At 41.4% G+C, this 1109499-nt stretch overlaps 13 protein-coding genes across 23 annotated transcripts; 4 read left to right on the forward strand and 9 right to left on the reverse strand.

The window, feature by feature from the left end:
* Positions 1 to 2836: 2836 nt before the first annotated feature.
* helt (helt bHLH transcription factor) lies at positions 2837 to 7129 on the forward strand. 2 transcript variants are annotated; one of them, XM_072591729.1, is made up of 4 exons: positions 2837 to 3099; positions 3376 to 3480; positions 3631 to 3727; positions 6202 to 7129. In XM_072591729.1, exons 1-4 carry the CDS (start codon positions 3073 to 3075, stop codon positions 6696 to 6698), a joined length of 726 nt encoding a protein of 241 aa, XP_072447830.1. In that variant the 5' UTR covers positions 2837 to 3072; the 3' UTR covers positions 6699 to 7129. The 2 variants fall into 2 exon arrangements, with proteins under 2 accessions (XP_072447830.1, XP_072447831.1); XM_072591730.1 differs by lacking the exon at positions 3376 to 3480.
* Positions 7130 to 27495: 20366 nt separating this feature from the next.
* On the reverse strand, positions 27496 to 121764 carry LOC140495933 (EF-hand calcium-binding domain-containing protein 6). The gene is made up of 18 exons (XM_072595251.1): positions 121335 to 121764; positions 114292 to 114398; positions 113820 to 113920; positions 113132 to 113209; positions 106290 to 106463; positions 104589 to 104726; positions 98527 to 98669; positions 95279 to 95421; positions 92612 to 92808; positions 85885 to 85992; positions 77203 to 77268; positions 50657 to 50767; positions 43526 to 43640; positions 42350 to 42474; positions 41897 to 42140; positions 39707 to 39879; positions 29450 to 29606; positions 27496 to 28573 (listed from the first exon to the last, which is right to left on the reverse strand). Exons 1-18 carry the CDS (start codon positions 121672 to 121674, stop codon positions 28316 to 28318), a joined length of 2778 nt encoding a protein of 925 aa, XP_072451352.1. The 5' UTR covers positions 121675 to 121764; the 3' UTR covers positions 27496 to 28315.
* A 27411-nt stretch (positions 121765 to 149175) lies between these two features.
* Positions 149176 to 161151, forward strand: slc25a4 (solute carrier family 25 member 4). Its single transcript, XM_072595388.1, has 4 exons — positions 149176 to 149393; positions 155472 to 155958; positions 157142 to 157282; positions 160517 to 161151. The coding sequence occupies exons 1-4, from the start codon at positions 149283 to 149285 to the stop codon at positions 160672 to 160674; spliced, it is 897 nt and encodes a 298-aa protein (XP_072451489.1). The 5' UTR covers positions 149176 to 149282; the 3' UTR covers positions 160675 to 161151.
* Positions 161152 to 167706: 6555 nt separating this feature from the next.
* On the reverse strand, positions 167707 to 214273 carry cfap97 (cilia and flagella associated protein 97). The gene is made up of 4 exons (XM_072595293.1): positions 213081 to 214273; positions 195928 to 196190; positions 169889 to 170018; positions 167707 to 168031 (listed from the first exon to the last, which is right to left on the reverse strand). Exons 1-4 carry the CDS (start codon positions 214114 to 214116, stop codon positions 167970 to 167972), a joined length of 1491 nt encoding a protein of 496 aa, XP_072451394.1. The 5' UTR covers positions 214117 to 214273; the 3' UTR covers positions 167707 to 167969.
* snx25 (sorting nexin 25) lies at positions 187507 to 505160 on the forward strand. Of its 3 annotated transcripts, none has more exons than XM_072595271.1 (20): positions 255518 to 255976; positions 256101 to 256478; positions 285217 to 285301; positions 339569 to 339785; positions 356487 to 356662; positions 367864 to 368050; positions 388540 to 388610; positions 421344 to 421528; positions 435831 to 435962; positions 440795 to 441070; positions 448486 to 448650; positions 451836 to 451967; positions 464299 to 464436; positions 467691 to 467804; positions 469237 to 469401; positions 472417 to 472534; positions 477049 to 477115; positions 482575 to 482756; positions 484937 to 485037; positions 505101 to 505160. In XM_072595271.1, exons 2-20 carry the CDS (start codon positions 256203 to 256205, stop codon positions 505143 to 505145), a joined length of 2832 nt encoding a protein of 943 aa, XP_072451372.1. In that variant the 5' UTR covers positions 255518 to 255976; positions 256101 to 256202; the 3' UTR covers positions 505146 to 505160. The 3 variants fall into 3 exon arrangements, with proteins under 3 accessions (XP_072451380.1, XP_072451372.1, XP_072451364.1); XM_072595263.1 differs by lacking the exon at positions 505101 to 505160 and adding an exon at positions 496504 to 497118 and having other exon boundaries at positions 255519 to 255976; XM_072595279.1 differs by lacking the exons at positions 255518 to 255976; positions 256101 to 256478; positions 505101 to 505160 and adding exons at positions 187507 to 187531; positions 496504 to 497118.
* Positions 504300 to 537375, reverse strand: lrp2bp (LRP2 binding protein). 4 transcript variants are annotated; one of them, XM_072595365.1, is made up of 11 exons: positions 537170 to 537375; positions 534731 to 534806; positions 534180 to 534282; positions 530599 to 530665; positions 528739 to 528854; positions 526091 to 526204; positions 514381 to 514523; positions 514085 to 514190; positions 511696 to 511919; positions 506703 to 506868; positions 504300 to 505207 (listed from the first exon to the last, which is right to left on the reverse strand). In XM_072595365.1, exons 6-11 carry the CDS (start codon positions 526124 to 526126, stop codon positions 505142 to 505144), a joined length of 741 nt encoding a protein of 246 aa, XP_072451466.1. In that variant the 5' UTR covers positions 526127 to 526204; positions 528739 to 528854; positions 530599 to 530665; positions 534180 to 534282; positions 534731 to 534806; positions 537170 to 537375; the 3' UTR covers positions 504300 to 505141. The 4 variants fall into 4 exon arrangements, with proteins under 4 accessions (XP_072451466.1, XP_072451448.1, XP_072451457.1 ...); XM_072595347.1 differs by having other exon boundaries at positions 530599 to 530714; positions 537170 to 537371; XM_072595356.1 differs by lacking the exon at positions 534731 to 534806 and having other exon boundaries at positions 530599 to 530714; positions 537170 to 537371.
* Positions 537376 to 539608: 2233 nt separating this feature from the next.
* On the reverse strand, positions 539609 to 589204 carry LOC140495961 (ufm1-specific protease 2-like). Of its 4 annotated transcripts, none has more exons than XM_072595315.1 (13): positions 589048 to 589171; positions 579597 to 579770; positions 576077 to 576155; positions 573077 to 573260; positions 570918 to 570981; positions 564332 to 564486; positions 556414 to 556606; positions 547993 to 548136; positions 547675 to 547839; positions 543704 to 543825; positions 542372 to 542448; positions 541922 to 542046; positions 539609 to 540417 (listed from the first exon to the last, which is right to left on the reverse strand). In XM_072595315.1, the coding sequence occupies exons 4-13, from the start codon at positions 573238 to 573240 to the stop codon at positions 540334 to 540336; spliced, it is 1293 nt and encodes a 430-aa protein (XP_072451416.1). In that variant the 5' UTR covers positions 573241 to 573260; positions 576077 to 576155; positions 579597 to 579770; positions 589048 to 589171; the 3' UTR covers positions 539609 to 540333. The 4 variants fall into 4 exon arrangements, with proteins under 4 accessions (XP_072451416.1, XP_072451433.1, XP_072451407.1 ...); XM_072595332.1 differs by having other exon boundaries at positions 576077 to 576171; XM_072595306.1 differs by lacking the exon at positions 579597 to 579770 and having other exon boundaries at positions 589048 to 589204.
* A 21236-nt stretch (positions 589205 to 610440) lies between these two features.
* On the reverse strand, positions 610441 to 676340 carry LOC140492249 (ufm1-specific protease 2-like). Its single transcript, XM_072591177.1, has 12 exons — positions 676313 to 676340; positions 675153 to 675157; positions 669669 to 669747; positions 663115 to 663120; positions 661496 to 661673; positions 658378 to 658441; positions 657452 to 657606; positions 651601 to 651793; positions 644134 to 644277; positions 638321 to 638485; positions 635832 to 635953; positions 610441 to 610615 (listed from the first exon to the last, which is right to left on the reverse strand). The coding sequence occupies exons 1-12, from the start codon at positions 676338 to 676340 to the stop codon at positions 610441 to 610443; spliced, it is 1314 nt and encodes a 437-aa protein (XP_072447278.1).
* Positions 676341 to 683230: 6890 nt separating this feature from the next.
* On the reverse strand, positions 683231 to 743873 carry LOC140492255 (ufm1-specific protease 2-like). Its single transcript, XM_072591189.1, has 12 exons — positions 743778 to 743873; positions 743172 to 743250; positions 738235 to 738418; positions 734887 to 734950; positions 731859 to 732013; positions 724338 to 724530; positions 717588 to 717731; positions 717237 to 717401; positions 710271 to 710392; positions 697717 to 697799; positions 696425 to 696549; positions 683231 to 683314 (listed from the first exon to the last, which is right to left on the reverse strand). Exons 1-12 carry the CDS (start codon positions 743871 to 743873, stop codon positions 683231 to 683233), a joined length of 1494 nt encoding a protein of 497 aa, XP_072447290.1.
* Positions 743874 to 758211: 14338 nt separating this feature from the next.
* LOC140492263 (ufm1-specific protease 2-like) lies at positions 758212 to 804497 on the reverse strand. Its single transcript, XM_072591202.1, has 13 exons — positions 804382 to 804497; positions 801661 to 801727; positions 800522 to 800600; positions 798924 to 799107; positions 792021 to 792084; positions 788606 to 788760; positions 778456 to 778648; positions 773666 to 773809; positions 773309 to 773473; positions 765828 to 765949; positions 760651 to 760727; positions 760080 to 760204; positions 758212 to 758295 (listed from the first exon to the last, which is right to left on the reverse strand). The coding sequence occupies exons 1-13, from the start codon at positions 804495 to 804497 to the stop codon at positions 758212 to 758214; spliced, it is 1575 nt and encodes a 524-aa protein (XP_072447303.1).
* Positions 804498 to 830813: 26316 nt separating this feature from the next.
* LOC140495995 (ufm1-specific protease 2-like) lies at positions 830814 to 912771 on the reverse strand. The gene is made up of 11 exons (XM_072595403.1): positions 912642 to 912771; positions 898781 to 898859; positions 888126 to 888178; positions 882840 to 882994; positions 866333 to 866525; positions 863762 to 863905; positions 863401 to 863565; positions 850641 to 850762; positions 844806 to 844873; positions 842192 to 842316; positions 830814 to 831053 (listed from the first exon to the last, which is right to left on the reverse strand). The coding sequence occupies exons 1-11, from the start codon at positions 912642 to 912644 to the stop codon at positions 830970 to 830972; spliced, it is 1191 nt and encodes a 396-aa protein (XP_072451504.1). The 5' UTR covers positions 912645 to 912771; the 3' UTR covers positions 830814 to 830969.
* A 5452-nt stretch (positions 912772 to 918223) lies between these two features.
* Positions 918224 to 952383, forward strand: cfap96 (cilia and flagella associated protein 96). Its single transcript, XM_072591731.1, has 7 exons — positions 918224 to 918605; positions 922403 to 922622; positions 925973 to 926110; positions 928094 to 928163; positions 942925 to 943086; positions 946887 to 947053; positions 951980 to 952383. Exons 1-7 carry the CDS (start codon positions 918506 to 918508, stop codon positions 952029 to 952031), a joined length of 909 nt encoding a protein of 302 aa, XP_072447832.1. The 5' UTR covers positions 918224 to 918505; the 3' UTR covers positions 952032 to 952383.
* Positions 952384 to 992668: 40285 nt separating this feature from the next.
* Positions 992669 to 1096427, reverse strand: pdlim3b (PDZ and LIM domain 3b). Of its 2 annotated transcripts, none has more exons than XM_072595425.1 (7): positions 1096108 to 1096427; positions 1059267 to 1059418; positions 1058858 to 1058942; positions 1012918 to 1012988; positions 995794 to 995927; positions 995108 to 995219; positions 992669 to 993254 (listed from the first exon to the last, which is right to left on the reverse strand). In XM_072595425.1, the coding sequence occupies exons 1-7, from the start codon at positions 1096198 to 1096200 to the stop codon at positions 993059 to 993061; spliced, it is 843 nt and encodes a 280-aa protein (XP_072451526.1). In that variant the 5' UTR covers positions 1096201 to 1096427; the 3' UTR covers positions 992669 to 993058. The 2 variants fall into 2 exon arrangements, with proteins under 2 accessions (XP_072451526.1, XP_072451518.1); XM_072595417.1 differs by lacking the exon at positions 1012918 to 1012988 and adding an exon at positions 1013491 to 1013678 and having other exon boundaries at positions 1096108 to 1096404.
* Between the last annotated feature and the right edge of the window lie 13072 nt (positions 1096428 to 1109499).

Here is a 1109499-nt window from a genome sequence, read left to right on the forward strand (position 1 = left end):
TGGGTGAATAGGGCCTGGATACTGACTGAATAGCTGTTGTGGGACTAAGTTTCTGGTCACTGTATTTGAATGATTTGTAAAGGCACTGTTAGGAATAACTCCGTTGTTTTGAGGTCCTTACTCTAGGTTGAAGCGTACGGTGAGATTGCTGTTCAGTAATACATGATCTTGTTCTCTGATTTGAGACCTTGGTCCCCATGTATGTTTTTTGTCAGGGCTGAGCTCTCACATTGATGGCAGTAAAAATGCACTCCCGTCTGCTGTCTCGAAAACAGATATGTGTGTTTCCTGCTACAGTGTCCTCCAGTCTTAACATGGAGAGAGCCACCTCCTTACACGTTTTCTTCAACGTGCGAAAGCAAAGTGCTAAATCCTAACAATAAGTGAGTGGAAGAGTTTCAGGAACACGAGAGAACGAAAACAAAATGTCAGCAGTGTTATACTTCTTGGCTTCAGAAGTAATATGTATGGAGCAGGATTTATCGCTCATCTAATTTAACACCGTCACTCGAAAATTATATCCAGCTGGACTTTGAGAAGGTCCCACTTTCATGCCGCACACTGATTACGTGAGAAAAATAAAAGAAAAATCATTGGGAACTTCACAGCAGCTTATTTATTCACAAATAATCATGGGCTCCCTTCGATACAATATAATGCAATCCAGCTAAAAGTCCTTCCTGTTAATATAGCTGCATGCGCAATGCCAACACAAAGTCGTCTCCAAATACTATCTTGTAATGTTGGCCGGAGTAACTAAAATCAAAAAGTGACTTTTTCTCTCGCAAAATAAAGAGCTATGAGTGAGGGTAAAACAAAGATTTGACTCAGAAACAAACAGATTTTGTTTTTACCAAAATGGGATAACGATTAAGGGGCCCCGCGTTTCTCTCCTGCTCGCTTCTGAGTTAGAAAACAGTATTCTTTAAAAAAAAGGGAACATATATCTTGGTAGAATTTCTGCATTAAATATGCTTTCCATATAATTGTAAAGACGGAGTTGCTTGAGTGACATTGCGTCTTTTTCACTTGAAGATTAATTCAAACAGAACAATTTCCCATTGAAAGCTCATCGCCAAGGCCACAGCGCCCAGCTAAACCGATTTGTCTGACAAACTGATGCTAGCCACATTGTGGCAAGTCAAAAGGTCGTGGGCATCACTCTCTGCAAATAACAACTTACATTGTACAGAATTTTTCCGCAGGGGTATTTTGATTTATGTGACACTACTGTAGATCTTAATTTTAAACTTTGGGAGAAGGACTCAAAAGCATTGATAAAAGGCTTTCACTATTTCAGTATCTGGTCTCTCTCTCTCTCTCTCACACACACACATTTATATAAAGTGTACAGTATTTGGAGATAATTTTTGTGTGTGTGTTTTCCTACCCGCTGCAATCTTGCACTTTTTATATTTATATTTTAATTGTTTGATGCTTGTTTTGCTAATTCTAAACTAAACGAAACCCATTGTCTATTAAATGATCTCCAAAAGTGACTTGATAAACAGAAGGCTATAACTATTCAACTCCTCTCACTTATAAAAAAGAAATCTGTCCTTAATCTGGGATGCTAGCCTGTGTTAAAAAACAATGCTCCTTTCACAGCTTAGAAAATATATGTTTACTATTGACAAAATGTGAATTCATATTTTTATTATTTAATTTTAAAATCCCCTGCGCAATGATATGCTGACGTGGGGAGGGGAATCTGTTAAACTAACGCCACCAGACTAAACAATTGCCAAGTAAACTTTGCTTAAAAAGCCGCTGTACAAAAAAAATAAAGCAGCTTTGTTCCCATTTAACGTAGTCGCATGTTAAAATATTTTTGTTATGATAATATTGCAAAAGCCGGGTGCAAAGTAACCTATCATATCAAAGCGCTGTCTTTAGAATATTAGCGCCGTCGTTCTCCACTTGGCGCATTTAAAGGGACCGTTTTAAAGGCGATTGTCTCTTTCTCTCTAATGACATTTACCGGATCAGAACATGCTGCTAATTCGATCATCAAGCTTTGCCCTCTTGAACAATGCCAGAGTAATTTTTCCCAAAGTTTGTTAAATTGATCAAAATTAGGCAAATGAATAGGGATCGCCAGCTCTCCCTCTTGCAGGTGACAGTGAATAATACACTTTTAGACCAGCTGCATTTTCCCTTTGATTTTTTTTCTTTCTTTCTCTCTCTTCCCCCCACAATGCTTAAAGATCTCCCATTATTAAAATTTAGGCCAACGAAACTATTCATTCGTTTCAATAGACATTTTCTTATAGGATAATAGGCTACAAATTGAACCCACCAAATCGAATCCAGTGGTGGGTAGTCTCGTGTGCCAAACTCTGCTGGGGCTGGTTTTGAAGCAGGCAAAGTTCGTGTGCCAGTCTCGGTCCCACACCTGCCGAGGTCTCCAATAAATAATGAGTGGAAACAAAAGCTTGCCATCTCCCATAAAATGGATGTGTCACCAAGTCGTGTGAGAACAAACGCGAGCCTTCCCTTTCCCTTGAACTCGCGGAACAGCCTATTAAAGGCTTACTTAATTACTTTAATGACTCCGGACATGCTTGAGGGCTGGGATCGCTCGCTGGAGTTTTGTAAACAGGCGAAATCGAAAGGGAGGAGGGAGGGGGTGGGACAGGGAGAAAGAGAAGGTTTTGTGTGTGTGTGCCTGTTTCCCCTTTCTTCTTTTCTTGTGCGCACTGCGTCCTGATGGATCAGGACAGACACCAGCCTTAGTTCACATTTCCCGCCGTTTTATTACTATGCAAAATTATTCGGGAAGCGATCACGTGTCTTTTGAAGAGCCACGTGGATGAACAAAGCCGGCCTGCCCCCTGCTAACCCCGGTCTATAGGACTTCACCCCAGATTCTGCCACCTCTTTAACCATCTAGTCCCCAGTGCCCCCGGCTCTCTAATCCTGGCGATGAATGCGCTGGTCCCCTTAATGATCGCTTTATAAAGAGCCACTTACAGCCTTGGGAACAGCACAGTCGCGTTTTATGTGGCTGCAGAAAGCATACCCGCGCTAAGTTTGCCTGCTAATTGCTCACTTTCCCTCTTTTGTCTGAGGATGTCATCCAAAGCGAAAGAGCGCAAGGTAAGAGAACCGTCAGCTTTTTAAGTCTGTGCACTCCACTCTCTCCTGCATTATCTGCTGATGTTGCAAATTACAATACAGCCCCGCGTTTGTCTTCTCTCCTGAAACTACTTTGCAGAATGCTTTGTTTTTAATTGCTTCCAGAAAAGTGCACTTAAATCAGTGCATCTTCCAACAGGAGTGGATCGCATCCAGGGGGTGTGCTGAATGTCCATTCCCATTTCCCCCGCCCTCTCTCCTTCTGTCTTATTTTCTGTTGTTGTTAATATTCCTCAGGCTGCTCCAGTGTCCCACAAAGTCATTGAAAAAAGACGCAGGGATCGGATCAATCGCTGTCTGAACGAACTTGGCAAAACCATTCCAATGGCGCTGGCGAAGCAGGTACTAGCTGTCACTTTCCACACGTGAGCGCTTTGTTTGAAGAATAAACTAGTGTATTATCCCAACCAGGGACATGGTCTTCCTAGCGCACTGGGACCAGCCTTTCTCTGGCTACCTGCAGCTACTGAATTGTGAATCTTCTTTTTTCAGGGCACGGGCAAACTGGAAAAGGCCGAGATTCTGGAGATGACTGTTCAGTATTTAAGGGCCCTGCACTCAGCTGACTTCGCCAGAGGGAGAGAGAAAGGTATGGACAGAAACTACAACCACCTCCTCGTTCTTAAAAAAAACATTGGGAAGTAAATTTATTTCAAAACTTGTCACACTTTAAGTTTAGGGAATATGAAAAGTGCTAGAGCGTAAACATTGGTGAAAAGCTTACAAAGCATAAAAAGTCTCACTTGCCAGCGCAGTTAGCTGTAAAAGATAAACGCTGAATTTTTCACTTCAAAATCAAACAGAAATAATGCATACCGCGCTTTACTGTTTGCCTTTTGGACAAAAGAAAGCCACATTGAAGAAATTTGAATTTTGCATTTTTATTTCTTAGTGAAGCTTCAGGACGACATTTGTTCGAAATGGCGCCCTGGGCTAGTTACGCACACATGTGCCAGAATTATTGGATTTATTAGAGGTTTTAAAATAAAACGTTTTAATGGACAGTGAACTCTCGGGTCAGTTTCATAAAGAGTTCCCATTGAAAAAGTGGAACTCGTCATCCCTGCCTTTTTGTTAATCCCCAGCTCACTCACAGTGACGACCACTGCACATCTCCAGTTTGGATAAATGTACCTGAAACTGAGCGTTCCACTTCATTCCTAGTATTTGCAAATTGTGTATAAGAAGGCGGTTTCGTCTAGCAGAAAATTCGAGTGGAAATATTAACCATAAAATGTGGCCCAGAAATGAATTGACTATATTTTTGCAACCACCCACAGGAAAATTGAGTTTCCTTTTACAAAAAAAATAGATTTTTTTAAATAGGTAAAAACAATGACTGCAGATGCTGGAAACCAGATTCTGGATTAGTGGTGCTGGAAGAGCACAGCAGTTCAGGCAGCATCCAAGGAGCTTCGAAATCGACATTTCGGGCAAAAGCCCTTCATCAGGAATAAAGGAATAAAGATTTTTTAAATAGACATACACATTCCTAAAGCCATGTCTAATAACGTCATAGAGTCATAGAGATTACAGCATGGAAATAGACCCTTCAGTCCAACCCATCCATGTCGACTAGATATCCCAGCCCAATCTAGTCCCACCTGCCAGCAACCGGCCCATATCTCTCCAAACCCTTCCTATTCATATACCCATCCAAATGCCTCTTAAATGTTGCAATTGTACCAGCCTCCACCACATCTCTGGCAGCTCATTCCATACACATACCACCCTCTGCGTGAAAAAGTTGCCCCTTAGGTCTGTTTTATATCTTTCCCCTCTCACCTTAAACCTATGCCCTCTAGTTCGGACTCCCCGACCCCAGGGAAAAGACTTTGCCTATTTATCCTATCCATGCCCCTTATAATTTTGTAAACCTCTATAAGGTTACCCCTCAGCCTCCGATGCTCCAGGGAAAACAGCCCCAGTCTGTTCAGCCTCTCCCTGTAGCTCAGATCCTCCAACCCTGGCAACATCCTTGTAAATTTTTTCTGAACCCTTTCAAGTTTCACAACATCTTTCCGATAGGAAGGAGACCAGAATTGCATGCAATATTCCAACAGTGGCCTAACCAATGTCCTGTACAGCCGCAACATGACCTCCCAACTCCTGTACTCAATACTCTGACCAATAAAGGAAAGCATATCAAACGCCTTCTTCATTATTCTATCTACCTGTGACTCCACTTTCAAGGAACTATGAACCTGCACTCCAAGGTCTCTTTGTTCAGCAACACTCCCTAGGACCTTACCATTAAGTGTATAAGTCCTGCTAAGATTTGCTTTCCCAAAATGCAGCACCTTGCATTTAGCTGAATTAAACTCCATCTGCCACTTCTCAGCCCATTGGCCCATCTGGTCCAGATCCTGTTGTAATCTGAGGTAACCCTCTTTGCTGTCCACTACACCTCCAATTTTGGTGTCATCTGCAAACTTACTAACTGTACCTCTTATGCTCACATCCAAATCATTTATGTAAATGACAAAAAGTAGAGGGCCCAGCACCGATCCTTGTGGCACTCCACTGGTCACAGACCTCCAGTCTGAAAAAACAACCCTCCACCACCACCCTCTGTCTTCTACCTTTGAGCCAGTTCTGTATCCAAATGGCTAGTTCTCCCTGTATTCCATAAGATCTAACCTTGCTAACCAGTCTCCCATGGGGAACCTTGTCGAACGCCTTACTGAAGTCCCATATAGATCACACCTACTGCTCTGCCCTCATCAATCTTCTTTGTTACTTCATCAAAAAACTCAATCAAGTTTGTGAGACATGATTTCCCACACACAAAGCCATGCTGACTATCCCTAATCAGTCCTTGCCTTTCCAAATTAATGTACATCCTGTCCCCCAGGATTCCCTCCAACAACTTGCCCAACACCTAGGTCAGGCTCACTGGTCTATAGTTCCCTGGCTTGTCCTTACCACCCTTCTTAAAGAGTGATGGTGTGTTTCTCTGACTGCACTGAGGGTGTTCAAAATTGCCTGATGTTTTCAACAAATAGTAAAGAAATTAACACGCAGCATGACCAAAAGTGTTTTTTTCTTTAATTTCTTTCTCAGGCGAGTTATTAACAGAGTTCGCGAACTATTTCCACGCTGGCTATCACGAGTGTATGAAGAACCTCGTTCACTATTTGACGACGGTGGAGCGCTTGGAGACCAAAGACACCACATACGCCCGAATCCTTGCCTTCCTACAGTCCAAGGCTCGCCAATGCGCCGACCCCATCTTCGGGCCCGTCTCCACTCACGAGCCAGAATACTCCTACCAGTTCCACCCCATCTCAGAGTTTACTAACTCGCGTTTAAACGAATCGCTATTGCAACAGGGGGCCGGGGTGGCAAGAACACAGCCATTGCACTGGCACAGCTCGGCACGGAGTCCCGGGCTCCCGTTTATCCCGAGCTCGCGGGCGGTGCCCATTGCAAACGCAACCGGGCAGCAACACAACTTCCTGCACTCTGTGCAAAGCCTTGATCGCCATTACATTAACTTGATAGGACATTCTCACACCAATACTTTCAGCTTGCACAACTCCCAGCACACAAACTTATAAAGGACTTTGGGAAGGCGCTGCGGATCCCTGTAAAGCTGTAAATCTCAGTTAGAACCCGTTAGACCTATTCCGTGGCAACCACAGAGCAATAAGCAACCGGGGCTAGCCCTTTAACTTCAGGGATTGGTTCTGTCGGCTTGTGACACGCCATTGAAGTCAATTGGGTTTAATGTGGGGTTTTGACAGCTACGCTGTCTCCAATTTCTAGTCATGTAACAATCCTATATCCATTCAGAATATACTGTATATTCGGTGTCTCTATCATTTAGAGTTTGTTGGTAAAAATGTATTTCTTGCTTCATTTGAAATTAGGATTGCGTCACCCTTTAAACGGGACCTATAACCTGAAATATATTTTTAATTCCGTTGCTTTAAATTTGAGGATGAGAAACCCTCGCCCTAAATATACACCTATATTAAAACAGGGTTCACAAAAGGCATGCCAAAACAATAACAATGTCGTTTTATTCTTCCAGTTGTCTTGTCTGATTGATTTATTTTGGCGCGGTGACCATTTTATTGTCAAAACAAGTGTCCAGAAATAACAATGATACAGCTCTGTCGCCATCTGCATGATATTTTAAGGGACTTGTTGCCAATCACCAGGTCCCTGCTCTCCTCCATCTCGTGCAGCCCTCCACATGGAAGAAGCGTTGGGCTGCTGTACCAACTGAACAGACGCTGATAATAGAGCGTTTTCCTCCAGCTTGGAAAAAAAACCCGACGATCACACCGAAAGTAATTTGCTCAGTCCTCAAGTATTCTGAATTTAAATGGTTTACACCAAAACAAACTATGCAAATAACAGCTTCTGTGCGTATGAAGAAATGGCTAAACTCCGGTGCGTATTTAATGGGGAGGGAGCTCTGTTCACATCCTTTGATGGAAAATATGAATAGAACCAACTCCATAATAAAGGACAATAACAGCATCGGCTGCGGAAAGAGTTATGACGCAGAAATAAAACATCTTCCATCACATTTGACGCACGGTGGCTCAGTGGTTAGCACTGCTGCCTCACGGTCCCAGGTTCGATTCCAGCCTCGGGAGATTGTCTGTGTGGAGCTTGCACAGTCAGTCTGTCTGCGTGGGGTTCCTCCGGGTGCTTCGGTTTCCTCCCACAGTCTAAAGATGTGCAGGTCAGGTGAAGTGGCCATGCTAAATTGCCCACAGTGTTAGGTGCATTAGTCAGAGGGGAAATGGGTTTGGGTGGGTTACTCTTCAGAGGGTCGGTGTGGACTGGTTGGGCCTAAGGGCCTGTTTCCACGCTGTAGGGAATCTAATCTAATTTAGGGCAACTAACCATTCATCAGTGGTACCCATACCCAAAACGCACTTCATAATTGAAATCAATATTGGCAGGGGAATGTCAGTACATTCATTCTGATCCTTACTTTGACTTCCCTGTAGCATTGTCTTCCTTGAAGTAACCCTAACTGATGTTCCTTCACTAACGCCTCGCCCTTTCAGTAACCAAAACAAGTGTTTCACTCTGCAGTGCCTCAAATATCTGGTTCACATCATATGGGGCGGGCGGGGGGTATCTCCTGGATATTGCACATACTAATATCTATCTTGATAACAAATAACTTAGAGTATTTAGGTGAGAATTTCAATGTCAGTTGTATCAAGGGAGGATTTCATATTCTTTGCACGTGTTCGTTGATTTTTGAGAGCTTGTTTGGACAAAGTATTGTTAAAAAAAACTTAAGCTTTCTTTGCAAATTTTGTTCAGCCACTGCGGTAAAGTTTGATTTCTTCTTGCACCATGTCCTTATTCAACATCTGAACTGCACCTTTGAGAAGTGGCCTGAAATCCGTTTATTACTGTCTGTTCCTGAAAAGTGCATCTATCCTAACGCCTAACAATGCCGGGATTTAAACAGCCTGGCGCTGCGCTCTCACGCTCACTCCACACTAGTGGACAGCATTGCACATGAACCAGTGATGGGGGATACGCCGAACCCCTAATCGTATTTACAATATCAGGCACAGCACAATTGGATCCATAATGTATACTGCAGTCTAACTTTGCGATATTAAGGTGGTGCGATGAGCGCTCTCGGCACTCATCTCCCGTTAGTGAATGATGCGAGCCCAGGATCCCGGTGCCAGTATGAGCTCTACCATTCATGAGGAAAAGTCACGCAAAAGAGATGTTTGTTCAGCACTGTACTTAGCGGTCTCGTTATCCGGTACACCACCACCTGCAATGTCCTTTCCAAGCCGCACACCATCCTGACTTGAGAGACCTGGAAGTTCCTTCCCAACAGCAGAGTGTGCCTACACCAATATAGACTGGAGCAGTTCAAAAACGCAGCTCACTGGCTTACCCACATCTGTGAAGAAATGTTTACACATCTTTAAATAGTCCCCACTAAAGATGTTTTTTTTTACGGTTTTATCTTGGCTTTATAAAGTTCTTTGCTTTGAAGGTGGGAAGCATTGAAGCCTTTATTAAATAAATTTGAATGTTGTTCAAATGGTCATGTCAGGGCACGACATTGCGAATTTCACAAGTGCGAGTGAGTCTAATACTCGATCGAAATATTACAACATTTCCATTCCAGTTTGCGGTCGTGAATTTAGTAAGACCAGCTCAATGGCTAAAGCCAGATTTATGGTTTCTCATGGCTAACTGTCATTGTTTAAGCTCTGAAATCAGTTTCATCTGCAAAGCACAAAACCTGACATTTACACTAAGTACATTAGCACGAAAGTAATTTTTCAAAAAACAAGCCCCGCTAATCCATTGTGAAATCATGATTTCATATTTAACTGGGTTTAACCATTGTTAGAATGGAGCTAGTGGTTTAGTGCAAACTAAAAAGCGAAATAGCACAACAGAAATGAATGACAACAGTTCTCTTGACAAATGTTGGAATATTTTAAAATTATATGAAAAGTCAGGCTTTTGCAACATTAATTTCTTATAGCACATCTGATAGATTAACATTTATTGAAGATAAATAATTCAGTCTTGATTCTATACAGGAACAATAAGATTAACATTTGGCCTAACACTAGAGTATATATAAAAAAGCTTGGAATAGAGAGACAAAGGCTAAAAAGAGAATAAAGTAAAGTCTCAACCAAATGTGCAAACTATATATATAAAGCAAATAGAAGCCAAGGTAGTTTTACAGCATAAGAATAAGATAATGCTCCCTTTGACCTCAGACATTCTCAAAGGACGAAACAATGCAATGCAGGCAGAAACACCGAGATTCAGTCCAATTGAGGACACCCGGTGTAATTCATATTTTATCTCCTACAAGTTGCTATGATACCATAGTCCTTCTTGAAATGAAAAATATGAGTAGCACCAATCTTCTCATTGACAAAGGTTGACAAAATCCACGAAGAAAATGTTTTGTACGCACTACCTGTCTGCGAAACAGTGGCTCTTAGTAACGCAGCTGATGGTAACATATTCTCCAACTGGACTGAATCATGGGACGTATGCTCTAAAATGAAACAATGCTGACTGCAATAAGCCGAGCAGAGTGTGATTTCACGGGAAGACAATGGACAGGGTTCAACAGAGGTGTACAGGACACGGACAATGCTCCACAAGTGGAATTGGAAGGTAAGGGATGACTGTGACTCTGACCATGAGTCTCAAACCATGGCACACAACATAGCAACCTGCCTGCTAGGATCAGTTCTGAGAGGCACTTCACTTCTCTACTTGGCATCCAATGAAACCATTGAATGGACAGTCAAACTGGCCACTAAGTAAAAGCATAGTCAGTAGCTGCATCAAGGCACTGGAGGTAGTCACTCTAGGATCTGCTTGTTCTTTGGCATCAGCGAATGTTCCCAGAGGTGATCAGAGCCTGTCAACAAGTTGCAGACCATTAATATAAATGCTTGACCAGATCAATCATTGGAATGAAGCTTGTTATTATAAAGACCAATCATGTGTGAATCATATCCAGTGTTACTCATCAGATTAATGATTCTTTTTTGAGATAGTAACTTGTTAAACATTGTTAGCAACTAATCATTCATATGACTATGACATTTCATGACTAATATAGAGGGAGGCTGTGACATAGTGGTCATCTCATTGGACAAGTATTTCAGAATTCCAGGCTATGATTCTGGGGAAATTGGTTCATAATCCCACCATGGAAGATGGCGAAGTCCAACTTCAATTATAAAAATCTGGAATTCAAAACCAGTCTAATGTGACCACTGGTGATTGTAATAAATACTCATCTGGTTTGCTAAACTCCTTTGGGGAAGGAAATCTGCCATCCTCATGTCACTCCAGACCCAATACATGGTTGATTCTTAACTACACTCTGAAAGAACCTAGCAAGCTATTCATTTCAAAGGGCAATAAATGCCTGCTCAGCCAGCAATATTCACATTCTATGAATAAATTAGAAGATGTAGAAATCAGCAGATCAAGTTTTAAACTTGTAAATTGCATTGCACAGATATTACTGGGACTCAGAAATATTTACAGTTCTAATAACTAAATGACTTAGGGTTTTGGCTTAAATATAAGCATGTATTGAGCATGGGTGTGACCTCATAAAATCTCCATTACATTTTTATTGTAATATTCATTCATAAGAAATATCAGGAAAAATAGTTTATGGATTAAATGGTCTGTTTAATAGTCTTTTCTTTCTAAGTTGAGCCCTTCCTATTCTGAAAAGATTGATTTGTAAACATTCTTTATTCTACACTATGTGTTTTACAGTCACAATCCAATAAGCCAGTTGACCCCAATATAGCCAAATCCATCAGAAATATGTGATTTACCCACACTTAAGTAAATAATGCAGAAATAAATATGTTAAGAATAAATTTAAGTATAAATTTAATTTGTAAGATAAGTAACTTATGGTTGTTTGATATACTCTTCACAGAATGCTAACAATGGGCATTACAAAAGTTCCTGTTTTCTCGTAATTTATTTCCTTTCTCCTTTTATTTCTGAAGGTGGTTTCTTGTGCTGTTTCCTTTGTTACTTACTTTCAAATACCTGTAACACAGTATTTTGTACTTCACACGTAATTGACCATTCTGAATATTTGGGTCTGAGAATTGGCAACTTCAGCACAAGAGTGGCAATGGAGAGGAGAAAGTAAGGACTGCAGATGCTGGAGATCAGAGTCGAGAGTGTGATGCTGGAAAAGCACAGCAGGTCAGTAACATCTGCAGAGCAGGAGAACCAATGTTTTGGCGTAAGTCCTTCATCAGGAATTCCTGATTGTCCTGCTCCTTGGATGCTGCCTGACCTGCTGTGCTTTTCCAGCACCACACTCTTGACTAGGGTTACTATTGATACTGACCTGACACTAGCACCATATTAAAATAATGGGTGAACATATGATTATTCAGCAGCAAACATTGTGGATATAACTGCCAGAATTCTATGTGGAAACATATGAGTAGGTGTAGGTCATTCATCCCCTCAACTCTATTCTGGCATTCTAAATCATAGTTGATCCTCCACCTCCATTCTATTTTCCTAAAAAAACTCCCACATCCCTTCATGTAATTACTGTCTAGAAATTCATCAGTCTTGAGCTTCAGTCTAGGGTGGCATGGTGACTCAGTGGTTAGCACTGCTGCTTCACAGCACCAGGGTCCCAAAGTTCAATTCCAGCCTCGGGCAACTGTCTGCGTGGGTTTCCTCAGAGTGGTCTGGTTTCCTCCCACAATCCAAAGATGTGCAGATCAGGTGAATTGGTCATGCTAAATTGCCCATAGTGTTAGGTGCATTAGTCAGAGGGAAATGGGTCTGGATGGGTTACTCCTCAGAGGGTTGGTGTGGACTTGGTGGGATGAAGGGCCTGTTTCCACCCTGTAGGGAATCTAATCTAGTCTAATCTAAATATACTCAATGACCAAGGGTCCACAATCCACTGGGGTAGAAAACTTCAAAAGGATTCACAACCATCTGAATGAATGAATTCCTCCACATTTCAATCCTAAATGGCTTTCCTCTTAATCTAAGTGTTCAGTACCTTCCTTAAAAATAATTTACTCCATTTTGGTTAGTTACAAGCTACGAAATCCAAAACATCACTGGCAATATTCAGGGATGCTTTCGAGACTATCCCTAAAGCATTTCTACCTTCCCCTTTAGACTCTTCTGTCATCACGGAATTCCAAGTAGACTGTTGCTTTGGGAGTCTGGTGGTCAAGAATCCAGGGGTTAGGGGATTGTATATCTTTACCTTTCTGTGGTACAATGTTAGGGAGAAAGGTACGTACCAAGGAAAAAGGAATCCCACAGAGCAACCATCAGAAACAAATATATACATAAACTCAGTATGTGCATAAGAGCTAATTGTTACAGTCCTCATCTACCCCCTTCCAAATAGCTTTCCTAAAATTATGAATGCAATGGGCACCAATAGCTCTGAGCTACTTTGTCCAAATTACAATTCTTATAAATGTTCTGCATAAAACTGTTAATGAAGTATTCATCATCAAAAAATGGTCAGCCAGCAAATTGTTATTGGGCAACTGGTGTCCTTTAATCCCAAAATAATCAACATGCTCATGGAAGAAAACTGAGAAGGTCTAAGCAACGATGGGCCATCATCATACATATTTGATTCAAGAGTGCCCTTATCCAACAATCTAGGTGCGTACTTCCCAGAAAAAGAATTAAAAATTAATTAAAAATGGATGCTTAGCTAAACATTTGTCTCCTTAACTTTGCTATAAACACAAATTGTTAAATTGATAAACACAGAATCCTTTTTGTCTGGTCTTTGTTCAGTCAGCTAACTCCAACCAGAAATCAAACATAAGACCCTTCCGAATAGTCTGGCTCAAGATCATACCTAGCAGTTTACTTACATATGTTATCAATGCCTTTATAAGATTTTGATGAGGTGTTTAGGGACTATTTATTTAAATTAAAGCAAAGTGAGGTCGTGAAGAGAATTACCTGGTCTGTTCTAAATTCTCTCCAACAAAATGATTACATATAAAACAAAGGCAAAAACAGCTGAGGCTGATTGTGCACTGACTTCCATCCCCACAATTTCAGACAGAGAGATTGAGGGAGAAGGAGATAGTGTCATAAAGTCATAGTGTTGTACAGCACAGAAACAGATGCTTTGGTCCAACTTGTCCATGCCGACCAGATATTCTAGTCCCATTTGCCAGCACATGACCCACATCCCTCTAAACCCTTCCTATTCATTTACCTATCTAGATGACTTTTAAATTTTGTAATTGGACCTGTGTCCACTACTTCCTCCGGCAGCTCATTCCATGCACGCACCACCCTCTGTGGAAAACATTTGTCCATTAAGTCCCTTTTAAATCTTTCCCTTCTCACCTTAAACTTATGCCCTCTAGGTCTGGACTCCCCTACACTGGGAAAATGACCTTGACTACTCACACCATCCATTCCCATCATGATTGTGTAAAACTCTATAAGGTTGAACCTCAGCATCCACCACTCCAAGGAAAATAGCTTCAATCTAATAAGCCTCTTCCTATAGGTCAAGCCCTCCAAACCTAGCAACATCCTTGTAAATCCATTCTGAAGCAATACAAGTTTCACAACATCCTTCCTAAAGCTGGGAGACCAGAATTCCAAAAGTCCTGTACAGCCGCAACTGACCTCCCAACTCCTGTACTCAATGCACTGACCAATAAAGGAAAGCAGACCAAACACCTTCTTCACTATCCTATCTACTTGCAACTCCACTTTCAAGAACTATGAACCTCCACTACAAGATCTCTTTGTTCAGCAACGCTCTCCAGGACATTACCATTGAGTGTATAAGTCCTGCCCTGATTTGCCTTTTCAAAATGCAGCACCTCACACTTATCTAAATTAAACTCCATCTGCCAATTCTCAGCACATTGGCTCATCTGATCAAAATCAAATTGCACTCTGAGGTAACTTTCTTCGCTTCAACTACACATTCAATTTTGGTGGCATCTACAAACTTACCAACCATCTCTCCTATGTTCACATCCAAATCATTTATATAAATGACGAAAAGCAGTGGGCCCAGCTCTGATCCTTGTGGCACATCCTGGTCACAGGCCTCCTGAAAAGCAACCCTCCACCACCACCGTCTGTCTTCTACCTTCAAGTCAGTTCATATCCAAACAGCTAGCTCTCCCTCTATTCCATGTGATCCAACTTTGCTAACCAGTCTATCATGGGGATCCTTGTTGAACACCTTACGGAAGTCCATATAGATCAATAATGAATTAGTTCCACAGTAAACTGGAGTATGTAGCCTAATTCCCATCAAGGGTTGACTGTGACAAACTGGGATATCACAGAAGGAAGTGACTCTATTCTCCTGTGACCTAAGGCTCTAGGTGTGTAGAGAGAAGCTAGGGAGATGGTCTGTTTTCATGACTGTGAACATGTTCCAATATGGTAAGAATTCTTTGCAGCCATTTGAAAATTACATTAAGCAACAACATAATTCTATAAGGTTCTGTAAAACTGCAATTTTACAGGATCTTATCTCAGTCCTAAGAAGGATCTTATCGGTCAATTATAACCCTGGTACTGGAATTCTCCATGATCGGGAACAGACTTGCTGCATCTAACCTGTCTAGTCTTGTTAGAATTTCATAGATTTCATTCTCCAAAACCCGATTGAATACAATCCTATCTGCCTCAATATCTCCTCATATGTTAGTCCTGCTATCCCACCAATCAATGTGGCAATCTTTCACTTGTACTTTCTATATAGCAAAAACATCTTCAACAGATAAGAAGACCAAACTGCACACAATATTCCAGTGCTCTGTATAATTGCAGCAAGACACTTTCATTTCTGTACATGAACCCTCTATATGTGAAGATGAATATACAGTTTGCCTTCTTTACTGCCTGCTGCATCTGCATGCTTCCTTTCAATGACTGGTGAATACTAAGTCTTAGCGAATACTCCCTTCTCTCAACTTACAGCTATTCAAATAATAATATGCCTTCTTCTTTTTGCAAGCAAAGTGTGTAACTGCATATTTGTCCATGTTATACTGCACCTGCCTTGCATTTGCTCACTCACTCAGCTTGTCCAAATCACAATGCAACATCTCTGCATCCTTTTCACACCTCATCCTTCCATCCAGCTTTGTGTCATTTGTAAATTTTGCAATGTTCCATTTAGTTCACTCATTAAATCATTAACAGGTATTGTGAATAGTTTTGATCCCTATGGACCCTCACTAGTCACTGCCTGCCATTCAGATAAAGACCCATTTATCTGTACTCTGTTTCCTGCCCACTAACCAGTTTTCTACCATCTCAACATACCATTCCAATTCCATGAGCTTTTATGTTAACATATTAATCTCTTATGCTGGACTTTGTCAAAAACTGCCCAAAAGTCCAATAAACCACATCTGCTGGCTCCAAACCAAAGACAAAAATTGCTGGAAAAGCTTCAGCAGGTTTTTTAAAAAAAGTTTACTCATCTGTGGGATGTGGGGGTCACAACATCTATGGCGAAGGATCACTGGACCCAAAATATTAACTCTGATTCTCTCCACAGATGCTGTCAGACCTGCTGAGTTTTTTCAGCAATTTCTGCATTTGTTTTTTTTTTCTGATTTCCAGCATCTGCAGTTCTTTCAGTTTTGTGTTTAGTGTCACATCTATTGGCTCCTCTGATCAACTCCACCAGTTACCTTCTCAAATAATTCTGGTAGATTTGTCAAGTGCAATTTCCCTTTTGTAAATCCATGCTGACTGTGTCTGATTCTATCACTGTTTTCTAAGTGCTCTTCTACTAAATCCTTGACAATGCTAGCTTCCCCACTACCGATATCAGACTCACTGATCTACAATTCCTTGTTTTCTCTCTACCTCCCTTTTTAAATAGTGGGGTTACGTTAGCTACCCTACAATCTGTAGAATAATTCCAGGTGCAAAGAATCTTATGACATTTCAAGTGTGCATCCAAGAACTTTTTAAAAGTTTCCCATCTCAACTATCCTCCCAAGCAGGGCATTCTTGATTCCTAGCAGCTTTTGGGTGCAAAACTATTTCCTCAAATTCCCACTAAACTGCCTCCCTGTCAACTTTCAATTATGTTTTAAATTACTGATTTGTTACTCTTTGTTATTGAACCTTCAACTAAGGTGATGAGCTGCTTTCTATTCATCCTGTCCATGCCCTTCACAATATTGTACACCTCAATCTGGTCCCCTCTCAGCCTTTTCTGCTCCAAAGAAAACAACACAAGCTTATTCAGTCTCCTTTCATGGCTAAACTACTCCATCTCAGGCATCATTATGAGTGAATCTCCTTTGCACCCCTTCTATTGCAATCACATTCTATAGTGTGGTGACCAGAACTGTGCACGGTACTCCAGCTGTGGGTTAAGTTACTGTAGAGCTTCATTATGACACCCTTGCTGTTACAATCTATGCTACGACTGATAAAGGTGTGTCCCACATGCCTTCTCAACTACGCTATTAATCTGTCCTGCTGCCTTTAAGGATCTGTGGACAAGATATTCTCATTTTATCCATTAGTACATTGTAGTAGTCACCATAGTCTCAGAGGACAAGAGTGTATTAAAGAGAGATAGAAATAGACATTTGGTTGTGAGTATAACCTGAGGGTCACCATACATCAGACAAAGGGTAGGGCCTTCATTGTGACCTCAGCCAGTGTAAGAAATTAACCTTAACTGATGGTGTCCCTTTGCATCGCAAACCAGAGGTCCAATCAATTGAAGTAACTGGCTCCCCCTTCCCATCAAAAAGACCACAAACACATCACTGGGCTCTGTTCTTGCACTACTTCCACCACTGCTAAAACACATAACGACAGCATCAGCTTGTTCATTTTGCATGAACAAGCCCTGACTAATCGGAGTCTGGTTTAATATTTAAACAAAGTTTGGTTGTTAACTAACAATGAGAATGAAATTGTGGATTCGTTTGCCTAGCTGGTATCCACGACTTTATCATCCACAACCCAAGCAATAAATCTTCTCAAGAACTCGATCAATGAAAATCAATGGGTGCATGCTCCATGGCAACATGCCTATCAAAGAGTCCAACCAATGTGCACAGCCCTAGTTTCAACAAAATATGTCCTTTTTCAGCAATACTCATTCTGTACTATCAAATAACTGGATCCTGATCACTTCCTGCACTGACCAAATTTACCTCCACACACCCAGAATGTCAATTTTGACTTACACCTTTTATTGCATATCATGTTAAAATCTAAACATATCCAACTTCTGTAGTTCTGTAAATCAGCTGCACCAACTACATAGAAAAATAGAAAGATAGGAAATAGGAGCAGGAGTAGGCCATTCAGCCCTTTGTTCCTGTCTGCCATTCAATATGATCACTGAACTCAGTACTCTATTCCTGCTTTCTTTCCATACCCTTGGATCCCTTTAGCCTTAAGAGCTATATCTAACTCCTCTTTGATGCTACAATTTACTATATTTTCCTTTCCCTACATTTCATCAAAACTGAAATAAGTTCTGATATTTTGTACTTGTGATGCCTGTATTATTCTCTTCCAAACCTCTTCCTTATGCAATTATCTTTTGTTCAATGTCCCCAGGATATGTCTCTTCAACACTTTCATCACTTCTTCTCACATATCTCCCAACTCCTGCCTGATGTCTATTTATCACTCTCACTTTGTGAAACCATTTCAAATATGTTGGTACAAAATAAGCATGCTATGCAGATGTGAGATGGTATGGTGTTGTGGAATTACAGAGACATATTCACAGATGGTATTTTCAAAGGATTAATGCATCATAATGTAAACGTAGAAAATGTAATTTATTTTCCAGACTATATTCTGGAAGTACTACTGTGAAATGCAATGTCATAGTTGCCCTTTTTTTTGCAAGATTCAGTCATATTAGTAATAGATGGTACCTTGGTCTGCTCAGTGCTAGATCACAGAATGCATTAACTTGTTGTATCACAGGAACAATATTTAAACAGATTGATTTCATATTTTTATATTAGACATATAGAAATGTCTTCAATGAATGGGTTAAGAAAATATCATCATTTAAGTATTGAATCATCGACTGATTCAGCACAGGTCAAACTTAGCCACCTTCTACAAGGAACAAGTCAGACATGAAATAGAATACTCCCAACTTGCCTGGATGAGTGCAGCTCCAACAACACCCAAGCTTAACACAATCCAGGATAAAGCAGTCTGCTTGATTGGCATACCATTCACAAATGTTTAGTCCCTCCTCCACCAATACTCATTAGCAGCATTGAATACCATCTACAAGATGCAAGGCAGAAATTCACCAATGCTCCTTGGACAGTATCTTCTAAGTCTATAACACTCACTATCAAGGAAACACCACTTCCTGCAAATTCTCCTCCAAGCCACTCATCATCATGACTCGGAAATATATCTCCCTTCCTTCAGTGTCATGCAGTAAATATCCTGGAACTCCCTCCTCAGCGGTATTGTTGGACTACCTCAGCCAAATGGGTGCAGTGGGCCAAGAGGCAGCTCACCATCAGCCTCTCAACAGCATCTAGAGATAGACAATAAATGCCAGCCAGAAATGTCCAAAATTCCACGAATAAAAAATGTGGGCCATTCTGCCCTTCATTGTCTGCACTAGCTTTCTGTGGATAACTGTGCAAGTAACTCAGCTAGGCACACTTGCACATGCTTCCCTGTGACTCTGCAAAATGCTTTAATTACACAATTATTCAATTCCCTTTTGAAAATCATGATTGAATCTACCTCCGCTACACCCTCAGGCAGTGCGTACAACTTCCTAACCACATGAGGATAAAAACACAATGCCATAATTATGAGGATTTTGTTAAGAGGCAAAAGGTGTTTCAATTTTAGGAGACTGCATTGAGATGACTCACATTACAATAATTGGCAAAAAGAACATTGGGATGAGAGATTAAGAGATTTGTGTTGACACAAGTAGTTCTTATGATCTGGAATGTGCTTTTTGGAAGAATAATGAAATCAAATTTTAAAAATACCTTCTAAAACTTTTTTGCTTATCATCTTCCTTCTGATGTACTACAGGATGGGAAGGTAAGTGCTATCAGTACTGTAATCACGATTGCATGCATCATAGAAGGGTTTCACTTTGCCCACCTTTCTTCTGCTAACTCTTTCAAATTGCTATTCCATTCCTTTGCATTTTCCTCAAAGCCAAATAGAATATTCCTTTCTTTTATGATATTGTGAGTGTACCCACACCACGCAAACTGCAGCAGTTCAAGATGACAGTTCACTATCACCTTCGCAATGGCAACTAGGGATGAGCAATAAATGCTGGCCCATGACTGAATCAAAAGATAATGCACTGAGGAAACAAAGAATGTAAAGATTTGCATTTATAGAATATCTCCTAAACACTGGACACATTGCAACCAATGAAGTTCTTCTGTAATATTCTTAATTGTTTATGTCCAAGTTGTAAATAAATTCAAAGGTCGCACCTTTTTCACATGTTATTTGAGCAATTTGCTTTTCGTGGAGGAGATAGTCCACTCACTGCTTTCAGATGATCTTAGTGGCAAGGAGGAGCCCAGACCTCTGGACAAATTTTCAGCCACAGTGAATTGCCATTGATGGTTGTTTCTTCTACTTTTTTTCATTTGTTACCATTCACCAAAGGTTGCTAACCATGGCTTAGGCCGTGATGTCATAATGATGCACAAGGTGAGAAAGCCAGGAGCCACCTCATTCAGTAGGAGGGGTGAACCTTAGCTCTTGGTGCTGATTCTGCTTCACATTAGATGAGGCTTCCTCCTTCGGCTCAACAAGTCCACACCGACCCTCCGAAGAGTAACCCACTCAGACCCATTTCCCTCTGACTAATGCAACTAACACTATGGGCAATTTAGCATGGCCAATTCACCGGACCTGCACATGTTTGGACTGTGGGAGGAAACTGGAGCACTCAGAGGAAACCCACACAGTCACCCGAGGCTGGAATTGAACCTGGGACCCTGGTGCTATGAGGCAGCAGTGCTAACCACTGAACCACTTTGCCACCCATGCCACATTCTTAGTCAACTGAGCTAACTGGCCCCAACCTTTGGAGTGTGATAATGTTCCTGAGAAATGTATTTAGATGGCCTCCCAGATGAGTGCTGCCCTTCCCTAATTTTCCTTGAACAGAGTTGCAGGCCAGGCCAAATTCGAATGCAGTGAGGAGTCAACCTTATTGCTGTTGAAAGTGAGGACTGCAGATGCTGGAGATTAGAGTCCAGAGTGTGATGCCTGAAAAGCACAGCAGGTCAGGCAGCATCTTGGTGTTGGTCTGGAGTCACATGCGGCCCATATCAGGCCAGGACGGCAGATTGACTTTCCTAAAGAAAAACATTGATGATAATCATTTAGTGGCCATAATTACCAAGACTAGTTTTAAATTCGAGAGTCATTAATTGAATATAAATTCTATCCGTTGTCTGAATGGAATGTGAATTTTACTCATGTCATGAACTGATAAACCTGATGTTCAAGGTAATGTTCAGGACGCGGCTCCCACTGGCAGCAGAAACCAGCTTTCAGTAAAGACTAGATTACATACAGTGTGGAAACAGGCCCTTAGGGCCAACAAGTCCACACCGACCCTCCGAAGAGCAACCCACCCAGACCCTACATTTACTCCTTCACCTAACACTACGGACAATTTAGCACGGCTAATTCACCTAACTTGCACATCTTTTGGACGGTGGGAGGAAACCGGAGCACACGGGGAGAACGGGCAAACAGTTGCCCGAGGCGGGAACTGTACGCGGGTCTCTGGCACTGTGAGGCAGCAGTGCTAAACCACTGTGCCACTGTCTGTTACCAAGAATTTTCCAAGGCTAGTCCTTTCTCTACGTGACTGTTAAACAGTAAGAAATGGATCTTTGTGGCCTTTCTGATTCCAAGTTTTTTTCTCCACGACCAGACTATACCCCATTGCAACCAAAGACCAAAAGCCCAGTCTGACGGCAATTAATAAAGGGTTATTTTCAAAGATCGCCACTATTATCACGTAGACAGGGTTATGTCACGCCATGGTTAATGTTGCTTTAATGAAAGTTGATTCCAAACTCCCCTCTTGACGGGAGGGTACCACACAGTGTCTGCTCTCCTATCAGAAGCACTGCAATTAATAAAAACACAACCAGGATTTTAAAAGAGGCTGGTTAATAGCCTGACCCAAAGCACCAATTTGCCAAAGTCGAGGTGGTGGTCAAATTTGTGCTTTGCCCAAAATAACGAGTTTGCTCTACCCAGGAGGGGACAGGCCAGATTCTGACTAAACGGGTTTCTCTCCTCTCACACAAAGTACCAATTCATTTCGGCTTCCTCTCCACACTTTCTTAAAAAAAACTAAGTTGTATAGCTCCGGTGTCCAAGAGAGCCGCACCAGAACACAGAACGTTTCTGGCTGTTTTCATTCTCTCTCTCCGATCTCTCTCTATCTCTTTTATTTTGACTGGGAGGTGCTCCATTGTGAAATCTGTGAAAAGGGACATTCCCCGCTTCCTTGCGCTTCACCCTTGAGTGGGCGAGAATAAATATAATCGTCTCCATTAAATCAAAGGCTCCCTCTGTGTCCTGGAGAAACAAAAGGAAAGAGACATTGAGCTGGGTTCGGCCGCTTCAGCCCTGCGTCCCGCATGCACGCTGGCCGGGAGGATGAGCTCTCAATCGTCGGCTCCCTTCCTTAATACAGAGCTCACTTGTGCGTCCAGGCGTACACTGAGCAAACAGGTCGGCGTGTTCCAGCCACACACACACAAATATTGTTTAAAAATAAACACCCACAGACATAAACAGGCATTCGAGCAGCTATTGTAGACGACCATGCAGGTGTCAGCTGCAAACTAATGGACGGACACGTTAATCTGCTGAGCAGCTCCAGTGCACCACATAAGGAGCAGAGTTGGTGCAGACTGCAGCTATCTCGAGGTTTACGTGTCCTGCAAACAATGCTTTCAGAAAAAGACAGTCTCCTTCTTTATTTGGCTTCTCTCTTTTTTGTGCAGCCACAAAGAGCCAGTGACCTCTTTGTCATTCAGTATATGTCGGATTTACAGACAAATGTCATTCTCCCGGATTGACTCAAGGTTCCCGTTTATTTGGCTCGGGCTTGGTTTAAGGTCCGCGTTCTCTATAGAGATGCTATCAGACCGGTTCCGCGATTGAGGTGAGTGCGCGGGGAGGGGAGGGCAGGAATCACAAGGAAACTTCCCCCTGCTTCAAAAACAGTCCAATCGGGCTTCACTCCCTTCTTGTCGTGGGCATGCAGTATGTAAGGGATGTATGATTTGCGCGCCTGTGAATTTGAGGGGATAATGCAACAACAGACCAGGCGCTCGCCCCTTTCATTTGCAATAAACACTGAACGTTCCCTCACTTGCTGCAAAGTTCATTTAACCTTCAGCCCGAATTTCAAGCCTCCTCCCCCACGACAAAAAAGAAAATCACCGGTTGGCTTTAAAAAGCAACTGAGTTGCTGCGGGAATCTAAACCCAGACACTGTGAACGTGCTTGTGAGAGGTGACGAGGCGGAAGGAGGTGACTCTGCTTATGGGTTTGGGCCTTGGGACGGTCCCATTTCCAAAGGTCGCCTCTCCCATACTCAGCTGGGTTCTCTTATGATGCGAGGAGCCAAAATCTTAATCGTGGGTTCCGCTGATCGTCTTCCTTTGAACATCACACGTCGCTGAATAAACTCTTCCAAATGATTCCACAACCACCTGATGAAGGAGCAGCGCTTCGAAAGCTAGTGCTTCCAATTAAACCTATTGGACTATAACCTGGCGTTGTGTGATTTTTAACTTTGTACACCCCAGTCCAACACCGGCATCTCCAAATCATGTCTTCCAAATGATGTATCGCTGGATATCTGTCCTATATCCTATTGCGCAGAGAGAACAGTGTCCGTCCCCATACTCTGAGGGCCACCTGCAACCAACTCTCCCTTTTTAAAAGGCGCTCCATAAATGCAAGCTATTGTTTCACTCCCTTGCTGTTTCAAGATTTCTGTTCAGCAGATTTCCCTAAAATTGGTTAAGATCGGGGATGAAACGAAGAGCAAATGTACCCTCAGAGAAGACCCAACAGCCCCTTTGTTCCCCAGGTGACAACACACGATAGCGCAAACTCATGGGAAATCCTGGGCAAGATAACTTTCTCCCATTGAGGTCAGCAGCTACAGAAGAGAAAGATTGTGCGATCAAGGCGCTCTGAACGCTGTGGCTGTCATTCTGATATTAAACAAGGTCTGACTTTCACGGGCTTACTAAACTTTGCGACAAGTCCCGTGAAATGGGGATAAAAGGCAATAGAGATGTGCAGGAGCGAGGGATATGGGACCAAACAAAACGGGCCTACACGTACCCAGAGGAAATTCAAATTTCACCCAATGAACAGATGCTCACACTTAGAATATGTAAAAGCAAAAGGAACACACTGATTTGATTACAGTTTTCAGATGCACTCCTACAGTTAACGAAAAGGAGATTGGAAACGAAATGTAGAACAGCCATCATTTGACAGTGGCATTTATCCTGGGTGGGGAAGTATTGGGTGCAGGTGTAATGAAAAGGCTGCAATATCAAGAGAATTCCTCCGGGGAAATGAGTACGTCCAAGTCATTATTCCTGCAAAGGCCACTTATACTGAAATGGAGACAAAACCAGTTTCTTTCCTTTCGGGTTTGGCAAAGGTTGAGAATGTTTTTGCTGCCACAAATTGGGAATTCTTGTTTACAGTAATCAGCAGTTTGACCAATTTCATGTAAAACTGAATATAACAGATGGAAATTAGATTTCGCATTAAAAAAACAAGTTCAATATTATCGCGCTGGATATTCAATGGTGAATGTCACAGTGTAGGGTATTGCAACGTTGGATTGTTCGATATCATTGAGCAAGGTATCAGATTGTTGAACATTCCAGTGGGGGATATCACAATACGAGACACTGCAGTATTCAATATTAACGTACTGGAGATATAATGCTGGACGCTGCAACGCGGAATATTTGTGCTAAATTTTACACTGCTGGATATTAATGTTGGATTTTTACAGCGTTTGACATCAGTGTTGATATCACAGTAGAGGGTAGTAAAGTGGTTCAAATTGTAGTGTTGGGTAATAGATTGCCCAACGTGAAAGTGTGAGATGTTACAGTGACAAAAGTTACGCTGCTGGATATCATCCGCAGATATCAACAATGCTGGAAATTGTAGTGTTGGTATGGTAATGCTGGATAGCATAATACCATATGAATTTTGGAAGTTGCAGCATTGCAGATTATTCTGTTGGATATCATGTTGTGGAATATTTGTGTTCTGGATTCCAGTTCTGGTTATTATTATGCCTCAGTCCTGGATATTACAAAGGCGGCTACAACGGTGTTACTGCGTTGGATGTCAGAATATGAGATATTACAATATTGAAAACTATAAGGTGAAATATTATGACATTGAATAAAGTGATATCGATATTACAGTGCTGGATATCAGAATATTGAATATTGCAGGATGTTGCAAAATTCGCAGTGCTGGATATTCCACTGCTGAACATTACAGCACTGCATATTACAATCTGCATCCACACTGCAGTACCTGAAGTGCAGTTTCTGGTCTCACATGACTTTCCTCAGTGAGATTAATGATTGACCCCTATAGTTTGTATCTTATGGCTTTATAATTGGTAGTTTTAGAGATAATGGATGTGTAGTTTTGATCTTTCAGAATTGCCTAGACTCTAGAACAGACCCCATGGATTACGATGTGGTGAGCAAAACTATTATATTCAAGAAAGGAGAAAGAAACAAAAACATTGAACTACAGGTCAGATCGTCTGACAGGAGTGGCAAGCAAAGTGTTAGAACCTATTATTAGGGTTATGGTAATAGGACACTTAGAAAATCATAATACGATTTGGCAAAGTCAACATGAATTTATTTTAAAGAAAAATTGTATTTGATATCCTTTTTTGACTAGCAGCGTAGAAAATAGTCAATAAGCGGATATGCGTAGTTTGTTTTTCAAGCAGCATTCAATACGGTGCAATGCAAGTGGTTGTTACACAACATTAGGGTTCCCTGGGTTATTAGGGATTTAGGATCAGTAAACAAACAGAAAACAGAGTAGGACAAATGTGGCATTTTTTGATTGTCAGGCTGTAAAGCTGGGTTATCTTAAGAATCAGTGTCTGAACTTCAGCTATTAATGCTATACATCAATTACTTCGAGAAGGGGATCAAGTGTAAGATATCTAAGTTTGTTAGCAATACAAAGTTACATAGAAAAGTAAGCAGTTTGGAGAAAATGGAGGCCACTACGGTATACAGATAGGTTAAATAAGTGAGCCAGAACATTGCTTGTTGTAGATGTAATACAATGTGGAGAAGTATGAAGTTATTATTTTGTAAGGAAAAATAGAAAGAAAGAATATTTTTTAATTGGTGAGAGCCTGGGAAGTGTTGACTTTCAAAGGGATTTGTGTGCCCTTGTACGTGATCAGCAAATGGTGTGTTAGCTTTTGTTACAAAGGGATCAGAGTATAAAAGTCAACATTTTAACTACAATTACAAAGAAACCTTGGTAAGACTACATCTGGAGAATTGTATACATTTTTAGTCTACTTACCTAAGTATGGATGTATTTGTTCTAGAGTGTTTTCTGGGATGAGAGGTTAACCCAATAATTGAGTCGAGAAGTCCCACATTTGAGAATGTAGAAGAATAAACACAATTTCATTGAAACACAAAGTTCTTATGGGTACTGATGGAATTGATATTGGATGATGTTTTATGTGGCTAGGGAATCTAAAACTAGGGGTCACATTTTCAAAACAGGGTTAGCTGTTGAGGACTGAGACAAGAAGGAATTTCTTCACTCATGGATTGAATCTTTGATTTTTTTTGATGTACAGAACTGTGTATATTCAGTACACAGAGGAGCAAGGAATATAGGCCTACTGCAGGAAGAAATCATTGAGGCAAAAGATCAACACATTGATTATTGCAGGGGAGGCACTATTGCTAGACTATTAATGATCTAGAGACCCAGCTTTGAACTCCACCATGGCAGGTGGTGGTATCTGGATTCAATTAAAAGTTTGGAATTAAGAGTCTAATGATGACCATGAAACCATTGTTAATTTTTGGAAAAACACACCTGGTTCACTAATGTCCTTCAAGAAAGGAGGTCTGCTGCCCTTACCTGGGCTGGCCGACATGTGACTCCAGAGCAATGCGGTTGACGTTTACCTGCACTCTGGACAATTAGTGAGGGGCAATAAGTACTGGTCCAGTCAGTACACCCACATCCTTTAATGAATAAGAAACCCTGAAACGATTAGATTGGCTTCTAAAGAGGAATGCCCTACTTTTATTTCCAAAATCCTTACATTTTTACTTATCTACACAACCAAAATGCTTCTCATTAAAAAAACTTAGAAAATGTGGAAGGAAGAGACAAAAGCCATCAGTGGACAAAAGGCATTGCAAAGATATTGTGTGTAATGCTCCCAGTCAGTGGCAATTTCAAACCTGTGCTTTGCCACTTGAAGAATCTATTGATAAGGAACTTCTCTTCAAACTAAAACTCCATGCCTTTTTTTGTGTGAGTGATCAAACGAATGAACAGAACCAAGGGCTGCTGCCCCTAAATATTGTGTGATGAAAATAACCTGGGATTATCATCAATGATACTTCTGTAATGAACATAACTTGCAGTTGCTGTTGCTCTGTACTGAAAATTATTTGCACCTCAAGACTGATATTATTGCTGTTACAGAAGTAAATGCAAACACTTATATAAATGCTACTTTATTTAAAATCTAAAATATTGCATATTCAATTAGCAAAGATATTGATACAGAATTCCTGTAACAGTAACATACATCAATGGATCTTCTGATCATTTTTTGTTTCCTATATATGATTTATGAACCATCACCTTGGACCTGTAGTGGATGTATCTTTGATATAGTTTGAACCCTCTGTCCTATATTAAAATGCAAAATATAAATAGTCCTAGTGATGTAAACCAATTTGCTTGTCATTAAATACTCACACTGTATTTCTAAAGAAGTATTTTATGATAATCCAGATGGGAATGTTAACTTTCTTCATTCCAGAAAAATCAAAGCAATATTTTGTAAAATTGCATTTGTGATTTGAGGAGATCACAACAAAGTTAATTTAGATTATCTGTTTGTATGCAAATTTTGGATCTTACTGTGTGCAAGTCAGATGGGTGTTCCTAGATTCCAACTGTGATTGAATTTCTAAAGTACTTCATTAGCTGTGAGACATCTTGAGGTTGCGAAAGATGCAAGTTCTTTCTTGTCTTTTATCATCTTAGTCACTGAGGTTAGTGATCTGAACATACTCTTTCCCACATCAATGTCTCACCCCAAAGCAAAATTATTACAATTGGATTACAAAAAAAAATAGGCTTAGGAAATTTCAGAAACTTTGAGCTATTTATCATTGTAAGGTTTTGAGCAATTATGAAGATGAAATCATTCGCACTTCATAGACTGATCGAACATGGAGCAAAAACAGAGGCTGCTCTATGGAGGCATTCATTCAATACAGAATGAGCCAAGACTTATTGTTCTTGTCATCTCTCAGCTAAGTCTTCACATTTACTCATTGCTGTTGGAATCTTTGTTTCCTGCACAAATTTTCTCTTTTTTGTAGGTCTCCTCCAGGAACTTTTTGTAGTTGATTTTGCCTTCCAGGTTTTCGTCAAATTTTGACATGATGTGATATACTTCATCCTCATTCAGGAGCAGGTCACAGAGTTTGAGCACAGCACGAAACTCTGGCAGAGATAAGTAACCACTGCTGGTGTTGTCCAACTTCTTAAACGCTCTGCGTAAGGATTTCCACTCTCCTTTTAACTGTGGAGTTTAGGTGAAGATAAATATTTAAATTTAATTACTCACAAAGGTGTCTATGTTGCTGTATTACAATAATAGTTTCTAACAGACCTGACCACATCCCTGGTAGAGGGGGTCCAATTCTCAAGAGTACTTAGCAATGGACAATTAATGCTGAGCAGGCCAACAGTGCTCATATCCATGAGCCATCATGCCGCCCTATGTTGAAAGCTCTTCAGTGCACTCCTGACTTGTGTTTTATAGATCATGGGATGGGCTTTGGGGAGTTACTCACAACAGAATTCCTAGCTTCTCATCTGTTCCTGTAGCCATAGTATTATATGATTGTTCCAGTTCAGTTTTTAGTCAATTATACCCCAGGCTGTTGATAGAGGGAGATTCAGCAATGGTAATGCATTGAATAACAATGGGAGATGGTTAGATTCTCTCTTGCTTTTTTATATTCATTCACAGGATGTGGGCATTGCTGACTAAGCCAGCATTTATTGCTCATCCCTTTTTGTCCTCATGAAGGTTGGAGTGAGCTGAAACCATTTATTGGAGATAATTCTTGGCTTCTGCTTGTGTGGCACAAATGTTAATGCCACTTTTCAGCTCAAGTCTGGATATTGTCCAGCTCCAGATCCATATGGACACACTACTACAGTATCTGAGGAGTCACACAGGGTGCTGAACATTGTGCAATCATCAACAAACATCCTTACTTCTGACCTTACTTTGGAATGAAGCAGCTGAAGATGTTTGAGAAACCAGAATAAGATAAATTCAAACCTCTCGAAAGGTTATCAGGCTGGAGAGGACTACAGAAGTGGTGATGACATGGAAGGATCTGAAAACAAGGATGAGACTGTAACTTTCTGTAACTTATATCATTACCTTTTTTCGGAGCCTGGTTGTGATGCTGTCCAGCCCTGTCCCTTGATGATCAGTAAAGTGAGTATTAGGATGCTGCAGGACTGCCAGCATGTTGCTTCCCTCCCGCCAATGTTGCCTGCGCATTGCAAATGGCTTCAAGAAGTCCAGGTAATAAACCCTGATGGCCAAGTTAAGAAAAGAATCAGCAGCTGAGAGACATTTTACATTTACAGCAAAGCTAATCTTACATTTTAAAATCTCAAATAAATTATTTTACTTCCTTTAGTTGATTTAAAAATGATGGAAGCAACAACCCAGCTGTGACTGGATAAAAATGCACTGAAAACCTGTACTATTCACTAATGGTACATCTGTACCTAAAGATATTTCTTTGCCTCCCATAATAGTTGTCCCTAAAGATGGGGGATTTTAGTTCAATCACTTCAGTCAGTGATTGGATTTGAAAGTACTGAAGTGAGTAAAATAGAGATTTGGAAAATTGTGTCATAATGATGCAGATACCCTGAAGTACCCTGATCTGTGTGTACCAGAAGAACATGCAACACTGTGCTGAGTTGCTCCTGTGTGCCAGTAGATTTAGGTGATCATATTTGCTATCCTGGGTTGAATGCTAATGTGCTGTGAATGTCGAGGTCGAAGAGCCACCCTCTAGTCTTCCCTGTCTTTCAGGTAAAGGACTCTCTTGCTCTGAGCATTAGAAATCAGCTAACCCCAAAAACAAACAGGTCAGAAGAAGAATACTCCTGCTGTAAGTGCTGACCGCCAACCACTGTCAAAGCGAAACAGGACAAAAGGATTTCACTGGTTGCCAAACAAGGAATCCCAAAATTGACTGTAACTACCAGCACTCCGATCTCTACTCACAAAGCACCCAGAAAGATTGATCCATATATCTTTTAACTTTTCTTTTGTGCTCACTGTTCATTTTTAATCTGTGAGTATGACAGTAATTGATTGTTTTTGCATTTAGTAACTAAAACTCACTCTGTTGTTAACTCAAGAAAGCCTGGTTAAACTGCTGCCTTTTAAAACAAAAGAATCATTTGGCCAGGGACAAAGATATCCCTGGGGAGATGATCCTTTCTCAAGCAAACTTGTTGGGACTAACTGAGTGAACTGAAAAAAAAAACCCTGAAAAACCTGTTCATTCCTCCTTGCCTGGGATCTGGTTATAATAGCAGTAAGTACATCAATGGCACTGTTAGGGAGAAAGGTCTAGGATTTTAATCCAATTATAGTGAAGGATAGTTCCAAGGACATGTAGCTTGGAGGAAAACCAGCTGGTAGTGGTGATCCTATGTCCTCTTAGGTGGCAGAGATCATGGGTTTGGAAAGTGCTGTTGAAGAAGACAAGGTGAGTTGCTGCAATGATACACACTGCTGTTCTTTTTTAATGTGATAAGTGATTTGGCGTTTCTCTACTATGGAGTTCAGTTCTGGACATATGCACTGACTACTCCTTTTCCATACTAAAGAACTAAGGACAGCCAATGGTTTAACTTGGATTTGCCTGTCTCACTGTGTATTTGTTTCAGACTGGTATTTTTACATAATAGTGCCATTAAGCCAATCAGATACAGTTCACCACTGATTCCCATTTCAACCCAACAACAATAAGACCAGAAGATATGGGAGCAGAATTAGGGCATTCAGCCCATCGAGTCTACTTCACCATGGCTAGCTTGTTTCTAAACCCCAGCTTCCTGTCTTCTCCCCATAATCCTGGATCCCCTTACTAATCAAAAAGCTATCTTCTCTGTCTTAATGACTTGGCCTCTTACTGTTGCAATTCATCACGCTCTGGCTGAAGTCCTTCTCATCTCAGTTCCAAAGGGTTGTCCCTTCACTCCGAGGCCGCGCCTCCAGATTCTAGTCTCTCCTACAAGTGAAAACACCTACTTCATGCCCATTGCCTCCAGGCCTCTCAATATTGTCAGTTTCAATGAGATCCCCCTGCATTCTTCTAAACTCCAATGTGCACAGACCCAGAGTCCTCAACCAATCCTTCATTCCCAGGATCATTCTTGTGAACCTCCTCTGGATCCCCTCCAATGCCAGCACATCCTTCCTTCCTTATACATGGACCTAAAACCGCTCAGAATATTCCAAACATGGTCTGAGCAGAGCCTTATACACCCTCAGCAGTACATCTTTGCTCTTGTACTCTAGCCCTCTTGAAATAAATGCTAACATTGCATTTGCCTTCCTAATTGCCAACCGAACCTGCATGTTAACCATAAAAAGAATCCTGAACTAAGACTCCCAAGTCCTTTTGTGCTTCACATTTCCAAAACCTTTCACATTTAGAAAATAATCTATGCCTCTGACACTGGCATTCAACATGTGTCAACCTCTAAGAATCCTCATGAGACATCTCTGATCCACGTACAGCATGATTCTGCACTTCAATACTGTGGCAGAAACTATCGTTGTAATGCCACAGCAAGCACACTTTGTGTTCAGGGCCACAGACCAGGCTGAACCTTGAGGCTGCTCACTTTGCTCTCTTGGCACTCACTCACTCGCATTGGGCTTATCTGGATGCCTACAGAACCCCTGCCTTGTTATCATCTTGCCTCTCAGCCAAGATATCAGGTGCGCAATATTGCAGCACGACTTGGCCATTTAGCTCAGTCACAAAGCCAGGAAGCTTGACATGGTTGTCAGCATTCCTCTGTCAAGTCAAAGGGGGTAGAAGAGTTTTGTTAAAGGGGGTGTCCCAGCGCAATAAGTCAAGGGCAGCCTCCAGGAGTTTGGAAATGGTTAGTAAGCCTCTCAGGGCAATTAGTGTCAGGATTCTTTTCTTATAAAGAGTGAGGAGCCAAATAACAGGCAGCTCACTATACATCCTGACTCTTGGTGCGCTATTGCAGGCTACTTTCCTCCTGAAGTGAGAGAGTGTGTGTGTGTGTGTGTGTGTGTGTGTGTGTGTGTGTGTGTGTGTGTGTGAGTGAGAGAGAGAGAAAAAGAGACATGCATTAAGGGAGATGAAAGTGGATGGCACAGCTGTATTGTGCAGTTGGGGTGATTAGCCAAGGTGGTTAGCACAGAGGGCATGTTAGTCGAGTCGAGGGTGGGCTCGGTGACAGCAAGTGAAGAAAGGCATTAGTGAGATTGGTAGAGTTTGAGCCTTGGTGAGAGGTGAGTGCAGTCGCAATAACATAGTGAGTATGAGAAGATGTATTTCTTAAACTGGCAGAGTTGAGAAGCTTATTGACCTTCTCCCTACGTTGCTGTGTGTTCCTCCAGAGACAGCTGTGACTGCATTGACCCAGGAGACAATCTTAGACTAGGACAGCATGGTCTGGTGTCATGGACTCCACTGCCGGTCCTGGTGAGAATATTTCCCACCTCTGCACCGCCCCATCCAGCAGGATCTTTGTATAAACATCTGCAAAACAGTTTATGGACCAGGCCAGACATCCTCAAAACATTTCAAGAAATTAGCCCAGACCCTAACTTTGCTAGTTATTTTAAGCAAGCGTAAAGCAGATATTCTAGGAGAGATGTCACTGTCAAACCACTTAGTTTTAAACAAAACTGAATTTATTTACAAGATTACTAAATGAAACACAAACAAAAGAGAACGGAATTCAAAATAAGTTAACCTCTCTGAAAACCCAACAGAGCAGCCTAACTTAATGATGATGTTCCAAATACTTGCAACATTCTTACAGGAGATCTTTCAGAGAGAGGTTCAGCATGGTTCTGCTTCATTCATGTAGCCGTTTCTTAGATCAGCAGCCTCAAAACACCTGACTGCTTTCAGTGAATAGCCAGACTGCTAAAACCAAACCAAACCAGAGAAAAGCTTTCCCCTTTCATTGCACAAGTTTTTTTTTAAACTTGAAAGCCTTGTGACTGAGGCAGTATCTGTTAGCTATAATCAAACTGGCCTAAAACCCTTCAAACCCAGACATCTTGGCCTCTGTGCTTTTATGACCTCTCTGAAAAATGACAAGGACAACATAACCTTGTTAAAGCATCATCATGACAGGGTGCCAATCTTTCCTTCTTTCCTATGTCATTGAGCCATTGAGTGTACTTAAGACAGAGATCATTAGGTTCTTGAATAGCAAAGTTACCAAGGGTTATGGGGAGAAGGCTGGAGAATGGGGTTGAGAAACATATAGCCAAAATCAAATGGTGGAAGAGACATGATGGGCCAAATGGCCTACGTCTGCTCCTATAGCTTATTGTCTATATCTTATATCATGTACATGTGTCAGGTAGCATGCCTAGCAGCTCTGCATTGACAGTGCTTATTTGGTGCACAGTGACCTTTCACAGGTGGCACCAGTTCTAGGAATACTGGTGAGGTATCCCAGCACTACCAAGTTGCTCTGGCTACAGCGAGAGGTAAAATAGAGCTAGAATCAGACAAGGGGGTGGCATGGGGATGGAGTAGATAGTTAATGAGTCATGTTCAGTAAGATGCATTGAAATAATTTGCTCACAGAGAGAACCACCACAAAACTCAATGAAACCAACACTTGGCCAAAAATAAAGATTCAGTCCTACGTTTCCTTTTGTCCTTTCTTTCTACACCCCAGAGCTTTCATCATGTAGACATGTATTCCTGATCATCCTGACATCTACCTCAATTAGAAGGAAGGAAGATATTAGAGGAATCAGGGATGTGGTGATTGTAACTACAGTCAAAAAAGGAAACAGTAACTACTGAGGAGTCATCCTGCTCCCTGCCATAGGGAAGCTCATTGCAAGCATTCCCCTCAACTACTTCCTCCCAGGAGGTGAGGAACTCCTTTGAGACTCAATGCAATTTCCACCCATCGAGAGGCAGACTTTCACCGCATGGCAAATTGTAGGTAATGGCATAAATTACTGCACATAGACTTTGTGACCTCTCAAAAGGCCTTGGCTCTGGTCTAAGGAGCATTCTCCTCAGATTTGGTTTGCCTCAGAAATGTGTGTGACCATCTTTACTGTGAATGGCATGGTGGTTCAGTGATTAGCAGTGCTGCCTCATAGCATCAGGGACCCAGGTTCAAGTCCAGCCTTCAGGCGACTGTCCATGTGGAGTTTGCACATTCACCCCATGCTGCATGGGTTTCCTCAGATGCTCTGGTTTCATCCCATAGTCCAAAGATGTGTAGGTTAGGTGGATTGACCATGCTAAATTGGTCCAGCTGGTGGCCAGGGATTAACAAACTAGGTGGGTTAGACATGGGAAATGCATATAAGCATAAGGTTGGGGGAGAGGTTTGAGTGGGATGCTCTTTAGAGGGCAGTGTAGACTTGATGGGCCAAATGACCTACTTCCACACTGTTGGGATTCTATGCCTCTACATACTTTACAATGGCATGCAAACTGTGATTCTCACCAAAGTAACCACCACTCAGTGAAAACTGGAATTAACCTTCATGGCGTCATTGCACTAAATCTCTTCTCCATTTCCCGTGCTGCAATCCTGGACCTCATCTCCAATTAATTATCAACAAGTATGGAAGTAATTTACAGTGCAGGCAGAACCTAGTTAACCCATGGTGCCTTTAATCCAAAACCAAACACATTCCAACTTCAGCCATTGAGTTGCAGTTGTCAGATGACATGCATGTATTCTCACTCAAAGACTGAACTCCAGGACATGATTGATGGTTTCTCTAAAGTATGTCCGAAAATGTGCCATACAGAAACATCCCAGAAAACTAAAGCCCCCTTTTGTAAGCAGTTCCAAAATCTCCCTGCTGACTAAGGTTAACAATTTTATCCTGGGAAATGTGGACCAATTACTATACCTTGGGAGTCCCTCTCAACTAAAGCATACATAGTTTACAAAATCTATCATTGCCTCAAATGTGCCAGCTCAGCCTTCAACCAACTGAGGAAAAGAATATTTGAGGACCAGCATATCAAACCTAAGACTAAGGTCATGGTTCACTAGGCAGCAGGGATCCTCGTGCTCTTCTATGCTGCAGCGACCTAAGCAATCTGCAGTAAGCACCTCAAAACAATGAAGAACCATCACCAGTTCCTTATAAGATCCTCAGAATCAACATATCCAGCATCAAGGTGCTAATTACTCAAAACCAGCTCTGCTGATTCAGACATGTTATTTGTATTCCTGACACCAGGCTCCTGTAGTAATTGCACTACTTGGAACTCAATTGTGATGGGAAATACCATGAAGACAACAAGGATGCTTTAGAAACATCCTTAAAGAATCCCTGAAGTAGTCAAATACTCTGCTGATTCATGGGAGATCCTGGCTTTTGACCAACTCAAATGCAGAAGGCTCATTCAAGATGGCAACATCAAAAGATATTGTTGAGAACATGCAGAGGCAAAGTCAAGGCAACAGAAGGAATGCACAAACCTCCAAAGAACCCATCCATCCAACCCTTCAAGCAGGGCCTGTCCCACATGTGACAGAATGTGCAGATCACAATTGGATTTTTCAACTACCTTGGAACTCAAACTCGAGAAGGAGCATGTCATGCACGATTTCAAAGGACTTCCCAAGGAAAGGGTGTTGGCTGAAACATTTGAAGAGGTGGTTTGACATAATACCATAAGACCACAAAAACAGGAACCTGAATAGGCCATTTGCCCGCTCAAGTCTGTTCTGCCATTCAACAGGATCATGGCTACTCCTCACGTCCATTTTCCAGCTTTATCCACAATCTTGGGAATCTCACAATCTTAGACATTCAATAAGGAATCCAACATATTGGAAACATACATCGAAAGTCAGCACCTTAAAGGATTTACATATAGACCTTAAGGGGCTACTTAAACTATAAACCTAATTTGTGACAGACTTTTATTGACCTCTTGTGTGCATCCATTTTGGGTTCTGAGCAGAAAGCCAATCCCAAACAAAGAGTCACAATAATGCAGAAAAGCTGCATACAATGGCTACAGCCATTTCAGGAATGCCTATTAGATTGTGAATCAATTTTCATTATTTTAAATATAGCATTTAAACATTTAATTGGTGAATTTCTTTATAAATACATAAAATAAGATAGTATGGGCCATTTGGGCTTTCAAAATTCCTTCACTGATCTTTGACCTCAGTTCCACTTTCCTATCTGGATCATATCCCTTTAAAATCCATCTTAGCCTTTAATACACTCAATGACAAAGGATCTGCGGGCCTTTGAGATAGAGAATTCCAAAAATTCAAACCTTCTCCTCATTATCTCGGTTCTAAATGATCAAGTTCTTATCCTGCCATCATGCCCCTAGTTGTAGATTCTACAGCCAGTGGGAAAAAAAAACTCTCAGCATCTACCCTGTCAATGTTTTCATGTACATTTATGTTTTCATTGTTTGTGGGGACAAAGGACTGTACAGCCCCTTTCCCAAAGTATTCTTGACGCTTAGAGCCTCCAAAGTTTCAATTCAAATATTTCAAAAACGTTAACTTTTTACTTTTTATGTCCAGTATTTATTGTTTTCTTCTGTTGTGCATTTAAAATTCCACTGGGTTTGCTCATTAAACATATCCTTTTCAAATAAGATCACAAGGTGACTTAAAATAATTTGCATTCATCAATGGTAAGATACAGACAAGGCCACAAGGATTATAAAAAATAGCAATACTGTAGATGCTGGAAATCCGAAACACAGCAGAGGATATTTGAAGCACTCAGCAAGTTAGCCAACATCTGTGGAAATAAAAGAAGTTAATATCTCAAGTGGTTCGTCCTTCAATAGTTGTTGTGTCTGTGACCTTAACTTCAGTCACTCCACAGATGTAAAGATGCAATGAATATTGCTCCGAAAACCTTAAACTGAAGCTTAAAGTGTGAATGATAATAAATGAACGTAAGTAATCAGAGATGGATTAGGGAATTCTGTTCCTCCACGCTGCACTACATTCCACACAAATAATGGCTGATCCCAACTTTCTTGTCTGCTCCCATATCCCTTGATTCCCTGAGAGATCAAAACTATTCCTTGGTCTCAGTCTTTGACATACTCAACAACGTAGCATCTACAATCATTGTGATAGACAATCCCAAAGAATTTGAATGGGATTGACAAACAATTGAAATTGACAGAAATTGCCTTGCAATCCCAGGAATATCTTAGCTTCTCGGCAACCTCTGCCTAACTAGTGGCACATCTTCACTCACAAAGACACAAGCACGGACACATGTATTATGCCCATAAATCATCAACACATTGGTAAGATCAATTAAATAAGCATTGCCCCTTAGAATATTAGCTGTGGCTCAGTTAATAGTTGGAGCATCAAGTTGAGCTCATACAGGATGATGGTGAGACCTCTTCTGCTTACTGTGTGCAGTTCAGGTCACCCTGTTACAAAAAAGATATTGATAAACTGGATAGGGTTCAGAAAATATTTACCAGGATGTTGCCGGGAATAGAGGGCTTGAATTATAAAAATAGGCTGGATAGGTTAGGACTTTTTTCACTTGAGCAGAGGAGTTTGAGGGGTGACCTTACAGAAGCTTATAAAATCATAAGGGGCATAGATAAGGTGATTGGCAACTATCTTTTCCCTAAGATGGGGTGGAAGGTGGGGTGTGGAAGTGGGTTTCAAAACTAGGGGTATATTTTTAAATTGAGAGGAGAAAGATTTAATGGCAGCAAGCTTTTTGCCCAGGGACTGGTTAATATGTGGAATGACCAGCCAGAGGAAGTGAGCGATGCAGGCACAGTTGCAACGTTTAAAGAGCATTTGGATAGGTACATGAATAGGAAATTTGGGCAAATGTAGGCAAGTGGGACTAGTTTAGTGGGAACATAGTTCACATGGACTTATTGGACTGAAGGGTCTGTTTCCATGCTGTATGACTCTATGACTCCAGTATCACACTTGCCTTTGGAATAATAAGGTTCCAGTTCCCATTCCAGGTTTTGAAAACAGAAACCAAAGCTGACACTCTATGTTGAGGAAGCATTGTGCTGTGGCTTGGGTGACATTACACTAAGGCCCATAGTCACCCTTTCTTAAGGAGAGATGTAAATGCGTTGGTGGCAGTTCAAAGGATGTTTCCTCGGTTGATACTGAGCTAAGTCGGTTGCCTTATTAGGAAAGGTTGAACCGAACAAATTTATTTTCACTAGAGTTTAGAAGATTGAGGGATGACTTGACTGAAGTGGCTAAGATGGTCTTAACAAGGTGGACATGGAAATGATGTTTCCTCTTGGGGGTGAGTCCAGAATTAAAAGGCAATGTTGAAAAATAATGAGTTGCCTTTTAAAGACAGAGATGGAAATTCTTTTTGCTCAGAGGGCTGTGCAATTTTGGAACTTGCTGTCTCAGAAGGCAGTGGAGATGAGGTCATTATATGTTTTTAACGAGAAGGTAGATGGATTTTTGTTAGGAAATGGAATCAATAGCTGTCAAGAGTAGATGAAATTATGGAATTTGGAACACAAACAGGTCAGCCATGTTCATACTGAATGATAGAGCAGAATTGAAGGATTGTACAACCTATTTATGCTCCTCACTTGTACATTTGTATGAATCTGTACAAGATCCGATTACACTAGTTCACCTAAGGATGGGGAAGTTATCCCCAGTGTTCACCAATATTTAATCCTCAACCTACATCTTAGAAGGAACAAATTATTTAGTTATTGTCACAGTGCTATTTGTGAGAGTTTAAAGTGCAAACGAGCTGCCATGTTTTCTACATTACAACATTTACTACACTTCATTGGCTGCAAAGCAGTTTAAAATACTACACAAATGCACAGATATGAATAAAATATGCACACTTCAATCTGGAAAGCATTCATGCAATTAAGTCCTGTTGTTGAATTCCCATCTACTATAGTTCAGCGGTGTGGTACTAACTGAACACTGAGTACTTGAAGTGGATATCACAGATGGACTTAAGGAAAAGCTAGATTAAGGAGAAAGGAATAGAAAATTACATCAAGAGGAACAGATAAAATAAACTGAATGGGAGGAGGTTGCTGTAGACCGTCTACACATTAGGCCAAAAGGCCTGTTTTTATGCTATTAAATTTTATGCAGCCCAATGTTATTTTGGATTTATTAATTTGTCTGGTCCTTTTTCACTCTTGGGAACTGTTCGCATCACTGCCAGTCTGCAGGGCTCTTATAAGGCCAACTTTGCTTAACCTTGTCAGCTGTTTCAATGTAATGTTTAACTTTCTGGGCAATTAACAATCCATTCTCAAACCCGGGTGTCTTAGCTCTGAAATATGTTAAAGGAGATTTTAATGTGTGCCTATGCATCCCCCTCTCTCTGAGTCTCAATTCAGAGAGTGAACATAGTTGACCTTACCGGCCATCTCCATTGATTTCGAATTTCTTTGCCAGCATCTCACACTCGTATTCATTCAAATTCATACACAATTCAGTCAAGATATCTTTAAACTCTTCTTTGCTGACAAAGCCAGTGCTGTAAGGGTCAAGCTCCTGAAATTCTTTTCTAAGATCATCCCACAAGTAGTCCACCTGCAAGTTGCAAAAGTTAAATCAACAATGTCAACTCGGCTTAGCAACATTGCATTATGTACCAGTATTTATAAATCCTTGTGCAAATTTAAACTTTGGATGTTCACACGTTAGAAACAAACTGTAAGCAGCATGCGAAAGCAAGATAAGTTTTGGTGTAATACAGACCAAATTTTAAGATTTCAGCATGGTGTCATAGAGTCATACAGCACAAAACCAGATCCTTCAGTGCAATCAGTCCATGCTGAACATAACACCAAACTAAACTAGCCCCACCTGCCTGCTCTTGGCCCATATCCCTCCAAATCTTTCCTATTCATATTCTTATCTAAGTGCCTTTTACACATTGTAATTATATCTACATCCACCACTTCCTCAGGAGGTTCATTCGACATGCAAACCACCCTCTGTGTAAAATATTTGCCCCTCATGTCTTTTTCAAATATCTCTCCTCTCACCTTAAGAATGTGCCCTCTAGTCTTGAAATACCCCATCCTGGGGAAAGGACAACTGCTATTTACTCTATCTGTACTCCTCATTATTTCATAAACTTCTGTAAGGTCACCTCTCAACCTCCTACGCTCCATTGAAAACAATCCCAGCTTATCCAGCCTTTCTTTATAAGTCAAACCTGCGACATCCTGGTAAATCTCTTCGGAATCCTCTCCATCTTAATAATATCCTTCCTATCACTGGGCAACCAGGATGGACACAGTATTTCAGAAGAGGCCTCACCAATGCCCTGTAACACCTCAACATGACTTCCACCTCATAAATTCAAAGGACTGAGCAATGAAGGCAAGCAATGAGTTCTATCTTTGGAACAGCAATTCGACCAGTTCACCTTTGCTCCCACTCTTATAATTTTCAATCAGTTAAACATCATAGCACCAACATTCAAAGTCCTTAGTGAATTATGCTGTCATATGTCATTTACAGATTAGATGTGCAGATGACAGTAAGTTAGTCATAGAGTCATAGACATAGAGATGTACAGCATGGAAACAGACCCTTCGATCCAACCTGTCCACGCCGACCAGATATCCCAACCCCATCTAGTCCAAACTGCCAGCACTCGGCCCACGTCCCTCCAAACCCTTCCTATTCATACACCCATCCAAATGCCTCTTAAATGTTGCAATTGTACCAGCCTCCACCACATCCTCTGGCAGCTCATTCCATACACTCTGCGTGAAAAAGTTGCCCCTTAGGTCTCTTTTATATCTTTCCCCTCTCACCCTAAACCTATGCCCTCTAGTTCTGGACTCCCTGATCCCAGGGAAAAGACTTTGTCTATTTATCCTATCCATGCCCCTCATAATTTTGTAAACCTCTATAAGATCACCCCTCAGCCTCCGACGCTCCAGAGAAAACAGCCCCAGCCTGTTCAGCCTCTCCCTGTAGCTCAGATCCTCTGACCCTGGCAACATCCTTGTAAATCTTTTCTGAACCCTTTCAAGTTTGACAACATCTTTCCGATAGGAAGGAGACCAGAATTGCACACAATACTACAACAGTGGCCTAACCAATGTCCTGTACAGCCGCAACATGACCTCCCAACTCCTGTACTCAATGCTCTGACCAATAAAGGAAAGCATACCAAACGCCTTCTTCACTATCGTATCTACCTGTGACTCCACTTTCAAGGAGCTATGAACCTGCACTCCAAGGTCTCTTTGTTCAGCAACACTCCCTAGGACCTTACCATTAAGTGTATAAGTCCTGCTAAGATTTGCTTTCCCAAAATGCAACATCTTGCATTTATCTGAATTAAATTCCATCTGCCACTTCTCAGTCCATTGGCCCATCTGGTCCAGATCCTGTTGTAATCTAAGGTAACCCTCTTTGCTGTCCACTACACCTCCAATCTGCAAACTTACTAACTGTACCTCTTATGCTTGCATCCAAATCATTTATGTAAATGACGAAAAGTAGAGGTTCAGGGGCTTTAAGCATCCTATTGATCTAGATTTTAAACAGGGGAAGATGCCCATCTGAATCAAAAACAGATTCTCACTTTGGCACGAACACTGTCCACCAGGATATCAGATGCACAGTTGAGGTTTTTTGAACGCATTCGAAAGTCGCAGTCTCCTTTTCTTGGAGGGCTGATTTTGGCATTGGGAAAACAAGCAGATTTAGGAGAGTGACCAAAATGCCTCACAAACTCCAGGAAGTCCAACGTCTTATCCTGGTTGGTGATCAGCGTTTGCCAAAGCTTCCGAATCTCACCACGAGTTACTTCTGGGCAAATATCAAACCTGGTAGGGAATAGGAATGAAAATAAACTGAGGCAGGTTGACACCTTTGGAAATAAAGCAGCAATGCTATTTTAAACAATGGAGATATGTGGCCAGCAAAGATCTCTAAAATGCACTGCATGCCTTTTGAATATCACCCTAATAATATTGTGAGGAGTAATATCTCCATTTCCAGTTCTAATCCCAATTCACATTGCACACCAAGTTACCGTTTCAGAAGTCGGTACATAGTTTCATGGTTCAATCGCCTTGAATTAATTTCATCCAACTCTTCAAATTCTCTCTCAACCTCTTGGTACTGATTACATAACAGCGTTTTAATAATCTGGAAGAGCTGTGGAAAGCAAAGAGAAAAATAAGAGAGCTAAGTCATCTGGTTAACAGCAAACTTGTAAAAGTTCCTGGGTAAATGTGGTCCAGTCCTGCATTTGTAAACAGGATACACAAAGTTTAGTTACTATATTTGGGGTTTTATTCTCAAATAATTCTTAAACCTGTCAATATTTAGCACTTTAATAGCTGTCAAGTAATAACCTATTAATAATTTTGAGGCCACATAATGCATTCTAGTTACCTAATTGATATTTGAACAGGGATAGTGATCGCAGTTAACTAGTTAGCACTCAAAGCATTCATATGCTATTCACTTCTAAAATCTTAATGACGATTGATTTACAAATAATAGTCCAATCTTTTGAGCAGGATCTTACCTTCTGAGGTCTGGGACCATTTTGCGATCCCAATGCCATGGTGAGGTGCCACCTGCTCTTGGAACTGGCCAATGGACAGTTGACCATCCTTAATTTGAATGGGACTGCGGGAAGCAATGGAAGCATTCAGGGGAGACTGCCTGTACAACAGGAGAGGTGGGCTTGCTGCTGTAGGTGAATGACTGCAAGAACACCTCAAGGTGTCCTCTGAACATGACTGTGGATAGCTACAAGACCATCATGAAGGAGGATTGGCATTTCCACTGGATGTCCAGCAGCCACTACTGCAGTCATCAGTGTCATGTCTCTGGTATAAAGAAATTTAAAGGTGGGGGTGGGTCTTCTAGTCCTCTGACCATCTGCCAAGGCTGCCTTCAGCCATCTACCAGGCTGTGGTCTCAATGCACAATCTGTTTGCCCCGGCAGTGTGATCAAATTGCTCTCCATACATTTCATTTCTAATATTCAACAACCTCCACTGCGAGACACATCTAGTGCCAATGCCATCCCAGTACTACTAAGGATGCCCAGAGGCAACATTGTGGTTTTGAGATGATCTAGCAGCATCTTTCCGAAACTGCTCCCCCAACCCTGCCTCTAAAGCTGCATGGATGTGGCTGCCAAGATTCCACCCTTTAAATTCATCCACCATATGAAATGATATTAAAAATATACCTGATCTGGAGTTCTACCATTTCTTCTGTCTTCATCCAGCTGGTTGGATAACTCATTCTCGTGAAACCCTTTAGGCCTTGATATCTTCTCATCAAAAATGCTAGAAACACCTTTCCTGTCCAAAGTGGATATATTAACTATTATTGACAATTGCAACAAAATACAACAGCAGAATCTTCCATCGTCTCTGGCTAGTGGTATTCAGGGACCTGGATTGGGAACTTCCCTAATCATAAATGTAACATGTATTACTTAGTATAGAACACAAGTAGTTTTCACATGATATTAGGAAAGGTTAAAAATGAGTAGACTTCATAGTGGGCGGCACGGTGGCACAGTGGTTAGCACTGCTGCCTCACAGCGCCAGAGACCCGGGTTCATTTCCCGCCTCAGGTGACTAACTGTGTGGAGTTTGCACGTCCTCCCTGTGTCTGCGTGGGGTTCCTCCGGGTGCTCCGGTTTCCTCCCACAGTCCAAAGATGTGCAGGTTAGGTGAATTAGCCATGCTAAATTGCCTGTGGTGTTAGGTAAGGGGTAAATGTAGGGGTATGGGTGGGTTGCACTTCAGCGGGGCGGTGTGGACTTGTTGGGCCGAAGGGCCTGTTTCCACACTGTAAGTAATCTAATCTAATCTAATCGAATCTAATAAAGTCAGAGAGATGAAGGGACATAATCAGCTCAGTTGGGTGTACAACTAGTTTGCAATGTAGAGTAACACAGACGCTGCAGGTTCAATTCCCATATTAGCTGAGGTTGCCATGAAGGCCTTTCCTTCTCAACGTCTTCCCTTACCTGAGGTGACCCTGTTGTTAAACCTGCCATCACCCATCTTTCTGTCTAATAACAGAGCAGCCTTACAGAGTGATAGGATCATGGTGATTTTGCCTTCAGATAGATGAGGATACTTGGACTTATGCTGAGGGTACAAGACTTACAGAGTGAAGCTAGAGTGTGCAGAGGGATGGGGCAAGGTTGAAGATAAGAAATACAGGAAGTAGGCACACTTAAAGGGGGACAGCAGAGAAAGTTTGGTGCATGGGTGCTGAAGTTAGAGCTGGATTAGAAGTTAAGGTGCAGAAGGAACGACAAAGTAGCAGTGGATGAGGGAGAGGTTCAGGAAGGTTTAAGGGAGATCACATCTTGGTAGACTGGGGTGGGATTAGCCATTGTACATGGTTAGCAGTCAGTTTTCCCATTCCTGTTCAAAGCAACTCCACTACTGCAACTAGCCAGAACCAGAAGGGAATGTCCCTCAGACCTGGGGAGAAAGAAGGGGCAGGTGAGTTGAGGCGGATGGAGCAAGCAATAAGAGGAAGCAGAGAGGTGAATAAGGGTAGATTAATGGGACGAGAAAGACGAGAGAATTGGAGGAAACTGGGAAGAAGGTAGCCAAGGAGCAGAAGTCAGTTAAGGAAAGAAAGGAATAGGAGCATGTAATCAGTACTGGGAATGGGATGCATGGGCTATGGAGAAGCAATGTGGAGAGAGGAGATGGAGCCTGGTATTGTCAATTTTGATTGTATGACATTCCATACATCTATTCATGCAGCTTGCTGTTCGACAGCACCAACTGGAAATTAGTCACTCTGTTACTCAACTAGTCAATTCTTGACTGTAAAACAAACATTGTATTTAACCATATACAAGAAGTAATTTCAACCAGCTATGATTGCCTTCTTTTTTCCTCAAGTTGCTCACAACAGTGACAAGTTCCTTGAATTTCCAAGAAAATCTAAAAGAGTTGCCAACTGTACTGAACAGAAAAGTCAAGTGGAGAGAGGGAAAACAGCAGCAAGCCCAGAAAATCATATTAAATAAAAATATGGCCTCCAAAATTAAATGGAGTGCAAACAACTATCAAGGGCTTTTTATGAGAACGTATCAGTTTGGTGAAATAGTCTATGTCCATTTTCATACTGTAATTTTGATATAGTTCTGTTTAATAGTAAAAGAACTAAGTAAGAAGAATATTCTTCTTACTAAAGAATCCCTTCAGGATTTAGAAAGAACTTAAATAGCGATGAAGCGGATGGTTAAATAACGATAGTGAACAGATTTGTTTTCTTCTTATTGGTTCATAGGAAATGAGTGTCACTCACTGGGCCGCATTCATTGCCTGTCTCTAATTACCCAGAAGGCAGTTAAGAGTTAGCCACACTGGTTACCAGGTTGCTACTGATCCAGCTTTTTAATTCCATATTTTGCTGAATTCAAATTACATCATCTGCCACTGTGGGATTATTTCAACCTATTCCCTCAAGAACATCAGCCGGGCGTTCTGGATTGGTAGCCGAGTGACACTATCACTATAGCATGGTCTCCTCTGAAATGATTGATTAGATAATGTGTCACTCACAAAAGAGGCAAATGTAATGATTGAACACCACCTCATGGACACCCACAAAAGTTCTCAAGGACTCTAAAGCAATAAATTGCCATAGAGGGAAATTACATAACTGAGATGCTGAATGAGCGAGCTGTAAGCATTTATGTTTTTAAATATAATTTGTTCACTGATCTTGGATTGAATTACAGAATCAAGCTCACATTTGCTGACTACGTCTAATTTCCTTAAAAGGTGTTGCGTCTTTCATTGAATCATTGTAGCCCCACTCTTACAGCCCTCCAATGTTGGTGATAGACTTCACCCAACAATAATAAAGGAATGGTGATACATGTGAAGTCAGAATGTACATTATTTCAAGAACAGTTATGTGTGATGAGGTTCCCTCAATAATGCTGATTTTTGCCTCCTCAAAAATCATAACCCTCCAGAAACATGTGCCCACACAAAACGCTGTTACCCTTGTCCTAACTTTTCCAAGTCCTGTTAACTCACCAACCCTGCACTTACTGACCTCCAATGCCTCAATTCTCAACTTTATTTTTGAATTCCTCCACGGCCTCACCATTTCCTAACATTGTCACCTCCTTCAGCAGTGCAACCCTCCAAGGTATCAGCAATTTATTAATTCTGGACTCTTCTTGGCCTCTGATTTCAGTTACTCCATGATCAGTAGCAGTGCATTTATCTATCGAAGTCATAAGTTCTGGAACTCCCTCCTTAAACTGCTCCCACTTCTCTACTTCTCTTTCATCTTTATGACTTCCCCTTTACTTGCTTTAATATCCCCTAGTGACTCAGTATTAATTTTTGTTCAATAACAAAAATAACAGTTTTGGGATGTTGTACTATGTTAAAGGCACTACATAAATGCAGTCGTTGCTGTCATAGGGCTACATCATGTTACCGAAGCAAGCTAATATATCTGAGCAGAACTTTGCTCTCAACCGTAATTTCTAAAAATTTGGGGAGCCATTGGAGAATTATCAGCTCTTTCAACATTAAAATACCTTGGTGTAAATTTGCAAGTATGTCAAGCGATCTTGTCCCACTGATTGGGCTTGGATTGATACTAAAATTAGCATCAAGCTAAAATGATATGAAACAATCTGCCATGAAAATTCTTGGACCATTGATGTTGGAGAGGGGTTAAAGCCTGACTCTGAATTGCGTTATCAGTTGGCAGCAACAGAACAATAGCAGGGACACCATTAATATTGTATACTTACCTATAAATAGCAAAAGCAATTGGTAACATGTCATCCTGCCACTCAGAGATACACAACTAATGGCCATTTCTTATTTGGTTTTAGTTTGATGAACTTATTTCATTTCAAAACAGATGTGAATTTACAGAGAAATTGTTGCATCTGTTATGGATGAGAAATGGTTAAAACAAAAACTAATTAACAGAAGCCCTAAACAAAAAGAACAGAGGATGGAGCAAATTAATTTGAAGTGCATTTCATCCTCCATTTTTCGACCTGAACCAAACTTTTGACCATCACTGAATTTGTACTCATCAAGTTCAGCCTTTCTTAATTAATTGTCATGTGATTTAGTAAAAGAAGCCTTTCTCAACAACAGAGCACTGTTCTGCCATCATTGTCTGCCATTGAGAACCGTCCATTTAATGGGAATGGGCAGCACCTACAATACAAACAGCCCCTGATCTGTTCATCTCTCAGGTTCAACTAAGGACAATGTTGATGCTCAGAGGAAAGTGACCTCAGTAAGCGTGTGCATTAAAAGTAGTCTGGTCCATAGTAACAGGGAATCTACTCATTAACATGGCATTGAAAGGGTCTGCACATAAAGGTTATCAGAAAGGCGAGGCATAAGGCAATGGAAGCCTGATTGCTGATAGAGTCGCCATATGATGGTGTTTGAAAAGGACTGGCAGTTCAACACATCCAACACCTGACAAACTTGACACTAGTCAACCCTACAAGTTCTTATGAATGGAAAAAACAAAAGACATCACTAAATGAGTTTTTCTTGCGCTTGGGTGAACGGTGTGGCTGCTTTTAGGAGGCTGTTAGCTGTTAACGTGGAGGCTTTTGTCCACAAGTAATGACAGACACTTTCCATCTATTTGAACAGGAGGACCACTCGGAGTCTCCACGAGAGACACGGTTACTGGGCGACCCGGGGTCAGGCGGAATTAACCAAGCGAAAACAATATGAAAATTAGCCTGACACTTAGCAAGTAACTGAAGACTTTATCGAAATAATTACCAATTGCAAAATTGCTTCAGAATACCAAATCACAATTGCAAGGGCACAGGGTGGTCACGATTAAATGATTCGTTCATTGTTAATTTATTAATATATGTTTTTTTTCCGCGAGTGGCAACTCGGTCTCCATGCAAAGATGCAGGTGTTGCGGGAGAGAAAAAGGACACATTTTCGGAGGGAAAAAACTGAACTGTGGAGTCCATTTGCTTCATGCTTTGTGAGTCAAGCTTAGATCCTGCTCGAGAGAGGACAAACCGAAGTAAAAGAAATGCATGCTTTACGATTAACCAACCACAGAAACCTGGCAAGAATATCCTGGCAAGTCGCGTTTTAGCATTCAGGGAGGACATTAAGGAGACTACTTGAGATGTGACAAGTTAGCAAATGAACGCTAATAGTAAAATGTGGTCAATCCGGAATAAATTGGAGTAAAGTTCTGTTTGGAACAGCAGCGTAGAGCGAAGAGTTGTTGCTGTAACAACAGTCCATTTTTAAGCGCTTTGCCCTTTCTTGTTTAGAGTTGCCGAAGCTAAACAAAGCTGGTGTGGACTCTATGTTTATAGAGTTTTCTGCAGGGCTTGTTTCGAGACAAAACTACGTGTTGTTTGTGAAATCAGGCAGCCTAACGATGTACATTGTTCACATAGAGCCATTAGCATTCATTTCAGACCATTTCTGTCTCCTACCGCTGTGTAAAGGGGATCATTTGACATGATTCACATGTGGTGTGCAAATGACCAGGGAGGGGGAAACCGATTAAGCCGGTCCAGAACCGGAGGACCCCGGTCGGTAGTGAAGAAATAATAAGTGGTGGAAAATCTCAGTCTATGATTCCCTCTGAAGGATTGCTGACCCGAAACTCCCAGCCACAGTGGGGACTCCGTGTAATACACGACCCTCAGGGAGTGAGGGAAACAGTAAAACATAGACCAGTGTGGCTCAGAGAGACCAGTAGCTGAAAAAAAAACAAATGTAACAGAGTTGGAGGGAGACAGAGAGATGGAAAGTGTGTGTGTGTGTGGAAAGGGTGAGATTTTAAAAATCTTTATGCAGAGATAAGCCGGCCACCGTCCGAGTAGTGATGGGGATGTTGGAGATGGGAATGAATGGAAAACATTGGCAGGGGAGGGGGAAGGGGCTGTGTGTATGGATGAATGTGGAAGTGTAGAATTTATGTTTCTTTTTACTCTGTTTGAGTTGATTGTTGTTTCTGTCTGTTTTTTTTCTTGAATCGATCTAGGGGGACAGGGAAGTCAGTGTGGGCGGCTCTGAAGAAGCCTCTCTCTACAGCTGTGGCTCAGAGGATTAAGCAGATTCATCCACAAGGCAACATCACACAAGTAGCCTTTGAACAAAAGTCATGGATACTATTAATGATATGGTAATCCTTAATCGAGCTACCTCCCAGTAGTGGTTATACTGACATGGGAAGAATATCTAAGTCTTGGAAGCAGCCCGCGACAACACTGTGCTATTGTTTACGCCCAGCCTGACCAGTACTAACTTTTTTTTTCTAGCGTTTTTAACAGTCACTTTTCCCCTCTTTTAATTAAAAAAAATGGAAAACCAGTGCACTGAATCTAAATCGGGTTGGATTTTGTGGTCGCAGTTCCCACACACGTTTAATATCTACTTAGTGTGCAGTTCACCAGCTGTTTACTGGATACTTTTACATGTTAAAAATAAGACCACACAAAGGCAACGTTTCAGACCTCTGGGAATATAACTTAACGGTAGAAGACGATTTGAGCATTTCTGTATCTCTCTTGTTTTATAGCAGTCATTGCCAATTGACTTTGAATTAAATTCTCTGCTCAATATGAATTAATAAGCAGACTATTTATAAGGAGGCTTGACATGGTGATTTTTTTTATCATGAAAGTTATTTCTGAAGGGCTGCATATATCTCACGAATAAAATAGTGCATTTTACATTTAATAGCAATTATGTAAAGTAAACTCAATTCGATTTTAATTCATTGATGGGGATGTAGATTCTAAGTATTCAGAATCCATGTGAATCACTTCCCTGAAAGGAGTGAGTCTATTTGTTTTAAAGTTCTATCAAAGGCAAGGGACGTTGACATTTTATTTGGAGGAGCTGTTCTTTAACTACTGCTATCTGGCACACTTTTTTTCTGATACACCTGTTACGTTAACAGCAGACTCGTGTGGTTACAGCAGATTTATTCAATTGGGGCCATCCACACTGAGTAAAGTGAAATAATTAGCCAAGGACTTGTGAATATAAATGTTATGCCTGAAAGAAATTTTCAAATGAATATAAACAAGCACATTCTCATTGCTTTAAAAGTCACAGTGTGGAGAAACAGAAAAGAATTTGATGCACTTTGGACAGTATTGTAACACTCAAGACAAAGATTCACTGATTCTTCACAAAAAAAGTTGAACAGATTTCAGATATGTAAAGCTGTCAAAGCAGCATTTGAGTTAAACATGTTGTGTTAATTAAAAGGCTATTTTGATGCTGACTTAGAGTTTAAAATGCTTTCAGAATCTTCCCTGAAAGAGTGAAAAATAAAGCCATACCTAGAGTCAAACATGGCCATGAATTGGGGGTACCAGACATTTCCATCTTCATCAAGAGGGATTCTATCAATGAGCAGCTCAAACTCTTCATCAGTAATCTCCACACCAAACCTGCAAAAAAAAAGAAAACAGCAGTCAAAGAGCAAGTTCACTTTCAGGTCAGCACTACCCACAAAACAGTCGGCATATGGCAGCCGTTAACTTTTTGTTACAGAATCTGTCTTCAAGATCAAGAGCACCACATGAATATCAGAGGTTAATCAGGGTTTTGATGGCTCCAGATCTCAAAAAGAAAGAAATTCTACTAGGCAATCCATCCGTAAGTATAGCACATTTGATGGCTGGAGATCCATTTTATGCAGCCGAACAAATCAGATGGGTTTGTAGCTTATGAGGTTATTCATTGCAGTTAACCACTCATACTAACTTAAACAAGTGAACTATGAAAAGGCTTCCAAAAGGATTTTGTCAGCATGTTAAAACTTAGGAAAAATAACAGAAACAGTTTGAATACATAAGACATTTACATATGGGGATAACTTCATCAGAGTTTTAACACAATAAAATATTCTTATTAAAGTAGAAAATTAGCTGCAGCCTTCCTATTCTACAATTGTTGAACAAGACAGAACATCATAATCTAGACTAACAAACCTATATTAAGACAAAGCAATACAGCCAGAATATCTTATTGTTGCATTCCATGGAAAGACCAGATACAAAAACCCAGCAAATCACATCATTTTAAAATATGTTCTCAAAATTTTCATAAAACACCAGACATTTCATTATCAGACATAAATAGCTCAAATAAGCATTGCTCCTTTAATACTGGAACAAAATTACTACATAGTGACATCACTTAAATGTATACTATGCAAACCATTAACAGCATGCTTTTACAAAAGGCCTTTTCCCTCCCAAAGTTCCAATGGAATCTTATTCCCAAAGGTACTAAGACCATTTCATTTAGTAACATAACACTGAGGAACTATAGCTCCAGCCTTGTGTGACTGCATTTTAAAAGTATCCAGCAGTACACAAAGACATCTCCTAAAAACTCAATAAGCTTGACTTTCAATTTTTCTCTAAAGTGTGTGAAAATGAATTAAACCAACTACATGGAAATTGGACAAATAGGACTGAGAGATTTGTCTTATTTTTACCCTCTTATTTAAGTATTATTCACCCTACTCATCCCAAAAGATATTAACATTTTGGAGAGAATGATAAAATAAGACAAGCTAACTGAAAATAAACTGTACATAGTATAGTCAAATGTTAAACTGTACCCAAATTACGTATATTGCTGTTAGTTCCCCAATTCAGCTATTTAGGCTAGACTATTATTCCATTCTGATATTTTTCTACTTCATATGGTTAACTGTGTCCTAACATTGTGATTGAAGCAAGTATTGTACTATTAATTTCATATTTTTCTAATATTCATCTAAATTTTCTAGGATTTCTGATGTCTGTCTGAATCATTAATGGAAATAATATTTACCCTCTCAATTCTTGCATTATCTTAAGTCAGTGCTTCTCAGTTCTTTTCCCACTATTTCACAATCCCTCAGTACCAAGATTGAGAGCTATTGCGGGGAGTGAGGCTGCGATCTGTGGGACAGAAGACCTGTGAAACCAGGAAAGGTAAGACCTGTGCCACTAAAAGGGAGGCAGATAGAGTTCCAAGACAGCACTGATTGCCATTGCTATCTTTGGGCTCACAATCCCAAAATCTTAGCCCATGTCTCTGCTGGGGTTGCAGACAGTATTTGAGAAGATCTGTCTTACATTCTTCTATTAGCTTCTTGCTTAATTTTGTCAGCTTCTCTGAAAATTAAGTTTTTCAATTTATCATCCCAACTCATATTCCTAGTGAAATAATGTCATATATTTTCTGTGATTCCAATGCTCTTTTAGAATGGTTGAGAAATAGTATTCCACATGCCTGAGTCAATGCTATCTGTAAATTCAACACCATTTCCTTACTTTTATTCAATGGTTTAATTACAAAAACAGAATCTCATTTGGCCTTTTCATAACTTGACTCACTGAACTTTACTTGAAAATCCATATATCTGCAGACCTGTATTTCTCCATTCTATTGTATTTTTTCTCCATATCGATTATAATTCTATTCTCTGGTCATTTCTTCATAAAGTAAGCCTATGCATCCTTATTAAACTGCACTTACTGCATATCTGCTTACATCTCTGGTCTCCTGTGGTCTTTGTAATAGTCCATCATGTCTATAAAACTCATAAAACCCACAAAGCAATGGTGTGCCACTGGTTACACCTTAGTAAGGAATTGATAGGAGTTGAAACTGGTGCCTGGAAGAATACATTGAACACTCGCTTTCTCTGGGAGGGAGAACTTTACTCTGCATTTAACTTTACTACAGCTGACTTGGGAATGTGTAATGGTGACATAGGATTCCTATGGTTTCAGAATTCTTTTGGCACTCATTTGAAAAGAGGCCTCCTGTAAAGTAATAGGTTAATCACTTCTGTCAAAACTTTGGCAAGGCTAATGGCAATTTCTATTATTTAAGAATACATGGTACAGCTTATGGCAGGTATGGCATTTACAGATTTCAGTTTCATTTCTCATCAAAATGGTGTTGATGATGACATTCAAAAACCTGTATAGTTGTATATATCTTCAAAAGTTGGACAAATGTGTCAGTATTTGTGGCTTAAGTGTACATAGATTAAGGAAATTAATGTGACTTTGGAACAATGTGCTATGATTGGCACACAAGAAATTCATGCTGGATCAATGTCGAAAATGGTAATGTGACAAAATATTGGCCCCTAAATCCTGCAGAAGTACAATTCTTAGCAACTGTGCAAAGATTACATGCGATGCCAGCACTAATGTAATTGGCCCCATCCACCAGTTTAAACTTTCACCCCCTCCATTGCCGGCACATACAGATAGCTGTGTGTATAATGTACAAAACACACTGCAGAATTCACCAAATGTCCTTCAACAGCAACATATGACTTCTACTACCTAGAAGGTCAGAAGCAGGAGGTGTATTGGAAAATGACCACACACAAGTTCCCCTCCAAGCCACACACCACCCTGATTTAGAACCACATCGCCCTTCTTTCCTGGCAGTTACTGGATCAATATTCTGGAACTCCTTTCCTAACAGCACTCTGGGTGTTTTTGAGACACATGAACTTCAGCAGTTCAGGCAGGGCTGGTGAAAGAGTATTAGGTGAGAAAACTGGATAAACCTTAAGGCTTGCACCACCACCCTTCCCCCACAATTAACGTTCCAAAATCAACATTGTGCATTGATATGAAGACAAATTCTACATTTGTAATCACAGATTTACGTTACATGAGAAAGGAGGTTTTTTTTATGCTGAATATACATTCCCATTGTTCTACACATTTTGCAATATATGGCGAAAAGAAATGTACACTATCATGTATAATATGACTCACATAATGTAATACCATTTGTTTCTACAAGAATTACTGAATGATTTATGCATAATTACTAATCGTTAAGATAAAGGAGATTATATTATGTTATTTGATGTTATTTACTGATTCACAGTTTTGAAATAACCATGCAAATGTGCAAACTTTTAAAACTGCTGCATAAACTAAGGAATAGAGTATGAAATTTTCAGCCAGACTTCAAAGTAAATACATGGAAATCTATATGTCTGTCAGATTATGTGCCTGCATATCAGTGGATCTGGACCACTGAAGCCTGTTTGTTTACTTATTCAGTTTCATGAATAGTTCATTTGGGTTTTTTTGCTGCCCATAAAACTGCCCAGTTTGCCTCGTGGTTATATCACGCTGACTTCAAGAAGGAAGCTCAAACACTACTACCTGTCCAAAGGAAATTAGTGATTGGCCAGTGATCCTGTCAGTTCCTGCTAGTGACATTCCCACAAAAGTATCTTAAAAATACAGAACTTAATTATAGAATCAATTGAAGAAGATTCCAGCAAGGGGACTCTGATAAGGGAATCACATATGGTGTATTCCACCCTGCTGAAGCTCTGGATATAGGAGAAGGCTTGTTGAGGGGAGTGCCAAAGTCGCCTTCTACCCCAGCAACAAGTGTTGCCCTTCATTTGTAACCTCAACCCAGAGCATATTCCTCCCCAGTCAAGGCCATTGGGAAGCTCAGCTGGAACCTGCCTTAGCTAGATGCTTGGTTTTCCACCCAGTATCCTGCACAAAATCCATCCCATTCCCCCAATTTGTCCGGCTCTGCCGTATCTCCTCGGATGGAGACATTCCATTTGCGAGCATCCCAGATGTCCACCTATTGGGAACAATGTGCTTTTCCTCTGTCATCCAGACAGCCCTCCGCTGCACCACCTCCATTCCCAGTTCCACTGCTCTACCCCCCCAACTCAATAAAGACAGAGTCCCCCTTGTCCTCACCTATCACCTCACCAGTCTCCATATCCAATGCATTATCTTTAAACACTTTCACCAACTCCAACTAGACCCACAATCAAGAACATCTTCCCCTCCCCACTCCTCTCTGCCTTCAACAAGGATCATTCCCTTCAACAGTGCTTGACTTGCATCACTCTCCCCACCGAACACCCAAACCCCCAGGTACCTTCCCCTGCAACTTGAAAAGATGCAAAACCTGCTGGTACACCACCCCCCTCACCTGCATCCAGGGCCCCAAACAGTCCTTTCAGGTGAGACAGAGATTCACCTGCCTCTCTTCCAATCCAGTTTACTGCATCAGGTGCTCCCGATGTGGTCTTCTTGACATTGAAGAGACCAAACCTAAACTTAGGGAATGGTTCACCGAGCATCACAGCTGGGCCCGCAGGGGCCAACTAGACCTCCCAGTCATTGCCTACTTCAATTCCCCTAACCATTCCCTTTCCAACATAACCACCTTTGGCCTCCTCCATTGTCACAACAAACCAAACCGCAAGTTGGAGGAACAACATCTTATCTTCCACCTGGGCAGCCTACAGCCTGGAGGACTGAACATTGAGTTCTCCCACATCAAAAACCTTACCTCCCATCCCTTAATTTCCTTTCCAGCCCCTCCCCCTCCCTTCCACTCCTACCTGCGACCAACCAGATTCATTTCTCCCATTGACCAATTAGGTTGTACCCTCTGTTTTCTTCAACTATCCCCACTTCACCACCCTGCCCCCGCCATCCCCTTTTTCTGCAGCTCCCCCTACACCCACCCCTAGTCCTGAAGAAGGGTTACACCTGAAACGTCGACTTCTCCACCTCCTGATGCTGCCTGGCTTGCTGCGTTCTTCCAGCCTCCTGCCTGTCTATTTTAGCTAGATGTTGGCAGACTTTGTGGCATTCACTACAACAAAAAAAAGATCGAATCATAGAATCCTTACAGTGCAGCAAGAGGCCACTCAGCCCATTGAGTCTGCACTGACCCTCTAAACAGCATCCCATGTAAATCCATCCCTTCACTCTGTCCCCACAATCCCACATGGGGTTTTTTTACCATAGCTATCTACCTGAGCTGCAGGACATTACTGTTTTTTTTAGTATGGCCAATCCATATAACCTGCACATCTTTGGACTTGCAATTTTGCAACACTATTTCAGAAATCAGACATTACCACATTTAAAAAACATTCTAATTAAACACAGAAGCAGAGGGACAGATATAAACATAGAAGATAGGAGCAGGAGTAGGCCTTTCGACCCCTCGAGGCTGCTCTGCCATTCAATATGGTCATGGCTGATCAGTGAGTTCAATACCTAAACCTGGCCCTCCCCCTATATTCCTTAATCCCTTTTGCCACAGGAACTGGATCTACCTCCTTGAAAACACAACATTTTGATCTCTTTCTGTGGTAGTGAATTCCTCAGGACTCAATCTTTGGGTGAAAAACCTCTCAACTCAGTCCTGAGGGTTTACCCCTTATACTTAAAATATTACCATGAGGACTCTCCTTCCTGAATCTAACCTGTCCTATCGTTTAGAATCTAAGATATCTACACTCCTCTAATTCTAGTTTCTGGTACAATTTCAATTTTAATTTCTGGTGGCCATACCTTCAGTTGCCTGGGTCACCAGATCCAAACCAAATAAAAAGTTACTCACTTATCTTTCCAGGCATTTTCTGGTTGAACTTTTGATGTGGGCTTTCACACATATCCGCAGTCCATCAAACTGCACAAGCAGCATCAGATGGATGCAAAATCCGGGTCATTGGAAAAACTATGTCCACTTCTTGTGGCTCATGCACGAGGACCCCTAAATCCCTCTGTGCTGCAGGTCAGGGGTCAATGAGCTTGATCGAGGGCAGTCCAGTGATGAAGCAGTGAATCAGTTTTATAGTTAGCCAGAATTGCACTGGGTATGATTGTAAATATTGTAATTACAATCAATATAAAATGTGAGATGACTGCAAATTGTTCTGACACGGTGGTGAACCCATCTGCTAACTAAACCAAACACCCAAACTTGCCTCATAATCTGTTAAAGTGTGAGTGACAGAGAACTACCCAAATTTCACTATTTAAATAAAAAATATCAATTTATTCTTTAAGGTGAACATTAAACAACAACTATTTACAACTCTAAGCCTCCATTCTCTCAAATGTTTGTTATCTGCCTCTAACTCTATAACAATATACTGTTCCAATAAAAACCCACATTAAAATTACATCAACTTAATTTAAAAACCACACAGCAGCTATGTCCTCCTTCTTTCAGCTGAGGATCTCCCTGGGTCGTCTTCTGTCTTTTACTGCAAAGATGTTTCATATGAAAAAGGTACCTTTGATGGAGAGTTTTTTTTTAATGGCAGTTACTCTCTGCCTAACTTTTAAACTGCTTCCCTCTTTTATCCCTCCAACATCAGATCATCTCATTGGTTCAATACTGGCAAAACAATAAATGCTAAATGGATTGGGTTTTAGTATCCTGGGGCATAATTTAAAACTGATTAGTTAAATTCAAGTTGCTGTCAAATCGCAACCAACTCAGGTATCTGCTTCACTGCCAAATGTTACATATTTTCAATTTTCCAGTACACTCTGAGACAGCCATCTAGTCATATACACAGGTGCTTGTAATCTCTCAATTCAGAACAACATTCACTCTCTCTTAAAGGCACAGTCCATGCCTTCAACTTCATAACAAAATTAATTAATTTCTCACATCCTGACATAGATTAATATTTCCACGTTAATAGTAGGCAACATTGTGGTATTTTGGTTGTCTGGGAATTGTAGTTCCAATTGAAATTGTCAGTCACAGCATTCAGCAATTAGTGACATTGTTTTCAGACACAACAACCAATGGCTCTATACAGTCTCCTATTAAAATGTCAGCCTGAAATTAGTTCTATAGCCAGACAACAATGTGTTCTCAAATCTGTTAATGTCGTTGGTTTTCAACTTCACAAAGGATTAAAAATATCTGTACAGATAAAATGGTTTAACATGCCCCTCATAGACACCACTCACTCTGAAAAAAAGATCCCAACAGACAATACAGAGTTTAGTTCCCTGCCAACATCCAGTCCCTCTGCTAGATGGATTGAAGTCCTTTTCATCCTCAAAAGTGGTCACAGGAGTAGATTTTAGATTTAGACTTTATTGTCATTTGTACTCAAGTAACAAAGTAAAGGAGTACGGTGAAAAGTTTTCAATGTCACCACACACTGTGCCACCTTAGGTACAAGTACCTAGGTACAAAACTTAAGAGCAAAGTAGAAAAAAAGGAACAAAGTTAAACTTTACAAGTCGAAAAAGTATCAAGTTGAAAAAGTAAAGAAATAGAGCTGAAAATTTCTTAAGGGCCTTAGTCATGCTGGGACCACACTTCCTAGAGTAAGTTCAGCAATCTTTTACCATGAACATAAAGCCAGCCTCCTTTTGTCAGCATTTTCTACCCTCATGTCAAGTCATCTAACATTTTTTTTTCTTCCAACTAAAATTACTTGACCCCATCTTCTCTCACATGTACTATGCTGTCTGAAACCCTGCTTCTAAACTGAGCCACATAAACTTGAAATAAATACACTGACCTGTTCTAAATAGCATGAGGTCCATGAAATGTTTCCACCCCCCTGCTGGAATAGTGTTAGGAATCCCACAGATACAGCCCATCCCCTTTCATTGCAATATTGCCCATCTCCAGATAGAGTGCCTCAGTTCGAGGACAAATTCCTTGTCGGTGGCATCTACATATTATAAAAACTTTTAAAAAAACAAGGACAGAATGTATACTCCTTTTCATGTAAATCAAAGCTTTATCTTTGCAGATTTTTCAATTGTGTTAAGTGGGTAATTTGTACATATTAGTCATCTGAAAACTGGCATGTTTATTAAGAGTTTTCAGATACCTTCTGAAGCCGTACAGGTGGATCAGAAATGGATATTTTATAGGAGATGAGGTTGCAGTGAACATAATAGGCGAGATTTCAAACTATCATCAAAGGTGGATAAGCATAGGTCCAGGTGTAGCCAAGAAAGCTGGGCAGCTTAGAGGCAGGTTCTAATCGTGAGAGAAGAATGGGTATGTGGCTATTGGTAAATGCTTGTAGAAAGTTAGTCAATAAAATTAGAGCACATGAGATTGAGTGGAATGTACTTGTATGGATTGAAAATTGGTTAATCAAAAGAAAGCTGGGAGTTGGAATAAACAGATCAACCTCAGAATCACAGAATTGTTACAGCATATAAGGAGGCTATTCAGCCCATCGTGCCTGCATTGGTTCAATTACCTAATGCTAATCTCCTGCCTCTCCCATTATCAATGCACAGTACCTCTATCCAAATAATCACCAAATACCATCTTGAATGCCTCAGTTGAACCTGCCTCTACCACATATCCAGGCAGTGCATTTCATACGCTAGCTAAAGGTAAAACTACCATCGTCCCACTCTCTCATTAGAATGATTTGTCTAATCTCAGGTAAGGAGTGAGGTTGAGAAGGCAGGTCCTTCATGATAAACTCAGCACTGAGGGAATTACACCCATACTGATGGCATCATTCTATATTACAAACCAGCCATCCAGCCAACTGAGCTAACTAACCCCCTAACTACTTGCTCATCACAAGGTTATTACTGGCGGGGTATCACAAGGTCCACGCCTGTTTGTAATCTTTGTATCAATTTTACAATGAATGATTTGGATGTGGGGACCAATTGCAATATTTCCAAATCTGCTGGTGACACCAAACTGGATGGGAATAGAAGTTATGAAGATGATGCAAGGAGGCTTCAAGACTGCATGAACAGACTAAGTGAGCAGGCTTGAACATGCCAGATGGAATACAATTTGAATAAGTGTGAAGTTTCTCACTTTGATATGGAATAAATAAAGGGGGCAGGATATTTCTTAAATGGTGAAGGATTGGGAAATATCAGTGTGCAAAGGGATCATTGTCCATGCGTAACTAGATACATGATTGCAGGGATAGCAAGCAAATAGAAAGGCAAACAGGATGCTGACATTGAATTCAAGGGAATTTGAAACAAAGGTGCAGTTGCTGCAGTTTAGAACCTTTGTGAGACCTCACCTGGAATAATGTGTATAGTTTTGGTCTCCCTACCTAAGGAAGAATATTCTTTACATTCAAAGGAATGCAATGGAGATTCACCATATTAATCCCTGGAAAGATGAGATATTGAGGAACTAGGTCTATATTCTCTTGAGTCTGAAAGGAATGAGAGATGATGTCATTGAAACTTATTAGAGCTGGCATGCTGGAAATAGATAGGATGTTCTCCCTGGATGGTAACTCCAGAACCTGGGGACATAATCTCAGCAGGTCATTTAAGGCTGGGAAGAGTAGGAATTTCTTTACTCAGGGGGTGGTGAATCTTTGGAATTCCCTGCCCCATATGGCTCAATTATTGAGCAGATTCAAGGCTGAAATTGCTAGGTTTCTGGAGCCAATCAACATTGAGGGATATGGAAACAGTGCAAAGAAAATTACACTGAGAAGTCAACCAACCATGATCTACAATAGTGAGGCTGACTCAATGGGTGGAAAAGTTTACTCTCGTTCTTAATTTCCAATTTTCCTACTCTAAGTCCAAAGAGGATAGATAGCGCATGATAGGAGCCAAGTGCAAAGGGATAAACCAGAGTATTGTATGTAGTTCAGAATTCTCATTATAGGAGGGGTGTGATAGCACTGGCAAGAATGCAGAGGAGATTTACCAGGACGTTGCTTGGGCTGAAGAGTTTTAGGTACGAAGAGAGATTGGACAGACTGGGATTGTTTTCCTGAGAGCAGAGGAAATTGAGAGGGGGCATGATTGAGGTGTATAAAATTATGTGGGGCATAGATAGGGAGACGATTTTTTTCCCCTTGATGGAGGGATCAGTGATCAGGGGGCATAGAGTAAGGGACAGAAGATTTATAGGAGATTTGAGGAAAATCATTTTCACCTGAAGTGTGGTGGGAGTCTGGAAATCACTGCCTATAAGGATGATAGAGGGAGAAACCCTCACAATATTAAGAAGTTTTCAGATGTTAACTTGCGATGCCAAGGCAGTTGAGGCTACATGTGTAGCTACAATGAGATTACAATAGTTAGGGGGTTGTTTTTGACCAGCATGGACACAATGGGTTGAAGGGCATTTTACTGTGCTGAAGATTGCTGTGACTCTATGGCAATGGGCAAGTCTCTCTATATTTCTCTCGTCAAATCCATTGTACCCATTCAGGCGTTGGTATATACAGCATGAGAAATTAAGCATCATGGATCTCAAATCTTAGCAATGGGCCTACTCTTCCATGTTACATTAATGATGTAGGTTAACTGTTCAATGTCCTGGAATACTATTTACTTTTCTTATCAAATTACAGTCTGCATCTGTTTTTACCTTCCATCATCATGTGTGACATGCTGCAACAATGCCAATCTAAAGAGACCATGTTTACTTTACCTTTCCTCCCTCCCATGTGAAATATCTGGTCATCACATAGCTGACAAGCATGGCCAAGAGAGCCTTCTTTTGGTGGGCAATTGATACTCAGAGAGTGTCATGAACTGGATGGTAAGCAGCACAGTGCACTGTAGATTGTCACTATTCACCTGTTCCCCTTATAGAGTGTCTAAAGTTAGAGGGGACACTGTTCAAAATGAAGCATTTCCCATTTAAATGAGGAAGAATTTCTTCTCCTGGTGGTCAGCATGAATAAAACATATCCGCTGAAATTTGATGATACAATAACAGGTAGAAATATTGAAAAGAGTAAGAGTAGGTCATTTGGCCCCTTGAGACTGCTCCATTATTCAATACGACCATGGTTGATATCCAAATGAGTACCCACTTCCTCCTCATACCCTTAGATCTCTCAGTCCTAAAAACAATACCAAACTCATTTTTGAAAACATTCAATGTTTTGGTCTCAACCACTTTCTGCGGCAGAGAATTCCATGGCTTGCCACACTCTGGGTGATGAAACTTCGCCTCATTTCAGTTGTAAATTGTCTACCCCCTGTATTTAAACTGTGATCCCTGGTTGTGGACTCCCTGTTCATTGGGAACATCAAGTTACAATGTAATTTGTGAAGAGGATACAAAGGCTTGTAGATTAATAAAGAGTGGACAAAACATTGGAAGATGGAATATAAAATGGGAAAAGGTGAGGCTTGTCTATTTTATCAAGAATAATAGAAAAGCAAAATAATATATAAATAGAGCAAGACTACAGATTGCTGCACTGATGAGGGCTGTGAGTGTCTGAGTGCATTAAATACAAAAACATTAGCTTCCAGGGACAGCAAGTAATTAAAAAGGCAAATGGAATATTTATTGCGACATTGGGGTGGGAGGCGTGGAGTCTAACAATAGAAAAGTCTTACCATAAATGTAAAGGACATCACTGAGGTTGCATCTGAAGTCCTATGTACAGTTTTATCTTCTTAAGGGGAAATACGCCTGTACTTCAGAGAAGGTTCACCTGGCTGATTCCTGGGAAGACAGGGCTGTCTTCTGAGCAAAGGTTAAGTATTTGGGAATACACTGTTTTGAAGTTAAAGGAATGAGAAGTGACTTTAAGAAGCTTGAAAACTGAGATGCTGAGAGGCGTTTTTCCCTTATAAAGTGTCTAGAGGTAGGGGGACACAGTTCAAAATGAATCATTTCCCATTTAAATGAGGAGGAATTTCTTCTCTCAGTGGACAGTAGTTAATAGAATTTTCTTCCACAGAGAGTTGCAGAACCTAGGTCATTGAATATATTCAAAGTTGCATTAAGTAAATTTTTGATCGAAAAGGGAGTCAAAATGTATTGGTGAGTGGAGGCAGCAAAGTTCAGTTAAAGAGGCAATCATACCAGCCATGCTCTTACTGACTGGCAGAACAGGCTTGATGGGCTGAATGGCCTATTCCTTAACCTCTCCCTGAAGATCACCTTATGAACAGTTGTAGTAATGAGAAGCTTTAACAGCAGTTGACAACAGTCTAAAAACCAAACAGGGAAAGCACATATTTAACCTGGGTACTGCAATATTTTTAGATGTCCATTGGAAATATTGAAGGCCATTGATTGTGATCTGCTGGGAGTTAATATGCAGACATTTCATTCTGATGCATATGAACTTAGTTACATGCCACAGAGAAGCTTTTCTCATTATGTGCAGACCTGTAGCAAATATAAGAATCCAGTAGAGTCAAATAATCTCCAAGCTCAAAGCTGCTTATTGTCATAGAACAGTTTCAGATTAACCTATGAAGGTGAAGGAAAAGTGATAAATCTTCTCAGTTAATAATGAAACTGGAGTTAGAATCTAATACATATGACTTTGGTGAGGTCCTTAAAGAAGTAGCAGCTTGATGCAAATATATTCAATGAAGAGCAGAGGGGTTCTGCACTGAGCCCTGGCCAACACCTACCTCTCAAACATTATCTTTCAAACAGGGGATCTGGTCACAACCTTAGTACTAAGTCTGGGACCTTGCTGTGGGCAGAAATGCTGAAACAATTCCTATATTACAATAGTTTAATTGGCTGTAATGTTTTGAATGTCTTAAGCATATGAAAGAAGCAAACTAAATTCAAATTAATTATTTATTTTTCTTATTAGTCTCTGTAGTAAGTTAGCTTAATAATATCAGGAACTTGCAGGAGCACTATGATTATAATTTTTATCTTAGCACTCCATAGTAACAGTGTTGAATTTCAACTGACCTTTTCCACTAATTAACATAGACAGGAATGGACTTGAACAAATTCAGAAATCTTTAAAAGATGGATCTGGGTCCTGTTCTATTCAGATTGATTAATTCAACTTCTTATCATTTAAAATCAACAACTGAGTGCAACAGTCCCTCAGATCAAGGATGATACTTACTCACAGCAAGTTCCTGCATATTGTTGTCTTTTAACACAGGGACACTGCTACAATTCAGCTAACACACTGTTCTGATTGACCAGGAAACTCTCCCAGTCTTACAACGTGTCATAAGGTTATCAGAAGATTGACATATCAATAGTCAACTTATCCATATTCTGACTTGCCTGCCATGGCCCTCAGATCCTAAGGTAAGGTTTGAATCCAGAGTCATAGAGTCATAGTTATGCAGCGCAGAAATAGTCTCTTCTGACCATAGTCCCAACCTAAACTAATCCCACCTGTCTGCACTTGGCCAAATCACTCCAAACATTTCTTATTCATGTACTTATCGAAATGTCTTTTAAACATTGTAATGACACCGCATCCACCACTTCCTCTGGAAGTTCATTCCACACACAAACCTCTCTGTAGAAACATTGTCCCTCATGTCCTTTTTAAAACTCTCCTCTCTTGTTAAAGATATGTCCCCTAGTTTTGAATTTTGTCACCCCAGGGAAGAGACCCTTGTCATTCATATTATCTATGGCTTCTGAATTCAAAGTAGGAATGTTACCATTGCCTTCTATCAGATAATGTGATGCATTCCTGCTTCTCCTAGTTCCACATAAGAACTGTGTGCAGCTGCCAGCAATGTCCATAACAATCAAGTTGCTTTCTGTCCTATTTTGGATTCACTGATGGCTGATTTCTATCATTCCAAGAGCTAGTACCACAGCCTGTCATTCCTGTGATTTTTCATTAAGAGCAATGAGTAAATCATGCCACTGGAAATCTGCCCAATTTTTAAAAAATTGCCCCGAAACATTTGTTACGATTAGATCTCAGGTGAGTTTCAGACAGGGTAACCTCAAATCTTCAAGCTTGGGGTGAGAAGGGATGAACTAGCTTCCCTTCTTTAGTCAACTTCTCCCTCGGTTAGTTGTGAGATGGTTAAAGACCTGAAAGAGGTGTTAGAGAGATAGTGGATGTATTGGTAGTCAAAAGTTATATATTCTGGAATGGTGCCTGCAGAATGGAAGGTTGCAAATGTAATATTTCTATTTAAGACAAGAGAGAAAGAAAATGATAAACCAGAGATCTGCTTGATGTCAGTAGTAGGGAAAATACTAGAACTGTATAAAGAATGAAATGACTGGACACTTAGAAAACAATTATTTGATTGGGTAGAGTACACATGAATTTATGAAATGGGCTTTGATAATGTCTCTCAAATTTAGTGTTTGAGGGATTGAGACAATATGCATGGATCAATATTGGTTAATAGAAAGAAACCAATAAGTAGGAATCAATAAATTCTTAGGATGGCAGGCTGTGACTAGTGGGGTACCATAAAGATCAGTGGTGGGACCCTAGCTGTTTACAATTTCTTACAACGACTGAGATGTGGGGACTAAATGCAACATTTTCAAGTTTGCAAGTGGCACAAAATCAGGCAGAAATATTAGCCAAGAGGAAGATGCAATGATGCTTCACAGGGATTTGGACAGGCTGAGTGAGTGAGCAAAAACATGGCAGATTGATCATAATGTAGGAGGAATAGAGTATTTTTTCAATGGTGAAACATCTGGAAAGTACTGGTGTCCAAACAGCAGCTCCTGGAGGCTGCTTTCACAGTTAGTGCTCAGGGAATTGAAATGTTTTTCAGTTCCCTCTGCCTTTCCTCGTGGTCAGTTTTGGAAGCTCTAAGTTGAAGCTTTCTCCTCAGCTGCACATTGACTCCCTTCACAGCACCTGAATTGTCAATCAGCGGATTGACCCTCTGACCAATTTAGGAGGTAAAAACAATGACTGCAGATGCTGGAAAGGAAAAACTGGATTAGTGGTGCTGGAAGAGCACAGCAGTTCAGGCTGCATGATGCTGCCTGAACTGCTGTGCTCTTCCAGCACCACTAATCCAGTATCCACCTCTGACCAATTTAACCTGCCCACCCTCCCTAACTGGATGGGGAAACTGGAGATGACCTGTTTATTGATCACCTTCTGGAAGTCAGCTACTGTGATGGACCAGTAAATGGTTCTAATGGTGGAAAATATTCCTTAAGGTCCTTTAATTCTTGATCCTTCAAATCCTCAGCACAGTACCAATGAAATGGTATGATTGAATAGATATATATGGTTTACTTTGAAGAAATGTCAAACCAGTCAATAGATATGCTCAAAAGATGTTGACTGAAAGGTGGTTTGAAGACGCAATTTTGGACCTGTTTGTTTACCACACTGTGGACTAGTGGCAATTCAAATGGCAATTAGATACAATATTTTTCATGCTGTGTATGTGGACTCATCACATCCACCTTCATTATAGTTGAGGGAGGTAATGGCTGATGGACCAGTTTCAGGATGGTTCAGCAAATGAGTAAGAAGACCCACAGATCCTGAAAGAGAAACCCCAGTGGAGTAGGATGTCCTTATCCTCAAGGTAAAAGGAGTCAAACTCATCCTACTGTTTCTCTCTCGTGCAGCAGCTGGTGCTGTTCTGCCTGGCCTCATCCTCTCCTTCCATTCTTTCTGAAAATCATGGGCAGGTCCTTTAGTAAAGATGGCTAATGACGTGACACTCCCTTTCTCCTGTGGTGTCCTATCAGGTTATCAGTAAGATAGAATGGCACAGCACTCACTCCTCTTTAGAGAAAATCCCAGAAAATTTCCACAATAAATGTTGCTAAGATGTTAATAATGTTTTAGGACTAAGAACATATAACCATATGACCTAGGAGGAGGAATAGTCCATTCTGTGCTTTGAACCTACTAATCCATTTGATAAGATCATGGCTGAGCTGGCTCTGGTTTTAACTCCACTATTCTGCATTCTCCCTATAGCCGTTGACTCCTTGGTCAATTACAAATATCTGTCAAACTCAGCTTTGGATCAATTTAATGGCAAGTGTCCCAGAGAGCCCTGTAATCACACAGTATGTAAGAGGGCACTTCAACTCATCAAGTCAGCACTGATAAAAAAAACTATACTCTAAATCTCATCCACTCATCCCACTTTCCAGCACTTGGCCCATAGTCTTGAATAAGGATAAAGCAAGGACTGCAGATGCTGGAGATCAGAGTTGAGAGTGTGGTGCTGGGAAAGTACAGCTTTTCCAGCACCACACACTTCATGAGTGCCTTATTCCTGACGAAGAGCTTATGCTTGCAGCGTCTCCTCAGATGCTGCCTGACCAGCTGTGATTTTCCAGCATCACACTCTTGACCCCTGAATGTTGAGGCATTTCAAGTGTTCATCCAAGTACTTTTTAAAGGTTGTGAGGTTTCCCACCCACACTACCCTCTCAGGCAGTGTATTGCAGATTCCTAGCACCCTTTGGGTGAATTTTCTTTTCCTCAAATCCCCTCCAAACCACCTGCCTTTCACCTTGAAATGTGTCCCCTGTTATTGACCCCTCTTCTAAGAGGAACAACTTGCTTCCAATCCAAGCTGTCCATGCTCCTCATACTCTTGCACACCTCCATAAGGTATGCTCTCAGCCTTCTCTGCTCCAAGGAAAACAATCCAAGCTCCATAGCTAAACTGTACCATCCCAGGCAACCTCCAGGTGAATCTACTGTGCATCCCCTTCCAGTGAAATCATATTCTTCTTATCGTGGAGTCACCAAAACTGCACAAAGCACTCCACCATAAAGTGACCTAACCAGAGTTTTGTACAGTTCCAACATAGCCTCCCCACTCTTATAATTTGTGCCATGACTGATATAGACAAGTCTCCTTCTGCTTTCTTAACCACCTCATTAACCTGATATGCCACCATCAGGGATCTGTAGACAAGCACAGGTCTCTTCCTCTGAGTTTCCTAATGTCCTGCCATTCATTGAGTACTCCTTGTCTTGTTTCTCTTCCAAAGTGCATCACCTCACTCTTTTCAGGGTTAAATGCCATCTGTGAACTTAGGAACTGGAGTAGGCCATTCAGCCCCTTGAGCCTGTTCCACCATTCAATGAAATCGTGGCTGATCTGCAGTCTAACTCCATATATTTGCTTTTGGCCCATATCCCTTAATACTTTTGTTTAACCAAAAAAATACAACCCATCTCAAATTTAAAATTAAGTACTGATCTAGCATCAACTTCCATTTGTCGAAGGGAGTGCCAAATATCTACTGTCCTTTTGTATGCAGAGACTTCTCTTTAATGGTCTGGCCCTAGTTTTTAGACTATGCCCCCTAGTTCTAGAATCCCCAACCAATGGAAATAGTTTAGCTTTATCTACCCTATCTTTTCCTGTTGTTACCTTGAAGACTTTGATCAGATCACCCTTTAACCTTCTAAATTTTTTCAAAAACAAGACTAATTTGTATAATTTCTCCTCATAACCTCTGACGTCCCAGCTTTCATCTTTGTCAAGACTATATACTTCAATCAAGTCACTTCTCACTCTTTGAAACACCAATGGAAACAAACTCACCCTGTCCATCTATGCTCATAAAACATTCACTCATTCCAGGTTTTAATGTGGTAATCCACCTCTGAGCTACCTGTGTTGCATTTTCTACCTTCCTTCAATAACCGGACCAAAATGTATACAGTATTCAAAATATGGGGGTCCCATTATTGTCCTGTGTAACTGACACCAAGTTTTCTTACTTTGATATTTCATTCTTCCCTCAGAAATAGGCAATTCAGGCCTGCTCCGCCATTCAGTACAACCATGGCTGATCATCCAACTCACTACCTTGTTTCTGCTTACTCTCCACACCCTTTGATCCCTTTAGCCCTAAGAACCTTTCTAAGTCCTCCACGAAAACACTCAATGTTTTGCCTTCAATCACTTTTTGTGGTAGAGAATTCCACAGGCTTGGTGAAGAGATTTCTCCTCATTTCACTCCTAATTGGTCTACCCCAATGCCAGGTGTCATCCTTCAGACCGTAACCTCTGGTTCTGGACTCTCCAGTCATCGGGAACACCCTTCCTGAACTTACCTCGTCTGGTCATGTTCAGACTTTTATAGCTTTCTATGAGATTCCCCCCACATTCATCTAAACTCCAGTGAATATAGTCCTAACTGATCCAGTCTCTCTTCATGTGTCAGTTCTGTCATCCCAGGAATCAGTCTGGTAGACCTTTGTTTCATTCTCCTTTTACAGCCAGAACACCCATCATCAGATAAGGACACCAGATTTTGATCTCACCAATGCCCTGTAAAAATGCAACAAGACATCCCTTCTCCTGTACTCCAATACTCTCACTATGAAAACCAAAGTACTATTTGCTTGCCTCACCTGCATGCTTATTCTCAGCGACTGGTGTAGAAGGATACCCAGGTCTTGTTATACCCCGCCACCTCTCCCCAGATTGTCACTATTCTGATAATAATCGTCTTTCCTAATTTCGCTACCAAAGTGGATAACTTTCACATTTGTCCACATTATATTTCATCTGCCATGCATCTTCCTACTCACTCAACTTGTATATATCACACTGAAGCACCTCTGCATCCTTCTCACAATTCACTCTCCCACCCAGCTTTGAGTCATCTGCAACTTGGAGATAATGCATTTGGTTTCCTGATTTAATTTACAAAATTGTGAGGGGCAAGGACAGGGCAAATAGGCAAAGTCTTTTCCTTGGGGTGGGGGAGTCCAGAATTAGAGGGCATAGGTTTAGGGTGAAAGGGGAAAGATATAAAAGAGACCTACGAGGCAACTTTTTCACACAGATGGTGGTACATGTATGGAATGAGCTGCCAGAGTAAGTGGTGGAGGCTGGTACAATTGCAACATTTAAGAGGCATTTGGATGGGTATATGAATAGGAAGGGTTTGGAGGGATATGGGCCATGTGGGAGTAGATTGGGTTGGGATATCTGGTCGGCATAGAAGATTTGAACTGAAGGGTCTGTTTCCATGCTGTACATCTCTATGACTACGACTCTATAAATCATTAACATATATTGAGAACAGTCAGGATCCAAACACAGATCCCAAAGTAGCCCACTAGCCATTGGCTGCCCTCCTTGTAAATTTCCTGACTGCCATTCTTGAAAATTTCTCATTGATTCCTCAAGCATGATTTTTGTTATGTAAATCTGTGCTGACACCGTCCAAACCTGTCACTGTCTTCTAAGTCCTCTGCCATTAAATACTTTATAATGGACTCCAGCACCTTCCCTACTACCAATGTCAGCTTAACTAGTCTAATTCCCAGTTTTCATTCTACCTGCTGTTTTAGATAGTGGGATTACGTTAGCTACTCTCTAATCCATATAAACTGTTCCAGAGATTATAGAACCTCGAAAAATAACAATCAATGCATCCATTATTTCTAGGGTCACTTCCTCAAGTACTCTGGGATGTAGATTATCAGGCCTGGAGAGTTTTCAGCTGATAATCCTATCAATTTCCCCAACACAGTCATTTTCCTAAAAATACTGATTTCCTTCACTTCTTCCTTTTCTCTAGACCCTGTGGGATTTTTGGGATGTAATGTGTTCTCCTTCATGAAGAAAGAACCAAAATATGTATTTAATTGGTCTGCCATCCCTTTGTTCGCCATTATAACTTTCGCTATTTCTTACCGTAAAGACCCTATATTTGTCTATAATTAATTTCTTCACACACATATAGAAGCTTTTTACAATCAGCTTGTATGTTCCCGTAAGCTTACTCTGGCTCTTTATTTTCCTTTTCTTAATCAATCCCTCCTTCCCGGAAATCTAAACTGCAGCCAATCCCCAGGTCTGCTGCTTTTTTATGGTCAATTTAATGCTGCTTCCTTGGAAATAACAATGCCCCCAATTTTCCTTGTTAGCCTAATTTATTTTAGTGCCAAACAGAAAGGTACAATTGCTGCAATTCCTCCATTCACTCTTTAAATGCTTACCACCATCATCGCTTTAACATTCCCCAATTTATCACAGCCAATTTGCACCCATACCATTGCAGTTTCCTTTAGTTAAATTCAGGACCCTAGCATCAGAATCAACAAGGTCTTCATGAAGAATTCTATCATGTTATGGTCACTTTTCCCCAAGGGGCCTTGCACAACTAGACTGCCAATTATCCCTTCCGTATGGCTTATCAGTTTGCTCACTGAGCTGGCAGGTTTGTTTTCAGTCGTTTTGTCGCCATGCTAGGTAACATCATCAGTGAGCCTTCAGTGAAGTGTTAGCATTCTGTCCCACTTTCTGTTTATGTGTCTTGGTCTCTTACGATGGGTGATATCATTTCTAATTCTTTTTCTCAGAGATTGGTAAATGGGTCCAAATCGATGGGTTTATTGATGGAGTTCCAGTTTGAATGTCAGGCCTCTAGGAATTCCTGTGCATGTCTCTGTTTAGCCTCTCCTAGAATGGATGTGTTGCCCCAGTCAAAGTGGTGTCTTTCTTCATCTGTATGTAAGGATACTAGTGATACTGGGTCATGTCTTTTGGTAGAAAGTGAGGACTGCAGATGCTGGAGATCAGAGCTGAAAATGTGTTGCTGGAAAAGCGCAGCAGGTCAGGCAGTATCCAAGGAGCAGGAGAATCAACGTTTCGGGCATGAGCCCTTCTTCAGGAATCCTGAAAAAGGGCTCATGCCCAAAACGTCGATTCTCCTGTTCCTTGGATGCTGCCTGACCTGCTGCGCTTTTCCAGCAACACATTTTCAGCTCATGTCTTTTGGTGACTAGTTGATGTTCGTGTATCCTGGTGGTTAGTTTTCTGCCTATCTATCCAATGTAGTGTTTGTTATGGTCCTTGCATGGTATATTGTAAATGACATTCATTTTGCTGGTTGTTGGTATAGGGTCCTTTAGGTTCATCAGGAGCTGTTTCAGTGTGTTAGTACATTTGTGAGCTACCATGATGCAAAGAGGTCGGAATAGTCTGGTAGTCATCTCCGCGATGTCTTTGATGCATAGTAGTGTGACCAGAGTCTCTCGGCGTGTTGCATCTACTTGTTTGGGTTTGTTAAGAATCAGTGGACTGTGTTTATCAGTTACCCGTTCTTCTTGAATATGTTGTATAGGTATTTTTCTTCTGCTGCTTGTAGTTCCTGGGTGCTGCAGTGTGTTGTAGTCCATTTAAACAATGTCCTAATGCAGCTCTGTTTGTGGGTGTTGGGATGATTGTTGTAGTAGTTAAGTATCTGGTCTGTGTGTGTTGCTTTCCTGTAGACTCTGGTCTGCAGTTCTCCATTAACTGTTTGTTCCACTGTGACATCATGGAAGGGAAGTCTGTTGTTGTGCTCCTCCTCTTTTGTGAAAATTATGCCAGTAAGGATGTTGTTGATGATATTGTGGGTTTCCTCTAATTTGTTCCGTTTTGTGATGACAAAGGGTAATGATAGGAATCATGAACATCAACTAGCCACCGAAAAACATGACCCTTTACCACTAGTATCCCTACATATAGATGAAGAAAGACACCACTTTACCTACCATGGTGATGAAACGTCTGAACACAAACCTGCCAGCTCAGCGAGGAAATGTACAACCTGAACCTCGACCTGATCTACAAATCTTCTCAAAATCCCTTCCTCATCACACAATATCCAATCTCAGATGGATCTCTAATTGTTTCTTACCATATTAATCCAGAAAACCATCTCGTACGCATTCTATGAATCCCTCCTCAATGACATTGTATCTCAAAAGAGAAAACCACTAGGAACTGTATTATCCAATGAGAGACAACTGCCATCGGATTGCCACTCCACCCCTACTTACTTACCTAAAGGTGGAGCTCCATCTTTCAGACCAGGACTTTAGAATCTAGCCTCTTCAGAAATGGAGAATGACCTTCTTTTGGAGTCCTTGCTCTTGCTGCAGAATCTTCAGAGGAAGACAAATCACACTCACCTTTTTTCGACACCAGCTGCCCTATTCTTTATTTACTCACACATGGAAAAGCTTTGGGTAGGGTGAGTAGGGTGGTAGAGTGGCAGGGTGCCGGAGGTGTGTAGAGTGCCAGCTGGGTAAGATGGCATGGCGGTAACGAGGCAGATTTCTGGAGTCATGAGGTTGGGTCAGCGATTCAGAAGAGTTGGAGGATGAGGGGATGATGTCAGTCAGAGGATGTCTGAGGGGAAAGGCGTCAGAAGGTCAGGGCGGTCACAGGGGTTGGAGGATCCAGGGTGGTGAAATGGTCAGGGGTGTCAGAGGGAAAGAGCTGAGGGTTGAGGAAGGGGGTGTTGCCAGAGGTTGGGGATGGGGAATCAGATGGTCAGTGAAGGTCAGGTAATTGGGGGAGATCAGACAATCTCAGATTGTGTTGAATTGTCAGTGGTGGGAAGCACAGGGTTAGCAAGGAGTGGGGAGGGTGAGTGGGTGAGGATAAAAGTTGTGGTGAGCAAAGGGTGGGGTGAAAGGTCAATTGCATAGTTACCCAGGAGTTATACATGACTTTAAATTGTCTAACATTTCCTGGGGAATGCTATCCACATTCTCACCCCGAATTGGAAATATTCAGGCAAAGTACTGGGTAGATGGGGATTTCCCATTGAAACTGAAAATTTCAGAGGCAGCCCTGCAAAGTCAGTGCTTCAGACCCTTAAGGGGATATATGCAGTCTCTGACTATCTGGGCCTCATTTTGAGAACCACCCATTCTATGAGAAAGTGCTAACCTGCCACCTAGTGGTTGCCTTGAAATAAAGAAAATCATTAGACAACTGAAAGTATCTAATGTGAATGATGTAAACAGCACAGTATAACAGAGTAGAGCACAGAATCAGAGTTTTCCAGTGCAGGAGGAGGCCACTCAGTCCATCACTGTCTTCACCAGCTCTCTGAGCATTTTAACATTGACAATCTTTCACCTCTTCCCCATACCCTCCACATAGTTTCTCCTTAAATAATCATCCAATTTTTTCTTGAATGCCCCAGTTGAACTTTCCTCCTCCACAATTTCAGGCAGACCCCTCACTGTGTGAAAAGATTCAATTATAATACTTCTTCTGCAAAGCACTTTAAAAGTGTGTCTTCTGGTTAAGACCACAACATGTGGTAGAAGAGGCAGGCCATTCAGCCCGATTGAGTCTGCTTTGCCATTCAATGAGATCATGGCTGATCTGACAATCCTCAACTCCATTTTCCTGTATAAAGGCAGGTTGATTCCACTTCATATTATGTATTTCTAAATGCTCTGCTATTATATCACTTATAATAAACTCTAACATCTTCCCAATGACAGATATTAAGCTAATTAGCATATAGCTACTTGCTTTTTATCTCCCCTTTTTAAATAAGGGTGTTACAATTGCCACTTCCAATCCTCTAGGAATTTTCTAGAATCTAAGGGTTCCTGGAAGATTACTACTGTGGCATCCATTATATCTGTAGCTGTTTTGTTTAAAATCTTAGGCTGTAATCCATCAAGGCCATAGTTTCCTTTGTATCTTTTCTCTAATGATATTTATTGTCCCTCTTTAGCTCATTCATTAATAGCATTCCAACAATATTAAATAATGTCCTCCACCACAAAGACTGATGCAATGGATTTATTCAGTTCCTCTGCCATTCTCTGGTTCCTCATTATTACTTTTCCTTCCTCATTTTCTAAGGAGCCTGTTTGAACTCTCTTTTTAAAATTATATATCAAGAAGCTCTTATGTTACTTGCTAGTTTACTCACCTCATTTATTTTGGTCATCTTTTATTAGTTTTTAAAACTTTCTCAATGCTTCATCAATGACGTTTCATCGATCATAAGGTCAAAGTGGGAATGTTTGCTGATGACTGCACCATGTTCAACACCAATTGCAACTCCTCAGATACTGAAGCAGTCCATGTTCAACTGTGACAAGATCTGGACAATATCCAGGTTTGGGCTGACTAGTGGCAAGTAACACTCACATCACACAAGTGCCAGGCTATGACCATCATCAACTAGAGACAATCTAACCAATGCCCTTTGACGTGCAATAGCATTACATCACTGAATTCCATACTATTAACATCCTGAGCTCACCACATAAACACAGTGGCTAAAGGAACAGGTCAGAATACTATGGCTCCTGACTCCCTAAAGCCTATCCATCATCCACAAGGTACAAGTCAGGAGTGGGATGGAATATTCCTAACTGCCTGGATGAGTGCAGCCTCAACAACATTCAAGAAGCATGACACCATCCAGGGCAAATTGGTACCACATCCACAGGCATCCATTCCTTCCACCACCGACACTCAGTAGCAGCAGAACTTCATCAAAGATCCTCAGACAGCACCGTGACCATGACCACTTCCATCTGGAAGGACAAGGGCAGCACATACATGGGAACACCACTACCTTCAAGTTTCCCTCCAAGTCACTCACCATTCTGACTTGGAAATATACCACCTTTCCTTCACTGTCGCTGGGTCAAAATTCTCTCTCAAAGGGTATTGTGGGTCAACTCAAAGCAGGTGGACACAGCAGTTCAAGAAAGCAGCTCACCATCACCTTCTCAAGGGCAACTAGGGATACGCAATAAATTCTGGCCAGCCAGTGATGCCCAAATCCCACAAATGAATTAAAATAAAATCTGGCTTTTTGGCAGTCTTTGCCACGATATATCTTTTTTTTCCATCCAACTGGATGTTCTCTTTAATTTACTTGGTTCTCACTTTGTTTGCAAGTGTGAATAGTTTCTGCCTATCTACTCTGTCCAAACCCCTCGTAATTTTGAAAGCTTCTATCGAATCTCTTCCTAACTTCATTCTAAGGGAAACAGTTCCAATTTCTTCAATCTTTCCTCATCATAGAAGTTCTCATCTTTGGAACCATTCTTAGAAACAGCTTCTGAATTCTCTCCAATGTGTTCATATCCATTGTATGGTGCCCAGACTGTACATAGTACTCCAGTTGAGGTCTAACCTGTGCCTTATATAGGTGGATCGTAACTTCTCTGCTCTTGCATTCTATGCCTCCATTAATGAGGCTAGGTTGCTCTGTACCTGACACCTTTTATAAGAGAATAAACCCTTTATGTTATGTCACCTCTCTATGCTCTTTGTACGTAAGTGTATCACCTCACTGCATTGAACTTCATCTGCCACTTACCTCCCCAGTCCACTCATGTGTCAATGTCCTTTTGAGGTTGAACACTGTCCTCCTCACAATATATAATTCTCCCAGTTTCATGTCATCCGCAAACTTTGAAATTGTTCACTGCACACTAAGATCTTGATCATTTATAAGTATAAGAAAAAGCAAGGGTCTCAATATCGATCCCTGGGGAACTCCACCACAAAACTTCCTTGCAGCCTGAAAATACCTACTGAACATTATTCACCGCTTCTTATTCCTTGGACAATTTTATACCCATGTTGCTCCTGTCCCTTTTAATCCTCGATCTATAGCTTTTCTCACATATCTGTTGTGCATGCTGCATTGAATTTTTTTAACGGATGCAAATATAAAATGGTAATGAATCTATTAGCTCATGGAAATTAATTCCTCAAAACCATACAATACAAAATTCTCAAAGCATTTTCTGACTCTGCTACTTACACCCCTCTAATGAATAGTATAATGTGAAATATGAAATACACACATTTAATAATATTTCGAAATGTTCCAGAGAAGTTGGAGGATTGTAACACTGCAGTTTGCATTCTGAAGGAAAGCAGATAAGGATTAGTATTAAAGATACTCATAAATGACTCCTATGACAATGAATTCATCCAGAGATTTGAACATGTAATCTAGCTGACATTCTAGTGCGGCACTGAAGGACTGCTGCACCCTTGGATGAGACACTGAAACAAGGCCTTGTCGGTTCTCTCAGGCAGATAGACAAGATCACATGGCATTCTTTGAAGCAGTGTGGTGGTCTTATCCCTGAGGTGCTGACCAGTATTTATCACTCAACAATGACATTAAAACAGATTATTTGGTCATTATCATATCGCTGTTTGTGGGTGCTTCCTGTGTGCAAATTGGATGGTATGTTTCCTAGATTGTAACAGAGGTGGCAGTTCAAATGACTTCAATGGCTGTCAGTTGCTTTGAGAGACTCAGATGTTGTAAAAGATATGGTATAAATACAAGATTTCCTCTCCTTTTTCAATTGTCACAGTTCCTTGCCTCCCCATCACTGATCATTTTCTTTACAGGTAGCTGCAGAAGACTGTAACTTTGGAGGATTATGGGCATGGTACATGAGTAGACTTCTCCCTGTTCACATTTCAGCAGATCCATGTAAGTGTCACAGTGGGAAAAATATTACTGTCACTCACTGAAGTTGTATAATTCTTTCCATCTCTTTTCAAAAATATTGAATATACTTCAATTTTTGTTAAGCATGATCATCAAAGTGTACCTGCTCTCAATGGCAGCTCGGAACTCCTGTTGACTGATGATATTTCTTCCTAGTTTGTCAATTTTGCTGTAATTTAGAAAGAGCAAATTAAGTGAGATTGCAAAGGTATATTTTTAAATTACCTTTTGAAACTGTACTATGTTACAACTCTTGAATGTATCAAAATGAAGCTGCATGATTGGTGCTGAGGAGGACGTAGGGAGAGCGTGAAGTTCCCGGGAATAACGATCAGCAACAATCTGTCCTGGTCCACCTACACCACGATCAAGAAAGCACAGCCACACCTCTACTTCCTCAGAGGGCTAAGGAGATTTGGCATGCCCATAAAGACTGACAATTTTTTATAGATGCACCATAGAAAACAGCCCATCTGGATACACCACAGTGTGGTATGGCAACTGCTGTTCCCAAGAATGATAGAAACCACAGAGATGTGAACACAGCCCAGCCCATCACACAGGCTAGTCTCCCATCCATTGACTTCATCTACATTTCCTGCTGCATCGGGAAAGCAACCAACATAATCACAGATACCTCCCACCCCAGTTATACTCTCTTCCACCCTCTTCCTTCAGGCTGAAGATATAAAAGTTTGTATACACGTACAAACAGATTCAAGAACAGCTTCTTCCCTGCTGTTATCAGACTTTTGAATGGACCTCTCTCTGCACCTTCTCGGCAGCTGTAACATTATATCCTGCACTCTGTTCTGTTACCCTGATGCGCTCGAATATTATGATCTGCCTGTAAAGCATGTAAGACAACACTTCTCACTGAACCTCCGTACACATGAAAACAATATATCAAATCAAAATAATTTTTCTAAAAAGAAACAGATTGCCCATAGTGTTAGGTGTATTAGTCAGGGGTAAGTGTAGGGGAATGGGTCTGGGTGGGTCGGTGTGGACTTGCTGGGCCGAAGGGCCTGTTTCCATGTTGTAGGTAATCTAATCTAGTCTAATCAGATGCTATATTGCACTGATTGATAGAAGATTTTCTGTTTGGCAATATGCAAATGAATTTGAACAGAAATTTGTACTATTTTACATTTTATAAAACTAGCACAATCTTAAGTTTAACTTGTATTAAGATTTCCAATTGTGCCCAGATGCCAACTTAATCCCAATGTATATTTCAAACAATGAAAAGTTACACAGCTGTGTAAAGTCTGGTTCACTGGGGCATAACATTCAAGACCTTGTTGAAATATGATTCTAATGTGACTTGTTGATGGGATGGATGCAGAAGGGATATTTCTCATTGTAGAAGAGACTAGAATGAGGGGACACAGTTTCTAAATCTAGTTTTTACCATGAGAGAAAATGAGGAGAAATTCTCTGTCTCAGAGGGCCATGAGGTTTTGGAACTTTATTCCCCAAAGAGCCACTGTGGCAGGGTTTTGAATATTTTAAAGGTACAAGTAGGTTACATCTTGAAGAAAACCAAAACAGCTGAATCTGGCCCCCTGTCTCCCATTCCAAGGGCAGAGAGAGAAATCAGTAATGCAGGTTAAAAATGAGGGATAAGGAAACAATTTCAGGTTAAAAGAAATGATGTGAAAGATTTTTGTTTCTAATCACAATTAGAAGTCAATAATAAAAATAAACAAAAAGAAAATAAAACTAAAATCCACATCAGTCTCAAATTAGCAAAGCTATTTGGATTTATTTCAGTAGAAACACATCATGAATTAGAGCTATAAATGGGTCCAAATGTCATCTGGATACACTTTACTTTGGTCTCTAGCTTGGATTTTACTTGCTACAATTTCAATGTGGCTGAGTACTCTAGTGTAAGACAAATAAGTTTCTAAAATAATTTCCAAGTTATGGTACTTTACAGATATGAATATCAGATGAAACTTTGGGAAGGCTGCAAAATAATACTCCAAATGCTGAAGTGTGAAGCTTAGACAGCATATACTATATTAGCTGTTTTGTTAAATCCTCGGACAGGAAGGGAAATAGCATACAAACATTTTTTTAAAAAACAGCAAATAGGGTCAAAGGGGAAAAGTGACAATAAATGCAAAATCAATAGTGCTTTATTTAAATGCACATATATTCAGAATAGAATGTGAATTACCAGCACAAATAAAGGTTAATGGGTATGAACTTATAGTATTATGGAAACATGATTTGAAGGAGATTAAAGCTGGGAATGAAATATTCAGGGTATGTAACTTTTCAAAAGGACAGGCAGGGAGGAAAAGGTGGTGGGGTGGCTTGTGGGTTTGAAGTGAAATAAGTAAGATAGCAAGGAATTATTTTAGATCAGAAGATGTAGAATCCGTAGGGGAACGAGATAAGAAATAATAAGGGGTGTTAATAACAAATAACAGACACTGGTGAGAGTAGTCGATAGGTCCATAACAGTAACTGTATTGTTGCACAGAGAATAAATCAGGAGATGATGAGGGCATATAAATAAGCAATATATTAATCATGGTGACTTTAATATTCATGTCAATTGAGATAACCAAATTGGCAAAGATACTACAAAGAAGAATTCATAGAGTGTATTCAGGACAGTTTCCTTGAATATGATGTTGTCCCTCCAATCAGAGATCGGGTTACTTTACATTCAATAATGTGTAATGAAGCAAGCTTAATAAATGACCTCAGAATAAAAGATCCCCCACGACACAGTGATGAAAGGGTGGTGCAATTTAGCACTCACTTTGAGAATGAGAAATTTGGGTTTTAAAAATTTGTGCTAAGTTTAAACAAAGGTGATTGCAAGGGTCTGAGGGCAGAATTAGCTGAAACAGACTAGGAAATGTGTTTGACAGAAAATACAATTAATAAACAATGGCCTACCTTTATGAAAATAGGTAATGTCTCACAACAATGACATATGCTAGGATATAGGAAGAAGGATGCTCAAAACCAACCAGGGTTAACGAAGGAAGTTAATGATAATATGAAGTTGAAACAAAAAACATACTGTGGCAAAGATTTGTGATAAGCAAGAGGATTGAGAAAGTTAAAAAAGCACCAAAAGTTGACAAAAATAACAACAAAGACGGAAAAAAGTAAACTTGATGTTAAACTAGTAAGTAATGTAAAAATAGACTCTAAGAGCTTCTTAAATATATAGAAAAGAGAGGTCTAAATGAACATAGTTCCTTTAGAGACTGAGCTGGGGAAATAATAAGTATAATTCTGCTGCTGTTGATTTCCCATAGTGTCTCATGGATGCCCAGTCTTGAGTAGCAAGATGTGTCCAATACAATGCAACACTGTGGAGGTTATTCTCAATGTGAAGGTGGGGTTTTTTCTCCTCTAGCTTATCACAAATCTTTGCCACAGTTACTGATACTATCATGGATAGATATATCTACAGCAGACAGATTGGTACGGATGAGGTCAAGTATGTTTTTCCCTCTTGCTGGTTCCCTTACCACTTGCTTCAGACCCCGTCTAGTATTATGTCCTTTGGGACCTGACCAGCTAGCCCTAACCTGGGAGAACCAGGAAATGGCAAAGAAGTTGAATAAATATTTGCATCAGTTGTTGTGATAGAAGACACTAATATCATTTCAAAAAATTTTTTAAAATGAGTTCAGGTGAGTAAGAAACAAATACAGCAAGTATCACTAGAGAAAAAGTACCAGAAAAATGAATGGGGCTAAAGGCCAATTAGCCTCTGGTCCTGATAGGCTGCATCCTAGGATATTAAAGGAAACTAGTTACAGCGATAGTGGATACACTGGTAGTAATCTTTTGAGAATTGCTAGATTTGTAAAGTCCCAGAGAATTGGAAAAGTACTAAAGTAACACTGTTGTTGAAACAGGAAGAAAGGTAAGAAACTTATAGGCCAATTAGCTTAGCATGTTATTTGGAAAATTTCTGGAGTCAATTATAAAGGATATAACAGCACAGCACTTAATAATATATTATAATCAAGTGGACTCAGAATGGCTTCATTACTGCCAAAATTGATATGCGTTTTTTGAGGTGGTAACAAGCAGGATAGAAAAATGGCAATTAGTATAAGCAATATATTTAGATTTCTAAAAGACATTCGATATGATACCATATGTAAGGCTACTTAATAAGAACAGAACCCATTGTTTTAGAGATAGTATATTAGCATGGATAGAAGATTGGCAAACTAATAACAGATAGAGAATTGGGATAGGCCACAAGTAGGAACATAAGTAGGCCATTCAACCCATCTAGTCTTCTGTGCCATTCAATGAGACCATGCTGATCTGATAATCCTCAACTCTACTTACCTGCCTTTTCCCCACTATCTTTGATTCCCTTACTGGTTAAATAATCTGTCTATCTCAGCCTTCAAATGCTAAACAACCAGCCTCAACTGTCCTTTTTGGTATAGAATTCCATAGGTTCACTATCCTCTGAAAGAAGACATTCTTGCTCACTTCTGTCATAAATATGGAACACCTTACTCAGAGATTAGTCTCTCTGGTCCTAGACTCACCCACAAGGAAAAACAACCTTCCCCTATCCACACTGTCAATCCACCCAGAGAATCTTATACTTTTCAACAAAGTAGTCTCTCAAACCTACTCAAACCCTCCCCATAAGATGGTACCACATACCTGAAATCAGCCTCGACCATAGGAAATAGGAACAGGAGTAAGCTGTTCAGTTTCTCAACCATGCTCTGCCTTTCAATAGGATCCCACATTCCTCACGTCTATTTTCCTGCATTTCACCTTTTCCTTGTAATCCTTGATTCCCTTATTGATCAAGAATCCGTCTGTCTCAACCTTAAACAGACACAAGGATTCTTCCCCCATAGCTCTCCGGGACAAGGAGTCCAAAGAGTCACAACCCTTTGAGAGAACAATTTCCTCCTGATCTCTGTCTTAAATTGGAACCCCTTTATTCTGAGACTATGCCCCCTGGTCCAGACCCTCCCATGAGGGAAACATTCTCTCAGCATTTACCCTGTCAAACATCTTAAGAATCCTATATGTTTCAATGAAATCACCTCTTAACTGTAAGTAAGTACCTGTTTAGCCTTTCCTCATAAGACAATCTCTCCATACCAGGGATCATCCTGGTGAAACTTTTCCAAACTACTTCCAATTAATAGATATCTTTCTTAAAATAAGGCTTCAGGTTAAACATGGACAAGAAAACCTCCTGCTAATGATCATATACTGTCCTCCCATGGCTGATGAATCGGTACTCCTCCAAGTTTAATAACACTTGGATGAAGCACTAAGGGTGGCAAGGGTGCAAAATACACTCTGGGTGGGGACTTTCAATGTCCAGCAAGAATATGCTCGGTGGCAGCACTACTTATTGAGCTGACCGGGTTCAAAAAGACATAACTGCTAGACTGGGTCTGTGGCAGGTGGTGAGGGAACCAATAAGAGGAAAACATATACTGCAGATGCATCTGTCCATGACAGTATCAGTAAGAATCCTTGTGGAGATGAAATCCTGCCTTCACATTGAGAATAACCTCCATGGTGTAGATTGAAGTGGGATACAGCTACCAACTCAAGACTGGGCAACCATAAGGCACTGTGGGCAATCAACAGCAGCAGAATTGCACTCCAGCACAATGTGTTGAGACAGTTATGAGATGTGTTTTATGAAGCAAGGTTGGTACAGAGGCACCAAGCAATCTACCCAAAGCCAATAAAGTAAACTTTTTAAAGATGGAACAATAGAAGCAGCCTGAATGGGTAGGGTCACGCTCACACAGAACCAGGAATTTTAGGTTTTAGCTTTCTGCAGTTGCTGGAATGTTGAAGCTGGATGTGGAAACTCTTATTCCTCTCTCTGTTACAGCTAAAAGCTGGGGTTCTCTTCCTCTAGAATTGCATGCGAGACAATCTATTTTGCTGAATTTACCTTTGCCAAGGATGTGTTTTGGGGTGTTACTATATTGGAACAGTTAATTAGTTTTAGTTAATATATTTTTATCATTTTGTTAAGCATTTTGATAGCTATAGTTAAGCCAAATTTTTTCTTTTATTTTTATTTTGTCTATATTACCAAGGTGGGCCCAGTGGTGAAGAAATAGTGCCTAAAGAGTGACACCTCCTACACTGGTGAGTCCGCTGCAGCAGTAGCAAGGTGGTGGAGGAGGGGTAAAGGCACACATGTCATTGGTGAGCTGGAATAAAGACAGAGTATGGAATAAAGACAGAGTCTCTTTCAGCTATATCTTTTTATTCTTAAACTGTTTAAAATAGTGCCAAACTGTGGCGACAGTTGAAGTTTTTCCATTGTATTTTACTGTATTATTCACTGTAAAATGCAAGTGACAATAAATCATTCAATTCAATTCACTTGCTGTTCTTGCCATTAGCCAATTCTCTACCATGCCAAGACCATGGGTTCTCATCTTATGACTTAACCATTTGTAATATAATTTCTTGAATGTCTTCTGAAAGTTTAAATACAACACAACTACTGGTTCCCCTCTAAGTACTGTGGTTGAGACTTCCTCAAAAAATTCTAATAAATTACTCAGACACAATTTCCCTCTCGTGAAGCCATGCTGACTCTGCTTGATTAGAACATTTGGAAAATCATATTCCAATCAAGTTTGCTTTCTCAATAATTGATTCCAACATTTTTCCAACAATATCAGGCTAATCCACTTAGATATGCACCTTTTGCCTCCCTCCCTTTTTGAATAGGGCTGCCACATTTGTAGTTTTCCAATCTTTGGTACTTTTCCAGAATCCACGGATTTTGGAAAATTACATCCAGTGCATGTAGCTACTTCATTGAGAACCCTAGGATGTAAGCCATCAGGGCCAGGGGAGTTATCTGCCTTTAGTCCCATTGGTTTAATACTAATTGTCTAATACAACTTCTCGAGTAATGGTGATGATACTTAATTCCTTCATCATATTCAACTGAACCTTTCCTGGATGCTACTAATGCCAGTGTATGTTTCCTTAGATAAGGGGATCCAAAACTATTTACAGCATTCCATCTGTAGTCTGATTAGTGCCCTGTACAGTTTCAGGAAAGCTTCCCTACTTTTATATTCCATTCCTTTTGAAATAAAATCCAACATTGCATTTGCTTTCCCTATTACAAATTGAACTTGGATGCTAGTTTTCTTTTTGTGATGCGTGGACATCAACTCTCAAATCCCTCTTCTGTTGCTTTCTGCCATCATTCTCAATTTAAATAATATTTAAATTAGTAGCTCCTCTACTGTTCCTGCCAAAGTGCATGACCTCATATTTTTCCATCTGCCAAGTTTTCCCTACTTGCTTACCTTGTCTATATCATTCTGCAGTCTCTGTGTCATCCTCACCATTTACCTTCCCACGTGTTTTTGTCATTTGTCAACTTCTTTACAGTACATTCACTTTCCTTGTCTGTGTTAATAATGCATTTTGTGAATACTTGTGGCCCCAGCACGATTCCTGCGGCACACCATTGGTCCCAGGTTACCATCCTGAGAATGCCCACCTCATCTTAACTCTCCATCTTCTTAACCAATTCTCTAACCATGGACAAGAGAGGCATTTTCAGGATGGCAACCTGTAACAATTGGATTGCCATTTGGGCTCAGTGCTGGGGCCACAATTATTTGCAATATTTAATGACTTAGATGATACAAGTGGTTGTACTATTGTCAAATTTGCAGATGACAAAAAATAGATAGGAAGTAATGATGGATGACACACAGTTTATAGAGAGATCCAGACAGGTTAAGTGAGTTGGCAAAACTGAAATGTGAGATATTACACTTTGGCAGGAAGAATAGAGGAGCTGAGTATTATTTAAATGGAGAAAAATTGCAAAAAGCTGCAGCACTGAGGGATTTAAGGTCCTCATGCATCAATCAAAGCCTGCAACAAGTTCAACAGGTAATAGTGGACTGTTGTCCTTAATCTCAAAGGGAATAGAGTACCAAAATAGGGAACTTGCTCAAAATCCATAGTTAGACCACACTTGGAATACTGAGAACAATTTTGGCCCCCTTACTTAAGGAAAGATATACTGCCTTTGCAGATAGTCCAGAGAAGGTTCGCTATATTGATCCTGGGATTTTGTTATGAGGAGAGGTTTGGCCTATATCCATTGGAATTTAGAAGAATGAACCTTTAGAAGAAAGGTAATCTCATTCAAATATATCAGATTCTTCAGTTTAACAGAATACATGCTGAGAGCTTGTTTTCTCTTGTGGGAGAATTTAGGACCAGAGGGCATAATCTCAAAATAAGGAGACACCCACTTAAGACAAAGATGATGAGGAGGATAAAAGCAAAATATTGGATGCTGGAAATCTGAGTCAAGAGATGAAGATGAATTTATTTTCTCAGAGGGTTGTGAATCTATGGAATTATTAACTGCAGAGGGCTGGAGAAGCTGAGATAGACAGATTTGTAATCATTATGAGAATCGATGATTATGGGGACAAGGCAGGAAAGTTGAGTAGAGAATTAACAGATCAAAACAGACTCAATGGGCCGAAGCCTTAACTCAGCTCCTATACTTTATAATGTTAAGCTAGTGCTGTGAAAATTGTGAGAATTTGTGGAATTGCTTCCTGGAAATTATAAAAAATGCATTATCTTCAGCCTCATCTTATAAAACACTTAATGCATTTACCTAATATGTGGATGCACTGAGCTACATATTCTTTAATATGTGCAGATACACTTGAACTGGCAAAAGGGTTAAATGAGTTTTCAAAGCAATGAAGAGAAATTATGCACTTACTGAAAAGTGGCTAATAGGGCCAAGAAGTCTGACTGAAAGAGCCTTGTCAGTTTTGCTTCAATTGCAGTTACTGTGGAGCATAGACTGACACTCCCTTCACAGTTGAACCTAGAAATAAAGTATAAAGTATATATTTTAAAAATCAAACAAAATCAGTAAAGTAGGAAAACTGTTCATTTATTCCATTAAAATATTGAGCAGATGTGCAGCTTCTTGAAAAGTAGAAATTCATCTTTCACCATATTCCTAGTATGGATGGAATTCCTGGATGGTATTCCTAGTATGGATTGACAACCAATCATAATTGCAATTCTGATCCACATATCCAAGTGTACAAATATTTTCACAGTTTCTAGAAATATGATTTTTTGCACAAATGTAAGAAAGACAAATGTAGGAAATGCTTCAATTTTTCACTGGGTCCACTATCCGAAAATATTCCTGCAGAATTAATGTTGGGATACTACAGTACTATTTCAGATGATGTGATGGTGTAGAGGTAATATCACTGGGCTAGTAATCCAGAACCCTGACTAATATTCTGGGGATATAGGCTTGAATTTCACATTGGCAGATGGTGAAATCTGAATTCAATAAAAACCTAAATTAAAGTGAAACAGCCTAATGGTTAATGTGCAACCACCGTCCATTGTTGTGAAAAAAAATCTGTTGACTCCAGACCCACAGCAATATGGTTGTCTCTTAACTGGGTAATTAGGGATGGATAATAAATGCTGGTCTAGTCACTGGTGCCAACATCCCATAAATGAATAAGGAAAATATTGGGAGGCATCGCTTGCTCTTAGGTTTAGAACAGTTGTTAGTCATTGATATCAATTTACTTAATGAGTGATCCACTCCATACCCATTCTGACTATTGATAATATCCTGGAGTTGTTCTGTTATTCTGATACTAAATTATGATTGAAGTAATGATTACAAGAGTCGTTAATTCAAAAAGATATGTTGAATAATTGTAAAGTGTTTTGGGATGACCTTTCTGCCTGAAGAAAAAAAGAAAATGCATTTAAACAACCTTAGGACATCTCAAAGCACTTTACAATCAATGACATGCAGTTTAAATGTAAGCACTATTGTAATGTACAAAATGGGGTAGTCAAATTAGGTACAACTGGGGCAGATAGTGCACAGTGGTAATCTCACTAGGGTAGTAGAGGCCCTTGTTAATACTCTGGATTCAAATCACACCACAAGTAAACATAGAGGCAAATTCCTGTAATAATTGTAATGAATAAATCTGAAATTAAGTGCTAGCCTCAGTAATGATGAATACAAAGCTGCCATCAATGGTCGCAAACCCAATCCCATTCAGCAAAGCCCTTTAGGGAAGGCGATCTCCGTCTTTACCACCCTGGCTGAAATATAACTCCAGACCCATTGTGGTTCACTTGTAACTAAAATGGCTGAGCAAGCCCCTCTTTCTCAAATGCAATTAACAATCCATATCCTATGAAATGTTTTCTTAAGTGAAGTTGATATGGGAACAAGTATTGACTGAACTCTGGGAAGAACTCTCTATTTTTCCTCAAATGGGTGCCATCGTATCTTTTACACGTACCTGAGGTTGAAAGCGGAACCTCAGTTTTATATCTCATTCGAAAGGTGGCATCACAGCATGTGCAGCTGCCTCAGTCCTGAAGTGTCAGCCTACAGTATGTTCTAAAGCTTAGCAAGTAATGCTAACAGCAGCAGATCCAGTTCCTGTAATGGCTGAGATCACCACAAAGGTCCTGCCTTCTCAATGTCACCCCTTGCCTGAGGATACATGACCTGCAGGTTAAACTCAGTACCAGCCATCTCTTGCTAATGACAGAGCCACCCCCTCCCCCTCACTGCGGCAATTTCACCGTTACCTGTAAGAATCAATATGAAATGCATTTGGATGCCAAACAATGCTCTGAGGATCTATATGTTGCAGTGGGAACTGAAAAGGAGGCTGTTACCTCCATTGTGAGATGGTTATTTTCATGTTGTGAGTTCAAATCCAACTTGAGTCTGAATCTAAATGGGCATTATCTAAATGGACAAGAACGTATTACTAAAAGGCATTATAATAAAAGGTGTCAGAGATACTAAACGAAAACTCAATTTAACAGCTAAACTGTCTGAACAGCTCCCGTGGCACTATTTAAGCAATCCCCCCTCTCAAGCAAAAATGCAAGCCACAAATGTACTAGACAGGGAGAGGTGTGCAAGGTTAAAGATAATGGCCTGGATTTCCATCTTCAAAGATTGCAGCAGGAGTTAGGAAATGTCCTGGTTCAGTGCAACTGCCCACAGTCCAGGAGGGTAGGTGTTAACAGGAATTAAACACATTGACCCCATAAAGAACTTGGAGAGGCTGTCACAGATGCTGCCAGCCTTGAGGGGAAGCAGCCTAATGGTCCGGCTCGGTGCTCTGAAAATTCCTCCCAGCTCTCTAGCTCTCACCCACTCCCCACCCAAACCACAAAGCCTCTCATTGTCTCTGTACCAATTTATGCTGCTCTACCCATTTCCATGGGCTCTCATGCCCTCCAAAAAAAGGTATGGCACTTCCATGCTAATTCACCCATTATACATTCTGCACATAATTAATAAAATCTATCGCGACAGTAGATTGTGTTAAAAAGTCGATCTTTCATAACTTGTAATTTTTTTGAAAAAAAATGCTACTTCCATTCAGGTCAATAATGGTGTCAATCAGACAGGTCTTTTAAAGTAAAAACAATGACTGCAGATGCTGAAAACCAAATACTGGATTAGTGGTGCTGGAAGAGCACAGAAGTTCAGGCAGCATCCAACGAGCAGCGAAATCGACGTTTCGGGCAAAAGTCCTTCATCAGAAATAAAGGCTGTGAGCCTGAAGCGTGGAGAGATAAGCTAGAGGAGGGTGGGGGTGGGGAGAGAGTAGCATAGAGTACAATGGGTGAGTGGGGGAGGAGATGAAGGTCCTAGGTCAAGGAGGAGAGGGTGGAGTGGATAGGTGGAAAAGGAGATAGGCAGGTCGGACAAGTCTGGACAAGTCAAGGAGACAGTGCTGAGCTGGAAGTTTGAAACTAGGATGAGGTGGGGGAAGGGGAAATGAGGAAGCTGTTGAAGTCCACATTGGTGCCCTGGGGTTGAAGTGTTCCGAGGCGGAAGATGAGTCGTTCTTCCTCCAGGCGTCTGGTGGTGAGGGAGCGGCGGTGAAGGAGGCCCAGGACCTCCATGTCCTCGGCAGAGTGGGAGGGGGAGTTGAAATTTTGGGCCACGGGGCGGTTTGGTTGATTGGTGTGGGTGTCTCGGAGATGTTCCCTAAAGTGCTCTGCTAGGAGGCGCCCAGTCTCCCCAATGTAGAGGAGACCACATCGGGAGCAACGGATAGAATAAATAATATTAGTGGATGTGCAGGTGAAACTTTCATGGATGTGGAAGGCTCCTTTAGGGCCTTGGATAGAGGTGAGTAAGGAGGTGTGGGCACAGGTTTTACAGTTCCTGAGGTGGCAGGGGAAAGTGCCAGAATGGGAGGGTGGGTCGTAGGGGGGTGTGGTCCTGACCAGGTAGTCACGGAGGGAACGGTCTTTGCGGAAGGCGGAAAGGGGTGGGGAGGGAAATATATCCCTGGCGGTGGGGTCTGTTTGGAGGTGGCGGAAATGTTGCTGGATGATTTGGTTTATGCGAAGGTTTGTAGGGTGGAAGGTAAGCACCAGAGGCGTTCTGTCCTTGTTACCGTTGGAGGGGTGGGGTCTGAGGGCGGAGGTGCGGGATGTGGACGAGATGCGTTGGAGGGCATCTTTAACCACGTGGGAAGGGAAATTGCGGTCTCTAAAGAAGGAGGCCATCTGGTGTGTTCTATGGTGGAACTGGTCCTCCTGGGAGCAGATACAGCGGAGGCGGAGAAATTGGGAATACGGGATGGCATTTTTGCAAGAGATAGGGTGGGAAGAGGTGTAATCCAGGTAGCTATGGGAGTCGGTGGGTTTGTAAAAAATGTCAGTGTCAAGTTGGTCGTCATTAATGGAGATGGAGAGGTCCATGAAGGGGAGGGTGGTGTCAGAGATGGTCCAGGTAAATTTAAGGTCAGGGTGGAATGTGTTGGTGAAGTTGATGAATTGCTCAACCTCCTCGCGGGAGCACGAGGTGGCGCCAATGCAGTCATCAATGTAGCGGAGGAAGAGGTGGGGAGTGGTGCCGGTGTAATTATGGAAGATCAACTGTTCTACATAGCCAACAAAGAGACAGGCATAGCTGGGGCCCATACGTGTGCCCATGGCTACGCCTTTGGTCTGGAGGAAGTGGAAGGATTCAAAGGAGAAATTGTTAAGGGTGAGGACCAGTTCGGCCAAACGAATGAGAGTGTCAGTGGAAGGGTACTGTTGGGGACGTCTGGAGAGGGAAAAACGGAGGGCTTGGAGGCCCTGGTCATGGCGGATGGAGGTGTAGAGGGATTGGATATCCATGGTGAAGATGAGGCGTTGGGGGTCGTGGAAACGGAAGTCTTGGAGGAGGTGGAGGGCGTGGGTGGTGTCTCGAACGTATGTGGGGAGTTCCTGGACTAGAGGGGATAGGACAGTGTCAAGGTAGGTAGAGATGAGTTCAGTGGGGCAGGAGCATGATGAGGCAATGGGTCGGCCAGGGTGGTCAGGCTTGTGGATCTTGGGATGGAGGTAGAATCGGGCAGTGCGGGGTTCCCGGACTATGAGTTTGGAAGCTGTGGGTGGGAGATCTCCTGAGGTGATGAGGTTCTGTATGGTCTGGGAGATGATGGTTTGGTGATGGGGGGGTGGGGTCATGGTCAAGGGGGCAGTAGGAAGAGGTGTCCTCGAGTTGGCGTTTGGCTTCAGCGGTATAGAGGTCAGTGCGCCAGACTACCACTGCGCCCCCTTTATCCGCTGGCTTAATGGTGAGGTTGGGATTAGAGCAGAGGGATTGGAGGGCTGCGTGTTGTAAGGGTGAGAGGTTGGAGCAGGGGAGGGGGGTAGACAGGTTGAGGCAGTTAATGTCCTGGCAGCAGTTAGCAATAACTGCAAGTACTTGAAATCCTATTATCATAGAATCCCTACAGTGTGGAAACAGGCCATTTGGCACAACAAGTCCACAATGACCCTCCGAACAGTATCCCACCCAGACCCATTCCCCTACCTTACTACACGACATTTCCCCTGACTAATGCACCTAACCTACACATCCCTGAACACTATAGGCAATTTAACATGGCCGATTCAAATAAGTTGCACATCTCTGGACTGTGGGAGGAACCCGGAGCACCCGGAGGAAACCCAGGCAGACACAGGGAGGGTGTGCAAACTCCAAACAGAGGCTAGAATTGAACCTGGGTCCTTGGTACCGTGAGGCAGTAGTGCTACCCACTGAGCCACTGTTCCACCCCTTAAAATCCTCCTCATCAGAGAATTGAACCCGGTCTCCCGTGGGACAGACAGGGATACTAACCACTATGTGAACGAGTAAATTGCAAATGAGGGCGCATGTGGGATCTTATGTAAATAAATATTGTACCATTGATAGATTAGAAATCCAAAGCTGTCAATCAAGAAATGTTTTCTCTGAGGCATAGCTATTTCAACACTCCAAGGGATATCTGAACTCTCAGCCAAGAATGCATCATTGTTAATGCAGAGGTGCCTCCCAGAGGTTCATTGTCGGAGATGATTTTTCTTAACTGTGACTGAGTTCTTGTCTACCTGTTTGTGCAGATATTAAAGACCCAGGTATATGTCTCAAAGAAGAATAGGGACTCCCCGCATACCCTGACCAATAACATAATTTTTAAAACGTGATTATATGGTCATTCATTTTTCTGTTTGGGACATCTTGCTTTGTTGAAAATGCTAACTGCCAGTTCCTGGACAACATCAGTGATGAATTCAAATGGAATCCATTCCTTAATACTCATTTTTAAATGTTCTGGGAAGTCTTTAGTATTTGAAAAGATGTTACATAAATACAAATGTAACTAATTGATGCTATGGTACCCATTAGTAGTCAGCAGGTTAGTATCTTTTGACAAAATTCAACACAGAACCAGGGTCCCAGGTTTGATTCCAGCCTTGGGCGACTGTGTGGAGTTTGCACATTCTCCCTGTGTCTGCGTAGGTTTCCTCTGGGTGCTCCAGTTTCCTCCCACAGTCTAAAGATGTGCAGGTCAGGTGAATTGGCCAAGCTAAATTGCCCATAGCAGTAGTTGCATTAGTCAGAGGGAAATGGGTCTGGGTGGGTTACTCTTTGGAAGGTCGGTGTGGATGGTTGGGCCGAAGGGCCTGTTTCCACACTGTAGGAAATCTAATCTACAGACTAGACCCTTCTCTCCATTTTTACTGACATGATAAAACTGCATTGCAATATAGGAGACAGAGAGGTCTGCAGATGCTGGAGATCAGAGTTGAGAGTGTGTTGCTGGAAAAGCACAGCAGGTCAGGCAGCATCCGAGGAGCAGGAAAATTGGCGTTTCGGGCTAGAGCCCTTCATCAGGATATTGCATTGCATTTCATTAATCATATATTGCATCTGTCTCTTAAAATAGGCAAAGCCATGGTTTGTACAGCCGCAGCTTACGTCTCAGGATTGTTCTCACAATTCTGTTGTCGAGTTGACAGTAATTTTGAGGATAAGTCAGCTTCTTTCAAAGTTGACTTTCTTTGGTTCTCTAGCTTTAGAAATATGGTGGTGCATCAGAATGGTAGTGCAATAGAGTAAAGCACATTGTCAGGAGAGAGGAACCACTAACTTGTGCTTTGGGTTGTTCAAGATTTTATGTGGAATTCCCTTTTCACTTCGATCTTGAAAGTTTCTGAGGAAGTCAATGTACTTGATCCCAGATTTGCTGTTTTCAAGATTGCATCTTGCCAAAAACAGGTTAAAATGTTCATCTTTCAGGTGGAGGCCAAAGATTGCCAGGACTGCCAGAAAGTCTCTGTGTAATACCTGGTATTGCAGATGGAGAAAAGCATACTGTAAATTTATATAGAAAAAAAACCTGGCTTAAAATAGATGTTAACATTTGGTACAAAGTGCTTTACGTATATAAACTGGCTGGACGGTACTTACTAGTTGGTGATAGTACACAGTTTTAATATGATGGTACCCTGCTTTTAAGAAAAGTTCTGCCTATGGATACCTATCGTTTGTAGTACTGTAATAACTGCAGTGCTGGCAGAGAGTGCATTTATAATGCAATTGCCAGCTTGAGACAAATAACTTCAGACAGACATATGCATCCCAACTGCAAGAAAATTACCCAACATGTCTGTTACATAGAAGAAATTCTGTGCAAGTTTGCTGATACAAAAACGTAACTCTTCAGCCAGCAGATATGATTTTACTGTTGGATAGCGCAAAGGACAAGATCTGCCTTGCAATTGAGTGCAACAAAATATTGGGATGATAGAAACCAATATCTTCATTCCCTTCGACAAAGTCTGTTCCCTTGCCCTTGAGTCTATCTTTCTTCCGAGCAACTGCTTAACCAGACGATTCACAACCTTCATGTAATATCTGACCCTGATTTCCATCGCATAGTCAGACAATTACTAAGACTGCATAGTTCCAGCCCAGTATCATCATTCTGCCCTTGGGCTAAATATGCCTATGTCTACAAAAACAAAGACAGAAGTGTTGGACACCCAATTTCCCGTCACCAGCCATGGATACAACATCCAAGTGAGTTTCATGGAAGAATGATCAATTCAGGTAGCTAAAAAAATCAACTGAAGAGTTTTCTGAGACCACTCTGCGCTTCTGGAATTTTCCAGGCTAGGGGGCATGGGGTGCAGGAAGGTGACAGGGGAAGATTTAGAGGTGCATGGTGAAGAAAGTGTTCTATCCCCTATCCCCACTCCCACATAGAGCCACATCTTCAGCCACTGACTGTCCATGGAAAGAGCTTCCCCTTCACATTGAGGACCTTGGCAGCCGTGGCCAATTTTGGTTTCAAAATTTTGTAGTAACTACTCACAGGTGACTTTGAGTGACTTTTTGGTGACTTTTCTTTCTCCTACCGACAATGGAAGTTCCTACCTTAGATGGTTGGTCATTGATTTCTCAGGGCTGAAGGTCTCCTCATGGACCTCTAGACCTGGCAGCCAACCCTGCATTTGTTGGACAAGGGTCCCCGAATTGGCCATTCAATCAGCAGCACCCTTAACAATCCCCTTCTGGGTTCTGGCATCAGCTTGTATGGTTCCCCAATTCATATTTCCATACCAACAATGGTATTGGGACCTACAAATACATATCCAGCTCCTTCTCTCGACATATCTGCTCCAGAAAAGCTCTTTTCAATGTCTTGACTACAACAATGCAATCTTGGCCAGCCTTTCACACCCTACCACCTGCAAACCTGAGTTCATTCAAACCACCATTCCTTCTGCCCTAACTCTACACCAAGGTCCACTTCTACATCTACTAGGAGAAAATGAGGACTGCAGATGCTGGAGATCAGAGTTGAAAAGTGTGGCGCTGAAAAAGCATAACAGGTTAGGCAGCACCCGAGAAACAGGAGAATCGATGTTTCGGGCACAAGCCCTTCCTTTTCCAGCGCCACACTTTTTGATTCCACTCATATGTTTCCACTGTGCCCGCAGCTTTTGTGGGTTAGCAATGCGCTGATTTTAAAAGTTTCATCCTTGTTTATAACTCTTTTCCTTTCTCTGCGATCACCTCCAGCCTGCAACACCACCCATCCCTGAGATCTCTGTGCTCAACAAATTCTATCCTTGTGAGAATTCCAGATTTTAACTATTCCACCATTGACAGCTGTGCTTTCAATTGTCAAAACCCTGAGCTACGCAATATCCTCCTTTTTTCGCCTCTCCTCCTCTGGGTCACCCCTTAAAACCAACTTTTGGCTTAATGTCTTCTAATGTTATTGTCAAACAAAATTTGACAGTGATATGTGTCAAGTGCTTTGGGGTGTTCCATTCCATTCAAGGTACAATGTAAACTCACAAATTGTTGCTATTGCAAGCAGATATGAAAAGTAGCCAGAAGATTCAAATGACGCAATAGTAATGTCCAAGCCTGATTTGACTCTATGCTAAATTTCGACACAATTCAATATCCAGCTCACTTTAAATTACAATTACTCTGCCCTTGCCTCCGATGCTCCTTATCCTTCTCTCCCTTTGACTCTCCACCCCAGGACTCCCCCCACTCTGAAAAGACACATATCTTATTATTGCTTCTCATCTGCAGTGTTGCTGTGTTGTGAGCAGTTTCACCATCTGGTGCGGTACTGTTGCTACTGGCTACTGTTGTAGGAGGAAACCATTTACTTGCCTGAAAGGACATGGTCTGGTGGTGTGGGTGGAGAGGTGGGGGCTGAGGGGAGATATCACACACACATTATCCTACCAGCCAGCAAATCTTGAAGAAATATCTGAAAATCCTGTCTTACCTTGCCGGTTCCCTCTGGGTCATATTTTTCAAATTCTTCTTTCATAAGGTTATAACCTTCCCTGAACTTGTCTCTTAGCCATTTTTCAATATGAAGAGAAGCGTTCCGTTCATGCTCTGCTTTAGTCAGGGTTCTGGTCAGTCCTGGAAAGAACAGTAATGTCCACTTTGGGATAGTGACATAATCTAATTGTGGCTTCTCCCCAAAAAGGCTTCATGAAGAAATTCAATTGATTTTCTGGGTTTTGTATTACTCAGACTTTATAATCACAGCTTTATTTCAGCAAAGGCCTTGAGGAATCTTTTAGAAATGTTAGCAAAAAAAAAATCAGGTTCTGGGCTTTCTGATTGTTACCATTTGAATTTTTTTTTACCATTCATGTGAATCTATCGTTGGCAAAAATAATGCCAGAAATATACATTAGACTTTTTCAACAATTGCATTGATTTATTGAAATAATTTAAGATACCTTCTTATTTCGTGATTACAGGATCTCTAACACATTATAAAAATGGATGTGTTAGATCTTGGATGGCAAACATTTATGATGACACATAACCTCATACATATCCCTTACTACCACTCCTTTGCAAACTTTACAAAAGCAGCTTATCACTTTATTTGGCTGGAGAAAATACAGGCATTAGAACAGTTCAATGGAAGACCATGCTATTCCAAACAATTCTACACAGATCATCAATTTTACCCTAGAGTCGTATGTTCAGTCTTCCACTTTGTCTCGTCAATTAGAATAAATCAATAAAATAGCATCCATCTCAAAGAATCAGTCATTGCAGTCATTGTGTGACAAAGGCATTGAAGGATATCATTTGGCCCATTAAGTCCATGCCAGCTTTTCATTGAGCATTGCAACAGCCATCCCAGGCCCTGCTGTATCCGAAGAGCCAGAAAGTTTATTTCCCACCAGTACCCATCCTATTTCCTTTTAAAAGCATTCATCATCTCTGTTTCACTATCTCAAAGACAGTGAGCTTACTGCACAATAATAATTTGTTTTCACATTCCTGCAATGACAAAAATATTAACTCTGTGTCCCCTAGTAGGTGCACCATCAATTAAGGGAGGCAGGATTTTTCTGTCTACATTATCTAATGCCATCATAACCTTGGAGACGTCAATAAAATTTTCCCTCAATCTCCTTTGTCCCATGGACAACAACTCCGGCTTCTCCAGCCCAACCTTGGTAGCTAAATTCCTTCATCCCTGGGATTATTCTGGTAAATCCCCTTTGCATTCTCCCAAGGATTCTCACAGTCTTATGAAAGTGTGGTGACCAGAAGTGGATGCAATATTCTAGTTGTAGCCTAGCGAGAGATTTATGCAGATTCAGCATTACTGAGTCACAAGTCATATCATAATCAATAATGTATTATTGCATGTTGTGGTTTTGAATTCAACATATTATGTTGATAACATGATCCTTTCAACCTGCATTATATCCATCAAATCCAAAAAAAAGGCAGAATAAAAAACTTTGTTCTTCTATATTGTGACACATTTTGGGGGTCATGTTAATAAAACTGACGGGCTCAGGTTGGACACTATTTTTAGCAGGTTTTTAATTCATTCACAGGATGTGCTGTTACTGGCTGGGCTAGCATTTATTTCCTATCCCTAGTTTCCCAAGAGAAGGTCATGGTGAACTATCTTTCTGAACCACTCTGGTCCATTTGGCATAGGTAGATACACAATGTTGTTAGGGATGGAGTTCCAGGATTTTGATCCAATTATTGAAGGAGCCACAACATACTTCTGACTCAGAATGGTGAGTGGCTTGCAGGGGAACTTACAGTAGATGCTGCTCCCAAGCATCTGCTGCCCTTGTCCTTCTAGACAGAAGTGGTGATGGGTTTGGAAGATGCTTTTTAAGGAGCCTCTGGAGTTCAGCTCATTTTTCCAAGTTGAATCAAAACTGTAATGTGGTCAGGAGCTGATTAGCCCTGCTTGAATCCAAATTGTGTATTGTCAGCAGAGTGTAACTAAGCAAATCCATTTGATCACTTTGTTGATGGTCCTCTATGCCACTTTCCTAATGATTTTATGTAGTATTTTGCATGGTTGTCTTTGTTCTCCTTTCATATGAAGAACACATCTGGGAATTTTCCACATTGCTGGGTATTTGCTGATGTTGTAGCTGTACTTGAACAGCTAGGCTGAGGAGTACAGCATGTTCTGGAGTGCAAGTCTTCAGTTCTATTGTCAGAGCCCAAAGCCTTTGCAGTATTCAGTACCTCTAACCATTTCTTGATTTGGTTGAAGACTGGCATCTGTGTTGCTGGGGATCTTTGGAGATTGTCAAGATGGATCACTTACTGGACACCTGGCTGAAGATTGTTGTAAATACTTAAACCTTATCATTTTTACCGATGTACAGGGCTCCCCTATCATTGAAAATTAGGGTGTTTGTGCAGACTCCTTCTCCAGTGGGTTGTTTAATACCACTATTCACAACTGGGTGTGGCAGGGGTGCACAGATTAGATCTGATTTTTCCATCTGTTGTAGGATTGCTCATCTCTGCTTATGCCATTTTCTAAGATGCTTGTACACCTGTGCTGTACCTTTATCAGGTTGAGATCTGATTTTTAAGGTATTCTGGGTGTTGCTCTTGGCATGCTGCCTGCAAGACAGACCCAGCAAAGTGATGGTGGCATCTTGAACATTGTAAGCTATCAGTCCATGAGTGTAATCTTGTCAGGCCTTTTTGGCACTAACAAGCAGAACTTTGTAGGGCCAACAAGGCTGTGTTTGCTTTGGTTTCAGTGCCCAGGTTAAGCCAAATGTTCCACCCAGTTCCATTCCTTTGACATTTTTGAGCTTTTTGATATGACTGAGTGGCTTGCTAGACCATCTCAGGGGGTTGTTAAGAGTCAATCATAATTACGTGGGTCTGGAGTTACATGTAGGTCAGATCAAAATAGGGCAGCAGATTTTGCTCCCTACAGGACATAGGTGAACCAGATGATTTGAAGTTGGGTGGGACTTAAACCAAGCATGCAATCCAACCCTGACAGTTCTGAAGAAGTCAACAGATTCAAAATGCTATCTCTGTTTCTCTCTCTGCAAATGCTGCCAGACCTGATGTATTTCTGTATTTACTCCAATCCAATCCTGTCAGTTTCTGAATGGGCGGATCAGATTAAAATATTTCATAACTGCCTTTGAGCTACAATGTGCTAATTACTCGACACTCTGGCCCAACCCCTCACATGGTAGATCCGGCACTTACTTGCTGAGCCTTCCAAACTCATTTGATCAGATAACTTTCCAGCAGAACCTTCATGGTTATGCGCTGTTCCATTCCTGAATTCAGCTCCAAGCTTTCTCATTAGTACATCTCCTTTAATAATACCAATACCGTCAGGATCATATCTGTTGGAATGGCAAGTGACATGGTAAAGGAATTAGAGAACAGTCTGGAATTAAATCATATACTTACTTCATAGAATTTTTAAAAATAAGTGCAACAGTAGGCCATTTGGCCCATTGTTCCTGCTCCTCCATCCAATAAAACTTTGGCTGATCTGATTGTGGCTTGAACTTCACTTTCCTGCCACTCCATCGACTTTCATATTAAATTCGGACTTGAATATATTCTCCACTGCTCTTAGTGGAAGAGAATTCCAAAGATCAATGACGCTTTGAGAGAAGAAGTTGTTCCTCATCTTCAACTCAAACATAAGACCCTGTTGTAAAAGACTGAATGGTGCAGGCCATCAGAAGCAGAGGACTTGCCAGTCTTTAGTCCCATTACCTTTGCTAGGACGTTTTCTCTAGAAATCATGATTGTTTAAATTTCCTCCCACCCTCATTCCCTCTTGATTTTCTACTAATCTTGGGATGCTTCTAGTCTACTGTGAAGTCAGATGCAATGTACTTGTTCAAAGTGTCTGGCACTTCCTCATTACTCACTATTAAATCTCTGATCTCCCCTTCCAAAGTAACTGATACTTACCTTAGCTACTCTTTTCCTTTTTATATGCTTGCAAAAGCTATGACTGTCAGATTTTATACTTCTGCTAGTTTTCTCTCTTCACTTTTTCCCTCTTTATTATCCTTTTAATCATCTTTTTTTCTGGTTAAGTGTTCTCAATCTCCAAGCTTAGGAGTCTTTACAATGTTGTACACTCCCTCTTTTAAATTGATATTGTCCTCAAAGTCCTTAGTTGGCCACAGATAGTGCGTCCTTGTAGAATGTTTAATTCTCAAAGGAATATATTTTTGTTGACAGTTATGAATAACGCCTTTACCATCAGCAATCATTCTCTACCAAACTGGTTTCTGACTGCACTTTACCCAACTCTGTCTTCATGCTCTTATTATTGTTTTTGTTTAAGACTCTAGTTTCAGATCTGCATTTCTCACAATCAGATTGAATGTGAAATTCCATCATGCTATTATCAAGAAGATCATTTACAGTGAAATCATTAAGTAACCCCTCCTGATTATACATTACTAGATCTAAAAAATCCTGCTCCCTCATTAGTTCCAGAACATATTGCTCTAAATAACTGCCCCAAACACATTTTATGAACTCATCCAGTAGACTACCTTTATCATCTTGCTTCATTCAATCAAGTTTAAGATAAAGATGTAAGGCCATAGAGGGAATACGGTGTGCAGTTCTGGTCTCCACACTATCAAAAGGACATTACACTGAAGAGGTACAGAGGAGAGTCACCAGGATGTTGCCGGGGATGAAAAATCTCAGTTATGACTGGATAGGCTGGGTTTGTTTTCTTTAGAGCAGAGGAGGCTGAGGAGGCAGATCTGAGAATGCTTAATTCTCAAAGAAACATATTTTTGTTGACAGTTATGGAAAAGCGCCTTTACCATCAGCAATCATTCTCTACCAAACTGGTTTCTGACTGCACTTTACTCAACTCTGTCTTCATGCTCATAATGTAGTTATATTTTCACCTAGACAGCGGTAGCAATATGGAACATGCTGCCTGAGAGTATGGTGGAGGCAGGTACTTTCACAATTTTTAAGAAGCATCTAATTGAGCACTTCAAATGTTCAGGGCACAGTAGGCTATGGACCAATCACAAGTAAATAGGATTAGTGTAGTTTGATGTTTGTAGGTTGGCACAAACCTGGTGGGGTAAAGGATCTATTTCTATGCTGCACGTCTCTCAACTCTAAGACTAAAATCACTCATAATTATTGCAGTCCCTTTCTTACAGAGTCCCATTACTTTATGATGTATACTTTGTCCTACACTGTAACTACTGTCCAGGGGTAGGCGCTATAAACTATTGTCACTAATGCCTTTCCTTTGCTATTTCTTAGGACCATTTAAAATGATTCAACATCTTGATCCTCCAAATTAAGATCATTTGCCCAACTGTACCAACTTCCTCCTTCTTAACATAGCTAGCCCAAACAATTGACCCCGCTCATTATAAATATTGTGCATGTTCAAATAAAGAGCTTTTAATTCTGTCTAATTACCAGCTGTGGGAACAACAGCAGGGAGAAAACTGCAATCGAAAAGTAAACCTTCATCTCAGAGCTGGTAAGAGATGCATAAAGGAACATAGGCTAGAAAGACAGTAAAGACACTGGGAATTGTCAGTGCCAATGTGACTCTGGGAGAGTAACATGTCTGAGGCAATGTTCTATCTAAGCTTCTACTGAGCAGCTATCTTCCATAATGAACATTCACCAGATTTAAGTCATCTTGATGAGATTATAGGATGACTACATGAATTAGCAGGTAAAAGGTCTTCTATAAAGGAAATCCAGGAGTTAAATGCCATTTAACATGGATAATGAATGAGCTGCCAAGTTTATCAACACTAATATTCTCCATGAAGGACATGCAAGCGATTAAAGATCCTCCAGTGGACAAATGATTACAGAAAATATTAGAATCAAATAAGCCAAAGACATATCAATCCTCCAAATTAGAAGGGACTGCATTTTGGAAGAGTTATGCAATCTTCAGATCACTCCATTTGTGAAATCAGAGTTTTAGGTGTGATGGGTAGTGGTAAATATAAATGTAGTTATATTCATTAATGCATGAATGGTAGCAATGTTATGGGAAGAAATGCCTTGGGTAGATATTCTAATCTTGTTAAAGTTGCATTGGGCTCCGTCTATTCTTCTGGCATCACACAGGCTTTTGGATTAAAATCAGGCAGACATCCTTGTAAGAGTTCCCAATGAGGTCAGAAGAGACAGTCCTGGCTCTTGATAGTCTTAAGTAATCATGTTTAACTAGTTGTATTTTTGTTATCATGCAATAAACTACTTCGCACTGTGTAAAGCAAGTGCCCTCTCTTGTTAAGACTCACCTGTGGTCTATCCTATGCCACTGATACTGAGAAAGGCCCAACTTAGAAAGAAGGATTAGTGGCAACACTATAACTCAACTACCTATAGTTCAATTTCAGAATCAGTACACTCATTTATCTTGCAGTCTGTGTACTCGTCTATACAGACTACCCCTTGCCATTCAATGGTGTTAACCATCATGGAATCCCCCACTATCAATATCCTTGGGATTACCAATGACCAGAAACGCAAATGGACTCAACAAATAAACACAATGGTTGCAATAGGAGGTCAGAGGCTACGAATATTGCAGCAATTAGGAGCGAGCAATAAATGCTGACCAGCCAGTAATGCCCACATCCCAAGAAGCAATAAATAAAAAGAAAATTGAATCTATTAGATACTTGCAACATTCAACATTTTGGATCCTCTTACCTACCCTCCTCTGCAATTAAGTTTAAATCAACCATGAATCAGATCAGAGTAATTATAGTCATGAAAGGAAAACATACAAGACAACTAGGCTAGTGCGCTGAGGAATTGTATGCTGTACTCCAAATGTGACCTTCCCAATATCTTAACAACGATAACACAATGTCCCACCTACTGTACTCAGTGCTCTGACCAATGAAGGCAAGTGTGCCAAATGCATTCTTCGCCACTGGGCCACAGATAATTGTGAGGTATTGCATAACACACACCAGGGCAGGATTTACGCAGTTAATGGTAGGGGTGGTTAAGATATTGGGAAGGCCACATTTGGAGTACAGCATCCAATTCTGGTCATCATGGTATAGGAAGGAAAGGTGCAAAAAAGGATTTACAGGGATGTTACTGAGACTGGAAGGTTTGAGTTATAAGGAAAGGCTGGATAGGCTGGGTTCTTTTTTCAATGGAGCATAAGAGGTTGAGGGATAATCTTATTGAGGTTTATAAAATCATAAGGGGCATAGGAAGGGTGAGTAGCTAAGGTCATTTTCCACGGGTAGGGAAGTGCAAATCTAGAGGGCATAGGTTTAAGGTGAGAGGGGAGAGAATTAAAACAGACCTAAGGAGCAACTTTTCACACATAGGGTGGAGCACATATAGAACAAACTGCCACAGGAAGTGGTAGAGGCAAATTCAGTTATAGCATTTAAAAGAAATTTGGACAAGTACATGGATAGGAAAGGTTTAGAGGGATACATCAAATGCAGGGAAATGGGATGAGTTTAGTTTAGGAAACCTGTTTGGCATGGATGGGTTGGGCTGAAGGGCCTGTTTCCATGCTGTTATACCTCTGATACTCTAGCTATGAACTTGTGCTTTGCCAACATTGCACACAAGGGGGGGGGAAGACCTCACTTCGGGATAACATTTTAATGTTTGCTTTTTGGATTACCACATTCCTTAAATATAGGCAAGATGCATTTGTGTTAGAAAGGATAAGGTTTCTAAGCAAAAACTACAATTTGTATTTAATGTTTACATCAATTGAATCAATTGAATTTTGTTACCTATAGTCATAGAAGCAATCAATATTTCAGAAAGAGTGCACATCTAAGCTCATTTTTGAAATATTCATTCCAAATACTGAACATTAGCTTATCTAAAGGGTTCAACTCAATCTAAGCTTTGTAAATGCAGGGTTATGGGGAAAGGGTAAGAGGCTGGGTCTGGGTTTGACGCTCTCAAGGTTGGTGCTAACTCAATAGGCTGAAAGGCATCTTTCTGCACTGTAGGGGTTGCATGATTCTAGAATATTAATGCGAGAGACAGGAGACTCAAGACTTTGAAAATCCTTTTGGTGTACTGTGTAATACAGTATTTTGGAACACAATGAGAGGACTGCAAATTTGAAAATGATCTAAATACACAGAATGTCAACATTGATTGGGATTTACAGGATGCCCAGTGGGGGTGGAGCCTCCACCCACTGCACACAAGACCCTGCACAAGAAGCAGCATTGGAAAGGTTTGGGAATCTCCCAAGGTTGGCAGCTGTTGCTTTTTAGACACTTCGGTGATATGGTATAGAGTTGATGTTAAGATTCAGAATAGCAATCCTTTCAGCAATAGAAAGGGTGCTCTCTGGGAGCCCAAGCTGACAGTGTGGATTTGGCTGATGAAGAGAGGCCAGTTTCTCACTTCAAATGGGCACCATGTGGAGCAGTTTGAGAATGTTTCCAATTGGGAGATGAAGGATCCAGCCTTCGTTCACCCCACAGCTGGGCTTCTTCTCTCCTTCAGGCATGGATTCTGCAAATGCAACTGAGATGCTGCCGGTGTTTGTCGCTACCACACAAACTAGAGCACAGCCCTGTGACCCTATGAACTCTGATAGAGTCAGTGCCAGAGGTCAAAGCATTTCTGTCAGAGTGCAACTCATCTATGGGTTTTCAGAATTAAATTCATTATTTCCAAAACTCCACTGAACTTCTCATTCATCTTGCTCACATTTTGAATGGATTCGAGTCAAACCTATGAGTGTCACTTAATGGAGCACATGTTAGAAATATTAATGCTTGCTGCACATCATTTTCTATCTATCAATGTTTGGAGACTGAAGATCTGAACGTTTGGTAGGTGATGGGGTCGGTGGGGGGGGGCAGTAATTTTGTACAATTTAACCTAGCAGCTCTTCAAAGCCTTCACTAGTCAGAAGAAAAACACAAACATCAGCATAAAGTAATTCAAAAAACCACAGAAAATTTATTTTAAAATTTTTTGTGATAGACATTTTTGGTCAAAACTATCTTCAAAATATTGATTCAATACTTGAAATTAAATATTGCAATACTGGTGAACAAATAAACACTTGATTTATGCAAAATGTCTCTGCTTATTATTTGCTCAGAATCTATAATCTGTAGTTTAATATTTTCACTGTACTAGTGGAATTCAAATTAACATAGTGCCCAATTTATTTACAAGCATGTACCTTCTATATTGAACATATATATATATATTCTACCTTCTGAATGAACATTAAATGAGGAAAAAGGATCAGATGAATGATCCACACTTACTTTCTCCACAATTTTTCAAACTCGTCATCTTCCATGTGGTACCCCAGTTGCTTCAGCATGTCCCTGAACTCAGGAACCAGGATCCGAACAGGCCCTTCAATGTTCTTCTGAGGCAGAATTTCAGTCAGGTCCAAAAGTCTAATGTTGGAGAGAGAAATACAGATAGAATCAGGAGAAAATATGCTTCTCCAACAGAACAGAACACGATTTCACATCATACCTACATCACATTTAATCAGTCTAGAAAATAAATCTCAAATTAAGGCACAATAGTGCAGATGCTGGAAACAAACTCAAAGAATGATGGAGAAACTCAAGCATCTGTGGTTCTGAAGAACAGTGGCACTGGATTCATTGCCAGACCTGCTGAGTTTCTCCAGCAATCTCTGTGTTTGTTGCAAAATAAACCTTTCTGATAACTGCTTTTTAAGTTGCAAGATTCGTGATGACAGACATTAGGTTTCCTTTATTCTTTGTTATACCATCTTAACTTTGGAGTACTCACACACGCACACATTCTCTGCATGGTTATGTTTTCTATTTTGTGTAAAGGAAGCATGGGAAAAGGTGTGAAAAACATTTACAAGGATGAAACCCAGAACTAAATGGTTATATGCATTGTGAATAACTGAATATGACTATAGATTTGTAGGTCAAACGTGTGGTGCTGGAAAAACACAGCAGGTCAGGCAGCATCTGAGGAGCAGGTAAATCGACGTTTCGGGCATAAGCCCTTCATCAGGAACCTGGAATTAGGAACATTGAAGGGCTTATGCCCGAAACGTCGATTCTCCTGCTCCTGGGATGCTGCCTGACCTGCTGTGCTTTTCCAGCGCCACATTCTCAACGCTGAACTCCAACATCTGCAGTCCTCACTTTCTCCTATAAATTTGTATGTGCAGCAAATATGGATTTGGAAATAAATGCACTTTGTAGTCAATTAAAACAAATTCTTTGTTCAAAATAGAAGCTGGACACATTATCTAGTCTTAAAAAGATATAATGAAGAATTATAAGTGACTTCATCAGAAAATGCCTTGAGTACAATCATGTTATGACAATGACTGTATATACTAAGGTAATCAATCGATTTTAATAATTATTAAGTGAGTAACACTGCAGCGTTTTTGCTTAATTTAGAAAGAATTTTTCCTAGTGTTCTGCCAATATTTAATCACTGGCCAACATTACTAAAATACATGATGTGGCCAGTATCTCACTGCTTTTTGTGCAAGTTTACTGTGGACACATTGGTTCCAGTATTTCCTGAAATAAAGCAGTGATTATATTGCAAAAGTACTTTTGGGGTGTCCCACAAAGTTTGCAAAGGGTGCTAGAGAAATATAAGTTCTTACTTTCCCTCTTTTTGATTTGTAAATAGATAAACAGATTTTCAATACTTGCTGCCTTATTTTCTGAGCACTGCTTATGAATCAGTCAAGCATATGGATAAAAATAGATTTGGAAAGTGCTGGAGAAATTCAGTAGGTCTGGCAGTATCTGTGGAGAGAGAAAGAGAGTTAACACTTTGAAACTAAAACGACTCCTTCAATTCTGCAGTTGAGATTGTATCCATTCTTGAATGCTGCCAGACTTGCTGAGTTTCTCCAGCATTTTCTGATTTTTTTATTTCATATGACAAGCATTTGCAATATTTTGCTTTCATTTAGGCAGATGAATGATCTCTGCCATGATTCCTACCTCTGCTTTACTTTATCCTTCAGCTGCGAGTGCACCTGGGAGGCAGTTGCCAGAACCTTGTCACTGTGTCGGGTCACAGGATCGAGCCAAGAGGCTGCTCTCATTGAGATAGGGTCTCTAGCAGCCGCATAAAAGTCTTCACATTTAATGACTGCCTTTTCGTTTAGTTTGAACCTGAATAGAGCGATTGTTAAAAATACATATAACATTAGTATTTATTTGCACCTCTGGTATGATGTTTCATTTCAGCTTTTTGCTACATTGCAGCTGATGCTGTTACAATATTGCTGGTTTCAGATAGAGTCATAAAATGTTTACAGCACTGGTCATCAACAATCTATCTATTCTCATCCCACTTTCCAAGCCATTGCCTTTGGATGCTATGGTGTTTCAAGAGGTCATCTAAGAAGCTCTTAAATGTCAGAGTGTTCCTGCCTATACTAACCTTTCAGGCAGTCGGTTCCAGATACCTAATCCTCAGTGTGAAAAAAATCTTTCCTTCGAAGCCTCCTACACCCTATCTTAAAACTATGCCCCCTAGTTAATAACCCTTCTACTAAGGGGAAAATATTCTCCCTATCGAGCCTGCTGATGTCCCTCAGAACTTTGTGCACCTCAATCAGATTCCCCCTCAGCTTTCTCTGTTCTAAGGAAAATAGCCCCAACCAACCTAGTGTCTCGTCATAGCTGAATGACTCCAGCCCCAGGCAATGTCCTGGTGAATCTCTTCTACACCCTCTCAAATGCAATCTCATCCTTCTTATAGTGTGATGACCAAAGCTGCAACACATGACTCCAGATGTGGCCTAACTAGCACTAGACATAGCTCCATCATAACCTCGTTGATCTTTTTCAGGGTGCATGGCCTGAGGAAATATCATTTTTACTTTTTGAATTGTGATCTGGTTAGGTGCTGCGTAAAAGAGTGGAAGAAGCAAAATCTTTCAAAGGGGAATTGGCTATAAACTTGAGGAGCAAACTTGTCTAGACTCTGGGAAAAGAGTAGGGGAGTAGGATTGATTGAAGAAATCTTTCAAAGAACTGGTCCTACCATGATGGGCATATTTTGCTGTATAGTGATACCACGAATGAGTTAAATGGGGTGAGCATCTCAGTTAAAGGATACAATAAGAATCAAGTCCCAAATGGAGAGGATATAGGCTGGTACAGAAAGTAACACATCAGATTGAACTCAGGCAGATTTTAGAAAGGTGAAGAATGAGCTAGTTGAGATGAGATACAAATTAGCAACAATGAGATGTTTAAAGATTGCTTAATTTTAACATGCCATTGATAAAAATAGACTATTTTGATTTTCAGGTGGTGATGATGGATAAATTGAGATTTAAAACAAAATCAGAATTGAAGAACAGGCCACATGAAGCCCTTACAGATCAGCACATCTATACTATATCAACACTGTACTGATATTGTCATGAATATTGCAATATATTGACTATCAATATTTAATTATATCAACTGATTCAATATTTAGGACTTTAATTTCACCTTTAAATGAGCGAGCACCTTCTGTTTTTAAGCTGCTGCAGAGACTACTTGACCTGCAGGTTGGCTAACCTCCAGAGGGAATAAAAAATGAATGCAAAAACAACATTTTTAAGCAACTGATTGGCATTAAGATAATTGAAACAACAACAAGTAAGAGACATTTAAAAAAAGGAAACTTACCGAAACCCATTAGGCAACAGGAAAAGGTGCTGAGGACCTTCCAGTCTGTTTCAATAGCAACTTGATAGTTTTGACAATGGGAGACCTAAACTCCTTCATCCCATTATGTACCATGATCAACAATTACATGATTGAAATTCCCTCTTGTGAAAAGCTTTGATTATCAGTTTGTTCGGTGGCTACAGAAGGCAGTAACATCAAGACGACCTGCAGATTTGAGTAAATCTGTAGCATCTCTCCCTCAACAATTATTTCAAAAGTGGCTCTGACTCTATTCTAGTTTGTTAAATCACAGAGATGGAAAAGTTAAAAACATGATGCACTTCAAGCTACATAACACCCATCTGAGAAAAGCATTGACTGTAATTTAACAGAGGCTGCTGGCAGAGGATAATCAGCTTACACTGGCCATAACCTCATCAGAACCTCAAGAGTTCCCAAAGAAACCACAGTATATCATTCATTTTACTAATGAACATTAACCTTTTTCAATTCCACTTCCTCCCAATGTGCAACTTTTATGGTTTAATAATGTTTATACTTTCAACTGAATGATTTTTTTTAGAAAGTGAGATCTGGTTGATTTGTTTCTTTATAGTTTTACACATAGTCAAGAACACATTGAAGTGAAAAGAAATTGTTTTTAAAATTCAAACTGTTATGATCATCCTTAGGAATGAAGAGAGAGGAATTTATTCAACTCTCCAGATTTGATTTAACAATATACAATCTCTGCACTCTACTGGTTTACTCTGCATTTGGATATTGTAAAGGTAAACCTTTAAACCAGCAGAGTTCGGACCCGAACAGGACAAACAGTACAGACTACAGATTCAAAAACACCAGCAACAGTTCTCCTTCAGGATCCTCCGCTCCACGCTTGCAGCAATGCACCGTCACCTAACCTCTCTACAGTCAGCCCTGCCTCAGCTGAGGGCCACACTCTCTCAGAATTGCAAAGGACCCACTCTGTACTACATCCTCAGGAGAATTCATACTCTCAACAAACAGTATTTCAATTCCATCTCAAACATCAAAAACTGTAAGTACAACAAACTTTTATCCACCCACCTCCATAACCAGCGCTCCTCAAACATTCCAGAAGATTCCCCTGGCCTCGGAAACGCCATTAGCCATGCGGCTGACGCAGCTACCACCCCCACGCTGAGTGATGATGTCACTTCCGCCCACATCATGGCCACTCCCACAGCCACTTCCGGCCCTCACATCATCGCTGATGCCACACGCTCAGTGACTTCCGCCACCCCTACTGCCATGATCACCACCACTTCCACCCCCACCAGCGCCACTCACCTGCATTCTGCTGACACGCCCTCCACAGACCCCACTGTCACTATCCCCACCCCCCAGAACCCTGAGGGCAACATCACCCCAGCTCATGCCTCCACCCCCAGTCCCCCCACCATCACACCCACTCCAGGTACTGGCTCCAACCCCACACCCAGCTCCACACCCACACCAGATCCCAGCTCCCAGCCCTGCCGAGTTTTCACCATCCCTCCAGACCTCCCACTCACTGAGGACGAACGATCAGTCCTCAGCAAAGGACTCACCTTCATCCCCCTCCGTCCACGCATCAATGAATTTAATACACGACGTGACATCGAACAATTCTTCCGTCGCCTCCGCCTCCGAGCTTACTTTCACAATCAGGACTCCCGCCCACCTTCCGAGGACCCCTTCACCCACCTCCAACACACTGCATCCACCTGGACACCCCACACTGGCCTATTACCTGCCCTCGACCTCTTCATATCCAACTGCCGCCGGGACATTAACCGCCTCAACCGGTCTACCCCCCTCCCCCACTCCAACCTCTCACCCTCACAACGCGCAGCCCTCCAATCCCTCTGCTCCAATCCCAACCTCACCAGCAAGCCAGCGGATAAAGGGGGCGCAGTGGTAGTCTGGCGCACTGACCTCTACACCGCTGAAGCCAAACGCCAACTTGAGGACACCTCTTCCTACTGCTCCCTCGACCATGACCCCACCCCCCATCATCAAACCATCATCTCCCAGACCATACAGAACCTCATCACCTCAGGAGATCTCCCACCCACAGCTTCCAACCTCATAGTACAGGAACCCCGCACTGCCCGGTTCTACCTCCTTCCCAAGATCCACAAGCCTGACCACCCTGGCCGACCCATTGTCTCAGCATGCTCCTGCCCCACTGAAATCATCTCTACCTACCTTGACACTGTCCTATCCCCCCTAGTCCAGGAACTCCCCACATACGTTCGAGACACCACCCACGCCCTCCACCTCCTCCAAGACTTCTGTTTCCCCGGTCCCCAACGCCTTATCTTCACCATGGATATCCAATCGCTCTACACCTCCATCCGCCATGACCAGGGCCTCCAAGCCCTCCGTTTTTTCCTCTCCAGACGTCCCCAACAGTACCCTTCCACTGACACTCTCATTCGTTTGGCCGAACTGGTCCTCACCCTTAACAATTTCTCCTTTGAATCCTTCCACTTCCTCCAGACCAAAGGCGTAGCCATGGGCACACGTATGGGCCCCAGCTATGCCTGTCTCTTTGTTGGCTACGTAGAACAGTTGATCTTCCGTAATTACACCGGCACCACTCCCCACCTCTTCCTCCGCTACATTGATGACTGCATTGGCGCCACCTCGTGCTCCCGCGAGGAGGTTGAGCAATTCATCAACTTCACCAACACATTCCACCCTGACCTTAAATTTACCTGGACCATCTCTGACACCTCGCTCCCCTTCCTGGACCTCTCCATCTCCATTAGTGACGACCGACTTGACACTGACATTTTTTACAAACCCACTGACTCCCATAGCTACCTGGATTACACCTCTTCCCACCCTATCTCTTGCAAAAATGCCATCCCGTATTCCCAATTTCTCCGCCTCTGCCGCATCTGCTCCCAGGAGGACCAGTTCCACCATAGGACACACCAGATGGCCTCCTTCTTTAGAGACCACAATTTCCCTTCCCACGTGGTTAAAGATGCCATCCAACGCATCTCGTCCACATCCCGCACCTCCGCCCTCAGACCCCACCCCTCCAACCGTAACAAGGACAGAACGTCCCTGGTGCTCACCTTCCACCCTACAAACCTTCGCATCAACCAAATCATCCACCGACATTTCCGCCACCTCCAAAAAGACCACACCACCAGGGATATATGTCCCTCCCCACCCCTCTCAGCCTTCCGCAAAGACCGTTCCCTCCGTGACTACCTGGTCAGGTCCACACCCCCCTACGACCCACCCTCCCATTCTGGCACTTTCCCCTGCCACCGCAGGAACTGTAAAACCTGTGCCCACACCTCCTCCCTCACCTCTATCCAAGGCCCTAAAAGGAGCCTTCCACATCCATCAAAGTTTCACCTGCACATCCACCAATATCATTTATTGTATCCGTTGCTCCCGATGTGGTCTCCTCTACATTGGGGAGACTGGGCACCTCCTAGCAGAGCGCTTTAGGGAACATCTCTGAGACACCCGCACCAATCAACCAAACCGCCCTGTGGCCCAACATTTCAACTCCCCCTCCCACTCTGCCGAGGACATGGAGATCCTGGGCCTCCTTCACCGCCGCTCCCTCACCACCAGACGCCTGGAGGAAGAACGCCTCATCTTCCGCCTCGGAACACTTCAACCCCAAGGCATCAATGTGGACTTCAACAGCTTCCTCATTTCCCCTTCCCCCACCTCATCCTAGTTTCAAACTTCCAGCTCAGTTACTGCCTCCTTGACTTGTCCGACCTGCCTATCTTCTTTTCCACCTATCCACTCCACCCTCTCCTCCTTGACCTATCACCTTCATCTCCTCCCCCACTCACCCATAGTACTCTATGCTACTCTCTCCCCACCCCCACCCTCCTCTAGCTTATCTCTCCATGCTTCAGGCTCACTGCCTTTATTCCTGATGAAGGGCTTTTGCCCGAAACGTTGATTTCGCTGCTCGTTGGATGCTGCCTGAACTGCTGTGCTCTTCCAGCACCACTAATCCAGTATTTGGATATTGTAGTTATGCTGTATACCTTCCACACTGTACAAAATTGAAACTTGCAAAGTACTGATATAGAATAGCTCTAAGATAAGACATCCACAATGTACCACATTAGTACTATATGTACCACTGCACATATTTACAATATGATAACTGGATCAATGAAATCCATACTGTACTGGTGTACAATATTGGTGTTTGATATCTGTAGAACACTAATGTATGATTTCTTTGACAGCTTTTGTAGTTGTGCATGCAGGGGTGGGGGGAGCAGACTGTGTTACAATAAGGCCTAGAGTAATGCTGTGGAGATGTTAATTTAAATCCTACCATAGCAGTTGGTGGAATTTGAATTCAATTATATATTATGGAATTCAAACCTAGTCTCAGAAACCTATCATGACAACTATCATCAATTACTGTGATACCCCAAATCTGTTATCCTTAACATATAACATCGGAGCCACAACATTGTGGTTGACTCTTGACTACCTCTGTTTTGGCTTGGGATGGGCAACAATTGTTGTCAAGCCCACATCACATGAATGAGTGAAAACTATGGTCCATTTCATTCTGATTTCTATTATAATAGAATATTAGCATTGTTCATGACATTAATGCCTGCCTTGATTTCATGTATATTAAGTGTCTTAACTAACAGGGAAATCTGAAATCTTTACCAAGTCTTTTATTTACAGACATCAGCAAAGTCAATGCACGGTACATTCTGTTGAGGGCTGTGAACAGCCGAGCTAAGATTATTGATCTGTGGGTTGAATTTCTGTGGGGTACTCTCGCAGAGCATCATTTACATTTTCATTTACAGTTTCTCCTGCCTCTCTAACAAAATTAGACAATTGGCTTTATTCCGAACAGTAATTCACTCCTTGGCTGGATCCAATTATAAACTTAAGTTAAACAAATGATTATGGAAAAGCACATTACACCTCTGTTTCACCCTCAAGGTGTACAAGTCTTATACTTCTTTCAAAATGAATCCTCTCCACTTGAAACCGGGCACCCCAGACACAGCCCAGCTTTGGAAAAAATTGATTGACTGAAAATATTATTTTGCTTAAAACTGATGATCAAATATCACATTGCTACTTCTGCTCTGCAATAAAACCTGCTTCAAATTACCCACCTCAAAAGAAGTTGCTGGTATTGTCTTGGTGTGATAAATCGTCCCAAGAATTTCGTCAGAACCATAAGGAGAACATCCCTAGGAGAATGAATAATTTATTAATCAATCTCTTCACATCTTCTTGTTAATGGCTTTTTACCCTTCACAGCTTGTTTTCATTGTGATCATGATAATCAATTTAGACCATAAGACAATAAGATGTTGGTTCAGAAGTGGACCATTCAGCCCATTAAGTCTGCTCTACCATTCAATAAGACTACGGCTGATCTGAAAATTCTCAACTCCACTCTCCACTTTTTCCCCATAATCCTTGATTTCTTTACTGATTAAAAATCGGTCTGTCTCGGTCTTGAATAAACTTAACAACCCAACATCTGTGGTAAAGAATTCTTCACATTGTCTACCTTCTGAGGGAAAAAATTCTTCCTCACCCCTGTCTTAAATGGATGACCACTCATTCTGAAATAATGAGCTAAACTCTCCCACAAGAGGAAGCAAGTTTCCTGTCCAGCTGCCAAAGAATCATACATGCTTCAATAGGGTCTCCACTCATTCTTCTAAACTCCAATGAGTATAGGCCCAACCTACTTATCCTCAACTTGTACAAATATCCCTCCATGACCGAAATGAACCAAGTGAGCTACCTCTGGACTGCCTCCAATGTCAGTAAATCTTTCCTTCGAATTACCTGTTAAGCTGTCCTTTTCCTTCAGGATCATTAGCTTTAAAGAGCTGTTTTACTGCAAAGTAGCCGCTGGATATTATTTTCTCACGCAGTTGATGCTCCAGCTGTAACACAGGAGAATTGAAGTAACAGCTTTGAATAGCTTCCGTAGTTGGTGAATAATACAAATGACCTTTAATTAGAAGAGGGTATTTAAATAACTGCACATAGGCCAGTATCCCATCACCAACTCACCCCTTTTCTACATGTGCACTGTACATGGGCTTTGACCAGCCAGCTCAGAGTCAGTCCCTAGACTGAGGAGACCTTCTGAATCTCCTGTTTATATCTTCCAGCCAGAGCTCAGCGATTGACCTTAGTTAACAACCCCGAGCAAGGCCCTCATAGTCGATGGTCATGGTCCCAATCACTACAAGTACGAAGGGATAGGAGGTGAAAATAACATTAGAAAAGTCTGCCGTATCCTAACAAATACCTCATCGATCTCAATCCTGAGCTGGGTCCCAGGGCGGGATCTATTGCTTATCCTGCTGCTCTGGCTCATTCTGCTGTCTGTACGATTTTCCAGATCTGCTCGCTGACCTGTAATAGTAAGATGTAAGCAAATATATAGACCCGTTTATATTATATGACATCAATCACTGAACACCATTTTTTAAAATAGAGAAAGACTCTATATGTCCTTTAGCTTTGTCTATCTCTTGATACACATGATATTGTCTAATAATCCATCAATATGTAAAAATGTTATGTTGAGTGCAAGCATACATCAGGCATCGTATTTTGTTAGATATGTTGGGAGTTCCTCAGCTGCAAACTGACAAGTACATTCCAAACTGAGTTGAACTTAGTGACTACATGTAAAAAAGGATTGATGCAAGAATAATTCAAGAAATTAAATTACATCTTGCAGCCATTAAGACATTTAGTAGGACAGTCATTCAGCTGCTCTTATAAAATATCAAAACCCCTGACTCTGGAATGAATAGTAGCATAGAGGGTTGTTCACAGCTGAAAATTAACATTTTACTGCATCTCTTATTTCATTCTTCCAATATTACACATCCATTTTCATTTCTAAGTTTCAGGAAAACTGAGTTGGACAGAGAGACAATGCTTTGATTGAACCTGAGCAAAGCATGTCCATAAACTTGCAAATGAAAATCTACTGAAGCTACAGAGAAAGCAACCTGCTGCAAACTGTCTGGCAGAACAACAACAAAGGGTGAGGCAATGAAAGTACTGAGAATGAATTTGGCTATTCTTCCAGATATTTTTTTTATAGAGGTCTACATGCAACTTGCTACACAGAAACAGGCCATTCGACCTAACTGTTCAATGGTGGGTTCCTATTCTCCATTCCATATTTCCTCAACTAAGTCTATCATAATTAGCCTCCATTGCCCTTTGCCTCAAATACGTGCCTAGTTTCCCATTTAATGCAGTTAGGCCTTTGAGTTCAGCTACTGCCCACTTGCCTGAATCGATGAAGCTTCAACAACACTCAAGAAGCTTGACACCATCCAGGACAAAGCAGCCCACTTGATTGGCACCACATCCATAAACACCCACTCCCTCCACTTCCAATGCTCAGTAACAGAAGTGTGTACTATCCAGAAGATTGTTATGAAGCTGTACACGGGCACTGTACCTTTAAAAGGGTTGAAAAGCTGGCAAACCTGTCATGTGACTGACTGCAAGCTCAGCATGTGTTTAAAAATTTAAAAATGTAACATTTGGCTGCAAAACAAATAGCTAAGCTGAGTTGCTATGCCCCACCACAATTCAAATTTAGCCAATCAATTTAAATTATACCCAAGATACAAAAACCCAATCAAATTTGAATTTTACTGTTTTGGGGTATAAAAAGAAGGCATTTTGAACAGTTAGCCAGAGAGGCAAAGAGCACCAATACAGACTGCCCATAGACTTGCTTTCTGAATGGTACCATTATCTATGAAAGACCTTTGCAGCAGAAGACCAAAGAAAAGAAGACCCAGGAAGATACAAAAGGAAGATCAGCAGCTGGCTGGTTTTGAAACATGATTTTTTTTTTGTAAATCTTAATTAGGAGTTTTATCGGGGGTCCAGAACTAGAGGGCATAGGATTAGGGTGAGAGGGGAAAGATATAAAAGAGATCTAAGGGACAACATTTGCTTGCAGAGGGTGGTGTGTGTGTGGAATGGGCTGCCAGAGGAAGTGGTGGAGGCTGGTACAATTGCTACATTTAAAATGCATTTGGATGGGTATATGAATTGGAAGGGTTTGGAGGGATATGGGCCGGGTGCTGGCAGGTGGGACTAGATTGGTCGGCATGGATGAGTTGGACTGAAGGGTCTGTTTCCATGCTGTACATCTCTATGACTCTATGAGTAGGAGGTAGATAACTCGATCAGACAAAGGAAGCTTACAGTGTAGATAGTTGTTGTGTAATGTTCTCTTTCCTTGGAGTTAAAGAATAAATTGTTAATTTTTTTCTTTAAATAGTGGGATTTGGGTAGTTCTTTGTCACTCATACTTTAATAGATTACAAGTTGAGGTGAGCTTTTCCGTGTGTCAGGTTTAAATTAGCAGAAGGGTTTACCCCGTGTCATAACAAGATGCACTGCAGAAATTCACCAAAGATCCTCAGGCAGCACCTTCCAAAGCCATGACTACTTCTATCTAGAAGGCTAAGGGTAGCAGTTACATGGGAAAACCATGTAAATTCCTGCAAATTCCACACCAAGCCATTCACCATCCTGACTTGGAAAGAGATTACCATTCCATCATTGTTGCTGGGTCAAAATCTGAAATTTTCTCCCTAAGGACATTGTGGGTCTATCTACAGCACATGGACTGCAGCAGCTCAAGAAGGTAGCTCACCAACGCCTTTTCAAAAGTAACTGGGGACAGGCAATAAATTTTGGCCTAGCCAATGATGCCCATGTTCCATAAGTGAATGAATAAAAAAAGAAAGGATTTTAAATTTTCCAATGTGGCATTCAAAACTAACTAATTAAGTATAATAATTTAGAAACATCACTACCAACGTGTCCATGTCCTCTTGGGATTCGATGGTATTCTCCTTACTGTTTACAATGCATCCAAGTTTTATATCATCAAGCAGGATTTAGAACATCAGGATAAGCAAAGATCCCAATGTCAACCCTTGGGGAATTCCACCACAAACATTCCTCCATCTGTATCCCTGTCTCACTGTGTGCAGTATCTCCCTGTCTCTGAATGTATGGTATCCTCCTGTCTCTCTGTGTGCATTATCCTTCTGTCTCTCTGTGTACAGTATCCCCCATCTTTCTGTGAGCAGTATCTCTCTGTCTCTCTGTGTGCAGTAACCCCCAGTCTCTCTGCACAGAGCCTGTTCACCAGTCTCTCTGCGTACAGTATCCCCCATGTCTACGTCATTATCCACCTCTCTCTCTGTGTACAGTATCCTCCTGTCTCTCTGTGTGCAGTCTCTCTCTGTCAGGATATCTGTCTGTGTGTGCAGTGTTCCCTCATCTTTCTATGTACAGTCTCTCTTGGTGTCTTAATTAGAATTCCTAGTGTGGAAATAGGTTCTTCGGCCCATCAGGTCCAGCCGACCCACTGAAGAGTCACCCACCCAGACCCATTCCCTTACCGTATATTTGTCCTTGACTAATGCACCTAACCTACATATCCTTGAACACTATGCGCAACTTAGCATGGCCAGTTCACCTAACCTGCACTGTGGGAGGAAACCGGAGCACACGGAGGAAACCCACGCAGACACGGGGAGAATGTGCAAAATCCACACAGACAGTCACCCAAGGCTGGATTTGAACCTGGGTCACTGGTGCTGTGAGATAGCAGTGCTAACCACTGAGCCACCATGCTGCCTTTGAGACACTGTGCCATCCATCTCTCTGTCAGTATCTCTGCCTGTGTGTGCAGTACCTCCCTGTCTCCCTGTGTGCAGTATCTCCCTGTCCATCTGTGGGTAGTATCGCCCTGTCTCTCTGTGTCACTCTAACTGCCTATGTGCAGTATCTCCCTGTCTCTCTGTGTGTAGTATCTCTCCACCTTTCTGTGTCAGTATATCACCCTCTTTGTGCAGAATCCACCATCTCTCTGCGTGCAGTATTTCTGTCTCTCTGTGTTAGGATACATGCCTGTGCGTGCAGTATCTCGCAATCTCTCTGTGTGCAGTATCTCCCTGTCTCTCAGTGTGCAGTCTCTTCTGTCTCTCAGCGTCAGTATACCTGCTTGTGTGTGCAGTATCTCCATGCCCCTGTGTGCAGTATCTCCCTGTCTCTCTGTGAATACTATTTCAGTGTGCTGTCTCTCTCTGTTTCTCTGTGCCAGTATATCTGCCTATATGTGCAATATCCCCCTGTCTCTCTGTGTGCAGTAACCCCCTGTCTTTCTGTGTGCAATATCTCCCTGTCTTTCTGTGTGCAGTATCCTACTGTCTCTCTGTGTGCACTATCCCCCTGTCTCAATGTCTGCACTATCCCCCTGTCTTTCTGTGTGCAGTACCTCACTGTCTCTTTGTGTGCAGTATCTCTCTGTGTGCAGTATCTCTCTTTCTCTCTGTGTGCAGTATCTCTGTCTCTCTGTGTACAGTATCTCTGTCTCTCTGTGTGCAGTATCCCACTGTCTCTCTGTGTGCAGTATCCCCCTGTCTCTCTGTGTGCAGTATCTCCATGTCTCTCTGTGTGCAGTGTCCCCCTGTCTTTCTGTGTGCAGTATCTCCACGTCTCTCTGTGTGCAGTATCTCCACGTCTCGCTGTGTGCAGTGACCCCCTGTCTTTCTGTGTGCAGTATCTCCACGTCTCTCTGTGTGCAGTATCTCAACTGTCTCTCTGTGTGCAGTATCTCACTGTCTCTCTGTATGCAGCATCTCCCTGTCTCTCTGTATGCAGTATCTCCCTGTCTCTCTCTGTGTGCAGTATTTCCCTGTCTCTCTGTCTGCAGTATCCCCCTGTCTCTCTGTCTGCAGTATCCCACTGTCTCTCTGTCTGCAGTATCCCACTGTCTCTCTGTCTGCAGTTTCTCACTGCCTCTCTGTCTGCAGTTTCTCACTGTCTCTCTGTGTGCAGTTTCGTCCTGTCTCTCAGTGTGTAGTATTTGTCTGCCACCCTATTGTGTGCAATATCTGCCTGTCTCTCTTTGTGTAATATGTCCCTGTCTCTCGGTGTGCAATATTTCTCTGTCTCTCTGTGCGCAGTATCTCCCTGTCTCTGTGTGCAGTATCTCTGTGTGCTGTCGCTCTCGGTCTCTCTGTCAGTATATCTGCCTGTGTGTGCAGTATCTCCCTGCCTCTCTCTGTGTACTGTTTCTCTGTCTCTCTGTGTGCAGTTTCACCCTGTCTCTCAGTGTGCATTATTTCTGTCACTCTCTATGCAACATCTGTCTGTCTCTCTCTGTCAGTATAACTGCCTGTGTGTGAAGTATCTCCCTGCTCTTCTCAGTGTGCAGTCTCTTCTGTCTGTCAGTGTCAGTATACCTGCTTGTGTGTGCAGTATCTCCGTGTCTCTGCGTGCATTATCTCCCTGTCTCTCTCTCTCTCTGTGCAGTACTTCTCTGTCTCTCTGTGTGCAATATTCCCCTGTCACTGTGTACAGCATCCCTGTCTCTCTGTGCACAGTATCTCTGTGTGCAGTATCTCCCTGTCTTTCTGTGTACAGTATCTCCTGGTCTCTCATTGTGCAGATTTCTCTGTCTCTCTATGTCAGTATATCTGCCTATGTGTGCAATATCTCCCTGTCTCTCTCTATGCAGTATCCCCCTGTCTCTCTGTGCGCAGTAACTCTGTCACACTATGTGCAGTATCCCCCTGTCTTTCTGTGTGCAGTATCCTCCTGCCTCCCTATGTGCAGTATCACTCTGTCTCTCTGTGTGCAGTAAATTTGCCTTTGTGTGCAATATCTCCCTGTCTCTCTATGGTGTAGAGAGTTTCCCTGTCCTTCTGAATGCGGGATCTCTCTGTCTCTGTGTCAGTATATCTGCCTGCATGTGCAGTATCATTCTGTTTGGAATATCCCCCTGTCTCTCCATGTGCAGAATCTGTCTTTCTGTGTGCAGTATCTCTCTGTCTGTCTAAGGACAGTATCTCTCTGTATTTCTGTGTGCAGGATCTCTGTCTCTCTATGTGCAATATCCCCCGTCACTCTGTGTGTGCAGCATCCCTCTGTCTCTCTGTGTGCATTATCTCTCTGTATTTATGTGTGCAGTATTACTGTCTCTCTGTGTGCAGTATCCCTCTGTCTCTCTGTGTGCAGCATCTCTCTGTCTTTCTGTGTGCAGTATCTCTCTGTCTCTATGTGCAAGTATTGTTCTCTCTCTGTGTGCAGTATCTCTCTGCGTTTCTGTGTTCTTTATCTGTTTCTGTGTGTGGTATCCCCTGTCTCTCTGTGTGCAGTATCTCCCAGTCTCAGTGTGCAGTATCTCACTGTCTCTCTGTGTGCAATATCCCACTGTCTCTCTGTGTCAGTATATCTGCCTGTGTGTGCAGTATCGCCAATTCTCTGTGAAATACCTCTCTATCTCTCTATGCACAGTATCTCTGTGTACAGTATCTCCCTGTCTCTCTATGCACAGTATCTCTGTTTACAGTATCTCCCTGTCTCTCTGTGCGCAGTATCTCTGTGTAGAGTATCCCCCTGTCTCTCTGCATGTAGTTTGCCCCTGTCTCTCTGTGCAGTGCTTCTATGTGCAGCATACCCCATCTCTCTGTGTGCAGTGTCTCTCTGTGTCTCTGTGTGGAGTGTACCCCTATCTTTCTGTGTGCAGGATCTCTGTCTCTCTGTGTGCAGTATCTCCCTATCTCTCTGTGTGCAGTATCTCCCTGTCTCCCTGGGTGCAGTATCTCCCGGTGTCCCAGTGTGCAGTACATCACTGTCTCGCTTTGTCGGTATATCTGGCTGTGTGTGCAGTATCTTCCTGTCTCTCTGTGCACAGTATCTCTGTGTGCAGTCTCTCTCTGTCCCTCTGTCAAAATATCTGCCTGTGTGCAGTAGTTCCCTGTCTCTCTGCATGCAATATCCCCTGTCTCTTTGTGTGCAGTATCTTCCTGTCTCTCTGTGTGCAGTATCTTCTGTCACTGTGTCAGCATATCTGCCAGTCTATGCAGTATCCCCCGTCTCTCTGTGTGCAGTTTCTCTGTCTTTCTGCACGCAGGATCTCTCTGTATCTCTGTCAGTATGTCTGCCTATGTGTGCAATATCTCCCTGTCTCGCGGTGTGCAGTATGTGCTGTTACTCTGTGTCAGTATATCTGCATCGTATACAGTATCCCCTACTCTCCTTTTGCAGTAACCTCGGTTTGTCCGGTGCAGAATCCCTCTGTATCTCTCTGCCAGTATATCAGCCAGTGAACACATTATCCCCCTGTCTTTCTATGTGCAGTATTTCTCGTCTCCCTGTGTGCAGTTTATCACTACTTCTGTGTGCTTCTCTGTCTCTCTGTGTCAGTCTCTATCTCCCTGTGATTGTTGCTGTCTCTCAACCGGTTGTGCTCCCGACTCTACATTACTGTCCCGTCAATTGACTCACCGAAGATGGGGAGCCGGGGTTTGTCAGGGTCAGTCCCGAATGTCACCTCCACTCCCTCGGGAATGCAGGCCAGCGACACCAGCGATCCTCCTCCCGGCTCCAGTTCCTTGCTGCGGCCGCAGTGAGGCAAGTCCACAGGCTCCCTGCGCCGGTTACGGTCAGTGGGTGCCGGCCTGTCCGGTCCCGGGCACGGATCGGCCGATGTCTTGTCTCCGGAGCGGGAGAAGCCCCGGACACTGATGGTCTCTGGGTCCCCGAGGCGGGACAGCGGATGCTGGACATACTGCAGCCGGGGAGTAAGGTGGCTGGGAGGCCGGGACACTCCGCCTAAAGCTGCCATCCTTAGGAAAAGGGGGGGGGAAATAAATCCAATCGAAAATATTCACTTTAAAAGACAGAGAAATGTAACCGGCGTGGAGCAACTTCTCACCAGTTGGTGACTGCGTGTCCCTGAATCAACAAGCAGACGTTGCTATAGGCAACACAGTAAGCCCCAAATCCTTTTCATTAAATTGCTTTTGCATTCACAAAGCAGAAGGAAGTAGGTTTCAGACAGTTCCACACAAACAGAATCGCTGAAAATGAACTCTCAACAACTGCACTTGAACACAGGCAGCATTGTAACTTGCAGCAGCCCTGAACAGTTTGGGCCTTTTCACTGGAGAGTTGACAGGGCTTGATATGTCAACCAAAAAAAATATCCATCTTCGGTTCAAAGTTTTGTAAACAAAATCTCTCAGCAGGTGGCTGATAGGGTAGGAGTATCTACCATAGTGTTATCGGCATATTAATAATACTGTCTCCAAAATCTGCGGATGGGAGAAACTGTTTCGCAGATAGAAACACTAGGAATTTGAAGGGAACTTGGGAGAAATTGAAGTTGTTCTTAAACACGCAAATGACAGACCACCGTCCCTAGTACTGATTAGCTGCACACACTCTGGCATTTTCAGGGGATAATGGTGGCTGGTATCTCACGACTGTTGACACTGATGCAAGAGAGGCAACACGAGCAGCCAACAGAACACATGATGCAGCCATGATCTGTGACAGCTACAGGATCTGTGAACCCCCATACAGTTGGAGGGCAGACCAGATTTTATCAGTGTGAACCTACAGGTGATATCCCCAAGCTGCATCCCACAGACCTCAGGGCCTTGAGTATAAACAAAGGATGCTGGAGAAACTCAGCAGGTCTGGCAGCATCTGTGGAGAGAGAAACAGTTTATAATTCAAACACAATATGACTTCAGAACTGAAATGGGCTGGAAAATGCTGTTTTTTTTTAATGCTGTTGACAGCAGGGAAGAAAGAGCAAATGGAACAGGCAGTGAAAGTGCCCACAGCAAAAGACATTCCCTTTCAGTTTGGAGTAAGAGTCATATTGGGCTCTAAACATCCATTCTCTTTCTCTGCAGAAGTTACCAGACCTGTTGAGCTTCTAAGCATTTCATATTTTTATTTAGATTTAAGAATTTAATGTATTTTGATTTAATGTATTTCATTTAGATTGAAGCATTTAATGTAGTTTGCTTCTATTTAAGGTGAAGACCTTTGACTGGACAGAGGGCTGTAATGAGACTGATAATTCTGTGGCATAATGTACTCAAACTAGCACAATGCTGGGAAAAGGTTCATTAGAATGGTGAATGATATGAGGAAAGAGAACTAAGAAGAATAGTGCTTATCATTGTGAACTTTGTGTTAGAGAATTGCAGGTTAGTGGTAATATAATAATTTTAGTTATGGAAGAATGGAACCATTTGGATAGAACCACGGATAAGATGGGTTGGATGGTTCCTTTCAGTGCTGTGTCATTTAAGTACCCTGTTCCTTATAATTAAGGGACCAATAAAAAAAGACTCACGGGTACAAAATCAAATGTAACTGTTTTGAAATGGAAAGCGTGAGAAACTTCCTCACACAGAGACTTTCATTGTCGGGAGACACAGGTGATACAGAATCTATATCAATATGCAAGGTTGAATTGATTAGGAAGATCAGGAAATGGAGTGGAAGGGATATTAGAACAGGTTTGATGAATGTAATGCAAGCTATTTGCTCCTGTGCAGGGTAAACACTGAGAGACTGGTTGAAGCTAATGGTCTGCTCCATGTAGTATCTCTATAGCATCTTCTCACGGATTGGCACTGCGGATGACCCATGCAATCTGTCCTAGGTTCTCTACATCAATGTGAATGTAGTGATCATCCTGTATTCATTTTAAAAGCAGGACTATGAAAATCAGTGTCCAAGAATCAGAAGGCTGACTCACAGTGTTTCTCAACAGAACATGATGTCTCAAAAAAATTAGAAGTGAAATAGATCCTTCTGACATGAGTTATTGCTCAGAATTAAGTCACTTCCAAAAGAGGAGGTGTAACTAGAATGATAAAATCTGGAAGAGACTGGATTGGGAGAAAAACAGCACAATGTTTCCTTTGGTGGAGGAGTCTGTGGTTTACAGCTCGAACTCGATTTCTCTCCACAGACGTTGCCAGACCCGCTGAGTTTCTCCTGAAATTTCTGTTTTGGTTTCAACACTTCCTTGATGATTTTTAAATTATTTAGACAGATGAAAATGAGAAAACAATTTATTGACAGTTAAGGGTCTAATACTGTCACACATTTAAAATAGCAATAAGAATCCTTTCTCTCTCAAAGAGTCATTAGTCTGCAGAATTTTTCCCCAGAAATCAGTGAAAGCTGAGGCATGGAATTTATTCAAGGTGAAGATTTTTCACAAACAAGAGAATCAAGAATTATATGGGGAGGAGAAAGTAGAATTGAGACCAGACCAGCAATGATCTTACTGAATCGCAGTTTAGACTTAAAGAGGCTAATAAGTCATATGTATATTCCTATGTCATACCAGCTCACTCTGCAAAAATTAGAAGTATAATTGTTTACTTAGCTTGCATATTCAGATATGATTGATAAAAATGCAACAGAGGTTACATGTCATTAGAACGTTCCTACATAGTTGTGTTTGTTGTTTGGATATTGATTCCATGACTCCAGATTTCCCTTGAATTCATCAGTAAACATGCTAGATACATGGGCACTTTAATCCTTGTATCACTTTACACCAAAACAATATCATTTTTCTATTCAGCAGCAGTGTTGGCAGGAACCTGTTTGATTTGATTACAACTTTAAGTCATGAAGAAAATTTTTTTTAGATTAGATTAGATTCCCTACAGTATAGAAACAGGCCCTTCGACCCAATCAGTCCACACCGACACTCCAAAGAGTAACTCACCCAGACCCATTTCCCTCTGATTAATGCATCTAACACTATGGGCAACTTAGCATGGCCAATTCACCTGACCTGTACATCTTTGGACTGTGGGAGGAAACCGGAGCACCCGGGGGAAACCCACGCAGACACAGGGAGTTTTGACAATTAAAATTGTGTACTATGAGTAGCTTCTTGCTGTATACCATTATTCTTCTTTCTCAAGCTGTTTTGTGCCTTGTTTTCTGTACAAATGGAAGTGTGAGCATAGGTGGGCAAAGCAAGGCAATTAATAAGACAAAGAAGCGCAGATGCTGTAAATCTGAAATTGCTGGAGAAGCTCCAGGGTAAACCCAACAGACCTGAGAAAGTGGGAATAAAAGCCTACAGGCTTAAGAGACTGATTCTATCTACAGTAGATGAAATACATTGACTACAGTGAAGTATAAATCCACGTCTTGGGAGTTCCCATTGGCCAAAAACTGAAGTGGACTCACCATACACAAGCACTGTGGCTGCAAGAAGGTGTCAGAGGCAAGGAATCCTACAGCAAGTAACTCACTTCTTGACTCCCTGAAGTCTATTTACCACCTTCAAGGCATAGGCTACAGGTTTGATGGACTATTTTACCTCAGAGTACAACGGGATCTTGAACAGATGGGCCAATGGACCAAGGAGTGGCAGATGGAGTTTAATTTAAATAAATGTGAGTTGCTGCATTTTGGAAACCCAAATCAGGTCAGGACTTATACATTGTAAGTACATACTTATAATTGTAAGGTCCTGGGGAGCATTGTTGAATAAAGGGACCTTGGAGTGAAGTGCCGGAAGAATGCAGTTGGTAAGCTTGCTTTTATTGGTCAGAGTTAGGAGGTCATGTTGCAGCTTTACAGGACATTGGTTAGGCCACTTTTCGAATATTGTGTTCACTTCTAGTCTCCCTGCTACAGAAAGGATGTTGTGAAACTTGAAAGGGTTCAGAAAAGATTTACAAGGATGTTGCCAGGGTTGGAGAGTTTGAGCTATAGGGAGAGACTGAACAGGATGGGACTATTTTCCCTGGAGCGTCAGAGGCTGAGAGTGACCTTATAGAGGTTTATAAAATCATGAGGGGAATGGATAGGTTGAATAGGCAAGCTCTTTTCCCTGGGGTGGGGGAATCCAAAACTATATGGCATAGATTTAAGGTGAGAGGGGAAAGATTTAAAAGGGACTTAGGGGGCAACTTTTTCACACAGAGCGTGGTGCTTGTATAGAAACAGCTGCCAGAGGAAGTGGTGCAGGCTGGTATAATTATAAAATTTAAAAGACACCTGAATGGGTATATAAATAGGAAGGGTTTAGAGGGATATAGGCTGAATGCTGCCAAATGTGACTAGATTAATTTAAGACATGTGGTCGGCACGGACAAGTTGGACCAAAGAATCTGGTTCCATGCTGTATAGCTCTATGACTCAAGGAAGGATACTATCAAGCTGGAGAGGATTCGGAAGAGATTTACCAGGATGTTGCTGGGTATGAAATGTTTGAGTAATGAAGAAAGGCTGGATAAGCTGGGACATCTTTCGCTGGAGTGCAGGAGGTTGAGAGATGCCCTTACAGAAGTTTATAAAATAATAAGGGGTATAGATAGAGTTAATGGTAGTTGTATTTTCCCTAGGATGGGGGATTTCAAGAGTAAGGAGCACATTTTCAAGGTGAGAGGAGAGAGATTTCAAAAATACATAAGAGGCAAATGTTTTACACAGAGGGTGGTTTGCTTGTGGAATGAATTTCCTGAGAAAGTGGTAGATGCAGGTACAATTACAATGTTTAAATGACATTTGAATAGATACATGAACAGGAAAGATTTGGAGGGATATGGGCCAGGAGTAGGAAGGTGGGACTAGTTAGTTTGGGATTATGGTGGGCATGGACTGGTTGGACCGAAGGGTCTGTTTCCATGCTGTATGATCCAATGACTCCATGACTTCACTCTGACTTGCCTGGTTGAGTTCAGCTCTAACAACACTCAAGAAGTTTGATACCACCCAGGACAAAGTAGGCTGTTTGACTGAGATTACATTTACAAACATGTAGTAACTTCACCACCAATACTCTGTAGCAGTGTGTAAAATCCACAAGATCCAATGCAGAAATTCACCAAAGGTCCTGAGATAGCATATTCCAAACCCATGACCAATACCACCTCGAGGACAAAAGTGGGAGATTCATGGGAACACCACAACTTGCAATTTCCCCTCCAAGCTACTCACCATCCTGACTTGGAAACATATTGTTATTCCTTCAGTGGTGCTGGGTCAAAATCCTCAAACTCCCTCCTTGAAAATATAGCACACAAGAGGCCTTTTGTTTCATCACACTGCATCGATCATCTACACTAATCCCACTTTCCAGTACTTGGCTCATTGTTTGAATGTGGAGAAAGTGAGCACTGCAGATGCTGGAGGTCAGAGTCGAAGAGTGTGGTGCTGGAAAAGCACAGCAGGTCAGGCAGCATCCAAGGAGCAGGAGAGTGGATGTTTTGTGCATAAGCTCTTCATCAGGAATGAGGGGGTAGCCCAAGGAAGCTGAGAGATAAAGGCGTGGAGGTGGGGCTGGGGGTAAGGTAGCTGAGAATGCTATAGGGAGATGAAGGTGGGGGTGAAGCTGATAGGTCAGATGGAGGGGTGGAGCGGTTGGGTGGGAAGGAAGATGGACAGCTAAGACATGTCAAGAGGGTGGTGCCAAATTGGAAGGTTGGATCTGGGATAAGGTGGGGGGAGGGGAAATGAGGAAACAGGTGAAATCCACATTGATCCCATGTGGTTTTTATCCTTCAAACAAGAGGAACAGCTGTCTTTTGTCCATCCTGTCTATGCCCCTCATAATTTTGTACACCTCAATCCAATTCCTCCCTTAGCTTTCTCTGCTCTAAAGAAAATAACCTGAACTTATCATAGCTAAAACATTCCAACCCAGGCATCATCCTGCTGAATCTCCTCTGCAACCCCTGCAGTGCAATCACATCCTTCCTATAGCATGGTGACCAGAACTGCACACAGTACTCAAGCCATGACCTAATCAAACATCAATACAGCTTCAACATAATCTCCCTGTTCTTTTATGCCACAACTAACAAAGGCAAGTATCCCATATGCTTTCGTAGCATCATATAACCTCATTGTACCACCTTCAGTAGTACCCCAAAACCCTTCTGTTCCTCTGTGCTTCCTAGTGTCCTGCCATTCACCAAGTACTCTCTTATTACTTCTTCCAAAGTGTATCAGTTCACACTTTTAAGGGTTAAATTCCATTTGCTACTGAGCTGACCATCTGACCAACTCAGTCTGAGATAAGATGTTACCTTTTTTAATAAAACTTTAAGTTATCTCGTGACTTGAAAGAAGTTCTGGGATTTACATATTAAGGAATTGAAACCTGTAGCCCATTCTAAAAGATGAAAGACTTAACAGCAATCTAAGTTTTTTTCATTATATTGTACCAGTATATGACACTATGATCTTTTGCTATAAATTCTGTGTCCTACGATCTTACTCCACTAGCTACCTGATGAAGGAGCAACACTCCAAAAGCTTGTATTTCCAAATAAACCTATTGGATATAACCTGGTGTCATGTGATTTTTAACTTTGTCAACCACAGTCCAACACTGGCACCTCCACATTATTCCTGTCACCTGACAACCCTTCCTCAGTATTAAACACATGGCCAATCTTCATATCATCTGCAAACATAGCTATTATACCTCTTACATTCTCTCTTGCATTATTTTGATATATTAGGAACAATAAAGCATCCAGCACTGATCCCTGTGGTCCGCCCCTGGATCACGACCTCCAGTCACACAAACTGCCTTCTACCACCTCCTATGTCTCCTGTCGCTAAGCCAAATTTTGAACTATCTTGCCAAGTTACCTGGATCCCATGTACTTTTGCTTTCTTTATCCGGCTCCCATGTGGGACCCAGTAAAATCCATATAAATTACATTAACTGCACTACCCTCATCTATGCAGCTGATGACATCCTTAAAAATATCAATCAAATTTGATAGGCATGATCTCCCTCTGGCAAAGCCATGTTATTACCTCCAATCAAACTTTGACTCTCTGAATCAACATTAATTCTCTCGTTCACAATTTTCTCAAATAGTTTCCCGACCATGGATGTGAAACTCACTGGTCTGTACTTCTCTAGTTTACGTCTGCCACTCTTCCTGAAACTTGAAACCAGGTTAGCTATCTCCAGTCCTCAGGCACCTCCCCTGCAGCCAGAGAGGAATAAAAAACTAAGGCCTCCCACAGCAGCCTACTATTAAACCTGCTAAATCCTCCAATATCTCTTCACTCTCCATGTCAAACTGCTTAAGCACCTCACAGTGCTCTTCAACAATATCTGTACTTACATCCTCCTTCTCAAAAGTGAAGACCAAAGTGTTTGTTTAACACCCTACCAATATCCTCCAGTTACACACACACACAGATATGGCCCACTTGTCCCTAATAGGCCTTGCTCTTTCCCTGCTTATCTTCTTCCCCATGATATATTGGGAATATCTTGGGGATTCTCCTAAATTTACCCTCCAGTGATTTTTATGTCCTCTCTTTGCTCTCCTAATTGCTTTCTATACTCTACTAGGGCTTCTGTTGTGTTGTTCCCTTTACATCTGCCAAAAGTCTTTCTTTTCCTTGTTATCCAACCCTGAATATTCATGATCATCCAGGTTTCTCTGGACTGGTTGCTTCTACATTTCATTTGAAAGGGAACATGTTGGATCTGGACAATTCCCATTTCCTTTTTGAACTGTTCTGCCATAGATCTTCCCGCAAAAAGCTGCTCCCAATCTACCTTGACCAGATCCTGCCCTATTTTAATAAAATCTGCCTTCCCCAGTCCGAAACCCTGTTCTTGCAAAGTATGTCATAAATCGTACACTGTTGTAGTTGCTGTCACTAAAATGCCCTTCCCACTGCCAACTCGACAATTTGTCCAGTTTGGTTCCCCAGAACTAGATGCAGGATTGTGCTGTCCCTTGTTGGACCTGATTTATATTTAAATACTAGTCTTAGACCCGCTCTTCCCTCCTTCAAACTAAATATAAAATGCAATCATATTATGATCTTTGATACCTAGAGTTACTTAAATTTGAGGTCATTACGTAAATAAAAACCAAAAGAACTGCAGATGCTATAAAACAGAAACAAAAGAGAAGTTGCTGGAAAAGCTCAGCAGGTGTTGCAGCATCTGTGAAAAGAAATCAGAGTTAACCATTTGGATTTGGTGACCCTTCCTCAGATCATTAATTAATTCTACCTCATTGCACAATATAGCTTGCTCCCCAGTTGCCTCTAACACATGCAGAAACTAAAAATTGCTCCAAAAATTTCTGTAAATTCATCATCAGGGTTACCTTTACCTGTCTGATGTTTCCAGTCTCTGTGTAGATGAAACCCCATGATTAACCCTGTACCTTACCGAAAAGTTCCTGTTATCTTTTCCTTTATATGCTACCCTGCCATGTGGTTCTTTTTAGAGAGTGTGCATACCACTCCCATAATAGACTTCTTGCATTTATCATTTCTCATCTATATCAAAACCACTCCTACATCGTTGTTTCTGCAACTTTGGTCACTGTATTGTACAATTACTATAAATAATATATCCAAGTTTCCTGATCTCAGGTTATCCCTCTCTATTGTGCTAATAAAATAATTAATTATAGAGCCTTTTCCTAGCTGTCTTTCCTTCATAAATGTCCTGTATCCTTCAATATAAAAAGATGTGGAAAGGTAAATTGCAAGAAGAAAACAAACAGTTTACAGAGGATGCATGACTGCATTGGTTAACAGATCATATTTATTTATTTCTATTTGCATTAACAATTCATGTGTTTGTTTTGAGTGGTACTTGTATTCAAACACAATTTTCTCTTATTATTTTTGTGTCCTCTTGCCTTTCAGAGAGGTATTAATAGGTCAAGTAAATGGGCAAAAAGTTGGTAAATGAACTCAAATGAGGAAAATGTGAAATTGCTCATTTTGGAAAAGAGAACAAAAAAACCAGAAACTGATTTAAGTGGAGAAAAATGACAGAAAACTGCAACACAAAAGGACTTGGGGGCACTTGTGCACAAAAGGCAAAAAACTAGCAGACAGGTACAGCAGGTAACCAGGAAGGCTAATGGAATGTTGGCCCTTATTTCAAGGGGGTTGGAGTATAAAAGTAGGGATGTCTTACTGAAACTGTGTAAGATGCTGATAAGACAACATCTAGAGTATTGTGGGCAGTTTTGATCCCCTTACCTAAGGAAAGGCATCGTTTCATTGGAGGCTGTTCAGAGAAGGTTCACAAGGATGACTCCTGGTATGGATGGATCGTCTTATCAGCAGAGGCTAAACACGTTAGAGTTTGGAGATTGGAAGAACGAGAGGTGATCTCATTGCAACATGTGGGTTCTTAAATGTTGAGAGGATGTTTCCCCATATGGAGAGTTTAGGACCAGAGGCCATTGTCTCAGAATAAAGGGGCACTAAGTTAAGTTTGAGATAAGAAGGAATTTCTTCTCTCAGAGCTTTGTGAATATTTGGAACTCCTTGCCCAGAGGGCTATGGGGGCAGAGTCCTTGTGTCTTTTTAAGGCTGAGAGAGATCGATTCTTGATCAGAAGAACCAAGGGTTATGTGGAAAAGACAGAAAAGTGGACATGAGGAATGTTGGATCAGGCATGATCCTGTTGAATGCTTATTTCTGTGGTCTTATATTCAGGCCCCAGTCAGTCATTCTACAGTCATGACTGCATTGGTTAATGGATCATACTTTTTTTTTCTTGCATTAGAAATTCATCTGTTTGTTTTGCAGGGTACTTGCATTCAAATACAGAATTTTCTTTTCTTTTTTAAAATATATTTTTATTGAAAAATAGATTTAAAAAATATTACAACAAATACAATGCAATTCAAAACAATACAAAAAAAGATCACAAAAAAAGAGTAAAAGAACCCAACCCAAATATATATATCACAAAAAACCCCAACTAACTATTTAACTGAATAAACTAATAAATAGTAAAACAGTCAACTCAGCCAAACAAAACATTCATACATTCACAGTTCCTCCTCCCTGGATATTGGATTCGTAAAGCACAATTGTTACAGCCCAATAAAAGCCCTTATTAGTGTGGCAGACAAATTCGTGTCCAGTAGTCCAAAAAGGGCTGCTATGTCTTCTACAAATTCTCAGTTTTGTGGTGTACCATACTTGTGAGAAAATCCCAGGCGATATGGTCCATGACAATCTTCCACCAATCTGACAGACTGGGGATTTTCAGATACCCGACCTAACAAGATATGCTTTCTTGCACAGAAAGTGAGGATGTTGAAAAGATTTTTCTTATGCACATCTACAGGGAATACAGTGGGCAGGCCAAGAAGAGAGACCAGGTCCTTGTCCAGCCTTACACCCAAACTCTCCTCCATTGCATCTGCCACAGCGCCCCAGTATGTTTGAAGCCTACCACAGGACCAGAGACAATGGGTAAGAGTGCCCATACCAACCTTGCACTTGGGACATGTTGAAGATACCCCTGGTTTAAATTTTGACAAATGTTCCAAAGCCAAGTGGACCCTGTGGAGAATCTTCAACTGTAAAGCATGGGTCCTATTGCAAATTGATATCTTTCTTGCATTTTCCCAAATATCTTCCCATGCCTCTGAGGAGACCTCAACACCTAGCTCTCTCTCCCACACCCTGCAGAGTTGATCGAACTCATCTGAGGGGCTGTCCCCCAATTGATGATATAAAGTGCTAACAGAAAGTATACTCTTAGCACTGAGCACTCTCCTCTCTGTGTCAGATTTGTCAGAGTCAGTCAAAAGTGTAATCTCTTTTTTAATAAAATCCCTAACTTGAAAAAGATGAAAGAGGTCCCTGTTAGATAGCTTGTATTTCCGTTCTAACTGATCAAAGGACATAATTGCGTCTCCCTCAAATAAATCACCCATGCAAGACACATCCTGAACGTCCCAATGTTTGAATCCTGAATCTATCATCCCCAATTGAAAATCCGGCATACCTTCTATAGGTGTAGTAGAAGATGTTTTGCCAATATTATTTTCCCTCTGCCAAATTGCCCTCCATGCTTTAACAGTATTGATAACTATTGGATTATGGCAATATTCCTGAACTGTCCTCATTTTGTCCAAAAACAGCAAACTAGTAAAGGGGCCAGAGAGGTTACAATATCCAACCATATTGTAAGAGGGTCCCCACAGGAGGTCCCCAATCACTCACTCAGGATAAAAGCGAGCTTTTTCAGATATCCACTTAGTATTTTTAACACACTCTAGTAACTTAAATGGCAGATTCCTCCTAACCACTCCCCTACTTCTGATATTAAAAGATAAAAAGTAAACCCAATCAAAGCCATTCTGCTGTAGTTTCAAATGCTCCCTATCATCCAAGTGTATCTCCTGTAACAAAGCAATATCCACCTTCTTCTTTCTAAAACTCAAAAGTACCTTCTTCCTCTTAATTGGTGAGTGACTCCCCTTGATGTTCCCGGTACACCATTTAATCAAGTCATTAGCCATAACCTTCTGCAGTAATATTTAAATTCCAGAGAGGAGGAACTCGAACCACAAATTGCAGAGCCTTAGTGTCACAAGATCCATCGAACATAAAAACTACATAAACTAAAACCACTACAGTTAACAAACCTACAAAGCTACCAAAGATTATGCACAACAGAAACCAAAAAACAAACCAACATATGAAATGCCAATGGTGCTGAACAGGGAAACTCAGCCCCTGCCCAAAGGGGGAAACTCAGGTAAAAACAATAACTGCAGATGCTGGAAACCAAATACTGGATTAGTGGTGCTGGAAGAGCACAGCTGTTCAGGCAGCATTCAAGGAGCAGCGAAATCGAAGTTTCGGGCAAAACCCCTTCATCAGGAATAAAGGCAGTGAGCCTGAAACGTGGAGAGATAAGCTAGAGGAGGGTGGGGGTGGGGAGAGAGTAGCATAGAGTACAATGGGTGAGTGGGGGAGGAGATGAAGGTGATAGGTCAAGGAGGAGAGGGTGGAGTGGATAGGTCGAAAAGGAGATAGGCAGGTTGGACAAGTCCGGACAAGTCAAGGACACAGTGCTGAGCTGGAAGTTTGAAACTAGGATGAGGTAGGGGAAGGGGAAATGAGGAAGCTGTTGAAGTCCACATTGATGCCCTGGGGTTGAAGTGTTCCGAGGTGGAAGATGAGGCGTTCTTCCTCCAGGCGTCTGGTGGTGAGGGAGCAGTGGTGAAGGAGGCCCAGGACCTCCATGTCCTCGGCAGAGTGGGAGGGGGAGTTGAAATGTTGGGCCACGGGGCGGTTAGGTTGATTGGTGCGGGTGTTTCGGAGATGTTCCCTAAAGCGCTCTGCTAGGATGCGCCCAGTCTCCCCAATGTAGAGGAGACCACATCGGGAGCAACGGATACAATAAATGATATTAGTGGATGTGCAGGTAAAACTTTGATGGATGTGGAAGGCTCCTTTAGGGCCTTGGATAGAGGTGAGGGAGGAGGTGTGGGCACAGGTTTTACAGTTCCTGCCATGGCAGGGGAAAATGCCAGAATGGGAGGGTGGGTCGTAGGGGGATGTGGACCTGACCAGGTAGTCACGGAGGGAACGGTCTTTGCGGAAGGTGGAAAAGGGTGGGGAGGGAAATATATCCCTGGTGGTGGGGTCTTTTTGGAGGTGGCGGAAATGTCGGCGGATGATTTGGTTTATGCGAAGGTTTGTAGGATGGAAGGTGAGCACCAGGGGCGTTCTGTCCTTGTTACAGTTGGAGGGGTGGGGTCTGAGGGCGGAGGTGCAGGATATGGACGAGATGCGTTGGAGGGCATCTTTAACCACATGGGAAGGGAAATAGCGGTCTTTAAAGAAGGAGGCCATTTGGTGTGTTCTGTGGTGGAACTGGTCCTCCTGGGAGCAGATACGGCGGAGGCGGAGAAATTGGGAATACGGGATGGCATTTTTGCAAGAGGTAGGGTGCGAAGAGGTGTAATCCTGTGGAAGTCGGTGGGTTTGTAAAAAATGTCAGTGTCAAGTCGGCCGTCACTAATGGAGATGGAGAGGTCCAGGAAGGGGAGCGAGGTGTCAGAGATGGCCCAGGTAAATTTAAGGTCAGGGTGGAATGTGTTGGTGAAGTTGATGAATTGCTCAACCCCCTCGCGGGAGCACGAGGTGGCACCAATGCAGACCCCACTGACTCACGCCCTCCACCTCCCCCAAGACTTCAGTTTCCCCGACCCCCAACGCCTCATCTTCACCATGGATATCCAATCCCTCTACACCTCCATCCGCCATGACCAGGGCCTCCAAGCCCTCCGTTTTTTCCTCTCCAGACATCCCCAACAGTACCCTTCCACTGACACTCTCATTCGTTTGGCCGAACTGGTCCTCACCATTAACAATTTCTCCTTTGAATCCTTCCACTTCCTCCAGACCAAAGGCGTAGCCATGGGCACACGTATGGGCCCCAGCTATGCCTGTCTCTTTGTTGGCTATGTAGAACAGTTGATCTTCCGTAATTACACCGGCACCACTCCCCACCTCTTCCTCCACTACATTGATGACTGCATTGGCGCCACCTCGTGCTCCTGCGAGGAGGTTGAGCAATTCATCAACTTCACCAACACATTCCACCCTGACCTTAAATTTACCTGGACCATCTCTGACACCTCGCTCCCCTTCCTGGACCTCTCCATCTCCATTAGTGACGACCGACTTGACACTGACATTTTTTACAAATCCACCGACTCCCACAGCTACCTGGATTACACCTCTTCCCACCCTACCTCTTGCAAAAATGCCATCCCATATTCCCAATTTCTCCGCCTCGGCTGTATCTGCTCCTAGGAGGACCAGTTCCACCACAGAACACACCAGATGGCCTCTTTCTTTAAAGACCGCAATTTCCCTTCCCATGTGGTTAAAGATGCCCTCCAACGCATCTCGTCCACATCCCACACCTCCGCCCTCAGACCCCACCCCTCCAACCATAACAAGGACAGAACGCCCCTGGTGCTCACCTTCCACCCTACAAACCTTTCCACCTATCCACTCCACCCTCTCCTCCTTGACCTAGGACCTTCATCTCCTCCCCCACTCACCCATTGTACTCTATGCTACTCTCTCCCCACCCCCACCCTCCTCTAGCTTATCTCTACACGTTTCAGGCTCACTGCCTTTATTCCTGATGAAGGGCTTTTGACCGAAACGTCGATTTTGCTGCTCCTTGGATGCTGCCTGAACTGCTGTGCTCTTCCAGCACCACTAATCCAAAGGGGGAAACTACCCATCCCAAAACCCAACTTCCCATCCCGCTGCCAATACAGCAGCCTGGGCATTTAAATGCCCGAACCGGGTATATACTGCCCATAGGAGAAAGAGTGGACTGCAGATGCTGGAGATCAGAACTGAAAATGTGTTGCTGGAAAAGCGCAGCAAGTCCGGCAGCATCCAAGGAACAGGAGAATCGACGTTTCGGGCATTAGCCCTTCTTCAGGAATGAGGAAAGTGTCTCCAGCAGGCTAAGATAAAAGGTAGGGAGGAGGGACTTGGGGGAGGGGCGTTGGGAATGCGATAGGTGGAGGGACGTCAAGGTGAGGGTGATAGGCCGGAGTGGAGTGGGGGTGGAGAGGTCAGGAAGAAGATTGCAGGTTAGGAAGGCGGTGCTGAGTTTGAGGGATTTGTCTGAGACAAGGTGGGGGGAGGGGAAATGTGAAAACTGGAGAAATCTGAGTTTATCCCTTGTGGTTGGAGGGTTCCCAAGTGGAAGATGAGGCACTCTTCCTCCAACTGTCGTGTTGCCATGGTCTGGTATGGAGGAGTCCAAGGACTTGCATGTCCTTGGTGGAGTGGGAGTGGGAGTTGAAGTGTTGAGCCACGGGGTGGTTGGGTTTGTTGGTCCAGGTGTCCCAGAGGTGTTCTCTGAAATGTTCAGTAAGTAGGCGGCCTGTCTCCCCAATATAGAGGAGGCCACATCGGGTGCAGCGGATGATGTGTGTGGAGGTGCAGGTGAATTTGTGGCGGATATGGAAGTGTCCCTTGGGGCCTTGGAGGGCGGTAAGGAGGGGAGGTGTGGGCGCAAGTTTTGCATTTCTAGCGGTTGCAGGGGAAGGTGCCGGGAGTGGAGGTTGGGTTGGTGGGGGCTGTGGACCTGACAAGGGAGTCATGGAGGGAGTGGTCTTTTTGGAACGCTGATAGGGGAGGGGGAAGGAAATATGTTCCTGGTGGTGGGGTCTGTTTGGAGGTAGTGGAAATGACGGCAGATGATATGCTGGACATGGAGGTTGATGGGGTGGTAGGTGAGGACCAGTGGGGTTCTATCCTGGTGGCGGTTGGAGGGGCGGGGCTCAAGGGCGGAGGAGCGGGAAGTGGAAGAGATGCGGTGGAGGGCATCGTCAACTACGTCTGGGGGGAAATTGTGGTCCTTGAAGAAGGAGGCCATCTGGGTGGTACGGTTTTGGAACTGGTCCTCCTGGGAGCAGATGCGGCGGAAATGAAGGAATTGGGAATATGGGATGGTGTTTTTACATGGGGCAAGGTGGGAGGAGGTGTAGTCTAGGTAGCTGTGGGAGTCGGTCGGTTTATAGTAAATGTGCGTGTCCGTAAGTTGGCATCTAGCCATCCCAACCATTTTCCCTCCTCCTAGCAAGAGCTGCACCACAAACACAAGCAGAAAAGAAAGAAAATACACCATGGAATAGCAACGTGAATAAAGAAAATTAAAAAAGGGGGTAAGTACCCCAACCATCCTTTGGTATAACAACTTAGAAATTGAAAGTACACATTCAATTGCCACCAAACATAGTTTAAACCCAATTATTACCAATAAAAAAGATAGGAGAAGAAAGTCCCAACCGGACTTCCTGTTCTTTTTAAAGGAAAAATAAAGACATTCCCAAACAACACTACTATTTGTACATACTAAATTGGTCACATTAAGTTAATTTGTTCACAAAGTCTATTGCCTTCTTTGACATGTCAAAGAGATGCATCAATCCATCTAAGGTGATCTGAAGCACTGCCGGATACCTCAGAGAGTATTGGATCCCGAGCTCCCTCAGTCTTCTCTTGACACCGTCATAGGATCACCACCGTTGAGAAGTCCTGAAAGAATGTGATCTTAGGTCTTTTAGATCCTTCCCTTGGATTCTGGAAGGATCACGGTTCTCTCCTTATCTCTATAATGATGAAACCACACCAAGAGAGGACGAGGACGTTGGTCCAGATCTGACCTCCGCACCGTGACCCGGTGAGTCCTCTCAATCTTCCAGCCTCTCATTCCAGCCTCCAGGTTAAGGAATTTCAGCAACCAATCCTCAATAAATTCCGCCGGCCACTTAGCTTCCTTACCCTCCGGCAGACCGACGATCCAAATATTTTTTCTCATGCCCCTTTTCCCGAGATCATCCACTTGGTCATGCAAATTATGGACCTGTGTCTCTGTGCTCAACCTCATCTGTCCTTTTTTCCAGCACTCCCAGCTGCTGTTCATACTTCTGCAGCATGATAGAGATCGGGGTCAGCTTCTCCTCTATCTGCTTGCCCAACATCTCGTGAGACTTTGCGAGCTCCTTCACCAGGACCTGGTAGGTAATCAGGTCCAAGGATCCGGCAGGCTCGGCAACAGGTCTGGCCTCAGATGCTCCTCCTCCCTTCTTAGGCATCCTGGATGGCAAAAACGCAGGTAAGTTAATTTTCCACAATTTCCTGGGACTCCATGACCGTTCCAGAGTCCCAGGATATTGCAATGGTTCAGTTTGGGTTCCGCTTGAGCTGCGGTGCGAAGCTCTGCAACATGATCCTCCTAGACTGCTGCCATCTTAGATTCCCTGAGTTTTCTCTTCTTAATATTTTTGTATCCTCTTGCCTGATCTGTTGATTGACATTTGTATTTTCTATTCCTTCCTTTCATGGTCTTTTTTTCATTTCCCTTATTATTGGGTGGCACAATGGTTAGCACTGCTGCCTCATAGCGCCAGAGACCCAGGTTCAATTCCCATCTCAGGCAACTGTCTGTGTGGAGTTTACACATTCTCCCCGTGTCTGGGTGGGTTTCCTCTGGGTGCTCTGGTTTCCTCCCACAGTCCAAAAACCTGCAAGTTAGGTGAATTGGCCATGCTGTATTGCACATGGCATTAGGTGAAGGGGTAAATGTAGGGGGGTGGGTTGCTCTTTGAAGGGTCGGTTATGGACTTGTATGGCTGAAGGGCCTGTTTTCACACTATAAGTAATCTAATTACCTTTCTTTCTTGTCTTGACTCTATTCGTTGATTTATCACGTCTTTCCAAATTTGATCCCAAGGCCCATTATTTAAGTTAATATTCTCAATACTTTCCTAGTTATATGATTCACTAGACTACCAGTCTCAGCATAGTTCAGGTCTAGACCAAGTCAACAATACAGAGGTTGTTTTTCCCAGCTCTGTTATTGGTATCTTATAACTGGGACCCTCTTCCCCCACACCAGCCTTTGAGGCATGCATTAATTTCTCTGATCTTACTTACCTCATGCCAACTTGCACATGCCTTTGGATCTTTGAAGTTCTGCTTTTTTATTTAGTCCCACATCAAGTTCCTTTCCTGCCTGAAGCAGATGTCTCAGTCTCTGGCATTGGGAAGGCAGCACAGCCTTCTGTACTCCTCCGCTTTCTTGTGAAAACAGCGTCAATTCTCTTCACTGTGCCGGACCCTACTTTTGTGACATTTCTTTTTGCTCTCAGCACCACTTAACTTGCTTTCCATACAACAGTACCATGGTCAGTTAGGTCATCCATCCTTCAGGCCCCGCATTCATCCAAATAAGCTTAAAGAGCCTCAAATCTGTTGGACATTTCCAATGAGTGAAGTTCTTCTACACTTGTATGCTTTGGATTTCCTTACATGCCTCACTTCCACTCTACTGTGATATCCCTGACCACAAACCAAATCAGAAGACCCTATTTTCAGTGATGTAGCCTCCTATAATAAAGTGTCTAGGTAACTTGCCCCCACCTTGATGTGCATTAATGTCTGCAGTTTGGCCTCCAGTTCATAAATTCTAAGACAAAACTCATCTATCCTCAGACACTTAATGCAGATGCATTTCCTATGGATCACACTGATATCCAGGGGCTCCCATACGCTGCAGCCATGAAACATCACTTCTTCTGCTATATTGAATTATTTAGAGTCATTGTGATATACAGCACGGAAACAGACCCTTCGGTCCAACTCGTTCATACTGACCAGGTATCCCATTTCCAGGTATCCCGTATCTAGTCCCATTTCCCAGCATTTGGCCCATATCCTTCTCAACCCTTCCTATTCATATACCCATCCAGATGCCTTTTAAATGTTGTAATTGTATCAGCCTCCACCACTTCCTCTGGCAGCTCATTCCATACACGTACCACCCTCTGCATGAAAAGGTTGCCCCTTAGATCGCTTTTAAATCTTTCCCCTTTCACCTTAAACCTACGCCATCCAGTTTTGGACACCCCCATCCCAGGGAAAAGACCTTGTCTATTTACCCTATCCATGCCCCTCATGATTTTATAAACCTCTACAAAGTCACCCCTCAACCTCGGACGTTCCGGGGAAAATAGCCCCAGTCTATTCAGCCTTTCCCTGTAGCTCAAACTTTCCAAGCCTGACAACTTCCTTGTGAGTCTTTTCTGGACCCTTCCATGTTTCACAACATCCTTCCGAAAGGAAGGAGACCAGAACTGCATGCAGAATTCCAATAGTGGGTGAACCAATGTCCTGTACAGCCATAACGTGACCTCAGAACTCCTATACTCAATGTATTGACCAATAAAGGGAAGCATACCAAACACCTTCTTCACTATCCTATCTACCTGTGATTCCACTTTTAAGGAGCAATGAACCTGCACTCCAAGATCTCTTTCTTCAGCAACAATCCCCAGGACCTTATCATTAAGTGTAGAAGTCCTGCCCTGATTTGCCTTTCCAAAATGAAGCACTCACATTTATGGTTGGCATGGCCCAGTATAGGCCTAAGGGCCTGTCTCCCTACTGTAGGACTCTATGACTGTATCTAAACTAAACTCCATTTGCCACTCCTGAGCCCATTGGCCCATCTGATCAAGTCTCCATTGTACTATGAAGTAACCGTCTTCACTGTCCAATACACTTCCAATTTTGGTGTCATCTGCAAACTGACTAACCATGTTCACATTCATATCACTTATATAAATGATGAAAAGCAGTGGACCCAGCACCAATCCTTGTGGCACACCATTGGTCACGGGCCTCCAGTCTGAAAAGCAACCCTCCACCACCACCCTCTGTCTTCTACTTTCGAGTCAATTATGTATCCAAATACCTAGTTCTCCCGCTATTCCATGTGATCTAACTTTGCTAACCAGTCTACCATGAGGAACCTTGATTTATTTTCATTTTTAAAAATATATTTTAGTAACCTTGTCACCAATTTCTAAAGTATGCTAAATCTTGGGGATAGAACAGAGCTAGATCACCAGATGTCCAGCATTCTGTTCAAAGCTGTAGTTGGTGCTAAGTTCACTGAGATGCTTGGTTTTATATGTTTTTGAAACACAAGAGCTTGCTAGCCCCACTTACAAAGAACTGGTTTCGGGTGTATTCATTAATTATCTAACTTCAACACCTTTCCAGTGGAGACCTTGAAAAGCCTGCTTCTGGCAGAAAATTTAGCAATTAGATTAGATTACTTACAGTGTGGAAACATGCCCTTCGGCCCAACAAGCCCACACCGCCCCGCCGAAGCGCAACCCACCCATACCCCTACATTTACCCCTTACCTAACACTACGGGCAATTTAGCATGGCCAATTCACCTGACCTGCACATCTTTGGACTGTGGGAGGAAACCGGAGCACCCGGAGGAAACCCACGCAGAAATGGGGAGAACGCGCAAACTCAACACAGTAAGTCACCAATTAGAAGCTATATCTGCAGGGCACTATACTCATTCAAGATATTTCCCATCTCAGAGGGCTTTGGTTTTGAGATCAATGTCAAAAATAACCAGAGCACAAGAATGACATCATATGATGCGACTTCTAAGTAAGTCTTGTCTCCTCTCCAAAACTGCCATCATTGTACTCCATTTGGCTGGAGAGCCAAAGGCTCTGTTCTCTGCTTTTTGGTGCTGTTTTCTATGTTGAAAGTTTCGAATAGTGGGAAGTAAGTGGATAAATTCAAGTCTTCTGTATGTATTTAATGCTTTTTGCTGTCAGTCTCTCCAACTTTGAATGAGCACAATTATATATTAAAAAAATTATCTTACATTTAGTATAATAGACACAAAGTTTGATGAAATAAATAATTGCTTAAAACGGAAGATAATAGATAATATTTGAGTTGTTATTGAACTGCACCTCATGCAGAGATGCCCTTTGTCAGTACTTGGTCACAGAAAATCCTGTGGTTACGTATATGTTAGTACTCAGTAACACAACTTAGAAAGGAACTTGAATACATTGTTTCTGTGACTACTCAGACTAAAACCATACCACATGCTTTCATTCGAACTGCTCACAGTGGATCTAAATTGAAATAGTGACATTGTTTTATGCAGTGATATTCTGTAGTCTCATGCTAATATTTTCTTTTGATTAATTGGGTTTATCCTAACCTTTAGTACTCTGTGTTTCTGCAGTCGCAGTTTCACCACACTTTAATGCCTCATTACATTCTCCTCTGCATGAGAGCTGAAACCATGGTTTCTACCTGCTACAAAGCAGCTTCGTAACATTGTGATTCTGTCCATAATGCAAACAAATAATATTTATTGATGTCCTCTGGAAAACCTGACTCCCATAAAATGCTTCTGTTGTTAAATTATAATACATAAAAGGTAAATTGGAATATAAAGCATCAAGAGAAAATATGGGGTGCGCAGATTAGCTTAATAGAGTACATTTCAAAAACCCTGCATCATTTCTACGATCTGTCCTTCCAGTTTCTGAAGCTTGTGTAAACTTTGGATTGGGTCAAATGATGAGTGAATGTTTCTGAACCTAGTGTACTGTAGCTAAGTAACTGCACTGAAATGCGATGCCATCAGAAAACTACAACTAGAAGTAAAACTAATTGTATTTTTGTAGAGTCATACAGCATGGAAACATACCCTTCGGTCCAACTCATCCACACTGATCAGATATCCCAATCTGATCTAGTCCCATTGGCCAGCTTTTGAACCATATCCCTCTAAACTCTTCCTATTCATATATCCATCCAGATTCCTTATAAATGTTGCAATTGTACCCACATCCACCACTTCATCTGGCAGCTCATTCCATCTACGTCCACCCTCTCTGTGAAGAAGTTGCCCCTCAGGTCCCTTTTAAATCTTTTCCCTCTCACCTTAAACATGTGCCCTCTAGTTTTGGATTCCCCTACTCTGGGAAAATGGCTATTCACCCTTTTTATGCCTTTCATGATTTTATAATCCTCTGTAAGGTCATTTGTCAGCCTCTGATGCTCCAGGGAAAAGAAATGCTCCAGCCTCTCCTCCAATCCCAGCAATATCCTTTTAAATCTTTTCTGCACCCTTTCAGGTTTAACAACATCTTTCCTTTTCTTTTAAAGACATACCTGAAACCAGGTAAAAGTTTCTGTATAAACAAGCTAGGAAATAAGTTAGAAAGCAGAACCTCAAAGTGAAGAATTCTGGATAATGACCAGAGACACGTGCAAATTAGCAAAGGGTGAATAACATTAGAAAGATTATTTTGTGGCTCAAAACTGGTTTGGGTGAAGTGTGCTTTAGTTCTTGGTCACTGGCACAAGTATTGCCACTAATGAGAGCTGTATGATTGGGGCAGACTTGACCTGACCCTGCTGGGGTCACTTTTCCCATGAGTCACACAACAAGGGAAGTAAAGAAGTCTTTAAACTAAGCAGGAAGCCAGGAATCATGGAGGGAAGATTGAGTAAATTAACAGGATTACATCTATGCAGCAACCTGCATGTCCTTGGTGGAGTGGGAGGGGGAGTTAAAGTGTTCAGCCACGGGGCAGTTGGGACAGGTGTCCCAGAGCTGTTCTCTGAAATGTTCCGCAAGTAGGCAGCCTGTCTCCCCAATGTATAGGAGGCCACATCGGGTGCAGCGGATGCAGTAAATGATGTCCCAGGAGGACCAATTCCAATACCGAACAACACAGATGGCCTCCTTCTTCAAAGACCGCAATTTCCCCTCAGACGTGGTTGACGATGCTCTCCACCGCATCTCCTCCACTTCCCGCCCCTCCAATCACCACCAGGACAGAACCCCACTGGGTCCTCACCTACCACCACACCAAACTCCAGATACATCGTATCATCCTTCATCATTTCCGCCACCTCCAAACAGACCCCACCACCAAGGATATATTTCCCTCCCCACCCCTATCAGCGTTCCGAAAGACTACTCCCTCCGTGGCTCCCTCGTCAGATCCACACCCTCCACCAACCCAACCTCCCCTCCCGGCACCTTCCCCTGCAACCGCAAGAAATGCAAAACTTGCGTCCACGCCTCCCCCCTCACTTCCCTCCAAGGCCCCAAAGGATCCTTCCATATCCATCAGAAATTCACCTGCGCCTCCACACAAATCATTCACTGCATCCGCTGCACCCGATGTGGTGTCCTATACATTGGGGAGACAGGCTGCCTACTTGCGGAACGTTTCAGAGAACACATCTGGGACACCCGTACCAACCAACCCAACCACACCGTGGATGAACACTTTAACTCCCCATCCCACTCCGCCAAAGACATGCAGGTCCTTGGCCTCCTTCATCGCCAGACCATGGCAACATGACGCCTGGAGGAAGAGCGCCTCATCTTCCGCCTAGGAACCCTCCAACCACAAGGGACGAATGCAGATTTCTCCGGTTTTCTCATTTCCCCTCACCTCACCTTTTCTCAGTCCCAACCCTCAGACTGAGCACCGCCTTCTTGACCTGCAATCTTCTTCCTGACCTCTCCGCCCCCACCCCACTCCGGCCTATCACCCTCACCTTAACCTCCTTCCACCTATCGTATTCCCAACGCCCCTCCCCCAAGTCCCTCTTCCCTACCTTTTATCTTAGCCTGCTTGGCACACCCTCCTCATTCCTGAAGAAGGGCTTATGCCCGAAACATCGATTCTCCTGTTCCTTTGATGCTGCCTGATCTGCTGTGCTTTTACATCAACACATTTTTAAGCTCTGATCTCCAGCATCTGCAGTCCTCTCTTTCTCCTAATAAATGATTTGGATGCAAGCATAAGAGGTACAGTTAGTAAATCTGCAGATGACACCAAATTTGGAGGTGTAGTGGACAGCGAAGAGGGTTACCTCAGATTACAACAGGATCTTGACCAGATGGGCCAATGGGCTGAGAAGTGGCAGATGGAATTTAATTCAGATAAATGTGAGGTGCTGCATTTTGGGAAAGCAAATCTCAGCAGGACTTATCCACTTAACGGTCAGGTCCCAGAGAGTGTTGCTCAACAACGAGACCTTGGAGTGCAAGTTCATAGCTCCTTGAAAGTGGAGTCATAGATAGATAGGATAGTGAAGAAGGCGTTTGGTATGCTCTCCTTTATTGGTCAGAATATTGAGTACAGGAGTTGGGAGGTCATGTTGCGGCTGTACAGGACATTGGCTAGGTCACTTTTAGAATATTGCGTGCAATTCTGCTCTCCTTCCTATCGGAAAGATGTTATAAAACTTGAAAGGGTTCAAAAAAGATTTACAAGGATGTTGATAGGGTTGGATAATTTGAGTTATAGGGAGAGGCTAAACAGGCTGGGTTGTTTTCCCGGGAGCGTCATAAACCTTATAGAGGTTTATAAAATCACAAGGGGTATGGATAGGGTAAATAGGCAAAGTCTTTTCTCTGGGGTGAGGGAGTCCAGAACTAGAGGGCATAGGTTTAGGGTGAGAGGGGAAAGATTTAAAAGAGACCTAAGGGGCAATTTTTTTCACACAAAGGGTGGTACGGGTATGAAATGAGCTGTCAGAGGAAGTGGTGGAGGCTGGTACAATTGCAACATTTAAGAGGCATTTGGATGGGTACATGAATAGAAAGGGTTTGGAGGGATATGGGCCAGGTGCTGGCAGGTGGGACTAGATTGGGTTGGGATACCTGGTCAGCATGGACAGGTTGGACTGAAGGTTATGTTTCCATGTTGTACATCTCTATGACTCAATGACTCTATGTCAAAGTCTTGCACCTTTTTCCCAGTAAAGGCTTCACTGTAAACATTAATAATCAAACCATTCAGCCTGTTGTCAGGCAGGTTGGTCAAATGGCACTGTTCACTGTTCCATTTTACCTTTAGAAAAGTACCACCCAAAGCATAACATATAGCACTTATAAATTTGGTGTTTGAAACATATTGGAGCTGCATTCATCCAACCAAGTGGAGGGCATTCCATTTCATTTTAAGTACATTCCTGATATGACAGTGGTAGCTATTAGGTTGGCATTTATTTCCTATGTTGTCTTGGGGGCAGTTGAGGCAGCCACATGGTTATTGCTGTAGAGTCACATGTAGGCTAGACAATGGCATATTTTCCTCTCTCCAGGATATAAATGAACTTTATTATTTACAATAGTCAACTGTGATTACATGGTCCTCATTGGGCCTTTTATTGTTCCAGCTTACTGTTGAACATTAATTTTACTGCCTGTGATGGTTAGGATTCAAAATCATGGCATCAGAGCATTAGGTAAAAACAATGACTGCAGATGCTGGAAACCAGATTCTGGATTAGTGGTGCTGGAAGAGCACAGCAATTCAGGCAGCATCTGCCTGAACTGCTGTGCTCTTCCAGCACCACTAATCCAGCATCAGAGCATTAGCCTGGAGGTGTGATTTACTCTTCCATTGATATTACCACAAAGCCACCACCTTCTCCACTCTCCTTACCTGTGCCTTATGGGAATGCACAGACTTCATGGAGTCAAGAAGTGAATAACTTACTGCACAATTCCCAGTTTCTCTCCTACCCTTCTAGCTACATATTGAGACATATAAGATTATGAAAGGATTGGACAGTCTGGCAGCAGGAAACATGTTTCCGCTGATGGGTGAGTGCCGAACCAGAGGACACAGCTTAAAAATACAGGGTAGACTATTTAGGACAGAGATGAGGAGAAACTTCTTCACCCAGAGAGTGGTGGCTGTGTGGAATGCTCTGCCCCAGAGGGCAGTGGAGGCCCAGTCTCTGGATTCATTTAAGAAAGAATTGGATAGAGCTCTCAAAGATAGTGGAATCAAAGGCTGTGGAGATAAGGCAGGAAGAGGATACTGATTAGGAATGATCAGCCATGATCATATTGAATGGTGGTGCAGGCTCGAAGGGCTGAATGGCCTACTCCTGCACCTATTGTCTATTATCTTCTATTGTCTACAGAATGGTTCTGTTTCTGTCAATGTAATTCCTCCAAGATCTTGATAGTGGGACTTCAGTGATGGTAATCAAATTGAATGTCAAGGGCCGATGTTAGATTCTAACTTGTTGGCGATGGTCTTTGCTTGACTTGTGTGATGTACATTATTGCTGATCAGCCCAAGCCAGAGTGTTGACCAGGCTTGGCTGCATATGGAAATTTGCTTCAATATTTGCCAGTGGTACTGAACATTGTGCAATTATCAGGGAACATCCCTGTTTGTGTTCTTATAGAAGGAAGGTCATTGATGAAACTGAAGATAGTTGGGTGTGTAGCGATACTCTGAAGAACTCCTGCAGAGATGTCCTGGAGCTGAGATAATTGTCCTTTAACAACCTCAGCCATTTTCCTTTGTCTTGGGTATAACACGGAGAGTTTTCTCACTGTTTCCATTAACTTATACTCACCTCGGATCCCATGACCCCACAATCGCTCTCACCTCACCTCTGGTGGGTTACCTTTTTAAGAAAGGTGACCTGAAACAGCTATTTTTGTTAGTTGGTGTTGATGACTATTGGCTGGATGGCTGGTTTGTCATCCCAGTGCGGGTTCAGTTCCTGTACTGACTGAGCTCAACGCTTTCCTTCTCAAGCCCGCCGTATGCTTGGGGCGTGGGGACCCTCAGGTTAAACTCACCGTTCATTGTTTCTGTCTCTGTTGACAGAGCGGACTGGGACAATGGAGTGAGTTATTTTACGTGCCGATGGTCTTTTTCTCTGTCTTCGCTGTTGTCTGAGTTTGCCTGTTGCACGGGCTGTCGGTCGATGTATTGCAACTTTCAATTGTCTTGTAAGCCCGGGCAAGTCAACATCAGCACCCCACTCCCAGTCAGAGGCGACACCTCACCTCCTCGGACAGAGGGGCTGAGTTAGGTCTTACATTCACCAGGGAGTCCCGCTGTGAGCTGGTGAAGTGTGGTCACCGTGTGCGGGTTTTGAGGGTATCCTTTGAATCCTCGTGTTGTTAAATTGCCCAGAGGCTGCTGGAGAATTCCCGTGCGCCCGCGACAGCTCCGGCTGCTGGGGCTGTGAAACTCAGTCCTCACCTACACCCCCACCCCCAGCCAGGACCCGTGTTTCACACATCACAGCTAGTGTAAACCTGACAGCCTCACCGTGAGCACGCTTTGGTGCCGCTAGCATTGGCTGAAAGCGGCTCCCCGCGATTCCAATCGAGTGTGGAAGGCCGTCAAATATCAAGGTTACGTCCACCCATTGCAAACAAGGTCTCCAGGGGCCATATACAGAAATGTAGCAAGCCTCTGCAGGAATGAGCTGGTTGTGCGTGTGTGTGTGGGAGGTGGGTGGGCGTAGTTTGAGCAAATACAGACGGACCATTCTCTACATTCCGCCCAAGGTCTGCGGGACAATTGCAAAGTCGAACTCACCAGCCTACAATTGTACAGTGCAGTGTAAAGTATAATGGAGCGTCAATGTTTCCAACCTGCTTCGCCCGCACAATCTGACCCAGGCAGTCCTTTGGAAACGGCGCGTTTGAGGAGACAGTGCCAGTAACCGAAGGCTCGCACTAAGGGATCACACATGGCCTGTAATTTATTAACAACACTTAGACAGAAGTGTGGTCTCAGAGAGAATCCTTTCTCCACACCCAAACCCCTTTTACACTGAAACCCAGGTACCCTGAACTGCTTTCAAAAGAAATGGAAATTAAAATCATATATTGAAGAGCCAAAACGGTGTTTCAAATATATGTGGGTGGGGGCAAGAAAACCCTCAAAAGTCACGGTAGCTGACACCACACTATCTATGAACTTAACTTTTCCGCTGTATTTCTTTGGGAATATTTGGTGAATTGTTAACTCAGCTGTTAATTAAAAACAGGGGGAAAAGCTCCTGATTGTGAAATAAAGGGTCAAAGCGGAGGTCTCTGCAGCAGCCGAAGCGACCGGGTCACGGCATTGTAACAGTTGGAAGTTGTTGCTTATCAAAGGTGTCCTTTAAATGTCCCCGGTGAACTTTGACAGCTCCCTTTCTGGATAGCCATGGCGCCTCTCCTGAACTGCGACCCCAGGAAATGTACGGAGCTGCACCAATGTGTGCAGCAGCAGCCCCTGGGCAGGCTGGCTCTCCCCCCCCCCCCCGCTTGCCCTCTCGCGATACAGACGGGGGCTTATATTAAGCTGTGACCGGCTGCGGACGTCCATTTGGTCCGCTGCTGATCCGCCGGGAGTTCCGCTGTTTGTCAGTGTCTGCACTTCTCTCCCCGCTTTGCTGAAGCCTCCTCCTCCAGGGCGGCCGGATGGGTGACTACGCGGTCAGCTTCATCAAGGACTTTCTGGCCGGAGGGGTTGCTGCTGCCATCTCCAAGACAGCGGTGGCCCCTATCGAGAGGGTGAAACTGCTGCTGCAGGTAAAAGGAGGGGGGGGGCGGGACAAATGGCTGCACCAGAACAGACCCCCTTGCCAGACCCTGAAGCCCAGAATCCCAGTTTAGAAAGCGTACACCCAGTTCGCAGCTCCCAACTCAGCCCCTAGTCCCACTCCCCAGCCCCGAGACCCAGTCCCTAGTCCCACTCCCCAGCCCCTAGTCCCAATCTCAGTCCCCAGGCCCCAATGCAGCCCCAGTCCCACTCCCCAGCCCCAGACCCTGTGCTCGCCCCTAGACCCAGCCCCTAGTCCCAGCTCCCAGCCCCTAGCCCCAGTCTCAGCCGCCAGCCCCAGTCCCCAACCCCAGCAATCGCCCAGTCTCCAGCCCCTAGACCCAGTCCTAGCCCCAGCCTTAGCCCGTCCCCCCCAGTTCCACTCGCAGCCCCGCAGCACACGGAGCTTATCAGAAACGCGACGGGACTGAGTCAGATAGCGGACTGGAAGCAATGGGCCAACTGCGAACACCAGCACCGCCTCCTATAAAAAGCAGCCTCGGGTCACATTGCCATCCCTGATTCTAAAAACAGAAGCTGGAAAAGAATCCACTGAGGCAGTCACTTAGAGAGCACTTTAGCTGGAGGGGATGCAGGGGACATTGCCCAGAGGTGCCGGCTGTCTAGTTCGGTCTCGTTGGACAGACCAAAAGTGTTGGCTGGCTTGGAAAACCAGAGGAGTTGTTGTTTATATATTTGACCGTCATTGGGATCTCAGTAACAAGGCATTGCACCCACTGTCAGTATCTTTATCATTCCTTAAGTTACGGTTGATAAAAAAAAAATCATGATTTGGAGATGCCGGTGTTGGACTGGGGTGTACAAAGTTAAAATCTGTTGTGCTGTGTGATAAAAAAAATCAGTTTGCACCAGTCGTTCAAAGAACCCTTTCCCTTGTCCTGAGAGCTGGAACCGTCGAACTGGGATATTAAGGAATCAAGATAGTCATCAAGAAACCCAAACAGGAAAGTGGCCGTTAGGAAATGAGCAACTCGCCATAGAGAGAGGTGGAGGCAACTAGCAGAGCTGCATGGAGAGGGAACTGAGGGAGAATGGACAAGGAAGGTATGGTGACATTAAAGTGAGGAGAGATGAGGAGACTCCAGTGCAGCTTAAACATAAGAGTGGACTGAACAATTTCCAAACCAGTTCAATTAATTAAAAACCAAACACAACTCCTCTGGTGGATCGGAATCTGAAATAACTGCGCAGAGGTCTGGTCTCCTTCACCAAGTCACTCTTTGTTCACATGTGCACAGTACATGGGCTCCGACCAGGCAGCTCAGAGCTAGTCCCTAGAATGATGAGGTTCTCTGAGTCACCTGTTTTTTTTTTGGTGAACATTTTAATTTGCCAGAGTTAGAAATGTCATCAGATACTTTAAAAAAGTTACCAAATGCAGGTTGAATCCCAGCCACCTAAACTGATGTTGAGTAATAAGTCATTGCCAGAAACCACTTGCACCCATCAAGGTACATTAAAATATGGATTCTACAGATTTTCAATAAAGTATCTAGCTGTAGAATTAACTTCTCCTTCATGTAATAACATGGAGAAGGCATCTATCTTATGATAATAAAGCTAACTCCAACAATTTAATATTAGGAAGGACAAGAATGTTATTTAAGCATTGCTGGCCATCTCAGTCGTAGTAAGCTGTGAGTCGCCTGTTTATTTTTTTTGGATGTCTGACACTACTGTTTATTTTTTTTACCCCACCCTACCACCTAACTGCGGTAGTGCTTATTTTTTTCCCCAGCACCCATGTTGTGTGTGTGCAGGTGTGAGACACAGTGAGAGACACAAGGTGCATGAATCTTTATTCAATTTCCACCACCAGGAAGGTAGGAAAACACCCGAGTGGCCAGTGACAAGCTGTGCCCTTCACATCAAAGGGCAATGCTGTGTGATCAAACAGTGAAGGGGAGGGCGACAGTCCTGTTCTTTTTTTTCTTTTTTTTCAGTGAGAGACACAAAGTGCACGAATCTTTATTCAATTTCCACCACCAGGAAGATATGAAAAACACCCGAGTGGCCAGTGACAAGCACTGCCCTTCTCATCAAAGGGCAATGCTGTGTGATCAAAAAGGTGAAGGGGAGGGTAGGGACTAAATCAAAATAGAGTTGGAGGGGGAAATAATGCACTCCACTCCCTGCGGTGCCACCTCTCCCTGAACAACTCCAGGGTGTTGGTGGACACCGCGGGCTCCTTCTCCAAGGACACCCGGGCTCTAACGTAACCCCAGAAGAGGGGCAGGCTCAGCCCTAACGACCCCCTCCACGGCCCGCTGCCTGGACCTGTTGATGGCCAGTTTGGCCAGGCCCAGGAGCAGACCCATGAGGAGGTCTTCAGACCTGCCCTCCCTCCTCCATACCGGGTGCCAGAAGATCAGGAGCGTGGGACTGAAGTGCAACCAAAAGCAGAGGAGGAGGTTTTTAAGAAAATCAAAAAGGGAGTGCAAATGCCCACACCCAATATACACGTGGTCCACAGACTCCACAGCGCCACAGAACAAGCAGTTGGGCTGGGAGTCCGTGAACCACCGCAATCTGCGGTTGCAGGGGACTGCTACGTGCAGCACCCTCCACCCCAGATCCCCGAGAGAAAGGGGGAGGACTCCCACGTAGAGAGCCCTCCACTGGGGATCCCCACCACCCGGAGTCACCTGTTTATTTTTTTTCCTTTTTTTATTTTATTAAACAAATTACAAAAACAGTTTACAACAAACAGTTACATTTACAGCTGCATACAAGAGACAGCAATTTTACAAGGGAGAGGAGCAGCAAAGCCAGGCCCCTAACCCTACCGTTCAAACAGTTTACAGGGACATGAGGACAAACCTCAAATCCCAGTTTCACATATTAAAATATAAAGAGACATCAACAATGACATTTGAGCCACCTGATTATATCTGTCAGCCTGGGCTCCCTGATTGGCCCAAGTTAGCAGCCCTAATGATGATCTTATACTGCATGAGATCCACCTTGTTTCAATCGCCATAGAACCAAAGCGGCTTTTCATTTTATCAATTAAAGTCAAATCTTGTGAATGGCCAAGTGTCAGCCTGGAAGTGGAAACGGTGGAGCCCCTGATCTTGCAGTGGGTAGAAATGGAGACAGAAACAGTTGTAGAAACTGAAATTGCTGGAAAAACTCAGAATGTCGGGCACATCTGTGGAGAGAAATCAGAGTTAACGTTTTGGGTCGAATGACCCTTCCTCAGAAACAGTTGTAACTGTGCAGCACTGAAGATGTGGATCCCTCTGAGCTGGGGCTGGGTATGACAACGGCGTCTTGTCACACTACAGGATAATCCTGCAGGAAAAAAGTTGCTCAGGGAGCCCAGCCTTGACCGCTACACTAGCTTTACTTCCGAAGTGAAGTCCTAAACAGTGAGGTATGTAGATATCGTAGGGTGTGGGGGGAGGGATGAAAACGCACTCTAAAATCTCTAGGCAAAAGTGGGTACTGCAGATACTGGGGATTAGAGTCAAGATTAGACTAGTGCTGGAAAAGCACAGCAGGTCAGGCAGCATCCAAGGAGCAGGGAATGATGATTCCTGATGAAGGGCTTTTGCCTATCTTTCTTTCCACGTATCCACTCCACCCTCCTCTCTGACCTATCACCTTCATCCTCACCCCCATTCACTCATTATACTCTTTGCTGCTTTCCCCCACCCTCCTCTCTGACCTATCACCTCCATCCCCACCCCCAATTCACCTATTGTACTCTATGCTACTTTCTCCCCACCCCCACCCCCTTCTCATTTATCTCTGCACTCTGCAGGCACCCTGCCTCTATTCCTGATGAAGGGCTTTTGCCTGAAACGTTGATTTTCCTGCTCCTCAGATGCTGCCGGACCTGCTGTGTTTTTCCAGCACCACTCTAATCTTGACTCTAAAATCTCTAATTAAATGTGTTCTGCTTGGACCCCGGCGGATATTAAACCGACAGCATGAAGTTGAAAAGCACACCACACCAGGTTATAGTCCAACAGGTTTAATTGGAAGCACTAGCTTTTAGAGCGCCGCTCCTCCATCAGGTGGTTGAATAACCCAGTGTTGCGTGATTTTTAACTTTGTACACCCCATTCCAACACCGGCATCCCCAAATCATAACAGCATGAAACATTTACTCGGGAAGGTTTGGTATTCGGGACTGCTTTCCCACTCCCACTCTGTGGAAACCGCCTCGGGGAGGGTGGGTGAAGTGGTTTGTCGGAGCTGGCTCAGAGAGTGCTGCTGTCCACATGATGTGGAGCTGCCGGTGTTGGACTGGGGTGGACAGCGTCAAAAATCATGCCACACCAGGTCACAGTCCAACAGGTTTATTTGAGACCACAAGCTTTCGGAGCGTGGTTTCAAATGACGTACTGATTGGAACATGGATTAATAAAGAACGGAAACAGACTCTTCAATCCAACCAGTTCATACTGACCATAATCCCAAACTAAACATGCCCCACCTGCCTCCGCTTGACCCATGTCCCTCCGAACCTTTCCTACTCATGTACTTATGTAAGTGTCTTTTAAATGTAGTAATTGTACAGGCGTCCACCACTTCCTCTGGAAGTTCATTCCAGACACACTGTGGAAAAATGTTGCCCCTCATGTCCTTTTTACATCTTTCCCCTCTCACTTCAAAAATATGCCCCCGCCACCCAGTCTTGAAACTCCCGCACCCTGGGGTCTTCTGTCCTCCAAAAGGAAGTGTTAGCAAATGCGTTTTTAAGCTTTACTGAATTCGTTTGCCTCTGGGGAACACACGTTTTCAATTCGAGATCGAATTGAAATTCCACCAGGCCCAGACCTGGATCATATCCTACATCCCCAAACATGAGCTGGGTTGCTTGGATGACTGGACCAGTGAAATTTCCATTCCATCACAATCGCCCAACATTCCCCACATAGACAGTGAATTAAGGGCAGATCAAGAACTACAACCTGTGGTGATGTCTGACTTTTTAAAAATAAAGTTAAAAATCACACAACACCAGGTTATAGTCCAACAGCTTTATTTGTAATCACTAGCTTGAAGTGCTGCACCTTCATGACGTGGCTGTGGAGTAAAAGATCATAAGACACAGAATTTGTAGCAGAAGAAATAGGTTTTGTGTAATAGCAGACCATGTGATAAGACCCAGTGTGTAAGGGTTAGGGTAAGGATGTGGGAGAAGGTGTCTTAGATCCCCAAAAATGTTATGATTTGGAGACTCCGGTGTTGGACTGGTGTGGACAAAGTTAAAAATCACACACCTGTTTTTTGTCCAACAGGTTTATTTAGATTCTGGATTAGTGGTGCTGGAAGAGGACAGCAGTTCAGGCAGCATCCAAGGAGCAGTAAAATCGACTTTTTGGGCAAAAGCCTTTCATCAGGAATAAAGGCAGTGAGCCTGAAGCGTGGAGAGATAAGCTAGAGGAGGGTGGGATGGGGAGAAAGTAGCATAGAGTACAATAGGTGAGTGAGGGAGGGGATGGAGGTGATAGGTCAGGGAGGAGGGTGGAGTGGATGGGTGGAAAAAAAGTTGGTAGGTAGGACAAGTCATGGGGACAGTGCTGAGCTGGAAGTTTGGAATTGAGGTGGGGTGGGGAAGGGGAAATGAGGAAACTGTTGAAGTCCACATTGACCCCCTGGAGTTGAAGTGTTCCGAGGCGGAAGATGAGGCGTTCTTCCTCCAGGCGTCTGGTGATGAGGGAGCGCGGTGAAGGAGGCCCAGGACCTCCATGTCCTCGACAGAGTGGGAGGGGGAGTTGAAATGTTGGGCCACGGGGTGGTGTGGTTTATTTAGAAACTGCTCCTTCATCAGGTGGTTGTGGAGAATAAAATCGTAAGACGCAGAATTTATAGCAAAAGTTTACAGTGTGATGTTACTGAAATTATACATTGGAAAAGACTTGGATTGTTTGTTAAGTCTCTCATCTTTTAGAATGGGAATGTTGGTTTCAGTTCTTTCATGTGTAAATCACAAAACATTTTTTAAAGTCACATTCTTAAGTGAACTTTAACAATTGGTGTTATGTCCGCCCAGATAATGCAATTTTTAAAATTGTTTGCTTAAACTCCTTCAGGTCCAACATGCCAGCAAACAGATTACAGCAGAAACACAGTACAAGGGAATCATAGACTGTGTGGTCCGGATCCCGAAAGAGCAGGGGTTTCTGTCATTCTGGCGCGGGAACCTGGCTAACGTGATCAGATACTTCCCAACCCAGGCTCTTAACTTCGCCTTCAAGGACAAGTACAAGCAGATCTTCCTGGGCGGCGTCGATAAGAAGACCCAGTTCTGGCGTTACTTCGCCGGGAATTTGGCGTCTGGCGGAGCAGCCGGGGCCACCTCCCTCTGTTTCGTGTATCCGCTGGACTTTGCCCGAACGCGGTTGGCAGCCGATGTGGGCAAGGCTCTGAACGAGAGGGAGTTCACTGGCTTGGCCAGCTGCATCACTAAGATCTTTAAGTCAGATGGCATCAGAGGCCTCTACCAGGGGTTCAATGTCTCTGTCCAGGGTATCATCATCTACCGAGCTGCATACTTCGGAATCTACGACACAGCTAAAGGTGAGCAGAAAGCTGCAGGGACTGTGACAGGAAATAGTTCATCTCATGCTCACTCAACGTTCATTTGCAATGATGCAGTTGAAAGATGGGCTTCACTCAAACGATTTGGCATCTTTAGGACATGTCGAAATGAAATCTCCCTTTGGATTTTTCTTTCAGGTCAAAACTCGTGGGTTATTTATCGTTTTTTTTAAAAAGTGACTCCGTCCCAAAGCAAAATCTCGTCAATCTCACCAATTACACCTCAAAGGGTTGTCTCCAGTTCCGCGAGGATATTTTAGAATATTCTACTGAATTATTAAATGTCCGAAAGGATGACTAGCATTTGAGTTAATTTTCTTTTCATTCCTTCATGTTGAATGTTGTCCATTCTTACCTGCCTTAGAACTGAGGGCCTGCCAGACCATTGCAGAGGGCAATTAAAAGTCAACCGCTTTGTTGTGGATCTGGAGTCACGTGTAGGACAGATCAGATGGACAAAAAAAAGAGGAAATTTAGTAGAACTGTAACCCTCTGAATTTGCAAAGGGAGCATGGTCTGGGTTATTTGTTTGGAAATTGAGCAATTTAATATGCTTATTCAGAATTATCTTATATGTTCATGTTTTTTGGAAGTGAGTAAAACACTTTATGGATTTTCATCACTTTCAAAGCATTTCCAGGCTCACTGGCTTCCACTAGACAAGATAATCCCCTTATTTTCGATTATAAAATTACAGTCACCAATTTAATATAACTTTATCCAAAGCCTTTCCACACTGTTAATCCTGGACATTATGACTATACCATTTTAGTTCTGCATTGTAGTAAAGCTATTCTACCTTATAAGGATTAAGGAAAGGATAGTTAAATAGTTAAATATAATGGGGTCCTGCCAACGAAGGAGCAGTGTTCGGTTCTCTCAGGGCATCAATTTCAGAGGTCAGGATCTTGCTGGTGTAGAGTTGGAAAGTATCCTCTTGATGTAAGAAGGAACAGTGGGACTGCATTCAAATTTCTTCCCCCCCCCCCCCACCTGTCTCTGCCCATCAAACACGGATGAATGATTCTGGCAAGCTGATGGTGAAAATTCACCTTTAACCGTTGTTTAAAACTATATTTGCAGAAACCAGTCTAGTGTGTCATTTATCAATGAAAATCAATCTCGTGAACTGGCTGTCAAGTCTGGGCTTATTACTTGTCAGGTATGATGCCGGATCCCAAGAACGTGCATATTCTGATTAGTTGGATGATCGCACAGACAGTGACAGCAGTGGCAGGGCTGGTATCCTATCCGTTTGATACTGTCCGTCGACGTATGATGATGCAGTCAGGTCGTAAGGGAGGTAAGTATGAATCCGAGTTTCTTCATTGTCAACTTGTTGAACAATTGTTACTGCAAATCAAGTAATGCACTTAGATCTACATTCATTCTGTGTCATTGATAACAGTAAGATCTTGTAGCAGTGGGAAATGAGTGGGTGATGCTGTTACATAACGATTCACAGATTTTTTTCTTTGAGACGGCAAAGCTTTTTCACTCCCAGAGATGCTATAAGGCAGTGTACCCAACGAACATTCTTCCTATAGTTGAGCTTTATTTCCATTCTTTTCATGGAATATGGGTATCACTGCCAAGACCAGCACTGGTTGCCCAGTATTAACTGTACAACTTAATGGTTGCCAGGCTATTCAACTACATTGCTGAAGGGTCTGGAGTCACATGTTGCCCAGAAAATGGGAGGATAACAGATTTCTTACTACTAAAGGGTAAACCAGTTGGGTTTTTATATGGCAACCAGTGATAGTTTTATTGATAGCACGGTGGCTCACAGCGCCAGGGACCTGGGTTCAATTCCAACCTGGAGTGACTGTGTGGAGTTTGCATCTTCTCCCCGCGTCTGTGTGGATTTCTGTCTAGTGCTCTGGTTTCCTCTCAGTCCAAAGATATACAGTTAGGTGGATTAGCCATGTGGATAGGGTGCCTTTTGGGGTGTCAGTGCAGACAGGATGGGCCAAATGGCCCCTTTTTGTATTGTACAGATTCAGTGGTCAATACTGAGACTAGCTTTTCGTTCCAGATTTTTTTCCATTTTAAAAGAACGAAGCTCAACCAGCTGTCTCTGTGGAACTTGAGCCAGAGTCCCTAGTGCATTACTCTGGGCTACTGGCTTGCTAGTTGAGTGCGATTACCACTACACTAGTGTCAGATACTGAGATTTATACTGCTGCCTTTAACTTGTAATTTAAGTTTAAAACCTACAGCTGTTGAGTGTTGAGGTAAATCTATTCCAGACATTTCTGACCATATTCTTATTACTGGATGAAGAAACCCTTTTACCGGAATATAAATGTGTCTTTAGTTTGTATTATTTCTTGGCATATTGCTTTATTAACAGATGACATTTCCTAATTTATTTCCTCCCATATTTTAAGATGGATTTTCCTCCTTGCTTACTGTCCCATACCGTTCATTAACTCCCCTGCACAATATTTTCCAGATTTCTTTCACCCTTCTGTAGGGATATGTTTAACTGTAGTACAATGTTTCATGAGAAATGTTTCTAAGAAAACTAACCATGCATCTTAACATGTTTCACCTTGTTTAAACTTCAAAAATTTACAGCATTAGAGTTCACAGATATAGAAAAATGGCCTTGCTAAGAAATGTGTCTCATTCCCAATACTAAACTGGCATGGACATAATGGTCTGAATGGCTGTTTGATATTGGTGCTAATAACAACCCTCACTGTGCATGTGATGTTTCCACTTCAGGCTTCAGCTGTTCTGTTGCTTCTGACAGCTGGACTGCCACTCAATGTTGTGGATCCATGTTCTCTAAACCTAAAGTAAGACTTCAGTAGCTCACTGCACACAGGGGTGCCTTATAGGCTGCAGACAAAGGAAGTTTTCATTGCATCATTTTGAGCAGGGTTTAAATCCAGAGCAAAAATGAAAATCTAAGGCACAAGGTACAATCTACTGAACCCCTAGATATCAGTCTTTAACATTCATATTTTCTAACCTACCAATGAATGTTTTTTTTGTAGCAATTATATAAATACAAGTTTGTAAAGCCAATTTGAGAAGATTGGACTGAAGCTCACATGGACTGCAGTGGGTCAAGAAGGCACTGTCTCAACAGCTGGGCCAGCCAGCCAGTGTTGACTGTATGTCAGAATGAATAAACAAAATAATAAAACAAATAATATTATTATTTTTATTTTCTCAAACTGGCTTTACAACAAGTTGCATTTGTGTAATCACTACTAGAAAAAAAACCCATTGATGGGTTAGGAAAAAGATGATAAATCACCATTATTTCATAGATTTTGTTAAATGCTTTAAAACAGCAATTAAATCTGAAATCAGTTCTGAAAAAGTCATATCAAACTCAGAATGTTAACCATTATTCTCTCCAAGATGCTACCTGACCTACTGAGTTTCTCATGCACTTTTTGTTTTCTTACAAGAACTGATGCCAATCTGAATCTTAATATAATTGAAACCTGTTGATTAATTTCTTTGATTAATGATAATTTCTTCATGAACTAGCACAAATATTAAGATCCGAAAGTTAATACATGCTCAACTGTCATCTTGCATCAAGTACTTCGAATGGTAAAATATTGGAAATTTACTCTGCTATAAACCCCTGCCTACAATCCTCCAGATGAACAGTTAATGTTATCAGTTGAGCCAAGCATGTCCCACAGAAAAGAAGGGAAACATTATCACTCTAATTGTTAAATACATCCTAATGAATGACTGTACAGACTGTTATTAGTCATCTAGGCACAGGTTACTTGCCTACCTTTTTCAATAGGATGATGCACAAGGATCAGGAAAATTAGGAACATTTGAAGTATGCAACAGGAATTATTTATTTTGAACAGTGATTTGAAATGTATCTGCAATAAACACTTTGCCTACCATAACTAAAAGTAATTGGACAACACCATCAACACTAAAACAATTGAAAAGTTATTTATTATAACATACCCATGAATCAGTGGAAGAATGAATTAACAACATGCAAGTTACACAAATAATTGTTGCTCAAGTGATAAGAAAATAATTTAAAATGTTCTCTTGTTTTTATTCTTAAATTATTAAATTGCATTAATTTCTTCATTATTTGCTTCCTTCAAGAGGAAATCTCTTTTTAACATGTCATGTGTCCTCTGCCCACTTAACAGTTCCTTCACTTATTGTTTGTTTAAACAGTATTCTGAGCTATTTTCTCACCCATTTTTGTTGGCAGTGGTTTGTCTGAGAGGCAGGACGAAGAGGCAGGTCCCAAGTCTACCTCAGCCAGAACAGGAATCAAACATAAACTATTCACATTATTCTGAACCATACATTAGCTATTTCAGCTAACCATTCCTCTATTAAGCCCATAAAGATATAAAAATCTTTAGACACCATTAATAGAGCTCTGCATGTACTAAATGGGACAGTTTATTTCATCTGAGAGGAGTTACCTAGGGATCCAATACTTATTTGCTAATGAATCAAGGATGTTTTATGGTGAGTGGATAATGCATACTGTAACATTATTGTTGTAATGTCTTAACAGCTGATATTATGTACAAGGGCACAATTGACTGCTGGAGGAAGATTTTAAAAGATGAAGGTGGTAAAGCTTTCTTCAAAGGTGCCTGGTCGAATGTATTAAGAGGAATGGGTGGTGCTTTTGTACTGGTACTGTATGATGAAATCAAGAAATTTGTCTAAGGTCCAACTTTCTCCCACCACTGAATATTATAGAGGTAGAAAACTGTAATATATTGTAGCAGGAACAATGGTTTTAACAATGGTGACTGCAGCATTGAGGAATCAAACATCTCAGCAAAAGCAGTTGCACGGTGGGGAGTCAAAACAAATGTGAAAAGCATTTATGCATAAATATAACTTAAGGTCAGTCAGCCTTTAGGTTTGTCATCCATGTATTACATTCGATAGCCATATCCCCATGCAAACTGTACATATTTTACTTATGGGTTCATCAGTTTTATTGTGGGTGGTGATGAATTTCTGTATTTAATCCATGTACTCCAGGAATGGTTATATTCTAATTATTTTAGATTTGCACATTGTTTTGAACTGATCCTAACCAAATAAATGTATTTATGGTCCTAATTAAATCAAATGTATTTATTAAGACTGCCTAATGTATACAATTTTCAATAAAACTTCCTGATTTGAATTGAACTGGCGTTTGTACTGATTCAACATTCTTGAAAATGCATAATGTGGTCATTATCTCCTCTTGGCCTTCTTCTCTTCAAGGGAAACCGTACCAACCTCTCCAACTCATCCTCATAATTTAAGTTTCTCATCCCAGGAACCATTTTTGTAACTCTCTTGTCTCCTGTCTCCAATGCATTTACATCTTTCCTACAGTGTAGTGCCCAGAACTATGCACAGTATTCTAGGTGAGGTCAAATCTATGTCTTATACAAGGTCAGCATTATTAACATCATTCAGCATTATTAGAGCGAGTGCATTTAGCACTGAAATCACTTTTTCACTCAAATCCTACTCAAAATTTGGAATTTATTTTCCAAAATGGCTGGATGGCTAGGTTGAATGAAATTGTCAAGACTGACATCAATCAATTTTATTGGGTAGAGTATTGAAGAGATAGATGTTGAAGTACAGGACAGCCCTGGCCAACATAATGATGGAATAGACCCAAAGGACTGAATAGCAGAATCAGGAGGAAAGTAAATTTTTTAAAAAAGTAATTTCTTAAACAAAACCAAAAGCACTCATGACTCAGTTACCTTTCCACACTGACAGATTGACCACATTCAGTGTTCCCTCCCTCTCTAATTGTCTGAGGCTGAATTATATTTGCCACAAGGTAAAATTCCAATAGGACCACCTCTCACGTTGCCAGAATCTACCTATTTTAACTCATTTGCTGCTGAAATCCTCAGTATATGTTTCTTAGCTCTAGACTTGATCATTTCAACATATACCTGGCCAGCTTCCCACTTCCAACTCTTTGTAAACCTTGGGTCATCTAGAACCACTGCTGCCTATATCCTCTAGTTAAAAACCAATCACATTCAATCCTGTGTACACTGACCGAGAAGAATCCTGTTTAGCTCATCACTACCTTACTCAATTTCTCTATGCCGTCGAAGTGATCTCACAGCTTGTCCAACAATTGGCGCTGGATGAGCAGGTGTTTCCTCCAATTAAACCTTGGGTACTCAAGAATTCAGGACAGGTGTAGGCAATCAGATCCTGAGTGATCGGATTGTGGCATCTAATTTCTGACCTGTCCCCCATAACTTTTGACTCTTTTGTCAAAAATCCATTTCTGCCTTGAATATATTTGATAACTCAACCTGAAGACATTGTCTTTGGTTCCTATTATATATCCTTTTCTAGCAACTAATGTTATCCTATTCCCTGGCGTTTGCCTGGGATTAAACCAGACTATTAGCAACCTTGTGTTATATGTAATGCCAAGATGAGATTTGATGTTACCACATAGTTATGCCATTACCAAGACCATGTATTTCCACTGTTACATTTCGCACCTTCATTTCGTTTTAGCTCAACTGGTGTTGAAACTTTCATTCATGCCTGTGTTAACTCAAGATTTAACTATTGTAAGCACCCCTGACTGGTCAGCCACACTATACCCTCTGCAAATTTGAGGTACTCCAAAATTCTGCAGCCTGTATCCTTCCTCACATCATGTCCTATTCACTTATCACCACATGCTCGCTATGCAACTCTTCAATTTTAAAATTCTTATCCTTGGCCAGAGGTTTGCCAGCCCTTTGAAAGAAGGAAATATGTCCTTTACTTTGTAAATGCTAGGGAATGTAACCTTGATTTGTGCAATCTTTTCTTGCAATGCAAACCTTGGGAGTTCAGGCATCATTCTGGTAAATCAGCTCTGCAATTTATCCAAGCCCAATATATCCTCCTGAAGGTTTGGTGCATACAGTAACTCCAGGTAAGGTCTTGAAAGGGAGGGAGTTACTCAAGAAAATTACAATCACCAGGGAAATGGTACTGGAATTGTGGCTGACAGGTTCCCTACCTCCCCTTCCAGGGTCTTGATGGGACTTCATCCTGGGGTCTTAAAAGAAAGAGGTAATGAGACAGACTTTGTGTTGGGTCAACTGCCCAAAATTTCCTAAATTTGGGCATAGTTCCATTTGATTTAAATGGTGAATGCAATTCCCTTTATTCAAAAAAGGGAGATAGAAATCAGGAAATAGGTTAGTTAGCTTAACATTTGCAATTGGGAAAATCTTAGAAGTTATAATTATAGATGCTAAATTAGAGCATTAAGAAAGATTCAAGGTAATCAGAGTAAACAAGATTTTGTGAAAAAAATTATGTTGAACCAATTTATTCGATTCTTTGAAAGGACATGTTGTTATAGGAGAAGCTGTAAATGTACTGTAGATAAATATTTGAAATATTTTTGATAAGATGCCACAATGGTAATATTACTACATAAGTAATCTTGAACCCCAGGCCACTATCCAGGGGTTATGGATTTGAAACTCACTATGACAGATGGTGAAATTTGAATTCAACAAAAATCTGGAATCTAAAAGCTGGCCTAATGGTGACCACTGTTGGTTGCTGGAAAGACCTATCTGCACTGTCAACATCCTATAGGAAAAGACTCCAGATTCCCAAGGATGTAATTGATTCTTAACCACCCCCTAGGCCATGAGGTATGAATAGTAAAGGCTGGCCTATCTAGTGACAGCTACATAAAACGAGCAAATATTTGTGGGCGGCACAGTGGTTAGCACTGTTGCCTCACAGCACCAGGGACCTGGGTTCAATTCCCGCCTCAGGCAACTGTCTGTGTGGAGTTTGCACATTCTCCCTGTGTCTGCGTGGGTTTCCTTCGGGTGCTCTGGTTTCTTCCCACAGTCCAAAAATGTGCAGGTCAGGTGAACTGGCCAGGCTAAATTGCCCGTAGTGTTGGGTGAAGGGGTAAATGTAGGGGAAGGGGTCTGGGTGGGTTGCTGTTCGGAGGGTCGGTGTAGACTTGTTGGGCTGAAGGGCCTGTTTCCACACTGTAAGTGATCTAATCATAAAAATAACTTAAAGATGTAATTTAAAGATTTACCGGACTATTAACTGGAATGGGCAGATTACCTTATAAGGAAAAGTCACACCCTTTTACACTGGACTTAGGAAGAGTAAGAGATGACTTGACTGAAATGCAAGATTCAGAGTTGTCTTGAAAAGGAGCACGTAAAAATGATGATTGCTTTTGTTGAAGAACCTAGAACTCGGTCACTGTTTAAAATAAGGGGTTGGCTCTTTAAGAGAGAGAGAGAGAGAGACAGAGAGAGAGAGAGGAGTTTTTTTTTATTTTCAGAGGGTTGGGAACCTTTGGAGATCTCTTTCTCAAAAAGTGGTGAATTCAGAGTCTTTGAATGTTTATGTGGCAGAGGTAGAAAGATTCTTAATAAACATGGAAGTGAAAGGTCATCAGAACTTTGAAGTTATCAAGTCAACATGATCTTATTGAAAAATAGCACATCCTCAAGCAACTAAATGTCCTACTGTTGCACCTAATTTATATTTTTGAATGTAAGTTCACATATTTAACTACAGCTATATATAGCTGAAAGTAAAGCTGAATTGCCTGCATATTCCAGTTGTCCAGATATAAAGGCCAGAATTTCATCAGCCTAGACTGTATTCTATACCTGTCTCGGACATTTTAATGACTTGCACAGCTGGATCCCAAAGACTCTTTGGACTTCCACTCCAAAGTATGGCCTTTACATTGTTATTTCCTGATTTTCTTTTTTTTAGAAATTTGCTAGAAATATTTTGTGAGCTGATGTTTGTCAGTTGGATAGTGATGCAAGTCAAGAGTGTGGTGTTGGAAAAGCACAGCAGGTCAGGCAGCATTCAAGGAGCCAGGAGAATCGATGTTTCCGGCCTAAGCCCTTATGCTCCTCGGATGCTGCCTGGCCTGCTGAGCTTTTCCAGCACCACACTCTGGACTCTGATCTCCAGCATCGGCAGTCCTCACTTTCTCCCAGAAAGTGATGCGAGTTTAGATATAATAAAGCTTTTTGATTAAATCTGGAAGGAAGGCTGTCTGATGAATCAGATTGTTGTTTTTACAGATTTCAGGAAGCGGATGATTAATTGCTTGTAGTGATATACCTTAGCCTTTGAACTTCGTCAAGCTTTCATACAATCAGTTACTTGGTGATTTCTCAATTATTGGTACCAGTATTTAAGTTAGTAATTGGGCTATAGTGTGTTATCCGGACAGGCAACTGGAGAAGATATTTCTGAAGGACTGGTACCTGTTGCTTCAAAAATGTTTCCAGGGAGAACAGCCATTCCCATCAGTCTGCATGGAACAAATGAAATATTTTGCAATAACACAAGGAATGTGTTCAATGATGACAAAATTCTGAAATGGTCCAACACTGAATACAATGGAAGGACTGAAGGCAGGCAAATTGAGGATAAAAGCACCGTTAGCATATCTATAATACAACAGAAATCAAAGTTACAACAATAATGGCAAATGAATCCCAAAGAATGTCAACAGAATAGTTTAATGTACTTAGACATGACTAAGTATCATAATGCAGTGACCTGTCCAAAGAAGCACGGTGCTCAATGGAAGTAGTATTAAGATAATAAATCCAAACTACCTTACCTTGACTGTTTCTAAATAGATCATAGACATATATAAGGCTATCAGGTCTCCCCAGAATTTCCTTTGCATTGAGAACAACCACAACTTTTCCAATTAAACTTTCCTCATGTTTAGAATCATTCTGCTAATATTCCTCAGGACTACTTGCAGATCAGTGACAGAGCTAAATGATTCCACAGATCTAACCTCTGCAGTCCCACCGCTTCCCATCATGAATGATGGTGACAATTAAATAAATCAATGGAAGAACTTTCCACATCCTTATCAAAGCTGTTCCAGTACAGCTAGAACAGTGGCATTTACCCAATGAGGTGGAAAACTGTCTAGGAATGACCTATACATAAAAAGCAGATCAATTTACTCTGCCCAACTATCATCCCATCAGTCTACTCTCAATCATCAGAAAAGTGATGGAAGATGTCATTAATGGAATTATCAAGCAGCACTTGCTCAACAATAACCTTCTTCCTGACAACCAGTTCAGCGCCTGATCTCAATACAGTCTTGGTTTAAATATGGATAAGAGAGGTGAATTCTCGAAGTAAGGCAAGACTGATTGCATTAGATATCAAGGCTGCATTTGACAGAGTGTGACATTAAGGTAGGCTAGCAAAATTGGACTCAATGGGAATCGGGGGAAATCTCTCCGCTGGTTGGAGTCACACCGACCCAGAAAATATTATGGTGTGGTTACTGGACATCTGTCATCTCAGATCCTTTACATGACTACAGGACGTCCAAGTACAGAATGACCAAGACAATTTCGCCCATTTACATTCAGTTGAATACACAACATCCTGGGGATTGTTCAGAACCAAACTGGATTAGTCAATAAATAAAGTCATAGAGTCATAGAGCATGGAAGCAGACCCTTTGGTCCAACCAGTACATGCTGACTATGATCCCAAAATAAACTAGTCCTGCCCACGTGCACTTGGCCCATATCTCACCAAATACTTCTTATTCATATACTTATCTAAATGTGTTTTAAACATTGTAACTATATGCACATTCTCCATTTTTTCTGGAAGTTCAATCCACACACAAACCACCCAGTGTAAAAGAAGTTGTATTCCCTACCATGTTTTTTTTAAATCCTTCTCCTCTGACCTTAAAAAAATGCCCCCAGTCTTGAAATTCCTCCACCCTATGGAAAAGACATTTGCCATTCACTATCTATACCCTTCATCATTTTATAAACCTTTATAATGTCATCTCTCAACCTCTCACATTTCAGTGGAAAAAACTCCAAGTGGCCACAAATGCAGGACAGAGGTTAGGAATGTACAATAAGCAACTTAGATCATGACTCCACAGAGCCTATCCATCTACAAGGCGGAAGTCAATAATGTATTGGAATAATCTGCACTTGACTGGATGCATCCAGCTCAAACATTCAAGAAACTGACACCATCCAGATCAAAATAGCTAACTTGACTGGCACCACATCCGCTCCCTCAATCACCAACATTCAGTGGAAGCAGTGTGTACGATCTACAAGATACACTGCAGAAATTCAGCAAGGCTCCTTAGTCAGCACCTTCCAAACCCGCAACTACTTCCATTTAGAAGATGGGTAGCAGATACATGGAAACACCACTGCTTGCAGGTTCCCCTCCAAGCCACTCACTATCCTGACTTGAAAATATATTGTTGTTCCTTCAGTATTGTTGGTCACAGTCTTGGAATCTCTTCCCTAATGTCATTGTGGGTATACCTACACCCCGTGGACTGCGACAATTCAAGGAGGCAACTCACCATCACCTTCTGAAGAGCATCTAGGGATGGGCTGGCCCAGTCACTGATGCTTACATCCCACGTGTGAATAAAAAACAAGGAATAGTAACCTTCATCCTTGACATTCAATGTCTTCGTCATCACTGAAATCTCCAATATCAACATCAACTGCTGACCAGAAACCGACTTAGCCAAAAGCAGTGACACAAATGCACCTCCAATTATTAATCAAGTGCAATCCATTTAAGATCAATTTGACATGTTTCAACTTTGAATAACACCATGCTCTATTGGAAACAATGTTTTAAAACTCAAATGAATTTCTATAAATTTCACACTTTATTAGAAATAATATTGTTTTAATTATTAAATGACTGTACAAAATGTATTAGCAGATATTAACTCACATTGCATACTTATAAAAACACAACTCAATTTGACAGAAATAATCAAGTTCAATTTATGTTTAAAATACAGTTTAAGAATAGTCTTAAACATACAGTATGTAGCCGCAGAATCCAAGTTACTTATCAGCAACAATAAGCTTAGATCAGTTAAGCATTTATGATTAGGCCATTCAGAGAAGTTTGAATGATTTGGGTGAATCTCAGGCATTTTTGTTAGACACTGGATGAATATTTTTGCGGCTTGAGGATCTTGAACTAAGTCCTGAAATAAAAGAGAAAAATCCATATTACAAGGTTGCATATAAATGCTAAAATTGAATACAATGACAATTACTGGATTTTAATTAGATCAATTTAAGCCTTTGTATACTTATGTAGCTTGAATTCTGATTGTAGGGATTGATAGCCACTGGATATAGATTAGATTAGATTACTTACAGTGTGGAAACAGGCCCTTCGGCCCAACAAGTCCACACCGCCCCGCCGAAGCGTAACCCACCCATACCCCTACATCTACATCTACATCTACCCCTTACCTAACACTACGGACAATTTAGCATGGCCAATTCACCTGACCTGCACATCTTTGGACTGTGGGAGGAAACCGGAGCACCTGGAGGAAACCCACACAGACACGGGGAGAACGTGCAAACTCCACACAGTCAGTCGCCTGAGGCGGGAATTGAACCCGGGTCTCCGGCGCTGCGAGGCAGCAGTGCTAACCACTGTGCCACCGTGCCGCCCACTAAATAGCTGCAATGCTGCTGCCAATATTACTCAAAAATCAACTCGATTATACATAAAGTGTAGTCTAATCTTTTATTAGCAGTTAATTTGATGATACACCATGCTTGCAATGACCTTCCCTATGGCAAACAGCAGGGATTCTACACTGTAACTACCACATCAAGTCTTGTCTCCTCTCTTTAAGATGGTCATAGTTGTCTGCATACCTCTTACTGTGCTCTCCTTCCAGAACAAGTTATGTATAAACACCAAAAGGTATTCTTCGACCTAGCTTTAGAATTTCAGTGGAGATAAATTTGACTAACTTCCCTACGATTAGTGACAAGTTGACAGATCTGTAGTTATTTGGCTTCTCCCACATCTCTTCTAAAATAATGGATATTTGTAACTTCTCAGTTTAAAAGGTACAATCCTCCGATATATAGTGAAGAAAAATTGTAACATACACCTATAGTTAATTACCTTTTGCATTTCTTTTCATTCTTCAAACAAAAAAGGTGGCGGACATTTTTATCTGAAGTCTCATTATTTTCTCTGACACAAGTTTTAAAAACCGAATTCATTAAAACTAATCTTCCTCCAAACATATTTTTCACTCTTTAACCACTTTTGCATTACATTCTTCCTCTAGCACAAAATAGACAACTAATATTAATTAAAAAGCCTATTTATTCATTGCCTATTATGTTGTAGCTTGAAAAACGTAAAATATAGGGGCAAACGTAAGCTAATAAGCCCATCAAGTTTGTTCTGCCATTCAATGAGATCTGGACTGTTCTGATAAGCCTCAACTCCTCTTTCCTGCCTTTTCCATGTAAGCCTTGCTTCCCTATTGCAATCTTGAATATACTTAACGTCCCAACCTTGACAGCCCTGTCATAAAGAATCCCACAGATTCACTACCTTTTGATGCAAGCTATTTCTCATCTTAAATATGCGACCCCTTATTCTGAGATTATACCTGCTGATGCTAGATTCTCCCAGCAAAGAGAGACAACTGCTCTGCATTAAGCCTGTAAATTATTTTTAATGGGTTCATATTTCCCACGACGTTGCAATACTACCTGCTCATATTCATGTATGCTGAAAACATGCACCTGTCCTAAGCAACATTTTGGTAAAACATAACGTTTAAATAAATAGGGATTACACCTGAATGTGCTTTAGTCTGAATAATGTGGTGCTCAAAAGATTATGTCAATTCTGTTACTGCTGTATAGTAGTATAGTAATATTAAGAATGGAGAATGGAGAATGAAAACAATTCATTCATTAACAATTAGTGAACATCAATGGAATGCACTATGATGGATTGTTCTAGTATTTTGTATATACAGTGTGAGTGTAAATATGTAAACTTGATAAGCTCCCACTTGTTGGTGGCCTGCTTTGCGAAGAATAGGAGGACTCCACAAATGACATTTGACGTTGGTAATCCATCAACTGATTAGAACGCCTCAGCTCTTTAGTTGGTTTCACTGCCTCCAATCTCTTCAGAAAAGCCTGCAGTTTTCAGAGAGGAAACTCATTTTAATACATAAACTTTATTTCAAACAACATGTACTATATTACACCATTATGATAATAATTAAAATTGTTAGAATGTTGATAGTAGTTGATAGAATGTTAATATTAACTACTTTGCTAACTGCTTTGATTTTCTACTCCATCTATATTAGTCTTTCAGAGTTGAAAGGATCATTATTTTTGATAGAACTGACATCAGTTGCACTGCATTTAAATTTTAATGAATAACAAAAAACCAAAAAGTTAACTTGTTTAATCTATCATCAAACACTGCATAATGTGCATTAGAATGAATACCAAAGGAACAAAAGGCTATTGATAGAGTATCATGTGGGGAAATGTGACAGGAGGTGAAGAAAATAAGTGCTGAGAAACTATTGAGTCATAGAAGATGTACAGCATGGAAACAGACCCTTCAGTCCAACTCATCCATGCTAACCAGATATCCTAACCTAATGCAGTCCCATTTGCCAGGACTTGGCCAACATCCCTCTAAACCCTTCCATCAAGATGCCTTTAAACATTGTAATTGCCCCAGCCTCCACAACACTTCCTCTGGCAGCTCATTCCATACACACATCACCCATTGCATGAAAATGTTGCCCCTTAGGTCCCTTTTAAAATTTTCTCCTCTCATTCTAAACCTATGCCTCCAGTTCTGGACTCCCCCACCCCAGGGAAAAGACCTTGTCTCTTTACCTTATCTATGCTCATGATTTTTTAAACAGCTACAAGATCACCCCTCAGCCTCCTACGCACCAGGGAAAACAACCCCAGCCTATTCAGCCTCTCCTTATAGCTCAAATTCTCCAAACCTGGCAACACCCCAGTAAATCTTTTCTGGATCATTTCAAGTTTCACAATGTCCTTCCGATAGGAGGGAAACCAGAACTGCACACAATATTCCAAAAGTGAACTCACCAACATCCTATACACCTGCAACATTCTCCAGGACCTTGCTATTAAGTGTATAATTATGCTTTCAGAGGGATCTGGGATCCTTTCTACAAACAAAATTAATACGCAACTACAGCAATCAGTTAGGAAGACAATGTTGTGTCAGTCTTTACTGCAAGGGATTTGGAATACGGAAGTAGAGTAGTTTTGAAATTGTACCAGTCTTCCAGAGATCACACATGCAGAGAGTGTTTTATTTGGCACTGGGTCAGATAGCTGGATTTGCAATGAGAGTGATACCAGCAGCATTGGTTTCATTCCCATGGGTGTGGTGACCAAGAAGGTCCTGTCTTCTTAACCTCATTCCTCGCCTAAGGCACAGAGACACTTGGGTTAAACTCACCACCAGTTGCCTCTCTCTTTCTCTTTGAGACAACAACGCTGTGGTCCATTGCAACAAATTTACTATACTCATTTTTGTAGAGAACTATATTTTCTGTCACTGCACTAACCCGAGGTCGATGCATGGCAACAACTGCTGCATGGGATGTTTAAGTGTGTGTGTGGAGCTCAACTATGCAGCTTAGAGAAAATATAGGCAAGGAATGCCACAAAACAAAGCAAGAGCAACATTAGCAAGATCATTATTTGAAGTAAGAGAGTCCACTTATCAGTCTAATAACGGCAGGGAAGAAGCTATTCCTGAACCCATTGGTACACACGTTGAAACTTCTGCGTCTTCTGCCTGATGGAAGAGGTTGTAGAATCGTACACTTTAGCAGTTACAAGGATGTTGTCAGGGCTGGAGGGTTTGAACTATAGGGGGAGGTTGAATAGGTTGGGGTTGTTTTCCCTAGAGTATCAGAGGCTGAGGAGTGAACTTAAGAGGTTTATAAACTCATACAATATAGAACAATACAGTGCAGCACAGGCCCTTCGGACCTCGATGTTGCGCCAACCTGTGAACTATTCTCAGCTCGTCCCCCTACACTATCCCAAAATCATCCATGTGCTTATCTAAGGATTGCTTAAATCTCCCTAATGTGGCTGAGTTAACTACATTAGCAGGTAGTGCATTCCACACCCTTACCACTCGCTGCATAAAGAACCTGCCTCTGACATCTGTCTTAAATCTATCACCCCTCAATTTGTAGTTACGCCCCCTCGTACATGCTGACGTCATCAACCTAGGAAAAAGAGTTTCACTGTCTACCCTGTCTAATCCTCTGATCATCTTGTATGTCTCTGTCAAATCCCCTCTTAGCCTTCTTCTTGACAATAAGAACAGGTTCAAGTCTCTCAGCCTTTCCTCATAAGACCTGCCATCCAGACCAGGCAACATCCTGGCAAATATCCTCTGCATATTTTCCAATGCTTCCACAGCCTTCCCGAAATATGGGGACCAGAACTGTACACAATATTCCAAGTGTGGCCGTACCAGCATTTTGTATAGATACTGCAGCTTCGGAACGCAATCCCTCTACAAATGAAACCAAACATACTATATTGCCTTCTTGACAGCACTATCCACCTGGGTGGCAACATTCAGGGATCTATGTACATGGACTCCAAGAACACTCTGCACATCCACACTACCAAGATTCTTTCCATCGACCCAGTACTCTGCCTTCCTGTTATTCTTCCCAAAGTGCATCACGTCACATTTAGCTGTATTGAACTCCATTTGTCACCTCTCAGCCTAATTCTGCAGTTTATCCAAATCCCCCTGCAACCTGTAACATTCTTCCACACTGTCCACTACTCCACCAACTTTAGTGTTGTCTGCAAATTTACTAATCCATCCACCTATGCCTGCGTTTAAGTCATTTATAAAAATGACAAACAGCAGTGGTCCCAAAACAGATCCTTGTGGCACACCACTAGTAGCTGGACTCCAGGCTGAATATTTTCCATCAACCACCACTCGCTGCCTTCTTTCAGAAAGCCAGTTTCTAATCCAAATTGCTAAATCATTCTCAATTCCATGCCTCTGCATTTTCTCCATCAGCATACCATGGGGAACCTTATCAAAGGCTTTACTCAAGTCCATGTATACTATGTCAACTGCCCTACCCTCATCTACTTGGTCGCCTTCTCAATAAACTCAATGAGGTTTGTGAGACACAACCTGCTCTTGACGAAACCATGTTGACTATCTGAAATCAAATTGTTGCTTGGTAGATGATTATAAATCTCATCTCTTATAATACTTTCCAAAACCTTTCCTATAACAGAAGAAAGACCCACTGGTCTATCATTACCTGGGTCATCTCTACTGCTCTTCTTGAACAAGGGCACATTTGCAATCCTCCAGTCCTCTGGTACCAAACCTGTAGACAATGACGACTCAAATATTAAAGCCAAAGGCTCTGCTAACTCCTCCCTAGCTTCCCAGAGAATCCTCGGATAAATCTCATCCGGCCCAGGGGGCTTGTCTACTTTCACTCCTTCGAGAATTGATAACACCTGTTTGTAACTAACCTTGATCCTTTCTAGTCTAACATCTCATACCTCATTCTTCTCCTCAACAATATTCTCATTTTTCTGAGTGAAAACCGGGGTGGCACAGTGGTTAGCACTGCTGCCTCACGGTGTCAGAGACCCGGGTTCAGTTCCCGCCTCAGGCGACTGACTGTGTAGAGTTTGCATGTTCTCCCCGTGTCTGCGTGGGTTTCCTCTGGGTGCTCCGGTTTCCTCCCACAGTCCAAAGATGTGCAGGTCAGGTGAATTGGCCATGCTAAATTGCCCGTAGTGTTAGGTAAGGGGTAAATGTAGGGGTATGGGTGGGCTGCGCTTCGGCGGGTCGGTGTGGACTTGTTGGGCCGAAGGGCCTGTTTCCACACTGAGTCGAATCTAATCTGATCTCCACAGGGTCCACACCCAACTTCCCACTTCTGTCTTTGACTGGCCCTATTCCTACCCTAATCATCCTTTTATTCCTCACATAACTATAGAAAGCTTTAGGATTCTCTTTTATTCTATTTGCTAAAGACTGCTCATGTCCTCTCTTTGCTCTTCTTAACTCTCTCTTTAAATCCCTCCTAGCTGATCTGTAACGCTCCATCGCCTCATCTGAACCATCTTGCCTCATCAACACATAAACCTCCTTCTTCTTCATAACAAGAGATGCAATTTCTGTAGTAAACCACGGTTCCCTTACCTTATCATGTCCTCCCTGCCTGACAGGGACATACCTATCAAGGACACACAATATCTGTTCCTCAAACCGCTCCACATTTCCATTGTCTGCATCCCCTGCATTTTACTACCCCATTCTATGCATCCTAATTCTTGCCTAATCGCATTATAAATGCCCTTGCCTCATCGATAACTCTTGACCTGTGGCACGCACCTATCCCTTTCCATCGCTAAGCTAAACGGAACTGAATTATGGTCACTCTCTCCAAAGTGCTCACCTACAACTAAATCAAATACGTGGCCTGGTTCATTACCAAGCACCAGATCCAGTGTGGCCTCCCCTCGTCGGCCCTTCGACATACTGTGTCAGGAAACCCTCCTGTACACATTGGACAAAAACTGATCCATCCGACGTACTAGAGTTATAGCATTTCTAGTCAATGTTGGGGAAGTTCAAGTCCCGCATAATGACCATCCTGTTCCTTTCACTCCTACCCAGAATAATTTTGCTAATCCTCTCTTCCCCCTCCCTGAAACTCTGCGGAGGCCTATAAAACACTCCAAGCAGTGAGATCTCTCCTCTCCTAACCTAAGGGGCATAGATAGGCTACATAGACAAGGTCGTTTCCCTGGGGTGGGGGAGTCCAGAACTAGAAGGCATAAGTTTAGGGTGAGAGAGCAAAGATTTAAAAGGGACCTAAGGAGCAACTTTTTCATGCAAAGGGTGGTGCATAAATGGAATGAGCTGCCAGAGGATGTGGTGGAGGCTGGTGCAATTATAACACTTAAAAGACATCTGGATGAATACACGAATAGGAGGGGTTTCGAGGAATGTGGGCCAAGTGCTGGCAGATGGAGCTAGATTAATTTAGGATATCTGGTTGGCAGGGACAAGTTGGACTAAAGGGTCTGTATCGTGCTCTACATCTCTAATGACTCTATAATTCAATAGGCTCAGATTTTAGTCATATGACAAAGACAGGCATTTCAAATGCTCAGTTTCATTACTGCTCACAATGTGGTCTCCTCTACACTGGGGTAACAAAGTGTAGACTGGTTGACCACTTCACAGAACATCTACATTCTGCTTGCACAAAAGACCAAGCTTCCAGTGCCTGCCACTTTAACACACTACCCTGTCCTCTGGCCAACATCTCAGGCTTGCTGCAGTGCTCCCATGAAGCTCAGCACAATCTGGAAGAACAACATCTCATCTTCTGCTTGGGGACCCTGCAGGCCTCAGACTCAAGATCGAGTTCAATAATTTCAGGGCCTGAATTCCATGTCTTTGCTCTCTGCCACACAAACTAGGCCTTGTTATCGCACTATCTGCCATTACACAATGCCTATTGTTAGCCACTAACAGTCTCCATTAACAGTTATTTACCCACCCAACTGATCGTTATTAACTTTTTTGTCTGCCTAACTGGTCTTCTATCTCTTTGGGCTCTATCCCTGCCTGATGTTTACTCCTTACCCCCTCCCCACCCTATCTTTTGCATATAAACCAACATTTTCCTCAATAGCATCAGTTCTGAGGAAAGGTCACTGGACTCGAAACTTTGATTTCTCTTCACAGATGCTGCTTGACCTGCTGAGCTTTTCCAGCAATTTCTGTTTCCATTTCAGATGCCCATTGTGCTAATTGGAAGGTCATTAGCCTAAGAGCTTTACTGCTTCCAAAGTGTCCATTGCAGTGAAAAGGTAACAGTAAAAACAGTAGAACCAGTTTCCCAATGTTTTCTTTTGTCCAGAGCTGCCTTGAAGTAGACAGTACAATTATACAGAATTGCTTCTGGAAATATAAATACATGATTAGCCTTTGCTACTGAATCCAGCAAAGTATTCCACTTACATAATAAAAAAAGAAATTAAACATAAAAATATAGAAGAGAACACAATTTTCTTTGAGATTTCTCTTCCTGTTCTCCGGCTATAACAATGTTGCCTGGACTCCATGGTCTCAGGAGAGGTTGGACAAGCTAGGACTTTTTTTCTTGAGCGCATAAGAGACTGAGAGGGGACCTTATAGAAGTGTATAAGATCATGAGAGGCATGGATAGGACATCAGTTTAAGGTTAGTGGGGAAAGAATAAAAAGGAACCGGAGGATGGTATGCATATGGAATGAGCTACCAGCAGAAGTCGTTGAGGAGAGTACATTAACAACATTAAAAAGGTATTTTGACAAATACAAGGATAGGAAAGGATTAGAAGGACATGGACCAAGTGCAGAGAAATGAGATTGGCGTGGATGGATATTTTGGTCAGCATGAACCATAGAATCCCTAGTGTGGAAACAGGCCCTTCGACCCCATAAGTCCATACCGACCCTCCGAAGAGTAACTCATCCAGACCCATTCTCCTACCCTATTAAACTACGTTATTCCTTATGCACCACATCAAGCACCTCCCTGAAAACTCTGGGACAATTTAGCTTGGCTAATTCACCCTAACCTGCACATCTTTGGACTGTGAGAGGAAACCGGAGCACCTGTAAGAAACCCACACAGATGTGAGGGGGGGTGGGGGGAGAAACATGCAAACTCTACCCAGTCCCCCAGGGTGTGATTGAACCTGGGTCCCTGGTGCAGTGAGGCAGCGGTGCTAATCATTGAAACACCGTACCACCCTTGAGCCACCATAGGGTTGGGAGATTGTTGTGGGGGGGGGAGCAGAGCAGCCCAGCAGAAAACACAAAAAAAGCCCACCGATTCTCCCAAAGCACCCACTGTCAGAATGGGTAGGAGGTTCAGTCCTGGGGTGACCCACAGCAGCGCCACCAGCTGAATCAGATTGTTAGGAGTGCTGGTGCTCATTCTGGTGCTTCCGCAAGTTGCAGGACAATGTGAACTTCCATCCACACTCAGGGAGGTGAATGGCTTCTCCCCCATATGGAACCACCGGTGAGTCAGCTGGTTGGAGGAATTGTCGAATCCCTTCCGGCACTCAGGGGTAGGAAAGGGCCTCTCCCTGGTGAGGGCCCACTGGTGCCTCAGTAGGGCAAAGAATTTGCTGAAGGCCTTACCACACTCGGGGCAGCTAAAGGACCTCTCCAATGTGGACCCGCTGGTGGGTCAGCAGGTGGGAGAAATTGCTGAAGGCCTTTCCACACTTGGGGCAGCTGAAAGGCCTTTCCCCTGGTGTGGACCTACTGGTGGGTCAGCAGGTGGGAGGAATTGCTGAAGGCCTTCGCGCATTCGGGGCAGCTAAAGGGCCTTTCCCCTAGTGTGGATCCACTGGCAGGTCAGCATGGCGGAGGCTTGGGTAAAGCCCTTCCCATTTCGGGGCAGCTGAAGGACCCCTCCCCCGTGTGGACCCGCTCTGTGTCAGCAGGTGGGAGGAATTGCTGAAGGCCTTCCTGCACTCATGGCAGCTGAAATGGACCTGCCGGTGGGTCAGTATTGAATGGAAGATGCTACTTGAAAAGCTATAATTGGGGGAAATTCTGCACATTCATTATTTCTACCTGAGGATGTGGCCAGTTTTTTGATGGGGCCAACTTCGAGTGAAAAGGATATTAATCTTTGAACAGCTTAAAAAGATCATAAATTTGAATTTATGCTTTGATGGAACAAATTTAAAGTCTTCAATCTTTTACGCTGCTTTGACATATTAATGACATTTTAAAATTCACTCGTGGGACTTGGATATCACAAGGTGAACCAGTATTTATTGCCAATCCCTAGTTGCAGGAATTACTGAAGGCCTTCCCACACTCGGGGCAGCTGAAAGACCTCTCGCTGGTGAGTCTCCAGGTCAGATGGGAAATGGAAGCCTTTCCTGCAGTTGCCACACTTCCACAGTTTCTCCACAGGGTGGGAGTCCTCGGGTTTCTCCATGGCCAACACTTCAGCTGCACACAAACGCATGTAGAGTCCCTCCCTGCCATGAATTCCTCTTCCCAGTTTGTATAATTGTTTCAGGCTCCACACACAGTGCTTTGCAACAGTAGGACATTTCATCCAGTCCAACCGATGCTCAAAACGAACTGAAACACGAACCAAAAAGCTTTGCTCCTTCTCACAGGTGCATAGTCAAAAATCATTGCGGACCTGATGGATTTTGGGCCAAAGGACCTGTCTCCGTTCCTACGACTCTATAGCATTATAGACAACTATCTGTGCAATGGCATAAGCACGGATTAGGGTAACCAATTCTTTGGTTTCAAAAACAACTTGGGACAGAATGAATAGCAATTAAGGGATATACTTTCTTGATGTGAACTTTGCTTTTAACAACATTTTATCTTTGAGGAAGAGGTGGGAGGAATTGCAGAAGGTCTCCCCATGCTCAGGGCAGCTAAAGGGCCCTTCACCCGTGCAAGGCTTGCAGGATATTTCAAACTTAACTCAATGATACACTGCTCTGAAAAGGAACGTTATACACATTGAAGCTGTAGCCATTACATGGCAAGGCTGTATCATTTTGAAGTACTATATTACTGTATTTGACTAAACCTGATCCAACTAAATAGTTTCTCCAAACGCATTTAAATTTTTTCTTTGCTGTAGAATCATTACTTTGGGTGCAATTAACAAACTGGCATAGTTGGGCTTGAAATTGTGCTTTATTCCAACAAAAGGTTCCAATTTCTGCTCAGATTAATTTGCACAAACATTCGTACAAATATTTCCATAAACTAACAGAATCAGTCAGTGCAACAGGATGCAATTGTTTGCTACATTTTGCATTAAAAATTTTCAAGTATTTAAGCGTAGTGACTTGGTGCAGTCTTATTTGCTAAAAATGGGTTTAAATAATTAAAAAATATATTTTTCATAAGATTGCCATGTTGTCTACTTAATTTTAAATTACTGAAAATGAAATTATATTGAACATTTAATGCTTAATGGAATTTTACTCTTCCATTGGTGTATATTAATTAGTTTCACAACATGCAAAGTTTTAAAATGCTCCAACTAATGTCTATGCTTCAACAAAAACAAACTTGATTGGAAGATGCTACTTGAAAAGTGTAATTGGGGGAAATTCCGCACATTCATTATTTCTACCTGAGGATGTGGCCAGTTTTGTGAGGGGGTTAACTTCGAGCGAAAAGGATATTAATCTATGAACAGCATTAAAAAAATCAGAAACTTGAATTTAGGCTTTGATGGAACAAATTTAAAGTCTTAATCTTTTACACTGCTTTGACAGGTTTCATGTATATTGTGTTAATGACGTTTTAAAATTCACTTGTGGGACTTGGGTATCGCTAGCTGAACCAGTATTTATTGCCAATCCCTAGGTGCTCCGGAAGTGGTGGTGGCAAGCTGCCTTCTTGAAATGCTGCAATCTTGTGCTGTTGGTAGAACCACAATACCGTTAGGGAGGAAAGTCCAGGATTTTGACCTCATGACAGTGAAGAAATGGTGATATATTTCCAAATCAGGATGATGAGTAGCTAGCAGGAGAACTTGGAGATGGTGCAGCTCCCATTTATCTGCTGTCTATGATCTTCTAGATGGCAATGGTTGTCAGTTAGAAGGTGCTCTCGGATCTGATAAATTTCTGCAGCGCACCTTGTAGATGTTACAGACAGTGCATCCTGTAGATGCTACTGAGCATCAGTGAAGGAGGAAGTAGAGACTTGTGGACATGGTGTCAATCAAGTGGGCTGCTTTATCCTAGTTGGTGTGGAGCTGCTTGAGCATTACTAGAGCTAAATTCATTGAGGTAAGTGAGGAGTCATCACATGGAATGGCAGAAACTTGTGCTTCTTTATGTGTTATTTCAGAAAATAGATTCTATAAAGTAGATTACTGACCAAAGACAGAAATCTGATTCCTGAGCAAAACAGTACAAGAATTAAATGCAAACAATTGTGACTTAGGAAAGATGGCATGTGGAGAATTAAAAACGAAAAAGCTGTAGCCTACATATCATTAAACCCTTCCTAATGCCAACATTTGCTTTTTGCACTCTTCAAATTTCCAAACCAATAACTTTTATGTGGAACCTTAAATTGCAAAAATTAAGTTTAAAACTACAACTAAATCGCATTTAAACCTAAGCATCTCTAAAGTATTACTCTTAATTCTGAAGTACACTGCATATCAAAAAGTTAAAATTGCTCTGGTCTGAAGGTACAGATCACAAGCGCTCATGTCTGCTGCCAGCTTTTTTGGCGTCAAATGGAAATAACTAGCTAAGCACAAGCCAGAGGAAGCACTGTTGCCTGAAATAGGCTCTCCAGTGAGTGCGTGCATTCCAGAATGTGAAATCTTAGAACACACTGACAATGTGACTGGAGAACAGTGAATTTTGTGTTTCAACATTGATCACTTCAAAAGTTAAAATCCTAGAAACTGTTACAGCCGTCTCCTATGCTGTGTCAAGTCAGTAATTCTGGTTATAGGACAGACTTACAGCACAACTTGCAAATCATTTTAAACTGACATGGTCAATTCCATTTCTGAAGACATGTAAGAACAGTTACTGCATACTTTGAGTGTTAGTGGTATTCATGAAACAACAAAGAGTTCTTGGACGGAACATAAGTCAAAACACCACTAAGTAGGCTGACTGGACAAAGACCACCTCTCCATTTCAGAAATCACAGATGAAGTTGGATGTCTAGACTTGACCATGTTCTTGATAAGCAAGGGGATGAAAGGTTGGTGGTAGTAGGTAAGAACATGCAGTAATCAGATCAGCCATGGTCCTATTGAACAGCGTGGGGCAGGGGCAGGGTGTGTAGTGACTGGCCTATTTATGGTCCTATTTTGTATTTTTCTATATATGAGAGTAATACTATAGATCACTCCCATAGGAAAGCATGGCATTATTCTTTCCAAATTTTGTTCTTGGAATGTGGAGGCAGTGGCAAAACCGCATGCATTGTCTACCCCTGTTGCATGATGTTGACAACAGCAATGATGGTAATTATGGATAGTCTTTGCAAGCTGCTTTGGAATGGTGCTCTCTTTATCTGAAGTGTCATTAAGAGATTAACACAGTTTGGAACCATCATTGCCAAACTAGGAAGGTTTTTATTGGTGCACGTGTGTTTTTATGATGATCAGCAGCTTTTGGTGTCATGTTTTTGGTACCTATGCACAAATTACCATCTTAGCTAAACTGAGTTTCTCAGCTTATCAAAACTGTGCCATAACCACAATACCACATCCGGTTATACCTTCACTTTAACACTCTACAGCTAACAGAAAATAGGTCCTCCATCTGAAGGACATTTTCACAGTCACATGATCTTAAATAAGGGATGTTGGCATTAGCTAACAGGTCACATTAAGCATAAAGTCACAGTAGTCCATAGAAATGTACGAGGATATAAATAATAAGGTATTTGAGTAATGTTCTAGTGGTATTTTTAGAGTCTCTTTGGAAACAACAGTAAGAAATACATGAATGCAAAATCCATTTTGTGTGTCCTTTTGAGGCTATAAAAAATAAGGAATTTTTGAGTAAATGACACAGCCAGTTAACTGCTGTCAATTGTCACAAACTCTGCATCCATTCTTGATCCTAAATTATTGGCTTGACTATTTTAATGTTTTTTGGGCTAGCCTCCAGAAAGCTTCACTCGTCCACAACTCCGGTGCAACCATTCTCTCCTTTAAATCCTGCTCATTGATCACTTATCTGACTTTGTTGAACAGGGATCAAAGTAAAACTTCTCTCTATTTCCCCATCCCTCATGGTCACTCTTTTAAATCACATTCCCTGGGTGATGTGACGACACTTGAAAGAAATTTTATCTGCTGTCCCCATGTATTGAGAGTGGTGGTGCTGAACTGGATCAGCTGTTGAGACCCCCAGTGTCTGGAATTAAATCACTCCAGGCCTTCATCCCTCTCCAGTTCTGGAGCTATAATTTCTGAAAACTCTTTCCCTATGATTTTGTCAGTACTCCATCGGACCCATGTGACAGCAGCTTCTCCAAGGGACTGCCAATGTCAACTGGCATGCTGAGCTATTCAGTTATAGTTTCTCCAGCCTGTGTCATGCACGGGTCTTAGATGCCCTGCAACAGCAGATGGAGAAATGAGGGTGAAAATAGCACCTCTTCCTTCATCTTACTCAGTCAATCTTTACCTTCAACAACCCCTTAAATCACAAACTGCTTCTGTCTCTTTCTTTGGCTCATGATCAATTGGTCCTCTAAATCTGTGAAGCACCAAGGGATGTTTAATAATATTTTGAAATGTTGGTGCTATTATGTTCCAGCATTTGTGTTTTCTCTATTTTATTCATCACTGAATTGCTATGCAGGTAGAAATGAGTCAATGACTCTACCTTAATAGCTAGGAAGAGTGCTTTATTTTGTTTTTATGTACATCCCAGTGTGATATTTTCTTTATTCTCTTTTTAATCAAAAACTATAAAGAGTGAGAAAATAAAGTAGGAGAACAAACTAACAAGGATTATAAAAACTGATAAGAGTTTCTCTAAATACATACAAAGGAAGAGAGAGGTCAAAGTGATGCTTCAAACATACCATTAATACTAAAGAATACGGGGGACGAATTAGGTGCTATCACTATAATATTCGACAAATAAACAGGGTTAAAGGCAGATAGTCCCCTAGCCATGATGGTTTGCATCCTAGGATTCTAAAAGAGACAGCTACAGAGGTTGTGGATGCATTGCTTGTAAATTTCCAAAAATTGCTGGATTCTGGTCAAGTACTAGACGATTGGAAAACTGCAATGAGATACATCTATTCGGAATGACAGGGAGGCAAAAGTGGGAAGTTATATGCCGATTAGCCTAACATCTATTGCTGGAAAATTATTAGAATTGATTATTAAGGAAGTAATTGCAGAACATTTGGAAATTCATACGCTAATGAAGCAGAGTCAGCATGGCTAGATGAAGGAAATCTTGTCTGGTTAATTTATTACAGTTTTCAAGGAAGTCTCAATCAGAATGGATAAAGGGGAACCAGTAGATTTGTTGTATTTGGACTTCCACAGGCATCCAACAAGGTATTTCACATAAGGTTAATTCAGAAGATAACAGACCATGGTGTTGGAGGTAGTATATTGGCACAGACAGAGAATTGGCTCATGGGCAGGAAACAGCGAGGGGCAATCTGTGACTAATGGGTTTCCACAGGGATCAGTGCTAGCAGAATGGAAGAAAGTGAATGCACTGTGGCTAAGTATGTAGACAGCACAAAAATTGGTGGAAAGGAAGATTGCAAGAGGGATACAAACTGTTTACAGAGACATATTGATGGCTTAAGTAGTGGGCAAAAAGTTGGCAAATGGAGTACAAGGTGGGAAACTGAAAAGTTGTTCATTTTGGAAAGGATAAAAAAACCTAAGCATTATTTAAATTGAAAGATACTGCAGCATTCTCAACACAAAAGGACTTGAGGGTACTTGTGTACGAAGCACAAAAAGCTAGCATACAGGTGCAGCAGGTAATCAAGAAGGTAAACAGAATGCTAGCGCTTATTTCAAGCGAGTTAGAGTATAAGAGTGGGGACGTCTACAAAGTACTGGTGGGACCACAGTTGGAGTACTGTGAACAGATTTTGGTCCTGTTATTTAAGGAAAAATATCATTTCATTGGAGGCAATTCAGAGAAGATTCACTCGGATGATTTTGGTATGGAGGGATTGTCTTAGGAGTAAAAGCTAAACAGTTGGGCTCCACTATTGGAGTTTAGAAGAATGAGAGGTGATCTCATTCAAACATACAGGGGCTTGACAGGGTCAATACTGAGAGGATGATTTCTCTCATGGAAGAGTCAACAATGTTCAGCTAGAACTGCTGAGTGCACAATCCTTCTCAGCCTCCTTCCGTAGTCTCAGGCATTACAGACGCCAGTCTTCAGCCAATTCGATTCACACCACATGGTATAAAGAAATGTTTGGAGACACTGGATATTCCAAAAGCTACAGACCCTGAAAACAGTCTGGCAATAGTACTGAAGACTTGTGCTCTCGAACTTGTCATTCCCCTAGCCAAGCCCTTCCAGTACAGTTACAACACTGGCATCCGCTTTACTATGTGGAATATTGTCCAAGTATGAATGTACATAAAAAGCAGGACAAATCCAAACTGGCCAATTACCACCTCATCAGTCTACTTTTGATCATCAGTAAAGTGATGGAAGGTGTCATCAACAGTGCTATCAAGCAGCACCTGCTCAGTTTAGGTTCTGCCAGGACAACTCAGCTCATGACTTCATTACTGCCTTGCTTCAAACATGGACAAAAGAGTTGAATTCCAGAGGTGAGGAGAGTGTGATAGCTTTTGATATCAAGGCTGCATTCGACTGAATGTGGCATCAAGGAGTACTAGCCAAACCAGAATCAATGAGTACTGAGGCAAACTCTCTGGTTGTTGGAGTCATACCTGTCACCAGGAAGATGGTCATGGTTGCTTGGAGGTCCAGGATATGTCTGCAGGACGTCCTCAGGGTAGATTCATAGGTCCAATATCTTCAGCTGCTTTATCAATGACCTTCCCTTCATCATATGGTCAGAAGTGGGGATATTGCTGATGATTGTACAATGTTTAGGACCATTCACAAGTCCTGAAATACTGAAGTAACGTATGTTCAAATGCAACAAGATTGGGACAATATCCAGGCTTGGGCTGACAAGTGGCAATTACAATCGTAACACACAAATGCTAGGATATGACCATCATCAATAAGAGACAATCTAACCATCACCCTCTGACATTCAAAGGTGTTACTATTACAATCTCCCACTATCAACAACAGCCTTGGGGTTACCATTGACCAGAAACTCAACTAGACTTGCCACATGAACAAAGTGGCTACAACAGCAGGTCAGAGACTAGGATTACTGTGGTGTGTACCTCACCTCCTGACTCCCAAAAGCCTGCTCAGCATCTACAAGGCACAAGTCAGGAATGCGATGGAATATTTTCAACTCACCTAAGTGGGTGATTGACACCATCCAGGATAAAGCAGCTGTCACTGATTGGCACCAAATCCATTCCCTCCATCACTAACACCTAGTAGCAGCAGTGTTTACAATCTAGAAGGTGTACTGCAGAAATTCTAAAAATCCTCAGACAGCACCTTCCAAATCCACAACTACTTCCATCTAGAAGAACAAGGGCAGCAAATACTTGGGAACACCCCTACCCACAACCTCCCACCCAAGTTACTCACCATCCTGACTTGGAAGCATATTGCTGTTACTCCACTGACGTTGGGTCAAAATTCTGGAATTCCCTTCTTGTGGTTCAACCCACAACAGCGGACTGCAGTGGTCCTAGGAAGCAGCTCACCACCAGCGTCTTGAGGGCAAGTAAGGATGGGCAATAAATGCTGGTCAGCCAGCAATGCCCACATCCCACAAATTAATTTTAAAAATCCTGGTACATTGCATTGTACTTCAAAAATAAGAATAAGGAAGAATCCCCGCCAAAATGGGCTGTGTTGCTTCATACACCATCAGGATTTCTCTTACTGAATATTATCCTCAATCTTACTTTAGGCAAAAGCCTGAGTTACATCATATGACATATAACAGTCACATGGGTCTGCATGGAACAGCTCCAGACATATACCATTTCATTGACCTTCGAACAGAGCAACAAACACAAACACAAAGAAAACTTTTCTGCAGAGTAAAGATGAAAAGTTTCAGCTTGAATAGTGACTTTACCATTGCAAATTGTAATAGCATCTTTCTTTGTACAGCACTGGAAACCAATGTTTGCTCTCCTCCGCCTCCCCTCCCCCTCTTCCCTCACCAGTTGTTCTCAATTAAAAAGACTTTTGGTAGTCTGAATTCCTCTCCCATGTAACATCTATATATATTCCCAAAAACAAGTCCATATCCTTAGATGAAATTACATGTCTCTTATGCACTGCACTTTACTAAAGTTTTCTAAACTTGATATTTTGCCAATTTTTTCCCTGTAAAATATCCAGTTGCAGAGTCAAAAATCTCACAACACCAGGTTATGAGATTTTTGACAGTGAAGGATCCTCGCTCTAAAAGCTTGTGATTTCAAATAAACCTGTTGGACTATAGCCTGATGTTGTGTGATTGGCACTTCCACGTCATATCCAGTTGTGGAGCTATAGATTTCCCTCACCCCAAGGTCTATAAGGCCTACAAACCCAGACTTCAGAGAAATGGCAAAAGAAATGGCACAGCTAGGTAGCATGTCCAGAATTCCAGGGCAAGTTTGGTATGAAAAAGATGCATCAAAATTCCAGGGATCCAAAATTTTAACTCATAAAACAAAGGTCAATGTAATTGTAACTTTCATTGTTTACATCTACACTATTCAGTTGTAGGCAACATTCCTTGGCCCTCAACACCAACACTGAGCCACGAAGAGAGAGAACATTTGCTATTACTGCCATCAAGAGTGCTGTGAGGCGCTATGCTTATGTGGGGACAAAGGAAGCTGATTCTGAACTTAATGAGGGAGCTGAGGAGCTTTCTGAGGATGAGGTTGAGCAAATTATAACTACCATGTCGAACTCACATCAGTACAAGATTCCCCAATGGACTTGAACAGGCAGAAGGATGTTAAGGATAGAAAATACAGCCAGGTCGTGGCCAATGGTTTGGACAACAAACAGAAAGGATCTGGTGCAACTGAAGAAGATCTGTGCACATGGATGTCTGCAACACTTCGGGGTCTCCATTTGAGTGGTCAGCATATAAAGACTACAGGCAGAACAGCATAGACAGTCGGTGTGTCTAAGAAGCAGCAAATATTTCACCTGCCAAATGTGTCAATAAATGTTTAGTCAAACAAGAAAAAAAAAATTCAGATTCTAATGCTACAACTCATTGTTAGCCTTCCATACTTTCAGTTTTTGATGCCTCGTCACCTAAACATGGCATTTATAGTATAACAATTGCACTGACTAATGTTGTCAGAGCCAATTTGCATCTAACTCTCTTTTCTAAAATAGATACATACCTACCTTTCTGATAGACCCATGTCTCATGCAAAATCTTTTTGCATCAGTTCATTTTCAAAATTAACATCACATCAAGCAGGCATGAATGAAAGACCACAAGAACAGACGTGAAAGGATTTATGAGTGCGCTTGGGATAAAGGATCTTGTGACCCTTCATAGCCTATGATCATAAAGGCCTAGTCTTAAAGGTCTGGAGTCACATGGTCCAATCAAAATCAATGCCCACTGTGAGGCATGTCTGTTGAAGGTCATGACAACCTTCATCCTGACAGGTGTTTATGTAATCCTCAGACGCCTAGGCACTACAGCATAAAACAGCTATTTTGTACAGGCCGAAATGCAATGCTGGCAAATGTCACTTGATTTCTTTTTACTTTTTCAGATCTCAAAATACCGTATAAACTGAAGAAATGTACAAATTTTCATATTCCCACTGCATATACCTATATGTGGCTAATGCGAACATTTATCTGAGATTGAGTTTCCCACCATTTTTAACAATCCTTCAGATCACAAGATAAACAGATGCAAGATACTGAAGTCAATCTGCGAAGGTAAGAAATTGATTTACACCAAACTCAATTTTACACTGCTCAATTGCATAACTGTATACCTATTCAGCATTCAATACAAACTTCTTTTTAGAGACAGAGAAGGATCTTACAGGATGTGGCAGCAAATCAAAAGCAACGTTTCAATGATGAGTACTGAAGTGTTTAAATTACTATTGTAAAATAGAAGAGAAGACAGCACAAAATGGTGTTTGGCTTATGTGCTTGATTTTCTAAAATCTAAATTGCTAGCGAAGGAGGATATCTCAACTTATTGCAGTAAATTTATTTTCTAAAGCATACAGTGATATTAAGCTGTCAAAAGTGATTCAATATTTTAACAATTATAGTCAGCTGATCTTCATGGACTATTGCCATGACCTGTAAAATGACACCCAACAAAAGTCCACAGCAATAACAAATGGCAATCAAAGATACAACTCTAAAACCTATTAAAAAGTAGATACTGTTTACAAGTAGTTTTAAAAGACTGACTGATTACTGGATGCTTCAAAGCATTTTTAAGTCATAGAGTCATAGAGATGTACAGCATGGAAACAGACTCATTGAAGCATGGTCACTCTTGTAATGTAATGAAGGAAGGCATGTCATATAGTACCATCCCCAGACTAGTAAGCTGGAATCCCAGGCTAAATGTTTGAGGATATGGATTCAAATCCACCATGGCTAAAACAGAGATTCAAGATAAGGAACGTATATTCAATACAGTTACCTGTAGACTGCTAGAGAGATCAGTGTTGGGCCACAATTATATACATACATATTGATGATGTGGATGAGGAAAATAAATAAACTATAACTAAGTTTGAGAAAGACACAAAAACAGGTGGAAAAGTAAATGCTTAGGAAGACTCAATTAGTCTGCACAGGAACACAGGTTAAGTGGGAGAGCAGATGGAATATAAATGTGGGTAAATATGAGGTTATGCACTCAGAAAGAATAGAGGAGTCAAATATCATTTAAATGGAGAATGTGCTGCAGAAAGCTAAAGCAGAGAGGGCTTTGGGAATTATTGTGCACAATTTACACAAATCCAGCACCAAAGTTCAGCAGGTAACAGGGAAGGCATATGAAATATTGGTCTTTATTTCAAAGGAAATGGAGAATAAAAATAGGGAGGTCTTGCTAAAACTTTAAAAAGGACTAGTCAGACCACAGCTAGAAAAATGTGAACAGTTTTGGATCCTTTATCTAAGGAAAGACATAATTACATTACAGGCAGTCCACAGAAGGTTCACCAGGCTGATCACAGCCTTTTGAAAAAGTTAGGGAAAGGCTCTTTCACTAGAACGAGAACATAATCTCAGGATAAGAGACCACCTGCTTAAGACAGAATGGAGGAAGAATTTCCTTGATACACTATATACAGATGCCCTACAGCAACTTGACAAGACTTCTTTAACGCAAATTGCAAAATGTGCAATCTCTAGCATGAAGGATAAGTAAGCAAACAAATAAAGAACACTACCTGAAAGATCTCACGTGCTCAGGAACAGGATTCCTTCAATTTACTAATTAGTAGAGAGTAGATTACCTTTTTGTTTGTCACTTCTACCATATACAACTGATACAGTAAAAATGAGACAGCGTTCCTCCAGGACCAAGGATGCTACATGGACAGTACAAACTACACAATCGTACACGGCATTAAGTGAAATTTAAAAAAATCAATAATAGACATTCTTTTTGCAGCAATTCAAAGTTGTGCAAAGAATTTCAGATGAGAAAGAGTCCGATTGTACTGTGTTAAGGCGCCTGATGGTTTGGGGGAAGAAACTGTTGCACAGTCTCACCGTGAGAGACCAAATGCTCAGGTATCTTCCGGCAGATGGCAGGAGGGAGAAGAATTTGAGTGAGGGGTGTGTGGGGTGTTCCACAAATGCTCTTAGCCTTTCGGATGCAGCGTGTGGTGTAAATGTTTGTAATGGAGAAAAGAGAGACTCCGATGATCTTCTCAACTGTCCTCACTACCTGCTGTAGGGTTTTACGATCCAAGACAGTGCAATTCCTGAATGAGACAATGACGCAACAGCTCAGGATATTCTCAATGAGCCCTCTGTATAATGTGGTGAGGATGGCGGGGTGGGAGGTTGGCTTTCCTCAGCCTGTGCAGAAAGTAGAGACACTGCTGGGCTTTCTTAGCTATGGAGCTGGTGTTGAGGGTCCAGGCGAGATTCTCTGCCAGGTGTACACTAAGAAATTTGGTGCTCTTCATGATCTCCATGGGGGAGCCATCGATGTCCAGCAGACAGCGATTGCTTTGTGCCCTCCTGAAAGTTAACAACCATCTCTTTTGCCTTTTACATGTTCAAAGATAGGTTGCTGACTCTGCACCAGCCAATTAGCCGCTGCACCTCCTCTCTGTACGCTAACTCGTCTTTCGTGCTGATTAGGCACACTACAGTCGTATCATCAACGAACTTGATGATGTGATTCGACATGTGCATCATTGCACAGTTGTGTGTCAGCAGCATGAACATCAGTGGACTGAGCACACAGCTCTGGGGGACCCCCGCACTCAGTGTGATGGTGTTGAAGATGCTGTTCCTGAACTGGACTGACTGAGGTCTCCCAGTCAGGAAGTTGAGGATCCAGATACAAAGGGAGGTATTTAGGCCCAGCAGACTCAGCTTTCCAATAAGGTGCTGAGGAAAGGTAGTGTTAAATGCAGAACTGAAATCTATGAAGAGTAGTCTGATCTAGATGTCCTTCTTCTCCAGGTGGGTGAGAGCCAGATGGAGGGTGGTAGAAATGGCATCATTAGTTGGGTTGATGATGAGAACTGAAGGGTGCCCAGTGAGGGAGGCAGCAGGGTCTTAATATGACTCATCACGAGCCTCTAGAAGCACTTCATGATGATGGATGTAAATGCACCAAGGCGGCAGCTGTTGAGACAGGACACTGGAGACTTCTTCGACATGGGGACAATGGCAGTAGCCTTGAAGCACACTGGAACGATAGTGCAGCTCAGGGCGATGTTGATGTCCATGAAAACACCCGCCAGTACGTCAGAGCATCATTTGAACACTTTGCTAGGGATGTTACCTGATCCAGAAGCCTTATGTGGGTTGACTCTACGTAGGGTTTTCCTCACATTGGCCGTGGTAAGACCAGCGCCTGGTCATTGGGAGTGGGGGGTGAACTTCCTCACTGCCATGTCATGTTGTGCCTCGAACTGTGCACAAAAGTTGGTCAACTCATCCGAGATGGAGACATCATCAGTAGAAGCAGGTGATGCTGTTCTGTGGTTGGTGATAGCCTGGATGCCCTTCCACATGCTCCGCGTATCGCCGCTGTCCTGAAAGTGGCTGCGTATTCTCTGTGCGTATGCACGCTATGCCTCACTGATGGCATAGGGTCAGGTTAGCTCTCGTCGTTGTTAGGGCCACCTTGTTATCTGCTCTGAAGGTGGAACCATGGTCCTCAGCAGCACATACACCTTTGCAGTCACTCACGGCATCTGGTTGGGGCATGAAGTGATGGTCTTGGATGCAGTGACATTGTCAATACACTTGCTAATGTAGCAAATCACCAACGCAGTGTACTTCTCTAAGTTGATGGAATCTCCATCAGTTGCAGCCTCCGTGAACACGTGCCAGTCAGTGCGTTCAAAACAGGCCTGAAAAGCAGAAACGGCTCCTGCTGGCCAGGTTTTCACCTGCTTCAGAACCAGTTTGACACATCTGATGAGCAGTCTGTATGCTGGGATTAGCGTAACAGAGATGTGGTCTGAGGAGCCAAGGTGGGGCCAGGGCTCTGCCCTGTACGTGTTGGAGATGTGCGTGTGAACCAGATCCAGCTTTAAACCCCAAGATATTTTTTTAATTTCCCTCCAATAATAGGTGGTAGCAATGAAAGTTGTTAGCTTTTTGTTGGATTGTGGCAAGGTCATTATCTGATCTATGAATGATGAAAGGAGAACACAGATAACATCAGAAATGATAGGGAACACAGGGTTTAGTGACAGGGAGAAACCAAAACAAATCTGTATAAATGGAGAATTAGTGTTAAAGAAATTAATGGGATTAAAAGTAGATAAAGTCCCAGGACCTGATAATCTTCTTAAGGAAGTTGCCCTAGAAATAGTCAATGCTTGGATGTCATCTTGCAAGATTCTTTGGACCCGGGAATAATTCCTACAGACTGGAGGGTAGCTAATATAACCACACTATTTAAAAAGGGAGGTAGAGAGAAAACAGGGAATTATAGACCAGTAAGTTGGAAGTTGGTAGTGAGGAAGATGCTTCAGTCCATATCCAGGGATATTATAACACAGCACTTAGAAAACATTGGTAGAACCAGACAGAGTTAGGATGGATTTGCAAAGGGAAATCATTTTTTGACAAAATCATAGAGTCAGAGATGTACAGCACAGAAACAGACCCTTCGGTCCAACTTGTCCATGCTGACCAGATATCTACCTAATCTAGTTCCACCTGTCAGCACCTGGCCCATATCCCTCCAAACCCTTCTTATTCATATACCCATCCAAATGCCTTTTAAATGTTGCAATTGTACCAGCCTCCACCACTTTCTCTGGCAGCTCATTCCATACGTGTACAACCCTCTGCGTGAAAAGTTGCCCCTTAGGTGTCTTTTATACCTTTACCATCTCACCCTAAACCTATGCCCTCTAATTCTGGACTCCCCCACCTCAGGGAAAAGACTTTGTCCATCTATCCTGTCTATGCCCCTCATGATTTTATAAACCTGGATAAGGTCACCCCTCATCCTCCGATGCTCCAGGGAAAACAGTCCCAGCTAATTCAGCCTCTCCCTATAGCTCAAATCCTCCAACCCTGGCAATATCCTTGTAAATCTTTTCTGAACCCTTTCAAGTTTCACAACATCTTTCTGATAGGAAGGAGAACAGAATTGCATGCAATATTCCAACAGTGGCCTAACCAATGTCCTGTACAGCTGCAACATGACCTCCCAACTCCTGTACTCACTACTCTGACCAATAAAGGAAACCATACCAAACGCCTTCTTCACTACTCTATCTACCTGCGACTTCACTTTCAAGGAACTATGAACCTGCACTCCAAGGTCTCTTTGCTCAGCAACACTCTGTAAGATCTCACCATCAAGTGTACAAGTCCTGCTCAGATTTGCTTTCCCAAAATGCAGCGCCTTGCATTTATCTAAATTAAACTCCATCTGCCACTTCTCATCCCATTGGCTTGTCTGATCAAGATCCTGTTGTAATCTGAGATAACCTTCTTTGCATCCAAATCATTTACGTAAATGACAAGTAGAGGACCCAGCACCGATCCTTGTTGCAATCCACTGGTCACAGTCCTCCAATCTGAAAAACAACCCTCCACCACCACCCTCTGTCTTCTACCTTTGAGCCAGTTCTGTATCCAAATGGCTAGTTTTTCCAGTATTCCATGAGATCTAACCTTGCTAACCAGTATCTCATGGGGAACCTTGTTGAACGCCTTACTGAAGCCCATACAGATCACATCCATTGCTCTGCCCTCATCAATCCTCTGTTATTTCTTCGTAAAATCTATCAAGTTTGTGAGATATGATTTCCCACCCAAAAAGCCATGTTGACTATCCCTAATCAGTCCTTGCCTTTCCAAATACATTGACATCTTATCCCTCAGGATTCCCTCCAACAACTTACCCTAACAGGAATATACTATAAGACCATAAGACATAGCAGTGGAAGTAAGGCCATTCGGCCCATCGAGTCCGCTCTGCCATTCAATCATGGTTGCTGGGCACTTCAACTCCACTTACCCGCATTGTCCCTGTAGCCCTTAATTCCCCGAGACAATAAGAATCTACTGTCTCTGGACTCTCGTTATCTCATTTCTGAAGTCTTCCCATTTTCCAGCTGCCCCTTGCGAACGTCTGCCCCCAATCAGCTTTTGAAAGTTCTTGCCTAATACCATCAAAATTAGTCTTCCTCCAATTTAGAATTTCAACGTTTAGATCCAGTTGATCCTTTTCCATCACTATTTTAAAACTAATAGAATTATGGTCGCTGGCCCCAAAGTGCTCCCCCACTGACACCTCAGTCACCTGCCCTGCCTTAGTTCCCAAGACTAGGTCAAGTTTTGCACCTTCTCTAGTAGTGGTACATCCACACACTGAATCAGAAACTTTTCTTGTACGCACCTAACAAATTTCTCTCCATCTCAACCCTCAACTGTGGCAGTTCCAGTCTATGTTTGGAAAGTTAAAATCCCCTACTATTACCACCTATTACTCTTGCAGATAACTGAGACCTCCTTACAAATTTGTTTCTCAATTTCCCTCTGACTATTAGGGGGTCTATAATACAATCCTAATAACGTGATCATCCCTTTCTTATTTCTCAATTCCACCCAATTAACTTCCCTGCATGTATTTCCAGGAATATCCTCCCTCAGTACAGCTGTAATCTTATCCCTGAACAATAATGCCACTTCCCCCTCCTCTCTTGTTGCCCTTTCTGTCCTTCCTGAAGCATTTTTATCCTGGAACATTAAGCTGCCAGTCCTGCCCACCCCTGAGCCATGTTTCTGTAATTTCTATGATATGCCAGTCCCATGTTCCTAACCATGCCCTGTGTTCACCTGCCTTCCCTGTTTGACCTCTTGCATTGAAATAAATGCAGTTTAATTATCAGTCTTACTTGCTCTCTGCTTTGTCCCTCCCTGCCCTGACTATTTGACTCGTTTCTTTTATCAACTGTACCACTCTTAGATTGATCTTTTTCCTCATTATATACCTGGGTCCCATCACTCCCATCACCCCCCTCACCCCAGCAACCCCTCCCCCTCCCCCACCCCCCAAACACACACACACACACACACACACACACACCGGCCCACCTCAATAGTTTAAATTCTCCCGAGCAGCTCTACCAAATTTCCCTGCCAGTATATTGGTCCCTTTCCAATTTAGGTGCAAACTGTCCTTCTTGTACAGGTCACTTCAACCCCACAAGAGATTCCAATGATCAAAAAATGTGAATCCTTTCCCATACACCAGCTCCTCAGCCACACATTCATCTGCTCTACCCTCCTATTCCTACCTTGCAGCACGGGGAGAATGTGCTGAAATTTTATTCAAATTTATGTTCTTGTTATTTTCATGGTCTCCAAAGTTGGAAGACATTCAGCATGAACGAATCAACCATAAATTAAAGACTGCACAAAGATGCTTTCACTCCTTTGGTGTAAAATTCTACCTGTTCATTTTGTGGCATAACTGTTGTACCTGGAGCACTGTCCTTTAATGAAGGCGATTACTATTAAAATGAGTAATGAGTAGATCAAATATTACAAAAGTTTTCATTTACTCTGAAATGATGTAAATTAATGAGAGGATTATATTAACAGCATTGGGGGGGGGGGGTGCTCTATGTTATAGTGGTAGTGCCCCTACCTCCAAGTCAGTTCTAATCCCATTTGCTCCATGGTTGTATAATGACATCTTTGAACAGGCTGATAACAGCACTTACTTGTCAAACGTTAGCACCCTCTGCTGCTAACCAAGAATATAACAGTGTAATATCCTAATAGCATGACTAAAAATATCTCAATGATATATGTGCCTTTGCGCTTTAAACTTTGAACATTCTTATGCAGTCAATTACCATTAAGTCAGAATACATTTTTAGATGTTGCTTTATGTGTATTATTTAATAAATTGTCAGAGAAGAATCCATAAATCAGAAGGATTAGACTGATTATTAAAACAATCAAATAGCTCAGGTTTTTAAGAATGTGATGATGTTCAACTGGGTTATCCACTACCAGTGTAATGATGCTGGTTACAGTGGTGAAGCTTTCAATGTCAAGCCTCATACCTTACCATTTACTGATTACTATTTTAATTTCTGAATTTAACAACCATCAGTGCTACTGCTGAATATAAAGGCATTCACATATGCATTTTTACAGTTAGCTCACACATCTAAATGTAAGTTATTCAAATTGTGAATCATTATACACAGAGACGGGTACATTTGATTTATAATCATGTTGAGTTCTCATTCAAGGAATATGAATTTCATGGGAAAAAAATCATAAAGTTTACACGTTAATAGGTACAAATTAAACTATTTCTGTTCTACAAATCTTATTTCAAATTTTAAAAAGAGCATTCATAGTTTGCCTCTTCCACATTTCCTCTAGTTCCATAACCAGCAGCATCACTCTATTTTACCCAAGCATTCTCTTGGGTATGAACCAGAGTAGACTGTCAAATCACTATTCAACCATGGTAGGTAGAGACTCCACAAATCCTAATCAGCTGCTGCTGACTAACTGAATCACGGCATTAATTTTTTTGAGACCAGATAACTTAGCAGAGAATTTATTGTGCCATTTTAAAATTTTGGGAACTTTTGTTTTTGGGTTGGTAGAACACTCACCAAGTTTTCTCGTTCGATTCTCTCCTGCTCCCGCTGTCTGTTTAAAGTGCTGTGATAAACTCGAATCGATGAAGGCACCATTGCTTTCGCTGCGACAGCTGTTGGTTTTGTGGCTTTTCGTGTCAATTCTTGTAACAATCTGTGATTTTCACGATCAATTTGCCTTGCTTCTTCATTACTAAATGTGTAATTTTTTTTGTACTTCTTTTTTGGAAAATCAGCCACTATCTTTCGCAGCTCGCTCCTTTCCAAGTGCATCATAGCTGAAAGAAATATAGAATGGTTACAGTATAGATGGAGACTGGTCTGTCTGTTAAGCCCACATGAGCTCCCTCCAAGAAATATCCAGCTTAACCTTGACCCCCTTACCAACCTTACTCTGTGATCATGTATTTTCTTCCCCTTCAGTGCTTGCCTGATTCCCTTCTGAAAACCATGACTGACTTTGCCCTCATCAAGTTCTCAGGTAGTGCATTCCATCTCCTAATCAGTTACCGCATAACAAAATGCTTTACACTGTCTTTTGCCGATCTTAAATTTAAGTCCTCTGATGCTTGGCCCTTCGACCAAGGTTTCTCTCTCGCTCTTGTCTCCTCTCAACCTTGTTTTCTCCATGAACAAGGACCCTAACTTTTCCAATCTAGTCATATAATTGAAATCCCTTCTCTACCCCTTGAAAAATACTCAAATTTTTACTGTACTCTGTCACGTTCTCATATTCTTCCTGTTCATATTCTGCCAAGAATTAGACATAACACCAATTGTTTTATACAGATTTACCACAATCTCCTTGTTATTGTACTTACACCACGCATTATAAATCTCAGGACCTATTTGCCTTGTCCTGTCTGATTTGCCTTTCCAAGATGCATCATCTCATATTTATCGAAATTAAACTCTATCTGCCAGTCCTTGGCCCAAAGGCCCATCTGATCCAGATGCTGTTGTACTCTTCACTGTCCACATCTCCAATTTTGGTGTCATTTGCAAACCTACTAACCATATCTCTTATGTTCACATCATTTATATAAATGATGAAAAGCAGTGGACCTGCATCAATCCTCGTGGCACACTGCTCGTCACAGGCCTCCAGTCTGAAAAGCAACCATCCATGACATTCTGTCTTCTACCTTCAAATTGCCAGTTCTGTATCCAAATGGAGAGTTGTCTCTGTATTCCAAGTGATCTAACCTGAGGAACCTTGTCGAACATCTTACTCAAGTCCATGTAGGTCACGCCCAACAATCCTCTTTGTTACTTCAAAAAAAATCTCGATCAAGTTAGTGAGACACAATTTCCCCCGCACAAGGCCATGTTGACTATCCCTAATCAGTCCTTGCTTTTCCAAATACATGTAAATCCTATCCCTCAAGATTCCCTCCATTAACTTGCCCACTAACGATTTAAGGCTCACTGGTCTACAGTTCCCTGGCTTTCTCTTACCACATTTCTTAAGTAGTGGCACCATGTTAGCCAATCTCCAGTCTTCTGACTCTCCTGTGGTTATCAATGGTACAAATCTCTCAGTAAGGGGCCCAGCCATCACTACACTGCTTCTCACAGAGTTCTAGGTTACTGCTGATCAGGTCCCAGTGACTTATCCATCTTTATGCGTTTTAAGACATTCAAAAACTCCTCTTCTATAATATGGACATTTTTCAAGATGTCGCTATTTATTTCTCCACATTCTGTATCTTCCACATTCTTCTCCACAATAAACACTGATGCAAAATAGTCATTTAGTATCTCCCCCATCTCCTGTGGTTCCACAATTCAGTGGCCTTGCTGATTTTTAAGGGGCCCTATTCTTTCCTAGTTACCAATAAGGTGATCATTGCTATCTTATTTCTCAGTTCCACCCTTATTCCCAGGAATATCCTCTCCAAGTACAACTATAACATTATCGGTAATCAAAAACGGCACTCTCCCTCCCCTCTTGCCCTCCTTTTTATCCTTCTTATAGCATCTATAACCAGAAACATGCCTGTTCATTCATGAGCCACATCTCTGCAATTGCTATGGTATCCCAGTCATATGTTCCCAACCATGACCCTTTTTAAATTCCTGCCTAACTTCCTATATTCTCTCCTCAAAATCTCATTGAAACTAACAATAGCTGAAGTAAAGCAATGTGTACAATGACTTTCTGCTGGCTCCTCTCCCCTTTGAGAGCATTCTGCACTCTCTCCGAGATATCTTTAACCCGAGCACCAAGGAGGCAACACACCATTCTGATTTCTCACTGACGACCGTAGAAATGTCTGTCTGTGCCTCTGACAAGACAGTCCCCTATCACAATCGATCGGTTGGAACCCTGCTTACCCCACATTACATTAGCCAGTCTCAGTACCAGAAATCTGGTTGTTCAAGCTACATTCCCAAGGGTCCATCATTCCCAACATTTTCCGAAACACATATTTGTTTGAGATGGGGAAAGCCATAGGAAACTCCTGCATTACCTGCCTTCCTCTCCTACCATCCCTGGAGATAACCCATCTACCTGACTATACCTGTGGTTTTTCTCCCTTCCTACAACTGCCATCCATCATACCCCTAGCTTCTGTTATTCCTCATGCCTCTAACTGCTGTTCCAACCTATGTGATCTGATAGGTTTCGCAACCAAACACTTCCTGCAGTAACATGGAAACTCTCCCTAATCTCCCACATCTGACAGGAAGAGCACATGACTCTACTAAAGGCCATCTTTGCACCTTAACAACCACAGACTCAGGAAATAGCACAACCTTATCGCTCTTAAAAAAAAAACACTGCTCCAGGCTACCGTAGTACTCATGTTTTGTATTTTTAAAGTTCAATCAAGAAACATATCTCAATAAAAACATATAATCGAACAAGAACCCGCTCTACTCACTTTTGTACCTTTACGAAATAAACAGTCGATTTAAACTTTATAAAGCAAATTAGCTGCTCCCCTGTTGTGAGCTCTCCCACACAGGGATCTCCCAAGATCCGCTGTGATTTCACTATTTGTTCATTTTTCTTAGAAGAACTCCAATGACCAGAGATACTTAAAATCAAACAGCAGAGGCAGTCACTGGGTAGATTCACTGCTGGGTCAGACAGCACTTCCCATGCGGTCAGGGAGTGGACTGAGTCATCAGTCTTTCCCCAAGTTGAAGAAGCAACTGCTTACTATTACTCTGTCTTCTACTATTCTGCCAATCTTGTATCCCTGCTGCCAGTCTCTTTATTCCATTGGCTGATGGGTTGGGCCTAAACACATTAGTGCTTAGAAGACTGAGAGGTGATTGTATTGAAACAAAATTCTGAGGGGGTTTAAAAGGGCAGATGCGGGGAGGAAACGTCTCTTTGTGGGGAAAGTTAGAACGAGGGAACACAAATGACAGCCTCCTTATTTTGAAATTGAGAGGAGAACGAATTTCTTCTCAGAGTTGTATGAGCACTTGAAATTCTCTTTCCCAGTGAGCAGTGAAGGCTCATCATTAATCATATTCAAAGCTGAACTGGACAGATTTTGATTGATGAGGGTTATTTGCGGCGGGTGGGAGGAGAGACAGACGGGGAGAGTAAGGCCATACTCAGATGACCCATGATCTTGTTAAATGGATTGGTGAACGACTTCCTCCTGGTCCTATTTATGTTGTAATGTAGCACATTATCGAGTTTCAGGAGTCAATCTACAGCTCAGTAACTGCCATTTACCTAGTAACTTTTTCTGGTCGCTCATCAAAAACTCTAATCAAGTTAGTGAAACAGTGTGCCATTAACAAATCTCTGCTGGCTTTCAGTAATCTACGCTTGACCACAGAGGTCAACCTGAGTTTTAGTTGCTGAGTTTGTCCTGGTATCACCTTTGAATAACGTTAAAATATTTTGCAATTTTCCAGTGCTCTTGCAACACCAACACTGTATCTAAGGTAAATTGAGAAACTTTGGCCAGTGTTATTGCAATTTCCATCCTTGATTCCCTCATCTCAGCATACTCAGATGCAGCCAAGCCAATAATGATAAATTATCTACTTTTAAGTACAGCCAGCTTTTCTAAAACAATCTCCTTCAGAAATTGTAAGTGCATACATTCCTTTATTGGTCAGAGTATGGAGTACAGGAGTTGGGAGGTCATGTTGTGGCTGCACAGGGCATAGGTTGGGCCACTTTAGGAATATTGTGTGCAATTCTGATCAGAAGGTTGTTGTGAAACTTGAAAGGGTTCAGAAAAGATTTGCAAGGATGTTGGAGGATTTGAGCTATAGGGAGAGGTTGACTAGGCTAGGGTTGTTTTCCCTGGAGTGTCGGAGGTTGAGGAGTGACCTTATAGAGGTTTACAAAATCATGAGAGGCATGGATAGGGTAAATACATAATGTCTTTTCCCTGGGGGAGACCAAAACAAGATGGCATAGGTTTAGGGCGAGAAGGGAAAGACATAAAATAGACCTAAAGGGCAACGTTTTCACGCAGAGGGTGATGCGTGGGTGGAATAGGCTGCCAGAGGAAGTGGTGGAGGCTTGTACATTCAAAAGGCCTCTGAGTGAGAATAGGAATAGGAAGGGTTTAGAGGGATATGGGCCAGGTGCTAGCAGGTTGGACTAGATTGAGTTGGGATATCTGGTGGGCATGAACGAGTTGGACCGAAGGGTCTGTTTCCATGCTGTACATCTCTATGACTCTATTATCTCAACTGTCCCCTCCTTCAATATGTCTTTGATTGAACTTTTGTCTTTGATGAAGATAGATGTAAAATACCTGCTTCTCATCTCAGCCAGTCATTCTGCCTACATGTCTGGATTCTATATTTGGATAATAAATCGGTCCCACCCTGCCTTATTGCCCTTTTCGGAGGTAAATGTTAATATAGCACATTTGAATTCCCCTTTATCGCAGTTTCCATCTCTTCTCATACTCTCTAGCTGCCTTTCATTTTCTTTGTTCCACTTCCACTGTGATCATTCTGCTTGATTCGCTTGTAGTATCAACTGGACATTTGTCATAGGCAACCTTTTTCTGCTTCTTTATCCTTGATTTCCTTTGTTCTCCAATGTAGTCTGGGGTAAGCTGCCCTTTGTTTCCTCCTGGAGGAAACATCAAATGCACTTGAACCATCTTCTCTTTAAAGGCAGCCCCATACTTTCATACTGCTTTGCCTGCCATATTGAAGATACAAATTTATTTGGAACAGTTTTTTTTTCTCAACTCACTGAAAACTCACTCTCAACGGTTTGCTCTAGATTGTACTGTTTTTGTCCCCCCCATAGGTAAACTTATTTTACTAGGATCAAGGTTCCTACATTTTCTAATACTGACATTGGACTCACTTAACCTACTTCATTCTCCAGATCAAGCAAGGCTTAGTTCACACGGGGTCAAAAAGAAGATTCAAGAATATTTTCCTAAACATATGTCAGAAACTCTTTCTGTTCTCAACTCTTGATACTATTATGACCCCAGTCTGTATGTGGAGTATTTAAATTCTCCATCATCACTACTCGATGATTCTTGCACTGCAAATAACCCTACCAATTTGCTCATCTTTTCTACAAATTGATATTCTACAGAACACATCCAGCAACATATGTCCATGATTCCAATGACCTCCTCTCTCTCTAGCACTAACATTCTCCTCAAATCAATACTCCCACTCCTCCACTTCTCTTTTGGGAAGCATCATACTGAATAATTAGTAGTCAGTGCTCCCTGTTTTTTTCCAGCAAGGTTAACACTACAACATTTTGTCAGGTGTCTATCTACATTTGTAGTCAAAAAGCATGGCACTGGAAAAGCTCAGAAAGTCAGGTAGCAGCCCAGGAGCAGAAAAGTCAACATTTCGGGCATAAGCCCTTCATCAGGAATGCCCAAAACGTCAACTTTCCTGCTCCTTAGATGCTGCTGACCTGCTGTGCTTTTCAGTGCCACACTGTTTAACTCTGATCGCCAACATCTACAGTCTTCACTTTCTCCCATCTACATTTATAGTTCGCCAACCCTTTTGTTAAACCTTCAGTTTGCGCATAGGCTGTGAACCTAATTTATATTTTATTGTATTTTCACTTAATTTAACCTCCACCTAAAATTCAATATCTATTTCCCTTGTGCTACTTGGCTGTCCCAATTTCTTTGCACGTTTTTACCTTGTTCCCAATGCTAAACCCTGTTTCCCATGTCCCATACCAAATTGATTTAAAGGTTCCTCACTAGCAGAAACAAATCAACCTGCAAAGACAACTTGAAGTGTATCTCCATCCAGCCAATGTACTTCTTACCATCTCAGACTCAGTCCCAAAGTTCCTAGAATCTAATGCATTCCTTCCTGCCCGATCTCACTAGCCTTCAACCTGAAGTATATGGAGCTGTAGGAATCCAAACACTTATACTGATCAGTGAAGGTACAGAGCTTTCTAGACATCTTGCCATTTTCTCAATCTGTATTAATTTGATTGTCACAATGTAACTTATTTACATTTGCTAGAAACTACATACATTCATTAATAGAGACCTATCCACTGCATGACCTATCCATTGCACCTTTTTCAAATTCAGCTAAGACATAGGATGAACAATAGTTCAATAATGCATTCTTCTTGCAATACATCGACCAATGAGAATCAAACTGCCACCAATTCTCATGCATACAAGTTATTGCTGTCTGAAATACGGCATTTTATGTCTGTCCTAGAACATGCAAATGAAACCTGTCAACAGTATGCTGTTTTATTCATCAATAAAACAAGTTCAATTGCGATACTGGTGATGAAGTTATCTTCACCAAAATTTACTGCAATGATGGACAGATAAAAATTTCAAGTGACTCATTTAAAATGTCACAAAGCTGGTCCTTTTTTGCTAAAAGCTTTTCCTTGGCTCAAGGATACTCTGTCCTTGTTTTTTTTCCAGGGGGTAATAAACCAGGTTGGGCTCCAATCAGACTGGTTTGGTACATAGATGAAAAGGATTTTGAGAGGCCTTTTGTTTATATGTAAACAAATGGGACTTCAGGCCAAAGTGGTCATATTTTAGAAGTGACCAGTAGAATGAAAGGGGAGTGGGCAGCTCTGTAGCTGAGCCGTTTAGTTCAGTCCAGAACTGGTTGGGAGTTCAACAGTGAGCTGTGTGGAAACTCATTCTCTCCCCTTATACCCCTCTAACTTCAATCTGTAAACATCTGTTCCATTTATACAGTTTTTCAAGAGGGTTTGCTTATTGGGACTGTTGTGTATATTTGGAACAGCATACTTAAGTCTAGTTTGGATAGACTGAGTTCTGTAGGGGTTCTTTATTCTGTTCTTCGTGTTTCATTGTGTAATTCTGGGAATAAACCTTTTGTCTGTTTTAAACCTGTTAGTCAACCTTGCTAACTTAATCAGGATAATTTTCACTGTACACTTACCAAGACAAGTTGCAAAGTTATGGTCTGGGCTGCCTGCTTAAGAATGCTTTGATGGTCTGGCCTAGTCCCAACACAGATTGGGGGGTCTGCGCGATTTTAAACAGCAAGTTGTAGGTTCTAGTGTCTTTATTTCGGGTGTTGGTTTGGTTAGGTAGAGGAATCTTGGGATAGTAATGGCTCTTTCAGTCACCAGAAGTTTTCTGGATGTGGATGTGGTGACTTTGGAAGTTTTGCAAAAACTGAACATGAGTAAATTGCAAGAATTAGCAGACAAGCTGGAATAGGAGCTGCCTGCTTCAGTGATGAAAGGAGAGATAATTACAGCAGTAGCTCAGCATCTAAACTTGCTGCAGAAACCATCAGAATCTATAGAGATGGCAACAATTCAATTTCAAATGAAGCAGCTTGAGTTAAAGGCGAGAGAAATGAAACAGTTTGAGTTATAATTAAAAACTGGAGAGGGAAAGAGAGAGCAGAGAAAGAAAATCAGAGTGATTTTGAACTTCAAAAACTGACACTCAAAAAGGAAAATCAGCTTATAAAGGCTGAGGGTAGGCGTAGTGAGGAAGAGAGTGAGGATGAGCAAGCCCCTAGTAGTAAGAAGCCTAGTGAGAAACTGTTTATGTTCAAACATTGCCTAAATTTGATAAGGAGGATGTGGAAGCCTTTTTCATCTCATTTGAAAAGATGGCTAAACAAATGCAGTGGCCAGTGGCAATGTGGGTTTTGTTAAACCAAAGGAAACTTGTAGATAGGGCTAGTGAGGTATTTGCATCACTATCAGAGGAGGTATCAGAGAGGAGTAGGTGGTGAAAAAAGCCATTTTAAGTACATATGAGCTTGTATCAGATGCCTACAGACAACATTTCAGGAATCTGAGGAGGGACTCCGGTCAAATCTACATTGAGTTTGAAAGGATCAGAGTAATTTTGATAGATGGATCAAAGCTTTAAAAATCAAGCAAACCTATGCTTCTCTTAGAGAGGTAATTATTTTGGAGGAATTCAAAAACTCACTACCTGAAGTAGTGCAAACTCAAGTGGAAGAGCAGACAATCAAATAGCAAGGTTAGCAGCTAAAGCGGCTGATGATAATGAACTGGTCCATAAAATTCGGTTTGACTTCCAGAATCAGTTTCAGTCCATGAGGGATAGAAAGTGAGGCAAAGAGAAATCCTCACGTGGAAAGGGAAAGGTCGATCTCACAAAGATCATAAGGAGAACTTACCACAGGGTAAAAGATAAACCCTTGAGGGGGACAAAAGTTAGAAAGCTCCGGTGTTTTCATTGTAATAAAGCGGGCCACACGAAATCCCAGTGTTGGTGGGCTAGGAGAAAGCCAGACAAGCCTGGACGTTTTGATGGACTAGTAACAAAAGGCACAAGGGAAGTTAGACAACTGCCTCAGAGTGTACAAGATGTTCAGAGGTTGATTAAGGAGGAAGTGACAGATCTGCTTAAAATATATACAAGCAAGGGGTAAGTTTATACACATAGGCCAGGAGCAGCAGGTAAAGAGGTTACAAAATTAAGGATACAGGATCCTCTCAGTTGGTAATGCTGAAGGATGAAGAGATATGTACTCCTGAGGGACTACTGGCAGAAAAGGTACTGGTAACAGGAATTCATGGTGAGATAAAATGTGCTTAATTATGTAAAGTGAGGCTAGAGAGTCCAGAGAAGAGTGGAGAGTTTGTGATAGGAGTACTGGACAAACTCTCAGATCCAGGAATACAATTTCTCCTTGCAAATGATATGGCTGCCTACTCTAGTTGTAAAGCCAGTGGGGATGCAGTCAACTGAAGACATGAAGAATGTTTTTCCAGGAAATTTCCCCGATTGTGTGATCACAAGATCACAGAGGAACAAGTTGAAGCAAGAGAGATCAAAAGGCACAGGAAAGGAAGCTGACATATCAGATCGAAGAAAGTTTCTGATAAAGGTAAGTGGAAAGAAAAGGAGCAAATAGGTAAACATGCAAAAAGATGAGAACTTAAAACAGTTAGATCAAAGGGCCTTTACAGAGGAGTGTGAATGCATTCCTGTGTGTTATTACTTAACAAATGATGTGTTAATGAGGAAATGAAGACCATCACACATTCAAGCAGATGAGAAATGGGCAGAGATTAATCGAATTGCTTCGCCAGTAGGGTAGAGAAAGGAGGTGCAGGGAGTGGCATATGAGCGACCACTCGGAGGTCATTTGGGGGGAGGAAAACACAGGCTAAAATACAACAACGTTTTTACTGGCCTGGACTATACAAACACGTAGTTAAATTTTGCCAGATGTGTCATACATGTCAGCTAAATCAGAAAACCACCAGCAGTAATAAAACCGGCACCTTTAATACCCATTCCAGCGTTTGGAGGACCTCTGAATTTAGGTTTGCTTGCTGAGCTGGAAGGTTCATTTTCAGACGTTTCGCCATCGTACTAAGTAACATCTTCAGTGAGCCTCTGAACGAAGCATTGCTGATGATTCCTGCTTTCTATTTGTGTGTTTGGGTTTCTTTGGGTTGGTGATGTCATTTCCAGTTCTTTTTCTCAGGGTGTGGTAAATCGGGTCCAAGTCAATGTGTTTGTTGATAGAGTCCCGGTTGAAATGCCATGCTTCTAGGAATTTTCATGAGTGTCTCTGTTTGGCTTGTCTTAGGATGGATGAGTTTCCCAGTTGAAGTGGTGTCCTTCCTCATCTGTATGTAAGGATATTAGTGAGAGAGTGTCACGTTATTTTGTTGTTAGTTGATGTTCATGAATCCTGGTGGCTGGTTTTCTGCGTGCTTGTCCAATGTAGTATTTGTTACAGTCCTTGCACGGTATTTTGTAAATGACATTAGTTTTGCTTGTTGTCTGTATAGAGTCTTCCAAGTTCATTAGCTGCTGTTTTAGTGTGTTGCTATGTTTGTGGGCTACCATGATGCCAATGGGTCTGAGTAGTCTGGCAGTCATTTCTGAGATGTCTTTGATGTAGGGATGAGTGGCTAGGGTTTCTGGATGCATTTTGTCTGCTTGTTTGGGTTTGTTCCTGAGAAATCTGTGGACTGTGTATATTGGGTACCTGTTCTTTTTGAATACACTGTATAGGTGATTTTCCTCTGCTCTGCATAGTTCCTCTGTGCTGCAGTGTGTGGTGGCTCATTGGTGTAATATTCTGATGCAGTTTCATTTGTGGATGTTGGGGTCATTGTTTCTGTAGTTCAATATTTGGTCCGTATGTGTTGTTTTCCTGTACACGCTGGTTTGAAGTTCCCCATTGGCTGTTCTATCTACTGTGACATCTAGGAATGGCAGTTGGTTGTTGCTTTCCTCCTCTTTAGTGAATTTTACGCCAATTAGGGTATTACTGATGGGCTTGAAGGTTTCCTCTAATTTGTTTCGTTTCATGATGACAAAGGCGTCATCCACGTAGCAGATTGGTTTGGATGGTTGGCAGAGCTGTTTGTTTGATTCTCAGCATTCCTTTCTCTGCTAAGAATGCTGATATCGGAGATCCCATGGGTTTTCCATTGGTTTGTCTGTAGGTTTTTTGTTGAAGGTGAAGTGAGTGGTAAGGCATAGGTCCACTAGCTTGGTGATACTGACCTTGCTGATGAAGTTGGTGGTTTTTGGTGTATGTGTCTTTGGGTCTTCTAATAGTGTAGTCAGTGTTTCCTTGGCCAGGGTGATGTTGATTGATGTGAACAGGGCTGTTATGTCAAAGGAGACCATTATATCATCCTCTTCTATTTTCGTGTCTTTGATGGTCTTCAGGAATTCTTGGGTGGAGTGGATGGAGTGGTGTGAGTTTTCTATGAAGTGTTTCAGTCTTTGGTGTAGCTCCTTGGTTAATCTGCAAGTTGGTGCTCCAGGTAGCGAGAATATGGGTTTGAGGGAGGCTCCTTGTCTGTGAATTTTGGGCAATCAGCAGAAGCGTGGCGTGTTTGATTCGTTTGATTTCATTTTTGGAAGTTGATCTTATTTATTTCTCCAGATTTCTCAAATTTTTTTGAGTAGGGCTGTGATTCGGTTCTCTATTGTGGAGTCGGGTCTATCGCCACTTGTTGGTAAGTATTTGTATCTGTGATTAGTGCGTTCGCTCTTTCAATGTAGTCTCTTTGGTTTAAAATGACTGTCAAAAGTCCTTTGACTGCAGGGAGGATAACAATTTTTAAAATCTTTTTTAGTCTTTCTAGTGTTTTCCTTTCTCGTGTATTGAGTGTGCTTCCTTTATTTTTTCTGCTTAATGTTGGTGCGACAATCTGTCTGATTGTTTGCTGGGTTTCTTCTGTGATTGCGTTGTCTTTCAGTGTTTTTTCTAATGCTGCAAAATCTTTCTTGTCCACAACCTGGAAGTTGTAATTTAATCCTCTTACTAAGACGGCTTTTTCAGTGTCTGTTAAAAGTCGGTTAGATAAGTTTTTTATCTATGCTTCTGTGTTGTCAGTGTTGGTACTTTGGGTAAGTTTGTTTAGTTTCTTTTTTGCAGGTCTAGGGTTTTTCATTTTGTGTGTTCCTCGCTGTCTAATATCTATGGCTTATTGTACTGTGTCTGTCCATTCATCGTCTGTTGCATGAGTGAGTAAAGATTTTTGGTGCAACACTTCTCAGCAACAAACCCAAACAAGCAGACAAAACACATCCAGAAACCCTAGCCACTCTCTGCTACATCAAAGACATCTTGAAAATGACTGCCAGAACACTGGCATCATGGTATCCCACAAACACACCAACACACTAAAACAGCAGCTAATGAACTTGGAAGACCCTATACAGGCAACAAGCAAAACTAATGTCATTTACAAAATACCGTGCAAGGACTGTAACAAACACTACATTGGACAAACAGGCAGAAAACTCAGTAAGCAAACCTACATCCAGAACCACAACCTGAGCTACAAATCTTCTCAAAAACTCGCTAATTTGAGGATCCTTTCACAAGAGTCTTGATTGATTGCATAAGACCATAAGACATAGGAGAGGAAGTAAGGCCATTCGGCCCATCAAGTCCACTCCACCATTCAATCATGGCTGATGGGCATTTCAACTCCACTTACCCGCATTCTCCCCGTAGCCCTTAATTCCTCGAGACAATAAGAATCTATCAATCTCTGCCTTGAAGACATTTAGCGTCCCGGCCTCCACTGTACTCCGCGGCAATGAATTCCACAGGCCCACCACTCTCTGGCTGAAGAAATGTCTCAGCATTTCTGTTCTGAATTGACCCCCTCTAATTTTAAGGCTGTGTCCACGGGCCCTAGTCTCCTCACCTAACGGAAACAATTTCCTAGCGTCCACCCTTTCCAAGCCATGTATTATCTTGTACTTCTCTATTAAGTCTCCCCTTAATCTTCTAAACTCCAATGAATACAATCCCAGGATCCTCAGCCGTTCCTCATATGTTAGACCAACCATTCCAGGGATCATCTGTGTGAATCTCCGCTGGACACATTCCAGTGCCATTATGTCCTTCCTGAGGTGTGGGGACCAAAACTGGACACAGTACTCCAAATGGGGCCTAACCAGAGCTTTATAAAGTCTCAGTAGCACAACGGTGCTTTTATATTCCAACCCTCTTGAGATAAGTGACAACATTGCATTCGCTTTCTTAATCACGGACTCAACCTGCATGTTGACCTTTAGAGAATCCTCGACTAGCACTCCCAGATCCCTTTGTACTTTGGCTTTACGAATTTTCTCACCGTTTAGAAAGTAGTCTGTGCTTTTATTCTTTTTGCCAAAGTGCAAGACCTCGCATTTGTTCACGTTGAATTCCATCAGCCATTTCCTGGACCACTCTCCCAAACTGTCTAGATCCTTCTGTAGCCTCCCCACTTCCTCAGTATTAGCTGCCTGTCCACCTAACTTCGTATCATCTGCAAACTTCGCTAGAATGCCCCCAGTCCCTTCATCCAGATCATTAATATATAATGCGAACAGCTGTGACCCCAACACTGAACCCTGCGGGACACCGCTCGTCACTGGCTGGCCTTCTGAAAAATAACCTTTTATCCCAACTCTCTGCCTTCTGTCAGACAGCCAATCCTCAATCCATCCCAGTAGCTCACCTCAAACACCATGGGCCCTCACCTTGCTCAGCAGCCTCCCGTGTGGCACCTTATCAAAGGCCTTTTGGAAGTCTAGATAGACCACATCCACTGGGTTTCCCTGGTCTAACCTACTTGTCACCTCTTCAAAGAATTCCAACAGGTTTGTCAGGCATGACCTCCCCTTACTAAATCCATGTTGACTTGTTCTAATCAGACTCTGTTCTTCTAAGAATTTAGAAACCTCATCCTTAACGATGGATTCTAGAATTTTACCAACAACCGAGGTTAGGCTAATTGGCCTATAGTTTTCCATCTTTTGTCTTGATCCTTTCTTGAACAAGGGGGTTACAACAGTGATCTTCCAATCATCCAGGACTTTCCCTGACTCCAGTGACTCTTGAAAGATCTCAACCAATGCCTCCGCTATTTCCTCAGCCACCTCTCTCAGAACTCTAGGATGTATCCCATCGGTGCCAGGAGATTTATCAATTTTAAGACATTTTAGCTTTTCTAGTACTACCTCTCTTGTAATGGCAACCATGCTCAACTCAGCCCCCTGAATCCCTTTAATTGTTGGGATATTACTCATGTCTTCCACTGTGAAAACTGATGCAAAGTACTTGTTAAGTTCTCTTGCTATTTCCTTATCTCCCATCACTAGGCTTCCAGCATCAGTTTGAAGTGGCCCAATGTCTACTTTTGCCTGTCGTTTGTTTCTTATGTATTGAAAGAAACTTTTACTATCATTTCTAATATTACTGGCTAGCCTACCTTCATATTTGATCCTCTCCTTTCTTATTACACTCTTTGTTATCCTCTGTTTTGAGTGGTCTGGCAGTGTCCATAACAAAAACCACCCAATCAATAAGGACAATTGTATTTTGAACCAACAATTTTACTGTATATCATTTTGACAAGGTATCACAGCTCATCTGCATTGATGATGACAATGATGGGAATAATTTAAGACAGTACATTAACATCACAAACAACATATTATCTGGCATCCTGTCCCTTATAAGGCATTGGTAGTAATAAGGGCAAAACAGCAAGTAACAGCACTCCCTCCATTTGTAACTGGGTAATTTCTTGGGAAAATTTTCTTCAAAAGGTTGGGAATCTTTGAAATCTTTTAGCCTAGGAGGTTGCAGTTGCAGCATCATTGAACACATAGATAGACTTTTTTGTCTCTCAGTGAATCAAGAAATATAAGTAGTAAGCAAAAAAAAGGATTTTAATCCCAGCATCACCATAAGCAATGACTGTTCAGGCCATTGAACTATCATTTTCTGTTTCTATTTCATGTGTTCTTAATGTTCTATCAGGCCAAATATGCACAGACAACACAGAAACATAGAAAATGGGAAAAGGTCATTTCACCTGTCGAACCTACTCCGCATTCAATATGATCTTGGCTAGTTCTCCACCACAATGCCATAAACCCCTTTCTATACTCCTCGACAGCTTTAGCTTCAAGAAATCAATTTCTTTCTTCAACACATTCAGTGACCCAGCATCTTCAACCTTATGTGGAGAGAACTCCATAAGTACATCAACCTTAGTGAAGAAATCTCTCATCTCAAACATAAATGCCCTACAGTATATCCTGTTATCCCACAGTTCTAGATGCCACCCCACCCACCCAGAAAATTAAAGCGTCATCATCACTACATCCATACCATCCAGCCCTGTCAGAAGTTCATTCTTCTAAACTCCGGTGAATAAAGGCAAAGTAGACCCAATTTGTCCTCATCTGACAATTCGGAGAACCCAGAAACCAACTTGGTGAATCTTTACTCTTTCAATGATCAAGTATAAATTTTTTCAGGTAAGGACACCAAAACTGCACACTGTACTCCAGGTGTGGTCACATCAAAGTCTTGTATAGCTGTAGTAAGATCTCCTCGCTCCTGTCCCTATATTTGCTGCATGTACATGCTTGTTTTCAGTGATCAGTGTACAAAGGACATGTACAAAAAAAAAACTCAATCTATGGTAGTTTTAGTAATACTATTTTTCTAGCAAAACGAAATCACAATTATCTATGTAGAATTGCGTCTGCCACATATCTGCTCCCTCACTCAACTTGTTTAAACTGCCTTGAAGCTCATTGCATTCTCATCACTTTCAATCCTACCTAGCTTTGCATTGACAGTTAACTTGGATATATTACACAAATTAAACAAAGAACCGCATACACTGGAGATCTGAAATAAACAAAAACAAATTACTGGAGAATCTCAGTTAGAGTTCAATTACCCTTCTTTGGAAGGTTCCGAAAGGTCACTGGACTTGAAACATTTTCTCTCCACAGACGCTGCCACATATGCTGAGTTTCTCCAGAAATTTCTGATTTATTGTGTTTTGGAAACATAACTTTGATACCCTCATCCAAACTGTGATGTCATCTGGTTTAACACCCAGTTTTATATTACAAAAATCATTACATTTTAGCAAGTGATGAAGTACAGTTGATTGGAACATTGGGTTTCTCTGCAATACAGTTTGAGGACCTGGAAAGTGTAAGGTTCTGGTCACAGGGTAATACAGCATGGAAAAAGATTCCAGTCCAACCGACCATGTTCCCAAATTAAACTCGGTCCACCTGCTTGTGTTTACCCATATCCCTCCAAACCTTTCCTAATCATTAACTTATCCAAATGTTTTTTAAACATTGTAACTGAACCTGCATCCACCACTTTCTCATTCCACAGTTTGTAAAAAGGTAGGCCCTTGTATCTTTTTTAACTCTTTCTTGTTTCATCGTTAAAAAAAAGCCCCATAGTTTTGAACTCCCTCATCCTAGGGAAAAGACCCTGGTTATTCATTTAGAACGACATTTGCAAAGTAAAACTAATTGTCCATCACTGCATAATTTCATTTGTCTAATATGGCCTTACATGGCTCAATGCCAAACTTTGCTTTGCAATATCCCTGAGAAGAATTTTAGGATGTTTGATTAAAGATGCTAAACACAACGTGTTATTGTCATAGTATCAGATTAACTGAGTGATTAATATGGTAGCATGCTATATAACATGGGGAAATGTGACATTATTCACTTTGGGTAGGAAGAACAGTAAAACAGAATATACTTTATAATAGTCATAAACTATTTAGTATTGCTGTTTGAATAAATTTGGACATATTTGCATAAGAAAGAAAAACTTGTCTTTACTGTAAAGAGTTGGGGGTATACAAGTAAGGAAGTCATGCCACAATTGTATGAGCAAGACCATACCAGCTGCACTTCGTACCCAAAGAAGTATATACTTGCTTTAACAGATAGGCCAACAAAAGTTCACTAGAATTATTCTGATACAGCAACCATCTCCTTTTCATCCTAGAAAGAGGAGTGTAGAATATGTCTATTTTGTCTGGAATTAAAGAGGCAATCTTCTTGAAGTGTAAAATGACATAACTGAGGAAATGCTGAGGTCATTTCCTTTGGTTGGCTGTCTACAATTAGTGGACAAAGTATCAGTGTAAGGTAGACAATGCAGGACTGAAATGAGAGATTTTCCTTCACTTAAAGGATGGTGAATTTTTGGAATTTTTTATCCCAAAGAACTGTTCATTGTTAGGTATAGTCAAGGCTGAGATAGATCTTTGGACTCAAGAAATACAGGGATTTGACAGGAATTGAGGTCAAATATCAGTCATGATATTATAGCCTAAACCAGGTCATTAGAGAACAGAAGCCAGCTATCTACATGAACTGAATAAGAATGAGCCTTCATCTTACAGAAAAAAAAAATTTCACCTTTCAGTAACTGGTTTAGGTCAGCAGCATCATTGAGGATCTTCTGGCCATGTCTTTGATCAAACTTCTTGAGCTCCAAAGAATCTGACTTTGAAGATAGATTGTTATTCTTGACCTCTTTCTGTTGCCTCGGTCTTCGGAACTTTTGACCCCCTTGCCCCTTGTCCCTATCAATGCTTAATGTGTCCAGACTGCTGTAGATCTCCTGGCTAATGTTTTCCTGTTTCATACTGCTCTTTTTTCTACGGGATTTTGCTTTTGAATGCTTACTTCGGCGAACAGTATGAACAGGACTGCTATCCGGGCTAGAGGGAGTAGTCACATCAGTTACCGTACCCTCGGCGTCTTCATCCTGGCTCTTGCCCTGATAGGAATCATTAAGATGCCCTTTTCTTGTTTTTGAGGAAAGTTTAGATTTACGTAGGGACGCAGAAAGACATACAGACTGTTCTTCCGACGAATACGAGGAAGAGCAAGCCGACTTGGAGTCGCCCTCATCTGGATCCGAATCGGCAGCTTCACTTGTCCTGACCTGTGAACTCTGATTCCCAGGCAGGCTCCTGTGCGAACCGGGTCGAGCTTCAGGGTCCTCTTTTCCTTCATCCCCGACTTTTCTCTCGTCCGCTGAGCTGTTGGGAGAATCCTCCGTTTTCGGTACGGTCTCGCTGGTGCCCTTCCCACTGGCCGAAGACGAGGAGAGGGGTGAAGAGGTATCTGGGGAGGAGGTGGGCGAGGGGGAGGCGGATGTGGAGGCTGGGGCGGACGAAGCGGAGCTCCCCCTCCTTTGCTCGGCGGAGACCGCCGTCGCTCCACCTCGGCCGCGCTCGCCCGACCGCCTGCGGCTCCATCCGTCTTCAGCCGCCGCCGCCGCCGCGCCGCCCGGGCAGGGCCCCTTCCCGGAGCTGGGAGGCCGTGTCGAGAGATCGAGGCGGCTGCTGCTGCTCCGCCTGCCCCCCGCCGCCTGGTGTCCCCGCTCGCCGTCACTGTCAAAGAAGGAGTGATCCACCTCCTCGTCCAGGTTCGTGTCGCTGTCCATGGGCGGCCGCTAACTCAGTGCCGCTGCTCGGGCCTCACTGCTGCAAGCCTCCCGTCAAAGGCCTCACAATCTGACGCCGTCATTTACCCTCTGACTCCGTCACTCACCCTCTGACCCCCCCGTCACTCACACTCTAACCCCGGGCCCGGCCCAGACCCGCCAGATCTTCCCCTCCCTCCCTCCCTCCCTGCCTTTTTCAGATTACTGTAATCACGGTCGCTCCATATTCGCCTCGGTTCCTTAGGAACGGCGCTAACAACGCTCACTTCCTTTCCCTCCGTGCGCCGCCCTCAGTCTTCCCCCGACATCCGTGTGCAGTGTGTGTCCCGCGCGGTACAAATCCGGACGTGGAATTACACCAGAACCAAACACTCCAAACCTCAGGTTATCTGTAAAATGACCATTTTTATTTTGGTCACATTTCTTTTCCCTTATTCCTGAAAATTCACGGCAATGCCCGGCTAATTTGCCAGCTCTCGTTCGACCCCGTCTATAAATCGTCTTGAGTTTGTTTAACCGAGGGTGTGGATGTCAGTGTCATTTGCTGACTGACTTCAGTAACTGAGATGCTCAGAGGCCTTAATGTTCAGGGAATTTTCCTACTTACGCGAGAAGTTAATTATTTTTGAACTTGTCTTCACACCTGAAGACCATTTCCTCTAACAAATGCTTAGATTAGATTCCCTACAGCGTGGAAACAGGCTCTTCAGCCCAACAAGTCCACACCCACCCTCCAAAGAGTAACCCACCCAGCCCCATTTCCCTGTGACTAATGCACCTAACACGATGGGCAATTCACCTGGCCTGCACATCTTTGTGACTGTGGGAGGAAACCGGAGCACCTGGAGGAAACCCACACAGACATGGGGAGAACTTGCAAACTCCACACAGACAGTTGCCCAAGGCTGGAATTGAACCTGGGACCATGGCACCGTGCTGCCAGTTCATGGGCATTAGTTTCTCTAGGTTAAGGCAAGTTGTTTTAGGCGTAGAGAGCCTCTTCTCTGGTCTTTCTTGTTTCATTGCCATGACTACTAAGAAAAAGTGCAAAGCCCAGTGGAGAACAATATGATGATACCAGACCGCAGCTCCAAGGAGGCAGTATACATAAAAGCAAAACTACACAATATGACCCTTCAAGGCTGCTTCCACCATTCAATAAGATTCTGGTTGACATTCTGCCTCCATTTGCCCGCTTCCTGTAATAGAGTCGTACAGCATGGAAACAGATCTTTCGGTCCAACTCATTCATGCTGACCAGATACCCTAACCTAAATCCAGAACTTCAGCCTGTTAATCTTCTATAAGTCTCAAAACTCACTAAGCTAGTCCCATTGACAGATCCATGTTCCATCTCTCTCTACCTATACAAAGATTTGCAAACGTCTGGCTTAGAGGACTCCAATGATTCACAACTCTGAGAGAAGAAACGTCTCCTCATGTCACTCCTGAATAATTGACTCCTTATCTTGAAGTTGTATTTCCACGTTCCGGGCTGCCTAGTGGTAGTGTCTGCCGTGTCAACCCCCTCAAAACCACATATGTTTCAATGAGACGATCTCTCAATTTTCTGATCTTCAGAGAGCAAACTTTACTCATTTAAAATTTGAAATATAAAATTTAACTCTCGTATCCCAAGAATTAATTCTAAGAAATATAAAGTACTGCAGATGCTTAAGATCTGGAGTAAAAATAAATATTAGAGAAACTCAGCAGGTGTGATGGCATCTATGTAGGGGAAAACAGTTAAAGTTTCAAACCTGTGGATTTCAAATAAATCATTTGAGAGTTTCTCTCCACAGATGCTGCTCGAGCTGCTGAGTTTCTCTAGACATTTGCTTTTGGTATTTTTAATTCTAGCAGCAACTCCTCCAAGGCAAGTATATATGTATTTTTCAATACTGCATAGATCTTAGTAGTTTTTTAAAAAAATCCTCTCATATGGAAGTCAGAATAGAGAACATATTAGAATTGTTTAACTTTGATATATAACTAGGGCAACATTGTGCATATTGAAGAAATATTCTCTTTGGGATGAATCACTTACACCCTAGTTTTCATCGGAGATGGACGCCAATGTGTAATATTTAAAAATTAACTTTAATACAATTAAACAAATTAAGACCATAAGACATGGAAGCAGAAGCAGGCCATTCAGCCCATTGAGTCTGCTCCACCGATAAATGAGACGATGACTGCTTTAGGAAACCTGAATTTCCCTTTCCTGCCGGTTTTCTTCATTCTTTTACAGATTAAAAAGCTGTCTATCTCAGCCTTGAATATGTTTAATGATCCATCCTCAGCAGCTCTCTGCAGTAGAGAATTCCACAGATTCACTACCCTCTAAGAAGAAATTTGTCCACATATCTGTCTTAAATGGATGACCCTGCCTCTGAAATTATGCCCTCTGGTCCTAGACACTTCTACAAGGGAAACAACCTTTTTGTATCTATTTGGTCAAGTCACCTGTATGTTTCAAAAGGTCTCCTTTCATTCTTCTAAATTCCAATGAGTGCATGCCAAATGTATTCAATCTGTCCTCATAAGAAAAATGGTATCTGGTATCAGTCTTGTGAACATTCTATGGATTGTCCAAAATGCCAGTATATCTTTCCTTAGATAAAGGGTCCTATTAGAAAATAGAATATAGGAGCACGAGTAGGCCCATTCAGTTCTTGGAGCCTGCACCACTGTTCAAGATGATCATGACTGATCACCCAACTTGATAACCTGTTTCCACTTTCCCCCTATATCCTTTCATTCCTTTAGCCCCAAGTGCTTTATCCAACTTCTTGAAATCATATAATGTTTAGCCTTGACTGCTTTCTGTGGAGCAAATACCACAATCTCAGCTGTCTCAGGGTGAAGAAATTTCTCCTCATCTCAGCCCTGAATGGTTTAGCCCATATCCTTAGACTGTGACCCCTTGTTCTGGACTTCCCTGACATCAGGAACATCCTTCATGCATCTAAATGAAAAACAAAAAAACCTGTGGATGTTGGGAATCAGAAACAAAAACAGAAGTTGTTGGAAAAGCTCAGCAGATCTGGCAGCATCTGTGGACAGAAAGCAGAATTAATGTTTCAGGTCCACTGACCCTTCTTCAGAACTTTTTACACATACCCTGTCTAGTCCTGTTAGAATATTATAAATTTCTATGCGATCTCGCCACCTCCCCTGACCCCACCCTCTCCACCGCCATATCATTCTCCAGTGAATATAATTCTAACTGACTTACCTTTCCTCATATGTCAGTCCCGCCCTCCCAGAAATCAGTCTGCACTCACTCTGTAGCAAAAACATCCCTCTCAGATAAGGAGATGAAAGCTACACACAATATTCCAAGAATACAATATTCTCACTTGTATAATTGCAACAAAACATCTTTGCTCCCGAATTTGAATCCTCTCTCTGTGAAGGCCAGCATGCCATTTGGCTTCGTTACTGCCTGCTGCATGTTTACTTGCAGCAGCTGGTGTTCAAGCACACCCAAATCTCATTAAACATTCCCCTCTCTCAATTTATAATAATTTGCCTTCCAATGTTTGCAACCAAAGTGTATGACCTCACCTTTTCTCACATTATTCGTTAAAATGGAATTGAATAAATAATCTGACCATTGTCAATAATCCTGAAAAGAAATCCGTTTGACACAGAGGACTGGCAAGGTACAAGACTAACCAGAAAATACTGTGGCTGCATGATATGTTGTGTAGCATTGTGTTTGGTTAGTCAACTTCCATCTGGTTGCATCCAGGGTGAATATTGACAGTGGCATTCATTTCTTAGATGGCTCTTCTAACCTGCATATGAAAGAGAATCTAATCATCAGGAAGGAAAGATTCCTAAAGACCACGGCACCTAAGGGCATTCAAGGACATGAGAGGAAAACATAATTTCATGAGGATTGAACCCACTGTCTGGTCAAATGAGTGTTGGTGTTTTGGGATTTCATGCCTGAGAGGATCAGGAGCACATCCCAGAGAGTTTTGCTGGCATCTGAAAGAAATGTCTTCTATTTTTACAGTTTGGTGACAAAAATGTGAGGTCATGACCACATCAATAAAGTTGCTGCAGTTTGTCTTTCAAAATTTGAACAATCATTTTGAATACAAAAAATCTTTGTCACAGGTTTCTGAATAAAAATACAAAGTATATTCATTATCATGGATGCTCATGCATCACAGAAGTAAGAAGGAATATAAATGTCTTCCTTTTCTTTAATGTTGACATTTATAGATTAAGATCTGTGACTGTAAGAAATAGACACAAAAATAAAGAGAAGGGAAGTCTCATAAGCCTTTATTTCATTATGATGATTCATTCTAACTTGAAGTTTCATATTTATCTTTAATTTTTTGCTTACAGTGAAGCTCTGACATCCACAAATGAGTGCAGTAAGAGCCAAAGCTATAGAAAAAGGCAGGAAGAAGAGTGGAAGAGTGGAACTAATATGGTTTTTTTTTTAGTTGTAGAGTACAGATAAGTATTGGTGCAAACCTGCCTTAAAGATGGTGTATTACCTCCCTGGTGCTCAGGTCATGCATATCACAGAATACTTACAGGACATTCTTCCGGGGAGGACTAGTAGCCAAATGTCTTGGTCTATATTGGTCCTAACAACATAGGTGGGAAGGGGAATAAGGTCCTGCAATCAGAATTTGGGGAGCTGCGTAGAAAATGTATAAGTAGAATCTCTTAAGTAGGAACTTGTGGATTATTCCCAGTACCACATGCAAGTGAGGACAGAAATAGGAAGATAAGACAGATGCATGCGTAGCTGGAAAGAGGGTGGAGGAAGGAAAGCTTTAGATTCCTTGGACACTAGGATTGGCTCTGACACCTGTACAAGCTGAACAGGTTGCATCTGAGCTAGACTTCCTTAGAGTGTGATTTGCAATTGCTGTTTGGAAGGGTTTAAACTAACTCAACAGGGAACCAGGAGAAATATTAGAAAGTAATAGCAGGGTGCATAAAATGCTGGGAGGGACAATTAGTACTAACTAGAGTACAATAAACTAAGAAGTTGATTTGGAGTAAGGGAGGAAGCAACAAAATCTAAATTAGGACAGCACTGAGTGTTCAATATTCCTGGTTACAAGGTGTTGTTATGAAGATGTGGATGAACTATATCTTTTAAGAGAGTTAAAAGCTAGCAGTGAGAGCACCAAGTATTCTCAATAAGACACAATGTAACATGTTCTCCAGCTACTGGAGTAGCTCATTGCCTGAAATGACAAAAAACAGATTCACATTAGGCCATTCAGTTTAAATTATTCCCTGAAAAAAATACCAATTTCCAATCAGGTTTGAATTGAGTAGAGTGACAATCTTAAAAGCCAATGACATAATCTGATGCTCTGGGGTGTAAGACCGGGGAAAAACTTGAACAGTTGGGAAGAGAACTGCCAAGGCTCAGCAGATAAAAGACTGCCTGAAAAAAGCTCTCCTAAAATTACCTTTTTCAATCAGTAACCTGTAAAGCAGAAATCCTTAAGAAGAAGGAAATAAGACACAGGAAGATACAAACAAAAGAACCAAAAGCTGCCTGGTTTTGAGAGAAGAAGTGCTGTTTTGTAAATCTTAATTGGGAGTTTTATTGGACTAGTATTATAGAGGGGAAGGCAAACGATAGGTTAGAGTAAGGACTTGTCCATAGTTGTTAGTTAATTATTCTCTGTTATACTTTAAGAAATAAAGTTGTTAATTTTTACTTTAAATAGTTCTTGGCCACTCAAATTTTTACAAATTACTGCACGGGATATGTTTTTTCTGTGTTGCTGGTTTTAAATTAAGCTGGAGAGTTTACCCTGTGTTGTAAACCGTTTAGGGGCTCGGGTCTGTGATCTGAACTGGTTTAGACAGATTTGAATAGATTTTGGGGTACGAAAAATTGCAGCAGATTTAAACACTTGCAGGTTAGTGTCCTAGATCTTTAAATAAAACGTAGGTGAGACAATTTGTTTAATTTTGGTAACTTCTGGTTGATTAAATTAAAAGTGAGAGAAATGGCTCTTAAACTTGCTAAAGAGGTTCTGAGATTTAAAGATGATTCTCAAATTTGCCAAGAAAGTTGAGAAGGAAAGAACAAGGCCATACATCTAGAATTAGCAAATAAGTTAGATTTGGGTTTAACCAAGGACAAAAGTAAAACTGAAATTGTAAAGGTGTCACTCAAATACTTAGGTGTGTCAGAGAAACAGACAATTGCAGTAGAGGTAGAAAAACTTAAAGTGCAATTGAGGAAAATGGAGTTAGAAGATAAACAAAGAGAGAGAGAGGAAGGGAAAGAGAAAGAAATAGAAGAAAATGAGAGAGAAGGTTTTTAACTGAGCAAAGAGGGAGAGAGAAGAAAGGGAGAGACAAAAAGAGAGAGAATTTGAACTTGTGAAGTTGCGACTTAGTCAGCAAAGTCAAGTTAACAGGATGGAAATTGAAAGAGAAGGTAGTGGTACATATAAATATGTCAAAACTCTGCCACATTTTGATGAGAAAGATGTTGAAGTCTTCTTTATTTCATTTGAAAAATTGGCTAGGTAGATGGAGTAGTTCGAGGATTTATGGGTAATGCTACTTCAGACTAAACTGGGAGGTAGAGCTATTGAGGTATTTGCCGCACTGTCAGATGGGGTGGGGAGGGGGGGGTCAAGAGATTTTGAAGAGGTTAAACAAACTATCTTAAGTGCTTATGATTTGGTACCAGAAGCATATAGATAGCGGTTCAGAAATACAAAGGAACCAGTCAGACTTATGCTGACTTCGAAAGAATTAAGCACAGTCATTTTGATCGATGGGTGCATGCTTTCAAAATAGATAGGACATTTGAAGCTCTATGAGAGATTGTTCTGCTGGAGGAGTTGAAAAAACTCACTTCCAGAGATGGTAAGAATTCATGTGGAGGAGCAGAAAGTTCAGGAAGTGAGAAGGGCAGCAGAGTTAGCAGATGAGTACATGTCGGTGCATAACACAAGCGTCCAGCCGGAATTTCATCCTGTGAGGGATAGACGTTGGGAGAAGGGAAGAGCCTACACCACAAATCCATGAGTAGAGAACACTGGTAATAATTTACCAGATGTTAAAGAAACCCAAGAGGCTGAAGAGGAGGTGAAAGGCCTCAGGTGTTTTCATTGTAATGGAATGGGACACAGAAAATTACAGGGCACTAGGAAAAGGTGTTTTCAGTGCCAGAAGGTGGGACATGAAAAGACACAGTGCTGGTCATTAAAGAAAGGCGCTGTGGGAAAAGATGTCATAAAAGAAGCTAAGCCATTGGCATTAGTGAAGGTAGCAAAGGAGACCCCAAGAAGAGCTGGGGATCTGCAGGAGAGTGCGCAACCTAGGTAGGGGCTGGGTATGGAGTTTGTACCTGATCTCTACAAAGAATTTGCCTCTGTGGGTAAAGTTTACTCAGAACAGGAGAGAAGGACAAGAAGTTATAATTTTGAGAGATACAGGATCTAACCAGTCACTGATAGTAAGGGATGAGCGAATATGCACTCTTTCTGATCTGTTACCCAAGAGTGTGGTAATTTGTGGGATAGATAGACAGAAATTTAGCATTCCCTATGTAAGATCAGATTGGAGTGCCAACTTAAGACTGGGGAAGTTACAGTGGGAGTGATTACAGAGTGTCAGTTCCAGGAATTCAGTTTGTTCTTGGCAATGATTTGGCAGGATCCAAGGTGGGAGTGACACCACTTGTTGTGGAGAAGCCCAAGGAAGACCAAGAAACCGAGGAGTTAAAACAGAAATATCCTGGAATTTTCTCAGACTGTGTGGTAACCAGATCCCACTATCATAAGTCACAGCACGAAGCAAAAAGTAAAGAGAAAGCCGAAGGAGTTGAGGTTCAGTTAGCAGACGCCCTGTTTGACGTAATGGTGCAGGAAAAACCTGAACAGGCAGAGGGTCAGATAGATGTGTTTAGTCCTGAAAGACTAAGAGACTTACAACAAGACAACACAATCAAAGATGTGTTGATGTGTACTCTGAAAAGGCGGCAGAAAATATTCTGGAGGGTTATTATCTGAAACATAGAATCCTCAGGTGGAACTGGAGACCACGGCAACTTAGTGCAGAGGAGAAATGGGCTGAAGTGCACCAGATTGTCTTGCTGGTAGCATACAGACAGGAGGTGTTACAGGTAGCACGTGAATGAACTGTAGGAGATCACTTAGGGATACAAAAGACTCAGGCTGAGGTACCAAAACATATTGGCCTGGAATGCACAAGGATATGGTTAACTTTTGCTGTATGTGTCATATATGCCAAATGGTAAATAAGCCAACAGCGGTAATAAAACCAGCACCTTTTTTGCCAATTCCTGCATTTAGAGTCATGGAGAGTCATGAGTTCTTCAATCTCCCTAATAGCAGTAGGGAGATCAAAGAATTCATAGGCTGGCAGAATTTGGCAAAATGCAGATGTTACAGAATTGTTGTTATGGGTGACTTCAACTTTCCTAATATTGACTGGAACCTCTTTAGTGCAAATGGTTTGGATGGAGCAGTTTTTGTCAGGTATGGTCAGGAGGATTTCCTTACTCAGTGTGTAGACAGGCCAACGAGGGGAGAGGCCATTTTGGATTTGGTGCTGAGCAATGAGCCAGGACAGATCTCACAGTGGGAGAACACTTTGGTGACAGTGACCACAACTGCCTCACATTTACCATAGTCTTAGTGAGGTAAAGGACCAGTTACCAATGGAAGATATTTAATTGGGGAAAAGGAAATTATGACGCTATCAGACAGGAGTTGGGAAGTAGAGATTGGGAGCAATTGTTCCACAGAAAGGGCATAACAAACATGTGGAGACTGTTTAAGGAGCAGTTGTTGTGAGTGATGCACAAATTTGTTCCTCTGAGACAGACAAGAAAGGGTAAGATTAAGGAGCCTTGGATGATGAGAACAGAGGAGCTTCTTGTGAAAAGGAAGAAAAGCAGCTGACATAAGGTGGAGGAAGCAAGGATCTAGCACAACTTCAGAGGATTACAGGCTTACTAGAATGGAGCTCAGAAATGAACTGAGGAGAGCCAGGAGGGAGCACGAGAATGACTTGGTGGGAAGGATTAGGGAGAACCCAAAGGCATTTTACTCATATGTGAGGAATAAGAGAATAATCAGGGAGAAGGTAGGGCGGATCAGGGATAGTGTAGGGAACTTGTGTGTGGAGTCTGAGCAGATAGGGGAAGCCCTAAATGAGTTTTTTTTTAACTTTGGTTTTTACAAAGGAAAGGGACCTTGTTGTGAACTTTGAGGAGCTGGGAAACAGGCTTGAACAGATCAAGATCGATGAATTTGATGTACTGGAAATTTTGGCAAACATTAAGATTGATAAGTCCCCAGGGCCAGATCAGATTTATCCTAGGTTGCTCCAGGAAGTGAGAAAGGAGGTTGCTAAGCCGCTGGTGAAGATCTTTGCTTCCTCACTCTCCACAGGAAACATACCGGAGGATTGGAGGGAGGTGAATGTTGTTCCGCTTTTCAAGAGGAGAATGGGGAAATCCCTGGCAATAACAGGCCAGTCAGTCTTACGTCTGTGGTCAGCAAGGTTTTGGAAAGAATTCTGAGGGATACGATTTATGACTATTTGAAAAAGCAGAGCATGATTAAAAGCAGTCATCATGAATTTGTGAGGGACAGGTCATGCCTCACAAATCTTACTGAGTTCTTTGAGGAGGTGACGAGATAGGTCGATGAAAGTCAAGCAGTGGATGTGGTTTATATAGACTTCAGCAAAGTATTTGATAAGGTTCCCCATGGTAGGCTCATTCATAAAGTCAGGAAGTATGGGATACAGGGAGATTTGGCTGTCTGGATTCAGAATTGGTTGGCTGACAGAAGGCAGAGAGTGGTTGTTGATGGAAAGTATTCTGCCTGGAGGTCAGTGGTGAGTGGTGTCCTGCAGGGCTCTGTTCTTGGACCTCTGCTCTTTGTAGCTTTTATAAATGACTTGGATAAGGAGGTTGAGGGGTGGGTTAGTAAATTTGCTGATGATGCAAAGGTTGGATGTGCTGTTGCTAGTCTTGAGGGCTGTTGCAAGCTGCAGTGCAACATAGACAGGATGCAGAGCTGGACTGAGAAATGGCAGATGGAGCTCAACCTGGATAAATGCGAAGTGATGCATTTTGAAAGGTCGGACTAGAATGCTGAATATAGGATTAAAGACAGGATTCTTTGCAGTGTGGAGGAACAGAGGGATCTTGGTGTTCATGTGCATAGATCCCTCAAAGTTACCACGGAGGTGCATAGGGTTGTTAAGAAAGCAAATGGTATTTTGACTTTCATTAACAGGGGGATCGAGTTTAAGAGCTGTAAGGTTTTGCTGCAGCTCTACAAGTCCCTGGTGAGTCCATACTTGGAATATTGTGCCCAGTTCTGGTCGCCCTATTATAGGAAAGATACGGAGGCTTTGGAGAGGGTGCAAAGAAAGTTGCCAGGATGCTGCCTGGACTGGAGGGCTTGTCCTACAAAGAGAGGTAGACCAAGTTAAGACTTTTCTCTATGGAGAGGAGGAGGAAGAGAGGTGACCTGATCAAGGTATACAAGGTAATGAGAGGCATGGATAGAATCAATAACCAGAGACTTTTCCCCAGGGCAAGATTGACTGGCACGAGGGGTCATAGTTTTAAGATATTAGGAGGAAGGTATAGAGAGGAAGTCAGAGGTAGGTTCTTTGTGCAGAGAGTCGTGAATGCATGGAATGTGTTGCCAGTGCTGGTGGTGGAAGCAGAGTCATTAGGGATATTTAAACAACTGCTGGACATGCACATGGACAGAAGTGAATTGAGGAGTACGTAGATTAAGTTATTTTATTTTGGATTAGGAATAATCTTCGGCACAACATCATGGGCTGAAGGGCCTGTTCTGTGTTGTACTTTTCTATGTTCTATGTTCTAGATGTACAGCATGGAAACAGACCCTTTGGTCCAACTTGTCTATGCTGACCAGATATCCCAACCCAATCTAGCCCCACCTGCCAGCACCTGGCCCATATCCCTCCAAACCCTTCCTATTCATATACCCATCCAGATGCCTTTTAAATGTTGCAATTGTACTTGCCTCCACCATTTCCTCTGACAGCTCATTCCATACACGTACCACCCTTTTGCGTGAAAACATTGCCCCTTAGGTCTCTTTTATATTTTTCCCCTCTCACCCTAAACCTATGCCCTCTAGTTCTGGACTCTCTCACCCCAGGGAAAAGACTTAGTTTATCCTATCCATGCCCCTCAAGATTTTATAAGACTCCATAAGGTCACCCCTCAGCCTCTGATGCTCCAGGGAAGACAGCACCAGCCTGTTCAACCTCTCCCTATAGCTCAAATCCTCCAACCCTGGCAACATCCTTGTAAATCTTTTCTGAACCCTTTCAAGTTTCACGACATCTTTCCGATAGGAAGGAGACTGGAATTGCATGCAACATTCCAAAAGTGGCCTAACCAATGTTCTGTACAACCGCAACATGACCTCCCAACTCCTGTACTCAATACTCTGACCAATAAAAGAAAGCAGACAAAACATCTTCTTCACTATCCTATCCACCTGCGACTCCACTTTCAAGGAGCTATGAACCTGCACTCCAAGTTCTCCTTGTTCAACAACACTAGGACCTTACCATTAGTGTAAGTCCTGCTGAGATTTGCTTTCCCAAAATGCAGCACCTTGCAATTACCTGAATTAAACATCATCTGCCACTTCTCAGCCCATTGGCCCAAAGGATCAAGATCCCATTGTAATCTGAGGTTGAAGAAACTTTCACGCGGCTTATAATTGATTGTGTATGTCCCCTTATGAGAATTAAAAGTGGGAACTAGCACTTGTTAATCATATTGGATGTGTCTACCAGGTTTCTAGAGGCAATTCCATTACGGAGTATCAAGGCAAAAAGATAGTAGAAGAGTTAGTAGCTTTCTTCACAAAGTATGGGCTACCCAGAGAGATTCAGTCGGACCAAGGGTCAAATCTTATTGCTAGGCTGTTTAAGGAATTTATGGATAGCTTAGGTATACAGCGCTTTAAATCCAGTGCATATCATCCTGAATCCCAGGGAGCTTTAGAAAGGAGGCATCAGACCTTGAAGACCATGTTGACAGCATACTGTCAGGATTACCTGAAATAAAGGTATCCCATTTGTATTGTTTGCCATTAGAGGAAGGCAAATGAATTTACTCAGTTTACTCACTTTGAGTTAATATTCGGGCATGAAGTGAGAGGCCCTTTGAAATTAATGAAAGAAAATTTGACAGGACCAAAGTTGGAATCTCACACTTAGATTATGTATTGGAGATGAGGGAGAGATTAAACCAAGAAAATGAGTTAGCTAAACAGAACCTAAAGAGGGCACAGTATAGAATGAAGCAGGTGGCAGATAAAAACTCTGAGACTTGGACATTTCCCACGGGGATGAAGTGTTAGTCCTGTAACCAGTGATAGGGGATCCTTTCAAGGCCAGGTTTAGTGGTCCCTGTGAAATTGAGAAAAAGTTGAGTTAGGTGAACTATTTAGTAAAGGTGCCAGATATAAAAACAATCAAGTATGTCATGTGAACATGTTGAAATCGTATTATGTTAGAGAGAAAGAACTAGAGAAACAGGTGTTAGTTACTGCCCTGCAGAGTGAAGAATCAAATCCAGATGATGTGGATTTTGATGTGCCTCAAAATTAATTTTAAAATGAAGAAGTCCTTAAGGTGTGGGATAGATTAGTAAGCTCTGTGTATCAGGAGCATAGAACACAGTTGAAAGACTTGTTACTACAGTATAAGGACACATGTAAGAATCAGATGGGGAGGACTAATGCTGTTGTACATGAAGTATACGTAGAAAATACAGCTCCAATAAAACAATACCGCTATTGGTGTAATCCTCTCAAAGTCAGAGAGGTCCAGAAGGTGGTGGAGGCCATGCTCGACAAGGACATCATCAAACAGAGCCAGAGCGAGTGTAGTTCGCTGATCGTCTTAGTTCCCAAACCAGACGGGACACAATGATTCTGCATGGATTATCGGAAGATCAACACCATTCCAAAATTGGACTCATATCCAATTCCTAGATTGGAGGAGTGTATCGAGAAAGTCAGATAAGCCAGTTACATCACTAAGGTTGACTTAATGCTTGGTTACTAGCAGGTACCTTTATCAGAGATGGCAAAAGGCATTTCTGCATTTGTAACCCCAAATGGGCTATATCCGTTTAAAGTGATGGTCTCTGGAATGAAGAATGTGCCCACACATTCCAAACACTCATGAACAAAGTTGTGGCTGGGTACAAAAGTAATCTTTAGTAAGTCCTGGACAGATCACATGGCACAGTTGGCAAAGCTCTTTGAACGACTACGAGAAGCAAAACTGGTGATACACTTAAACAAAACTGAATTCACGAAAGCAGAGGTGACATTCTTGGGACATAATATCAGTCATGGAAGGTTGACCCCATGGAATGCAACGACGAACGCCATCGAGGAATTTCCACAACTAACCTCAAAGAAAGAGGTGCTTCAGTTCTTAGAACTCCGCGAATTCTATCGGAAGTCTGTTCCACACTTCAGCAGTGTAATGACACCATTAACCGATTTGCTGAAGAAGAAGAATTTCTGTTGAAGAAGTTTCGGTGGACAGAACAATGCCAGGAGGCATTCGGCCATTTGAAATCAATATTAACCAGCAAACCAGTTTTAGTTACACCAAACTTTTCAAAACCTTTTAAAGTTGTCATCGATGCTAGTGACATTGGAGTTGGAGCTGTCCTCCTACAGGAAGATGAGGATGAGACTCAACTGCCAGTTGGTTACTTTTCGAAGAAGATCCACATCCACCAGAGGAAATACTCCACAATCGAAAAGGAACTATTGAGTTTGGTACTGGCTTTTCAACATTTTAATGTGTATGTCAAAGACAATGTGTGGGAAACCGTTGTGTACACTGACCACTGCTTACATTATCAGAACATTTTAAAGCTAGGACTTGTTGGAGTCTTATGTTACAGAGTTTTAATTTAAAAATCATACATAATGCAGGTAGGAAGAATGTCATCACAGATATGTTATCGTGGATTTAACTGATAGTGTTTAGATAAAATTTGTCATTAATGGTTTATATATGGTATATGGGAAAAAGTTAAGAACTTATCTTAAAATTATCTGTATCTTAGGGTAATGTGTTTAAAATGTAGAGAAAAAAATGAAGATGTCTTTTCATTATGATGGTTCATTTCTTTCTTAAGTGGGGATGTGCTATGAAGATGTGGGGAACTGTACTTTTTAAGAGAGTTTTCTACACCAGTTCATGTTCAGTCCAACAGAAAGGAGACACTGATTGACTTGGTTCTTGGGAATGAGATGGGCCAGATCAATCATAGAGTCATAGAGATGTACAGAAGGGAAACAGACCCTTCGGTCCAACCTGTCCATGCCAACCAGATATCCCAATGCAATCTAGTCCCACCTGCCAGCCCATATTCCTCCAAACCCTTCCTATTCATATACCCATCCAATACAGGAACTTTTGGGGGACAGTGATCAAAAGACTTAGCATGATGGTGGAAAATGGCATTGTTAAATTCAGAGGAACAAGAATCAACTGACAGAGAGTGAATTTCAAGGATGGAGTTGAGCTGCAATCAAAGATTGACAGGAAAACCAGGAGCTGAATAATAGGCAATTTTCAGAAAATATATTTAATTTGCTGATATACAGCAGTTTCGAAGTGATGCAGTATTCAATTAGACAAAGAAAGGAAACATCAGGTCCCTTTACTGATTGTAAAGGCGTTCTGTAGAATGGAAGAGCAGAGGTAGCAGTTTTGGATTGGTGTGTGTCTCTTTCTCTGTCTCTGTCTTTCTCTCCCCTCTACCCACTCTGTTGATATCCCTTCTTTCCAGGGCTGGTCGCTTATGCTCTCTTAACCATTAGTCTTAATCCTGTCGGCCAATAACAATGGGGCAGCTGCTCATAACATCAAATGACTGTTGTACCTTGCCTGCCTCCTATTGAAAGTTATTTTCATTCCTTCTAACAACAACAACTTATTGTCCTTAACACTACACTCATAATAGGGTAATGTGGCACTCATCTGATTACCTTTGTAGAAAGACAGTAATGTTTGAACTTTCAGTTTCATATATTTCTATTTTGGCTTAAAACTAAGTAGGTCTGTAATGTGTAATTTTTAACTTTATTTTATATGTTTTACACTATACTATAATTACTGTCATGCTTAACTTTTAATTTTGTTCTTTCTTTCTACCTTGTTCTTAAGACTCTGTACATAAGTATTTGTACCTAAGATGGCATCTTGTGTGGCAATATTATACACTTTTCACTGTACTCCTGTTCTTTTGGACTTGGGTACACATTGCGATGAAAATCAAATCAAATCAAATCAGGATGGTTACTACTGTAATCTGATGAGGTGTCCTCTAGCTCCCATATGCTTCATAGGATAAGTTGGATGGTAACAATAATGTAGGTACAAACTTTGCTGAGGTATAGGCAACTATATTGGTGAATGAATATTTTTATGGCTGGTAGAATGTTTGTAATAGAATATTCCCCCAGGTTGTTATTGGGACCCTTTCTTTTCATAATATATGCGGGATGGAAAAGTAGGGAAGTTTAGGTCAAACTATACAGACCACAGCTGGAATACTGTGAACAATTTTGGGTCCCTTATCTCAGAAAAGATGTACTGGCATTGTAGGTACTCCAAGGAAGGTTCACTACACTGATGCCAGGTATGAAGTGACTGTCTTATGGGGAGAGGTTGAGTAGGTTACTCATTGGAATTTCAAACAATGAGGTGTGACCTTATTCATATGTGCAAGTGTCATAGGGGATTTGACAGGGTATGTGCAGAAAGGTCGTTTTCTCTTGTGGAGAGTCTAGGACTATATGGCACAATCTCAGAATAAGGGATCGTATGTTTAAGACAATGGGGAGAAATTTCTTATCTCGGATAGTCATGAATCCATGGAATTCTTTACAAAAGAGCGCTGTTGCAGCTGGGCTGTTAAGTATATCAAGTCTGAGATAGTCATCATTTTAATCAGTAAGGGAATCAAAGAAAAAGGCGGGAAATTGGAGTTGAGGGTTGTTAGATCAGTCAAGATCCAAATCATTGACAGTATGGACTTGATGGGCTGAATGGCCCATTCTGCTGCTGTGTGTTATGGTAAATAATCTCGAACCTAGTATGCAGGATCAATTTCAAATTTTGCAAATGTTGCAGAACGTGGGAGAATTGTGAACTGTGAGCAGGACAGTGTAGAAAATCAAATGGATAGTGACGTTGTTAGAGTGGGCTGATAAGTGGAAGATAACATTCAAATTGGAGAAGTTTGAGGTGATACATTTTGGTATGAAGAAAATGGGGAAGCAGTATTAAATAAAGGGATCTATTCTGAGGGGAGTGCTGAAGTAAAGAAATGTATTTGCACATATGTCATTAAAGGTGCCAGGACAGGAGCTGTTAATAAATCTAGGTGCATAGAGTACAAGAGCAGGGAGACTATAGTGAAGTTATATCAGACATTGCTTAGACTTCAGCTGCAATATTGTGTGGAGTTTTAGGTGCCAATGGGTTCTGGATGCAAATTGGAGATGGTGCAGAAGAGCTTTATGAAAATGGTTCCAGGAATGAGAAACCTTAGTAATAAACAAAAATTGGAGAAATTTCTTGGAGAAGAAAAAGCAAAGAGGAAATTTCATCCTTGTTTACAGATTTGAGAGAAGCCTGGACAGAGCAGATAGGGAGAAGCAGTTCCCATTTATAAATGCATTGAGATCCAAGAGAGCACAGTTTTCAAGTGTTTTACAAAAGAATCAAATCTGAGGTGAGAATAAACTTTTTAACAAAATAAGTATTTAGGATGTGGTATGAACTATGTGGAGGTTTGGTGTAAGTACATTTAATTGAGGTATTCAAGAGGGCATTGGAGGATTAGTAAATAGAAACCACAAAAATATAGTTATTGGGAAAAGACAGGAGACTAACTTAAAATGCTCAATGAGCCTACGCAGCACAATGGTCTGAATGGCTTTCTTCAGCACTGTAATAATTCAGTGATTCATTGCACATGGCAATCTTTGACCTCATAAAGGCATTTTGCACTGTTAATAGTGAAGAATTATAGCGCATCTGCCTCCATTTTGGCTGTCCACAAAGGTTTATCTCCATTGATGCTCCACAACATGCCAATTGTGATCCTAAGCAATGCATTTGCCACAGAACCAATTAATGGTCAGACTGGGGTCAAACAGGGCAAAATCTTTGCATTGGAGCTCTTTGTGATTTTACTTGTTGCAATGCTCCACCTCACCCATAGCAAGCGTCCCACTGGAATGGAGATAATCGACAGAGCAAACAGGGACCCATTTGATGTCTGCCACCTGTCAGCTAGATCCAAGGCTGTGTCATTCTCTCGGCATTGAACTTAATCATAAAGACAATATGTGCATCTGCACAGACTAGGAGGCTGAGCTGCGAGCTGTTGTTCTCACTCTCACCAAGCATTAAAGAGCATGGGACTTAATCTTGCCGTAATGAAATATGAATTCAATAAAATTTGCAATAAATAGAGACCACATGACCATTGTCAATTGTTGTAAAAACCTATCTAGTTCACTGATGTCCTTTAAGGAAGGAAAATTGCTGCTATTATCTGGGCTGGCATACATGTGACTCCAAACCGACAGTAATCTGCTTACCCCTCAACGTCCCTCTGGGAAATTAATGTTATGAAGATGTGGGTGTACTGTACCTTTAAGAGATCTAAAGCTAGCAGAACTACCTGATAGCACCAAGTGTTCTGAATTCGATACAATGTAACGTGGCCCAGCAGCTAGGGTAGCTGGTTGCCTGGAAACAAAAACAAATTTGAATTAGGCCAATCAATTTAAATTATACTGCCCCAAAAATACCAAACTCCAATCAAGTTTGAATTTAGTATATTGACAATGTTAAAAGCCAATGACACAATCTGATGCTTTGGGGGTATAAGACCAGGAAAAATTGAACAGTTGGGGAGAACTACCAAAAGACCAACAGGTGAAGGCTGCTAGTCAGAACTCTTTGAGAGGTACCTGTCTAGAGAAGGAGTTTTCACAGAGAAAAACATCAACACAGACCTGAAGAGCAACTCTACAGAGGAAGATACAACGAGAAGATTTGACCGCTGGCTGGTTTTAAAATTTGAATTTTTGGTAAATCTTAATCGTGGGTTTTATTGGACGAGTATTATAGAAGGAAAAGTAAAAGATAGCTTAGAGGAAGGAGTTGTAAATAGTTGTTAATTAATTATTCTCTGTTATATTTTAAGAAATAAAGTTTTTTTTAAATTTTAAATTGCTCTTGAGTCTCGAATTTTCACAAATTACTGCACAGGATAAATCTTTTCTGTGTTGCTGATTTAAATTAAGCGGGAGGGTTTACCCTGTAACAGTTTGGGGGCTCGTCGCTGGGATTTAAATGGTTTAGGGGGGCTTTTGTCTGTGATTTGAACAATTTAGGTCTTGGATTTGTGATTTGAAGTGCTTTAGACAGATTTGAATAGATTTGTGGGTACAAAACGTCCCAGCAGATTCAAACACTTGCAGGTTAGTATCCTAGATCTTTAAATAAAATGTAGGTGCGACAATTTGTTTAATTTCAGTGACTTGTGGTTGATTAAAAATTAAAGAAATGGCTCTTAAAATTTCTAACCAGGTTCTGGGATTTGAAGATGACTCTCAAATTTGAAAAGACAGTTTAGAAGGAAAGAAAAAAAGGCCATACTTTCAGAAATAGCAAAGAAATTAGATTTGAATTTAACTAAGGGCAAAAGTAAAGCTGAATTGTAAGGGAATTACTCAACACTTAGGTGTATCAGAGAAACAGACAAGTGCAGTAGAGGTAGAAAAACTTAAATTGCAATTGAGGAAAATGGAGTTAGAAGATAAAGGCAGAGAGAAGGAGAAAGAGAGAGAGGAAAAAGAAAGAGAGAGAAGGTTCATAGCTGAACAAAGAGCGAGAGAAGAAAGGGCGAGAGAAAGAAAGAGAATTTGGACTTGAGAAGTTGCGACTTAGTCAGCAAAGTCAAGTTAACAGCATGGAGATTAGAAGAGAAGGTGGTGATATGTACAACTATGTCCAAACTCTGCCACATTTTGATAGAAAGATGTTGAAGCCTTCTTTATTTCATCTGAAAAAATTGGCTAGGCAGTTGGAGTGGTCCAAGGATTTATGGTTAATGCTAGTTCTGACTAAACTGTTAGGCAGAGCTAGTGAGGTATTTGCTGCACTGTCAGATGAGGGGTCAAGCGATTATGAAGAGGTTAAACAGGCTATTTTAAGTGCTAATGAAGTGGTACCAGAAGCACATAGACAGCGGTTCAGAAACACAAAGAAGGAACCAGGTCAGACTTACGCTGAGTTTGAAAGAATTAAGCATAGTCATTTTGATTGATGGGTGCTTGCTTTGAAAATAGATAGTACGTTCGAAACTCTACAAGAGATTTACGAGAGATTATTCTGCTGGAGAAATTGAAAACCTCACTTCCAGAGATGGTAAGAATTCATGTGGAGGAACAGAAAGTTCAGGAAGTGAGAGAAACAGCAGAATTAGCAGATGAGTACATGTTGGTGCATAAGACAAGTGTGCAGCCAGAATTTCATCCTGTGAGGGATAGAAGTTGGGAGAAGGGCAGATCCTACACTACTAAGCCACCAGTAGAGAACATTGGTAATAATTTTCTATATGTTAAAGAAACCCAAGAGGCGGAAGAGAAGGTGAAAGTCCTCAGGTGTTTTCATTGTAATGGAATGGGACACAGAAAATTACAGTGCTGGTGGTTTCACAAGGGCACTGGGAAAGGTGTTTTCACTGCCAGAAAGTGGAATATGTAAAGTCACAGTTAAAGAAAGCCACTATGGGAAATGATGTAGTAAAAGAAAATAAACCAGTGTCATTAGTGAAGATAGTAAAGGAAACCCCAAGAAGAGCTGAGAAGCTGCAGGAGAGTGCCCAATCTAGGCAGGGGCAGAGTATAGAGTTCGTACCTGATCCCTACAAAAAATTTACATCTGTGGGTAAAGTTTACTTAGAAAGAACAGGGAGAGGATGACAAGAAGTTACAACTTTGAGGGATACAGGATCTAACCAGTCGCTGATGGTAAGGGATGAGCAAATATGCACTCTTTCTGATCTATTACTCAAGAGTGTGGTAATTTGTGGGATAGATGGACAGAAATTTAGTGTCCTCCTATATAAGGTCAAGTTGGAGTGCAGTGGGAGTGATTGACAGAGTGTCAGTTCCAGGAATTCAGTTTGTTCTTGGGAATGGTTTGGCAGGATCCAAGGTAGGATTGACACCACGTTGTGGAGAAGCCCAAGGAAGACCAAGAAACTGAGGGGTTAAAACAGAAATATCCTGGTATTTTCCCAGACTGCATAATAACCAGATCCTACTATCATAAGTCACAGCACGAAGTGAAAAGTAAAGAGGAAGATAAAGGAGTTGAGGTTCAGTTAGCGGACGCCCTGTTTGACGAAATGGTGCAGGAAAAAGCTGAACAGGCAGCGGGTCAGACGGATGTGTTTAGTCCTGAAAGACTAAGAGACTTGCAACAGCAAGACAAGATAATACCAGATATACATATGAATGTGTACTCCGAAAAGGAGGCAGAGAATATTCCGGAGGGTTATTATCTGAACGATAGAATCCTAAGGCAGAAATAGAGACCATGGCAGGTTAGTGCAGAGGAGAAATGGGCTGAAGTGCACCAGATTGTTCACCAGATTGTAGCATACAGACAGGAGGTGTTTCGGGTAGTACATGAACTACCTGTAGGAGGTCACCTAGGGGTATGAAAGACACAGGCTAAGGTACAAAAACATTTTTATTGGCCTGGGAATGCACAAGGATGTGGTTAACTTTTGCTGTACATATCATACACAGGTAAGGCACAGGTGGTAATAAAGCCAGCACCTTTGTTCCCAATTCCTGCATTTGAAAAACCTTTCACACGGGTTATAATTGGTTGTGTAAGTCCCCTCTCGAGAACTAAAAGTAGGAACCAGTACTTGTTAACCAAAATGGATGTGCCTCCCAGACTTCTGGAGGCAATTCCATTACAGAGTATCAAGGCAAAAAGGATAGTAGAGGATTTAGTAGCTTTCTTCACACGGTATGGGCTACCCAGAGAGATTCAGTTGGACCAAGGGTCAAATTTTACTGCTCGGCTGTTTAAGAAAGTTAATGGTAGGTTTGGTATACAGCACTTTACATCCAGTGCATATTATCCTGAATCCCAGGGAACTTTAGAAAGGAGGCATCAGACCTTGAAGACCATGTTGAGAACATACTATCAGGATTACCTGAGAGATTGGGATAAAACTAATCCATTTGTATTGTTTGCCATTAGAGATGGCCCCAATGAATCTACTCAGTTTACTCCCTTTGAGTTAATATTTGGGCATGAGAGGCCCTTTGAAATTAATTTTAAAAAACTTGATAGGACCCAAGTCAGAGACATCACACTTAGATTAATTATTGGAGGTGAGGTAGAGACTAAATTGAGAAGGTGAGTTAGCTAAACAGAACCTAAAGATGGTACAGTGTAGAATGAAGCAGGTGGCAGACAAAAGCTCTGAGACCTGAACGATTTCCCTAGGGGATGATGTGTGAGTACTGTTACCAGTGAAAGGAGATCCCTTCAAAGCCATGTTTTGTGGTCTCTATCAAATTAAGAAAAAGTTGAGGCAGGTGAACTATCTCGTAAAGCTGCCAGATAGGAAAGAAAAAGATATTGGGTATTTTTTGTGAACATATTGAAACTGTATTATACTGGAGAAAAAGAACTGGAGAAACAGGTGTTAGCTACTGCCCTGCAGAGTGATGGATCAAATCCAGATGATGTGAATTTTGATGTGCCTCAAAATAGATTAAAACATGAAGATGTCCTTGAGGAGTAGGATAGGTTAATAAGCTATCTATTTGAGGAACATTGAATGCAGTTGAAAGATATGTTACTGCAGTATTAGGACATATGCAAGAATCAGATGGGGAGGACTAATGCTATTGTACATGAAATAGATTTAGGGAATACTGCACCAATAAAACAACACCCCTATTGGCTTAATCCTTTCAAAGCCAGAAAGATCCAGAAGGAGATGGAGGCAATGCTCGACGAGGACAAGATTGAACCAAGCCAGAGTCAGCCGATTGTCTTAGTTCCCAAACTGGATGGGACTCAATGATTCTGCATGGATTATCAGAAGATTAACGCCATTCCAAAATCGGACTCATTTCCAATTCCTAGATTGGGGGACTGTATCGAGAATGTTAGACGAGTCAGTTACATCACCAAGTTTGACTTAATGCGTGGTTACTGGCAGGTATGTAAATCAGAGACGGCAAAAGAAATTTCTGCGTTTGTAATGCCAAATGGACTATATCAGTTTGAAGTGATGGTCTTTGGAATGAAGAACGTATCTGTCACACTCTAAAGACTCATGAACAGAGTTGTGACTGGGTTAACAAACTGTGCAATCTATTTAGATGATGTAGTGATCTTTAGTAAGTCCTGGAAAGATCACATGGTACAGCTGGCAGAGCTCTTTGAATAACTACGAGAAGCAAAACTGGTGATAAACTTAAATAAACCAGAATTCGCGAAAGCAGATGTGACATTCTTGGGACATAGTATCGGTCATGGAAGGTTGACTCCATGGTATGCAAAGACGAAGGCCATTGAGAAATTTCCACGACCAACGTCGGAGAAAGAGGTGCTTCAGTTTTTAGGACTCAGTGGGTTCAATTGGAAGTTTATTCTAAACGTCTGCAGTGTTGTGACATCGTTAACTGATTTGCCGAAGAAGAACACAAAGTTTCGGTAGACAGAACAATGCCAGGAGGCATTCAACCACCAAACCAGTTTTAGATACACCAAACATTTCAAAATCTTTTAAATTTGCCATTGATGCTAGTGACATAGGAGTTGGAGCTGTACTCCCATAGGAAGATGAGGATGGGATTGAACTGCCAGTTGGTTACTTTTCAAAGAAGATCAGCATTCACCAGAGGAAATACACCACAATCGAAAAAGAACTATTGAGTTTGGTATTAGCCTTACAAGGTTTTAATGTGTATGCCACGAACAATGTGTCGGAGATGGTTGTGTACACGGTTCACAATCTACTTACATTCTTAGAATGCTATAAAGGCAAGAACATGAGACTATTTCATTGGAGTCTTATGTTACAAATTTTTAATTTAAAAATCGTACATGTTCTGTGTCGTAAGATGCATTATTGCGAATTAAACTGATAAAGTTAAGATAATATTTGTATTTATTTAAGGTGAACTTAGACTGAGGTTATCGGTATGTTAGGATAATATGTTTAAAGAATAGAAACAAAAAGCCATTTTTCATTATGATGGTTCATTTTTTCTTAATGGGGGGAGGTTTATGAAGATGTGGGTGTACTGTACCTTTAAGAGAGTTAAAAGCAAGCTTTAAAAAAAACCTATCCAGTTCACTATTGTCCTTTAAGGAAGGAAAACTGCTGCTATTATCTGGGCTGGCATACATATGACTCCAGATCGACAGTAATCTGTTTACTTCTCAACTGACCTCTGGGCAATTAGTGTTATGAAGATGTGGGTGTAGTGTACCTTTAAGAGATTTAAAACTAGCAGAAGTACCTGATAGCACCAAGTGTTCTGAATTCGATACAATGTAAGATGTGGCCCAGCAGCTAGGGTAGATGGTTGCCTGGAAACAAAAACAAATTTGAATTAGGCCAATCAATTTAAATTATACCCCCAAAAATACCAAACTCCAATCAAGTTTGAATTTAGTATATTGACAATATTAAAAGCTAATGACACAATCTGATGCTTTGGGGCTTTAAGACCAGGAAAAAATGAACAGTTGGGGGAGAACTGCCAAAAGACCAACAGATGAAGGTTGCTAGTCAGAACTCTCTGTGAGGTACCTGTCTAGAGAAGGAGTTTGCTCAGAGAAAAAACATCATCACAGACCTGAAGAGCAACTCTACAGAGGAAGATACGAGAAGATTTGACTGCTGGCTGGATTTGAAATTTGAGGTTTTAAATCTTAAACAGGGGTTTTATTGGACTAGTTTTATAGAAGGCAAAGTAAAAGGTAGGTTAAAGCAAGGAGTTGTAAATAGTTGCTGATTAATTATTATCTGTTATACTTTAAGAAATAAAGTTGTTAATCATTATTTTAAATAGCTCTTGGTCTCTCCAAATTTCACAGATTACTACATGGAATAAATGTTTTCTGTGTTGCTGGTTTAAATTAAGCAGGAAGGTTTACCCCATGTTGTAACATTAGGGATGGCTGATTGTTGGCCAAGCTCACAATAAACAAGTAAAATTAAAAAAAAAAGCTACTTCAGGCTTTGGCTGAAGTGACAAAATCGTGTCAGTTGTGTTGCATTTGTGCAAAGATAAGAAATAATCTAATCACCACACCTTAACCTTCAATGACATTACTATTGCTGACTGAGCCACTATCACTATTTGGGGTGGCACGGTTGCTCAATGGTTAGCACAGGAACCCGGGTTTAAGTCCCACCTCGGACAACTGTGTGGAATTTGTATGTTCTCCCCAAGTCTGTGTGGGTTTCCTCCGCGTGCTTCGGTTTCCTCCCACAATCCAAAAGACACGTAGGTCAGGTGAATTGGCCATGATAAATTGCTCATAGTGTTAGGTGCATTAGTCTGGGGTAAATATAAGGTAGGGGAATGGGTCTGGTTGAGTTACTCTTTGCAGGGTCAGTGTGGACTTATTGGGCTGAAGGGCCTGTTTCCATACTGTAGGGAATCTAATCTAATACCCTGGAAGTTTACCATTATCTAGAAACTGAATTAAAATAATCCTGGATCAGAAGCAAGGAATTCTGCAGCAAGTAACTCACTTCCATACACTCCAAAGCCTATACAAGATGCCAGTCAGGAGTGTGATGAAATTTTCACCATTTGTTTGAATAAACACTCAGCAAAACTCAAAAAGCTAAACAGCATCCAGGTTAAACCAGTTGGCTTAATCAGCATCTCCCTCAAACATTTCCTCCACTTTCCAGTAGCAACAATGTGTACCATCTTCTAGATGCACTGCAGAAATTCAACGATGCTCCTCAGACCCACAACAATTACCATCTAGAAGGGTTTTCGTCATTTATAGAAATGATTTGGATGTGAGCTTAAGAGGTATAGTTAGTACGTTTGCAGATGACACCAAAAGTGGAGATGTAGTGGACAGTGAAGAAGGTCACCTCGAATTACAATGGGATCTTGATCAGATGAGCCAATCGGTTGAGGAGTGGCAGATGGAGTTTTATTTAGATTATTGCTGCATTTTGGGAAAGCAAACCTTAGCAGGATTTATGCACTTAATGGTAAGGTCTTAGTTAGTGTTGCTTAACAAAGAGACTTTAGAGTGCAGGTTCATAGCTCCTTGAACATAGAGTTGCAGGTAGATAGGATATTGAAGAAGATGTTTGGTATGCTGTCCTTTATTGGTCAGAGTATTGAGTACAGGAGTTGGGACGTCATATTGTAGCTGTACAGGACATTGGTTAGGCCACTTTTGGAATATTGCGTGCAACTCTAGTCTCCTTCCTATCGGAAGGTCATTGTAAAACTTGAAAGGGTTCAGAAAAGATTTACAAGGATGTTGCCAGAGTCGGAGGATTTGAGCTATAGGGAGACGTTGAATAGGCTGGGGCTGTTTTCTCTGGAGCGTCGGAGGCTGAGGGGTGACCTTATGGAGGTTTATAAAATCATGAGGGGCATGGATACGGTAAATAGAAGAGGTATTTTCCCTGGGGTGGGGAAGTCCAGAACTAGAGGGCATAGGTTTAGGGGAAAGATATGAAAGAGACCTTAGAGGCAACTTTTTCACACAGAGGGTGGTGCGTGTGTGGAATGGGCTGCCAGAGGAGTTGGTGGAGGCGAGTAAAATTGCAACATTTGAAAGGCATCTGGATGGGTATATGAATAGGAAGGGTTTGGAGGGATATGGGGCAGATGGTGGCAGGTGAGACTAGATTGGGTTGGGATATCTGGTCGGCATGGATGAGTTTGACCGAAGGGTCTATTTCCGTGCTGTGCATCTCTATGACTGTATGGCAGCAGATTCATGAGGTCATCACCTGCAAGTTCCTGTCTAAGCCACTAACCATCTTGACTTGTAAGTATATCACTTTTCATTCAAAATGAGACTATGTCAAACTTCTGGAACACCCTCCTGAATAGCACTGCGGGTCTCCCTACACCAAATGGACTGCAGTTATTCAGCTGACAGTCGCCACATCTTCTGGAGGGCAATTCGAGATGGGCAGTACCTACTGGCCCATCCAGTGAAGTCCACACCCATGAATGAATTACAAAAGAGCATGTGGCTTCTCCTTGTTGTCCTGGCCAATACCTAACCCTCAATCAATGTCACTACAATAGACATTTACACTGCCGCTTGCGCCGCCTTGCTGTCTGTAAATTCCTTGTCACGTTTCATACATTATGTGTGACTGTGTTTCAATGGTACTTGGTTCCAAAGTGTTTTATGATTTCCTGAGTTGGTGAAAGGTGGTTTATATATGCAAGCTTTCTTCTATTATGAAAGTGACGAGTCAATGATTATTTTTGACTGTTGAATTACTGTTAGTAATAGTCCTATCTTCTAGCAGAAAATTAGAAAATAATTTTTTTACTACTTATTCAGCAAGTTAAACATTTAACATTAGGAAAACATGTAATTTTTGATTAGATTACCTACAGTGTGGAAGCAGGGCCTTGGGCCCAACAAGTCCACACCGACCCTCCGAAGAGCAACCCATGCCTACACCTAACACTCTGGGCAATTTCGCATGGCCAATTAACCTAACCTGCACATTTTTGGACTGTGGGAGGAAACTGGAGTACCCGGAGGAAAACCACGCAGACACAGGGAGAATGTGCAAACTCCACACAGACAGTTGCTTGAGGCGGGAATTGAATCCGGGTGCTAACCACTGTGCCACTCTGCCACCCATTTTAATTTGTATGGGCCAATTGGTTTATCATAACAATTTAGTGTCTTTTTTAAAAGAACTCTGCAACAGAGGAAAGTGTATGTAATCTTCATATATATTTTAAAAAAGCTTTACTTAAGTTTTTAAGCAATGCCACTAGATGGGGCTCCACGCGACACAAATCTGTTTAAAACGGGTTCGAAGCTCAGTCCTTTCCATTTACTGTCGCCGATTCTCTTTAGGTCAGTGAGTGTGTTACATAAAATTAAATAAACATTGAAAATAATTTGTACAACTTAAGAACATGCATATTCCTAAAGCAGCTCGTGGCTATTGTAGACGTCATTTAGCTCTCAATAAAATGACGAGTTGGTGATTAGTTCCAGTTACAGAATTAAGTTGGATCTCTTGGTGAACGAGTCTTTTTGCCGTCTCCTATACTGTTTATTAGTTTTGTAGCGCTGAGCATGTTTACTAAATTCAGAACAAGGTTAATTTACTTTTTACTTAAACTGGCAATTTTCCTTCTGTATCATTGTCAGTTGGCTTTTGAAATATAAATCATTTTAAGCTGTTAAAACATGACGACTGAATTTTATGCGAATGTATTGGCCAATCTTATTGTCACGAACTGATGTTCTGATAGGACTGGGCTCGTAACCCATAAACTCCAGGTCAATTGTGTAAGGAACAAACGGAGAAGAAATAAATACAATGACTCACTAGAGAAAAATGTACTCGGGAAAGTAATGAGGTTAATCACAGATTCCCTACAGCGTGGAAGCAAGCCATTCAGCCCATCAAGTCCACACTGACCCTCCAGAAGAGCAATCCACCCAAACCCATCTCTACCATATCCCTGTATTTCCCATAGCTAATCCACCTCACCTTCAAATTATGGGCAATTTAGTATGCTCAATCCACGTAATCTGCACATTTTTGAATGGTGGGAGGAAATCAGAGCACACAGAGGAAACCCATGCAGACACAGACAGGGAGAATGTGCAAACTCCACACAAACAGTCGCCTGAGGCGAGGATCCGAACACGGGTCCCTGGCACTGTGTGCCAGCAGTGCTAACCACTGAGCCACATTGCCACCCTAAAGACAGATAAATACCCTGGACCTGATGGGATGTATCAGGATGTTACAGGAGGTAGCTACAGAGACAGTGAATGCACTGGCAATAGGTCTCAGGAATCCTTAAATTCTGAAAAAATCTTAGAGGCTTGGAAAACTGCCAATATAACCCCTTTATTGAAAAAGGGATGGAGACAAAGAAAAAGGTAACTATAGATTAGTTCGCTTAATGTATGTTATTTGGAACTATATTAGAGTCGATTATAAAGGATTTAACAGCAGAATATTTATAAGGACACATATGACCGAGCAGAGTCAGCATGATTTCAGAAAGGGGAAATCATACTGAATATATTTATTAGAATTCTACAAGCAGGTAGGAAACAGGATCAATAAAGGTGAAGCAGTGTATTTGGATTTTCATAAGACATTTGATAAAGTACCATTTGTTAGTTCTTTAATAATTTAAGAGCTCATGGTGTTGGAGGTGGTATGTAACCATGGATAGAGAATTGGATTGCTAATACAAGATAGGGAGTTAGGATAGAGGGGGCTTTTTCAGGATGGCAACCTGTAACTAGTGAAGTGCCATGGAGTCCAGTGCTAGTGCCACCAGTTATTTACAATAGACATTAATACCTGAATGGGGAAAGTGAATGTATTATAGTCAATTTGCTGGATGACAGAAAAATAGATGAGAAATCAAGTGATGGAGTTAACTCAAAGAATCTGAAGTGGGAGAGATACAGGTTAAACAAGTGGTCCAAATTTGACAGCTGGAGCATGACATGGGAAAATATTAAGTTATGGACTTTGGCAGGATGAATAGAGGAGCTGAACATTACTTAAATGAAGGGAAGATGGCAGAGAGTTGCGGCAGAAACTGATTTGCGAGTCCTCGTGCATAAATTAAGAAAAGCTAGCATACAAATCGGGGAAAACAAATGGAATACTAATCTTTATTTCAAAGGGGAGGGTATAAAAATAGAAAAGTCCTGCTAAAACTATGCAAGGCACTAGTCACACCACAGAATACCATGAACAGTTTTGGACTACTTATTTGAAGAAAGTTATACTAATGTTGGAGACAGTCCAGAGAAGAGTCACCAGGCTGATCCTGAGTTTTTAGAGACTGTCCTATTAGAAAAGGTGAAGGAGGTTGGACTGTACTCATTGGAATTTAGAAAAATGAAAGGTAATCTTATTGAAATGTACAGTATTCTTAAGGGGCTTGACAGGATTCATATGGAAAGGCTGTTTGACTTGTGAGAGAATCTAGGAATGAGGGCAGAACCCCAGAATAAGAAATTGCCCATTTAAAGAATGGAAAATGAATCTGTAGAATTCTTAATTGCAGGGGCTGTTTGTGCTGGATTGTTAAGTATATTCAAGGCTGGAATGCCAGATTTTTAATCAGTAAAAGAATCAAAGGTGATGGAGAAACATCAGAAAAGTGGAGTCAAGGATTATCAGATCACGCCATGATCTAATTGAATAGTGGAACTGACTTGACAGCATGAATGGTCTACTTCTCCAATGTTTCATGGTCTTAAAATTCTGGGAAAATGTGTTCAAATTCCACCATGGCAGAATTCAATTTAAAGCTGGAATTGAAAGATAAACTAGTGGAAACCATGCAACCTAAGTTGTTTGTCATAAACACCCATCTGTTCACTCATGCCCATTGGGGAAAGAAATCTACCATCCTTTATGCCTCTCAGCAATGTGGTTTTCTCTTAACTAACTTCTGGACAACTAGAGATGAACAAAATATGCTTGCCTGGCCAGTGAACATCCCATGAATAAATAGAAACAATCATTGGCAGTACTCGTTGCCCTTAAAATGCATAATCTGTTTTCTGTGTCCGTGGTGATGTCTTCATACCCAAATACCGAGAAAGAATAGAAAATGTGTGTGGGAAAGTGGACACTGCTAGAATCAGAACCCAGCAAAACATATTTTTGAAATGCTCAGCTTCTTAATGATCAGAATCAGCTTGCATAAACTAACATATAAAGTTCAAAAGATCAATTCTCACTGTGTGCTGATGAGTTGGTTCGAACAGAATTGGTGCCTTGCAACAGCTGAAGCATTGAAAATCATCTGAGGCTAGGGAGTGGAAAAATAAACCAAGGTGCCTGTTCCTGATTGGTATCCAACGCTTCCTGTTGGGAGCCAGTATGTATTGCTGTCTGCTGACACTAAAGAAGTAACTGGACCAGCCACATTAATACTGTATCTGCAACAGCAGGTCAGAAGCAGGGAATTTGCAGTGAGTAACTCACCTCCTGACTCCCTAAAGCCTGTCCAGAATCCACATGTTACGATTTAGGAGTGTGATGGAATCCTCTCCACTTATTGGGATGAGTCAAAACAACTCAATTGATTGGTACTCCATCCAGCATCTTTCCATTCTCTCTCTAAACCCATGAGTCATACCAGCAGCAGTGAGTCCACAAGATGCAATGTAGCAATTTGCCAAGATTGTTTGACAACATATATCAAATCCACCACTGAGATAGACAACAGTAGCAGATGCATAAGAACAGTGCCAGCTGCAAGTTATGCTCAAAGTTACACACCATCCTGATCTGCTTAACTTTGCTTCATACAGAAGACAAAGTTGTGATGCTGTTTTGTGACTAAAGCCATAACAAAGCATTTTAAGCCCTTTCATGGGATGTCAGCATTGCTGGCTAGGCCATCAATTATTGCCTAACCCCAATTGCCCTTAACAAAAGTGATGCTGAGTAGCTTTTTTGAACTGCTGCAGTCTTTGGAATGTATTAGGAACACCTACAGTTTGGAAGGGAGTTTCAGAATTGTGAGCCAGCGACAACAAAAGAATGACAAGTCGTTGATGGCTCTACATTTAGCTGACAATGGCTTAGTTATGGTTCCTTAACTGAAGAAGGATGTTTTGCTGTGGATGGAATGCAAGAAAGGTTTACCAGACCGACTTCTGGGGTGGCAGAACTGGCACATGATGAGAGACTGGATTGATTAGGACTATGGTAAAAACAATGACTGCAGATGCTGAAAATCAAATACTGGATTAGTGGTGCTGGAAGAGCACAGCAGTTCAGGCAGCATCCAACGAGCAGCGAAATCAACGTTTCGGGCAAAAGCCCTTCATCAGGAATAAAGGCAGTGAGCCTGAAGCATGGAGAGATAAGCTAGAGGAGGGTGGGGGTGGGGAGAGAGTAGCATAGAGTACAATGGGTGAGTGGGGGAGGAGATGAAGGTGATAGGTCAAGGAGGAGAGGGTGGAGTGGATAGGTGGAAAAGAAGATAGGCAGGTTGGACAAGTCAAGGAGGCAGTAACTGAGCTGGAAGTTTGAAACTAGGATGAGGTGGGGGAAGGGGAAATGAGGAAGCTGTTGAAGTCCACATTGATGCCCTGGGGTTGAAGTGTTCCGAGGCGGAAGATGAGGCATTCTTCCTCCAGGCGTCTGGTGGTGAGGGAGCGGCGGTGAAGGAGGCCCAGGACCTCCATGTCCTCGGCAGAGTGGGAGGGGGAGTTGAAATGTTGGGCCACGGGGCGATTTGGTTGATTGGTACGGGTGTCTCGGAGATGTTCCCTAAAGCGCTCTGCTACGAGGCGCCCAGTCTCCCCAATGTAGAGGAGACCGCATCGGGAGCAACGGATACAATAAATGATATTGGTGGATGTGCAGGTGAAACTTTGATGGATGTGGAAGGCTCCTTTAGGGCCTTGGATAGAGGTGAGGGAGGAGGTGTGGGCACAGGTTTTACAGTTCCTGCGGTGGCAGGGGAAAGTGCCAGAATGGGAGGGTGGGTCGTAGGGGGGTGTGGACCTGACCATATAGTCACGGAGGGAACGGTCTTTGCGGAAGGCGGAAAGGGGTGGGGAGGGAAATATATCCCTGGTGGTGGGGTCTTTTTGGAGGTGGTGGAAATGTCGGTGGATGATTTGGTTGATGCGAAGGTTTGTAGGGTGGAAGGTGAGCACCAGGGGCGTTCTGTCCTTGTTACGGTTGGAGGGGTGGGGTCTGAGGGCGGAGGTGCGGGATGTGGACGAGATGCGTTGGAGGGCATCTTTAACCACGTGGGAAGGGAAATTGCGGTCTCTAAAGAAGGAGGCCATCTGGTGTGTCCTATGGTGGAACTGGTCCTCCTGGGAGCAGATACGGCGGAGGCGGAGAAATTGGGAATACGGGATGGCATTTTTGCAAGAGATAGGGTGGGAAGAGGTGTAATCCAGGTAGCTATGGGAGTCAGTGGGTTTGTAAAAAATGTCAGTGTCAAGTCGGTCGTCACTAATGGAGATGGAGCGGTCCAGGAAGGGGAGCGAGGTGTCAGAGATAGTCCAGGTAAATTTAAGGTCAGGGTGGAATGTGTTGGTGAAGTTGATGAATTGCTCAACCTCCTTGCGGGAGCACGAGGTGGCGCCAATGCAGTCATCAATGTAGCGGAGGAAGAGGTGGGGAGTGGTGCCGGTGTAATTACGGAAGATCAACTGTTCTACATAGCCAACAAAGAGACAGGCATAGCTGGGGCCCATACGTGTGCCCATGGCTATGCCTTTGGTCTGGAGGAAGTGGGAGGATTCAAAGGAGAAATTGTTAAGGGTGAGGACCAGTTCGGCCAAACGAATGAGTGTGTCAGTGGAAGGGTACTGTTGGGGACGTCTGGAGAGGAAAAAACGGAGGGCTTGGAGGCCCTGGTCATGGCGAATGGAGGTGTAGAGGGATTGGATATCCATGGTGAAGATAAGGCGTTGGGGGCCAGGGAAACGGAAGTCTTGGAGGAGGTGGAGGGCGTGGGTGGTGTCTCGAACGTATGTGGGGAGTTCCTGGACGAGGGGGGATAGGACAGTGTCAAGGTAGGTAGAGATGAGTTCAGTGGGGCAGGAGCATGCTGAGACAATGGGTCGGCCAGGGTGGTCAGGCTTGTGGATCTTGGGAAGGAGGTAGAACTGGGCAGTGCGGGATTCCCGGACTATGAGGTTGGAAGCTATGGGTGGGAGATCTCCTGAGGTGATGAGGTTCTGTATGGTCTGGGAGATGATTAGGACTATATTCATTGAAGAATGAGGGGAATCTCAAAGGGACCAATAAAGGTCTTACAGGACGAGCTAGACATAGTAAAGACAGGAAGGATGTTGTCGATACCTGAGGAGTCCAGCGTCACAGGTCACAGTTTAAGGATATGGGGTAGGCCATATGAGGAGAATTATCTCAGAGCACCACACAGCCAATCAGTACTTTTGAAGTGTAGTCACTGTTGTAACATAGGAAAACCAGTACAAGTTTGGTCACATAAAACTCACAAACAGCAATGTGGTAATCAGATAATCAGTTTTTATGATGTTGATTGAGGGGTAAAATTTGACCAGGACACTGGAGGTAATGCCTTTGTTCTTTGAAATAGTTGTTTAGGATCTTTTACATTCACCCCAACAGGCAGACTGAAAGACAGCACTTGTAATGATGCAGCACAACCTCAATGCTGTACTGGAGTGTCAGTCTTTGACTTGTGTGTTGAAGACCAGAAGTGAGATACGAACTCCAAACTCTATGCATGGAGCCATAGTTGATACGGTATATACTTCTCTTCTTTAATATTTTTCATCTAGGCATGGAAATAAAAGTTCCAAAATATATCAACATGTGCCCATTATATTTTTATTAGCTTTGTGAAACAGCTATCCAGTTTGTTTCATATATTTGCTATTTCCCCATCATTTTCTAGATTTCTCCTCTAATAAATTTATTCACTTGTTAATCACTTGATTGGTTTGGTTTTGCAAACTATGATTGACCTCTTATTTAAAAACAGCTAAAATAATATTCTTGCCCCTATATGTTGTTGGTTCGCTTAGAAGACACTGTGCTATGTAATGTGGGTTGTGATTCCCGTGAGACATGGGTTTCTCAGGGGCAGGAATGGTTGCTGGATGTTCCAGGGTTTAGAGCATTTAAAAAGAATAGGGAGGGGGGACAAAGAGGAGGGGTTGTAGCACTACTAATCAGAGAGGGTATCATAGCTACAGAACCTTCCATTGTCGAGGAAGATCTGCCTACCAAGTCAGGATGGGTGGAAATTAGGAACAGCAAGGGAGCAGTCACCTCGTTAGGGGTTTACTACAGGCCCCCCAATAGCAGCAGGGAGATGGAAGAAAGCATAGGTTGGCAGATTTTGGAAAAGTGTGGACGTAGTAGGGTTGTTGTAGTGGGTGACTTTAACTTTCCCAATATTGATTGGAACCTCCTTCGAGCAGAAGATTTGAATGGAGCTGTTTTTGTAAGGTGTGTTCAGGAGGGTTTCCTAACTCAGTACGCTGACAGGCCAACAAGGGGAGAGGCCATTCTAGACTTGGTGCTCGGAAACGAGCCCGGGCAGGTATCAGATCTTGTGGTGGGAGAGCATTTTGGTGACAGTGACCACAACTGCCTCACATTCTACATAGCTATGGAGAAGGAGAGGATTAGGCAAAATGGGAGGATATTTAATTGGGGAAGAGGAAACTATGATGCGATTAGACATGAGATAGGAAGCATGGATTGGGAGCAATTGTTTCATGGTAAAGGCACTATAGACATGTGGAGACTGTTTAAGGAACAGTTGTTGCAAGTGATGAATAAATATGTCCCTCTGAGACAGGCAAGAAGTGGTAAGATAAAGGAACCTTGGATGACGAGAGCGGTGGAGCTTCTCGTCAAAAGGAAAAAGGTAGCTTACATAAGGTGGAGGAAGCTAGGGTCAAGCTCAGCTCTAGAGGATTACAGGCAGGTGAGGAAGGAGCTCAAAAATGGTCTGAGGAGAGCCAGGAGGGGGCACGAGAAAGGCTTGGCAGAACAAATTAGGGAGAACACAAAGGCATTTTACACTTATGTGAGGAATAAGAGAATGGTCAAAGAAAGAGTAGGGTCGATCAGGGATAGCAGAGGGAATTTGTGTGTGGAGTCTGAGGAGGTAGGGGGAGCCCTAAATGAGTTTTTTGCTTCTGTCTTTAAGAAAGAAACGAACTTTGTAGTGAATGAAACCTTTGAAGAGCAGGTGTACATGCTGGAATGGATAGAGATAGAGGAAGCTGATATGCTGAAAATTTTGTCAAACATTAAGATTGACAAGTCACCAGGCCCAGACCAGATTAGTCCTTGGCTGTTTTGGGAAACGAGAAATGCAATTGCTTCTCCACTTGTGAAGATCTCTGCATCCTCACTCTCCACTGGAGTCGTACCTGAGGACTAGAGAGAGGCAAATGTAATTCCTCTCTTCAAGAAAGGAAATAGGGAAATCCCCGGCAATTACAGACCAGTAAGTCTCATGTCTGTCATCTGCAAGGTGTTAGAAAGGATTCTGAGGGATAGGATTTATGACCATCTGTAAGAGCATGGCTTGATTAAATGCAGTCAACACGGCTTTGTGAGGGGTAGGTCATGCTTCACAAACCTTATTGAGTTCTTTGAAGGTGTGACTAGAAAAGTTGATGAGGGTCGAGCTGTGGATGTGGTGTATATGGAACTTCAGCAAGGCATTTGATAAGGTTCCCCATGGTAGGCTCATTCAGAAGGTCAGGAGGAATGGGATACAGGGGAACTTAGCTGTCTGGATACAGAATTGGCTGGCCAACAGAAGACAGCGAGTGGTAGTAGAAGGAAAATATTCTACCTGGAAGTCTGTGGTGAGTGGTGTTCCACAGGGCTCTGTCCTTGGGCCTCTGCTGTTTGTAATTTTTATTAATGACTTGGATGAGGGGATTGAAGGATGGGTCAGCCAGTTTACAGACGACACAAAGGTTGAAGGTGTTGTTGACAGTATAGAGGGCTGTTATAGGCTGCAGCGGAACATTGACAGGATGCAGAGATGGGCTGAGAGGTGGCAGATGGAGCTCAACCTGGATAAATGAGAGGTGATGCATTTTGGAAGGTCGAATTTGAAAGCTGAGTACAGAATTAAGGATAGGATTATTGGCAATGTGGAGGAACAGAGGGATCTTGGTGTGCAGGTAAAATCCCTTAAAATGGGCACCCAAGTGGACAGGGTTGTTAAGAAAGCATATGGTGTTTTGGGTTTCATTAAACAGAGGGATTGAGTTTAAGAGTCGTGAGGTCTTGTTGCAGCTCTATAAAACTTTGGTTAGACCATACTTGGAATACTGCATCCAGTTCTGGTCGGAGGAGAAAGTGAGGACTGCTGAAGAGCAGAGCTGAAAATGTGTTGCTGGAAAAGCGCAGCAGGTCAGGAAGCATTCCTGAAGAAGAGCTTATGCCCGAAACGTCGATTCTCCTGAGTTTCCTGAAGAAGGGCTTATGCCCGAAATGTCGATTCTCCTGTTCCTTGGATGCTGCCTGACCTGCTGCGCTTTTCCAGCAACACATTTTCAGCTCCAGTTCTGGTCACCCTATTATAAGAAAGATGTGGATGCCTTGGAGAGGGTTCAGAGGAGGTTTACCAGCATGGTGCCTGGACTGGAGGGCTTATCTTATGAAGAGAGCTTGACTGAGCTCGGACTTTTTTCATTGGAGAAAAGGAGGAGGAAAGGGGACCTAATTGAGGTATACAAGATAATGAGAGCCATAGATAGATTCAATAGCCAGAGACTATTTCCCAGGGCAGAAATGGCTAACACGAGAGGTCATAGTTTTAAGCTGGTTGGAGGAAAGTATAGAGGGGATGTCAGAGGCGGGTTCTTTACACAGAGAGTTGTGAAAGCATGGAATGCGTTGCCAGCAGCAGTTGTGGAAGCAAGGTCATTGGGGACATTTAGGAATCTACTGGACATGCATATGGTCACAGATATTTGAGGGTGCATACATGAGGATCAGTGGTCGGCACAACATCCTGGGCTAAAGGACCTGTTCTGTTCTGTACTGTTCTATGTTCTATGTTCTAGATCTGTTGGGGTGGTGGGAGGAAGAGTGCCTCTGAGCACTCTATTAGAATGAAACACAGCTGATTTAACTTGGCCAGAGCTCTTTGGCAGCCCTTGCTCTTTGGATTTTAAGATACTAGAATTTCAGGTTGCAACTGTACTTGGATCCATTCCCATACTTTGGGAAGATCAGCTGTAGGGCTTCTGAAATGCCCAAGAAAAGATGTAGTGGCAATCAAACATAACCATCCTGTTTATTCAACACAATGTGTCCTGCCATTGCATTGGAATGGGATGCCTGTGTTACTGGTGTTTTCACTGTGTGCCTGGAACATTAAATTGGAACCAGTCTGTCTGTACATGTGGTGCAGCTGAAATCATCATTGGATGCCTGGTGTCTACTGATTGCTTGTCATCCACACTTTTGTCCTCTTTGCCTGCCCAATTAGCTGAATTGCTCCCCACTTCCTGTGTTGCTTTGCTTACTGATCTGCTCACCTCCCTTCTTATCCACTGACATGTGGCTCCCCTTGCCATATTCCTGCCTCACCACCTCACTCGCCAACCCCCTTACTGAGTCACTCAATGTCCCACTTACTGCTATAGACAAGATCTGAACACTTCAGTAAACAAAATATGAACCTGAAATATATATCTAAGTTTTAAACAGACTGTGCTTTTTGAATTACAATTAGTTCTATTCCATGTTCATGCAGATAGCCAACTGCGACATTGTTGGTAATGATGTCACATGCACTCTGACTCCAGGCACGGTGAGTCAGTTCCCTGCAGTTTCAGTGGCAGCAAATACAGACTTTTTTGAAATAACAGGGCTGTTTTCCCTAGAGTGTCGAAGATTGAGGAATGACCTCATAGAGGTTTATAAAATCATGAGGGGCATAGATAGGGTAAATAGACAAGGTGTTGTCACTGGGTTGGGGAGTCCAGAACTAGAGGACTTGGGTTTAGGGTGAGAGGGGAAAGATTTAAAAAGGACCTAAGGGGCAACTTTTTCATACAGAGGGTGGTGCCTGTGTGGTTAGAGCTGCCAGAGGAAGTGTTGGAGGCTAGTAAAAATTGAAACATTTAAAAGGCACCTGGATGGGTATATGAACAAGGATGGTTTAGAGGGATATGGGCCAAGTGCTGGCAAATGGGACTAGACTAATTTAGGGTATCTGGTTGGCCTGGATGAGTTGGACTGAAGGATCTGTTTCTATGACTGTATAACTATGAATCTCGAAACTAGAATGTTGTTGCAGCATAACTTTTTATGAAGATAGATACTGTTCACAGTTATTTCACTAAAGCAGCTTTCTAACTCTTCAGACATTTAAAGTTTACAAAAAATTGATTTTTACTTTTGGACTTTTCCAAATTAACTTCTTGTTTCAAAATGAAACATAACAAAAGGTGAAATGTTTGAAATTGTTTGACAAAATATTAAAGGAATTACGTCAATGTTTTATAATTATGCACATTTTTCTGACTTGGCTTCTATAAATATTTTAATTTGAAATCTGGGTAGCTTGTGGTAACAAACTATACTTTGAAAGTTGTAGGGGATTTTCAGATCCCCCAAATCTTAGTTAACTGATTTGAATACAATATTTCCTTCCTATCTTTCAAAATGCACAGTTATTTTCCTCTATCATGCATTATTCCCCACATAAAAATGAAAGACTTGCCACAGTTATCATGTCTACAGAAAGCAGTTTACAATCACTGGATCACTTTTGTAGTGTAGCTCCTGTTATAAAGTAGGAAAATATTGTAATGTAGCCAATTTGTACAGAGCAAGCTCGCTCAAGCAATAATATAGTAATGACCAGTTCATTTTTTTTGTGATGTTGCTTGAGCTAAATTCTTGACCAGGACACTAGTGGAGACTCCACTGATTTTCTTCAAAATGGCTTTGTAGGACCTTTTACAGTCACCTTTGACAGTAAGTGGGAACTCTGTTTAATGTTTCCCCCAACCACACAACATTCTTTCTGTACTGCACTGGAACGCCAATTTAGGTTTTTGCACACAAGTCTCTGGAGTGGGCCTCAAGGCCACAATGTGCAATTGAACTCACAGGCACGAGAGCCACAGCTGATGAATAAGGAGAAAACATAGGTCATCCAAAACTGGAATTATCTGCATGATATGAAAATAGGAATTAAGAACAGGAGTAGACAAGTCATCCCCCCGAACATGTCCCACCATTTGGTACAATTATGCTTGATCTCATCTTGGCCTCAACTCCGCTTTCCTGTTTGGTCTGCATAACTCTTAGCCCATTACTAATAAAAAAAATCTATCTATATCCTCCTTAAATTTATTCAGTGTCCTGAAGTCCACCATATTCTGCGATAATGAATTCCACAGATTCACAACCCTGCAAGAGAGGTAATTTCTCCTCATCTCCTTTTTAAATCTGCCACTCCTTTGTCTAAAACTATGATCTCCCATTCTAGATTACCCCACAGGGGAAGTATCTGCATTATGTCTACTTTTCAGTCCTCTTTAAGATCATATATACCTCAATTTGTTCTCCTCTGAATCTTCTAAACTCTAGCACGTTTAGGCTTAAACTGTTCAATCTTTCCCCATAAAACAAGTCTTTCATCTCTGGATTTAGTCTCGCGAACTTTCTCTGAACTGCCTTCAATGCAATTAAAGAAAATCTTCTTGGGAGGCAATGGGCAACTGAATGTGAACTTTGTACTTGTCTTCTCTTCATAAAATGGTTGAAATCTGACTTTTTAGGAACTTTGAAAGGCAATTTGGCATGTACTTGGAGAAAATTAATTTGAAGGGTAATGTGGAAATGTGGGATCAAATTGGACAGTTGTTTCAAACAGTCAGCACAGGTAACATTTTTCTATGCTGGATGAATTCTATGGTAATTTATGAAATATAATTTTCTACTGCACTATTTTGTAAATTAACAAAATTTAGTAAAATTCATTTACATATCCACAACATGTTAATTGTAAATAAAGTCTAGCTATGTCAAACTCTGGTGAGCTTATTAAACAAAACTTACCTCTCATAAATCTATTTGACTTTGTCTTATCTCAGTATGGCTAGAACTATTTGAGTTACATGTAGTATAATAAGCACAGATATGATAATAAGATGGTGATGCATATAATGATGCAACAGTGACGACAGCAGTAAAAGGCAAGAGACTGTGAAAGAAGGAACGTTTATTCTGTATTAGTGACAGATGCAGTTACAGGGAACAGTGTTAGCTACAAGATAAATTTGTAAATAAAGGATTTTTACAGAAATCTACCACAGTCAGACAGCAATTACTCAAGACTAAGAAGATATCATTACAGGCCACAAACCACTAGAAGAGACAAGGATGGCCATTTCTTTATTGTGGAGGATAGAACCCCAAACCACAAGCCTCGAGACAACATTCACAAACTATTATGTACCTTTTTTTAACCCTTTCCATTTCCTCACATATTTCTTTAAAACACCCATAATTAATGGGAATAAATTATTGTGAGAATATATGTTGAATTCCAAACTAAACATTACATTATGTTCAATTGAATTGTTAATGCTACCATTACATTGCTTAATTCAATATGTTAATGGACCTCAGCCAAGGCTTTTAAGTAGTTGGTCAGTCTGGCAGATTTTGTTTCCATTCAGTTACTTATCCCTGCTCTAATTCTTGAAAGAGCACTAAGGTGCGCAGAGAGATATTCAAAAGGGAAAACACAGATTATAAAAATAAGCTGAAGAGGGTGTCAAGAAAATTAATGACACCTGCAGCTCCCCTCCAACCACTAAATTTCCACCAAATTCAGGCACCACAGGACACCGGGCCTCATCAATGATCAACATTTGGCACACATTTTCAGTTTAGCTGTTTTGCACTGTACTGTTCTCACTTTGTTGGATAGCTTTGTAATTGCATTTGTCTGCTGGCAATTGATGTGTCAGCCAAAACAGAATAAAGTCTCCAAGTTTCTGAGGGTCATTGGACTGAGATGTTTCTGTCCAAGATGCAGCCAGACCTGCTGAGCTTTTCCAGCAATTTCTGCTTTTGTTTCTGGTTGACAGCATCCCCAGTTCTTTTGTTTTTTTTTAACAAATTTAGAACGCTGGTGTAACATAGGTGAAAATCTTGGATGTTGGGTGCTAATGACTGCACCGTTACAAAATTAACTGTTGCCTGGGAGTTGTGGCCTCGATCAGGCATTTCTCTTGATTTTGATCTCGAAGTTGTGGGACCCACGACCTTTGGTGCGCATCACTTCCCTGTTCCCCCACAGAATGAAAGTAAGAACAGTTGACTAACCTTAAAAATCAGGTCACTTCCCTTAAGATGTGCGGTCAGGAGGGGGCCTGGTGGGGCCCGGTGAAGTGTGGGAGCTTGCCCTTTTAAGAGGTGGTGTCCTTTCCGGATTGAGTTGAGGCTCGGGTAGGGAAGAGGCGGACTGAAAGTGACGGGCACATCATCAGCCCTGGAGGAGAGGAGGTGTGGGGGGGGAAGCAAGACCCAGAGACACACATTGTCTACCAGTTGATGAGTGCAGTGGAAAAGGCAAAAACTAACCCCTCAGCCAACTCTCTTCTCCCTTGGATGTTTTGAGAGAGAGAGAGAGGGGGGGGAAAATTCTGTAATATTTTTTGGAGGAATAACCAGCTACTCCTGGAGGTTTGAACACACACACACAAGAAGAATATTTCAAACATTTAGAGGGAGAGAGACAGAGGGGGAGAAAAAAAATACCCCCCCCCCCCCCCCCCAAGTGATTTGACAAGAAGGTAGGAGAGGTTTTCATTCACGGGAGAGGAGACATGGTAAATTTGTGATTTTGTTTTTACCCTTTGAACAACCCACATGTGAACCAGAGAGAGAGAGAGACACTCAGGAAAATGTAGGATCTGCAACAGCAAATAAGAGAGGGTTGGTTGGCCGTCTTTCTAATTTTATCTTGTTCATGTCGTTATTTTTTTTTGCTGGTTGTCGATTGTAATTTTAAAAGAAAATCGTTCTCCCCCCCCCCCCCCCCCCCCCCGCCCCGGTCCAGGCGTCGGTTCCCGAGTCTCTCTGAAAGTGCCTTCTACATGTTTGCAAGTGTTATGGACGTGAGTGTGTTCAAAAGGAGGAGAGGGTCGAGTTGGGAGATGCGATGGTCACTATGTGTCCTGATGGCAGCCGCGGTTACTACTTGCTCCTGGCCGGACTCTGCCTCTTCGCCGCCTCTTGCTTCCACTCCGAGGACGAGTTTCCCTCCCTTCTGGCCTGGCTCTTCTGCAAGCTCCTCTTCTACTCGGCCCTGAGCCTGGGCAGCCTGCTGCTGGGCACCCTCCTGGTCCTGGCCAAGCAGAGCCGCCTCAAGCCACTCCGCTTCCCCAGAGAGATGGACAGGTCGCCCGGGGCTCCCCAGCTTCTGCGCCAGCTCACGGTAAGGTGTACAACACTCGGACACTCAGGACTTGCATTTATGTAGCGCCTTTAACGCTGATGACACTTCACAGGGAGCATTCATAACTCTGAGCGAGCATAAGGATTAAAAAACATTCAAATAGTGCTAGACAATTCAGATTGTGTAAGGGCAATATTTCTTGATTTCTTGTCAGACTTAAAGCAAACCTAAAATGTCATTGGAGGTCTGTACTATTCAAGCCAACGCATTTGGAAGTTTTTGTTGTGTTTCAAATCACTTAATACCTTTTAGGACCATGTAGTCAGATTCCAATTTGGTCCAGTTTGACTAACTGGACTGAACGTGGAACTATTATGTCAGTTGACCCAAAAGTTGGGTTAAAAAGTAGGCGTTGCCTTAAAGGGGGGAAGTATGGAGAAGATGTGTTGGGGAAGTAGTTCTACAATTTGGGACTTAAAAGTAGCTGAAGGCATGACCACTGAAATTGGCAGTACATAATGCCAGAATTATAGGAGTCCATGTGGGACTTGAGAATCTGGAAGGTTTTTGTTTCTGGGGAGAGGGGTGATAGTGTGTGAAGCCTTACAGGGATAAGAGGAAAAAAATGAAAATTTAAAATTCAAGCCATGCTTGAATGGAAGCTGGGGAGATTAGAATTTTCTGTGACATTGGGTAAGGGCAGAAGAGTTTTGTCAAACTTCAAGTGGAGGGTATAATGTGGGAGATGCCAAGATTGTGTTGGTGTAAGAGGATATACATTTTTCACTGGGACATGAGCTGAGACAGGTGGTCAGGCATTGTAATGGAAGTGAAATGAGTTGGTCTGAGTGATGCATCAATATCAGATTGGAAACTCATCTTGTGATCAGATATGATATCAACACATATACATTTAAAAAAAAAGTTGGTGATTTATTTGGATTCAAAGTAAATCCTTTCCAGTCGAGGAAAGGAATGAGAAGGGAGGTGATTCTCTCTTTTTATGAATAATGGTCCGTTCCCTGAAAGGAAGCAGATCTAAGAGGGAATTTCAAAGGAGGAATTGGATGTATAGTTGAAAGGAATGTTTTTTTATAAAAGGGCTACGGGGAAAGGTTTTATTCTTGAATTAATTGGATAACTTGACCAAAGAGGCAGCAGAGGCTTCCTTCTATGTTGCAAGGTTCTATGATACATGATTATGATTCAATTGGAACCCTACTCTAACACTAAAGCAAAGTACTGTAGATGTCAAAAATCTGAAATATCAACAGAATGCTAGAAATACGCAGCAGGTCAGGCAGCGTTTGTGGAGAGAAACAAGTAACCCTTTGAGGCTAAGTTTTTTTTTGTTAGAATGAAATGTATTCTCTTGGTGACTTGGCATTTACTTCCCCTCCAAACTTTATTCCTTTCTAGCGGACATTAATGTGATTAGAACATTGTTGAGAATTCAGATAAGACTGGGTCCATGTATGCTGATATTAATATGGTATATTTCATGCTGGCCTGAAAAGATGGCTATCAATTTGATATGGAAATTAATTTCCACTTCTATGCTAGGCTCAAATGCAGGTTCTGCTTTGGTATTAAGGTACGTTTTGTTCTCGCTGTCTGCAGCTTGTTCTCTCTTCCTGACCTCTTTCTTTTATTCCTGCTATCTTTGTCTGCAGGCTCATATTTGGTCTCTCCAGTTATTGCTCCTGGTCAGCAGTTTCTCATCCATTTTTCCTCCTGTTTATGCCATATTAAGAAGTGCAGTATACTTTCCTCTTTTAAAATATAATTGCCGTGGCCTGAAAGTGGGTAGGTTGGTGAGTGTAACTTAATTGCACCTTGATTTTTGAAGCTATTCTGTAGTGAAGTTATTATTTTTTGTGAACTCGGTGATTCCTAATGTGCATTGGTGAAATGGAAAGGCTCCATATACAGGTATAAGTTGTTAACTGGTCACCCTGTGATGGAGCCACATGCAATCATATTTGTGTTTTTCTTAATATGAATTGTCTATTTCAAGGAAATAAATCATTTAAAAACCTCCATTATCATCACTGCCATGGAATTCTTTGGTATCTTTTTGTAAACATTCAATTTTGGAACTAGTGTGTCAAGTTGGAATTGTTTCATGCAGCAAGTACATGGAGTATTTGTTGTGTCTTCAAAACCAGTTCCAGAGATGCCAGTCTCCTCATGGGTTAATTCCAGAGTTCAGTTGCAAAAGCATTTTACTTTTGCAAGATGATGGATAGTGGCACCAATCATCTCTTCTACATAGTGTTTAGACAGATGATTATTGGATCAACAGCACCAAGTTCTGTTTGCTTGATATCAGATATGATATCAACACATTTACATTTTTAAAAAAAAAGTTGGTGATTTATTTGGATTGAAAGTAAATACACTCCAAAAACAGTCGCGGAAAGGAACGAGAAGGGAGGTGATTCTCTCTTTTTATGAATAATGGTCCGTTCCCTGAAAGGAAGCAGATATAAGAGGGAATTTCAAAGGAGGAATTGGATGTATAGTTGAAAGGACTTTTTTCTTTTTTTTTGAAAGGGTTATAGGGAGAGGTCTTATTCTTGAATTAATTGGATAACTTGACCAAAGAGGCAGCAGAGGCTTCCTTCTATGCTGCAAGATTCTATAAAACACGATTATGATTCAATTGGAGCCCTACTCTAACACTAAAGCAAAGTACTGTAGATTTCAAAAATCTGAAACAACAACAGAATGCCAGAAATACACAGCAGGTCAGGCAGCATTTGTGGAGAGAAACAAGTTACCCTTTGAGGCTAAGTTTTGTTAGAATGAAATGTATTCTCTTGGTGACTGGCATTTAGATGCAGTGAGAAAAACAAAGTGAGAAGTTACAGGAGGGAATTGCAGAGGAGGGAGGGCCAAGAATAATTGAAAATTGCCACAAGAGAAGAACAGTAGAAAGATTATATGTAAAGAGGTCTGAAGTGCATATAGGAATTATAGTCTGTGTAATTGACTTTGAGGACATTACAAATACTCTGTGCACTTGCAGCTTGAAACAATTCCAAACCATATTGAACACTCGTCCCAAAACTCAATGTTAAAAGTAGTGAAGAAGAATTCCAGGGCATTAATATTTTTTAGGCTGTTTGAACGATAGCATGTTACTTCATGTGAATTATCAAATGAGTCTTAGAAGGGGTTCTATCTCTTTGAAATGGACTTCTTTTTTTCTCTCTGACCACAAAGAAGGACGCAAGTATACGACTGTACTCGGGTCTGTCACAAGGTGGCCACTTAACAGCTCACATTTATATAAGGTAGAGTGAGGCAGTGGAGGGATTTAAAAATAAAATTGAGAAGTTAATGTAGAGCAATGAGGACTAGGACATTGGTGTACAGAATTTGGTGCGAGGTGTTACAAACACTTTTAAGGGTAAATAAGTAACTAGAGAGAATAGGGCTCCATAAAGATCAAAGGAGGTGGGTGAGGTACTAAATGAATATTTTGCATGAACTTGGGGAATTGATGTCTTAAAAAGAAATTCATATTGCAGAAGAGGAGGTCTTAAAATGCATGAAAGTAGAGAAATTCATAGAACATAGAACAATACAGCACAGAACAGGCCCTTCGGCCCACAATGTTGTGCCAAACATTTGTCCTAGCTTAAGCTATCCAATTGCCGCTTAAAGTTCACCAATGATTCTGACTCTGCCACTCCCACAGCAGCGCATTCCATGCCCCCACCACTCTCTGGGTAAAGAACCTACCACTGACGTCCCCCCACTATACCTTCCACCCTTCACCTTAAATTTATGTCCCCTAGTAACGCTGTTGTACCCGGGGAAAAAGTCTATGACTGTCTACTCTATCTATTCCTCTGATCATCTTATAAACCTCTATCAAGTCACCCCTCATCCTTTGCCGTTCCAATGAGAAAAGGCCTAGCACACTCAACCTATCCTCGTACGACCTATTCTCCATTCCAGGCACATCCTGGTATATCTTCTCTGCACCCTCTCCAAAGATTCCACATCTTTCCTAAAATGAGGTGACCAGAACTACACACAGTACTCCAAATGTGGCCTTACCAAGGTCCTATACAGCAGCAACATCACTTTATGACTCTTGAATTCAATCGCTCTGCTAATGAACACTAATACACCATACGGCTGCCTTACGAGCTCTATCCACCTGAGTGGTAACTTTCAAAGATCTATGAACATAGACCCCAAGATCCCTCTGTTCCTCCACCTGACCAAGAACCCTACCGTTAACCCTGTATTCCGCATTCTTATTTGTCCTTCCAAAATGGACAACCTCACACTTGACAGGGTTGAACTCCATCTGCCACTCCTCAGCCCCGCTCTGCATCATATCTAAGTCCCTTTGCAGCTGACAACAGCCCTCCTCACTATCCACAACTCCACCAATCTTCGTATCGTCTGCAAATGTACTGACCCACCCTTCGACTCCCTCTTCAAGTCATTAATAAAAATTACAAACAGCAGAGGACCCAGAACTGATCCCTGCAGAACTCCACTTGTAACTGGGCTCAAGGCTGAATATTTACCATCTACAAGCACTCTCTGACTTCGACCGGTTAGCCAGTTCTCTATCCAACTGGCCAAACTTCCCACTATCCCATGCTTCCTGACTTTCCGCATAAGCCTACCATGGGGAACCTTCTCAAATGCCTTACTAAAATCTATGTACACTACATCCACTACTCTACCCTCATCCACATGCTTGGTCACCTCCTCAAAGAATTCTATAAGACTTGTAAGGCAAGACCTACCCCTTTCAAATCCGTGCTGGCTGTCCGTAATCAAGCAGTGTCTTTCCAGATACGCATAAATCCTATCCTTCAGTACCCTTTCCATTATTTTGCCTACCACTGAAGTAAGACTAACTGGCCTGTAATTCCTGGGGTTATCCCTATTCCCTTTTTTGAACAGGGGCACAACATTCGCCACTCTCCAGTTCCCTGGCACCACACCCATTGACAGTGAAGACGAGAAGATCATTGCCAACGGTTCTGCAATTTCCTCTCTTGCTTCCCACATAATCCTAGGATATATTCCGTCAGGCCCGGGGGACTTGTCTATCCTCAAGTTTTTCAAAATGCCCAACACCTCTTCCTTCCTAACAAGTATCTCCTCTAGCTTACCAGACATTTTCACACTCTTCTCTTCAACAATACAGTCCCTCTCATTTGTAAATACTGAAGAGAAGTACTCATTCAAGACCTCTCCTATCTCTTCCGACTCAATACACAGTCTCTCACTACTGTCCTTGATCGGACCTACCCTCGTTCTCGTCATTCTCATATTTCTCACATATGCATAAAAGGCCTTGGGGTTATCCTTGATCCTACCTGCCAAAGATTTTTCATGTCCTCTCTTAGCTCTCCTAAACCCTTTCTTCAGCTCCCTCCTGGCTATCCTGTATCCCTCCAACGCTCTGTCCGAACCTTGTTTCCTCAACCTTCTGTAAGCCTCCTTTCAAGACATTCAACCTCCCTCGTCAACCAAGGTTCCCTTACACGACCATCTCTTTCCTGCCTGACAGGTACATACATATCAAGGACACGTCATATCTGTTCCTTGAAAAAGTTCCACATTTCAACAACATCCTTCCCTGACAGCCTATGGTCCCAATTTATGCTCCTCAGATCCTGTCTTGCAGCATCGTATTTACCTTTCCCCCAATTGTAAAACCTGCCCTGTTGCACGCACCTATCTCTCTCCATAACCAAGGTGAAAGTCGCAGAATTGTGGTCACCATCACCAAAATGCTCACCCACTAACAAGCCCATCACTTGTCCTGGTTCTTTACCAAGTACCAAATCCAATATGGCCTCCCCTCTGGTTGGACAATCTACATACTGAGTTAGAATAGCTTCTAATTTGGTGGGGGGGGGGGGGGGGGGGAAGAGGGGGAACGGCTATAGTAAACACCCAACAAGGTGACTGCTCCTTTTCCTATTTCTGACTTCAGCCCATACTACCTCCAAAGGCAGATCCCCCTCGAACTGCCTTTCTGCAGCCGTTGTACCATTTCTAATTAGCAACGCCACCACCCCCCCCAATCTTACTGAAACATCTGTAACCAGGAACCTCCAACAACTATTCCTGTCCCACTTCTATCCACGTTTCCATGATGGCCACAACATCATAGTCCCAAGTACCGATCCACGCCTTAAGTTCACCCACCTTATTTCTGATACTCCTTGCATTGAAGTATACACACTTGAGCCCATCTCTGTTTCTGCAAGTATTCCCTGTCAGTGCTACCTTCTCCACAGCCTCCTACATTCTTGGACATCCTGAAATACAGCTAACCTCCTTGCTGGACTACAAGTCCAGATCCCATCCCCCTGCCAAATTAATTTAAACCCTCCCGAAGAGTGCTAGCAAACCTACCTCCCAGGATATTGGTGCCCTTCTGGTTCAGGTGCAACCTGTCCTGCTTGTACAGGTCCCACCTTCCCCAGAATGCAGTCCAATTGTCCAAATACCTGAAGCCCTCCCTCCTACACCATCCTTGCAGCCACGTGTTCAATTGCACTCTCTCCCTATTCCTTGCCTCACTGTCACGTGGCACCGGCAACAACCCAGAGATGACGACTCTGTCCGTCCTAGCTTCCAGCCTAACTCCTTGAGCTCTTGAATGACCTCCCCACCCCTCTTGCTACCTATGTTGTTGGTGCCAATGTGCACCACGATTTCTGGCTGCACACCCTCCCCCTTAAGGATTCTGAAGACACGGTCCGCGACGTGTTGGACCCTGGCACCTGGGAGGCAACAAACCATCCGAGAGTCTCGCCCATGTCCACAGAACCACCTGTCTGTCCCTCTAACTATAGAGTCTCCTATAACTAGCGCTCTTCTCCTCTTTCCCCCTTTCCCTTCTGGGCCTCAGAGCCGACATCTTGCCAGAGACCCGGTCACTGCAGCTTACCCCTGCTAGGCCATGTATCCAAAGCGGTATACTTCTTGTTGAGGGGAACGACCACAGGGGATCCCTGCACTGCCTGATTCCTCCCCTTCCCACCTCTAACTGTTACCCAGCTACCTCTCTTCTCTGGCGTAACTATGTCCCTGTAGCTTCTTTCTATCTATCACCCTCTCAGCGTCTCGAATAATCCTCAGTTCATCCAACTCCAGTTCCAGCTCCAGTTCCCTAACATGGTCTGTGAGGAGCTGGAGCTGGCTGCACTTCCTGCAGGTGAAGTCGGCAGGAGCATCGGTGGTCACCCCTACCTCCAACATCCTGCAGGAGGAACATTTCACTGCCTGCGCTGCCATAACTCTACACTTAGTCTCCAAAACAAGAACACTAAGTAGCTTACCTGTTCAGCCGACTGAGTCCTTTTTTTTAGGTTAGAGGAGGAGGGAGGGTGGGAGACATTACACATGTAGTGTCATGGGTTCCTTCTCCACTCAAACTTCTTACCTTCCCAGAAGCCTCTGTTGACGACTTCTGGGTTCCCGCTCCTAGTTGAAAAAAAAAACAGACCGCGAAAAGAAAACCGTTAATTTAAACTGGTCTCCGCTTACCTTCCGGCTCCCTTCTCTGTGCGCCCGCTGTAGCACTGAGGTCGAAACCTCGGAGGTACCCGCTTTTAAATCAAACTTCTTACCTTCATGGGACCTGCTCAAGTGTAATCCAGAGCTTTGTGAGAAGCTATGGAAGGGATTGCTGGGCCCCTTGTTGAGATATTTGTACCATTGACAGCCACTGGTGAGATGCCAGAAGACTGGAGGTTGGCCAATGTAGTGCCATTATTTAAGGAATGCTGTAAGGAAACGCCAGGGAATTATAGACCGGTGATCTGATGTCAGTGGTGGGAAAGTTTTTGGAGGGGATTCTGAGAGACAGAATTTTGCATGCAATTGGAAAGGCAAGTACTGATTAGGAGTAGGCAGTAGGGGTAGGGGTAACTTTAGGCATGGGCAATCGTGGCTCACTAATTAGAATACAGACATTACAGCGCAGTACAGGCCCTTCGACTCTCAATGGTTTCACAGCTCAGCGCAACAATCTGCAGCCCGTCTAACTTACACTATTCCATACTTGTCCATATGCCTATCCAATGACCATATAAATGCCCTTAAAGTTGGCAAGTCGAGTTTGATCATTCAAAGTTAAGCTAAAGTACCAGATAGTTAAATAGATTTATAGCAATAATCGTCAGTATGTAGTGTATTTGTTATTATAGTATTAATTATGTTGAAACAGATAAAGATAATTTATTATTAAGAGGTGATTGTCAATTCTTTGCTGAATATAAGGTTCAAAACACAGAGTGGCAGGCGCAACATTGTTTTTTCAAGAGTGCTGGTTAGATTTTTAGAAGATGGGACAAACCAGAGTGAAAGCAATGTCAGATGTCATATATATGGACTTTAGCAAAGCGTTTGAAAAGTTCCATATGGTAGACAAGTTAGCAAGTTACATCACATGGGATAGAGAGAGCTAACCAATTGGATACAAAATTAGCTTGAAGATAGATGGTGATGGTAGAGGGTTTTGGACTGAATGCCTGTGTGCAGTGGTGTGCCCAAGGATTGGTGCTGCATCCACTGTTTTTTTTTGTCATTTTATATAAATGATTTTGATGTGAATATAGGAGGCATGGTTAGTAAGTTTGCGGATGATACCAAAATAGGTGGTATAGTGGACAGCGAAGAAGATTATCTTGAGTACAACAGGACCTTAATCCGATGGGCCAGTGGGCTGAGGAGTGGCATATGGAGTTTAATTTAGATGAATGTGAGGTGCTGCACTTCGGAAAAAACAAATCAAAACAGACTTATACAGTTAGTAGTAGGGCCTTGGGGAATGTGGATGAACAAGGAGACCTAGGGGTGCAGGTGCCTTGAAAATGGAGCCTGAGGCACACAGGATGGTGAAGAAGGCGTTTGACGTGCTTGCTTTCATTGGTCAGTGCATTGATTATAAGGAGTTGGGAAGTCATGTTGGGGCTGAACAGGACATTGACCACAGTATTCCAAAAGTGGCTTAACCAATCTGGTCTCTCTCTCCTACAGGAAAGATATTGTTAAACTTGAAAGGGTTCAGAAAAGATTTACAAAGATGTTGCCAGGTTTGGAGGGTTTGAGCTATAGAAAAGGCTGAGGCTGGGGCTTTTTTTTTTCCCCTGGAGCTTCAGAGGGTGGGGGCATGATATTAGAGGTTTATAAAATCGTGAGGGGCGTGGATAGGGTGAATAGCCAAGGTCGTTTCCCCAGGGTAGGGGCGTCAAAACTAGGGGTCGAAGGTTTAAGATGAAAGGGAGTTAAGTGATCTGAGGGGCAACTTTTTCATGCAAGTGAGAGTGTGGAACAAGCTGCTGGAGGAAGTGATTGAGGCTGGTACAATTACAGCATTTAAAAAAACATCTGCAAATGTTTTTTTATAGGAAAGGTTTAGAGGGAAGTGGAACTAGATCAGTTTAAGATAAGTGGTTGGAATGGCCGAGTTGGACTGAAGGGTCTGTTTACAGGTCGTTCTGCAATGATGCGCAGTTCGTCAGTGTGAAGTGGCTATAATTTGATGTTTGTATAATGTGAACTTTCTACTGAACGGGTATAGTGATTTTCTATTAGTGATCTTGTACAGTGCAATTTTAAAAAAAAAATTTAAACATGGTTTTCCATAGCGCAACCTTTGCAGAGGGACACAACTATCGTGTTATAGCAGACAAACCTGTATATGCTGTAGGACTCTAATTCTGTGTTATGTAATGGAAGAGCTTTGGACAAATCTGAGCTTGTACATGCAAGAATTTGGCAGGCAGCTGAACAGGAGATTTGTAAATTCATGGCTTGAGAGTAAACGATTTTATAGTCTCTTCAACAGAAGAAATGAGGAGATTGGTAGTTTTGCAAAAATTACAGTATGTTGTTTCAGTGAAGGGGTTTCAAAGAATTTCTAAGGGTGGAATACCAATGTTATATACATTGTCTGATTCAGTTTGAGTGAGTAGCTTGGTAGCAGATTAGAACCAAAAACAAATATGCCATTTTTCTTATGGAAGCTAAGTAAGGTGGCTTGGGTTTTCAGCGCTCAATTGATGCTAGTGTAATCCTAATCCTAATCTGAATAGATATTATTGGTAGGCTGTGTAACCACTTAGCCATGTTGATTCACTACACATTGCTAATATTTCACTCTGGAAGATGGCTTCGACATTGCTAGCAATGGCTATCTTCAAATTTTACCATTTGAGGTTTAACAGTATAAAAAGAATGCAGTGAAGGAGTATTGATATGTTTCAGCAAAATGTTTACTATAGCAAATTGAACACCATTAATTCATAACCTAGTATGAAAAATTCTGTCTTCTCTCCTTCGTTTCTCAGACACACCCATGCACATCACTGACCTCCCCCGCCAACAATTGTTTATAAACTTTCATTTCTCATCCAGCTTTAGCACTGGCACCTTGTTTTCTGAGCCTAATACTAGCATTAAGATGCCCCTGGTGAAGTATATCATGACCAGTTGTAGGGAACTTGCTTTGTCACATCTTCAAGTGTAGCTTTGTAATTTTTTCCCATTTCTATGCAGCATTCTTCTGAATGAGAATTGATCATTTGTGACAAATGGTGGTTTTGCACAGAGAACTTGTGCCAAAGAACTATATGAAACTGATTCACTATGCCTTAGGGTTTGTTGAATTTAAAACATTTGTCCATAAGTATGACCTGAATTCAAATGTATGACCCATAAGAGAAAATATTGTGGGCTGTTGAATTGGCAATATTTCAGTTTTAAAGTAATGTCACCTCCTCCCAAGTTCAGTGGTGGACTGTGACTTTAAGCTCTTTGAACAGGACGGATCATCTCTGAAATAATGCAGTGATTTGAATTTACCCTTCATGGCTAATTGTGGAAATCTGAAATTTTCCATTTTAACATCTAATCTGACATGGTCCTCACAACCTTCGTTTGAAAGTGCTAGAAAGAGTTTTTCTTTGGGGGAAAAAAAACCACCTGGTTATTATATAAGTAGATAAAACATTAGGAAAGAGGCTTGCAAAGGACTGCAAATTCTTAGGCCAGCTCACCCCCTTTCTAGGCTGGCTGTGTAAAGCTCTCTGTAGTAGGTGGTGATGGTAGTAGGAATAGGTACAAAGCCTCATATAGTGAGGGCGGTTCCTTCAGGAGGCCAACATCTTGTTCCCCATTTAGCAATTGAAGGGAACATTTCACCTTGCTTACTGGAACATGTTGCAAATCAGAGCTAATAGTTAACCACCTTCAGACATGTGTAAATAATACCTTTATACTGGACACTTGCACTATCAACCTACATGGTTTAGATAATCTTGTAACAGGTGTAATTCTGGAATAAACCTACATAATTATTATTTACAGTAAAATATTTGGGGTTTAATCCAAAGCACAAAGATCATCAGGTTCCCCCTCCCATTATACGAATGCTGGAGGGAATGTGTTCTTACAACATTAGTTCAATAATTCCTAAAATAATTGGATTTGATGTTGGAATTTGCAAAGCACAATACCGTGTAGGTAGCTTTTTAGACCCACTTTGCTATCTCCAGTGGTGTGGTGTGGTGAAATCCATTGGAGATCACTTAACATTTGCAGATAGGGGCAAGAAATCGCATCCTGTGTAAACACAGCACTTGTGAGAGCACATCATGTACAGCTCCCACCTAGAAATAGGCAACTGCTAAGAAATTTGGGCTGTTACCCTGGAGGCTTGAATAAGTTCTCTCCTAAATTGAACAGTAGATGCTGTTGAAGGAGGAATACATTTATGTCAAAGTGAACATGTAGCCATTAATTTCCAGCTTTTACGAAATCAGTGCTAATACACCAACAGCAAAACTGAGATAAATCATTTATTCCTGTGACAATCTTTGCTTCCTTGACTCTGAAGAATGTTAAACTGATGAATGATTATGTGCCAGTAATAGTCTCCATTGCAAATGAATCCAAATCATTCCCAGAAATATTGAAGCAAGTATGATTCCGCTAGTGTGTTGTCTGTATCATGTTTCAATTTTTAAAACTAATTTGTGGAAATTGATGGAGTGTGGTCTATTCTTTCACAGTAATTTGTTTAATCAGTGTTAGCAGAAGCTGCAAATAGGTTGCTGTCATAAACAATGGAATTTTATAAATTTGGAACTAAATGAAAAAACTTAAAGAAGAAAGCAGCTACTTAGGTGTTTTGGTGGAAGGAAATATTTTGGATTATTTGGTGATCTCTTGCTATTTTCTAGTGTGAGGGTGATGGCCTACTATCGCTAGGCTATTAATCCAGAGATACAAATATTGTTCTGGGTACTTGGGTTCAAATCCCACCATGGCAGGTGTTAGAACTTGAATAAAATCTGGAATTAAAAGTTTAATGTTGACCATGAAATCATTGATTGTCAGGAATAATCCATTTGGTTCACCTAATATCCTTTTAGGAAAGTAAATTGCCATCTGAGACCAGACACACCAGAATGTGGTTGAATCTGATTTGCCTTTTTGAAATAGCTGAGTAAGTTACTCAGTTGTAACAATTACTAGAATGTTTTTAAAAAAAAAAGAAACTGCATGGAGCGCTCATTGATCTAAGCCCTAAAAAGCCAAGGCAAACACCACTTTGTCAATTTAAAGTGCTCCTTACTGACACCTCTTGCACCAAAATTGCAAGAGGTATCTCCGACGAGTTAAGCGACAGCCTGATATAATCATACTCATCGTCATAGCCTACAGACCTTTCATCCAGTCACCACCATCACCAACAGGACACACCCGGCAGCAGTGCTGGCACTGTGGTATGCAGCCCTGATGCCCTGGGTGTGCTCAACATTGACTCCAGACGCCATGAATCTCATGGTACCAGGCCAAACATGGGCAAGGAAATTAGAATTAGAATCCCTATGGTGTGGAAACAGGCCTCTCGGCTCGAGTCTACACTGACCCTCCGAAGAGCAATCCATTTCCCTAACCTATATTTACTCCTGACTTAATCTACAATGTAGGCATTCAGCATGACCAATTCACCTCACCTGCACATCTTTGGATTGTAGGAGGAAGCCAGACCACATGGAGGAAACCTGTGCAGACATGGGGAGAATGTGCAGACTCCACACAGACAGAGGCTGGGATCAAACCTGGGTCCTTGGTGCTGAGAGGCATCAGTACTAACCACTGAGCCACCATGCTGCCCACAAATCTTATGATGATTATCACATGCTATCCTCCTCCAGATGTTGAATAATACTTGTAGGAAGCATTTGAGGATACTAAGGGTGCAGAAGGTACTGAGTGGGGAATTTCAGTATCCACCATAGAGTGGCTTGGCAGGATGACTCGTGATTTGAGCTAATCAAATCCTAAAGGACAGTGATGCACAATGGGGTCTGTGACAGGTAATGGTGGAAGAGTATACTTGACCTGATCCTTGTCAGCCTGCCTGTGCTGATATCAGTAAGGGAGATCACTGCACGGTTCTTGTGGAGATGAAGTCATGCCATAACATCAAAAATATCTTGCATGGTTGTTTGGTGTGGTACTATCATAGTGCTAAATGGGAAAGACATTGAACAAATAGAGCAACTCCTGTCTGGAAATCGGAGGGTCAACTGCAGCAGAATTGTACTCCAACACATTCTGCCGAGGAACATTTCAACTCCATCCTCCCACTCTGCCGAGGACATGCAGATCATGGGCCACTCCCTCACCACCCGATGCCTGGAGGAAGAACTCCTTACCTTCTGCCTCGGGACCCTTCAACCCCAGGGCATCAATGTGGACTTCACCAGTTTCCTCATTCCCCTTCCCCCACCTTACCCCAGTTCCAACCTTCTAGCTCAGCACTGCCCTCGTGACCTGTCCAACCTGTCAATCTTCCTTCCCAACTATCTGCTGAATCCTCCTCTCCCACCTATCACCTTTATCCCCATGTCCATCCACCTATTGCACTCTCAGCTACCTTCTCCCCAGCCCCACACCCCTCCCATTTATCTCTCCACTCCCCCCAGGGCTCCCAGCCTCATTCCTAATGAAGGCTTCTGGCCCAAAATGTCGATTCTCCTGCTCCTTGGGTGCTGCCTGACCTGTGCTTTTCCAGGAACACACTCTCAACTCTGATCTCCAGCATTTGCAGACCTCGCTGTTGCCTTGCAAATGTTGAGTCTCTATATGGTCTCTTCACCACTTACTTTCCTACCTATGTGTCATCAGCAAATCTAGTAACTGTACCAGCTGTGCCTTCATCAAAGTCGTTTGTATAAATTGTAAACAGTTGAGTTCTCTGAACTGATTGCTGTGAAGTGAGTCCATTTCTGCAGAGGTGGAATTGAAATCTTTTGAGTGCATTGCAAGATATGAAAGTGTTGATGGACAGGACTGAACTGAACTGAAAGTTTACTCTGTGTACTGCATTTTTGTATTCACCTCTGCAAGTATCATCTATGATACAAGCACCTTTACTCGAACATCCATGAAAATGTTGATCTGAAATGCATCTTGCCTGCTTTCTGTAAGGACTTTAGCACTTACTGAAAAAATCTTGAAAGATTTATGTGGCAGATCAACCGCTGTTGACCTTGTTGTCCTGCAAGATTGTTGTACAACAGATAAGGAGAATTATATATCATTTTATAGTGAACTTGTTCAAGTTAAATTCATGGAGCTTTGATTACTTGTGTTAGCATACTAAAGGATTTGTGTCTGTCCTGAATCTATAATTCCGCAAACAAAATTTGCTGAAAACTCAGCAGGTCTGGCAGTATCTGTGGAAAGAAATAGTTGAAGTAGAATTCAATGACACAGTTCTTAGTTTTACTAAATTTTCCAAACTTGCCATCAGCTTGATGGAACTCTGTGCTTTGTTACTGAAATGGCTTCCTAAAATGTAAACCAACTGTGACCAAATGATTGCCTTGCACAAATGTAGTATTGATTATTTTCTCGCGTTCTTTCTGCTTCCCTGTGGAAAAAAAAGTCTTTGGCCGTTCTTACTTTTTCCGCTGGCACCATTTGTATAGAGTTCTTGTCCTGTCTCGAATTCATGCAGTTTTTCTTTTTTTATTTCCTGTTTTATACTATTTATTTACTTCCATCACTGTCTTTTCCTTTATAATTTCATAAATCTATTGTCCATTGCTAATGGGAGTAGAGAGCTATCTGCTGCAGATCTGGAAGCTCATTGTGGAGTGGAAAACAAGGACCAGGAGTTACACAATGTATCGCATGTATGCCAAACATAAAAGCAAACTTTGCACTGACCCTTGGGGTCTAATACCAAAGCCTTTGTAAAGCAGGACAGTTGTGAGTATTGTTTGTTTCTATTGGTGTTAATTTGAACTAATTCCTTCTAATGCTGTTCGTATTGCCTTTGGAGTTTTTCAGTTTAAGTTAATGCCTTAACTCAAATTAATAAGTGAATTTTTTTTAAAAGAAACAAGGAATTTAGAAAAATGCTCTGGCCTAAAACCAATATATCGTTTAAAAAATTTGTTTTAAGTGTTCCAATGCAAGAGCTCATGTAAACTGAAAGATGGAAAATGTAGTAAAATCTGGAACTGAAGTATGCACTGTTAAGTCATAGTGACACCAAAGGATTTTAAATAAATAGAACAGAAATTTCTGGAGAAGCTCAGCAGGTCTGGCAGCACCTGTGCAGAGAAAACAGTATTAACATTTTGAGTCCAGTGACACTTCTTCAGAACTTTGTCAAAGGCTTTTTAACTTCTATTTGCGCACTTAAAGTTTAATTTTATAACTTAAAAAAAATGTTTGTTAGCATGTTACTTATGTTAATATAACTGGGGATACAACTAAATCAAAACAACCAAAAGGAGTTGATGGCTTTTGACAATTTAAAAAAAAATCATTGAAGGGATGTGGCCTTCTCTGGCAGAGCCAATATTTGTTGCCCATCCCAAATTACCCTTGGGAAGATGGTGGTGAGCTGACTTCTTGAACCACTGCAGTCACTTTGTAGATATATCCAGTGTTGGGGAGTCCTTCATATTTTGTGTAGGGAAAGTCCCCAGTTCATTCCAACCATGGGTTATCTGCTCTGCTCTGAAATGGCACATATTTAGCTACAGGAAATTATGAAGTCAACTTTTGTTTGATAAAGCTCTGGTGAAACATCGTGAAGATTTTCACTTTGCTTTTGTGCTTGTCAGGTCCCTCATTTTAACACAGTCAACGTAATGCTCCCTCCTCTACCATTTCCTCCTGTCAATCACCAAATCTTTTAACCTGCTGTATTCTTGTCACCACAGTTTTCCATCTGATTTTAAGTTTATTCTTTTCCTTTCCTTCCTGGCAATCCCATTTCCATCACTTGGCTCATTCCATAACAAATGGCCATAGAAATCGTTCTGTCATAATGTGCGTTTCGTCAAAGTGAATTCGTGGTAATGTGGTTGACTAATTTGGAATGCTATTTCTACAGCGTGAACTTTTAAACTCTGTGTTGGTTGTAATGCATTTACAGCTCCAACATACTTGAGCGCTGTTTCTGAAGCGTGATTTTTCTATAACACAGGATTGCACAAGCATGCAACCATTGTGTTATAAAAGAATTGACTATTTCAATTTCTTGTTAGTTACTGTAGTGGACGCTTCCACAGACTTCACTGAGCCCAAATATATTTGTTCCTGGTTTTGTCCATCCTTGTTGTTCCACATGTCCGTCTCGGCATCCACATTTTCATCGTGCTGTAGGAGCTATATAAATGTTTTTGTATTATCTGAAAAAGACTGCTGCAGATAAGTTTATTCTCTTGTCACTAGTAAACAAATTGCATTAAATGCTATAAAAGGAATTTGTTCACATTTTGAGATAGCAATTAATAAACATTTTTCTTTTATATTAAAATATGTTAAGATATTTTCCCACAAGTTCGATTAAAAAATCTGTAGTTGTGATATGCTCTTGGGTCAAGTACAAGAAAAATAAAGTGGGATGAGTTCCAAAATGTTGATTTTTTTCTTTTAAAAAAAAACTAATGTCTTAAGTGCCATGATTGTGATGATAGACAAATGATTTATTGGTTTGTATGCAAATATGTGGGTGCAAGTTTTTCCTAATCTACTCAGCGAGTCGTGAGTTCATGGGATGCCCTGCCAGTAGCAGTGGTGGACTCTCCCTCTTTGTGGTCATTTAAACGGGCATTGGATAGGCATATGGAGGATAGTGGGCTAGTGTAGGTTAGGTGGGCTTGGATTGGCGCAACATCGAGGGCCAAAGGGCCTGTACTGCGCTGATTTTTCTGTGTTCTATGTTCTACATAAGCATATGGTAGTTCTAGGTTCTGGATTAGTGGTGCTGGAAGAGCACAGCAGTTCAGGCAGCATCCAAGGAGCTTCGAAATCGACGTTTTGGGCAAAATCCCTTCATCAGGGATAGTTCTAGGCACTAGTATACTTCATTTTTTTTTCAAATTCTTGTAAATACTATACAGGTTATCCCCATCATTTTGTACGTTTGCTTAATGCCAATTTGCTTTTACAAAGAATGTACTTTAGTACCTCTCTTTGCTTGCCAAAAGAGGATTTCGCTTTTACAAATAAATGTACGCAGCGAGAATGGCACCACTAAGCACCTTCCCTGGAAACTACACTCAGTATTAAGCTGCCATAGCTTTGAACCATGTCTGTGAGCATCTATGCTTTGTCTCTATTTATTTTGTGCGTCCGTTAGCAAGGTGTGTCTGAAGATATCAGAAAAGCCCAAGGCAGCTCATAAGGCTGTTACACTTAGCGTAAAACTGGATGTAATTAAGCGTTTTGATCGAGCTTAACGAAATAAAGACGTGCGTGCATTGAACTTCCCTGCATCCACCATTTGTATTATTTACACGCAGAGAGAAAGAATCTTGAAAGCTGCCGAAGTTACTATTGGTTCTGCTTCTAGCAGAGTGGTCTCTTTTAGTCGGCATCCTGTAATGGATAAAATGGAAAGTTTATTGCTTGATTGGATTGATTGGTATACAAAACGTAGTGTTCTGTTAAGTTACCTTAAATTTAAAGAGAAATCAGTCAGTCTTTTTTATATAAGCTGAAACAGAAAGCACTGGATGATGATGAAAGTGTTGTGAAAGTGGAGTTTAAAAGTAATCGTGGGTGGTTTGATCGGTTTTTGAGGTGAGGGTGGATTCCTAGGTTAAAGGTTACTGGAGAGAGTGCTTGGGCTGATACTGAAGCTGTCAAAGTTCCTAGAAGAATTGAAGAAAATAATTACAGAGGGTGGTTATTTGTATAAGCAAGTGTTTAACTATGGCAAAACTGGAATTTATTAGAAAAGAATTGCTGAGCAAGACATTTATTTCGATAGGAGAAAAGTAGGCTAACAAGGCATCAAAAGACAGGTTTACCCTAATGCTTATTATTAACATCACTGGTGATGCTGTCTTTAGGCCTCTACTAGTGTGCCATTCAGAAACTCAGAGGGCACTTAAAGGCATTGATAAGAATGCACTTCCTGTTGTGTTTCGTTCACATCCCAGTGGTTGGAATACCCAAGTGATTTTTTTCTGACTTCCTGAGTGGATACTTGAATCCTTTCTGAAAAATACTGTAGAGAAAATAATACCAATAATAGCTGACTTGTGATTGTCGATAACTGTGCTGCTCGTCCACCTGGCATCGCAGATTATGGCGGTGACATTAGTGCTGTGTTCTTACTGCTGAATACAACGTTGTTGCTGCAGCGGGTGACCAAGGCCTAATATCCACAATTAAGGCTAACTATGTGCAAAATGTGATGCGTTTTATTGTAAGCACCATTGACATATTGGGCAACTCCGAAGCATCTTTGCGAGAGATCTGGAAACAGTACAATATAAAATTGGCAATCACCAAGCTTGGAAATGCTCTTGATAGGCTAGCAGTCTTGATGAGAAATGGCATTTGGAGAAAAACTGTCCCGAAGTAATGAACAATTTCAAAGGCTGAGAACCAGTAACAATAAATACGGCAATAGTGACTCTGGCTAATGAGGTGGAGTCTGTGAAAGTTTGTGAAGATGATGTTGGAGGTTTTGGTATCCCGTGACCGATTTAAAGAGCTGATGCAATTGAAAGAGGAAAGGATACGACTTGAAATCGCATGCAATAGCGAACTGCCCGAAAGTGTAGTCATCCAGGAACTGAACGTGAAGCCCTTGCTTGAGATTTTTGCTATGATTGACAGTGCTGCAATGATTAATGAAAAACATGACTTTAATTTTGAAAGGGCAGGTAGGTTTAGGGCAGGTTTGCAGGACATTTTGAATGCCTAAAAGGAACTGTATAATAGAAAAATGCGCGAGGCTAAGCAGTCAAGCACACTGTCGTACTTCAAGGCTTCCCTCAGTCGACGACGAACATATATTCGACATTGAAGCAGGCAGACCTAGAAGAAACTGTAAATGTTAGTGACCTGCCTGTTCTGATGAATTTAGATGATGCTGAGCTGTTAAAAGATGACCCTCTTCCTATCTCTCCTCCGCCTCAGTCTCCTGTACCTCCCAACACCCCAACTGCTGCTCTTTAGTGTTAGGTCAGGTTTTATGTGTTACTTGGTGTGATTTAGTAGATTATGTTTTACGTTTGGGAACATGCAAATTTTTCCCACAAAAACTAATGGTAATTGCTTTTTCACTTTACGCCATTTTGGCTTACAAACGGTTTCGTAGGAACGCTCTAGGTTTGGATTCAGTATGTGGATGTACCTACTAGAGAAGGTGCAAAACTTGACCTAAGGCGAGGGCAGGGCAGGTGGACCGAGGTGTCAGTGAGGGAGCACTTTGGGGCCAGCGACCATAATTCTATTTGTTTTAAAATAGTGATGGAAAAGGATAGACCAGATCTAAAAGTTGAAGTTCTAAATTGGAGAAAGGCCAATTTTGATGGTATTAGGCAAGAACTTTCGAAAGCTGATTGGAGGCAGATGTTCACAGGTAAAGGGATGGCTGGAAAATGGGAAGCCTTCAAAAATGAGATAATGATAAAGTATATTCCTGTCAGGGTGAAAGGGAAGGCTGGTAGGTATAGGGAATGCTGGATGACTAAAGAAATTGAGGGTTTGGTTAAGAAAAAGAAGGAAGCATAGACAGGATAGATCGAGTGAATCCTTAGAGAATAAAGAAAGTAGGAGTATACTTAACAGGGAAATCAGGAGGGCAAAATGGGGACAAAGCTTTGGCAAATAGAATTAAGGAGAATACAAAGGGTTTTTACAAATATATTAAGGACAAAAGGGTAACTAGGGAGAGAAAAGGGCCCCTCAAAGATCAGCAAGGCAGCCTTTGTGTGTATCCACAGAAAATGGGGGTGATACTAAATGAATATTTCACTTGATTGAGTTTTTAGAAGAAGTAACAAAGAAGATTGATGAGGGCAGAGCAGTAGATGTGATCTATATGGACTTCAGTAAGGTGTTTGACAAGGTTCCCCATGGGAGACTGATTAGCAAGGTTAGATCTCGGGGAATACAGGGTAAAGTAGCCATTTGGATACAGACTGGCTCAAAGGTAGAAGACAGAGGGTGGTGGTGGAGGGTTGTTTTTCAGACTGGAGGCCTGTGACCAGTGGAGTACCACAAGGATCGGTGCTGGGCCCTCTACCTTTTGTCATTTCCATAAATGATTTGGATGCGAGCATAAGAGGTACCGTTAGTAAGTTTGCAGATGACACCAAAATTGGAGGTGTAGTGGACAGCAAAGAGGGTTACCTCAGATTACAACAGGATCTGGGCTACATGGGCCAATGGGCTGAGAAGTGGCAGATGGAGTTTAATTCAGATAAATTTTGGGAAAGCAAATCTTAGCAGGACTTATGCACTTAATGGTAAGGTCCGAGGGAGTGTTGCTGAACAAAGAGACCTTGGAGTGCAGGTTCATAGCTCCTTGAAAGTGGAGTCACAGGTAGATAGGATAGTGAAGAAGACGTTTGGTATGCTTTCCTTTATTGGTCAGAGTATTGACTACAGGAGTTGGGAGGTCATGTTGCGGCTGTACACGACATTGGTTAGACCACTGTTGGAATATTGTGTGCAATTCTGTTCTCCTTCCTATCAGAAAGATGTTGTGAAACTTGAAAGGGTTCAGAAAAGATTTACAAGGATGTTGCCAGGGTTGGAGGATCTGAGGTGCAGGGAGAGGCTGAACAGGCTGGGGCTGTTTTCCCTGGAGCATCGGAGGCTGAGGGGTGACTTTATAGAGGTTTACAAAATCATGAGGGGCATGGATAGGGCAAAGTCTTTTCCCTGGAGTGGGGGAGCCCAGAACTAGAGGGCATAGGTTTAGGGTGAGATGGGAAAGATATAAAAGAGACCTAAGGGGCAGCTTTTTCACAGAGGGTGGTACGTCTATGGAATGAGCTGCCAGAGGATGTGGTGGAGGCTGGCACAATTGTAACATTATTTAAGAGGCATTTGGATGGGTATATGAATAGGAAGGGTTTGGAGGGATATGGGCCGAGTGCTGGTAGGTGGGACTAGATTGGATTGGGATATCTGGTTGGCATGGACGGGTTGGACCGAAGGGTCTGTTTCCATGCTGTACATCTGTATGACTCTGACTCTATATCACAATGTACGCTCACAATGGGTGACCTTCTATTTTTTTTTTTCTCCCTGTTTACTGAACTGGATAATGTTCTGATGAACTGGAGGCAGTTTATTTAGAATACTTTTGTTCTTGGCTGGTTGGGAGGTTTGGTTTGATAAATGTTTTGTTTTTCCCCTCATTGCGCCATCAGTAGCTGTATGATCTGAAGTTTCTGCCATCATTCAGTTTGTTTTGTTTTGTTGCTGATTCCTCAAATTTGGAGATCCAGTGTCATATACAACTTGGAATAGTTGCACATCAAACTTCGAAATCCACAAAAATCTTTTTTGATTGCTTTTGTGTTTTGGTGAAATCTTACCAGCAGGCTAACTATGTTTGAATTGATGGGCTGCAAGTCTAACTCTAGCTTCCAGCTATTTTAATCTTGTTGGCTGGACAACTGCTGCTTTGATTTATACTCTCACTGAATACTCTGATTTCTAGCACCAAACTGGTTATTACCAGGTGTCCTCTGGTCTTTTTTGGGTAACCCATTTGCAAAATAGCAAGACCAAACCTTTTTGATTTGCAGTCACAGCTAGTTTAGGTAATATTTATTCAGTGACTCTAATTATTGATAATTTGTGGTGACCCACCGTGAGTAGGTGTCATTGCTGTTTAGAAGAATACAAATGGAGGGATTACTCCATGATGACTAAGAAAAGCTATTTTACTGCAGCTTACATTTTCATTCTTCTTGGTTTGAGCAGTGTTGGAACACATGCTAATTTAATTTATTTCAAATCATTTGCCTGCAAGTGGATTTTTCAGCCTTGGTAACTAGTCTTGCGTGTCCCTGGAGCTGATTTGCAGCCTGTGATGTGAACAGATGGCAGCAACCTTGTCAGGGGTGATGTAATCTGTGCTATCCTCAGGGAATGCTATATTATTGAAGGCACCTGCCTTCAAGTACTTCAACTGTTTCCTGAAGACACTGTGGCACCTTTCGAAGGGTAGACAGTTCTGCTTCTAATGGTTGCATTTCTCCCTTGAGCAGTACCACCAAAACCAAATGAATTAGTGATTCGTTTATTGCTGTTTGTAGGAATCTTTTGTTTTTAAAATGGATTCCATATTTGCTTACATAACAGCAGTCACTTGAAAGGAAATAATTGTCTTTGATGTGCTGTGAGGCATTATCCTGCTGTATTGATTCAACTCTTCATCTCTTAGGCAGAGACTTAAAAGGTCTACAACTTTCTCCCTATGATAGGTGTAATGCATGGTGCTTTTTCTCAGAGGTTATTTTTGTAGTTTGAGCAGGAGCTGCCTAGTGGTGTTCATTTATGTGACTTCTGCAGTGCATAGACACAACTATCTACAACAGTCCAGGCTTGGTCATGAGAGAGGTTATTGCTGCTGAGAATTAGGTCTGTATTAATAAGATACAAAAGAAAATAAACCCATATAGCTTTCTTTATTATTGCATTTAGGAAGATTTAATTTAGTATGACCTCCACACATTCCTCCCTCCTCAGCCTTTCCTGTGCCACAAACTGTTATCTGACAAAGTGTGGGAAGCCAAGCTGTTTTCAAGCTTCTGTGACTGCAGTGCCATAATTGGATTGAGAGATGGCCTGAGTTGACTAGCTCAATTTATTTGATCATGATGCCATTTTCCCCTGCACCATCAATGCTTCTTTTCATTGTTGTGCTCACTGAAGCTGAGAGCTCAGCATGAAAATCAAAAAAAAAACAAAGCCCAGAAATGTCACCTATAAACTGAGCCACAGTATTCAAAGACTTTGCTTGGTTTGTAGCAAGTGCTGCGCAGAAGGGTGTTACATTAAGTTTTTGACAAGGTTACCATGTAGGTATTGAACCTAAAACCATGGTAACACAGTTGGGATTAGCAGTTAGCTCCTGTCTTGTGATAAATTTATTTTGACTTTATTATAAATTCGGATTCAAAGTAGATAGGCGTCCCTCCAAACTGGGATACTTGGAAGCTTTTCTGTAATTTCAAAAAGGCATGATGCAATTTGTTCATCAATCTCTGCATTTCCGTTAAAAAATAGGAAATCATATTTTATACTAAGGAACACTGTTCACAACTGATTTGGAAACGAGCAGATGCCATAGATAGTATAGTAGTATAGATAGTAAGGTGGGCACTGCCCTATAATTTTATTTAATAGACATTTTCCTGTAGTCATTGAGAAACATTAATTTTCTATCCGTTTATACATCTTAAATTTCTCTGTGATTTACCACCTCAGGTGGTAAAGAGACTTGTGCATTTTGGTTTTGTGCTCTTTGTGTTGATTTTGTTCTTAGTGTTGTCAGCAAAATTTACATGAATTTACTCATGTATATCTCTCTCTACCACCTGGCCTACCCCTCCTTGCTAAATGGTTTCAACATCCAATCTTTCAATAAATAAGAATGGATATAACTGATATCTCTTGATGGATAGTTTAGCTTTTGATTTTTAAAAAAAAGATTTTGATTGTCAAAGGTTAATCTTTGTTTTGGTTGCCTTGTGATTTTCTTTTTGTTGCCTCATCAGCGGATACTAGTTGCTCAGCTAGAAAGTTGAGAGTTCAAGTTTCACTCTTGAGATGGAGAGTAGAAGGTCCTGTCTGGAGTGCTGAGGGAAAGCTTATAGTCCCCAAATGGCCATAAGTTTCCTCACCCTTATTTTGAAGTTCCTTGGGTCCTAGCTGATGTTTACTCTTCAAATGATACCACTTCAACCTAAAAAAGGTCACATTGCTGTTTGTATGATCTTATTGTGTGTAAAATGCTGCATTTCCTACATTACAACAATGATTACATCTTAAAACTATTTCTTCAGCATTTTGGAACACTCTAAGCTTGTGAAATGTGATATAGAAATGTAAGTTGAGTCACACAGCATGGAAGCAGAACCTTCAGTCCAACCAGTCCATACCAACCTTAATCCCAAAGTAAACTAGGTCCATCTGCCTGTGCTTGGTCCACATCCCTCCAAACATTTCTTATTCATGTACTTCTCCAAATATCTTTTTAAATATTGTAACTATACCTGCATTCACCACTTCCTCTGGAAGTTCATTCCACACACAAACCACTTTATTAAAAAAACAAAAAAAAGCCCCTTATGTCTTTTGAAAATTCTTTCTCCCCTCACCTTAAAAATATGCCCCCCCCCCCCCCCCGTCTTGAAATCCCCTACCATTTGCCTTATCTATACCACTCATAATTTTATAAGGTCACCCCTGGGTATTTTGGCACATACATACAAATATTACATTATTGGATAGCAACATGAAAAGGCTAGCCTAAATTTGAAATTAAACCTGTAGGAAATTCCGTCCTCCATTCTTTTAGCCAACAACATATGTGACTTCGGAGTTTGAATTGTGACCTGTCACCAAGGTATGACATTCAAAAAATGCACTTAGCTTTACCAACTTTGTAGGTTATGCTGAATATGACATGAAAGCTATGGCCTTAATTTCATAAGTCATCAGCTGACCTTATGGGAGCTGACTTAATGCAGGTCACGCATCAAAGGAAAGAAAGAGGGGAGAAGGCACATTCTTGTGGCTGTTTTGTTGCTGTGATATTGTCACAATGTGCTGCCAATGAAAGTAGCAGGCTCCAATATCTCTGAAATAAAAAAAGAAATCTGTTCCAGCTTCAAGTATTCCTTTCCTTTACTATTAATAAATGTTTAGTGTTTGCATTGAAGTACTGATCTAAATGTGCTGAAAGTCCTTGTTAGTTTCCAGCTTTGTATTCTCTAGGTTCCTTATTTATTGGGCGAGTAATTTAAATTTATAATTTTTTGGCTGGTTACATTTGTTAAATTCTGCACATAATGTGCTGACCTTTTCAATTTGACCAATTCAAGAACCATTAGCTTTCATATTAAGAATAAAAGGACTGATGACATTCTATGTAACTCTATAATGAAAATTTTATTTCTGCAGCATGTGGCTAAAACTGATTTTTTTAACTTAATGACTCGTCTGGTTTTATCGATTCAACTTTCGTAGACTCAAGGAAAATATTTGGGTGACGGTGGATGGGGCAGGCAATCTGAGCAGGTGTCCCCTGCATCTACCTCCCTGTCAACAAGTATTCAGTTTTTGGTAGTGATTAGGGCGATGGCCCATCAGGTGACAGCAGCAGCAGCCAGAGCAGGGGAACCGTGTCTCGCACTGCTGTACAGAGGGAAGGGGATAAAGCATAGTGGAGCTATAGTCAGGGGCACAGATAGGCATTTCTGTTCGCGCAAGAGTGAATCCAGGGTGTGGTGCCAGGGTCATGCACGTCTCTGAGCAGGTACAGGGCATCCTGAAATGGGTGGGTAAACAGTATTGTCCATATTGGCACAAATGACATAGGTAGGAAGAGTGACAAGGTCCTGCACTGACAATTCAAGGAGTTTGGTAGTAAACTAAAAAGTAGGCCTCTAGGATAGTAATCTCAGAATTACTCCCTGTGCCACCTACTACTGAGGCTAGGAACAGAGCCAATACAATTGAACGCGTGGCTAAAGAGTTAGCATATAGGGGAGGCCTTCAGATATATGGATCATTGGGATGTCTTCCAGGGAAAGTGGGACCTGTATAAGAAAGTCAGGTTTGCACCTAAACTGGAGAGGCAGCAATATCCTGGCAGGGGAGTTTAATCGTGCCATTTGGGAGGGTTTAAACTAGTGTGGCAGGGGAGTGGCAGCAGCAGATCAGGAAGTGTGGAGATGGGGGAAGAGCTTGAGACTAAGGCAAATATAGCTAAGAGGAAGAGCAGTCAGGGAGAGGTTGCTGAGTTCAACAGAACTGTATTTTCTTCACTGCAGGAAGTATAACGGGTAAAACAAATGAACTCAGAGCCTGGATAAATGAATGCAATTATGATGTTGCTATCATACAGATTTGGTTGTGAGAGGAAGAGATTTAGTAGCTTGACTTTCTGGGATATCGTTATTTTAGACGAGACAGAGGAGGAAGTAAAGAGGTGGGGAGAGTTGCATTACTGGTTAGGGAGCATATCACAGCTGTGTTGAGGGAGGACACCCTCGAGGGATCTTGCAAGGCATTATGGGTAAAGCTCATGAATATGAAGAGTGCAATTGCAATGCTGAGATTGTATTACAGAGCTCTCAGCTGACAGCAGGAGATAGAGAAAGAAATGTAGCCAGATTCTGGAAGATGTGAAAATAACGGTGTTGTTGTAGTGGGTGATTTTGACTTCCCCATATTGTCTGAAACTTCATTAGTGCTGTGGGTTTGGATTGGGAACAATTTGTTAAGTGTGTCCAGGAGGATTTTTTTTGAAACAGTAAGTGGATAGTCCAATGTGGGAGGGAGTCACACTAGACCTGGCATTGGGTGTTGAGCCCAGCCAATGAGTGAAGTTTCAGTGGGGGAACATTTTGGGAATAGAGACCATAATTCCATAAGTTTTTCAGATATTTATGGATAAGGACAAGAGCGGACCTTAGATGGTTGTGTTAAATTGGGAGAAGGCCAACTACGACAGGATTAGACAAGAATTGGAGAATGTGGATTGGGATCAGCTATTTGGGGGTAAATCCACATCTGACGTGAGAATATTTTAAAAACCAGTTGATTAGGTTGCAGGGGAATGGCCGATGTTGTTTCTTTGTTTAAAAGGGAAATAGAGAGAATCCAGGTAATTATAGATTAGTGAGCTTGACATCTGATGGGGAAGCTGTGGGAGAAGAAACTGAAACAGGATTTATTCACATTTGGAAGCGAATGGACTTGTTAAGAATGGGCAGCATGGGAAAATGTAGGTGGTCTGATTAGAAAGTTTGTAGATAATACCAAAATTGGCAGAGTTGCAGGTAGTGAAGAGGATTGTCAAAAGATAGTGGGATACAGATTGTAGATCAGCAAAATGGCAGATTGAGCTTAATCCAGACAAATGCAAGGTGATGCATTTTGCAAGGTCAATTTCAGGTGTGAATTATATAATAAATGGCACAACCCTTAGGGGCATTGGCATACAGGGGGATCTGAGCATACCAAAAGTGGAACAGGGGGATATAAACAATGTAAAGCCAAAAAGTAGCAGGTCTAAATAAGGGATAGGAATCAGCATGGGCTTGTGGGTCAAAGGGTTCCTGTGCTGTACAAGTATTTTACTGTATTGTATTGTATAACTTCCTGCAGAATCTAATCTTGGATCTTTCCATCACCCTCGACATGTACAATACATTGCTTCATGGGTTTCTATTGACCAGAACTGGTGATTATTCACACAAATTACTTTTAGATTATATACAGATGTGCATTGAAACAGAAGAAATAGGAATGGGTGTAGGACCTTTGGCCTTTTGAGTCTCTCTGCCTGTGTGGAATGAATTTCCTGAGGAATTGGGTACAATTACAATGTTTAAAAGGCATTTGGATATGTCCATGAATAGGAAAGGTTTGGAGGGATATGTGACAGGAGCAGGCAGGTGGGTCTAGTTTTGTTTATGATAATGTTCAGCATAAATTGGTTGGATTGAACGGTCTGTTTCCGAGCTGTATGACTCAATAAACAAAAGAAATTCAAGAACCCTTACCAGTAAGCTGAAATGTAATAAGTCTTGTCTAAATTGTATAAAGCCATATGTCTTGGAAGTGAAATATTGCTGATAGTAGAAATCGGAAATAAAAACAAAGTGTTGGAAAATGTCAGGATGTCTGACACCATCTGTAGAGAGAGAGAGAGAGAGAGAGAGTGTTTAAAAGTTTGGAGTCCAATATGGTGCACCTTTTTGGAACGGGAAGAATCATTTGGATTCTAAATACTTTTTGTCTGTGTCTCCTGTCTCTCTCACCTTGCTCTTTTTGCCCTCTCCCTCACCACCGCCCCCACCCCCCCACCCCCGCAAGTACTCCTGCAAGTAACCCAGGAAGTCAAAACATATGAGCATTAAAGAAATATTTTTAAAAACGTTGCTTTTGTTTGAACATTTGTCTGTTACTTTAAAGCAAAATACTGGCACGGATGTGGTGGTGAAAATATTCGCAGACCATCCTATTGAGTCTTTTCAATTATTGTGAGATGATTTGTGTGTCACAAAGATGTGGGAATAATAATGGGAAGCAGGATGTCAGATAACTAACACCCAGAAATATAAACAGCCGACAGACTGCAGTGGAAAAGTTTGTAGCTTATTTTCTCTAGAAGGGAAACAACATTAAATCAAATGGCATCTATCCTGTGGACAAATTAGTTCATGACACTTTCAATATTTAATTTCAGGGTCGTCTGTCGGGCAGTTCATCTGAATCTGTGCACACGAGAAGAGTGGTCCTTTCACACAACATGGATAAAGCTTTGAAAGAAGGTATGTTTGTTTTTGATAATTGGAGGATAATATTTTTCATGCGAAAGAATAGTCAATTAATGTAACAACATTTTCCCTATTTAGATCGGAAACTGTTTTTATGAATGTAAAACATGCATGAGATGGGTCTCACTATCTTGAGGCATTGAAAATAATTGGTGCAGAAATAACATTTCCTTTGTGATGGCAAATAATGCAAACATGGTATGTGTTCAATTTGCACGTGGAGATAAAATGGCCAATATTGAGCAACTTACTTTAATTTCTTATTCTTGTGTGACCAGAGTAGCCTTTCATAATTTTTTAAAGAAAGAGCGCAATTTTTTCCAAATGTTTTCATGTAGCTAGGCAGGGATCACGGCCTATCGGTAATTGCGAGTAGTAAATGATTCATTTGGATTTCCAACTGTTCAGTAATGCTTATTGATATTTGGAATAAACAGCAAAGGAAGGACGTGTAATGAAGAAACTACTGTAATAAATGCTTTCGGGTCATTCTGAATAGATACTACATACCCTATGATTCAAGGTGGGTCAATCTGGCAACTGTTTTTAGGAGCGTGTGAGCGTAGAGACTGTATCTGATCATTGTGGAGGGAATTGCAGATCAGCACGCCTTACGTCACAACAGAGGGTTCAGATCTTTGGAGGATTTTAACCAGGAAGTGTTTGATGTTGTTTAAAAATGATGGAAACAATAGAAATACATATAACAGTAAAATCGTATCTTCTGGCATTGCGGGCAACATTCGCAGAGAAGTGTAGTTTCAAAATATTCAATGGTGGGATGGGGTCACGTGAGCCAGGAGACTGGAGGTGTGGGGACACAGGAGAGGGGGTCAAGCGACCTAAGGTGAGTCACGGGACCGTAGGGAGTGACAATAGGGTTCTGTTTCCCAATATCCCCTTCCTATCACTCTCTGGCCTTGCGATCTTAAGCATTTTGTACGTGCACTGGTGTCAGCAAACTCAGCCTAACGGTAATGAATCAAAATCAGAAATTGTTGGGCAAACTCAATAGGTCTGGCAGCATCTGTAGAAAGTAGACTTAATGTTTCGGGTCCAGTGACCCTTCTTCGGAACTTAACACTGGACCCAAAACTTTAACTCTGCTTTCTCTCTCAAGATGCTGCCAGGCCTGCTGCATTTTTCGAACGCTTTCTATTTTTCTGTCTGATTTACAACATCTGCAGTTCTTTTGTTTTACTTGTCCAATGGTAATGAACATAGGTTTTGTGCAACATAACCTGTGTGGATTTATTTTTACGAGGTAACTAAATTGGATGAAAATAAATATTTGTTTCTTTTCACCAGAGTTTTGTTTTTCCCCCATACAAAAAAAATGACAGGTGCACTGATTAAATATGGATTATGGTATTCAATCATCCAGGCCAGAGTTCCATGTCAAGTACCATTTCTATGCTGTGCTAGTATAACTGCTTTTTGTAATATATATAAATGATTTGCATGTGAACATTGGAGGTCTGGTTAATAAGTTTGCAGATGTCACCAAAATTGGTGGTATGGTGGACAATGAAGAAGGTCACCACAGACTACCATGGCACCTTGATCAGATGGGCCGATGGGCCAAGCAGTGGCAGATGGAATTTAATTTAGATAAATGTGAGGTGTCTTTTGGAAAAGCAAATCAGGGCAGGACTTATACACTTAATGGTAAGGTCCTGGGAGTTGTTGTGAATAAAGAGACCTTGGAGTGCAGATTCATAGCTCCTGGGAAGTGGAGTCGTGGATAGATAGGATGGTGAAAAAGGCATTTGGTATGCTTGCCTTTATTGGCCAGTGCATTAAATATAGGAGTAGGGAGTTGTTGTGGCTGTACAGAACATTGGTTAGGCCAATTTTGGAATCCAGTGTGCAATTCTGGTTTCTCTGTTATGGGAGCAATGTTGTGAAACATGAAAGGGTTCAGAAAAAAAAATTACAAGGATTTTGCCACAGTTGGATGGTTTGAGCTTTAGAGAAAGGCTGAATAGGCTGTGACTATTTTCCCTGGAGCATTGGAGGCTAAGGGGTGACCTTTGAGAAATTTATAAAATCATGAGGGACATGGATAGGGTGTATAGCTAAGGTCTTTGCAGGGTAGGGGAGTCTAAAACTAGAGGGCATACAATTAAGGTGAGAGGGGAAAGATTTAAAGGGACCTAAAGGACAGCTTTTCATGCAGAGTGTGGTGTGAATATGGAATGAGCTGCAGAGGAAGTGGTGGAGGCTGGTACAATTACAACATGTAAAAGGTATCTGGATGTGTACTTGAATAGGAAGGGTTTAAAGGGATATGGGCCAAATGCTGGTAATGGGACTAAATTAATTTAGGATATCTGGTTGGCATGGATGGGTTGGACTAAAGGGTTTGTATCCATGCTGTACATCTCTCTGTCTCTCTGCCTCTCTGACTCTACCTTTAGTGTGCATGAAAGGGGAGTGGTGTACACTCTACAAGTGCTAAAGTTTGTTAGAAAAAGAGCAATCCAAATTCTGATTATGTACTGTACTGCACTGAGAGAAGACTCTGCAAATAGATACACAACAGAAAACCATTATCAAACCAATTTTAGTTGCAGGTGCAGTGACGTTGTCTGGTGAAAGCTTTGAGGCTGCATGGTCTGAGGTAACAATGGGTCAGTTAGGTTCTCTTAGCTTTTCTCTGACCACAATCCCTCACTGTTACTGTCACAAATCTCTCACTTGCAACATGCTTTGACTCTCTCAGGTCCTAATTGCTACTCTTACAGGTGTGGGGAACAGCAATTTCCTATCACCAAATGGATTCACAATGGTTTATAAAGGTTTGGGGTGCTGGATGCAAGTTTGCTTGCTGAGCTAGAAGGTTTGTTTTTCAGATATTAGATTAGATTAGATTACTTACAGTGTGGAAACAGGCCCTTCGGCCCAACAAGTCCACACCGCCCCGCCGAAGCGTAACCCACCCATACCCCTACATCTACATTTACCCCTTACCTAACACTATGGGCAATTTAGCATGGCCAATTCACCTGGCCTGCACATCTTTGGACTGTGGGAGGAAACCGGAGCACCCGGAGGAAACCCACGCAGACACGGGGAGAACGTGCAAACTCCACACAGTCAGTCGCCTGAGGCGGGAATTGAACCCGGGTCTCAGGCGCTGTGAGGCAGCAGTGCTAACCACTGTGCCACCGTGCCGCCCATTCTGTCATTGTACTAGTTAACATCATCAGTGAGCCTCCGGTGAAGCACTAGCGTTATGTCCTGCTTTCTATTTATTTGTCTTGGTTTCTTAAGGTGGGTGATATCATTTCTGGTTCTTCTCTCAAGGGATGGTAGATGGGGTCCAAATCGATGGGGTTCTGGTTAGAATGCCAGTCCTCTAGGAATTCTCATGTGTCTCTCTGTTTCGCTTGTCCTAGGATGGACGTGTTGTCCCAGTCAAAGTGGTGTCCTCCTTTGTCTGTATGTAAGGATACTAGTGATAGTGGGTCATGTCTTCTACTTGCTAGTTTGTGTACATGTATCCCGGTGGCAAGTTTTCTGCCTGTTTGGCTGATGTAGTGTTTGTAACAGTCCTTGCATGATATTTTGGAAGTTACAATCATCATTTTGGGATGCATTGCATTAGCCAATAAACAATCTGTTGTAGATTGTTGTGAAGAGACATAGCCTTTGTCAAAGAGCAAAATGAAATTATTGCCTTGCTTGTCACATGGCCAATACTTCTGTAAACACTTCGCAGTCTGTACAAAATCCTGCTTCTGCAGAACAATTTGATGCTGGGTGTTATTGTAGTATTAGTGTATTTGATTTTAATCGTGCAAAGAGATATTTGGAACTCTTTAGATAACTGTGGACCGTCATCTGACACCAACACCTCTGACTCATAAAGTGCAAAACAACTTTGTAAAGCAGAGGTAGTTTTGACATTTGTGATATTGGATGTGGACTCAACGTTTGTCCACTTTCTATGGTTTTGACCAAAATGAGGTACTCTTTCCATTTCATTCCATGATTTTCTGGTGTTTGAACATGAAACAAAAGAGACTAGTTGGATCATTTCTCACTTAGTGACCAACTTCACAGCTTTTCACCTTTTTATCAAAACAAAATACTCTAGGTGCTGGAATTATAAAGTATAAAGTACAAAGTACTGAAGGTCTGCAAGCATCTTTGGAGAGAAAAACAGTTAATGCTTTGGGTCCAATTTGAATTTTGTTCATGAAGATTACTGCTTATACTGGCTCAGCGTGGTTTAACCAAATCATATTAAATCACTATCTTCCCATCAGGGAGACTTTTTGTTCCCTCCAAATACCATCAATAGCAATTCATAGGGTAGATTCTGATGATTCATCCAAACAATAACTTGACCCAAAAATGAATAAGTTTTGTAGAAGGCCATGTGATCTGGGGGCTGCTTCTACTTCTCTTCTGAGAGCATAGGCAACTGTATTACCACTGAGAGTTTTTTTTTAATGTCTGACTTGCCTTTCTACTGTGGTTTTTGGCATTGTAGCTTCAGCCTTTATTATTTCTATCTTCCATATGATGTTTTTCTTGCTGAGTATAATTTTTGATCTCTGTGCTCAAGAGCATCTTCTGTTTCCACATACACCATATGAAGGTTTGAAGGTTTTTAAGCTTCTGAACTAGATTAAGATCCACCATGATCTTAGTCTTGAGCATAACTCTTTATGCTGCTTGACTTTTGCAGAATAATTTGATTGGAAATGGGGCTGTTTTAGATGTTTGGTTTCCATAGCAAGAGTGACACACAAATTTCTGACATTGAGACTGTAAATATGGCTACTGTGGCCTTGATACCTCAGATCTGGTGGAATTTCCCTGTTGCTTTTAGAAAAGAGCATGTTGTAATCTGCAACTATCTCTTTCTGCCGTTTCCATGGCTGTGGCCTCATTGCGGGGTGCCTGTTATGTCTTCACTCAAAAGCTTTATGTGGATTTTATTTGAGTGATGGAATTTTGCAGCACAGAAAGTTGTCTCTGAAAAGGATTTTTTTTTCTTTCTATTTACCTACCCCCCCCCCCCCCCCCCCAATAAATTTTATATCTCTTGCCCATGATCACTTCAGACTTGTCTGTTCTAAGGAAAGCAACCCCTGCCTATCTAATGCCTCTGCATTGCTGAAACACTCCAGTCAAGCAACATCTTGGTGAATCTCTTCTACATCCCCTCTAGTGCAACCACATCCTTCCTGTAGTTGGTAACTAGGTTGCCTGTTGATATCTTACACAGCTACATTATAACCTCTTGATCTTGTATTCAATTCCTCAACTAAAAAGCAGGTGGATTGCTTACTTTTCATAATCCTCTTATCAACCTGTCCTATTGTGCTTCATGGAAGTGCAGACATGTATACCAAGGTCCCTCTGATTCTCTATACTTCCTAGAGATTCTACAGTTCGTCATGCACTCTCTTGCCTTGCTGTTCCTTCTACACATCACTTTACACTTTTCCAAATTAAATTATTTTTGTCATTATGCTGCCCATCCGATCAGTTCGTCTATTTTGACAGATAGTTTGAGAACTCTTTCTCTAGTGATGTTATGGATGTACCTACATCAAATACTTAGCAACGACTCAAGAAGGCAGTTTGCAATCATCATCTTAAGGGTAGCTAGAGATAGGCAATCATTGTTGACCAAGGAATGAGGCTCGTTTAGTTTGGAAAACTTAATCAACATGGACGAATTAGATCAAAGGGTCTATTTCCATGCTGTATGACAAACTCCCACATCCCATGCAGTGGAAAGTATGTGCATGACGTTTAGCTCTGCCTCTGTTGTAGTCTGCTTGTGCTCTCAAGTAAGACTTGCATATAAAGAATGACACCTAAAATGGTGTGTTGGGGGATTCCTGTTCATTCATAATGCAGTGCTCAGGGTGCCTTTTTTGTATTGTTTGGATTGCAAGTCTTTACCATGTGTTTTTCTCATTTGTTTTTTCTTTCCAAGTTTCCATTGAACTTCATTTTGTAACCTTATACGGATTGAAATTTTTCTTAACTGTATTAAGGTTTCTAATGAATTACTGAATGCATTGAAGAGAGTTGAGAGAAAAATAAAGATGGCCTCTTGGCTTCAATGAGTTTAAGTTGACTGTGAACAGAATTTTGAGAAAAGTGGTTATCCAAGACTGTGTGCAAAATTTTTGGACTCAGAATGGAAAGATGTTTTCCCTACACATTACAAAAAATTTCTGTCCATGTATAAATTAAAATATTTGGAGCACATTCCCATCAGAGAGAATCAATGTTGTGTTTCAAATGTCAGTAGCAATAAATGCACAACTACAGGGCATGCATTTTTGAGTGAGCAATAGTTTGAAAATTGAGCAGGGAGTACCTTGGTTACCTTATTAATGAGCGATATCCGCCTGAATTCTGTAGTATAAGAACGTTTGCAAGGTTTAGAATGTGGATGACATCACCACTGGTTACAAATCACCTGGTGAGGATGATTTGCCTAGCGATTTAATGGAAACAGACTTGTCTCAAGTATCTTGTCAATGTGGTAATAATTAGTGATTAAAATGCAGAAGCATTAGCTTCTTTACAAGTTGGGGCAGACTAATCATTTGAGGGAGCATCCTTATAGTAAATTTGTGAGCCCAAAATTCTGAATCACATTCACTGAGGTACATATTTGTGGTTTTCAGTTTCAAGTATGCTATTTCAAGTGTCAGATGTATCTCAATTGGAAACAACTTCACCTCCCAAGTCAGATGACTGTGGGTTCACTTTCTGCCACAGGATTTGGGATAAAATTCAGGCTGACTTGGTAATTCAGCACTGAGTTAATACTCCAGTGTTTGAGGTGTGATGTTTCAGATAAATTATTAAATGAGGCTGTACCTACCTGCTCAGTGCATCAGGTGTTTTGCATTTACTTAAACACATAAATAGAAAGTGGGTCATAACGCCAGTGCTTTTCCGGACGCTCGCTGATGATGCCTAGTATGGTGACAAAACGCCTGAAAACAAACCTTCCGGCTCAGCGAGCAAACTAACATCCAGAACCTTAACCCAAGCAACAAATCTTCTCTAAACTCGCTGGGATGATGATATTTTATTGATTATGGTGTTTAAATTTTATCCAATCATACAGCACGGAAGCAGACCATTTGGTCACTAGTCCCACCTGCCTGTTCTTGGCCCATATCCTGCCAAACATTTCTAATTCCTGTATCTATCCAAATGTCTTTTAAACATTGTAATTCCACCATTTCCTCAGGAAGTTCATTCCACACACGAACCACCCTCTGCATAAAAATAATTTGCCTCTGGTGTTTTTTTAAAATATCTCTCCTCTCACCTTAAAAATGTGCCCCCTAGTTTTAAAATCCCCCATCCTAGGTCACTGAAGAACAACAAGCAGATGAGTGTAAGGGCTGGGTTATTAATTGAAAGCTGTGATATGGGATGTCAGTTTATCTTCCATTCATATGAAAGATATGAAAATTTCTTTATTCAAGAAGTATCTGATCGCAAAAATGACGCTAAGTTTTGATTTGTGTTCCCTGTAAATATAACTGTGCAACTGTAGTCTAATTGCAGGCTAAGTGCAGGTTTTGTTTGCACAGATTCTTTAGCGTGGAGAGGAAATAAGATAGAACATACTGTGAACATTAGTTGTTCCATGAAAAATGATTTGGAGAGCTTGAACTGGTACAAGATGAGAAATGGGGTGGGGGGAGTGAGCATGCTCAGAAGTTCTGATCAGTTGTGGAGTTGCTTCTTTCTAAAATAAAGGTAATCGATCAGAAAACAGAATATGAAGAAAATGGCTGGATGCAGAAATGTTTCAGACAAGCCAAATTCGTAGAAGCGGACATTGAAAATTAAGAATTGAATGAGTTGCGAATTTCCACTGTGAATTAAATAAGAATGGATGATAGTGTGTGTGTGAGTGAAGTGTAATTATTTTGTCTTTTCCATTTTGAACGTGACCTGTGGATGCATTTGCATTTCTGCATGTTGTATGTCCTCTGTCAGATCTATTTGGGTGTTGTTTGTGTTCTTGAGCATTACATTGATGGAATGTGCCTGAATTAATCTGATAGGACTGCTGGACAGAAACAGAAGATAATAAAGGAACAATAATCACTATTTTCCTTTTAAAGTAATGATGTGAGTTGGGCAGTGTAAACAGGCTTTTATAATGTCAGTGTTGGGGAAATAACCTGGAATGATATACAAAGCATTGTATATAGCAGCATTGATCTGAAGGCCATCAGTATTGTGAGATGTTATCAGCAGGATATAAGCAATGTATGTATCTCCTAAGGCTAAATCTATTGAATTTTTTTTGAAGTAATAAGTAAGGGAGTTGATCAATTTTAAGTCTCCCTAGATTATATATTTTCTGTTTCACTGTGCATTTGATAATGATCTACTTGTGAAGTTTTTGGAAGATAATTTAAAAATGTACGATTAATGAGCTATCTATCTTGTTGGGAAATAATTTGCCTTTGATGCCTGAAGACTGGATTTCAGCAGAAGCTGTCATTCACATGGCTAATAAATGATGTTGGAGATATTTGTCTTTGACAATAGGACAGAATTTGTCAGAGACTTAAACAATGTAACCATGTAACTAGCTAACTAGATTGTCGACAATTCTCTGCTTTAGAATATGATTAAATTTTAAGTAATGTGCATAATGCCCAACATTTCATGCAGTGAAATTTGTTTACTAAGGAGGACTGAAAAAGCTGTGCTTTTGATACTGTTTCCCCCCCCAACTGACCATTCTGCCAGGAGCTGAGCAGTGCTGAACTTCCTTCCATTGATGCACTGGAACAGGTTGTTGTTTTCAATTGTCTAGACTGGCTCAGAGAATTGAGCTTGCTCCCCTTGGAGGAAGTGGGATGGTATTTAATTCTTTAAGGTGCTGAAAAGCAAGGAAAATTTAAAATTAGACAACGTCTTCAAATTTTTTTTATCACTTGTGGAATGTGAGCATCACTGGCTGGCCAGCATTTATTACCAGTCTCTAATTGTCCTTGAGAAGGTGGTGCTGAGCTACCTTTTTGAACTGCTGCCGTTCACATACTGTAGGTTGATTCTCAATGCTGCTAGGGAGGGATTTCCAGGATTTTGGCCAGTGACGGTGAAGGAATGGCAGCATATTTCCAAGTGAGGATGATGAGTGGCTTGGAGGCAAACTTGTAGGTGGTGGTGTTCCCATGTATCTGCTTCCCTTGTTCTTCTTGATCAAAGCTACTGTTTAAGGATCTTTTGGCAAGTTTTTGCAGTGCATCTTGTGGGTAATACACCCAGCCATTGCTGAGCATTGGTGGCTACAGTTACCAATGCTTTATTCTGGGTGGTGTCAAGCTTCTTGCGTATTGTTGGGGCTGCAACAATCCAGGCAAGTGGGGAGTATGCCATCACATTCCTGACTTGTGCCATATCCTGTATAGGCTTTGGGGAGACAGGAGGTGAGTTACTTGCTTTAAGTATTCCTAGTCCCTGGCCTGCTCTTGTAGCCACTGTTTGTGATGAGTCAATTGAGTTTCTAGTCAATTGTAATTCCAAGTATGTAGATAGTGGAGCATCAAGGGGTGATGATTAGATTGTTTCTTATTGGAGATGATCAGTGCCTGGCATTTGTGTGGTGTGAATGATACTTGCCACTTGTCAGCTCAAGCCTTGGATATTGTTCAGATCTTGTTGCATTTGAACATGGACTGCTTCAGTATCTCAGTTGTGAATGGTGCTGAACATTTTGCAATCATCAGCAAACATCCCCACTTCTGCTGTTACGCTGGAGAAGGCTATTGAGGAAGCAATTGAAAATGGTTGGGCCCAGGTTACTACCCTGTCTTGGAGCTGCCATGACTGACCTCCAGCAGCCACAATCATCTTTCTATGTACCAGGAAATAGAGGGTTTGGTTAAGAAAAAAAAGGAAGCATATTCCAGGTGCAGACAGGAGAGATTGAGTAAATCCTTTAGAGTATAAAGAGTATACTTAAGAGGGAAATCAGGAGGGCAGAATGGGGACTTGAGGAAGCTTTGGCAAATAGAATTAAGGAGAATCCAGAGGATTTTTACAAATACATTTTGAGGACAAAAGGGTAACTAGGGAGCAAATAGGGCCCCTCCAAGATCAACAAGGCAGCCTTTGTGTGGAGCCGTTGGAGATGGGGAAGATACGAAACAAGTATTTTGCATCAGTGTTTACTGTGGAGAAGGATATGGAAGATATGGAATGTGGGGAAATAGATGGTGACATCTTGGAAAAATGTCCATATTACAGAGGAGGAAGTGCTAGATGTCTTGAAACGCATGAGGTGGATAAATCCCCTGGACCTAATCAGGTGTACCCTAGATCTCTGTATGAGAAGCCAGGGGAGTGATTGCTGGGCCCTTTGCTGAGGTATTTGTATCATCGATAGTCATAGGTGAGGTGCCAGAAGCTTGGAGGTTGCTAACCTGGTACCATTATTTAAGGACGGTGGTAAGGACAAGCCAGGGAATATTGCTTGAGATTAAAGAGGGTCAGGCAGCATCCATGGAGAGAAAGCAAGGTAATATTTCGAGGTTTGATGACTACTTACCAACTTGGTTGAGTTTTAACAGTCATCATCAAAGCTGCTGATGGCAGTTAAGGGAGGTCAATTGTTACCTTAAGGAAACTAGGGTTATATTTTTCCAGTGACCTGAACACTAATAAGAAAAAAAGAGAATCTAACTGATTTTTAATTCTAGTCTTTTGTTTTATCTTTATCATCTTCCAAAAATAATTTTTGAGGAGTGGTTAGCACTGCTACCTCACAGCGCCAGAGACCTGGGTTCAATTCCCGCCTCAGGCGACTGTGTGGAGTTTGCACGTTCTCCCTGTGTCTACGTGGGTTTCCTCCGGGTGCTCCGGTTTCCTCCCACAGTCCAAAGATGTGCAGGTCAGGTGAATTGGCCACGCTAAATTGCCCATAGTGTTAGGTAAGGGGTGAATGTAGGGGTATTGGTGGGTTGCGCTTCGGTGGGGCGGTGTGGACTTGTTGGGCCGAAGGGCCTATTTCCACACTCTAAGTAATCTAATCTAAAAAAATATTGTTTTGAGCACTTCATTGAATGGAATGAAATTTTTTCTCTTTGCTTTATAAAGGAACATTAAATCCATTGGGTTGATCAGGCAGTGACAGTTCATCACAGTATTGAGCAATACTTTGTTCTGGAATTTCAAGATTGTGGCTATTCTTTTTCTACCGTAGTGGTCTATCCTTCTGTCATATTTTCACCAACTCGGTGTTCTAATTTAAAGCATTACTTTTGCTTTGTGTAATGTCTGCCTGTTTCAGGACAAAAAGTGAAAAGGCTGGCTTTAAAATCTGAGGTGTGCACACAGGGTTCAAAGATTTGAAAATTCTGAACTTAAAAGGTTTAAATGCTGGGAAAGTCAGTATCTGTAGGAAAAAAAAAGGTGCACAATTGTCCATGTAGGTGGAGGTAAGAAATAACAAGGCGAAGATGATACTGGTAGGAGTAGTCTGTCGCACCCCAGGACAACAGCTGGTCTATAGGATAAAAAACAGTATATCAATCATGGGTGACTTTAATCTTCTTTATAGATCAGTAAAATCAAATTGTCAGAGATAGTCATGTACATGAATTCTGTGTCTATTTTGGATGGTTTCCAAGAACAATGTGTTCTGGATCAGGAATCGGGCTATTTTGGATCTGGTGATGAGTGATGAGACAGCTTTACTGAATAATCTGAGTCAAAGATCCCATAGGGAACCGTGACCATAACAAGGTAAACTTTTAATATTTGGTTTAAGAGGGAGAGACTTCCAACTGAAACAACTGTGCTAAACTTAAGGGTATGTACATAAGGATGAGGGCAGTGTTGGCTGAAGTGAGCAAAGTTTGGCAGAAAATACAAATGGTGAGCAATGGCAGATATTGAAGGAAATAGTTCATGACTCGGAAGACACATACCAGTGAGGAGAAAAGATTATCGGAAGGAGAGAAACTGACCATAGTTAACCCAGGAATTTAAGAATAGTTATAAGTTGAAGCAAATTCATACAATGTGGCAAATATTAGTGATAAACCAAAGGATTCGGCAGGTTAAATGCTAGCAGAAATCATAAAAAAATTAACAAAAAGGGAGAAAATAAAGGGACAATCAGCAGTTAATATGAAACAGACCATAAGACTAGCTTTATATTAAATATATAAAAAGGACGAGCTAAGCCAAAGTGAACATAGATCCCTTAAAGAAAAAGGCTGGAGAAATAATGGGAAATGAGGAAATGGCAGAGGAGTTAAATAAATACTGCTGCATTCAGGTTAGGGTGAATTACTTTCTCATGGTAGAAAACACAAATGACATTCCAAAAATACTAAATAATCGAGGACTACAGAAATAATGGATGCACTGCCAGTAATCTTCCAAGAATCATTATATTTGGAAAAATTCCATAGGATTGGTAACTGCCAAAGTAACACACTTATTGATTTGACTTTATTATTATCACATGTGCCAAGATTGAATGTATTGTTTTGCATGCTAACTGGACAAATCATACATTATTATGTCAGGGTAATAGAACAGAATGCAAAGTACAGTGTTACAGGTTTGATGACATTTGGGGAAAGAAGCTATTCTTAAATATTTGTGCGTGTTTTCAAACTTCTGCATCTTCTGCTTGATGGAAGAGTGTGGAAGAAAATATAACCAGGTGAGAGGGGTCTTTGGTTATGTTGGCTGCTTTCCCGATACAGCAGGAAGTATAGACCGGGTCAGTGTAATGAAGGCTAGTTTCCGTGATGGATTGGGCTGCATTCACACCTCTCTGTGATAGTTTGTCAACTCTCTGTCCACAACTATATTCAAGACAGCCTACATAAAAAAAGTAACTACAGCCAGTTTGCTCAGCATGTGTCATTGAGTAAATTTTTCGGGTCTGTATTAAAGGATGTAACAATAGGCATTTAGAAGTATACAATGCCAAGCAGAGTCGGCATGGCTTCAAGAAGGGACAATCACGCCTGCCAAATCTGTTTGAATCCTTTTGAGGAGTTAAATGGGGTGCCACACATGTGGCTACTTGATGTAAGAGCCCATAGGGTTGAGAACGTGCATTAGCCAACTCTCTCTCCTTGCTAATAGAAGACTAAGCATTGGAATAAAGGGGCATTTTCAGGATGACAACCTGTAGCTACTAGAGCCACAGGAATCCATACAGGAGCAACAATTATATACAATTTATTAAATGACTTTGTGAATGTATCATTGCCAAGTTTGCAGATGAGACTAGCATAGATGGGAATACTGTGAACAACTTTGGTCTCTTATCTAAGGAAAGATGCATTAGCACTGTCCAGAGAAGGTTCAGGAGGTTGGTTCCAAGTTATAGTTAGATTCATAGAGATATACAGTGTGTAAACATCTATGCCAACAAGATACCCTAAACTTATCTAGTCCCATTTGTCAGCATTTGGTCATATCCCTCTGAACCCTTCCTATTTATACAGTTTGTTCTTCTATAATGGGATGGTTGCATTCTTGTGCAACCCTGTGTTATAGAAAATTCATAGACACAGTATTTGAAGTATTGATATAATCGCTTTACAGCCAACCCATGTTTTAAAAGTTCACTCTTTAGAAACAGCGTTCCCAGTTTGTCAGTTGGGTTATAGCAAATTTGTATTGACCAAACGCACGTTCCAGCATAATGACCTTTTCTACCCATCGAGATACATTTTATAAATTTTTTAATTGTACTAAGCTTCACTACCACCTTTTGGCAGCTCTTTTCATACACTCAGTACCTTCTGCAAGAAATAAGTTGCCCCTTACATCTCTTTTAAAATCTTTACCCTGTCACCTTAAACCTACGCCCTCTCGTTTTGAATTTTCCTACCCTGGGGAAATGACCTTGATTATTCACCCCCTCTATGCCCCTCATGATTTTATAAATTTGCCCTCCGTCTCCGATGCTCCAGGGAAAATAGCCACTGGGTGGGTTACTGTTCAGAGAGTCGGTGTGGACTGGTTGGGTTGAAGAGCCTGTTTCCCCACTGTAGGGAAATTAATCTAATCTATTCAGCTTCTCCCTACAGCTCAAACCCATCAACCCTGGCAACATCCTTGCAAATCTTTTTTCTGAACCCTTTCAAGTTTCGCACCTTTCCTACAGCATGAATACCAGAATCGAACACAATGTTCCAAACGTGATGTGGCTAATGTTCTGTCCAGTCTCAACTGCTGTACTCCATGCACTGACCAATAAAGGCAAGCAAACCAAATGCAGTCTCCACTACCCTGTCTATCTGCAACTCCACTCTCAAGGAACAATGCACCCAAGGTCTCTTTTTGTTCATCAACACTCCCCAGGACCTTACCATTAAGTGTGTAAATCCTGCCCTGATTTTCCCTACCAAAATGCAGCACCTCCCATTTATCTCAACTAAACTCCATCTGCCATGCCTCGGCAAATTTGTCCATCTGTTTCATGGTCCTGTTGTACTCTGAGATAACCATATTCACTCTCCGCTACACCCCTAATTCTGGCATCATTTGAAAATTATTAACCCTCACCCATATATTCACATCCAAATCATGTATATAAATGTCGAAAAGCAATGGACCCAGCACTAATCCTTGTGGCACACCGCTTGTCACAGTCCTCCAGTTCAAAAAGCAATCCTCCATCATCACCTTTTGTCCCCTAACTTCAAGCCAATTTTACATAGAACACAGAACGATACAACACAGAACAATACAGCACAGAACAGGCCCTTCGGCCCTCGATGTTGTGCCGACCTGCGAACTATTCTCAGTTCGTCCCCCTACACTATCCCAAAATCATCCATGTGCTTATCTAAGGATTGTTTAAATCTCCCTAATATGGCTGAGTTGACTACATTAGCAGATCGGGCATTCCACACCCTTACCACTCTCTGCGTAAAGAACCTGCCTCTGACATCTGTCTTAAATCTATCACCCCTCAATTTGTAATTATGCCCTCTCGTACAAGCTGAAGTCATCATCCTAGGAAAATGAGTTTCACTGTCTACCCTATCTAATCCTCTGATCATCTTGTATGTCTCTTTCAAATCTCTTTCCTCGCCCCCCCACCCAGCTACTGCTGTGAGAGCAGGTTCAAGTCTCTCAGCCTTTCCTCATAAGACCTTCCCTCCAAATCAGGCAACATCCTGATAAATCTCCTCTGCACCTTTTCCAATGCTTCCACATCCTTCCTGTAGTGGGGCGACCAGAACTGCACACAATATTCCAAGTGTGGCCGCACTAGCGTTTTTTATAGTTGCAGCATGATATTGCGGTTCCGGAACTCAATCCCTCTACCAATGAAACCTAACACACCGTATGCCTTCTTGACAGCACTATCCACCTGGATGGCAACTTTCAGGGATCTACGTACATGGTCTCCAAGATCCTTCTGCACATCCACACTACCAAGAATCTTTCCATCGACTCAGTACTCTGCCTTCCTGTTATTCTTCCTAAAGTGCATCACCTCATATTTAGCTGCATTGAACTCCATTTGCTACCTCTCAGCCCAATTCTGCAGTTTATCCAAATCCACTTGCAACCTGTAACATTCTTCCACACTCCACTACTCCACCAACTTTAGTGTCATCTGCAAGTTTACTAATCCATCCACCTGTGTCTGTGTAGTCATTTATAAAAATGACAGACAACGGTGGTCCCAAAACAGATCCTTGTGGCACATCACTAGTAACTGGACTCCAGACTGAATATTTTCCATCAACCACCACTCGCTGCCGTCTTTCAGAAAGCCAGTTTCGAATCCAAGTTGCTAAATCGCCCTCGATTCCATGCCTCTGCATTTTCACCAACAGCGTACCATGGGGAATCTTATCAAAGGCTTTACTGAAGTCCATGTATACCATGTCAACTGCCCTACCCTCATCTACATGCTTGGTCGCCTTCTCAAAAAACTCAATGAGGTTTGTGAGATGCGACTTGCCCTTGTTGAAACCATGTTGACTATCTGAAATCAAATTGTTGCTTGCTAGATGATTATAAATCTTAATCCTTTCCAAAACCTTTCCTAAAACAGAAGTAAGGTTCACTGGTCTATAATTACCTGGGTCATCTCTGCTGCCCTTCTTGAACAAAGGCACAACATTTGCAATCCTCCAGTCCTTGGGTGCTAAACCTGTAGACAATGACGACCCAAATATCAAAGCCAAAGGCTCTGCTATCTCCTCCCTCTCTTCCCAGAGAATCCTCTGATAAATCCCATCCAGCCCAGGTGACTTGTCTATTTTCACTTCTTCGAGAATTGATAACACCTGTTTGTAACTAACCCCGATCCTTTCTAGTCTAATATCTCGTAAATCATTCTTCTCCTCAACAATATTCTCCTTTTCCTGAGGGAACACCAATGAGAAATGTTCGTTTAACACCTCTCTGATCGCCACGGGGTCCACACTCCACTTCCCACTTCTATCTTTGGCCCTATTCCTACCCTAATCTTCCTTTTATTCCTCACATAACTATAGAAACTTTAGGGTTCTCTTTTATTCTATTTGCTAAAGACTGCTCGTGTCCTCTCTTTGCTCTTCTTCACTCTCTCTTTGTATCCAAATAGCTAGCTCTCAGTATTCCATGTGATCGAACATTGCTAACCAGTCTATCATGTGGAACCTTGCCAAATGCCTTGCTAAAATCCATATAGACAATGTCCACTACTCTGCCTTCATCAACCCTCTTTGCCACTTCTTTAAAAAACTCAATCAAATTAATGAGGCACATTTTTCCAGACACAAAGCCATATTCACTATCCCTAACCATGGAAATCATGTCTCTCAGAATCCCCTTTCAACAACTTGGATGGATTTTCTCTTGAGAGTTTCAATACGTTGGGCCTGTAATTGTTGGAGTTTGGAAGAATGGAAAGGGACTTTATTGAAACGTATAGATTTTAATCCACCTGATTATTTTCCCCTTCTGGGAGAGTTTTGTGGTTAATGCAACTGAGTGGCTTGTTCGGAGTTTAGAGTCAATCACGTGTGTGCCACACCAGGTAAGAATAGCAGTTTTTGATTCCCTAAAGGATATGAATAAATATGGATGGGTTTTTCTGACAATTGACGATGCTTTCATTTGACTTTCAATTTTAGATTTAGTCCAGTGAAAATGCCACTGTCATCCCCCTAACGTGTACCTAATGTGACTTTCTGCTTTTCAATCAATGCTTCCCTATTAGCCAGTTTGCCTTCACTGAAATACAAGTGTTTTATCCTTGATGAGAAGTGATAGGTTTTCTTGGTGGTGAACGTTGTCTAAAGTTGAAATCAGCCAAAGTATTGTTCTGTCTGTTGTTCGAATAGAAAAAACTCCTGAGTGAAATGTGAAAGTTAAATTCTCTGAATTTCGGACTTAACCTGTTTAGATTTGCAGCAAAACTGAAAGCATTCCCTTTGTAGAGTTCCCAGAGACCACTACAATAATGTCGTCTACTACTGTTTTAGAGGGCGTTTGAATTAGGAGCAGGATTAGGCCACTCTTGAGCCTGCTTTGCTATTCAATAAGATTATAGCTGATCTGATTATTCCACATTCCTGCTTATGCCTGATAACTTTTTATCCCCTTGCTCATCAAGAATATTTGTACTTTTGCCTTAAAAAGATTGTCTGCTTCCTTTTTCAGGAAGAGAGTTCCAAAGATGCTGTCAGCCTTTTGTGATAAAAAAATTCTTTATTCCTGTCATAAACTGGCAGCCCCTCATGTTTAAACAGTGACCTCTTGTTCTAGATTCTCACATGAGAGGAAATACTGTTTGCACAGGTATCCCCTAACCCAGGTGGTTATTCTAACCAATGTAAGGGAGTCAACAAGTGGCAGATGAGTTTAAGGTGAGCAAACCGATGTTGTTCTCTATGGTAGGAAGAACAGAAGACGACTAGACCTTTTTAATGGCAAGGATCAGGGATTTGTGTCCATGGGAATGGGCTGTCCTTTTCCAAGGAAACAGGGGTAAGGTAACCAATTATGGAGGTAAATACTATGTTGACCTTTACTGCAAATGAATCAATATAGAAAGTTTTGCTGCAATTAAACAAAATAACAATTTTTATGGTGTAAAAGGAGGTCATTAGGCCATTATGTCTCTGTGGGTTTTTGGGCATTTTAACTTTGCACCAATCTCCTGCCTTTTCCCTGTAATCCTGTACATTGTTTCTGTTTAAATAAACATCCAATGCTCTCTTGAATCTCTCAATTGAACCTGCCTTCACCACTGTAATGGAAAATTAACATTTATGCTTTTATAGATTTCACAATAATCAATTCATAGAAGTAAAGGCCTGACTTTGCAAAGCATTTGCAGACTGACAGAAAAATGTACAGACAGTAAGGAAATACAAGGATGGTAAACTATCACATTCACAGTCAAGGAATGAGAAAAACAACTCCATATGTGGAAAGGAGCTCGAATGTTTCAAGCTCCTGGCCTTGAGATGTGATCAGGCAAAGCGAAGTATAGTATAAAGAGAGTATGTGAAAATCGTTAAGCGTCCCTTATGTGAGGCATTTGCCAATGTATCGGGTCAACTCTGCAGAGTCCGAAAATAAACTTTTTCTTTGCCGTTGCTTGCACTTGAGTTGAGTTGATTTAATTTCCACGGCAACCACACCTCCAGGAATGCATCTCGGACTCGAACTACCTGTTGAGTGAAAAGATTTATTCTTCACCTCCTGTGGAATGTCTACAAGATTTTTTTTGTGTGTCTTGAAACAGCTTGTGGTAAACCCACTAGGGAACAAGCAGTTCTAGATTTCGTGATGTGTATTGAAGCCAACCTGATTAGGGAGTTTAAGGTGAAAGCAAATGCTTCCAAATAAACCTGTTGGACTATAACCTGGTGTTGTGTGATTTTTAACTTTGAACTCCTAGGGGGCAGTGACCATAATATTATAGAATCACCCTGCAGTTTGAGAGGGAGAAGCTGGAATCTGATACAACAGTATTACAATTGATTAAAGGTAACTAGTAAGACATAAGGGAGGAGCTGGCTAAAGATAATTGGAAGGGAAACTTAGCAGGGAGGATGGTGGAATAACAATGGCAGGTATTTCTGGAGGTAATTTGGGATGCACAGCAAATTAATTCCAGGGAAGAAGAAACATACTAAGGGGAGGGCAAGGCAACTGTGTCTGACAAGGGAAATCAGGGATGGCATAAAATAAAGCAAAAAAAAAGTACAATATGGTGAGGATTAGTGCGAAGGCTTTTGTTATCCTCTGGTTTTTGAAAAATTCAATAAGGAGGATGAAAATGAAATGAGTAAGCTAGCTAGGAACATTAAAAGAAGATTACAAGATTTTTTTAGATATCTAAAAGATAAGTGAGCAGCAAGAATGGATATTGGACAGTTGGAAGATAAGGTTGGAAAAGTAGTAATAGTGGAAAAAAGAAATGGCGCATGAGCTAAATAGGTACTTTGCGTCTTCCACTGTGGAAGCTGATATAAGCAGCATACCAATCAAGAAAGTCAGGGAGCAGACGTGAGTGTAATGGCCATCACTAAAGAGGAAGGTGCTGGGGAAGTTGGAAGGTCTGAAGGGGGATCAATTATCCAGACTGGATGGACTACACCCCAGAGTTCTGAAGGAGATAGCTGAGGAGATTGCAGAGGCATTAGAGGTGATCTTTCAGGAATCACTGGAATCAGGGAGGGTGACAGAAGACTAGAAGATGGCTAATGTAGCACCCCTGTTGAGAAGTTGGGTGGGGGGGGGGGGGGGGGGGGAGGGGAGAGGCAGAAGAGAGGAAACTCTCGGTCAGTTACTGGATTAGTGGTGCTGGAAGAGCACAGCAGTTCAGGCAGCATCCAAATAGCTTTGAAATCGACGTTTCGGGCAAAAGCCCTTCATCAGGAATTCCTGATGAAGGGCTTTTGCCCGAAACGTCGATTTCAAAGCTATTTGGATGCTGCCTGAACTGCTGTGCTCTTCCAGCACCACTAATCCAGAATCTGGTTTCCAGCATCTGCTGTCATTGTTTTTACCTTTATCGGTCAGTTAGCCTGACCTCTGTCTTTGGTAAGTTTTTACAGTTCACAATTGAGGAAGAGATTGCGGAGTACTTGGAAGTGTGTCGTAAAGTAGGGTTGAATCAGCATGGTTTTGCAAAGCTGAGGTCATGCCTGACAAATCTGTTAGAATTCTTTGTCTAAATTGCTGATTACCTCTTCAAAGGGGAGCCAATGGATGTGATCTATTGGATTTCCAGAAGTCTTTGACAAGGTGCGCACAGGAGGTTGCTAAATCGGATAAACACATGGTGACAGGGACAAGGTACTGACTGGCGGAAGGCAGATATTAGAATAAAGTGGTCTCTTTCAGAATGGCATCTGGTTACTAGTGGAGTTCTGCAGGGGTCAGTCTTGGGACCCCAACTATTCATGTTATACATTTTATGATCTCGATAAAGGAACTGAGGGATTTGTTGCTAAACTTGCAAATGATGTAAAGATTGCTGAAGAGACGGAGTGTTGAGGAAGCTTCTGAAGGACTTTGACAGGTAAAGAAGTGGCAGATGGAACACAATGTGCTGAAGTGTGGGATATACACTTTGGTAGGAAGTCTATTTTCTAAATGGGGAAAGGCTTTGGAAATTTGAAGCACAAAGGGACTTAAGACCCCTACTTCAGGGCTCTCTAAAGGTTAACATGCAGGTTCAGTTGGCAAATAGGAAAGCAAATGGAGTCCTGAAGAAGGGTTATACCTGAAGCATTGACTTCTCCTCCACCTGATGCTGGGAGAAAGTGAAGACTACAGATGCTGGAGATCAGAATCGAAAAGTGTGGCACTGAAAAAGCACTAGGTCAGCCAGCATCCAAGGAGCAGGAGAATCGATGTTTTGGGCATAAGCCCTTCATCAGAAATGAAGGCTTATACCTAAAACATTGATTCTCCGGTTCCTCAGATGTTGCCTGACTTGCTGTGCTTTTCCAGTGCCACAGATTTTGACTCTACCTAATACTACCTGGCTTGCTGCGTTCTTCTAGCTTCCTTGCCTAAATAGGAAAGCAAATGCAAAGTTAGCATTTATTTCAAGAGAGCTAGAATGCAAGAGCAGAGATGTACTAGGGAGATTGTATAATGCTGTGGCCAGACTGCATTTGGAATATTGTGAGCAGTTTTGCACCTCCTATTTAAGGAACAGTATGCTGGTGATGGAGAGATCCAGAGGAGGTTTACAAGAACCATCCCAGGGATAAAGAGCTTGTCATATGAGGAGTGATTAAGTACTCTAGATCTATACTCGATGGGGTTTAGAAGGACGAGGGGATATCTTGCTGAAACTGGCAGTATACTGAGAGGCCTGGACAGAGTGGATGTGGAGACGATGTTTCCATTTGAAAGGAAGACCAAGATCTGTGGGTGCAAGTTAAATGAGGAATTTCTTCAGGTTGGAGGATGGTTAATTTGTGGAATGCATTGCTGCAGCAGCTGTGGAGACTAAGTCATTGAGTGAATTTAAGACAGTAGTAAGGGGATTAAGGGTTATGGGAGAAGGCAGGAGAATGGGGTTGAGAAATAATCAGCCATGGTATAAAGGGCCAAATGGCCTAATTCTGCTCCTATATCTTATGGTCCTATGATCTCCCGATGCTGCTTTTTAAAAAAAAACTTGAAAACTGTCAAGTTGTGAGGGACAATTAGATAACTCGCTGGAAGAGGAATCGTAACAAATATCTCCATCTTCAATTATGGGGGAGCTTAGCACACCAGTGCGACTGCTAAGGCTGAAGCATTTGCAACAACCTTCTGCTAAAAGTGCCAAATAAATATTCCATCTCATTCTACTCCAGAGGTCTCCAACTTCATAGATCCAGTCATTGGCCAATTTGACTCAGTCCATGTGAGATTGACAAGTGGTTGGAGGCACTAGATACGGGAAAGGCTGTGTGCCCTGACAATATTCCAGCAGTAGTACTGAAGAAGACTTGTGCTCCAGAACTTGCTGCTCCCCTAGCCAAGCTGTTTCAGTAAGCAACAACACTGGCGTCTAACCAACCACGTGGAGACTTAGCCAGGTATGCCCTGGACACGAAAAGCAGGGCAATTCCAAACTGGCCAATTACGCAGTGTACTCTTGATCATCAATGAAATGATGGAAGGTGTCGCAAACAGTGCTATCAAGCAGCACCTGCTCACTTATGGACCATGTCACTAGATTACAAGGCCCTACCTCTGGACCAGGAGTCCCACTTGCTCCAGAAATGTATGATCACATCTCTGAACAGATTGATTAAGAAAAAAACAAACCTCACACTTGCCCAGTTTGGTTTCACTAGGGCCACTATCTGGAAGGACAAGGGTAGCACATACATGAGGATGATCTCCTGTAAGTTCCCCTCCAGGCTATATCATCCTGACTTAGAAATATATCACTGTTCTTTCACTTTTTCTGGGATTAACTCTGGGAAGAACCCCCCCCCCCATTGCACTATGGGCATGTGTACATCACATAGATTGCAGTGGTTCAAGAAGACAGCTCATCATCACCACCCACAGGGTAATTTGTAGCGGGCAATAGATAGATATTACCCGATTAGGCATGCGGGTGGATGAATAATGAAGTGCGATTACATTGCACTTCATTATCTGAAACATATTCGTCCTGTCAAGTCCCCACAGGACCTTCTACATTCAACAAGATCACCTTTAATTCTTCTCAACTCCAATAGATAACTATATTGCAAGCAAAACAAAATGTATTATCATGCCAACATGACAGTGTCTCCTTTAAGATTGTCCTAGAATGTGAGGACGTGATTTTTGACTGGCTGGACTTTGATTTGATTTTTATTATTGTCATGTTGGCATGATAATACGTTTTGTTTTGCTTGCAATGTAGTTATCCATCGGAGTTGAGAAGAATGAAAGGTGATCTTGTTGAATGGAGAAGATCCTGTGGGGACTTGACAACAGGATGGATGCTGAAAGCATGTCTTTCCTTGTGGAAGGGATTTGGGGAGACAGCTTAAAAATAGAGTCTTCCATTTAAGATGGAGCTGAGGATCATTCTTTTTTTCTTGTGGAGGCCTGAGTGTCTGTGGCATGCTCCTTGCCAAAATGCTGTAGAGCCAGGTACTTAAATATTTTTGAGGCAGCAGTAGAGTGAGTCGTGACTAACAATTAGTCAAGTATATCACAATGTGCGGCAAGAAAGTAGAATTGGGGATGCAGTCTGAAAAGCCATGTTATTAACCAATAGCTGAGCAGGTGCTAGGCGCCATGTGGCCTATTCCTCCTTCTCCATTTATGTTTGTGTGGATTGATTGACAAAGCACGCCAATTGTACCATACCTGATCGTTTCCATTCCCCTTAACACCTCCACTTATTGGTAGGTGGTTGCTGAGAGATGCTCTTCAATTAAGTCTTTAAACAGTTAATAAGAATAGTCTATGACAGTCCTCTTCCTAACTTGTACTTTTCTTATATATGGATAATCATTTGCAAAAGCATGCTTTTTCGTCTATTTCTCTAAACTCTGATTTTTGTCATGGCAAATGTCTTTAATTAACCACTCTTGCCTTCAAATGGTAATTGCTTTTTGTTTTATTTCATTTCTCCTTTTTATGGTGATTTCTAAAATGTTACACATTGCTGTCCTAATTCCCTAGAAGGCAGTGTTTGCATCAGTGACGTACAATGACATATCTGCCAGCAGTGTTCAGGGATCAGGAAAGTAGCAATCTACAGCAACATCCACAGCTTCCTCCCCCTCCCCCAGTAATAAGTCTGAATTGTGTATACCTGGGCTTGTGTGATGCAGAGATTAAATAGAGCTGCTGCCAGTGGCACATGGTGAAGTAATAATCACTGAGCTTCTAAACTGAGAAACACGTTTTAAGTAGCTTGAACCTCAAGATAAATTACTGACAGTAACCCCTTGTGTGACTGCCAATATTGTAAACATGTGAACAAATTTTTTGATGACTGTTAATGCTGTGTGTGATTGTGCAGACATTACTTTTGGAGGGACAAAGGATTTAAGGGGACAATAACTGATTTATTTTTGCATTTGAGGAGATGGTAGCAAAATGAGAAAATCATGTTATTTAATTACAAGGAACTGTGATAGTCCTTGTGTTAAATTAGGTAAGGTGCCTAGATGGAGTTATAAGACTTAATAGAAGCTCTGTTGATGACTCCTTTTAGAGGTATATTTTGTGTTGGTGCTGGTCATTAATTCTGAATTGGCATTTCAAGTGTTCATCTAAATAAATGTTTAAAGTTGTGACGTCACCTGCCTGTACCATCCTTTCAGGCATTACGTTGAAGAAACACCCCATCCTCTGGGTGAAAAATGTCTTCCTTAAATCCCCTCTAAACTCCTGCCCTTTTTATTTAAATCTGTTGCCCTTGCTATTGATCCCTCTACAAAGGGGGAAAGTTTCTTCCTGGCTGGCCTATCAGAATTCTATATACTTTTTTATCAGCCCTACTCAGCATTTTCAACATGCTCTAAGGGAAAACAGCACCAGTCTGTTTATTCTCTCTTCATTGCTGAAACACTCCAGTTCAGACAACATCCTGGAAAGTCGTCTCTGAACCCTCTCCAGTGCAGTTACATCCTTCATATAATGTGGTGACCAGATTGAGCACTGTACTCCAGCTGTGGCCCAACTAATGTCTTCCATCATAATCTTCTTGCTCTTCTGTTCAATAACTTGATTAAGAAAGGAAAGCATGCCAGGTGCCACCTTAACCTTGATATCTATCTGTCCTGTTGCTTTTAAGAATGCACACTAAGGTCCCTCTGATCCTCTGTACTTCTAAGCATTTGATCATTCATCTTGAATTCCCTTGCCACATTGGTCGTCCCAAAATACATCACATCATACTTTTCAAGAATAAGTTTCATTTGCCACGATTCAGCCCGTTTGTATTGTTTTAGACTGAGGCTTTCCACCTTGATGTTTGCCACCTCACCAATTTTCATGTCATCTTTGAAATCAAGCCTCCTATATGCATATCTAGATCCTTAATGGAAATTACAAAGAGAAAGGGACCCAGGACTGAATCTTGTGGAATGCCTCTGTAAACAGTCTTGCAGTCACAAAAACAACCCTTTGACAATCATCCTCTGTCTCCTGACCCTAACACAATTTTTGATCCAATTTGTCAAATTGCCCTTGATCTCACAGGCTTTTGCCTTCTTGACCAGCCTCCCACAAGAAACCTTCTCAAAAGCTGATATGCAACTTTAATATGCAAAGTTCCTTTTTGCTGATTGCAGGCTTGCCACCCAGTGAGAGTCACTGGATGTTTCCTGGAGATGAGGTCTGTGCCTTGAGTGCAATTCTGAAAAGTTGACAGGCACCACCCTCTGCTAGCTGCAGCCTTGCAGATTGGAGCTGGCAGGAGAGTAACAGGCCAGCATCCTTGCGATTGAGTTACTGACTTGTTATCACAAGGTCTTTGACCCTCTTTGATGTCAACTTTGTGCCACTGCTTGAGCAGCGTGGATGCAATAACACTTGTGTTTAAACAACGTTTTGATTCACAGCAACATTACATTCTAGAATCCTTCATTGCTCCTGACTTGTGTGTACTCATGTGTTCCATAGAGTCCTACAGCATGGAACAGACTCTTCGGTCCAACTTGTCCACCCACATCAGACAGCTCAATCTGACCAAGTCCCATTTGGCCCATATCCTTCAAAACCCTTACAGTTTATACAACATCCATCATCTGATCAATCCCTTGAAAGGATTAAAAAAAAATTATGGTGCTGCTTGCAAGATGAACATTTGTTACCCATCACAATTGCCCTTGAGAATTTGGTGGAGGGTTCATGAAATGGCCGAGGTTGATCACTTGATTTCCAGACGTTTCTGAATCACTTGATAGGTAACCTCATCAAAGTTGATGTAAAGAGACCGGAGACAAGTCATCCAACTCCAGCTATGTTTGGACGAAGGAAAACATCAATATCCATTGGACTGAATATTACCAGAAATTGACTACATCTAAACTTTTGAAGGAATTGTTTTCATGAGCTACAGCAAAATTTTTCATGCCATTTTCTGAAGTACACCTCTATCTATACGCCATGCCTGTACCATCTCCACTCATCTGACCTCGTTGTCATCCGAAGCAGAGGAACTGCTGGGGCCTCACCCCGCCCCCTCAGAATGTTTGTATGAATGTTTGTTTCTTGCCATTGTCAGCCCCTCCTGGTCTTGCTGCATCTGGACAAAGGGCAACCCCTAATTTTAAATTGATGCCCCCGAGTTCTGGATCTGTCTACCAGAGTGAGCATCCTCATCATGCCCACCTTGTCAACACCATATAGGATCAAATACAGTCTTTTAATCTTCAGTGGAAACAAACAGTCTATTCCACCAATCCTCATTAGACAACCTATCCATTCACGATATCAAATCTATTAACTCTCCACTAAAGTGCCTTCAACATACTTATGTCTACTCTTAAACTGCACGCAATATTTGAGATGTGGTCCCTCCAATGCCCTACATAACTGAAGTGTTACATTCTTACCTTTGTTTAGCCTTTTTGATTATTATAAAAGAATTAATGAGATGCTGCTGTTTATATGCTATACCTGCACACCAAATTTTTGTGACTCATGCATTGAGACAACTAGATACCTCTGAACCTTGGGATTTAATCTAGTCAAGCAGAGTCAGCGTATATATTGGAAGCAGTTCAGAGGAGGTTCACAAAGATGATCCCCAGTATGGAGGGATTGTCTTATGATTAAAGGCTAAACTGGTTGCCATCACTTGAGTTCAGAAAATGAGAGATGATCTCTTTGAAACATAGTAGGACTTCTTAGGGGCTTGACAGAGCAAATACTGAGAGGATGTTTTCTCTCCTGGGAGAGTCCAGGACCAGAGTCTGTAGTCTCATAGCTTTTACCGAATCCAGTGCTTTCAGCTAATTAATTTTATCGTGTGTAGTGAATCAAATTATTTGAAGACTAGCATCTGTGACGCTATGGGTCTCAGGAGGAAACCAGATTTGATCATCTGCTCTGTTCTTTGGCTGAAAAGGATGCATATGGTTCGGCCATGCATTTTACACTGTGCAGGACTTTTCCCACCATCGAGAATGGGAACATTTTTGGAGCCTCCACTTCCTGCATATTGTTGAATTATCCACTACCTCTGGATGTGGCACGACTGCAGAGCTTAGATTTGGTTCATTGGATGTGGGATTGCTTTATCCATTACAAGCTACTCAAGCTGTTTAGCATGCAGGGCGTCCTGTGCTGTAGCTTCAGTTTGACATGTAATTTTAATGTATGCTTGGGTTCTACTTGTAGCGTGCCCTCTTGAACTCTTCTTTGAATGCATGTTGACTTTCTGTTTGAGAATGGTAGAATGTGGGGTAGGTTACAGATTGTTGAATACAATTCTGCTACTGTTGATTGTCCATGGTATCATTTGGATGTCCCAGTTTTAAGATGCTGGATCTGTCCCATTCAACCATTTCTCTAGTCTAATAAAGAGGGGAAAAAATTCCTTAGCTTTAGCTTTGTGGACCTAAACGGGGATCAATGCAAGACCAAAAGATGAAATTAGTAAAGGATGATCAAGAATGAAAGTAAGAGTGTAGAAGTAAAATACTATAAAATAGCAGCTGACCCATATTGCTAATAGAAGCATTAGCATATGCACGAATAAATACACGGTAAGAAGCTGTCAAAAATAAGACTGCAAACAAAAATGGATTCCCACAAAGCGCCAAAGTATATCTGTGGGTAAAGTAGTCTTGTATTTTTAATCAGGGAGTCACTTTATTGGAAGTGTAATTTTACAGATTAATGGCCTAAAATTTTCTTTAATTCTAAAGTGCTAGTTTGTTTCTTTATCTGAAAGACAGAAGCTATTCTTGGACATCCAATCATTGTCTTTTGGCACTTTTGTTGCATTTACTGTACAGTGAAATATCTCTTTCAGCTCATGAGGCTTTGCTGCAGCAGATGAAGGGGAGAAGCGGCCATAGCCAGACCATAGGGTCTGGACTGGGGGCTGTTGGGCCTAGTCAGTTTTGCAAGTGGAGCGAGCAGAGTTTCTCAGGCAATGATGCTGTAAAGGACGGGAAGTTGAGTTGTCTGTCCTCCAGGAGGGAAGGAGGGGGTGGGTGGGTGAATGTGCATGTGCACGTACATTGAATTCAGGAATGCACGCTAGAAAGAAAATAGCATCTTTTATGCCTACATTTCCCACTGAGGTATCAGTACCTGGGCTTGGGGAGGATGCAGGAGGCAGCCTTCCTCTGAAGCATTGGTTCACTTGTCTTCGGAATTCCAGAAGGGCAGTTCTTCTGCAGCTCACCATTTTCCATGAACATCAGGAGGCTTGTGGAGTATGCAAGGCAAAAGAGAGAAGTCATTGTGGCTAACTGTTGTAATTAGTCTGCAACAACTTAGAATAACATTGTCACTAGGCAGGTAGTAGCGGCTTAAGAAGTGATATTGATTTATTTAACAGGGTATGGTTGTTTGACATCCCCACAGTGTGTTCCTGGCCTTCAATTGTAAGGGCCTGGACACACACTTCATAGTGAGTGAAGGCATGAATGTCAGGTACCCCTATTAAGGGATGCCTTTTCCAGTATGATAAAAGTGGCAGACAGAGGGAGATTGCAGAGAAGATCAAGTTTGGCACAGCTGTTAGTCCTGGTGCATATGTGGAAAAGGTATTGAGATGGTTCAAAGACTGGGGAGGCAGTGTAAAGAGCATGCAGAGCAACAGGTGTAGGAAGCTTGGCGGATTGTGTTGCAGTAAGTAAGATGGGTGTTGGGGAATGAACCTTAGTGGGAGATATGAGCAATGGCACTGAGAACTTTTTTTTTCCCCTGTATTTTTAGCTACTCTTCTCAACCTTTAGAAATGGCACTGATCCAGGTGGTGACTTCAAACCAGATATGGTGGTGCAGCCTCCTCTGCTGGTCTCCTTAGTGGCCCTTTGAGAAGAGGGTACCACTCTTTTGCACCACCCCATTGACAGGGATAACAAAGTCCAGGTTAGAGAAACATGATGCCATCTTTCCCTTCTCTGCCAAGTTCCAATTCTGTTCTCACAAGCAGCTGCAAGGTGGCATTGCTTGTTTGGGTACACTGCAACTTTTTAAAGATGGACTGGGCTCAATGATGCCAGTCTTTTGGCAGATATCAGAAAGTGACAAGTTGTTTGAGGAACTGTGTGAGATAAGGTGGGTTAGAGGTTGGATGTGAGAAGTCAGATAGACGTAGGGTTGTTAGGTACAGTTATGAGACAGATTAGTAAGATTCAATGAGCAAATTCGCTGGACTTTGTGATGAAAAGCCCTTTTAAAAAAAAATTAATACACCTCAGACTCCAGCCAAAAAAAAAAGTTGTGACAGAGGCAGTGAAACAAAGGTTTACCTGACTTGTTCCTTGGATGGCGGGACTGTCCTATGAAGAGAGAGTGAAAAAAATTTGGCCTGTATTGTCGAGAGTTTTGAAAAATGAGATTGATCTCATTGAAACCAACAAAATACTTAAATAGCTAGATGGGGATGATGTTTCTCTTGGTTGGGCATCTAGAACCAGAGGGCACAATTTTAAAAATAAAGGGAATGTCATTTAGATCCAAGGTGAGGAGAATTATTTTTTCTCTCTGAGGTTTGTGAATCTTTGGAATTTTCCACCCCAGGAACCTGTAGAAGCTCCATCTTCAAGGATGTTCAAACCTGAGATTGGTCAACCTGTGATTACAAACGGCATAAAAGATTATTGGGACAGTTAAGGTTAAAGGCATTGATGTGTTTGATCAGCCATGATCATAACAAATGTTTGCGAAGGCTTGCTCGTTGGATGCTGCCTGAACTGCTGTGCTCTTCCAGCACCACTAATCCAGTATTTGGTTTTCAGCATCTGCAGTCATTGTTTTTACCTTGATGGGTTGAATGGCCTATTCCTGTTCCAATGTTCCCAATTATGCTGCTACTAATGACCACAAGTATCTTATCAATGCCCAGCTTTGAACGGCTAAATGTTTTTGATTGTATCCCATTTAGCACCCATTTACCATTTAGTCTACTGCCACACATTACAATGGAAAATTTTCAGTGTCTTTGTATTTACTGTAAGGGTGAAATTCTATAAAAATAGGGAAGTGTTGTTGCAACTGTCCAATACATCGAAAGTACTGTGTACAGTTTTAGTCTCCTTATGTAAGGAAAGATACTTGCACTGCAAGCAGATGAGAGATTTTCAAGTCTAATTGTGATGTTGTTTTCTAAATTGCTTGCGGGATATGGAGGCTGTTGGCTGGAACAGAATTTGTTACCTGTCTGTAGTTGCCTTGAGAAGGTGCTGATGCAGTCCACGTGCTGTAGGTTGATCCCTAATGCCCTCAAGTTAAAATCCTGGAATGCTCTCCCTAACAACAGTGAAGGAATGGCGATATCTTTCCAAGTCCGGATGGTGAGTGGCTTGGAGGGGAACATGAAGGTAATGATATTTCCATATTTCTGCTGTTCTTGTCCTTCTAGACGGAGGTGATTGTGAGTTTGGAAGTTGAGGTATAAAGATCTTTGGCAAATTTGTGCAGTGTGTCTTGTAAAAAGTGCACAGCCCTGCGACAGGCCCTCAGTGGTGGAGCAAGTAAATGCTTATGAATCTGGTGCCAGTCAAGCAAGATAATTTGTTCTGGATGGTGTCAAGCTTCATGTTAGAGGGAAGTAGGAAGTATTCTGTCACACTCCTGATTTGTGTCTTTGTAGATGGACATATTTTGGGCAGTTAGGAGGTGCAGTATTCCTAACCTTGGGCTTTCTCTTGTAGCACTATTTATTTGATGAATCTAGTTGAGTTTCTGCTCCGTGGTAACCCCCCAAAATGTTGTTTGCATGGTATTCAGTTATGATAATGCCATTGAATGTCAAGGGATAGTGGTTACATGATGTCCAATTGGAAATGGTCATTGCCTGGCATTTGTGTGGTGCAGATGTTACTTGCCACTTGTCAGCCCAAGTGTGGATATTTGACCAGATTTTATTTCATTTGAATGTGGACTGTTTCAGTATCTGATAAGTTGTGAATGATACTGAACATTGTTCAATCATCAATGAATATACTCAGTTCTGACCTTCTGGAGGGAAGGTCATTGACAAAGCAACTGAAGATGCTTGGGCCTCAGGGATTTTGCTGAGAAACTCCCAGAGAGATGTCCTGGAGCTGAGATGACTGACCTCTAACAACTACGACTGTCTTCCTACATAATAGGTAATACTGCAACCTTATGAGGAAATGTTTAGCAGTTTGCGTTTGTCCATGCTTGAGTTTAGAAGAGTGTTTGGTGACCTTATTGGCATGTGTAAGATTCTGATAGGAGAGAGGCTGAAAGAATTTTCTTCTCGTAGAGGAATCTATAATGTTGGGACAGTTTGTTTTTTTTGAAAAAGCAGCCTCCCATTTAAGAAAGATGAAGAGAACTCTTTTTTTTTCTGTGAGAGTGTTCTTAGTCTTTGGAATTCTATTCTCCAGTAAGTAGTGAAGGCTGGGTCAATGAATATATTCAAAGCAGTGTTCTTCAGATGTTTGGTCGCAAAGGGAGTAGAGGATTATGGGGTCAGGCAGGAAAATGTGGTTAAGGCCTTAGTCGGATTCGTCGCTATCTTAGTCAAAGGCAAAACTAGCTTGATGAGCTGAACAGCATGTTCCTCCTATTTTGAATGATCTTATGATTCATTTAGGTTTAGGCTAGGCTTAGATCTTAGGCTTCATTTTGTCAAGGAGGCATATGGTGGTCACTGCAATGGTTTGTCTTGGACAGCTGATGTACTGATGAAGATGATGTTAGGTAGGTGTCTCTAGCCTTGATTCACTTTGCACTGGTAAAGATGCACAAATTCAAATCCTGTTCGGAAAGTTGTGTGGCATTATGTTTGTTTAGTTATTGCAGTACCATTCATGTACTGGGGAGTCTAGAACTAGGGGATAGAGTCTCAGGATATGGGTAGGACATTTAGGACTGAGATGAGGAAGCCTGTCTTCACTTGATGGTCAGTGCGGCATTCACTGCCACAGAAGGCTATGGAGCCTGGGTCACTCAAGACTCCAAGATTGATATATATATTTTAGATATTAAAAGCATCAAGGGGTCTCAAAGGAAAGCGGGAATATGGCATTGAGATAAAGAATCAGCCATGATGATATTGAATTGCTCACTGATTCAAAGGGCAGAATGGCCTATACCTGCTCTGTTTACAGTTGACAGTATCTTTAGTTGAAGAAGTACACAAAGATTAGCATTGGAGTTATTTTTTTCATTGATCTTGGACTGTTGGATTGTGAGATGTTTAGTAAATAAACGGAGTAAAATTGTATGAAGCCTGTGTTTATTTGCTCATGGTCAGTGCATGATCTGTGACCAGTGAAGTGTGTTAAGTCTTTGTGACTTGAAATGAAATGAGCATTGTCCTGCAGGCTCTGGCACAGGGCAACATGTGCCAAAAGGATGTTCAAATTTAACAATATGGAATTGCTATGGAATATGGAATTGAAGGAGGGTAACTGGACTCTAAATGTTATCTCTGTTTCTCTCCCCACAGATGCTACTAGACCTGCTGAATTTCTCCATCAATTTCCATTTTTGTTTACAGAATACATAGAATGGGATTAAATAAAGAAGTGCAGATGCTGGAGATCTGAAACAAAAATCAAAGTTCTGGAGAAATTCAGGTCGGGCAACATCTGTGGAGAGAAAAAGGGTTAACCTTTTTGAAAGTTTTAATGTTGGGTGAAATGTAGTCTCCCTACCATTTCCCAGCTGCTTTCAGTTCTGACTTGAACTGTTAACCTTATTTTGTTTTCACAGATGCTGCCAGACCTGCTGAGTTTCACCAGCACTTCATTTTGGTTGCTAGAACTGAAAGTCATTGTGTTTTCCATGCCTGCAGTTTGCAAACAAAAAACTAAAAGAGAAATTGTTTTTTTTCTCTGAAGAAGTTGTCATGCTGTTTCCATTTGTGCAGTCTTTTTCAGATAAATTATTGGAAAAAGCAATGGTACAAACTTTTTCAGTAAGGCAGACTATGCAAATTCTGCCTTAATCATACCTCATGCTAGACATTATTGCCCAACAGCCTTTTTGAACACAAAGCAACTAATTTTCAGCGTAGGAGGAACTAGTAGCATGGAGAGCTGCAGGCACAATTGAGTAGGTGTTGGCGGTAACAGCAATATACAAAGGCTTGTCTGAATTTCTTTTGCTTACAGAGAGATGATACCAGCAGAAAGAGAGGAGGGATTTCTGAGTTGCTGGCGAAGCAAAAAATAAAATTTGGTAGCACTTCAACTAATTGAGTATTCATAAAATATTGCCATATTCCAGTTTACTGCTGCAATGCATCAAGCAGCTGATTAAAACTTGGTGGACACTGAATTCTGAAGGAGTGTTGCATTAGCTGACCATTTATTGGCATCATGCTGTTTCTTTCAGTTGCTTAAAAATCTCCAAGCTTCTTTTTATTTAGAGAATTATGGAGGCAGCCTTCAAACTGAAGTTCAGTACCATGCAGTATTAATGTTTTCTTCCCTTTCCAGAATAGTTTTGCAGCCAGTAAGTTCAAGTGCATACAACAAATATTTTTTTTTTATTTCAAAAATATACTTTATTCATAAATGATTTTATGGTCTGTACATTGGATCATGCCATACATATGTCCATATTTACAAACACAGATTCGACTTTATTCTTGTCCTTTACAATCCTGTGCATTTTTTCAATCTTGTATATATACATATATTTGGCTGAGGCATCAGCAGAGCCCAAAAAAACGTCTGTATGGGCCCCCTGTTCTTCTTTCGGCAGGCCGATCTTACACGGTGGTCTTTCCCCACCGCGCCTTGGCGGCAGCTGCCCCAAGCTTCAGCGCGTCCCTCAACACGTAGTCTTGGACCTTGGAATGTGCCAGTCTGCAACACTCGGTCGGGGTCAACTCCTTCAGCTGGAAGATCAACAGGTTTCGGACCGCCCAGAGAGCGTCCTTCACCGAGTTGATGATCCTCCAGGCGCAGTTAATGTTCGTCTCGGTGTGAGTCCCGGGGAACAGGCCGTAGAGCACGGAGTCCCGCGTCACGGCGCTGCTCGGGACGAACCTCGACAAGCACCACTGCATTCCTCTCCAGACTTCCTCTGCATAGGCACATTCCAGAAGGAGGTGTGTGACAGTCTCGTCCCCCCCGCAGCCACTTCGAGGGCAGCGTGCGGTGCGGCAGAGAGTCCGGGCGTGCATAAAGGATCTCACAGGCAGAGCCCTTCTCACCACCAGCCAAGCCACGTCTTGGTGCTTGTTGGAAAGTTCTGGCGATGAGGCATTCTGCCAAATGGCTTTGACAGTCTGCTCAGGGAACCGCTCGACAGGATCCGCCCTCTCCTTTTCCCGAAGGGTCTCAAGGACGCTACGTGCTGACCACTTCCTGATGGACTTGTGGTCAAAGGTGTTTTTCCTCATAAATTTCTCCACGAAGGACAGGTGATACGGAACGGTCCAACTACTCGGAGCGTTCCGCGGCAGCGAGGCCAGGCCCATCCTTCGCAACACCGGGGACAGGTAGAACCTCAGTACGTAGTGACACTTGGTGTTTGCGTACCGGGGATCCACGCACAGCTTGATGCAGCCACACACAAAGGTGGCCATCAGGGTGAGGGTGGCATTGGGCGTGTTTTTCCCCCCATTGCACCGGTCTTTGTACATAGAGTCTCTTCGGACCCGGTCCATCTTTGATCTCCAAATGAATTGGAAGATGGCCCGGGTGACTGCGGCGGCACAGGTCCTGGGGATAGGCCAGACCTGTGCCACATATAGCAATACTGAGAGTACCTCACACCTGATGACCAGGTTTTTTCCCGCGATGGAGAGCGACCGTTGCCCCCATCTGCCTAGTTTCTGTCTCATCTTCCTGATCCGCTCCTCCCAGGTCTTGCCGCACGCCCCAGCCCCCCCGAACCAAATACCCAGCACCTTCAGGTGGTCAGTCCTGACGGTGAAGGGGATAGAGGATTGGTCGGCCCAGTTCCCGAAGAGCATGGCCTCGCTCTTGCCTCGGTTTACCTTGGCCCCCGAGGCCCGTTCGAACTGGTCGCAGATGCACACGAGTCTGTGCACGGACAGCGGATCCGAGCAGAAAACAGCGACGTCATCCATGTACAGGGAGGCCTTAACCTGCAGGCCCCCGCTGCCAGGAATAGTCACCCCTCTCAGGCTCGCATCCTTCCTGATGGATTCGGCAAATGGCTCTATGCAACACACAAACAAGGCGGGTGAGAGGGGGCATCCCTGCCTGACTCCAGATCTTACAGGGAAGCTATCTGATTCCCACCCATTGATTGAGACTGCACTGACAATGTTGGTGTAGAGCAGTCTGATCCAATTTCCGATTCCCTCCCCAAAGCCCATTTTGGAGAGGACATCCCTCATATATGTATGCGATATCCTGTCAAAGGCTTTCTCCTGGTCCAGGCTGATGAGGCAGGTGTCCACCCCCCTGTCCTGCACGTAGGCGATCGTATCCCTGAGGAGTGCGAGACTCTCGGAGATCTTCCTGCCCGGTACAGCACAGGTTTGGTCCGGGTGGATCACCGATCCCAGAGCAGACCTGACCCGGTTGGCGATGACCTTTGACAGGATTTTGTAGTCTGCATTTAACAGTGAGATCGGTCTCCAATTTCTAATTTCCTCCCTCTCCCCCTTCCGCTTGTAGACGAGGGTGATGATGCCTTTCCTCATGGATTCACTCATGGTACCTGCCCGGAGCATACTGACATACACCTCCAGCAGGTCCTGGCCGATCAAGTCCCAAAGAGCGGAATAAACCTCGACCGGTAAGCCGTCGCTTCCGGGAGTTTTATTCTTTTCGAAGGACTCGAGGGCCTTGGTCAGTTCATCCAGAGATAGCGGCTGGTCCAGCCTCTCTCGTGTTCCGTCATCTAGGACCTCCGTGATAGAGGACAGGAACGACTGGGAGGCCGCGCTGTCGGTCGGCTTCGAGTCATACAGGCTGGCGTAGAAGGATTTGCTGATCCTCATGACGTCAGCCTGAGATGACGTTACCGAGCCATCTTCTTTCTTCAGGCTGCTGAGCAAGGAGCTCTCTTTGTGCACCTTCTGGAAGAAGAAACGTGAGCACGTCTTGTCCTGCTCCACCGAGCGGACCCTGGACCGGAAGATTATCCTGGAGGCCTCTGAGGCAAAGAGCGAGGCTTGCTGGCCCTTCACCTCCTTGAGGTCCTCCGTGACATCCACCCCCATCGTCTGCAGCAGGAGCAGGTTCTGCATACTTTCCTGGAGCTGGGACAGTTTTCCCTGCCTCTCTCTCGCCTCCTGGACACCTTTGAGGATAAAGAACCTCTTGATGTTCCCTTTTACCGTTTCCCACCAGTCCGCTGGAGACTCAAAGAGGGGCTTCACGGTTCTCCAACCTGCGTAATCCCTCTTGAGCTCTTCGATGTTTCCCGGGGTCAACAGCTTAGTGTTCAGTTTCCACGTTCCCTTGCCCGCCCGCTGTTCGTCCTGTAGGTGACAGTCGGCCAGCAGGAGGCAGTGGTCAGAGAAGAACACCGGCTTGACGTCGGTGGATCTGACCGAGAGCGTTCGGGACACAAACAGGTAATCTATCCTTGAGCGGATAGACCCGTCTGCCCGTGACCAGGTGTATCTACGCTGCGCTCCGTCTGCAGGGGCGCTGAAGACGTCGTGCAGCTTGGCGTCTTTGACCGTTTCCATCAGGGCCCTGGACGTAGCGTCCGGTTTACTGTCCCCCCCGCCGGATCGTCCATCAGCATCAATGATGCAGTTGAAGTCTCCGGCCAGAATGACCGGCCTGGACGTAGCCAGCAGCAGTGGAAGCTGTTGCAGGACGGCCAACCGTTCACTCTTACCCACTGGGGCGTACACGTTGATTAGTCTCACGGGAGCGTTTCTGTATTTGACGTCCACGACGAGGAGGCGCCCGCCCACCACCTCCTTAACCTCGGAGATGGTGAAGTTGCCTCCCCGCAACAGGATACCCAGGCCGGAGGCGCGGCTATCGTTGCCCCCCGACCACACTGACGGCCCGTGGGCCCACAAGCTCGACCATCTCCTGTAACTGCTGAGGTGCGGTATCCCACACTCCTGCAGGAACAGGATATCGGCTTTGACGTTGGCCAGGAAGGCCAGCGTTGAAACACATCGCGTAGCCGCTTTAATGCTACGCACATTTATGCTGGCAATTTTAAACCCCATTTTAACAGTTTGCGGGGTTACCAGTGTCCATTTTCTTCATGTGAGTGAGGACATGCCCTTTCCTGTTTTGACCCTTCTCCTGTGTTCGATAGGCATTTGGCTTCCTTTTGTATCTTTACACTGTATTCTGTCTTCACTGTTGAGCTGCATGTTTTTTATTTGTTGTTATTTGTGCCAATTGTACTGCTGCAATGTATCTTGATAGGGGAATGAGAGACTATTATCTGGTGCTTCCCAGAACAATCCCATAATCTCTACTGGGAAATTTAAATAGTTTCAAGAGTCCACTGTAACTTTCAGGAGGGGAAATTGAGAAAGCAGAGGAGAAAGAAAGCACAGCAGAGAACTTTTACAAAAGGACCAAAATTGTTTGGGTGTAAAGATGGGCATACTTGTATCCTCAAATAAAATCATAAGGGAAAATATTTTTCTTAGTCTGCAAGCCATTAAAGTTAGGATATCATCTCAAAAACATTTTATCATTTGGCCATAATTTTGAATCTCAATGGGAATTCATACCTCAGATCAGAAAGGATTACTTATTAGAAGATGTAGGAGCAAAAGCAGGCCATTCAGCCCATCAAGATTGGTCATGAAATCATTGCTGATCTCATCATCAAGTCCACTTTGCTCCGTAATCCCATAATCCTTGAGTCCCTTACCGATTGTAAAAATGTGTATCTCAACCTTCAATGTACTTAACCACCCAACCTCAGTAGTCTTTTGTGGTGAATAATTTTCATAAATCCACTACTCTCAGAAGAAATTCCTTCACCTCTGCCTTAAGTATGTAAACACTTACTGTAAGATTAAGCCCTCTGAACCTAGACTCTCTCAAAATGGGCAGCAACCTTTCTGCATCAATGGTCAAGCCCTTAAGAATCTTGTATGTTTCAAAAGGAGTGTCTCAATTTTCTCAATTCCCATGCTTACAGGTTCTCTCATAAGACAATTGCTCAATACCTGGTATCAGTTGACAGAACCTTCTCTGGATTCTTTCCAATGCCAGTATTTCTTGACTTGGTGTGGTGCAGTTTCTATGGTGCAAGCTCCAGCTCCTTAACTGCTATGTGAAGTTCCTGGAGCTGCAAACATTTACTTCAGATGTATTTGCTCTGGATCATATTAGTGTCCAGCAGCTTCCACATGTTGCAGCAGCAACGCATTATCCATCTTGCCATCACTATCTGATTTAACTTCTAACTTCCCTGCTCTTTGTACATCACTGTACTGATGTATTGTTTTTAAAAATGTGAATCCAGTATCAATTTAATACTTAAATATTTATTTCTAAGATAAGGAAGAAAAACACTGGAAACCAAAACGCACCTGAAAAGCAGGCTTTTACTTGAAAGGCTAGAAATATTCACCAATCCTACTGTCCAACCAGCTTCTTTGCCTGCACCATGCTGCGGTTTGTGACACCACTCCACCGCTGGCCTCATTGCAGGATAACCCCTCGGGTGTGCTTTTTATCCTTTCCCACTTACCTTTTGCTCTGTGGAGTTTATTTCTTGCAGTAAACCTCAGTTAAATCACCTCTGTCCCCTTTGCACCCAATTGCCAACAATCGTCAGTAACCCGTTTGGTTTCCCTCTCTCTCTGCTGCAGTCCTACACTGACCATGTTATTTGCTGTAAAGTTGCCTAACATAGGATGATGATTAAAGCTCAGAGTCTTTACAGATTTAGTTTCAGTCATTTGCTGGTTCATCAAATTTGTTTAACACAATACATTTTCTCTGTAATGCAGTTAGCTATGCTATTTCATTACTCAGAATTAGCTGATAATTTAAACTGTGTTTTTGGTATGCAAACTTCACCAAATTATTAACAGGCGACAGTAACTGCTTCATAGGAACATTGTTTTGCACAGACTGCTCCTGTTGCTATTAGCTGCTTTAAGCTTCTTTGGAGATAAGATACTGGGACTTAGCACTTTCCTTTTGTATGGATAATGTGTGGACTATTGTCAGCAGTGGACCTTGGATCAGCATGGTAATCTCTTTGGCTATACTGTAGCTGTGTATTGTGCAATATTTGAGTTCACAATTCCATGTAATTTACATAGATTTCTGTTCCAACTGTTAACAACTAGATCCTGCAAAGCATGGTTTGAAGTCTGTACAGCTGCTGTGTTTTCCCATTTCAAAATAAAACACCTTGGCAGGGTGAAATAACTTGCTTGAAAAGTACAATTACTGTTTAAGCCCACAACAAGTACACTTGTCTTCTCCCTGCCATCCTACATTCGAGCATTCGCATAAATACTAGAGGTCCAAAATTTGGTTTGCTGGCTGACTTGTAAGCTTTTGGCTAGGTTTTGTTTTAGTTTCCTGGTTTGTTTGTTCAAGAAATATCTTAAAGGATGTAAAAGAAAAACTTTTGAAATACTGACCATTCTGTTAGTTGTCTGACAGTGGAAGGCCAGACTTATTGTTTGCAGGCTGATGTGGGATAAAACTATTTATCTAATACTTTGAAGTATTTTCACTCCTAACTTGGTAACTGCGTTGTGAGGTGGCAATGTTAGCCTTGTGGCCTGCGAACATTGGCTGAGTGTTCCTCATACAAAAAGCTAGTAAATAACTCCTGTCAGTGTTAATTAGTGTGATGATGAATAAGTGAACTACTTTTAGAAGCCAGTTTGCCACAGCTGCTCACCATCTTTACAAATGTATGGATACAGAATAAGATTTGACCTTGATTCTGGGAAGCTAAGGCTGAACTGAAAAATATACCATACATTTTAGTCTGTTCAGGAAAACATGGTTTTGAACTAAAATGCCGATGCAGGATAATATGGAGTGTGAGATTGGTTGGAGTTGGAATGATGACTGTACTTGGCAACTATAATGAAAGAACTTGCATTTATGAAGTGCCTATCACGTACGGAGGACGTAATGTGCTTTATGAACTGTAGGCACTTTTGAAAGCTCAACAGCAGCTGCTAGTGATTTGAAATATAAATAGAAAGTTCTGGAAGCAGGCAGTAGGTCAGTATCTTTGCGGAGAGAAAAAGTTGATGGTTTCAAGTCTGTGACCTTCCTACAAAAGTAGAAACTATGACAGGTGTAACAGGTTTTAAGCAGCCACAAAGGAAGGGGAAAGTGCCTCTTTAATCTCAATACCATGACACCATAACTCTTGTGTATCATAGTTGTAAAAGTTTATTTTAAGTTCAAAACCATTGATGGGATGGGATTTTTTAAAACATGACTGAGAAACTCTGAGACATGTAAAGCACAGAAGTTTCACTGTTGTGTATTTTTTTTCCAGATAAACCCATCTTTGACAACTACTAACAAATGGATGGGCCATGTAAATTCAATCCTGGCTGTCTTGAATATAAATGAGTTTGGTTCCTTTGTTAATTTGTCAGAAGATGTTAATCACAACTATGGGTCAACACTTCGCTCAAAGAAAGCCTTGTTTTTAGTTTGGCTGGTTTATTTATGCGTGTCTCAGTCAGTATAAAAATGTAAATGTAAAAACTAAATCCTCAGTAATCCAGCTGTGTGAAGAGAACAAAACTGCTACGGTTTTGACTACATGACCTGCATGTAACCATAAACTACTCTTTCTTGAATTAAGCATCATCTATGTTGGGTCTAAGGTAATCTTGTGAGGTTCCTTGTACAGGGCCAATTTGCTTGTGAGAGATAACTGAATTGGCACTGTTTGAATATCTACTCTTCTCAACTACTAATCTATCTGACGCTTGTAATTTTAATCACTTGAGGTTGAATAAAAATTCTAGTGATCTTTTCCTCAAATAAAAAACTATGGCAGAGACAAGGGTAGTTGGGACAAACAGCATTTTATGGACTATACTTATAAATTTTCTCTGTTGCTTTTGGTCCCCTGGGAAGGCCGTCAAAGACAGGCACTTGTTTTGCCTCAGATTTTCCGGTCCCTGGGCAATTCATGTTGCAGAAATGATTTTGCACTGTGGGCTTTGGAATTAAAGTTCTCATCTTTGCTCACATAGGTACTGGGAGGCCTTAGTGTTCACCACTGGAGAGAGAAAAAGGTCTCTGTTTGTATGCACAACATTTTATTTAAGTCTTTAATTATCCTGGAATCCTCATGCTGTCTAGACTGGGGTGGAGTGGTTTGTGCAGTATATTAATAATGAGGTCTCAGTCTTTGTAATGAATATTTCAAGAAAAAGATGAAAGTGTCGTCTGAGAAAATAATGTGTGGATTTTCGCTGGCATTGTGTTGCACAGACTGTAACATGAATTGTATTCCTTGTAGTTGCTGGTCATAAAATTATTTCTAAGAGATCTTGATGCTGCTACTGCGGAAAAATGAAATGTGATTTATTCCCAGTCTGACTTTTGCTCACAGACCTGAGCTGTCTTGTGAGCAGCTGGGGTGCTTGAACAAACTTTTTAATGTATTTAATGTAACCGTCCTGTCCTATGATCTGTGTTTCTTTAAAACTTGCCCTTCATAAAATGGTGTTGCATGGCATTATATTTGTCTTGATATTACAGAGGTGCACAAAAATTTTATTTGGATATAACCGAACTTGTAAAATAGTTAAGAGCCATGAAATGAATATTATCAAAAGGCAAATGTATGTTGTAGGCTGGAGTGAGAAGACACCGAAGACAACTTGGGTTGATCCTAGTTATAAATTGAATTCACCTACAAGAACAGTTATATCATGCCTTTTATTCATTGTTGTAATTTGATTGATACATTGGGAAATAATTAGATAATACTGGTTCAATAATACAATTCTGAGTTTCGTTGATCACACCAGTGGCCAGATCAAGCTCAAGTAAGTGGATATTTGAGACTAATGCAGTATTTTGGCTTGTGTTATTAACTCCAGGATCTGTAGAGTTTGCGATCCTGGAAATTCAGAATATTCATCCCCATCTTGAATATTTTTTGGCTTCATTCATAGGAAATGTGAGCTAGTGAGACCAGCATCTCTTGCCTATGGTGAAACTAGTGGGTGAGCAGCCTTGTTGGTATAGGTGTATCCATTGTGCCCTTAGGCAGGAAATTCCAGGACTCTGACCTAGCAGCAATGATGGAGAGGAGACACCGTTTCAAGTCATGATGGTGTGTGGCTTGTTGAGGAGGTATCGAAGTGATGTTTCCATTTTTCTGATGTCCATGTCTTCCAAGGTGATAGGCATTACAGGTTTGGAAGGTGCAGTAAAAGGTGAGATAAGCAGTGTTTCTTAGATGATACACATGACTGCCATGGGCATCAGTGGTGGAGGTATAGAAACCTAGAATATAGGAGCTGGATTAAGCCATTTGTACTTCACACCATCCAAATCCAAATTTGGCTGTTCATCCAAATCCGTACCTATGTTCTTTAATCCTGTGAGAGTCATACACCATGGGAGCACACTGGTTGGTCTAACTCATTCAGGGCAATCAAGCTTTCCAAACAAAACTAACCCTACTTGGCTGCATTTGGCTGTTTTCCCTCTAAATCTTTCCTATTTATTTACATGATCTTTTAAATGTTGTAACTGTACCTGCATCTTCTACTTTCTCTGTCAGTTCATGACACTTATGAACCACCCTCTGTTTGGGGGAAAAAAAAATGTCTCTCTGTCCCTTTTTAAAATCTTTCTCCTCTCACCTTAAATGTTCCCTAGTTTGAAACTCCCCACTCGAAGGTCTCCATAATCCTGACCATACTTGTTTGCTTGATTAGTTAATCTGCTTTATCGTGAATACTCCATGCATTAAGGTTCAAAGCCTTAAGTCTTGCCTTTTTTAAAATATATTTTTATTGAAAAATAGATTTTTTAATATTACAACAAGTACAATTCAAAACAATATAAAGAAAGAACGCAAAGATTAAAAAAAAACCATCCTCATGTACAAATGTGTTAATATATATAAAAGTATTTTAAAAACCCCAACTAACTACTTAATAAATAATAATGAACAACAAACTAATAACAATGCAGTTCAGCAAAGAAAAACCCACTAACACACTCTAATATCGAAGGCAATAATTTTCACTCATTGATACATTCGCAGTTCCCCCTCTCTGGATATTGGATTCGTAAAGCACAATCATTTTGGCTACATAAAAGCTCTTATCAGTGTGGCAGACAAATCTCTGTTCAGGTAGCCCAAAAAGGGACGTCATTTCTTCTAGAAATTCTGTTTTGTGGTGTACTATACTTGTAAGAAAATCCAAGGGAATATGCTCAATAACAATCTCTCACCAACCCAACAGACCTGGGGGATTTTCGGACACCCAACCTAACAAGATATTCTTTCCCGTGAAGAAAGTGAGGATGTTGAAAAGTTTTTTTTTCTTACGCACACCTGCAGGGAATACACTGGGCAGGCCAAGAAGAGGAGAGATTGGGTCCTTCTCCACCCTTACACCCAAACTCTCCTCCATTGCACCTGCCACAGCACTCCAGTATGTTTTGAAGCCTACCACAGGACCAGAGACAATGGATAAGATTGTCCATCCTAACTTTACACTTAGAACATAGAACAATACAGCACAGAACAGGCCCTTCGGCCCACGATGTTGTGCTGAACATTTGTCCTAGCAAACACTTGGGGCATGTTGAAAATACTCCCCGCTTAAGTTTTGCCAAATGATCCAGAGCCAAGTGGACCCTGTGGAAAATCTTCAACTGTAAAGCATGGGTCCTATTGCAAATTGATATCTTTCTTGTGTTTTGCCAAATATCTTCCCATGCCTCTGAGGAGACCTCAACATCTAGTGCTCTCTCCCACACTCTGCAAAGCCAATTGAACTCATCTGAGGGGTTCCCCCCAGCTGATGATACAAAGTGCTGACAGAAGTGTACTCTTAGCACTGAGCGCCCTCCTCTCTGTTGGATTGTAGGGATCAGTCAGATGTAGTCTTTTTTTTAATAAAATTCCTAACTTGATGAAAACGAAAGAGGTCCCTGTTTGCTCATATTTCCATGCTGACTGATCAGAAGACATGGTTGTGTCTCCCTCAAATAAATCACCCATGCAAGACACACCCCCTAGCTGCCCAATGTTTGAATCCTGAATCCATCGTGTCCGGTTGAAAACCTGGCATACCCACTATAGGTGTAAGGAAAGATGCTTTGCCAATATTGCCATTCCTCTGCTGAATTGCCCTCCATGCTTTAATTGTATTGATAACTATTGAGTAATGGCAATATCCCTTAACTGTCCTCATTCTGTCCAAAAACAGCAAGCTAGTAAGAGGGCACTTTGCCTGAGAGGTTTCGATATCTAACTATATTGAAAGAGGGGCTCGCAAGCCCAATCACCAATCACTCCAATCACTCACGTAAGGTAAAAGCAAGCTTTAGTTTTTAATGTCCAGGAGAATCACCCCCCCCCCCCCCCCCCCCCCCAAATCTGTGAGGTAGTTGCAGCTTAGCTAATTTATTAAGGGGCTGGTTAAGAGCTAAACCAGGCATTGTCTCCTGAATGTTTGCTTATCAAAAATCAGAGGGAGCATTCATATAGACTACAACAAACGAGGGAGGATATTCATCTTAAGAGCTATCCGACCTAATCATGAGACCAGAAGCGTCTCCCATCTTTGAAGGTCTTGTTCGATTTTGTTGAATAATTGAACAAATTAGCTTTGAACAACTGATCCAGAACTGGAGTGATGAATGTGCCCAAAAACATGCAACACCCCCTGTGACCACTTAAATGAGAATCGAGATTTTCCCTCCAGGTGTAACACCTTCATAAGACCCCCTATAGGCATAGCCTTGAATTTTGTAAAATTAATCTTGTACATTGAAAAGGTGCCAAACGTGCTGATGCATTGTATCAGGTGAGACACTGAAACTGCTGGATTTGACCAAAAAATGAGTACGTCGTCCACTTACAATGAAATCTTATGTAATTTTGACCCCACTTCTGGAGCCAATTATATTAGAATCCCTACGAATGGCCTCCGCCAACGGTTCAATCACCAAAGGGGACAACCCTGTCGGTTTTCCCTAAAAATGTTAAAGTTGCTGGATCGCACCCCATTGGTGATGACCGTAGTGAGAGGGTCACTGTAGAGAACCTTAACCATCTTATAAAGGCTTCATCCAAGCCAAACCGCACTAGAGTATAGAAAATGTACGGCCACTCAACTCTGTCGAATGCCTTCCCTGCATCTAGAAAAATCACCAATCCCTGTATTGACTGTTGTTGACACGCTTGAATTATATTAAGCAGCCTTTTAACATTATTGGAGGATCTGCAACCCTTTATGAAGCCCATCTGGTCGTTTTTAACAACAGCAGGTAACAGAGTCTCCAGCCTTAACGCAAGAGTCTTGGAGAGATTTTTAAAGTCAACATTCGAGAGTGAAATGGGCCTGTATGAAGCACAGTCCTCTGGGGCCTTCCCTTTTTTTAAAAGATTAAGCAAACATTGGCCTCTCCCAGAGATGGCAGGAGATGATCGTGACTGTATGAGTCTTTAAACATGTTGAGCATCGGGCCTGACAATATACTTAAATTCCTTTAGAGAATTTGTTGGGAAGTCTGTCAGGACCGGGTGCCTTTCCACTCTGAAGCTGCTTCACAGCCCCCTGCACCTCTTGCTCTGATAAGGGGGCATTGCGAAAAGACTCTTATTCGGGGGTCACACCCGGGAGAACCGGATCCTTGAAAAAGGACTCCATCTTGGTCCGTCCTCCTCACAACCTTCAGATTGGTATAATTCAGTTAAATCTCTGAAATGCCTCATTAATCTTTTTGAAATCACATGTTAGGTTCACAGACCCTTCCCTAATCAACGTAATGGCTTGAGGGGCACTCTTTTTTTTTCCTGGCGAGGTACACCGAGTACTTGCCTGGTTTGTTGTTGTGCTCATATATAACCTTTTTTTTTGCTTTGCAAAAGTAAGCTCCTTCTTTGCTATCTGCATGAGCATGGAATTCAATGCAGACTACAGCGCCGTAATCCTCTGTAGCTTAGCCAATGAGGCCCTGTCAAAGTAAACCTTCTTGGCTGCTTTTAACCATGCTTCGAGGAAATGTTGCTGCTCTCCCTTCTACCGCTTCCTACTGGCAGAGTAGGAGGTAACTAGCTTTGACAGTTTCCCAAAGGACAGACAGGCTACTAACTGAGCCTGAGTCTAGGAATGCCCTAAATTCCTTAGGGAAGTACTCCACAAAACTATTATCCTTAAGAATAAAGGGATCCATTCGCCAGTGTCTCGGGCCCACTATAATGTCCTTAATCTTAACCAACAGGTACACTGGAGTGTCATTGGAGGTGGTAATATTACCAATCATACAAGATGTCACCAAGTTCAGAGTTGCCACGAAGGTCAGGAAAAAACATTAGTCCTGTTGTGACATCTGTGTGGATTGGAAAATAATGTAAAATCCCTGCCTGTAGGGTGGAGATGCCTCCAGACGTCCACCAACCCTAACTCCACACACGCATCCACTAATTGTTTAGTTTATACAGAGGGTATCACGGGGGCCTTTGGGCAACCAGTCTACTGTGGGATCCATAAGACAATTAAAGTCTCCCCCGATGATGATATGTCAAGATTCAAGACGATTCAATTTAGAAAATTAATATACAGGGATTTGAGGGGATGGGCTGGAGGGCAGTAAACATTTAAAACACCATATTCTTCCTGTTTATCAGGGCTTTGAGGATTATAAACCTCCTGTGTGTGTCTTTAACTCTGGTAACTTAAATGGGAGATTCCTCCTAACCAATATAACCACTCACCTACTTCTGGTATTAAAAGATTAAAAGTAAACCCGATCAAAGCCATTCTGCTGTAGTTTCAAATGCTCCCCATCATCCAAGTGTGTCTCCTGTAATAAAGCAATATCCACCTTTTCCTTTCTAAGACTCGAGAGTACCTTTTTCCACTTAATTGGTGAGTGACTCCCCTTGATGTTCCAAGTACACCATTTACTCAAGTCATTAGCCATAACCTTCTGGAGTAACATTGAGATTCCAGAGAGGAGGAACTCGAACCACAAACTGCCGAGCCTTAGTGTTGCAAGTTCCATCGAACATAAAAACTACCTAAACTACAACCACTACATTTAACAAGCCTACAAAGCTATCAAAGATTATTTACAACAAAAACCAAAATACAAACTGACATATAAAGTGCCAATGGTGCTGTCTCAGGGAACTTGCCCAACTTCCCAAACTGCTTCCGATACAGCAGTCGGGCTTATAAGTACCTGAACCAGGCATAAACTGCCCGTAAGTAGGCATTTTCCCTCGTCCTAGCTAGAGCTGCACCACAAACACAAGCAGCAAAGAAAGAAAGACACCATGGAATAACAACGTGAAAAATATATTTTGGAAAAAAAAGTCCCCCACCCGCTCTTTGGTATAACTTAACTTAGAAATTGAAAGTAAACATCCCAGCCACCCCCGAGCGCAGTTTAGACCAGACTATCACCAATAACAGTTAGGAAAAAAAGTCTTGACAAGACTTCCTCATTTTTTTAACAAGTAGAGACATACCCAAACGACACTACTATTTGCACAAACTAAATTGTTCAGATTAAGTTAATTTGTCCACAAATTCTCTTGCCTTCTCTGACGTGTCAAACAGATGTACAGGTCCATCTAAGGTGACCCGAAGCACCGCCGGATACCTCAGAGTACTGGATCCCGAGCTCCCTCTATCTTTTCTAGAAACGTAAGATTTTCTTTTCCGGATCACCACCACTGAAGTCCAGGAAGAACATGATCTTTAGAGCCTTCCTAAACTAGGGCCTTTGAATCTTTTCCCCTGGATTCTGGAAGCTGCCACTATTCTCTCCTTATCTCAGCGGTGATGAAACCGCACCAAGATATGATGACAACGTTGGTCCAGACCTGACTTCTGTGCCGTGCTCTGGTGAGCCCCCTCAATCTTTAATCCTCCCATTCCAGCCTCCAAGTTAAGGAATTTCGGCAAGCAGTCCTCAATAAATCCCACTGGTTACTCACCTTCCTTACCCTCTCTCAGACTGAAGATTCAAATTTTTTTTTTCTCCAGCCCCTGGTCTTCAGGTCAACAACTTGGTCAGGCAAATTACGGACCTGAGTCTCCAGGACCTGGATCCTATTGTTGGATGAATTGGTATCAGCTTCCACCACTGTGACCCTGTGTTCTACCTCATCTGTCCTCTTCTCCAGGTCGTCTAGCTGCTGTTCATGCTTCTGCAGCCTGATAGAGATCGGGGCCAGCTTCTTCTCTAGCTCCTTCCCCAACATCTCGCAAGGTTCCTACTTTATGTGGAGCTGGTCGGAAATAAAGTCCAAGCATCCTGCAGGCTGGGCCCCTGGCCCGGCCTCTGATGTACTTGCTCCCTCCTTCAGCATCCTTGGACATCGAAAACCGAGGTAAGTTGTTCTCTAACGGTTTTCTGTGACTCTGACCTTTCCAGAGTCCCAGGATATCTTAGTGATCCGGGTAGGCTGGGTTAAGATTTCGTCCCACTTGCGATGTGGTATGGAGCTCTGCAACGTGATCTTTCTAGATCACCGCCATCTTGGATCCTCCCAAGTCTTGTCTTCCTAACATTACTTGTCCTGTACCCACCATTATTCACCAAAAATGGATCATAAGCCTGAAATCCCCATAACATTTCATAACTACTTAACTGATGTAAATATTTGCCGTACTGAAGCCTGTGCATTTGAAGATTGGCAACTAATTCCTTGCTGAAAATGTGTTGCTGGATAAGCGCAGCAGGTCAGGCAGCATCCAAGGAACCGGAGAATCGACGTTTCGGGCATCAGCCCTTCTTCCTTGAATAATATTACCTTCATATTTTTCAGTTACTTTGCAAAATCATAATATTTTCAGCCAATGCAAAGCATAAGATTAAATTTGAATTATTTATGTCTTTTATATTTGTTTTCATTCTGCTGTTTGACAAAAATGTAATTCTGCAGTTTTGTCTTTGTGGTGCTATGCTTATTTTCTTCAGCAATCTCGACAATTCTGAAGTATTTCTAACTTAAAAAAATGAAGAAATCAATCTGTTTGTAATGTTTATCAATCTTTTTAGACTTTGAGTTTAAATCTGGAATAACATCAGTATAGACAGCAAGAACTTTTTAAAATCTGTTTTAAAAAAAAAAAGATGTTAAGGTGAACATAGGCACTTTAGAGAATGAGGCTGGAGAAATGATAATGGGAAACCAGAAAAGAGCAGAGTGGCTGAATAAATTGCATCAGTCTTCACAGTAGAAGACAATATTAGCACTCCAGAATTAGGAAATAATCAAGGGGGAAAAAGGAGGAGTGGAAATAACTATCGTAAAAGACCAAGTGCTAAGGAAACTAATGGAGTGAAAGACCGTAAGTACACTGGACTTGATGAGATGCACCTTGGGATACTAAAGGACATGCCTAGAGAGACAGTAGATATAGTGGTAGTAAACTTCCAATAATCTGGAAATGTCCCAGAGGATTGGAAAAAACTGCCAATGTAATACCTTTATTGAAAATAGGAGACCCATAATATTAAGCCTAGTTAGCTTAATGTCTCTTATTGGGAAAATGTTACTATTAAAGAAAGATGTATACTGAGCACTTCGAAATAACTACCACGATCAGGCTGAGACATCATGGCTTCATGCTTGGCACATTTAATCTCATTCCTTGGTGAGATTAAATGCGAGATCGATAAAGGGGGAGGAGTGGATATAATATACTTGGATTTTCAGAACTTGGACACTTATCAAGTAATTGAATGTGTGGCAAAGGTGTTGGAGATCATTTATCAGCATGTATCAAAGATTGGCTAGCTAGTACAAAAGAGAGATTTGGGATAAGGGGTGAATTTTTCAGAATGGCAACCTGTACCTAACAGTGGTGTACCACAGGGATCAGTGCAGCGGCCTCAAGTATTTATAATCATATATTCATATGATTCATATGCAGACATATTCATATGTAGACAGAGTCTACAAAGGGATATAGTTAGATTAAATAATTGGGCAGAAACATGATAGATGCAATATATTGCAGGAAAATTGAGATGCACTTTGGAAGAAGTAAAAAGACAAAGGAATACTTAATGACTGGTAGGACATTGGAAGCTCAGAAGGATATTGAGGTACTTGTCCTTAGATCCCTGAAGGTGCAAAACAGGTGGACAGATTGGTTAAGGTGGCACGTGGGACACTTTATCTGCCTTTGCCTTTATCCCATTTGTGGTATGAATTATAAGAGCGGGTGGTTATGTTTGAGCTGTACGAAGCTTTGGTTTGGCCACAACTGGCGTGCTGTGTGCTGTTCTGGTCGCCATTACAGGAAGGGTGTGACTGCACTGGAGAGGGCACAGAGAAGATTCACCAGGATACTGCCTGAAATGGAAGAGTTTAACTGTGAGGAGAGACTGGATAAACTCTGGTTATTTGAGAAGTTTGAAGAATGAGGATCCTGAGCAAAGGTTTATTTGCAGATAAGAGGAGTGGGATTTAGTTTTCTACTTCTGCACATGAACCACTTCATGGTCCATAGGGAAGCAGAGGTCCAGACCTATATCTGCCTCAACCTCTTGGAGTTGCTCCTCCTCAGAATCCCTACAGTGGGAAAGCAGATTATTCAGCCCATCGAATCCACACTGACCCTCCGAAGAGCATCTCACCCCAAATTCAGCACTACCCTACCCCTGTCACCCTGCATTTCCCATGTTAATTAACCTAGTCTGCATATCCTAGACACTTTGGGGCAATTTAGTATGGCCACTCCACCTAACCTGCACACCTTTAGACCGAAAAGAAACCGGACCGTCCAGAAGAAGCCACAGAGACACACAAAATGTGCAAACTCCATACAGACAGTCACCTGAAGGTGGAATAGAACCTGGGTTCCTGGTGCTGTGAGGCAGCAGTGCTACCCATTGTACTGTCCCAGAGTGCATCTAACTGCTCTTAATTTGTAACAAGAAGCGAGAAAAGGTTATACTGATTAAGCATGCAACCCCTGCCATTCAGGGTGCACTCTTCATCTAAAGAGGGTGGAAAGCTGAGACGGTGTAATTTTAGAGGGGTGAGGGCCTTGGGAACTTGCCTTGTTACAGTATCCAACTCTTTCCATCAGAGTCTTTGCATGCATAAGATTTTTGTAAAAGGGCAATAAACCCAAAAATTGTTAAAAAATGTACTCCTGTTCAATATCTCTCCATTGGTTTAATTTAGTCAAGTTTGACTTTCATCACAGTCACTGTGGTTTGATAGCTCAGAAACTTAATTTCTTGGGCGTTAGAGCAGGATTTATATCTTGGTAAATTTCCTCATTCTCTCGTGCTTTCTCTTTCAGTAGCTTTTCAGTGCATAGTGAATCCGCGTGCTCGTGAAGTTAGCCCCAGATTCAATTTTCATTTTCCTAATTGGCATGGCCTGACAGATTGAACAGTCCTTTTATGGTAGATTGGTGATTTCTATTGTAGCGCTATCTGTGTTTTTGTGTTATCCACAGGAGCTCTGTTTCCCTGTCCCTGTGGATAATGAGAATTTGCTATACTTACTGTACTTCCCTTGCTGAAGCATTGAAATTCTTAGATAATTTGTCAAACTCCAACTCATCCAAAATGTCACTGCTCAAAATGTTACTCCTGCATTAAGCCACTGGTCATTATGAATCTGTACTGGCTTTGTGGCTTTTGATGAAATTTAAAATTCTTAGCCTGGAGTGATTTTGGTCCTCATCTTCAAATCCTTCCATCCCACAGTCTTTGCTTTTACACAGGGGACTGTGAAAGGTTGGAATTCTCTACCTTAGAGGGCTTTGGAAGCTCAGTCTTTAAATCTGTTTAAAATAGAGATTGATAGATTTCTAATTACCAATGGGCATAAAAGGCTATGGAGTTCATGCAAGTAAAATGCATTGAAGCAATTGATCAGCTATTACTATATTTAATGATGGAGCAGGCTTGTTAGGCTGAATGGCTTATTACTGCTTCTGTGTTCACTGTATTCACCTTGCTGAACTGCTCCAGATTTGCCACATCAGAAGAAACTCTGCCAGGCAATCAGAAACTTGACTGTGGAGAGAGGTTTCAAAGAACATCTCAAAGGAGGAAAATGAGGTAAAGAGGTGGACAGAGACAGGAAGAGAATTCCGCAACTTAGGACCTAGGCACCCATAGTGGGCCAAAGGAACTGGAGAGCAAACACCAAGTTTTTGGTGGGGTGACATAATCTAGGTTTTCATAGGGAGAATATATTTATGCTTGCATTTGTATAAGTTTTAAAATAAATAGCTGTCAATTTTGTTAAAGTCACTGTATGAAGCATAGAATGGACTCTATGAAAGGGTGTTAAAGATGAGGATGCATGTCCATTGTCTGTGGTAGAAATGGTTTGTTTTTCACCCTGGATATCATGTGCTGCATGACAATCCTGATGAACAGCAGTTACAGGCTAATAGCTGCAGCTTGATAAGAGCAATGACTTAAATTAGTCTCCAATGTCAGACTATTTACAGCGAATCAAGACCACAGCTTAACAGTCATTACTGATAGAACAGCCTATGTGTTCAGTACATGACCTCTAGTTTTGAGGTCGTTCTTATTACTGATTCTGAATTCCAATTTAACATTAATTGTCAGACTCTAGACCTTACCAAAATCACTCCAGTTGTGTTTAGATTAGATTCTCCAATGTATTAAGTTATCAAAACAATATGCAGAAGTGTCACTTAACAAGCAGTGTACTTGGCTGATTCATGGTGGAATACTCACTGTTAGCAGGGGTGCTGTCTTCTCCAATTTCCTACTTTTTACATGCTGTGTCCAACTGAAAAACCAACCTTACTAACTCTTTGCTAATCACAACCAATGATGTCTCTACTCTGGTCCAAGGCAGGGCATGGTTGGATTTTGTTGGCTAGTTAAGGCATACACTGTGCATGGCCAGATGCTGATGTTTAACCTTCGAGGATAGGAAGTAGATAGTAGTTAATTACCTTGGGTTTAACTTATTTAATGTGAATTCCTCGTAAATTGAATACATTCCTTACTGTGTCTGTGTGTGATGTTGATCAGATCAGATTCAATTTTGTGGGGACCTTCTGGATGATGTGCTTTATTGAGGTTGCTGTGCTTGGAATGGCTATTTTACTTTCTATAAATAGATTGCAAAGTTACTTACAGCTTTAAAAGCTACCCGAATCTTGATCAAAGAGAGATTTCAAAAAACATTGCAAAGGAGGAATACATGGGAAAGAGGCTGTTGGTTTTGTAGAAGGCTTTCAGTAGGAACCCCCACAAGAGGTTAGTAACCAAATTTAAAGGACGTGCAATAGTGGATAATATGCTGATGTGGATTGAGCATTGAATAATGAAAAGACAATAAGCACGTAGGAATAAATTCGTTCATCATTCTCAAGTTGGCAGGCTGTGATTAGTAGGGTACCAAAGGACCACTGTTTGGGCAGCGCTTCGCAAGCTGTGTCAATGACTTGGATATGATGATCAAATGTAATATTTCCAAATTTGCTGATAATATAAAACTAGGTAGGAATGTGAGTAGTCAAGAATGTGCAAAGAGGCTTCAAGGGGATTTGGACAAGCTGAGTGAGTAGGCAGATGGACTATAATCTGGAAAAGTGTGAAGTTATCCATTTTGGTAGGAGGATCGGAGTTGCAGCGTATTTCTTAAATGGTGAAAGATATTTTTATGTAAAGAATACTTAGGTCCCTTTTGACAAGACCTTGAAAGCTAACATATAGTTGTGGCAATCATTTAGGAATCCAGATGGTACGTTGACCTTTTTGTTGCAAGAGGATTTGAGTACAGGAGCAACACGCTGACCAGGTTCTCTTGGGCCATTTTCAGCTGTATATCTGAGAGAGGTTTTCAGTTTTTCCTTCCAGGCTAGACTTAAATCCCATTTTTGGATGAAAACATGCTTGTGGAGTCATTTAATCTTTTACCTGGTCACTTAATACCTTTTCCAATGAAATGTATTACTTGAGATTTTTAAGAAGCTCTGCATTGCCTGTCCAAGATTCAGGAAAATCTCACAGCTTGTATCATTTTGTCTTTCAGTTTTTGACTACAGCTACAGGGATTACATCCTTTCCTGGTATGTGAAGATCAGCAAAGATGAAGGACATCTGTACCATATGCTCTCAGAAGATTTCTGGGAAATGACAAAGCAATTGCGCATTCGACTCAGTAACATTGACACAGTTAAATTAGTTTGCAATGATGTGGTCCGGACTGTACTCACTCACTTTTGTGACCTCAAGTCAGCAAATACAAGGTAAAAGTTTGGTTTGGGATGCGCAATTTATATTTAATGACATTAGTCATTTTTTTGTTCCTTCTCAACCTGGTGCAAGTCTGTTCTTCGCAGAATTATGGTTACATGGCACATTTTGTTACTTTTGGTCATGATCCCAACTGGTTTATTTGAGCTTTCACAGTGTAAACAGTTGGACTGGATGTGATATTATAAATGATTCCAATTATGTCTTCACCCATTAGAGCAGAATTCCTGTTTAATCTCCTCTGTGGGTTAGCTACTCTACAAGTAATTCCATTGGTCATACCTTGGCTCAGGTTAACCACCTCAACGAGCTGGATATTGAATTAGGTGTGATTCATTTATTGAGCATTACTTTTGTTCACAAAAAGATGACTGTCGAATGTTTTCCATGTCAAAAAAGATTGTTCATATGCTGGTTAAGATGATGATCTAATCTAAATGATTTTAGTGGTACCCTCAAACAGAGAATTAACAAACATTTCTCTTAAAACTTGTGCACATAATACTTTAGATGTTTATTAATGTATGAAAAATATTTCTTTTTTTCATTATGATCCTTTAGAAAGTAATATCTGTCACTGCAACTCAAGGGTACCTTGCAGTATACCAGTTCATTCTTCTGTTACAATCCATCTGTTATCTTGCCTATATGTAACCTTCAATCCTCTGATAATTCTGCTGCTTTCAATTCTGGCCTTTTACAGCAGGCTCATTTGTACCTCATGTGAATGGCTTAGTGTTCAGCTATCTAGACCCTAGTCTGTCTTGCCTCTGCACATTTCTTCCTTCAATACACCCACCTATTTGTCCATGCTTTAAGTCACTTCTGGGCTGCTTTTGGCTTGGTCGAATAGTTTTTTTGATTATGCATCTTGAAAGATTTTCCCATGTTGTGACTTCTGTCACTGAGTCAATATTGAGGACTTCAAGGGCAACCCCTTGCCATTAATGTAGAATTGTGCCTCTAATTCTGCTGGAAAGGACATACTCATAAGTTGTATCTGTAAAGTGTGATTCTGAGTGTGTTGGAGTAATTTGTGAAATAGCTCTCCCAAAATTGATACAATATCCCAAAAGTTGGCAAGGATGACATTGCAGGGGCAACAGGCTGTTTACTTTTGTCTTTTCCTGTGCTGAGATGGATACCATGGTCTGTAGGGTGTCATTCCTTTTTGTTTAGAAGATTTGGTAGTGATTTATGCAATTAAGTGGCTTTCTAGATCATGGCAAAGGCATTTAAGAGGCAGCCACATGGCTGTGGTTATGGAGAGACTTGTAGGCTAGTCCAGGTAAGAGTGTTGGTAAGCCATAAAAATTTTAACGACCCTCGTAACATGCTTGGCATTAGAACATAGAACATTACAGCGCAGTACAGGCCTTTCAGCCCTCTGGTTTCACAGGGCGGTGCAACAATCTCGCGCGCATCTAATTTACACTTCCATTCTCGTCCAAATGCCTGCCCAGTGATCATTTAAATGTCCATAATATTGGTGAGTTTACCTACTGTTGTAGGTAGTGCGTTCCACGCCCCTACTACTGAGTAAAGAAATCACCTCTGAAATCTGTCCTATATCTATCACCCTTCAATTTGAAGCTATGCCCCTGCATGCGAGCCATCACCATTCAAGGAAAAAGGCTGTCACTGTCCACCTTATCTAATCCTCTGATCATCTTGTATGTCTCAATTAAGTTACCTCTTAACCTTCTTCTCTCTAATGAAAACAGCCTAAAGTCCCTCAACCTTTCCTCGTAAGACCTTCCCTCCATACCACCCAACATCTTTGTACATCTCCTTTCTACCCTTTCCAAAGCTTCCACATCCTTCCTATAATGCAATGAATGGAACGGTACGCAATACTCCAAATGCAACCGCACCAGAGTTTTGTACAGCTGCAGCATGACCTCATGGCTCTGAAACTTGATCCCTCTACTAATAAAAGCGAACACACTGTATGCTTTCTTAACAGCCCTATCAACACGGACATAGAGATCTCTCTGCTCATCTACACCACCAAGAATCTTACCATTCGCCCAGTGTTCTGTATTCATGTTACTCCTTCCAAAGTGAATCACCTCACACTTCTCTGCCTTAAACTCCATTTGCCACCTCTCGGCCCAGCTCTGCAGCTTATCTACTTTTTTTTAGATGACTTAGATTACTTGGTGTGGAAACAGGCCCTTCGGCCCAACAAGTCCATACCGACCCTCCGAAGACCAACCCACCCAGACCCATTCCCCTCCATTTACCTCTTCACTTAACACTATGGGCAATTTAGCATGGCTAATTCACCTAATCTCCACATATTTTTGGACTGTGGGAGGAAACCAGAGCACCCGGAGGAAACCCACACAGACACTGGGAGAATGTGCAAACTCCACACAGACAGTTGCCTGAGATGGGAATTGAACCTGTGCCTGGCGGTCTCGTCCGGGATTTTAACCCGGGGATCTCTCGCATGTCCCTCTGTAACCTACAACATCCTGCAGTACTATCTACGGCTGTACCGACCTTTGTGTTGTCCATAAATTTACTAATCCATCCTTCTACGCCCTCCTAAAGGTCATTTATAAAATTGACAAACAGTAATGGCCCCAAAACAGATCTTTGCGGTACACCACTAGTAACTGAACTTCAGGGTGAACATTTTCCATCGACCACCACCCTTTGTCGTCTTTTCAGCTAGCCAATTTCTGACCCAAACTGCTAAATTGCCCTCAATCTCATGCCTCTGTATTTAGTGCAGTAGCCTACTACAGGGAGCTTTATTAAATGCCTTACTGAAATCCATATACACCACATCAACGGCTCTACCCTCATCCAACTGTTTGGTCACCTTTCCAAAGAACTCAATAAGGTTTGTAAGCCATGACCAACCCTTCACAAAACAGTGTTGACTATTCCTAATCAACTTACTCCTCTCTAGATGGTTATAATTCCTATCTCTTATAACCTTTTCCAACACTTTACCCACAACTGAAGTAAGGCTCACTGCTCTATTATTACCAGAGTTATCTCTACTCCCCTTCTTGAATAAGGGACCAACATTTGCTCTCCTCCTATTCTCTGGTACTATTTCTGTGGACAATGAAGGCATAAAAATCCAAGCCAAAGGCTTGGCAATCTCCTTCCTGGCTTCCCAGAGAATCCTAGGATAAATCCCATCTGGACCAGGCTAATTATCTATTTTCACACTTTGCAGAATTTCTAACGCCACCTCCTTGTGATCCTCAATCCCATCTAGTCTAGTAGCCAGTATCTCCGTATTCTCCGCGACAATATTGCCTTCCAGTGTGAATACTAATAAAAAATATTCATTTTGCACTTCTCCTATCTCCTCTGACTCCACGCACAACTTCCCACTACTGTCCTTGATTGGCCCTAATCTTACTCTAATCCTGAAGAACGTTGATTCTCCTTCTCCTTTGATGCTGCCTGACCTGCTGCACTTTTCCAGCAACACATTTTTAAGCTCTGATCCCCAGCATCTGCAGTCCTCACTTTCTCTTACCCTAATCTGGCTAGCTTTTCATGAGGTCAAATGTTACTGATTGCCAAGGCGGGAATCTAACCTATGTCCTTAGGAAATAAATCTGGGCTTTTGGATTACTAGTCTAGAGACATTATCACTCCCTCCCTATGGCAAAGAAAATAGTATTAACATTTCCTGTCCAAGGAGAACTTCTGGACTGAAAATATTACAAAAAACATCACGTTGGACATGAAAGGTTATCTGTTTCTTTTCCCACACATGCTACCAGACCTACTGAGTTTCTCCAGCACTTTTTGTATCTATTCCAGATCTGTAGCATCCACAATATTTGGCTCTTATCACTAAATTGATGAAGTTTGTGATTTATGCCACCTTTTTTACTTCCACCTGGAAAAAGTGTATATAACTAACTAAAGAAACTGAAATAATTATCCTGACCGTCATGAACCTTAATCATACGATTCCTTGTAGTACATTCCCATAAATAGTGTTTCTTTTTAAGAGGCTGTGTACCCATGTCTTAGGACCCTGGGCTTCATTTGTTGTCATTGCTTATTCTTCATTTTTTAACCTGCACCTCTTCAGACATGTATTTCTTTTGTAGTTTTGTTCATTCACCATCCGTGGACTTGTTATTTATGTTTACAGTATCATAAACATGAATTCATTTTTATTTTGTAATTTTCTTCTCGTTCTTATCTATTTATATTCTGGTCATTGCTTTAATTGTCTTTTTACATTGGGAATACGCACAATCCACACTTGCCTCAAAAGTTTCAGAGGCTTGGAGCAGTAATGGGGGGGAATAGACAGTGGTGGCAGAACCTTTTTTGGGGCGGAGCTTTCCCACCGGCACCAATCCACCATCACCACCACAACACTGAAGTGGAAGGATTCCTAAATCTTGCTGTTTTAAAATATGTTGTGATTTACTGTCTGCATGATCACAAGGAATATAACATTTTGGTTAATTTCCCCAGTTTGCTTTTACAATATTATACTCTATTATTTTATTGAAGATTTCCTGAATCTTTTCTGAGTTCACGGTCATTGCATTGCACTGATTTTACCTAATTTGTTAGGGAGTAGTAATTCCTTCATGTTCCCCTTCTAATGGTTGCCAAAGCTTGGAGTGAAGCTGTCTTCCATTGAGCTGCTCTGTTTTAAGGTGATGTGTTCTTTTTAGGGTACGTATTGTCATATGAGGCTAATCACAGTTACTACAGGAAGTTTGTCTTTAAGTCCTTTTCGTTCATTTTGAAGGTTTCCCACTTGTAGTCATCGAATCATGCACTTGATACAGATTGTGACCTGCTTTATTTGTGCTGTTGTTTATCTCCTGGGTGTTCCCCAGTAATGCTTTGAAGAAGCCTCAAAACAGTTCAACTAAGTTAGCAAAGGTCATGAGAAATAAGTGCTGGATAAAGTACAGATCACTGCTTTTCTAATTTGGGTGGGAGTCAGGACTTTGTATAATGTGAATTGAACAATTCCCAAAGTGAGCATTTTCCTTCTTGTTACAACTCAGTTTAGAATATTTTGATTTCATGAGGTGTCTGTAAGAATTGGTGGACAGAAAAGTGGTGATAACCCATCTACAAAACATGGAGTTTTATTTTGTGCTGACTTGGCAAATAGATAAGGGGATGGGTAAAGTTGCACAGAAAATTATGGAAAAATTAAAGGGCAAAGAGAAGTCTCAGCAGAGGTTATTAAAGTTGCCAGAGCAAGTAATACAATGAAGAGTACGGAAACGTTCAGGAATCTAACTTCAGGCACAACAGGTACTATGAGAAGGGCAGCCAATTCCAGAATGGGGTTGAAACGGGGTGGTGTAAAGGAAGGGGTGCAGAAGATGAAATGAGGGTGAGCCAGCTAGTAATATAAAAGTCTCTTGTAATCTACTTTTAGATATGTGCTTTGATAAATCCCCTGGATTCAATGCAAACTTTAGTCCCTATCAGTTTCCCCAGCACTTTAATTTGAGTAAATGCGAAGTTAGCATTTATTTTGACAGGGCTACAATACAAGCATATCTACTCGAAGCATGGGTTGGCTTTGGAGGGGGTCCATATGAACTTTATGAAAATGATCCTAGAGTGAAGAGTTTGACAGGAGCTGTTGAGGACTCTGGGTCTGTACTGGCCTTCATAACAAGAGGGATTGATTGTAGAAGCAAAGAGGTTCTTCTGCAGCTGTGTAGGGCCCTGGTGAGACCACACCTGGAGTACTGTGTGCAGTTCTGGTCTCCAAATTTGAGGAAACACATTCTGACTATTGAGGGAGTGCAGCATAGGTTCACGAGGGTCAATTCCTGGTTTGGCGGGACTACCTTACGCTGAAAACTGGAGCGACTGGGCTTGTATACCCTTGAGTTTAGAAGACTGAGAGGGGATCTGATTGAGACATAGAAGATTATTAAAAGATTGGACACTCTGGAGGCAGGAGACATGTTTCCACTGATGGGTGAGTGCTGAACCAGAGGACACAGCTTAAAAATACGGGGTAGACCATTTAGGACAGAGATGAGGAGAAACTTCTTCACCCAGAGAGTGGTGGCTGTGTGGAATGCTCTTACCTGGAGGGCAGTGGAGGCCCAGTCTCTGGATTCATTTAAGAAGAGTTGGATAGAGCTCTCAAGGACAGTGGAATCCAGGATTATGGAGATAAGGCAGGAACAGGATACTGATTAAGGATGATCAGCCGTGATCATATTGAATGGTGGTGCAGGCTCGAAGGGCAGAATGACCTACTCCTGCACCTATTGTCTATTGTCTACTCGATGGAGTTTAGAAGGATGAGGAGAGATCTGTTTGTAACTTACAGAATACTGATAGGATAAAGTAGTTGTGGAGAAGATGTTTCCACTAATAGGAGAGACTAGGATCTGAGGGCACAGCCTCAGAGTGAAGGGACAGTTCTTCAGAACTGAGATGAGGAGGAATTTCCTCACCCAGGGGATAGTTATTCTGTGGAAATCATTGCTGCAACAGACTAAGTCATTGATAGACAGGTTCTTAATTAGTAAGGGGATCAAGGACTATAGGGAGAAGGCAAGTGAATGAATGGGGTTGAGAAACGTGTTAGCCATATTTGAATGGCAGAACAGACCTGATGGACCGAATGGTCTAATTCTGCTTCTGTATCTTGTGGTCTGATGCTCTCAGTCACTTTACGTGTCCTGTGGTATTAGACTAAATTATTTTGATGGAGATCTTGATAATTGATTTTAAAATCATTAAAATGCTGAACTGTTACAAGCCAAGCAGAAGCAAGAAATATAAATTAGTGTTGGCAAAACTCAGCAAGTGTAGCAGCATCTACGGAGGGAGAAAGAAACAGTCAGTTTATAATCTGATATGATGACTTTGGAACGCGAAGAAATCTAATGCGTTAATTAAGTTTGTGTGAGTGAATGAAAACAGCTGTTTTTCTGTAGTCATTTGCGCAACTGTGCTAATTGTCATTATCCCTTATTCTGTCATGTGACTAAAGTCTAGCCAGCGAATGTTTATTTAAACATTAGGAGTCAGTGGCATGAGAGAATGAAACTAGAGTTCTTGATTGACACAGATTGCTATGATTAGCAACCAGGAAATGGGAGAAGAGTTTAATAAATACTTTTGCATCAGTCTTCACAGGTGAAGATACAAATAGCATTTCAAAATTACTGAATTTTTAATATTAAAAGGAGGAGAGAAAATAAATACAATAACTGTCAGCAGAGAAAAGTGCTGGGGAAACTGATAGGGGCGAAAGTCTGATAAATCCTCTGGAGCTGATGAAATGCATCCCATAAAAGGATGTTAAAATAAATCGCTCCAGTGATAATCTTCCAAGAATCTTTAGATGTTGGAAAAGACCCAGAGAATTAGAAAGCTGCCACAGATTCAGAAAGGCAGTTTTCCCTTCTGGGGAAATCTAGGATCAGAGGCCATAATCTCAGAAAAAGGAGATTTAAGACCGAGACATTTAAGATGGAGATGAGGAGAAATTTCTTCTCTTGGATAGAAATGATTTTGTGGCATTCTTTCCTCCAGAGGGTTGTAGATGCTGAGATGTTAAGATTTTCTAATCAGTAAAAAGGCAAGGATTATGGGGAAAAGTGGAGTTGTGGATTATCAGATCAGCCATGATCTCATTGGATGGTGAATGGACACACTGTATTGAATGGCTTCCTCCTACTCCTGTGTTCTGTAGCCTTACAAATTGCAGCACTAGGAAAAGGAAGGTCGCACTGGGGTCTCTGTGGAGTTTGCACATTCTCCCAGTGTCTGCGTGGGTTTCCTCAGGGTGCTCCGGTTTCCTCCCACAGTCCAAAGATACAAATTAAATGGCCAAGCTAAATTGCCCATAGTGTTAGGTGCATTAGTCAGGGAAACGTACCTGGGTACTCTTCGGAGGGTCGGTGTGGACTTGTTGGGTCGAAGGGCCTGTTTCCACACTGTAGGGAACCTAATCTAGTCTGATGTAAACAGCTCAAAGTTCAAGATAGCTAAAGAACACTTAAAACAATAGAATTCTGTAATATATTTGATAAAATAGTAGAATATTACAGAAGCTAACTATTTAGTTCCACCCCCCATAATGACATTTTGAAGGAAATATTTAAGTATTTCCTTGTCTTTCATCTAATTTCATGTTTTTATCTTTTCAAATATTCTTACCTTTTTAAACACTTCAGAATTCTGTTTTTAACCAGACCTTTGTTTTTAACCAAACCTCATATACTTTGTTATATGAAGTAGGGTAAAAGGCTTGAAATGGAGAAGTGTGCAACACAGTAAATTTTTTTTGCTGGTTCCAGATCTCCAGCATCTGCAGTTTTTAAAAAAAAATGTTATGGCAAAATATTTTTGTATTGCTATTCTCACGAGGTTGCATTTTGGAAGAGTGACTTACTAAAGAAAAACTCGTCTAAAATCTTTGCATAAGTTGTGTGCTGTGTTTGGGGGGAATGTAATGTGTTGAACCAGAAGAGAGTTCTTCAGAGGGATGAAGATTTCTCTTCCCACTGAGAGTTGTTAGGGTCTGGAATGCCCTACCTGAAAGAAAGCTGACTCCATACGTGATTTTACAGGGGAGTTGGGTAACTACCTGAGGATGAACGTCTTGGAGGCAAAGAGCATGGATGTGAAACTAAAAGCAACTGCTTGGTGCAGGAGCACGTTGGGCTGAATTGTCTCCCTTTTGTGCTTGGAGTATAAGACAGGGTGACAAAAAAATGTGAATAAAAGAACCCCTTCAAAGAAACCGGGTCAGATAGCCATTCAAACAGACTATCTCATCCAAATGTTATGATTCCAGCTGATGGTAAGATTGGAAAAGTTAGATCCTGGAATGAAAGTTGATTTGATAACTTTAGCAGTGTAATTTTTACATTGTGTATCATGATAGTTAGTAATTGAAACACACTATTATGAGGCTACATGATTTTTTTCATAAACAGATTTATTGCACAAAAGATGAAAATAAACCATCATAGCTAAATGTATGTGTTCTAAATGACTGACCAAAATCCATATGCATCTGTTTAAAAATCCAAATTACAGACGTTTTATACTAAATACATTTATCACATAGGATAAACCTTTTTATGTACTTTGGAATTTCTAGCTGTAGGAGAGGAAACATCTGGAGGAAGCAGCAATTATTGTAACTCAAGTCAACTTATTCTTACTTTCTTCTTGCTCCTGTGAATTTAGTTTCCTTTCTTTGTTCTGTCCAGCTTGGTCTCTTTACCCACAGTCCACTTCTTAGTGCCAGCTGTGTGAGCCATCAGTTAGCAGCTGCATCCTATCCTAGTCTGTACACAGCAGAGCAAGGAATACCCATGGAAACGAGTGGAAGAGCTCTTCTGAAACAGGACCTCAATGTTAATAGAACCTCTTCCTTATACTGTGGATTTACTGTGGCTACTGTGCGCCTTTCTTATCTATTCCATGAATAGAGCTGTGCTTAACCATGTGACCAACAGCTTCAGGCTAACCTGGATATGGACTTGATGACAGGATAAGAATAATAAGACACTTGGGAATTGTTGTGTTTGAATTAAAGGAACATTCCGCATGCTTCTGCTTTATAGGTTTAGGTTTGTGATTCCATGAAGATTAGAATGCAAAGCCAAGGATGAAGCAAAATGACACATTCCACCTCTGATGTGCATTGGCAGCGGAGTGCACCACATAGAATATGCACCACAACAACTTGCCATGGTTCCTTCGACAGCATCTTCCAAAAGCACGACTACTATCCAGAAGGACAAGGAAAGCAGACACATTGGAATGTGCTGCCTCCAAGCAACTCTTGTTCGGAAATATATCACTTCATTTGTTGTCACTGAATCAAAATCCTGGAACTCTTGACCTTAAAGGAGTTTAGTTGCGATTAAGTTTGTCCTTTCTCTCCAAGTCTTATCACATCTTTTAGGTGATTGTAACTACCTGAAAATGATTGAGCTAGTAATTCTGTTGACTCCCTGCTGTTAAGTAGTTGAGTGTCCAATCTTTGTTGTAGGGTCATCAAGTCATACAGCCTATCCATGCTGTCCTCCTTGAACAAAGGAACCACATTAGCTATCTTTCAGTCTTCTGGCACTTCACCTGTGGCCGGTGAAATATTAAATAGCTCTGTTAGGGACCCAGAAATCTCCTCCCTTGTCTTCCATAGCAGCCTGGGATAGATCTCGTCAGACCCTGGGGATTTATGCGCACTAAAACATTTAATAACTCCTCCTTATTCATCTTAACATACTTTTAGAACCTCACCATTCCAGCTGAAATCCCTGGCTACAATGTCTTTCTCCTCAGTGAATATGAATGAAAAGTATTCACCTCATGCACAGGTTGCCCCTTTGGTTTCTAATGTGTCCCATTCTTTCTCTGGTCTTAGATATATTTATAAAAAGCCTGAGATTTTTCTTGATCCTATCTGCTAATGATATATTGTGGCCCCTTTTCATACAACGTCTTTTGTAGCATGGCATCTTTCCACAGCCTGGCTGAGATATTCACTGTATGGAATGGAGCCTTGAGTCAGAGCTGTACAACGTGGGACCAGACCCTTCAGCCTAACTTGTCCATGCCAGCCAGATACCCTAAATTAATCTAGTCCCATTGGACCATATCCTTCTAAATCCTTCTATTCATGTATCCATTCAGATACCTTTTTAAATGTTGTTGTAATTTGTATCAGCTTTCACCACTTCCTCTGGCAGCTCATTCCATACACACACATCCCTCTGGGTGAATAAGTTGCCCTTTAGGTCCCTTTTAAATTCTCCTCTCACCTTAAACCTATGCCCTCTAGTTTTGGACTTCCCCACCCTAGGGAAAGACTTTGTCTATTTATCCTATCCATGCTCTTCATGATTTTGTAAACCTCTAGAAGGTTACCCTTCAGCCTCTGATGCTCCAGGGTAAGTAGTCCCAGCCTGTTCAGCCTCTCCCTATAGCTGAACCCCTCCAACCCTGGCAACATGATTGTAAATAATTTCTGAACGCTTTCAGGTTTCAACACTGTCTTGCCTTGCCATTCTAGTTGGTTCTTAAATTGAAATTTCTTTGGAAGGCACTTTGTCCAAGGAGCGTGAATTAAGACTTAACTATTGATGTTTAATAATGATGGTAGTATAAAGATTATAATATATAAATATCAAGTACTACTGTATAGAAGAGACAAAGGATTGGAGTAAACTCTAACTGAGCTAAATTTCCTCTGCAATGGCTGACTTTTGTCTGCTATACATGTTGTGCTTACCACTTCAGCAACTGGATAATTTCCTTGGAAAGACTGAGCCTTAATTCCTTGAAGCTCAACATTTTACAATTTGGATCATGAATCACGGAACATTCATTTTATTCCTCACTCCACTGATGCTGGCAGATCTGCTTTGCAATTTCAGCATTTCTTTGTTCTTATTTCAGATTTCTGCACTTCGTGTTTTGTTTAGGCATTTACGAATTTTTAGTTACTCAATTATGACGGCACTTTTTTGGCCTTGAATTTTATATTGATATCTCTTCTTGGTATCTCTTTGTCACTCTGCTTCAGGATGCAGTGTGTGTATGATGGCTTATCCTGAATTGAGCTTCAGATCCATGCTCAGCTCTTACCTATTTGTACTTCTCTGCTGCTCTCTCACTTTGGTGATATTGAATTCCTGTTCAGCCACAAATCGACTTGTCTTCATGCTGGCTACGCATCAGTAATATCTGCTATGACAAAGTCCCAAGGCAGTTTACAAATAAGGCTAGACTGGAAAATCAACTAGGAGAAAGTGAGAACTGCAGATGCTGGAGATCAGAGTCGAGAGCAGGTCAGGCAGCATCCGAGAAGCAGGAGAATCGATGTTTCGGGTATAAGCCCTTCATCAGACTAGGAAATGTGGGCTAAACCGCGAACAAAGAAATCAGCAGCAGTGTCCACCAATGTTATCAAAATAAATTTGTATTGGACGAGCAATATAAATTTGTAAAACTAGATTTTACATAACAATACAAGTTTAGTGCCCCTTACACAACTCGATCCACTTTAAAAATATCTGAAGAAAGATATAAAATTTTTTTTTATCATCTTCACAAAATATCATTAGAGGGACAATACCAACCATGGAACAAGTGCAACAAATTTAATTAACAATGTGTCAAATACAAATCATCTGTCTAAGTATTTGTATGAGGTGAGATGATGTAGAGATGGGAGAGGCGGGGAGTGTGTAGATGTTACTAATTTCCATCTCCTGCATTTTCCTTCCTTCGTTGTTGTTGGGTCTACGGACAGTTGGTCACTGTTAGAGTCACTCAAGGCTCAGTTTGGCATTCACCTCCAAATCTGTTCATCACACTCTGACTTTGCAATCTTGACGTTTCTGACTTCCAATCGACCGACAAAGCATTTGAAACTAGGCTCAAGCAACCAGCATCTGCAAGATTTATTAAGTGGATCTTCCTGTACCATCAAGTTTCTGTTTCCACCCCAGAAGCTAGAGTTTGCAATCTGGGCTTGCAGAATGGAGATTTTGCAATGGGTGTTAAACTGAAATCTTACCTGCAATTTATGAATGTAAGAGATACCTTCTCATTCGGAGAAGAGTTGGGGAATTCACCTGGTGTCCTGGCCAATGTTTATCCTACAACTAATATAATTAAAACAAATTATTTGGTCATTTAATTGATGTTTGTAGGTCTTTGGGCACAAATCAACTGGCACATTTCCTGTGATTATTCTGGGTTGTAAAGCACTTTGAGAAATCTTAGGTTACCAAAACCACTACTTGATTCCTCCTTCAACTTCCTCCTTGAAGTTGCTCTGTATAGTATTTGAACGTTGAAGGTACAGTAATACAGATTTGTATTTGACATGTTGTTAATGAAATTTGTTGCATTTGTCCATGGTTGGTATCGTCCCTCTAATGATATTTTGTGAAGGTGATATATAAAAAAATTAAAATCTTTCTTCAGATATTTTTAAAGTGGATCGTGTTGTGTAAGGGGCTCTAAACTTGTATTGTTATGTAAAATCTAGCTTTGCAAATTTATATTGCTTGTCTTAAGTATTTTTATCCCAGTCCTTTTATACATATGAATTAGGAGCTGGTACAGATCATTCAGTCCCTAGAGCTCGCTCTGCCATACAGTAACATCATGGCTGATCTGATGGTGGACACGACTCCAAGTCCTAGTTACCCTGATAACTTTTGACTTAAGAATTTTTTTTTTCTTTGCCTCAAAAGTGTTCAATGATGTTGACTTATACTCTGGGAAAGAAAGTCCAAAGACTTTCAACCCTCTGAAGGCAAGAACTCATCATCTGTGCCTTTTAAAAAGAGACTCCTTGATTTTTAAATCATATACCCTTGTTCTATCTGTCCCAAAAGTGATAACACGTTTTCCAATCCCCTCAGATTTATGTATGTTTCAATTTAGAAACATAGGAGCAAGGCCATTCAGCCCTTTGAGCCTGTTACCCCATTTATTATGATCATGGTTGGTCATCCAATTCAACAGCCTTGTCTTGTTTCTCCCCCATATCTTTGATCCTCATTAGCCCCAAGTGCTACACCCAACTCCTCCTTGACATCATATGATATTTCGGTCGTAGTGTCATTCTTCTGAATTTTGCATTCGGCCCTCACTGTCTACTTTTTCCTAATAAGATAAACCTTCAATCCCAGGTATCACACTTTTTTCTGAATTGTTTTTGATACATTTACATCCTTCCTTAAAGAAAGAGATCAACATTGCACACACAGCTTCACATGTGGTCTTACTAAAGTCCTGTATTACTTTAGTAAAACATCGATTATATTCCATTCCCCCAAGTTCCATTTGACTTGTTAATCATTTGTTGCACCTCCATGCTTTTTTTTTTGTGATCAGTGTGCGAGGATACTTAGATCCCTCTGTATGTCAGAGCTCTGCATCTCTTTTTTTTTAGATTATATGCTGCACTTCTATTCCTCCTGCCAAAATGAACTGGTTTGCTTTTTTAAATATTATACTTCATCTGCTAACGTTGTCCACTTAACCTATTTTATATACCTTTGCAGACTCCTTATGTACTCTCCATCACTGAATCTTTCTACATATTTTTGTGAATGTGTAACAACCATATATTCAGTCCTGTCGCACCTTGCAAACCCATATCCACTTTGATCTAGAGGGGCAAAGACAGCAGATATTTGGGAACACGTGGACGTTTTCCTCCAAGATACGCACCACATCCTGACTTGGAAATATATTTGCGTTCCTTCATTGTTGTTGGGTCCTAGAAAGTCCTGGCAGCACGGTAGTTCGGTAGTTGGCACTGTTGCCTCATAGCGCCAGGGATCTGGGTTCGATTCCATCCTTGGGCAACTTTGTGGAGTTTGCATGTTCTCCCTGTGTTTGTGTGGTTTCCTCTCGGTGCTCCAGTTTCCTTCCAAAGTTCAAAGATGTGCAGGGAAGGTGGATTGACCATGCTAAATTGCCCAATGTGTCCAGGGATGTGCAGGCTAGGTGGGTTACCCATGGAGAGGGTAGGGGGTGAGATGCTCCTCAGTGGGTCAATATAGACTAGATGGGCCGAATGGCCTTTTCCCACACTATAGTGATTCCACGATTTTATGATTTCCCTCCCTAAAGTTATTTTGAATCTACCTAAAGCACATGGATTGCAGTGGTTCAAGAAAGCAGCTCGCCACCACCTTGACGAGAGCAAATAAGGACGAGCAATAAATGCTGGCCTGGCTAGCAACGCGCACACACGAATAAAAATGATCTAAGTCATTCTGATAAATTGTAAATAATTGAAGGTTTTGCACTGATCCAACTGGCACTCCAATTGTCATGTCTTGACAACCTGAAAATGACCTATTTATGATTAATTTTGTATCATGTTAACTAACCTATCCATCTCAACATGTTACCCCCTTTACATCATGAGCTCTTATTTTGCATCGTAATGTTTCTTAGTCCAAATTTAGATGTAGAGCACATAGTATGACATGTAAGTACTAACAAGTCATGCTGGTGTTTGTGCTACACCTTAGCCATGTCCTGTCCTTCCAGAACTCTTATCAGCAGGACCCTTAATTTTCTTCCCCGTCGGATACTTATCTAGCCCCATGCTTTAACTGCATCTGTAATATTTGTTTAATCAGCCCTCTGGGTAAAGAGGTTTTTTTTAACAGCTTTGTTGGATTTCTTGTGTAATCCTATATTGATCTTGAGGCTAGCTGCTGTGAGAAATCAGAATCTGGGAGCTGGATGTTGATTTGGCCTCTTGTTATGTCAATTGTTTATTTCGTCAAGGTCAGAAATGCTGCTCTCACATTCAGCTCAATGAAGAGTCCTGGTGGCATGATTGATTAGTTTTGATATTCAATCGCTCAGTTTCTCTGCAGATCATATTGGTTCTCTTCAGCCCATGGCTAACAGTGATAATAATGGTGAGCTGTGTGTGCGAGGGATAGTTTATGACTCCAGTGTATATTTTAATACAGAATACAAATCTCTATTCTACCAGTTTCAGGAAATGAAAAATTCAGAAGTGAGACTTTCAATGAAAATAAAGGATAGTGTGTTTCAAAGCCTTGGTCTGCAAATGCTTTTACACTGCTTCATGTTGCAGAAGAAATATTCCAAGTTTAGGACAGTATTAAAAGAGGAATTAAATAATAAATGCAAGTCAGTGCTATTTCTTGAAACTTCATATATTCAAGGTCGTCTATTATATTGAGACTCCTAACTGTAAGTGAATTGTAATGCAGACCTATCTAAAATTTGGCCCTTGAAAATGTCATGCAGAAAGCCTGCAATAATATATACTTGGCCTTAAAATAGGAAGGTTCACAGTGATGGAATAACCAATGTTCTTACTTGAGACGTGATATTTTGGGGCAGTTGACTGTATTGCTTTACAAGTCATTGGAATTGTGGTGTAGATCAGGTGTGATTTCATTAAATAATAGAACATGTTTGAGAGGCTGAATGACCACCTCCTGTTCCCACAATTTCTACATTCCTCCCCTACTTGTATATTGTACCTTCCCCTGTATTGATTTCCTTTAAAAGAACATCATTTTCTCATACACTTATTGACCCCTGGAAAAGAAAGCAAACCTGTAGAAAAGAAATATTGCCAATGGGGGTGGCATAGTGGCTCAATGGTTAGCATTGCTGCATCGGTATCAGGGACCTGGGTTTGATTCCAGTCTCTGGCGACTGTGTGGAATTTGCACATTCTCCCCATGTCTGCATGAGTTTTCTCCGTGTGCTCCAGTTTCCTCCCACAGTCCAAAGATGTGCAGATAAGGTGGATTGGCATTCCTGATGAAGGGCTTTTGCCTGAAACGTCGATTTTACTGCTCCTCAGATGCTGCCTGAACTGCTGTGCTTTTCCAGCACCACTCTAATCTAGACTCTGGTTTTCAGCATCTGCAGTCATTGTTTTTACCATGCCAAATTGCCCATAGTCTTCAGGGATGTGTAGGTTAAGTGCATTAGTCAGGGGGAAATGTAGAGTAATAAGGGAATGGGTCTGGGTGGGTTACTCTTTGGAGGGTCAATGTGGACTTGCAAGGCCAGAAGGGCCTATTTCCACAGTGTACGAATTTTTAAAATATTCATAGACAAAGAGACAGGTGTCTTGGTGCCAGGGTTGTACTGTGGAGAAAATTGAAGATGTGCTTGTTTAATTCTGTATGGCTATTTATCCCTTTCAGGCAAGAGGACCAGCAGCCGAAACCCTTTGCTCTGCATCCATGCTTGAAGAGCTGTGAGGATGAGGACCAATTCCTACGCACATGCTCAAGGGTGCTGGTGCTTTGTCTCTTAAATACAAAAGATGTCGCTTCTCATAGCCTGAGGATTGTTCTTGCAGAAATATTAGCCATGAAAGGTAGGCATGAATCCTTGGGAAGTTGGTTTGCTGTGGCAGGCTGTTGCTGAGTTGTGCCTCAATCTGTCATAAACATGAGCCATTTTATTATCACCTTCTGTACTTATAGATGTGAGTTTAAAGTCTACTAATCACTGCAATAAATTTATCCAGATTTAAAGAAATGCCTTCAACATTGAAAAAGAAACAAGTAGGGAAACCAACAAAAAGTTAATTTTAAGTTTAGTTATAGAAACACTTTTTACTGAGATGTTAAAGAAGTTCTTATATCTGTAAATCTAACAGAACTGTCTTGCTGGTAATGACTCCATTTGGAATGCTGACGGTGAGTTGCCCAATTCCATGTATGAGGAGGAAGAATTAGTTTGAGGAAGATCATGGACAGTGCTTACATCACTAGTTTGATTAGCTTTGTCACAATCTGTCATGAAAAATCAGCTAAAAGTCACAACACCAGGTTATGGTCCAACAAGTTTATTTGGAAGCACTGGCTTTTGGAACGTTGCATCAGGTAATTGTGGAGCAGGACCATAAGACACAGAATTTATAGCAAAAGATTACAGTGTCATACAACTGAAATGATATGTTGGACAAACCTAGACTGTTGTTAAGTCTTTCATCTTTTAGAATGGGTTGCAGGTATCGGTTCATTAATATGTAAACCCCAGAACTACTATTAACTTACATTCTCGAGAAAACTTAAGGTGACATCTCAGCTCAGACAATGCATGAAAGATGTTAGGTTAGAGCCTGTCTGTATTCCAGTCTTGAGTGAGACTCGTTCTACTTCCAAAGTAGGAATTTATAAAATGTTACATGGGTTGACTGCCTGTAGATTGTGCATTTTTTGGTGCAAAATATAATATATCTGCAAATACAAATTCACCCCATAGACTTGTGTGTGCTTGTGCATGAGAGAGAGTGTGCACGTGAGTGTGAGTGCATGTGTGTGTGATGGAGTATAAGCCTGTTGGAAGGTGTGGATGTGTGTGGGGGGGGTGTGGGGTATGTGTGTATGAGAGAGGGTCTGCGTAAGTATGGTGTGTATTTAAGTGTGTATGTATGTGCTTGTGTGCGTGCGTGTGAAGGTATAGTGTAGTGGGTGTCATCTGTCGTTTGACATGAACCCAAGGTCCCAGTTGAGGTCATCCTTATGGGTACTGAACTTGGCTATCCGCCTCTGCTCTGCGATTTTGTTGTTGCCTGTCCTGAAGTCCGTCTTGGAGGATGGTCACCCGAAGATCCGAGGTCAAATGTCCCTGACCCCTGGAAGGGAATACCCCTGTTTGTGATTGTTGCGTGTTGTCCATTCATCCATTGTCGTAGTGTCTGCTCGGTCTCGCCAATGTACCATGTCTCAGGGCATCCTTGCCTGCAGCGTATGAGTTGGCAGAGTCCTATGAGTGCCTGTCGCGTACACGGTGTGTGGTGTCCCCACATGTAATGGTGGTATCCATTAAGTCTTGTAGTAGTTGCCATGACAGGGTTGTACAGTGTTGTGGTTGATGTCCTGAAGGCTGGGCTTACACTCCATTGCAAACATGTGCTCTGTCCCTCACACGCTGTCCCTCTCTGTTTATGGGGTGAATTTGTATTTGCAGATGCATTCTATTTTGCTCAAAAAATGCACAATCCTACTTTGGAAATAGAACCAGTCTGACTCAAGATCGGGATACAGACAGACTCTAATCTCACACCTTTTTTGCATTGTCCGAGCTGAGATGTCACCTTTTTTATATAAAACCTTTAAGTTATCTCGAAGGTGATTTAAAAGTAGTTCTGGGATTTACATATGAATGACTTAAAGATGAAAGACTTAACAGCAATCCAGGTTTGTTCAATTTTTGGTTACAGTTGCATGACACTGTGTAATCTTTTGCTATAAATTCTCTCTGATGGTCCTGCTCCATAGCTACCAGCTGAAGGAGCAGCACTCCAGAACCAAGTGATTCCAAATAACCTGTTGGACTATAACCTGGTGACTTTTGACTTTGTCCACCCCAATCCAATACTGGCTCTTCCATATCATGAAAAATGACGGAAGTAACCACAGAAACCTACCATGTTTTATTTGTTACTGACATTATCCCTCTGGAGGTACCCTTGAGATACAGCTGAATGAATGGCTTGCTATACAGTTTCAGGTTCCAGTTAAGTGTAACATAGGATTGAGTTTCCTTAAGGAAATTATTGAATAACCACGCAAGTTATAACAAAAAAAAGTAGTTTGATTATAATTTCTGTTAAATTTTTCTCATTCCAGATTTGCTTGTTGAATTTAAATTCTTCAGCTTTGTTGCATTTTGAGCTCCTGCATCTAGTCCAATCCTCTGCATTCCTAAGCCAATAACATAATTAACTTATCATATCTCCCTAAAGTTCAGCTTTGATTGGAGCATGAAACGTAGAAATTGGAAGCAGAGGAAGGCAATTTGGCTGAGTTTGCTTTGCTATTCAGTGTGATCATGGCTGATCTTGCAACTCAGTTGCACGTTCCTACTTTCTCCCCATACCCTTTGCTCCCTTTATCCCTAAGAACTATATCTGGCTCCTTCTTGAAAACATTCAATGTTTTGACCTCAATCACTTTCTGTGCCAGAAACAATCCTTTGGTTCAGTACTGAGTGGAGACCATTCTCCTCATCTCTGGCTTACTTTGTATCCTTAAACTGTGACCTCCAGTTCTGGCGAGTAAACGGTAGTAGGGAGAAAGCAATGTAACCTACTGTCATCTCACCATAGCTGGTTTGAATGACTGTAACAGGAACGTGTCTTTTTTTTTGATTTTATATATTATGTTAGAAATGTGCTTTGGCCTTGTGTTTTTTTGGTCAAACTTGGTTGATTTTCTTAAGTTTTGATCGAAGTGGATTTATTCACTTCTCAATTTTTTTAATTCTGCAACTTGCTTCATTTTTGTGACAATTGCCAATCACTTTGGCTTCACCTTTTTGTGAGTGTCAACTCCAGTGTTATAAGACTGAAAGAAATGGTAAGAGGAGTAGGCCATTTGGCCCCTTGAGCCTGCTCTGCCATTCATTCGGATTATGGCTGATCTGACATTCCTCATATTCACTTGCTGGCCCTTTCTCTGTAACCTTAGATTCTTGATAAGTAGAGAATCTATCTATCTATCGCAACCTTAAATGTATGCAACTCTACCTCCACAGCTTTGTGTCCAAGGAGTTCCAAAGACATTTAACCCTCAGTGCGAAGAAATTTCTCCTCATCACAATCTTAAATTGGCACCCATTTATTCTGAGACTGTTCCCTCTAGTCCTAGAGTCTCCCATGAGAGGGAATGTCCTATCAGGATTTACCCTGCCAAGCCCTTTGAGAGTCCTATACGTTTCAGTGCAATCAGCGCTCATTCTTCTAAATTCAAGTGAATACAATCCCAACCTGTTTAGCCTTTGCTCATAAAACAGTTCGTCCAAACTGAGAATCATCCTACTGAACCTTCTCTGAACTGCCTCCAGCGAAATGATATCTTTCCTTAAATGGATCAAACCAACTCCCAGTATTCCAGATGTGGTCTCAGTAGCTCCTTGTACAGTTGCAATGAGTCATCCCTACCCTTATACTCCAATCACCTTGAAATAAGGGCCAACATTCTATTAGCTAACATGCTTGTTAAGTGTTGTTTCTATTTTATTCACTGCACCCTTTCAAGGGAAATAAGTGTTTGCATATGGGTGTGCATTGAAAATAGCAGCAGTTTGGCTGTCTCAAATCCACTAGAAATTGTTACTTAAATTGTTTAAACAATGAGTACTACATGAAAATCATTTTGTTTTCCCTTAGCATTTCTTATGGGAGAGTTGGTATGAATTTGTCACTCAGTCTTGTAGTAGACTGAACTATAGGCAGAATATGTGACAGCAGTATGTTTCTTATTGATGCGACAAATTTCAGAAGAAGCACTCCAGGCCCCAGATTGTTTGTGTGAGAAATGATGGGAAATTGAGTAACATCAATCAATTTGAGATTCAGTGAAATAAATTAACTTTATCATGCAAGTAACCTTGCTTTCTTGAGTCAGATGCAAGCGTCTCAATGTGGGTTTCTGCAAATGCTTCTTGCTGATTTCAGTTTTGGTGTTCTGGCACTGTGACTTACCCTGACAGAATTTCAGTCAGTGTCGCATGTAAATAATGTCAAATGAGGTTCATGGTCTCTGGGGATAAAAAAGAATCAAGTTTCCCGTTGAATTAAACAAATGTCTTTTGTTTTGTACCTCTAATCATGATTTAAGTATATAATGATTTAACTTTCCATGTAAAAGATGTTGTGACCTGAATCATGGGTGATGGGTGTAATGTAAGTCTTTTGAAATGTGCGCTGCTTTAATGGATTTTCATCTTTCATGGATTTTCACTCTTAGCTGGTTCAAGTATGAAAGTGTAGTTTAGTCATTTGATAGTCCGGAACTTGAACGTTGCTAAAATAATGGGACACTATTTCTGATTGTTAAAGGCATTGCCAGGGAGGGAGAGTACCAGTTAACTCCCAAGCTTTGTTTAAATTTTAAACAAGTTAGGTTGATTCTGATTTGTTAAGACATTTTGTTGATTTGAAGCTGATGCAGTGTGTATAAAGAACAAGACCCTGTGTATTGAGATTTTTAGTGCAGTTAGTACTGAATGTAATAGTACTGAAGACTTGTGCTGTACAGCTTGCCACATTCCTAAGTAGTTTCAATGCAGCTGCAACACTGGAATCTACCTGAAAATGTGGAAAATTGCCCAGGTATAACCTGTACTCAAAAAAAGTAAAACAAACCCAACACGGCCAATTACTGCATCATTGGTCCACTTTTGATCATCAGTGATGTGACATTAATAGTGTTATAAGGCAGGGCTTCCTTAGCAATACTCTACTCACTGGTGCAGTTTTGGTTCCCCTCTGGTCACTTGGCTTCTGATTTTGGTCCAAACATACTTAAAACAGCTGAAATCCAGAAGTGAGGGGAGAATAGTTTTCCTTGATAACGAGCACATTTCAGCAAGCTTGACATCAAGAAGCTCTGGCAAAACTGTAGTTAGTGAGAATCAATGGGGAAATCTATCAACAAGATGCACTGCAGAAATGATCCTAAGACAGGATGTTCCAAACCCATGAATCTCTTCCAGCAAGAAGGTCAAAGGCAGCGGATTCATGGGAGCACCAACAGCTGCATGTTCCCCTCCAAGCCACTCACCATTCTGAGTTGGAAGTATATCACCATTCCTTCAGTGTGGCTGGGTCAAAATTCTAGAACACTCTGTAATGGTATTGTGGGTGAATGTACACCAAATGGACTTCAGTTCAAAACTGAAGCTGACCACCACCTTCTCAAGGGCAACTTGGGATGGGCAATAAATGTTTGTCCAGCCAGTGACATCTACATGCAGTTATTGTATTTTCTTTTTTGTAAAATTCAATCAGATTGTGGGTATTTAGCTCAAAGTCCACTTGCCAACCAACCAAGACTCTCCTCTCGCACAGTAAAAACATTGTTTTCCTTTACATTGGCCTTTCTTGTGAATTGTCCCGAATAGCGTTCAACAGAATGTCTTTCTTTCAGCAATATTAAATGTATGTTGGAAACGGTTGAATAATTCACTTATTAGCTATGACACTAGTTGGGCAATTGGCCATTATTTCTCTAAAATAGCAGGACCATGATCACACTTCATTTTCAGTTGTTGCAATCATTAATAGCCGATACAAACTTTACCCAGTGTGTTCCAACACATGATATCAGCATACCTAGCCCTGATGCAGAAATGTTTCTGCTGTGCTTCCAGTTTCTACAAAATCACTGACACTCTGCTAGCCAGGCCTTTTCCTCCTTCAGTGTTAGTTGTGGCTCAGTTGGGAGTGCACACAGTCCATCTGACTTAGAAGTTCAAGTCTTACTCGAGATTTGAGCACAAAATCAAATTTTGACACTCCAGTGCAGTACTGAGGTAGTAATGCATTGTCAGAGATCTAGCCTTTTGGATAAGGTGCTAAAGAGTCCTGACTATCCCCTCTAATAGATTTAACAAAACATTCTATTGCATTGTTTTGTAGAAGAGCAGGGAATTAATCCCCATTATCCTAGTCAATATTAATCTCTCTCATTGCACCATAAAACAGATTGGTTGTGGACCTTATAGATACATGGCAGCAGCATACACCATTTACATGATGTAGCAACTCTATACACAGCAATTCCCATTGTGCAGCAGCTCATCAGTGGGTTTGTCCGGCAACTTCCAAAGGCACATAGTCTACCTCCTAGAAGGACAAGGACAGCAAATGCCTGAGAACCTCACTATTTGCAAGTTCCCCTCTAAGTCACATATCATCCTGCCTTGGAACTTTTGAGACATGAAACTTAAAATCTGGGAATTGACTTGAATTGAATTTGTCACGTGTACTGAGGCACCGTGAAAAGCTTTGTCTTGTGAGCAATACAGACAGATCACAGTTAAATAGCATAGATATGTAAATAATAGGTTAACCGGCAAAAACCAAAACACAGGTACAGGCGAATGTTAAGAGTTTGAGAGTCCATTCAATATTCTAACAACAGTAGGGTAGAAACTTTTTTGAAACCGGCTGGTGTATTCAGGCTTCTGTACCTTCTCCCTGATGGTAGAGGTTGTAGAAAAGCATTGCCAGGGTGGGATGGATCTTTGAGAATGCTGGCAGCCTTTCCTTGACAGCAGGCCTGGTAGATGGATTCTGTAGGTGGGAGGTTAGCCTTTGATTGTCTGGGCTGAGTATACCACTCTTCGTAACAGTCTCCGATCTTGAATGGTACAGTTGCCATACCAGATAATGCTCTATAAAATTTGGCAAGGGTATTCGTCATCATGCCAAATTTCCTCAGCTGCCTCTAAAACAGGTATACCATTTTGGATACTGTTGGGGGAGTTGGCTCGCCAGGGGAGGGCAGCAGTTGCCAAGATCATGGCGCCGTGGCAGGCACTGCTGTTCAGAAGGGCGGGAAAAAGACTCCTAGGGCCACAGTCATAGGGGATTCTATTGTGAGGGGAGTGGATAGGTGGTTCTGTGGCCGAAAACGGGATTCCCAGATGGTATGTTGCCTCCCAGGTGCTCGGGTCAGGGATGTCACCGATTGGCTGCAGAGCATTGTAAAACTGGTGGGTGAACAGCCAGTTGTCTTGGTGCATAGAGGTACCAACAATATAAGTAAAAAACGAGGTGAGGTCCTGAAAATAGAATTTAGGGAGCCAGGAGAGAAGTTAAAAAGGAGGACCTCTAAGGTAGTGATTACTACCAGTGCCACATGCTAGCCAGCTTAGAAATGAAAAAATAGGCAGGATGAACACATGGCTTGAGGGATGGTGAAGGAGGGAGGGGTTCAGATTTATTGGACATTGGGACCTGTTCTGGGGAAGGTGGGACTATTACAAAATGGACAGTCTACATCTGAACCAGACTGGAACCAATGTCCTTGGGGGAGTTTTTGTTACTGCTGTTGGGGAGGTTTTAAACTAATGTGGCAGGGACTGGGAACCAGAAGAGAAAACAAGTAGACAGTGAGGTGGAAACTGGAGACTAAGAGTCATGAAGACAGCATCACTAAGGGGAAGAGTAGGCAGAAAGCAGATGAAGGCAAAAGAACTACTTTAATGCAAGGAGTATAGTGTGTAAGGCAGATGAACTTAGGGCTTGGATTGGTGCCTGGGAGTATGACGTTATTGCAATCACAGAGACTTGGTTGAAGGAAGGGCATGATTGGGAACTAAATGTTCCAGGATATAGATGCTTCAGACAGGACAGGGAGGGAAGTAAAAGGGGGTGGGTGGAGTTGCATTGCCAATCACGGATGATATTACTGCTGTGCTACAGGAGGACACTATGGAGGGCTGGAGTAGTGAGGCATTATGGGTGGAACTGGGAAATAAGAAGGTGCAGTTACACTGTTGGGGTTGTATTACAGGCCTCCCAACAGTGCGCATGAGGTAGGAGAACAAATAGGTAAACAGATAATGGAGCGATGTAGAGGCAATAGGGTAGTGGTGATGGTAGATTTTAATTTTCCCAACATTGACTGGGATACACTTAGTGTCAGAGGTCTGAATGGGGTAGAATTTGTAAGAAGCGTTCAGGAGAGTTTTCTCGAGCAGTATGTCAATAGTCCGATGAGGGAAGGGGCCATATTGGACCTGGTGTTGACGAATGAGCTAGGCCAGGTGGTAGACGTTGTGGTGTGGGATTTCTTTGGGAACAGTAAGCACAATTCTATAAGCTTTACAATACTCATAGACAAAGGTGAGAATGGTCCTAAGGGAAGAGTACTAAACTGGGCCAAGGCCAATTATATCAAAATTAGGCAGGAGCTGGGAAATGTGGATTGGATACAGCTATTTGAAGGAAAATCCGCGTTTGATATGTGGGAGGCTTTCAAAGATGGTGCAGGATAGGCATGTCCCATTGAAGGCAAAGAAGAGGAACGGCAAGATTTGTGAATGGTGGATGACAGGAGAAATTGTACAACTTGCCAAGAGGAAAAGGGAAACGTACATAAGGTCCAGGCAGCTAAGAACAGAATGGGTCCTGGAGGAATATTGGAAGAGTAGGGCCAATCATAAATGAGGAACCAAGCGGCCTAAAAGGAGTCTTGAAATAGCGTTAGCAAGCAGAATAAAGGAGAATCCCAAAGCCTTTTATTCTTATATAAGAAGCAAGCGGGTAACTAGAGAAAGGATTGGTCCACGAAAGGATAATGAAGGAAGGTTGTGTGTCGAACCTGAAAGAATGGGCGAGATTCTGAATGATTACTTTGCATCAGTGTTCACTGCGGCGAGGGGTATGATGAATGTTGAGATTAGAAACAGAAGTCTGATTTAGTCGGGATCATGTTGACATAAGTAGGGAAGATGCGTTGGGTAGGCTAGAGGTTAAGGTCGTCAAATCTCCAGGACCGGATGGGATCTATCCTGGGTTGCTGAGGGAGGCGAGAGAGGAAATAGCTGGGGCCCTGACAGATATCTTTGTGGCATCCTTAAACACAGGTGAGGTGCTGGAGGACTGGAGGGTTGCTCATTTTGCCCCCCCGCATAAGAAGGGTAGTAGGGATATTCCGGGTAACTACAGACCAGTGAGCCTGATGTCAGTGGTGGGAAAGTTGCTGGAGAAGGTACTGAGAGATAGGATCTATTGATATTTAGAAAAGAATGGGCTTACCAGTGATAGGCAACATGGTTTTGTGCAGGGGAGATCATGTCTTATCAACTCAATAGAGTTCTTTGAGGAAGTGACCAAGTTGATAGATGAAGTAAGGACTGTTGATGTCATGTACATGGACTTTAGTAAGGCGTTGATTAAGGTTCCCCATGGTAAACTAATAAAGGAAAGTCGCAGGGTGTTCTAGGTAGGTGGATAAAGAACTGGTTGAGTAACAGAAGACAGTAGTAGTTGAAGGGAGTTTCTTGAAATGGAGTAAGGTGACCAGTAGTGTTCCACAGGGATCAGTGCTGGGGCTGCTGTTGTTTGTGCTATACATAAATGATCTGTCAGAGGGCACTGTTGGTCAAGTTTGCAGATGACACGAAGCTTGGAGTAACACAAAGCATAAGGGACTGTCAAAGAATACAGGAGAATATAGATAGACTGGAGAGTTGGGCGGAGAAGTGGCAGATAGAGTTCAATCCAGGAAGTGAGGTGATTCATTTTGGCAAGTCTAATTCTAGAGTGAATGATACAGTGAAAGGAAGAGCCTTGGGGAAAAGTTGATGAGCAGAGAGATCTGGGAGTGCAGATCCATTGTACCCTGAATAGAGTGGTCAAGAAGGCATATGGTATGCTTACCTACATTGGATGGGATATTGATTATAAGAACGGGCAGGTCATGTTAAAATTGTACATGACGTTGGTTTGGCTGCATTTAGAATACTGTGTATAGTTCTGGTCGTCACATTACCAAAAGGATGTGGACGCTTTAGAGAGGGTACAGAGAAGGCTTATGAGACTTATTGTAATGTAAACCTTCCCCTGTTTATTTTAAAGGATTTTATTTTAAAAATCCTTCTGCAATCCACCCCTTTGAGCTTCTCTTCCGTTGGCTGTGCGTCTACTTTCTTGATTTAAGGCTTATGGGGATGTTGCCTGGTATGGAAGATACTAACTATGAAGCGAGGTTGAGTAGGCTAGGTTTGTTTTCATTAGAAAGAAAGGAGATTGCGGGGGGACCTGATTGAGGTCTACAAAATCATAAAGGGTATCGACAGGATAGATAGAGATAAGCTTTTTCCCCAGGGTGAAGGATTCAGTAATGAGAGGTCACACTTTTAAGGTGAGAGGTGAAAAGTTTAAGGGGGATACACACAGCAAGTGTCTGGAACGCATTGCCAGCAGAGATAGTAAAGGCAGGCTTGATAGATTCATTTAAGATGCATTTAGACAGATGCATGAGTAGTTGGGGAGCAGAGGGATACAGATGTTTAGGAACTGGGCAACAGGTTTAGACAGTAGATTTGGATTGCCTCAGGCTTAACTTTTCGGGAGGCAGCTGATTTGAAGCTGACCGGCAGATTCTGAAAGAATCTGGTGTGACCTTCCACAAGAGAGGTTGACTTGCTTCACTCTGCAACTAGAGAGTGTGCTGCTGAGTATCAGAGCCCTAATGGAGGCACCATTAATCTCATGAGTGGCTGTCCTGATAATTGCAATGGCTTGTTTCTAGGAAGTCCTGAATTGGTGGTAAGGTTGTGATGTAGGAATGCAGAAGCATTGGCATTTTCTGCTGGTAACCACTATAACTCCTCACTGTGAAGTTATCTTCCCTTAGTCGCTAGGGTGAGCTGTGTTAAGTTGCCAATATCTAGTCAGTTAAACTTTAATTGCATCTTGTCTGAATTGCCAAACTACACCTGCGGTAATAGTCTGAGGTGAGACCAACAAACCAGCCTGATGCACATTTACTGGAATTTGTCTCTCCTTATGCCTGTACGGACCTGGGAATATCTAGCCCAAAGGCTGCAACATCTAGTGCCTCCCCACCCTCTGAAGAAATATTACTACCTGGGAAGTTGTTAGTACTTGTGGAATTCATACTTTTCTGAGACTGAATTCAATAAAGAACCACGTTTTCTTATAACCTTTTTGGTGTTAGTTCGTAATTACATCTTTTGGACAAGAGTCAACTTGGGTCTGTGTTCTGAATTTAGTTCTAAACTCTTGACCTTCATCTCTTTTGACAGTCCTAAAACCAATGGTGGAACTACTGAGTGATCCAGACTACATTAATCGAATGCTGCTAATCCAGATGGAACACAGGGAGCAGATGAATGAGCATCACAAGAAAGCCTACACTTATGCCCCTTCCTATGAGGAGTTTATCAAACTTATCAACAGCAGCTGTGATGTAGAGTTCCTAAAGCAGCTGAGGTAATGGCACCCTATTTCTATACTGTACCCATTTTTTATAGAAGCTAGTCTTTTGGGACCAGTTGTGACCCTATTGTACTGTAGACCTTCCCCTGTTTATTTTAAAAATCTTTCTGCAATCCACCCCTTTTGAGTTTCTCTTCCGTAGGTTCTGCATCTACTTTCCTGATTTTAAGTTTCTGTAAACACTTTGGGATATTTCCCTATTTTAAAAATGCTATTTCAGTGCAAAAGTATTGTCAGTGTTAAAGCACTTTAACAGTGTAGGATATTTTAAGTGAGAGTTTCCACTCCGGAGTAATATCAATGTAATCTTGGAGGAATCATTTCACACCAGTGTAAAAGATTGAGGTTTGAATTGGGCTTACGTGCAAAAGGGCCCATCTCTCACTGTCCCCCGTTTCTCTTGCTTGCTCTCTCTCTTGATCTTGGTCTCTCTCGTGCTGCCTCTGTATGCCCCCACCCCACCTGAATGATATGAAATTCCACTGCCTTTGGTGGTTCTAAAAGGCCCTTCAAATTGTGCTGACGTGAATAATAAGTTTAGGTTCCTTTAAATTAAAAACATATATAAATGATGTATCTAGTGTAAAACAATGAAATTATTAAAAGATTGCACATAGTTTTCATTTTATTACTTGTTAAATTGTGTTACTCAGAGGTTGGATTCCCATTAAGGTGTTGCAGGCATTTTCAGTTCTGTTAATCAAACCTCACCAAATCCCTCAACCAAGGAAATGTTTTAATGAAGAGAAAAACAGTGGTATATTGTTATACTGCTTTATTGTGCTTTCTTGGAAGATTTTACATTTACAGTTATGCAGTTGAACTGTAACCTAATTAACAGAAGTTTGGTTGTAATTTTTCGATCGTGCCCAAAGTAGGAGTTCGGTCTCCTCTGGTATTATCTTTTGCAATTCTCCTTTGCTGAAGTAAAACTTTGGCATGCTTTGGAAGTTGCAAACTGTGTGAGGAAGAATTAAAATCTGCGTGTAAGTCATTTTAAATTGATAGGGATTACTACCTAGGTGGTTAAATGATAGGATAGAAGAAACATGTACAGGTTATTCTGTTATAACGTATGTTTTGCTAACATGAATTCACTGTAACACGGTTGATGAATTGGGGACATTATTTCTAAAGCGCAACTTTTCTATAATGTGGGGTTGCACAAGAATTCAACCGTTGCATTATAGAACTACTTGTATCCTAATTTTGGGTGACGTGCAGAAAGGTGCTGAAGAGAAGCGAAATTGATTATTTGGAAAAAGCTTTAAAAGAAAGTGACCATAATATGAAACATTATGCGTTGAGCAATTTATGGTGGTTTTTGGGGACATTGTAATGGGATGTGAAACTAGTCTGATTTCCCTGGGAATTGAAATACATGGGCTGTGGTTGGGTGCTAATTTCAGATGTGGTTCCTGAAAACCGAAGAGTGACTGTGGGGGAGCAATGTGTCTTTTTTTATATAGAATCCCTACAGTGACTTTCTAGCCCTTAAAGGTTGAATTTCTATAGTATTACTTCAGGAACTATGACACCTGAGGAAGTTTGTATCGAATCCTACTGTAATGAACATTCTCAATTGCTAAATTTAAATCTGACTTTGTGACCCTAGTTACAATAATTAGGGTTATAATTGCATGATTAAAATGTTTGTGCATGTCCAATTAGAAATGGATTGTTATGACCTAACCTTACAGTTCGCGAAAATTGTGTTAGAGATGGGATTGTGTATGTCAGCCATTTTGGAAAAAAACCCTTTATCTGTTTTCATATCTGAATTTAAGCACACACTGAAAATTAATGCTTTCTGCATTTAATGTGCAGTTTAGTGGGGAGTTGAGTAATAGAAGTATTGATGAATTATTCTGATAACACTATTTTGTGAAAGTCCAAGTCAACTACAGAAGGTATGCAACAGCATTGGCCTGCTACTTAACAATCCGTTTCTTATTAGCAAGGGCAAATAACTGGTCCTGCAGCAGATTCAGAGATGGGCTTAGTCATTTAAGCCTTGCCTTACAAACAAGTCTGTCAAAATCACAAATTAAAATAAAGAAGATTAGGAATTTGCTGCAGGATTGTTTTTATTACCATAGAATTAGACAGCAGGTTTTCTTTGTCTTTTAAATGTCATTTAAGTTTTAATCCATTAGGATAGGCATTTATTTGTTCCCGTCAAAACAAAATAGTACAAAACAGTATTTGGATTGAAGTCAAGGTAATTTTATTTTGATTTGTTTGAGTGCTTCGGACTATTCTGGTGCTGTTGGATATGTTCTGAATGAATGCAGAGTTGAAGATCTCTTGATATTTTGCTGTAATGAGCATTGTGGGTATTAATCAATCAATTATATTTTGTCTATATTTTAGCTGCAGAATATTATTGTAGATTTGTTATTTGAATATATTTGTTATTGTCCAGCTGACCACCTGTGACCAAGATTTAAATACGTTTTTAACATTTTGGCATACACTGATTATGTGAATACTAAATTGAGGGATTATAATCTAAATTTTTGCTTTACCGTAGGAGTCTTTAATAGTGTAATCAAAATAGTTCAACTGCTGTTATGATATTGAAACAAGATGTAATAATCAAGTGAAATAACTAATTATAAGAATATTTTGCTTCATCATGAAATGTCTATTTTTATTGAGGAAATTGATGTTCATTAGGTGGCTGTTGAGCCTGAATAAAGTTGTTTCCTAATTTGTGATAACTTAGTTTTGAAATCCTAAATTTGTAAGGAGATCTTTATTACCTGTAAGAATAATAGGGTGGTTATGGTAGGGGATTTTAACTTTATAAACAGCGACAGGGACTGCCATAGTGTTAAGGGTTTAGATGGAGAGAAATTTGCTCACTGTGTACAAGGAAATTTTCTGATTCATTGTGTGGATGTACCTACCAGAGAAGGTGCAAAACTTGGCCTACTCTTGGGAAATAAGGCAGGGCAGGTGACTGAGGTGTCAGTGGGAGAGCACTTTGGGGCCAGCGACCATAATTCTATTAGATTTAAAATAATGATGGAAAACGATAGACCAGATCTAACAGTTGAAGTCCTAAATTGGAGGAAGGCTAATTTTGACAGTATTAGACAAAACTTTCAAAAGCTGATTGGTGGGCAGATGTTTGCAGGAAAAGAGACGGCTGGAAAATGGGGAGCCTTCAGAAATGAGATAACGAGAGTCCAGAGAAAGTATATTTCTGTTCGGGTGAAAGGAAAGGAAAGGCTGGTAGGTACAGGGAATGCTGGATGACTAAAGAAATTGAGGGTTTGGGTAAGAAAAAGAAGGAAGCATATGTCAGGTATACACAAGATAGATTGAATGAATCCTTAGAGTATAAAGGTAGTAGGAGTATACTTAAGAGGGAAATCAGGAGGGCATAAAGGGGACATGAGATAGCCTTGGCAAATAGAATTAAGGAAAATCCAAAGGGTTTTTACAAATACATTAAGGACAAAAGGGTAACTAGGGAGAAAATAGGGCCCCTCAAAGATCAGCAAGGAACCCCCAGGAGGTGGGAAAGATACTGAATAAGTATTTTGCATCAGTGTTTACTGTGGGAAAGGATGTGGAAGATATAGAATGAAGAGAAATAGATGGTGACTTTTTGAAAAATGTCCATATACCAGATGACGAAGTGCTGGATGTTTGAAATGCATAGAAGTGGATAAATCCCCAGGACCTGATCAGGTATACCCTAGAACTCTGTGGAAAGCTAGGGAAGTGATTGTTAGGCCCCTTGCTGAGATATTTTTAGCAGCGATAGTCACAGGTGAGGTGCTGGAAAACTGGAGGTTGGCTAACGTGGTGCCACTGTTTAAGAAAGGTAGTAAGGACAAGCCAGGGAACTATAGACCAGTGAGCCTGATGGTGGTGGTGGTGGTGGGCAAGTTGTTGGAGGGAATCCTGAGGGACAGGATATACAGGTATTTGGAAAAGCAGGGACTGATTAGGGCTAGTCAACATGGCTTTGAGCATGGGAAATCATGTCTCACAAACTTGATTGAGTTTTTTAAAGAAGTAACAAAGAGGATTGATGAGGGCAGAGTGATAGATGTGATTTATATGGACTTCAGTAAGGCATTCAACAAGGTTCCCCATGGGAGACTGGTTAGCAAGTTTAGATCTCATGGAATACAGGGAGAACTAGCCATTGGATACCAAACAGGCTTGAAGGTAGAGGACAGAGGGTGGAAGTGGAGGGTTGTTTTTCAGACTGGAGCCCTGTGACCAGTAGTGTAAGGATTGGTGCTGGGTCCTCCACTTTTCATCATTTATACAAATGGTTTGGATGCGAGCATAAGAGATATAGTTAGTAAGTTTGCAGATGACACCAAAATTGGCATTGTAGTGGACAGTGAAGAGGGTTACCTCAGATTACAATGGGATCTTGATCAGATGGGCCAATGGGCTGAGCAGTGGCAGATGGAGTTTAATTTAGATAAATGTGAGGTGCTGCATTTCGGGAAAGCAAATCTTAGCAGAACTTATACACTTGATGGTAAGGTCCGAGGGAGTGTTGCTGAACAAAGAGACCTTGGAGTGCAGGTTCATAGCTCCTTGAAGGTAGAGTTGCAGATATTTCGGATAGTGAAGAAGGCGTTTGGTATGCTTTCCTTTATCGGTCAGAGTAGTAAGTACAGGAGTTGGAAGGTCATGTTGCAGCTGTACAGGACATTGGTTAGGCCACTTTTGGAATATTGTGTGCATTTCTGGTCTCCTTCCTATTGGAAGGATGTTGTGAAACATGAAAGGGTTCAGAAAAGATTTTCAAGGATGTTGCCAGGATTGGAGAATTTGAGCCATAGGGAGAGGTTGAATAGGCTAGGGCTATTTTCTCTGGAGTGTCAGAGACTGAAGGGTGACCTTATAGAGGTTTATAAAATCATGAGGGGCATGGATAGGCTACATAGACAAAGTCTTTTCCCTAGGGTAGGGGAACTAGAGGGCATAGGTTTAGGGTGAGAGGGAAAAGATGTAAAAGGGCAATAAGAAACAACTTTTTCATTCAGAGGGTGGTACATGTATGGAATGAGCTGCCAGAGGAAGTGGTGGAGGCTGGTACAATTGTAGCATTTAAAAGGTATCTGGATGGGTATATGAACAGGAAGAGTTTGAAGGGATATGGGCCAGGTGCTGGGAGGTAGGAGTAGATTAGGTTGGGATATCTGGTCAGCATGGACAAGTTGGACCGAAGGGTTTGTTTCCATACTGTACATCCCTAGACTCTATATAGAATAATCTGGTGAAAAGAGTACCCTGCTAACAGTATCTGTAGAAGTCCAGCAATGTCTCCGATTTTAAAAATTTAATTGTTCTTTGTAAGTTGCATCACAGTAGACAGGGTAGTTAAGAAGGTGTTTAGCATGCTTGCCTTCATTGTTCAGACCATTGAGTATTAGTGTTGGGACATCATGTTCAGGTTGTGCAGGACATTGTATTCCAATGTACAGTTCTGGTTGTCCTGCTATCCGAAAAAATGTAATTAATTGGAGAGGGTTCAGAAAAGCTTTTTCCAGCATGCTACCAGGCCTGGAAGGTTTGAGTTATAAGGAGAGGCTGGATAGGCTGGAATGTTGTTTTCAGTGGAGTGTAGGAGATTGAAGGGTGACCTTAGATTGGCTGATAAAATCATGAAGGTATAGATAAGATGAATAGGAAGAGTCTTTTCCCTTAAGGCTGAGTGAGTTCAAAAATGAGGAGCATATTTTTTAAGGTGAGAGGAGAAAGATTTAAATAGGGAATGAGAGGAAGCTTTTTCACTCAGGGTGGTTCACTCATATGTGGAATGAATTGTCAGAGGAAATGGTTCATGCATGTACAGTTACAACATTTAAAAGGCATTTGGTCAGGTACATGAATAGGAAAGGTTTTGAGGGATATGGGTAAAATGCAGGCAAGTGGAACGAGTCCATGTAGTTGACTCCTGGTGCCATTCAAATAAATATTTGCAACCAAGTTCCATAACGTCCAAAGGTGATATTTTGCTGAGTTTGTTTTGACTTGGAGAATCACTGTAGGTGAATTTGGGGATTGAATCAAGGGGGATTTGGGAGTCCTCATGCATAAATCACAAAAAGCTAGCAGACAAGCTCATCAGGTAATAGGGAGCGCAACTGGCCTTTATTTCAAAGGGAATTGAGTATAAAAATTGGGAGGTCTTGCTAAAACAATGTAAGGCATAAGTCCACAGCTGTGAATACTGTGCCCTGGTTTGCAAGGAAAAATGTATCCCTGAGAAGATAGTCTCCAGTAATGATCTTCTACAACCTCTTCCGTCAGGCAGAAGATACAGAAGCCTGAACACCTGCACCAGCAGGTTCAGGAACAGCTTCTTTCTGGCTGTTATTTGATTGATGAATGAACTCCCTAGCCTCAAATAATGCTAATCTTGCCTAGTGCATGTCTGTACAATGTAACCTGTAAGCCTCTAAGTCTTTTTACAATCTCTGATCTGTACATCCTTGCTTACTATGATCTGCCTGTGCTGCTCATCAAGAAAGGTTTTCACTTTACTTAGGTACTCTACAATAAATCAATCGATCACAACCAATGCTGGAGATGATAGTGGGTCAGAGAGCATCCATGGAGAGACAGCAAGCTAACATTTCAGGCGTACATTCTGTGAAATTGAAATCACTTGTTTTGTATTCTAGCCAGGTTTATCTGCATATTTCGAACACAAAAATGAAACTGATGATCTGAAAAGTGTTTTTTTTTGTTTTAATCAATTACAGAATATTGACAATGGATTGAACCATTTAAGTTTTAGTCTTTGATTGAGTGGTCTCTCATTTTTTCAGTGTAAGCAAGGGGCAGAAATGTATGGTTCCCGGTTTACACGTTTGATTTTTTTTACCTCTTATTATGAATGTTGGTATTGCTGGCATTGCCAGTAATAGGATTAGAGTTTAAAAACAACCAAATTATGGTACTTAAATATCTTATCCAGTTCAGTTTCTGGTCTGTGGTAACCTCCAAGATATTGGTGGTGGGGAATTCAGTGATGGTGCTATTGAATGTAAGAGACAATGGTTAGATTCCACTCTTGTTGGATATGGTCACTGTTGTGCAAATGCTACTTGTCACGTAATCAAGCCAAGCTTGGATGTCATCCAGGACTCGTTGCAAATGAACTTAGACTGTTGTTTTATCTCAGTTGTGATGAATAATGCTGAACGTGGTCAGTGAACATCTTCTATGATGGATTGAAGATGCTTGGGCTTAGGGCCAACCCTGATGAATTCCTGCAAAGATGTCCTATGGTTGATCTTCACTAAGCGCAGCTATCTGGCTTTGTGCTAGGTATGACTTCCGCCAGTGGAGATTATTTCTCCAGTTCTTATTAATTCCAGTTTTACTAGGGCTAAAATTTTGGAATAAGGCTTTAATGTGGTCAAGAGTTCAGTGGCCCTGCTAGAACTTAAACTGAACAGTAAGCAACTTATTCCTTTACAAGTGCTGCTTGATAGAACTGTTGCTGATCCCTTCCATGACTTTGCTGATGATTGAGAGTAGACAGATGGGATAGTAGTGACCAGGTTGGATTGGTGCCACTTATTGTGTATAAGACTAACCTGCGTAATGTTCCACACTTTTAGATTGCCAATGTTATAAGCAATATTGGAATAGCTTTGCTTGGGATGTGGATAGTTCTGGAGCACAAGTCTTCGCTATTATTGGAATGTTGTCAGGGTCTAGAGCTGTGCAATGCCTTTAACACTGGATATCACGTGAGGCGAATTAAATTGGTTGAAACTGGATTTGTTTTCAGTGTGGCCTCATTACTGTCTCTTCGTTGGAGCTTGGCTTAGTCCCAACAGCAGCCACTTCTCGAACCTGGTGTTGTTTGGAATATAGAACTGGTAGTACCCCACTAAAGTGAAAGCCCCTCCCCTGATAGGGTTGAAGACTTGCACTTAGGCAATTGATGACCTGCTAAACATTAAATGGCTACAAGACAGCCGATATTGGCAGACGATAATGTCACTGGACTAGAATCCTGAAGCAGAGCCCTGTATTCTAGGGACATGGGTTTGAAGTCTGCTATGGCAGATGATAAAATTTGAAGTCAGTATTAAATAAAAACTGCAATCAGCAAGATATGGCCTAATGATCATATAACTCTTGTAAAAACCCATTTGGATCATTAATATCTTTTCTGGGGAGGGAAATCTGCCATCCTTACCTGATCTGACCTACATGTGCCTCTCGACCCAACATGACACTCAACTGCTTTCTGGGCAACAAATGCTGGCCTCGCCAGTGATGCATATATTCCATAAACAAGTGTTTTCTTTTCCTTCTAATGTGTTTCTCCATCCAGCCACCTTTGTATTATATAAGGTGGGAGCTATATTCATGGATGTGACACATTGGGAAGATGTACAGAGTGCCAAGAGCCAGTGTAAATGGATTTATTTTCTGCTTTGTTCTTTTGCTGAGAGCTTCCAGCACTGGGTCTGATGAATATGAAATTTATGATCAAAAACAGGGAGCAAAGTCATGCAATTGATGGGTTTGATCAAAGTGTTCAGTTTACATCTCAATATTCTGTAATTTGTGAGGAATCGATAAGTAACTGTGCAAAGAATGCCTTTCTGTGTTCTCCTTTGTTCTCTCGTGCTGATTCACTGTGGCAGCTGCCATCAAGCAGCTTCACAGAAGTATTACATTTGTAGGAATGGGGTCAGAATTCATTTTCTCATTTGTTTTAAAAACTAGCCTGTTGGTGAAGCAAATAGTGTCATCAAATCATGACTTCACTTACGTGAAATATCACTGCAGTGAAATAGAATGCAATTTTTCTTGATCTTGCTCTTTCAATGCAATTTTGCCATACATTTTCTCCCTGAAAGCAGTTTCTCTTTAAATATGTTTTTAGAACTAGATAAAAGTGCAAATAATCCCTCGTATTATGTTGGAAGCAAAAATGTAATCATGTTCACCCGGCATTCATAAAGGACTTGAGCTCTGGTGCTGTCGAAATATCTTGATTAAATTAGTGCTTTGAACTCATTCGAGCCACTGTTACTACATAATGTGCTAGTTTGCCATTATTAGCATTATTGAAACTTTCGTACTGTCAGTTTTTGTTGATTATTAACCCTGTTGTGTCATGTTTGCATCTCTTTAAATTGCTTTTCTCATTAACACCATTCCAAAGATTGAAGTATTGTAGTTTAATGTAAGCTGTCTGTTTACTCTTTGCATGTCTGAGAATCAAACACTGATAATCAGGTGCAAGTCATATCAACTAATGTAGTCCAATTAGCACCAAAACATGAATGATGAGGTATAGTTCAGTTATTAAAAGTATGACATTTATTATTCATTTCATGATGTTCCTTCAATCGGAATCACTTCCTGCTCTACACCAGTGTTGACCAGTAGAAGTTGCTAACTAGCTAGCTGTTGTTGTGTTGCCACTTAATTCAGCTATTGTGACGTATAAGCCAACCTTTTTGAAGTTTCCAAATGTTGTTCCAAAACAGGGGTCAACTTATCCATCAAAAATAATATGTCAACTCCTGCTGTGGGTTGTCACTTTGAAATGTGAATAAAGTTCATAATTAATTTTAAATAAAACATGCCACATTAAACTAGTGAATTAAATGATCAAATAACTTTAATCACAACCGAAGTGTTTTAAAACCATCAAATTCACTATCTTTAGCATCCGATGCAGAGAGTTCATGAAATGTATTGTCATTTTTGTTTACAGTACCATTGTAATGATCCTGCTCTGGACTAGATTTGGTGCTTTTGCTGGTTATTCCTCCACACAAATCTTCATCATCATCTTTATCTATTGAATTGGATTTATCTAGGCCCCAAGGATGTTTGTTCCACCTATTGTCAATCCATTAATTAACTCCATTTTTGTCTAAGTTGGCATGGATATGCACAAAATCTCTTACAGCAAATTTGACTTTCAGCATGGCTTCACATTTCAAAATTATCATTGGCTTTAATTTTGTCTATCGGCTGTGTTGGCTAGTACCATGGTAATTTTGTTTTTTTAATGTCGAGTATTTTTTCCACTAGATCTGTTTTGAAATGTTTGAATTTCACAGTTTGGCTGCTAGGCATTTCATCCATATTGGTTCAATGATGTGATGGTTACGTGATTTTGCTGCTATGTGATGAAATGTTTTTGCTTCTATAATGATAAATTGTTGGAAACTCTTACTTCTGGCATTGAAATCTTTTGGAAACCTCTGAGATATCTTGGTGTTCTTCCTCTAGAACACAAAACTGTTTTCTTCTGTAAAGTGGTGGCATGGTGGCCCAATGGTTAGCACTGCTGCTTCACAGTGCCAGGGACCCAGGTTCGATGCAATCCTTGGGCTCCCATCTCTGTGGAGTTGGCACTTTCTCCTTTGTCTAACTTGGTTGTTACCACCTCAAAGCATTCCAACAGATGTTTCAGGCTTGACCTCCCCTTGATGAAGCCATGCTGACTAAGCCCTATTTTACCATGTATTTCTAAGATCTCTGCAGACTCATCCTTAACAATGGACTTGCAAATCTTACCAACAACTGAGGTCAGGGTTGCTGGCCATAGTTTTCTCCCTTCTGCCTCCTTCGCTTCTCAAATTGGGTGTTACATTAACCATTTTCCAGTCTACTGGGAGCCTTTCTGACTCCAGTGATTCCTGAAATATGACCATCAATGCTTCTACAATTTCCTCAGTTATCTTCTTCAGGACTCTGGAATGCAGGCCATCTGATCCAGATGATTTGTTGACCTTAAGACCTTTTAGTTTCCCCAGCACCTTCCCCTTAGTGCTGGCCATTACACTCACCTCTGCCCCCTGACGCTCTTGAAATTCTAGTATGCTGCTGGTATTTCCTTGGCTGGTTTTTAAAGGCTTCCCAATCCTCTGACTTTCCACTAAGTTGACTACATGTATGCTTTTGCTTTTATGCAGTTTTGACTTCCCTGGCTGTCCATGGTTGCCTCCCCCTCCCCATACTATTGCTGCTGCTTCTTTGGGATGACTTTCTCCTGTGCTTCCTGAATTACCTCCAGAAACCTAAATAACTTTAATCGCAACCAAAGTGTTTTAAAACCATCAAATTCATTATCTTTAGCATGCCGTTGCTGCACCACCATCCTCTTGGCTACTCTTTTTTTTTTCCTGCCAATTAACTTTGGCCAGTTCCTCTTCCCCTCTGCACCAACATGCCACGTTGCCTCCAAATTCCCCAAAGTGTATACTCACTTGGGCTGTGAGTTGCTCTAGATGCTACCTCTCCTTCCTTACCGTGCTAGCTTACTGGAGATATAGATCCTCTAAGTTGTTATTAAGTCATAAATCTATCTTATTCTGTATCATTGTACCGAACCCAGAAGAACTCTGTATCATGCTGAAACGATCTCTGTTAATAACACTTCCACTGAGTTGAGACTGATGATATTTCAAGATAGAGAAAAATAAAAAATGTTTTAAATAAAGAACACAGTGACTTACAATGATGGGTGGATTGAAAAACCATTACCAAACCCATGATTGAGAGTCTGATTTGATTTATTACTGTCACATGTACTGAGGTAAAGTGAAAAGTGTTGTCTTACTTGCTTTAGGTGCAGATCGTAGTATAGAAGTGGAACAGGGTAACAGAATAGAGTGCAGGGTACAATGTTACGGCTGCCGATTTTGTGTTTCTGTTGATGTGCAGATCTAGAATGAAAGCTATTAATGTTTTTGGACTGAATGTCCTTCTGATATGTCAGCAATACTGTTTTTTTTGAGAAAAATGAATTCAGAAATTGCCAGACGTAGACTGTTCATTTTAATCCTCCTGTCAGGATTAGTAAGCTGCCCCATCAACCCCCTTTTCTACCCTTTTTTTAGAACATGTTGTTGCTGTGGATCATAGATATGAAAGGAGCAATCTTCCTTTGTTTTGTAGTTCTTTACAGCATAAATTGATTATTAAGTAACATAATTCCTTGTTTTTCTGCTGAATTGCGGCATTCCAAGTGTCAAGGACGGCACAACAAGATTGTCAAAATGACCAAAAGGCTGTTGTACGTTTTAAGGCTAAAATGGTAATCAAGGTTTCAAAATAAAATACTTTCTACTTTAGTGAATTGGGAACTGCAACTGGTTTTTTCAGTCATTTAACAAGTACAAGAATTGATTGGGAAATGCTTTCTTGTTGTAATTGTATTTGTGCCATGTTAATTTCTGCATGTGCCTATTAGATTAGATTCCCTACAGTGTGGAAACAGGTCCTTCGGCCCAACAAGTCCACACCGACCCTCCGAAGAGTAACCCAACCCCCTCTAACAGCTATGGACAATTTAGCATGGCCAATTCACCTGACCTGTACATCTTTGGACTGTGGGAGGAAACTGGAGCACCCGGAGGAAACCCATGCAGACAAGGGAAGAATGTGCAAACTCCACACAGACAGTCTTCCGAGGCTGGAATCGAACCTGGGACTCTGGCGCTGTGAGGCGGCAGTGCTAACCACTGAGCCCCCGTGTCGCCCCTCCACTGAGCCACCGTATCGCCCCTATGAAGGGTGTCTTTAAAATGCTTCATATTGCTAAGCCAATGGCACATTTTTCTGGGCCTTCCTATTTTCTGTGTTGGGGAATAGATGGTTGGAGTGTAGAAAGACATATGCTTTTTATTCTTGAAGTAAACTCACATGTTATGTAATTACATCCCTGAAATGGAAATAAAACCAACTAAAACTTCAAGTCTTGAACACACATACATTTATAGCATAATGGCTATAGAAGACTTTGTTACCATATTAACCATCTTGTGAAATGTACTTGAATTTAATTTTGACATCACTTAGGAACAGGTTTGAAGAACTCAAAAGTAATAAGCCCCTAGTAACAGCCAAGAAATTATAAGTTAGGAGGACTGAAAGTTACCATTTGTATGTCAGGTTGGGGGAGGTTTGATTAAATGAGGTACATGCTAATGTGGGATTTTTGAGAAAAGTTGAATAAATTACCTAAGGCAAGCAATATATCCATTACTCTGTTGTAATTGGTACACCAATGACATTGATCATTATGAATATACTTTGGTAAAAGGATATATATTGAAAAGAAAAACAACTCGCAAATCTCTGAAGTGAGAATTGTGCTTGACAAATAATCTCTATTTGACATTCCTTTGTGGGCCAGGCTTTCTTGTGAGATGGAGGGAAGCAGCATGATATAGTGCTTGAACTACCAGAAATCCTTGTTATGAAGTTGAAGGCATGTACTGTACCTTTTTAAGAGAGGGTGAAAGCTGTTTTGCAGTGAGAGCTTGCAGGCACCTGTCATGTGACTGACTAGCTGTCTGAGTATAATGGTAACTTGAAAATTTGTAACATTTGGCTGTGAAACCAAGACCTGAGTCTTGATTGGTTAAATTCAAATTGTTGTGAAAATAGCAATCAGTTTAAATTATGCCCAAAGATACTAAAACCCAATTGAATTTGAAATTTATTGTTTTTGCCAACATTGAACCAATGAGATAATCCAATGGTTGGAGTATAAAGAAGCTGGCATTTTGAGAGTTAGCGAGAGGACGGTCAACTGCCATCGTCAGAGTGATTGTGAGCAAAAGTCTCTCTATCAAAGGTACCTTACAGCGAAGATGATGACCCAGGGAGATCTTTAGCTGAAAGAAGATAGACACAGATGATGACAGCCACTGGATAGTTTTGAAGTTAAATTGATGTAATTTTAAATGAGGCTTTTATTGGATCAGTGCATTGTTATGGAGTTTGAAGTAGGATAACCTGTGTTTAAGAGAAAGGAGGCTTAGAATTGTAGATAGTTGTTGTTTAATGTTTATATGGATGGTGATGGGATAATGTAGGGGGACAGGCTTAGATTAGTTCACAGGTCGGTGCAACATCGAGGGCCGAAGGGCCTATTCTGCACTTTATTGTTCTATGTTCACTTCAAATTAAATAATAAATTGATATTTTTTTTTCTTTTGAATAGTGGAATTTGGGAGTTCTTTTCCACTCATACTTTAACAGGTTACGAGATAAAGTGAGCTTTTGAGTGTTTGGTTTAATTAGCAGCGGGGTTCACCATTGTGTTGTACCATCCTTCAGTAAAATTAAACATTTAAATGCTGCTATAGAAGTTAGATTGATGCAGAATGGTACCTTGTTCCAGTGTACATAAATAACTTGGTTTCATAAAAGGAATGCAAGTTGGTCAGACTTACAGTAATTTTCAACTTATAATGTTGAAGAAGTGAGGCTAAAGGATATATGGGAGTTGTGGTTAACAATTATCAACCGTAACTAGTCATTGCAATAATTAACAAGAGACAAAAGCAGAGTGCAGTTTGCCAAATTATCAGAGTACAAGTCTGAGCTCTCCATAAAATGGTTGTTTTGGGCTCAGCTGAGGCTGTAGCTTAAATACAGTGTTCCAGTGTGCTCACTAAGTGCAATGTGAAAGAGATTCATGAAACTGACCTTAGTGGTAAAGGACTTTTTGTGCACAAATTAGAAGAACCCAGAAAAAAGGCAAATGTCAGACATTTGTGAGATAGATATGTTTGTAGAATAGAACAAGTTAATCTATAATACGTTCAATTACAGAAGGAGAATACACATTGATAAACACTGAATTCAGGAAATTCATTGATCACAAGAACAGTTAACTTCAAGAGTAGTTGCCTGAAAAGGTAATTGGATGAAAAAGTTTGGAACAATTGAACAAGCAGTTGAATGTTGAATGAGACATCTTGAATAAATTAAATAGTTACCATTCCTTTGTTTAAATCTCTTATGAGACAGGTTTTTGACGTATGGGTTGCAAGGAAGGATCTTGCATTTGTGAAAACGTTTCTCGAAAGTGGGTGGCTAAATATATTGCACAGCCAATGATTAGTAACTTACTCCAGTATAATACCTTTCAGCGCACTTTGATAAACAGTGGTTTGAAACAAATGTGATATCCTGATTTTGAACATCATTCTAAATTTGCAAATTCATCATGATGTGGGGAGACGATGGTCTAGTGATGTTATCTCGCGAGTAGAAGAAATCTAGTTTGGTTCTGTGGACCTGGGTTCGAATTAAGATTAGTGGGGGCAGAGATTGGAATTAAGAGTCTAATGATGACATTGAAACCATTGTCACTTGCTTGCTTCACCAATGTCATTTAGGGAAAGATACTGGTGTCCTCAGCTGATCTGGCCTTCTCCTGACTCAAAACCCCAGCAATGTAGTTCACTCTTAACTGCTCTCTAAAATGGATACTGGATTAGTGGTGCTGGAAGAACACAGCAGTTCAGGCAGCATCCAATGAGCAGCGAAATCGACGTTTCGGGCAAAAGCCCTTCATCAGGAATAAAGGCAGTGAGCCTGAAACGTGGAGAGATGAGCTAGAGGAGGTTGGGGGTGAGGAGAGAGTAGCATAGAGTACAATGAGTGAGTGGGGGAGGGGATGAAGGTGATGGGTCAGGGAGGAGAGGGTGGAGTGGATAGGTGGAAAAGGAGATAGGCAGGTCGGACAAGTCAAGGAGACAGTGCTGAGCTGGAAGTTTAAAACTAGGATGAGGTGGGGGAAGGGGAAATGAGGAAGCTGTTGAAGTCCACATTGATGCCCTGGGGTTGAAGTGTTCCGAGGCGGAAGATGAGGCATTCTTCCTCCAGGCGTCTGGTGGTGAGGGAGCGGCGGTGAAGGAGGCCCAGGACCTCCATGTCCTCGGCAGAGTGGGAGGGGGAGTTGAAATGTTGGGCCCCGGGGCGGTTTGGTTGATTGGTGCGGGTGTCTCGGAGATGTTCCCTAAAGCGCTCTGCTAGGTGGCGCCCAGTCTCCCAAATGTAGAGGAGACCACATCGGGAGCAACGGATACAATAAATGATATTAGTGGATGTGCAGGTAAAACTTTGGATGTGGAAGGCTCCTTTTAGGGCCTTGGATTGAGGTGAGGAAGGAGGTGTGGGCACAGGTTTTACAGTTCTTGCGGTGGCAGGGGAAAGTGCCAGAATGGGAGGGTGGGTCGTAGGGGGGTGTGGACCTCACCAGGTAGTCACGGAGGGAACCTTCTTTGTGGAAGGCGGAAAGGGGTGGGGAGGGAAATATATCCCTGGTGGTGGGGTCTTTTTGGAGGTGGCAGAAATGTCGGCGGATGATTTGGTTTATGCGAAGGTTTGTAGGGTGGAAGGTGAGCGTTCTGTCCTTGTTACGGTTGGAGGGGTGGGGTCTGAGGGCGGAGGTGCGGGATGTGGACGAGATGCGTTGGAGGGCATCTTTAACCACGTGGGAAGGGAAATTGCGGTCTCTAAAGAAGGAGGCCATCTGGTGTGTCCTATCGTGGAACTGGTTCTCCTGGGAGCAGATACGGCGGAGGTGGAGAAATTGGGAATACGGGATGGCATTTTTGCAAGAGATAGGGTGGGAAGAGGTGTAATCCAGGTTGCTTTGGGAGTCGGTGGGTTTGTAAAAAATGTCAGTGTCAAGTTGGTCGTCATTAATGGAGATGGAGAGGTCCAGGAAGGGGAGAGAGGTGTCAGAGATGGTCCAGGTAAATTTAAGGTCAGGGTGGAATGTGTTAGTGAAGTTGATGAATTGCTCAACCTCCTCGCGGGAGTAGGAGGTGGCGCCAATGCAGTCATCAATGTAGCGGAGGAAGAGGTGGGGAGTGGTGCCGGTGTAATTATGGAAGATCAACTGTTCTACATAGCCAACAAAGAGACAGGCATAGCTGGGGCCCATACGTGTGTCCATGGCTACCCCTTTGGTCTGGAGGAAGTGGGAGGATTCAAAGGAGAAATTGTTAAGGGTGAGGACCAGTTCGGCCAAACGAATGAGAGTGTCAGTGGAAGGGTACTGTTGGGGACATCTGGAGAGGAAAAAACGGAGGGCTTGGAGGCCCTGGTCATGGCGGATGGAGGTGTAGAGGGATTGGATATCCATGGTGAAGATGAGACATTGGGGGCCGGGGAAACGGAAGTCTTGGAGGAGGTGGAGGGCGTGGGTGGTGTCTCGAACGTATGTGGGGAGTTTCTGGACTAGAGGGGATAGGACAGTGTCAAGGTAGGTAGAGATGATTTCAGTGGGGCAGGAGCATGCTGAGACAATGGGTCGGCCAGGCTTGTGGATCTTGGCAAGGAGGTAGAACCTGGCAGTGCGGGGTTCCCGGCCTATGAGGTTGGAAGCTGTGGGTGGGAGATCTCCTGAGGTGATGAGGTTCTGTATGGTCTGGGAGATGATGGTTTGGTGATGTGGGGTGGGGTCATGGTCGAGGGGGCAGTAGGAAGAGGTGTCCTCGAGTTGGTGTTTGGCATCAGCGGTGTAGAGATCAGTGCGCCAGACTACCACTGCGCCCCCTTTATCCGCTGGCTTGATGGTGAGGTTGGGGCTAGAGCAGAGGGATTGGACGGCTGCGCGTTGTGAGGGTGAGAGGTCTAAAATGCCCTAGCAAACCACTTCTGTGTAACTATAGCTAGACAGTCTCAAAAAAGAAATGAAACCAGAATGACAACCTGCATTGACCTAACCATCGGAAATGCCAATGGTAAGAACAACCCTGTTGACGCTGCAAAGTCTTCCTTGCTAGCGTCTGGCAGTTAATGCCTAAATTAGGAAAGGTATGTTTCACAGTAGTCAAGCATGAAATAGTCATGCTAGTGGAATAATACCTTTTACAACATTCCAGACACCACCGTTACCATCCCTGGATATATCTTGTTCCACTGGCAGGACAGGCCTGGCAGAGGTAGAAGCACAGTGGGGTGCAGTCAAGAAGAAGTTGCCATGTAGTTTTATGGCACCACGTCAAATATGCCATGAAGTCTTGGGAACAAGGTCTTGATTGCCATGCACGGATATTCCGAGCTGATGAATCAATATTGTTCCATGTTGAACGCCACTTGCAGGGATAATTGAGATTAACAGGGATGTAGAATGTACTTTGGATGCGGAATTGTAATGTCCATCATCAGTGGCTTGACAGCATCACTGATGATCAAGCTGTTTGAGATCTGTAGGGCATACCTGCTAAATAGGGCCTGCATTGAGGGAACCAAAAAGAAGGGAAAAATGTACTTGACCTCATGCTTACCGTGCTTTGGAGTTGCCTGCAGCTGTCCATGATAGTATCAATAGGAGAGACCACCCCACAATCCTTGTGGAAATGAAGTCCCTCCTTGAGATTAAGAATGCCTTTCATCCATGTTGTGTGACGCTATCAAGGTGCTAAATGGGACAGTCTTCAAGCAGATCTGGCAACTCTAAACTGGGCATTGATGAGGCATCGTGGACTGTCAGTAACAGCTGAACTCCAATGCAATCTGAACCCCATCATTTGCCATACCCTTCGTTCTGCCGTTATTGCTGAGCTACTGGTTCAGTGAAGATGGAGGCTGGCATGCTAGGGGCCTGTGTAGCTGATGTGTTTATATAGTTGGAGAACTTCAGTTTGTGATTAGCAGTAATCTCGGGTTACCGCTGGTCAGGCATTCAATGATGATAATGACGTGAAAGTTAAGGGGAGATGTTTTAGATTCTCCCTTGCTGGAGATGGTCATTATCTGATGTTTTCATGATACAAATATGATGTGCAACTTGTGACTCTTGTCTTATTCCTTGTTTGAGGAGTTACGTTGCAACTGACCACCATCATGAAATATAGCTGAGGAGAAGTTACTTTCCTGGGTTTTTGTCCCAGTGTATTGTATTGCATTGACTGAGAGTAAATAATATTAGAAAACCTGGCGTGGAAAGGCAAGGACTGATTCGAGATAGTCAACATGGCTTTGTGTGTAGGAAGTCATGTCTCACAGACTTGATTGAGTTTTTTTGAAGACATCCAACACTTCCTCCTCTGTAACATGGACATTTTTTCAAGATGTCACCATCTGTTTCCCTGCAATATATATCTTCCATGTCCATCCACAGTTAATACTGATGCAAAATACTCAGTATCTGCCCTATCTCCCGCTCCACACCGTGGGTGCTTTGCTGATCTTTGAGGGGCCCTATTTGCTCCCTAGTTACTGTTTTGTCCTTAATGTATCAGTAAAAACCCTTTTGGATACTCCTTAACTGTATTTGCCAAAGCTATCTCATGTCCCTGTTTTGCCCTCCTGATTTCCCTCTTAAAGTATACTCCTCCTGCCTTTACACTCTTCTAAGGATTCACTCAATCTCTCCAGTCTTTACCTGACATATGCTTCCTTCTTTTTTCTTAGCCAAACCCTTAATTTCTTTAGTGATCCAGCATTCCCTATACCTACTAGCCTTTCCTTTAAGTCTAACTAGAATATACTGTATGTGGACTCTTGTTAACTCATTTCTGAAGGCTTCCCATTTTCCAGCCGTCCCTTTATCTGTGAACATCTGCCCCCAGTCAGCTTTTGAAAGTTTTTGCCTAATACCATCAAAATTGGCCTTTCTCCAATTTAGAACTTCAACTTTTAGATCTGGTCTATCCTTTTCCATCACTATTTAAATCTAATAGAATTATGGTTGCCGGCCTCAAAGTGCTACCCCACTGACACCTCAGTCACCTGCCCTGCCTTATTTCCCAAGAGTAGGCCAAGTTTTGCACCTTCTCTGGTGGGTACATTCACATACTGAATCAGAAAATTTCCTAGTACACACTTCAATTTCTCCCCATCTAAATCCTTAACACTGTGGCAGTCCCAGTATACATTTGGAAAGTTAAAATCCCCTACCATAACCACCCTATTATTCTTACAGATGACTGCGATCTCCTTACAAATTTGTTTCTCAATTTCTGTCTGAGTATTAGGGGGGGTCTATAATACAATCCCAATAAGATGATCATCCCTTTCTTATTTCTCAGTCCACCCAAATAACTTCTCCGGATGTATTTCTGGGAATATCCTCCCTCAGCACAGCTGTAATGCTATCCCTTATCAAAAACACCATTCTCCCCCCCCGCCTCTTTTTCTGTCCTTTCTGTAGCATTTGTTGCTATGCTTTGTTGAGTAAGCTTTTAACGGTGGGAACGTGAGTGGAGCGATAATGGCTGAAGATTGTACCAGCAGTTGAAGTGCACGATACATGGAGGGTCAGAATAAGAGAACAAAGATTGCAGTACGAAATGCAAGACAGTAATCTGTATGTACAGACTGATTTGAAAATGAACTTGAGTTTAATTTCAGTGCAAGGAGGAGTAGAAAGTGAGTCTAAGTGCAATCCTGAAACATGGATAAATACAATAATATTACTTTAATCAAAGAGTGCATTATTGGCATGGGAAAGATTTAAAAGGGACCTGAGGGGCAACTACTTCATGCAGGGGGTGGTGCTTGTATGGAATGAGCTGTCTTTAAAAGGCATCTAGATGGTTATGTGAATAGGAAAGGTTTAGAGGGATATGGGCCGAACACTGGCAAATGGGGGAGTTTAGGGATCCTGGTCAGCATGGACTTGTTGAACCAAAGAGTCTGTTTCCATGCTGTATGACCTTATGACTCTAATTCAAAATTTTCTCTCTCTCAAACAGGTATCAAATTGTCGTTGAAATAATTCAGGCGACTACAATCAGCAGCTTACCTCAGATGAAGAAACCAAAAGGTAAGCATCCTGATTGGTTCCTTTCCAGTGCTTTCTGACCAATAATTAATTCACTATCTACCTGCATAATCTCAACATTTAGTTGTAGTGTTCTTATTAATTTCACATGCAGTATATGAGCTGGGGACCTTTTTATTTATATGCAATGTAAGGGAACATCCTGTCTGTGTAGTTAAGTCTTGTTGTTACCCCACACCTAGTTTCTTGTCGTAAATTACTATCTTGAAGGTTGAAGGGTTATTACGAGACTTCCACAGACTACTCTGGCCTCTGGGTAAATTGTCCGAATGTTGAGTTATTGGTGTGTTTATCAGCTTATTTTGTTTGACACACTATCAGCAGTGAGACAGACAGCGCCTTTGGCTGTGAATATTGCAACAGAAGCAAACGAGTTAGTCATCAAAACTGAGATTCTTGTCTAGTCGCTTCTTATTTTTGGTTACTTGTCAAATAACTGGACTGACCTATTCTCATTTGAGTTTGCATTCAATAATTCAGCACCAAGCAGGTAGTGAATGAGTTGAATAGTTTTCCATATTTTCACTCCTGCATGCCACATAGATAACTCTGATTGAAATTAGTTCATTTTGTTCCCATTTCTTATTGAATTATAAATCTTGCCAAATACTGTCAGAAGGAAATTACAATTGACTTCAGCCACTGTAGTTTGAGAGTGGACTGTCAGTGTAAGAATTGATGTCGGGTAAACACTGTCTTTGTCTGCAAACTTGGCTAGAAATATTGACATTTGCTATTTGTTTCTGATGTTTAAAGCTTAGGTCTTGCCAATCTTCTGGTAATGGTTTTGTGTAAAACATTTGTGGTATGAAGTTACTTGTTTGCTTGAAATTAAACCATTGATTATTAATGTTAATAATACAGACCATCCACTAGAATGATATTCTGCAGTACTCCACTGCCTAATAAGTCAAGTATTCATCCCCATTAGTTATTGCATGGCAAAGAGCCCTGGAACTGTTAGCTTGTTTTTGAATGTGACGGGAGGGTTGAATGATAGATCTGTGCACCAGTCCTTGTGTTTTAGTATATTAGTGTAGATCATATTGAAAATTCCAAGAGTAGCTCCCCTCAATGTTCAACAATTTTATTCAGTAAGCATTTTAATTCCGTAAGAAGGATTAGTTGCAGATTTGATCTCGTCTGTCCTCAGATTTCTAATCAACATCCTAATGCAGATCTGGTACATTCTTGGAAAAAATTCTTCCTAGATGAAGAAGAGGAAGAATTGACGGAACTTCCCACTTTTGATCCCTATCTAGCAACTCCTGACTGAAGTACTTGGATGTGGACTAATTTGGGTTCAACTGTGATAGTCTCTGAAAATAGCTTTCTAACTCTGTGAAACCTCATACAGATGTATTGTGCACATTGAGCAGATTATTGCACCACACAGTGAGCGCATATTCTCTTAGTCTTTCACAAAAGAATGGGACAAGTTCCAGAGATGGGCAAATGTTATTCTAATTACAAATAATTTGTAATTAGAATGATTTGTGGGTCACCATCATCTCTTGAAGACTTTGCACAGTTTCCCTTGGAGGGCAGAGAATAATTCCCAAAATTTGACACGTTCGGTCAAAAATTGGGTTGTTGCTAGGAGATAGAGGATGGTGGTAGACGCTTAGTTTGTGACTGGGATCATGTCCTGTTGTGTACCACGGTGATCGCTGCTTAAGTCCTTTTTGTTTGTGATATATGTAAACCAATATAGTTGAGAATGTGAGGGATAGATGATTAAATTTGTGGATGACATGAAGGTGGCTGGCTGAATAATAGTGAAGAAGGTGATCTTAGGTCACAGGAAATACGTATGTGTTGATCAGATAGAATGTAACCCTGAAAACTGAGAGGTGATGCCTTTTGAAAGAAATAACGAGAATGAATGGCAGGACGCTAGGAAGCTCAGAAGAGCAAAGCGATCCTAGGGTACCTACCCACAGATCCCTGAAGGTGACGTGACACATTAATACAGGACACTAGCCTTTATCAGTTCTGGCATGGATTATAAGAATAAGAAGGTAATGTTGGAGCTATGCAAAGGTTAGGCCACCACTGAAGTATTGTCTATAGTCCTGGTCACCACACTATAGGAAACATGTGATAGCAGTTGAAGTGGTGTGGAGGAGATTCACCAAGATGTTGTCTGTGATGGTATGAAGAGAGGCTGGACAGGTGTGGGTTGTTTGTAAAGCAGAGTAGGCTGAGGGGATCCTGATTGAGAGGCATAATATTACGAGGGACATGGATAGAGTGGGTTGGAAGAAGCTATTCCCCTTAGTTGAAGGGTCTGTCATGAAAATGCATAATTTCAAGATTAATGGTAGGAGGCTTTGAGGGGATTTGAGGAAAATATTTTTCACTCAATGGTTTGTGGGGAATCTGTTATGCATTGCGTGGGAAGGTTGGAGAGGCAGAAAACCTCGCCATCTTTATAATGTGTATGGATAAATATTCAAGATGTCAAGATACTATGGGCTGAGTCCTGGAAACTGGGATGAGTCTAGATAGTTTGGCGGAGACTTAGTGGGCCGAAGAGCATCTTCAGTGCTGACTGACTTTTGGATTATTACTCTGAAATAAACAGGATTTTTTTTTGGAACATGTGAAAGATGCTTGCAAAAGGTTTGAAGTCAGTGAATCTGAGACAAATCTAATGGGGAAATGAGGTGATTTTATGTCAGATTTTAATTTGGTTTTGATATTGTTTTGTTAGCTGCAACAATCCTGAAATCAGTAGTTGGTCAGTTGGACATTAGATGAGTTAGAATTTTTCTTTCTCTTTGCAGACTTTGAATAAAAATTATTTTTAATAATCATAGATTCTGTGTTGCAGACTAGGCCACTATGTGTTTGTCCCTAATTGCCCAGAGGCATTTTGAGTCAAATACATTGTTGTAGGTCTGGAGTCACATGTAGGCCCCTTACTGGAAGGCTTGAGGGTCCGATTCCCTACTGATTGCTTGATTCTCAGTTCAGTTACAAGCTGGCACTTCAAAATCTAGAAACATAGAAGCAGGAGTGGGCCATTTAAGTGATGGGTAATCATCTAACTGAGGACTGTTGTTCCTGCTTTATCCCCATACCCTTTGCTCCCTTTAGCCCTAAGAACTACATCTAACTCCTTGAAAATATTCCATGTTTTGGCCTCAGCGCTTTCTGTGGCAGAGAATTCCACAGGCTGGCCATTCTCTGGGTGAAGATGTTTCCGCTCATCATAGTCCTAAATGGCCTATCTTGTATCCTTCAACTCTGCACTCTCATTCTGGACTCCTCTGTCATTACGAACATCCTTTCTGCATTTACTTTATCTAGTTTAGTTAATGTGTCTGTGTGTGTGAGAGACCACCCTAGCCAACTCCAATAATTGTGATCTCTCTGATTTAATTTTTGTTCATATGTCAGTTCTGCCATCCCAGGAATCTGTCCAGTAAACTTCTGTTGCATTCCATTCATGGTGAGAACATCCTTCCTCATAAAGAGATCAAAACTGTACACAGTGCTCCAGCTATTGTCTCAACAAGGCCCTGTATGATTACAGTAAGACCTCCTTGTTCCTGTACTCAGATCTTTTTTGCTGTGAAGGCCAAAATGCTATTTGTTGTCTTCACTGTCTACTGCACTTGCATACTTTTCAGTGACTGGTGCTCAAAAACACCCAGATCTATTCAGTAATAATCTGCCTCCCAGCTTTTGCTACATAATTGCATAAGCTCACATTTCAACCAATTTAATCAAATTGACAACACAAATGCCAGGCTATGACCTTCACCAATAAGAGACAATCTAACTACTGCCCCTTGGCATTCAATGGTATTACCATCACTGAATGTCCCATTATCAACATCCTGGGGGTTATCATTGACCAGAAACTCAACTGGACTCACCACATAAACACATTGGCTACAAGAGCAGGTCGGGCTAGGAGTACTAGTGTGTAACACATCTCCTGATTCCCTAAAGCCTGTTCACCATCGACAACTCACAAGTTAGGAGTCTGATGGAATATTCCCCACTTGCCTGGATGAGTGCAGCCCCAACAACATTCAAGAAGCTTGACAATATCCAGGACCAAGCAGCCTGCTTGTTTGGCACTCCTTCCACAAGCATCCATGCCCTCCACCACACTCACCCAGTAGCAGTAATGTGTACTATCTACAAAATGAACTGTAGAAATTCGCCAAAGATTTTCAGATGGCAGCTTCCAAACTCATGAGCACTTCCATCCAGAAGGATAAGGAGCACCACTACCTTCAAGTTCTTCTCTGAGCCACTCAACATTCTTACTTGGAAATATATCACTGTTCCTTCACTGTCGCTGGGTCAAAATCCTGGAATTCCTTTCCTAGTGGCATTGTGAGTCAACCCACAATTATGGGACTGCAGCGATTCAAGAAGGCAGCTCACCACCACCTTCTCAAGGGTAACTAGGAACAGGCAATAAATGTTGGCCAGCCAACGACACCCATATCCCACAATAAAATTTTTTTTAAAGTTTTTTTTATCAAAGTCACCTGCTGCCGACGCATACCACAGAAGTGTCAAAATCCAACTTCCAGAAAAATTGTATGATCTTGTATGAACATTAAGTGACCACACAGTATATCATTAACAAATGACTCCAGCTGAAGAGTGTATTTGCAGATAGCTTCCTATGATAAACTAACTACGCAGCTTATTTATTTATTAGAAAAGAGTTAGATATTGTACTTTGAGCTCCCATAAATAGATCAGTATTATCCAGCTCAAAGTTTGCTGGCAGCAGTTTGGTAGGAGCACCGATACAAGACCGTAGACCATATGTTGCTGATGTGCAGAGTCCCTTTCAGAAGATTTACTTGGAATATTGCATAGCCACAGAACAACCTAACCACAGAATGAATCACAATGAACATGCTGGAATAATATGCTGAAATATTGCCTCGTTCTCGATTGTGATATTGAATAAGAATTCACCACCTCAAAAACCGGTCTCATTGTCTTTTGTTATGCCAACAGCTCTTATGTTATTACCTCTTTGTAGCTTTAAAATCAGATCAGCATAAGCCCATCAAATGGCAGAACAAGGATAGAATGGCTTACTCCTGCTCCTGATTTGTATGCTTGTATGTTCCTACCTATAAAGACTGCTAATATTGGTCAGGTTAAAGTATAGTCTTTAGTTTTTTTTAATTTTTCCTATTTCTAATTAATTATTTGCAACTTGTTCTTCATCAGCGATATTGTGAAAGTCAAGTCTCAATTCATATTTTCCCTTCATCTCATTGCATCAGGAAAGTGAAGCCACGTGAGCTGTTATCCCTAATCAACTCTGATTTGACTTTAGCCATAACACCACGTGCATGTTTCTTAAAAAAGGTCACTGATTTGAGGCTGGGTAGCATCGCATGGAAACTCGAAATGAGCTGTGGCATATTTCAGTTACTCTAGCTGATGACTCTTCACGCTGCCTCACTCCACTGAATATTTCAGCTAATATCCTAAGTGTCCTTGATGACTAATACATAGTACTCCCCGCATAAAGCATGACTAAAGCCTGATTTTCAAAGTTAAGCAACTGTACTGCAATGCCAAAAAGCCAATGCTTGACTCAACTCTCACAGGCTGTATCATAGTATGTACTAAAATCAGTTCTTCTGAGATGAATACACTATAAACAGGAACTAAAATTACAATTACCATGAGTGACTGTGTAATACCAGGCTTTCTGTCCAGACTGTCCACTATTTGAGGATATTAGGACAGAGCTGGTTAAAACGAATTTGGAAATTAGCTTAAGGTCAGTGGAGGGTCAATGGCGGTGATTCAATGAAGTATTTCCTATCACTTAGTGGAGATACATTCCAGTGAGAGACTGTAGGGATCAGGTGTATAATCTGTGGCTACTTAAGGAGGCTAAAGATTGAAAGCAACTATGTACAACTTCACAAATGTGGCACTAAGGTTAGTGACAGGTTGGGCAGAATATCAAAGAAAACAGTGAACAAAATGTCTTTTTTTTTAAAAAAAGAGAAAATAAAGCTAGCTAAAAATATAAAACAGATGTAAAATTTCTGCAGATATTTAAAAAGATAAAGAGTAAGCAAAGTGAATATTCGCCTTCTAGAAAGCGAATGAGTATCTGGGGAATTAGTGAAAATTAAATCAATCAGGTATTTTGTATTTTAAATCTGGCTAAAAAAACTTTTTTAGTACCTTCCTCAGAAGCACAACTTTTGTAATACGGGGAAGATTTTTTTTGGATAGCGGGGTTTCCTACCTCATCACCCAAAGATTCAGTAGAGAATATATTCTTGCATAATCACTGCCACACCAGAGCTATTTAAAGTTCCAGAGAGTTTTAATTAGGAGGACTTTGGCCCCTTACCTGGAGAGAAATCCTTGAGTGCTCTTGGCAGTTTTGTAATCCCCTTCCCATAATGGCCAGGACTGAGATTACAAACTGCCCCCAGATTCTAAGCCCCACAGTTCAGGATCAGATTAATGTGGGAAGGAGCTATTGTTTGTGGCTTTCACAACAAGGAGCAGAGGGGAGACCTGAGAGATGATGGCGGCATGAAGGGTTTGTGTGTGTCTGGGGCAGATGGTGATGAGAAGCCATGGTGGGGTAGATTTGCATGGGTTGTTGTGAGAGCACATGATGTGGAAAAGTATCCCTAGAGTATAATGGCCCTTGCTGCCGGAGGCCTGAACGCAATGATTTGGGTCTGCTGCAGTGATCCTAGCATTGCTCAGCACAGGCTTGAAGAATGGCATCTCGTTTTCTGTTGGGAGACCCTGTAGCCCAGTCATGATGAGGGCTCCTTTCACCTTCTTGCGGTCTCCATTAGCAGCTTCTCTCCATCCCTGGCTCAATATAATCTGCCCTTTTGTCTGCCTCTTGTCTTTCTGTCTCTCTCTGAGCTCCATCTCCCCCTCTCTGGTCACTGCTGTACGCATGCTTCCTCCTCCACCTTCTGCCTTCAGTGTATGTGCCACCTTTTCCTAGATACCGCTAGTTCTGAAGAAGGGTCAGTAGACCCGAAGTGTTAACTCTGCTTTCTTTTCTCAAATGTGACTAGATCTGAGTTTCAACAGTAATTTCTGTTTCTGAGTAAAGTGTCCTGTCATTAGCACTCAACTCCAGCCAAATATTGATAAGACCACTGCTATCAAGACAATAAATTCACTCTCTACCATTTCAGTTTTTGTTCTTGGGTTGTGAACATTTCTAATCAGGTCAGTATTTATTAAACATCCCTAATTGCATTAGAGAATTTTTCTTTCATTCATTCGTTGGCTTCCTAGCATCTAGCTAGGCCAGCGTTTATTTCTAATCTCTAAATTCCCAGAGGACCGTTAAGAGGCATTGCTGTGGGCCTGGAGTCAGATGTAGGCCAAACTAGGTAAGGGCTGAAAAATGTGTTGCTGGAAAAGCGCAGCAGGTCAGGCAGCATCCAAGGAGCAGGAGAATCGACATTTCGGGCATAAGCCCTTCTTCAGGAATGAGGAGGCTGTGCCAAGCAGGCTAAGATAAAAGGGAGGAGGGACTTGGGGGAAGGGCATTGAGAATGCGATAGGCGGAAGGAGGTTATGCTGAGGGTGATAGGCCGGAGTGGGGGTGGAGAGGTCGGGAAGAAGATTGCAGGTCAAGAAGGTGGTGCTGAGTCTGAGGGTTGGGACTGACATAAGGTGGGAGGGGTGGAAATGAGGAAGCTGGAGAAATCTGCATTCATCCCTTGTGGTTGGAGGGTTCCTAGGCGGAGGATGAGGCGCTCTTCCTCCAGGCGTCGTGTTGCCATGGTTCTGACGATGGAGGAGGCCAAGGACCTGCATGTCCTTGGCGGAGTGGGAAGGGGAGTTAGTGTTCAGCCATGGGGTGGTTGGGTTGGTTGGTGCGGGTGTCCCAGAGGTGTTCACTGAAATGTTCTGCAAGTAGGCGGCCTGTCTCCCCAATGAATAGGAGGCCACTTTGGGTGCAGCAGATGCAGTAAATGATGTGTGGAGGTGCAGGTGAATTTATGACGGATATGGAAGGATCCCTTGGGGCCTTGGAGGGAAGTGAGGGGGGAGGTGTGGGCACAAGTTTTGCATTTCTTGCGGTTGCAGGGGAAGATGCTGGGAGTGGAGGTTGGGTTGGTGGGGGGTGTGGACCTGACGAGGGAGTCGCGGAGGGAGTGGTCTTTCCGGAATGCTGATAGGGGTGGAGAGGGAAATATATCCTTGGTGGTGGGGTCTGTTTGGACGTGGCGGAAATGAAGAAGGATGATACGATGTATCTGGAAGTTGGTGGGGTGGTAGGTGAGGACCAGTAGGGTTCTGTCCTGGTGGCAATTGGAGGGGCGGGGTTCAAGGGCAGAGGAGCGGGAAGTGGAGGAGATGTGGTCGAGAGCATCGTCAACCACGTCTGAGGGGAAATTGTGGTCTTTGAAGAAGGAGGCCATCTGGGTTGTTCGGTATTGGAATTGGTCCTCCTGGGAGCAGATGCGGTGGAGGCGAAGGAATTGAGAATATGGGATGGCGTTTTTACAGGGGGCACGGTGGGAGGAGGTGTAATCTAGTTGGCTGTGGGAGTCGGTCGGTTTATAGTGAATGTCCCTCCTCCCTACCTTTTATCTTAGCCTGCTTGGCACACCCTCCTCATTCCTGAAGAAGGGCTTATGCCCGAAATGTCGATTCTCCTGTTCATTGGATGCTGCCTGACCTGTTGTGCTTTTCCAGCAACACATTTTTCAGCTCTGATCTCCAGCATCTGCAGTCCTCACTTTTCAAACCAGGTAAGGACCAGGTTTCCTTCCATACAAGTCAGTCGTGAACCGGATGGACTTGTCTGACAATTAACGATGATTTCTTGATTTTAACTGAATTCCGATTACACCATTGGAATGGCAAGTTTTGAATTTAGGACCCCAACCATTAGCTGGAATAGTAATCTGATATCATCACAAGGCCACCACTTTGCTTAATGTGGTAATAGTCTGCTTCATCAACTTTTGCAGTCCATATGGTGTAGGGAAACCCATAGTGCTGCTATGGAGAGAGTCCCAGGATTTTGACTCACCAGCAATGATGATACAGTTCCAAGTCAGGATGATGTGTGAATTGGAAGGAGCCTTGCAGGTGAAGTTGTTCCATATGTCTGCTACCCTTTTCATTCTTGAGGGAAGAGGTCATGGGTTTGGAATGTGCCATCAGAGAAGCTTGGTGGGTTGCATCATGTTGGTGAGAGAGAGAGAGAAAATGTTTAAAATGGAGTTGCTAATCAGGCAGTTTGCTGTGTCCTGTATGGTGGTGAGCTACTTGAGTATTGTTGCAGCTGCACCCATTGAGGGAAGTGGACAGTATTCCATCACACCTCTGATTTGTTCTGGTGGATGGATAGAGAAGCTTTGAGAGTCAGGAAGTGAGTTACTCAGTGTAGAATTCATAGTCTCTCACCTGCCTTTGTATCCACAATGTTTACATAGCTGATTCTTTTGAATTTCTGGTTCACGGTATCCCCTGGATGTTTGTGTTGTATTCCATGATGATGATGAACATCAAGCAGGTTGGATAGTTCGCCTATTGTTGAAAATGATCATTGCTTGACACTCGCCTGGTACAGGTGCTTCCTGATGAAGGACTTTTGCCAGAAAATCAACTCTCCTCTCCTCTGATGCTGCCTGACTTGCTGTGCTTTTCCAGCACCACACTCTCAACCCTGATCTCCAGCATCTGCAGTCCTCACTTTCTCTTGGTACAGATGTTACTTGCTATTTATTGGCTGAATTTGACTTTTTACCAGGTCTTGTTGCTTTCCGTGACACACTGCTCTGACGAATTGTGAATAGAAATTGATGGAGTTTTTGGCAACTTCACTTTCCTTCCCTAATCATGTATCCTATTGTTCCTTTCGCCTCCAAAAATGCACTCACCAGCTTTGTGTCCATGGCCCTCGGTTGCAGAATTCCACAGATCCCCACCCATCCTTCCTTCAATTAGAATGCTAAAAAACTGACCTTTTAACCTGAGGGTGAGACTTTTATCTTATAGATCCCCCATCCAGTAGAAATGTTTTTTAGCATCTATCCTGTCAGGTTGTGCAAGAGCTTCATATATTTTAAAAAGATTTAGAGATTATAGACCCATTCTCCTCATTATATCCTATTAAGACAATCTTTTCATCCCAGGAATCAATATGTGAACTTTGGTTGCACCCTCTGAGGCAAATATTTCCTCTTTTTGGGAAGGAGACCAGAATTATTTACATGCATCAGGTGTAGTTTCATCAAATGTTTGGACAGTCTAGCAAGGCTTCCTTCTTTTGCTTTGGCTCCCGCAACTGTTCTTGTTAAAAAAAAAGCTTGTCACAAGATTGAAGCCCAGTCAGCACACCTAACAAAGGACCCATTGCTTTCTTTTTGGTGTCCATCTGACCTAGATTAGATTCCCTACAGTGTGGAAACAGGCCATTTGGCCCAACAAGCCCACACCAACCCTTTGAAGAGTAACCCATCCAGACCCATTTCCCTCTGACTAATGCACCTAACACTATGGGCAATTTCTCATGGCCAATTCACTTGACCTGCACATCTTTGAACTGTGGGAGGAAACCCATGCAGATACAGAGAACGTGCAAATTCCACACAGACAGTTGCCTGAGGCTGGAATTGAACCTGGGTCCCTGGCGCTGTGAGGCAGCAGTGCTAACCACTGAGCCACCGTGACCTACTTGGAGCACCAAAAAGGAAGAAAAAGTCTGCATTGTTTTTCAAATGTTTTTCAATCTCTGAACATTTCACAGCATTTTACAGCCTGTGTAGATGTTTCACTATTATAGAGTAGGAAACCGGAAACCCCATTTTTTCACAAGTTGAAGTTCAAGCCTGATTCAGTTGAGGGAGCAGATCGGACTTCGGGTTGATGTAGCCGGTGATAACGCAGCACTTATTCCTAGTGTACCAACGATTATTAGATTACAGTCAAATTTTGGGATTGGAACAAGAACCCCATAGCCTTTGGGCCTGGAGGTGAGAGTGCCATTTTGAGTCAGAGCAGATACCCAAGTTAAAGTCAAAAATTAAAACGGGAAATGCTGGAGAGATTCGGTAGGTTTGGCAGCCTCTATGGAGAGAGACACAGAGTTAATGTTTTGAGTCCAAAACTCTTGAGTTCTGAAGAGGAGAGTCATAGAGATATACAGCATGGAAACAGACCTTCCAGTCGTTCATGCCGACCAGGTATCCCAACCCAATCTATTCCCACCTGCCAGCACCCGGCCCATATCCCTCCAAACCCTTCCTACTCATATACCCATCCAAATGCCTCTTAAATCTTGCAATTGTACCAGCCTCCACCACATCCTCTGGCAGCTCATTACACACACGTACCACCCTCTGCATGAAAGAGTTGCCCCTTAGATCTCTTTTATATCTTTCCCATCTCACCCTAAACCTATGCCCTCTAGTTCTGGACTCCTCGACCCCAGGGAAAAGACTTTGTCTATTTATCCTATCCATACCCCTCATAATTTTGTAAACCTCTATAAAGTCACCCTTCAGCCTCCGACGCTCAAGGGAAAATAGCCCCAGCCTGTTCAGCCTCTCCGTGTAGCTCAGATCTTCCAATCCTGGCAACGTCCTTGTAAATCTTTTCTGAACCCTTTCAAGTTTCACAACATCTTTCCCATAGGAAGGAGACCAGAATTGCATGCAATATTCCAACAGTGGTCTAACCAATGTCCTGTACAGCCGCAACACGACCTCCCAACTCCTGTACTCAATACTCTGACCAATAAAGGAAAGCTTACCAAACGCCGCCTTCACTATCCTATCAACCTGTGACTCCACTTTCAAGGAGCTATGAACCTGCACTCCAAGGTCTCTTCGTTAAGCAACACTCCCGAGGACCTTACCATTAAGTGTATAAGTCTTGCTAAGATTTATCTGAATTAAACTCCATCTGCCACTTCTCAGCCCATTGGCCCATCTGGTCCAAATCCTGTTGTAATCTGAAGTAACCCTCTTTGCTGTCTATTACACCTTTAATTTTGGTGTCATCTGCAAACTTACTAACTTTACCTCTTATGCTTGCATCCAAATCATTTATGTAAATGACGAAAAGTGGAGGGCCCAGCACTGATCCTTGTGGCACTCCACTGGTCACAGGCCTCCAGTCTGAAAAACAACTCTGAAAAATGTGTTGCTGGAAAAGCACAGCAGGTCAGGCAGCGTCCAAGGAGCAGGAGAATCGACATTTCGGGCATAAGCCCCGCTTCAGGAATGAGGAAGGTGTGCCAAGCAGGCTAAGATAAAAGGTAGGGAGGAGGGACTTGGGGGAGGGGCATTTGCAATGCGATAGGTGGAAGGAGGTTAAGGTGAGGGTGATAGGCCGGAGAGGGGGTGGGGGCGGAGAGGTCGGAAAGAAGATTGCAGGTCAAGAAGGCAGAGCTGAGTCCGAGGGTTGGGACTGAGAAAAGGTGGGGGGAGGGGAAATGAGAAAGTTGGAGAAATCTGTATTCACTCCTTGTGGTTGGAGGGTTCCTAGGCAGAAGATGAGGCGCTCTTCCTCCAGGCGTCATGTTGCCATGGTTCTGGCGATGGAGGAGGCCAAGGACCTGCATGTCCTTGGCGGAGTGGGAGGGGGAGTTAAAGTGTTCAGTCACGGGGCGGTTGGGTTGGTTGGTGCGGGTGTCCCAGAGGTCTTCTCTGAAACGATCCGCAAGTAGGTGGCCTGTCTCCCCAATGTAGAGGAGGCCACATCAGGTGCAGTGGAGGCAGTAAATGGTGTGTGGAGGTGCAGGTGAACATGTGACGGATATGGAAGGATCCCTTGGGGCCTTAGAGGGAAGTGAGGGGGGAGGTGTGTGCGCAAGGTTTGCATTTGCGGTTGCAGGGGAAGATGCTGGGAGTGGAGGTTGGGTTGGTGGGGGCTGTGGACCTGACAAGGGAGTCGCGGAGGGAGTGGTCTTTCTGGAACGCTGATAGGGGTGGAGAGGGAAATATATCCTTGGTGGTGGGGTCTATTTGGAGTGGCGGAAATGAAGAAGGATGATACGATGTATCTGGAGGTTGGTGGGGTGGTAGGTGAGGACCAGTAGGGTTCTGTCCTGGTGGCAGTTGGAGGGGCGGGGTTCAAGGGCGGAGGAGCGGGAAGTGGAGGAGATGCGGTGGAGAGCATCGTCAACCACGTCTGAGGGGAAATTGCGGTCTTTGAAGAAGGAGGCCATCTGGGTTGTTCGATATTGGAATTGGTCCTCCTGGGAGCAGATGCGGCACAGGCGAAGGAATTGGGAATATGGGATGGTGTTTTTTACAGGGGGCAGGGTGGGAGGAAGTGTAATCTAGGTAGTTGCGGGAGTCGATCGGTTTATAGTAAATGTCCATGTTGAGTCGGTCGCCCAAGATAGAAATGGAGAGGTCTAGGAAGAGGAGGGAGGAGTCTGAGACGGTCCAGGTAGATTTAAGGTCGGGGTGGAAGGTGTTAGTAAAATGGATGAATGGTTCAACCTCCTCGCGGAAGCACGAGGTAGCGCCAATACAGTCATCGATGTAGTGGAGGAAAAGGTGGGGGGTGGTGCCAGTGTAACTGCGGAAGATGGACTGTTCCATATATCCGGGGTAAAAACAATGACTACAGATGCTGGAAACCCGATTCTGGATTAGTGGTGCTGGAAGAGCACAGCAGTTCAGGCAGCATCCAAGGAGCTTCGAAATTGACGTTTCGGGCAAAAGCCCTTCATCAGGAATAAAGGCAGTGAGCCTGAAGCGTGGAGAGATAAGCTAGAGGAGGGTCGGGTGGGGAGAAAGTAGCATAGAGTACTATGGGTGAAGGTGATAGGTCAGGGAGGAGAGGGTGGAGTGGATAGGTGGAAAAGGAGATAGGCAGGTAGGACAAGTCTGGACAAGTCATGGGGACAATGCTGAGCTGGAAGTTTGGAACAAGGGTGAGGTGGGGGAAGGGGAAATGAGGAAACTGTTGAAGTCCACATTGATGCCCTGGGGTTGAAGTGTTCCGAGGTGGAAGATGAGGCGTTCTTCCTCCAGGCATCTGGTGGTGAGGGAGCGGTGGTGAAGGATGCCCAGGACCTCAATGTCCTCGGCAGAGTGGTAGGGGGAGTGTTCCATATATCTGACGAAGAGGCAGGCATAGCTGGGGCCCGTGCGGGTGCCCATGGCTACTCCTTTGGTTTGGAGGAAGTGGGAGGATTGGGAAGAGAAGTTGTTCACAGTGAGGACCTGTTCAGTCAGTTGAAGGAGGGTGTCAGTGGAAGGGTTCCTTGCCTTTCCAAATACATGTACATCCTGTCCCTCAGGATTAACTCCAACAACGTGTCCACCACCGAGGTCAGGCTCACCGGTCTATAGTTCCTTGGCTTGTCTTAAACAGTGGCACCACGTTTGCCAACCTCCAGTCTTCCAGCACCTCTCCTGTGACTATCGATTATACAAATATCTCAGCAAGAGGTCCAGCAATCACTTCTCTGGCTTCCCACAGAGTTTGTGGGTACACCTGATCAGGTCCTAGGGATGTATCCACCTTTAACCGTTTTAAGACATCCAGCACTTCCTCCTCCTGTAATTTGGACATTGTGCAAGATGTCACCATCTATTTCCCTACAGTCTATATCTTCCATATCCTTTTCCACAGTAAATACTGATGCAAAATATTCATTTCATGGCTCCACACAAAGGCCGCCTTGCTGATCTTTGAGGGGCCCTATTCTCTCCCTAGTTACCCTTTTGTCCTTAATATATTTGTAAAAACGCTTTGGATTCTCCTTAATTCTATTTGCCAAAGCTATCTCAAGTCCCTATTTTTCCCTCCTGATTTCCCTCTTAAGTATACTCCTACTTCCTTTATACTCTTCTAAGGATTCACTCGATCTATCCTGTCTATACCTGACATATGCTTCCGTCTTTTTCTTAACCAAACCCTCAATTTCTTTAGTCATCCAGCATTCCCTATACCTACCAGCCTTCCCTTTACCCTGACAGGAATATACTTTCTTTGGATTCTTATCTCATTTCTGAAGGCTTCCCGTTTTCCAGCCGTCCCTTTACTTGCGAACATCTGCCTCCAATCAGCTTTCGAAAGTTCTTGCCTAATAACGTCAAAATTGGCTTTTCTCCAATTTAGAACTTCAACTTTTAGATCTGCTCTATCCTTGTCCATTACTATTTTAAAACAAATAGAATTATGGTCGCTGGCCCCAAAGTGCTCCCCCACTGACACCTCATTTACCTGCTGTTGAGTTGCTCCCCCCTCTGTTAATCCCCTCTGCATTCCAGCATGCTGAATGTAAACCCCGTATGTGAGTTCTCTAGTCTGTGTACTGCAGCATAATGAACCTCCTCTCAGACTGACCATGGCCCAAATTCTTGACTGACTTGGATAGACAGCCCCAACTAATGACTGACCAGACTCTGACTTTTCTATGTACAGCTCCCAGTCTGACCTCCCATGACTCCCTGGACTGTTAAAGACTTGAACCATGACTTGGACTTGAAATTTTAACTTTCTTTACCTTTTTCTGCTGATGCTACTTAATGTGCTAAGTTTCTCCAGCAACTTCTGTTTTTATTTCTGATTTCCAACATCTGTTGTATTTTATCTTTATTAAAGTCAACAGCTGTGTGAAGGAGCAGAGCCTAGTTATGTTCCATCTGTCAGCTAATTTTAATCCCCTGCTTTCCCACGTGCACAGGGTCGAAGTGAACAAACCCAGACACGAACAGTTTGCCAGCAGTGCAGCATTTCATCAGGATGCAGGGTTACACATTGTCAGAGAAAAGTTAAATCTTTCCCATCAAACTTGGGTTTGAAATCCAGGGTAGAGGACTTTTGCACAGTACCAAATGTGAGTACTGCATCTTCCGTTCAAAATACCTAATAAACATGCAATTGATAAGCAAATGAAATGGGAACCCACTTAGGTAATGGAATAAGCACAGTGCTGCAAGCATTATACTTGAGCAATGTTACAAACAATGATTCAGAACTTGATAGTGGAGCACTTGGTAAATCTATCTTATTTGCACCCATAATTTTTCTTCAGTTATTTAGCGTACAGTACTTTTTGAATTGCGTATAATCGCCCATAACACTTGAACTCTGTCCGATTTCCCCTGACACTTTTTTTTGCCCCTGCTGAATCTATTATTTTCTTTGCATCCACCCTTGCCCTCCTTCCTCATTACAGCCTCTAGCCCTTAGCCCTTGGCATCCTTCTCTCCTGCCCTTAAATTCTTATCCAGCCTCTTTCTTCCTTACATCCCTTTGCATCTTGTTCTTTCACCCACTTCAGATTGCAGCCTCTTTTCCCTAGCCTCATTGGAGTCTTAGTTTTTTGCTGTCTTCTCATAATCTGCCTCTTCCTTCCACTCTCTTTCCCCCCTTCCCCCCCCCCCCCCCACTCTCAAAATGGCCTAAAAGCTCTTGAGCAAAAGACTTCCTCACTGTTTCTCCTCTGGTTCTGTCCATTCCACTTTTTTTGGTTACTCTTCCTGTCACTGAATTTCCCCGCGTATGTTGGGGTTTACAGTGAATTTTCCTGCCACTCCTGTGAATTAAACACTGTAGTACACCTGCATCCCTCTATCTCAGCGTTAGAGTTAATGTAACATTTTTACAGCATGGAAAAAGCCCAGTGTGTTGTGTGGTATTCTTCAGACTGTAGGTTCATTTTGAGAAAATGACCGCTCTTCCTACAATGAATATGTTATTGATGCATGACTGGACAGTTATGTTTTTGCTGATGAGGTTTTCACTGTGATAAGAAACTGTAGCATTAGATTGCTTCGGATTTTATAATGTTGTGTGTCACATGGTGTATTGCAGAAGTGTTATAGTGCCGAGGGAAGCTATTCAGCACATCTGTATCACCTCTTCAAATAAGCATCATTATCCAGAGCCAAACCCATGCCTTTTCCACGTAGCTTTGCACATTACTTCTATCCAAATCATCCTGCCCTCTTGAATGTTGCGTTTGAACCAACATCCTCTGCACTTCGAGCCAGTGCATTTTTTCAGATGAGAAGCTTGTGTCTTGTAGTAAAATGGTTTATTGTGCTTTTAGTAGTCAATACACTGTAGAATTCCGCTGTTCAAGGTGCTGCGTGTAATATAAAGCTTGGGTTTCCTTTACAACATGACATCTTCAGAGAGATGGATTAATATATTCCTTTTCTGCGATGGGTGATAGATTTCTAAATGATATGTGGGTATAAACATTTTCAGAATGGCATCAGTCGATAATAATCAATGATTTTGTGACTGCATAAAGTGGCTGTCATTGATATTTTTGCTTCTGATTTGATGCCATGTGATCAGATTAACACACTACTTATTCATTTTTAGTTTCCTCCTCCTTAAAATCCGTAAAAATTATATAGCCTCTCCATTGTTCAATAAAACCTGACAAATTATAGTAATAAGATTAAGCTAATTTTACTGCTAGGGCTCTGAAACTGCAAAGGCGAATAAATGATTTTGCTGCTGATTTCTTTTTTTCAATCTACTTACTTTTTAAGCCTATTACTGACAAAACTTCTTCATTTGCTTTGTCAGAGTTATGTGTGTTTGTTTTTCACTGGCCAGGCAAAAGTTTATTTTCAATCCACTTATCATCGAATAAATAACTTGAATTCTTGAATTACCTTAATTCTGTTTACAACCTAACATTTGGAGTGGTAAACCTTTTTCTTTTCAGAGTGGAATTTGCTTTGGTTGTCCAACCACCTTTTGCAGGTTCACTGTTTGAATTTATTCCCAGGTTGCTGTTGGGCTTTTACTGCTTTCTGTTTTAAAGGCTTGTTACCCCTATTACTCAGTTTCTGGCTTTGTTATTTACCTGCACAGACTTTGTGTTCATATTTTCATCATAGCAGCTGTTCAGCTCTGTGGATTTTCTGGCTGTTAATCCGGTCCTAAAACCGCACTAATGATTTTGTAAAGTATCTTTTTTTAAAAATTCTCCAAACAGTTTCCATTTTGTTTCTTAATCTTCATTGCTACCACTATTTTCCAGGCAGTGGATCCCATTGCTGCCACCATCTTTTGTTGTGTGGTTTTATGCCTACATCCAAGAATTTGAGTTTAAGACAAACTGGTTGAGGAGAAGGAAAGGTCAAGAACTGTCTTCAGGTTTGGGCTTCTTTCTAGCACTTTGTATATCTATGAAGACAAATACTACAATACATTGTATTCAAAGACATAGCAGGCTCTAATCTTACTGTTACAATATTGAAAGACTATTCGATAAACTCTCCCATTTAATGCTAGCTGGACTACTGCAAAAGCTCCTATCTATGTCTTTCTAACATTCCCACTTCAGTTGTCAGCCTTGTTCTCCATGTATTTCTCTCTTTCCTTCTTAATTCTATTCACATTGTGCTATTTGTGCCCAGTAAAGAGTAACTCCATGGCATCGTAAGATTGTGCAAGGGCTTTAAGATCCTGGAACAATTTCCAATTGGGATACTTAAACTTGGAGGGCATAAGTGATAAGTTAGCGTTATTAAATAGAATAAAGAATTTGGGAGGAACTTCTTGATTAAAACTGGTTAGAATATGAAATTTGTCACCATGTGAAACTATTGAGGGGATGCTTGATATCAAAAGCCTTCTGAAAATTCAAATGTACCACATCCAATGGTTCTCCTTTATCTGTTCTATTAATTACATTCTCAAAAATCTCGTAATCTTGTTAAACATGATTTGCTTTCAATAAACCCATGTTGGTTTTGTCCAATCTGTTAGTGCTGTCCAAGTGTTCCAACATCATGTTTTTTATAATTTATAAATTCTATATTCTGATTCTATAATTAGGGGGGATGGATAATATCCTATGTAGGCTGGATTGGGAGTCCCGTATGGTGTGTTGCCTGCCTGGTGCCAGGGTGAAGGACATCTCCGACCAGCTTGAAAGGATATTGGAGTGGGAGGGAGAGGATCCAGTTGTTGTGGTCCAAGTTGGGACTAACAACATAGGCAACGCTCGGGTGCAGGACCTGTTTGGGGATTATCAAGCACTAGGAAGGAAATTGAAGTACAGGTCCTCAAGGGTCATAATGTCTGGATTACTGCCTGAGCCACGTTCCACTTGGCGTAAGGATAAGAAAGTTAGGGAGGTAAACACATGGCTAAGGGATTGGTGTGGGAAAGAGGGATTCCATTTCATGGAGCATTGGCATCCGTTTCAGAACTGGGGGATGTGTACCGTTAGGACGGTCTCTACCTGAACCGATCTGGAACCAGTGTTCTCGCAAAAAAGATAAATAGGGTGGTCACTAGGACTTTAAACTTCTGAGTCGGGGGGAAGGGAAAGCGAAAGAGACAGGGAGTAGGGAGTTAAATGGAAAGATAAGTAGCAGGATAGATGTGTGTAGGTGGGTTTAAGCTCCAGGCAGAATAGGAATGCATGATAACTTACAATTTCCAATATCTCTAATAATGATAAGAAAGTTTAACATTAAGACACTTTACCTGAATGCTCGTAGTGTTCATGACAAAGTAGATGAATTAACAGTGCGAATCATCGCGAATGATTATGATGTGGTAGGTATCACAGAGTCGTGATTGCAGGGGGTTCAGGACTGGCAGTTAAACATCCAAGGATTTACAACTTAGTGAAAAGACAGGGAGGTGGGCAGAGGGGGTGGGGATTGCCTTGTTAGTTAAGAATTAAATTAAATCTATGGCACTGGATGACATAGGGTCAGATGATGTGGAGTCTGTGTGGGTGAAGTTGAGGAACTACAAAGGCAAAAAAACCGTAATGGGAATTATGTACAGATCTCTCAACAGTGGTCAGGACCAGGGGCGCAAGATATACCGGGAAATAGATATGTTATGTCAGAAAGGCAAGGTCACGGTGATCATGGGGATTTCAGTATGCAGGTGGACTGGGTGAATGATGTTGCTGGTGGATCCAAAGAAAGGGAATTCATGGAATGCTTACAGGATGGCTTTTTGGAACAGCTTGTGATGGAGTCCACAAGGGAGCAGGCTATTCTGGACTTAGTGCTATGTAATGAGCCAGACGTTATAAAAGATGGATTGAGGATTGGCTGTCTGACAGAAGGCAGAGAGTTGGGATAAAAGGTTCTTTTTTGGAATGGTAGCTGGTGACAAGTGGTGTTCTACAGGATTCTGTGTTGGGGCTGCAGCTGTTCCCTTTTATATATTAATGATCTGGATGAAGTGACTGTGGGGCGTTCTGGCGAAGTTTGCCGAGGATACGAAGTTAGGTAGACAGGCAGGTAGTACTGAGGAGATGGGGAGGCTGTGGAAAGTTTTAGACAGTTTAGGAGAGTAGTCCAGGAAATGGCTGATGAAATTCAATGTGAGCAAATGTGAGGTCTTGCACTTTGGGGGGAAAAAAGAATACAGGCGTGGACTATTTTCTAAACAGTAAGAAAATTCATAAAGCCCAAGTACAAAGGGATCATCTGGGAGTGCTAGTCCAGGATTCTCTAAAGGTTAACTTGCAGGTTGAGTCTGTGATTAAGAAAGTGAATATAATGCTGTCATTTATCTCAAGAGGGTTGGAATATAAAAGCAGAGATGTGCTTCTGAGATTTTTAAGGCTCTAGTTAAGCCCGATTTCGAACACTATGTACAATTTTGGGCCCCACACCTCAGCAAGGACATACTGGCACTGGAGCGTGTCCAGCGGAGATTCACACAGATGATCCCTGGAATGGTAGGCCTAAATATTATAAACGGCTGAGGATCCTGGGACTGTAATCCTTTGAGTTTAGAAGGTTGAAGGGAGGTCTAATAGAAGATTACAAGATAATGCATGGCTTAGAAAGGGTGGACATTGGGAAGTCGATGGGCCAAATGACATTACTTCCACTCCTATGTCTTATGGTCTTATTGTCTTTTATAATGCAGTAGTATTTTCCCCACTACTGATGTTGGGCTAACTTGCTTGTAACTGTTTGTTTGTTTTTTACCTTTCCTTTTCATTTTAAATAGTGCCATTATTTTTGCCAGCCTTAACTCTGGAGTATTTCCTACAGATTCTAGTGTTTTGGACGATGAACACCAATATTGCAGGAGCACTTCCTGTAGTGTAAAGAGTGGAAACATGAAGTATAGACGCCATCATGATGCAGTTGGGCTGAATGAGCTAAGTCAGGGCTGTAAAATCTTATATTATTGGATGTTTAGCATAGTTTGGAATGGATTTATGTTCAATTATTTTTTTCTCTGCTGCTGATTTTGAGTTTTTAAATTTTAACAAGTATTTTACAGCATCTACTGCACCCTTGTGGTCATGAAAGAATAACAGCTAAAGTCTCAGAGCAAAATATTCCACAGTTTATTTGTCAGATTGCAACTAGGTTAGATTAGATTAGATTCCCTACAGTGTGGAAACAGTCCATTGGCCCAACAAGTGCACACTGACCTTCCGAAGAGTAACCCTCTCAGACCCATTTCCCTCTGACTAATGCAACTAACACTATGGGCAATTTAGCATGGTCAATTCACCTGACCTGTACATCTTTTGAGGTAAAAACAATGACTGCAGATGCTGGAAACATCTTTGGACTGTGGGAAGAAACAGGATCACGTGGAGGAAACCCACACAGACACGGGGAGAATGTGTAAACTCCACACAGTCACCAGAGGCTGGAATTGAACCTGGGTCCCTGGTACTCTGAGGCAGCAGTGCCAACCGCTGAGCCACTGTACCACCCCTAAATAAAAATAATTCTGATAATGTATTATTCTCTTAAACACAACCATTCCCAGTGTAGTACACTTGAATCATCAAAAAACATTTGTTAGACAAAATTGAGGAAAATGCAAGTCAGTAATCCTTGATTTTTCAGAATTGTGATTTTATATTTGTTTGCATGCATTTAAGAATAGCTGAAGCTTCACCTTAATTACAAATTGATGATCATTACATATCTCTCTCAATTGGCTGCAAATCCTGACTTCCTTTGGCAGTGTTCAGTGGTCTGTGATTTATTCCCCATATAGAATTAGATCGCTGTTTGAAATCCACTTACTCAACAACAACTGGTATTGATATAGCACCTTTTAATAAAATGTCTTTAGTCACTTCACAGGGGGATTATCTTTATTTAAACGACTGGTGTAAGAAAGTTCTTTGAAAGCTTGGTGAAAGAGTTTTATTTTAAGGAGTGCCTTAATGGAGGAAAGTGAGGAAGTGCTAGGAGGACATTCCTGTACTTAGGACCTAGGCAACTGAGGATGCAGGCTTAGTGGTGAAGTATTCACTATCTTGAATGTTTGAGGATTGAATTAGTGTCTTGAAATCCTGGTGGGTTGTGGTGATTGAGGATGAGAATTTGAGAGTTAAACTATTGAACACGAATGGGATTTCCTGTGTGTAGCAAGATAGGCTACAGAGATTTTCATGATCTTAGGTTTACAGAGGGTAGAATGGAGAAGGTAAAAGGCCAGCCAAGTGTGCAGTGGAATCCTCCTATTCAGAGACGACAAAGGCATGAATGTGTTTCAGCAGCAGATGAGCTGAACTGGTGGCAAAGTTGGGAGACGTTATGGTGGTGAAAGTAAGCTGATTTGGGCATGGTGCAAGTATGAGATTGCAAACTCATCCGCTCTCGTACCTTTTATAAAGTTGGCCCTTATATCACCGCCAACTCCCCTTCATAATTTCATAATTTCCTTTGTTTAGGTTTCGGACCCTAATTTCAGATTAGACTGATTCACTTCCTCATGTTATAAGCACTGTTTCCTAAAAGACTTTGTGCAACAAGATTAACATCTTCTCATGGAACCAAACCAAATAGAAAAACCTCTCTTTGGTTGGTTCCTCAATATACTAATCTAAAAAAATTGCACAACATCTAGGAATTCATCTGCAGTAGAATTGTTGCTAATGTGATTTGCCAATGTGCCGTTAAAATCAGCCATGAGTAGTGTTGTACCAATGTTGTATGCATCTCTAATTTCTTGGTCAATGTCATTGTTTACCTCATCAGTACTGTTGAGATGCTTGTATTCCCACTGCATATCCTGCCTCTTGTTGCTTATTAGCTGTATCCCGACTGATCCCACAGGTAGATTTTCTGTTCCAATACTCTTTGTCACTATTGCACTGATGTTATCATTCATCATAATCGTCATCCTCATTAACACTCAACACTGGAGCCCCCCAGGGGTTCATACTCAACCCCCCCACTGTACTCCTGTATACCCATGACTGCGTCGCCAAATACCGGACTAATGCCATTTGCAAGTTCGCTGATGACACCACCATAGTCTGTTGCATCTCAGATGGCGACGAAACAGACTACAGAAGGGAGGTGGAAGATCTGGAAAAATGGTGTACTGAGAACAACCTAGCTCTCAATGCCGGCAAAACCAAGGAACACATTATTGACTCTCGGTGAGATGTAACTCATGATCCCTACAGCACAGAGGTGGAAAGTGTCAAGCTCCTGAGAGTGGTCATCCACAACAAGCTTTCTTGGACTCTTCATGTGGACACACTGGTTATAAAGGCCCAATAACTTCTCTTCTTCCTCAGGGAGCTGAGGAAATTTGGCTTGATGGCAAATACCCTTGCCAACTTTTATAGGTGCACCATCGAGAGCATTCTGTCTGGATGTATCACTACCTGGTATGGCAACTGTACCATTCACGATTGGAGACGGTTACAGAGAGTGGCGAACTCGACCCCGACGATCACAAAAGCCAACCTCCCAACTATAGAATCCATCAACCAGGCCCGCTGTCAAGGAAACACCACCAGCATTCTCAAAGATCCATCCCATCCTGGCAATGCTTTTCTACAATCTCTAACATTGGGGAGAAGGTACACACACACTGGTCGGTTTTGAAACCGTTTCTACCTTACTGTTAGAATACTGAATGGACTCTCAAACTCTTAGCATTTCCCTGTATCTGTGTTTTAGTTTTTGCTGCTGTTTACCTATTATTTACTTACCTGTGCTACCTAACTCTGTGATCTGCCAGAATTGCTCACAAGGCAAAGCTTTTCACTGTGACTCTGTACACATGACAATCCGCTCCCGCTCCCACTCCCACTCCCTCTCCGTCCTTGAGATTGCCTCCAATACATTAAGGCAGTGTGTTCCACACCATTTATAACCACTCATTGAGTGACGAGGTTTCTCCTCCTGTCTCCATTGTTTCTTTTGCCAGTCACTTAAATTTGTACCCTTTGTTTCTTGATTTTTCCACCCAGTGCGAATGCTGCTCCCTATTTGTCCATAGCACCATGATTTTATCTCTATCAAACTTCCAGTCAATCTATTTCCCCAAGGAAAATAATCCTAATTTCTCCAAGCTCTCCATCTATTTATGTAACTGAAATTCCTCATTCCATCCATACGTATGATTAATTTCTCCATTCTCTCAAATCCTTTCAAATCTTGCCAAGCTTTGGCACTTAGAACTGGACACAGTGTTCCAGTTGAAGTCAACTAGTGTTTTATTCAATTTTGTAGATCCTCTTTGTTTTTGTACTATGATCCCCATTAATAAAGCTCAGTGTGCTGTAAGCATTATTAACTACGCTGCAAACCTGTTGTTACCTTGAGTGTCTTATGTGTATATATAGAGCCAAGTCCCTTAGTGCCTCATTGATTGAACGGCTTCTATTTCTTTGAATTAGTCTGCAGCAAGTGAGTCCTTACCTTCACTTACTTACAAACCGAGGTTCCCCACTTGCTCTTGTGCAAATACCGCTGTTCATGCAAGCTTCTTGTTGTCATCTTCACCATTTTTTCACTGTTTCCAATCCAGTGTTGTTTTTGATATCTGCAATTGTTCATCCACTTACAATATTTCTACCATTATCTTTACCATTCTAGTTATTCTATTGAGTATAGTATTGCTATCTTAGAGGTCTTAGCCATTTTCAAAAAAAATAGTCATCCACTTCCTAACTTCTGTTAATATGATGCATTCCACGGGTTTTAGAAAAGTATGAACTTGATGATTCAAGCCCAATATTTCCCTTTCATGTGCATCCTGTTGTGTGTTCCCATAACCTTTTTTAAATGTTATAGATTTGGTTGCTTGAGTCAAAGTACAAATGATTAAACTGCTTTATTTCACGACAATAAAGCATGCAGAGTAATGGCTGTGATTGAACTGGACAGTCTAATCAGAACAAATTATAATAAAAATACTGAAGTATAAACTGAACAAATTCCTAAATCCGAGAGTCATCCTAACTTCATTTGTAACCAATAGCTACCAAATCCACAAGTAAAATCCTCCGAGGTAGACCATGTGAAAGGATTTAGCAAGGATTTTTTTTGAGAGTGGAGCAGTGTCACTGCTTGTTCACCCAAGGAGAGTAGGGTCAGTGCTGTCTAACATAGTCTCTTTTCTGGTATTGTTTTACTTCCCTTTTCACAATGCTTTCTAATGAAGATAATCACGTGTTTCTTATAGCCCTCTGATAATCCTGTTAGTTTCCAAAACATTGGATTTTGCAATCCCCTTCCCTCAAAGTATTACAGAATGTGGTGCAAAATTGTCCATATTGCAGAGAAGGCGCTGGATGTCTTAAAATGCATAAAGATGGATAAATCCCCAGGATCTGATCAGGTGTACCCTAGAACTCTGTGGAAAGCTAGGGAAGTGATTACTAGGCCCCTTGCTGAGATATTTAGAACATTGAAGTGCTGGAGGATTGGAGATTGGCTAACGTGGTGCTACTATTTTAAGAAAGATGGTAAGGAAAAGCCAGGGAACTGTAGATCGGTGAGCCTGACATCCGTGGTGGGCAAGTTGTTGGCGGGAATCCCAAGCGACAGGACTTGCATGGATTTGGATAGGCAAGGACTGTTTCGGGAAGTCATCAAGGCTTTGTGCATGGGGAATCATGTCTCACTAACTTGATTAAACTTTTTTTGAAGAAGCAACAGAGAGGATTGATGAGGGCAGAGTGGTGGATGTGACATATATGACTTCAGTAAGGTGTTCAACAAGATTCCGTGTGGTATACTGGTTAGCAAGGTCCGATCACATGGAATATAGGGAGAACTAGCCATTTGGATACAGAACTGGTTTGAAGGTAGAGACAGAGGATGGTGATACAGGGCTGTTTTTTCAGATTGGAGGCATCTGGCATAAGCATCAATGTTAGGACTATGCTTTTCATCATTTATATAAATTATTTGGATGTGAACATAGGAGGCTGAAACTGTTCTTCATGGTGCATCGAAGACAGAGGGGTGAACTTATGGAGGTTTATAAAATCATGAGGGGCATGATTAGGGTAAATAGACAGGTTTTTTCCCCCCTGGGATGGGGGAGTCCAGAACTAGAGGGCATAGGTTTAGGGTGAGAAGGGAAGGATTTAAAAGGGAACTAAGGAGCAGCTCTTTTCATATAAGCATGATGCGTGTATGGAAAATGCTGGCAGTAGAAGTAGTGGATGCTGGTGCAATTACAGCATTTAAAAGGCATCTGGAAGGAGTTTTGAATAAGACTGGTTTAGAGGGATATGGGCTAAATACTGGTAAATGGGAATAGATTAAGGTATCTCTGGTCGGCATGAACAAGTTGGACTGAAGGGTCTCTTTCCATGCTGTACATCTCTATGACTCTATTGGAAAACAGTCTGTCTTTTGACACTCTGCTGTCTTTATCTCTAACTTTCCATCACCACACTCTCAAAGGTTTTCAGTTATAAATCATTTTTTTTCCCAAAGAATTCATTTAGAAAGTTTCTGGCTTTTTTAAATTTTTCATATTCCCCACCTACTTTATTTGGTGATACAACCATGTAGTAACATTGCCGTCTGCATTTGAGTTGATATATGGGTATTTGGACAAGCACGTGTAGTGTCATTGTTTCTGACCCTTCCTATCTTCTCCCTCTTCACTATCTCCCTCCCTCCTTTCTCTCGTAGCTTCCCTGTCTCTTCCCCTTCCCTTTGCATCCTGTTCCTGTGCCTGGCCCCACATCCCACTAAAGCCTCCCTGTCTTTCCTAACCTATTATGATCATCTTGTGTAGACCCCTCAATTCCTAACCAAGATTTTCCCATACTTCTATCCGACCTGCCCCTTTCCTGCTTTGCTGACTCTTGCCCCACCTCCAAACTTCCCTTGCAGCCGCCTCCTTCCTACCCCCATTCCCCAAATGCAGTGGGTAGACAGCTGCCTCAGCAAAGAAGCAGCTTTAATTAATTTGTTTCCTACACTGAATGGCCAAGTGTCCAAGCCCCTCTACTTTGTGTCAATTCCTAAAAACGTAATTTTTTGACTGCATCATCTATCCTCATACACTATTGCATGGATTTAAACCCAATGAATCATTTTTGAGATGCTGCAATGCTTATTTTTGCTGTGATCCTTTGGATGATGCACAAGCAATGCCGTCAGCTGCCAAAGCTAACAACATGGTGACTACAAACATGAGTCATCATATATGAAATTGTTCCTCTGCTTTCAATCTGGCATATTGATCTCTCACTTGGTACATCTCACAGGGTATCTGACATCTCACCTACTGATGCAAGCACTTTGCATAATATGTTCCAGGATTCAAAATGTGATGATTTTGTTATTTTTCAAATGGCTCAGGCTACTGATCTAAGCTCACCCTTTCAAATGAATGGTACTTAACAAATACACTAAGTTTACTCCATTCTACAGAAAAAAATGTTGCTTACACAGAATCACAGAACAGTTACTCATATTTTGGAAGCAAAATAATAGAATATTTAACTTAATTACATGGCACTTTTTTTTTAATGTGGAATGTTTACCAAAGCCATTTATTCACTTTGGTGATAAGATGGCACGTAAAGTTCCTCTTGTCTTATTCAGTCTGAGCAAATGGACATGTCACAGAGTCATACAGCACAGAAGAGATCCTTTGGCCCTTTAAGTCTGCACTGAACTATATACTCTAATGTCACACTCTAGCACTTGCCCTATAGCCCTGAATCTTATGACAGATGAAGTGCTTATCCATGTAGCTTTTGTCTCCCTGACGGTGCATTTGCCTGAATATCATGTACCCCAGATTGAGAGTTGCCAATCTTGCACACACTCCCCCCACTCCCAACCACATCTGTGAAGGCAATATCACAATGCCACATGCCAATCCACTTCTTAAATTGTCTGTCTTCTTTGTAATACGCCTAGTATCAGAGGCCAACCAGTGTCACCTACTCCCTTAAATTGCAACGTGGCTCAACGCCCTCTTTCTTGGTTCCATGATCATAGTATACTGTGTCCCTATTGTATCAGCTCTGTGTACCTCCTCCCCATGCCGAGCTAGTTCAATTTCCTCCAACAGCACTAACAAATTGTGCCGCAAGGCTGTTAGTCCAATTCTGGTTCAAATGTAGACTGCTGCATTATACAGGTCTCACCTTCCCAGAAACCGTTTTAGTGATCCAGAAATCAAAAGCCCTCTTGCTTGCACCAACTCCTGACCCACATGTTTGTCTACCCTATTCAATTTCTGTACTCGCTAGCCTGTGGTACTGGCTACAACCATGGAGGAACTGCTTTTTAATTTACTGCTCAGCTTCCTGAATTCTTGATGCTAGACCTCACGCCACATTCAACCTGCATAGTTGTTACTAATGTATGCCATAATCTGAATTAACCCCTTCCCCCTTCAGGATGCCTTAGTCACAGATGTGACTACAACTATAGAAATGCTATAGATCAAATCGGGTATCACTGATTTCCTTGGATTCTTGCTCCTTTGTCCTTGTGCAACTGGACCAACCTTCATTCTGAAACCCTAACACAGAAGACTTGTTATTGAGTGTGATTCTCACTGTGACTTTTGAGCTTGCCTCCCTTTCTTCTGCCAGGTGGTTACCCATTACCTCTCTTCCTGTAGCTCCTTGGTCCGTAGGGTGATCACTTCAGAAAACATATTATGTATGTGCCTTCAGCCTCGTGGATACACCGCTGTGCCTCTAGCCAATGCTCACCTTCCAAGAGTGGACACTTAAGCTGTTCAAACTGGCAGCACTTCCTGTAGATGTGGTCATCCAGACTACCAGAAGTATCTAGGAATTCTCACATGCTGCAGATGGTACAATGCACTGGCTTGGGCTCCCCTACTATATACAATTAAATTTAAAGATGTTTAAGATGACTGGAAAGAAAGAGCTAAAATGTTATCCTGTAGACCCTATTTGCAAAAAGCTAAAAAAAATGATGAAAACTGTATAAAAAGAGTGTGGATGCAGTATAAGTTACAATAGGATATTATAAAATAATAACAAAATATCAGAACAGGTAAAAAAGAGAAATATTCACCAATCAATGACATGGTATGTTCACTCCATGTTACAGAACTGCTGTGGTTTATTTCCCAGCTCTGTAGAGGAGAAAGATCCAATTTCTACAGAGCAAGGTTGGTGGAAATGTGCCAGCAAACAAAAATCTTCTTCCCTATTCACCAAACTCCAGAGAGTTGCACTCCATCTCAGACGCACTCAGTTGCAGAGCTGCATTAACCCCTCCCAATTTATACTTGGTTTGTTTCTACAAGACTGGTTTAGGCTAGTCAGCTGACACGGTAGTTTGTGGCTTACGCCAGAGCATAAGCTTCAATGAGTAGCACTTTCAGTCCTTCTTAGAAACTACTTTAGAGTTAAATTCTACATTTATATGCAAGGTTCCTACTGATTAAACTCTGGAAACTTGCACTCCATCTCAGCTGCACTCATTTTTAAAGTCTTTTTTCTGATATACTTCTTTGGCTTTCCCTTAAGTGAAATGATTGAGTTCACTGATTACTCTTACATGGTTATGACCTCCACATTGTCAGCACTAAACAAAGAAGTTTCTCCTGAAGTCTTTAATGTGTTTATTAGTCTGTATTTGTATTTATGGACCATCATGTTGGAGTTGCTGCAAGTGAGAAAATGCTCTTAGGATTACTGTATGAAATGCTGTCTTAACATTTATGGATGTAGGTAATCTGTCTTTTCTCTCATGTAAGGGAGAGAGTCCCAACTTGTCAGTCTTTGATAACTAATGCCTTCACAGTTCTAGTATCATCCTTGTGGATCGTTTTTATAATTCCGACACTGTTTCAAAATCTCTAATAATTTTGAGATTGTGTAATTTTAAGGAAAGACGCTCATTAGATCACTAAAATTCATTTAATTTTTTTTGTTTACTCTATTAATTTGGGAAGCTTGTTTTGGACTCCTGGTACTTGAATAATCACAGAGCTGGTTCTTAGTGTGACCTGTTCTTCAAGTGTTTACTGTTAAATTTACTTAGATTGCTGGTTTGTAATATGTTCAACTATAACAATACCTTACTGTGAACAGAGATACATTATAGGTTCACTTGAATCAATTTTTGTTGAAAAAAATTGCAAAACATTTGGTTGTAATAGTATTTATTGTGATTATTAGATCTGTTAATTGTTCAGATTTGTTCAATTTGCATCTTGCACATATACAGTACAGTTCTTTTGTGACTCTGAGGAAGGGTCACTGGTTTTGCAACATTAGTTCTGTATCTCTCTACAGATGCAGACCTGTCGTCAGACTTGTTGTGTTTCTCGAGGACTTTGTTTCTTTTTCAGTCTTGTGGCACCCACAATTCTTTGTTGTTATTTATGTCCTGTTGTGATGGTTTTATTCAGTGTTCTGGATCTGCAATATTGTGCTGGCAACTTGAGATATAAGCATCTTGTAAACAGAGCTTAAGCTTTAATCCAAATGCCAATATTCAATTTGTCATGCTTCCTTTAAATGAAAGGACAGATATATGGGGCAATGAAGTTGTTGACATCAATGTATAATTGGATAACATTCTGTCGGTGTTTGTCTTTCTCTTGGTTTCTGTGTATACCTACCTCCCTCTTCTTCCAGCCATGGCATCTATCTGGTCAGAACTGGTGTAAGTTATATAATATGTCCTTGATGGGCTGCATAATAGAATTTTAAAAGTACAACCTGCAAAGATAGCGAACGTACTTGTAGGAATTGTCTCCCAAGAATCCTGAGGTTCAGGCAAATTGCATAAGATTGGAAAAGTGCCAATGTGATGTACCCTTATGTAAAAAGAAAGCAAGGCAACAATCTGGTAACCAAAGGTCAGTTAGTTCAATATGTGTTAATTGAAAAATGCTAGAATCTGTTGGAAAGTGTAACATTTAGAAATGTCTCGTAAAATCATGCAGTCAGCATGGCTTCGTGAAGGGGGAATCATGTCTGTCAAATCTTTTGAGGAGGACAAACAGGATGGATAAAGGAGAGCCAATAGATGTAATATATTTGGATTTCCAATGGGTGTTTGATCAGGTACCACACATAAAACTGTTTATCTGAGATAACAGGCCACGGTGATAGTATATTAGCATGGGTAGAGGATAATAGAAAACAGAGTTGGGTTAAAGGGGTCATTTTCATGCTGGCAGCCTGTACCTAGTGGAGTGTCACATGAATTTGTGCTGGCGTGTAATTATTTCCTATATGCATTCATATTGATGACAGAAGGGAGTGTACTATTGGAACGATTATGGATCACACTAAAATAGGTGGGAAGACAGTAGTGAAGATGGCACAAGTTTAGAGTATATAGATTCAGTGAGTGGTCAGAAATGGAATATAATGTGGGAAGATTTGAGGTTATGCACTTTAGCAAGAAGAACAGAAGATCTGAATATTAAATAAGGAAAGCTGCAGCAGTGATTTAGTGGTCATTGTGCAGGAATCTCAAAAATTTAACATCCAAGTTCAGTTGATAATTGGGAGGGCAAATGGACTGTTGGCCTTTGATTCAAAAGGAATGAAGTATAAAAGGAGGTGTGGTCTTGTTAAAACGAGAAGGCATTGTCAGATCACAACTGGAGTATTATAAACAGTTTTGGTCCACTTACCAAATGAAAGATGAACTAGCACTGAAGCCAGTTCACAGCAGGTTCACTTGGTTGATTCCAGATACAAAGGGATTATCTAATTAGAAGAGTTTGAATAGATTGGGCCTGTACCCATTAATGTTTAGACTAACGAGGAAGCAACTTCATTGAAACATATAAGATTCTTAAGGAACTTGACAATAGATGGGGACAGGTTCTCTTTTGTGAATGAGTCTTGGTCCAAAGGAAATGAAGAGGAATTTTCTCTGAGGATGTGAATCTGTGGAATTCATTACTGCAGAAGGCATTTGAGGCTGGAGTAGACAGAATTTTAATCAATGAGGTAATCAAAGGTTAGAGGGAAAAGATAAGCAAATTAAGTTGAATATTATCAGATCAGCTCTAATCACATTGAATGGCAGATGGGTTGAATGGCCGCCTTCTGTTTCTGCATCTTATGGTCTTAAATTGTAGAGATCATCCATCAGAGTGAGTTTTCTGTTGTCCATTTGTGTGTTTTTATAAAGGATGATGGATACAGGTTTATGATTCACTTAGCCAAGGGCAGTCGTCCTCAATTTGCCTGTGGGATTCAGTTCTTTGTCTTTTTAGAATTTATGTTTTAGTGATAAAATTACAAACATCTCGAACTTGGATAGCACATGTGCGAATGGGTAGTGTTGCGAAGCAAGCCTAACTCTACAGTCCACGGATATGTTTGAGGATTATGAGGAAATCATATGAGATTTCCCTTTTGTCAGACTCATTGCAGATTTTTGCTTCAGTGATGAGCTCCTGAAGCAGGCAAGGTATTTAGAGTATTTTGAAGCTTTTTATGGTTTCCATGATCATTCATTTCCCTTTGTTTTGGAAAGACCGACCCAGTCACCACCTTTCTCCTTTGAATGTCCCATGCAGATAGCAAAGGAAAGGAATCCGCTGCCATGAAAGCAGATCTCCTCCGAGCTCGCAACATGAAGAGGTACATCAACCAGCTCACAGTTGCTAAGAAACAGTGTGAGAAGCGAATAAAACTTCTTGGGGGTCCACTGTATGGTCAGCAGGAAGATGCTGATGAGACAGATACTCCTACAAATCAAAAGGTAAAAAGGCAAATAAGTTTTTGATTTTTGGGGAGTTTGTGATCACATTTTCCTAATATAGACAATTGACAATTTGTACTAATTTTCTGATGGTTTATTAAGTGTGTTTAGTGGCAGTTTAAATATGATATATTAATTAGTCAAAGAAAAAGTGTGCAACCGTTACAACTGGAGATTATTCATTGATAACAGAGCACTACCAGCCTATGGATATGGAATATGTTAGTCTCATTAAAGTTTTGAAGGCGGCATCTTGCTGTCAAGTTGAGATGATAGGGAACTCTTCCTGGGTCGTCGTCTTCCTCTTGTCCGTTTTCCACCTGAAGAAGACAATTGTGTGAGAACTACAAAGGCTGTAAGGAGAAGCTGAGCAACTAAAAATCTGAGAGTCTGATATCTCTGATTCTGACACGTTTTTAGAGGGGATTCTGATTACATTCATTTGGAGAGATAAGGAATGATTAAGAATGCTCAGCATGGTGGCTCAGTAGTCAACACTGCTGCCTCACAGTGCCAGTGACTCTGGTTCAATTCCAGCCTCTGGCAACTGTCTGTGTGGAGTTTGTACATTCTGCCCATGTCTGTGTGGGTTTCCTCTGGGTGGTCCGGTTTCCTCCCACTGTCCAAAGATGTGCAGGCCATGCTGAATTGCCCATAGTGTTAGGTCCATTAGTCAGGGGTAAATGTAGGGGAATGGGTCTGGGTGGGTTACTCTTCAGAGGGTTGGTGTGGACTTGTTGGGCCAAACGGCCTGTTTCCACACTGTAGGGAATCTAATCTTTGTGTAAGGAAAATCATGTCTGTACCCAACTTGATTGAGTTTTTTAAGGAAGTACCAAAAATGTGGCTTACCTGAGCAGTAGATGTTGTTTACGTGGACTTTAGTAAAGCCTTTGAGGTTCCACGTGGTACACTGATTAGTAAAGATAGATCACATGGGATTCGGGGTGAGCTTGCCAACTGGATGCAAAATTGGTTTTATGTACGAGACAGAGTGTGGTGGTGGAGGGTTGTTGTTTTGGACTGGAGGCCTTTGACCAACAGTACAGGGATTGGTACTGGGTCCACTTCTGTTTGTTATTTATAAAAATGATTTGGAAATAAAATTTAGGAGAAAGTGAGGACTGTAGATGCTAGAGATCAGAGTCAATACGTGTGGCACTGGACAAGCACAGCTGGTCAGGCAGCAAATTAGGAACAGGAGAGTTGACATTTTGAGCATAAACTCTTCATTAGGCGGCTGGTAAGTTTGCAGATGATACCAATATTGGTGGCATAATAGACAGTGAAGAAGGTGATTAAGATTACAAGGATAGGACTTATGCAGTTAATGGCAGGGCCTTGGGTAATGTTGTAGAACAGAGACCCAGGAGTTCAGGGACATAATTCTCTTGAAATCTGTGTCACATATAGACAGGGTGATTAAGAAGGCGTTTAGCATGCTTGCCTTCGTTGCTCAGACGTTTCAGTATAGGAGTTGGGATGTCATGCTGAGGTTGTATAGGACATTGATGAGGCCTCTTCTGGAATATTGTGTTCAGTTTTGGTCGCCCAAATAAGGAAGGATATTATTAAATGGGAGAGGGTTCAGAGATGATTTGCAAAGATGTTGCTGGGAATGGAAGGTTTGAGTTACAGGGAGAGGCTGGATAGGCTAGGATAATTTTTACATAGGAGGTTATAAGGTCACCCAAGAAGTTTATAAAATGAGGGATATAGATAGATGAATAGCAAGGGTCTTTTTCTCAGGTTGGGGGATTCAAAATATGCAGAGGTATATTTTTAAGTTGAGAAAGGTTTACAAAGGATACAAGGAACAACTTTTTTTTACACATACGAATAACTTTCTGTGCAATGAACTGTCAGGGAAGTGATGGAAACAGGTCCAGTTGCATAATTGAAATGACATTTGGATAAGTACATGAATAGAGGGATATGGGCCAAATACAGGCAAGTGGGACTAGTTTTGTTTAGGATTATGGTTGGTGTAGATGAGTTGGACTGAAGAGTATGTTCCCCTGCTCCTGGGGTGATCTTAAAATCATTTGATTGGAACCTATTGCTATAAAGCATAATTTCCAAGGGTTTTTATTTATTCATTCATGGGATGTGCATGTTACTAACTAGACCAGTGTTAACTGCCCACCCGTAATTGCCCAGAGGACAGTTAAGAGTCAGCCATGTTACTGTGGGTCTGGAGTCACGTTAGTTAGAGCAGGTAAGGACGGCAGATGCCTTTCCCGAAAGGAGATTTGTGAACTGGATGGCTTTTCCTGACAATCGACAATGGCTTAATGGTGATCATTAGACTTTTTTGTTTCCAGCTTATCATTAAATTTAAATTCCACATCTGCCATGGTGGGATTCAAATCCAGGTTCCCAGAACTTTACCTGGGTCTCTGGATTAATAGTTTAGCAATAATGCCAGTAAGCCATCATCTTATTCTGTAGGTTTTACGCAGCTCACTAACAGAGTAAACAATGAGGTTGATTATAAGAGAGAGAAACAGACAGACTGAAAAATGGTCAATGAAATTTAGAGCACAGAAGCAAGAAGTGTATACAGGTGGTAAGGCAAGTTGAAAAGGCTTTTAAAAAGATTGTTAGTACCTTGGCTATGTACATAAAGAAATAAAATATCAAAGCAAGAAACTAGATGCTAGTAGTCGGTATGCTTTCATCTTGGAAGTCACTTCTGATTTGAATATTGTCTGTTATATAAAGGCCAGTTAACTAAGTTGGTGTAGATATGAATAGTGTTGACTCAAGGTTGACTGACATTATTTTCCTTCCTGCAAGTTTTCTCTTCCACCTGTTTCTTTTGTCATCTGCATTTTCCACACTCTTCTCACTACTTGATGCCTGGCACTCTGTTCAGCAGTGCGAGCTTCCTGTGCACTGATTTGATCATGATCTTGCTTGCAGATGTTACAGCACAAATGTGAACTTGTGCCAATAGGCTATCAATAGAGAATATCTGTTGATGTGACCATCATCCATTCAGTTCGCGTGACTGAGCCAACAGAGTTGCTGTTGCCTTATTAAGTGTTGACAATCTGTATGCTGGTGTTACCTCTGCATCGTCTGGCAGCAATCTATTCTGTCAGGAGATGTCTGATATTCGGCTGAGGCAATGGAAGCTGTTCAGCACATTTTCTTGCTTTGCAAAAATTGTCCATCCTTCACTGTGTAAAGGAGGGTGCAGAGATCACCAGTGGGTCTTTTGGTTGGTTTGCTATTCTCAATCACTTTCTCAGTTTTGACATGGCAGCGATAGTCTTTCCAATATGCTGCTCGTTTTGTCATCAAGGGACTGGTCCAAGATATTTGATCGAAGGAATATGAAGCTGTTGATGATTTTCAGAATGACATTGTCCTTGTGAATGCAAGGTAGAATTGCTACATCTTGGCCTGTAGCATAATTTTCCTGGCCCTGATCGTCAATCAAAACTCTCTTTGGAGTTAGGAAAACAGATCTACAAGATACTGCAAGTGAATGTTAATCTGGGATGACGTCATTAACAAACAGCGACTCTCAAACTTGGACTTCGTGCACAGTTGTGCCAAGTTGAACAGCTTGCTGTCATCTCTAGTTTGCAGGAATAGAGTACCAAGGCAACCATATATGCTAACACTTTGTAAAACATTGGTTAGATGTCAGAAATAGTATTACGTTTAATTCTTTCCCTAGGAAGGCCTCAGATTAGCAGAAGATGATATTTACTACTTATTAGAAACATGCCGGAAATAAGAGCTTTCAGTTAAGTGGAGAGAGTGGTGAAGCTGATGGTGCTTTCCTTGGAGTTGTTAGAATTGAGGGAATATTTGATACAGATGTGGGTTTTAGGATGATGAAGTAAACTTTCCAATGACAGGTCAGTAACTGGAGGATACAGATACGTGGGGCTAGGGATTGGTCTCTTAAAAGAGTAAGTATAGGCATGATGGGCTGAAAGGTCTCTTATGTTATATCTTTTTTTGTATTGAATCAGTTGGCTACAAAGTGTGGTCTACGTTTGCCAACATTTCGCAGTTTTCAACAAGTGATTGCCTCCTCCTGTTCTTACTGTTGCACTCGTAGAGTCATAGAGATGTACAGCATGGAAACAGACCCTTCAGTCCAACCTGTCCATGCCAACCAGATATCCCAACCCAGTCTAGTCCCACCTGCCAGCACCTGGCCCATATCCCTCCAAATCTTTCCTATTCACATACCCATCCAGATGCCTTTTAAATGTTGCAATTGTACCAGCCTCCACCACTTCCTCTGGCAGCTCATTCCATACACGTACCACCCTCCGTGTGAAAAGTTGTAAACCAGCAAAATAGAAGTTGTCTAAATGCAAGTCTCCAAGTTCTCCCGAAATTCGATTTGCCATCTCTGAGCAGATATTGGTCTTGAGGTAGCAACCACAGTTTATTAGATTTCCTACAGTATGGACACAGGCCCTTCGGCCCAACCAGTCCACACTGACCCTCCGAAGGATACCCCAACCAGACCAATTCCCCTACCCTATATTTACCCCTAACTAATGCACCTAATACTGTGCAATTTAGCACGGCCAATTAACCTAACCTGCACATCTTTGGACTGTGGGAGGAAACAAGAGCACACTGAGGAAACCCACGCAGACACAGTGTGTGCAAATTCCATACAGACAGTTGCCCGAGGTGGGAACCGAGTTGAAAAATGTGATGCTGGAAAAACACAGCAGGCCAGGCAGCATCCAAGGAGCAGGAGAATCGATGTTTCGGGCATAAGCCCATCTTCAGGAACCGAGCCTGGGTCCTGGCGATGTGAGGCAGCAGTGCTAACCACTGAGTCAACGTGCCATTTAATTGTGTACCCTCATATCTGGCATCTTTTAATTCCTTTAGTATGAAAACAGAAAACATTGCAAGTAGTCAGCAGATTAGGCAGCATCTGCAAAACAAGATACAGAGCAAATGTTTCAGTTTGATTTTGCAGTAGACGTTGTGTGTTATTGTATAATTGAACTCTTGTCATTCTCTCAATTCTACTGTTTTGCAAAGCTGATGGTCTTTTCACATTAGTTCTCAACATGCCTGCGGAATTCATCTTCTCAGTAACTTCCGCATTGTTTCCTATTTGACACTGTCATTTTTCTGTTCCACTTAACATTGTTTTAGTTTAGTCATAGCATTTTCAACCCTTTTTGCGCACTTAAGTGGTTCACAGTGGCAGTGAAGTCTGGAAAGCTGCTTTTTAACAGATTCAAATTGTGTATATAATTAGGAAACACTTAACTAATTATCACACTGTTTATAGCATTGTGTTTGGAAATAGCTGACTGTTTGTGACATGCGAGGGAGTTTTATAGAATTTTAAACAGCTCCAGACTAAAGGAAGAGATATAAAGATTTAATTTTCAGTGTTTGACCCTGAAGCTTCACATTAACCATGCTGCTTTGCTTCAAAATGAAAAATTTCTAGGTTTCAAATTTACATGCAAATGAAGAAAACCACCCATACTACATACAGTGTATTAGGGGCAGTGTTAAAATAACTATTCCCTCTTTAATCCATCTAGTGAATGGTTATTGATTAAATTTTAACTTTTTAAAAATTTATTCATTGATAAAGGCATCATTGGCTGTGCCATCATTTATTGCCTGTCCTTAGTTGCTCTTGAGAAGACGGCAGTGAGCTTCATCCTTGAACCACTGCATTCCATGTATTGTAGTTGTCTCTCAATGCCCTTGGGGAGAGAATTCCAGGATTTTGACCCAGCAACAGTGAAGGAATGACCATATACTTCCAAGTAAGAATAGTAAGTGGTTTGGAGAGAGACTTGCAGGTGATGGTATACTTATGTATTTGCTGCTCTTGTCCCCTTCTAGATGGAAGTCATTGTGGGTTTGGAAGGCGTGACATTTGGTAAATTTCTTAATGGTACACACTGCTGCTACTGTGCGTTGGTGGTGGACAGAGTACATGCTTGTAGATATAGTGCCAGTCATGCGGTCTGCTTTACCTTGTATAGTGTCAAGCCATTTTTTAAGCCCAAACTATGGTTCAGGTGTTGCTGCATTTGTACATGCACTGCTTCACTATCTGTGTGAAAATTAAGATGGTTCTGAATATTGCATAATCATCTGTGAACATCCTCATTTCTGATCTTATGACTGAGAGAAGGTAATTGATGAAGCAGCTGAAGATGGTTGGGCCTAGGACACTATCCTGAGAAATTCCTGCAGAGATGTCTTGGAGCTAAGATGACAAACCTCCAATAACCACAACCATCTTCCAACCATGGAGAGTTCTCTCCTTGATTCCCATTGATCTAGTTTTACTTGGGCTTCTTGATGCTACACTCAGTTGACTGTGGTGGTTACTGCAGTAAGGAATGTGTCACTGCTATGGCCTGCACCAACATGCATGAGACAGAATAACTGTCACTTCATTTTGAAAATCCAAGGGGCCAGGTTGCTTTGCGAATGTACAAACACCGACCTTGCAGCATGAGGCTAACCAAATCACCAGAATGACCTCTAGAATATTTGAGATGCGTATCATGGACGTGGACAAAAAGTATGATTTATTGGTGACCCTGAATAATCTGTATGCCTGCCTGCTCGCCTGCCTGCTCACCTGCCTGCTTCCCTCATTGAAACTGCAAAGAATACTGAGATGTTACATGTTTTTGCATTGCAGTATTTTGGTGCCTTTTGGATAAATAAATTCTGCAAGCTTTTAAAATATTTGTTCTTTGTTCCATGTTTTGAACCCAAAGTGTGGAGTTAATGTTTAGTTTATTGTTTTCTATTTAAAAATGGGCCAAATGTGAATTTTAGTAGAAGACTGAGAAAGTCCCAGTTTGAAAGCTTTGAACCAGTAATTTGAAACGCTCTCTCTAGGGTAGTGCACTAGAAATCAAGCTCCACTGTTACTGGAGTTGTCACAAATGTGAAGAGATTTAATCAAACTATCAAAGTCTCCAATTTGCCCAAGTCACAAACATGGGTTAAAAGAAATCAGGTTTTTGTACTTAAGAAGTAAACATTGTTGTAAACATTTTAACTGCGCAGAAGAAAAATGCTAATTGTTAACTTACAGCTCTCTATAAAATTCCCAAACACACAAAACCAGACGTACAAGGCACCCACATCAGTATAGGTGAGGAGGTAAGCACAAAAGCCAATGAAGCACATGTCTGGCACCAGACTGGATTCCAGGATTTGGCCATATTTTCCTTCAGTTCCTTTCCAATTCTGTTCGAGTCTTTCAGGGAGAAACGATTTTGTGGACACACTGATTCTCAGTCTTTTGTTTACCAGTTGAAGATTTGCCCTTTCAGGGTCCCTTTTCTTCTTTGAAGAAGGGAATTTGCAGAGTGTGAAAGTGTACCTAGCTACTCTAGATTTATTTTCACTTTTCTACCCAAAGAAGGGAGATTGAGAGAGAGATTTTCTCCTTCACATACTAGATATTTCTGCATGAATGTCCAAACACAGCTGTAGTCACTCTCCCTGGAACAATCCAGGGGTTATTGCTGTGCTCCGTATTCCTGAGCACACGAATGATCTTGGTTGAAAAAACTAAGCAAAGTATGGTATTGGGCAAAATCATCTTGAAAAAAGTGGAGACCCGGTTCATAATTGGGCCAGGGAAGCCCAGCAACTACAGGACTGTGAGTTTATACTGTAATTCCTACCATTGACTTAAAAAGGTGCTTGGAATAGCTGCAGCTCAGACAACTACCACCGATACACAGTATATCGTGCTTTCCTGATTAGGCGCAGGTTGGGATTTCTGCTTAACTCCTGGGTATTTATCTAGGTTTTGATAATTTAATTTAAGAACTGAAACTGAATGACACTTCATGCCTCACACCCCCTCATCCCACTGTCTAAAAATGCACCCAGGGATTTTGAAAGACAAATGGCTGGCTCACACGCAATACTTAAGCTTACCCCAATCCATAATAAATCAGTCTATAAAACTAAAGAAATAAGTGTATGTACTTAAAATTTTTGAACTGCTATTTTCCTTCCAACCTGTTAATGATTTTTCAATACTGTTCTGATAACAGTTCATGTTGCCCAGGTAATGGAACTCTTAATCCAAGGTTAGTTGTTTAGAATCCTACATTAATTAATGAACATTTCTTAAGTATTTTATTCAAAGTATGTTTTTAATTGAATTTTACCTAAAAATTCAAAAATTTCAAAAATTGAATTTTACCTAAAATGTAGTTGATAAATGAAAGGTCCACCCTAGATACAATAAATGAAAATTGTTTAAGGACTGCACAAATGTTTAAAAAAAATTGATAATATAGTTAAAGTTATCAGTCTAAGTCAAGTTAACTTGACATCTATCAATTCCGTCTTGAGTAATAGAATAGTAGACTATTTATGGCACAGAGGAAGGTCATTTTGGCTCATCACGTCTGCACCAGCTGAAAAACAAGTCACCCATCTTAATTCCTCTTTCCAGCAATTGGTCCATATCCTTGCAGATTATGATACTTGAGTGCCTATTTGGAATGAACAAAAATGAAATGAAAGCAAAATACCTGTGCTGGCAATCTGAAACAAAAAAAGTGCTGAAGAAATTGAGTCGGTTGGTTTGCATCTGTGGAGGGAAAAACAGCTAACGTTTCAAGTGTGAGATGATTCCTTTTTAGCGTTCAAAGAAGCATCCAGTTAGAGTTGAAACATTAACTCACTTTCTCTCTCTATAGATCCTGGCACACCTTTAGTCAAGGCATTGAGAAACAGCAGTAGATCGAGTGCTGGCATTAATGATGCCCACTGTGTCCATATGCATTCACGCAGTTGCGTGTAAAAGTTCTTGTGTTTTACTTTGGATGAATTCATAAGCTTGTATATGTATGCTTATTGATATAACATAGGCGACAGTTGCCAGTATGCACTGAAATTAAAGATTTTTGTTATCTGTAAGGAAAATTACTTCAAATTTAGATTAAAGTGATTAAGCATTTTTAAAGATGTTCAATGTAATCAGCTTGCGAATACCTGGAGGGAAAGTTTTAATTAACTTGCTTTGGCAGCAAAATGGGTCAGAAGCCTTTTACGTGGGATTTTCTTCCCACGATCATTCTTTCAAAATATATTTGCATTTTGCTGGCCCTGATGACCTCATTTCCATTCATTTATAGTGTGTTGTGGGTGGGAGTATGATTATATGTATGTGCATGTGGCACTGTACTTCGTGGTGGCATTGGCCACAAACACAACTATTTGATAAAGTGCCACATACAGGATTATCAGTTAGTGACAACGTGAACAGGAATTGGCTGAATGATGATGGGAGGATTTTTTTTTTAATTTGTAGAAAGTATGTTGTGAGGTTCAACAGTTGGTTTTTATTGGGACCACTTTTCTTGGTCTGCATGAGGTGTCAATGTGCAAGACAATTTCAAATTACGAAATTACAAATGTGGACATATTGCAAACTGTGAGAAGAAGGATAAAGCTGGACTTTAAAAGGACATAGGCTGGAGGAATAGTTAGATCCTGTTTAATATGGAGAAATGTGAAGTGATTATGTTTTGCTAAGGAAGGGAGGCAATAAAAAGTAAAAGTTACTATTATAAAAGGAAGGCAGATACCAAGGATAACAGGAATATTATTTACAAAAAGTATTGAGGACAGGCATGAAGTTTGAAAATGTTGACAAGCATGCAGAATCCTCAATCAAAAGCTAGTCCAGCTCCAACCAGGATATTGTGCCTAGTTCTGGGCATCACATAACGAAGGATGCAAAAACATTACCAAGGGTTCAGTAAGTAAATAAGTAAATGGGGTGGGCAACTTCAGTTAATTAGGTAAAAACAATAACTGCAGATGCTGGAAACCAAATTCTGGATTAGTGGTACTGGAAGAGCACAGCAATTCACCGGCAACAGTTCTCCTTCAAGATCCTCCGCTCCACGCTTGCAGCAATGCGCCGGCACCTAACCTCTCTACAGTCAGCCCTGCCCCAGCTGAAGGCCACACACACTCTCAGATTTGCAAAGGACCCACTCTGTACTACATCCTCAGGAGAATTCATACTCTCAACAAACAGTATTTCAATTCCATCTCAAACATCAAAAACTGTAAGTACAACAAACTTTTATCCACCCACCTCCATAACCAGCGTTCCTCAAACATTCCAGAAGATTCCCCTGGCCTTGGAAACTCCATTAGCCATGTGGCTGATGCAGCTACCACCTCCACACTGAGTGATGATGTCACTTCCGCCCCCATCATGGCCACTTCCGGCCCTCACATCATCGCTGATGCCACACACTCTGCCACCCCTACTGCCATGATCACCACCACTTCCGCCCCTACCAGCGCCACTCACCTGCATTCTGCTGACACGCCCCCCACAGACCCCACTGTCACTATCCCCACCCCCCAGAACCCCGAGGGGAACATTACCCCTGCTCATGCCTCTACCCCCATTCCCCCCACCATCACACCCACTCCAGGTACTGGCTCCGACCCCACTCCCAGCTCCACACCCACACCAGATCCCAGCTCCCGGCCCTGCCGAGTTTTCACCAACCCCCAGACCTCCCACTCACTGAGGACGTACGATCAGTCCTCAGCAAAGGACTCACCTTCATCCCGCTCCGTCCACGCATCAATGAATTTAATACACGCTGTGACATCGAACACTTCTTCCGTCGCCTCCGTCTCTGAGCTTACTTTCACAATCAGGATTCCCGCCCACCTTCTGAGGACCCCTTCGCCCACCTTCTGAGGACCCCTTCGCCCACCTCCAACACACTGCATCCACCTGGACACCCCGCGCTGGCCTATTACCTGCCCTCGACCTCTTCATTTCCAACTGCCGCCGGGATATTAACCGCCTCAACCTGTCGACCTCCCTCCCCCACTCCAACCTCTCACCCTCACAACACGCAGCCCTCCAATCCCTCTGCTCTAATCCCAACCTCACCAGCCAGCGGATAAAGGGGGTGCAGTGGTAGTCTGGCGCACTGACCTCTACACCGCTGAAGCCAAATGCCAACTTGAGGACACCTCTTCCTACTGCCCCCTCGACCATGACCCCACCCCACATCACCAAACCATCATCTCCCAGACCATACAGAACCTCATCACCTCAGGAGATCTCCCACCCACAGCTTCCAACCTCATAGTCCGGGAACCCTGCACTGCCCGGTTTTACCTCCTTCCCAAGATCCACAAGCCTGACCACCCTGGCCGACCCATTGTCTCAGCATGCTCCTGCCCCACTGAACTCCTCTCTACCTACCTTGACACTGTCCTATCCCCCCTAGTCCAGAAACTCCCCACATATGTCTGAGACACCACCCACGCCCTCCACCTCCTCCAAGACTTGCGTTTCCCTGGCCCCCAACGCCTCATCTTCACCATGGATATCCAATCCCTCTACACCTCCATCCGCCATGACCAGGGCCTCCAAGCCCTCCATATTTTCCTCTGCAGACGTCCCCAACTGTACCCTTCCACTGACACACTCATTCGTTTGGCCGAACTGGTCCTCACCCTTAACAATTTCTCCTTTGAATCCTCCCACTTCCTCCAGACCAAAGGGGTAGCCATGGGCACACGTATGGGCCCCAGCTATGCCTGTTTCTTTGTTGGTTATGTAGAACAGTTGATCTTCCGTAATTACACCGGCACCACTCCCCACCTCTTCCACCGCTACATTGATGACTGCATTGGCGCCACCTCGTGCTCCCGCGAGGAGGTTGAGCAATTCATCAACTTCACCAACACATTCCACCCTGACCTTAAATTTACCTGGACCATCTCTGACACCTCCCTCCCCTTCCTGGACATCTCCATCTCCATTAGTGACGACTGACATTTTTTACAAACCCACTGACTCCCACAGCTACCTGGATTACACCTCTTCCCACCCTATCTCTTGCAAAAATGCCATCCCGTATTCCCAATTTCTCCACCTCCACCGTATCTGCTCCCAGGAGGACCAGTTCCACCACAGAACACACCAGATGGCCTCCTCCTTTAGCGACCGCAATTTCCCTTTCCACGTGGTTAAAAGGCCTCCTACGTATCTCATCCCCATCCCGCACTTCCGCCCTCAGACCCCACCCCTCCAACCGTAACAAGGACAGAACGCCCCTGGTGCTCGCCTTCCACCCTACAAACCTTCGCATAAACCAAATCATCCGCCGACCTTTCTGCCACCTCCAAAAAGACCCCACCACCAGGGATATATTTCCCTCCCCACCCCTTTCCGCCTTCCGCAAAGACCGTTCCCTCCGTGACTACCTGGTCAGGTCCACACTCCCCTACGACCCACCCTCCCATCCTGGCACTTTCCCCTGCCACGGCAGGAACTGTAAAACCTGTGCCCTCACCTCTATCCAAAGCCCTAAAGGAGCCTTCCACATCCATCAAAGTTTTACCTGCACATCCACTAATATCATTTATTGTATCCTTTGCTCCCGATGTGGTCTCCTCTGCATTGGGGAGACTGGGCGCCTCCTAGCAGAGCGCTTTAGGGAACATCTCCGAGACACCCGCACCAATCAACCAAACTGCCCTGTGGCCCAACATTTCAACTCCCCCCCCCCACTCTGCCGAGGACATGGAGGTCCTGGGCCTCCTTCACCGCCGCTCCCTCACCACCAGATGCCTGGAGGAAGAACGCCTCATCTTCTGCCTCGGAACACTTCAACCCCAGGGCATCAATGTGGACTTCAACAGCTTCCTCATTTCCCCTTCCCCCACCTCATCCTAGTTTCAAACTTCCAGTTCAGCACTGACCCCTTGATTTGTCCGGCCTTGTCTGACCTGCCTATCTCCTTTTCCACCTATCCACTCCACCATCCCCTCCCTGACCTATCACCTTCATCTCCTCCCCCACTCGCCTATTGTACTCTATGCTACTCTCTCTCCACCCCCACCCTCCTCTAGCTTATCTCTCCATGCTTCAGGATCACTGCCTTTATTCCTGATGAAGGGCTTTTGCCCGAAACGTCGATTTCGCTGCTCGTTGAATGCTGCCTGAACTGCTGTGCTGTTCCTGCACCACTAATCCAGAACTTCAGTTAATTGGTTAGATTAACAAAGGTGGGAGAGTTCTCCTTAAAGAGGTTTTAGAGGAGATTTGATAGAGGAGAGTTCCATACAGAGTGGATACGGACAAACTGTTCCTGTTAGCAAAGAGATCTGAGTTGAAGGAGATTGACAAAAATCATGCTGACCTGAGAAAAATCATCTTTCACGCAGCAACTGCATCGGTTCTTGAAGGCAGTGCCCGAAAATGAGTTTGAGGGTGATTCAATTGTACCTTTTTGAATGGGAATTGTAGACTTCATTGAAGAGAGGAAATACAATCAGGGCAGTAAGGAGAAGCAGGTGGTGTGAGATTAGCTGAGTAGTTTCTGCATGGCATCCTTTTTTAACTTAAACCATTCTTTGATTCTATTTCCTGCTTGGAATACGCACGCACATGCACACGCACACCCCACACGCGCACACACCCACGCACCCCACAACACAACACACACCCACGCACCCCACAACACAACACACACCCACACACCCCACAGCACATCTCACACCCCACAGCACACCACACACACCCCACACACGTTCTCGCACTTGCATTCACACACAAACTCCAGTAGCTCATCTGTGGATCTGTAAAGGAGGTGTCTCTGCTATTGAGTGGGTTCTGACTCCATAAATATTTGGACAGTACCATTTTTTTTAACTGTGGCTGCATTGCTTTTTTGCTGACAGTGATTTATTTCTTAACCAAAGCAACACATTTGTGGATGCCTTGTTCTTTTATTTCCCCTACACTTATCTGAATTGTGAAGAAATACTGTAGAGATTGTGCTGCTTAATTAAGAACATGAATTAAAACAATGACTAGTTTTCATAGAAACATTATGGTGCAGAAAAAGCCATTTGGCCGATCGTGTCCACATTCTCTCTGTCCCTATGTTGTGCCATTCTCTTGCCTTTTCCTTAACCTGTGCATTGCTTCTATTGGAAATACTTAATTAGTTGTAAAGCATGTTTAGATGTTTGAGGTTGTGAAAGTTACTATATGAATGCGGTTCTTTATTTCTTTTTCTAAATAAAAAGTGCAAACCATCTACAAGCTGATAAAGAATTTGAAGATTTTGTAAACAAAAATTGTAAAAATATGAAACTTGAAATTAAATAATGAAGCAGATAAATTATTTAGATCCTTTAAATTACAAAATGTCAGGCCCTCCGAGGCAGTAAAAGGTGTAAAGGTTGTGTTAAATTCTGCTGCATACAGTTTATCCTGTTTGTCTATTTATTTCAGATTCTTCAGTTTGAAGAAATCTTGTCAAATCCATACTACAGGGAACATTTCAGAGTATACATGGAAAGGATGGACAAGAGGGCTCTCGTTAGCTTCTGGGAGTCTGTTGAATACTTGAAAAATGCAAACAAGGTAGTGTGATTTTAGACTTAGTGCAATGCATTTAATTTGACTTTCGAGCTATTCGTGTTCATATTTGTGAACTGATTCTCTGCTTGAATACTTCAGAGGGATTGATGTGATGGGCAACCAACCTGTCATTGGCATCCTGGCCAATAATATTGATCAGATTAGCATTATAAATTTTGAGCAATGTTACTCGGGGATTCCCATGCCCAATATCATCTTTGTAGTACTTGAATTGGCCATGCTAAATTGCCCATAGTGTTAGCTGCATTGATCAGGGGTAAATATGGGGAATGGGTATGGGTGGGTTACTCTTCGAATGGTCGGTGGACTTGTTGGGCCAAAGGGCCTGTTTCCATACTGTAGGGAATCTAATCATATTTCCCTATACATCAGCACAAGGAGACTTTTGGTGAAGATGTTGGAAATGTGGAATCTCATGACAAATTGGTAGAAGTGATTGGCAAGTCTGGCAACATCTGTGGACAGTATTGATGTTTTAAGTCTGCGACATTTCAACAGAACAGTTCAGTGACCTGCCTGTTTGTAACACCATGCAATGTCTGTTCTGTGGCTGATGTAAGCTAGACTTGAACAAGCGAGGAAGGTTGGAACAGGAGTCGACCATTGAGCCTGCCCCACCATTCGATATAGTCATGGTTTATTGAGTGCTTCAATGCATTTTACCTACACTATCCTCATAACCCTGTACACTACTGTTAAGCAATTTCTCTATTAATTTCTAAATTTCTATACTTCTATACCGTCAATTTCTATATTAAACACGCTCAAAAGGCTGAGCTTCCGTGGCCTTCTGTGAATCGCAATCCTATGAGTAAGAAAAGTTCTCCTCCTCTTGAACCTAAGTTGCATCCTCCTTATTTTTAAATGTTATCTTCTGACTCTAACTCCTCAGCCAGAGAAAACATCTTACTCACACATACCTTGTCTATCCCATTAAGCATTTTGTACATTTCAGTTTCATTCTTTGAAACTCTAGAGAATCCAGGCTCAGTTTGCCCAATCTCTCTTCATGAGACAGTTCAGCCATCCTGGGAAAAAGTCTGGTGATGCTTGGTTGCAGTCCTTCAATGGTGTTAATACCTTTTCTGAAATAAGGAGATCAGAATTGCACACAGTATCCTAGGTGTGGTCCAATCAAGCAATTGAAGCAAAACTTCTGTACTTAAGTTCTCTTGCAATAAAAGCTAACATTCCATTATAACATATCAAGAACATAGAGATCCCTTTGTACATTTTCACTTTCCAGCCTCTGACCATTTACCAGAAACCTCTGTGTCTCCCAGCAAGCTCTCATTTATCCACATTTCATTCCATCTACCGTGTCCCCGCCCATTCACAAAATCTATTCAAACCCTCCTGAAACTGCTTTACATCACCTTCACAGCAGATTCCTACCTAACTTTATATCACTTGCAAATTTGGAAGCATATCATTTAGACCCCACCTCTAAATCACTGACATCTATTGCGGATATCTGAGGCAAGTACTAATCCTTGTGGTACTCACTAGCTACACTGTGCTAACATGAGAATGATCCATTCATTTCTCTGCCTAACAGACAAAACAAAATCAATCCATACCAACACATTACCTCCTAGACCATGTACTTTAGTTTTTTTTACACCAGAGCCTGTGGGGGCTTTGTCAGAAGCCTTCCGAAAACCTAAGTTTATTCTGTTCATTGGCTCTCCTCTATCAATTTTGTTAGTGACATCTTCGAAAAAAAGCTCCAAGTTTGTCAGGCGCAATTTCTCATTTGTGAAATCCATGTCGATTATGCTCAATCAGATCATTATCAACCAGGTGTCAATTTATCCCACCCTTTATAATAGATTCTAGCATCTTTCCCTGCTGCTGATGTAAGGCAAACAGGTCTATAGTTCTGTTTTCTGTATTTCTCTCTTCTTAAATTACCTTCCAAACCGCAGGAATCATTCCAGAATCTGTAGAATTTTTGAAGATAATCATCAGTGCATCAATTATCTTTTTTTCACTACCTCCTTTCAATGCTGATGTACACCATCAGGTCGTGGTTTTATCAACTTTCAGCTTTGAAAACATTCAATGTTCCCAAGAGGAGTTAGGTATAGTTCTTGCGGCTAAAAGGATTGAAGAGTATGAAAGCGTGAAGAGAATATTTGGTTGGATAATCAGGCATGATCGTATTGAATGTCAAAGAAGGTTTGGAGGGCTGAATGGCCTACTTCTGCTCCTATTTTTTTGTTTTTCAATCTTCCTTATTAATATTGATTTCCTTCAGCTCTTTATTCTTCCTAGCCACTTGAATATCTGGTTTTGGGAGATTTCTGATCTTTTCTTTGGGTGAAAGCAAACCCAAAGTAACGTTTAGTTTATCTGCCATTTCTTTGTTCCTCATTATAAATGTCCTGACACTACTTACAATGGATGCACATCTGCTTTAGCCAAATATTTCATTCTTACGTACCAATAGAAGCTTTTAGAGTTCACTTTTGATTTTTTTTTTCTTTTTGCCAAATTGTATTCATATTCTATTGTCCCTTTCCTAATCAGCTTTTTGAGTCTATTCTCTAAGGTATGAAAATTCTTGGGGTCTTGCCACTATCACCTGGCTAGGTGAACCCTCTGAATGCCGTCCTCTATTCTCCAGTGGACTGTCTAACTGAAAGCATTGGCACTCACTGCATTCTAACTCAGTGATGCAAATTTTAAAATGGCTCATTGTTTTGTGATAGTCCTATACAGCTCCTGACAGCTTTAAGGCGAGCACCCAGTGGATCTATGTTGGACCCAGACTTCAAGTGCCTGTTCCCGTGAGAATTCAGACAGAATGCAAACCAAACATCAACTCTGAGTTCCATCCCATGGTGAAGTGGCACATCATGAGTGTTCCAGATAGAGATTTTACCTAATTACTCCCAATATTAAAATTTTCATTTGTGCCAGGAAACAAATGTTGTCATAGGGGGATGGGCTTAGATTAGTTCACAGGCAAAAGTGAGGACTGCAGATGCTGGAGATCAGAGTCCAGATTAGAGTGTTGCTGGAAAAGCACAGCAGGTCAGGCAGTATCCCAGGAGCAGGAAAATGAATTTTCGAGCAAAAGGTAATCTTGACTTAGACTAGTTCACAGGTTGGCATAACATAGAGGGCCAGAAGGCCTGTTCTGCGCTGTATTGTTCTATGTTCTAACTGTTTGAATAATTTAAACTTGTCATTGAGACACCATAAAATCCTTACCCCTTATGGCTAGGATTGAGAGAGTATCCATTGTGGCAAAGAAGACCGGGGTACCTTGAACCTGACATAATTTATTTTCTTGGGAGTTGGGATGGGGAGCAGGCTATAGTTTGCTCATGTGTGTTTCCTAGAGGCTGTTGGCTAGTTAACTGATCAGTTTCCCTGGGATTTTGGATTCTTTGCTATGGAGCCTGGAGTACGGAGATGAGACCAGTTAAAAGCAGGTCTGTCGTCAGTGCTTTTCACTTGGGTAGCCAGAATACCCCTCAAGAGCTGGAGTGCTATTGTGGATGTAGTCCCAGGACACAGTTTGAATGAGGGTTATGGGTTATTTTTGGGGTGGGTATGAGAGGAAAGCATACATTATCTGAGGGGGAATTCATTTAGTTAGTGGAAGGACCAGGTGTGTTTGGGACTGAAGAATATTGTGTCAAAGTTGCGTTAACTCTTTGGAACTATCCAACTTGTCAAGACCTGTCAAAAACAGTCCAAGAAGTCTTCACAAGTGTTAACCTTTCGTAATGTCAAGGAACATCAATTTTTCTTTTTGCGTATTTTTCTGTTTTCTTTTATTCATTCATGGGATGAAGCTGTTGAGCCAGCATTTATTACCTATCCCAGAGGGCAGTTAAGAGTCAAACACATTGCTGTGGGTTTGGAATCGTACATAAACTTGACGAGGTAAGGGTGGCAGTTTCCTTCCCTAAAGGACATTAGTGAACCAGAAAGGTTTTCCCTGACAATCAACAATAATTTCAAGATCATCATCAGACTCTTAATTCCAGATTTTTATTGAATTCAAATTTCACCATCCATCACAAGAGGATTCAAACCTGGATCCCCAGAGCGTTACCTGGGTCTGGATTAACAGTCTGGTGATGGTATCACTAGGCTATTGCCTCCCCTGAGTTTGGAGCATGAACTACAATTTAGATGTTTAAGGGCTAATATTAACACTTATTTTCCAGTGTGCAACAGTATTTGTGGACAAGTTGGGAAGGTAAGTGAAAGTAGGCATAAAGTTGGCATAAAGCTCCTGCCCGAAACATCGATTCTCCTGCTCCTCGGATGCTGCATGACCTGCTGTGCTTTTCCAGCACCAAAATCTCGACTCTGATCTGCAGTCCTCACTTTCTCCATAGGGACAAGGTGGGCAACGCGGGTTGTTAAAAGGGCATCGGTGGCTCAGGAATGAAAAACCAAGAGGATGGTTAGATTGGCAGAGGGGATACAAGGGGCCATGGCAATTGATAGATTGAACTTGGATGGGGCATGAGGGTTCTGAGGGGGAGTGAGCAGGAGGGTTGTTTCACGTTTTCAAACTTTTCTTTATTTTCAAACTTTGACCACAATATTGGAGTTCCTGCCAGCCTCTTGTACCAAACTACCCTCTCCCCCTCCGAATTTATAATCCGAAACATATACTCATGAAATTAGATGTTCATAAAATATATATTAGGGACTCCAAAGACAGTAAGTTGCTGTGCTGTGAATCAGTGGAGACATGCAAAAGTCCCATTCTTTGACAGAAATGTGTGTTGGATAATAACTGCTTTGCCCTTTAATACCTATAGTTTCTGCATTTATCCACTTAGACTGAAATACCTCAACTCGTCGGTGAAATCTACCAGAATTACTTTGTAGAAAGCCGAGAAATTCCAGTGGAGAAGGCACTTTATAAAGAAATCCAGCAAAGCCTTGTGGGCAACAAAGGAACTGATGTCTTCACCAAAATTCAGAGTGATGTTTATGAGACTCTTAAAGAGCGGTATTACCCATCGTTCCTTGTAAGTGACTTGTATGAAAGACTTGCTAGAAAGGAAGAGGAAAAGAGCACTTTACAATCCAGTCCTGACAACCGTGATGATGTGGTAAGACATGCTTTCACGCAACACTATATTCTGAACAACCTGGCTGCTCTTTCACTTTCATCCTCATATACTGAAGCATTAATGTGATTGAAGGCTTCAGGTTAGGTGGGGGACATAACTAGAGTTTCTGAAGCAGATGTAAAGTGAATTTTTCAAAAAAAATATGTTGCAATTTCAGGGAAGTGGTAATCATAAACTATTTATATTACATTTAACACTGCAATAGTCAACCTTAAAGTTACATTCTTAAAACTATAAGTTATATGGAATATAAAATATGGAACAAGAATGAGGTTATGACATATATTGAAGAGATCTTTTTTTTTGAATGTGTGCCCGTTGATTCTGTCATTTGCCTGTGGATTCAATAAAGTAAATCACTGGCAGTTTCTGATTCTGAAATATTTTTAAGAGTTTGAGAAGAGTTTCATGAAATTAATTTTAATGATATTTGGATATTGGAGTGGCAGTGGCTTACTAAGTGTTCATAGTCTGTTGTGGTTAACATAGGTGACAAGATGTAGAAGTTGACTGGGGTTAATGTACTAATGTGGAGTTCAGAGGTTGGCTCAATGTCGATCATGAATTGTAGAAACTGACTATGGTTAACATAGATTGCATACTTTAGGAATTGGCTGAGAGATGTGTTTATTTGAGTGAAGACTGATTGTAGCCAGTCTTTTCGAAGATAGTATGTGAAAGTTGGATGTGGTTGCAGATGATCAGGTACAGTGTTATGATTCTAGCTGATGTTATTACTGATCCCAGACCGAAATCTGGCTTAATAGATTCTATGTTTTGATTTATTTAACAAGGTGATCTGTCACTGAAATGTAGGCATGCATTACTAGCTTAATACTGGCTTAATACATAAAAGTAAATACAAAATAGAACAAACGAGGCCATTCACATTAAGCATAGTATTTGTGTGATAAAGTTTTTACAGCATGGAAAATGTCCCTTCAGCCCATCATGTCTCTGTCGGTCATCAAGCATCTATCTATTGTAATCCAATTTTAGAGCCCACAATCTTTTATGCTGTGGTGTTCCTGCCTTAACCACCTTTTTAAAGCAGAGAATTCCAGACTCCTACTCAAATCCCCTTTCAATCTGATCTTTATCCTTACTTTAAAGCTATGCCCGTTGATTCATTCTGCTAGTAAGGGGAAATGTTTCTCCCTTTCTAGCCAACCCAAGCCCCTCATAACTTTGTACATCTCAATTAGGTTCCCTTTGTTTTCTCTACTCAGGAGAACAACCCCAGCCTACCTAGTCTTTATTCATAGTTTAATCGCTGCAGCCCATCAAAATGCTGGTCAGTCTCTTTTGTACCATCTCCAGTGCAATCGCATCCTTCCTGTTTGGTAACCACAACTGTACGCAGTACATTGGATGTTCCCTAACTAATGAGACATACAACTCCATAATAACCACCTTGTTCTTGTATTGCATCCCTTTATTAATTGAGGCAAGTTTCCATAGACTCATAGAGATGTACAGCATGGAAACAGACCCTTCGGACCAACCTGTCCATGCTGACCAGATGTCCCAACCCATTCTCGTCCCACCTACCTGCACCCAGTCCATATCCCTCCAAACCCTTCCTATTCATATACCCATCCAGATACCTCTTAAATGTTGCAATTGTACCAGCCTCTACCACTTCCTCTGGCAGCTCATTCCATACACGTACCACCCAATGTGTGAAAAAGTTGCCCTTTAGGTCTCTTTTATATCTTTCCCCTCTCACCCTAAACCCCTCTAGTTCTGGACTCCCTGACCCCTTGGGAAAAGACTTTGCCCTATCCATGCCCCTCATTTTGTAAACCTCTATAAAGTCAGCCCTCTGCCTCCGACACTCTAGGGAAAACAGCCCCAGACTGTTTAGCCTCTCCCTATACCTCAAATCCCCTGGCAACATCCTTGTAAATCTTTTCTGAACCCTTTTCAAGTTTCACAACATCTTTCCGATAGGAAGGAGAACAGAATTGAATGCAGTATTCCAACAGTGGCCTAATCAATGTCCTGCCCAGCTGCAACATGACCTCCCAACTCCTGTACTCAATACTCTAACCAATAAAGGAAAGCACACCAAACTCTGCCTTCACTATCCTATCTATCTGCAACTCCACTTTCAAGGAGCTATGAACCTGCACTCCAGTTGGATGTGTGAATGTACACACCAAAGTCCCAATTATCCTCTCTACTTCCTAGGGTACTACCATTCGATGTGTACTCCTTTTCCCAGTTAGTCCTCCCAAAACACATCACCTTACACTTTCATGTCATAGTTCAGCCCATCTGACTAACCTGTCTATATTGTCCAGTAAAACGTAGAACATAGAAGAATACAGTGTAGTACAGGCCCTTTGGCCCTCGATGTTGCGCCGATCCAAGCCCACCTAACCCACACTAGCCCACTATCCTCCAAATGCCTATCCAATGCCCGTAGTCTAGGGCTTTCGTAGAAACATAGAATGCTTATAGTGCAGATAGAGGCCATTTGGTCCATTGAGACTGCACTGACCCTCCGATGAGCCTCCCACCCTTGCATTTCACTGAGGTAATCTATTTTTTTAACTGCTCTAACATCCCTTTTCATCAGATGGAACTGTGTTTTTACATGTAACTCCAAGCCAAACTTCTGCAGATTGAAAAATGAAAGCTTTCCAAGCTATTTATTTTCCCATAATCCAAAAACATGGTCAATTCTTAATTCTTCTAACTAAAAGCAAGTATTTTTCAATGTTGATTCTTTATGCTCATAAATCTATCCCAGTGCAAACAAATTCCTGTTAGTGCTCCAGGGACGCATGCACATAATGGATTTTTTAAAAAAATCAAACCTCCAGAACTTTGTCTGGTCTGAGCAATTTAGTGACTAAGCCCACATGAGACTGGTTCAAAATCCAAACATTTAAGATAAATTATCATACATTTTATATTGCAATAATGGCTGCACCTGGATAACACAAAATATGCATTACAGGTTGCCCATGGTTAATGTAGTTCATAGAACATTTAATGTTTGTTGTGGCTATGTCTATGACAGAATGTTGACATTTGCACTAAAGATTGGCTTGCTTATATTTACCCATGTGGACCAGAGCAATTTGCTCATGTATGTTTGTGTAAGCTGTTGAAGACCTTTTAGACTATTTATTTATGCCTCTGCCTTTCTAACTTGTGTTTAAGAAATGTGGACTTGACCAATTGATTGTATCAATTTAGTTTAATGTCAGACCTCAAACAACTGGTTTGAATCTGAATGAGAAATGTACGTTCTTCAGCGTTTGCTTATATGTAGGCAATGTTCTTTATGAAAAGGCTGAAAGTTGACTTATTTTTATGACTGGACCAGCATTTATTGCTCATCAGTATTTGCCCTTGAGAAGGAGGTGATGTTCTGCAGCCCATTTGGTGTAGATACACTTACCCCCTCCCTAACAGCATTGTATTAGGATTTTTGCCAGATATGCTGAAGGAACAGTGATATATTTCCAAGCCAGGTTGGGGAATGGCTTGAATGGGAACTTGTGGGTGCTGGAGTTCCCATGTATCTGCTGCTCCTGTCCTTCTGGTTGGTAGTGGGTGAGGTTTTTGAAGGGTCTGTTTCAGGAGTCTTAGTGAATTGATGCAGTGCATCTTGCTGTACGTTGCTGTTACTGAGTATTGGTGGTGGAGGGAGCAGGTGCTTGTGGATGTGGTGTCAGTCAAGCGAATTGCTTTGTCCTGAATGGTGTCAAGGTTCTTGTGTTTTTTGAATTGTGACCATTCAGGCAGGTGGGGATTATTCAAATTACACTCATGATTTGTCCCTTATAAATAGTGGACAGGCTTTGGGGAATCAAGAGGTGAGTTACTTACTTTTGGATTCCTGGCCTCTGGCCTGTTCCTGTAGCCACTGTATTTATATGACTGTTGCAGTTCAGTTTATAGTCAATGGTAAACCCCAGGATTGATGTTGGTGGATTCAGTGATGATAATGCCATTGACTGTGAAGTGATATTGGTTGGATTTCCTCATTAGGGATGGTCATTGCATGGCACATGAATATTACTTCACACTTTTTCAGCCAAACCTAGATTTTGCCGCCTTTTGAACATAAGCTGCTTTAGTATCTGAGTAGTCATAGAAATGTGCAGGACGGAAACAGACCCTTCAGTCCATTTGTCCATGCTGACCAGATATCCAAAATTAATCTAGTCCCATTTGCTAGCACTTGGCCCAAATCCTTCTAAACCCTTTCTATTCACGTATCCATCCAGATGCCTTTAAATGTTTTAATCATACCAGCCTCCTCCACTTCATGTGGCAGCTAATTCCATACATGCACCATCCTTTTGCATGCATAAGTTACCCCTTAGGTCCCTTTTAAATCTTTCCTCTCTCACCCTAAACCTATGCCCCCTAGTTCTGGACTCCCTCAACCCAGGGAATAGACCTTGTCTATTTACCCCATCCATGCCCTTCATGATTTTATAGACCTCAAAAAGGTCATCCCTCAGCCTCTGATGCTCCAGGAAAAAGAGCCCTTGCCTATTCAGCGCCTCCCTATATCTCAAACCCTTCAACCTGACAACATCCTCCGGGTGCTCCGGTTTCCTCCCACAGTCCAAAGATGTGCAGGTCAGGTGAATTGGTCATGCTAAACTGCCCGTAGTGTTAGGTAAGGGGTAGATGTAGGGGTATGGGTGGGTTGCGCTTCGGTGGGGCGGTGTGGACTTGTTGGGCCGAAGGGCCTGTTTCCACACTGTAAGTAATCTAATCTAATCTAAAAAAAAATCTTTTCTGAACCCTGAGTAGTTTTGAATGGTACTGATCATTGCGCACACATCTGTAAATATCCTGATACCTGACCTTGGGATAAAGGGAAGTTCAGTTATGTGCACACCAAGATCTGTTAGCTATGCCCAGCTGTTGATTAACCACAGACCAAGAGATTGAGGTTACCATGTTAAGGGAATTGGTGTGATCTACAATTGCATTCATGATATTGTTAGGCTTCACATGAATATTTTTGTCTTGTCTGGAAATTAGTATGAACAGAAACCAGTAGCTAAAACATTGCAAGTTTGTCTATCTTGTTTAACTTTGAAATGCCAAAAGGCTGGATGAAAATTTATTAGTTTTTTTTCCCTCCTTCGCTTTGATTGTGAGCCATATGTTTTGAATCCAATTTATTTCTGTGCTCAAACCAATTTCACATCCCCTCAATGTGTCACATAAATCTTATCTTAATGGTGAATTCCAGAGCAGTATTTAATTATTTCTCATTTAAATCACTTGCAAAGTTTCTTCCCTTTTTTTTTCAAACTTGTTTTTCATCTGGTTTCGTTATATACAAGCAGCTGAATGGGCAATCAGCATCTGTCTCTGCATCATTTTCAGCTGCCTGTTCCTATAAATCCAGTATCTCAGAGCAATTGAAGTCTGAGGAATAAATCATCGATTGCACTGCAGGAATGGGTTTAATGCCCTGGAAGAACATTGGATTCTTTGGGATTCTTTAAGAGATGCTGTTTCTCCCTTTCCCATTTGAAGTTGCTGTGCAATAGAGGCATGGACCATTTGGGAATTCTCCCAATTTCCTAGAGGTTCTGTTTGGAAGAGGTGGCAGCAAGTGCTGTACAATTTCAAGGGAATGGGCTTCCATGTTTTTATCATCTAATCTGATAACAGGTCCTCAGCTGATGAATTCTAACTTGTCCATGTTGAACACCAATTGGAAGAGCGACCGAAGGAGTTAAGAGTAAAGAATGCACTCTGAAATATTGTAGTGTACATGATCAAGAATATGATTTACGTGTACCACTACTGTCTGAACTGGCAGGGTGTGAATCACTCATCTGCCTGACGTGGGCCTAACTGATAGTGAGGGAACCAACAGAGGAAAAAGCTTCTTGACCTTACCCTTGCCCGTGTATTGTCGCAGATACATCAGCCCATGACAGTGCAGGTAGGAGCAATTACAGCACTGTCTTTGTGGGAGACATCTCCATCATGTCATATGGCACTGCCACCATGCTAATTAAAATAGTTTCAGGACGGGTCTACCAGATAAAATCTGGGCATTCTAAAAACACAGGCTATCAAGAAGAGGATTATACTGCAAAACAATGTGCAACCTCATGATACGGCTATCATTGCTCCCTATGGATGCAGTAAAAGCTGTGGGTCCCAACAAAGTCCTGGATGTAGCTAAATAGTCAAAGATAATGTTGACAATACTATTAAGTGACACTTCTTCTTTAATATTCTGCTCGTTAGTGGTCAGTCTGGGCCTCATCAGGACCATTCTGCTCCAGATCTCATTACAACTATGACATAAAGATGACCAAAAAAACTCCACTCTGAGGTAAGTAGGGAGTAATGTTTCCTCTATTCTGTATTTATTCTGTGACACTCTTGGTTGGACTTAGTATTTTGTTAATTCACTTGTGGAATGAGGACATTGTTGACTGGCCACCATTTACTGTCCTTCTCTAGTTGCCCTTGAGAAGGTGGTGGTGAGCTGCTTTTCTGAGCCTGTACACTCCATGTGCTGTAAGTTGACCCACAATGCCATTGGGAAGGAATTCCAAGGTTTTGACCCAGTGACAGCAAAGGACTACTCTTACATCTCTAAGTGGTGTATTGAGTGGCTTGGAGGAGAAGTTGCAGGAAATGATGTTTCCATGTATCTGTTGCCCTTGTCCTTCGAGACAGAAGTAGTTGTGAGCTTGGAAGGTGGTATCCATGGATCTTTGACAGATTTCTATAGTGCATCTTGTAGATAATACATATGCTGCTACTGAGCATTGGTGGTGGAGGGATTGGATGCTTGTGGAATGTGGTGCCAATTCGAGAATTGTCAATTTCGAGGCAAGGTAACCATGGTGGGGCAGTAACTTTGGAAGGAGGAATTCCTTCAAAAGTTGGGAGGAAAAGCCAATTTTCTTGTTTGGAACTAAATTAAATTCTTTCCACTGCCCTCAATTGAGATGGCAGATGACTAATTTGTTTACAGGTCACCATCTTAGCTGGCCTTTGATCTTTTCAGGAGCCACCTAGCCTCTGTTCAATATAAATTCACCATAAATGCATTCCGGATGAGTTAGATAGCAAACAATGTAATTCTGTAGCAGTGATACTGAGGCATTTGTATGTGTAGTGCAGGGAAACGCTATCATTTGTTTCAGCCATGCCTTTATACATCTGGTTATGTCGTCTGGATCTGATGTCAAACATGCAGCTGTAGACTAATGCTTGGCAGCAAGCATCACAGTTGAGAGGAACAATCATTTAAATGAATCAAAAACCATTTTCATTACACAACCTGACATTAATTTTAATTCTGAAAATTGAAAATCAACAATGGCTTGTTATTTATATGGTACTTAAATTTTTTCTAAATCCACATCCTCCTCTTCCAGAACCAGGTTTGTGAGAGCGGTGAGGAAGTCTTGGATGAAGGCAGTAATGGCATTAATGAGCAGGCAAGTTACGCTGTCAACAAACTGCGACAGTTAAATGAGAAACTTGAATACAAGAGACAAGCTTTGGGCTCCATCCAGAATTCGCCGAAGCCTGACAGAAAGGTAGACAAGTAATTATCTTTTCAGTTTGTTTTCGTCAATTGACTTTATCATACATTCTTGTGTTGATTATGTACAGGGAAACCTCAATTATCCGAACGTGATGGGTGGGCACTATTTCACTCGGATAATTGATTAAATGCCTTTACTCTGGGACTCTGAGTTTTTAAAGTCTGTTCCTCGTCCAGGAGACTGCTGCAGCACACAATGTGCGAGGCCTCGCCCTCAATCCTGTCCAAAACTGCTCCCTGCACCCAACACCCCCGCCCCCAACCCCGTCCATCACCGCCCCACCTTCGACCACGTCCAACACCACGCCCCCCAACCCTGTACTCTCCGCCCTCTCTCTGGGGCAGCTGGACTGGACACCAACAACAAGACTGCTGCAGTTGCCTTTGTGGGGTACGTCTCCAAATAGTGTGCATGCGCGCGCACACCATTATACTGCAACCTTTTGACCGGTTCCACCTTTGCCCTGTACAGGGCAATATTGGAGAGATTTTCTGGGAAAGGGGGGTTTAGGGTACACCCCAGTATAGAACTCCAGGGAAAGTGTGGGGAGAGAGAGGGTGGATAGACAGTCATTTGGAGATGGTGCCTGTTTAATCACTGTAAACAAAAGAAGCGATCACAGTTGGAAACACGTCTTTGATGTAATGTTTCCATTGGGACCTCGCGATCTCCTTTGGATAATTGGTATTTGGATAATCGCGGTTCCTCTGTAAATGAAATGGACACAAAGTTTTCGACTTTCCATTCAGCGAACTGATGTTGTGATCTCCTGCTGGACAAAAAAAACCATGCTGGATTAGTTGTAAAGCTGAGGCATTACATGGATAGTTTAGGGAACAGAATAGTCTAAGAGGAGTTTTAATAGAGATTTAGACCCATGACTGGTTTTGAATCGGTGATATTGTGTCCAAAGTCTTGAAGGGCACAATTTTAAGGTCATTGGCACAAGGACCAGAGGTGACATGAAGAAACCAACCTTTATGGTTTAAGGATTTGGAATGTATTAAGTCTTAACATGCTAGACATAGATTGAGCACGAGTCTTCAAAAGGGGTTTTCACAACTATTCAAAGGAGGAGAATAGCATGGGGATGGAGTGAGACAAACTGGATTGCTTTAAAGGCTGATGTAGATCCAATGGCCACCACCTGTACAATGCTTCTGTCTGGTTCTATGAATAGCCCAAGGCCAGTAGAGAAATATCTTGCAGCATGTACAGGAAGTACTTAGACCATTTACTGTATATAAAATCACTTCCTTTCTATATGATGAGGCACTTTCATCAATGATATGTTTTGGCAATTAATGTCTGAAAGACTGTGAAAATTGATTCAAATGGAGTTTTAAGATATCTGGCCTTGTCATGAACACGGACCATCTCTCAAGCTACGTATGCAGTCAGGGGTGATAGATTGTGGAACTGCCTGGACATTACATGCCTGAATTTAAGGTTGTCAGGAGAGTTGGCTATTCGATATTGTTTGGATTCCTTTTGTAGTTTAGTCTAGGAACCATTTTACCCAGCTCAGCCTTTGTCACTTTTCTGAGAACCATCTTTGAGGATCCTGTGTGTGAGTAAATAATGTGAAACAGCTGTTTATCTCTGAGGCATTTGAAAGACTTCGTCTTGACATCTGAATGTATTGAGATGTTTCTTCAGTAGTGAGCCTCTGTCACTGAAGGTGATTGAAACTGATATGTTGAATGTTTTCAAGAAAGATTTAGGGAGAATCCTTGAGGCTAAAGAGATCAAAGAGTATTAGGAGATAACAGGTACAGGGTATTGAAATGGTTGATTGGTCATGATCACTTTGAATAGTGGAGCAGGTTCATCGGGCCTATTTTCTAAGTTTCTATGTATTGCTTTGGGAAGATCCCAATTATAACTGAATATGTCTAGTGGCACATGTTTGCATATGTAGGGAGGCTAGACTGAAGGATATCTGGAACATTTTGTATCTCATCCTTTTTATTCTCTGAGAATTAACAAGTATTTGGCTGAAATATTTCTTTGAAAAGTGAAGGTAATCTTTGCAGCACCAGTTTGTTTTTTTTGTTAAACTGTTCAGAAGGGTAAATATGTAAACTTTGACATTTTGAACATACTTAATTGGCTTTACAACTTTATCCAATATATCCAATGAGCAAAGACTAAACAGATTGGGACTCTACTTACTGGAGTTTAGGAGGATGAGAGGTGGATCTCATTGAAACATATAGAGTTCTTAAGGGGCTTGAGAGGTTAATGCAGAGAGAATGTTTCCCTTCATGGGAGAGTATAGGACTAGAGAGTAGAGTCTCAGAATAAAGGGTTGCCAATTCAAGATGAGATGATGAATTTTTTCTATCACAGGGTTGTGAATCTTTGAGACTCTGCCATAGAGAGCTGTGGGGCAGAATCCTTCTTAATATTTAAGGCTGAGATAAATTATTGATCAGTAGGGGAATTGAGAGTTGCTGGGAAAGGACAGGAGAGTGGACGCGAGGAATGTTGGAACTGCCATGATACTATTGGATAGCTGAACAGGCTCAAGGGGCCGAACAGCCTACTCTTGTTCCTAATTCTTGTAGCCTTATAAAATCAAAATACTGCTGTTGCAGGAAATCTAAAACAAACGAAGAATGCTGGAGAAGCTCAGTGGGCCTGGTAGTATTTGTGGAAAGAAATAGTTAACATTTAGAGTCTAGTCTGACTGTTCTTCAGAACATTGTTATGATCTACAGGGCTATGGATCAAGAAATGGAGAATAGAATTAGGCTGGTGATCTCTTTTGCAGCCAGCAATGTCGACAAGTACTGTATTGCCTCTTTAATGTTCCATTAACTTTGAGTTTTTATGTGATGTTCTAAATTGCCTTCCTCAGGAAAAGACTGAGTGAAGAAGATAATGGATCAACTTATTCAGCAGCCTGGCTGGAAATGAAGCATACTTGCTGGGTTTTTTTCTTTCCTATTTTAGTGAGCTCAAGTTCTGAATCTATCAAACTCCATTGAGAATATCGTGAATTGAATAACTGGCACTGATGTCAAATCGATCTCTCCCTGCCTAAAGACTGGCAGCTTCAGATCTTATTGTCAACTGCAGAAACAGATATTGAAGAGTAGTCATGATCAGATTTTTTTTTGCTTTTTCCTAGAAATGTACCTTGTGAATACTTACCAATCTGTCTCATTTAGATTGTTACTAAGTTGAAGGATGAGATTTCCATGATGGAGAAAGAACATGATGACTTACAGCAACACATTGTCCGAACAGACTGGTGGTGTGAGAATCTCGGGCAGTGGAAAGCCACCATTAGCAGCAGTGAGGTAGGTTTTTTTTTAAACTATCCATCACAGTGCAGAACCATGTTGCTGCCCCTGTCTTATTGTTTTTTTTTTTGAAAATTCAATTCAATTTAATTTAGCACAGGAACAGGCCCTTCGATCCACTGAGCCTGCAATGATTCTTAACCCTTATTTAGAATTGCTACATATTGCCCATATGCAGTTTCCATCCCTCTGTTCGCCTCCCGTTCATGCGTCGATCAAGATACGCTTTAAATGTGCCTGTTTCCACCACCTCCACTGGCAGTGCGTTCCATCTAACCAGCTTACCCCTGATCCCATGAGACTCTACCTTCTTTAACAGCCTGCCATGAGGAGCTTATCAATTGCTTTACTAAAGTCCATGTAGGCAACATCCACTGCCTTTCCCTTATCAATTATTCTTGTCACCACCACAAAAATCAAGTTGGTGAGTTATGACCTTCCCTTCACAAGCCCAAGCTGTGTATCACTAACAAGTCCATTCGCTTTCAAATGAGAATAAATCCTGTCTCTCAATTTCTTCTACAACAGCTTCCCCACCACTGATGTCAGGCTTACCAACCTGTAATTACATGGATTAGCTCTGTTGCCCTTCTTAAACAAAGGAATGACATTGTCAATTCTCCAGTCTTTGAACCTCACCTGAGGCCAAAGAAGATGCAAAGATATCTAATAAGGCCCCAGCTATTTCTTCCCTTGTGTCTCACAGTATCCTGTGATAGATCCCTTGGGACTTGTCCACCTTAATCTAATTGAAGACACCCAACACTTCCTCCTTCATTATATTGACCTGCCCGAGCGTATTCTTACACTTTTTTTTCCCTAACCTCAACATCCCACAGTCCCTCTCTTTGGGGAATACCAGTGTAAAGTACTCTGGCTCCACACATAACCTCCCTCCTTTATCCTTGAGTAGGTTTACTCTTCCACAAGCTACACCCTTTTGCGCCTAATACTTGTATAAAATGCTTTGGAATTCTCCTAAACCCTGCTAGTCAATGACATTTCAAAGCCTCTTTTAGCCTTCCAAACTCCCCGTATGAGCTTGTTCCTACCTTCTCCATATTTTCCAAGGACTTTGCCTGGTTTTAGTTGCCTAGACCTTTAATGTGCTTCCATTTGCTTTTTATAAGCTGCTAATTTCCCCTGTCATCCAAGGTTTCCGAATCCTGCCATTCCTGTCCTTCATTTTCACAGGAGCGTGCCTTTCCTGCACTCTAATCAACTGATCTTTAAAAGATTCCCACGTCAGATATGGATTTACCCACAAACAGCCTCTCCCATTCCATGTTCTCCAATTCTTGCCTAATTCTGTTCTAGTTGGCCTTCTCCCAATTTAACATTGCCATCCAAGGTCCTTATCCAAAAGTAGCTGAAAAATGTGTTGCTGGAAAAGCGCAGCAGGTCAGGCAGTATCCAAGGAGCAGGAGAATCGACGTTTCGGGCATAAGCCCTTCTTCAGGCAAGGGTGCTTCTACTGTCAGCTGAGAGATCCTTAGTACAATCCCAGCATTGTGATTGCACCCTTGCCTGAAAAGTCGATTCTCCTGCTCCTTGGATGCTGCCTGACCTGCTGCGCTTTTCCAGCAACACGTTTTTCAGCTCTGATCTCCAGCATCTGCAGACCTCACTTTCTCCTTATCCAAAAGTATTCAAATATGTGTGGAATTATTGTCACTGTTCCCAAAATGCTCCCCCACTGAACCTTTTGATGACCTGGCCGATCTCATTTCCCAATACCTGGGTCCAGTATGACCCCCTCCCTTATTGGTTTATCACATAGCGTTTCAAAAACCCTCCTGGACTCGCTGAACAAATTGCTCCCCATTCACATCCTGGCACTAAGTGTCCCAGTCAATATAGGGGATGTTTAAAATCACCCACCACAACAGCCCTGTTATTTTGATGTCGTTCCCGAGTCTGACTACGTATCTCTTTCTCTATCTTCTGCTGTCAGCTGAGAGATCCTTAGTACAATTCCAGCATTGTGATTGCACCCTTGCTATCCCTTGAGCTCTACTTTGCTGCAAGATCCCTCCAGGGTGTCCTCCCTCAATACATCTGTGATATGCTCCCTAATCAGTAATGCAACTTCCCCATCTCTTTTACTTCCTCTTTTTTCTTGCTCATAACATTGATATCCCAGAATGTTCAGCTGCCAATCCTGTCCCTCTTTCTGTGATAGCAATAATATCATAACTGCAAGCATTAATCCAGGCTCTAAGATAATCTGTGCTACCTGTTATAATAATTGCATTGAAGCAAATACAGGTCAAGCCTCCAGTTCTGCTGAGCTCAGCAACCTCTCCCTGACTGCACTTGCTCTTCAGCTATATTTGCCTTAGTCTCAAGCTCTTCCCAGTCTCTATATTTACTGACCTGCTGTTCCAGTTCCCCCACTCATGCCATGCTAGTTTAAACCGTCCTAGGTGGCACTCCCTGCCAGGACATTAGTGCCCTTCCAGTTTAAGTGCAACCCATTCTTCTTGTACAAGATCCCACCTTTCCAGGAAGATATCCACATATCTGAAGCCCTCCCCCTAAATCCCCTCTTTAACCTTGTGTTAAGGTGTACTCTGTCTCTGTTCCTGGACTTGGCATGTGGCATGGAATAATCTCGAGATTCCTACCCTGGAGGTCCTGCTTTTTAGCTTACTACCAAGCTCCCCGAATTGTCATTGCAGGACCCTGTCACTCTTCCTATTGTGGTCACTTGTGCCAATATGGACAGAATCTTCAGTGTGTCCCACTTCAGATGTCTTGTACCTGCTCAGACATTCAACAGAGAAACAATGTACCATCCTGGAGCTTGCTCACTGATTTGTAAGAGTGGAGAAAAGGGAGAAATCTGTTGTATTATTTTTATATTTGATTGGTATCATCAAGAAAGAAAACTAGCTATCTCTGTTCATATCATTCTGTATGGGGTGATGATGACTAACTGTTGATCATTGGATGGAAAAAACCGTGTCACTCCTTTGATGCTCAGGGGTTTTAAGATGCTGCATGATTAATGGAGCAATTTGCCTTTTTCACTTTGTCAAACAGTCTCAATCAACCCTGTTTGAAGTCTGTGAACAAATGCTAATGGGATGTAAAATTTGACCTCTGGTCTTAGTTAATAATGCTGTGTTCTCCTTTTACTGGAGCACTAATTTGTACAATATTTGGCACTTAGCATTTATATAGAATTGACCAATGCGGAGTGTCATATTTATCAAACACACTAGCGCTCTGATTTGCACTGAATGACAGCTGTAAGCATTAATTTTGGTGATGCTACACTTGAATTCCTATCAGAAGTAGATTGTTCATTTGCAGTGGCAGTGCAGTCTTCAGCTGTAGTGGATGGTAGTGCTGTGTTCTTTTTTGAATTTGAAGATGTCCTTGTGGACAGCGTAGCTGTACAGTGGAACCTCAGAATTATCTAAAATTTATTACTAGCAGTAACAGATTTCAGAATCACAAAAGTGTTATGACTCAGAAGGAGATCATTCGGCTTATCATGTTTTATTTTTCAAATGAGCATTGTGATTTAGTGCCGTTCTCTTACCTTTTTGTCCTTGCCCTGAGAAAGAACTTTATATTTGGATTTACCCATTAATGAGATAACAGTGCAAGGACAGTAACTGTCCTATGTGGTGGCTTAGTGATTAGCACTGCTGCCTCACAGCACCAGGGACCCAGATTTGATTCCCACCTTGGGCGACTGTGTGGAGTTTGCACATTCTCCCCATGTCTGCGCTTTGGTTTCCTCCCACAATCCAAAAATGTGCGAGTCAGGTGAATTGGCCATGCTAAATTGCCCATAGTGTTAGGTGCATTGGTCAGGGGTAAATATGGGGAATGGGCATGGGTGGGTTATTCTCCGAAGGGTCGGTGTGGACTTGTTGGGCTGAAGGGCCTGTTTCCATACTGTAGGGAACCTAATCATATTTCCCTATACGTCAGCGCAAGGAGACTTTTGGTGAAGTTAAATTTCAAGCTAAGCAGACTGGTTGGGGAGAATATTTTAATTTACACAATGTTGGAATGCCTTGTGCTTCAGGAGTAATGTTGATGTAGATCACTTGTGTAAATCAGGAAGTAGATGCTGTAAGTCTCGCAAAAACGTCTTTCTGTGGCAACTTGGATATAAATGTGAGGTGATAACCAACAAATATTTGGATAACAATTTGTATAATAAAAATTTAAGAGGAAGGATCAAATCAGTTGTAATTATTTTATGCCAATTGAATGAAAGTGACAACTTATCAAATGGTAGAGCAGGCTAGAGAGGCTGAGTGACCTATTCATATAAACTCCTCGTTTATATGTTAGTATCAGTAATTTCAAGCTAGAGTCAGTTGAGCACCTTGATATAAAACTGCTAAGAGCATCTTTAGCTCTTTACCATGTTTTCAAATACTACAGTGAAACAGTAAACAAAAAGCCTGTAATTTGTATTGTGGCATTGGAATCTAGTATTGTTGCATTGCGATGCTGCTATCATAACCCAAGTAAGAATTTTATTACTTTCTTGCACATGAACAATTAGACAGGATCATACAGGATTTATGGTAGCTTCCTGAGAGGATCCCAGGAGTCAATGGTATCAGATTCTGTACCATTTGATAGTGGTCAGTTTTGTACAATAAGAAACGAGGTGTTTGCTATTAACCAGACAATGTGTGATCCTCTAATGTGCAGAGTTCAACAACAATCCTAACATGGAACTGAGGGAAACACTTGGTCTAGTCTACTGATGCTGTACATATAAAGTTTTACATCAGCAGAAGTGTATCAGTTATGTTTCAGTGTGACCTTGATTTCTTTTGAAGTGGTGAACTGTCAGCTTCACTCAATCAAGCTAATAGGAATTTAATTCTAAAAATGGATCCAATCTGCCTGAGTCATAGCAAATGGGAAAGCAGTGTCAAATAAAATAGTTTTATGTGTATTAAGATATCATCATAGGCTATATTCCAAATAAAAGAACAATAAAGTGAAATGCAGAGTTCTAACCTATATTTTCTAATACTTCAGTATAGGCTGCATTTTATGTTGTGAAGAAATAATTATTTTTAAAATTGTGTTGTGAAATGAAAGAAGCTTTGAGTTAAAATTAAATCCTTTGGGTAGGTCGTGTCCATACTCCATTGAAGGATCTGTTTACAAAACCAACTCTTTGTTTAAAAGAGTTTCTTAGTGCTGTGTATCCTTCAGTTGATGGGGCTCATGTTTAGAAATTTGGTGCATCCTGTTCTGTCAGTAATCTAGCATCAAGTGTTTTCTCAAAAAATACCAATGTTTTTGGGGAAATGATGTCTGAAAGAATTTTCAGCACCAGAACATTTCATGTTTTTGGATTCCAGTAACCTCGCTTCTGTTGTGCTTGGTCAGCATTTATTATTGAAACAACATCATGAAAAGGATTATCTGGTCATTTATTGCTGCTTTGCACCTTTGCTTAATGTTGATTAATTGTCACATTTCTCTTAATCACAATAGTGTAATTAATTACACTTGATTTTCTTTGAGATATTCTTAAAGCTCCTGTATAATTGCTGAATTGTTCATTTTCGAGTAATTTCAGCTGATGCCTGATATCAAATTGAAAATATGTAACTGTGTTGGTGCAGCAATTACTGTTGCACATTATGAATTTTTGAAAGCTCACTGCTACAATGAAAACATTATCACAGTTTTTAGCTGTTTTTTCCAAGTTTCCTGAAAGCCTTGGGACAAAGTTTTATTTCCAGATTTCAGAGTTTTCTAGATTATAGAATTGTGTGTAAAATGAGCAGTGCAATAATAAAATACAAAATAATGATAGAACATTGTAAAGTACCAGTTGAAATTGTATTATTTGTCTAAACACTGCATCTTCCAGGATTTACTTCCTGAAGTGCTGTACTAAGATGACTAGAGAGAGAGAATGCTTGGGTCGACATGAAAGGTTTCTGGACAACGACTCATGATTCGGAGATGCCGGTGTTGGACTGGGGTGTACAAAGTTAAAAATCACACAACACCAGGTTATAGTCCAACAGGTTTAATTGGAAGCACACTAGCTTTCGGAGCGACGCTCCTTCATCACCTGTTGGACTATAACCTGGTGTTGTGTGATTTTTAACTTTAGACAACCACTGTTTGTGAACATTAGATTTCAGAACTGGAGAGGTTGCAGTATCTTATAACTGGTTATAATGGAGCTCCAGGTTGTTGTTGAGTACTTCTCCAAAGTATATGAGAAAATGGATCTTTATTAAACATCCCAGAAAACTAAGTTCATATACCAACCAGATACCATGGCGCAAACTTCTTCAACACAGATTAAGGTAATTGTGAGATCCATGAAAATGACGGCAATTTTCTGTATCTTGGGAATGTCCTGACAAAATTCAGAGTCAGTTCCAATGTACAGGTGGTTCTGGAATAGCACATGTTTGGGCAGGGAATTAGGGAGCAGTATTTTCAAGAACACTGACCTCCATTGGCAATAGTGAGGTTCCAGCGGGGATCGGTTGCGCGCTTCATTCTGCGCATGCGCTGGTGTGAACGCTGAAACCTCCGCACTTCAATCTGCGCATGCGCTGATGTGAACGCTGAAACCTCGCTTCAATCTGCGCATGCGCCGATGTGAACGCTGAAACCTCCTCGCTTCAATCTGCGCATGCGCTGCTGTGAACGCTGAAACCTCCGTGCTTCATTCTGCGCATGTGCTGGTGTCTTTGCTGAAGGCTTTATGCATGTACAATGTCAGCGCTGGTCTTCATGCTGGCCTGCGCATACGTCGGTTTCAGCTGTCAATGGTGCAGTTTTCTATAAGAGCAGCTTTCTTATTTTTTTTAAAAATGCAATGTGTTAAATTTACTTTTGTTTTGTTGATAAATAGGATTTAAACCTTCATTCAGGCTGTGCTATACTTTGGGTTAGACTATTGGGTGATTTTTGAGCGTTTGTGAGTGATATTTGTTTGCTGGTCTGCCCCTAACCCCACTGGCCTCCTTATTTCTATTAAGCGAGGTTTTGTTGGAATGCAGCTATGGTATTATAGGATACTTACCTGTATGGGCTTAGGCTTTGGCTGATGGAGGAAAAGATATGAGGTTCTGAGCTCAAATGCAAGGCTAAATTCGAGGCTGACCAGGCAGCAGATAGCCTTCTGTACTCCTATCAAATTCAGAGACTTAGACAACTTGCAGGGGACACTTGAAAGCACCGGAAAGTGGAAGATCCGTCAAAATCTCCATTCGAGAAAAACTGTTTAAAAGCACCAGCTTCTGCCAAATTAATGTGCCCAGCATCCTGAAATGATTGTTTTACTTAGAGTCATAGAGATGTACAACACAGAAACAGACCCTTCCGTCCAACTTGTCCATGCTGATCAGATATCCCATCCTAATCTAGTCCCATTTGCCAGCACTTGGCCCATATCCCTCTAAATCCTTTTTATTCATATACCCATCCAGATGCCTTTTAAATGTTGCAATAATACCAGCCTCCACCACTTTCTCTGGCAGCTCATTTCATAGGAGAAAGTGAGGACTGCAGATGCTGGAGATCAGAGCTTAAAAATGTGTTGCTGGAAAAGTGCAGCAGGTCAGGCAGCATCAAAGGAGCAGGAGAATCGACGCTTTGGGCCTAAGCTCTTCGTCAGGAATGAGGAGGGTGTGTCAAGCAGGCTAAGATAAAAGGTAGGGAGGAGGGACTTGGGGGAGGGGCGTTAGGAATGCGATAGGTGGAAGGAGGTTAAGGTGAGGGTGATAGGTCGGAGAGGGGGTGGGGGAGGAGAGGTCGGGAAGAAGATTGCAGGTCAAGAAGGCGGTGCTGAGTCTGAGGGTTGGGACTGAGATAAGGTGGGGGGAGGGGAAATGAGAAAGCTGGAGAAATCTGCATTCATCCCTTGTGGTTGGAGGGTTCCTAGGCGGAAGATGAGGCACCCTTCCTCCAGCCGTCGTGTTGCCATGGTCTGGCGATGGAGGAGGCCAAGGACCTGCATGTCCTTGGTGGAGTGGGAGGTTGAGTTAAAGTGTTCATCCACGGGGCGGTTGGGTTGGTTGGTGCGGGTGTCCCAGATGTGTTCTCTGAAACGTTCCGCAAGTAGGCGGCCTGTCTCCCCAATGTATAGGAGGCCACATCGGGTGCAGCGGATGCAGTAAATGATGTGTGTGGAGGTGCAGGTGAATTTGTTATAGATATGGAAGGATCCCTTGGGGCCTTAGAGGGAAGTGAGGGGGGAGGTGTGGGCACAAGTTTTGCATTTCTTGCGGTTGCAGGGGAGGTTGCCGGGAGTGGAGGTTGGGTTGGTGGAGGGTGTGGACCTGACGAGGGAGTCGCGGAGGGAGTGGTCTTTCCGGAATGCTGATAGGGGAAGGGAGGGAAATATATCCTTGGTGGTGGGGTCTGTTTGGAGGTGGCAGAAATGACGAAGGATGATGCGATGTATCTGGAGGTTGGTGGGGTGGTAGGTGAGGACCCAGTGGGGTTCTGTCCTGGTGGCAATTGGAGGGGTGGGGTTCAAGGGCGGAGGAGCGGGAAGTGGAGGAGATGCGGTGGAGAGCATCGTCAACCACGTCTGAGGGGAAATTGCGGTCTTTGAAGAAGGAGGCCATCTGGGTTGTTCGGTATTGGAATTGTTCCTCCTGGGACCATATGCGGTGGAGGCGAAGGAATTGGGAATATGAGATGACGTTTTTACAGGGGGCAGAGTGGGAGGAGGTGTAATCTAGGTAGCTGTGGGAGCCAGTCGGTTTATAGTAAATGTCAGTGTTGAGTTGGTCACCCGAGATAGAAATGGAGAGGTCTAGGAAGGGGAGGGAGGAGTCTGGGGCGGTTTAGGTAAATTTGAGGTTGGGGTGGATGGTGTTGGTAAAGTGGATGAACTGTTCAACCACCTCGTGGGAGCATGAGGTAGCGCAGATACAATCATCGATGTAGCGGAGGAAAAGGTGGTGGGTGGTGCCAGTGTAGCTGCGGAAGATGGACTGTTCCACATATCCGACGAAGAGGCAGGCATAGCTGGGGCCCCTGCGGGTGCCCATGGCTACTCCTTTGGTTTGGAGGAAGTGGGAGGATTGGAAAGAGAAGTTGTTCAGAGTGATGACCAATTCAGTCAGTCGAAGGAGGGTGTCAGTGGAAGGGTATAGTTGGTTCGGCGGGAAAGGAAGAAGCGGAGGGCTTTGAGGCCTTCGTGATGGGGGATGGAGGTGTGTAGGGACTGGATGTCCATGGTGAAGATAAGGTGTTGGGGGCCGGGGAAGCTCATTCCATACAGCCTCTGCGTGGAAAAGTTGCCCCTTAGGTCTCTTTTATATCTTTCCCCTCTCACTCTTAACTTATGCCCCTCTAGTTCTGGACTGCCCGCACCCCAGGGAAAAGAGTTTTGTCTATTTATCCTATCTATGCCCCTCATGATTTTAGAAACCTCTATAAGATCATCCCTCAGCCTCCGAAGCTCCAGGGAAAACATCCCCTTCATGCTCAGCCGCTCTGTATTGGTTAAATTCTATAACTCTGGCAACATCCTTGTAAACCTTTTCTGAACCCTTTAAAGTTTCACAATATCTTTCCAATTGGACAGAGGCCAGAGTTACACGTAATATTCCGACAGTGGCCGAACCAACATCCTATAGAGCCACAACATGACCTCCCAACTCCTGTACTTAATCCTCTGACCAATAAAGGAAAGCATACCAAACGCTGCCTTCACTGTCCTATCTAGCTGCAACTCCACTTTTAAGGAACTATGAACCTGCACTCCAAGGTCTCTTTGTTCAGCAACACTCACCAGGACCTTACCATTAAGTGTACATAAAATGCATCATCTCTCATTTATCTAATTTAAACTCCATCTGCCACTCCTCAGCCCATTGGCCTATCTAATCAAGATCCTCTTGTAATCTGAGGTAATCTTCTCTGCTAGCAGAAAGTGAATACTACAGATGCTGGAGTTATCAGAGACAAGAGTGTGGTCTGGAAAAGCACAGCAGGTCAGGCAGCATCAGAGAAGCAGGAAAATCGATGTTTCAGGCAAAAACCCTTCAGCCCGTCACCAGCTTTCATGATGAAGGGCTTTTGCCCAAAACATCGATTTTCCTGCTTCTCTGATGCTGCCTGACCTGCTAATCTCCTTCGCTGTCCACTACGCCTCTAATTTTGGTGCCATCTGCAAACTTACTAACCATACCTCCTATGTTTACATCCAAATCATTTATATAAATGAAGAAAGGTCGTGGACCCAGCACCTATTCTTGTGGCACTCCACTGGTCACCGGCCTCCAGTCTGAAAAGCAATCCACCTCCACCACCACCCTCTGTCTTCTACCTTCAAGCCAGCTCTGTATCCAAATGGCTAGTTCTCTCTGTATTCCATGAGATCTAACCTTGCTAACCAGTCTTCCATGAGGAACCTTGTCAAACGCTTTACTGGAGTCCATATAGATCACGTCCACTGCTCTGTCCTCATTAATTCTCTGTTACTACTTCAGAAAACTCAGTCAAGTTAGTGAGACATGATTTCCCACATACAAAGCAATGTTGACTTTCCCTAATCAGTCCTTGCCTTTCCAAATACACACAAATCCTGTCCCTCCGGATTCCCTCCAACAACTTACCCACCACCAGCATCAGGCTTACTGATCTATAGTTCCCTGTCTTTTCCTGAAAACCTTTCTTAAACAATGGTACTATGTTAGCCAACCTCCAGTCTTCTGGCACCTCACTTGTGACTACTGATGATACAAATATCTCAGCAAGGGGTCCAGCAATCACTTCCCTAGCTTTCCACTGAGTTCTAGGGTACATCAGATCAGGTCCTCGGGATTTATCCACCTTCATGCGTTTAAAGACATTCAACACCTCTGTAATATGGACATTTTTTAAGATGTCGCCTTCTATTTCCTCACATTGTATATCTTTCATAGTCTTCTCCACAGTAAACAGTATCTTCCCCATCTCCTGTGTCTCCATGCATAGGCTGCCTTGCTAATCTATGACGGGTCATATTTTCTCCCTGGTTACCCTTTTTGTCCTTAATATATTTGTAAAAAACCCTTTGGATTCTCCTTAACCCTGTTTGCCAAAGCTATCTCATGTCCCTTTTTTGCCCTCCTGATTTCCCTCTTAAGTATACTCCTTCTGCCTTTCCAGTCTTGTAAGGATTCACACGATCTCTCCTGGCTATACATCCTTCTTTTTCTTAACCAAAACCTCAATTTCTCAAGCCATCTCGCATTCCCTACACCTACCAGCCTTTCCTTTCACCCTAACAGGAATATACTGTGTCTGGACTCTTGTTATCTCAACTCTGAAGGCTTCCCATTTTCCAGCTGTTTCTATACCTGTGAACATTTGTCGCCAATCAGCTTTTGAAAGTTCTTGCCTAATACTGCCAAAATTAGCCTTCCTCCAATTTCGAACTTCAACTTTTAGATCCAGTCTACTTGGAACTAGATTGTGGCAGGAGACCTCGAGAAGAACAGCAGAAATGTTTTAAGATGTCCTTTAAAGTATCTCTGTAGAGGCCAAATGTTCCCACTCACTCATAGGAAACCTTGTCTTGTAACTAACAAGTGGAGAAGGTTAATTTGCACAGGGACTGAACATACAGAGGGACTTTGTACGTATCATGCAGAGGAGAAATCAAGGCATCAGAGAGCATTCAAGCCCTCAAATGCCTCACTTTCCCCACCCATCAAGTACCAGACTTGCATGTGGGACAGTCTGCAGATCATGCATTGGACTTAACAATCATCTCAAAAATCCATCAGACTTCAGTGGAAGCAAATCCTTGATCCTGAGAGACTACCTCAGAAAAAGCTTTTAAAAAAAATAAAATTTAAGTAGTGAAGTATATACATTTTGTTTTGAATAACTAGAGATTTATGAGGGTTCTTTGGCTATAAGGATGTTTGGATCCCTTTGACTTCATAATTCACTCTCTGCAAGGTTGCTAAATCTTCCTACTTTGTGGAGAATCTGTCAATGCTGTGTTTAAAAATAGTGTTCATCTGCTTGAGAGCTATTACAAATGAAATTGCCCATTTCTAGTCTAAGTAGTTTATTATCTGTTCTGATGTCTCACTTTCATTGATGTTGGAATTTTGTTTTTAGCAACTGCTTTATATAAAGGACAACTAAACAGCCTTTGGATCTTGCTATCATCAGTAGAATGGACTGGACTAGATAACTTTTTTTTTAAACTTTCTAAACTTGTGTTGAATTCCCCACAAGTGTAATTTTATTCTTGTGTAGGTAAATAGATTGATGTAAGAGGAAAATGATAACTGTATGATTTTTGTTGAATTGCCTTTGCATCTGTCAACATTCTTTCTACTTTCTTGGACAGGTTGTGGAAGAGAATGGGGAGCAAATGCCCTGCTACTCGGTCACAGTAAAGTTGAGTTTGTCTGAACCTGAACATAATGGCTGGGCAGTAACCAGGAAGCTTAGCGAGTTCCAGACGCTACATAGGAAGCTCTATGAGGTATTTGTCACAAATGTCATCCTGTGTGACTGTGATGAGGGCCGGCTATCTTCATCCTCCTGAACCACTATACAGTCTTTGCAACTGCTGTTAATGTGGGTTTTCTCTAAAACCTTTCCACCATCGTTCAACTGAGTAGAATCACACTCCATTTTCATCTATCCAGTTGTAGCCAGAGAATTGTAAGGAGTTATCCCCGAACATTATTCCTTGCATCCATTTCTAGTTCTCATTTATTTGCTACTTTTCAGCAGAGACATCTGAAGACACGTTCCGCATATACATTTACACTTTACCTACTTGGACCTCTCCACTGTCTTTTACGATACTAAACTGCTGGCATTCCAGATTGGATGAGCAGAAATTTTTTCCCATTAAATATTGGGAAGGCTGGCTCCTTACTACCTGCTCCACCCCTCTATCTGACTTCTCTTTCAGGCTAAAACAGCCTGTTCTCAACTGTGCTGTCATATTCCATTCTTCGTTAACATCTGCACCATCACTAAGATCATCCGTTTCCCCTTCCCTAATGTCATCTGTTTCCATTGCTGCTTTGGTTCATTTGCTGTTGAAAATTAATTTCTGTTTTTACTACCTCCAGACTTAACTGTTGCAGCACACTCTGAACTAACCTCCAGTATCTTCCTTCAAGGATTTGAGATCATCCAAAACTCTGCAGCCAGCGTCCTAATTTGCACCAAATGCTGTTCGTCCATTGGTGTGACTGAAATGGTGGTGTACTTTTAATATCATTGAACAAGTGATCCAGAGGCTTGAACTTTTCTGCTGGGAGCAATGTTCACAATTAATCAAATTAATGAAATCTGGAATTGAAGGCTCGTGTGCCACCAGACTCAGAGTGATATGATTGACTGACCTATCCTCTGAAATGGCTTAGTTACCACTCAGTTCAAGGGCAGTTAGAAAGGGGTAATAAATACTGTTCTTGTCTGCACTGCTCACATTCCATAGTAAAGATAAAATTCTGTTTCCTGATCTGCCCTGGCTATCAATCAAGGAATTTCTTGATATTAAAGCTCCCATCCTTGTTTTCAAATCCATTTATAGTCTTGCTGCTTCCTATTGCTATAATTTCCTCCAACCTTTCAAAGCTCTAACGTATATATGCTGCTCTAAATTGACCTCTTGACCATCAATGATTTTAATTGCTCCTTCATTGATGGTTGTTCTTTCAACTGTCCAGGCACTAGGCTCTGAAATTCCCTCTACTGGTCTCTGTTTCTTTAAGTTATGTTCCTTCTTTGAAACACTTGTTAGATTTTGCAGTTTTGACAAATCATTATCCCTAACATTGCCTTGTATAGTTTTGTGACATATTTTGCCTTATGAAATACTTCTGTGAAGTGACTTGGAATGTTTATTATGTTAAATGTGCTATGCAAATGAAAGTTGTTGTTTACCTTTTGTATATTTTTATTGGCACCGCCAGTTGTATTTTAGGTTTATGTTACGCACCTGCATTAAATTCTATTCTTCCGTTCTGGTAGATATATTGAAGATCTAACAAATCATTTAAAAACAACTGTCCAATACCTGATAATTACATTGGTGAAGCCAGAAATGATTAAAATCTTTACATTTGTGTATTATATTTCTGAGTGACCAAAGGGGTATGTAACTTCACTGAAGACACTCTATTCCTCCCCACAAGTCAAGAAATCCACAATGTGGGGACAGGATTATAAGACTGGATTGAGTCCTGTTGCAATTTAATCCACAAAGGAATTCTTCTCACACAGGATGGTGAATATGTAGAATATTTAGGGGGGGGGGGCATTGGTGTAATGGTTATGTTACTAGATTAGTACCTCAGACTCAAAGTGTAGCGCTGGAAAAGCACAACAGGTCAGGCAGCATCCGAGGAACAGGAAAATCCACGTTTTGGGCAGAAGCACTTCACTAGGAATGTGATTCACATGCCACGTGAAGGGCTTATGCCCAAAATGTTGACTCTCCTCCTGGGATACTGCCTGACCTGCTGTGCTTTTCCAACGCCATACTTTTTGACTTTGACCTCCAGCATCTGCAGTCTTCACTTTCTTCCAGTTGCTGTAAGCTTACTACGAACCTCTTCCAAGGATGCCTACCTTGAAGAAATTCTTCTTCTCCTTCCTCCACAAGGTTCTGTGAGTCTCTCTCTCACTGCATCCCCAGCTTGTCACCTCTGCCCTGAACCTCTTCAACCACATTCCTAATGATGGGCTTATGCCTGAAACGTAAACTCTCCTGCTCCTCCGATGCCGCCTGACCTGCTGTGCTTTTCCAGCGCCCCATTTTTAGAGTCTGATCTCCAGCATATGTTGTCCTCACTTTCTCCTAGTACCCCAGGCTAATGTTCGAGGGGTAAAATCTCCCAAAAGAACTGTGGAGGCTGAAAATCTGAAACAAAATCAGAAAATCTCAGCAGGTCTGGCAGCATCTGAGGAGAGAAATCAGAGTTAATGTTTTGGGTCCAGTGACCCTTTCTCAGAACTGTTTGTATGTTCTGGGGAAATGTCCTGAGTAAATATTAGAATCTTTGTTTGCTCCACACATTGTTGTCTTTTATCATATAGTTTCAGTTGTTAAACTAAATGAATTTAGTGCTTTTATTTTCTTATGGTAAAACAAAAATAACCAATGCCTTCAATAAATCTGTGTACAGCTAATACTTCATAGTAATAACTCAGTTAGCAATGGTAGACAGCCAGATTACAAACACAGCTAAATTTTACAAGCAAGATTAATTCTTGAGTTTTTGTTTTGGATTTACCATTTGTTTGTCCCGTTTGTCAATTTATCATCTCCAGGGATTACTGCTTGGTTGCCTTCCTTCAGGAATTAATTTCTCTGGGTTTTCAGTAAATCTCCAATTTTAGGTATCAGCTAATGCTGCTCTGAACTGATTTCACAACTTGAATATCATCTCCCTCTTGTCTGATCAAACAGACATAATAATCGAGGTGGGAATAAAAAGGAGTGCAGCTGTAAAATGCCCATTATTTTCTCTGCAGTTTATAGATATTACTTCCAGCATAATTGTACACTTATGCCAATGAAGAATATTTTTACTGCTCTGAGAGCTCCAATCCCATATATGAAATGTGAAATGGTGCGTAAAAATGTTCAGTGTGAAAGAGCAGCTTCCTGCAATGTTTAGGTAATGGGATTTGAAGAATAAATTACATTTGTGCTAGCCCTGTGGTGTTCCAGCAATGTTGAAGCAGTAAACTGTTTGATTTTGTGTTTTGCAGTGTTTTCCGATGTTAAAGAAAGTGCAGCTACCATCAATGAGTAAGCTGCCCTTTAAATCCATTGATCAGAAATTCCTGGACAAGTCAAAAAATCAGCTGAATAATTTCTTACAGGTAAGGGGAAACAGAAACTGAAATTCCATTTTTTTCATTAAAACAACTACCAGTGTTAAGTTGAATCTGGGCATATCCAGGATTCACTAGGAGAAAGTGAGGACTGCAGATGCTGGAGACCAGAGTTGAAAAATGTGATGCTGGAAAAACACAGCAGGCCAGGCAGCATGAAAATCGACCTTCTTTAGGATTCACATCCAGGACATCCAGCACATCCAGGATTCAAATGATGATGAGCAATTTCTGTATCTGAGCAACACTTTTTTTATTCTGTAGATACTTCTGAGTGTTTGAGGGCTTTCTGAATCTGCTTCCATTCCTCTCTTTAATGTTGTGTTTCGGGCAAAATGAATTCTCCACATCTGTGAAAAGATTGATTTTTGCAACTGCCATATCTTAAGTAGTTGGCCATTTGCCTGCTTGAGCTGGCTCCACCATTCAGTACAATCATAATTGATCAGGTTGTAGTTTTAATTCTACTTTTTTTCCTACCACCTGTAACGTTAGACCTTCTTGTAGGGCAATAATCTAACTCCGTCTTGAAATAGATTTAATGACCCAACCTCCACTGCTGTCTTAGTTAGTGAATTCCAAAGATTAACAGACTTCTGAGAGAAGAGATTCCTCCTCAAAATGAGAGATCCTTCAGTTTGAAATTGTGCCCCAGTTCTAGATTCCCCTGCTATTGGAAACATTCTTTTACATTTACTCTGTTAAGCACTCCCCCGTGCCCCTCAATCACATGTTTTAATAATATTGTGTCTCATTTTCCTAAACTTGAATGAGCTTAGGTTCGACTGCTCAACCTTTCTTCATAATGCATTCCAGGAATCAGGTTAGTGATCCTACTCTGAACCTCCGAAGCAATATCAGCTCCAGGGTCAGTGGGCATTTGTTAATTTTTTTGTGTTGAAGGTCTAAATAGAGCTTCAGTTTCTGAATCGTGCAATGACTTGAATGTAACTGTTCAAGTCAAACACCAAAATAAACTGTATTCTTTCTTTAGTTGAATATATTGAAAAAATAAGTACCATCTTTCTTCAGCATATTTAGAGCTATTTAATGTTTTGAGTAAACCAGTTTTTAATGTTGGTGATTGTTACTGTTAGAGACATGCCATTAAAAATAATGACTTAGAGTATTCATTGCATGACATTAAGATCCACTTCAAGCTGTTTATCAAAGTCTAACCATAAATCATTGCCTCAAAGATTTCTGACTAGCTGCATCTTTGCTAATTTATGAGAACGGCTTACCAAAGCTTTTGGAAGATGGATGTTGATTCACTCCAAGAGTGAAGGAAGAGTTTATTGCTTTAAAAGTCAATTATTTTAAGAAATACAGTGGGTCATTTGTAGGTGTAAACAAGAAAACTGCTGTCCTTTGGTTTTTTTGTCATTACTACTTTCTCTCGTATACTTTCATCCTACAGAAGCTTCTTACAGATGAGAGACTGTGCCAGAGTGAGGCACTTTATGGTTTTCTAAGTCCTTCTCCAGAATACCTTAAAGTTGTTGATGTACAAGGGAAGAAATCTACTTTCTCACTGTCATCCTTTCTGGAGAGGCTCCCTGGCGATTTCTTCTCTCATCAAGAGGTATACATCAGTAAATCACTGCGTGACTAGAAAAGAAACTACACTAACACAGTTTATTTTGTGTCACTTTGGCTTAACAGTGAGCTTTGTAATCCCTCATTAAACTTCATAATGTTTGTTAATTGGATAGATTATGAATTCTGTTGTCATGTTCAGCAGGACTATTAACTTGACAAAAGTAATTTAAACAGGAGTTGAACCAGGGTCCCTGGTGCTGTGAGGCAGAAGTGCTAACCACTGAGCCACTATGCTACCCCCCCCCCAACCTTGTGATGAAGATATACGACTATTAAGAGTTTGGCAATATTTGTAAATACAAAAATGACCAACATTTCATTCCTATATAAACTTAATTATTTACACTGGATGCCAGCATCACTTTTAGAGAGTACACAGTCAGCCACATCACTGGCTGTGTGTGTTTTTGACAGAGACCAGTACCAGAATGAACATTACATCTACCATAAAACAAATAAAGGAAGGTCAATTGAACTTTTTAAAAGCACAATTAGACCCAATTATAACATGCTCCTGTCATAATATGGTGAAGAGAGGGACTACATTCCCCATGCCCTAAAATGGTTGCCATGGGCAACCTGCCTTGTTTTTAGTTTTCAAAACAATAGGAAACAAGTGGATACTTGCTTTGGAAGGTCCCACTTTTCAATTAGGGGCAACTCTCAAATGACAGAACTCCTTTTCCTTCCTACCACATGGACTTTAAAACCTACTGCTCTCCATCAAGTAGCATAACCTTACCTATCAATGTCCACAACTTAGTTGGGTCTGGACATTGTTGTGCATTGTGCCTGACCTGCAACCGTAGAGCACTGTGGGAGGGCTTACTTAATGCAGACTGGATTAAGTAGAACTCTTCCTCGTTGGGGAGGAGGTCCCTTCCTGTGGAGCTACCAACCAGCTAGATTAGCCAGCAGTGCCAACTATCCTACAGTGCCAGAGCTCTGTGGTGAGTACTGCAGACAGACCATTGGAGATCTGATAGAATCCAGACCCAGCTAAGTTGTGGACATTGATAAGTAAGGTTATGCTACTTGATGGAGAGCAGTGGGTTTTAAAGTCCATGTGGTAGGAAGGAAGAGGAGTTCTGTCATCTGAGAGTTGCCCCTAATTGAAAAATGGGACCTTCCAAAGCAAGTATCCACTTGTTTCCTATAGTTTTGAAAACTAAAAACAAGGCAGGTTGCCCATGGCAACCATTTTAGGGCAATGGAAATGCAGTCCTTCTCTTCACTATATTATGACTGGAGCATGTTATAATTGGGGCTAATTGTGCTTTTAACAAGTTCAATTGACCTTCCTTTATTTGTTTTATGGTAGATGTACTGTTCATTCTTGTACCTAGTCTCTGTCAAAAACACACGCAGCGAGTGATGTGGCTGACTGTGTACTCTCTAAAAGTGATGCTGGCATCCAGTGTAAATAATTAAGTTTTTATATAGGAATGAAATGTTGGTCATTTTTGTATTTACAAATATTGCCAAACTCTTAATGGTCGTATATCTTCATCACAAGGTTTGTGGGGAGTGGGGTAGCATTGTCGCTCAGTGGTTAGCACTTCTGCCTCAAAGCACCAGGGACCTTGGTTCAACTCCTGTGTGGAGTTTGCACATTCTCCCCATGTCTGCGTGGGTTTCTTCCAGGTGCTTCGGTTTCCTCCCACAATCTAAAGATGTGCAGGTTAGGTGGATTGGCCATGTGAAATGCGGGGTTTCAGGGATAGGGTAGAGGGATGAGACTGGGTGTGATGTTCTTCGGGAGTCGTAATGGACTTGTTAGGCCGAATGGCCTGTTGGCACACTGTAGGGATTTTATGATTCTATGAATATTCTAACCATCCTGGTAGTACAGTTTCTCAGAAATAGAAACATAGAAATAGACCATTCAGCCCTTCAAACCTGCTGTGTCACTCAACTCAGTACCCCATTACTGCTTTCTTCCCATGTCCTTTCATCTCTTATAGCTCTTAGTACTGTATCTAACTCCTCCTCCTCAAAAACATTGTGGATTATTCTGAACCCCTTTCTGTGCCAAAGAGTTCTACAGGCTCACCACTCTGAAGAAATTTCTCTCCATCTGAACCCTACTCCATATCCCTAAATGGTTCTGGACTCTCCAATCATCAGGCACCTCCTTTCTGTGTTTACCCTGTCTCATCCTGTTAAGATCTCTCATAAATCTATAAAACCCTTTCTCTTTTTTTTCTAACTTCCACTAAATCTAGTCCTAGATTAGATTAGATTACTTACAGTGTGGAAACAGGCCCTTCGGCACAACAAGTCCACACCGACCCGCCGAAGCGCAACCCACCCATACCCCTACATCTACTCCTTACCTAACACTGCGGGCAATTTAGCATGGCCAATTCACCTAACCTGCACGTCTTTGGACTGTGGGAGGAAACCGGAGCACCCGGAGGAAACCCACGCAGACACTGGGAGAACGTGCAAACTCCACACAGTCGCCTGAGGCGGGAATTGAACCCGGGTCTCTGGCGCTGTGAGGCAACAGTGCTAATCACTGTGCCACCGTGCCGCCCACAAATCGATCCATTCTTCATACATCAGTCTTGCCATTTCAGAAGTCAGTCTGGTAAACCTTTGTTGCACACCATACATAGCTAGACATCCATCCTCAGAAGTACACCAAAACTGCACACAGCGCTCCAGGTGTGGTCTCACTAGGGCATTGTATAATTGCAATAAAATATCCATGCTCTCATACATAGATCCTCTTGCTATGAAAGTCAACATACCATTTGTCTTCTGTGAGTTACTGTGTGAATAATTCTCACATTCTGACGAATTAGAAATGACCTACAAATGGCAAAATTAGCATTTTCTGAGATGTGCATAAGGAGCTAATGATATCCTTATAGAAATGATGGATTCTTAGCTGTATTCAGTCTGCAGGTAATCTTTCATTTTAAAGTCTGTGTGCACCAGGAGTTCCTCCAAATATACTTTTTAATTATGGTTTCTCCATGACTGTCCTCAGGAGGAGGCCGAGGATGATAGCGATCTGTCTGACTATGGGGATGAGACTGACTGCAAAAGAGACTCACTTGCTGAACCTTGCTTCATGCTCATTGGAGAAATCTTTGAGCTCAGGGGAAGTAAGTAAACTTAATACAGTCTTCCATTTGTCATTTCTTGAGATAAATTGCACTCCATCTTTCAGTTTGAAATACCGAAAAGAATTTGCTGTGAGTGGCTGGGATGCAAGTTCTATGATCAGCCTTGGTTCACTGGTCACATCCCTGCCTCTGGGTGTGGGTCCAAACTTCATTGTGAAAGAACTTGACTGTAATTTAGGCTGAGACATCCGTGCCATTCCCAAAAGAAATGAAAGGTGAATCATCTTGTTTAAGTTAAGGGCAACAGCAAACAATGGAATTGAAACTGAGTCAGCAAACCTGGTGCATTTTGCCTACTCATCTGTTAATTTTTTGACAATTACAATAGCATATTTAACTCTCAACTGACAGCTTATTTGGAGTGCCCCAAGGTTTGGTGTATTTAGTGATTTTTGTCATAAGCGTGTCATAGAGTCATGGGGATGTACAGCACGGAAACAGACCTTTCAGTTCAACTCATCCATGCCGACCAGATATCCCAACCTAATCTAGTCCCATTTGCCAGCACTTGGCCCATATCCCTCTAAACCCTTCCTATTCATATACCCAACCATGTGTCTTTTAAATAATGTAATTGTACCAACCTCCACCACTATTTCTGGCAGCTCATTCCATACATGCAACACCCTCTATGTGAAAAAGTTGCCGCGAGGTACCTTTTATATTTTTTCCCCCCTCACCCTAAACCTATGCCCTCTGGTTCTGGACTCCCCCCACCCCAGGGCAAAGACTTTGTCTATTTATCCTATCCATGCCCCTCAGATTTTCTAAACTTATCCATGCCGCTCATGATTATAAGTGCCAGGACTCTGATTTACTCACACGTCAAGTACAGCAGCCATTATTTGCTAATCAACAATTGAACAATCAATCAATTTCTATTAGAATTTTTTTACAGCTTGCATGATCCTGCCAACAAAAACGCAAGTGATTAATCCATAGTAATCGTTATCCATTATCACGTTCATTTTGAAAAGGCAAGGCCAACAGCAGTGTTGCTGTTTAATGACTTCATATAATTAGATTTGATAAGACCACAGTGCAAGTCTTAACAGTCAGCTGAATAAAATGTCTTCAGAAAAGCTGATAATGTTTATACAGCAAGCATTCCTTGAAATGACATGCAGTTACACTTTTAGTGATATAAAAGCAAGACACTGCAGCTGATGGAAATCTGATATTAAAACAGCACATGCTGCAGAAGCTCAGCAGATATGTTTTTATTTCACATATCTGGCATTTTGAGTACTTAACTTTTATGAGTCTGCATCGTATTTTCTTACCTGTCTTTATGTCATCTGCAAATTTAGCTCCCATGTCGTCTTCATTGGTATAATTGATCACTGGCTATTGGTATAAAATGTAAAACGCTGAGGCACCAGCACAGGTGCTTTTGGGACTCCCTGCCTATTAATTCAACAAAGATTCATTATTAGGCCATATTATTGGACCAAAATTAGGTCTTTTGGCCCTCTGCCATTCAATCATGGCTAATATGTAACTCAACCGCATACTCCTGCTTTCTCCCTGTAACCTTTGATCTCCTTACTAACCAAGAACCTATCTATCTCTGTCTTAAATGCACTTAATGATTTGGCATCCACAACCCTCTGTGGTAATGACTTCCACTGAATAACCACCATATAACTGAAGAATTTCCTCCACATTTTAGTTCTAAAAGGTTGTGCTTTCACTCTGAGGTTATGCCCTTGGGGTCCTAGCCTATCCTAGTGGAAATATCTTTTCCACATCCACACTATGCAGGCCTCTCAGTATTCTGTATGTTTCAATGAGATTCCCTCCTCATCCTTCTAAATAGACCCAAAGTTCTTATCGGCTTCTCATATGACCAGCCTTTTATCTCTGGGATCATTCTTTCAAACCTCATATGGACTCTTTGCAAAGTGAGCACATTCTTTCTTAGATACAGCATTCAAAACTGCCCACAGTATTCCAAATGCAGTCTCACCAGAGCCTTATACTGCCTCAGAAGTAAATCATTACTCTTGCATTCTTGCCCTCTTGAAATGAATATTAATATTGCATTTGCTTTCCTAACTGTCAACCGAGCCTCACGTTAACCTTAAGAGAATCCTGAACTCTGATTCCATTCGGCCCTTCGAGCCTGCTCCGCCATTCGTCACAATCATGGCTGATCGTCCGACTCAATAGCTTGATCCTGCTTTCTCCCCATAACCTTTGATCCCATTTGCCCCAAGTGCTAAATCTATCTCCCTCTTGAATACATTCAATGGTTTTGGCATCAACTATTTCCTGTGGTAATGAATTCTACAGGCTCACTGCTCTTTAGGTGCAGAAATGTCTCCTCTGATGATTCAGGGCAGACCATTTAGGACAGACTATGACCCCTGGTTCTGGATGCACCGACCATCGGGAGCATCCTCCCTGCATCTAACCTGTCTAGACCTGTTAGAATTTTATAAGTCTTTATGAGATCTCCCCTCACTGGTCTGAACTCCAGCGAAAACAATCCTAACCTAGTCAAATCTTCTTATGTCAGTTCTGCCATCCCCAGAATCAGCCTGGTAAACCTTCACCATACTTCTGCGAGAGCAAGAGCATTCTTCCTCATAAGAGGAGACCAAAATTGCGCACAATTTTCTAGGTGTGGCCTCACCAAGGCCTTTCTAACTGTGCTAACGCTTCCCTATTCCTCAAAACCTCTCGCAGTGAAGGCCAGCATACCATTTGCCTTCTTTACCCTCTGCTGCACCTGCATGCCTTATTCCAGCAACTGGTGCACAAGGGCACCCAGGTCTGCTGCATACTGCCCTCTTCTGATGTACAGCCAATCAGGTAGTAATCTGCTTCCTTGGTTTTGCTTCCAAAGTGAATAACCTCGCATTTATCCAAATTATTCTGCATCTGCCATTGATTTGCCCACTCACCCAACCTGTCCAGATCATGCTGGAGGATCTATCCATCCTGCTCACCGTTCACCCTCCCACTCAACTTGGTATCATCTGCAAACTTGGAGATGTTACATTTTGTTGCCTCATCCAACTCATTAATATATATTGTGAATAGCTGGGGTCCTAGCATCGATTCCTGTGGCACCCCACTAATTACTGCCTGCCAGTTTGAAAAGGACCCATTAACTCCTACTTTTTGTTTCCTCTCTGCCAGCCAGCTTTCTATCCATGTCAATATACTTCCCCCCCCCAATCCCAAGCACTTTAATCTTGCATAATAAATGCTGTCTCAGTGTTTATCTCATCAAGCCTATTCAGAATCTTGTATAGGAGACAGAGTTTACACCATTAGGACTTTTCTTTTTAAATTTAAAAAAATGTTTTGCAATATGCCAAGTCTGACACTTATCTCTCTTCCCCCACCCCCCCCCACCCCCCATAGTGGCTGATCTGTTGCTTCTTTGCCAACTCTGTTAACATTTCTAAGTCCTTCTGCTGCTTCCCATGTTGTTCAACACTAGCTGTCCCTCCACCTATCATTGTGTCGAAAGCAATCTTAATCTGGTAAATTTGATTTCGTATTGTCACATATACCAAGATACAGTGAAAAGTATTGTTTTGCATGCTAATCAGCGCAATCATACCTTCCATAAGTACATCAGGGTAACAGAATAGAATGCAGAATAATTGTATTATAGCTACAGAGAAGGTGCAGAGAAAGATCAGCTTCAATATATAAGCGGTCCATTCATAAGTCTGAAAACAGTTGGGAAGAAGCTGTTCTTCAATCTGTTGATGTGTTTTCAAACATTTGCATCTTCTTCCTAATGGAAGAGAGTTGAAGAAAATATAACTGGGCTGGGAAGGTCTTTGATTATGTTGGTTTCTTTCCCAAGGCAGTGGGAAGTACAGACAGAATTTTGATAATTTATCACCAATGGACCTATTATCTCATTAGCCACCACACTCAAGACCCTACAATGAAGACCATCAAAACCAAGGAACTATAGTTTGCTTGGCACTGCTTGAGTCATGACTGAAATGTATATGAGAAAGGAAGTTTGCGTATCCTGAAGAACTTTTTAAAAAAATCAAACTCTTGAATGACTATTATGCAGAACATAAGTCAGGATATAGGTTTGCTCGCTAAGCTGGAAGGTTCATTTCCAGACGTTTCGTCACCCTACTGGGTAACATCTTCTGTGGGCCTCTGGGTGAAGCCAGATTCTATCTCCTTTGGAAAAAGGATTGTTGGTAATAACCTTTTATACAGTGTAAAGATTTGTGAGACATCCTAGATATGGAAATGTCATAAAGAAATTTGTCCTTTGTGACCTTCATATTAGCATGAGTTCACTTCTGTTGCATGTAAATAATGCTTTTAAGTGTCTGTTGAAGAATATTTGATAAAGTCATACAATGGTTTTCAGTGATTCCTTGTAGAGCACAGATTTGCCTCACTTTTTTTTCTTTTGAAAGAAGACAAGCTATTAATAAACAAACTATCTACAGTCTAGGTTTTTAAATGTATGTTTCATTTTGTTAACCTCTGCTTTACAGTGTTTAAGTGGGTCAGGAAGACACTTATTGCTCTTGTACAAGTTACTTTTGGAAGGACAATCAACAAGTGAGTAGTTTTTTTTTCCATCTTCTTTCAATAAGATGTTACATACATGTCCTATGGCAAGGCTTGACTCTGCTATGGTTCGAATTCCAGGAATTTAGTGCAAGGACTGTTTTTCAGACAGCACCAAAACATTCAAGACCATCATACTTTAAATTGTTCGACAAGTGGAGAGTGGGTATACAGAATTAGGAATATTTGTTCAGGATCTGATTGGCTTTATGAAAACTCTTTTGCATGACTTGGGCTTCTGGCACCTTTTGAGATAGTTACTTTTCATAAGTAAGCTTCTGATGTCAGTCCATCCATCAGATTTCCATTTTTGTATCAGAAAATATTGATGGATGGAATTGCAGTAACTGAATGATTTGGCTTCTGGGTATACAAACACTCATTGTACGTCCAGAGTTTGAAATGGATTGTAATTGAGGTGGTTTTTCCTGAATTTATAAACCTCTAATTGCTGATAGCAACATTGTACTCTGATCTGATTTATACATACACTGTTTTGGCATACTTGCCACAACAGCCACTGGGGTGGGCAATAAGTGTCAGCCTTACAAAATAAGTTCTAAACGTCATGGAAAGTCCTAAAGGTGTGAACCTTGCCTTCCATACAAGATTCTGAACAGGCTTGATGAGGTAGCCAATTGGAGAGTGTTTCTGCTGATCAGAGAATTTGAAATAAAGGAGGCAATCATTTTGAAAAGAGTTGAGATGAGGAGACAGTTCTTCACTGAGTTGTGAATTTTTGGAATTCTCTGCTGTAGAGGGTTGTGGATACCCAATCAGTGAATTCAAAATGACTGGGTTCGACAGAGTTTTGATCTCTTGGAATCCAGGGATGTGCGGAATAGGCAGGAAAGTGCAATTGAAGCCTGAAATCAAGTCGTGATTGTATTGAATGAAGAGGCAGGCTTGATGAGCCAAATGGTTTTCTCCTGCTCTGATTTCTTGTGTGTTCTGTGGCAGATTGTGCTGCTTGCTTAGTACCTTACTTAGTTCTTAATATCTGAGGTTGGTCCATCAAAACTTTTGTGTTATGAGGGAAACAAACTTCTTAGTTCCAAAGTTGAATAGGTTCCAAGATAGTGTATTCAGTTGTGGAAGTTTAGAAGCAAGGCAACTCCTCAGTGAGATATTTAGTTATTCAGTATCTGATCCAGACTATGTGGAATACTCCAATATGCTTTTAGTTACTGGATTCAGGGAAGGATAAATTGTCACAAAACTAGATATTGTTAGTGACACTCTGCGGGTCTGGCAGCATCTGTGAAGAGAGAAACAACTAACGTTTTGAGTCCAGTCACCCTTCAGAATGGAGATGGATCTGAAGAAGGATCACTAGACTTGAAAAGTTAACCCTTTTCTCTCCAGAGATGCTGCCAGAATTGCTGAGTTTTTCTGTTTTCATATTTCCAATATTCACAGTTCTTTGTTTTATGTAAGGATAGATTTTCACTATGGACAAGAATTCTCATGACTTGGGTTTTAAAGAATTTGAGTTAAAGCCTGAATTGATTAAACTAGTTGCCATATCCAGACGTATTCTCAGTCTTGACACATCTGAAAGTGCACGTAATTCATAGATGAATGAAGCTCTGATTTTGGATTACCTCAGGTTAGTGACTGTTAAGCAGGAGTGGATTTTCATATGTTCCAACCACCTTGTCTGTCGATGAATCATCCAAAGTAGGCTAAAATTGTTCAATTTTGCTTTAAGCTTAAAAGTCAAATGGAAAAGAGTAAAGTACATTTTGAAACTTATTTCTGTCCTTAATGTTCATTGCTGTATTTTAGTCAGCTCTAGTCACTTGCTGAGTTTTGACTCCGTTGTTAAACTAAATCAAAGACTGCTTTGATTAACTGACTGTGAAGGTCATGTATTTCACAGTGTAATGTCACTTTCTATTATTTAATTCAGTACAATGCATCTAATCTTAGTAACTGTATGAGAAAATAACTGCACTGGGGACTTGTAAATGTCATATACAAATCTGTAACCTTTCCACTTTTAATTAGTTTTCATCAATGCTTTTACGATCACTCAATGAGCTAGAAAGCAAGAATGGAATATATGCTTTCCCATAAAATTGGCTTTTACCAGCTTCACGAATCTAAATATATGTAGCATCTCTTCACGAGCACAGATCCTGTTGTATTGACTGAGAACTTCAGCTTCTAATTTTGGCATAGAGATGGGTAGCATAGGGGTCTTTCCCTGTCCCTGAACGTCAGAGCCTGAAGCTCAGGTTCAGCCTGATGTTGAAGTCCAACCTCTGATCTCACTCGCATTGAGTAGGAAAAGGCAGAGCACTTTACTTGTAGGTCAGGGCAGTGGTCTTATGGTGGGATGTGGGAGTTATCGTGCCAAGGACGATAAAGGGAGGGAGCAACTGAGCTCTATACCAAGGTGAAGCATGGCGACTAACAGCAGTTCCGTTCTGATCCTTGCAGCTCAACATTCTGGTCGGTATACTCTAAAATGTCATCTTTCTTGCAGTGGCTTGTTGCAATCCATTAGGGGCTGGTTGTTTTGAATATAGAGCAAGCTGTCCACCTCGGTCAATTTTTGTTGTTCAGATCTCCAACAGATCCAGTCAGTCTTTGGTGTCTTATTTTGATATCTTGTGTGTTGCAAGACCTCCCCACCCCCACCCCTCTTTTTGAACTTTTACCAAAGCGGAAAGTGGTACACTCTTATGCTTAATAAGGTTCTTGCCTCAGTTGGAGACATATTGGCGTTGTTGGAGATGGGTTATGGCCTAAAAAAGGAGACATGATACAGCTGATTCTCATAGCCATTGGTCATGAATAATGCTCACCTGCAAATTCTGTTCTGTATAGTTAGTGAGCTGCTTCCTTGATATAAAGGACAAGGCAGCCCACTTCATAGATTAAGGTGATGGTCAGGGTATCAATCAGTTGCTTTATCACTGATGTGCAGTGGCAGCCGCGTGCACCATTTACAAGGAGCACTGCAGTAACTCTCACTGTAGCTCCTTGCGATCTTGACCACCTAGAAGGAATAAGTGTTTATATGTCAGTACTTAAATGCATCTGAAGCAGCTAAATATCAACTTTAAAAAAAATTGGATGATAAATGCAATTTAAATCATGCTACATCAACCATTTAGTTTATATGGTCCTGCCACAGCTGAAAGTGTTGTTTTCAAACTCTGTCCTCCAGCTTCTTGGCTCGGGCTGGTAGGTGCCAGTTCTCTGTGGCCTTCAGTTCGTCAGTCCAGAGGTGCACAAAACAATGCCCTAGTCCTCTTGCAAATCCCAGCCATCACCAAGCACCTCCCTGACTGTGTTTGTGGTCTATTATTCTGGGGGATGCTGGGGAAGGGGATAGGGAAATCTGGGAAACAAATAGATAGCTGAATGTGCCACAGATAGGAAGCTGAGAGTTGAGAATCTTGAATAGATTTGCATTTGAGAAGATCATCATAAATAATGAAAATTAAGAGCCAGTTGCAGCATACTTGTAGTTTTTCCACTCCTCCTGTAATTGCTCTGAGAGATGAGAGGGAACTTCTGCATGGGAAGTTCAGAATATTGCTTGTCACCATTAATTCCTTGATAGGACAGTAGGACAGTGGTTTCTGGGTCCAATGCTGAGACTAATGAGAAGGGAAAGAATGATTTGCACCTCAAAGCACTTTATGGCCAATACATCCTTTGAAGTACAATCACTGGCAATACGTGTTCAACAAACTCCCACAAACAGCGATGTGATGATAAACAGATAATCTGTTTTTAATAGTGTCAGCAGAAAAATTGCTGGGTAAACTCAGCAGGTCTGGCAGCATCTGTGGAGAGGAAAAACTGTGAACATTTCAAGTCCAGTTTCAAACTGTTGAAGAATCCCCAGACTTTCAACATTAACTCCGTTTTCTCCCCACAGATGCTGCCAGACTTGCTGAATTTCTCCAGCACTTTGTTTTTTGTTTCAGATCTCCAGCATCCACAGTTCTTTGTTTTGTTTTAATAGTGTGATGTTGATGGGGGATAAATGTTAACTCTGGTTCTCTTTGAAATACCTGAGCAAACAATGTTCAAGAGCAATGGTTCATGCAAAAGACAGCGCCTCCAACAATGCAGTGCTCCCTCAGTACAGGAGTGTGGGCCTTAAGCTTTATGCTCAAGCCATGGACTGGATCTTGAAACGAGAACAGTCTGATTTAGAAGTGCGGGTGCAACAAACTGAGCCAAGCTGACAAGAGAAACAACCAGTCTAGGATGATTGATGATGAGTTCAATCCTATCACAACAGCTGTTGAATTTGGATTCGGTTGGAAAAACCTGGAATGTAACAAAAAGTTAGCCTCAGTAGTAGTGACCATAAAACCCCAGATTGTCATTAAAAGCTCATCTGGTTCACAAATGTGCTGGTGGGAAGGAACCTTTTTTCATTACCAAGTGTGTGACAGAACTATGGTTGACTCTGTGCTGCCCTTTGAAATGTTGTGGTTCCATTCGCCGAGCTGGGAATTGTGGCGAACAGAACCACAACAACGAGCACCCGAGCTACAAATCTTCTCTCAAACTTTGAATGCCCTCTGAAATAGTAAGTCATCTTGTCATGTAGAAACGGTTCATACAAAAATTTCCATGTCCTGTCAATGAATAAAAACAATTTCATGAGGTCATTTAGATGTGTGCTTTTGTTTTGTACTATATTGCTTCAGCATGTAGCAAAATGTTACAGAATAAAGTGAAGCATGAGAAAAGCTAGCCACTACAGAAGAATCAACATTTACCAATGTTTCCTATCACTGAGATTGTTCACTTGCTGAGCTGGTAAGTTTGTTTGCAGGTGTTTCGTCACTATATTAGATAATATCGTCAGTGTGCACTAATGCGACCTAATATGGTGACAAAATGTCTGCAAACATACTTACCAGCTCAACGAGCAAGTCAACAATGTCATCCACAACCTGAGCTATGAATTTTCTCAAGTTCTGTATCACGTTCATATTAGAAGTATACAGGATCGTATGGCAGTGATGCATCATTTATTGGGATAGATTGAATCCTTAAAATAGATCTAGCCCCTTCAATAATGTATATTTTAATAATATTTGCACTGCAAAGATTCCCTCAGCAACGTTCTAAAGCTGCAAGCTGTCATTTATAAGAACAAGGGCAGAAGACATGTTGGAGACTGGTTTCCCTCCTAGAAACACACCAATTTGACTTGGAACTATATAGAACCTTCCCTGTCACTGGGTCAAAATTCTGAAATTCCCTTCTGAATTGCACTCTAGGTGCACGTGCATCAGACGGGCTGCTGAAATTCATATTCACTTTCTCAAGGCAACTTATGGAAAAGCAAAAATGCTGGATTTGTTAGCTGTGCTGCAATTCCGTGAAATAATTTTATATGAAAAGTTTTGAGTTATTGGGCTGTGAGGAATGTTTGACAATGACCAGATAATGTGCATTATTCATTTTAGGCAAATCCGTGACACAATCAACTGGATAGTCAGTGAACAGATGCTAGTTTACTACATCAATCTCTTTCGAGATGCCTTCTGGCCAAATGGTAAATTAGCGCCTCCTACAGCTGCCAGAACACAGCAACAGCGATTGGAGACAAAGCACAAAGCCCAGCAGAAATTGCTCGATAACATTCCAGGTATGGCTAGTGATGCATTGCATTGAAACCCTTGTGCATAATTCATGTTGAATTTCTGCATGTAATTGATTTTGACTTTCTCGCTAAAATCAATTAGTCCTGCAGGCTGACCTGATTTGTCAGCCGAAGTACAATGGATTATTCATTTTGATGACCATGGAAAAGGAATGACATGGTAACCAAAAACTTCAGATTTACTTTGCCATCCTTTAGTGATAATTAAAATGGAGAGTTGTTACAAAGTTATTAAGTATGAGTAGGGATTTTTTTGCATAACATTTTTATACTAAATTTTTATACCAACAAAATCCCATCCCCTGGATATTAGTGATGTTTAATCCTACCACTTAAATGTGAAAACTCTCACTCAGTGAGTGAGTAACATATTCAGTAAGTGTCTTAACACAAAATTGTGATTGTTTTAAATCTCTCTGCAGAAACTGGACTGCTACAGTATGTTCAGAGAAAAAGCATTAACGGTTGACTACTATATTAGACTGGCTGTGGTTTTTGGACGTTATAGATTTTTGTTACTTAAAGGAAGTGCACTGCAGGTGTTTTGCCTTTTTATGGACGGTTGTCTAATTTAATCCACTGGTGAAGTGAATATTCTGATGATGTTCCCTCTGCTAAACACACACACCCCCCAACCCCCTTTGGAAATGTACTTTGGCCACCTTGTGAATTCCATGTTGGGAATGAGAGTTCTGGTTTCTGCACTGATTTTCCCCCCTCTATGGCAGGATGCATCTGGCAATATTTGTGTCTCTACGAGCTCCAAATGGTTGAGGCATGAACAGACCCCTGTCTTGCTAATTCCCATCAGTTGAGCAAATGAGCGTTGTGGATGCTGCACTAGTGTTAATCCCTTGTGTGCCTGATATACAGCTAATACTGGCTCACGTGTGCTGATATGTTGGGTATCTGTTGGGAGCATTGCTTTGCATGGGTGAGCACTGTGTTGGCAGACAAAGTGCATATACTATTCGTCACACAGGAGTAAGACTAAAACGCAGCCTTTTCTTGTGAGGTTAAATCCTAAGTGAATAGGAGAATTTGCCAGTTTTATTGGCATAATTTCAAAAGGGAGAAGAGATGTAAATGATTCCTTGTCCGATCAGTGTTGCATGACTGACGTTGATGTATTACTTTGAAACTGGTGTCATTTGGAGAGAATTTAGAGTTTATAAATCGAGTTTTTAAGTTTGGTATTTCAGGAGGTCATACCCTTTTTCCTGATAGCCATCACTGTAAAATGAATCTGTATGTTTATACAAATTGGTTCAAGCTGAACATTTGCTTTGAGAGACCATTTCTGATAAAGATGGATAACCTTATTTAGGGAGTGAGTTCATTGTCCTATAAATTGATGCATTTCAAGCATAGTCTCTTCCCTTCATTCACTTGGTCCTAGGTAGTCACAGGCTTGATGTTGTTAAGGTTCAGGTCAGGATGTGATTGGCTGTTCACAGACTCTATAAAATAGCTGCCCTGTAGTTACAAAGCCTACTCTGGGGAAGACCTTGGCTTTGGAATGGAAACTGGGGCATGTTCCTTCTTTGGTCTTTATTTTTTATTTTCATTCATGGGATGAGAGTTGACCGTATTGCTGAGATCTGGAGTCACACGTGGGCCAGACTAGGTAAGGATGGCAGTTTCTTTCCCTAAAGGGCATGAGTGAACCAGATAGATTTTTCTAACAATTGACTATGAATGCATGGTCACCATCAGACTGTTTAATTCTAAATATTTTTTGAATTAATTCTAAATATTTATTGAATTCAAATTCTGCCATCTGCAGGAGTTGAACCAAGGTCCCCAGAAGGTATCTGGGCCTCTGGATTAACAGTTAAGCGATTATACCATGAGATGATTGCCTCCACAACTCTTGCCTTCCTGATTCAGTATTTTCAACTTTAACAATGTTTAAATTTAATCAAACACAAATTGAACATAAACAAGTGAATTGCCTGTGTATTTAGTTACAGCTACAGATTGGAAAGAGGTGGTCTTTGATCCTAACAAGTGCATCATGTGTGTTTAGGGAAGTGTGTTCAGATTTATTAACATTATTGCCAACAGTATTTTAGTTTCTCTTATCGTGCTCTTCCTTGTGCTGGATCAACCATAAACCCCACCGTGAGCCAAGAATTATTAGTTATTGTCTGGTATTTTCCCAGATGCACTGCAGAATCTCGTTGGACAGCAGAATGCGCGACATGGAATCATTAAAGTTTTCAATGCACTCCAGGAATCCAGTGCCAACAAGCATCTCCTCTATGTGAGTATCATAGAATTACTTCATCCAATGTAGGCTCTGCATTGTGATCAGCAACTTGGAGAAAAGGGAATTGAGTCAGCTAATATGACACTTAATCACTGCTTTTGTTCGCCACACTGTGAACGAAGTCAGCTGAGGGAAACCAAGGTTGAGTTTTGAACTTTGATCTCTCTGACACTGGTGTGTTTTTTTCCATCTTCTACCCAGCTTTGAAAAATAATTTCAATAACAAGTAATCAACAAAAGAAATATGTCAAGCTCATGCGTAAACCTGTGTGGGTAGCTTGGAAACATATTTTAACTAGGTTGGTAAAGCCCTATACAGTGAAACTGCCAAATATGATCAGTTACCATGTGGTATGACTAAGAGACAAGGCAGAGATTGAGGGTGAGTTTTTCCCTTGAGATTTGCATGACATTTACCTTCCTTTAACAAAATGCACTCGTCGTGGATAAGTATTAAAGACACCAATGGTTCTTCAAAGATGACAAAATCACAAAATTTCACCCCTAAATGTGTAATGAAGGTGAAATTTGGCTTATTCAGTAAGTGTGTCAATCTGGTGATGGCTGTTGTGAAGTCAAACATAATATCCCATTTGTCTTATTGTTCAGACCTTTGAGTATAGGAGTTGGGATGTCTTGTTGAGGTTGTACAGGACGTTGATGAGGATTCCTCTGGAGTGGTGTGGGCAGTTCTGGTTGCCCTCCTATCAAAATGCTATTATTAAACTGGAGAGGGTTCAGAAAAGATTTACCAGGATGTTGTCAGAGTGGAGGGTTTGAGATATAAAAATAGACTGGAAAGGCTGGGACTTAGTCATAGTAAAGATGTCACTAGTCGGGGCCAGACTGTGAAAAATTACTGTTCAGGAGGGTACAGGGGGCCAGGCGGAGCAGACTTCTGTTGGTTTCGTAGGTCAAGTCAAACATACAGCTTGGTTTTCACCAGCTCAATTGTTGAGCTTCCAGTTCTACTCTGTATGATTTAGAGTCATACAGCACAGGAACAAACCCTTCAGTCCAACCAGTCAATGCCAACCTTGTCCCCAAACTAACCTAATCTCACCTGCCTGCACGTCACTCATATCCCATCAAACCGTTCCTATTTATGTACTTATCCAAACGTCTTTTAAATGTTGGAACTGTACTTGCATCCACCAACCTCTCGGGCAGTTCATTTCACACAGTAATCACCGTGCAAAACAAAAGTTGCTTTGTAAATCTTTCTCCTCTCATCTTGAAAATATGCCCCCTAGTTTTGAATTCTCCCACCCTAGGAAAAAGACCCTTGTCTTTCACCTTATTCATGCCCCTCACAATTTTATAAATCTTAGTAAGGTCACCCCTCAACGGCCTGTGCTGCATTGGAAAAAGTCCCAGCCTTTTCGGTCTGTCTTTATTTATCAAGCCCTCCATTCCTGACCACAGCCTGGTAAATCTTTTCTGTCCAGTTTAATAATATCCTTCCTATAGCAGGGTGACCAGAACTGCCCACAGTACTCCAGGAGAGGCCTCACCAACATCCTGTACCATCTCAACATGATGTCCCAACCCCTATACTCAGTGGTCTGAGCAATGAAGACAAGTGTTCTAAAGGCTGCCTTAACAACCATGCCTACTTGTGACACAAATTTCACAACGTTATTTGCATAAACCCCTTGGTGTCTCTGTTCTACAATACTACCCAGTGCCCAGGGTATTAATTGTATAGGTCCTGACCTTGTAAGTATTATCAAAATGCAATACCTTGCATTTATCCAAATTAAACTCCATCTGCCACTCCTCAGCTTATTGATACAAGTGATCAAGATCTTTTTGTCATCTTAGATCACCTTCTTCACTGTCCATTATACCACCAATTTTGGTGTCATCTGCAAATCCTTGACTTTTGCCAGCCTTTCATAAATTGGGGAGGTTGTGGAGGGAACACAATACAGTAGCACAAACTGGAGATTCATTTTTACTGCATAATATCAAGTTACACTCATGCTTTGCCAAGTTCTGGTCTTCTGCATCTGTTATCTAATTAAACCGACTTTCTGTAATTGTTTATAGTTGTAAAATAGAAACGTCAACCACTCTATCTTCACAGAATTATATCCTGTTGCTTGCAGCTTTTTGAAATTTCAGTCAAGTTGAGCAAAATGATTAGATTAAACGGATGTTGTACTAATTGCTGGAGCTCTAAAGGCCTAAGGCTGCTTTTTATATTCAGAAAGTTGAATGACAAACAGTACATGCCATATGTCATTGGTTTAGTTAAAGAAATAAAATAAAATATTGCCTTCTGACGTCTGACCCTTATTGTTCAATATCTATACATAAAATGTGGTCTGGTAACTGTGAAGATATGCAAGAATGTGACTCAATGGAAAAATGTTTTTGAAAAGGTGTTTTAAATTGGGTAAAAACTCATTTTCACTGGAAATATGTGATAAACATGATTCCAACCAGATCATTTGTGGCTCTGTCGTTTGTAGATAGTCTAATCAACCTCCCACTCTTCTCAGCTGACCATATCAGAACCTCTGTCATTTAGCTTTACTGTTCATCACTGCCAGCTGTGAAATGCGATAAGCTGTGAAATGTAGCAAACTTCAAAGTGGAAATGAGTCTATATCCTGCTGTGTACATTTTCCATTGCTTGGTCCGGAATGAACTCCGATTGCCCTTAACTATTTATAACCTCTGTGTGTCCTACAATCTTCCAGGGTTTCCATGCTCCTCCAGTTCTGGGCACTTGGGCATCCTAACAAAGTTCTGCAGTTCACTCTGGCAACTTCTCTGCCTCTCTCCCTCCTTTTATGCTTTATGAAGCATTTTAACTCTGGCAAAGCATTTGATTATCTAACCTAATCTCCCCTGATGCATGTGTTTGTTGTGGTGGACGTGGTGCATGTATGCTATTCAAACTGGCCGCATTTATTATCAGCAACTGTGTATTGCAGAGACACAAGTCACTGTCAGTGACATAGCTGCAGATGCCAGGTGTAAAGATGGCACTGCCTATATAATCACACTGCAGGTTGCTGCTGTTTGAAATCAACACCTGAAAGGTCAGGCCAGGTAGAGTTAGCCTCAGTTTGTGGAGAGAAGGGCAGACAGAAACAATTGTGGCAGCAATACATCTACAATCCCAGGATACAATCAATTACTATAGGATAGCATTTTAGAAAGAAATATTACTGCCTGTTCTGATTGTTTCGAATTTACCTGGTTTGTTTCTTGTCATTAGCTTGACAGGGACTTTTGGGTAAGTGAATATATTTCCTAGATAGCAAACCTCACCCTCCACAGAAAAACCTTCAATCAGCATCAAATGTCCAGCTGAATTGGCTGTGATTAAATCAGAATTGCACTTATCCCATGTACCATACCAGAAATAGTCCCAACTAACTATATACCTGTGTGTGCATGTGTAATGTTGACTGTTCATGCACAAACTCATTCCACCTTAGTGATGTCTGTAACTTGCATCACAAATCATATGTGCTGGTGTACATTTTGATGGCTGCCTTTGCATTCGGATAATTACTCTGATTTAAGCTTACCTAATCTATATTAAACGGTTATCATAAACACATGTCGCATGTAGCATTGATAAGCATTCCAATAAAGTTAACAGCAACTTGCATTTTGTAGCAGCTTTGGATGTTGATATCAGGATAGATAAAGATGAGGAAAATAATTCAGCCCAACATTTTTCAACTTCCTAGGACGATGTTGAAGTGACTTCCCTCTACTCCCATCTTTTCCAGCATTCAGTTCTTTCTTACTTCCTCAGGAGGCTAAGCAAATTTGGCATGTCCACATAGACTCTTAGCAATTTTTACAGATATACCATAGGAAACATCCTATCTGGATGCATATGGGAATTGCTCTGCCCAAGACCACAAGAAACTACGGAGAGTCATAAACACAGACCAGTCCATGCAAACTGCCGTCCATCCATTGACTCTGTCTATACTTCCCACTGCATTAGGAAGGCAACCAACATAATCAATCCCTGTTAGACTCTCTTCCACCCTCTTCCATTGGGCAAAAGATGTAAAAATTTGAATATACGTTTAAACCACTTCTTCCCCGCTATCAGACTTTTGAATAGACTTCTCAAATGTCGATTCTGATCTCTCTCTCTCTCTCTCTCTCTCTCTCTCTCTCTCTCTCTCTCTCTCTCTCTCTCTCTCTCTGCACCTTCTCTGTGGCTGTATCACTGTACTCTGCACTCTATCCTGGTGCACTTTGTATGGTACGATTTGCCTGTATAGCACGCAAAAAGCACTTATTACATGTACAGTCTGTTCTGCTATAACTCATGTTTCTTCAATGTTAATTGACTTTAACATGATTGAAGAACTTAGACCATTATTTGTAGAATGTGAACTTTCCTTACTTGTATTAGCTATTAACATGATTCCAGCCTCATTAGATATTGTGCGATTTTTTTAATAACGCGAAATCGCACGAGAACTGAACTATTGCATTATACCAGAACCGACTGGACTGAGATGCAGTGAAAACAATAAATCAAATTCAAACTCAGAAAACCATGGTGTATACTTGCTGACTTTTTGTGAAAGTAGCACAGGAATGCCATTGTCATGTTTCCCCATAGCTCTAGAAATCTTTCCTCTTCATATTAAGATACCACTAGTCATCTTGGAAATCCATTTCCCACCTTGATCAACACTAAATTTACATGCATTTTCCCCATGTATGTTCTCCATTCGCTAAATCTTTGCCCACTTGTGTATCAATCTAACCAGTCCATCCCTTGTAGCCTCCTAACATCATCTTGGCAACTGACTTTTCAATCTAACTTGTGCCATTAGCAAATGTAGCAACCATGCCTACGACCATTTTATCGAAGTCATTTATTTCAGATGTAAGAAGTTGAAGTCTTGGCATAGATCCCACACAATGCTGATTACACCTTTTCAACCAGAAAAAGACCAGAAAACAAGAAAGCTGAAGGTTTGGGGTGAGATGTAAAAGCAAAGAAGATAAGCTAAGAGGAGCTATGAGAAATGACTAGTAGCTAACATAAATGAAAGTCCAAAAGTGCTCTATATAAACATAAACCGTATAATCACTTACTGTTTGGAATGGTGTGGATCAGAGACCCAAAAGGAGATTTACATTTTGAGGCGGGGGGTGGTTAAGGAATAGTTTGTATTCCTCTTTACAAAAGAGGAGGATGCTGTCCCGGCCACTCTTACTGAGGAAGAAACTAGAAGGGATCAACATTAACTCAGAACAAGTCTTGGATAGGTTGTTGCAACTTAAAGTCACTGAGACCAGATGAGATGCATCAAGAATTTTGATGGAAGTGAGGGTAGAAATTGTGGAGACACTGACCTTAATCTTTCAGTCTTCCCTAAACTCTGTGGAGGTGCCAGAAGACTGGGGGAGGGGCGTTGGAAATGCGATAGGTATCCCCCAAGTCCCTCCTCCCTACCTTTTATCTTAGCCTGCTTGGCACACTTTCCTCATTCCTGAAGAAGGGCTCATGCCCGAAACGTCGATTCTCCTGCTCCTTAGATGCTGCCTGACCTGCTGCGCTTTTCCAGCAACATATTTTTCAGCTCTGATCTCCAGAATCTGCAGTCCTCACTTTCTCCTGTTTGAGAAATGTCAGCTATGAAAATAGATTGACTAAGTTGGGACTGTTCTCCCTGGAGAGAAGAAGGCTGAGAGGAGATCTGGTTTGAGGTTTTCAAAACCATCAACAGCCAGACAGAATAAATGGGGTGAATCTGTCTCCACTTGTAAAAGAAATAAGAGCAAGATGGTGTTCAAGGTTTGTGTGAAGATTTGTAACTTGGGTGCTGGTTGGGAGTATGTTAGCCAAGCTGGGAAGTTGATTTGCAGACGTTTCATCCCCTGTCTGGGTAGCCTCCTGTGAAGCACTGCAGCTGTACTGTCTCTTCTGGAATTGACTTGGTTCCTTTCCTGCTGCTTCCGGTTGGTTTACATTGAAAGGGATGAACAATTGAAGCAAGGGTAATACTTGAGAAACTTTCTCAGTGAGTAGTTCAGGGATGGAGTGCACGGGAAGTCTGGTGGAGGCAGGTTTAGTTGAGGTATTCCAGAGGGCATTGGATGATTGTTTTGATAATGGTGATAGTGTGTAGGAGATTGGCACTAGTTAAAATAGCCAGTACAGGCATGACTGGCTGAATGGCCTCTTTGCACTGTATAATTTTGTAATTCTGTGATCTATCCTTTTATTCCTACTCTTTGCTTCCGGCCAACTTGTCAATATTGTATCCATGCTGGAGTGTTACCGTGTAAATCATGAGCTGCACAACCAAGCTCAGCAATGCCTTCAGAAGTTGCTGCTGTTGAAGGACCTTTTGAAGCCCCATGCACTGAACAGATATTAGAGGAACTATTGATCATGAGCTTTAGTTTTTGCCAATAGCTTTTTGTCAAATGCTTTCTCAAAATCTAACTAAATGAATCCATTCCCTTTTATCCAGAGAAACTCAATAAATTGATTAAACATGTTTCCCTTTTCAGAAAACCATGTTGGTTCAGCCTTGAATGTTTATAAGTGCCCTGTTGTATTGTCTCTAATATTACTTTTAACATTTTCCTTTTGATAGTGATTCAGGAAGGCAGCTCACCACCATCTTCTCTGGGGCAGTTAAGGAAGGGCAGCAAATGTTGGCTCAGCCAACAATGTCAACGGTCCTCTGAATAATTTTTTTAAAGCATAAAGCCACGTGACCTGTGGTTACCTGCTTTCTATCTCCCTCCCTTTTTGATAAAGGAGTTACATTCACACTTTTCCAATCTAACAGGACTTTCCCTGATTCTAGGATACTTGGGAAAAATTTAAAGTCAAAGCATCAGCTCTTGCATTGGCCACTTCTTTTAAGGTGTTTGCATGAAGGTGTCAGCCTGCAGCTCCAGTGGTTCGTTTATTACCAATTCCCTGGTGATTAACTTTTTGACATTTCTCTGTTCCTTCCATTTCCTGCTTCACAACTATTTCTGGGATTGTTTATATTTTCTGTAGTTAGAATTAATGCAAAATACCTGTTCAATTCATCTATCATCTGCTTATTTTCCCTTATTAATTCTCTAGATTCACTTTAGACAAGACGAATGCTTGTTTATTTTTAAAAGTCTATGGAAACTCTTACTGTCTTATTTATTTTTTATATTTCTAACTAGTTTTCTTGTGTACTTTTAATTTTCCCTAACTTAATAATCTTTTATTATTTATATTCTTCCAATCTTCTGTCATGCTACCCATCTTTTTGAAATTGTATACTTTTTCTTTATGACTCTGATAGAAAAGTTAAAGTCATAGAGTCATGCAGCATGGACACAGAACTTTTGGTCCAATTAGTCCATATAATCCCAAACTAAATTAGTCCCACTTGCTTGCTCCTAGCCCATATCCCTCCAAACCGTTCCTATTTGTGTATCCATCCAAATGTATTTTAAATGTTTTAATTGTACCTTCATCCATCACTTCATCAGGAAGTTCATTTCACACATGAATCATCATCTGTGTTTAAAAAAAAAATCCCTCAAGTCTTTTTTTAAATCACTCTCCTCTCACCTTAAAAATGTGCTCCCTAGTCTTGAAATTCCCCATCCTGTGGAAAAGACAACTACCATTTAACTCAGTCTACACCCTTCATTATTTTATAAACTTCTATCACGTCACCTCAACCTCCTATGCTCCAGTGAAAAGAGTCCCGGCCTATCCTTTCTTTATAACTCAAATCTTCCATACCCTGTAACATCTTGGTAAATCTATTCTGAACTCTCTCTAGCTTGGTAATATCCTTCCTCTAACTGGGTGACCAGAACTAGACGCAATATTCCAGAAGAGACCGCCCCAATGTCCTGTACAACCTCAACATGACTTCCCAACCCCTATACTCAAAGGACTGAGCAATGAAAGCAAGCGTGCCAAATGCCTTTTCAGCCGTCCTGTCTATATGTGAGACAAACTTTTAAAGACTTATGCCCCTGCACCTCTAGGTCCCTCTGTATAACACTACCCAAGGCCCTACCATTAATTGTATAAGCCCTTTGTTCAAAATGCAATACGTTGCATGTATCCAGATTAAACTCCATCTGCCATTTTTCAGCCCTTTGACCCATTTGATCAAAATCCTTTTGTTATCTTAGAAAACCTCCTTCAGTTATTTTGGTGTCATTCACAAACTTAGTAACCATGCCTTCAAAATTCCCATCCAAATCACTTATAAATGACAAACAAAGCTGATCCTTGTGGAACACTGCTGGTCACAGGTCTCCAGCCCGAAAAGCAACCGTCCATCATTACTCTGTTTCCAATCATGAATCCACTTGGCAAGTTCACCCTGAATTCCATGTGTCCTAACTTTACTAATCAGTCTACTATGCTGAGCCTTGTTAAAGGCTTTACTAAAATCCAAATAAACAAAGTCTACTTCTCTGTTGTCATCAACTTCTTGGTAACTTCCTCAAACAACTCAATCAGGTTTATGAGGCATGATTTTCCTCACACAAAACCATGCTGACTATCCCTAATCAATTTTTGCCTATCTAAATGTCCATAAATCCTTTCAACTTACCGCGAACAATTTACCCGCAACCAAAATCAGGCTCTCAGGTCTGTAGTTCCCGGATTTCTCCTTACAACGTTTCCTAAACAACATTAACCATCCTCTAGTCATCAGGCACCTCAGCCAAAGTTATAGATGATGCAAGGAGTCTTGTAACTTCCTCCCTTACTTCCCACAACATTCTGGGATACATTAGATCAGGTTCCACAGATTTATTTGTCTTTTCATTCTCTGAGACATTTCGAACCTCCTCTTCTGTAATGTGAACTGTTTTTAAAATATCCAAGTTTATTTCTCTGCATTCTCAAGACTCCATTTCTTCCTCTGCAATAAAAGCTGATTGAAATATTGTCTTTAACTTTGTTAGTCAAGTGGGTTAGTAGTTTCTACATTTGGATTGCTTTTCTCCTTCTTTGAATGCATTCGTTGTATTTTAAAATATAAACTTAAATGTCTGTTGCATTTGTGTTGGCCTAATTAAGTTTTTCTGTTCAGTTTAACTAGCTTTGCTTTCATGCCTTCATAATAACACTGTATTCATTTCAGTACTTTGACATCATGCATCTGTCCTTCAAACCAAATATAAAATTCATTCATTATGGTTGCTGCTACCTCAAAGCACCTTCATCATAAAATTGTTCATTAATCCTATCTCATTGCACAATACCAGATCCAGTCTGCTGTTAGGTTGGCTCCACAACGTGCTGCTTTAAGAAAGGATCTCGAAAACATTCTATAGATTCCCCATCTAGGCTACATTTGCCCGTAAGTTTCTAGTTTTAATGTAAATTGAAATGCTCGAAGATTACCTCCATACCTTTCTGACAACCTGCCATTATTTCTGCCTTATCTTGTGGTTGCTGTTAGGCCTAAACACCTCTCTCACGAGCGACTTCTTGCCTTTTTCATTCCTTATTGGTGCACAAACAGCTCCCATATCCTGGCTCCTGAAATTAAGCCATGCTTCGTTAATGTGTTAATACCATCATTAAGGAGAGAGCAACCTCACCACCTCCACTCTGTCATCCTGTCTCTGTACTATCTATCAGCGTATAGTCATTTATATCTATTTGCACACCTAGTTCGTCTATTTTGATTTGAATGCTATGTGCGTTCAGGTACGGAGTTTTTAATTTTGTCCTTTTGTATTATTTTTGTAAACTGTGGCCTCATCTACTGATGTACACTTTGATTTGTTCAACCTCTTCCTGTCATGGTGTGATATTATCATTTCCCGTGTTAATACCTAGGCTGAAGCATGCAATGGCCAACCTTTGCTCCCTCTTACTGCTCCACTCATCCCAGCTACAAGACCCTAGCAATGACCTCCCACCTCACAGCTTTATATTCTTACCTTCCCACTGAGGTCTTTGTCTTGGTAATGGTGGTCATATTCTGGGTGTGCCTGATCTATGACCCTCCAGCCCACTGCTGCATTCTTCTCAAACAGGCTGTCAGACTCTGACTCCAATGTGGGATAGCGTCCACCCTAGCAGGAAAATAAAATCAACCCTTATTTTGTTTGATTAACCTATCTTGTCCTGGCATCACCACCTTCACATGACTGCATGTTCTCTCTCAAAAGCTCCCTCACCACCCCATTGCTCCTCTCCCCATTTAAGAGCCTTCTTGTCTTAGACTCCCCTTTAGGTTATTCCTTGTCATGTCTTCTGTGGCTTGATGTTAATTTTTCCAGGCTGCTAAGCTATGTTTGTCTGATAATACATAAACGTTTCCACTCCAGGCCTATTTAATGATCTCCATGCTAAAGAGAACTATTTTGACCTGGAAACTTATCGAGGAATCCAAACCCAGTTAGGGTTATTAGTAGCAATTAATTTCTTTTATCAAATATTATGCAAAAATCTGTAGTAAGTATACCAAATTCTTACAAATGTTGTTTTCCTGAGGGACAGCATCTTATTAAGAGAAAGCTGGAACCCATTTCCACTTTGTAAAGCTATGGTTACTTTAATCAAACATTGAAATTATATTTCTAGATCCCCTGTATTCACCACACTTGATTATGGTGAATCTTTTTGGGGAAACGGGTCAGCATGGGAATTGTTTATAAGTATTGTTATATATGCAAGTTAATACTCTCAGTTTTGACTTTTACAAAATGAGTGATTCTCGAAAGAAAAGCATTGACAGGGTATGGCCACTACAAGGTCCATTCCATTGCCTTTGAGAGGATGACAATAAGTTGCTATCTTGAACACAACTGAATGATTTGTTGGAGGCTAGTTACGAATCTCTCCTTATACAGTAATAATTCTGAATAGGTATTGTGTCAGACTGTGTATTTGTATGTTACTGGACAGAGGTGTGATCAGCATATTTGCATGCCAAAGAATCTTGTCCAAAATATGTCCTAGTTTTGAATCCAGCAGGCAAAGTTATGAGTGTTTGGCTCTTGAGCATTTAGAATATTTAATGATCAATACACATTCCATCAGCTACTGCTAAATGTTCTGTGTGAAATTGAAGTTATGTGCACAATTGAAAATTAATTTGGGTAAGCTTGTCTCAAGATATCCAATAACTCATGACTATATATACGATAATGCAAGCTATTTTGAACAACACTGATGTGGACAGCTTGCAGTGGACTCTTGGCTAGTGCTGTAACTTCCTGTCTACTGATGGAGCTAAATGAAAAACCACCTTCTCAACCAAAATTTGATAAGGGTTCCAGCACCTTCCAGATATGTGGTAGAGTATCCTCTTGTGTGGTTTTGTGTAATATCCCTTTCTGTGGACCATGCTGCAGCAAATGTTCTGCATAGGATGTGTTCGGTTCAGATCTGGATTTAGAGAGATGTTGTGATAGTTGTGTGTTAAACATTGCTTCTTCATTCTTCTCCCCCTGCCCTCCCACATCTTTTAGATGCTGCTGGAGCAGTTGCTGATAGAGTTGTGTCCAGAATTGCGAATTCATTTGGAAGAGCTTAAACTCTGCCCGAGCCTATCTGGCACCTCATGAATATCTGTGAAGTAAAAGTAATAATGGACCTTGGTTCTTTTTTTAAAAAAAAACACTATCTGCAAACTTTTTTTTTCCCCCAGAAGGACAGATAGACTGGGATTTATTGATGTTTGTTGTTTCACCTCACACGTGACAGATGTAGCACTAAGTGAAATGACTTTATGCTGAAGCATAAAGCCACTTACTGTTTCCTTTCATGCTGATATCCAGTAGTTTGTTTCCTTAAGAAGTTCAGATGCCAGTAATTAATGTTGTGAGAAACGGAATAAATATTTTTTAAGACAACTTGAGAATTGTATTATTTTTGGTGGTGCATGTGTCATATCTAAGTTGCAAGATCCTCACAGAGGAATTTAACATTCCTTTCTTATCGGTGATCATTGAGTAGCCTTCGTGTGCAATATGTATGTAGATCATTGTGAATATTTTATTGTTAAATAGAACTAGATTTTATTTTTACCAAAGATTTCAATGGTGTAGATGATTTATAAGCAATAAATTATGACAAAACTTAAACTCTTCAGTGCAATTCTTTTTCTGCTGTTCTATTAGACATGTTAGGGTTCACGATGATTTGTTGATTTCCACTATACTCCCTCTTGGATCTCATGTTTATATGAAATAAATAGCCTTGGCTATTCCACATTGTGCACTCCACTGTGCAGCTCCAACTGTTGAAAATGAATTTTCTTATTGATCTTTGCCTCCTAAATTGGGAATATTTCTTGATTTCCCATTGGCTGAAAATTAGAAGTAGCTGTATGAAGATTCACGGGCGTTTAGCCATGCTCAATATTTGTTGAGGATCCATTGCACCGTATCACTGTCTTCATTGTAACATTATAACATGTAAATGGTGTGATTTGTAAGAAATATCTGGCACGATGCACATGTTATTGTCTAAGTACATTTTGTAATTATATGTTTGAAAAATGAATTATGGTTGAGGAATCTAAATTAGTTTTTGTTCATCTACTCAATTGATTGTGATGCATAATGTAATCAATTGTATTATCAATGGCACACCGACACAATGGTAGTAAAGTCTCAGCCAGTGCATTAATCAATGAATGATAAATGAATGAAAATCAGTTGTGCTGGTGGTTTTAAACATGAATATTCAGTGGGAGAGCCTATTTTCACTAACAATGATACCCTCGTCACCACAGTGGTAGCTCCTTTGTTTATTTCTCTCTGCTCATCCAGTTGCCATACACTTTCCACCACCTCTCCCTGTTCTGCATTGACAAATGAATTTGCTCTCACTGTGGGTAACATCATTCATTAAATGGTCAGAATGACCAGGTTCAAAATTACATTCTACCACTAAAACTACAATTTTCCATTTTATCAGGCAAAATAATAGAACGGCAATGGACAATTCTACCTATCAAGCCGACTTGGCCTGTTTTTAAATCATGGCTGAGCTCCATTTCAATTCCAATTTCCTACCATTGGTCCACATTCCTTGATACCCTTACTACTTAATTGTGCAGCTAGTTATAAAATATGCTCAGTATTTATAGGAGCATATAGCAAATAGAATTTAACCCCTATCAAACATCTAGTGTTTTTAATCTTTGAAATTTCAATTGGCTCAGCAGCCATAGCCTTTCTGGAATTCTAGGGTTTCATTGCTCTTTCGTGTTGGGATGTGAGCATTGCTAATAAGCAATGGCATGGGGAAGTGGTATTAGTGCTGGACTGTTAATCTCGAGTCTAGATTAGAGTGGTGCTGTAAAAGCACAGCAGGTCAGGCAGCATCCAAGGAGCAGGAAAATCTATGTTTCGGGCAAAAGTCCTTCAGGAATGAAGGAAGGAAGCCTCCAGTGTGGAGAGATGGATGGGCTGGGGAGAATGTAGCAAAGAGTACATGGATGGGGGTGGGGATGAAGGTGATAGGTCAGAGAGGAGGGTGGAATGGATAGGTGGGTAGGAAGATTGGTAGGTAGGTCAGGTTGTGATGATGGTGCTGAGCTGGAAGGTTGGAACTGGGGTAAGGTGGGGGTTAGGGAAATGAGGAAACTGGTGAAGTCCACATTGATGCCCTGGGGTTGAAGCCTTCCAAGGTGGAAGATGAGGCGTCGCTTCAGGTAATGTTCATGGGACCAGGTTTGAATCCTGCCATAGCAGATGGTGGAATTTAAATTCAATAAAAATCTGGAACTATGAGTCTAGCAATGACCATGAAACTGTTCCTGATTATCAGGAAAATCCCATCTGGTTCACAACTGTCTTTTAGGATGGAATATTTGCTGTTCTTAATCATTCTGGTCTTTGTGACTCCAGACTCTCAGCAATGTGGTTGACCTTAACTGCCTTCTGGGCAACTGGGGGTGAGCAAGAAATTCTGTGACGCAAAAGCCAGTGATGCCCACATCCTGTGAATGAACTTTTAAAAACTGTATTACCCATCCCTAACTGCCTCAGAGAAAATGGTACTGAGACACTACTTTGAAGTGCTGTGGGACATTAAACCTGTTCGTCATCTGAGGTGTTTAAGGGTTCAATAAGGTAAGTTTGGCTATCTGCATTACGAATGTTCAGCTACAAATAAAATGGGTTACTATAAGAAACTGCATTTTGGGTGATTGTGTAGCTCCAAAATTCCTTCACTTGATGTGCTGCTTTGAAGAAACAACTCCAAATAAAGTTTGTGTTCCTGCCATCATGAATGTTGGGCATTTTGAAAAAAGTTATCATTCACCTTGGTCTACTTGTATCATAGATACATAGATCCTGTGGCCAACCAACATCATACATGCCAGGTTTGACCAATTAGATTTACTCCATGTGACATCCAGAAACTGCTTAAGGCAGTAGATGCAAAAAGACAATATCCTTTGTATAACAAGCATTTAGTTGCTCAGGTGCAGCGATGCTGGCCACATTTCCCCCAGAACTTGAAATGAATATCAAAACTCCCAAATGAAGAATTGAGGAGTGTCTTTTTAGTGCTTTGTTGCCATGTAAGTGTCCCGCAGACTCGGTGTACAGGCTGCCATTACTAGTGATCATCTCACTGTTGATTGGATCAAAAATCCTCCACTCTACAGTGTGGTGATGGATCGGGAATGTAGGTGGGATAGTATGAGGTTTGGAGAGAAACTTGCAACTTTTGTCCCTGCTCATCCAAGTGGCTAGAGATCATAGATTTAGAATATGCTTTTTGTTGAAGAAGTCTTAGTGTGTTGTTGCAATGTATAGAATTAATGGTGTTTACTGCTACCACTGTGAACCAATGGAAGAGCAAGCTACTTTGTCATAGATGTATTGATTTTTTTTCTCTGCTGGAGCTGCACTCATCAGGATAAGTATATACAGCATTCTATCAAAAGACAGACTTGTGACTTGTATGGTGGACAATCATCAAGGAGACAGGAGGTGAGTTACTTGCTATATCAAAGATATTGACTTTTTGAATCCACTGCCTCCAGCAGTTTCTTGATGTCACATGGAGTAAATCTAATTGGTTCAAACCTGGCATGTATGATGTATCAATTATGTGTGTGGGCCAAAGTGAAGATCTAGTTTTTTTTTAGAATGCCCATCAAAATTACGATGGCAGGAATGCAAAGTTTGTTCTTGTTTCTGGAGCAGTTCTATTGTTTCATCAGATTAGCATCTACTTTTATCGTGACGTCTGATGCTGTTCTGACTATGCTATCCTGCACACTTCATTGGAACCCAGTTTTCATCTGCTCGATAATACAGGCAATTCCTGGGTTGCAAACGGATTCTGTTCTTAAGTCTGTTCGTTAGTCAATTTGTAAATAATCTGAAACCATACAAATTTTTGTGACTGATTTTTTAAATTAATGATAACACAACTGTATGGGATCGCATTCCATATGAGCATTTGTGAGTTGGACATTTGTAACTCAAGGACTGCCTGTACTGAATCTACCCCATTTAATAAAGTAATTAGATATCCTACAGTGTGGAAACAGGCCCTTCGGCCTAACAAGTCCACACCAACCCTCCGCAGAGTAACACACCCAGACACATTTCCCTCTGACTAATGCACTTAACACTACGGGCAATTTAGCATGGCCACTTCACCTGACCTGCACATCTTTGGACCGTGGGAGGAAACCGGAGCACCCGGAGGAAACCCACGCAGACGTGGGGAGAATGTGCAAATTCCACTCAGACAGTTGCCAGAGGCTGGAATCGAACCTGGGTCTCTGGTGCTGTGAGGTAGCAGTCCTAACCACTGAGCCACCAGGCCGCCCCCTAATCATCAACTATGCTGGATGGTATCTTTAGTGTGAGGATAGGACTTCACTTTCACAGGCCTGCATTTAAATGAATAACTACAGAAAGCTGCAACACAAAGGATTTTGGGGGGAAACTTGTGCACAAAGTACAGAAAGCCAGCAGACTGGTTTTCTGGAAGGTTAATGCAATATTAGAACTTATTTCAAGGGGGTTAGAATGTGAGTAGAGAAGTCTAAGTCCTGTTGAGACCACATCTGGAGCAATGTGAGCAGTTTTGATCCTCATATTTAAGTACAGATATCATTTCAGTGGACGTAGTCCAGAGAAGGTTCACTAGGATAATCCCTGGTATGGAGAGACTATCTTCCAATCAAAAGGTTGGCATTCTATTCTCTGGAGTTTAGAAGAATAAGAGGTGCTCTCACTGAAGCATACAGGATTGTTAAGGGGCTTTACAGGGTAAATGCTGAGAGAATGTTGTCTCACGTGAAAAAACAAAGACCAGAAGGCATAGTCTCAGAATTAAGGGAATCTAAGACTGAGATGAGGAATTCCTTCTCTCAGAGGGTTACATGAATTTGGAACTCGTTCCCACCAAGAGCTTTGGAGGTAGAGTCCTTGTGGATGTTTAAGGCTGAAGTATTCTTGATCTTTAGATTTAGATTACTTACAGTGTGGAAACAGGTCCTTCGGCCCAACAAGTCCACACTGCCCTGCCCAAGCGCAACCCACCTGTACCCCTACCCCTTACCTAACACTACGGGCAATTTAGGATGGCCAATTCACCTGACCTGCACATCTTTGGACTGTGGGAGGAAACCGAAGCAGCCGGAGGAAACCCACGCAGACACGGGGAGAATGTGCAAACTCCACACAGTCAGTCGCCTGAGGCGGGAATTGAACCCGGGTCTCTGGCGCTGTGAGGCAGCAGTGCTAACCACCGTGCCGCCCAAAACTGACTGTTTTGAAGAGAGGACAAGAAACTAGATGTGAGAAGTGTCAGGTCAGCCATGATCCTAATAAATGGTAAACAGGTTTGATGGGCTGAATGGCCTATTCCTAATTCTTGAGTATGGTGACCACTTTTATCAATGCTATCACAACTGCCTATTCAATGGATAAATTAGCAAAAATAAGGAAGATTACTTTTTTTCCTGGTTCTCATCCCACATCCCACAGGCCCAGTCTTAAAGATATGACTTTAGGAGTTGGCTAACCTGCTCAGTGATGGTGCTACCAGGACACTTTGGTGATCAACCCATCCAGAGACGATCTGTGCCCTTGTGACCCTAGTACTACGATCAAGCAATGTTCAACTTGAAATTATTAGCTGAGGATGTGGAAATTGGCAGACTTCTTTTGCCTGTGGGGTTTCATGTTCTGAGTGGTTAAGAAGGATTTCCAGTGCCAATTTTACTTAATTGTATAACCTTGTGCCACCACTTTTGGTGGGTCTTCCCTATTAGAGGGAGGAAGACTACAGCATTTGGCTATAAGGTATGAGTCTATTGGTATGACCATGTCAGGCTTGATAAGTCCATAGAACAGCTTTCGCAGTTTTTGCCAATAATTCCTAGCTGCTGGTAAAGATTATTTTGCAGAGCTGAGTTTCTGATGTCTAGGTCAATGCTGCATGGTCCAACTAGTTTTTAATGTTTCTCTAGCAGTTTTAGTATAAGCAAGTGGCTTACTTTTAAGATGTACACCAATCCAGAAACAGGAACAGAGTGTCTTCCCTGAGGATATTAATGCTTCAGCATGGTAGTTTATATTTATTAATTCATAGAATTTAAATTGTGTATCCAAAGGGTTAGTCCAGGATCTCTGGATTATTACTACAGTACCATTATCACCATTCTACCATTACCAATACCATATTACTAGTCTCGATCATTATCACTATGTTGTACTAAAATAAACATGCACAATAAGAGTTTTGTTTTCCCTTTTATTTTAGTACTGCTGTTTTTGTTTTGCCGGTATTCCTTTCAACCACCGATTGTGACAACTATGGAATTTTCCAAAGTTTATTTTTTGACAATTATATTTTTTGGATATTACATGGCAATGGAAATAAAATTTGTTAAAAGATAAAAACCTACCCAAATTTGGGAGAATGAAAGAACCTGCATTTACAGGAACATTTAGATTGTTGAGATGAGATGAAAAACATTTCAAAATTAAGTAAGCTATTATAGTGTACACATAGCACCCAATTTATACACTGAAAGGGCTTACAAACAGAAGCTGAATTCTTTGCCTGTGTTAAGGGAGATTTCAGCTTCACCAGGGAACTGTGCCATGAATTCAGTTAAATGACCCAAGATAGAAGAGACATCGAATCAAACTCTGATTTTCTAAAATCCCTGTATTGAAATTGCCAGCCTAGTTTAGAAGCTCAAATCTTGAAGCGGACTAGGCTAAAAGAGATAGAAGAAAGTGAGGACTGCAGATGCTGGAGATCAGAGCTCAAAATGTGTTGCTGGAAAAGCGCAGCAGGTCAGGCAGCATCCAAAGAGCAGGAGAATCGATGTTTCGGGCATGAGCCCTTCAGGAATCCTGAAGAAGGGCTCATGCCCGAAACGTTGATTCTCCTGCTCCTTGGATGCTGCCTGACCTGCTAGGCTAAAAGAGATGTTGAATTTCTATTCCAAACCCATCAGGGTGATGTGGAAGTTTTGCTGCTGACGACATGTGAATTTGCATATCACTTGATGCTTAAACACGCTTAAGAAATACACTGGCTCCAATATTTTAAAAGTGTCCTAATGAATAGCTCCATATAAATATCAGGCAGGATTTTTCAGATGGCATAGTCTCTGGCCCAAACAGTCAGCAGGGAATGTACTGTTGTAAAATGTTACCCGGCAGCCATTCGGAGCATTACATGGCTGGAGAGGGACTTCTCCAACTTAATTGGTTGTGCTCCCTTGCAGGGGTAGGGGGGTGTCCAATGAGGAACTGAGGCACCCAACCATCTCTTCCACTCTTCACCTGAAGCCTGAGTAGGGTGTCTTTTCTGGGCTTTACTCTGCTCCTGAACTCTTCTCACGATCTTCAATTTTGAGATTGAGAAAAAACCACTAAAGGACATTAGATTAGATTAGATTAGATTAGATTACTTACAGTGTGGAAACAGGCCCTTCGGCCCAACAAGTCCACACCGCGCCCGCCGAAGCGTAACCCACCCATACCCCTACATCTACATCTACCCCTGACCTAACACTACGGGCAATTTAGCATGGCCAATTCACCTGACCTGCACATCTTTGGACTGTGGGAGGAAACCGGAGCACCCGGAGGAAACCCGGGTCTCCGGCGCTGCGAGGCAGCAGTGCTAACCACTGTGCCACCGTGCCGCCCACGTTGCCCTTGGTAAATGTGTGCACAGGCAGAAGAACAGTGAGAAGGCAATCTGAAGAATTTTGCACCCCCTGAAAGCCATAGGCAGAAGACAAATTCTACCTCTCGGAGTCTGTTTGTTAAAGACTGTTTATTTGTCATTTGAGACTTCCCACTTCAGCTTGTCCACTTTCAAAATCATTTGCATATTTATCAACTCCAAATTAAATGTTCTCGAGTTCTTGGACTGTATGCCCATCCCCTTGCCACCTGAATCTGCTCAAAATTTCACTTGCCTATAATCTTTATTGTCGCTTATTTGGGCCCCTGTGCTTTACCCGTAAAGTTCTAATCCTTCTGGTTAAATATCTCTGTTGCCTCACGTCTTTCTATTTCTAAATTTTTCTCGAGCACTACTTGGTACCACATTCTGTTCCACTTCATTGTTTTCCCCAAACTCTTTCATTCTGTCAACTCACACTGTGCCTCTCTTTCTTCCTTCAACCATATCTATAATGTTAACCATATCTATAAAGGTCTGTAAGGCTCCCGAGTTCACCCCATAAATCTCTCCCCATCTTGCTCTCCTTTACTCCTAATGTCTCCTTATGCATGGTCTTTGGGCAGATTCTGCTTTCAAAACAAAAACCAAGACATTATATTAAAAAGTGTTCCAGGATTTCTTTTCAATATATAACAAAATTCTGATGTATTGTAAATTGTTACATTGGGAGTTTGAGATGAACATCTGGCACAATTCGATTAAGTCCTAGCTCCTATTTATCTAATAATAAGAAGTTGAAAATGTTTTCAGGAATCGCATGTCTTTTTACTCTCAACTTAGTTCTACAATTTCTGGTTTCAAAAATGTGGAATTAACTACACAATGGAAAAGCTGTAGCTTAACTATACTTAATTGTCATTATAATCCACAGGTGCAGGGTCCATTGAAGGACTTCATCAGAATGATTGCTTCTTAAATTCTTGCCATTATAACTTGAAAATGCAGGTCAGTTGCTATATCACGATCCATGTTAATTGCCTTAGATTAGAAAAGCATTGAAAATCAGGTTAGATAGAGAAAAACAGCTGTGTGCAATGTACTAACACATTACGTGTTACATTCTGAATGGTTGGGTAATAAGATTAGATTCCCTACAGTGTGGAAACAGGCCATTTGGCCCAAGAAGTCCACACTGACCTTCCTACTTTTACTCCTGACTAATGCACCTAACACTATGCTCAATTTAGTATGGCCAATTCACCTGGCCTGTGCATCTTTGGACTGAGTGTGGAAACCAGAACACCCAGAGGAAAGCCACGCAGTCACTGGGAGAATGTGCAAACTCCACACAGACAGCCATCTGAGGCAGGATCCCAGGTCCATGATGCTGTGAGGCAGCAGTACTAACCACTGAGCCACTGTGCCACCCTAAATATAATACAACCTTGCCTGTCACTCTAAGTCCCAGTAACATTCTCAGCATAACAATCAGAGACTGGGATCTTTTTGCTGGGATACACAATATTGAAACGTGAAACTGAAAACCATTTGCAAAGTTCTGTTTGTGAGAGGTAATTGGGAAGTTGCTGTAGAGACTAATTTAGTACATTGAGAAGTCATTAGTTCCCCATTCTCTCTCTCTCAGCTAACATTTTGGGTTGATAAACACCTGCTTTTCACAAAAGTCATGGAAATTAATTAATTATGCTATATTTTCTCTCACTCTTGGTTCTTACGCAAAAGTCTAAATTACAACAGTTCTGACATTATAAAGACAGATATTCACCAAAAAACGCTGTAGTTCACTTGTGGGACAAGGCCAACATTGAAGTTGCCTGGAATTGTGTAGGATAGGTCATATATGCAGTGATTCACATTTTTACTTGTTATGCAATTTATAAGAATTTACTACAAGTTCAGAAGGCATAAAAGCAGAGTGGTTATGTTGGAACTCTGCAGGACTTTGTGGAGTACTGCGCACCGTTCTGGTGACCACACTATAGTAAGGACCTGGGATCCTGCCTCAGGTGGAGTACAGAGGAGGCTGACCAGGACCTTTCCTGGAATAGAGCTGTTAGCTACAAAGAGAGGCTGGATAAGCTTTGGTTGTTTATTACAGCAGAGAAGGCTGAGAGGAGACCTGACTGGGGTGTATAAGATTTTAAGGGTGTGGACAGAAAGCAGCAGTCCTCCTTCGTTGAAAGGTTACTAACAATGAGCCATAATTTTAAGATGAAGGTTTAGAGGGGATCTGTAGAAAACATTTTTCACTCAGAGGGTGGTAGGAATCTATAATGCAATGTCTGGGAGAGTTGTTGAGGCAGGAAACCTCTCGACCTTTTTAAATGCTCATCCAAGTACTTTTTTAATATCAAAACATTCAAAGCTATGGGCCAAGTCTGGAAAGTAAGACTTGTGTAGATTGAGCAGTTTTTGTTGGTGCAGACTCAGGAAGCCAAAGGAGTTCTTATATAATGTTTGAATCTATGAAATTAAACTTGTGATGATACATTGTAATACTTTTTGAACCTACCCTGCAGTAGTACTTCATGGCTTCTGTCTGATTTTGTTGTATCCCTAAGCCCAACTGTAGACATCTGGCGTAGTAGAAAGCAGCCATGGCGATACCCTTTGCTATGTAAACTGGCAAACAATCAGTTTCTTTTGCTATTCGTGGGATATTGTCATATTCAACAACCCTGGTTTACATTTGAGACAAATGAGTTTGGAAAAATGGTTATGAACAATAAACAATGCATTAAATGTTCTAATTAAGTAGAAATCTCAACAAAATGATAACCAGATAAATCTTGTAACACCTCCAACTGAAGATAGTACTAATTATATTGACAATTAAACAAATTCTTGTCACTCAGCATTACATTTTTTAATATGAATAAGCTGTCATAAGAAATATCCAAGACCTGAAGGGGAGCTGATAGCCTAGCAGTATTATTGCTAACCTATTAAGCCAGAGATGAAGTTATGTTCCGAGGATCCTGCCACAGCAGATGGTAGAATTTCAAACAAATCTGGATTAATAGTTTACGTAGATTAGTCTATGAAACCATTGTCAGGAAAATACCACTTGTCTCACTAATATCATTTGGGGAAGGAAACTGCCTGATCTGGCCTACATTTGATTCTAGACATTTGATGTCATGGCTTCAGGTTAAACATGAGCAAGGAAACATAGGCTTGATGACTATAACATAGTTTGGCTGGATGAATCTGTACTCTATGTACTCATTTGGAGAAAGCACTAAGGGTGGCAAGATGACACAAGATCCTTGTGTGGCATTATCACTGTGCTAAGTGGGACAGACTTCAAGGATCTAGCAACTCAAGACTAGGCATTCATTGCACACTGTACGTCATCAACAGCAACAGAATTGTACTCTACCACAATCTGCAACCGCATGACCTGGCAAATTCCCCCACTGAACCATTACCATCAAGCCAAGAGATCAACCCTGGTTCAATAGACAGCAGGAGGGAATGCCAGGAGCAGCTGCAGGCTTACCTAAAAATAAGGTATCATTCTATGACCCTAATAAACAAGACTACTTGCTTGCCAAACAACATATGCAGCAAGTGATAGACAGAGCCAAGTGATCCCAAAACAAAGACTGTGGGATCTTTGTGCTGCAGTCCTACCACAGTTATGAGTGGTGGTGGTTAACTAAATAACTCATTGGAAGAGGAGGTGGTTCCACAAGTATCCCATCCTCAATGATGGAAGAGCCCAGCACATCAGTGCAAAAGATAAGGCTGAAGCATTTGCAGCTATCTTCAACCAGAAGGATTGATTGGATGACCTATCTTGACGTCTTCCAGTGGCTCCAGCATCACAAATACCAGTCTTTAGCCAATTTGATTCACTCCATATAATGTAAAGAAACTGCTGAGGGCACTGAATACTGCAAAGGCAACAGGCCGTGACAACATTCCAGCAATTGTACCATGCTCTTGAACTTGCTGCTCCCGTAGCAAAGCTCTTACAGTACAACATTGACAGCTACCTTAAAATATGGAAAATTGCTCAAGGATCTCTTGTACACAAAAAAAAGGACAAATTCAAACCAGCCAATTACCACCCCATTAGTCGACTCTTGATCACCAGTAATGTAATAGAAGGTGTCATCAGCAGTGCTATCAAGCAGCACCTACTTGGCAATAACATGCTCAGTGATGCCCAGTTTGGGTTCCACAGTGCCACACAGCTCCTGACCTCATGACAGCCTTGGTTCAAACACAGACATAACTGAATTGTAGAGGCGAGATGAGTGTGTCAATAAGCTGGACAATAACCTGATATTGTGTGATTTTTAATTTTGTACATCCCAGTCTAACACTGACACCTTCAAATCATGACTTCCTAAGGTCAGAAGTGGAGATGTTTACCGATGACTGCACCGATGCACCATTTGTGACTCCTCAGAAACTGAAGCAATCAGTGTTCAAATGCAACAAGATTTGGACAATATCCAGGCTTGAGCTGACAAACGGCAAGCAACACACAGGCCACATAAATGCCAGTCAATGACCATCTAGAATAACAGACCATCAGAATGCAGCCCTTTGTCCATAACTGTTTCCTGCAAGAGTAACAGTTAGTACTACTCCTCCACCTGTTCTTTCCTTCCTGTATTATGCAATTGCTGATGTGAAGAATGAAGACTGAATGTCCTTCCTCTATATTCTCAGCAGTGCATTCCAGATCCTAATCACTTGTGCTTTTTTTAAAAAATGGTTTTCCTTATGTTGCTTTTAGTTCTTTGCTAGTCCTATTGAAGTTGTGTTTTTTGATATTCCATTGTTCCACTATTGTGTTCTCCCTAGCTACTGTCTTCAGGCTCCTCATTATTTTTATAACTTCCATCAAATAACAACATTCTCAAAGGAGATTAGGCTCAAGTGCTCCAACCTCAGTATGACAAAGTCCACCTCCCAGAACCATTCTTATAAATCTCTTCTGCACCTAAATGCCTTTATTCAATTACTAAAATGTGGTGCCTTAGTTTGGACACAATTATTCAGTTACGATCAAACAATATTTTATAAATGTTCCTTATAATTTATTTAATTGTATATTCTATATTTCTATTCATAAAACATCCCATATGCCTTAGTAACCATTTTCTCAACTAACGCTGCCATATTTAATGATTTATAAACATATATCCTAGCTGTCTGCTGCTGCACTTCCATGGGATTCTAATTATTTTGATCAACCTGTTTGGACATGTTATGACATGTCTGGGGAAGATGAGACATTACCACTACACCATAAGATCCCAAATGTAAATCAAATAAATTCGATGTACTGTTAAGGTTAATCACTAAACTTAATGTATACTATAAGGAAGGTAATCAGTCTTTGATTCTAGTTTATCTGGGACAAATCTGCTTTCACCCCATTGAAATTCTTGCCCTCCACCACAGCAATTAAGCATATCTATTCCAAATTGCTGCTGGTTCCATTCATTATTGCATTCTGGTCTACATGCACAGGGTGGCTGTACATCTTGGTTTTGGTTGTGCCAATTTTAGCACGTTAGACAGTCCCTCAGGATGGAGGATGACATTTTTTCTATCTGCTATTTTAGCAATAACAAAGCATGCTCAAGGGGCTGAATAGCAGAATCTTGCTCCTAACTCACATGGTCATAATGAGACTGTGCCTTTTATTAAATAATGAGATTGAATTTAACAAGAATAATCAAGAAATGCATTAAGTATCCTGATAAAACATGCATGGTGAAGCAAAATCCCATGAGACCAATATTGGCAGAGCCTTTGCAGCAGGTATGCCCCAAATTGTGTTCATTATACAACAGGTGCAAGAGTAGGCCATTCTGCCCCTCGAGCCTGCACCACCATTCAATATGATCATGGCTGATCATCCTTAATTAGCATTTTGTTCCTGCCTTATCTCCATAACCCTTGATTCCACTATTCTTGAGTGTTCTATCCAACTCTTTCTTAAATGAATCCAGAGACTGGGCCTCCACTGCCCTCTGGGGAAAAGCATTCCACACAGCCACCACTCTCTGGGTGAAGATGTTTCTTATCTCTGTCTTAAATGGTCTACCCTGTATTTTTAAGCTGTGTCCTCTGGTTCGGCACTCACCCATCAGTGGAAACATGTTTCCTGCTTCCAGAGTGTCCAATCTTTTAATAATCTTATATGTCTCAATCAGATCCCCTCTCAGTCTTCTAAACTCAAGGGTATACAAGCCCAGTCGCTTCAGTCTTTCAGCGTAAGGTAGTCCCGCCATTCCAGGAATTGACCTTGTAAACCTACACTGCACTCCCTCAATAGCCAGAATGTCTTTCCTCAAATTTGGAGACCAGAACTGCACACAGTACTCTAGGTGTGGTCTCACCAGGGCCCTGTACAGCTGCAGAAGAACCTCTTTGCTTCTATACTCAATCTCTTTTGTTATGAAGGCCAGCATGCTATTAGCCTTCTTCACTACCTGCTGTACCTGCATGCTTACCTTCACTGACTGGTATACAAGAACACCCAGATCTCTTTGTACTGCCCCTTTACCTAAATTGATTCCATTTAGGTAGTAATCTGCCTTCCTGTTCTTGCCACCAAAGTGGATAACCATACATTTATCCACATTAAACTGCATCTGCCATGCATCTGACCACTCATCTAACCTGTCCAAGTCACCCTGTACTCTCCTAACATCCCCCTCAAATTTCACCCTGCCACCCAGCTTAATATCAGCAAATTTGCTAATGTTATTACTAATACCATCTTCTATATCATTAACATATATTGCAAAAAAGCTGCGGTCCCAGCACTGATCCCTGCGGTACCCCACTGGTCACTGCCTGCCATTCCGAAATAGAGCCCTTTATCACTACTCTTTGTTTCCTATCAGCAAACCAACTTTCAATCCAAGTTAGTACTTTGCTCTCAATACCATGCGCCCTAATTTTGCTCACTAACCTCCTATGTGGGACTTTATCAAAAGCTTTCTGAAAGTCCAGGTACGCTACATCTACTGGATCTCCCTCGTCCATCTTCAGAGTTACATCCTCAAAAAAATTCCAGAAGATTAGTCAAGCAGGATTTCCCTTTCATAGATCCATGCTGACTCTGACCTATCATGTTACTACTATTCAGATGTGTCATAATTTCATCCTTTATAATAGACATTGTGTTCATATATTGTATATTGCCACAAGCAGACAGAGTTGCTATCATGGACAACTAAGGATTATATTACTCTGTCAAAATAGAGAAAATAAAAAATAGTTATATAACAGAAACATAGTTCAAACAATGTTGCATGTTTGTAGCTTTGACAAACTTGCTGCATTATGATATTCTGAACACTCATAAATTCAATTTTCTATACAATATTTTGTGCTGTTTTAGTCAGAAAAGTGGAACTGCTAAAGGCTCATTGGTTTTTCTATCTAGTTGTCAGTTTTCTTTTCTTTAGGCACAATTAGATTTCTGTATGGTTATGCTGATGAATGGTTAGTTTGATTATTCTTATTACCTTTGAGCAAGATCGACAGTGTTATAGTACAGTTTACGACTGTAAAAGTAAGCAACTAGGTGACCCTGAGCATAAACATTGCCTCTGCTTGATGCTTCCTTCAGGCAATTCCATGCAGACTGTGTATCCTTACGGATACCTTGTCCAGTGAGGTACATTAAGCCCAACACACCCTGGGACTCTAGACTTCCATTGCCACATGCTTCAGAATGCCAAAAGAATGCCTAAAAGAATGGAAGCACATAAGAGCACAACTGTTAGAATGAAATATGGTCCAGGTTGTAGCACTATTAAGTTCTATGGTAACCCAAGATGAATCTCAGCAGTAAAAACTGTAGTCTTAAAATCTAAACAACTAATCCCCTGGTGGCTCAAGTGGTTAGCATTGCTGCCTCACAGCACCAGGGTCCCAGATTCGATTCTAGCCTCGGGTGACTGTCTGTGTGGAGTTTGCAGATTCTCTCCATGGGTTTCCTCCCACAGTCCAAAGATGTGCAGGTTAGATGAACTGACCATGCTAAACTGCCCATAGTGTTAGGTGCATTAGTCAGAGGGAAATGGGTCTGGGTGGGTTACTCTTCGCAGGGTTGGTGTGGATGTGGTGGGCCGAAGGGCCTGTAGAGAATCTGATCTAATTCAGTTTTAGGTATTGCAGTTCTGATTAATTTTTAATAACAGTCATTAATATTTTCCACTGAATGTATTGCTTTGTAATTCATTTTTGAATTTTCACTTTTTGAAAAAGCAGTACAGCCATTGGACAGGGATTTTCCATTGCAGTGAAATCACTCATGTAGTAGTTGGAGGGGAAGGGAGATTTTGTATTTTCAACATTGTGTTCTTAATGCTGATTATCTTCTGGGATATTATCCTTGGTTAAGGTGGGATGAGGTAATTAGAATTGTAGGGAATAAATGTTGATATAGGCCCAACGGATCAAATAGCCAATTTCTATGCTTTAGATTCTGTGTGTTACATATGGGGAAATCATGGCCAGCATGATCAGGGTATTTCATTCATGGAAATTAGTGCAGAAGATTGTATAAAAATATATTTATTACATTATATGCATTTCTGGTGCACAAAGGATGCAATTAATATGAAATGTATTTTGATGGAAAGATAAACTTTATAAATATTTATACTTGTCTGCTAGTTTGTATGCTGAGGAAAGGTTACACTGTTGCTGAGTTCTCAGCAGTGTCATGAGGCAGAAGGTTTGGGCACAAAATTTATGTGGAACATTTTATTCAAAGAAGGTTGTCCCATGTTGAAGTTTAAATTTTAATCTGTACCTCATTGAAGAGAAGGTAAGAGTTTAGATTGAGTGGTGAAGTGATTTTGAACATTAAAGGAGATTGCAAAGAGAAAGAATGGAGTTCTAGGTATGTTAATGAAGATAAGTGGGATTAGAACTTTGTGAAGTTCTGGTCACATTATGGAAATTGCACCAGAGCAATTATAGCTATGTGGAAAAGTTGGATACATTGGGCTAATTCTTGTTAAAACAGAGGGGCTGAGGTGAAATTTGATCAAAACATACAAAATTGAGAGTGGTCTGAATAGAACGGATTGAAAAGGCCTATTTATCTTAGCAGGGAGGTCAGTGACAAAGGTGATAGACTTAAAATGATTGATAGAAAGATTAATCATTTTCATTTGGAGGGTAGTAGTGGTATAGAACTCTCTGCCTGAAAAGAAAAGTAGAGTTAGACAATCTCTATTCTTCTGAAAGATGTCTGGATATGCACCTCAAATACCATATACTGGAGGGCAACAGATCAAATGCTGGGTAGTTGGATTAGGCCTTGGGACTCGTTTCTTGGCCAACACGTGACAATGGGTGGGGTGATCTCTTTCTTTGTTATGAACCAATGACTCTACAGGAGTATGGGTGGTGACTGAGTAATAAAACACACTATTTGGGCTGAATATTAGATGGTAGCTAAAATTAGGCAATGGAGGAGACAAGTTAGTTATTGCAGATGGTTACAATGGACGGTTAGGAAGAAGTTCAAATAGGAAAAGAAAGTGTTGGGGAAAAAAAAGAGCAAGGAAAAGGTTTGCGAAGTATGTGCAAATATGTGTGCGCACCAGGCAGGGTAGTACTGATTGTTTAAGAACATGGGGTGAATATCATGTGTAAGTGAATTTGGAAAGAGGTTTCTAGATGTGGGAATAGGATGAAAGGTTTATCTGGGGAATGGAGATTTTGATGAGGTGAGATAAGATGAATGAACAGTGGGAGTAGTTTTTCATCATAAGCCATAGGAACTGCAGTTTTGTTTGGCTGCTCTTTCTGTATAGTAAGAAGCACAGTAAATGTTTTCATATTAATCTTGATTATACTGTGCATTTAATATAGAGATCCCCATATTTTCTCTTGTACCTTTTGCAAATCCTGTGACTCAGGTCGAGAGTAAAACAATCCTAGAATAGTTTGGGCTTTCACACTAGCTTTTGGATTACCATCATCTGCAGCAAGAAGCCATAGTCTGTAAAGACAAATTTAAAAATGCGCAGTAACTGTTTTAAAAAAAAACTTGCATTAATACAGTGCATTTCACCACCACTGAACATCTCTAATCACATTATAAACAATTAAGTACTTTTTGAATTGTGGCCTGTGCTGTTACTCTTGAGTCACACAGAGAATAATGGTAAGAAAGAAAAACCCTCACAAACCTCTCCGCTTCTGCATTGCTCTGCTGGATGCCAAATCCTTCGAAAGAAGCTCTGCCCAAATTGTAATATGCTACAAATTTCAAATGTTGTGCTCTTGGATCTTCAGAGTTTATGATTCTGTTCATGTATTCCACACCCAAAGCCTGACATAAAAAGCAATGTAATTAAACACTGCAAGAAAATAGAAAGACTATTTACTTTGGAAAACAAGCTTGAATTTCCAGATATCATTAAAAGTTCTAACGTGGCAGACTTTGGGACTCAGTTTCCCTGACCTCCGATATTTAAACTGTGACCCAGAGGCCATATGTCACCCTTGAGCTCTGGCAATCCAGCACCTTAAGAAAAGATAACTAGTTTATAGATTTCTAAAGAACTTCCTTGCGTTGTTGATTTTGAAAGCGCAAACATTTGGGAGGAGCTGCTCTTCATGCTAACACTTCATTTATAGATAATTCCCAAATAAATTAGTATCCTGGTTTGTATCAGTAATTGCTGACAAAAGCAAAGTGATGGCAGTATAGTTTAAATCATTGTGTTCAATTTTGATTCCATGTGGGTTTTAAGTAGATAGAGAAGGAGCAAGTTTAAAGTCACTTGCTGTCTTGGGTATTGTAATTTCCAGGTCTTATCTATACGTATCATTTTTCATCAATTGTGTTAGAGAAAGCAACAACCCATCAGGAGACAGGAAAGATGTTTCAGCAATGGTAATACTTTTCGTAAATAAGTAAGCCACAGCAAGAGGGTTTGTGAAAAGGGATCCTTTGACTTTGCTTGCAGGCTTTAGAAGAGCACTCTGGATTTCCTTGCCACAGAAGGAAGTTTTAGAGTTATGTTTTCTTCTACCTGCAAGCTGGAGATTTGCAGATATGATTGATGCCTTGTTCATAAAAGGTAGTGAGGATAAGCTCAGCAAAAATAGACCGATCGATTTACCTTTAATGGTAAGGAAACTTCTGACACCATTATTTGGGGATAGTCACATGAAAAAAAATGTAAATTAGTTAGGAAGAGACAGCACCGATTGCTTAAGGGCATATAGTGTTTAACTAACTTGCTGGAGTTTCTGAACAGAGAAGAGACAGAGTTTGATTAGAGTAAACTGTTGTTGTGATATTTATGGACTTCCAAAAGGTATTCAATTCAGCACCACACAGCAACTGGTCAGATAGCTGATGGACTAAATGGGACAGTAGCAACACAGATAAAATATTGGCTGAAGATAAGAAACAACGAGTAATGGTGAATGGATACTTTTCAAACTGGAGGAAGATTTGTAGTGGACTTTCCCAAGGGTTGGTTTTGGAGCAACTAATTATTTTGAAATGGACAGTTAGGTGACAGATGCAGTTCAATGTGGAGAAATGTGAGGTGATACATTTTGGTAGATTGTGGAGATATAGTATAAAATAATGGATGTGCAGGAGCAGAGAGGCTTGAAATTTTATGTGCTTAAGTTGTTAAAGGTGACAACACAGGTAGGTTGAGCAGTAAATAAAGCATGCAGTATTCTGGCTTTATTTATCCTAGGTATAGAGGTTGTGAACAAGGAGGTTATGTTGAACTTGTATAAAGAACGAGTTAGACCTTAGCTGGAGTACTACATACAGTTCTGGGCATATTTATGAAACATAGATGTTAGAAGCAAGGGGAGGCCATTCCTCAACCCTGCTCCTCCGTTTATTATAAGCTGATCATTGACCTCAATACCTTAATCCTGTCCTCCCCCATATCTGTTGATCATTTTAGCCACAAGAGCTATATTTACCTCCTCCTTGAAAACAGTGCTTTTCCTTGACCATTTTTTTGGAGTAATCAATTCCCACAGGCCCACACTCTCTGGTGAAGAAAGTTTTCCTCATCTCAGTCATTAAAGGTTTACCCTTATCCTTAAACTACGGCACCTATTCTGAACTCCCCCATCATTAGGAACATCCTTCCTCTGTATCTAACACATCTTGCTAGAATTTCATAGGTTCTACGAGAGTCGTTGCTCCCTCCCCATTCTTCTAAACTCCAGTGAATATAATCCTAACCCACTCAATCTCTCCTCACATTGCCAGCCCCGGAATCAACTTGGTAAACCTTTGCTGCACTTCCTCTACAGCAAGAGCATCCTTCCTCAAATAAGGTGACCAAAACCACAAGAAAGGATGTGAACATTTTGGAGAGTGTAGAAAAGTTTTACAAGAATGATTTCAGGGGTGATAAACTTTAGGTAAGAAGATACATTGAAGAATTTGGGACTATCTCCTCAGAAGAGGAGATCTGATACAACTATTCAAAATGATGAGGGGACAAACAGAGAACATAGTAAGAAACTGTTCCCTCTTGTAAAACAACTGAGAACAAGACAGTGCAGATACAAGGTAATTTGCAACAGAAGCAAACGCGATGTGCGAAAAAAACCTTTTCACATGCAAGTAGTTAAGACTCTGGCATGGATTATGTGGTAGTCTGATGCAGGCAAATTCAATTGTGGCATTAAAGAGGCGATTGGATGACTACTTAAATAGAAACAATATTCAATATATGAAGAAGACAGGAGAATGTCTAAGTTATAATACTCGTTCAGAAGGTCAGGAAGAATGGGATACAGGGAAATTTAGCTGTCTGAATACAGAATTGGCTGGTCGACAGAAGACAGCGAGTGGTAGTGGAAGGAAGGTATTCTACCTGGAAGTCAATGGTGAGTGGTGTTCCACAGGGCTCTGTTCTTGGGCCTCTACTCTTTGTAACTTTTATTAATGACTTGGATGAGGAGATCAAAGGATGGTTTAGCAAGTTTTCAGACAACACAAAGGTTGGAGATGTCATTGACAGTATAGAGGACTGTTGTAGGCTGCAGCGTGACATTGACAGGATGCAGATAGGCTGAGAGGTGGCAGATGGAGTTCAACCTGGATAAATGTGAAGTGATGCATTTTGGAAGGTCAAACTTGAAAATTGAGTACAGAATTCTTGGCAGTGTGGAGGAACAGCGGGATCTTGGTGTGCAGGTACATAGATCCCTTAAAATTGCCACCCAAGTGGACAGGGTTGTTAAGAAAGCATATGGTGTTTTGGCTTTCATTAACAGGGGGATTGAGTTTAAGAGCTATGAGATCTTGTTGCAGCTCTATAAAACTTTGGTTAGACCGCACTTGGAATACTGTGTCCAGTTCTGGTCGCCCTATTATAGGAAAGATGTGGATGCTTTGGAGAGGGTTCAGAGGAGGTTTACCAGGATGCTGCCAGGAATGGAGGGCTTATTTTATGAAGAGAGGTTGACTGACCTCGGACTTTTTTCATTGGAAGAAAGAAGGAAGAGAGGGGACCTAATTGAGGTGTACAAGATAATGAGAGGCATAGATAGAGTTGATAGCCAGAGACTTTTTCCCAGGGCAGAAATTGTTAACATGAGGGGTCATAGTTTTCAGCTGTTTGGTGGAAAGTATAGAGGGGATGTCAGAGGCGGGTTCTTTACGCAGAGAGTTGAGAGAGCATGGAATGCGTTGCCAGCAGCAGTTGTGGAAGCGAGGTCATTGGGGATATTTAAGAGACTGCTGGACATGCATATAGTCACAGAAATTTGAGGGTTTGTACATTAGGTTTACCTTACATGACAATCAATGGTCAGCACAACATAGTGGGCTGAAGGGCCTGTTCTGTGCTGTACTGTTCTATGTTCTATCTATTCAAAGAGCTGGTGCAGACCCAATAAGCTGAACAGCTTACTTTTGCACTGTGATGATTCTTTGATTTAGTTGGCGACTACCTTGAGCTTGGCAGAAAGTTGTCCCAGCTTCCTTGCTTCAAGCCCCAGATCAGCTCCTTCGGATCCCAACTTCTGTAACATCAAGAGTTCACTGCCTGCTTTTAACAGTCTTAACTGCTGCAGAATTCTATTGTTTAAATGGGAAATAGCACAAAAGTGAGTGACTTCTGAAAAACTGATCATTTTCTATTGGAAACTAGGGAGATTGAATTTGGATCAATTTCTACATATGTGGCTTTGGGGGTCTATGGTACAAACCTCTGAGGTGTCACAGGCAGAAAAAATATGGTTGAAGGAATAAAGCAAAAATACTGAGATCTGAAAACCTTTTGTTTTGTTTCTCTCTCAATATTGTTTCTGTGTTGGAGAAACTCAGCAGGTCTGGCAGCATAAGTAACAAAATGTCCAATTTATATTAATTCAATTAATGTTTAAAAAATCCTTCATGGGTTGTGGGCTTCACTTGCTGGGCCAGCATTTATTGTACATTGCCAGTTGCTCTCCAACATGCTGGTGAACTGCTTTCTTGAACCACTGCAGCCTATTTAGTCTATTTGATGTTATTGTGGAAGGAGTCTTCATGAATTTATACAATGAGCCTTGTAGATGGCACAAGCTGCTGCTACTGTGCTTCAGCAGTGGAGGGAATGAATGTTTGTGGGTGTGATGTTTTGTCCTGTGGATTTGCCTACACTGTGTGAACATAAACATATCTTCAAAGTTACCATTGCAATACAGAATTTATAATATATAAAAATATCAGAATTGCAACCTATTTCTTCTAGAGAGGGAGGTAATCTTTATTCTCTTTCTTGAATTCATCTCCAAAGTAAATTTCCTAATTTAGCAAGTAACTTGGTGTCAGATTTCCACCACTGCTACTCTTTGTGAAAGTGGGAGTGAAATAAAAGGAAATATTCAGGTAGTCACTAGAGAAGAAACTTATTTAATGTTTCAAGGTCTTTCATCAGAACTGTTTAATCTGGACACTTCCAGCATTTTGGTTTTGACAAATTATAGTACTTTGGTTTTAATGATCGTGAGAATTCTGGGGTAATTCTTCTGCTCTTTTATATTTTCATTCTTATGACATAGATTCCTATGGCATCTGCTCTGGAGTCTCTTTAAATTGATCCTGAGTTCAGGAAAATTTTGCAAGATGTTAATTCTGTGTCCATGCCATTAGGTTACAATACATAGACAAACTCCCATGAGTCATGTCATATGCACTGCTGACAAGTTGTGGTCATGGACTGCAATCTTGGGCTCAAGGTATTTTTCAATAGCAGATTGGTGCATTCTTTCAGTTTTCTACATGCTAATCTTAAAATCAAAGTTGTCGTATGCATTTAAGAACCAAATCCATGCTCTACGTCTTAAGTCTGATCTGCAGGGTAGGGCAGTCATTGGTCTGGAATCATCTCTTGTTGAGCAGCTTTTTCTTTACTTGATATTTGATTTCTTTAAAATAGAATCACCATAACAGAAGATATCTGAGATCATGGTGATGAAAACCATGCAGAAGAGGTTAGGGTCTAAACACAATTCTTACATGGACAAAAATAGTTCAGTAATTTCTTTTGACCAAGCACTGATCTCCAGCTTTGTAACCTTCAGCTGGGAAACATCAGTTCCTAGGCAGGAGTGTGTTTCATTCATCACCTCTAATACCACGGGAGGGTCGGTAAAAGGAGAAGTGATGGCAATCTGTGGAACTCCACTAACTTCTTGACGGATGAACACCGGTTGAGGATGTGATTAATGTTCTCTCCTTCTAGAATCTGGGCATTTTTGTAAGCAGTATCTGCATCAGGGATTAATGATTCCCGCCTTGGGTGACTGCCTGTGTGGAGTTTGCACATACTGCCCATGTCTGTGTGGGTTTCCTCTGGGTGGTCTGGTTTCCTCCCACAATCCAAAGATGTGCAGGCCAGGTGAATTGGCCATGTTAAATTGTCCACAATGTTATGTATATTAGTCAGGGCTAAATGTAGGGATAGGGGAATGGGTCTGGGTGGGTTACTCTTTGGAGGATTGGTGTGGACTTGTTGGGCTGAAGGGCCTGTTTCCATATTGTAGGGAATCTAATCTATTCAGCTTCTCTCTATAGCTCAAAATCCTCCAACCCTGGCAACATCCATGTAAATCTTTTCTGAACCCTTTCGAGTTTTGCAACATCCTTCCAATAGGAAGGAGACCAGAATTGCACACAATATTCCAAAAGTGGCCTAACCAACGTCCTGTACAGCCGCAACATGACCTCCCAAATCCTATACTCAATACACTAACCAAAAAAGGAAAGCATACCAAACGCCTTCTTCACTATCCTATCTACCTGCGATTCCACTTTCAAGGAACTTATGAACCTGCAATCCAAGGTCTCTTTGTTCAGCAACACTCCTAAGGACCTTACCATTAAGTGTACAAGTCCTACTAAGATTTGCTTTTCCAAAATGCAGCACCTCCCATTTATCTATATCAAACTGCATCTTTCACTCTTCAGTCCATTGTCCCATTTGATCAAGATCTCATTATACTTTGAGGTAACCTTCGCTGTCAACTATACCTCCAATTTTGGTGTCATCTGCAAACTTACTCACTCTACCTCCTATGTTCAGATCCAAATCGTATGTTAGATATTTTTCCTCTTACTCCAAGCTAGGCAAATCTTATCATCTCTTCCTCCTCCATGATCTCCGACAGATAAAATCTGCCCAGGCCTTCTGTGAGAAGCACCCAGATAAATTAAACAAAGGAACACTGCAACTCCCACAATCCTTCTCCATCTCAATGGGGCAAATTTGGAATGTTCAAACAAAAGTAAATGAATTCAAATCACAGAATCCCCACAGAGTAGAAGCAGGCCGTTCAGCCCATCGAGTGCACACCAGCCCTCTGAAGAATATCCCACCCAGACCCACTATTCCAATAACCTGCACATCCCTGGACACTATGGGCAATTTAGTATGAATAATCCACCTCAACTGCACATCTTTGAACTGTGGAAGGAATCTAGAGCACCGAGAGGAAACCCATGCAGACACGGGGAGAACGTGCAAACTCCAGACAAACAGTTGCCCAAGGAATCGAACCCGGGTCCCTGGTGCAGTGAGGCAGCACTGTTGACCACTGAGCCATGGTAATTATTTTTACTTTAAACCCAATACTTTGATTCTATAATTCGTATCAATTCTTTTTAATGATTAAAGCAATTTGACAACCCTTTTCCCCAAAATTGCTAGCTTTTAGCTTTTCTCATCTGAAAACTACAGAAATAATGTTAAATATTTCACTGAAGTAACGGTAAACATCCTGGCTTCATTAAAAAGCTCAAAAAGATGCCATCCATTCTGCACCAGGGCAGCACGGTTGCACAGTGGTTAGTATGGCTACCTCACAGCACCAGGGACCCAAGCTGAATTTAAACCTCAGGCTACGGTGTGAAGTTTGCACATTCTCCGCATCTCTGTGTGGGTTGGGTCCGGTTTCCTCCCACATTCCAAGGATGTGCAGGTTAGATTGGCCCATTGTGTCCAGTGATGTAGAGGTTAGATGGATTAGTAGTGGGAAATACAGGGTTGGAAATCTGGATGGAATGCTCTTTGGAGAGTTGGTGGGGACTTGTTGAGCCGAATGGCCTGTTTCCATATTGTAGGGATTCTGAACTGTAATGAATCCAAGAATGTTTAATTTACATTTACTTCAGGGTTGTTTATTAGGTTCTTAATCATGATTTCTATTTTTCTTACTTTTTACACTTAAATCTCCACCCTAAAATCTGTATTCTGAAAATTAAAAGTTATATCTCTAAAATAGACCTATTATGGAATCGATATTCCTAACCGTGTGACTGAATTTTGGCTGTTTTCTGATTCAGCCTCTTTGAGGTAACTTTGGGCAGTCCTGCAGATGTTACGCATGTGCATATTAGTAAATTGCAAAGACTATCCAAATTCACTTAGTTATAGAGTCTTATTGTATTTAAACAGGCACTTCAGCAAAGCCGAACAGGTTTCCTAAATTGAACTAGCCCCATTTGCCTGCGTTTGGCACATATCCCTCTAAATCTCCTATCCATTACCTGACCAAATATCTTTTAAATATTGTAAGTGTACCTGCCCCTATCACATCCACTGGCAGCTCATTCCATATACGCACTACACACTTTGCGGAAAATTTTTCCCTTGAAATCTTGTCCCTTTCACCTTAAACCTATGCCCTCTAATTTAGATTCCCTACCTGGAGAAAAGACCTTTGCTATTCACCTTATCTATGACCCTAATAATTTTATAAAACTCTAAGGTTATCTTTCAGCCTCCTATGCTCCAGGGAAAAAAAAAAGTCCCTGCCTATCCAGCCTCTCCTTATAACCCAAACCTTCAGTCTTGGTTACATCCTTGGAAATCAATTTTGCATTCTTTCTAGTTTAGTAACATCCTTCCCATAGCACAACCAGAACTGTATGCAGTACTTCACATATGGCCTTGCCAATGTCCTGTACACCTGTAACATAAAATCCCAACTTCTGTACTCTGTGCTTTGACCGATGAAGGCAAGTGTGCGTAATGTTTTCTCCACCACCCTGTTTATCTGCAACACCACTTTCAAGGAACTATGTACCTGCATCCATAGGTCTTAATGGATTTTATCTACCTGGACTTCATGAAGGCCTTTGACAAGGTGCTGCACAGGAGGCTACTGAGTAAGATAAAGGCCCATTGTGTCAGAGGGAAGGTGCTAACATGGATAGAAGCTTGGCTGTTTGGCAGAAAGCAAAGAGCAGAAATAAACGGGTTCTTCTCAGGATGGTAGCTGGTGACAAGTGGTGCTCCACCAGGCTCAGTGTTGGGACCACAACTTTTCACATTAACGATCTAGATAAAGGAATTGGGGACATTCTGGCTAAGTTTGCAGACGATACAAAGATAGGTAGAGAGAAAGATAGTATTGAGGAGGTGGGGAGTTGCAGAAGGATTTGGACAGGTTAGGAGAGTGGGCAAAGAAGTGGCAGATGGAGCACAACGTGGGAAAGTGTGAGGTCATGCACTTGGTAGGAAGAATAGTGGCATAGACTATTGTCGAAATGGGGAGAAAATTCAGGAGTCTAAAGTGGAAAGAGACTTAGGAGTTCTTATCCAGGATTCTCTCAAGGTAAACTCGCAGGATGAGTCAGTAGTTAGGAAGGGAAATGCAATTTATTTTGAGAGGACTTGAATATAAAAGAAGAATGTACTTCTGAGGTTCTATAAGGCTCTGGTCAGACCACACTTGGAGTATTGTGCGCAGATTTTGGTCCCACATCTTAGGAAGGATGTACTGGCCCTGGAGTGCATCCAGAGGAGGTTCACGAAAGTGGTCCCAGGAATAAAAAGCTTAACATATGAGGAACGTTTGAAGTCTATACTCGATGGAGTTTAGAAGAATGAGGGGGGATCTGTACAGAATACTGAATGGCTTGGACAGAGTAGATGCTGGTAAGTTGTTTCTATGGGTAGGAGAGACTAGGACCCGAGGGCACAGCCCTACAGTAAAGGGAAGACCTTTTAGAACAGAGGGTAGAAGAAACTTCTTCAGCCACGGAGTGGCGAATCTATGGAATTCACTGCCACAGAATGCTGTGGAGGCCAGGTCACTGAGTGTATTTAAGTTGGAGATAGATAGTTCTTGATTGTCAAGGGGATCAAGGGTTACGGGGAGAAAGTGGGAGAATGGGGATGAGAAACTTATCAGCCATGATTGAATGGCAGAGCAGACTTGATGGGCTGAATGGTCTAATTTCTGCTCCTGTGTCTTATGATCTTTGTGTTCATCAACACTTCCCAAGGCCCTACCACTAACTGTGTATGTCCTGCCCTGGTTTGTCTTACCAAAATGCAGCACCTCATATTTATCTGAATTAACTCCATCTGCCATTCCTTGGCCCACTAGCCCAGTTGATCAAGGTCCTATTGTAATCTCAGATAACCTTCTTCACTATTTACTATACCACCAATTTTTGTGTCATCCATAAACTGACTAATCATGCCTCCTATATTGCCATCCAAACCATTTTGATAAATGATGACAAAAGTGGACCCAGCACTGATCCTTGTGGCACACCACTGGTCACAGGCTTCCAGTCTGGACAATAGCTGTCTGCCACCGCCCACTGTCTCCTACTGTCAAGCCAATTTTGAATCCAATTGGCTAGCTCTCCTTGGATCCCACGTGATCTAACTCTAATAAGCAGTCTGCCATGCAGAACCTTGTCAAAGACCTTGCTAAAGTCCAGGTAGACAATGTCTCTTGCTCTGCGTTCATCTATATTCTTGATCACCTCTTCAAACACTCAATCACGTTTGTGCGACACTATTTCCTGTGCATAAAACTATGCTGACTATCCCGATCGGTCCTTGCCTTTCCAAATGCATTTAGATCCTGTCTCTCAGAATCCCTTTCAACATCTTCCCCGCTACTGATGGGATATGGATCACAAGTGACTGTAGTGGTCAGATATGACTAATGCACAGCACTCTTTGTAAAGAACTGTCTGCACTTCAGAAGTGTTACCTTTCCAAAATTCCCAAGATTTAGGAAACTTCCATTAAACTAGAAAGTAGCAAGTTTGGTGCCTTTATTCAAGAAGGATCACAGTAAATAAGAAACTATAGGCTGACTTATGTTGTGGAGGTGTGAGAATTAGAGATTAAAGCTGCACGCTGACAGAAGAACTCAAGATAATTGGGAACAGTCAGCAAGGTCTTTGAAAATGAAATTGTAATTTTCAATTTTTGGAGTTCTTTGAACTCCATGCACTTTGGATAAGCGGAAGCCTGTTGAATTAATGGATTTCCAGAAGGCAAAATACTATTGTAGAAAGTGCAAGAATATGGAGTAAGGACTAACATGGATAAAAAATTGGCTGACTTGGACAAATGTAGTCGTGCAGAGACCTCAATGTTTTACAGTTCACATAAATGACTTAGACAAGGGGAGTGAAGGCATGGTAGCTAAATTCTTCGGTGACACCAAATTGGTAGGAAAGTATGTTGTGAAGAAGAAAAAGACTTGCAGATGGAGTAGTGTAACGTGGGAAAATGTGAAGTTGTTTTCTTTTGCAGGGAGAACAAAAAAGCAGAATATTACCTAAACAGACAGCAGCTATGGAATTCCAAGGTGCAAAGAAGTCTGGATGTTCAAGTGCATGAGTCACAAAAATGTTGGTGTGCAGGTACAGCATGAAGGCTAATTGGATGCAATCCTTTATTATGAGAGGAATTAAACATCAAACTAAGGATGTTTTCCTTCAGTTATGTAGGGCATTGGTGAGACCACATCTCGAAAGCTGAGTACAGTTCGATCTCCTTATCTAAGGAATGATGTAAATACAATGGAGGCAGTTCAGAGGAGGTTTCCTAGATCGATATCTGGAATGACAGAATTGTCTAAGGAGAATACATTGGTCAAGCTAGGCTTTATTCTACTGGGGTTAGAAGAGTGAAGGGTGATTTAACTGGAGTGTATAAGATCCTGAATGATCTTACCAAGGTGAACATAAAAAGGATGCTTCCTGTTGTAGGTTATTGCCGAATCAGAGCACATTGTTTCAAAATTAGGTTTGCCTCATCAGGACTATGAGAATTCTTTTCTCTGAGGGTTGAGAAACTTTGGAACACTCTGCCTCGGGAAGTTGTGGAAGAGACATCATTTTTAAAGAGAGAGTTAGCAGGTCAACTGAGGGTTATCAGGTATAAATGGGAATATGGACTTTGAAATGCAAACAGATCAGCCTTGTTCTTATTGAACGGGACAAAGCTTGTTGGGACAAATGGTCCTTGGATCCCATTTCATGTTTGAATGTTCACTGAATAGGGGAGTGATTCTCCAATTTACTCGATTTTGTAATTTGACTGGCACACAAAAATATGGTATTGAAACACATCAGATAGTAACAGTAGTTTATTTACTCACAGGATTCTCCTTAGTGCCTAAGCCATCATAATACATCACACCAAGCTGATATAGAGCTTGAAAGTCTGTGTCTTTAATTTTGTTAAACTCTTCAAAAGCTGTTTCAAAGCATCCCTAAAGCATACATAAAAAAGCCAGTCAAACAATAGAATAATTTTCAATTTTGTTTTTAAAAAACATTGAGCTTACTTCCTGCAGTCAGCCTTCTTACATATATGTGAGAATTTGACTTTAAGTTTGGGTCTTAGTCTTTACTTTTAAGTCAAGTTAGTTAATTTAGGAAGATCCGAGACCATTAAGTAGCAGCATCTGGTCATGAAATAGCAACAGTATTTGCAATAAGAAAGGCTTTAACCTTCAGCTGGACTTTAGACCTCTCTGCTAGTATGAAGGGTTGGAGATGGATGAGGAGGCGTGCAGCATCTGGCCTGTCTCCTGCCTTTCCATCTACCTCTACTTTTTATTTTTGTTTGAGGGATATGGGCATTGCAGATTAGGACAGCATCTATTGCATATCTCTAGTTGTCCCTGAGACAGTGGTGAAAATTAGCCACTGGACCTACTGCAGTACGTTTGGTATAGGTACACTCACAATGCCAATGGAGTGAAGGCACAGTGAAGCCACTGTACAAATCACTCAGATTGGGGTCTACTGAAGTCTTTAAGTAGCCAATTAATGGTCAGTCCATTGATTCATCCAGTCCCATATTATTGTACCCAAATGGGGAAAGGCGCACACTAAATTGGTGACTACTGAGCTTTTACTCAGCAGGAGGTGCCAGGGCAGGAGGGGTCAATTATTTCAGGACTCCCTGTGCTCAACACAGACATATAAGCCCACATCCATGCTGGGGACTGCCATACTGGCCTCATCAACAACCTGTGCATACCCTCTGTCCCACTTGCTTCAACACTTCTTCCTATTTGTGGACCAAACTGGAGTCACTGAAATGGCAACTGCTCAAACCGTTTTTTTACCCTCGGGCGTCACTGGCTGGGCCAACACTTACTGCCTACCCTTACATACCTTTGAGAAGGTGGTGGTAAGCTTGCCTTCTTGCAGTACCATTGTCCAATTGGTTTGAAAGGACAGAGTTGAATGATTCTGATAAATCACTGATCCATCAGTGTCACGGTATTTCCAAGTCAGGATGGTGACGAGCTTAAAGGGGAACTTGTAAATGGTGGTGGTGGTGGTGTTTCCATATAGCTGCTGCTTCTGTCTTTCTAGATAGTAGTGGTTATGGGTTTGGAAGGTGCACTGCACTACGATTAGATTGGCCACTACCTTTTTTAAGGTGAGACTTTCGATAAGAGTTTCACCCTAGACCAGCTGAGTGCAAAATGGTTGCAGGACAGTTGGCATACTGTGGATGGAGCTAGACTGATATTTTAGTTGGATTTGGAAACACAAATCTGCAAAATCCAGCTATTTATTTTGTGTTGGTTTCATTATTTTTTAGTTGACATCGTATTCAGTCTTGAAAAGACTGGCCAGGATTTCACAGAAGTGTTTCCAATTAATTGGCCATCAGGTCAGAGGTGAGCTTGCCTCTGCTAGCCCGGAAGCCACTAGCAGGAGGGGTGGTTATTGCTGTGACTGCAACACGCTCTGGATCAAAGGATTTTTCGAGTCCTCAAAGAAGGGTGGGCTTAGCAGAGGAGGTAGAACAATTAGGTAGATCCAGGAAGGCAAAGTTGATTACAAAGGCTGGAGGGTTGGGTGGTCACACCTGGGGTAATCAATGCCTCTATGGGTCAGTTTGTGTGGCATAGGGCACGTGCTCTTGAAGACTCACCTCTGCTCTCCAACTCCACAGCTAGGAATTATTTAACTTTTACTATTAAGTTGTCCAAAAGTGATTGGGATGTGGAATATGCCTCCTTCCTGCCCTTAGGAAAGTGGATGTCTACCTGCAGAATCTACTTACCAACTGCAGAATAATTTTACCAAATGTACAAAATTTTAAGTAAACTGCTCTCTTACGCATTAATTTTTTTTAACAATTAAACTTCATAGTAAAGTTTATGCTACATATTTTATTTTAGCCTAATATTTGATTGATTTTTGAGATAATATCATCCAGTACATAATTGAATCAAAAGATTATACAATTTGGGGTTGAATGGGCTAAATGGGCTCCTTCTGCAGGACAAACATACTCTGTTGTTACATGTTTGGCATGAATGATAATGGCAGATGGTTAGCAGCAAACTGTCTTTACTGTTTTATTGTGTAGACTTGCTAGGTTGAAGGAATCAACCAAAAAAAGTTACCAGCAAAATAAAAGGAGCAAAATTCCAGGATACAAAGACTGTAACATGATTACAGTCCATGAATGTCCACATAATCATATAAAAATAAAAAATTGGCCTATTGCAGGCTCTGCTTAATATTTAATTCTCTTGAAGAAAAGGAAAGCTAGCCTGCAATAAGTTTGATTTTCAATAATCACCTACAATAATGATGTTCACTCCATAAATCTGATGACAAAATTTGATGTGGAAGCATATGATACAAACTATTAGTTTGGGATTGCAGATAAAAAAAAAACAAAAGAACAAATTATTATAGTGATTTTCATCTGCATAATATATTAACAATCTAATAGCTTCTTTTTGGCTATATTTATTAATTATTATCTTACCTCTTCAAAGTAGAGTTGCCCCAGCAGGAAAATTGCTTGCAAATCTCCATCATTGATTCGTTTCCTTAAGATAGCATCTGCCCTTTTCACATCAGAGGTTTTCTTGAAGTTTTTAGCTGAATGTAAAAGTACAAAAATACACATGTAAAGTCCGTATTTCCACATTACAACAGATTCCTTGGGGGAGTCAGTCAGCTCAATGGGGTAGATGGCTATTGGGAGCTAACAGCACAGAACTCTGGCTGGCGACAATTCAGAACCTGCTTCCTTGCTCTAACCATGTGTTTTGTAGTATCCATTCCTTATTACCTGACAGATAGTGGTGGTAAGCTTCCTACTTGAACTGTTGCAGTGAATGGATGGTAGGTGAACCCACAGTGATGTTAGGGAGTAACAGTTTTTTGATCCATCAACACTGAAGGAACAGTGATATGTTTCCCAGTCAGGATGGTGAGTAACCAGAAGGGGAACTTGCAGATGGTGGTGTCCTGATTTTAGTGTCGTAACTGTCTAAACAGCCTGAGAGTTGCTGCAATGCGTCTTGTAGATAGTGCACACTGCTGCCCCTGTGGATTGGTGTTGGAGTGAATACTGAAGGTAGTGGATCAGTTGCCAATCAAGCTGGCTGCTTTGTCCCAATGGTGTCAAGTTTTGACAATTGTTGAAGCTGCAACCATCCAGCTAAGTGGTGACTATTCTACCATGCTTCAGACTTGTGTCTTGTAGATAGTGGGAGAAACTCCATGGAGCATTCACTGTAGATTTTTCAGGCTTTGGCCTGCTCTTGTAGGCACAGCATTTGTATTGCTGGCCCAGTTCAATTTCTTAGAGGCAAAAAAAAAATGCAGATGCTCAAATCCAAAGAAGACAAGCAGGAGGCTGGAGAACACAGCAAACCAGGCTGCATCAGTAGGTGGAGAAGTCAACATTTCAGGTATAACCCTTCTTCAGGAGTGAGGGTGGGATTTTTGGCTAATGGTAATCTTCTGGTGGTTACACAGTGAATCTGAAAGAGAGATGATTAAATTCTTTGTCTCTTGTTGGAAATGGTCATTGCCTGGCATTTGTGTGGTGCATTTATTTCTTTTTGCTGATCAGTCCAGGCTTAAATGTTGTCCAGCTCTTGCTGCACATGGACATGGGTTGCTTCAGTATCTGAAGAAGTCATTAGCCCATAGTCCACAACAGATTAGAGAATAGGTTGTGCGGTTTCTGGGGCACCACTTTGCACCAAGCATGGGGATGGTTAAGGTTGCAAATTGAGATGAATGACAACAGCTGGCATTATTTTGGGCTACACTCTAGCCATCTGGCCAAATGAACGGACTGATCCCCATTTAGCAACATTTGAAAAAGGTGTAGACTATGCAGTCCTCTGAGCCTATTCTACCATTCAATTATATCATGCCTTATCAGTAGCCTAACCTAATTTTCCCAATTTATTACATATCCCTTTATACTGCTGACAAACCTATGACTCACAATATTGAGTTTCAATTCATCTACCCTCAAATGATGTTTTTTGCAGATAAGAGATCCAGATTTCCACTAAAACTTTGATGGAAGAACTGTTTTCTGATTTCACCCCTGACTGGGCTAGCTCTAATTTTCCTTATGTTCTGTTATAATGCTCACACATTTTTTAGTACTGGATGGACTCTCACACCACAGGGATTTCTATTTACAATATCTAACCCTTGGAACATATTAAATACCTCAATTATCTCACTTCTTATTGTTTTATAGTCAAGTCTAGCATATGCAAATGAATGATTCAAACTCATTTGCAGGAAATTGCCAGGGTATTTTCAACAGGACTACTCAAATTTTTAAAAACATTCTTGTTCCTATATCATTTACCTAAATTCTGGGCAGCGCTGTTCTTGATCCCACGCTCTTGCAACGACGGACACTTGTTGGTTTGCTTCTGAGGCAACAGTTCAGAGGTTAATTTGTTTCGATTTATTGACTGCACCCTGCAATTTATTTCATTATTAGCATGCTGAAATTCAAGCTTCCAGTGGTTAAAAATGCTTATTTATTAAAACCTACAAATGAACTAAGAACAATTTAAGTATTTGTCTGCACAGCCCTAGTAATTTTGCTTCATACGTTCCATTTTTAAAAAATCTAATTCCTTTTAGAACTAGGATTCTTGTTTACGTAGTGGACAACTGTACCTGTCTTGCCTGAGTAAAATAAAGACAGTAAGACCAATTTGAAGAACCAATGTTCTAAGCTGAATGGATGCCTGAAATACTTTTATTCTATGATTGATTTTGACAATCTTTCAAATAATCCCTTCAGTAAACCTAAAGTGATCATTACGCATGTTTCAAAAAACATAACTGAGGAGCAGGAGTGTTTTTTCAACTCCACCGTCTGCCTAATGCAAACCTCCCCACCCCAACCAACCGTCATCATTGGAAAATGCTGGTAGCGCCACGAAGGACATGTCTTACCAACTTAATAGAATTCTTTGAGGAAGTGACAAAGTTGATTGATGAGGGAAGGGCTGTGAATGTCATATACATGGACTTCAGTAAGGCCATTTGATAAGGTTCCCCATGGTAGGCTGATGGAGAAAGTGAAGTTGCATGGAGTCCAGAATGTACTAGCTAGGTGGATCAAGAACTGGCTTGACAACAGGAGACAGACAGCAGTCGTGGAAGGGAGTTTCTCAAAATGGAGAACTGTGACCAGTGGCGTTTCATGCTGGGGCCACTGTTGTTTGTGATATACATAAATGATTTGGAAGTAGGAATAGGTGGTCTGATAGCAAGTCTGCAGATGACACTAAGATTGGTGGAATAGCAGATAGTGAAGGGGACTGTCAGAGAATGCAGTAGAATATAGATAGATTGAAGAGTTGAGCAGAGAAATGGCAGATGGAGTTCAATCTGGGCAAATGCAAGGTGATGCATTTTGGAAGATCCAATTCAAGAGCAAACTATACAGTAAATGGAGAAGTCCTGGAGAAAATTGATGTCGATGGTACCCTGAAGGTGCAACACAGGAGAATAAAGTGGTCAAGAAGGCATATGGCATGCTTTCCTTCATCGGACAAGTTATTGAGTACAAGAGTTGGCAGGTCATGTTACAGTCGTATAAGACTTTGGTTCGGCCACATCTGGAATATTGCATACAGTTCTGTTTGCCACATTACCAAAAGAATGTGGATGCTCTGGAGACGGTGCAGAGGAGATTCACCAGGATGTTGCCTGGTATGGAGAGCGCTAGTTATGAAGACAGGTTGAGTAGATTAGGATTATTTTCATTAGAAAGACGGAGGTTGGGATTGGAGCTGATTGAGGTCGACAAAATCATGAGAGGTATAAACAGTGTGGATAGCAAGAAGCTTTTTCCCAGAATGGGGGACTCAATTACTAGGGGTTACGCATTCAAAGTGAGAGGGGAAAGGTTTAGGGGTGATGTGTGGAAGTTTCTTTACACAGAGTGTGGTGGGTGCCTAGAACACACTATCAGCAGAGGTGGTAGAGACAGGCACGATAACGTAATTTAAGATGTATCTAGACAGATACATGAATCAGCAGGGAGCAGAGGGATACAGTCACTTAGAAAATAGGCGACAGGTTTAGATAGAGAATCTGGATTGGCGCAGTCTTAGAGGGCTGAAGGGCCTGTTCCTGTGCTGCAATTTTCCTTGTTCTTTGTTCAAGTAACCCGATCAAGGTCCAAGTCCACTTTCAGACTAACACTGAGTTGTCGTGAAACTCGCTCAGTGTTCCCAAATTTGAATGAAGAGACTTTGTGCTTTGATTATGCAACATTCTGATCATATTACATTTCAAGTTGAAAAGGCAATTCATGTGACATCTGATCATGTGATATTTACAATTGCCACAGCATTTTATCCTGCCAGATATGTATGGGGGTTGGTTTAACTCAGTTGGCTGGACAGTTGTTTTGTGCAGTGATGCCCACAGGAGTGGGTTTAAATTCTACACCAGCTGATATTACAACGAAGGACTCTCCTCCGCAATCTCTCCTCTTCCTGAGATATGGTGACCTTTAGGTTAAAACCACCACCAGTTGTCTCTCTCTCTCTCTCTCTCTCTCTCTCTCTCTCACTGAGAGCCAGCCCTATGGACTGATAGAACTATGGTGACTTTACCTTTTTAGCTATGTATTTATCTCATTGTTTACAGTATATATAAGGTGCCAAACCTGCAGCCAGCCAGCCACACATGGTATTTCATTGGCAGACACCTGCTTCAACTGGTTGACAGATTTGCAGCTCTTTAATATGGTTGTCATAATTAATTATAACATAACCTTACACTAGAATAGACCAGGAAAGAAAACTAATTGTTTATTGTAGTTTAATTTATTTTATTCATATCTTATTTGAGTTGGAATTTCAAATACAGGTAAGTGGAAGTGGGAGATTATGTAAGGAACAGCTTCTGCACCCCAGGCCCTTCCTCTCCCCATGTGCTGCTGCAGGCTTAATTGGTGGGCTCATCAGCAAGATATGTGGGAGGAGTAGCTCAAGGTTAGGGCTTGTGGCAGAATCTGCAGGCTGGGTTTTAGAATAGGTCAGTTTCCTGGAGACTGGCTTGGGGAGGGGGGCTAAGGAGATGAGAGTCACACCACTGGGAGAAGGCAATGACAGTCATATAGCAAAGGGTAATTCTGAGTCTGGCCACATGGTGAAGGCAGGAATGAAATTCAGCCCACCAGGTAGCTCCTGCTAATTTTTCTGTTTAAACAAAAAGCTTTTTGCAGTTTTGGTTTTAGTCTGGGAAATAAAATGTGGCCACCTTTATTTCACTGCATGATGTTTTCTGATGGGGTAACAGCTTGGAGGAAACGTTTGGAACTGAAAGCCTCTGCCTCAAAGCCAAAAGATTACTAAAGAGGACAGAGTAAGAAAAAACAGTGATAGAGGTAAGAGAATGAAAGGGGCGAGAGAAAAAGAGGGAAAGGGACAAGTGTAGGAGAGGAAAAGTAGGCTGTGAAAGAAGGAAACTTATGGTGAAAGTCAATTTACTTTCATGTGAATTCTGGCAAAGGTGGTGCCCCACCAGAGACAACCCAAAGTTTGTGCTCATTAAACCTAACTCCTTAGCGCAGACCCAGTCGCTATCCCTTTCTCCACTGATCATGAACTGAAGCTGTTTTTTCTCTCTCTAGTTTTGCTTCTTAGTCAAAAAATGGCTTTATTATTAAGCTTTACTGTTTGGCACTTTTTAATGACTATTTTTAAATTATTAATGTTTAATTTATTGCTGAGTATTTTTGATAAAGTTCATGTTTACTGTTGTGGTAACCTTTACTGTTCTGCAATTTGCTCAGACTCCCCTCCGATATGAAATGTTACCCCTCATGTGAATAAGTTGGTCACCTCTGCTATCGGGTAATCTAAAACTCTGAATGTTTTAAGATGGCTACCCAGTTCTGCTGTTTTTTAAACTTACGGATGACGAGTTTTCCTTTTGCCTTCCATACAGTACGGATGCACTTAGCGAGGAAGATTATGTTTGAGAGATCTGAACAACACCCAATTCCAAATAATCAAACCTGGAAATTAGATGATTAGTAAAGGTGTAAAACCATTTCATTGCATTCCACAGTTTAAAGGCTACAGGATAATTTATGAATATATAAGCTGGCATTTAAATCACAACTTTCACAACCACAGGAAAAGCACATTACTATCTCCTTTGAAGTCATTTATCAGTACAGACCTATCATCAGGGTTGATTTGCCATTCAGCACTCTTGTAGAGAATGTTGTGATTGTTTAAAATTTGGCATTTTTATATTTGTCCTAATGAGTGCAAGATAAAAAGCTTTGGCAACATTTATCTTATTTCAGTCATTTATATGAAGTAGAGTCACGATTGTGGTTTTGTAAACATGCAGCCAATGCAGTACAGGAAGGTCCCACGAATGGCAAAGTAGTAATGACCAACTATGCTGTTTGAGTGAAGTTGGTTGAGGGATAAATATTGGCAGGAATAACTTGCCTGTTCTTCTTCAAATAGTTCCATAGGCTCTTTGTCTACTTAAGACAGCAGATGGGACCTTGATTTAACACTTCATCTGAAAGACAGCACACTCAACAGTTCAGTAATGGTGCAGTACTACACTGGAGTGTTCAACCACATCTTTGAGTTCAGGTCCCTGGAGTGGGATAGGCAGAATGATGGAGAATGAAGCTAGCAAAAAGACAGTTTTGCTGCAAGTGAAAGGAAAAAGTGAATTTAACCCATGAGAAAAATAACAAAATTAGGGTGGTCCAATTGGCATGGCTGAGTGATTAATTTATTTTAATGTTATTTAAGCAATAAGCAGTTTAAAAGGTGAAGTTGGTCTACTGTTGTTATGTGTGTTGTTTTGTGCATACACCAAAAGTTAAATAAATCCAGTTTATACAGTTCAGACTCTGTTACTAACTTGAGTAAAGTGTATGGCTTATGCCATCTTTCATGAGTTCGTGAGAAATCAAATGACAATGACACGAATGTTTCAGGATAGTGCAAGTAATGTCTGCTTCAGAAAAATACAAGACCATTTATGAATAATGGGAAAAAAAATCAACTTGTGCCTGACAATGCATAAAATTAATCTGTTATTTAGCTAATTAGTCATTATGATGATTAGCCAATAACATCCAAAAATGCTGGCAACTGCTACCTAATACCTCTCAACTTTACAATGAATTCTGTATAGAGGAAAAGAGCCTTTTAAAGATCCCTGGAGTTCCTTGGCATTAGTGTTTGTGTTCTTTCATCTGAAATAGTTTTTGGTTCACAAACAATCCAGGATGATATTTCAGTGTAGTACTGAGCATTGCTACACTATTGGATATACAGTAGCTAGAATTTATGTTTAACTGAAGCACTATATCAAAAACAATGGTGAAGTACTTTGTGCCAGCCAATGATTAAGACTCAAACTAGCTCTCAAAAAATATTGATTATGGGAACTTGCTGTGTGCACACTAAAGATTGTTTTTTTATGTTACAGCAAAAAGTACCAAAGTTATTTGAAGTAATAAAGTCTTTTGGCAGGCCTTCTGGTTATGAAATTCGTCATATGTATTATTTTTGAAATCTTCTCCACTGCATTCTGTTAGGTTAAAGATGCAAACAAAACTTCCAGAATTGCAGATACTTTTCATCTTTGTGAAGTTGTTACTATGATCATCTGCAATACTGTCTAAAATCAATCAATCAATCCAATCAAAATAAACCTTTGCTTGTTAATGGGAATGACCAAAGTAGTTTACAACCAGGAAAGTGGTAGTGGGGAGGTGGTGTTAGTGGTCTTAGCACCGGACTGTTAAAAAGAGAGATCCAGGTCATGTTCTGGGATCCGGGTCTGAATCCTGCCATGACAGATGTTGGAATCCGAATTCAATAAATATCTGGAACTAAGAGTCAAGTGATGACCATGCATCCATTGCTGATAGTCTTTTTTTCCAGACAGTCTATTTCACTAATGCCCTTTAGGGGAAAAAAAAACTGCCAACCTTACCCAGTCTGACCTACACGCGACTTTAGACCCACAACAATGTGGTTGACTCTTAACTGCCATTTCGGTAATTAGAGATGGACAAAAAATGCTAACCTAGCCAGCAATGCCCTCATTACATGAAATGAGTTTCAAAGAGTTCTATTTTTGAGAAGTAGTTGTGGCTTTAGTATATGAAACACAGCAAACAAATTGTGCACACAAAGATCACAGAATCCCTACAGTGTGGAAACAGGCCCAACAAGTCCACACTGATCCTCTGAAGAATAACCCACCCAGACCAATTCTGCTATATTTATCCCCTGACTGATGCATCTAAATTACACATTCCTGTATACTGTGGACAATTTAGCACGGCCAATTCATCTAACCTGCACATCTTTGGACTGTGGGAGAAAACCCATGCAGACATGGGGAGCATGTACAAACTCCACACAGACAGTCGCCCAAGGATGGAATCAAACCTGGGTCCCCAGCGCTGCAAGGCAGCGGTGCTAACCACTGAGCCACTGTGATGCCCCAAGCACCCACAATGTGAAACTGAACAGGCAATCTGCTTTTATATTGCTGATTGATTGGGAGGAGATAAATGTTGTCCTGGACACCACCTTTGGAACATCCAATGTACCTCAGACACGTTACTATTTATTTTAGGCACAAATTATTCAGCACAGCACCACCAATGGAACATCGAATGTACCCCAAATATTTTACTATTTATTTTAGGCACAGGTTATACAGCAGGGCACCACTATTGGAACATCCAGTGTACCCCAGACAGATTACTCTTTATTTTAGGCACAAGTCATTCAGCATTTTTCTTGCATTCACATTATTTTTAAATAACAATTTTCTCCTGCAAAACCGTATTTTCTACTAATGCATGTCATTTTATCTACGTTAACGTGAACATATATAACTCTCCCTACATTAATATTTGCTTCATGACGTATTCGTTCTCAGTGCTGAGGCGCGACGGCAGCAGAGGTACCACCAGGCCGTTCTCCCCCACCTGCGCTGGGCGCCTTTCGCACGGTGGCCCCGCTTGTCTGCCTTCCCTTCCCTTCCCTTCCCTTCCCCCACCCCACAGCCCGCGGCGGTCCTCAGGGAAGGACAGTTGCTGTGGAGACAGCGCGCCCGGCAGTTGCTAGGCTGCCCAGAAGTCCGCCCCCATTGTTTTGCACCGGGTGCAGCATCATTACAGCGCCCTGGCGTCTTCAGCTGGGAAGTGAAGGTTCCGGGAACTTGCAGAGATCGGTAGCTGTGAGAAAAAAAAACTTTTTCCATCAACCGGATGCGCCATTACCCGGAACACCCCCCACCTGGCCTTGTGTTAATTTCGTTTTGGGTGTCGATTGAGGAATAGATGCATTTAATTAATTTCGTGGAAAACATTTAATTGGTTGCTACGACATAGTCCACAGCAAGAAGATGTGCGAGAAATATTTTGGCTTATATCTCAATCATATTGCTTTCCATTTGTGGCTGCAAGTGGGAACTTAAGAAAAGGCTGTCCTGGATGTTTCAGAGCATCTAAATTTTTCAATGTATCCTTCACTCTTCAAGAACTATATGCATAACGATTTGGAGATGCCGGTGTTGGACTGGGGTGTACAAAGTTAAAAAATCACACAACACTTGGTTATAGTCCAACAGGTTTAATTGGAAACACACAGCTTTAAGCTAAGTGTGCTTCCAATTAAACCTGTTGGACTATAACTTGGTGTGTGATTTTTAACTTTATATGCATCACAACAGTATTAGATTTTTTTTCACATTACTATTTTCTCCTACATCAATGTAAATGATTCATAAAATCAAGTTTAAAATAGGATCACAAATACAAACAACAGCTATAAATAGTTTTAAGATTTAGTTTTACTGTCCAAAACTTATTTAGTCACATTTACTTGTTTCAATACAGTTTGGAAGAATTTAAATAACTTACCTAGATGACGAACATCTCACTTCATACTTATTCAAGTTGAGTATTGGACCAACAGTCTAAATGTCAATATTTTTGTATTCATTTCTACCTCCATCTTTAAAGATCTCTTAAGTTTTAGTAGTGCCTTTGATTTCACAAGTAGTTAAACCAATTTACTAAACTGTAATTTACAAAAACTTTCAATGGCCCAGATCCTCTGGTCCCAGACTCTCAAATTGGATGCTCAAATGCCAGGACTCAGGTTGTCCAGATACGCCAACTCTGTGGGAAGTGCCTGGAAAATGTTAATTTTTAGGAGGCAATTCCTCTGTTCTCTTGACCATCTGAGAAAGTTAAGAGTTGGAGACTTCAGACAGTTAAGAAATTTTGACAGAAAATCATAGTTTAATTTTTGGGAAACTATGCAACTGACTCCCCATCACCAGTGTTCTGAATCCCCTGTGATCTGACCTCACTAGTCCATACCATGAACTCCCTGTAGACTTGAGTTAATTTGGATTGCCACTCAGGTGACACTCCACCCAATTATATAATCACCTATTCACTCATACAATGAGAAGCTAAAAACAGGAGTGTCTGCTTGTCATTGGCCACTCAGGTGTTTTGCCTATCTGGAGAAATTGGATCAGTCTGTGATTGTGAGTGTGTGTAATAGAAAAAAGGATAACAAAAAAATACAATGAGAAGCTTTAAGGTTTTACTTGTAAAAAGGCATGACTTCACTTTTTTTTTGTTGTTCTCTCCAAAGTTTCATGGACTAAAGGAATTATGCAGAATCCTCCAATCCAACATCAGACTTTTTGGACAGAAAAGTCAGAGGAATGCAAGTTGTTTTTGTCTGGTCAGTTCAGTGTCAGAAATCAATGGTAAATTTCAGTCATATTTCAATAATTAGTTGCAATATTGTGATCTTGGTAAATATTGATCATTAATTTCCAATTTCCATCATTTGATTTTAATACCTGAGACTTTCATGGTCTAGAATGTTTTGTTTTTGAAAAGAAAGCAATGAATACCTGACCCCAGGATGAGACAAGTTAAGGAACTAACGTGTAATGAATGAAAATGTCTGAACTGAAATTTATCATTTTATTTAAAGACATTGAAACAAGTCAACTGAATCAGGCTTCAAGAAAAATCTCTTAATTTGTTTGATAAGCTGCATATTTGAACAAGAAAGGTGGTCTATAACTAGACACCTTGGAAAGAACAGTGCTTCTGACTTAGTGGTACTGTCCCTCCCTCTGAGCCAGAAGGCAGAGTCCAAGTCCCACCTGTTTCAGGTGTGTCATAAAACATCTGAACAAGTTGATTGTAAATAACTACACCATGGCAAGACAATGTATTTTCCTCAGTATGGTGCCAAACTACCTATATTTTAGGAACATTTTGGCTGACAAAAGAAAACCGAGATGTAACATCAAGTTCAAGAAGATTCTTTTACTCAGTTTCCTTCCTGAAATCTTAAAAGCTGGCACTAGTGATGAAACAAATCATAGAAGTACTCATTCAACTATAACTCAAAGATTCTACAAATTTTAGTACTGCAGAGGATACAAAACATCAACTAAGAAGGCATGGTCTCGGTTTGAACAGTCATAACTCAGATTCCAAGAACTTGTAAAACAGCGTATTATTTTTATACCATTTTGTGCTAAGCACTTAGTTTTAAACTTTGTTTCCATGTTTGATGTCATATCTTCTTCTCAGGGTAGTAATAATATTTGTCTTTCTTTCACTCAAAAAACCATGCATTTGCCTATTTCATTTTGACTAGTACCACATTTTAATTGAAGTGTGATACACCTGCATGCTAGAAATAAAAATCTTTGTTACGACCAACCAAGAAGTTTAAAAAGAGAGGTACTGATTCATGCCTCCATACCTTTTGTAACAATCTGAAGTGTTAAAAGAGTATATTTAGAGTTTGCCTATCCTATATATGAAGTTTTAAAAATAAAAAATAGTAAAGATACATTTAGCTCCTGTTTTTATTGATGTACTACATAAAGTACATACAGCAACATTCAATTTCTGGTTTGATTTGAAGATCAAAAATTATAAGAGTTCTGATCATCTGAAAATTCTGTTCTGTTACTTTCCAGGCATAATATTACAAAAATATGTATTCAAGTGCTGGTGGCTTTAAACACCCTGTGGTCTCTGAGGCAGGCAGAGGTTGTAAGGTTCCAATGGATCCCAGAAATCCTCATCTTTCCATTCAATTGCCTGAAATACAAATAACATGGGAACTTAAAACAAAAGCAAATTCGCACAGTTGAAACATATTTATAAAATATGGTTTTTTTTGTAGCTGAACCAGCAATTGGAATAGAAGTGTCAGGCTTGTCACATGACTGTGCAGCCTTGACATTTTCACACAGCAGCTTGAAGAGGGAGATGGAATTTGGAAAGAGAAGGCACTTGGGCATTCAACCTTGGTTTGAACGTCACAAATTCTTCCAATAACGGAATCTCTGAACATATGACCAATCCATAACTATTCAAATATGTCAATCAGACAGCACAGAAGAGGTCCTTTGGCCCATCGAATCTATGCTGACCTATCTACACTAATTCCACTTTTCAGCCCTCTGCCCGTAGTCTTGAATGTTAAAAGACATTTCAAGTGCTCACCCACATTTTTTTAAAAGGTTGAAGTTTCCTGCCACTACACTCTAGACAGTGCGTACCAGATTCCCAACACTTTCGGGTGAAAATATCTTGCCTCAAATCCCAGCAAACCCTCTGTCCTTCAGCTTAAAATTTTGTATCTTTAATTGCGACCCTTCAAGTCTACAACTTTCTCCTCAGTTTTCTCTTTAAACTTGCTGGGTTTTTAAAAATGATTAATTGCAACATTTGAACTTCCTAGATTTGCAGGACTGACTGCTGTCTCACTGGCTTAAATTGAAGGGTAACAAGTCTTTTCCAAACCCAGGCTTACAATGTTCAAATGTTACAACCAAAGAAGTATGTACATGAAAGCATAAATAAAGAACCGGCCAAAACCTCCAAAGCCTAGTCTTTGGGCCTTGTTTTGGACATCCTTTACTTGACAGTTCAGTGTACAGATACAAGAGTTAATTAGGAAATCAAATCAGATTCGCGACAATCAACCTCATACAATAATTATTTGGACACTTCATAGCTGTTGCCAGACGTGCTGAATATTTCTAGAATTTTCTGTTTGCAAATCATAATTCTAGCAACTGCAGTATTTTGTTTTCAGATATGGCAGCAGAACCAGATAGCTTTCATGTGGAAAAATTAAATTTTGAATGAAAGACAATGTATGTTACTTCTGTTTGGTGCATGACCATATGAGTATTTTCAGCATTTTCTCTTTTTCAGACTCTGAATAAAACCCAGTAATTGGAGATGAACTAATCAAAGCTATTCTAATTCTAAAGAAAATGTTCTGTGACAAGTGTATAAAATGACTCACTACGTAAAGCAGTATTTTTTATTTTAATAAAATAATGGAATGTGAAAGTGTGAATTAACACTCTCTTGGTTAGGAATGGCTATGTAAATCATTTGAAAATTGAGCTTGTTTCTCAGATGGAACTCATTTAAGGCATTAAGGCAAAATAAAATTTGAATTGATAGATCATTTCAGGATTACCAAAATACTTAATATCATTGGCACCTAATTTGCTTTCCATTGAAATTGCAGTTTAAATTTTACAGTTAGAAAAATATTTTGTGCTGCTGGTTTTCCTGTATATACCTTATCAATTACACTGGCCCAATCATCCTCTCCTGTATAATGTGCATCTAAGACAAGGAATTTTACTGCTCCGGTTTCTTCATTCCATGCCACTCCCAGAAGAGTATGAGCAAGAGGTTCACCACCTGTTTTGCAAAGCAATAACAACAACAGTCTAAAAAGACATTAAGGATTCAACACTGAAATGTAGGACTGCACATACCAAAAGGTTTTGTTCTGCATTTAAGGACAGTGTAGATATATTCTTAAATTTAAAACATATGACTGATTAAAAATAACAACCTGTTATGAAAAGTTAGAAATCATAAAAAATAAATTCAGCTCTTTGTCAAGGCTACTTTAAATAATTAGTCATGTCTTGTTTTATAATTTACTTGACACACTTGTTTTGCAGTATTCAAATAAAAGTTTAGAAGTAATGAAAATTTAACAAAGAAATCACAAACTTACCGACCATGACTGGAGTACCTTGCACCTCAAAATGTTCTGCAAGTTCCCTTGCTGCCAAAACTAACTCAGAGCCTGCCCTGCAAAAGTTCAAAATTTCATTTTAGTTTCACTAATCGTTTTCTTTACACAAACTTTTGGAAATATTTATAGTCTGCTTTTATGTTCCTTGCAAGTTTACTCTCATGTGCTATTTATCCCCACTTAAGCCACCTCAGGATCTTACTTTGCTGAATTATTAACTACTCCAATCCTTTGACTTGCTACTTTTTAAAGATAGAAACGAGGAATAGGATTTGAGCCTGTTCTGCCATGCAATCTGATCATGGTGATCTTCTATGTCCAAGCATGTTCCTGCTTTCTCTCCATACCATTCGATGCCATTAATATCTTACAAGAATGTCACTCTCTTCTTGAATATACTCAGTGATTTGAACTCTGCAGCCTTCTGTGGTAGTGAATTCTATAGAATTACCACCTTCTAAGTATAGAAATGTCCCTTTATCTCAGTCCTAAATGATCTGTGTATGGCGACTGACTTTCTAATAACTTCATTTGACTCTTCAACGTTGGATGTAATAATATGCTTATGTTATTTTGTTGGTCAGGGTTGGACCATATTTACTACTGTATTTTTACGCCAGAAAGAATTATATAACTGCTGCAATGCATGCGTTGGTTCCTTGACTGAGCTCGGTCCGCATTTGTTATTTCTGGTGTTGATATGGTTTATCCTTATTATTGTTCTACATGGTAATTCAATACAATGGAGTGGCATCTTAGATTATTTTAAAGAACAGTTGGAAAGTTGTTGCTGTACATCTGGCATCACATCTAGTCAGGCGAGAGGACACTATCGTGTACTCTCTGTAAAGTTCAACAGTGAGTCACATGGGCTTTCTTGATAATTCAGTAATTTCATGATCATATCGCTATACTGGCATTTTTCTTTTTTTTTGATTCATATTTGATGCTGTCTCCTCAGCTTCCACGGTGAGATTTTAGCTATACTTTCTTGATCATTAGCTCAGACCTCTTTTACTATTCCTACAACATAAGCTGATTTTTTTATGAAGACTTAAGATCAAATAATAAGGTTCATTTGTGGTCACTGGAAAGTTCAAAATAAGCTGAAAAAAAATGACCATAAAATACAAGGACAACTGGCAATGCGATCTGATTATAGAAACTCCAATTCAGCAAAAGCTTTCAGTGCTAATCATAAAAATATTAAATAATAATACATTTAAGGCAAATCTGATGAGTCAAACAAAGAGCATGTAATTATAAATATGAAAAGTAAGTTGATAGAAAAGTTTACTTAGACTTTCTTACCGAATGTTCATGATCTTTGAAGTAATCCCAAACGAATTTAATACTGACCGGATTTCAAAAGACCCAATCCAATCCGTTGATCCTACAATACTAGGGCCTTTATCTCCAGCAGTTACTAATATCTAAAAATACAATGTTAAGCAGTAAACTAAATGGCAATTTTTGAAAGAGATATAAACAATTTAGCAGAAAATATACAACTGAGAATTAGATTTGGCTATCATTAGTATTTTACTTTGCTGATTGGATATAAACTAAAAGAACTAGTGGTTTGGCCTCTATTTACTCTATGAAGAACTGCACCTATCACAATGCAAGTCTGATCAAGTACAAAGATGTGAAGGCATCATATGACCTTGAATATGCCATATCACAAAAAAAACAAGAGCAGTTAAGTTATTCCCCAAGAGGGATAAAATAAATATTTCCAATAAGATAATGCTGGTTAAGTTGATGTCACCTGTAGTTGAAGATAAAGAAGATAGAAAAGCTACCAATCCTTTTTTTTTGTTTTTACATATTACTTGCACTAATGGAGTTGTTTGGATAGGGGAAAGTGAGAACATGTTTGTTTCTGAATAGATCAGCTCACTAGATGTGACAGCTTTCTAAAGAAAAAATTCGTTTGTGGGATGTGGGCATCACTGACTAGGCCAGTATTTATTGTCCATCCCTAGTTGCCGTTGAGAAGGCAGTGTTGAGCTGCCTTCTTGAACCAGTGCAGTCCACCTGCTGAGGGTTGACCCACAATGCTATTAGGGAGGGAATGCCAGGATTTTAATCAAACCACAATTTCCAAGTCAGAATGGTGAATGGCTTGGAAGGGAACTTGAAAGTGTTGATGTTCCCTTGTATCTGCTGCCCTTGTCCTCTCAATATAAATTATCATTGGTTTGGAAGGTGCTGTCTGAGGAACTTTGACGAATTTCAGCCAAAATCTTAGTGAATGGCAGAGCAAGCTCAAGGGACAAATGGCCTACTCCTCTTTCAATGTTTTAAGTCTTAAGAATACTATTTTCCAATATTAGGAAGTATCTATCACCTATAAGTACAAAGGCATGAGAACATCACTACCTCAAAGTTCTCCTCCAATTCATACACCAACCTGACTTGGAAGTATATTGTTGTTCCAAATCTAGAAAATACCTTTAAGTGCAATATTATGATCCCAGCTGATGGTAATACTGGACAAGTCAGATTCAAGAGTGAAACCTTACTCAAAACTGTTTTAGTTTTACAGTTTGGTTTTTCAGTCAGTCAGTGAACAGAGACACATGAAATTTATGTACTTTCAACAAAATAACATAAGATCATTAAGGAAAAGAAAAAAAAGTGCAGAATAAACCAATTTAGAAACTTATTAACATAGACAGCAACAAAACAGTCAATCGTTTTCCAAGTAATATTTTTATGGTCACCCGGTGAAATATCTAAACTCTTAATTCCTAACTCAATTGACTAGGTTACAGGTGTTTTCTTTTGGACTTACTGTCCATTCACCATAAGTGATTCTCTCCTTTATTGCTTTTCCCAAAGACAAAATGACAGACTAACACAATGACTCTTTCCACTGAATTTAAAAAGAAACGTACGATCTTTTACAGCTCTTTTCCGTGGAAACTCGATTCTGGTGTCTGAACATCTGTTTTTTCTGAAGTTGCAAAAATTGCACTACATAAATATTTCACTGATTAACTTCACATGTACCTTGCTTGTCATTTAAGCCACATTCTTTCTTAGTAATTATTTTGAACTCACTAGTCAAAAATGGTTATCTGGCTTCTTCAAAAACATCAGCTCCACATAATTTAAAAATAAAGTCAATTTTCCCCTAATTTAGAATCCAATTTCCCAAATACTATTACAACTAAGAAGGCAGCTTACCACTATTTTCTCAAGTGTAATTGTGTACACGGTTCTGGAATCCACATTATAGGAGGTATATGACAGTACTGATGTTGTCTGGGCTGGACAGTTTTAGTTATGAAGATTGGACAACCTGGGATTGTTTACCTTGGAGAAGGTGGAAAGGGGTCATCACACATGAGATGTGAGGAAAAGCTTTTCTGCCTAGAGGGTGGTGGGAACCTGGAACTCCCCTAGTAGATTGGTAGAGGCAGAAGCCCTCATATCATTTAAGTAGTATTTAGATGTGCACTTGTGATGTAAAAGAATACAAGTCCCTGGACTCAGTGTTGAAAAATAGGAATAGTTAGGTTTTTTTTGGATGGGCCCAGGGGCTGAAGGACTTGTTTTTGTACTGTGACATCTCTATGACTCTATTAGGAGTAGGTAATAAGTGCTCGTTTAGCCAGTGACACCCACATCCCATGAATGAACAAAGGAGAAGCAAAAATATTTTAGCAGCAGTGTCCTTTAGGACTCAGCCAGCTCACAAGCAATAGTGGTGTTAGTGAATCACTCTTGACGATGGACTTCAAAAGCTCTCAACTCAGGAGTAAACTCTGCCTTTGCCACCCTCAGAGCTTCTTGTAGTTCGTCTTCAACAGATATGTAGATATACTGATGCACCAGGTGAGGTGGTTGTAGTAGATGATAGCCATCAAGAAGTTTCTCGTCCATCTGTGAATTGATGAGCCTTCATGAGATCCACAGTCAATGTCAAAGACTTCCAGAGCAACTATCTCCTGATCGTACATCATTGTGTCACTTCTGGTAGGTCTGTCCAAAGGGATAGCAAATACCCAGGAATGGTGATGGTGGTGTCTGGAATATTGTCTGTAATATATTATTGAATGAGTAGAATATATCAAATTGTTGCTATGGAACAGCTCTCCCAATTTTGGGACAAGCCCTGATGTTAAGAAGGTGAATTTTGTAGAGTATATCGAGCTGAGCTTGCCGTTGTTGGTCTTGGTACCTAGGTCAATACCAGTTGATTTATTTGGTATCATTCCTTTTTTTTTGACTTTGTAGCTGTTTATATAACGGAGTTGCTTTTAAGAAGCAATTCACATATCTCTGGATGTGGAGTCACATCTCAGCCAGCCAGGAATGCGATAGATATTCTTCCCTAAAAGGACATTATGTTATAATGACATAATACAGACTTTTAAATATTCAAAATCCCAACAAATACTTAAAACCTCAGACATAGCTTATGAAAAAAAGTTAAAAATGAGTTGTGGCATTTTAAAATGGCCATCAAAGTCACCTGATCTGAAACAGCCAGGGATTCAAAGTATATTTCTAAATAATATGGTTAGAACTATGTGCCTCACCCTGAAAAGGGTGTCTAAGGCATAATTACCTGGATATTAAAATTCATCATATGAAATGTATAGCTCACAATGAGATCTTCAAATGTCTTTGTGGATGAAACCTCTCGATTGAATCTGAACAAGGAGGCGGCTTGAAAATCACTTAACTATATCAAAGAATAATAAAAGAATTTCTAAAAATGTATAAATCCAACTTTGTGAAGTATAGATTGTTTCAATTGTGGCCAGCATCAGACATGAAATATCAAACATTTCCTTGTGAGAAGTCATGATTCCAAGTTTAAGGTTTCTGTTGTCAGAGCAGCGTTGGTGAGTTGCTGTAGTGCACTTAGACGATTGTACGCAGTGCTGGCAGGAGTAAATGTTACAGTTACTGGATAGGCGGCTTTCTTCTGTCTAGTGGTGAACTTCCTGAGTATTGTGGGAGCTGCATGCCTCCCTATTGTCTTGTATTTTGTCCTTAACTTTCCAAATCTCACTTCACTACTTGGTTTAAAGAGTACTCCACAGCTCCAGTTTTCCAATCTGCCAGGACACAAATCATATAGCAAACAAATTTTTCTTTGAAGTTAAAATTATTACTGTGCTGTCTTTTATGGCTACTGAAAAAAATAAACATTTCGATGAAAATATGTGACATAAAATAATGCTTTTCTAAGATTCCTGTTGAACAGCTCCCAAAAGCATAGAAAAAGAGAAAGATATTGATAACTCAAAGACTACTCAAACCTTTTGGATCTTCTCGTGTGTTGGTATAGGTACATTGATGTACCCCTGATGGTTGTACCAGGATAAAATGGTTTGTAAAGTACGGTATGCACAACCCCATCCACCATCATTTATGTCATCCTGCAAGTAGTGATGAAAGGTGTATGATCCATACACAACAAAAACCTTTTGGAAAGCAAATAAAAAGCATCTGTAAACTCAAACATTGAAATTGCAGATTCTATAGTTATGATTTGATACAGTACCATAACAGTGTTTGTAACAGCAAATGGCTACTTTACGAAAAGCACATATAATATTGTGAATTCTGTGCTGTACCTGGAACTCATCAGAGCTTGGTGATGGGATATATTTGTGTATTGTCTTCAGATATTTATTCGATAAATCATCATTTGGAAAACTATAAGCCATAGAACGGCGCAAATAGGGTTTATCTTGTAGACTAAATTTGTGATGTAGCTCCTGTACACAGAAAAAAAAGTGAACATTTTAATCTGATTACTTCATAGAAAATTTGCCACTTCAGATAATAAGTATCAATGTTCGGAAGGATCTAATTTTCACAATATTTTTTTCAATTCATCAAGGTTCATTTTGTTAATGTACCAAGAAGTCTTGTTTCAGTTGTAAAGAAATCTGGTTAGACTGTACCCGACATACTAATAGCAGTTTTGTTTCCCTTTCCTAAGAAAGTATATACACTTCATATAGAAAGAATGCAGTGGAATTTCATCAGGTTGATTGCTATGATAATGGGATAGTGCAGAGAAATTGAGGAGACTGAGCTTGCATTACTGGAGATTAGAAGAATCAGAGGCAAGCTCATAAAAACATACAACATGCTTAAAAGGTATGATCCAAAAAATATGTTTATCCTCACTGTGGGGTGTAGAATCAGGTAACACATTCTCAGAATAAAAGGCAAGCTATTTAGGACTGAGATGAGGACGAATGTCTTCACTAGATCTCTGGAATATCCATGAGGACTATGGAATTGTCTCGCTATAGAATATGGTTATACTATTGCCCACCTGTAGCCCTTGGTATAAATTTGTCATTAAGTTGCAGACAGGGATTGAAAAGTTCCTAAATACTATTGAGATCAAGTAATTGAGGGAGCACCGACACCAAATGGACCACAACAGTTCAAGAAGACAGCTCACTGTCACCTTCTGAAGGGCACTTAGGAATGAGCAATAAATGCTGGCACAGCTGGAGAAGCCCACATCCCGGAATGAGTTTTGAAAAAATAGAGATAGCACAGAAATAGAATGAGGTAGACGATGAGCCATAATCTAAAATGATGGAACAGGCTCAAGAGGGTTGATGGCCTGTTCTTGCTCCTATGTTCCCATGATCCTATCTGCTCGCACTCAAAGTTAATTGTGCTGCTTGCTCTAACAAATCTATACATCTAGCAGCTACTAGGGCAGCTGCACTATAGATTACGAAAACTTTAAAATTATTGCCATTTCTAGAAGTGAACAATCTAGGGCGGCACGGTGGCTCAGTGGTTAGTGCCAGGGACCCGGGTTCAATTCCTACCTCGGGCAACTTTCTGTGTGGAGTTTGCACATTCTCCCCGTGTCCGCGTGGGTTTCGTCCGGGTGTTTCGGTTTCCCCCCACAGTTCAAAAATGTGCAGGTTAGGTGAATTGGCCACGTTAGATTGCCCATAGTGTTAGGTGCATTAGTCAGGGGGGAATGGGTCTGGGCGGGTTGCTCTTCGGAGGGTCGGTGTGGACTTGTTGGGCCAAAGGGACTGTTTCCACACTGTAGGGAATCTAATCTAATCTAATCTAGATTGCAGTTCACTTTGCCCTCTTCCTTGGTTGGAATATCCTTTTACTCCCAAATATCTGAAATGGGGGACAACAATCAGAAAACAAAGCAGTTCCAATTAGTTAATTAGTATGTGTCTTTACAAATGGCTCAAGTGTCAACTTGTTTCTAATGTAGAGCATAGAGGGGAAAGATAACTATTATAATATTCAATTGCATGGATACAACTTTTAACATGTTGTCAGTGTTATGATAACATAAAATATGGTCATAATGTCAGAAACAAAGAAAGTATAGGTTAATAAGCTCCTCATTTTTGTTCAATGAAATCACAGTTGATCTGTAACTACCTTTGCCAATTTTCATATCTTTTATTAACAAATATCTATCAATCCAGTTTTAAAATTAACAATTGTCCTAGAACCAACAGTTACTTATGAATGAGAGATTCAAACTTTCTTTCCAAACTTTCTATGTTTAAGAAGTATTTCCTAATTCACTTTTGGGAGGGTTGGTTTTACATTTCATCATCTGCCTCTTGATCCTCAACTCTCCAAGCAACACTACAATTTTTCTCCATCCACCCTGTTTGTTCCCATTAATGTTTGGTAACTTCAATTAAATCCCTTAACAGTCTAAATTGAGTACAAATCTCAGTTTATAATTTCTACTCATAATTTAGCTTGTGGGATCAAGGTATCACACAGGCAAATCTACACTGCATTGCCTTAAACTTTTTGATTATTTGCTGTAGCTGTCTATAACATTTTAACAACTCTCTACATATTCCCTAAAGTTCCTTTGGATCTCTCTTGCTCCTAGCTTTCTATTTAGAAAATACAAAGATCCACCCCATTTAAGTCTAATTTGGAAACACTCATAGGTACACACACCGAGATCCATTTGCCACAATCTTACCAAATCACTTGATCCATTAATATTTTGAACATTATTGAAAAATACACATTTTGACAAAGGTTTTAACCTTGCACTTATCTGGAAATTTTCCATGAGTGTCAATTCAAGGGGAAAAATGATATTTATACTGCCAGAAAAGAATACTAATTGCTTGGTAAATGAATTCTGATTGCTAGAGACAGTGTCATGAGGAATACACATATTAATGCTGATTAACAGTTAACACCCATGCTTTCTTCAATTTCAAATCAAAAGGTTGACTGTAAAGGATATTAACTGTCTGTGTTGTGATAAATATTTTTAAAAATACTTCATTGATCTGTATTCTTTCCCATTAACAAATTTTGTCAGGATTTACTGTGAACAATCTTACTTTATAATCACCATCACCAGAATCTATAATATTAATAGCTATTTTTGTTTTACTCTTTTGAAATACAGCAATGAACTCAATTATATTATGATTGCCATTAGATATGTCTTCACGTGCACTTGGACTGTTCACTGTATACTTATTATTAAAATATTATATAATCTGCTATTGGTTCTAGGACCTATTGCTGCAGGAAACTATACTGAAAAAGTAAATTTGATATTTTTCTCACAGGATCCAAATTGCTAATCCAAAAATTAACAATTGTTTAAATACCTAATTAAAACCAGTTGCCTTTGCTATGCACTTGTAATATCTGCATTCAGATCACAACTGCTACCAGGGGGCTTATTCACAATTCCTATTAGTCTTAAATGTTTTTCTACTTCTTAAAAGAGCCTAAAAAGTCTGATACCTTTCATCATATCCTCTCTTTTCATTTAAATGTAACATTATTTGAACCACTTGGGCTACATCTCTTCCACTACTGGTTTTGGTTTCCTTCCTGAACTTTATCATCTGTTTTATTCGGTTGCTAGGTCTTACCATCTGTCAACCAGATTTCAAAGATGATTACCATGTAGCACCTTTCAAGTTGAAATTGCATCTAAAATTCATTTGAAATATTCCTTACATTGTGATGAATGAAGAGCGCTTATTTGGTTCCTACAACTCATGTGGTCTTTCTGTTCTGATTTTGTTTCTCCTATCACATTCTTACCTTCTTTATATCCACCCTACCAAATGTGGTAAACACTAACAACACTTTGACCAAACCATCCTTCAATCCTCTGTACTGAAGGGAATATAAACTCACTGTATTCTACCTTTCCATAGCTTGCTATCAATCAAGTAGTAAAACTGTTCAGTCTGATACTGTGAATCTAAAAAATGACTACTGCTCACGATGAAGAACTGAAATTGAAACAGAAAATGCTGAAAATCCTCTGTAGATCAGAGAAAAAGAGGTATTGTTAAATGCTGTGTCCCTGTTTGGCTCAGGTCTAGCTACATCAAATCTGTCACAAGGTACTGTCTCTGTTACAACACAACTATCAGACAGATCACCTTGTCGCCAGTATCCTTCCTTACTCCCTGTCAAATAATTACAAACCATTGATCACTGGGCAAAAATAAAATGGTGTCTATTGAGACACTGATATTTCAAGAAAGCAGATGGATCTGATTCAAAAGTGTTTTGAGGTTTCATTATTTGAACAACTTATTTCCCAATGAAGAACAAAAACAAAAGAAAAAAAAGCTTTCAAAGTGATTTTGAGGCATGGGAAGTGACTCAGAAATCAGTATTTTCACTGCTTTCAGGAACACTATACAAAATCGGGAACTATAAACATACTCAACAGAGGTATCTTGAGATTTAACTTAGAAGACATGTTAACTCATAATTTTTATTAACAACCAACTAAAATCAGAACTGAAAAGACAAATTTGGATCATGAGGAATTATGGCGCAGGAACAGACCATTCAGCCCATTGTGTCTGCATTGATTTTGCAGTATGTCTGTTCAAATAGTCATACAATGCTGTCTGAAATGCCTCAACTGAATCTGCCTCCACCAAACTTTCTGGTAGTGTATTCAAAGCCTGAATCACTTGTGAGAAAATGATTTTTGTCGTACCACGGTTGCTATTTTTGCAAATCACTTTAAATCTGTGTCTTCTTGTTCTCAATCCTTTAATTTGGTAGAAAGGTTATCCAGATTTCTCATGATTTTGAATTTTTTTTTTATCAGATCTCCTTTTAGTCTTTTCTTTCCAATGAGAATAGAGTTAATCGAATTAAGGAGAATCAAAAGAGATTCTATTTGTATATTAAGTACAAAGAGTAACCAGGGAGAGAATAGGGCCCCTTAAAGATCAACAGAGCCTATACATGGAACAACAGGAAATGGATGAGGTACTAAATGAATACTTCATGTCAGTATTTACTGTGGAGAAGGATGTGGAAGTTAGGAAATTTGGGGAAATAAATATTGAAAAGAGTTCAGTAATGGACCAGGGCAAACCCCCTCAAAATATTCAGAAGATACTCTAGACCATAAGACCCAACTGATTTTAAAGGTAAATGTAAGATGTTACATTCCAGATGCAATGTGATTGATCAAACGACCAGATTTAAAGCAAAACACACTTTATTCATGCACTATAGTCAAAATACAACAAAGGAAAGAAGGAATTGGCATAACTCAACTCTACTGGAAAACTTTGTATAATAATAGATATAATAACTATTACTAATTAATGGTTCCAATACAGTAATATCCCATAAACACATCCTTGGCAAAAGGCAAATTCAGAAAATAGATTGCGTCACGTGCAACTCCCACAGCAGGAAGAGAACACCAGCTTTTTGCTGTCGCCAAGAAAAGGAAAAAAAACTTCCACTTCTTTTAGTTCCCAATAGTAACTGCTGAAAGCTAAAACTAAAACTCCTGGTTCTGTGGGAGCTTGACCACACCACTCAGACTGCTTCTATTGCCCCAATTTAAAAAAAAATCCAAGGCCTGACAAGTTGTTTACACTAGTGGCTCTGGTAAACTGCTTGGTGCCTTAAAACCACAGTATCGTCACAGTTCATATTACAGAAGAGAACGTGCTTGGGGTCTTAAAACGCCTAAAGGTAGCTAAATCCCCAGGATGTGATCAGGTGTTTCCCAGAATTTTGTGGGAAGCTAAGGAAGAGATTGCTGGGCCCCTTGCTGAGATAATTGTATCATCGACAGTCACAGGTGAGGTGAAGAAAGAGTAGAGGTTGGCTAATATAGTGCCATTATATTAAAACGTTGGTAAGGAAATGCCAGGGAACTGTAGACCAATGAGCTTTATATCAGTGGTTGGTTAAGTTGTCGGAAGGGATTCTGAAGGATAGGATTTACATTCATTTGAAAACAGAAGGAACTGATTGGGATAATCAACATGGCTTTGTGCATGGGAAATAGTGTCTCACTAACTTGAATTTGTTGAAAAGGTGACAGAGAAGATTGAAGGCAGAGTGGTAGATGTTGTCGATATGGACTTCAGCAAAGTATTCGACAAGGTTCCGCATGGTAGATTGGTTAGTAAGGTTAGATCACATTATTTCCGGGGGACTGCAGATGCTGGAGATCAGAGTCAAAGAATGCAGTGCTGGAAAAGCACAGCCAGTCAGGCAGCATCCAAGGAGCAGGAGAGTTGACATTTCGAGCATAAGCTCTTCATCAGGAATGATCCGGGGGCCAGCCAGCCAATTGGATACAAAATTGGCCTGTAACCAGAAGTGTGCCACAAGGATCGGTATTGGATCCACTACTTTCTGTCATTTATATAAATGATTTGCATGTGACTACAGGTGGCATAGTAAGTTTGCACAACACCAAAATAAGTAGCGCAATGGACAGTGAAGAAGATTATCTCAGAGTACAACAGGACCCTGATCAGTTGGACCAATAGACTGAGGAGTGGCAAATGGATTTTAATTTAGGTAAATATGAAGCATTTTTGGAAGGTTTATAATGGTAGGGCCTGGGGATTGTTGTTGAACAAACAGACATAGGGGTGCAGATGCATAATTCCTTGGAAGTGGAGTTACAGGTAGACATGGCGATGAAGACGGCATTTGGCACATTTACCTTTCACTGGTCATAAAATTGAGTTAGCAGTTGGGATGTCATGTTGAAGCTGTACAGAACATTGATGAGGCCACTTTTAGAATACTGCAGACAATTCTGATTGTCCTTCTATAAGAAAGATGTTGTTAAATTTTAAAGGGTGCATAAAAGATTTACAAGGATGTTGCTGGGACTGAAGGTTTGAGCTTTCAGGAGAGGCTGAATAGGCTCAGACTTTTTTCCCTGGAGTGTTGCAGGCTGATGGGTGACCTTTATAGAGGTTTATAAAATCATGCGGGACATGGATAGCATGAATATCCAAGGTATTTTTCCTAGATGGAGAGTCCAAAACTAGAGAATATAGGTTTAAAGATGAGTGTGGAAAAATTTAAAAGGGAACACAGGGGCAACATTTTTTATGCAGAGTGTTGTGTGTGTATGGAGTGAGCTACCAGTGAAAGTGGTGGAGGTTGGTACCATAACAACATTTAAAAAGGTATCTGAATCGGTTTGTGAATAAGAAGGGTATAGGGAGGTTTAGGCCAAATGTTGGCAAATGGGACTAAGTCAGATTGGAATATCTGGTCATACAGACCAGTTAGACCGAACAGTCTGTTTCCATGCTGTATGACTCTGTAACAGTCTCAATTTCAAAGAATCATTATGATGGAGAAGGATGCCATGTGGTCCATCATGCTCGTACTGGCTCTTCAAATGAGCATTATTATTTAGTGCCAACCTCATGCTTTATATACCCTTACCTTTGCATACCATTTCTATCCAAATAATCATCCAATGCCTTAGAAATGTAGAAAAGAGGAGGAGTAGGCTATTTGGCACTTCATAGCTGATCATCAAACTCAGCAACCTATTCCTGCTTTATGTGCAACAGAACATAGAAAATAGGAGTAGTATGTCATTCAAACCTTTTGAAAGTCTCAATAGAACCTGCCTTAACTAGATTTCCAGGCAATGCATTCCATTCCATATCCTAACTACACACCGTATGAAAAAGGTTTCTTTCATAACATGCTTACTTTTTTTGCAGATCACTTTTTTAAATCTATGCCTCCTTCTTTCTATTTCTTTTATGAACAGGGCAGCTTATCCTTATCTACCCTATCCAGCGTGTTGATAAATTTTGAAAACCGCTATAGAATTTTCTCTGACTTCTCTCAAGGAGAGCAGTACCAACTTCTTCAATCTATCCTCCTAGAAGTTTCTTATTCCTGGAACAGCTATTTTAAATCACTTCTGCCCTCTCTCCAATACATTCACATCTTTCCTATAATGTGGCACCCCATAATTGTACCTAGAACTCCAGTTAAGTCTAACAAGTGACTTACTATTGTGGTCCATACTCATATTAATAAAGCTGAGGATACAGTGTGCTTTTTTTTAGATTAGATTACTTACAGTGTGGATACAGGCCCTTCGGCCCAACAAGTCCACACCGCCCCGCCGAAGTGCAACCCACCCATACCCCTACATCTACCCCTTACCTAATACTACGGGCAATTTAGCATGGCCAATTCACCTGACCTGCACATCTTTGGACTGTGGGAGGAAACCGGAGCACCCGGAGGAAACCCACGCAGACACAGGGAGAACGTGCAAACTCCACACAGAGAGTCGCCTGAGGCGGGAATTGAACCCGGGTCTCTGGCGCTGTGAGGCAGCAGTGCTAACCACTGTGCCACCGTGCCGCCCACTCTGTGCCACCGTGCCGCCCATTAAATTAAACTCTCCACATAGCCTGCCACCCTTAATGAAAAGTGCACGTATACAATCAGGTCCCTCTGCTCCTGCAGCTACTTTAAAATTGGAAACATTATTTTATATTATCTTTCACTGCTCTTAGCAAGGTGCACCACCTCACACTTCTCTGCACTGAACTTTATTTGCTACCTGTCCATCCACTCCACCAACTTATCAATACCCTTTCAGAGCACTCCTTAATCTATCCTCATAACTGAATTTGTCATCCAATAAATTGCTGCTTTAGTAGCTGATGAACAGACTTCATTAAAAGGAAAAAGTGACTGTATTCCAGTCCTACTTTTCGTAGCGGTTCCAGATCCTTTTCGGTGTATCCAGCAGGGTATATTACTGTCGTAAGAGCATTAGACTCTGGCAGTTCAAAGTGGAATGCTTGCGGAATTGGGACAGACTTTCCTTTTGTAAATCTCTGAATGCATTGGTCCATCTCATATAGCTGTGCAGAAACTGCTTTTACAAATTGCTCCTGCAGCCTGTCAAAAATATAATTAATAATTAAAAGCATGTTCTATATTACATACGGTGCACCACTGAACAAAACAAAAACTATTGCAGATACAAAATTAAATAAAGTTGTAATTTAGCTTTGCTGCTATCTACTGCTTTCTCTTCAAACATTAGGAGAAAATAAAACCTTTACACTAAGTAAATTTGGAAACCATCGAATGTTTTCACTCATCAATGAAATCTGTAGCTTTGCAGTAGCAAATGTTCTTTCTAACATATTAAAAATCATCATAACTCATCAAAAATTCTCTTCGTAATAAAAGCAGAAAATCTTAATGCAAAAAACACAAATGAAAATTTCAATTTAAAACCATTATTGGAATAGAGCTTGGCTCTATCAATGGAGAAATGTCAACAATTTCTGAAAACAAAAATGGTGTCAAAGCCTTTTGTCTTCTCACCAGGCCTTAAGCTAAAATGTCAACTCTCAGAAGGAGAAAGTGAGGACTGCAGATGCTGGAGATCAGAGCTGAAAATGTGTTGCCTGAGAAGGGCTCATGCCCGAAACGTCGATTCTCCTGCTCCTTGGATGCTGCCTGACCTGCTGCGCTTTTCCAGCAACACATTTTCAACTCTCAGAAGGAACAAAAGATTTGTACAGCAATGAAAAAAGGGTGCTGCTGGTTGGTTGGAAAGTCAATTGATTGATTGAAACATTGTCATGAGAAATGCACCAGGGAAGTACTGTCTGTAAATTAACAGAATGTACTCTGGTGTAAAAGCGAGAGATCTTTTTATTTAGAATTTATGGTATTTCACATATATTAATTGACCCTTCTACTCCAGGCTCATGTACTACGTATGAGGTCAACACAATCCTCAGCAAATACACTTGCCTGTTTTGACTTGTCCGGAAGAATAATAAGCATACAATTTCAGCACACAAATGACAAGATAACTAAAATTCTAGTGTTTTAATATGGCGGCAGACTGGCAAGGCTGTTTGCGCACTCTTACCCAGGGCTCATCTGCTTTTGCTCTTTTTCTTTCATTGTTTTTGACTTTTTTTTTCTCTTTTGTCCTTTGTATTTTCTGTGGCTTGTTGGTCGGTATCATCAGTGCAGTCCTAAGAGCAGGCTGCATGTGGAGTGGTGGATGTGACTTTTCCCAGCAATTGGGGTGGCTGCAACAGCAGCAAGAACATTCATTTAGCATTTGGGGTTGGTGACAGTAGCAGCAAGGATGTCCTCCCAGTGTTCGGGTGCCAGGCAGTAAGAATATCCTCCAGGCATTTGGGACAGGCAGCAGAAGAACTTCTCTAGTGATCAGCAGCACACTCGTCTGGCAGCAGAGCCAGGGACTCTTAGTGACAGTAGGCCTAGAGTCAGGACTCTTGACCTGGCAACATGGTCAAAGACTTCTGGTTATTTGTGAGGCAGTAGCAGCAGCGGAGCTGGGGACTCGTGGTTGTGGGCAATTGCCGATTCAGTGGCCTCGGTGAAGTGGGTCCAGCAGCAAAGAGATGGTGCCTAAAGTGTAGCAACTCCTGCGCTGTTGGGTATTGTGCAGACAGCAGTGGGGCGGTGAAGGTCTCTCTTTCAGTTACTGGAGGCTAGGTACCGGTGTGGACTGGGTTGAAAAGACTCTGAACTTTTTATGAATTTATTTTTCTAATTTATTTCTATGATCTGTAAAGCTGGACTTGTTATTTCTTTACTTTTCTATACTCCTTTTTTTCCCTAAGAATTTATTCTTTAGAATCTGTACCTAGTACCTTTCAGCCTAAGATGGCACCGTTATGTGGCGACTTGTAAACTTTTCACTGTACTCATTTTTTAGTATGTGACAATAAAGCTAATTCAAGAAAATTCTGTTATGATTTGCATGTATGATTTGTGCATTTAAAATGTGAAGTAACTAGTTGTCTTAAAGAGTTTTGTCTAAACGTGCACTTATGCAAATATGTATGAATATTTGAATCATGCATCAGAACAATGATACTCAGAATGGAACAGGAAGGGATAGGCAGGAGAAGAAACATAAAAGCTTTTTCTTATACAAGCATAAAAAAGACCAAATAGGAACAAAGGTCAAAATTAACATCTCTTTACTTAAGTGCATGTGTTATTCTAAATAAATAATTTAATGGCACAACTAAAGGCTAATACGGGTGACCTATGTAAATTCATGATTGTTAGGAGGTCAAAGCTTGAACTAAATATCCAGAGTCGACATGATCTTTCGAAGGCAAATGCAGCGAGGAAAGGCTGGTAGTGTCGCTTTGCCAGTATGAGAAGGAGTAAATGTTAAAGGAAAAAATTATCGTGGATCAGATAAAGCAAAATCCATATGAATGGAAGTTATAAACAACCAAGGAGAATCACTGTTGGAGTAAAAGATAGGTCCCCAAACAGTAACTGTTCTGTAAAACACAGAATCAATTAAGAGATAATATGGGCATGTTGAAAAGGTAATAAATCAATTATAATCTTCTTGTAGATTGCGAAGATCAAATTGGTAGGGTACAGTGGTCAGCACTGTTGCTTCACACTACCATGGACCCGGGTTCAATTCCAGCCTTGGGTGACTGTCACATTCTCCCCGTATCCCCGTGGATTGCCATCCGGAACTCCGCTTTCCTCTCTTAATCCAAAGATTTTCAGGTTAAGTGGATTGGCCATCTAAACTGTCTAGTGTTCATTGATGTACAGGCTAGCTGCCATTAGCCATGGTAAAACATCATTACAGAGATAGGGTAAAGGGCTGGTTTTGGGTTGGATGCTGTTCAGAGGCTTGGTGCAGACTCAATGGGATGAAAGGCCTCTTTCCACACAGTAGGGATTCCATGATTCGAGATAGCGATGAGTTAAGAAATCAAAATAGAGTATTTAAGCTGATTTCCTATGCTGTGGATCAAACTAGAGGTCAGACTGTTTTGGATATAGTAATGTTTATTAAGGCAGGTTTAATAAATGATCTCAAAGTAAAACATCCCTGAGGAATCAGTGACCATAACATGGTAGAATTTGGCACTCAGTATGACAGTGAGAAACTTGGGTCAGAAACAATGTTGCTAAATAATGGTAATTACATGGGAATAAGTTCAGAGTTGACTGGAATGGACTAGAAAAGGAGTTTAGCAGGAAAGGCAGTCAATGAACAGTGATACATCTTTAAGAAAATATCTCATGACTCAGAGCAAATAAATACTCTATCATCCCTGAGGGTAGTGAGTCTGTGGAATTCTTTTACTGTTGATGACATAAGTTGTTCAGTATATTTACAGCTGAGATGAAATATTTCTAATCACCAAGAGATTTAAGCGTTATGGGATAAGGCAGGAAAATGAATTTGAGGATTAAGAGATGAGCTATGATCTAATTGAAAAGCAGTGAGGGTGCAATGAACTTAATGGCTTACTTCTGCCTTGAGTTATTTTGTTATATAGTTTTAAAAAAATCAAATGCAACAAACTGCCTGTACTTTTCCACTCATACAGACATACTGTTATACAGCACAGAAACAGGCCTTTGGTCCAATTCGTCCATGCCAACCACATATCCTAAACTGATCTAGTTCCATTTGCTAGCATTTGGCTGATATCACTCTAAACGTTTCCTGTTCACATGCCTATTCAAGTGCCTTTTAAATGGTATAACTGTACTTGCTTTCTCTGGCAGCTTGGTCCATACACGCACCACACTCTGCAAAAATGTTGCCCCTCAGGGTTGCTTTTAAATCTTTCCCCTCTCAGCTTAAACCTTTTGGATTCCCCTGTCCTTGGCTATTCACTCAATCCCCTCACAAATTTATAAACCTCAAAAGGTCACTTTTAAGCCTCCAATGCTCCATGGCAAAAAAGACCTAGCCTATTCAGCCTCTCCCTATAGCCGAAACCTTCCAATCTCAGCAATATCCTTGTAAAGTAGTAGAAAGTGAGGACTGCAGATGCTGGAGACCAGAGTAGAGTGTGATGCTGGAAAAGCACAGCAGGTCATGCAGCATCTGAAGAGCAGGAGAATCTACATTTCGGGCATAAGCCCTTCATCAGGAATTCACCACACCACCAATTTTGGTGTCATCTGCAAACTTACTAACAATACCTCCTATACTCACATCCAAATCATTTATATAAATGATGAAAAGCAATGGATAGACCCAGCACCAACCTTGCTGCATACCATTAGTCACAACCCTCCAGTCCAAAAAACAACCCTCCATCACCACCCTGTCTCCTTTCTTCAAGCCAATTTTGTATCCAATTGGCTTGCTCCCCAGGATTCCATGTGACTTAACCTTGCTTATGGTCGCTGGCCCCAAAGTGCTCCCCCACTGACACCTCAGCCACTTGCCCTGCCTTATTTCCCAAGAGTAGGTCAAGTCTACCATGCAGAACTTTGTCGAATGCCTTGCTGAAGTCCATAGACAACAAATGTTGCTCTGCCTTCATCGATCCTCTTTGCCATCTCTTCAAAAAACTCAGTCAAATAAGTTAGACACAATTTCCCATGCACAAAACCATGCTGACTATCCCTAATCACTCTTTGTCTTTCCAAATGCATTTAAACTCTGTATGTCAGAATGCCCTCCAATAACCTGCTCACTGGTGACATCAGGTTGTCTGATTTATGGTGTCCTGGCTTTTCCTTACCACCTTTCTTAAATAATGGCACATTAACCATCCTCCAGTCTTCCAGTACCTCACCTGCGGCTGTCGATTATATAAATTTCTCAGCAAAGGTCCCAGCAATTTAACCATCTTTATGCATTTTAGTACGTTTAGCATCTTCTCTTCTGTAATTTGATTCTAGTTTTCCAAGTCATTAGCTATGTTCATAGATGAAATATCCTTCCAATAGCCAACCCAAGTCCCTTCAGGATTTCATATGAATCAATAAGATCAACTGAAGCTCCATAGGTTAAAGATCCAAATGTTCAATCTTTCTTTGTAAAATAACCAAATTTACAAAACTTCACTCATAACTTTCCTTCTGTCGAACTCCATACCCCCTTTACAAAGCTCACAAATCCTTAGATGTCAAATGCGTGGCCAGTCAGCCTTATCATCTTACTCCCTTTAAATGTCTTTCTGTGTCCTCAGTATTTTATCTCAGTACTCTCTTCACAGCTGGCCCAATATGTTTATACTGCCTCTGCCTATCTGCCAAAATACATGACCTCATATTTTGTTTCATTGCTTTAGACTCTAGTTATCTCATTTTTGAAGGCTTCCCATTTTTCAGCCATCCCTTTACCTGCGAATATCTGCCCCCAATCAGCTTTTGAAAGCTCTGGCCTAATACTGTCAAAATTTGCCTTCCTCCAATTTAGAATATCAACTTTTAGATCTGGTCTATCCTTTTCCATCACTATTTTAAAACTAGTAGAATTATGGTCGCTGGCCCCAAAGTGCTCCCCCACTGACACCTGAGTCACTTGCCCTGCCTTATTTCCCAAGAGTAGGTCAAGTTTTGCATCTTCTCTAGTAGGTACATCCACATACTGAATCAGAAAATTTTCTTGTACACACTTAGCAAACTTCTCTCCATCTAACACTATGGCAGTCCCAGTCCACGTTTGGAAAGTCAAAATCCCCTACTAATAACCACCCTATTATTCTTACAGATAACTGAAATCTCCTTACAAATTCTCAATTTCCTGCTAACTATTAAGAGGTCTATAATACAATCCCAATAAGGTGATCATCCCTTTCTTATTTCTCAGTTCCACCCAAATAACCTCCCTGGATGTATTCCCAGGAATATCCTCCCTCAGTACAGCAGTAACACTATTCCTTATCAAAAACGCCACTCCCCCTCCTCTCTACCTCCCTTTCTATCCTTCCTGTAGCATTTGTATCCCAAAACATTAAGCTGCCAGTCCTGCCCATCCATGAGCCACGTTTCTGTAATTGCTATGATATCCCAGTCCCATGTTCCTAATCATGCCCTGAGTTCATCTGCCTTCCCTGTTAGGCCTCTTGGTTGGAAGTAAATGCAGTTTAAGTTATCAGTCTTACCTGATTCTCTGCTTTGTTCCTGCCTGCCCTGACTGCTTGACTCTCTTAATATTTATGCAAATAATTTGGATGTGAACATAGGAGGTATTGTTAGCAAGTTTGCAAATGACACCAAAACTGGACGTGTAGTGAACAGCAAAGAAGGTTACATTAAAGTACAATGGGATTTTGATCAGATGGGCCAATGGGCTGAGGAGTGGCAGATGGTTTAATTTAGATAAATGCAAGGTGCTGCAATTTGGAAAAGGATGTTCCCAGGATTGAAGGATTTGAGCAACAAGGAAAGGCTGAATAGGCTGGGGCTATCTTCCCTGGAGCATTGGAGGCTGAGGGGTGGCCTTATAGAGGTTCATAAAGTCATGAGGGACACTGATAGAATAAATAGATAAGGTCTTTTCCCTGGGGTGAGGGAGTCCGGAATGAGAGAGCATAGATTTAAGGGACTTAAGGGGCAACATTTTCACATAGAGGGTGGTACATGTATGGAATGAGTTGCCAGAGGAAGTGGTGGAGGCTGGTACAATTACAGCATTTAAAAGACATCTGAATGAGTATATAAATAGGAAGGGTTTAGAGGGATATGGGCCAAGTGCTGGCAAATGGGACTAGATTAGGTTAGGATATCTGGTTGGCATGAACGAGTTGGACCGTGCTGTACATCTCTATCACTCTATTTCTATCTGCCATTTGTCTAACCATTCATATGAAATCTGCTTCCACTACTCTCCCAGACGCTACATTACAAAACCTAACAACTCTTTTAATTCTTGACTAAAGAAGTTTCTCTTCATTTCATTCCTAGCTCTCTGGTTGGTTGTTTTGGCAATTAGTTACTTTTGAATGGTTTGTAAAATCATGCAGAGTAGTTGCACGGTTGCTAATAGAGAATTAATGAAGGGTGAGGTTGCTTCCACTAATGGTCGACGCAAGGAAGGGATGAATATATTTACAAGACATTGAATTATTCAGGTATCAGCCAGAGAGCTAGGAATGAAATGAAGAGAAACTTCTTTAGTCAAGAATTAAAAGAGTTGTTAGGATTTGTAATGTATTGTCTGGGAGAGTAGTGGAAGCAGATTTCATATGAAGATTCAAAAGAGAGCTGGATATATATTTGAAAGCTATGAATTTATCGGGCTATGGAGACGGTGCTGGAGAATTAGACTAGCTAGGTTGCTCTTTCAGAAGATTGTAAAGACACGATAGATCAACTGGTCTCCTGTATTGCAAAATTCAATGATACTTCCATGATATTGACTTGTTCCCTTTAAGATTGGAAGGGGATCAATGTTCACTGTAAATGTATTCTTCTGGAGTTCAGTGTACAAATTTTATTTTGAAATAATTTTGACGTTCTTCCTCATTTATTGATTTACCACCATGTTATTTTTGCTGCCACCTACTCATAAAAACATGGTTTAATAAACACTGTTTTAAGAACAAATCAATAGCAACACAAGGGAAAATATAAAATTTTCCGAAACATACTTAAGACAATACCAAAAGAACATAAAAGAAATAGAAATAGTGTGTCTCTCGACAATCCAGTCCATTATCACAAAGTATGCTGTAATGCCTCAGAATAAAACCAGATAATTTTGGACAGCTGGCTTCAATGCCTGAAGAAAACATTTAGCCTAAGACGTTATATAGCCAACATGTTTAAAATGATTTTACCGAAATATTACTATGGACTATATGTTGCATTGTTAACAAATAGAACAATACATACTGTCCCCATTCATCCTCTGGATTAGCAAATACGACCACATCAACAGGGAGAATCAGTCTGAAGTGGATTCGTGAATTTTTATCGTTGTGTATAGTTACAATTTCAAAGACATCAGGCCTTGTCAATTCAAACAAAAGCTCTAAGTTTACAACTTTCTGAAAGTAAGAACAAAATGAGTTAATAAAATAGCTCTTTCACCATCAAGTCCTGAGAAAGTAATATGCATGTTAATCTGAGACATCTTTGAAAAGTGTATTTACTGACCTCTATTTGAATTGATTTTACTTATAAATTTGAAATACTCTCTGGTTTCGCAAACATTAATGCATTACATGAGGAAATCAACTACTGCCTGCAAAACTAAATGGATAGAACTGTGGGATTTCATGCAAAAGACGCAGAACACTATTGTAAATACCATGATCAAGCCGCCTTATGTTCTCAGGGAGATAGTATCCAGTTTTCTAAATTATCCTTCCAACCACTCTTATTCTTCATTGAGTCTATCGGTCATTTCCATTATTAAAAAGTTCGATGAGAAAAAGTGGACTTCACCTCTTTTACAACATGGTGACAGATAGCCGAACCAAATCAGCCTTTCTACTTCTGTATAAATCCGAAGACACCCAAAATCACTCAACAGATTCCTAACTAGACTTTTGAATAACCCACCCCAAACTTTGCAAATAATTAATTTTCAAGACACAGGTTTTATATCATAAAGAATTAACTACTTATTAGATACACAGTAACTTTAGCAGAAGGAAAGTTAAACAACACTGTAAGCTCATTAATGTCTGTGTTTTATGCCTAAAGCATGTATTTTTAGCCCCTATTCACACAAAGACAGACAAACAAACACAGTCAAGCAATAAACAGGCAATAAAACTGGCCAGATTACTTAAAAGGCTTTCATGATGCATTGTATCACAAGTTATGAACTCCTTGGCTGCTTTTCTGGAAATTTGTTCATGATCATGCTCCCAGTTCACCCATGCAAGGACAGTAATACTTCAAACTCAACATTTTATTATTTGGTTTTCCAGAAACTGATGTATCAGGCTAGGCAGATATTTTCAAATCTCATACTGTCTCAGCAGCAGCCCAGAAATATTTCCCAGAAAACACAATTCAAAAGAATTAAATTCTGCCTCCTCGCTGATAGTCTGATTAACTCTTTACAAATTGCTGTGTTTTGGACACTGATCAACAAGATTAGATCTCATTGAATACAGAGAGAACTAGCCATTTGGATACAGAACTGGTTCGAAGGTAGAGGACAGTGGATGGTGGTGGAGGGTTGCTTTTCAGATTGGAGGCCTGTGAGCAGTGGTATGTCACTAGGATTGGTGCTAAATTCATTGCTTTTCATCATTTATATAAATGATTTGGATATGAACATAGGAGGTATAATTAGTAAGTTAGTAGGTTACTCCAAAATTAGATGTGTAGTGGACATTGAAGAAGGTTATCTCAGAATATAATGGGATCTTGATCAGATGGACCAAAGGGCTGAGGAGTGGCAGATGGAATTTAATTTAGATAATTTTGGAAAAGCAAATCAGATCAAACCTTATACACTTAATGGTAAGGTCCTGGGAGTGTTGCTGAACAAAGAGACCATTAAGTTCCTTGAAAGTAGAGTTGCAGGTAGATAGGACAGTGAAGAAGGTGTTTGGTATGCGTTCCTTTGTTGGTCAGAGCATTGAGTATTGGAGTTAGGAGGTCATGTTGTGGCTGTACAAAACATTGGTTAGGCCACTTTTGAAATATTGCATGCAATTCTAGTTTCCTTCCTATTGGAAGGATATTGTGAAACTTGAAAGGGTTCAGAAAAGATTGACAAGAATGTTGCCAGGGTTGGAGGATTTGAGCTATATAGGGAGAGGTTTAATAGGCTGGAACTTTTCACTGGAGCATCGGAGGCTGAGGAGTGACCTTGTGGAGGTTTATAAAATCATGAGGGGCGTGGATAGGATAAATAGACAAGGTCTTTTCCTTGCTGTGAGGGAGTCCAGAACTAGAGGGCATAGGTTTAGGGTGAGAGGGGAAAGATATAAAAAGGTACCTAAGAGGCAACGTTTTCACACAGAGGGTGATGTGTGTACGGAATGTGCTACCAGAGGAAGTGATGGAGGCTGGTACAATGACAGCATTTAAAAGACATCTGGATGAGTACATGAATAGGAAGGGTTTAAAGAGGGAAATGGGCCAAATGCTGCAAACAGGACTAGATTAGGTTAGCATGAGCAAGTTGGACTGAAGGGTCTGTTTCCGTGCTGTATATCTCTATGACTCTACAATTGTCATAGGGTCTCTTCCAGGCTTAACAGAACCAAGCTCCAGGTGATAAATTTGTTAATAGCCAACTTCTGCTATATCTTTAAACATAATGCTCTTCTGGCGGTCACTGCGTTTGTTAGGATCCTTTTAACCATGAGTTGAAAAGTGCAGCCTGGAAAAACATCACCGATCAGACAGCATCCAAGGAGCAGAAGAGTCGATGTTCAGGCATAAGCCCTTCATCAGGAATTTGTGTGTGTGTGTGTGTGTGTGTGTGTGTGGGGTGGGGGGGTGCGGGGGAGAGGTAGGTGCAGGTGAGGGGTGATAGTGATAGGTCTATGGGGGGGTTTAACAGAGGGAGAGAAAGAAGATGGACAGGTAGGACAGTTCAAGAGGGCAGTAACTTATTGGAGGGTTGGATCTGGGATGGGGTGGGGGGGAGGGGAGATAACAAAACTGGTGAAGTTAGTGTTGATGCTGTGTGGTTGGAGGGTCCCACGGCAGAAGATGACGTGTTCTTCCTCCAGTTGTCAGGTAGTTAGAATTGGCGGTGGAGGCGGCCCAGGATCAGCATGTCTTTTGCAGAGCGGGAGGGGGTATTGAAGTGGTTGGCCACAGAGCAGTGGAATTGTTTGGTTCATGTGTGCCAGTGATGTTCCCTGAAACATTTCACGAGTTGGCCTCCTGTCTCCCCAATGTAGAGGGCACCATATCGAGAGCAACGGACACAGTAGGTGAGGTGTTTGAATATGCAGAAAAATCCCCGCTGGATGTGGAAGGACCCTTTGGTGCCTTCGACGGAGGTGAGGGGGAGGTGTAGAAGCAGGTTTTACACCTCTTGCGGTGGCAAGGGAAGGTGCCGTGGGTGGGTTGATTGGGGGTGGGGGGGGGCATGGACCTGACGAGGAAATCGCGGAGCGAATGGTCTCTGCGAAATGCAGATAGGGGTGGGGAGGGAAATATCTCTCTGGTGGGGTGGTCTGATTGTTGGTGAAAATGGCGGAGGTTAATGTGCTGAATCAGGAGATTAGTGGGGTGAAGGACGAGGAGGGTTCTATCCTTGTTGCAGTTGGAGGAGTGTGGTTCAAGGGTGAAGGTGTGGGAAGAGGAGGAGATGTGCTGATCCTCACTTTCCACCCCACTAATCTCCAGGTAGTGCGCATTATCCTCTGCCATTTCCTCCATCTACAATCAGACCCCACCACCAGAGATGTATTTCCCTCCCCACCCCTATCTGCGTTTCGCAGAGACCATTCGCTCCCTGACTCTCTCGTTAGGTCCAAGACCTCCACCAACCCCCCCTCCATGCCTGGCACCTTCTTCCTTTGCTGGCCCAAGACGTGTAAAACCTGCGCCAGAACCTCCCCCTCACCTCCATCCCAAAGGATCCTTCCATATCCAGCAGAGATTTTCCTGCACATTTAAACACCTCATCCACTGAGCCTGTTGCTCTCAATGTGGTTTCCTCTACAATAGGTAGATGCCAATTTGCAGAATGTTTCAGGGACCATCTCTGGGACACACGCATAAAACAACCCCAACAACCTGGTGTTCAACCATTTCAACTCCCCCTCTCACTCCCCTGAGGTCACTCAAGTCCTGGGCAGCCTCCTCCACAGCCAAATCCAAGCCACATGACGACTGGAGGAAGAATGCCTCACCTTTCACCTTGGGACCCTCCAATCATACAGCATCAACATTGACTTCACCAGTTGCTTTGTCTCCCCCTCCCCTTACGACACGGGGTAAACCCTCCTGCTTAATTTAAACCAGCAACACAGAAAAGATTTATCCCGTGAAGTCATCTGTGAAAATTCGAGAGGCCAAGAACTATTTAAAGTAGAAATCAGAAACTTTATTTCTTAAGGTATAACGGAGAATAATTAACTCAGCTATTTACACCTCCTTTCTCTCACCTATCTTTACCTTCCCTTCTATAATACTAGTCTGATAAAACTCCCAATTAAGATTCACAGGAAAATTCAAATTTTAAAACCAGCCAGCAATCAAATCTTCTCTTTATCTTCGTCGGTAGATTGACTCTCCAGGTCAGTGTTGAGGTTTTTCTCTGTGCAAACTCCTTCTCTAGAAGGTACCTCTGACAAGCAGTTGGTCTGATGGCAGTTCTCCTCCCAACTATTCAATTTTCTCCAGTCTTATACCCCAAAGTGTCAGATTGTGTCATTGGCTTTTAAGATTGTCAATATACTCAATTCAAACTTGACTGGAATTTGATATTTTTCAGGGTATAATTTAAACTGATTGGCCTAATTCGGATCCATTTTGTTGTTTCCAGGCAACTAGCTACCCCAGTAGCTGGAGAACATTACATTGTGCCTTATTGAGAACACTTGGTGCTGTCACTGCTAGCTTTTACTCTCTTAAAGGTATAGTATACCCATATCTTCATAACACAGGTTAGGAAATTGCAGAGAGGAGAGCAGAATCCTTGGTCTTGGAGTTTGGAGATAAGTTTTGTTGTAATTAAGGTGCTGAACATGGAGCTAAACTCAAGAAGTACAGGTCAAGTCAATGACAGCATCCTTGTTATCCAGATGCTCCAGGGTTGAGTGTAGGGCCAGGGAGATGACATCTGCCATGGACCTATTGTGATGGTAGACAAATTAGAGTGGATCAAGGCAATCTGTGGGGCTGGAGTTAATGTGTGCCATTACTGACCTCTCAAAACACTTAAGAACGATGGACGTCAGAGCCACCAGGCGGTAGTCATTAGGGTGCATTGCCTGATGTTGCTTTGGCACTGTGGCAATAGTGGTATTCTTGAAACAGGTGGGAACCTCAGATCAGAGCATGGAGGTTAATGTTATTTATGAATATTCCTGCCAGCTAGACTGTGCAAGAACAGAGCGCACAGCTGGAGACCCTATCCAGTCCACTTGTTTTTTGTGGGTTCACTCTCAAGAAGGTCAATCTGATGTCTGCAACGGTGACTGTGAGTCCAGGTGCACCCGAGGCTGTTGGGGGCAAATGACATCATTTCATAGACCTTCTGTTCAAAATGACCATATAATGCTCTGGATCAATGATTTAGGAATACAGCAAACAAACAAGCTGGTGGGTATTGCATTTGGAAGCAAGCCTTGTACTTCAAAGCCAAATTCTGGAAAAACTCTGAATACAAATCAATAAAAAGCAACACAGTTAGCAAAAAAAGAAGCCTTCATGTAAAGATCATGGTCACCAAAGACCATTCTGATGTGTCAGGACAATTATACAATATGTATATTGTATACATGGAGTATGTAGACCAGAAAATCCCAAATATCCAGTATGGGATAAACATTAAACAATAATGATGCCCCTAGCAAACCCATCTTTCTTGGCCACAAATGAAATCAAAATGATTTTGAAGCACCAATCAATACTTGAATTTATTACCCACATTTACAAAATGAAGTATCCACATTGCCAGTGAAGCTAGTTAAGGTTATCTTACTGTATATTGGGAGTCACAGCATGGAAACAGATCCTTCGGTCCAACTCGTCCATCCTGACTAGATACCATAAATTAATCTAGTCCATTTTCCAGCATTTGGCCCATATCCCTCTAAACCCTTCCTATGCATATACCCATGCAGATGCCATTTAAATATTGTAATTGTACCAGTCTCCACCGCTTCCTCTGGCAGCTAATTCCATACACATACCATCTTTTGTGTGAAAATGTTGCCCCATAGGTCCTTTTAAATATTTCCCCCCCTCACCTATCCCTCTAGCTTTGGACTCCCCCACCCCAGGGAAAAGATCTTGAGTTTTCACCCTATCCAAGCCCCTCCTGATTTTATAAACTTCTATATGGCCACCCTTGAGCATCCAACACTCCAGGGAAAATAGCCCCAGCTTGCTCAACCCCCAGTCTCTACAACATTCTTATAAATCTTTGCTGAACCCTTTCAAGTTTCACAACATTCATGCTACAGCAGGGAGGCCAGAATTGCATGAAGTATTCCAATAGTAGCCTAACCAATGTCATATACAACGGTAACATGACCTCTCAATTCTTAAATTCAATGCACTGACCAATAAAAACAGCATACCAAACACCTTCTTCACTATCCTAACTACCTGTGACTCCACTTCCAAGGAGTCATAAACTTGCACTCCAAGGTCTTTATTCAGCAACACTCCCTTGGACCTCACCATTAAGTGCATAAGTCCTGCCCTGATTTGCCTTCCAAAATGCAGAACAAGCAAAAACTGGTTGAATTTCTTAAAATCATTAGATATGTTGCAGAAACATTTGAAATAAAAACAAACCGTTTTCAAAAATATATAGGCTTACCAGAGGTTTAATCTTTACAGATTTCCTTGCAGGAATCCTTTTAAGGTAGTCATTGACTTCAATGCTGAAATAAAAATTGTGATAAGACATCACACAAATACAGCCATTTGCACATAACTCATCATTTCCATTCATTTAATTAATCTATTGATTTTCAACTGGCTGAAACATTTCTGCTCACTGAAGTACTTTTTAATCCACAGGTAAAATAATAGTTACAATATAAAATAACAGCAATCAAGGCATTTAGTAGGCAGTTGTAAAACCCATGCAACCTACTCCAATATTAGGGAGGGTAACCAGCCATCCTGGCCTATGCTGGGTCCAGATCCTTTCTGCTGAGTATTTCACTCAGTTGTAACAAATCACAATTAGGAAGTCTAATAACAACATAATTACAGAACAGTCTGTAATAGCTGAGGCAATAGAAAAGACAAAGTAGTCTGCCAACCCAACTGGCCCTATGCATATTCTTTCATGAAATGTGAATACTTATTGGAAGAACCCTCCCAAAGACCAGCTAGTCAACCAAAAGTGGTAACATGAATTGAAATCCTTTATTGTCACGTGGATTCAAGACAAAACACAGTGAAAAGTGTGTACTACTGCTCATACATAAGCTCTATTCACAGAATAAAGAAAGATAACTTCAAGAGAGTCCAATTTTTATCTTTTCTGCTGCTGCAGCATACTGCCATCAGACACCCGCTTCGAGCTTTCCAGCCCATGCCGGTGAGATGTCTTGCTTTGGGCTTTCCATGAGATCTAACCTTGCTGACCAGTCTCCCATGGGGAACCTTGACGAACATGTTACTGAAGTCCATACGGATCACGTCTACTGCTCTGCCCTGATCAATCTTCAAAATACTCAATCAAATTTGTGATACATGATTTCCCACGCACAAAGCCATGGTGACTATCCCTAATCAGTCCTTGCCTTTCCAAATATATGTAAATCCTGTCCCTCAGGATTCCCTCCAACAACTTGCCCACCACCGACATCAGGTCTATAGTTCCCTGGCTTGTCCTGACCATCTTAATGGAGTTTTACATAAATTCATGCAGTTTTTGACCAAAGTACAATGTAACCCAGCAGGGTAACATTGTACTTTGATCAAAAACTGCATGCATTCGTGAAGAACTCTGAGCTCAAAAACTGCATGAAGTTATGTAAAACTCCGTTATCTCACTTTTTAGATTAGAATCAATCTAAACATCATGGCATAGACCGAGAACACAGGGGGCCAACACCTTCAACATATTATCTAGCTATCACCCATTGTTAACAGCTAACCCGAGAATGCAACGTTTTTAAAAAAAGGTTTTGTGATTTACACGTGAAAGAAGTGAAACTATCACTGTATTCTAACAGATGAAAGGCTTAACAGACAATCAATTTTTCAATGTATAATTTCAGTTACATCACACTGAATTTTTGCTATAAACTCTGTGTGTTAAGATTGAGCCCTCCACTACCACCAGATGAAGGAGGGTCGCTCCGAAAGCTAGTGTGCTTCCAATTAAACCTGTTGGACTATAACCTGGTGTTGTGTGATTTTTACACCCCAGTCCAACACCGGCATCTCCAAATCATGACCAGAAAGGAAGAAATAGAAGTACAAAAAGAGCATTTTAGAGCAAGAAAAATTCAGAGCTTCTAGGCAGTCAAGTGCAGGCCCACCAAAGACAAAAACCAGAAACACTCAAGAGGCCAGAACTGGAGAGGGCAGCAATAAAAGATGATGCTGTGTTTGAGACTTGCAATTCAACATATCAAATTATGCTTACTTCTAGCACAACCTGGGGCATAAATGCAGACAATTTTATTGTACTGTTCAAACAAAAAAGGACTGCAGATGCTGGGAATCAGAATTAAAATCAGAAATTTTAAAAACTCAGCAGGTCTGGCAAGATCTGTGGAAGGAAAGCAGAGTTCACATTTTGGGTCCAGTCACCCTTCATCAGAAGGGTTGCATTTTACTGTTAAAGTTACATGGCTCAAAGAGTCTCCAGACACAATCAAAACTTCAAAGGATCAAAGCTATACCAGGAAACAAAATGGAAATGCAACGGACATCAGAAGTTTAACATTAACACCATAAGTCTAACTCGAAATCTCATGTCCACCTTCAAAACATACATTCCATTCTGCTACTTACGGCACAAGTTTTAAGATGCTTTTGCAGGTGCTGTCCTCTTGCAGTTCTGTAGGCAAAGTGTTAGAATGGGATTTTGGCCAGACATATAGAGAACTCTCCCAACCAAATAAGACGAAAGACTGTGAATTCACTTTCGCAATCAAATTCTTTATGGCTTCTGACATGCCTCCTTTAATTCCATTCTCTGATATCAAACAAGAAACAATGTTACAAGTTCTGTAGATGTCAATACTCATATTTATAAATTGCATAACAGTTCTATTTGCATAAACAAATATAAAGTAACATTCATGGCACACAAGTGTCGGACAATAACTATCCTCGATGAGAAAGAATCGAACCATTGCCCCCTAACATTCAGGGTCATTACCATTGCTGAATCCTCCACTGTTAACATCTTGGGGTTTAGCATGGATCAAAAACTGAACTGAGTCACCAATACAAACACTGTGGCTACAAAAGCAGGTCAGAGGCTTGTAAACTCACCTGTCCATGCCTGTCCACCATCTATAAAGCACAAGCCAGGTGTGTGAGGAAATACTCTTCATTTGTTTGAATGAATGTAGCTCCAAATGACACTCACTAAGTTTGACACTATATAGGTCAAAAAAAGCTGGTTTGATTGTCAACCTATCCATCATCTCCAATTTCACTCCCTTCATTGATGTTGCACATTGACCAAATCATTCACCATCTACAAGATGCATGGCTCAACAGCACCATTATAACTCAATCTTAACAATCCAGAAGAAAAAGGACAGCAAATGCATGGGAACACCACCAACTCAAAGTTCCCTTCCAAACTACACACCATCCTAACTTGGAACTAGTTAACTGTTATTTCACTCTTGCAATATCAAAATAGCAGTATCACAACACTGAAGATGTCCCAACACCTCAAGGACTGAAGTGGTTCAAGAAAGCAGCTTATTATCTTCTTCTCCAGAGCAATTAGCGATGGGCAATAAACGTTCAACTAGATGGTCACAGATATCAATGCACAAGAAAACAAAATCAACAACTGACTTTAAAGGAGTAAGATATCAACAGGCCCTTTATAAGAGCATTATAAAATAGAATTTGACATCAAACAACATTAGGAGATTTTACACCAGACTTGCAAATGCCTTTCAGAGAGCTAGGTTTTAAGAAGCACCTCAGCTACATAGTTCTTTGAAAGTGGCATCACAGGTAGACAAGGTGATGAAACAGTTGTTTGGCATGCTTGCCTTCATTCATCACAACACTGACTATAGGAGTTGGGACATTATGCTGCTGCTCTACAGGACATTGATGACGCCACTTTTGGAGTACTACATACAGATCTGTTTGCCCTGCTATAGGAAGAATATTATTAATTTAGAAAAGGTGCAGAAAAGATTTATAAGGATTTTACCAGGACAATCTCTATGATGAATGGAAGCATATAGAGATTTTCTTCTGTAAATCACTAATCAGTTCAATCATGGGTATAGTGCTTCCATTCACCATATAGAGATTGTCCATATTATCTACAGGATAGACAGAAAACTTTTCAACTTCAACTGACTGAAATCCAAAAAGAAAACTATATTAACCTTGCTTGTGGAAATTCAGTATATAGCTGGCAACATCACTCCTGCACTGTTTAGACTGCTGCTACATTAGACTAACAGGCAGAAAACTAGACATCAGGAAACATGAACATCAACTTGTCACAAAAAGACATGACCCACTCTCACTAGTATCCTTGCATACGGATGAGGAAGAACACCACTTCACTGGGATAACACATCCATCCTAGGACAAGCTGAACAGAGACACGTATGAGAATTCCTAGAAGCATGGCATTCCAACCAGAACTCTATCAACAAACAAATTGACTTGGATTCCATTTACCACCCACTGAGAAAAAGGACAGGAAATGACATCACCATAGGAAATGATGTCACCACAGGAAATAGCATCACCAACCCAAGGAAACCCAAACACATAAATAGAAAGCAGGCTACACCACCAATGCTTCATCCAGAGGCTCAGTGAAGATGTTATCTAGTATGGTGACGAAATGTCTGAAAACAAACCTGCCAGTTCAGCGAGCAAACCTATATCCAGATAAGCAATTTGTCATGATGGAAACTTATGTCGATCCTGGGACAGTAGGAAACTGCTGTAAAGCCATTTACGTGTGGAAAAAACTAATGACATAATAAGCCTTCTACATTTGAATGTAACTTGTCATTAAAAATAATGAATTTTGATAAATCACTTTTGTGTCAGTATAGAATACAGTGCTGCACATAATAAAAATGTCTTTGTACCTAAGTCTTGATTTACCAAATCTAAACTCCTATGAAAGTCTCTTTTCATCCACTTAAAATCACAGTACAGCACATGGCAGTCAAGATTAAAACAAAAATCCCCAATCAAATTGTAACCAGGCTGTCCTCTTCAGAGGTGCCAAACTGATGTGCTGTGTGCTTCCAGTATTTTCTGTAGAAATATTAAATAACAAGGGCTTGGTGGATCAAATAGGTATTTCTTATCCTTGGCTCTTTGTTATTCTAATAAACCAGGTACCTGCTGAATTTCTAACCTCTCATAATCTGCCTTTATTGGAACTGGTAAGAGTCTTATCAATTGTAACATGTTTATAGACAACCAAGGAAACAAATGGTTAGAACAAATTTTCACTATTATTTTTGAGCAAAAAAATAGCAAAACGGTCATGAAAGAGGAATATTAGAATTGATGACAAACTGAGACTGCTCAAACGGGTAACTCAAAGAAAAATCAGAGATGCAAACTAATAAATAGTTAGCACAAAGAAACTGAAATTCTCCACAACAGCCGCTAATGTGAAATAAAAATAAGAAATGAATTCAGAATTAGAGCACAAAAAATTAACATTACTAAAGAGGAGCAAAAAATTCTTAGTTAGTCAATGGTGCAAAACAATCTACTTTAGAAGAATACATTAAATTCAAATTTCAAAATAGAACTAATAGGTAACATACGCACCATCGGTTTTGTTGAGGATTCCATCCAAATAAAGTCCCCCTCTTATTCGAAACAACAGATCATCAGTATCAAGTGGCACCTGAAATAAATTGTTTCTAACAAAGTAATCCATTTGTCAAAATAATGCAATGAACATTTTTGTGCATGTTGCACAGCCCTTCTTGGTCATCAGTATTCCCTGACTCTGTTTCATCTGCAGCTGCACATTCTTACTATCAGATGGAATTTCATATACCCCAGGAACTCAATACTCCTATTTCTAAGCATCACTAAAGCAGTGAGGAAATTTTATTTTGTTCTAACATTTCATGGGAAAAAGCCATTCGGGACCATGGAATATAAATTTACACAGTGCATCAGTAAGATTCTCAGCAAGATTCTTCAATGTGCCTAAACCATTTTCAATGTTCCTCGACTCTATATAGTGATCAATCATCTTGATAGACAGTTTAACTTATTTATTTCTGAGATTTAAAGCTGAAAGAAAAGGTCTTATGCTCCTCTGGGCATAATAGGAATGACAGAATAAATGTTTGAAAAACTGCAATTCAGGTGAAAATCTGTGACTGGATACATTATATAGTATAAAATGTTATTAGGGATTGGGAGGGTGGTCCCTAGCTCCTGCCTAATGTAATTTGCTCTCCCCCAATTTAGCAATCTGCCACAAGACCCTGACTTATCCTTATTCATAGCTATCTTAAAACTTACAAGTTGTGATCACGGTTTCCAAACTGCTCTCCCACTGAAGGGTCAGTCACCTGGCCAGGTTCATTATCCAGTACGTCAGGTATGGCCCGTCTTCTAGTTGGACTATTCACATACCATTTCAAGAAACCACCTTGGTGCACCTAACAAATTTTGCCCTGTCTAAGCCTTGTCATCCTTCCATAATCTGCCTAAATACTGTGACATTCATGCCCGTCAGAATTCATACCATATCATTAGCAGAAGCCCAATGAATAAAAGGGAATAAAAACAAATTACGGTAGTTCTGAAAACCTGGAACGGAACACTACTGTCAGAGAACTGGAAGGCCGGGAGCAGAATGGAACAACTGACTGCAAGGCTGGAGCAGGACGTGACGGCCGCCACACTTACTCATAAATGTTGATCTGTTATCTGTGAAGAATTAAGGTCGACCTTTACATGAGATATATGGAAAATTCCAGGTTAGTTGGCCAAAAATAAGGCATCAACATTTGCATGAGATCAACTATTACTCGAGTACATACGGTACTTGTTCCTCAATGTCTCGGTGGCGGTTGGGGGGGGGTGGGGGGGGGCTATAATATAATCCCATCATAGTGATTATTTTTGAGTTCCACCCACTTTGCCTCAGTGGACAAGCCCTCCAAGTTTGTCCCCTCTGAATTCTATGATGCTCTGAAGCACTTCAACAATTAATGTCCTGTTGTGAAATATGGACAGAAAATGCTGGAAATAGGTGTCAGATCTGACAGGGTCTATGCACTAAAATATCATGTAACATTTAAGTCTTGTGTCCTGTACCTTGAATTTAGAATTCCAGGTAAATAATTCTTTGTTTAACAGGTTAAAAAGCAGTTTATCAACTGAAGGGCTCAGTGTCTGGGGTAACATAGGTCTCAAATTAAGCAAGAGGTCAGTGCCCTGGGCATTAGGCTCTCAAATGAAGAACTGCTCAGGCAGCATCCAAGGAGCAGGAGATTCGACGTTTCAAGCATCAGCTCCTCATCAGAAATGAGGGGTGGCCCAAGGGGGTCGAGTGATAAATTGGGGATGTGGTGGTGATGGTGGTGGAGGTGGGGGAAGAGGTGAATGGGAATCCAATAGGTAAATGAATGTGGGGGTGAAGAAGATAAGTCGAAGAGGAGGGTGGAGCAGATAGGTGGGAAGGAAGATGGACAGGTAAGACAGTTTAAAACGGCGGTGCTATGTTGGAAGGTTGGATCAGGGTTAAGGTGGGTGAAAGGGAAATGAGGAAGCTGGTGAAATCAACATTGATGCTGTATGGTTGGAGACTCCTGAAGCGGAAGATGAGGCGTTCCTCCTCCGGGCATCGGGTTGCTAGTGTTTGGCGGTGGAGGCGGCCCAGAACTTGCTTGTCCTTGGAGGAATGGGAGGGGGATTTAAATTGTTTGGCCACAGGCCAATGGGGCTGTTTATTGCGTGCCCCCCAATGACGTTCCCTGAAACATTCTGGAAGTTGGCGCTCTGTCTCCCTAATGTGGAGGAGACCTCATCAGGAGCAACGGACACAGTAGATGACGTGTGTGGAAGTACAGGTAAATCTCTGTCGGATGTGAAAGGATTCTTTGGGCCTTGAATGGAGCTGAGGGGGGTGGTGTGGGCGCAGGTTTTTCACCCTGTGGCTGAGCACTTTAAATTCCCCTCTAACTCCATAGTGACATGCAAGTCCTGGGCTCCCTCCACTGCCAAACAAGCCACCCAACGCCTGGACGAAGAACAACTCATCTTCCGCCTTGGATTCCCTGTGGTTGGAGGGTTCCATGTGGATATCATTAGTTTTGTAATTTCCCCTCCGCCACCTTATCCCAGATCCTACCTTCCATCTCAGCACTACCCTCTTGAACTGTCCTACCTGTCCATCTTCCTTCCCACCTATCACCTTCACCCCTCCTTCATCTACCTATTGCATTCCTACCTTCCCTCCAGCCCCAACCACCTCCCATTTATCTCTTAGCCCCCTTTGGCCACCCCCTCATTCCTGATGAAGAGCCTGTGCTCGAAACATCAACTCTCCCAATCCTCGGATGCGGTCTGACCGGCTGTGCTTTTCCAGCACCACACTCTGAGTCTGATCTCAAATGGAGTCCTCACTTTCTCCTCCTCTCAAATGGAGAAGTCTATACTTTTATGATCCCAGTAGGTGTCAGATTCCACATTGATATCTTGTTTGACAGTTAATAGTTTTTTTTTATTTAAGAAGCTGGTCTTTCATAGAAAAACAAGCACACAATGTTACAGATATGGTTTCAACAATAAAACAGAAGTTTACCATGCAAAAGGAATGATAAAATAGAATAGACCAAGTTATTTATATATAATTTGAAATATTTCAGAACACAGTGAAAAATAAAATACTCTTCATCCCAAAATAAAACCTTTATAGTTCAATAAAAACCTAAAGAACAGCAGATGTTGGAAATCAGAAGCAAGTTCGTCCCAGGAACTGACTGCAGTCCATGTTCTCAGATCCAACTCTGACTTTGTAATTAAGTCTGTTCATATAGGTGGTGCTGTTGTTGTCTGGAGTACTGACCTCTACAATGCAGAGACTGAGCACTAACTCTCAGATACTTCCTTCTATCCATGACATCACCATTGAACATCAGGCCATTCTGCTCAGCACAGACACCAACCTTATTTCATGAAAGTGATCTCCCCCACAGTGGTTGTAAGCTGATAGTCTCTCTCAGCTCACTTCAACTTACTTCCCTAAATCCACAAACAGGAATACCCCGGCAGACCCATTGTTTCTGGCTGGTCCTGCTCCACAGAACTCATCTCTTCTTACCTTGTCTCAGACTTTTCCTCCTCTTGACCAGTCCCTGTCCTCTGCAATTCCTGTGATGCGTTAGTTTCAGAATTTCTTGTTTGCAGGGTCAGGCCGCCTCCTCTTTACCATGGATGTGCAACCCTTTACACATCCAACCCCTATCAGGAGGATCCCAGGGCTCTCCACTTCTTCCTGAAAAAAAGGCATGAACAATCCACATCCACCACTGCCCTCCTCCACGTGGCCAAGCTTGTCCTCATCCTGAACCACCTCACTTTTAACTCCTCTCATTTTCTTCAGTTCAGAGGGTGGCCATGTGTACCCGCCTGTCTCTTTGTGGTGTACACGGAACACTCCTTGTTCCTGCCCCATCCACAGCTCTTGTTCTGGTATATTGATGACATCATCGGTACTGCTTCCTTCTCTTGTCCAAAATTGGAAAAGTTTGTTGATTTTGCTTCCAATTTCCACCCTGCCGTCACTTTCACTTGTTCCATCTCTAGAACATAGAACATAGAACAATACAGCGCAGAACAGGCCCTTCGGTCCTCGATGTTGCGCCGACCTGTGAACTATTCTCAACTCATCCCCCTACACTATCCCAAAATCATCCATGTGCTTATCTAAGGATTGTTTAAATCTCCCTAATGTGGCTGAGTTAACTATGTTAGTAGGTACGGCATTCCACACCCTTACCACCCTTTGCGTAAAGAACTTGCCTCTGACATCTGTCTTAAATCTATCACCCCTCAGTTTGTAGTTATGGCCTTTCGTACAAGCTGACATCATCATCCTAAGAAAAAGTCTTTCACTGTCTACCCTAGCTAATCCTCTGATCATCTTGTATGTTTCTATCAAATTCCCCCTTAGCCTTCTTCTTTCCAATGAGAACAGACGCAAGTCTTTCAGCCTTTCCTCATAAGACCTTCCCTCCAGACCAGGCAACATCCTGGTAAATCTCCTCTGTACCTTTTCCAATGCTTCCACATCCTTCCTGTAATGGGGCGATCAGAACTGTACACAATATTCCAAGTGTAGCCACACCTCCCTTCCCTTCCTTGACACCTCTATTTCCATTTCTAGGGGTAGACTGGCCACCAATATCCATTACAATCCAAACAATTCCCACAGTTACTTTGACTATACATCCTCATACCCTGCTTCCATTCTCCATTCCATTTTTCCAGTTCCTCCGGTTCTGTTGCTTTAGTCTGATGATGGCTTAAAAATGTGTGGCTGGAAAAGCGCAGTAGGTCAGGCAGCAAAGGACCAGGAGAATCATCGGGCTTATGCCCGAAATGTCGATTCTCCTGTTCCTTTGATGCTGCCTGACCTGCTGCGCTTTTCCAGCAACACATTTTTAAGCTCTGATCTCCAGCATCTGCAGTCCTCACTTTCTCCTCTGTTCTGATGATGCCAATTTTAACAAGGATGCCTTCAAAATTCCACCTTCTTTTTCAACTGAGTATGCCCCAGCACTATAGTTGAAAAAGCCCTCAGCCGGGTCTACCCCATCTTCCACACTTTGATCCTCACTTCCTCTTTTCTCTCCCACAACAGCAATAGGGTTCCCCTTGCCCTTACTTACCATCCCACCTGCATCACATCCAGAGGTCCATTATCCACCATTTCCACAACCTCCAGCAGGATGCCACCACCAGCCACATATTCCCTTCCCTTCCCTTCTCAGGCTTTCACAGGGACGGTTTGCTCCAGGACACCCTAGTCCACACCTCCTTAACTTCCAATACCCTCCACAGCCTCATGGCACCTTCCTCTGCAACCACATGTATAACACCTGTCTGTTTGCTTCCTCCCTCCTCAGTATCCAAAAGCCCAAATATACCTTCCAGATGAAGCAGCGCTTTACCTGTATTTCACTTCATCTAGTTTACTGCACTTGGTGCTCTCATTATGGTCTCCTCTACATTGGAGAATTGAAGTGCAGACTGAGTGACTGCTTCATAAATTATCTACGTTATGTCTGCAAAAAAGCCTCTTAGGCTCCAGCTGCATGCCACTTCAACACACCACCTTATTCCCTGGCCAACATCTCTGGCTCAGGCTTCCTGCAGTGCTCCAGCAAAGCTCAGTGCAAACTGGAAGAACAGCAAGTGATTTTCCATTTGGTAACTCTACAGCTTTCCAGACTCAATATCAAGTTCAACAATTATGGGGCTTGAGCTGTCCAATGTCATTACCCCAATGCCCACATACCATGCCTTGCTATTACTTGGTCTGATATGACATACAACCTATTGTTAGCCACTAATGGTCTCCATTAACAGCTATTCACCCTCCTAGCCTGATCATTATCCAGTCCTTTGTCTTTTCAACTGTTCTTCTCTCACTCTTTGGGCTCTATCTCCATCTATCGTTACCCCCTACCCCACCCTATCTACTGTATTAAAATCATTATTTTCCTTGCTTTCATCCACTCTGAGGAAGGGTCACTGGACGCAAAATGGTTACTCTGGATTTCTCCCACAGATGCTGCCAGATCTGCTGAGCTTGCAGCAACTTCTGTTTTTGATTCTTTATAGTACAGATAGTTCTTCTATAATACCATGGTTGCGTTCTTATGCAACCCCGTGTTACAGAAAAATCGCATGTGGTGGCAATCATGTTACAGCCAACACATGCTTTAAAAACAGTGTCCCCAATTCGTTTATCGTGTTATACCGACAAAAGACGCATTATAGCATAGTGCCCTGTACTCGAATAGACAGAATTTTCTTCTTTATTACATCTGTAATTTGACTTAGCTATTGCTCTTAATTCTGGGTCTTGAGATTAGTTTCTGCAATAATCATCTAGCTGTAATACCCCCTCCCCCATCGTGAATAGAGAACTAAAGTCCAGGAGACTTCCACTTTGTAGATAAAGAGCCTGATGTCCAGGCTGGTGTGTGAATAGAGATGTCGACTCTTCTGATGTATTCACACAATTGAATTCAAATAACGTCATGGTTCTCACTACCCATTTATAGTCTAAAACTTTCAATCTCAGCCATTACACTGATGTAGTGTATTTCTAACTTATCTGAACTAATTCTTTGGTCCAGAAAAACATCCAACTTCAATCAGCATATCTGTAAACTGATGCCAGGAGGCGTGCAGCGATGGGTGTTTCCCCTAAGCAACTCAATCAATCCTTGTTACAAACTGAAAGAATTGTGGATGCTGTAAAATCAGAAACAAGAATAGAGATTGCTGGAAAAGCTCAGCATATCTGGCAGCATCTGTGGAGAGAAATCTCAGTTAACATTTGGGTTCTAAGGAGGGGTCACTTGAAATATTAACTCTGATTTCTCTCCACAGATGCTGCCAGACATGCTGAGCTTTCCTAACAATCTCTATTTTTGTTTCAAATCAATTCCTGACCCTTCTAATTAACAATAGACTAAAGTTCTTCAAATGTTTAGTCATAATTCTTTCCCAATGCAAACAAATTCCCAATAAGCCTTCAGGAACCCTGTCTCTCATACACACAGACTAAACTCCACTTATCACTAGGTCAAAATCCAACTCTTAAAACAATATTAAAATATTTACACTACACACCCCCAACATTACAATATGTTGCCAGATGTTTGGCTATCTCTGCTGAAGACTGTAAAGAGTGTGTTAGGCACACTATTTACAGAGTAACCTCAATTATCCGAATATTATCTGAAGGAGATCTCAAGGTCCCGATAGAAACACTACATAAAAGAGGTGTTTCCAACACTGATCGTGTCTTTTGTTTACAATGATGATTAAAAACGAACTCGGCTTACTAAAATGCTGCCGAGAACAGTCCTGGACATCGATGGAGACCTCCCCCCCCCCCCAACCCCCAGATGGCCGGGGGTGGGGGGGGTGAGGCAGGGTTGGACAGGGTTAGGAGTTGGACGGGGTGTGGGGGCATGTGCGCGATGTGCGGCTGCCTAGTCTCCTGAACAGGGAGAGGACTTAGCAAGTGCAAGTGCTCGCTGTGTCAATCCCATTGAACTGGTGTGTGTAAGGGGCCTGCAGCATTGCTGAAGGCTCCCGCACCCCTCAAGTGTATCTCTGCTCAGAAACAAACCCGGAGACAGAGAGAGGGAGCAAGGCAGGCAGAGCAAGGAGAAAGGTCAGAAAGCTCCAAGCTTCAGAGGAGAGGCATTGAATCAATTAACCGAATAATCAATTATCTGAACGAAATAGTGCCCACCCATCTCGTTTGGATAATCGAGGTTCCTCTGTAATATATAAGTAGTTCCCTGAGCATTAGGCTATCTCTTTACGAAAGGGAGAGATCCCTAGGCATCAGACTGTGTATTTGCACACTGTTCTCTGCAGGAGGCTCTGCATTCATGATGAGGATACTGTCCTGGTCATGAGACTTTCTCTGCACACACCAGCCTGATTTCGACTCTCTATTCGCACACCAGCCTTGGCATCAGGCTCTTTATCTACAAAGTGGAAGTCTCCTGGGCTTTAGGTTCTCTGTTCATGGTGGGGAGACAATGGCCTAGTGGTATTATCGTTTGACGATTATTGCAGAAAACTAACCTAATGATCTGAGAACCCATGTTCAATTCCCATCCCAGCAGATGGTGGAATTTGAATTCAATAAAAAACATCTGGAGTTAAAAATCTATTGTTGACTTTGAAACCATTATTTTGCCACCTAGTTCACTAATTCCTCTGGTCTGGCCTACACATGACTCCACAGTAATAGCAATGACTCTCAACCACCCTCTGCAATGCTGTATCAATTGCTATGAAGTCTCAACAAAGAAATGAAACTGGACAGAACACCTGGTATTGACCTAGGCACCAGAAAAGACAAAGGCAGAAACAGCGCTGTCAATCCTGCCAAGTCCTTTTTACTAACATCTGAGGCTAGTGCCAAAATTGGAGAGTTGTCTCAAAGACCATTAAGTGGCAAAAAAATTTGCAGATGCTGGAAACCAAGACGACAAACAGCAGGCTAGAAGAACAAAGAAAGCCAGGCAGGTGGAGAAGTCAATGTTTTGGGTGTAACCCTTCTTCAGGATTGGGGGTGGGTGACAGCACGGTGGTACTCATTCAGGTCGGAGTCCTCAACATTGACTCCAAATACCATGCAATTCATGGCTTCAGATTAAACATGAATAAGAAGATCTCCTGGAGATTACCATGCACCATCCTCCCTCGGCTGATAAATCAGTAGGCCTCTAAGTTGAACAATGCTTCAAGCACTGAGAGTGTCAAAGGCACAAAGTGCACTCTGGCTGAGGATTTCAATGTCCATCAGCAAGTGTGGCTCAGCAGCGATAGTGCTGATCAAGCTCATCAGGTCCTAAAAGGATATAAATGTTAGATTGCATCTGGAGCAGGTGTTGAAGCAACAACAGGAGGGAAAAACTTACTTGACCTCATCTTAACCAATCTGCCAGCTGCATCTACCCATCACAGTATTGGTAAGAATTACCACTGCACAGTTTTTGTCGAGACAAAGTTCCACTTTCACATTGAGAATACCCTTCATTGTGTTCATGACTTAGAGGTGCCGGTGTTGGACTAGGGTGGATAAAGTTAAAAATCACACAAAACCAAGTTATAGTACAACAGGTTTATTTGGAAGCACTGGCTTTTGAGGCGCTGCCTGTTCATCAGATGGATGAAGAGGCAGTGCCTCGAAAGCTAGTGCTTCCAAATAAACCTGTTGTACTATAACCTGGTATTGTGTGATTTTTAACTTCATCGTGTTGTGTGGCACTTTGCTAAATAGGACAGACTTCGAACAGATCTAGCTACTGAAGACTGGGCATCTATGACTCACTGTGAGCCATTAACAGCAGAATTGTACTCCAACATAATCTGTAACCGGTCAGCATGGCCTGACATAGCCCCGAATCATTCTTTACCATCAAGCCAGAAGATCAACCCTTGTTCAATGGCAGTGCAGAATGTATGTCAGGAGCAGGATCTGGCATACTCAAAATGACAAGTCAGCCCAGTGATGCGACCAAACATGGCTACTCGTGTGCCAAACAGCACAAGTAGCAAGTGACAGACAGAGCTAGGTAATCTGACAACCAACGGATGAGACATCAGCTCTACAGTGCTGCCACATCTTGTTGTCCACAGTAGTAGACAACAAAATAATCAACAAAATAAGAGTCTCCACAATAGCCAGGCAATGAACATCTCCAATAACAGGCAATGTAATCACAGTCTCTTTACATTCAATGATGTTACCATTACTAAAAAACACAAAAACTTCTTGTGGATTACCACTGACCAGAAACTCAGCTGGACTCACTACATAATCACAGTGGCTACAAGAACAGGTCAGAGGCTAGGAATACTGCAATGAGTGACTCATATCCTTACTCCCCAAAGCCTGCCCTCCAGCTACAAGGCACAAGTCAGAAGTGTGATGGAATACTCTCCATCTGTCTGAATAGGTGCCGCTCCAACAACACTAAGAACCTTGATACCATCCAGCACAAAGCTGCCCACATGATTTGCAGCACATCCACAAATATCCTCTCCATTACCGAAGCTCACAGCAATGTGTACAATCTAAAAAACTCACTGCAGAAATTCACCACCCACTAAATGCACAACCATTACTATCTAGAAGGGAGCAGATGCATGGGGGCAAGCTCTTTGTTGGGAAGAGCCATATCTGGCACATAAAGATAGTTGTGGTAACTGTAGGTCAGTCATCTCAGCTCCAGGACATATCTGCAAGAGTTCCTCGGAATAGTGTCTTCAGTCCAACCATCTTCAGCTGCTTCAATGACTTTCTCTCCTTTATAAAAAAGGTCAGATGTTGTGATGTTCACCGACATTGCACAATGTTCAGCACCATTCGTAAGTACTGAAGCTGGCCAGGTTCAAATGCATTAAGTCTTAGACAATAACCAGTCCTGGGTTGATAAGTGGCAAGTAACATTCATGCCATACAATTGCCAGGCAATAGCCAACTCCAATAAAGTGACAATCTAACCACTGCTCCTTGATATTCAATGGTGTTAGCATCACTGAATCCTGTGCTATCAACATCCTGGGAGAGCACCTATGACCAGTAAATCAACTTTACCTCGCCATGTAAATACAGTAGTTAGAAGAGTATGTCAGGGGCTAAGAATATTGCGGTGAGTAACTTACTTCTTGCCTTCATAAAGCTTGCCCACTATCTACAAGGAGTGTGATAGAATACTCCATACTTACCTTGATGTGTGCAGCTCCAACAAGATTCAAGAAGCTGGACACCATCCTGGACAAAGCTGTCCACTTGACTGGCATCACATCTACAATCATCCACTCTCTCCACCACCAATGCTCATTGCAATGTGTACTATTCAAAGATGAACTGCAGAAAATTAGACAGCACCTTCCAAACTACTTCCCCCTAAAAGGACAAGGCAGGAGATAAATGGGAACACCACCATGGCTAAGTTCCCCTTCAAGCCACTCACCCGACTTGGCTTTTGCCCGAAACGTTGATTTCGAAGCTACTTGGATGCTGCCTGAACTGCTGTGCTCTTCCAGCACCACTAATCCAGAATTTGGTTTCCAGCATCTGCAGTCATTGTTTTTACCTCCTGACTTGGAAATATATTTGTGTTTCTTCACTGTTGCTGAAGTCAAAATCCTGAAATTCCATCACTAAGGGCATTGCAGGATCTCAGCAGTTCAAGAAAGAAGCTCACTACCATCTTCTGTAGGGCAATTACAGACAGGAAATCAATGCTGACCAGTTGGCGATGCCGATGTCTCATGAGCGAATTTTTAAAAGTCTTGGGCATCAGCCTCTCCATTCACGATAAAGACACTGTCTAGGGCATCAATGCCTGTATTCACAAGCATCAAGCTCCCCATTACCACACCATCTTGGGCGTCAAGCTCCCCATTTCCACACCATCTATGGTATCAAGCTCCCCATTTCCATACTGTCCCAAGCATCAAAGCTCCCCATTTCTATACTGTCCCAGGCAATAAGCAGCCGATTCCACATGGTCCTGGGCATGGAGTCTTCCTTTTCTACATGGTCCTGGACATCAAGTTCCCCATTTCCACACCATCCTGGCCATTAGGCTCTCTATTACTCACTGTCCTGAGTGGCAAGCGTCTAATTTATGAAGAGGACACAGTCTTAGGCAACGGGTTGTTATGGACGAGTCCAGACCTTCTCAAAACTTTTTATGAAAGTAGCCCAGACTCTAACTTTGCTAGATGTTTTAAGCAGGTGTACAGTGGATATTCCAGGAGAGATGCAGCTGGTCAAACCACTTAGTTTTAAACAAAACAGAACTTATTTACAAGATTACCTAATGAGAAACAGACAAAAGAGAACAGAATACTGAAGAACTTAACCTATCTGAAAACCCAACAGATTATCCCAACTTTATGATGCTGTTCCCAAAACTTGCAACAATCCCCATAAACGTTCCTTGGCACAAAAGGTAAAAATCAAACACAGGGTCTTACAGGAGACAAGCCAAAGGGACAGGAGGATCAGCCTAGACCTGTTTCTTTGGGTTCCAGCAGCTTTTTCAACGCTTGTGCTAAAACCAAACCAAATCAGAGCAAAGCTGAGCTCGGAGAACTGGCCACTCCCCTTTAATTGTACAAGTCTTTTTAAAAACTTGATAGCCTCTTGACCTAGACAGTGTCTGCTAGCTACAGTCAAATTGGCCCCAAAACCCTTCAACTTAGATTTTTTGGAGTTTGTGTCTTTTACGACATCTCTGAAAAAATAACTAAGGACAACATAACCTTGTTAAAGGGGCAGCATTGTCACAAGATTCTCTATTTACACACTATCCTGGGTATTAAGTTCTCTACTTATGCAGAGGGCAGTGTGCTGGAAATCAGACTACTTACATATGGTCATGGGCATCAGACTTCCTACTTATGAAGAGGATATTTCTATTTACAAAGGGAACATGTCTCAGCATTAGGCTGTTTACACACCTTCCTGGAGATCAGGCTCTATTTATGAACAGCACAGAATCCTACTTTTGAAGGGGACAGTGGGTCCCGCACATCAGACTCTCTTCTTAGTACACACCAACTTAGGCATCAGGCTCTCTGTTCCACACACTCCTGACTTTCAAGCTTCCATTTCCACATTGTCCTGGACATCAAGCTCCCCATCTTCACACCATCCTGAGCATCAGGCTCCCAATTTATGAAGAGGGCACTGTCCTGGGTATTAGGTTCCCTCTTTATGAAGGAGACACTATCCTGGCCATTAGGATATCTGTTTACAAAAAGGGGCATTAGGCTCTCTATGAACTGGGCATTGGGATTTCTATTTTCGATGGGGACATGGCCTGGGCGTTCATGCGGCAAGAGGCCAGCGGCAGGACACGAGTACAACTTGAAGGCTGTACGAAGGTTCGAGGCCCAGAATGAAGAGATTTAGATTTTATTATCCGGCGTAGGCAGAAATAAAAAAAAGTCTCCGACTAAGCTGTGTCATATTACGAGTGGCTGAGACTCACCATTTTCACCGCCGAGAAGGATCGTCCCTCAACCGTCCGTCCCCGACCTGCAGCCGCCACGTCACCCAACGTCCCGCGCCGTTACTGGGGAAACCAGTCGCCAGTCGGCCATCTTTGTGCGGGGCGACGTGGAGACAAGGCCCCGGCTGTCGGACAAACCGTCATGTTGGGAGTACGTGCGATTACCCTTTACAGTACATATAAAATAAGGCTTACACTACTGTTGTGGTGCAGCAGAGAGATGTCCGTGTGCACCAACCGTTGAAGATTTCACCTCTCAGGGTAACAAGGCAGATCGGATTCTTGGATTTATTAGAAAAAAAAACATAGGATGTTGCATTGAACTTGTGTCAAGCGACCTCTGCTGAAGTGTTCTGTTGTCTTTCCATTACACATTATGGAAGATGCCAGACTGAAAGTTTATGGAGATGTCTCCCAAGAATGGCGTTTCAATGCGACCAATCTTCAGCATAGGACTGATTTTTTTTCAAGGAGGCAATACCCAGTGGGTATTATTGACAGACTATTAATCTGGAAATTCAGCTTATGTCCTCAGGGTGCAGGTTCAAATCCCATCAGGCAGATAATAAAATTTGAACTCAGTAAAAAAAAAATTGGAATTAAGAATGTACTGATGTCCATGAAACAGATGCCAATTTTCATCTGGCTGACTAATGTCTTTCAGGGAAGGAAATCTGCAATTCTCACCTGGTCTGGCCTACATGTGACTCGAGACTCACAGCCATGTGGTTTGACTCTCAATTGCACTTTGAACATGGTTGGGCAAAATGCAACTTGACAAAAAATACAGTGCCTCCCATGAGTGATAAAAAACTTGCAACATTTTGTGGAATCAGTCAAAATCAAAAGGAGTCTCAACAGCATAGATAGGGAATACCATTCATATTGATGGAAAGAGTGAGAACTGAAGACTACCAGGTTTTAGATAATTGACAGAAAAAAACTATGGTGATTCCAGAAAAACCTTTTGCTTAGGATGTGTAATGTACCAACTATATTTACTAGAAGATCAATGCAGGCTTTAATCAAAGCTTTCAAAAGTCAATTGGATAAGTAATTTCAGGACAGTGGGGAAAAAGGCTAAGGGAGTGAGACAGGGGCTCATGTGGGTATAATCAATTGAATAGTCTCCTTCTGAGCTGTTATGAATCCTTAATTCTAATCGTAGGTTAGGGAGCAAGCAGTTAACGCAAATGGAACCTTGTATCAGAAGTGAGCAGTAGGAAGCAAATGATAGCATAGTTTTAAAAATTCATATGTAGGATGTGGGTGGCACTTGCTGACCAGTATTTATTGCCAGTCCATAGTTGTCCTTGAGAGGGTGGTGGTGAGCTGTCTTCTTGAACCGCTACAGTTTACCTGCTGCGAGTTGATCCACAATTCCATTTGAGTAGGAATTATAGGATTGGGTTTCTGGTTAATGGAATTCCCAGGATTTTGATAGTGGGGTATTCAATGATGGTAGCACCATTGAATGTCAAGGGGCAGTGGTTAGATTTACTTTATCGGTGATGGTCATTGTGTGGTACAAATGTTACTTGCCATTTGAGAGCCCAAGCCTAGATATTGTCCAGATGTTGTTGCATTTGAACATGGACTGCTTCAGTATTTGAAGACTCGCGAGTAGTGCTTAACATTGTGCAATCATTTGTGAATATCCCCACTTCTGACCTTATGCTGGAAGGAAGGCCTTTGATGAAGTGGTTAAAGATGGTTGAGTCAGGGATACTACTCCAAGGAACTCTTGCAGAAATGTCCTGGAGCTGAGATGACTGACCTCCAACAATCCCAACTATCTTCCTATGTTTCAGTTATGACTCCAACCAGCGGAGAGTTTTCCCCCTGCTGCCTGTTGGTTCCAGTTTTGCTGGGGTGTCAGCAAGCAGGTTGTTGCTGAGTAGGTGTTGCTTGATAACACTATTGGTGATACCTTCCATCAAGTTTTCAGTACTATTGCTGCAATGTTTTCAGGGCCCTTGGCTTTCCAGTATCCAGAGTTTCCGACTATTTCGTGATATCAGGTAGAGTGAATTGACTTGGTTGAAGACTGATATCTGAAATGCTAGGGATTGAAGGAGGAAAATGAGAAGGATCATCCATTTAGTACTTCTGGCTGAAGATTGGTGCAATGTCCTGGGCTCTTCCAATATTAAGGATGGAGATATTTGTGGAGCCTCCTCCACTAGTGAGTTGTTTAATTGTCCACTATCATTCATGATTGGATGTGGCAGAACTGCAGAACTTAGATTTGATCCATTGGTTGTGGGATTGCTTAGCTCTACCATTTGCTGCTAATGCTGTTTGGCATGCAAGTAACCCTGCTTGGTAGCTTCATCAGGTTGACATCTCATTTTTAGGTATACCTGATGCTGCTCTTGCACTCTCCATTGAATCAGGGTTAATCCCCCGGGTTGATGGTAATGGTTGAATGGGGGATTATGACAGGCCATGAGCTTATAGATTATGCTGGAGCACAATTCTGCTGCTGTTGATGGTCCACAGCACCTCAGGGATGCCTAGTCTTGAGCTATTAGAATGGTTCAAAATCTGTGTTATTTAGCAAAGTCTGTCTCAGTACGCAATGGAGGGTATTCTCAATGCAAAGATGGAACTTCATCTCCACAAGAACTGTGCAATGGTCACTTTTACTGATACCGTCATAGACAGGTGCATCGGCAGCTGGCAGATGAGGTCAAGTACATTTTTCCCTCTTGTTTATACCATAAGATATAAGAACTGAAGTTAGACCATTCAGTCCATCAAGTCTGCTTTGCCATTCAATCATTGCTGATAAGTTTCTCAATCCCCTCACTTTCTCCCCAGAGCCCTTGACAATCAGGAACTTATCTACCTCAGTCTTAAATACATTCAATGACCTGGTCTCCATAGCTTTCTGTGGCAATGAACTCCATAGATTCACCACCTTCTGGCTGAAGACGTTTCTCCTGATCTCCATTCTAAAAGGTCTTCCTTTTACTCTAAGGCTGTGTCCTTGAGTTCTAGTCTCTCCTACCAATGGAAATATTTTCCCACTGTCCAGGCCATTCAATATTCTGTAAGTTTCAACTAGATCCCCCCTCATCCTTCTCAACTCGATCAAGTATAAACCCAGAATCCTTAACCTTCCTCATATGTTAAGCTTTTCATTCCTGGGACTATTTTCGTGAACATCCTCTGAACACGCTTCAGGGCCAGTACATCATTCCTGAGATATGGGGCCCAAAGCTACGCACAATATTCCAAATGTTGTCTGACCAGCCTTATAAAGTCTCAGATGTACATCACTGCTTTTATAGTCAAGTCTTATCAAAATAAGTACCATCATTGCATTTGCCTTCCTAACTACTGACTCAACCTGCAAGTTTACCTTGAGAGAATCCTAGACTAGAACGCCCAAGTCTCTTTGCACTTCAGACTTCTGAATCTTAGCCCCATTTAGAAAATTGCCTATGCCTCAATTCTTCTGACCAAAGTGTATCACCTCACATTTTCCCATGTTGTACTCTATCTGCCACTTCTTTGCCCACTCTCCTAACCTGTTTAAATCTTTCTGCAGCCTCCCTGCTTCCTCAATGCTACTGTCCCTCTACCTATCTTTGTATCTTCTGCAAACGTAGCCAGAATGCCTTCAGTTCCTTCATCTAGATCATTAATGTATAAAGTGAAATGTTGTAGTCCCAACACTGAGCCTTGCAGAACATCATTTATCACCAGCTGTCATCCTGAGAAAGACACTTTTATCCCCACTCTTTGCTTTCTGCTTGAACGCCAAGCTTCTATCCATGCTAACAGCTTGCCTCTAACAGCATAGGCCCTTATCTTACTCAGTAGCCTCCTGTGTGGCATCTTGTCAAAGCCCTTCTTGAAGTCCAGGTAAATAACATTCATTGGTTCTCCTTGGCCTCACCTCCTCATTACTTCCTTAATGAATTCTAGCAGATTTGTCAGGCATGACCTCCTTTGATGAAACCATGCTGACTTTGCCTTATTTTACCACACACTTCCAAGTATTCAGAAATTTGATCCTTTACAATAGATTCCAGTATCTTATTCATGACCGAAGTTAAGCTAATCGGTCTATAATTTTCCATCTTTTGCCTTACTCCCTTTTTAAACAGGAGTGTCATGTTAGTGATTTTCCAGTCCTCTGGGACCCTCTATGACTCTTAGCAATTTCTGAAAGATCACTACTAATGCCTCCACTGTCTTTTCAGCTGTCTCCCTTAGAACCCTGGGGTGTTGTCCATCTGGTCCAGGTGAATTATCTACCTTTAGGCCATTCCATTTTTCAGTTTGTTCCCTCACCACTTGCTGCAGATCCAATGTAACAGCTATGTCCTTTAATCAATGTTGAGGACTCCCAGGGCAGCTCCATTCTTACTGCATACTACTTTGCTGCTACCTCTGCTGTGCCTGTCCTCCAGTGAGACAGGGCATATAAAGGGATGGTGGTAGTGGTGCCTGGGACATTATTTGTAAGGTATGATTCTGTGAGTATGACTATGTCAGGCTGTGACACAGCTCTCCCAATTTTGACACTAATCCTCAGATATTAGTAAGGAGGACGTTGCAGAGTTGACAGGACTGTTTCTCCAGTTGTCTTTTCCGTTGCCTAGGTCGATGCCAAGTAATCCATCTGATTTCATTTCTTTGAGGCTTTGTAGCGGTTGGTACAACTGGATGACTTACTAGACCATCTCAGAGGGCAATTGAGAGTCAAGCACATTGTTGTGGATGTGGAGTCACATGTAGACTAGATCAGGTGAGGATGGCAGACTTCCCCAACAGATGGGTTTTTTCCTGACAATCGACAATGATTCACGGTCATCATTAATTCCAGATGTTTTTTATTGAATTCAAATTCAGTCATCTGTCAGGTCCCCACAACCTTTACCGAGTGTCTGGATTAATCGTCTCATGATAATACCACTAGGCAATTGCCTACCCTATGCTATGATAGCATAGTGGCATAATGTTACTGGACTAGTAAAGCTCCATCATACCAGTCTCCTCATCTGCGCCAAAATCAATAGCTGTCTCATCCATTTTTATCTCCCTTAATTTCTGCCTTTCATTCTAGGAAGAAAACAGCCCATCATAAAGTTGAAAGAATCAAGACTGGTGGTATGCCGCTTACTCTTGGCACCTTATTAGGAGAGATCCTGACTCTGACCACTCCAAGCAGTTGACAGTCTCCAAGCCCCTGGACTAGTATCAGAGGCTTTGATTTACTATGCCAGGAACCTGTGACTGAAGGCTATCTTGTTTGACTTGACTGAGGACTGCTCACCAGGCGTAATGAGTTCTTTGTGATGTTGAGGTAGGCTTTGCTGCGATTTCCCACCCGATCACACATTGTTCAGGCTTGCATTAGATTTTGTTCTTATTTTGTTACAGTGTGACTCCAGAGGTCTGCCCATGGTGGATACAGGATCAGGTGAATGGGTGGATTGTCTGAGTTGGCATGAAGATTCTGAGAGGCCAGTAGGGTGGGTGTAGTGGGACATTGATTGATATAATTTGTCATAGACTCGGCATGGTGAATGTGATGTGTTGAGTCAGTCTAGAGAGCCAAACTAAGCATTCCAAAAAGTTCCTGCGATTCGCCATTCAAACTGAAAAATTCCCCAACTCCTGCTATCTGAGTCAGATAGGGAATTCTGGGCCAAATGGGCAGATAGAGTAGAGGTGGAAAACTTAAAATTACAGCAAACCTTTTAATTAGCAACTTAAGAATTCATACTCAATACACCAGCAAAAAAATTATATATCTAAAACACAAGAGGTTTGCAGTGTTATCGTGATCTCTGCAATGTCTGAAGAATCAGTTAAGGGTGCAAATGAGAAGGCTATCTGCGGTAAGATTTATTTAATGCAAAGTTGCATTTTATGCTGTAAAGTATAACAGTGATATGTATAACCTCTGCATTACATTTCTATTGCTTAGTGCACATTTTAACATTGATTATGCTGACCGCTTGATCAACTGGCATACTCCTGGTCCCACTGAGTCATAGAGATGTATAGCACGGAAACAGACCCTTTGGTCCAACCTGTCCATGCTGACCAGATATCCCAATCCAATCTAGTTCCACCTGCCAGCACCTGACCCATATCCCTCCAAATCCTTCCTATTCATATACCCACCCAAATGCCTTTTAAATTTTGCAGTTGTACAGTGACAACTTACATTTATTTAGTAGAATTCTACATTCTGTAATATAGCAATAGGACATTCACCTAAGTAGCCTTGGCTGGTTTTTGTGCCCAAGCCAGATCTATAGCCACCTCACAATAGTTATAAGCATAGAAACTAGGAGCATAAGGCAGCCATTTGGAGCCTGCTCCGCTATTCAGTATGAATGTGGCTGATCTTCTGTCTCAATGACATTTTCCCATTCCATATCCCTTGCTGCCTTTAATATTTATGAATGTATCAATCTTATTTTGAATATACTTAGTGACCCAGCCTATCTGGCCTTTTGTGATAACGGATTCCACAGATAGAGAAGTCAGAGTCAAATTGGCAGATAGAGTAGAGCTGATGAAGGGCTTATGCCCAAAACCGCGATTCTCCTGCTTCTAGGATGCTGTCTGACCTGCTGTGCCTTTCCAGCACCACAATCTCAACTCTGATCTCCAGCATCTGCACTCCCTACTTTCTCCTAGATAGAGTAGAGCTGGAAAGTTTAAAATTACAGCAAACTTTTTAACAGTCACCTTATGAACTTGTACTCGATAAACCGACAAAAAAAATTATTTACCTGAACTATAAATGCTGATGGGGTTAGATTTCAACCTACGGCTAGATAAACAAATGGAGGGAGGATGGTTCCCTTGGTTGGGGAGTCTAGAACCAGGGGTCATAGACTCAAGAAATGGGATAAGTTATTTAGGAGATGAGGAAAATGTATCAAGCATTGTCAAGCAGCCTGTTTATATATTCTTGTTTGTTTTGACCACAGTTATTCAAAGGTAAATTACAGAATCTGGTGATGTACTGAAAACATTAACATTATTTAAAAAAAATCAGCTTCATTTTACCAGAATGAGCAAGATCATGTAAGGTTACACCACTTCCTGATAATGTTTACATTCCCTCACGAGAGGTATGATCCCAGCTGGATAAGTCAGATCCTAAACAAAGACAGAAAATGCTGGAGAAACTCAGCGGTCTAGGAACATCTGTGGAGAGAGAAAAGCATAATATTCCATGTCCAACATTGACTCTGTTTCTCTTCCCATTGATGTTGACAGAACTGCTGAGTTTCTACAGGTTTTTTCTGTGTTTATTTCATATTTTTAACATCCGCAGTATTTCACTTTTATTTCAGTCAGATCCCATACCAAAATCTAGCTGGATAGATCATACTTTGTTCTTTTGGTTTTAACAAGGTGGTCTCTTATTGAAATGTGAGCATGCAATGTTGCAGCTTTGATTTTTACAATAAAATGAAAATTTATTGTGCAAAAGAAATGAAAATGAAATAGAATAAATCTAATAATTTACCAATAAGAAGCATTTGGATATTTCAAAACATAGGATACAAATATAACCCCATTAATCTCAAAAACTCCCTTTCATGGTATTTCATGCCAGAGACAATTTCCTATTCCTTCATTGCAATTTGGCTTAATTTATCTGTAAATTCAATTTCCAATTTGGAGTACCTGCGAGCCTCTTAATTGATTTGTTACAGAGCTGAGCCTCAATTCTTTTAAGTTTCACATAACCCTTTCAGAGTTTTTATATAAATACGTCTGTTCTGGAACTTTTACTAAATCCCACTAAGGTAACTATCTTTAACAATTCTAAACTATCCTCTCCCTTTCTGAGGAACAGCTGTACATGTCAAGCTTTAGCTAAGAACTCTGCAGAACTGTTTAACTGAACTCTAAAAAGACATTGACAAGTTGGTAGAGTAGACAAATAGGTAGCAGATGAGGTTCAATGCAGAGAGGTGTGAGGCAAAGCAATTTTGTAGAAAGAACAATGAAAGACAATAGAAAATAGAGTGTTCAGTCTAAAGGGGGTACAGGAGCTAAGGCAACTGTGTGTTTATTTGCTCATATTGAAGATCTATGTCTCCTTAAGAGGGGCCTCGGTTCGAGATCGGTCAAAGGAATCGACAAATGCGGTCTATTCAAAAAGCAAGGTTCATTAGTTTATTGAATTAAAGTACCTTGATGCAATTCTATCCAGCAACACAGAGATTGAAGCTTCTGTGTTCTGTGATGATGTTGCGCAATTACATTTGAAAATTACACATTATTTATATGCTTTTTAAGAAATAGTACAGCCTTAATTACAAGAAAGATCAATCACATATAATAAGGTGACATGATTTACAGCAAGTTAATCCAATGATATTTTCTTTAAGAAGGATATCTAATTTATGTACATTGTCATGCCATGTATTAGTTCAAGGTTAGTTCAAATGGTCAATTAATGTGTCAGTATTCATCTTATGAAAACTCTATTGTCCTCTTATCTTTGAACTGCAAGTTAATTCTGCAAATCAGCAGTATGTTCAGCAGTATTGTTTAAAGGCCATTTTGTAGTATTCTTTTAAATCGAGAAACCATTTTGTTGAAATAAAAAGCTACATATTTTGTTGCCTAAATTCAAATTTTAGATCCTCATTCCCCCTTTGTTCATTTTATGACCACACCATAAAGACATTGATCAAATCAATTCAATTCAATAGCAGCAAAAGACTGCTATACTTCCTCTTTCTCCGAAGGGAAACTAAGGGCAGGCAATGGTGTTTCCTCATCTTCATTTAAGTGGAGAAGGAGCATTTTCTGGGGAGAGCCAATATTGTCAATTGAAGTTAATATTTTAGCAATAATACTCTTAACTTCAGCAATACCAATAAAAAAGACCAATTAAAACAATAGCACCATACAAAGACATATTTTTTAATCAGTTGTACCATGAGCCAAACCCCAATCTTCCCAACCCACACTTTTGTTCATTTGGTTGACAAAAGTGTGAATATTATCAATATGTCAAGTCATGTTTTCGAAAAGATCAGTGACCCTCATAATGCATTTTCCTTTAATTATAATGCAAAATCCACCTTCCTTCACAAGTATGTAATCGGTTTTGTTGGGCAAATAGGTGCAATTCTGAAAGCATTTCTAATTTCTATTAAGGTAGCAGTTGTCTCATTTCTCAAAACTGAGTCCACCAATGGGATAATTATGGTTTTGATGCCTAATAATTCTCAAGGACTCTCATAATGAAAAAACACTAAGAGCTGCATATGCCAATGAGTGTGTTTTACTTCTTGATATGGTCTTTGGATTCTTCCATTCTGCACAGAAGTCAGGAGAAACTGTATGTTTAAAAGGGGAATTATGATTTCATTGCCAGGTAATTGGACATTGAACAGGAGTTGGAAATAGTGTTCCTACAGCTACGACACGAGGACTACTTGTTCTATTCAGGACAAGGTAGTTAGCTGCCTTATTATAACTGAAAAAATATAATATCCAGGTTTAGCATAGGCAATAGAGGGACCTTCCCAGTGAGATGCAGGCCTATATTTGTGACTTCCTGCAGTATGTGGATAATCCATGATTACATAATTCGGCCCTGGGTGCTAAGGGTGAAAATCATCCAGTACTAATGAGGTGAGTTTCTTGATAAGAAACACGGTCAACATCCCAAAATGGTTCTTCCCCTCCAATAACTGGTGCCGTTAGGGGTATCATAAGGTGTGAGTTGTTACCCTCTCCACATAGAGTTTGAATTCCAGTGATAATAGGGATACATTTTCGTTAAGGCATACAAGTGAGATGCAAGGTCCTTCAGAAAGTAGTGACAACTAATACATTTAATCATAGCACAAAATAAAATTTAGGCACTCTACCATAAGCACACCCCCATTCCTTACCCTTGTAGTAATTTGGATAGGATATTGCGGATTTATTGGAGGAAGCCCATGAACAAGTAGCAGGTGGGGATAGGTAATAACTAAAAAAGATTACCTCATGTAAATACTTTAGTACTATTCCATACCCCCATGTTAGGATTTGGAAGGATAAAAGGGGTCAGGGAGTCTCTTACTGAACTAAGAGCATAACAAATTACTTCATCCTCTCCAAAATTTTATTATGGGTTTCTAGAAACATCCCCCCCCCTTTGTCTGTTTTACTACGTGATCTATCTGAAAGGGGATAAGGCTTATCAGAGATGCCCATAGTATAAATGTAATCAAACTGGCACACAACAGTTTTACATGGTAAAGACCATTTAGACTTGCTCTGTAAATGAACTGTTAATTTTTTTTATGCAGTTGACCACTGTAAAAGACTTTCTTGGCAACATTCAGTCTTTTGGCACACAAGGACATCTTCCTGGCATAGTTGGTACATAGTCTCTGTTTGCTCAGGATCACACAGGTAAACTGTCCCTTCTTGTGCACCAATGCTGGCAATGGCAAGTCCACACAGCAGATCAAGTTCGATCTTTATCATCTCCCCCCTTGCAAGGTTGGAGACCAGTATCCATTGTAATAAAGTATAAACTATTTCCTCCTTGTATATAAGTATACAATATACATATATTCAATTAAAATAGGCAGCAGCAAAGAAGTAACACAAACTAATCTGGTAGAGGTCACCCATATTCTGGTTTGAGTATTGCGGGAGGTACAATATTTGAGGCCATAATTTGTGCTCTTCAGCAGGCTAGAAGCCTTAAGAGTAATTTTGAAATAAATAATTCTCAAATTAATCAAACTCAAATAGCCCGCTGGAGTAAATATATTGCCCAGAAAAGTTGAATGAAAAAGTTCATTCATTTTAAATTATGCACTGGCATTCCCTTCCTTCCCATTATTTTCTTATTTTATATGGAAAAGCCCAGGCATGGGCGAATTAAACAAACCTATTTTTATAAATCCAGCTTTGCTGGGATGTAATGCTCTTTGAAGTTTTGCTATTAAAAAATCTATATTATCTAAAATTTAGATTAGTTCTGCAATATATATAGTATTCTTTGTTTTCACTTGATAATTCAGCCAGTAGTATTTTGTAGTATAAAGAGCCTGTAAATATTTCAGAAATGGAAATTTGCAAATTACTTCCAAATTTCAAAACAATCCAAACACTAAACCTGTATGATTACAGTCAGTAAGCAATAGAGAAATCAACCTCTACATTGTGAATTGGCACTGAACAGACAGTGTCATTCCCCCGTGATTTTGCGCCTTACCCAGGTCTGGCATACCGGTCCTTATACTGTGTCTAAACGGGTTTTGCTAGGGACCCTATGGGATCAGAGGTTTGAGTTGTAAGGCTAACTGCTTGGCAGCTGCATATACTTGCCCATCACTTTATAAATAGTATCATTTTCATCAGCATGAGCCAGATATCTTGATAACTGTCAGATTGATTGGACAAAATATCATTACTATAACGCTGTCCCCCTTTGGAGTTAAAAATCTTCAATGTTCCCACAAGGCTCCAAAATCATGGATCATATTAAAAGCACAATGAAGAGACACTGTATTTTAGTAGATTTTCCTTTCGATAGGATGAAAGTCTGTCGATTCCCAATGTCAGCTCCAAGGTAACATTAAAGACACATTACTCCACGTTTGCCACATTTCAACAGTTAAAGCAAGGGCCAGGCATTTGCCCCTGGGTTTCTTTTTTGATATCTTGTTGCCAGTCACAAAGGTTAAATGTTGGGGCCTGCCTGTCCCCATTTTCAGGGTCCCCTCTGGAAAGCGTTGTCCAGTAGTGGTCGTCGGGTAGGTACATGAGGTAGGTTCCGCCTCCAGTGGGTATCCTGGTTCCAATCAACCCTATCAGGGATGGCATACGGCATTTGGGATCACGAGGATGCTGAATATAATTTGTTTTACCTGTAACTTGCATCATGGTTCAGTCTGGTTCTGGCCATCCCAAAGGAAAACCACCGCTCACCTCATTTGTGACAGGAAATTCCTTGACTGGTTTGTACTGTTGGTCTGGATCATGTCGGTAACTCCAGCCAGAAAACATTGCAAAAGCATAGGGTTAAATAAAGGTAATTGAGCTTCTTGATTATTGTTCAATTGTTTGTCACTTCCATCAGACAGATAGGCACATCTTTCAGACTTGTAACACAAGCCATTCATATTCAGGCTACTTCTAGAATTTTACTGCATTTGCATCCGTATCACACTTGGACATACTGAGCAAATTTGGCCGTTTGGTCTTGCAGTAAGTTCATTAACATTACTCTAAGTCCCTGGGATGGGACCTGGTTTAAGATGGCGCAAGTCATTCATCCACATGATATCGACTATGAAGACTGAATGCTTCATTTTCAAAAGAAGGAAAAGTTTAAACTAGTGGATGCTTTAAACTAAGGCTAGCGACAATCAGGAGATGATTCAATTTCTTAGAGCGTGGAAACAGGCCCAACAAGTCCACACCAATCCTACGAAGAATAGACCATCTAAACCCATCTCCCTCTGACTAATGCACCTAACACTAAGGGCAATTTAGCATGGCCAATTCACCTGACATGCAAATTTTTGGACTGTGGAAAGAAACCGGAGCACCCGGAGGAAACCCACACAGACACAGGGAGAATGTGCAAATTCCATACAGACAGCCATCCAAGGCTGGCATTAAACCCGGGACCCTGGCACCGTGAGGCAGCAATGCCAACCACATAGCCACAGGACTCAGCATGTATACAGGAACGAAAGCCCAATTCTCAAAAAGGGTCAGTTTGCCAGGCATAGGCTCGGGATTCCGAGTAGAATCTAAGTTTTTTTTTATTTTACAGTATTGTTGCTTTAACCTTGTTTATATGTTCCTCAACCTTAGTGGCCTTACATTGTCTTCTCATGTTATTTCTATTTTTTTATATACATATTATATAACCATTCACAATCACCTCCCCAAGTTTTGGGAATTTCATCTGCCATATTTATATCTATCCCTATCCCCCAATCATATGCAAAGTTTCTTCAACTGGCCAGTTATGTAGCTTTCCATTCTTTAATTAACAATGAATTAATGCAATCGTGTTTTAAATTAGCCATGAATCAATATGACAGGTCACTGAGAATGTGTGAAGGAATCCTGCCAATTGAATCAGGCTAATACAATTGATTTATTATAAATATTAATAATATAAATAATATGTAATTAATAATAAATATTTCTAATAATAAATAAAATAATCATTATCTTTAATTCAGTGTGGAAACCCAACAAGTGACTAAAACATTTTAAAAACTGTACTCTGCTGCTTTATCCTCCTTATTGCATCATCCTCTTCCCTTCTGTAGTTGATCTCCTTGTCTCTATTGACATTTTAACCTCATTTAACCAATTTATTAATTTATGCTTGTCTAACTTTAAAGCCTGTTCTTAACTATACATTTTGGAATCTTACTTGTCATATTCTGAAAGCTAATTTTAGGATTTGAATTTTCAGCTAATCAAAAATTACAAGAGGAGAATAACTAAATAGGTGATTTGTCTCATTCACTTGTCCTAGTCATTGTATCACATAGCTGTGACATTATGGAGCTTGCCAACTCCATGAAATGGGGCAGTGATGCTGCAAAAGAAATAATGATTGATATAACACCCTATTCCTCGATATGTTTGGCTGTCCCTATTTTCCAAAGGTTGGAATGCTGGGTAACAGCAGTGCCTGCTTAAGTCAGGCAGTTGTCCCTTTTCATCGTTAGGGACACCTAATGATATGGATGGAATTCAGCTTGAATTTTGGAGAGAGCACTGAGTGGAGTGATACCACACGTACTTTATGCATTACTGAGTGTGGATACATCTGAAGAAGATTATGGAAAATAAGTAAGTTTTCAATTATTTTTGTGGACATTGGAGGATCAACAGAGCTGAGTTCTCAGTGTCTTGTTTTTGAGAGCAGATCTCCTCTGAGGTAATATATCTATGGTCATTTTTTATAATATATCTGAGTAACATAAAACATTTCATTTTCTTATATCATTTATAAATATATATTTATATATTACATATAAATTGGAAATTCATTTATTCAGTATTTAATATTTAAAATGTAAAATGCCTACAGTTCCCAACTTTGAAATCCAATATAATTGCCTGGTTTTTAATCACTTAATTTAAATCCAAGATTAGTTTTCTTAAGTAGTCCTGACCAGTCATTGCTCAAGTACAATGCTGTAGGTCAAATAACCAGAGCTGCCTTAAAATGATTTGTGTATTCAAGTTAAAAAAAACTACTAATGCATAAATAATAGCCGAATCCAAGGACACAGACATTAACCATAAGATTTTTTTTGATGATTTATTACAATCTAATGTTGAACTGAAACTTCAACTGTCATTGAGGGAGGGGACTTTCTGAATAAAACTACAGCTGGCACATCATAATCACCAATGAAACACATCAGTCTTAAAATTAAGTGGAAACAAACGAGTCTGAAACACAATAAAAAGGTTATAATGTTTTCCTCCTTATTAAGCAGATTTGAAATTGAATAAGGTTGGCTTTCATGTAAGGATGAAAGAGATTAGTTAGAAACTGATAGTAAGGCAGTCATGACCTGTAAAAGGAACAGGAGTTAATATTTTATTTCATAACCACTGTAAAATCCTTAACCTTAAAAGAAATCATGTTAAATTTCCATAATAGAAATCAGATTCAAAACAGTCCCAGATCTCAAGCTCCAGGGAACAAAGCACAAACAAACAAATGTGCATTCAAACCAAATCACAAAGGGTTAAACTTTCTATTAGCTGTAAAGTTCTTTTCTCTCTCTCTCTCTCTCACACACACACACCATATCTCAGTTTTTACCTTGGGAGTTTAGTCTGATAGATCCTGGCTGTGGCATCATTGCTTAACCAAGTGTGGAAGAATTGTTACCGCTGGCCAGCCTTCTCTTTTAACACATCCAGAAAGAATAACGGCCACCCTCCATATCCCATAAACAAAGAACAATCACCAAAGCGAACAAAAAAGCAACAAAGCAAGATAAGCCAAGCTGAACACATACAACAGGTACAACAACAACAATACAACAGATACATCAGCGAGATTATTATCTTGTCAATGTTGTTCCTGGACTACACCAGTAAAGTTATTGAGAATTAAGTGAAACAGCTGTAAATTCCAAAGACCGATCAGCCTGTAAGGAAGAGTCTGAAATGGGAGCTGCAAAAAAATTGATATAATACTGTATAAAAAAACACCACTCATCTAAATCCGAATTATCATTGTCTTCCTCATTAAAACTAAGGCCAACAATTGAATTGCGCAATTCTGTTTGTTTACCAGTCACTTGTGACTTCTCCTTTTGTTTCTGTATTTATTTTGCTTGAGCACTTCACTTTTAAGAACCTCAACAGACTCCATAGCACCATTTGCAGTTAACTTAATCCGTAATTTGGTGGCAGTATCCTGCCACGAGCACAAAACTGATTCTTTGTGCCTCTCATCACAAAACTGTCACCATCGTCCAATTAACTCTTTCGTTCCCACTCCCATGTTATGTTGCTAAATTAATCGCTGAGCTGATTTAATCACCTGAACAGAGTTCCGGACTCCTAATGATAATCTTAATCACCCAATGTTTTGCTTAGACTCCATACAGTTTTCTAAAGGCTTAAGACCTTCTGGGAATCTTTTTCACGTAATTTCACTAATGTTGACGATGAATCATCTGTTCTGTATACGTAATTATCCACTTTAAAAATACTTCAGTTTTATGGCAACTAATTTTAAAAAATATTACCCAGTGATCAAACTTCCACAGATGCTAATCAATTATCAAACCTTTTTATTTAAAAAAACTTTCATTATAAAATTTAGTGATATTTTTTTCTGTTTTTAAAAAAAGAAATTTATTATATCAATAATAACCTAAAATTAAATACCAGGAACCTCTTGCTCCCTATAACTTCAAATATCAGGAGCCTCATGCCCCCTGTAACTTCAAATATCAGGGGCCTATTGCCCCCTGTAACCTCAAATGCCAGGGGCCTCTTGCCCCCTGTAACTTCAAATATCAGGGGCCTCTTGCCTCTGTTACCTCAAGTACCAGGAGTCTCTTGCCCTGTGTTGCCTCAATTATTAGGGGCATCGTGCCCCCTGTTGCCTCAAATATCAGGGGCCTCTTGCCCCCTGTAACCTCAAATACCAGCGGCCTCTTGCCCCCTGTAACCTCAAATGCCAGGGGCCTCTTGCCCCCTGTAACTTCAAATATCAGGGGCCTCTTGCCTCTGTTACCTCAAGTACCAGGAGTCTCTTGCCCTGTGTTGCCTCAATTATTAGGGGCATCTTGCCCCCTGTTGCCTCAAATATCAGGGGCCTCTTGCCCCCTGTAACCTCAAATACTGGGGCCTCTTGCCTCCGTAACCTCAAATACCTGGGGCCTCTTGCCCCCTCTAACCTCAAATACCATGTGCCTCTTGCCCCCTGAAACCTCAAATACTAGTGGCCTCTTGCCACTTGTAACTTCAAATACCAGGGGCCCCTTGCCCCCGTTACCTCAAATATCAGGAGCCTCTTGCCCCCTGTAACCTCAAATACCAGGGACCTCTTGCCCCCTGTAACTACAAATACCGGGGGCCTCTTGCCCCCTGTAACTTCAAATACCAGAGGCCTCTTGCCCCTGTATCTTGAAATATCAGGGGCCTCTTGCTCCCTGTAACCTCAAATACCAGGGGCCTCTTGCCCCTTGTAACTTCAAATATCAGAGGCCTCGTGCCCCCGTATCCTCAAATACCAAAAGTTAATCATTTCCTATATTGAAACTGTTGAGGGCAACAGTCTTCGAAAACTGCTGAAAATCCGATATTTTTAAAGCCTGAGAATAAAAAAAATTCAAACGATCTCGAAGTTTTTTTTAAAACGTAAAAAGAAAGGAAGACCGTGAGAAACAAAGCTCACAATATAATAAATTTCAGTCCGAGTCAAATTCTGAAGCTGCAAATTTTATTGAAACGTTCTTGAAAGACGGGTGTCTAACAAGTAGGCACCCCAATCTAAAAATTTCTCCACAATTTATACAGTTAATTGAGTTTCTCTTGGTACTTCCCCGTTTACCTCATTGGGCTAACATATTACGTGTCAAACCTATCACTATTCCTTATTGTGTTCTGCCCCTGCCTAGCTGTGCTCCACCCTTGTTTACTTCTCCCTCTACTCCAAGCTGAGCGATCCTTACTCTTATTTACCCTATCCCTTATTTGCAGCTAACTTGACTCGTTTTAGTGCCTACATGCGGGCAATATGCCGAGTTGGCATAACTCGATGTTCTTTTTACTCCTTATCTATTTGTCTGTAACATCTTCCATTGTTTGCAGGCATGTTCCATTCTTGTACGCACATTTTAGCTAACTCCAAAGCAATTATGTATTTCCTTCACATAGTTTCATTCTGGTAGACACATTTTAGCTAACTCAGCTCTTTGCTGAAACAACTGTACACTGGTGTAGGTTAGTTCATTTACCTTGCGTAAGCAATTATTGTTGCAGAAATAACACTACCTATATCCCACATCAAAGTTTTTTTTTAAAAGAATGGAAAAAAAACCAAAGCTCAAACCGTCTGAATTTTGTTTTAAAACGAAAAAATTCGAAGTTTAAACGCTCGGAGTTTTTTTAAAAACGAAAACAATGAAGTTCAAATGATCGAAGATTTTTTAACGAAGTTCAAGTAATCGGAGGTTTTTTTTAAAAAAACGACGTTCAAATAATCGGAGATTTTTTTCAAAAAAGGACGAAAATAAACAAAGATAAAATGACACGAACCCAAAAAAACGAAATCAAAGCAATCGGAGTTTCCAAAAAAAGACGAAGTTCAAACGATCAGAGTCACAAACCCGAAAAAAAATGAAGTTAAAGCAATTGGAGTTTTTTTAAACCGAAAAGTAACGAAGTTAACACAACCCAAACCTGAAAATAAATGAAGTTTAAGTGATCGAAGTTTTTTTTTAAAAAGAAAACACCGGAAAATAACAAATCTGGGGAGATCGATTTTTTTTACTTCTGAAATCAAGCTCGGGAGAAAGAATTTTTTTAACTAAAAATTAACAAAGCTTGGGAATTCTGATTTCAACCCTCCCCTCAGAGTTCAGCAATTTTCGAAGACCATGTCCATAGCACCAAAGCACCCTCAACTTCAATTAATCTCTTCCCCCTTTTTAAACATTTAACAAGTCCCCCAGATTCAACCATTGTTAAGACCTATCCTTTCTGGCTGGACTGGAAAATAAACAGCGAGAGGTCACATCAGACACCACTTGAATGAGAGGAAAACCAAATGTTCTGGCTGGCCGAATTCCTCAACACTCAATAGTGAAGGACATTTAAATCTTACACCGCTGTTCACAATCTGTTTGAGCCGAAACATGTCGTGGCACCAAATGAAGATCTATGTCCCCTCAAGAGGGACCTCTTGGTTTGAGATCGGTCAAAGGAATTGACAAATGCAGTCTATTCAAAAAGCAAGGTTCATTAGTTTATTGAATTAAGGTACCTTGATGCAATTCTATCCAGCAACACAGAGATTGAAGCTTCTGTGTTCCGTGATGAAGTTGCGCAATTACATTTGAAAATTACACATTATTTATATGTTTTTTTAAGAAATAGTACAGCCTTAATTACAAGAAAGACCAATCACATATAATAAGGCGACATGATTTGTAGCAAGTTAATCCAATGATATTTTCTTTAAGAAGGGTGGCCAACAAATGCACATCTTGCAAGCAGCATTGGCATTTTAAAAAATCCTTTCATGAAGCTGAGCAGGTGATAGGATGATTTCACAATCATACCTGATCTCATGAAACCAAGAGGATATAATTTTAAAGTGAAAAGGAGGAGGTTGAGAGGGCATTTGAGGAAAAATCTTGTCACCCAGAGAGTGGTGGATGTCTGGAATGCACTGTCTGGGAGGGTAATTTACATCGTAAACCTCACAACCTTTAAAAAGTCCCTGGATGATCACTTAGTGTCACAACATTCAAGGCTTTCATCCAAGGATGGGAAAGTGAGACTAGTGTAGGTAGTTAGTGTATTTTTGGCAGTACAGATTAGATGTCCAAAGGGCTCTTCTGTGTGTGTAGTTTTATGATTCTATTCTTTGTCCACGCCAGTGCTAAGCCTAGCACAGGATATTGTACAAAAAGCATTGGAAGTGGTTTACAGTGCAGCCCATGCCTGTTAAAGGCTTCCCCGGTGCTGATGTTGTGCAGCTCAAAATGAAAATTACTCAATGTACTATCTTCCTTTTTTAAAATCTCTCAATTGTTGATATGTGTGGGTGTGTTTTTGATGTTTGAGGGTTGCACTAATAAAGATTGCTTCATTAATATCAAAGAAAATACTACAGATGCTTGAGATCTGAAGTAAAAACAATAAATACTGAAAAGACTCAGTCGAAAAGTGTGGTGCTCGAAAAGCACAGCTGTCAGGCATTATCCGAGGAGCAGGAGAGTCAACGTTTTGGGCATAAGCATGCAGTGCTTATACCCGAAACATTGACTCTCCTGCTCCTCGGATGCCGCCTGACCTGCTGTGCTTTTCCAGCGCCACACTTTTCGACTCTGATCTCCAGCATCTGCGATCCTTACTTTTGCGCAGTCACTGTGGATCTCAATCTGTCAGCACCTGTGGTGAAAGGAACAGTTATCACAAATCCAATATGACTCTTCTTTGAACTCTTTCTTCAGTCTGCATTAAGGTCTACCTGATCAATATGGTTTGGGACATAAAGGGGGAATTTTAATCCAAGAAATTGAATGGGTTTAAATGCTGGGGTTTAAATTGTGAAGAAAATCAGATTTCCAACTCAAATCCACTCCATACTGTCCACTTTTGACTTTAATTGATAATGAAAGGTTGGCAGCTGATGGTCAACCAACTATAAGGAGGCAGATTAATTATGGAGCTGTGGGACTCCGTGTGGTTCACTTTTTAAACTTTGATACCAGGCAGCTTGATCTCTTGAGCATTGGTAAACCCAAGAGCCACATCCAGGGGAAATGCGCATAGATCTAGAAGCTGAGTGCCTTTATCACAGAATCACAAATTGTTTACAGTGCAGAAAGAGCATCTAACACTCTTGTCAATGCTTCAAATCAGCCTGTCTTCACCACATTTCCAGGTAGTCGTTTCCATACATTAACTACTTATTGTGAGAAAGGTTCTTTTGTTTCACATCACCCTTATTTCTTTTGTACATAACTTAAAATAAGACTAGAAGACCATAAGACATAGGAGCAGAAATTAGGCCATTCAGTCCATCGAGTCTGCTCCACCATTCAATCAGGATTGATAAGTTTCTCAACCCCATTCTCCCGCTTTCTTCCCATAGCCCTTGATCCCATTGACAATCATGAACCTATCTATTTCCTGCTGCATCACTGCCTGGTTCAGGAATTGCACTGTCTCAGATCGTAAGACCCTACCACAGATAGTGAGGACTGCTGAGAAGATCATCGGCGTCTCTCTTTACTCCATTACAGACATGTACTCCACATGCTGCATCGGAAAGGCTAAAAGTGTTGTGGAAGACCCCATACTCCCCTCACTGAAACTCTTCTCCCTCTCCACGGTCTCTCCTAGCCAGACTGTGCAACGATTTCTTCCCCCAAGCCATCAGGCTCCTTAACACAGTATAATCGGACTCTTACCCATCTGAAATTCTTTTGTATTACTGCTAGAAAAATGTCTATTATTCATCATTCTTCTGTTACACTGTAACTTGCGTGTTTTGCATTTCTTAAGCACTTGAAGCAGTGCACAATTGTATAGTTTGTGCTGTCCATGTAGCACCCTCAGTACTGGAGGAATACTGTCTAGTTTTTACTGTATCAGTTTTATATGGTAGAAATGACAAATAAAAGCTACTCCACTCTACATTACTTCACTCTAATCTACTCTTAAATAAACTCAATGACCTGGCCTCCACAGCCTTCTGTGGTTAGAATTCCATAGATTCACCACTCTGTAAGTAAAGACCTTTCTCCTTATCTCCATTCTAAAAGGTCTTCCCTTTAATTTAAGGCTATGCCCTCGGGTCTTAGTCTGTCCTACCAATGTGTTACAACGTGGGGTAAACGCTTTTGCTAATTTAAACCAGACCTACAGAAAAGCTCACCTCGCCTCGTAATCGATTAAAGTATGAGTGACCAAGAACTAAAAATATCCATCTATGTAAAGAACAAAATAACAATTTATTCTTTAACTCCAAGAAACACAAGAACATTAAACAACAACTGTCTACACTGTAATCTTCCTTTGTCTAATCAATTTATCTATCTCCTACCCTCCAACAATATACTGATTGGATGAATTCCACCCCACCCCCCCCCAATTAAGTTTACAACACAATATTAAATTTCAAAACCAGCCAGTTGTCGCTGTTCCCTTGACAACTTCATCTGTACTTTCCTGGGTCTTTTCTTCCGTCTTCTGCTTCACAACTTTCATATGAAAGTTACTTTTCAGAGAGCGATTCTGCAGGCCCTCTGTGTTTGTTGTGCTCTTTGCTGCTATGGCCAACTGTTCAAAATACCTGATTTTATATACCTCAAAACATTGGACTGTCTCAATGGTTTGATGTCATCCAAAACATTAAAATTCAAATTTGATTGGATTTTGGTATCTTGGGGCATAATTTAAATTTTGGAGTACAGCTCTAACTCCTATGTCACTAGCATCAATGGCAACTTTGAAAGATTTGGTGTAGCTAAAACTGGTGCAGTGGTTAATATTGCTTTTAAATTGTCAAATGCCTCCTGACACTGTTCTGTCCACTGAATAATGTATTTTTCTTCAGCAAATCTATTAACAGTGCCACTACTGAAGTTTGAAACAAACTTCCAATAGAATCTGTTTAGTCTCAAAAAATGAAGCACCTCTTCTTTCGAGGTTGGTCGTGGTAATTCCTCAGTGGCCTTTGTCTTTGTGTTCCTTGGGGTCAACCTTCCATGACCGATGTTATGTCCCAAGAACGTCACCTCTGTTTTTGCGAATTCAGTTTTGTTTAGGTTCCAGTTTTGCTTCTCTTAATCGGTTAAAGAGCTCTGCCAGCTATACCATGTGGTTTTCCCAGGATTCCCTTAAGATCACTACATCATCCAAAGACACTGCACAGTATGTTAACCCAGCCACAACTCTGTTTGAGAGTCTTTGGAATGTGGCGCATGTGTTCTTCATTTCAAAGGGTATCACTTTGGATTGATATAGCCCATTTGGGGTTACAAACACAGAAATTTCTTATGCCTTCTCTGATAAAGGTACCTACCAATACATTGCAGTAAATCCAACTTTGCGATGTAATTGGCTTGTCCAATTTTTTCGATACAGACCTCCAATCTCGGTATTGGGTATGAGTCTGATTTTGTTACAGTGTTGACCTCCTGAAAATACATGCAAAATCGTTGAGTCCCATCAGGTTTGGGTACTAAGATCATTAGTAAACTTCACTCAAGCTGACTTGGTTTGATGATATCTTCGTTGAGCATGGCCTCCACTTCTTTATGGACTTGTCTGGCTTTGAGAGGATTAAGATGATAGGGGTGTTGTTTTATCGGAACAGTATTGCCTATGTTTACCTCATGCACAATAGCATTAGTCCTCCCCATCTTATTCTTACATATATCCTCATACTGCTGTAACAAACCTTTCAACTGTATTCTTTGCTCCTGAGACAAATAGTTTACTAAGCTATCCCACTCCTCAAGGACTTCCTCATTGTTTAACATATTTGGAGCTGTACTGCTACAGGAAAATGATGATGGAATTGAACTGCCAGTTGGTTGCTTTTCAAAGAAACTCAACACCCACCGGAAAAAATACCTGATAATTGAAAAAGAACGACTGAGTTTAGCACTGGACTTACAACATTTTAAAGTTTATGTCACAAACAATGTGTCGGAGACAGTTGTGTGCATGGATCACAATCCTGTTACATTCTTTGAATGCTTTAAAGACAATATCTGGATTTGATTCCTCATGTTGTGGAGCAGTAACTGACACCTGTTTCTCCAGTGCTTTCTCTCCATGAAAATAAAGTTTCAACATATTCACATGACATATCTGATACCGTTTTCTTGTATCTGCCATCTTTACCAGATAGTTCACCTGACTCAACTTTTTCTCAATTTGATAGGGACCACTAAACTTGGCTTTGAATGGATCTCCTATCACTAGTAACAATAGTAACAGGTCATCCCCATGGGAAAACGTCCGAGTCTCAGAGTTTTATCTGCCACCTACTTCATTCTATACTGTGCCCCCTTTAGGTGCTGTTTAGCTAATTCACCTACTCGAGTTAATTCTCTCCTCACCTCTGATACATAATCCAAGTGTGAGACCTCAGATTTTGTTCCTGTTAATTTCTCTTTAATTAATTTCAAAGTGCCTTTCACTTCATGTCCGAATATTAACTCAAAGGGAGTAAACTGAGTAGATTCATTTGGGGCATTTCTAATGACAAACAATACGATTGGGATACCTTTATCCCAATTATTCGGGTAATCCTGACAGTATGTTCTCAACATGGTATTCCGGGTCTAATGCCTTCTTTCTAAAGTTCTCTGGGATTCAGGATGATACGCATTAGATTCAAAGTGCTGTATACCTAAATTATCCATCACTTCCTTAAACAGCGTAACAGTAAAATTAGGTCCTTGGTCTGGCTGAATCTCTCTGGGTAGCTCAAACCGTGTGAAGAAAGCTATGAACTCCTCTACCACTCTTCTTGCCTTAATGCTCCATAATGGAATTGCCTCCGAAAATCTGGTAGGTACATCCATTATGGTTAACAGGTACTGGTTCCCACTTTTAGTTCTTGGGAGGGGATCTATCCAATCAATTATAACTCATGTGAAAGGTTCTTCGAATGCGGGAATTGGTAACAAAGGTGCTGGTTTTATCACCACCTGTGCCTTACCTACCATTTGACATGTATGACACAAACGGCAAAAGTTAATCACATCCTTGTGCTTTCCAGGCCAATAAAAATATTTCTGTACCTTAGCCTGAGTCTTTAGTCCCCTTAGGTGACATCCCACAAGGTAATTCATGTGCTACCCGTATCACTTCCTGCCTATATGCTATTGACAACACAAGCTGGTGCATTTCAGCCCATATCTCCTCTGTACTAACCTGCTGTGGTCTCCATTTTTGTCTTAGGATTCTATCTTTCAGATAATAACCCTCAAGACCATCCTCTGCCTCCTTTTCGGAGCTTGCATCGATATATATACTATATATATCTCTTATCGTCTTGTCTTGCTGTTGCAAGTCCATTAGCCTTTCAGGACTAATCATTTCTGTCTGACCCTCTGCCTGTTCAGGTTTTTCCTGCACCATTGTGCCCACTGAACCTCATCTCCTTCATCTTTCTCTTTAAATTTGCTTCCTGCTGTGACTTACAATAGTGGGATCTTGTTACTACACAGTCTGGGAAAATACCAGGATAATTTTCTTTTAACTCCTCAGTTTCTCAGTCTTCCTTGGGCTTTTCCAAAACAAGGGGTATCACTCCCACCTTGGACCCTCCTAAATCATTCCCAAGAACAAACTGGATTCCTGGAACTGACACTCTGTCAGTCACTCCCACTGTTACTTCCCCAGACTTTACTTGGCACTCCAACCTGATGTTACATAGGGGAATGCTAAATGTCTTTCCATCTATCCCACACATTATTACTCTCTCAGATAACAGGTCAGAAAGACTGCAAATCTGTTCATCTCTCACTATTAGAGACTGGTTAGATCCTGTAAATCTTAAAATTATAACTTCTTGCCCTTCTCCCCCTGTTCCTTCTGAGTAAACTTTACTCATAGAGGCGAATTCATTATAGACATCAGGCACTAACTCCAATGCATAGGCTGTGCACTCTTCTGCAGTTCTTTGACTTTTCTTGGGGTTTAATTTACCATTTTCGCTAATGCCATTGGCTTAGTTTCTTTTACCACACTGTGACTTTACGTGTCCGACTTCACCACAGTGGAAACACCTGAGGCCTTTCACCTCCTTTCCATCCTCTTGGGCTTCTTTTTTAAACCTGTGATAAATATTTACCAGTGTTCTCTACTCTTTGTTTCGTAGTGTAGGATCTCTCATTGTCCCAACTTCTATCCCTCACAGGATGAAACTTTTACCAGAAGCTTGTCATATGCACCAACGTATTCATCTGCTAACTCTGCTGCTCTTCTCACTTCCTGAACATCCTGGAAGTTTTTAAACTCCTCCAGCAGAATAATCTCTCTTACAGCCTTATATGTCTTATCTATTTTTAAGGCCCGCACCCATCTAGCAAAATGACTATGTTTAATTCTTTCAAACTCAATATAAGTCTGACCTGGTTCCTTCTTTATGTTTCTGAACCGCTGTTTATATGCTTCTGGTACCAGTTCACAAAAACTTTAAAAAGCCTCTTTAACCTCTTCATAATCTCTTGACCCCTTATCTGACAGTGTTGCAAATACCTCACTAGCTCTGCCTACCAGTTTAGTCTGAACTAGCATTATTTACAAATCCTCGGACCCTTCCTGATGAAGGGCTTTTGCCCAAAACGTCGATTTTCCTGCTCCTCGGATGCTGCCTGACCTGCTGTGCTTTTCCAGCACAACTCTAATCTTTACTCCATCTGCCTAGCCAATTTTTCAAATGAAATAAAGAAGGCTTCAACATCTTTCTCATCAATATGTGGCAGAGTTTTGATATATTTGTATATATCACTACCTTCTCTTTTAATCTCCATCCTATTCATTTGATTCTGCTGACTAAGTCGCAACTTCTTAAGTTCAAATTCTCTCTTTTCCTCTCTCCCTTTCTTCTCTTTCTCTCTGTTTGTTCAGCTAAGAATCTTCCCTCTTTCTTTTTCCTCTCTCTCTCTCTTTGTTTATCTTCTAACTCCATTTTCCTGAATTGTAGTTTAAGTTTTTCTAACTCTGTTGCACTTGTCTGTTTCTCTGACACGCCTATGTGTTCAAGTAATTCCCTTACAATTTCTGTTTTACTGTTGTCCTTGGTTCAACGCAATTCTAGCCTCTTTGCTAATTCTAAGAGTATGGTCTTTCCTTGCTAAACTTTCTTGACAAATTTGGGAGTCATCTGCAAATCCCAGAACACCTTTAGCACTTTTAAGAGTCATTTCCCTCACTTTTAATTTAACCAACCACAAGTAACCGAAATTAAACAAACTGCCTCATCTACATTTTATTTAAAGACTGAGGACACTAGCCATCAAGAGTTTAAATCTATTGGGTTTTTTTCTACCCCAAATTTATTTAAATCTGTCTAAATCTCAGACTGGATCTGTCTAAACCTGTTCAAATCAGAGACATGAGCCCTTAAACTGTTACAACATGGGGTAAACCCTTTTGTTAATTTGAACCAGACCCACAGAAATGCTCACCATGCCTCATTAAAGTATGAGTGACCAAGAACTACAAAAATCCCTCTGTGTAAAGAAAAAATTAACGATTTATTCTTTAACTCCAAGAAACACAAGAACACTAAACAACAACTATTTACATGGTAATCATCCATTGTCTGATCAATTTATTTACCTCCCACTCTACACCAATATACTGATCCAATAAAATCCCCTGATTAAGTTTACAGAAAAAAGGCAAATCTCAAAACCAGCCAGTTGTCGCTGTTCCCTTGGCAACTTCATCTGTACTTTCCTGGGTATTTTCTTCAGTCTTCTGTTTCACAACCTTCATATGAAAAAGTACCTTTCAGAGAGCGATTCTGCAGGCTACCTGTGTTTGTTGGTGCTCTTTGCCACTCTGGCTAACTGTTTAAGATACTTGATTTTATATGCCCTGAAACATCGGAGCGTCTCATTGGTTTGATGTCATCCAAAACATTAAAATTCAAATTTGATTGGATTGTGGTATCGTTGGGCATAATTTAAACTGATTGGCAAAATTTAAATTTGTTGTGTACAATGGCAACGCAGATCCAGCTATTTGTTTCACAACTAAGTGTTACCTTTTAAAATTTTTCAGCACACTCTGTGCGTCTCTAGGTCTATGCCAGCTTCAACTCTCTCTTATAGGTCCAGTACATACCGACACCTTCATAACAAATGGAACCATCTCCCCAACATCTACTCTGTCCAGGCCATTCAGTATTCTGTAAGTTTCAATTAAATCCCTACACATCCTTCTAAACTCCATTGAATATAAACTCAGAGTCCTCCAACGTTCCTCATATGTTAAGCTTTTCATTCCTAGGACCATTCTCGTGAACACCCTCTGCACATGACCCAGGGCCAGTACATCCTTCCAGAGATATGGGGCCCAAAACCGCACACGGTACTCCAAATGTGGTCTGACCAGAGCCTTATAGAGCCTCAGAAGTACATCCCTGCTTTTATATTCAAATCCTATCAAAATAAATGACATCATTGCATTTGCCTTCCTAACTATTAACTCAATTTACAAGTTTGCCTTGAGAGAATTCTGCAAGATTTACCTCCAAAATGAATGAAGTCTAGGCCTCACTTCTGATTTCTTTCCATGACCTTTTCCCCACAGAGACCTTGGACATTTCTCCACCATGGAATGGGGATGCTACACAATCACAAGCTCTCTAACTTCCATTCACACGATTGACCATCCAGAATGAAACCATTTGCCTATTCAGTTGTGAGGAAGGGTCACTGGACCCATAACATTTACACTGATTCCTTTCTACAGTTGCTGCTAAACCTGCTGGGCTTTCCCAGCAATTTCTGCTTTTGTTTCTAATTTCTAGCATTGTAATTCTTTTGATTATTATTCCCTATTTATTTCATAATTGCCCCTCCTGTGTCCATTCCTAATACAGTCATCGTACAGGCTTCACCAATCAGTTCCTCAACAATTGGAAGCTAAGCTGGTCAATGCCAGATAGAGAATTGCTTGGTGATGTCATTGTGTGAGGAATTCTGTTTTCTGGTTTTCATGAGCCCTTCCATTCCTGTAGTCCGACTCCCTGCAGTCAGATAAATATTTAGCACAAAAGATGTCTAGATAATTGTTATCCTAGTAAGCTTGTATTTTTGGGCTAAGTCTGCTATAGATAACTCTACAATGTCAAAGGGCTAAAAAATATCGAGATGGATCTCTACACCTTACAGAAGTTATGATTCTTCCATTTCACACGTTTCCTTGAGTCCATAAATTTAATGTTATTTTAAAAATCAGATAGATTAATATTTCTGATAAATATTTAAGAAACCATAGTGAATTTCAATCGAAAAGTATGTCCTTCCAACATTCCTGCATATGAAGCAACAAAATAGTGAATATGGTATCTGCTTGTTTTTATTGTAGCACTACGTGAAACACCTATACTCAATATTCAAGTTCTTGCTTAGTTTGAGGCACACAATAGTTGTAAGAGTTCTGTGCATTTGAAAATTCTGTTCCTTTCCAGACCTATGTCTATAAGTTGATGAGATCTTGTAATGTTAGCTTTAAACACCCTCTGGTCGCGTAGGCAGGATTAATCCAAACTGCTCCATTTCAGTCCAGAATTCTTTCCCTTGCCAGCTAACAGCCTGAAATACACAACATTTAAAAAAAACATGTGAATTTCAGTAGTAGATTCATCCTACCTAATTACAGATGAACAAATTTTAACCAGGTGTAGATCCTGGAAAAAAGCAATCGTGGGGATAGGGATTGGTGATGGTGTTGGTGGTAGAGAAGGAATGTTAAGAATTGATACTTAGAGGAAGCTGCCCCTTGATTTGTTAAAAAAAGACTTCTGCATAATTATTTTACATCTGCCAATTCTTAAAATTTGTCCTTGATGCAGTACAACATTAAAATGTAATATTTTTAAAAAGTATGCACAAAGGCATACATAATAATACATTAGTACAAGGGGTAGCATAGTGGCCCAGTGGTTAGCATTGCTCTGTCATAGCAACAGGGACTTGGGTTTGATTCTACTGTCGGTTGTCTGTGTGGAGTTTGCACATTCTCCCTATGTTTGTGTGGATTTATTCCGGGTGCTCTGGTTCCCTCCCACAATCCAAAGATGTGCAGGTTAGGTGAATAGGCCATGCTAAATTGCCCATGATGTCCAAGGGATGTGCAGGCTAGGTAAATGTAGATTAATAGGGATGGGGCGGGGGCATGGGACCTGGGTTAGGATGCTCTACAGAGGATTGGTGTGGACTTGATGGACTGAATGGCCTGCTTCCACTCTGTAGGGATTCTATGATTCTATAAAGACCTGACCAACAGCCACAGTTGCTGGATGTGGACGTTACTTAAACATCTGACTTTGCAGTTCTGTTTGAAATAATTCTTTCATGGAATGTGGATGTCACTGGCAAGGCCAACATTTGTAACATATCCATAATTGCCCTCAAACTGAAGGTGCTTTCTGGGCCTTCTGGGTTAAAAGTCAACCACATTACTTTTGGTTTTGAGTCACATATAGGTCAGACCAGATAACAGAAATACAAGAATTAGTTAACAGCTCCTGAGGACATTGGGAAAGATTTGTATGACGATAGGAGGTAAAATCACCGTATTCTACTTGATCATAAGTCTGCTGTCTTATTAGAGAGAGATGACTGGTGCTGATTTAACCTGAGGGTCACCATATCTCAGGGAGGGGAGAGGCGAAGAAGGAAGGTCCTTTATTGGTAGCCTCAGCCAGCATGGGAATTGAATCAATGCTCTTGGTGTCACTCTGTATTGTAAACCAACTGTCCAGCTAACTGAGTTAATTGATCCGTCATGACCAATGTCAATAATGTTACTGTGTGGAACCTTGAGGCAAATGAGTCTTGTATTTTGAGTTTATAGAGATTGGTTAGACTCAATTCTAAATAAGTCCTCAAGAGGACAGATGCAACAAGAAAAACTTGCCATTAAGGGAAAAGATACTGACAATTCATTCAGGCCTAGAAGAGTAATGTGCTGTGCCCATTTTCATGAGTTTGGAATGCCTTTGCACATTCTAAGACAGAAGTTCATTGTGTGTCATATTTATGCAGTTTCAAAAGAGGCATCCAGGATCCATGCTGGACACACCTGTAGCTTACTGTACTATTGCATTTGCGCATTTTGGCCGAATATTTTGTTGGGCTTGGACCTTTATGTGCAGTATTGATTATTGTGTTTAATTTAAAAACAGTTTCTAGAACTTAAAATTTAAAGCCTGTACAACTGTGTAAATCTGTATTTTCCTTTACAACATTTTAAAAAATGAAATATAGATGTTATGGTATGCAATTATTACCCATCCCCTAATTACTCTTGAGAAGATGATGGTTTAGCACCACCATCTTGAATACAATACAATACAGTAGTTTGCTAGGCTAATACAGAAGGTAACTATGAAACAGCCACCTATAAGAAATAGAAACAGGAGTAGGCTGTTCAGCCCTTTGAACCTGCTCCACCATTTAGTAGGATCAAGCTGATCCAACGTCTTTCCTCACATCCACTTTCCTGCATTTTCCACATAATCTTTGGTACCCTGATTGATCAAGAGTCTATCATAGTCTTAAAACATACACAAGGTCTCTGCCCTCACAGTTTTTTGTGGCAAGGTTTCCAAAGACTCACACCCTTGGAGAAAAGAAATTCCTCCTCATCTTGGTCTTAAATTGGTACTGCTTAATTCTACAACGAACTCCTCTGGTCCTAGACTGTCCTATAAGGGGAAACATCCTCTCAGCATTTATTCTGTCAAGGGCCTCAAGAATCCTATACATTTCAATGAGAGCACCTCTCAGTTTTATAAACTCCAGTGAGTAGGGTGCTAACCTGTTGGGCTTTGCTTACCAGACAATCCTCCCATACAAGGAATCATACTGCTGAATATTTTCTGTACAACCTCCAATAAAATGATATTTTCCTTTGAAAAATGGGACCAAAACTGCTCACTGCTGTAAGCTGGAATCCCATGCCAACTAGATAAGGCAAGGAAGACATCTTTCCTTTCTGAAAAGACATCAGCAAATTAGATATAATTTTTTAGGACAATCCAGTAGTTTCATCACAATAGGAGCTTTGTTTTCCAGGTGATTGGATTTAGCTTGGGTAAAGAGTGAGCTGGAAAAAGCAGTATCAGGAGACAAGGAGAGTTGACATTTCAGGACAGAACCTTTCATTAGGAGTGAGGGAGGAGTAGGGGATTGTGAAATAAACACAGGGGTGGGGGGGAGCTGGGGGAAGGTGGGTGGAATGGTGATACATAGGTGCAGATAGGAAGTGGCTGTGATTGGTCAGTGGGAAGGGTAGAACTAATAGGTTGGAAGGAAGATGGACAGATAGGGTCAGGTTAAGGGTGAGGAATGGAGAGGGAGGGCTGGGCCTGGGATGAGGTGGGGCGAGCAGTGGGGATACTTGGAACCTGGTGAATCCTGTATTAAGACCATATGGTTGTAAGCTCCTGCAGTGGGAGATGAGGTGTTCTTCCACCAGTTTCTGTGTGAGCTCCCTAGTTGCCAAAGTGGGATTTCAACTCCATACTACTAGCCCAAATATCTTAATTACTAATTGCTAATGAACATTCTAATGTAATCCCTCACTGAAAAAAAGACCAAGAAAGATAACCGCCAATTTAAACTTTCTAGTCAAATTCACAATAAGAACCCACAATATGTCAGTAACTAGGGATCACAATTTCAAGATCGTCAGCAAGAGAGCTAGCAGTGAGAAGAGGAGAAGCCTCTTTACTCAGGGAATTGTTAGAATTTGGAATGCGTGCCTGGAGACTGATGGAGGTGGATTCTGTACTCGGTTTCAAAAGAAAGCTGGATATATGTTTGAATGTATTAAATATAGAAGGCTGTGGAGCTAGGGCTAGAGACTACTTGGGTAGCTCTTTTGAGAGCTGGTATGGACACAATGGAGTAAATGACCTTCTTCTGTACTGTAAAACTCTGTCGTTCTAAGAAGATTTAATCTGAAATAACATGGTAATGGGTAAACAGATTTTGGCAGTGGCATAACAAAGCAAAGCAAAAATGGAGCACTGAAATGAATTGGAAATGGAGCTTAGTTCTCAGATGGACTTTCTTTAAGACCAAGTGTTTTTTTGAAAATATAAATATAAACTAAATAATTATTATCGATAATTGAATAACACCAAATAATGTTACTTGACTAATAATCTTGAAGCCTAAACTAATGAAAGAAACATTGTTGGAATAAGGAATGGGAATTGCCAATGACACTGACATTTCACAAACAGGGGAAAGATAGTCTAATTATTTTCAACAGGAGCATACTCTACAAATTCAGATACTGTTCAGAAGATAATTTGTGCTGTTCCTTTTCCAATACATACCACTTCAGTTATCCTGGCCAAGTCATCACTTTGTCTGTACATTGTGTCTAAGATAAGGACTTTTCTCGCACTTGGATCTTTGCTCACTGCCATCCCCAGCAAAATGCATGCCTTAGGATGAGCAACTGTTATTCAGTAACAGCAACAAGAAAGTAAACCATCAGTAGTTAAAAAAATCAACATAAGTTACATCACATCATCTTGACATTCAGTATGCTTTCTGCAACTTAGTAATAAATTCAACTTTTAAATTAAATAGTAAAATAAATCATAAATGCTTATTTCAAATGTTCCTGTCTTTTATGTGTTTTTATACCAAGAATTGCTGTTTTTTCCCCAATTTTTAAGTCCAAATTTATTTTTTCTGTATAATAACTGCTTTTCTTTTTGTGGAGCCACTTGAAATATATTCATTTTGGTGTGACACATAACAAAATAACTCTTCCTCAAGTTATACAATTTTAAAAATACATTTTCATTCATAATTTTAAAAACTTTCAAAAGTTAAGGAAGAAGGAATTGTTACAACCAGGTGAGGCAGGGTCAAAGGGCTCTCCTCCTGTCCCTCACATTTGACCACAACAGGGAATTTTGTTTAAAATTCTAATTTGCTAATTCGGTGTATACTTAACTGTATACATGCTGTGATTATATGTAACTAGCTGGAACTATTTCTTTGAGCTTACCAAGTAGGGGGTTAGTTTTATTATGATAAAACCAACCTATGGTAAAGATATCAAAATATCAAAACTGGCCCTAGACATAATGGATGCATTGGTGATCATTTTCCAACATTCTATAAACTCTGGAAGAGTTTGAGTTGAAATGTAACCCCATTTTAGAAAGAAAACGGAAATTTAGGCAAATTAGCCTGCCATCGATGGAGAGGAAAATTCTGGAGTCAATTATTAAGGATGTATTAAATGAGCATTTGGAAAGCGGTGACAGAACCTGTCCAAGTTTGCATGGATTCACTAAAGGGAAATCATGCTTGACAAATCTTCTGGAATCTTTTGAGGATGTGACCAGTAGGGTGGTTAATTGTGAACCAGTGAATGTTGTGTGTCTGGACTTTCAAAAGGCTTTTGACAAGGTCCCACACAAGAGATTAATAAGCAAAATTAAAGTTCATGGTATCAGAGGTAATGGATCGACATGGATAGAGAACTGGTTGTCTGACAGGAAGCAAGAAAGTTGGAATACATGAGTCCTTTTCAGAGTGGCAGGCAGTGGCAAGTTGGGTATTGCAGGATTTAGTGCTGGGATCTCACCTGTTCACAATATGATTAATGATTTGGAGGAAGGAATTGAATGCAATATTTCCAAATTTGCAGATGACACTAAGCAGTGTGTGCTGTGAGGGGGATGATACAGAATTACTTGGACAGGCTGGCTGAGTAGGCTTATACTTAGTAATTGTGGATAAATGTGAGGTTATCCACTTTGGTGGCAAAATAGGAAGTTAGTTTATTATCTGAATGGTGGCAGTTTAGGAAAAGGTGAGGTGAAATGAGACCTGGGTGTCATGGTGGAACAGTCACTGAAGGTTGGCATATAGGTTCAGTAGGCAGTAAGGAAAGGTAATGGCATTCTGGCCTTCATAGCGGGTGGATTTGAGTACCGAAGTAGGGATGTCTTGCTATCGTCACACAGGGCTTTGGTGAGGCAACACCTTAAGTATTGTGTTCAGTTTTGGTCTCCTAGTCTGAGGAAGGACATTCTGCTATTGAGGGAATCCAGCAAAGGTTCACCAGACTCATTCCTTAGATGGCAAAACTGACACATGAAGAAAGAGTGGATCGACTGGGCTTATACTCACTGGAATTTAGAAGAGTGAGGGGGGGGGATCCTATAGTAACGTACAAAATCCTGATGGAACTGGACAGGCTAGATGTGGGAAGAATGTTTCCACTGTTGGGGAAGTCCAGAACAAGTGGTCCACAATCTAAGAATAAGGGGTAAGCATTCAGAACTGAGATGAGGAAGAACTTCTTTACTCACAGAGATGTGAATTATGGAATACTCTCCCACAGGAATTTGTTGAGGCCAGTTAGTTAGATGTTTTAAAGAGGCTAAAGGGATTGAGGGGTATGGAGAAAAGTTGGAAGTGGGATACTGAAATTGCATGATCAGCCATAATCATATTGAATGGTGGTGTGGCTCAAAGGGCTGAATGGCCTACTCCTGGTACTATTTTCTATGTTTTGTACAAACTGCTGCACACGTTAATCCACACTCGAAAACTGCAAGTGCAAATACAGATTACAGGTACTTTGAATTTGCTGGGTCAGCCAAAATGAGAAATGAGCTTGTCCTATTGAAAGATCATTCAATTAGATGGAGACTTAAGTGTTTTCTGAAAGGATATATGTGTTTACATTAAGTGTTAGAATTTGGGATGGACTAAACTACTAATCAGCTAAACAAAGTGTGATCATGGAGTTATGCTGTGTAAATATCATATGTTTAGAATGACATAAAAGCTGCAAGGAAATTGCTTATATGAGCAGCCTGAACAGACTGGCCTGGGGTCACGGTTTGTTAAAACAGAAGATAATCCTTCTTCCAGAAAAAGTAAATAGATTGCTTTAATTGGTCAGAGAACTGAGTACAGAAGTTGGGACATCATGTTACAGTTATAAGGCCACATTTGAGTAATGCAAACAATTCTGGTCACCGTGGTATAGGAAGGAAGTTATTAAACTGAAAAAAGTGCAAAAAAAAATTCAAAAATGTTAGCAGGACTGGAAAGTTTGAGTTATAAGGAGAGTTTGGATAGGCTGGAGCTCTTTTCCTTGGAGTATAGGAGACTAAGGGGTGACCTGGTAGATAGTTCATTTGTGATGTTTGCTACGAGTCAATCTGATGAATCACTGAGGACTGGACACTGTCAAGATTTGATCTCACACAGGCTGCATGCAAGGAAAGGAGTATAAGAGAATGTGCCTCACAGTGGTAGCTAATTAGCTCATCTGATCAATGACTGGAGGTTGGGTGGGAGCAGGCTTATCACCCGTTTCAGTCTGACCCTCAGACAAGTCTACTCGAACCAGGTCACTTGCAATTGTAAGCATTGTATGGGTAAGCTTGTGGTGTACTAGTATTATTGCAATATTTTGTATTAGACCTTGTTTTAATAAAGTACAATTGAATGTATCCAGTTGTTGGAACTGCTTTGGGTTATTGCTTTCTTGAGTAAACCTGACAGGAAAGGAAAGTAAGAATAAAAGCCTACGGAAGATAATTTTTTTCATTAGACAGCTGTTCCCGAAAGGGATATAAGAAAAGGTTCCCAGTTTATAGCTTGCTGTCTGGTCAGCTGCAGAAGGATTTGAATATTTTAATGTCCTTATTGAACGGTTTAAAATTGTGACTTGTATCTTTTTCTCTGGAGATGCAACTGGGAAATTGAGGTTATTCTTTTAAAAAGTTCTCTGTCTACCGTGGTGATAAAGAACAATCAAATTTAGTTAACAAGTTTATTATATTGTCTTTTTAATTGGAAATTGGGAGTGAGAGAGCACTGCAGTTCTCTCTCTCTCTCAATGCTGTTGATATTCTTCTGTTTGTTCAGCTGCTGATTTTTCAAAAATAATTATTGCACCCCCAGGTTACAACTGAATTAATTGAATTAAATATGTATTTGTCTAGAAATGAGCTTAACATTTATCCAAGAAATCAAATTTCTGAATGGTTTGTTTCAATAATTGAGTCTTAGAGATGTAAAGCATGGAAACAGACCCTTCGGTCCAACTCGTCCATGACGACCAGATATCCTAAATTAATCTGGTTCCATTTGCTAGCATTTGGCGCATATCCCTCTAAACCCTCCCTGTTCATATACCCATCCAGGTGCCTTTTAAATGTCATACACTTCCTCTGGCAGTATGCACTCACATCACCTTCTGCATGAAAAGTTTGCCCTCAAGTTACTTTTAAATCTTTCTCCGCTCACCTTAAACCTATTCCCTCTGGTTTTGGACTCCCCTACCCCAGGAAGAAGTCCTTGGCTACTCACTCTATCCATGTGCCTCATGATTTTATAAACCTCTCAACCTCCAATACTACTGAGAAAATAGCCCCAATGTGTTCCGCCTTTCCCTATAGCTCAAACATTCGAACTCCTGCAGCATCCTTGTAATTCTTTTCTGAACCCTTTACTAGAATGTTGTTCAGCTGTTTGAACACAGTAGGCTGCTTTCCATCACAACCTTTGTTACAGCAGGAAGAAAGTTGTTTATGATGGCTGAGGGAAACCATTGTCTAAAATAGATTTCGTAGATTGATTGTCTATGCTGTGACAGTATAATTAATGTTAGTTAACGCAAGTTAGTTTTTTTTAAAACAAAAACTGATTTTTTAAAAATCCAAGTCTCAGTTTTCAGTTGATGAATTAAAAATTAATATTTGACATAAGCACATCTTTGGGGGAACTCAATACCACATCTAATGAAATGCTGCAATATGTTGTGTTTCATTCCAAGGTGGCAAATAATAGAAAATGTATAAAAGTACAGATAAACTCACCATAGTCCCGGAGGACTGCTCTCTTATTAGAGAGCCAACTGGTGGTGGTTTAACCTGAGCACCACCAAACCTGAAGGATTGGGTGAGATTGAGAAAGTGGAATATTCATGATAACCTCAGCCAATACAGGAATTCAAGCCACACTTTTGGCATCACTTTCCACACCAAACTAGCCATCCAACCAATTGAATTAGGCAACGTACATATGCATATACATTCTTCCAGAAAAAAAAACTTGCAAATGATGTATACTGGTCTGACCCATTCATGGACTTCAGCATGGAGTTCCAGTAAGACCTGTATGTATATTTCCACATATTACTAATTTTTGACCTGGGTAGAGAGAAAATGGGATATTATAGACCAGTTAGTCTGATTTCAGTAGTAGAGAAAATGCTAAAGTCCATTCTAAAGTATCTAATAGTAGTGCACTTGGGAAACAGTGACAGAATTGGACAGAGTCAGCATGGAGTTACAAAAGGGAAGTCAAGTTTGACAAATTTATTGGAATTCTTTGAGAATGAAATGTGGAGAGTTGATTGGGGGAACTAATAGATGACATTTACTGGGACCTTCTGAAGGCTTTTGATAAGGTGCCACATAAGAGATTAGCATATAAACTAAAGTGTATGGGATTGAGGTAATGTACAGACATGAATAGAAAACTGATTGGCTGTTAGCAAACAAAGAGTAGGAATAATTGGCTGTTTTTCCAAATGACAGCCAGTGACTAGTTGGGACCCACAGGGATCAGTGCTTGAACCCCAGCTAATCCTAGTGATTTACATGAGATAACTAAATGTCAAATCTTCAAGTTTACAGATGACACAAAGCTGATTGGGGCCGAGTTAGGAGGACTGTAAGAAAGATGCAGAGATGCATTAGTTTGTTTTGGATAAGTTGACTTGGATCATCAGCCATGATCATATTGAATGGCAGAGCAGGGGAAAGCTGTCCACTGGTTGGAGTCATTCCTGGAACAAAGGAAGGTGGTTTTGACTGTTTGGGATAAGTTATCTCAGCTCGAGGACATCCCTGCAGGAGTTGCTCAGAGTAATGTTCCAGGCTAAGCCACCTTCAGTTGCTTCATCAATGACCTTACCTCCAACGTAAGGTCAATAGTGAGGTTGTTCATTGGTGTTTACACAACGTTCAACACCCTTCACCATTCCTCTGATGTAGAAGCAGTCCATGTCCAGCGATGTACAGGCTAGGTGGATTATCTATGAGAAATGCAGGATTACAGGGAGAGGGTAGGGAGAGTGGTGTGTCTGTGTGGGATGCCCTTTGGAGGGTAGGTAAAGACTTAATGGGCCAAATGGCTTGCTTCCACACAGTACGGATTCTATTATTCTCTAGGTTCCCAATGAAGGGCTTTTGCCCAAAATGTCAATTTTACTGCTCCTCAGATGTCTGCCTGAACTGCTGTGCTTTTCCAGCACCACTCTAATCTAGACGTCTATTATTCTCTGTCAAAATGCATCAAGATTTGGACACTATGTTGGCTTAGTCTGGCAAGTGGCAAGTGATAATCAGAGTACAGAAGTGCCAGGCAGTGAATATCTTGGACAAAAGAGAGATCTGTCACTCCTTGACATTTAATGATGTTACCATTGCTGATCCCTCTATTATCAAAATCCTGGATTTTACTATCGACAAGAACAGCTAAGAGACTGAGAATCCTGTATAGAGTAACTCACACCCTGCCTATCCACCATTTTCAAGGCCCAAGTCAACAATGTGATGGAACACAGTCTACTTGTCCAGAAAAGTGCAGTTCCAACAACAGTGAAGAACCATCCATGTCCAAGTTGCTCATTTGATTGGTACCACATCCACAAACAACTAATACCCCGTAGCAGCAGCATGTACCAACTATATGGGGCACTGCAGACATTCTGCAAGGCTGCTTAGAATAGAATCTTCAGAAGCAAAGACCATGTAGAAGAAGACAGACAATAATTATATTGGAAGTCCAGCACCTTCCAAGTTTCCTTCCAAGATACTAACTATCCTGACTTAGAAATACGTCATTGTTTCTTCAGTGTTGCTGGGTCAAAATCTTGGAACTCAAGCCCTAACCATATATGGATTAACCTACTACAAGAACTGCAGCAGTTCATGAAATCAGACATCACCTCAGTAGTCATAACAGAAATTCGGTGACTAGCATCTGGATTGAACTCACTGACAAGCAAGAAAATTGAAAATGAAGAACTAATTGTTTCTTATCATTCATAGGATGAGGCTGTTGCTGGCTGAGTCAGCATTAATTGCCACCATCTTCTCAAAGGCAACTAGGGATGGGCAATTAATGCTGACTCAGCCAGTAACAGCCTCATCCTATGAATGATAAGAAACAATTAGTTCTTTGTTTTCAATTTTCTTGCTTGTCAGTGGGTTCAATCCAGATGCTAGTCACCGAATTTCTGTTATGACCACTGAGGCGATGTCTTAAGACTTTTTGTTTCCCTCTCGTTGTTTAACCACAATTGGACTTTTGTTTAAAAGAAGTTGTACTGCTAATTCAGTGTATATTTAGCCGTTTACATTGTGATGTAAAGAGATGGTTATGACAGACTAATTTGAGTTTATCATGTACAGGGATAGGTTTATTGCACCAAAAGTGAGTTAAGTAAAAATATTCAAATACTTCCACAATCCCCATACAACAGACACACACACATGAAAATCAGGAAAGCAAACAGAGTAGAGGAGAGGATGATAGATTTAGCTAAGTAACAGTCCAGGAACTGGAAATTAGTAGTTCATGGCTTGCGGTCTGGCCAGGTATGGATAAGAACTAAAGGCCTTTCACTCAGTGTTGGGGCTGTTTAAAGTCATAGCTGGTATCCTCTTCTCTGGAGACATTGCTGTGAAACCTTTTCTAATACATTTTCTAACCTAGTTCTTTTTGATGTGATAATGTAATCTGTTTTAGCTGAGTTAATTAAGTCATTTTTTTCTTTCAACGAAATTGATTTTTAAATGCCCAAATGGGACAGAAGTTTTTCATGTTTGGTGTATGTAGCGAGGGTAATGATAAATATAGTTACAGAGTAAAGCCAGAATGAAAAACGTCAGATTCTTGATGTTGATTTTTCCCCCTATTTTCCGCTCAAGCATTAAAGACTGACTTCAGAATCTTACCCTTGAATGGCAACTACCTTATTTATATGCATTTGCAAGTTGTAAAAGGGATCCTACTTATAATCCCACTTTCAATTATCCTCTCCTCCTGCAAAAAGCTAGTTGGCACAAATTTCTGATGGTAAAACAGAATGGGAGCCTTGCGGTGCAGCTTACCAAATGCCTGTCTCAACCAGATTGCATTGAATTGTTTGTTCTGCACAATGTCCTGCATTGTCTATGGCCGCATCCCCTTGACTCTTTGTCCATGCAAGTTGGTATAATAAAACCAGCAATGTCACCAATTCAGCCCTTCAACTATTCAGGAACATAGAAACAGAAGTAGACTATTCAGCCCCTTGATTTACTTTAAGTCAGAGCTCAGGGACACCTACAGCTTGCAAGCTTTTTGAGAGAGCCCTGACCTGCTGAGAATCTTCAACCCAACTGCAGGATCATCCTCTTCGGATTGTACTGCTGCAGGCATTAGGCTCACTGTTGAGGAGAGGTCGAGGGGCCAAGCACTTCTGGAGTCTCCTTAGAAGTTTCTGCTTGCTTTTGTATCTCACCACCTCCCTATGGGTGTCACTAAGTAGAAGGGACAACCGGAAAGAGGTCAAGATCCTTCATACCTTGCTTGATTGGGTTACTAAACACCCATGATAAGGCATATCAGACAGACACTGTTTGGCTAGACCTGGCTTCAGTTATTCAAATCTGTCTACCTGAGAACCAATCACATGGTTGTTGGCAGGTCTTTGTTATCACTAATTGTTCACTTGTCCTTGACCAATAATCTTATTGTTGCCAACTAAAGCTCCATCTGTAAACAACCCCTTGGTTCTAGTTCATCTGCAAACACTGATGTAATCCATAGTAATGAAAACAGTTTTCACAATGAATATCAAATTACTTACTTTCCCATTCAACAATCCTTAGTTTTAAAACAGTTGTTTCTCATGTCCAAAGATGTCCAAAGATAACAACAGACACATTATTCACAAGCGAGCCAGAACCAGCACTATAGTTAGAATGTTGTTGGATCAACTGCTTCTGGATAACCTGCCTGACATCTATTGTAGATAAATCACCACAAGTCACTTTTAATATGGTTACTTATTCATAAATCTCGCAGAGAATCAAGTACTGAAACAATGATTTAAACTTGACTGCATGTAATAATGAAAATAAGACACCACAAGTAAGCAAGTTAACAAGTTAACTTGGCAATTAGCTGATTAATGCTGGAACTTAGCTATGATCCCATCAACTGTGCCTGTCTCTGGAAGTGTCAAGGGTTTGATCGTTATGCAGTGTTGTTCTTCAAAGCTCTACTACAGAATTATTCTGGTGTTGGATTTTTGTACAAATTAATTTTTTTCAAGTTTGTGGTGTGACATTATTCAAGAGATTATTTCATCTCCTAAGTTGATCATACTTCTGGAGACGTCAAGTCTGAAGCTTGTCTTATTATCAGAAGCAGCTCCCCCGTTCCTTGTTGAATTGGCCTTAACTGTCTGTTTAAAAGACAGCTTTTCCTGCAAATAACCCCTTTACTTCAGGATATTACTTTTGATGGTCTTAATTGCCCATTTGTCACAAGGCAGCAGATTATCAAGCAATGTTATTTCCTTTCTCCCAGGAATCAGTTTGATTATGTTATTTCAACTCCTTCTTCCCAGGGATGGTTAATAAGCCTGTTGCTCATAATTACTAAGTAACAGCTTCTCCTTGTCCCTTTCATCTTGAGAAACAGTTTATTCCAGAAAAAATTATTGCTGATTCTTTCAGTCTATGAAGTTATCAAAGCTGTGAAGTTTACATTGTCACACACCGTTGTGCCTATCTGTTCACTTTGACCAAGTAATTAATGGCTGAGAACAGGGTAACGCCTTCTTCCTGGGATCAGCAGTCCTCTAAGTGCCGGAGACCTGGGCCATTTCTTCCACCACCAGATGGGGAGATGTGTCAGTGATGTGCCCATTGTATTGTTTACCCGAGGCTAATTTAGAAAGGGTACATATCCAGGTGAAATTTTGAGTAGAACATGCAGGTGAACTCCTTCCTGGTGCATTTTCGGGGAGTTCACGGGCTTCCTCCTCAAGGGAATTAGTTGGAGAAGATGAACAAAAGCTTGTAGAGATTAGGAATGAGTTAGCTGGTGGTAATGGGAGAGTAGCACAGCACATTGAAACTCACTGGTTGGTTGTTTATTGATGTCATCTCATCTGCACGTGAATGGATGAACTCTCCTTCTTCAAATCCAAAATGTTCTCCTTGTTCGAATTGAGGACCCTGATATCTGCCAGTCCTCCACCAGTCCTCGATCTCATGATCTTGGTATAGGCCAACTTTTCATGCAGTGAGACAAAGCGAGGGATTGTGATGGAAGTGGATGAAAAAGCACATGGTGGTGATGCAGGACAGGTACTTGGTACCTGGGACTTTGATGTTGTGGCCACTTTGGAGACATGGATAGAGCAGGGACAGGAATGGTTGTGGCAGGTTCCGGAGTTTAGATGTCTCAGTAAGAACAGAGAAGATGGTAAAAGAGGGGGAGGTGTGGCATTGTTAGTCAAGGATGGTATTACAGTGGCAGAAAGGACATTTAAGGACTCATCTATTGAGGTAGTATGGGCTAATGTTAGAAACAGGAAAAGAGAGAGAGTTTTCTATAGGCCTCCGAATAGTTCCAAAGATTTAGAGGAAAGGATAGCAAAGATGATTCTGGATAAGAGTGAGTGTAACAGAGTAGTTGTTTCGGGGTCTTTAACTTTCCAAATTTGACTGGGAAAACTATATTTCGAGTACTTTAGATGGGTCAGTTTTTGTCCATTGAGTGCAGGATGGTTTCCTGACACAGTATGTCAACAAGCCAACAAGGGCGAGACCACATTGAATTTGATACTGGATAATGAATCTGGCCTGGTGTTAGATTTGGAGGTAGGTGAGCACTTTGGTGATAGTGATCATAATTTGGTTATATTTACTTTCGTGATGGAAAGGGATAGGTATATAACACAGGGTAAGAGTTATTGCTGGGAGAAAGGTAATGTGATTTGGCAAGAATTAGGATGCATAGGATGGGGAAGGAAACGGCAATGGATGGGCACAATTCAAATGTAGAGCTTATTCAAGGAACAGCTACTACATTGATAAGTGTGTACCTGTCAAGCAGAGAGGAATTAGTTGAACGAAGGAGCCATGCTTTACTAAAGAAGTTGAATCTCTTGTCAAGAGAAAGAAGAAGGCTTATGTTAGGATGAGACGTGAAGGCTCAGTTAGGGTGCTTGAGAGTTACAAGTTAGCCAGAAAAGACCTAAAGAGAGAGCTATGAGAAGTCATTGGCAGGTAGGACCAAGGAAAACCCTAAAGCTTTCTAAAGGTAAATCAGGAATAAAAGAATGACTAGAGAAAGATTAGGTTGAATCAAGGATAATAGTGGGAAGTTGTGCTGGGAGTCTGAGGAGATAGGGCAAGCGTTAAATGAATATTTTTTGTCAGTATTCGTACTGGAAAAAGACAAGGTTGTCGAGGAGAATACTGAGATACACTCTACTAGCCTAGGTGGGATTAAGGTTCACAAGGAGGAGGTCTGGAAAGTGTGAAAATAGTTAAGTCCCCTGGGCCAGATAGGATTTATTCTAGGATGACCTGGGAAGCCAGGGAGGAGATTGCAGAGCATTCGGCTTTGATCTTTATGTCATTATTGTCTGCAGGAATATTGCCAGAAGACTGGAGGATAGCAAATCTTGTCCCCTTGTTCATGAAAGGGAGTACAGACAACCCTGGTAATTATAGACCAGTAAACCTTACTTCGGTTACAGGTAAAGTGTTGGAAAAGGTTATAAGAGATAGGAATTATAATCATGTAGAAAGAAATAAGTTGATTAGGGTTAGTCAGTACGGGTTTTGTGAAGAGTAGGTCGTGTCTCTCAAACCTTATTGAGTTCTTTGAGCGTAAAGAAGTTGATATGGTGTATATGGATTTCAGAAAGGCATTTGGTAAGATTCCCCATGGTAGGCTAATGCACAAAATACGGACGCATGGGATTGAGGGTGATTTAGTGGTTTGGATCAGAGATTGGCTAGCTGAAAGAAGACAGAGGGTGGTGGTTGATGGGAAATGTTCATCCTGGAGTTCAGTTACTAGTGGTGTACTGCAAGGGTAAGATTTGAGGCCACTACTGTTTGTTATTTTTATCAATGGCCTAGATGAGGGTGTAGAAGGATGGGTTAGTAAATTTGCAGATGACACGAAGGTCGGTGGAGTTGTGGATAGTGCTGAAGGATGTTGTAGGTTACAGAGGGACATACATAAATTGCAGAGCTGGGCTGAGAGGTGGCAAATGGAGTTTAATGTGGAAAAGTGTGAGATGATTCATTTTTTAAAGAGCAACAGGAATAAAAAGAGTACTGACCTAATGGTAAGATTCTTGGTAGTGTGGATGAGCAGAGAGGTCTCGGTGTCCATGTACATAGATCCCTGAAAGTTGCCACCCAGATTGATGGGGTTGTTAAGAAGGCATACAGCGGGTTAGCTTTTGTTGGTAGAGGGATTGAGTTTCAGAGCCACGAGGCCATGCTGAAGCTGTACAAAACTCTGGTGAGGCTGCATTTGGAGTATTGCGTACCATTCTGGTCATCGCATTATAGGAAGGATGTGGAAGCTTTGGAAAGGATTCAGAGGGGATTTACTTGGATGTTGCCTGGTATGGAAGGAAGGACTTATGAGGAAAGGCTGAGGGACTTGAGGCTATTTTCGTTAGAGAGAAGAAGGTTGAGAGGTGACTTAGATGAGACATGTAAGATATTAAGAGGGTTAGATATGGTGGACAGTGAGCCTTTTTCCACAGATGGTGATGGCTAGCATGAGGGGACATAGCTTTAAATTGAGGCTTGATAGATATAGGACAGATGTCAGAGGTAGTTTCTTTACTCAGAGAGTAGTGGGAGGTGGAACGCACTGCCTGCAACAATAGTAGATTTACCAACTCTAAAGGCATTTAAATAGTCATTGTATAGACATATGGATGAAAATGGAATAGTGTAGAATAGATAGGCTTCAGATTGGCTCCACAGGTCAGTGCAACATTGAGGGCTGAAAGGCTTTTACTATGCTGTAATGTTCTATGTTCTATGTAGTGAGGTGCTGCTGGTGAGTAAGTAGGCCAAGCAGAGGGCAATAAAGGTTAGCCATTTTGGAGGATAAGGTGAGTGAAAGTCCTTACTGGGAAATAATGTATGCAGAACTGAGGACATTAATCCATGGGCACAGGTGAGATGTGATCATCTTGGCTGCATAATTATTGAAGTGAAAAGCAGAAGGTTACATGAGAACATTTAATGTGGGACTGGGCACCATGAAATTTATATGTCACCACAGTTCACCTGTAAATATCTCTTTCTATTAATATATTAATATTTATATTTAACATCAGCATGGCTTTAGTCACAAACTTACACATCACAGTCTTCCAAATCACAACTGGAGTTCCGTGTTTTTGGAAATGAGTACTAAGATCCATTGGTTCCTCAGGCTTTGCCCTGTTAAAATTAAAGCATTTAATTTCCTTTCTATAATCTTTGTTAGTTTTGGGCAAGAGATTAGCAGTCATGAGGAAGGGAGTGATAGATCTGGGCCTTAGAGTAGGGAGATTGGAGACATGGCTGTTGTGATGAAAGGGAAAACAGACCACACTTTGCAGAGGCCAAAGGCACTCCTGCCTCTTTACCAAGATTTCCAGTAGGGAATTGGAGACCCTGCACATGCTGCACACGTTCAACTCTGCCCCAGTTACCTCAATTTTGACCAACATGCTGCCGACCCCCTTCACTCGCACCAATCGGGCTGATCTGTTAAGATCCCATGGTTTCTCTTGCTCCCAGGCTTCCAAAAATATCAGCAGTGGCTTCAGTTCTTAGTGGCTGCCAGTACTCCAGAGACTGGCAGCTCTATGAGATAGGACTTCATCATGGAGAGTCATGATAGTCTTGTTGTAAAACAAAAGGCCAGTTAGCCAAAAAAAATTTTAAAGTGGGCTGAGCGAGCCAAATGGAGGCAAGCCTGCCTCAACATTTAAGGTGGGATGCAAGGAATTTGCCCACAGTGAATAATTCAGCCTCTAACAGCACAATAGGAACACCTTCATCACACAGACTGCAGTAGTTCAAGAATGATCAACATTACCATGTGAAGGGCAATCTGTGAGGTTTATAAATGCGAGCCTTGGTGGCAAGACCCAGATCCCAAAAAGAGAGTAAAAGACAAGGTTAAAGGAATGGAATCTAATGAGATGTTTTCAAAAAATCTGAAAGTTTTGAGAAGGTAGAAATATAAAATTATTTCCAGGAGTTAGTAATTGATAGGGCTGGATAATATATTAAGAACAAAATGGTAAGAAAACATTCACACAGAGGAATATTAGAACAATGCTTCATCACAAGTGGCGTTCCAACTAGAGACTGTAAGTAGGCAACTATTCATAAAGGGAGAGTACAATCAGAAATGTGAAGAAAGGTAGAGAAATTGGATTAAAGAAGATAGCTAGCAGAGACAAAACTTCTCAAGTAGTCTTTTGTATTGAAACTTCTTTGATTTTGTAAAATAAAACTAAACTATATTGAAATAAAACTAAAATGAAGAGATATTAAGGTGGAGTGTAAATCCTTTCCATTGGGTTTACAATACATATGTATTCACAACAGTCTTCAGCTATTTCTGACCATTTAGGCTTTGGCTTATAATGAAAGACAGACCAAAATATAATTAATGATAATTTTATATTACTTCTGCTATTCTTACCGTTCTTCAGTGCTGGAGCATGAAATATTATAAAACTCTAAAAATGGTATCATCTCATCAGGTGCAAGCCACTCATTTGCCAGCACAATAGGGACAAATTCTTCATCCATTTTTATCAACATCTGAAAATGCAAAATGAAACTAAGTTATACAGTAGGAATTATTGGTCTAGTGTAATAAAATTTAGCTGAAAACATGTCCAATGTGTTCATGATTTGTGCTTTCTTCATTCTTTCATAAAGTATTTAGAAGATGGTTAAAGGTACAAATCAAAGCATTGATCTGATTCTTTCAATTTACAGATCAGAATAGTCAACTTAAATGATGTGGAGGTACCGGTGTTGTACTGGGGTCGACAACGTCAGAAGTCTTCACCTAATGAAGGGACAATACTTTGAAAGCTTTTGATTTCACATAAACCTGTTGGTCTATGACCTGGTGTCATCTGACTTCTGACCTTAATTTAAATGGTGGGCCTGATCTGTCGCTTTGATATTTGGTGTGGGCCACATTAAAAAAAAAAGCTGTTCCTTTACTTTATGCTATTTTTGCCAATAAATGGGGGTGAGGATCTATTTCTATTGTGCACCACACCTATGTTACCACTACCATAGTACTCTAAGCATCCCCAGGGGCCACCTGAAATAAGTAGTGGGTCATTTTAAATGATTTTAGTTCATTCTATAAAATGTGTAAGAAACTAGATGGCACATGCAGTATATCAGTCCCTCTTACTTTGTAGTGGTACTGGAGGTTATTACAGAAGTGACAGAAAAACATTTCCATTGATCCCCTCTATACAGAATGGCAATGAACAAGGAGCTCCTCCTTTGGGTGGAAAAGCTCTTCTGGGTGTACTCTCCTCTCTTGCATCTTCTCCATGTACTTGCAGCTTGTAATGTTCCCCGAGCGCACTGAGAATTGTCAGGCACTGATTTGCACCTGGATAGAGTATCTCAATTCCTTCACTGTCACTGGGTCGACATATTAGTAAAGTTAGGACATGTGGGATTCAGGATGGGCTTGCCAATTGGATACATAATTGGCTTAATGGTAGGAGACAGAAAGCAATGGGGGAAGGTTGTTTTTCAGTCTGTGACCAGCAGTGTTCCAAAGGGATCGGTTCTGTTACCTTTTTTTGTTATTTTTATAAGTTATTTGGATAAGAATATAGATGGCATGGTTATTAAGTTTGCAGACGACACCAAAATTAGTGTCATAGTCAACAGTGAAGAAGGTTTCATAATATTAAAAGAGGATCTTGAACAAATGGGTCAATGGGCTGAAAAGTAGCAGATGGAGTTCAATCTGGATAAATGTGAGGTTTTGCATTTTGGTTCAACAAACCTTGTAGGGCTTAACAATTAATTCTAGGGCCTTGGGTAGTGTTGTAGAACAGAGGGACCTAAGGGTGCAGGTACATAATTCTTTGAAGTGTGCATCACATATAGGCAGAGTTGTTAAAAAGGCATTTGGCATGCTTGCCTTCATTGCTCAGGCATTTGAGTATTGGAGTTGGAAAGTCAAATTGGTGAGGCCTTGTTCTGGAATACTGAGTCCAATTCTGGTTGCCCAGTTGTAGGAGAGACATTATTAAGTTGGAGAGGGTTCAGAAGAGATTTAACAGGATGTTGCTGGATAAGGAAGGTTTGAGTTATAAAGAAAGGCTGGATAGGCTCAGACATTTTTCACTGAAGCATAGGAGTTTGAGAGGCTACCTGATAGAAGTTTATAAATTAATTAGAGGGATAGATAGAGTTAATGGAAGTAGTCTTTTCCCCAGGATGGGAAATTTCAAGACTAGTGGGCACATTTTTAATGTGAGAGGAGAGTAATTTGAAAAAAGACAAGAGAGGCAAATGTTTTACATAGATGGTGATTCGTATGTAGAATAAACTTCCTGAGGAAGTGGTGGATATGGGTAGAGTTTCAACATTTAAAAGATATTTGGATAGCTACATGAATAGAAAAGGTTTAGAGGGATATGGGTCAGATGCAGGCAGGTGGGACTATTTTAGTTTGTGGTTATATTCGGCATGGACTGATTGGACCGAAGGATATGTTTCTGTGACGGTGTGACTCTATAACAGCAATTTTGGGTTTATTTGCATCAAATGCACTCCAGTGGTTCAAGAAGGCAGCTCACCACCACCTTCTCAATACAGGTGTGCAATAAATGCTAATCAAGCCAATGACACATACATTCCATTCCAAGCTATACAAGTTATTTTTAGGTCATTAAATTTGTGTTTTACAATGATCCTGATAATAAGGCTAGGCAAAAATGTACAAAAAAAGTAGAATTTGCTGGAGAAGCTCAGTTAACATTTTGAGTTGAGTGCTCCTTCTTCAGATCTGGTTAACTCTGTTTCCTCTCCACAGATTCTGCCAGATGTTCTGAATTTTTCCAGCAATTTCTGTTTTTGTTTCAGATTTCCAGTATCTGCAGTTCTTTGTTTTATTTTAGTATAAAAGAAAGTTAATCTTACTTCCCGAATCTCTTTAACTGTGGGTACAGGTTTATCAATGTATCCCTGAAATTTGAACCAGGAGATGACAACTTGTAAACAACGGTATAGTGCACCCCATTTTTTGTCTTTTTCATTGTCCTGCAAGCAATGATGAAAGGTATATGATCCATGCACTAGAGAAACCTATTCCAAAGTAAATGAAACACATTATATAAGTTTAAAAGGTCATATAATTGATTTAAAAAACAAACTTTTCCCCACCCTGTAGTCTACTTATATAACCATGCTTATAATGAAAAATAATTCTGTAATGTAGTTATTTTGCTTCCATAAGCAGTAAATAGTCATGTAATTTTAGATGTATTTACTGTAAAGGGTTAATATGTAAATAGTTAGTTTACGTAATCAGTGATATAAGAGACCACATGACATTAGAATCTTGAGGACACTTCGGTAGTGAGATATAGACTGCTACATGAAAAGAAAGCAAGAGAAACTGCCTCCAACAATGCCTTTGCTGTGTTTTCCAAACTTAGTGGGAGCACCATCGAACAAATACTAGTATTTCTCTATCAGCCAGTTCTGCAGGTAATCCTCCTGTAAAATCAACTGCGATGGACTGGACGTTGTCTCTGGATAGGAAAAAGAGTCTCCCCTGCTATGTCCTATTTATTCAACTCTCAAATGGCCAGCGTTCCAGGGGAGGGCAAAAATACACCACAAATATGCTTGAATCATGGCAGCATTGACATTCATGATTGAGAGGAATTTGCTACCAATTATTCAAAATAGCAACAATTAGTCAATCATGAGACATTATATTTTGAGTCCAAATATCTTACTGATAAGGCAGAGCCATGGCAGAGAAGGAAAGAAAGGGAAGGAATTGCTTCTCTCTGAAACCCAACACCTCATGGGGTGTCCTGTCTCATGGTCAGTCAACTCACCTCCAGAATGTCTCTGCATGAGTTCTTCAGGTTAGGGTAGTTGGCCTAACTGTCTTCAGTTGCTTCATCAATGACTTCCCTTCCATCTTAAGGACAGAAGTGGGAACGTTCACTGAAACCTTTATAACGTTGTGCAATATTTTACTCAGTAGTCCAAGTAATAAGACATCAAAATCAGTTCACATTGAGTTTGAGCATGAAGAAACAATAAAGGTGGAGATAGCAGAGAAAGAGAAGGAGTGAACAGAAAACAAAAGAAAGAGAGAAATGGAATTGAAACAAATAGAAATGGAAATTAGAAGGCAGGAACTAGAAATTAAAGGGATAGTGTGAACCAAAAATAATTTGAGCTTAAAATGACAGTTGAAAAAGAAGATAACAGCAGTGAAAGTAGGTTAAATTGAAAAATTCTAAATATAAATCCCAGTAAAGAAATGTTTAAGTTTGTACAGGCACTATCAAAATTTAAGGAAAAGGGTGTGGAAGCATTTTTATGTTGTTTGAAAAAATTGCAAACTGTAGTTTGATTGCTCATGAAAAGTAAATTGAATGGAGGAGCAAGGATACTTATGCTTTATTATAAGAGGAGGTTCCTACGGAATATGATGCTGTGAAGCAGACTATTTTGGGTGCTTTTGATTTAGTTGCAGAGGCATTCAGGTAGAGCTTCTGAAATTCACGGAAACAGTCAAGACAAACCTGCATTTGAAATGGGTTAAGCAAAGTAATTTTGACAGATGGATACAATCATTGGGAAGTGAAGCCACACTGTCAGAGACATTATTCTCTTGAAAGAATTTAAAAATGTACTACCTCTTATAATCATAAACCACATTGAAGGTAAAAGGATTGCAACTGCTGCCCGGGCATCAGTAATGGCAGATGATTATGAGCTAATACATGAAACTAGGCCTATCTTTCATCACTCTCATAAATTTGACAAAAATTGAGGCTGGGAGTGTGCAAGAGAAATAAATATCCAAAGTAAAGAAAGAACAGCTTGAAATGACCAAAGATTCCCTCCTCAGATCAGAAAGGAAGGTACTGAGAGTGATGGTGAAAATCAAAGGTCTCAGTATTTTCCATTGTAATTAAATGGGACCCTATTCAGGATGCTGGAAGTAGCAAGGGAAGCCATAGGACCTATATATGTTCATAAGACTGAGCCTGAAAAAGGAACTTAAAAAACAAGACCACTCATTAAACTGTAGTTTTAACTGGAGGTAAACATTAATGTTAGTGCTGGAGAGTTGAATAGGTAGATGAAGATATAAATGATTTTAGCCAAAAGGGAAGATAACCTATTTTTCTTCAAATGTTGCAGCCAAACCTGTTAAGATATTAAAGGATACAGGATCTGTTTAAACTCCTTTATGAGAAAAATATATGGTTTTCCATCAAGACAATAAAATGAAAGCAGAAGTGTTAATAAATGGGATAAGTATATCCCAGTTTCCATTGTTCAACTATGACTTGTCTGGAGTAGTGGTAGTTAGAGTTATTAAGAAATTGCTTGTTGATTTAATCTCAGGAAATGATTTGGTTCGAGTAAAAATTGTAGCACCTCACAAAAAGTCTGAAAGAGGATAAAGAGACAAAACAGTTATAGAAATGAGTTCCGAGTAGTTTTTCATTGCGTGCAGCGACAGAGCAACAGCTAAACAAACTATTAACAGAGATCAAAGTAATACAACAAGCAGAAGTTAGAGTATCTGAATCCTTATTTAAAGAAGGGATAATTCAAAGAAGTATTTGGCTTGTCTTCATTATTTGAGTTAAAGTCACACAACACTGGGTTATTGTCCAACAGGTTTATTTGGAAGCACTAGCTTTCGGAGCGTCACTCCTTCGTCAGGTGGTTGTGGAGAATAAGATCGTAATCACAGAATTTATAGGCAAAGGAGTCCAGTGTCATGGAAATATGATACATTAAACAATTTCAGATTAAATCTTTCATCTTTTAGAATGGGATATGCTGGTTTCTGTTCTTTGATATGTAGATCCTAGAACTTTTAGAACTGTCCATTCTCAAGATATGACTTGGAGGTGCCAATGTTGGACTGGGTTGGACAAAGTTAAAAATCACAGAACATCAGGTTATAGTGCAACAGATGTATTGCCCAAACTTGTTGGAGTATAACCTTGTTTTGTGTGATTTTTAACATTCTCAAGCTTTTCTAACAATAGGTGTGACGTCTGTCTGTGTCCCAATGTTGCATCAGGCTGACAAGCTCTCTGCATAGTTTTACAGAGTTGTAAATACATTCATACAGTTTTGATCAAAATAAAATTTAATTCTGCAAAAACTAAAATTCATCCCATAAACTTATATGTGTGCACATGAAGGAGCGGCAGAGTAAGTGTGCGTGTGTGGGTGTGAGTACGTGTGAAAGAGTGTGTCTGTGATTATGGTTGTGTGTGAGCTTGGTTAAGTGTGTGTGTGAGTGTGATAAGGTATGTGTCTGTGAGAGGGGATGTGTGGGTGTAAGTGTGGGGGGTGTGTGTGCATATGAGAGAGAGCTTGTGTATGAGAGAGGGTCTACACGGGTGTATGAGCATGTAAGGGTGTGTGTGTGTGTTGTGCAGTGGGGTCAGCTGTAGTGTGACATGAACCCAAAGTCCCAGTTGAGGCCATTCTTCCCAGGGGTACCAAACTTTGCTAACAACCTCTGCTCAGCCACTTTATGTTGTTGCTTGTCCTGAAGTCTGCCTTGGAGGATGGTCACCCAAAGGTCCGAGGCCGAATGTCCTGGACTGCTGATGTGTTTCCCGGCTGGGGATGGCCTCAACTAGGACTTGAATTCATATCACACTACAGCTGACACACACACACACACACACACACACACACACACGTAGACCCTCTCACATATGCACACACATACACGCTCTGCACTCACACCCACACACGCACCCTCTCACAGATACATACCCCATGACACTCACACACACACACACACACACACTTAATCAAACTTTACACACAAACATATACACAAGCACTCACACCCACATCCACATACTCACATGCCCACTCATTCTGTCACTCCTACGTGTGCACACATATAAATTTATGGGGTGAATTTGTTTTTGCAAAATTACATTTTATTTTGCTCAAAAACTGCATGAATCCATGTAAAACTCTATCAAACTATGCAGAGGGCTTGTCAGTCTGACTCAACATTGGGACACCTAGACTTTATACCCATTGTTAGAAAAGCTGAGCTATCCTGAGAATGTAATTTGAAAGAAGTTCCTGGATTTATATATCAAAGAACTGAAACCATCATATCCCATTCTAAAAGATGAAAGATTTAATCTGAAATTGTTTAATGTATCATATCTCCATGACACTGGACTCCTTTGGCTATAAATTCTGTGATCATGATCTTATTCTTCACAACCACCTGATGAAGGAGTGGCGCTCCGAAAGCTGGTGTTGTATGATTTGTAACTTTGTCCACCCCAGTCCAACACCGGCACATCCTATTCATTATTTTGAGATGCAGATAGCAGAGTCAGAGTTAAATAAGTTAATTAAGAAAACTCATGATGAAGTTGATGAAATTCTAGGATGCTATTAGATTAGAAACATGAGAGTTTTGGTGAGCAAGTGGAGACACCCTCACAAACCTACAGATGGGTAATGGATAGCTATTCGTCAGATAATGGTATTGCCCAAATATCATGAGCAGATATTGTGAGTAGCACATAACATTCCTATGGCAGAACATGTAGAAAGAAGAGAAACATAAGCATCAATAAACAGGATTTTTACATGACCAAAACATTATGAGGATGTAGTGCAGTAGTGCAGTACTGCAGAAGGTGTCAGGTAGCTGGGAACCCTCAACATGTGATCAAACCAGCATCTTTATTAATCGTCCCAGTTTTTGAAGGTATTCACTCAAGTGTTAGACTGCCTATCACCCAAAAATAAACACAGTAAATCTTTACATTATAAATGACAGACCGATTTCCAGAAGTTATTTCTTTCAGGACAATTACAGCTGAGATAGTATAAAAACGTTAACTTTGATTTTTGCACATTATGGACTACCAATTCAAATTTAATCTGGCCATGGTATGGTGATAATGTCACTTGGCTAGCAATTCAGAATCCCAGGCAAATGTTCTGGAGACCATGAGTTTGAATCCCATGGTGAAATTTGAATTCAGTAGAAAGTTGATTGTTGACCACTGTTGATGTTTGTTTAAAAAAGACACAATCAGATTTACTAATTTCCTTTAGAAAAGGAAATCTGCTGCACTTACCTGAGCTCACCTACATGTGACACCAGACCCACAGTTATATGGTTGACTCTTAATTACCCTTGGACTATCAGGAACTGGTAATAAATAGCCAGCAATGTCCACATCCCAGGAATTAATTAAAAAGAAAATTATTGTAAAGAGCAGATGGAACCACTGATGCTGCTTTCATTTCTGTGGAGAAGGAGGAGGCAGCTTTGAAAAAAAAATTACAATTTTTGACTGAAAGTTTGAGGAGAATAGAAGACCTCTTCTACTTCCTCTGAGGCAGAGAAGACACACGCCAAGCGAGTTTGGTGAAACTACCGCAAACATTATCTGTGTGAACCAAAGATGTAGATAGAGACTTGGTAAGGTAGGAATGCTGTAAATAATGTGTAGTCATAAAGTTGAAGGGGCGTAGATGCAGTATAAAAGGTTAATGCTAAGTATGTAAATGTCAATCAACAATGTAGGGTATCATATTGCATCCCTGGGTGGAGATGGTTCAGTATTTGGCCTCAAGCTAAGATTAACCTTTAACTAGTTTAAATAGCTTCCAGCAGTCACTATTCATCCTGATCAAGGACACAACTAATTTAACATCCACTACAATGATTACAGAATGTGTACCTTATAATCATCAGGATTGAGAGCAGGAATATACCTATGTACATTTCTCAAGTATTTGGTTTCCATCTCAGCACTTGGAAAGACATAAACCATAGGACGACGAAAGTAGGGTTTATTGTCTAAGCCAAGTTCAGTCTGCAATTCCTATACAGTTTTAAAAAAAGTGAAAATTTAATCATAAGATCATTAGGTCATCATTTAAAGAATATTATTTTACAAACTGTTATAATCTAAAAATACTGCCAACTATCTATAAGGCAATAGCTTGGTTAACCTTATCATAGCATACCTAATAACTGAATGCAGATGCATATCAGGTAATTGCTAGAGCATAGGTCACAAGAATGTCCAACTCCAATTATGGAACTGCGTAACAAATTCCTGTCGAGAACATGTAGATTGCAGTTGCACACCATCCTATTGCTTCATGAGAATGGTATTCATCAAAGGGTTTGGTCATTTGCAATGGCTGAAGTCCAAGCTAAACAAATGGATTGGATATTACAAAGAATAGTTGTTGGACTTGAAACATTAACTCTGTTTCCCCATCTACAGGTGCTGTCAGATATGTTGAGTTTTTCCAGCACTTTCTGTTTTTATTATAGATGGAAGGCTGACTTCCATTGTTCTGATCCAAAATTCAACATTTTGATATTCCAGTCCAAAACAATGCAATAAAGACATTTTCTTAATGTTTGGCAAAAAAAGGTTCCCATACAGATTCAATTTTCTTAAAAGGACACATCTGACTGGATTTGTTGCTCTGAAGAGAACTACAAAGATTGGCAAACCGCTTTGTGAAGAAGTTTTACTTTATTTCAGATTTTTAATCTGAGAATATAATGCACTGATCCAGGGGATATATTGTTTCAACAGCTACCCCATTCAACTCTTTAAAAATGTGATGTCACAGATTAAGGATATGATGTAGGTCATTTAGAACTGAGATGAGGAGGAATGTTTTCACCCAGTCAATGATGAGTTTGTAGAATTCTCTGTCACAGAAAGAGGTTGAAGCCAAAATACTGAATGTTTTCAAGGACGAGTTAGAAATAGTTCACACAGTATTGAGAGATACCCACCACTTTTATGCAATCTGCCTTTATAATCCATCCTCATAAGCCTTGGAAAGATTCAGATAGCTGAAATAGTTAATCATCAACAATATTTTGGACCTCTCCAGCTTTGACAACAACTATAATAGAACTACAGAGCACTGGCTCTATTCCATCTTTCAACAACAAACTCTCCTCTTCTCTCCAAGCAGTTTAATTTCCCACAACTGATGGCAGAGAAAGAAAGATGATGATAGCAGTTGTAGAATTAACATCTGATGCAAGTACAGTAAGGACTGTGGTTCTTTCTCAAAATGCTTTGAGGTTTCTTATTAAGACATAGGAGCAGCCTTATTGAATTCTTTGAGGAAGTGACAAAACACATTGATGAAGGTAGAGCAGTGGACGTGCTCTACATGGATTTTAGCAAGGCATTCGCTGAGTTTCCCATGATAGGCTCATTTGGAGGCGTAGGATACAAAGAAATTTGGCTGTCTGGATATAGAATTGTCTGGCCCATAGAAGACAGAGGGTGGTAGTAGATGGAAAGTATTCAGCCTGAAGCTCAGTCATGTTCCGCAGGGTTCTGTTCTGGGACCTCTGCTCTTTGTGATTTTTATAAATAACTTGGATGAGGAAATGGAAGGGTGGATTAGTAAGTATGCTGATGACACAAAGTTTGGTGGAGCAATGGATCGTGTGAAGGGCTGTTGTAGGTTGTAACAGGACATTGACAGGATGCAGAACTGGACTGAGAAGTGGCATGTGGAGTTCAACCTGGAAAAGTGTGAAGTGATTCATTTTGGAAGGTCGAATTTGAATGCAAAATACAGGGTTGAAAGCAGGATTCTTGGCAGTATTGAGGAACAGAAGGATATAGGGGTCCTTGTTCATAGATCACTCAAAGTTGCCACCCAAGTTGAAAGGGTTGTTAAGCAGATGTATTGTATGTTATCTCTCATTAACAGGGGGATTGAGTTTAAGAACTGCGAGGTTATGCTGCAGCTCTATAGAGCCCTGGTTAGACTCACACTTGAAATATTGTGTTCAGTTCCGATCACCTCATTATAGGAAGGATGTGGAAGCTTTAGAGATGGTGCAGAGGAGATTTACCAGGATGCTGCCTAGACTGGAGGGTATTTCTTATGAAAAAAGGTTGAGAGAGCTAGGCCTTTTCTCATTGGAATGAAGAAGGATTAGAGGTGACTTGATAAACAAATTGATGGGATGCATAGATAGAATGGACAATCAGAGACTTTTCCCCAGGGCAGAAATGGCGACCACAAGGGGGCATAATTTTAAGATGATTGGAGGAAAGTTTAGGGGAGATGTCAGAGGTTGATTCTTTACACAGAGAGTGATGGTGTGTAGAATGCACTGCCAGTGGTGATAGTAGAGACAGATACATTAGGGACATTTAAGCAAGTCTTGGACTACATGGATGATCGTAAAATGAAGGGAAGTTAGTTTGTACCCTCTCCAAAGCTTTCATATCCTTCCTTTATTGTGGCAATCATCATTGCACACAATACTGCAAATGTGGCCTAACTAAAGCTGCAACATGATACTATGATACTCAATGAAGGCAAGTATACTCTACACCTTCTTTACCATTTTATCTACTTGTATTGCCACTTTCAGGGAGAATGGACTTGCACCCAAATATCCCTCTGTATATCAATACTCTCAAGGATCCTGTCAGTAACTGTATACTTTGCTCTTGTATTTGACCTCCCAAAATGTGTCTCCTCTCACCTGTCTAGATTAAACTGCACCTGCTATTTCTCCACCTAATGTTCCAATTGATCTGTGTCCTGCTACATCCTGCTGTCTCCTTTAACAATCTTGCTCACTATCCAGAACTCCACCAATGTTTGGGATGTCTACAAAATCAGATCACCTACTTTCTCATTCAAATGATTTATTTATTTACAAATAACAGAAGTCCCAGCACTGATCCTGGTAAACACTGTAGGTCACAAAGCTCCAGTCTGAAAAGCATCCCTCCAAAACTTCCACTACTTTCTATGACCAAGCCAATTTTGTTTTCAACTTATCAACTTGCTGTGGATCCTATGTGACTTAATTTCAGGACCAGCCTACCATGAGGAACATTGTCAACTACTTTAGTAAAATCCATAGAGACAACTTCCACTACCCTAACTTTATCAATCATCTTCTACACATGCTCAAAATGGTCAATAAAATTTGTGAGACAAGATCTTCCCTGAACAAAGCCATACTGATATACCTATGTCAACTTTAATCTATTCTTCAAAGATCCCTGATTAATGCATTTGTATCTTATAGGTTATCACATTTCTCACAAGTCGATTTTGCATACTCAAGCAGAAAAAAAACCACTTCACTGCGTCCACTCCAGTTGTGGTTTCAGTCGTTTTCCATTTCCAGGCTGCATTTACAATTCATATGAGAATAATTGGCACCACAGGTCACATTTAGCAGAGGGACACGTGGCTCAGCCTGATAATTAAAAGAGTCCTCTGAACCTCCATGTTCCTTTCCTCCTTGCACTCCCGGCCAAACAATTAGTAGCAAACTTCTACATGTTCCCACACAACTCTTTTATTTACAAACTTTATCTCACAATTTTACCCAAGTCCAAGCCCTACAGCTTAACCATTCCAGCCATCGTGCTGTTCTATCCCTGCATCGAAACCAGAGGGGCAGTGAACGATGATGTCACGCATTCCCACAGCAACCTATATCGTCGAATGCAGTGTTGTCTTCCCCTGCCATGCACATATTGAGTTGCTCCTCTCCACAATTACTGTCTCCACTGCCTACGCATATACTGTCCCCAGTGCCCAGAATGGACTTCCCCAACTTCCTTACTACAACAGCAGTCTGATTTGACAGTTGGCATGGATTTGTAAAAGGGAAATCATGTTCAACAATTCTGGACCTTTTCGAGGATGTAACAAGCAGTTACTGTGGCCCCTTTCTAGACTGTAGTGATACCGATTCCCTGATCTTAACTATCCCAAGTGGCTGACTGATCATGTACAAGTACCTGGACTGATATTGAGTGATGCCTTTCTTCATACTGTGCCAGGACCCCCTGACTGATTTCTGTCTCCATTGATCTGGCTGAGGACTACTTCCTTGAGACTTTGAGACATGTTTGAATTACATGCAGTTTAAATACAGTGCTGCATTAGCTGCTGGCACATGCCTCGTGTGAGATTGACTTAGAACAGTACCTGGTTAGAGACAAAAAAAACTGCAGACACTGGAATCCAAAATAGACAGACAGGAGACTAGAAGAATACAGAAAGCCAGGCAGCACAGGAAGTGGAGAAGTCACTATTTCGGATGTAACCCTTCTTTAGGACTTGGGATGCATGTAGAGTGAGCTGCAGATAAAGGGAGTGGCGGGAACAGAATGGTGAATTGGGGATATATGAAGACAGGTTGAGGTTACAACCTGGTTGGTCAGTGGAAGGAATGAATCCGGTTGTGGCAGGGAGGAGTGGAAGGGATGGGGAGGGGCTGGAACGGAGTTGGGGTTTGGGAAGGGAGGTAATTTGAAATTGGAGAACACAATGTTGAGTCCTCCAGGCTGTAGGCTGCCCAGGTGGAAGATGAGGTGTTGTTCCTCCAATTTGTGGTGTGATTCATTGTGGCAATGGAGGAGGCCAAGAATGGTCATGTTGGAAAGGGGTGGTTAGGGGAATTGAAATGAGTGGTGGCTGGGAGTTCTGTTCAGCTACTGCGGGCCCAGCTGCAATGCTCGGCGAACCGTTCCCTAAGTTTATGTTCGGTCTCCCCGATGTAGAGAAGACCACATCGAGAGCACCCGATGCAGTAAACTAAGTTTGAAGAGTGGCAGGTGAACCTCTGGAAGGACTTTTTGTAGCCCTGAATGGAGGTGAGGGGGTTGTTGTATTGGCATGTTTTGCATCTTTTCTGGTTGCAGGGGAAGGTACCTGGGGGTTTGAGGGGTTTGGTGGGGAGGGTGGCGCAAACCAAGGACTGTCGAAGGTAACTGTCCTTGCGGAAGGCAGAGAGGGGTGGGGAAGGGGAGATATTCTTGGTGGTGGGGTCTAGTCATGCAGTTATTGATGTAACGGTAGAAGAGTTGGGGCAAAGTCTCTGTGTAGTTACTGACAAGGGAGCCCAACTACTCTGGCCGACCCAACGTCTCGGCATGCTCCTGCCCCACTGAATCCATCTCACTGTACCTCGACAATAGTCTCAAGATGGACGTTTACTACAAACTCACAGACTCCCATAACTACCTGGGCTACACCTCCTCCCACCCAGTATCCTGCAAGAACTCCATCCCATTTTCCCAATTCCTTCACCTACAGCGCATCTGCTCGGATAAGGAGACATTCCACTCATGAGCATCCCAGATGTCCACCTATTTCAAACTACATGCTTTTCCTCCCTCTGGTCATCCAGACAGCCCTCCGCCGCACGTCCTCCATTCCCCGTTCCACTTCTCTAAACCCCCACACCCAATGCAATAAAGACAGTGTCCCCCTTGTCCTCACCTACTATCCCACCAGTCTCCCCATCCAATGCATCATCCTTACACATTTCCACCAACTCCAGCTAGGCCCCACCACCAAGAACATCTTCCCCTCCCTACCGACTCTCTCCCCGCTGACCTCCCATACCTACCCCCCACCCCAAACCCCCAGATACCTTCCCCTGCAACTTGAAAAGATGCAAAACCTTCTGATTCACCACTCCCTTCACCTCCATCCATGGCCCCAAACTGTCCTTCCAGGTGAGATAGAGGTTCACCTGCCTCTCTTCCAACCTAGTTTATTGCATCAGGTGCTCCCGATGTGGCCTTCTCTACATTGAGGAGACCAAACCTAAACTTAAGGAACAGTTCACCGAGCATCACAGCTGGACCTCTAAGGGGCCAAGCGGACCTCCCAGCCACTGCTCATCTTAATTCCCTTTCCCACTCCCTTTCTGACATGACCATCCTTGGTCTCATCCATTGTCACAACACTGCAAATTGGAGGAACAACACCTCATCTTCCACCTGGACAGCCTACAGCTTGGAGGACTCAACATTGTGTTCTCCAATTTCAAATTACCTCCCTTCCCAAACCCCAACTCCGTTCCAGCCCCTCCCCATCCCTTCCACTCCTCCCTGCCACCAACCGGATTCATTCCTCCCATTGACCAACCAGGTTGTAACCTCAACCTGTCTTCACCTATCCCCACTTCACCATCTTGCCCCTGCCACCCCCTTTAACTGCTGCTCACTCTACACTCACCCCTAGTCCTGAAGAAGGGTTACATCCACAATGGTGACTTCTCCACTTCCTGATGCTGCCTGGCTTTCTCTGCTCTTCCAGCTTCCTGCCTGTCTACTTTAGAACAGTACTTGACAGTCTAGTTCCTTGATTGATCATGACTGATGACAATAATGAGCTGCCTAATCTATGTTTCCACTAAACAAGGACAGGATTACTCTGAAACCTTACATTCTGGTTGAGGCAGCAGAGTGCAGAAAAGGCAAAGGTATGTGCTAGTCTCTGAGCAGAACACATGTTACGTGGTGGAAAGTCTACAGTGTTCTTATAGCAAAAATGAATCTGCAATTATCTTTCGAGGCCATTTCCAATAAACATACATTACTTTGATTGTTCTCTCCATTTGTAAAGAAGAAACCTGTTAATCAAAGTTTAGAGTTCAATTCTCACCTCCAGCTCTTAGTTGCAACCCAAAAATGAGAAAAATGAATGAAAAAATAGTGATGGTCTCAGTAGTACCTTATGCTGCATAGGCAATTTCCAGTAAAAACAATAACATGGCAAGAAATTTTGGTGCTATTGGACCATGATGAAAATTCAGAGAATTAGATCTCCTACAAAGAGAGATTCTATTACTGTTTGTAGTGAACAAAATTGAAGCAGATATAGTTGTCTCTGCACTCCTGAGTATTATTGTGGGAGCGGTGGGAAAATCTAACCCCCTGAGGAGTCTGGTACAGCAAGAGAAGCCAGATTCTGAAACTTATGATGTAATAGTTGCAGTCCTGAAGAACTGTGAAAGACTCAAATTCAACCAGGACAGCCCAGCACAATGGCTTATGAAATACCTTGTAACCTGTTCATAATATGTGAAGTATAGGAGAGACAAGATTAAAAGGATTTTCACTGTTTCCAGGAATCTGATTAAGTATTGATTAGATATGATGTTACATGTAGTTAGTGTGGGTACCATGGCATTTATTTTGGAGGACAGTGTCATGTAAAATCACATTTTCCATTAATAATAAACTGAGGCACATTTTGGAAGGTTTGAAAAGACAGGCTGTGAAAATCTTTTCTATTTGACAAAATAATTTGCTAATTCAAGCATTTAGTAATTCATGGCGAGATTGTGTAAATGGAAAAAGAGACCTGGACTCCACTCATACTTTTCGTTGCTGTTCCAGGTTTGCATCACTGATTCCAGCAGGGTATATTACTGTTGTAAGAGTAGTTTTCTCTGGCAATTCAAAATGGAATGCCTGTGGTATTGGGACAGTCTTTCCATTTGTATATCGTTGAATGCAGTTGTCCATCGCAGATAGTTGTTCAGTAACTGCTTCCACAAACTGATCCTGTACCCTGTCAAAAACATCATTTACAGTTACTGTTAAAGGCATATGTTTTTAAAGAAACATAATTATATATGTAATATATTTGAAAAGAAACCTGTTACAACTCAGAGACAAAACTGTGTACAGGATGACCCCTACAGGAAGTAGTATTACTTCATAATTAATGGTGAATCATTTAAAATAAATATCTCTACGTTAATTAGGCATACTTTTTTTGCTATATTTTCTTTCATTTGTCTATCAAATTTATAGAATTCAAATTTCACAATTCAAGCCCCTTAATACCAGATGCAGAAACATCATTGAAACTGGAAGTTGGTTGAAAGGTCCACACAGTTTGATTGAACTCATGACGGCAGTTTTCTTCCCTAAAGGACGTTAGTGAATTTGATGAGTTTTTCCCAACAATTGAAAATGGTTTCATAGTCATGTTAGACTCATAATTCTGAATTTTTATTCAATTCAAATTTCAACATCTGCTGTGGCAGGATTCAACCTGGATGTCCAGACATTACTTGGAACTCTGAATTAATAGTCAGCAATATACAGTACCACCAAGACATCATCTCCCCCTTGATGAGTGGCTTGGAGAGGTACTTGCAGGTAGTGGTGTTCTCATGTATCTGCTTTAAATGGAAGCGGTCATGAATTTGGAAGGTGCAGCCGTGGGAACCTTGGTGAATGTCTACTGATCATCTTGTAGATGATGCACTCTTCTGTTGATTGTCAGTGGTGGAAGGAATGGATGTTATGTTGATTCCAAACAAGGCTGCAATGTCCTGGATTGTGTCAAGTTTGTTGAATGACGTTGAAGCTGCACTCATCCAGGAAAGTGGATACTATTCCATCACACTCTTAACTTATGCCTTGTAAATGATGTTCAGGCTTTAGATAGTCAGAAGATGAATGACTTGCAACAAAAGCAGAAATTGCTGGTGAAACTCAGCAGGTCTGGCAGCATCTCTGGGAAGTAAACAGAGTTAACGTTTCAAGTCCAGTGACTCTTCGTCAGACCTCATGATGGTTCTGATGAAGAGTCACCAGATGAAGAATGAGTGACGCACTTGCTAACCTCTGACCTGCTCTTGTAGCCACTGTATTTATATACAAGTCCACTTGAGTTTCTGGTCAATGGTAGCCCCCAGGATGTTGATAGTGGCGGATTCGGTGATGGTAACAACATTTAATATGAAGGTCATTATATTGTCTTTTATTGGAAATGGTCTTGCTTGGTAATTTTGTGGTACAAATGTTACTTGGCATTTGTCAGCCCATGCCTGGATATTGTCCAGATCTTGTTGCAGTTGTACATGGACTGCTTCAGAGTCTGAGGAATCATGAATGATGCTGGACTTTATGCAATCATTGGCGAACATCCTCACCTCTGAACTCAAAATGGAGAGTTGATATTGATGAAGCAGCTGAAGATGCTTGGGCTTAGGACTTGTACTTCATTTGCCAAATCTATGCCCACTCAAACAGTCTATATCCCTTTGTTGGCTTTTATGTCCTCTTCACAACTCACTTTCATACCTATCTTTAGCTGCCATACTGTATCTATATGGTGAGTCCAGTTGAGTTTCTGATCAATAGTAACCCCAAGGGTGTTGATAATCGTGGATTCAGTGATGGTAATGCCATTGAATATCAAGATGGTTAGATTGTTTCTTATTGGAGATGGATATTGCCTGGCCTTTGTGTGGCATGATTTTTACTTGCTACTTGGCAGCCTAAGGCTGGATATTATCCAGATTTTGTTTCATTTGAACTTGGAATTCTTCAGTATTTGAGGAGTTGCAAATAGGGCTAAACATAGTGCAATCATTGGCGAACATCTCCACTTCTGAGAGGGTCATTGATGAAGCAGCTGAAAATGGCTGGGCCAAGGACACTATCCTGAGGAACTCCTGCAGCGATGTCCTGGAGCTGGGATGATTGTACTTCAATGACCCCAACCATTTTTCTATGTGCCAGGTATGACTGCAACCAGCAGAGAGTTTGCCTCCTGATTCCTCTTGATGTCACACTCAGTCAAATATGGCCTTGATGTCAAGGGTTGTCATGCATGCCTCACCTCTGGATTCCAGCACTTCTGTCCTTGTTTGAATTAAGACTGTACTGAGGTCAGGAGCTGTGTGGTCCTAGAGAAACCCAAACTTAGTGTCAGTGAGTAGGTTGTTGCTAAGCAGGTGCTGCTTGATAGCATCGTTGGTGATACCTTCCATTGCTTTACTGATGATCAAGAGCAGTCTAAATGTTATTGCAAATGCTTCAGGCTTACCTTTTGCACTGATGTGCTGAACTCTTCCATCATTGAGGATGGAGATATTTGTGGAGCTTTCTCCTCTCAGAAATTGTTTAATTGTGCACCATCCTTCATAACTCAGTGTGGCAGGACTGTAGAGCGTAGATCTGATCCATGTGTTGAGTGATTGCTCACTCTGTCTACTACTTGCTGCTTATGGTGTTTGGCATACAAGTAGTCCTAGGAGAAAGTGAAGACTGCAGGTCCTGGAGATCAGAGTCGAGGGTGTAGTGTTGGAAAAGCACAGCAGATCAGGCAACATCTGATGAGCAGGAGAATTGACTTTTCGGGCATAAGCCTTTCATCAGGAATGAGGCTTGTGGGTCAGGGCTGAGAGATACATGGGAGGGGGGTAGGGTTGGGGGAGGCAGCTGGGAAATGATAGGTGGATGAAGGTGAGGGAGAAGGTGATAGGTCATTGGGTGCACTGATGGACTGGTCGGGAGGGTGGTGCCGAGTTGGAGACTTGAGACTAGGATCATGTTGGGGAAGGGGAAATGAGGAAGTTGTTGAAATCCACATTTATCCCGTGTGGTTGCAGGGTTTCAAGGCGGAATATGAGGCATTCCTCCTCCAGGTGTCGGGTGGGAATGGTTTGGCGGTGGAGGAGGCCTAGGAACCTGCATGTCCTTGATGGAGTGGGAGGGGGATTTGAAGTGTTCAGCCACGGACCACACGGGGTGCAATGGATGGAGTAGATGACATTGGTCTCCTCTACAATTCTGCCTTGGATCCCTGCAAACACACGGGATAAATGTGGATTTCAATAGCTCCTTCATTTCATCTCCACTCACATTAACCCAATCCCAAGCTTCCAATCTGGCACCGCCTTCTGGACCCATCCATCACTGCCCCCTCTGACCTATCACCTTCGCCCTCACCTTCATCCACCTCTTCCTGATGAAGGGCTTATGCCCGAAACAACGATTCTCTTCGGATGCTTTTCTAGCACCACACTCACGACACAAGTAGTCCTGTTGGTAGATTCACCAGGTTGACATCTCATTTTTAAGTATGCTTGTTGTTGCTCATGGCCATCTGAACTCTCCACTGAACAAAGGTTGATCTCCTGGCTTGGTGGTACTAATTGAGTGGGGCATATGGCAGTCAACAATGTTATAGATTCGTCGGAGTATGATTCTGCTATGTTGATAGGCCACAGTACGTTGTAGATGCCCAGTCTTGAGTTGCTAGATCTGTTCAGCGTCTATCCCATTTAGCATGGTAATAATGCCACATAACACACAAAGGGTGGTGTTATTAATATGAAGGTGGGACTTTAGATTGTGACAATCTGAACTTTAGAACTTGAATAACTTCATGGATTGAAAATAAGCGATAACTTTCTGGAATAAATTATTTCACGAGATGAAATGGATAAGGAGAAAATGTTATAAAAAATTAAGAGCAACATGCTAGTTAACCAACTCCAGGAAGAAGGAGTCAAAACAACATAAGCAAGCTGTTCCTGGAACAAAGGAAGTAACACTGCTTGATAACCTGCTGCCTCATGACAAATGGACAATCAATAGTGTCTGCAGAAAGATTGTACTGAAGTAAAGGGGTTAATTACAAGATAGGCTGTTTCAAGCAGACAGCTAATGCTGAATGTAACAAGGAACAGGGAAACTCCTTCTGATAAGAAGGCAAGCTAGATCTGCCATATTCTGTTGTCTGCCATTTTCAAGATCAGGAGTATCGATTCATCAGCTGAGGTAGGGTGGTATGTAGTAATTAGTAGGAGATCAGCAGACAGCATTTGTTTAAAGTGAAGATAAGTGGTTTTTAGGAGATCTAAGAAAATATAATGGCACCCGGAGGGTGGTTGAGACATGAAACATGCTGACTGAGAGGCTGGTGGAGGTAGGTACTCTCATAGTACTTATAGCAGGTTATGGGTCAAGTGCAGATTAATGGGAATAGTGCAGTTTGGTGGTTGCTAACCATGATGAAAATGATAGGCCTGTTTCTAGCTGTAAGACTCTATTAGCATGACTTTATATCTTTAGCATTACCTAAGTTTCTAGATAAAAAGACTAGTGATAATACCACTAGGCCATTCATTTCCTTTCAGTTCCAAACATTTCCTTTGAAGAATGCACAAAGACAGAGGTTAAAAAGCCAGTTTAATCTCCAGTGGAGTTGGCTAGTAAGACCGAATACTCCCATTTGTTCCTTTCTGAGTTGAAGCATCAGTGTGCCATGAAGTTTCCAGTTGAGAAACTATTCCCTATGATTCAGGAAAAAACTCTCTCACTGTGAGAGTGCTGAAAACTAGTTTAAAAAAAAGAATCAAGACAAATGAACTTCCATTAGCCTATCAAACCAAGAATTTTGAAAATTATCTGTTCAATTTCCAATGTCAGCGTTACCTACTCGGCCCAATAATAACCATAATGTCTTATTTGCTGTTAATGAATAATTCTGAGACTGATCTGTATAATCTTTTATTTACCTTTAGTTCTGGACTCACCTTTTATTTCTAATCTGTGTATATTTGTATTATATAATCATGGAGTTTTATAACGTGGAAAGAGGCCCTTTGTTATATGTATGCGGGTCATCAAGCACCTATCTGCTTTAGTCCCATTTTCCAGTACTCGGTCCTTAGCCTTGTGTGCTGCGGTGCTTCAAGTGGTCACCTAGATATTTCTTGAATGTTGTGATGGTAACCCACCTTTACCGCCATTTCAGGTAGTTAGTTTCAGATACTCACCACCCTCCAGAAGAAAAGAATTCTTCCCTAAATCCCAGTTGATAGGACAGAGTTGGAGGCTGAGGGGGTGACCTTATAGAGGTTTATAAAATCATGAGGGACATAGATAGTGTAAATAGGCAAAGTCTTTTCCCTGGGGTGGCAGAGTCCAGAATTGGAGGGCATAGGTTTAGCATGAGAGGGGAAAACGTTTAAAGGGACCTAAGGGGCAATTTTTTCAGTCAGAAGATGGTGCGTGTATGGAATGAGCTGCCAGAGGAAGTGGTGGAGGCTGGTACAATTGCAACATTTAAAAGGCATCTGGATGGGTATATGATTAGGAAAGGTTTAGAGGAATGTGGGCCAAGTGCTGGCAAGTGGGACTAGATTAGGTTAGGATATCTGGTCAGCATGAACAAGTTAGACCGAAGGGTCTGTTTCCATGCTGTACATCTCAAAGACTCTATGACAGTCCAATGGCAAAATGTATTCAGCAAGTGCCTCAAAATAAATGCAATCAGCAAATATTTACCTTAAAATACGATAGAAGCCCTATGTTAAGATTTCTTTAATCAACAAAGTATTGTTGATCCTGGACAACATTATTGGAGTGTTAACATCCTAAATGAATTCAGAAATCCTTCAATAAATAGAGCAATATGTACTTTCCCCATGGCTCCTCTGGTTTCACGAGTACCACCACATCGATAGGAAGAACCAACTTGAAGTGGATATGTGAAATCCTTCTGTGGTGGATTACAACTTCTTCAGTGTTATCAGCCTGTGCCATCTCAAACAGAATCTGCATATTTATTATTTTCTGAAAGTTAAAAACAGTTATGCTAGAGTTATTAGAATTCCTCAAGTTTGTAAAGTCAGGAACAACTTACAGAGTTGGAGAACACAATGTTAGCAGTCGGTAAACAAAGCACTAGGTTGATCAAAAATGCAAGCACAGGACTTGAATTTACCTAAGTATTTGAAACTTTGAATGTTGCTAATGTTGATTCCCCTTGCCAGAATGATCTGTTATATTAGCATAGCAGGCAGCATGCATTTGACCAAAATTCAAAGCCACCAGCTTTACACATAAGACAAGGGCAGATATACACCATTAGAGTTGAATCCTCAGAAAGCAAAATAAATGCTAATCTGAGCAGATGCTGAGAAAAAGTTTGCCTATTTTTTTATTATAAATCAGAATTATTCTAAACATAGTCTGAGAATTGGGGCCAGACCATTAGGGAGAAATATTGGAACTCCTGCAAGGTGGTAAATGTTTGGAACTCTCTTCCACAAATGGCCATGGATGCTTAATTTTAGATCTGCGGTAGATAAATACTCATTAAGAAATGGTATTAAGGGATATAGTCCAAAGACAGGTAAATGGAATTAGACAACAGATCAGCCATGATCTAACTGAATGGTGGAACAGGTCAAGTGGCTAAATGGCCTACTCATTCTCCTAAATGTTCTTCGAACGATCTCCAATGTTCAGAGATACTTGAAATTCATTATAGATGCTGCCTCAGCAGAAATACTTGTAAAACACGAAGTCCTTAAAATCAAAGTATTAAGTCTACATGCCTACCAGTGGTACGATCTTTAAGAATTGGATATTGGAAGCCTTTTGAAGTAAGTCACTGACCTCAACCCTGAAATATAAATTGTAACCTCTGGTGAGTTAGGGCAAATAAAATCTGACTTGTTCAAGTTTTAGTATCCTCTATCAATATTGGCAAAGATGGTTTGAATAAAATGGAGACACAAACTAATTGAACTTCTTCATTTCTATCTGTGTAAAAAGGATGAGAAAAGTATGACAATCTAGATTTCTTTTATTCTTGTCCACTTGATCAGCATGATTATATTAAACTCAGTGGATGAGAGTAGCGCCATCGTGACAGGACGATGGGCATGGGCACATATTCCATTTGTTCTGTATCACCGATTTGTCTTTATAGTCTAACATTGTATGAAAAGGCTGAATATACAAGACATTTTGGAAGTTTTAAAGAAACATTGATACATAATTAAACCTGTCCAAAGCCTGTGGAATGATTATCAGAACTTTAATTCTTAGGCAGGATTGGCTGACTAGCAGAAGGCCGACAGTAGGGATAAAGGGGTCTAATTCAGGATGGCAGCAAGTGACTGGTAGAGTTCCGCAGGGGTCATTGTTGGGACCACAACTATCTATGTTTTATATTAACAATATGGACAAAGGAACTGAGGGCATTGGTTGCTGTGTCTGTCGACGGCACAAATATAATCGAAGGGACAGGTAGGGTTGAGGAAGCCGAGAGACTACAGAAGGACTTGGACATGCTAGGTGAGTGGGCAAAGAAGTGGCAAGTGAAATACAATGTTGCAAAGTGGAACATTATGCACTTTGGTAAGAAGAATAGAGGCATATACTATTTTCTAAAAGGGCAAAGACTTCTGAAATCTGAAGCACAAAGAGATTTGGGAGTCCTAGTTCAGGACTCTCTCGGTTAAGCAAGTTCAGTTGGTGGTTAGGGATAGTATTTATTTCAGGAGAGCTAGAATAAAAGAGCAGAGATATACTGTTGAGGCTATATAAGGCTCTGGTCAGATCCTACTTGGAATATTATCAGCAATTTTGGATCGTTTTTCCAAGGAAGGATGTGCTGGCCTTTGATGGTTTGAGAAGAGGATTAGGAAAATGATCCTGGGGATGAAGGATTTGTCATACTGAAATGAGAAGGAATTTCTTTAGCTAGAGGGTGGTTTATTTATGGAACACATTGCCACACAGCCTGTGAAGGCCAAGTCATTGAGTGTATTTAAGACAGAGATAGATAGGTTCTTAATTGGTAAGGGGACAAGAGTTCTGGGGAGAAGGGAGGAGAACAAGGTTGAAATACTTAGGAGCCATAATTGAATGGTGGAGCAAATTTGGCGGGCTGAATGGCCTAATTCTATTGTTATTTCTTATGGACTTTTAGGAATAGCATTGAACGTTCAACATTGGATGATTATTGGGATAGAAATGGTGTGAAAAGATATGAGAAAAAGGCAGAAGATTGGCACTAGGTAATGGAACCGGTGCAGGCATGATTGACAAAATAGCCTCCTTCAGTGCTGTAAATTTTATGATTCTGTGAACATAACAAATATCAATTGAAATTGCATTTGCTTTTGTCTTCATTTCTACATTACAAGAATAACTACCTTAATGACACTTTAAAAGTTACTGTCTGTAAAATGTTTGGAGCATCTCGAGTTGTGAAATATAAAATATTAATTGAAATCCTTCTTTCCAAAGATCTATACACATTAATAAATTTCATGAAGAGAAAGAAAATTGAAGTAATGGGCATCAAATAGTTATCAAACCAATGCAGGACTCTGGCCACAAGTTTGGTATTCAAATGTAGTGAGAAAGTAACTTTTAATAGTACATGTGTGCACACTTCTTAGAAGCTGTGGAGGGAAAGAAAGAGTTTATTTTTTGCTATTTGTTGCTGCATCTCTTACACTTCCACTAAGCAAGAATGAAATTAGCTCCAATTTACTTTTACTCATTGTTCAGAAGCCTGGGTTGAGGCTGGACAGTTGTTTTGCAAGACAGAACCCAATAACATGGGTTCTATTCCTGCACCAGCTGAGGTTGCCATAAAGGACTCTCCTCAACCTCTTCTCTTGCCTGCCGTGTGTGACCTTCAGGTTAAACCACTACCAGTTGTCTCTTTCCAATGAGTAAACAGCCCTACAGTCAGGTGGAATTGTGGTGACTTCATCTTTACTGTCTAGGCTGATGCATTTAACTATTGTCTGGTTGTAAAATATTTTGTGAAGTTAGAAAGAGGATGTGACTGCCAACTGAATAATTTCTAACAAAGTTGGGTAGAGAGATGACTACATGGCAACAAGGTGATAAATGATTGGAGCACCAGTGAAATCACCCGATTATGTTTTTTGCTAAGCTCCACCACATCTTGTGCTACACAGACACTTCACTGGCTAGTGGGGACCTTCTCCTGGAATCAAAGATCAAATGTGAGGAGTTTAGTGAATTACCACATTTGGTTGGCATATCAGTAATAATTTCTAAAAGAAAATTCATAAGTTAATAAAAGAGATCTGTGATACTTGCAACACATAAATTCAGATTGCTCTTAGCCCTAGCACTGCTTGTAATATATTTGTAACCACCTTCATCAGCATCTTACTGTTGTATCACTTAAAATATTGTCTTACTTGAGTTTCTCCAGATTTTGGACAATCCAATTTTAGACAAATCAATTCTTTAAAGACACATGAGGCATAGGTTTAGGGTGAGGGGGGAAAGATATAAAAGAGACCTACGGGGCAACTTTTTCACACAGAGGGTGGTACGTGTATGGAATGAGCTGCCAGAGGACATGGTGGAAGCTGGTACAATTGCAACATTTAAGAGGCATTTGGATGGGTATATGAATACGAAAAATTTGGAGGGATATGGGCTGGGTGCTGGCAGGTGGGACTAGATTGGGTTGGAATATCTGGTCAGCATGGACGGGTTGGACCGAAGGGTCTGTTTTCATGCCGTACATCTCAAAGACTCTACAACTCTATGTACCCATCTGATAGTTTAATTCATGCACCATGACCCTTATTGTGATCCTAGTAGCGGCTACCCTGGTACCAAAAACATGCACTAAAGTAGCTCTGAGGTATTTAACAGACTCTATTCTTCTACTTACGTAACATATTTTAAGATGGCTTTGCACTGAGTGTCATCTTGTAGTTCTGATGGCTGTGTGCTGGCATGGGCTTTGGGCCATATATATAATGCGCCACCAAAACCATTTAGGACGAAAGCCTCTGAATTTACCTTTGATATCAGTTCTTTAATGGCTTCCTTAAAGCCTGCTTTGATTCCTTGTTGTAAATTCAATGAAGAGAAAATAAAATAGATTATAAATGCTGTTGATGCCCACACTAAAAAGTACAGCTTGAATCTTCCATTATGCTTCAGTAAGTAATAAAACATCATCCTTATATCGGGGGCAAATTTAATTAATTTGAAAAATTGCATGCACACCAAGCTAAATGTTTTGCTGCTAAGCATGTTCATGAAGATATTTCTACTGATGAAGGAGACTAAATCTAGGGGACAGATTTTAGCAATTATAATTGTCTCTTTAAAGATGAAGGTGAGTAGAATTTGTTTCTCTAAGAGGGTTGTTCATATTCCTCATAAAACATTAGAGACTGAGCCATTGAATTTATTCAAGGGTGGTTTGGGTAGATTTTTGAAAATTATATGGGAGGTTCCTGGAAACAAAATGGCAAGTAATAGAATTAAAAGTTCCACAGTTATACTCCACAACCACCTGATGAAAGATCAGTGCTCTGAAAGCTAGTACTTTCAAATAAACCTATTGCACTATAACCTGGTGTTGTGTGATTTTTAACTTTGTACACCCCAGTCCAACACCGTCACCTCCAAATCAAGTAGAATATCATCTAACATCAGGTGTGTGCAAACTTTGGCTTCTTCTTCTGAGCTGTTGATGTGAGAATTGGATTCACTGTTTTTGAATGTATCTCAGTGCTTTGAAGAATGATGCATGCCATGTGATGATGTGTGAACCATACTTCACGGTGGTCATTGACTTGTTTTATGTCTTCTATGTGTGATGAAGGTTCAGAACATGATATTATTGTTCGAGATCTTTGGTTCTAAATTGAAAGAATAATGTGTAGCTTTAAATTTGGTTTGTATTTGTGTATTGTATGTGTTAAGAAGAGGATGAAGTAGTTTTTGTTTCCTTGTTAATTTGTGAGTTTTGATGTCAGGGAATCTCAAGTTTAAAATTAGGGATAGTAATAGATTGAAAGAGGAGATGAATAAAATTGCTAGAAAGAGGAACAAAACTAAGGATTGGGAGCATTTAAAGTTCAACAAAAGAAGACAAAAAGTTTGATCATGAGGGGAATTACAGTATGAGAGTAACATTGCAGGGAATACAGAAACTGACCATAAAGGCTTCTATAGATATGTGAAGAGCAAAAAAGATGAGTAAAGACAGATGTGGGTCCCTTAAAGCCAGAACCAGGAAAATGATAATGGCGTGCAAAGAAACAGCTAAAGAATTAACAAATAAAACCATGAGACATAAGAAATTAGGCCATTTGGGCCATCAAGTCTGCTCCACCATTCAATCGCAGCTGATAAGTTTTTCAACCCTATTTTCCCACTTTCTCCCTGTAACCTTCGATTCGCTTGGCAATCAAGAACTTATCTATCTCTGTTTTAAATATACTCAATGACCTGGTATTCCACAGCCTTCTGTGGCAATGAATTCCACAGATTCACCACTCTCTGGCTAAAGAAATTATTCCTTATTTCTGTTCTAAAAGAACTCTGAGGCTATGCCCTCAGGTCCTTGTCTCTCTTGTCAATAGAAACATCTTCCCAACATCCACTCTGTCCAGGCCTTCAGTAGTCTAAAAGTTTCAGGCAGATCCCCCATCATCCTTCTAAACTTCATCGAGTATTGTCCCAGAGTCCTCAAACATTCCTCATATATTAAGTCTTTCATTCCTGGGATCATTCTGCTGAACCTCCTCTGGACCGCTCCAGGGCTGATACATCTTCCAGGGCCGAAAATTGCTTACAATACTCTAAATGTGGTCTGACCAGAGCCTTATAAAGCCTCAGCAGTACATTCCTGCTTTTATATTCTAGTCCTCTTGAGATGAATGACAACATTGTATTTGCCTTCCTATCTACCAACTCAGCCTGCAAGTTTTCTGTAAGAGAAACCTGGACTAGGACTCCCAAGGCCCTTTGCATTTCAGATTCCTGACTTTTCTCCCCATTTAGAAAATAGCCTATGCCTGTATTCTTCCTATCAAAGTGCATGACCTCACATTTTCCTATGTTGTATTTCATCTGCCACTTCATTGCCCTCTCTCCTAACCTGTCTAAATTTTCTTGCAGCCTCTCTGCTTCCTCAATACCACTTGCTCCTCCACCTATCTTTATATCATCTGCACATTTAACCAGAATGCCCTCAGTTCCTTCATCCAGATAATTAATGTATAAAGAGAAAAGTTGTGGTCCCAACACCTACCCTTGTGGAACACCACTAGTCACCAGATTCCATCCTGAGAAGAACCCTTTCATCCCCACTCTCTGTCTTCTGCCAGATAGCTAATCTTCTATCCATGCTCGTACTTGGCCTCTAACACCATGGGCCCTTATCTTACTTAGCAGCCTTCTGTGCGGCATCTTATGAAAGGCCTTCTGGAAGTGCAGATAGATAACACCCATTGGCTTTCCTTGGTCTAACCTGCTTGGTGCATCCTCAAAGAATTCTAACAGATTTGTCAGGCATGACCTTCCCTTGATGAAACCCTGCTGACTTTGCCCTATTTTACCATGTAATTCTAAGTAAGCAAAAATCTCATCCTTCACAATGGACTCCAAAATCTTACCAATGACTGAAGTCGGGCTAATCAGCCTATAATTTACCATGTTTTGCCTTGCTCCCTTCTTAAATCAATGGGCGGGGGGGTGTTACATTAGCAATTTTCCAGTCCTCTGGAACTCTCCCTGACTCCAATGATACCTGAAAGGTCACTACTAAAGCCTCCACTCTCTCTTCAGCTATCTCCTTCAGAACTCAGGATGTAGTCCTTTTGGTCCTGGCGATTTATCCACTTTTAAACTTTTCAGTGTATCTAGCACCTTCTCCTTGGTGATGGCCACAGTACTCATTTATGATTTGTGTCTTCCACTGTGAAGACTGACACAAAGTATTTATTCAATTCCTTAGCCATTTCTTTGTTCCCCATTACTACTTCTCCAGTGTAATTTTTTTGCAGCTCAATGTCCACTTTTGCCTCTCTTTTGCCCTTTATATATCAAAAGAAACATACATTGATTCTTCACAAAAGAGGACACAATAACGTCCCAGAAATATGAAGAACCAAGCATCTAGTAAGAGGGCAGAATTGAAGCAAGGCATAAGTGAGAAAATGATGCTGAGGTAATGAGGCAAACAAGTCACCAGATCTCATAATCCATACTCCAGAATACTAAACAAAGTAGCGCTTGAAATATTAGATGCAATGGTGGTCATCTTCCAGAATTCTGTAGACTCTAGAGGAATTCCTACAATTGGAGGGTAGCAAATATCATCTCTAAAAAGGGAAGGAGAGAAAAAAGTGTATTGTAGACTTCATAACCTAACATCAGTCATGAATAAAACTATTATAAGAGTCTATTATAAAAGACCTGGTAACATAACACTTGGAAAATATTAACAGGATTGGACAACACTTGGTTAGTGAAAAGCAAATCATGCTTAACAAATCTACTGGTGTATTTTTTTCTGAGCAAGTAACTCATAGAATAGATAAGGGAGAACCAGTGAAAATGACATATTTGTATTTTCAATGGTTTTTGATAAGGTTAGGAACCCTGAGGCTCCTCAGGATATTCTGTCATTCCACATAGACATGAAGGGCGTTGTTCAGTTTGACAGCTCTTCTTCAGAGGCCTTCAACATTTGCAGCGGTGTGAAGCAGCGCTGTGTGATTGCCCCACCCTGTTCAGTATCTTCTTTGCAGTCATGCTGAAGCATGCTTTTGGAACATTAATTAATGGTGTCTACTTCCACACTAGATCGGATGGGAGGCTATTTGGTCTGTCCCGACTGACGGTGAAAACCAAGGTTTGTGAAGTACTCATCAGGGAAATGTTGTTTGCAGACTTCACGGCACTGGCAACACACTCGGAAGAGCAACTGCAATGTCTCGTGGACATCTTCTCAAGAGCCTGCCAGGATTTCAGCTTGACCATCAGCCTGAAGAAGAGAAATGTGTTGGGTCAAGGCGTTGAGCCACCTCCCTGCCATTACCATCAACAACTATGAGTTGGAAGTAGTCCACAAGTTTACCTTGGTTCCACCGTTGTGAACAGTCTCTCCCTAGACTCTGAGATCAACAGATGGATCAGATGAGCAGCCTCAACATTTTTCAAGCTGACAAAGAGAGTCTGGGAGAGCAGAAATCTGACAACGCACACCAAGGCTGCAGTCTACAGGGCCTGTGTCCTCAGCACATTGCTTTACGGCAATGAGACTTGGAGCCTATACTCCAGACAAGAGTGGCATCTCAACACCTTCCACCTTTGCAGCCTGAGACGCATCCTGGACATCAAGTGGACTGACTGAGTCACTAACAATGAGATCCTGGCCTGAGCCCAGATACCCAGCCTCTTCACCCAGCTCCAACAATGCTGCCTCCGCTGGCTGGGCCATGTACACTGCATGTCAGATGGGAGGATCCCGAAAGACCTGGTGTATGGGAAACTGACAAGGGCGGCCCCATCTTTGTTTCAAAGATATCTGCAAGACAGACATGAAGTCACTTAACGTGAACGTCGAGAGGACATTGCAAGCGATCGCTCTCGCTGGAGGCTGGAATTACGCAGAGGTCTAAAAAGAGGAGAAGAGAAGCTGAGACTTGCTGCTGATAAAAAGCAGCCCCGCCGAGAAAACAGCACCAAGACAACACCAGAGACTGCCACTCCCATGTCGGCCTGTACAGCCACAACGATGCTGCTCTACCTCAAAGATTGAAGCAAGACTTCCCAGGTGCAAATCCATGGTCTCACGATGCTAACGAATGCCACCTTTGAAGGGTTAGTAGGCATCACTAAAGCACATTGGGCTGGTTAATCTATTGACATGGTTTGAGATTTGGTTGACAGGTAGAAAACTTAAGCGTGGGAATAAATGGAGTGACAGGCAGTAACTAGTGGGTATTGCAAGGATCAGTGCTTGGGGTCCAGCTATTTACAGTATTTACATATGACCTGGATAAGGGAACCAGAAATGACATTTCCAAATTTGCTGATGCCACATAACTGGGTGGAGTTGTGAGGAAGGTTTCAAGATTTAAGGAGGTTTCAAGGTGACTTATTCAAGTTGGATGAGTGGGAAAACGTATGGCAGATTTAGCACAACATGAAGTTATACATTGCCTGGACATGAAATAATATTTACCACCATTGAGTTGCAACTGGGAGCATCACAGAGTACATGTTACTTTCACATAGCATTTTTCAATTTGCTGATTCCAGTGAAGTTCTTAGCATACTATTCAGAAATTTATTTGGAATTCATAGCAAACACATATGTGTTGATAATCATCAGCAGACCTGTTGCAGTGTGAAACCTGATGTGTGTCTCATTGTCTAGAAATGACTTAAATACAGCTTTCATTATGATATCTTTGAATTGAATCAGAGTTTCCAAACTCACGTGGATTTTAACTTTTATGACCGAAAAGATTTGTATTATTTGGTTCATAGAGGAAGGGACAATCCTGAAGTTTTTAAAAAAATTTGTGTCCCATAAAATTGACAAGATGTTTCTCTATCTGGGAGAACACAGGTATCTGAGGAATCATTCATCACTGTTGCATCTGGTTGTTGTATCTGAAGAGGAGTCTCTACATTGGCTACATTCTCTTTTTGCTTTGGAACATATACATGGCATACTTTTATTGGTGTTAGACTTAGTAGTTGATTTTACTGATGAACAACAGTCCCGAGAATTTTCCACAGACTTTTCACTTTCAGCCTGACCCTTTGCCTAGTGTGGGTAAACACTGTCACAATGGAATCATTATTTGAACAAGTGAATACTCTGTTTGTAAGACTGCTGACTTTGATTTATATTGGTTTTCTGCAATGAGCAATGAATGTAATTTCCTTAAACTGAATTTGGAGTGTGGTAGTGTTACAACATGGAGGCAAACAGCAAAATCAAATCAGGCACCTTTCCCTGTATTTGCAACACAGTAAAATAAATGCACTAAATGACTATCAATATTGCCCCAATAATACCTGGCCAGACTTTTTGAATAAGTGATATTAGACACCACTTGATAGCTTAAACAAAAAAATTAACATTTTGTTATTAATACAGAAGCTATAACTGAGCTAAGTTAAACAACAAGGTAATCTCATTAATATCTATGATTTAAACCCAATCTTCTTTGATCTAGTCCCCACTCACACATAGACAGGTAGACACAATTAAGGGATAAATTAAAAGAAAAAATAAATAAGATGTAATTAGCCAGATCACTTAAGTAATTTCAATAGTACATAGTATCACAGACACATAGGATTGCATCTTGCTTGATTTCTGAAAAAAACTGGTCAATTCAAATAGCTACCAGTAGGCTCTGAGGAATGTTTCGCTGAGATTTCGCTGCTCGTTGGATGCTGCCTGAACTGCTGTGCTCTTCCAGCACCACTAATCCAATATTTGATTTTCAGCATCTGTAGTCATTGTTTTTACCTCTGAGGAATGTTTACTTAATTCTTACAATGGAATTCTATTATCTGAACTTTCAATAGTTTGGTGATGGGAGAATGACCAGAGAGTAGCCAAACCTCACTTCTTTAGCTTTCACAGCCACAACCCTTCTAGTTCCTCTTTCTGTTTTTTTTCCAGCATTCTCTTTTGGCTCTGGCCTTCCTATATAGGCCCCTTGATCTGAACATCTGCCAAGACATGAGCGCAATGCATCTCTAGAGCCTGCATACCTATCTTCTTTGAATAATAAACAACCAGCAATTAAATTTCAGGCCAGGTCCTGTAAACAAATATCACTTTGGCTGTTTTTCCTTTTCTTCAAAACAAATTGCCCCTCATAGTCCAAAAGCCACCTCAACTCTCACCTCACTATTCCTTCCGCTGGTACAAATGTATAAAGTGAACAAAATGAACATTCTACATTCAAAACTCGAATGTATTACTAATTTATCTGGCTTTCTTAAGCAGACATTGAATGATCAAAAGTCTTTATAGTGATGCACAGACTTCCTAATTTGTTCAAACTACACAAGAACAATGAAGTGAGAAGCAACAGTAGAGAATGCTGGAGAAACCCAGCAGGTTTGGCAACATCTGTAGAAAGAGAAAAAGAGAAAAAAGAGAAAAAGACAGATCTGGCAAACCTGCTGAGTTTCTCCAGCATTCTCTGTATTTGTTTCAGATTTCTAGCATCGACAGTATTTTGTTTCTACAGAAATGAGAAGCAATTAGGTTATGTGAAGATATGTCAGGATACTTTTATTTAGAGAAATAGAGCAGCTTGAATTACCTGGAATGAAGCTAAGAATTAGAGATATGAATAATTTCAATGGGTTGTTTTCTTCTGGACTCACAGGCATATGAATTATTGTAATTAATATCTAAATAAGGTGAGTCCTATCAAGGTGACATCCCACAGATCTCAGACTGCACTACTCTCAGTAGCAGAGCCTTCAATGGTAAAGGAGTTCAAGATCTTTTTGATTGCAAGTCTGAGTGAGTTGAAATACTAAACAAATGAGCTTCGATCAAATGGATTTTCTTGATTCCTTGTTACGCTTTTCTGAATCAGAAGGTGGCTCTATTTCCAACCTAAAACTACATGTCTCTAATAGCCCTGATCCAGAGTCTTATCAATCAAACAATCAAGAGTTTTGCGTGATTAGATGAAAAATTAGAAACTGTTCCAAGAAACTGGAGTAAAATCTTTTTATGATTACCATTGAGCAGTGAGACTGCTGAAATGGCACTTAATTGGAAAGGGCTCATATTGCAAATGACATTTCACAAATGTGAAATTTTATTTAATTGCACAGTAAATGAGCTACATGCACTGAAAAATGGTTAGCTTAAAGCTAACCAGAACGTCAAAGGATAACAATATTCTCATACAGAATTTTAGCACACACAATATCGTATTGCTTAGAAGACTTTAAAAATTCTGTTTAGTCGATGATAGAAAAGGCCATATTAATAATATAAAACAGAATGACTTAAATGCTGGGAACATCTGTAATAAGCAATTACTCACCGTCTGTTTTATTGGTGACTCCTTCCAACTCAATGCCTCCCTTTAATCGAAACAACAAATTTTCAGTGTCAAGTGGCAGCTGAAATAAATTGGTTGAAATAAAGTAATCAATCTAAGTAACATGTTAGATCTGTTGTGCATCTTACACATTGTTTTCTTATTCTTTTATTAAATTTGAGCATCTATTACCAGTTGTTTTGTAAATTCTTTCACGGGATCTAGGAGTCATTGGAAAAGGCAGCAAGAGTTCCATTCTTAATTGTCCTTGACAAGCTGTTGTTGAGCTTCTTTCTTGAACCATGCAGTCCACCTGGTACATGTTTGTGCTGCTTGGAAAGAAGTTCCATGGTCTTGAACCCACAGCAGTGAAGGAGTAATCATAGAGGACATGACATAAATTTGGCAAATAGAGTTAAGAAGAATCTAAAGGGATTTTACAAATTTATTAAGGATAAACTAGGGAGGGAATAGAACCCCTTAAAGATCAGCAAGGCCATCTATGCGTAGAAATGCAGGAGAAGAGGGAATTACTAATTGAATATTTTGCATCAGTGTTTACTATGGAGAAGGACATGAAAGAGAGAGAACATGGGGACATAAATAGTGACATCTTGAAAAATGTCCATGTTACAGAGGAGGATGTGCTGGATGCCTTAAAACACATAAATCCCTGGCACCTGATCAGGTGTACCCTAGAACTCTGTGGGAAGCTAGGGAAGTGATTGCTGGGTCCCTTGCTGAGGTACTTGCAACAACAATAGCCACAAATGAGGTGCCTGAAGACTGGAGATTCGCTAATATGCTGCCACTATTTAAGAAAGGTGGTTAGGAAAAGCTAGAGAAATATAGACCAGTGAGCCTGACATCAGTGGTCGGCAAGTTGTTGGAGGGAATCCTGAGGGACAAGATTTACATATATTTGGAAAGACAAGAACTGATTAGGGATAGTCAGCGTGGCTTTGTGCGTGGGAAATGGTATCTTCCTAACTTGATTGTGTTTTTTTGATTAGATTCGATTCCCTACTGTATGGAAACAGGCCCTTTAGCCCAATCAATCCGCACCGACCCTCCGAAGAGTAACCCACCCAGACCCATTCCCCATATTTACCCCTGACTAATACACCTAACACTATGGGCAATTTAACATGGCCAATTCACCTAACCTGCATATCTTTGGATTGTGGGAGGAAACCAGAGCACCGGGAGGAAACCTAAGCAGACACGGGGAGAATGTGCAAACTCCACACAGACAGTCACCTGAGGCAGGGATTGAACCTGGGTCCTTGCACTGTGAGGCAGCAGTGCTAACCACTGAGCCACCATGCCCCCCCAAAAAAACAAACAAAGCCAAAAAAGCCCAAAAAGCAGTAACGAAGAGGATTGATGAGGACAGAGCAGTGGACGTGATCTATATGGACTTCAGCAAGGCATTTGACAAAGTCCCTCATAGTAGACCGGTTAACAAGGTTCGATCACATGCAATACAGGGAGAACTAGCCATTTGGATACAGAACTGGCTTGAAGGTAGAAGACAGAGGGTGGTAGTGGAGGATTGATTTTCAGACTGGAGGCCTGTGACTAGTAAACCACAAGGATCAGTGCTGGGTCCATTCCTTTTCATCATTTATATGAATGATTTGAATGTGGACATAAGAGTTATGATTAGTAAGTTTGCAGATGACACCAAAATTGGAGGTAGTGATCTTGATCAGATGGGCCAATGGGCTGAGGAGTGGCAGATGAGTTTAATTTAGATAAATATGAGGTGCTGCATTTTGGAAAAGCAAATCAGGGCAGGACTTATAGACTTAACATTGGGTCCTGGGGAGAGTTGCTGAACAAAGAGACCTTGGAGTGCAGGTTCATAGTTCCTTGAAGGTGGATAGGATAGTGAAGAAGGCAATTGGTATGCTTGCCTTTATTGGTCAGTGCATAAGTATAGGAATTGGGAGATCATGTTGTATAGGACATTGGTTAGGCTACTTTTGGAGTACTGTGCGCAATTATCGTCTCGCTGTTATAGGAAGGATGTTGTGAAACGTGAAAGGGTTCTGAAAAGATTTACAAAGATGTTGCCAGGGTTGGAGGTTTTGAGCTAGAGGGAGAGGCTGAAGAGGTTGGCGCTGTTTTCTCTGAAGCATCAGAGGCTGAGCGGTGACCTTATAGAGGTTTATAAAATCATGAGGGGAACAGATAGGGTAAGTAGGTAAGCTCTTTTCCCCAGGCTGGGGTTAACCAAAACTAGAGATCATAATTTTAAGGTGAGAGGGGATAGATTTAAAAGGGATCTAAGCAGCAACGTTTTCATGCAGAGGGTGGTGCGTGTATGGAATGAGCAGCTAGAGGAAGTGGTGGAAGCTGGTACAATTACAATACTTAAAAAACATCTGGACAGGTATATGAATAGGAAGGGTTTAGAGGGATATGGGCCAAATGCTGGCAAATGGGACTAGATTAATTTAGGATATCTATTTGGCATGGACGACTTGGACTGAAGGGTTTACTTCTGTGCTGTATGTCTCCATGACTGTATGATATTGAAGGAATGGGGATGTCTTTGCAACTCAGGATGGTGAGTGACTTTGAGGGGAACCTGCAGCTGGTGATGTTTTCATCTATTTGTTGCCCTTGTCCTTTTTGTAATGGCTGTGAGTTTTGAAGGTGCTATTTAAGGGGCTTTGTTGAATGTTTGCAATATATTTTGTACATTGGTAGACATTGCTTCTACAGGGCATCTATATTGGAGGGAGTGAATGTTTGGGATCGTGATACCAATCAAGCAGACTGCTTTGTTCTGGCTGATGTTACGCTTCCTGAGTGTTATTGAAGCTGTACTCATCAAGTGGGGAATATTCTATCACACTGTTGTGAGTGTAGATGGAGGACAAACTTTGGGAAGTCAAGTGGTGAATTACTTTCTGTTGGATACCTGCCCCCTGACCTGTTTTTGCATTTATATGGCTAATTCCGTTCAGTTCCTAGTCATCTCCAGGACGTTGATCGTGGGGGATTCATTTGTGGTCATGTCATTTTGTGTAAAGAGGTGATGGTCAAATTCTCTTTTGTTCAAAATGGTCATTGACTGACAATTGTATGTGACAAATATCACTTGCCACCCATCAGCCCAACTCTGGAAATTATCCAGGGCTTGCTCTATTTGGACATGGGTTGCTTCAGTATCTGAGGAGTTCTGAATAGTGTTGAACAGTTTGCAATCATCAGCAAACCTCTGCAGTTCTGACCTTATGATGGTGAAAATGTCATGGATAATGCAGCTAAAGATGATTGGGCCAAGAACACTACCCTAAGATATGTTTACAGAGTTGTCCTAGAGTTGGATGACTGACCTCCAACAAACTTAACCATTAGCCAGGTATGACTCCAACCAGTGGAGAGTTCTCACCTGATACTCATTGACTGCAATTTTCCTAAGGCTTCTTGATGCCACACTCTGTGAAATCATGCTATGACAACAAGGGCAATCACTTTCATCTTACTCTGAAATTCTTCTCTTTGTTCATGTTTGGACTAAGGTTATAAGAAGGTCAGGAATGAGTGGCCCTGGTGGACCTCAAACTGAGCATCAGTTAGCAGGTTATTGCTGAATAGATTTTGTTTGTTAGCATTGTTGATGATACCTTCTATAACTTTAGTGATGATCGAGAGTAGACTGATGGGGTTTTAATTGTTTGGATTAGATTTGTCCAACTTTTTGTGTACAGGACATACGTGAAGAATTTTCCACATTATTAGTTAGATATCAGTGTTGTAGCTTGACTAGATGGTTGGCAAATTATGGCAAATTCTGCTAGATAAGTCTTCAAGACTATTACTAGAATGTTGTCAGGCCCATAGTCTTTGCAATATCCGGTACCTCCAGCCATTTTACAATATTACAAGTTGGCTGAAGAATGGCATCTGTGATGCTGGGGCCCTCTGATGGAGGTCAAGATGGAGCATCCATTCAGCATATTGTAATTGCTTCAGCCTTATCATTTGTATGGATGTGCTGGGCTCTACCATTGTGCAGGATGAGGATATTTGTGGAACCTCCATCTCCAATGGGTTGTTTAATTATTCACCACCATTCACAACTTGATTTGGCAGGACTGCAGAGTTTAGGTCTAATGTATTGCTTTTGGAACCATATAACTCTGTTTATTACTTGATTGACACCTCATTTTTAGGTATGCCTGGTTCTGCTCTTCGCATGCCCTCCTGTACTCTTCATTGAACTGAGGTTGATCTCTTGTCTTGATGGACATGGTAGCGATGGGCAGTATGTCAGACCAATATATTACAGTTTGTGTTAAGAGTATGATTCTGCTGGAACTGATGGCCCATAGCACTTGCAAGAGGGGGAGGGAACATACTTGCATAATCTTTCATGCTGGTCAAGTGTGGGATGGTTCTGTTTGTGGGGTTTCTATTCTTTTTTTATTGTTTGGGTAGTGGATGGTTGAGTTGTCTGGGCAGTGAAGGAGTCAGGTTATTAATGATTACTCAGGCAGTTATAGCAGTTAGTTAGGCAGGGGGATAGTGTGGTGGGGATCTAATATAGGAGGTAATTACATAGTGATGTTGAGTGTCATTGAGTATGCAGTTAAATCCAACAGAGTGGCCCAAGGTTCCATCCTGGGCTAAATATCAGAGACATTTGTGGAAGGTCGCAGGCAGCAAGAAACAACTCATCTTAAATTTATGATAATTTTCTAATTCAGAAAGACCCTAACCAATTTCAGAAGGCAATAAAAAGCTTTATTGCTTTTTGAGATACCTATAACATTACCAAGTCAATTTTACAAGCATACATACTAATGCACCACAAAATGTGATTCCAGTTTTGACAACTTTCACTGCCCATCTTTTTAATCCTCTCCAGGCTTCAAGAGTTCATTATTAGGCCACATTTCATACACTTCAGGGCCTTCTGACCTGCAGGTTAGCTCTGCCCTGCTCCTCTACAATTCTGATACTCACCATTTTTTTTCTACCACTCACGAGCCAGAGGTCACCCTAAGCACTAAAATCCTTTTGATTCTTTCTGCTCCAATTGGCCCAGAACAAGATGTGTATTCTCAGTTACCATGGCAACCATTCAGTTACCATGGCGGACATCTTTGTGAGGGGCAATAATAATTGAATCAGTTCTAGCCAATCAAAATCCAATCTAAGTATGGAACAATTAAACAGAATAGTGGGGCCACGTGTTTTGGTGGTGGAGTACCAGATATGGACTGATTAATATATAAGAAGTCATGGAGTTGGGTGTGATGTATTAGCATGTATGGAAGATTGGTTTACAGATATTAAGCAGAGAGTAGGGCTAAAAGGTACCTTTCAGGTGGCATCCTACAACCAGTGGAATATCACATTGATCAGTCCTGGGGCTTCTGTTATTTACAATCAATATTGATGACTTAGATGAAAAGATTGAGAGTCATGAACTAGATTTGTTGACAATCGAGCACTAGAATGTCATACAGATACTGCAAAGAGGATAAAAACAGGTTAAGTGGATGAACAAAAGTTGGCAAATGGAATACGATGGCAAGTGGGAATTTATTCACTTTGGTTGAAGGAATAGATAAACAAAACATTTTTTAAAAAGCATGAAACTAATGGTACTGCCACTGGATCAGTATTCCAGAGATTTAGGTTAATGCTCTTGGTTCATGGGTTGAAATACCACCTTGGCAGTTGACAGTACTTAAATTCAATTAATAAGAATTCAATTAATGAAGAAGGATGAGAGGCGAATAGAGACATGGTAGGGGCGTACAAAATAATGAGAGGCATAAGTAGAGTTGATAGCCAGAGACTTTTTCTCATGGTAGAAATGTCTATCATGAGGGGGCATAATTTTAAGGTAATTGAAAGAAGGTTTAGGGGGAATGTCAGAGGTAGGTTCTTCACACAGAGAGTGGGTGCATGGGATGCACTGCCAGTAGGGTTAGTAGAGTCAAATACATTATGGATATTTAAGCGACTCTTGGATAGGCACATGCAAGATAGTACAATAAAGGGTATGTAGGTTAATCTGATTTTAGAGTAGAATAAAAGGCCAGCACAACATCGAGGGCTGGAATGCCTATACTGTGCTGTACTGTTCTATGTTCTATGAACAACATGCAGGCTGAGAGGTGACATACCAGGCATTCATTATCTCAAACAAGAGAGCATCTAACCATTACCTCTTGACATTCAGAGCATTACCATTTAAAATCCCCACTGTCAACATTATGGGGAGGGTGTGGTGGGGAGGTTTTCTTTTAACCACAAACTGAATTACACAGTCATGTAAGTACTGTGGGTACAATAGCAAGTAATGGGCTAGAAATTTATGATGAATAACTCACCTCCTAATTTTCCATTGCCTGTAGTGTGCTGGAATACTGTCCACCTGTCTGGATGAGTGTAAGTCTAATATCATCAAGAAGCTTGACACCATCCAGACAAAGCATTTCATTTGATTGTTACCATATCCACTAAATTCCTGTATTCAATCTTTACAGATGTAGATTGGCAATTGTTTACACCGTGATTATATCAGACAAGATGAACTAGAGTAATACACTAAGCTTCCAAACCTCAACCTCTAATGACTAGAATGACAGAGGTAGCAGATGCATGTGAAGACTTACCTTCTGCAAGTTCTACGTCAATCAACATGGCACCCTGATTGGAAATATATTACCATTCATTCGCTATCACTGTGTCAATAACCTGAAACTCACTTCCTAACATCACTACGGGTGTACAAGTAGCTGATTAGTTTGTGGAATGGTAGCAGTGGTTGTCAATAGCAAAGAACTGTCGCCTGCCAACAATTGTATGATTGGCTCCAAGATAGCGGTGAACAATTTGCGGCATGAACGATATAATCAAAAGCCTCCAGGCCTCTGGAAGTGAGGGTGGTGTCACTGTACAAACAATGTATCTATTTGCTTTCACTACATTATACACAAACTAATGACTGAATTAGCTTAAGCTACTTCATACATATACAAACTGATGAGTCTCACTACTTTGTCTTCATGCAGGGGACTGGATGGCTCTCACTTGGAGCTATATCTCAGATTCCATAGCACTGGTCATGAACCCCAGTCCAAAGGGGAAGTCCCTGATATGAATACTATTCTGAATCAAAATCAGGCTGTTTTTGCATCAGGCCTGTTTTGTTCACATACTTTTCCACTTTACTTCAATAGCTCATTGTCATGCCCAGTTAACCCTTAACAATCAACCCTTAATGGTCTGATTTGAAGATATCATTTTTAAGCCCAATACTAAAGTGCTTCAACTATTTACAATCTATATTAATAACTAGGATGCAGGTAGAAATGTACTACAGCCAAATTTACAGATGGCACTAAAATAGGTAGGAAAGTAAGTTGCAAAGAAGAAATAAAAAAATTACGAATGAATGTGGATATTAGGTGAATGTGTTATGAGCTGTGTCTGCTCCCACAGAATACATAGCTTTGATTTTTTAAAAGTAGACAAATGAAGCGTGAGTGGGTGGAGTCAGGTTCACATGGACCCAGAGTTGTGGCTTTTCTTTCAGTTGTTGAAGTTGGGATTTTGATGTTGAAAGATACAGCAAGTACAGCTCTCTCTGTCTCTGTCTCTCTCTCTCTCTGATGCTGCAAAAAGTTTGAGTTCTGTCTCTGCTGCTAGATTCATTCTGTCAGTGTTCCTTTTCCTGGACTGGAAGTGATAGCAAGTGAGGGAAATCAGTGTTGCTGAGTTTTATCTTTGCCAAGGTATATTTATGGGATGCTACTATATTGGAACAGCTGATGAGTCGAAGTTAAATATATATTGTTTTAAGTATTTAGATAGAGTAAAGTTATTCCAATTCTTATTTTTGTTATATTTTAACAGTAGTGTAAGAATAAAGTGTGTTTTGCTTAAAGCCTGGTAGTTTAACCTCTTGAATCACATCTGGAATATAGTGCCTTATACTTTGATTGTTACCCTAAAGGGTATGTAGGTTAATCTGATTTTAGAGTAGAATAAAAGGCCAGCACAACATCGAGGGCTGGAGTGCCTATACTGTGCTGTACTATTCTATGTTCTATGAACAACATGCAGGCTGAGAGGTGACATACCAGGCATTCATTATCTCAAACAAGAGAGCATCTAACCATTACCTCTTGACATTCAGAGCATTACCATTTAAAATCCCCACTGTCAACATTATGGGGAGGGGGTGTCTCTATTCGCCTCTCATCCTTCTTCATTAATTGAATTCTTATTAATTGAATTTAAGTACTGTCAACTGCCAAGGTGGTATTTCAACCCTTGAACCAAGAGCATGTGGTAAATGTGATAAATGTTAGGGTCCAGGCTATCTCCTTGATATGTTTTGAGAGGGTGGTCTGGTTCATAACAAAATTTGACAGATAGAATTTAACATGATTAAGTATGGGGTCATCCAGTTTGGTTGCAAGAATTAAAAGGCAACTTATTGTCTAAGTGGAGAGAAACTTCAGAAGCATCTGGTTCAGGGGGATCTGGGTATCCTTATGCATGCAGAAAACTAGTAGGTACAACAGTTGGTAGAAAGGGCAGATTGACCTTTGGCATTTATTGCTAGAGGAATAAAGTTTAAAAGCAGGGAAGTGTTGTTACAATTATGCAAGGCATTGGTGAGATCTCCTCTACAGTGGTATGTAGTTTTAGTCCCATTACCCAAGGAAGGATGTGTTCGCATTGGAGGCAGTTCGAAGAAGGCATAATAGATTAATAATAGATTATTAATAATAATAGAATAGGCATAATAGATTATAGCAATGAAAGTCTTATCGTATGAGGAGAGATTGAGCAATTTTACCTAATATGCTTTAGAGTTCAGAAGGATAAGTAGAGATGAAATTGACATATGTAGGATGCTAAAGAGGTTTGACAAAGTAGAAAGATGTTTCCACATATAGTACATTCTAGAATGAGAGATCATAGTTTTAGGCTGAGAGGTGACAGATTTAAAACAGCGATGTAGAGGAATTATTTCACTGTAAGGGTTGTGAATCTGTGGAATTTAATCACCCAGCTTTTTAATTAGTAACGGATAAAAGGATTATGGGGAGCAGGGAGGAAAATGGAGTTGAGGCTGAGATTGGATCAGCATTGATCATTGTAAATGGAACAGAGTCAATGTGCTGAGTTGCTTATTCCTGCTACTGGTTCTTATATTCTGAAGCTCGACACCATGCAGCCACAGAGCACATGGCTTGATAACCACCTGATCCATACACTATCCTGACATGAACATAAGTCTTCATTCCTTTATGGTACTTGCATGAAAAACCTGGAACTCTGTACAGCATTGTGTGTGCCTACACCAGCAGTTCAAGATGGGGTGCGGGGGTGGTGGTCCCAACCACCTTAATGGCAAATGAAGTAGCGATAAATGCTCATGTTATCAGTGGCACCAACATTAGTTTCAGGGATATGAGCAACTGATGGGATTATGTCTCTTAAGATTGCTCCTCACGGTTCTGGGTTATACACAACCTGACCATGCAGTACATTGCCCAAGACAGGATATTGTGCAGGAAGTGCAGAACATTGTTGGCAGTGCAACCCAAAGTATTTTATGGCTTTGCTGGTAATTGCACTGTGGAGACCACAATGGTAAGTACTCATGTACACTTTCATCCCTCTGTAAATTCTTTTCTTTCACTTTTCAATATATTTTAATATAGAAATATGTATGTATTTTATGAAAGAAAATCTTTATGTAAGAAATTAGTATAATAAAGATTCAAAGAATGTGGTGCTGGAAAAGCACAGCCAATCAGGAGCTCGAAGAAGGCATAATAGATTAATTACAGCAGTTCAGTTAGGTCGTTTGGCTCAGATGGTGAGAACATTGTGCTAATAACAACAAGGTCATGGGTTCAATCCTCACATTGACCAGGTACATATTTGTGATTTGACAGTTGTGGGTTCGTACCTGCAGGATTGTGTTCGTCATTAATAAAGAGATTGTGCAGTCTCAGTGAATAACTGCATTGGAGGTAAATTAATCCACTAGAGCAGATGAGCTACATGCTAGTGTTGAAGAGATAGCAGTAGAGAAAGCTTTTATTCACAGAGGATGGTATGCATATGGAATGAGCTGGCAGCGGAAGTAGTTGAAGCGGGTGCATTAACAACATTTAAAAGGCATTTGGATAAATACATGGATAGGAAAAGTTTAGAAGGATATGGGCCAAGTGCAGGGAAATGGGGTTAGCATGGATGGACATTTTGGTCGGCATAGACCAGTTTGGGCCAAAGGGCCTGTCTCTGTGCTGTAGGACACTATGACTCTAAATGCTTACCCCTTACTCTGAGACTAAGCTGCCTGTTTCAAATCCCCCACTTTGCAGGAAATATCCTTTCTCCATCTACTTTGTCTAACCCTTTAAGAATTTTGAGCCCTTCAACTAATTTTCATTCTTCTAAATCCTAGAGACTGCAGGCCCAATCTTCCCTATCTGTCCTCATAGGACAGTCAAACCATCCAGGAATTAGTTTGGTGATAAGAGCAAATAAATATGAATGCAGGCAGAGTTGGATGGAGTTGACTGGGCAAGGATTTTAACAGAACCAACAGTTTGAATGATTTTATTGTGATGTGTATTTTTGTCGGACAAATTCAGCCCAATGAATCAGGGACCATAAACGAGGATCACGGTGAAATTGACAAGTGATTTATTAAACAAAGCGATATCGTGGAAGAGAAATTGACCAGGCTGACGCAAAACTGATTCTCTGCACAGATGGCCAGAATGCTCTTCCCTGAATGGAAGGTGCTGGAAGATTTTATTGGGGTACAACACAAAGATGATAATTGTAAAGCAGTTACAGTATAATGGTGAAAACTATAAATCGATTAAAGCAAGAATAAACTGAATGGACATTAATCAAGCTTCTGGCAGCAACAATTCATTTGTAATTGACACAGGAGATTCCAGCCATCTCCATGAGTGGGTGAGAATGTCTTCTAGAGGATTCTTCATTGTATTTCACGTCCACACGAAAATGTGTAAATGTTCCTTCTCCTGCCACCAGATCTGTCAATTGTGTTCCTCCTGCAAGCGAAGTGTTCCAGGGTGCCTCGGTCTGCCTCTTTGTTTATGCGGTATCGGTTTCAATGGGAAATGAGCCTACCCTTAGGATATTGGGACCGCAGTGCTCATTGGAGCCGGGAGCTTTACTGTGAAGGCTGTTTGGGAAATGTATTTTGGGAATAGCTTAGCCATGTCTGTTTTCTATGTTAGCCTGTTTGGCCAAGACTCGGGCATTGTGGGTGTATTCTGTGTGTGTTGGCAGACTTGATCTCTGTGTTTCGCAGACCTGCTTTTGTGTTTTTTATGTGGTCATGCTATGGCTGGGTAGAGTGGCAGATCTTTGTCCCACAATTTTGCAGTAAGAAATACAACAAAATACACTGAAAACTTCCATTTGTCACCATTGTACTGAGGCATTTGATAGTTTAGAATAGGATAAGAATAAGGAAAAGTGAAAAAGATATAGGTTAAAGAGAAATCTGTCTGCATTTGATTTCTGAGCCAGCTCAGGAACACTGAGGCCTTCCTGATGAAGGGCTTATGCCCAAAATGTTGATTCTCCTGCTCCTTGGATGCTGCCTGAACTGCTGTGCTTTTCCCAGTACCACACTCTCAACTATAAAAATAAGAAGTCTTTCTAAAACTATACAAGGCACTAGTCAGATCTATCTAGAAAACTGTGAACAGTTTTGGCCCCTTTATTTAAGGAAAGGTATATTGCATTTGAGGCAATCCAGACAAGGTTCAGTGAGTCAATTCTGATTACCGAGGATTTTCTTAAGAGGAGAGATTGAGTCAGTTGAGATTAAATTAATTGGAGTGTAGAAGAATGATACCTTATTGGAACATATGCAATTCCTACAATACTTGGATAGATGCAGAGTTAGTTAAATTTTTAGTCAGTGAGTGAATCATGATATTAGGGATTTGGCAGAAATATGGAATTAGGCACTTCTGTGCCTATGTCTTATCATCTAATGGAACCTCCATTGTGTCTGCTCTGTGGCAAGTATATCCTTAGGTAAGAAGCCCAAAACAACACTAATTCACCAGGTGTGATTTCTATATAAATGATCGTTTCCCCCAATACTTAAATCCCCTTGCAGTAAAGGGTGACATACAATTTGCTTTGTGATTAAGTGTTGCACCTCCATGTCAGCCTTTGCTCATAAAACTCCACAATCTATCTCACCGTTTGAAAAATACACTGCACCTCTGATTCTCTGACTAACGTTGGCAATCTGAACCCCTCTTCTCACAACCCTACTCACTACCATCCCTTCAGTCACCATCTCCAAGGACTCAAATTCCTCATCCTGTCTCCCACCAATAGCTTCTAAGCTCTCCTTAGATGCCAGTGACTTATGAACACAATCCTTGATTTCACTTTCTCTGGGTTTTTGTCAGACATTCCCCCAACTCGGGACCAGCAGCCCGCTCAATCAACCCTTCCATAACCTTAACCATCACCACTTGATCATTCAGACATCAAACCTCTTCCCTCTCCATTCCATAATTGACTCATTCCTTTCTCCTATGCAGCTATTCTGCAGCCCTCACCAACTAGCTCTCCACTAAGCTAGGCTTGACTCTGCGAGATGACATGATTGGTGAGATCACTTAGTCAAGAAACTGAATACCGCGCAAAAACTCAGAAGTAAAATACTTCTTACCCTATTAAAACTGTTGTAAAAGTTTGTACAATTGGACTTAATCTGCTGGAGGTCCTAAATGTCTAAATCCAAAAATAGCAACATTAGGGGAGGTAGTGGCATGGGGTAATATCACTGGACTTATAATCCACAGCCCTTGGGGGATATTGGTTTGAATTGCACCATTGCGAAAATTTGAATTCAATAAAAATCTCCCATAAAAAGCTTGCCTAATGACAAGAATTTAAGAATCAGGAGCAGAAATAGGCTATTCAGCCCATCGAGTCTACTCTGCCATTCAATAAGCTCATGAATAACCATTGTTGTTGGTGTAAAATGTCATGTGACTCACTAACTTCCTTCCTTTAGGTAAGGAAATCAGCTTGTCTACCAGACCCACAGCAATATGGTTGACACATATCTGGCCTCCGGGAAATTAAGCATGGACAATAAATGTTGGTTCAGTCAGCAATGTCCACAGCCTGTGAACCAAATAAAAGTAATTCCTGCCTCTATCTCTAAAGTTGGCAAGATTTCTTACTTTCTAGTAGTTTCATTGGTTCCATAGATTTTTAAATAATTAAAAATTTAGATAGATTAATAAACACTTCTCAGCATTAATGGAATAAAACATCTGTGAGGTTTATAGATCAACTATTGTACATACGAAGTACAAAATAATGATTTATATTTAGCTGCTGTTTTATTGTGTTACTATGTGAAGTACATGTACTCAATACTCAAGTTCTTGTTTGATTTTAAGTACACAAAGATTGTTAGAATTCTGTGTATCTGTGAAATCAATTCTATTCCAGCCTTGGGTTCTTGAGCTCAGGTAATGGTAGCTTTAAATACCCCTTGGTCGCAGAGGCATAATTAAAGCAAAAATCTCCATTTCTTCCCAGAATTCATGTCCTTTCCACTCGATAGCCTGAAATAAAGAAGATAAAATGGTTACTTAGAATAACTGAGAATTCCTGTAGAGGAATCAGGACATTTATATGAAAGGTCAGCAGCTTTTAAACAAGTGCAAAACTAACAGAAAATATGTGTTGTGAGGGGGTGAGAATAGTTGTAGGGTAAGATGTTGTTCATTGAATGGCTGGAAAAGACTTCAGCAATATTGCTTTATGCCTATAGTTTTAGGCAAGCAACACTTGAAGTATCGCAACTGAAGAAACACTTATAAGGATGAGCTATAGGGAAAGGCTGAATAGGCTGGGGCTGTTTCTCCTGGAGCGTTGGAGGCTGAGGGGGTGATCTTATAGAGGTTTATAAAATTATACGGGGCATGGATAGGGCAAATAGTCAAGGGCTTTTCCCTGGATTCGTCAAATCCAGAACTAGATGGCATAAGTTTAGAGTGAGAGGGGAAAGATTTATAAGGGATCTAAGGGGCATTTTTTCACACAAAGAGTGGTGCATGTATGAAATGAACTGCCAGAGGAAGTGGTGGAGGCTGGTACAATTACAGCATTTAAAGGACATCTGGATGGGTATATGAATAGTAAGGGTTTAGAGGGATATGGGCCAAATGCTGGCAAATGGGACTAGATTAATTTACAATATCTGGTCTGAAGGGCCTGTTTCCATGCTGTACATCTGTATGACTCTATGTTAATGAAGGCCTAGTCAAGAGGTACAAGGACTTTTTTGTTAACATCTCTTACTTACCAGTTTAGTTGGAAAATATACAAATGTATGGTTATGACATGGGGTAAACCCTCCTGCTTAATTTAAAACCAGCAACACAGAAAAGATTTATCCCGTGCAGTAATCTATAAAAATTCGAGTAGCCAAGAACTATTTAAAGTAAAATTAACAAATTTATTTCTTAAAGTATAACAGAGAATAATTAACTAACAACTAAGTAATAGTCCTTACTCTAATCTATCTTTTTCCTTCCCTTCTTTGGTACTCGTCCAGTAAAAACTCCAAATTAAGATTTACAAACAACACTTAGTGGGCAGCATGGCGGCACAGTGGTCAGCACTGCTGCCTCACAGCGCCAGAGACCCGGGTTCAATTCCCGCCTCAGGTGACTGACTGTGTGGAGTTTGCACATTCTCCCTGTGTCTGCGTGGGTTTCCTCCCACAGTCCAAAGATGTGCAGGTTAGGTGAATTGGCCATGCTAAATTGCCCGTAGTGTTAGGTAAGGGGTAGATGTAGGGGTACGGGTGGTTTGCACTTCGGCGGGGCGGTGTGGACTTGTTGGGCCGAAGGGCCTGTTTCCACACTGTAAGTAATCTAAACTTCTTATGTCAAAACCAAGCAGCTTTTGGTTCTTCTATTCGGATCTTCCTGTGACTTATTTTCTTCTTAGGAATTTCTGTGTCACAGGTTAGTGATCAAAAAGTATCTTTTAAGAGAGCTATTTTTCAGGTAGTCTGTTTACATGCTGGGCTTGGCAATTCTCCTCCCAACTGTTCAATTTTTCCCCGGTCATTGGCTTTTAAAATTGAACTGAGTATATTGACAATCTTGATTAAAATTTTGTATTTTTCAGGGAATAATTTAAATTGATTGGTCTAATTCAAATTATTTTTTGTCATTTCCAGGCACTCTAGTAGCTGGAGCACGTGTTACATTGTGTCTTATTGAGAACACTTGGTGTTGTCACTGCTAGCTTTTAACTCTCTTAAAAGGTATAGTTCACCCACATCTTCATAACAGTATTAGCAAACAGATCCTGGGAACATTGCGAAAGACTTTTGTGACCAATATCCAACATTGCATTCATGCTGTTACTGTGGGCCTGTATAATAAGGTTACAGCGGATACCAAGAGTAGGCTCTGATTCAAGCAAATGTGCAGGTGTAATAAAAAAAAGTGACTTTAAAAAAAAGGCCATTGACAAAGCATCAAGGCCTAGCAGATTGTTTAACGGTGCCTGTTTTACACATGCTTGATGTGTGTTTGCACATCTTGAGACAGAAATTCATTACACATCATATTCGTATATGCATCAAGTTAGATATCTATGTCTCATACCTGAAACGTATATATGATCCTTTGGATATGCAAAAAAGCAACCTAATGCCTGCATGATGCCTTCATTATTAATAAGGTTTGCCTCAGTGAACCAATGCTGGCTGGCTGTGTATAGAAAGAAATGGAACAACGTATACCCTAAGATAGCCTGAAAATCTAAGCTATTAGGTAAAACTCAGCTGGCCATGAATCTGTTGATGCCCTGACTCTTTGCTCTCCCAGTCACATAGGCAGCAGGTCAACTGTGATCAATTAACCTGTACATAGCAGCTGAGTGGTTGGCATTGCTGCCTCACAGCAGCAGGAACCCGGGTTCGATTCCAGCCTTGGGCGACTGCCCAGATGGAGTTTATACATTCTCCCCGTGTCTGCGTGGGTTTCCTCCAGGTGCTCCGGTTTCCTCCCAGAGTCCAAAGATGAGCAAGTTAGATGAATTGGCCATGCTAAATTGCCTGTAGTGTTCAGGGATGTGTAGGTTAGGTGCAGTAGTCAGGGGAAATGCAGAGTAATAGGTTGGGGGCTGGGACTGGGTGGGTTACTCTTCGGAGGGTCAGTGTGGACTTTTTGGGCCAAATGGCCTGTTTCCATACTGTAGTGATTCTATCTAAAATCCAGCACTAGATGTGCTTCTACTATAATATAACATATACTGAATACTCCACATTGTGTAAGAATTACAGCAGAAAACAGTTTAAGATTATCATTTGAGCTTGTAATGCATTTCATTTGCATGTGCTAGAAGGTAACTATATTTAATCATTGGGTCCTACTCTGTGTATGTAAAAATACATTTATGCATTGACTGTGCCTTCTTCATTGAGAAAGGTTTATGGAGGCTGCTGATTCCTTGTACACTGAGCATGACAACACTCTGATCTAAATGCCTGGGTCTGAGGTGAAGCAGCTCGCTAAGATTGACACTTGATAGATTCTGTTGCATCCACAAGCATAGTCAAATCAATCAGCACATTGTTCCCATGTAATACAAATTGATGTCCCCTTTCTTGCATCCCAATCCTGATGAATGCAAGATGTAAAGATTCAGTTCATGTCCCTTTTTAGTAATGTTTATGTTTTGTGTTGCCAAGCAATTATTTAATCACAAACCACCTTTGTTTCTGTTAGACATGGTTGCAACATGGAGCATTTACTCCCTGCCCCAATTTCCATTGACAAGTTTTACAATGATTCCTTGAATATTCAGTTAAATGCTGCCTTGCCAGTGAGTCTTGATATTAAGTACCTCTCACCTGTCGTAGAATCATAGTCATGTACAGCATGGAAACAGACCCTTCGGTTCAACCCGTCCATGCTGAGTAGATATCCCAACCCAATCTGCCAGCACCCGGCCCATATCCCTCCAAACCCTTCCTATTCATATACCCATCCAAATGCCTCTTAAATGTTGCAATTGTACCAGCCTCCACCACATCCTCTGGCAGCTCATTCCATACACGTACTACCCTCTGTGTGAAAAAGTTGCCCCTTAGGTCTCTTTTATATCTTTCCCCTCTCACCCTAAACCTATGCCCTCTAGTTCTGGACTCCCTGACCCCAGGGAAAAGACTTTGTCTATTTATCCTATCCATGCCCCTCATAATTTTGTAAACCTCTATAAGGTCACCCCTCAGCCTCTGACACTCCAGGGAAAACAACCCCAGCCTGTTTAGCTTCTCCCTGTACCTCAGATCCTCCAACCCTGGCAACATCCTTGTAAATCTTTTCTTAACCCTTTCAAGTTTCACAACATCTTTCCGTTAGGAAGGTGACCAGAATTGCACACAATATTCCAACAGTGGCCTAACCAATGTCCTGTACAGCCGCAACATGACCTCCCAACTCCTGTACTCAATACTCTGACCAACAAAGGAAAGCATACCAAACACCTTCTTCACTATCCTATCTACCTGTGACTCCACTTTCAAGAAGCTATGAACCTGCACTCCAAGGTCTCTTTGTTCAGCAACACTCTCTAGGACCTTACCATTAAGTGTATAGGTCCTGCTAAGATTTGCTTTCCCAAAATGCAGCTCCTCGCATTTATCTGAACTAAACTCCATCTGCCACTTCTCAGCCCATTGGCCCATCTGGTCCAGATCCTGTTGTAATCTGAGGTAACCCTCTTTGCTGTCCACTACACCTCCAATTTTGGTGTCATCTGCAAATTTCTACCTCTTATACTCGCATCCAAATCATTTATGTAAATGACAAAAAGTAGAGGGCCCAGCACTGATCCTTGTGGCACTCCATTGGTACAGGCCTCCAGTCTGAAAAACAACTCTCCACCACCACCCTCCGTCTTCTACCTGTCATCTGTAGTTCAGCTATTTTTGACAATGTTTTGACCCAGGCTGTAATTGGAACAGGAACTGAGTGACCCCGGTCGAACCCAAACTGAGCATCAATGAGCATGTTTTTGTGGAGTAGTCACCACTTGATAGCACAGTTGATGACTTCTCTGTTCATTTTGCTGATGGTGTAGTAATTGGCTGGATTGAATTTATCCTTTTGTGGACAGGACATACTTGGGCAATGTTCTACATTGCCTCAGACGCCAGTGTTGTAGTTGTATTGGAACAGCTTGGCTAGGGGCTGGCTAATTTTGGAGCACAGCGTTACTGCTGGATTGTTGTCAGGGGCCATGAGTATCAGTATTAGCTGTTTCTTAATGTGAGGTGAACTAAATAGAATGTTTGAAGACTGGCATCTATGATGCTTGGGATCTCAGAACAAGGCTCAGATTGTTCATCCACTCAGTACCTCTGGCTGAAGATGGTTGCAGAAGCTTCATCTTTGTCTTTTGCACTAATACTCTGGGAATCCCATTTTGAGGATGGGAATATTTTTGGAGCCTCTTCCTCCTGTTAGTTGTTTAATAGTGCATCAGGACCTTAAATCTAATTTGTTTGTCTTGGGATCACTTATCTCTTTATCGCACGTTGCTTCTTATGTTGGTACGCAAGTATTTAAGTCTTGTAATCTTGAAAGATTAAGTCTTCCTTCCACATCCGTCAGAAATTTACCTGTACATCTACCAATGTCATCTGTTGCACCCGGTGTGGTCTTCTTTACATCAGGGAGACAGGACACCTTCTTGCGGATCGTTTCAGAGAATATCTCTGGAACATCCGCACCCACCAGCCCCCCTGCCATGTGGCTGAACACCTCAACTCCCATTCCCCCTCCGTCAAGGGCTTGCAGGTCCTGGGCCTCCTCAACCGCCAAACCATTACCACCTGATGCCTAGAGGAGGAACACCTCATATTCCACCTTGGCACCCTGCAACCACATGGGATAAGTCTGGATTTAGCTTCCACATTTCCCCTCCCTTACATTATCCCAGTACCAAGCCTCCAATTCAGCACCACCCCTCGGACCTGTCCATCACTCCCCAGAATGACCTGTCACCTTCTCCCTTGACTTCATCCACCTATCGCTTTCCCAGCTATCTTCCCTCCAAAACCACCCCCCCTCCCATTTATCTCTCAGCCCTGACCCACAAGCTTCGTTCCTGAAGGGCTTATGCCAGAAACGTCAAATCTCCTGCTCCTCGGATGCTGCCTGACCTGCTGTTCTTTTCCAGCACTACACTCTCGTCTCTGAGCTCCAGCATCTGCAGTCCTCACTTTCTCCTATTAAGGTCTTGTAGCCTCACCAGCTTGCCAATTCATTTTTATATAAGCCTGGTATGGCTCTTGCAGCCTTCAGTCGATCGCTGTTGAGCACCTTGCTTGATGTTACTGGTACAATGCAGGCCTTGATGTTACTGAATTTGGTTGAATACTTTCTTAGTCTAGATTAGAGTGGTGCTGGAAAAGCACAGCAATTCAGGCAGCATCCAAGGAGCAGTAAAATTGACGTTTCGGGCAAAAGCCCTTCATCAGGAATACAGGTAGAGAGCCTGGAGAGATAAGTGAGAGGTGGGTGGGGGTGGGGAGAAAGTAGCATAGAGTACAATAGGTGAGTGGGGAAGGGGATGAAGGTGATAGGTCGGGGGGGGGGGAAGGGTGGAGTGAATAGGTGGAAAAGAAGATAGGCAAGAAAGGATAAGTCATGGGGACAGTGCTGAGTTGGAAGTTTGGAACTGGGGTGAGGTGGGGAAAGGGGAAATGAGGAAACTGTTGAAGTCCAAATTGATGCCCTGGGGTTGAAGTGTTCCGAGGCAGAAGATGAGGCGTTCTTCCTCCTGGCGTCTGGTGGTGAGGAAGCGGCGGTGAAGGAGGCCCAGGACCTCTATGTCCTCAGCAGAGTGAGAGGGGAGTTGAAGTGTTGGGCCAAACGGCGGTGTGGTTGATTGGTGCGGGTGTCCCAGAGATGTTCCCTAAAGCGCTCTGCTAGGAAGTGTCCAGTCTCCCCAATGTAGAGGCGACCGCATCGGGAGCAACGGATACAATAAATGATATTGGTGGATGTGCAGGTAAAACTTTGATGGATGTGGAAGGCTCCTATGGGGCCTTGGATGGAGGTGAGGGACGAGGTGTGCGCACAGGCTTTGCAAATCCTGCGGTGGCAGGGGAAGGTGCTAGGATGGGAGTGTGGGTTGTAGGAGGCCGTGGACCTGATCTGGTAGTCACGGAGGGAAAGGTCTTTGCGGAAGATGGAAAGTGGGGGGAGGGAAATATATCCCTGTGGTGGGGTCTGTTTGGAGGTGGCACAAATGTCGTTGGATGATTTGGTTTATGTGAAGGTTGGTAGGGTTGAAGGTAAGCACCAGGGGCGTTCTGTCCTTGTTATGGTGGGGACTGAGGGCGGAGCTGCGAAATGTGGACGAGATGCGTTGGAGGGCATCTTTAATCACGTGGGAAGGGAAATTGCGTTCTCTAAAGAAGGAGGCCATCTGGTGTGTTCTGTGGTGGAACTGATCCTCCTGGGAGCAGATACGGCAGAGGCAGAGGAATTGGGAATACAAGAAGGCATTTTTGCAGTAGGTAGGGTGGGAAAAGGTGTAATCCAGGTAGCTATGGGAGTCGGTGTGTTTGTAAAAAATGTCAGTGTCAAGTCGGTCGTCATTAATGGAGATGGAGAGGTCCAGGAAGGGGAGGAAGGTGTCAGAGATGGTCCAACTAAATTTAAGGTCGGGGGGAATGTGTTGATGAATTGCTCAACCTCTTCATGGGAGCACGAGGTGGCACCAATGCAGTCATCAATGTAGTGGAGGTAGAGGTGGGGAGTGGTGCCGGTGTAATTACGGAAGATCGACTGTTATACGTAGCCAACAAAGAGTTCGGCATAGCTGGGGCCCCTATAGATGTCCATGGCTACCCCTTTGGTCTGGAGAAAGTGGGAGTATTCGAAGGAGAAATTGCTAAGGGTGAGGACCAGTTCGGCCAAATGAATGAGAGTGTCGGTGGAAGGGTACTGTTGGGGACATTGGTAGAGGAAGAAACGGATTGCTTGGAGGTCCTAGTCATGGTGGATGGAGGTTTAGATTCGATTAGATTAGATTACTTAGTGTGGAGACAGGCTCTTCGGCCCAACAAGTCCACACTGGCCCGCCGTCGAGGGACTGGATATCCATGGTGAAGATGAGGCATTGGGGGCCAGGGAAACGGGAGTCTTGGAGGAGGTAGAGGGCGTGGGTAGTGTCTTGGACGTATGTGGGGAGTTCCTGCACCTGGGGGGATAGGACAATGTCAAGGTAGGTAGAAATGAGTTCAGTGGGGCAGGAACATGCTGAGACAATGGGTTGGCCAGGGTGGTCAGGCTTGTGGATCTTGGGAAGGAGGTAGAACCGGGCAGTGTGGGATTCCCAGACTATAAGGTTGGAAGCTGTGGGTGGGTGATCTCCTGAGGTGCTGAGGTTCTGTATGGTCTGGGAGATAATGGTTTGGTGATGGGGTGTGGGGACATAGTCGAGGGGGCGGTAGGAAGAGGTGTCCTCGAGTTGGAGTTTGGCTTCAGCGGTGTAGAGGTCAGTGCGCCAGACTACCACTGCGCCCCCTTTATCTGCTGGCTTGATGGTGAGGTTGTGGTTGGAGCAGAGGGATTGGAGGGCTGCGCGTTGTGAGGGTGAGAGGTTGGAGTGGGGGAGGGGGGGTAGACAGGTTGAGGTGGTTAATGTCCCAGTGGCAGTTGGAAATGAAGAGGTCAAGGGCGGGTAATAGACCAGCACGGTGTGTCCAGGTGATGCAGTGTGTTGGAGGTGGGCGAAGGGGTCCTCAGAAGATGGGCGGGAGTCCTGATTGTGAAAGTAAGCTCTGAGGCGGAGGCAGCAGAAGAAGTATTCGACATCATGGCGTGTATTAAATTCATTGATGCGTGGGTGGAGGGGGAAAGGTGAGTCCTTTGCTGAGGACTGATCATTCGTCCTCAGTGAGGGGGAGGTCTGGACAGAACACCCCTGGTGCTTACCTTCCACCCCACGAATCTTCGCATAAACCAAATTACCCACCAACATTTTCGCCACCTCCAAACAGACCCCACCACCAGGGATATATTTCCCTCCCCACCCCTTTCCGCCTTCCGCAAAGACCGTTTCCTCCGTGACTACCTGGTCAGGTCCACGCCCCCCTACAACCCACCCTCCCCTCATGGCACCTTCCCCTGCCACCGCAGGAATTGCAAAACCTGCGCCCACACCACCTCCCTCACCTCCTTCCAAGGCCCCATAGGAGCCTTCCACATCCATCAAAGTTTTACCTGCACATCCACCAATATTATTTATTGTATCCGTTGCTCCCGATGCAGTCTCTTCTACATTTGGGAGACTGGACGCCTTCTAGCAGAGCACTTTAGGAAACATCTCTGGGACACCTGCACCAATCAACCACACCGCCCTGTGGCCCAACATTTCAACTCTCCCTCCCACTCTGCCGGGGACATGGAGGTCCTGGGCCTCCTTCACTGCCGCTCCCTTACCACCAGACACCTGGAGGAAGAACGCCTCATCTTCCGCCTCAGAACACTTCAACTCCAGGGCATCAATTTGGACTTCAACAGTTTCCTCATTTCCCCTTCCCCCTCCTCACCCCAGTTCCAAACTTCCAGCTCAGCACTGTCCCCATGACTTGTCCTACCTGCCTATCTTCTTTTCCATCTATCCACTCCACCCTTCCCCCCCCGACCTATCACCTTCATTCCCTCCCCCACTCACCCATTGTACTTTATGCTACTTTCTCCCCACCCCCACCCCCACCCTCCTCTCACTTATCTCTCCACCCTTCAGGCTCTCTGCCTGTATTTCTGATGAAGGGCTTTTGCCCAAAACATCGATTTTCCTGCTTCTCGGATGCTGCCTGAACTGCTGTGCTTTTCCAGCACCACTCTAATCTAGACTCTGGTTTCCAGCATCTGCAATCGTTGTTTTTACCTGAGTACTTTCTTATGCAGCTGATGACAAACTTTGCCTTGTGCATGTCCACTTTTGAATTGCTAGATTTGTTATGTATCCCATTCAGCATAGTGATAGTACCATATAATACAAAAGAGGGTAGCCTCAATATGAAGACAGAACTTTGTCTCCACAAGGTCTCTGCATGTTAGTCCTATCTTTAGTGATGCACAGGTGGCTGCCTTACAGGGACCAGCGTTCAATTCCAGTAAAGGAATTGGGATGCCATGTTGCTGCTATACAGGACATTTTGGTGAGGCCACTTTTGGAATATCGCATGATTCTAGTCTCCTACTATAAGGAGGATGTTAGTAAACCTGAAAGGGTTCAGAAGAGATGTATAAGGATGTTGCTGGATTTAGAGAATTTGAGCTATAGGGAAAAGCTAATTAGGCTGGGGGCTATTTTCCCTGAAACGTCAAAGCTGAGGGGTGACTTTACGAGGTTTATAAGATTATGAGGTCATGGATAGGTCTTTTTCCCAGGGTAGGGGAGTCTAGAACTGGAGAACATAGGCTTAAGGTAAGAGGAGAAAGATTTAAAAGCAAACTGAGGGGCATCTTTTTCATGCAGAGGGTGGTGCATGTATGGAACGAGCTACTACAGAAAGTGATGGAGGCAAGTACAATTACAACAGAGGTTTATAAGGAGCTTGGAAAGGGTAAATAGACAAAGGAGAGCAGAGGATAGTGAGCATATAGAATGAGCTGCCAGAGGAAGTGGTTGAGGCTGATACAATTACAACATTTAGAAGGCACCTGGATGAGTATATAATTTTCCTGCTCCTCAGATACTGCCTGACCTGCTGTGCTTTTCCAGCAATACACTCTCGGCTCTGATCTCCAGTATCTGCAGACCTCACTTTCTTCATGCTGAAATTGTGCATATAGAGTCATAGTCATAGAGATGTACAGCATGGAAACAGACCCTTCGGTCCAACCTGTCCACGCCGACCAGATATCCCAACCCGATCTAGTCCCACCTGCCAGCACCCGGCCCATATCCCTCCAACTGTTCAGGGATGTGTAAACTAGGTGGATTAGCCATGGGAAATGCAGGGTTACAAGGATAGGTTAGGTAGCTGAATCTGGATGAGATGTTCTTCAGAGGTTCATTGTGGGCCTGATGGGTCAAATGGCCTCCTTCTGCACTCCAAGGATTCAATTACTCTATGACATAAGATGTGGATAGATGCATCAGGTAGATAGATTGATGAGGACCAAATCTAGTTTTGTAAATCTGTCCTGAAGAACTCAACTAGCTTGGTCAAAAGTCATGCTACTAAACAACTCCTAGAAACAATATTGAAGTCCACACCCAGAGTACATGATTTGTCCTTACAGTGCTTCATCTAATCGTGTATACCTTCATTTACAATTTTTATACAATTTTAAAATAATTTAAACAATAAAGAATATGGATAGGATTGTTAAGGCAAGGATTTATTGTCTATGACTAACCCCCTTGACAAGGTGGCCCTTTGCAAACACTTTTGAATACAGTTTTGAGGCTTGCTAAGCCAATTCAGAAGGCAGTTAAGAATCAATCATGTTGCTGTTAGTCTTGAGTCATATATCAGCAAGGAAAACAAGGCAGATCTTCTTCCTGAAGGATTATGAATGAGTCAAAGGGGTAGTTTCATCAGTGTATGAGTTTTTATTCCAGGTGTTCCTTAATGGAATTTAAGATCTCCAATTGCTGTGTGGGTCTCAGAATCATGGAGTTATACAGCTTGGAAACAGACCCTTCAGTTCAGCAGTCCATGCCGACCATAATCCCAAACTAAACTAGTCCCACTTGGCTGTGCTTGGCCCATATCTCTCCAAACCATTCCTATTCACGAACTTATCCAAATATCTTTGAAAAGTTGTAATTGTACTTGCATCACCTTGCGGGGATTTGAAATCATATGTCCAGCTCATTTAGAAACCATAAGAACTGCAGATGCTGTGAATCAGAAACACAAACAGAAGTTGCTGGAAAAGCTCAGCGTCTTGCAGCATCTGTGAAGAGAAATCAAAGTTAACATTTCAGGTCCAGTGACCCTTCCTCAGGGTCTTTTGCGGAAGATAGGGTCAAAGGAAGGGGTAAGGAGTAAATGACAGAAAGAGAAACGTCCAAAGACAGAGAAGAACAGTTGGACAGAAAAAGTCTGTTCAACCCCCATGACCCTATATTTTGCACATAAACTGACATTTTCTTAGTTACCATCAGTTCTGAGGAAGGGTCACTGGACCCGAAGCATTAACTTTGATTTCTTTTCACAGATGCTGCCAGGTCTGCTGAGCTTTTCCAGCAACTTCTGTTTTTGTCCAGTTACTACATTACTATGATTTTAATGGACATCGTCTGAACATAATAGAATGTTAAATTTAGAATAAATTTTCTAGGATCAAACTTTCCTGTCAGACAGAATATAAGAACATTTAATTTGCATGAGCACAGTAAAAAGAAAATGGATTCTGGCAGTAGTAGCACAACAAGACAAAACTACAACGGGTCTCGTAAATGAATTGTAGATGGCATTTGATTCTTAGATGTGGCCTCATTTAAGAGAGCTAAAACATATAATGACGAACTTATTCACTATTACAAATTATTAACAACATAATATAGTGCTAATGTTACTGGACTAATGATACAGAGACACAAGTTCAAATCCTTCCACAGCAATGGGACAAATTTAAATATAATTAATTAATAAACCAAATGAAAAGCTAATCTCAGGATTAATGATAGTCTATCTGATGTGACACTCTTCGAGCTCACAAATAACTTTCAATGAAAGAAATCTGATGTCCTTAACTGGTCTGACCTACAAGTGACTTCAGACACAACAATGAAGTTATTTCATAACTGCCCTTAAAAATGGCATGGCAGACCACTAAGTTGTATCAAATAATTTCAGAAAAGTTGCAGTTGAAGAAGGTGGCTCAACACCAATTTCTCAAGAGCAAAGTTAAAAATCACACAACATCAGGTTATAGTCCAACAGGTTTAATTGGAAGCATTAGCTTTCAGAGCACTGCTCCTTCATCAGGTGGTTGTGACTCTCTCACAACCCTGATCCCTAACCCTATCACAACCACCTGATGAACGAGCAGTGCTCCAAAGATTAGTGCTTCCAATTAAACTTGTTGGACTATAACCTGGTGATGTGTGATTTTTAACTTTGTACACCCCAGTCCAGCACCGGCATCTTCTTCTCAAGACCAATTAGGGATGGGCCTTGCCAGTGATACTGACATCTGATTGAAAGAATTTTTTAAAAAAATGAGTTGAATGAAAAAGCCCTGTGCAAATTTATTTAAATACAATAATTAATTTATCTGCTCCTTTACTTGCACAAATGCATCAGATAGACAGATTAATGAGGGCTAGATCAAGTCGATTTTTCCACTTTCTTGGTTGTTGCCTGCCACAAACCCAGTTGAGCAGATCCGCCCTTAAGGACTCAACCTGCTCGGTCAATAGTAGTGCTAAGATGTAACTCCTAGCAACAATATTGAAGTCCCCACCCAGAATACACGATGTGCCCTTACAGTGCTTCATCTAATTGTGCGCACCTTCATTTTCACTTTCAATTTTTAAAGAAATTAAAGAATAAGGAATTTGGATGAGATTGTTAGGACAAGGATTTATTGTCATTATGGTGGTGGCTTACAGTCACTGTTTGAATGTAATTTCAAGGCTTGCTAAATTCCTTTACCTACACATACCTTATCAATTATCCAGTTAAAGTCATTCAGTCTTGTGTACATTGTGTCTAAGACAAGGACTTTGCTAGTGTTTGAGTCTTCATTCATTGCCATCCCCAGCAAAATAAATGCTTTAGGTTCAGAAACTGCTCATGTAGTAACAGGAAATAAAAATAAAAGCATGAAGATTTTAAAAATCAATTAAATGCAATCACTTCATTACAAGGTTTAACATGCAATTGCAGTTTGGCAATAAATTTAATTTTTGAAACAAATATATTGCATTTTCTTCAACTGTTAAGTTTTTTAATATCAGTTTAATAAGTGTGAGATTATTAAATTTTGTTGGAGGAATAGAGAGGCAACTCATTATAAATGGATAGAAAATTCAGAGTGCTTCAGTGCAGAGGGTTCTGGGTATCCTTGTTTATGAATCACAGAAAACTAGTATGCAAGTACAGCAGGTAATGAGGAAGGCAAATTGAATTTTGGCATTTATTACTAAAGGATTAGAGGAAAAAATATAAGGAAGTGCTGTGGCAACAAGGCAGTAGTGAGACTGCACCTGGAGTATTGCGAACAATTTTGATTCCTTTAGTTAAGGAAGGATGTAATTGTATAATAGATAGTTTAGAAGACGTTCACTAGTTGGATTCCAGACACGAGGGGCTTATCTTATGAAGAGAGATTGAATAGTTCAGGCCTACACACCCTAGATTTTAGAAGAAGGAGGGGAGATCTAATTGAAATATATGAGATGCTAAAGGGGGAATTAACATTCTAGAACAAGAGGTTATTGTTTTAGGATAAGGGGTAGCAGCTTTAAAACAGATGAAGAGAAAGTACTCCTCTCAGATGGTTGTGGAATTAATTAACCGAGGATGCGGTGGATGCTGGGGCATTGAGTAAATTGAGACGTTTAATTCGTAACGGGTAGAATTGTTACAAACAGTGGGCATGAAGGCAGAGTTCAAGCTGAGATGAGATCAGCCATGATTGTATTAAATGATAGAGCAGGCTTGAGGGGCTGAATTGCCTGCTCCTGCTCCTAGTTCTTAAATTTGTAAGTTTACTGCTGCATTAAATATTTCTTCCTATTTTTGAGGTACAGTTGAACTTCCCTGTATAAAACTGTTTTAAAATAATTGCTTCTTGCAAGAGACATATTTATTTTTTTATGGAGCCATTTTAAATATATTTACTTTGCATAATTAAGAGATCTCAGATTAGACAATTTATCAACTACATTTTCAAGTAGAACTTAAAAATGTTTAGAAGCTAAACAAAAAAAAATCATAAATTTGCAAACTTACAAACTGGACTCTTCCAAATCACAATCGGAGTTCCTTCTTCATTGAAATGAGGAGTAAGATCTATTTCTTTCTCAGCACTTATCCTGTAAAAATTAAAGAATTTAATTATCTTTGTTGATTTTGGGCAAGACAGCAGAAATTAGGAGAGATGAAGTGACAGATCTGAATCTAATGAAGACAAGCTTATTATGAATGGCGGAGCGAGATATCAGGATTTGGAAGTTAGGGATATTAATTGCATCAAGGAGGACATAGAGGCACTGATCAACAGAGGAGAGGCTGAATACACCTCTGTTCCTACTGGCCCAATGTTCCTAGCTTCTTCAGTCAGCAAATCCAATCTCCTTTTTTACTGTTGGATTTCATGGATTCTGGAAAAACAAATCTGGCAATTTATGATTACATTTAATTTTATTTAAAAAAGCCATTCACTCTCAGGATGTGAATGTGACTGGCTGGGCAGACATTTATTGCCTGTTCCTAGTTGTCCTCGAGACAGCGATGGTGAGCTGCCTTCGTGAACTGCTGCAGTCCATTTGGTGTAGGCACACCCATAAAGCCTTGAGAGGGAGAGTTCCAGGGTTTTAACCTGATGATACTGAAGAAATGGCAATATGTCTTGAAGTTAGGATGATGAGTGGTTTCAAGGGGAACATGCAGATTATAGTGTTCCATTGTCTTTCAAGATAGTAGCAATCATGGGTTTGGAAGGTGCAGTCCAAGGAGCCTTGGTGAATGCCTGTGATGAATCGTGTAGAGAATACACACTGTTGCTGTTGACCATTAGCGATCAAAGGACTGGATATTGAGGAATTGATGCCCACAAGCAGGCTACTTTGTTTTTGTTGGTGTCAAGCTTCCTGAATGTTGCTAGAATTGCACTCATCCAGGAATGTGGGAAGCATTCAAACATATTTCTGACTTGTGTCTAGATCGTGGACAGACTATGGAGTCAGGAGGTGACTTATCTATTATAGGATTCCTAGCCTGAGACCGACTTCATAGAGACTGCACTTATGTGACAAGTTCAGTTTTGTTTCTGGTCAATAGCAACCCTCTCTATTTTAATAGTGGGGCATTCAGTTATGGTGATGCCATTGAATGTCAAGAGATGATTATTAGATTGTCCCTTGTTGGAGATGGTCACTATCTGGCACCTTTTTGAGGCCAAGCACAATGTACCAAGTATAAGGCTTCAGTATATTTCTTTCTTAATATTGAACCATCTAAGTTCTGCCTGCCTAAGATAATAGCCTCATTATAATAGAATTACATGTTCATTGCCCCAATATGCTAGTACTCTACAATCGTTCTAAGTTTTTAATTAAACTTAGAGTCAAAAAATAAGTTTAGTAAGCGGTTCACAAAAGTCACTAAAGTATTAGGAGGCTGTTAGGAGCATTCAGATTGATCCATGTTTGCATTTGGTCCAGACTCTAAATCATTTGAAACTCGTCTGTCCTTTAAGATAATATAGGACCTTAAAACAGCTTGCTTAAATAATATCAACATTCACCACAAGGTAGAGTTCATCATCTCCTTTTCCCAATAATGCATCCAAAACTTTGTTGTTTGCCATCAAATTAGATTTGTTTTCATTGCAATAAAAATAGACAAATTGTTAAATTAAACCCCCACTCATGGTGAAATAATTTAAACCAGTAAGGAAAGTACGATCAAGCCTTCTCCCTTATTCCTGTTTCTTAGCCATTCACCAGTCACAGCAATGGTAGGGGCAGATGAAAATGGTACTGATTATTCAATATATAAACGCATTGACAAATCATTTTGGGAAAAGAACACAGCAAATTGAAGTATACAGCTATTTGTAAAATTTTTAGAATGAACAAACACAGATCCTGTGATAAAGGAGATTAGAAGCATGAAATGGGTGCACCAATGATTACTGTCCAGCAATGAAAGCTGTGAATATTTGAGGCTTTTTCAGCAGAACACAAAATATTAAACTGCAGAATTAATAAAAGCTTTTAAGTGAATAAAAGACCCATGGTGCTGGATGTGTATTAGCATGCTTAGAAGATTAGCTAATTAATAGAAGACAGAAAGTTGGGATGGACAAGGAAATGGGGATGGGGATGGGGTTGGAGCTAGATTTTCAGGATGTCAACCTGTAACTAGCGGGATTAGTAGGGAAAGTTAGGGAGCTGTACTGGGCTACAAGGATAAGTGAGTGGGCAAAACTTGGCAGGTGGAATATATCATAGGGAAATGTGAGGTTAAGTACTTTGGCAAGATGAACAGAGGGGCTGAATATTATATAAATGAAGAATGATTGCAGAAGCCTACAATACAGAGGGATTAGGAATGAATCATCCATGAATCACAAAAAAGATATCATCCAAATTTAGCAGGTAAGAGGGAAAGCAAATGTTGGCCTTTATTTCAAATGGAATCGAGTATAAAAGTAGGAAAGTCTTACGAAAATTTTACAAGGCACTAGTCAGATCATAGACCACAGCTAGAATACTGTGAACAGTTTTGGGCTCCTCATTTAGGAAAGATATACTGGCATTGGAAGTCTAGAAAAGGATCATTTGGTTAATACCAGGTATAGAGGGATTGTCTTATGGGGACAGGTTGAATAGATTGGACATGTACTCTTTGGAATATAGAAGAATGTGAAATATACAAGATTCTTAGTTAACTTGACAGGATAGATATGGAATGGTGGTTCCTTTTGTGGAAGATCGGATCAGAGGATATGTCAGAAGAAGGGGTTTTGGATGGAAATGAGGATGGAATGTCTTCAATCACAGGGTTATGAATCTGTGGAAGTCTTTACTGCAGAGAGCTGTATGCTGGGAATTGAGTACATTCAAGGTTGAGTTAGATAAATTTTAAGTTATGAAGGAAATCAAGAGTTATGCGGAAAAAGCAGAAAAGTGGAATTGTGTTATCAGATTTATCATGATCTAATTGAATGTGGACAAGACTCGATGGGCCTACTTCTACAACAGTTATGGTGATGCCATTGAATGTCAAGAGATGATTATTAGATTGTCTCTTGTTGGAGATGGTCACTATCTGGCACCTTTTTGAGGCCAAGCACAATGTAACAAGTATAAGGCTTCAGTATATTTTTTTCTTAATATTGAACCATCTAAGTTCTGCCTGCCTAAGATAATAGCCTCATTATAATAGAATTACATGTTCATTGCCCCTATATGCTAGTACTCTACAATCGTTCTAAGTTTTTAATTAAACTTAGAGTCAAAAAATAACCTACTTCTGCTACATCTTATGGTCATGCAAGTAGATAGGTTGGTAAAGAAGGCGTATGACATGCTTGCCTTTATTGGTTGGAGAATTGAGTACATGAGTCGGGATGTCATGTTGCAGCTTTGTAAGATTTTGGTTAGGCCGCACTTAGAGTATTGCGTTCAGTTCTAGTCAGCGCATTACAGGAAGGATGTAGAAGCTTTGGAAGAGGGTGCAGAAGAGATTTACCAGAATGCTGCCTGGATTAGAGGGCACGAACTATAAGAGAAGTTTAGAAAAACTCAGGCTGTTTTCTGGAGTCTTGGAGGCTGAGAGGAGACTTGATGGGAGTCTATAAAATTATGAGATGCATAAATAGGGCTGATGATCAGAATCTTTTTCCCAGAGTTAAAATGTCTAAAACTAAGGGACATGCATTTAAGATGAGAAGGTAAAAAATTCAAAGGAGATGTGAGGGCCAAGTATTTTACAAGAGAGTGGTAGGAGTCTAGAAACACTGCCAGGGGTGGTGGTGGAGGCAAATCTGATAATAGTGTTTTTAAAAATAAATATTTTTATTAGAAACTTTTTCAAGCCTTTTACAGAACATCTATGTACAAAAATGAATAATACCGAAATACAGAAAGATAGAGGCAGGACAACAATGTCATATCACGATAGTATTAATAATGAACTACCTACTATTCTACCAGAACAAACGTATCTACTTAAACTAAACTACAAACAAATCAAATAAAAATGAGATTAAACTAAATTCAAATTAAATTAATTATATCACACTACTTTATTTCATTCACCACACCTCCACTGAGGCTCCCATCCCTGGGAGCACCAGTCATTGTACCTGTATTCTTTTCTCCCATCCTCCCCTTCCAGGGCCCCACGAGCACCTAGACTGATTCCCACAGCTATACCCACGGCCCTAATTAATATTGCTGATAAGTCTGTGTCAATATAATTTAGAAAGGGCAGTCACATCTTGTAAACCTGCTCCATTTTGTAAGGTAGTTTTGGGGGAGATTCTCCAACACCAGCCAACGTCACACCATAAGACCTGGGAGTTTTTCCAACATCCAATTCATTAAAATGTTCTTCCTCGCACAGTGGGTAAGAATGTTACACAATCTCTTCCTGTGTTCCCCTAGAGAGGGTAAATTTGGCAACCCCAGAAGAAGAAATACTGAATCCATTTTAACTTCAATCCCCAGGATGTCTTTCAGCTCCCTTACTATAGCACTCCAGTATCTCTGGATCTTACAACATGACCAATAGCAGTGTGTGAGAGTGCCTATACCAATTTTACATTTGGGACACCCTGATGACGCTCCTGTCTTGAACTTAGCTAACCTTGCTAGCGCCATATGAACCCTGTGTAAAATCTTCAATTGCATGGCCTGCACTTTGTTACATACTGAAATCTTCCTTACATTTTCCCATATATCTTCCCATACTTCCAATGAGATACTCTCCTAGCTCTCAATTCCATATCCTACAGAGTCCCTCCATGTCTCCTAAGACACGTCCCTTCTATAAATGATACAAAGTACTAACCGAAAGAGCGCCCGTACAGCGGAGCACTTTTTTCTTCACATCTGACTTGTAAAACTGAGCTAGGAGCGTGGTCTTCCTCTGCATATAATCCTTTATCTGAAAGTACTGGAAAAGGTTCCTATTAGACAACCCATATTTCTGACTTAGCTGGCTAAATGACATCAAGAATCGACGTTTCGGGCATGAGCCTGTCTGGATGCCTTCCTTGAAGAAGCTGTCTTCCTCCCTCTCCAAGGATTTCAGTGAGTCCCAAGAAGGGCTCATGCCCGAAACATCGATTCTCCTGCTCCTTGGATGCTGCCTGACCTGCTGCATTTTTCCGGCAACACATTTTCAGCTCTGATCTCCAGCATCTGCAGTCCTCACTTTCTCCCCTAAATGACATCAAGACCTCCCTCTGGACTAGATCTCCCAGACGAGATTCACTTATTCTCCCATAACTTAAAGTCGGAGTCCATTGCCCAGGTTTAAATCTTTGGGTTCCCATTAATGGGGTAAATGGCAAGGTCCTAAGCCAATTACCCTTGTCTTGCCTCATTATCCTCCAGTTTTTCACCATATTTAAAATGATTGGACTCTTACACTGCTCGGTCATGGATTTCATCTTATCCATAAATAATAGAACATCTCGACTACGAGGCTTCAATGTCAAGCCAAATCAACTCTAAATCCCCCTGTACCCAGTCATCAACATATGCTAACAGGGTGCTTATTTGATATCTCTTCAAGTCCGGAAAATCCACCCCTCCCTCACCCTGCGAGAACTGCAATTTGGTAAATTTAAGTAGGGGGACTTGCAACACCAAATAAAAGAACCTAGCCAACCATTGATCCTCCGTAAATACCTCATCTGGGTAGCCACAACGGGAGCATTCTCATGAGGTACAACAGGTGAGGAAGAACATTCATTTTAATCGGGGCTATTCGGCCTTACCATGATAATGGTAATCCCTCCCACCGCTGGAAATCCTGTTTTATCCTCTCCTATTGTACATAGTTAGCTTTATAAAGCTGGTGGAAGGCAGGGGTAATAAAAATTCTCAAATACAAAACATTCCATCCTTCAGATCAGGCACCTCCACTAATCCCCCCATTAGCATGGCTTCCAATGTTGTAAAGTTGATCCTTTAGCCCGAACACTGCCAAATGCATTAGTTGTTTGAATCAATTGAGGAACAGACTCCTCCAGGTTGGCCAAGAACAAAAGGACATCATCAGCATATAGGGTGATCTTATGCTCCCCCATTCCCACCCCTGGCGCCATGATTTCAGGATCCCTCCTGATAGCCTCAGCTAACGGCTCAATTGCCAAGATTAATAGCAGCGGTTAAAGAGGACACCTCTGTTGACTACCTCTCCTAATATTAAAGTGCCGTTTGTGATGAATGTCACTTTTGGATCAATATACAATATCGCCACCCATCTAGCAAAGGTTCGCCCCAGACCAAAGCGCCCATTCTATCCGGTCAAAAGCCTTTTCTGCGTCTAGGGAGACCACCGAACCTCGGATCAATCTTTGCTGGCATACCTCACAGCACCAGAGACCTGGGTTCAATTCCCGTCTCAGGCGACTGACTGTGTGGAGTTTGCACGTTCTCCCTGTGTCTGCGGGGGTTTCCTCTGCGTGCTCCAGTTTCCTCCCACAGTCCAAAGATGTGCAGGTCAGGTGAATTGGCCATGCTAAATTTCCCGTAGTGTTAGGTAAGGGGTAAATGTAGGGGTATGAGTGGGTTGCGCTTCGGCGGGTCGGTGTGGACTTGTTGGGCCGAAGGGCCTGTTTCCACACTGTAATCTAATCTAATCTAAAAACCTGCACGATGTTCAGTACCTCCTGATATTGTTAGAGGAGCTAAGGCCCTTGAAAAAAACCTGGCTTATCTTCTTTTATAATATGGGGCAGGACCTTTTTCAACCTCAATGCCAGCATCTTGGATAGAATTTTAAAATCTACGTTCAACAGTGAAATTGGTCTATATGAAGCACATTGTTCAGGGTCTTTTCCCTTCTTTAAAATGAGGGAGATGTTAGCCTCCCTAAGAAAGGGTAGCAGACACTCCTGTGCATATGAATAGCTATACATCTCCAGAAGTAGCTCCACCAACACATTTATGAATTTCTTATAGAAATCACTTGGGAATCCATCTGGCCCTGGTGTTTTACCACCCTGAAGATGCCTTATTGCTTCCTGCACTTCCTGTACCATCATAGGTGCATTCAACAGGGAAACCTGTTCCATGTTGATACTGGGGAGGTCCAGATTCTCAAAAAAGGACTGCATTCTCGCTGCACTGTGTTCGTTTCCCTCCGACTAATATAACCCTGCAAAGTATTCTCTAAATCTAACATTGATCTTCTTCAACTCAAGGGCAACCATGCCAGCCTTCTCTCTAAAAGACATAATTGATTGGGAAGCATTTTTCTTTTTCGCCAGATATGCCATATCTACCTGGCTTATCTCCAAATTCAAGCAGCCTTTGCTCAGCAAAGGAGACCTCTTTTTCTTGCCACCTATGTGTGCAATGAGTCGAGAGCAGCCCACAGGGCTGTGACCTGCTGCAGCTGAACCAAAGAAGGCCTTTTATAATATACTTCCTCAGCTATCTGCAGCCGGGCCTCCAGCATCTGTTGTTGCTCCTCCCTCTGCCTCCTTCTAGTTGTTGAATACAAAATAATCAGGCCTCATAAATATGCCTTAGTGGCTTTCCAAGGTAATGCTGGATTACTGGCCGTACCTGAGTTGATATCCCAGAAGGCCCTGAACTCTATTGTGATGTACTCCATGAATTTGCTATCCCTTAACAGGAATGGATCCATGTTCCAGTGCCATGCATCCATTCCACTACCCTTGATTTTAACATCTAAATACACTGGTGCACGGTCCGAGGCAGCTGTATTCCCAATTTTGCACACCGGTGTTCTGTCCAAACCGTTCAATGACATAAAAAAAAGTCAATTCGCATAAGGCACTTGTGTGGGTTGAAATAGAAAGTCTCTTCCCATTAGAGTGGAGGTGCCTTCACACAGCTACCAATCCCAACTCCTCACACATGTCCACCAACTGCTTAGATTGAACGGGCGTACCTGCCAAGCCCCTTGGCACCCTGTCAACCTTGGGATCTATTAGACGATTAAAATCCCCTCCTATGATCGTGCAGCGCACCCCAAGACTCATTAATTTAGCCACTGCATCAATTTGAAATTTAAGAGGATGCGCTGAGGGGGGCAATACACATTCAGGATGCCATACTTTTCTCTATGTATTAGAGAGTTTTGAGAATATTTGTAGCTCAGGTTGAGGTTGTGGATATGCATTTACTCGCTGAGCTGGAAGGTTCATTTTCAGATGTTTCGTCACCATACTAGGTAACATCTTCAGTGAGCCTCTGGATGAAGCACTGGTGGTGTAGCTTGCTTTCTATTTATGTGTTTGAGTTTCCTTGGATCAGTGATGTCATTTCCTGTGGTTACATAATTTCCAATGCTGATGTCATTTCCTGTTCTTTTTCTCAGGGGGTAATAAATGGGATCCAAGTCAATGTGTTTGTTGATAGAGTTCTGGTTGGAATGCCACGCTTCGAGGATTCTCAAACACTTAAGTAGAAAGCAGGCTACACCACCAGTGCTTCATTCGGAGGCTCACTGAAGATGTTATCTAGTATGGTGACGAAACGTCTGAAAACGAACCTTCCAGCTCAGCGAGCAAACCTACATCCATGTATTAGAGCTTTAAATATGATAAACCGTCCATTTTCATCCTTAATTCACTCAGTTACCTGGAAAGGGAGGTTCTTTCTTACCCGTATAGCCACCCCTCTACTCTTGGAGTTATAGGAGGAGATGAATACCCTGTCATAACCATTTTGCTGCAGTTTCAGATGTTCCTTATCAGTTAAATGCATCTCTTGGAGCAGGGCAATGTCCAACCTTTCCTTCCTAAGGCTTGACAGCACCTTCTTTCTCTTAATGAGGGAATGGCTCCCTTTTACAGTAAGGTGCACCACCTGAACAAATCACTAGCCATGGTCATCCAGGGCAGCCTTTGGTTTCCCAAGAGGAGGAAGCTTATCTAAGGTACGGTGAGCGACAAAGACATTAACTCTATAAAGTCCAAAAACTACTCCTATAAAAACTACAAGGGCAGCACAGTGGCTCAATGGTTAGCACTGCTGCCTCACAGCACCAGGGTCCCAGGTTCAAGTCCCACCTTGGGCGACTGTCTGTGTGGAGTTTGCACATTCTTCCCGTGTCTGTGTGGGTTTCCTCCAGGTACTCCGGTCTCCACCCACAGTCCAAAGATGTGCAGGTCAGGTGAATTGGCCATGCTAAATTGCCCATAGTGTTAGGTGTGTTAGTCAGGAGTAACTGTAGGATAGGGGAATGGGTCTGGGTGGGTTACTCTTCGGAGGGTCGGTGTGGACTTGTTGGGCCGAAGGGCCAGTTTCCATTCTGTAGGTAATCTCATCTCATCTAAAAAAAACTAACTGCTACATTTAAATTAAGCAAACACTCAAATAACCCCAATTCACGAGAGACCTCTCTCCTTGCCCATAGGGGGCACTCCTCCCAATCCTAGCTATCATTCCAACTCCCTCTAGCTAGGAATGATAGCTAGGATTGGGAGGAGTGCCTCCTATTGGCAAGGGGGGAGATCTCTAGTGAACTGGGGGCTATTTGGGTTATTGCTTAATTTAAATGTAGTGGTTAGTTTTGTTTTTAGATTAGATTACCTACAGTATGAAAACAGGCCCTTTGGCCCAACAAGTCCACACCCACTCTCCGAAGAGTAACCCACCCAGGCAATTCACAGATGAGGAAACCCTGTTATTTACATTCTGAGAGTTAATAATAGATGCCCATCCCCCCCACACATCTTAACCACAGGTATAGTCAACCCCAATCCAAAAAACAAAAGGACAGCAGTAAAATAAAAGGCCCCAGATAATACCCAACTGACTGATTTATGAAATAATTCTGGTTTTACATTACTTACTTACTGTACCTCTTATGCTCACATCCAAAACATTTATGTAAATGACAAAAGGTAGAAGACCCAGCACCGATCCTTGTGGCACTCCACTGGTCACAGGCCTCCAGTCTGAAAAACGACCTTCCACCATCACCCTCTGTCTTCTACCTTTGAGCCAGTTCTGTATCCAAATGCTAGTTCTCCCTGTATTCCGTGAGATCTAACCTTGCTAATCAGTCTCCCATGGGGAACCTTGTCAAACCCCTTACTGAAGTTCATATAGATCACATCTACTGCTCTGCCCTCATCAATCCTCTTTGTTACTTCTTCAAAAAACTCAATCAAGTTTGTGAGACAATGATTTCCCCCGCACAAAGCCATGTTGACAATTCCTAATCAATCCCTGCCTTTCCAAATAAATGTACATCCTGTCCCTCAGGATTCCCTCCAACAGCTTGCTCACCACCGAGGTCCGGCTCACCGGTCTATAGTTCCCTGGCTTTTCCTTAACACCCTTCTTAAACAGTGGCACCACGTTAGCCAACCTCCAGTCTTCTGGCACCTCACCTGTGACTATCGATGATACAAATATCTCAGCAAGAGGCCCAGCAATCACTTCTCTAGCTTCCCACAGAGTTCTAGGGTACACCTGATCAGGTCCTGGGGATTTATCCACTTTATGCGTTTCAAGATATCCAAGGACTTCCCTCCAAGGCCCCAAGGGATCCTTCCATATCCGCTACAAATTCACCTGCATCTCCACACACATCATTTATTACATCCGCTGCACCCGATGTGGCCTCCTCTATGTTGGGGAGACAGGCCGCCTACTTGCGAACGTTTCAGAGAACACCTCTGGGACACCCGGACCAACCAACCCAACCACCCGTGGCTCAACACTTCAACTCCCCCTCCCACTCCACCAAGGACATGCAGGTCCTTGGACTCCTCCATCGCCAGACCATAGCAACATGACGGTTGGAGGTAGAGCGCCTCATCTTCCGCCTAGGAACCCTCCAACCACAAGGGATGAACTCAGATTTCTCCAGTTTCCTCATTTCCCCTCCCCCCACCTTGTCTCAGTCAAATCCCTCGAACTCAGCACCGCCTTCCTAACCTGCAATCTTCTTCCTGACCTCTCTGCCCCCACCCCCACTCTGGCCTATCACCCTCACCTTGACCTCCTTCCACCTATCGCATTTCCAACGCCCCTCCCCCAAGTCCCTCCTCCCTACCTTTTATCTTCGCCTGCTGGACACACTTTCCTCATTCCTGAAGAAGGGCTCATGCCCGAAACGTCGATTCTCCTGCTCCTTGGATGCTGCCTGACCTGCTGATCTTTGAGGGGCCCTACTCTCTCCCTAGTTACCCTCTTTGTCCTTAATGTATTTGTAAAACCCCTTTGGATTCTCCTTAATTCTATTTGCCAAAGCTATCTCATGTCCCCTTTTTGCCTTCCTGGTTTCCCTCTTAAGTATACTCCTACTTCCTTTATCCTCTCTAAGGCTTTACTATCATAATTCTGTACAATTAGAAATCTTGCACTCGGTTGCAAGCATACCAAAGTTTGGACATTGAACTGGTATTTTTAGACAAATCCCTTAACTGTGCACAATAACCTGCAGCTGTTTCTAACCATTTGCATTCTGGTTTACGTTGAAAGACAGATCAGAGCATAATTTAGGGTCATCATATTTCGGTTCATGGGAGCACAGGAACAGGAGTAGGCCATTCAGCTTCTTGAGACTGTCTGCCATTCAGTGAAATCATAGCTGGTCTACATAACACTCTATACTTCCATATGGCCCATATCCCTTAATAACTTTGCTTAACAAAAAAAATTATGTATCTCAGATTTAAATTTAACCACTGATTTAACATCAACTAACAGTTATGGAAGAGAGTACTAGAAAACCTCTAGAGTCATAGAATCTCTACAGTGAGGAAAGAATTTGGCTCATTGAGTCCCCAACTTGACTACGAATTTTCACTTTATGTAATGATAAAATTTCTTTTGATTAATTTTAATGCCTCTTGCAAGTTTCTTTTCATAATCTCATTTTTGTAGCTCTAATAAGCTGTTTTGTGTCCCTTTGCTGGTCATTTTATCTTTCCCATTCAGCAGAATCGTTGCTGTTTTTGCATTTTTGTCAACTGTTTATTTTAGTTTTATGCTGTCCCTTTTGCTGTCTTCAGTTGTCCAAGGCTGTTTCTTTTTTCTGTGAAGTGGAGTTTTTCTCTCTCAGGACTATGAAATGGTTCTGTATTGTGGTTAAATGTTTCTTCAAATGTTCTCCACTGTTTTTCATCTTTTTTTTTACCCATTTTACCCATAGACCTCCCCTGCTTACTGTGGACAGTCTGTCTCATTGCTTTAAAGTAGCCTCACCAAAATCTAAAATCAAGTAACCGATTTGTGCTGTTCACTTTCAAATGCTGCTGTGAACTCGATCATGTGATGATGACTATTTGATAAATATTTATGCAAAATTAGGTTACTAATTAAAGCTGACTCATTACTTATCACTTAATCCAATATTGCTTGTCCCTTTTTTGCATCCTGGAATTTTGATGTAGGGAACTAACCTGGGCACACTCCAACAAACTCACTACTTTTCTGAGAGGGATTTGTCTGCCTCTCCCAATCTACTGTAAAGTAAAAATTCCTCATTAATATGTCTCTATATTTATTACACACTTGCATAATGTCTGCAATGATGCAATCTAGTACTTCAGAACTGCTACCAGGAAGTCTAAACACAACACCTATTACAGTTTTAGATCCTATTTTTCTTACCGGATATCTGTGGTTTTACATGAAATATTAAAATATTTTAATATTGCTAGCATCTCATCAGATTTAAGCCATGCATTTTCATTCACAACTCTCGCGTAATCTTCGTCAATTTTTATTAAGATCTGAAAATGCAAAAGGAAAGCCGTTTTAAAAGTAGCAATCCTGGTAATTGCATCATAAAAATGAGCAGAAATCATCATGCGTTCACGGTTTGAACTTTATTAATTTCTCAGGGAAGTACTTAGACCTAGACTTAAAGATACAAGTGAAAGCATTGATTTGATCTTTTCAATTTGTAGACTGCGAGTCAATTTTAATTGAACCTGGTGGGCCTGAAATATTATCCTGACATTTGAATGGACCATATTGAAGAAATCAGTGGGCATACAGAATTTTCCTTACTTCACACAAAAGTTGATGCAGTTTTTGCCAATTGCTTAGTGTGGGGTTCTGCACCTAATCTGCACAGAGTCACTGCTACCATTGTACTCCTCAGTGCTTCTAGGTATTCCGAGTAACCATCTGAAATCAGCAATGGTTTAAATTAAATATGCAAAAGAAGTCATACAACTGTTTTATGATCCTTCCACAAAATTCATGAAAAACTAGTTGAGGTGTGTAAAGGCATGTTTCTGTTGATCTGAAGTGGTTCTACTGGAAGCCACTACAGAAGTGATAAGAAATAAAGATTAAAACATAAACCTTCCCACCTGCCTCCATTCCCCTTACCACCACCCAATCCCCCTCACTACCCTTGTCCCATCCCATGCCAACCCATGCTATCCTAGACCTGCACCCATTTCTATGTTCCCTAACAGTCTGCATGCCAACCTATGCCTATGTACCCATCCCCATATCCAACTCTATTCTCCATTTCCACCTGATACCTGGTACTCAGCCCCATAATCTTCATACCCTCTTTGCCACCTAATATCCTATACCCAAACATAATGTTCCTACACAAATCTCCATCCTAAACCCTTGGCTCTTTATTATCTATATGCCAACTTAATTGTAACTCATACCAACCCATGTCTCTTATCTGGTGTCCTTTGTCCTTTCACCTATCATGCCAACTCACCTAGTATTCATGATGAGCAGACCTCAGGACCCATGCACAGATAAGGAAAAAACAAGTTTCTATTATATAAATTTATTGCAGCTTTTAATATACTGAGAAATAAAATCTAATTCATAAAACACATTTACTACCTTTAAATTCCTTCACCTGTATAAAACATTATAAAATTAAATATTTCATTCAAGTGCAACAAACATTAATAGTCCTATGTTAAAGTGTCCAATTTTGGGGATCCTCAGACTAATGTTAACATACAGATTGAAATAGAAACTAATCTTTTTATTAAAATCATGTAATTTTTAAATTTTAATTCTGAACAAACTGAAATTTTAAATGCATTTATAGTCTCAAAAATCTCTTTGAAAGACTGTTCATTGCCAGCTTGGACAACTTGATTGTCCCACTATGTTTCTGCACTTCTTATTCACAAGTATCTCTATTTTCAAAAATCCCAAAAAGGTCCTGACTTCTCCCAAAAAGGCACTTTACCTGTGCTAAAGGCTGAGCTCTCCTGAAAGGTGCCTTATCTCTACCACATAGAACCTTACTTGCCTCAAATATGAGCTCTTGTACTAGATCCAAAGGGGGAACTCTCTATTGCCAAGAGTATTCTGACTATCCAGTTAAAAACATGAGCTTCAGGCCAGTGTGTAACATGGTATAATGTACACACTTCTGCTTTCAGACACAAAAATCATGGGTTCTCAGACTAAAACTATGTCTCACTAAAATCATAGCCAGCTAATGATTTAAATGGCCAGCTGTCTCCGTAATCCATGCAAGCATGAATTCTGAGCCAGTTCTACATTTGTACCCACAAAAATGGGAAATTCCCATGTTCAGGGGCATGACTTAGATTTCTAAGGATTTGTTCCTGTTTTTCCAAGTCACAACACCTCTCTGACAAACTGAAAATCTTGGCCAATCCTTTATTTTTTACTCATATGAGAAGCTTTCTGGAACAAATGGCTTAAAAGCAGTTGGACTAGGTAAAAGTGAGGACTGCAGATGCTGGAAACCAGAGTCTTGATTAGAGTGGTGCTGGAAAAGCACAGCAGGTCAGACAGCATCCAAGGAGCAGGAAAATCGACGTTTCGGGCAAAAGTCGTGCCCGAAACGTCGATTTTCCTGCTCCTCGGATGCTGCCTGACCTACTGTGCTTTTCCATCACCACTCTAATCTAGACTTAAGAGCAGTTGGAGGTTCATCTGCCTTTCTGCTATTCAATAAGATCATGGCTGATCTAGTTGTGGTCTTAACTCTCCATAAAGCTTGTTTTCCTTGGTTAATAAGAATGTATTGAGTTAAGACTAGAATGAATTAATTAATTTAGGGAAGAGAATTGCACAGGATAAAGACTCTGTAAGTGAAAACAGATTCTCTTGAGCACATAAAGGACTCCTGATCCCTAAAAGGTGTTTTGTATCATATGCAAAGGGATATTTAATCTCTCCAAAGGTATATTGTGACTCGCCATAGGAATCCACAAAGTTCAGACCTATTCTTAGCAGTTCCTGTGTGATCAGTTTAGGTTCAATACTTAAGCAATTCCAAGATCATGTTGCAGTGCCACGAAGATGTAGAGAAGTGGAAGAAAACAAGATATGCCAGCAAGCCCAAGATCAGCAGCAATCCCCAACATCTACTGAACAGCCTCTACACAAAAAATACACAGCTGAAGGGCGGCTCAGCATGTGCAGTGTTTACAGGAGGTCCAGAATCTATCAATACCAGGTGAGCACAGTGCAGTTTCACTATAGGCTTAGGGTGTTCCAGGACACAGTTATAGAACTATACCAAATATACTGGAGACATAAGGAGTGGGTGGCAATCTTGAATGGATGGTCATTAAAGGTGATGCATACTAAACTTTTACGCAACTTGCTGCTTCCAATGATCCACTGGGGATCTGTGTGAGACTTCACTATCCTTGTCCCACAGATGTGTCAAGGATGTGAGGGATGCAGTTTTTCCCAAATTACATTGTTTCATCTCATTTCACTGTGATGAGATCAGTGCTGTCACCCAGGACGTGGACTTTGGCAACATAGCTGCCATTTCCCAGGTACAGGGTATGATTGATATACACACATCAATTTGAGATTACCATATCATAACACAGCTGACTTCATGAATAGGAAAGCATTCTGTGCCATTGACGGGCAAGTGATCTGTGATCATCAGTATCACATCTGGACAGTCTGTGCCAAGTACCTGGGAGCTACTATATCCTTAAGAACTGTTATTTTCTTCATTTCAAGGTCCTGATACATTGCAAGGTTGGTTACTGGGAGACAAGGTTACCCTTTGCAATCCTGGCTGGTAACTGTATTACACAATCTCCTGACTGAGACATTGTATAGTTATAATTCAGCCATGCTCCTAACAGGGTCATTGTGCAGAAGATAGGCCTGTTGGGGATGAAGTTTCATTGCTTGGATGTGTCAACGGGGTGGTTTGCATTCAACATCAGTCAAAATGAACTGCATAATCTGATCAAGCTATGCTGTGCATAACTGAAAGAAGCAAAGAGAGGATGTGATGGACTCTGAGAGCTGGAGGAGTAACAGCTGGTTCTAGTAGAGGTGAACTAGGTGCAATGTTCACGCATTGAATGAAAGTTTGGTGGTGCCTGAAAGTCTGTTCCCACAAGTAAGTATGGGCTTTTGTTTGTTTTTATTTGCATTTATATCGTTGAATGAAGACAAACATTTTTACTATTGAAAGTATTTCTAGTACGTGATGTTCCCATAGTGAACAATAAGAAAATATTAGGCTACACTGTGTATTGGGGAAAGAGTAGTTTTCCTTTAGACAAGGTTCTGAGATGTGATGATGCTAAGGACAGATTATGTATGGAGCTTGGTTGCTAAGCAGCAATATACTTATAATTATGCACTTGCATTTGCAATGAATGTCAACCATTCCCCCTCTCTTCAAAAGATCCTGTTTTTGATTCTCATCATAATATAAACAGTTTGAAGGGCAACTCCAGACTGCTAGCACTTGATTTGATGTACAGCTGTGTTTTTAAAATAGCCCTGAAAATCTGAAAATCCCAACAGCAATGAGAGGGGAGCACAAAAAGGAGCACCATAGAGGCATGGTGCATAGACCATTGGAGAATGACCTGGAGGGTAACGTACACAGCAGGAGGAGGTTATAATGGTTCATGGATATCCAGGATGCCTGTGTTTTATATCACTTTGAGAAATCTATGTTCTACACATATATGAATTGTGATACAGTTACCTGAAGGACTGCACCTAAATCTTTGGCTGAATGTCAGCGCCAAGCTTTAATCTTTGTTCACCCAGTGCAGAGGAACACAGGCAAACCAGAGGAACTCCTCATGGGTCTGCTTTTGGGCCTGGTCTAGGTGACCATCATACAGCAGGCCATTAACAAAGGCATTAGACCAGACACACCCAGGTGGTCATGGAGAGGGAGTGTGCGGTGTCCAATGACACAACTGAGGCCATCCATGACCAGTGGCTATTGCAAGGGCTGCAGTACACCATCTCCCCTCAAAACAAAGTTGTAGATTTTCTTTGACAACTTGATGTTCATTACAGTGTCCCTTTAGGAGATTGTCTTTTAGTCATTTCATTAATTTGATTTAGTGTTTATTCAACCCTGATGATTATGTTTTGTGATGCAGAGGTAGTGTCCCTACTTCTGGGCCAGAAGTTTTGGGTTAAAATAAACATGTATAAAGGGAAGACTGAAACACTGGATATACAGTTCAGAAGACAGAGATCTATAAGAGTGCATCCTGTGAGTAAATCTACTATCAATGATAAAATCATGAGAAAAAGGGGCAGAACTAGGTCTTTCAGTCCATCAAGTCTGTTCTGCCTTCAATGAGATCATAAGTAGACAGGGAAGAGGCTGGAAGAGCACAACAAGCCATGCAGCATCAGAAGGTGCAGAAGTTGATGTTTCAGGTGTAACCCTTCGCTAGGACTTGGGGGAGGGTGTGGGGGAGCTGCAGATAAAGGGGATGGCAGGAGCAGGGTGGTGAAGTGGGGAAAGGTGAAGACAGGCAGTGGGTACGACCTGGTTGGTAAATGTGAGGAATGAATCCAGTAGGTGACTGAGAGAAGTGGAAGGGAGGAGGAGGGGCTGGGAAGGGAGGTTATCAGAAATTGGAGAACCCAATATTGTGTCCTTCAGGCTGCAGGCTGCCCAGGTGGAAGGTGAGGTGTTATTCCTGCAAATTTGCAGTTTGGTTTGTTGTGGCAATGAAGGAGGCCCAGCATGGTCATGTCGGTGGGCAATGATTGAGAGGCCCTGTGGGCCCAGCTGAAATGCTCAGTGAACCATTCCCTAAGTCTACATTTGGTATCCCTGATGTAGAGAAGACCACACCAGGAACACCTGACGCAGTAAGCTAGGTTGGAAGAGAGGCAGGTGATCCTCTTTCTCACATGAAAGGACTGCTTGGGGCCCTGGATGGAAGTGAGGGGGGTGGTATACCAGCAGGTTTTGCATCTTTTCCATTTACAGGGGAAGGTACTGGCGGGGGTGGGGGTGGGGTGGTTTCGGTGGAGAGAGTGGTGCAAACCAACAACTGTTGCAGAGATCGGTCCTTGTGGAAAGCAGAGGGGGTGGGGGAGGAAAGATGTTTTTGGCGGTGTGGTCTAGTTAGATTTGGTGGAAGTGTTTAAGGATGATATGTTGGATGCGGAGATTGGTGGGGTGGTAGGTGAGTACAAGGGGGACTCTGTCTTTATTGCTTTTGGGGGGGGCTGTTTAGACCAGTGGAACGGGGAATGGAGGTGTCTGGATGACAGAGGGAAGAAAAGCACATTGTTCGAAATAGGTGGACATCTGGGTTGCTCGGACATGGAATGTCACCTTGTCCGAGCAGATGCGGTGGAGGCAGAGGAATTGGGAGAATAGGATGGAGTTCTTGCAGGATGCTGGGTGAAAGGATGTGTAGTTATGGGAGTCTGTGAGTTTATAGTAAATGTCCGTCTGGAGACTATCACCGGAGATGGAAATGGAAGGGAGGGAGGTGTCCAAGATGGACCAAGTGAATTTGTGGGCAAGGTGGAAGTTATGGGCAAAGTCAATGAACTGCTCCAGTTCAGCCTGGGTGCAGGACACTGCACCGATACAGTGATCGATGTAACAGCGGAAGAGTTGGGGCACAGTGCCTGTGTAGGTACTGGAGGTCCTGAAGAAGGGCTCATGCCCGAAACATCGATTCTCCTGCTCCTTGGATGCTGCCTGACCTGCACTTTTCCAGCAACACATTTTCAGCTAGGTACCTGGTTGACATAGGTGACAAAGAGGAGGCATAGCTGGGGCCCATCCAGGTGTCAGGCCACCCCTGGATTTGGAAATGTCCTCCACTTGGTAAAAGGGACCCCTTCTCCTGCCTCAAATCTTCCTCTTCCACTTGGTAAAGGTGTGCCTCTTCTTTGACAAAAACTCCCACACTCCCTCTGAGGACCCCTTCTTCTGCCTCCGATGATCCTCCTCCACTTGGTAAAAAACATGTGTTCAATGAAATCATGGCTAATTTGATAATCCCCAATTCCACTTTGCTGCTTTTTTTCTAATTCCTTGATTCACTTACTGATTAAAAATCTATCTCAGTCTTGAATATATGTAATTCTGTGCCTCAACTGCCTTCTGCAGTAAAGAATTCCACAAATTCACAACCTTCCATGTGAAGAAATTTCTCCTCACCCCTGCCATCTTTACCTGGTCTAGTCCGCATGTGACTCTAGACAATGTAATTGACTCTTAATTGCCCTGTGAAATGTCCCAGAGAATCAATCGGTTCAATGGCAGTAATGATGACCTGAGCAGTGGTACCCACATCCCAGACAAGAGTAAAGACAAAAAGATAATAATTTACAGGGTTGTCATACTTCTTGCATCTCTGGAATCAGAGGTACGGGTGTGTCAATGTAACCCTGTAAGTAGTACCAGGAGATGACGACTTGCAAACAACGGTACGGAGCACCCCATTCTCTGTCGTTTTCATCGTCTTGCAAGCAATGATGAAAGGTGTAGGATCCATGTATAAGAGAAACCTGTTCCAAAGTAAATGAAACACAACATTTGTAAGCTCAGTTATGTATATAATTGAGTTAAAATATCATTTTCCTGACCCTGTGGTCTATTATGCAATATAAGAATGCTTTAATGACAAATAATTTTTATTGTTGTTACTTTGATTCACGTAAGTAGTATGTAATGTTGTAAAATTAGTTGCATACCTTGAACTCATTGGGATCAGGAGCAGGAATATACTTATGTACATCTTTGTAGTATGTAGATTTCACCTCATCAGCTGGAAAATTAAAAGTCATTTGACGGCGGAAGAAAGGTTTGTTTTCTAGGCCAAATTTAGCATGTAATTCCTGTAAAAATCAAAAATGAAAACTCAATTGCAAGATGCTGATGTCATCATGCAAAAATATTATTTTACAAATTATACATAGTTGTAGACTCAAGCCAAAAGTCCAACTAACTCTAATTTCTGCAATTTCTTGGGTGTCCTCACTGTATCTACCCTATATGAAAGCATAGCCAATAACTGCTAGGCAGGGCTGTTGCTTAATTGATCATGGCTAATATGTACACCACATTCATTTCCATACCTTTGCTCATATTTCTTGATACATTTGTTTAACAGATATTTGGAAATCATGGAGTCATAGAGATCTACAGCACAGAAACAGACCTTTCGGTCCAACTCATCCATGCCGACCAGATATCCTAACCTAATCTAGTCCCATTTGCTAACACTTGGCCTCTCAACCCTTCCTATTCATTTATCCATTGAGATGCATTTGTCTATCTCTGGATTCTTGTCTTAAACTTAAGCTTCCACTGCCCTTTGGGAGAATTCCATACTTCTGCAATTCATTGTGTAAACATTGTGCTTCATAATTGTGCTCCAGAATAGCTTAACTCCAATTTTAAGATTATGAAGAATACAGTATAAGAGCATATATACGAGCAGGAGAATGCCAATTGACCCCGTAAGCCTTCCCTACCATTTCATACATTCATGGTTGAACTTGCACCTTAAATCTTTGTAATATTTGTTCGTGGGATGTGGACATAACTGCAGCATTTGTTGGCCATCCCTAATGGAGTCAGCCATATTGCTGTAGACCAAGTAAGGATAGCAGATTGCACTCCAGAAAGTGCATTAGTGAACTAGGTGTTTTAAGTGACAATCTCCAGTGTTTACATGGTCACCATTAGGCCATCTTTTTATTCAATTCAATTATTCCAGATTTTGCCCTTGTGAGATTCAAATCCAGGTCTTTAGAAAACTAGTCCCAAATTCTGGATGACTTGTGATAGCTCTGTTATGCCATCATCTCCCTTACAGATAGGTTTCATTCTATGCTACCACATTATCCCATTATTTATTAATTCCTTAAGGATCCAAAAATATATTCTTTATCTTGAATAAGTTCAATGACTGAGCATTCACAGCTCTCATTCACAGAACAACTGATCTAATTGTGGCCTCACATTCACATTTCTGCCCACCCCAATAGCCTTTGACTCCTTTTTAGCTAAGAATCTGTCTACCTCTACCTTAGGACTGCAATGACTCGCCTCCACCATTGTGTGGGGAAGAGAAGTTTGAAAAACTCCTGGCCCCCTCAGGGAAGAAAAGTAGTTCTCATCACTGTCTTAAATGAGAGACTTCTTATTTTTAAACTGTGTCTCCAAATCTAGTCTGTACACCATTAGTGAACATCTTTTCAGCATTCACTCTCAATCCTCTCAGGATCTTAGATGCTTCGGTAAGGTCACTTTTCACTATTTAAACTAAAATGGATATAGATGTAGTCTGTCCAAACTTCCCTCATGAGGTAAAAGTTTGCCCACTCATTTAACCTATCAACCCTTTTTAGACAATTTATGTCTGTCACATAACATGCCTTCCTACCTATCTTTGTATCATCAGCAAAATTAGCAATCATGCAATGTGATTGTTCTCAAGGTTGTTGTGGCACAGTGGTAGTGTCCCTACCTCCGAGTTAGGAAGCCACACCTACTCCAGATGTGTGTTATAATATATCTTAACAGGTTGATTAGAAACATTTACATTTGGTGCCTTTATCTAAGTCAAATTGAAAATATCTGAGGCCCCTTTGGCACACCAACTATCACATCTTGCCAGCCTGAAAACATCTCATTTCTATTAGTCAATCCTCCACATCATTAGAAATAACACAGGCCAGAGAAGTGATGAAGTCCTAAAAATAGAACATTGGGAGTTAGACAGCAAGTTAAAAAACAGGACCTTAAAGATATTGATCTTGAGATTGCTTCCAGTGCCACGTGAGTCAGAGTCAGACTCTAGGATGTTGTATTGCCTCAGGAATGTCATTGAACAATGCAGGGCATCATGAATGGGAGGGTGATGAGTTAGAGGTCATGGTACAGGATGGTACCAACGATATGGCCAAAGTGAGGAATGAGATCTTGCATTAATAATTCAGGGAACTAGTCAGTAGATTAAAAAACGGGGACCTTAGTGGTTGCAATCTCTGGATTACTATTGGTGCCAGGTGCCGGCGAGTTTAGAAGTAAGAAAATGGGACACATGAATGCATGACTCAAGAGATGGTGGAAGGGGGAGGGTTTTAGATTCCTGGATCACTGGGACTGTTTGGGGAAGTTGGAACTTGTACAATTGGACGGTGTGCACCTGAACCACACTGGGACCATATCCTTGCAAGTAGGTTTGCTGGTGCAGGGGGAGGGGACACAGAATATCAATGAAATAGAGACACATCATGCTACAAGTCAGAGTCTGTTCAACTATATTGAATGTCAAGACAGTAAGGCAAGGCTGGATGGTCTTTAATGCTAAAAGTGTATTGGTAAGACTGATGGGTTAAAGGCATGGATTGACACATTCAAGTGTCACATTGTTGCCATTACAGAAATGTGGTTAAGGGCAAAACTGGTAACTCAACATTCTGGTACAAAGGATCGTTAGGTGAGACAGCGGAGGGTGTTAAAAAGGTGGTGATGTAGCAGTATTACAGTAGTCAATTACTGCAGTAAGGAGAGATGATACCTTAGAAACATCCTCAAACGAGGCTTTATCGTTAGAACTTAGGAATGTTAAGGGGGCACCTTACTGGGAATGTGTTATAGATCCCCAAACAATCAGAGGGAAATAGAAGAGCAACTATGTAGACATTCACAGTTGTAAAGGTAATAATGGGGTATTTAAGGGATTTCAGCTTTCCCAACATGAATTGAGCTAGTCATAGTGTTAAGGGTTTAGATTTCTTGAAATGTTCATGGGAGTATTTTTATATCAGTACATATAAGTTCCAACAAGAGACGATGCAGTGCTGGATCTGGTTCTCAGGAAAGAAGCCAGACAAGTATTCGATGTGGTAATGGGAAACATCTTAGTATTTGCAAACAAAACACAGTGTGGTTTAAATTTGTTATGGACGAGGAAAAAGATGGCCTGCAAAAGATGGATTTGGATTGAGAGAAGGCACTGTTTATTAAAATACAGCAGATTTGGTCATAGTTGATTGAGAACCTTGTGGGTAAGTCTACAGCAGAGCATTGTGGGGCATTCAAAAAGGAGTTGGGGAGAATACAGTTCCAACATGTACCCTTTAAGGGGAAATGTAGCAGCCGTAAGTTCAGAGAACCCTGGATGTCTTGAACAGTTCAGGACGGAATGAGGAAGAAGAGCAAGGCTTTTAGAAAGTCCAAAGGAAGTGATTCAGCTGTGGCCCTAGAGGAATGTAGGAAGTGCAAGAGGAAACTTAAGGAAGCAATTTGAAAAACAAAAAGGGCACATGAAAAAGGACTTGTGAACAGGATTCGGGAGAATCCTAAGATATTTTATTAAAATGAAGTGGTTAACCAGTGGAAGAGTAGGGCTCAAAACGGACCAAGGTGACAACCTGTGTGGAAAGCCACAGGATATTGGAAGATTGTTGAATGGACACTTCTCCTCAGTCTTCACTCTGGACAAGGAAAGTGTAGGTAGGGAATTCAGGAAAAGGGATTGTGAGGAACTTGCACAGTTTGACATAGGGAAAATAGGGAGGTATTGGAGGTTCTGTCAGGCTTAAAAAAGAAAAATCCCTTAGCCTGGATGAATTGCATCCCAGGCTGTTGTGGGAGGTGAGGCAAGAAATTGCAGGGGCTCTGATGCAAATTTATAATTTCTCTCTGACCACGGGGGAAGTGCCAGAGCACTGAGGATGGCTAATGGGGCTCCACCTTTCAAAAAGGTTGGTAGAGATGAACTGGGAAATTACAGACTGGTGAGTCTCATGTCAGTGGTAATAGAAAATTCTGAAGGAAAGAATTAATATCCACTTGGATAGGCATGGGTTAATTTTGGATAATCAGCATAGCTTTGTTGGCAGGAGGTCATGCCTAACAAATTTGTTTAACATTTTTTGAAAATGTGATCAAGTGTGTGGATGAAAGAAGTTCAGTTGATGTAGTTTATATGGATTTTAGCAAAGCTTTTGACAAAATCCCACATGAGAGACTGTTTGACAAGGTTAAATTACATAGAAATCAGGGAAATCTGGTGAGATGGATCAGAAACTGGCTTAGTAACAGGTCACAAAGCGTAATGATAGAAGGCTGTTTGAGTGAATAGAGGCTGGTGTTTTATATATATATAAATCATACATATGAAAATGTGGGGGGAAGTATTAAACAAGATTGCAGATGACACCAAGATTAGTAGCGTAGTTTATAGTGAATAAGACGGTTGTAGGTTTCAGAAAGCTATAGACGGGTTGGTGAGATGGGCAGAGCAATGGAGATGGTACTTAACCCTAATTAAGTGCAAGGTGATGCACTTTGGAAGAAGAAACAAATGAGGGAATATTTAATGAATGGCAGGATACTGGGTAGCTAAGAGGAATAGAGGGAGCTTGGGGTTAATTATTCATGGATCCCTGAAGTTGGCAGAGCACTTTAATAAGATAGTTGAGAAGGCTTATGGGACACTTGCTTTCATCAGTCATGGCATAGAGAGAGAGAGAGAGAGAGAGAGAGCAAGGAGTTGTCCAGAAAATTGATTAGGCTACACCTGGGGTACTGTGTGTAGTATGGTTCCCTCACGATGGGAAGGACGTAATAGCACCAGAGGGAGCAGGGGGACATACACCAGGATGTTTGGTGAGATGGAGAAATTGAGCTATAAGGAGAGACTAGATGGACTTGGATCATTTTCTTTAGAGCACAGTAGGCTGAAGGGGGGATATGATTGAGGTGTGTAAGATTATGAGAGGTATAGACAGGGTGAATAGAGAGCAGCTGTTCCCCTCGGTTGAGGGGTCAATCACAAAGGGGCAGAGTTTTACGGTAAAGGGCAGGAGTTCAAAGGGGATTCCCTCATTTGTTTCTTCTTCCAAAGTGCATCACTTTGCACTTAATTAGGGTTAAGTACCATCTCCATTGTTCTGCCCAACTCACCAACCCATCTATAGCTTCCTGAAACCTACAAATATCTTATTCACTATAAACCACTCAACCAATCTTGGTGTCATCTGCAAACTTGTTTTTCACTCAGAGAGTGGTGAGAATCTGGAATGCACTGTCGGAAGGTAGTGGAGGCCAGAAACCTTACAACCTCTAAAAAGTAATTTGGATGAGCACTTGAAATATCATAACATTCAAGTAAATTAGGATTAGCACACCTTTAGTAGTAGTTGTGCCAGTGTGGACTTGATGGTCTGAAGGGCCTTTTCTGTACTGTATAACTCCATGACTCTATGAGTAGAAATGGCATAATGTACCAGATGAACATATGGCTGTTTCGAATTCCTGGGGTATTGGGACATGTTCTCAGGGACATATCACCTAGTATATGCTGGGTTGCACCTGGATGGGACCAGACTGATATCCTAGGGGATATATTTGTTAGTGTGGTCTGGGAGTGTTTAAATGAGAGTGGTAGGAGGATGGGAACCTATATAGTGAGATGAGTGACAGGGAAATATGGACACAAACAAAAGACACTGAGAAACTAGGCAGGTGATTGGCAGAGAATTGAAAGGCTAGAATCAAGCAATCTGCTCGGGATTATTTCCCTAATCTCATTTCTAAGTGGCCTATGTTCACTTTGATTCCCCTCTTCCTTCTTTATACATTTTAATAAGCTCTTGCTATCTTTCTTGTTACTACTTACAAATTTACTGTCAAAGTTTATCTTCTGTTTTTTTTTAGTTGTCTTTTATTGGTCTTTAAAACTTTGGCTTTTCACTAAATTTTGCCACATTGTTTATTTTTTCTTTCAATCAATCTGATGCTATGCTTAACTTTGCTAGCTAACCATGATTGGCTTATACCCTTTCTAGAATCCTTCTTCCACATTGGAATATGTATTTGCATCAAATATTAACTATTTTCTTAAATAGCTGCCATTGATCTTCAGCGTAAACCACCGACATCAATCCTTAACTCAATTACACTTATTTAAGTGTATCGTAGATGTTTCTGACCCAAGTTCATCCTTCTCAAACTGAATGCTAAATTCAACCATGTCTGGTCACTGCTTCTGAGGGGATCTTTTACTCTGACATCCCTTATTAAGCTTGCCTCATTATACATCAGATCAAAAATAGTCTGATCCCTGGTTGGATCCACAGCATATCATTCTAGGAAACTGTCCCAAATGCACCTTATGAATTCTTCCTCATGGCGTGCATTTGTAACATGTCCAAACAGGTTAACATTCAACCCAGAAACTGACATGCCAGTGGCCAGGGAAGGGAAGAGCAGGTTAATCTCCAGCTAAGCATGCTTGATGCCCTTCAAGCCACTGCCTCCAGTGACAAGCTAGCAACTTGTTTCAGGAAAATCTATCTTTGAAAAGAGATGTAAGCATGGTTTTTGCTTTCTTTATACACTAATAGATATATGAAGGGAAAAGTAGACAAACTCATGGGGACAGACTGTTTAAATGGGAATATTGTCCAGGACTCCAACCGTACTTTCCGTTGCAGTTCCAGAGCTTCATCACTGACTCCAGCAGGGAATATTACTGTAGTAAGAGGCATTTTCTCTGGTAATTCGAAGTGGAATGCTTGCGGCTGTGGAACAGTTTTTCCTTTTGTGTATCGTTGAATGCAATCACTCATTGCAGCTACCTGTGTGGTGACTGATTCCACAAACTGATCCTGTAGCCTGTCAAAAACATCATTTATTATAAATGCATAACCTTACTTAATAACTGGATATATATTAATGCTACTTGACAAGAAAAAAATTATTTTATCTCAACACAAAATTGGGTACAAAAGCATTTAGTTTCCCTAAAAGCTGCTGCTCTCTCCTGAAATAACATCAGAAACATTTAAAGCGTTTTGAATCAGTAAACAGGGATTTTATGGCTTATTTTCCCGCATTTTTCTATCAAATTCCTCAACTTTAAAGTTCAACTGGAATTCATTTTAAGAATATATGTTTTAAAAACGTTGATGGTAGTACTTATAACTTATAATACTTGCAGCTTTTATTTTTGATTTTCAGAATTTCCATGTTTTCTGAAATCCATCTATACCTATCTAAAAAAGGGCAGGTCAGGCTACCCTCTTGAAATGTTTAGAGGGGGTCTGGCCTGGTCCATTAAAAGCCTGCAGGTCCTAGAATGTCCCACAAAGGGAAACAACTTTTCCACATCTATCCTATAAAGTCCACTAAGAATCTTGTATGTTTCATCAAATCTCTCCTTGAGGATGGGGATCATTGTGTCACGTCCTCCTACAGCCATTTGTTTAATTATCTACCAAAATTCATGACCAGATGTGGCAGGATTATATAACTTAGATCTGTTGTTTGCGAGATCTCTTAGCTCTGTGCATTGTATAATACTTGCACTGTTTGCAATTGAATTAATCCAGTGTCATATTTTGACCTGGTTGATACCCTGAATTTTAGGTATGCCTATTGCTGCTTCTGGCATGCCCTTTGCACACTCCTAGTTTGATAGTAATGTCAGCATTCAGGAGATGTTCTCCATGATATTGCAGATTCTAGTTCAAGGAAGTACTGCTGTCCCAGTTTTAAGATGTTAGATCTGTTAGAAATCAAATTTCGCATTGTGGTAGTGCCAGATAATATGATGAAGGGTCTCCTCAATATGAAAACAATGCTTATTTCCAAACCACTATGCTAGGTCTATCCTGCAAATATTTTTATGGAAAGACGATACTGTTAAGCCTTACTGAGCTGAACCCATTTGTAACTTTGAAATTAAGCCAGATGTTCATGATGAGATTCCCTTCACAACTGCATGAACAAAACCTCCAGAGTCAAATACCTTAAGTATTTGAAATTATCCCTGAGCTCAAATGTATCTTTCAGCTTTGTAATAGGAAACCAGATGATTGAATTGCATTTCAAAGAGCTCAGCCATCTGATCAAGCTTTGTAGTGGGATGGGAGAGGGGGTCAAAAATTCATCGTTATTGGTGTTTCTGACCACATCCTCACTGGTGCCAGCCGTCACTTAGCCATTTAACATCCTGCTGGCCATTAATTGGTTTTTTTTTAGAAGAATCCCTACAGTGCGGAAACAAGCCCTTCGACCCAACAAGTCCATACTGACCCGCCGAAGAGTAACCCACCAAGGCCTATTCCCCTACTACTCTACATTTACCCTAACCTAATGCACCTAACCTACACATCCCTGAACACAATGGGCAATTTTAGCTTGGCCATTTCACCTAACCTGCACATCTTTGGACTGTGGGAGGAAACTGTAGGAAATCCATGCAGACATGGAGAGAATGTGCAAACTCCTCACAGACAGTCATATGGAATCAAACCCACGTCCCTCATGCTGTGAGGCAGCAGTGCTAACTACTGAGCCACTGTGCAGATTTCTACCCTTTAGTCAAGAAGAGGCTCCACCTCAAAGCGCTTCCAACCTATATTTCCAGTAAGGGATTAAATGGATCACTCAAAAATTGAAGACCCTGGGGGAGTCCCAATGGGCTATGAGAGCCCATGAGCCAAGTACTGATGTTTTTTTCCTCCTGAGGCCTAAACAACACAACTTACCAGGCCTATAATCATCTCTGACCTCAAGATAACCTGAAAATTGAAGTCAGATGGGTGCAGCCTTTAACTGGGCATTAATTAAACACTTACAGATCTCAATAGACAATAGACAATAGACAATAGACAATAGATGCAGGAGTAGGCCATTCTGCCCTTCGAGCCTGCACCGCCATTCAATATGATCATGGCTGATCATTCCTAATTAGTATCCTGTTCCAGCCTTATCTCCATACCCCTTGACTCCACTATCTTTAAGAGCTCTATCCAATTCTTTCTTAAAAGAATCCAGAGACTGGGCCTCCACTGCCCTCTGGGGCAGAGCATTCCACACAGCCACCACTCTCTGTGTGAAGTAGTTTCTCCTCATCTCTGTCCTAAATGGTCTACCCCGTATTTTTAAGTTGTGTCCTCTGGTTCGGCACTCCCCCATCAACGGTAATATGTTCCCTCCTGCCAGAGTGTCCAATCCTTTCATAAGCCTATACGTTTCAATCAGATCCCCTCTCAGTCTTCTAAACTCAAGGGTATACAAGCCCAGTCGCTTCAGTCTTTCCGTGTAAGGCAATCCTGCCATTCCAGGAATTGACCTCGTGAACCTACGCTGCACTCCCTCAATAGCCAGAATGTCTTTCCTCAAATTTGGAGACCAGAACTGTACACAGTACTCCAGGTGTGGTCTCACCAGGGCCCTGTACAGCTGCAGAAGCACCTCTTTGCTTCTATACTCAATCCCTCTTGTTACGAAGGCCAGCATGCTATTAGCCTTCTTCACGACCTGCTGTACCTGCATGCTTGCCTTCATTGACTGGTGTACAAGAACACCCAGATCTCTCTGAACAGCCCCTTTACCTAATTTGATACCATTGAGGTAGTAATCTGCCTTCCTGTTCTTGCCACCAAAGTGGATAACCAGACATTTATCCACATTAAACTGCATCTGCCATGCATCTGCCCACTCACCTAACTTGTCCAGGTCACCCTGTAATCCCCTAACATCCTCATCACATTTCACCCTACCACCTAGCTTTGTGTCATCAGCAAATTTGCTAATGTTATTGCTGATACCATCTTCTATATCATTTACATATATTGTAAAAAGCTGCGGTCCCAGCACGGATCCCTGCGGTACCCCACTGGTCACTGCCTGCCATTTCGAAATGGAGCCGTTAATCACTACCCTTTGTTTCCTATTAGCCAACCAATTCTCTATCCAATCTAGTACTTTGCCCCCAATCCCGTGCGCCCTAATTTTACTCACTAACCTCTTGTGTGGGACTTTATCAAAAGCTTTCTGAAAGTCCAGGTACACTACATCCACTGGATCTCCCTCGTCCATCTTCCGAGTTACATCCTCAAAAAATTCAAGAAGATTAGTCAAGCATGATTTCCCCTTCATAAATCCATGCTGACTCTGTCCTATCCTGTTACTATTATCCAGATGTGCCGTAATTTCATCCTTTATAATAGACTCCAGCATCTTTCCCACCACTGAGGTCAGACTAACTGGTCTATAATTTCCTGCTTTCTCCCGCCCACCCTTCTTAAAAAGTGGCACAACATTAGCCGCCCTCCAATCCTCAGGAACCAACCCCGATTCTATTGAACTCTGGAAAATAATCACCAGCGCATCCACGATTTCCCGAGCCACCTCCTTCAGTACCCTGGGATGCAGGCCATCAGGTCCCGGAGACTTATCAACCTTCAGACCTAACAGTCTCTCCAACACCAAATCCTGGCAAATAGAAATTCCCTTAAGTTCAGGTCCTTCAGCCACTGTTACCTCAGGGAGATTGCTTGTGTCTTCCCCAGTGAACACAGATCTGAAGTACCCATTTAATTCCTCTGCCATTTCTTCGTTCCCAGTAATATATTCCCCTGCTTCTGTCTTCAAGGGCCCAATTTTTGTCCTAACCATTTTTTTGCCTTGGACATACCTAAAAAAGCTTTTACTATCCTCCTTTATATTCTTGGCCAGTTTACCTTCGTACCTCATTTTTTCTCTGCGTATTTCCTTCTTACTAATCCTCTGTTGTTCTTTAAAAGCTTCCCAGTCCTCCGTTTTCCCGCTTATCTTCGCTAAGTTATACTTTTTCTCTTTTAACCTTATATGTTTCTTTACTTCCCTTGTCAGCCACGGCCGCCCATGTCTCCTCCTGGGATCTTTCTTCCTTTTAGGAATGAACTGATCCTGCATCTTCTGCATTATACACAGAAATATCTGCCATTGTTCCTCCACGGTCTTCCCTGTTAAGGTATTAAACCATTGAACTTTGGCCAGTTGCTCCCTCATAGCTCCATATTTCCCTTTATTCAACTGAAATATTGTCACTTCAGATTGTACCCACTCCCTCTCAAATTGCAGATTGAAGCTTATTGTATTATGGTCACTACTTCCCAATGGCTCCTTCACTTCGAGGTCACTGACCAATTCTGGTTCGTTACACAATACCAGATCCAGAATCGCCTTATCCCTGGTCGGCTCCAGCACCAGCTGCACTAAAAATCCATCTCTGAGGCACTCCACAAAGTCTCTTTCTTGAGGCCCGATACCATCCTGATTCTCCCAGTCTACCTGCATGTTAAAATCCCCCATAACAACTGTAGTAACATCTTTGCGACAAGCCAATTTCAGCTCCTGATTCAACTTACCTCCAACATCCAGACTACTGTTTGGGGGCCTGTAGATGACTCCCATGAGGGTCTTTTTACCCTTAGTGTTTCGAAGCTCTATCCACACTGACTCTACATCCCCTGAATCAACTGAGATGAGAGTGGGTAGGTTGCTTTTGGTGATTGTTAATAGGTCAAGGTTGATTTATAGAGCAGGGGAATAGCCACCAGGGTTATTCTATTGCCTGCTGCCATCTGCAAACCAATGGGAAGGTCCCGTTAAATTCTGCCCAGGAAAACAAAAGTCAGGGCTGAAATTAAATGAATAGCTCAAAACAAAATGGTCAGTTGACACAATCAGAACTGAATTTCAATACTGTTTAATGCAGAAGAGGACAAACCTCGTGGCTATTCCAATGCATCTAGAGATAGAAAGGGAAGGGGATGGCTCTGGTCATGCTGGAGAGAGATATAGGGTCTTTGAGAAGTCAAGGATGAAATCCAGAGTGACCAGAGGACTCACCCTGTGTGATGAAACAATGCAAACTGCTCTGTCAAAATTTAATGTGCATTTTCAGGAAAAGGTCCCTCAGTTTTAGATAATTGGTGCCCAGCAGAGGGCATCAGTAAGTGTTGTTCCCGCTGACAGACTTCCTCTTGTTTCAGATCTCCCTGTCTCCTCCCACATGACTGACATCCCTTGAAATCCCATTCCCATCATCAGTCACTTGATGCCCAGATCCTTCAACAATCTTATGCATTGGTTAAAATTCCAAAAGAACTGCGGGTGCTGGAAATCAGAAACAAAAACAGAAATTGCTAGAAAATCTCACCAGTTCTGGCAGCATCTATGGAGACAAATCAGAGTTAATGTTTCAGGCCCAGCGACCCTTCTTTAGAGCTGATTGTAGCTAGGAAAAAGTTGTATTTTTATGCAGAAGATCGGGTGGCGGTATGGGTTAAGGAATAAAGGATAGGTGGGGATAGAGCCCAAAAAGAGAGAAACACAGTTGTAGACAAAGGAGTGGATAACGGTCATCCTGGGAGAATGAATATCTGCTAATAGGGACTATTGTGGCCAACATTGAGTGGTGTGTAATATAAGGCCATGTGATAACAAGACCTGGTGTGTAGGGTTGGGGGGAAGCTTGGGAAAAAGTGCTCAAGCCCTAAAATTGTTAAACTTTAAATTGAGACCAATAGGCTGAAAAGTCCCCAAGTAGAAAATGAGGTGCTGTTCTTCCAGGTTGCGCTGAGCTATGCTGGAGCACTGCAGCAAGCCTGAGATAGAGACATTGGCCAGGGAGCAAGGTGGTGGCAACTGGCAGCTCAGGGCTTTTTATTGCAGACAGAACATAGGTGTTATGCAAAATGATCACCCAGCCTACGCTTTGTCTCCCTAATGTAGAGGAGACCCCATTGTGAGCAGCAAAGGCAGTAGACTAGATTGAGCAAAGTGCAGATAGAGCACGGCGGCACCTGGAAGATGTGTCTGGAAGTTGGTGAGGAGGGAAGAAGTAAACAGCTAGGTGTTGCACCATCTGCAGTTGCAGGGGAAAGTGCCATGGGGCTGGGGGAGTGTTGGAAGTGAAGGAGGAGTAGACTAGGGTGTCCCAAGAGGAACAGTCCCTGCAGAAGGTTGACAAGGAAGGGAAGGGGAAGATGTGTCTGGTGGTGGCATCCGGCTGGAGATGGTGGAAATGGTGGTTAAAGATCATCTGGATGAGGATGCTGGTGGGATGATAAGTGAAGACAAAGGGAACCCTATCATTGTGGGAGGGAAGAGATAGGGTGAGAGCAGAACAGATGTGGCGGAGATGGAGGAACTGGGAAAATGGAATAGAGTCTTTACAGGAAGCAGGGTATGAGGATATATAGTCAAGGCCACTGGGAGTCGGTTGGTTTGTAGTGCAAGGTGGAAATTGGAAGCAAAATTCATAAACTTTTCCAATTCCAGACAAGAGAGTGATACCCGGTACATCGATGATTTCATTGATGCTGTGAGCAACCAATCGAGTGACTGGCAGTTCTCCAGTCACAGCATTACCACCAACAGAATTCGAGAAGGTAAGATCCAGAGGAGATTTGATAATGTTGTTCACAGTCATGAGGGCTCTGGACTAAGTAGACAGGGAGAATGCAAAACATTCACTTGATACATTTGGCAAATGTGCTGTACTTCTACTCAGCACTTGCAAGTTTCTTTAAGAAAGAAACTGGCTCCCTTCAAACTACTTCGAAAAAAGAAAAGAGGTAAATGTAATGTGATCTTTACTTGGGAATCATTTTAAAAACAAAACCAAAAATAAAGAGCAATGAGGGAACCCTGAGAGAGTCATGAGGTCACTGAACTTCTTTTCAGTGTCTAAAATGTCTAAATACAATAAGTGCATTATGTTTCTTTGGATTACAGACCACACTTTCCAAAGTTGAAGGAAGAGGTTTGTCGATATATGTCAATCTTTGCTGGGGGTTTTCAAATGGATCTTACACTTCACCTTCAATATTGAAAATATAGATAAACATAGCTGTTCAGGAGTCAGCAGACAGCAGTTAGAGCAAACTTAAAATTCTCCAAAAAGTATTTCAATAAATGCCAATGTTAAAGAAATGGAGATGTGCCTTTCCAGAGAAGGCATTCCATTGGCGCAAAGTATCTAGCATAAGCCACAGAATGAAACTAAACAAGAGCATCATTAAAATATTTAGCTAAAGAGATTATGGAGGCACTGTGTTAAGAAATATCTTATCAACAAGTATTGTTGACCGTCAACTACATTATTGCACTGCTAACATAGTAAATTAGTTCAGAAATCACTCAGCATTTTGGACAATACATACTTTCCCAATGGTTCCTCTGGTTTTGCAAATACTAGCACATCGATAGGAAGAGTCAGCTTGAAGTGCCCACGTGACGTCTTATTGTGTTGGACAACCATTTTTTGAACGGTACCAAGCTGTGCTATCTGAAATTGTACCTCCATGTTTACTATTTTCTGTAAGTTAAAAATAGTTATACAGGATTTATTACGGATTTATTTTAAGTTATAAGGTTGGCAACTTCTTAAATAGTCTGCGAACATAAGGTCAGCAGATAACAAGTGAATCACTCAGGGCCTGCCTTCCAGTTTGATTGTCTTAATCTACAAAAGTATTTGGAATTTAAGCCATAGAGTTATACAGCATGGAAGTAGGCCCTTTGGCCCAACTTGTTGATGCCGACCAGGATTCCTAAACTGAACTAGTCCCATTTGTCTGCATTGGCATATATGCCTCTAATTTTTTCTATCCATGAACCTGTCTAAATATCTTTATAATTATATCTGTTATGGTTATACCCACCTCTGTCACTTCCGCTGGCAGCTTGTTCCATACACGCACCACCCTTTGTGTGAAAAGTTGCCCCTCAGGTCCCTTTTTAAATCTTTCCCCTCTGATCTTAAACCTGTGCACTCTAGGTTTGGACTCCCTGACCTTGAGGAAAAGACCTTGGCTATTCACCCTATCCATGCCCCTCATGATTTTATAAATCTCTACAGAGCCACCCTCATCCTCCTATGCTCCAGGAAAACAATGTCCCAGCTTATCCATCCCTTTTTATAATTCAAACCTTCCAGTTGTAGTAGCATCCCTGTAAATCTTTTTTAGATCTTTTACCGTTTAATAACATCCTTCCCATAACAAAGAATATTGCTGGTGTGCTTTTGAACACCAGACTGATGTAATCTAAGAATATGTGTTTAGATCGGAGTGGTGCTGGAAAAGCACAGGAATGATGAAAGGCTTTTGCTCGAAACGTTGATTTTCCTGCACCTCGGATGCCGCCTGGTCTGCTGTGCTTTTCCAGCACCACTCTGATCTAAACTTTGGTTTTCAGCACCTGCGGTCCTCACTTTTGCCTCATCTAATAATATGGCAGAGCACACGTCTTCATTAGAAAAGGGAAAATATACTACCAGTGTCCTCCCCTTGTGTTCCAAGAAAGTAACATAAATTGTAATCTGAGCAGATGCCGAAAAGGGGCATATTTATTGATATTTCTTTGCTCTTTCTTCCTGAATGAATGAATTTGCTTTATTCTATTCACTGACAGTGGAACAAATCAGCCTGTCTTGCTCTAACATGATGTTGCTGACTGCCCCTGTAGAACTGTTATTCTATCTTAGGTATCTCCCTGCATGCACACTTTCAAGGAATGAAACAAAAAAATGGAAATATTACTGTTTATGTAGTTGGACTAGTAATCTTTAGGCCTGGTATAATGATCTAGAGACTTAACATTGAGGTAGCATTTTGGCACATTGTGAAATCAAAGAGCCTTGCAAAATTGAGTTCAGTGGGAATCGGGGAAAACTCCGCTTGTTTGACATCTGATCTAGCACAAAAGAAGATATTTGTAGTTGGAAGCTAAAAGCCTAAGTACTAGAACATTGCTGGAGGAATTCAGGATAGTACATTTGACTTAAGGATCTTTAGCTGTTTTGTTATTTATTAATCATTCCATCATAAGATCAGAATTGATGATTACATATTGTTTAGCACCATTCACTACCCTTGGACACTCCTGGACCTATGCAGACAGACCTGGACAAAAAAATAGTTTTAGGCTAAGTGGCAAGCATACTTTAACCACACAAGTACTGGACAATGACATTCTCCAACCAGATAGAACTCACCATCTATCATATTCATTAATGTCTTTTAGGAAAGTAAAACTGTTGTCCTAATGTAAACTGCCTCCATGTGAATCTAAAACCAAAGCAATGTGATTGACGATTAACCACCTGCCTATTTCCATACTGTATAACTCTATGGCTCTAACTCATCCTTAGCAACCAAATATCCTAAATTAATCTGGCCCGTTTGCCAACATTTGGCCCATTTCCCCCTAAACCCTTCCAATTCATGTCCCCACCCAGATATCCTTTACATTTTGTACCAGCCTCCACCACTTCCTATGGTAGCATTATTCCATACACTCCCCACCCTCTGCATGAGAAAGGTACACCTTAGGTCCCTTTTAAATTCAAGCCACTCAATTGGATTAAAAGTGACAACATGTCTCATTAAGAGTAATGAAAGCAGATGGACAACTTTCCATTGCCACAATCAATAGGCACAACAGAACCCAGTCAATCTTGCAAAGCCCTATCACTAGTACCTGGGAATTACTGCCAAAATTGGGGGAATTGTTGCATAGTCAAGGAACATCCTTGCATAGTTATACTCAGTCAGTCATACATTATAAGCAATATCTGAAACAGTACCATCCATAACAATCCTTGGGGTAAGTGTGACCTACCAATAGAGGTGACAGGACAGTGGATAGAGAATGATAGAGTCTTCACAGTGCAGAAAGAACCCATTTGGCCCATTGAGTTTGCATCAACCCTAAGAACAGCATCTCATCCAGACCTAGCCTCTGAGTTGGGAGGTAAGAACCACTGGGAATCCTTAACTTTGATACTAGATTGTGTGAAGTCTCATGGATTGAGGTGAAATAGTGTGATTATTTTGAACTTCAGGGAACTGTGAGACGTAAGCTACATGATCAGTGTGTGATCAATGTGAAATAAATACTGCTTACAAAGCCTCCAGTCAGCCTAATTTTTCTCTATAAATGAAACTAACAAGGAATTGGATGCACTGATCCGTTTAGTTAATGTTGCAGCCTGATGGTTCCTGATGTAGGGTTTTTGCCTGAAACGTCGATTCTCCTGCTTCTCAGATGCTGCCTGACCTGCTGTGCTTTCCAGCACCACACTCTCAACTGCTGTTCCTTTATGTCATTACACATAGTGTCCCATCAGAAATACTTGTAAAAGCAAAAAATGTTTCAATGCAAAAGTTATAAAATCTACATGCCTACCAGAGGTGAAATCTTTAACGATTTCTGTTGGGAAGCCTTTTTAAGTAAGTCACTGACCTCTGGCCTGAAACAAAAATTGTAAACTGATAAGGTAGGACAGAAATAGAGCCTGACTCTTCACGTTCTGGTATCTGGTACTATCATATTGACATCAATGAATTAAACAAGACAGAGACAGAACTATTCAAACATCTTCAGTTCTATTCATACAAAAGATATGAGAAAGATATGAAACTCCAGATTTCTTTTTTGTTCACTCCATCAGAATGAACAGATCACACACGTTGGACTAGTGCACTGCTGGGATGCAGGTTGCATGGTTATAGGTCTAATTTTCTCCATCAAAGGCTTGTTTTGCTGATCTAATACTGTATGAAGAGACTGAATTTACAAGATATATAACACATTCTACAAAATTCCTGTAACAGAGTTAATCAAGTTCAAAGCAACTGCGATGCTTTATCAGAACTTTAAAGCTCAGGAGTGGTATTGAACATAACAAAGGACAAATTAAATTGGATTTGTGTTACCTTCATCCCTATTTTACAACAGTGATGACCTGACTACACTTTAAAAAGCTTTCAATGGCTATAAAATGGGATATCTAAGGTTGTAAAAGGCATTACATCAAGTCACAGAGTTGTACAGCATGGAAACAGACCCTTCAGTCCAACTCATCCTTAGCAACCAAATATCCTAAATTAATCTGGCCCCGTTTGCCAACATTTGGCCCATTTCCCCTTAAACCCTTCCGATTCATGTCCCCACCCAGATATCCTTTACATTTTGTACCAGCCTCCACCACTTCCTGTGGTAGCTTGTTCCATACACAGCCCACCCTCTGCATGAAAAAGGTACACCTTAAGTCCCTTTAAATCTCTCCCCTCTCACCTTAAGCCTATGTCCTCTAATTTTAGACTTCCCTACCCTGGGGTAAAGGCATAGATTATTCACCCTATCCATGCCCTTCATGATTTTATAAACTTCTATAAAGTCACCTCTCAGACTTTTGAATGGACCTCACAAATTTTAATGACGATCTCTCTCCCTCTCTCTCTGCACATTCTGTACGGCAGTAACACTATATTCTGCACTCTGTTCTATTACCCTGATGCACTTTGTCTGGTGTGATCTGCTTGTATAGCATGCAAAACAATTCTCTTCACTGTATCTCAGTACATATGACAGTAATAAATCAAATCAAATCAAATCACAACAGAACTGTGAGGGAAGTTATTAGTTTTGGTATAAAGGGACAGTTGAAATATGGATACAAAATTGCCTGAATGTTAGAAAACAGAGAGTAATGAATATTTTTGGGCTAAGGGAAGGTTTGTCATAGAGCTCCCCAGAGGCCAGCATTGGGACTCTTGCTTTTCCTGATATATATTAACATCTGGATCTTGATGTGCAGGGCACCATTTCAAGGATTACAGATGACACAAAACCTCAAAGAATTGCAGAGGACAGTATGGAATTCCAAAACAACGTTGATAAGTTGGTGGTGTGGGTGAATAGGTGACAGGTGAGGTTCAGTGGAGAGAAGTGTAAGGTGATGTACTTTGATAGGTAGAACATTAAAAAACAATAGCAGTACAATTCTAAAGGGGGTGCATGAGCAGGGGTACCTGTATGTACATATGCACAGAGAATTGAAGGTGGCAGGAGAAATGGAGAAAGCAGTTAATGCATGATACTATATCTCTGATATTATTAATAGGGGCATAGGGAACAAGAGCATGGAGGTACAAGAGCATGGAAGTGATGTTGAAAATGTGCAAAATACTTGTTAGACGTTAGCTGGAGTATTGTGTATCGTTGTGGGTGCCACATTATAGGAGAGATATGAATACTTTGGAGAAAGTGCAAAAGCAATTTATAGGGATAGTTCCAGAAATGTGAACCTTCAGTTGTGAGGATAGATTGTAGAAGTTGGTATGTTCTCCATAAGATAAGAAGGCTCAGAGGGGATTTGATAGAGCTTTTCAAAATCATGAGCAGGCTGAGCAGTTAGGGAGAAGCTATTCCTGCCCATGAAAGGAGCAAGACAAAAGGGCAAAGATTTAAAGTGGTTTGCAAAAGAAGCAAGGATGATGTAAGAAAAATACCTTTTCACACAGCGAGTAGTTAGGGTATGAAATACATAGTTTGGAAATTTAGTGGAGACAGGTTCAATTGAGGCATTCAAGAGGGCATTGGAAAATTGTTTGGATAAGGAATGATGTGCAAGGATATGGGAACCAAACAAGACATTAGCTATAGATAATGATGCTTATTTGAAGAGTCAGTGCAGGCATGATTGACCAAATGCTCTTTCTGAGCTGTAATAATTTTGTGATTCTGTGAGTACTCAAAATGTCAATACAAACACAGTTCTACTCATTTGTTCGTATCTCAAAGTGAACCAATGTAATTAAACCTTATTCACCAGGCATAGATTATATTGATTGCTGATCAACAATTTAAAGCCTAGATAAATGCTTTTTCATAAAGAATCTTAATGGCCAAGATGAGGAAACATCAAATAAAGTCTAGCAATTCTGCTTTGGTTCCTTCATAATTAGTGATTAGCAAGTTACTAGGTTTGTTTAGTATCAATATTTCAAAAAAAATCAGAAGCTAAGTGATGACCTTCTCTCTACTTATCATAAATAAGCTGAAATTATTTCTAATAGCTTCTGAATTATATTTGTAAACACCTGCCCATTATTTTATTATTATATTACTGAGAATATTGTTTAGCTCCAGACACAGCTCAAATCTGGAAGAACAGAATTAAGGGTGATATGTTCAAGCAAAATTCCTATTATTAAGTTTTAATAAATGCACTATGCAATTTAGTGAAGTCCTTGTAGAGAGTGTACTGGAACTAAGAACATTGACTGATGGAGTAAGGTGGTATTTACCAGATTCATGGAGACATGAGAAATACAGCAGGAGAAGGGTGTTCAGCTCCGTAAACTTGCCCTGCCATTCAATGAGGTCATGGCTGATCTAATTCAGTTCTATTTTCCTGCACTTTCACCACATCACTTGATGTCATTACTGACTTGAGCGTACTCAATGATTAATTTTCCATGGCTTCCTGTGGTAGAGAGTTCCACAGGTTCACCTCTCTCTTAGTGAAGGATGTAGTTGACTCTAACTACCCTCTGAAATGGTCTGGCAAGTCTTCAGTTCAAGAGTAACTAGGGATGCACAATAAATGTTGGCCTTACCAAAGTAACCCACACCCCATGAAAAAATACATTTTTAAAAAAGTAATTTCTCCTTATAACCTGTCTAAGTAGCCTATCCATGTATTTATTTATTTGTTTATTTATTTATACATTCCATTCTACTACTTACGTAACATAGTTTAAGATGATCTTGCACTGAGTATCTTCTTGCAGTTGTGTTGGATGTGTACTGGCGTGGGTTTTGGGCCACATATACAATGGGCTACCAAGAAAATTCAGGACGAGAGCCTTTGAATCTATCTTAGACAACAGGTCATTCATGGCTTCCTTAAAGCCTGCTTTAATTCCTTCTTCTGAGTTCAATGAAGATAAAGAAAAGAAGAAGGTTGTAAATGCAGTTATGCCTAGAATACGTTTTCAGTAATGTCTGTACTAATAAACTCGCATCCTCATGTAGCTATGTAAATGGCAAATTGGGCATTTTGAAATATTAACTGTGCGCCAAACCAAATGCTGTGACACTGCAACAGAATTTAACAAGCAAGCATTACACAAAAGGTCATAAACTATAAATACTTACTTTGTGGTGGTCAACCTGAACAAAGAATAAGTAGTTTACAGAATGAAACAGCATCCAGGAATGAGCATGCAAACTAATTTAGCGGCACGGTGGCACAGTGGTTAGCACTGCTGCCTCACAGCGCCAGAGACCCGGGTTCAATTCCCACCTTAGGCGACTGACTGTGTGGAGTTTGCACGTTCTCCCCGTGTCTGTGTGGGTTTCCTCCGGGTGCTCCGGTTTCCTCCCACACTCCAAAGATGTGCAGGTCAGGTGAATTGGCCATGCTAAATTGCCCGTAGTGTTAGGTAAGGGGTAGATGTAGATGTAGGGGTATGGGTGGGTTACGCTTCGGCGGGGCGGTGTGGACTTGTTAGGCCGAAGGGCCTGTTTCCACACTGTAAGTAATCTAATCTAATTGAATTCCAAATAAGGAAATCTATGAGGGTAAGAGGCATTAATTTGGTGAGAATGGAAGGAAACCTTATTAAAGGAGTTAATGGAGGATCAGTGGTGAAGATACATAAAGTTGCCAGAAAAAGCAGGAACCCTGAGGATTGGGAACACGTTAGAATACAGTAAAAAAAGGGGAAGACGTTTGATCGAGAGGGCGAAAAAACAATGCGAGTAAAATTGTATGGAACATAGAAACTGACCGTAAAACCACTATAAACACGTGAAGAACCAAATCATTAGTAAAGACAAATGTGGGTCCCTTACAGTCAGAAGGCAGGGAAATAATAGAGAACAAAGAAATGGTAGAGAAATTTAACACAGAAACAACAGAAATTGCTGGAAAAACTCTGCAGGTCTAGCAGCATCCATACAGACAGAGCAAAGTTACTGGACTCAAAATGTTAATTCTGCTTTCTCTCCACAGATACTACCGGACCTGTTGAGATTTTCTAGCAACTTCTGTTTTCATTCCTGATTTCCAGCATTAGCAGTTCTTTGTTTTTTTTTCCTTAGAATTTAAACAGAATTTGTTTCTGACTTCTCAAAAGAGGGCACAAATAGTCTCCAAGAAATGTTAGGGAAGCAAGAGTGTAGGGATCAATGTACAATTTACATAAATCAGTAGTACTAAGAAAATGGTACAAGGGAAATTAATGGGATTGAAGCCTGGGAAATCACCAGGCTCAAAGTACTGAAGGAAGTGACCCTGGAAATACTGGATGCATTGGTGGTCATCTTCCAAAATTCTATATACTCTGGAGAATTTCTTACAGATTAGAGGGTTGACAATGTAACTCCATTATTAACAAATGGATAGACAGGATAAAAAAATGGAATTATGACAAGCTAGGCTAATGTCAGTAGTGTTTTGATTAGGGAAAACATCATAACAGTACTTAGAGACAGTATTCCGGGGGGATTGTCCAGTGAAGCTATATGGGTGGAACTGAGAAATAAGAAGGAGTTGATCACTTTAATGGGATTGTATAATAGCTCCCCTCCCAATAGTTAACAGGAAATTGAGGAGCAAAAAAGAATTTCTGCATTCTTGTGTACAATCTTTTGAATTCTGCATTGTACCAGGACCATAAAACCATACATAAGCTGTGGCACAGAAAGATACCATTCACTTCAGGGTCTCTGCAGCTGAAAACATTAGCCAGCTGTTCTAATCCCACTTCCCAACACCTGGTCTGTAACCTTTCAGATTATACCTCTTGGTGCAGGTTGAGGTTAGTTTTAAAGGAATTGAATGTTTCCACTTCAAGCACCAAACTGGATAATAAATGCTAGGTTTTCACCACTTTCTAAATGAAAAATGTTTTCCTTATGTGCTCTCTAATCACCTTAAATCCACGATGCCAGTCAATTGCCCTCTTTGCTAGGGAAAACAGATCTTCTCTGTCCACACTATCAAGCCCGTCATTATTGTGTATATTTCAATTAAGTCACCCCTCAGCTCTTTGATGGAGCTATCTTCACTCTTTCTGAATTTGTCAAAATCTTACCACATCTCACAAGCAGTTAGGAAATCATATTTTCTTAAGTTTTATCCATGAAAGTTGATCATTTGTCCAGCCATTCATTGTGTCCAAAGTATCAGTCTCCAATTCCTGCAAAGGATGGCTTCTTATGCTGTTTTTGTATGGTAGTGAAAGAGCCAGGACCATTTCCTATTTCCGCTTTAGTAAAGAAGCACGTGAGTCTTTATGGTTACTTCATTCTTCCACTGGTCAGAAGCTTTACATTCAGAAAGCAGGGATGTGTGATCATAACCCAATACTTTATGTTTTGATTCAACCATCTCTCTAATGTTTTCTCCAAATTACTCTTTGGTGAGAATAATGCTTAGTTTTCAATCTTAGACTTGCAGTCAGCTAAAGGATAATAAGTCTTTACAACTTTCTCCCTGAAAAGATGTTGGAAGCAGTGTCTTTGAAGACCACTACCTGGGCTATACCTCCTTCCACCCTGCCTCCTGTAAAATCACGATCCCTTTTTCCCAATTCCTCCCCCTCTGCTGCATCTGCTCCCAGGAGGATCAGTTCCATGAGAGAACATCCTCAAATGCTACAATTTCTCCTCTCTCATGGTTGATGATGCCCTCCAGTGCATCTCCTCCAATTCCTGCACCACCGCCCTTAAGCCCCACCCCTCCAATCACAACAAGGACAGAATCCCTCTGGTTCTCACCTTCCACCTCAACATTCTATGGATACATCGCATCATCCTCCACTATTTCTGCCACCTACAAACAGACCCCATCAACAGAGATATATATTTCCCTCCCCACTCCTGTCAGCATTCTGGAGAGACCATTCCCTCCACAACGCCCTTGTTAGGTCCACTCTGCCCACCAACTCACCCTCCACTCCCAGCACCTTGCCCTGCCACTGGAAGAATTGGAAAACCTGTACCTGTACCTCTACCAATGTCATCTACTGTATCTGGTGCAACTGATGTGGTCCTCTACATTGAACAGACAGGACGCCAACTTGCGGATCATTTCAGAGAACATCTCTGGGACACCTGAACTAAACAATTCCACTGCCCAGTGGCTGAGCACTTTAACTCCCTCTCCCACTCCACCAAGGACATGCAGGTCCTGTTCCTGGATGCCGCTAAACCCTAACCACTCAACGCCTGGAGGAAGAAAGCCTCATCTTCCGCCTTGGGACTCTCCGACTACACAGGATCAATGCGGATTTTACCAGTTTCCTCATTTCCCCTCCACAACCTTATCCCAGATCCAACCTTCCAACTCGGCCTCTCCTTCTTGAACTGTCCTCCTGTTCATCTTCCTTCACACCCATCCTTTCCAACCTATCACCTTCACCCCCTCCTTCATCTACCTATCACATTCCCAGCTACCTTTCTCCAAGCCCCATCCCCATTCCATTTATCTCTCAACCCCCTTGGGCCACAAGCTACATTATTGATGAAGAGCTTCTGCTTGAAACATCAATTCTCCTGCTCCTCGAATGTCGCCTGACCGGCTGTGCTTTTCCAGTATCATGCTCTTCGATTCTGATCTCCAGCATCTGCAGTCCTCACTTTCTCCTGAATCAGATCGTGGCCGGTCTCTGCTAGCATTGGTCCAGAATATTGTCAATTAAGTAAGACAATAGCATGATTAGATGCAACCAAGAAATAGAAGTAAAATATTCATAGTATTATTATTGTGCAGTAAGATTTCTGAGAAGTCACTCAGTTGATAAAGACATATGTTATAGTCATAGACTCTTAGAATCATATAGCAATGAAACAGACCCTTTAGTCCAACCAGTCCATGCTGACTATGTTCCCAAACTAAACTAGTCCCACCTGCCTGTGCTTGGCCTACTTTGTCTGGTAGTTCACTCCACACATGAACCACTCTGTGTAGAAACAGTTGCACCTCATATCCTTTGTAAATCTTTAATCTCTCATCTTAAAAATGTGCCCCCGGTTTTGAACTCCGCCATTCTCATGAAAAGACCCTTGTCATTCACCTTATCTGTGCCCCTCATGATTTTAGAAACCTCTATAAGGTCACCCCTCAACATCCAGAAAAAAACTCGCAGTATTTCCTGTCCATTTTTGTATCTCAGACCCTCCATTCCCAGCAGCATCCTGGTAATTGTTTTCTGAACCCTGTCCAGTTTAATAATATAATTTCTTTCACAAGGCAATTAAAACTGCACACAGTACGCCAAAAGAGGCCTCACCAATGTCCTATACAACCTCAAGAAGGCATCCAACTCCTATATTCAATGGTCTGAGCAATGAAGGCAAGCGTGTCAAACCCCTTCCCAACCACCCTGTGATGCAAATGTTGCAAATGACATTTCACAAATAACTTTTCTTAAATCATGGCGTGTGAACTATATGCATTGAAAAATAGCTATTTCCTCGGGAATGGATTTCAACAGAAGTATTGAGAATTACAACAGGACAAAATCAAGATGACAAAAAAAAATGTTGAGCTTGTCTTACAATATTTTAGGGCAGAAAATCTCATTGCTTAATGCATTCTAACTTATTCAATGATAGAAAAGTCTGTATTGATAATGTAGACCAGATTAACATAAATATTAAAGCAATTTACTCACCATCTGTTTTGTTGATGACTCCTTCCAACTGAATTCCTCCCTTTATTCGAAACAATATATCTTCAGTATCAATTGGCAGCTGAAATACATTGTTTGAAATAAAGTAATCCACGTATCTAAATAATGTATCGAATCTGCTGCTCATGTTACACACTTGTTTATTTTACTCATTCATGGAATGTGAACATCTATGTCCAGTTCTAATTTGTTTTATACTTTGATGGGATCTGTGTGTCAATGGCAAAGTCTGCATTGGTATCCATCCCTAATTGTCCTTAAGAAGATAGTGGTGGGTTGCTTGAACAGCTACAGTCTATCTGTTATTGGTATACTCACAGTGCTGTTTGAAGGAGTTCCAGAAACTTGATTTGGTAACATTGAATGAAATCTGATATATTTTCAAGAGAGGAAGGTGTATGGCTTGGAGAAGAACTTGCAATTGGTAATGTTGTTGTGCATTTGCTGCCTTTTCCTTCAAAGTGTACTGGTCATGGATTTGAAAGGTACTGCCATAGGTGCCTTGGTACGTTATTGCAGTGCATCTTGTAGATGTGTTTGGGTGGTGAAGGGAGTGAATATGGATATGGCAGTGATTACACAGGATACTTTATCCTGGATGGTGTCGAGCTCCTTGAGTGTATTTGAAGCTGCGCTCATCCAGGCAATTGGCGAATATTGAATACCTCCAACAAATGCAGCCATTATTCCTTATGCCAGGTATGACTCCAACCAAAGCAGTTTTTCACTTGATTCCCATTGAATCCAGTTTTGTTAGGAATTCTTGATGTCATTCTCCATTGCTGTTTTTGATGTCAAGCGTAGTCACTATCACCTCTCCTCAGAAATCCTTCTGACCTACTCTTGTTGCCATAGTACTTATATGAATGGTCCTGTTCAGATTTTGGTGAATACTAACCCAAGAACGTTGATAGTAGGCATTCTGTGAATTACATGCCATTGAATGTTAAGGGAGTTGGTTAGATTCTGTCTTGTTGAAGATTGACATTTTCACATAAGGGCTTTAAGATACATGAGCAACCTTATGGTAAAATCATTGGGTTTCTTGTCACAGGTATAAGTAGCTAAGTGCAGGCAGAGTCAGTCATGTTGATCAAAGTTGGAAGATGATTAAATGTAGATAACTGTTTCTTAATAATGTGACAGTAAGCTTTGAATTTGATATCTCTCAGATTAGCATGAATAGTTGTTTCCGATGTTAACATGAAGTCAAGTTTTACAGCTACCTGCGTTTGAAGACAGTTAGCCCTTCCCTTGACCAGCATTGTCTTGAAACCAAATTTTCAGGTGAGGTCCTAAAACCATGGGACAAATGAGTATTGCCTGACATGTATTGCGTGAGCTCTATTTACTAAAAACTGAATGTTGTCCCGGTTTCACTGTGCATTGGGGCAGACACCAATACTGCAGTATCTCAGTAATTATGAATTTAACAAAATAAAAGTGCTCTTCTAGTGAACACCTTGGAAAAACCTAGCCAGGAAATTTTGATTTTAACATGTAGGTTTCATTAAACGGTAGATAATGCTTGCTACAATCAAAATAAGATTTGCAAAAAAAGATTAAAATATTCTTCCTCACCAATTGTCAGCATTCAGTCATATGGGCCATTACGAATATCTTAATATGGAGGAGATGTAGCTGTCCAGGAATCTTGCATAGACACGAAGGAAGATCTTAAATATTGACTAGGTGAATTGACTTTCTGTTGGTGAAGGTGTCCACATTCTGAGTTAGGACCTTTACTTCAATAACCCTTCATCTGCAGGAAACATTGACTCTGGGCAAATCCCATGACACTCTTTGTTGAGGTGCAAAATACAAAGGGAAATTGATATGCTCCCCTACATTAGCAAACAAGGCATTAGTCACATCCCTTTTAGAAGTTTATGTTGCTGACTGGGAAATATCTACCAGGTCATCTGAGGCATAGAAGTTGAATGCAACAATTGCATTTATTGCCATTGAGAGGGTATTAGGGTCGAAGGTCTGTGACTCCAGTTGCTGTGCCACACCTCATCCCAAGTCTCTTCCAAAACTAATTTTCTATCCGGTTAAGGTAAGATGACTTGAAACTTTACATCCCTCTTCACATTAGAACTTGTTTTTCTTCCCTCTACTCCAACTTCTGGGTCTCATGCCACACCATCTTCCTTCTGATGGTCAGGCCTGTCTCTGGACTCCAGTTATTCACATCAACTAGTTTTTGTGACTCTTCTGTAAGAGGGTGTTATGTCCATCCTCTATATTCCCTCAGACTAGGAGCAATATTCACTTTAAAGATATTAACAGCTTCTTTACACCTTAGTGCTACAATCTATGAGTAGAAGGGCAGCAAAAATGTTGGTGTGGCAGACCAATAGCCCCACCTCCCACTTCTTTTGATAGGTAACTTCTTGACTCTTTTGGGCAAATCAATCCAAATATAATTATAACTCTAGAAGTGGACCTCAGCACTCCAAAGACATACTCTGCCGATGCAAAACAAATTCACTAAGAACACAGTAATGCTAACCTGGCCTAATGTCCACATACTGGATTCCAGACACTAGGGACTCCAAAATCTGAATGGTCTAGTAATCCAGAGAGCTTGAAAATATTCTGGGGACCAGGATTCAAATCCCACCAGACCCCCAGATGGTGGAATTTGAATTTTAAAAAATATTTTGAGATTAAAAATCTAATGATGACCATGAAACCATTTTGTGGTCTTCAAAAACCATCTGGTTCATTGTAGAGTCATATAGCATAGAAGCAGGACCTTTAGCCCAATTTGTTCATGCCAAGGTTTCCTAAATTGAACTAGTCCCATTTGCCTACATTTGGCCTATATCCCTCAATAGGATCTACAATAATCAGACATGTTCCAAGATGGTGATGGAAGAGAAAAAGTTGCGTTATGAATCGGTTCAATTTATCCAGTCTTTGATGCTTATCCAGTTGTCTTCTCCATGATATGTGCTTATGAATGTCAGACAAGGATAAGACTCATCTTTAAAGTCATGCATTAATGTCTAGACAGTCAGCATTAATTTTTTAAGTCTCAGTTTTGAGTGCTAACTAATGTAGAGTTTAATATCCAGTTAGTGAGTTGGGGGGGGGGGGGGGGGGGGGAGTGTGGGGGTGGGGGGGGTGGGGAGCAATTCGATCATGGGCCCCTATCCAATGATCCCACAACTACTGGCTGTGCATATGTTGATACAGAACTCTCAAATTTTTCGAACCCAACTCCAATGAAGTGAGGTACCACATGGCTGTTGCATTGTGGCAAAAGTCAGCAGTGAAAGAATGGGAGGTGTAAAATCGAATTTTATTCTTGACAGACATTGATGGTGGGAGAAAGTGAGGACTGCAGATGCTGGAGATCAGAGCTTAAAAATGTATTGGTGGGATGTGTTCCTGAAGAAGGGCTTATGCCTGAAGCGTCGATTCTCCTGTTCCTTTGATGCTGCCTGACCTGCTGCACTTTTCCAGCAACACATTTGTGGGCGGCACGGTGGCACAGTGGTTTGCACTGCTGCCTCACTGTGCCAGAGACCCGGGTTCATTTCCCGACTCAGGCGACTGACTGTGTGGAGTTTGCACGTTCTCCCCGTGTCTGCGTGGGTTTCCTCCGGGTGCTCTGGTTTCCTCCCACAGTCCAAAGATGTGCAGGTCAGGTGAATTGGCCATGCTAAATTGCCCGTAGTGTTAGGTAAAGGGGTAAATGTAAGGGAATGGGTGGGTTGCGGGTCGGTGTGGACTTGTAGGGCCGAAGGGACTGTTTCCACGCTGTAAGTAATCTAATCTAAACATTGATGGTGGTCATAGTAAGGGAGGCCAGTGATGGGAAATCAAGATTCCTAGTTGTCCTGGGACATGAATTCAAACAGTATATTGTGCATCAGTTTTATTCAGCGAGATGGGTAGTTCTCAAGATTAGCAAAAGGAATTGTAAAAATTAATGCCCTTTGAAGAAATAAATCAGCTAACCTGTCTTGGTCTGGCCTACGTGTGACTCCAGATCCACAATAATGTGGATCACTCTTAACAGCTTTCTGGTATGGCCTAACAAGCTACTGAGTTGCAATAAAACTACTAACAGACTTAAAGACCTACTGAGTTTCTCTAGCATTCTGCGTTTGTTCCAGATTTCCAGCACCCAAATTATTTGCTTTTAATCAGTCTCAAAGGAATGAAGCCTGACATTGATCTAAACATCAGAAATGACAAATCCAACTCTACCAACCCTGCAAAGCTCATTTTATTAACATCTGGGAGCTAATGGCAAAATTGGAAGAGCTGTGTTAAAGATTAGTCAAGCATCATTCTGGCAGAGTCTTACACATAGAATTTTACCTTGCGGACAATATCCCAGACACCACCATCACCATTCCTGGATATGTCCTGTTCCACTGGCAGAAAAGACCCACCAGAGGAGGCGGCACAGTTGAGAGAGAGAGAGTTTTCATGGCATTGGGTCAAATTTGAACAGGAAACCTACTGCTGATTACCATCGACTGCCCCACGTCGGCTGATGAATCAATAACCTGCCACATTGTTTGTCACTTGGAGGAGGCACTGGAGTGGCAAGGGCATAGAATGTATTCTGGACAGGGAACTTCAGTGTCCATCACCAAGAGTGGCTCACAACAGACCAAGTTCTAAAGGATATCGCTGCAAAGTTAGGTCTGTGGCAGGTGGTGCTGGAAAAAATATACTTGACCTCATCCTTAACAATTTTCTAGCCATAGATGCATGTGTCAACAGCAACTCCAGTGAATATAATCCTAACTGATGCACTCTTTCTTCATGCATTAGTCCCATCATTCCAGGAATCAGTCTGGTAAACATTTGTTGCACTCCCTCCATAGCTAAAATATTCTTCTAAAACTGCACACAGTACTCTAGGTGTGGTATTACCAATGTGCTGTGTGATGGCAGCCAGGCATCCTGCCCCTGCACTTGAATCTTCTCACTAGGAAGTGTTACGAAACAGGGTAAACTCTCCTGCTTAACTTAAAACCAACAGCACAGAAAAAAATTATCCTGGGCAATAATTTGTAAAAATTCTAGTGGCCAAGAGCTATTAAAAGTAAAAATTAACAACTTTATTTCTTAAAGTATGACAGAGGATAATTAACTGACAACTATGTACAAGTCCTTACTCTAACGTATCTTTTACCTTTCCTTCCATAATACTAGTCCAATAAAACTCCCAGTTAAGATTTACAACACACCACTTCTTATCTCAAAATCAGGCAGCTTTCAGTTCTTCTATTTGGATCTTTCTAAGTCTTCTTTTCTTCTTCTTAGGAATTTCTGTGTTAACAGGTAACTGATCAAAAAACATACTTTTAAGAGAGCTATTTTTCAGGCAGTCTTTTTTCCACTGGGGCTTGGCAGTTCTCCTCCCAACTGTTCAATTTTTCCCAAGTCTTATACCCCAGAGCATCGGATTGTGTCATTGGCTTTAAAGATTGTCAACATACTCAATTCAAACTTGATTGGAAATTGGTATTTTTTCAGGGAGTAATTTAAACTGATTGGCCTAATTTGAATCTGTTTTTTGTCATGTCCAGGCAACCAGCTACTCCAGTAGCTGGAGCACATGCTACATTAGTCTTATTGAGAACACTTGGTGCTGTCACTACTAGCTTTTAACTCTCTTAAAAGGTATTGTTCACCCACATCTTCATAACAGAAGGACCAGCATACTATTTAACTTCTTTCCTGCCTGATGCACCAGCATGCTTATTTGCAGAGACCGGTGAACAAAGAAATCCAGATCTTATTGCAGTTCCCCCTTTCTCAAAAATTTATTAGTATTCCTGTTTTTCTACATCACCTCACATTCATCCACATTATACTTGATCTGTCATGTATTTGTCCACTCACTCACCTTGTCCAAATCACATTGAAACATCTCTGCTTCCTCCTCACAGTTCACCCTCCCACCTGGCGTGTGTCATCTGCAATCTTGGAAATATTATATTTAGCTCCCTCATTTTAATCATTATATTTTGAATAGCAGGAGTCCAAGCACTGATCCCTGAAGTAGACTACTTGTGGCTGCCTGCTGCTTAGAAAAAAGATTTGTTTATTCCTATTCATTACAATCTAATCAGGGGAGTGCAGGAGGGCATGGCAGAAATAGCACCTAAAAATGAGATGTCAACCTCTTGGAGTGAACCAATCTTTTATCCAATGTGTTACCCCAGCAACATGAGCTTTTATTTTCTGCAATAATCTTGATGTGGCGCATTATCTAAGGACAGTACATCCACTCGTTCCTCTTTATCCACAGCACATGTTATTCCCTCAAAGAATTCTCATAATATGGTTAAGTGTGATTTTTCACAAGACAAGTTCATTCTACCTGATTTATTGATTTTTTTCTGTATGCTCTACTTTTTCATATTAGTTTCTAACACCTTCCTTATGACAGATATTAAGATTTATCTGATTTGTAGTTTCCTCATTGTCTTTTCCCTTTTTGAATAAATGATTTTCAGCCATTATTTTCAAATTTGAAGGAACCTTCTCTGAATTAGGTTATTTTGGAAAATTAAAACCATCACATCAATGAACTCATCAGGACTTCTTTTAAGACCTTTGAATGAAATCCATCTGGACTTGGGCACATTTCAGCTCACAGCTCCAATAATTTGCTCAGCACCATTTCACTGGTGGTAGGAATTTCCTCCTTCCTTTTCATGTCCTTATTTACAGCTATCCTGGAAATGTCACATATCCTCCACAGTGAAGACCAGTTCAAAATATGTATTCAATTCATCTGTGCCCTCTTTATTATCTTTCATTATTTCCCCAGACTCACTTTTGTTATGTCTCACTGGGGTATCATATTGGAAATCAAATCTTGCTATTCCTAGAGTATCACAAACGTTAAGAATTTTATAAAAGTATGCAAAATTCCCCAGTGACCTCTCAGGTTAGACTGAGGTTGATAGAAAACATGGATTAGGTTTCTATACTTAATGTGAATTACAATTTATTACAAATTGAAACATAGTGGCTCAGAATCTCAGAGCAGGAGTAGGGAATTCAGCCCTTTGGGTCTGTTTTAGCGAATACAGACCTAGTCAAATCACTCTTTCCTCATAGCACAGATCTGCCATTCCCAGTGTCAATCTTGTGAACGTACACTGCACTCCCTCTATAACCAGTATATCTTTTCATAGGTAGGGAGACCAAAATTGCACACAAAATTCCACCTGTGGTCTCATCAAAGCCCTCTATAACTGCAGTACAATATTCCTGCTTCTGAACTCGAATCACAGAGTCATAGGGATGTGCAGCATGGAAACAGACCCTTCGGTCCAACCTGTCAATGCCGACCAGATATCCCAACTCAATCTAGTCCCACCTGCCAGCACCCGGCCCATATCCCTCCAAACCCTTCCTATTCATATACCCATCCAAATGGCTTTTAAATGTTGCAATTGTACCAGCCTCCACCACATCCTCTGGCAGCTCATTCCATACATGTACCACCCTCTGTGTGAAAAAGTTGCCCCTTAGGTCTCTTTTATATCTTTCCCCTCTCACGCTAAACCTATGCCCTCTAGTTCTGGACTCCCCGACCCAAGGAAAAAGACTTTGTCTATTTATCCTATCCATGCCCCTCATAATTTTGTAAACCTCTATAAGGTCACCCCTCAGCTTTCGACACTCCAGGGAAAACAGCCCCAGCCTGTTCAGCCTCTCCCTGTAGCTCAGATCCTCCAACCCTGCCAACATTTTTGTAAATCTTTTCTGAACCCTTTCAAGTTTCACAACATCTTTCAGATAGGAAGGACACCAGAATTGCACGCAATATTCCAATAGTGGCCTAACCAATGTCCTGTACAGCCGCAATATGACGTCCCAACTCCTGTACTCAGTACTCTGACCAATAAAAGAAAGCATACCAAATGCCTTCTTCACTATCCTATCTACCTGCGATTTCACTTTCAAGGAGCTATGAACCTGCACTCCAAGGTCTCTCTGTTCAGCAACACTCCCTAGAACATTACCATTAAGTGTATAAGTTGTGCTAAGATTTGCTTTCCCAAAATGCAGCACCTCGCATTTATCTGAATTAAACTCCATCTGCCACTTCTCAGCCCATTGGCCCATCTGGTCCAAATCCTGTTGTAATCTGAGGTAACCCTCTTCGCTGTCCACTACACCTGCAATTTTGGTGTCACACTTACTAACTGTACCTCTTATGCTCGCATCCCAATCATTTATGTAAATGACAAAACATAGAGGACCTAGCACTGATCCTTGTGGCACAGTCTGAATGCAATGAAGACCAGTATACCATTTGTATTCCTATCTGTCTACTTTCATTGATTGATGTTTAAGGACACCAAGATTCCTTTGTATATCTGCATGTCCTAATATATCACCATTTAAATAATACTCTTTATTTCTGTTTTTCACACCAAAGTATCTGACTCCACATTTAGCCATGTTGCGTTGCGTCTGTTATATATTTGCCCCCTTACATAATTTATCTAAATCACCTTGAAGCCTCCTTGCACCCTCCTCACAACTCTCAATTCTGTCTAGTCCAATCATCAGTGTGCAGAAAGATCTTAAATAATTTTATAGGGCAATAAGAATGTAATTATTTTCAATGGGGAGCTTGTAACATTGCTATTCTAAGACAAATCTTTTTTACAGCAAAATTATCAAATGGTGGAGCAGGCTCAGTGGGCTGAATAGACTAATTCTAGGTATATCTTGTGATCTTATGGTCAGAAATTTGAGTTTAGAATTGACAGCAACTATCCACAATTTATTTATCACCTCCACATCTCAAAAATTAAACTATAACTGTACATTGCCTAGTCTAGGTACTTCCATTGTCAGTGTTCTTCATCTAAGGCTACTGATCTTCATATCAGCTACAGTCTACTGTTCTACAAGTGCTGAGACTTACCATTTTTTTTTTACCATTCAGATGCAGAGGCTAACCTCTGTGCAGAAACCTCTAAGCTCCAATTGGCCAGGAACATGAATCAATTCCCTTGTTACCATGGCAATCATTCACAGTTACCAAGGTGGACATCTTTGTGAGGGTTGATAATAATGGGGTTAGTTCTGACCAATCAGAAGCCTGACCGAAACCAAACATGGAACAAGTAGACACAACAATAGGGCCAGGAGTTTGATGGTGGAATATCAGTCATGGAGACATTAGTTAAACAAAAATGGAGTTAGCGGTGACATATTAACAAGACTGAGAATTGATTAATGGGCAGAAAGCAGATAGTAGGGATGAATTGATCTGTTTCAAGTTGGGGAGCTGTAACTAATAATGTACCACAATGATTATTGTTGACATCTCAGCTATTTGCAATCTATATTTATTATGTAGATGAAGAGACAGAGATTATTGAACCTAGGTTTTCTGATAATATAAAACTAGGAGGTCAAAGAGGGTACAAATAGATATAGAAGGTTAAGTGAATGGACAACAATTGGCAGGAGAATAAATGAGAAGTTATTCATTTTGGTCATAATAGAAAAGCAGAATTTTTAAAAAATGTCTAAAACTTGTAAATATTTGGAGACTTTTTTTCCTAACAAGGGATTGGAATACAGTAGTAAAGAGTCTTGTTACAATTAAATCAGGCTTTGGTGAGATCTGGAGTGCAATGGAAAATTTTGATCTTCATATTTAAGAAAAGATACATTTTCACTGGAGGCAATACATTGAAGAATAACGAGTTTATCCCTGGGATGTGAGAATTGTCCTGATGTGACACTGAGTAACTTCAAGCTATATTTTCTAAAGTTTAGAAGAATGAGAGGTGATCTAACTGAAACATTCAATTCATGAAAGGCTTTATAGGGTAAATACTGAGACATTTTTCCTGGCTGTGAAATCTATAACATGTGGACAGTCTCATGACACAGCAACAATCATTCGGGACTAAGCTGAGGAGAAATTTCTTCATTCTAAAGGTTATGAGTTTTGAAATTCTCTATCTTAGAGGGTTGAGGAAACACCAACATTGAAGATTTTCAAGATAAGGTCGACATTTTTCACCATATATTTAATATCAGGGGAAAGTAAAGTTAAAGTTCAATTGGGGTAAAACATTACATTGACAAACAGATTAGGATTTTCAGTTATGCTCGCTGTGTCACACATGCATGAAGCTGCAGTTATCAATATGTACACATATTGTCTCCGTTTCAGCTCAACAAAATAATTAACAGCCATTTGTTTGTTCATTCCTTAAGGCAATGTCGTGACTGAACAGCTAGTTGTGAACAAGTGTCTCTGGATCGGAAATGTTGACTCTGTTTTTTCCCCACAGAGCTGCCAGCAATGCTGAATTTCTTCAGCAGTTTCCTTTTTTGTTTCATATTTTCAGCATTCGCAGTTCTTTATTTTTTTGATCGGTCAACTGTCTGGTTTAAAATGTGAACAAAATCTGGCATTAATTATTTTATTCTTCATGGTAATACCATCTATTAATGGTCTCTACTAATGTATAATATGATTGTTAGTTTTCCTCTTGAATCGGAAGCCTTTCAAATTGTGAGTGCAAGTCAGAAAACTTTGACACAATGTGTCTTTTCCAGCAATATAGTACTAATGTTGAATCCCATGTTATCAACTTGCTGAGAGTTACTTTTGACCAAAAGTACCAAAATGTAAATACCGTGGACACAAGGCCAGGTCTGACCAAGAATTGGAATTATATGGCGAGAAATGTACTTCCTACCTCTCCAATACCTATCCACCATTGATAAGGTACAAATCAGGAATGTGATGGTTTATTCTCAATTTACCCAGGTTACTGCAGCTGCAACAGCACTCAAGACAATGAACATCACAGAGTACAAATCAGCCCATTTGACTGACAACTTACACACACAATCCTGACAAAATTATATTATTATTCCTATACTGTCACTGCATCAAAAACTTGTGACTCTATACAACACTGTACCTGTCTATGCCAGCAATTCAAGGACATTCACCACAATCGTCTGAAAAGCAATTTCATCCTTTCATATCTCTCTCTCTCACTGTGTCCATCTCACTTATCCGTTCTCCTTTCTCAATCCCTCACCTCAACTTCAGCATAAATACCACTTTTCCTAGCTGCTATCAGTTCTGAAGAAGAGGCAACAGACGCAAAACATTAATTCTGCTTTCTTTTCACAGATGCTGCCAGACCTGCTGGGTTTTGCCAGCAATTTCTGAGTTTTTTTCAGTAACATATGGGTTCAGCATACATTGATTTCTTCCTCACCAGTTTGGTTTAAAGCATAGACAGGGAGTTTTAACCCAAGAGAATGGATGACTTTGCTTTGGTGGAGCTTAAAGCCTGACAAGAAAAGTCCAATTTTTAATCCAGATCAACTTCCAAATCATCCACTTAGGGCATTAACTGAGGACAAAATATGGGTGTCTGTTAACTTGGCCTATGAGGCAGATTAAAATTGGAGTTCAGAGCCTCATTGCCAATCAACTTTTTAACTTTAGCTTTAATCAGCCCAATTTCTTTATCATTAATGAACCAAGAGCAACATCCTTGGAATACACAACAGATCAGGAACTATTCTAGATATGCCTGCCTAAGGAAACCCCAGCAATTGGGCACCATACTGATCTTACACTGACCCCACTGCCGTTTAATCTAGATAGCTCTCTGAACTCCTCCTGTCCCAGATCACCCTTGCCATGTCTTCTGTCACCATGCCCAGGCCTATAATTCTCTTCCCAGCTCTGATCTCTGCTTGTCATCTCAATCTCTCCTCCAAGGCCAGTTATAATCATTAACTCTGATTTGTCTTGATTTTTCCCTCAGCACCATGGATATTTCTCCACCCTGTGACCAGCATTCTATCTATCTGGCCCCTTGCTGCCCTCTACCACTAATAACCCAGAAATGCTATCCCCCTCCCCAATCTATTCCATACACACACGCACCTACCCATTTTGTAGCTTTCAAGCCAAACTTGTTAATGCCAAATGGGAAGCAGATTAGTGATTTCAGTGTCTAGTCTGCTGGGTTTTTGCTTAGTATTCAGATAGTTATAATTTTATTTGTACACTTATATATGTTTGTACTATTTGACTGAGTCTGCTGTAGGCGATTATATATCCAATAAATCTCCATTAATTCTTGTATTAATCTCTAAACTGGATAAACTTTCTGAAATTTCAGTACTTTCTTTGATTCCATCAATTTTTTTGTTGTAGAAAATCAAAAGTTTGATAAATGCTTTCAGCAAATACTAAATAAATCATAGTGAAAGTCATTCAAGTGCTTCTCAAAAGCATTTGTGACATTTACAGTTTGACTATTCTGCATATGAAAAAGAATTAGGAGCAGGAGTAGGCAATTCTGTCTCTTGAGCCTGCTCCACCATTTAATATTTTCTTAAAGTAGACAAACAGTAGGTTGGAAGAACACAACAGGCCAGGCAGCATCAGGAGGTGGAGAAGTCAAGTCCCGAAAAAGGGTTGTACCCAAAATGTTGACTTCACCACCTCCAAATGCTGCCTGGCTTGCTGTGTTCTTCCAGCCTCCTGTTTGTCTACCTTGGATGCCAGCATCTGCAATTTTTTTTGTCTCTAACCAAATTAATATGGCTGATCTCATCTCAATCTCAACTCCAATTTACTCACTAACTCTTTAACCCATTACTAATTAAAAATCTGTCATCACACACCTTTGAGAGAACTATTTTTTCCTCATCTCTGTTTTAGCACTACCACACCTTAGCCTAAAACCTCTTGTTCAAGATTGCCCACAAGAGGCAACATTTGCTCTCTGTCTGCTTTGTCAATCTGCTTTAGCAATTTATATACATTAATCAGATCTTCTCTCATTCTTCTAAACTACTCAACTTTTTCTCATAAGACAAGATTTTCATTTCTGGGATTAATCCGGTGAACTTTTTCTGAACTGTCTCCAGATACACCTTTTGTCAAGTAAGGATACCAAAACTGTACACATTATTCCAGATGTGGCCTCATCAATGGTTATAACAAGTTTCCTATTTTAACATGAATTCCAAAACTCTACTTTTCCCTCTTTCTTACTTTCAGTACTACATACCAGCTTTCTATGATTCAAGTATGAGTAGACTCAGATCCTTCTGAACTGAAGTTTTTGAAGCTTAGCTCTGTTTGGATAAAGAGTTGCCTTTTTATCCTTCCAACCAAAATGAATAACCTCACACCATGTTAAACTCCATCCGTTAAATTTTGGCCCATTCATCTAACCTATCCATATCCCTTTTGTAAATTGCATATTTCCTTATTGGCAGCATGGTGGCTCAATGATTAGCACTGCTGCCTCACAGGACCAGAGACGTGGGTTCAATTCCAGTCTTGGGTGGTGGTCTGTGTGGATTTCATCCAGGTGCTCTGGTTTCTTCCCATAGCTTAAAGATATGTAGGTTATGTAGATTGACCTGCTGCGCTTTTCCATCAACACATTTTTAAGCTCTGATCTCCAGCATCTGCAGTCCTCACTTTCTCCTAGTTAAGTCGATTGGCCATGCTAAATTGCCCCATAGTGTTTAGGGATGAGTGGGTTATTTGGAGTAGCCATAGTAAATGTGGGGTTGCAATAGGGAGGGATGCTGATCAGAGGGTTGGTGCATGGGCTGAATGACCTCTTTCTCCACTGTAGGGATTCTATGATTCCCACCTATTTTAGTGTCATCTGCAAATTTGGCAATAGTACATGCTACCCCTGCATTCATGTCATTAATATAGATGGTAATTAATTGGAGCCCAAGGACCAAATCCTGTGGCAACTCACTAGATACAGCTTGCCAATCAGAAAGAAATCCCATTTATCCTGACTGTCTGCTTTCTGTTGGTTAGCTAATCATCAAACCTAGCTAATACGTTACTCCTAAACCTATGTGATCTTACCTTGTGTATTAAACCTCTGTGCGACACTTTATCAATGCCTCTAGAACACAGGTTACACGACATCTGCAGAACACCCATTATTCATTTTGTTCATTATATCTTTGAAGAACTCTAGCAAATTTGGCAAACATGATTTGTCCTTCATCAAACCAGGCTGACTCATATGGATTGCATTTTAAGTCTCCAAATATCGAGTTGCCATTTGCTTAATTAATAATTTCAACAATTTCCTAATGACAAATCTTAAATTAGCTGGTTTGTAGTTAACCATTTTCTGCCTCTCTCCCTTTTTGAATGTTTTTGAAGTTTAAAAGCATTAGCATATTTTAATCCACGGTAACCTTTCTAGTACCCAGGGAATTTTTGAATGTAATAAGTGCTTTCAGTATTCATACTTTGTTCTTCCAAGAATCTAAGATGTAGGCAATCAGTCCCCAGGGACCCACCTGCCTTTAATCCCAGTACTTTACTCAGTCTAAAGATGTGCAGATTAGGTGGATTGGCCATGCAAAATTTTCTGTAGTGTCCAGGTATGTGTAAATTAGGTGAATTAGGTAAATGTAGGGCTATGAGGATATGGTAAGGCATTGGGATGGATGGAATGCTGTTTAGAGGGTTGGTGCAGACTTGATGGGCCCAAAAGCGTCTTCCCACGCTATAAGGATTCTATAATTCTATTCTATGATTCTACTTTTTCCCTCATAATGATGACTGTTTTCAGTTCATCCTTTTTTATAACCTCTGCAGTACACGTTACTAATGGGATGGTTCCAGTGAAGTCCACATGAAAACTGAGGCAAAATATTAATCTAATATCTCTGCCATTTCTGTTTCTTTATTATTGTTGACTCAGTTTCATCCTCTAAGGGACCAAGATTCATTTTAGCTACTTTCTTCCTTTTCACGTACTTATAGAAATATTTGCTATTCACTTTTATGTTTTGCACTAGTTTTGAAAGTATTGAAAGTGTATTTAATTGCTGTTTTTATTGAAGTACTTATACCCAATGTTCAAATTTGCAGTAAAGTGTACAAAGGCTGTAAGTCTTCTGTGCATCAGAAAATTCAGTTCCTTTCAAGGCACAGTTCTTTAAGCATGTGAACTCAGGTAATATAACTTCAAACACCCTCCGGTCTCTGAGGCAGCCATAAGCCGTAATCGTCCAATTCTTTCCAGAATTCTTCTCCTTTCCACTCAATAGCCTGAAATACAAAAAACAAAATGGTTACTTAAAATAAATGATGAATTTCTGTACTAGATTATTCCTTTTATATTAGTGATGAACAGCTTCTAGCCAAATGTAGAGTGAGGAAAATATGCAAGAGTGTATATGGAAAGGTTTTGTATAAGGTAATAGTTGTGAAGGTATTAATTTTCAAGTTACATTGGTCAATCCATTTCAATGATGTAAGTCATAGTCTGTGGGTGGAGACACGGGTTCTACTGGAACTTTTGGAGGGAATATTTATATCTGTGCTAGTTCCCTCAGTTCCTATCAATTATGTGTGATCAAGATTTAGTTGTATTTACTGTCACGCAATAAGCCTTGTGTTCTAAGACCAAGGTGTCTTCTGTAGTTATCCTACAGTGGTGTAAGCTCTAACACCAAATAGGGCCAAAGCAAAAAGTATTGGTGCTAATGAACAACATCAAACAACCCTTTTCCAAGATTATAAAGTCTGATAAAGTTGGCAGGTACCAGAAATGGTGACCTGGGAAAATATCATGACTGGGGTGGTGGGGAGAAATGAGTTGCAGAAGAAGATGATGCTACTCCTTGATTAGCTGAAAAAGACTGCTGAAGAAGGGCTGATGCCCGAAACGTCGATTCTCCTGTTCCTTGGATGCTGCCTGACCTGCTGCGCTTTTCCAGCAACACATTTTCAGCTCTGAAAAAGACTGCTGAATAATTGATTTATGCTCACCTATGTTTTAAAAAAAATCCTTAAAATATTGCAACTAAAGAAGTGTAAATAAAGCCTAATTAATGACCTAACCAAGAGCTACAAGCACTGGTTCTGGCCTTTTCTTAAACACCCCTTAGCAATTCTACTGAAAAATGTAAGAGCGAGTTGGGAAGCAGGTTGTTAGAACATTGGGAAAGACTTTTCTGACCAATATCCAGGATAACAATAATGATGTTACCACAGGGAACTTTTAGGCAAATGGATCTATATGACAAGATCATAGAGGATACTAAGACTCAGTACTGAATATGCTGTTGATATTGAGGCATAATAAGCAAAACCTACTTGTTCTGGACTTCCTACAGAGTGGAAGCAGACCATTTAGCCCAGCAGGTCCACACCAACTTGCCAAGAGCATCACACCCAAGCCCACCCCATCCCTGTAACCCTGCATTTCACATGGCTAATCCACCTAGCCTGCACATCCCTGGACACTATGGATAATTTAGCATGGCCAATCCACCCTAATCTGCACATCTTTTCACTGTGGGAGGAAACTGGAACATCCAGAGGAAACTCACACAGACAGAGGGAGTATGTGCAAACTCCACATAGACAATTGCCTGTGGGTAGAATTGAGCCTGAATCCCCAGTGCTGTGAGTCCTTTATCATCAAAGAAAAAGACCCCTGATAAACCATTCAGGCCTCATAAATGACTGTGTTTTGCAACATTTCTCAAGTATTCAGTTTGTGCATGCACATTCAGAGACAGACCGTGACTGCCTGTCATGTTTGTGTAGTTTTCAAAAACTCATAATTTTTATAAGCATCAATGCCATTTGAAATGGCTGAACAAACCACTGGGTCATCTCACATTACTACAGAAAGAAAGTTGCAGATCAGGAAATTGGCTCAGCACAATGTTCACAAGACAACTAGGTTTGGTATTAATTTCTGGCCTTGTGACACTCTCCTCTCATGCACAAATAAAATGCCTAATTTGATTTCATCTGGAAGCCTCTACATATTCAGGTACTGTTAGAAAAATTACTTGCCCTCCCCATTTTTCCTTACATACCTTTTCAATTATCCAGCTAAAGTCATCAATTCCAGTGTACATTATGTTTAAGATGAGGCCTTTGCTGGCTTTTGGGTCTTCATTCACAGCAAACCCGAGCAAAATGTATGCCTCAGGTTCAGAGACTGTTTACTCAGTAATAGGAATTAAAAAAAGTAAAAGCAACACAGTTAAGGAATCAACACATAAATTTAATCACATCAGCATGAGATTCGAGGTGTTTCCTACAGTTTCCTAATACATTTAACTTTAAAACAGATATTAAAATTTGTCACAAGACTCATATATCATTTTCTAAAATGCCTTTTTTCTATCAAGAACTGCTAAATAGATGTTTTATTCCTATTTTTCAGGTAATGCCTGAACATGACTGCGTAACAAATTCAAACTTATTGCTGCACTATAACTGTCACTTTATATAGTAAAGAGTGATTTGAAATGTACTTAATTTAAGTAGCACATCGTAAATGAACTTGCTTGTCAAATTTCACAATTTTGAAACCAGATTTTTAAGAGTTTTAAAGAACGTTCACAAGTTAAGGCAGAAGAATGAATCAGATCATCAACTTACAGATCACAAACTTTGAAATCACAACTGGAGTTCCTTGTTCTTCAAAATGACTACTAAAATCCATTGGTTTGTTAGCCCTGTAAAATTAAAACATTTAATTTGCTTTTTACAAATGACTTTATTTTTTGGGAAAGAGAACATCATTCACAAGGAAGGAAGTGACAGATCCAGACTTGAAAGGATAGGGAGAGTGGGCACAGGCTGTTGTGAGGGTTTGGAGAATTAGCAAGAGGGAAAGACCAGCTATAATCAGGAGAGGAGAGGACCAGGTTCCTCTTGGACCAGCAGCTCCCTTTAACTACTGGATGACATAATATTACAAGCATTTCATCATAAAACCTTAAAAGGAGTGCCAGCAAGATTGTTACTATGTGGGAAGATTGGAAGGAGAAGTTGAGGGTGAGGACCAGCTCAGCCAGGCGGATGAGGGTGTTGGTGGAAGGGTACTGGTTGGGACAGCGTGAGATGAAGAAACATAGGACTTGGAGACCTTTGTTGTGGTGGATCGATGTGTACAGGGACTGGATGTCCATGGTGAAGATGGGGGTCGGGGAAATGAAAATCTTGGAGGAGGTGAAGGGTATGGGTGGTGTCACGAACATAAGTGGGGAGTTCCTGGCTGAACTGGTCCTCACCCTCAACAATTTCTCCCCCCAGTCGTCCCACTTCCTCCAAACCAAAAGGGTAGCCATGAGCACCCGCATGGGACCCAGCTATGCCTGCCTGTTTGTCGGATATGTGGATCAGTCCATCTTCCGCAGTTAAACTGGCACCACCCCACACCTGTTCCTCCGCTACATTGATGACTGTATTGGCACTGCCTCGTGCTCCCACGAGGAGGTTGAACAGGTCATCAACTTTACCAACATCTTCCATCCCGACCTCAAATTCACCTGGACTGTCTCAGAAACCTCCCTCCCCTTCCTGGATCTCTCCATCACTGTCTCTGGTGACCAACTAATCACAGACATATACTACAAGCCCACCAACACACACAGCTACCTAGACTACATCTCCTCTAAAAACAATTCCCAATTCCTCCACCTCCACCGCATCTGTTCCAAGGATGACGACTTCCACCTAAGAAAGCCCCAGGTGGTGTTCTTCTTCCACGATAGCAACTTCCCTTCTCACATGGTTAACGATGCCCTCCAGCACATCTCCTCCACTTCATGCACCACCTCCCTTGAATCCCACCCCTCCCAATGCAGCAAGGACAGAACCCCCCCCCGGTCCTCACCTTCCACCCCACCAACCTCTGCTGACAACACATCACTCTCCACCACCTCCAAACGGATCCCACCACCAAAGATATATTTTCCTCCCCAGCCGTATCAACCTTCCAGAGAGACCATTCCCTCCACAACTCCCTCATCAGGTCCACACCCTACACCATCCTACACCCCACTCCTGGCAGCTTTCCCTGCCATCGCAGCAAGTGCAAAACCTGTGCCAACACCACCCCCCTCACCTCCATCCAAGGCCCCAAGGGATCCTTCCACATCCATCAGAAATTTCCCTGCACCTCTACCAATGTCATCTGCATCCGTTGCACCCAGTGTGGTCTCCTTTACATCAGGGAGACAGGACGCCTTCTCGCAGATTATTTCAGAGAACATCTCTGGGACACCCACAACCACCAACCCAACCACCTTGTGGCTGAACACTTCACCTCCCCCTCCACTCCATCAAGGACATGTAGGTCCTGGGCCTCCTCCACAGCCAAGCCATTACCACCCAATGTCTGGAGGAGGAATGCTTCATATTCTGCCTCGGGACTCTGCAACCACACGGGATAAATGTGGATTTCAACAAGCTTCCTCATTTCCCTTCCACATTATTCCAGTCCCAAGCCTCCAACCCGGCATCGCCCTCTGGACCTGTCCATCACTCCCCTCTCTGACCTATTACCTTCTTCCTCACCTTTATCCAGCTATCGCTTTCTCAGCTACCTTTCCCCAAACCCCACCCCCTCCCATTTATCTCTGAGCCCTGATCCACAAGCCTCATTCCTGATGAAGGGCTTATGCCCAAAACATCGACTCTCCTGCTCCTTGGATGCTGACTAACCTACTGTGCTTTTTCAGCACTACACTCGACACAGATCTCCAGATGTAATATCCAAAATGCCTTGCATAACTGAAGAATAACGTTTCTATTTTTGCATTCAAACCCATTTGTGATAACATTCTGTTAGCTTTCCTAATTACTTGCTGTATCTATACTAACCTTCTTGTGATTCATACATTAGGACACCTCTGCATCTCAGAACTCTGCAAATTCTCACTGAACAGATAATATGCTTCTTCTTCCTGGCAAAATAGACAATTTTGTATATTCCCACATTGCTCTCCATTCACCTATCACCAAATTATCTTGACCTCATTGTGTCCTCTTCACAAATTGCTTTCCTGTGTCTTTCTGTTGTCAGTAGGTTTGACAAATACATCTCAGTCTCATCATCTAAGTCATTTCTATAAATTGTAAACACTTGAGGTCCCAGCGTCAATTAGTGTGACACACCATTCTTTACATTTTGCCAACCTGAAAAATACCCATTTACGTCTGCCTTGTAAATTAGCCAATATTCCATCCATGTCAATTTCCTGTCCTTATACCATAAAACCATAAGGTATAGAGCAATATTAGCCCATTTGGCCCATCAAGTCTGCTCCATTGTTTAACAAAGCTGATATATTTCTCAATTCCATTCTTCTGCATCTCTCATAACCCTTCTAGGGCAATGGGTTTCACATATTCCACACCCTCTGGGGTGGCACAGTAACTCAATGGTTAGCACTGCTACCTCACAGCATCAGAAACCTGGGCTTAAAATCCCCCTTGGACAAACATCTGTGTGGAGTTTTTGCATTTTCCCTGTGTCTGTGTGAGTTTCCTCTGGCTGCTCTGGTTTCCTTCCACAGTCCAAAGTTGAGCAGGTTGGGTGGATTGCCCAGGCGAAATTGCCTGTAGGATGTGCAGGCTAGATTGATTAGCCATGGAAAATGCAGGGTTATAGGGAGAGGATAGGTCTGGCTGGGATGCTCTTTGGAGGGTCAGTGTTGATTCAATGGGCCAAATGGCCTACTTCCAAACAGTAGGAATTTTATTATTGAAGACGTTCCTCCTCATCTCCTTGCAGCACCTTGTCAAAGGCCATTTGGAAATCTAAATAGATCATGTCCACTGGTTCTCCCTTTTCTAACTTGCTTGTTACCTTCTCAAAGAATTCCAACAGATTTTGTCAGGCATGACCTTGCCTCAACAACGCCATGCTGACTCAGCCCTATTTTACTATGCAGTTCCAAGTACTCCACAATCCCATCCTTAATAATAACCTCAGAACCACTGAGATCAAGCTAACTGGCCTATAATGTCCTTTCTTAGAATCCTTACATTGTGGAAGCAGGCATTCAGTCCATTGAGTCCACACCCCCAATCCTTTGAACAGCATCCCACCCATACCCATCCTTCCCTCATCTGTCCCTGTAATCCTGCATCTGCTGTGGCTAATCCACCTAGTCTGCACATCCCTGCACACTTTGGGCAATTTAGCATTGCCAATCTACCTTATCTGCACATCATTGGATTGTGGGAGGAAACCAGAGCACCCGGAGGAAACCCATGCAGATATGGGGAGAATGTGCAAAGTCCACACAGACAGTCACCTGAGGGTGGAATCGAACCCGGATCCCTGACTGAATGCCAAGACATTAAATATATTTAAGGAGGAGATAGTCAGATTTTTAATGAAAAAAAGAAGACGGGTTATGGGGAACAAGCAGGATAATGGAGCTAAGGCTGAGATGAGTTTAGCCATGATCATATTAAATGGTGGAGCAGGCTTGAGGGGCTGAATTCCCTATTCTGACTCCTAGTTCTTATGCTCTTACGTTCTTTTAGCTCAAAAGTGGTGATGTTCACTGATGATTGCAGAATGTTCAGCACAATTCACAACTCCTCAGATATTAAAGTAGTCCATGTCCAAATGCAGAACAATTGGACAATATCCAGGCTTGGGCTAATAGGTAGCAAGTAACATTCATACCACATAAATACCAGCAATGACCATCTCCAATAAGAAACAATCACTGCTCAACCACACTTAAATGCTGGAAACATTCAGAACAAAATAACTCACTAGATTGTCACCGCTTCCACAAACATCCACTCCCTCAATCACTGATGCAGTGTGTACCATTTACAAAAATTACTGCAGAAGTTCACCAAAGATCTTTACTCTGCACCTTCCAAATGCAAGATCATTTACATCTAAAAGGACAAAGGCAGAAGATACATGGGAATGCCACTACCAAGTTTTCCTCCAGGCACTCACTATTCTGATTTGGAAATATATCACCATTCCTTTGTTGTAATTGGGACAAAATCCTGGGCATTGTGGGTCAACCTACAACATGTGGACTGCAGTAATTCAAGAAGACAGCTCATACCACCCTCTCAAGAGCAACTGATAATGGGTAATAAATGCTAGTTCCAGCGAGCACATCCATGACTCAATGAGTGAATTAAAAAAAGGAGTAAAACTGCAGAATGCTACAAAATAGGGGACGTAGGTGATATTGACCATGAATGATGAAATAGTAGCATACAGGTTCAGTGAATAATAGGGAAGGCAAATGAAATTTTGGCTTTTATTTCAAAGGAAATAAAGATCAGACCACAGCTGAAATAATGTGAACAGTTTGGGCCCCTTAGCTAATGAAAGATATTATTGGCATTGGAGGCAGTCCAAAGAAGTTTCACTAGGCTGATTCTCAGGTGTGGAGGGATATCTGATGTGGAAAGGTTAGGTAGGTTGTGCCTGTCCTCACTGGGATATAGAAGAATGAGAGGGGTCCTTATTGGAACATACAAGATTCTTGGGTGACTTGACCAGGTAACTCCCTCAAACACTTAACTCCAGTACTCTATTGTAAGTCACACTGAAGTACTAAAATATATGGGTTTTTAAAGTGGAGAACAAATATTTTCTCACAGTTTACCATAAATTTGTCAAAATGCATTCATAATGTGCACTAGCTATATACATTTATGTATTCATAATGCATAATTATGCACAAGTCTTAACTCATTCTAGCCATTTACATTCTTACACATAGTGAAGAAAGGCCAAATTACAAATCATAATGATCATATTACTTTTATGTTTTTCTTACTGAACTTCCATGGTGGTACAGGAAATATTAAAAATATCTAATAGTGCATTCATTGCTTCAGGTTCAAGCCATTCTTTCATTATCACATGACTGAAGAATTTGTAACTAATCGCCGACAACATCTGAAAATGAGGAAAGGACACAGCTTTAAAATGAGCAACTCCTAGAAGAGAGATAATCACAATTAGCAGAAACCATTCATCACATTTTAAATGGTTAAATTGTACTGATTTCTTAGGAAAGTATGAGGAACTAGACAGTCAAATATACAACTCAAAGGACTGATCTGATTTTTCCAGTATGTAGATAGGTGAATCAATTTTAATTGATCTGGTGGACTTGATTTCTCATCCTGGCACTAGTACAGGCCTCATTAAGGAAAACAGTGGACACAATGGATTTTCCTTACTTTATACAAAAATTGGTGTCATTTTCACCAATTTCTCAGTGGAAATCTAATCTGTACTGCCAGTGTCATTGCTACTACAGTGCTTGTTACGTTATAGGTATCCATGGAATCTCCTGAATTAATTGTTGAATTAGTTTAAATATGAATTATACAACTTTTAAGGCCCTTATGCAAAGTGCACAGAATGCTAGATGGGTTTGCCATTTGCAGACTTGCTTGTTCTACAATGATTCACTGAAGGATGGATGGGAAATGTTCCTATTCATTCCCCTTATGTGGAGATGGGTGGGAGTGTTCTTCTTGACTCCAGCACCACTGGGTGTACTCTATTCTCTTGAATCTCCACCATGTGCTGGAGATTAGGATACACCCTGAGCACTAGGTGAAAGTGAGGACTGCAGATGCCGGAGATTAGAGTCAAGATTACAGTGGTGCTGGAAAAGCACAGCAGGTCAGGCAGCATCCAAGGAGTCCTGATGAAGGGCTCCTGCCCGAGACATCGATTTTCCTGCTCCTCGGATGCTGCCTGACCTGCTGTGCTTTTCCAGCACCACTATAATCTACGCCCTGAGCACATTGAGATTCTCAGTCTCCATCACCTTATTTCCCATTAACCCATGAATGATTATGATCTTTCACTGTGTACTTGGAGTTAGATCTCAGATTTCAGCCTTCAATGCCTGCTGCCTTCCAACTCCAATCCTAAACCCAGCACACTTCCAAAGATAGAATAGAATCCCTACAGTGCAAAAAGAGGCTACTGGCCCATTGAGTCCGCATCGACCATCACAACAGCATCCCACTCTATCCTCATATTTCTTAAGGCTAATTCACCTAGCCTGCACATCTTTGGTCTTGGAAATCCATGCAGACACAGGGAAAACATGCAAACTCTACACAGTCACCCAAGGCTGGGATTGAACCCAGGTTCCTGCACTGTGAGACAGCATTGCTAATCACTGTGCCACCCTGCTGCCTATGCCATACTGCGGCTGCTGATATTTCTTGCTCTGCAGAAGTTGGCAGCCCCAATCTCACACCACCCTTACCCGATTCCACTTGCATAGCTGTCCAAGCTCCAATCTTCTGATTGCCTATTTTCAACTTGCACTCCAACCACTAAGAAATCCATCAACTGATCTGCATTTCCCTAGATTCTCACTGTCCTCTGCACCCAGTTGACATCAAGACCGTATTTGTCTAAGGAACCCTAGCAAAGCTTGAGTTAATAAGAATCGGGGGGAGAACTTACTGCTGGTTGGAGTCATACCTGGCATCAAAGGAAGATGTTTATGGTTCTTCAAAGTCAGACTTCTGAGGACATTACTGCAAGAGTTCCTCAGGGTAGTCAGGCAAAATTGGGGAACTTTAGTGCAGCTCTGCAGGTGAGCGCAGCTGCATCAAGTGCAACTGTGACGTGATGTGTCTTTAAAAGGGATTTGTTCTGTTCTGTTTCTCTTGAAAGCAAGTAAAATTGTTAACAAGGGCAGAGCGGGAGATGTTGTTTACTTGGACTTTAGTAAAGCCTTTGACAAGGTCCTATATGGTAGACAAATTGGTAAAGTTAAGTTGCATGGGGCTCAGGGAGAGCTTGCCAATTGGATACAGGGAGTGATGGTGGAGGGTTATTTTTCTGACTGGAGGACTGTGACCAGCAGTGTTCTACATGAAAAGATCTTGGGTCCACTTTTGTTTGTCAATAGACAATAGACAATAGGTGCAGGAGTAGGCCATTCTCCCCTTCGAGCCTGCACCACCATTCAATATGATCATGGCTGATCATCCTTAATCAGTATCCTGTTCCTGCCTTATCTCCATAACCCTTGATTCCACAATCATTTATATAAATAATTTGTATGAGACTATAGAAAGCATGGTTGGTAAATCTACGGATGACACCACCAAGATTGATGGTATAGTGGACAGTGAAGATTCTAAGATCTAAGATTACGGGAGTGTAGAAGATTGATAGGTGACCTTATAGATGTTTATAAAATGATGAGGCGTATAAATAAGATGAATGGCAAGTGTCTTTTCCCAAGGGTGGGAGTTTTCAAGACTAGGGGAGCATATTTTTAAGGTGAGAATGAAAAATGTCATGGGGGCAATTTTTTTACACAGAGTGGTTTGTGAATGGAGTGAACTTCCAAAGGAAGTGGTGGATGTAGGTACATTCACACCGTTTAAAAGGCATTTGGATAAGTACGTGGTTAAGAAATGGGCTGAGTTGCAGGCAGGTGGGTCTAGATTATTTTGGGATTATGGTTGGTATGGATTAGTTGGGCCAAAGGGTCTGTTTTCGTGCTGTATGACTCTGGGGTATCAAACACTCTGCACAATGTGCAGCAGTGTAGCTAGCTTTCGGTTTTTTCCTTAAACAGAAGGAGCATGAATGGGTGGAGTCAGGCTCACACAGAGTCAGGGGTTCCAGGTTTCGATTTCAGTTAGTGAAACTGGGATTTTGGAAGAAGTCAAAGCTCTCTCTACTGCTGCAAAAGCTTGTGTTCTCTCCTTACTGCTGAGTTTGTGTTTTTGAGATTTCCTTTCAATTTGCCTTTGCCAAGGGTGTTTACAGAATGCTGCTATATTTGAACAATTAATGAGTTAAATAATATATTATTTTAAGTATTTTGATTGAGTTACAGATTAGCTAATTCTAGTTTTTTTACTTTTATTTTGTCTTTATTTTAACTGTAATGTAAGAATAAATGGTGTTTTCCTTTAAACCTAGTAATTTGACCAATCAACATACATCAGGATTGCAACGCTTTACACTTGCCTTCAAATAAGAACAAGGTAGAGTCTAGGTTATCTCCTTGATATATTCTGGAGGGATTTGGTCTGGTCTATAACAAACATCTCTAGGGTTTGGTCAGTGGGGAGATAAAGTATATGTTTTGTATTTAACTCTAAGGTAGTTTGTAATTAGGAGCATTTGGAATGTACTGTTCAAGTGAATGGATTTCTTGTCTTTGGTTAATTAAAGTTTAGGCTTTGGCAGGCTGACCACTCCCTCTACTATATAAACTCATTAGCTAATGAGCTGACTGACGTAAACCAGTTCTGTAGAAATAAACCCGTTGGTATAAATTGGGAGAACTTTAGTGCAACTGCCCTGTATTTATCAATTGCAAATATCCAGAGTTTGGTCAGTGTGGAGTTAGATAAGTGGGAAGAAGGTGTGTTTGTTTATTTGTATTTTTTATTGCCCTTCTACCCACCTTGCCCTGTATGAATCGGATCTTTCTCCACTACAGAGAAATAGATGGGAAATAAACCACAGCAGTTCTGTGACATCACAGGTAAGTGATTGGTAAGTGAGTATTTCTGTTTTCTACTTTTGTCTTTTCTTAGAACCCCTACAATGTGGAAACAGGCCTTTCGACCCAACAAGTCCACATCGACCCTCTGAATAGTAACCCACCCAAACCCATTCCCATTCCCTACTACGCTGCATTTGCCCCTGACTAATGCATCTAACCTATATATCCTGAACACTGGGCAATTTAGCATGGCCAATTCACCTAACCTCCACATCTTTGGACTGTGGGAGGAAACCAGAGCACCCGGAGGGAACCCATGCAGACATGGGAGAATGTGCAAATTCCACGCAGACAGTTGCCCGAGGCCAGAATCAAACCTAGGTCCCTGGCACTATGAGGCAGCAATGCTAACCACTGAGCCCATGACACACACTACTATTCTTTATTATCTTGTAACATTCTGCTGTATGTTATATTGTTCTGTAATACTATTGTTTTACTGTTTCCATAGTTTTTTTTAGCTTTTTGCTGATAGGGTCTGCAGGGTAAGAGTTTAGCTCTTTTTTTCCTGTTTCCTGAAGGGTAAAGTTCTTCAAATTTAATTGTATATGGTAGGGGAGTCCAAGCCAGTGTGTTGTACCATCTACAGCATGTGGGAATTGCTAGATGCTTCTGGCAGTCTGGATGACCACATCTACACAAAGTGCTGCCAATTTGAACAGCTTAAGTGCTTACTCTTGGAATTTTAGCATTGACTGGAGACTTAAAGTTACACAGGCAGTGTGTTTATGAGGTGGTTGGCCTGCAGACTAAGGAGCTTTCATCAGAGAGGGAATGGATGACCACCAGGCAACAGAAAGGGATGAGACAGGCGGACAGGAAAGCTCCAGAGGCCATCCCACTTGATAACTGTTTCCCTATTTTGTTTAGCGACGGCAGTGAGGGTTCTACGGTAGAACACAGCATGGTGGATGGCCAAGCTGCCCAAGGGGAAAGGGTAATAATGGTAAATGACTCAATTTAATGTGAGATATAGATAGGCTTTTCTGCGGCTGTAGATATAACTCCAGAACCTGTGGGTCATGGATGTCACTGAACAGCTAAGGGCCATCCTAAATGGGGAGTGTGATAAGTCAGAGATCGCTACACACGTTGGGACCAACAACGGAGCTACAATGAGAGCTGAGTTCTTGAAGCAAGAATTCAGGAGGTTAAGCAGTAGGTTAAAAAGCAGGACCTCTAAGGTTGTAATCTTTGGATTACTGCTGGTACCATTTGCTAATGAGTACAGAAAAAGGAGGGTACAACAGACGAATGTGTGGCTCAGTATTTGGTGCAGTAGGGAGTATTTTAGATTCCTGGAGAGTTTGGGACAGTCTATAACAAAACCAGAATGGGACCAACAGCCTTGCGGGTGAGGTTTCTAGTGGTATTGTAAAGAATTTAACTAGTTCAGAAGAGAGGGGGGACACCAACATTTGGACATTAGGGACACAGCATAATATAATAAAGGAACCAGGACCGAATGCAAGGGAGTAAGCTGACTGCCCTTTATGCTAGGAGTATTACAGTAAGCCAGATGAGTTAAGGAAGAGGATTGACACATGGAATTGTGATATTCTTGCTATCACAGAGATGTGGCTTAAAAGTGAACAAATCCCTAGGTCTGGGTGAGTTGTATCCCAGACTGATGTGGGAAGTGAGAAAAGACAATACAGGGGCTCTGACACAAACTTTTAATTCTTCCCTGACCACAGGGGATGTGTCAGAGAATGGGATGACAGCTAATGTGCTTCCACTTTGCAAGAGGGGTGATAGAGATGAACCAGGGATTTACAGATCAATGAGTCTGACACCAGCGGCAGTGGTTCTGAATGAGAGAATAAATCTCTACTTGGAAGGCAAGCTTTGATCAGTGATAGTCAGTGTCATTCTGTTAGAGAGAGGTCATGCCAAATAAATTTGATTGAAGTTTTCAAGGAGGTGATAAGGTACATACGTGGAGATAGTGCTCTTGACAAAGTTTATATGGATTTCAGCAAAGCCTTTGACAAAATCCTACTTGGGAGACTGATAAAGAAGGTAAAATCACATAGGAGTCAGGTAAATTGACAAGATTGATCCAAAATTGATTTAGTGGTAGAAGACAGAGTATGGTGCTGCGATGAACCCAGCATCCAGTGGCACATGGGTTCATGCTGGGTCCCTTATTGCTCGTGATATACATAAAGGTTATACAAATGAGAATGTGGGAGAGATAGGTAAGTTTGCGGGTGACATGTAGATTAGCTGTCTGCTTAAGAATGGGAAGAGATCCTGGGGTACAGAAAATGTAGACAGGTTGGTCATGTGGGTAAATCAGTGGCAGATGGAATTTAACTCTGAAAAGCTATTATTAAAGACATTATAACAGGGAACTTGGATTCATTCAAGATAACCAGGCAGAGCTAGCATGGTTTTATCAAAGGGAAATTATGCTCATCTAATTTATTCGAGTTTTTTTTGAAGAAATAACTTGTGCTAAGAATAAAGAGGAACAACTACAAAGATTGCACTTAGATTTCCAGAAGGCATTTCATAAGGTGCCACATCAAAGGTTATTCCAGAAAATATAAGCTCGTGGTGTAGAGAGTAACACATTGGCATGGATAGAAGATTAACTGGTTAATAAAAAAGAGAACATTATTAATAAATAGGTATTTTTAGGCTGGCAGAATGTAAAAGGTAGATGCCACAAGAGTTGGGCCTCAACTCTTTCCAGTTTCTATAAATGATTTGGATGAAGCGACTGAATGCATGGTAGCTATATTTGCTGAGACACACAAATAGTAGGACAGTGAGATGTGAAGAGGACATAGAAGCCTAAAAAAAATATGGACAGGTTAAATCAGTGGGCAAAGATCTTGCAAATGGATTACAATGTGAAAAAGTGTGAAATTGTCTATTTTGCAGGAAAAAAAGACATTTTTGCCTAAATGTAGACAATTGGAGAGCTCTGCAATGTAGAGAGATCTGGGCATCCTAGTTTCTAAATGCAGAAGGTTAGTAGGCAATTACAGAAGGTAATCAAGCAAGATAATTAGTCTCATTGTGAAGGGAATTGAATGCAAAAATAAGGAGGTTTATGGTTTATGCCTATACAGGGCACTGGTGATCCCACATCCTGGAGTACTATAGTACTATGTACAGAGCTAGTCACTGTATGGAAGGACATTAATTTGTTGGAAGCAGTTCAGAAAAGGTTTATGAGACTCATACCTGGAATGAGCAATTGCCTTACAAGGAAAGGCTAGACAGACTAGGCCTGTATCCTCTGGATTTAAATGAGTCAGAGATGACTTAATTGAATCATATAAAATCCTGAGGGGACTTGACCAGGTGGATGTTGGAAGGATGTTTCCTCTTGTGGGAGAATGTAGAACTAGGGGTCATAATTTAAAAATAAAGGGTTGCCATTTAAGAGAGATATGAGGAAACTTTTTCTCTCAGAGGGTTGTGAGTCTTTGGAATTTCTTTCCTAAAAAGGCAGAATCTTTAAATATTTTTAAGGCAGAGGTACATACATTCTTGATTATCAAGAGAATGAAAGATTAATACGGAATTGCAGGAATGCGGAGTTGAAGTTAAAATGAGATCAACCATGATCTTGTTTAAAGTGTTCAAAGGGCCCGATCAGTCTCCTCTTTCTCTTTGTTTATATGTTCATAATTACTTCTTTAGAAACCTAAATTGTGCTTTTCAAAGATTATCCTATGTAAACCCAGGCAAATATGAACAACAGTTACATCAATTTAAAAGAATTATCCTACATTTTGCAACTCCCTAAGTGTAGGTACAGGTTTGTCAATGTACCCCTGAAGGTTAAACCAGGAGATGACAACTTGCAAACAACGATAGAGTCCACCCCAGTCACTGTCATTTTCATAGTCTTGTAGGCAGTGATGAAAGGTATATAAGCCATGCACAAGGGAAACCTGTACCAAATCAATAAAACATAAAATTTAAAAGCTCAAATGCATGTAACTGAATCTCAATTTTTTTTTCTTAACTTGCAGCCTATAATATAATATAATATAATATAAATGCTTTAAGTGGCAAATAATTCTTTTTCATAGCTATTTTGCTCTACATAAACACTATGGAGTATTATAGATTTATATGTATACCTTGAACTCATCAGGGTCAGGAGCAGGAATGTATTTATGTATATTTCTCAGATACAAAGATTTCACTTCATCACTCGGAAAGAGGTAAGCCATAGTACGGCGGAGGAAAGGTTTATTGTCGAGGCCAAGTTCAGCATGCAACTCCTGTACATAATAAAAAAATGGCATAACTTTTAACTGTAAGATCCTTAGGTCATCATTTAATGATTATTATTTTACAAACAATTCTAACCTCAAGTTATAACCAGAAGCCCACAAGATTCTAATTTCTGCAGTAACTTGGTTGTTCTTAAGATAATTTAGCTAAAATTAGCCAGATATCTGGCAGTACTAAAACTGCTGCCCTGCAGATGATAAGAACTTCCAATTTCTGAAGTGGAACAAATTCCTGTAGAAAACATGCAGACTGAAGTTCCACACTATCCTGTTTCTTGGTTAGAATGTCCTGTCACATCCAAATATCCACAATGGTCAGCAATCAGTAAAGTATAAAGCCTGTGATACATTTAAAATGGTAGTCAGACATGGCACTTTGCAATGGGCTGCAGTGTTAGTGAAAGTGGTAAATTAAAAGACAAATTGATGAAATGGCCAGATAGATGGTAGATAGGTTCAGTTTAATGAAGTATAGGTTATACATTTTGGTAGGAAGAACACTAAAATGGGGAGTACATTTCTAAAGGGGCTGCAGAAACAGAAAAACTTGACTGGTTATCAGCACAGATAATTGGAAATGGTAGTAGAGATAGAGAAAGTAGAAAATAAAGCATATAGGATACTCAGATTTATTAATAGGAGAATAGAGTATAAATGCAAGGAGGTAATATTGAACTTGTATAAGACACTTGTTAGACCTCAGCTGGAGTATTGTGCATCGTTGTGGGTGCCACACTATATGAAGGATGTAAATGCATCGCAGAGAGAGTGGGGAAATGATTTACAAGAATGGTTCCGGGCATGAGGAACTTCAGTTACAAGGATAGAATGAAGAAATTAGACTATTCTCCATAGACTAAGGGGAGATTTGATAGAGGTTTTCAAAATTTTGAGCAGGCTTGATAGATTAGAAAGTAAGGAACTTTTTTTTATTTACTTGTGCAGTGCTGGCAGCATTTATTACCCACCCCCAATTGCCGTTGAGAGGGTGATGGTCAGCTACCTTCTTGAACTGCTGCTGTTACCCCATGAGCTGTAATACTGTTAGGGATCGGATTCCAATATTTTGACCCAGCAATGGTGAAGGAACAGCAATATGTTTCCAAGTCAGGATGGTTAGTGAACTTGTGGGTGGTGGTGTTCTATCCAGCAGATGCCCTTGTCCTGGATGGAAGTGGTCATGGATTTGAAAGGTGCTGTCTTAGGATCTTTGGTAATTTCTGGCAGTGTGCATTGTAAACAGAATGCACTGCTGCTACTGAGCATGGGGTGATTGAGGGAGTGGATCCTTGTAGATGTAGTGATAAACAACCAGGCTGCTTTGTCTTGGATAGTCATAGAATCATACAGCAGACCCTTTGGTCCAATCAGTCCATGCCAAACATTATTCTAAACTAGATTAGTCCCACCTGCCTGCTCCTGGCCCATATCCAATCAAAGCTTTCCTATTCATGTATCTGTCCAAATATCTTTTAAATGCTGTAGTTGTACCTGCCACTTCCTTGCGAAGTTCATTCCACACGCAAACCACCCTCTGTTGATAGCAAACGTTTACAGTGTGATTCTAAAAGATGAGAGGCATAACAAACAATCCAGGTCTTTTTCAATATATAATTTCAGTTACATCACACTGTAAACTTTTGCTATAAATTCTGTGACTTACAATCTTATTCTCCACAATCACCTGATGAAGGAGCAGCGCTCCGAAAGCTAATGCTTCCAACTAAATCTGTTGGACTTTAACCTGGTGTTGTGTGATTTTTAACTCTTCACTTGTGCTTTCTCAATGGTGGACAGGCTTTGGGGAGTTCGGATGTGAGTTACCTGCTGCAGTGATCCTAGCTTCAGACCTGCTCCTGTAGCCACTGTAACTATAAGGCAAGTTCAGGAGAGTTTCTGGTCAATAAAAACCCCCAGATGTTGATAGTTGGGGATTCAATGATGGTAATACCATTGAATGTCATGGGGTGGTGGTTAGATCCTCTCTTATTAATGATGATCATTGCCTGGCATTTGTGTGGCACAGCTGTTGCTTGCCACCTGTCAGCTCAAGCCTGGATATTGTCCAGACCTTGTATTTGAATATGCTGTGCTTCAGTATCGCAGGAGTCACAGATGGCACTGAGCATTGTGCAATCATCAGCGAACATACCCACTTCTGACCTTATGATGGAGGGAAGATCTGGAAATGGCTCCAGCCAGTGGAATTATCTCCCCTGATTCCTTTGATTCCAGTTTTGTTTGGGCTCCTTGATGCCACACTCAGTCTATAACAGCTTGATGTCAAGGGCTGTCCCTCTCACCTCACCTCTGGAATTTAGCTCTTTCTTTTGATCTTTGCAATGAGGTCAGGAGCTGAGTGGCTGCGGCAGAACCAAAACTGGGTACTGTTGAGCAGGTTATTGCAGAACAAGTGCTGCTTGATAGTACTTTTGATGACACCTTCCATCACTTTACTGATGATCGAGAGTAAACTGATGAGGCAGTAAGTGGCTCGGTTACATTTGTTCTGCTTTTTGAGAACAGGACATGCCGAGGCAATTTTTCACATTGTCAGGTAGATGCCAGTGTTTTTGCTGTACTAGAACAGCATGGCTAGGGGAGTAGCAAGTTCTGAAGCACAAGCCTTCAGTACAGAATATTGTCAGGTCCCATAGCCTTTTCAGGAACCAGTCTTCCAACCCATTGCTTGATATCATGTGGAGTGAATCGATTTGGCTGAAGTCTGGCATCTGTAATGCTGGGAACTACTGGAGGATGCAGGCACTTCAGGCTGTAGATTGCAGTGAATGCTTCAGCCTAATCTTATGCACTGATTGCAATCATTGTGGATTGTGGTATTTGTGGAGCCTCCTCCTCCAATGAGTCATTTAATTATCCACCACCATTCATAACTGGGGTGTGGCAGGACTGCAGAGCTTAGATATGATCCATTGGTTGTGGGATCACTTAGCTCTACCTATCACTGCTACTTATGCTGTTTGGCATACAAGTAGTCCTGTTTGGTGACAGGTGAGCACCTCCTTTCTAGGTAGGTCTGGTGCTCCTGCACTCTCCATTCAACCAGGGTTGATCCCCTGGCTTGATGGTAATATGAAGGCAGGCCTTTGTCTCTCCAAGTACTGTGCATTGGTTACTCTTACCAATACTGTCATGGACAAATGCACCTGCAGCTGGCTGATTGATAAGGATGAGGTCAAGTATGCTTTCCCTATTGTTGGTTCCCTTACCATCTGTGACAAACCCAATCTAACAGCTAAATCCTTAGGATTTGGCCAGCCTGATCAGTAGTGCTGCTGCTGAGCCCCTCTGGTCATTGAAATCCCACAGCCACAGTACATTCTGCTACTCTCACCACCCTAATGCTTCCTCCAAGTGATGTTTAACATAGAGTAATACTGAGTGAGGATGGTATGCTGGGTAGAGGTATTTATAGAGGTATGGGGTCAATTTTGAGGACTCCAAGGGCAAATACCCCCTCCCATGTACCAATATACTGCCATCTCTGCTGGCTTTGTTCTGCCGGTGGGATAGGACATATCCAGGGATGCTGATGGGCATATCTGGGACATCGTAAGTTATAATTTTCACTATGTAAGCCTTTCACTGTGTCTCAGTACACATGCCAATAAATTCAATTCAATTCAATTCTAGTCTGAGACAACGCTCCCAATTTTGGCATGAGCCCCTAGATGTTAATAAGCAGGACTTTGCAGGGCTGCTTTTGTTGTCATTTCTGGTCCCTAGGTTGATGACAGGTAGTCCATCTGGTTTCATTTCTTTATTGAAATTGCATAGCGATTGATACAACTGAGTGGCTTCCTCGGCCATTTCAAAAGGCAGTTAATTGACAACCACATTGCTGTGGATCTGGAGCCACGTGTAGAGACATGTCACAGGTGAGAATGGCAGACTTCCTTCCCTGATGATGCCAATGGAGCATTAGATTTTTAGATCCAGATTTTATTGAATTTAGTTTCTACCATCTGCTATGGTGGTATTTGAACCTAGGTCCCCAAAACACAAGTCTCCCCTCCCCCCCAAGTTTCTGATCATAGAAGGAACAAGAGGCCATTGATTTAAAGTGATCTACAAAAGAAGCAATGGTTAAATGAAGAAAATCTCTGTCACTACATTAGTGAAGCAGATGGATCTTTCCCTGACAATCAATTCATAGTCATCATCAGACTGTTAATTCCAGAATTGTTTTTAATTTGAATTCAAATTCCATCATCTGCTGTGATGGGATTTGAACCCAAGCCCCCAGAACATCACTTTGTCTCGGGATTAATAATCTACTGATAATGCCACTAGGTCATATCTCCATTGTTACTGTAGTATTTCTTTTCTGAGAAAATGTCATGCTAAATCACATTTCCTGCATTCTGGAAAAATAATATGATAGGATGAGAGATTGTGTGGCATGATGGTATTGTTCCTACCTATGGACCAGGAGGCTCGGGTTTAATTCCCACCTGAACAGGTTGGTTAGAAATTAACTAAAATGATAGGATGTGATGATTAAAAAGAAGAGCATCAATCCAAAAGTGTCAAAATAAATTGCTACTTTCAACATTTAGTAATTCATGGACGGACTGTATAAATGGAAAAGGTGACCTGGACTCCAAACATACTTTTCGTTGCTGTTCCAGGTTTGCATCACTGATTCCAGCAGGGTATATTACTGTCGTAAGAGTAGTTTTCTCTGGCAATTCAAAGTGGAATGCCTGTGGCATTGGGACAGTCTTTCCATTTGTATACCGCTGAATACATTTGTCCATCGCAGATAACTGTGCAGTAACTGCTTCGACAAACTGATCCTGGACCCTGTCAAAAACCATCATTTACAGTTACTGTTAAAGGCATATTGTAAACTGGATGTTGCGAAACCATGCTTAATGAAAAATTACTTTATGAAAACAACTGAGTAATTTTTTAACAAAGGGACCAAAGCCACATTTCAAAATTTGCAAAATCGTCTAAACATTTCCATCACTGAATGTTCAGTATTCCAATATTCTCAAGTGTAGGCAACCCATCAGCAAAGCCTCACCAAAAACCACTGCTTTTAAGGAGTATAAATGGGGCCTATCTCCTACTTATTAACAAAGAATCCAAACATTCACATAGGTACTCAAATTGTGTGGTGACAAACCATTAGACATAATCACTTTGGTAATGCGACACTGATCAATATTAAAGTTTGATGGAACTATTTATATATTTATATATAACTATATATTTATACCAAGCAGTATTTAACTCAGATTTCCAGGATTTCTGAACTTTCTTATGGAGATTCTATTGGAAATTCACTTCCTAAATGAGCATTTAGTAAAGGGCATTTTGGGTACTAAACACTCTTGGATATAAGGGGCAAATAATCTTTCTCATGGAGATGAGAAACATGAGTTGGCCTCTTTCCCAATGTTACAATCCCATCCCTGCCAACTTTAGGTAGATAGCAGGAATAGGCTAGAGTCAGTACTGCCACTGCCCAAGGCAGGCTCAAGGTTTAGGTGGCTGAATGCTAAGGTTAGCAGATTAAAAGACCCTTTTCCACTTGCTAGGATGTCAGCCCAGTTCTATAATGGATTTAAGGTGTCCTAACATTTACCCTCTACTCCCTCATCCATTCTTCATCCCTCATCTCTTTCTATCCTTAGTTAGCACCATAGCCACATGCCTCTATATCCCCCTCAATACTTGCACCATCCTTCCCTCTTCTCATCTCAAGGTCTGTGAAATAACCATTGAGAAAGCATTTTAAAGTGTCTTTATCCTGCTAAAAACTTATTAAAATATCAGTATAAACAAGCACTCAATTCCCTTGACTGCTGTATCAAAAACCATTATTAGAATTAATGCATTAATGAGTTTGAAGCTCAGTCAAACATTCGTAATGAGATTCCATTGCACTGTTGTGTAAACGAACCATCACAGATGAATATATTAAAACATTTGAAATTGATCAAATTTCTGAACCATCCATTCAAATGATGTAACAGGAAAAAGATACCCGAGCTACATTGAAAACTTACTCAGCCATTTTTTCACGTTTTGTTGCAGGGGTTAGAATTTAATGAGTGTTGGGTTTTTGAATGGATGTACCAAAACTGTTTAACATTTTGGGAAGCAGTAAATAGTTAAGGATGAGAATTCCATTCCTCACACGGGATGAAGACTCATCTTAGATAGCGGCCGATTATTAATCCCAGTACCATCATGAACAAAACAAACTGTTCAGGGTTGACATTCTACAGTCAACATGGAGCTGGGCACAGTAGGTTGTCACAGCAAGGTAGGAGGAGGGGAGACCCAGAGAAGTGAAGATCTTAACTTGGAAGTCAGAGTGGCAGGCATTGAGGAAGAAGGAACATAGAACATTTCAGCACAGAAACAGGCCCTTCGGCCCATGATGTTGTGCCAAATTAATCTAATCCTGTCTGCCTACCCTTAGTCCATATACGTCCATTCCTTACATATTCATGTCCTTATCTAAAGGTCTCTTAAATGCCCTTAATGCATCTGCCTGACACCCCGGCAGTGCATTCCAGACTCCTACCACTCTCTATGTAAAAAACCAACCCCTCACGACTCCTTTGAACTTGCCCCCTCTTACCTTAAATGCATGACCCCTAGTATTAGACACTGTAACTCTGGGAAAAAAGGATTCTGACCGTCAACTCTATCTATGCAACCTAATTTTATAGACTTCTATCAAGTCTCCCCTTAGCCTTTTGCCACTCAAGAGAAAACAATCTGAGGTTTTCTAGCCTCTCCTTATAGCTCCTGCCCTCTAGTTTAGGCAGCATCCGGATAAACTTTTTCTGCACCCTTTCCAAAGCCTCCTCATCTTTCCTGTATTGTGGTGATCAGAATTGAACACAATACTCTAAGTGTAGCCTAACCACAGTCTTATAAAGCTGCAACACAACATCTTGACTCATGTACTCAGTTTCCTAATCAATAAAGGCAAGCATGTCACACACCTTCTTTACAACACAGTCTACTTTTGTGGCCACTTTCAGGGAGCTATGAACTTAACCACAAGATCCCTCTGTACATTAATGCTGATCAGGGTCCTGCCATTAACTGTATACTTTTCCTTAACATTTGATCACCCAAAGTGCAGCACCTCACACATACACAGATTAAACAACATCTGCCATTTCTCTGCCAATATCTGCAACCTCTCTATATCTGGCGCTATCTTTTGACAACATTCTACACTATCCATAACTCCCGCAGATCTTTGTATTGTCCGCAAATTTACTAACCCACCATCTACATTTTCGTCCAAGTCACTTATATATATCACAAACAGCAGAGGTCCTGGGATGATTTCTTGCAGAACACCACTTGTCACAGACTTTCAATCTGAAAAACACCCTTCCACCACTATCCCTTGTTATCTGTAGGCAAGCCAATTCTGAATCCATGTGGCCAAGTTACCGTGGATCCCATGGGATCTTTTTGGATGAACCTACTATGGGAAACCTTGTCTAAAGCCTTACTAAAAACCATGTAAACAACATCTACTGCTCTACCTTCATCGATCACCTCTATCACCTCCTTGAAAAATTCAATCAACTTGGTAAGACATAATCTGCCCTGCACAAAGCCATGCTGACTACCCCTAATTAGGCTATGCTCTTCCAAATGTGCGGAAATCCTATCCCTAAGAATTCTCTCCAAAAGCTTCCCTACCACCAATGTGAGACTCACCAGTCTATAGTTTGCTGGATTGTCCCTATTTCCCTTCTTAAACAGACAAACAGCGTTAGCTACTCGCCAGTCCTTGGTACCTTTCCAGTGGATAACAAGGATACAAAGATCTTGGTTAAGGCGTCAGCAATCTCCTCTCTTGCCTCTCTCAATAAACTGGGGTGGAAACCATCCTATCAGAGTGATTGCACCCATCTTATTTTTTTGAGCTCTACCCATAGTGCCTGAATGGATAAGCCCTCCAGCATGTCCTCTCTGAATGCAGATGTGACATTCTCCCTGATTAGTAATGCAACTCCTCCACTTCTTTTATCTTTCTATCTCATCTAAATCAATGAAACCCTGGAACGTTAGCAGCCAGTCCTGTCCCTCACTCAACCCAGTCTCTGTAATGGCCAAAACATCAGAGTCCCATGTACTGATCTAGGCTCATCTGCCTTACCAATAATACTCCTTGCATTGAAATAAACACATTTTAGCCCATCAATATCATCATGTTCATTTACCTGTCTCTGCCTGTCCTTTATTTCTGACTTACTGGTCCTAACATCTACCTTCCCTTTAATTCCCTTCATTTGTTGACTTTTCAATCCCTCCACTTTCTGATCTGCTGTTCTGGTTACCAGCCTCCTGCAACCTTAATGTGCTTCAAGAGATCCAAAACCACTTCTTTCTTGATCTCAAAATGCCCTAGCATATTTGCATTGTGATGATACTGCTCCTTTAACAAGGTTATGTTGCCCTTAGATGTTTTTTCAAAAGATCATAAAGACACAGGTTCCGAAATGTCTGGGGTTGATCTATTTGAGGAAGTTTTTAAGTTTAAAAAAAACTTGTACAATGAAAAGGTAGTGGCCAGTTCTCCCAGCTCAGCTTTTCTCTAGTTGGGTTTGGTTTGGTTTTAGCAGGCAGTTAGTTGTGAAGCTGCTGAATCCAAAGAAGCAGATCCATGCTGTTCCTCTCTCTCTGACATCTCTCCTGGAAGAACTTGATTTTTCCTTTTTTTGTAAAGGGGTGTTTATGGGGATTATTGCAGATATTTGGAACAGCATCATTAAGTTGGGATAATCTATCAGGTTTTCAGCTAGGTTAGGTTGTTCTATATTCTGTTCTCTTTTGTTAGTGTTTCATTCAGTAATCTTGCAAATAAATTCTGTTTTGTTTAAAACTAAGTGGTTGGGCCAGTCACATCATTCCTGGAATCTCCACTTTACACCTGCTGAAAACAGCTAGCAAAGTTAAGATCCGAGGTATTTTCTTGAAAAGTTTTGAGGGGGTCTGGCTTGGCCCATAACAGCATGCTCTACTCAATTCTCACTATCGTCGATATACTTCTTCTGGGTCAATACTGACGCAAAATACTCATTAAGAATCTCACCCACATCTTCTGCCTCCTAGCACAAGTTCTCTCCTTTATTCTTGAGTGGTCCTACCTTCTTCCTAGTTATTCTGTTGTTTTTAATGTATCTATAGAATACCTTGGGATTCTCTTTAACCAAGCTTGCCAAAGTCATTTCATAGCCCCTGCTTGCTCTCCTAATTCCCTACTTGAGTATTTTCCTGCACTCCTTATTTTCTTCATAGGCCCTGTCTGATTTTAGCTTCCTAAACCTAACATATACTTTTTGCATATAGGTTTGCTCACTAAGTTGAAAGGTTCATTTTCAGAAATTTTGCCACCATACTAGGTAACGTCTTCAGTGAGCCTCCAGATGAAGCACTGCTGATGATTCATGCTTTCTATTTATATGTTTGAGTTTCTTTGGATTGGTGATGTCATTTCTTGTGGTGATGTCATTTCTTGTGGTGATGTCATTTCCTATTGTGATGTCATTTCCTGTTCTTTTGCTCAGTGGGTGGTAAGTCAGGTCCAAGTCAATGTGTTTGTTGATAGAGTTCTGGTTGGAATACCATGCTTCTCGGAATTCTCGCGTGTGTCTCTGTTTGGCTTGTCCTAGGATGGATGTGTTGTCCCAGCCAAAGTGGTGTCTTTCCTCATCTGTATGTAAGGATACTAGTTTTGTGGCTAGTTGTTGTTCATGTATCCTGGTGGCTACATCCAGAACCTCAACCTGAGTTACAAATCTTCTCAAAACTCGCTAACTTCTTTTTGCCCTTTGACTAAATTCACAACCTTCCTTGTTATCCAAGGGTCCCTTACCTTGCCTACCTTATCCTTCCTCCCTACTGAAACATTCTGGACTTGAACTCTCATCAGCAGGTCTTTAAAATGTGGGCTTGCCTGATAACAGCTTCTCCCAATTAACCATCCCTAGCTCCTGCCTAATACTGACATAATTTGCCCTCCCCCAATTTTGTACCTTCTTTTCAAGGTCCTGACTTATCCTTGTTCATAGCTATCTTAAAATTGTCTTAAAGAAGTTGTGACCACTATTTCCAAAATGCTCTCCCACTGAAAGATCAGTCACTTGGCCAAGCTCATTAGCCAATTCAAGGTCCAGTATGACCCGTCCTCTAGTTGGACTATCCACATACCGTTTCAAGAAACCTTCTTGGATGTACTTAACGAATTCCACTCCGTCTAAGCCTCTTGCTCTGAGGGAGTCCCAGTTAATTTTGGGGAAATTAAAGTCACCCGCTATGACAACTCTGTTTTCTATCAGAATGATTGCACCCATCTTATTTTTGAGGTTTACCCATATTTCCTGAGTGGATGATCCTTTTAGCATGTTCTCTCTGAGTGCAGACATGATATTCTTCCTGATTAGTAATGCAACTCATCCACCTCTTTCACTTTCTTCCCTATCTCGTCGAAAACAAATAAACACTGGAATATTGAGCAGCCAGTCCTGTCCCTCTGTTAACTAAATTTCTGTAATGGCCACAACATCATAGTCCCTTGACTTATCCAGGCTCCAAGCTCATCTGCCTTACCTATAATGCTCTTTGCATTGAAATAAACACACTTCGGCCCATTACTACTGTTGTGTCCCTTTACTTTCTCTGTGTATCCTTTCTTTCTGATTCACTGGACCTAACATCTACCTTCCCTTCATACCCTCCACTTGTTGACCTGCTGCTCTGATTCCCCTGCCACTCTAGTTTAAACCCTCCTGAGTAGCACTAGAAAACTTCCCTGCCAGGACATTGGTTTTCCTCCAGTTTATGTGCAACCCATCCCTCTTGTACAGGTCACCCCTGTCCCAGAAGAGGTCCCAATGATTCAACAACTTGTAACCCTGCCCCCTGCACCAGCTCCTTAGCCACACATTCATCTCTCCTACCTTTCTATTCCTTGCCTCACTAGCATGTGGCACTGGCAGTAACCCAGAGATTACTACCCTCGAGGTCCTGCTCTTCAGCCTCTTTCCTAACTCCGTGGACTCACTGCACATGACCTCATCCTCCTTTCTACCTATGTCATTGGTACCAATGTGCACCATAGCCTCTGGTTGCTTACCTTCCCCCTTAAGAATTTCATGCCACTGCTCACAGATGACCTTGACCCTGAGACCATGGAGGCGGCACACCATCCTGGAGTCTTGAACAAGGCCACAGAAATGCTGGTCTGTGCCCCTAAGAAGTGAGTCCCCAAATGCCACCACTCACTTGGATCTTGCCTGACCATGTTCTACAGCAGAGCCAGTTGTGGTGCCACAGGTCTAGTTACTGTTGTTATACTCCCCTAACAGGCTATTCCCCAAACCCCTACAAAAGTATCCAACATGGTATACCTGTTAGTGAGAGGAATAGCTACAGGAGGCTTGTGGTGGTCACTGATCTACCTGATTGAACCTCTGGTGTAGCCTGCTCCCTGTAACAAGTGCCTATCACACTCTCTGTCCCTGTATGCTCGTCAGTGTGTCCAACTGCCACTCCAATGGAACAACGCAGTCTGTGAGGAGTTTCAGCTGGTCACACTTCCTGCAAACATAGTTGCCAGGGACAGTAGACTCCTCCCTGATCTCCCACATCTGGCAGAAGGAGCACACACCACTGCCCTTTTACACTAAGAAAGATAAAAGAATCTTATCTTACCTTTACCCTGCTTGCCTTATTCAAGCCCAGTATTCACCTAAGCCCACACTTATACCAACTAGCTGCACTGACTGGTTCCTTAAATTACAGTGTAATTTTTACAAGCCAACTAAATATCCTCTAGGCTATAAGAAATTTCCTAATCGTCTGTCTTAATCTCTCTCTCATCTTTTGTTTTGGTTAAAGGAGGAGAAAAGGAGGAAACATGAGAGTAATGGAATGGTTGGTGCTTACTGTTCCTTGACACTAGGTTCTTCGTCACTCTGCTGATCGGTCTGATGAGGAAATCAGAAATAGTGAGAAAGATGTCTTTCTCACCTGAGGTCCAAACAGGGTAAATTGCCAGGCTTCCTCCCGACTCCTGATATCTTGGCATTCTCAAAATCGAGGCCAGACGTAAAAAGGCTCTTATGTGGCCAGAATTAAGATATTCAAGGGCCTCAGCTGAGGCCATAGTGATCAAGTCTTCACTTAGCCTTGTAAAATTTAAGTCAGATTGAGGGCACACAGGAAAATGGCAAAAAGGGCACCCACATAATTTTATACTAACCATCCCTCCTTCCCATCCATAAATCCAGTGGTGAGGCCTGGGAATTTCTAACAATTCAGGGAAACAGATATGTGAAGAGAAATTTCCTGTGCTGGCCAATTTGCTTTTGCTCAGTTGTGCTAGCCAAATTGCTCAGTTGCTTTTTCAAAACAAAGTACTTTCATCAATCACTGTATTAAAACATACCGAACTTATACAGCATTTCCACACTTGTTTTTAACCAGCACAGACTTATTGGGCTGTAGGGCCTTTCTCAGTGTGTAACTCTGTTCCCCAGAACTGGTCCTGTCTGTCAGTTGTAAAGCTCTCCTGATACAGATTGTTCCCATGTTAGGATAGGTAAATTCAGTTCAGATTGATCAGGGCAGTCAGGTAAGGAAAGAAAGTACAGGCAGTTCTGGGATAATGTGCGTTTTGGTAGCACAATTTGGCTATAGCGTCGCTGAAGAATTAGGGAACGGTATTTTCAAGAACACTTATCTCTGTTCGCAATAGAATGATTCCAGAAGGGATTGGTTTGCGCACTTGGTTCTATGCATGTGCTGATGTGAATGCTGAAATCTGCACCATTCTGCACGTGCGCCAGTGTCAGTTGCCAACAGAGCAGCTTTCTGAGAGGTACTGTACAGAGAGCAGCTTTCTTACATTTTTAAATGTTCTGTGTTAAATTTACCTTTGTTTTGTTAGATTAGCTTCCCTACAGTATGGAAACAGGCCCTTCGGCCCAACAAGTCCACACCGACCCTCCGACGAGCAACCCACCCAGACCCATTCCCCTACATTTACCCCTGACACTATGGGCAATTTAGCATAGCCAATTCACCTGACCAGCACATCTTTGGATTGTGGGAGGAAACCGGAGTACCTGGAGGTACTACCTGGAGAAAACCCACGAAGACATGGGGAGAATGTGCAAACTGCACACAGACAGTCGCCCAAGATTGGAATCGAACCCGGGTCCCTGGTGCTGTGAGGCAGCAGTGCTAACCACTGAGCCACCGTTAATAAGTATGATTTAAACCTTCATTCAGGCTGTGCTATACTTTGTGTTAGACCTTTAGGTGATTTTTGAGTGTTCGTGGATGATATTTTTTGCTGGTCTGCCCCTAGCCCCACTTTACCCATAGGCTGCATTATTGATATTAAATGATTATCTATTAAGCGAGATTTTGCTGGATCGCAACTATGGCATTTTCAGACAGCTACCTGTAGAAGGAGTGGCTGTGACAGTGCTGCAGAGGGACAATGCTTCCTTCTCTGCTGTGTGGATCTTCAAGGTCCTTGCGTGTCAGAAGTCAACAGTTATCACGGGGTTCGGTTTGCACAGAAACCCCAGCAGTTGTGTGGCCATGCTGCTTAGAGGGAACATTGCCCTCCCAAAGGTTAGGAAGAAACAGGAAGTGTGAGTATTTGGGATGTGAGTTACTCTTCAATTGGTATGCAAGTTTAGAATCTCATGGAGTCAGAGAGATCTATAAAATGGAAAAATGTCCTTTGGCTCATTGCGATTGTGCTAGTTAGAAATGACCACCCAACTATTTTAGTCCCATTTCCCAGCACTTGGCCTGTAGCCTTGTAAGCTTTGACATTGCAAGTGTACATCTAAATATTTCTTAGGTGTTATGAGGGTTTCTGCCCCTACCGTCCTTAAAGGCACTGAGTTCCAGTTCCCATCACCCTCTGGGTGAAAAGGTTTTGCTTCACATCTCCTCTAAACTGTCTTTCCCTTTCCTTCAATCTATGCCCTATGGTCATTGAACCCCCCCATCAAGGTTTCTTCCTGTCTATCTTTTCTGTGCCCCTAATAATTTTATGCATCTCCAATCACGTTGCCTCTCAATTTGCTTGTGCTCTAAGGAAAAAAACTCTAATATGTTTAAAAAAACACAAAGAACTGCAGATGTTTGAAATCAGAAAAAAACCAGAAATTTCTGGAAAAACCCAGATCTGTCAACATCTGTGGAGAGAAAATAGAGTTAACTTTTCAGTTCCAGTGATCCTTCTTCAGTTCTGTTTTCATTTCCAATCTATCCCTAGTTATTCTCTTGTTTTTAATGTATCTATAGAATATCTTGGGATTCTCTTTAATCCCACTTGCCAAAGTCATTTCATGGCCCCTTTTTGCTCTCCTAATTCCCTCCTTGAGTAATTTCCTGCTTTCCTTATTTTCCTCAAAGGCCTGCTCGATTTTACCTTCCTCAAACTAACATATACTTCTTTTGCCTTTTGACTAAATTTGACTAAATAATAAGAAGTTTTTTAAAATCTCCAATAAAATTGCCAAAGAGTTGAAATAAATAGAGATTTTTACCTCCAGAGAAGGCAGTCATTGGCATAAGTATCCAACAAGTGCCTCAGAATAAAACCAAACAAAGCAGCAGCAAATATTTCACTTATAATATCATGGAGGCAGAAAGCGAAGACATACTGTACCAACAGTTGCTCACAGATTATGTTTACACAGTAAATGACCTAAGAAATCATTCAGTGCTTAGGAGAATACATACTTTCCCCATGGTTCCTCTGGATTCGCAAATACTACCACATCGATTGGAAGTGTCAGCTTGAAGTGGATACATGGCATCTTATTGTGCTGCACAACAATCTTTTGGAGGTGTTCAGGCCTAGTCATCTCAAAGTGAATCTCTAGGTTTATGACTTTCTGAAAAGTTAAAAACAGTTATGTTCAAATTACAGCTATTGTTCAGGGTTTTGTAAAGTTAGAAGATTCGATGAGTCATTGAATGCAAAGCCATCAAGTAATGTGTGAAGCAGTGTGGTGCTCAAAAAATGGATGCCTAGACTCAGAATGTGTTGGTGTGCACTCCCACTGCTAGAGTAATCTCCTAACATAGAAACAAAGAAGATAGGAGCAGGAGAAGACCATTTGACCCGTCAAGTCTGATCTACTGTTCAAAATAATTATGACTCATCATCAAATTCAATACTGTCTTCCTGACCTCCCCTCATATCTCTTGATCTAGTTAGCCACAAGTGTGGCATCTACCTCATTCTTGAAAATATACAATGCTTTGCTCAACCACTTCCTGTGATAGTGAATTCCAAAGGCTTACCACGCTCTAGGAATAAATGTCTCCTCATCTCAATCCTAAAACGTTTTCCCCCTATCCTTAAACTATAATCCCTCGTACTGAAATCCCCCACTATCAAGAACATTATTGCTACATCTAACCTATCTAGTCCTGTTAGAATGTTATAGGTTTCTATGCGATATCCTCCCTCATTCTTCTAAGTTCCAGTGAATACAATCTTAAATGACTCAATGTCATCTGTTGTATCATTCCTGCCATCCTGGGAATCAATTTGGTTACCCTGCATTCTCTCTACATGCACCCTTCCTCAGGTAAAGAGACCAACACTGCACACAATATTCTAGATACAGCCTCATCACTGCCGTGTATAATTGGAGCAAATCATGCTTGTTCCTGTACTCAAACCTTTTTACTATGAAGGCCAACATACAGTTTCCTTTTATTACTGTCTGCTGCATCTGTGCACATACTTACAGCAACTGGTGTGCAAGGATACCCAAGTATTATTGAATATTCCCTTATATCAATTTACAGTTGTTTGAATAATAATCCATCTTCTTACTTTTGCTACCAAAGAGGAAAGCCTCATAATTATCCACATTATACTGCATCTGCCATGCATTTGCCCATCACTTAGCCTGCCTAAATCACACTGCAACACCTCTGAATCCTCGTCACTTCTCACCCTTCCACCCAGTTTCTCATCTAAATCATTAACATACATTGTGAATAGCTGTGGTCCTAGTACTGATCACTGTGATACCTCATTGGTCACTGCCTGCATTTCAGAAAAAGACCAATGCATTCCTGCTTTTTGTTTCCTGTTTGCTATCCATTGCAATATTCTATTCCCAGTTCCTTGCGCATTAATTTTACGCATGAATCTCTTATGTGGGACTTTGTCGAAAGCCTTCTGAAAGTAAATCACATGTACTGGCTCCTCTGATCAGCTCTGCTAGTTACATCTTTGAAGAATTCATTAGATTTGTCAAGCAGGAAATCCCTTTTGTAAATTCATGTTTCTGAATCTGAAACCATCTCTTTAGCAATAAGCTAATATGACATACCCTGCTATCTCTACACCGGCTAACGCGTGGCACTGGAAATAATCCTGAGATCACTGTCTTTGAGGTGCGACTCTTCAGCTTGCTTCCTAACTCCCTAAATTCCATTTTTAGAACGTCTATCATTGGTACCGATGTTTATCACATCTTTTGACTGTGCATCCTCCCCCTTCAAAATGTCCTGTAGTGACTCTGATGCATCCTTGATCCTAGCACCTAGAAGGTAACATACCACCTTGAAAATCATTTGTGGCCTATTTATTACCCTTACAATTGGATTCCCTATGACTATTACATTTCCCCACATTCTGCTCCTCCCCTGTGCAGCAGAGACAATCATGGTGTCATGAATTTGACTATTGTTGTTTTCCCCTGACACGCTATTCCCTTCAATTGTACCCAAAGTGCTTTATCTGTTTTTAGGGAAATGGCCACAGGGGATTCCTGCATTGTCTTCCTAGACCTCCTCTTACTCTGCCTGATGGTCATTTATAACCTGTGATGTGACCACCTCTCTCTGCATGATCTTCCTGATTCTCTCAGTTTCGCAGATACCACTTCATCTCTGAAATTCAAGTTTCCAGGAATTGCATCTGGAAACACTTCCAGCAGACATGCTGGCCCAGGCTTCCTGTATAGAGCAGGAGGAGCATACAATGGCTTTGAGCTCTCCTGCCATGACTTACCCCTTTAAATTGAACCTTTTGCAAAACGTTTAATAACAAATAATACCAACTTCTCTCAGACCCTTTACTTATTACTATAGAAAACAGTCCTTAGAAACTATAAACTACAAAAAGACCTTACAAACTATGAATATGACAAACTGCACTGCGCTTTTTACATTAGGCAAAATAACATATACCAATAGATTTCTACACTTGAGTCCCAAAAACCAATGTTTGTAGTAATTTATGGTAACATCTGATTCACTCATGTCTTTTGGGGACATTCCTACCGGTTCTGGCCTACATGTGACTCCAGATCCACAGCAATGTGATAGACTCTCATTTGCCATCTGGGCAATTAAGTATGGGCAATAAATGCTGCCCCATAAGTGACACCCTCGTCCCATGAATGAATAAAGAAAACCAAAATGTGAGCAGATTTTGAGAAGAATTACATAAATTATTTACTGAAATGTTTATGCCCACCCAAGGGTGGAGTTGACTCCAAGGGACTGTTTGAGTTAGTCTATATGAAATTCAGGAACTGCTGTCCTCTCAGTAAGTAACTGCTCTTGACATTGAAACTCAATCAAGAAGTTCCCATCCTGACCTTTTTTGTTATTGCTGCAAACAAAATGGTTGATATTGCATGAAGTAGTAAGACTTGCAGAGAGAAGTCTCGGACAGTGACAAAAATGGAAGAAAGCACACGAATACACAAAACTGAATCTGATTTGCAGAAAAAAAACTTCAATCAGCCTAAAAGTATTCATGTTGTAGTCACTTTTAAGAAGGCCTCTCTTACAACTCAGGAAACCCGAATACAGCTTAGTCCATCCAAGAGAAAAATGTGAGATCAGGGCAAGAATCAATTTTAAACAAGTAATGAAGCTTGTGAAACCTCCACTCAATTTAGTTCCTTTCTTGAAACTGACAATACATTGGTTGCATCAGTCTGTACAATTGATGTGGCAGCACTTGCCTATTATGTTGAAGGTTTGTCAATGGCAGTAGCATTTTGCTCCAAGGATGGGCTAGCTGCTGTCACATCAAATCATTGCAGATGTTCCTCATCAGAAGTATTTGTGAAAGCAAAAAAATCCTTAAAATCTAAAATAATAAAGTATGTATGCCTACCAGAGGTACAACCCTTAAGAATTTCTTTTTGGAAGCCTTTCTTAGTAGCTCGCTGACTTCAGCCCTGGAGTAAAACAAAATTAAACTGTGATAAGGCAGCACATAAATAAACATGATTCATTTTGTTCTCGTATTTGATACCAATGTTAACTAGGATGAATTAAACAAAATGGTCTTTTTCATTTCTATCTGTGTAAAAGCTGCTAGTAATGTTTGAAGATCAAGGCTTCCCTTATTCTCATCAACTTCTACAGAATAAACATAATTAGGCACAATATGACAGAGCACCACACACCATCATGATAATAGGATGGGGAGTGCCACAAGTCATCTGATGGGATGTAGATTGCATGGATTCAGTTTTCTCCACACAGAGTCACAGAACTGTTTTGGTGTTGAAGGAGGCCATTCAGCCCATCATGTCTGCATGGTCTTTCTGAGCATTTTTCTCAATATAATGCCACTGACTTGTCTTTATGATCCAACAATGCATGCCAAAACTAAATTCACAAGATACATAGCAAGTTCTACAAAATTCTTGAATTGTAATTAAATAAATTCAAAGGAAGTGGTCTTATCAGAACTTTAATCCTCAAATCCGGAGATGCACACAGCAGCAATAGGTAGAAATTGTGTCTGCTTTCCTATGTTATAACATGAATTACTTGGCTGCACCTTAAAAAGTCTTCAAAATGCTTTGGGTCATTCTGAGGTTGTGAAAGGTTCGAGAATAGACTAATATTCCTAACAAATTGATGTGTGCTGATAACCTTTATGAAGAGGCAGAAAATGGAGCAGTTATCAAAATGCTGTAAGGCTACAATTTTGGCTTTGAGCTATAGAGACAATGAGGTCATTTAAAAATGTACTTGTGCACCTTGCTTGGTCTATGAGGGAAAGGAAGAGTTCAGTTTTTCCTATGTTTTGCTACATGTTCCACATTTATACTGACTTTTTCGTTTTAAAACCAGCTCTAATTTAATTATACTCTTAATTTTTCAGAGTTCTACTGGCTAACAGCCTTATGATTATAGAATCATAAAGTCATAGAGCATTACAGCATGGAAAAAGGCCCATTGCATCCATGGCATTAAGCACATATCAAATTGGCCCATCAATTTGTATGCTGTGGAGTTTCATGTGTCCATCTAAATAACCGTTAAATGTTGTGTTGAATTTGCCTCTGTCACCCTTTCAAGCAGTGAGTTTCAAATACCCATCACTCTTTAGGTGAAAAATTATTCTCATTGAATCACGTCTAAATTTCCTGTCCCTTACCTATCTATGCCTGTTGGTAACTGACCCCACTACAAAAGGGGAAAGCTTATTTCTAACAACCCTATCTATCTTCCTTATAATTTTGTAGATGTCAATCAGGTGCCCACTCAGCTTTTGCTGCCTTTTGGAAAACAAGCCCAAGTTATCTGAAGAATTGGGTCAAAGCATTAACTCTGCTTTCCATGGATACTGCCATACCTGCTGAGTTTCTCCAACAAGTTTTGTCTTTGTCCAATCTACCTAGTCTCTCTTCAAAGAAATGCTCCAGCCAGAGCAACATCCTGGTGAATGGCCTCTGCACTCTGTCTGGTGCAATCACATTCTTTCTATAGTGTGATATGCATTTATTTACCTCCTCAAAAAATAGTCAAACTATTCCACATTAGTCATGGCACTGGCATCTACCCAACAATGTGGAAAATTGCCCAGTTATGACCTGTCCTCAAAAAGCAGGGCAAATCAGGATGGTATTACAGGGGCAAAAAGGACGTTTGATGAGGACTTGACTACTGAGGTAGTATGGGCTGAGGTTAGAACAGGAAAGGAGAGGGCACCCTTTTGGGAATTTCCTATAGGCCTCCAAAGAGTTCCAGAGATGTGGAGGAAAAGATTGCAAGGATGTTTCTAAATAGGAGCAAAAGTAACAAGGTAGTCATTATGGGGTCTTTAACTTTTCAAATAGTTACTGGAAACTTTAGATGAGTCAGTTTTTGTCCAATTAGTGCTGGAGGGTTTCATGTCACAGTATGTAGGTAGACCAACAAGAGGTGAGGCCACATTGGATTTGGTACAGGGTAATGAGCCAGGTCAGGTGTTAGATTTGGAGGTAGGTTAGCACTTTAGTGATAGTGATCACAATTTGCTTATTTTTAATTTAGCAATTGAAAGGGATAGGTATATACAGCAGTGCAAGAGTTATAGCTGGGGAAAAAGCAATTATGATGTGATTAAGCAAGATTTAGGATACGTAGGATAGGGAAGACAACTGCAAGGGATGGGCACAATTGAAATGTGGAGCTTGTTCAAGGAACAGCTACTGCCTGTCCTTGATAAGAATGTACCTGTCAGACAGGGAGGAAATAGTCAAGTGAGGGAGCTGTGGTTCTTGTCAAGAGGAAGATGAAGGCTTACATAAAAATGAGACACTAAGGCTCAGTTAGGGCGCTTAAGAGTTACAAGTTAGCCAGGAAGGACCTAAAGAGAGGGCAACGAAGAGCCAGGAGGGGACATGAGAAGTCTTTGGCAGATTGAATCAAGGAAAATTCAACTGGACCCATCCTATAACTACAATGGCTACAAGGGTTACAAGAACAGGTTCAGAGGCAAGAAATATTATTGTTCATAACTTATCTCCTGACTCTCCAAAGTCTGTCAGCCTTTTGCAGAGTACAAGTCAGGATTGTAATAGAATACTCCCCACTTGTCTGGATGGGTGCAGCTCCAACAACAATCAAGAAGTTTGACACCAGCCAAGACACAGCCCATTTGATTGAACCACATCCACAAATATTCATTCCCTCCACCACCGACACTCAGTAGCGGCAATGTGTACTATCTGCAAGAAATTCACCAAAGATCCTCAGATAGCACTTTCCAAACTCACAACCACTTCATTACAGAAGGACATGGGAGCAGTAGATACATGGGAACACCACCACTTGCAGAGTCCCTTCCAAGCCACACACCGTCCTGACTTGGAAATATATCATTATTCCTTCACTATTCCTGGGTCAAAATCCTAAGGACATTGTGGATCTACCTACAGCACATGGACTGCAGTGGTTCAAGAAGGCAGCGCACAACCACCTTCTCAAGGGCAACTAAGGATGGGTAACAAATGCTGAACAGCCAGCAATGCCCACGTGAATAACAAAAATGAGCGAGTTGCTTGATGTATGTGCCACTATAGTCTGCATTGAGTTATATTGCACACTCCTGTGCTTCTCACCTCGCTATTCATGTAAGTGAGAATGGGTGGCACAGTGGCTCAGTGGTTAGCACTGCTGCCTCACAGCGCCAGGGACCTGGGTTCAATTCCTGTCTCAGGAAACTGTCTGTGTGGAGTTTGCACATTCTCCCTGTGTCTGTGTGGGCTTCCTCTGGGTGCTCCGGTTTCCTCCCACAGTCCAAAGATGTGCAGGTTAGGTGAGTTGGCCATGCTAAATTGCCCATAGTGTTAGGTGTAGGGGAATGGGTCTGGGTGGGTTGCTCTTTAGAGGGTTGGTGTGGACTTGTTGGGCCGAAGGGCCTGTTTCCATACTGTAGGGAATCTAAAAAAAAGAATTGGGAACATTACTTGGTGAATTGTGTGGTCAGCAAGATGGAAGCTACCTTCTGTGTTCCAAGGTTCAGACAACATAATTAAAGCATGTCTGCATACTATTCTAGGTGCTGGAAGCGAGAAAATGTCTCTCGCCTCTCACATTATCTTGCTCTACTATAAACTCTGAGACATATTGAAGAAATAAAGCATACTGCCACTTCACAAAGGAAGGTCTTGAAGTGCTGATGGAGTTGGAGTATTGGAGAATCATTAGCTGATTGCAGTAACCCTAGCAGATACATTCAGCCTTGGTAGAAATAGTAGCATGAGTGAGTGCTCTCTGTACTGTAAAAAGATACGTCCTGCAATGCTGCAAGAAATACAGTGATATCTGCCCTCCGCAAGAGTAAGTAATACTACCTTCCCTCTGCTACTTCACACTCATTGGGCCATCGCTCATTCTCACTAATTTATATAAATTTCACCAAGAATTTATGGAATACAACCTTTGGTATCCCATGCACTATGTCCACTCAATGACTTGTACCCACCTCAGTCTCTTACAATTACTAACCTTTCCTGCCCTCTGTGCTTCCTACTCATTCATGAGCAGCACATGCATGCTATCTAGTATTTCCTGTAAGATAAAAATTGCAAGCCAACAAGTTATTCATGTCTTTTACACTAGGTGGGGGCTGTCTGGCAGGTGAGCAATGTATATATGAAAACATTCAAACAAATTGAACTCAGCTAGATCAACCTGGAAGCAGCTGACAATAAGGTTTCCTCTGGCCTCTCAGGTCCTCTAAAACATTGCTCAATCTTCCTCTTCTGGACAACCCTCCTGTTTAATGTCCTGACCATCACCCTCAACTTCATCCTCATTGCACTTGCTGCCTATTACATGAACATGCATCTCTCGTTGTTGGAAGAGCATGGCATTCAACAATGATGTGGGACATCAGGTCTGGGCAACACTGGAGAGTTTCAGGCATTGAAACTTCATCTTCAGAAGAGCCTATTGCCTGCTGGACTGTAATCTTGGTGGAAGTGTGAGTAGCATTGGACCATAGATCTGTGTCCATCTGTATATTGCATAAAGGTGTCTTGAGCTAGGTTTGAAAGAGGTTGTAGCTGAAAATGTGTTGCTGGAAAAGCGCAGCAGGTCAGGCAGCATCCAAGGAACAGGAGAATCGATGTTTCGGGCATCAGCCCTTCTTCAGGAATGAGGAAAGTGTGTCCAGCAGGCTAAGATAAAAGGTAGGGAGGAGGGACGTGGGGGAGGGGCATTGGGAATGCGATAGGTGGAGGGAGGTCAAGGTGAAGGTGATAGGCTGGAGTGGGGTGGGGGCAGAGAGGTCAGGAAGAAGATTGCAGGTTAGGAAGGCGGTGCTGAGTTCGAGGGATTTGACTGAGACAAGGTGGGGGGAGGGGAAATGAGGAAACTGGAGAAATCTGAGTTCATCCCTTGTGGTTGGAGGGTTCCCAGGCGGAAGATGAGGCGCTCTTCCTCCGACCGTCGTGTTGCCATGGTCTGGCGATGGAGGAGTCCAAGGACCTGCATGTCCTTGGTGGAGTCGGAGGGGGAGTTGAAGTGTTGGGCTACGGGGTGGTTGGGTTGGTTGGTCCGGGTGTCCCAGAGGTGTTCTCTGAAACGTTCCGCAAGTAGGCGGCCTGTCTCCCCAATATAGAAGAGGCCACATCGGGTGCAGCGGATGCAATAGATGATGTGTGGAGGTGCAGGTGAATTTGTAAAGACCACTCCCTCCGTGACTCCCCACCAACCCAACCTCCACTCCCGGCACCGTCCCCTGCAACCGCAAGAAATGCAAAACTTGCGCCCACACCTCCCCCCTTACCTCCCTCCAAGGCCCCAAGGGACACTTCCATATCCGCCACAAATTCACCTGCACCTCCACACACATCATCTATTGCATCCGCTGCACCCGATGTGGCCTCTTCTTGGACTCCTCCAAAATGTGGCTTCAATGCTCACAAATTAGTTTGACATGCTGCGGATAATAGGGCACTTCAGAGCAGTGTGGCTATCTTGTCATTCTCAGCACAAAATCGCCTGCTATAAACATGCAAATCTTAGCTGTCCCTTAATTCCAAATTACATAGCTGTGTTGGGACAAACCCAAACACGATGTTGTGAGGCTGGTGCTTTGCTGATGCAAAATAGTGTGAATGAAGGGTTGAGGAAGTGTATGGCCATTGATAATGGAGGCACCTTGTACATAAGAGGCGGTTCCATACAAAAATAAGATTGATGGCTGGCACTGAGTTTTTGTGATGTCACCTTTCTCGATTGTGGAGGAGAAAAGTGGATGTGCAGTGTTAATATGGCATATTGGAATAGTAAAGAGATGCAAATACACGGAAATAAGCTGCTTGCCAGACAATGACAAAGTTCTCAACTCACACTTGTTATGGACCAGGACAGACCCCGCTTAAAAGCTTTCAAGAAAGTAGCCCAGATCCTAACTTTGCTACTTGTTTTCTGCAGCTGTAAAGTGAATATTCCAGTGATGTCACTGTCAAACCACTTAGTTTTAAACAAAACAGAATTTATTTACAAGATTACCAAGTGAAACAAGAACAAAAGAGAACAGAATACAGAATAACTGAACCTATCCAAAACTTAACAGATTATCCCAACTTAATAATGCTGTTCCAAATACTTTCCATAATCACATAAACATCTCTGGGCACAAAAGGTAAATTCAAACACTGGGTTATTCCAGGAGAGACATCAAAGAGAGAGTACCAGCATGGACTTGCGTCTTTGGGTCCAGCAGCTTCACAATTTCCTACCTGCTAAAACCAGAGAAATGCGGAGCTGGAAGCACTGGCCACTTACTTTCAATGTACAAGTGCTTTTTTTAAACTTGAAGGCCTTTTATGAGGCAGTATCTGTTAGCTACATTTAAACTGGCTCTAAATCCATCCAAACCCAGACATTTTAGAGTCTGTGTCTTTAACAATCTCTCTGAAAAGGCAAGGAGAACATAACCTTGTTAAAGGAGCAGCATCATCACACCCCCCCACCCCACCCCCCCCCCCCCCCCCCCCGGAGAGTTTTCTTGATGGTGAGAATTTGAGTTTTTAGACTCTTCCCCAACTAAGTCACTTGCTTGCAATCATGTTCTCCACCACACAGAGGAGAAAATTCCACCCAAAGCCTCTCTACAATCCATAATTAAAAAGACAAAATCAAACTTGAATGATGAAATGTTCAAATTAGGTGCCAACAGGAAAGTTTAACACATGTACCACAAACTTTATTGAAATCATAATCAAAACTGACTCAGCATCAAAGACAAACTGAGGTATTTAATAGGTTCCTTTCTGCTACTTACAGAACATATTTTAAGATGGCTTTGCATTGAGTATCCTCTCGCAGTCTTGAAGAACGAGTGCTGGTATGTGTTTTAGGCCAAATGTACAGTGGGCTTTCGAGATCACTTAGACCAAAAGCCTGTGAATTTACTTTAGCAATCAACTCGTTAATAGCTTCTGAAAAACCTGCTTTAATTCCTTCTTCTGAATGCAATAAAAAAAAGGAAATATTAGTACAGTCAATGCCAATGCTAAAGCTTCCATTACATGTCTATATATAATAAATAATCATCCTTTTATAGCTCAAGTCAAATTTAACTTTTTGAAAAATATGTACACACCAAACTGTGCTGTTGTAGCAAAATTTGATAAGCAAACATCACATACATGATCTTAATTATATTCAAATATTCATTCTGTAGACATCAACATAAGCAAAAATTTCAATATTTAAAGTTAAAAGATATCCAGAAAGTGAGCATTCACACTGACGTCTCAGAGAAGATCAGTTACAAATGTTTCAATGTACCAATGTTCTTTATCTTCAAGAGGAGATAGCTCTGCAGATGTCGTCTACACAATAACAAGAAAATAGGAGCTGGACTCGACCATATGGTCCTTTGAGCCTGCTCCACCATTCAATAAGATCAGGGCTGACCACTTTCCTGTTTACTCCCCTTAACTCCTCAATCCCTGAGAAACTGATAATTTACCTATCCAGGTCTTAACTCAACATACAGATGAGGAAGGACACCACTTCAACTGGGACAACACAGCTATCCTAGGACAAGCCAAATAGAGGCACCCACAAGATTTCCTAGAAGCGTGGCATTCTAACCGGAACTCTGTCAACAAACACATCGATGTGGACCCCATTAACTACCCTCTGAGAAAAAGAACAGGAAATGACATAACTGGAAATGACATCACCAACCCAAGGAAACCTCCAAACATAAATAGAAAGCAGGTCATACCACCAGTGCTACAACAGGCTCACTGATGATATTGCCTACTATTGTGACAAAACGTCTGAAAATGAACCTTCCAGCTCAGAGAACAAACCTACATCCAGAACCTGAGCTACAAAGCTTCTCAAAACTCATTAATGGTGAATTCATGACAGAAGATGGTGTTAGGATGGGGAATGGAGTCAGGGGAACGAAAGGAGAGGAAAGTTCCAAAGAGTAATGTTTTCAAGTTCCATCTGTTCTGGAAGTGTGTCATAACTTGTCTATTCAGATTAATTAAAAATAATAAGGAACTATTTGCAAATAATAGTAGTAGAATTTTCATATAATTACCATTGAGCAATGAGACTGCTAGTATGTCTCTCAATTGGAAAGGACACATGTTGCAAATAACATTTTACAAATAGTAACTTTTTTAAAACATAAGTATATGAGCTAAATGCATTGAAAAATAACCAGCCTAAGGACATAGGATTTCCTCAGAACTTCAAAAAGGCTAAGGTAAAATAGTAAACTTCTTTTACAGAGTTTTAACACCATGGATGTTTTTACTTAAGAGGTATTACTGTTTCTAACTATTAATTGATAGAAAAATCCTTGTTGGTTATATAACTGGTCAACATAATATCAAAAATAAGCAATTTACTCACCATCTGTTTTGTTGATGACTCCTTCCAACTCAATTCCTCCCTTTATTCGAAACAACAAATCCTTAGTGTCAAGTGGCAGCTGAAACAAATTGATTGAAATAAAATAATCAATTTTTCCAAGTAACCTGTTATAACTGCTGTGCATCTTGCTCTTTTATCCCCCACTCATTCCTGAGATGTGACTCTACTGTCAATCCCCTTTTTTATTCTTTGATGGGAACTGCATATCAATCATAGAACCAACATTTATGCCCATCCTTAACTTACCTTGGAAAGGTGGTAGTGACTGCTTTCGTGAACAGCTACTGTTCATCTGATGGAAGTACGCCCACAGAGCTACCGAGAAGGATGTTCTGTGATGTTGATACCACAACACTGAAGTCTTGGTGATGTTCTTCCGAATCAGGATGGTTTGTGGCTTGGAGCGGCACTTACATTTGCTGATGCTATCCCACGTAATCACTGCCCTGATCCTTCTAGGCGGTAGAGGTCACAAAATTGGAATGTGCTTTGACAGAGTCTTGGGTGGATCACTGTAATGCATCTTGTATCGAGAATACGCTGCTCTTATTGTGCATTGAGGGAGGGAATGTTTAGCTTGGTGGATGGATACTAGTCAGGCAGGTTTTTTTTGTCTTGGATGGTGTTGATCTTCTTGAGTATTGTGCAATTCACACTGGTGCAGGGAAGTGACAAGCAGTACATCACATCCTTGTAGATGGTGGACAGGGTTTGGGAGTCAAGAGATGAGTTATTTGCTACAGAATTCCCAGCCTCTCCACTTGTAGCCACAGTATGGCTGACTCAGTTCAGTTTCTGTTCAATGATAGCCCTCAGGATATTGATAGTGAAAATTTGATAATGATAATGCTACTGAATGTGAAGTGGAGATAGACTATCTTTTGTAGGAGGTGATCATTGTCTGACACTTCTGTGGTGCAAATGCTATTTCCCCTCTTGAGCCCAAGCCTGAATGTTGTCCAGGTCTTTCTACATGTGGACATAAACTGCTTCAGTTTCTGAGCAGTTGTAAGTGGTGCTGAGCAATGTGCAATCATCAGGGAACAATCCCACTTAGTTTCCTAATGTCACATTTGTCAATTGCTGCCGTGATGTCAAGGGCAGTCATTTGAGCTCACCTGTGGAATTCCATTCTCTTCTCCAAGTTTGGACTTAGGTTGTAATGAGATCAGAAGCCAAGTGGCCCTGGTGAAACCAGAACTGAATATTGGTTGCAGGTTATTGCTGTGTAATTGCCTCTTGATAGCACTGTCAATGACATCCAATATTTTCGTTACTTTCCTGATGATTTTGAGGGGGTGGGAGGGGGCTGATGGGACAGTAATTGGCTGGTTTGCATTTGTCCTGCTTTCTGAAGACAGGACGTACCTGGGCAATGGTCTACATTATTGGATTGATGCCACCGTTGTATCTGTACTAGACCCGCACGGCAAGGGTAACAATTAGTTTTGGAACAAGGGTCTTCAGTACCAGTGCTGGAAGGTTAACAGTATCCAAAGTCTTTGTAGTTTTGAATATCTTTAGCAATTTCTTCATTTCGTGGGAGTGAACTGAACTGAAGACTGACATCAGAGACGCCAGTGACCTCAGACAGTGCCAAGATGGATCACTCACTCAGAACCTCCAGTTTAAATTGAATGCAAGTAGTCTTTGGTACTTTGCTCAGATATGCTGCGTTCCTGGTCATCAAGTTCCGTGAGGTACAGCATCCCTACATTACAAAAGGACAGTTCTTTGCTATGGGCTGTGCCCCACAGCAAATGTTTTGCTTCAAGAGGCAAGTAATCAGCCTAAGAACTCTTGTTGCAATGTCAACATGTTCTGCTTTATGCAAGGCCCTGGATCAGTTCAAAGCCAATGTGAATAACAGCTGGTGGTCAGACAGTTCCTACCATAAAGGTCTATGTAAAGAAGACCTTTCCAAAACTTTTACTTAATTTGGCCCATGGACAGGGCAGGTAATAAAAAGAAAATATTGGAAATACGGCTGATATGTCCCTTTTAAATCTTTCTCCTCTCACATTAAAATTATGCCTTTAGTTTTACCTCCCCCACCCAAGAGAGAAGACATTTGCTATTCACCTTTTCAATACTCCTCATGGTTTTATAAAGCTCTATAAGATCACTGCTCAACCATCTATGCTTCAGCGAGAAAAGTCCCAACCTGTCCAGCTTCTCATTATAACTCAACCCTCCAGTCCAGGCAACAATCTGGTAAATGTTTCTGCACCATTTGCAATTGAACAGTGTCCTTCCTATAGCAGAGCAACCAGAACTGTACTCCAAAAGTGGCCTCACCAATGTACTGTACTACTACAACATGACATCCCATCACTGATATTCAAAGGTCTGAGCAATGAAGGTAAATATGCCAAATGCCTTCTTTACCATCTGTATGCATGTGAATCAACTTGCAATGAACTAAGTACCTGAACCCCTAGTTCTCTATTTTCTACACAGAGGCTGCTTTGATGTGGAATGAAGTGCCAGGGGAAATGGTAGATGCATGTATAGTTACAACATTTAAAAGACGTTTGGACAGGTACATGAATAGGAAATTAGGCTTTAGAGAGATATGGACCAAATGCAGACAAGTGGGAGCGGCTTAGTTTGGGAAATTTAGTCAGCATAGATGAGTTGGACTAAAAGGTCTGTTTCTGTGCTGTGTGACTCTAAGACTTGAAACACTAACTGATTTTCTCTGCAAAACTATTAACTGACTTGCTGAGTTCTTCTATCATTTCCTGTTTTATTTCAGGTTTCCCGCAGCTCCAGGAGCTTGCTTTTGTGACAGAGTAAGCTTTCTCTATTACAATTCATTGACATTACCGTTCTGTTAAAATTTGCTCAAAGAAAATGCATCCTGAACTGTAATGAATGTGAAATCCATTTCTTGGAGCAATCGTAATGTAACCTAGCAACAAGTAAAGTAACCCAAAACTCTGACATCAATTTTAGGATTGGTGTCAGATTGTCTGTCTAGGACGAGTGGTGATAGGCTTGTAAACCTGAACCCTTCCGTGCCCTTGCTCTCCCACATCACCTATTGACTAGGTTATGTGAAATGAATGACTTGAGGATTTCTCATCACAGTGCAGTGAACAGTATCTTTTCCCAAAACATCTTCCTTGGTTATATTTATCATTGTTGTCATTATCTATTTTTGCATCATCTTGAGGATTAAAGTATGAGACTATATTATATTAATTAGGTTTCTACTCCATTATGCATAGAAAATTAAGAAGTGCACTGATTATTATGTTTAACATGATTCCAGGACCTTTCTCCTCTCTGCAACTAATGCCACATGAGGCAAATAAAGCACATGTATCTGTGTTCTTAGGAGAGTAGGTTTGAAAGACTGAATGAATTACTCCTGGTCATATGTTCCTAACGTACTTCCTATGATTACATGACCCCAACTGTAGTTAGCTACATAGCTGTCATTAAACAACGGCTAGACCTTCAAGTTAGCAGTATCGCACCAACTGCTGTTACATATTCCCAGTCCCAGCGACACTACCATTTTCAGCCATATATGGCCTGTCCCTTTATAGGCAGATTTGAGCAACCCCTGTGCAGATCAATGCCTGAAATAATTCCAGAGGACCGTCCCGCATAGTATTTGTAACTTTACCACTCCAAGGCAAACTGACAAACAATTCTGCACTTTTGACAGGTCTACCCTGCTAAATGTGACTCCAGCTTTGACAGTTTTCATTGCCCATCTTTGTATCATCTTCAAGGGTAAAAGGTAAATTATAAAGGGACATTAATTAGTCTGGAACACTAATCTGCACACTAGTTCTGTTGGGTTGTTCTACACTGCTGAGACTCACCATTTTTTTTTAACGTTCACAATCCAGAGGCCACCTTCAGCATCAAATCCTTTCAATTCTCTCCGCTCCAATTGGCTAGGAACACAAGCCACTTCCTTGGTAACCATGACAACCATTCTGTTACCAAGGTGGATATCTTTGTGAGGGGTGACAATAATGGGGTCAGTTCTGACCAAACAGTAGCCCCCAATTATGGAGCATGGGCAACAGTGAAGTCAGGATTTGGCTGCAGAATAGCAGTTGTAGAGAGGTTAATACACAAGATAAGAGCTCATGGATTTGGGGTGATATATTAACATAGATAGAGAATTTGTGAGTGAGAGAGAAAAATAGGGTGTTTTCAAGTTGGAAGACAGTAACTAAGACTGTCATGAGTTACTCTGCAGCTATTTACAATCTAGACTGATTTAGGGCTTAGATGAAGAGACAGACCATAATATATCCAATAAAATAAAATAATGCAGATGATGGAAATTTGAAATGAAATTCTGGAGAAATATATCAGGTCTGGCAGCCCCTGTGGAGAGAGATACAAAGTGAATGTTTTGAGTTTGATTTTACACTTCTTCATCATCAAAAGGAAGATGGTGTATTATATGCTATAGGTGGCCTGGGAGAAGCAAGTGGAATAGATAGTGAAAGTGCCCAGAGCAAAATACAAAGGTGTTAGTGGCACTCATGCTCTGTCCACAGAATAAATAGCCAACATTTACTGGTCCATTTTAATTCTAAAGAAGAGCCAAATTGGACTTGAAATATATCTCAATTTCTCTCTCCATAAATGCTGTTAGATATGTTCAGTAATGTAACTAAATACACTCATGATAGAACATCGGGAGTGTTAGAAGCAAAATTCAATAAAATTTAGACGAGACCACCAAAGCTGGAAACAAGACAATTTATTCTACGATCTTGCAAGAAAGGACCCCAATTGCAGAGAGCAATTGAAGTGATGATTATTCAAACTACTACACAGCTATACTTTTGAGCTGCGTGAGGTCACCTCTCCCAACTCCTGCATTACCCAATCTCTCTTAGTATTTTGCCTCTGCCCATCTATGCTCCACGCCCATTGCCCCCTTCCCCAGGTTGGCAACCCTCCTCTCTGTAAGTGCTGACACACAGACACTATTTTGTCGACAGTACATCAAGATCTGGTTTAACATTTTGTATCAATTCTGCTGGTACATTCCATCCTCGGACATTTCATTAACTTGTATCATTTTGTATAGCCCAAGCATTTTAGTTATCTCAGCTTTTTGCTGAAAACAATTTTTAAAAAGAACTTTTTTGCTATAATAATTACACACCAAAGCTAGTATTTAATTAACCACAATTATACACTGAAAAGTAGAGATACTCTTCCCGAAATACCTGCAGAGTTAATAGTTCTCTTGCTGTACCCCTTTTCTGTATTTTTTTAATGTCCGCAAAAACAACACTTTTCCACATTTCTAACAGGAGGACACAAAGAAGCTTCGGAGATATTTAGTCAGGATAAGTGAACAGACAACAAATTGGCAGATGGAGCATATTACAGGAACGTGTGAACTGTGACGTTACTCAGTTTGGTTGTAAGAGCTTGGAAGAATGAGAAAAGCTTCAAAAGATTCTTGAAACATTCAAGATTATGAAGAGACTTGATAGGGGCTCTATACTGAAACATTGAAAATCATTTTCTCTTTCTTTAAAGTGTGGGGCGAGCATGTCAGGTGGCAGCTAAGATGCCACCATCAGTGAGCTAACTCACCAGCTCATTAACAGCTGACAGGGGAGAGATGGTGAGTACAGCACTCTATCAGATTCCTCAACAGTGCTGAACGAGGTCGCTAGAAGCTCCAGACTGACCAGAGCTTCTGGGTCACACAGTCCGCCCTTCAGAACCTACTCCTCGGGAGTTCCAGTGGTGGGAAGGGAAGATTTTTATTTTCTTGTTGTATGGAGTCCCTCCCTTAAGTGATTATGCAGGTCCCAGTTGGTTTAACATTTCTTGCCCACTATCAAGACAGGTGATCAGAGAGTTGGCAGTCAGGGTCCTTAAGTTGCTATTAGTTCAGGGTCCACTCACCCCAACTTTTCCTTGTCACATCTCTTGCCATTTCCAAGGAGGGAAAGTCACACCCATTTTGTTTCTCTGCAAGAATGGGCATAACTTCAGGATAAGGAAGGCTGATCACTTTTGGGTTGAGGTGAGGAAAAGTTCCCAAAAATTGTGAATCTTTGGAATCCTTTACTTCAGAGGGCTGTGGATGCACCATCATTGAATATATCATTGTTAAGATGGACAGATTTATTTTGCCTCTCAGCTATACAAGAGATGTGGAGATCAGACAGGAAGGTGGAGCTGAAGTACAACGTTGACCGCAACCAAACTAAATGGTGGAGAAGCTGGATAAGCCACATTTTCTTTCCTACTACTGTTCCTCATGCTCTTGTGTTATCACTGTGTGAAAGGGGCTCAATTGGTTTTGAATACATCAGTTCAAATATGGGCAACCAGGGAGCTTTGTGACCCCAACACCAGTAGCAGAACTCAACAAGCACATCATGGCCCCGTATATCTCTCACTCCAGCATTGTCACTAAGCCAGGGATTAATTCTAGTGAAATAGCGAATGCACGAGAGCATGCCAGGAGCAGCACCAGCCAGAACTAAAACTGAGGTACTGACATAATGAAGTTACAATATTGGGCTAAATTCATACTAAACAGCAGATGCTGCGAGCACACAATTGACAGATTTGATCAAAGTTCCAGTCACCAACTGTTGGCGGATACTTCAACAACTAATCAAAAATGACACTACAAAACCTCCTCATACTCAAGTTTTGGAGAGCTCAGCCCGACGTATCAGTGCCAAACATAAATCTAAGGCATCTGCATCTGCAGCCAAATATACTCAGAGGATTATCCATCCAAGTCTCTACCTGTGTTCCCTAAACTTGCACAAGCCAGTATTGGGGAAAGCAAGGGGGATGGTGATTGCATAATGATAAAGTGACTGGACTAGTAACCTAAAGCCCAGGTTACTGTTCTGGAGAATTGGGTTCAAATCCCAGGCATAGTTTAAAAATAACTACCCTAACTGCAACCATGTGACTACTGTTAATTATCATAAAATCTCATCTGGTTAACTAATGTCCTTTAGGGAAGAAATCCTGCCACCCTTGCCTGGTTTGGGTTAGTGTTACTCACAACAATGTGATTAGATTACCTACAGTACGGAAACAGGCCATTCAGCCCAACAAGTTCACACTGACCCTCCAAACAGTAACCCACTCAGACCTATTCCCCTACCAATGCACTTAACACTATGGGCAATTTAGCACAGCCAATTCACCTAACCTTTTGGATTCAGCAAATCTTTTGGATTGTGGGAGGAAACCAGAGCACCCGGAGGACGTGCAAACTCCACACAGACAGTTACCCAAGGTTGGGATCAAACCCGGGTCCCTGGTACTATGAGGTAGCAGTGCTAACCACTGAGCCACAGTGTTGACTCTAAACTGCCCTCTGGACAAGTAGAGATTGGCAAGAAATTCTGGCCAGTCAGAGATGTCTACGTCCCATGAATAAGTAGAAAGAAAACAGGATTCAGTGCAACTGATGTCAAGAACAACTACAGACACTGAATGCTGCAAAGGCAATGGGACGTGATAATATTCTACATTTAGTACTGAAGCCTTGTCTTCCAAAACTATTTTACTTTTCGCTTGTGAGAGAGAGAAATAAATGGGTGGGTAGGTGGGTAGGCAGGCAGATGGACAGACAGACAGATAGATATATAGATAGATAGAGAGAAAGAGAGCAAAGCATAGAAAGAGATGCAGTGACAGAGACAACAATAGAGGTAGAGACACAGAGACAGAGGTATAGAATGAGGGAGTGAGAGAAAGAGAGAGTCAGAAAAAGAGCTACCCAGATAGAGAAAGAGTGAGAGAAACCCAATCACATGGAATATTACAAGGTTATATCCTGTCCACAAAATTCAAATTAGTCTAATACTATCAATCCACTCAAGTGATCAGAAAAGTGTTAACAATGTTAAGTGTTTCTTACTCCACAATAAACTATAAGCGCATAAGAAGTAGAAGCAGAAGTAGGCCATTCAGCCCAATGACTGTCTTCTACCATTCAATGAGACCATGGTTAATCTGATAATTGTCAACTCCAGTTTCCTGACCTTTCCCCTTAACCCTTGATTCTTTTGCTGAACAAAAAGTCTAGCTCACCCTTTGAATATATGTAATGACTCAGACACAACTCTCCGCTGTAAATAATTCCACAATTTCACAACCCTCTAAGAAAAAAAAACTTCATTATCATCTGTTTTAAAGTGCAACCCCATGTTTTGCGATAATGCCCTCTAGTGCAAGGTTTTCACGCCTAGGAAGGCTACCTTTCCACCTCAAATCCCCAAGCATCTTTAATGTTTCAATCAGGTCACTTCACATTCTTTGATTCAATGAGGCCCAATCTACGCAACCTGTCCTCATAAGACAGTCCCTCCATACCTGGTATCACCTTCTCTGGATTGCCTTCAATGCTCAATGTATCTTTCATAAGATAAAGAGCCCAAAACTGTTCAGTATTACAGCTGTGGTCTAACTCATGTACTGTTTTAGCAAAACATCCCCATTTTTATACTCTGTTTCCTTTGAAATAAAGGCCAATGTTCCATTTCCTTTCCCCTTTACCTTGGATGCTAGCCTTTTGAGATTCATGGACTAGGACTCCCAAAATCTTCCATTCTGTAGCTTTTTGCAATTCTTCTCTATTCAAATAATATTCAACTCCTCTAGTCCTGGCAAAATGCATAACATCACATTTACCCACGATATAGTTAATCCGCGAAGTTTTTGCCCACTCCCTTAACTGTCTACATCCCACTGTAGACTCTTTGTCACCACATAAATTTAGCATCAGTATAGTACTCCGTTTGCATTTTGGCAATAAATTTAATCCTTATCATAAATACTCAGGCTGGAAATAGCAGTAGTACTTCAAACTTTCTTCAAGGAAACTTGTACTTCCCGATTTTTTTATTTCAACAATTGCTCAGTAAGTCTTTTCTTTCTTTATTAAGGTGATGGCTGAACATCACTGTCTCAAAATTAAAAGCAAAGTACTATGGATGCTGAATATCTAAAATAAAAACAATGTGCTAGAGAAACTCATCATCTGCGGAGAGAAAAATAAAGTTGTTTCAGTTCCAATATAATTCTTATTGGGATCTGAAGGGATCTACAAAATGGTTCACCAAGTGGAGGGAGGACTGAATGGAACAGATAATGAATACGCCCAGAGAAAAAGGAAGTACCATTGGAAAGAGAGGAGGGCCATAGATGTAAAATTGGTGTTAGAGACACAAATGGGGTGAGGAGAGGAGGCATAATCAAAATGGAAGAAAACTTTCATGCTCTGAAGTTGTTGAAGTCAGTGTTGAGTGACAACATTGTGTAACACCTGTGTAAGTATAGTTTTTACGTTATTTCAAAATACCATCTTGCTCTCTTGCTAATATTTGTGCCTGTTGAAGGACCTCAGTGAAACCTAAAGCAAACAGGAGGAATGGCATCTTATTTTATATTTTAAACCCTCAATCTTCTGCCACTCACCATTCTGACTTGGAAATATATTGCCCTTTCTTTGGTGTCACTTGGTCAAAATTCTGGAATTTCCTCCCTAAATGCAAAGTGGCTGCAGTACCTGCAGTATGTGGACTGAAGGGGTTCAGGAGGGCAGCTCACCAGCCTTTGGGATTCATCACTAAATTCAACAATTTCAGATCATGAGCTGTCTCCTATATTTTGATCCTATTTTACATTTATATCTCATACCTACTACCATCAGCATTCCTTTTTTTCTTTTGGTTTAGGTTCCCTCACCATCTCTTTCACTGTATGCTTGTCAACACCATAAAAACTAACATTTTCCAGCCTTCTTCAGTTCCAATAGAGTCATATTCGACTTGAGAGGGATAATTTGGTTTCTCTCTCCTTGGATACTGCCACACCTGTAGAGTTTCTTCAGCATTTTCTATTTTTATTGTCCAAATTCATCGCTTCTTTCAAGTAAATGCTACTTTTTTTAATGTACAGACATTTGTAATATAGTCAATAACATATAAAAGAAATCACATATGAGACAATTTACCAACTACATTTCCTACAGAATATATGTTCGAAACTTAAAGAAAGACATAATGAAGTCACTAACTGGTGTTCCTTGTTGTTCAAGATAAGTTCCATTAGGTTCTTATCATTGTCCCTTGAAATCCACCTGACCTGTACATCTTTGAACTGTGGGAGGAAAAACACACAGACACAAGAAGAATGTGCAAACTCCACACAGACAGTTGCCTGAGGGTGGAATTGAACCCAAGTCCTTAATGCTATGCTAACCACTGAGCCACCATGCCACCCTCTAATTTCCTTTTAACTGCTGAATGACATGAATCCTGGAAAAATTAATCTGGCTATCTACTGTTAAATTTAAACCAGCCTCTCAACTGACTTGTGTGAGCCTACGTAAATAACTCAATGACAGTAGGACACTTACAAGGCTCACTAGCCACCTCTGTAAAACTGCTGACAGCCAGGTACATTGGGCAAACTGGGGATTCATATCCCATTTAAACTTTTTTAAAACCTTGATCCTCTCCCACTCACCATCCTGTCTTGGAAATGTAACACCGTTACTTCACTGTTGCTGGGTCAAAATCCTGGAATTACCTCCCTAAAAGCATTGCAGGTCTATCTACAGCATGTGGATGAGAGCAGTTCAAGAAGGCAGCTCACCACCATCTTCTCGAGGGCAGCTAGAAACAGGCCCAGCTGGCATTGCCCCCCCGCCCATGAGAAAATTCTTCATGGAGAGGTTAATATTGAGACCTATCAGTTTCGTGGTATGTTGGAATGTTGTATTGTTAGAAATTGCTGTATAGTAAGCTGAAAGAATTGTAAAATATTTTGCTAGATATTATAGAAATATCTCTCTCTCATTTTTTCAGAAAGTTTTCGGGGTTGACAAAGGGTAGTGGAATCCTGTTCTATGTGCTAACGATATGTTGGTACCACAGGCTCTGAAATAAGACATTCCTGAATCTGATAAGGGAGGAATCCCATGACCCATATGTGCACTATAACGTGAGTAAAGGCGAGATAGAATGGCCCAACAAGCAACAATCTGTAAGATGACTTCACTCTTTTCAGGATATTAGGTATTGAACAGGCCTTCCCTGACACCATGAATCCTTGAGGTGAAAGCACAGACCTCCTCAGAGCTCTTTAAGGCTCAGCACCGCCACTGGGGAGACGGTATTTATTACAATTGCTGAGGCCCACGATTGATAAGAGATGCAAGCTCGATAAGTAATAGTGGGAGGGGAGGTCACGGAACTGTAGTCACAGGAGGGGTTTGGCAGTGACTCCAGTGCGATGGCTCACAGAGGGCCCTTTACATTCACAATATTAGGTCCTTCGACCAGGTACTTGAACAGTGGAAACCAGCCCCAGGACCCTGCAAACAATCCCAACCATGAGGTTTTCTGCCCCAGACTTAATCAGGATGGAGGCAGGAGGGTGATGGGCTCCGTACTTGCTACCCTCCTGCCTGTTTCGATACACTTCATACCCTCCTCTAACCTTGCCACGGGGGAAGGGCATTTAAGAGATATAAGTGGGAAAACAAGCATTTAGCCCTCTTTTATTGCAGACGAGAATCAAGGAGCATTTGCTAATGGAAACAATGAAGATCGGCACATGATTCTTTTGCGCTCTGTCTCTCTCTCTCTCTCTATTTATCTTCTTGGACCAGTAAACCACTTGCACCGTATCATGATTACTTATTTTTTGCCAATTTAGTTAATGCATCATATTTAGATGGTTGCTTCATAATAAACCACTTTAAAAGAACTTCTGAGCTCAGCCCTCTTTATCGGGTAACTTGTGACTCCCAGACCAAAATTGTACAAAGTTTCAATATATATCTCAGGAGATGGAAGCATACTAGTAGCTAATTCACTAGACTAGAAATCCAGAGTCCCAGGCCATTCTGAATTAGGATTAGAATTAAGTTTATTGTCACCTGAACTCAAGTTACAAAAGAACAGGAGTACAATGTCGCCAACACATGGCACCATCTTAGGTACAAAGTACCTAGGTACAGAAATTAAAGAAAATAAGTCACACTACATTACAGATATACATAGTATAAATATAATTTAGGAAGATAAAGCTAAAAAGATCGACATTACAGTCTTTCTATAAGGGCTTATTCATGGTCTGACCAAGCTCCACCAGTTCCAAGCCAGTAGCAGCCATTTTTGCTTCAAGCCTGCTGGCCAGTTCCCACTCCAGGCCACTGACCACCTTCACTTCAGACACTGTCCATCTGCACTCCACTCCGGGCCACTGACCACCCCAACTTTGAGACCCTTACTACCCTGTCGCTCTGCTCTGGGCCTTCACTCCAGGCTACTCCATTCTGGGCCACTTACCATCACCACGCCGGGCCCTCTGATCACCCCCACTGCGGACCCTCTGATCACCCCCACTATGGACCACTGCTCACCGCAACTAAGGGCCACTGCTTTGAGCCGCTGACCACCCTCTCGATCTGCTCCAGGCCGTCTGGTCACCCTCACTCTAGGCTACTGACCACCCCACTCTGGTAACTGACTACCCACACTTCGAGATGCTAACCACCATTGCTCCACTCTGGGCCAGCTGGTCCTTCACTCTGGGCCAAGGAATAAGGCAGAAGAGAAATAAAAATGAGAAAAAAGTGAAAAAAAGAAAAGGAACAGACGAGGCAGAGGAGCACCAGCTGGAGTGTCCTATTGTGCTTCCATCTTGTTTATATATGGAATGTGGGTTCAAATCCCACCAAAGCAGATAGTGAAGTTTGAAATTAATTTTTAAAAATCTGCAATTAAGAATGAGCCTGGTGGCAGCCATGTAACTATTTGTGATATTATAGACTTAAGAACTTCAAGAGCTGTTCATGGATTGAATGAATCAACAAAAAATAAACTGTTACCCACATAAAAAAATCAGCAATAGCTTCTGGAATAAGCTATTAAAGGAGAAGAACAAAGATTCCAGCTCCGCAGTAATTTGCTTTTATCCAAGGACAAACTTATACAGGAATTGAAAGCAATTAGTCATGTCAGGCAAAAGGACGAATGGAGACTAGATGAACAAAAATGCTTTGACAACTGCTTGGTAAGCTGGATGTTTTAGTGCCACCCAGGACAAGGATTGCCCTGCAGAAGAATTTAGGGAGGTAACTGCAGGAAAGCTGTGTCTTTGAACAGATAGTTAAGTCCAAATGTAACAAGGAGAAAGAAACTACATCTGAAAAGAAGGCAAGCTGTAGACTCGCAGCAATTTAGATGAAAGAACTTAAGAATCATCAATAATAACCAAAGGACAAAGATTTGTATAAGAATTGAACACTAGAACTGCACCCTTAGCAGAACTCCGGAGAACAATTTTGCATAAGGATGAAACCTTGGACATTTCTCTAGAGACAGACTACTGTTGGTGGGATCATGGTTAAGTCCCATCAGTATTCGCATAATAGCCAAGTTGAGTTCTGAGGCTTAACTTGCTTCCTTGACGAGTCTTATTTTGGTTGCTATATACAATAAAGTTTAAATCGCTGTTTCAATACTTGATTATCTGTGAGATTTCTTAATGATTAAAGATAACTTGTGGTGATTTTACCCACAACATATTGTTGCAAACACCCATCTGGTTCATTAATATCCTTCATATAGAGTGAATGGCAGAGGTAGCTCACTAGTTGAGTTCATAGACTGTATTCAGGATAGTTTCCTGGAAGAACATGTTCTGGAACTAATCCAGGAATAGGCTATTTTGGGCCTGGAAATGTGGAATTAGACATGATTAACCAATTTTCTCACAGTAGAGATCCTCTAGGTAAGAGTGATAATAATGTAGGAACTTCACATGCAATTCAAGGTGGGAAATTTAGGTCAAAACTTAATGTCTTAAATAAAGACAATTACGAGAATATGAAGATGTTGCTAAAGTAGAAAGAGAAAAATAGGTTGAAAATAAAATGGCAACATTAAAAATAAGACCAGGAGTAGGGCATTCAACCCTTCAAGCCTATTTCACCATTCACTGTGATCATGACAAGAACTTGTTACTGACTTTCTCCCAAAACCCTCTGATCACTTTAGTCCTAAGAGCTACATTTCATTCTTTCTCAAAAACATTCAATGTTTTGGCCTCATCTGCATTTGGTGGATAATTCCACAGGTTTCCACTCTCTGATTGAAAAAAATTCCACCTCATCTGGGGGACGGGATCTGGACTTGTAGTCCAGCAAGTAGGTTAGTTGTCTTTCAGAATGTCCAAGAATGTAGGGAGGCTGTAGAGAAGGTAGCACTGACAGGGAATACTTGCGGACACAGAGATGGAGAAGGAGTCATGAGGAACAAAGAAATGGCAGAAGAACTGAATAGGTAGTTTGCAACAGTTTTCACAGTGCAAGACATTAGCAGCTTATCACACTTCAAGAGATTTGGGGCAGAGGTGAATATAGTGGCCATCACTAAAGAAAAGGTGCTGGGGAAGCTAAAATGTTTGAAGGTGGGTAAATCACACAAACTGGATGGATTACTCCCCATGGTTCTTTAAGAGATAGCTGAGGAGATTGTAGAGACATTTGTGGTGACCTTTCAGGAATCAATGGAGTCAGAATGAGTCGCAGAAGACGAGAAAATGGCCAGTGTTACACCCCGTTTAAGAAAAGGGGAAAGCATAAAATAGGAAACTACAAGCCAGTTAGCCTGACCTCGGTCGATGGTAAGATTTTAGAGTCCCTTATGAAGAATGAGATTGCTTGGAAGTGCATGGTAAAATAGGGCTGAGTCAGCACAGCTTTAAGGGGAGGTCATGCCTGACAAACCTATTAGAATTCTTTGTGGATATTACAAGTAAGTTAATCAAAGAACCAGAAGTTGTGATCTATTTGGATTTCCGGGGGCCTTTGACAAGGTGCCGTACAGGAGGCTGGTAAACAATGGAGCCCAGGAGCAAAGTATCGGTGAGGATAGAGGATCTGCTGATTTGCAGATTTGTAGAAGACAGAGCGTGGGAATAAAGGAGTCTTTCTTCAGAATGGCAGCAAGTGGAGTCCCACAGGGGTCAGTATTGCGACCACAACTATTCCCGCATCAGATTAGCAATCTGGATGAAGAAACTGAGTACAGTGTTGCTAAGCTTGCAGATGACACAAAGGTACATGGAGGGACAGGCAGGGAGGCTGCAGACGAACTTGGACAGGCTAGGAAGGTGGGCAAAGAAGTTGCAGATGGAATGCAATTTGAGAAAATGTGAGGTCATGCACTTGATAGGAAGAATAGAGGTGTAGACTATTTTCTAAACAGGGAAAGAAATCTGAAGCACAAAGAGACTTGGGCATTCTATTTCAGGATGCTCTTAAGGATAATATGCATGTTCATTTGGCAGTTAGCAATGTTAGCATTCATTTCAATACAAGAGAAAACTGGCTAAAAATATAAAAGAGATAGTAAGATTTTTTTATAGGTAATTAAAAAGTAAAGAGTAACTGAAGTGAGGGTTAGTTATCTAAACACTGAATCTGAGAATTAAAAATGGCAAATAATGAAATGGCAAATGCATTAAAATGTTATTTTGTGCAGAATTTTTATAGAGGTCTGTGTGAAGTGGGCTATGGTGAGATTTGTTGCTGAATCAGACAAGAAGTCCGGTGAGATGTATTGTGACATTGGGAATAACTTTTATGCTTTTGACAAGGATGAGTTTCTCACTACGCAGCAGTCAGTTACCAACACAAGGGGAATTTTTGCTTGTTAAATACCTTGATATTACCCCAATTTAACTCATTCGTATTTCTATCTTCCAATCTTACCAAACGTGCCAATGTCGAGAAACGAAAACAGACATTACTGGAGAAACTCAGTTCCGAAGAAGTGTTACTGGACTGAAAATGTTATCTCTGTTTTCTCTCCACAGAAGTTGCTAGACCTGCTGGGTTTCTTCAGCAATTTTTGTTTCTCTTTCTGATTTTCAGCCTCCTCAGTTATTTATTACAGAGGAACCTCAATTATCCAAATATCAATTATCTGAAATTCGAATTATGAAAGAGATCTCAAGATCCCGATAGAAACATTACATCAACACTGATTGTGTCTTTTGTTTACAGTGATTAAAAATGAACTTGGCTTACTGAAATGCTGACATCGATGGGAATCCAGGCACCGTCTCCAAATGATTGACCTGCCACGCACTCTCTCTGCCCCCACACTTTCCCTGGAGTTCTACACAGGGATGTATCCTAACCCTCCTTCCCCAGATAATCTCTCCAACGTTGTCCTGTACAGGGCAAAGGTGGAACTTGTCAAAAAGTTGCAGTAAAATGTGTGTGTGAGTGTGTGCTATTTTGAGACTCACCCCCAAAAAGGCTGCAGCAGTCTTGCGGTTGGTGTCCACTTTGGCTGACCCAGTGGAGGGGGGGGGTCAGATGGGGTGTGGGGCGCAGGGGAGGGGTGGGGAGTGGCGGGGCAGTGGGGTAGGATGGGGGTGGGGCAGATGGGAAGGGCGGGGGCTCACACGCGGTGTGCTGCTGCCTAGTCTCCTGAACGGGGAGCGGACTTAGCAAGTGCTTGCTGGGTCAATACCATTCGACTCATTGGGGGTGGGGGGCATGGGGAGTGTGCGGCGGGGGGGGGGGGAGGAGTAGGTGGGGAGAGGCTTCAGCAATGCTGCAGGTCCCTTATGCATAAGTGTGTGTCTGCTCAGAAACAAACCCTGAGGCAGAGAGAGGGAGCAAGGCAGGCAGAGTGAGGAGAAAGGAAATTTCAGAAAACTCTGAGCCCCAAAGGAGAGGCATTGAGTCAATTAACCGAATAATCAATTATCCGAATGAAATATGGCCCACCAATCTTGCTTGGATAATCGAAGTTCCTCTGTATCGATGTTGAGAAAACATGACATAGGTGTCTGAGCAGGAATCTAGTGAATTCAGCTCACTGCTTGCTCACCATATCCCTGCTCTGCCTTTTTGCACTTCAGCCAGAGATACCAGGTTCATATTACTTCTATCTTGCCTTGCCATTCAACTCAGACACAAAGCTAGGTAGCTTTTCATGGCTGTCAGGGAACAGAGGACTGTGTTTTCCATTATCATTTCAAGTACCTTAGTTGGTGCCAAATGGTTCATCTGTTTACATTCCTATTTTGACTTACTACACCACTGTTAGTAGCAGAGCAATCAATGGTTAAGAAAAAAGGTGTTAAAATGACTCTTCGGGATGTGTCCTCCAATATTGTGATCTATTCTCTTCAGAGTTTTCGACTTATGTGTTCTGTGTTTCCAACATTTTCTGCCAAAACAATTCAGTATGCTGTTAGCAACAACCTGGCTACATTGAAATACCAAGGAAACAGTTTTTTTTATTAGATTAGATTACTTACAGTGTTGAAACAGGCCCTTCGGCCCAACAAGTCCACACCCACCCTCCAAAGGACAACCCACCCAGACCCATTCCCCTACATTTACCCCTTCACCTAACACTACAGGCAATTTAGCATGGCCAATTCACCTAACCTGCACATTTTTGGACTGTGGGAGGAAACCGGAGCACCCGGAGGAAACCCACGCAGACACAGGGAGAATGTGCAAACTCCACACAGACAGTTGCCCAAGGTGGAAATCGAACCTGGGTCTCTGGCGCTGTGAGGCAGCAGTGCTAACCACTGTGCCACCGTGCCACCCATTTATGGATCAAATGAATGCTTTTTGACCTTTTTGTTCTTTTCTGGCATGAATCAGGATGAATTAGTGAATTTATAGCTGACCCGTGTCTAAAAGAAACAAAAACTCAGAAATTGCTGGAAAAGCTCAGCAGGTCTGGCAGCATCTATGTCAAGAAATCAGAGTTAATGTTTCAGGTCAGTTGATCCTTCATCTGAAACGGTCTAATACCTTGTCAAACAATCAAAATAGTAGCATGATGAGAGGCTCTTGTTGAGCAGTGATGGTGTCCCTACCTGTAAGGAAGGAGGCTTGAATCAAGTCCCATCCACACCAATGTTGTACAATAATACTACTGAAAAGGTTGATTTAAAAAAAAGTGATTACATGTGACCAAGAACCAGGAGAATGATTATTGATTACCAGTGATTGATGAGATTACTGAAAAATCACTCAATTGGAAAGGTCACGTTGCCAGTAACATTTCAAAAGGCCACTTTTCTTTAAATACATGCTAAATACTTTGATAAAAGCTCACCTAAAGTCACTGGATTTCCACAGATTGCCAAAAAGGTTTAAGCTAAAGACCACAAACTTCTCTTATAGAGTATCAGCATACAAAATGTTATGACTTAAGAAATACAATGGATAAAGAGACCTTGGAGTGCAGGTTCATAGCTCCTTGAAAGTGGAGTTGCAGGTAGATAGGATAGTGAAGAAGGCGTTTGGTATGCTTTCATTTATTGGTCAGAGTATTGAGTACAGGAGTTGGGAGGTCATGTTGCGGCTGTACAGGACATTGCTTAGGCCACTGTTGGAATACTGTGTGCAATTCTGGTCTCCTTCTTATCGGAAAGATGTTGTGAAACTTGAAAGGGTTCAGAAAAGATTTACAAGGATGTTGCCAGGGTTGGAGGATTTGGGCTATAGGGAGAGGCTGAACAGGCTGGGACTGTTTTCCCTGGAGCGCTGGAGGCTGAGGGATGACCTTATAGAGGTTTACAAAATTATGAGGGGTATGGATAGGGTAAATAGGCAAAATCTTTTCCCTGGGGTCAGAGAATCCAGAACTAGAGGGCATAGATTTAGGGTGAGAGGGAAAGATATAAAAGAGACCTAAGAGGCAACTTTTTCACACAGAGGGTGGTATGGGTATGGAATGAGCTGCCAGAGGAAGTGGTGGAGGCGGGTACAATTGCAACATTTAAGAGGCATTTGGATGGGTATATGAATAGGAAGGGTTTGGAGGGATATGGGCCGGGTGCTGGCAGGTGGGACTAGATTGGGTTGGGATATCTGGTCGGCATGGACGGGTTGGACCGAAAGGTCTGTTTCCGTGCTGTATATCTCTATGACTCTATGACTCTATAATTATTCATATAAAAAGCTAATTCAAGAGTGTTAAACAGATTCACTTGAATGTTAGGAATGTATCTAACAAGTAATTTACTCACAATCTGATTTGTTGATGACTCCTTCCAGTGGAGTTGCCCCTTTCAATCGAAATAAGAAGTGTTCAGTTTCAAGAGGCGGCTGCAATAAATAGATTAACATGAATTAATCCAGCTGTCTGGGACATTGGCAGTGTCCCTACTGCCAAGCCAGCAAGTTCTAGTTTCAATGTGTGGTAACAACAATAAGAAAATTGATTAGAAATCATTGAATTCATCTCTCTAAATAATGCATTAAATCTGATTGTGCATTTTATACACATTGTCCCCTACAAATTCATGGGACATGGGCATCACATTTTATTTTTTAATTCTTCCATGGTATGACAGCACCATTGGCAAGACAAGCATTTATCGCCCGTCCCTAATTGTTCTTGAGAAACTGTTGATGAGCTGCTTTCTTGAACCATTGCAGTTCACCTATTGTTGAAAAGGTAATTCAATGATTTTGATACAACATAGAAGGAATAGCAATGTAGTTTCAAGGCAGGATGGTTGTGCAGGGTTCAGAAAGGAACTTACAGATGATGTTGTTCCCAAGAGTGTCCTGTTAAGCAGCTAGGAGATTAAAACACAATGTTAAACAGTACTGTGTGCAGTTTTGGTCTCCTTACTTGAGAAAGGATGTACTGGCACTGGAGGGGGTGTGGAGGAGGTTGACTAGGTTGATTCCGGAGTTGAGGGGGTTGGATTGTGAAGAGAGACTGAGTAGACTGTGATTATATTCATTGGAATTTAGAAGAATGGGGAGTTGTGGGTTGGTTTTATAGAAACATATAAAATTACGAAGGGAATAGATAAGATAGATGCAGAGAAGTTGATTCCACTGGTGGGTGAAACTAGGACAAGAGGGCAGAATTAGGGGGAGCAGATTTAGGACTAAATTGAGAAGGAACTTCTTCACTCAGAGGGTTGTAAATCTATGGAATTCCCTGCCTAGTGAAGTAGTTGATGCTAATTCAGGAAACGTTTTTAAAGCTAAGATAGATTTTTTAAACAATAAAGGAATTAAGGATTATGGTGAGCAGGGCAGGTAAATGGAGCTGAATCCATAAAGATATCGACCATGATCTTATACAATGGTGGAGCTGGCCCGAAGAGCCAAATGGCCAACTCCTGCTCCTAGTTCTTATGTTCTTACGTTCTTATGTTCTAAAATATCAGTTTTGATAAGTTGTCTTGGAAAGAGCTCCTTCTGAGCTTAACTTGGGGCAAAGCTCTTGACTCGTTCAAATTCAGTGTGAACCCGAACTCATAAAACTCTAGATAAATAAGAAATAAAAATAAAACAGTGCAGAAGCTCAGAATCTCATGGAGAAAGAAGTGGAACTAATATTCACACTTTGATATCACTCTTTACCAAACTCAAGATTTATGTTCAACTTGATTGGCACTCCTACCTTTACCTCAACCTTCACCCTCTTCACCAACACAAAGTGGCAACAGTATATATAATTTATAAGAGGTACTGCAGGAACTCTAGCATCTTCAAACCTACGATTTGTACTGCCTAGAAAGGCGAGGACAACTGATGCATGGGAACGGCTACTGCAAAGGTTATGGGCACAGACAATACTCCAGAATTTTTGCACTCCTCGCCAGCCTGTTCCCATACAGCCACATATCCGTCATCCACCAGACAATGTGGAAAATTGCCTAAGTATATACTGTACACAGAAAGCAGAACAAATTAAATCTGGCCAATTGCTGTCAGGCCAGTCTACTCTCAATCATCAGTAAATTGATCAAAGGAAAGATTGGTGTCAATCAGTACTTGCTTGGCAATACATGCTTGCTGATGCTCAGTTTGGGATCCCCCAGGACCACACACTTGCTGATTGCACACCAACCTTGGTTCAAACATTTTGAATGAATGCAACACCAAGGAGCTCTAAAGGGAATCAGGAGGATACTCTTCACTGGTTGCACTCATACCTGAGAACAAAGGAAAATGGATGTGATTGTTCAGATCAGACATCTCAGGTCCAGGATGTCACTGAAGGTATTTCTCAGGCCTAGTCCTAACCACCTTCAGCTGTTTCAATGGTGGCCTTCTCTCCATTATAAAATCAAGGTGGCGATGTTTGTTGATGATTGCACAATGTTCAGCATCACTTGGCAGATACTGAAACAGTCCACATCCAAAAGCAGCAAGAGCTGGGCAATGTCCAGGTTTGTACTACATCCACAAACACACTCTCCCTCCACCAGTGATGCTCAGTGATGCTCAATATCGACAAGATGCAATGCAGAAATTCCACCTTTCATTGAAAAGGAAAAGGGCAGCAAACCATGGGAGCAAAATTACCTGTAAATTATATCACCGTCCTGGAATCCTCTCCTTAGCAGCATTGTGGGTCTGGTTGCAATAACAGCAATATAGTTCATCAATACCTTCTCAAGGGCAGCTTGGAGTGGACATTAAATATAGGCCAGTCAATGATGCCCACATCCTGCAGATTAATTTTTTTAAAAGATCTTGATATTCAGGAGGATTTCTCTTTATATAGTTTAATAGGTGCGAGTACTTTTTTTTCCTAAATTAGTAAAAGAAGATGATCGCAACCATCTTCTTTGTTCATATTTCTCATAGTTTTAATTGTCTATACTTATAACAGCTCAAAGTTTAGAACAATTAAATGATAAGGATGTATTGCATTGAGTAGGATTGTTTCGTTTTATTAATAGACGATTAAGATGTGAGCTGATTAATGTGTTTAAAATGATTCAAATATGAGGTAGTTGGATCTGGTTGAGTGGGGGTCCCCTGTTAACCTGGGTGTAGCTGGCTGCTTGAGGCATTAATTGGTTAGTTGGAGTCAGAAGTAGTTGGGGTTGTTGGGGGCAGTTGGAAGGCAGGTATGTGCAGTTGGGTGGTTGAGGTGGTCGAGGATAGTGGGTGGTGGGGTGGTTTGGTGGTTGTTGAGTCAGGTGGTAACAGAGTGGTCGGTTGTTTAAGTTTGTTGACGATTACTGGGTAAGCAAGTGATCGGGGATGTTGTTTGTTAGGTTAGGGAGTTGTTTGAAGATTCTGCTGGAGTGCTCAGTTGAGTTAAGCTGAACAATCACTGAGGTTAGACAAAGTATTAAACTGCAATATTTCCTGAATAATTATGCTTTTAATTCCCATATTTTTGGCCCAAGTCTCCATCCTGAGCTCAGGGTTGGAAACATGATACAGAAGGTCAAGGCAGCAGTAAATCAACACATTAGAACTAAACTCTCAGAGCAATTGATGCATTTATCTCTCAATCAGGGCTTACGCAGGGTCTTGATGCACACTTTTCAACATAAATTCAATCCCTGACATTCCAGAGTTCAGAAAATTTGGTCCATCATCTTATAGACTATGATTGACTATCTTGTGTCTTGTGACATTGCTCATAAGTAGTCTAGAATACAGTAAATGTGAGATTGTGGTAACACACTTGGCTTGTCCCTTTAAAATAAGAGCTCAGTCTTCTGGAGTGTCATTAAAAATTTTATTGCTCTGTTTAGGGTGCCTGTAACTTTGCTATTCCAACACAAAATGACAAATGTACACATTTCACATTTGAATGCAAAGAAAAGGATCTCTTGTGGCAACAGCTTTCATTGCCTATATTTGTATCATCGCTAAGACTAAAAGAGTTCAATTCTAAGAATACATTAATTAGAATTTGCTGTTCCAAGGTCAGTATTCTGCTGGGCCTCTGATTGCCATATCAGCCTTACTGTTTTCTAGGAACACTGAGACTCGCCATTCTTTTTCTCTCATAAAAAATTGAGAGGCTCCCCTTTGCACAAAAGGCCTTTTGGTTCTCTCTGCTGCAACTGGCCAGGAATAAGCCATTTCCTTGGTTATCACAGCAATAGTTCAGTTACCATATCTTTGTGAGGGCTGACAAGAATAACCAATCAGAAAACTAACCCAACACAGTTGAGCAAATGAGCACAGCTAATAATAGAGTATATCAGTCAAGGGGAGATTAATGCACAAAATGAGGGCCTATGGATTTGGGTAATATATGAATATGGATAGAGGATTGACAAATAGACAAGAAGCAAAGAGCAAAGATAAATAGGAGCATGTCCAAGTTGGCGGGCTGTGACTAGCAGAGTCCTGCAATGATCAATGCTGGGCCTTAGCTGTTTACAATATATAGTAATGCATTAAGTGAAGAAACAAAGAATAATGTATCTAAATTTGATGATGAATTTTTATTTTTTCCTAAAATGTGGACATCACTTGTTGTTCATGCCTCATGCCTTGAATTGAGCGGCTTGCAGAATGGTTATTTCAGAGGGCATTGAAGTTATTTATGGGGAAATGATGGCATAATGGTCATGTCTCTAAACTAGTAATTCAAAGATCAATGGTTAAGGTTTCTAGGGACACAATAGTAGATAGTAAAATTTGAATTCAATAAAAATCTAGTATTAAAAGCTAGCCTAATGACAGCCATTGTCGCTGTCATGAAAAAATCTGGTTCACCAATGTTCTTTAGGAAATGCATGCTGATGCTGTTAGCTATTATGGCTTACATGTGACTCTAGACTCACAACAATGTAATTACGTTTTAACTACCCTCTGAAATTGCCTAGAGAGGCAATTAGTTCAAAAGCAACTAGTGATGCAATAAAAACTGGATTATCAAATTATTGCACAGGCTGACTCGCAAATTTTTGATCACAAAAGGCAGGGCACCCCATGAGGTACTAATGCCAGAGTGCAGAATTTATTTCCTTGTCTCTCTCTGCCACCAATCTATCTTGTAATTAAGGCATTTGGACTCAATGCATGATGCAGCTTGATGGACAAATTGTGTTATTTTGAGCAACAGCATGCTATGAATATCAATGTGTTTCAAGGAAAGCTTCAAAGTACAGTGTATTGTTTTCTTTGCTCTATCCTAGAGCAATGGCTGTTGGAGAGTTGAGAACAGAGGAGCGGGCACATCAGATGCTTTTTAGTCATTCAGAGAGGGTCCCATCCATTGTAGTTGGTTTTGCAGTTTTGCTTGAATTATGCTTGAATGCTTGTAGAACTGGCTTCAAGAAGGAAACTAGCATTTGATTTGTTTGATTTGTGTGATGATCCTTCTATTGAACATGAAGAATGTTGTTGAGATATATTCAAGAGTGTGAAGGGTCTTGACAAGTGTTTCCCTTTACTGTAGAATCTAGAACAAAGGGCCACAGTTTCAGAATAAGGTGCCAATCATTTATGATTGAAATGAGGAGAAATTTCAAGGGATTGGGAATTTTTGGAATTCTCTATCCACGAGGGCAGTGGATGTACCTTCTCAAATATATGTAAGGCTGAGACAGCAATATTTGGTGTCTCTCAGTGAATCAAGGTATATGAGGAGCAGATAGGAAAATAAAGTTGAAGCCTAATATTGATGAGGATTATGGTGAATGATGGAGAAGGCTTGACAGGCTGTATGATCTTCTCCTATTTCTTCTCCCTATGTTGTCCCCTGTGTAAATAGGATACTTTCAGAACAGATCTAGCAATTCAAGACTGGGTATCCAGGTTCTAAGGGCCATTAGCAACAGCAGAATTGTACTCAATCACAACTTGTAACCTTGTAGGCTGCCATAACCTTCATTATAACATTGTCATCATGCCAGGCATTCAGCCCCGGTTCAATGCAGAGTACAAGCAGCATGCCTGAAGCAATATCAGACATGAAAATTAGACACCAATATGAAGTTACACTGGCAGGATCGAAATGGTGGAAGCAGCATGTGGTAGGCTACTGGATCATATCAAAGCTGTAGTCCTTCCACAGTCAAGCATGAATTAATGAATGGAAGAGCAGGCTCCAAAAAACTCCCCACCCTAAAAGACGGGGATGCCTGGGACATCAGTCCAAAAGACAACTTTAAAAATGTTTGCAACCATCAACAAACATAAATACCTAGTGGATGATCCATCTCAGTCTCCTCCTGTGTTCTTTAGCTTTCAGATGTCAGTCTTCAGCCAATACAATTCAGTGGAATTGATTGATATCAGAATTGTAACTTGAATGGGTTTTACAAGGATGTTGCCAGGGTTTGATCCAAAGGGAAGAGCTGAATAGATTGGGGCTATATTCCCTGGAGCATTGGAGGCTGAGGGGTAACCTTATAAAAGTTTATAAAGTCATGAAGGGTATGGATAGAGTAAAAAGCCAAGGTCTTTTCCACATGGAGGCAAGTCTAAAACTACAGGGCATAGGATTAAGTTGAGAGAGGAAAGATTTAGAAGGGACCCTTAGCAAAGATAAGTGGGAAATCGGAGGACTGGGAAGCTTTTAAAGAACAACAGAGGATATCTAAAAAGGAAATACGCAAAGAAAAAATAAGGTACGAAGGTAAACTGGCCAAAAATACAAAGGAGGATAGTAAAGGCTTTTTTAGGTATGTGAAAAGAAAAAAAATGGTTAAGACTAAAATTGGGCCCTTGAAGTCAGAAACGGGTGAATTTATTATGGGGAACAAAGAAATGACAGAAGACTTCAATTGGTACTTTAGATCTGTATTCACTGGGGAAGACATGAACAATCTCCCAGATGTAATAGTGGCTGAAGGACCTGAACTGAAGGGAATTTATATTCGGCAGGAAATGGTGTTGGAGGGACCGTTAGGTCTGAAGGCTGATAAGTCCCCAGGACCTGATGGTCTGCATCCCAGGGTCCTGAAGGAGGTGGCTCTAGAAATCGTGGATGCATTGGTGATCATTTTCCAATGTTCTATAGATTCAGGATCAGTTACTGCGGATTGGAGGGCGGCTAATGTTGTCCCACTTTTTAAGAAAGGAGGGAGAGAGAAAACAGAGAATTATAGACCAGTTAGTCTGACCTCAGTGGTGGGAAAAATGCTGGAGTCAATTATAAAGGACGAAATTACGACACTCCTGGATAGCAGTAACAGAATAGGTCAGAGTCATGATTTACGAAGGGGAAATCATGCTTGACTAATCTTCTGGAATTTTTTGAGGCTGTAACTCTGAAGATAGACAAGGGAAATCCAGTGGATGTAGTATACCTGGACTTTCAGAAAGCCTTTGATAAAGTCCCACATAGGAGGTTAGTGAGCAAAATTAGGGCACATGGTATTAGGGGCAAAATATTGACACAGATTGAAAATTGGTTGGCTGACAGGAAACAAAGAAATAAACGGCTCCCTTTCGGAATGGCAGGCGGTGACCAGTGGTGTGCAGCAGGGGTCAGTGCTGGGACCGCAGCTTTTTACAATGTACATTAATGATATAGATGAAGGTATTAAAAGTAATATTATCAAATTTGCTGATGACACAATGTTGGGTGGCAGGGTGAAATGTGATGAGGATGTTAGGAGAATACAGGGTGACCTGGACAGGCTAGGTGAGTGGACAGATGCATGGCAGATTCTTTGGTGGCAAGAACAGGAAGGCAGATTACTACCTAAATGGAGTCAAGTTAGGTAAAGGGGCAATACAATGAGATCTAGGTGTACTTGAACATCAGCCAATGAAGGCAAGCATGCAGGTACAGCAGGCAGTGAAGCATGCTGGCCTTCATAACAAGAGGAATTGAGTATAGAAGCAAAGAGGTCCTTCTGCAGCTGTACGGGGCCCTGGTGAGACCGCACCTGGAATATTGTGTGTATTTTTGGTCTCCAAATTTGAGGAAAGACATTCTGGCTATTGAGGGAGTGCAGCGTAGGTTCACGAGATCAATTTCCGGAATGGCCGGACTATCTTACACTGAAAGATTGGAGCGACTGGGCTTGTATACGCTTGAGTTTAGAAGGCTGAGAGGGGATCTGATTGAGACGTATAATATTATTAAAGGATTGGACACTCTGGAGGCAGGAAGCATGTTTCCGCTGATGGGTGAATCCCGAACCAGAGGACACAGTTTAAAAATAAGGGGTAGGCCACTTAGAACAGAGTTGAGGAGAAACTTCTTCACCCAGAGAGTGATGGGTGTATGGAATGCTCTACCCCAGAAGGCTGTGGAGGCCAAGTCTCTGGATACTTTAAAGAAAGAGTTGGCTAGAGCTCTTAAGGATAGTGGAATCAAGGATTATGGGGATAAGGCAGGAACAGGATACTGATTGAGGATGATCAGCCATGATCATAATGAATGGTGGTGCTGGCTCGAAGGGCAGAATGGCCTACTCCTGCACCTATTGTCTATTGATCCAAGGAGCAACATTTTCACTCAGAGGGTGGTGAGTGCATGGAATAGGCCTTCATAGGCGATGGTGGAGGCTGGTACAATTAAATTTAAAAGGCATCTGGATGGGTATTTGACTAGAAGGGTTTAGAAGGATATGCCCCAAATGCTGGAAAATGGAACTAGATTAATTTAGGATAATCAGTTGGACTGAAGGGTCTGTTTCCACGCTGCACGTCTCTATGGCTCTGTAGCAGGGGCACTTAATAAGAAGGTACTAGTAATAGGAGACATTATAATCAAGTACCGACGCAGTTCTCTGTAGCTGAGGAAAGTCTTGCAGGCTATTTTTTTTTGGTTTCTGGATATCTGCTGTTCTCTGGAAGGAACTTGCCCTGTGACGCACAGTTCCAGAGTTGCAGTTGTCATAGTCCATGTAGATGCCAATTACATAGACAGGGGTAAGGAAGGTGTTCGATGTAGGAAGTATGTGTAGACTGGAGCAAAATTAAAATGCAGAACCACAAAAATAATGATCTCTCACTTTCTTCTTTATGAAGTTGTTTATCTTTCTTTTAATATTTTATTTTTTCTTTTATAATTGCTTATTAATAATTTAATAACATTATTGTTTTAACATAATATTTAGTATTGTGTCACTCATTTCTATAACATCCACAGGTCAACTCTGAACCTAAGTGAGAGCCCTCATTAGATTCGCACCCCACTGATGAAAGTAATTATCTTAACTTGGTTGTTAGTGTAGCCATTGGCATACACAAACATTCAGTGCTGCTAATTGGTCAGTAGCATTCACCGCATCTCCAATTTTACAGCAGAACATGCCTGCATTGCAGCAAGACCTGGACAATATTCAAGGTTGCCCTGATAATTGGCAAGTAACATTCATGTCCTATAAGTATCAGACAATGTCCATTTCCAACAAAAGGAAATTTAAGTGTCTCCAACTGGCAGTCAATGGCATTATCACTGCGAACTCCCACACTATCGCATTCCTTCGACCAGAAATTTAACTGGAACACTTATGTGAATACAAAAGAATTTCAAGATTCAGAATTGTAATGTAAGTAACTTACCTCTTGACTCTCCAACATTTGCACACCATCTGCAAGTCAGGAGTGTGATTGAATAATTTCCACTTGGAAGAATGCAGATCCAACAATGGACAAGAAGCTCAAAAATACCCAGTTCAAATCAACTTTTTGATTAACATCTCATCCACACCCTATCCTGACATGGAATTATTGCCTTATTCCTTTACTGTCGCTGGGCTGTAGCAATTCAAGAAACAAGACTTAACAGCACCTTCTCAAGGGCAAGTGTGATGGGCAACAAATGGTCTCCTTGCCAACATTTTGTATTTTATCATGGGATGTGAGCAGATTATGAGAGGATGTCACGTTCAGATCTCTCTGTGTGCTATTGGAATAGACACTGGATGATCATGCTAGTGCCTTGCTAAGTGTAGGATGTCATGTGAGGGATGGAGAGAGATGGTGATGTAGTGGTAATTTAATCCAAAAGCCAAGATGTGTGGTCTGGAATCATAAGTTCAAATCCTAATTTGGCAGTTTGTGGAATTTGAATTCAATCAATAAATCTGGAAAGGAAAGCTAATATCAGTAGTGGTAACATTGAAATGTTACAGATTATTGTTGTTACATATACATCTGATTTACTAATGTCTGGTAGTGAAGTAATACCTGCCAGTCTTACCTGGTGAGGGCTACGTGTGACTCCAGACCCATTGCAAAGTGGTTGACTCTTCCCTCTGAAAGGGGCTAGCATGCCACTAAGTTCAAGGGCAGTTAGGAATGGGCAGTAAATGCTGGCCTTACCAGTGACATATTCCATGATACAATAAAAAGATGCTGGAAGTAACTGCCAGTGTGAACTGCATTTTATAGCTTTACTGAGGCTAACACTATGGAGAAAGTGAGGGCTGCAGATGCTGGAGAGTCAGAGTCGAAAAATGTGGCGCTGGAAAAGCACAGCAGGTCAGGGTGCATCAGAAGAGCAGGAGAGTCGATGTTTCGGGCATAAATCCTTCATCAGAAATGTAGGGGAGGGGATGGGGGCTGAGAGATAAATAGGAGGGTGGGGCTGGGGCTGGGGCTGGGGGGGAAGGTAGCTGGGAAGGCGATGGGTAGATGCAGATTGGGTGATTGTGATAGGTCAGTGAGGAGCAATATACTTGTGTGTGGGTTTAATGTTCAAGAGTTGTACTAATCAGGGTTTCTTAAACCCATGTTACCAGCTATCATGCAAATATCATTCGGGGTGTAGAGAGGGGAATTCAAACCTAAGAAATGGACATGTTTGACCTAGCATAGATTAAAGAGAAATCAGAGTTCCAACTCAAACTGGCTTTCAACCCACTCACTTTTGAATTTAACTGGATGAAAGGTAGACAGGTGGTCAACCCATCTGAAAGAAGCAGATTTAATATAGAGCTATGAGCCTCTGTGCTCCATTTAACTTTTTAATTTCAGCTCAAAAGTCTAGTCTCCAAGCACTTAGGGACCCAGGAGCTACATCAAATGGAGGCAACTAAAGATCTAGGGGTTAACTGCTTTTAAATCTACATTCTGTATAACAATGGAGGAAATCTGCGTTCACCTCTGAATTTACCACTCAATCGGCCAATCAATCTAGCCAGATCTCTGAGCCCTTTTTCCTCATTCCCATCTCAGCTTGTCTGCAGTCACCATCCCAAAGCTTCTAAGCCTCTCCCCCCATGCCTCTGATCCCTGCTCCCCCTATCACGAGGCACTAACCTCTCCTCTGATACCACTGTCTTCCTTCCCTCACTCTGATTTCTTCCCTGAGGTTTTCCCAATGAGGCCTCAAATGTTCCATATTATGACTGGCAGCCTATTTGATCAGCCACACCCTAACCCCTCACCCCAGCGACTGATAACCAAAAATTGATGGTTAACTATTAAAGAAAGCAGAATGAAAGCCAATCAAGTTCTTTCCAATGAGCACCCCTGACCTTAACAGTTTGACTATCTTGGGAATCAGACAATAAAGTAGTGAAGAGATATTCAGCTGCTGTTTTTATTGCGGTACTTTGTGAAGCACATGTACTCGACACTCAAGTTCTTATTTGATTTGAAGCACAGAAACATCGTAAGCGTTCTGTGCATCTGAAAATTAAGTTCCATTCCAGCCACAATTCTATCCATGCATGAAGTCAGGTTGTGGTAGTGTTAAACACCCTCTGGTCTCTGAGGGAGGCATATGCCATAAGCCTCCAATCCCATCAAGAATTCTTCATCTTTCCAATCGACAGCCTGAAATATAAGAGATAAAATGGCCCTTAGAATAAATGTTATTTCAGTAATAGAGTAATCCTATTTATTTTAGAGATGAACAATGTTTAACCTAGTGTGGAGCCAGGACAATGCTTGGATTAAGGCGTGGACCAGGGTATGGAGTGGGGAGGGGGAACTGCTTGAAAAGGGAGATTTCTTCTTGATTGTTTGAAAACACTTTATCTAATTTTCCAAAGATGCATAATACTTGAAATGTTGCAACTAAAGAAATATTTTGCTCGCAAAAGGATAAATAATTACTTGGCTAAGAGCTACAATTGCAGAATCTGGCCATTTTTGAACATTCCTAGTAGGTCTGCAAGAATATTCTTTTGTTAGTTTAGAACACATGATGTATGTGCAGGAGCAGGTCATTCAGACCATTCAATAAGATGATGGGTAAGCTGGCTGTGGTCTCAATTCCTCTTTCCTGTATGCTCCTCACAATGCTTGACTGTATTTTCTTTCAATCCATCTAATTCTGTCTTGAATAAATTCAATGACACTAATTTCTGAAGATGAGAATTTCACTTATTAATAATTGAGAGAAAAAAATTCTCTTTAACTTAAAAGGAAGAGCTCCTATACTTAAACTGTGTCCCCCAGTTCTAGTTCCCCCACCCCACAAGTGGAAATACTTAATAAATCCCCACAGTTTCTTATATGGTTCAATGAGATCATACATCATGCTTCTAAACTCCAAAGAGTACAGGTCCAACCTTTCTTCATAAAATAAGCCTTTCATCCCAGGATTATGTGGAGGATTATGAACTCATAAATTGCAATCAGATTCTGAGAACAACGATAAAGGCTTTCATTACCATGTCCAAGATGACAATACTGCAGAGGACCATTAGGCAAATGGATCCAGTGTCATGGAATCATAGAAACACCTAAGCTCTGAAAATCTCCTTCAGAGTGGGCGTGCGATAAGCAAAACACATCAGAATCACAGAACTATGACCATGCAGAAGAGTCGCGTCATTTCCAGACCGGCTGTCAATGCACTGAGCAAACCTACTTGCCTTCAAGGAAAAAGGTTTCCAGGACAAGTAAATCACTGCACTGTACCAGGTTTACAATGTTCAGCTGGTTCAGCCTATTACAAGATCTCACTTAATTTAATCAACAATACTGGTTAAATTCCTTGCATGAGCTTTCAACTTGCCATCTCCAGGTCAGGTGATTCCATATTCAACATGAGCAAGATCGTGATAGAGTGGTGATGCCATCATTGGAGAAATAACTTGTAGGCATATGCTAATACTCTTGGGTCATAGCTTTAAATCCAAACCTAGCAGATGGTGGAATTTAAATTTAATAAATATATCTGAAATTATAAAGTAAATTATAAAGTTCATTGATGTCCTTTAGGGTAAGAAATTTGCTGTCCTCACCTGGTTTGGTCTACGTGTGACTCCAAACCAACAGCAATGCGGTTGACTCTATATTGCCCTCTGAAATGGCCTGGCAAGGTGCTCTGTTCAAAACTGACAAAAACTGTGCCACTGACAATTTATGAAAGAATAAAGAAAAATAGCGTACCCTCTTATCTGACGACTGTAGTTTTTAGCCATGTTCATCCAGGCAAGTGGAGAATATTGCGTCACATTATTGACTTTATCACTGAAATTCACCATTGCTTGTGGCCATTAAGGTGTTACTCTGTGATGTTTAATGCCTGTGACTTAGAATCTTAGAATTTTACAGTACAGTGCAGAAGGAGGCCAATTGACCAGCATGTCTGTACCAGCTCTAGAAAGAGGTATCAAACTGGTTCCATTCTCTATCCCTAGCTCTGTAGCCCTCTTGTGTGTAATCTGCATCGGTCTGTGAAATTAATTGTGGCTCATAGTCTGAATACAAAGTGACTAGTTGATTTCAATCAGCACGGACATCATTGTTTCATCACAGTGTTCTTATACTGTTAGCTATAATTATCAATCACCACTATTATGGACTTTTCTTGGTGGAAGTTGGTTGACAAAGTCAACTACTACATGCTTTCTTGGTCCAACTGGTAACAGTGACCTGTGTACTGGTGCTGCTAGATTGGAACTGCTGATTGCTGACATTCATAATGTGCTTTGACAAACCTGGTCCACATTTTTCTCCATTCCTGGCCATAATACTTTAATCTGTATGTTCTGTTTAGTACTAACTACTCTCAAGTGACCCCCATAAGTTAGTGTCACTGTTCTACTTATACTGTGTGGTGCCACTAGTCTGTAGTCTCTGCGAACACACTTTTTAACTGTGCATTGTCAATATTATAGAGCATTATGTACCTTGAATGATTACTTCTCCAGCTTGGATTCTCTGTTATGACATCCAGTTCTGGATCTTTGTCTGATTCTCTTTTAATCTCTCTGGTTGGCATTGCTCTGAGTGTATCATGAGTTGTTACAAACCACCTGAACAATTCATTATCCTGGACTGAGTTTTTTAGAGTTTCTCAATGAGAGGCAAGATGAATTATATTTTACCAATTAATTACTGGTAATTATAATTAATCATCATTAATTGTCTATTGTGCTCCAATAGTGTCTCTCACGTGTGAATTCTTACCCATTTTATGACACGCTGCTACTGGAACCACTTGCTATTCAGCAAATATTCACTGAGTATCCCTTGTGTCCCTTTCATCTTTCAAGGCCCAGTGTGTATCTTGGTGTGCACTGTTTGTCCGGAATTGCCCTTTGCCCTGAACATAGTAAGCAGGGGGAAATTGGTATGCTGTTCTGTGAGCAGGATCCTTGAAGTCACGACCATGCTAGTCCACTCCAAGGTTGCCACTTGGGCTAACTTATTCACAGCTGTCTGCAGGAATGCCCAGCCATACTTAAAAAAGGTCAATATCCTTCTACCAAGGCAAATGCCACCACCTTGTGTCTGGTACCTCACACTCCAACTCTCTTTGCTACTGTACCCAACTCCCACCAGGGCTTATGCTCTACCACTCTCACTATTGCCTACAACATCCTCCCATTTACTCTCTCCCATCCCAACCCTTAACACCAGTAACCTGACATGCCCTCTGCATTGCTTACCTTCTGTACTAAAAGGCATACAAATTCAGCAGTAATATAAGCCTGGTATCTTTGGTTGAGGGGTCAAAACACTAAAAGTCATGAAGAAAATTCGGGTAGGCTCTAAGTGACTGTGCATTTTGAGAGCAAGTGAAGAAGCTGGAGATGCAGCCTGTTCCGTTCATGAGCTGGGTGTGAGATGAGTGTAGTGGTCTTGCAGCAGCATTACAATGGTATTTGTCAGTGCAGTCAAGGTGTGCTGTTGAAGGACAGATTGGAGATTTGGCATTTAGATAGAAAGAGGTTGGATTATGGGGGATGTCTAATATCTATGAACATCAGATCTGTGTAACCACTGCATGTGGACCTCGCCCTAAGGTGCCTGATCGCCGTTATGGAGCAAGTGGTGAGCTGAATCTCCTCAGCGTTTGCTCTGGTTTCCTTGTTGAGTTTTCCAAAATTGAGATTGTTTGTCGCATTTGGTAAACTGGGAGTCTGAATATTATTGAGTTGAGTTGGGCTGCTCACAATGCAGTCCACTCTACACTGGGAAGACTAAACGCAGAATGGACAATCGCTTTGCACAACATCTACATTCTGACTGCTAAAATAGCACCAAGTTTCCAGTTGTCTGCCACTTTGACACATCACCATGTTCCCTGGCCTAGATTTCTCTGGCCTGCTGCAGTGCCCCAATGAAGCTCAGCACAAGCTGGAAGAACGGCATCTCATTTTCCACATGGGGACACTGCAGCCTTCACTCCAGCCTTGGGGACTCAACGACAAGTTCAATAATTTGAAGGTCTGAACACTGTCTTTTACCCAGCATCACACTACTGGCCTTGTCTTCACACGGGCTGCTTTCATCACAGCCAACCCATTTTCATATACTAATTCTCCCTATTGTCCCTTTTCTATCTTCACAGCTCACCATTATCAATCCTTTGTCAATTTTGCTGCTGTTTTGTCTCTCTGGACTCTATCTCCACCTGTCATTTATCCCTTTACCGAATCCCTCCCAACACCCTGTCTGCAATATTTAACCACCTAGTTAGAATCAATTCTGAAGAAGGGTCACTAGACCCAAAACACAAACCTACTTTTTCTCCATGGATGCTGCCAGACATGATGAGTTTCTCCATGAATTTTTGTTCTTGTTTTTCGTTTCGGGCTGTCTATCAATTGTTAAACGAGTGATAATTAACTTCAATTGGCAACTCACTGCTGCCTAGTGAGAATCTCACCACACTAATTCTGAGAAGCATAAAAGATGACCTTACCACTGAGTCAGGGGGCCCAAGTTCAAGTCCCACATGCTCCAGAAATGTGTACTAACGTGTCTGAATGGGTTGATTAGAAAATATCTAAAAGATATCATGAATGGGATAAACGATAGCAAGAGTTTGTGCACTGCATGGTGGCACAGTGGTTAGCACTGTCGCCTCAAAGCATAGGGACCCCAGTTCAATTCCAGCCTTGGGTGGCTGTATTTGCAAATTTCCTCTGTGACTGTGTAAATTTTCACAAGGTGCTCTGGTTTACTCCCACAGTACGAAAATCAGCAGGTTAGGTGGTTTAGTCATGCTTAAATTGTCCATAGTGTCCAGAATGTGCAAGCTAAGTGGAGTGTCTTCCAACATCAAGATGAGCCATGCTGTACTTGTTGCCTGTTTGTTCTACACATGACTCTAACCCACATCCTTTGACTTAGAGGCATTCTGTTTCTCCAGCACTGCAACCTTCTCCTTAACCCATGCTGCTTTACCTCCATTCTATCATTTCACATCTCACATCAACAATGATCCTGGGTCATCAGCATTCATTTATGCTAACATTGCCCCTAATCCTACTGTATTATTAGCTATAATGACATTTTTTGGTTCATCTGAATCACCGTATCCCAGGGATTTATACTTTTCCTACTAAACACAGAATGCAGCTTTGTTTGTCATCAAATCTGAACTATTCATCTTTTGTGGTCAACTTGCACAATGGATCGGGTTTGCAATATTTGCACAATAAGTTCTTTAAAATGTCTCGCTTTGCTGGGTTTTTGTGATTCATGTTCTGCTACCCTTGTTGGATTGATGGGTTTATCCCAGTTAGCTCAGTTACATCCAGCAAGTACTTGCCTGCATTTACCATCAATCCTGCTAACTGCAATTTGGCCAATATTAATCTTAGTCCCTCACCATGATCCTCTATGTTGTTTCCATCAATAAAGTTGCAAATACTGCTTATTTTTAATATTGCTCAGATGACATACATTTTGAAGGGTATTGAAAAAAAATCTTTTCGGGTTTTCTGCACATACCTGGTATAGTTTCTTTGATAAAACTTCATTAAAAGTTTACTGTGGAAATCAGTTTTTTTAGCCAGGTTTTGTATGAATCACATGACAATTGGTGTTAACTAGGTAGAAGTGGGTACTGCAGATGCTGGAAGTCAGAGTCTAGATTAGAGTGATGCTGGAAAAGCACAGCAGGTCAGGCAACATCCAAGGATCAGGAAAATTGACGTTTCGGGCAAAAGCCCTTCATCAGGAATGAAGGCAGGGAGACTCTGAGGTGGAGAGATAAATGGAGAGGGGGGGGGGGTGCGGTGGGGCTGGGGAGAAGGTAGCCAAGAGTACAATAGGTGGATGGAGATGGGGATGAAGGTGATAGGTCAGAGAGGAGGGTGGAGCGGATTGGTGGAAAGGAAGATAGGCAGGCAGGACAGGTTATGAGAATGGTGCTGAACTGGAATGTAGGAACTGGGATAAGGTGGGGTGAGGGGAAATGAGGAAACTGGTGAAGTCTACATTGATGCCCTGGGGTTCCGAGGCGGAAGATGAGGCGTTCTTCCTCCAGGCGTCGGGTGGTAAGGGAATGGTGGTGGAAGAGGCCCAGGATTTGCATGCCCTTGGCAGAGTGGGAGGGGGAGTTGAAATGTTGGGTCACGGGGCGGTGGGGTTGTTTGGTGCGGGTGTCCCAGAGATGTTGCCTAAAGCGCTCTGTGAGAAGGATACAATAAATGACATTGGTGGATGTGTGGGTAAAAGTTTGATGGATGTGGAAGACTCCTTTGGGGCCTTGGAAGGAGGTGAGGGAGGAGGTGTGGACGCAGGTTTTGCAATTCCTGCGGTGGCAGGGGAAGGTGCCAGGAGGGGAGGGTGGGTTGTTGGGGGTTGTGAACCTGACCAGGTAGTCACGGAGTAGTGTTAACTGCTTGCTTGCTTTGCTATTGACCCTGTTGGGGCTGCTTTTGAAAGGTGACTGGCTTGGAGAGGTCCTTGCTTTTTCTAATTCAGTTGCAAGGAAGCTTGCTAGGAACAAACATGGTTGGAGGAAAGCAGCTAGCCTGGCTGATGTCTTTCATTTCTGAAAAGAAAACCTTCTAATTGACTTCAGGGAAGCCTATTTATTTTTTTGAAATAGTGATTGAGGGAGCAGCTGAAGATTGTACTTCCTGTGCAAGATGCGTTGCAGATCTTCAGAGACAACTGTATATGATTATGACTAACACACATACCAGAACATCACAGCAACAATCTCTAGAGCATCCTATGCTTTACCCATTCTTGGCCAGAGGCCTTTTTTTGAAGAGTGTCTGTGTGTATGTCAATGTCTGTGTTTTGAATTTGAATAGGAATTTATACTTCTATGCTATTGACTGTGCATGTTAACTAGTTATTGCATCTTTATTGAATAAACTTTGTTAATAAACCCAGAACCAAGTTTATTAAGAAACTTGGTGGATCTTTTCATTTTAAAGCTGATATAGATGAGATATTTAATTGTTCAACTTGCTGATTTGAAAAAGCATCTTTTTATTGTGGCCAAGGGAGTAGTGGGACTAGGGAGACAGTGCCCCCGCCCTTCCCCCCCCCCCCCCCCCCCCCACGCTAGTCTCAGTTATAAAATAATGATATCCTTTGAGATCTTTGCTATTCCTAGAATTCCCCCTTATCACCTTATGGTTTTGATTTGGTGCAGCATTGATTTGATCTGGTGCAGCATTAATGCCAAATAACATTTTCTTGTGTCGGTAAAATTCACAACAAATGGCAAAAGACTTCTGCCCTGAATCAGGATGAAGCTCCAGTTGGTGGCATCTCCATTTAAATTTCATTTGGAAAATATCATTCCTTTTGACAGCTCTGAAAAGACTTTCTCCACAGTGGGAATTTGGTGACATGCTTACATCAGCACTTCATTCACACATTGCACATAAACACAGTACTTACTATTTGGTTAAGACCCAATAATCCTGGTGCTGGTCCTTTAAATCACCCTGTAATATCTTAATTGATCTGTTCCTTGTTCTTTGCCTCAACTTCTCCTTTCAAACAAAAAGATGTTCTACGTATGGGCTGAGCTACAAACTTGAGGAAGGGGATACTTGTTTAGTTATACACCACCATTCACGACTGGATGTGGCAGGACTGTAGTGTTTAGAACCGATCTGTTGGTTATAGGTTTGATTAGTTCTGTTTAACCCTTGCTGTTTATGCTGTTTTGCAGGCATTTGGCCCTGTTATGTAGCTTCATCAGATTGACACCTCATTTTTAGGTATGCCTTGTGCTATTCCTGGTATGTCCACTCTTCATTGAACCTGTGCAGGGCTCCCCCATCATTGAGGACACAAAATTAGGTGGGAAGGAAAATGGTGAGGATAACACAAAGAATCTGCAGAGGGAGATAGACATGGGCAAAAATTCGGCAAATGGAATATAATGTGGGAAAATATGAGGTTATGCACCTTAGCAAGAAGAATAGAGGAACTGAGTATTATTTAAATGGACAAAGACTACAGAAAACTGTAGCAGAGATTATTTTGAGAGTCTTGTGCATAAATCACAAAAAGACAAGCATAGATGTTCAGTAGGTAATAGAGAAGACACATGCAATGTCCGCTTTTATTCCAAAGGGCCTGCAGTACAAACAGGGAAGTCTTTCTAAAACTATGCAGGCACTAATTAGACCACATCTGTAATACTGTGAACAGTTTTGGTCTCCTGATCTAAGGCAAGATATACTGTCACTGAAGACACCCCAGAGAAGGTTTACTAGGTTGATCCCAGGTATGTTATGACAAGAGGTTGAGTAAATTGGGAATACAGAAGAATGAGAGGTAACCTTTTTGAAACATACAAGATTCTTAGGATACATGACAGGGTAAATATGGAGAGGTTGTTTCCCCTTGCAAGAAGGCCGAGGACTGAGGGTATAATCTCAGTCTCCCAACTAGGACAGAGATGAGGTTGGTCAAATCTTTACCACAGAGGTCTGTAGAGGCTGTGTCATTAGCTATATTCATGACTGGGACAGAATTTTAATCAGTAAGAGAATCAAAGATATGGGAAAGGTAAGAAAATGGAATTTAGAATTATCGGATTAAGCAAGATCTCACTGAATGACAGCAGATTTAATGGGCTGAATAATTTACATCTAATGGTTTTATGGTGTAATCCCTGCATTCTATAGCATGTGGCACTCATGTGCAATGTGTGTAAGTTTGTGATCTTACAGCCAAGCAAATAGTAAGCATTGTTAACAAACTCCAAGAGATTGGTCTCAATACAACCGGACTTTCTGTGGTATTTGCTAAACAGAATGAAAACCACAAAGTGCATTCATGTTAGTTCAGGTCAAATGATCCCAGCTGCTGGTAATACTAGATAAGTCAGATCCCAGGTTAAAATCTGGCTTGATAGATCATCTGTCATTTTTGCAGTTGGTTGCATGGTGAAATATATTCATACAAGGTTGCTGGTGTACTTTAACAATAGCACGTAAGTTTTGAACACAGAAGAATGAAAGCAAAGCTATATATCTAAGATGGAAAGATCTTAACACAAACTGCAAACAATGTTTCAACCAATTTCCCAATTTTTTAAATAGGTATTCATTTTACAGAGAAGTACAGCCCTATCTCAAACTCTTAAAGTTTTATTTAACTGGGTCTTCCCAGTTTCTTTTTTTGAACTGTTGAGATAGTTTTCTGATTTATTTACAATTCCACTGAATTATGGAGTCTCTTGTTCTTATATTGTAAATTCCAGTAGTATTTAAATGGCTAGTCTAAGTCAGTTTCTGATCATTGGTTACCCTTGGGACATTGATCCATAAGGGATTCAGTGAATATCAGGGGACAGTGATAAGATTCAAGGAGAAATGGATATTGCTTGGCACTATTGTGACATGATATTTGCTTCCTGTTTGTTAGCCAAAAAGCTTGATATTCTCCAGATCTTGCTCTATTTGGACATGGACTGCTTCACTATCTGAGGAGTCATGGATAGCACTGGACATTGTGCAATCATCATTGAACATCCCCACTTCTGACGTTATAGACAAAGAACGTTATAGTGCAGTACAGGCCCTTCAGCTCTCGATATTGTGCTGACCTGTGGAATCAATCTGAAACCTATCTAACCTACAGTATTCCATTTTCATCCATATGTTTTTTCAATGACCATTTAAATCCCCTTAAAGTTGACGAGTCTATTACTGTTGCAAGCAGTGCATTCCACACACCTACTACTCTCTGAGTAAAGAAACTACCTCTGACATCTGTCCTATATCTGTCACTCTTCAATTTAAAGCTATGCCCCTCGTGCTAGCCATCACCATCCTAAGAAAAAGGCTCTCGCTGTCCACCATATCTAACCCTCTGATTATCTTATATGTCTCAATTAAGTCACCTCTCAACCTTCTTCTCTCTATTGAAAACTTCCTCAAGTCCCTCAGCCTTTCCTCATAAGACCTTCCCTCCATACCAGGCAACATCCTAGTAAATCTCCTGTGCACCCTTTCAGCTTCTACATCTTTCTGATAACGCGGTGACTAGAACTGTAAGCAATACTCCAAGTGCGGTCACACCAGAGTTTTGTACAGCTGCAGCATGACGTCATGGCCCCAAAACTCAATCCCTCTACCAATAAAAGCTAACACACTGTAAGCCTTCTTCACAACCCTATCAACCTGGGTGACAACTTTCAGGAATCTGTGTACATAGACACCAATATCTCTCTGGTCATCTACACTACCAAGAATCTTATCATTAGCCCAGTACTCTTTATTCATGTTGCTCCTTCCAAAGTGAATCACCTCACACTTTTCCGCATTAAACTCCATTTGCCACCTCTCAGCCCAGCTCTGTAGCTTATCTATATCCTTCTGTAACTTGCAACATCCTTCAGCACTATCTGCAACTCCACTGACTTTAGTGTCACCCACAAATTTACTATGATCTGGATTAGTGGTGCTGGAAGAGCACAGCACAAATTTACTAACCCATCCTTCTACACCCTCATCTAGGTCATTTATAAAAAATGACAAATTGCAATGTCTCCGAAACACATCCTTGCGTTACACCACTAGAAACTGAACTCCAGAATAAATATTTCCCGTCAACCACCACCCTCTGACTTCTTTCAGCTAGCCAATTTCTGATCCAAACCGCTAAATCGCCTTCAATACCATGCCTCTGTATTTTGTGCAATTGCCAACCATGTGGAACCTTATCAAATGCCTTACTGAAATCCATGTATATCACACCAACTGTTTTACCCTCATCCACCTGTTTGGTCACCATCTCAAAGGACTCAATAAGATTTGTGAGGCACGACCTACCCTTCACAAAACCATGTTGACTATCACTAATCAACTTACTCCTCTCTAGATGATTATAAATCCTATTTCTTATAACCTTTTCCAACACTTTACCCACAAACAATGTAAGGCTCACTGGTCTATAATTATCAGGGTTGTCTCGACTCCCCTTCTTGAACAAGGGAAAACATTTGCTATCTTCCTGTCTTCTGGCACTATTCCTGTAGACAATGCCGACATAAAGATCAAAGCCAAAGGCTCTGCAATCTCCTCCCTGGCTTCCCTGAGCATGATTATGGAGGGAAGGTCATTGATGAAGCAGCCGAAAATGGTTGGGTCGAGTACACTACTCTGAGGAACTCCTAGAGATGTCCTAGAGCTGAGCCCACATCGCACAAGCAAATCAAAAAAACTAATTTAATTTCAATGGAAAACTCTATAAATTCATACATGATTTAGAAAACTACTTTGGTGATTGTGTATACATACCTTTTCAGTTATGGTGGCCAAGTCATCATTTCCTGTGTACCCTGTGTCTAGGACAAGGATTTTTCTGATATTTGCTTCTTCATTTACTGCAATCCCCAGCACGACACATGCTGTAGATTCAGCAGCTGTTAATTTGGTAACAACATTGAAATTAGTAAGAAGTCAGGAATTAATAAATCAGCAATAAATATAGTGATATCAATAACAACACAGCACAGAACAGGCCCTTTGGTTCACCAAGCCTGTGACAATTCCTAATTCTTACTTAGACCCTCTACTTATTGCCCATATGCCGTTTCTATCTCTCTGTTCACTTCCCTTTCATGTGTCTATCAAGATATGCCTTACAAGTTGCTAATGTGCCTGCTTCCACCACGCAATGTTTTCCAGGCACCCACCACCCACTGGGTGAAAAGTTTTCCCTACACTTCTCCCCTAAACTTTCCTCTTCTCACCTTGAACCTACACCCTCTTGTAGTTAACTTTTCTACCTTGGGAAAAAGTCTCTGACTATCCATTTTATGCCTCTCATAATTTTGTAGGTGTCTATCAGGTCACTCCTCAGCCTCCACCTTTACAATAAAAACAGTCTGAGTTTATCTAAACTATCATTATACCTAAAATCCTCCAGACCAGGCAACATCCTGGTAAACCTCCTTTGCACCCTCTCCAAAGTGTCCACGTTCTTCTGGTAGCGTAGTGACCAGAATTGGATGTAATATTCCAAATTTGGCCTGACCGAAATTTTGTACTGCTGTAATATGACAAGTTTTCCGATAAATGTTGTATGCACCGTGACCACCTTATCCACCTGTGTTGCCACTTTCAGGGATCTGTGGACCTGTACGTCAGATCCTTCTGTATGTCAGTGCTCCGAAGGGTTCCACCATTTATTGTGTAATTCACATCTGAATTTGATCTTCCAAAATGCACCACCTTGCATTTGTCTGAATTAAACTCCATCTGCCATTGCCCAAATCTGCAATCTATGTATATCTTGCTGTATCCTTTGACAATTTGTCATTTACATAAATCATTTGGATGCGAGCATACGAAGTACAGTTAGTAGGTTTGCAGATGATACCAAAATTGGAGGTGTAGTGGACAGCGAAGAAGGTTACCTCAGACTACAACAGGATCTTAACCAACTGGGCCAATGGGCTAAGAAGTGGCAGATGGAGTTTAATTCAGATAAATGCAAGGTGCTGCATTTTAGGAAAGCAAATCTTAGCAGGACCTATACACTTAATGGTAAGGTCCTAGGGAATATTGCTGAACAAAGAGACCTTGGAGTGCAAGTTCATAGCTCCTTGAAAATTGAGTCGTAGGTAGATAGGATAGTGAAGAAGGTGTTTGGTATGCTTTCCTTTATTGGTCAGAGTATTGAGTGCATGAGTTGGGAGGTCATGTTGTGGCTGTACAGGACATTGGTTAGGCCACTGTTGGAATATTGCATGCAATTCTGGTGTCCTTCCTATCTGAAAGATGTTGTGAAACTTGAAAGGGTTCAGAAAAGAGTTATGAGGATGTTGCCAGGATTGGAGGATTTGAGCTATAGGGAGATGCTGAACAGGCTGGGACTGTTTTCCCCGGAGCGCTGGAGGCTGAGGGGTGACCTTATAGAGGTTTACAAAATTATGAGGGGCATGGATAGGGTAAATAGGCAAAGTCTTTTCCCTGGGTCGGGGAATCCAGAACTGGAGGGCATAGGTTTAGGGTGAGAGGGGAAAGATATAAAAGAGATCTACGGGGCAACATTTTCATGCAGAGGGTGGTACGTGTATGGAATGAGCTGCCAGAGGAAGTGGTGGAGGCTGGTACAATTGCAATATTTAAGAGGCAGTTGGATGGGTATATGAATAGGAAGGGTTTGGAGGGATATGGACCAGATGCTGGTAGGTGGGACTAGATTGGGCTGGGATATCTGGTTGGCATGGACGAGTTGGACCAAAAGGTCTGTTTCCATGCTGTGCATTTCTATGACTCTAACTTTGCTAACCAGTCTCCCATGAGGAACCTTGTCAACGTCTTACTGAAGTCCATATGGATCACGGTGTCTACTGTTCAGCCCTCATCAATCCTCTTTGTTACTTATTCAAAAAACTCAATCAAGTTTGTGAGACCTGATTTTCCATGTACAAAGCCATGTTGACTATCACTAATCAGTCCTTGCCTTTCCAAATACCTGTAAATCCTGTCCTTCAGGATTTTCTCCAACAAATTGGCCACTACCAATGTCAGGCTCATTGGTCTATAGTTCCCTGGCTTTTCCTTACCACCTTTCTTAAACAGTGACACTATGTTAGCCAATCTTCAGTCTTCCGGCACTTCACCTGTGACTATAGATGATACAAGTATCTCAGTAAGGGGCTCAGCAATCACTTCCCTAGCTTTCCACAGAGTTCTAGGGTACACCTGATCAGGTCCTGGGGATTTATCCACTTTCACGTGTTTCAAGACATCCAGTACCTCCTCCTTTGTAATATGGACTCGATTTTATAGAACACAATAAAAGTGTTCTCTCAAAATTATGTGATTTATTAACCACTTTTCATGCAGATTTAAAATTATTTCAAAAGTTAATAAAGAAGAAATAACAACACCATAAACTTACTAAATGCCACAGGAGTCGCTTGTTCTTTGAAATGAATACTAAGGTCAATTGGTTCATCAACTTCTGGTCTGTAAAAATGAAAGCACTTAATATTATTGAAAGGAAACTACTTATAGGAAAGAGAGCAGAAATTGGGAAGGAGAATGTGACAGGTCTGTTTCTGGGAGCAAGTACAGAATATCTATTGTGGCGGATGGAATAGAATGATCGAAGGTTTATGTCGTAGAACAGGCTACTTGACCCATTGTGTCTGCACCAGCTGAGAAATGACACACCCAACCTAACCCCACCTGCCAGCATTTGCTCCATATCCCTGCCAGTAACAGGGCTCCAGTAAAGGGTCTCTGCCTCTGCTACCCTATCAGCCATCTACACCCTGTGAAAAAGAAATGTTTGCCTGCCCTCTAACTTTTTGAATAATTGTTTTAAATCTATTCCCACAGCCAGTGACCTTTCTGCTGAGGTAAATAGGCCCTTCTTATGCAGTGCTTCCAGGCCCCTCACAATTTTGTACATCTCAATCAATTCTACCCTCAGGCTCCTCTATTCTAATGATAACAGACCCAGACTATCTAATGTTTCCTCATATCTGCATTTTCCTAATCCTGACAACATCTTTGTAAATGTACCAATACCTTCTCTTGAGAAAATGTAATGGTTTTGTAAAGATGTGACCAGAACTGCACACAGTACTCAAGTTGTGGCCTAACTAATGATATATACAGTTCCAGCATAACCTCCTTGCTCTTATATTTTTTCTGTCAGCTAGTAAAAAAAGCATTCCCCATGACTTCTTAACCTGTCCAGCTACCTACAAAGATCTCTGGACATGTACATCCTCTACATCTCACAGTATTGGGTATTCCTTTGCCTTGTTTGATCTCCGCACTTCAAACTTCTCTGTGTTAAATTCTATTACAACTTTTCTGCTCACTTGACAAGTTCATTGATACCTTCCTATAGTCCACAGTTATCTCTTCACTATCAAACATATGGCCACTTTTTTGTGTGATCTGCAAACTTTTTGGTCACGTTCATTATATTTACAACAAAACCATTATTACATAAAACAAAAAACAGGGGGTCTAGTACTGAGTTCTGTGGAATTCCACTGGAAACTACTTTCCAATCACAAAAACACCTGTCAATAATAATCCTTTATTCCTGCCACTGTGCCAACTTGCTACAATACCTAGATTCCATGACTCTTTTTAAAACTATTCTTCTATGTGGGGCCATGTCAAAAATCTCCTGAAAATCATTTAGACCACATCAACTGCACTGTCCTCGTCAATCCGCCTTGGTACATCTACAAAAACTGGTTCATTAGACATGATTGTCCCTTAATGGGTCCTTGAATTTATTCCAAAAGTTTGCCTACTATTGAGTTAAACGGACCTATGTCATGCCTCAATGCAACAGCGCACTGGAGGGCCAGCTGCACTATTTCCAGAGTGATACAAACGTTAAAGATTTTATCAAATTACATAAAAGCCCCCAATTGATATATCTTTTCAAACCCACGTTATCAGAAAGCATGGACCAGGTTTCTGTACTTTCAAGAATCACTATTTATTACAAATAAATAGATTCTAGCTAAAGTAAACAATAATGAACCATTGACATATAACTTGATCAGTTAAGATCCTAAATCCCTTATAAAACTTTTCCATTTGTACACACCCATATATACACACAGAAGGGCACAAAGAAGTTGGTGTTATAGATGGAGAGAAAAACTGTGAAGGCATTTCAATCACCCCTGTCCACAGAGTTTACTGAGATGATCTTTTTGCATGCAAAAAGCATTCCCTATGACTTCTTAATCAAGTTATTGACCTGTCCTGCTACCTTCAAAGATCTCTGGACATGTACATCCTCTACATCTCACTTCTCTAGGTAATTTTCACTTGCTTGCATTGTGCACTGAGCCACTAGTTCACAAATTGTCAAAACACTGACTTATTGGTGAAAAGCAACAGTTTACAGTAACTGTTGAGGGAAAATAAACTGGCTGTCTTCGGGTTTCAGATTTTTTTTCTGCAGCATTGGAAAGAGAGAGAGAGATGCCAGCTCACTGTCCAAGAGGTCCAAAGATTTCTGGCTAAATTATTCACAGCTGCAACTTCATCAGCTATCCAGGAGTTAACCACATACTTGTTGGCAGACAGATGGTCTTTGTCAGCAACAACTGATCACAACTCCCACATGCCAATCAGCTACTTGTCACCAGATCAATTTCACTTTATATCTAGCTTGCTACGATACCTTCAATCCTGTGGCATTTTTTTATTATTACCTCTGTGCCAACCTATCTACACTAATCCCATTTTCTAGTATAGTGATGCATAGCCTTGAATATTACGACTTTTCAAGTGCTCATCCACACACTTTTTAAAGGTTGTGAGGTTTCCCTCATCTACTACCCTCCAAGGCAGTGGATTCCAGATTCAGGTGAAAACCTTTCTTTTCCACAAATCCCCTTCAAACCGCCTGTCTTTCAACCTAACATTATACCCATTTATTACTGACCCTTCAATTAAAGGGAACAGCCTAATCCTATCCACCTGTCCATGCCCTCATAATCTCATACACCTAAATGAGGACCCTCCTCAGCCTTCTCTGGTCCAAAGAAAACAACCTGAGCTTTCCCAGCCTTTCATCCAAGACAACATCCTGGTGAATCTCTGCACCTCTCCCGTGCAATCACATCCTTCGTATCGTTATGTGACCAGAACTGCACATGATATACCAATTGACCTGCATGTTGGTGACTTTCTTGAATTGTTAGATCTGAGCTTATTTAGGCAAATGGGAAGTATCCCATCACTCTCCTTGCTTGTGCCTCATAGATTATGGACAGGTTTTGGAGAGTCAAGAAGTGAGCAGGATTCCTAGCCTCTGATCTGTTCTTGTAGCCACAGAATGTATAAATGGCTTGTCCAGGCTTGACCAGTCAGTGGTATCCCTCATTACATTGATTGTGAGGTATTCAGTATATGGTAATGCCACTGATTGTCAAGGGGTGATAATTAGATTCTGACTTGTTTGAGAAAGCCTTGCCTGGCACTTGTAAGACACAATGTTATTTGTCACTAATCATCCAGGTCTTGCTGTGTTTTGACAGGTACTGCTTCAGAACTTGAGGAGTCATTGTGCAATCATCACTGAACATCTCTAAATCTAACATTCATTGGAGGGAAGGTCAAAGAATAAGCAGTTGAAAATGGTTGGGCCCAAGATACTACCAGAAATATCCTGGAGCTGAGATGACTGACCTCCTAAAATCACAGCAATATTCCTTTGCTATATATGACTTAACCAGCACTTTCCCCGATTTTCAGTGACTGTAATTTTGCTGGGGCTCCTTGATGTCAAATTTGATCAAATGCAGCCTTGATGTCAAGGGCAGTCACTCTCACCCCACCTTCAAGTTTGAACCAAAGCTTTAAAGAGGTCAGAAGCTAAGTGGTCTTCATGTAATCTAAACTGGCTTCAGTGAGCAAGGAATTATGCAGCAGGTATTGCTTGACAGCACTGTTCTATAACCCATTCTATCGTTTTATTGATGATTGACAATAGACTGATGGGGTGATAGATAATTGACCGGGATGGACTTGTTCTGCTTTTTGTGTAAAGAAAACACCATGACCATAAGAAACTGGAACAGGCCGTTCAACTTAAATGAGCTTGCTCCAACATTCAATAGGATCATGGCTGATCCGACATCCCTCACGTCTAATTTGCTGCCCTTTCTCTGTAACTACTGATGCCCTAATTGATCAAGAATATCCCAAACTCAGCCTTAAATGTACAAAATGACTCTGTCCCTGTAGTTGTCTGTGGCAAGGAGTTCCAAAGACTCTCAATCCTCTGAAAGAATACATTCCTCCTCATTTCAGTTTTACATTTATTCTAAGACTATGTGTTCTGCTTCTAGTTTCTCTCATGAGGGAAACCATTCTCTTGGCATTTATCTTTTCAAGCCCCTTAAGAATCCTAAATGTTTCAATGATAGCATCTTTCATTCTTCTAAACTCCAGTGAGTAGAGTCCCCAACAGTTTAGCCTTTATGCATAAGACAATCCCTCTACAAAAGGGATCATGACATGTTTCCTTAAATTAGGGGACCAAAACTGCTCTCAGTGTAATCTCATCAACACTTTGTATAGTTGCAGTAAGACCTCCCTAACTCATATTCCAATCCCCTTGAAATAAGAGCCAACATTCCATTATCCTTCCTGATTACATGCTGCACCTGTGTGCTAGCTTTCCGTGCTTCATGCACAAGAACCCCCAAGTCCCTTTCTACAATTGGGCTTTGAGCTGATTTCAATATCTCAATGAGAGTGGGACATTTTCACGCATGGCTGTGCGATTTCATGATAAATAGTTTGGTATTGTTGGATTGTTTTCCTCTGCTTACTCATTATTATAGAAATAACATGCTCTCCTCCTTATGAAGAACACTTCCTAGACTGTTGAACACAGGGCAGCGTATGCCATGGACACATCTCTGACACTGGTTCTGAAATGTAACATTCCTAAGTCTCATAAAAGGGAAGCCTCCTGACCCATACATATGCAATAATCTAAGTAAGAATTAAACAAGGTGTCTGAGCAAGCAATAATCCATAAAATGGACATCCTGTGTTGGACTTAGTGAAAACCTTCTAATTAAGTGCCAGTCGGACACCTAACTGGGCAATGGCAGGCCTTACCTGAGATCAAGGATGACCAACTCCGGCCAAAAAACTAAGGAAGACCTCACCATGGGGCTCCTGGTGAGACCTTGAGACCATTGGTGGGAGTGTAGTGGGGGAGATGGTGTTAGGGTTACCAGATTCTAGAGTGGAGTTGGTGAGGGGGATTATTAGCTGCAGCAATTCTGATTCTATCAGCTTGGATCCTAGGCCCCACAAAAATGATCAAAACTCGACAGCCCCCCACACAAACCGTCAATCTGCCACAGCCAGTGCTCACCCAGGCATAAAGCCTTAGGTGACAAACGGGATCGGGAACAAAATGTACTTCAAGAATGCGTAACCCAGGATGCAGGGCAAAAGGCCAAATTAGGGATGTTGCCAAAAAATCTGGAATTGTTGTTCACCCTACCAAGATCCTGGAAATGTTTGGAGGGGGTAAATAATAAACGATCATTCCCAAAAGAATACTTCAGAAGATTTGGCAGGGGTGGAATGTTATCTCTGTAAAATCAAAGGAAAAGTTAGTATAAAATTTAATGCAGAATGTTTATTACAACTTGGAATATTAACTACAAAAGTAGTTATAACCAGAGGCTGTAAACAGACAAGTATCCACAAAAGGAGAGTGAAATTATCAATACAAAACTGTCAGAGAAATGGGACTGAAGAAGGCAGCTCTAACTGACAAGCTATCACAGATACTGGATTAGTGGTGCTGGAAGAGCACAGCAGTTCAGGCAGCATCCAACGAGCAGTGAAATCGACATTTCGGGCAAAAGCCCTTCATCCCCGAAACGTCGATTTCGCTGCTCGTTGGATGCTGCCTGAACTGCTGTGCTCTTCCAGCACCACTAATCCAGTATTTGGTTTCCAGCATCTGCAGTCATTGTTTTTACCTCTAAGCTATCACAGATGCAAATTCTCAACTTGTCATCTTTTGTGCTGAAACATTTATAATTTTGTAATGACCTAAGCTAAAATGAAAGTGTACATAAATTAATGTGCAAAGCTTTTTTCTTTCTTTTCAACAACTTTGTTCATATCTGCTCATATAACAATAAGCTTCAACTGTATCTTACACCGAAAGGCAGACCGAAATATAATTTTAATTATCATTTTGCTTGCATACCGGATATCCTTGGTGGTAGTTGATATACTAAAAGCATTTAATATTGCTACCATCTGTTCAAGTGGAATCCAATCTTTTCCTTCCACAACATTGACAAATCCTTCATCAAACTTTGTCAATATCTGAAAATGCAAAATAACACTAACTTATAAAGTAGCAATTCTTTATTTTGTATAAACACTAGTGCAACTTTTGCTGCTTTTTGGAGTGAGGCCCTACACCTAAACTACTCACCAGTGTCATGCAGTACTCTTTGCTGCTTCCAGGCATCCTTCATAATTACTTAAATAAGTAGTTGATCAATTTTTAATGAAAGATCATGCAACTAAGATCATAGTACAAAATTCATGTAAAGCTAGATGAAGTGCAATTCTTGCTTGCTCTACAATGTTTCTACTGGAGGCGAACGAAGAATTAATAGGAAAGGATTTGATCACTTTTCCTTCCTCTTGACAGCTCCTTCCAACTCCAGCAATACTGGGTATACTCAGCTCTCTTTTAAGTCTTCCATTTATTTGAACTAGTGATGTTCCCGAGCATATTGAGAATTCTCAATGTCCAAAATGTTCCCCATTCATCCATGAGTGAAAACAATCTTTTACTGTTTACTCACAGCAAGATCCAATGTTTTGTTCCATCCTTTACTGCCTTCTGACCTCTCACTGATCAGAGAATATTTACTCTCAAACAAAGAACAGTACTGCTGGTACTTCTGGCTCTGTCAAAGATGGTGACCCCACTATCGATCCATCCGTCTCTATACCTCTCCCCAAAACCCTAATCCCAATCTCCTGATCCCAGGACCTTTCTTTGCTCCTCATTCTGCTCAAAAAGCCCATTCACCTCATCGGTTTTTCTATGGATTCTGAACTTTCTGGCCCGAGCTCCATGATTTATCCTTTAAGAAATCGCCCAAAGTCTCTAACTCTTGAACCAATATTATCCAGGTTGTCTTTCTCACCTGAGCTCTAATCACAAACACTTAGTTCACTTCTCTTTGACCACCAGTTTTGTTACCTTCACCCTCTCTCTCTCTCTCTCTCCTCTCGCCCGCCCCCCCCCCCCCACACCGACCTGAGGCCCAGTTTTTTTACTGTTCTCATAGTCCCAAACTCCCAATGGCATGACTATCCTTCAATCAAAATCTGCCTCCCAATCCTTATCCCGATTTAAATATCTTTTCCCTTTTATTATTTTATTGGATATGGAAAATGCTGGCAAGGCCAGAACTATTGACCCCTGTCTAATTTCCCTTGAATAAAATGGCTTGCTATGCCATATTTAAAAAAGTAGTCAAGTATCAGCTACATTCCTGTGGATTTGGAATCATACTGACATGACATTTTAAACATAAACTAATTTAATATCCTTACATTTGAAAGAAGATGCCTTTAAATATGTAGGATGCTGTGTTTTGAATTGGCTGCAGAAGCCACTTAACTTGGAAGCTAGTAAGGTCTACAGGAAATAACAACATTGATACTGAAACAGCATTGTTAATAAACAAACACAGAAAATGTTGGAAAAACTCAGCAAGTCTGGCAGCATCTGTGGAGAGAAAAACAGAGCGAACATTTCAGATGAAGAAGAGTTATATGGAACTTGAAAAGTTAATTTTCCACAGACTGCTGAGTTTCTGCAGCATTTTCTGTGTTTGTTTCAAATTTCTCACATCAACAATATTTTGCTTTTATTTGAATAGTATTAAGGAACTGATTTGCATTAGCATAGTTGAAACTGACAATAAGTAATAGACATCTCATCTGCAGGAATGGAAAAAAGAAACTTATTAAACTCACTATGCAAGACAAGACCCTACAGTCTCTCCTCTTTTTTTCAAATTTTAAACTTTGACAATGGGATATTAAGATTCCTTCATTAACTGGGGTCACCTCATTGTGTACCACTAATCATTACGCAACTAAAACTTACCTTGTGAAACGCTATCATTATAAATTGCCTGTTGGTTACAAAAGACAGTAATCTCAAAAAGGCCTGCAAGATGGAATAATAAGATCTCCTTCTCCCTCTCTCAATTGTTTGTTTTAAGCATGGATCCTATCTCTGTTCCAAATTGGAATACATTACAGAGACAGAAAAGTTAAAAATAAAAGAAACCTGAAGTGCCACAGCATCCACCCTAGAAAAGCACTAATTCCAGTTTAAAAGAGATTGTCTCTAGAAGAAATGACTGACTGCAACACTATCGGAAATTCAAGATTACCCAAAGGAAGCTCAGAATATATACTCCTTTTTAACTTTTGAACTTTTTAAAAAGATTTATTTTTATTGAAAAATAGATTTTTTAATATTACAACAAATATAATTCAAAGCAATACAAAGAACACCCAAAAAATGTAAAAAACCTAAACTGCCCTCAGGTACAAATGTATAAATATGTACAGAAAAATATGTACATAAAAAAACTCCAACTGGCAACTTAATTAAATAAACAATAACCAACAACAAACCAACAAATAATAATGACTCAACTCAGCCAAACAAAACATTCACTCTTGAATATCGAGAGCATTAGTTTTCACATATTCATACGTTCGCAGATTCCCCCCTCTGGATATTGGACTTGTAAAGCACAATCATTACGGCTATACAAAAGGCCTTTATTAGTGTAGCAGATAAATCTGCGTCCAGATATTCCAAAAAGAGGCGCCATGTCTTATAGAAATTCTCAGTTTTGTGGTGTACCATACTTGTGAGAAAATCCAAGTGAGTATGCTCCATAACAATCTTCCACCAATGCCAACCCACTAGGCCCGGGGGATTTTGGGATACCCAACCTATTAAGATATCCTTTCTTGAATAGAAAGTGAGGATGTTGAACAGCTTTTTCTTATGCACATCTACACGGAATACACTAGGCAGGCCAAGATGAAGCGAGATCAGGTTCTTCTCCAGTCTTACACCCAAAATCCCTTCCATTGTACCTGCCACAGCACTCCAGTATGTTTGAAGCTTACCACAGGATCAGACATAATGGGTAAGAGTATGCATACCAACCTTGCACTTGGGACATGTTAAAGATACCCTTGGTTTAAATTTTGATAAATGATCTGGAGACAACTGGACCTGTAGAGATTCTTCAACTGTAAAGCATGGGTCCTATTGCAAATTGATATCTTTCTTGCATTTTCCCAAATATCTTCCAATGCCTCAACACCTAGCTCTCTCTCTCTCCCACACCCTGCAGAGTTGATCAAACTCATCTGAGGGGGCACCCTCCAATTGATGATATCAAGTGCTGACAGAAAGTGTAATCTTAGCACTGAGCACCCTCCTCTCTATGTCAGATTTGTTGGGATCAGTCAAAAGTGTAGTCTTTTTTTGAATAAAATCGCTAACTTAAAAAAATGAAAGAGGTCCCTGCTAGATAGCTCGTATTTCCACACTAACTGATCAAAGGACATCATTGTGTCTCCCTCAAATAAATCGCCCATGCAAGACACATCCCTCGCTGCCCAATGTTTGAATCATGAATCTATTATCCCCGGAAGAAAACCCAGCATATCCACTATAAATCTAAGAGAAGACGTTTTGCCATATTGCCTTCCCTCTGCCAAATTGCCCTCTGTGCTTTAACAGTATTGATAACTATTGGATTATGGCAATATTCCTTAACTGTCCTCATTTTGTCTAAAAACAGCAAGCTAGTAAGGGGGCACCTGCCTGAGAGGTTTCGATATCTAACCATATTGAAAGAGGGTCCCACAGGCTCAATCACTCACGTAAGATAAAAGTGAACTTAGTTGATCATTCTTAATGTTAGGGAGATCCACTCCCCCAGTCTGTGAGGCAATTGCAGTTTAACTAATTTAATAAGGAGCCACTTACGATGCCAAATAAAGGAGCTAAACCAGCTGTTCAGTCTCCTGAACATTTGCTTATCGAAAATCAGGGGGAGCATCCGTATTGGGGACAACAAATGTGGGAGAATATTCATCTTAATAAGCGCTATCCATCTAACCATGAGACCGGAAGCGCCTCCCATCTTTGAAGGTCTTGTTTGATTTTGTTGAATAATTGAACAAAATTAGCTTTGAACATGCCCAAAAATACAAAACCCAACTGTGACCACTTAAGTGGGAATCGATATTTGCCCTCAAGACCTTCGTCCACATTCGTAAGACCACCCATAGGCTATGATTTTACGAAATTAGTCTTGTACCCCGAAAAGGTGCCAAACGCACTGATGCATTGTTTCTGGTGAGGCACCGAAACTGCTGGATTTGACAAAAAAATGAGGACATCGTCCACGTACAATGAAATCTTATGTAATTTTGACCTCACTTTTGGAGCAGATATACTGGGATCCCTACAAATGGCCTCAGCCAAAGGTTCAATCACCAATGTAAAATGCAATGGCTAAAGGGGACAGCCCTGCTGGCTGCCCCTAAAAATGTTAAAATTGCTTGATCATACTCCATTGGTGATGACCGTAGTGAGAAGGTCACTGTAGAGAACCTTTACCTATCTTTAAAGGCTTCACCCAAGCCAAATCGCTCTAGAGTATAGAAAATGTATGAGGTAAAAACAATGACTGCAAATGTGGTAACCAGATTCTGGATTAGTGGTGCTGGAAGAGCACAGCAGTTCAGGCAGCATCCAAGGAGCAGCAAAATCGACATTTCGGGCAAAAGCCCTTCATCAGAAAATGTACAGCCACTCAACTCTGTCAAATGCCTTCTCTGCACCTAGAGAAATCACCAATCGTTGTATAACTGTTGTTGACATGCTTGAATTACATTAAGCAGTCTCCTAACATTATTGGAGGATCTGAAGCCCTTTATGAAGCATCAAAGGAGCAGGAACATCGACACCTCAGGCAAAAACCCCTCATCAGGAATGACCCGAGGTGCCGATTTTCCTGCTCCTCAGATGCTGCCTGACCTGCTGTGCTTTTCCAGCACCACTTTAATCTAGACTCCGATCTCCTGCATCTGCAGTCCTCACTTTTGCCTAGCCCTTTATGAAGCCCGTCTGGTCCTCTTTAGCAATAGAAGGTAACACAGTCTCCAGCTTTAACGCAAGAGTCTTAGGATTTTGAAGTCCACATTTAAGAGTGAAATGGGCCTGAATGACCACAGTCCTCCGTGACCTGCCCTTTTTCAAGAATAATGGCCCCTCTCAGAGATGGCAGGAAACAATCATGACTGTATGAGTCATTGAACATGTTGAGCATTGGGCCTGACAATATGCTTATAAATTCCTCATAGAATTCACTGGGATGTCCATCACGACTGGGTGTCTTTCCACTCTGAAGCTGCTTCATAGCTTCCTGCAACTCTTGCTCTGATAAGGGGGCATTGAGAAAAGACTCTTGTTTGGGGGTCACATCCAGGAGCTCCAGATCCTTAAAAAAAGACTCCATCTTGGCCCACCCCTCCTCACAACCCTCAGGTTGGTATAACTTCGAATAAAATCTCTGGAATGCCACATTAATCTTTTTGAAATCACATGTTAGGTTCCCAGACCTTTCCCTAATCGCCATAATGGCTTGAGGGGCGCTCCTTTTCCTGGCGAGATATGCTAAGTATTTGCCTGGCCTGTCACCATGCTCATATAACTTTGCTTTGCGAAAGTAAGCTCTTTCTTTGCCGTCTGCGTGAGCATGGAATTCAATGCAGACCACAGCGCCTTAATCCTCTGTAGCTTGGTTAACGAGGGCCTGTCAAAGTAAGCCTTCTCGGCTGCCATTAATCGTGCTCCACAAAAGTATTATCCTTAAGGAGAAAGGGATCCATTTGTAAAATCCCTACCTGTAAGGTGGAGACACCTCCAGATGTCCACCAACTCTAACTCCACACACAGATCCACTGATTGTTTAGTTTGTACAGAAGATATCGGGCATCCTTTGGGCAACCTGTCTCCTGTGGGATCCATGAGACAATTGAAATCTTCCCCTATAATGATATGCCAGGACTCAAGATCGATCCATTTAGAGAATGCATCTTCCAGAAATTTGAGCGGATGGGCCGGAGGGCAATAAACATTTAAAACACCATATTCGTCGCCATTTATCAAACCTCCTGTGTGTGTCTTTAACACACTCTATTAACTTAATTGGGAGATTCCTCCTAACCAATATAGCCACTCCCCTACTTCTGGTACTAAAAGATGAAAAGTAAACCCAATCAAAGCCATTCTGCTGTAGTTTCAAATGCTCCCTATCATCCAAGTGTGTCTCTTGTAATAAAGCAATATCCACCTTTCCTTTCTAAGACTTGAAAGTACCTGCTTCCTCTTAATTGGTTAGTGACATCCTTTGATGTTTGAGGTACAGCATTTAATCAAGTCATTCGCCATAATCTTCTGCAGTAACATTTAGATTCCAGAGAGGAGGAACTCAAATTACAAATAGCCAAGCCTTATTGTCACAAGATCCATCAAACATAAAAACTACATAAACTAAAACCACTGCAATTAACAAACCTACAAAGATATCAAAGATTATATACAACAAAAAACAAAAAACAAACCAACATATAAAGCGCCAACGGTGCTGAATAGGGGAACTCACCCCTTGCCGAAAGGAGAAAACCACACATCCAAAAACCCAACTTCCCACCCCACTGCCAATACTGCAGCCCAGGCAGTTAAATACGTGAACTGGGCATAAACTGCCCGTAAGTAGGCATTTAGCCATCCCAACCATTTTCGCTCCTCCTAGCTAGAGCTGCACCACAACCATAAGCAGCAAAGAAAGAAAATACACCATGGAATAACAATGTGAATAAAGACATTTTGAAAAAAAGGTCGGTACCCCACCCATCCTTTGGTATAACTTAACTTAGAACTTGAAAGTACACATCTCAACCGCCACAAAGCATAGTTTAGTCCAGATTATTACCAATAAAAAAAGGACGAGAAAGCCCCGACCAGACTGCCTCTTTCTTTAAAATAAAAAAAAAGACATTCCCAAACAACACTACTATTTGTACATACTAAATTGTTCAGATTAAGTTAATTTGTCCACAAATTCTCTTGCCTTCTCCGACGTGTCAAAGAGATGTACAGGTCCATCTAAGGTGTATTCGAGGCACCACTGGATACCTCAGAGAGTACTGGATCCCAAGCTCCCTCAGTCTTCTCTTGATACCGTCAAAGGATTTTCTTTTCCAGATCACCGCCACTGAGAAGTCCTGGAAGAACATGATCTTCGAGCCCTTGTAAACTAGGGCCTTTGGATCCTTCCCCTGGATTCTGGAAGCTTCCACGATTCTCTCCTTATCTCTATAATGATGAAACCGCACCAAGAGAGGACGAGGACGTTGACCCAGACCTGACCTCCATACCATGACCTGGTGAGACCTCTTGATCTTCAAGTCTCTCATTCCAGCCTCCAAGTTAAGGAATTCCTCAATAAATTCGCTGGCTGATATCTTGCTTATCCTCCGGCAGACTAATGACCTGAATATTTTTCCTCTGCCCCTGTTCTCAAGGTCAACAACTTGGTCAAGCAAATTATGGACCTGCATCTCCATGGCTTGGATCCTATCCTTGGAGGAACCGGTATCAGCTTCCATCACTGCAACTCTGTGTTCAACCTCATCCACCCTTTTCTCCAGGTCTGCCAATTGCTGTTCATGCTTCTGCAGCATGATAGAGATCAGGGCCAGCTTCTCCTCTATTTGCTCCCCCTACATCTTGTGAGATTTCACAAGCGCCTTCATGAGGGCCTAATAAGAAATCGAGTCTGAGGATCCTGCTGGCTGGGCCGCGGCCTGGCCTCAGATGCTCATCCTCCCTTCTTTGACAACCCTGGATGCGGAGCTCTGAAAAGCAATCTTCTTAGATCGCCACCATCTTGGATTCCCCCAATTTATGACCTTCAAGCCTTTCTCAATTCCACTTCCCTCCAACCCTTTAACTTCTTCTGGTTGTTTGCATGCTTGTGCCTGTACATTTGACAGGATTCTTGGTGGGCTTTACCATTTACTAATGCTCATTCTTAACTGAGTGTAGTTTATTTTAAGTGATCAAACAAACTCTTGTGAGGGCAAAAGATCTGGTTGGCTACTTCTTCATAGCTTTACATATGGTCAAGCACATATTGAACTGAAAAAGCACATACTTACAAAATTCAAACTGTCTTATAACCAACCTTAGGAATTAAAGGAGGAATTTATTTACCCCTCTGCATTTGATAGTAACAACATATGACCCAGCCTAGGCAAAAATGGCTGCTTTCCATCCTTAAAGGAAATGAGTAAACCAAATTTGTTTTACAATATTGTTGATAGCCATAATGATCACCATTACTGAAACTAGATATATATTCCAAATTTATTAATTCAGTTTAAACAACACCAGTGACCATGATGAGATTTGAACCTACACTTCCAGAGCATTATACTGAGCTGTGGATTTCTAGTCCAGAAGTATTATTGTTAATCAACCATTGTTGTGGTTCTGTTCGCCGAGCTGGGAATTTGTCTTGCAAACGTTTCGTCCCCTGTCTAGGTGACATCCTCAGTGCTTGGGAGCCTCCTGTGAAGCGCTTCTGTTCTGTTTCCTCCGGCATTTATAGTGGCCTGTCTCTGCCGCTTCCGGTTGTCAGTTCGAGCTGTCCACTGTAGTGGCCGGTATATTGGGTCCAGGTCGATGTGTTTGTTGATAGAGTCTGTGGATGAGTGCCATGCCTCTAGGAATTCCCTGGCTGTTCTCTGTTTGGCTTGCCCTATAATGGTTGTGTTGTCCCAGTCAAATTCATGTTGCTTGTCATCTGTGTGTGTGGCTACTAAGGATAGCTGGTCGTGTCGTTTCGTGGCTAGTTGGTGTTCGTGTATACGGATCATTAACTGTCTTCCTGTTTGTCCGATGTAGTGTTTTGTGCAGTCCTTGCATGGGATTTTGTACACTACATTAGTTTTGCTCATGTTGGGTATCGGGTCCTTTGTTCTGGTGAGTTGTTGTCTGAGCGTGGCTGTTGGTTTGTGTGCTGTTATGAGTCCTAGTGGTCGCAGTAGTCTGGCTGTCAGTTCAGAAATGCTCCTGATGTATGGTAGTGTGGCTAGTCCTTTGGGTTGCGGCATGTCCTCGTTCCGTTGTCTCTCCCTTAGGCATCTGTTGATGAAATTACGAGGGTATCCCTTTTTTGCGAATACTTTGTATAGGTGTTCCTCTTCCTCTTTTTGTAGTTCTGGTGTGCTGCAGTGTGTTGTGGCCCTTTTGAATAGTGTCCTGATGCAACTTCGTTTGTATGTGTTGGGGTGGTTGCTTTCATAGTTTAGGACTTGGTCTGTGTGTATGGCTTTCCTGTAAACCTTTGTGGTGAATTCTCCGTTCGGTGTTCTCTGTACCATCACGTCTAGGAATGGGAGTTGGTTGTCCTTTTCTTCCTCTCTAGTGAATCGGATTCCTGTGAGTGTGGCGTTGATGATCTGGTGTGTGTTCTCTATTTCTGTGTTTTTAATTATTACAAAGGTGTCATCCACCTATCTGACCCAGAATTTGGGTTGAAGTTGTGGTAAGACTGTTTGTTCTAACCTTTGCATTACTGCTTCTGCTATGAGTCCAGAGATCGGTGAGCCCATGGGTGTTCCGTTGATTTGTTCGTATATTTGGTTATTGAATGTGAAGTGTGTTGTGAGGCACAAGTCCAGTAGTTTAAGTATGCCGTCTTTGTTGATAGGTTCAACGTCCTGTTGTCTGTTATGTCTGTCCACCAAGTTGGCTATTGTTTCTTTGGCTAGTGTTTTGTCGATGGAGGTGAATAGTGCCGTTACATCAAATGAGACCATAGTTTCTTCCCTGTCTATGTGTATATTTCTGATGATGTCCAAGAATTCCTGTGTCGATTGTATAGATTGTCTGGATCCGCTGATCAGGTGTTTCAGTTTCTGCTGTAGTTCTTTGGCCAGTTTGTGTGATGGTGTCCCTGGTAGTGATACTATGGGTCTGAGTGGGATGTCTGGTTTGTGCACTTTGGGTAGTCCATAGAATCTGGGGGTGTTGTTGCTTTCAGGTTTCATTCTTTGTGGTCAGACCTGGTTATCTGTCCGTTTTTTTGTAGATTCCTCAGTGTGTTGTTTATCCTACTGGTGAGCTGTGAGGTGGGGTCAAACTCCCTCTTTTGGTAGGTGTTGGTATCTGCAAGTAGTTGTTGTGCTTTTTGCATGTACTCTGCTTTGTCCAGGATGACCGTCATTCTGCCTTTGTCTGCTGATAGTATAATTATGTTTTTATCGTTTCTTAGTGATTTTAGTGCTTTCCTCTCCTTGGTGTTGAGGTTATGTGTTTGTTTTTTTCTTGTTATCAGCGGTATGATACTTTGTCTCACAGTTTGTTGTGTCTCTTCTGTCAGTCCATTGTTCCTGAGTGTGCATTCTAGTGCTGCTAGGAAGTCTGCTGTCTTGGCGTCCCTGTGGTTGTAGTTGAGTCCCTTGGCCAGTATGGTTCTTTCCGTGTCTGTGAGCTGTCTGTGGGAGAGGTTTTTAACCCAGGTGTGTGTGGTGGTGTCCTCTTCTTTGTGTGTTAGTTTGGCCATTTTTTCTTTTAGTGCCATTTTTTTGCGGTGTGTGGTCCTGTTCTGTCCTATGGTGACAGCCTGTTCTATGGTCCGGGTCCATTCCTGATTGGTGGTTTTTGAAATTAACGATTTTTGGCACGCAATTTCTTGTCTGTATTTGTGTAGTCTGTTGTGAGCTGAGGAATCTACAAAAAAATGGACAGATAACCAGGTCTGACCTACAAAGAATGAAACCTGAAAGCAACAACACCCCCAGATTCTATGGACTACCCAAAGTGCACAAACTAGACATCCCACTCAGACCCATAGTATCACTACCAGGGACACCATCACACAAACTGGCCAAAGAACTACAGCAGAAACTGAAACACCTGATCAGCGGATCCAGACAATCTATACAATCGACACAGGAATTCTTGGACATCATCAGAAATATACACATAGACAGGGAAGAAACTATGGTCTCATTTGATGTAACGGCACTATTCACCTCCATCGACAAAACACTAGCCAAAGAAACAATAGCCAACTTGGTGGACAGACATAACAGACAACAGGACGTTGAACCTATCAACAAAGACGGCATACTTAAACTACTGGACTTGTGCCTCACAACACACTTCACATTCAATAACCAAATATACGAACAAATCAACGGAACACCCATGGGCTCACCGATCTCTGGACTCATAGCAGAAGCAGTAATGCAAAGGTTAGAACAAACAGTCTTACCACAACTTCAACCCAAATTCTGGGTCAGATAGGTGGATGACACCTTTGTAATAATTAAAAACACAGAAATAGAGAACACACACCAGATCATCAACGCCACACTCACAGGAATCCGATTCACTAGAGAGGAAGAAAAGGACAACCAACTCCCATTCCTAGACGTGATGGTACAGAGAACACCGAACGGAGAATTCACCACAAAGGTTTACAGGAAAGCCATACACACAGACCAAGTCCTAAACTATGAAAGCAACCACCCCAACACATACAAACGAAGTTGCATCAGGACACTATTCAAAAGGGCCACAACACACTGCAGCACACCAGAACTACAAAAAGAGGAAGAGGAACACCTATACAAAGTATTCGCCAAAAACGGATACCCTCGTAATTTCATCAACAGATGCCTAAGGGAGAGACAACGGAACGAGGACATGCCGCAACCCAAAGGACTAGCCACACTACCATACATCAGGAGCATTTCTGAACTGACAGCCAGACTACTGCGACCACTAGGACTCATAACAGCACACAAACCAACAGCCACGCTCAGACAACAACTCACCAGAACAAAGGACCCGATACCCAACATGAGCAAAACTAATGTAGTGTACAAAATCCCATGCAAGGACTGCAGAAAACACTACATCGGACAAACAGGAAGACAGTTAACGATCCGTATACATGAACACCAACTAGCCACCAAACGACACGACCAGCTATCCTTAGTAGCCACACACACAGATGACAAGCAACATGAATTTGACTGGGAAAACACAACCATTATAGGGCAAGCCAAACAGAGAACAGCCAGGGAATTCCTAGAGGCATGGCACTCATCCACAGACTCTATCAACAAACACATCGACCTGGACCCAATATACCGGCCACTACAGTGGACAGCTCGAACTGACAACCGGAAGCGGCAGAGACAGGCCACTATAAATGCCGGAGGAAACAGCACAGAAGCGCTTCACAGGAGGCTCCCAAGCACTGAGGATGTCACCTAGACAGGGGACGAAACGTTTGCAAGACAAATTCCCAGCTCGGCGAACAGAACCACAACAACGAGCACCCGAGCTACAAATCTTCTACCAAACGTTAATCAACCATCTCCTAAAATAAAACCTCGTATCCTCATCTGAAAATAATTCTGCCAGTATTTACGTATAACAAAATGGAGATGGTTTGATCACCTTTACTGTGTTCAAATACTGAAAGAGACTGAAGGGGTCATCACCTAAGTCCTACCTGACTATGTGACAGTATATCTGGCACTCACTTGTCCAAAACTCTCTTATCAAATGTAATTAAAATACCCAGCAAATCTGATTATTTAATTGATTTAATCTGATACTCTAGGGATTAAATTATCTGATTACATTTTCTCAAAGTGTATTTCTCAAATTTGTGACCACAATTTTACATGACAACTGAACTAAACCTTTATTAAAAATGAAAATTGTGTTTTTAAAAGATTTGCATAAATAAGACTAGACAAGCATAAATAACATTAATCGTAATTTAAAACAATGATCATACATCCTGCATCTCTGTAAGCGTAGGTGTAGGTTTGTTAATGTAACCCTGACAGTTGAACCAGGAGATGATGACTTGGAAACAACGGTACAGTGCACCCCATTCAGCGTCATTTTCATTGTCCTGCATGCAGTGGTGAAAGATATAGGATCCGTGCACTCCAAAAATCTGATTCAAAGTGAACAAAATATAATATTTAAAAGTTAAAAACTGTTTAGAATTGAGTCAAAATGTATATTTTTCCCCAACTTACAATTAAAAAAGACTTTTCTGTAATAATACAATACTTGAATGACAAAATCTATTTTTGTGGCTATTTTACTTTATTTTACTTAAACAATTTATAGTAAACTTAGATTTGTACCTGGAACTCATCAGGGTTAAGGGTTGGAATGTACTTATGCACATTTCTCAAGTACTTAGCTTTCATCTCATCACTTGGAAAACAAAAAGCCATAGAACGTCGGAAGAAGGGTTTATTGTCTAGGCCAAGTAAAGCATGCAACTCCTGTGCATATCAAAAAATGCAAAACTTTTAAGTTGATGATTTCATAAGATCCACAGGTAAATGTTTTTACAAACTACAGAAACAGTATTAACTTAAAATTATGAACAAAAATCCATATGCTTCTAATTTCTGCTATAACTTGATTGTCCTTACTATAACCTACCTAATAATAATCAGATATCTGGCAGCTATCACAGCTGTTGCTATACAAGTTTTAAAAATCTTCAGAGGTGGAACTGCATAACAAATTCCTATAGAAGACATAAAGGCTGCAGTTTTACACTATCCTATTGCTTTATTAGAATGTCCCATCGCATCCAAATAGCCGCAATGGGCTGCAATCAATAAAGCATTGAATGATAGACAGGCTGCCGTTTGAACCAAATAACTGCAAATCGAAGCATGGAGAGGAGGATGACTTTCACTGTAATGTTCCAGTTTTGGAGGGTGTGATATTGCTTGTTTTGAGTTAGAATAAAGAAATTTGCGTAACATTTTGCAGAAGAGGTTTCCATAGAAGTTAAAAGCACATCACGTTTGCCAATGTCCCATGGCAGCTGGACAGTGCCAAGACTTAGGAGCCCATCAAACCATTAAATAATTAAAATTGGAGTTTAATTCATGCAATGTCAGAATAGGAGATTTGCTGCCAGTATTGTCTTAAATGACGGGCTGTCAGGAGCCAAGACAAAACACACTGTCTCCCTTAGGAACAGAAGTAGGCCATTTAATCCATCAAGCCTCCTCCATGATTGAATTAGATCAAGGCTGATTTGTAACCCAAATCTATTTACATGCATTTTCTTATATACCTTAATACATTTATCTGACAGTAATTATCTGTTTAGAAAATTCAGTTGTCCTAACAATCACTGTCCTTTGGCAGAAGCAATTCCAGATCTGCAACCTTTTGTATTAAAAAGTGTATTTTTAAGTCATTCCTGAATAGTTTACTCTAATATTAAGTTTACTGGAATACAAGAAAATAAATTACGGCAGGAGTAAGTTATCTGGTCTCTTCTCAGCTTTTGTAAACATACCATATGATCATGATTGATCTACTACTTCGGTTTCAACCTCCTACATTATTGACATATCCAAAAATCTATCAGTCATTATTGTGAAAACATTGAATATTTAGCATCCATAGACCTGTGTTATGAAGAATTACAAAGATTGACCGGTCTCTGATAGAAGCATTTCAATCTTGGCCAAATTCTGAGACTATGTTCCCAAGTTCTCGACCACAGGCATGACGATGTACCTCTCCAGCATTTACTGTACCTTATTAATGTCTTTAAGAATTTGATATGTGTTTCAATTATGTTGTTTTCCATTATTCTAAATTCAAGTGAATATAGTTCCCATGTACCCAATCTCTCCGAAAAGGACAGGATCATTGTCTCATGAATTGGTCTGGTGATCCTTTGGAAATCATCGCAGGACATACATATATTCTTACTAAGATAGGGTATGGTTTCACAGGCCCGATACAATTACAGAAGGACTTCTTTGCTGTTATACTAGTCCCTTGGCAACAAGATTTTCACATCCAATGCTTTTCTAATTTATTTGCTGCACTCCCAGGTTAACTTGCAGTGATTCGTGTGCAGAATTCCTGTAAATACCTTGCTCTTGATTCGAACAAATTTCCCTGCATCTATCCTAAGAAATACTTCTAACGATTTTAACACTTCAATTGGATTGCTCCCTTAATCTTTTAACTCAACATTGTGCAAACTGCCTTTGTAATCAAACTTTATAAACCCTGGGAATATTCAAAAAATAAAACTGGTCAATTATCAACAGTATTGTGGACCTGCCTGACTTGGCATAGATATAAAAACTCAGCCATAGAAGAGGATGGCGTTATTCCAAACCTCAATCAGGAGGTATAGCATTTTGTTGCCATTTTGTTCCTTTTCCCTCGATGGAGGATAATACTCTCAGTTAATACCAGGCTGATAAGCCGATAATAGCTGTCATGGAATTGATATCCAACACTAGTGCAGTAAGTACAATGGTTTTTTTCTTTACAAGTATTGTGGCTTCTTATCTAAATAGGGTCATTAAGCTTTTATAAAGTGTAATCGAGGCAAGAGAAGGAGGACACAATTTGGAAAGTGATTTATGGTTGCTCAAGAAACAAGCATCTCATTGCTTCCAAAAATCTTATTGAATATTAAGCACATGTCATGTTGTATTTAGCATACCATGGAATTTATTTTCTGAGGATATGTTATGTCAAAATACCATTTCCTGTTCAGAACCAACAGAATTTTGGAAAATATGAAAAAAAAACTGATTGTTCATGTAGCAAAACTGAGCATCAATTGAAAGTTGCCAAAATAAATTACTCCTTTAAACATTTTGTAATTCATTGACAAGCTGTATAAATGGAAAAAGTGACCTGGAGTCCAACCATACTTTTCGTTGTGGTTCCAGAGTTTCATCACTGATTCCAGCAGGGTATATTACTGTAGTTAGAGTGGTTTTCTCTGGCAATTCAAAGTGGAATGCCTGTGGCATTGGGACAGTCTTTCCATTTGTATATCGCTGAATACATTTGTCCATCGCAGATAACTGTGTAATAATGGCATCCACAAACTGATCTTGTATCCTGTCAAAACCATCAAGTATAGTCACCATGAAAGACAGATCATAAAGAACATAACTTGATATACAGCAAATGGCAAGAAACCTAAGTTAACTCAGAAACAAAATTATGTTCTGAAATAATCTAGTTTATCTCCAGTAATGGTAAATCATTTAAGTTGAATATCTTTACACTGAGTAAACGTGGCAATATTTTCCATCCTGTTTCTACCAAATTCCCCCAATTCAAATTTCACAATTCAGGCTCACTGCTAAATGTCAAGTGCAGAATCATAATTAAATCTGGAATTCTGATCAAAGATCTAACTTAAAAACTTCGACAGAGCCATTTTTAAATTCAGATTTCTGGCATTTCTTTGTTTTATGTTTTTTAAAATGTTTTTTTTAATTAGGAGACATGGAACCCATCTCCAAAATGCACTTCCAAATAGGGCAGGACTATGTACCAATGATTCTTGGGTTTACATCTTGGAGGTGCAAATCACAAATTGGCACATTTCCCAATGTCACAACTAATCAAATGGATTAAGAGGTTGGTGGGAAGATCAATAATTTTACAATACGCCGCATTCAAGATGTTTTGGGTACATTCGAAATATATTCCTTCTAATGCAATAGGCAGGATTTTGTTTAAAATCTAGAGTTTCCCAGATTATCAAGGAGGTGGAACTTAACATTATAAAGAAAAGGTGTGCTTCTGACAGGTGTAAGGCTGAAAATACAATTGAGAATGAACAGGAATACCAAAGGTTTAGAGGGAGGTGGAAAAGCAAATAAAAAAATCAGAGGAACTGTGAGAAAAAATAGCATTTAACATAAAGGGAAATTCAAAGTCTTCTATCAGCATTTGCACTGTTAGAGAGTGGTTACAGAAGGAGTGGGATCAATCAGAGATTTAAAAAGGGATCTACAAATAAAGGCAAGGGACATGGCTGAGGTATTAAATGCAGAGAAGTGTAAGGTGGTGCGCTTTGATTAGGCAAATACTGAAAGCCAATATAAAATAGGGGCTACAATTCTGAAAGGAACATGATGTCACAAAAGTCTTTTTCACAGCAAGTTTTTAAGGTATAGAATGTACTACCCAGAAATCTGCTGGAGGAAGGTTCAATAGAGGCATTCAAGAGGGCATTAGATGTTTTTTTTAGATAGTAATAATGCACAAGGAAATGGGGAAAAGACAGGCACGAGATAATACAGCCGTCTCAGTAATACAGCCTGATGCAGACACAATGGGCCAAATGGTCTCCTTCTGTACAATAATTCTATAATTCACTCAATGAGAAAACAAATCTGAAACCTTGACATCTTCACACCTAACTCAGCTGTGCAATATGGAGATAAAATGACGACTACTGCTTGAAGTGTTGGTAGAATTAGTTACTATCTTTTTTTTGGGTCAGAGTACAATGGTTTACACATGAGTTTCTGCTGGGAGCAATTATTCTATTCAAACATTCACTGAATGTGGACTGCCACCCATCTGCCATTAAATTAGTTTCTGTTGAAAGGTCATTCTTGTGGCTATCATGAACATGTCCTCATACAATCATGACTGCTCTGTACTTTGTTTCAAACGGCAATGTAGATGTGGATGACAACACTTCAAAACTATAAGCACATGTAACTGTAGGTCTCCAATTACACACTCAATGGGGTTTTAAGGATGGCTATTTTTGGGAGGAAATGCTATCACAGTTGATAAATGCCTGCATTTAAATCAACCAATGTAGTATTGGCACTTTGGTTCTACAACTTACCTCTATAGAAAGTTACAGAGTTCAAAGTTCGTTGGTGAGGCATGACATTTACCTTCTTGTAAAGGCGAAGTATTCATGGCAGACTATGTGAAGCTACAACATGTGGTTTCATTGTAAATGACGTGAGAGATCAGAAGGGTAAACATTGACCTGCTAATTTAAATATTTACCACAGATTGCCTGCTCACTCATCTGAGATGAAACCAGAACTCAGGTCATATATTGTGGCATTGCTCACCATGAGACATTAGCATCAAAGCAAACAGCAATTGGAAGGCCACCAAGTCCAGGAATTTCCAGCAGCTGCCTCACAACTTCCAGAGAGAGAAGCAGTAGCTGCAGATCCCCCAAAGGGGTGAATGGGAATGGCCAAAGGTTGTATACACAAGCCTTGCTGTCAGAAACACAGTGCAGGAACAGACAAGGGATGCTCTGTAGGTAGACAAGCAGGACACTGGAAGAACATAGCAAGCCAGGAAATGGAGAAGTCAATGTTTTGGGTATAAACCTTCTTCAGGACTGGGGGTAGGTGTAAGGGGAGCAGCAGATAAAAGGGGAGGCGGGGAAGGGTTTTGGGTGTGGACAGGGGTGGTGAGGTAGGAATCGGTGAACACAGGTAGAGGACTTGTTTGGTCGATGGGAGGAATGAATCTGGTTGGTAGCTGGAATGAAGGGTTGAACAGAGGAATGGAAGGGAGGAGGAGGGGCTGGAAAGGGAGTTGGGGATGGGAAAGGAGGTTATTTGAAATTGGAGAACTCAATGTAAAGTCTTCCAGGCTGTAGGCTGCCCAGGTGGAAGATGAGGTGTTGGTTCTCCAATTTGCAGTTTGATTTGCTGTGGCAATGGAGAAGGCTAAGGATGGTCATATCAAAAAGTCAGTGGGAAGGCAAATTAAAATTTCACATGGAAGGACTGTTTGGGTCCCTGGATGGAGATGATGGGGTTGGTGTGCCAGCATCTGGGATGCTTGGGAGGTGTCCCAGATATCCAACTATTTTGAACAATGTGCTTTTCTCCCCCCCGTCACCCAGACAGCCCTCCACTGCACCTCCTCCATTCCCCACTCCACTGCTGTAACCTCCCCTTTCTAAACGCAATAAAGACAGGGTCCCCCTTGTCCTCACCTACAACCTCACCAGTCTCCACATCCAACGTATCATCCTTAAATACTTTCGCCAACTCCAATTAGACCCCATCGCCAAGAACATCTTCCTCTCTCTACCCATCTCTGCCTTCTGCAAGAACCGTTCTCTTTGCCAATTCTTGGTTTGTGCCACTCTTCCTCCAACCACTTTGAGCCCAGGGACTTTCCCCTGCAACCATAAAAGATGCAAAACTTGCTGGCGCACCCCTCCCCCCACCTCCATTCAGGGTCCTAAACAGTCCTTCCAGGTGAAAAGGATGTTCACCTGCCTCTCCTCCAATCAAGTTTACTGTTATACAGTGATCCTGTTGTGGTCTTCTCCACATCGGGGAGACCAAACATCAACTCAGGGCACATTTTGCTGACCTTCGTAGCTGGGCCCACAGGGGTCATCCTGACCTTCCTGTCACTGCCAATTTCAATTCCCCTTCCCCCTCTCTTTCCAACATGACCATCCTTGGCCTCTTCCATTGCCACTGCAAATCAGACCACAAAGTGGAGGAACACTACCTCATCGTCCGCCTTTATCTGCAATGCCTCACACACACCCCCACCCCCACCCCCCCCCCCTCCAAGTCATGAAGAAGGGTTCCACCAAAACGATGACTTCTCCACCTCCAAATGCTGCCTGGCTTGCTGTGTTTTTTCAGCCTCCTGCTTGTCTACCTTGGATTCCAGCATCTGCAGTTTTTTTTGTCTCTAACAAAGGATGCTCCAAGTCATCATTAACAAACTGCAGCAATGATTGAAACAAGGCTTCCACTTGGTTGCAATGGCTGGCAATCCTGTACCAGTGCCCATCAAGGTCACAGCTGATCTAGGTTTTTTTCAGCTAGTAAGAAAGGAAGAAGGGACAGCTGTAACAGTGTTGGATGGGAGCAATGCCTTGGAGGGATCATATGAATTTGACTGAATTGACATAGAACATGCAACATTACAGTGCAGTACAGATCCTTTGACACTTGATGTTGCGCCGACCTGTGGAACTGATCTGAAGCCTACCTATCCGACAGTATTCCATTTTCATCCAAATGTTTGTCCAATGACCATTTAAATCCCCTTAAAGTTGGCGAGTCTACTACTGTTGCAGGCAGTGCGTTCCACACCCCTACTACTCTCTGTGTAAAGAAAGCACTTCTGACAATTGTCCTATATCTATCACCCCTTAATTTAAAGCTATGTCCCCTTGTGCTAGCCATCACCATCTGGAGAAAAAGGCTCTCACTGTCTAACCCTCTGATTATCTTATATGCCTCAATGAAGTCAGCTCTCAACCTTCTTCTCTCTAATGAAAACAGCTTCAAGTCTCTCAGTCTTTCTTCATAAGACCTTCCTGCCCTACCAGACAACATCCTAGTAAATTGCCTTTGAACTCTTTCCAAAGCCTCCACATTCTTCCTATGATGCAATGACTAGAACGGTACACTATACTCCAAGTGTAGCCGCACCAGAATTTTGTACAGCTGCAACATGACCTTGTGGCTCCGAAACTGAATCCTTCTACCAATAAAAGCTAATACACTGTATGCCTTCTTAACAACCCTATCAACCTGGGTGGCAACTTTCAGAGATCTATGTACATGAATACTGAGATCTTTCTGCTCATCTATACTGCCAAGAATCTTACCATTAGCCCAGTACTCTCTATTCCTGTTGCTCCTTCTAAAGTGAATCACCTCACACTTTTCCACGTTAAACTCAATTTGCCACCTCTCAGCCCAGCTTTCAGCTTATCTATGTCTCTTTGTAACCTGCAACATCCTTCGGCACTGTCCAGAACTCCATCGACCTTAGTGTCATCCGCAAATTTACTTGGACTGAGTTTATGTGGTTGAAATAAGGAAATAATAGAGGAATCATCACATTATTGGGTGCAGTCTGCAGGCTGTGATTCCTACACCATGTGGGAACTTCAGAACATTCATGTAACTTGGGAATGACGTGTGCAGAAAATGAACTTAAGCTGAGGATTTCTATGCTTGAGGAAGCAGCGCTTGTTAGTGCAGAGCATCAAACAAGATAAGAGTTTATTTTATATTTGTTCATGGGACTTGGGCTTCGCTGTCTGGCCAGTACCTATTGCCCATCCTTCACTACCCTTAAACTGAGAGGCTTGGTAGGACATTTCAGCTGGCAGTTGAGAGTCAACCACATTGCAGTGGGTCTAGAGTCATTTATAAGCTAGACCCGGTGAGGATGGCAGATATCCTTCCCTGAAGGATATTAGTGGCAGTGAGTTTCTTCGATCATGCGTTCTGTGAGTGGTCAGTCCATAAACTGTGAGAGATCAGGATGATAAATGGGTAGTCCTCCAGAACAGCAGGAAGTGACAAATCTGATTATTTGGGGTGTGTGCTACTCTTACATTGGTACACAGCTTTAGAGTCTGCTGGGACTGACGTTTTTGGAGCAGTCTCCACCAATAGCACCAGTGGGCCAGGGATGGCCCAACAACACAGGAAATAGGAGCAGCAGTAGGCCAATTGGCCCCTCAAAGATGCTCCACCATTCAACAAGATCATGGTTGATCTACTCCAGGCCTCAAATCCCCTCAGTATAGACATCTGGTTGTCAATATTTCAAAAATCTATCAACATTGTCTTCAAATATAATCAACGATCCTCCCTACACAACTCTCCAGAGTAGATAATTCCAGATATTCACTATCCTTTGAGAGAAGAAATTCCTTCAATCTCATTTTTAAATGAGTGTCCCCTTCTTCTGTAACAATGTCCCCTAGTTCAAGGTTCCCCCACGAGTGGAAATATCTTCCCAACAATAACCCTGTCAAGCCCCTTCAGGATCTTGTATGTTTCAATAAGATCACCCTTGTTCTTCTAAACTCTAACAAATAAAGGTCAGGCCTGTTTAACTATTACTGATAAGTCAAGCAGCCTAGTAAACCCTTTTGTAGGAGATAGCACAATATGTTTGCCTGTTGGCATAAATATGGTGGAGATTTTTAGCTGCAATAACAGAATTAGCTTGCCTGGTTCAAATTAGAGTGAGATCACAAGTAAGCACAAGTAAGCTTTAAGAAGGAGATAAATCCAAGGTAACAGGGTTTATTTTGAATAAAGAATCTTGCAAATTAATATACAGGGAGTTCTGTAAAAACCACAGCTGCAGATGCCTGTAAGATATAGTCTGATAAGAGATGCCTTTTTTTAATTTCAAGAGATAGTAAACTCTGAACATTTGCCCAGTGATTTGTGCTGGTGAGCTAGTTGGCATAAATGCATGACTGAATGTGACAATGCTACTCCTTTAACAAGGTTATGCTGTCCTTGACTTTTTTTTCAGAGGTTGTAAAAGCAGCAATTCTGAAAGGTCTGGCTTTGAAGAGTTTTAGGGCCAACTTGATTATAGTTAACAGATACTGTCTAAGGCAAAGGGCTTTCAAGTCTAAAATAAAATCTTGTACAATGAAAGGGGAGTGGTCCGTTGTTCCCGCTCAGCTTTTCTTTGGTTTGGTTTGGTCTTTAGCAGTCTGGCTGTTCACTGAAAACAATCAGCTCAGTTTGAGGCTGCTGGTCCACAAAAGCAGCTACATGGAAGAAGATGTTCCACGCTGAGTCCCTCTGGGGACTCTCTCCTGTCAGACCCTGTGTTTGATTTTACCTTTTTTTGCCAAGGGGTGTTTATGGGAATTGTTGCAGGAATTTGGAACAGCGTCATTAGGTTGGGATAGTCTGTTGGGTTTTCAGATAGATTAAGTTATTTTGTATTGTGCTCTCTTTTGTTTGTGTTTCATTTGGTAATCATGTAAATAAATTCTGTTTTGTTTAAAACTAAGCAGTTGGGCTAGCTGCATCACTTCCGGAATATCCGCTACACACCTGCTTTAGCAAGGTTAGGGTCTGGGCTACTTTATTGAAATGTTTTGGCCTGATCTGGTCCATAACACTAAAGGTATGATGCAGGAGGGATGACATCTTATTCTTGGGCAGATGGAATGAGTTCTGGGGCATGAGGCATCTATTCAACATTATATTATATCTCAAGAGATATGGGAGGAGATGATGGTGCAGGGATACTATGTAAAGTATTGGTCTCATTATCTCGGAAAAGTGAAGAAAATGTTGCAGACAGTTGAGAAAACATTTGCTAGATTAACACCAGGAATAGGCACAGTATCTTATGAGGAAAGGCTGGACTGGTATCTGCTATAGTTTAGAAAAGTAACAGATGACTTGATCTAGATGGTAGATGTAGAGAGGTCAGTTCCTATTCTGGGAGTATCTAGAACTAAAGGTCACTTTTTAAAAATAAGGAGTTGTACATTGAAAGCAGAGTTAAAGTAATTTTGTTTCTGTCAGAGGTTCATGGGTTTTTGAAATTTTCTTCCCAAAAAGATGGTAAAGCAGATTCTTTGAATATTTTTAAGTCACAGGTAACTAGATTCTTGTTAAGCAAGGGTATGACAGGTTATTGGGGGGTAGATGGAAATGCAGTTTTGCAGTTAAAATCAGATCAGCTAAAATCTTATTGAATGACAGAACAGGCTTATGAGTTTGAATGACTTTCCTCCTTGTGTTGCTTTCTGCTGGTGATGGTCTCAGTGTCAGGATGGAACCACTTGGATCCAGGCCTATGGGCAAGCACTTAAGAAGAACTGTAATTTTGAATTTTTAACTTTATTCCTTTTTTTTCCTTTTATACCTAAGATGGTGCCACAGAATGGCGACTTTGTACTCTTTTCACTGTACTCTTGTATCCCTGTACTTGAGTACACGTGACAATAAAACATAATTCTAATTTCTTCTCCTAATTTGTGGCATTGACAATGTTATCAAGTATCACTTATTCAACAATACCCAATTCATTGATGTTCAGTTTGGTTTCCATCAGGCCCTGATAGCTACAAAGAGTTTGCATAAATGAACAATGTTCAACATCATTTGCGATTCCTCAGATATAGGACTGAAACATGTTTATGTTTAAATGCACAAAGGCTTGGATAAATTCTGGCTTCAGCTGATGAGTGGCAAATAACATCTGGTCAAACATCTGCTAGCAACGATAATCTCCAACAAAAGGGATTCTAACCATAGCTCCTTGACACTCAATGGTATTACCATATCTGAATTCCCCAATATCAGCATCCTGGGCTTACAATTGACCAGAAACTGAAGTGGACCAGTCACGTAATTGCCATGGTTACAATAGCAGGAGAAATGCAGGGAATTCTGAAGTGGATAACTCACCTACTAAGTCCTCAAGACCTTATTCATCATTTATAAGACACAAGACAGGAATGTGATGGAATACTCTTCACTTGCCTAGACAAGTGCAGCTCCAACAACACTCAAGCGGCTGAAAGTTATACAGAACAAAGCAGTCTGCTTGAATGGCACCCCAACTAACAACTTTCAAACAAGTCGACAAGATAACTAAAGTTAACAAGATATCTCAATGGGATACGGTGCATGCAAAGATATTGAAGGAAGTGAGAGTGGAAATTGCAGAAGCATTGTCTCAATCTTTCTAGATTCAGCAGTTGCCTTGATTGGTCAGTGCATTGCATATATGAGTTGGAAAGCCATGCTGTGGCTGTTCAGGACATTGGTTAGGCCACTTTTGGAATACCGTGTGCAACTCTGGTCTCCCTGATATAGGAAGGATGTTGCAAAACTTGCAAGATTTCAGAAAAGATTTACAAGGGTCTTGCCTGGGTTGGAAGGTTTGAGGTATAGGGAGAGGTGTATAGGCTGGGGCTATTTTCCCTGGACTGTTGGAAGCTGAGGGGGTGACCTTATTGAGGTTTATAAAATCATGAGGGGCATGGTTAGGGAGAATAGTCAAAGTCTTTTTCCCAGGGTAAGGGAGTCTAAAACTAGAGAGCATTGGTTTAAGGTGGGAGGGGAAAGATCTAATCGGGGCAAAAGAGGCAGTTTTTTCATGTAGAGGGTGGTACATGTATGGAATGAGCTGCCAGAGGAAGTGCTCGATGTTGGTACAACATTTAAAAGGCATCTGGATGGGTGTATGAATAAGAAAGATTTAGAGTGATATGGGCCAAATACTGGTAAATGGGGTTAGATTAGGTTAGAATAGCTGGTCAGCATTGTTGCCAATTCGGACTAAAGAGTCTGCTTCCATGCTGTACTTTTGTATGACTCTATAAAATCTGTAAGGATAAGCCCAGTTGTTTTAACTTCAGTCATTGAGTCATACAGATGTACAGCACGGAAACAGACCCTTTGGTCCAACTCATCCAAGCCGACCAGATATCATAACCCAATCTAGTCCCACCTGCTAGCACCCAGCCCATATCCTTCTAAACCCTTCCTATTCATATACCTATTCAGATACCTTTTAAATGTTGCAATTGTGCAAGCCTCCACCACATCCTCTGGCAGCTCAGTCCAAACACGTACCACCCTTTGCATGAAAACATTATCCCTTAGGTCTCTTTTATATCTTTCCCCTCTCACCTAAACCTATACCCTTGAGTTCTGGACTCCCCCATCCCAGTCTATTTATCCTATCCATGCCTCTCATGATTTTATAAACCTCTATAAGGTCACCCCTCAGCTCCAGGGGAAACAGCCCAGTCTATTCAACCTCTCTCTATAGCTCAAATCCTCCAACCCTGGCAACATCCTTGTAAATCTTTTCTGAACCCTTTCAAGTTTCACAACATCCTTCCGATAGGAAGGAGACCAGAATTGCATACAATGTTTCAAAACTGGCCTAACCAATGTCCTGTACAGCCACAACATGACTTCCCAACTCCTGTACTCAATACTCTGACCAATAAAGGAAAGCATACCAAACCCCTTCTTCACTATCCTGTCTAGCTGCGACTCCACTTTCAAGGAGCTATGAACCTGCACTCCAAGGTCTCTTTGTTGAGCAACACTCCCTAGGACATTGCAATTAAATGTATAAGTCCTGCTGAGATTTGCTTTCCCAAAATGCAGCCCCTCGCATTTATCTCCTGTTGAAGACGTGCCGGTATTAGATTGGGGTGGACAAAGTTAAAAGTCACACAACACCAGGTTATAGTCCAACAGGTTTATTTGGAATAACTGGCTTTTGGAACGCTACTCCTTTGTTAGGTAGCTAGTGGGGTAGGATCATAAGACACTTTAGTCCAGCAAAGGTTTACCAGATTGATGAAGGGATACATACAAACATAAGAATTAGGAGCAGAATAGGTCATTTAGCCCTTCAGTATACCCTGCCACTAGTTAAGATCATGATGGATTTGATTATGTCATCACCTCCACTTTGCTACCTCATAGTCATAAAGTTATACAGAACGGAAACAAACCGTTTGGTCCAATCCATCCACACTGACCAGATATCCTAAACTGATCTAATAACCTCTTCAGTACTGTAATTGTTTTGAGTTCTTCCCTTCCTTTCTTGGCAGGATGATATCTCTTCCTATTATCCCATGTTTCTTTCAACTTTCTGGGAGTTTATTTGCATTTTCTGCAAAATATATGTTCAAATCATCTGTCATTTACTTATTTTTCCACTATTAATTTCCCACACTTACTCTGTAGAGGACCAATGCTCACTTCAGTCATTGCTTTTCTTCTTAAATGCCAATAAAACTCAGTAAATTTTTTAACATGTCCAGCTCACTTTCTCTTGTAATTTCTTTCCTTACTCTTTTCAATTCTTTGAAGGTTAGTCACAGGTTTGGAGATTAGACAGAATATTAAAGAAAGTAAAGAGTTCTACATAATAATGCAAAGAGCTGTGAATGGTGGAAATCTGAAATAAAAACAGAAATTGTTGGACATTTCCAGCAAGGGTCTGGCAGCATCTGTGGAGAGAAAAGTTATTATGTTTCGATTCCAGTTTTAAATATGGGTCACTGCACTTGAAACATTGGCTCCGTTTCTCGAGCTCCCTCTAAGCTTCCACCACTTCAAAGAAACAGCTTCACATTTTCCAATCTTTACTCAGAACTCACGTATCTCATGTCTTGAACCATCCTTATAAAGTTAGTTTCTCCAATGCCATCACATCCTTCCCTTAGTGTGGCACCTGGAACTGTATACCTCCAGCTGAGGTCTAACCATTGTCCTTTATAAGATCATCATAGCCTTTCTGCCTTTATTAATCGAGCCTAGAATAGTATATACTTTACCACCAGCTCTTCCTACTTATTCTGCCACCTTTAATGTTGTATATATGTATGCATACATCCAAATTTCTCTGCTTCTGTACATCTTTCAAAATAGTAATCTTTATTTTGTACTGTCGCTTCATGTTCTTTGCACCAAAGTGTATCACCTCACACTGAACTTCATCTGCTACCTATCCATCTGCTCCATCAATTTTCAATGCCCTTTTGAAGTTCCACACCTTCTTGCTCACTGATTACAATTTTGTGTCGTGCATAAACATCGACATTTCACCCTGCACGCAAAGACTTAAATCAATCATATACATATAAAGAAATTGTGTTATTACAGTTGGGTTATCTTATGAGGGACATTTGGATAGGTTCAGCCTGTACAGAAACATGGAAACTAGGAGCAGGAGTCCGTCATTTGGCCACAGAAGCTCACTCCACCATTCAAATAGTCTCCCAAACCGACACAGTTCGCTTCTACCTCCTTCCCAAGATCCACAAACAGGACTACCTGGGTAGACCCATTGCTTCTGCCTACTCTTGTCCCACAGACCTCATCTCTTCCTATCTTAATTCGGTCTTTTCTCCCCAGTCCAGTCCCTGCCCACTTACACCTGACATTCCTCTGATGTTCTACACCAGTTTCAGAATTTCCAGTTTGTGAGCTCCAGCCACTTCCTCTTTACCATGGACTTGCAATTCCTTTGGATGCTCTCAGGATTCTCCATTTTTTCCTGGAACAAAGGTTTGAAGTGTCCCCATTCACCACCAGCCTCATCTGCCTGGCTGAACTTGTTCTCATCCTGAACAACTTCTCTTTTAACTCCCCTCATTTTCTTCAGCTCAGAGGGGTTGCCAAGCGTACCTGCATGGGTCCCAGTTATGCCTATCTCTTTGTGGGGTGTGTGGAATATTCCTTGTTCCAGTCCTATTCCATCCCACATCCACAACTCTTCCCACAGTATATTGATGATATCATCGGTGTTGCTTCACTCTCTTGTCTGGAATTGAAAGGGTTTATCGATTTTACTTCCAATTTCCACCCCGCCCTCACTTTCACCTGGTTCATCTCCTACTCCTCCCTTCCCTACCACAACATGTCTGCTTCCATTTCTGGGGATAGACTGGTCACAAATGACTCCCACAGTTACCTTGACTATACATCCTCACCCAATGCTTTCTGTAAAGACTCTATTCCATTCTCCCCGTTCTTTTGTTGCCATTGCATCTGTTCTGATGATATGAACGTCAACAATGGAGCCTCCGAAATGTCCTCCTGTTTCCTCAACCGAGGAATTCCCAGCATCAGCTTGAGCAGCACTGTAGCTCGGTGGTTAGCACTACTGCTGCACAGTGCCAGGATTCCAACCCCAGACGACTGTCTGTGTGGGGTTTGCACATTCGCCCTGTGTTGGGGTGAGTTTCCTCTGAGTGCTCCGGTTTCCTCCTACAGTCCAAAGGTGTGCAGGTTAGGTGAATTGCCCATGCTAAGTTGCCCATAGTGTTCAGGGATATACAGGCTGGTTGGGTAGCCATGGTAAATTTAGCATTACAGGGATAGGGGTTGGGGGGGTGGGTAGGTCTGGGAGGGATGCTCTGAAGGTCAGTGTGGACTCGATGGGCCGAATGCCCTACTTCCACACTGTAGGGATTCTATAATCTCCCACACTTCAGCCCTCACCTCCTATCTCCTCTCCCTTGTTATTAGCTACCATCCCACCAGCATCCACATCCAGAGGATCATCAGCTACCAGTTCTGCCATGTCCAGCAAGGTTCCACCGCCAGACATATATTCCCCTTCTCTCCCTTGTCAGCCTTCTGCAGGGATCCTTCCTTCCAGGAGACTCTTTCTTCACTCCTAAAATTCCTCTCAACGGCCCCATGGCACCGCCCCCACAACCGCAGAAGGTGTAATACCTGTCAGTTTACTTACTCCTTCTTCAGTATCTCAGGGCCCAAACATACCTTCCAGGTGAAGCTGCACTTTACCTGCACTTCACTCAATCTAGTTTATTGCAGTCGCTGCTCATAATGAGGTCTACACTGGGGGAAGGAAGCGTAGACTGGGTGACTACTCCTCAGAACACCTATACTCTGCCTGCAAAAAAGACCTCGGGCTTCTAGTTGCCTGCTTTTTTAACACGCCTGTATTCTCTAGCCAGCATCTCTGTCTCAGGTTTGCTGCAGTGCTCCAGCAAAGCTCAGCACAAACTGGAAGAACTGCACCTCATTTTCCGCATGGGAACCTTGCAGCCTTCTGAACTTAATATCAAATTCAACAACTTTAGGGCTTGAACTTTCCCATGTCCTTACCTCAACCATCACACCTTGTTATCAAATTGTCTTCTTTTTTTCTCTCTAGGAAAAAAGGAAACACCTAAGTGGCCAGTGACAAGCAGTGCCCTTCTCATCAAAGGGCAATGCTGTGTGATCAAACAGTGAAGGGGAGGGCAGGGATTAAATCAAAATAGAATTGGAGGGGGAAACAATGCTCTCCAAACTCTGCAGTGCCCACCTTTCCCTTAAGGGACACCGCATGCTCCTTCTTCAGGGACACCCGGGCTCTGACATACCCGTGGAAGAGGGGCAGGCAGTTGGCCATAACGACCCCCTCCACGGCCCACTGCTTGGACCTGTTTATAGCCAGTTTGGCCAGGTCCAGGAGCAGATCCATAAGGAGGTCCTCTGACCTACCCTCCCTCCTCTGCACCGGGTGCTCAAAGATCCGGAGTGTGGGACAGAAGTGCAACCAAAAACAGAGAAGAAGGACAAACAGGAAGAAAGTTAGCCACCAGGATACACGAACACCAGCTAGCCACAAAAAGACACGACCCTCTCTCCCTCGTAGCCCTACACACAGATGAAAAAAACCACTATTTCGACTGGGACAACACATCTATCCTGGGACAGGCTAAGCAAAGATATGCCAGAGAATTCCTAGAGGCCTGGCACTCCAACCACAACGCCATAAACAAACACATAGACCTAGATGCCATCTATCAACCCCTCAGAAAATGAACAGGAAATGACATCACCACAAACCCCAGGAACCCCATTCAGGAGAAAGATATAAATAGAAAGCAGGAGACAACAGCTTCACTTCACTTGGCGGTCACAACTGATGATGCTACCTAGCCAGGTAATGAAACATCTGGATATCAAACCAACAGCTCAGCGAGCAAACCTACACCCGAGAGAAGAAGGAAATCAAAAAGGATGTGCAAGCACCCACACCCAATATATACGTGGTCCACTGACTCCACAGCACCACAGGACAAGCAGTTGGGCTGGGAGTCCGTGAACTACCACAATCTGCGGTTGCAGGGATCGGTTGTGTGCTGAACCCTCCACCCCAGATCCCTGAGAGAAAGGGGAAGACTCCTGCATAGAGAGCCCTCCACTGGGGGTCCCCACTGCCCAGTGGCAAATGGGCACGCCAAGGCATGTCCGGGTGGTAGATGAAGGAGAAGAGGTGGATGGTGTGCAGCAGCAGTCCATACAGGGCCTGCCATGATACATTCCTGAAGGGAACAAAATTAAAATTCCGGAGGCAGCTCAGGTTGTGGGGTACTGGTTCCCGGGGAAGTACAGCACCTTGGGGCCAATGTCAAATTCTGTCTAGACAGGGGTAAGCGCAGACGGGATTCCACCACACACCTGAGCATCCTCCAACTGGTGCACTGTGTCGAGTCTGAGCACCGCTGTTTTAATGGCAGTGGCCATGACCCGAACGTCTACCGCTGCCCTGCTTCAAATTGTCTTCTATTACACACAACTCATTATTAGCCATTAATAGTCCCATTAGTAGCTATTAATTTTCCTCGCCTGATCGTTATCCACTCCTTATTTTTCCCACAGTCCTTCTTTCTCTTTGGGCTCTATTCCCAGCTATCATTTACTTCTTACATTTTCCCCACCCTATTTTCTGCATGTAAGCCAACATTTTTCTAGCTACCATCAGTTCTGAGGAAGGATCATGGGACCTGAAACATTAACCCTGATTCCTCTCCAGAAATGCTGCCAAACCTGCTGATCTTTTCCAGCAATTTCAGTTTTTGTTTCTGATTTATAGCATTCGCAGTTCTATCAGTTTTTATTTAATCCCATTAATATTCCCATTTTCTTACTAATACTGATTTCTTCAAATCCATATTCTCACTAGACCCTTAGTTATAAAACATTTTTGGGAGGTTATTTGTGCTCTCCTTTATGAAGTTAGAACCAAAGTACATGTTCTGCCAATCCTTTGTTCCTTATTATAATTTTCTGGCTTCTGACTACAAAGGACCCCCATTTGACTTTGCTGATCTTTTTCTCTTAAATTTTTATATGACCTTTTGAATAATCTTCAACAATTTTTATGTTCACTGCAACTTTACTCTCATACTTTATTTTCCCCCCCATGATCAAACTTTCTCTTTTGCTGAATTCTAAAATACTCCCAATCCTCAAGCATATTGCTTTATGTGGCAATTTTATATGTCCCCTCTTTGCATCTAATACTGTCTTTATTTTCATTTTTAAGCCATGGTCAAGACACTTTTACTTTTGTACAGTAAATTTACAAGAATGAGAGGTTATTTTATTGAAACATTTAAGAACTCCAGGAGACTTGACAGAGTGGATACTGAAGGGATGTTTTCTTTCTTGTGAAAGACTCAAACTGGAAGCATAGTTTAAAAGTAAGGGTCTAGGATACATTTAAGATGGAGCTGAAGAGAATTTGTTTCAGTTCTGAGAATCATAAGTCTTTGGAATTCCCTTCCACAGAAAGAGGGAGGTGGAAGCAGGATTATTGAATTTTTTTAACATAGATAGAATAAGGGAGTCAAGGGTATAGAGGTAACCAGTGAGTTGGAGTTGAGGCCACAATCACAAGGATTAGATCGGCTACTCCTGCTCATAATTCATATGTTTATCTCTATGATGGTTAAGGGAGGAACTCTCTGGGTGGATGCTCATATTTGCTGGGGGTCTTACATTGAAAAACTGGATAAACATTGTTTTAAAAGGAATTAGTTGATATCAATAAGAGCAGATGAAAACTTATCTATAAAAGTAGATCTGTCAATGCTAAGGAGATTAAATAAATGTAAATCTTAAGTGCTTGGAGGAAACAATTCATCAGCGTAAAGCACCCACTAAATGTCTCAACCTAAAATTAATAAAGTTTGATCAGCAATTAGTTAGCTTAAGATATCATAGAACCTAACATTAGGAATTGTTTTACCAATAAAGTATTGTTGATCATGGGTCACATTGTTAATATAATAAATTAATTCAGAAATCGTTCAATACTTAAGACAATCCATACTTTCCCCAAGGGTCTGCTGGATCCACAAATAATACCACATCGATAGGGAGAGTCAGCTTGAAGTGGATACGTGACATCTTATTGTGCTGGATAATGACATTTTCAACATGATCAAGAGTTGCCAACTCAAAGTGAACCTTCATGTTTATTACTTTCTGAAAGTTAAAAACAGTATGTTAGAAGCATTGCAATTGTGTGTAAGGTTGTCAAGTCAGGGAAATTCTACAATCATTGAGCACAAGGTCAGCAGGTACTGACTGAAGCACTGGGATGATCACAAATTGAAGCATGTGACTTTAACTTACATTAGCATTTGGTACTTAGAATGTTGCTGGTAAGCATGTCCACCTCCAGAATGATCTCCTCCACCAATTTGGCAAAGAGTATACTTCTGGCCATAAATAAAGGCCAATAGCTTTATATATTAGACAAGGGAAAATATACCATTAGAGTCCTACCCTTGTGCGCTGACAAATCAATATTCTTGTTCATCCGTTCGGATGCTGAAATTGCCCTTTCTTTCTTATGAATTTTGTAAACGGGATATGATCTACTTCATCCATTCATGAGAAAGCCACAAGCTCAGTGTGTGACAATTTTAAACAAGTAATAAGGGTTGTAAAACTTTCTGGGAGTCCAATTTTTGTTTACAAAATGAAACTGACAATGTGATGAATCTGTGCAGTTAATGTTGCAACACATGGTCATGACTTTGAAGGTTCTCTATTGCCATTTAAGCTGTGACAGGTTACCCCCTTCTGTATACCACAAAAATAATCTAGCTGGCTACCTTAAAGTCATTACAGAAGAAGCCTTATCAAAAATTCTTGATAAAGCAAGAAATCCTTAAAATCAAATATTAGGAAATCTATATGCCTACCAGAGGTACGATCTTTAATGATTTCTTTTTGGAAGCCTTTTTAAGTATCTCACTGACCTCAACCCTGAAATAAAAATTGCAAACTGTGATAAGACAAATAGAACCTGACGGTTCATGTTCTGCTATCTGTAACAATATTGGCCTGGGTTAATTAATGAAAGTGGAGACCAAATTTAATTGAGCTTCATTTCTATCTGAGTAAATGGGACTAGAAAAATATAAAGATATAAATTTCTTTCATTCTTGTCCTTTCCATCAGAAAGAATATATTCAACACAGTTAAATAGAGCAACACGCATTACCACAACAGAAAGAGGTGATGCAGACTGCATGGGCAGGTTAAATTTCTCTATACTGCTGTATTTTCGTTATGATCTAACTTTGTACCAAAAGAGTGAACAATATTCAGAAATATAGCAAATTCTACACAATTCTTGGTATACAATTAAACAAGTTCAAAACAAGTAGAGTGCCTTATCAAAACCTTAAAGCTCAAGCACAGCATTAAACAAATATCAGTCAAAATCAGGTTTGTATACAACAGTACCCTGCATGACTACATTTTAAAATGTCTTCATTGTCTATAAAATTCACTATGTTAAATATCCACTCCTTTCACCACCAACACTGCCACAGCAGTGTGTACCATTTACAAGATACACTGTAGCAGTTCACCCAGGCTACTTTGACAGCAACTTCAAGACCCTTGACCTCTCTAACCTGGAAAGGCAGGAGCAGTGGATGCATGGCAGCATTATCACCTGCAGGACTCCCCTAAACTGCACCTAACCCTAGCCATCTTGATTTGGAACTACATTACCGTTCCTTCATTGTCACTTAGTTAAAACGCTGGCACTCAATTCCTAATAGCAACAAAATGGATCGCAGAGACAAGAAAATAGTTCACCACTGTCATGTATATTTGCTTAGTCTAGCTCAGGAAAATTGATTAAGCCTTCGATAAGTTTGAACAATGATTAATTCATTATATATTAAAGAGCCCCTTGCAGTTTTCTAGATGTTTGACTAACTCAGATGAAAACATAGTGTTTCTTTCTCATTGTTCCACATATTAATCCTTTTAAACCTGTATAATACATATCACGTTCTCAAAGGCAATTAGGGACAAGGAATGCCAGTTAGCCGAAGATCCCCACATCCTATGAATAAATAAATTAAGAAAGGATATTGTGATCATATTAAAAAGTGCTATATAAAAGGATTCATTTAATTCAAACGGATTGACATTAGCTATTCACCTTCATGATGAGCTTAACACTAACAGTGCTAGGAAGAAACACTAAAACGGGCTTTAATTAGCCACTTCAGTGTCTCACTTAGTGTTTGAATGGAAAGACTGTCCACAGGCTTAAACTGAATGCAGCTAGGAAAGATGTTCCCATTGGTCTCCCTGCATCCCCATCATCAAACTTGCATTGAGAGAGGACACAAGATTCTATCAGTGATCTGAATTAGTTAACCTGTGATTCTCATGTATTATGTTGAATATTTTACCTCATTATATTAGCTGTAAAACAGATCTTTGACATACAAAATATGACCTCCTTCATTAAGAACTGATAACCATGGAAGGCTGGCTATAGATTGATATAGGATTTCTACATTCAGCAGATAATATTTATAATTATACAAAAAATATGTTTGGAATATTCCTATTTAAAGCTCTCCACTCTTCCACATCTCTCTCCTTGTCTCTCTCCTTATTAAAAACTTACTTTTTGACCCAGCTTTTGATGACTTGTCTTAATGTGCTTGATATCAAATTTTGTTGTTTTTTTCATTCCTTCCCAGTGGTACAAGTTACACAGGAGTCAACACCTCTCATAGGTATCATTCAGCGCAGGAAGAAAATAATTGATTTCTTGCTGCAACCTAATGCTTATTGGACCTTCACTCAGTTTAACTCTGTCATGGTGGGTTTTAGTTCAGACATTTTCGAAGTTGTTTAACTACATAAACTAGCCACACTGGCTACCTCACCAATTACTAATCTGCCTAGACATAGATTTTTGAATAGCTGCCCACTGAAAACAGCAACATAGTGGTTCTTTGCTGTAATATTACAAAGTTACTCTGTTTTATATATATAATGGTCTTTAAAGCTACTTTGATTTCTGAAAATGCAATAAAAACTGTTGACAATTCTATTGTAACTGATGGTTTTTTAAAAAAATCTATTAGTCAGATGTACTTATAGCATGTTAACCATTTATTGAATTTTGGTAATGCAAAGTCTGAGGAGACAGCCACCTTAATTAGACCATAAGACATTGGATCAGAAATTAGGCAGTTCAGCCCATTGAGTCTCCTCCACCATTCAATCATGGCTGATAAGTTTCTCAACCTCATTCTCCCATTTTCTCTCTGTAACCCTTGATCCCCTTGCTACTCAAGAACCTTCCTATCTCAGTCTTAAATATACTCAATGACCTGGCCTCCACAGCCTTCTATGGCAATGAATTTCATAGATTCACTACACTCTAGCTGAAGAAGTTTCTCCCTAACTCCATTCTAAAAGGTATTCCCTTTACTCTAAGACCACGCCCTCGGGTCTGTCCTATCAATGGAAACATGCTCCCGATATCTACTCTGTCCAGGCCATTCAGTAAGTTTCAATTAGATCCCCCTTCATCTTTCTAAACTCCACTAACTATAGACTCAGAGTCCACAAACGTTCCTCATTTGTTAAGCTTTTAATTCCCAGGACCATTCTCATGAACCTCCTCCATTCAGGGCCAGTATACTCTTCCGAGATGTGGGGCCCAAAACATGCACAATACTCCAAACGTGGTCTGACAAGAGTCTTATAGAACCTCAGAAATACATCCCTGCTTTTATATGCAAGTTCTCTCAAAATAAATGCCATCATTGCCTTCCTAACTACTGGCTCAATCTGCAAGTTTACCTTGAGAGAATCCCAGACTAGAACTCCCAAGTCTCATTGCACTTCAGATTTTGGAATTTTCTCTCCATTTAGAAAATAGTCCATGCCTCTATTTTTCCTACCAAAGTGCACAGCCTCACACTTTCCCACATTGTACTCCATCTGCCACTTCTTTGCCCACTCTCCTGACCTGCCCAAATACTTCTACAGCCTCCTCAATGCTATCTGTCCCTCTACCTATCTTGGTATCATCTGAAAACTTAGCCAGAATGCCTTCAGTTCCTTCATCCAGCTCGTTAATATATAATGTGAAAAGTTATGAACCCAACACTGACCCTTGCAGAACACCACTTGTCACCGTTGCAATCCTGAGAAGGACCCTGTTATCCCCACTCTGTACTTTCTGCCAGAGAGCCAAGATTCTACCCATGCTAGCAGCTTGCCTCTACAGCATGGGCCCTTATCTTACTCAGTAGCCTCCTGTGTGGCACCTTGTCAAAGGCACTTTTCAAAAGAATATTCAAGATGTTAATACAAACAGATTTTCACTTGTTATTTGCTTTCATGTCACGCAGAAAGATTTGGTGAAAATCACACTCACAGTTTATGTCGACTATTAATGAACACTTAAATGTCAAAAAATAACGATGATTTGAAAAGACATTAAAGGCCATGATGAGGAAACAGCAAAAGAATAACCAGCATACTGCTTTGACTTGTTCAGCTGGTCATGATTTAACGAGTTACCAGTGGTATCTATCATGTTGGTACTAATACTCTGAAAGAAAAATCATAATAAGAGAGAGTTTGTGTGGTATAAAGACAGGAAGTGCCAGGAGAAACTCAGCTCGTCTGGCAGCATCTATGGAGAGAGAAAAAATGTTAGTATTTTGAGTCCAATGTGATGCTGCTTCAGAACTGAAGAAGTCATATTACATTTGAAATGTTAACTCTGTTTCTCTCTCCACAGATGGGATCAGACCTGCTGAGTTTCTCCGGAACTTCCTGTTTTTATTTCAGATCTCCAGCAACAATAGTATTTTGCTTTTATTTGATGTTGCGTGATATCTCTAGTTCATCAGATCAAATTGTTCTCACTTCTAGTAATGTCCGTAATATATCTGTGAACACGTGCACATCATTTTGCTGATGTATCACTTTGGATATTACCTAACTCAAAGTTTCTCTAGACTCAACCCAACTTACTAAGGACAAAGTCGATACTTGAAAGATTAGATGTTCAAATTAAATTCCTATTTGAATATTGAGTTTTTGCACATTAAACTTATTGATTTTGTAGTAACAACTATTCTGGCACCAGTAAACTGTCCCAATCTAGTATGAAGGAATTTAATAGATTTCATTCGGATACTTACGCAATATGTTTTAAGATGGCTTTGCACTGAGTGTCATCTTGTAGTTCTGACTGGTGTGTGCTGGTATGGATTTTGGGCCACATAAATATTGGGCCGCCACTTATGATGAAAGCCTTTGAATTTACCTTAGAAATCAGTTCATTAATGGCTTCCTGAAAGGCTGCTTTAATTCCTTCTTCTGAATTCAAATAAGGGAAAGTAAAAAAAGAGCTGGTGAAAAATTTTGCATTTTGTCACATTTTTCATAAATTCTAGTGGTTAGGTTTAAAATATAGACTAGTCAATTTATCAGGCGCTCTTCTGACATAGTGAGTAAAGTCCAGAGGCAAGAATCAGCCCAGGTGCTGAACAACATGGGCCAGACCAAGAAAGTTAGGAAAATTGTATGAGATAGCCAACACAGAGTTTCTCACGGTCAAGTATAAAACATTTCATTTTCTAAACAATGTTGAAGAGTGACAAGCCTATTCACATGCACAAGCAACTCATTATTGCCGAATCAATCCTCCTTTATATGCAGTTTCCGATTTTCTGACCTCCCAGATAGAAGTTACAGGGTGACAACTCCCAACACAAAAGTCAGAGCAATTACCTGGCACCTCCAAGTCGCTGCTTGCTCCTTTGGGCCTCCATTTTGAACATGCAGCACTAACATCTCAGGAAATGCTCTATGGGCTGTGACCATATGCACCTCCAATCCAAGGACCTTGGTATCCAACTTGTACCAGTCTCACTAAACCCTCATGGCACATCTCTGACGGATTTGGAAGATGGTTCGGCATTTCCATGCAAACCATTACAGTACACCCGGCACCTTTAATAACAATGCTGCAGCCAAGACACTGTGTGCAGGGAAAGGCATCCGTTTCATGGATTCAAACAGGGTTCACTTCAGTGCTCCTCACTTGATCTCTTAGAGTGCAATTACTTTGCTCTTGGTTGGAGGCTCATAGTATTCCTGCTTTTCATTGCCTTGCCCCCTCACTCAGAGCTTAAATGCTCAGTACTCGGAATTTATTTGCTTTTTACTGCAAATACAGACTCAGGCAGATTGTCATGCTTGCCAGCAGTGATCAGCCAAGGCATGTTGTTGAATGGCCATTATGTGACATCTCATATCTGAACTATGGGCCATTTGCCCATCATTAGACATAAAGACCATAAGAAATAGGAACAGGAGTAGGTCATTTGGCCCCTCAAATTAGCTCCACCATTCAACAGAATCAAGGTTGATCTGACATCCCTGATCTCTACTTTCCTGCATTTTACCAGTAACCCTTGATTCCCCTACTGATCAAGAATCTATCTCAGCCTTAAATATAGGCAAGGAATTTTCCTCAACTCTGTGACAAGGAGCAACAAAGACTCACAGCCTTCTGAGCGAAGGAATTCCTCCTCATCATAAATTGGTGCCCCTTAGACACTCCCATGATGGCAAACTTCCTCTCAGCATTTACTCTGTCAAGCCTCTTAAGAATCCTATATGTTTCAATGAGATCACCCCTCATTCTTTTAAACACCAGTGAGCAGAGTCCCAATTGTTCAGCCTTTGTGTGTAAGAAAATCCCTCCAAACCGGGAGCTGCCTAATGAACATTCGCTGAACTGCTTCCAATGAAATTATATTTTTCCTTCAATAATGGGAGCAAAACTGCTCACAGTACTCCAGACGAGGTCACCCTAGCACCTATTACAGTTGCAGTAAGTTTTCCCTACCCTTATACTCCAACCCTCCTGAAATAAGGGCCAACATTCCATTAGCCCTCCTGATTACCTGCTGCACCCGTACGCTAGCTTTCTGTGTTTTGTGTGTTTTATAATGGGACTTCTCAGCCCCAGGGTCTGATCCCATAAGAATCTCACGAGTGACCTCTTACTGCCTGATTGGAGTGGGTAAATAATGTTGCTAGTGGATCTAAAGAAAGGGAATTCATGGAATGCTTACAGGATGGCTTTTTGGAACAGCTAGTCATGGAGCCCACAAGAGAGCAGGCTATTCTGGACCTAGTGCTTTGCAATGAACCAGACTCTATAAAAGATCTTAAAGTAAGGGAACCCTTAGGAAGTAGCGACCATAATATGGTAGAGTTCAGTCTGGAGTTTGAAAGGGAGAAGGCGAAATCTGATGTAATGGTGTTACAGTTGAATAAAGGTAATTATGAGGGCATGAGAGAGGAACTGACTAAAATAGACTGGAAGCAGAGGCTAACCGGGAAGACACTAGAGCAAAAATGGCAGGAGTTTGTAGGTATAATTGAGGACACTGTACAGAGGTTCATTCCCAAGAAAAGAAAGATTAACCGGGGAGGGATTAGACAACCTTGGCTGACAAAGGAAGTCAGGAAATGTATTAAAGAAAAAGAGAGATCCTATAAAGTGGCTAAGAACAGTGGGAAATCAGAAGATTGGGAAGGATACAAAAGCAAACAGAGGATAACAAAGAGTGTAATAAGAAATGAGAGGATCAAATATGAAGGTAGGCTAGCCAGTAATATTAGAAATAATAGTAAAAGTTTCTTTCAGTACATAAGAAACAAACGACAGGCAAAAGTAGACATTGGGCCACTTCAAACTGATGCAGGGAGCCTAGTGATGGGAGATAAGGAAATAGCAGGAGAACTTAACAAGTACTTTGCGTCAGTTTTCACAGTGGAAGACAGGAGTAATATCCCAAAAATTAAAGGGTGTCACGGGGCTGAGTTGAGTATGGTTGCCATTACGAAAGAGATAGTGCTAGAAAAGTTAAAAAGTCTTAAAATTGATAAATCTCCGGCCCCGATGGGATACACCCTAGAGTTCTGAGAGAGGTTGCTGAGGAAATAGCAGAGGCATTGGTTGAGATCTTTCAAGAGTCACTGGAGTCAGGAAAGGTCCCGGACGATTGGAAGATGGCTGTAGTAACCCCCTTGTTCAAGAAAGGATCAAGGCAAAAGATGGAAAATTATAGGCCAATCAGCTTAACCTCGGTTGTTGGTAAAATTCTAGAATCCATCATTAAGGATGAGGTTTCTAAATTCTTGGAAGAGCAGAGTCTGATTAGAACAAGTCAACATGGATTTAGTAAAGGGAGGTCATGCCTGACAAACCTGTTGGAATTTTTTGAAGAGGTAACAAGTAGGTTAGACCAGGGGAACCCAGTGGATGTGGTCTATCTGGACTTTCAAAAGGCCTTTGATAAGGTGCCACACGGGAGACTGCTGAGCAAGGTGAGGGCCCATGGTGTTCGAGGTGAGCTGCTGGGATGGATTGAGGATTGGCTATCTAACAGAAGGCAGAGAGTTGGGATAAAAGGTTCTTTTTCAGAATGGCAGCCGGTGACGAGCGGTGTTCCGCAGGGTTCGGTGCTGGGGCCACAGCTGTTCGCATTATATATTAATGATTTGGATGAGGGAACCGGGGGCATTCTAGCGAAGTTTGCCGATGATACAAAGTTAGGTAGACAGGCAGGTAGTACTGAGGAAGTGGGGAGGCTACAGAAGGATCTAGACAGGTTGGGAGAGTGGTCCAGGAAATGGCTGATGGAATTTAACGTGAGCAAGTGCGAGGTCTTGCACTTTGGCAAAAAGAATATAGGAATGGACTACTTTCTAAATGGTGAGAAACTTAATAAAGCCAAAGCACAAAGGGATCTGGGAGTGCTAGTCGAGGATTCTCTAAAGGTAAACATGCAGGTTGAGTCTGTGATGAAGAAAGCGAATGCAATGTTGTCTCTTATCTCAAGAGGGTTGGAATATAAAAGCAGAGATGTACTACTAAGACTTTATAAAGCTCTGGTTAGGCCCCATTTGGAGTACTGTGTCCAGTTTTGGTCCCCACACCTCAGGAAGGACATACTGGCACTGGAACGTGTCCAGCGGAGATTCACACGGATGATCCCTGGAATGACAGGTCTAGCATATGAGGAACGGCTGAGGATACTGGGATTGTATTCGTTGGAGTTTAGAAGATTAAGGGGAGATCTAATAGAGACGTACAAAATAATCCATGGCTTTGAAAAGGTGGATGCTAGAAAATTGTTTCTGTTAGGCGAGGAGACTAGGACCCGTGGACACAGCCTTAGAATTAGAGGGGGTCATTTCAGAACGGAAATGCGGAGACATTTCTTCAGCCAGAGAGTGGTGGGCCTGTGGAATTCATTGCCACGGAGTGCAGTGGAAGCCGGGACGCTAAATGTCTTCAAGGCCGAGATTGATAGGTTCTTGTTGTCTAGAGGAATTAAGGGCTACGGGGAGAACGCTGGCAAGTGGAGCTGAAATGCGCATCAGCCATGATTGAATGGCGGAGTGGACTCGATGGGCCGAATGGCCTTACTTCCACTCCTATGTCTTATGGTCTTATGGTCTTATGGCAGCGCAAGTCATTGCTGACTCTCTAGCCAGTGACAGACACTGCATATAACTCCCCCATCCCACACGCACTGTTGCATTGTGACCGGGTTGAGAAATCCACCCCAGCCACTCGAGAAGCTGAGGAATATCGAAATTAGGAGCAGTCGTAGACAATGCAGTTTTTTATTCCTTTTCTGTTCTTTTCTTCTCCCTTTGAAAATGAACAACTTTACATTTCCCCACACGATACTCCATCTACCAACTTCTTGCCCACTTACATACCCAATCTATATCTTTCTCTAAACTCTTTCTATTTTTGTCACAACTTGCCTTTCCACCTATTTTAGTTTCATACCATACAAACCTTCCAAATGATACCTTTCACCTTCTAAACACATGATCACTTCCATCTAGAAGGACAAGAGCAGCAGATACATGGATACATGGGAAAGTTCCCCTCCAAGCTACTCATTTTCCTGACTTGGAAATATATCCCTGTTCTTCACTGTCGCTGGGTCAACTTCCTGAAATTCCCTCCCTAATGGCATTGTGAGTCAACCCAGAGCAGGAGGACAGCAGCGATTTAAGGAGACAGTGCACTGCCACCTTCGAAAAGGTAACTAGGGATGGGCAATAAATGCTGGACAGCCAGTGATGCCTACTTTGCACAGATGAATAAAGTGCATCAGGCTGGCAGAACAGATTGCAGTATATAGCGGTACAGCTGCACAGAAGGTGTACAGAGACAGAGATCAACATTAACATTTGAGAGGTCTGTTCAAAAGTCTAATAAAAACAGGGAAAAAGCTGGTTTTGAATCTGTTGGTTTACATTCACTTCCTTCCTCCAAGTCATTAATATATATTTAACAGTTGCAGTTGCAGCACTGATCCCTTTGAAACCCCACGAGCTACAGCATGACAACCTGAAAAAGAACCCCTTATTCCCTCTCACTGTTTCCTGCCCATTGGCCAGTTCCCTATCCACATTAATATACTGTGGGCTGTTATCTTATGATGCACCAAACATATTGCACATGCATCATCTAGATGGTCATAATTAAAAGTCAAAGTAGTCCTTAGTTAAGGAGAAAGTGAGGACTGCAGATGCTGGAGATCAGAGCTGAAAATGTGTTGCTGGAAAAGTGCAGCAGGTGAGGCAGCATCCAAAGAGCAGGAGAATCGACGTTTCGGGTATGAGCCCTTCTAGAAGGGCTCATACCCGAAACGTCGATTCTCCTGCTCTTTGGATGCTGCCTCACCTGCTGCACTTTTCCAGCAACACATTTTTAGCTCGAGTCCTTAGTTAAGACAAGGGTGCCTGTCATCAAGGTATAGTCAGTTAAAGGTATTGTGCACAGTCTGTGTGCTTCAGCATGGTCAGTAATCTGCTTAGGGCAATCGGGTTCAGAGACTGTCTCCCTATAGTCCTGGGAGTGGGCTACAGTCAGTCCTGCAGGTCCAGTGCAGTCAGTCTGGGGATTCACGCTGTGTCATTTGGAGAACTGCATGGCGATCAGTCAGCAGTCTGGTCAGTCAGCAGTTGAGGTATCCATCCAGGAAGGTCTGTTGGTAGGCAAGTTCGTCCTTGAATGAAGTCTAAGGGGGGTAGTCCTCAGTCAAATCAAGACACACATCCTTCAGCTCGGGTTCCTTGCACGGTAAATTAAAGTCAGTCTCCCAAATTAGACCAGGGGCTTGAGTACAGCCAGTCTGGCGCTTAGAGCCATCAAGGTCGGGGTCCATACCTCTACAAAATGGGAAGTGAGCCACGGTCAGCCCTGTTTGTCCAGCATGAACAGTCCAGGGAGTCATGGGAGGTCAGACTGGGAGCTGTACATAGATAAGTCAGAGTCTGGTCAGTCATTCGTTGGGGCTGTCTATCCATGTCAGTCAAGAATTTTGGCCATGGTCAGTCTGAGAGGAGGTTCATTATGCTGCAGTACACAGACTAGAGAACTCAGATATGGGGTTTACATTCAGCATGTTGGAATGCAGAGGGGATTAACAAAGGGGGGAGCAACTCAACAGCAGGTGAATGAGGTGTCAGTGGGGGAGCACTTTGGAGCTAGCGACCAAAATTCTATTTGATTTAAAATAGTGATGGAAAAGGATAGACCAGATCTAAAAGTTGAAGTTCTAAATTGGAGAAAAGCCAATTTTGACGTTATTAGGTTAGAACTTTCGAAAGCTGATTGGAGGCAGATTTTCACAAGTAAAGGGATGGCTGGAAAATGGGAAGCCTTCAGAAATGGGATAACAAGAATCCAAGGAAAGTATATTCCTGTCAGGGTGAAAGGGAAGGCTGGTAGGTATAGGGAATGCTGGATGACTAAAGAAATTAAGGGTTTGGTTAAGAAAAGAAGGAAGCATATGTCAGGAATAGACAGGAGAGATCGAGTGAATCCTTAGAAGAGTATAAAGGAAGTAGGAGTATACTAAAGAGGGAAATCAGGAGGGCAAAATGGGGACATGAGATAGCTTTGGCAAATAGAATTAAGGAGAATCCAAAGCATTTTTACAAATATATTAAGGACAAAAGGGTAACTAGGGAGAGAATAGGGCCCCTCAAAGATCAGCAAGGCAGCCCTTGTGTGGAGCCACAGAAAATGGAGGAGATACATAATGAATATTTTGCATCAGTATTTACTGTGGAAAAGGATATGGAAGATATAGACTGTAGGGAAATAGATGGTGACATCTTGCACAATGTCCAGATTACAGAGGAGGAAGTGCTGGATGTCTTAAAATGGTTAAAAGTGGATAAATCCCCAGGACCTGATCAGGTGTACCCACGAACTCTGGGAAGCCAGAGAAGTGATTGCTGGGCCTCTTGCTGAGAAATTTGTATCATTGATAGTCACAGGTGAGGTGCTGGAAGACTGGAGGTTGGCAAACGTAGTGCCACTGTTTAAGAAGGGCAGTAAAGACAAGCCAAGGAACTATAGACCGGTGAGCCTGACCTCGGTGGTGGAGAAGTTGTTGGAGGTAATCCTGAGGGACAGGGTACATGTAGTTGGAAAGGCAAGGAACCCTTCCACTGACACCCTCCTTCAACTGACTGAACTGGTCATCACTCTGAACAACTTCTCTTTCCAATCCTTCTACTTCCTCCAAACCAAAGGAGTGGCCATGGGCACCCGCACGGGCCCCAGCTATGCCTGCCTCTTCGTCAGATATATGGAACACTCCCCCTCCCACTCTGCCGAGGACATGGAGGTCCTGGGCGTCCTTCACCGCCGCTCCCTCACCACCAGACGCCTGGAGGAAGAACGCCTCATCTTCCGCCTCGGAACACTTCAACCCCAGGGCATCAATGTGGACTTCAACAGTTTCCTCACTTCCCCTTCCCCCACCTCACCCTAGTTCCAAACTTCCAGCTCAGCATTGTCCCCATGACTTGTCCGGACTTGTCCTACCTGCCTATCTCCTTTTCCACCGATCCACTCCACCCTCTCCTTCCTGACCTATCACCTTCATCCCCTCCCCCACTCACCCATTGTACTCTATACTACTTTCTCCCCACCCCCACCCTCCTCTAGCTTATCTCTCCACGCTTCAGGCTCACTGCCTTTATTCCTGATGAAGGGCGATTTTAAAGCTCCTTGGATGCTGCCTGAACTGCTGTGCTCTTCCAGCACCACTAATCCAGAATCTGGTTTCCAGCATCTGTAGTCATTGTTTTTACTCCGGATATATGGAACAGTCCATCTTCCGCAGTTACACTGGCACCACCCCCCACCTTTTCCTCCGCTACATCGATGACTGTATCGGCGCTACCTTGTGTTTCCACGAGGAGGTTGAACAGTTCATCCATTTTACTAACACCTTCCAAACTGACCTCAAATTTACCTGGACCGTCTCAGACTCCTCCCTCCCCTTCCTAGACCTCTCCATTTCTATCTTGGGTGACCGATTCAACACGGACATTTACTATAAACCGACCGACTCCCACAGCTACCTAGATTACACCTCCTCTCACCCGGCCCCTGTAAAAACGCCATCCCATATTCCCAATTCCTTCACCTGCGCCGCATCTGCTCCCAGGAGGACCAATTCTAATACCGAACAACCCAGATGGCCTCCTTCTTCAAAGACCGCAATTTCCCCTCAGACATGGTTGACGATGCTCTCCACTGCATCTTCTCCACTTCTCGCTCCTCCGCCCTTGAACCCTGCCCCTCCAATCGTCACCAAGACAGAACCACACTGGTCCTCACCTACCACCCCACCAACCTCCAGATACATCGTATCATCCTTTGTCATTTCCACCACCTCCAAACAGACCCCACCACCAAGGATATATTTCCCTCCCCACCCCTATCAGCGTTCCGGAAAGACCATCCCACCGCGACTCCCTTGTCAGGTCCACACCCTCCACCAACCCAACCTCCACTCCTGACACCTTCCCCTGCAACCGCAAGAAATGCAAAACTTGCGCCCACACCTCTCCCCTCACTTCCCTACAAGGCCCTAAGGGATCCTTCCATATCCATCACAAATTCACCTGCACCTCCACACACATCATTTACTGCATCCACTGCACCCGATGTGGCCTCCTCTACATTGGGGAGACAGGCCGCCTACTTGCGGAACGTTTCAGAGAACAGCTCTGAGACACCCGCACCAACCAACCCAACCGCCCCGTGGCTGAACACTTCAACTCCCCCTCCCACTCTACCAAGGACATGCAGGTCCTTGGCCTCCTCCATCGCCAGACCATGGCAACATGACACCTGAAGGAAGAGCGCCTCATCTTCCGCCTAGGAACCCTCCAACCTCAAGGGATGAATGCAGATTTCTCCAACTTCCTCATTTCCCCTCCCCCCCACCTTATCTCAGTCCGAACCCTCGGACTCAGCACTGCCTTCTTGACCTTCTTCCTGACCTCTCCATCCCCAGCCCCTCTCTGGCCTATCACCCTCACCTTAATCTCCCTCCACCTATTGCATTGCAAATGCCCCTCCCCCAAGTCCCTCCTCCCTACCTTTTATCTTAGCCTGCTTGGCACACCTTCCTCATTCCTGAAGAAGGGCTTATGCCCAAAATGTCGATTCTCCTGCTCCTTGGATGCTGCCTGACCTGCTGTGCTTTTCCAGCAACACATTTTTCAGGGTTGTTTTTCAGACTGGAGGCCTGCGACCAGTGGAGTGCCACAAGGATCGGTGCTGGGCCCTCTACTTTTTGTCATTTACATAAATGATTTGGATGCGAGCATAAGAGGTACAGTTAATAAGTTTGCAGATGACACCAAAATTAAAGGTGTAATGGACAGCGAAGAGGATTTGGACCAGATGGGCCAATGGGCTGAGAAGTGGCAGATGGAGTTTAATTCAGATAAATCTTAACAAGACTTATACACTTAATGGTAAGGTCCTCGGGAGTGTTGCTTAACAAAGAGACCTTGGAGTGCAGGTTCATAGCTCCTTGAAAGTGAGGTTGATAGGATAGTGAAGAAGGCGTTTGGTATGATTTCCTTTATTGGTCATAGTATTGAGTACAGGAGATGGGAGGTCATGTTGCGGCTATACAGGACATTGGTTAGACCACTGTTGGAATATTGCATGCAATTCTGGTTTCCTTCCTATGGGAAAGGTGTTGTGAAACCTGAAAGGGTTCAGAAAAGATTTACAAGGATGCTGCCAGGATTATAGGATCTGAGCTACAGGGAGAGGCTGAACAGGCTGGGGCTATTTTCCCTGGAGCGTTGGAGGCTGAGGGGTGACTTTATAGAGGTTTACAAAATTATGAGGGGTATGGATAGGATAAATAGACAAAGTCTTTTCCCTGGGGTCGAGGAGTCCAGAACTAGAGGGCATAGGTTTAGGGTGAGATGGGAAAGATATAAAAGATACCTAAGGGGCAACTTTTTCATGTAGACGGTGGTACGTGTATGTAATGAGCTGCCAGAGGATGTGGTGGAGGCTGGTACAATTGCAACATTTAAGAGGCATTTGGATGGGTATATGAATAGGAAGGGTTTGGAGGGATATGGGCCGGGTGCTGGCAGGTGGGACTAGATTGGGTTGGGATATCTAGTCGGCATGGACGGTTGGACCGGAAGGTCTGTTTCTATGCTGTATACCTCTATGACTCTATGACTCTATATAAGGTGGCGGCAGAGAGAGAGATAAAGAGAGAGAGCGAGAGAGGTAATAGAGCAAGGAAGGGGAAAGAGTAATGAATGAGATGGAGTAATCGACAGTCAGCAATATCCTGGCTTTAATGAAGAGACATGACTGCACTTGGCATGTTGATCCAAAGTGCCTCAGCCTGAGGGGGTAAAACGATGAGACGACACAGGAAAATTCTCTTATAGACCTTTAGTACAAAAAATGTAATTACATAAGAGGCAATAAAAATTCTAATTTTTCCATGATAGAAAAATATTGACAAAATATGTAAAACAGATTAATTTAAATGAAAATAAAGTATTTAATAAAATATTGCTCACCATCAGTTTTGTTGATGACTCCTTCCAACTGAATTCCTCCCTTTATTCGAAACAATAAATCTTCCGAATCAATTGGCAGCTGAAACAATTGATTGAAATGAAGTAATCCTTTGTCTAAATAATGTATAAATTTACTGTGCATGTTTTCTACTCATTCATGACCTGTGAGCATCTATTGCCAACACCCTGGACTTGTCCTTCTGGCCTTTTACTTGTACTTGATTTTGCATTGAGAACTGCTGGTGTGAAATTGGCCTCCTTCCCTGCTCCCTTCACCCACTATGACCTGCCTCCTCCTGAATTAACTGTGTTCCACTGTGTTCCACTCCCTCAAGTCTAGCACCTATCCGATCATCAAACCTGGCGACAAGGGTGGTGAGATCTGTGCTGTTGATCTCTATCTGGCAGGGGCTGAGAGCTAACTGTCAGACACTTCTTCCTATGTGCCCCAGGATCCTGACTCCACTGTTGAACATTATGCCATAGTTACCAGGAGTGTTATGGACTCATTTTCTCTGGACGTCTTGGCATTCACAGTTTTCCACTTCAGTCACCCGTCCTGTATTGCCTAATTCTAACTCCTTCCCAAAATCCACAAACCAGACTGTCCTGGCAGATCCATGAGTTCAGGCTATTCCTACCCCACTGAATATATTTATTGATATCACAACTCTACTTTTCCCCCTTTGTTCAGTTTTCCCCCACTTACATTCACTTTACACTGATGCCTCAATAAAACAGTTTTGCAATCCTAACCACCTCCCATTCCCATCAAGGTGGTCTGAAGGCTTTTCCAGCACCACTCTAATATAGACCCTGAAGGCTCTCTGCTCCATTCTTGAAAAAAGACTTGCACATTGTCTCTCTGCTATCACTCTCCTTTGCCTGGCTGAGCTTGTTCTCACTTTGAACAACTACTCTTTTACCTCATCTCATCTTCCCCGAGTCAATGGTGTGGCTATGGACAAACACAAGGATCCCAGCTATGCATGTCTATTTGTGAAGTAAGTGGGACATTCCTTGTTCCAGTCCTTCTTGGGCCACCATCCATAGTCTTTTCTTCAGTACACTGATGTCCTCTGTGCTCCTTTCTGCTCTCATCCAGAGTAGGAAGTATTCATTAAGAACCCACACAGACATGGGGAGAATACAAACTCCACACAGACAGTCTCCCGAGCTTGGATTCAGACACAGGTCCCTTGTGCTCTGAGGCAGCAGTGCTAACCACCAAGACACCATGCTGCTCACCGAAGGGACCCGAGGGGTTCATATGTGGGATGAGCTGCCAGAGGAGATGGTAGTTGCAGATACAGTTACTACATGGACAGGTACATGAATAGGAAAAAGTTTAGTGGGATATAGACCAAATTCAGGCAAGATGGGACTAGTTTAATTTGGAAACTTGGTCAGCATGAATAAGTTGAACTGAAGGATAAGTTTCTGTGCCGTACGACTCTATGACTCTGACTCTAAATGCCCCGCAGTTGTAGAAACCTGAATGAGCATAGGTATCATTAGCATCTTAAGCCACCTTGGGACAGAATTCTCCTTGTTAAAATTTCCTTTAACTTTCGAGTCTTATCCTTTGGAAGTGTATCTCTCTCCATGTGTCTCACTTTCTTTTCAGCTGGGCTATCTGAGATGTTCAACTCACTGTTAATAGGGTACTTTAGATACCTAATGTTTTTAACCTTTTGGCCAGCTCAAAAAATGCAACTGAATTAGACAATAAAGCCATAAGATATAGGAGCTGAAGCAGGCCATTTAGCTACTGGCTCACTCCACCATTCAATGATCAGATAATCCTCAGCTCCACTTTCCTGCTTTATCCCCATAACACTTGATTTCCTTAACAATTAGAAATCTATTTGTGACAGCCTTGAACATTCTTAATGACCCAACACTGACTGCTTTCTAAAATAATGAATTCCACAAATTCACTACACTCTGGGAGAAGAAGTTCCTCTTCATCTCTGTGTTAAATGCTCAACTCCTTACACCGAGATTATGCCCTCTGGTCCTAGACTCTCCTGTGTCAGGAAGCAACCTCACCACATCTATTCTGTCAAACCCCCTAAGAATTTAATATTTCAATAAAGGCCAACTCTCATTCTCCTAGATGCCAATGAGTACAGGCCCAACCTGCTCAATCTTTCTCATAAGAAAACACCTCCATTCAAGTAACTCCCTGAAAACAGGTTGCACAAATCAGACGGCTTGAAAGAGATGTTTCCTACAATAAAAAGTTATTTTTTAGGCTTGGTGTTTCTTCTGTCCATCTTATAGGTGGGTTGGTCACATGTTCAGTTGTTGAAACAATTTGCTTTTCACAAGGGATCATAATCCCGACAAACCAAGTTCATAAATGGCCCATCAATTCAACATAATACATAGTTGTTTTTTTCTCTCTCAAGAGCACATACATTGACGATCTAGGACAAAGACAGCCAATGTTGTAGATTCAGAAGATGCTACCAAAGGAGTCTTACTGCAGTGTTTCTTAAATATACCACACATTGCTGCCTCTAGACATTAGTGGTGGAAAGAATCAAAGTTTAAGTTGATGGATGGGGTGCCAATCAAACAGACGACTGTATAAGGTAAAAACAATGACTGCAGATGCTGGAAACCAGATTCTGGATTAGTGGTGCTGGAAGAGCAGAGCAGTTGAGGCAGCATCCAAGTAGCTTCGAAATCGACATTTCGGGCAAAAGCCCTTCATCAGGAATAAGGTGTCAATCTTTTTGTGTGTTGATAAAGCTGCATCCATGTAGGTTGGTGGGTGGGGGACTGTATTCTATCAGACTTCTGGCTTGTGCCTTGTGGCTGGTAAACAGGTTTTGGGGAGTCAAGAGATGAGCTATTGCTGCAGAATTTCCAGCCTCTGATCTGCTTATACCCATTTATCACTCCACCCTGGAGGGTCCCTGCCTCCATTCCTGATGAAGGGCTTTTGCCCGAAATGTGGATTTTCCTGCTCCTCAGATGCTGCCTGACCTGCTGTACTTTTCCAGCACCATTCTAATCTAGACTCTGGTTTCCAGCATCTGCAGTCCTCACTTTTGCCTTATGTAGTCAGAAGTCATATGATACCAAGTTATAGTCAAACAGGTTTATTTGAAATCACAAGATTTCAGAGTGCTGCTCCTTCATCAGGTAAAATAAACCTGTTGGACTATAACCCAGTGTCAAATGACTTCCAAATTTGTCCATCCCAGTCCAACACTGGTACCTCCACATCCTGCTTATGTAGTGACAGTTTTATATATAGTTGATTCAGACAATTTCTGTTCGGTGTGGGTAATTCAGTGATGGTAATGCCATTAAATGTCAAAGGATGGCAGGTGGATTCTCTCATGTTTAAGTATGGTCACTGCCTGGTATTCGTGTGGTGCAAGTTAGCACAAGCCTAATCGTTGTTCATATCTTGTTGCATATTTTCAGGGACTGATTCTGTCTCAAAAGAGATGTTGTTAGTCCTCAGCTGAAGTACTTGTACAGATTTACAAGGGACCTAAGGGGCAACTTTTTTCATGCAGAGGGATGTGCATGTATGGAATGAGCTGCCAGAGGAAGTGGTGGAGGTTGGCACAATTACGACATTTTAAAGGTGTCTGGATGGGTATATGAATAGGAAGGGTTCAAAGGGTTATGGGTCAACTGCTGACAAATAGGGCTAAATTTATTTAGGATATCTGGTCGGCATGGAAGAGTTGGTCCAAATGGTCTGTTTCTGTGCTGTATATCTCTATGACTCTATGGCTGTAATACAGTCCACCATCACATCTTCATGGGCAAAGGATTACTTCTGGATCAATGAATAGCGCAGTATTCTTGAACTGTTCTAGTCTGATAGGTTCATTACACTCTGAGTGCTGTTTCATGGGGAGTTCTAGGATTTTGACTCAGTAAGGATGAAGAAATGCTGATATTCCTAAATCAGATTATTGTATGACTTGGAGGAGAACTTGCATGTGGTGCCAATCCAGGCAATTGTTGCCTTGTTATTCAAGTCAGTGATTCTCAAACATTTTTTCCTGTGGCACTCCCTCGATCCTCGCCCAGCTGCTTTCACTTGCCACCTCAAAAAGCCTTTCAGAATTTATGTAAATAAACATATTTTTTCCTTATTCACTATATTTCACTTAATTTCAGTGCATTTACAAGGATTAATTTGTTTTATTTTATACCATAGGCAAATTATTCATTTGTGACTGAAAGAAAAATACAGACATTTTCATATTTTAAAAATCAATGCTACAAGAAAATTCATATATTTGAACCATTCTGTGACATAAAACCATGACATTAATCTTCTTAATAAAAGCAAATTATTGCGGATGCTGGAATCTGAAACCAAAAGAAAGCTGAAACCAGCTTTGACAAAGGGTTAGTTAGACTCGAAACGTCAGCTCTTTTCTCTCCTTACAGATGCTGCCAAATCTTCACATTAATCTTCTTCTTGGAAATGAATACATATTAATAGGCACATAGTAACAGTCACCTTGAATAATACTAAAATGAGAGATATGTTGTCAAAGCTTTCAGTCTTGCGCTCATCAGGACAATTTGCAGCATGTCACATTTCAAACAATCACAATTTATAACATAGGAAATATCCAATCTAATTGGCTGAGATAATGTCATGCAGAAAGCAAAATGGAACTACAAATTTCATGGGCAATTTGAGGAAGAACCAGCTTTGAACATGTTCCTTTTGTTTGCAGAGAACAGGTCCCTGCATATTAAAGCATGCAGGGAGTTTATTTTTAAATCCTTTATATTCAAAAATGGTCCCATTGGAGAGAAAATTGGAAAACAATGACACCACATTTCAGTAAAGTAGAGGAAGAGAAAACAGTGAGTTACAGCTTAAAAATCACACAACACCAGGTTATAGTCCAATAGGTTTACTTGGAAGCACACTAGCTTTCGGAGTGACACTCCTTCATCAGGTGATAGTCACAGCTTAGTGACAGCTTAGTTAGCCTAATTTCAGTTGTCGGAAAAATGGTGCAATTTATCAAGGAAAATTTAACAATACACTTAGAAAGGCATATTATGGATGATAACAATTCAACATGGTTTTAGTAAATTATGTTGGAACATATATTTTATTCATTCATAGGATGCTGGGCCATTGGCTATCATTGGCTGGGCCAACATTTATTGCCTATTCCCTGTGGCCGTTAAAAATACAGTTGTGAGCTGCTGCCTTGGCCTGTTACAGTTTATTTGCTGAAGCCTTATACGTCAATCCAGCCATCCCAGGTATCAACCTGGTATAAGGAGAAACTTGATCAGTTTGGTTTATATTTACTGGAGTTTAGAAGAATTGTTTGGGGGAAGGGTCTGTGGAATCTCAAAGAAATTCTAATAGGAGTACAAAGTTAAAAATCACACAACACCAGAATCAATCTAAACATCATGACATAGACAGAGAACACAGGGGGCCAACACCTTCAACATCTTCTCTAGCTAACATCAATTGTTACAGCTAACTTGAGAATGCAACCTTTAAAAAAGGTTTTGTGATTTACACATTAAAGAAGTGAAACTATCATGGTATTCGAACAGATGAAAGAATCAACAGACAATCTAGGTATATTTCAATGTATAATTTCAGTTACATCACACTAAATTTTTGCTATAAATTCTGTGCGTCACAACTGTGTCCTCCACAACCACCTGGTGAAGGAGCGGCGCTCCGAAAGCTAGTGTGCTTCCAATTAAACCTGTTGGACTACAACCTGGTGTTGTGTGATTTTTAACTTTGTACACCCCAGTCTAACACTGGCATCTCCAAATCATGACTAATAGGACAGAGTAAATGCAGGAAGGATGCTCCAGTTGAGCACGGAGTCCAAAACCCCGGGTCACAATCTTATACGAAATGGGGTTTAGGGCTGAGATGGAGAAAGCTCTTCACCCAGACAGTGATGAGCTGGTGAATTCTTAGTCACAGAAAGCAGTTGAGGTCAACATATTCAATGTTTTCAAGGAAGAGATAGATAATGCTCTTATGGTAAAGAGATCAAAGTGTATAGGGTAAAAGCAGAAACACGGAAATTAGCAAAATGAACAGCCATGATCATATTGAATTTCAAGCAGGCTCAGAGGGTTGAATGGCCTACTCCTTCTCCTACTTAGTATAATTCTCAATAGGTTGACCTGCAAAGCCTTTCTGAAGCCAGAGGAATATCCGGAATTTTGTGCAAGTGAGACTGAAGGAACAGAGATATATCTGTAAGTCAGGATGGTGAGAGACTTGGAAGGGTGCTTGCGGTGGTGGTGTCCTCATGTCTCTGTTGCCCTTGTTCTTCCAGATGGTAGTGGCTGTGGGTGTGGACAGCACGAAGGACCCCTGGCGAATTTCTGCCTATGCATCTTGTGGATGATACACACTGCTACCACTGTGTTTCAGTGGCAGAAGGAATGAATGTTTGTGGATGGGTTTTCAATAAAGTGGTCTGCTTTATCCTAGATAGTGTCAAGCTCCTTAAGGATTATTTATTAGCACTCATCAGTCTAACTACAGGTTAGATAAAGAGAAACCAGTGAATGCTTTTTACGTGTATTTCCAAACGGCATCCAATTTTGAGTCCCACAAAAGGTTAATAGCCAAGCTAAGGGCTGTAGGAGTTGGAGGTCATATATTAGAGGATTAGTTCACCAACTGAAAGCAGACAGTGGGCAGGCGGTGAGTAGTGGAATGCTATTAATAATCTATATTCATGACTTAGAAGAAGAGGCAGAGATTAATGTGTCTAGGTATCCTGGTTTGCTAAATTCCCTCAATTAGATGGGGCAATATGCCAACACAGAGAGACTGCAAAGTAAGAATATTTGATGTGAAAGGCCTTCTAAAAGGTGTGAAGCTTTTAAGCTTTGACTTTCAGAAAGAATTGGCTATGCTCATACAGAAAATCTGGATTCAGGTACAATAAGTAATTAGGAAGTCAAATGCTATGTTGTCTTTACTCCCAGGGGATTGAAGTACAGGAATAAAGGAGTCAAGTTACAATCACACAAGGTATTGGTAAGACAACATCTTGAGCCTCATTTCCTATAAGCTGTATGCTGCTGAGAAAGCCTGTGAACATGCCATCATTCTCCGCAGTATCAATTCCACTCTGGTTTAAATATAACATGTGTACAGATCTCAGAAGTCCTCACAGGAACAATTAAACAGAGGAAACATTGATGTGAAGTGCCATCTGTAATTTTGGTTTCCACATTTAAGAAAGAATATATTACATTGAAGGCAGTAAAGTGAAGGTGCACCAAACTGATGGGCGGCACGGTGGCACAGTGGTTAGCACTACTGCCTCACAGTGCCAGAGACCCGGGTTCAATTCCTGCCTCAGGCGACTGACTGTGTGGAGTTTGCACATTCTCCCTGTGTCTGCGTGGGGTTGCTCCGGTTTTCTCCCACAGTCCAAAAATGTGCAGGTTAGGTGAATTAGCCATGCTAAATTGCCCGTAGTGTTAGGGGCAGGGGTAAATGTAGGGGAATGGGTCTGGGTGGGTTGTGCTTCGGCGGGTCGGTGTGGACTTGTTGGGCTGAAGGGCCTGTTTCCACAATGTAAGTAATCTAATCTAATCTGATACATGGGAGGTGGGGTTGTCCTGCGATGTCACGTTGAGTAAAAGATTATAAGAATATCAATGTTTATGGTGACTTGTTCCTTGTATGGGAGAATAAGTCAATTTGTGTGACTTCATGTAGTGGGGCATGAGGTTCTTGGCTGTTCTCTCATGGCCTCAGCCATGGCATTACACATCAGAGTAAATCTGAACCAAGACAGACACCATTTAAGGGAAACTTTATGGCATGTACTGGGACAGTTTCCCAGAACAATATATTATAGATCCAACCAAGGATCAAGTTATTTTGGATTTAGTAAAGTGCAATTAAGTTGGTTTAATAAATAAGCTCAGAGTAAAAGATTCCTCAGAAACAATGAGAGTGAGAAATGTAGGTCAGAAACATTTGTTAAATTTGAATAAGAGTAATTACACAGGGATGAAGACAATGTTTGCTGGCATGGTCTGGAAAAAACATTTAGTAAAAAATACAGTTGATTAATAATGCCAGGCACTCAAGAAAAGTTTTATGATAAATGTATGTTAAGGATAGTACACATTGAAAGAAAAATGAATGAATGTGATAAAGATTAGGGGTGAGCTAGAGAATGGGGCAAGTTTTAAAATCCAACAGAAGGTGACTGAAAATATTAAAGATGGAGTAAGTAAACTTTGAGGGAAAACTAGAAAGCATGCAAAACAAATAGAAAGAGATTCTTTAAACATTTAAAAGAAACATCAAAGGTCAAAGTAAACATAGTTCTCTTAGAGAATGACATTGGGGTATTAATGGGGACCAGGAAATGGCATCGGAGTTAAATAAATACTTTGCATCAGTCTTCATGGCAGGAGACCTGAATGGCAATCCAAAGCTGCAAAATAAGCAAGTGGCAAAAGGGGGCGAGGAAATAAATACAAGTATTATCAATTATCATTTAAAAAAACTAGTTGGCCGAAAGGTTGTCAGGTCCCCTCGACCTAATGGAATGCATCCTAATATACTAAAGGAAACCGCTATGGATATAGTGGATACTCCGGTAATAATCTTCCAAGAATCCATATTCGCAAAACATTCCAGAGGGTTGGAAAACTGCCAGTGTAACATCCTTGTTCAAAAAGGGGAGGAGACAAAAACAGTTAATTAAAGGCCAGTTGGACTGACATTTGTCATCAGGAAAATGTTAGTGCTGGAGAAGTACAGCATGTCAGGCAGCATCCAAGGAGAGGAAAACCAACATTCCAGGCAAAAGCCCTTCATCAGGGCTCCTCGGATGCTGTCTGACCTGCTGTGCTTTTCCAGCACCACACTCTCAACTCTAATCTCCAGCATCTGCGGTCCTCACTCTCCTCACGGAAAATGTTAGAGTCTATTATAATGGATGCTTTGGTAGAGCACTTAGAAATATACACTATAAACAAGCAGAGTCAACATGAAGGGGAAATCATGCCTGACAAATATATTATAATTCTTTGAAAAGATAACTGGCAGGAGAGATAAAGGGGAAAATTGTTGATGTGATATATTTGGATTTCCAAAAAGTGTTTGATAACACATCGCACATAAAATTGAGAGCTTATGGTGTTGAAATATTGTATTAGCATTGACAGAGGGTTGAGAAAACAGATAGTTGTAATAAAGAGGGTATTTTCAGGATGGCAACCTGTAACTAATGGAGTGCCACAGGAATTTAGTGTGAGCGCCACAGTTCTGTACAATATATATTCATGTCTTGAATGACAGAAGTGAATATATTATCGCTATGTTTGAGGCTGACAGAAGGACTGATTAGGGATAGCCAACATGGCTTTGTGTGTGAGAAATCATGCGTCACAAATTTGATTGAGTTTTTTGAAAAAGTAACCAGATTGATGAGGGCAGAGCGGTAGGCGTGATCAAGATGGACTTCAGTAAGGTATTCGACAAGGTTCCCCATGGGAGACTGATTAGCAAGGTTAGATCTCATGGAGAACTAGCCATTTGGATACAGAACTGGCTCAAACATAGAAATCAAAGGGTGCTGGTGGAGGGTTGTTTTTCAGACTGGAGACCTGTGACCAGTGGAGTGCCACAAGGATCGGTGCTGAGTCCACTGCTTTTCAACATTTATATAAATGATTTGGATGTGAGCATAAGAGGTATAGTTAGTAAAATTGGAGGTGTAGTGGACAGTGAAGAAGGTTACCTCAGATTACAACGGAATCTTGATCAGATGAGTCAATGGGTTGAGGAGTGGCAGATGGAGTTTAATTTAGATAAATGCGAGGTGCTGCATTTTGGGAAAGCAAATCTTGGCAGGACTTATACACTTAATGGTAAGGTCCTGGGGAGTGTCGCTGAACAAAGAGACCTTGAAGTACAGGTTCATAGTTCCTTGAAAGTAGAGTTGTGGTTAAATAGGATAGTGAAGAAGGCGTTTGGTATGCTTTCCTTTATTGGTCATAGCATTGAGTACAGATGTTGGGAGATTATGTTGGGAGGTCGTGCTGTACAGGATATTGATTAGGCCACTTTTGCAATATTGCTTGCAATTCTGATCTCCTTCCTATCAGAAGGATGTTGTGAAACTTGAAAGGATGCTGGCAGGTGGGACTAAATTGGGTTGGGATATCTGGTCAGCATGGACGGGTTGGACTGAAGGGTCTGTTTCCATGCTGTACATCTCTAAGACTCTAACAATAGGTGAGACGACTAGTGGTGATGATTACATAGCAAGTTTATCAAGGAATATATACAGGTTAAGTGACTGGGAAAAAAAATTGGCAGATAGTATATAATGCGGAAAAATGTGAGTTAATGCGCTTTGTCAGAAAACACAGCAATAGAGGAAGAAGAGAGGAGCTGAATATTATTAAAATGGATAAAGATTATAAAAACTTGTAGCAGAGGAATTTGGTGAACTTATGCATAAACCAAAAAAACCTTGCATACAAGTTCAACAGGTATAGCGTATAAGGCAAATGGAATGTTGGTCAAAGAGAATAGAGTATAATAAAATAGTCTTGCTTAAACTATACTAGGTTCGAGTTAGATCACACTTAAAATACTGTTTTGGTTCTTATCTAAGCTGGAGCTGAAGCCTGTCCAGAGAAGATTCACTATGCTGATCCTGATACGGAGGGAATGTTTTATGAGGAAAGGTAGAGTAGGTTGGACTTGTACTCATTAGAGTATAGAAAAATGAAATGCAACCTTACTGAAACATTTAAGATTCTTGAGGAATTTGAAAGAGTTGATTCACCTTGTGGGAGAATCTGGGAAAAAGGGGCATAATCTCCGAATAAGATGCTGCCCATTTCAGACAGAGATGAGAAGGAATTTCTTCTTTCAGAGGGTAGTTAATATGTGGAATTCTTTACTGCACAGGTTCATATTTAAGAATCCAACACTCAACCTGCATGAATATGCCACTAACAGACTTCATCAGTAAATGTGTAGGGGTCTGCATGCCAAAGAAGTTAATCCGTGTGTTCCCCAACTGGAAACCATGGATGAACAACAACATCCACTTTGTACTGAAGTCCAGGTCTGAGGTGTTCAAGTCAGGTCACCCTGACCTATACAGGAAACCTAGATGCGATTGTCACTAAACTAGAGTCCCAGACTAACCAAATGAACACCCATCAACTGTGGCCAGGCTTACACGATAAAATGGGCTACAAAGTGAAGTTGAGTAGAATCGCTTACAACAATGTATCCCTCCCCAGTGAGCTATGTATATTCTGTGTTCATTTTGAACAGAAGGTCAGTGAAATTATGTCACCTGCCCAGATAGCCTCAGGTGCACTTGTACCGACAATCACTGTTGCAGATATCAGATCGGCCTTCTTGAGAGTGAACTCATGGAAATCAATTGGCCCAGATACAATCCCTGGCTGAGCACTCAGATCCTGCATGGACCAGCTGGCAGGAGTATTTTAGCCCTCCTTATCTTTTACCCCTTCTTACTACAATGTGAGGCTCCAACCTACTTCAAAAAGACCCACTACCATCCTGATGCCAAAGCAAAATCAGCCAACGCCCCTTAATAACTACCACCCAGTGGCTCTGACATACATCATTATGAAGTGCTTCGAAAGATTAGTTGTGGCACACGTCAGCTCCAGCCTCCCAATTCTCTTTATCCACTGCAAGTCGCCCATAATCACAATATGTCCACAGCAAATGCCATTTCCCTGGCCCTATACTCATCCCTGGAACATCTAATGAGCAAGGATCATATCAGACTTCTATTGATTGACTCTAGCTCTGCTTTAAACACTGCAATTCCAACAAAACTCATTTCCAAGCTTCGAGACCAGGACTCAGCACCCCCCCTGCAACTGGATTCGCGACTTCCTGATCCGCAGATCACAAGCAGTAAGGATAGGTGACACCTCCTCCACAATAGTCCTCAACCCAGTGTCCTGCAAAGCTGCATACTTAGCCCCTTACTATACTCCATATACACTCATGGTTGTGTGGCCAAATTTAGCTCTAACTCCATATACTAATTTGCTGATGATACCACCATAGTGGGTCAGATCTCAAACAACAATGGGACAGACAGGAAGGAGACAGTCAGCTTAGTGGCATGGTGTAAAGACAACAATCCCTCTCGCAATGTTAGCAACCTGTTTATAAAATCATAGGGGCATGGATAGGATAAACAGCCAAAGTCTTTTCCCTGGGGTGGGGGAGACCAGAACTGAAGGGGATAGGTTTAGAGTGAGAGGGGAAAAATATAAAATAGACCTAAGGGACAACTTTTTCACCAGAGGGTGGTTATGTACATAGAATGAGCTGCCAGATGAGGTAGTGGAGGCTAGTACAATTGCAACATTTAAAAGGCATCTGGATGGGTATATTAATGGGTTTGGAGGGAAATGGGCCAGGTGCTGGCATGTGGGACGAGATTGGGTTGGGATATCTGGTCGGCGTGGACGAGTTGGACTGAAGGGTCTGTTTCCGTGCTGTACATCTTTATGACTCTATGACTGTAAAATGAAGAAGTTGGCCATCAACATCAGGAAGGAGAGTGGAGTACACTCCCCAGTCTGTAGCAATGGTGCTGAGGTGGAGGTGATCGAGAGCTTCAGGTTCCTAGAAGTAAATATTACCAATAATTTATCCTGGTCCATCCACATTGACATTACAATCAAGAAAGCATACCAGTGCCTTTACTTCCTCAGAAGGCTAAGGAAAATTCAGCATGTCCACAATGACTCTTAGAATTTTTAAGAGATACAAAGCATCATAAAGTATCCTATCCAGCTTGGTATGGCAACTGCTTTTCCCAAGTCTGCAAGAAACTACAGGGAGTTGTGAACACAGCCTAGTCCATCACACAAACCAGTCTTCCATCCACTGACTTCATCTACACTTCCCACTGCCTCAGGGAAACAGCCAACATAATCAAAGACCCGTCCCCATTTATACTCTCTTCAACCCTCTTCCAGCGGGCAGAAGATGCAAAAGTTTGAAGATACATCCAAAGAGATTTAAGAACAGCTTCTTCCCTGCAGTTATCAGATTTGATATCAGCTGACCTCTCATACATTTATTAGAATTGATTTTTCTCTGCATCTTCTCTGTAGTTGTAACATTATATTCTGCATTCTGTTACCCTGATGTACTTATGTAAGGTATGATTTGTCTGGTTAGTACGCAAAACAATATTTTTCACTGTATCTTGGTACAGATGACAATAATAAATCAAATCAAATTAAATCAGATGGAGTTAGTAGAGATGAAACATGATTTAATTAAATGGGAGAGAAGACTTGAAGAGCTGATTGTATTCCTCCAATCTGTGTGCTGGAAATGTGCTTGGTGTGATTCGACGACTTGAACTGCACTAAGCTGTACATTCAGCACGTTTTGAATGTTTTATCCCTCAACCTATCATTGTATCTTTGACAAATTGGCTTTGCTCACAATATTTGCTCACGAATAACTAAGGCTGAAAACTCCAGCATCTGCAGTCCTCACTTTCTCCTATAACTAAGGCTGTCCCATTAAAGCCAAGTTTGAGTCACCCTCGTGCAGACAGACCTTAAGTAAGTCCAGAGTGCAATGTGAATCTAATTGATCTCTGCAGCGTGTTTGACACTTTTCATTCCAAATTGTACAGTGTATAGGCTCCGGTTTTGACAACTTTCACTGCCCAACTTTGCGTTCCCGACGGGCCAAGAGTTAAATTACAAAGGCACACTCCCATAGGCAGTATTGCCCCGCTGGGCCCTTCTGACCTGCACACCAGCTCCCCTGGCTTGATCGACGAATGCTGAGACTCACCATTTTGTTTTTGTTACCGTTCACGATCCAGAGGCCGTCCCCCGCACAAAAAGCCTCACGGATTCTCTGTGCTCCAACCCGCCGGGTACAGCAGGCGCGTCCTCAGTCACCATGACAACAATTCACTGTAACCAAGGCAGACATCTGAGGGGCAACAATAAGGAGGGTCAGTTCTGACCAATCAGACACCCAACCCATTCCAATTCTGGAGCAATAAACACAGACCCATTGTGGGGGTGGGGTGGAGTTTTGGGGACGGGGATCCTGGAGATCAAAAAGAGATTTCAACAAAGATGTGCAACAAAACATTTTTTTTCAAATGCAGGCTGGGTAGCAAGAATTAGGGTTAAAAGTTTTGTTTTATGCAGTAAGGCAGTTTATTTCCTCCTCCCCACCACCCCCCATTTCCTATGTCTTCTCCAACACAGATTCCTATGGGTTGTTTATTACCCCTTTTTGTAACTGAAAAGATTGATTGTTCCTCGTGTTCAATCGAAATAGTAACAACCCACAGGACGGTTTGGAAATGCCCCGTTGAAGGAAATATAGAAATTAAACAATGGTGTTTTCTCAAAAGATTAGGTTCAAAACCAAAGTTTGGGATTGATGTTAAGACCAATGGAGTGACTTGGAGTGGATTTTCAGAAACGGTTGGATGCAAATATCCCAATGTGCTGGAATCATTCAAGAAATATTGTTACTTTGCTGCAAAGAGGAAACAGCCTCTGGATGACTGAGTACAAACTCCACCGGAATGAACAGTCGCCAGTCTCATCCTCCACTGTACTTGGATCAGAGAACCTCAGCACATCCAGCCAATGAACATCGAACCACCTGGTTAATCCTTGCATGTAAGAAAGTGCTGCTCCTCTGACCATTTTATTTAGAGTGGATTAATGTTTGAATTCCTATTGACAGAAAGCCGTTGCCGATGCTGCTGACTTTAAAGGCATCGTACAGGGTTAGCTTTTGAATTTTGAAGTTGACTATGAATCTAGAGGTGGATTAGTGGTGCTGGAAGAGCACAGCAGTTCAGGCAGCATCCAACGAGCAGCGAGGATCAATCTGCAGTTCTATGTAATGGCATAGAAGTAAAGAACAGGAATTGATCACTTGGTCCCTTGAGCTTGCTTCCTCTACCATTCAATAAGATCACGATCTTCATCTAATTATCCCACAATCCCAGGTACTTCCCATAACCTTTCACTCCCTTACGTATCAAGAATGCAGTGCCTCTGCCGTAAAATTATTTAATATCCCTGCTTCCTCGCCTTTTGAGGAAGACAGTTTTGAAGGCTGAACTGTCTGTGAGAAAAATATACACCTCATCTCTGCTTTAAATGTGCAGCGCCTTATTTTAAACAGTAACATCTAGTCCTAGATTCTTCCACAAGGGAAAGTATTCTTTCAACATCCACCTTGTCGGGATTCCTCAGGATCTTTTATGTTGCAATCAAGTCATCTCTTACTCGTCTAAACTTCCAGAGATACAAGTCAAGCCTGTCCTACCTTTCCTCATAATACAATTGAAGAGTAACCTCCCTTTGTATTCAATTATCATAACGATACATGTCAACATTCTTAGCTTTCCTAATTAACTGCATGTATGCTAATCTTTGCAATTAATATACCAGGGCATCCAGATCCTGCTGCATCTCTGCAATCTCTTACCATGCTTATATTACATGCTTATTTTTATTCTTCTTGCCAAAGTGGGCAATTTCACATTTCTCCATGTCATACTTACTTTGACAAAAAAAGATACTCACTCACTTGGCCTATTTATATTCATTTGTAACTTCCTCATGTCCTCTTCACAATATACTTTCCTATCCATCTTTGTGGAAGATGTGAGGGCTTGTACAAGTGTTATTACTGTAGGTGAGACTTCTTGAGTTCTCTGCCTGAGGGAAGGTCCAACCCATAGTGCAATAAGTTGGTCAAGGATGCAGGTCTTGAATGGGATCAAATCCCGTGCTATTGCTACCAGTCTGACCCACTTGGTCTATCCAAGATAATCTCCTTCTGGCCCCTGAAGAAGTCCAAACTTATGTGGCATAAGTGAGTTTCACACGAACACTTGGAAGAGATCGCATCTGGAGTAAGGCACAACCTGAGTGTGTGTTTCTGGGAATTTGAAGCAGATTGGGAATTTGGTGCAAAGGGGAATAGGTTGCTTTATGCCTTCATTTTTGGTTCATAGTTTGTAAAGTCTTTTTAACTAGTTAAATTGAGGCCCAGGTTCAGGGACTCAGCACCAACAAAGAGTAACACCACAAGAAGACTCTCAGTTAATGTTGGTAAGAGCTGTTAATTCAAATATTTATTTATAGATTACTTTCAGGTTAAATGTAACCATGAGAATTAAAAAGATACAGAATGATGTTACAGGAAAGCAGCAATCTGACTGACTAGTAAGGTACTACCTTCAGGAATTAACTCTAAATATCGTTTATTTGAAAACTATAAAAATCACTTCCAGATAAACTGAAAATTAGCTGAAAATAAAAGGCACTAGTGATAAGTAACAGTAAGAATAAAAAAACACACACTAAAGGAGGCAATGTTTTAGATTAAATAATTTGAAATGTTATTCACGAAGACCAATTTTAAATCATACCAGGTGAAGTTAGATGAATGAAATATGTGGGAAGTCATGGACCCTATTGGCATCCAAGATGATTACGTGTACAGTAAGCACTCCCAACTGCAGAAACTTGAGCTCTGTTTCAGCTGCAAACACTTTGGCAAATCCATGAGGCCGAGAGTTACGTTGGTAACATACTTAGAAAGTGATCACACCACAGCTAGAGGGACTGAAGGAAAGAAAGGAATGGGTGTCCACCAAGCCTTTAAAAAGGAACAAGTCATGCAGGAGCCCATTGACAATTTGGTTTTTCACTTGGAAGCTGAGGAGGGTTCTGGTTCCTTGTAAGAATGCAGATGGAGCTACCACAAGTGACCTGACTGTACAGGAAAGGAGGGAGAAGACAGCAGGAGTGGGTAGCAAAAGGGGATTTATTAGTTCGGGTATAAACAAGCATTTCTGCGGTTGCAGACATGATTCCAGGATGGTATGTTGACTCCCTGGTGCCAGGATCAAGGATGTCACTGAGTGACTACAGGGCATCCTGAAGAGGAAGGCTGATAAGACAAGTTTGCAGTACACATTAGAACCAGTGATATAGGTGTAACAAAGAATGAGTTCTTGCATCAAGAGTTCAAGGAAGTAGACAGCAGATTAAAAGCAGGATCTTGATGGTTATAATCTCAGGATTATTGTCAGTGCCACATGCTACTGAGCACAGAAATAGGAGAATGGAATAGATGAATGCTTGGCTCAAGACTTGGTGCAAGAGGGAGGGTTTTAGATTCCTGGATCACGGGGACTTTTTCTAGGTAAGGTAGAACCTGTACAAGTGGGTTAATCTCCATCTGAACCAGAATGGGACCAACATGCTTACGGGAGGGTTTACTCCCAGCTTCACCAGCCAATGCCTCCCTTCCTTCCAAGAACAATGGTAGCACACTTCATGACCTTGTCACCAGTTATTATGTTAAATTCATTTTATATATGATTAAAAATATATACAAAGTAGACTGGGAACAATTTGTCACATGTTTTTGCAGCTACACCATCAGACCTAGATTGACCCAAAGCTCCCCCTCTGGATTCCTGACCTGATAGAGATATGCAATATTGTTACAAGTTTAGCTAAGTTAGATAAGGAATAACTGTTCTCATTAGCTGATGCTACAAGAATTAGGGGACACAGATTTATAGTATTGGGTGAAAAATACAGAGGGAATATGAGGTAGACCTTTTTCACAGAGAGAGTGTTAATGGTATGGAACACGGTGCCTAGAGGGTGATTGAAGCCAGTACAATAAATTCATTATTTTATTCCAAGTACCAAAATGCTAGTTTCCTGATCATCTCTAATAGCTGCTCTCTTTGCCCAAAGTCTCATTCCGCAGTCTCCCTGCCTCCCTAATAGGCACTAATCCCCAAATTCCATTCCCCACTCTCTCACCCCGAACCATCATCCACTTGATCACAATTAGCCTGTCATTTTCTCTTCTCATTCCTTGATCTCATTTTCCTAGACCTTGACTCAATCTTCTCAGAGTCCTAATGCACCATCACTTTCTCTGAGTTTCTGCTCACTCAATCTCCAGACCTCTATTCCTCCATTTCTCCCTGCCATCTACCATCAACCCCACCACCACTTCAGACTCACCTCAGGCTAGCTCCCATCTCTCTCAGTCTACCAGTCAGCCCTCTTTCTGGGCAACCTCTTAGCTGGGACTAGCCTTCTGCACTACCAGGTGACGATATCATCCAACTGGAGGCCATACTGGTACAGAGAGGTAAAATACTAGAATCACTTGCGTCATGAGGGGCATAGACAAGGTCTTTTCCCTGGGATGGTGGAGTCTAGAACTAGAGGCATAGGTTTATAGTGAGAGGGGAAAGATTTAAAAGGGACCTAAGGGGCATTTTTTTTCACATTGAGGGTGGTGCAAATATGGAATGAATTGCCAGAGGAAGTGGTGGAGACTGGTGCACTCATGACACTTAAAAGGTATCTGGATGGGTATATTAATAGGAAAGGTTTAGAGGGCAATGGGTCACTTACTGGCAAATGGGACTAGATTAATTTAGGGTATCTGGTTGGCACGGACGAGTTGACCGAAGGGTGTATTTCTGTGCTGTATATCTCTATGACTCCATAGTTAATCCACTCCCCTTTCTCATGGACAAAGCAAGTTGGCAACCCTATTTGCCCTGGAGTTGACCTTGGGCCTCGTACAAATCTCCTACAGATCCTACAACTCCATAAGTTTGGCAGTATTTTCCTGTTCATCATTGTCTGGTGTTCACTGGACCCAAAACATTATTTCTGCTTTTTCTCCACGGATTGTTGCCAGACCTACTGAGTTTCTCCAGTGATTTCTGTTTCCGTTTCACAAATTGCATCTGCAGTTATTTGTTTTATCAGAACTGCTTTTATGCCTTGATTTGAAGGTGCCAGTGTTGGACTGGGGTGTACAAAGTTAAAAATCACACAACACCAGGTTAAAGTCCAACAGGTTTATTTGGGAGCACTCGCTTTCAGAGCTCCTTCATCAGGTGGTTGTGAAGCAGCGCTCCGAAATCTAGTGCTTCCAAATAAACCTGTTGGACTATAATCTGGTGTTGTGTGATTTTTTAGCTTTTATGCCTGTCTTCCTCATAACTGACTTAGCAATGATGTGGATACAACATCCACACAAGACCAAGGGGATAACCCCGTTTCCTAATTTGGTGTTATGATTGTAACGGGAACCCTCGGATGCAACCAAAAAGGTCGGGGGTGGGGGTAGGGAAGATATATTGCTCTATAGTAATCAGGGATAGATGCATCTGTATTAACAGTAATATTATGACTAACTTGTAAATAGTGAAATTCTTCATTTTCAGTGTAAAATCCTTAACATTATGTTCGACTATTGTGTCTAGTTTTGTTATAATCCACCTCCTACCCCCGGCCCTCGGGCGCGCCTATTATAAAATTGGTTACACATCTCCAAGGTGATGAGATTCCGTAAACATTGGTCAAGTGTCGGGCCGTGAAACTACTTTTCAGCTTTCCAGGCAGGTAGAAAGTTATAAAGCTTTTTGAAAGGCCAAGAAAAAAAAAACCCAAATACAAACCTAAAATGTAGGACAAGCGTTGTTAAAGACCACGAGCAGCTATTGGGCATCTTAGTCGTCTTTCTTCAGCCTCTTTAGGATTTACAGCTTTGAGTGACTCCCAGCCTGAAAGCTTTTCCTCAGTGGCCTATAGTCACAGACTCGGTTTTTACATCCAAACGGAATCATGCCTGGGGACTCGGGAAAAACAGACATGGAAAGGATCGGCCTCTTCCAGGAGATGAGCTATACCTCTGTTCAAGATCCGTATGTCGATGGAATACCAAGTAAGTTTGTATTTCTAACTAAACGCGGTAAGGGGTCACGATTGAGAGGTGAGAAGTCAAATGTTATTGCAATTAAGTGTTTTATTCATAGCCTTTTTACCAACAACCTGAAAACAGTTTTGATAAGACAGTGAGATTAGCTTTAAGATAAATATGACATCGGCCTGAAATATTGGGTGGGTCTTGTTTTTGGAGATGTAAGTGTGGCGTCAAGCTGAGAAACGGGTTGCTCGGGGCTTGGGTTGTCTCAAATTGCTACTTTCTTCTCAGCTCAATCATGCATATGTACCAGCAGAAAGCCATATTTTGTGTACAGGAAGTTCTGAAGGTCACTGTGTCTTCCAGGGCTCCACCCTGTTTAAAAGCTACCAGGACAGCACATCATTGTCTGCAACCTAAGAGCATCATTCAAACCTCTGTTGCTTGCTCCCATCCACCCTGAAGCAAAGGGAAGATTGGATGTGGACATCCTGCTGGTAAGAGCCTTCCACTCTGCAGCTCCCAGTTGCACACAAGAAACACCAACATCTTTAAAACATCTAGAGCAACACATTTTATGCTTTTCTATACGGTCTTCAGATCCCAGTCCCAATTTAGGAGAAGAAAATCCAGGCTTATCTCCAGTAATGGTCTCTGAGGATGAAAAATCAGCACTCTTAAAGGATGCTCCATCAAGATGCTTCCTCCCCTTCCACCAGTACGGAGCTGTTCACTTCATTGTGTCACCCATTAGGAGTGGGTGCAGGGTCACATTCTGGTGAACGCTGTGCTGATATGGACTGGCAATTACAGTCAGGTCACTGATATTTGGAAGACTGCTGGAGAACAGGCCCCTGCCAAACCCAGTGCAGATGCTGAGCCTCTGAACTAGTCAGTAATGAACTGATGAAGGTGCAGAATCAAGCAGAGCAACTGTTGGGAGATGTACCAGAGATTATCCACAGACCGGAGGGAAGAGTTGAGGAATTTATCCAAGTTCTGTCTGTTTTTGTGACTCCAGCATATAAAGGTGTGGCAGCCATCATGGATGACCAGGTGAAGCAGATCAATCAGTATGTGTGGGCACCTTCAGTTCATCACTTGAGCCATGGATGGCTAATAATGGGAGCCAAGGTGCCCTGACCTACCTCAAAGTGCCTTATCTCCTCAAAGGAGTAAAGGAGGTGACATTGCACTCTGTCAGTGAGACGAAGATCAACAGCCAGCGATTGTCATCTCGGGTTACTCCATAGGTGCCCAGCCTGTTCCCCTCCACTCTGCCAGGTGCCATCATTTCAAGCCAAGGAGATTTACAGCTGCATCTGCGCAGGGAACCCCAGCTGGCAGAAGTTTATATTGGGTTTCACTCATCTGTGGATAACTGCAGTGACTTTGACATACCCTCTTGCAGTGCACTACTAAGTGCTGAAGACCCTGGTGTCCCTATTCAAGCACTCCACAGCTGAAACTCTGGACCCATGAGCCTTGGGGTCTCTGGTGCTATTGGTGATGGGCATTCCTTTGTCTTCACCTCTTCCTGTGTCAGTGAATAGAACATTCACCACCACCACCACTTGCCATGTTGATTGATGTGAGTTGAGCTCCAACATTACATTATAGTCCCTAATTAGGATGCTGGTGTTATGTGTGTTAAGAGCCTATTAAGCTTTATGCTGCAGTTGTGTTTAGACTTTAACTGAGAACAGTTGTGATTATATTTGGTTCCTGTTTTGATTCAGACACATGTTTGAGTGTTTGAGCAGGAACTTGTGTAAACAACACTCAAATGTCTCCCATTTCTACTGTGTATTTAGTTAAGGGACTGTGTGTCAACTAAATAATAAACGGAACAGCACAAATAAATTTTTCTTTTGATTCCTTCTCCCTGAACTTTTTCCCCTGTAACCTGCACACTTCTCCAATCACTATAGATGGTCTTCTTTCCTCTGCCATTACTCCGTTGTCGTGCTTCGATTTCCTATATCCCTTGACTTTCCTGAGCTTTGCCCAGAGCCCACACCCATCCAACTCCCCGTGCCCAACCTTAGCCTTGAATCGCTCCTTATTCAACTCACTTCTTCCTTCACCCTCACCAGCACACCTTATTGTGTTCCTTTCTCTAAATATGGATCCCCCACTCTTCTTGGTCCCTTTGACGCTCCCTGCTAACTCTGCATCTATTTTCCAAGTTCCTTCTGGCATTCCAAACAGTCAAATCTTTAAAGTTTTACCCCTGTCATACCTCACACATTAAGCTGGGGCTTATCTGTTGAACTGCTTTTCAGTTGAGACCCCTTTTAAGTTGTACTCTTTATGTTTTGAGTCCCTCCTGCGCTCTTCTGGTTTGCTGGTGTCAGCTATTATGGCAGGCTCACTTAGGCAACTACTGAGGAAGACACTCACCAACGTTTTCAAGACAAAGTCTCCCTTGGCAGGTACATGTCTCATATATATCAGGGTTTGGGAAGAAACTTTACCTCCCCAAGATTGTAGCCATGAATATAGTTCCAGTGGCTGCGCTGTGAATGAATATTTATGGATGCCAATAAGTGCAAAAGAGATTCCCAACAGGTAAACCTGCCTGAAAGATTCCAAGGACTTGATGCCAAAGCTTCAACCCAACACTGGGACCACACACACACAAACCTGATGAAGGGCTCCAGCCTGAAATGCCGATTCCTGCTCCTTGGATGTTGCCTGACCTGCTGTGCTTTTCCAACACCACACTCTCAACTCTGATCTCCAGCATCTGCAGACCTCACTGTCTCCTACATATGAGAAGGTTCTGCCTAGTGGCTCTGTTTCTTTCTCTGCTGCCGATGCCTGAGTTGCATGGTATTTGCAACTTTTCAATTTGAATTTCCAGCATTCACTCAGTTTTTCTTTTGTACAGTACATTAGAGTGGCACAGAGGAAATTGCTCCTCAACCACACTTCATGCAGAGCCTCTTTGAATAACACATTAATGAACAAATTGCACCATGACCAATCTGAAAATTTATGCCTACACTGCTGGATCCACTTTCTTTCTCCTAGCCTGCCACCTCTTGACTCCAGTCCTCTTTAGATTTGGCACAGTTTGGCAAAAGTGAGGACTGCAGTTGCTGGAGATCAGAGTCAAGATTAGAGTGGTGCTGGAAAAGCACAGCAGGTCAGGCAGCATCCGAGGAGCAGGAAAGTCTGATCACACTAATCTTGACAGGTTACTGATGGGTTGAGATGCTGCTCTCCAGAAACTTCCTGAATTTTAGCTCCTTAACATGGAACGCATTCTTTAAGTTTGATTTACTCAGTTTTTTTTCCTCTCCCATCTGTGATATTTTCCAACAATGTCACACAAGTTGTGAATACTTGTGCAAATAAGACCATTGGCAGAATACACTGGGGTGTCTGAAAGTACTGAAACAACAGGATATTTAGAGTATCTTTTGCACCATAGTGTTCTGTTCCAGCTATAAATGAATTATGCACTGATCTAACATTGCAGGAATTGGAGAGGGAAAAAAAAGCAAGGCATAAGTCATCAACTAAAAGAATCCAAGTGTGTGTTTAAACAGTGCATAACTAATCAGACTCTTTTCACCGGCAGACGACAAATGACACCTGTTTGTTTGCTTCATCTCAATATCTTCAAGATGTTCCTTATTGTTTTTAGGATACTGTTCTTTTTAATATAAAGGTTATTTGTTCTGTCCAGTGCTTTGAGGTGTTACAGGGGACATGCTAAATTCGCTTGATATTATATTCTTTTCAGTGTTTGTTTTCAGCCATTAAAGGTTAATAGAATGAACATACAGCTTTGTTTTGTCTGCTTTAAGAACCTTTCAATGAGGAGGCTTACAAAGGCAAACAGTTTTTGGTGGAAGGCTCAAAAAAGAAGGCAGCCACTCAGGCAGGATACTTTGATCGTGAATTTACACGCATTTTTGAAAAGGAAGCCTATTCTGATCGGTTTAAATTGAGAAGACAAGCGAAATTGAAGGCAGCCCAAAAGAACCTCGATGGAGTTTTCTTTCCAAACCAGACTCCAAAGAAATGGTAAGCTCCCAATGATCAAATTGGTACTTTTCATGTCATTACAGGCGGACCATTGGGTTTGTCTAGTCCGTGCCAGTGTTTAGCTACACAGCTGGCTCTACTGCTCAAAGCCTTGTTTCAGTATTGAAACCAGTGTCCTATGCTGATTGCAGGATGCCAGTGCTGTTTTGGTCAGCCACGGTCAAGGTTTGTGTAATGCTGTACTTGGTGTTGACTAAGGTACAGTGTGCAGTACAGTGGCTCAGTGGTTAGCACTGCTGTTTTACAGCACCAGGAACCTGAGTTTATTTCCAGCCTTGGGTGACTGTTTAAGCTTGCTCATTCTCCCCACGTCAGTGTTGGTTTCCACCAGGTAATGTGGTTTCCTCCCATAGTCCACACATGTGCAGGCTAGGTGGATTAGCCCTGGCAAATGTGAGGATTTGGGGATATGGGGGAGGGGGCAGGGTCTGGGTGGGATGCTCTTCAGACGGTCAATGTAGATTAGATGGACTGAGTGTCCTCTTTCCAAACTGTAAGGATTCTATGATTCTGTGAGTGGTCTGATCAGTGATCCTGAAAAGGGTCGCAGCAGTTGTCAAAAACAGGCAAGTTCCTGGATGTAATCACTTCTCCAGAGTCTCCAAAGTGTCCATCTAGTATTGTCCATCCCACCTCATCCACCAGGTTGGGGCTGCTAGGCTATCAAATTTCTCCACAAATATATTCTGAAGAGAAAAAAATGTGACATTAAATTACTGGCTGTAGCATTGGCCAAGTCCAATCAATCCAAATGTCAGTGGAAACCTCGCTGTGGCCACTTCCAAGAACCTTGATGGAATTAAATTGCCATTTGATGGTTTAGGCATTCTTGGACCTTTGAAAGAGTAGATTTCATCTCTGAGGGCAGTCAGCTAAATAGAAGCATGAATACTTATCAGTTCCAGAATGCCAGAGATCTGCTACTGGGATTACAGCCAGTTGCCCAGGAGCCTCAGTTAGTGATGGAGGCCCTTACAGAAGGTGAGTAAGGCCAGCATTTCAGGACCAGAAGTGTACTTGGTCAATATGGATGCAAGATTTCTCGCTGAGCTGGAAGGTTCATTTCAGATGTTTCATCAACTTTCTAGGTAACATCATCAATGAGTCTCTGGTGAAGCATTGGTGTTGTGTCCCACTTTCTATTTATGTGTTCAGTATTCAAAAAAGACCAGGTACCCAATGAACATAGTCCGCTGATTTCTCAGAAACAAACCAAAACAAACGGACAAGATGCGCCCAGAAACCCTAACCGCTCTCCTCTACATCAAAGACATCTCTGAAATGACTGACAGACTACTCACACCTCTTGGCATCATGGTAGTCCACAAACCCACTACACACTAAAACAGTAGTTAATGAACTTGAAAGATCCTATACAGACAGCAAGCAAAACAAATGTCATGTACAAAATACCTTGCAAGAACTGTAACAAACACTACATTGGACAAACAGGCATAAAGCTAGCCACCAGGATACATGAACATCAACTAGCCACAAAAAGACATGACCCACTCTTACTAGTATCCTTAAATATAGACGAAGAAGGACACCACTTTGAGTGAGACAACACATCTGTCCTGGGATATGCCAAACAGAGACACGCACAGGAATTCCTAGAAGCATGGCATTCCAACTGGAACTCTATCAACAAACACATTGATTTCGACCCCATCTACCGCCCTCAGAAAAGAACAGGAAATGACATAAAAATGACAGGAACATAAAACCAGCAATTCACCAGAGGCTCACTGATGATGATGATGATGAAGTATGGTGACGAAACATCTGAAAACAAACTTTCCAGCTCTGCAAACAAACTTACATCCAGGACCTCAACCTGAGCTACAAATCCTCTCAAAAACTCACTGACTGGTCAATGTGCAAGATCAGGCTGGAGTCTCTTACATGGACTCTGCCTGTCATTCCAGGAACCAATTTAGCAAACGTTCTCTATACCACCTCCAAGACAAATACATGCTTTTTTGAATTATAAAGTCTAATGCTATACAGAGTACTCCAGCTGTGACCTCACCAAAGACCTAATTAGTTGCAGCTCTACTTTCTTAATTCTTGCACTGCAGTCCCCTTGCAGTAAAGGTCAGTACGCCATTTAATTTTCTAATTACTTGCTCAATCTGCATCCTAACATACTGTTTTCTCATACGAGTCTCTGGAAAATATTTTTCTCCTCTATTCTAATGTCTGTAATGAATAAGCTCACTACTGCCCACTATATTCCATCTGCCTCCAGTTGTGCAGTAATTTGTAATTTGTCACTGTCTCTGTAACCTCTTTATGTCCTCCCTCTGGCTTTGTATTATCAGCACATGTGTGCACATTACATTCTGACTTAGTATAAGGTCGTACATATAGATTTTAAACCTGAAGCCTGAGCACTTACTGTGTTCCACTAGTTACAGCTGCCACGTTGAAAATAGCCCATTTATACCTAATTTATTGTAGTTCAGTAGATAGTACCGTGCCTGTAAGCAGAAGCTACAAGTTCAGATCCTACTTCATGAATAGTTGGACATGGAAGGAGAATTCATGATGCATTGTAAAGAGATTGATAATTATCCTGCTAATCCTTCCAATGCCTCTCCATTATTCCTCTTAGTGAAGATACACAACAAATTTTCCTATTATCTGGTTTCCGTCCTCTCTACACTCATATCTTCACCCAACTATTACCCTGATTCCATGACCCTTGATCTCATGTATGGAATCTTATTGAATACGTTTTTGGAAATCCAAGCATTGTATATATGATTACATCTTCAGAAAACACAAGAAATGTATCAAGCACCATTTCCATTTGTAAAGACCATGTTGAGTTTATCTACCAAGAAGTCACACCACACCAGGTTATAGTCCAACAGGTTTATTTGAAATCACAAGCTTTCGGAGGGTTTCTCCTTGAACCTGATGAGAGAGGCTACCTTCCAAAACCTTGTGATTTCAAATAAACCTGTTGGACTACAACCTGGTGTGGTGTGACTTCTGACCTTGTCCACCCCGGTCCAACACTGGCACCTTCACATCTCGAGTTTATCTGATCACACTGTATATTTCTAAGTGCATTGTTTTGTGTAATAATAGATTCCAGCATTTTCCTTGGCACTGATACCATTTTAACAGGCTGAAGTTCCATTTTCTCTTCACTCGTCTATTTTCACACTTCTGATTAGTGCACACTCTTTCTATCCTTTCCCTTGTTTTATTATCAATGTTTTGTTGGTTTCCGAAACTCTCCCAGTTCTCAGGATCACGAATACTTATGGCCATATTAAAAAAATTTTTAAATCTAGTATTGTCCTGTACTTTTATAGGTCTGGCTTGGGAAGTTACTATGGAACAATCGGTGGTTCATTCAAAGCCTTCAGTGGAATAGCGAAGCCAAAGCAACCATTTGTTGCTGAAAATAAAAACTTTTACACTAGTCCTGGGAAAAAAGGAACTGGCTATGGGTAAGTTAATGTGACACATGGATGCCTTTTATTAAAAAATCCAAAGTCAATTATTATGCAACAAATCAGAAATATTTAGCAAATGCTTTATTTACAAAATTGTCTTCCTTCTTCCCCATTTTGCTTGTCTCCTCTCCACCAGGCACTGACTCGTGCTAGGATACAGTACCACAGGGGAGCTATTTGGTGTGAAAGGTGAAGGGGAGCAGCTGGGCTATCTTTTGTGATGTCAATTCACCTGCACTACACAGTAGATACCATTAAATGGTAATCAGGAATTGTAACCCTATTTTAACCATATAACCTTAATTCTCTTAAAGGGGCAAGGGTCAATGGTACAGCTGCTACAAATGTACTCCAACTGCTGCTACATTTTGAGAACGAGCTGTCTGCCATCATTAAGACAGCCTTTTCCTCTGCTGTTAACATCATCCTATTTTACTCCTGCCTCACGTCCTACATCTCCCTTCAAACTGCTGCTGAAAGCCTGCACCATTACTTTGTTACCTCTAAACCCCACTATAAAATGTTCTCACCTGCCATTTCTCACATTCTATCCTGCCTAAGCTGGAGGTCATCCAAAACTGTGCTGCCCCATATTGGCTCCCAGTCAACATCATCTTGATATAACAAATCTCATCCTTTGTTTTGATAGAAACATAGAAACTAAGAACAGAAGTAGGCCATTCAATATGATCATGATTGATTCTCTATCTCATGCTAAATTCCTGCTTTCTCCCCATGCCCCTTGATGCTTTTAATATCTAAAAATATCTTGAATATATGCAGTGCTTTGGCCATCACTCCCTTCTGTGGTTGAGAATTCTACAGGCTGAAATGCATCGGTGTTCTTGCCTCTGCCTATCTCTGTAACCTCCTCCAGCCACACAACCATCTGTGTTATCTGTGCTTTTCTACTTCTGAATTTTGATAGCTGTACCTCTGGTGGCCATGACTTTCATTGTCTAAGCCCCCTAGCTCTCAGATGACCTCCCTACAACATTTTACATCCTTAAACCACTTAGCTCCTTTAAGGCACACTTTGAAACTTACCTCTTTGACCAAACATTTTGGTCATGTGACCTAATACCTCCTTATGTTCCTTATTGTCGTATTTTGTTTCAAATGGTCCAGTGAAGGTTGATTCAGTATGTTAAAGGCACTATATAAGCTATATTTGTTGTTAAGAAATGTACACACATGCACTTTGTATTACTTACCCTACCATGAAGAGACCATAAAACAAAATGCTCCCCATTAACTTTATGACACTACTACCAATCTGAACTGGAGTTCAAAAGTCAGCAATGTGTGAGCAACAGCTTCCATCTGTAATTCTTCCTGAATTGGTCAGAGGACGAGACTGTGGGCAGGCTCAAAGCTGGCGGGTCTATTGGAGGCTACCAAATTAGAAGCAGTAGCTGACTGCTCATGCTGGTTAAATGAGATGAATGGTGTCCTGAGATGGTGGTGGCCATCTATCTGTCCAACCTTATGAAATCTGAAATAGAAAATAAAAGCAACAGGCTGGTCACAGGCAGGCTTCCACAGGGAGGCCTGTGGCTGCATTTGAACCCAGGCAGCAGGGGAAGCCCCAAAGGCTCAAAGCTGAGCTGCCACATTCAGGGAGCTGTCCGCTCTCCACCTCCTCTGGGAACCTGGAGGTGAACTGGAAAATCATAGCTGGCCTTCAGCAATAGAGCTTAATAGGCCTTAACTAGTTGAACCGGCTATTCTTCACTTGCAGATTGACAGGACTGCTGTGCCCCGATCTCAACAGGAAAATGACATGGCAGTGGTGATGGGAAGAAGCTGAGGAAGTGGCCATTGGTGTGAAATTCCATGCCCTCTTGCCTCTGTGCCCACCTCAATCGTAGCCAAAATGTTCAGCCCATGGAAGCAGTTTTTAGATGCTTATGGAATAACTGAACAGAAGGTATAGTTAACTGGAACATGCTGTAATGTCTCAAAATATTTTTACAGGTATAATAACGTCACCATAGGTCCACCATATGAACACTCTGCAGATGCTTATATAGTAAAAGATACAAAGGTAGGGCGAAGTGCAACAGTGATGGAAATATTTTTTCATTGAGCTGCTGATAAAGATTACATTTCAAAGAAGCATGTTGACTTAAAAATTTCACATTGAAGCAATAGGTTAATTCCTGTACAAAAACTGAAAACTGCAAATGCAGTAAATCAAAAACAAAAACAGAAATAGCTGGAAAAGCTCAGTGGGTCTGGCAGCATCTGTGGAGAGAAATCAGAGTCAATGTTTCGGGTTGAGTGACCCTACCCGAAATGTTAACTCTATTTCTTGCATGTTATTTTACTAGAGTATACCAATTTAAGAGTATTATATACAAAAGCAATTCATTTAGTGACCACCTCCATCAAATTTATTTCACCGAAATGACTTAAAATTGAAACAGCCAAGGACATTTGAAGACCATTCAGCCCATCAAAGTTTGACATTGAAGTGCCCTAGCCTTCAGAACTGCCAAATGGTGTCACGGAACAGTGTTGCCTTTCCATCAGGAGCCAGCAGATTGGGGCTTTTTCCCACATTCAAATTTTGGTATTGACCTTGCAAGAAAAACAAGAGTGACTGAGCACCACAGTCACCATGGATGTCTATTTTGGTGTGCTCATGACAGGTGGTAGGGTTACACAAAAAAAAGCATTTTAGTGCCACAAGACCATAAGATATAGGAGCAGAATTAGGCCATTAGTCCAACAAATCTGCTATGTCATCTCATCATAGCTGAGGCGTTTCTCAGCCCCATCCTCCTGCCTTCTCCCTCAGAATGTTAATTCCCTCTACCAATCAAGAACCTATCTTTCCCTATCTTAAGTACACTCGTTGACTTGGTATCCACAGCCTTCTGCAGCAATGAATTCCAGAGATTTGTCACCATTTGGCTGAAGAAATTCTTCCTCACCTCAGTTCTAAATAGTTGTTCCTTCACTCTGAGGCTGTACCCTCGGGTCCTAGTCTCTCCTGGTAGTGGAAACATCATCTCCATTTCCACTGTATCCAGGCCTCTCAGTATTCTGTAAGTTTCAATGGTTCCTCTCCTTATCCTTCTAAACTCCATCAATTATAGACCTAGAATCCTCAAAAGCTCCTCATATGACAAGCACTTCATTCCCTTGAGCATTCTTGTGAACCTCCTCCGAACCCCTCTAAGGCCAGCACATCCTTTCCTTAAGTACAGGGCGCAAAACTGCTCGCAGTATTCCAAATGTGGTCTGACCACAGCCTTACACAGCCTCATTAGTACATCCCTGTTCTTGCATTCTCACCCTCTCAAGATGAATACGAACATTGTATTTGCCTTCCCAAGTGCCAACTAAACCTGCACGTTAACCTTAAGAGAATCCTGAACACGACTCCTTTGTGCTTCAGATTTCTGAAGCCTTTTCCCATTTAGAAAATAGTCGGGAATGTAGCAAAAAACCTGAGATGAAGAGGGAAGAGTCACTGTAATAGGAACAAGAGACAAAAGTAAGAGTCCAATCTGCATATCAATTGTGGGGAACACAATGGGGTCGTCAGGTATGTTGGGGAGGGAGAGTGAGTGGGTGGAGCAATAGCTCACACATCCAGCAGATACTGACTGTTCTGCTGGACCTGACTATCTATGGTAATGGCCACCCTGTCTATGGAGGCCATCTGCTCGCATGGTGATAACGTAAGACAGACATTGAATGACTCCTCCACTGTTCTCTCCAAACTCCAAATGATTTCCTGCACCTCTGTTTAATGTTCCAATGTTTAGCTCTTGTTTACTTCTGCTTTTCCGTCAGCTCCTTAATGGCCTGACCCAGAAATGTACCATCTATATTGGACTCAGCAGGGGCCTGTACTCCAGCAGATCTCCTAGAATCAGAGACCTCAGCTGTTCCCTCCACCTCTAGTTAAAGAGACTGGGCAGATTGGGACCCCTTGCAGTTGAGAAAGAGGCAATGGCACAATAATGGGAATAGTACAACATGGATGCGTGCAATGAAATGACAGTCATTGCAGTTGGAGAATGTTATGGAGATGCCTGGCAGTCATAGAGATGTATAGCACGGAAACTGACCCTTCGATCCAACTTGTCCATGTCGATCAGATATCCCAACCCAATCTAGTTCCACCTGCCAGCACCTGGCCCATATTCCTTCCAATTCATATACCCAGCCAAATGCCTTTTAAATGTTGCAATTGTACTAGCTTCCACCACTTCCTCTAGCTGCTCGCTCATCTCATACATGTACCACCCTCTGTGTGAAAATGTTGTCCCCTCTCACATAAACCTGGATTCTGTTCTGGATTCCCCCACCCCAGGGAAAAGACTTTGTCTATTTATCCTATCCATGCCCCTCATGAATTTATCAACCTCTATAAGGTCACCCCTCAGCCTCCGACACTCCAGGGAAAACAGCCCTAGTGTATTCAACCTCTCCCTATAGCTCAAATCCTCCAACCCTGGCAACATCCTTGTGAATCTTTTCTGAACCCTTTCAAGTTTCACAACATCTTTCCGATAGGAGGGAGACCAGAACTGCACGCAATATTCCAATAGTGTCCTAACCAATGTCCTGTACAGCCGCAACATGACCTCCCAACTCCTGTACTCAATATTCTGACCAATAAACGAAAGCATACCAAACGCTGCCTTCACTATCCTATCTACCTGCGACTCCACTTTCAAAGAGCTATGAACCTGCACTCCCAAGATCTCTTTGTTCAGCAACACTCCCCAGGACCTTACCATTAAGTGTAGAAGTCCTGATAAGATTTGCTTTCTCAAAATGCAGCACCTCACATTTATCTAAATTAAACTCCATCTGCCACTTCTCAGCCCATTGGCCACCCTGATCAAGATACCGTTGTAATCTGAGGTAACCTTCTTTGCTTTCCATGCAGTCAGTCTTGCATGTGACATTCTTGTGCAGTGACAATGCCTAACCTGCATTGATAGGGCATGAAGCATTGAGCAGCCCATGGCACCCAACCTGACAGTGCGCAAGATTCATTCTCATGTGTAATTACATCCAGTCACACCTCTGGGTGCTGTGCACACTGACCACTGCAGCAACCTATATCCTAATTGCCTTGGTCCGTCAGGGTAGCCTCCTATTCTCATCCATTGGTTTGCAGCCTTTGTCGACAGCAAACCCGAGTGAGACATCGCCAGACTGCATTTTTTGCCAGCTTAGTGACATATTGAGTGGTGGGTGGGGTTGATGAGCAAAGGTTATTTGATGTTCCTGAGTTACAGAGAAGTGAAGTGCTCTCAGGTGTCTTTTAAATATGGCACTGACAATTTGAAGCCCAGGAGGACCCGGCAGGGGGGCTGAACATTCTTCCACTGAAATATAGTGTTGCACTCATGCACATATATGTCGTAAGCTGAAAGGAACATAATCACTCAAAAAAACCTGTCCAGTCCAGAGTGCAGGTCCTTCCCACTTTTCAGACCATGTTCATACAACTTCGGAAATGAACATTCCACCCCTGAATGTAGGAGCAGATTCAGAGCATTTGACTCATTGAGTCTGCTCTGACATCCAATGAGGTCATGGCTATCTGATACTCGCCAATTCCACTTTCCTGACTTATGTCCATAACCCTTAATTCTCTTGCTTATTAAAAATCTGCCTAGCTCAGCAATGAGTATATTTAATAACCTAACCTTTATGGTCCCTAGTGGCAAAAAATTCCGTAGATTCTCTGCTCTTTGAGATGTGAAATTGAGATGGGAAATTACATCACCAACCCAAAGAAACCCAAACATATAAATAGAAAGCAGGAATTTTCAGCATTGCTTCACCTGAGGTCCACTGAAGATGCTACCTAGTAGGGTAATGAAACATGAACCTTGCAGCTCAGCGAGCAAACGTACATTCATTCTGCCTCATCTTTGTCTCAAATGAGCAATCCCTCATACTATGATTACACTCTCTCAAAGTGAGACTTTGACACAAGGGGAAGCAAACTCTCCGCACTGATCTTTTCAAACCCCCTAAGGATCTTGTCAGTTTTTCTCATTCTTTTATGGATGGTCTCTAATGTTGTGCCTTTATTTAAGAAAGACTGCAAGGAAAAGCCAGTGAATTATAGACCAGTGAGTCTGAAGTCAGGGGTGGGTATGTTATTGGAGGGGATTCTGAGAGGCAAGATTTACATGCATTTGGAAAGGTGAGGACTGATTATGGATAGGCAGCATGGTTTTGTGCATGGGAAATTATGTTTCATAAACTTGATCGACTTTTTTGAGATAGGTAAATGAGGACAGAGCGGTAGATGTTGTCTATGTGAACTTTAGCAAGGCCTTCATCAAAGTTCCACATGTAAACTTAGATCACATGGGATCTAGGGAGTGCTAACCAATTGGATACAAAATTTGCTTGACGGTAGAAGACGGAAGGTGGTGGTGGAGGTTTGTTATTCTGACTGGAGACCTGTGACTAGTGGTGTTCTGCAAAGAACAGTGTTGGATCCACTAATGTCTGTCATTTATATGAACGATCTGGGTGAAAATATAGGAAGCATGCTTATTAAGTTTGTGGATGACAACAAATTGGAAGTGTAGTGGACAATGAAGAAGGTTATCTAAGAATACAACGGATCTTGATCAGTTGGATCAATGTGCCAAGGAGTGGCAGATGGAGTTTAATTTAGACAAATGCAAGGTGTTGCATTTTGGTAAGACAAACCAGGGTTACATAGTTACTGCTACGACCCTGGGAACATTGTCAAACAGAGAGACCTAGGGGTTCAGGTATATAGTTCCTTGAAAGTGGCGTCACAAGTACACAGCATGTTGAAGAAGGTGTTTGCCACTCTTGCCTTCACTGGTCACAGCTTTGAGTATAGGAGTTAGGATGTCATGTTGTGGTTGTACAGGACATTGGTAAGGCTACATTTGGAGTACTGCATACAACTCTGGTCACAGTGCTATAGGAAGGATCTTATTAAGTTGGAAAAGGTGCAGAAAAGATTTATAACGATGTTACCAGAACTGGAGGGTTTGAGTTATAAGGAGAGGCTGGGCAGATTGGGATTTTTTTCACTGGTGCATAGGAGGTTGCAGAATGACCTCGTAGAGGTTTATGAAATTATGAGAGGCATTATGGTGATTGAGGTGAATAGCAAAGGTCTTTTCCCTAAGTTAGGGAATTCAAAACTGGAGGGCATAGTTTAAAGAGGGAAAAGATTTTAAGAGACCTGGAGGGCAACTTTTTCACACAGATGTATATGTGGAATGAACTGCCAGAGAAAGTGGTAGAGGCAGATATAGTTACAACATTTAAGATACATTTGGACAGGAAATGGACTGGTTTAGAGGGATATGGGCCAACCCAAACAAATTGGACTGGTTTTTAGTTTGGGAAACATGGTCGGTGTGGACGAGTTGGACTAGAGTCTGTTTTCATGCTCTATGACTCCATGAATCTATAATGCCAGTATATCTTCCCTTAGGTAAGGGACCAAACTATCTACAGTATATCAGTTGTTGGCTGACTAGTGCCTTGTATAGTTTTAGCAAGAGCTGTCTATTTATAATACCCTTCCCTTTGAAATAAAGACCTATAGTCTATTTGCCTTCTCTATTACTTGTACATTTGTTTTTTTGTGATTCATACACTAGGACTTCCAAATCCCTCTGTGCTGCAGCTTTCTGCACTGTCTTCTTATTTAAGTGTAATTCAACTCCTCTATTCTTCTTGCAAAAGTGCACAACCCCACATTTTCCTATATTATATTCCATCTGCCAACTCTTTTGCTCATTTATTTAACCTGTCTGTATCCCTCTGTGGATTATTTGTGTAATCCTTGCTACTCATCTTCTCCCATTTTGTATCATCCACACACTTGGTGATAGTACATTCATTTCCCTTATCCAATTCATTAATCTATATGATAATTAATTTTGAGGAGAAAGTGAGGCCTGCAGATGCTGGAGGTCAGAGTCGAGAGTGTAGTGCTGGAAAAGCACAGCAGGTCATTCCTGATGAAGGGCTTATGCTCGAAACGTTGATTTTCCTGCTCCTCGGATGCTGCCTGACCGACTGTGCTTTCCCAGCACCACACTCTCGATGATAATTAATTGTGGTCCAGCATTTCTAAATGGCGTGCTATAGTTCCAATTTTCTTTTTTTCCCTCCTTTTTCAAATAAAGGTGCTACACTGGCAGTTTTCCAATCCTCTGGGACTTTTCCAGAATCGAACAGGTTCCAGAAGATTGCTATCCACTATCTCTGGAGTTACTTGCTTTAAACTCCAAAAATGCAACTCACCAGATTTAGGAGACTTATTGGCCTTAACCCCCATTAGTTTCCCTTTTTCTCGAGTGATTGTTATTCATTGGTTTCCTACTCACTTTAGTGTCTTGATGATTTAATATTTTTGGAATGCTGCCAGTGTTCTTTACAATGAAGACTGATGTAAAATAATTTAGAAACAAAAATAGAGATTGCTGGAAAAGCTCAGAAGGTCTGGCCATGTCTGTTGAGAGAAATCAGAGTTAACGTTTTGGGTCTGGTTCTGAGGAAGAGTCATCGGACCCAAAACGTTAACTCTGATTTCTCTCCACAGATGCTGACAGACCTGCTGAGCTTTTCCAGCAACCTTTTATTTTTGTTTTCGATTTACAGCTTCTGCAGTTCTTTCGGTGTTGATGTAAAATAATTGTTCAACCCATCTGCCATTTGCTGGTTCCTCATTACTATTTCGACACCCTGTTTTCTAAAGGGCCTATCTTCATTTTGTCCTCTCCCTTTGTATATATTTAGAAAAAACTCTTGCTGTCTGTACTTGAATTTTATATAAAAAAGCTCTTACTGTCTATTTCTGAATTATTTGATACTTTATCTTCATAGTTCATTGTCTTCCTCATTATTTTCTTTTGTCACATTTCCCAACCCTCTGATTTATCATTAATCTTTGTCACATTGTATGTTTTTTCTTTAAATTTGATACTATCCTTAACTTCTTCGGTTAAACACGGTCGGTTTATCCCTTTCCCTTCTTCTTCACTGGGATATAGCTTTGCTGTGAGTCAATCTATAAATACCTGATAAAGCATAATTTGACAGTGCAGCAGTTATTGGTGTTATTGCAAGACAAAACTCCTTTAACAGGTTATATAAAAGATGCACAAAGAAACAATTTGGTGCTTAATTTGGTATACAATATAGTATTTAATCGTTGGCTTTGCACAGAGTGGTGTGAGATTTAGAAAATTTTACTTGGAAGCAGCTCCCACCTTGAGACTATGGCGTGTGTTTTGTGATTAGTTTGAGGTAGAATAGAGTCTAGGTGCTGTTATGTTTTTGAAGGTAATCTTCCCTTCAGAGGCTATACAAAGATAAAAATGAGACGTCATATTTTGGGGTTTCATTTCCAGCCTCAGGAAGCTGTGCACCTGCAGCAAACATGATCTCTATCAGGGATCCTTGCTGTAAGGGCTGCTTCGACTGAAGCTTAATCGAGTTTTTAACTTGTTAGTGCAATTTGGAAAATATGATTGTCACAATAGTGGTATTTATGATTTTTCTGTGTCTTTAGGGGTGTCCCACAGTTAAAGTGATATATTTGTAAAGGTGACATTCAGATATCTGACCCAAACTAACAAAAACAAGAAGTGCTAGAAAAGCAGTCAGTGATAATGAAACTACAGGACTGCCAATTGTTGCAAAAACCCATCTGGCTCACTAATGTAATTCAGGGAGGGAAATCCTTTTCTTACTTTACATAAACTGGCCTACGTGTGACTCCAGACTCACAGTAATGTGGTCAACTCTTAACTGCCCTCTTAACTAGTTCAGCAAGCCACAGACATCAAGCTCAATTCGGGATGGGCAACAAGTGTTGGCTTTGCCAATGACTCCCATATCCACAAAGAAAAAAACAGAAAATAATCTTAAGCAGGTTTGGTACTCTCAGTGGTAGAGAAACAGAGTTATGACTCTTCAGAATAGGCCATTGTAAGCCTTTCTTTTTGTGAGAGTCATAGAGATGAACAGCACAGAGACAGACCCTTTGGTCTAACTTGTCCATGCCGACCAGATATCCCAACCCAATCTAGTCCCATCTTCCAGCACCCGGCCCATATCCCTCCAAACCCTTCCTATTCATATACCCATCCAGATGCCTTTTAAATGTTGCAAATTGTACTAGCCTCCACCACTTCCTCTGGCAGCTCATTCCATACACTTATCACCCTCTGCGTGAAAATGTCCCCTCTCACACTAAATCTATGCCCTCTAGTTCTGGACTCCCCGCCCCCAGGGAAAAGACTTTGTCTATATATCCTATACATGCCCCTCATAATTTTGTAAACCTCTATAAGGTCACCACTCAGTCTCCAGTGCTCCAGGAAAAGAAACCCTAGCCTATTCAACCTCTCCTTATAGCTCAAATCCGATAAGAAGGAGACCAGAATAGCACGCAATATTCCAACAGTGGCCTAACCAATGTCCTGTACAGCCGCAACATGACCTCCCAACTCCTGTAGTCAATACTCTGACCAATAAAGGAAAGCATACCAAGTGCCTTCTTCACTATCTTGTCGACCCATGACTCCACTTTCAAGGAGCTATAACCTGCACTCCAAGGTCTCTTTGTTCAGCAACACTCCCTAGGCGGCACGGTGGTAGTGGGCGGCACGGTGGTTAGCACTGCTGCCTCACAGCGTCAGAGACCCAGGTTCAATTCCCGCCTCAGGCGACTGACTGTGTGGAGTTTGCACGTTCTCCCCGCGTCTGCGTGGGTTTCCTCCGGGTGCTCCGGTTTCCTCCCACAGTCCAAAGATGTGCAGGTTAGGTGAATTGGCCATCCTAAATTGCCCGTAGTGTTAGGTAAGGGGTAAATGTAGGGGTGTGGGTGGGTTGCGCTTCGGTGGGTCGGTGTGGACTTGTTGGGCCGAAGGGCCTGTTTCCACACTGTAAGTAATCTAATCTAATCTAATTAAGTGTATAAGTCCTGCTAAGATTTGCTTTCTCAAAATGCAACACCTCGCATTTATCTAAATTAAACTCCATCTGCCACTTTTCAGCCCATTGGTCCAGGAACATATATCGGAACGTTACTTGTTCCATTCCTACTCACGCCCCGTACCTCTTTGTCCAGTACATCAATAACTACTAATTTGTCTCCTGCTGTCACCCAGATCTAGAAAACATCATCAAATTTGTTCCCAATCTCTATCCTTCACCATCACATGGTCTATCATCAACACTTCCCTTCCTTGACCCCTTTGATTCTACTTCTGAAGATAAGCATTTCACTGATTTTTATGATATGCCCACTGACTCTCCCATGGGTGCATTGACTACACTTCTTCACACCCTAGAAGACTCAATTCCATTTTCCTAGTTTCTCCTGACTCTTCAACCTACTGCACTAACAAAAGCCATACTCAACTCAAAATGTTAATTCATTTTCTGTCTCCACAGATGCTGCCAGAGTGCAATGTATTTCCAGCATGTTCTTATTTTAGATTTCAAACATCTGCCAGTATTTTCATTACTAAGTAAATTGGTTCATCTGATTTTTATTAATGTCATTATGATGACTGATTTAGTGGCTATTCTGATAGTTCTCATGCTGGGTTTTGTGATGTGGTGGTAATGTTCCTATCTCTGGGTCAGAAGCTATGTTCAAGTCCCACCTGTTCCAGAGGTATCTCATAACATATCTGAACATGTTGATTAAAAGAAGTATCTAAAATCCTTATGCTCTGTTTAATTACAGCAGATTAAAGCTGCCTGAGTTCTTAATAATGACCTCTTTGAATATTAACTGTGTTAACCTGAACGTACAGCCCTGGCTTGAATGAAATCCCATCCATCCTCAGTGAGGTTTTTACCTGGTGAACTCACTGCTTTCATTAGCTTCTCCAGCCTCCAACACTGGCTTGATCTGGCACAGGTTGTGGTCACAACAGCAGCCACTGTTCCCAGTGGTGCTGCTGGACCTGATGTGTTGCAGACTCTCTGTCTTGACAGCAGCTCCTGGACACAGAGTGCAGGGGACTAATTGCCCTGGCACCAGAAATAGTATGGCTTGCCAGGCCAGCAGAACCAGGCTGACCCAGACTTTCCAACCAGTATGTGAGATTTAGATTAGATTCCCTACAGTATGGAAACAGGCCCTTTGGCCCAACAAGTCCATACCAATCCTCCGAAAAGTAACCCATCCATACCCATTTCCCTCTGACTAATGCACCTTACACTACAGGTAATTTAGCATGGCCGATCCACCAAACTTGCACATCTTTGAACTGTGGGAAGAAATCGGAGCACCCGGAGGAAACCCACGCAGACATGGGGAGAATGTGCAAACTCCACACAGACAGTCACCCAAGGCTGGAATTGAACTCAGGTCCCTGGCGCTGTGAGGTTGCAGTGCTAACCACTGTGCTGCCCAACGTGCTGCCCTGAGGACACTTCCAGCACAATGAATCATGGCCAATCTATGTCAGAAAACCTGATGAAGCATTTGAATAACTTGAGAAAAGCTTCAGGGAAAATGTGTTTTGTCTGCTGTTATTTAAGAGATTTTTAAAATTCTGACATCAAAAATAAAATTTTTTATAGCAAAATGTTTATTGATACCAAAAATCCAATAATTGCCAACTGTGCATTGCCACCTCCGATCTCTCTAAGTCTGTCATGCATATACCAATAAAAAAGCCAATTAAAAGTTTAACTTTTTTAAATTTGACTTTGCTGAAACAGTTTTGCATTTACCAGTACATTCCTCCGTTCAATTCTATTCATTATTATGTGTGCACAAGCTTTTGATGTTGCTCTTTTCATGGGTGTCAGCAGAGTTGGAAGTTTCATAGAGCATTATTTAATAATAACTTGATAACAACATTTATGAATTCAGTTACGTCAATTAATGCCTTTCAGTGACGGTCTTAATTACTCACTGGTCTTTTCATGGACTTATAAACTTGATTCTGTAGCTCCCCCTGTTTGGGCATTAACTGGTCTATAAAACCCTGATAAGGGAGGCAGGAAAAATGTGAAATTTTTGGCCAGAAATAAGCCAACTGCTATATTTGGATAAATGAATAATAAGTGTTTTTTCATCACACCTGAGGCAAGTGTTTAGTTCTTTGCATATTTGACTAAGGAGATGAATGCCCCACTTGAGAGTTTGCCCTGAGTCATGTCACAAGGAAAACCAGACCTTAATCAGACCTTGGAGAAAGGGAGGACTGCAGATGCTGGAGATCAGAGCTGAAAAATGTGTTGCTGGAAAAGAACAGCAGGTCAGGCAGCATCCAAGGAGCAGGAGAATCGACGTTTCGGGCATAAGCCCTTCTTCAGGAATGAGGAGGCTGTGCCAAGCAGGCTAAGATAAAAGATAGGGAGAAGGGAGTTAGGGGAGGGGCGGTGGAAGGAGGTTAAGGTGAGCATGTTAGGCTGGAGAGGGGGTGGGGCGGAGAGGTCGGGAAGAAGATTGCAGGTCAAGAAGGCAGTGCTGAGTCCGAGGGTTGGGACTGAGAAAAGGTGGGGGGAGGGGAAATGAAAAAGCTGGAGAAATCTGCATTCATCCCTTGTGGTTGGAGGGTTTGTAGGCGGAAGGTTAGGCGCTCTTCCTCCAGACGTCATGTTGCCATGGTCTGGCGATGGAGGAGGCCAAGGACCTGCATGTCCTTGGCGGAGTGGGAGGGGGAGTTAAAGTGTTCAGCCATGGGGCGGTTGGGTTGGTTGGTGCGGGTGTCCCAGGGGTGTTCTCTGAAACGTTCCGCAAGTAGGCGGCCTGTCTCCCCAATGTATAGGAGGCCACATCGGGTGCAGCGGATGCAGTAAATGATGTGTGTGGAGGTGCAGGTGAATTTGTGATGGATATGGAAGGATCCCTTGGAGCCTTGGAGGGAAGTGAGGAGGGAGGTGTGGGTGCAAGTTTTGCATTTCTTGTGGTTGCAGGTGAAGGTGCCAGGAGTGGAAGTTAGATTGGTGGGGGTGTGAACCTGACGAGGGAGTGGTCTTTCCAGAACGCTGATAGGGGAGGAGAGGGAAATATATCCTGGGTGGTGGGATCTGTTTGGAGGTGGCAGAAATAACAAAGGATGATACGATGTATCTGGAGGTTGGTGGGGTGGTAGGTGAGGACCAGTGGGGTTCTGTCCTGGTGGCGATTGGAGGGACGGTGTTCAAGGGCGGTGGAGGAGATGCGGTGGAGAGAATCGTCAACCACGTCTGAGGATAGCTGTGGGAGTTGGTTGGTTTATAGCTACCTAGATTTCACCTCCTCCCACCCTGTCCCCTGTAAAAACGCCACCCCATATTCCCAATTCCTTCACCTCCGCCACATCTGCTCCCAGGAGGACCAATTCCAATACCGAACAACCCAGATGGCCTCCTCTTAGATTAGATTAGATTACTTACAGTGTGGAAACAGGCCCTTCGGCCCAACAAGCCCACACCAACGCTCCGAAGAGCAACCCACCCAGACCCATTCCCCTACATTTACCCCTTCACCTAACACTACGGGCAATTTTAGCATAGCCAGTTCACCTAACCTGCAATTTTTGGACAGTGGGCGGAAACCGAAGCACCCAGACGAAACCCACGCAGACACAGGGAGAATGTGCAAACTCCACACAGACAGTTGCCTGAGGCAGGAATTGAACTCGGGTCTCAGGTGCTGTGAGGTAGCAGTGCTAACCACTGTGCCACCGTGCTGCCCACTTCAAAGACGCAATTTCCCCTCAGACGTGGTTGACGATGCTCTCCACCGCATCTCCTCCACTTCCCACTCCTCTGCCCTTGAACCCTTCTTCTCCAAACACCACCAGGACAGAACCCTACTGGTCCTCACCTACCACCTCACCAACCTCCAGATACATCGTATCATCCTTTGTCATTTCTGCCACCTCCAAACAGACCCCACCACCAAGGATATATTTCCCTCCCCACCCCTATCAGCATTCCAGAAAGACCATCCGCAACTCCCTCATCAGGTCCTCACCCCCCACCAACCCAACCTCCACTCCCGGCACCTTCCCCTGCAACCGCAAGAAATGCAAAACTTGCGCCCACACCTCCCTCACTTCCCTCCAAGGCCCCAAGGGATCCTTCCATATCCATCACAAATTTCACCTACACCTCCACACACATCATTTACTGCATCCGCTGCACCTGATGTGGCCTCCTCTACATTAGGGAGACAGGCCGCTTACTTGCGGAATGTTTCAGAGAACACCTCTGGGACACCCGCACCAACCAACCCAACCGCGCCATGGCTGAACACTTTAACTCCCCCTCCCACTCCACCAAGGACATGCAGGCCCTTGGCCTCCTCCATCACCAGACCATGGCAACATGACGCCTGGAGGAAGAGCGCCTCATCTTTGCCTGTGAACCCTCCAACCACAAGGGATGAATGCAGATTTCTCCAGCTTCCTCATTTCCCCTGCCCACCACCTTTTCTCAGTCCCAACCCTCAGACTCAGCACCGCCTTCTTGACCTGCAATCTTCTTCCTGATCTCTCTGCCCCCAACCCCTCTCCGGCCTATCACCCTCACCTTAACCTCCTTCCACCTATCACATTCCCAACGCCCCTCCCCCAAGTCCCTTCTCCCTACCTTTTATCTTAGCCTGCTTGGCACAGCCTCCTCATTCCTGAAGAAGGGCTTATGCCCGAAACGTCGATTCTCCTGCTCCTTGGATGCTACCTGACCTGCTGCTCTTTTCCAGCAACACATTTTTCAGCTTAATCAGGTCTTGGAATCACCTGCAACCTACAGTTTTAAATTTATTTTATATTTATTTACTTGAACATGAATCTGGAGGAGAATAGAGTGTTTCTCTCGACCCCGCATTGTACCCACTTCCTTTTCCTACCATTACTCCTGACCCCCAGCACTGGCCTCCTGTGCTGACCCACAATTTTCCACCAGTCCCTGAGTCCCCGAATACTTCAGACCCTGACTGGGAACACGAAACCTCCCCTCCCCTCAGCTCTAGCTTTGACTTTGCAATGATAATCAAATCCGACCAAGGATCCCCTTACCAGACCATCGCTGAACCACAAGCAGGAGGCTTGATAGTGCAAACAGCACAGTTTGATACTTTGTTGCCTCTGTTATAGCCAATACTGTGGCTCAGTAGCTGCATTCTGTTCAAAATTTCAATTATGAAAACATGGCAGACAAAACTCTTCTTCAAAGTGTTATTTTTAAGTTTTTCAGCTTTTAATGCTTATTCTCTTGAAAAAGTTTGCAACATTTGGTCATGTTCAAGAATTATTAGAGTTCTGAGGAAAAATGTAACTTTTAACACTGCAGTTGAAGGCAGATCCTTTCTAATCACTTTATTAACCCCTTGTCTGGTTTGAAATGTTATGGCTCGATTGTTTCCTCAGCCTTGAAACCCACAGCCTTCCCTCTGGAATAGTTGGCATAGTGGCAGTTGTACAACTTGGCACTCACCTTTGGAGATCCTGACACCTGCCCTGAGTTCCAGCGTTTCCAATGAAAGTTCCGTCAGCCTCTGACAGTTATCAACTCCCTCCTCCCTGCCCCAAATACTGTCACCCCTCATTGCTGATTCCCCTCTGGGAATGCTCTCCAGTCATGAAATTATTTTCAATCCTGCCTCATACCAAGCCCATTGATTTCAAGGTCCAAGGTTAGATTCCAATAACTCATGGTAAAATCTACATTTTAGTTTAAAGTTCATCATGTGCTTTTATTGTATTTTACTGAACCCTAACCTACTCATACTCATGTTTGAGCTGAACATTAACTCTTTGGTTCAATTTCTATAAACTAATGTCTCTGTGGTACCATTACAGAAAGAACAACTCCTTGGAGGACCATTTCGATTGAACCTTTACCCTAGGGAATACTTTGATAATAACCCCTACAGGACTGAAAAAATCTTGCCTCCACTAAAGGAGGTACCCCCAATGAAAAAGATAGAAGCACCTTTTAAACCTCCTTCTCCTGGAAAATCAGTATGTATTTGATTTCACAATTTCAGTTAGTGTCAACTTGCTGTAACAGGGACAGAAATACACTTGGAGAGGCACTGTGTTAAGAGGCAGCAATGAAGGTGGGGCAAGAAATTTGGAGAGAAAAAAAGGATGTTGGAGGTTGGAGATGAGATGTCTGCAGGAACAGAGGATGGGCTTTTTGAAGTGGAGGGAATAACAAAGCTGGGGCCAAATCCTAAAGAGAGAGAACCAGCCAGCATGGGGATCAGGAAGTGTATTTGGTTGGTTAGTTGTTGAGTGGGAATGGCGTGAAATGGCAGGAGGTGGGTCTTAATGGTGTGATGAACCTGGAAACAGAATGATAAGAGGGAAATTAGGGAAAGTTATAGGTTTCAGGTCCTGGGTTGAGGAAGTTGCGGGGCCATTTGATTAGGTGAGAAAGGAAAAGGATAAAATATGACAGAGACAGTTGAATTATTGATTTTAATCTCACTGACAAAGCAATGAATGGACCCTTCACATTTGACCAAGATGGGGCTTTTAGAAGGTAGAAAGGATGGGTTTGAGGAAACAGAGATAAGAACCTTGGGATAGGGCAGAAAAGGAGTGGGGGGTGATCCTCACATTGCAGGTTGCCCAGAATTAAATTCGGCTTATGTAAATGTGTTTAAGATTCAGGCTTGAAGAATGTGTAAATTAACTGATGACTGATGCCAGGCTTTGTTTAAATTTTAAACCCAATGGTTTGATTCTCAATTTGTCAACGCATTGCTAAATTCAAAGAGACTTTACCAAAAAATCAGTTTATAAATTAAAACAGCAGGTTTTGAGAATTCTACATAAAATTCTACATAACAATTCTACATAAAATCTGTGCGTGATGCAGCAGGATATGACTTTAGCAGTTATGTCCAGAGATCAATAATGAATATGTTAATACAAACTGAATCAACCTGAAAACTCAATTGACTGATTACAATAGTTGGAAATAAACATCGCACAAAGTTGATAATGTGACTATAAAAACGACTTCACATTGCCAACTAACGGCCAATGTATGCAGCTGTATCATGACAATCGATTCTGCTCCTGACAAAGTTGAAATTCCCCACCATTAATTTTTGGAATTGATGTACAAGGATTAACAAAAATTATAACAGGAAATTCATGCCTACACAATCTTTTGATACAATGCTGATCTATGTACTCATCTGAATAAGAAAAATGTTATTTATTTATCTATTACCCTGTTTTAATTTATCAATGAACTGGTAGCTCCATAGTAAGGTTCTATTTTTCATATGTGTTTGTTCCAAGCACAAAGTGCCCATCACATAAAGGTTGCTGGATTCAGATTTCTGAAGAGTTCATCCCAAAAACATTCACAGAAAGCAGTTGTTTTCCTTTCTATGGTGCTAAGTGAGAAGATCTTGATATTATTTCAATGTCCAATTATTTATGATTGTTCGATCGGACAGAATCTCTTAGGGACATGGATTATGTGGGCTGCGCTGAGGATGTGGCAAAATTACAGAAGAAATCCAGCAAGGCTTATCTTGAGGTTGAGAGCAACTTGCTGCAAACTTTATCTAATTTTGAGAGTATCAAGAACAAGATTCTTGATTGACAGTGACGAGTTGCCCATGAAGAGGGATTTTTGCTTGTTAACAACCTCATTAAGCACAGCTTTCACCTTATTAATGTGCAACTTGCTACCCTCCAAACTGCTGCGACCAAACTAGACTCTAAGGTTTCTCAATGGAAGTCAGAGTGGGTACTTGGTGTTACATTTCAAGAAGGACCAAGGAGGCCAAAGAGTTAAACAGCAGGAGCTTCATTATGGAGGTGTTTACTCTGCAGACATCAAGATTAGATGAAGCCATGTCCCTCAAATGGGCAATGGTGCCATGTGATTGGACTGTTAAAATGACAGTGCATCATACATACACAGATGCACAAGACCTGGTAATTTCAGCTGGCTGCAGAGAGCCTCCATGTTGCTCACCATGCAGTAGCATTTTGGGGCACCATCCATAGGTACCAGCCACATTCACCCTTAGTCCATGGCCACCACATCTGATATTTGCTTACACCTCAGGATCCTCATGCCACTTTCTGATTCACATGCAGGTTACTCAAGAAGCATAGGCCTGCATTGCATAGTGCACTAGCAACTGACATTGAAAGCTCCTGCAAGGACACTTTGTACGAGGGGTCAGGAACCCAACTCAAGTTGAACTGCATCTATTTCAAACCCACCGACTCCCACAGCTACCTGGATTACACATCCTTCCAACGCCACCCCTCCCCCCCTCACCTACATCCAAGGCCCCAAAAGATCTATTCACATCCGGCAGAGATTTTCCTGCATATCCACCCACCTCACATACTGTATCCGTTGCTATCGATGTGTTCCCCTCTACATTGGGGAGACAGGATGCCAACTTGCGGAGCGTTTCAGGGAACATCTTTGTGACAAATCCACCAAAACAACTCTAATGCCCTGTAACCGACCACTTTGACACCACCCTGCAACCTCCAATTCCTCTAAGGACATGCAAGTCCTGGGCAGATCCAAGCCACTTGACAACTGGAGGAAGAATGCCTTATCTTTCACCTTGGGACCCTCCAACCACACGGCATCAACATTGACTTCACCAGTTTCCAAATCTCCTCTCCACCCACCTCATTGTAGATCCAACCATCCAACTCGGCACCACCCTCTTGACCTATCCTACCTATCTTCCTTCCCACCTATCCATTCCACCCTCCCCTCCGACCTATCACCATCACCCCCTGACCTGCATCTGCCTATCACCTTCCCAGCTACCTTCTCCCCAGCCCCACCTCCACCCTTCTATTTATCTCTCAGCTTCCTTCCCCACCCCCGACATTCCTGATGAAGGGCTTATGCTCAAAACGTTGACTCTCCTGCTACTCAGATGCTGCCTGCTGTGCTTTTCCAGCACCATATTTTTTGACTTAGACTCTCCAGCATCGCAGACCTCACTACTAGGCTGCACCTCAGGCCTGCTCTCTTCGTGCTTGCTCATTAACCTACATGCTTACAGCAGGCAGCTTGCCTTACTGGTCAGCAGTCCTCAGTCAATATGTCCAGTCTCACTCCTGTATGATGTGGCAGCAAAATCATTGCACGTTTTAGGTGAAGGACCTCCCTGAAGTCAATGGAAGCATCTGTCAGTCAGGAGTCCAATCACATTAAGTCAAGGACACACTCTAATACCAGTCCAGAAGATTGGTCGTGGTCAGGATGCTCTTTGTCAGGGGAGTCACTGTCTCTGTAGACCAGGGAGTGGGTAACTGTCAGTCCTGTAGCTCCATAGCAGCCAGCTGGGGAAGTAGGGCTGACCTGGTCAGGGCTATACACAGGCATCTGTCAGGGGTTTTGGCACTGCTCATCTGGGCTTGTCTGGTGAAGTTGTTCCATGGGTGGGACACAGTCAGGCTATCAGGTCCTGCCAGCAACCTTTTAAATGTGGCGGGGTGCCAGGGATGCTGGTGTTGTTTCAGGAACAGCAAATGGTAAGATGGGGCTAGAATCAGGTGACGGCGGTGGGATAGGTAGTTAGTGAGATGAGAGTAGTAAGATATAGCGAGAGATTTTGCCAGGACTCGCAGTGAGAATCTCTCTGAGCTGCACAGCAAAACCTAACCAAAAAAACATAAGATTCAGACCGTGGATTCTATACAAAGTTTCCTGTCAACAATTTCAACAGCATCCACAAATCTTCAATTTATAATTCCGTTTTTAATAATGTATTCATTTTTTCCCTTTTATGTTCTTTTTCTCTTTGTTTTAGCTTGGCGGCATGAAGGCAGGTGCCTTTGATGTTTATCCAGCTCATTTCAGTACTTTAATGAAAGATGCAAAAGAAAGCCAAAAAGTTGGTAAGGGTTTAGTGTTTAGACCCAATGCCGGACCGAAGAGCAGGCCAGTTAAAAGTGTGCTTGCAACAAATATCAACAGGTAAGTAATGGCACCTAATTAGCTAAATTGTTAGTCAAATGTGTTTATGTTATATAAATAATGAGATGTATACAAACCAGCAATCTTCATTTTGAGCATTTTTGAGCAAGAGTTTGCTGACAACTACAACTTTGGGGAATATGCATGTGTACTAATCCAGGAACACGCACACTCACTATTCCAGACACTGTGTCATCATGTAGAATGTACATGTGACGTCATTCACAGTTTTCACATTGAAACGCCAGCACGGAGGTCAGCAGCAGAGAGTCAGGATGCAGGAGGAGGGAATCAGAGGCTAGGGGAGCCAATTAGTGGGGAGAGATTTGAAGGGGAAAGGAGAGTGAGGACCTAGAGATGTCCAGAGACCTGGTGATGAACAGCACTGCTCTTTAGTGAAGCCTTCTGAGAGGTTCACCTATAAACCGTCCTGGTGAAACAAAGATAATGTTTCCTTCGCGATGGCAACAAGAGACTGTCCTAACTGATGAAGACAGCTTGGACAGAGCTAGCTATGGAAGTCAGAACCATGAGTGTCTCAAGACATTCTGAGTCCAGACCAGAAGAGGTTGAATGATCCCCTTCCCGTAAGAATATGGGCCAGTATTGCAGGTTGGCACTGCAGAGGACAATTACACAGGAGGTTCCGTGTGAGGCATCTGATGAGAGATGCAATCAATGTGCAGTCAATGTCTATCACTTCATTACAGCCACCACTACTGGCACCATACACCTGCCAGGGTTCCGACTGTTACCATAAAAGGAGGTTACAATACTCAGCAATGTGCTCATCTTCAGGTCACTGACCTTCCATCACAACTAGGATCTGATAGCTCTTCACCAAAACTTCGATACCAAAGGCTTGAATGGGACAAAGAAGCAGCCAAAACAGATGGCTAATTGAGTGGTGTCAATTTTGAATTGAGCCCTGATTGCTTGCCCTGAACTCAGATTTTCTAGCATCAGTCAGAGTGGCTGCCTTGCTCCAGCAATCCAGTCAGGCTTCACCACTAACATTGCCAGTGTTTTGTAACAACGAGCCAGACTGCATATAACTGAGACTGTTCGTAGGCTGTTCAACATGGAGAGTGATCAACCTTCACATTGTTATTGTTTAAACAAAGAGACAACAAGGCTATAAAGGAACCAAGTAACATAAAGATGTTTGTATTCACCAGAAGTTGGACGAAAGAGTTTATCCCATTAGGTTCATGCCTCATTTATATCTGTGAAATGTCTGTGAAAACACATGTTTCCCATTTTTAGCTAATAGAATTGTGCCCATGAATATAATTCCATTAGCTATTAATCAGTGTTTAACGACATGCTATTAAATGCAAAATATATCAGGAAACCAGACGCACCTAAAAGGTTCAGAGAACATAATTTAACCCTCTGTCTGAGAACTGAGGTGTTGCCTCTTGCACAATTAAGCTCCCCACTCTTAATTCTAAAGGCTTTAGGTGGGTCTAAAAACTTGCACCAAAATTTCAGATCTGTGAATGTGACAAACTTTGAACTACGCAGGGAATTTAATGCCCATATGCCCTGCTGGGGACGGGAAAGGATAGATTCAAGAATTGTTCTAGTTTACCTAATAAAATCTGGCGTGACCCTGGACTATTTAGGATCTATAAGTGGCCAGCAGGAAGGTTGGGCATGCCATGTGGCAGGCTGTCTGGCCTATTATAGCCGCCTGCCTGCAGCCTAGAGTTGGTTAGGCACACTCATCTGATGAGCTCTGCCAGCAGCAAGGATGATCCCATCCCTAACCCCTTGCCCCATAAAACAACTGCCTCTTGCTGGGTTCTGCCTGACTGCCTCTGAGAAGGCACCCAACTTAGCTACACCCTGAGGCCTCCATAGGTCCTCTTCATCTGGACCAATTGGAGTCCCAACAATCACCACTGCTCCTTCTGGTTCCATTGAGATTGAAGAACTGTCAAGTAATCAAAAGCAGGATATTCACATGGAATGCCTTGTAAACCCTGACAGCTAACTGCCTGATGGGGATATGATCCGACTTTGTGTCTAGGAAATGGATGAAGGTGTATTGGTTATGGGTCTCCAGCATGACCATTAAATTCAGGGTAACTACGTTTCACTGTCCAGCAATGCCTTCATTTCCATTTCCAGCTTGTTCTGTTTTCATTTTTGTTTAACTGATATGATTGAGTGTATTGACAAATATACAGGATTTTCGAGAGTAATCCAGTTGATCTGCTGTTAATAGATGTCAAATAAGAATTTGATAAAGTATCATAATATTACACCCCATGAAATAAAATTCAGTGTTAGCATAGATACAAAAATACCTGAGTGACAGGAAACAGAAGGTAGTGGTGACTGATTATTTTTAAGACCGGAGGGAGATATACTGTTGGATTCTGCAAGACTCAGACCATTGCTGTTTCTGATCTGGTTATGTTCCTATCTGTGGCCTCAACACCCAGCTCACTCACAGATAGGTAGCGTCCAGAGTTGAAGTTTTGTTTTACCCCCAAGTATGACCTCACCCATCCAGCCAATGGACCCAACAGGTCATTGTAACCTTTAAAACTTATGGCACCTTTAGACATTTCAGCCACATTATCAACGTCAAGGAAATAAACAGTTCAATCATAGTCTGTGATTGCTCCAAGAAATTCAACATTTTTACATTGAAAGGGACTAGTGAGGCTTCAAATGCCAGGGTATGAGAACTGTCAGGAAACAGTTTGGCCCGAGGTTATGAAGGATTTCTCAGAGTTCCCAATGTTAATGTTGAGATAGCCTTGATTGTTGAGCTGGAAAATCAAGTTGAAGGGGAGGAATTTGAAGACCTGACCATAAGTTGGAGGATTTGAGCTATAGGGAAAGGCTGAATAGGAGGGGCTGTTTTTCCTGGAGAGTCGGAGGCTGAGGGATAACCTTATAGAGGTTTATAAAATCATGGGAGGAGAAAGATATAAAAGGGCCATAAGGGGCAACTTTTTCACACCGAGTATGTGCATGTATGGAATAAGCTGCCAGAGGAAGTGGTGAAAATTGGTACAATTACAGCATTTAAAAGGCATCTGGATAGGCATATGAATAGGAAAGGTTTCGATGGATATAGGCCAAGTACTGGCAAATGGGACTAGATTAGATCGGGATGTCTGGTTTGCATGGACAGAGGGTCTGTTTCTGTGCTGTACATCTCTATGACTCTATCTCTCTAAGACCATAACCATATGATCTCAGGAACTGTTTCAATCTCATTAGACAGAACTAATTGGTGAAACTGGTGATACAGAGGGGGAGGAGGAGAGAGAGAACTAAGAAGCTCCATTTACAACAAAGCTGATGGTATATCTCATGAAATGATAATAAAGGTGACAGACAATGAGACAAATATGGAAAGAATCATTGTCTTGACAGAAAGTGACACTGCTATTGCTCTTATAGAGACATAGAGTCATACAGCATGAAAACAGACCCTTCCATGCCAAACATCATCCCAAACTAATCTAGTCTCACCTGCCAGCACATGGGTTCCTTTGAAAGGGTTTCTTTGAAACCATTCCTATTCATTTACCCATCCAGATGCCTTTTAAATACTGTAATTATACCAGCCTCCACCACTTCCTCTGGCAGCTTATTCCATACACACACATACTCTGCGTGAAAAAGTTGCCCCTTTTGGCCCTTTTATATCTTTCTCCTCTCACCCTAAACCTATGCTCTCTAGTTCTGTTCTAGTTCTAGCTCCTGGCCCATATCCCTCCAAACCTTTCCTATTTATATATCTATCCAAATGTCTTTTAAACGTTGTACTTGTACCCACATCCACTACTTCCTCAGGGTAATTATTCCACACGTGAACCACCCTCTGTGTAAAAGGTTTGCCTCTTATATCTTTTTTAAATCTCTCTCCTCTCACCTTAAAAGAGTGCCTCCTAGTCTTGAAATCCCCCATCCTCGGGAAAAGACAACCACCATTAACTCTATCTCTACCTCTCATTATTTTGTAAATTTCTATCTTGATTGGGAGCATTACAAAATTCAAAAGCAAAAGGGGAATCATTCAGAAATAACACCTCTTTTTCCTACTGCTACATCAGGATTAAAATCCACCTTGCTCACTCCCTCCACGTCTATTGGAGAAAACTTTGTCCAACTTCACATTACATTAAGGGTCAATGTTATGCCATTTTCTATATTTTAAAGTACACTTCACTATTTCACCACTTGAAAGTCTTCATTTTGTATTTTAAATAAAACATTGTTTTCAGTGAATTTTACCTGCTTGTCTGCTGTATGAGAAGTTTGATTGGCTGAAACCTGTTTCAAAATTAGGGGTCACCTATTGAAATCAGAAATAAGGAGTTTTTTTCTCACAGTGAGGGTCACGAATCTTTGGAACCTTCTTCCTCACCAGCCAGTGAAAACAAAGTCTGAATTGTTTTAAAGAAAGTTGGAGAGATACTCTCTTGTTTATCAAGAATCTATCTCCAAGAAATGTCTTGGGAATAGCAGGAATGTGGAGCTATCTGATATCATTGAGTGGCAGGGCAGGTTTGAGGAGCCATGTCCTATTTATGGTCCTTATTCATATGTTTGCATGTACAATCCATATAATGTTCAGAAAACCATCTAATGGCTCAAATGACCTATCTCTGCTGTAAATCTCAGTAAACAACAGACAGAGAAATTCATGTATGCCCAAGTGAGGGTTGTTGTTTTTTCACAACTCTCAAAACGGCTTGGGATCAAGTGTGCAAGTAAAGTGATTAGATGCTATTGGGAATTGCCAAACTTAGGGGCAAATCTAATCAAAATGGTTCCATGAGAACAAGATGGTTATTTTCTCAGGACTTAGATTTGAAGAAATATTGTCTGGAAATATTAATTTCATGTTTTGTGTGCCTTTACAGTACAAACATTTCTAATTCATTTTCTTTGCAGGGTGGTGAACAACTTGAACTACAAGACTGTCGATCGTGTAATGGTTTACTAATGAAAGGATGCATGGTTTGCAGTGTAAAAGTTTTCAGCCATGGTAAAGCCATCTTGCAAGTCAAGTGTATGCTGAAAATACTCTACAGAATATTCCTGTCGTATCTCATTAACCCTTTTAAAACAAAATGGAGTTTGGAAATCTCTCATTCTGAGCCACTTTGGTGAAATTATTGGTTTTTATTGTAAATACTGTACTGCTATAACTAAACTACATTTTTGACCTTTTTTTACTTCCTCTCTTCATTCAGATAAGAAAATAAATCAGTGCCATTGTCACTCTGTCTGTGGCTCATATTGAGGCTGAATATCTAATGGCCTGGATAGACAAGTGTGATGCTGGAAAAGCACAGCAGGTCATGCAGCATCCGAGGAGCAGGAAAATCGATGTTTCGGGCAAAAGCTCTTCATCAGGAATCGGGCTATTGCCCAAAACGTCGATTTTCCTGCTCTCAGATGCTGCCTGACCTGCTGTGCTTTTCCAGCACCACACTCTCAACTCGAATCTCCAGCATCTGCAGTCCTCACTTTTGCCTAAGGACAAAGAACAGACAGATCACTCATTAGAGAGCTGGAATTTGAGGTGAAAATAACATCCACAAGCTTTCTGTCCCAAGTAAATTCTGGCCAAAGAGCTCAAATGGGAACATGATTATTAGCATGACTGTGTTGCTGGGTTAGAAATCAAGCATTATAAACTCATGATTGAGAAACAAGAGTTCAGATCCCACCACGAACTCCACCTGGGTCACCTTACCTCGTCTGACTTGTATGTGAGAGAAGATTCACAGCAAGATTAACTGCCTCTGAAATAAACTAGCAAGTCACTCAGTTAAAGGCAATTAGGGAATGTGCAGGAGGGGACTGCTAGTGGCAAACTGACTATTAGACAAGCTTGCCTTTGGGTTGCCAACAACAGAGTCCAGTGGATTGATTATCGATTGCATGAGATTCTCGGAGAAAATGACCCATGTAGGTTAGTATGTAGAAATGGGTAGATAAACTGAAATTGCAGGGCTCTCAGGCTGACAAGCAGATGTTACCTTGCTTAGTCTGAAGGTGGCTAAAAGTTTATTAATGCCACTTGCAGTAAAATATGGAAACTATCTTTATATGCTGATGTCATTGCGTTTAAAGGAAATAGCAGTAGATAATGAGATGATAACCAGTTTACAGGAGGAAGAATTGTTAATGGAAGCATCATTGCACAGACAGAATTATGGAAACTAGGAGCAGGAGCAGGTCATTGGCCCTTCAAGCCTGCTGTACCATTCAGTATGTTCATGGCTGACCCTCTGTCTCAAATGACATATTCACACTTTCTGACCCTACCCTTTGACACCTTTAAAATCTAAAAATGTACCTGTCCTGTTCTTGAACACATTCAGTGACGTGGCCTCCACAGCCTTCTGTGGTAGATAATTCCACAGGCTCACTACCCCTTTACATGAAGAGTTATATCCTCCTCTCAGTCCTAAATGGTTGACCCTGTATATCTGAGACTGTATCCTCTGATTCTAGATTCCCCAACCAGGGAATACATCTTTGATACATTCATTGACTGGTGTGAAAGCAATTCTGATCTTTTTTGGACCATTTAAATAATACTCTGCTTTTCTGTTTTTACACTATATTTGGCCACATTTAACCACATTGCACTGCAGCTGCCCTCTCAACATGTCTAAATCACCCCGGGGTGTCCTTGCAGCCTCCTCCCATCTCGCATCCCACTCAGTTTTTTGACCTCAGCAAACTTGCAAATTTTGCATTTGGTTGCCTCATCCAGATCATGTGTATGCTATTGTGAATTGCTGGGATCCAAGCATGATCCTTGCGGTACCCCACTAGTTACAGCCTGCCACCTGGAATAAGACCCAATTATTCTCACTCTCAGCTGCCTACCTATCAAACAAATCTTAATCCATGCCAATATATTACTCACAATCGTATCTGCTTTATTTTTACCCACTAACTTCTTATGTGGAACTTCATCAAAAGTCTGAAAATCCAAATGCACCACTTCCACTGGTTTTCTATTCCACTAGATACATCTTCAAAAACTCTGATAAATTTGTTAAACATGATTTGCCCTTCTTAAATCCATTCTGGTTTCATTCAATCCCATCAATTCTTTCCAAATTTAATGTGATTACCTGTTCTATAATAGACTCCAGGATTTTCCCGAATACTGATAGGCTAATTGCTCTGCAAGTCTCTGTTTTCCTCTCCCTCCCTTGTGAGGTGACATTTGCTACCCATCAATCTGTAGGAATGTGGAGAAGATCTTTTCACTAGTAGGACAGACTAGGACCCGAGGATTCAATCCACTGAATCCTCTAAAGGGACAACCCTTTAGAACTGAGATGAGGAATTTCTTCAGCAAGGAGGTGGTAAATCTATGGAACTCATTGCCATAGAAGGCTGTGGAGGCTAAGTCATTGAGTGTATTTAAGACAGGGATACATAGGTTCTTGATTGGTAAGGGGATACAAGGAGGAGGCAGGAGAATGGGGCTGGAAAATATGTCAGCCATGACTGAAAGGCAGAGCAGATTCAATGGGCCAAATGATCTAATTGCTTTCCTGTATAATACAGTTTTATGGATAACCCCCTGCAAAGCTTTCTGCCTTTAGATGCTTCTTATCTCCACCCGTACAAATTCCATATCATGATTTCCAAGCCAATATTCTTCCTCACTATTACATTGGAGTAGAAAGGAAACTTCAAGTCACCAGTGAAGAATAAAGCTGATGCTTTTTAAAAAAAAAATTCTCTCATGGGATGTCAGCATAGCTGGCTGGGTCAGCATTTATTTTCCATTTATTGCAGATGAGGAACCTTTTACAGAAACTGTCACATTTTACTTTTCAATTATTTTGAGCATCTCATCCTTTATGCCAAACTATACCCCAGGTAGACAAGCAGGAGGCTGGAAGAACACAGTGTCCTTCTTCCAGCCACCTGCTTGTCTACTTTAGATTCCAGCATCTGCAGTTTTTATGTCTCTGAACTATACCCCAGAGCAAATTGAAAATGATTGCTTGTGTTATTTTCTTAATTGGAAAGTGAAAAACCAAGAACATTGGCAATATTTACAGTAAAACAAAAGAAAACACTTGTTATAATTTTGAGTTAGGATCAGCAATATTGAGCTCCCGATGGGAGAACTAGATGATTATTCGGTCTGCCTGAAATATCAACTAACTGCTGCAATGAGAGTGTCTATTGTCATAAAATAGAAATTAAAAATGCATTTTGAAATTATCTCAGTGCAAGCAAAAGTTCAAAATTGAGTTTGCAATTAAATTTTACAGTGGAGGAAAAGATTCCTCTTATCAGAAAGTTTAATAGCATTATAAATCTAGTAAAGAAATCAAATACAGTTTTGTTGGTCACACTATATGTACATTATACATGACCATAAAATACACAATTATACTGTATATACTCAAGAAATAGTGAATCACGTAAAAACCAACCCCCCAATGAGTTTTTGAATAACATGTGCATCAGTTAATCCATGACTTTTGGCTTTAATATTCTTATGTCTTCATATTGGGAGAGGAGCTAATGGTGCAATAGCTACAGTAGCTTCAGTATGGAGGAAAACCTGGTTGTTAGAGGGGCCCCCTACTGAACATGGTCAACAATCATCTAGAAAGTTCACTGTCAGTAACCTTCTCGTGACTGTTTAAGTGAGAAAAGAGCAGTTGTGGAACAATCAGAAATAAATTACTTTAGTAATGGGTGGTGTAGAACAGACAGACCAAGGGGTTCCAGTACATAATTCTTTGAAAGTTGCATCACAGGTAGATAGGGTGGTTCAGAAGACATTCAGCATACTTGCCTTCATTGCTCAGACCTTTGAGTACAGGAGTTAGAGCATCATGTTGAGGTTGTATGGGATGTTGGGAAAGCTTCTTCTATACAGTTTCTGGTTTCCCTGTTTTGGAAAAATATTATTAAACTGGAGAGGGTTCAGAAAAGATTTACCAGGATAATACTGGGAATGGAGGGTTTGAGTAATATAAATAGGCTGGATAAGCTGGGACTTCTACCACTGGAGTGCAGGAGATTCCAGGGTGATCTTATAGCATTTATGAAATCATGAGGGTCATAGATAAGGTGAATAGCAAAGGTCTTTTCCCTAAGATGGAGGAGTTCAAATCCAGGGCCATATTTCTAAGGTGAGAGGAGAAAGATTTTAAAAAGACACGGGAAGCCTTTTTACATAGAGGGTGGTCAGTGTGTGGAATTAACTGCCAGAGGAAGTGGTAGGTGCCGGTACAGTTACAACATTTCAAAGACATGTGGATAAGTACATGAATAGGAATGTTTCGGATAGATATGGGCCAAGTGCAGTCAGGTGACAGTAGTTTAGTTTGGGAACATAATTGGTGTGGACTAGGTAGACCGAAGGTTCCATTTCGATGCTATATGACCCTATGACTCTATGTTCCTGTCTGAATTCAGTTCCACGGCCAGCAACCACTGAGATTGTTAGTATTGTCAGCTCCCAAGAACTGGCATTGGTTTTCAGCCCCTCAGGAATATTACACAGGTATAAGCTGATCTACTATTTTTTCCACTAAGACTTGTTTCAAAAACTTGTCTTTCATGCAAGTATGCAATGTACCTGGAATTGTTCTTTCCATCATTCGACTCCTTTGGCATATTGAAGATTTCGTTTTGTTTAGAATGGTTCCTTTCAAACTGGCAATCACCCACATTCTGAAATGTACCATGCTTTCTAAAGCAGCATTTCATTTCTCATGTTTGAAATGCAAAATGTTTATTGTAATTTTTCTGTATGTTAAATTTTGGAAGTGTGTTTTGCAACAAGTACATCCTGCTTCTGCTTGTACATTCAACATTCACAAAGAGCTGAGACTGCTGGGATTTATTTCTCTAACAAATAAAGTGTAGGGCTACATGTAGTACTTAAACAACAAAACAAAATTGTATATGATACTACAATTATGTTCAATTGGCACACAGTCACCCCATGTTTCTGTTTGGTAGGTATTTCTGCACAGACTGATCAGAACTTCTCCCTTAATCTTCTTTTAACTTTGAGCATCTGGAGTCTATAACACAATTTAAAAAATTACAAAACAAAACACAAGGGTCATTTAATGATGTTATTGAAATAACCATGGTGTATTTAGCTTTCCTTTCTTTAACACCCAGCACCTGGCAGCTTTTCCAAGTGACAGTATGGGGTCTGTGGGATTTCCAATATAACATAATCCATTGTTGTGCATGTAAGATTACTATAAATACAAATAAGTACATTTAAACAAATAAGAGCAGCTTGCAAGGCTGGGAAGATGTTGAAAAACTAAGATGGAATAAGTGGATTCCTTTCATTCATAGGAGGTAGATATTTCCAAAATTATTTGTATGTAAGGTTTAGATTTCTCTGGTCTGGCACTAATGACGAGTACAGCTATGTTAATCAACCTACTTAAACATGTTAATGGTACAGTTCCAGGGCAGGTGGGACTCAGACCTTCCAGTCCAGATAAACGGAGGGACACCACCACAAGATCGTCTAAAGATTGGCATATGCTGAGCTTTATAACAAATTTCCAAGAGCTCCTTTGTGGTGCTAATATTATTGTGACCCCACAATCTAACCCAACATATCAATATACACAAAGTAACCCCATTGATAGGTGTGTGTTTATGAGTTTCTGTATAGGTCTAATACTTTAGTACGATAATGTTAGGCTGAACAAAATGTAACTAGAATCCTATCCTAGCCAGAAGCCAATGCTATTTAAGAGAAGGTGATGAGAAGCAATAAAGAGAAAGAATTAAAACGGAAAATTGGCTCTTTCAAAATGTTATTTCACTTAGAACAAAGATTAGTTGAGAAATAAAGTTATTGCAGTTCTGCAAATCACTTTTCATTATCAGTATTAACACTGTGTCCCCAAACATCCATTTTGCTCATATGATGCTACCTTTTACTGTGAGTGCCACAATTGGGCTTGTTTCCCAATTGACGGTGTTGATCTTTCTGGGTGGTAGGAACTACCTGTAGAACATGACATCTGAGGCATATGGCAGCCATAATTAGGCCTGCCTTTCACTTGGTAAAAACAATGACTGCAGATGCTGAAAACCAAATACTGGATTAGTGGTGCTGGAAGAGCACAGCAGTTCAGGCAGCATCCAACGAGCAGCGAAATCGACGTTTCGGGCAAAAGCCCTTCATCAGGAATAAAGGCAGTGAGCCTGAAGCGTGGAGAGATAAGCTAGAGGAGGGTGGGGGTGGGGAGAGAGTAGCATAGAGTACAATGGGTGAGTGGGGGAGGGGATGAAGGTGATAGGTCAAGGAGGAGAGGGTGGAGTGGATAGGTGGAAAAGAAGATAGGCAGGTCGGACGAGTCTGGACAAGTCGAGACAGTTAATGAGCTGGAAGTTTGAAACTAGGATGAGGTGGGGGAAGGGGACATGAGGAAGCTGTTGAAGTCCACATTGATGCCCTGGGGTTGAAGTGTTCCGAGGCGGAAGATGAGGCGTTCTTCCTCCAGGCGTCTGGTGGTGAGGGAGTGGCGTTGAAGGAGGCCCAGGACCTCCATGTCCTCGGCAGAGTGGGAGGGGGAGTTGAAATGTTGGGCCACGGGGCGGTTTGGTTGATTGGTGCGGGTGTCTCGGAGATGTTCCCTAAAGCGCTCTGCTAGGAGGCGCCCAGTCTCCCCAATGTAGAGGAGACCACATCGGGAGCAACGGATACAATAAATGATATTAGTGGATGTGCAGGTGAAACTTTGATGGATGTGGAAGGCTCCTTTAGTGCCTTGGATAGAGGTGAGGGAGGAGGTGTGGGCACAGGTTTTACAGTTCCTGCGGTGGCAGGGGAAAGTGCCCGAATGGGAGGGTGGGTCGTAGGGGGGTGTGGACCTGACCAGGTAGTCACGGAGGGAACGGTCTTTGCGGAAGGCGGAAAGGGGTGGGGAGGGAAATATATCCCTGGTGGTGGGGTCTTTTTGGAGGTGGCGGAAATGTCGGCGGATGATTTGGTTGATGCAAAGGTTTGTAGGGTGGAAGGTGAGCACCAGGGGCGTTCTGTCCTTGTTACAGTTGGAGGGGTGGGGTCTGAGGGTGGAGGTGCGGGATGTGGACGAGATGCATTGGAGGGCACCTTTAACCACGTGGGAAGGGAAATTGCGGTCTCTAAAGAAGGAGGCCATCTGGTATGTTCTATGGTGGAACAACTGGTCCTGCCTTTCACTTGAATGAGCGCAGGCCATTGAAGGGCCAGTGGACTCACTGTGTAGAGAAGAGAACAGCGAACAAGAGTATATAGTGCCCGCTATCACCCAAAAATTCTTGGTGGCAAAGTGTTTTTAAAAAGCCTCAATACTCCCTGTTCTGAAACTGACAACCTTAGATGTTGAAACCAAGGTGTGGCAAATTGTTTGGGTTTGGCAATTTTGAATTGAGAATTACCCTCTGTCTCCTTCAGACCTAATAGCAAGCTTCTCAAGGAATTTAACGTTGATAACTGAAGCAAAATGATTCCCATTACCACTCCTTCACTTTGAAAGTAACAGTTCATCCCAGAGATTTCAGGACATTGAGTTGCTAGATGGGATTGTAATTTGCAAGGGCCATTGACTATGCTGCTGAGGACTGGAATAACTCAGACTTTAAAAAAATAATATTGAAAATTGAACTGGATAAACTGTTGGTTTGTTTTCTCCTAAAGTTCCTTGTTGGCATTTTTGAAAGCAGTTGGAAACTTTTGAATGAAAAAGATGTGGAAAAAGCATAATGTTGAGAAAGTGACACTTTATATCATATAAAGTGGTTGAAACAAAAGTGTAAATGGATTTAAGTAGAGGCTAGATAAGAATATGAGAGATAAGAGAATCGAGGGCGACAATATTAGATTTAGGTGAGGAAAGGTGGAAGAAGAATCAAACACCAGCATTGAGTTGGTTGTCCAAATGGCCCAGTTCTGTGTTATGTATTCTATGTAGGCCGATATAATCATTTTCTTGTTCATAGGATGTTGGTGTCATTTCCTGGAACAGTATTTACTGCCATCACTAGTTGCTTTGAGTAGTTGATGGTGAGTTGCCTTCATGAAACAATGCAGTAAAAAGCAAAAAACCTAAAACATTTTGATTAGCTCTTAAAACCAGAACCAAAGTATTACTAACCTTTGACAAAAAAAATCAATGGACTTAAAAATAACAAAATGTTTTCGAGAGTAACGCTCGATACAGAGATGAGTAAAATTGAGGTAAATTACTGGTTCAGTAACACAGCAATAATTTCATGCTGTGATAACTATGGATTGTATTAAAATGGTGACAATCTGAGGCTCCATTTTCATCTATTTCCTACATTTCTGCTGCCACTGCTTTACTCTTCCCTTCCAGCACCACGATAGAAATCCCCTTGCCCTCATATTCCACTGCATCAGGGTGACACGGTAGAACAGTGGTTAGCACTGCTGCCTCACAGCACCAGATATCCGGGTTCAATTCCCACCTCAGGCAACTGTCTGTGTGGAGTTTGCACATTCTCCTCGTGTCTGCTTGGGTTTCCGCCGGGTGCTCCAGTTTCCTCCCACACTCCAAAAATGTTCAGGTTAGGTGAATTGGCCATGCTAAATTGCCCGTAGTGTTAGGTGGAGTAAATGTAGAGGAATGAGTCTGGGTGGGCTGCTCTTCAGAGGGTCGGTGTGGACTTGTTGGGCCAAAGGGCCTGTTTCCACACTTTAACTAATCTAATCATCAGCCTCTATGTTCAACAGAACATTTCTTGCTATACCTGCCACCATTTCTCCTGCCCATCCCTTTGCACATTGCACACCTGATACATATCTTAATCAGACCAATTTCTTCTCATGAATCTCTTCCATGAAAACTCAGAAGATGTAACATTTTCCTTTACATATTCCTTCCAGGTGAAGCAGCACTTTAATTGTACTTCTTTCAGTTTGGCTGAGTGTATTCAATGCTCACTATGTGGTCTCACCTACACTGGGGAGACCAAATGTAGATTTGATGACTGCTTTATGGAGCTCCTTCATTCTGTCCATTAGAATGACCCTGAGCATCCAATGGTCTGTCACTTTAATTAATCCCTGACATCTCTGTCCTTGGCCCAATGAACTGTTCCAGTGAAGCTCAATAGAAGCATCAGGAACAGCCAGTTACAGTCTTCTGCACTCAGCATTGAGTTGAACCATTTCAGATTTAAAACCCTGTCTCCCAAGATTACATCTAGTACAAAAAAAAGAATATCACTCAGTTCTCTCACAGCTGCTAGAAATTAACAAATTACCTTCAGTGTTTCATCTATACCACACTCCAGATTCTGGAACCTCCAATTGTTTTCCTTTCCTAAAAGAGGGGGAGTGCTTTTCCCATCGAATCCATGGTAATGCTGCTTGATACAGAGTAAAGGTAGGTTTGGATCATTCATCATTTCTGATGCATCCCCTGATCCACCAACAGTGGATGTTTTCCTAAAGTTAAAGAATGTAACATAAGAAACCTATTTGATTATTTGCTGTTAAACTTTCAACCATGTGATGATACTTATAAAACTGATATGTAATTTATTTTTAAACATAATGTTCCTAAATATGAATACTTATTCAGATTAGCCACCTGCAGCTTTTAGTTAATTTCTATGCCTATCCTCCATTCAATGTTGTAAATAAGGCATCTCTTCACTTTGACAGGAAGCACAATATAACAAATGCCTTTGATTGCAGTGACTAATGGGTGCCCCATGCAATACTCTAAATTTGAGCTAACATAAAGGCTGGAAGCCCAAAGGCTGTCCAAAAAGCTGGAAATCTGCAACAAGAACAGAAAATGCTAGAAGCTCTCACTCGACTTGACAGTGTCTGGGGAGAGAAGCAAGACTTAATACTTCAGGTCTTTGATCATCTATTAAAGGTCACTCACCTGATGCATTGACTTTGTTTCCTCCCCATGGCTGTTCCTGGGCCTGCTGGGTATTTTTGGTGTTTTCTGTTTTCGTTAGGGCAAAGACAGCCTGGCCAGCAGCAAGGTAAATGAGGGGATAAAGGTTTGGCACCTTGGCAGTGTAGCAGAATGAGCTCAAGCTAACGACCGTAGTGACTGCAATGGGCTCAGAAAAGTAGCTGTGCTGCTGGATCCACAAAAATAATTTTTAGAATGTAACTTTTTTGATCCTCTTGTGCTGCATCACCAGTATAATTGTTCAAATCTATCTGAAATTATCAACATAAGGATAGCCAGGTACTCCATGGCACACCGGCTGGATATTGAAAAGTCCCATGGTGGGTCATTCAGCCATCTAGGAAATGCCTCTTTTGAAGTACCTACAGCCATTGCAGTGGTGTTCACTTTAGGCCCTCTGGTTATTATTGCTTTATAAATGCCTGATTTAGTGAGGTTAAAATTGAACTGCTATCCTGAGATATAGTGGAGTCATAAATGTAAAGTTATATACTGTATGAAAAGAATCTATTTGGCCCATTAAGTCAGTGCCAACTCCTCTTGGAGCAATCCAGTCAAATCCTGTGGCTTTGTAAGTGCATTTCCTTCAAATTCTCATCTAATGTATTTTTGAGAACACTGATTGTTTCTACTTCCACTATCATGCATGCAATGAGTTCCTAGTCATTACCAGTCGCTGTGTAAAAAGATTCTTCCTGACATGCCCTTACATTTCCCGCCCAAAGTCTTACATTCATGTCACTTAGTCTTTCACCTAAGCCTGGCATAATCTTGTACACCTTCATTAAGTACCCCTCAATCTCCTTTGCTCCAAACCAACTTCTCCAATCTAATCTTGCAATTAAAACATGTCCATCCCCATTTACATTCTGTAAATCTCCTGCGTATACTCTCAAGGACTTTTACAGCATTCCAATAGTTTCAAACATAATTGCAGTCTAAGGTGGAAACAAATTGCAGTGAATTCAAAACCAACCTTTTCTGGTAATTCAGTTCAGTCAAAAATCAAGTGAGTCAAAATAGCAGCCTAGTTATCATTGACATACCATGTGCAAACTCTAATCAATTCTTGATTTATAGATATCTTTTCTGACCCATGTCTGCCATTGCATTGTTCGTTTCTATCAGTATCTGTGCATCTTAAAGGTTTACATCATCCTTCAGTGATGATAAGCTAACATTTTGGAACTCAGTCCACTCACCAATCTGTGGTTGTTGTGCTGTGCGATGATGAGACTGTCCCACCTTGCTGGATTGTGTCTTCATATCCTCGCTCTCCAAGCAGTTCCTTAAAATTCTGTCCAATCTCATCAACACTTCTTTGATCTGCAGAATAATAGACAGAAGAAACAATTAAATTTAGTATTGAAAATCCCCTAAAATGTCCAGATTTGCTCTCAGATTATAATATAGATTATTTCAAGGATTCTGATGACATGGCTATCAAAATCTAATTGGTTCATAGATGACAAACAAATGCTAGCGACCAATATGCACATTGCTTTTTAATGTCTTCTCCTGTGTTTCTCAAATTTGCTGTCTCTCATGACTGTGGACACTTTTAATTAGCTGATTATTTTTTCAGAGGATTACCATCACGTCGCTCAACAGGATAGATCAGACATGGTTCAAAATTGGAGATGTTTGGCCACTGAGTGTTGGAATATTAGATAAGGTCAGAAGTCGCATGATACCTGGCTTCTGACCTTGTCCACCCCAGTCCAGCACGAGCACCTCCACATCATGAATATTAAATAAGAGATTGAATACAATATTTGCTCTGAGAATTTAATGTAGAAACATATGAATTAGGTGCAGGTGTAGGCCATTTCACAGGGGAGGGGGACATATACAATATTGCACAAACTTGGAGTTCATGGTAAAGAGTAAAATATACCAGCGTGGATAATAGTTTGGCTGGCTAGCAGAAAACAAACAGCATGCTGTTTTTTAAGATTGGTAGGATGTGACAGGTGAAGTCCTGCAGGCCTCAGATTTTTACAATTTCCGTTAACAACTTAGATTTAGATGAGATTCCCTACGGTGTGGAGATAGACCATTTGGCCCAACGAGTCCACATCGATCTTCTGAAGAGTAACCTACCCTTTTACATTTATCCCTGAATAATGCCCATCACACTATGGGCAACTTAGGATGGTCAATTCAACTGACCTGTACATCTTTGGACTGTGGGAGGAAACCAGAGCACCCGGTGGAAACCCATGCAGAGACAGGGACAATGTGCAAACTCCACACAGACAGTTGCCTGAGGCGGGAAATGAACCAGGTCCCTGGTGCTGTGATGCAGCAGTGCTAACCACTGAGCCACTGCTTGTGAGAATGAAGGTGTGATAGCTAACTTTGTGAATGACATACAGGTAGGTAGGAAATTATTTTGTGTAGAGGACATAAGGGTGCCAATCATAATTTGTTCAAATGCCCGGAGGCCACTCGGCGTGTGGGCGGTGCTAGGTTTGCTGTTTGGTGCTGCTCTGTCTGTCCATCAAGCACACCTCACTGTGGGGATGGGGTGGGCGTGCGTGGTCTGCCGGTGTCTCGTTATTCTTGCTTCCGATCGTTTCTGTCACTTCGATCACCTGACGGGGGTAGAAACAGTAAAAACATAATCTCCCCCACTTCCCAAACCCGGAGCCGCCACAGATGGTCAGTGTACCCTCAGCATTTGTCGATGTCAGGGATGGGAATGGGGGCTGGGTTCGCCCCACTTATGGTTTCAAAGTGTTGATTTTATTTGTTTTGCTTCCCCGCCCTCCTCCAGTCGCATCTCATTTTGTAATTCCTCATTCCTGAACAATTCAAACCCAACTGGTTTCTGCATCCAAATCTCATCCCTACTTGCATTTGTTTTTGGAAACCTTGCAGTCGTGTTGCAGGACAGGGCTCACTCATAGTAGTCTTCCCTAATGAGCATTAGATTGTTCCTTGACTTGCTGTGAATGTTTTCAGCATTTTCTGTGAGTTGTTTCCTGATTAAGACTATTGTTTTCTACTAAAACACACAAAAGCCCCAGGATTGCCTGAAAAGGTTTATTTATTCCTCAGCCCACCCACACCTCCTTCAGTATTTCTTCTGGGTACCCCCTCCCCCCAAGATCTATTCCTGGATCTTTCCAATTTGTCATCTGAGAGGTCTCCAAGAGCAGGATGGGTTTTTTTGGGTGAGGCAAAGGGGTTGATAGGTCAGGTCGGTTGGTTAGATGACTGGCTTCTGAGGTCACCTTTGTAAGATGATAAGTAGGTGCTGAAAATCAACAACCACTTACTGTTTATAAATAAATAAAGGTCAATTTAACTTGGTAAAAGCTCAACTGATCTCCCCCACTCACCCATTGTACTCTATGCTACTTTCTTCCCACCCCCACATCTTAGTGATGGCACAAATGTGGTTCAAAGTTGGTCACAGAATCAATATGACACCAAGGCTGCAAACAGTCTGTTCAGATGATGAAGGATAGAATCAGTGGCTGGGAATGAAATTTGAGACAGGAACAAAGGCACTGACTTTGGTCTTCCCAATCTTGCATTACTTGGAGTAAATCTCTACTCATCCAATATTGGATGCCAGATGGAGGGATCTTGTGGCTTAGTGGTAGTGTTCCCACTTCTGAGCCAGGAGGCATGGGTTCAAATCCCACATGCCCCAGAGGTGTGTAATAATAGCTCTGATTATAAAAATTTACTACTTGCTAGAAAGCAATTAAGCAAACTGAAGACAGTGGTGGGTGGAGGTTACAACTGGGTGCTATCAATGTATATGTGGGGCAGAAAATTAGAGATGGACATTTCCATTTCTCATCCCTAGAACATAAGTCACCAATGAACTAACAAACAGACATGCATGCCTTGTACCCATAAAACAGTGCAGTCAGATGGGCTACATTGGTGCAAGTGGCTCTTCTTGATTGGTTGGCAAACCAACATTCCTGACAGCACCAGAGCTCTGTCGTTGGTGCTGCCAGGACTGCACAAAAATCCATAAAGGAGATTGGCTAGAATCCCAGCCAGGTAGGTCAGAAAGCATTGAGTGAGGTATGTTTTCCCACCTTTGGGAGGGTGGTGAGCAGGAATGTGCGATGGGTGGGTTTGGAAGTACAGACAGCTGGAGGGAAAATGGATGCAACTGTCTCAGAGGAGGTTGTCTGAAAGGCAAAGGACACTCTCAAAAACAGCTCCCTTCCCACTACTTTTAAAACTTTGTTAACACACTTCAACTCCCAGTCCGCCAAAGACATACAAGTCCCAGGCTCCTTCACCACCAAGTCCTAGCCACCCAATGACTGGAGGAAGAACATTTCATCTTCTACCTTGGGACCTCCAACACAGAATCAATGTCAACTTCATCAGTTTCCTCATCTTCCCTCCCACCACCTTGTCCCAGATCCAATCTTCCAACTCTGCACCACCCTCTTGAACTATCCTACATGTCCATCTTCCTTCCTGCCATTCCGCTCCACCTATCAACATCACCCCCCCACCTTCATCCACCTATCGCATTCCTAGTTACTTTACCCCCCGTCCCACCCACTTCCCGTTTATCCCTCAGCCCCCTTGGGCACCCCCCTCACACACAACATTCCTGATGGAGACCTTATGATTGAAACATCGGCTCTCTTGCTCCTCAGATGCTGACTGACCAGCTGTGCTTTTCCAGCACCACACTTTTTGACTCTGATTTCCAGCATCTGCAGTCCTCACTTTCTCCTTGCAAATACTCATCTGCCTGACCATGCCTGTGGACACAGTAATACTGATTCTGGATTAGTGGTGCTGGAAGAGCACAGCAGTTCAGGCAGCATCCAAGTAGCTTCGAAATCAACGTTTCGGGCAAAAGCCCTTCATCAGGAATAAAGGCAGTGAGCCTGAAGCGTGGAGAGATAAGCTAGAGGTGATTCCAGACTGACTTTCTCTTTGAATTCTCTTTGGATGTTGTTCCCTCCTATCTGTATTAATTTACCTTTTGTCAAGGGGTGTGTTTGTGGGATGTCACTGAATTGGAACAGTTAAGTTGCCATACTGGGTTGGTTAAATTTTCCAATAGTTGTTATTCTAAATTCTGTTTTCTTTTGTTCATGTTTCAGCGGTCATGTTTAAATACATTTTGTTTTGCTTAAAGCTGAGTGGTTTTACCAGCTGCATCACACCTGGAATATCCACCTCATATCTGCTTTTAAAATAAGAAAAGATTAGGGCTTTGGCTACCTTCTCAAAATATGTTTGAGGGGATCTGGCCTGGTCCACAACAGATTGAAGTTAGGATTGTTCTTCTTGGAGAGAATTCAGAGAGGAGATTTGATAGAGATTTTCAAAATCGTGAGGGAGCTGGATAGAGTAGATATAGAGAAACTGTTTCTTCTTGTAAAAGAGAAAAGAATGAGAGGCATAAAATGATGTGTAATTGAAGCCTTGGTAATGTACAAAAAATCTTTTTCACTCAGTGAATAGTTAGAGTATATTAGATAAATATTTAGATAGAAATGGTATGCAGGGATATAAGGAAAAAGCAGGAGATTAGCACAAGAGAATAGAATCAGGGAATCATTCGACACCATAGCAATTCTGGAATTCTGTGATTCTGAAAACATTTCTTCATTTCATCATGCATTTCCTTATTCTTGTTTATTAACTCTTCATTTCCAATCTCTGGAGGACCAATACCTACTTTATGTAGTGACATTTTCCTCTTAAATACTTGTAGAATCCTTCACTCATTGTTCTCTGCCATTCTTCATAGCCTGACCAGTTATTTGACACGCAGCATATCTCCGTTCAGTTATATGCTTTTCCTTAAGTTTGATATTTCCCCTAATTTTTTTTTCATTAATCACAGATGATACATCCTCTCTTTAGAAGTTTTCTTTATCGTGAGGAATATATTTATTCTGTGTATTTTGAAATATCCCCTTAACTGTCTGCCACTGTATTTCTCTATTGATTTATTCCCAAACCTAGTATGCCAGTTTATTTTAGCTAGCTCAGCTAAATTCCCCATATACTTGCCCTAATACAGGTTTAAAAGATTAGTCCTAGACCCTTACTTTCCCCTTTCAAACTAGATGTAAAATTTAATCATATTGTGGTTTCTGCTACCAAGAGACACTTCACTCTGAGGTCATTGATGAATCCAGTCATATTACACACAATACCAAATTTAATATTACCCACTTGGTGGTCAGTCCCAAAATATGCTGCTTTGGGAAATGATGAATTCAATGACCATTCATCAAGGCTACTACAATATGTGCCCAATATTTATTCCTATGTATTTTATCCCATATTGTGGTGACTGTTCGGGAGCCTGTAAACCACCCCACTTTTTTTTGCCTATTTCTCATCTCCATCCAAACTGATTCTACATCAAGGTTCTCTGAATCATTCTAACTGTTGCACAAATGATTAACAATATTACTGAATCACCCAACTTTATGTCTCTTCCTATTTTCTATGGAAGTCCTTGGCCCTCAATATGAGAGACCAAATCCTTGTAATCCTGAAGCCATGTTTCTAATGTAGCTATCAGATTGTATCTGCTCACTTCAATCTGCACTCTTAAATTATTTAATGCTATGCACATTCAGATAAACAGTCTTTAGTTTTGTCTTTCTGTTGTTTCCTGGCTTTTTTTCCTCTCTGCCCCTTCCTGCCTTTCTCTCTTTTTTTCTCTTTTACAGTTTTTCTCTTTTACCTTGTCCCTACCTTATGATATACCACATCTTTCCACAGTTGATCATTGCACACGCTATTTAGATTAGATTACTTACAGTGTGGAAACAAGCCCCTTGGCCCAACAAGTCCACACCGACCCGCCAAAGCGCAACCCACCCAGACCCATTCCCCTACATTTACCCCTTCAATTTAGCTTGGCCAATTTACCTAACCTGCACATTTTTGGACTGTGGGAGGAAACCGGAGCACCCGGAGGAAACCCACGCAGACATGGGGAGAATGTGCAAACTCCACACAGTCAGTCGCCTGAGGTGGGAATTGAACCTGGGTCTCTGGTGCTGTGAGGCAGCAGTGCTAACCACTGTGCCACCGTGCCACCAATATTTAGTTTAAAGTCGTCTCTGTTCCCCCAGTTCACAAGGATACTGGCCACTACATGGTTTGGCTGTAGACTGGTCCAATGTTACAGCATCCATTTTGCCCTGTACTGATGCCAGTGACCCACTGACTGGAACTCATGTGCACCACACCAGACTTTGAGAGACGTGATTGTCCTCTAATTTTAAATACATTATGCCATTTTACATTTAGTTCAGTTATTAATGCAGATGTTACAAGTTTTGATTTTCTGCTTTTTAATTGAGCACATAAGTTCTCATACTCTCAGTACAGACCTCTTCCTAGTTGGACTTATGTTGTTTGTCCCAATTTATTCTTTAAGTAGGTTAAGAGTAAATAGCAATAACAAATCTGCTAGAATAAAGTCATTTCTGTTCAATTCAGTTAAAGCCTAAGTGGAAAGGCAGTTGAGAGTGTGTTGCTGGAAAAGCACAACAGTTTAGAAAGCATCAAAAGAGCAGGAGGTTCAGGTGAAACATTGATTTTCCTGCTCCTCGGATGCTGCCTGGCCTGCTGTGCTTTTCCAGCATCACACTCTCGACTCTGATCTCCAGCACCTGCAGTCCTCAATGTTCCTAAGTCAAAAGGCATTAAACACTGTCCACTGTGCAACATCTAAATTTAGTTAATTGCCAATTTTCAATTATAGTCTCAATTATAAGAAATACAAATATGAATCTGTGGCATACTGGACTTTACTGTAGGTGTTTAGCACACTGTGCAATCGGAATACAATTACTGTCTATACTGTTTATTCTATGGGATAAAATGAAAAAAAACTTTGATAAAGTTTAATGATTTTGTATGTGACATACCTTTAGGATTGCTGCATAATGCCATCCAGGAGCTTTCGCCAACTGAAAGTTCTGTTGCATTTAAGGATATGTCTGAACGATTGAGCTGATTGCCTGACATCTCATCACCCTTTCTTTGGTGAGAAAATTGAACAGCATTGTCAACATCGCTTAGATAAGACGCACGTACTTTCCCCGTTTCTGGATGCAAGAAATTCATTTCCTGCTCCGTGCTCCATGACTGTTTTCCCCACAGTCGCCATTCTTCATTCAGCATTCTCACAATGCACTCCAGCTGTAAGTTGGCTTTTATGTATTTTTCAAGATCCTGGTTGAGAATCTGATTCTCCTCAGTAAGTATCTCCACAACCTTTGACATCATTTCACATTTCTTGACAAGGTCACTTGAGCAACTTTCAGTCAACTTCTTCCCATGATTTACTTGTTCCATCTCATTCCGGGATCCGTCCTTCATTGTTGACTTTTCCATTTTTACTTCATCAACATCTTTCTGCAGATACTTGTTTGTAGGAACTGAATTTTGCAAGGACTTTTCCAGTTTGTAATTCTTGTTTTTAACTTCCTGAACAAGTTGGAAAAGCATCAGATTCTTTGTCCTCATCACCGCATACTTTGCTTTTGTACATTGCATTTCACAACTAGTCTTTTCCAATTCATTTCTCAAGAAAATTGTCTCTTTTTTTAATTCACTTAAACTTTGATTCATTTGCAGATTCTCAAACTGCAATGCATTTGCATTAACAGCCTGAACTGCTTCCTTTGTCTTCTCTAACTGCAAAACTGTTTCTTTTGCATCAATGACAGTGAGTAGGTCTTCTTTTTCCTCCATCATCTTATCTACCAATCTTATAAAGCTTTCCTTGTCACTGATTAGTTGCTGTCTTTCTGCTTCAAGTTCTCTGTTTTGCCTCTGGAGATCCTCATGCCTCCTAAGTAATGAGTTGAACTCTTCAATGCAAATCTTCCTTTTCCCCTCCATTTCATTAAATTGAGCCTGGAGTGTTCTTTTTTCTTCTGCCAGCTGAGAAACTAAGCTTTTATATTCTGCATTTTCCTGCAGGACAGAATCAAAAGTTGTGAGTTTGCCAGTTACTGACTGAATATCTGATTTCTCATCCTTTAGCTTCAATCCATTTATCAAACGATTGCGATATTCTGATAAAGGAAGCCAGGAGGCATATCCATCTGCAGGAGCACTAACCTCATCCATCTTTTCCACTACCATCTTATTTGAATAACCCTTTTGCTTCTCCATATGACAAACAAGGCTGGCCCTTTCTAAAGTTGATTCATGACTTGAAATACTCTCAGGTGTTTCCTGAAGAAAAATAAATTCATTTATTCTCTCTTCCATTTGGTTGTCATAAATCACTGCATTATTTTCAGTTTCGGTCCAGTGGTTTCCATAGTGTGGGCCATTGAAACCATTTCCTTTCTCCAGTTGCCTGTGAAGATCTACCTTGCAACCCTTCATCACACTCTGTAACCTAGTTACTAGAGTTTCCAGTTCCAAGGTCTTCTCTTTATTGTCTACTTTGATTTGCAGATTTAAACTTCCAAGGAAAAGCGATAGCTCTTGAGGGGTTTGGGTAGACCTTTCAGCAGTTTCTTTATCCATAAGCTGAGCAATACTTTGAAGGCGCTTAAGTTCACAATTAAGGATCAACTCCCAATTCTGTGATCTTTCCGGGTGCAGCTTCATCTGTTCACTGGCAATACAGATTTTCTCTAATATTGCCCGACTTTCATTGTTATAGTGCAGTAAACGTACCTCGCTTCTGTTGTGACCATCCACAGCTTTTGAGGTCAGAGAGGAGTTTAAATTTGAGTTGGTTGACAGTGCTGCAGAATGACATGAGAAACCTGAACCACAGACTGGAAAAGACGTTTTATAAACAGTTTGATTGTTCATGTGCTGAAGGGTTTTGTTTTCTAATGGGTGTTCTTCAACTAAGCTTACTGACAGCAGAGGTGCTGAATTATCTTCCGAAGATAAGAGAAGTGAGTTGTCATTTTGAATTAAGCCTTCATTCATCTTATTAACATGAATTCCATCCATCAGATCAGTCTTATCAATAGGTGTACTACGTTCTATACTGGAACTTTGAGAAGAAACTCCTGGATTGCCCCAGCCCTAAAATATAGTAAAATAAAATCACTGAGGTAACGCTCAGCAACAGGTATTTTTAAATGAAGTGGAAAAACTTTGGAGAAAGAGCGTTCTGATTATTAAACTACAGAAAATATGATTTAAGTAATTTCTGGCTGGAATTGAATGTAAATAAGTATTGCTAAAAAAAAAGCATTTTGTCAAAATCTTTCCTCTAGCACTCATCAGGACAATTTGCAAGAATACAAAGTAAAACCATCATGTTAATTGCATGAACATTGTTTGCAAAGGCATTGTCATGGGCAATACACCAATTAATAATAATTGACAGTTAACTACCATGCGCTGTTTAAATTTTGCACCTGATAGTCTGACTGATTGTTCAAGGCACTGCCTACTTGGACTAAATGTATGTTCTTTCAACAATACTCATAAAGTGCAGAAAGCTAAAACCTAAACTCCTGGTTCTGTGGGAGCTTGACCCCTTCCTTCAGGCTGCTTCTATTGTTCCAACTTTTAAAAACACCCAAGGCCTCACAAGCTGTTTACTCGATTAGCTTTGAGCAGATGGCTTGATGCCTCTGTCTCAACCTTTCTTCTCAAAAAAAAGCCAGGACAAAATACACTTCTTCAAGCCATAGTATCACCACAACAATGTCTGCAGAGAAATAGATTGTTGCACCAGAAGACACCTCCTCAGCTAAAACAAATTTGTTGATTACCTCACTGTGATGAGTCTATGATGGCTGGGAAAGACAGACCCAAAACCACTAGCAGATGGAGGACTGCCAAAGACCAAGTCCCTGTTCAGCCCCAGGCAGGACAGAGGGTCATGTGGAGTCGATAACTGGGGACTTTGTCCAATAGCAAGGGAAGGAACAGGAGCAGCTGATAACTATGACTTGTAGGACACAATGGCCCTCATTGTCCAGAAGGTGACAAGAAGATAGGGAACCTACCACTCACAAGGAGATAGGGTGGTTCTGGAGGCATTAGTCATGTCTCAAAGTGGGGAAATGTGACTTGTTTGCTCTGTTTTTCTCTCTCCCTGCAGATGTTGCTTGACCCGCATCTTAGTATTTTTTTATTATAGAATTCCAGCATTAGCAGCATTTTACTGTTGTATAAGAAATAACTGAACTGTAAAGGCCCTCAGATAAGTATCCCTCATTAGGATAACATGTTATTAATAGCTATTTTGGACAAGGTATTTACCCAAAGGGTGAACGTTTCACATCAAGGTTTTTCTCAACCATTGTCAAATGTTGAGGATTAGGACAACAAATGATAAAAAAGGACATATATGTGCCATGGTTAGTGATTGTCTTAGAGGAAGGGGTTATCGTTTACAGAGCACCATTGTGCAGGGTTACACACTAAACAGAATTCTGTCCAATTACCAAAGGAATTGTGAATGGAATTTTGTCTAAACACTGCACCTTCGATAGCTGAGCATCTTCATGATTACAGGTGGGAGACTGCTGAAATGGCCTGAACTGATGACTGTTTGCATCCAATTCCCTTCTGTTGAATATCTCATTTATCTCTGACTGAACCTGAAGTACAAAGCAGTTAATGTAAAAATTTTATAAATCATCACAGACATAATATTTACAGATGAAGAGACCGATTTAGTTCAGACAGCAGATGAATTGTGACTTTAACTCAACATTGTGTCACAGCTGACTCTTGAATAAGCAAAAGGTTGCTTATCTATTACTCTACTTTAGCAAACACACTCCTCCTGCCACCTATCCTAAATATCCCTTTCACCAGTTTTCACCTTGGCCTGATGCTTTTGACATTATGTTCTAGATTAACTGCATCAATGTCACTTAATATTTTGTATGTTTTGATGGTAGTAAATACTCAGTAATTGGTGTTTGAGGCTGAACTGTCCCTTTTTCTTCCAGTTAAGTTACAAACATAGAGAATGTTTGATGTCCTTAAGTTTAGCTCCTTTATCCAGTGGTCTCTCCATTCATCCATAACTTCAAATATGATGTGCTCATTTTATCTCTACAGCATTGACTTGTCCACTGTTCGGCAAATTCTATTTCCCTGACAGCGTAGAAATCACCTCCTCAATGTGAATGATTTTTCAAACCAACTTTCTTGGGATGCTGAGATGTTGCTGTGTAACTCCGTGAGTCTCAAATCAGAAATCCCACCTTCTGCTCTTCTGCATATTTTGGGTAACATTTGACTGAGGCTAATCTAGAGAATGTGCTGCCTAAGTACCACTACTATATTTGGGAGTGTCCTTACCTGATATTAACTTCCATATGCATTATGTTAATCAAGAGTGCTTTTGTAATATTATGCAAATCCATATGTAACAAATTTGGTCATTCTACATCTGCAAACTCTGTTAAGCGCTTACAAAATTCTTCTGTGATGAAAATGCATCTTCATACATAGCATCTTTTTATAATCAATGAATGGCCATATTTGTGCAACCGAGCTGATTCAGCAATGTTGCACAGTGGGAAGTATTACAGTAATCTGCTCCATAATGTCCACTGGAGCTAATTTTTGTGAGTTGTTCGATGTCACTGCTGAGTATTGGCTGGTAGAGACTCGAACCATTTCCTCTCGTACCCTGTAAGAAATGTACCTGACCCATTGGGGTCAGTTAGTTCAGTAGTGAGGGGTGGGGGTGGTGTGGTTGGTTTGCTCACTTGGCTGGATGGCTGGTTTGCAATGCAGAGTTCGTTTCCCACACTGGCTGAGGTTGCTTCTTCCTTCTCACTTCTTCCCTTGCCTGAGGCATAGAGACCCTCAGGTTAAACCACCACTGGTTGTCTCTCTCTAATGAGAGAGTATGGTCCAGCAGGACTTTGGCATATTTGCCTTTACCTCACCCATGGCTCATGGCTATGGTAATACTAACACTCCACGTCCTTTAAAGGGACTCACTAAAACCTACCTCTTTGACTGATTACTTGATCACTTACCATAATATCCCCTCTTTGACGTGTTACAAATTTTGTCTCATTGTTTTTCCATGTCGCATCTTGGGATGTTTCACTGTGTTAAAATCGCCAAATAAGTGCAAATTGTCACTGAGTTTGCAGGAATTAAAATAACTAATGGGAAAATAGACAGCTTACTTATCTGCAAGCAGGTTTTCACAGAGATTGTTCATAATTTCGTGTGAAATTAAAGAGGAACTAAAACTAAGAAAGGGCAATAAATAGAATCATAGAACCTTAGAAATAAAAGAAGTCCAATTTATCCAGAGTGGATATGAAAGGCAGGGTTAGGTTATCTTTGGTTTTTTTCAGAGGGGTTGTAAATGCATAGATTCTGAAATGTTTGTGTTTATCTACTTAAAGAAGCTTCTAAGTTTTGTGCAATGAAAAGGGAGTGGCCAGTTCTCCCAGTTCAGCTTTTGTCTGGCTTGGTTTCATTTGGATTTTAGCAGAGTCAAAAAGTGTGACACTGGAAAAGCACAGCAGGTCAGGCAGCAATGATGGGAATTGGCATAATTAAAATGCAAAGTGAAAGGGAAAGAGAAATGATTTAAGCTCTTTTTAAAAGTTCAATGGGATAAAGGTCATCCCTATTTGGGAGACAGAGAATTGACAAGCCATTGGCACATTTTAATTTTTAAATGCCAATTATTCAATTGCTTTGAACTATGCTATTATGGGATATGAAACATCATTATTGTCAGATCCAGTTCAAATCTACACTGTGGCAGTAATATATGTCACCATTGAGAGGGAGGTGCAATTCAGAGGCAGCTAGCTACTTAAAAGATAAGCTGCCTCCAGTCAAGTCTTGTTTTGGCATGCCTGTCATGTGGAACCTAACCTGCGCAAAATAGAATAGGTCAGTACAGGTCTATTGTTTCTTGATTATGCAATTTACTCCTTTTAGAGTGGCAAGCTACCTCTTTGGAACTGGTTCTGAGAGACCTTTCAAAGGAGATAAGCTGCCCTTTGGTGGAAGTAAGGTACTCATTGTCAGCGTGATAGAATTCTTTGAGGAAAGACCAGGTATCCTTTGGAAAGAACTGTCAAACTGTCAAAGAACTATCAAAATTGTCCAAGAATTGACAAAACTGCCAAAGAGCTGTCAAAGTGGTCAAAGGATTTAACTTTTTTAGGCTTAATATTTTTTAAAAGTACATGTGGTATTAAAAAAAATCTGTGCCAGCTATTTCAGACATATGCTTGACAATTGTCATTATAGGATTTGCACTGCATGACTGATTTTCAAGCCTTTCATAGTGGGATGCCTGTTAAGTGAACAGAATGATTGATAGTTCCACGTAGCCATGGAAATAAAAATTAGTTTTACTCGTGTGAAACATTTGTTTTCATAAGCGATTGGATGAAGGAATTCCACGATATTAAAAGATTTATTTCAATGAATGAAAGTTTTTAACAGTGACACTATCACAGACATATTTTCATTTTACATCAGAGTGCTACGTGAGATCTGGCTGTCTTTTGGTACTGTTTAAATTGGCATGGATAAGCAATGACAAAGGGTGATGGATAGAGGGGCATCCATTGGCATGACTGGGCACTAAATTGGTAGAAGGGCTTTAAAGGTCTGGGGAAGAGTTGAACTGGGGCGTAAGTTGGCATGTAAATTATGAAGGGCTGGGGTGGGTAGTGTTATGACACAGGGTAAACCCTTCTGCCAATTTAAAGCAGGCACACAGAAAAGCTCCCACAGTCCAAAGATGTACAGGTTAGGTGAATTGGCCATGTTAAATTGCCCGTAGTGTTAGGTGAAGGGGTAAATGTAGGGGAATGGGTCTGGGTGGGTTGCTCTTTGGAGGGTTGGTGTGGACTTGTTGGGCCGAATGGCCTGTTTCCACACTACAAGTAATCTAATCTAATCTAATCTTGTAATCTGTTCAAGTATGAGTGACAAAGAACTACCAAATCCCACTATTTAAAGAACAAATTAACAATTTATTCTTTAACTCCTAGTAAAAGAAAAACATTAAACAACATTTATCTACACTGTAAACCTTCATTGTCTGATCAATTATCTACCCCCCACTCTATAATGATATACTGATCCACTCAAAACCCCCTGATTAAGTTTTAACAAGAAATTCAAATTTCAAAACCAGTCAGCTCTCAGTATTCCCTTTGTAATTCCCTCTGTAGATTTCCCTGTCTTCTTTTCTTAGGTCTTTTGCTTCACAGATTTCATATGAACAGGTACTTTTTAGAGAGCAGTTCTGCAGGCCATCTATATTTGTTGGTGCTCTTTGCCACTCTGGCTAACTGTTAAAAATACCCAATTTTTATACCCCAAAATATTGGATCGACTTATTGATTTGAGGTCATTAAAACCTTAAAATCCAAATTTGATTGGATTTTGACATCTTGGGGCATAATTTAAACTGATTGGCCGAATTCGAATTTGTTGTGTACCATGGCAACTCATCTCCAGCTATTTGTTTCACAACCAAATGTTACATTTTTAAATTGTTCAGCACATTCTGTGTTTCAGTCAGTCCTTGCCAGCTTTCACTCTCTCTTAAAGGTACAGTACACACATACACCTTCATAACAGTATGGAGCAGCATGTTTTCACACCCAGCAGCCTATGCGATCATTCCAGGATTTCCCAGCCTGCCACTCCGGAATGAAAACCCAGGGTTCCAGGCCTCATTATCCCAGGTCAGAGCCAAGGAGTGTCCCATGTCTTCATTCACAATCGAGGAGCACAAATCCAGGTCTAAATTTTTCAGATCTTTTAATCTTATGAAAATGAAGCTAACTACTTTGTCAATGAATTGCAAGAATGGAGATTGCTTACCGAGTTGGCTTTCTGCAAAGTCTGCTGGCGGAGGGCATCAAATGATACAAGATGCTGTTGCAGGACCTAAAGTATTTTTTAAAAGAAGTGTTCCATTATTACAATAAGACAACATATTTTTAATGGATGAAGAAGAGTAAAGGACCTTTGCAGGTCTGTGAGAGTGTTGTTCTGAGTTGGGGCAGGGCTGACTGCAGTGAATGTAGGTAGCGGTGCATGGCTGCCAGCGTGGAGTGGAGGATCCGGAGGGAGGTCTGTTACAGGAGGCTTCGGATTTGTTGTAGGTATGCCGGAAACGTCGATTCTCCTTCTCCTTTGATGCTGCCTGACCTGCTGCACTTTTCCAGCAACACATTTTTAAGCTCTGATCCCCAGCATCTGTAGTCCTCACTTTCTCCTAACATATTTTTAATATTGGATTCACAAAGCATTCTATTAGATACACATACCATCAATGGTACTTTTCAGCAGATTGCTTAAAATTTTCTTTTTCAATAAAATTATATGAAAAAGGGTCTGAAGGTAACTCATGTGGAAGTATAGATAATAGCATATAGTGGTTAGGCTCAATGATCAGTTTCTGTACTGTAATACTATACTGTTCCTTATAATACTTTAGAGTTCCGACAGTGGTTTACAGCAGACAATAATCACATTCTTATCTATGTCCCACCCAACTCTACTAACTGATGCTCAGTTACTTCTAGCCTGGCTGTTCATGCTCTTCTTTCCGGATCCTTCTTCACCTGGTTCTTCAGCTAGGAGAAAGTGAGGACTGCAGATGCTGGAGGTCAGAGTCGAGAGTGTGGTGCTGGAAAAGCACAGCAGGTCAGGCATCATCCGAGGAGCAGGAGAATCACTGTTTCGGGCATAAGCCCTTCAGCAGGATCTTTCTCTGTTAAGTCCCTGGCTGACTCTCCGACCTCTGATTGATGAAACCCAAAGGGTAACATAAATTTAAGGATCAGTCACATTTGGGAATAAACAATGTGGTTGTACTGGAACTCTGCTTTGACTTGTCCAAGATGAGACAGGTCAGCATGTCTCATCCACCAGTTTTACTGACATTTTTCTTAAAGGTACCTAGTGAACTTTAAATTTCATGATGAAAAATACTCTTTATTTTCCTTATTGGAAAGCTGATACCAGTTAATGTTGATTGCTTCTGCGTTAGCTGTTGTTTAAATTCTATGTTTAGCACACCAAAGATTGGAGGAAGGTAACTCATTGAAAAGAAGGTTATATTGTTACATGCTATACAGTATTTTCTCTTTGGAAAATGATCATTTGCTTATGTGTGTTAGGCAGGTAAAACAGTGGAGAATGAAATGAGAAGGGAGGGACAGAGTTAGGGTTTTGGGCAAGAGATAAACAGGGAGATGTGAGGGAGAACTGTTACTCATGAAATGAGTGGCAAAAACATGGATCTCACTGCCAATGGGGGTGGGAGTTGCAGAGGTGATGAAAGATTTCATTAAATAAATTGGATAGGGGCTTAAGGGAGATAAACCTGGAGGGCTCCAGGGATATTGCGAGTGAATGGGTCTCACTGGATTACTCTGCAGAAAACCAGCATGGACCTGATGGACTGAATGGCTTCCTTCTATGTCAAAATAACTCTCTGACTCTCTGACTTGTAACTTACTTTTAAAGCTGTCTCTGGATTAAACTGCTTTTCCATTACTTCTGAGGAACTTTCTGCAATACAAAGATATCAGAAATATGTTACCAGTAGGCACTGTTTGAAAAGAGTTGGCCAAGTTACAAATGAACATCTGTATGGTATTGGGTTGGTCTGTTATAGCACAAATTTGCTGTAACATGATGAATTGGGGACACTGTTTCCACAGCACAAACTTTTAAAATGTGAGTTGGCTGTAACATCACCAACACTTTAAGTGCTTTTTCTAAAGTGCGATTTTTTCTATAATACAGGGTTGCTCAAGAACCCAACCATCATGTTATAGAAGAACTGTCTGTAGGCCATGACCTTATGCTGTCGCACATCCCTCACACAGATGCTACAGTGCTCTCATTATTGCTCTGCTGGCTTATCCAACAACTATTTAGCAGTTGGTGGGCCATTAAGTGTCAAAGTCAAACCTCCGTTCCATTCAGGGAAAGGAGTCCCAATCAGCCAGACATATGGCCAGTTGTTTTGTGGTGCAAGCAATGCCACTGCTGGGACTGCCATCAGTCCACAGTGCCGATTGCCTCTGGAGCTAGGCACAGAGGAAAGGTGAAATGTGGGAGCCAAGGCAGGACAAGCTGGAGAGGCTGAATAGCCTACACGTGCTCTTATAGAGAAAGCGTCACTCTCTTTCCCACCAGCAGCCCAAACTGTGAAAGTTATTGGGCTTCATAACTTGGAGCTGGCCTCCACTTACTGTGCGAAACAGTAGGTGCTGTCAGAAGATCTTCAGTGATTGGGCTGATTGGCAATTCCCCATCATAGAGCAGGGAGGGGGGAAAGTGAGTTGCCTGAGTAAGCACTTTGAATGGCACCCAGGGCATTGAGGTACCCCACTCTCAACTGTGCTCAGCTAGTGGGGAGGTAGAACTTAACTCATAGTGAAGAACCAATCAGTTAGATATACCAAACCAATTTGTCTGATTCGTCAGTTTCACCACAGGTAAAGCCTTATTATTATAATTCATTATTTCCTAAACATCTCAGAATTTAGAGCTACCCAGATCAGGTTCAAAATCTGCAGGATGGGACATGAAAAATATAATTGCTTTTATAATATGTGACGCTATTCAAAACTCTTATGACTCTTACATATACTGCCTAGTACTAAAACCTTTATTCAGAATTATCCATTTACTTAATCTGCCAATTTCTCTTTGAAATTGCCATCTCCAGCACGTACTGTACCTCCTGCCCTAATGTCACCTGAAATCTTGGATTCTCGACTCTCTATTCCTCTATATATTTGGGAATAAGCTGAATCCCTGGTATAGACCCCTGGCCTCTAAACTATTTCACACTGCCATACCTCCAAACGCCACTTCTGAGTACACTCCCTACTTTTACTCCTCTTTCTCAATTAATTTCAAACCCACATCACAATATCACCTCCTGTTTTACATATTCTGATTTTTGTTTTAAGCCCTTGTGTAGTGTCTCACCATGTACCTCCTGAAGGTCTATATCGGCCAATAAAAACTCAGGCAAAGCCTAATCTTCACATATTCATCTTGACACTCCTTGATCAGCTCATCTTTGTTCAAACACTCAATCTCTCCTTGATGAGCTCTCATGGCCAACTGATCTAGCTCTCTCAGGGTTCACTAGTTATATAACCTTGCACTTCATTGTTCCAGCCACTGGTCCAGATACCAGTCGCCCATCTCTCACCAGGAGACAGGGTGATGCCAGTAGGTACCAAGCCAGAAAAGATTTCATACCCAGGCCCCTCAAATATCTCCTCTCAGGACACTCCAGCGATGGTCAGGTCCTCCACCCCAGTTCCATACTTGGAAGTAGAGTCGAGGAAGGTCCATGCTCCTCTGACACAAAGACCATGCCATGGCTATCTAAACACAAGACCTTCCACCACCACCCCTGCCCCCCAACCTCTTCCTGTAACCAAATTTCCAAGACCAATCATCGCCACTGCTAAGCAGGCTCCCGCTTAACATCCCCCATCCCCCGTCCACCAACCTTGCCCCCTAGCTGTGGAACCAGGGATTACACTGAGACACAGTGGGATAGAGAAAGAAGAAAGTACATGGGTGAAATTGCACTGTATGTGAAGCAAAACATTTCTATAAACTTCACTGGTTTAGCACTATATCTGATCATCTGAGTCCCTGTTTAACTGTATGTAACTAGATCAGCATAATACCTAACTTCATGAGACAGGATATGCCATGAAGCAATAAGAGTCTGCTGCAGCATGCAGAACTAAGATGAAACAAGATCTATACAGGGCAATGAGCAATTGGTGCTAAACCATCTCTATTCTTTCTCTGGCCTCTGTGTCCAAAAGTGTTGGTGTTAATAAATTGATCAAAGATGTCTGGAGCAAGGAGATGTAGAGCACACAAGGAGCCAACATATTCGCATCACCCAGCAATTAGGGACCCTACAGGTTACTGTCATGTACACTGCATAGATCTGTGTGTAATCGTCTTGGTCTCTAAAGGGCCTCATATTGTAGTTGCTGCAGTTCCTTTCTTCACAGGTCAAGATATTTATTGTACCTAATTCTGGGTGTGATCCTTTTTTATCACATTGCACATTTTGATTTGCACTATGATGTACGGTGGCAAGGAGCACTTTTTGGCCAGTGGCTTCCAGCCTGTAACTCTATGGAGGTCCTGGACATCCAGATCCCCTTCCTGATAGCCCCTTTGTCAACCACATAGGTTGATATTTCTCCAGGTCATCCCCAACCCATTTACAAGAGCTTGCACCTGCCCACTTTTCTTATCCAGCCCCTCTGGGTGCCAGTCAAGTAGGCTGCTTTGTCCTGGATGATGTCAAGCTGGTGGACAGGCTTTAGAGAGACAGGAGATGAATTACTCATTTCAGGATTCCTAGCCTCTGATATGCTTTTGCAACCACTGGATTTATATAGCTAGTCCAGTTCCATTTCTAGTGAATAAAAATTCCTCGGATGTTGGCAGTGTGGTGATGGCAATGCCATTGAATGTCAAGGGATGAGGTTGTATTCTGCCTTGTTGGAGATGGTCATTGTCTGGCACCTCTGTGCCATGAATGTTACTTCCAATGTATCAGCGCTGATACCATGGATGAGGGAATCTTCCATCTCCATTGCCAAAAATGCTTGGCAGCATCAGAAGTTGCTCAAGCCCTACAGAACATAGATGCAGAGTTGGTCTCTGCCAGGTGTTGAAGGAATTAGGCGGGTAAAAATATATTTGACTTCACCTTCACCAGTCTGCCTGCTATGGATGCGTTTGTCCATACCTATTGCACTGTTCTTGTGGTGACAAAGTCCTGTCTTCACATTAAGATACCATCCATCATGTTGTGTGGCAGTACCACTGTGCTAAGTGCGATAGCTTTTGAACAGATCTAGCAGATCAAGACTGGGCATTTATTGAGGCACCATTGGCCATCTGCAGCAGCAGCAGAACAGTACTGAAATGTCATTTGCATTCTCATAGCCCAGCACTTTTCCTGCTCTATCCATTACCATCAAGACAGCGGATCAAACCTGTGCCATGTGCAGCATCAGGCATTCCTAACAATGAGGTGACAGCCTGGTGAAGCTACCAAACAGGACTACTTGCATGCCAAACAGCCTTATCAGCAAGTGATAGGCAGACTTAAGTGATTCCACAACCAATGGATCAGATTTAAGCTCGGCCATCTTACCACATCGGTTGGGAATGGCAGTGGACAATTGAACGAGTCGATGGAGGAAGAGGCCCCAAAATATCCCCGTTCTTAATAATGAGGTAACTCAGCACATCCGTGCAAAAGATGAGGCTGAAACAGTTGGCAGCTTCTTCAGCCAGAGTGGATGGTCCATCTCGGCCTCCTCCAAAGGTTCCCAGCATCACTGATGTCAATCTCCAGCCAATTTGATTCACTCCACGTGATGTCCAAAAATGGCTGAAGGTTGGATACTGCAAAGGCTATGGGGTCCGACAACATTCTGGCAATTGTACTGAAGACAGGCTGCATGTGGACATCAATTACTTTAGAGTCATTAATGGTGATGAACATTGTGCAATCATCAGTGAACATCCTCATTCGGACCTTATGATGCAGTTTATGGTGGCTCAGTCTTGCACGTTTCCCTGAGCATCTCCTGCAGAGATGTCCTGTGACTGATGTTATTGACCATCTGCAAATACAAACATCTTCCTTTATGGTATGGGGTTCTCTGCTGAACTCATTGGTTTCACTATTCGTTCAGTTTTTATTGAAAGGTGGATTGGAGAATCTATTCAGGTGAAAGTGAGAACTGCAGATACTGGAAATTAGAGTCTAGGTTTGAGTGGTGCTGGAAAAGCACAGCAGGTCAGGCAGCATCTGAGGAACAGGAAAATTGATGTTTCGGGCAAAAGTCCTTCATCAGGAAGGAGAATCTATTCAATCCATTTGCCATTTCCTAGTTTACAACAATAGTGTATTATTCTTACCTGGCTCATGTCTTGATCTTAAGCCACAAATCCCACACCCCAAGCCCAGCTCTTCTTTCTATTTTGAAAGTTTTGAAAATAAATTTTTAAGCTGATCACTTGCTCCAAATCTCAAAACTAAACATAGAATACAGAAAATAGTAAAATAGTAGCAAGAACTGGCCAAACAAAGTATTATGCTGCTCAGTTAGTTTGCTTCATTTTCAGCACCTGAACTTGTTTCTTTGATCCAAATGTTCTTTTTGTTCTTGCCACAAATCAAATGATTCATTCCCTTTCCATCACTTTGCTCAATAGCATTTAATCCACTAGGTGGTAGCGTGCTTTGTAGCTGGAGACCAACCAAATCATGGATGAAGCAGAATTGTCTTCAGTTTAAGATTGGCCAAGACTCAGTTCCTGTCAAATAAAAGTTACTATTAGTGGCAAATTCATCAACTTTCCTGTCTTCTCATGCAGGTGAATATCTTAATGATGTGCCAGCATTTCTGAGCAATTATCCAGTCATTAACTATAGTCTATGCTTATATGCCTCCTTTAACATAGAAGCATAGAAAATAAGAGCAGGAGTAGACTATTTCACCATTTGAGCCTGTTCTGCTATTCAATATGACAATAACTGATCATCCGGTCAGTACACTGTTCCTTCTTTCTCCCCGTACCCTTTGATCTCTTTAGCCTTAAGATCCACTAACTACTTCTCAAAAATATTAAACGTTTTGTTCTCAACTGTTTTGTGTGGCAGAGAATTCCGCTGGTTCACCACTCTCTGAAGAAATTTCTCATCTCATTTGGAGCCTGTTGAACATCCCAGTTGGTCTTTGGTACAATACATCATGATTAAAGGACAACAGTTAGTCCTGTTGCATATAATCCCCCTCACAATGACATGGTCCTCAAGTTGGCTGGTGACAGACCTTTATAAAGCTTTAACCTCAAACTTGAAATAAACCTTTTTATTTGTTCAGCAGTTGGTGCACTGAAACAACAAGCCCATTTTGAGAATGAGAAAAGCTCCTTCGAGACCACTTGTGTAATGTGACATTTGACACTCATTTATTAGTACTTGAGGTGACTGAAAACAAGGTAGATCCTCACTCACCCCAAGAAGTCCAATAGAACTAATCTCCTGTTGTAGTTGAAGAAATAGCTCAGCATGTGTTATCAATTGAAATAATATATGGAAGTATTCCTGTGAGGATAGATGAAAAGGATCAATGTTGTTGTCATGGCAAAGGAAACTGGAGGAAGATGGTCAATTGAATTCATCACAGGGAAAGCAGTTTCTGTTTAATGGTCGAAATAAATTATAATAACCTTCCGTAAACATGTTGGTCAGTAAAAAATAAGTCTGGTGTAGGCTTAAAGGGCTACTTCACTGATGGAGGAGTTGTGAATGGCTAACAAGCAGCCCCATACCACTGTTGAGTAGAGAGTGGGTCACTGTTAAAAAAACTGAAGTGGTTGAACTTAAAACATGTCTGTACTATCTACAAGGCGCACTGTAGTAATTCACCAAAGCTCCTTAGACTGCATCTTTCAAACCCAAAATCAGTACCCTCTGCAAGGACAAGAACAACAGGTACATGGGAACAACACAAACTGCCAGTTCCTCTCCAAGCCGCACATCATCTCGACCTAGAATTTTTAAAAATTCATTCGTGGGACATGGGCACATTGGCTGGTCAGCATTTACCTCTTGCTGAGGTATTTGTATCATCGATAGTCACAGGTGAGATGCCAGAAGACTGGATGTTGGTAAATGTGGTGCCACTGATTAAGAAGGGTGGTAAAGACAAGCCAGGGAGCTATAGACCAGTGAGCCTGACCTCGGTGGTGGGCAAGTTGTTGGAGGGAATCCTGAGGGACAGGATGTACATGTATATGAAAAGGCAAGGACTGATTCGGGATAGTCAACATGACTTTGTGCATGGGAAATCATGTCTCACAAACCTGATTGAGTTTTTTGAAGAAGTAACAAAGAAGATTGATGAGGGAAGAGCAGTAGATGTGATATATATGGACTTCAGTAAGGCGTTCGACAAGGTTCCCCATGGGAGACTGATTAGCGAGGTTAGATCTCATGGAATACAGGGAGAACTAGCCATTTGGATACAGAACTGGCTCAAAGGTAGAAGACAGAGGGTGGTGGTGGAGGGTTGTTTTTCAGACTGGAGGCCTGTGACCAGTGGAGTGCCACAAAAGGATCGGTGCTGGGCCCTCTACTTTTTGTCATTTCCATAAATGATTTGGATGTGAGCATAAGAGGTACAGTTAGTAAGTTTGCAGATGACATCAAAATTGGAGGTGTAGTGGACAGCAAAGAGGGTTACCTCAGATTACAACAGGATCTGGACCAGATGGGCCAATGGGCTGAGAAGTGTCAGATGGAGTTTGATTCAGATAAATGCGAGGTGCTGCATTTTGGGAAAGCAAATCTTAGTAGGACTTATACACTTAATTGTAAGATCCTAGGGAGTATTGCTGAACAAAGGGACCTTGGAGTGCAGATTCATAACTCCTTGAAAGTGGAGTCGCAGGTAGATAGGATAGTGAAGAAGGCATTTGGTATGCTTTCCTTTATTGGTCAGAGTATTGAGTACAGGAGTTGGGAGGTCATGTTGCGGCTGTACAGGACATTGGTTAGGCCACTGTTGGAATATTGCATTTGAATTCTGGTGTCCTTCCTATCGGAAAGATGTTGTGAAACTTGAAAGGGTTCAGAAAAGATTTACAAGGATGTTGCCAGGGTTGGAGGATCTGAGCTACAGGGAGAGGCTGAACAGGCTGGGGCTGTTGTCCCTGGAGCGTCAGAGGCTGAGGGGTGACCTTATAGAGGTTTACAAAATTATGAGGGGCATGAATAGGATAAAAAGACAAAGTCGTTTCCCTGGGGTGGGGGAGTCCAGAACTACAGGACATAGGTTTAGGGTGAGAGGGCAAAGTTATAAAAGATACCTAAGGGTCAACTTTTTCACACAGAGGGTGGTACGTGTATGGAATGAGCTGCCAGAGGATGTGGTGGAGGCTGGTACAATTGCGACATTTAAGAGGCATTTGGATGAATATATAAATAGGAAGGGTTTGGAGGGATATGGGCCGGGTGCTCGCAGGTGGGATTAGATTGGGCTGGGATATCTGGTCGGCATGGACAGGTCAGACTGAAGGGTTTGTTTCCATGCTGTATATCTCTATGATTCTATGACTCTATCACTGGCAAAGGGAATGGATGCTTGTGGATGTGGTGCCAATCAAGTGGGCTGCTTTGTCCTTTATGGTGCCAAGTTTCTTGAGTGTTATTGGAGCTGAACCCATCCAGGCAAGTGGAGGCATATTCCATCACATTCCTAACCTGTGCTTTGTAGATAGTGTATAGGCTTTGGGGAGTCAGAAGGTGAGTTACTCACTGTAGTATTCCTAGCCTCTAACCTGCTCTTGTAGCCATCGTGTTTATAAGTAAGTCTAGTTGAGTTTCTGGTCAATGTAACCCCTAACGATGTTGATAGCGGGGCATTCAATGATGGTGAAACCACTGAATGTCAAAAGGTGATGATTCCATTCTGCCTTTTTGGAAGTGATCCTTGCACTTGCAAGACACAACTGTTACTTGCCTATGCTTGGATCTTGTCCAGATCTTTTTGCATTTGAACATGGACTACTTCAGTATCTGATGATCAGGGAACATCTGCCCTTCTGACCTAATGATGAAGGGAAGGTCATTGATGGACCAATTGAAGGTGGTTGTGCCTAAGACACTACTTTAAGGAATCCTGCAGAGATGCTCTGGAATTGAGATGACTGAGATTCAACAATCACAACCATCATCCTGTGTGCCACGTATGACTCCAACCAGGGGAGAGTTTTCCCCCTGTTTTCCATTGATTCCAGTTTTGCTTGGGCTCCTTGATGCCACGCTTGGTTGAATGTGGCCTTAATTTCAAGGGCAGTCAGTCTGACCTCAACTCTGGAATTCAGCCCTTTTTGTCCGTGTTTGAACCAAAGCTGTAATGAGGTCAGGAGCTAGGTGGCGCTGGCATAACCCACTCTGGGCATCACTGAGCACATTATCACTGAGCAGAGGCTGCTTGATAGCACTGTTGGTGACACCTTCCATCACTTTACTGATGATCAAGAAGAGACAATTGGGCAGTAATTAGCTGGCTTGGATTTGTCCTGCTTTTTGCGTGTAGGACAGACCTAGGTAATTTTCCACATTGTCGAATAGATGCCAGTATTGTAGCTGTACTGAAAGAGCTTGGCTGGGGAAGCAGCATGTTCCAAGCACCAATCTTCCATATTATTGTGGAGTATATCACCATTTCTTTAGTGTTGCTGGGTCAAACTCTCTCCCAAAGGCACCAAGAGTCTACTCATATAACAAGACCTTAGCCGTTCAAGAATTCAACTGACCACAACCTTCTCAAGAGTAATTAGGAACCGATAACATTTGTTGGCCCAGCCAGTAACACCTTCATCCCCTGAATTCGTTTTTTAAAATGCTCTAGGATTACAATGACTTTGCTTTTGACAACAACTCAAATTGCTAGTTCATGTTGGTTTGATGTGAACCTTCTGGTGTAAGATACAATAAAGCTTGAATCACATCCTTTACCACTTCTAATTCTAATAAGAATCAGTTTATGCTTATACTCACCTATTGTTCTAATTTGATGGTCATATTGTTGCCCTCCCTTGTATTCTCATTGCCTATATTTTTAGAGTACGGTAGTCACACTTGAACATCATATTCTGTATATAGCTCCTCAAGGCCGATAAGTCATATTATATCTTCTGTGACTTCCTTTGATCACCAGCTCAGAATACTGGCAATTAGATGTCTTCGGAAAAACTAGCTGAGGACCTACCTTCAGTTTTGAAGTTGAACATTGTATCCTGTGCCAGTTTAGAATGCATTTTTAAATAAGGTTCTGCAGCGCAAGAAGAACCAATTACAATAGATGGGCTATGGTTGGGTGGGGGACAAGGGGAGGCCAGAATGTTGGGGAAGTTGGAGGAGGAGCCAAGTCTGAATGTCATAATTGGGAGCCAATGAAATAAGGCATCTGGACTGGCTAACTCTCTTTTTGAAACTTTGCATGGTAAAGGAGACTTGGAAATCTACAAAGTTCCTTCTTCTGGTTCAATGGCCTTCAGTGCAAAGTTTCAGCAAATCACATTAAAAATCACAGGAATGTCGGAACACTGAACCTGGAGTAAGGTATTCAGCCCATCCAGCTTGCTCCATCATTGAACAGGCTGACTTTCCCTCAGGGCTCAACTCCTCCATTTGTACCAGCTCAGCACCACTACCAACTCCCTTATCCTTCCAAACCTATCTAACCCCTCTTTTAGAGGACACCTTACTGACTTTTACCCACACCATTCCCATAATCCTTTACATCATTCATCAACAGCAAAAATGTATCAATTTCTGCTTTAAATTTACTCAAAGACTGAGCTTCCAGAGCCCTCTGGAACAGAGGTTTCAAAAGATTCACCTCCCTCACAGCAAACAAAAACTTCTTCCTTTCTCAATCCTAAGTGGAAACCCTCATATTTTTAAAGTTATTCCACAGATGAGCAAGGCTGAAAAAAAGCAAACCAAGCTCCAGACTTTATTAAAAAGGGAAAGAATTGAAAAGTGGGGAAATTCCCTTTAAACCTAATGTGGGCTAGAGGACTGCGTGCAGTTCTGGTCACCAAAGGATATAAAGGATAAAGGGAACAGTGAAGATTTGCAATAATGATACCAGAAGTGTGTGGGTTTCCACATCAGTATATCACCTGGTTCTCTGTTGTCTTGGATAAAGAAAGCTGAGAAGTGATCTCATCTTCTACAGTTCTTCAGATGGTTCAGTGGTTAGCACTGCTACCTCATAGCACCAGAGACCCAGGTTTGAGTTCAGCTTTGAATGACTGTCTGTATGGAGTTTGCATGTCCTCCTCATGTCTGCGTACATTTTCGCCAGGTGCTCTGGTTTCCTCATACAGTCTAATAATGTGCAGGTTAGGTGGATTGATCATGTTAAATTGCCCATGGGGTCCACAGATGTACAGGTTAGGTGGATTGGCCGTGGGAAATGCGGGGTTACAGGAATGTGATGGGTCTGGGTGGAATGCTCTTCAGAGGGTTGGTGTGGACTTGATGGGTGAGTGACCTCTTTCTGCACTGTCAGAATTTTATGATTCCCCATCAAAGACAGGTCCAACATAGGTATGCAAAAGTGGAAATCCATGCCAGATGGATTGTGTTGTAAGCACCAATCTGATTCATGCCAGCTGTCCAAGTAATGCCCCCCTTGCACCAATGATGTATCATACTGCTTCATTCCTGTACACTAAAGGGCCTCCTATAATGTTTTACTAATGAGATGGGGGTCCACCCATGCCCCGTGGGGAGGCTGCATGGTAACAGCTGGCTGGCATTGTTTAGAGTTGGTGTGTGGGGAGGTGGCGTGGAGGAAATGTTTGGGGGCCTCTGCTCGGGCACCATGTGGCTCATGAACGGACTTCCACTCCCACTGAAACATATTCCCTCCTGTCCTCAATGAGGAGCCCCTGATTCCTCTGGTAACTTGACTGTGCTGGCGATCCCCATACAATTAGTTCCAGTTCAAGTCCTCCTTCACTTTTGCCATTTAGGACTGGCTGCAGAACCAACATTGCCCACTGCTCCTGGAGGCGCTGCTAAGGTTGAGGAGCTGCTGGCCCTTGGATTGGCTGCAGCTGGCAGACGCAGAATCCCATCTCTCAATGCGATGGATGTCCCAGTGCCAGGAAAATGAACTGTCTGCATGATGGACATCCAATTGGATAGGGCTTCTGGAAATGGCAGTGGTTGGTGGTGATGCCTCTGTCCCTGTGGTTGCTGGTTAGAGCTAATGCCATGGTCTTTAAATTCAACTTCTGCAAAAGAGCTTGCTCCATAAAGCAATGTCTCCCTGAGGCTTAGCCAATTCAGGTTTAGCTTTGTGATAAGGCTGCAGGACTCTCGAAGAAGCTTGTGCACAGTGAAGATCGTACTTACCTTTATCTTGTTCTTCCAATATCAACTGGGTCAGCAAGCTCAGTGATTACACTAACGCCTTCAAAAGGGGTGACGTCTCATCTGAGATGGGAGGGTGTTTCTCAGCCATCCTTTATGCTTGAGTCAATAGATGTTACTGCTAATAAAAGTAATACAATAACATTTGGCGATTTCTTAAATCTGGGTAACGTCAAATTTCAGCTAACATGACAGATAGAATTGTCCTAATGTGAATTTGTAATAACATGCCCACAAAGGTATTGGCATGTGGATTTGTGTGAACTGGGTTGAACTTTAGATTTAAAAACTGAGGCAGCTTGAACTGGGGCCAGAAGTTGGGAAGTGACCTACTCTGTGAATCCGAGTTGGTGCTTTGAGTTTCATAATAAGACCGGTGCGTATCTTTTAAAATTTCCTTTGGCCAGGTTTTTTCTGAATGAATGGGGAACCTGGCAGCTTCATTGAGGTGAGGAATCAGTTGGCGAGGGCTTTCTGACTCAGATCTCTGGCTGAGGAGTCTCTCCAATCTACTACACTCATCTCCAATTTCACCACTCAGCAATCAGACCCCAATACCTGAAATAAAAACAGAAATTGCTGGAGAAATTGCAGGTCAGGTGGCATATATGGAGAGAGAAACAGAATTTATGTTTTGTATCCCATGACTCTTTTCCAGATTTCCAGTATATGCAGTATTTTGCATTAGCATAGGTCCTGTTTTCTCTCTCCCTTCCCCATAACCTCCCAGATCTTCAACCCTTGTCCATCCCAAATGACCCACTACTCACTTTCTGTCAGCTATCTCCCAGATTGTGCTCCCTCTCTCCAACTGACTCCACCCAACTCCCCAACTTGCTGGTGTCAATGAATAGCTTTTTAGCCTGACTGAACACTCAGCTATCAGTCAGCTCTGGCTTCTGTTGTATATCTTAGATTTAGACACATACAGAGATCAAACTTGTATCTCAGGTGTGGCAGGGTTTATTTACAGTGACTTTAAAACATGGAAGACATCCTTCTCATTCCAGCTTTCAGCTCTTACTACAGATTGTTTACAGGGATCTCATAGGAACATATAAAATCCTGATGGACCAGACAGGTTGGCCGTGGGAGGAATGTTCATGATGTTGGGGAAATCCAGAATGAGGGGTCATTGTCTAAGAATAAGGGATAAGTCATTCAGGACTGAGATGAGGAAGAATTTCTTCACTCAGAGAGTAGTGACCTTCTGTGGAATTCTCTACTAGAAAGCTATTGGGGTCAGTTTGTTCGATAAATTCAAGAGGGCCTTTGCAGCTAAAGGGATCAAAGGGTATGGAGAGAAAGTGGGAGCGGGATACTGAAATAGCATGATCAGCCGTGATCATATTGAATATCGGTGCAGGCTTGAAGGGCTGAATGGCCTACTCCTGTGCCTACTTTCTATCTTTCTATATTGCTTTTGCTTCAAGTACATGCCCAGATATAACTAAACACGCACAGGGAACATCAATAGTGAACAGACTGACATAACCAAGAACAGGGCGACTGAACACAAATGCTTCCAGGTGGGGGAACTGATCAGTGATATCAGAGCTCCAGAGCCTTTGAGATAATCTCAGATTGTAGGTTCACCACACCTCTCTGATTGAAACACTTCCTGTGCACCAAGTCAGTAAAAATATGACCCAAGGGTTTCATAATTATCATTAAAATATGATGCATGTCTGCCATAACATTAGTTTAATATATATTTCAAATAACTAGAGGCCTGGTTACTCGGGATCTTACATTAGCAGTCATAGTACAATGTGTTTTAACAATGCAATGATTTTACTGCTCTTACAACCATGATTATATAAACCACACTGTTTAAATAATTAGTTGCATCATTGTGCCAGTGCATAGAGTTATGTGGCTTTCTGCAAGGTTTACACGTAGCAGTCTGCTAACATGGATAACTGAACAAGTGCGTTCTCTAAATATATCTTGCAATGGGAAACTGCTTGTACTTTTAAAGATTAACCAGATTTTGAGATGCAGCATAACAGTGACAAGGCAGGCTTCTCATATAAATGGATCCGATCTGTTATTTTCTTGCAAATTTCCACAGGAAAGTTAAGCCTTCATATTCTGATAAACGGGGACAGCGTCACATCCCTCTGGTGGCTTTGTTCTTGCTCTTGCATGGGCTTCACAGTACAGTTGTCCCTCTATGAAAAAGTAACCTTTCTGCTTGAGGTTCATGCCACAGTCGGAACAAACAAAGCATTCTGGGTGTCGATACTTGTCACGGGCCTTGACCACAGTGCCACTGTGTGTGAGAGATATTTTACAATAATTCAGTTAGAATGCAAGCTTGTGGACTGTTTTATGATTTCAACACTGAAAGCAATGCAAGCAGGGGTGATATGGATAGACTGGAACCTGAAATCAGATCCCACGTTCAGTCAGAAAGTGTGGCTCACTTACCATCAAATCAGCTGACTGTCAGTCAGGATGCTGGAGTGAAAATGGCTACTCAAAATAATCAGGGTTTAAAGACTTGGTCGTTGGAGTTGGAATATGAGTAGGACGATGGTAGCCAGTTATCCTTTTAAATATTTAATGAAGGAGAAGAGGGGTAGGGTTTTGAGGATCAGATATATTCAAAGATGTCCAGAAATTTCCTTTGAAGTTTATCTTTTTTACCTTTAAAGAGGACCCCTTCTGACTCATCTCCCCACCCCACCCCCTTCCTTCTCCACCAACCCTGTGAAATCCAACCTTGTGCAGCAGAGACACTTGTTCTGATGAAGATTTGGGAGTAGCAACCTGCCTCCCAGTAGTAGGCACCTGGCTTATAAAAAGGAAGAATATCTTCATTACTCACAGGCGAACTTTGACAGGAATTCTTAGGGTTGATTACCTTTAGGGACCTAAGAAACTTAGATTGAATCTGGTGCCTGATCTTCGCCAACGTTGGATTCACTGGGCATTCAGAAGCTAAGCAAGGTGAAATTTCCAGAATAACCCAGTCATACCAACAGTAGACACCTTAATGTTCAACCAGGACATTACAGGAATGGGCTGAAATGATATCTGCTGCTCCAGGAACAGCCCCAGACCCTGTCATGTTGGACTATCATTCCCTATGGCCTCTTCCACACCACTCCTCCAAACCACTGACCAGCATTTCCAAGACATTGTCTTCACTGGGGAGAAGAGGGAAGAACCAAAGCGTTCATGTTTTATTTATGTCCCAAGATCGGTTTACAAAACAATTGCTGATGCCCCTTTGAAGAAGGTGGGCCATTGCTGGATTTTTTTAGCTATTGACATATCTGGAACAGCACCTCACAAGTAAACCGATACAGGGTTCATTTTAGAAGCTCCAGTCACAGAGAAGAATTCGCCATTTGCACAATGTGTAATAAAATTGCAACTTTTTTGGCCTAAATAGGTTTATACATTTATTAGACACAGCAGGCAGAGGAAGATTTCCTCTGCTACCCCACCTACCCCCACAGTCTGTGTGTTAAACCACAGAAAGTTAAGCTTCCCTTCTTATGTGGAGGTTAGTCTCTATTAAGGTTAATAGTGCTCAATACTCTATAGTGTAGAAATCTGCACCATCACATGACTGCTTTATAATAATCCAATTCAAGGAACTGAAAAATGTGCCTTCCTTTAGGTTGAATGACTTAATTTGCGTGTGAGTGTGTCAGTGGGCACCGCGAATATTAAGTTAATTGAGCCTCTCTCCAGAAATGCAAACCAACATCCAAATCTCAATCCTAGTAAAGGAGGTTCACCTAAAACTGACAGTCATCCCATCAGGCTTAGATGGATTGGTGTGGGGTCTCAGAGTGGAAAGGGCAGTGGGTTAATTCACAGCACCATGGTAGTATTGTTCACAAAGCCAGATTGTTAGAAAAAAGATTATTAAATTGAGAAGAGATAGGATGGATATACAGTAATGCTCCCAACCATTACCTCCCATCCCCACCCCTGTCCCTACCCATGGTCCTCAGTTATGATGCTAACAGCTGAAAACATTTCACCTGAGTTTCAACTTCTGCATTAGTCAGAAATAGTCACACTGACAAGTAAGAAGATCTTAAACCCTGTTTTCTGACAGGATTCATCAAGCCGATATTGCAATCACCCCATTGTTTTTAAACTTACACTATTCCATTTCCACACTTGTCACAGAGTGGCAGCTTCTGAACACTTCCTGTGGAAGCACCAACTTTTGTCACTGGAGCCCTCACACTTCGAGTCACCACGGGCCGGGTACCTTGGACATTTTGCAAGAAGATAAACGGTGGTTAAAAATTATTTCGAACTTGAAGTAGTCAGCGTTGACCTATCTGTTAACAGCGGGAAATTCAGCAAATACCATTGTCTAATCTGCCTGGTGCCTTTGCTTGGTATATAAACAAAGTGATGGGTTGTAATCTATCTGTAATTTTTTTATTCCTTCCTGGGACATGGGCATCCCGAGTTGACCAGCATTGTCTGTCCCCTAGTTTCCCATGACAAGGTAATGCTGAGCTACCTTCTTGAACCACTGCGGTCCACATCCAGGTTTATCCTAAGAGTTACTGCTACCATTCCCTCTAGTTTCATTAAACCTAAGCAGGAACAGCCATTTCCCCACTCTACAGCACTGATTCACCTCTTCAACCCGAGTATCCTTTAATCCACCGATGTCACAAATAAATCAATACTCAACACTGGAACACGTTCCCAAATTTTGTAATTAAACATGTGTAATATCATGTAATGACTTTTCACAATTGGATCTGACAAATGTCTAAATGGTTTATTTTGCTTCCCACTGGTAAAGACAGAAAGTCAGTGATCCTCACCACTTTCATCTGCTTCCAGGTAATCCTGGATTGCACGGAAGGACCCAGATTGTCTCGGCTCACTCTTTTCCTCCTGGTTGCTGTGTAGCATCTTGTAGACTGCTGAGTTTTCAACTCCTGGTGCTGGTTCAACTCTGTATGGACATAGTAGCTTACAGTAAGCAGATGGAATTTTCTTTTTGAAGATGCATGCAGTAACTTCTAATCCCAAAGTAATACAGATAATATTCCAGACTCTAATAATACTTGGCAGTTGCGTAGGGCAGCATTAGATGGAGTCGACTGATATCTTGCTCACTCACTAGTGAGCCAGTGAGATCCCAGTGTCACAAGCCTCCCAAGTGATTATGAAACCCAGGAACAGAAATCCCAGCCCCCAAAGCTGCCACATCATCAGAGGCACTTGTTTGAACAAGTGACCTTTCTGGAAGTGCACAAGGAACCCTGGCACAGATTTCATTTTGAGCTTCTCACATTCTTCACCTTCTGCTGCCAGGTGAATATCAATGCCAGTCTAATGAGTCTCTAACGTGGGCAATGATTGTCCAACTAATGGCCTTGGTTAGTGTTAGGACAGAAACAATGTTCTTAAGCCTTCCTGTCCCACACTAATTGAGTGAGAATTAAGAAGATCCCCACTCCCATTCAGTTAAGTGAGCTCGCTGCAATTAAATGAGCCTCGGGGAAGGTGTTACGTTCTACTCTTAATCTTCACAACCTAAGTTTTACTTTTTCCAATTCCAATGTGAAATTGGTGCTCTGACTTCAGTGAACATATGTACATAAAGAATTTTACACTTTACAAATCTTAATGGTTGAACGAACAATTGTTTTCAGCCAGTTAATGCAAATTAGTAATGTATGCACATTGAGACAAACTAACGGGGTGGCAAAAATGAATAGGTAAAAACAAGGACTGCAGATGCTGGAAACCAGATTCTAGATTAGAGTGGTGCTTGAAAAGCACTGCAGGTAAGGCAGCATCCGAGGAGCAGGAAAACCGACGTTTCGGGCAAAAGCCCTTCATCAGGAATAGAGGCAGGGTGCCTGCAGAGTGGAGAGATAAATGAGAGGGGGTGGGGGTGGGGAGAAAGTAGTATAGAGTACAATAGGTGAATGGGGTGGGGATGGAAGTGATAGGTCACAGATGAATAGTCAGTTTAACACTTTGCTACTAATGGCAGTTGGATATAGAGTGTGGTGCATTCAACAAACAGTTGATTAACTATTGTCAGGCTTGTACTAAGACCAAAGCCCAATTCCATCTGTCTGAAAGGCCAGAGAAGAATGCTAGAGCAAATGCAACAGAGCCGACAATGCAGTAGCTGCTGAGATTCATAGAGTAAGATGCCAAACACTGAACATAATCCTCCCTCAATATTTGAATCTCTTTGCTGTCCTTTCAATCTTTGATCATTCTATCCTTTCAAACTTCATATACATTTAATTATTTTTCAGTGTTTTACTTTGTATGACTTCATCTATATTTATCATGGAATTTGTTATTTAAATAATCTTTGGTCTATGGAATTTCAGGATGGAACCATCTGAGTGCACAGTAAAGGGCATTTCTAGATTACAAACACTTGATCAGGTGCATGACTGAGCTTCAAGGATGGCACTGGTCTGGTGACAGGTAATGAGTCAAGTTTGGGATGACAGCACTAGGCCTCATGGCAATTAGTTGATTTAATCTTCAGACATTTCCTATCCCTAGCCATCCACCCTGTCACAGACTTTCATATTTGTTGTTCTTCCCATCCAGCCTTCCTTCCAAGTTCTCAAAACCTTCTCGCAGTTATGATGGAAGGCCACAGGCTTCAATTGTTCACTTTGTTTTTTATATATCAGAGGCTACTAGATCTGCTGGGTATGTCCATGACTTTTTGAATTATTTTCAGATATCCAGCATCTACAGTATTCTGCTTTGACATTCTTTCTTGTTGGAGATATGACTCACTGTGGAACAGTTCTCCTTGCACCTTGAGATGGACTGCACATTTTGATGACAAGCATTTGCTATATAAGGAGAAAGTGAAGACTGCAGATGCTGGAGATCAGAGTTGAGATTGTGTTGCTGGGAAAGCGCAGTAGGTCAGGCAGCATCTAAAGAGCAGGAGAATTGACGTTTCGGGCATAAGCCTGTATCAGGAATGAGGCTTGTGGGCTGGGGCTGAGTGATAAATGGGAGGGGGGATTGGGGGGGATGGTAGCAGAAAAATAGGTGGATGAAGGTGAGGGAGAAGGTGATAGGTCACGGAGGGAGCGATGGACAGGTCTGGAGGGTGGTGCCAAGTTGGAGGCTTGAGACTGGGATAATGTGGGGGAGGGGAAATGAGGAAGCTGTTGAAATCCACATTTATCCCGTGTGGTTGCAGCGTCCCAAAGTGGAATTTGAGGCGGTCTTCCTCCAGGCATCAGGTTGTAACGGTTTGGCGTTTGAGGAGGCCCAGGACTGCATGTCCTTGACGGACGGGGAGTTGGAGTTGAAGTGTTCAGCCATGGGGCGGCGGTGCGGGTGTCTCAGAAATGTTTTCTGAAATGATCTGCAAGAAGGTGTCCTGTCTCTACGATGTAGAGGAGACCACACCAGGTGCAACGAGTGCAGTAGATGACATCGGTAGGGGAACAGGTAAATTTCTGATGGATGTGAAAGGATCCCTTGGGGCCTTGAACAGAGGCGAGGGGAGTGGTGTTGGCACGGGTTTTGCATTTCCTGTGGTGGCAGGCAAAGGTGCCAGGAGTGGGGTGTAGGCTGGTGGGGGTGCGTGGACATGATGAGGGAGTCATGGAGGGAATGGTCTCTCCAAAAAGTTGATAGGGGTGGGGAGGGAAATGTATCTTTCGTAGTGGGATTCATTTGGAGGTGGCGGATGTGGTGGATGATGATGTGATTTATGCAAGGTTGGTGAGGTGCAAGGTGAGGACTGGGGGTTCTATCCTTGTTGTGTTGGGAGGGGTTGGGTTCAACTGCGGTGGTGCATGAAGTGGAGGAGATGTGCTGGAGGGCATCATCAACTACGTGGGAAGTTCATGGAAGAAGGAAGCCATCTGTGACTTTCTGAGATGGAATTGGTCCTCCTGGGAACAGATGTGGAGGAGGCAGAGGAATTGGGAATAAGGAATGGCATTTTTAAAGCAAGTAGGGTGGGAGGAGGTGTAGTCTAGGTAGTTGTGGGATTTGGTGGGCTTGTAGTCGATGTCTGTGGTTAGTTGGTCGCTGGAGATGATGATGGAGAGGTCCAGAAAGGGGAGGGAGGTGTCCGAGATGGTCCAGGCGAATTTGCGGCTGGGGTGGAATGTGTTGGTAAAGTTGATGAACTGTTCAACTCATGGGAGCATGAGGCGGCACCAATTCAGTCATCGATGTAGCGGAGGAACAGGTGGTGGGTGATGCCAGTGTAACTGCTGAAGTTCCACGTTTCCGACAAACAGGCAGGCATAGCTGGGTCCCATGTGGATGCCCATGGCTACCCCTTTGGTTTGGAGGAAGTGGGAGGATTGGAAGGAGAAGTTGTTGAGGTTGAGGACCAGTTCAGCCAGTCAGATGCGGGTGTAGGTGGAAGGGTACTACCATATAACCTTAGTGCAATTAAAGTCCGCAATAATTACACATCTTCTTACCATTATAAAGTTATTTCAAGCACCCACATGCCCAATTTCTTGCACACTATTTGCTGCTCGTAGCATATCAGTGATGTAGCAAGCTCAGATTATTAGGGTGGCACGGTGGCTCAGTGATTAGCACTGCTGCCTCAGTTCCAGGGACCTGTGTTGATTCCCTCATGTAACTGTCTGTGTATATTCTCCCTGTGACTGCGTGGGTTTCCTCCCACAATTGTTCAGGGGTGTGCAGGCTAGGTGGATTGGCAATGGGAAACACAGGTCTGCGGTAGGGGTGTGTGACTGGGTGGGATGCTCAAGGGTTGGCTTGGATTTGATGGGCCAAATGGCCTGCTTCCATAACTGTAGGAATTCTGTGACTCTACGATATTATTTCTTAACGTAAGATGTGCTTGAGAGTTCTGTTCCTAGAGCCATAGTGACAAAAGTGCTTGAACCATTAAAGGAGTGACTCTGTCATTTGAAATGCATATGAAGAGAATGAAGGTCAGCTATGACTGAGTCAATGAGCTAAGGGGAACCTGTAGCTTAGCTGAACTCATGATTCCTGTTCAAAAGCACAATTATCAGTTGTGGTGGATCAACTGCCCTTTCAAACACATCCTCTATTCCAATGCCCTTAATTGTACAATATTCATACCAACTATTATCAAGTTGTCATTTATTCGCTCAGCATTGCTAAGTTATGATGGTACTTAGAGAAGGAACAGAAGACTATTAATACTACAAGGATATTTTTTGATATAAGGTTGATATAAGATTGCCTAATATCACTAACTGCATTCTCTGGATGGAGACTTCCCTGGCTTGCACACATTTCTGAAACATTTGCTTTATGTGAAGGATTTTGCCAGAGAGGAGAAAAGTACATTCTTCTTGGAGTGTGGAAATTTGCAATGTACAGAGTGTATTCATTGTGTCTGCTACTGCAGTCATTTTAGAACACACTAGCAGCTTCTCATAGCTCATCAGCTACAATAGGAAAAAGCTTTACTAAGCCCAACCAATTTATATCAGGTTTTAACCTGTAGATGAGCAAACAGTTCCAAACACAATTGCTCCTTTATCCCCCAACACTTATTCCGTTATCCAGGATTTGGAGATGCCGGTGTTGGACTGGGGTGTACAAAGTTAAAAATCACATAACACCAGGCTATAGTCCAACAAGTTTAATTGGAAGCACAATTCTAATTAAACCTTTTGGACAATAACCTGGTTTTGTGTCCTTTATCCAGGCTATCAAAAGTAACCTTGAATGATGGCATAATCTCTGCCTCAACCAGCAAGGCTGAAGTGAATTCTCCAAACTCACAATTCTCTCTGTGAAGACATTTTTCCCTGTCTTGTTTGTAAATATCTTACATTTGATCTTCTACCTATTGGCCCTCATGCTTTGTCCCTTTAGTATTAAAAACAACCTACTCTAAGCTGTCCCATTCTTTATAAATATAAAATAATGATATTATATCACCCATACTCTGCATTATCCTCTTTGTATAATAGGCAGCAGCCTACTTCACTTGTCCTCTATCCTTCCTCAGGTCTCGATTTATTTTCTGTAACGTGGATCCCAATAGTGGGCAGACTGCTCCAACAGACTTCTTATTTAGGGTTTTTTTAGATTAGATTAGTTTCCTGAGAGTATGGGAACAGGCCCTTCGACCCAACAAGTCCACACCGACCGTCCAAAGAGCAACCCACCAAGACCCATTCCCCTATCCTATGTTTATCCCTGACTAATGCACCTGGCACTATGGGCAATTTAGCATGGCCAATTCACCTGACCTGCACATCCTTGGATTGTGAGAGGAAAATGGAACACACGGAGGAAACCCACGCAGACACTGGGAGAATGTGCAATCTCCACACAGACAGTCACCTGAGGTGGGAATCAAACCCGGGTTCCTGGTGTAGTGCTAACCACTGAGCCTCCATGCCGCCCCACGGTTCTACAAAGGTTCACCATTATCTCATTGCTGAACTACTCAACAGTGTGAAAACTTAAAATAACACAACATTTTAGTTTTGAAATTTCTTGGTCCAGGTGATTGAAATTGTAGCTCAGGTCGATGATAAGTCTGTAAGTAAGCTCGCTGAGCTTGAAGGTTTGTTTTCAGATGTTTTGTCACCATGACTAGGTAACATCATCAGTCAGATTCTCCAGTGAAGTGCTGGTGGTATGGCCCGCCTCTCTGTTTCTAGGTCTTGGTTTCTTAAGGTGGATGATGTCATTTCCATTTTTGTTTCAAGGGAAGGTAGATAGGATCTAAGTCGATGTGTTTATTGATGGAATTCTGGTTAGAATGGCATGCCTCTAAGAATTATCGTGATTGTCTTTGTTTCGCCTGTCCTAGGATGTATGTGTTATCCCAGTCATGGTGATGTCCTTTTTTGTCTGTATGTAGAGAAACTAGTGAGGGTGGATCATGTTTTTTGGTGGCCAGTTGGTGTTCATGTATCCTGGTGGCAAGTTTCCTGGTAGTTTGTCCAATGTAGTATTTTTTACAGTTCTTGAATGGTATCCTGTAAATGACATTAGTTTTGCTGTTAGTATCTAATGGATCCTTTAGGTTCATTAGTCGCTGTTTAAGTGTGTTGGTAGGTTTGGAGGCTACCATGATGCCAAGGGGTCTGAGTAGTCTGGAAGATCTTTCTTATATGTCTCTGATGTAAGGTAATGGGGCTATAATTTTTGGTTGTGTTGTGTCTGCTTGTTTGGGTTTTTTCCTGAGGAATCGGCAGATTATGCTTATTGGATATCCATTTTTCTTGAAAACATTGTATAGATTTGTTTTCTGCTTTTTGTAGTTCTTGGGTGCTGCAGTGTGGCGTAGCTCATTGAAATAATGTCTTGATGCAGCTCCATTTGTGGGTGTTGAGGTGATTGCTTCTGAAGTTAAGTATTTAGTCTGTGTTTGTTGTTTTTCTGTAGACGCTGGTTTGAAGCTCTTTCTTTAACTGTATGTTCAACTGTCACGTCTAGGAATGAACTCTGTTTTACTGCTATTAAAACAGTGATGAAGATATTGCTCAGAGCCCAAGTTGTAAGTGAAGAGTTGGGGAGATAAAGCACTGTAACAGAATTAAGAATTTAATTGTGAGAATTTGCTTGTGTAAGAGACCAGGAAGCAGAGCCTGGATTGAATGATGCTGCATGATAGGGAGAAAAAACAAAGAAGTGGTATGCAAGGGTTGCTTGCGTGAAGTATGTGGTTTTCTCTATGCTAACTAAGACATTTTAGTGCAGGGTATAATAGCTGTATTAACAATCTTGCTTTCCGGGTGTAGAAGATTTCTTGGAAAATGAATGTTTATATATGCTTCCAACTTAAACTATGTAAAATGGAAGTTACTTGTAAACCTACAGTTAACAAGAAAAGATCTGGCATTTTCAGTAATATAACTCTGACACAGGGCTAAACTTATTGCTCCAACCTTTAGGTTTGAAGATGGGGACACAGAAAACCTGGCAGTTAACACTCCTGTTACCTTCATAAGATCCCAGTAAAGACTTTTGAGGGCAGTTATGGAATAGAAGATGAACTTCCAAATTGTACATTTCACAGTTTAACTTCAATTACCTTCCACGAGGAAAGCAACTTGTCATACCAACAGCAGTAACCTGGCACACAGTGTTACAGCAGCATTACCTTCAGAATTCAGCTGCATGGGCAAGACAAACTGAGAATACCTAATCACTGAAATGACAGTGATATTGAGGCCAAATTATATGAGGCTGTCAATATACATGGGTCAATTGTACCAGCCTCAGAAGGAGTGCTACACTGTTGTCTTCCCAGCTATAATGGAAGCTTGATCATCTACTGAGGATCACATAAATAAACCAAATTACAAAGGATACTGTATGGTGAGGAGAACAGAACAACGGTAATATTATTGAAGAAGAACAAGTAAGAAAATGTACCTTATTTATCAGGTGATGTTACAGAAATGCCTGTGTCATTATCTTAAACAACAGTATTCCCCTACAATGGTGAAATTAGCAAATTCTTAAGAGGAAACATTTTTTGTTGATGAAGGCATCCATGGATGTTATGAAGCACTAAATCCAGGTGTGTGGAGGTTCATACCAAAATGCATTTCTCCAATTGTGTTCCAATTATCCACCAATTCGAACTTTAGCCAGTGTTTCTTACCTTCTACTTCTCTGTATCAGATAACACTGCACTTCTCTCTAGTGAGACTTCAGACTCCAGAGCAGATATAATAATAGTGCTTATCAAATTTACAAACTACATCACAGTTAAAAGAGAACTGATAGGGGAAAAATCATCACTTTCTACATTTTCACTAATCATACATTTGGGTGCAAGTACAGTAGAACCTCAATTACCCGAATATCAATTATCCGAATATCAATTATCTGAATTTTCAATTTTTTGAACAAGGTCTCAAGGTGCCTTAAAAATGTTACATCAAAGAGGCAAGTGAATTCGGGCTACCTGTATTGAAAAACATGTAAAACGCTGGCAAAAACAAAGAAACACAAGCACCACAAGCAATAGCAACTGGATATTTTTGACGTAAAGGTTAGTTACATAGCCCTTTGCAAAAGTAAGTGCTTTATTCCCGTCACTTAACTGGGCCGTTCATGAAAAGACTGGCTGAGAAAGTTAACACATGCGTGAGGCAATGCTTCTGTCTTTCTATTGCGGCACTAAGTTCAGCAGAAACTGACAAATGCTCTTGTGATTGTAGAGGCTGTTTGGGACCTTGTTTAATACTAGGATTTCATATATTTATGTGATGGTAAGGGTTTGATCCTTCTCAGTTTTACCTGCAATTTGCAGAGTGCAAAGATTAGTTTATTTAAATAGCAGACTCATCAAAATTATAGATATAAAAACAACTCTCCAGTAGAGCACAGCGTTAGATTAATATATGTTCATGGTCAAATCGACTATCTGAATAATCAATTATCCGAATGAAATACTGCCCGTCCATCTTGTTCGGATAATCGAGGTTCCTTGAGATTCCGTGGTTACCGGTGAAATAACCTTGAACCCAGAATGGTTCAATGATCTCTGCCGAGTGGATTTCCTTTCCCCAATGGCAATTTAAATCTGTATCACATCAAGGTCACCTACAGCTGTCTAACATCTGTGATGTCAGAAGCAGGGTAGAACAGCCAATCATATTACAGTATTCACATAGACAGCAAACCAGGAAATTTAAAACATTTTATGTTTGGATTTTAATATCATACACAATTTCAGAATTTAAATTATATGGTTTAGATTAAAATCAAAGCCAAAATATTGTAAACCAAAGCTAAAAATAGTGTTTAAAATAGATTTTTTACAGAAAGATTAACAGTCTGTACGTGGGTATTTTGTCAGTTCCCTAATGGCTCTGAAAATGCAGTCCAGTGGGACCTAAAGAGCACATCTATGGAGGAGTGCAGAATCACTGTCAGCAACTGCAGGGCTTCAGCCTATCTGCACATGTGCAGACTCCCAAAATTGTTGCATCACAATAAGGAATGCTGCCATTACTATTTCAAAAGCCAATTAAGTTTTTGTTTTTATGTAATATAAATTGGATAGAAATTAGTAGTTACATAAGGTAAAATGTATACATTTTAAATCTGTTTTCACATGCTCAATGGTTAGCATTGCTGCCTCACAGCACCAGGATCCCAGGTTCGATTCCAATCTCAGGCGACTGTCTGTGTGGAGATTGCACATTCTCCCCGTGTCTGCGTGGGTTTCCTCCGAGTGCTCTGGTTTCCTCCCACACTCCAAAGATGTGCAAGTCAGGTGAATCGGCCATGCTAAGTTGTCCATAGTGTTACACACTAACCTAGTGTTCGGTGCATTAGTCAGAGGGAAATGGGTCTGAATGGGTTACCCTTCAGAGTGTCGGTGTGGACTTGTTGGGCAGAAGGGCCTGTTTCCGCACTGTAGGGAATCGAATCAAATCAAATCTAATCATGCACTGAAATTCCATTTTGCTAAGGAGGAGTATTTCTGAGCAAGTATCAGTTATTACTCCAATGTGGAAAGGAAACCTCGAATGGCATTTGGGACTCCCAGAACAACAATCCCTGTCATGGGACATGATATCCCACTGGACTCCAGTTAATGATGTGATGAACCTTTTACCCTACACAACCGTCTCAGTTTTTATATGTCTCAAATTTTTGCTGTTATGGTCCTGTAAAAACATACACCATTTTTAAACTGCAGAAGTCTAACTCTGAAGACTGTCTCACCATTTGGATTGCTGAAGGAAGTAAAACTGTTCTTTAAGTTTGTTACCTGCAATAATTGAACAGCAGAATTGTCCAACACTCTTTCCCCAAGTGTGAATTTAAAACCACATGTTGATCTTTCAACAGGTTACTTAAAATATACCAAAATAGACTGTTACACAGTTCTTGCTTTAATATACACAGACACATGTGTGATTATTTTAGATAGCTAAGGGGGAGAGGGATTGTTAACTTCCTTGATTCTCTAGATGCAGGAAATCTGAGCTTCCCTTAATGTTTTAACTCCACAGTTTCAACGTATGTGTGAGGCCCTGATAGATTCTGTGCCTCAAATCTATTTGGTAGGAGGCAGCCTGGTTGAGACTGCAGCACGCAGCTGGGTGTGGGATGGTGGCCAAATTCAAGAAATGGGAGAGCTAATCCATGGCGATGGATCTGGAATTGATTGTCAGCATGCATTGTCCCAGCCAACAAGGCGGTGGAAGTGGATGGGGAATTCCTGCAAAGAGGGAAGATCAGAAGCCTGAGAAATGGGAAGGAACTAGGAGATCCTGGGTGATCGGGATCAACACTTTAGCAGAGAACATCTGAAATCTCTTCGGGGTGAGGTGGTGGAACTGCAAACATAGTGGAGAAAGACTGGAACAGTTTTCGGGATTGGGTTGTCTGAACTCTGGGGACTGGCTGAATCCAACAGGTGAGTGGAAAGGGACTTACCTCCTGATCCAGCAAGCCCCTCATCTTTAATCAGCTGCCAGTCGTCCCAAGTCCCAAGCTATGTTTCAAAATCTGAGTAAACATGAAGCACTTTGCCTCATTATAAAGTGTTCCATCCCACACTCTGGGGGAGATTTGTTTCCTGTCCAGTTCTGACTACATCTGGTAAAATCAGAAGTGGGCGGGTTGGAAGTGGATCAGGCCAGGATTCAAAATCTTAATATTTCACCACCTCACCGGATTGAAATCTGCCTTTTTTGGAGTTAAAATTCTTCACTCTTCCACCCAAAAGATCTCTCTGAGTTCGAATTCTTTGAGGAGAAACTAAGCAGGACAGATAAAAGGGAGCCAATAGAGGTGATATACTTGGAATTCTAAAAGGCTTTGTTAAGGTACCACACATTAAAGTACTTAATAATGGAAGAGCACATGATGTCAGGTTAGTACATTAGCATGGATTGAGGATTGGTAACTAATAGAAGACTGAGACTTGTGATTGGGGAACATTATCAGGATGTCAATCTATTACAAGTGCTGTGCTACAGGGATCAGTGCTGGGGCCGCAATTATTTACAATATATGTCCATGACTTAGATGATGGAAGTGAATTATAGAAGTAGAAGTGATATACACAGATCAAGTGAATGACGGATGGAACATAATGTGGAAAAAATATGAGGTTACACATTTTGGGAGAAAAAAATAAAACAGCTGAATATTATTTAAATGCAGAAAGACTGCAAAAGGCTGCAGCAGAGAAGTATTTGGGAGCCCTCATGTAAGAATCACAAAACCAAGCATACAAGTTCAGCAAGTATTAAGAACGGCAAATGAACTGTCAGCCTTTCTTGCAAAGACCATGGTGCATAACAAAAGGGGGTCTTACTAAAATTATACAAGGCACTTGTCAGAGCACATCTGGAATACTGTGAATAGCTTTGACCTCCTCATCTAATGTAAGATACATTGGCATTGAAGGCAATCCAGAAAAGGCTCACGATTCTGGGTTTGGAAGGATTTTCTTATGAAGAAGGAATGGGTAGTTGGGCTTATACTCAGGGTTGAAGCAGAAAGGTTGTTTTCCCTTATAGGAGAGTCTAGGACAAAAGGACATCATGTTAGATTAAAGAGCACTAATGTGAGGCAGAGAAGAGGAGGAATTTCATCTCTCAAAGGGTAGTCAATCCGTAAAATTTGTTACCATAAAGTGCTGTAGAACTTGGGTCATTCAACATGTTCAAGACTGAAATAGACAGATTTTTAATGAGTAAGAGAATCAAAGGTTAAGGGAATAAAGCAAAAAAATGTAGTCGAGAGTTATCAGATCAGCTATAATATCATTAAATAGTGGGATGAACGTGATGGACCAAATGGCCAACAATTGTTCCTATGATGATCAAATGCATTATTTTAATATGTAGCATCAAACTGCAGAATTGCAATGGTCTCATAAAGTTGCATATTGTAGAATCACAAAAAATTGAATTTACAGAATCCCTGTCTCTCATAATTGGGGAAAACTTTTAACTAAACAAACCATTCAATGGAATGCACCTGATGATGACAACCCAATAACATCCAGTTGGCACAGCCAGTTCTAAACTCCTCCTGCTAAGTGAAATGTTTAGTTTTGAAGTAGATTAATTTTGAACAGTGGAAATGAAATAATGGAGCTTTAAAGATTAGGCTTTCGTTAAATTGTGCAATTGTCTCCTCTACAACAAAACCGTGACATTTCCAGACAATTAAGACCTCTGAAACAGTATAGCAAATGTTCAAACATTATTAGAGTCCAATAATATTTCTTCAGCAATTAAGATAGGATTGTACGCAATGCAATAATCCATTTTTCTTATCAACTACATTTCAGTGCAGCAGCTTAAGGATTCAATGTAAAACATATTGCTGTCCTACATGCATAGATTTTACTTAGTGATTTCCAAAGGTGCGTAGGTTATAGAAAAATAGTCATGTTTTCCAAGGTTTCTATCGTAATGATTTAAGCAATTACTGTTTATCCTATTTGTGGGGAAAATATGTTGATTCAATGTGTAAGGAAATCTAGAGTTTTATTGAGTCACTAAGCATTTTTGAAAGCTTGTAAAATGAAAGATTTTTAAAATGCTTATCTTTTTAATTATTTCAAGTTAATATTTAATAACATTTGTATAATACGTTTTCCAATTATGTTAGTAAGGTGATAAGTCAATGAGTGCACTGTGCGTTTAATTTACAGTAAATGAATGAGCATATAATGCAATTAACGCAATAGCAAGTTAATGAAGGCACTATTTAATTTACAGAACGTTAATGAATATACTGTATAATTAGTGCTGTAGCAAATTTATGGTTGTATGTAAGTATTTAGATGTACTGTTTAATTTGTACAGTAGGTTAGTGTTCTATATTGGCGCAATAACTTTCTACATGTATTGTTGTTGATGTAGGCTTACAAAGGCACTATATAATTTTTCAGACATTTTATAAGTACAATATTAATGTAATCACAGGTTTTTAATTTATCTTCATACATTTTTATTCATTCATGGAAAGTAGGAATCAATGACTGGGGTTAGCATTTATTGGCCATTCCTAATTTCCCTTGAGAAGGTTATACTGAGCTACCTTTTTGAACTGGTGCAGTTCATTTGGTTTAGATAGGCCCACAAGGAAGGGGTTTCCAGGATTTTGACCCAGCGGCACTGAAGGAACAGCTCTATAATTCCAAATCAAGATGGTAAATGGCTTGGGGGGAATCTCGTAGATGGTGGTGTTCACGTAACTGCTACCCATGTCCTCCCAGATGGTACTGTTTGTATGGGTGGAAAGTAAGAAGCTTTGATGAATTTCTGCAGTGCATCTTGTAGATGGTGCACTGCTATTGAACATCAGTGGCTGAGGAAGTGGATTTTTGTGGATGTGGTAACGATCAAATGGCTTGCTTTGTCCTGGATAGTGTCAATCTTCTTGACTGTTGCTAGAGCTGCACTCATTCAGACAAATGGAGAGTATTCTATTACACTCCTGAGTTGTGTCTTGAAGATGGTAGACAATCTTTGAGAAGTCAGGAGGTGAGTTACTTGCTACAAGGATTCCTAGCCTCTGATCTATTTTTGTAGCCACTGTACTTACTTGACCAATGCAGTTGAGTTTCTGGTCAATGGTAACAAACAGGATGTTGCTAGGAGGGGATTTATTCATGGCGATGCCATTCACATTCAAGGAGCAATGGTTCGATTCCTTCCTGCTGTAAATGGTCATTTCCGGTAATGTCCGTGCGCGAATGTTACTTAGTCAAGACTAAGATGGTGAAGGAGTAGGGCTCTTAAACTGGAGATAATCCACTCCATCCATTTCTTTTCTTCTTTTTCCTCTTTCCATGTTTTCTTTTCTTTCTTTATTTTCTTTCTGTCTCCTAACCTCCATTCCTTGGGCAGCATCAGTGGTGGAGAGTTCAGTGTGGACCCGAGGAACTCCCAGCCTCGAGGTGAATCCCAGTGTGGACTCCCAGCCTCGAGGTGAATCCCAATGTGGACTCCCGGCCTCGGGATGAATCCCAGTGCTGATTCCCAGCCTCGAGGTGAAGCTCGGTGTGGACGCCCAGCCTCAAGGTGAATCCCAGTGTGGACTCCCAGCCTCGGGGTGAATCCCAATGCAGACCCCCAGCCTCGGGGTGAATCCCAGTGCGGACCCCCAGCCTCAAGGTGAAGCTCGGTGTGGACTCCCAGCCTCGAGGTGAATCCCAGTGTGGACCCCCAGCCTCGAGCTGAAGCTCAGTGCAGACCCCCAGCCTCGGGGTGAACCCCAGTGTGGACCCCCAGCTTCGGGGTGAAGCTCAGTACAGACTCCCTGCTTTAGAAGGACTGTACTGCTAAACTTTTACTTTATTTCTTTATTTTTCTAATTTACCTTACGTGTTTTACCTAGGCATGTTCCTATTTCAGGTGGCACCGGAAGTGGCAACTTTGTACACTTTTCACTGTACTCATGCACCCCTGTACTTGAGTGCATGTAGCAATTACCCCAGTTCGAATTCTGATGTAAAACAGCAATTCTAGAAATTCTACTTCTAATTCTAAAGTCAGCCCAAACATGTATATTGTCCAGATCTTGCTACATTCTGACATAGACTGCTTCAGCGTCCGAGAAGTCATGAATGGTGCTGAACATTGTGAACATCGGTTAACACCTCCATTTCTGACTTTATGATGGAGGGAAGGTCTTTGATGAAGCAGCTGAAGATGGTTGGGCCTAGGTTGCAAATCCATGAAACGCCTACAGAGATGTCCTGGAACTGAGATTACTTACTTCCGACAAGTACAACCATTCTCATTTTGCCAGGTATGACTTCAACCAGTGGAGAGTTTTCCCCCGATTCTCATTGACTACTGTTTTGCTATGACTTCTTGTTGCCCCACTAAGTCAAATGCAAGTCTGATGTCAAAGGATTTCATTCTCATCTCACCTCTGGAATTCAGCTCTTTTGTCCATGTTTGAACCAAGGCTGTAATGAGGTCAGAAGCCGAGTGGCCCTGGCAGAACCCAAACTGGGCTTCACTGAGCAGGTTATTGCTGAGCAGGTGCTGCTGGATAGCACTATTGATGACACCTTCCATCACTTTACTGATGATCGAGATTAAACTGATGGGGTGGCAATCGGCCAGGTTGGATTTTTCTTGCTTTTTGTAGATAGGATGCATTTGGGCAATTTTCCATATTGTCAGGTGTATGCCAGTGTTGTAGTTATACTGGAATGGCTTGGCTAGGCAAGTTCTGCAGAACACATCTGCTCTGTTTAATGTTCCCTCTAAGGTGCACAGCCACTCAGAGGCTCTGCACATACTGATCAATATGTGGATAAATTGACTTACATTTCTGGAATCCATTGCACTGCATGGACCTCAGAGATCTACTAATCTTAACATTAGGATAACATTGTATTATTATAATAATATTGGAGGACATTTAGTATTTTCCTGCAATAATACAGTAGCATAATTAGTCCATACAGGTCCTTTGCTCTGAAATTTATAGCTGAAAGTTTCTGTTTTTCCTACTTAAAAATTAACTTTATATTGCAATTATTATGACCCTGCCTAAAACCCTCTCTTTTGTTTCACTATGCATATTTGTCTGAATATGCCTCAGTAAAATGCCTTTGTTCATTTTCAATGTTAAAGAAACATAATTACAAATTGTTGTTATGGTCAGTTTATGGATATACTGCATTAATGCAAGAGTCTGCAGCAATGATAAAATTTTATCATGAACCATACTAATCGTACATGCTAATGAATACACTGAATAATTAAGTAGTAGGAAACAGGTTTATGAATGCATCTTTCAATACAGGAAATGTATGAGTGTATCAGGTTTATGAATACATATATTTCATTAATAGATTATGACGTACTGAGAAAGATTTGTATTGTTCCTTGATTGTAGATATCATGACCAAGAATATAATTTTAAATGTTATGTTAATAATGTATTGGTGCTTATCATTCTTAAGATTTAATATGAGAGAAATTTTAGGATGAAATCTTGAATCATCGCCAATAAAATAACGTTATGTTCAAACACAGTTCTATCTCATAGAACTTTCAATTGTTCTTTATGAAGTCCAGCAGGATTGGATAAAATTCCTGAGGGCTACTGTTAAATCCAGCACCATTTCTTTTTGGATTGTCTCCAGAAAATGGATCTATTGCCAATGCAAGGATGTTTATACACAAGTCAGCTGTAATTGCATTAATGTCAAATATTATTAACAAGCTACCACAATGATAAATATGCGGCTCCAAGTAAAGAGATTTATTTGTAACCCTTTCTATTTACGTAGCCTTAGTCTAGTCATGCTATGTAATGAATTAAAATTAGTCTTGCATCAAATGTAGTGAATACATAGCAGATAGGTCTGCATCAGAAAAAGCAAGGCAATTTAACAGTTCAAATGAAATTTGGCATGGCTCTGAGTTTTACTTTTGGTTTTTTTCATCTTTAGGCGGCTTGTTGAACAAAAACACAAACTACTTGACATGCGATACCACAGGTTCAAGCATTAACCAAGCTTTGTACAACATGCTGTTATAGAGCTTATAAACAACAATAAATCAACACTTTGTATCCAATACATATGAATATGTAATAGTTAATTCAAGTGTGCACTTTATTTTTAATGTGAGAAGATCAAGGGATTAAAGTACATTTTCCTTTGAAAACCTCAAATGCTTTGTGAATCAATTTCTGAACTTTGTTATTAAGTTTCATGAAAACATGCAGCGCACAAAAGTAATAAATGGACAAGTAAATGAATAACATTCAAATGGTACCAAAATGACTTGAATATCATTGGAAAAAGCAGTTGTTATGTATGTTATGCTCAATGAGGTAAATGTCAGAATTTGAAACTCCATTTTCATGCAAGGTTGTTGAACTGTCTTAATTAAACAGTTTGTATATTGAACCATGTGCACTTCCTTTGCATTTGTCAGAAAGAAAAATCAAGCCAGAAATGCATGCAGTCTATCAAAGATAAAGCATAAAACCTGCTTTGTGTGGAAACTACTGAGAAGGGTTTTGGCCTGGCATTGAACTTGTGTTCAAAGTAGCCTAGTTCCTGTAATGGAAGAATGATTAAAGATAATACAATTACCTGAAACAAAGTCTCGCTTCATAGAAATTGGACAAAATCATGTTGAACTTCTAAGCTTCTGAATAAAGAGATAATTTCAAGGTTTTCATAATGTTCTCAACCATCATAAAAATAGGACCTTTACTCATTTTATTCACTTCAAACTCAAACCTACCTGTTGCTGCAACATTATTATTTATTTTCATGTCAAAAAGAGGACATAAAAAAACTTTCAAACCCTTGAATTGCTTGATTTTGTCAACCAGAACACTTAATGTAGTAAATTATTATTCCTTGATTTAATTCACCACTGTCATTCTATATATGAAAATGTTTCATTGTTTCTGAAATGGTTTATCCACAAAGCGCATGCTTATTGGAGAATACACTTTGTTATACACAGAAGGTACAAATAGCAAGAGCTGGACAGAACAAAGACAGACCAGTTGAAGACAGAGACTTGGCAGAACTCAAACCCTATACTCACTTCTCCTGTGGGTCAATGGCCACGCCATGCAGTTGTCCCTGGATGGCATCTTGTATGTTGTCAGCAGAATATAGGCCAATTGGAGTGTTATAGGTGGCACTCACTACCTGTCTTTTGCCATCAATGTTTCCTGCAGCAAGAAATGGCTGGGCCTTTCTGTTATGGGACTCTCCAATAGATTTGAATTCCTGCATACAAAAGGGCACAAAAATACTCAAGGCTACAATTCATGCTGAAGCTCATAGGCACCAGCAGCCACATCATGCATTGGATTACCACAAATAACTTTCCTTCATTCTCCTCAACAATGTTCAACTTTTAATTATGCAACAGGAGGAGTACTTTAAACCTGGCTGTATGAAAAACAGCGTTGTCCAAAAACCAGATTTTTTTTTAAGAGTGTTCCATGCGTTTTAAAATGAGTAAAAGCTTCAATAAAATAACTTACCTGGACAATTCAGCTAGGCCCTGGAAGCTCTAAACTAGTTATTGGCTGTCCACTTCACATAGCACACACTTCCCTGCACTTCAGGTAACCCTTGACCCATCTGACCTGGCTTGACCTCTACTCCCAGCAGCCCAAACCACCTGAACTAAAATCAACCTTGGTTCCAAGGTTCAAGAACAGAAATTGCTGGAAACGCTCAGCAGCTTTGGCAGCATCTGTGGAGAGAAATCAGAGTTAACATTTCAAGTGACCCTTCCTTACAACTCAACCCAAAGGTTAACTCTGATTTATCTCCACAGATGCTGCCAAATCTGCTGAGCTTTTTCAGCAATTTCTTATTTTGTTTCTGATTTACTGCATTCGCAGTTCTTTCAGCTTTGGTTTGAAAGTTGCTGGAATTAAGGTAATGTATCTGTATCTGTTTCCAAACCATAATTAGCTAACTAAGGATACCATGACAAATAGCTCATGTTAAAAGTAACTTATATGTGCTAAATCTGATCTAAGCCAAAAATAACCCAAATTCAACGCAGGATAATTGTTGTTAGTGACATCAGTTTTTATTTGAAGCATTAAGATGGGATTTTGAGGAAATGATAAAAGGAACTTTACTCATCAGCAATTGTTTCTACACTTTTTGAGTATACCATCCCAACTGTTCAATGTTCATTGCATGCCTGTACTTTCATTAATTAGCAATTTGATTAATTAGTGACTGCTGGATTAGTAAAGGTGATAAGGATCATTCAGTTAACTGAGCAGCCAAAGATTTTCCCTTCATAGTGTATATCAATGCTGCAATCTTTCAAATAGGCTGCTTTAAAAGATGAAAATGCAAAGCTTTTCTGTAATTCGGGAACTGGCTTGTGGGCCTCTTCTGAACTAGTCCCAGTGTTTGAATGCGTTTTGACCAGAACTGTATGCAGAGTCAGGCCAGAACATTGCACAAATTCAGTGGGAATTCTCACTGATTGTACTTTACTGTTTTGAGAAGACAGTCCAGTACCTTACTTCTAGATACTAGCTCAATACTACTCCTTTCCCAGTCAATTTCATGAGTACCATAAGCTCATTAAAATTATTCATTAAATTTGAGGATTGATCTGCATTGCCAGGAATTTCTGGAACTAAGGTATAAGTGAATAAGTTAATACAACTGGTGATAAAAGCACAAAGAACAGAACAGCACAGGATCAGGCCCTTCAGGCCATCATTATGCTGATGCATGACGTCTTTCAAAATTGAAAACCTTTTGCCTCTATGCAGTCGATATCCCTCTACTCCCTGCCTATTCATATATCTATTAAGATGCCTTTTAAACATTGCTATTGTATCGGCCTCCACTATCTCCTCTGGCAGTGTATTCCAGGTTTATACCACCCTCTGTGTAAAAACCTTGCCTCTCACATCTCTTTTAAAATCCCATTTTATCTTAAACCTATGTCACCTAATATTTGACATTTCTACCCTGGGAAAAAGACTTTGACTATCCATTCAATCCATGTCGCTCACAATTTTGTAAATTTCTATTAGGTTGCCCCTCATCCTGTCACATTCAAATGAAAACAAACCAAATTTATTCAATCTCTCCTCACAGCTAATACCCTGCAAACTAGGCTTCATCCTAGTCAGTCATCTCTGTACTCTCTCCAAAGTCTCCACATCTTTCTGGTAGTGTGGTGACCAGAATTGCACAAAATATCCAAAATGTGGCCAAACTAAAGTTCTTCATAGCTGCAACATGACTTGCCAATATTTATACTCTATGCCTCCAAGCATGCCATATGCTTTCTTGACCACCTTATCCACTTGTGTTGCCACTTTCAGGGAACTGTGGACCTGTGCATCTAAATCCCTCTGTATGTTGCTACTACTAAGGGTTCTGCTATTTACTGCATACTTCCCTCCTGCTTTAGATCTTCCAAAATGCATCACTGCACATTTGCCTGGATTAAACTCCATCTGACATTTCTCCCTCCAAGTCTCCAACCTATCCATATCCTCCTGTATCCTCTGGTACCTCCTCACTATCCCCAGTTCCCCAATTTTTGTGTCATCACAAATTTACTAGTCAGGTCAATTATGTTCTCCTCAGAATCATTTATATGTTACAAACAACAGGGGCCCTAGCACTGAGCCCGGCAGAACACCACTGGTCACAGATGTCCAGTCAAAAAAACACTCTTCTATTGCTATTCTCTGTCTTCTATGACCAAGTCAGATCTGTATCCATCTCACCATCTCATTGTGGGCGGCATGGTGGCACAGTGGTTAGCACTGCTGCCTCACAGCGCCAGAGACCCGGGTTCAATTCCCGCCTCAGGTGACTGACTGTGTGGAGTTTGCACGTTCTCCCTGTGTCTGCGTGGGTTTCCTCCGGGTGCTCTGGTTTCCTCCCACAGTCCAAGGATGTGCAGGCCAGGTGAATTGGCCATGCTAAATTGCCCATAGTGTTAGGTAAGGGGTAAATGTAAATGTAGGGGTAGGGGTATGGGTGGGTTGCGCTTCGGCGGGTCGGTGTGGACTTGTTGGGCCGAAGGGCTGTTCCCACACTGTAATGTAATCTAATCTAATCACCAGCTCACCAAAGATCATATGTCACTTCGCCTTTGTATCAGCCTACCATGAGGAACCTTGTCAAAGGCCTTGCTAAAGTCCATGTCAACAACATCTACTGCCCTGCCCACATCAATCATCTTTGTCATTCCTACTGAGGCAATGTAAACATCTTCACTTCCTACACTTATCTTCTTTATAACCTCACAGAGAAGGGGCATTTGGTGATGAATTGTGAATAGTTTGCGCTGTAACTCTCGATCCCTTGGGAACCGGTTTATTCCAAATATGGCCACCCAAATTAATTTGATACATGAGCCTTTTCAGCATTAGTGATGAGACCCATTCCAGCATAGATCTAAATTGTAGAGTAAAGAAGATTTTGTTTTCTGATGCTGATACCAGTTTATTGTAAATATGAAGTCCCAACTTGATTTGTTTCTGGGTGTGAAGATCAATGAGATTCCAGAGAGGAAGGGGTTCACTACACTTCAGTCTAGAGACAGGACAGTTGCTGACACCAAACTCACATTGTGATGCTTCATGTGAATGCTTTTGCTTTAGTCTAAATGCAAATGCAATCTCCCTTTTTAACTACATTAGCTCATTCTCATTCCCTCAGGAGATTGATGAATCATGTGATTTGGGCAGGTATAAATCAGTATAGATTGTTGGCTTAATGCGTCAGTTAATCTTTTTCATTCTCTGCCTACTTGTGTTCTTATGTGGTGTTTTTATTTTATTACCTACAGCTGCCAGGAATCCTGTAACAGATATGGCCAACTTTCTTAAACTCAAGACACAGAAAAGTAATTAGGTAAAAACAATGACTGCAGATGCTAGAAACCAGATTCTGGATTAGTGGTGCTGGAAGAGCACAGCAGTTCAGGCAGCATCCAAGTAGCTTCGAAATCGACGTTTTGGGCAAAAGCCCTTCATCAGAAATAAAAGTAATTAATTGTCCAGTGACTTCGAACCATAGGTTTGATTTACAAAATATATATAACCTTCAGGTGTTGGAGCACAATTTTGGCAATCAGCTATCTTAAGATTTTATCAATGGCTTATGAACTGTTCTGAACTGGTTCTTTAAGCTTTTGATATGCTTCAATTGTCTGATAAAAAATTCCAGCTTCACTTGGGTTAGAGGAATACAGGCAGCACCTCTCCAACCACAACAATGGCTGGAGATCCTAAAGATACATGTCGTCCCCAGATTGTACTTCCACCTGATCCTGACAGAAGCGGCACGGCGGCACAGTGGTTACCACTGCTGCCTCACAGCACCAGAGACCCGAGTTCAATTCCTGACTCAGGCAACTGACTGTGTGGAGTTTGCACATTCTCCCCGTGTCTGCGTGGGTTTCCTCCGAGTGCTCCGGTTTCCTCCCACAGTCCAAAGATGTGTACGTCAGGTGAATTGGCCATGCTAAATTGCCCGTAGTGTTAGGTAAAGGGGTAAATGTACAGGAATGGGTGGGTTACGCTTCGGCGGGTCGGTGTGGACTTGTTGGGCCGAAGGGCCTGTTTCCACACTGTAAGTAATCTAATCTAATCTAATCTAATCTAAAGCATCGCAGGCAACTCTAATAAAACTGGACCAAATAATCCGTAACAGCACCAAAGATTTCCTACACCTACCACCTCATACCGCGAAGGAGTGCTATACGCTAGCAACAGGAATGGCGGTCTAGGTGTCGGCTAATAATTTAACCTGCATTTATTTCAATGCAAGGGGCCCAACAGGGAAGGCAGATGAACTCAGAGCATGTTTAGGAACATGGGACTGGGATATCATAGCAATTACGGAAACATGGCTCAGGGATGGGCAGGACTGTCAGCTGAATGTTCCAGGATACAAATGTTACAGGAAGGATAGAAAGGGAGGCAAAAGAGGAGAGGGAGTTGCATTTTTCATAAGGGATAGCATTACAGCTGTGCGAAGTGAGGATATTCCCGGAAATACATCCAGGGAAGTTATTTGGGTGGAGCTGAGAAATAAGAAAAGGATTGGGAAATACAATTGGGATTGTATCATAGACCCCCTAATAGTTAGAGGGAAATTGAGAAACAAATTTGTAAGGAGATCTCAGCTATCTGTAAGAATAATAGGGTAGTTATGGGAGGGGATTTTAACTTTCTAAACATCGACTGGGACCGCCATAGTGTTAAAAGTGTAGATGGAGAGGAATTTCTTAAGTGTGTACAAGACAATTTTCTGATTCAGAATGTGGATGTACCTACTAGAGAAGGTGCAAAACTTGACCTATTCTTGGGAAATAAGGCAGGGCAGGTGACTGAGGTGTCAGTGGGGGAGCACTTAGGGGCTAGCGACCATAATTCTATTTGTTTTAAAATCGTGATGGAAAAGGATAGACCAGATCTAAAAGTTGAAGTTCTAAATTGGAGAAAGGCCAATTTTGATGGTATTAGGCAAAAACTTTCAAAAGTTGATTGGAGGCAGATGTTCGCAGGTAAAGGGATGGCTGGAAAATGGGAAGCCTTCAGAAATGAGATAACAAGAATCCAGAGAAAGTATATTCCTGTCAGGGTGAAAGGGAAGGCTGGTAGGTAAGGGGAATGCTGGATGACTAAAGAAATTGAAGGTTTGGTTAAGAAAGAGAAGGAAGCATAGGTCAGGTACAGACAGGATAGATCGAGTGAATCCTTAGAAGAGTTTTAAGAAAGTAGGAGTATACTTAAGAGGGAAATCAGGAGGGCAAAACAGGGACATGAGATAGCTTTGGCAAATAGAATTAAGGAGAATCCAAAGAGTTTTTACAAATATATTAAGGACAAAAGGGTAACTAGGGAGAGAATAGGGCCCCTCAAAGATCAGCAAGGCGGCCTTTGTGTGGAGCCACAGAAAATGGGGGAGATACGAAATGAATATTTTGCATCAGTATTTACTGTGGAAAAGGATATGGAAGATATAGACTGTAGGGAAATAGATGGTGACATCTTGCAAAATGTCCAGATTACAGAGGAGGAAGTGCTGGATGTCTTGAAACGGTTCAAGGTGGATAAATCCCCAGGACCTGATCAGGTGTACCCAAGAACTCTGTGGGAAGCTAGAGAAGTGATTGCTGGGCCTTTGCTGAAATATTTGTATCATCGATAGTCACAGGTGAGGTGCTGGAAGACTGGAGGTTGGCAAACATGGTGCCACTGTATAAGAAGGGCGGTAAATACAAGCCAGGGAACAATAGACCGGTGAGCCTGACCTCGGTGGTGGGCAGGTTGTTGGAGGGAATCCTGACGACAGGATGTACATGTATTTGGAAGGGCAAGGACTGATTCTGGATAGTCAACATGGCTTTGTGCATGGAAATCATGACTCACAAACATGATTGAGTTTTTTGAAGAAGTAACAAAGAATATTGATGAGGGCAGAGCAGTAGATGTGATATATATGGACTTCAGTAAGGCCTTCGACAAGGTTTCCCATGGGAGACTACTTAGCAAGGTTAGATCTCATGGAATACAGGGAGAACTAGCCATTTGGATACAGAACTGGCTCAAAGGTAGAAGACAGGGTGGTAGTGGAGGGTTGTTTTTCAGACTGGAGGCCTGTGACCAGTGGAGTGTCACAAGGATCGGTGCTGGGCCCTCTACATTTTGTCATTTCCATAAATTATTTGGATGCGAGCATAAGAGGTACAGTTAGTAAGTATGCAGATGACACCAAAATTGGAGGTGTAGTGGACAGTGAATAGGGTTACCTCAGATTACAACAGGATCATGTCCAGATGGTCCAATGGGCTGAGAAGTGTCGGATGGAGTTTAATTCAGATGAATGCGAGATGCTGCATTTTGGGGAAGCAAGTCTTAGCAGGACTCATACCCTTAATGGTAAGGTCCTAGGGAGTGTTGCTGAACAAAGAGACCTTGGAGTGCAGGTTTATACCTCCTTGAAAGTGAGATAGCTTTGGCAAATAGAATTAAGGAGAATCCAAAGAGTTTTTACAAATATATTAAGGACAAAAGGGTAACTAGCGAGAGAATAGGGCCCCTTAAAGATCAGCAAGGTGGCCTTTGTGTGGAGCCACAGAAAAGGGGGGAGATACGAAATGAATATTTTGTATTTACTGTGGAAAAGGATATGGAAGATATAGACTGTAGGGAAATAGATGGTGACATCTTGCAAAATGTCCAGATTACAGAGGAGGAAGTGCTGGATGTCTTGAAACGGTTAAAGGTGGATAAATCCCTAGGACCTGATCAGGTGTACCCGAGAACACTGTGGGAAGCTAGAGAAATGATTGCTGGGCCTTTGCTGAGATATTTGTATCATCGATAGTCACAGGTGAGGTGCCGGAAGACTAGAGGTTGGCAAACATGGTGCCACTGTATAACAAGGGCAGTAAAGACAAGCCAGGGAACTATAGACCGGTGAGCCTGACCTCGGTTGTAGGCAAATTGGTAAAAGTGGAGTCGCAGGTAGATAGGATAGTGAAGAAGCGTTTGGTATGCTTTCCTTTATTGGTCACAGTATTGAGTACAGGAGTTGGGAGGTCATGTTGCAGCTGTACATTGGTTAGGCCACTGTTGGAATATTGCATGCAATTCTGGTCTCCTTCCTATTGGAAAGATGTTGTGAAACTTGAAAGGGTTCAGAAAAGATTTACAAGGATGTTGCCAGGTTTGGAGGATCTGAGCTACAAGGAGAGGCTGAACAGGCTGGGGCTGTTTTCCCTGGAGCATTGGAGGCTGAGGGGTGACCTTATAGAGGTTTACAAAATTATGAGGAGCATGGGTAGGATAAATAGACAATGTCTTTCCCCTGGGGTGGGGGAGTCCAGAACTAGAGGGCATAGGTTTAGGGTGAGAGGGGAAAGATATAAAAGAGACCTAAGGGGCAACTTTTTCACGCAGAAGGTGGTATGTGTATGGAATGAGCTGCCAGAGGATGTGGTGGAGGCTGGTACAATTGCAACATTTAAGAGGCATTTGGTTGGGTATATGAATCGGAAAGGTTTGGAGAGATAAGGGCCGGGTGCTGGCAGGTGGGACTAGATTGGGTTGGGATATCTGGTCGGCATGGACGGGTTGGACCGAAGGGTCTGTTTCCATGCTGTACATCTCTGAGACTCTATGACTCTCTGACAAAATTCTCATTTAAAATTTCCACCACTAGCCAAACCTCCAACAGAATGATTTAATATTCTTACAATTAGCCCCCCTTGGGTTTCCTTAACAAAAACATGACACTATTTCAAACACAAAACAAGATTGGGCCTGATTTCACTGGAGCTTAGAAAAATGAGAGGCCATCTCATTTAAATATATATGGTTCTAACAGGGCTGTACAGACTGGAAGCAGGCATGCTGTTTCGCTATCTGAGGAGTCGTGATAAAGTGATCATAATTTCAGGATATCTGGTGGGCCATCTCAGACTGAGATGATGGGAAATTTCTTCATGCAGAGGTTGGTGAACCTATGTACTTCCCTGCCACAGAAGCCTCTGAAGAACTTAATAGATTTCTACAAGCTAATAGTATTAAAGGGAGAGAACAGGAGTTAGAGAGGCGGAAGTGAGGACTGCAGATGGTGGAGATTAGAGTTGAGAGTGTGGTGCTGGAAATGCACAGCAGGTCAAGCAGGATCGGAGGAGCAGGAGAATCAATGTTTCGGGCAAAAGCCCTTCATCAGGATAGAGATAGAGAATCAATTCAGGGTCTGCCATAGTAAAAACATCACAGCAGTCCACTGGTATTTGGAAATAATTGCTAAGGACCTGGTGTTAGGCTGAGAATTGCAAAAGAAAGACAAGGAGTCATAGAGTCATAGAGATGTACAGCATGGAAACAGACCCTTCGGTCCAACCCGTCCATGTCGACCAGATATCCCAACCCAATCTAGTCCCACCTGCCAGCACCTGGCCCATGTCCCTCCAAACCTTTCCTATTCATATACCCATCCAAATGCCTCTTAAATGTTGCAATTGTACCAGCCTCCACCACATCCTCTGGCAGCTTATTCCATACACATACCACCTTCTGCGTGAAAAAGTTGCCCCTTAGGTCTCTTTTATATCTTTCCCCTCTCACCCTAAACCTATGCCCTCTAGTTCTGGACTCCCCCACCCCAGGGGAAAGACTTTGTCTATTTATCCTACCCATGCTCCTCATAATTTTGTAAACCTCTATAAGGTCACCCCTCAGCCTCCAATGCTCCAGGGAAAACAGCCCCAGCCTGTTCAGCCTCTCCTTGTAGCTCAGATCCTCCAAACCTGGCAACATCCTTGTAAATCTTTTCTGAACCCTTTCAAGTTTCACAACATCTTTCCAATAGGAAGGAGACCAGAATTGCATGCAATATTCCAACAGTGGCCTAACCGAGCAGATGAATGCATGGCTGAGGAGCTGGTTGAAGGTATGGGAGAAGGATTCACATTCTTTGGATCATTGGAATCTCTTTTGGTGTAAAAGTGACCTGTATAAGAAGGACGGATTGCATCTAATTTTGAAGGGACTAATATACTGGCAAGGAGATTTGCTAGAGCTGTTCAGGAGGATTTAAACTAGTAAGTGGGGGTGGGTGGGACCCAGGGAGATAGTGAGGAAAGAGATCAATCTGAGACTGGTACAGTTGAGAACAGAAGCGACTCAAACAGTCAGGGCAGGCAGGGACAAGGTAGGACTAACAAATTAACCTGCATTTATTTCAGTGCAAGGGGTCTAACAGGGAAGGCAGATGAACTCAGGGCATGTTTAGGAACATGGGACTGGGATATCATAGCAATTACAGAAACGTGGCTGAGGGATGGGCAGGACTGGCAGCTTAATGTTCCAGGATACAAAAGCTACAGGAAGGATAGAAAGGGAGGCAAGAGAGGAGGGGGAGTGGCGTTTTTGATAAAGGATGGCATTCCAGCTGTACTGAGAGAGGATATTCCTGGAAATATATCCAGGGAAGTTATTTGGGTGGAACTGAGAAATAAAAAATTGATTAACACCTTATTGGGATTGTATTATAGACCCCCTAATAGTCAGAGGGAAATTGAGAAACAAGTTTGTAACGAGATCTCAGCTACCTGTAAGAATAATAGGGTGGTTATGGTAGGGGATTTTAACTTTCCAAACATAGACTGGGATTGCCATAATGTTAAGGGTTTACATGGAGAGGAATTTGTTAAGTATGTACAAGAAGATTTTCTGATTCAGTATGTGGATGTACCAACTAGAGAAGGTACAAAACTTGTCCTACTCTTGGGAAATAAGGCAGGGCAGGTGACTGAGGTATCAGTGGGAGAGCACTTTGGGTCCAGCGACCATAATTCTATTAGATTTAAAATAGTGATGGAAAAGGACAGACCAGATTTAAAAGTTGAAGTTCTAAATTGGAACTTCAATTGGAACGCCAATTTTGACGGTATTAGGCAAAAACTTTGAAAAGCTGACTGGGGCAGATATTTGCAGGTAAAGGGACAGCTGGAAAATGGGAAGCCTTCAGAAATGAGATAATGAGAATCCAGAGAAAGTATATTCCTGTCAGGGTGAAAGGGAAGGCTGGTAGGTATAGGGAATGCTGGATGACTAAAGAAATTGAGGGTTTGGTTAAGAAAAAGAAGGAAGCACATGTCGGGTATAGACAGGAGAGACCGAGTAATCCTTAGAAGAGTATAAAGGAAGTAGGAGTATACTTAAGAGGGAAATCAGGAGGGCACAAAGGGGACATGAGATAGATTTGGCAAATAGAATTGAGGAGAATCCAAAGGGTTTTTACAAATACATTAAGGACAAAAGGGTAACTCGGGAGAGATTAGGGCTTTTGCCCGAAATGTCGATTTTCCTGCTCCTTGGATGCTGCGTGATCTGCTGTGCTTTTCCAGCACCACTCTGATCTAAACATCTCAGAGATCAGCAAGGCGGCCTTGTGTGGAGCCACAGAAAATTGGGGAGATACTAAACGAGTATTTTTAATCAGTATTTACTGTGGAAAATGACATGGAAGATATAGAATATAGGGAAATAGATGGTGACATTTTGAAAAATGTCCATATTACAGAGGAGGAAGTGCTGGATGTTTAGAAACACATGAAGATGGATCAATCCCCAGGACCTGATCAGGTGTACTTTAGAACTCTGTGGGAAGCTAGAGAAGTGATTGCTGGGCATCTTGCTGAGATATTTGTATCATCGATAGTCACAGGTGAGGTGCCGGAGGACAGGAGGTTGGCTAATATTGGTGCCTCTGTTTAAGAAGGGTGGTAAGGACAAGCCAGGGAACTATAGACCGGTGAGCCTAATAAGTTGTGGGCATCTTGTTGGAGGGAATCCTGAGGGACAGGATGTACATGTATTTGGAAAGGCAAGGGCTGATTAGGGATCATCAACGTGGCTTTGTGTGTAGGAAATCATGTCTCACAAACTTGATTGAGATTTTTGAAGGAGTAACAAAGAGGATTGATGAGGGCAGAGTGGTAGATGTGATCAACAAGGTTCCCCATGGGACGCTGGTGAGCAAGTTTAGATCTCACAGAAAACAGGGAAAACTAGCCATTTTGATACAGAAGTTGCAAAAAGGTAGAAGACAGAGGGTGGTGGTGGAGGATGTTTTTCAGGAGATAGTGAGGACTGTAGATGCTGGAGATCAGAGCTGAAAAATGTGTTGCTGGAAAAGCGCAGCAGGTCAGGCAGCATCCAAGAAGCAGGAGAATTGACGTTTCAGGCATAAGCTGTTCTTCAGGAATGAGGAAGGTTTGCCAAGCAAGCTAAGATAAAAGGTAGGGAGGAGGGACTTAGGGGAGGGGCATTGGGAATGCGATAGGTGGAAGGAGGTTAAGGTGAGGAGGTGGAGGCGGAGAGGGGGTGGGGGCGGAGAGGTCGGGAAGAAGATTGCAAGTCAAGAAGGTGGTGCTGAGTCCAAGCGTTGGTACTGAGAAAAGGTGGGGGGAGGGGAAATGAGGAAGCTGGAGAAATATGCATTCATCCCTTGTGGTTGGAGGATTCCTAGGCGGAAGATGAGGCGCTCTTACTCCAGGTGTCGTGTTGCCATGGTCTGGAGATGGAGGAGGCCAAGGACCTGCATGTCCTTGGTGGAGTGGGAGGGGGAGTTAAAGTGTTCAGCCATGCGGCGGTTGGGTTGGTTGGTGCGGGTGTCCCAGAGGTGTTCCCTGAAACGTTCCACAAGTAGGCGGCCTGTCTCCCCAATGTATAGGAGGCCACATCGGGTGCAGCAGATGCAGTAAATGATGTGTATGGAGGTGCAGGTGAGTTTGTGATGGATATGGAAGGATCCCTTGGGGCCTTGGAGGGAAGTGAGGGAGGAGGTGTGGGCACAAGTTTTGCATTTCTTGTGGTTGCAGGGGAAGGTGCCGGGAATGGAGGTTGGGTTGGGTTCCATTGACACCCTCCTTCGACTGACTGAACTGATCCTCATTCCAATCTCTTTCCAATCCTCCTACTTCCTCCAAACCAAAGGAGTAGCCATGGGCACCCGCATGGGCCCCAGCTATGCCTGCCTCTTCGTCGGATATGTGGAACAGTCCATCTTCCGCAGCTACACTGGCACCACCCCCCACCTTTTCCTCTGCTACATTGATGACTGTATCGGCGCTACCCCGTGCTCCCACGAGGAGATTGAACAGTTCATCCACTTTACTAACACCTTCCACCCCGACCTCAACTTTACCTGGACCGTCTCAGACTCCTACCTCCCCTTTCTAGACCTCTCCATTTCTATCTCGGGCGGCCGACTCAACACGGACATTTACTATAAACCGACCGACACCCACAGCTACCTGGATTACATCTCCTCCCACCCTGCCCCCTGTAAAAACGTCATCCCATATTCTCAATTCCTTCGCCTCCGCTGCACCTGGTCCCAGGAGGACCAATTCTAATACCGAACAACCCAGATGGCCTCCTTCTTCAAAGACCGCAATTTCCCCTCAGACTTTTTTGACAATGCTCTCCACCGCATCTCCTCCATTTCCCACTCCTCTGCCCTTGAACCCCGCCCCTCCAATTGCCATCAGGACAGGACCCCACTGGTCCTCACCTACCACCACACAAACCTCCAGATACATTGTATCATCCTTCGTCATTTCCGCCACTTCCAAACAGACCCCACCACCAAGGATATATTTCCCTCCCCTCCCCTATCAGCGTTCCGGAAAGACCACTCCCTCCGCGACTCCCTCGTCAGGTCCACACCTCCCACTAACCCAACCTCCACTCCTGGCACCTTCCCCTGCAACTGCAAGAAATGCAAAACTTGCACCCACACCTCCCCCTTCACTTCCCTCCAAGGCCCCAAGGGATCCTTCCATATCCATCACAAACTCACCTGCACCTCCACACACATCATTTACTGCAACTGCTGCACCCGATGTGGCCTCCTATACATTGGGGAGATATGCCGTCTACTTGCGGAACGTTTCAGAGAACACCTCTGGGACACCCGCACCAACCAACCCAACCGCCCCATGGCTGAACACTTTAACTCCCCCTCCCACTCCGCCAAGGACATGCAGGTCCTTGGCCTCCTCCATCACCAGACCATGGCAACACGATGCCTGGAGTAAGAGCGCCTCATCTTCCGCCTAGGTACCCTCCAACCACAAGGGATGAATGCATATTTCTCCAGCTTCCTCATTTCCCCTCCCCCACCTTTTCTCAGTACCAACCCTTGGACTCAGCACCGCCTTCTTGACCTGCAATCTGCTTCCTGACCTCTCCGCTCCCACCCCCTCTCTGGCCTATCACCCTCACCTTAACCTCCTTCCACCTATCGCATTCCCAACGCCCCTCCCCCAAGTCCCTCCTCCCTACCTTTTATCTTAGCCTGCTTGGCACACCCTCCTCATTCTTGAAGAAGAGACTATGCCCGAAGCGTCGATTCTCACTCCTTGGATGCTGCCTGACCTGCTGCGCTTTCCCAGCAACACATTTTTCAGCTCTGATCTCCAGCATCTGCAGTCCTCACTTTCTCCTGCTGAATATGTATATACATCATTGTACACGGCAGGAAGGGTTACACCCAAAATGTTAAAAATCACACAATACCAGGTTATAGTCCAACAGGCTTAATTGGAAGCACACTAGCTTTCAGAGCGCTGCTCCTTCATCAGGGGGTTGTCAACTAACAGATTGAATGAGCAGTTAGAAAGTATACAGACTCTATTAATAGGGGTACAGAGCAACAAGGTTGTTGAGTCTAGTTCTGGACTGCATGTTAGGAAGGACATGAATGTATTGTAGAAAGAGCAGAAAAGCTTTGTGAGTGTTTCCAGGATGAGGAATTTTCATTTATGAAGATAGATTTGAAAAGCTGGGACTATTTCCCCTTAGAGATGAGAAGGCTGAGAGATCTGATTGACGTATTTGTTGGACTGTCGAAGGAAGCCCTCACAAACATGGGGAGAACACACAGTTATCAGAGAATGAGAATCAAACACAGGCCTCTGGTGCTGTGAGGCAACAGTGCTAACCACTGAGCCATTGCATCACCCTGCAGCGTTTCCACATTTTTGGTTTTGAGCCTCTAAATGACTAATCCAGTCGGATAATCATTATTCTACTGAACCCATTGTAACAGCAGGAACTTTTGTTGGAAATGTAAATTTAGCTTGAATTCCAGCAACTTCCTCAGTGTTGCATGAGTCTTAATGCGCACCCAACTTCTAACCACACCTCTCCAAATGGTGTGGAATTTGAGTTCCAAAGTGGTTGAAAAGCAAAAGTCAAAAAGCGAGGGATGAGTTAACTTAAAATGTTCCAAAGGAAGCTATCACTGGGGCAAATGTAGACATTATAGATGTTATTAGCAGGACCAACATGGACCTGATGTTTTTCTGAAGATGTATTATGACCAGAAACTCTGTTTCTCCCTCTACGAATGCTGTCTGACTTGCTGACTATTACCAGCATTTTCTGTTTTTCTTTCAGTCTTTCAGCATCTGCTGCATTTTGCTTATTTTGAAATCAGAGCAACTTTTACTGAGGGATCCCACTGTTACATATTTTCCAACCTTTGGCACTAGCTTATTCAAATTAAATTAGCTGTGATTATGAGCGAAAGATCTGAATAATTAATATTGCAACATTAATATTGACACAGCCTTAGAATTAGAGGGGGTAAATTCAGAACAGAAATGCGGAGACATTTCTTCAGCCAGAGAGTGGTGGGCCTGTGGAATTCATTGCCGCAGAGTGCAGTGAGGCCAGGACACTAAATATCTTCAAGGCAGAGATTGATAAATTCTTGATGTCACAAGGAATTAAAGGCTATGGGGAGAATGTGGGTAAGTGGAGTTGAAATGCCCATCAGCCATGATTGAATGGTGGAGTGGACTCGATGGGCTGAATGGTCTTACTTCCACTCCTATGTCTTATGGTCTTATGGTCTTATTTCAACAACTGAGAATGCCTTGGCCAATATCACAGACATGTTTCTTTAAAAGTTTTGCAGACTTCAAGAAGATATATTTGCCCACTCGTCAATTCCATGCAAATCTATCACTTAACAATTTGTCTGTTGCTTGTGTGTATAAGTGTAATTTATTTTCTAAATCTCTCTGGAATTCTTAGGTTTGGAATCTGCAAGGCTTTCAACATAACGGCAACAGTGGAAGCAGGCAACCTGAGACAGCAGGCAGTGAGAATGGAATCAGGCAGCCAGCACAACCAGTGGGAACAGCAACAGGCTGCAAGGCAGTGAGAGCAGGGGTGGGTAGCCTGGAGTGGTCAGTGGTGTGAGTGGGAGCAGGCAGCCCAGAGTGATCAGTGGTGTGAGTGGGAGCAGGTATCCCAGAGTGGTCAGTGGTGTGAGGGGGAATGGGCAGCCCAGAGTAGTCAGTGGTGTGAGTGGGAGTGGGCAGCCCAGAGTGGTCAGTGGTGTGAGTGGGAGTGGGCAGCCCAGAGTGGTCAGTGGTGTGAGTGGGAGTGGGCAGCCCAGAGTGGTCAGTGGTGTGAGTGGGAATGGGCAGCCCAGAGTGGTCAGTGATGTGAGTGGGATCGGGCAGCCCATAGTGGCCAGTCGTGTGAGTGGGAGTGGGCAGCTCAGGGTGGTCAATGGGAGTAGGTAGTGCAAGGCAGCAGCCTCGGGTGAGGTCAAGCCTGGAGTAGGGGAGGGTTCCAGACCTTAAGAGGAATCCGAGCCCAGCATGACCTGTGTTAACTGTGTTTTTTTTTTGTTTTTTCACTTTTTAGTAAGAAGGACTGTTTAACATTTTGACTTAGTTTTCTTTATCTTTGTACCCAAGATTCCTACCTAGGTACCTTTCGCATTCAAGATGGTGCCATGAGGGGCAACTTGTAAACTTTTCACTGTACTCATGTGAGCACATGTTACAAGAAACTTAATTCAATTCAATACATATTTTTTGTATCTTTTGTGTTTTTGGCATAATTCCTAGCCCATCATGCCACACTGGGCATAGACAGCAAGGGAATAAAGGAAATGACTTGAGTATGAGGAAATGACAAATGGGCAGCATGGTGACTCAGTGGTTAGCCCTGCTGCCTCACAGCACCAGGGACCCAGGTTTGATTCCAGCCTTGGATGACTGTATGTGTGGAGTTTGCACATTCTCCCCGTGTCTATGTGGGTTTCCTCCCACAGTCCAAAGATGTGCAGGTCAGGTGAATTGGCCATGCTAAATTGCCCATAGTGTTAGATGCAATAGTCATAGGAAAATGGGTCTGGGTGGGTTACTTTTCAGAGGGTCAGTATGGACATGTTGGGCCAAAGGGCCTGTTTACACACTGTAGGGAATCTAATATATTGAGGAGAGATATTCATTGAAAAGCTGGTCTTTTGGAAGGTTTGTCAAGAGGTGAGAGAGAAGTTGTGATTCAAAAAGACTTGGAGGGAATTACAGAATGTGGGAGCTTACCAAATACATCAAAGAAACAGAGTTGGAAAACTGTTAGAAGTAATCAGCTGGTTCTATAGCATTCTGGGCCTGGAAGTTAAGGTAGGCAGAAGCTAACATTCTCTGAGGTTGGCTGCCAGTTTTGGGGCCCCATCCATGCCTTTTTCTCAGAGGTGAGAATGGAGGGTGCCAGGGATATGTGCCTGCGCACAGTGGGTGCTCAATCACACTCACTAAGAGCCAGTTGAGGCCAATTAATAGAGGCCAACTCGGATTTTCCAGTCACCTCCTGGTTTCTGCAGGAAGTGGGGCCAGCCCTCTGCCCTGAGAGACATGCCTGGGTAAAAGAATGACAGAACGTCCAGCAGAGGGGTTCCATCCCCTAATCCCCACCGTCAGGAAAACAAGTTTTTTGATTTCATATTTGAAAATGGTGGAATGGGTGTCCCTCCATCTTGAAGCACCCTCTCTCTGACTGACCTTTTATTGCATGTGGGAAGCTCACGGGAAACTAATGGGCCTCCTTTTATATAATGGGACACTAATCAAATTATTCATAGTTTAAAATAGATGTTTGAGTATCCAGGCCCCAATTCTGGTCTAGAAGCTTTGCTTGGCCTCCCTTAAGCTCCTGATGAGAAAGTGAGACATGGTCGGAAAGGACATCTCATTGTCAACTACATGTTAAATCCCATGGTTTCCTGATGTAGAGAGTGACCCCCAGACATGCTTAGTTCTCAGCTGATAACCATGTTCAAGTCAGGTACACATAGAAACTCTGGAGTCAATCTCAGAAAAATGCATAATTAAAATGCATCAGAATTATTTTATTTGTAATTCACTTGTAACTGACGCCTGTGCAATCACCAACAGAACTTTCTCTTGTTACTTGTGCTCTCCCTCAGTTCTGTGTCAACTAACCTACCATTGTTCATGATTTGTTAGTGGGATAAACAAAGGTCTGATGGCTGTCTACAATATCTGAAGGATAGTGCATAAGAAATCTAGTGGTCTTGAAATCATTAGAGGTGGGCTATATGGGCATCAAAAGAGTCTCAACAGGGCTTGAGGATTCTGTCAGGGAACGAAGGGATATTAGGTGTGAACAGAAGTTACGGGGAGGTAGTTACTCCACAACCACGTGAACAAGGTAAATGGGTTACCGTCAAGGGTAGAAAAGGGAACCGGCAGGCAGTGTAGGGACTTCCTGTGGTAGTTCCCCTCAATAACAAGTATACTGTTTTGGATAATGTTGGCGGAGGGAGTGACCTACCAGGGGTAAGCAAAGGGGCACAAAGTCTGTCCCCAGTGCTCAGAAGGGAAGGGGAAGGGGAAGAGGAGCAGAGCATTAGTCACTGGGGACTCCGTAGTTAGCGGAACAGATAGGAGGTTTTGTGTGGAACGAGGGAGACTCATGATTGGTTTGTTGCCTCCCAGGTGCCAGGGTTTGTGATGTCTTTATTCATGTTTTCGGGATTCTTGAGGGGGAGGGGGAGCAGCCCTAAGTCATGGTCCACATAGGCAGAGATGGTGCAGGAGGGAGAGTTTTGGATTCTTGGATAATTGGAGCTCTTAGATTAGATTCCCTAAAATGTGGAAACAGGCCCTTCAGTCCAACAAGTCCAAACCGACCCACCGAAGCGTAACCCACCCAGACCCATTCCCCTACATTTACCCTTCACCTAACACTACGGGCAATTTAGCATGGCCAATTCACCTGACCTGCACATTTTTGGATTGTGGGAGGAAACCGGAGCACCCGGAGGAAACCCACACAGACACGGGGAGAATATGCAAACTTCACACAGAGAGTCGCCTGAGGCGAGAATTGAACCCGGGTCTCTAGAGCTATGAGGCAGCAGTGCTAACCACTGTGCCACCGTGCCACCGTGCCGCCCACAAGCTACCTTTCTGGATGATCTTCACCTCAACCAGAGAGGTATGAATATCCTGGGGGGAAACTTTGCTAATGCTCTTTGGGGGGTGTTTAAACTATTGCAGCGGGGGATGGGAATCTGAATTGTAGCTCCAGTGTATAGGAGGTTGAGGACAGTGAGGTCATGGATAGGTTTACAAGGTCAAGACAGGGCACCAGCAATCAGGTTGTTGGTTTGAAATGTTTTTACTTCAATGCCAGGAGCATCCGGAATAAGGTGGGCGCACTTGCAGCATGGGTTGGTACCTGGGATGGTATCTGGGATTTCAATGTTGTGGCCATTTTAGAGTCATGGCTGGAGGAGGGACAGGAATAGTTGTTGCAGATCTCAAGATTTAGATGTTTCAACAAGAACAGAGATGGTAAAAGAAGGGGTGGGGGGGTGCGTGTTGCATTGTTTATCAAGCGTATTATTACAGCAGCTGATAGCATGTTTGAGGTAATGAAGTAGTTTAGACTGAAGTTAGAAAAAGGAAAGGAGAGGTCACCCTGTTGGGAGTTTTCTATCGGCCTCCGAATTGTTTCGGGGATGTAGAGGAAAAGATAACAAAGATGATTCTCGATAGGAGCGACAGTAGCAGGGTAGTTGATGCAGCGGACATTATCTGCCCCAATATTGACTGGGAATATTATAGTTCAAGTAATTTAGATAGATCAATTTTTGTTCAATGTGTGCAGGATGGTTTTCTGACATAGCATGTAGACAGGGCAACAAGGGGCGATGCCATATTGGATTCGGTACTGGGGAATGAACCCAGCCAGGTGTTAGATTTGGAGGTAGGTGGCGATAGTGACCATAATTTGGTTATGTTTACAGTAGCAATGGGCAGGTATAGTTATATACCACAGGAAAAGAGGTATAACTGGGGTAAAGGCAATTATGATGCAATTAGGCAAATTTAGAATGCATAGGATGGGGAAGGAAACTGCAGGGGATAGACACCCTTGAAATGTGGAGCTCATTCAAGGAACAGATACTGCAGGTCCTTGATAAGTATATACCTGTCAGGCGGGGAGGTAGTTGTCGGGAGAGAGAGCCATGGTTTACTAAAGAATTTGAAGCTCTTGTCAATAAACAATAGACAATAGACAATAGGTGCAGGGTCATTCTGCCCTTCAAGCCTGCACCACCATTCAATATGATCATGGCTGATCATCCTTAATCAGTATCCTGTTCCTGCCTTATCTCCATAACCCTTCATTCCACACTATCGTTGAGAGCTCTATCCAACTCTTTCTTAAATGAATCCAGAGATTGGGCCTCCACTGCCCTCTGGGACAGAGCATTCCACACAGTTACCACTCTCTGGGTGAAGAAGTTTCTCCTCATCTCTGTCCTAAATGGTCTACCCCATTTTTTTAAGCTGTGTCCTCTGGTTCGGCACTCACCCATCAGCAGAAACATGTTTCCTGCCTCCAGAGTGTCCAATCCTTTAATAATCTTATATGTCTCTATCAGATCCCCTCTCAGTCTTCTAAACTCAAGGGTAAATAAGCCCAGTCACTCCAGTCTTTCAGCTTAAGGTAGTCCTGCCAGTCCAGGAATTGACCTCGTGAACCTACGCTGCACTCCCTCAATAGCCAGATGTCTTTCCTCAAATTTGGAGACCAGAACTGCACACAATACTCCAGGTGTGGTCTCACTAGGGCCCTGTACAGCTGCAGAAGAACCTCTTTGCTTCTATACTCAATCCCTCTTGTTATGAAGGCTAGCATGCTATTAGCCTTCTTCACTACCTGCTGTACCTGCATGCTTACCTTCATTGACTGGTGTACAAGAATACCCAGATGTCTTTGTACTGCCCCTTTACCTAAATTGATTCCATTTAGGTAGTAATCTGCCTTCCTGTTCTTGCCACCAAAGTGGATAACCATACATTTATCCACATTAAACTGCATCTGCCATGCATCTGACCACTCACCTAACCTGTCCAGGTCACCCAGTAATCTCCTAACATCCTCCTCACATTTCACCCTGCCACCCTGCTAATGTTATTACTAATACCATCTTCCATATTATTAATATATATTGTAAAAAGCTGTGGTCCCAGCACTGATCCCTGCGGTAACTCACTGGTCACTGCCTGCCATTCTGAAATGGAGCCGTTTATCACTACTCTTTGTTTCCTGTCAGCCAACCAACTTCAATGCAAGTTAGTACTTTGCCCCCAATACCATGCGCCCTAATTTTGCTCACTAACCTCCTATGTGGGACTTTATCAAAAGCTTTCTGAAAGTCCAGGTACACTACATCTACTGGATCTCCCTTGTCCATCTTCAGAGTTACACCCTCAAAAAATTCCAGAAGATTAGTCAAGCATGATTTTCCCTTCATAAATCCATGCTGACTCTGACCTATCCTGTTACTATTATCCAGATGTGCCGTAATTTCATCCTTTATAATAGACTCCAGCATCTTTCCCACCACTGAGGTCAGACTAACTGGTCTATAATTTCCTGCTTTCTCTCTCCTACCTTTCTTAAAAAGTGGTACAATATTAGCCACCCTCCAATTGGTAGGAACTGATCCCGAATCTATTGAACACTGGAAAATAATCACAAACGCATCCACGATTTCTCATGCCACCTCCTTCAGTACCCTGGGATGTAGACCATCAGGCCCCAGGGACTTATCAACCTTCAGACCTAACAGTCTCTCCAACACCAATTCCTGGCAAATATAAATTCCCTTAAGTTCAGGACCTTCAGCCACTGTTACCTCAGGGAGATTGCTTGTGTCTTCCCCAGTGAACACAGATCTGAAGTACCAATTCAATTCTTCTGCCATTTCTTTGTACCCCGTAATATATTCCCCTGTTTCTGTCTTCAAGGGTCCAATTTTAGTCTTAACCATTTTTTTGCCTTTCACATACCTAAAAAAACTTTTACTATCCTCCTTTATATTATTGGCCAGTTTACCTTCGTACCTCATTTTTTTCTCTGCGTATTTCCTTCTTAGTAATCCTCTGTTGTTCTTTAAAAGCTTCCCAGTCCTCCGTTTGCCCACTTACCTTTGGTTTGTTATACATTTTCTCTTTTAACTTTATATGTTTCTTAACTTCCCTCGTCAGCCACGGCCACCCATGCCTCCTCCTAGGATCTTTCTTCCTTTTTGGAATGAACTGATCCTGCATCTTCTGCATTATACACAGAAATATCCACCATTGTTCCTCCACTGTCATCCCTGCTAAGGTATTGCACCATTGAACTTTGGCCAGCTCCTCCCTCATAGCTCCATAGTTCCCTTTATTCAACAGAAATATTGTCACTTTCGATTGTACCCTCTCCTTCTCAAATTGCAGATTGAAGCTTATTGTATTATGGTCACTACTTCCCAATGGCTCCTTCACTTCGAGGTCCCTGATCAATTCTGGTTTGTTGCACAATACCAGATCCAGAATTGCCTTCTCCCTGGTAGGCTCCAGCACCAGCTGTTCTAAGAATCCATCTCGGAGGCACTCCACAGAGTCTCTTTCTTGAGGTCCAATACCATCCTGATTCTCCCAGTCCACCTGCATGTTGAAATCCCCCATAACAACTGTAATAACATCTTTGCAACAGGCCAATTTCAGCTCCTGATTCAACTTACATCTGACATCCAAACTACTGTTTGGGGGCCTGTAGATAACTCCCAAGAGTCTTTTTACCCTTAGAATTTCTCAGCTCTATCCATACTGACTCTACATTCCCTGATTCTAGGTCCCCCCGTGCAAGGGACTGAATATCATCCCTTACCAATATGGCCACCCCACCCCCCCTCTGCCCGTCAGTCTGTCCTTACATAAGCATGTATAGCCTTGAATATTCATTTCCCAGGCCCTGTCCACTTGAAGCCACGTCTCAGTTATCCCCACAATATCGTATCTGCCAATTTCCAAAAGAGCCTCAAGCTCATCCATCCTATTTCTAATGCTTTGTGCATTCATATATAGTATATTTAATTTGATACTGGCCTCACCCTGCCCATCAACTCCTATTTCACTCAACCTTACAGCATGATCCCTTTTTGAGTTTTCTGCTTCATTGATACAGTTGTCCTTCTTGACTTCCCTTGTTCTAACTTCCCTTCAATTTCCTTCTTAAACATCCAGTTTGTTCCCCCATCCCCCCCGCTACTTAGTTTAAACGTAGCAGAAAGATCTCGTTCTCTCAGATGAGCCTAAGGTCCTCGAGGAAGGTCAAGAGGAAGTAAAAGGCTTATGTGAGGATGAGGCATGAAGGCTCAGTTCATGGGCTTGAGTGTTATAACTTAGCCAGAAAAGATCTAAAGAGAGGGCTAAGGAGAGCCAGGAGCAGACATGAGAAGTTGTTGGCTGATAGGATCAAGGAAAACCTTAAGGCCTTCTATAGGTATATCAGGAATAAAAGAATGACTACAGTAAGGTTTGGGCCAAAGATAGTCGTGGAAAGTTGTGTGTGGAATCTGAGGACATTGGGGAAGCGCTTAATGAATACTTTTTGTCAGTATTCATATTGGAAAAGGGCAATGTTAGTGAGAATACGAAGGTACAGGCTACTAGATTAGATGGGAATGAGGTTGACAAAGAGGAGGTTTTAGCAATTTTGGAAGATCTGAAAATAGATAAGACCCCTGGACCGGATGAGATTTATCCTCGGATTCTCTGGGAAGCCAGGAGGAGATTGCAGAGCCTTTGGCTTCGATCTTTATGTCATCATTGTCGACAGGAGTAGTGCCAGAAGACTAGAAGATAGCAAATGTTCCCTTGTTTAAGTAGGGGAGTTGGGACAGCCTAAATATAGGCCAGTGAGTCTTACTTCAGTTGTGGGTAAGGTATTGGAAAAGGCTATAAGAGATAGGATTTATAATCATCTGGAAAGGAATAATTTGATTATGGATAGTCAACAAGGTTTTGTGAAGTGTAGGTCATGCCTCACTAACCTTATTGAGTTATTCAAGAAGTTGACAAAACAGGTGGATGAAGATAAAGCGATTGATGTGGTGCATCTGGACTTCAGTAAGGCATTTGATAAGGTTCCACATGGTAGGCTATTGCACAAAATATGGAGTTTTGCGATTGAAAGTGATGTCACTATTTGGATCAGAAATTGACTAGCTGGAAGAAGACAGAGGGTGTTGGTTGATGGGAAATGTTCATCCTGGAGCTCAGTTACCAGCGGTGTGCCGCAAGGATCTGTTTGGGACCACTGCTGTTTGTCATTTTCATAAATGGTCTGGATGTGAGTGTAGAAGGATGGATTAGTAAATTTATGGATGACTAAGGTAGGCAGAGTTGTGGATAATGCCAAAGGATGTTGTGGGTTACAGAGTGTCATAGATAAGATGCTGAGCTGGGCTGAGAAGCAGCAAATGGAGTTTAATGTGGAAAAATGTGAGGTAATTTGCTTTGGAAGATATAACAGGAATGCAGAGTACTGGGTTAATGGTAAAATTCTTGGCAGTGTAGATAAACAGAGAAATCTCGCTGTCCAGGAGCATAAATTTCTGAAAGTTGCCACCCAGGTTGACAGGATTGCTAAGAAGGCATACGGTGTGTTGCCGTTTGTTGGTAGGGGGATTGAGTTTCAGAGCCATGAGGTCATGCTTCAGTTGTACAAGCCACTGGTAAGGCTGGATGGAGTATTGCGTGCAGTTCTGGTGGAAGCTTTGGAAAGGGTTCAAAGGAGATTTACTAGGATGTTGCCAAGTATGGAAGGAAGGTCTTACGAGAAAAGGCTGAGGGAACTGAGGCTGTTTTCATTGGAGAGAAGAAGGTTGAGAGGTGACTTAATCGAGATATATAAGATAATCAGAGGGTTAGATAGGGTGGACAGAGAGAGCCTTTTTCCTCGAATGGTGAAGGCTAACACAAGGGGACGTTGCTTTAAATTGAGGGGTGATAGATTTAGGACAGATATCAGGGGCAGTTTCTTCATTCAGAGAGTAGTAGGGGTGTGGAACGGCCTGCCTGCAAAAGTAGTAGACTCGCCAACGTTAAGGGCATTTAAATGGGCATTGGACCTACACATGGATAATAATGGAACGTTGTAGGTTGGATGGGCATCAGATTATTTTCACAGGTTGTTGCAACATCAAGGGCTGAAGGGCTTGTACTGCACTGAAACATTCTATGTTCTATGTTCTTAACAGGATAGTGGCACAGGATCAGCCCAATCATCATGAATGGCAGAGCTGGCTTAAGAAGCTAGTCCTGCTTCTATTTCTTTCGATCTAGTGTCCTTGAAACACAGCTCCTTTCTTGCTGGTCGCATTGAGTTCTCCGAAAAAGTCACATATCACCATTTTCATAAATGACTTCAGTATTCTGGTGATACAAAGACATGTCACAATTCAGATAGATGGTGAATGATAGACCACTCAAGCCTATCCTTCTATTGACATAATAAATGTTTATTTAGAAAGACATTTCCAACCAACAGCACCACTTTCAGCCCTGCTTTGATTTACATGAGCCTTCAGTTAATGCCCAACCTTGGAATATATTCAATCTACATCTGTTTTTAATAAACAAGAAATGCTCTGGAATTAGTTCAAATAACTAATGAACAGGCCAGATTAGGTATATTGGGGAATGAGGTCATGAATGACAGATATCCTCCAGGTTAAGATACATTTTGTCCTCTTATCTCTTAGGATTGATTGTAGATCTTAGGGAAATAGATTCTGGGTTGCCTGTGATAGAAAGGGGTTGATAACAAGGGAGCACAATAAAAAGTTAAGGTAGATACCAGTGTTTCTTCTGACATGTGGCATGAGCTAACTATGAATTCCTCATGACTGTTCAAAAGACAATTGAATCATTTGCAAGAGATGGCTGGAAGGTCACTTGGGTTAGTGTTAATTACTAATAGAATCATAACAGTGATGAAAGAGGTCATTCAGCCCATTGAGTACACACCATTAATACATCAATGAGTCGGTGCTCATTACTCATGAGCTCATGCAATCTCCTAGAGCTGATCAAATTAACTTTGGCCATCAAAAAGAATTTTCAAATGTTTTAAAAACTGGCCTCAGGGTTATTACCTGACAGAGAGTTTGGAGAGCTTTGGTTCTGTTGATGCTTCATATTTGGATGGGGGTTTATGATTTTTGTAAATTTGCTTTTCTAAAACATTTTACAAAAAACTTTTTGGTTAATTCTATTCCATCTAAGATTATAACGACTCACTGGTATCTGTGTTTGATTCTATTGCTCCAACTTGGTAACTTAGAATTTCTGGCTGTTTTAAATTATGTGTTTGCTTATATTCTCTACAAAAGGGCTGAGAACATCTTGCTTTACACAGTGCTAATATTGATGGACATAGTCCAAGGCAAGTTTATGATGGGCTGAATGTTTTTCTTTGTAATTGCAATTTGAGGTGCTTTAATGTCTCTTAATTGGAGTTCTCAGCTGATATACTGGATTAGTGCTCTCTTTCCATTGGTTGGCTAGCCATTTGGAAGGCAAATCCCATTATTTGCAGACTGAAAAAAAGTTTGCAAACCAGAATGAGCAAGTTCTGCCTAAATTCCATAAGAACCCACAATTAATCCTCAAACAACACAACAGCAATCTCTGGCCTATACAAAGATTATAATGTCACAGAAGGGAATGCTAATTGCTAGTTTTAAAAGTTCCTTTTTCATCCACTTTATTGTTCAGTAATCAAGATAAATCAGCTGATGTCAGTAAATGCATGTGGGCTTTTTTCAACTTGCAGTAGTACTGTTTAAGCTCATTCACAATTTCATAGCAAGATTATAAAATTGCAAAGCAAACAATTTTTCTTTCATGTTTATTGATGTTTTGACATTGATACTTGTTAGTAATATTTTTATAAGCATGAAACAAAGCAACAAGCAAACAAACACATAGTTCCTCCAGCTCTTGCACTTGCCCCTGGTCACAAGCTCAGAAATTACTGTTGGTGACAGCAGCGAACAAACGCTGAATGCATTCACATGATACTCCCAACTCTCTTACTTTAACGAAGGATTCATTATTTAAACACACACAATACTCCTGTTAAAATAATGGATGGAGGAAAGTTGCAAGAACATGTAAAGTTTTGATCTGCTATTATTACTGACGGTAAGGTCCAGCCACAATCTCAGCACTTATCTTTCTACAACCCCGAAAGTAAATCTCTTTCCATCAATCAGCATTACTGACTAGCCCTAGGGGGAAACAAAACTCCTTGGTTCTACACATCTCAAAGTAGTTTAACAGCACAGATTGATGTGTATAGTATGTAAGCTGATATGTTTGCTATATTATAAGGGATAATTAGAATACAAGAAATAACAGCAGGAGTAGGCTATTCAGCTCCTTAAGCCTGTCCCCACCATTCCATAAGATCAGAGGCTAATTATAACCTTATTGAGAGGTGGAACAAGCACAAGGGATTGAATGACCTATTTTTGCTCCTGATTCAAATGTTCATGTCTAGGACTGAGATGCAGAAAGATTTCTTCACTCGGAGTAGTAAATCTTTAAAAATATTTACACAATAGGGTTATGAATGTCCCAAAGTTGAACAGATTTCAGGTTTAGATAGATTGAATTTTGAACTCGAGTGAATCAATGGATAGGGGTGGGGAAGTAAATGTGAGGCAGAAGATTAGCCATGATCATACTGAATGGGCAAGTCGGCTTAATGGTCTATGATTGGATTAAGTTCCCTACATCATGGAAACAGGTCCTTCAGCCCAACAAGTCCACACCGAATCTCCAAAGAGCAACTGACGCAGTCCCATTTACCCTTGACTAACGTACCTAACACAGTGGGCAATTTAGCATGGCCAATTCACCTAACCTCCATTTTTTTTTGGATTGTGGGAGGAAATCCATGCAGATACAGGGAGAATGTGCAAACTCCACACAGACAGTCACCCAAGGTGGGAATCGAACCCGGGTCTCTGGCACTGTGAGGCAGCAGTGCTAACCACTGAGCCACCATGTCGCCCCATGCTCTCAGGAAACAAAAATGTCAGGGGAAGAAGTAAAAACAGTGATAGCAGCAGAAGGATGAGAGATGATGGGTCAGTACTGGTGCATATTTTACTTTTACATCAAATCAGAGAGAAATACTAAATTTATTTCAGGTAAACTGAGATAATGGTCTAATAAATAAAAATGTTTAGAATAAGAATAAAAAGTGCAGGAGAAACTCAGCAGGTCTGACGGTATCTGTGGAGTGAGAAACAGAATTAACAATTTGAGTCCAAAATGACTTCTTCAGAACAATGCAACCAAATCCTTAGAATACCTACCATGTGGAAACAGACCATTAAGCCCATCAAGTCCATAGCAATCCTCAAAAGAGCATCCCACCCAGACCCACTCCCCCAACCCCCTCTTCCCTGCATTTCCCATGACCAATCCACCTAACCTGCACATCTTTGGACTGTGGGAGTAAACCAGAGCGCCCGGAGGAGTTGACGGGGAGAGCACGTCAAGTCCACATAGATGTCGCCCAAGGGTGGAATTGGACCCAGGTCCCTGGCACTGTGAGGCAGCAGTGCCAACTACTCAGCCGCTGTGCCACCCAATCCCCTCAGTTTCTTCAGCATTTGCTGCTTGCAGGACTTTGCTTTTAAAACACACTTAGAATGTTTTCCAGGGTAATGGCATTTAGTGCAAGTTAATTTGTGGGAAAAGAAAACATAAGACAAAAAAAGTAGATATGAATAATTTCGACTAAAATATAGCAGAGATGGTTTCCATGTGCTTGGACTGTTGTCTGTGAGGTTGTCCTGAGTGAACACATCTGCAGTAGATGTCTGTTTCAAATCTCAAAGGTTTGAGTCATTGAACTAGTGAGTGAATGCATGGGCAAGTGGATTTAAATCAAAAAACTCAGCCTTGATCAGAGTGAATGAGGGAGCAAGATTGAGGGAAGAATATATACTGCTACTGCACTTTCTTATGTGAAGCAAGTGTAACGCTCTCTGGATAGTTGCTTCGGACTTTAGTCACATCACAGAGAGGTGTAGGTTCAGAATGGGCTCAATGTGACTGATGGAATGCAGAGAAAAGGGAACACAGGTGAAAACGATAGGAAATAAAAATGTAAAAGTCAGATCCTAACAGCTACAATGTATGTGTTACTTATCCATGCAGTGGGGCCTGGTCTCCAATCGTTTCAGCTATATCAGCCATTGGACATAGACCTGGCTCCACCAGGATTATGCAACATGAAGTTTTGAACCTCATCAGTGGATGCACCACAAGTCCAATATGCATGTAGAAACAAGTCACGCAAGGCTGTGTCATCACACCAATGCTCTTCCTGGCAGCTACAGCACTCTCCATATCAATGAAGGTTCTGGCTAGACAGAGCTTTCCTACAGGACCACAGGGAAATTGTTTAATCTGCACCACTCCCAGTGCAGAACCAAGACAGTCCCAACCTCTCATTGAAATGCACTACACAGATGGTGCTTGCATGTGCACACACTCAGAGGCTAAGGTCCAAACCATTGTAGACACACTCATAGAAGCGTACAAAAGAATGTGCCGTGGGTAAACATCCAGAAGATAAAGGTACATAAAAACAATGACTGCAGATGCTGGAAACCAGATTCTGGATTAGAGTGGTGCTGGAAAAGCACAGCAGTTCAGGCAGCATCCGAGGAGCAGGAAAATCGACGTTTCGGGCAAAAGCCCTCCATCAGGAATACAGGCAGAGTGCCTGAAGGGTGGAGAGATAAATGAGAGGAGGGTGGGGGTGGGGTGAAAGCATAGAGTACAACAGGTGAATAGGGGTGGGGATGAAGGTGATAGGTCGGGGAGGAGGATGGGGGAAGGTAGCAAAGAGTACAATGGGTGGATGGGGGTGGGATGAAGGTGATAGATCAGAGAGGAGGGTGGAGTGGATAAGTGCCCTCGACCTCTTCATTTCCAACTGCCGCCGGGACATTAACCGCTTCAACCTGTCTACCCCCCTACCCTGCTCCAACCTCTCACCCTCACAACGTGCTGCCCTCCACTCCCTCTGCTCCAATCCTGACCTCACCATCAAGCCAGCAGATAAAGAGGGCTTAGTGATAGTCTGGCGCACTGACCTCTACACCGCTGAAGCCAGACGCCAACTCGAGGACACCTCCTCCTACCGCCCCCTCGACCATGACCCCAACCCCCCATCACCAAACCATCATCTCCCAGACCATACAGAACCTCATCACCTCAGGAGATCTCCCACCCACAGCTTCCAACCTCATAGTCCGGGAACCCGCACTGCCCGGTTCTACTTCCTTCCCAAGATCCACAAGCCTGACCACCCTGGCTGACCCATTGTCTCAGTATGCTCCTGCCCCACTGAACTCATCTTTACCTACCTCGACACTGTCCTATTCCCCCTAGTCCAGGAACTCCCCACATATGTTTGAGACACCACCCACGCCCTCCACCTCCTCCAAGACTTCCCCGGCCCCCAGTGCCTCATCTTCACCATGGATATCCAATCCCTCTACACCTCCATCCGCCATGACCAGGGCCTCCAAGCCCTCCGTTTCTTCCTCTCCCGAAGTCCCCAACAGTAACCTTTCACCGACACTCTCATTCGCTTGGCTGAACTGGTCCTCACCCTGAACAATATTTCCTTTGAATCCTCCCACTTCCTCCAGACGAAAGGGGTAGCTATGGGCAACCGTATGGGCCCCAGCTATGCCTGTCTCTTTGTTGGCTACGTAGAACAGTCCATCTTCCGTAATTACAACGGCACCACTCCCTACCTCTTCCTCCGCTACATTGATGACTGCATCGGTGCCACCTCGTGCTCCCGCAAGAAGGTTGAGCAATTCATCAACTTCACCAACACATTCCACCCTGACCTTAAGTTTACCTGGACCATCTCTGACACCTCCCTCCACTTCCTGGACCTCTCCATCTCCATTAATGACGACCAACTTGACACCGACATTTTTCACAAACCCACCGACTCCCACAGCTACCTGGATTACACCTCTTCCCACCCTACCTCCTGCAAAAATGCCATCCCGTATTCCCAATTCCTCAGCCTCCGCCATATCTGCTCCCAGGAGGACCAGTTCCACTATAGAACATACCAGATGGCCTCCTTCTTTAGAGACCGCAATTTCCCTTCCCACATGGTTGAAGATGCCCTCCAACGCATCTCTTCCACATCCCACCCCTCTGCCCTCAGACCCCAACCCTCCGACCATAACAAGGACAGAACCCCCATGGTGCCCACCTTCCACCCTACCAACCTTCGCATAAACCAAATCATCCAACGACATTTCCGCCACCTCCAAACGGATCCCACCACCAGGGATGTATTTCCCTCCCCACCCCTTTTCACCTTCCACATAGACCATTCTCTCCGTGACTACCTGGTCAGGTCCACGCCCCCCAGCAACCCACCCACCAGTCCTGGCACCTTCCCCTGCCACTGCAGGAATTGCAAAACCTGCGCCTACACCTCCTCCCTCACCTCCATCCAAGGCCCCAAAGGAGCCTTCCGCATCCAACAAAGTTTTACCTGCACATCCACCAATATCATTTGTTGTATCTGTTGCTCCCGATGCGATCTCCTCTACATTGGGGAGACTGGATGCCTCCTCGCAGAGCGCTTTAGGGAACATCTCTGGGACACCCGCACCAATCAACCACACCGCCCTGTGGCCCAACAGTTCAACTCCCCCTCCCACTCAGCTGAGGACATGGAGGTCCTGGGCCTCCTTCACTGCTGTTCCCTCACCACCCGATGCCTGGAGGAAGAACTCCTCATCTTCCGCCTCGGAACACTTCAACCGCAGGGCATCAATGTGGATTTCAAAAGTTTCTTCATTTCCCCTTCCCCCACCTTACCCCAGTTCCAAACTCCCAGTTCAGCACTGTCCCCATGACTTGTCCTAAATGCCTATCTTCCTTTCCACCTATCCACTCCACCCTCCCCCTTGACCTATCACCTTCATCCCACCCCCAACCATCCAATGTACTCTTTGCTACCTCCCCCCACCCTCCTCCCTGACCTATCACCTTCATCCCCTCCCCCACTCACCTATTGTACTCTATGCTACTTTCTCCCCACCCCCACCCTCCTCTCATTTATCTCTCCATCCTTCAGGCACTCTGCCCGTATTCCTGATGAAGGGCTTTTGCCTGAAACGTCGATTTTCCTGCTCCTTGGATACTGCCTGAACTGCTTTGCTTTTTCAGCACCACTCTCATCCAGACTCCACAAGATAAAGGTCCTCTACCAGCTTATACAACACTGTTCACCCACTATCAAAGATCCACAGAGAGCCACTGGACAATGTGAATCAATTGGGAGCCTCATTGAAGAAGGGGAGAGTTTGATAACAAACTTACACATCCTACAGACATATGACAAACTTCTTTGCTATATCTTGGTCTAAGTTATTTGTATGTACTTTTTTTTATTGTAAGTATTTTGATAATGAAATTCCACATTGACTCCAGTGCACTTGTGTAGCTTTTAGCCATCTGAGGAACACATGCTTGATGTCTTAACATCAAGCTCCTAGTTTACAGGGAGTACCCTTGCCTGCCCTTTAAGTATGCATGAAAAGACATGGACAATGTACAGCAGACATCTCAAACCTCTAGAGAAGCATCACCAACTCCCATGAAAGCCTGCAAATGCACTGGCAGGATACACAATCCAATATCTCTCAAGGAGAAAGTGAGGACTGCAGATGCTGGAGATCAGAGCTGAAAATGTGTTGCTGGAAAAGCGCAGCAGGTCAGGCAGCATCCAAGGAACAGGAGAATTGGCATTTCGGGCATAAGCCCTTCCTCAGGAATGAGGAAAGTGTGTCCAGCAGGCTAAGATAAAAGGTAGGGAGGAGGGACTTGGGGGAGGGGTGTTGGAAATGCGATAGGTGGAAGGAGGTCAAGGTGAGAGTGACAGGCTGGAGTGGGGTGGGTGCGGAGAGGTCAGGAAGAAGATTGCAGGTTAGGAAGGCGGTGCTGAGTTCAAGGGATTTGACTGAGACAAGGTGGGGGGAGGGGAAATGAGGAAACTGGAGAAATCTGAGTTCATCCCTTGTGATTGGAGGGTTCCTAAGCGGAAGATGAGGCGCTCTTCCTCCAACCGTCGTGTTGCTATGGTCTGGCGATGGAGGAGTCCAAGTACCTGCATGTCCTTGGTGGAGTGGGAGGGGGGAGTTGAAGTGTTGAGCCACGGGGTGGTTGGGTTGGTTGGTCCGGGTATCCCAGAGGTGTTCTCTGAAATGTTCCTACTTGCGGAACGTTTCAGAGAACACCTCTGGGACACCTGGACCAACCAACCCAACCACCCCGTGGCTCAACACTTCAACTCCCCCTCCCACTCCACCAAGGACATGCAGGTGCTTGGACTCCTCCATCGCCAGACCATAGCAACACGACGGTTGGAGGAAGAGTGCCTCATCTTTCGCCTAGGAATCCTCCAACCATAAGGGATGAACTCAGATTTCTCCAGTTTCCTCATTTCCCCTCCCCCCACCTTGTCTCAGTCAAATCCCTCAAACTCAGCACTGCCTTCCTAACCTGCCATCTTCTTTCTGACCTCTCCACCCCCACCCCACTCCAGCCTATCACCCTCACCTTGACCTCCTTCCATCTATCGCATTTGCAACATCCCTCCCCCAAGTTCCTCCTCCCTACCTTTTATCTTAGCCTGCTGGACACTTTCCTCATTCCTGAGGAAGGGCTTATGCCCGATTCTCCTGTTCCTTGGATGCTGCCTGACGTGTTGCTGGAAAAGCGCAGCAGATTTTCAGCTCCAATATTTCTCAAGCCAACATCACCAGCATCAAGGTACTGGTTACTGCTGATTAGCTACATTGAGTGGGCCACATGTTTGCATGCCTGATATAAAACTGCCAAAATAGGCTTCCTATTAGAATCTCTATCACGGAAAGTGGTTATCAAAATGGCGCAGGAAACACTTCAAGGATGTCTTCAAAAATTGCTTGAAAAATTGTAATGTCCCCATGAACTGGTGGGAATCTCTTGCCAAAGACTACTCAGTGTTGACAAGAAACATCTGCAAAGTGCCAGCCATCTAGGGTGTCTCTAACAGGTCCTGGTGGAAGCCAAGTGCAAACAAAAGCAAGTGAATGGGAAAACCCAAGCATTGCACCCAACCATCTCTTCAATCACTACCTGCTCTACCTAAGGCAGGAGGTGTGAGACCAGCACTGGGCTGGTTACTGGAAAAAGTTCATTCTCAGTTTCAAAGAGCTGCTGTAGCTGCTGGGCAGCACGGTGGCACAGCGGTTAGCACTGCTGCCTCACAGTGCTAGAGACCTGGGCTCAGTTCCCGCCTCAGGCGAAAAAACTGTGTAGAGTTTGCACATTCTCCCAGTGTCTACGTGGGTTTCCTCCGGGTGCTCCGGTTTCCTCCCACAATCCAAAAAATGTGCAGGTTAGGTGAATTGGCCATGCTAAATTGCCCATAGTGTAAGGTGAAGGGGTAAATGTAGGGGAATGGGTCTGGGTGGGTTGCACTTTGGCGGGCCGGTGTGGACTTGTTTTGCCGAAGGGCCTGTTTCCACACTGTAAGTAATCTAATCTTAAAAAAAAAGATAAAGACCTCTGTGTATAAAAACTGTCAGAAGGACAATCAGAATATTCATCATGGTACCTTGGAGACCAAACTGTGGTGGAATATGAAGGGAGATGTGTCCTTCTTCTTCTGAGACAGTCCTTTAGGATTGTGGATGAGTGGCTTCCACTCCAGTTTGATGGCTCTGAGATAGCTGATGAGTGTAATGAGTGATCTGCAGATAGATCCCACTTGTAGGACAGGTTAGTCACTGGGGTGTTTGGAGGCATATGCGCCCCTCTGACGCCTTGATTTTTGCCTCTGCACATTTCTACCACTGTGTTCAGTGACTTCGAGAATGAAGCTTTTCCACTTTTGAAGGTCAGTAGGCTGGGACCCCCTGAGTTGTCAGGAATGTTTAACCTCTTCAAGAGTCCTTTGAGGATATCCCTAAAGTATTTCCTATATACTCCTAGGAGTTCCCTATCATGACAGGGTTTCGAGTAAAGTAAGGGCACAATGGCTCAGTGGTTAGCACTGCTGCTTCACAGGGACCCAGGTTCGATTCCAGCCTCGGGCGACTGTCAGTGTGGAGTTTGCACATTCTCCCCGTGTCTGCGTGGGTTTCCTCTGGGTGCTCCGGTTTTCTCCCACATTTCAAAGATGTGCAGGTTAGGGTAGATTGGCCACACTAAATTGCTCAGGGATTCATCTAATTACCTAATGTAATTAGGTATATTAGTCAGGGGTAAAAACAGGTTGGGGAATGGGTCACTCTTCAGAGGATTGGTGTGGACTTGTTGGGCCGAAGGGCCTGTTTCCAGACTGTAGGGACTCTATTTCAAATTCTGGTGTCTCCTCTCAGGCATATGGATGATATATTCCTCCCAGTCGAGTTGGTTTTGAGTTATTAGCACCTTGATGCTGGGTCAATTGGCTTAAGAAAGGATGCTGTTATTGTGTTGTCTTTGTGGAATCTGTAGGAGGAACTGCTGGTGGTACATCTCCAGAATTTTGCGGTGCATGTTGTAGGTTGACCAAGTCTTTGAAGGATATAGGTGCCTGAGCATTGCTGCTCTCTGATATATATAACCTTGGTCTCAAGAAGCATAAAGACCATTAGACAGATAAGCAGAATTAGGCCATTCAGCCCATCAAGTCAACTCTGCCATTCAATGAGATCATGGGTCAGATGTAGGTCTATCAAAAATTAAGGAGACAGATAACATCCTTTGTAATCAGGATGAAGAGTCTCACGTGGTATCTTGTCTTCCTGGTGCCAAAGTGAGGGATATCTTTAATCAATTTGAAAGGGTATTGAAGAAAAGAAGAATGATGATCTAATCATTGTCATTCATGTTGAGACCAATGATGTTACGAAAAATAGACAAGATATTTTGTGTGGAGAGTACTTGGATCTCTAAGGTAAATCCAGATAGATCCCAATTGTGACAATTTATTGATTATTATCAATGCATATGCATCCTACTAATCTGCAATTAATAGATCAAGGATGTAAATGTTTGAGTAAAGGAGTAATATGTGAAAGAGGGGCTCTGTTTCTTGAGACACTGACACCTCCAGAAGAAACAATACTATTGTGGGACTCTGGCATGGCAATGTTAATAGTTTAATGTTCCAACCCTCATTAATTAATGAGAGTTATGTCTTTTAGACAGTAAAGGACATAATCAGTTATAAAACAGACATTACAGCTGAGCAATTGATTTGTGTGTGAGCAGTTTGTAAACCCACAGCCAGGCTAACTAGTAGCTGGAGTCACAACCTTGTATAAAAACAGCACATTGAATTCTTAAAGGTGCAGTGTATAAAGGCAAAGTATACATATAATATACATATAAAGAAAGTTTAACTGTTTCCAATAGCAAGTGAGCCTATCTGACTCAATAACTAATGGATAGATTCTTAATGCACCAAGATCCCATGATGGGGATTTTGGCTGGAGGTCCTGGTTGACTTCTATAGACATCATCAATATGGTTTGTCATTCCTGTTTGTGTTGTCAAGTTTGACTTTATTGGTTGAAGTTGCTATACCAGAATCTGCTTATCTTGATGACAATGCATCCAAAGTTTGCAACAGATTTACCACTGACTAGTCTCATTGCTCAAGCTGTTTCAAGGTGGTTCAAATCTTCTTGGGATTTATTGAATTGTTCCTTAAGAGCCTCCAGCTCAGTCTGAAGCTTGTGGTTTTGCACAAGTGAATCCTACATGGGTTGTGATCTTCTGTTGGTCCAGTGTATTTTTCTCCTTTTCTAACTGACCAGCCTCTTCGTTCTTTCTTACCTCTTCCATATGTTGTTTTATTAGCTGTTTCATTTCCAGCTTGAGTTGTTTCACTGGAGCACCGCTACTGGCATTTATTTCTGGAAGGACTGTCCCATGAGCGACATACAGCTCCTTGTTTGAAACATTGTGCATCTCCACCAGTTTTGTAGAAATTCAGAAGAAAATCATGTATTCTGTTTCTTTTTATTCAGTTCTGCACGTATTTCATGAATAGTCTGCTGTGGTTTCTATTGTGTCTCTGATATCTGACTGATTCCACAGCTTCTGAGGTGTGGCTGGCTAGTATATTCAGCAGTTTCCACAATGTAAAACATCAGACAGCATCTGACTCCAGCGCTACTGATCAAGCTCATGGAATTGTTGAACTGCAGTATGCTGTAGGTAATACATTCCTAGATTTCATTGTGACTTGGGGTGCATGAATTGTAGAAATCACTGGGGTAATATGCTTACCCCTGTGTCAAGCTTATAAGGCACCAGTTTTGTGAGGACATATAGATTGACATTTTGCAAGCTCTTTGGACAGTCAGATGTCATTGATATTTTCCATGAGATCGAGATATGTTCAAGACTCAATGTCTTGTTGTGTACATCATTAGACTCTGATTTGTTTAATCATTTTGTGTACAGCCCTCTAGCAGGAGACCTGATGATCTGTATTGTAGCTTGCAAAGTAAGATACTCCTTGGTCATGGTCCATTTGGGTTAGTACCTGGCTCTTTGTAGCTGTATCAGCCTTTATTGTAGTGGACTGCGTCTGCCGATGGGCTTTGCTGCTAAAGCTGGGCATTTCCTTTGTGGAGGCAGAAGGCTACACATTCTACATGTCTTGCTATGTTTAGGTGTTCTGCTGATTGTATCAAACACTGAGCTGGTACTTGGGACCTGTAAATTCTGTTGACCAGCGAGAATTGCTTTATTCTTATGTATGGCCATTTTGTAGTTTTTTGCCCCTATGATCTTTCTGGAAAGTTTACAAGGGGAAACACTCAACAATAATGTCTACTGGCTCCCCATCTGGAAAACAAAGTCCAGAATAAGTCCTACTTTCTATATCTGCTCACAAAGTACTCAATGAATTCTGTAGACTTCTGTTTAAATGACGTGGATTCCAGTGACGAATACAAAAATGTAATCTGACTCTTCTAATGTGGTTCACTCTGAGGATGTTTTAGTTCTTCAGCTGTTAGTCATGTTGTTAAGTCTATGCTGACTGCTGCCTTCAGTTTCAACAATCTTTTCTTCTGGAGAGATCTGCCTGATTCTTAAAGGAGTGTTCCATAAAAGCTATACTCACTGCTCTGGACAAATTTCTCCTTCAACATTTCATGAATTCTTTGCACGGTCAGCTGTCTCAAAGCTTAAAACAACAATATCCACCACTGGTGGCCATGACATTTCAATGATAATTGCTAATCGGGGATTTATTAACGCTATAGCTTCTTGCTTTTAAAGCAGTACAACACATTATTAGTTATAAAACAAACATCACAGCACAATAGCTAATGTTTGTGTGTGCGGTGTTCACACTGACAGCCAGACTTGCAGAATTACAACCCTGCATTCACACAACATGTGGGATTCTTAAAGGTGATATCTCTTAAAGGCAAGGAACACATACCTCAGCCTTTGCCTGAATTGGACTATAAACAGGGCCCTGATTGAAAGTTAAAACTGGGGACTGACAAGGACTTTAAACTAAATAAATCCTTGTCAGGACAGGTTATAAAAATGATTTTAAAAAGACAAGAAGTTGAAGCTTTTCATCTTTCACTCTTGTTTAATTAAATTTATTGTCAGAGCTAGGACTCAAGAAACAAACAGAAAAGAAAAAGCTGTATAAGATAGTGTCTCTTTATTTAAGTCTGTTTCTTGTATCATAGTTCTGATAACTGTAAGACAAAAAGCTTCACCTTTTTTTTAACAAGACTTTAAAGCTCAAAACTGGGGCAAGGCTCAGTGGAAAGAGTTGTATTTAAACCATTTGTTTTCAAGTCCATTCAAAAACAAACAAAAAGGGGCGAGATTAGAATAAAAATCAGAAATAGTACTTCTGCAACCAAAGGATAAGGAAAGACTAAAAGATGTAAAGCAGTAAACCAAGAGAGAAAAATAGGTAATAGATAGAAGATGAAAACAGGGGCCATAAGGAAAGGTTAAGATATATGATCTACATAAGCCTTTGTTATAGCTCAGCTGACTGGACAGTGATTTGTAAATCAGCTGCCAACAGTGTGGGTTCAGTTCCTGCATTGACTGAGGTTACCATCAGTTGAGGCTCACTTTCCTTCTCAACCTCTCCCCTTGCCTGAGGTGTGGTAGCCCTCAGGTTAAACCACCACCAGTCATCTCTCTCATGAAAGAGCAGCCCCATGGTTGCTATAGCATAGGACTATAGCAATTTTACCTTTATAAGGAACTGATTGAAGGAATTGGAGATGCAAATTTGATGTGAATATATGACATGGTAGCCATTATGTAGAGTTGGCTTCAAGATGATCAGACCAGGAACTACACATATCATCTTATGGGGTTTACGGAAAGATAAGGAAAATAATAAAAGTAAAATCACTTCGATGGTGAGAGAGGATATAACAAGAGGGAAGCAGGTTAAGGAGACTTTATGGACGGAATTAAGAAATAGAGCAGGAACTTCGACCTGACATCGAGTTGTTCAAAACCCCGGTAACAGCTGTCGAACAGTAGGTTATATTAATGCTGTGAATAGACATATATGTTGTAAACGTAGGATACTTCTAATGGGAGATTTTAACTGTGTGCCATATATAGTTTCCACAATGATATTTCACAGATCCAATATGTCACAGATTTAACCAGGCCACATGGCAGGTAGCTTAATACCTTTCATTGGGAAAATGTTAGAGTCTATTATAAAGGATGGAATTTAGAAACATATAGAACATTTAGAAACATTTAGAAACATATAATATGATCGAGCAGAGTCAGGATGGTTTCATGAAGAGAAAATCATGCCGCAATTACTTGAGGAGGTAACAAATGGGATCGATAAATGGGAAACAATAGATATAATGTATTTTGATTTCCAAAAGATAGTGCATATAAGATACAAGCTCATGGCGTTAGGGTTACAATATTAGCATGGATAGAGGATTGGCTAACTAATAGAAAACAGAGAGTTAAAATGAAGAGTGAATTTTCAGGATGACAACCTGTAGCTGCCACAGAGATCACTTTTATTCAGGTCACGGTTATTTAGAAGATATATTAATGATGTGGATGATATAAGTCAATATAGTACAGCCAAGTTTGTGAATAACAGAAAAATACGGAAGGCAAGTGGTGAGGATAATGCAATAAGTCTGCAGCGGGATATAGACTGGTTAAGTGAGTGGGCAACATCAAGGCATATGGAATATAATGTTGGAAGATGTGGAATTATGCACATTAGCGAGAAGAGGAGAGGTGCTGGATGTCACTTAAGTGGACAAATGTTCATCGGCTGCTGCCTGACCTGCTCTGCTTTTCCAGCACCACAGCATCCAGCACTCGAAAACTAGAGATGTCTTGCTAAGATTATACAAGGCACTAGTCTGATCATATCTAGATAACTGTGAACAGTTTTGCTTTCCTTACTTAAGGAAAAATATATGGGGATTGGAGGCGGTCCACAGAAGCTTCACATGGCTAGTCTTGGATGTGAAGGGATTTTCTTATGAGGACAGGCTGAGTAGGTTGGCCCTGTACTCATTGAAGTTTAGATGAATCAGAGTAGAAACAGGCGTTAACAGGGTAACTAAGGAGACATTGTTTCTGCTTGTGGGCCAATCTAGAACCAGAGGTAAGAATCTCAAAGGAAGGGATTTAAGATAGAAATGAGAAATAATTATTTCTGTAGTGAACCTGTGAAGTCCTTTACCACAGCGAGTTATCAAGGTTGGGTCATTAAGGCTGAGATAAACATATTTTTAATCAGGAAGGGAATCAATGGTTATGGGGAAAAGGTAGGAAAGTGAGTTGAGGATTATGAGATCAGCCATGACCTCATTGAATGATGGAGCAGACATGTTGGACTGACTGGACTACAGTGGTTCCTATGTCTAATTGTCTAATTATAGGGAAATGATCGGGAAATGGTGGCACAGTAGTAATGCCACTGGCTTAGTAATCCAAAGGCAAAGAGTGAGATTCAAGTGAGGCATTTAAATGGAATTTAAATCCAATGAATTAATCTGGAATGTAAAGCTAGTCTCAGTAATAGCAATCATGAAACTGTTATCTGATCATTGTAAAAACTATTTGATTCACGAATGTCCGTTTCAAGAAACAAATCTGCCACCTTTATCCAGTCTACCTTACATGTGACTCCAGAATCACAGCTATGTGGTTGACTCTTAACAGTTCTCTGAAGAGGTCACTCAGTTCAAGTACATCAGGGGTGGCCAATAAAGGCTGCTGCCCACATCCCATGAAAGAGTAATGAAAAAAGGTAGTGAGCCAGATGTCATTAGTGGCCTGTACATAGATGAATATTTATCCAGTATGATCAAATTCTGCATAATATCTGCAAGAAAGAAATACAAAACAATTGCTTGATGTCTAACTTTAAGCAGGAGAAGGTGAGGACTGCAGATGCTGGAGATCAGATTCAAAAAGTGTTGCACTGGAAAAGCATAGCAGATCAGGCAGCATCTGAGGAGCAGGACAGTTAATGTTTCAAGCATAAGTCCTTCATCAGAAATAATTCCTGAAGAAGGGCTTATGCCGGAAACATCTATTCTCCTGCTCCGCGGATGCTGCCTGACCTGCTGCGCTTTTCCAGTGCCACACATTTTAGCTTTAATAGGTTCATCTTAAATGGGAAAATAAGATACACACAGGGATCTGTACGAAGTGATAATTGGTAAAATGATAGATGATCAGTAGGAGTTGTTCAAAATACAATTTAATGTGATTTTGAGCCAGTTTATACTTCTGTTATGGACTAGGCAAGACCACTCAAAACATTCTAGAGCAGGCAGCCCAGACCATAACTTTGCATTTTATTGCTGTAAGTGTACAGTGAAAATTACCATGATTAAGTTAGCGAGTTTGACTACCAGGTTTAAAACAAACAAAAAATTTATTCACAAAATTACACAATGAAACATGAAGAACAAAATAAAGAACTCCTAGAGAACTCAGACTATCCAAACTAGCCTTATGTATGCTGTTCCGAATACACATAACAGTCCCAATAAGCAAACCCCTTTAGACACAGTACAAAAAAGAATCAGATGCTTCCAGGTTGAACTTAGAATGGAGAGCAGAAAGAGTTTCCACACAGCTCACTGTTGAACTCCCAACCAGTTCTGGACTGAACTAAACTGCTCATCTAGAGAGCTGACCACTCCCCTTTCATTCTACAGGTCACTTCTCCAACATAACTACTTTGGCCTGAAGTGTCATTTGTTTACATATAAACAAAAGGCCTTTCAAAATCCAACTCTGTACCAAACTAGTCTGAATGGAGCCCGGCCTGGTTTATTAAAAATCAAGTACAGAGTATCCTTGAGCCAAGGAACAGCTTTAAGAAAGAAAATGGACTAGCTTTATAACAGCTTCAAGGGCTTGCCAAAGAAGACAGTCATGGTCTGTTGAAGAGGTAACAGGCAATATAAAACTAAACAAAATAAAACATTTTTTTTGAAGCACAGATTCTGGTGACTAGGAAAGAACAACAAAGGATGACAAGATAGATAATTGGAGTTTAAAACATTATGAAAAGAAAGCATGATTGAAATTTATACAAACAATTTACAATTATGTCGGAATTAGAAGAAAAACTGATGATGATGATGATATTGTGAGTGAAAACATTGAATAGGCAAAATAATTACTTTGTTTCCGATTTAGAGTAGAGGTATACAGCAGAGAAAGAGGCCAATATGTCGAACATCACAAGAAAACTAACTTTGAATCAGCAGCAGAGGCTCACCAAAACAAGTAACTAAAGTAATAGCGGTGAAGAAAGTAATGGCATTAAAGAATGATAAATCACCAGGACCAGATGGTTTCCAATCCAGGGATTTAAAGGTACTTGGACAAGATAAAGTGGATTATAACATTCCAAAATTATTTCAATGTAGGAACTGTTCTGTTAAATTGGAAAGTTGCACATATCATTCCTATATTTAAGAAACCAGAGAGAAAAAAAATAATGAATTATACTTCAGTTTGCCTAATATCTGTTGTTGGAAAGCTATCAGAGCCATAATTAAGAGTTAACTGAATTCATTGAAAATTTTCAGTTAATCAGTGATAGTCAACATGCGCACAGTGAGAACCTCCTGATATATGTCAACAACCTAGATACTGGTATATAGCAAACAATTTCAAAGTTTGTAGATGATACAAAAATCTGGATACATTTTGAACAGTGACTAAATTAGTGTAGACCTTCAAATGGACATATAAAGATTGGTAGAATGGATGGATAAGTAGCAGATGAAGCTCAATAAAAAGAAATGTGAAGTTATTCATTTTAGTGGGAAGAACATGAAGAGACAATATAAACTAAAGGACAAAACATTAAAGTGGGTGCAGGATCAGAAGAAGGTGGATTTACATGTTCTTAAGTTTTGAAGGTAGCAATATAGGTTGAGAGTGTAGGTAATAAAGCAAACTGGCTTTATTAATATGGAGCATAGAGTAGAGGAAGGGGGTTATGTTGAACCTGTATAAAACACTAATTTGTTCTCAGCTGGTGCATCGTATCTACTTCCAGGCATGCCATTTTTTAAAGAATGAGAGGCATTGAAGAAAGTGGAGAAAAGATTAATGAGAATGGTTCTTGGATGAAGAACTTCAGTTATGAAGATACACTGGGTAATTATAACTACTTTCCTTGGAGTAAACTGAGAGGACATTTGATAGAGATATTCAAAATCCTGAGAGGTCTGGGCAGAGTAGATAGTGAAAGAATCAAAATTGTGAGGGCAAAATTTGAAATTATTGGGAAAAGAAACGAAAAAAGAGATATGAGGAAAAAAAACATTTCCTGGGGAATGTGGTTAAACTCTGGGATGCACTGTCCGAGTGTGTAGTGGAGGCAAGTTGAAATGAAACATCCAAAAGGAAATTAGACTGATATCTGAGAAGTAAGCTATGCGGAGAAAATGGAAGAATGTGAATTACTCGGAAATCCCACAGAGATAAAATGATTCGAATGGTCTCCTACTGTGCAGTATCAATCCTATGAAAATGGTGCAAGTCCAAAGGGATTTGAGGCAGTGGTGAGGTTTGAGATGGAGGGGTGGGGAGTGAGTGAGTGTCAGGGGTGGATGTTCATATCTGTACACAATTAAATTATCATGAATAGGTAACCATTTTTTTTAAAAGCTAATGAAATGCTGGTTTTTAGAGCCACAGGAATAAAATAGTAAAAATCATGCTTCAGTTATTAAAAGTTTAGCCCACATCTGAAATACAGCAAGCAGTTCTGGGTATTAATCTCAAGGAAGGAGTTTTTAAAATCCGCATTCACAGGATGAGGGTGTCACTACCTAGGTCAGCATTGACTGACCCTTCCTAACTACCCAAAGGGTATTTAAGAATCAATCACATTGGAGTGGGTGCAGATTTTCTTATAGGCCAGTACAGGTAAGGATGGCAGTTTCCTTCCCTGAAAGACATTAATGAACCAGATGGGTTTTTCCCACAACAATCAATTCATGGTCATCGTTAGGCACTTAGTTCCAGATTTTTATTGAATTCAAATTCCACCATCTGCCATGGCGGGATTTAAACCTGGATCCCAAGAATATTATCTGGGTCTCTGGATTAACAGCCCATTGATATTACCATTATGCTGTTTCCTTCCCTTTTGAGGGAGTGCTATGTATATTTATCAGATATACATCTTCAAGGTCAAAGTATGAGAAGAGAGGTAACACAAATTAAAAGATCTTTTTCCCTGAATTTCATGAGTTTAAATAATTATTTGATTGAATTTATCAAGATATTAATGGGAATAGGTAGGTTAGAGAGAAACCGTTTCTACTGGTTAAGGAATATAGGACTAGATAGTCTTAAAATCAAATCTAGACTATTCATGAAGATTTTAAGAAATATTTCTATGTACAAAGGGTATTAGAATTTGAAATTCTGCTACTGAAGATTGGGGCTAGATCAATAGATAATTTTTTAGCTAAGATCAATAGTTTTTGTTATCCAATAAATTGCTACTTTATGGAGCAAAGGTAGATCTCTGGAGCATAGATCAGTCATGAATAAATCAGGTAGTGAACGAGTCCTAAGAGGCTTCTCCTTTTTCTACTTTCCTACATTTAAAAAAATGTACAATTATTCATTAGTAATCCTTCTGGAATAACATTAATGCTTTGCACCTAGTATCAAATATTAATGGATAATCTGAAGAAAGGTCACTGGACCTGAAATATTGATTCTGTTTTCTCTCCACAGATGGTGCCAGACCAATTTCCATTTTTGTTAATAGCTAGTCTGTTTGGTCCTTTCATCCTTGTTTAATGAACATGAATTCCTCCCAAGTTTATTACCTAACAAATAAGTTATTATGCATAAAGAAATGTAAACTATCAGCCCTATCAATTATTTATCTTGAAGTATTACATCTATCACATAATCCGCTAAAGGATAAACATTGTTTTTGAAAAACGTATGAATTAACCACGCAGTGACAGAATTAAATTTTAAGAACACAAATTAAAGAATGATCAATTTTAACTTGGTTTTCTTCCAACAACCTCCAATAATAATAATAGACAGTTAAACGATTGAAACATTTGAGTTTTTTTCCTGTACTATTTACCTGTGGTTCTGCCTCTAAATTAATCTTGAAGGGATTTGCCTTGCCATCTTCAGTGACTTGAGGAGACCAAAGCTTAGTTTCAGGCCTGGGACACAAGCAAACAAAACCTCAACAACTGCATTTTCTCTTTTCATTGTTAATGCACTCAAATCATTTACAGAAAATGCACAGATCAGCAAACACAAGAGATATTAGGATAGAAAATGATGACAGTACTTGTGCTAGAAAAAGCATTTGGTTTGAGTTAAAAAGAGTAACTCTCAATGACAGTCACAATGAGCAGTTCTTTTCTTTATTATGCTGTCTAGTCCTTTGCTGCACATGCAACGCTGGAACAGTTCTTCTATAAGGAGTCAATGTTCCCTGTTAATTTATTGATGATATAATATTGTACTACAGCCATACTAACCGGTTGATCTTGAGGCTTAACTGACTTGTAGCAGCCTTGATCCTATTTTGAGCATCAACATGTGTCATAGCGTCTGTACTTATTCCGTCAATGGCTAGGATAACATCACCAGGGGAGAGATTAGCTAGTGATGCCTTGCTTCCAGGTGTTACCTAGAGATTTAAACCACATTAGAATTTTGTTTAGTATTAGTGGACAATATAGATCATGATTGTAAACTTAATTGTACAAGAGTTGATACCAGCTAAATATAGGGACAAAGTTGATTGTATTCCCATTGATCGCAGAACAGTAAAGTGCAAGGTACCAACAGTGGGATGAACATCTCTTGAAAATTCAATTGTCTTATGTTTTTCCAGAAAAGTGCATGGTACATATGTAGTTCCCTTAAATAACCCAAATCGCTCACATATTAGATGTAAAACATAACCTGCATAAAGAGTTCTTCTTGTCTATTTTATCCACTTCACCTTCCCTTGGTTCTCTTGAAAGTGCTTAGCACTGCTATACTATGGGTCTACTAATTTTAGGTGATTTTTACTTCTTTGATCAACAGGGCATTCATATGTGATATCCAACAACATATGAGCCTCACAGGTGAGCCTGATCATTTCTCCGTGAGCAACAAGTAACATAGTTCTTTAGAAAATGATTCTGACTAATTTACTTCTTGTTAGTCCTGTGAGGTATAAAGGCTGTCCAATTAAATTATTACTGCTATAAGGTTAGTAAAGAATCAAAGTATTGATTGTAATGTGTTGCATAACTATTAAATGGAATAGAATTGTAATGATAGATCACATTCCCTCTATGAGGGGGTTCCTGTTCCCAGTCACTAACTAGTACTTCTCAATATGGGGAGGCGTAACTTGGCTCCTCTCTTTTCAAGTTCACTCACTGACCTTTATAAAGACTTAGTTCTTTTCCAGCTTGGTCTATAGCTCTGTCTAATAAAAGTGTAGTTACCCAATGTAAGGAGTCAATTACGAGGTTTTCTTGATTGAAAGAAAGAGCAATTTGATTACCTGCTACTCCTTCAAAAAAAATAAAGATGTGATACCAACTATACATACACACACGTACAAAATTGAAGAGGGATAGACTCTAGTATAAAAAGAAGGTAAGGATATACAGTTTAATGCCCTTAGGGTATCCTTGAGTGGGCATTAGAATATTAACTGGATACCCTGGTTGTTTGGATGTCAGGTATTCTCGATGATGGTGAAAAGTTAGATCTCTTTAAGCTCTTGATCTCTGGATGTTTCGCTCTGTTTGCATTGTCATCAGGTGATTTGTCCTTTACAAGATAGTGAACACTTCACTCATCTGGTTCCAGGCAAAAATAATTCTCTCCCAGTTCTAACAAAAGTAGTCCCCTGAAATACAGCTGGTTTGTGTATTTCAGTGTTCATTGTTCATTGCTTTCAACCTTGATAATTGCAGCTAATAGCTTTCATCTCCAAAATGACCTGTCAGTCAGGTGGAAATCAAAAAAGATGAGAGTTTCTTCTTGCCTGACTGATTGATCTAGTTTCAGAATCTTTTGATTAAAATATTAATTTCAGTTCAGATGCTTTCATTTATCCCACATTGGCTTCACAAAGCTTAGCTGGCCTGTATGGTCAGCTGATTACTGTGGTCAATTTTAAGCCATTTTTAAAATCAGTTCCATCCAGTCACAGATATTAAAAGCAGATGATGGAAGTTGAAAACCAAGAATTTATATTTTTAGATCACTATTGTGACAAAGGCCACTGGGAGATGTCAAGGTTAGACTGATACCCTGCATGGCCAAGCAATCCACCAGCATGAACCCCCTACAATATTGAACTGTCTGTGAACACACTATATCAACCATCACACACATAAACTATGGTCATTTGGTTACCACTGATGCATACTCAGTAACAGGCCAAGGACGGGAAAGGAGAATGAGCAGTGAATTGATAAAATTGGATTGTTAATTTAAAATATTATACTGGTGCATATTTTTCACAAACAAAACCATATTTTTGGATCTAAACTAAATTATGGAAAAAGATTTTCACCCAGGCTGCTTCTAAATATTGGGAAGTAAAATACAAGCGATGTTACTATTTAAAGATAAATGGTTTTATATCAAAGCAAAGGAAATAGTAGTCAGAGGAGATCGTATGACCCAGCAAACCTGTTGCAATGATGCCAAATTGATGAAATATTGGTGGTATGACTGTTGCTTTCTTTTACTGTACATTTTGCACAAGATACTTGCCCAATATAGTAGCTGCAACATTGCTAAATAGGCAAGAATTTGACACTTTTCACTGCAGCACATCAGCACTATTGCATTGTCCTTTTATTTCCGGGAATCTGGATTTAAAGCCATTTTGTACAAATGGATGAAAATCAGCACATGAGCTTTAAGGTTTCTCTAAGAAGTAAGCTTTTGGACTATCAATGCAGTTCATGTAGGGTAAAAATAAAAATCACCCTGTGAAAAACACTATTGAAGTTAAAACCCTTGGATTATCAAAGATGAAAAATAATTAATTTCTCAATAATGGTCTCACTGTTCAACAGAATAATTCACATCTAACTGAATTTTTGAAGACTTTATTTATGAACCCAGATTTTAATTAAATGCTTAGTAATAAACCTATATGGAGGAGTCTCACTGAACAGGAAACTCAGCTATGAGATATAGAACTGTTTCTGAGCCATGTCAATGAAACTAGAACAGCATCAGAATTCTGAAACTGCAACTGAAAGGTAACTTATTAATATCAATAAATTTATGTATCATCCCCCTGCCTCCAACTGAAATAAAGGGGAGGGTTCTTGGCAAAAAAATAGGTTTATAAAGATAGATAGATATGCAAGCTCAAAGTTTTGTTATATTGTGACTCAGGAAAGAAAACCATACATTCTTTCTTAAAATCCTTATCAGAGGAAGCAGAAGGGAATTTGAAAAGAGTTATGGAAAAATGCTAGGATTTTAGATTCCAGGCCAATTTCAAAACAACTAAAAGTGCTCCATCACAAGCTGCATGTAGATTAAAGAAATGATATAATGTTCTTTGCTAACCTAAAGTTAGTATGGCATGACTAACTAAACATTCCATGTCGGCACTGACTAATTTGAAGGTATACTGAAAGAACAAAAAACAAGACTGAAGTCTATATAAGCCATCATTAACATTGCATTCTACCCCTGGCCCCACAGCCTCATGACTGCCTTTGTCATACCAAGAGTGTTACTTACTTTTGGTTAACTCTAGTTAGCCAAAGGATTGGATAGAGTTCATTTATAGTTGTATACGTTCCTGGTCACAAATCACAGGCAATCTGGCAATGTCCCTCACAGTTGATCAACAAAGATGTTTTGGTATTTAAGGAATTGATGAATGAAATTTCAGGGTTTTATTTTTGTATGAATTTTTTTATGTTTCAAGATGGCGCCAGAGGGTGGCGACATTTTGCGAACAGATCTCATTCTTATAATCTACATCTTATAATCATTCTGCTCTTCTAAACCTCAATTCTAAGTCTATCAGAATTACTATGTTCTCTTAAATCTACTTTCAGGTTTAATGATTCTATGACTGGCAAGGCTCAACTAGTGACACCGGAATCACAACCTCAGAGCAACCAAAGACCTACCAGCTTCCTGCAAGCCTGACTACCTTGTGGAAACCAGTACTGAGGCTTGACCAGTGCGGGAACAAGACCTGACCCCACGGTAACCAGACATTTCGGAGGCCCAAACAAACCAGCCACCAGAACTCTCCCTGGAATGCTCAAGGAGCCCAGTCCCCCACTGTGATCATACACATACCACTCGGAGCAGCTGACTCCTTCACCAATGCCTGGGTTTCAACTCCCCCAGCCCCATACTTCTGGCAAACATCCAAGCCATTGAGAACAAAATGGATGAACTCAAAGCTCGACTCACTTTCCAAACAGAATTGAGAGATTACTGTTTGCTCTGTTTTATACAGACATGACTGACTGTACCTTACAACCTGAGGGTTTCTCAGTTCACTAAATGGACTGCTAGGGCAAGGCAAGGGGCAGTGTGGTTTGCCTCATAATCAACACCTCCTGGTGCTCAGACGTGGTGACTCTGATGAATTACTGCTCCTCAGACCTCGAATATTTTACACTAAAGTGGCGTCCCTATTATTTGCTGCATGAGTTTATCTCTGCTATCCTGACAGTGGTCTTCATCTCACCCCATGTGGAGGTTAAGAGTGCACTGAATGTAATATACAATGTCTCAAACAGTCTTGAGACAGAGTACACCAAAGAGGAGAAAGTGAGGACTGCAGATGCTGGAGATCAGAGCTGAAAATGTGTTGCTGGAAAAGCACAGCAGGTCAGGCAGCATCCAAGGAACAGGAGAATCGACGTTTCAGGCATCAGCCCTTCTTCAGGCCTGAAGAAGGGCTGATGCCCGAAACGTCGATTCTCCTGTTCCTTAGATGCTGCCTGACCTGCTGCACTTTTCTGTCAACACACTTTCAGCACAGAATACACCAAAGCCTTATTCATCATAGCTGATGACTTCAACCAGGCCAAACTCAAGAATGTGTTATCAACACACCATCAACACATCTTCTGTCCCACCACTGATCTTGAACATCCTTGACCACTGATCTTGAACATCTTGAGGACATGCAGAATTTGCTTCGCCTTCTGAGGAAGTAGATGTTGTTGTACTTTTTTGACCCTTGCATTGATGTGAATGAACCAGGACAGAGTGTTGGTGATTTACTCCAGGGAATTTGATGTTTTTGACCATCTCCACCTCAGCAGCATTGATGCAGACAGGGGCATGTCCTCCACTCTGCTTCCTGAAGTCAATGACGAGCTTCTTTGTTTTCCTGATGTTGATGGAGAGATTGTTGTCTGTACACCATGCTGCTAAGCCACTATTCTGTTTCCTGTATTCTGTCTCATCATTGTCTGAGATCCAACAACAACAGTGATGTTGTCTGAAAAGTTGTAAATGGAGTTGGGGTGGAATTTGGCCCCACAGTTGTGAGTGTACAAGAAGTACAGTAGGGGGCTGAGAATGCAGCCCTTATTTACACTTTTCATAGCTTTGAAGCAAATTAAAAACAGTTAAACAAAGAGTTTAGTAAAATATTTATATACCAGGACATTTTGATTAAAACTGGGTATTAATGAAAAAAGAGATCTCTGGAGATATTCATCTTTTTAATCCAAAGGGACTGGTGGAATTAATTACCAATTAAGTGAACAGCTGAGAGTATATACCAAAAAATATGACCTAATTGTTTTGGGAGGAGATATGTTTCCTTTCTTCCTTGGTTAGGCCATCCCTAATTGCTTTTGAGAAGGTGGTGGTGAGCTGCCTTCTTGAACCACAAAAGTCCATGTTATATTGGTTGACCTGCAATGCTGTTAAGGAGAAAATTCTAAGTAATTTGATCTAGGGACAGTGAAGGAACACCAACATATTTCCAAATCAGGATAGTGAGTGGCTTGGAGGGGAACTCGCCCATGGTAGTATTCCCATGTATCTGCTGCTTTTATCCTTCTAGATGGAAGTGATTGTGGGTTTGGAAGGTGCTGTCTGAGAAGCATTAATTAGTCCTCATAGCATATTTAGCATATGGGTCACCTTGTGTAGCAGTGAGGACGGGAATGAATAATGAAAGTGCTGGATGAGATGCCAATTGAGTAATCTGCTCTGCTCTGGATCATGCCAAGCTTCTTGAATAATGGAGCTGCATTCATCCAGACAAGTGGAGAGTATTCCATCACATTTGTGAATTGTATCCTGAAGGTGGTGCAAGGTATTGGTGAATTGGAAGATGAATTATTTGCCATCAAATTCCCAGCCTCTGGCCTGCTCTTGTCACAATAGTATTTATATGGCTTGTCCAGTTGACTTTCTGCACAATGGTGACTCTAGGATAGTGGGAGTGGAGGGATTCAGCAGTGTCAGTGTTACTAAATGTCTACAGAAGAAGTTTAGCTTCTCTCTTGTTGGAGGTAGTCATTGCCTGGCATTTGAGTAGGATGAATTCTACTGATCTGAAGTTGCCCAGGTTTTGCTGCATACGGACAGTCTTCCTTATCTGAGGAATTATGCATGATGCTGAACATTGTGTAACCGTCAACACCTCCACTCTTGAGGAAAGATCATTGATGAAGAAGCTCAAGATGGTTAGGCTGAGGTCTCACCCTGGAGAAACTGAGGAGATGATGGGATCTGCTGAGGGAAGGTGAAATATCCTTGTGAACCTTGAAAATTAGCAAAGATTAGCTTTGATAAAAAAAAAGTATTTCTTTCAGAAACACGACTGAACAGAAACAGATCTGAATATCTCTCTGAGGACCAAGAAGCAGTAGATAGCTTGATTCTGACTCTGTTAACATAATGTGGTGGGGTAACAGTAGTGTAGTGGATGTTGGCACTGGATTATGAATCTTAACACCCAGGCTAATACTCTCAGGAAAATGATTGAAATCTTGCCATAGTGAAATTTGAATCAGAAAGCAAGAGCTGGAATTCGATAGAAATAACCTTACAGAGGCAGTTATTCTGTCACCAAGTCACCGTTTATTTACTTACAGAGAGTCTGACACTGATGCAGCTTTCTCAAAGCCAGCTCTCAGAGTGAACTGTGCCTCTCACAGTCCTGTGTAAGTATGTCAGCCAGGGCTCCCTGATTGGACCAGACTAACAGCCCCAATCAGGGAACTCATATTCTATGAGATCTACCTGACTGACTTCATTACAATCACTACATACATGTTAACCTAACAGCAGCCATTGTAGAATTTTGTAAAAATCCATCTGGTTCAAGAATATCCTTTTGGGAATAATAATTCTCACCTGGTCTGATCTACATGTGACCCCAGACTCTTAAATGCTCTCTGAGATGGCACTCAGTTCAGGATGCAGTGAGGGCTGGTAATAAATGCTGGCTCAACTAATGACATTCATATCCCATGAATGACCAAACCAAAATACTGCAATAGTGAAAGTGGCCTCGTCATTTCCTTCAGAATTTGAGGTAAGAACATTGAGTGGCATCTCCTTCAAGGGATGCCTTGTGCACATTGAGGTATCTCGATCACCACTTCCCAATTTTGTGCATCCCCACAGCCTCCAAAATTCAAACACCCTAAACTCCTTTCTGTAGAGTCCCTTGATTTCTCCCTGTCAAAAATCCCCAACTTACCTTAGTCTGACATCCATGACAGATCGTTCTCTCTTATAATCCCAGCAGTGTCCACAATTTCCTTCTGGTTCTGCTGGGACTATTCTGCTGCCAGCCCTGGAGGTAGAAGTTCCATATTTATCTGATAAGGTCACTCTCACCATCTCACGATCTTTAAATGATCAACCAGCTACTGGAGTGGGACAATCAACATGCCTCTCTCCACAAAATAAAGCCCAAGAAGTTAGACCGAAAGTACAGAAGGGCGCAGATCTGTCAAAACCAACACCTACAGATTTATCCATTTTGTTAATGCCCTGTTTACAGCAGTGTATACAGTCACCATCCTGTCAGAGTACAATGGAGAAAGTGAGGACTACAGATACTGGAGATTAGAGTCGAAAAGCATGGCACTGGAAAAGCACAGCAGGTCAGGCAGCATCTGAGGAACAGGAGAGTTGGCATTTCGGGAATATTAGACTACCATGGCACTTAAAGAGAAATCTAAATGTCCAGCATTTAACCAACAGATTGACTCCCCAAAATGCCACATTTTTAAACAAAAAGCACAATTACTGTATACAAGAATGAAACATAGCAAGCACCATTTAGTTAATACTATAGTTTAAAATTACTAATGATATAAACTCAGTTCTATGTTTTACTTCCCTCCAAGAATTCTCTTGTACATTAGAACATTCATTCAATTTTCTTGGGAACAGCACAAAGGTATACCACAGGACCCCACCAGAAGTTACTTTAATTTCTCCCCTGGTGATGCAGCTGTTCTTCCATTTGTTTTTGGCCAAATAATTCTTCAAATTCCTTTTAAAACCTCATGACTTCACAGCACAAGCTTAGATTTCACTGTATTATCTGGACTTACTGCTGATTTTCACTATGAGCATCACTGTAGTTGCTTTTCCTAGCTCTCAGCTAGACAAAATCTTCAGGGTTCTTCAACTTCTATCATACTCCACTCCATATATTCCAAGTTTTCTAACTGTCCAAATGGATTTCATTGTGAGAGCCATTGTATTTATTCCTCAAGCTTCATACTAGTGAATGTAGTCACTTTATTCATCATAAAATCAAAACTGTATTTTCTCTGCTTAAGGTGCAGGCCCAACTAAGAAACAACTTCTGATGGCCTATTCAACCCAGTGAGATGCCGACGACACCAAAGCAAAATGGCCACTGCGTTCTGTAAGCAACACCCAGATCCTGACTGATTTCTTCTTTGCCTGTTCCAAGCTGACTGGTTACTGGCTATTGATTCTGTGAGCAACACACATATCTCCGCAAATTAAACAAAAGCATCTTCTAACTCCCACAGTCCAACTCCACTGAATGCTTTGTAATGTTCTCAAACAGAAATGCAATAATTTATTTTACATTCAACACAACTCTCTGATTCTGTAACCAACATGAATAATTTCTAAGTAAGTTATAAAACTCCTTATCTCAGAATAGATGCTTCTATCGATATAACGATAGACACCCTGACTCTGCCACAATCCAGAAATCGATTACCCATAATCAGTGTTTACACTTTTAACTCTAATTTTGAACATAAGTATAAGTTAGAAACTAACTCTAAGTATTAACTCCAAGTTTAAAAAGTTTGTATTTACTCAATTTCTCTGACAAATACATCAATTCATCTACAGTTAAAGCTTTAATTGCTAAAACTAAATATTATGTTCTATGACATATGAATGAATGAAAATGAATGAATGAATGAATGAATGAAAATGAATGAATGAATGAATGAGTTATTGTCGCATATATCTGGGTAGATACAGTGAATAGTGTTCTGTTGCAACAATCCAGTGCCATTTTGAGGTACAAAAGAGTGACAAGAAAGTACTTAAATAGAGTTCAGCTTCATCAGTCTGTGTTCCCAATATGGCTCCAGGACTTTTGCAAGGTCAATGCTCTGGGCCCACTGCCACCAGAAATCCCCGTTCCTTCATCACTGCAGCCGACATCTCACTGCCAATCCCAGGAATCCACGCATCAGGCCTACAAAACCAGGGGTACTCACTCCAATCACTGGCAGTGCCATAAATGAAGAAAAGAGAAAAAGATAAAAAGGAGAGAGGGATAAGAAGGATATGGCTGGCCTTGAGCAGATGAGCCTACCGTACCAGTGACACCATCTTGAATAGCTAGGCCCGCTCTCCCTTCCGTGAGGCAGGACTTGCTTTCTCCTGTTACTGCTGTCATCACATGCTGTGCGCTGCTGGGTCCATTTCTGTCAGGCTGAAAAGGTTGTAAAAGGCCTTGAAAGAGAAAAAGAGAAAAGAAGAGCAAAAGAAAAAAGAAAGAAAACAAAGGAAGCAGATGGAGGAGGATAAGCCCTAGACCAGGAGCTTGTACACAACACTGCTACTCCGCTGCTGTCATCTGATCAATATCATCTAGGTATTTCCAACAATACATAACAGGAGGGATGGAATTAAAAATCATTAAAGCCATGAGATTTATCTTTGAAGGTCTCTATTAATATGAAATTTCACAGTTTTGGTATTTGATTCCTATGGTAATCCTAAATTTGAATTTTAAAAAAAAAAGCACTCTAACCCTGTTTTATTTCCAGCTTCTATGGCAAGTTAGAGTAATGCCAATTAATGTCTTACTTTCTTGGGCTATCTCTTTATCTAAAAATAGAAAATGCCCTCAGGAAGAAAGACTAATGTTTTACACAAGGCTATCGATGATATATCCCAGAAAATTCTCAAGAAAAATGTAAAGTTTCTTTTTTTATAAAGTCATTACAAATGCTTTTTTATTGTAAGTACTTGATTTAGAAACCAGAAAATTCTTTGACTCTTAGAAGCAACAGATCATTTCTCATTTCTGTGTCTTAGGTTTGCGTGTGGCAAATGAGAGAAAGTAGGGTCTGATTGATTGGTTCCAACTGATTGGATTTAGTGCAGCTACGTGGCTCTGGTGGATTGCCATCCTGAACCCTACCTGATATGATTATTCCATAGTTCATATTAACTTGCAAGATAAACTATGTTCAAAAGAAAACCAGATTAAGATACTAGTAGTTACCATATATGGGCAATAATCTATCAAAAACAAATTAATAGCTTTTTATAGTTTATTACATTATCATTCATTCCAGCCAAGAAAACCATATCAAGTTATGTTATGCCTCTGAGAAAAGGTACCATTTCTTTACCTTTTATTTAAAGAAAGCAAGTGACTCAGTCTGCTGAAACATTATATGGATATATTTGCAGTTGAGACTAGTGCACTGAAACCAATAATACTGCTGCTTATTCATGTCAATGGCATGAGAAACTTCACTGCAATGAGACTTTCATAGCTTGCTTCTAGTGTATACTTAGACTTTTGGAAAGGTTATTCAGCAAAACAGGAATTTGTGCCAGCCAGCTAGATAGCGAGCTGCATTATAACTATTACGTTCCCAAAGCCAACTATGCACCATTTTAAAGTTCATAACTTAAAATAGCACAGATTCATACAGAAATTTAAACCCATGTTTTAGTTCAGTGGATTTATTTAAATTGAGCTGACCAGTTCAAATCTTATTCAGTCAAAATGGAGACCAGAAACATTTGATCACTTTCGGTTCACAGCTCATAAAAGAATCTGCGTATGAATTAAAATACTTCTATTGTTATCTCCCATGAGATGTCATAAAATTTTCTATTAAAAGTGTTTCCAAAGAGTTTTAGGACAGTATTTCTTTCTCTTCATTAAAATATAAACCATACCTTACATGGAACTCTATCGTCAATTAAATTGGAAGGATTTACGAGTGAAAGTATTTTATTTCAACATGATCCGGGACCTCGAACAACAAATAAAATACTTTTATTCAGACATTATCTTTAACATGATTATTCACAGGAGAATAGTAAATGTTTACATAGAGACATGTAAGGAGACATTTGAGAAGGTGACTAGAATTTCTGTGGAAGATGTGGTATAAGGAGCATCTTAAAGGAGGGGAGAGAGGTTTAAGGAGGAAATTCCCTTGCTTAAGAGTCTTGGATGTTAAAGGCATGGCCATTGGCAAATTAAAATCAGCAACATCCGGGAGGCTAAAGTTAAAGGTGTGCAAATAACTTGGAAGGTTATGAGTCCAAAGGAGGTAAGGAGGGGTGACACTATGGAAGAGTTTGAAAACAAGTGTGAGAATTTTAGAATTGAGGCATTGCTTAACCCAGGAGTATATCTAAGTCAATGAGCATAGGAGCAATGGTTGAACAGGGCTTCATGTGAATAAGGAACTGTTTTAGATCAGTTCAAGTTTACAGACAGCAAAATGACAGAGGCTGGCCTGGGGCATGTTAGAATAGTTAAGACAAAAGGCAGCAAGGTATGGAGGAGAGTTTCAGCAGCAGATGAGTTGAGGCAGAACACAGGCTAGCAATGATAGACAGGTGGAACTAAGTAAGAGCTTGGATACCTAATGAGAATTTCATGTTAGCCCAACTATATCACCAACATTGAAAACAATTTGGGAACCAAGAGATAGAGTTGGTCGCTAAGGAATTAAATTTACTGCAATTTGTTTTGCGTATCACTGGTATGTAGGTGTCTGCACATTCTTTGAGAATGCTTGTTCCTTGTAACTAAGTAAGATTCTTCAACTCTTTATGTAGTGTAATACACCTTTATTTACATCTGTACATAGTAGGTTATCAAATATAGCTCTCCAGTATAGTGTCTAAGACCTCTGTTCACATGCTCTTTCTAGGAGAAAGTGAGGACTGCAGATGCTGGAGATCAGAGCTGAAAATGTGTTGCTGGAAAAGTGCAGCAGGTCAGGCAGCATCCAAGGAACAGGAGAATCGACGTTAAGAAGGGCTTATGCCCGAAACGTCGATTCTCCTGTTCCTTGGATGCTGCCTGACCTGCTGCGCTTTTCCAGCAACACATTTTCAGCACATGCTCTTTCTAGACTGGCATCTACTCCCTTACTGATTTCAGAGTCCAGCATCATGATTTACACAATCTTGTTCTAATCCCAGCAGGGATTGTAAAAAAATGGGTGGGATTCTGGGCCTCCACATTGGCAGGTTTGGGTGCAGAAGCACTGGTCAGCAGGGTGCAGGATGGAGACTCCAATGCCTTCCCTTTTGTGCCTGTTTAGTCCCGGGCAGGAAGGCTTATAGATGCTTGGACACTTACAGAACAGGAAAGGCACATATAAGCAGAGAGTTTTGGAGCTTTATTATATTGCATCACTGACAGAAAAAAACTATAAATTTGCCTCTCTCTTGTCAGATATGCACGCATGTGTGTGTACATGTGCTGTCCCGACTTTAACTTGGACGGGAATCTGTCAGGTGGTGGTGATAGGATGTGGTCAAGGTGGGTGACAAGGGAGCCTGACTTTGGCAGTGTGTCGCCCCTGGAGATTTTACTGCCTGCCACTAGTCAGTTGTTTGTCTGAATGCAGCAGAAAGTGGCAATGGCTGGTGAGGGGGAGAGTGGTGAGGCAGAAGCATTAAAGGAGGCCACAGATGGGCTGACTGGCAAACAGTGAGAATCATGAGGCTGACCTGCCAGGAAAGTCATGTAGTTTGCATTTCTGATCCATATTTGAGCTTGGATCTGGTCCATCATTTGTGGAATCACTCAGCCTGTCTCTTACTTATTGCTTATGCTTTTTGGTATGCAAGTCATCCTGTTTGGTAGCTTCACCAAGTTGCCAACTCATTTTTAGGTATGCCTGGTGCTGTTCCTGGCATGCCATCCTGCATTCTTCTAAGCAGGTTCTAAGTGCCAAATGGTCTCTTCCTGTGCCTGAACCCTCTATCTCATTTTCAATATATAAGCCAGTGATAATGCCAATTGTTATTATGAATGTTGCATATAGTAATTTGGCTGCGCATAGCACAGTTTATACTGGGAGAGACGTACAAAATAATTTTGGTGCATTTTGACTCACAATATGTGCTAAGTGTGAAGTCACCATCAGTGAACAGTAGCTATGACCTAACATCACTTCTTCCTTTGCAGAAATGTTTCACAACCCTTCTGCTAATCAGTTCAATTTCTTTCTCTCTTCCTGACATGCTGCTCATCTGGTACAGGCACTTAAGATCAACCAAATGGAACTTATGTAGTATTCTCCAAAAGTTCTAATTATCACTACCTGTGTACTGCACCAGTGTACTGTTAAGCAGATACATTTCCTGCTTTCTGTAACATGCATGCAAATATCTGAATGCTATTCAGCTGAATGCTGAAGTCGAGTGAAATGCCACATTGTCACTTCATTTTGAAAGTTTTGTTTAGAAGCCATGAAACTGTGGCAGAAATTTGACAAATCACACGACCTACCTGATGCCCCGTAAAGTGACAAAACGACAGGTATATAGAAAGGAAAAAGTAAGAAAAGGAAAAACCTGCAAAGGCGTGCATTTACTTGGCATCATTCACAGCATCAGGCTGCCTTTTGAAAGTCAAGTTGTTGTTTTTAAGTGGAGTCACTGCCATGATCAGAAACTTAAGAATTTGCAGACGGCAAGGCGTCAGATACAGTAATATGACAACGATCAGATTATCCTTTTTCATGTTGCAATTTGGCCGATAAGTATTGACCAGAATGCCCTAAAACTGATTACTGGATCAATTTTCTGAAATAGAACAAAATGACATGGGTTACAACATATGAGAATGGGAGAAGTGTGTGAAAATAATGTATTTTCTTCATGTACAATTCATTCTTGACATATAGCTGGAAGGCATTGCTTTAAAAGCATCAGTGTGTAATCTTAAATTACTGTGTCATATTCTAAAGAAGTATGGAGTTCTTCTTACAGGCTGATCTCATTGTTACACTATCTGATACCTCTTCTGACATTTCTAACTGGGGTTGACACTGCAGGGTGTTTAAAGGTTAGCATGATATCAACTCAAAAGCTTCTCCTATGAAAAAAGACACCTCTTATTCAAGAAGCAGCTGTTTACCTTGTCCCAAACTACTAGGTCAAGAAGCAGGGTTGAACTCATCCATGTTTCATCATTAAATACTGGTAAACTTGACAGGAAAATGTCAGTTCTATTGCATATTCGGAAAAGGCAGAGCACAAGCTCCAAAGTGACACATCCTCACAAGTCTCATGTACTCAGTTGTTCAAAATCAGATGCACAAGATTTATTTAGAAGTTCAATAATCATTGGCTGTCCAAACCATTTGTCCAAGATGGCAGCAGAGTAGCACAGCTGAGTCTGGGACTCGTCTGCTCCCGTCTGCTTTCTTTTCTCTTCTTCTTCATTTAACTTTTGTTTTTTTAAAAAATTTGTCTGCCCTTTCTCTAAGCCTTTTGTGGTGATTTGGCAGCATTGGCATGGCAACAAGAGCAGGCTGTGTGCAGAATGGCGGTAGTCTCCTGGCGGTCAGAGGCAGCGTTGCCATGGCAGTGAGAGCAGGCCATGATGGAATGGTGGTAGCCTCCTGGCGATCAGAGACAGCGTTGACATGGCAACGAAAGCAGGCCATGATGGAATAATGGCAGCCTCCTGGTGATCAGAGGCAGCAGTGGCAAACCCCGGTAATCTAAGGTGGCAGCAAGAATGTAGCTCCCCCCGACCATCGATTTGAGAATCGCAGGCTGTCTGCAACTCCAGGTCAAGGACTTTAAGACCTAGATGTTTTTTTAAGATTTGAAGGCATTTTCCTTTCCTTTTGGTTTGTTTTCTTTTATTTCCGCTGTTGCTTTTTTAAAGTTATTGTTGTTTTGCTGCCTTTTTTAATTATGGTGTTGTAACCAAGATGGCACTGGTGAATGCTGACTTTGTACACTTTTCACTGCAGTCATGTATTCATACACATGACAATACAATCTAATTCTTATTCCAATTCTGAAAATATAATTCCTAGGAGACCCTGGTCCACCTACCACAAACTCTCCTGTTCTAAGTGATGTATAAAGCATAGATTCAGCATTAGTACTGAGACCATATTGGCCATTTCCATGAGTAAAGTCAGTGATTGAAGCTCTTGACCACAATCAAACTATATTACATAAGAACATATGAAGTAGCAGAAGGAATGTGCCATGTGTCTTGAAAAGCTTGCTTTGCCATTCAATAAGATCATGGTTGACTATAAGGAGCAGCTTTTAAGCTGATGTTATGCTAATCTTTAAACATCAGAAATGGTCAGCCTCAGCAAGACACGTAAGATTAAAGTTATCAGGACACAGAAAAGTTGTTAGAAGTATTTAACTTCCTGCTATCTAATCCATGTGGCTACAGTATTAAAACATATTGAAGTGAGTCATTGCTGCATGGTAATATTTTTGGGTTTGTGCTCCAGAGGCCCAGGTAAATGCCCAAAATGGTTTCAAATCCCACTTTGGCTGCTGGTGGAACTTGCATTCAATTGATACATCCCAATGTAGAACTAGCCTCAGTAATGCTGACCATGAAACTATTATTAACTGTTGTTAAAAGTCCATCAGGTTTACTTGTTTTCTTTAGGGAATGAAATGTGCCATCTTTACCTGGTCTGATGTCCATGTGACTCCAGAAACAGAGTAATGTGATCAGCTGCTATGTGCCATCTGCAATAGCCCAGCAAGCCTCAAATTTATGGGCAATTATGAATGGGGAACAAATGCTGGCCTCGTCAGTGACCTCCACAGTGACATAAAGAAATAAAGAAAATAATTTAAAATAGTTTAACCATAAATGGTCCAAGGGATAATATAAACTGATTTTTGACAGAACATTAACTTTGTCTTGACTCTGCCATCTTGAACACATCTCCCTCCTTTTTCCTGACTTGCACTAACTCCCATTCATTAATCACTCCTTTTCTCACTGACCTCAGTTCACTCCTATTCCATTAATGCCTTAATTTAAAATTTGTATTTTCAGGTTCAAATGTCTGCATAACCTTTCCCCTCCTTATCTTTGAAACATTCTCCAATTCTACAACCTCTGTAAATCTCTGTGTGCCTCCAATTCCAGTCTCTCATGAACCTCTGATTTTCTTCAACTCTCCATGAGGAGGTGGTGGTGCAGTGCCCATGTCTGTTGGAACATAATCCAGAATCCCAAAACTAACATTCTAGAGACGTCGGATTGAATGCTTTCTGGGTGGTGAAATTTGGATTTAACACAAATGTGGAACAAAAAGCTTACCTAATCATAACTGTTGTTGTGGAATTCCATCTGATTCACTAAAGTGCTTTAGGGAAGGAATACTGCAATTTTTATCTGGTCTAGACATAGCAATGTGGGTAAAAACAAGGACTGCAGATGCTGGAAATCAGAATCTAGATTAGAGTGGTGCTAGAAAAGCACAGCAGTTCAGGCAGCATCCGAGGAGCAGGAAAAATCGACTTTTCGAGCAAAAGCCCTTCATCAGGAATAGAGGCAGAGTGCCTGCAGGGTGGAGAGATAAAATTTTCAGCACCACTCTAATTGAAAATTATAGCAATGTGGGTGACTCTTCTCTGCCTCTGGGCAATAAATGATGTCTGATCCACTGACACCCACGTGACACCCATTGACATCCTTACTTTCATTATTCGTGGCATAGAGTATAAGAGCAAGGAGGTAGTGCTGAAGTTGTACAAGGCGTTGGTCAGGCCACAACTGGAGTGCAGTTCTGGTCATCTCACTACAGGAAGAAGAGGTACAGAGAAAGTACAGGATGTCACTTGGGATGGGGAAATTAAGCTATAAGAAGAAATTTGATAGGCTTGGATCGTTTTCTTTAAAGCAAAGAAGACTGAGGGGGGAAATGATTGATGTGTATATGATTATGAGGGGTATGGACAAGGTGAATAGAGAGCAGCTGTTCCCCTTGGTTGAGGGGTCAATGACAAGAGGGCACAGTTTTAAGGTAAGGGGCAGAGGATTTGAGAAAAGCTTTTTTCACTTAGCGGCTGTTGGGAATCTAGAATGCACTGCCTGGGAAGAAAGTGGAGGCCGGAAATCTTACAAACTTTAAAAATTATTTGGATGAGCAGTTCAAATATCATAACGTTCAAGGATATGGGACAAGTGCAAGAAATTCAGATTAGCGTACCTTTAGTGGTAGTTATGTTGGTGCAGACTCAATGGGAAGAGGGGCCTCTTCTGTACTATGTGAATCTATGAACCATGAATGAAATTTTTTAAATGGTTGTGCCTTATGCTGCATAAGCACCAGAATTCCCTCCATCTATTGCTCCTTTTTAAAGATGCTTGTTTCAAACTACCTTTTTAATCAAGCTTGCGGGCACACGGTATGGTTCAAAGTTAAAAAATGTATATAAAGTGCTCTGGGACATTAATAGCATGATACAAAGAGAAGTAGCTCTTGCTGTCCCTTCTCTGATCCTGCCTATGAAACCATGCAGACTGATTAAACAGTGTTCATAGAGCAGCCTGAAGAAGTTCTGAATTTTCTAGATTACCTGGAAAGAAAACCCCTTGATGACTGCAAGTGTAAGGAGTACATTTTGCATCATTTTTGAAAAAGAAATGTATTTACTCCACAACATTTTCTTACATTGCTTTTGATATAAGTTCTTCCAGGCCTCAAACTTTAATTTGCACAAGTACAGCCCAAACTTGTGCAAGTTAAACAGAGTGACCATAACCCACACTTGCTGCCCAGCTCTCTCTCTAGCCATTTGATAAAGGATGCTGAAGTGTGGTGGAAACAGCTGTCAATTTTCCAGTCCTCTCTATTGGTTAAGACATTCTCCTGGATTCACCTTTAGGTGTGATAAGTTGATTAATTTTGGCAATTCGCCCATGGGGAAGCCTGAATGCATATGTCAGCTATACCTAGATTTCCTGAATTAGTACAGAGTATGCTGCTCTGTCCCAATCAATCAGTGCTTTCATTACACATAAACATGTAATTCAATAGTGCCACTTACAGCGTACCTCAATGATCTGACCTTCTGAAAATAGACAGGTCTTAACGAAATGCCATAGTATCTTCCTAGGTTTTGGTTCTGGGCCCCCTTGACAGTCCTGTTAACAGATTTCCAGAGGACATCTGTTCTGGTAACAGGTGCATATAATTGCTATGGATTTATGTATCAAATTCCCTGATCCACTGAACTAAACGTTTCATGTCGCATGTTTGTAATGTCACTACCATCACTGCATTGAATGGTTTCTTTAAGACTGTAAGGTCAAAGGGCGATCATAAAATACATAACTTCATAACGAGGAAATCACAAAATGATAACTCAATAATGATTCATCATGGTTGTATAAAACTTCTTCAAATCAGTCTTCACGGGTTATTTTCTTATAAATGCATCTAGAAATGCTTTGTTAATAATCAATCATAGAATGAAGCAATTTCTCTTGATAATTTATCAAACTTATACATAGAAACTGGTCACTAACTCAGGAGTTTTTCCACTTTCAATTACATAAAATGTCATTTTGAAGTACTTGGCTTTTGATTTCTTTTTGAGGTTTTGGTGAATGATGCTTAAGGGGCAAGTAAACAACCACTTAACCCCAAAGCCTGTTCACCATCGGCAAGTCAGAAGTCAGAAATGTGGAAGAATACTCTCCACTTGCCTGGATGAGTACATCTCCAACAACACTAAAGAAGCCTGATACCATCCAAGATAAAGCGACTGCTTAATTGTTACCACATCCGCAAACATTCAGCCTTGCCACCACTGACACTCAATAGCAGCAGCATATGCCATCTGCAAGATAAACAGCAAAGATCTGTAAAGGCTCCTTAAAAAGCATCCACAACCATTGCCTTCCAGAAGGATAAGCACAGCAGACACAAGGGAACACCACCACCTGCAAGATCCCTGCCATGTCATTCAATATCCTGACTTGGAAAAATATTCCTTCACTGTTACAGGGGCAAAGTCGAGAAAATCCCTCTATAAAACCTTTGTGGGTGTCATTACATCAAATGCACTGCAGTGGTTCAAGACACCAAGTCACCACTACCTTCACGTGGATATTTGAGATAGACAATTTTGGCCCAGCCAGTGAAGCCTAACATCCGCATAATGAAGTACTAAAAATTGCTTTAGTTGGACAGGGCATGGGTGAGGCCACATCTGGAGTACTATGTTCAGTCCTGGTCTCCTCATTCAAGAAAGGGGAAGATAATAGGACCATAAGATGTAGGAGCAGAAGTAGGCCATTCAGCTGATTAAGTCAATTCTGCCATTCAATGAGATTATGGAAAATCAGAAAATCCTCAAATTCTGCCTTTCCCTCATAATCCTTGTTCCCTTACTGATTAAAAATCTGTCAGACTTGACTTAATGATCCAGCCTTGACAGCTCTCTGCAGTAAAGAATTCCAGATTCATTACCCTCTGAGTGAAGAAACCCCCCTCACCTCTATCTTAATTGTATACTGCTTACTCTGAGATTACATCCTCAATCCTGGACCCTCCAACAATCATAAACTTCCCTGTCAAGTTCCCTAAGAAGCTTGCATGTTTCAACAGGTCACCTCTCATTTTTATAAACTGTAATGCCCAGCCTACACTTTTTATGTCATAGAAAAGTCTCTCTTACACCTTGGAACAACTTGTGAACTTCTTGTGTACTGCTTCCAATGTCAGTATGTCTTTAAATAAAAAAAAAACAAAGAACTGCACATGTTTGAAATCTGAAACAAAAACAGAAGTAGTTGGAGAAACTCACCAAGTCTGGCAGCATATGTAGAGAGAAAGCAGAGTCAACATTTTGGGTCCAACCACCCTTCTTCAGACTGCTTTTTCTCCACAGATGCCGCCAGACCTGCTGAATTTCTCCAGCTTTTTCAGTTTTTGTACAAGTATATGTTACTTTAGATAAGGGGTCCAGAACTGTTCAAGTATTCCAGGTGCAGTTTGAGTGGTGTCTTGTATAAATTTAGTAAGACTTCCCAATTTTTGAAGTCTATTCACCTTCAAGAAAAGGTGTCTTCCTTGTTAGTCACTGTACTTGAGTGGTAGCTTTTTGGAATCCATGCACAAGGATTACCAAATCTCTCTTTCTGGCATTGCTCCCATTTAAATTATATTCAGTTCTTCCAATCTCTCTGCCAAAATGCTATACCCCACATCGTAACCACATTATAGTCCATCTGCCAAGTTTTTGTACACTCGCTAAATTTGTCTGTATCTCTCTGTGGATTCCTTGTGTCATCCTCACTACTTGCCTTCCCATCTATTTTTATATCGTTTGCAAACTTGGCAATAGTACATTAATTTCCATCATCCAAGTCATTGATATTTAGTGTAAATAAACAGCCCTAATCCTTACGGCATTCCACAAGTTGACATCCTAAAAATCTCCTTTTTATCCCGACTCTTGCCTTCCATTATATGGTCAATCCTTTATCTAAGCTAATCTACCACCCCCAAAATGATGGGTTCTTATCTTATTAAGTAGCTCCACCTGCAATATATATACATTAGAGGTATAGAACCTTGACTGGACCAACGCCTGGATTAGGTAGGTTGTCTTACAATGAATGAAACCAAGCCTAGCCTTTACAATCACTGAATGTTTGAAGAGCAAAAAGGCAACTTGATTGAAATATGAAAGATCCCTCAGGATCTTGATGCAGTGCATGTGGAAAGGATATTTTCTCATGGAGAATCTAGAACTGGGGTTCACTGCTTAAAAATAATGGGTCACCCATTTAAGACAGAGATAAGAATAATTTTTTTCTCTCACTGAGGGTCATGAGCCTTTGGAACTCTTTCTCAAAAGATGGTGAAACTTTAAGGCAAAGGTGGATTAATTCTTGATAAGCAAAGAGGGTAAAATCTCCTGGGGCAGGCAGGATTGGGGAATAGTCAGATTGGCTATGATTTTACTGAGAGGCAGAGCAGATTTGAGGGGCTGAAGGGCTGAGGGGCTGGTTCCTGCTCCTATTTGTATGTTCATGAGTGCATGCTAATACATAGATTTTAAAAAGTCTTTATTCTGTAAAAGCCCACGTCTGCCAAAGCTACAGTGGAATAAGATTTTCCTCAAGTGTATAGTTGAAAAATAAGAATATCTCAAACAAGACCCAGCACCCACCTCTGCCCCACATCTTTGTCAATTGATCATGTGAACCTTCAGGTTTGTAAGATGCTCTGCTTTATTCCCCTTTCTGACATAGATTAGAAGACTTAGCTGAACTAGCAGGTAAGCCCAGTTTCTCAGGATAATTAACTTCACACTGTGTTCTACAGGATGGTGTTCTTACCCTTTATTCCCTTTTCGAATTCTTGTCTCTCACTGTTTGTTATCGTTAAAATGTTCATTGATCTTTAAAATAATTTCTGACACACTCTATCAGTAACCTTTATGCAGCCAAAGTGACACACAGCTCTGCCCAAATGTACGTTGTTAAATTTATTGATCCGAATAGGAATTTTCTCAGATTTCATAGGGTGGGATAATATCTTATGAGGTATATCAGTAAGGTATGTCCACTGTATCTTGATTATATGAATACCTTTTGATATTAGAAATCAACTGCTCAGACAGAGATCTAGTGGCTCAGTGAGGTATTGAGCCTACCCCACCTATGTGAAAGATTATTAATTTCTTCCACTTACAATGTTATTTTTTGAAATTTATTTCATGCTGTGAATGTGGAGGTGCCGGTTTTGGATGGGAGTGGACAAAGTCAGAAGTCCACGACCCCAGGTTATAGCCCAACAGGTTTATTTAAAATCACAAGCTTTCAGAGCGCTGCTCCTTCACCAGTGAAGCAACAATGCTTCAAAAGCTTGTGATTTTAAATAAACCTATTGGTCTGTAACCTAGTGTTGTTGTGTGACTTCTGACTTCATTTAATGTTGGTAGTGGGATCCTGCTGATAAGTCAGAAAGTGATGGGAATAGAGTCCAATGCGGCTTTGATGCTCAGTGGGGCTTAGAGACGCATATTGTCGATGGCAAACAGTTAAGTGGCTGCCACTGGGGCAGATGTACCTGTTAGGAAGGAGGGTCTGCCCCCAAGGAGCTGATAGCCAATTAAAGAGGCCAGCAGCTCAGCAATGCTATCAGCAGCTGGTGACAATTGCTAGAGCTGCACCTGGAGGAGAGGGAGCAACAACAGATACGTGTCCTCACAACTAGATAAGTGGGGTTGGGGTGACGGAGGTAGTTCGTGAAGGTAGATGGTGCCAAGAAGCTCCTGTATGATCCATACAGTGCTCAAAATAGAGGCATTCGCTCCCCGCCCCTTGACGCCCATGGAAAGGCAGCTAGAATTAACATCTTGGTCTCCTTTAGCCCCTCTAGCAGCTCAATTGACTTCTGAGTGGGAGAGCTGTTTTCCACTTTCCCCACAATAGGCATCGTGGCAGGAAAATGATGGAAATACTGCCTTCTGTCAACATTATGCCATCTACTCTACTGCCTCCCATCACCCAGCCTGTCCTGGAAAGGGTGGGTAAACTCCAATTCACAATTCCATGGTATGAACAGAATACCACAAAGGGCACAATAATTGTGACTTACACCACTGGAATTACCCATTGTAAATATTTGAATCACAGCAACATCTTTGACATATTTGACTTTATGATAAATTTTAAAACTGACTTTTACTTTTGAATAATGTAACACATACATGGAGGAATTAAGAAGTTATGTTCAAAGGTCAGTGAATTTCACAGGCCATTGTCATTAGTGAACAGTCATCCATTTTGATTGATCTGGTGGTGGGAGGTGGGTTGATGGCTTTGAATTCTGAATTAGAATCTTATTTCACATTTAATTGCCTTCCTCTAAATGTCAGTAGCACTACTTTCCCATGATTTCTGAGGCAGGACTACCTCAATAGCTTCTTATGCAAAACGAAATGGACAGTACTTTCAAAATATGTTATTGCAGGCCTACTAGACTGTTGTGATTGTTTTTAACTAAGTGGTTTCATGACCACAGGGTAGAAATATCATTGGTATTTTTAAAGGATCATTCAGTGAGCTGTGAACAACAAAATGTCAACACAAAATAGAGATGATGTTGCAGTCTTGTGAGTCTGTACTCATCACTTCCTTAGGCAGTGCAGAAAAATTGGGATAATCACATGAAAGGCATTACTCCAGCAGATGGTAAGTGACCCATCTCATGCTCCTGTCAAACATATAAATGTGTGACAATTTGAGACAGTTGCCTGGAGGAATGGTCTCAGTGCAGCTCAGATTTGATGTTTGAAAGTGGAGGGTAGCAAGATACTAGACAAAGATTTAACAATTTTTTTATGAACCCCCTCAGATACAATCCATCACTTTTGGGACTAAAAGTCTCTTTGGCTTCTGATAATAGCTACAGTTTCCTTCCTCCCAATCATTTCAAGCACAATGTTTCCCTGGACTGGACCTGAAGCAGAAGTATCATTTGACAGAATGACTTGAACCCAGTGTTCTTCAATTCAACTAACTCCCAGCATGATTTGTCAGACCAGCATCAGACTGGGGCATATTGCCAGCTGTTCTTTTAATAGGTCAGGGTCCTAAATAGGAGGAATAATTTAAACTCGTGTCACAAATTAAAGAATTTGTATTGGACTAATAAAGGCGGAGCAACAAAGACATGGATGACAAGGGAGAAAGACAGATTGAGAATTGCAATTTTAAAGTAATCCTTCCAGAAAGACAACCGGAATGTTAAGACACAATGACAGTAAGTGTGTCAGAATGGTAGGCATTTATTGGGCTTAAACACATCTTAGTTTAAATATTGTTATTACAATGAAAATAAAAATCTCAAATTTTCTCACATCACTTGCCAACTTGAAATGGCAATGCTATATAGGGCTTTAATATTCTGTTCTAGTATATCCCAGTGCTTGGAATGAGTCAATTTGTTTGTCAATTACAATACATTAATGCATGTTTCAGAATTTGTTCCTGGCTGTAATTTGACTGGACTGCTAACAGCTGGCTCAATGGATTATACACCAGAGTTTTGTTTAATATAGCTGGTGGAAAATACCATTGCACTAAGATAGTCTCTAAACAGAGTGAATAATCCAAAGATCACTTAAATGTTCCACATGTTTCTCCAAGCTACTCATCTGATGAACAACTTTGATCTTTTTATGGGTCTTCTTATTATCCCGCTGATGTTTTGGTTTCCAAGGCAACAACAGAGGTGGTGAAATTGCCTCTTTCAATGGAAAGTGGGAGCAGCTTCTCATAGTGGATGAGCCAAAATTACATTCCACAACATGCACACAAACCTTTTCTGGATTCAATTAGCAAGTTTTTAAGAGAAGTAATAGTAAGATCCATGAGAGAAATGGTCTTTTTATAGGGATAGTGTGAAAGGCAATCGGTTTTGGGAGGGCTCGAAGTGGCTTCCCTGAAAGGGCAAACAATCCTGTTCTTGGCTCAAAGTGAATGCTGAAAGAGGCACTAGCCTCATCAGTATGGGATCTCCGCACCTCCATTTCATTGCCAAATGTACCTTCCTTTTATGGTGTAATCCATGATAGGTTGTGATTGATTGATTGATTGTCGCATGTACCAAAGTACAGGGAAAAGCTTTGTTTATGAGCAGTACAGGCAGATCATAGGATGTACAAGGATGTACAGATCAGAGGTTTGTAAAAAACTTAGATGGAAGCATACAGGTTACGTTACACAGAGTGTGCGGTAGGTGAGATCAATGTTAGCAAGATCAGCATTATCTGAGGCGAGAGAATCCATTCACTAGTCTAGTATTGGCCGGGAAGAAGCTATTCCTGAACTTGCTGGTGCATGTGTTCAGACTTCTGTATCTTCTGCCTGGATGGAAGAGGTTGTAAAAAATCATAACCGGGATGCAATGGGTCTTTGATGATGTTGACAGCCTTTCTGTGGCAGTGAGCCATGTAAATGGAGTTGGCTTCCATGATGGTCTGGGCTGTGCATATCAACCTCTGTAATTTCTTACAGTCCTGGGCAGAGCAGTTGCCATTCCAAGCTGCTGTGTACCCGGACACAATGGCCTCAATGGTGCATGTGTAAAAATTGGTGAGGGTCCTTATGAACATTCCAAATTTTCTGAGCCGCCTGAGGAAGAAGAGGTGTTGTTGTGCCTTTCTGACCATCACAGCCACATGGGAGGTCCAGGACAGGCTGTCGGTTATTGTCGCTCTGAGCAACTTGACACTCTCCACCCTCTCAACCTCAGCTCCATTGATGCAGGTGCGGGCATGTTCTCCTTCTTTCCTTCTGAAGTCAATTATCAGTTCTTTAGTTTTGCTGATGTTGAGAGAGAGGTTGTTCTCATTGCTCCACATCACCAAGCCCTCTATCTCCTTTCTGTATTCTGATGCATCTTTGTTAGATATCCGTCCTACCACCGTGGTGTCATCAGCAAACTTGCAGATGGCATTCATTTGGAATTTGGCTACACAGTCAGGGTATACAGGGAGTACAGCAGGCAGCTGAGAACACATCCTTGGGGGTCTCCAGTGTTGAGTGTTACTGTGGAGGAGGTGCAGTTACTGATCTTCACAGATTGCGGTCTGTGGGTCAGAAAGTTGAGAATTCAGAGGGTAGAGCTGAGAACAAGTTCACATAGTTTTGAGATCAGTTAGGAGGGGATAATGGTGTTGAAGGCAGAGCTGTAGCCAATAAGCTGGAGTCTGATGTAGGTGTCCTTGTTGTCCAGGTGCTCCAGGGATGAGTGCAGGGCTCGGGATATGGCATCCACTGTGGAACTATTACGTCAGTAGGCAAATGATAGGGGATCTAGGCAGTCTGGGAGACTGGTGTTGATGTGGGCCATGACCAGCCTCTCGAAGCACTTCATAATTATTGAGGTCAGAGCCACTGGGTGGTAGTCACTATGGCACATTGCATGTGCTTTCTTCGGAACTGGGATGATGGTGATCATGCCCTGTGAATTTCACTTTACAACAACATCATTTCCATTGAGTATTCATCAAGTGCACAAAGCTAAGCTCTACCCCATACTGTGTATTTTTTTTACCCAAGCAAAGGAGATCTTAAAAACATCATGCATTCCTTTGTCCTATTGATTTTTAGAATTATTTTGAATTTCCCCTGTTGGACACATGAACCTTGAATTTCTCTTCCTGAGATCATAATTGAGGTTTAAAATAGATGCTGTAAACACATCTGAAAAAGACTACAGGAAGGGGATTCAGAAAGGCACTTTGTTTCATGGATTTTGCCTTTAGTTTTATTTATTACTCTTGGAGCACACCTGAGATGTTGGTGGTGGATAGAGGGCCGGAGGAGTGGATTTTCACACCCGGAATTGTCGCCGACTAGTTTCTATCCGGTGGATAGGAGAATGGGAAATGGTATATCATTGCCGCTCACCAGCAGGAATCTTGTTTGGAAAATGGGATTTTTTTTATTCTTGATGGCAGAAAGCTCCTCATTTTCCAGCTCATGAGGTTCTGCTGGCATTAATCAGGGATTGAGAAGATCCCACACAAAGTGTTTTCAAAGGAAGCAAGTGAATGGTGAGAAAAAAGCTTTTTCACATTGCAAGTAATTAAGGTATGGAATGAACTTCCTGGAGTGTGGTGGAGGCAGGTTCAACTGAGATATTCAAGAGGGCTCTCAATGATTTTTTACATAGTAACATGTTACAGGCAAAAGGCAGGAAATTGGCACTAAGTGAACCTAGCACCGGGTGTCTATGCAGATGGCTCTAATGGCCTCTTTCTGCACTGGAACAATTCTGTGATGCTATGATAATGAAATGAAGCCGATTCAAATACAGCCCTTTTACTGTCAAAGCAACAATTGGAGATAATTTATAGATCCAAAGATCAATGGAGGAAATGGATGGCAAAATATTCAGTTCCACGTTTCGAAAGAGGACAGTGAAATAAGGCTAAAGCAGTTCTAATTGCTGGTCAAGAATGATGGATCAGGGACTCATTGATTCCATGTGACATCCCAGCTCGATAATCATCTCAAATTTGGACAATAGTTCCACTGTAGTTTACTGCGGAGAACTGGACATCCAAGATGAAGGCTGTCGTCAAGCACACAACAAGCAATATCAATTCTGCTCTAATGTGGGCTCTGCTCACCAAGTGACTGTGTGATTAGGGTTAGTCAATCTTGCAGAGAGATTGGAATCAACCACCAGGTGACCACCTGATATAGCTTGGGAGAATCCAGCGCACTGGGAATCAGGTCAGTGATATGATCATACGGCCTTGATCATTCAGCAAAACAAACGTCAGTCAAAAGTGTTTTGTGGCTAGTTTTGAAACTTGTTTTAAATCATTGACAACAAACAGAACCAATAAGCCCTTCTCTATCCTCAGAACCAATTTTTATATCCTCAGTTGCAGTATCCCCACTCAGGTGAATTGGAGTTGAAACAGCAGAAGGAAGTGGAAACAGGGTCCCTAGGATCATAAGATGCAGATGAAGATGCAAACCCTTGAGGCTGTTGTTATTCAATGGTGGATCTGATAATTCTCAACTCCACTTTCCTACCTTTTCCCCCATAACCCTTGATTCCCTTCATGATTAACAATCTGAATATACTTAATGCCCCAGCCTTGACAGCACTCTGCAGTAAAGAATTCCATAGATTCACCACCCGCTGAGAAACAAAATTCCACTTCATCTCTATCTTAGGGCCACCACAGTGGCTCAGTGGTTAGCACTGCTGCCTTACAGCACCAGGGACCCGGGTTCAATTCCTGCCTTGGGTGACTGTCTGTGTGGAGTTTGCACATTCTCCTTGTGTTTGTGTCGGGGTATGGTAGTTATGTTTCTGGATGAATAATTTAAAGGCCTGGATTAATCATTCAGAAAATGTGATGTAGGGGAATGGGTCTGAGTGGGTTGCTTTTCGGAGGGTCGGTGTGGAGTTGTTGGGCCGAAGGGCCTGTTTCCACACTGTAGGGAATCTAATCTAATCTAATGCAAAGTTGACAAAGCACTGGGACTGGATGAGATGCAACCAAAATTTTGAAGGAAATGTGGATAGAAATTGTAGGCCCATTGACAAAAATCTTTTAATCTTCCCTGGACTCGGGGAGGTGCGAGAAGATTGGAGAATTGCAAACATTGCAGTCTTGTTCAAGAAAGGTTGTAAGGATAATCCCAGCAATGACAAACCAGCTAGTTTAATTTCAGTTGTGGAGAAAGTTCAGGAAACAATTGAGATAGAATTACTAGTACCATGGGAAAGGGTGATTAGATTAGGAAAAGTCAGTATGGATTTTTAAAGGGGACATTGCATTCAACTGACTTGCTGGAGTTTTCTGAGGCAGTAACAGAACGGCTCGATGAGGCTAATGCCCTCAATGTGGTATGTATAGATTTCCAGAACATGCTTAATACAGCGCTACACAATGGACTCGTGAGGAAAGTTATAGATTCAATTATAACAGTGACAGTAGCTATTTGGTTACAACATTGGCTCAGTGGTAGGAAACAGAGAATAGTGGTAAATGGGTACTTTACAGACTGGAAGATAATTTGTTGTGCACGTGGATAGGAAGCACATTAGAAGACAACATGACACAGCAGGTACAATAGGTACAATGCTAAAGGAGATGCAGGAGCAGAGGGACCCAGGTGCATATATGCACAGATCATTGAAGGTAGTAGAAAAGCTGCAGAGAGCACTTAATAAAGTGTACAGTGTTCTCAACTTTAATAATTAAGTCAAAAAGTCTAAAAGCAGGGTGACAATATTGAACTCATACAAGACATTCATTAGATCTCAATTGGAGCACTGTGTACAGTTGTGGGCACCACATTATGGAAAAGATGTGGTGGCATAGTAGGAGGTGCAGAAGTAATATACAAGAATGGTTCCAGGAATGAGTAACTTCAATTATGAGGATAGATTGAAGAGGTTGAGATTGTTCTCGTTGGAGACAAGAAGGCTGAGAGGAGATCTGATAGAAATTTTAAAAACCATGAGCAGGCTGGATAGAGTAAGTAGGGAGAAGGTATTCATAATCAGAAATGTACAAGAACAAGAGAGAATAATTTAAAGTGAAATGCAAAAGAAGCAAGGGTGATGTGAGAAAAACCTTTTTCACACAGTGAGAATGGAATGCATGCCCAGGAATGTGGGGGAGGTGGGGTCAAATTAAGCCATTCAAGACAGCATTGGATGACTATTTGGATAGCAGTAGTGTGCATGGATATAGAGAAAGGCATGAAGTTACGTTGCTCAACTGAAGAGCTGGCGTAGGCACGATGGGCTGAAAAAATTCTGAGATTCTGATTGTGTGACAAATTGAAAATCCCACGATGGCAATTAATCGAGTTCTTATTTATAAAAGATCTGAAATAAAAATCTGATATTCATACAAAAAGTGACCATAAAGCTGTCAGAGCTGTCCATTGTCAAACTTGTAACAACTTGTTTGCTAAATGTCATTTTCGAGATGATCGGTGTGTGTGCTGCTGTTTGTGAATCTGAAGCTCTAGTTAAAAGTCCCACTTCAGACACATTGGCTGTGGAATTAATGTTTGTGTTATGTTTCAAATAGGTTTATGATCAACCTGCTTGTGCTTCCAACTCCAAATTGGGAAAAAAGTATATGTGAAGATATCAAACAAATGTTGTTTGTGGAGGAAGCCTGCTATCCATTCCCAATCTGTTCTATATGACACTCCAGTCTCACCCGACTTAATCCTGAAGTGGCCTAACAAGCTACTCTATTGTATCAAGACAAGGGGTGTCTCATCCTGTGAACAAATAAAGAGTATTGCTCATAGACGTTATCATCAGCCTGACTCCGAAGTGAACACTAAATCACATACAACAGCCATGGCTATTTCTAGAAGTGACAGAAACACAAATTAATGTGTGCTATAATTATGTAGTTAGACATGGAGATACACTTTCATGTTACTATTTGAATTCACAGTTCATAAAAATGTATAGTGTCAAGTATATAGTAAAGTATTTTAGGCTAATGGACATCACCAAAATTGACTCATTAAAATGAGTCCTGTTGAGTAACCTATAACAAAGCATAATGAAGTGAAGTGATTACTTTATCACATTAGGCAGCCTGAGATGAGAAATGTGAGGCAGATGAGAATGGCAAGGAAATTAAAGGGAGAATATTACAAATGAATAACATTTAGCCTGAGCAATCGAAATGTAAGGCCAAACGCAGGAATTATTCACATTTATATCATGCCTTTCACAATGTCAGCAGATCCCAAAACATTTTATAGTCAATAATCTGTTATTTCATTGATGCAGACAAAGGAAAAATTATTGGTAAGAACACAGGGAAATTATCACTGCTCCTCTTTGAAATTTCATCACGGAGTCTTGTACGCCCATCTGAGAGTGGTCAACTGTCTTGGAAAACTAAGTGCTTGAAATTAAATCTGCTAGCATAGTTTTTAAAATCTTCGTGATTACTGCATGATAAACTGAAAGTCCAAGTGATGTTGCTGAAGATGCCATAGCCCACCTTCAAATTAACAGTTCTGAAAGTTGTAAATGATGTCCTAAGAACACAGGAAAAAACCCCACTGAGATTGTTTCAATTGAACCACTGATTAAGTTAAGGAACTGCCAAAGAAGAAAAATGCAGCAAATACAACATGGCAGGGAAACAAAGATACACCCGCTGCTAAGAAATCACTTTAGTAGAGCAAAAGGAACCTGTCACAGAGGGACAGAAGATACGAAGTGTACTTCACAAATGGACTTCTCAAACTAGAGCTTTAAGTCAATACCGATGAGTACAATTTAAGGAAGTTCTATAAAGCTCTGAAGATAGTGTATGGTCCATGCACATGTGACCTTTCTCAGAATTGAGAGTGTGTTGCTGGAAAAGCACAGCAGGTCAGGCAGGATCCCAGGAGCAGGAAAATCGACGTTTCAGGCCAGATCCCTTCATCATGATTCCTGATGAAGGGCTCTGGCCTAAACGTTGATTTTCCTGCTCCTCGGATGCTGCCTGACCAGCTGTGCTTTTCCAGCAACACACTCTCAACTCTAATCTCCAGCAGCTGCAGACCTCACTGTCTCCCTGTTCTCAGAATTGACAGATGTACAGGACAGTTAGCTAAGACTGCTGGACTGATCATGGTAAAGGTGTCCTTATTTTCCCATCAATCTTAAATAGAACAGCAACAGACAAGCTTCTCGACTGGCCCAAACATGATAATTTGGACAGTATATTGTGAAAGTTGACAAAGTAATCAGATCCCTACCCGCAAGGAATAGAAGAACTCATCATCAATGCCCAGCTCAGATGTAGCACATATATAGTACATATATCTGAAGAAAAAGTTCTGACAATGTTTCTGTATCTAGAACTTAAACTTGGGCACTGTCTACTGAGATTAAGGGATGGGGAATTCCTTGAAGATAAATCTCAGGAAATGTACCACCTGGAAGAAAATATGCAAGAACTAAGCAGGGAGCATTCTTAAGTAATGGTGCTGTTTCCTTTGAATGGCAAAGAATACGGGCAAGTTAGAAAATTAGACAACTCGCTTCATCTGCACTGTAGAAAATCTTATACATCTTCAGTCAGGTCCAGAGTAACATTAGAATTCAGAACAGATCACTTCACACATAAAATATGGTGTGTGACTATGGACTATGAGAAACTGGAAAATGTTTTATCATTTAATTTCTTCAAAATGCAAAGTCAATGAGCACTTAGATTACCTGATTTTTACTGAAGAAAATATGCAATTTGGGAAAAAGAACACAGTAAAGCTCTTAAGTGAGCTAAGAGGTGGATTTTATAGTTGTTAATTCTTGCACAACCAGATTTGGAAAAATCCTAGGATCTGTGTAGTTCATTCTCAGCAGCAATGTCTGAGTATTGAGTATTATCATAGGCCTAGACTTGGGCAGTTGGAGAAACCTGCAGGGAAAGCAAAGCTCTCTGTCTCTCTCAACCAGTAACAGACAAGGTAAAACTATCTGAACGAATTCTCAGTGAAGTGATTGGTGAAATCTGATAAAGTTTCAAATAAGAGACTAACTGTTTCCAATCTGAATCCAAGGTCTAGTTTGAAAATCCTACATCATTCTGAGACTTTTAGTAATTTGATCTTGTTAGAAAGAAATCAAAGAAGCTGTGACAACTGAAATCCTTCTATCTTCTGAATTCATACATTTGCCCTACAAGGATGTTGTTCCTTTTTTGCTGAGCTTTTTCAAACCCATACTATCTTTCAGAGGTCTCCAGTCCTGATTTGCCTATGCATTTGGAATGAAGGGGACATTGTTTAATTATGAATACTCCCTCCATTGTCAACCATTTTTTGTCACCTGTTTTAAGAATGCATCTTGCTTATAATAAAAGTTATTTTAGGGTTCATCAAACAACCCAACGGGGGCATCTCTTTTACTCTGGATAGCAGCATGCATGAGAGACAAATTGACCATTTTGGTGATTCTTAAAAACATTTACACTTTTAGTATGTCTTAGAGTCATAGAGTCATAGAGATGTACAGCATGGAAACAGACCCTTCAGTCCAACTCATCCATGCCGACAAGATATCCCAACTCAATCTAGTCCCACCTGCCAGCACCTGGCCCATATCCCTCCAAACCCTTCCTATTCATATACCCATCCAAATGCCTCTTAAATGTTGCAATTGTACCAGCCTCCACCACCTCCTCTGGCAGCTCATTCCATACACGTACCACTCTCTGCGTGAAAAAGTTGCCCCTTAGGTCTCTTTTATATCTTTCCCTTCTCACCCTAAACCTATGCCCTCTAGTTCTGGACTCCCCCACCCCAGGGAAAAGACTTTGTCTATTTATCCTATCCATACCCCTCATAATTTTGTAAACCTCTGTAAGGTCACCCCTCAGCCTCCGACGTTCCAGGGAAAACAGTTCAGCCTGTTCAGCCTCTCCCTGTAGCTCAGATCCTCCAACCCTGGCAACATCCTTGTAAATCTTTTCTGAACCCTTTCAAGTTTCACAACATCTTTCCGATAGGAAGGAGACCAGAATTGCACGCAATATTCCAACAGTGGCCTAACCAATGTCCTGTACAGCTGCAACATGACCTCCCAACTCCTGTACTCAATACTCTAACCAATAAAGGAAAGCATACCAACCGCCTTCTTCACTATCTTATTTACTTGTGACTCCACTTTCAAGGAGCTATGAACCTGCATTCTAAGGTCTATTTGTTCAGCAACTCTCCCTCGGACCTTACCATTAAGTGTATAAGTCCTGCTAAGATTTGCTTTCCCAAAATGCAGCACCTCGCATTTATGTAAATTAAACTCCATTTGCCACTTCTCAGCCCATTGGCCCATCTGGTCCAGATCCTGTTGTAATCTGAGGTAACTCTCTTTGCTGCCCACTACACCTCCAATTTTGGTGTCATCTGCAAACTTACTAACTGTACCTCTTATGTTCGCATCCATATCATTTATATAAATGACATAAAATAGAGGGCCCAGCACTGATCCTTGTGACCAGTACTGACCATACTGGTCACAACCCTCCACCACCACCTGCTATCTTCTCCCTTTGAGCCAGTTCTGTATCCAAATGGCTAGTGTTCTCTGTATTCCATGAGATCTAACCTTGCTAATCAGTCTCCCATGGGTCAGTATCCCATGGGTCAGTCTCCCATCAGTCTTGTGGAGTATTGAATTTATTACCAGCACACTCCTTCCATCCAAGACATAACAATGACTCCCGTTACAAATGAAGGAAAACTGACAGCAATGACATATATACCAAATATATTTTTGTTCTATTATCTGACTATTATTTCAAACGATTACAATTTGGCCTGAGCAGTTGGATTGTCTTGAAAGCTTCCATGAAGTTAACTGATGGAAATGAATTACATAGAACCATAGAACTCCCACAGTATAGAAAGAGGTCATTTGGCCCATCGAGTCTGCACCATCTCTCCAAAGAGCATCCCACCCAGACCCACCCAATTTCTACCATGGCTAATGCACCTAACCTGTACACCCTTGAAAACTATGGGCAATTTAGCATGGCCAATCCATCTAATCTGGACATCTTTGGACTGTGGGAAGAAACCCATGCAGACATGGGTAGAACATACAAATTGCACAAAGACAGTCATCCAAAGCCTGAATTAAGCCTGGGTCCTTGTCACTGTGAGTCAGCACACATAATTATTGACCCACACAGATGGCTAGTTTAGTTCAGTCCCTAGTTAACAGTAATCCCTGGGAAATTGATAATGGAGTATTCAGTGGTGATAACATATGGAGAAGATGCAGAAGTAGGCAATTTGGCCACCCACCATTAAAAAAGATTGTGGTGGATCTGATTGTGATCACTAATTCAAATTTGTGCCTGCCTCTGATAACCTAACTAATTGCTTATCAAGGAGAGAGGTTGAGGGGCAGCCCGATAGATATTTAAAAGATTGTGAATGGCATGGATAGAGTGGAAAGTATGAGGCTTATTTCCCCCAGGGTGGAGGGGTCAATTACTAGAAGACACAGGTTCAAGGTGCAGGGCAGGGGATTTAAAAGAGATGTATGAGGCAAGTTTTGCACACAAAGGGTAGTGAGTGCCTGGAATGTGCTACGAGAGGAGAAGGTGAAAGCTGACACAATAGCATTATTCAAGAAACACCTGGACAGATACATGAATTTGAAGGGAACAGAGGGATATGGATCCTGTAATTGAAGACAGTTTCAGTATGGAAGGGAAAAATGTGTTGGCGCAGGCTTGGAGGGCCAAAGGACCTGTTCTTGTGCTATATAGTACTTTGTCCTTTGTTATTTACTTTGTTCTTTCTTGAAAAAGATGGTCATTGTCTGGCACCTGTGTGGCATAAATGTAACAAGCTAAAGGTTGTCCAGTTCATTCTGCTAAAAGGTAGAGACTGCCCTGGTATCTGATTATCAGCAAATGATACTGAACATTGTGCAATCATCAATGAACCAGTCCACTTTGGCCTTCAAAAGGTCTTTGAAGAAGCAATTGAAGATGGTTGAGTGTAGAATAGTATTCTGAGGAACTCCTATAGTGATACCCTGGGGCTGAGATGATGGGTCTTCAATAACCACTGTCATCTTTCCTTTGTGCGTGGTGCTTGAGTGAAATCTGGACCCTGCCATCAAAAGTAGGAGGGAGTTGAAATCCTGGGAGAATTGTATATTGCTGATGTGGAATGGGCACTGGTGGATTGGACACATATCAAGTACAGTTCATGGCTGGTGTCAGGAGTCCTTGTGGAGATCACTATTTGCCTTCACACTGTGGTGACATCCATATTATTGTGCAAAATGTAATAGATCCTGAACAGATCCAGCAGTTGAAAATTGGACATTGGTGAGTCAAAGTAAACAAGCAACAGAATGGTCATAATAATCAGCATATCCCCCATTCTACCATTCGCATCAAGCCAGATGGCCATTCTTGAAACTCCAATACACACTTGCTGGACAGCAGAAGCAGTGTGCTCTGTACTGAAGTAAGTGCTCCCACAAACAACAGATCAATTCTGCTTAGTCAGGAACACTAGTAAACAATTGGGAGGGAAACAGTGCTCCAATAATGATGGTAGAGTCAAACATGTCAAAGCTAAGGACAAAGTTGAAGTATTTTCAACTGATTCCACCAGAAAATCTGGTGGAGGACCCACTTTGTTCTCCTTCTGAAGCCCCAGCCCCAAATCATAGAGTTCTTCAGCCCATTCAGTTCACCTGATATCAGGAAACAACTGGATCCAAACTGCGCAACTTTCCCAGAGCGGCTACAACACTGGCGTCTACACAGCATTGTGCAGAACCACAAGTAATGCGGATGCGGGATAAACTCAGCAGGTCTGGCAGCATCTGTGGAGAGAGGAGCGGAGTTCTGAAGAAGTCATACCGGACTCAAAATATTCACTCTGCTCGGTCTCTGCATAGATGCTGCCAAATCTGGGGTGTTTTATCCAGAACTTTCTGTTTTATAGCATAAATGTCCAGGTATATGTCTTACCCTCAACAGGCAGGTCAATCTAATTCTGCCAATTACTGTCCCACCACATTGCTCCCAATCACCTGTTAAGTGGTGGATTATGTCTAACAAACAAAATTCACAAATGAAAGGCAAATGTTTAGGGAAAACTGCTGCTACTGTCATTCAATTTCTCTCTAATCACCAAGTCAGGCATGAACTATGAGAATGGCCAATGCTGGCATTAATGATAAAAATACGGGTTAATGCTGGAAAGACTCTCAGGTCAAGCTGCAGCTGCGGAGAGGAGCAACGCTTCAAAACTGAGAAAAAAGCAGCAGCGTTTCTCTCCAAAGACTGCTCTCAGCTCTGCTGAATAGTTACTGTATTCTCGCTCAGATTTCCACCATTTGTGCTTGCGAGAGATGTTAAACAACGTTGGAGATTAAAACGAAGCTCAGCAACATCATACCAGGTGCTGAGCGAGGTGCCTCTCTGTCAGCGTTTATCGTTTTTGAGAAACACGAAATAAAACACCTCGACGTTTACAATAAAAGTCGCTTCTAATGTGCCCAGGGGACTGTGTGGCGAGGGCAGGCGAAGCGACACGACAGGAGTCTTGCTCATGTGCCCCCCCTCCTCATTGATGCCTCCACTGGGGTGGGGGGAATCAGTCTGTGACAAACTCCCAGCTCAGATCTTACACCATGAAGACACGGCATAGTGTGGAGATTTCTGTGTAAAATAATGTGCATCACCACCCTCCCCTCCCACCCCCAGCAATGCAAATACAGTCACCTCGGAGCCCGCAAGTGTAGAGGGACACACAGAAATATAACTCACCCGGGAGACGGTCAGAGACTGGTTAAAATCTGCCCCACCGGTCAGTCGAAAACCCCACGGCCCTGGTCCTGTCAAAACCACGTTTTGCGGCATATTGTCTCTTATTATTATCCGCGCTGGTTGCCAGTCAACTCGAATAGATTACAACTTTTTGAATCCTATATTGAAGAGACTGTGAACCCCTTCCCCTGCCCTTTCTGCTCACACTATTCTGCCAAAAGCTCCTTTAAATGAACTTGTCTTGCAGGCACGGTCCGCCCAGCCCTCCGCCCATTCGCTCCCAGGACAGTATCTCCGCCCCCCTCCCGGGAGCCCGCTGTGAAGTGACAGCGGGAAGGAAGACCGAGCCCAGTCTGAGCGCTCTCCTCTGCAGGCCGGCGCTCAATCCCCAGCACTGACATCAACCCTCAGCGCTCAGGCGTGTGCCCTTATTTGGTTTCAAGTTAAAATCCATTCTGGCTCTGACCTCCCCACAACTAACTCTCCGCAGGGTTTCCACAGCGACTGGGAAACAAGAAGTGGCGAGGAGTCAACAGTGAGCCACTTCAGCTGAGGTCGAGGTGAAAAGCTGCTGATGAACTAGGGGATATCAGTTGAGCATCTTCCATGGTTGGTCTTTCAGTGAAACTTCGGGCTGTTTCGATGTTTCCTTGCCCCCACCGATTTATTTTCCCCAGCTGCCTTCACGAACATGTGTAAAGTGTGTCTAGTTCTTTAACATCCCTGTTTGGATAACTGAAGTGAAAACTAAAAGTGAAAGAAATTGCTAGGTGTACGCATTCAGCTATGCACACTTCAAGTTCATATTTGTAATGCTGAAATGAAGCCCACCTGTTCCGATGATGAATGAGCATGTACATGCCCAAGATGTCTAATTATTGCTACAGTGCTGGAGAACTATCTTCATATACAACTTCCGAAACGTTACATGTTGTCCCTGAAGAAGTCTCACTCTGTATGCCACATTGACCACTGCCACTGCAGGCCATAGACTGTAAATGGCTGGAGTTTTAGCATCAGATTGCAACAGAAATATTTGAGATTCAGCAAAGAGAAAAGGAGGAGAAAGATTGAATTGTTCACAGCAGTAATTTCACTTTTCCTTGCACCCACTGTGGGGAAACTGCCAGTCACAGAGAGGCCTGACTAGCCAACAATGGGCTAGCAACCTATGAGCATGACCTTCCTAAAATCTTCATCTGTAAAGAGATGTCAGCAGGGAGATTAACTTTTCTAGGGAGTACATTAGAATATACAGCAATTGATATGCCAGTGTATTTGACTTCTGTACGTTCAATGAGTGTACATATCACTGCCATATAGGAGAGGAAGATGCAATGTTATAAGACACTAATCTTTATAACATTGACATTTTCCAAAATCTGGATCCTACCTGTTGACTCCATCTGCCTCTTTGGTGATGGCCAAAGATGAAGCCAGTCTGTTTGCAAACCTTGGTGTCACATCTGATCCTAAGATGAACCTCCGACCTCACATTGGTGCCATTATTAAGACTACCTGTTTCTACCTACAAAACATTGCCCAACTTAGTCCCCTTCTCAGCTCATCTGTGGCCAAAATGCTTATTCCTGCCTTTATTATTTGTAGGCTTGATTATTTTGACATATTCCTGACAGGTCTGTCATAATCTACCATCTGTAAAGTTGAGATCATCCAAAACCCTGCTGCCCATTTCTCAGAAGTCCTGTTCCCCTCTCAGTCCTCTGCTCAGTGATCAATCTTGATTCATGGTCAAGCAAAACCTCGATTTTAAAACAGAGAATGGTGCCCAGTTCAGCTGGTCTGGTAGCATCTGTTGAGATGGAACAGAGTTAATGTTTTAAGTCTAGTGTGACATCTTCAAACAGATCTGAAGAAGTCATATCAGACTCAAATGTTCATTCTGATTCTCTTTCTACGGATGCTGCCTGACCTGCTGAGTTTCTCTAGTATTCTCTGTGTTTCATTCAGATTTCCAGCATCTGCAGTACTTTGATTTTATTTGATTTTAAATCTCTCACCCTTGTTTAAAAGTCAATACATCACTCCTTATCTCAGAGTGTATTCTACATGGTGAGAACTTAGGAATGGTAGAGGACCAGAGAGGTTTAGAAGACAACATAGAGATAATATAACAAAATTGTTGTCATGCATTTAAACAATTATAATGCTTACTGGTCAGGCTTCATTCAGATATAAACTAATGGAGATTATGCTACAGTACTGTAACCTTCAGTTGGAGGCAATCAATTAGCTCAGTTGCCTGGAAAGCTCGTTTGCAATGCATAGTGATGCCATTAGCATGGGTTCAACTCCTGCACTGCCTGTGGTTACCATGAAAGACTCTCCTTCTCAATCTCTCCCCTTTCCTGAGGTGTGGTGATCCTCAAGTTAAACCACCACCAATCATCTCTCCATCTAATGAGAGAAGAGCCCGAAAGTCCAGTAGGATTATAACTACTTAGACTCCACTTGGAGAACCATGTTTAGTTTTGGGCACTACATATTGAAAGGGATCTATTGCCTTCACGGGTGTGCCATGTAATTCATTAGAATAATAGCAATGTCTAAAACTTGGGTGAACTTGCAGCATGGGTTGGTACCTGGGATTTTGAGGTGTGGCCATTTCAGAGACATGGCTAGAGAAGGGACAAGAATGGTTGTTGCAGATTCTGGGATTTAGATGTTTCAGCAAGAATAGAAATAATGGTAAAAGAGGAGGGGGTGTGGCATTATTAATCAAAGGTAGTACTACAGCAGCTGGGAGAACCTTTGAGGACTCATCCACTGAGATAGTTTGGGCTGAAGTTAGAAACAGAAAAGGAGGTCACCCTGTTGGGAGTTTTGTATAGGCCACTGAATTGTTCCAGTGATATAGAGGAAAGGATAGCAAAGATAATTCTCGATAGGAGCGAGAGTAACAGGGTAGTTGTTATGGGGACTTTAACTTCCCCAATATTGACTGGCAATACAATAGTTCATGTAGTTTAGATGGGTCAGTGTTTGTTCAATGTGTGCAGGAGAATTTTCTGACACAGTATGTAGACAGACCAACAAGGGGCGATGCCATATTGAATTTGGTACTGGGTAATAAGCCCAGCCAGGTGTTAGATTTGGAGGTAGGTGAGCACTGGGGATAGTGACCATAATTCGGTTAGGTTTACAAGAACAATGGGGAGGGATAGTTATATACCGCAGGAAAAGAGGTATAACTCAGGGAAAGGCAATTATGATGTGATTAGGCAAGATTTAGGATGCATAGGATGGGGAAGGAAACTGCAGGGGATGGGAATACTTGAAATGTGGAGCTCATTCAAGGAACAGCTACTGCGAGTCCTTGATAAGTATATACCTATCAGGCAGGGAGTGAGTTGTTGAGAGAGGGAGCCATGGTTTACTAAAGGTGTTAAAGCTCTTGTCAAGAGGAAGAAGAAGGCTTATGTGAGGATGAGGCATGAAAGCTCAGTTAGGGGGCTTGAGAGTTATACGTTAGCCAGAAAAGATTTAAAGAGAGGGCTAAGAAGAGCCAGGAGGGGACATGAGAAGTTGTTGGCTGATAGGATCAAGGAAAACCTTAAGGCCTCCTATACATATTTCAGGAATAAAAGAATGACTACAGTAAGATTAGAGCCAATCAAAGATAGTAGTGGAAAGTTGTGTGTGGAATCTGAGGACATAGGGGAAGCGCTTAATGAATACTTTTCATGAGAATACGGAAATACAGGCTACAAGATTTGATGGGATTGAGGTTGACAAAGAGGAGGTTTTAGGTAAAAACAAAGACTGCATATGCTGGAAACCAGATTCGAGATTAGAGTGGTGCTGGGAAAGCACAGCTGGTCAGGCAGATGCTCCTCGGATGCTGCCTGAACTGCTGTGCTTTTCCAGCAGCACTCTAATCTAGAAAGAGGAGCTTTTAGCAATTTTGTAAGATCTGAAAATAACTAAGACCCCTGGGCCGGATGGGAATTATCCTTGGATTCTCTGGGAAGTGAGGGAGGAGATTGCAGAGCCTTTGGCTTAGATCTTTATGTCACATTGTTGACAAGAGTAGTGCCAGAAGAGTAGACGATAGCAAATGTTGTTCCCTTGTTTAAGAAGGGGAGTTGGGACAGCCCGGTAAATATAAACCAGTTAACTTTACTTCGGCTATGGGTAAGGTATTGGAAAAGGCTATAAGAGATAGGATTTATAATCATCTGGAAACGAATAATTTGATTAGGGATAGTCAACACGGTTTTGTGAAGGGTAGGTTGTGCTTCACTAACCTGATTGAGTTCTTTGAGAAGGTGACAAAACAGGTGGATGAAGGTAAAGCAGTTGATATAGTGTATATGGACTTCAGTAAGGCATTTGATAAGGTTCCACATGGTAGGCTATTGCACAAAATATGGAATTTCGGAATTGAAGGTGATTTAGCAGTTTGGATCAGAAATTGGCGAGGTGAAAGAAGACAGAGGGTGGTGGTTGATGGGAAATGTTCATCCTGGAGCTCAGTTACCAGTAGTGTGCTACAAGGATTTGTGTTGGGGCTACTGCTGTTCATCATTTTTATAAATGATCTAGATGTGATTTGTAGATAGTGTGGAAGGATGTTGTGGTTTACAGAGGGACATAGATAAGATGCAAAGCTGGACTGAGATGTGTCAAATGGAGTTTAATGCAAAAAAGTGTGAGGTAGTTCATTTCGGAAGATGTAACAGGAATGCAGAGTACTGGGCTATTGGTAAAATTCTTGGCAATTTGGATGGGCAGAGAGATCTTGGTGTCCTAGTGCATAAAACCCTGAAAGTTACCACACAGGTTGATAGAGTTGTTAAGAAGGCATATGGTGTATTGGAGTTTATTGGTAGGGGGATTGAGTTTTGGAGCCACAAGGTCATGCTTCAGTTGTACAAGACACTAGTAAGGCTGCACCTGGAGTATTGCGTGCAGTTCTGGTCACTGCATTAGAGGAAGAATGTGGAAGCTTTAGAAAGGGTTCCAAGGACATTTAGTAGGATGTTGCCTGGTCTGGAAGGAAGGTCTTATGATGAAAGGTTGAGAGAACTGAGGCTGTTTTTGTTGGAGAGAAGAAGGTTAAGAGGTGACTTAATCGAGACATATAAGATAATCAGAGGGTTCGATAGGATGGACAGTGAGAACCTTTTTCCTTGGATGGTGAAGGCTAACACAAGAGGACATTGCTTTAAATTGAGGGGTGACAGATTTAGGACAGATATCGGGGTAGTTTCTTCACTCAAAGAGTAGTAGGGGCGTGGAATGGCCTGCCTGCAACAGTGGTAGACTTACCGACGTTAAGGGCATTTAAATGGGCATTGGACATACATGTGGATAATAATAGAACAGTGTAGGTTAGACTGGCATCAGTTTATTTTCACAGGTCGGCGCATCATCGAGGGCCAAAGGGCCTGTACTGTTCTGTAATGTTCTATGTCCCATGTTCTATGTTCAATGGTCTAATGTCGGAAGGGTTAAGTTATGATGCCAGATTACATAGACTGGAGTGGATTCTTTCTGATCCCATGAAGACAGATTTGTTAAGTCGGACTGGGGGAGAAAAACTTAGAAAATCTTGTGTCTATGCAGCTCCCTGAGGCATTCTTATCATTGATGATATTATTTGAAGCCAGATCAAACCAGCAGTGGCAAATAGCAGTAAGACCATAGGATCATGCGTCATTGGAGCAGAAGTAGGCCATTCAGCCCTTCAAGTCTGCTCTGTCATTCAATGAGATCATGTGTGATCTGAACATCCTCAAGTTCACTTCCCTGCTTTCTCCTCTTGATCCCCTTAATGATTATAAATCTATTTATCTCAGCCCTGAATGTAGTTAATGACCCAGCCTCAACAACCCTATGCAGATTTTGACAATTCACTACCCTCTGAGAGAAATAAGTCATCTTCATTCTTGTCCTAAATGGGTGTCCACTATCACTGAGATTAGTCTGTTTGGCCTTAGACTCTCCCATGGATGAAAGCAATCTTTCTCCATCTACCTTGTAAAGTCCCCTAAGAATCTTTACATGTTTCAATAAGGTCACCTCTCATGCTTATAAACTTCAATGAGTACAAACTCAAACTACTCAACTTCTCCTCATAAGAAAGACCTTCTTTAACTTCTTTAGATTGCCTCCAATTCCAACATATCTTTCCTTAGATAAGGGGATAAAACTATTCACATTATTCCAGCTGTGATCTGCCTCAAATAGTTTTAGCAAAACCTTCTTAATGTTTTTTATACATTAACAGGATTACGACGTTGATCGGTGGGCCAGCATTTAATGTTCATCCTTAATTGCCCAGAGGACAGTTAAGAGTCAAATACGTTGCTGTAGGTCTACAATCACATGTAGGCCAAACCAGATAAGGATGCCATTTCCCTTCCTTAAAGGACATTAGTGAACCAGGTGGGTTTTCCCAATAATTGGCAATGGATTTATAGTTATCATTAGACTCTTAATTCCAGACTTTTTATTGAATTCAAATTCCACCATCTGCCATGGCAGGATTCAAACCTGGTACCTCAGAACATAACCCGGATCTCTGGATTAACAGTCCACCCATAATACCATTGCCTTCCCAATATATTCCATTCCATTTGACATAAAGGCCAACATTCCATTCACCCTCCCCATTAACTGCAGAACTTGGATGCTCGCTATTTGTGAGTTATGGATGCAGATTCTCAAAATCCTCTGTTCCTTAACTTTCTGCAGTCTTTCCACATTTAAATAATATTCAACACTTCTATTCTTTAGGGGGGCATGATGGCTCAGTGTTCCCTCACACACCAGGGATCCCATTTGATTTCACTCTCAGGAGACTCTATGGAGTTTACACTTTCTCCCCATGTCTTTGTGGGTTGCCTCTGTGTGCTCCAGTTTCTTCCCACAGTCCAATGATGAGTAGGTTAATTGGATTGGCCACGTTAAATTGCCCATAGTGTCCATGGATGTGCGGGCCAGATGGATTAGCCATGAGAAATACAGGTTTACAGGGATAGGGTAGAGGGATGGGTTTGGACTGAATGGTCTTTGGAGGATTGGTATGGATTTAATGGGCTGAATGGCTGGCTTCCACACTCTAGGGATTCTATGATTCTTCCTGTCAAAGAGCATAACCTCACATTTCCAACTTTAAATTCCCTCTACATTTGTGACACTTACTTGACCTGTCTATAGCTCTCTGTGGACTCTTGTCTTCCCATCTATGTTTGTATTATTTGCACGTTCAGTAATGGTTTATTGTCATTCATATCATCAATGTATATTGTAAATAACTGCGGTGCTGGCACTGATTCCCCATGGCATTTCACTCGGACTCTGGTCTACATTCAGACCAGCACAGTTTGGATCCGAATGGAACAACCAGTACAGACTACAAATTCAAAACCGCCAGCAATGGTTCTCCTTCAGGATCCTCCACTCCATGCTTGCAGCCATTCGCTGCCACTGAACCTCTCTCATCTTCTGCCTCGGAATACTTCAACCCCATGGCATCAATGTGGACTTCACCAGTTTCCTCAATTCCCCTCCCCCCACCTTTACACCTTCCTACCTTCCAGCTCAGCACCATCCTCATGACCTGTCCTACCTGCCAATCTTTCTTCCCACCGATCCGCTCCATCCTCCTCTCCAACCTATCACCTTTATCCCCACGTCCATCCACCTATTGCACTCTTTGCTACCTTCTCCCCAGCCCTACCCCCCCCCCTCCCATTTATCTCTCCACCCTGGAGATTCCCTGCCTCATTCTTGATGAAGGGCTTTTGCCCGAAACGTTTATTTTCCTGCACCTCGGATGTTGCCTGACCTGCTGTGCTTTTCCAGCACCACTCTAACCTTGACTCTGATCTCCAGCACCTGCAGTCCTCATTTTCACACTAGTTACAGTTGTCATCCTGAAAATGCCCTTTTTACCCCAAACACTGTTTTCTATTAATTCGCAAATCCTCTACCCATGCCTCACCACCATGAGATCATATCTTAAGGGGTCTTATATGTGGTACCTTATCACAGGCCTTTCTGAAATCCCAATGTATTACATCCACTGATTCCTCTTTATCTATCTTGCCTGTTACCTCCACAAAGAACTTCAATAGATCTGTCTAGCATGATTTCCTCTTCATGAAGCCATGCTGACTTTGGTTATATCATGTAATTCTAAATGCTCTCTTATTACATCCTTTATAATAGATACTAACATGTTCCCAGCACCATACGTTAAGCTAACTGTCTATTGTTACCTATTTATTATCTCCCTCCCTTTTTGAAGAGGAGTGTTGCATTGTTAAAAATCACACAACACCAGGTTATAGTCCAATAGGTTTATTTGGAAGCACTAGCTTTCAGAGTACTATTCTTTCATTAGATGTTACATTGGCAGTTTTCCATCCTTCCAGGACCTTCCCAAACATATTCTCAAACATTACTACGACTGCATCCAATGCTTCTGCAGTTATTCCTTTAAAACCCTAGGATGCAATCCACGAAGCCCAGGGGTTTTGTCGGCCTTTTGCCTCATTAGTTTTTCTAGTACTTTTTTTCCAGTGGTAGTTATTGCATTTATTTTTACCCTCCTTTTAACTCCTTGATTATTTAGTAATTTTGATATACTAGTGTTCTTGACCATGAGGATTGATGCAAAGTATTTTTCAATGATTTGGATGTGAACCTATGAAGTATAGTTAATAAATTTGCTGATGACACCAAAATTGGAGGTGTAGTGGACAGTGAAGAAGGTTACCTCAGATTACAATGGGATCTTAATGAGATGGGCCAATGGGCTGAGGAGTGGCAGATGGAGTTTAATTTAGATAAATGCAAGGTGCTGCATTTTGAGAAAGCAAATCTTAGCACGACTTATACACTTAATGGTAAGGTATTCGGGAGTGTTGCTGAACAAAGAGACCTTGGAATGCAAGTTCATAGCTCCTTGAAAGTAGAGTCACAGGTAGATAGGATAGTGAAAAAGGCATTTGGTATGTTTCCTTTATTGGTCAGAATATTGAGTATAGGAGTTGGGAGGTCATGTTACGGCTGTACAAGACATTGGTTAGGCCACTGTTGGAATATTGCTTGCATTTCTGGTCTCCTTCCTATCAGAAGGATGTTGTGAAACTTGAAAGGGTTCAGGAAAAATTTACAAGGATGTTGCCAGGGTTGGAGGATTTGAGCTACACGGAGAAGCTGAATAGGCTGGGGCTGTTTTCCCTGGAGTGTTGAAGACTGAGGGGTGACCTCATAATGGTTTGTAAAATCATGAGGGTCATGGATAGGATAAATAGACAAAGTCTTTTCCTTGGGATGGGGGAAGTTCAGAACTAGAGCGCATAGGTTTAGGGTGAGAGGGGAAAGATATAAAAGGGACCTAAGGGGCAACGTTTTCACGTAGAGGGTGGTGTGTTTGTGGAATGAGCTACCAGAAGAAATGGTGGAGGCTGGTACAATTGCAACAATTAAAAAGCATCTGGATGGGTATATGAATAGGAAGGGTTTGGAGGAATATGGGCCAAGTGCTGGCAAATGGGACTAGATTAGGTTAGGATATCTGGTCGGCATGGACGAGTTGGACTGAAGGGTCTGCTTCCGTGCTGTACATCTCTATGACTCTTCTGTCATTTTCTGGCTCCTCATTATTAATTCTCCAGCCTTGTTTAATGGGGCCTATGGCTAAGTGTCAGTTGTGGCTCAGTTGGTTGCATTCCTGCTTTTGTGCCACAAGGGATAGCCCTGCATTAGGGTTTGAGGACTAAAATCAAGGCTGTTGTCTCAGTGCAATACCAATTACTGCTTTGAGAAAGCTTTTTGCAGAGGAACAGGGAAGGTATCCTTGATGTCTTGGTCAATATTGATCCCTCAGTCTACATCGCAAGAATGTGCAGCCAACAGAAGCCTGCGGAAGTCCTGACATTCTGACCTATGTGAGAATTTTCTGGGAAGTTTCAACAGCTGATGGGGAATTTGCCCGCTCACTGAGACCCTCCTTGGAAGCCAGACTCTGAGCTAGATTCAGAGAATTTGTACAGTTCTACGAAACTGACCTGTATAATTACTCAGAAATTTTAGACAGAGAAAACCCAGTCTAACCGTTGGTTATCTCTATCAGTCACACTGATTCCCTCTCTTTGACCCATGCCTATGTCCTCAGATGCAACTATCCTCTCACTTAGCAGTCATGCTATTCTCCTCCCACCTCACCCACTGACCCTTTCACCGACTTTCCATCCTAATCAATTGCCACCTAACCTACCTGGTATCTCACCCATCTGCCACCCAACCCACCTCTCATCTCACCCTCCTGGTCACTAACCCACCTAGAAACTCAACCACCTCCCACCCAATCCACCTGACATCTCACCCACCTGCCATCCAACCATCTGGCACTCACACCACTTGGCATCTCACCCATCTGTCACCTGACCCACCTGGCACTCAAACCACCTGGCATCTCACCTATCTGTCACCCAGCCCACCTCTCATCTCATCCACATGGTCACCAACCCACTAGGGATCTCACCCACCTCCCATCCAACCCACCTGACATATAACCCACCTGGCATCTCACCCATCTGCCAAGCAACTGAAAGATGATATCTGGTGAAAGGTGTTATCTTAATGTAGGTTTTTCTTTTTAAATGTATTGTTCCACTATTCTTGATTATTTTCAATTGGCTCAACTATTTTGAGGTTCTTTCCATATGCTAGCGCCCCCTGTTAGTGGCCTAAGCTTTCATCAGCAGTAAGCAAAAGCAGTGGCTTTTCTCACCCACTTTACAATTGCACTTTCAGAACTCCTCGGATGGTAGCAAGGTGATTTCTGTGATTTCCCGGCTTCTGAGAAGGGTAACTGAATGTTTCTTTTGTTTCATCTCAATCTTCCCTCAGCTCAGCTTTAAGACTGCGAACTTGCCTCTATTAGGGAATTAAATCTTTGATCTACTATTACATGTTGCTCCAACATGTGCTACCACTTTGTAGGAACAGCTGATTTTCTTTCAAGTTCATATCGCACTGTCAGCTATTGATTCTTTTAACTACAGGCATGTTTCAGAGGGAAATGATGTCATCTTGCAGTCAGAAAATCCTCTATTGTTTTGGAAGAAACATTGAAAATCTTCTTTTTCATAGATATCATCAGATACATTTGCCATCATAATTATTGGCAAATTTATGTTTGGCTGAAAATCACTATCATGACTCTAACCCTTCCTTTCCCAGCTGAACTTATTGCCTCTCAATTTTATCTTGGACGTGAAAGGTATTCCGACCTTAGTTTCTCCATTCTTGCCATTCATTACTCTAGAGTCAAGGCATCCTTCATTCTAAATATTTCCATGGACTCAACTTTTGGCACAAAAACAGATAGTGCTGGAGAAACTCAGCCGCTCTGGCAGCATCTGTGAACAGAAAAGCAAAGTTAACATTTTGAGTTCAATACAACCCTTCTGCTGAATCGCCTTTTGGCATTTCTGTGACCTACAGTTCTGAGATTATCTGCACTTCTCCTTGCACATCCCCAGTTTACATGCTCCACCACTGGAGCTAACACATTTAGCCACTACAACTCTCATTCCCAACCTAAAACTTTCCTGCTTGACTCGCTTCGGTTAATACACTCTTCGATACCTACCTCTTTCAACAGAGTTTTATTCACCTGATAGTTCCTTACCTTAACAGAAAGTGCTAGAGAAACTCAGCAAGTCTGGCAGCATCTGTGGAGAGAAAGCAGAGAATGGTCTGAAGAAGAGATTCTGGGCTCGAATTAGATGCTACCAAAGCGGCTGAATGGCTGGTAATTTCTGGTTTGTTTCAGATTGTCAGCACCCACAGTTCTTGGTTTTATTTTAGCTCCTTACCAAGTTCAGTGTTGACATTGGTTTGAGAATGCTCCTGTGAAGTTTCTTGTTAATGGTCTGTTGTAAATGCTGGTGATTGTTGTGAACTGAGTATCCAGTTTGTTCCAGACATCAAGTTGTCCATGGGCTAACTCTTCAGCAGTATGAAACCATAATAATGAGACACTGGCAAAGTGACAGTCAAAATCACACATCTCCAGCCAGCTGGTTGGAAAGCTACTGTTTGGTCTGTATCATTACCATCGCCCATATTGTCCAAATTACTTATCCAAGGTTACAAATAGGAGTAGAGAGATTTTAGTGATTTCTGTGCTGTGGTCTTGTGGGATATAGGTAAATTAATGTTACTTCTGCAATTCTGCAATTCCATTTTACAAAGTAAAATGAACTCACACCAGTGTGTAATTGTTTTAGCCAAGAGCTGAGTCAACAAGAATGGAAACGATGTGGAGGAAATATATAATTGTTTTTGTATTAGCTAAAATTGTATGTCAGAATGAAATGTGACTGCAAAACAATGGTAGACATTACGGGCAAGTAGATAAGATGTTGTGAGGGGATGAAGTTAAGCTAGATACGCCTGTACAAACAGTAGGTATAAACATCTGTTTCCCACTTTTACAGAGACAGAGGAACAAACCCCAAATAAAAGGGTCATAGGGATCAGAACAGCCTCGGGAAAGGCACAGACGGAGGGGGTAGATAATGATGAAGAAAGAATATGCCCAACAATGACCAATAGCAGGATGAGGTCAAACAGCCTTGTGAGGCCAGAAATAAGCATTTTGTCACAGACAAGGCCGGATAAGGCAAGAGATAAACAGGAGTAATGGGTGCCGGTCTTAGGGAAGTGGAGGATGTAAATAGGGGAGGAGCAATGTAAAACAAAAGAAACCAAATTATATAAATATTGTGTATGAATTGAATTTGGTGTGTATGTCCTCTGCCTTATAGACACTGGACATCACACCCACTTGCAAGTGTAAAATAAATGACACTACTGATTCAGATCTTGTCTCGGACTGAAATTGTTGAAGTGAATGAGCTTTGTTTCTCACAGTCTGAAAAATCATTAATCATGGAAAAACTATTTACATAACAAGTTGAGTAAAATATGAAATTTTGGTGACAGAAGAGAATATCTTCATTCATTATGTCATTTGATATTTATGATATGATTTCTCCACAATTTCAGGGATTTTTACCATAATAACATTTGCTGTGCTCATAACACTGACATATATGGGCAGAAATGTAACTCTGTTTACAGGCTGCGTAGCAAAGTTTTGACTTAGAATGAGAAGGTGAAAATGCAAAGAAGGGGAGTATAATTCTGAGAATGTGAAAAAAAAATCTATTGAAAAATTTCCAGACCTCAATTCTTTTTTGTGCTGATGTGCATCAAAGTGTCAGGAAATTGTTGTACTGCTTATAGATCAATAGACACTGTCTTGCTTTTATTGACTGCAGTGGTTGTAGAGTCCAATTATGAGCCATGCTATTTGTGCTGCCAGGACTAGATTAAAAGTAT

Source organism: Chiloscyllium punctatum, chromosome 2, assembly GCF_047496795.1.
Source record: "Chiloscyllium punctatum isolate Juve2018m chromosome 2, sChiPun1.3, whole genome shotgun sequence".
NCBI lineage: Eukaryota > Metazoa > Chordata > Chondrichthyes > Orectolobiformes > Hemiscylliidae > Chiloscyllium > Chiloscyllium punctatum.

What these genes read in the sequence shown, in the direction of transcription:
- helt (XM_072591729.1), top strand. Translation starts at nt 3,073, where the DNA reads ATGTCATCCAAAGCGAAAGAGCGCAAG. An exon ending in CCAAAGCGAAAGAGCGCAAG is followed by an intron (nt 3,100 to 3,375) that starts GTAAGAGAACCG and finishes AATATTCCTCAG; the next exon opens with GCTGCTCCAGTGTCCCACAA. An exon ending in CGCCAGAGGGAGAGAGAAAG is followed by an intron (nt 3,728 to 6,201) that starts GTATGGACAGAA and finishes TTTCTTTCTCAG; the next exon opens with GCGAGTTATTAACAGAGTTC.
- LOC140495933 (XM_072595251.1), bottom strand. Translation starts at nt 121,674, where the DNA reads ATGGCAGCTTTAGGCGGAGTGTCCCGGCCTCCCAGCCACCTTACTCCC. An exon ending in TCAGGATTGAGATCGATGAG is followed by an intron (nt 113,921 to 114,291) that starts GTATTTGTTAGG and finishes CCTGTGTTACAG; the next exon opens with CTGGAGCATCAACTGCGTGA. An exon ending in CAACCAGGCTCCGAAAAAAG is followed by an intron (nt 28,574 to 29,449) that starts GTAATGATATAA and finishes TAAACTCCACAG; the next exon opens with TTAAAAGGAGAGTGGAAATC.
- slc25a4 (XM_072595388.1), top strand. Translation starts at nt 149,283, where the DNA reads ATGGGTGACTACGCGGTCAGCTTCATCAAGGACTTTCTGGCCGGAGGG. An exon ending in GGGTGAAACTGCTGCTGCAG is followed by an intron (nt 149,394 to 155,471) that starts GTAAAAGGAGGG and finishes AAACTCCTTCAG; the next exon opens with GTCCAACATGCCAGCAAACA. An exon ending in GCAGTCAGGTCGTAAGGGAG is followed by an intron (nt 157,283 to 160,516) that starts GTAAGTATGAAT and finishes ATGTCTTAACAG; the next exon opens with CTGATATTATGTACAAGGGC.
- cfap97 (XM_072595293.1), bottom strand. Translation starts at nt 214,116, where the DNA reads ATGGACAGCGACACGAACCTGGACGAGGAGGTGGATCACTCCTTCTTT. An exon ending in CCTAAACCAGTTACTGAAAG is followed by an intron (nt 196,191 to 213,080) that starts GTGAAATTTTTT and finishes TATTTCTTTCAG; the next exon opens with CTATGATGCACTTGGAAAGG. An exon ending in GCAAAGCAGGCCACCAACAA is followed by an intron (nt 168,032 to 169,888) that starts GTGGGAGCTTAT and finishes CTTTTATTTCAG; the next exon opens with GACTTAGTTCAAGATCCTCA.
- snx25 (XM_072595263.1), top strand. Translation starts at nt 256,203, where the DNA reads ATGGTCACTATGTGTCCTGATGGCAGCCGCGGTTACTACTTGCTCCTG. An exon ending in TCAGATGAAGAAACCAAAAG is followed by an intron (nt 388,611 to 421,343) that starts GTAAGCATCCTG and finishes TGTCCCATGCAG; the next exon opens with ATAGCAAAGGAAAGGAATCC. An exon ending in TTTGGAAGGACAATCAACAA is followed by an intron (nt 477,116 to 482,574) that starts GTGAGTAGTTTT and finishes TATTCATTTTAG; the next exon opens with GCAAATCCGTGACACAATCA.
- lrp2bp (XM_072595356.1), bottom strand. Translation starts at nt 534,208, where the DNA reads ATGGAAGGCAAAAGGAAAACTCGTCATCC. An exon ending in AAAAGGAAAACTCGTCATCC is followed by an intron (nt 530,715 to 534,179) that starts GTAAGTTTAAAA and finishes AATAAATTGCAG; the next exon opens with GGTGCAGTCAATAAATCGAA. An exon ending in CCATGAAGTACTACTGCAGG is followed by an intron (nt 505,208 to 506,702) that starts GTAGGTTCAAAA and finishes TTCTAATCTAAG; the next exon opens with GCAATTAACATGGATCGTGA.
- LOC140495961 (XM_072595306.1), bottom strand. An exon ending in CCAGAGGATGAATGGGGACA is followed by an intron (nt 556,607 to 564,331) that starts GTATGTATTGTT and finishes TATTTTTGACAG; the next exon opens with GCTGCAGGAGCAATTTGTAA. An exon ending in ATCTGGAACCGCTACGAAAA is followed by an intron (nt 548,137 to 556,413) that starts GTAGGACTGGAA and finishes TTCTGTGTACAG; the next exon opens with GAGCTACATCACAAATTTAG.
- LOC140492249 (XM_072591177.1), bottom strand. Translation starts at nt 676,340, where the DNA reads ATGTTGATTGACGTAGAACTTGCAGAAG. An exon ending in CAGTTAAAGAGATTCGGGAA is followed by an intron (nt 635,954 to 638,320) that starts GTAAGATTAACT and finishes TTGCATTTTCAG; the next exon opens with ATGTTGATAAAAATGGATGA. An exon ending in TGCTCCAGCACTGAAGAACG is followed by an intron (nt 610,616 to 635,831) that starts GTAAGAATAGCA and finishes ATATAAAATCAG; the next exon opens with GTATTTTGAACAGTTGGCCA.
- LOC140492255 (XM_072591189.1), bottom strand. Translation starts at nt 743,873, where the DNA reads ATGGCTGCATTTGTTGGAGGTATTCAATATTCGCCAATTGCCTGGATG. An exon ending in CGTTAAAGATTTCACCTCTG is followed by an intron (nt 732,014 to 734,886) that starts GTAGGCATGTAG and finishes TTTAACTTACAG; the next exon opens with AAAATAGTAAACATGGAGGT. An exon ending in TTAACTGGATAATTGATAAG is followed by an intron (nt 683,315 to 696,424) that starts GTATGTGTAGGT and finishes TCTTTATTTCAG; the next exon opens with GCTATCGAGTGGAAAGGACA.
- LOC140492263 (XM_072591202.1), bottom strand. Translation starts at nt 804,497, where the DNA reads ATGGTTGTCATGGTTACCAAGGAAGTGGCTTGTGTTCCTAGCCAATTG. An exon ending in AAGAGAATGGAATTCCACAG is followed by an intron (nt 800,601 to 801,660) that starts GTGAGCTCAAAT and finishes AATTTGTTTCAG; the next exon opens with CTGCCACTTGACACTAAGGA. An exon ending in AGTCATCAACAAAACAGATG is followed by an intron (nt 799,108 to 800,521) that starts GTGAGTAAATTG and finishes TATTGCATTCAG; the next exon opens with AAGAAGGAATTAAAGCAGGT.
- LOC140495995 (XM_072595403.1), bottom strand. An exon ending in AGTCATCAACAAAACTGATG is followed by an intron (nt 888,179 to 898,780) that starts GTGAGCAATATT and finishes ATTTGAATTCAG; the next exon opens with AAGAAGGAATTAAAGCAGCC. An exon ending in CCAGCAGACCCTTGGGGAAA is followed by an intron (nt 866,526 to 882,839) that starts GTATGGATTGTC and finishes TGGTTTTGACAG; the next exon opens with GATACAAGATCAGTTTGTGG.
- cfap96 (XM_072591731.1), top strand. Translation starts at nt 918,506, where the DNA reads ATGCCTGGGGACTCGGGAAAAACAGACATGGAAAGGATCGGCCTCTTC. An exon ending in ATATAGTAAAAGATACAAAG is followed by an intron (nt 928,164 to 942,924) that starts GTAGGGCGAAGT and finishes GTACCATTACAG; the next exon opens with AAAGAACAACTCCTTGGAGG. An exon ending in CTTGCAACAAATATCAACAG is followed by an intron (nt 947,054 to 951,979) that starts GTAAGTAATGGC and finishes TTTTCTTTGCAG; the next exon opens with GGTGGTGAACAACTTGAACT.
- pdlim3b (XM_072595417.1), bottom strand. Translation starts at nt 1,096,200, where the DNA reads ATGCCGCAAAACGTGGTTTTGACAGGACCAGGGCCGTGGGGTTTTCGA. An exon ending in TTAAGCCTCAAGATCAACCG is followed by an intron (nt 1,058,943 to 1,059,266) that starts GTTAGTATGGCT and finishes CTTGTGTCCCAG; the next exon opens with GCCTGAAACTAAGCTTTGGT. An exon ending in ATTTAGAGGCAGAACCACAG is followed by an intron (nt 1,013,679 to 1,058,857) that starts GTAAATAGTACA and finishes TTTTGTATGCAG; the next exon opens with GAATTCAAATCTATTGGAGA.